The 1133806-nt window shown below is 37.2% G+C and overlaps 4 protein-coding genes and 1 long non-coding RNA gene across 12 annotated transcripts; 3 read left to right on the forward strand and 2 right to left on the reverse strand.

Moving 5' to 3' along the window:
• Positions 1–544: 544 nt before the first annotated feature.
• On the reverse strand, positions 545–57401 carry LOC132324788 (uncharacterized). Its single transcript, XR_009485739.1, has 2 exons — positions 57336–57401; positions 545–885 (listed from the first exon to the last, which is right to left on the reverse strand). It is a non-coding gene; the product is annotated as an uncharacterized LOC132324788 (long non-coding RNA).
• Positions 57402–217957: 160556 nt separating this feature from the next.
• On the forward strand, positions 217958–903652 carry PRKN (parkin RBR E3 ubiquitin protein ligase). Of its 2 annotated transcripts, XM_059841269.1 has the most exons (13): positions 217958–218115; positions 342956–343119; positions 434569–434797; positions 455802–455920; positions 526061–526144; positions 554846–554961; positions 574720–574779; positions 633341–633477; positions 781746–781807; positions 793148–793297; positions 887297–887383; positions 899196–899313; positions 902361–903652. In XM_059841269.1, exons 1-13 carry the CDS (start codon positions 218109–218111, stop codon positions 902468–902470), a joined length of 1443 nt encoding a protein of 480 aa, XP_059697252.1. In that variant the 5' UTR covers positions 217958–218108; the 3' UTR covers positions 902471–903652. The 2 variants fall into 2 exon arrangements, with proteins under 2 accessions (XP_059697252.1, XP_059697253.1); XM_059841270.1 differs by lacking the exon at positions 574720–574779.
• Positions 903653–927622: 23970 nt separating this feature from the next.
• AGPAT4 (1-acylglycerol-3-phosphate O-acyltransferase 4) lies at positions 927623–1001383 on the forward strand. Of its 2 annotated transcripts, XM_059841271.1 has the most exons (10): positions 927623–927748; positions 937360–937478; positions 941653–941883; positions 967879–968048; positions 976027–976188; positions 978376–978529; positions 985184–985286; positions 986625–986700; positions 992053–992251; positions 998708–1001383. In XM_059841271.1, exons 3-10 carry the CDS (start codon positions 941706–941708, stop codon positions 998797–998799), a joined length of 1134 nt encoding a protein of 377 aa, XP_059697254.1. In that variant the 5' UTR covers positions 927623–927748; positions 937360–937478; positions 941653–941705; the 3' UTR covers positions 998800–1001383. The 2 variants fall into 2 exon arrangements, with proteins under 2 accessions (XP_059697254.1, XP_059697255.1); XM_059841272.1 differs by lacking the exon at positions 937360–937478 and having other exon boundaries at positions 927666–927748.
• Positions 1001384–1002521: 1138 nt separating this feature from the next.
• MAP3K4 (mitogen-activated protein kinase kinase kinase 4) lies at positions 1002522–1065828 on the reverse strand. 4 transcript variants are annotated; one of them, XM_059841273.1, is made up of 27 exons: positions 1065601–1065828; positions 1052276–1052466; positions 1048626–1050004; positions 1044620–1044862; positions 1040559–1040705; positions 1039217–1039374; positions 1038836–1038952; positions 1038315–1038414; positions 1038145–1038228; positions 1035727–1035993; positions 1033712–1033861; positions 1032549–1032710; positions 1030006–1030139; positions 1028344–1028422; positions 1026240–1026306; positions 1023925–1024021; positions 1022926–1023042; positions 1019049–1019149; positions 1017886–1017966; positions 1016185–1016376; positions 1015486–1015556; positions 1013187–1013303; positions 1011687–1011846; positions 1004998–1005120; positions 1004355–1004461; positions 1003967–1004146; positions 1002522–1003055 (listed from the first exon to the last, which is right to left on the reverse strand). In XM_059841273.1, the coding sequence occupies exons 1-27, from the start codon at positions 1065672–1065674 to the stop codon at positions 1003035–1003037; spliced, it is 4719 nt and encodes a 1572-aa protein (XP_059697256.1). In that variant the 5' UTR covers positions 1065675–1065828; the 3' UTR covers positions 1002522–1003034. The 4 variants fall into 4 exon arrangements, with proteins under 4 accessions (XP_059697256.1, XP_059697259.1, XP_059697257.1 ...); XM_059841276.1 differs by having other exon boundaries at positions 1026228–1026306; positions 1065601–1065750; XM_059841274.1 differs by lacking the exon at positions 1022926–1023042 and having other exon boundaries at positions 1026228–1026306.
• Positions 1065829–1114443: 48615 nt separating this feature from the next.
• Positions 1114444–1129275, forward strand: LOC132324793 (plasminogen-like). Of its 3 annotated transcripts, none has more exons than XM_059841277.1 (12): positions 1114450–1114534; positions 1117324–1117459; positions 1118092–1118198; positions 1119250–1119364; positions 1120397–1120560; positions 1121136–1121265; positions 1121391–1121509; positions 1122976–1123138; positions 1124004–1124134; positions 1124970–1125129; positions 1126636–1126868; positions 1128996–1129275. In XM_059841277.1, the coding sequence occupies exons 1-11, from the start codon at positions 1114486–1114488 to the stop codon at positions 1126841–1126843; spliced, it is 1482 nt and encodes a 493-aa protein (XP_059697260.1). In that variant the 5' UTR covers positions 1114450–1114485; the 3' UTR covers positions 1126844–1126868; positions 1128996–1129275. The 3 variants fall into 3 exon arrangements, with proteins under 3 accessions (XP_059697262.1, XP_059697260.1, XP_059697261.1); XM_059841278.1 differs by having other exon boundaries at positions 1126636–1126826; XM_059841279.1 differs by lacking the exon at positions 1118092–1118198 and having other exon boundaries at positions 1114444–1114534.
• Positions 1129276–1133806: the final 4531 nt, after the last annotated feature.

Below are 1133806 nucleotides of genomic sequence, written 5' to 3' on the forward strand. Positions count from 1 at the left end.
AGGGGCTGATACTTTATCTATGCTGTATCTTCAATCTGATTTATTCAAGTTTTTTTTTCTGGGCTTCTTTTCTTCAAAACTGTGCTTGCTTGTGCCCTATGTTCACCAAGAGGAACCTAAGTTCCATGAGTAAATACCTGGAAGCTGAGAACAGGAGTGTGTAAGAAACCTGGATTAATTTAACGACAGTGCCTTATAATGGAAAATATAAATTTTCCTGCTGCAATTGGTATGTACATTCAACAGTTTTATTGTATGTCAGCGCACATTATTCGGCACAGCTGCCAGAGAGGCATTGCTGAACTGGTGTTTCTCTTCCATGACAAACACCTATTAAGCAGTCAGCATAAACTCTTCTTGTTACAGCCTCTGACATCACCCTCAGGGCAAGTGGACACAGAACAGCGATTGCTGAATCGCATACAAAAATTATAGTTTTATTGTCTACACAAGTGAAGGTTTAACTCAGATTCCTGTTCGAGTCAGCTCTGTTATAAAGGAGTGATTCTTTCAGGGAACAAACAAGCACAGTACACCATTGTAATCAAAGGAACAGACACTATTTATGTATTGGAAAGCCTTGTTCACAATAGTGCTAGCACTCCAATGCCCCAGAAGCCACTATTTTAGCAGCTGTAGAGAAGATAAAGCATGACTAACAAGATGCCATACAGAGTCAGATAGTTTTTTCAGAGCACAGATGGAATCATCCCATTTAATATAACTCAGTTTACATGCACGACCAGTAAGTGGGAATCATGTATTTAATGTTTATATAAGCATTTTCTCCACCGTAGCGTTCAAAGAGTTCCAATGTCTCTCGGATGAGAACTCCAATATTTTCACGCTTCTGCTGGCTGTATTCTATACCATCACCTAAATTAACTGGTTAATAAAAGAAAAAAAAAAAAAGAAAAAGAAAAAGGGAAGAGTTACATTGAATTTTGTCTTACACTTCAAAATAATGACATAGAAAATTGCAGTTGCTGGTCAATTGCAATGAAAATAAATGAAAATGAAAATAATGAAAATAAACACATTCTCATATAAAATGAATATAGATTCTCTCTTTCACAGTCCACCTCTAAAACCATTACTTCTTTATCTTTAACACTGCTAATTTAAGACAAAATTCTATTCCATAAGCACTTTTCTAAAAAAATAACTTAATCTAGCCTTGTTATGGTTTGAAATCTTAAATAGATATTAGTTTGGGATTGCTCCACATTAGTCATCATATTCACACACTTATGTTGCTCCTGATAGAGGGAACCTGGTTAAAAGAGATCTTTTTGAGTATAACATGGAGTATAACATCATTCAATTTCAGCTTCCTGAAAAATGTGTAAAATTAAGTTGATGCAAAAAGACAAATTATTTCAGTTCCCAGACACAGTAACATTTACTGCTGCTTTCTCTAACATGGACTAGTAAGGGTGATACACCCTCATACACACAGACCATAATTCTTTAAAAATCAGTATAAGCAACTGTGACAACAAAATAAGAACAATAAGAAATAACTTCACCTACAAAGTTGCTGAGAGATTTAAAGAAGGAAAATGTTTTTCATTTGGTTTTAAAACAATATTCTGAAAAGTATCTGAAAAAGTATCTGAATATATATTCCAAGACGTATAAAAATGATTTGGAAGGAGCAAAATGTACTCAGACCAGGTTTGGTGTAGTGGGGAGCTGTCACACTGCAATAGGGTAGTCCACATGCAGCAGCCAGTGGCCTCACTCTGGGCAGGGGTGACAATGTGCCCATGTTAACCTCTCAAACAATCAATGGTGCTCTCACTCAGCCAGAGAAAGACCCATTTGTCAAGACATTGCAACTCCTCCATCAGAGCTGGCCTTTCACATTTTATACAGGGCAAACACAAAGGCAAGGGTGGATTTTGCTCTCACTGTTGCTTCTAGATCCCCAGGCTGATGCCATGTAGATGTACAACTGCACCAATCCTCACATCCTCTCCTAGATCTCGGCCCAAAGATCTGGATTTAAAACTTGTGGCTTTGTTACCAGCAAAAACTGAAGAACCATGATCATGACAAAACAGCTGGTGAACCTGGGCAAAAATTGTTCTTTTGATAAATTTTTCTGTAAAATATCTGACTTCTTACACATATTTATGTCACTTTACTTTTTATGAAATGGTTTTGCAAATACTGATGTGACATATGAGGACTGTGATTCTTGAGTGGGAAGGAGGTAATTAATTTTTTATGATAATTACTTTTAAGCACACAAATAGTTTCCAATACATTAACTGTTAATCTCACTGACAGGAAAAGCTAGGGTTGTGATCTCAAAATTTATTACAATGAATTTACTGTTATGTTACAAATAACAGATTTTGAGAGTGCACAGAAAACACCAAGAACTATTAGAAAAAGGATTGACATACAAAAATAGTGTAAAAAGAAAAGCACATCACAATTGGGTGCAATTTAGAATAAACATGGCTTGCTCTTGCAGAAGGCAACTGAGATAACTGTGCCTCATCACCTGTCTTGCACATGCAGTGCAAGCCCTCCCCAGAACACCTGGAGGTATTTCTGATTTCACCAGTTTGAGCAAAGGAAACCCTGAACCTTGACCTAAGTCTTGGCAAATACGTAAAGGAATTACCGACTTTCCAACCATATGTCTATTATCTGTAATTTTAAGCCTACACACATGCTCTGCTAATGAGCTTACACAGCTTTCATCGTTCTTTCAAAGAAGTGGTAAAAAAAAAATCAGCTGTCTGGAAGTAATGGTGATACATTTCCAAGGAAGTCTGGGGGAGGCCAATGAGAAGCCATGATAATGCTGGTAGCAGAGGTATTTTCCAGATTTGCATGTTACAATCTTTATTATAGAACATAGTCTGTACAAAAAATTATGTCTTAGATGCTTGATTAAAAGCTACCTAAGAGTGTGAGGCAATGATAAAGGAAAGAGTCTGCAAGGGAAGACTGAATGTGTGATGTGTAGACCATCATTACAATTTTTTTTCCTGCAGACCATCTGTGTTTTATGAAGGTTTGTATCCTCAAGACAGCCATAATTCACACCAGTGTCATGACACAAGCTACAACCAACAGTACTGGAAAGGTTATGTCAGCCCTGATGTCACCTGGTAAGTACTAAAATGGCTATCCTATGTAGTTATAGGAATTAGCAAAGCTTTCATGCGAAAATGAAATGCATTAGCCCAAGAGGACAACATCCATTAAATGCATGAGTCAGAATGATCTACCCAATGAACCCAAGGGTAAATATCTACTTTTAATAATAATGATTAGTTGGAAAAAAATAGCCATTGAAGTATAAGGGTCTCAGCAAGCCCTTCTCTGGTTTGACTTTATTTCCAAGTTAGTTTGCCTGAGAAGCCAGCTTTGTCAGCCACAAAAATGTTGCATATGTAAAGTGTGAATGTGGATCTGGTTCAAACTCTTCATGAAGTTGTCCTTTGTGAGGAAGAATAAATCAACATGAAAATGCTAGGAAGCACATTTGTCATATCTTTGACTCAAAGTGAAATGTCTGGCAAATTCAGTATGCACCAGGAACACATTTCAGAACAAATGTTATTTCTATGTTTAGAAAAAATGCATTGAAGGATTACTGACAAATCTAGAGGATTACAATCAGGATCCCTGATCGCAGCCCTTCCAAAGTTAGTTCCCAATCTCCCAAATCATGCACCAAAGGCTTTATGGTGCTTAAAGTGAAGTGAAAGTCTTTGCACCTGTCAAGACCTGTGTTAGCTGATGCAATCAGGCGGCACACCAAGGCCAGGAGCGGCCCTCCCTGCCCTGCCAATGCCAGCTGCTGTAGCCAAGGAAACCCTGCTCAGGCCCTCAGGGACTGAACTCAGCCTTTGGCAGGGAACAGAGGAGGATTTGAATTTTGCTATAAAAGGTGGTTTGTATTTGAGTCTAGACATGCTTCTATTCATGATTTGGGATAATTCTGGTGTTATTTGTATTCCACATAATTTCATTTTAAAATTTCACTAGGGTAATGCTACAAATATAAAATATTACTGCTTTAAAGAAGGATGAGCAACTTTCTCTCTATGCACTAAAAGCCTGATATGGTGGTTTTGACATCCTGGACTGGACAAGAAAGGTAAACCAAGCCTTAGAGCTCACTCACATCTATTCTTAACTGTAGACATTTGTTAGCACCTGAAAGTGTCCAAGACATTCCTTTAGTTTATTAGATTTCACTTCAAGGCTGGCCAAATCTCAAAAAGAGTTTTTAATCTCCTAAATATGTTGCTTGTAAGTATTTCACAGATACCAGAGCTTGCTCCTGGTGTTGATTGTTCCAAAGGTTCTGCTTTACACAAATTAAAGGCAAGGTTTTCATACACCAGCTATTGCAGGGATGTCATATATCTTGGGATATTAGATTTCCCACAAATGTTAAATATGTGAGGAATGCTTAGTATTGGAATAACATTTAAAAGAAATTTCTGACATGACTGTGTAGTCAGCCCCCATTTGGAGAACATTTTAAATCTAATTATAACTCAAATGTAATTCCTTTGTACTTTACTGAAGAAAGTGTTTCTTTACTGATTTTAAGTGTATATAGTCACAATTGTGTATTTCAGCTTGTCTTGGAATAAATGGTTCTTAGCAGAAATTTTTGAAGTGCTACTAGTTAACAAAGAGCTCTGGTATAACAGTGTGGAGCGGGCTTTTTTTTTTTTTTTAAGTATACAAAACAATAAAACCACTTGGAAAGACAGGCATCATTCCTTCCTTTTGAGTCCTGAAAAACAAAGATACTGAAAGGTAAGTGAAGTGACTTCCAAGGAAGGTATGAGTCACAAACCACGATTCTCAACTTTTATTGTTGACAATGACAGTACTATTTATGGTAAAATATAACTATGGTAAAATCCATTTTAAGTGGCTCAGTTCACCCTAGTCAAACCAACACGTATTTTCAGCAGTTAGAATGACTACAGGAATGCACCATGCTAACCCGAATGTTACTTCAAAACAAAAAATCCCAGCTGCAATGTGATTGAGCCTGTCACATAACAAAATGCAGTTAAGCAGTACAAACTAGCATTAAAAATTTTTGAGGAAAATTTCAGGGCTTTCTTTCCTTCTAGGAGTCATCACCAATACCAAGAAATAAATGGAAGCTGATTTCAGCTACAGACTGACATGCATCCATGTCGGGGTTCGCATCATGTAAGTTCACTGCTCAGGCACAGTTCAGAGCTCAATTAAGCTTTCAAAGTCTTCTTGTTAGGATAAATTTAATTGTCATAGAATGTGTTGGCTTCCTGACTGGAGTGGGAAATGAAAGCCCTGATGAGTCAGTGTGGGGAGAGAGGAAGGCTCCTTTGCACCACTCCTATCACTGTGACTCAGAACTCTGCTTTGAAATTGTCAGCTCCAGGAAGGATGAGGTAGTTCAGTCTCCCTGTTCATTTAATTGAAAGTCTGTGAAAAGTCACAGGGTAAGAGTGTAAACCCCTCCTGTCTGCTAGGAAACAGTGGGACATTTCCAGTTCATTTCAGTCAGGGCAAGGAGGAGACACCAGCAGGTTATGACTTGTGGTTGTTACTAACCCAGACAGAGAACCCAACCCCATGTTCCCTTTGTGAAGGCTCAGAGCAATGTGAACATCACTTTTAAATGTTCTTTAGGATAAGTCTAGATTATGTACACACAAAGTGCAAACTGGCCTCAAGTAGGCTGGTCCCAAAGCTAAAGTGTTGGAAAGAAGATCTTGTAGAGTAATTTATGTTGGAAGGAACCTCTGGAATCATCTGGTCCAAATGCTCTGCTCCAAGTCAGCCTCATTTCCAAATTAGACCAGGTTGCTCAGGGTGGAGCAGCTCCAGTTGCTCAGCACAGAGTAATCCCAGAATGGGAAAGGGTGCAGAAATCACCTTGGGCTGGTAGAGATTTTCACCAGCCATTTCAAATGTGATGGAGGAGAGTGCTACTCCCTAAGTGTGAACATGTGTTTCATGAAGGAGTACTTGCTGGAGTTACAAATGTCGTAGGGAGAATTATTATCTGTTTTGATACAAAATAAATCTAAACTTTTGGTGTAGTAACAGATTACCACACATATAACACTGCCTTTGGAAGCTTAATCTTACTCCAGGGAAAGAGGCACAAATTTTGCTGAAAAATTAAAATTTAATTAACACTCTGATTTGAAATCATGAAACATAATTTTAAAAACTGATATTAACACATATAATTCAAAGCACTTTAAAACATTAAGGCTGACTGTATTACTATAACCTGAAAAGGCCAAATCTTTGAATAAGCACAGACATATTTTTTGACACTATCAACACTTGAGTTCCTTGTCTCTTGCTTTCCTTGGCTCTTCCTTCTATTTTTCATCACTAGTGCTGAGTGTTTATCACTTGCAATGCTACAGTACTGCAGAGATTGCAGAAGAATATTTCAATCCAAGAAGGCATGTATGCTTGGAATTTAAAAAGAATACTAATATAGAGACATTTCAGCTCATCATGTCCTAGAAAAGATTTTCTTAATTCTCATTGAAGGCATTTTGCTTTAGCATAAAATATAGATTCTTCCTATAGTTATCTTCCATATGCAGCCAGCTTTTAGTTATTTCACAAATAAGCATTTATAGTGAAATGAAAGTGCTGTTACTATAAATGCTATTCAGAAAGTCAACAAGTCAGCAAGTAGAGGAAGTGCTCTGATTGGACAGGAAACATGGAAATGATGTTTTACTAATGATGTAAGCTTACTAGAGATAGCTGCAACTACTTGCAAATTGCTGGATTAAAAAAATAAAAAGAGAACCAACAACCCAACAAAAACCTAAAACAAAGAAACCAAAAATCCCAGCTGAAAATGAGCCAACACAGCAGCTGTTATCACAGGTTTTCCATTTCCAGGAAATGTTATCAATATCACATGTAATCCTTTCTAAGCCCAGGTTTTGGGATTTTTTTTTTTCACTTTGGTTTTTTTTTTTTTTAATAGAAGTAAAAGAATGAAAAAGAAATCACAGGTTTTGTAACAAAATTTATCAGCAAACATATCAATGCAGTAAAAAATAAGCAAATATATTTTCCTTTATAAGTACTTAAACTTCTCCAATTAATTCAGACTTTGAAGTTTGTCTATGTTAGTGCTACAGATCAATATCAAACAAAGCAGAGTTAAATAATCTTAGATAAATAGTATGCTCAACAGGGGAATGGAATTTGGAGGCTGACATCTCATTGGCCTTGGGACAACGTTTACTATTGCAAAACAATATTTTAGTCACAAATCATGCCTAACATGCAACAAGAGTTGCACCAGTTATGTGAATCTGATGTTCTGCCAGTTGTTTTGGATGTATATAAGGTAGTACAAAGTAAATAATATTTTTTTTTTGGGTGGAAATCATGTTTGTGTGTGCAAAATTTGCATAGCTTTGCTGGTCTGATGTGAAATATGTTTGTTCATCGCATTAATTTCTCATCCAAATATAGCATCATTAATGCAAAGGGAATTAAAACCATGAAAAAACAAATCTTTGCATGTGTGTGGAATAAACACAATTTATTTTTTAATGTAATTCAAAGTGACAAACCTGAAAGTCCTCAAGTGCCTCAAAGATCACGGAGTTCAATATGAAACACAATCCTAAGCCAGCTAATTTGTGACATTGAGTTACACACGTACTTAAACCCAAGATGCTTAGCAATCCATCCTCTTTCCACCAATTGGAAGTTTTTTATTAATACAACCAAAATGCTTTTTTAGGGGGAATTCTATGTTTTTCTTCACAAGCAAAAAGCTCAGTAATCCACGACTTTGTGTTAATAACTACTGCTGTGTTTGTACATCTGCCATGCACTAATGGAATTGGTTGTGCCTAATTTTGCCATAAATAATTACCATTTAAGAAGTCTATTCAGTCTATTTGCCCATCAAAAATTGCACAGAGAACTAAATTACTTTAACGACTGCTTTCCTAACTTCATGACAGAAGGGTGAGCCTTCTCTTGTCAGGGGAAGTTTCACCTCAACATGAGGAAGAACTTCTTTACACTGAGGAGAGAGCTGGAACAGGCTGCCAAAGGAGGCCGTGGAGTCTCCCTGTCTGTTGACATTCCAAACCCACCTGGACACATTCCTGGGTCACCTGCTCTGGGTGACCCTGCCTTGGCAGGAGGGGTTGGACTGTGCCATCTCCTTTCCAACCCTAACTATTCTGCGATTCTGTGGAATGCAGATGACCATGTAAAAATAGGTCAATGCATTAAAAATTTCTCATCAAAATAATGGGAGCAAGCAGTTGGATATGCCTGTAGGTTGCTGAATATGCCTAAAGCTGCCAGTTTTCTAGTTTCACTCTTCCCTAATTAAGCTAAATAAGCAAGAGCCTGAAGTCAACAGAGGGTGTTTTAGCAGTGATTTGAGAAGGGACAAGGAGATGAAAGCTATGAATGACTGTGTGGATTTGCCAAGATTTCTTTCATTGCTGTTGGACAAGGACAGAATTTAAGCAGTTTAAAGGACAACTAGCACTGAAACTGGAATGTGCTGTTTTATCCTCAAGCCAGACATAAAGGAACACTCTGCTCCACAGGTATCAGTACTATAGGGATCAGGATATCTTCTTCTGGTCTTCATATTTTTGCTATCTATCTATCTATCTATCTATCTATCTATCTATCTATCTATCTATCTATCTATCTATCTGTATGTATGTATATATATGTGTATATGTATGTATATATATATATATGTATATGTGTTTGTATTTGTATATCTATCTCTATCTCTATCTCTATCTCTATCTCTATCTCTATCTCTATCTCTATCTCTATCTCTATCTCATCTCTATCTCTATCTCTATGTCTGTCTACTTATATCTATATCTATACCTATATCTATATCTATATCATCTATATCTATATCTATATCTATATCATCTATATCTATATCGATATCTATATGTATGTAAATGAATTGGGTACTCTGATTACTCTTCCTTTGTTTTTCCAGTTGAATTAATTCATATTATAGATTAAAAAATAGCCTTCCCATGATGTGAATTTGCTTTCTTTTTATGAAGGATATAAAAATAAATACTTATCAAAAGCTAGTTAACAGCTATACATTTTACATTAAGAAAAGCATAAATTTGAATTCATAACAGCTTTTCAAGCAAACAGAAAAAAGCCAATTTTTATACAACTAAAATGCATTATAATGTGTAGTCTTACAGGAATGCAAAACAGATAAAAAGAGAAAGGAAATCGTGTCCCCTAGGTGTGGTATTTCTGCAGATTCATGGCTTTTGAATTGGGTAAGTTGAAGCCTTTGGAAAAAAATGTAGAAACTGCACATACACCACATTCAGACTGATTTTTTTTTAAGTTTTATGGATCTGAATTAAGTGTGAAAAAAGAAAGTGAATAAGAACTATTTCATCAGTGACTCTTAACTGGAAAAGACTCAATCTTCTTCTTTAAATTACACCAGTACCAGGTGATAGAGGACATTTACATGTCAGTGACCTGACTTAGAGCACTTATTCAGATTTTGTAGACTGACACATTCTTGCAAAACACAGCAAAACGTCTTGTTTTGCCACTTATATAATGTTAATAAGATTACTTTCTTTACTATCTCATATAATATCATTATTTACTGTGCCACTAAAGATATCACAGACTCCAGGCTGTGTTTATTAAAATGTACTCCTAATATTTTCACAAAGGAATCACAGTGTTATTAAAACACAAGCATTTTAGTGAGGCATAAATACATCTGTTTGTAACAATGAAGTAATTGCTTACAATAAGTGTGTATAAAAACAATAGGATGGGAAATTATTTTTAAGGTAAAATTAGTATTGACATACATTACAATATTTTAAAAGAAAAATATTTTTAATATATCCCATATGTTTATTATATTACACTTTATTACTTTTATTCATTGTTTTACGAAAATGGAGATATTCCAGTAAAAATTATTAATTAAAGGTTATTTTTTTCTTATAAAAGGCTTTTCTGATAAAAATAAAAAACAAACACAGGTCCTTGAAATAGGGGTAAGAATGAAGAATATATTTTTTTGATTTCCAGTGTTCATGACACAATTTTATTGTTTGCATGTATGAATATATAAAAAAATATATTATACTACTACTAATAATACTATAATACTATAATATTAATAATACTATAATATTACTATAATATTAATATTATATATTAATATGATATATTAAATATATATTATATTAATGAATTTATATGTTTATTAATATATACTTGTGTATTTTAATATATAATAAATATATATAGGAAAAAACTGCTGCTCTTTCTTGCATTGCTTACACCTGACAAATTGCAATCATCCAGAAGCATATAATGCCTTAAGGTTGTTGATAAAAAGACCTTTAAACATCTGTTCTGGAACTACACATGGGAGTAAAAGTGGCTTTTCTGTGTGCAAAGAGGATACATGACATGCTGAGCACTGTGAATTGGAACCTGGTTAACACTGATCATACAGATGTCATAACAGAGACAACCTCCAACTGCTAACAGTGCAGCACTCCTGGTTCACTCTGTAATGCTTCTCTTAATATCCTTCCACTTCATTACAAAAGCAGTGAACCTGAACAGTCATGCTTAAAAAAAGAAAATACCTTTTCCTCTCAGGTGAATTTGTAGTTGCTTGTCCCAAACTGCTGCACATATCATGTACCTATAGGCAGTGAAGTAGTTACAGTAATCTCATCTCCTCTGCAGTGGTCATTTGAGTGTTTGCTATCCTGATTTGCTGCCATGCCAGCACTTTAAAGCATGGGAGCTATTTGTCATTTATCATTCTCCAGCCAATCCTGGAAAATATGACCACTTTTGTCCTCTAATGCTGCTAAAGCATGCTACATCTTGTTACCACAATCTTAATTCCCTATTCATCATTGATTCATCTTACAGTCCTTCCAGCCCTGGTGCCTGACAAGCCTCCAGCTGCTCGGTCTCCGAAGGAAAACAGCTCCCACACACACACCCAGGCACATCAGGTCAGCCAGAAAGAGACAAGAGAAGAGGCAAGTGATAAGGCTGAATGCTCTTGGTCAGCTCAGGCTGACCTAGAGCTTTCAAACAGCCAAGAAAACAGTTTTACAGCACAGCAGAGCACAACGTGTTTGAATATTTGAAGTTTGCATTTTCATGTAGTATAATGAAGCGCAAAAGTAAAAAGCTGTCAAGAAAATTCTTCCATGGCAACTTAAATATGCTTTCTCACACTTGGGTGATCTGAGAGTTCATGCACACATTGTAATCAGCTTTACATTAATAACAATGAAATGTCCATTCCTATGAAGGAAAGTCATGAAGGGGGTTTTTAGATAGATTTGGGACACCTTGCAAAGATAACCTGGAAGTCAGCGTTACCACTAATATCTAAGTGGGAATATTTCAAGAGCAGTATTCTCTAGAAGTTTTCCTGAAATGCTTATTGCTCAGTGGACAGGGTCAGCCTCCAGAAGAAAGGAAGTAACATCTCACAAAATTCCTTTATCACTTTTCTCCAGCAGACCGCAGATGGCTGTTTCATCTTCTATGTTGTTTAATGCTAATGGCTGCAGTGGGTTTACAGGTCTCTGACCCAACTGTGCAGCTGCAGTGCTGCTGAATTGGTACCCATGGAAGCAGTACCTCAAGATTAAGAGAAAATTCTTCATAAGAAAAACATCACTGAGCATTTTTGGAAAACAGCAGCTAGAGCAGAATGGTGATTTTAGAAGGAAACAATGATGTTCTTTTAAGGGAAAAGAATAACATACATTAGTCTCAATAAAATAATGTGAAGAAAATTCATGAGTCACCAAGAAATGTCATCACTGGATGGTGGTATCTGGAAAGGTCCTCCTGAATTGCTTGTCCTAACACAGCCAAAGTTTATTGGGTGCTTGACTGATAAGTAAAATCGACATTTCTTGTCCTAGGGAGAAGAATGTGGACATGTGAGAAGTATAAGACAAACAAAGGCTGAAAGTGGAGGAAGGGAAGCCAAGGACATTCCTTTGGCTAGTTAATTTTCTGAAGCATGCTTCATAAAAGTTCTAACTATAGGAATATATGCATTATGGTTTAGCATAATAATTCCACAGTGTAACTAAAAATATCCCACTGGATGCCAATTAACATGTTAGATCTGAGCCTGTTGACTTTCTGCTGTAATTCTGTAGCAAAACATGGTTAAAGGGTAGATAGGCTTATCTGCACATCTGTAGCTAGAACCCAATATCTTTGCTCTACAGTTATGAGTAAGAATCTGACCTACTTACTCCCAAGTCTGCTTGGGAAATGATTAGAACGGAATGTCAACTGCATTAACGCAAGCATAGTGCTCTTACAGAAGGTGAGTATCAGCTAAAGAATTGACTTCATAAGATACAGGAGGTGAACTGAAGCTGTTACCAGTCTGTGAGAAGAGAGGCACCAACAGCCTCCCAGCACTTGAGACCTCTTCTCTTCTACTGTCTTCTTTTCCTTTAATTGTATAGATAAAAAAAAAACCAAACCAAAACAAAACAAAAAAAAAAGAAAGAAAAAACAAAAAAAACCTGCCAAACAAACAAAAAAACACCCACCCCAAAAGTGTAACCCAGAAATCTCTTGCTGGTTTTTTAATATCCTCATTTTACAGAGGCATAAGCTTTCCTTTCTACCTAATATCAAAAAATGCAGAAAAGTCAGTAAGTTCAGGCATGCTTGTTATCAGATCTAGTGCCTCAGCCATCTGCCTCAACAGTTCCTGAAACTGCTGATAGTTGTCTGGCAGAGATTATAACCACTGTCACTGAGTCCTGAAAAGACATTGAAGAAGTCAAGCTAATATTAATTTATTTACATATCTTTGACCTTGTAATCTATCTCTATCTAGAAGGTCAGAATGGCTTAAACTGGGGTTATGGTTCTAGTTCTGTAGGGGAAATGGCATGAGAAGATAAGAACTTGATTTTACAGGAGAGGAACAATAATAGCACTCACAATTTTCAGCTAACAGACTGACTTAACTTCACACATCCACAGAAGACAACTGTGAAAACAGTCAGAATTAGAGACACAGGGCAGGAGACAACACTGTGGTATAAATCTTACACAGCCAGAACAGAAATTTAGACCATGTCAGGAATTGCAACACCTAATACCTGCAGGCCTTGCAGGGGACTTGGTAGGGTTGCATTAAATTTACCTCTCAGCATATAGTAGGAGTTGGATTCCCAAGCAAGTGAGTGAAGGGCTGATCAGTGAGGCCCACAGAGGTAGCCAGTGGGGAACAGGGAGAGGAAGACTTTTTTCTCTGAGACTTAAATATTTGCATTCAGCCTGGAGCTAGAGCCCAGGAGCTTTCCTGATGGTAGATAGTTATTGCCATTCCTTCTGGGTGAGACTGAATGATTTCTTTAAAAGCAAGTTGTGTCACGAAACTCTGGGGATGCCTGTTTCCCATGGATGTGTGCTGATTTTGCACTGCACCTCTTTACAATGACAACTTGTTTCCCACGAGTTCTACCAGCTAATAGAGGGTATGAACTAAGGCATGTTTTGACACCTTGTATCTCTTGCATACCCTACCGACAGTTCTCTCACCAGGACATGAATTTGGATCCCTCCCTCCTACCCAGACACTTATTTTTCCAGAAGCTTTGCCCCTTTTTCAGTTTGACTGAATTTGGACAATGAGTTTAAAAGTTATGTGAGTTGAGGGGGCGGCTGGGAAGATTAAAAGTAAAGAATAACCTTATGGACCATTTGCCTGTTTTTAAAGCAGGCAAAAAAAATAACCACCCCCCCCCCAAAAAAAAAAAAAACCAACAACAAAAGAAAAAAAAACAAACCAAACAAAAAAAAAAAAAAAAAAAAAAGAACAAGGGCAGAAATGACTGCCTTAGTTTTTATAGTTTGAAAACTTAGTGATGAAGCACCCTCCCAGGAAGCAGAAACAAGCCCAGCCTATGTGGTTTCTAATCTACATCATTCATGATCAGGGAGATTTCACCTAATTATCAAATTATTTACTCACGAAGAAAGGCTCTTGTGACCTCTACCTTATGATTTGGCAAGGAAGCAGCTGTGGAGACAGACCTATTGTTAGACTATGAACTTGTGCCAATATTTCAGAAAAAACACAAAGTTTAGCACCTGAATCCAATTTTCAGCAGCTACCTGAGTGGGTCGATCCTGAGCCTTTAGCAGTTCCCAAATGAAGGCTGCAGTGAATCAGAACATCTGTACATGAGGATAGATATTTAAATGTCTAAATACATATTTACATGAATACAGCCTACAGTGCCAATTTTTAAGTGTTTTGACTTGAACTAACTTCCTAACAGATGGTTATTCTGAATCTATCTTCATTTATTTATGGCTGTTTATGTTTTTACAGACATAATAAATGATCCAAAGCTTATTCCTTGTCTATTTATTTATATTTTAATAACAGTTAAAGATATTGTAGTACTGCACAATTTATTGAAATTATATAAAGATGGTCTTTCTGTGTTGTACTTACATGAGATCCCTCTGAATGTTCAAGGAAAAACTTCTATGACCATAAGACAAAGTGAACAAGCATAAATGAGATGTTAGAATCATCTAGATTATTGTAACCTTAAGTGAGATGTTGCCATAAAATAAACATCCCCCAAAATATATGAAATCAAAAAAAGAGGAGAAAACACAGGAAGATAAATAAAATATTCAAGTATGTATATGAGAAGCTTTGGAAAGTGGAATTTAACAAAATTCATGCAAATTTTCCCACTAAGATAAAGCTCATGGTATAAGAAATGCTGGGTTTGGTATCATGAGCAGATATAGGCCTGACTCAGGAAACTGTCATGAAAATGTGTAAGTGATTGCAAAATCAGGACTAAAGAGTGTTTATTTATATCAAAGCATTTCCTAACTAAAGAAACAAGCATATACAATGTATTAAGAAATGAAGGGTAAAATACTGCTGCCAGCAATAGTCATGTCTCACCATGTAAATCAATGAGTTTCAGAAAAGTAAATGAGAGAGGGAGTTAGCTTTTCTCTGCCCACTACAGTGATTAATTAGCTCATTTTCAATAAGAAAAGTACTAGGTATGTTGTTATCTCATAGCTTTTTTGACATTATCAATAGCACCAGGAAACTGCAGCTATCCCTTACACCTCTAAAATCAAAAGGCATACGTGACCATGAAACACTCCGAGACTTCAGTAAAAAAATGTCATGAGAAAGAAAATTCCTCCACTTTGAAGTTGTATTTGTTTATATGCAAGTTTTAATAGCCAGGGAAAGCAAAGCTTCCTGTAAAAATTTTCTTACATTACTATGACATGCATTTTTTAATGCATGGTTTTAACTACAGTTGTCTAAAGAAGGTTCAGAAGATATTAGAGTTGCCAACCTTTATTATACAACTTTACATGCACTGTAACACCACTGCATTTGTATCAAGAAGTCAGGTCTGGAAGGAAAGACAAGGAAATTTTCCCACTGAATGATAAAGTTGGTTTATTTCCATAAGCCAAATAAATTTTTCAGGAAACATAAACTAAAAATTATTGATGTAAAATGGTTTTTATCACATCAGCTGCAGAACTCCACTGGGGAAAAGAAAAAGGAGAAGCCCTTAGGCCACATTTTGTGACCTAATTCTTTCAAGGGTATGTTTCTGCAAATTTTTAGGAAGTGACAATGCAAATGAACAACAGTTCCCACTGTGATGTTTTCATGGAATTTCTGCATAACCTCCAAACAGCAGACTTTGCACCAATACTACAGTGCATAGTTTTGTTGTAGAGCTTAATTACTTTTGGATGTAAATGAGCAGAAAAACAATTATCACACACCCAGCAGAAGAAATGGTTATGCTTCTATAAATTTCTGGTATTCTACTGCTGTGATTGTCAATTTAAAGTTTCAGTCTCTGTGCTGCTGCCAGTTAATGATTAGTCTACTACATTTTGGTGAAATTGCACTCCAGTCAAGGGAAATGAAGTAAAAAGATGAGGGAAAAAAAGAAACATATTAAAGAAACATATTGTTGAAGTCTAATTAGAGTAGCAGGGCCAGTGCTGGACTTAGCTGTGATGAGGTTGACTTTCTATTAAACTCAATACACTGAATTCACTGAGAGGAAGATCAAATGCCATGATTTCATTTTCATGGGTGATGTGTTAATAGGAGTGGGATTAACTTCTTCCTCATGTAGTGATTTTTTTTTACATTAATGTAAATCAGAATGCAATCATTCTCCCCTTTGCAAGTAAAGTTCTAAAATCTGCCACTTTACTTTCAGAAGGACTAGTGCCATGCAGCTTATTTTGAGGAAATCAAATTGCTTTAACAAAGAAAAAGAAAATCACTCTAATGACGTCAGCATCATCAGCAATGTCTTCCAGAAATACATTTAAAGAACTTCCTATGTCAGAAAAGCATTTCTTACTTATATGGTTTTAACTCATGCTGCTTTGTTTCTAAATGAGTACTTGCAGCAAGTGAATGTGCTTTCATTTAACAACTTAAGTTTTCCATTTAAACAACTAAAGATCGCATTTGAGCCATAGTTGATAAAAGCATGCTAATAAAATTCTTTTAAAATTAATGTAATTGGATTTTAAAATAGTAATACCTCGGCAAAATACTCCCCAAACCCCAGAAAACTGCAAGCCAAACCCTCTCCCCCAACCAATACCCTGATATTGAACTCTGTATTTCTTCCCTAGAACATGGATGTATCATATTATTTCACTTTTCCTTTAAAAGTGTTAATGGGCATTAACCACATATATTATTAGCCATATATGCTAGTATACTTCAGGGTTCCTGACACCTGATGTCACACTTGGTACAATAAGTATTGATAATAAAACCTGCTTGAAGGCCAATAAATGTATATTGTGGAGAAATATTACACATGAAGCTTCATCCTTCCACCTACAATTATTTAATACAGAAAGATCCAAACCATATATAATTTAGATAAGGCAGAACAGCATTTTAAATGAAAAAGGTCAGATGCATGTAGTACACATTTTTCATTTTAAATTGTACACAAAGGCTACTTGTAGACCTTTGAAACTGATGGCAAATGTGAGTGTTTATTCAGCTGGAACTTTAAGTATTTCATATATAATGCATATGTTCCCTGAAATAGTCTAAATTTGCTACTACAAACAAATACTGGGATGTTGTGCACACATCTCAAGTATTCTATACAGCAGATAAAAAAATGTGATATGGACATCAATTCCCTAATGCTTCATAATATCTATTCAATAGTAAAAGAAATCAATATAATTTTGTATTTGATTTTCTAAGAGAACCACAACACCCCACTTCTTACATGAATACAATGAAAATCTAAGGAATGCATACTATATTTATTTTTTCTTTCTTTCTTTTTAAATGTTTGTTCTGAGGATTTTCTCAAAAACTATTTTGAGAAACATCTTTAACATAAATACTTCTTTTGGCAGGGTTATTTTCATTGGGGAATAACTTTGATAGTCCAAAATCTTTGATGTGTCAATAGTTACACCGTATTGTTTATTTATCTCAAAAATGTTCTCAGCTTTCACTTGTCCCAGTGTCTTACATGAATCAGCTCTTAAAATACAGAAGTTGTACAAATTCACATTCTTTCAAGATAGAAAATGACAAGAAGAGACTATTGAGTCAAATTTTGCTAAAGCTATCATCTTCCAGCCTATCACTTACACTGATGGATTCTCATGTTAGCTAGAGCACCAAAGCAGTTCACTTGGATAGCTTGGCATTCAATCATAGAATGACAGAACAGTTAAAAATTTTGAAAAATACCTTTTCCCACCTAAGGTTGACTACAAAGGTGTACCTGAGCCTGCTGTCTTATGATTAGGTCCTGGCTTTTTCATTGAAAACTGCCTGAATGAATTACTGAAATTTATATTACTTCAGCAGAAGTACCACAAACACTGACTGTTGGTATCCTTTAAAATGGTCAGGCCGAAGATGTGGTCTCTATCTGTGACAGTCCCGTAAGAAATTATTTTCCCCATGTGCTGCAGAATATATTTATACATGAGGAGACTGTCATCCTCAGTTGTTCTCTTTTGTATTAATCATGAATCTATCAATCTGAAAAACGAAGCTCATGGGAGTAGAAGATAGGCTAATTCAATAAAGAGAACAAAAGATTTCAGATTCCCTGTCAGAGGACATTAGATTGACCACAATTTTCTCAGCTTTCAGAACAAAGCTGAAAACTCATTTCAAATTAGTATCCTCATAGTCACTATAAAAAACAGCCACGAAGAAGAAAATAGGACATGGATCATGGTGGAAGGGGTGAGGCTAAGAGTAAATGAGATGGCTGAGCTGTTGTGAGTCGAATTAATTTTTGGAAAATACTCAAATCCTATGACAGGTAACATTAAGATAGGGGAGAAATACTTTACCGTGGAAAAGTATTTAATGTTGGGAAAATAGAAAATGTTGGTTAAATAGAAAATCAGATAGGAGGGTGATTTTTTTTTTTAATTAGCAATGAAATAATCACATTAAGTAATAAATAATTTGCGGCTTTTACCATAATCACAATTGATTCCTTAGTTGTAATGGTTTCTAGAAAAGAAATTGGTTTAAGTTAAGAAAATGTGCTATTTAAAATGCATGTGTATGGTACTTTGTAATAAGGTATGGATTATAACTGTGTACTTGACTGACATTCCATTAAAAAGCTTTAAATTGAGTAAAGATGGGTGTGTATTGAACTGTTGCATTTTAGTGCACTTCTGGTGGCAAATCAAGAGATTGCTCTTGAACAGCATCACCGAGGCAGTGGGGCTCTGTGTGGAAGGGCAGTGTCTGTAATCAACACACTGATCTGTCCCTACCAAGTGTCATCTCAAGACATGCACATGCTGTTTCCATCTTCTGAACCAAACAGAAAACATTAGGACAAAATGTTAGATTTTTTTTTTCCATAGAATTTAAATACAACTACCCTTAGATAACTTTTTTGGAGTGACAAACACTTACATGAACCAAAGATTTGGCCAATTCCATTTATTTACAAAAGACAAAGTGCTTTCTCAAAGACAAGTGAGTTCATAAGTTTCTGAAACAACCACAAAAAATCATCTTACCATCCTAAAAGCACCTAGCAAAACATACTTGGAATGTTTGGAACATTACATATACCCTAAAGAATAATTTATAAATCAGCATTAAAGTCCAATATTCACTCCAAGTTTATTGACCCAGCAGGACATTGGTGTTCTTTAAATCTTTAAATTGCTAGTGCACAGAATTGAGTTGGGTTTCAGGAAGAAGAACAGGAGTGAGAGAAAGATGAGTTTTTTGGACCTCTAGATCATGATGTCAATGAGTAGCATGTGACAGAGCCCACCATTTGATATTATGAGCTTTCAGTGCTGGAGGTCATTCCTTGGAGTTGTTTTATTTACAATATTGCCATTAGGCTTACTTCATCACAGCCCATGTAAACAGGGAAATGGCAAGAGCATGGTCTTTAAGGATGTCTATAAATAACAAAAAATTTAATCCACTTTTGTCCATGGAGGTGAAGTAAATGACTTCACCTCCATGGACTACTGCTACTATGTAAGGTCAAGTTCATGAATATAGATGCTATTTTAATTGAGGTACAAGTAGATCTGCAAACAGAATCTAAGAAAAGGCATCTACCATTTTAAGCAGAAATAATGGTAGTATATGTACATAATATTAAATACTTAGCAAATTGACCTTAGTGGAGTTTACAAATTTGGGTCTAAATATAAAATGCAGGTATTTGAATCACCATTTCTAATCCAGCTATACATTGTGACCATCCTTTTGCATAATTTTAACACCATTTGTTTGTTGCACTTTATTTATTAAAAGAAACAAATAGTCAATGTTTTATTTTTCAGAGAAATATTTTCTTACAAATAACAAACCAGAAAAAAGCTTTTAAAATTATTCTATTTCATACAAAATGTTATAAGCTTCTGCATGTATTTTAAATGCTCCTGAAGAATTGGATATTTGGGGTTTTTGTTGGTTTGGTACCCACCATTGCTTCATGCTGAACAATTAAACTGGTCAAATACATGTTTCTCTGTGAATGATGAATGAAAAACATACTGTTCAGAATCTTTGTTAAGTGTCATTGAATTTAGCATGTATGCTAGGAATGAAATCTCATTTCTTCTTCTAAATTTGTAGATCACAGATTGCCTTAAGTGGAGAGTAACTCCCACACAATATTTGGATTTTGTACCATTACATTTCAGTAACTCCTAATTTCATCATTATAGCATATCCTCTAAGATGTGGAAAATGTTTTGCTTTTTTTTCCTGATGAATGTTTTATTTTCAACATATTATTTAATAATTTCCATATTTCTGAATCCTATGACTGATTAGAATAGGGATTTGAACAAATAAAATAAAACATATTTTATTGGCTGAAAACAACTGATCAAATACAAAGAGATGAAAATCAAAACATAAACCCAGGTATGAAAAGCCCTGGGCACCAGTGAACCTTGGCTGCTTACCTGATTTCTAACATGGGCTCTCATGGGCTTCAGTAGAACCCTGAATCCACCAGGGACCCTTTCTGATGAATATCCTGACTATCACTGGCAGGCTTTGTTTATAAATAAGAGTCCACAATGACCTCTCTTTTCTCCTGCCTTTCAGGTGTGTAGCTGGTATACTTGGATATTTCTGTCAGTGGGCACTTTATGGCTTGCTAACTCTAGGAGTAAGTTCCTATTTATGTCTTAACCAGCATCTAAGTTCTTCAGTGAGCCACACTAACACAGAAATATAATTTGAAATATTCTTTCAAACTACAAACTACTAATTAACATATAAGGTTAAGGCATGGATACAGTACATGGTGCCAGTCATAAAAATTTTTGGCTTTGCTATTTAGAAACTGGTGTGTTGAGCTATAGATCTTGATACACATATCAACCTTTACAGTTCTTCGTGATATGAATACCAGGATTTTACATATATATAAAGCCTCTAGGATTATTGGCAATAGCATAAAAAAACCCAAAACTTTTCAAACAAGAAGCCTAATAAGGCATAGGATCTTCTCTAAACTCAGTCAGAGAAAAAATAATCTTTAAGTATTTTTCTCTTTCCACATAAGCTCTGGAGGTTAATAAAACACATAAAATAGAGTCAGTAGTATGACTGCTCAACTAACCCTGAAGTTTTCCAAAAGATTTAAGACAAAGATCATCTAAGCTTATTTCACAACTACAGTCACCCACATGATGAAATCATTGGCCTGTACTAAAAGCTAAATCAGCTTCTGGATGAAGAAAGAGTATATTTCAACAATATTACCAGGTAACTTTTAGACTTCAATTGGTATGAAGATAAAGATAAGAGGAGAAATGTAGATAGCATGCTGAGTTGACACACATTAACAGGATATTCACCCCAACACATGAGAGTTAGAAGTCAAAGTGTATAATTGTTTTCTGGTGTCTTGTCCATTTGTCCACAGTACAACAACACCATGGAATTGTCTCCAATTAATAGTGATTTACTCAAATGTCTGGAACTGTACTGAAAGCTGTAAAATGAGAAAGCTCCAACACCCATGTAGAAAGGTAAAGGTGCATGATACATCTACATTTATCTCCTTTCCATGGTAAACAGCATTTAACCTTTCCAAGAACTAAAATCACACATGAAACGAGAAATGCAAGTAACAAGGACAAATAGACTTTCATTCCCCACAAATAACAGCAAAATAAATGAGTAGAAAGAGGATTGGAAGGAAATGCTGTGTGACCGGTCTTCTGGAAGTTTTCAGGAAGCATGAAGATTATGTACATTTAAGAGGATAAAAATTCAGATTTCATTTAAACACAACTGATATACATTTCAGTAATTAAGATGATTATTATGATGTCAGTAGATAAATCTCTTTTGTTTCTTGCAGTGGCCTTCTGCCACTACTAACTTCACTCTCAGTTTATTTCTTCCAGGAAAGAGAAGGGCTCATTTATGCAAATGAACTTGATATGGGCAGATATGAACTACCTTACTGATGGCTGATGTTGCAGATTTCTAATGCATTAGTTTCTGACAACACTGACTCAGTTTCCAGAATGAATCTTGTCCACTGGAAGAATTGTACAAGGTACTTTTACAGTTATAAAAAATACTGTCTGAACCTTCCCACATTAAGGCTGAAGAAATGTAGAAGCAGGGAAGTAAGGTAAGCCAATAATTATCAGGGACAACAAAAATTGCAGATCTTCTTGCTAGAATAGAATTGCAAGTAGTTAATCTTTCTATTTTTCATGTCTTCATCTCTGTCACATCATTCAGAAGAACAGATAGGAATTGATAGGCTTTAGTCATTGCAGAACAATCAGCCAGGCATCAGGAAGGTTCCTCTCTGGACTCTCCCATCCATTCCCAAGCTGCTAATCTATCTGAAGGTTAATTGGAACATCTTTCTACTTTGCAAAGTTACAGTTCCACTTCTCATTCTGAAATGACTCACTAATTCTCAGTACTGGGTAAATATCCAAAGTCACACAAAACTTCGAACTTCTGAATGTTCACAGACCACCCGGGCAAGTGCCTGTCATTCCTGTTTACAAAATTTCACAGTCTGGGAAATGCAGCTAAGCACTAAGTTTGATAACAAGCTTTTCATCAGACAACAGTTAAATCAAGTAAATCTGAAACAATGTGTCACTAAGATGCATCATTGTAATTTTCCAGTGCAAAGTCCATTGGAATGATAAGACAGTAATTTTGTGCTAAATAAGAGATAACATAGTCATTCTCACTTTAATTTTTGTATTCAAATTAAGGGCCAGGAGTCAAAACAGAAAGCAAACCTAATTTTTAGACCTTAGTCTCCAACTTCAGGAAAGGAGTTAATATACTTAAATCCATCCTAGCTTAAGAGATATAGTTGATTACGTTCTTAACTATAACCCAATGCTTATGTGCTTCATATGATGTTTGTCTAAATTCATTACCACAAGCAACAGTTCTTCGAGTCACTGCTGCAAGAATCTCTATCCAAACCTCAGAACTACATTACCAGACAAAAACTAGGTGTACAGGATTTAAATATTCCTTTGCATTCAGGATCATTTGTTAACTTTTGCACACTTCTTTTATGTTATATACAAATAAATATGTTCATTCTCAGTGGTCTGAAATGGTGAATAGTATGAAATGCAGTGAAATGATGTGAATAATAGCCAAGTAAACAAAGATGCTGCAGCTTGTTTAGGTTGATCTTGTAAACAGGCCAGCCATGAGTTCATCAGGCAGGGGCAATGCTGGGCTGGGTTATCACATGTGGGTAACGTGCCACATTCTTCTCGTGCCTCACTGTCGCATTCCTCCCTGCAGCTGGATGGAATCTCACAGGCTCCCAGCCTTGACAGAGAGTGCAACAGCCAAGTTACACCAGCCTTCCTATTAAAGCATCTCCTGGGAGATACTGCTAAGGCTAATTGATTAGTCAAGAATTTTTGGGATGAACTATGACCCTGCTAAATATAAAATGAAGTGCTAAATGCTACACAGCCCATGTTCTTCTCTTTTTCATGGTAATACAAACCTTTTTGTATTACCTAGAAGATCCATGGTAACTTGATCAAAACCTTGGAATATACTGTAACTCCAAATTCTGGATTAATCCCTGATTTAAACAAAGAAAATTAAAATCTGAACAGCCTCTTCAATTCTTGGCTGTAAACAGAAATGGGATTAAATCAGATTCCACCTACTGCTCATGCTCTGAGGTGCACAGGAAAATTAGAAAGGCATTTCTGCATTGGCAGTTTCACTCAAAATGGTTTCTTGAACTGAGAAACAATACTAAAGATATAAAACAAAATAAGAAAACAGACACTTTAGTGCTTCTGTCTGGCTACAAAGTATTTTGCTTCTTGTAAGATATTATTTTAATCAGATTTATATTTTTTCTCTTATGAAGAGACCCAAGACTGACTCCACAACACTTTACAAAATCAGTGATTCCCTTTCTATCGTGTTAGATGGAATGTCATCCAGGAATAAATATTTAAGCAATTAGATATGTTATGTTAGTTTTGTACAAGACAACACTCTAACCTAACGCAAACAAAATCAAATCACAGAAATTAATTTAAACAGAAGTGAATATTAATTGTGAAAGTGGCATATTTTGATAATGAGGTTTACTCACACAGTGATGTGTGAGTACATTTTCATAGACTATTATATTTTAATATGTTTCTTTGAAGTAAAAATAAATTTTGATTCAAAATTTACAACAAAGTTGTGACAAAAGGTCGTGTTAAAACAAGAAGGTTCAGGAAGAGGTAGGAAGAATTTAGCTGTGTTCTTTCACAACTTATGTATTTTCTCTTAAATTTTTGTAAAAGCTCAAAAATCTCTAGCCACTTTTGGAATTCCAGGCATAGATACTCTATTTAGAGTTAGACTGTATGTCTACATTTTAAATATTCATACCATCTTCAGCACATCACTATATGAAATGATTCATCACTTTCCTGATACTGAGCCAAAGAAACAGGTTGGTTTTCTATTTATAGAAGACTCTTTGTAAAGAAAGGAAATGCAAGGAAAACTAAAGATACTAAATAAACAGCACTTAAAATTGTGATCTAGAAATTACAGTATGAAGTTCTCCATAAGAATTATTGCAAAGAGAGGCTTGTTCTATAAGAGTCCAGAAAAAATCTCCACTATCCTATTCTCTTACTTTATGATGTCTTAAAAAATCTTAAGATTTCTAAAAAATTAAAAGGCTATCAAAGTAATTTCTTTTTCCTTCTTCATTTTTTTTTTTTAATCATACCATGAGGGGGATGACATTTTTGCCAGGACCATATAAGATTTTTTGATCTTTACCTGATATGGTGGAATAATGCCAATTAATAGAACAATGCCAGCTTCCATTAGAAACTTTGGCTGTCATTAAGAAAGAATCACATATTCAGACACAATGAAAAATATTTTGGCTGAAAAGTTACTTATGTCTTAAAAAGTTGACGTTTACACAAGAACTAGATAGATTTCTTAGAAAAAGTTACACATTTTGAGGTTTTATATTAAAATGGAATCATAAGTTCAAACAGGATATAATTTTAAATGTAAAGATTAAATATAGGAGTTTTCTTTAGAGAATCAAGCCTTGATTACTTTCTTCCTACCAAAAATGCCAAACTAGAAAAAGTTTAAACATTTTCAATGACTACAAAATACCTCTTGTCAGAATCACAGAATTATTTGGGCTGGAAGGGTCCATAAAGACTTTCGGGTTCCAACCTCCCTGCCATATGCACAAACACCTTCCACTGGGCCAAGTTGCTCAAAACCCCATCCAGCCTGGCCTTAAACACTTCCAGCTTTTCTGGGCAACCTGTTCCAGTGCCTCACCACCCTCACAGTAAAGAATTTCTTTTTAATAGCCAATCTAAACCCACTCTCTTGCACTTTACAGTCATTCCCTCTTGTCCTATGTGCAAGGAAAATACTATTTAGGCAAAAAAAGTTAGTTTCTTTTGTTTAAATATAACTCTAGGTACATTTCTACAGCTCTGATTTGCAAAAATTTGTGTATATACACAAAACTACTCACACAGTTGAGTGCAGACAAGAGGCAGGGAACTACTCACAAGTGCAAACATGTTTATATGTTTTTGTGTTTACACAAGCAAGGAGTTACTTTAGAACTTGCTCATGCAGTGATAAAGCAAGGCAGGTACTAAAAAATCGTCATTAAAATTTTAATGCAGAGTATGTGTTAAAAAGCATGTAAAAGTGACAAATCCCAGCTAATCAAAAGTTTTCCGACTTTTGAGAATGCAAAAAATGTTTCATCTCTCCCTCATGAGCAGACCATTACAACAAAAAATAGGGAAAACTGAGTCTGAGTTCACACAGTATAAGCTAAAGATTTCTCAACCATGAAAAAATACATTATTGTCATTTTTATTTCTGTAGAAAGCATAATAATGAAAGAGGAAAAAAAACTTTAGCCTCGTCTTCAAATATAAATTTAGCATTTTGTTTTCTGTTTTGTCTTATTCTCATTACTGTATTGTCAGATATAGTAATAAATTTCTTTCTCCTGTCTGCCAAAGTTCCTTAGAAAACATCTGTAATATACCAGCATGTAAACTACTCCTGAAACTTGATTGGAAAACGTATTTTTGAATGTTTCATTCTGGAGTTCTAGCTTTAGAAATACACATTAATTTACTTATTTTAAACACGTGTTGAAGTTTCTTGTTTCATCATAGTTTCCGAATACAATTGTACAGTAGAAATTCCTAAATTAAAAAACGTAAAATCAGATTTAGTAATCTAACCAATACTGATGATAGGAACTCTGAGACGTGTATAGGTTACATATCACAAAGAATGATATTTATTTTTTGGGCTAGAAAGAGCTGCATCCTCAGTTTTTGAGGAAGAAGGTTGAAAACTCACACAGATATGAATTCTATCATGAAATCTTTTAGATTTACAAAATGTGCAGGGGGAGCTGATATGTCAATTCAGAATTTATTTTTGATACAGTTTGTACACAAGCTGCTTCATTTTTGATAAAACTGAATTATGCTGTATTGTTATACACACATATTCAATGGATTATCAGCAGAGGAATCACAGCACAAAGGCCTGAGGTATTGAAATGTAGGCAAAATGGCAGTAAAGGAAAAAGAAACACAGGACTTCTATCAATGTAGAGGAGTTATATTAGTGGTTCACGTAATCTCATGTGAGAATAGCAGTAAAATTTCAGGAAATTGGAATATAAAATGGAAAAAAAAAGTCCTCCAAGAATTTAGGATGTTTCAGATCAAATACAGCCCTAGAACACATGTAATTTCAGACATTTTTGTGTTTAGTGGCTGAAATGACTCTCTCTGTTTTCTAGTTGCTGATAACTTTTTGCCTCCTTATAAACACTCCTGAATTGTCCTCCAGGGAAAAGTGTGTATACTGGGAGGAAAGGAAATCAATGCCAAGGGATATAAGTTTCTTCTATCATGTAGAAGTATTTTCCACATTATTATCTTTCTGAATAATTTTCTGAAATCTAGAATCCACTTAAAATTACCAAAGCTGAAATTTGAACCAAATTAGTTTAATTCTCAGCATTTCTCATTAGAATTTGATTTGCACTTTGTTGAAGCCACTGGAAGGCAAACACAAAGGCAAACATTAGCCTAAGGTTAGTCTCTTAGCCTCTTCAACATTTATAGTACAGGAAGAGGTCAGACCCCTCCTGAGGTGAATCAAAATGCCTAAAATTAGATTCTTGTCTGGAACTGACTTCTAGAGAAACTTTATACTCACAAATGAGTAGAGAGAAACTCTATAGAAATAACCCTCTTTAGCATAAATGCTAACCTTTTGACACTCTCTGATTCTTCTTTCTCCTCCTTTCCCTGCTAAATTATCTCTTATTCTGGATGCATTTTAATTTCATGTTAGGCAGGATTGTGTGTGTGTGCATGTGTGTGTGTGTGCAAAATCTTAAAACTCCAATATTTTTAGTACTTTTTAATTTTATATTTTGGGACTCTAGAGTTGAAGGAACGTGTGGGGTTTTTTAACTCTCTGTCCTGGATACATTTCTTCCTGTCATTTTCTCTATGCATCTCACACATTTGGAGGTGAATTCAGCTCACAAACCTAGCAGAAATCCTAACCATGCTTTTGTTGTTGTTAGACTAATTTTCAGACAAAATACTTAATTGAATCATGTCTCTTAGGGGTGAGCTAAAGGAAGCAACGGGGTCCTTTGGCTGGGAGGGAAGGTGAGAAAGTGACTGCCTTTTTCTGCAGTGGGAAATACAATATTTACTCTGTGGTTATGGTCAGACAATCTATTCCAGCTGCTGGAAAGACCCTGTGACTTTGTTTAAGAAGTTACCACGTAAAGTTGCCAACCTTGGAGACTCATGATTGGTTCACCTACCCTCTAAGGTACTCTATATTTTCTTGAACCCCCCTTATATAACTTTGGTAGGATAAGCAGGAGTAAAATGTAACAAGGAAAACCTTTTTTCAGAGAAGCTTTTGATATGAAACATGCTTATTTTTTTATACATAGAGCAAATTATAGTTAGGTACTGAAAGGTAGTATTCAGATAGCACATTACAATAATTTTGTGAGAGGCACCTACAGTCATCAACATAATGAGTTTCCTATTTGCTTGGTTTTTAAAAGCAAAGTACCATTTTATAGTATGTATTGAATCACAGGTAGCCCCGGGTTCAAACTGCTCCTTCTCTCCCCCTTTCTCAATCATCTAGATACTGGCACCAGGATGGGTCTCCACTAAAAACTAACAGATCTCCACATAAAAACTAACAGATATAGACCCTGGTGCAGCACAATTCGACTTCTGCTCACAGCTGTCCATGGTATTAGCCAATCTTAAAAAAAATCTACTAGTAAAAAAAAAGTATCTCTACAGTCCTAGTTCCTGCAGTATTGCATTGTCCTGAGGATGCTTATACGGTCACACATGTAGGAGTGACTGTAGTCTTGCATCCTCCCTATCCCCCAGAAAAATCTGCCTTAAAAAAAATCAGTTGGTGCTCTGGTAATGAAATGGATGCATGAAAGCAAGACATTACATTCCTGAATATGCATGCTATTCACGCTTCCTTTTTTAAAGATAATATATGAGCAATAATGTGTTGCTTGTGAATAGGAACAGCAGCAAAAATATGTACTTCTAATTGCAGTGAGTAAAAATTACAGTAAAGCAATGATTTATGGAAGAATAAGCAGGTTTGCCTCTGAATCATTCTTGTCAAACAAATTCTATTATGGGCACTTTCATCACAGCCACTTGTTTTTCTTGTGGGGTCCATTTCCCCCAGACCTTCCCCGCAAGTTGCTATTCAGGAAGCCTGTGGTTTGCTTAAGACAGGATTAACACCTAAATTTAATCTAAAGTAAAAAACCCAGAGATGTGTGCTACTCTTATGGCTTACTTCATATAGAAAAATTATTTACTAATTACATAAATAATGTATGTTGTAAAACATCTCAATAAAAATTAATAAAACATGAGCAGCTGACCCTCCCTTTTATGTGTGGATAGAAGAAATAAAATGTCATATTTTACATGTTGATGAAAACTGGAATAGATAGAAGTAAGACACTGGGCACAGAAGTATTTGTTAAGTGTAAAGACATTAAGCAGTGAGATTGCCAATTAATTAATAACTAATGAACTGTTATAATCACCTTTCTTACTAAGCCAACAGTATACTCCCATGGTCCCTTTTTAATAATTGAATATGAGTTGGTTTAAAAGTCGATGCATTTAAGATGGCTTTGATAATGTCAATAAGTGGGTATTCTCCTGCCTTGTTCTACTGCTAATTCACCACAATTGTGCTGTGCTTCATTAACTTCCATTTTATTATAAAAGAAAGTGAAATTTATCATGAGAACACATTAAATGGTGTGACGTTAGCTTCCTGCAATGGGCAAAGTAATGATTAAAATATGTGTCTGCAACCTTATGGCCAGTTGGAGGGATGCCACTAATGTTTGAAAAATAATGGTGTTGCTTGACAGTTGTTATGATGGCAGGGGGTGATGTGTCAGTCATTTATTCCCTGTGGTAGAAATTTCATATGAGGAAGCAAAAGAAGCATCATACTGGCATTTGTAAACCTAACCTGTGTTATATTAACCAAATGGCTTTACTCCTCTTTTGAGAGAGAGAAAAAAACAGTGTTGATTTGGCCAAAGTGCATCTTATTAATTTTAAGAAGGAAGCAGCCTGGATTTTGTATCCTTTAAGGTAATTTCACTCCTGAATTTACCATAAAAGAGTGTGGATATAAGATCAGAAAGAAGTTCTTCTACGATTAGTTCTCTCTACATTTTAATTTGCATTTGAAAAAAAAAACCCTGTGCTTGGACTTTTTTATGTATGCCACTTAACACGCACACTTTGAAGCTGGTGCCACTCAAACTTTTATCATATTTCCAAGAGAGCAAAGGATAGCTATTAATAATATGTGTATGTGGGATTGCCCACAGACAATAATGATAATTAAAGTATTAGTGCAGAAGTTCTTATTTGCAATTTCTATACACAATATCTACAATGTCTCATGAACTTGACATTGGAATTCTACACATGGAAGAACAGAAAATTGGTTGAGCCAGGATTTACTCAAAACATATAAAAGAATAAGTTTGTTTAGTGAGTCTCTATACTCACTATACAAATAACAATTTCAGGACACATGTTAGCATTAGCCTAGGAGTTCCTATTTCTCTGCAGTACTGTCAAGAGGAGAATGCACCTTCTTCAAAAATATTAATTCATAAGTTAATGTCTGAATTTTGAACTAAAATAAATTTCAAAAACCCAAACCGTATTTGACAGAAGACTAGAGTGAATTAAAACATAAATGATTTGAACAGTAAAAAATAAGCCAGTCATTTTATGACAGTGTCCATCTACAGATAAAAATTAATGGAACAGATTAGGGCTAGTTAATAAAAAAATTCCACAAACAATCCTTCCCAATAATTTCCCAGAAAGATATTGCAGTCTTCTTCTGTAGAAAACATGCATATACTGAGCTAAAGATTATATATCATATCTTATTTAAGAATGTTACAAAATGAATTAATATTAGATATTCATTGGCTTTGGAATGGATTTAGATTTCATTAGAAATTGAGCTTTTTGTGGGTTAATGGAGCAGGAAAAGCAGCAATCACAGTAGTAGGCCCTCATTCTCATAAACTATTATGTAGTTTCGAAAATAAATAATGTGCACTGTTTCCAAACACATAAGGAAATAGATTTACTACATCGACTGAATATTCTACTACATATTAAAAGCAACCACAGGAAAGGAAATAATTAAGAGTAAAAACCTCTAAAGGTCACACAGTCAGTAAAGAAAAGATTGGGTACATTGTAGAAAATACAAATTTAAAAGGGAGAAAACAAAATCAATCTAATTGTCCCCAAGCTTCTTAGCATGGTGTTGTTTTCATCCTGTTGACTAACACAGTTGCAACATATAAACCGCATTATAATCTTCCCTCTTGACACCAATCCTTTCAGTCCTGGTCTCCATGACAGAAATGGTTCCATTTTCAAGTCAACTCAAAACACAGCTGCTGTCATGTTCCTAGCCTGGAGCTCTGATGTAAATAATCCCACCATTTTTGCACACCTTTCTGGCTTGCCATTTTCCACTGTACCAGACTCAGAGTTCTGGTTCCATAACTATCATTCCTTCTTCTACCCACTGCCTCCACAGTGTACCAACCTACTCTAATTTCCATGCTACTCACCCTATCGACCAGCTTTGGACATGTTTTATTGATTGCCCCTTACAAACAGCTTTGTATCAAAGGAAACTTACCAAAGCTTTTTTATCAGAGAGAGCAAACTGAGAGGTGACAGAGAAGAAGTGCTCAAAATCCTCGGCAGTATGAGCTGAAACAATTCTATACCATCCCCAGTGCCAATTCTAGCTGTTCAGTTTCCCTAGAGCAGCTGCTAAACTCACTAACTGGAGCGAGCACTGATGTGTGTCAGCACTCCTCAAAAATCTGTCAATATCTTGGCCAAATATTTTTGACTAAATAGATAATTCAATTTCAGTGCAGTAAGGTGTTTCAGCAAGGAGCAGCAGCTAAAATTTTTCAAAATTAAAGAGACAATGCATATAAATCCATCTTCATACCTCCTAGTTTTGTTCATATGAGTCAGAAGGCTCCTCAGAGATATTGCCATTATACCTATCTGAGAGACAGGAAAGGGAGTTCCCTTGCTTCCATTAAAGCTGGAGTAGAGTTTATGAGAACCTACAGCTGCAGTCACAGAGGAGATCACTGGTTTCTTCAAAATGTTCTGTGATCACTGAAAATTAAATAGCTCTACTTTATATAATTCCCTCCTGTCCTGCCAACATCCATATCCTACAGACATATCTATCTCACCACCATAATGAACAGACTGGAGAAATGCTGGAGCAGCACAGAAGACCTCAAACCCTCAGAGAATGGAACACAAGTCTTCTCTATAAAAGAGGGATGCTCTTACTCCCCTACATGCAGTCACTACTCGAAAAACTGTGTGAATGGGTGCATAACTACATGCAGGTTCTGGGAGAGTCCTACAATGCACAAACAATTGCTTTAATATGTGAAAGTCATGGGTTTGATTTAAAAAAAAACAACAACAAACAACTCTGCTACTCTACTTTCCTTGGGACAGCAGGAAAGGGTATGAAGGGGAATGTGGAACTGACAGGAAAGCAATTTCTTTCCTAACACAGGTAAACATTAATCTCCTTAGTAAATGGACACTAAGAGAATTATCTATAAAAGTTATTTTTGTCATTTGATAACTCTAGGAGTGTGAGAATGTGTCCAACTGAAATATTTCAGATTAGTTAACCAAAGCTTCTCACACAGAAATCATGTCATCTTTTGAAAAATTACTTTCATTTTAGCTGCTCATTTTTGACCAAGTGATTGCATCAAGAAGGGGTTCAGCTGAGGAGCAACACAGAGGAAATCCTGTGTATTGCTTATAACACAGCTACTGGAAGCTATAGTAGGCTATTTTAAGCTCTTTAACTGTCAACTGATTCTACTTACTCAGCTTTAATTCTTATTATTTATGGTTCAATTCATGCTGATGATGACCTCTACAATCAAAGAAATTGGAAGACAACAGGTGTTGGGTATGCAAGGATGTATACCATATCCAAGTTACTGAAAATAGCTATATGAAAACAAGAGCTTTGCTGTTTCTTTGTTTGAAAACTGCAAATGAGACCTATTAAAATTGATGTTTTCACCCAAGACTCTAGAAGAATTTAAAGAATTATTATTACAAATCATTAGAAATTCTAATAAATACCATAAGTTTACCCACTTAATACAAAGATCCTTTTCTTTTGAATGCTCATAGATCTTGCTTTTCTTGTTTTCAGAACTGCCTTGACAGGAAATAATGTGTCACTACCCTTATATGGACAACAAATCAGAATACAAGAAGCTTTGGAAGAGCAAATAAAATCTGTTTAGGATCCTGAACTGACCCTGATTACAAACATTTTGAAATCTCTTATATTAAACATACTGACAGACATTTGAGGAGGGAAAAGTATTTGATCAGGACAATTGCTCAATTAGGTGTTAAAAGCTGTTTATCACATTTAAAACCAGAATGTAGAGATGTTAAGCAATGTACTGTGAAGGAAGTTTGGATGCTGACACAAAAGAACTAAAAAAAACCCCAAACATTTCCTCAGCAGACAGTGGTTAAATTTCTCCCAGCAAGGGAAGCATAAATTGAAGAATACTGGAAATATGCAAACCAAATAATTTCATTGCTCTAATCGTTCCATTTAAAGGGTTGCTTTTCCTCCTGTTAGATTATCTTTTTCTCTTTCCTGTGGTTAACCAGTGCAGGCTGTCAATTAGTTCATAAATAACCTCATCTCAGAACTTCTGGTATTCAGTTCAGCTAATTACATGATTGCAGGCAGCCCAAACCTCAAGTGGTTGTTCCCTTCTACAATCCTGGCAAAGGCTTCGTGAGTTCCTGGCTACGTTGAATAAAAATTTAACACACTGCTTACCAGAGATCAAGTGGAGTTATAAACACTGCAGCAGGTTTGACATTATAGCAGATTATTACCACAGCTTTTGTTTGCTTTTGATTTCAGTTCACAAGAGCCCACTAATACTGCGAAACCCTGCATTCAGAGTGGAAGTCTCCAATAAACTAGCTGCTTCAAGAACCAAAATAATAAAAGTACTGTATTTAATCAAATGTCTGGGAGGTTGTTTTAATGATCAAACTTAATTCCATAACTGATATACAATATGGAGTGAAGACCTTATTGCAAAATAAAAATGCTTCTTTTTTTTTTTTTTTTTTTTGCTGCTTACAACTTGCTCATGAATACTACTGAGCAGATGTATCTATTTTTATGCTGAGAATGAAAAAATTTATTTTCACACTTGAGAGCCTGTTAAAGAAGAGTTTGACTCCCTTATACAGCAAGTAAGCTTGGCTTTGGTTATTGGATGTGAAAATATTTTTTAGCAAAGGCATTAAAAATGGCACTGCTTGAACACAGCATCTAAATACGATGGCATCACATATGATACCACATGTGTGGAACAAACACAAGTTTACACCAAATTTGTAAGTGATTCTATACTTAGCTCACTATCTTGTACATACCACAGCTAACTTCTGAGCTTCAGGTGAAGTATAATTCATTCCTCACTGTTTTTCTTTTAACTGCTAATATTTCTCTTTTCTTCATCTTAAGAATCAGCTCAAGAGCTGGAGCTGGAGCAGATTGTTAGATGCTGGCCAAACTCAACAATTGATTTGTTTTAATGAAAAAAAACCTGAGATGGTTTCTATTCCAGCATGCATAGCAATTATGTGAGAGAGACAACTGGCTGATTACTAAACTATCAGCTATACAAGACTTATTTCAGTTGCAATTTGCAACTCATCACTGAGTTTCCTTTAAATGTTACTTTGAGTCTAAACCCATTTGAATATCAAAATAAACAAGTGACTGTAATATTTGGACAAATACTCTTTATTTGAGAAGTGAATGAAAAAAGAAATTGTAGCTGTCTAAAAAACTTGACATACTCTGAAGTGCATATTGGCACCAGAGTAAGACTTTTTAAAGTGTCACAGTTTAGATCTCTAATTTTAGAAATACTTAATTTAATAAGTCTTTTGAGACTGAAGACCATTTCATGAGCAATACTAATTTTCTGGGGTTATAATATTGAACTGCAGAAAAAAATCAGTATTGTCTTACCTGTTTAAAAGTAATGAAAAAATGCAACCTTAACTGACTCAAATTGAAAAAAAATTCTTAAACAAAGAGAACTAATTACATCCTAAAGGTCATGAACAAATTTCACAGTGACTGTACCTTACTAGCTCCTTCACTGAATTTTTTGAATATATTGGAAAAACTTCCACTGAGGTTATCCCCAAGTTGCTAAGCCAAATTCCAATCTGTAAACACTCTGCACACAGTAATTTGCATTAGTTCCACATAATGTACAGCAGCATTAATTAATAGAGTGGATAGCGTCTGTACATCTGTTAGCTATTAGTCTTTACTCTAATTCATTAGATCTTTATCATTTACCTGAGCAGCCCATCAAAATCAGGCAAAGGAGACCTTGGCTCATGTCATCTGTAGAACAGAACAGTCTGGAATATTAAATTCTCTTGTGTATGTCCAGCTACTTTATACGAACAATGATCTCACAAATTTTGGTTAAGGACTTTGAAATTGCTCTTTTGTGTGAATGAAACATTCAAAAAATATCCAGGTCTAACCTGTGCAACTGCTGTGAAATGATGGCAAATACCATTTAAGCCAATTCACGATGTGCTTAAGATCTTTCTGATCTGACTAACCAAACTGCATTCCTGCAATTCCTCCAAGTTGCCTTTCACTTTTAGGTCCAACTCAGAGCTGATAAAAATTGTTATTAGAACAACACATTTACACAATTCAGCTGATTGTTGTGCTTATTTTTTGCTGATACATCATGGATTTCATTTTAAATGATCCAGTTCTTTTGGTTCAGCATTATCCTTTCTTTTTCATCCATCTCGGAGGTAATGAAATTTAGACAAAATATAAAGATTGAAGGCATGATGAAAAATGTTATTTCACAAGCAGTGCAACAAACAATGCACCAAATTGCACTGCATATTGCATATATTAATTTCAAATCACCTCTTCACCCTGCAGATTTGATGAGTAAGTCCTTCGGCAAATAATCTCACTGTCCATCTTGAGAGTGTCACATACACTTAAATATTTACACCAATATTACTTTGGGATAAGTTCTACTTACCCTCTGACCCTTGTTGGAATCCCACTGACTTCAAAAGTTTTCCTAAAATGTGCAAATTCTCTTAGATTGGGGAAAGTTCAGGATTGTCTCTATAGATCTTTTTAAAACAAGCAGTGATTGTAAGAAGAGGCTTTCAACAAAGAAGTATATTTGATTAATGGACCAGAAAATGAGTGATTAGTCATTCTTACTAATTAAGCAGAGCTAAATCGATGCTTGCAGTAATATATCCAGTTAGGAGCCATACATCTTTGGTATATCTCTTGGCTACAAACATGTCAACAGATACAAGTGGCACAAGAAGAGTTTCAGGGTGTTACACCGCTATGCTGAAACTATGAAGAAGGTACTTAGACACTAAAAAAACCCATGAAGACTGAAAAAAAAAAAGAAAGGTAATTAAAATTACCTAAATTCTTGCCATCACTTAATGGGTTAAAGGAATAATTTTCACACAGGCTAATAATATCACAGATACCTACATGAACAAGCCTGACTATTCCCAGAAAAGTAATGCTATCAATGACTTATCTTCATGGGCAGGCTTTACTCAGCCATGCAGTGCTAGACAGCTGATGGTACAGAGTAGCTGCTTGCAAATGAATAGTTCATTTTATTTCATGATAAGTAATTTCTTGCAGGCATAGAAAAACTTTCTCAAGACTGTATATTTACTGTAAGCTGGGCTATAGCTCAAGTCCTGTTGTATCACTGGTCCCTCTGGGAGGGAATTTGCAGTGTAAGATGGAAGTGTTATGAAAATTAGCTGGGTGTCATTGCAATTCCACCATATGATTAGATAAAAGAGCAAACAAACAAAACACCAGAACCCTCCAAAACCCAAACCGCCTGATTAATTATATCCCAAATCAACTTTTTATGTTAGTAAGGTACATTAACAACACAGCTGTCTATCCTAATAAGTTGGCAATCATGGATGTCCAGTTAGGTGGACATTGCAGTAACACTTGATATTTCCCTGTGGAGCTGCATCTCTGTAAGCCAGTGGACTTCTCCATAACTTCTGGCACAGCTGTTACATGAACACATAGTCCTGTGTTTGAAGATGTCTCGGCACACAGAAAACAAAGTGGGAGGAAAGAAGGAAATAAGGAAGAAGAGGGCATGGAAGGGTGACTATTACAAGACAGTGATAGAGAAGATAGGTTGCCTTTCTGAAAAGGAAGAACAGCAGCCAGGACTGGGAAGTAATGAACAGAACTTTAAAAGCTCACATGGCAGCTCATGCTTCAGTGATTTTCTCCATAGTGATGCATTCTGAACATTTGAAAGGCCAAAAGGCTAGCTGGCAGTAAAGATGAGACACAGTCCACTTCAGAGAGATCTTGGCTGATTTTATACATTGGATACTGTACAGTGGAAAAGCTGTTTCCGCTACTGAGTTATTGTTAGCCCTTGGCGTCTGCAGTAGCTTTCAAAGGAAACTGCAGGTTGATGCTTATGCCCTGTGGCAAAATCTGACTTATTCCATCATAATTTAGAGGTCTGATCTTTGTTCTTGGACTTCCTATGATTAATTTTCATACTTTAGTTTTAATGTGGTATTGCAACTGTGATACCAGTTACATCAGGCTCAGCTATGTCTTTATTATGACTAGAAAATGTCTCTGTTGTGATTTCTTATCTTCAGGGCTTCTAGACTCATGACTTTCCTGGGGACAAATAAATTTACTACTTCTGCATAGGTCCATATGAAAAGATATCAAATCATAGTATAGGAGTAAAACAAAGTCCTAACTACACTTCTCCAGGCACCAGCAAGTGCAAATATGCCAAGCCTTGCTGTCAGCTTTAAAATAGGTGGGTGCCATTCAATCATCTTCTCCCAAAGCAAACCCAGACCACTCAGATTAAGCTAATTAACATATTGGACCACAGCAGCAAACATCTTGCTAAGGCTGAGCAGCAGTATGGCAGAAAGAACCAAGATTTGGCAGACACATAAGCTTAGAATCCTTAGAAAAGCATATGTGAGGACTATGGTCTCAATAATGTTAATAATGCTATTTAAATTTAAAGTTAAATATGCTATTTATTATTCTTTGTTATTGGAGCTTCCATTATGGGTCAGAATCTTCATTGTGTAAACCCCTACAGACACAGGTAAAAAAATCATTCCCGTGTCAAAGGCCAGACAGATTGGGTGGTGGACAGAAAGCAAAAGCCAAAATGTTCATCATGGAGGCATGTGTCATTTAAATGTAAAAGTAGAGACCCAAGAGACAGGGCTGATTCCTATCACAGTGTTACTTTAGATTGACCATATCTTAATTTTTATGTAGATCACAGCCAGTCTTTTCAAGCTCTCATCATTATACAATTGGGCTTTGATTCTGAATTTAATTCTGTACCATGTTTTGCTGATACAGTCTGGTCACAACTGAGATGCTAAACTGTAAAACTAAAATGAGTCTGAATTTTTAGGGTATCCTTAAAACTTTTCCCAGTATCTATTGCATCATTTGGGTTTTGTTCCATTTGCTATTATTTTTAATTGTTTTGCATTATTGGGACCCCTTCAATGCTGATAGGTGCTAAGATGCTACTGATGTCAGCAGGAGATACATGGGATCAGCACTCCTCAGGTTTCACCCTACTGTCTTCATGGGGTTGTGAAATATAGCCAAAGCCTGTGGAAGGAGGAAACCTTTGCAAATCTTTGCAGTCTCAAATATTACAGCAATGACAGTCTTTAGCACCTAACAGAGCTCACTTCTCTGAACAACAAAATTTAAATTATGCTTTTGTTATAAGATGTATGGAGCTCAAATAAATTCCTTGGCAGTATGAAAACAAGCTGCTACCAGCCCAAAATGTTAACAGAAATTATCTTTACATCATCAATCTTCAGAGAATTTTTCTCCAAATATAACATAAAATATGTGCAAATATTACTTTCTACAGTTGCTCTCTAAAAGACCTGGGATATTTTTTTCATCTTGCAGATCTCTTGGAGCCTAAATGAAATCTAATTAAACACAAAAGCCAAACATAATCTTGTGTTTCATATATTCATTAAAATAATAGTGTCATTTTGAGGAATAAATGCAGTAACTGACAATAACATAAAGTATCCTCTCTTGTTTGCTATGAAACTGAAATGTTTTGATATCACTCTTGCACAAAGCTTTAATTTTATCATTTATTATATTTTTTTTTAAATTTTCTTGTCCTTAGTGAAAAAAATAAAGTTATAATTACTAATAAAACCACCACCTCAAACCTGACATTGAAGGTATTACTCTCTGGAGCCAATTTTTGATGGGTGTGGCTGTGACCAAATATTTGGAACATGGTATCATGTTCAGGGATGCTGCATAATAATGTTTAAGGTTCTTGAGTTTTGACTAGACATCATATTGTAAGCCCTTCTAAAAATATGTTCTGCTTCTTTCACAGGCATAGGCTTCCAATATGCTCCATTCTTGATGGTTTTCTGGTAACATAAACAGTCCTCAGACAAAGATTAGAACTTTCCTTCAAAGACTACTGTTGAACAGTTTATTTCATAATAATAGGTTTTATAGAGATCATATTGGCTTGTTAAAGATGAAAACTCCTCCTTTTCACATCTAAGTAAAAAAACTTTATATAAAAATATTTTAATAGAAATAAAGATAAAGAAGGGGCTATTCACTTGTTCAGATCTCAGTAACTTGTTTTCTGCTAAGTTTTCAGAAGTCTATCTCCTCTAGTTTTAGAAGTTCTAGGTGATTGCTCCTTCAAGAGAATTTTCTGAAAACTGAAATATCAGAACAGCAGGCAGTATTTCCCTAATTTCAGTTTCATGTATATTTTTTCAAATTTCATTCTTTCACTCATTGTTATAGCCCTATGGTATCCATCTCTCTGTGATGTGAATGAAATTCAAATAATTGTAAGCTGAAGTCCTGCCTTTCCAAAAGTATTCATATAATCCTTCATGAATCAGTTCCTACAGCTTCCATGATTTCTTATTACTTGCTTTATGTAGATTGCATTTAAGAAAGTTTGTGTTTTATTGTGGTAATCTGAATCAAGAAATAGTCAAAAAATAGTGACACCAGATGCATGCATGAGTATGCCTTTCTTAGATCTTTACAGACTTTGTCTACACAAGTTGGGTCAGCTATTTTTGTCCTCTACAATGCATTGAAAATTTATTGTCCACCATCACCCCTGCTTGCTTTGTCATTGTTGGGTTTTAGAGTATCCCCCACAGTCACTAATTGCAGAAAGGCAGCTGGATAGAAATGAAAACATGTAAAACAGCTACAACTTCCTTCTGTTATCGAGCCTGAAGAGCACTACCAGAGCTGAAAAAATTAATAATACCACTCTGGGACTGTGTGTGAGTGGAGTACCAGGAGATGCATTACTTGAGTGCATTTCCATAGCTGTTTCCATTGGCCAGTGTCTGAATAAGCCCTAACAAATTATTGCTGCCTCTCCCAAGATGTGCGCAGGCACATAACAGCAGATATGCCAACTGTTCTTCCTCTGAAATGTCACCTTTCTACTACTGCCATGGTACAGTGATTGCTGGTAGCACAGCAAAACAAAATTTGCACTCTGCGCTGGTTGGGGTGACCTCGGCCTGATTTGCACTGCAAACTGTAATTGAAAATAAGTATCTCTCATTCTGAATTTCACTTTATCTGCCACCCAGCACTGAATAAGTGATCTTTCTCTTCAATCTTTTATGTCTGCTTGCAAGAGACTATATTTATGACTAAGGATCACCAATGTAAAAAAAACCAAACCAACATTATTGGCTTGGATCTATTGTATTTGTGTCAGAATTAGTCACCAAAAAACACACAGGCAGAAATGGAGATACAGAATCATGTAGCCAGAGAACTGCTCTGTATTTGAGTATCTATGTGTTTGACAAGGCAACATAGAATATGGTATTTAGCTACAAACAGAAATCAAATTGGATAGTCTACTTGTGTTTCTTGCTCTCAAGAGAAACACTGAGGCATGGCCTTGCTTCCAGTAAAAAAGTGTTAATTTTAGGTTGAGGGATCTTTTAAAAAAAGCAACATAAAATGATTAGTGGTACACAGTGAAAGGGTGTACCTTCATCAACACGAGACAATGCCAAGAAACTATGAGAAGCACAAATCAGACACAGGTGGGGAAATTATAGCAGAAAAAGGAAATGATAAAAATATTTTCAAAAGAGCTCATAGCTATCGAACTTAGGAAAATTGCAGTTACTGAATAATAGAACAAACCTATTTAAAACCCAGCAATTAGAGTTGGTTAACCACAACTTTCATTTACCAACATTGTAATAATTTCATTAATGGAGTAGTGACAAAGGTAGACTGGTTTTGACAATATATTGGACTTAAAACCTCAGTTTTGGTCACCCAGAAACAAGTTATAGATCTATAATGAGTTTGCTGAACAGGTTCTGGTGAAATATTTTGCTACTGCATAACTGGTCAGTGAAAGGGACATCCCCTTTCTTCAAGCATGCTCAGTCGAGAGGGTACCCTTCCCTGGGACCCTGAACACCACTTTCAGATCTTGATGAACTGTCTCGGAACTGTTTGTGAACTCTGATCACCTGCTCACGGGAGTTACTTTTGAGAAGGAGTAGTTCTGAATCTAGAATTTAATCTGTCTGGCTTTGACAGTAACACATTAATGAAGAGATTGCAGAACAGTATGAGAGAAATGCACTCTTCAGAGTAACATTTAAACTCAGATCATCTTACTTTTCCTTGTAATGTGCTGGCTCAGAATAATGGAGAGAACTGAGCCCAAGTTTCTGTGCTATAATGAAGAGGAGCTGTTAGAAAATAGGTAATAATATCTATTCCTTGTGCCTCCTGTCTGGCAATTATGCAGAGGAAAAGTCTATACCTTCCATTACTTCACATTTGTTCATACTATTGTACATTGAAATTAAATGTGTTGATCTGATTAAACCAGTATCTAATACATTCTCAAATACTATTTCTTCAACTTTTGCCATTTCTCTATTAAGATACATTTTTCTCCTTCTTTAGTAATGACTACTGCAGCTGAATCAGGTCCAGACTAACATCATCTATTTGGCAATTAGTACAAAAAATTTGTAATAAAAGTAACTGATCTCATATAATTTTTAGCACATCTTTGAAAGCAGCACTTTAAATGTACTGAATTGTTCTCAAAAACAATTACATTTCCTTTTTAAAAGTCAGAATGTTAAGCAATTGTTCATGAAAAGAAAAAGAGGAGAGGAGAGGAGAGGAGAGGAGAGGAGAGGAGAGGAGAGGAGAGGAGAGGAGAGGAGAGGAGAGGAGAGGAGAGGAGAGGAGAGGAGAGGAGAGGAGAGGAGAGGAGAGGAGAGGAGAGGAGAGGAGAGGAGAGGAGAGGAGAGGAGAGGAGAGGAGAGGAGAGGAGAGGAGAGGAGAGGAGAGGAGAGGAGAGGAGAGGAGAGGAGAGGAGAGGAGAGGAGAGGAGAGGAGAGGAGAGGAGAGGAGAGGAGAGGAGAGGAGAGGAGAGGAGAGGAGAGGAGAGGGGAAAGGAAAGAGGAAAGGACAAAGTAAAGGAAAAAGAAAAGAATATAATCCCAGTTTGGAGAGGCCAGGTTTTATTCAACTGAACAGACCCTAAGCCTTCAATTCAAACTGGTATACAAATGTTTGGAAAACAGTCTTTAAGAACTCATTTTCATTACCCATTGTATTTATGACTTATATAGTAAAATCTTAGTAGGATTGCTTATATTTTTAAACAACTTCATTCTAAATCACAGAATTTGATTTTTTCCCTGTGGAAGCAGAGGACTACTTCGCTCTTCATAGGAAGTCCCTAATCTAGTATAGAAAGTGCCTGCAAATGTACCTCTTGTGAGTATAGCTAAGTGGAACAGCTTCACTCCTGTGTACAGCACAGATTCTTTGCCTGTGTCCACTGATACCAACCTCATCCTGTACTGAGCTAAAGAACTCAGAGACTTTATGTTGAAGGATCTGAAAAAATATGAAAAACCTCATATTCCCATCAGTACATGAAGCTTAATCCAAGAGAACTGTTAGTTCTAATCCCCTCCATTGCTTTGATCTGACTCCCTGCAGGACCCCATGAGCCAGTGCTGAGAATGTGGCTGTAATCAATTGCTGGTGTCTGGGACAGAGGGCAGGGGGTAGGAAAGGACTTCTCTTCTTGGAAGCAACCATACTTATGCTAGACATTAACTACTGGGTAACAACAAGCCTATTTATAGAATGGACACAGCTAGCCCATAAAATCCTTTTGGAGCCGACCTGATCACTCCTGTGTACAGCATAGATTCTTTGCCTGTGTTCACTAAAAACACGTGCCCCTACAGGATTACTGGAGGAAGAAGCAGAATAAAAGTTTGATGCTATGAGCCATTTACAGGAAAAAAAGTTGTAGTACTTTATAGTGATTTTAAAACTGCAAGTGACAATGACAAGGAATTCTAACTGTGGCTAATGCTTTTTCTGGTGCTCTGACAAAAGACACTATAATACCAGGTTATCACCTAATATTTAAACTTCTGAAAATAATAGTAGAAACTGTAATTGGAGAGTTCTTTGCTTTACTAAAGGAGTAAAAGGGAAAAATATTTGTGAAGATCTCTTGATTTTTAATTTCTTTCTTTAAAATATCCTTTCCTGACAAGTACAACAGAAGGATGTCTGCATTGCTTTGGGCAATCCTCTGAATAAACAAGGTCTAGGCTGACCCCTTTGTCAAATATGAAGAAAAAAGAATCCTTAAGAAAATATGAAACAGAATATGATTTCCTCTTCTCTTCTCTTCTCTTCTCTTCTCTTCTCTTCTCTTCTCTTCTCTTCTCTTCTCTTCTCTTCTCTTCTCTTCTCTTCTCTTCTCTTCTCTTCTCTTCTCTTCTCTTCTCTTCTCTTCTCTTCTCTTCTCTTCTCTTCTCTTCTCTTTTCTCTTCTCTTCTCTTCTCTCCTCTCCTCTCCTCTCCTCTCCTCTCCTCTCCTCTCCTCTCCTCTCCTCTCCTCTCCTCTCCTCTCCTCTCCTCTCCTCTCCTCTCCTCTCCTCTCCTCTCCTCTCCTCTCCTCTCCTCTCCTCTCCTCTCCTCTCCTCTCCTCTCCTCTCCTCTCCTCTCCTCTCCTCTCCTCTCCTCTCCTCTCCTCTCCTCTCCTCTCCTCTCCTCTCCTCTCCTCTCCTCTCCTCTCCTCTCCTCTCCTCTCCTCTCCTCTCCTCTCCTCTCCTCTCCTCTCCTCTCCTCTCTTTTCTCTCTTCTCTTTTCTCTTCTTCTCTCCTCTTTTTTTTTCTTCCCTTTGCCCTGCCCTTCTCCTATCTCAGAAACAAGATGCTCTTTTTTTACAGCAAGATTTCACCTTGAGAAATTCAAATGCAGGCACAAAGATATTGTAAAGATGAAGCTTTCAATATGGAGAACGAATTTGATAAGATCTTTTATTTTTTCTTAAATTCCACAGACATTTAAAGACTGTCTCTGGAAACACACAAACACTTAAGTTCACATAGCAAATACTGTGACTGTCCTTAGTGAAATATGGTTACATTTAAAGTTAGTTACATATGCAACCATGTAAGGGAGGCATTTTAGGGGAATCCATTAGCAATACCTACAGTGGCAAATAAGACCACTTGGTTATGACCACACAGGGCAGTGGAACCCTACAGTAACACAGGGCAGAGACCCCCAGTCAACACCCAATGATTCAGCTATACTCATTTTCTTGTCCCTGGACTCTTTTGTGCTTCCAGCAGGCTTGGCCTTTAGGAGGACAACTCAGTGTGCTGCAACATTGCAGACATTTCCCAAATATCAGCCAGCAAACAATGGGAGCTTTCAGGCCAGTACCTGTCTTAGTGATAATGACTGTAGAGACCATGACTAGCACACAATCTAGAGGTGGCTGGGCTATTCTGTTATTCATATCTACACACATTTATGCACATCTTATAAAGGAAGAAACTGGTAACAATATCTTGAGAATAGAATAGAATAGACTAGACTAGACTAGACTAGACTAGACTAGAATAGAATAGAATAGAATAGACATTCCTACCAGAGTTAATTTGAGAAGACTTTTATTCTGAGTCAGTGTTACTGTGAGAAGTGCTAAATATGTCCTTTAAAATTATTTAACAGCCCTTTGTTTAATTGAAAATTAAAAACAATAACAAAAATGTCACAGTGTTTAAGTTATGTTAACTTTAACTCTGCCCTGTCTTGACAGCTTAAATTATTTGGGTTAAATTTAATTTACAATGAGACAAAAAAATCCTTTTGAAATCAGTAACTATTTTGAACTTCTTCTTTAGACATGCATTTACCCTTCTTATCAAAACACTTTTGTCAGAGATGACTACACCCTGTCCCACTTATTTGCCACATAAACCTTATTTACATAAATTCAGTTTTATATAACTTGAGAAGTAAAAAATCTGAAAATAATACAAGGAAATATATGGAAAAAAAAATACTCTAATGTGAAGATGACAAAGCCAATACACTGATATTTCTATAATCAAAAGCATACGGTAAGACTTTTCTGTGAGTTCAATAAAAGCTTGAGTATGTGATTTTTGCAAACCTGTGCTGGAACTTTTTTTCACTCAGCACTAGATATGTTAAAATGCATACTGAAGCTTCACTTGTCTGTCCCAGAACTACAAAGTATTCAAATAAATATTCTTCTGTATTTTCTTGCAAATATTAATTGTGTTTTAGTTAGTTCCAATAAAACAACTTAGCACAACAACAATCAACTAAGGAAGAAGAATTTTACTCCAGCAGCATACAAAAACATATGCTGTGTAAAATTATTATTAGAAATACCTTGTCTGGTAAGACAAAAAAAAAAGTACAGCAACAATAAGGTGATGGCATTGAAAAGGGGGGGACTCTCTTTCTTTAAAGACATGCTGTGGATTGACTCCTGAAAGCCCAAGTTAATATTTACTAACTCCAAGCACATTCAATAGCTTCAGATTTCTTTTCTTTTAGTGGGGCCAAGGCTCCTGTTGTTTGAAGACAGAGCAAAGCTGTGAATAATGCCTAAGAGCAAAACGAAACCAGAAGTAAATGACTTTTTTAATGTGAGACCTTCAACCTCAATTCCAGCTCCCCAGAGGCTGTCTTTGACTCCTTATCAAATCATGCTCTCACAGGTGTCAACTGGGGATAAAGATTCTTCCACAAAGAAACTGACAAAGAAACTACTGCAGAGAAAGGTGAGCTTACAAGTCTCTCTTGACATTGGTGAAGGGAACTTGGGGCAGGGTCATTTAGAACAGCCAATTTAAATAAATGTGCTGTAGGAGGTTTAACAGTGACTGCAGATAGCAAGGGCAAGCTACATAGCTGTTAAACCAGTCAGTGAAGGCTCCTGCTCAGATAAAGTAGTGCTAAAAATGAATTAATTTTGCTTGTAATGCAACATTTTCTGGACTGTTTGAAATGCATTTGTTAGTGTTACTGGACCCTTCTGAAGACTTCTTATGACCTAGTTAGAAAAAGAAAATATTCGAAAAGAACCATTTTACATGGATAAACTGCTCTTCCTCTCTGCATCATAAAGGAGGCTGGAGAACAAGGAAAAAAAATCAGATTTTTTACTGTCTTAGTGACTGATGCAAGAGCTACAAGTGTTAGGGTTGCCAGGATTTAAGAAGGAATGTCCCAGGGAAGGAATGAAATTAACCTCTTCCCTGATAGAGGCTGAATTTTTATTGACATTTGATTTCTTTTCTGGAGAAAGATTTCCACTCTTTTATTATGTGTTTTGGTTGAATTGAAGCTTGTTTGACATCCATTGTGATACTGCATAATGACCTAAAGGTTTTGCATGAGTTTACAACATATAGAGCTATTTTACAAGTAAAATGTTTATATTTAATACACTGCTACTTTGCCCCATCCCCAAACCCTCTCAAAAGTTAGAACTTTCATAGCTAAATTTAAAGTTATTTAAACATAGCTAAGTTTAAACTTATGTTAATATAGCATATATTTTATTTATTTTTTATGTCAGTTTACATTGTCATATCTGTGCTGTTGATTCCACATTTTAGTATTCCTATGTTCACAAGGCCTTCTCATCTGTGGCTTTTGAAAAACATTCCCTCACTATTTTCCTTCTGACTGATAACATGAAGTGATTTTGCCCTGTGACCATGAAATACCAACAAGGAATTGGAGATGGGTTTATTTAACGACTACTATATAGAATACAGAAAAAGAATTTAAAAATGCTAAGTATATGATGTCCTATTAGGGCAGTGATTAGATATTTCCTTGCTCACCTTCAGTGATGGAAGATATATTAATGGATGCAGCTTTCATAACTTATCAAGATTTACAGTAGATCTCAGCATAATACAAATATGTCTATGCACACCTTTTTTAATCAAAGCAAAAACTTCATACAAATAAAATGCATACCATAAAACTGTAAGTGCAATTGTTAAACAAAATTTTTGTATTCTAAAAGGTGTGTATCAGTCTTAAATTATCTTTTCCATTGAATGCTGTTTTTCTGCTACTAATTTAAATGCAATGTTAGCATTTACAGTCACTGAACTTTACTTACTAGAATACAATAGGAAACTCTTACCTAAATCAATGCTAATAATTATGTATTTATCAATTATTCCATCAAATACTTCACATTTCATTATTTACTACTTCCATTAAATTCATCTAGACTAATGTCATAAGGGAATGATATCAGAAGCCTGCAATATTTATCCCAGAGCCTTACCTAGTGACTGAACCTGCAAAGTGATTGTGAGTGAATTAAGACAGACTCTTGCTCTTATTACCTATAAACCAAGCCTGCTTTTCACACCTGCTTCTTCTTAACAAAAAAAAAAAGTCTAATGTCCACATATAAGGGTTCTTAATGCACACTAAAAAACCCTTAATGAAAAAAATATTCTGCGTTAAATTGGAAAGGTAACACCTCTCTTTTTCATCTTCTTGCAGTAAAAAATACATACTGAAAGATGATAATTCAAGTGTTTTGACATTAAGTCTGTCAATAAAATAAAATATCAAACTATATTTTCTAATTTAAAATCCCCCCAAGCTTGGAATACTTGATTTGCCCTTCATAAAGCAAAGATCCACAGATCCACTTCTGTGGAGAGGCCTTTTCTGTTTGTAACAAATTGTCTCTGTACAGATTTTTCTTAGTTCAGGAACTCCTACATAGCCCAAGATGACATTAAATATAGAATAGCATATGGAAAGTTATTATGCTGTTATTATGAATTTGTCATCATATTTATTGATTTGATATACTATTATATTTGAAATAGGATCAATACAAAAGATCCTTGTTATCCTTGCTAGGTCCTTGATATTATTATTTTATAATTACTTTTCTTCCCTAATCCATCCTGTTGAAGTAAATTCCACAAAGACTTTCACTCATCTGGGTGTGTATAAAAGTCTAAGTCCACATTGAACTGTACAAGACAAAATGGATCCTAAAATAAAATATATGTCTCACAGCTACAGAATAAATTAAAGTTATACCTGGTTCTTCAGGAAATAATAGATTTTACACAATGTTTATTCTAGAGATAAATTAGATTGATAACACAAATACAAAAGGTTTGTAAGAAATTACAACTGCCTTTTAAATGGGGCTCAAATTTAAAGTCATGATGTCAGGAAAAATGCAGAAGGTGGAGGAAACATTGCTGTAAGAACAGTCATCAAAAAAAATTTACTCCCATATGTCATTATAAAGCTAGCAGCTGTGTTGATGAAATCACAATTCCTTTTGGTGACATCCATATGGAATGCAGAGCTTTGACATTACCCTTCAGTAAAAGCTGTGGTCTGATATTTTTTGCATTAGGCAGTTGTCAATTCTATTTGATATTTTATTCCAAAATAAAAATGCTGATAGATCCACAAGAAATTCAGAGTTACATTTGGTGTGAAATATGTCGTGGTGGGCTTGTTCCTGATGTAAAGGAAATTGTCTGAGTCACGAAAATCACAAGACATTCAAGTTGGAAAGGACATAGCAGGTTTCTCATCCTCCCTCCTGCTCAAAGCAGGATCAGCTATGAGATCAGATCAGGCTGCTCAGACATTTGTTCAGTTAGATCTTAAAAACCTCCTAGAATGGAGACTCCAGAGCACCTGTGGACATTCTGCTCCCATGCTTGCCTGTCCCAAGGATAGCTTCATACAGAAGTTTACATCAGAAATTAACTTTCTCATGTTTTCACAAACTGACTTGAATTTTCTACTAGTTAACTATAAGGAATGTTCTTTTACTGCTGTTGTACTCTCCTTGGGGCTTTGTTTCTTGAGTGCAAAGTCACAACAGCTTTAGGTGTACATTGAGAAAAGAGTTCTGCATCCTTTATACTTCTCCTAGATCTCATGATTTCTTAATCCTTTAAAGAACTCCACTTAGTGATTCTCTAAGTCTGGAAATGTCTCTTTTGCATCACAAGATGAGAAATTTGAAATTATGAAGGTACCCACTGCACAGGGAATTCCCCTGATTCTAAACCACACAAGTTTTCAGAACTCAGTATCCCAGCCATTGTCACTGACAGACAAGAACAGCATATCCTTTTCCCACAATGTGAGTGAGGAAATGCCCTTGCTGGCTGGCCATGAAGATAACACAGACATTATGATGTAGTCAATTCTTATAATCAAGTTGTATAAATAAAATTACATGCAAGTCTTACTAGACAGCCACAATAATTGTTTCTGACTTAATTAAGCTGTAGATCATTATATGATATACCCAGTACAAACAATAAGTTGAAAAGCCAGAGATGTTGTTTCTTCCCTCTGAGTGCATATTAAATGATGAAATACTAAGAAAATTCAAGAGAAAAAAACAAAGAACTGAGAAATTCAGAGAAAACTAAGGAAAAGCTACAGATCAGTTTAATACAGGTTTTAAATATAGGACATAATATGTATCAAAACAGAATCAAATAGAGAACAAGTAATTGTGCATACAATATTTCACTGAAAATGTCTTATGTGTGCCTATCTTTATTAGCTACTTCTTGCTGACATTTTATGAAAACAAGGTGAATCAACACCCTTTAAAATTAAGGTGAAGAGCTTATTTGATATCATGAAATAATATGGGGAAAAATGGATAATAAACAATAGCAAAGAGACTGCAACAGGCTGTACCTATTATGTGGTCTATCATATTTCCTTACCTATTCCACCCGAGACTACAAAAGTAAGACTAATAGAATCTCCCCTTTAAATTAAATTGAGCTAATCAAGATAACTGCAAGAGTGTGCCAGTGCTCCCACATGGTAGCAGTCTGGACATTAGGAAAAAACTCCTAACAGATAGATTGATTAGGCATTGTGGAATGGGCTGCCTGGGGAGGTGGTGGAGCCACCAGCCCTGGAGGTGGTTAAAAGAAGACTGGATGTGACACTCAGTGCCATGGTCTAACTGGCAAGGTGACATTCATAGGCTGGACTCCATGATCTCAAAGATCTTTTCCAACCTAGTTTATTCTGTGATTCTGTGACATGAATGTACAAACAGCAGTGGAAACAGGGTTTTTAAATGTAGATCATACTTCACACTTTCTATTACATGATACACATAATTCACCTTAACCACAGAGCTTGTCAGGGTCTAGATGCACCTATGGGCAGGGTTACCTCTGAGGAGTCTCAGTGCTGGCAGAGGCTGCTGCCCAGACCTCAGGACACTGCTGGCTGTGGCTGCTGGTAGCTCCCGTTACCAGCTATCCTCTATGGGACTGTGACAACTAGGAAGGATCACCAGCCTGTGCTGGGGTCACCTTTGGCTCCTGTCTTGTCCTTGCCCACGGAGATGTGCTGCTCTCACTTCTCCCTGCCAAAAGTGCAGGTCCAAAATGAGCATGTACTACCAGGAGGACTGGTGTCCTTCCAGGTCACAGGAGGGCAGGGTGGAGGAGTCCCCCTGCTAGCCGAATACCCAGAGTGAGTTTTTTACCTCTCATCCTAAGCAACTCTGATAATATGATTTTTAAAAACAAATAATTTGGTTTCACAGACTACTCAAATAAAAGATTCTTCTTCTGAGTATCTTCTAAGAACTCATGTTTTTGTTAAGTGGAATTTTTAATGCTGAGGCTTTTGGTCAGTAAAAGCAGTATTTGGTGGTACCCAAACCTAAAAGAACCCACTGCAAAAAGCTAGAAGATATCCATTTACAAAACACCTGGATGATGGATGTTTGTCATTCCTCAGCTCCACCCAGCTTGACTTAAACACCTACAAGGTTTGAATTCCCTGATAACAGAACAGTCAAACCTTGACTACATAGCTCTTTCATAAGATCTGCCGCTGTTGCTCTTTCAGTGTCACATAGCAGTGGGAAGTTCAGTGCAGAGAGGTCATAAGATGTTTTGTCACACATCTCCGCTGGCTTTGGGGAGACGCCATGGAGAGCCAGCCTATGCAACATTCCCTTCATCGCTGGCATTGCTGGAGCAGCACCCTGTGAGATCAGAGAATGTTTAAAGGACTATAAATATGGCAAGAATTCAGAGAGTAGGCAGGCTTTTGAGGCTGCTTCAGGATACAGATGATCATTTAAATGTTACTGAAAAGGCTTTCAGATTAAAGCAACAGTTGCTTTTTAATTGGAGAATCAAGGAATAGCAGACAAAATTAATTTTGTCTTTCATTTCAGAGTATCTACTGAAAAAATGGCAAAACTGCTATTGTTAAAGCATAGGCATGTAAATAGAAATGTTCTGCATTGATGCTCCATCTTGCTGTTTTGTTGGTAACACCTGCCTCTTTTTAGTCCTTAGCATATCTGTCAATAACTACATGGCACAAAAATGCCATGAAGGCATCTGAACTCTGCAAACTATCATGGCATTTTGCCTAAGGCTTTGTCTCTCTTTCCTGCAGGGCTAACTTCCTGGAGCCAGCTTACTTGGCTTTAGTGGTCCCAGTACCTGAACCAGGTAGGTCAGAGAGAGCTCTCAGCTGCTTTGTGTAGTAAATATTCCTACTGACAGACAGGAAACTGTCTCTCAGCTACTGGAAAGCAAGATGCTTGCCAAGTGTTTTAATATACACTTAAAAATCAAATTCTTTCTATATGAAAATATAATTCATTATTAATTTATTTTTACACATGATAAACACAACTGGAGGTTTTTAATTTCATACCAGTTTATTTCCTCCTTTTCAGTATGGTGTGAATTACACCACTGAATGGATTAAATTCAGGGTACTGAATGGGTTCCCTGATGACTGCATTTTAGAGCCATTCAACTGTGTTTCATACAGTAAAGAAAACAATACACATTGAGTGCTAAATTATGATATAAAAGCACCTATAAAACTGACTGCTCAGTTTTTCAAATGGAACTTAAATCCTGATTTATTTCCCTGAATGCATCACTTCTGAGAATCAGACTGGAATAGGTGTCTGGCTACAACTGTAGTTCTTTAACTACACACATTTGCATCTTCACTTGCTCAATGAAGTCCCAGTTTCAATGCTGAAACATCACCCAGCAATCACAAAAAGTTTGGAAAACACTGTTTCTCCTGTTGGATAACAGGAACTAGCCTAAGGAGAGATCTATGAGTAAATAAATATTTCCTCATAACAGCTGAAAATAACCCTTCACTTAGGCTGAGATAAAGCTGAGAGTATATTTCTTAAATGTAAGCCTAAAAAAGGTGTAATAATTGTCCCAAACTAAATACTAAGATGGCTGGAAATTCACAGATTACATACTCAGAGAAACGCTAAAGTTTCGAGCTAGCCATGGTCTATTTCTTTTCCCTAAACCCTATTGGCCATTTCTGTATTTGGATGCGTATGTTTTGGAAAACAGTTAGTTTCATATGGTCAAAGCTTGCTTTAGTATAATAAGGTACTTACATCTTTAAAAGCTCTGCCCATTACGGCATTCTTAACACTACTTAATTTTTCAAGACTCTTTTTCATCTGTTTATTCTGTGCATTGTAAAATGATTTGCCTTACAGTCAAGACTTCCTGTTCAGTATGAGCTATGGATGCAGTAAGTTATTTAAGATATGGAGATAATCACTGAGGGCACAAAAAAAAAACAACCCCAAGGCCAAGAGAGATTTCAAAAAAACAAAGAAAAGGGGAAAAATTAATGGACAAATTTTAAATAAAAATATAGACATACATGTATATTTAATTCACTCATATTAGAAAGACACAGTCTGTTATGCTTAAAAGTTCATACCAAAATTAGATCTTGATTCTATTTTTTTTTTTCTTTGAGAAATCTACCCTGGTGATTGGAACTTGCTGCTGAGCCCTGCTCTTATCAGTGGATCTTGAACTGCATACATGGATTGCATTTCTTTGGTACCAGTCATGGAGTCCTGCTGCTGCAAACATGCACAAGCACACAAGTGTTTGACATATGAACACAGTTTGGCTTGTGATCTTGCCATCTGTAGTTCAAAGTTAATACCTTTTTATTTTGAAGCTCATAATGAATGATGGAACTGAGCATCATTTTGTCTCTAGGATATCACACGTATGAGCTTCATACTAGGAATGACTGAAAGCTGAGCTGCTTTCCTCAGACACAGAATGTCTTCAAATCTCTCCAGTCTGAAGCTCAGAAACCAGACCTCACAGAAAGTTATAACAAGCCTTCTTGCATTCTCTTCCTCCCTCCTTTTGAGCTCTGCTCTTTTTTTTTTTCCCCTTCATCCATGGTACTCTCCTGTATCCAGCCATCTTTGTCTGCTACACAGCTCATTTGACCTTGCTTTTGCTCCCTTGTAAATGAATATTAACACTGCACTTGAAGCTCAGGACACTTTCTGGGTGACAATGTTTTTAGCCTTTCTAGGTATAAAAGAGTTAACAGCTCTATTAAAATAACAAAAGTTTTAGTGAGCTGAAAACCTATAGTTCCTAAATATGAGCAATTCCTGAAAAGAGACCATTTTAACCACACAATACTCTTTTTTAATAGAGAGTAGGCTACAAAACTGTGTCTGTGGGCTGGGCCAATTGATTGAAGCTGAGAGATCAGATATATTCTTTAAAGATTTCCTTCTCCAGTGTATCTAAGAGGAGCTACTTGAAAGGATGAACTGAACTCTCACCTGTTTTGAACTATTTTGACTGAAATCTCTCTCTTGGTTTACATAAAGCAAGTATAACACTTTATTCTTAGCTGCAGTGGCACAGCATTAGTTACCTGCTCTTTTGATGTAATTTTGTCAAAATTCTTAAATTGCAAAAGTCATCTGATGTTCTAAAGGGCAATGTTGAAAGATAGGTGAATTTAAAAAAACCCAAAATGCTCCAAAACAAACTAAAAATAACCACATCTGTGGTTATTTTCTCCTTCATTCAAATGAACACAAAACCATAAAGACCTACTGCTGTGGCTACTGGCAAATATCTAGATAATCAGTTGTCAAGAAGAGCTCTGCCACACATTCACTTTTCTGACAACTGCAGAGCAAAATTGCTTAGCCCACAATTTAAAAAAAAATTGACAAGAGCTTTTGTACTTCAGTACAAAAGAAAGCAACACATTCCAGTGCTGTATTGAATAGTAACCTGACCATAATCCTACTAATGGAGTCAGCGAACATGAGGACTGCTGACAGAGAACAATAGAAAGAATTTTTTTTCCAAGGCATTAATGAAGTCAGAATGTAGTCTTCAACCCTACAATAAAATGCTTTCAGGATCATGAGTGTTCTTAAACCTAAGCAGAGTTTTCACTGATAATCACTGTGTGTATTATTTCAATGTGTTTCTGCATTAAAACACGGGTACACATTGCTGCACAGAGCCACAGATGTATAGTAGCTGTTAAGCAAAATACCAGAAGAGGAAAACCTGAACACTGCACTATGTATCATCTATCTGATCTTTGCCAGAAGAGTCACAACGAGTCCTTCATAGGCAAGCCTTTAACTGCCTTCAATTCCTAATGATGCATTCATGTCTTGGATTTCTGTACACAGGCTTGAGCTAGAGGGTAGTGGGTAGGTTGGCAGAATCAGTAAATGGAGACTCCAGGAGCTAAGAGAGTTGGAGATGCTCTCTACAACAGCTAACTCTGTGACAACCATGAGCTTTATAATGCTACAGATGTTTGCACCTGTCCAAAGCTTGACCAAGTGTTTCAAAAAAACAGACACGGAGAACTTAGAGATATTCTGTTTCCATGAATTTTGGGAGAACTTTTTCATCTGTAAAATAATAAAAGATGGTGGACAAAAAACATATGGCCTAAATACAAGGCATAAAAGGATATAGCCCAAAGCTCATGAAACAGATCAGGCTAGTAGAAGCAATGTATAAGAAATTAGTTTAAATTTTGTTAACAAATCACAAACAAGCTGTAATAAATAAGAATACGGTTTTTAGTGGCTGGCAAACCAGAAAGAGAAACACAGCCTATCCTGATAGTCCCACATTTTAAACTATGCATGCTATGATTATAGTAATAAACAACAGATACTGTGTCTGTACATAGGAAAACAAAGAATGGCTCTTTTTCAGGAACTCTCTGTAGGAAGAACATACAATTTATTCAACAAGTGAGCTGGAATAACCTCTTTTATTCTTTCCAAGGACTATAGTTTAGTATTGAGCAGAAGGAATGTTTTTGTTCTTTCCTTGTGCTTTTTCTCTTCTGTCTATCCTCCTCTTCTTTCTGGCATAGCATGGATTTTTTTCTGTTTTTGCACCTGGTCTCACAAACAGTACCCCCACTATCTGAACATGTTCTAATGCACAGCACTTTTCTTCAGACAGCTGCAAGGGCTGTGCTCTCTGACCAAGGCAAGTCTCTGACCTCCCACTAATGAACATAGGCAAACAGAGAGCACGTGGCACTCCAAGTAACAATTTCTTCTAATGTCCATGATGAAAAACTGTACAGCAATCCTAGTCCAGACATCTAGTCCTGAAATTCCTCTATCAACTCATGACTTCATAATCTGTATGAGGTAGCTACTGAATTAATTTGCCAAAATGTATTATGTTTCCTTTCTTTCTTTCAGAAAACCTGAAACTGTTAGTGGAAGAAATAAATGAAGTTCAGCCAAAGTGTGTTAAATGCTAGATGGCTTCTGAAGATGAACAAATGTTAGTTTGCCAACAGGAAAGATATCCTTAGAGTAAGTTTCATTGCAACAAATACTTTTCATGTTCTACAGAGGAAGTACACTGTCAAAGAAGAAAAACATGGGATAAACATTTTTGCATTTTGGGCCTGAAAGTCTCTGTGTACTGTGACAACTTCTATTCATCTTACAGACAGGTTCAGCAAGGAAAACAACTGCTCAGAATAGAAAGGTAGAAAAAAGTGAAATTTCCAAATTAATATATGATCCAAAGTGCATGTTGTGCAAAGTTTGATTTTAACTGAATACACATTTTTTTTTTGCATTTAACATTTCCCACCACACAAAAATTCTCATTTTAGTGATTTTACTTCTATGTGGAATTCTTTTCAAAGCTGTTTTTTCACAGCTACTGTTAGTTTTGATGATTCAGATTTACAAAGTATTGAAAGGCAATGTAAACTTTTAATAAACAATCCGCAATGGAACTTGGAAACTTCAGAAACTCATATGAAATATAGGAGGTTTTGTTGAAAGCAAACATATAAAGTAAAGAAATGTTTCTTTGATAGTGTATTTTTCACTTCAATTGTTATGATCTAAATGCAAGTATAAGACAATTTAAATCTAGTGTGAAGGAAATGAATACTTGTTCATAAACGAAATGTAAATTATTTTGAAATGTATTTTCATAGGAAACAGATAGAATCTGAGTAGTAGTAAGTCACAAAACATACATTATGCTATTTCCTTCTCTTCAGCAAATACAGGAAAGGTGATCATCTGCTGACACAAACTGAGAGCAGCATTCTTGCATTTTCAGATAGTAATTATAGCCCTTAAATGCTAGAGATCTTAAGAAGGTTGCAAATAATTTATGGGTTTTCTTGGATGCATTTTTGAAAAGAATATACTTTTATTTTTAAAGTATATTTGTTGCAGATAACAAAACTTCTAAACAAAGGGCACATCTACCCAAAATACCAAGTTGGATCTGATATACGTTTAAATTGTCAGTTCCTTAGTATCCTTCAGAAATCAAACTATATAAGGAAACAAAAAAGCTGTTTGGACCTTAAACTTCCACAATTACTCCAGTTACTTTAGAGAAGTAAAGTGTTATTAAGACTTTACTGTCACCACATATTTGTGCCATAAATTAATCCTAGATTTATAACAAAAGGCATCTTTGCAGCATTTTGTAACACGTTGAGAATAAAGCTACTTTGGATCAGCATAAAAGGAACATTCCACAGATAAGGTAACTTACTGGAAGTAGTAATCAATGACTGGAGAAGGAGAGGAGCTTCATCAAACATCCAGGTTAACCCACATCTGATTGATTAAGTAAAGAGAGGAAATCTTTAATGTGAGAAAAGTGATGTAGGGTCTTAAATTTAGGGGTAATTTTTTCAGAGCTTGAATTTCAGAAATTATGATTAAAAAAAAAAGTTAAAAGTTGTTACTGCTTTCTGGGACTAAATATTGTGCTTGATCCATTAGTCAAATACACTTTTGCACAAAAGGATGATTCTGACAATTAACAAAAATAGCTCATGGTGCCCAAGATTTTAGCTGTGATTTAGAAAATCTTAAAAATTCCCCCTTTTTTTTTTTTAGAAAAGTTCAAATTTGAATCAAATTATCCTTAATAATTTGATTCAAATTAGAGCCCCTGTTTCAAAAGCAAAGCTTCAGAAATTCAGGTCTTGAGAACATGCTGGCATTCTGACAGGATCAAGTCTATAGAGCCTACATTTGTCCCTTCTCTGCCTGAATAGACTATTGTACTTAATTAAACTATTTATTCATTATGAAATACATAGTTTAAACAATGTATCAAGTTATGGTTTCTATATCATATGCTTTCCTGCTGTAAAAGTGAACTGATGCACTGAGGGAAAGTAATGGAGTGAAAGAAGTTGGGAAGAATGTTTGATGGCAAGACTTGACTGGTAATGGCCTATGAATACCCTTCTATTACTGAAGCATGATGTGGCACTTAAAGTATGTCAATGTGATATATAAAAATTGGAAAGAACAGAGGAAAGATTCTTCTAGATGGTTCTCTCAGTCTGCTAAAACTGGAAGACTCCAGAGTAACATTGCCAAATATCTTGATCAAGATTTTTAGGTGGGTCTCTAACTTATATTAACACTGCACATCTACCTGATAATTCTGCAGAGAGGTGCATTTTTTGCAAGGTAACTGCTATATTCTTCTGTCACCAAGCCACTTGGGATATTGATTTCTCAGAAAAAAGTACAGTGGCTATTTTTTCAGATATTTAGTGTGTGGAACCACTGGCTGTGCTATGCTTCTTCCTTCTTTTGCCTTACCCCAGCAATTTTAAGAAGTCAGATACACACTGGTGTCACTGGGGGCTCTGGGAGTTGGACAGCCCTAGAAAACCAGATTTCATGCTATCCATCTTCAGAATAATGGAATTTCCTGATATGCAGGTAACAACTTAGCAGCATAAAAATAGTATTGCTTCAGATTTTCAGATGTTCTACTGCTGGCAAGTTTTGGCCCTTGACATTGCAAGATACAATCACTGACTTGCCAACCTAGCTGTGCTTAACATCTTAGAATGACAATGTGTGCTACTTTTTGTAAATTTACTACTTGCCTGTAGCACTGGAAGGAATACATATTTTGGGTGGCTTCTACAGTTTAGCCCAGAAACATCTTTTCTATAATGCCAGATGCTGATGATATGCACACTAAAATGTGAATTACACTCAAATGCAGTTTTAATGGTGGTTTTATGCTACAGAAGTAACATACAGGACAAATAACAATTTCTTGTAAAAAAAATATTACCATACAATGTATGTGAAAAATAAAGGTAGAAGAAATAAATATTATGAAACTCTGATTTACAATCAAACAGAGCTGAAAAGAAATTCTGGTACAGTACATGCAACTACCGTGTAATGAATAATCAGCTCATAAAATTTCTGAATTAATTAGCTTTTGTCCTTTAGTCTGCATTTGTTACTGAGTATTCCTCTTTGTTATTTGTTCCTGACCTCTAATAGGCTGCCTGCTTTTCACATAAAACAAATGTCTACTTATGGATTTCTAATACATTAAGCAAAGTGAAGTAATTATCTCCTGTGGTACATGCCCCACCAAAAATCAGTCTGACAGTACATTTGGTTTGGTCTAGATATACAACATAGCAGAAAAATAGGAAATCGATAGAATTGCTAATATGTATTTTGACTAAACTGAGGTAAACACATTGTAATTAAATCTATAGATTTTCATTTTAAAAAACCCCAAAAATTCCACCTTTCTAAGCTGTGTGGCTTCTATTTATGAGATACTGAAATATAGATCCTGTAAATAAGGAAAACAAAAATCAAGTGTAATTCAGCTTTTACATAAAAATATTTAGCTAAGTTCAGTTTTAAATGATGAAAGAAAAGAGAAAAGTTGCCGATCTATCATAAACATTATCATACTACTTAACTTACTAAACAATGCCATGCTAAATAATTAAAGGATTTTCAGACTCTTGGCACTGTAGAATAGATATTTCTGCAGTAAACTGTAGAAACCACCCACAAGCAAAGGATGTACTATTTTAGAGTATTATGAAACAAAATTACTCTATATTGTACCTGTTGTACTTTAGAAGAAATTAAGAATGGCAGGTATAATAGCAACAAACTACTTTAGTGGTTGGAGTACACAACAAGAGATGGATTTTTGACACAGTCAATAGGCAGGTATATTTATATCAGAGACTCAATTTCTCATATTTAAGTAGGTCAATACTGCCTTTTTAAAACAGCTACAGATTACACAGTCAAATACCACAATATTGTCAGAGGATTATACTACAATCACCACAGCATCACAGTAAAGTGTGATAAAACAGCTATGATATCTATTACTGAAAAATACAATAAAGGCTGTGAATAACAATTATTATCATTAGCATCTCCAGAATGAAAATTTCGCTATGCTTTTAAGTTGGACCATTTCTGCTATGAACTCCTAGAGGTAAGCAGCTGCTCTTCAGCTTCATGGGAAACTAAACGTACTTGAAAGCACAGGGTGCCCTCAATACCATAGGGGGTATTGGTTGCTTCTAATTCAGTGAGAGAATTTTATCCCTTAGCCAATGAAATTCTCCATTTTCTTTGCCTTCTTGTTGGTCATTTAGACTGTGGTTTGTAGCTCATGACCGAGACTTTGACATTTTATTAATGTCTCTTGATATCTTGTTATCTCTGGCTTTATCTGTTCTTCCCAACTCACTCTTTATTCCCACCATCTTCATTCTATCTACTCTGACTTGATCATCTCATACTGTATCAGGCCATTTCACCATGCTAGCTTCATAGCAAATCATATTCAGATTCAGATTCACTAGTCAGATCATATTTATTAGTAGGAAAAACAGCAGGATGAAGGAAATATTGGACCTGGCCAAAGAGAATAGGAAGGAATGTACAACTGCTGGTGGGAGAGAAAGAAGAAACAGGACATAGATTAGCTTGGGCTACTGTGGAACACCAACCACATACAAAGAAGCTAAGCCTTCCTATGTTAGTCTTCAAAGATTTTGTATATTCTGTTGAATATAAAATTGAAAGTATTTCCAAGAACTATACATTATTTAAAACTAATTCTTTAATAAATTGTAGATTTTAAGACAAATATTCAAATGCAAAACCACAATTCATGTCTTGTTTTAAGGATGCCAGTGAACTTAAGAAAGAGTACATAGGTTCAGACTTAAAGTAATAATTTTTGTCACCAAAAATAAATTGTCAGAACATGTACAAATATGTGTTACACTTTGCCTTTACCCAAACTAGGAGCACTCTAAATGTCCACAGAGCCACATTCACTGTCCACCTTCAAATCCCTATTTAAAATCCTTTTCCATTATGATAAAAACACATGAAAACCTCATATACACAACTACTAGGTGGCTGTTTTCCTGACTGCTGTTTTCATACTGATGAAAACATACTGGTTTCATACTGGTTTGATGATCTCTTGTGCTTCCCTTATCCAGGTGTTTTCTTCCCCTGGTAATGGCAGAGTTGCCCTCTAGGTTGTGAGGAGCTTTGAGTAAGGACTGTTCCTCTGTAGTATGTTTTTACTGTGAGGATCAAGGAGTCCAGAGATCTACAAGACTCTACAGAGGAGACCACTTGACTTCATGGGACATAAGGCCTGAATATGGCACTTTCTTCTTTCCCTATGATTGAAACAGTATGCAGGAAGCAGTCAATCAGCATGAAGAAAGATCTCTAGCCACTGATGACATCAGATTATTTGTTACTATTAATCAACCCATCTTTGTTCTGATTCTGTTCATGCCAGCTTTTTTCTGTTTTACCTCATACTATATCTCAGTTACAGGCATAGCTTTTTTCTATTTCCTGCTCTACCTTCTCCTTTCACTCACTGTTCTATATGGATTTCTCATTTTTTTAATGAAATATGCCCTAAAAATATTTCAGTTCTTTGTAAAGCCTTGCATCTTTGGCTTTATGGGCAATGTAGATCTCCACTGCAAAGAAGCAAATATTTATGGGGCGCTAAAAAAGTGCAGTGACAGAAGCAGAAGGAATTTTTATAGTCTTGGTGAGGCTAGCTCTTGAATATATGTATTGATCCTGTGTCTCGCTAAAAAAAAAAAGGGTGAAAAACTGAGAAAGGTGTAGCAAAGAATCACAAGGTCTGAGAAAACACCACACAGTTGTGAGTGTTCCAAAGTGCAACACTTCCAAAGTGTTTCAGCTATTTAGAAAGAAGACTGAAAAGTAACCTGTACAAAAGTAACTGTAGAAAAATATCTTCATGGGAATAAAATACTATCTACTAAAATATTCTTTGATCTTATGAAGAGGGATATCACTTAAACAAAATGCTGAGCACCAAAGTCAAATTCAAATGTAAATTGAAAGCTCAATTGAGATTCGACATGCAATTTCAACAATAAGAACATCTGGCTGTTAGAAGAAATGCAAACCAAACAGGGCTTCAAATAAGGTGTGGTTGCTTTTGTGGAAGTCAAACTTCAGCCAATCTTTGAGCTCTCCTTTTTTTCAATAAGAAGCACATTTTATTCAAACTCACATTATCGGGCATCAACATCAGCGTTCATGGTCTGCTTATCTCTGCTTTGAAATTTATGCATCTCCTGACGTTCAGCCACTCCATGGCCTCAGTTCTACCAATCTGGTCTGTGTGCTCTCCTGATTCCAAAGTTATTGTGCAATGGCTGGCTCTTTATTATAGATTCTTTTGTAGTACTGAGTAAAAATATAATTAACTCTTCTGAAGCCTCAAAACCTCCCTTCAAATCTGTGGCAAAGCAGAAAGATTACTTAACTCTTACTGCTTTGTTACTATAGAACTTACTAAGCATTGATGCTTTAGGAAGTTTGTTTGCTTGCTAAGGTTTTGGGGACCGGATCACTATCAAAAATAGGCTCCTTTCATCTCACTGAATATAATAACTACAAATTTTGTGATGCAATTCAAGAAAACTTAGAAATACAAGTCTCGGTTATTTCAGGACATTTGGTGCATCCCTCCCACAGGAAAAAAATGCAGATTGCCACTGCATTAATGAAACAAACAGAGCTAGAGCATGGCCAAGCACTGCTCCAGTACTTCCCATATTGTTTAATTATTAGCAGGCTTCCAAGCACAAATGCTGAGCCACTAGAGAACAGGCTCAGGATATTTTATTTGTTAATAGAGACATAGCCATAGAATCTAAAGCTATAAATACATGACAATTTCCTCCCCTAAGAACTGGATTTAAATATCTCTTTAATAAATCTATCCAGCTCTATCTTAAAGGCCATTGTAGAATCCTGAATATGATACATAAATTGTTCCAGGGCATAATAACTACACTGGCAATTGGAACTTTAAGTTGAGTTGGAAGCTAGCAACTTTTAGTCTTTGGCAACTGTATTACCCTCTATTGGCAAAAGTAAGAGCTATCATGAGCTTATATAATTTTTTTTTCATGAGTAGCTGTCTGTGTCAAATGACTAAGTTCTTCCTCAGTAGCTCCTGTAGTGTATAAAGGACTAAACTGAAAACTGCAAATTTCATGTTTCAGGACATCTTTTTTCTGATTCTTTGAAATCTCTCCAGTATTTCATGTTCTCCTTGAAGTGTGAGTATCAGCTTTAAACACAGCACTATCACAATAATTTTAATGAGATGTGCACAGACACTTTCTATTTCTACTTGATAGTCCTTCTCCTATAAACATTGTATTATCCCATTTGACCATAGACAGCACTGAGAATTCCTGTTGAGGCAGTGATCTTCAATGACCTTTGTTTCCAAGTTTACTACACTGCACCTACCTATAGTACAACAAATAAATTTCTCTACTATATGGGGATTAAGGGAACTTTTGATTAGTTTTAATTTTTTCATACTCAACATTACCTGCAAAGGTTTTGTTAACAATATTTGTGTGATCAACCACACCACACATGAACACAAATCCAGAATATAATTCCCTTTGAGAGATCCCTTCTCTTGGGGCCATTGGTATCTTCCCAGAAATGAGTGCATTTTGATATCTGCTTCTGAGGCTCTCCCTAATACACCTAGTATACTGATTAATTCCATGTATTACACTTCAGTGTCATACATTGTCAAAACAAATCAATTGAAAGATCCATGTAAACCATGTCAACACACATCATTAAATGGCCTGCTATAACAGTCTTATATTAATTGGTAGAGTGCACCTCTTCTGTTTATTCTACTTTTCATTTGTCAAAATCATCTTTCCATGGAATAATAGAATAAAGTAATTTGTACTATTTTGGATATGCTAGTGGCAAATCTGTAGTAACAGGTGCATTAAAAATGTGGTTAAGATTAATTCTGTTGATGTTCAGTAGGTTAAAAAAATATACACACATTCTTCTCTAACTCAAATTAATTATTTAATATTTGTGAATGTTCTCTGTGATTCAGTGAAAATATTCAAAGTTAGAAGGTTTTTTATAGGACTGATTAAAATACCACAGAACAAAACTGTGGCCTAATATGCTACCTTGGGTTTCTCTAGCTTCAAGTACTGAAAACTTAATAAATACGTTATTTACAATATATGTGAATACCAATTAAAATATTTCAGAAAAAGCTGTGATTACTTAGGAACATTAAGTATTTCTATACCCTTTATCCATATTTTTCCCTTCTTATCTTAAAACTTGTGAGAAAACAAAAAATGTACAGAATTATCTTGCATTTATGGCCAAATACATGCTCTTCCCTTACTCCCACAAGTGTCACATATTCCAGCCCCCTTTGCTACTTGTCAGATGTTTCACTTGCCCTCAGTCTGGTCCCTGATGCTCTAAAGTGCTGTATGATAGTAGATGTGTATATACAGGGAGATACATATGCACACAGGCATCCTAAAACACACCCATGCATGTATATACTTGCCATCACAAGAAAGACTTTTCTATAAATTTGGATTGTTTACTTGAACTAATGCGTGTAAATATATTACAGGTTAATGATTTCTAAACTGGTGAATGAATCATAGTCATGATGCTCTGGGTTTTTAATGTTTGTATTTAGAGCTTGGTAGCAGCAACCTTAACACACATCAGCATGTCTTATGTAGTTGTAGCAACGACAGCAAAACTAGAATCAAAATTTGGTCATTGGTTGTGTCTTTTGCTTAATATTTGTGGTTAAATTCAAAGGATGGAGAGAAGGCTTTATTTTACAGGGGCCAAAGTTCAATAGGAATATAATAAAACTCTGCCAAAGCAAAATTTTCACAATGAAATTTGTAGTAAAATTTCACTTCTTTAATTAATGTTCTAACATAGCAAAGTAATGTTAGAAAACTAAGCTCCCATAATATTGAAGAAGTATCAGAATACATTGGATTAGCTATATTTTAATTTCAATCAAGATTATATCATCTATTTGATACTGATTTAAGAATACACACTCAAAAAATTTGATACCTAAATCATTAATGAAGGACATGTGATTCCCTGCACTTCTATTCTTAGTGATTCATTTGTAAACCACATAGAAAGAAAATTAAGAGAATGTGTTGTCACATACCATGTTATTTGAAAGGAATGAAGTTTTTATTTGATATTACAGCATTCTTTTCAGTGCAAGGTTTTGGTGAAATTTCTTGAGTGGCCAGGCAGCCCTGAAGGTATATCAGTTAAAAATAAGTTTTTAAACCTGTAGTTCCACATGTAGGACTGGTTTTTCAGCTCTCACAACTGAATCAAAACAACTCAGTTTCTCTACTAGTTTTTTTTTTCTTAGTGGAAGAATTTTGTGGCTTAGTTCTTGTGTTTGTAACTTCTTTTGCCATTGAAAAATCTCTGCAGAAAGCAAGCTACTTAAGGAAGCTTCAAAATATATTTCCCAGCCTCTAATACATCATTTTCACATATATGTACTCTTCAACTGCATGTCATGTTATCGTGTTAAAAAACACCTTATAGCAGAACATCGTAAATACATTCTCTACTCACATTTCCTTCACATGAAGGAAATTACACAAAAAAATCTGTACAACGCTCAGACATTTCTGTTGTTTCAATAACAAAGAAAAAAAATAAATAAATAACTACAATAATTGCAATAATATCCTAACAATAGTGAACGCCACCTGATTGCATCACGAACAAGATTTGGCACAGAGAAGTGTGAAGAGGTGTCACTGAAGCCAATAGCAAAACCTTTGTTAATTTCAATACTCAAGAGTTAAAATTGAGAGTTTAAAAGTAAATAGGTATGTATAATTAAAGCTGAAACTAGACAAGTTGATTTTTCAAGGAAATGAAAGGAACTGCTCTCCAAAACTGAAAAAGAGTACAAGTTTTCTTAAATTTCTTTTCATATACTGTCAAGTACAGGTTCTCGCAGCATTGCATTTATCCTTTCTCTACATGGTTTCTGAAAGCCTGTGAAACCAGTATCTGTGTGTTAAGGTAAGCCTGAAGAGGACATGTTTAGAATCTTGCAAATGAGATGACTAATACACATGAAACCATCGGACTCAATATCCTGAGGCATGAGCATACTGTCACCACTGACTGGTGACTCAGAAGTGCAAATGCTTCCTTCAATCTAAAAAACATTAATGTGGGAGAAAGACAGATGTTACTAAGGAATACAGGACTTAGTCTACGAGGATGAAAATTATTTTCTATTCCTGCATGTAATCAGCAGTATAAGGAAAAAAAAATAGAAAAGGCATAATTGCTTCTGATTAAGTAAATTTCTGTGTTTGTTACTCCTCCTTGTATGTGATTTGTATTGCTGTACACTATCCTCTCCACGCTTTTACAGAGCTAAAAGCTGAACCAACCCATTTTCCATTAGCTGTTTGGATATGGATAGTATTTACCTAGAGACTGAAGCAATGAAGCACTTTTACAACTAGAAGGTAGTTTAAGTAAACATGCTTTTTTTTTTTTTGTACCTTGCCTACATTGCTTTAAATTGTCTAATCTGATACTTATCTTCAGTTTTTCATCACTTAGATTTATTTTCTCCAACATGAACAAAGCATGTTTGATCTCCAGGAGCCATTATTACAACTGCTAAATAAAGGAGCACAAGGTAATTGTGTAATGCTATTTCAGATCAAAATACACTTTGGCCAATGTGTCTCTTCCTTTGATATATGATGCACATTTCCAATTTTTACCACGTTTATGAAGCTTAGTGTCTATTTGTATGTGTGTTCAAAGAAAACTGCTGACTGAGATCTACCAGGAGTTTATCTTGTTGCCACTGATTTTATCTTCCTCCTGCCTTTTTCACAATTAGTACTGCATATTTTGAGATTAAATCTGTCTGGAATATGCTTTATTCTATTGAACAATCTGCAAACAACAGCGAACAGCAGCATGGTACTGTCACCACTTGGAATGTAGTAGGCTGATAATTTTCCTCATAGAAGGTTCACAGAGATGCAGAAGAAACATGACATTTCTTGAAATAAGCCAGTATAAAGATCAGAAAGGTAGATTTTAAGGTTATTGCTGAAGGGCAGATTGGCCACATGCAAGGACTGTTTATATAAACTGTGTGCAAAACTGCATATACTAGAGTGTTTCTTGGGAAGAAGAAATATTTCATGGTCATACTAATTAACAATCTTTATGAAATACAGTGAATGGGAAATATTTGAACCTTCAATCAGTGTAGAACAACAAATACATTTTCATAAATTTCTGAAGTGCACCTGGATTTTGAGTATCTGAAAATATAATTTCCTTCAATTTTATCAGGCACTTCAATAAAAGAGGTTTTCTCTGCAAACAGTGCCTATCATAATTTCTTGCATTTTCTCTCAAGTCTAATTAAAAAAAAGTCACTTTGACAGCTCATTCCACCAGATGGAACTGTTCATAATTCATTTGTAAATGTTCTTATTCAGACATTAGCACATATATTATAGACAGCATGCACAGTATATATATGCTGAGAGTCCACACCAAGATAAAAATAAAAGAGCTACTAACCACCCTAAACTTTTTCTAACTTAAGAAAAGAGAGAAGACAAAATTTTAGTGATAAATTTATTTAGAGTAGAATAATCAATGTGTCCTGTTTGGTTAACTGTTTATTTTTTTCTCCTCAGAAGACTGACTACTCCTTAGCGTCCAAGATTTTGCTTCCTAAATGTTTCAAAGTTGAATGTTCTTTAAGAAGGTATTGCATGAAAAATAAGCATTGCTAATAAGAATGTTAGAACAGGAAATAATTGATTAATGCCATGAAAAGCAAAGAGTATTTCTTAACAATCAACATGCATGCATTCTTCCTGTGATACACAGCAGCTTTCTGACTCTTTTCTATTTTTCTATGGAAAATTGCATCTTTACTGTGAAATTATTCAGCACAGTTTACACAAGCAAAGTGTTGAGATTAAAAGCCAAACGCTTAATGAAGATTAAGTGAAAAATAATAGTTAACTTATTATATCTAACTAATTGATAAAGGAGATTTCTTGCACAATAAACAGGGTAGGTGAGAAAAGAATCTCCACTATGAAATGGGATAGTCCTACCAGCTCATGCTGGGACTCTGTGGGTAGGATGACAAAAATAAATTCTCCCAAGCAGACTCATCCTCTGTTCTCTGTGGATAGACCTTATGCTGAAGATGGACCTCCTGAGTGAGGGAGCTTCAAATCACTTTTTAGCAGGTTTTTTTGCCAGAGGCATGAAAGCTCTGCTTGGACAAAGTAGAGAATCAAGACATTTTGATCTGCAATTTTTTTCTTTCAAAGTATTTCTTAACTGGTAACAAATTCAGGAAAAAATGCAGACATCAAATTATTGTGATTTCATTGGTAATAATTGCACGTAACAAGTCTCAAATACACACTAGCTTGTTTGAGAAAGTGACTTGAAAGATGCAGTTTGCAACATGTGCATTGAAAAAATATAGCCTTTGATTCTACAGAACACTTATGGAGATGGGGTATACAATAGCTGTCAATAATATTCAGCTAGAAGCTAAGACTTGTATCTCCTAATGGTTTTATGTACATTCCTTTGGAAATGATTGCATTTTTCTGAATGTTTTCCTGCATGTTATTTGTATTTTAAAGTGTTAGAAAAATAAATGGTATATATGTTATACAGTACCTATAATAATGCATAAAATAAATTATGGCATATGTTATAGCATAATATTGAAAAATATTATAAAATTATTAAGTGTCTCTTTTAAAATACACTAATATCTTACTTAAATGTAGTTAATATTTAGTATTCAGAATTAATCTCGTTAAAATCTATTCACTAAAGAAACAACACTTTTTAGTATCACTGTATTTATATGAAGCTGTGAATAACAGCATGATGAACAAGCTCCAACTCTCAAAGATGGAACAAAGCTCAAGGAGTGAATGTAAGTGAACCAAATATCAATGGCTGCCTGCTTTTGTAGATCACTCTATTTAGGTGCTTATAAGATGACTGTGTCTAACTTGAAAAGGAATATTCCACATTGAGATGCTTGTAAATGTATCCCCAACCAGCACAGATGGCATAAAATGCTTAATGTTGTTTTCACATGACATGTCATGCTGTGGGAAGATATGGCTGGAATAAATACATTTTATTTTGTCTTCTGATATTTTTCCATATTATTTAATTATTTGGAGAATAGTTTACAAGAAAACTTCAGTATGAGAGGTGTTTATTATATGCTCACAAGTGACTTCAATACTTTGCCGAAAATGAAAATATATTTGTATGACCTGCAAATATGATAACATTAGGAGGTACTTGATTCAGCTTTTGTATTTTTCCCAAAGGAACAGGTGTTTATAAGCTTACTTTCTCCTTCATCTACATATTCTGAACAGTCTATATAATAAGCATTTATTCAGATATCAATGGATAAATTCAGAAACTTTTTCTTTCATTGCCAGAGAAAGTAAAGATTGATTCTACCCTATTTTCATTATGTCTTTTGATGACAGAAGAAAGAAACTAACAACAGTTACATACAGAAGTGGAAAGAAAAAAGGACAGATTCTGTGTCAAGCTCTGTGCAGATGCAGAGGAATCAAGTACAATAACCTTTTACATGCAGTAGTCAAGAAATAGCACTGCACAGATACTTTTTTTTCCCTACTGCAGAACAAAGAGCCTGAGTTCATGCATCACTGAATGTGAGACAGCAGCTTCCCATCAGGGACTGGCTCTTGGGGAACCCACAGGCAAAACAATGCAAACTGTAATTAGAATACTTTTCTCTCCCATTCTGGGAATAAACAATCTTTTCATTGTTCATGTTTACACAAATAACAAAATGCTCAGCTGCATTTTAGTAACTAAAGATGATACAGTAGCAGTCTTGTTATAAATAATATATATGCCAATGTAATTTAGGATTTCTAATTAATGTAGAAATTGTTTAAGTGCTTTCAGCCTGTTGGATTGCTCAGGCATGCATTTTCTGCATACTATAGAACCTAGATTCTGTAATGTCTTTTCTGCTTAAATATTTTCAATTAAATGGTATTAAGTAAGACCACTTTTAAAAGTGGTCATACTTTTAATTTCCTTTTCAAACTTTCTAACTTTATATTAGCTAATGTGCAGGAGAAGTAGTAAAAAAAAAAAAAAAATCTGCTTGTCTGACCTCAAGTAATAACTACAGAATTTCTCAATTTTACTTTGGTCCAATAAAAAAATAGCAGTAGCATTTTTATTCCTTAAATTATAAATACTTCATAGTCATGGAAGTATCTGAATTTTAAGCTAGCCCTCTCCAATTATGTTTCTTCCTTACAAGTCCCACCTGCCTTTAAATTCATTATTTACTTAAAGAGACAAAACACATGGGGAAATTTAATATGTAATATCATTGCATAGCCTATTTATAAATAGATGCTATACTTCAGAAGTGAAAAACAAAGCTATTAATATTTTATTAGTACTCTCAATTATGCCTCTAACATACTGTACAAGGTACTTCACCAGCTGGGGATGAGTTAGGAGATCTAGTATACTTCACCTGAGTTTTATGATTCCCTTTAGGTCATTTTGTTTGGAATGCATGCTATCATAACAACATGTATGATGACTAACAGTACCTAATATTAGATGACTAATAAAAAACTAATTGCAATTACACACCATGGTCAGTTTGATGTGAAATAAATTAGTTCATTATTTGGACTTTCTGTAGGTAAGAAGAATGACCATTCCATTGAACAAGCAAATGAAAACAATAGAGTGCTTTTAAAATCTATACCACATATGACAAAATAAAATAAAGATTCGTATACAGGCAAAGATTTAAACTATTTTGGTTACCTACAGCATATGTGCTTCTTCATGAGAAGGCATCCAACCACACTGTAGGTACTAGTTTATGTTTTTCAACATTATTATCTTTATTTTAGCATACACCTGACAAAATGGCTGAAGATATCAAAATGGCATAGGATGGAACACAAGTCAGCCTTGAATGAATTTTTATTTCCTGTTACTGTATATCCTTTACCATTTATTATAAAATTGTAATGGAGAGACCTTTGAGAGAGCTTCCTGACAAATCTGACTTGTCTAGAATGACAATGTATTTTTGAATCCATTAATTCCTATTTCAGCTGATTTAAGTGACAGATAGTCTTAGAACATGCAAAAAGAAAAAAAAAATATTTCTCACTTAAAATATTTATTCCCTTTCTAGTTTTGGAGCAAAAGAGAACTTGTAGATGTCATGAAGTTAAATTTGGTTCACAGAATTTCAAGAAGTGCTTCTATCTTCTGGCCAAAGGTTGTAGACTTTGGGGATGTAAAATCAGGTGTCTAACCCTATGTTTCACTAACAGAAAATGGAACTTGATTGTCAAAGAATGGAAGCAACTCCTCAAGAAATGAGGCCCATGGTTTATTTTCTGAGGTCCTCTTCAGGCAACACAGGGCTTGGAGGCAAACCAGCTATATATGGGAGAAAGAGTTTTTTAGCATATAATACTGCATTTCAGACAGTATCTCAGACAAGCTACTGTGACCATGCACAAGGATGTTTATGTGCCTCCTGAAGTAGGCTGAGTGTAAATTTGGCTTCAAGCCTAGTGATACACAGCTCTGAATCTCAACCAGGGATGACTAGTATGAGCAATATAGCTTTGAGCCTGTAGTTTTTTAATTTAATAGCAAAAAGAAAGACTTTTTTATGTTCATAGTCACGTAAGATGATCCTGCAATTAAAAAAAAATTATATGATGTTAGGTCTTGAAATCATCTTAAAACTGCATTCTCCTTCAGGACAAAAAAAAAAAATTAAAGATCACTTCCACTTTTTATCTCTTAAAAACCAGATCTGGATCTTCTTAAAAAGATTTCATTGCAATAAAAATTGGGAAGATTATTATCTCCATCTTCTACATTGTAAACTATATGAAACAAATTGAACTAAGGACTAGACAATCAACTTCAGAAATTAGAAAGAGATGGTGGCAGCTTCTTCTGTACCTATAAAAAGGGCAGAGAATCACCCAGCACACTGAAACACTCAGGGTTTCTTCTCAGGTTGACAGGATTTATGTCTGCATTTCCTACTTCACACTGAAACTGCTCTGATCATTATATTATGCATTAGCCTGAGTTTTATGCATTAGTTTGTATTTCCCACTCTGCTCTGGTTTGCATCAGTTATTTAAATGCTTGCTGACACAGATAAGATGCAGAATTTTCAACTCTAAACAAAAAAGCATAAAACATCAAAACTCAAGTTCTTGCACTAAGAAATATTTTTATGTTGTATAATATAATAATATTTTTGTACTTAGTGGAAAAACACCTGAAAAAAGCCCTGAAAAAACATTGTCAAAAGATATTGCACTTCAAATCTGCTTTCCGTTTTCAAGGAGAAATTCAAATCCATACTTGCTAGGTTTTGGTAGGTACTTTAACAAATAGTTATGGGGAATCAGTTCCCTGCTAATGTTATAATTCAGTCCCTTATTTATTAATTATTTTCTTTTTTTCTCCAAAAACTAGTTACCAAAATAAAGTTTGCAAATAGCTTACATGCAAAAAAAGCACTGAATTTCATAAAGTTCTCAGTACCTGAACTACTTTGTTCCACAAGATTAACAATATCTAATATCATATAAGTATTTGTTATACCATCTTCTACGCTCTAGGCTTAATTCCATTCAGCCCGGAGTCAAAAAAAGTCACTGATATCAGTAGATCTAAAATATTGATTTCTGCATATATCAAAAATTACAGCAATAAGTACATAATCATCTGATTACATTATAGCATTTCAGGCAGAATTTGGAATCTGAATCCAACTCATGGGTTGGCTAGTGTTATTTATACACCTTACTTGTTCATGGCTAAGCACCTCAGGTGTTTGGTGAATCAGAAATGAATTCACCATTCATTTGAAAGGTGAATATGAAACCCATACAAAACTCAAAAGATTTTTGAAGTGTCTTTAATTCCTGATGAGGAAAAGCTGATGATTTTACTTCAGGTATTTGCTGAGATTTGTTGGAATTTAAAACTGACTGCAGCTCAAGAGGTAGTCTCTCAGAGTTGGTATATTCTCACTGTTCTAATTTGTAGTTTCTTCATGGAAGTGGAAACTAAAAAATAATTACAATATTTCTATTTTATAATTTATTTAAATACTTAAATAATAATTGAATGATTACTACATAGCTGTTCTAGTTACAAAAATCATTATGAAGCACTCAAATTCAATAGCTAAGACTGACAACCACTATATTTTCCTAACTAATACAATTTATAACTCTAGTGAACTTTGAACAGGTGGACTCAGTCTTGAAGTGCCAAAGAATTTCCAAGCCTTTGACATACAGTGAAGTCCTTAAAATACAAAAGCTGGACTGTAAAACGTAGCAGTAAAATGTAGCAGCCAGATAGACAATGGCTTCATGCACCTCTTTTCCAGCACGTGGGGAAAGGCTTTGGTACAGTACCAAGCAAAGATTCATTCCTTATTCAAGTTTATTTTCAATTTTCAATTTGAGTAAATATAATTCCAGTCTCTAATGTTTTGTCCAAGTACAGAGCACACTGTGCAGTTTAACTGCCTTTTCTTGGAAGTGCATAGTCAATCATTTCATTATTGAACCTGTGGTTCTCTGCACTCCAGCAAAAAGGGTCTTTCTTTTCAAATGATTATTGATTCAGATAATAGTCCAGATTACACCTTGATAACATGAATTATATCCTCTAATAGCACATGCAGACCTTCAGTTAGGCGAACTGAATCACCAATTGTACTCATAGTCTTGTGATTCTGTTGTGATGACTAACTTGGCCACTTCTGTTAATTAAAAGGCTATACAAATTGTTCATTTATGGGCTGATCCAATTCTCATTAAAGCTAAAATCAATGGGAATCCTTCCTGGGTCTTACTGTTCTCCAGTTATCCAGTTTGGAAGGATATTATGAAATAAGTTTCAAAAAATATTACCACTGTAAGAAATGGGCAACAAAGCTATGGGAACAATAGCTTTGACAGAAGAAATTTAGTAACACTGAGTGCTAAAGAGTTATGCAGTCTAAATTAGCCATTTTTCCCTGGTAGGTCCTGTCTGAAGTAGCCCTATTCCTTCTCGCTCTGGCGATCCCTCTACTTGTCCTTCTAAAGGAAGCCCACAAAATCCACAACCTTTCAGTTACAACCAGCCACCACAGAAAAGAATTCTCTGGACTGCAGTGCCACCCAGAGCAGGCAACAAGTGCAGGGGAAAGAAAAGGGGCAATAAATTAGTCTACTGGTAACACAATGGGGTGTTTTAAAAAATACATTGCATTCTTCACACAGATGTACGCTCTCAAGTTTTTTGTGCTGTTAATTTTCTGGTTTGTGGAAACCAGTAGGGCTCATTTTAGTTTCAAAGAACTTTGGTTAATTAGTGAAAAATAAGAAATGGTCCAGTTAACCCAAAGAAAAACAGCCAATTTTCTTTGATAATCCATAACTGCAAATGATTTAGTAAAATATCACTTTGGTAAAAAATAGTGATGAGTTCACAATTTGAAGATTTGCCAAGTTATTATTTCCACCTTAGAATGGAATTCAGTTATTTGGATATGAGCAATACAAAATAATTTGACTTAATTTATTTTTTTAGTATGTACTTTCTGATAACCTATTGCCCAAGTTGTCACAATGCACCCTGAAAAATTACAATAGTGCATACACTGGAAAATCTATAGTTTTTACATTAATAGTTGATCAAATTTTGATAATAACACAATAAATTATGATATAATAATATAATAAAGCATATTTTATTGAAGAGCATATAATAAACTACACATACATTACCTTAAAAATGTGCAAGTTAACAAAAAATTTTTATATCATTTTTGTCCACAAGCCATTTTAAAAATAGTTTTATCCTACTTTTGCTTTAGAAATTCCTAGATTGGTTATATTAAAAAAACCAGGGAAAACAGAGAAATTCTGATTTAGATCTATATATTGTATATAAAATTTATATATTAGTTAAAAAATGGTGATTGCTCTGACAATACATAATCTGCTTATGTTGATTTCTGTTATTTTTGTTTGCATAAACAGACTTACTGTTACATACATTTGACCACAAAGAGATGCTTTGCACACTATACAATGGTAAAAGTTCATTTATGTACTTTTCTGAACCTTAAGACTAATGGACTTCTGCACCTGTTCGTGCAAATGAGAGTTTTAGTTCCCATTCCACTCATCCAACTGTGACTACAAGCCCAGTAGTTTTACTTCTGACTATTTTTCTAATCTTTTCTATCAGATTATTTTTGCTTTGGAGAAATTTTTGGTATTAGAAGTAATAATAAGCAAAGAAACTTATTTTGAATCAATTTTAATTTATGTGACAAAAAAGCCTCAAAAACAACAACCCTCCAAAACCAGATCAAGCCTCTGGTGATAACAAGGGTTAAAGCATCCAGTCAGTTCCCACTCAGCATGCAATTCTGTGTTCTCTCACTGACATAATTTTGTGTTCATGGCAATAAAAAAAATATAACTGCTTACTTTGTTCAACAGTTATATCTCAAGATATATTTAAGTTCGGAAAATAAATTATCCTTAAAGCATCTACTGAGATTTTTATTTTACAGTTAGGCATCATAAAAATGATATACATTCTTTACATATTCTTTACATTTATTTGCAAGAATTAGCTCTTCTAACATGAAAGTCAGTCAAATTTCTTTTCTAAGAAGAAATTAAGTGAGAGAGCTTACCTGAAAAACACAAAGTGTTTAGGCATTACTTTAGTACCAATGTGTACCAATGGCTACACAGTGAATGCTTGGACAATGAAAAAATCTACAAATATATGAGAATTCTTGATACAGATTCAGCCCAAATTTTCAAATCACTGGATTAGTTCAGAAAGAATAGCATGAAAAAAAGCATTTTGGAAGACTATCAGGTTATTTCCTTAATGAAACAGGCCTCTATCAATAAAGACACCAATTTTGCAGCTTCATCTGAACTCCATAGGTATGTGATATTTCCAGCTTATGCTGAGAGAATTTCATTATAGCAGATCAATCAAAATACAGAGAAAAAAACCTGTAGTGGAAAAGCTACAATAAACCAAATAGAAAAGAAATTTCAGGATAGCAATGATTTATAAAATCTCTGGTCTAAGCACATGAAGGCTCATTTAAAAATTTAGACTTGCAAAGGAGCTGAAATTTCATACAGGTTTTGCTGAAAACATTGTACGAAATAATTTCAATTGGTCAAAGCACCAGGAATCTGGTTTGCCCCCAACAATGTAATTCTGAGCACTTTATGCATTAATGGCACACTCCATTTTGGGTAAGCTGAGCCTGTCAAATAAACTGTAGGCTCACAGATGTCCATTATATCCATTAAGTAGCTAATCCTCACTGAAAGTAGTTCCCCCATCAAGTCCCCCAGTATGGTTGCACCTGCAATCCTTCCCTAACTAACTTCTGTTAGAATGAACTGCGTTAAACAGAAAGATTAAAATTCTGAGGTATTTCACAGGCTTGGGGCAAGGAACAATGACACATGCAAGTATACCAACTTTTGAGCAGTTTGGGCAAAGGTCCCTCATTTGTCTTCTGTAGAACCATCTTGATCAGATTTAGCTGCAGCTATAAAACAAATCTACCTCTGCTGCACTTTCCCTGTTTATAACTTGCACTTTTTTTACACCCATAGAAAAGAAAGATCCTTTGCAGTTAAGTACCACCGCCAGCTTCTATCCATGCTGATATTTTGTATATGAATTAGTGTACATATGTGTACACAGAAAGTGTTTATGAAATAAATCTTTAAAATGTTTTTTCTTCAAATTACCATGAACTGCACTTATAAGCAATTTATTTTCACTCAACTGCATATAGGGCAGTCTTAAATGGAGACTTAAACGGATAGTCTTACGTTGACAGTCTTAAATTGATAGTCTTAAGTGGTCTATCAATTTAAAAATAGTCACTTTCTTAACTGGAGATAAGATTTGAACCCAAGAACATCGCAAGTTGACCACCAACTCAGATCTGCATAATTAAAAACATCCATGAAGAACATGGCTATAAATATCCTGTTGCCTGCCTCATTTAAATCTTTCCTTTGCATTCTAATCAGATAGAAACAGGATCCAATTCCCAATTTGAAAAATAAACACATTAAAGGAAATTAGTTTAGGCATCATTACAGTGTACATACACGAGTGTTTTTTAATGGACACTTGCTATACAGCATTTAAGTACTGACTGTAATTTCTCTGTGTGGCTAATTTGACCACACATATTGCAAACTGTTTTCATTTTCCTTTATTGTCCTCTAATGAGCTCATCAAGAGTATATAATTAGTGCAGTAAACTGCCTAACACAGGCACTGCCCTAAAGCAGCCAAGCAGAGTTCTCGACTAGCCCACTTTCCCACCGGAACTTAGTACTGTTAATGGCCCATGATCAGTAGGAAGATATCGAGGGATATGCTCTGTTCTAAACAGCTTGTGATCTCTGGCTCGAAGCAACAGTTCTGGGGCTATCACCATCTGTACTGACACACAAATGAAAGTTGTCCTATCTCTTTTTAATGAAGCTACTGAGGTCAATTAATAATGGCTTCAGATGCCTGAAAGACATGTATGACTGAGCAACTGGATTCTAGAGCAATTTCTCTTTGTGTATAAAGGTTTTAATATTCTCTGCAGCAGGTAGTCCTAGAACTCTCTGCTAAAATCTGAATCTAGAAGTAGATACGAGTTTACAAAGATATAACATATAAAAGTATGAAAACATTGCAGACACTTAAGAAGGGCTGAAACAGGGATATAAATATGGTGTAACAGTCAGGTGGTTTTCAGTCTAGGTAGCTTTGGAGGACTCAGTACTTGAGAGGTATCATTCTTCCCTTCCAAAATACATATCATAACAAACCAGCACTTTGAAAAATGGGCACCTAAAGAATCTGGTGGCTAGGATTTACAGCATCTGCTACATGGTTGTCAAAGATCCATATGATAAAGAGATTCTCATGCAATATCTATGTTATCATATAGAAATTCATTCTAATTTTTTTGATCTGTATCCTGCAGGAGATGGCTATATTAATGCCAGGAATTACAAAGATACTTGGTCTTGCCACAATGTTTTGGTCACTCTGTTTTTGACACCACTGGCCCCCAAAATATGTGGAAAACTGTTGATAGCCAAGAAACAGCACTGCATTACTATCTTTTCTACTTCACAACTGGCATCAACAAGCCCTCTTCAAAGGAGATATGGCATAGACTGTGAATAAGCAAGTTCTTCAATACTTTTACAAGCTAAAAGTAAGAAATTTCTTCCAGAAGAGTAGGGCAACAACTGTGCATACCCACTAAAAGTGTCTGTGCATCGATCTGTATATGTGTAAGTGTACATACACAGGCATACATGCAGTTAATGTCCACAGAATCATTCTTGGATATTTTCTTAGTATCAACCAATACAAATTATTAGACTGTGCTTAATCACTGGGGACAGGAGTAACTAACAGGAATGTAAGGCAAGGAGCAATAAAAGCTAATAAAGAATGCATTGAAAATTAAGGCAGAAATGTAAACTCAGTTACTGTGAAATCTGAAATCACCATTCCTCTCCAATCACTTCTGATTTATCAGAGCCTGCATAGCAAAATAGCACACTCAGGAGCTTCTCTGGTAATTAGTTTATCGGGCTCTAATCTTCTTCTGCAATTAATCATGTAAAATCTTATCACCAGTTTAATTTCAAACCCTGCTGTTCATCTTCTAAAGAATAAAGTACAGATATATATTGTGGTGGAAACAGTTTTCCACTTCAGTAAACACTTAAAATCTAAAAAAGAAGTTAAAAAAATCTGTGCACAAATGAAAATTCTTTATGGAAGGCTAAAGTACCATTATAATCCATCTTCCAGTGTTGCTGCAGCAGATTAGGAGATTTCACATCACAATTAAAAGTGCTGGAAAAAGGAAAATTAACAGTAGCATAAGAATAAAAAAAATAGAATAACCTTTTAAGGGTTTGCTTACATGTATTTAGATTTTTCTGTAAATAAATAAATAAATACATATGTACATACATACGGCATATACATTATAAAGATTATTAAACATACACTTTTGCTCAACATCAATAACTATTTATTTTGATTTTCTAAAATGCATTTGCAAATAAAATGGAAAATATATAAAGCAAAATCAACAATTATTAAGGATATATAAATAAAAAAAAAGTTAATTGCACAACAGTAGGGAATTGTTTGTCACATTCTTTCCTGGATGACATTGCAAGCAGCACTAGATTTTAAACAATGACTCAAGCAGTCATGAATTAAGAATAAAAAGAAGAAATACTGTAGACCTAATGTATTATTCTACTCTGTTACAAAGCTGCTATTTAAACTGAACCAAAGAGGCCTTTCAAATAGTTTTTTTCAGTAAGTAAAATTCCATAAAGTTTACAAAATAGCAGTGTTTATAGAAACTGCATAATAAGTTAAAATTCTTTGATTTTACATTATGTATTATAAAATGTTCATGTTTTTAATATATTCTCATATCTAAAGCAGGAAATATGGAGTTTACAATGTTTTCCTCATAGAAGAAAGGAGAAAAAATTTGAGATATACTGCAAGTCCTCAGGAGTGAAAGAACATAAATACTGACGAGAACAAACTGGAAGTATGGAAAACATCCAAGTTAAAGTAAATTTTTACCCTTCCAGATCAATACACTTCTAGTTGCACTTCTAGACATAGGTTAGATCTACATTAGATCTATAACAGAAAAAATGAAATTTTGTTCTTAATTGCAATTATTCTCCTTTTTATTTTTTTAGAGCAGAGTAATTTATTAGAAAAGTTTTAAAAAATCTGAAAAGATGTGGACATAAATCAGGTGATAAGATTTATCTTATCTGGGGATTTTACTTTTGAAATAGAAGATTCTATTATTGAAATTAATTTTTTATTTCCTGCACCGAAACACAAAGGTCATTCCTTAACTTAGCAGTTCCTTAAAAGTATTTTCCCTACAATAAAGCTACCATTTATGTAATTTTTTGAACTAAAATTCCATACTGAGTAAGCTCTTGAAATAAAATTAACACCTCTCTTAAGACATTTGACAATACCTATTGCGTGGATCTAGATGTATCACTGTAGATTTTCTTGTAATTTATAAGCTGTGAAAGACTCTTGATTTTCACAATGTCATTTCATCACATATGTACTCACCCAGATGTTAAGCTTTGCATCTCAGACCCCGGTTGTGGATGGATTTTTAAGAGCATTCCCACTTCCTGTTTGTATTTCAGTCTACCCCAAGCCACAGTGGGAAATCACAGATTTGTGCTTCAGCTAAATTTCAAAGGAAGTCTCTTGAAAGAAAATCAGTGAAGTTACCCAGTGGTAAATTCTATAAAAGTTTCTGAGACCAGAAAGTTACCCAGGTACAGAGCTGAAATTGCTGAAGAGCTTGCCTGTCATTTTTTATGAATTCATAAAATTTCACTTTTTTTCATATTGGAAACACTGGCAGTCCTACTGTGGAAGATAAGCAATCATAGTTTAATGCTATAGTGATGATATAGCGGCAGCTAAATGGGATTCCTGGCCAGCAACATATAATTGAAAAGGTACAGTTTGGTCCTGTCCTGGCCAGAGGTAGATGTTGCACAAAAATCAAAGTAACAGGAATTAAAACAACATGTAGGCTCACAATTACTTCCAATGTGAAGATAATTTATGTAAAAGGAAACATAATACATAATTAATATATGCCTATCTAACATAATTAGTGTTCAGATAAATGACTTGTGGCATGGTGATTGTCACTGCATCTGATAATGTGGGCTTCTGCATTTCAGCACTTCCGCTTTTGGTTAGCACCAGATTCTGTTCTCATAAAGATTTTGAACAGGCATGCACTTTATGAAATCCTCTGTTTCCTCCTGGCAATTGTTTCACTGGGATCAATAACTATAAAAAGTTGTCTCGGTGTGAATGAGGATATGGGAAGTGGAGCCATTGCCTCTATATGGCTCTACTACATAAACAGCACATTGCTTGTCATTCTAAAAAATGCAACAAGGGGGGGGCTTTCTCTTCCAATGTTGACATACAATTGCACTGGACAAAACATGGTAAATGTTATTTATAGAAGAGTAAATGTGTGCAGAATCCTGCCACGGAACAACATACTTTGTCTCTCTAATGGCACTAATCAAAGCAGAACAAATATATTTCTTCTGCAGTTATGAGAAGTACTTCTGTTAGATCAAAAGTAAAAAACCCAAAAATATAAAAAAGGAAAAGCAATGTTAATTTTTTTACTGATTAAATATTACAAAAAAGGTCGGATAGATTTTTATTGCATTATCCAGATTCTCAACTGAAATACATCTGTCGTTACTCTTCAAAATACCCCATCAAGTGTTTTAACATGCAACTTTGATATATTTGCTGTCTGAATTTCTGTACCTAATTAATGCAAACCCATAAACAGAACAAATCAATGAAGAATCTGCATATATTCCAGCCATTTAACAAATATTTTCTAATTGCCAAAGAGTATACAGACAATTTAAAGGCACAATGATATTTGAGGACCACTGTTTGTTTAACTACTCAGATTGCCCAGGTGTCCAGATTTCTTTTACCAATGCGTTGCACTGTGGAATTTGCAAATCAGCAGCAAAACAGCATGGACACTACTCCTGGAGAACTCCTGAGTGCCAGGAAACTCCACCAATATAAAGTGTCAGAAATAAGAGAGTAAGTTTCTGTGCTAATTTTTGCCTACATTTCTATGCTATCCAGCCCCACCTAGCATATCTGGCGTTGGTAGATGGTGGCTGCAGAATTGTTTCATTTTTAGGGAAGGAATAAAGAAAGGGTGCATTATGTTGGATACTAAGCTCACAGAAAAAGCATTGAATTATTTACACAGTAATACTTGGAAGGCATGAAGCCATCACAGATTCACTTTCTAATAATTAAACCAAATTAAAACTATCCTGGAAGTGACTGAAGTAACTTTGTAGTCACTTAAGAAATAAACTTTTGGAATGTGTTCATCTTCTTGTGGGCAACTGGCAAGAGCATGCTGCACAGCACTTGGCACAGTCTTTTGGGCCAGAGGTGACATCTATCTGACCATCAGAAATATATTATTTTTGTTCCAGTTCTCTCTTCATTTCAAAGTGTCTGATATAGAGATGGGTCTGGCACAGCAAAGCAGAATGGCATTTACACAGCACAGCATCAAAAGTAGGAGTGGAACAAGAATGGGGTTGATGGCACCAAGGAGTCTGTAATGGTATTCAAAAACTGCAGGGGAAGAAAGTACCCAGGCCACAAATCTTTTGTCCACACTATCTGCTGGAGGAATCATCCTGTGGATGCTTCATAGATAAAAAAATTGTGCCTCAGTTGTGCCACTCAGCACAGACCAAATCCATGCCAGGCACAGTGCTAACAGTTAAGTAACACAGATAATCAGGGAACCAGGGCTTGAACTCACTATTCCTTATTTTTTTCAAACTAGCTGTAAGAATATAGCCCATCGTCTCTGCTGCAGCCTGAATCCAGACACTGCAGTGAAAAATTCAAATGGCCACTACTTGTTTTCAGTACAGAAAGTAAGCACAAAAAATCCAAGCTGAGAGTACTGCGTAATATCTCACAGTGTAAAAATAATAGTTGCTAATTTTTGTATTATATAGTAAGATGTACTTTACACTTCTGAAAATCAAAAATTAAATTTCCTTTTCTGTGAAGAAGAGATTGAAGAAGATGGCTCTATGAAGGCAATGCAGAAAACATTCATGTCTAACTAGAGTAAGGAAAAGGGGGTCTAGCAAGTTTCTCTCAATTACCAGCATTTCAAATTTGAAAATCAGAATCTCACAAAATACATTTCCAGAGTCTCTGAATTATTATTCCAGACTTATATTAATTATAATTATTATTCCAGATTCTCTGAATTATTATTTAGGTTCACTTTCATCTATTAAATCAGGACAGAATACAAAACAAATAGCAACCTGTACTTTGCATATCTTAGATTAAGAATATTATAATGTAAATATAAAGACTTTTTTCATTTTATTATTTTCCAAAAAGAAAAGCCTTCGAGTGAAAAAAAAGGAAAAGGCTCGGAATACTCTTCTTGCACGATCATATACTCTACTATTTAGATTTAAATGTACAATACACCTATACTATATATCACATTCAACTTATGTAATGTTTTGAAACCTAATTAAAAAAGAGGTTTTTTTTTTTTTCAAGGCCACACACAATTCTAGTTTTGCAGCTGGCCTCCACAAACAAGTCTCTGGTCCTACTTTGAGTTAGTTACATGGGATTTTTCTGGGATTACATACAAGAAATAATGACACTTCACTACCTACCAGTCAGCCAAAGGACCAAGAATACTTTCTGTAAGCTTGATAAAAACATGTAGAAGAGGTCCTCTGTTTAGTTTTCAAGAATATAGGAAATAATCTTTGCATCTCCTCAACAGAACCTTGAATTGCTAAACTTGTAGGAAGAATTTAACAGAATCTTCACTATAGATCTGCCTTCATTAGAAAAATAAAATTTGCATTCACACATGCACACACACACTTCTAATGTTTTCTGGTTCTATCCTTACACATGCAGTATTTCAGGTTCATGATTTTCCCTTTCACATAGAAATATGTGCATGCCAACCACTACTGATCATTTAAGTTTGCTGGATCTCTTCCTGGTGGGGGCTCATGACACAGTAGTTTCCCTATGACAGTGTTTGTTTACATCAAAGAAAAAATATTCCAAGGCAACAAAATCATTCATGTCTGATTTCATCAAACTGTTTGCGTTACTAGCAGGTGGTTAAAAAAGGTATGAGTGAGTTCATTTAACAGAAAGAAAATACAAACAATCTTTCAAGAAGAGATTCTGGGGCCTAACAAGCATGTCTCTGGTGCCACAGGGAAACTGCCTTTTCATAATGCCTGTGAAAACTATTTGTGGTGCTGCTCAAATAGCATACCACATCATGTTTTTATTACAGAGACTGCAATTGCAACTCAAATTATCCATATGCCTTACATTTATTTTTCTAGAGTTGTAATCATGAACATCTCTGAGGATTTTCCTGTTATGCCCACTCCACTGTTTAGTTTTGATTCGCAATTGTCATTTTTGTGATAGATTAATCTACTGGGACAGTCTGCTTCTCTCTAAAATCTAACCCATGGACAGTGTACTCACCAAAGCTGATTTTGCCCCTAAAAAGACTAACCTCTCCAGGCTCTCCCTGCAATCAGTGGAGACAGGTCACTCCAAAGATGAAACTTTCACATATCCAACCTTTCTGAATACATTTCATCTCTTTGCATTGCTAGTCAGGAATACAATATATTAAGTATTGTTTAAAGTATAGATCAGCATTTAACATCATACTCTTCTATTTAACAGTAAAGCTTAGAAAGTGTTTGGTTCTCCTCAAACCAAAATACAGCCACCTAAAGAGATTCAGGTAGCTTGGCATATATCTTGGTTCATTTCACTGCTCTCATGCACACTCAGTCCAGCCAGCATGGCTGAAAAGTATACTTACTCACTTTGTTTATCAAATCACAACACACAGATGGACAACTTCTGAGATAATCACAAGGAAATTCCTAAGTATTAAACTGATAACAAGAAGGAAACCATCTCAAGAAAAAAATATCCTCAGAAGTACCTTCAATACATCACAGAAATATACTTTAGCTACAGCTATACTTCAGCTAATTTCAGGAAACTTTCTCTACAATGACAAGGTTAGGTAATTTTCTTTCTCCATTTCAAAACAGATCTATACAGTTTGCTTGCATTATACTTCCCTCAGTGAGGTGAAATTTATTAAACATGTAATTTACTGGATAGACGTAATAAAAAACTTTTCTCTGTAATGCTCCCTCCTATTTGCTCTGGCTGAGCAGGAGTTAATGCTTAAAGGTATTCCTTAAATTCAGTCTTAAAATCTATTTCACTTTTTTTGGTGGCATTTGGTAAAGGACTCCCTTCTTACACAGAGACACTGACAATAATAGTACACCAGGAAAACAAAAATAATTTTTTATTCTCAAAATTGGATTAAAAAATTAAAAGTAAACTCTTCAAAAGTAGGGCTGACATAAAATACAATGAGATTAGGAAAGGAATGAAAAATGTGGGAAAATGCTAGGAGGAAAAAGGAGGGCTGACAGACACAAAGGTGAGGTTTGCAGGAGAACATTCTTTGAACAAAAATTTCCATTTTATGCATCCAGTTTCATTCCTTAGTTATTTGCTAAAATTTGTTTGCTTTTCCTTACACTGCTAGCTACAGAAATATTCAGAATTTTTATGTCTTATTAGAATTTCTGCTCTCTTAAAGTATATAAAAGAATAAATTTATCAACATTGTTTTTACTATCTTATACTATCTTATACTTTAACATACTCCTAGAGAAATATAAGGATTAATGTTTAGGAATATACTTAATATAAGGAACTATACTTAAATTTAATTTCAAATCACAATCTCTAGCTCAGTTCAATGTCACATCATTGTTACATAGTTGAACTTGTGTAAAGCTTCAGAATTCTGGTCAGGGACCATGGATTATTAACTCATCATAAAAAACCCCATACAAATACATCAGAAATGCATCTGCTTCTGTCTTTAAAATTGAACATTAAGTAAAAAACAAGAAACAACATATGAATACACAGGGATTGCTGGGAGTGAAAAAGAATGTATACAATTACTGTTAAAACTATAGAAAATCACTTCAGAATATCAATGTCTTAACCAATGCCCAATTGGTTAAGCATTCCAAAGCATTATGGAACTAGAAAAGGCATTTTGCATTGAGACAAGAAGTACAGTACCATTTGACAACCTCTGCTTTGTATATTGGCCAAAGTCATTTCCCATTTCATTCATCCCTAAATGGGTTTCTGGTCACTGGCCTGGAGAATCAAAGGCAGAAAGCAGGCACAAGTAACCCCATCACTGTCATGTGTCAACTGAGCTCGAGGGTAGCTCAACAACTGCTAAATCTGAAAAATTATTAACAACCTTAATTATATATTGATTTGATTTCTTCTTATGTACTGTGACACATTCTTTTTCTTAGAAACTGTATCATAATACCCAGAACAAAGTGAGAAGAGAGAGAATTGAACAATAGCTTTGGGAATTCTTACATTTGCTGAATTTTGGATTACCTTTTCAAAGCAAAAATAACAGGGAACCTAACATGGTAGAAAGCCAACATAAAATCAGGTGTTCTGGGGATTGCTTATTTGCTTTTGGATTTTGTTTGGATTGGTTTGGTTTGGTTGGTTGATTGGTTTGACTTTTTTTCCCCCCCGAAAATAAAATTCCTAGCTGAAACTTCTAAGTTTTGAATTACATTAGTGAGCAAATTCTCTGCTCATAAATGTCTGATCTACTTCACCTAATTCTCAAATAAGAAAAGTCAAAAGGGTACCCCTCAGCTAGTATAGTCCTGTCAAAGACACAAAGATTTCCATGCACTAATTGCATCAGTATTGGGACAGCCAGATGATGTTATAACAAGAATACATATTTTTGCTGGAGTGTCTGAAAACAAAGATGATGGATGTGCAATATAAAAAAATAAATCAATAGTCCAAAGCTATGGGCCTCACAAAATCAATTTTGTTGCCTAGAGTGTTCTTCAAAAACTATGAAAAAAGCAACATCTTGAAATGAGATGAAATGATATAACAGAATAATAACTGAAAGACCTGAAGCACTTTAATCACCTGAGTATTTTGGTGGTTTAATCACACTGCAATATTTATGTTCCCACTGGTATCATTCCATTATATGGGGCTTTAATCTGTTTTCCTTGAGGGAGAGAGAGAAATGCCACAAGAAAATTGTTACCCATACAAGGACTTCCCTCTCTCCCAAGCCTCTCTCTCCCCACTACCTGTTGGTTTTGGGGAGAGAGATAATAATATAAGAACCGAAAGCCTGGTGCAGAACACATTTCTTTGATTTTGGCATCCTCACACTGACTTTCACAGAAATATTTTTCTCAGGACAGAAAATTGAATTCCATCAGTTTTAATTAGTTCTCAGAACTAATTGAGCGCACAAATAAAAACATCTGCAATTAAACAAACATAATCAACTTAAAAATATTATGTGAACCCAGATTTCAGATGTATATTCAAAATTAAAAAATGCCACCTTAATAAATGTGACAAGCTGAAATCATATGTCTCCTCAAACTTAAGGCAAATTTGTTTGCAAACATGTATAAAAAGAGAATTATGCAGAAAAATATTTTCTTGGAATTACTTAGTGTGTACCTCTGAAAGTAGTTCTACATGAAGTCAACAGCAGAAGTCCAGCTGAAGAAATCACTTCTCAATCCCAACAACCAACTGCAAACCAATTGTGTGAAAATATAGAAATCAATTACCCAGAAGAAAGGAATAACTCCTAGCTGGAGGGGCAGTAGTCAAATTTTACAGTTGTAAGGCGCACAATTGCAAAAACAATTGTAAGGGGCAGATCCAAAGAAAGTCTTTATATCTAGAGAACACATGTAGGTGTCTCAACTCTTTGCAAACTGAATCAAGAGCCTGAAAAGATTGACAAAGAAGTCCAGAGGTTGCTGCTTACAGCGACTCAATTGAAAATGAGAAGTTCAGGCACAGGTATGATCTCCATTCATCCAAAATCTAAAGGCCTTGATCCAGAGCAGCAGAACGGCAGGTGAAGTTCTGATCCACCCAGGACAGCTAGGGAACTGTGAACCTATGGATGTGTAATTCCACCAAACTGGGACGTGTGCTAAACTAGCTGATTCCGTGGGTAGTATTTTCTAGATGAATCTGTGCCATCCTGCACCATCCTTTATGGTGTGGTTCACTTAAGTTCAGCAAAGAGTTCAGAACTCCTGCCCAAAGAAGAAGTTACAGATGAAGCAGTTACACAAGTCAAGCAGCAGTTGAGAACTGTGGGTTCTAGTTCCAGCTTGCAAAATTGTACATGCATTTTATTTTTTTAAAAATAGCATGGAACTATAGAACTGCTTAGGTTGGAAAAGACCTCCAAGATCATAAAGTCAAACCATGAACTTAATCCTGTCAAGTTCACCACTAAATTATATCCCAAAGTGCCACATCTACAAGTCTTTTAAACACTTTCAGGGTTGGTGACCCCACCACTGCCAGTCTATTTCAATGTTTGACAACCCTGTCCATGAAGAAGCTTTTCCTAATGCACAATCTAAACCTTCCCTGACACAACCTGAGGACATTTCCTCTTGTTTCATTTCTTGTTACCTGGGAGAAGCGACCAGCCCCCACCTTGCTACAGCCTCTGTTCAGGCAGTTCTAGAGAGCAAATGAGATTCCCTTCTAGTCTTTTTTTCTCCAGGCTAAACACCCCCAGCTTCCGCAGCTGCAAAAAGACTTGTGCTCCAGACTTTCCCCAATTTCATTGCCCTTCTCTGGACACATTCCAGCACCTCAATATCCCTCTTACAATGGGAGGCCCAAAACTGGACCACAGGATTGGAAGTGTGGCCTCACCAGTGGTGAATACAGAGGGACAATCACTTCCCTCATCCGGCTGGCCACACTTGCTGATACAGGCCAGGATGCCATAGGCCTTCTTAGCCAACTCAATGCCAAACAAGCCACAAATAAAGCTGCAAGCCAAATAAACTAAAATAACTATGCATGTTGTGTTTTGATGTTAGTACTACAGCTATGCATTGGATTTGCTCAAAGCATGCTTCCTCTATGGACTTCTCAGGGAACTTAAACACTTCCTTGTCCCATTTGGAGGCCAGATACAGATCTGCTGATATTAAGACAGGTATTAGCACCCAGTATAAATGGACATACAGATGCTAATGTAATTCTGCACAAGTCTAGTCCTGAATGTCCAAATCCTCCTCAAACATGGTATTTCCATGGTATTTATTTCCCAAAGGAACACAAACCGAAGAAATGTATTGAAGCAAAGCATGATACGAATCCTTAATTCTATGAAAATAATGTTTCACTGACATACCACACTTCTGTTACTTTGTGAAAGCTCTGATAAATTGCCAAACAAACTGCTGATTGAGGCTTACAAGCCCTTTCAGGTTATATCCATTTTACAGGTGTTTCTACCGAAGCAGAGGAAGAATTTAATGTTTCCATATTTTACTTGTCCATGAATTTTCTGTGAATTCAGAAGTCCTAACTCATACACACCCCGCTTTTCATTCAATAGAAAACTCATTTTCTTGAGTCATAATACCCAAAAAATTAAAAAAACTGAAAAGGGAAAAAGAAAATATTGGATGTAATGTATCATCCTCTGACATGGGAAGATTTTCATTTTTCTTTTATCAAAAAATTCGAGATGCTGAATCAATTAGACTATTAACACATTAAAAGTGCTAGGTGGGAATAGCTTCAATTTAATCACAGCTGAATTAGTTCTATTTTGCAGACTTCTGCAGTATTTTAAGCTAAGAAATGAGATAGTAATTAGAAATTACCCAGCAATTATGATCTAAGTGCAATGATTCTCTCCATATGTTAGAAAGTACCTGACAGAGTATTGATTACACATTAGAAGTTTACTATATAATCAGCTTAAAATCACATGGTTTGTATTGGAGATACTAAAGCAACAAATGCTCTAATAGAGGTGCATCTTGGTAACTCCCAATTTTTGTGCTTCAGAGTTCCAGTGAATTTTTTGCAGCTTTATATGCAATAGTGGTCATTGAAAAAAATTGTGATTGATCAGTGCAAAAAAAGGTGAGACAACAGATGATAATGGTTGAGGATCACTTTCCTGCTTACTCAATTACAACATAAACCACTATTTTGTGAGACTTAAACTTTCAAGATGAGAGTCATGACAAAAAAATTTGAGACAATTTTGAAAAATATCATTAAAAGACCATCAGCGGATGTCATAGATGAGAAATGTTTTGATGTTCTTAAAAACATTGAAGAATATTTGTTAAATAAATATCCTTAGAACTGTAATTCACAGAAAGCTTGTTGAAATAATATCATGAATCACAGTTGGGAATGACAAAAATATATTTTGCTTCTCAGCAGTATGGTAATAACATTTTTGGAGTGCAATCAATCTGTCTTCATCTGCTTAAAAAGGTGATTTACTGACAGATGCCATTTTGGGAAAATCACAATATTTTTCATTAAATGTTGATGAATCAGAACATCCTGCATCCTCTTGTACTGAAGGTATATATTAAAAACAACCCAGAAAATGTAACAAAACTAGTTTCTTCATTTAGATCCGTGTTGTCATGGTGGTCCTATTCCTTTGAAGTGTGTATCCTTACAGCCACATCAGAATCTTTGTTCTCAAATTTCAGAAATTATAACTGATGGATTTCAAAGAAAGCTTAGAAATAATGAAAATCTTGCAATATATACAAAGTAATAGGTAGAATAAGTGTCAAAATGAAGCAGAAGAACAATGTGAAAACTGTAGAATACAATTTATGTTACTAGTATATTAGCATGGTTTATTTTATCAATAATCTTTCGGCATTGAATTTTTTTAATGTAAATTTCAACCATGAATCAACTAATTCTCTGGGAATTTCCCTTTTCAGTTTAAAAGAAAAAAAAAAAAAAGCTAAAGCTAGTAGCACTGGAACTCTGAGACAAGTTGCCTGAGAATAGTTGGAAATCTCAGAGTTCATAGGAGAAATTAAGAGAACCTCAAATACATTACTTTGTAAATATTGATGTTAAAAGTATCTGGGTTTGTTTGTGGATTTTTCTTATTCTGAAAGATTAAGATTTCTGAACACAGAGTTTGCAAGATGCAAGATATGTTAGAAGACTGACTTTTGAAAGGACTTTTGTATTTCCCAGAGAAAAAAGCAAACAGTTGAAATCTTCTGGGCAAGAGATTTTTCTTTAGAGCACATTCAATCACATTAAAGGATAATTGCTGCTTCTCACTAATACCCATGAACCACTTGGAGGAGCATCACTACCTCTGGAATACACAGGCAGTTCTGAAAATACTTGAACTCCAACACAGGGAGGACTTGTATCTCTAGGCACAGTCTTTTGCTTTTGCCATTTAACACTCAGGTCCTGCTTCTTCCTTTAGAGTCTATGCAATATTACTGCATTTTGTGAAACAGAGTTCTCCAAAGTATGTGAAGTACCCTTCAGACAAGAGAATGTTTTTTCCCAAGTGAAGTTCAGGTGCTGTAAAGCATGCAGTATAATTCTGCTTTGTGGCTTCACACTTGGTTGAATGCTACAATACAACTGAATCAGGTATTCTCAGTCATACCTCTAAAATTGTATTTTCAAGGACTGGCTACATAGGTAGAGACTGTCCAAACTTTACGTGAGCTTTAAGTTATTGATAGTGTCAAGGCAATTTTACTGCAGCCAAGAGAAACTTCAGGCTGCCCTACTTCCACTGTTTAGCTCACAGTGACTGTAACAAGTCACAGATGAAATTACCATGCTGGAGAGGTACCTTCCACAGTGCAGTGGCAACTCACCCTTCTCTCTTTGAGGCCTGTAAACACTAAAAATATTTTGTTTCATCTAACTTTATTTTATATGCAGAACTGTTCTTGCTCTATATAATATAAATTGATAACATGAAAATAGCTGTTAAACTAAATATATGAAATTTTCATTTACCAGTTAGGTAAAAGAAACAGGAGAATTTTGCTGTTCCTAAAAGTCTAATGCTTTTAATGAATTACTTTCTGTTTCAGATATCATTCTGACATAAATGCACCCTAATAGCATATTCCAGGCTCTGAACGCTCCTTTTTCTCTCCTTTTTCTCTCCTTTTTCTCTCCTTTTTCTCTTTTATTTTTCTCTTCTGTCTGCTTTCATAAAATAGCAAGCTTACTGTATTTGTTTTTAAATTGTATTTACTCCAGATAATTCACAAATTTATAAAAGACAGTTTAGAAAATAAGATACACAAAACATAGGGTTTTGTGATGCAAAAGAATACTTCCATTTGAGTCTATACAGAATTTTCTTTCCCTCTTCACAAGATTTAAATGAGTTTTTTAAGAGTACATTTACCTTTAACTACAGTGGCATTACAGAGTATATAATAAGACTTAATGAGCACTATCATGACAGTTTTAGTTTCCTATCTTATATAGCAGCAAATTTATATAACAGTCCCTATGTCAGGAAGCTTGCTTGGAGACTGTTAGTCTCCTCCTGGTCTCTAGAAAATAGACAAACAGCTCTGTGCCACAGCAGTATTTCTCTTCCTCAATCACTGGAATATATTCATGTTCCCTTTTGCTCTCCTGCCACCTCTATGGCTCTGGCTAAGTGTTTCAGCAGAAAGCTTCAACCCTGTTTCAGAGCACACTCTGATCCGATGGTGAGGGTGCTCTCCCTGTCTCCACCGATAAAGACACGAGTGGTAGCATCACCAGCAGAACTTTGCTCTTTCATGTCTTAATGCTCTGCAACAGGGCACTCAGGAACCCAAGGGAAAAGAAACATCTACTGAAAGTCAGGGCCTAAGTTCCAGAGAGGGCACAAATTTCGACACACCAAATATGCTTTGTGCACCAAAAAGTCCCTTGCTCACTAACAAGACTCTTCAGAAGTTAATGGAACCCTCACCTCTGGCTTTTACACAGACTGTCTCAGGAGGATTGGATCTTCCCTCTGGCATTTATAACTTATATTGCACTGATTTATTTTAAACCTGTATCTTGTTTAAACCTGTATTGACTCAGATGGCTGAACACATTTTATATGCTTTCAATGATTAAAACTCCTTATTTGTTTTTCATCGATGCTCTCCATTTTTATAATTTAAAAAAATTACCGATAGCAATGACACATATGCTTTAGTAAACAAGGAATATATTCTTTTTATGACATTTCTGACCCTCCACCTAATGTATGGAAACATTTTGTATAGAAAGAATTTTTGTTTGGGAGTTCCAGAGTTTCACATCACACACACTGAGAGTGGTATTCACAGATGCTGAATTTGGGAAAGAGTTCCTTTCATCAGATAGATACTGATCTAGTAAGGTGGCAATGACTAAAACATGGCTTCTTCCAGTTAACTGAATTCTGGACAATCTTCCACAAAGTCTGACTCAATAGACTGCAAATCAAACAAGTGCAGGAAGATGCACCACAGTTCTTACTTTCACAGGCTATACAGAAAAGAAGAAAGAAGTACATACACTTCACTTACTGCATCTTTCACCTGTAAAAATAAACAGTGAAGAAAACAGTCCAGGTCAATTCTGGAATTTCCTTATAACTGGGAGCAAACACCTGCACCTCAGCTGCCTATTAGCTTATGTGAAAGAGAAGGAAAGAACCCTGTATTTTCTGCCAACCACCAGGGAAGGAGGAATGAAACATAATCTTTTTGTGGAAGGAGGAGACAGAGGTATTCCCTATCATCCTCATATGAGTACTGAGGAAGTTGAACAGTTTCACATGGTTGGCCTTGCAAATAGCATCTATTTCATTCCTGGTAATACTAAAGTTTCAAAATTTTTATTTCTAAAAAAGTAATGACTTAATAAAATCAGCTAATTTTGAACTATTACTTTTCATTTATTTTGGGGGCTTTAGTTCTTTAATGCCAAATATCATGACAGTGTAGTTTTATATATAGGCGCAAATTCACAGAGCACAGATCTCATGGAAATATGTTGAAAATATGTTTTCTTTTGCTCACAATACAATCAGAACTGGAAATATATTTAGATTGTGTTTAATGCCTTGCCAAGCTATGTACCTGGCTACACATGAGCTTTCCCTATTATTCATCTGAAATCACTGTAGAAAAGCCCAGTCAAGAGAATTTATGGGCTACTTCAGGCAGAAATTTGTAAAAAAAAAGCATGTGTAGTATATTCATTAATCAATGAGAGTCATTTTTACGGTCTTGTTTTGTGCCAGATACTGAAATTAGATCTGTTAGGGGGAAATCTTCCAATTCATAAGGAGCCCTACTGAAATTGCTTAAGTTCAGCCAACAGATTTCACTCATAAGCTTTCATCTCATAACTTCTGGAAAGCCACAACTGTCATCAGAAATAACTTGCATTTGTGAAATTCCATGTTACTGAATGCTTCTCACTAAGTAAAGTCAGAGACGTACATGTATTTAAAGAGATCTAAAATGTAAATTTCATTTGGGCCTTCAAGTCAGTCTCTGAGCAGGCATTTTTCAATCTGATTTGAATCTTATACTTGCTAAAGAGTGAGTATAAGGTATTATATTCTGTAGTAATGCAAACAGAAAGTATAATAGGAAGGAGTCCTGCAGAGAACTATTAAAATGCCATGAATTAAATAAAAATCCTCCTTTGAAAGCTTGTGAGGAATTAATTTCTTTTCATCTATGTGGCCACAAGTCAATAATAGGAATTTTTAAGTCAGTAACTTTGTAGATAATTGAAAATAAGTAAAGATAGATTTACTACCAAAAAATATTTTAAAAATTAATTTGGCAAAAGCAATACACATCATGCTGATTTCAGCTGATGACTGTGGTGTAAATGTACTCACAGTATATAGAACTCACACTACTGGTTATTAAAGACTGAAACTGGTGGGATCTGCACTACAAAGAAAACACATGCTTAACTGTAGATATAAATTAGTTCTAAATATCTCTATAATGAAACCTCCTAAGTGTGCAGCAATAACTTCAAACTTCATTGTTTTGCTCGATAACATCTAACTTGAAATTCTTCTATGACATGGAGTTTTCTCGACCCTCAAATTAATTAGTTTGGTCTCTACTTTTATTTTTAATCTTTCCTAAACCTTCTGGTAGCAGCAAATTACTTGTGGAGAGCACAGAATTGAATAAAACAGCTGGACTAAACTAGCGTGTTGGAGGGAGGAAAAAAGCTTTGCAATTTATTAATGTATTCAAAAGACTGTTACAAAGTTTACAATTTAATTATTGGAAGATTATAGAACTGCTTCATTGCTTCTGTACTGTGTTAAATAAACTGTACGTGCAAGGAGTAATAAATGAAATTGTTAATTTCAGTGCATCCTTAGGGAATAGTAAGAGGGGGAGTTTACATTATTTAGAGCTCCAAATGGATTTGAGTTTATATACAGTAATAAATCTTAACTACATTGTTAATTAACCCTGCCTCAAGCCCCTTTTTGCCTTAGGAGTTGAAAGACACAGTGTCTGTTAGGATAACTCACCATCCATGTGCTTAAAGATGCTTAGGACTGGGAGAATTTGCCGATAATAGGGCACCAAGGCCTCCCCCACCATTTCAGCCGACACCACCAGGTGCTGGATGACTTTCAGTGTGGTGCAGAGGACCTGTCGGTTACGAAGGTTCAGTGCATCTGTGATGCAAAAAGAACAACAGGCAGAAAGCAGAATTAATTTCTAAAATGTAAAGGGAGGGGGAGGAGTCCTCTAATGGACAAATTTAATTAAACTATACTCTGTTGGGAATTGTAAGTGGGCCTTTATTAGCCCAGCTTAGAAAGATCCCAAAGATGGATTGCAGTCCTGATGTTATAAAACACTGCCTTGTCTGATTGTTATTTGTTCCCACAATTTGTGCTGACTCTTCAGTAACCCAAAGAATGCAGCTCATTATTCCCTCATGCTGCCTGTATAATACTGGCGTGGTCCAAACAAATGAAAAATAAATGTTCAGTAAGTACCACTTGGGGCCAATGGAACTATACAACTGCAAGACAACCTGCAAAGGTTGACAACAGATGCATTCTAGTGCAACAATTGGTGTTTGTATGTTTGTACTCATTTATTTTGTGATAATTTTATTCATTCAACTGACAATTCCTACTATTCTGAGAATTGGTACAATGAAGCAAATGTTTATAGAAAAAAAACCCCAACAAACAAACCTTGTAGGCTTTTTCAAAAGAAAAACATTCTAGGGGAAAAAACGGTTTTGTCTAGCCTACTTAGATGTTTCTCTTAGCTTTCAGTGTCATGCTTCTAACCTTATGACACTAAGGCATTTCAAAAAAACCTCTTGTTTCTTCTCTTTTAATTTAACTAAAAGCAAGTACTTTGCATTCTCTCTTGTAATTAAAAATGAGTTACACTTGAAATCTGTATATTTTTTTTCCTTGCAAAATCCATCTATTTATAAAAGCATTTCTGAAATTATGCAGCTGGATAAATTTGTCAGCAGTTGTCAGTTTTGGTATGGTCTTATATATCAGTCTAATACTCCAGTGTTCTGCTCAGTTACATAGACTTCCACATCACTGCACTGGACAGAACTGAAAAAGAGAAGCTCATATCCATTACTATGTTTTATAAACACAGACATATATAAATATGTGATTTGAGACACCATGACAAAGTATAAGCATTTAGAAAAAAAATACAGCAAAGAACACAAGAAAATTTGAAGAGGAGCTATTAGTAACTTCTTCAAGAACTGCCTCTTCAAATGGAAGTATTAGGATTAAAGATATCTCTACTTATTGCAGAGGTGTTGGAGCTAGATGATCTTTAAAGGCCCCTTGCAACCCAAACCATGATTCCATGATTCTACAATTCAGTATTTCCTGTGCTGAGTTTTATCAGTGCACAGGAATGCCATTTTGTAGGGAATGAAGTAGCATTTTCAGAAAGGAGCAATGGCATTTTTCCCATCTCTTTAAGCAAATTCATTGTACCCCACCTCCTTCTGCTGCTTATCACATGCCTGCTGAGTGTTAAAAATCAGAGCTAGATCTCCAAAACAAGGGCAGGGCAGATTGTCTGTGTGAATGGACAGAGACAATTCTCAAAAATCAACTAGTAAATAATCTCCCTTCATGCCTCTTGGCATGCTTGTGAACAACATACTGAACCTGCTGTTAGAAAACAGAAAGCCCAAGATTCATCAATCTCATCCAAGCTAAAGGAGTACTGCTAAATGAATATACAGACTGAATTCCATATTGCTTATTTTCTACAATAGTCCCTGCTGTAGTCACCAGGCTGCTCTTAATTCACATTGTCTCTGAGCATAATAATGTGTGGACAGGAAGACCAACAATGCAGCATGCTCACGTTAAGTTCCAGCAAAGAGGCTAGCTATTCCAAATTATGCTTTTGTGGATGGATGTTCTAAGGCTTCTTTAGCAAAGAGAGACACTCAGATACAATGTTAAAGATTGGGTCCAAGTCTCAGGTAGGAAAATACTTCGTTAGAGTGTAACAGGCATTATTCATTTTCATGGAAGAGTGGTTGGAATAGCAAGTTTTGGGGTTCCATCATATAGATTTATTTACTACTAACTTGTCATACACATATATAATAGCTAACTGAACTAATAGGGAAATTATCACTAACACTGGCAATTTTCAGTACAATAGTTATGTCACGCATACAAGCATGAATGAATACATATATACGATTTATGAATTATTACAAATTAGTAAAATTAATTATTAATACATGCAAAATTAATTAAGGGATATAAAAATTAATCATTGACAGTAATCACTGCTTCTTAATTTTAAAAAATTGTACCCCCTCCCAAGAATAGGACTTCTGGACTGTAGGAGCTCTCCTGGACTATAAAAAACCTTATTTCTAGGCATGCAGAGCATGCCATGTAAGTGGAAATGGCTGTCCAAATACTCCTAGGAAGAACTTTTGGATGGATCACATCTGATGCTATAGACTTGTCTCTGTCCAAGTAGAGCAGCAGGTACCTGACCATTTCTCCTTGGATTATGGTGGTTTCAAACTGCTCCGCATCCCTATCTCCAGCTCAGGGGAATACAGGGTATTCTGAGAATAACTGGTTTTACAACTAAAGATGGAGGCAAAGGATGCTTTAAGTACCTCAGCCTTTTCCTCATCTTTTGTCCTTATACTTCCCCCTACAACCAGTAAAAGATTGGAGATAGATTCTCCTTAGCCCTCCTTTTGCTTCTGATATAGTTTTAGAAATATTTTTTTTATTATATTTTATGGCAGTAGTTGGATTAAGTTTTACTTAGGCTTTGGAATTTCTAATTTTCTCCCTGCATAACCTTATGACAACCTTCTAGTCTTCCTGAATTGCCTGCCCTTTCTTCCAATGGCCATAAACTCTCTTTTATACCCTGAATTCCAGACAAGTGTCTCTGTTCAGTCAGGCCCATTTGTTGGCTCATCTTTCAGCATATGGGGACAATTTGCTCCTGAACCTTTAAGATTTTCTCCTTGAAGAACATCCAGCCTTCCCGGCCCTTCAGGACCGCCTCCCAAGGATCTCCGTCAAACATGCTCCTGAACAGGCCAAAGTCTGCCCTCTGTTAAGTCCAAGGCTGCAGTTCTGCTGACCTGTCTCCTTACTTCTCTGATAATTGAAAAGTCTGTCATTACATGAACACTGCGCCTAAAAGGCCTTCAGCCACCACATCACCCACAAGGATCTCCATCCCCTCTACCAAAACATGACCAAAGGACTTCAGTGGCACTGTTCCTTGAAGAGTGGCATGCTGCACCCAGGCTTATCTCTAGCAAGCCCTGTTTGATCCCTTTTCCCCTTCAAATCTAATTTAAATCTCTTTCAATGAACCCGGCTAAGTCCTGTGCAAAGATTCTTTTCTCCCTTTGACACAGGTACCAATAGGCCTCAGGTCATTTAAACTGATCCATGACCAAAAAACTCCAAATCCTGCCAGTAACACCAGCTTCAGAGCCAGATACTGATCTGCTGGCTCTTCCTATTTCTTTCCTCATCATTCTTTGCAAGTGGAAGGGTACAGGAGAGAACTACTTCCACTACTGATCCCTTAATCGGTTGTCCCCAGACGTCTTGTTTGGACTTTATCACTGCATGCCTAAAAAATAAATAATGGATAATAATCAGAGGGCCATCTGAGGGGAGGAAGCTTTCTCTTCACATCTTTAACCCCTGCAGGCCCCAGGGAGGCATCAGACTTTTCCAAGAAGCAGGCTCAGTCTGCATAATCCACCTTCTGGTTAGCTGCTGGTGGGACCCTCCTATTAAAATGACCAGTTCATACTTTATTTATGGAAGCATTTTTGATGCAGAGCACAGGTCAACTTAACCTTTGTGACATCTTCATGCTATACGAACCATTACGCTTGTTGCTGTTTGGTACCACTTGCAGAGTCTTGTACCTATTGTATTAGGGCACCTGGGAAGCTGGGGCAGTCCCAGAGGAGATGCACTTGTTGTGCCAGCAAAAGACCTTGTCACCATTGCCCCCTATCCCTTGAGTCATTCTGTTTTTCCAGGTGAAGAAAGGACAGGGACCATGTGTCTCTCTGTGTCTTCTCAGAGAAGACAGGGTACAATTTCAGCAGTCTCTCTCTCGTCTCACTACACCTCAGCCTACCCAACTCCTCCTGGAGCTCTGCCACTAAGCTAAGGAGTTCCTCTGCATGGTGCACCTCCCACAGCTGTGCTGACTGCTGCCTGGTACTGGTATGAGAGTAAGGCACACACTGCACCCTACAGAGGTATGGCTGCAGATGGTTATGGTAGAATCACACAGACTGAGAATTTGAGTCTGAATCCCTTCAAATTGCAGAAATTGGCAGTGTGTGTTAGGAAAACACTTGTAAATATCAAAAAAAGATCATTATGACTACTGAACTGTTGTTATTCTTCTTAAATAGTTGGACTGGGCCATGCATAGCAGTCAACCAGTTTCTGGCTTGATTATATTAGGCACTTCATAAACATTCAATTAGAAGCAGTCCCTGCCCCAAAGATGCACCACTTTCAAATACATGTTTATCTTTTAAAAATCTGGTGAATATTTTCCGTGTACTACCATCACTACAAACCATTCTCCCACGTGAATAAAAGGAAGAAAATATTAATGCAGTATATGAAAAAAGTGCATTCCAGTAGAGTAGAAAATATCAGTGGCATCCAGAGTTAACAGAAATTGAAGAAAGTACTAGTATCCTTACACAGGAATGAAGAAGACCATTTAGGAATCTTGGTACACTACAGCTACATAGCCCAAATGAAGGAAAGATGCATAATATTCAAAGTATTCCAATTTAGAAAACATTCTAGGCTGTTGCCTCTTGGCCGAGAAGTCTGCTGGATCTGTTATTGTGAAGACATGGATCTTCACAGTAACTGCAAAGTGCACAACTGGTTTGCTTCTCAGTCAAAGATACCTTTCTGCTCCCTAAAGGATTTTGAGAGGACTTTCCTGCCTCATCGGTATGTATTTTAATTTGGTCCTTTAGACTACTGTAATGTTCTCTTAAGCAGCAAAAAACTCTAACCCTATAAAATGACTGTTGCTTGGTATTTTTGATGTTTCCTACTTTAATGGTATGAACTGGAAGATTTTGCTTCTGATTTAGGATACACTTTTCCAAGGAATCCTCCAGCTTAAATAGTAGCTCAATTGAAGTCTATAATGAAGTATTTTTTCATTCAAACATGTTATTTTGTACTGCTATAGCTTTTCCAAACAAATATTTTCTGAAGTACATAAAAACTTTCTTAAATATAAGAAAATTTTACAATGATAGCAGCTTAATATCTGATTTAAAAGCTCAGTATTTGAGTTTGTTCTATTTCTACCATTCAAAGCTAAAGTAAGAGATAGTTATGAAAACAGAAAGCATATTTAAAACACCATAGTGCTGTTTATTAAAGCTTGTTAGCAATGAGACAATATAAGATACCAATTTATTGACTTCAGTGAAGACTTTAACTCCATCTAGCCTCTGTTCTAGGTCAGCCTTCACAAGGCATCAATGATAATTCACTGTATTTTTAATTTCAGATAAATTTTACTGGCAATTCATGTAAACTGATGCAAATTTAGTGTTTCCTTTGTTTCCATTAAGAGCAGAAACTTTCCTTAAGATATATGCCACTTGTTCGCTTATCCATTTAGCAAGATGTTTACATATAAGAAACATTACCTAGAAGTTATATAAGTTGATATATTTTATTTTTATGTGGCAGTTTGGAAAATTCTATCTCAGTCCCAGATATTGTCTATAATAGAAGCCACAGTTCTCATCTGATAGATGAAATTGATAGATTCTATAAGCCAGGAAACAAGACAGCATTTCTCCCAATATACAGTGGATCTTTTTCATGACAAAATATAGTTCCACAGAAGAGATCAAATCAGAACATTCTCTCCCAGATAGCACATTGATATCCTGAGATTTACAGATTCTAATTAGTGTGCCTCAAGTTCTGTCTCTTCTCTAATTACTAACTATAGATTTTGGTCATTATATTAGAAGTTATGTTGATAATGTAATTTTCTTCAACTTATTTTTTCAAATACACTTGTAACCCTATGCTTAGAAGTGCACCAACATTTTCCATCTTCTATTTAGGTCTCACAACCAAACTCTAAAACCAATTTATTTTGCATTCATATCTCTCACTCAATTGGTAAATGAGGCAACAATTTTAGAAAATTCTTTGCCTGAAGCAGAACAAGATACATAGAGTATCCAGTGAGGTAAAAAGCACTCAGGATAAAAATGCTTGACTGTTGTGATCTACTTAATCTTTTTGATCAAGGTCTTATTTTAAATTCACAGAGTCAGGTTTAAAGTCCTAAGATGAAGTGTTCTCAAATGCAATTGATTAAAGTGATACACACTTCTCTTACAAAATTTTGTCCAAAATCTTCAAAGTGCATAATACTTAACTACCTGTACTTATATAATAGTTTTATGCTAAGCTTACAGAACAGTAATGAAGTAATGAAGACTGCTACAAAACACAGCATTTCAATCAAGAGTGACTAAAAACTAGAGTAAGAACCTTGTGTTCTGTACTTTTTAGAAGTCCAGTAAGAGGCTGATCCAAGTAACACCGTAGTTATACAAAAATTTCTTTCCGTACAACTGAAAGAGTGATGTGTTACAGTGAAACAATAAGTAGGATAAATAGGGGGTAAGGCATGAAAACCTTATGCCAATTTTGCCATCAAAGACCTTTTTTTGCAAAGCCAAAGTCTAAGGCACAGAAAATGCTAAGATCCAGAAGTGAAACACTGATGCTTTCAAGAAACACGATATAGCAGAATATGGAAGAGAAAGTCAGTCGGTGGCTTCTTTCAGCTTTAGTTGTGCTTCTAATTGTAGCATTTTACTAGATCAGCTCCTATAAAGGCTGAATTCTATTAACATTTGTGGACCCAGTTTAATTATAAAGAACACTTAGAAGAGAGTCCCAAAAACCTGCTCATTGACTATGCCAGTCTAGAGTTTCTATCCATTCCTTGGTGTACATTCCTTCCTCTGTGCTAAGATACTAAAACTGCACTGAGTATCCACCCTCATGATGAAAACAGGTCTGCTGTCACTGAAATGTGATGCCATTTACAAAAAAGGCCTGCAGAATCAAAGTAGTACAGGCATCTGTACTGCAAAACTTAATCTAGCATTCTAAATGTTTTCTAGATCCTTGAAGAGGGAGAATATGGACAAGAAATACCAGATAAAACAGTTTTCTTAGACTTCCAAAAGGAATTTAATAAGGTCCCTCACTGAACCTCCATAGTTTCCATAGAAATAATGACTTAGAGATAGAAACTGTGGGCAACAATAAATGATCGCAGAGAAAGAATATCACTAGTAAGGCCTTGGAGGAATCTGTGCTGAATTTTATGTTTTTCACTAGATCCAAAGGTGATTTGGAAGAGTCTTCACTGATGATAAAGAAGATTTCTGATGACATCAAGTAATTTCAGATGCCAAAGACAAGGACTGACTGAAGAACTGTACAGAACAACTGGATGATAAAATTGCAGATGAAATTCATTACTAATAAATGCTAAATATAATACATTTATGAATTCAGGAATAAATAGCTCTAACTCCAACTTTAAAAGTCAGAGGTGTTAATTACAGATTTCACTTTCCAAACATGGATGAGATTTATCTTTATTGAATAAGGAACACAGTTTCTCCTCACTGAAAAGAGTTAAGAGGAGTAATAAAGGAGCTACTTCCTAAAGCAGTTGAAAATACCTGAAATGACCAGTTTTGAGCAGAATAATCTAACATAAATCTAATTGCAACTAATTGTGCTGGTTGATGAAACCTGCAGGGGAAATATTTTAGTATTTGAATACCAGAACAATTCAAAAAAATAAGAGACCTTTGATTTCTTCAAAAGCATTTTAAGTCTATAAAAGCATGCTTCTTTACTTTTATCTTTCAGTCTGTGACCTTAATAATCAGGACTGGCTCTCAAGAACAACAGTCAGCCAGGAGGAAAATTACAATTACATTAGTGTTTTAATTTACTTTCTGTAGGTGAGAGAAATCAATATTATATGATTTGCAGAAAGCAAATGACAACAGACCAGAAAACCATATTTCTCGCATAAAAATATTGCAGAGCTTTGTGAAAGGAAGTATTTAACAGTCATTATCTTCTCCTAAATACTGTGAATATATGAGAACTATGACTATGCTTAGAACAGCTGCTAACAACACATGCAACTTTACATATCTAAGTGCAAAAGTGACACTGATTTGACATTAAATGGAAATTAACTACACTGTAGTCCAAGACAAGATTTTTCATGCAAACAGAATGAACAATAAGAAAATGGAAATCAAGTGCAAACAGAATGTGAACAATGGGAAAACAGAAATCAGTTTAATTTGGAAATTTGTTAAACATTAAAAAGGACTCCATAGGTGACACAGAGAGGAGGGCTCTATTCATTTCTCTATATCTGACTCACAAAAATATCTATTACCTTAGTTAAATATTTTTACCAAAGTTTAAGATGTCCTTGATTTACTGTATCACAGAAGTTATGTTTAACAGCATGGTAACAGTCTCAAGAAGGAAAACTTCAGTGCTCCTTAGGATGGAGATTATTCTTTTTGGACTCAGTCAGAAGAACTGGTTTGTTGACTGGAACTGTGTAGAAACAATACTTTCTTCTAAATTACAAGTGCAAAGATGAGAGCTTTTCTAGCTTTTGGGCCTAAGTTCAGATTGTCTAAATATCTGTTTTAGGATTCACAGCACAGAACAGAGAAGATTCTGGCAAGTGGGTGATCCAAGATACTTATGTGGTTAATTTCACATTAATATCTTCATTAGCAAAACTATATGAAGATCTTCCTAGTGATCATTTCTCGCTATTCACTCCATTATCTGTGCTATGGTGTACTGTTCCTTCATATGTGGGAGTGCATTTATAAATCAGAGTATTGAAATGATCTGACTTTAAAAGTAATGCTACTTTAAAAATATTTTTTTATTTATTTTAGAGTTGAGTTCTTTAGCTACGGTTTTTTTTTGTTTTGTTTTGTTTTTACATATCTATATGAAAGTATCACCAAGATGCTCCATAAACAATTGCATTAGCAAAAGTCAGACTGTGAGAGCTGGAACAATTGATGACATTATGCATGCAGGGGTTGAAAACTCCTACAACAACATTGCCAACAAAGCAAATGTGAATGGCAGTATGCTTGCTGCCTTTGAAAGGAGAGGAGGTGCTTCCATACACTGTGCTGCATGTCCCTGATGCTACTCATAGACACAATAGACAGAGGTGCAGAAACTTCTGGCTCACTCAGTGTTTATGCCTGCATGTGTGTCTCATGCAGAGAACACTGGGGAACCCTGAAGTCAGGAATCTGAGAGTTGCAGAAGCCTAACAAAAGCCAGCAAATGGACTTAAGGCTTTTCTGATCCATTCACTATGGGAAATGTAAAATTAAAAGTAATAACTTTTCTCGAAAATGAACACCAGAAGAAATTTTACACTCGTATAATGACCACAGAGAAAAACATGGAAAGGCTAGACAGAGTCCTCTGTTTCCTAAAAATAAAGGAACTCTCATGCAACCTACAGACATCTTGGCTACCCCAGGGGGCTGTGCCTGCATTCTGTTCAGCTCTCTGCCACCAATGCAACCTGCAATGTGGGGCAAAATTAATCTCCTTCTTCTGCATTTTTACCTGTCTGTAATATGAAAATAGCAATATGGATCTTCCTGGCAAAGAAGATATCTGGCTGTGTATTGTGCATCAGAACTTCCATGATACTGCTGCAGAGTACTTTGCTATTTGCCATATTTCTCAATTTATATGTCTTTGCTGAAGTTGAAATAACTCAGACAATGGGTTTGCCTATATCTTCTGTGAAAGGGAGCAAAAACTCCTATATCTTAAGTAATCTCATCTTCTGGGTTTGTGCTATATTTAGTTTTAGCTGGATTCCTTACAAGTTTGACATAAACAGGTAATTTGTTTCTTCTGAGTTTTATGTCATGCAATGAATGCATTTATAAACTATTTTATAATGTTTTTCCAGTGCATGATATGATATATTCTGAATTTATATTTTGAGAAATCAAAATATATTTCAAACATTTTTCTCTCTGAGAAATTAATGCCTCCAGCCAGAGGAATTTTTTCTTCCTCTGAATTTTGAGTAAAAATGTTCCTTCTAGTAAAAAAGTTCTTTCTAATGTGACCAAAAAAAAAAAATTATTTTTCAACTAAAAGCATTCTTCTTATTATTTTAATCATCTTTCAGGTATTTTAGAAGAGAATCCAGGCCTGTTAATTTCAATTGTCTGTCTTTTTTTAAGTCACTGCTTGTTTAACAAGAAACAAATTTGAAAGGATTTGGGCTTAGAATAACCCACAGATGGATTAAATAATATTATTTTCATTTTTAATGATATAGTGTTCAAAAGTGTGATCTTTAAGCAAGGATGGCTGGAAGACAAATTCCTCCTTACATCATTAAAACATAATATGGAATTCTAATATTTAATATAAATGCTTTTAGAGAACATATAGGTCTTTACTAACATGTTCCTTTGATGACCCTGCAGGCGAGAAAACTGCTTTTAAAAGCATTTTATCTGTAGAGTTGTTTTTCTGTCCTTCTTTTAGCACTTCCCCCTCAGTCATATATATTAACTTGCCTTAACAATCAATTGATTCACTCTTTCACAGTAGAAATATGGTAGTGGTCTAGAGGAAGACTGGTTAATAAGAAATAACTCACCCAGTGGGACACTTTAGGGACAGTAATCTGTGTAAACATAGCTGAGTGTATTGTGGATGCTGCTGAGTCACAGAAATGTATAGCTACAACTACACTGCTGTATTAGAGAGTCATAGGAAATTAAAAAACCCTCAAAAGTATACATTCTCAAACTCCTGGAGATGGTGGTGTCTTCTTTTACTGCTAGTATGGCTTTAATTATGAAGAAGCCTTTATCATTGATAACACTTAGACTCTTCACATATTAAAGCTGATAGAAAAGCATTTTTAAAATAAAAAATAAGCACTTTAGAATAAAATAAAGCAGAAACAACAACTAAATTTAGCTAGGAGATTCTTTAATGTGTTCCAGCACCATAAATTATGACTTAAGACTGCATATCAAACCCATAAAAATATCCTTATGTAGAAATCTTTTTCTAATTCTAAGTGCTGTGTAACAGCTAAAGTTTCCAGGTAATTAAATCTAAGCTAGATTCTGGTCTCAGAAAGACTTTTAAATCCCAGATGAGGAGATGCTGTCATAACCTTGCAGTCTTTTCTGAAGAAATTACTTCAGCTTTCAAAAAACATGATACTACTGCAAATATATTTGGGTGATGTTGGAAATACAGCTCTGAAGAAATTATATTATTCCTCTCTTTACGTGTTTCCCCTGTTGAGTGAAAAAAACAGTAACACTGGTTTCATAACCTTTCTCAAGTGTCACAGAGTAAACATTCTGAATATTATATATTCCTTTTGACATTTTCAAAACTATGGTAAGACAGAGATAGTGACATCTATAATCAATCTTTTTAAATTGAGAAAAAAATTGAATGAAAAAATGACAATTCTTAGCCTTCCCACACTATTATTTCAGTATTATCAGGCTCCAAACTACATTCCCCTCCTGTTTTACAAAACTGTTTTTAAAACTGAACTGTGTCATGGAAAGGAAAAAGAACAGCAATGATACCATTGTTAAACTTGCCTTCTTTTTTATGATTAATCATTAAACGTGATCATCTATTCATATAAGTGTAGCATGCAGATTTAAGAATCACCATAACTAACTAGAGAAGGATGATGGGTCAGAATCATATCTCTTCAAGGTACTGACCTAAAGAAAGGAAAGGACAAAACAATATATCTGAAAGACTCGGTGGCTCAAGGAAATAAATTTTAGTGGTAAGACACTTGAAGTTTAGTGGTATTACATTTGTGTTAAAATAATTTATTGATTTTTACAAGTTTTTTTATGCAAAAAAACCTATGTTTGACTATATAAAACCCTCAAAAGTAGTATTTTTAAAATGACTTCTGTTGATTTCTCCTGTCATTTTAGGTGAACTGGTCTGTACAGTAGAGTATTTACATTGTAAATATAGAAAAACAGCTAAGGAAATGCCACTTCACATTTTCAAGGACCAAGAGCAACTCTGTAATAAGAAAAACACTAACCAGAGAGTCTATTCTGAAATACTGCACATATCAGGTAAGTGAAGGCATAAGCTTTCTGGCCTTATATCTTAAAATTTACTGACATGTGCAATAATTTTCATGGGATGTTCAGGCTGTCATGTTTTACAGCGTAATTTGCAACTTTTCAAAAATTTACACCATATAAATACAACTTATTTTTCTCCTACATGCTCACTCACTTTTTATTGGGATAATGAGCTGAGGAACAACAGGAAGAATCTTGTTTCCACCGTGCTCCAACAGGTCATGGACTCCTTGACGAGCAAAAAACTCATATGGAAATTCTGTTTCACAAAGCCCATCAAAGAACAAAGGCAGAAAGTAATGATAGTCCAGTTCTTCAATCTCTACCTGAAAATACAAGATAAATAAACAAATAAATGCAATTTTTCAGTACTAATACAATGGGATAAGGCCAACAGATAATTCATGTCACTTACACAGGCATGTTTAGTAAATAATAATTCATTTTTTATCACTGCAATATATATTGAATTGCAGGTATGGTTTATGACAAGATATTAAAATACAGAAATATTAGAATTAAAGAAGAGAATAAAAATTAATATACTTCCATATATTTTCACTTTTTGACAAGTCAGTACCAGATTCTAATATTCCTGCTTACACACTTTACTTTGCAAATTACTCATAGGAATCAAACCAGTCATTTTAAGAACAATACTCTGCCTCTTTCAAAAAACTTTGATGTTGTAGCTTCACTTGGACATTCAAAACAACAAATAAGAGAAACAATCCTGTGAGCAACAAATATCCAGCACAGTACAAACATCAATATTTGTACAATAATTCCCTAGTTTGTTGAATACTGATCTAGTTCATTTCCTATTAATTTTAAGGGCAGAATTTTAAAGAAATTCCATGGTTCTCTATTGTGAAGAAAAGGTACAGAAATTATGTACCTATTTTTAATAGGAAGTTCCTTCCAATCCTAAATTACAAAGTATGCTAATCTTAACGAGCAATGGAAGGATTTTGCACTCTAGTTTTCTTCCCTTTTCCTTCTTTTTCCCATTAGGACTCTACTACAGACACTCAGGCTAGCCAGGGAGAATCAGAAGTTTGTTTATGGCCTGTCAAAGCTCTGAACACAGCTGAGAAGTAACTCAACAGCAATGAATTTTCTCTGAAAAGAATATGATCCTCCAAATCACTTGGAGACCAATCCATCTCTTTAAGAATGCACTTCCATCTTTAAAACACTGCTTAGCTGCTACCCAATTTTTCCAGGGAGATTTGGTAGTATCCAGGTAAGATTCTTCACACTTAACATGCTTTGTCACATAGGCCAAACTGAAGCTCCAAATATACGAGATAAAATTTGTCAGTTTAAGCAAAACAAAAACCCCACTCATTGATTTCACAACAGAAATTGCAGTCTCACTTGAACTGAGGAAGTCTGAACTAAAGCAGCCAAGAACTGAACTTCACAATTCTTGGGTAAATCACACAGGGAGGAAGCAGCACATAGATATTCTCTGAGGCCTTGCTTGACTGAGTAGATCTGAATCCTGGTCTGGCACACCTTAGCTACTGACTTCAATCTTTCATGCTGAAACAGATCAATCCATGTAAATCAAAATTAAGTGGAACTGGTACTTGGAAGTAAGCATTATGCATTTGCTGTGTCAGTACTGGCAGTCATAGTGCCAATGACATACTAACATAGCCTCACATGCACTGATTGTTAATCTCTTACAGGAGATTAAAAGGGCAATTGAATAATACCTATTCACTGATGTGAATGAAATCAAATCCCAGTAGTGGATCATGCAGGAGAAGGAACAAAGGAAACTCACATTTCCTGTTTTGTCAACATCATATATTGCTTGCTTCACTGTAATTTTTTTCTCATTGGCTTTTCACTTCACAAGAAAAAAAATCAGATGCGTTTATAGTCAATATGAACCCAGGGAAACGGCCTCAAGTTGCTCCAGGGAAGGTTTAGATTAGATATTAGGAAAAATCTCTCCACAGAAAGGGTTGTAAAGCACTGGAACAGACTTTCCAAGGAAGTGGTGGAGTTGTCAACCATGGAAGTGCTCAAAATGTGTGGCTATGGTACTTGAGGACATGGTTTAGTGATGAACATGGTGGTGGTGCTGGGTTAACAGTTGGACATCATGGTCTTTTCCAACCTTAATGATTCTATGACTATATAATTCTGTGGGTATACCATGGTCAATTTGTGGGAAATTTCAAAAATAACAAAATAAGTAACAAAAAGAAATTAACTAATATGATTATTAATAAATAAAATAACAAGAATTAAAAGAATTGAAATTCCTAAATTGATGGGGTTTGTATTTCTTGAGGACATTCAGCATACTATTAGAAAAACTTAGTAGATGATAAAAGAAGTCTTCCCCTGAAGTCACAAGAAAGTTGTATCAGGTAATAATGGACCAGGAGGTTGAAAATTCATTGAAAAAAAAGTATGACCAAGAAGAAGCAATTTTTTCATGTTCTTTGTCAATAGGACAAAACTTTCTTTAATATTTATTTTTAATGTTTAATTTGTAATCTATAATTCTTTGGTATTGAAAGTTTTAGTTTCAGAAAATCAAAACAAAAACCTGTAACAGCAACTTTCATCTGGCAAAAACTTCTGATGTTCAAGAGATGCAATCAGTAATGTCAGCTTCTTTTTTTTTTTGATGGGTGGTGTTTCACAAGGCAAAACACCTTACCACACTGTCTCATTGAGATGGAGTTTAGAATGTATTCCTCATATGGGTATTTGACAACTCTTTTAAAACTAAAAAGTATTTCCACAGTGAAAAATGTCCTCAATACACATCCATGTTAGGTTACTGAATCAGAATTTGCATCTATTTTGCTCCAAACACACATACAGCTAATTTCTTTTCTCATAGTCTTCACTAATACCTCCCCTAACTATAACTGCCAGGTATCTTTCTTCTCAAAGATTTGGCATTTCTGATACTCTATGCAATTTTTTTCCTTTTTTTTTTTTTTTTTGCTTGAAATATGCTTTTTCTGTTTCAGATATGAAAAAAACTTCTCTACTCAGAAGCTTGCCAGTGTTTTTCAGCAATAACAACTGGTCAATAAAAGATATTATCCTTATCTATCAATTCTGTATTATGGTTGCACATTACATATTCACAGGAATGACATATCAATCTTAAGGTAAATATGATTTCAGGATTTAAAAGCAACTCAAATTTTTACACACAACACAAAAGATGACAGGAAATCTTTTACAAAATAGACATATGACAAGCTAGTGATTTGTGTACTCCTCAATTAGTTCCAAATGCCTAAATGGTTGGCAACTAGCATGTCTCTGAAAATTATTTTGATTTCTAACTTATTTCTTGAAGTGTCAGCTGTCCAAGCACACAGGCAATTTTTACTTCGCTTTTTTTGCTCTATAATAACTCCCACGATATGGAAGCCAGAAATATTTTGTTTTACATTCTATGGTGTGAAACTCTTTCCTTCTGTGTTTACTATTTAGCTTTTCAAAGTGGCTATTATACAGCTGTTCAGAGAAAAATGTGGTTTTTCTGGTTTTGCCTACAACATCCTTTTGTGTTTTATATCCACCCACAAAAAAATGCTGATTAATGCTCAAATTCTTGGCAACCTTGTCCACATCTGACAATAATGCTGTGGCTATGGATTTTAAGAAGAAATCTCACAATAACTCTTATGAAACTTCTGTACTAGTGGTTTGTAAATTTTGCAGACATAGCCTCTGAATTTTCAGTAAAGAGGCACTAATAAAAATTAATGTATAATATATGATTAAATACCAAAAGCAACCATAGAATGAGTAAAATCTTTTGTTTCATGAAACTTTCAGGATCCTTATGTGTTCTAAAAGCTCTCTAGGTGAAAAACAATACACAGTTAATAAGTGCTGCTTTATTGTTACATAAAACTAATGTCCAAATTGGGGGAAACTAATCACAGAATCACAGTCAATTTGTCCAGGAGAGAATCTGTTCCTATGAAGCAGCCCATAGTGAGTGGCAAGAATGCTGAAGCAAAGAAAAATCAGAAAAAGATTCTAGACTGACAACAGAAAAATAAGATTTGTGGCTAATCTGTCTGAGAGATGAAGAAAACAAACTGTTTGAGAGAACTTAAGGTATAGAAGTTTAACAATATTGGTATCATTGGTCTTCCTAAATAATTTTATTTAAAATAATCTAATCAACCATATGACAAGCCCAAGTTTTGGAAAGTAGTGTTTAAGCCACATAATTTAAATTTCCATCTCCTTTCACACAACTGGTTACATAATACCATGTCTTTGATCTAATTATCCAAAAACAAGATTTGATCTCCCTGAAACATCGTATCCAACTATGTATGTATTCATTTAATGTTTTGGTCTAAGGCATTAAAATTAAGTAAAGAAACTCTGGAATTGTTGGCTTGATAAGGACTAACAGGAGTTTATAAGGCTTGTAAAGATTTTGTAAGGATTCTTTGGTAAAATAGTTTCTCTTAAGATTTACTTCAATGTCTGTGTTTTTGGTTAATTAAAAAAGAAAAACAACAATTTTGAATAGTCTCGGTTTTTAACTTCCTTTCCACTTTTTCTTCCAAGATTTCTTTCAACCTTTCTTTTATTTCTTCCAATATCCTGTACAAGTAGCCAAGATGAAGCCTAGGCAAATCACAGTTTTTGGTTTCTTGCTTTAAATATATTTGATGCATAACAGCCTATCAGTTTTAAATCTTCACTATGGAGCGAGTAATGCTCACTAGTATTTCCCAGATTTGCTTAGGTAGATTTTTTCAATATGGTAACTTTCCTTATGGTTCAAAACACAATTCCACTGTTGCATCTAGTCCCTAGAAATTGTCTAGCAAGAAAAAAATGCTCTTTTTAGTCTGCTGCATTTCACCTTCTAATAGGGTCATACCACATTTTCTATTGAAAGAGGCTTAGTCTAAGTAATTACCTGTATCTTATCAAAACAAACAAACAAAAAAAAAGACAGCTGTGCCTGTATTTTCCATTCTGCAATGAAATGCTAAATACTTATCTTAAATCAAGTGGAAGATTATCAGAGTTGAAGAGATACAGATAATGGCAAGGGACCTAACAGAAATCATTTAGCTCAGTCAAACTGTATTTAGAGCCTCTTTAACATATTCTGTAGACATTTTACTTCCCACAAGAAGTTAAATAACAAAAGAAAATATTTGCCTCCTATGGATAAATTAAGAGAAGCAATAAGAAATGTCACTGGAGTGTTACTATACTGGATATTTGAATTTAGCTTTGAAATAACTCCTCATGTAAAAATAAAACCCAAAAACTAAACCCCTAAAAATACAGAAATGTTAATACATAATAATTTTGAACTTACTGTATTTTCTACTACCTTCATGTTAGCTACAAAAAGAGCAGTAACTTGGGAAGACAAACACCATCACTCCAAATGTCCTCCCCTTCCTCCTCCTTCTCCCCACTTTATGCACCAAGCATGATGCTATATGGCCTGGAATATCCCTTCAGTCACTTGGGCTCATCTGTCATGTCCCTGCCCGCACCCAACCTCCCATGCACCCCCAACTTCCTCACCAGTGTGGCAGAAAAGCAGAAAAGGCTTTGGCTCTGTGTAAGCCCTACTCAGCAATAACAAAAACATCTTGATGTTATCAACCCTCCATTCAGCACAAATCCAAAATACAGCTCCATACCAGCTACCGTAAAGTTAATTAACTCTACTCCAGCTAAAACCAGCATGATATGATAACCAAAATATTTTCTTTTCAGTCGCTACAGCTGAAGGTGACAATCTAATCTTACTGGGGTTATTGAGGTGAGCAAAATTAATAGTCAACATGAAGGTCATATTATTCCCTAATAACTAGAGGATCAATGGCTGGTTCAGAAATGGAGGCAAGTAGAAGGAGGATAAGAATTTGTGCAAAATCTTCTCCGGCTAGAGAGAGAGAGTAAAAGAAAAAAAACCAGCCTAAAATCTTGTTATAACAGTAACTTCAGAAATTATTTTTATTAAAGAAATGTGAATCTCTAAGTCTGTGAGCCATGCCATTCAGAAGATAATCTAGCACATTTCTGTGAGGAGGGGATTTTAATCCTGCATTTTCATAAATCTTTTTAATTGTACTGCTGGGATTTAAATTTTTAAAATATACACCTCACTCTTAATACAGAGCAGGAAGGTCTTGTGAAATATACAGGAGGATTAGTGTGCCACCCAGGAAAAACAGGATGACAAGCCTCAGATTATGGGATATAGGCCTTAAAGTATGATATGCAATATTGAAGTGACAGATTAACAGCAAGGACTTCTACTACAGTATAGGAGTTCAGTGTGACAGGAAAGAGAGTTGAGCCAGATAATTAATCATTTTGAGTTACCAATATGTTGAAGTTATGAAAAGGCTAAATATTATTTAAAATATATTAGCTATTTCTAATACAGATAGGAAATCATTAAGGCTACTACACAAGGCAGTCACAAGACCTCACTAGTCATTATCATCAATTTGTCTTAATATGAAATATTAAATTAATAGAATTTATTCTCATTGATTCATCATTGGAAATTACCAGGAAAAACTGATATATATATATATATATATATATATATATATATATATATATATAGGAACACACCAAACTGAAAAGGAAATAAAGTGCTAACTTGTTCTTACTTATTTGGATTCTGATCACATTGGATTTTCTGAGTCAACTGATTTCTAAAAATGCATGTTAAATATATTACTCTTTCCATACAGCAAATAGGTGTAGACTACACTTCAAGGACTCCTTTCTTTTAATTGATGGGAAGCATTATAAATAGAAGATTAAGCACTCAGAGAAAAGGGCTCTGTAAACATGACTCTGACAAATGTGGAATGTACCTGAGAATTGTTCCCGTGAAGCAAACAATGGACCACAAGATAACCTCAGTAGCAGACAAAAGTATTTCTGCTACTTCAGAATGTATGCTTATCTACTTACATCCTTCTTGCTCTTCAAAGGCTTTACTCACGCATTTTCAGAAACTGAGTTGTTCTCCTTTTTCTTTACATGATTTATTATGTTTCAGAGTCTCACAAGCACAGTAATGTAAAACTTTAGATTAAGAAAAAGAATAATAATTTCTTTGCATTTTGTTCATCTTTCATGTTTGCAATTGCCTAATATGAGCATTATATTATATAAAGATCAATTGCATATTTTAAAGCCACATGACATTACAAGTATTACATACACCTAGAGAGAGCTGAAATGAATTAGTGACTCTACTGGGATCTGTAGCCTGGTGGTAGATTAAGTTCCACCCTCAGCTGCAACATCTGAGAACCTCCCCCAGATCCACTTAGGTACCAGCAAGAAGCAGAGGACAAGCTCTTGTCCTATACTACAGGAGGCACAGAGGATTATCATTGCAAAGAAGAAATGTTCAGTTCTGCAGACACTTTATCAGACACCAGTGGACAACTCTTCTCTGACTGTGAAAACAAAGACACTAAGACTGTCCCAGGCAAGGGGAGGAGGCTAGCCATAGCCCACTCTCCAAGGCTGAATTTGAAGGCAGAAGGACCTCATGGAGCTGGTTGCAAGACTCTCCCATTACCTTTTGAGGAAGATATTTTGATCTTCATTTATTTACTTCAGGCAGTATGAAGTTCATTTTAAACATCTTCATCAGAAGAATGAACCAGTCTGTTCATCCCCACAAAACACATAAAATGCAGTACACCACCAAAGAACTAATTTTAAATTGGCTTTATGGAAATAAATAAATATTCTTTTGTTTAAAGAAGGTTTGCCCCATTTTAATTGGATGAAGCCTAACACATCATGTTATTTTAAAAGAATTGTGAAAGTAAATCAGGAGACTGCCAACTGATTGTATCTCATTAGTGAAACTAATGGCCAAGCTATTGGGGTTTTTTTATTTTTTTGATATTATTTTCCTTTTTATTTGCCAATTTTTTCATGCACAGCTGTTTGTCAAATTAACTTGAAATTATCTGGTTTTAATAAAAATAACAAAAAGCACAAAAGTTAGAGATAAAGAAGAGCACTGGGACAAAGAAATACATAAAGAAAGTGTCTATGGGAAAAGTTAAATACAATTCTCTGAAGATTTATTTTGTTTTAATATTAAACATAAAATGACACAAAACCACCTACAATGTAATGTTCAACTAGACTTGTCCACCCATCCATTTTTTGTCATGTTTAACATATAAATGTAATGAAAACTTGGCAGTTTTATGGTGTTGGAAACTGTAGAAACTTATAAAACATATCATTAAATATTATCATTTGTTTTTTCAAACAATTAAAAAATAAAAAATGACAAAACCAAATTAGAATAGTGATTTTTTCCATACTGAAAGCATTTTATGATACAGTTCCTATTAGCTTCTGACTCTACATGTATCTCATGTATGAAAATGACACTTCTCCCCATGAAAGAGCAGGGTCTGAACAACTCCACATAACCATCCAGAATCCAGAAAGATACTATAACAGAGTGGGAGAAATGCCATGAATGCTGAATATCTAAGCCAGGAACTCTTACATCTTACCAACAAAGAAGTTATGCAGTCAAAGCATCCTGAAACAAGGGGGAGAAAGCAGGACTACACTATGTCCATCTTCATTAACTTCAGGACTAGTACAGAGGAAAACCAAAATGTTCTCACTGCCTCCGAGTGAGCTTGAGAAAGAGCATGGACCAAGAGTAGTTTTGGAGCAGATGACTGTCTTGAGGAGATGAGGCTCACCACCAGAAATCCTTTGTCTCATGGCTTCCAAGAGACCTGGGAGATGGCTCTGAAGTTAGTTCATATTTTCAGATCTAATCTACTGGAAGGAAATACCCAAGACAATGTACTAGCAACACTGAAAGGTCCCCACAGGTAAATTGCAGACAGGTGAATCAATCCTAAGTGAACGAATTCCAGATATTGACAGAACCCAGAAACAGAAGGGAATACTGCACCATCTGCTGGCTGACACCAAACACTGTGAAGGTGTTTTATTTCAAGCGCAAACAACGAAACAGAATAGGTAGGATATTACTGAAAATGTCAAGGTCAGAATTTGGAACTAACCATCTGAGTTACCACAGAAAAGTTAAAATCCTCCCCATGTGAAAATCCATGTTATTTCAAGGAAGTCAAAATTCAAGAGGAGCACATAATTTTCAGAACTCATAAGCAACAGCACAACTAACAGATGTTTGCATGAACTGTATCTATGCTTAAAATCAAAACAGGGTGTGAGTCATTCTCTGGCCCAATGCTTAGAAGTATGGAAGACATAATTTCTGTACAGCTAAATTCTTTGTACAAAACAGGGTAGTTGACTTTAAATTATATACTGTAAATAGTCTTGGTAGCTACTTATCCTGAATCACAAATGAACATTATTTGGGCAAAAACAGCACCAGACAGAATCACGGCAGAGGCTTTGCTATCTGCATACTTAAACAGTGCTGTGTCAACACTGAAGGCCACACTGTGATATGAACTCCTAGTTTACATGGGGCTGCTGGCATGACCTACACAAACTGAGATGGAATGAAGAGAAAAAATACATTTGAAAAAATAACTCAACAGAAATTGACTTGCATAATGTTACAGCATACACCACAACACGTCACAGCTGAGACAGCCACAATACACAGAATATCATCATACAATTTCAGAAAGCTTCAACCCACACAGAGTAACACCACACCACATCAGGAAGCTCCAGGTGTCTGCCCATACAGAGTAATATCACTCCACTTCAGAAGGCTGCAAGCATCTGCCCTTGTTCTTTAGCCCAGCATTTTATACCCTCATGTTCGTGCATTGCACCCGTGTGCCCTCTGTTCCCTTTGGTGATTGGTCAGTGCCCCTCGGCACTCTGTATCTCCTTATCTTCAATGCTGCTCACCTACTTTTCACAGCTGTAGCCCACTGGGAATGAGGTTACACCACAGCCCCATTTTCAATTACTACAAACTGTGGTACCTACAGTATACCTTTTTAATATTGTATTAAATATATCCAAGTGTATATGAGGAAAATTTTAGGTGCAGAGGCATTGATCAAGACTATTAAGGAAGTTGACTTGATTAGACAGTATTACTTTTAGGAAGCTAAAAAAAAACCCCAGTTTGGGAGGAGATTAGAGCAGCTTGTGGCATCTGACACAGGTGTCTATGAAACGAGACACCTGAACACAGCTGTTACATTGACAGTGTAATTTAAAATGGCATTTAACAGTTGGAAAGAAGTTTTCAGATGACTTTCAGTCAATACATCCATTGGCATTTAACAGTTGGAAAGAAGTCTTCAGATGACTTTCAGTCAATACATCCATATGATCTTAGCTGATTTAAAAAAATGCTATGAACAAATTCAACAGAAACTTAAACATTGTAATTACTCATTTGTTTCTTTGTGGCATATTCATTTACCTGTGATAATTTATCCCGTAATATAAATTTGGATTTCTGTGCACACTGCCATGCCAGCCCAAACAGAAGTTTTCTTCCTACACTGGGTACAATGTTAGTGTTATGATAACTGAGTATACTCCTAGTGATCAGGCAATTCAAAAGATCTTTCTCAAATTTCTCAGTATCAATAAAAAAATCTACTTAGGTATACAAATAGAGCACTTCAAGTGGCCCAAATTACTGTAGACATTAAATTTAAAACTCCTTCCAGACGTAGTTCTGATTTCTTTATTAAGCATTTATCTGCTCTCTCAGTGAAACTATTTTCAAACTGTTTTCATTTCAACAGAGTAAGTCCCTGGAAAAATGGAGTAGTTTTGGTAAAATGGAAAACATTAAAATGGACTACAATACTCAAAGGCTTTATTTTATCTGGTTAGAAAAGTACCAGATAAAATTGTTCTTTAAGTTAAAAAATTTAAAAAGCTTCTCTAGTGTGGGTAAATCCAATGATCATTTGTCTAAGTTCAAGTGAAATTTCTTCTAGTAAAATATATTTTCTACATTAGCAACAGAACAAGTTGGTAAAGGATTATTTTCTAATTAGAACCATGACTAGCAACCCTGCTTGTAATATCAGAGCATGGGTATTTTTCTCTTTGGCAAAACATATTTTATGTATTTCTTTTGTTTCAATGCTACATTTATCTTGAAAATTCATGTGTCCTGTAATGCTGAAAATGTGTAGTTTTAGAGGTTTTAAAATTGTTTACAGAGTGCATATTACTGGAAGTCTAGAAAAATTTAAGAAGGAAAAATAAAGCATTGTATTAGTGCATTTTTCTATTTTAAAAGTAGTCTTTAATTCTGGAAACAAGAAAGAAACAATTTCAAATTATTTTCCCAAGATCCCAGAATCCTTCTTACATTTTGTGGATCTACTTTGCAGGCATATCTACAGTCTTCACAGAAACTTGCAAAATATTCCTCTTAAAATACATGTATTTAATATGTGAACATATTACATATATTGCGATAGTGTTTGCCAATATAAAATCCTACGGCTAATACACATGAATTCAAGACAATAAAATTCTGAATATATATAAATAATAAAAATATTTGGAATTTGTATAGCAAACTTAAAAAAATGGTCAAATCAACTGCTTTCAAAAACAGAAGCCATTAAGAAATTAGCTAAATTTTGTGCTTTTAGCTCAAAATTAGACTTCTTTCCACTAAAAAAAAAAGAGTATCACATTTACTAAGATTATTTAGTACAGTACTCACTTGCCACAGTAATGCTATGAATTTTAACCATCCAGAAAACTGACTAAAGAACTTTTATTCAGGCTAGATGAAACTCTTCTGAAAATTATGGGCAAGGACAAACTACCACAGAAGCTCAGATAAATAACAACTGTAGAATATGGCAATGATAGTTCTGGCTGATTTTTTATTTTCTTCAAAGGTAATAAAAACTGTAAACCGAAGACAAATTTGTGGAAAATAAACTGAACTTTTATAAAATAACTATCAGCTAAATAAAGTAAAATAAATAACAGCAAAATGGTTGCTAGCACAATGCTTTAATATCTCTGCAAGGCTCATGAATTACATTATACAAAATACAGTATCACACAGCACAGTAAGTCAGAGCACATTTCACAGGATCATTGCCCAGTTTTTTGTCTTTTTTATACAATTTATCAGTGAAAGATGAACTGTGCCTTTCTGTGTGTTGCAGCCTGCATTTTAAATGAACACATTTTTATAATAACAGTTTTCACAAGATGAAACAAGATCAGGTCATCTGATTTGCAAATTGTCCTTAGAAAAAACCACACTGATGAATCAACACATCATGTTATATGTGTCTCTGTTATGGAATTGATATGTGTCCTAGGTATGTATCTTTATAAGTTTACTTCATAAGATCATTTTTGATTGCTATATCTAAGAGTTTTATGTTTAGGATAGTTTCTAAATTCAGAAGGAATGCTGTTATGTTTTGAAATTGGCTATAAGAATAAATTATGGACAAAAAAACTTGCCTATATGTGTGGAGGTTTTTTCCCCCAATGCTTTGTTGGTCATAGCTATATTCATTGACAGTTAAATAGAATATATAAATAAGTAATGTCAGTAAGTTGAACATAAAAGTTAAATGGACTAAAACCATTGTCAAATATAAAGAAAAGATTACCAGTTTAAAAAATAATTGGTTTCCAGGTCATATGAAACGTAACTGCACAATAGGGGCAGAAGGGAAGCTAAATGCAAATAAAATAAGCCACTATATTTGGTTTGCTTTGCATTGTTTTGTGCCTAAGCCCTATATTGGACTACTTTGCCATGTCATTACTCATAGTTGATTAATGGTTGATATGGTTTTATGCCCAATTAATAGTCAGGTTCTCAGGTCTAAATTCCTATGTATTTTTTGTTGGTTAATATGGCTGCAGAGTTTGGGGTGACCCGATTAATGCAACCATTCCTGCACATTCTCTAAAGGTAAAAGTAATTTTGAAAAGAAGACCAATAAAGAAGATCTGTTCATTACCCTTTACCGGAAATCTAATTAATTTTTCTCAAATTGAAATATCCAGAAGTCACTAAATCCTAACAACAGAAATTCTGCATATCTGCATTCTGCAAAGTAAATGGAAGTAGCCCTTTTTATTTAAGTAATCTTCAAAATAACATTAGTGATGATAGCAAAAGCCTCTGCCTACCAAGGCAGGATCACTGAAACCAGCAGAAAATCTCACTGCTACATTACAGATTCGAATGAACCAATAAGGTCTCAGAAGTGAACAGCCAAAATTAGGAAAGAAATTTTAAAATTTTTGAATACTGGGATATCCTAGATAAGATACAGGTTAAAGGAATTGAATGTGAAATTTGAACTTCTTAGATGAGAATGCAAGCTAACTTGATGGAGACTCGCTCTAAATGTGGGCACTGCTAGCACTATAAAATATAGGAGTGTAACATATTAGTTTTATGAATCTCAAACCACATTCTGAATGAAATACACTATAGTCAGACAGGGAAGAAATGTGTTAAAAATCTTACTTACAGAAATAATTCAAAGGCATTACATAGAATAAATACAATACAACTACAAAAAGACTTCACTAATGCAATAGGGATCTCAAGTTTTACAAACCTCAGTATACAACAGTCATCCAATTAAGAAATTCCTTGTGCATTTTCTTCCATAGACCTATTTCTTCAGCAATCACTATAACATGATGTGTTTGCTAAGCAGTATGGTGTAGTCTTAGCAATCTTACTAGGAATTTTGCACTAAAAAAAAAAAAAAAAAAGGAAAAAGAAAAATAATAAAAAAGTAGAGAGGCTACCATGGACTGAGTTCCAAATCAGTAGCATTTGGGCTTTAATCACTCCAGTTATTCCACTGTCTCCTAGCTACCAAAACAGTGCTATGTAATGCAAAAAAAAAGCAAATTTTGATCTACCTTTTCACTCATTATGCAAATATTTGCAGTGTGTATTTTATTAAAAAGTAATTAAATTTTTGCATAGCTGTCCAATTCTTACATTGTTGTAGTGATGCTTCAGTAATTTCATTTGCTGTCTGGAAGATGCAGTGAAATAAATGGGTGGGTCAGTGATTTTTCTACATGAAACTCTCTCTGGACTAAGCTGAGGCATTTTCCCAAATCAATACATTAGCACTGTTTGTATTGTCTCAGCATTGGGGTGGGACATTAACCTTGCTGTGTAATGAGCTAAAACAAATGCTCGCCACTATGGTTTTTCCACAAATTTTCTTTTTTTCAAAGTATGTTTTATTTGTCAGTGAAGGCTTACTTGTTACCCTACTTCAAGCTTCCAGGTGGCTTTTAGCTCAGTTAGGATTGAGATGTAGTCTAAAGACTAATATAAATATATACTTTCATGAAATGTAAGATAAACCCAAAAAGTGAAATAATAAAAAAAAAGGAAATTGGAATCTGATAAAGATTCATATTAATATCTGTCAAACGGACTGTGGAATGTAAATTTGAAAACAGGGTGCACACACATTGCTAGAACGCTATGGAAAATCTATTACAATATTCTTTTTTATTATTTCCCACCCCATCATTAAGTATTAGTTATGCCTAACAATGCCTTAAGAAGCAGACAATTAAACATCTGCAGGAATCTAAGAAGGTTTTAAGTGGGCTTAATCAAATTTTAAAAAGAGCAACAAACATTTTTGTTATTTGACTATTCCAAATTATGTTTGATAGACCACTAAGTGGCTGCTACTGTACTTAGAGCTTTGTTCCTACACTACGAAATTCAGTAAGATCAATTAAACTTTATAACAACTTCCTCTAATCACACCAGACAAGCATTCAAGATGAATATTCTCATAGAATAAAGAACACTAAAAATAATTTAACATATTGAGATTCAAGTGATCATAATCAACTTTCAGACAACACTTGTTAAGATTGATTTTTTTTGTTTTTATCTGCTCTAGTATTATCATTATAACAAAAGATGTCTTCTTGACAATACCCAAAGAGACCAAAATAAGATCTTTAATATTTACATACCAACTGTTTCCAGTGTAAAAACATTCTATTCCATTTTATTAACTAAAATTAACCTCATATATAAGGTCTGGAATTTCAATGGACAATTAAGGTTATGATGTTGGGCCAATTCTGTACAGGAAACAGAGAGCAAAGTTGTAATTTGTGTTGTTTTTATATAACTGAGCCACTAGCTCAAGCCCCCATGTCATTTGCAAATTCAGTTGATGGTCCTAATTCATCATCTTAAGTAGAGTGAGCTTGTCTTTGCAGTCAAAACATTAACCTCTCATTTTAGAGACTGAATTTACATCATAAAACCAAAAGCCATGTCTCCATTTCATATTGCTGTAGAGTGGTTATGGAGTTTGGCACACATCGTAACCCCCAAAGACTGGTCTTTGTGTACAAGTTCTGCAGGGAGGAAGAAGGCAGTGGAAAAATGGAAAAAGATAAAGTGATAATTGCTAACAAGTTTAAAAAAATAAATAAATATAAATCTGCCATTGTTAAGTCAGAGCACCCAACTATTTCCACTGATACTTCAGTAGAAGGCCAAAAAATGCCTGTTAAAAACCTGTTTCTGTCTCACAGAGATGAATGAAGCTTATAAGCTTCTAATGATGAGTGTATTATTCAAATCTTGAAGATTTTATTAAACCAATGACTAAAGTTCTGATTCTTGAGAGGAATAATTTCTTAGCCTCAGTGGTTTCCTGTAAGGATACTTTTCACTGCATGAGGATTTCTTAGACATTGTATTATTACCATTTGGTTTTTTCTTAATTTCCTACTTGTAGGCATTGTAATTTTCCTCATCACTATATTTTGTATCTTGTCTGCCAGTGGTATATGCTCTCAAGAGTGAAACTTCACTTTACTGTGACAGTAATACCCAATCCTTCAATTTCTTATCACCAGCCAAATAGAAGTTCTAAGGCCCCATCCAGTGACCAAGATGTGGTTTAAACTGCATCTGAACAAGAATAGCTTCCAGCTCCTCAGCACTAGGATAATTCCTACCTACATCCAGATTCCTTGCAAGGGAGAAAGTATGAGAGTCTGTAACCCTTTCTTCTCTCAATCTCTGTCCTCTTTCTGAGGAAAATGCACCTAAACAGGGAGTCTGGAAAGAGTTCCCTGTAAAGCCAGGCCCCTCAGTGTCCCAGGATTTATTGTAGCAAGCATCTATTTCCCAGTTCAGAAATAAAGTAAGATTGTATCATCATACTCACGGAAGTTTGGCTCAGTGACCAGTGAAGTCTGTGGAAATACCATTTCATTGGTCAGAAGCCAAATCCTCAGCTTATTCCAAGGGCTTGTTAGTTACACTGTTTTAAGTAATGGATTATTTTCATCTATTACCAAACTGATGAAATATCCTGGAGTACCAATTTCATGATACAAAGGAAACAATTTTATATGAGCACTAACTCTCTCATGGTTCAATACAGGATATTTTACTGAAAACAGAATAGGTATCTAATAACTTTCATTTTGAGAGCTTTCACACTCTTTCTGAGACCAGAACAAGTAAGAATTCACATTCCATCTTCCTCTGTGGCAAAACTGTCTGAGTAGGCCTGGCTATATAAGAACTAGCCTTTGGAATTATTTAGCCAGGTTTATGATTCCACATACAAAATTTAAGGCCTAGTATTAAACTCCTCATGGTTGATACTACATTAATAAATACACTTCCTCATTTGTATCAGAAAATTTTGAAGAAATTATACTTCAGAAGGTAACAGGTAAGAACATTGAAAGTGAAGATATTTATTATTATTATTATTATTATTATTATTATTATTATTATTATTATTATTATTATTATTATTGCATTGTTCCATGTTTTCATTGCTTATATTTTCTTTAGATACTTTATCTCCTATAGATTCTTAGAATGACAATTCTAAGCCTTTAAAAATAGCTCTTTTCATGTCACAGTGCCTTCAGCTCCCAACAGCATTATTAACTGCCACGTTCAGATTAAAAAAAAAAGGTCAAGGATTATTAAAAAGTACATCTGGAGGCAAAACCACTTGCCACTTCTTCATGTAACTTCAGCCAAATACATCCCAAATAACTTCTATCATGAAAAATGCTTATAACTGACCTCTTCATAACCTTATGAGTTCCTCAGATACAAGCATATGCTTATCTTACAAAATGTATTTACCATTTGGGGGAAAAAAAAGTACTTCTTGTCATCATGCCAAGCATATGCACTGTAAGCACACTAACACTTCAGTTTTGAATTCAAACTTCCTGCCATCTTCAATATGCAAAAACATTGCTGTTTAGCCATGGCACAAAGTAAGGAAGATATGCACCATTAAAACACCAAAACAAAAGAACCCAAAAAAACAGAAATGGGAAATTAGCAAACTGTCTTTGGTGGTAGGATAGATATTAAAGACAAACAAACAAAGCCATACTTTATCTTTTTTTCAAAGTTTTCAAACAAAGCTAAAAAAAACTATAACATCTAACTACACTGGAGGGTAAGTTATCAAAAAAAGCTTCTCATTAGTTGTCAGTTAAGAGTAACTTCAAAAGCAGTCCCTGAGCATCCAGTAATAGCTTTCTGACAACCTTCTTATCTCTTACAAGCTGTTGTGAGAGCTGAATCAAACCAGTATGTCAGAAAAACTTCTTTCTAACAGTGTGTATCAAAGGAATCACATGCATCTCATCTGTTAACAACTCCTTTTCAGATCATCAAGAAAGGTTAAGTTTATAAAATGAAAAATAGACAAAAATCTACTTCTGTCACCTGCACATGTGAGGTTTCTCTAGTTTGTTTGTTTTGGATGGTTAGGGTTCTTTACTATAATACCATAGAAATATATTAATGAGGATTTAAATATACAATCCAAAATGTCAAACACTTCTAACTGAATAGTGATTTTGTGTTTCCAAATTTAAACATTATATTTTAGAAGTAGAATTGAAACACTATCTTCTATTAAACTTTCATTTTCCACTTTTTTCATGTGACATATAATAATCTATTATCTGCATTCACATCTGCTTTGCAAACATAATTATATTGACAGCTTCCTGAACACACTGTTCAGGAACACACTCAATACAAGCTCTGACTGTGAATGTTTCAGAACACTTCAGAATTCAATGTGAAAATTATATACTTGTTTTTAAATAGTCTGATTTTTAGAAAAGTAGGTGGTAGTATATGAAAGTTTAATTTTATCTCTTTTTGTAGCTCTTTAATTTACCTGAACATGGAAAATAGGGTTTTTCTTCCTGTTGCTTCAGATTTTTTTTCTCTGCTTATATCGAGAAAGAGAATAAGTCATAGGACATTGGACAAAATGTCCTGTCCCTCTGTAAGTGTAAGACTAAGGTAATACTTGAGTAGTAATTATGGTACTTTCCAGATTATACAAAAGAAGGGTCTTACATTGCAGAGCCCCTAAAAGCTCATATATGTAAGTACATGTGTGTTTATATCTTCCTTATTTTTTTTCCAAGAGTGAACAAAAGCAGAAGGCAAGGAAAGGAGTTCCACCAAGATTTCCTACCATAGTATAAAATACTCTCCAGATGGCAGAGAGAGTAGAAAACCACTGACATGAGCAAAGTGGGAAAAACCCTTATTTGTTGTAGAAGAAAGTTTCACATCCTCAGCCCTACAACCTCCTGAAAAATTATGGGTTTAATGCCTCAACAAAATTCTTCTGAAAATATTAGCATGCAAACAGTGACAAGCCAAAAATCAGATTATGACATTAAGACATTCAAACATCTGAAACTTGAATGTCTGAAATTATTCTGAAAATCTGAGCAGCTTTATTGCACAATGTGATTCCCATACCAAATGAACAACTTTTTGCAGTCAAAATATTCTATACCCACAGTTACAATGACAAATCCTAAAAGGCTTATAAAAATCAAGAAAAAATCTGCATATATTTACATATCCACATGCTGTTTTCATCACTTGCTATTATGTTCAATAGTTTTAATAACGTTTTTAACTAGAGTGAAATTAAAGATGAGGTAATAGGTTGCATCAAGCTCAAGAGAAACTCTTATTTGTATGGTATTTCTTACTGACAAACTGTATGATCTCTGTGGATCTGAGTTTTTGTGAGCATCATGTTGGGCAGAGTATGTTTTATTTTGTGTGGGAATGAGGGAGGCCAGTTTTTGAAGGAGCTAATCAACTCCTAGAAATGAGATAAAATCTATGGGGCATATGTTCTATGCAGAAATCTTCTATAGAGGAAGCTTGAAATTAGGATTTTAGTCAGAGTGAAGACTAAAAAAGCAGGTGTCAAGTCGAAGCTCTTTCCCATCCCTAAATTCCCCTAGTATTTAGGAAAGCAGGACTTCACACTTTCTTGTAAATATACAAATTTGCTTTAAAACATGAACTTCATTAACACTTTCTCCTCCAAGCTAGAAAGATGTGCTTTAAGTCCAGTTAATTGCTTTGGTCAAACCCATAACAAACAAGTAATGTATCTAACTGGAACAGAATTATTTCTTCATGGCATGTAAATATACTCACAGAGGAACACAGTAAGGACAGTCAAATGAAATAGCCCAAGGTTATTTTCACAGTCATATAACACTGTACTGTCATGCAGTGTACTTATCAAAGAATTCATATAAATTCAAGCTGAATATATAAAATAAATCTTGAAATAAGAGGATACGAATGTTCCTTTATATTACACACATCTCCATTTAAAGCCAGCTTTTCTCTAAAGAGAAAATATTTTTCCTGTCTAATTGACCCAGTGAAGCAGTGAAGCCTTCCACTTTTAGATTTTTAAATTCACTTTTCCCAGACTTGTATTCTGCAAAACCCTGCTTACTAACCCTGAAAACAACAAAACATGTTGACTTGGAACACTGTGATATCACAGAATAAATTACTGGAAAAGATGGACAGAAATAGGAAGTTTCATCCAGCCAGTTTGAGAGGTCAGCTTCAGTCATTCTACAGAAATGCAGATTGCAATTGGAGTGAGCCAGGATACACTTGAAATCTAGAAAGGCAAAGAAAGAAAAGATTTTGACTAGAACAGGACCAATGGAAGTCTGACCCCTGGATATAACCAGATATCGTCAAAAATTGTCAATGTATACAGGCACTAAACTGGTTCACTGACAGAGAACTAACTTGAGCATGGAGGTCATGAGGGCTGTAGAACCTGGTATAGAATAGAAACAATTCCTTGTGAAAAAAGGAGCAGCTAATAAAAGAAGACACAAATGTTTATTACTCTTTATATCAAGTACTCTCTAAGAAGTTTGATGGAAAATGAGACACCATTATGGTTTATCATTTAGAGAAGTAATATTTTTTTTTTCAAACAAAATAAATTTACTGTGGAAATCTAACTACTGAATATATACTATGATTAATTACATAGACAAGAAAAGATACCACTAGGAATATAATATTTTTTTTTTCCACCAGACACATTGAAACATAATTTCCAAAACCATTCTCATATGGAGAAATGTCTATCACAGAAGTAAAGATAAACTTATCTCATCACTTCTTTATTTGACTCCTGCAGAAAACAATGCATTGAATCCAGGTTTATTTTTGGTCCTTTACTAACACTTTGGGCCAAAAATAGACCAGTATTTAATGAGATAGTGTGTTTAAAAATACAAATATATTTGGCATTTGAACAAATAAATATTTTTGAATTTTGCTTTAATACTACTTGGATTTCTTCAAGCTTTCCCTATAAAAATCAAATTTACTTTAATTTCCCACTGCCTTATGAAATAGTGTCTACATTTTCCTAAAGAAATATAATTTTTAATGGAGTTTGTTTGGGTTGCTTCTGAAAGTAAAAATTATGCATTACAGAATCAAAGCTGCCTATGCAATGACCTCTTAGTACAGAAGGTGTCATCTCTTCCTAATTGAACTTAATAATCGGCATTAATTTGTGGGACAATAGTAGAGACAGAATATGAAATAGTAAGGGCTCTCAGTCAGACACTCTACTGAGCTTGTTTAAAAAGTTGAGACTAATATATTAATTGTTACTGTTAAATTAAATAGATTTGTACAAAATAACCAAATGGAAAAATGTTTTAGACCTTTTTTTTATGAGACTATATAAAAAACTTTACTTAAATCAAGATGGATTAGTTTCATTGCATTACACTTAAACCAGATGTTTTTCAATCAGAAAAACATGCAGTCTAATATATCTATTTTATAGAAAGTCATGCTTTTTTTCCTTCACTGTTTTCTTCCATGATATTGTCAGATTGATTAACTTTAGTGTTACTGTGTAACTTCTATAAAAATCCCCCACAGAATTGAATATGTCACTTTTAAAGATGTTATTTGGGCTTCCTAGTGTGATTTTAACCTTATAATGTAGCTACTCATTTTGTTCTTAGTTTAGGCCTGCAACAGCTCTGAATGGGGTAGATCAAAGAACAAATATGAATAACAGAATAGATGTGCATATTCACTAATATTAGCAAACAGGGAGTCTGTTGTAGTGTTCACCCCTATAGAAGACTTCTCTTTGCCTCTGCCACTCCAGACTTCCTTGTACTTTCCATAACTAAATTGAAAATCTTCTATTTATAAGCTGAATATAATGGATATGGGTGTCTGAAAATGAACACAGCTTTAACACTTCAAAATTGTTCCTACAACTAGACCTATAATTATTTAATCAGTAGGTTATAATTATTTAATAGGTAGTTTATAATTATTTAATCAGTAAACAAATATTAATAGCAATTTTAGATATATACATATAACTATATAGTGAGAGGGTATAATCTGTATTTATCTATCTTGACTGATAACAGGTTCTAAAATCACCCTACATAAACAGTGGCCTTCTTGAAGCTTACATATGAATAGGATATCAACTGACTTGTTTGCACACTTCTGCAAGTGCAATTCTGGAAGATCTATGGAAGTTTTCCATGAATATAATTTTTCAAGGCTAATTCGTTTGGGAAATATTCTCTGACCTCTAATGAACATAATCACTGATGAATAATAATTAACTAACTTTTTCCTGCTTCATAACACTTAACACAGAATGTTGTATGAAAGACAATAAAGGCAGGAACATTGTATCAAATATGATTTTTTTATGGCAAGCAGAATAAGGGAGGGGATTCTGCCCCTCTACTCTGCACTGGTGAGACCCTACCTGGAGCACTGCATCCAGTTCTGGGGTCCCCAGAATAGGAAGACATGGGCCTGTTGGAGCAGGTTTTGAGGAAGGCCACAAAAATTATCAGAGGGATGGAACACCTCTCCCATGATGACAGACTGAGAGAGCTGGGGTTGTTCATCCTGGAGAAGAGGAGGCTCTGGGTGGAACTCATTGTGGCCTTTCAGTACTTAAGAGGGACTTAGAAGAAAGATGGGATGAACTTTTTTTGAAGGGCTTGCAAACACAGAAGAAAGGTTAATGGTTTTAAACTAAAGTAGAGTCAGATTAGGTGTAAGGAAGAAGTTTTTTATGTTGAGGGTGGTGAGACACTGGAACAGGTTGCCCAAAGAGATAGCGATGCCCAGTGCCTGGAAACATTTAAGGTGAGGCTCGACGGGGCTCTGAGCAACCTGATCTAGCTGAAGTTGTCCCTGGGTTGGGCTATGTGGCCTTAAAAGGTCCCTTTCAATTCAAACTATTCGATGATTGTATTATTTAGCAAGGGAATTCACTCAGGTTGGAAAAGTGCATTTCCTTTGTGATGAAAAACTCAAGCTTTAGCCAAGGTATAAAAATCACAAAATATGATAAACTCATTTTCTTATCTGCAATGTACAAGCAAATTTTAGTGGATTGCCAATCCAGCTGAATATGTACTTTCTAAGTCTGGGAAAAATCTGTCACAAAAGACAGACTTAGGAGATATCAAAAAAGGTGATGTGGAAAAAGCAAATCTGTACTAGACTCTCCTCCTGCCTCTCTTTGCAACATGTTGCTGAAGACTTACAGATGCAATAAATGCTAAGGTCATAGAAAGTTATACTTTGTTAGAAAAGAAGTTTTACCTCTTTTCCTAAAGAAAGAAAATAAACCAATTTCTCTACAAATTTAGTTTTAAAAATACTAAAAGGATTTCAGAAAATCATCAGAATGAAAAGTCAACATCTAAAAAACCACTGGATTAATTATCTGCACAATGTTAAATTCCCTCTTTGTATATCTACGCCATTGAATTCAACAACTTTTCAAACTTTAAATCTTACAATCAATGCAAAGAAAGAAAGTGCAAATGATTGGAATTTGAGTTATTAAGGCAGCTCTAAGTCTGGTAATTCCTAACTTTCAAGTTTAAAAAGCTTCATCTTAAATAATGCTCTTCTATATATAGACTCATGGGACTATATATGACAGCTGGGCTGTCATATATAGTCCCATGAGATTATATTTTTAGTACCAGATTTTTTATTCTCCATTATTCCATATTGTAGGAAATCCTTAAGTTTTTTGTTTATTCACATATGTAAAGTGGACATTTCACTAAAAAGAACAAAATATGATTCTAAACAAAGATCACAAGGTACCACTATCATAAGTGTCATAAAATATAGAGGTGATTTTGAATCATGGTCAATTATTTTTTTACATTAGCACTTTCAAATGTACATGATACAGTGTATAATGTGATTTTGTATTGGGCTAAAAATTGCAAATAAACGTATCGATGAGACCTGGTAGAGAACTGTTGTGACAGTACTGAAGACTGTGAGGTAGATTTTTGTCCTATTTAGAGGGAAAGGGAAAGGGAAAGGGAAAGGGAAAGGGAAAGGGAAAGGGAAAGGGAAAGGGAAAGGGAAAGGGAAAGGGAAAGGGAAAGGGAAAGGGAAAGGGAAAGGGGAAGGGGAAGGGGAAGGGAAAGGGGAAGGGAAGGGAAGGGAAGGGAAGGGTCCCTCCCACTTGCTGTGGAAAGGACCTATAATGGCCATCTAGTCCAACTGCCTGATCAATTCAGGGATGGCCAAAAAGTAAAGCATATTGTCAAGGGCATCATCTAAATGGCGGGCATCAGTCACCTCTCCTGAGTTTGAGTCACTCAGCTCTTCACTCATCTTTGTTTCCATAAGTGTTTTACTGAAAGTAAATTCTATTTCACTTAGTGATAATCCAAGTATTTTGTGGCAAAAAAACCTCAAATCAGAAAGTACATGTGTTACTAAAGAGAAAGACAATTGTTAAGTTCAGTATATAGGATTTGGACACATAATTAAGAAAGACTAGACATCAAGGTTTAAGAAATAAAAATCGGCTGTTCTCTACTGAATTCTCATATTGAGAGTTTATGACATTTTTTCTTCCACAGTAAAATACATTTAAGTCTTCTAGTTTAGTTGCACATCTGAGCAATAGCGCCTAGTAATTTATTTGCTAAATGTCTACCAATATTCATGTCACCTGAAAATAAATTTGTTTTGTTTCATTTTTACGGGGGCAAAAAGTTCCTTGTCACTGTTGTTTATTGCTGTAGTTTGATCTCACAAAGAAAATATCTAAAAATATATTGACATTGCTGGTTCTTTCCACTACTTTACAGATAAGTTAAAGTTTATTATTAAACATAAACACGAACTCCAAACACCTTAAAAGAAACTTTCAAATAAAAAGCAATCAGAATATAAAAGTCCTATCAGTTTATTAGGTAGCTACTGATTAAAACAGTGACTGCAAGTCAAATATACTTTTTTAATAAAAAAGGTACTTCAATCTAGATCTCTTTGTGTCTTATTCAAATTCAACATGCAAATATTAGAAAGAAAACAGCCATTCATGATTGTTTCATCACAGACCACAAAAGAATTAATCTATTTATTTTGACTAAATATATTATTGGAGAGTTTTTCAATGACAAGGTTGACTTAGATAGTATACAATGGTCTGCATTCATTATTGCAGGAAAGATATCTATGAGCTCTAAGTATAAAATCCAATAAATCACTTTTTTATTGCTTAATGCAGCAGCTGAGAGTACTACGAGGTTACAGATGTGCAGTTTTACTATTTGGATGTTTCAGGTCTTTCTCAAAAATACAAACTCCAAATATCCTAACACATATGCATTTTTTTTCCTAAAAGAACAATGACTCTAAGCATGTTTTGATTCATGATTCTATGGATAATAACAAAGACATAACAATAACAGGTGATAAAGAAAACCATCACTTTGGAAATATTTAAAGAAGTGATAACAAACTGAAAATTATGGCATGAATTGTGTAATGACACATCTTCCAACACAAACTGGTTTCACCTGTATGGCAAAGCAATACTCCAATTTGCATATAAGCACACTTTTAGATGCAGGAGCTCCAGCAGTCTAACCTGCTCAACTCACAGTGCACTTTCACACAATTTTCAGAAAAAGGGACACCATTCTCATACTGAATTCTCCAAAAAATTCTACAAAATGGACAGGATAAAATAGCAATAGTGTTAACACCAATATGTGTCTTGCTCATTACCAAAGTAACTGAGTGAACACATGACCTGAAATGCAATGAGTGTTACTAAATGCAAAACAAGCCATACAGGCGAAAAAAACCCCTCCAGCAAATTGGGAAGATGACCTCAAGAAAAAGGCCAACTCATCAATCATTCACAAATAAATAAAAAAGACTATGCTCACTACAGAGCGGTATCTAAGCAGTAAATACAAGGTTAGAATTTGGAAAACATGGAAAAGAATGAAAAGCAGAGAAAAAAAAATAGTGCAAATCCTCCAGAATATTGTAGGAAGTAATGATTACTTCCCTTCAAACAAAACCTCAGGGTTAAAAAGTTCAGAGATAGTAAAGCAGCAAGATACGTAGAGTATTTAGAAAAAAGGCCTGAGGAACTAAAAAACTGTGACCGATCATTTCAAAACAATTATGAATAAAGATTATTATATTGGAAGGACATGAAATAATGAATGGTATAGGAGAAAGCTGATTGGCAGCTTCTGTTCTTCCTGTTACAAAAAATCAGCAAGGAAGGAAGTGAAATTAAGGAAAAAAATTAAAATAATAAATATTTATGCAGTTATTATAATAAATTCATAATGAATGCATGGAACTCATCAAATAATCTTCAAAAAAAAAGTAAAGAGATTCAAATAACTGAATAATCATTCTTTCATCTCTTATTGAAAACTTATTCAATCATTAATTTAATAATACAACAAAAGACAAAAGTCAATCCCTTACAAAGTATGTTGGAGAGTTAGGAATGTGGGATACCTTGTGCTTCACTGTTTTGGTCCATTTACAACTACAAGAAAAATTTTCAGATAATTCTGTATTTCTACAGAGGGGTTTCACTTTTCTTCCCACCCACTCTGGCTGAACCAGAACTCAAAATATAACAGGTCCAAGCTGGTTCTCCTTTTTTTTTAGTAGAACAGTTTCAGTATTTAGTAATTGTGGTGCAGAAGCAGTGCTAACATACAGACGAGGAACTGGACAAAGAAATAATGCTTCAGGGAAACTAATAAAAAGGCTTTGCTTTTCATATAAATCTAACCTTCTCAGTAGTCACACCAACTTTAGGTTGTTGTCATTAGAACTGTATGGCAAAGTTTTAATAAGAATAATGCAGAATGAAAAAATTCCCATGCAGGACAAAGAAGGCAAAAAGGGCAAGAGAGGCCTTTTAAAGCATGTCAGCTTCTTCAAAGTCAAGCAAGCAAGGCAGAAGGACAGCTAAAATGCATGTTTTCCATAGAGATTACAGAATCTTGATACAGGGAAATTTTAAAAGAACTCTGAAGCTCTGAACTACTTCATACAAGTTGTTCCTGCATGGGGGTTTGGACCAAATAAACTTTAGATGTCACTTCCAATAATAAAGTATAATTTACATTTATAATAGCCCAGTATGAGTATCTTATCTCAGCCTGTACTTCCACACTGTCAGAGTAAAAGAACCCTCTTTAGTACTTATCTTGCCATGGAATACAGAGCTGCCGCCTAGTTTGCTGCCAATCTGCCAGTATACTCAATATCACTTTTTCCTTAGTCACATCATTATGGGTAATGCAGCAAATTCTAACTCAAACTTTCAACCACTTCTTCCAGAAGATTACCAAAAATTTAGGACATGTAAAAAATTTTTTCTAAACTTAACTACCATGTATGTTTAAGAAAACATCTTGTTTCAGTAGTTTCAAATTGCTAAATCTCCTTGTAGTCGTGACTAGCAGTCACCTACTGTATGGGTATTTTGGAACATTATGTTCTGCACTAAAATGCCAGACAAAGATATTCTATCTACCTAAATATTTTCATAAGTGTTGAAAACATGCTACTTAAATGCAGTTGTGTTTCACCATTATAAATACCAGTTTTAATATTTAAGCTGAAGATCATATATTCCTCTTAGGTAAAAGTCATGTTCAAAATAATAAAAATAGAGATAAAATTACTGCAGAACTGTGGAATGTAGAGGATGCAGATGTAGGAGGGATGAAAGTATTTCACAGGCTCATGAAGCTCCTGTATGTTAAGTAACCATGCTTATTCAAAGAAATAAAGCAGCATAGAAACATAAACCAGTGTTTTCTTTGGCTTATTTGTTGATTTTGCTAGGGGAAGCTCTTCAGAAGCACTAGAGGTTTTAAGTACTGAACTTGAAATTTTTTGTCTCTGCTTGAAACTTACATCCTTCCAAATTATTGGGATGAGTGGGAGATTGAAAAATAGATTCCATGGAAATGTGGTGGAAGGAAGAAAATCAGTGAGAGGTATTATCAAAGTACAAACTATAGCTGAGCCCCACAGTTTGAGGGCTTCTGTTAAATATTAAAGGAAAAAATGCTTCAAGTAGATGGCAAATGTATGAAGATCCACCAGAAGCTCAAAAAGTTTAAATGTTACATTTAATAATAAATTATTTGCATCAAAGCTACTGACAACAATTTATTGTAAAGTAAATACAGCTATGAAATTTCTGCATCTGCTCCTGCAGGGTGCATCCTATCCCATAAGCAAATACTGAGAGTGACAGAACAGACCACAGGAGATACGATAACACTCAAATGGGTAAAATGGATCATAAAATTAATGGATACACACACAAATATCATTTACTTGGAAGGATTCAAAACATCTTAAAAGCCATATAGCAGGAATTTACTGCAAGGACAAGGATGGTTCTGTGTTTGTATTTGCACTTTTAGAAACCTTTGATAAAATGGTGCATTCTCACCTATGAAATCCTACTTTAATATCACTGGAGTGAAGAGCTAGAGAAGAGACAGGGGAGTGACTCTGAGGGTGATTCAGAATGGCAGTTGAACTTATTCCATGTGAGAAAGGTCTGTGTTAGTGCACTAGTTAGGGAAAGTATGCTTCTTTGGAAACAAATCTCCCTACCATTCTCACTAATATCAAAAAGTGATCTTAGAGTGCTTGAATTGGATTCCATTTGGATAAAGCTAAATCAAAAATTGTGCTCCAAGGGCTAACTTAGCCTATTCCAACTGCCAGTGGGAATTCAATGCACAAAATCAAAGCAGAGAAACCCAGACACAAATCTCCCATAACCCATATGGTATGGATGCAAAGTTATCATGACTGACTGTTTTACAGACCTGCTTCTATTGCACCTTACTGCTTGCTAAAATGATGATAGTTTGAGTTTGTCCCAGGGAAAGTTTCCTCTTACTCCACTGTCTACAGAAGATGCTTCCAAAGGATATTTAGCAGGTTAGGTATCTGAAATTGCAGACACAGAGCACCAAATCCATCAGAAGATTCTTATGGAGACTAAAGAGCAACAGGAAAAAAAGGAAAGTCCTCTAATATAGTAGTAACTTGCTGAAGTACAGTAATGAGGGATGTAATGTGGAGAAGTTACTAGCATGATTCCAAAGGGTTATGTGCTAGCCTGTACTGTTAACTATATTTTAAAAATAACAAGGAAAGGGCATGATAGATTAGGTTCATTATTAGTAAAGGCAGAGTAATACACATGAGAGAAAACAATAAAAAATCATAATGATACAATCCTGAGAGAACTACTCAGGAAAGAGATGTCAAAGCACCTGCAGATGGTTACCTGAAAATGTAGGAACAGAATTTGGCAACAGCAATAAAGGCAAATAAACTGGTTGCAATTATTAGTAAACATTAAGTAGTGGTCATAAAGCTTCATTTCGTCAGACAGCAAATTCACCATGCCTGGCTGCTGCAAAATTTTGTACTAACCTGACTCTAGAGAGGTTAGTACAAAATGTTATTAAAATTTATACCCAATGTATAGAACATTTTTTCCATAGTGGAAAAAACAAAGTAGGCTAGAGCTGTTCTGTTCAGATAAAGTGATGACCAACCAGCATACATCAGAACCATGAACAGTAGAGGTGTGAATTGATAACAATACTTCAGCATTCTTTTTCATAATACAAGCAAAAAATAAACAATCAGTAATAAATTTAAGATCAAAGTAAGATTTTTTTTTTCATAAAATGCATAAGGAAACAGCAGAGTTAATTGACAAATTGTATTGTGGAGATCAATTAATAAATACATTTAAGAGAATTAGGAAAGGTCCATCCAGTCTTCCTAAAAGCAAAAATTTTTATTTAATGTCCCAATTGGGATGCTGTTAAGCTACTGAGAGTTGGAAACTGGGAGGGTACACTGGAGAATACAGATGAAATATTTACCTTGTTGATTATACTTTCTCCAACTGTTGCATGCCAATCCCCTTTAGAAATAAGACAAACAGACCTTTGACTGAGCATAATAGGGTCTTGTTGTTATAAATAATAAGGTATTTAAAGTTTTCTTGGGCTCTGATTTGAAAGGAGAATATGATCACTGGAATTTAAAAACTAATTTGGCTAACAACCCTGAATCTATATTTTTAGGATTCACTGAATTAAAGTGTAATCTTTTTGTTCTCATTCAGGACTGGGATTGGGCTAATTAAAAATTAATAGACAGCTTTTTATCAACTTCAGTAAAAGTTCTGAAATTTAGTTTGAAGTGACATGTATAATTGTCAGTCAAATTTATGAACTGAATGTCAAAAATTAAAAAGAGAAGGTCAATTCTTTCACCATATAATTTAGTAGTAGAAATTGCAACTAGGCAAATTAGATCTATTTACCTGTCAAAGTAACTTTAAAATACAGTATACCAAATAGTGATTGTAGAATCAGACTTCTAAGGAAACTTACTTACCTCTCTCTTAATAGAAAACACAAGCATCTCTTCATTACCATACATTCTGAAACTAATCATAAAATTAAAGAAAAATACTAGACAAGAAATTATGGAAAAAATAATGGAGAAATTAATGATGTTGGAGCACTGAACTTACTGCAAAATTCACTAACAGTAGTACTTAATAGATGGTTTTTTTAATTTCTAGAAGAAAGCTTTTATTATTATAAATAACATTATCTCAAAGGTAGAAGTAGGACTGGAAACTGTTTTAGCCATTAAGAATACCCCTACTTTAAGATAAATAAAACTTATTTTGTAAGAACAGTAAGACTTTTCAAAAAACAATGCAACATGGCTTAAGGGAAATATTTAGGTATGCAACAAAAAATCTCTCACTTGATATTGAACTATTACTTGTTCATGTATTGCAATAGGAAGCAAGTCTTGTTCTACACAGCTATATTTATCAGAGAAAGGCATTAGAAGCATCCCTACAATGCTCAGCCTCATTTCAAGAGAGGGTTTTTTTGTATTGCTAACTTTCTAAAGGTGGTATCATGAAGATAAGGCAGTAAAGGATTCTTCTGTTTCTGTATGCCATTACTTTTCAAAATCTGTTCTCCTGTCAGATATTAACCCCTTCACTATTTTATATTTCATTAAAAGCATTCTGGCCTCCTTAGTTTCCACTAAAGAACAAACATTTTAGAAATAATTATAGAGACGTTATAAAATGAATTGTGCACATTGTTCCAAAGTGTCTCTATTTGAGCCTTCTTTCAGAACAATATCATTCTCTATGTTATGATCATTATTACAATGCCAATTATCTTAATCTATTGGTTTAATGCCTGAATACACTATCGGACTTGTACTACAAACTTTTTCCAAGTTGCATGTAAAATGTTTTGTAGCTACTTCTGGAAAATTCCTATTTTAAAAGCAAAATACAAAGGTATTTTCCTAGTAGACATCTGCTTTCTTCTTCTCACTCACCAGTCAATAAGACCTGTCTCCAGTTAAAAAGTTAGTTCACATGGCAAGATTTTCTCAGAAGTTTCAGTAAGAGATATTGAATAGGATGAAGAAAAAAAACCCAAGCACAGTATGATATTAACCATAAAAGCAGGTCTGTGATTTAAAAGAACACATTGTGATTGTTGTGCAATTTTGAAAAATTTACATGAGTAAAATGAGGAATCGTGATTAGAACTTACTCTGCAATCACCATATTAATATTTTATTATTACATTTGTTTCAAAAATATTGCTCAAGAGCCTGTAAATCTGCAAATGTAGTTGGAATAGAATGATTTTTCATACCATACAGACCACTGAGTAAAGCTGGAAATTATTAAAAAAATTCCCCTTCTCAAAAAATCTACAGAATAAGACTACTGACAATAATTCCAAGTATCTGTCTTGCTTTAGCTTGCTTCATGAAGGCAAAACCCACTCATAGCTACAGGTATCTTTCCATGTTACAAACAAAGGTTGAACTTCTGGAGAAGAATTTTCCTAATAACTTCTTTTTAATTGTAGAAATTCTGAGTACTTCACATGAATAAACAAAAAAAAAAAAAGAAAGAAAATGAGAAAAATTATTCTACTCCAAAAGCTTTTTGTTTTGCACTTCTACTGTCAAGAAAAGAAACTCTGAAGAACTGAATAAATACAGTGCAAATAAGAAGTAAAGGGTTTTGGTTTTTTTTTCATTTTAGTACCCCTTTGAGAAAATTATACTTATGGAAACATATACAAAATAATTGATTACGTACCAGAATTTGTTATCTCCAGGAATTACAATTTTGACACATAATTGTTCCACAAGCCTTTCAAGTGACTGCTGCCACACAGTTTTGAAAATTATTCCAGACTTTTATTATTGGCACAGTTTCTAGTCATAATTTATAACCATGCATTTATTCTGAGTAGCCATATTTCCTTCACAAGTTTTGTTTGCCTCAGCTAAATACACCACTCTCCTCAAGTCTCTCTCTCTAGAAATGATACTTTATCCTTCTAGTCATCCTTGGGGTTCTCTACACTTGTTTAAATTAATCTTTCTTCAACACAGGTGACTAGAACTACAGAGTAATAAAATTACATCTTTTCAATGCCTTGCACAGAGCTACATTTCCTGTCTCCACTAAATTCACTAATGCATAGCAAAATTGCATCATATTTCCATCATACCAGTATCCCATAACCATCTACCACTCAACTGACATTGTCAGACATTTTAAAAAAAGTTTTATGTAAGATAAGTACAAACTCCCACCAACATCACAGAAAAAGAAATCCTCAAGAATCAAGTTAATATCACCATGAGTAACTTTTACTATTACTCTCTATAACTTTTTGGTGTTAAATTTGATTTAATCAATTTCTTACATTCTAGCTGAGAAACTTGTCTAACATTTCATACCTAAGTTTTTTTTTGCATTAGCAATACCTTCTAACTTTATAATACGTTTACTCTCACTAAGACTTGCAAACACCTCAAAAGTAAGGCAACAAAAGCATAACTGGTCTCAGCAAAAACAAAAAAGGTAGTACTAGACTGAAATGAAGAGTAAAAAGAATGTTACTGTAACAGTGAGAAAATTATTAAGCAAATGGTTGGCAACATCAAACATGTAATGACTCATTTGTTACCTGTACAATATCTTTCATATGCTGCTTTACATAATATATGAACAATATTCACTAACCTACAGAGATATCAGGATTCCTTATTCCTCGTACCCTAAAGGTCATAGAGACAGGCAGATAGCAAACTGATCCTGCTCCCTGATGCATAAGTAATTCTGCCATTGAAGACCACAGGATACTGTTCTAATCTCAGTATGTTTTTCATGATACTCTGACAATTGAGTGTCTCTCGTTACAAAAGGAATAATGCCAACTGATTCTTGTGGAATAAGTTGTCAGAGATGCCATAAAACCAGCAGCTAAGTTTTATTTATCTCAAAAGTTTCTGACATGCAGAACAAACTGAGTGCCTGGCTAAAGCAATCTGTGGATTTTTTCTTTCCTGCAGTCTAGTTCATATCTGAAAAAACTTCATATAGCAGAATATGTCTCTCTTTTGTGTTGTAGTAATAGACTGTTAAAACAAAGAAAATCAATTTTCTTTATGCTTACTTCAAGTAAGCTTTTTTGCTAAATTCATTTATTGATAAGATAAAGAACTATTGAGCTTGCTCTACTACAGCTCAGTGAAAAAAGATTACACTAAGAAAATAAGGTCTTATAGGTAATACATGTCACCAGAAATTAATGCCAATTAAAGCTCTACATTCCACCATATCACTATGTACTTTATAAATGTTTCTAACATCAAATAAATTCTAATTAATAGACCAGTAATGCAAATACACTAGTCTTAATTTTATTACCATCTCTCCAATTGTAATATTCTTTATGAGTATTGATGTCTTCAAAAAAGTAATGATCTTCTATAAACTGTCACATGCATTTAAAATATTTTTCATATAGGTTTTTATTACAAATTTCACAATCTATTAAGGCTAGAAAATATTTTAATCTATTGGAATATAGCTATGTCTATCTAACAGCAGAAAACCCTTATTCCTGCCTTAATTGCTGGGCTTTTTGATGTAGAAATTCTTTTTTCCTATCTTGGTGAAGATATCCTGTCAGTGAAGGACAGAGATTTCTTTCACAGAGAGAAAAGTTTTAAATACTCCTTTTACTCCTACTCCTGTATTTTTCTCAAAATAAGAAGTAATGATTTGAAGATGCACAGAAGCAGGAACAAAACTGGTCTCACCAGTGGGTAAATTCACAGATGAGTTTACTGTATGGGCATCACATGCAGGGCTTTTCACAAGATTTTCAAGTTAAAATCATGGCCATATTTAAGTAAGTTCCTCATTTATATTATATCAAATGAGAAACTGCAGCTAGACAAAGTGATTACTTTCACTTTTTGTTAGATAAATACAATGCACAGACTGAGCTATCAATTGGGTTATCTAATTAAGTTTAAAATATCCAGGTGTTTTGTATATTACCTAGATGGACTACTGGAAAATCAAAGGAAAAGATTAGACAAAGGCTTTCCACAAAAAAGCACAAGTATTTAAGACACATTAGATGCAATCAAAGAAGGTAAAACGCTTTTGAGACACTCCCTGAACAATTTTGTTAATGGAGGGAACTGAGGCAAAAGAACCGAATACAATCAAGGCCTGCAAAAACATAATTTCAAAAGATGACTGAAACAATCTGGCTGTGTGACACATTCACTGAGGTCTCACTTCCTTTCTCTCTCCATCTCCGTAGTTGAATTTGCATGATCTTTCTGTCCTGCTTGCTCTGGTCTTCTCTCATCCCTTACTGAACAATTCAGCTCACCAAACCAACAGAAGAACATCCACCAATATACTTAGGGGAGCAACACACACCTCAGGTCTAGCTGGACTTACCTAAGGGAAACTGCAGGAACCAGCAGGGACAAATTATCATTTTGGCAGCAAGCTATTTTCTTGGCTCAATCATTTAATGAAGTACTATGGATCGTGCTTCCTCCAGAGAAGTCCATAAATCTGGACATGGTTCAAAGCAGTTGTTCCATGAACGTTAATGAGAGGCTTGTGCACAGCTGGATCCGGCATAATCTATAACATGACAGAATCCCTACCAGACTAGTTAAAGGGCACACCAAAAAGTTCCTATTAATTGCCACCAAGGCCTCCAAACAGCCAAATCACATAAATATAACCATGTGTTTTAAGCCAACTGATAATGGAAGATGTACAGCAACTTGGGCAATGCATCATTTTATGGTATAAAGGTGACTGAAGAATCAGAGTTTTACTATTAGTGACAAACTATAAGATCATGTCAAATAAGAACCAACACAACCCTTAGTCTAACATTGAGATCTCACAAAATACCAGCGCTTAAAACTGTCCAGCCAAAACCTGATATATCCAGTAAATAAATGATCTTGTGCATCAACTTCAACAAAATTTTTGGCAACAATGACATATTTTGTATACTGAAATATCCTTCTAATAAGAAAAGGGCCTTTAGACAAAGTGCTGACTTGTTTAAATGACAGAAGACCCAATAAAACTAGAGAAGACATGCATACAAACATCAGTGGTCCAAAACAATTGCTGTTTACTTTATGGTTTGTGTTTTCACACATGGCAGCTCAATAAAAGGGATTTATACAATAGGTTTTCTGAATATGCAATACCTTTATACTTAAAACATGTCTATGTCAACGCAAGGTTTCACTGAGTCACATGGACAGGTGATACCTTCAAACCAACTGAATGAACAAGAAAAAAATAGTTCCTCAAATATTCCTCAGAGTACTGAAACCAGGCTATTACATTCAGTGTAGCACTTATTTATGGATAAATTAATCTAAGGATTTTATACTATGAAAATGTTGGCTCATGTAATAAAATGTCCAAAATAAAATCTGGAATGAATGCTTTTACAGAAAGAAAAACTGAAACTGACCTGTCCTCAAAGTTTCATTGTCAAAAGATTAGCCTTCATTTGACTTTATGTATACGTTGCTAATATTTATTCATTAAAAAAATAAGGTAATAAAAAAATGTATGAATTTTTAGTCACTTATTTACAACATTAGCCCAAGTACAACTTTATAAAGGCAGATTTAAAATCTGCAGTCCTTGGAGGTAATGTGAAAATTCCCATTTACTTTCATAAAATTAAGTTTGGGAATGAGGTTAATAATAATAGTAAGACAGCTTAAAGAAACTTCATTGCTTTTCTCAACATACATAATGGCATTGCAAGGAAGGCAAACAACAGTATGTTTATTTTTCTAACATTCCATCTACTTGCCTGAAAAACAGGTTGCAACACGATCATCACAAAAGGAAAGTCAGAATATTTTGAAACAGTTGCATTTTATCCAGTGAAAATATGAGCAAATGGGGATGCATTCTTACTCTTTAGACTAAGTCTATTAAAAGAATGCTACAGAGAACTGAGCATGGAGATCATCTGGAGAATTCAAAACTTAAAGTGATTAATTAGACCTTATTTTGTCTCGAGCAGATTTACGGAGGTTTTTTCAACTTAGCCCCCATTGTTTGTAATTACCAAAATAACACCTCCATTGGCTGGTCTGCTCTGCTTCATGCATGAACAGCAATCTGATTGAGCACTCCTGTTAGGATTCCATTCGTCATTGTAATTAGCCATAATCATAGCCTTCCTGGGTGCATGAGAATGTGCAAACGACCGATTCACAACCCCAACCTATTTGAATATGAATCTTCTTAGTGAGCAGCAATAAAATAGTGGAAACAAAGCAGCTTCTCTAGGGAATTTTGTAAAGCATCCCTGTCTCTGATTCTCCCCCCTTAAAAATGTTCCCTTTTTAGTATTTGAATTCTGTTTGCTAAAACAAGGCTTGCTTAATGAAGACAATGGCTTATTATTTCTTTAAGTGGCACAGCAGGGCCCGAGTATTACAGGCCCAGCTCTTTCAGCCCTTGCCAAGGACACAGGGAACAAAGGGGCAGGCAGTAACGCCGGGCAAATAAACCTCTCCTCACGCTGCACTTCGGGAGCACTTTCCCCAGAGCAGGACCCAGGTCTCGCCTATTCTGCAACTCAAAGACGGGCTCTTTTTGCCGGCGTTCCCGTAAAAGGCTGGCCCAAGCCCGCATTCCCAGCGAGCCCCCTGATGGTGGCAGCGCGGCCGCTGCTCCGCCCGGCCCGAGCCCACGGCGCGCAGCCCGGGCAGCCGCGGGGCGCAGCCGGGGCTGCCAAAGCACACACCCACTTCGGGCGGGAAACAGCGATCTGGACGACCGCAGCTCTGGCACGATGATCTAGTTAACCTTTTAACATATTTAGTAATATTTCGGTAAGAAAGAAGTCTCAGAGACACACTAAGTGATGTGTACTTAAGTTACCTCCTACTTCTGGCCTGGAATGAAATTCGGACTTGTACGATCCCCAAACCAGCCCTTCTTGTAAAATGATTATGAATTGGTTTTTTTGGCTTTTTTTTTTTTGGGGGGGGGTGGTTTTTTTTGTTTTGCTTTGTTTGGTTTCTTGTTCTCTTTTTTTGTTTGTTTTGCTTATTGAGGACATAATAACATGTATATAGGGCATGGGATAGCATACAAGACTGCAGTTTTGTTAATATTAATATTTTGGTAATATTTAATTATAAATATATTTTTATAAATGTATTTATATAAATATATTTTCATAAATATAAATATTAAATATTATAACGAAATAAATCATTTGTAAATATTTAATTTTGAAATTATAATCTTTTTATGCAATATGTTACAATAGTTTTTCTTGCTGCAATTTCCTGTTTCCAGAGCCTTCAGTTTAATAGGGAAGCTATGCAACGGTATTTTATTCATGCAAATATTTTATTCAATTAGCACTATTAGTAAAAAATATTAATCATAATAATAAACGATAGATTAACTCAAAAATTAAGAGGAAAGTCCCTTCAAATGATCATAGAACTAACTCTGCAATATTAAACTTAATTTCAATGGAAGATAAAGACAAAATATTTATTATGTATAGGTCTCTACAGATGTAGGAGAGGTGGCAAGTCCAAGTGTTTCACACTTACAGTCTAGAGTCAGCAATTGTTAATTCTTGCAATTAACATAACAGCTTTTCTCCTTAATCACTCCAACACCTTCATGAAAAAAAAATTAGCTCAGGATTTGTTGTAACTAATAAATGGAATAATTGCTAGATCACAAATAATTTCGTAGATTGATCTTCACTGATTTAGAAACCTTGCTAAATGTGGGGGTGGGAGGGTTGACACTTATACTATTTCTGGGGAAACAAATACTTTCAGTGTTGAGCTCTGCTTTCTGGGTGACTGGTGAAGTCTACTTCAGATCCTACTGAAGAAATTGCAGCATGGAAGAAATGCAAATTAAATCCTGCCAAATGTTGCTCTGCCCTGCCAGCTCAGAAAATAGTTCCATAGCAACCATTTCCGTGTCAACCCTTACAGTCCAGGCTGAAGAAGCTTTCCCAGATGCTGATAAAACAGTATTGTTGCAATCAGAAAAGCAAATTCTTTTAAAATACAATATTTGGCAGGCTGCAACATAGAGGCATCTAGTAACATGGAAGTTTTTGTCCTCTCAGGCTTCCCCATTACTTCAGAACAAATGGCAATGAGGGAAACAAACAGGACAAATGTAAAGTTTTGTGATGGCAGCTGGTGCACTCCCATTTCATCCCTTTTTCATCCCTTTGGGTACATCTTGGTGTGATGCCACAAACACGCTGTATGGGTATTTGTATTCTGTCATCATCAGTGGAAACTTAAGAAGATTGCAGGATTATCTCTTCCCTTCAGCAAAGAACCATGCTGAATAAACCCCTTATGCTAATATGCAAAACATTTAACAATTGAGACAGGCAGTTCAGAGAAGTGTTGCTACTTTCTTTGGGTTCATTTTTGCTGATCAGTGGAAGGAAACAAGTTTCTAATACTTCTACTGCATGGCTCTTCAGTAACTTTTTTGTAAAGGAAATAGAGGAAAGAGATCCTTCTCAGTTCAATGAGACTTATCACTCATTAATATTTAATTTATATTTTAGTACTTTATCCTCCATATTTGACTGATGTTTTGTCAAATCACTAGAGAAAAAACTCTTTAAATTCTTTATATCAGTGCATGTAAGAACATATTCCACTAAAAATGTGGTAAGTGGAAGAAAATCTTTTAGCTCATTGCATAATACATAACTTGTTAAATTATAGCAGCATGGAATAAGAAATAAAGTACTGATGAATAATCATTTTGTTATAACCTGTTCCATATAGATTTTTCCACCAAATAATATTTCACCAAAATATTTACAATATTCCACCAAAATATTTTAACCATTTCCTGCATCAAAAGCCATCAAATTATGAAGAATGAATAATTGCACCTCTCCCATGTAATCTACGTAGAAAGTGTGTAGGGTGGGATTTGCATAGTCCATTCAAACAGTGACCATTAAATAAAAAATCATGGCACTGTTTGTGAACACTTTGGAAAAGAGCATCTTAAACTTATGCCTCTTTCTGGGAAGTGAAAGGATTTTTCCTGCATATGTCCTATGCTTAACTTTGCTCAGAAAGGTGAGATACTAGTAATAAGTTATACATCCAACCCCTTTCTCACCAAATTTTGAAATTCTGCTGCAATGGATGTCAGCTTGTTAAGAAAGTTACTACTGTCTCAATATATTTTTTTATGTGTCTTTACATTCACTTTTACTCTACTGCTTTTTTTCCCCACCACTGTGTGGCAACTGAACATTTGTGCAATTTAATGTTTCAGTTGCTATTAAAAGCCTTTCTATAAAGTTTATTAACAAAGACTAAAGTAAAATATAATTTAGATAAGTTCACTTCATTATTCTGTAATATTTCTTATATAAGTCTAGCCAACTGAAAGCATGCAGCCTTGTCTGAAAAACAGAAGACAGACAATATTCTGAGCTAGCTATAAAACATGTATTTTTAGATAATTCTCTATATTTTAATAAATATATATAAATGTATTTTCATATAAATATATACATTTACGTAAGTATTTATGTGTATGATTAATTATTTGAGTTTCTTCCCATTTGCAAGCAATCCAGACAAACTGTTCATTCAAACCACAGATTTAATGGGCTTAAATTTATGACCCATACTTTTGAGTAGCCCTCTGGTTGCATATACACAATACTGAACTGTTTACTTTGTACTCTGTGTTCCATAGAAAGAAGATTTTGTACCAATGTTATTTTTTGTCATATACTAATATCAGAATTTTACTAGCTCATTTTCCTTGGGGTTTCCACACAGCAATGCACTCCACTGACCTGTGTATACAAGGAATAGTGATTAATCTTAGATTGGTGTCACACAGAGTTCTAGTTAGAGCAGAATACTTGATTTTAAGTTGGCCACATCCAGTATGATTCAAAATAGAAATCATGTACATAACATATTTCCATTTCTTACTAAAATGCAAGCACTTGCATTTAGCTATGCAAAGAATAACTAGTCATAAATAGATGTACTGGTTCTTGACTCATTGAAATAAAAAAGCAAAATATTCCTACTGTTATCATCAGAATAAGATTAGACTTCAAAATAGTAAAAGGCATGAATAACAACTGCATACTGAAAGGTATTTTATTCAATACATATTGATGCATAAGGTTTCACAGCTCTATGAAAAGTTTAAGATATAACAAATAGTCTTTTAATAGAGATGGAAACATTCAATTTTGGGGTTTGATTTTTTTATTATTAAGAGGTAGGAGGTTTTATTTTTTTTTCTTTTCTTTAAATAAGATAACTCTGTATTAACCTCTGCAGAAATATTATTTTTCCTTCAAAACTTATTCATACATTTCAGGATGCTAGAATGAAGTTACAAAGAGATAAATATGGCATTACAAAAGAAACTTGTTTCACTTTCATTCTAGAGGACTTTCAGTTTGTTTCTGCACTGCACCGAGTGGGATGGAAAGTATGTATTTATCTTTAGGATTGCAAAAATACAGGCAGGAAGATAAATACTGTAATCAAAAACTACAGGACAGTTCTGAAGTTGCATCACTGAGTACTTGTTACATTTGCTACACAATCTAAAATGTGATCTTTTTGTTTTCTGCAAAGATGTCATAAAGTTTTAGCTATAAAATCAACCTTCCTCCTCTCAACAGGGATCATTTACACATTCTATAGAAAGGTCCTATCAGAGAAGCAAATTTATTAGCAGTCTGGTGTCTACAAAACCTTTGATTCTTTGATTAAAGAGGCTGAAAGACATGTTCTTGCTAATAAAGAAGAACTTTAGGAAAATAAAGAATAATTGAAAGATGCATTGGAGGGATCTGGATGCCCTCTTTCTGCCTCTTGAAAAATCTACAGCCATAGCGTATTTTACTTTAAAATTTTTGTATGTCTACTCCTTTTTTTCCAGGAACCATACTTGAGAGACCTAGATTTGATTTGTAGAATTGACAAGTAGAAGAATAAAGAGGGTTTGGTTTGGTTTGATTTCTGTCTGCAAGCAACATTTTCTGTATTTTTAACTGAAATATTTGTTTTATTTTACTGAAAAAGTGTACTTTGATTCTAGGCAATTTTAAAGCATTTAATTTAAAGAACTGAAGAACAGTTTCTAAAGTCTTTCAATTAGACCCCTCATAAAAATTGTCTAAGTCAGCAGGAGCTGAACAGAAAAAATAAATAAAATTAAGTAATCTGAACAGTTAGGCCTTAGAATAAAATTACCAGCTTCTAATTAATCACTAAATTATTAAAATAATTATCAGGATTAGGTTACAGTTAGAAATCTAATACAAAGTCTCCCTCTGTGACCTTTCTCTTTATCTATAAGACAGGTTTAATAGCATAAACTGTGTAAAATAAACTGATGGACATTTATGAGATGATCTGACATAACATGAGGCCACTATAAAAAAACACAGATTATAAAGATATAAACCAAAATACTCTTCATTAAATGTCCCTAGAGACCCCTGATTAGATATTTTACCTTTTAAAATTGTAGACGTGTATAAAATGGATTTAAGATATCCTCCCCTCCTCCTTCCCTCTGCTTCCTCATCTACTGCCAGGACTTACACTCCTTTCAGTTGTACCAGTACAAATGTCTCTGTGGCTGCTGTCAGGTTATTGTGATGACCTAAATACAAATAAAGCTAAGAGGAAAAAAAACCCACCAAACCAAACCAAAACCAAAGCCACCTCAAATGTGCTTTTTATTGGTTTTAATATCTACCATTACAGTGATCTAATTAATGAAATTAAACCAAAGTGCAACTGAGGGAACACTGAACTGTGGCGTAGGACATGAATAAACAGATGGAACTTCTTTAATTTGGTTCTGATGCAACAGCAAGTGTTCATGTAGTTCTACTTCAATATGTCCATCCTGCATATTAGATCAACTAAGATCCTAAGGAAAAATATATAATTCTGTTGTAAAAGATCATAATCATGAATCAAAGTGTAGTTTTTATTTATTGGGATGTATGCCATTTCCTATTCTGTTGAAAAGCAAATGAAAATTTATGTGTCATCATACTAGCATGAAGAATACTTATTGGCAGAGACAGAGCAAATAATTCAAAACTATGAAAATTTCAACATTAACAAGGATATGCTATTGGTCACCATTCTTGGGAATGGAAGAACAGAACAGTATCCAAACACAGAAATTTTCCCACAAATCCAATGGTATCATCAGAACATACAGACTCAAAAATCCTGAATACCACCATTACTTTATCCTAGTTTTTCTAGCCCATTTGAGAAGTCTGTTTTTAAAAACACTAGTTATTCTTGCAAATAATACTACACACAAGTAAAAAGAGCCAAAATGTTACCAGCTTTAATAATTATGCTCAGGTATCCTTCTTATAGGGCACTTGGATTTATATTCGTTACTCTGGTCTTGCCTTAGAAGACAAAGAAATTGCAGTCAAAGGTGTGCAGGCAGATCCAAGGGTCTAGAAGGGTTTTTGAATCTCTAATGTTAGATGTTATCTGTTTGTCCAATATTACATCTTTATGGCTTTCTTGACATTTCTATAGTTGTGTAATTTCTACAATGCTTGAAACTCCTCTTCACATTAACCATTTTAAATTACCAAAATAAACCAAATGTTAATAGGAGGAAAGAACATAGATATATTTAAGCACTCAGAGACAGTAAAACAGCAAACATAAACAAATAAAGAAATTGGGAGTTCAAAGAATCAATCTTTTGTTTCTTTGATATATTACCTTTCTGATATTATTGGTGCATGAACATGTGTACACTCCCACACCAGACCTTAGAAAAGATTTTTTTGTTGCAAGAATTAAGTCACTATTGACTTTCCTAGAGTGTGTGGATTTTATATTTCAATTTTACACACCCCCAAAATGTGAAAGGGAAAGCCCAACATTAAGAAAGATGAGTAAATGTATAATAGAGCTTAAATTTCAAGGAACCTTTAGAAAAGAGAAGAAAAATTGTGGCATTCAACAAGAAGTGCAAAGCCCTGCAGCTGGGATAGAACACCCCCCTGTGCCAGTAGAGGTTGGGAAGTGACTGGCTGAGTAACAGTCCTGCTCCCCCGAGGGTTATGGTGATTGCCATGTTGCAGTACAGCCAGTAGGGCTCCTGTCACAAGGAAAGCAGAATTGCATCCTGGGCTGTGTTAAAAAGAATGTGGCCAGCAAGTAAAGGAAAAATACTGTCCTTTAATAAGAAATGGTGAGGCTAATGTAGAACACAAGGTCCTGTTTCCTCACCACACCTTAAGAAATACATTGAGAAGCTGGAAAGATGTTCCATTTGATGGTTACCAAAATAGTTGTCAGATAAATTAATTACTATTCCATATGTTGCCTCTAGGTTCTGGCATTCAGTAGCTTGGCAGGAGATTTGTGAGATATTACATACTTTTTCTCCTCATTAATTTTTTTAAGTTAAAGGATAAACAGATAAGCCTGTCCTCTTCAGTCACTTTTAGAACCTGATTCTACATGACAAGTACTGTTAAAAGTCTTCTAGTCATTTGAATCACATGAAATCTAGAGGCCCAAACCACTTTGTACATTGTCAATAGACTAATCATACTAATTTAAACATTTCTGGCTTTCCTGCATGAAAAAGGGATATTCCTCAGTAAGCAACATCAATATCAAAGCCTTCAAGAAGAATTAAACTGACCCAAGTTTAGAGAGGTCTTAGTGTGTTGACTGTAGGATCTAAAGCTGGAGGTGTTTTTACATTTATCATTTAGTTATGATAAACTGAACATGAACATAAATCTCAGACATCTTATGAATACAGCTGTAAATTTACCTGCTATGGCCAGAGAGCAATAACAAGAATGTACTGAAAAATACACATCTATTTATAAATACTGTACATGGTAGAGCTGTGGTTTTAAATTAAAGGAATGTTAATACTATAATAGAACAAATTAAGTCTTTTAACACATTTGAAGTTGTACCATTATATTTGTGCCTCGCTTGCTTTACCAGTAAAACACCTATATTTCAGAAGCACAGGGAAGTATTATTCATTAAGCAGCAGTATGTTATGACACTTTCAAGAGAAAGGTAATGCAGAAATACAAAATAATAGGCTCATCTATCTAATTTCATAGAATCACAGAATAATTTATTTTGGAAGAGACCCCTGGAGATCATCTCATTCAATTCCCTGCCCCAAACATGGATGACTATTTTTCTACTATCCAGCTGAAATTTTCTTTATTGCAAATTGTGACTGCTGCCTTTTTGCATTCTGTTGCAAACCACTGAAAAGTGTCTGGCTCTGTCTTCTCCACAACATCCCTTTAGGCACTGGAAGACTGCAGTTAGATCTCAATTAGCTTTCTCCTTCCTAGAATAACCCAACCAATAAAATAAACACGAGGCTCTGGAATAAACTCACAAACAAAATTAGATGGTGGGAGTTTAAAAGGATTGCAGAGTGGTTAATGGTACAGAAACCACTCATGCAGTGATTAATAGTAACAACTGGCCCAAAGACCTGATGACCAGGAAAAGGAATAACCTTCCAGAAATTATAGAACAATAGCTATTCCATTCCTAGTTGGTAACAACATTGAAATTTAAAAAAAACCTCATACCAAACCAAAAAGCTAAGATGAGCATTGGACAGGATATAGATATAACACTTTTTGCTATGGAGGAATGAATAGTTTGAAATTATTTAAATTCTTGATATACCAATAAAAGTGTGGCAGCCGGGGAAATATGTGATATTGTAAGCTGCATCTTAACTGGAAGGTATTTCTTTAGCAAGTCTTGAAAATGACTTTTTTGTGGTTCTTCAAAAAAATGTAGCATTTATTGGAAAATAGGTTAAAGATTTCCATGAGAAAAAACCTCACACACATTTAAAGTTAGAAATGAATAGGAGTAAATGTAAGTAAAGTTAGGCCAAAATATTTGGCCCACTATTTGGCCCATCTGTGACTTAGACAGATTAACTTAAATGGGAATTTGCAAACAAAAAACTTAACTATTTAACAACTTCACCAAGTATTTTAAAATATTCTGAAACAAACACTCACCAAATGTGACTCAGGTACTATTTATTGCTGAGCAACTGTAAATAATTCCACACAGGTACACAGTATTTCTTGGTGGGTCCTAGGGAGGCCGGCCATGGAAGTTTCTACTGGTTTAGTGAAATGTTACATATATGCTATGATACGGAAGACCTGAATCAAATTATTTTCATACAACATTAGATCAGATCAGGCACAACTACTTTAAAAAACCCATTTGAAAATAAAAGCCAAATTTTTATCTAGATAATATCTTAGAGGCTTATCCTGTTATACCACCAGTTTCATAACCTGCAGGTGAAAATGTGGGTATAAGCAAAGACATTTCTTAGCTGATAAGAAAATATTGTTTTAAAAATAAAACTTAGAAGAACCATCCTAAAGTGTTTGTGCACATTATCTGTTACTCTGTGCAAGGATGGAATAGTTTTGACTTCCTTACAGAAATAACAGCAGTATAAAAGGCTGCCACTCTATAATGAAATATACATGGGTACAGAATTAATTATTAAAGCAGAGAAAACATGCTTCACTCTTAGAGAGAACTCACTTTTACATTCTAAGGCTTATCATCAACCCTCTTTGATAAAATAAAAGATTAAGAGAAACAGCACAATTCTAGCAGTTCCAATGAGTATTTGCTACCTTTAAATTTTCATAGAATAACCCAATGCTAACCAGTAACTAGAATTTTGAATTACAGCTAGTGCAAAGCTAAAAATTAAGTCACTTCTTGAAATATATTTTTGAAAGATTATTCTAACCTGATAGTCAACATAGCAGATGATATCACCGCATTAGATTATGTTTAACAAACCTAGATTAATAATCTAGGATTCTTGATGCATAAATAAACATATACCTAGGGAAAAGGCATGGGGCTGAAGCTGCTGATCTCTGTGATTGTTATTACTGATGGTTTCTAGTTTTATCTAACCAATGTATCAGAAAGTGATCAGGCAGTGGACTAGATTATCATGGCGTGTCAACTTTCAACTGAAATATTCTATTCTATTCTATTCTATTCTATTCTATTCTATTCTATTCTATTCTATTCTATTGAGCATTTGAAATCAACTTCATGCAATGTCAGTCAGATGGTTTAAATCACCTCCAAGGTGGTCAATCCATATAAGTTTGACTTTCCATACCCTTGAAAACAAACTATTGTCCTAAGTAGCTGCAACTCTGTACACAAGAACACATTAACATAACCTTGTTTTCATTCTGTCATGAATGTCTGGAGACAAGAATTCACTGATGGACTGATGTCAGGAACTATGTGAACAGTAAGTTGTGTTCAATTTGTCTTTCCACACTTGTTACACATAGCTTAAGGACTTCTATTGAAGGCGGACTGAATTTTATGACATTCTTTTATTATCTTACAGAAATAATAGATCAAATTAATCACAGTTGATGATAAACACAGTGCAAATAATATACTATGCATTTCCAATCTAATTTGTGAACGGATTGTTTTTAGTAAGTTCAAGTTAAAATATTATTAAAAAACCTAAGTATAAATTAAAAAAAGATCAAGGTTTTTCCTTATCAGATAAACTTTATATTAAAAAAAAAGTTTTTTCCCAGTCTGGGAAAGGTTTGTAGTATCATGACTCCAGCTTTATGCTTCTTATAGTTCATCAAAAAAGAACAGGACAAATTCAGTGATATTACTGAAGAGCTTTAGATAGCTTATTTTCACAACCTCTTCAGAAAAGCACCAAATCATAAACGGGATGAAAAACAGTAAAGCAGAAAGCAGACATAAAATACAGATCTAATCCTAGAAAACAAAAATGCAGCTTTCCTCATCTCCAACTTAAGACAGAAATTTCCTGCTAAATTAGAAAATTGGCAACTATTATTTGAGCTCAAAATGAAACAACCCCTGAGAGCTGCATGATCGCAAGTTTTAAACAGGAAAGTTTGTTTTAACTCTGAAAGGAGTAAAGTAGTCTTAATAACGATGGAATACAAATCTTCAAACAAATAAACACTATGCCCTTTTGTATCAATTTATAGTTACTTGTGGTTTCACCCAAAGTGCTGCACAGGAACAGGTTAGATTTTGGAACAGATATAAAAAGGAATTCAATGTTCACCTGATTAATATGTGGTTTGGCTTTTGCTGGTTGGGGGGGAATTTTTTTAGCAAGCATTTGAACTGATCTGTGAACATATTAAGCAAAAAAAATCATATTAAAGTAAGTTAATGCATTTTGTCTTTCACTCTGTAGAAGCACAAGATAAGCAACGACTCAAAGGAAACTTAAATTCACCTGAGTTCAAGTGCAAAATTGACATTCTAGCCCAAGCTTCGTTAAAATGAATGTTTCTGCCTCAGATATGGGCTTTATCCAGAGCCCCTGACTACCACTCTACAAGTAATAAGAGCAGCAATGTTCCAATGTTGTTATTAAATGGCAAAGCAAAGTGGAGGCTACCATCTGAACTGGCCTTTTTAAGAGCCTGAAAGGACAAGATAAGAAGCACAGAATGGGAACATCACTTCTGGTACAGGCTCATAAAGGTATTTATGATACTGAAGTGTACCACCATGGGCTTCTGACCCTAGCAGAATTTTTTTGGATATGAAGAGAACAAACTGATATTGACTGTGTTACTTTTTGAGAGCAGAACTGTACTTCAGTACACATGGTCTTCACTGTAAAACAAGATCCACTACATTACAATAGAACTCCTATTTCTAAGGAGATCTGCATTCAGACTGAAGTTTTGATTACACTGGAAGCAACACCCTTCTTTAGCCACACTATAGCCTGAGAAGATATTAACCTGAATATTTGTATCTCTTTAAAGACTGTCATATGTAATTTTCATTGGTCTATCTTTTGGTAATAGTTCTTTAAATAAGGCACGGATTTACCTGCATTTATGAATATAATAATAATTTGAAAATGACATGCAATGAGATTTAAATTAATTATTTTTAAGTCTAATGTGCCAGTTAGGTTATTGAGGGTTTTATCGCTGATATTCTAAATATAGAATTCTACCAGTTCCTACAGTTATTTAGATTTTTTCAGTATAGGGAAACTATGTAGCTTTAAAGCCTAATTAAGACACATTTTTTTTCATGGTACTGAAGGAAGCCACAGTACAGCATATTAACAACTCACAGATTCTATCACTTAGTAAAACTGCAGTTCTTACAATTCCCCACATTTGTCTGTTTCCTGTGTGTTAATGTGCAAAGCCGAAAGCCAAGAGGAACTACCTCATTTAAATATTTAAGATATCTTATTTTTGCTCTGATAAACTACCACATGCTATTACTACTGCCAAAAATTCACAGTGCTATTTGAAATGCAAACATAGACTGGCTTTTTTTTCATAAAACACATAATTCAATCACCTTAATAGAGATTTTATCAGACGCTTTTAAATGAGCTGAAGTTTTAAGATCTTTAATGTCTTAAAGATGCAATATTATTAATTTGAAACTAGCACTTCTTAAGGAAGTTACATATTTCTGATTGAAAGCAAACAAATGGAAACATCTTTTTCTCACTGTAGAGGTAGGTACAGCTCACATCAATTCTACATAGTGCAAGCAAAAATTTGACTTCAGTGGGTTTAATCAGAAGACACTAAATGCATGCTTAAATATTTGCAGGAACAGATCTCCTTCATGCCAAATTTATATTTCATCAAAACAAGTTGTCAACAACTTTCAAAGGATGAGGGAATTTAGGAAAAGAAAAAAGAGGTCTAAAATTTAGGTCTTGCCATTTTAGGAAGTTTTCATCCATCTTAATCTAAATGATTTCTGACCAAGGACACACTTACTTCATAAAAATATATGTAAAAGGCATTCTTTACTTAAACCAGATCCTGCTTAGTTATCCTGGTGAATAACTTCCCATGAAAACAAACTATTCATAGTTAAGCAAGAGGAAATACAGAAGAAAAAACCAAGATGGAAGAAAGAAAAAGGGCAACACAATAGGTATTGTTAGCAAAGAGATACTATTCTTTTGCAGAATAACAATGTGAGAAATGAGAGCAGTGCTTAGGCTAGATCAGACCTCAGTAGCATAGTAGATGGGAACATGAATTTTTATGTGAAACATTCATCAAGGCTAGTGATGAGAAAATGATACTGAAATGCTGATGAATTAATTAATGCTTTGAAAGTAGTACAGGAAATTAAATAGAACTGAGGGAGATAAATTTGTGTCACACACATGCCTAATACATAGTGAACAACAAAAATTAAACAATGAAAAATTAACAAAATATATAGTGTTTGTCACAAAACTGAGACAAGACATCCACAAAAAATACATTTCCAAAGTAGACACGTTCATTGAATGTGGTTTTAGAATATATGCTTTGAGTCATTGTGAACTTTTCTCTGTAAATTTATAGACATACAGTATGAAGTTTCATTAAACACCTCACATTCTCCTTATAAAAATCTTATGATTTTATAAGCTGCACTATAAGTGTTTACATATCTCTTCAACACTCTCACAGCAAAATAAGGTACTTACAATTTGTATGTACTGTCATGGTTTCTTAGCTCAACATTTTCATCATCTTTAATCAGTCAATAGCATACACACAATATGAATAACCAGTACCTATGTTGGGTAGTGACTTATATCTATACAAAAGAAATAATTGATAACGATGATCTAGTTAATCTGCAGTGCTCTGCTTTTCTTTACTGAATTTTATGCCCAGAAAGTATACTTGTCTGTGTGAGCTAGGTCAGGATATCCATGGCTACGTAAAATCAGATGATTGTGGAAAGCTACAGAGGCATTTTTTTTTCCTAACATATGCTACAGACACCTTAAGAAGCACAAAGTTCATAATTGTAGTGGATGACTCTTCCTGCTGTTCACGTGAACTTTTTATACGTCACCTTTGTATTTGTCAAGGCAAAATCTGCTCCATATTTTCATATTGAAAGACTGTATAATTTCTACATTTCTTTCTTAAATAAAAAATACACTTAACTGCATGACATGTTTTACCTGAAATGTTATTTAATAAATCAGAATTGGTAAGAAACAGTAGTTGAAGAAATTATTCAATATGAGACTCAGAGCAGAATGGTCACAGTAAATGACTACTAGAAATGAAAACATCAAACACACATTGATTTTTATGTTGTCAATTCCATTCGTTTTGTCACTTGCCAGAGAACTCTGCAATATTTAGGTAAAAGTAGGAAGGCTGATAACTAATGGCCAGAGAACAAGTCATCCATTAATTGGATATGGCTCAGAAATCACCTTCAGGGTAGATGGAGAAAATTCATCAGTGCTATGTTTGTGGCACTGAACAAAACTTTCTGACAAAACAAGATCCACTTTTAAAGACAGATGTTTCTGCTTGTACCTTAAAGATTAAAGTGGAGCAAGTCATGGCACTTCTAGATGGCAACCTTTGTAGCTAGGAAAGGCTTACTCTGTCTGAATATAACAAGTATAACAAGAAGTCTTGGCTGTATTACCTAATTACTTTCTAAATGCTTCCATCTTTAAGAAGAAAGGTATCTGCTTACCTGTAGGAGGAGGAGCAATTTGTTTTTGTCCTAAATGTCAATTTACCAATTTCCAAAGCTTACACAACCACTTGTGTCCTCTGGAGTCCATAGTAACGTGAATTGTCTCTATCCAAGTACCTAGCAAATCATTGTCACATAGCAGCAGTCGACCTTTCTTTTCAATCTATGCACTTTTCAGGAGTTATAAATCAGTTGACTTTCAAGCTCAATGAGATGGCATATGCCCTGGTTTGAAGAACAGATGGAGGCTTGGGGGAAAATTGTTTCTGCAGGCTTACTATAAGCAGCACTACTCTATAAAAGTGAACCATTCACACTAATTTCTCACATACATTATACAGGCAGGGAGCACCAGCCCATTCAGCAGAAAATCTTTCATCTAGCTTTCAGAGGTCATTTAGCAAATTTAAATTAAAGTTATTTCTGATACATGGCTGAGTTTTCATTCCATACACTTTCAAGAGATGGCAAATTATATCAAATAAAGGAATGGCTTAAATTGTATATTCAGGGGGAAAGAACCAGCAAATTAACTGCCACAACATGACTGTTTTCTAGAATCCTGGGATGAGTTGCAACTATTAATTAGCCACAGAGGAGCCACTGAATGAAATATGTCTGCTGTGTACTACAGGAATCAGGTAACCTGTCACTATTCTTTGCAAGGATTTTTTAGACTCCATCTCAACACTAGTCCCCAGATTCAGCATTGATGTTGTTAAAAGAAAGGAGATCTTACACATTTATGGGAAAACCTTAACTTCTTAAGAAAAATTTTATTCAGCCAGTAAGTAAACAGGCATGCCATATTTTAAAAAAAAATATGGTACATTTTCTGAGCAAAGAGAAAAGACACATTTTATAAAATTATTAAATTATAATTATGAAAGAAATAGAAAGGACTAGAAGACTGTAAAAATCCAACTCCAGAAAGAATTACAGTTTACAATGACATTACTTCTGAGCCACAAGTGGTAAAAAGGAGGGATTGCATTGAGTAACCTCTAATACATAATGTGACATTAACTTGGAGTTTCACTAAAAATACTAGTTTAAATGTACAAAATTAAATCAACCAATGAGAATGGTGGTATGTACTGAAATAGTCACAATGATTTTTATGGGATTTCATAAAAATATAGCATTTTGCAACAGTTTTGCAGTAACATTTTGATAAGATTCTCTTTTAATCTCTAAAATCTCACATTTCTTCTAAGACCTGCGCTATTATTACGATATTTTTTCAACAGAAAATTAAATCTAGCATAGTACTTTGGAAAAGTAAGATTTGAATATGATAAATTTATTTGGAATTAGCATTATTAGTGGTGGGATTAAATCAACACAGACATTTCAAATTTGAGAAACCTACTGTTGCAATACTTTCTGTGACTATATGTACCATGGAATGGAAACTGGAAGAACCCAGAATTACTCAACAACTTAAAAAATGTTACCTTAATTGAAGAACATCAGCTTGGTATCCTAGTTTAGTCTGTAAATGATTAAACTTAAAGATGATTAAATTTAGCCATGTCACATAAAATGCTACAGTCAATATAAATAGTGACTTTTGAAAAAATCCAACCACAAATGTATTGCATATAAATACAAAATTAACACATTGTTAAATATAAATGTAATTAGATCAAAACTAATGCTGCCTTAGATTTAAGACAGAAATTTGAATTGTCAGTTGTTAAACAGGATGATTATAAGTTCTGGAACTTTCATAACTGGGGACACTATCATAGAATCACAGAATGGTCCATGTCAGAAAGGACCTTAAAGATCACCTGGTTCCAACCTCCTCACTGCAGGCAGGGACACCTTCCACCAGTTCACACCACAGGTTGCTCAGTCTGGCCAAGAACACTTCCAGGGATACGGCAACCACAAATTCTCCGGACAGCCTGTTGCAATGCCTCACCAGCCTCACAGTAATGAATTTCTTCCCATTATCTAATTTACACTTGCTCTCTGTCCATTTAAAGCCATTCTCCCTTGTCCTGTCACTACGTGCCCTTGTAAAATTTCCCTCCATCTCTCTTGAAGGCTCCCTTTAGATACTGAAAGGCTACAATTATGTCATCCTGAAACCTCCTCTCTTCCAGGCTGAAAAATCCTAACTGTCTTAACCTTTGTAACTTATAGATGGAAAGGCAGCTGGGCCATCTTGGCTAGATGATGCTCTTGCCAAGAAAGGCTGGATCAGATGATTGAGGTCCCCTTCAAACCTAGAATCGTATGATTCCATGAATCTATCATTCTATGGCAGTTGATCAAAAATAGATTCCTGTGACCATTATCAACTAAAAACTTAATAGATCACAGGAAAATTTGTAATATCATAGGGAGAAAAAGGGACAGAATAATGAATAATATTTACATCTGGCAATAATGATCCCATTCTATTGCAGTCAATGGAAATTTTGTTGTTTTATTTGCTAGAAAATACTTTGCATTCCCTCTTTTTATGACCTAGGGTCATAGAGTGGGTATATGTATAGCACTATATAAAATTGCTCAAGAAATTTAAAGGAGTTTTCATGAAATGAAAACCAGGTGCATATATCTTAGTATTCTGCATTTAAAAAAACAAAACAAGAACAGTCTTGTGATGGAAATTTTTAGCAATCTCTAAGAAAAAGTCACATGCAAATCAGCCAAGATAACACTTTTGGTAGTCATTAGCTGGGTACTAATAGAACAGTCATAAAGAATGATTAATGACATTTGTCTAAACACAACTGTTTATGCAAAGTATTGGCTTGTGCTTGCTTCAGAAAGCCATAGTATACAGATTATTAGTAACTACCAAATTAAGATGATGCAACTGAGCATTGCTATTTTTAGTTTAAAGTTGAATACTTCTTTCTTGCTACCATGCCACACAGTTTGCTGTATTACTGCCTTCATAGAAAACTGAGGATTTTACTACCCTTTAAAAAAAAAGAGTATCCAAAATATTAGTTTACACAATATCTGTTAATATAATAGTGGAGTTTTTTCCTATAGGCAGCACTTGAAATTTGGTTTTTAAAGTCTTTACCTCTATAAATCAATTCATACTTCTAGTTTCTCTAAATTATTAAGTATTATTTCTGGTTTAATAAATTCTTGCTTTCTGTTGCCTTTTCTTGAATTCACACTGCAATTTTCTGTTATACCAACACACTTGTATTGGAGACAGGCTTATTAATGATCACTGAAATGATTTTAAAAAAGGAGCCCTCTGGGAAAGATAAACAGAGGTCAATTGCAGCAGAAAACTGAACCATTGCTTAAAACACGGATGAAGACATTAAATAAAATATAAACTAACACCACTCTGTGCTGCACCAGCTGTGTCTCTGCATGATACATGACCATTCCTCTTTCTACATAACCTTGCAAAAAGATTTCATTCTGCAGGACAACACTTGTGGACAATTTACCAGGTTTTTATTAGAGTGTCCTCTTAAGATCTTTTACTAAAAAGATATTAAATACAGTTTAACAAAAAGTGGAAGCAGAAAAAATCTGTCTCTATCTGAAAATAAATTTTAAAGAAGTATTAAATTTCACAGCAGTTTGTTCTCTTTGCTCTCAGGTATTGGAGGCTGCAATTCCACAAACTGCTAAAGTAATCTAGCAGATCATGACTGCTCAAAACAACAGTTTTGAAAGCCCTCAACTCTCACACATTTTTCACTGTACTTTGCTACCGTTTCTCTCTTCTTCACCAAGACTCAGCATTAGCACTTATGGATTGTCATATAATCAAAGTTTCCAGGACTATGAACGTGTTGCTTATCAAGAAAAAACACACCCACCTCCTTTTCCTGAGTTAGTGAGAAAAAATTACCCAAAGAGGGCTCTGATAAATGTCAGTGCCAGTGTCAAGTATGCTTCAGAAATAGAAAGTAGAAGAGGTGAAGCAAAGTTGAACCTCCCCCTTGGATAGCAACAAGCATAAAACCCCTCAACTTCTTGAATTACATCTTGAATTACACAAATTGCAAGATGACAGTATAATAATGGGGTCATTCTTTAGGGTAAATGAGCTCCATTCAATTACTTTTAATTTATTTGGAGATTTGAACTTTGGAAAGTGTTACCTAAGTTTACTTGATACTACATAGTGAATAACATACAGTGTTTATTCTTCTGGTTTAATGACAAAACAACGCTACAAACACAAAAAATACAAAGACATTAATTGAAAGCTCTGCAAATGAAGATTTGTCTCCCCTCTGACTATATCAGTTGATATAAAAAAAGTATTTTCTCTCTTCTAAAACTTATCCCTCAAGCAAGCAAAAAAGACTGCACTTCCAAGAAATAAAACAAAATTTAAAACCAAGTTATTTTATAGAGAAAATCCCAAAACAAGGTCCAACATTAAAACCAACTAATCAAAACAAAACCACAACCTCTACCAAAAAAAACCAAAAACCTTTTTTCTTAGTACTGGATATGGTACCAGCTCAATCACAGAGGTTTAGAATTCTATGTAAACTAGTATAAAACATACTAATAGCAACTGTACTATGGAAAGTTCAAATTATTTGTACTCCTTACTACCAAAAATCACGTTCAGTAGTAGGTGAAAGGAGAAAGCGTATATGCATTTGAAATTCATGATGTTGAAGGCAGATTGCTTTCTTTGAGCCCTGCATTTAGTTTATATCACAAAGAAATAAATTTGCTATCATTGCTTATACTAGTTCCTGAAAAAAAAAACCAAAATAACCTGTGTAGGAAAGAGGAGATGAAGAGAAACTAAAATGGTAAAAGTCATAGCCTTAGTGAATACAGATACTCTGGGAAAAAAGCCCCAAAAATGGAAATCATGTTCATGTTGACATTTTGCTTAAAAAGTTTGAGTTTCTGAATTTGGCTTTCATTTCTCTGAAATTGCTACAATTCTTTTGAAGAATAGAAGCTTTTTTTACTCCTGCATAATAACTTGCATAATTAACTCCACTCCCTAAAAAAAAAAATTTCAAACATTCTGATGACTTTCCATTTAATACAGAGAGACTGCATTTCAAATATATACTTTATAATTCAGAAATACTTCCTTGGTTTTATCAACTTTCTTAGTCAAAGGTTTAATTGCATTCTGACCTTTTTTAATTCAGTGTCATATATTTAAAAATGGAAGTCCTTTTCAGACCTGAACTATGAGCTTTTATTATTCATAGCTTGGTATGAGATTGTGCAAAAGAATGTATTAATACATTTTGAAATAAAATTGCAATATACATAAGCTGAAAAAGAACTGTGGGATCCCACAAAGTAGTCAAAAGACTTATAAATATTTTAGTACATTCTTTCGATATAAAGATCACTTTCTAATATTATCTAATTCTAAATTAACAACAATTTATGTTCCCAAGTTTTATATTTAATACACATTAGAAATACTTTTTCAAACCATGCCGTTATTATTCATTCTCTCTTAGTGGAAAAAATCAAATGCTTCCTATTTGGAAAGATCCTTGAACATTTGTTCAATAACTCAACCAAAGAAGTGGTTTATTTCCAGACCTTAATAATTACTTTACAAAACAAAAATAAAAATTAAATATTTGCAGAAATTTTAAGGCACTGGTATATATACAGTTCTCTTTTTGATGACCAAGGAAGGATAAAAACAAAGGCTTCAAATTAGATATTAAAATGTTACATTGAGCATACACTATTCAGCAAGGAATTCACTGACTGCTAGTACATCCCTTGAAAGGGAATGAAAAGTCTGGAATTAATTTTGAAATTGTTTTGTTAATTTAATTGCACTCAAAGCCAGAAATTTGTGTAGCAAGTTACGTCATGTTTTCACAGACATATTTAACAAATTACTTTCATTCGCTATATTCACTTTTTCAAAATGACAAAAGGACAACTTCTCTCCAGATTTGAAAACAAACATTAGGAACCCCAAGACAATCAATGTCTTCTTTTAGAAATAAATGCGATTGTATCCTCTAGAACCACATAATTTTGCTTTGGCATTAACAGAGTTTTTTTGATTCTTTTTTTACCCTCTGGAAAAAAAAAAATTGGTATTCTTTAAAACCAGCTTCAATTTCCTGTTCTTGTCTATAATAAAACCAGGTTCAATGTCCTGTTCTTGTAAGTGTATATTATCTTTTTACTTTTTTCTTCCATTAGGTTGTAACAGGTTTATTTAAACTTGCAACAATAGTAAAACTTACCAGCCAGAATGACAGCATTACAGAAGTATTCAAAGAGATGCCTGTCTACACATAAAGGCTTAGTCTGAAAATTCACCAAGAGCACACATCTTCCTAAAATGATCTAGTGAGATCTAATTTGCTTTAGTCTCCTTTTTTAAGAAAAGACACCAAGGTAAACACCATGATTTATCTGCACAGTTTAATCTTGCTTATGCTTAGGACTAATTTGGAGCAAGAATGCCCTTTCCAAATTTAGCACATTTTTGAAACCATTAACCTAAGTAACAGCAGAAAATCATTATTATTTCATAATTAAATATTCAACAAGTTACTCAGAAACAGTTCTGTACATTTCCTGAAGTTTAAATTTATATTTCATCTAGGTCTACAACCACAGTTACACATAGCTAGCCCTTACAGGTAATTAATCGTGGGCTTAAAATTATAGATATGCAGAACTGTCACAATTTCAAGGGTCATTTGTGTGAATTTTTTGGTACACATTAACCAAATACAATTAATGTATATTAAAGCATTTCAGATTCTCCTGTTCTGGCTAAAAATTACTGTATTCTGTCCAAAGAATTACAGCATAATGAACAAGGGTTCGAAGTATTAAAAAAAAGTAAATAACGTCAGACAATTACAGTTTTGATTCAGTAATTATAAAAACAAACAAAAAAGCAAATAAAATACAGCTGTGTATTTTGCAGGAAAGAACAAAATCCTGTAGTATTTTCCTTTCCCATAAAAAAATCAGGTTTTTGAGACTCTCCTGCATTTTCTCTCATGCACCATTTGATAGATAAACTAACAAGAGTGAAATGAACTACAATATACATTATAAATACACAGAGAAAAAAACACTCTCAACATAAAACACTGATATTGGGTAATTACAGCAGTATTAAATTATCGTTACCATTCATTTCTTCTTTTTATCTTTCCACTTGATCATGATTCATGCAAATAAGTATACGTCAGCCAAGCTTTTATAGGACATTTGCCTCGACACATTTCATAAGTAAAATATCTTTTCAATTGTCATGAATTCAGCCGTATTGAGTAAAATATATTACTAAAAAGTTAACTCCTTTAATTAGATATACAACTAATGAACAGATGAAAATTAGCCATTAGATGACTTTTGGATAGTGCAACCATGTCCTTAAAACAAGTGAAAAATTAGAGACCCTACTTTATCTGTACCTCTAAGTATCAGCTAATGATGAACAACATTCTCACCCTTTTGCAGCTCTGGGTAGCTTCTAAGACTTCAGAAGATATCTAATGCAAAATTTGAACAGGAAAATGCCAGTTTGCCTGTTTCATGTAATTAAACTGCACAGCAATCAGTGACAGTCGCATGTCAAACTAAACAATAGCCTCAAGGAACTCTACTACCTCAGTGTTGTTGAGTGCCTGCCTGCCACAGAACTCACTCAGGATTGATTTGTCACTAAATTGAGTGGCATGGAATAAGGGAAATAAGGTTGAATCTGAACATGCACTAATACAGGAATGGAATAGTCCAGTACTGTGCTCCTTACTTGCATTCATGCTGAAGTTCTGATATTTTTTCCCAAAAGAAAGGATGAGCAGAATAGCAAAAGTAAGTCTTGCATGACATCTCAGTCCTACATTACACTAGTAAAAGCCAGTGTTTTACTGCTTTGTAGGCGGACATTAGGTCTAGAAGACTGCAAAGTGCATTAAGAAAAAATACATGCTGAATCTTTGACTAAAGAATCTGCTGTTGTGACTGTTCAAGGCACTCTGATTTCAAACAATTAAAACTGCCAGATATATAAATCATAGATAGCATGCATCTGTGGTTGGAAGGCTTGCAGATAAGTTAGTAAGCTGAAGTGATCCATAAGGATCATCAAATACAACACGTTTCTCCTCACAGGACTACCTAAATCTAAATCACATGACTAAGAGCTTTGTCCAGAAACTAACAAGCACTTCCCTGGGAAATCTGTTCCAGTGATCAACCACCCTCTCAATGAAAAACCTTTTGCTAATGTCCCATCTGAACTTCTTCTGCAGGTCCATTTAATTTCCTGATGTCCTAAGTCAACTAAGCAGTCACTAGCATCATCTAGTGGAATGCCAGTCCAGCAGTAGTTCTGTACCTCTCAGTTTGATTTTGAGAAATTAGAAATTAAAAAGCCTCAAGATGAAAATTAAATTGTGCAGATTTTTTTGCAGTTATTTCAAAATCACCTTTGGGTCGTACCTGGTGATGAAAGATCAGAGTGCAGGCTTAAGTTGTAAGCCTGTGAGTTCTAGTCCAAGGGAATTTCTAGTGTTGCCTGGAGCCAAATTGCACTGGAATCTCACCTCGATTGTGGGTAAAGTATGTTGAGACAGAGATTCCCTTTGCTGCAAGAACTATTAATTACTCTTTGTGCTGATTCAAAACCTCTGTAGACAACAAAATAGTAGCACAAATCTTTCATCTGTATTTCAATAAGAGCTGCCTTAAAAATTTAGTTGTTATCAAATATTGTACTACTTACCACACTACAGAGCCAATCCTGTTTGCTTCATTACAAGCAGAACCAATTACAAGATTGCAAAATTCTTCCTTTTAGTGTTGACTTAATATAGCTTTATATTTAAATTTGGCATCATGTTTTTGACATGAAAAATTTAAAACATTCTACAAATCTGACACATTTTGTTCATGCATATCGTGTTAATTTTCTGTAACTAACATGGCTTCCAGCAAAATCTTTTTCTAGTTCAATAAATGAGACAAAAAATAAAGTAATTCACGACAACCAAAATAATTAAATAGTAGGAGCAGGTTAAAGATCAGCATTCATTTTTTAAATTAAATTTAAAAGTCTGCAGTAGTTACTTAGAAGATTGGCAAGTTTTACAAATAACGTCACCAAGCATTTTAGAGAGAAACACAGCGGCATTAGAATAGAGTCATTAGGCAATACATTTATTTTGAAGCCAATTAACCTTTTGTCAGAGAAATGTCGGCGCTGTAATGGTTTCAGCAGTGGAGGTCAGCCTGTAACAGAGGCACGTATGACAGCGATTACGCTGTCTGACATATGCTGGAGACTGAGAGTGCAGCCGTGGAATGAGAATCTGCCTTCGTTTGTATTCTGCTCTGCATTTTCAGGGAGCAGACAATCTTGACCTATCCATTTAGGTAATTAAAGCTTCTATTTGGAAGTGTCCTGCAGGAAGGTGAAATCTGGGGGAGATAAATGGCTGCTGCTAACTGTATCCAGCCACTTCCATCATTTGATGGACTGCCTGAAACAGGCTGCATTGCCAAGCCCTCATAAAAATAGAGATGAATTGGGCAGGAGACAATTCTCTAAGGCAAAGCAACTCTGTCATCTTCCTTTTTGCAGCATATAATTTAATTGTTAGCCAAGGCAGACAGCTGACTCAAGGGCCTTTCTCTAATGACTTTCCCACCATCTTCCCTTTGCTAAGAAATTATTTCAGTGTATTTACTTGCAAGCTAACTTTGCTGGACAAGGAGAGATGTCACTTCAATAAGCTCAGCTGGTTGTCACAGCTGTGCCAGGACTTACCTTCCAGGCGATTTTGTTTCCTACACACTCATGTTGAACAGCAATTGGAAAGTCTCCTCTGTCATAAAACTTGCGAAAAGCTGTGTGTTTTGCTGGTCTTCGTTTTACTGATCCTGCAGGTGGGGGCCCTCTTACCTTAAAAAGAAAAAAAACACAACAAAAAAAAAAACCAAAAAAACCCCAAAGTTTAGTGGTAATATATTTTTAGAAAAACCCTAAAGCCTAGCTTAAATTAGATATAAAAGAAGAATAATAGTGATCTCCCAAAATATAGTCTGCTTTCTTCTTTACATGCTAAACTTCACTTCTTTGAAAGTACACTTTGGTAATGATCTACAGGTTTTGTTAAGTGCTTTTTTTTTATTTTTTGCCACTTTCAGATTATCCCATATAAACTGGCAAAATTTTAAAGTAGATCTTTCTAATATCACAGCATTTTTAAGCAAAACCAAAACACCAAGAAGGTAGTGACATTACATAGTAGAAGCTGTTGGGAAATTAAGTATTTCTCCTTTTCTGTTTCTTTCTAGAAGTAATTTGACTTGCTTTCCAACTAATATTACTGCTTGCACCTTCCACTATCTTTTGCTAGTCATTAGGTAACAAGACTAGGTAATCTCTTTTAGCATATCCCTTCCCTAAATGCTATGGATTTGGCTTTCATAAGACTTCCAGTCCTTCAGTATTGATGGCTGAAGCACTGGAAAGAATGAAGGCCTTTTGCTCAGACCTCTCTCGTCTGCCTGTGAGGAAATTTGATTTAGCTCCACTTAGCTCCTTATCGGAGCTATTGCTGGTTTAGCATATGGCATAGTCTGAATGACAGTCCAATTCCAAAATGCTCATGCTGGAACCTTTTTCTCAAACATGGTAGTAACAGCAGCTAACAATTGGCACTATGATAATAGAATTTCAAGTACTTAAAAGAAATCTATTGTTTAAGCTAATTAACAAAGCTAATCTCAAATGCTAAGAGAGTCTAAGAGAGCTAAATTAATCTCAAATGTCCTTGACAATTGATTCTTCACTGTGAAACTCCATAGCTGTATATCTGGGATAAGAACTTCCTACAATTCTCTGCATGTTCCTTTTGTTAAAAATGCTAGAATGTGTCATTTTCAAAAAAAAAAAAAAAGGTGAGAGCTTCAATGATTGTAAACCATACCCAGTATTTGCTATTGTTCTATTTGTCTTCAGTGACCCCTACATTGGTTTCTAGCAGATATCCAGCTTTCCAGTGAACAGAATGTAAATTTGTAACATCCTCTCTTTCATTTGGGCTATTCTGTAATTTAATTCTGCTAACTTCAGATCTAAATTTGACTCGGCACTTTTTTCCCCCAAAGTGTTTCCACATAATTTTCCACTGGCCTAGGTAGAGGAGTCCACTATTGATATGCCTACACTGTACTTTTCTAAAAATTCCTTCAACTAGGTCTACTAAACTGTGACCTATTGTTGCATATTGCTGTTCCTGATAGACCATGTCCAGTGAAAATAAATTTGATACGTGCAGCTGTAACTCTGTTTAGTAAACACATCTGCAGCAGTTGAGAGTAATACTCAAAGAAAAGCATTTCTAACCAATGTAAATAAACCTCCACTTGCTGTTCTGCAGAGGAACAGTTTGTTCTATGCCACCAATATAAATACTTTCACTTGTTTTTTTGTGGGGGTTTTTTGTTTTGTTTGGTTTTGTTTTTGTTTTCTTATTTGAGGCAAGTCTCAGTCACTGCACTTTGAGGCCACTGGAAAAGCACCTCTGTTCTTTTGTATATTATTCACAAACAGATCCTTTAAAACATCATTTTCTGTACAGTATCAGAGGTCACTGTTAGATTTTAACTTAAATTATTGATAAAGAATATGTTGTCTTGATTACATGAGATACAATCTGAATTCTTTCTACCACACTACCATAATTAGAGGTAACTAATGCAATCTTAAATTACATCTTCTCTGATACCAGACATTCTCTTCTTCCCAACTCATGTTAGTAAATTTGCTACAAGCCTTTTCCTACCACACTTTTTAAATTTTCTAGAAAATATGTTTATGTTAATTAAATTTCTTCCTATTCTTTATCCAGGAACAAAGACACTAGAAGAACTATAGGTATGTTGGTAACAAACCCCTTTGTTGTGCATTGTCCTTACATGAAGGCTTAGAAGTTCCATTTTAACCTGCTCTGATCTGCCATCTCAAAAAAAGATTGTTAGAATTAGAAAAGGTCCGGATGAGGATAATGACTGAAGGCAAATAACAGAATAAAGTGAGAAAATGATTACTCTGGAAGAATCAAATAAAGAACTATAAAATCATGTCATTATGGAGACAGTGATAAGGGCAGATTTTCCACTATCTCCTCCAGTAAAAACATGGGACATAAAAAAGCATCTAGTCAGTAAGAAGTTTGGAACAAACAAAAGTATTTATGTATTCATGCAGAAAATAGTGGATTTATGGAACTCCTGGCCCAAAGTCAGTGTTGAAAATATTAAAAGTTTCTGTACATTCAGGCTGTGACTAGAAAAGTTGATGAAAAAGGAATCCATTCAAGTTGACTAAATCATTATTTTCAGGAATCATAAATACAGTGAGTATTATTTTTCATGTGATACAGACTGTTTGGTACATCTCTCAGCCTTACATTTAGTTTTATGGTGACATCACATTGGCATCTTATAGTTATCCATTGATTTTATATATATATATATATATATATATATATATATATATATATGCTGCCACAGCAAGTATTTTTTTCAGATTATGAGCTCAATGTTAACAATATAATTTTTTTCATTAATTTTAAGTACATTATGTTGTACTTTTTACTATAATATTTAATTACATTTCTATTACATCAGTTCTCAAAGACTTACACTTGTATCTGTCACACCATGATTTTAATCTATTTTAATAACAACTCCAAACATTATGTCAACTATAAATTTCATTATGCAATACTTATTTTTTCCAATGAAAAAAAAATAATTAATTATTCCTAAACCCAAATATTAAAAGGTTCCATTAATAAATTTCATCTATTATTATATCTCTCATTTCAGTATTACATGCCATTATTGTCTCCACTTGCATATGAACTTTTTTACTCTCTGAACACCTCTTGCACTGTATAACTAGCAAAGTACTGTGGACAGCTGGAGAAGAAGCAGTGTACCGAATACTTGAACGTAGTGTCAACAGAGAGAGCTGTGGTTTTTCCCTGTGTCTTAAAGATGCTTTTCTTGTCAGACTGGTCTGCAATAGATACTGAAATCTCTAAATACCTATAAGAGCAACTGACTTCAAAGCAATGAAATGATCAAGACAGAAATGAGCCTACCATCTATCTAGAACAAAGAAGTATCAGCAATCAGGAAGACAGTGGAACTGTCCCTGCATTGAAGATACAGTAATGCTGCATGACTGAAGAGTACTTTTGTGCTCTCCTTTATTTAATGAAGACAACTTGTTTCCTTTGTATCTGACAAACCTGGCTTATGAGACCTTTGCTAGATTGGCTGCACTGAGCCACTACTGCTTACCTTTTGCAAACAGTTTCTTTTCCTTCCAGCCTTCATTACTAGGGAGACCACCATGGAGCACTATTCTCTAATGCAAACACTGCTTTGGGTCATTCTAGCTGTGCACAATCTGCCTAAGGAAAAGTTCATGTGCATGATTTCCTCTTTCACTTTTTTGCAATTCCTGATCTAAGCCTGGACCACATGATCTCTATAGGCCTCTCTCAGCTGAGGCTTCTCAGTGATTTTATGTAGCTAAGTGAAATACACAAAAACTAATCAGACAATGCTTTTCTTTGGTATAATGAGTTTTGCCTTCTTACATTTTATATTGTTATAATTACTGATAAAAAGGTCATTCTGAAAGTATTCCATTTATTGGAAAAATAGTAACAAATACCATCTTCTTCAAGTTAATAAAAATGTTTCATTGCAATATAGTGAGAAAGATTAAGATTAGAGTTCCAGTTAATTAAAGGCTAATATTCATGATGGCAAAGTATATGAAGCAATAAACAGATTCTAAGGTTCGTTAAATGCCAAAGAGAAGTTGAAGAGTTTGATAATTGCAAAACTAATTTATTGTAATTCTATGCCATTGAACTATCTGACAAGATAAAAGATGCAAGCCATTAAGCAAAAAAGAGAGAAAGACCATATTTCTTTCACTGATTCATGGGCATTGAAAGCCATTTTACCAGGATGCATTCTTAAACTTTTCAGTAATGGCACATTAGTAAAATGACTAAGAAAATTTTTTTCAAGCCAGATTTAAATAGTGATTAATATTTGAAGATTGAATTTTGTTCATTTGCTGAGTGTCAAACTCCATGCACACTCAGGAACATAAACATGTCTGTGTAGGACTATCAGATTTACAGGGCGACCCAACGTCTGGGAAGAACGATGCGCATTTGACTCCATGATTTCAGAGGGAAAATTAATTACTTTATTATACTATAACTATACTACATCATACTTACTTCTAACTAACTACCGAAAACTTGTGACTGTCTGCCGACAGTCCCGACACGCACGTGGATCCAACTGGTGGATCAAAACACCATCACCAGAATCCAATCAAGTGATCACCTTGGGTAAAAAATCTCCAGAACACATTCCACATGAGCACAACAAAAGCAGCAAGCAGACATAAGAATTGTTTTCCCTTATTCTCTGCTTCTTTCACAGCTTCTCTCTGTTCAGAGGGCATGTGAATACTACATAGGACAACTAGCCAATTTTGTGAAAACTAACACTAGTTTCATGAGCAGTTTAAGCCAAAGAAAAACTGGACTGAGATCCTACTGTTCTTATATAACAATTTATATATTGTATTTAATAAAAAGACAAGTGATGGAATAAAATTTCGTAAGATTTTTCCTATTAACCCAGAATAATGCATTTAGAAGAAAAAAATTATTTCCACTTTTTGTCTGCCAAGATTCTTACAGGAAAATTGGAATTTAACCTTAGCCTTTTATATTTTCTCCTCACAAAAATATTTCATTAAATTTATTTTTGAAACTACAAGAATCAAAAGTTATATGACCACTCAACTATCTTACCTAAAAAGGGCTTCCTTGAAAACATAATGCTGTATTATCACCTTGAAGAATGAAATTTTCAAAACAAAACCATAAATTCCTATTTGTATTCAAACTAAAAAAAAATTTATGTGTACAAAATTGCACTGTATCCACAGAATAGAATTTACTAATTCCTTCTGTTTCAGGGGGATGTAAAGGTGATGGCATTAAGGAAATGTTTGTGTAACCACTGACAAACTCTTTGTCTCATCCTCCTCTTGTACTGGTGTTAAACTTGGCTAATGCAGCATAGTTCACCTGGCAATCCACTTACTTTGCCATGGGAAAGATCAGCATTCATTTCCTTGTGTACTGGTGCCAGAAGCTGTGGCCAAATTCTAACATCAATGTCAAGCAAAATGCAATATATGAAATAAGTCAAACTATGCAATGAAGAATACTCAAGCTAGCAGGAGTTTTCAAAAATAAAGACCAAATAATATACCTAGCACTATTCAGGGCCATGTTGACACCCAAAACTTTACTAGAACTGTCAACTGCAGGCTCCTCATCCTCAGAGTGTGATAAAGCTCTTATCTTGGCTGGACAGGCACTGGCACAACACTGCCTAGGTACAACTCATGCCCAATGAACAGGTGGAGGTGCAAAAGCTATGAACCACAGTTTGTGCTTTTTGCGTCAGCCCACACAAAAGTATCTTACATGTTTCTACATTGGCAACACAGGCAATCCCATCATCAAAACAATCTCATCAATAATCAATGAGAAAACATCAAGATTTTGGCAGTTACCTACCAACACAACAGAACAAGAGGATGATAATAGTTTTTGGTAACATCCACAGAGTTTCAAATAAACAGTAGCAGTACTAAAGATTTGGAAACACTAATCTTAGCAAGTGTTAACGATCAGAACCTCATCTAGGCAAACCCCAAGAGTATCTGCTCTGACTGGTAATAAGCAGCAAAGCCTGTCCTGCTCTTCTTAATTTACTGATCCTAATTTGATTAAACTGACTTAGGTGGTTAATACATTCTGCAATCATGTTTTGATTTTGTTATGCAGTCATACCAAAAATTGAATGAGAAACTTCAAATGACAGGAGAAGCACAGTGAGATGTCCCAGTAGGTACGGCTGAGTTCCACAATAATTCTTTTTATTTAATATCAATATCGCAAGCATTCAATATCAAAAGAACACGATCCCTCAACATGTAGCAGATAAAAGCTTTTTATATCCAAAAAGAAACAGGGAGATTATTCTTCAAATGTGCCACTCTTGATATGCTTTAAATGGTGCCACATCTAATGCTTAGAAGCTGCTTCTGGGGCTATTCCACAAATCTGGACAACAGATCAAAACCCATCTCATAACTTCAAAAGTCAAATTGAGAAAAATCAATTTTACGACCCTCAAATGAAACTACTGATAGGTCAGCAAACATTACAAATGCTTCCAAAGCACTACCACTTGAAAGAAAAATTAGACATGATTTTGTACAAAGATACTATATCTTGTTATTGCCTTGAGACACTATGGAAAGTAAGACATAAGCTGCATGCAGAATAACTCTCACCATCTCAAGAAATGTTATTTTTGATGGGGGAAGAGATAAGCTGTTTCAATAAGACAGATGTGCCTATGTTACAAACTGCTCTACAACACTTTGACTTGAAAGGTCCTTCATCTCTTATTCTCTACTGGAATAAAATGTAATTATTTAATATAATTTAAATTTCTCTCCTGATGTTTGCCAAGCAACTTCCTTTGATGCAAAGGGAGAAGAGTGACAACTGCTACTATATTTCTCTACTAATATATTTCTTTCCTTCCAGTCCAGATGAATAAAGTCTTCCTCTGTTAGTTTCACAAAGCCTTCCAGTGCATCAATTGCACTAGATCTGGAAGCCTTCTAAATTTTTACTGATAGCTATTTTAATGCAGGGCAGGTTCCTTTACTTTCAGCGCTACTGTTGCTCAAAAGGGTATTTATTAACCTGCAAAGATATCTGTCCTTTTTGCAGGGACAACTGATCAATTGATTTCTTTGATGTTAAGTTCAAATCATTCCCTCACAAGAAGAACACTAGTAGGAAACAGTTTTTAATTCATATTGTATGCAGTTGAAAACATTTTAACAATCTCTGCTTGTCTGCTTGGCATATAGGCACAAAAAATCTCCCAAGAAGAGTTAAATTTTCCTTGGTGAAAGAGTCAATTTTGTCTCATATAAGAAGAATCCTCAAATTTGTAGGATGCAAGTGAAAAGGAGCTCTCACAGAATATTTCTTCACAGATGCTGACAGTAGCTGGGTTGTGACTGTGAAGGGAAAAATGTATCTTTCAAAAGTCACAATGCTCTTACTTTCATAATTTTGTTATTTTAAATGCTTTTCATATTGGCAAATGCAGGATTAATCACTTTCTGTAGTAACTGATATTCCCCAAATATTTTGTGTCAATCTCCATAACTACCTAGACTGTTTGTTTGCAACCCCTTTACCTGAAATATAATTATTCATGCCTAAAAGTAATGATAAAGTTTTATTATATTGATGTTAATAATTTCAGAACAGTTGGAAGTTATACTGTTATTGAAGTCTACTAAATCTGCATGGAAATATATTAATCTGGACCAGAATATATGAAATATTAAAAAAAACCCATTTTACTCTGTAGGATTCTATTACCATTTCAATTTATTGAAATAGCTGTTCCTCATTCTGAAGCTCTTATGCAGCATCTTTAATCCAAACAGCATTGTTACTGTAGGTTAAATCAATCTGCTGCTTATTCAGGGCAGTGAGGATTCTGTGGTCTCTTTGAGGTCTGGAAGATACAGGGGACCATTTTGTTAAGTTAAAAAAAATCCTTACATAAAGTTATCATCTTCATACTCTTTAGCTTGGCAATCATACACTGACATTTGTTAATCATCAGTGACAAGTTTTAAATAAACTATCCAGTGTCATGTCCCAAGCTTTTCTTTTAGAACTGTTGCATTTATGTGTGCTGTGACTTAAGAAATGGCTTAAACTCTATTTAATTGCTTTTTTCCTTAAGACCTTCCTGAAGCCCTGCCCCCTCTTAGTCTTTCCTGAAACTGCTTTCTTCAGAAGTATCAGAAAGTAATGTACTGTGAATTTTACCATGATTCTTCAATAGACTGTTTGGGAAGGAGTTGATAATAACTCTTTGGACATCAGGATGTCTCAGGTGTACAGTGAAGTACAGATAGATTAACTCTTGTTAAATGTCAAAGCCTGTCCCATTTTTAAAATCTTACTATTGTTTTTTGGGCTCCATTTTTTCTGTCATGCTACCAAAAATGCCTTAAAATACTACAAATCTCTCTCTTTTCAGTAAGCTGATTAGTCTGAAGAGTAATGACAGGGGTTTTGGGGCGGTTTTTTTTTTTTCCATTTTGGAATGGAATCTGAGACACAGATTCCTTTTAGCATTGTGATCATTCATGGAAATAGGCTGTCCAACAGCTTCAGCTGTAATTTCCTCAGTTTCTTTCCACATAATTATATCTTAAAATGTCACTTCAGCAGCTTTCCTGGTAGCTTTCTTGTCCTATATATTTATGTGATCAGAGATTCAGCTAGGCATCATTTTCTTTCATTATTGCATACAGCTCTTATTCCACTTAGACTTGAAATAATACAGAAGATTGACCTAAGTTTTTCTATGGTTCACAGGAATATTTTTTTGCACAGGGAGGCATATTCTATCTAGCTAGTTAAAACATGGTTTTTAAAAGTTTGAGACCTCATTCTATTCTTTACACTCAAAGCATCCTCACAGCCGATGTAGAGCTTTTGTCTTCCTCTGCCCGAAAATATGACCAACTACATATTTTCTTTTCCTCATCATGATTATTTCCTCTTCTTAAACTCATAATTTCCACAGCTGACTGCTAGGGTGATAACAAGAGCAGAATCCCATCCTTCCCCAGTTTTGAGCTTAGAAGGAAGCATGAAGATACTCTTGGGTGAAACTCAAAGGACAGAAACAGGGCATCTTCAGCATATATTATTAGCAAAGTAGACTTCATCTTAAGTACCTAGAGAGTGATCATATAAAACTTAATGAAAATTTCAATTTCTTCATAATATGAAGACTCTAAAAAATTAACAAGGATCATTTTTACTTAGAAGAAACTGAAAATATCCATAATGTGCAGAATAAAAATTATTCTTTTAGACGTTATGGCATTTCTCAGTCAAATTATGTCTAATTGATGCCATTTTCTTGTGTTGTAACCTACACATTTATACTCAATTCAGTTTAAAATGACATCCCTAATTTACAGTGTACAGACTCCTTACAGAAGTGGTGTGGCAGAAAAAAAGAGAATGCCTTACATATGGGACTTCAATATATTGGAATGCTATTTCCTAGCATATTCTGACACAGTTTTACTTGGTATATATGGTATTCTAAGCAGGGATTGGAATGAAGGTATCTAGTTTCAATGGGACTGCTCTAATCAATTTATTTAAATCTCATTTCTCATATGTCGTTCTAGAACCCTTGAAAACATTATTTAGTTGAAACCATATCCCAAATGCATATATTTCAGTACTATAACTGAAAAAATTCTAAGATTTTCATAGTAAAGATGAGTGTCTTGACATCCAGGGTACCAAATAGGACATCAGTTATTGAGAAATGTATTTCTGAAATTTATCAAATAAATAAAAAAATAGAAAAAACCAAAATAAATTAAGGCGGAACTATGATGAAACTGCTCTACATAGCATCTAGGAAAGGGAATTAATAATAAATCTATTAATAAAACTCCCAAATGCAAATTTGTATCAATATTGTACAGGTACATTGAAGAGAAATATTACTGTCTTCATACATTAATCAAAAGTAATTGTTCTAAAAACCCCACAACTCACAACTATGCACATTAAGAGTTGAAAAGTATACATTATAGACTAGAGTGATAAATAGGTTACTTACTTTGTAATTAGCAATAGGAAACTTTCACTGGACATTTTTTATTTATTGACTACTAGCTCCTTAAGGACGACTAGAGTGCATCAGAAAATCTAGTCCCGTGACCAACAAACTGCTACAATTACACAGAACAATGCAATCCAGAAAAAAAAAAAAATCTTTTTTGATTTTCACTAAACTTCTTGTAAAGTAGGCAGAGTTTCAAGTAATCATACTCTTTGTATGCTTAATTTAATTTCCATTATAATTACATTATAATCACAGAATCATTATCACTACTTTGTAAGGACAATAAAGAATAAAAAAGATTATATATTGATAGATTTAAACACCCCCCAACCAGACAAGAGCAAGTACACAAAATATGCAAACCATATAATTTATAGTAAATTTGGATATAATGCGGCAAGGAAGAAACAGTCAGCTGTGTTAGCTAACAAATAAACGTGATGCCAAACATACCCAAAAGGAACCCTCTGGTTATGGGGAAAAGGTCATCAACAAAACATCACATTCCTCCTGTCAAAAAATCTGGGATGATGATCTGTTTCTTCCAAGGAGAAATAGCTCCATTGACTTCAGAATCCAGACATGCATTAGAAGGGTGAGCATAACATCAGCTTAAGGCACGGATACAACAAAGCTTGTGTGTATAAATTTCAATAGTTTCACTATTGGGCATAAGCATCAACAATTGGATAATTTGACTATGTGTAAATATCTTATCTAGACCGATTTTTTTTTTATCAGACTGCTAGGACTTTAATTAAATGAATCACAAATTCTTGATTTCACACACAGTATTTTTCTATGGCTCAAAGAAATTGCATAGGCTGCTTAATCTAGTAACTTTGCCCTGGAGACTTTGCTATTAAATGTCAGTGCAGCAAGTGATGGAGAATGCAAGTGACCTAGGCTGTAATTCAGATTAAACAGCATTTATTTATTGTGCTACTAGATGCAATCCTTGTTTATAAATCTTTTTTTTTTTTTTAAGAGATTCAAGTACTTTTTTATTCAAATTTACATTTTGCCAGAAAGTTCAGACTCTCTTTTCCTGTGACACATTTGGACTATCACTTGTTTCAATTATTTGTTTGGGGCTTGATTTCCTAACATGGCTACTTGTTTCTACTCTAATTCTGTATATCTTTGCAGCCTCTCAGAACAGCATCTCTTAGATAATTAAACTCCCAGTCTGAAATTCAAGACATAGAAATAATTTTTTAAAGACCATGCCAACCAAAGTAAAAACATTCCTGTTTTTTTTAATCATAAAGGAAAATATATTTAAAGAAATCAACTGGTAGTTAGGAAAAATAAAATTCCAGGAAAAGTTTCAATTTTGAGTATCACAAAGCATAATTCCATTGGAAACTAGTAGACTCTTGAGGTAAGATAGAAAAGATAGAAAAAATCACAGTTAACATAATCTAGTTGTAAGGTGGAGTTAAGTGAAAAGGAGGTAGCTTTTTAAGTGCCAGAACAGAAAAATGAATAATTTTACTCCACATAAGTGTCAAGCGAATCAATCAAAAAAACCATAAAAGCTTGTCAGAAAGCAGTTCTTCCATGAACATAAATGAACAAGAATTATGGTTTTGAGACATGGAAGTTTCTAAAATGATTTTCCTTCCATCTCACCATATCATTTTTCCACATACAACTGAAAAAAAAAAAAAAAGGAAAAAAGAAAAATAAAAAAGCCTTCACGATTATGAAAAAAGCTTTTCCAATATAGAAAAATGAAGAACTGTTTGAAGAAGCATTGAAAACAGATTTCCAAATAGATGTGACATTCTCCCTCAGTTTAGAATCTTTATGACTTTTTCAACATACTCAGCAATTTTCCTGGTAGTCATTTGAACAAATCATCATTCAATGTCCATCTTGCTGCTAGATATAAATATGGACACTAGGATAAAGACTGCAAGGCACTTGGCTATTCTGAACAACATTGCATAGTTTGCTGCCACAAGGCTACATATGCCATTTTTTTTCATTCAGAGAATCCAGTTTCCAGTAAGCCAATATGGATACCGAAAGATAACTGGAAATTTGAACACGATTCTCTACATGGTAAAATTTATTTTAATTTTCATAGTTTTCTCCATCTTTCTGGGTAGAAAAAATGCACTTTCCAGTAAAGACTAAAAGCACAGTTGAAACCCCAGAAGAGTGAAAATTGGAAACTAGTAGTAAGACATTAGGCTTCATCCATCTTTTCTTCTTGAACTCACTCAGCTTACAACAAGATAAGCAAAGGAGTGAGTTCTTTGCAGAACTGAGGATCAACAAAGAGACTGTGGTAATTGAACATTATGCATTATTAAATCATTGTAAAGCCACTTAAAATTTTTAGTAAAAAAACTTTGTTTCTAACATATTAATTTTTTTTAATTAGCTTTATTTTTCTTGACAAATGCAATCCACATATATAAAATCTAGCAGTAAGATTTGCAGATAGGGTGAACAGTATTTATTAGTCTAATTTATACAACAAACAAAATCAAAAGAAAAGCACTCCTTCAGCTCTGTAACATAAACTGCAACTTCAAAGTTAAACAGAAATAGAGGAAAAAACTTGACAATTTTATTTGATACATTTCAATTACACCATCTCAGAAAGAATGGCTGGGGAATTGTGAAGTAAAAATGTGAAAGACAGGTGAGCAATAACCATTATTTGCTTATCAAATTTATTAACCTTTTAAGAAGAAATTAATTTTGAGCAATACAGTATTTGACAATTCAGCTGTCAACTGAGACAGATAATAACATTGACAGAAGTCAGAATAAAGTACTGCAGCTAATCATAGAATAGAATCACAAAATAATTGAGGTAGGAAAAGATCCCTAAGATCATTGAGTCCTATCCTTAACCCAGCACTTCCAAGTCCACCACTAAATAATGTCCCTAAACTGCCACATCTTCATGTCTTTTCACTATTATTTCCAGGTATGCTGATTCAACCACTTCCCTGGGCAGTTTTCTCATATCCAATACAAACCCTCCCTGGTGCAATTTGAGGCTGTTTCCCCTTGTTCTATCCCTTTAAACTTGGGAGAAGAGACTGACCTGACTACACCCTCCTTTCAGGTACAGAGTGCTAAGTTGTCCCCTAAGCCTCCTTTTCTCATTTAACCAGCTGATAGTTTTTAATTTTACTGGTTACAAATATTTAGCTCAGTTTTTCTATCCTTTTTTTCATATTGAATTCTCTACAAATTTACATGGAAATGGTTTCTAATAAGGTGTATGGACATTTACATTTCTGGGACAATTTCTTTTTGTGAAAAAGAACTGTAATGTAATGAAAAATTATTTGGTACCCCTCCATCTAACAAGAGCTCTCTTGGTGAATTTATGAGATTACTGGAAACAATGAAAATCTCCAGCTGATCATATATTATATTTTGCATTTTATGTGCCCAAGTATTTGCAATCTCACATTTCATTTTCCATTTCAAAATAGTCATAGTTGTAACTTACTTTTCAAAGTCCTGAATGTAGTGATTCTGCTCTCAATTATACTTTCTTTATCAAAAGAAAAGATGGTCTTACAATAGATGGTTAACTTAGATGGATTGAAGAGACTACTTAGAAGGTTTACCTAATTGAAACTGTGTTTTATTATAAACCAAATGCCCACTTTAAAAATACATTTGAAAATTGCTGCAAATATTTACACAACAAATCAGTACAATACAAAAAAGTGAGGGAATTCAGATATTCTCATAAATAATTTTGAAACAACAGAAGGTAAACTCATTGAGCAAATTCCTTGCTATGAATTATTTCCTTTATTCCTGAAAAAAAACAAGGCTCTAAAATTTCACATTTATGCAATCAGTCACTTTTTGGTTTATATTTATCAATCAAAATACTTTCAGCTAGTAATAAAAGAAGAAAGAAATTAATCATATGGTTATCGGTAAAAATCACAGCTTCAAAAAGCTCAACAAAAGATGCTTAGGATTATACAGTGTTGCCACAAAAAGAAACTGCAAAGATGCACAGGCGGAGCATGCAATCAGAAAAAAACTAATTTGCAAAATTAAGCCAGATTGTAACTGGCTTAGTAAAAACATTGATATCAGATGCTGGAGTTTGCAATAAAGGGTGTTTGAAAGGATTAAAGAGGCTATAAGACATTATCAAACTAATCACAGCTGATATTGGCACAAATCAGATATCAGATGCCATATATTAAAATCTTTAGATATGTCTTCTTTAGAAACATGAAGTCCTAATAGCTCAAAAAAATAAACAGAAAAATGCATGTACATAATAAAAACCAGCATTTTGAAAACCTAGTGAGGTGCTATCAGAAAATCCACTTCGAGGACACTTCAATGCTGAATAAAAGGAGGGTTCCAAGCATCTGAAAGGACATAAAATTTATTTTTGATCTGCATTCATCATTTTATTCTGTCCTATTAAAATAGCTATTTTGGCATATCCTTTGTTGTCAGGCCTTTTTTACTGAGATGCTGAAAAAAAACTATAAACCCTCTCCCTGCATCCCCCAGATGGGTTGCAGAACAAGTGTCATCCCAAAGATCATTAGCAGGCAACCAGATTACCAAAACCAAGAGCACTTACATAAAAACTCCACACTTTCAGTTGCCAGTTTTATTTAGACACTCGATGAACATAATCTACTACTGAAAGAATATGGATGAAATTTCAAAGAAGTTTACGTATATTAAAAAAAAAATTAAAAAGGCAAAAAAGGTGCAATTAGCCAAACGAATTGTAAAAAGCCAATGCCAAAAAATATGGTTCTTTGCATATTTTTTTAGTGAATTTGCCAGTTTCAACAGATAAGAAGAAAAAGAGAGAATGCACTCATAAAGCTATAGGTTCTCTGAAGATCAAAACCATATTGAGTAACTGCATAGCAAATTCAGGAAAGCAAAATTAGAGCAATGACAGAGGTCGATTACGTAAAACTTATTTTCAAAACTACTGAAAATATTGACATTTAAAAGCTTAATAGTAACTACAGCTCATACAGACATAACTTTTGGTCAAATAAAGACCAAAAGTTATTTCAGTTTGCTTAAAAGTTATGCAAAGAGCTCTAATGATACATTTGTGTTTTCTCTTTCAGCCCCAGGAGGGTCATTATCTATCATGTCAACCTATGAACTGGATTAAACATTATGAAACTGCAGAAAAATTGAATCAGAGTAAAATATTCTCACATAGGGACAAAGACAAAATGAAAATAAAATGTTAGCAATTATCACTATATGATAGATATTTCCAAACCATTTCTGTAGCTTTCTCAGAATATTCTGCCAGAATATTCCACCAAGCTCTTCAGTCTTCTGTTTCAGTGAAATATTTATCTTCAAATATTTCTATCATGTGCATAAGATGCATTTAAGATTTTTAAAGGTACAGATACAATAACCTTGAGCTGCTCATTTAGAAAGGGTGTTGTACAATGTCATCAGCAGAACCTGTACTTTCGCTATGGTATCTAGTGATAATGTGCTATGAATTTACAGCTACACCATTAAGAATAGTACAGTAATGCACAATTTTCAAAGATTCTAAAGCCATATAGATAAGGCAATCTCAGAAAACAAAGAAGTTTCCTTTTCTCTGGCTTGCTTTCTTTTCATTTAGAGGAAGAAACTGATTGAGAAGGCAAGTATTAGTAAAATTTTATGGCATTTAGCACCTTAGCATTTCTGCATGCTAAGGAATGAACTCAGGAACATGACTGCACAGAATATTTGATGCTGAGAAACAAATTTTTGTGAAAATCAAATATGTTATCACAAATCTTTGCTCCAATGCAAATGCAGTATAAAGTTGCAACTAAATTTAGAGAATGACAGATTATGCTGAATTGGAAGGGACCCACAAGGATCATCAAGTCCAAGTCTCAGCCAGAACAATTCCCAAGAATCACATCACGTGCCTGAGAGCATTGTCCAAACACTTCTTGAACTATGTCTGGCTTGGTGCTGTGACCGCTTCCTTGAAGAAAATTCCAGTGCTCAAATTTGAATAAAATCATTCCCTAACATTGCAAAATAAATTACATTTTTTTAAGAATCAGAAATGTTGCAATAATTATTATTGATGCCATATGACTGAAACTGCCTGAAATGTGGTGTTCTGAAAAACACTGAAGACTGGAGATTTGTGGTATGATTGATCCATGCCTTGTCTTCTCCACCTACATCTTCATTGATTCATTAGTTCCATGGAGCTTGCTGTAGCCAAAGCAGGAAGGAAACATGGAATACTGAAATAGTATTGCAATATAAAACTGTTTAGTAAAACAGCTTAAAGACATTTTAATTAATGAACAATAAATTACATTTTCACAGGAAAAATACAAGAACTGTAAATATTCACAGTGATTTTTTGAAAACAGCTCAGAAAAAGAACGGTACTATTATGCTAGAAAGGAAGAATATCTAACCTGGGGTTATTCCCAAAAATCCAGTCATGACTGGGAGATAACAGTAAAAACTAACACAATAACTAGATTAACATTCTTCTGAAAAAGCTATTTCTAAAGAAAATATGAGAACCTTAAATAATCTGATGGCAATAAAAGAGAAAATACTGAGAATGTTAACCTTCTGAGAAATAGATTATTTGCTAACAGAAAAAAAGTGAAAAAAAATTTGATTATCCACGAAACAGTAAATATGGGGAAAAGATACAAAATAAATTAAATGCTTTTCAGTGTAATAGTTTTCCTACTTTTAGTTAATGACATTGAAAATACTACATGATGTCGAAAACACTGGTCTATTTATCCTAGTGCATTAGGAATGGAAAAATAAAAAAGTAAGTATTTAACTAGATAATGAAAAAAAACAGAGAATAAATAATAGACAGATATTCTGTGCAGTATAAATTATATTCTAAACTATATCACAAAAGAACTATGATGAATGTAGAACTTAGTGAGAAAGAAAAAGGGAGAGAGTGCATGCACACACAGCCTGAACATTTTTGCCCAATACACCCGAATAAAACACCAAGTAAAAAACTGAATTTATCACAAAGAACGAAAAAATAATCAAGAATCCTCTAGAGGATAAAGAATTCATTCTAAATATAATGGGTTTAATAAAGAACTAATCCTAACAGGCCTTTTCCTTTTTTTTTTTTTAATTCTTAGATGTGATTATAGAAAAGCCTACACTTTGGAGCCTTAGCTCTACTGCCTGAAGTAGGAAATCATGACTCCCAGTGTATTTTTGAGGGATTACTATCAAGTGCAAGCTTGAATAGTGACTTTGCTATCACAACATTCCAAAGCAACAAGTTGATCTAACATCTCAACACTGCTTAAAGGTAGAGTTTCCTTCTCCTCCACTCCCCAGTGCCTGACATACCATCCCAACACCTGACTTTTACTGGGCGATGTGCCTGTGAGTGTTCCCTGAACTGATACATCTGAATAACTTCATAGAAAACTAACCTAGGGGAAAACGTTGATAGGTTTTTGCTGGCTTAGAAAGCCAAATCACCTTACTCTAGTGTCAGATGAACAGGAGACATGGCACAAGTAGAGAGGCTGCAAAATGAAGACCAGTGGAGAAAAAAAAAAGATAAAGAGTAAAGACTTCTAGGCAGCAGCAAAGTTCACCTGCTCATGGAACCCTATCTGCAGAAAAGAGGATTTACTGCTGCTTTTGGAAGCTGATGGAAATGTTTCCTGCAGGGCACACACGCATTAATGACAGGGATGTCTCCCTCCTCTCTGGAACAAGACAACTACAAAGGAACTCAATCTATGTAACACTTTGGAGAGCTCGATAATTCATCTGAATGCCCCATTAAATCCTGTTCAAAACTACTAATTGCCTGAACTCTATCTACTCCAGTAAATATTAAAAGCTGGCTCAGTAGTTTTGAAAGAAATTTCATTGAAGCAAGGGGAATTAAATCCAATGGGCTCTGGACCAAGTCTGCAGGGTACATCATTAACACCCATCTAGAGCTGGAAATTTTCCAGAATATTTCACTATGCACTAATTAGTCTAGAACAATTTTTTCTTTTCTTTCACCTTAAGTCCATATGGAAATACACCTAGGAGGGGAGCATTCACATAAAGATAATTATTCTAGAATAATTATACTTTGGAAAAATCCAAATGCAAACAAAACCAGGTAAATATTCCCTTTAAATATGCCTTTCAGTATAATGGATTTACATGTAATGCAAGAAGTTATCTTCATGACCTTTTCCCAACTGCTAATATTACATATAAACAAAATACTTTACATACAGTCTCTACAGGCCTTGTTTAGTCCATTGTATACAAGACCAGAGCTCACTGCTGCTTACCACTGCTGTTACCACTTTCACGATAGATAATTTTTTTCCATCCCTGCTTTACAACACATAGACCCTACTTGGCACATTTGGCCTGCATTTCCTGCTTGCAGACTTTATAACCTTACATTGAGCTATAAGAAAATACATTTTCTGGAACATTTGCAATAGTTCAAACAAGCCATGTATGGAAGCCTTGGGAAATCACAAAACTAAGCAACTTTATAAGCTGGAAACAGCCTATAACTTACTGAAAATTACAAAATTTGCTTTATAGGAAAAATTCGTCTGGGAAATTTCAAAGTAAATGTTATTTTTTAGCATTTAAATCCTTTAATTCTAAAAGCTATAAGACTTTTTTACTCACTCAAAGTGTTTTCCCTTGCAAAAAATTATTAGAAGAAAAAGATTTTTCAAAATTTCCATTAAATAAAAAATGTTCCAAATTAAACTTTTTTAAATAGAAATCTTATACATTAATTCTGAAATTTCCCTATTATATTTAACCTTCACAAAAATAAAAATACAAAACACACTAAACAAGCAAAAACAACCAAAAAAACCCCTAACCTACCTCAAAATAATATCTGTTTTCTTATCATTCTTAGTAAAATTCAAATTAAAGGCTATCTGTGGTTGATGACCTTCTTTCACCATCACAATAATTACTTCCAAAAATGGCTAACTACATGGGCATGCCTCCTGTTAGCTAAATTCAGGTGCAGGTACAAGGCTCCTGTTACTTTTTTAGAGCAACTCTTCTTAGAGAGCAATTAACCTAAAGATATGTACATTGTACATAAGCCTATATAACAATTTTTATAGTGTCCTTATTAAAACTGATGCAGTTATATGTATCATGAGTTAAAGAAGAATCTCAACAGAGACTATATGCCTAAAATGTGATTTAGATTACATAGCTAAGAAGTGTTTTTCTTGGTTCTTTAAACATACTTAATTTTGCCTATACATCAACTCGATCAGATAATATCTCGCTGTCTTCAAGGAACAAGAAAATGCTAAGTGAAAATACAAACCATAACAGCAAACACATATTAAATGAACATACTGATTTTGAGCCAATCGGCTGAAATCACAATTATTTTGTCTCTTCATAAATTATTTCATATGAAGCCCTTCTGAGACTTTGAAAATACCAATGAAATGTATTTCAACTTTAAAAATTGGGTTGCTCTTATCTTACATGGAATCTGAAAACAAAAACAATGTAAGTTCACTGATCAGAGCACAGATTAATGATTTTAAAATGCTTACCAGTAGAAGGTAAACTAAACCACACAGCAGACAAGATTTTAGAGCCCTTCCGGAATTTACAGGCCTAATGGTTTAAACAAATGCAAATACTTTACAAACAGACTGAGCAAATGCTTGAAATATCAAAAGCACATGAAAAATATGAAACTAACAGTATATTTATTCCTAAGGAACTTCTAAGTTTTAAAAAGGTACTCAGGCAATCTTACGCCCAGTATTTCTGCAGAATTAAGAGTTATATAGTAAGCAACTCTACCTAGCAATAAAAGAAAAAGGTATGATCAAATATAGGCAAAGTTAAAACAGCTATTTTAAAATTTCATAAGTAAGACAGCATTGGAAACTGTTCTAAAGAGTAAAAGCTGCCTTCAAACTAGAAATCCATAATAGTATTTCTCCATTAGCCTTGGTGGATATGACAGTAAAATAATCAGTGTTTTGTTTAGGTTATCTAATGTAACATTAAAGTCTGTTACAGTAATCAAGTTAAAAAAAAATGCTTTTCCTTTTTATGGACCATTCCGTAATGCCTTAAACTATCATTTTTCAAGAACTGAAACTTTCTTAAGTAGAAGGCCCTACAGTAGATCCTCTTTACACAGAAAACTTAAAATTTTTCTTCTATTTCAACTTACAAATAGAGATGAAGCTTAAACCTAATGCTAGGAAAAATATGGCTTGTTGGGGGTTTTTTTTTGTGGTTTTGTTTGGTTGGTTGGTTTTGGTTTGGTTTTTTGGTTTTGGTTTGTTTTGGTTTTTTTTTTTAATTAGGATCAAAAAGATAGTACTTTTTCCCAAAAACTGACACATCACTTTGTGTAAAATTATCCACGCTTACAAAAACCTCTTATACTCCTATAAAGAGTAACCTAATGGAATGTCTGACTAATCCAAACAAGGTAATACAAGTCAAATTACAATGATTAAAGTTTAACTGATGCTAAGTCTCAACTTTCTGTAAGAAATAAAGACAGAAATTAATATTAAAATTCACTGTAATTTTAATCAGTAATATGCAAAAAAGGTTGTGACTTTCTGATATGAAGCAGCCCTTGACTTTCATAATTCTTAAGCACTGTCTTTTATCATTTTGCTGATGTATGTTATATTTTAAAATCAGAAGGACAATGGATGTGCTTCTTAAACTGTAAATTGGGTTTCATATCAGAGACCTGTCAGCACCACGACAGGTCGACCTGACAGTGGTCTTGCATTTGCAGCTCTCCTTCATGGCTGCTTTTCAAGGTGATAGGTCAGTCTTTAAAATGTACAGATTTCTTGATCCCTCAGGAAACATCCTAACATGTACTGCTTCTATGATCTTTGAAACAGATTGAAAGCAGAGGTATTCTTTGTTGTCACATATATTGTTATTAATCAAGGGCACTTAAGTTTTGGGAAAATAATATAAATTAAAATACAATTGCCCTAGCTTCTAGGGCAAACATCAAAATTCAGGAGAAATTGTTGATTTCTCAGTGTTACTGATAACTGCAAAACAAAAACAAACACCTCATAATTTCTTTGCTATGCTGATTACTCCAAGCCTAATGATAATGTTTTTAAAATAAAATTATAATGTTTCATAAATCTACTCATGTTAGATAAAGACTGTTTTGTAGGTATTATTAAACTTGATTGATCATAATCTCTTGAAGGCTACTGGCATCAGTTTGCTGATGATACTGCTCTATAATACAACATGGAGGAAAGGAAAAAAAAGTGCTCAGAAAACAGCTCATTATTACAGAATCTGCTTTCTACTCTGTTTTGTAGACTTCCTTGCTTGGCTTACATAGCTGCAATAATATTTAAAATCTACCTTATACAGAGCATGCTGTTTGGGTTGCTTTTTAAAAAAATAATTACAATTCTTTTAGCATCACATTGCATCTTCCTACTGCAAAAGTTTAAAAAAAATTTAATAAAAGTTTATTAAAAGTTTAATAAAAGTTTATTATACTACTTTCAAATACGTACTTGAAATTCATAAAAATAAATTACATGGGAAATGCAGTAGTCACTGCTGACTCTCCTGACATGACTCATCCAACCAAACTCTAAAAGGGTATATATTCTCAACGAGATTTCTGTTTGCAATCAGTAGAAAACATTACCATAATTTATTTTAATAACTGATAATGTAAGTGTTCACAAGTAATTGTGCTGTGAGAATTATTTATTAGTATATTTTCAAATTAAAAAATAATAAAAATGTACACTACTTAAATTATATTTTGACTTTTTTTCTTGTAGTATTAAGTATTTAACAAAGTGAGAATGATAGAATATATTTTGGGGCTGAAAATACCATAGTAAACCTGCTGTAAAAATTTGGCCTGTTTTTTCAACTAGCAGTTATAAGTTTGAATTTTACTGAGTGGCAAATGAATATTAACATGGCTTTGAGATGAGATAAAAGAAACCTACTTTGAAATATACTCAAGTAATAAAGCAAGTAAATTTGTTTGCATCCATTTCAGGATGTCTCCACTCTTCCAACAAAAATGTATTTTAGCATGTTCAAAGCTGCATGGCCACAACAGCCTTATTCCTGCTGCAATGTTTCCTTGTCCTCCTTTGCCATCAATCTAGATATGCTAAACTGTTTTCATGTACTATGTAATCAAAAAATTATATTAATGTTCACAAAAGAGGGATTGTATTCATTCCCTCAAAAGAGGGATTACATTTCTGGTAATTTATCATGCTAAAACAGCTCCTCACAAATGTAAAAGGTGAAATCTTTCCACTCTTCTCACTTTCCCATTTGACATGAATGCAGTATAAAAGGTTAAGGATATATTTGTACATATGGAGGCTCTTGTGAGAAGTAAACCTAAATCTCTTCTGGAGAATCCAAGCTAGACTTTACACTTCTAAGCCTCTAAACACTAGCTTACTAGTTATAGGATGTCAGCTTAGCACTGGCACGGAGCAAGTCCCAACTTTATTTGTTCAAAGAATACTGATAACTGAGTATTCTCTGAAGAAGACCCTTCAATCTTTCAACTGCAAGTGAATGAGGGTACCTTCCTGCACTTGTAAGCCAAAGATGACAAATATAAGTTGGTGTGATACTGTATGACACCATATGTTTCACATTTCCTATTGCAGGAGGCACCTAGTCAGAACAGAAGTTTCATCCTTTTATGGCAGCTATCCTCAAGATGCTATACAGGGAGCTTAGTGACTAAGCTGTGGATTCCATGTTCCTCCTTGGAGAACAAGAGCCTAAAATTCAGGGCTGCACTCCACACCCATTATGGGATTTGCAAAGCCTCTTGATGATTAAATGCCTAATCAAACAGCTGGTACCAGGCTCAAGAGGCAATGTAAAACCACAGGGGTTTTGAAAGAGAAATGCTATACAATCATCATCACAGGGTAAACCTGACTCAAGGCCAGGGCTTCATTGCTGGAAAAGTGCCAATCAGTTATATTTCTCTTGTGACTGGATTGGGAAGAATAAATCCCAGTAACATATGATTACAATGACATGTTATATGTGAGAATAGGTCATGTCATGCCACACCAAATTAACAGGAAATGTTTTAGTGAATTGTATATTTTATGGCAGCTTACCAAATAAAATATTCTATAGAAATCAGCATTAATCTTTCATAGGTTGGCATGAATCTCTACCAGGGTTAACCCAGTTAAACTAACCTCAGAACTTGAAGAACAGTAACTGCATTAGGGAAAAAATGCTCAATTTTCTTCTTTGTACTCTTCTAGATCTACTAAACATCATAATTATGTCCTGATTTACAATTTTTTCATTGACATACCATGCATCTCAATATAGGATATATAATTAGCCTTCAAGAAGATTTCAAGAACAGATTTGTCTGGATGACTATCTGAAGAATTGCTATAAAACAGCAAGTTGAAATTACATCTACAGAGTTACTGAAGTTTATTCTTTCTCATGAGAGCTAAGCGAAAAACTACACAAAGATATTATTAGTAGCAAAATTCAGAATTAATTAAATAATCCTTATTTTTTCACCTAAGAATGTTACATCAAAAGAAAAAGCTATTCAACAGTCAGTTGTTTAGCACCCTCAAGATACCAAGTATTTATAAAAGTGAAAAATATTAATTTAAGGATGCAAGACTTATTTTGAATCTTTTAGAGACAGTGAAATATGAGAAGAACATTTCATTTTTTAAAACAATCATTATTCTTAACAAAGCAATAATATAACCAAACCAGTGATTCAAAACCAGAGACAATCATATGTCTCAAGCCTTGAGTTGTGTCGTTGTCATTGTGCATTTTGTTAACTTTTGGAACCTTTATAAATTAAGGCAATACCAATTGCCTTAATTAATTCAAACCAGAGAGGTACATGTTTGCCTTCCTGGAAAATCAGATATATACATATATACTTAACTTGTAGTCTTACAATAAAAATATCACATAGAATTAAGAACTACATAAATATAAATACATTCAGCTGAATTATATTCCTTTTTGACAGTAATTTATGTGGTTAACATCTTAATTTAAAGAAATGAGGATGAAAATTGAAAAGATAGAGCTCAAAAAAAAAAAAAATCCAGCTTATCTACAGATACATATGAACAAGTTTATTGCTCTTTCACATGATAGCTGGTTCTGAAACCCTCCAACTCTTTTCAGCTCTGAACAGCGAAAAACAATCCAACATTGGGGTTCTTGTGAGGATTTGTGGAGACCCTGGGGGAATCTGCCCTTAATTCACACCCACACATATATTTTAAAAGCTAGTCAGGGCTATTAACTAATGTTAGAACAATAGCTCAAGACATCAATAATTTTTTTTATTAAAACATTCCAATGTGTCTGATGAGGTGAAAATTAGAAGTTGAAGTTAGAATTCTCAAAATAAGTTGATCAAAGATTGAAATTACCTACATTTGGAGGATAAAGATATAACTAATGAAAGTTTAGTCAAGGCCCAGTTTTTTTTAAAATGTAACATAGCATTTCTAAAAAGAAATGTTATTGCTTATGTTTCACTTCAGTAGCCTCTTTTTAGAAGTAGTATTTTTAGAGAAAATTTAATTAATCATTTAGTTAGCAATTCAGTCAAAAGTTTACATAAGAATTCATCATAGCTATACTTAAGACCCTATGAACTCTCAGCATATAGACTGCATATGAGATTTTCAAAAATCAACATTTGTAAAATCTACATAATTTAATTTTGTAAGTGATGATTTCAAAAACTGTTTTTTCTCACTCAAGCTGTAATATAAATATACATCACATGGTTTTCAATTTACAGAGAAGCAACAGAAGGAAAAAACCTGTTGATTGTAACAGTAATTACTTATTGCTTTTTGATAGCTATAAAAAGAGTACAGTAAAGAGCAAAGTAAAAATGCATCCTATGTGCATTACTTATTGGTAGAGCTTCAAAAAACAAATGCATTTAAAACAATTAAATATACTTCAGCCTTAACAAATTTAGTTAGAAATCTTACAATTCTGTATTTTAATCACAGATAGAGCTTCAGCACCCTAGTTTTCCTGATTAGTTAGCCCTTTGGTATGTTACAGAGTCCTTTAAGGGCAAGTTTAAACACTTTTACAGTGGCAATATAGCAAAATAAATTGTTCTAATAACATGGAGAATTCCCAGCTGGAGTTTCCAACTGTTTTGTATTCTCCTCCATAGTACCCAACACCACAATCATCTCAGCTCCTTTAACATTTCTTATGACCTTGCCTTGCTCACAGTTTCTTTGGCTTTCTCTCTCCCCCTTTAGAAACTAGATTTAAAAACACAAAATATTTTTGCAGAAAGAAGATTGGAACAACAAAGAAGTAATTTGGAAGCATTTAAGAGAGCATAAGGAAGGATGCATGTCAAATTCTTTAAATATGTGCTAAAGGAGTCCCTTTTGCAGACAGAGAAAGATGGAAGTCAAACATCCTGCAAATTGAAGAGGCTGAAGGAAAATGCCACAATATTAAAAACTGTCAGAAGGGATTGAGTCATAAGAAAGGACAAGTAACTCACAGAAGCTTTTCTATCCTCAGTTTGCCTCTTTAGACCTACTAAACAGAAACAGAACATGATCTGTGAACAGATTAGCCAGGAGAATTTCTAGTGAAAATAGTATGAAACACAAAGAGAATTAGAAAAAATGAAAAAAATTCTTTATGCTATGAATAAGTCTGCAATCTTTGATGCAATGAACATGCAGATTTGACAACTATTATCATGTGATAATTGTAAGTCTAATTTGCACACAGTAAAGGATGCAAATATAAGGGTTGGCATCACCATAATGAGTTTGAGTTACACTGGTTTTACATAGAAGGAATTCTATTATATTATCTAAATTTTCTTTTGTTCATAGCACTTCGCATATTAGAATTTCACAACTAGATATTCTTGTCTTCATTGCATGCATGGACACAACAATGGTAAAGACAGATATACACTATATTAAACATTATTGGTTATGAACAGTATTTTCTGATCAAATAAATTTTAGCATTCCTGAACAACAATTTCTCCAAATAATTGAAATAAAATGCATCTAACATAATATACAAAATTTCTAAAATAATATTTTCCCAGACACTTGCTGTTTAGATTTCATCACATTTGTCTAAATAGTGATAGAGCAAAAGATTTTAATGTTGCAAAATGAAGCAGTAATCTCAACCCAACCCATCAGATTTAATAGTGTGCATGCAATCTCATTTCTATCTCTTCTGAGTTTATCCTTAAGACTAAATAATAAAAGCTACTCTAACATTATTATAAATTATATCACACTATGAACACACAAAGAAGCAGTAATTAAGATACCATAGCCAATGTAGAATCTGAAATTTCCTAATTTTGGTATGCTTTACAACCAACACAGTATTTGCTCCTATGTGCTCTCTTAAAGGAACAAGCAAACAGATAGCTCCTGACTCCTGACCTTTGGCAAATGGAACAACCCCCTCCAGTCTCTTTTTCTCCTCTACCACTCATTATCTCTGTTGGAATATTAGGATACCTTCAATGTCCATGTGGTGCTTGTGTCAGAGGCAGAGAAGAAGGAAGAAAAGAAGGGAAACTGCATGCCAGAAATAAATGCCTGGACATTGGGCAACATTTACCAGGAGTAAGAACCAAGCTTTATGTCATCTGCAGACATTCTGCTGTTTTGTCAGGGGTAGGATAAAGCCAAGTTCTGAACACAGGACAGCTTGGTGTTTTTTTTGATCCCGTCCCACCCCTCCCAATACAGGGAGATGAAAGAGCTCTCAAGCATTCACTTTGGCTGAAGGGTCCATCTGACTCAAAATTTTGATGCAGTGTTATTCTGGTAGTTGGCCACAGTTATTCTGAAAAGTAAGAAAGGAAATTCCAAAATTCAAGTTTATATAGCAGCCAAAGCTTAAGAGAATTTCATGTTACAAAACCCACACTATAGCCTATGGGGTTTACACCAAATTAAAGAACTGCTGCAAACACTGTAAATGTGACAACTTATCAAAAAAAAGAATGCAAAAATCTATTAAAATGGTAAAAGCTATGCTTTCTAAGTACTAGGGCTGCTAGCAACACCCCTATTAGCTACCAAGCTATGCTATGAAGGCTGGAAGGAGAGGGAGGGTAAGAAATAGTGCCATTATTAACTCTCACTTTCAAATATTGCTAGGTGGGAAAAGCAATCTTTGGAATAATATTTTTTATACTAATTCTATGCTAAAAGGTTAAGCTCTTTAAAAATACTTACAAGTGATCTCTGCAGATCCATATAAAATAATGAGTTATGTCTGCATGGTAAAAAACAATGATAAATTTGCTTTAATATTGCATATACATTTTCTCATGTTTATGAAAATGCCTTAGATAGGTTTTTTTAAAAATTATGACATATCCAAATGGTATAAAAACAGAATTTGAGAAATGTATACAGTAACTTAACTGTGAATCACCTATCTCATGTCTGTAAAGATGTCTGTATCAAGTAACTGTGTAACTACATGTATACACAATTCAGTGACATATACACATACATAATATTAAACACAACTAGACGTGTTTGAAATTTGATAGACCTATGCTATGAACATCCTCCACTGTGAGCAGAAGGATTATCACAGCACATTTTAGAACACTCTCTACCAGCTTTCCACTGAGATGGAACCACCAGTAATTCTGCAGTTTCGGGCACAAAAGTGTTCATTCACATTCCCCATTACTAACCACAGCAGCTTCCTTGTACTGAACTTAATGCCACAGCAGCACACAGCTGCTCATGCTGAAATCAGACATATACCATGTTTACAGTCAAATCCTTAATATCCCAAACAGTTTTTAATTTATATCAAGATCTTTGCTGATCTGGGTTCAAAGGGACACTTATGATTGTACACAGCTCTTCTGGCTTGGACAAGGAAAAGGAAGATGTTCATGGGCTTAGAAGTCTACATATCTACAGGTCTATGGGGCTGGGTGGATTCACCCCAGAGTACTGAGGAATCTGGCAGAAGAGTTCACCAAACCACTCTCCATCATTTATCATCAGTTCTGGTTAACTCAGGGAGCCCATGACTGGAGGTTGGCCAGTGTGATGCGCATCTACAAGAAGGATTGGAAGTAGGATCAGGAAACTATAAGCCTGTCAGCCTGACCTTGGTACCGGAGATGGTTATGGAACATCTTGGATGCATTCACATAGCACATACACGACAAACAAGGGACCACGCCCAGCTGGCGGGACAGGTTTAGAAAAGGCAGCTCCTGCCTGACCTACCTGATCTTTTATGACCAGATGTCCTGACTAGTGGTTGAGGTGGATGTTGTCTACCTAGACTTTAATAAAGCCTTTGCAATCTCCCATGGCATTCTCCTGGGAAAACTGGCAGCCCATGGCTTGGACAGGTGCATGGTTCACTGTATTAAAAACTGGCTGGATGGCCAGGTCCTGAGAGTGGTGGTCAATGGAATAAAGTGCAGCTGGCAGCTGGTCACTTAGTGGTGCTCCCCAGGGCTCAGTAATGGGGCTAGTTCTGCTTAACACCTTAGCTGATGATCTGGACATGCTGATTGAGTGCGCCCTCAGTAAGTCAGCAGATGACACAAAGTTGGGTAGGAGTGTTGGTCTGCTGGAATGTAGGAAGGCTCTGCAGAGGGATCTGGACAGGTTGGACCAATGGGCTATATGTGGTTCAATAAGAAGTGGTTGGTCCTGCTGTTGTGTCACAACAACCCCACGCAGTGCTACAGGCTGGGGGCAGAGTGGCTGGAAAATTGTCTGGCAGAAAAGGACCTGGAAGTGCCAATTGACAGATGACTAGATATGAGCCAGTGTGTGCCAAGAGGGCCAAGAAGTCCAAAGGCATCCTGGCCTGTATCAGCAACAGTGTGGACAGCAGGATGAGGGAAGTGATCATATTTGGTACAGTACTCTGTACTTGACACTGATGAGGCTGCACTAAGAAGTCTTTTGCCCAGTTCTGGACTCCTACTTCAAGTAAGATTTTGAGGTGCTGGAGCAAGTCCAGAGAAGGGCAATGAAGATGCTTAAAGGTAAGTTAAGTCCTAAGAGGAGTGGCTGAGGGAACTAGGGCTGTTTAGCCTGGAAAAAAGGAGGCTCAGGGTGACATTATCATTCTACAGCCGCCTGAAAGAAGGGTGTAACTAGGTGGGAGCTGGCCACTTCTCCCAGCCAGCCAGTGAGAGGATGAGAGGACACAGCCTCAAGCTTGGCCAAGGGAGAGTCAGTTTGGACATCAAGAAAAATGTCTTCACTGAAAGAATGATCAGACATTGGAATGGCTTCACAGGGAGGTGGTGAAGTCACCATTCCTGGAAGTGTTCAAGAAACAACCGGATAAGGCACTTAGTGCTATGGTTGAGGTGACGTGGTGGTGATTGGTCAAAGGTTGGACTCAATAATCTTGGAGGTCTTTTCCAACCTTTATGATTCTATGATAGCGGTAGCTCAATACAAATAAAGTGATCTTAGAAAATAACAATAAAAGCATTCTAAGAAATATAAATAGCTTTGCATAAAATAACTAAATTAAAGAATTTAGTTTAATTAAATAATGAACTTAATTCATTATTTCATTAATGAATAAACAAAGTACAAAAAAAATCAGGTTCCATGTACTTTCTTACTTTCTTTTTTCATAAAATACTTGTTAGGAAAAGCCTAACAAAAGTAAACTTTGATGGTACTCTACACCCATCACTTTAATTCTGGAAAAGCACAGTCAGTAATCAAGCAAATGTTACTGTAAGAGCATTATAGTAAATATATTACCTATTCATAGGCTACACTGGGTATAATTAAATTATACATTCTGATGAAAAGGAGACATTTTTATTTGACATGCTGATTTAAAAAAAAACCAAAAAACCAAATAATCTTCATGATTTGCAGAAAATACATCATTCCTTCACAACATTTGGAGAAAACAGAGAGAGAAGCTGACATTCTAACATTCTGTCATAGAACATTAGGCTTTTTCACCCTTATTTACATTTTACCTTAACCACAACAGTGAGAGAAAGTTGTTTATATATGATTACTGTTTGCTGAGTTAGGTTGGTGGTTTTATTTAGATTTGAGCTACCACACAAACTATCATTAGAACTGACAGTATGGAATTACTATTAGCAGACAAGCTAATAACTGAACAAGCCAGCAAAACTAGTTTTCATTTTTACATCAAATGGGACTCTTTCCAGTTGCCTAGATAAATACGTTGGTAAAGTATAATGAATTTCAAGACCAAGCAAAATACTTAACTTCAGTCAATCTACAATGCTTAAAAACCTTTGATTTTCCTTAAATGTTTTACCAGGTTTTTAGACATAATTCTGATAAATTAACCAATAGAACAGTGCAATGGATCCCTAGCTATATATCTGGTTAAATGCAATGGTATTTTATCATAGAAACTGCAAACTATAGTTTTTAATCATTAATGTTTTACTGCCTCAGAGATAATTTTCAAATTCCATTAGAAATTTGAACACAAAAATACATTTTTTTAATAAAAACGAGTGTTTTGGAGAAACAATAAAACTGAAAATTATCCACCACTGGCCTTTCCCTTTACTGAATAATTTACGACAACCACACAAATCCAGAAGTCTGTAAGATGTGTTACACTAAACACATGCAGGGAAATTACTTGATGAGTTCTTTTTTTTCTAAATATTAGTTAAAATTAAACTAAAATATTAAAACATTTTCCTCTAAATTCATCCTGATTCAACCGCATACACATTTATGTTGTGCAATGTGATCTGATGACCAGAGATAAAGTTCTCAGAGCAAGTCACACATTGTGAAAAATGTTGTTCAGTATTTCATAGAACTAACTCACTCTACAAGAATTTTGTAACAGAACAAACCATCTTCAGGATGCCAGTCATTACGAGGTAATGACTCGAAGAATTAGTAACACACCTTCTGCCATGTAGCCCTAAGGATGCTTTGTTTAATTCACATTCACTGCAATTTGTTGCTCAATTATACCTCTGATCACTTGTGACTGCAGTCCTTTTGGTCAAAAGCAAGCAAAATTTTTACTCACACTGCAGACTGTCAGCTGACTGCACTATGGAATATAGAGATGTTCGTTTTTACAACTGTACACCATCACCATGCTACCATAACCACTGAAACAGCAATGAAAGAGTGGTAATATGATTACACTGTGGCTAAGTGCCATGCAGAAGACTGGATACTTTAGATTGCCCTTTAGACCTCATCAAAACAGATGATTAGAACAAGACTATAACAAAAAGTCAGACTGTTATGAGAAAAGAAAGTAAAGAAAGAGCAAATAAATCTCCTCTAAGGCTAGTTACAAAATAAATACTGGTTACCAAACTTTTCAGCATGTTTTCTCTACTTATGTTCCCAACAAATTTTATAAAATACTAATGAAATCATGTTCAAAAAGATGACAAAAATTCAAAAGACTGACTTCCAAAGGAAAATAAACAAAACCCAAGATACACAATACTACATGAAGCTTCAAAAGTTACATATAAAACTATAAGCTTGCTTTCATTAAGAAAAATTAAACTTCTTATGCTATTTTCCTTCCACGGAGTTCAATAAAGTAGGTCTGGTTAACTTAGTATTTAAAAACTGCATTCCCCAATTATGTTGGTTAATTTATACATCTACCTTTGCTCTAACATGCCAATACAACTGTGTATTCAGCCCACATTTATTCTAATCTCCATCAAATATAATTACAACAATATAGCCATGTAGAAACTAGCCATATGTATTTCTCCATATAGAAAACCTAGTCATTAACACACTTCTGCCAACTTAGTCCTAGAAATGTAAGTGAAAAATAACCAGTATTCAAATGGTACAAAATTCAGAAAGGACTTAAAATACTGCATTGTAATATTTAGTAGTGCCATGAAGATGCTAAAATTTTACTTGCATTACATAACCAGAAATCTACATAATCTAGAAATAAATAGTAAGATCATGTGGCCCTGTCAAGATGAATCACATTGCTGCTCCTTCTTGCATCATGAAAATGTAATTATATATATTTTTAACTCAAATTTTATATAGTAAATATAGAAAGGTCTGCAGGCTATCAGAGAGAATGATAGATATAAGATCCACTGTTTACAGAGCTATAATAGTGATTAAAAAAATCAGATTTTGAGTCTTATATTCATCACATAAGGTATAAGTTAAGCAAATAATTCCTTCAAGAAATGGTGGAGAATTAAGTTGTAAAATTATGGAGTGTTAAAGAACTATGTCACTTGATTGTCACTCTCAAGGAGCAGTGAATTGAGGTAGAAATGAGTTCAGCCATTGACCCATGATCTTGATGAGGTGGAGATATTCACAAATGTGATATGCAGCATCTAATGCCACTCAGCAGTCTACATCAAATTTTGAGGAAGGTATTCAGAAACATCTTGACAGGTTGGCAAAAGGAGTTGACAGGAATTTCATAAAGTTCAGCAACAGTGAAAGCCAAGTTCTGTACTGGAACACTTCAGACAAGGCACTGACTGGCTAGAACACAGCTTTGTAGGAAAGATCTTGGGAGATCTCTGTGAACAGCAAGTGGAACCCTTGTGGCAAAGATGAGGTAACTATGTTCTGGGGTACATAAGCGTGCTGAGGGAATTCAACATTCTCTTTTATATGGTGATTGTGAGACTGTATTCAAGAATAAGGTCACAATTCAGACTACCCAGTACAAGAAAGACACTAAGATATATTGAAACAAGACTGGTGAAGGCCATCAGTATGAAGAGAGGACTGGAGTACATTACACATGAGGAGAGGGTGAGAGAAACTTTTCTGCCTTAAGAGGAATCTGAACAGCAATTTCACTGCTGCCTTCAGTGACAAGCATGAGAGCACAGTAGATATAAGTCAAGCTCTTTGCATGGTTGCACAACAAAAAAAAAAAAAAGAAGAGGCAATAGTCATAAATTGCAATAAAGGAAATTCTGACTTGACTGTAGAAAAACTTTTTTTCAGAATGAAAGGTCACTGGAAGGTTATCCAAAGATGATACAGAATCTCCATCCTTAAAGGCACCCAAAACCCACCTGGAGAAAGTCTTGAGGAACCCAATGTAATCTCAATGTAATCTGAATGTAAATCACAGTTTTTAAACTACATGAAAAATGAAGTGTAAATGCCCAGGCTTCAAAAATCCTCTTAGTCTGAATGTTCTGCCCAGCTTTTTATTTTTGGGAAAGATGATTAAATAAATAATTAAAAAGCCACAACTAAACAACATACTCTCCTACAGAACTTAACTTCTATGCCAAGAATCTAAATCAGGGCAGTCAGGCTTTCAAACTTGGTAACAGCTTTCAGTGTGCATTAGTCTTGCTTGCAAGTAATTTCCTCTCTGGCACAGCTCAGAGGAAGATATCCATGCTTACTTCATTAAACCTATCAGCAATGTTTGACACTGAAGATCACCATGTGCTGCTGACTTGCCTGGGAGACTGGCAGAAATGAGTCAGTCACCCTGAACTGCATGGGCCAACTCCTATCAGTCAGATTTCAAGACAATTCTGATGGGTGGTTTCTTTCCAGCCCTGAAAACTTTTATTTGTGTGATGCTACAGGGATTGGTTCTACCTCTCGTTTCATTTAACACAAAACTTTATGAGAAGTCTTGAGACAGAAGATTTCTTCAGTGGCAACAGAGACTATCAGATTCCTTATTTTATTTCATTCCTGCAAACACAGATGGACTTGAGGGAAAAAAAAAGGGATGCATTTAAAAATAAAATAAAAAAAAGCCTGGAATGAATGAAGAAAGGTGAGGTATCGTGTGAAAAGGACAAACGTTTCTGAGGACCAAAAACTGCTGTGAGGTTTGATGAGGTACATGTATGTCTTGTGGCTGTGCTAGAAAGGAACACTTTAGCAGGAACACAGGTACACTCTCATTGCAAGACTGAGGAGATGGCCAAAATGAAGTCACTCAGGCCCTCCTGCTTCTCCAGGCAGCATCACTGCACAAACAGTGCCACCAGCCATCCATACACACACTGCCACTATCCTTACCATGTTTGTTTTCCTATTTTCCAGTTGTACATTGATGTTATTATCTACATGTTCATTTTCAATCTGTTATGCAAACAATTGCAGCTAACAAGGATAGATTCAAAAAATTCCTTCTCAAGATTTTTATATTATACTTCAGAAATTTGGAGTTTAAAGGATAAGCATATATATTATAGGACAACTAAAGAAGTTGTCCTATAGAAGAACTGTAGAAGTTCTTCTTAGCAGGATTATTTAAATATCAAAAAAACCAAACCCTTACTTGTGAAGTGAAAATGGGAAATTATTGTCTTTTTTACTTTCCATTAATATTTATGCATACCAATTCTGAAAATATCAAAACTTCTCTTTCTCAAGTCTTAAGCAAAAGCATGATTTTTTTCGGGTTAAAAAGTTAAGTTTTGATAGCTGAATTCTGGTTGCAGCACATGTACAGTAAATCATACTCCTTTGAGAAAAAACCCCAGTATATATAGAGGGTTTATAGGAAAATAAAAACCAATTACTGATACTTGTTCCACCGTCTATACTCTTAACGGACAACATTCTCAGCTATCAGTTTCTTTTCAATTTTTGTTAGTTCCAGAAAGCATAACTAGTCATTAAAAAGTAACATTTTAATGTAGGTTGTGAATCTTCTTAGAACAGTAAAATAATTATATATTTTGAGCAGATAAATTAAGTATCCAGTACTTAAGTCCCAGTCTATTAACTGAACACACAATCATTAAATAGATGTTTTTTTATAAAAATGTAAAATAGATCTTTATCAATATGTTAAGAATTTATAATCCCATGATAGCATCTTACCTCTGTAATTCATGCCATTTTATTTCTAAAACAAAATTAGCTAATGACAATTTTCCATAAAATGCCTATCCTTGGAAGAATTCATTTTATTACCCTTCCCAAAATACAAATGGTGAATAAGATCTGGGAAATGAAGTGCTATTTTCATTTTATTAATTGTCCTCCACTTACATAAGGAGTAAACCCACATTAATCTCACATGTTTACTCACAATAAACATAAATCACAAAACCTATTTTATATTACTGAGCATTGCTAAAATTATTTTGGTCTTTTTCTCACATGGGAACACAGATATTTGCCTTATACAAAGCAATTTTCCCCTCTATCTGCCTTTTATCTAGCATTTAATTCTAATTTAAGAACTTATTACCTCAAGGCCATTTTTCATTCGTACTACACAAATTATTTATATAATAAAATCTTTGGTGTACATTACAATGCTTAGACTTACTGGTAACCTTGCAGCTGGAATCTTTACAAACTAGAAGGGTTACCATAATTACCCTCTCTGTTTTTTAACTGTGTATCAGAAAACATTTAGTAAAATTTGAGAATTGTTTCTTAAATGCTATACCTTTTCACTAAATTCATGTTTCTATAACATTAAAATCAGGAGGTTCAACAATGGGACCTAATAAACAACAATATACTTCCTGGTTAACTGCACAACTTAGTGATAGATTCTTGAACTCTTAGTCATATGAAATTACTCCTATATGCTAAGCATGGGAACCAATGAGGAAGTGATAGGTTTCTCCTCTGCCACTATATGAAAATATTTTCTGCTTACTAGTGAAGCTCAAAAAGGATCTGCTTCAGATATTCTGATTCTACAAGAAGTTGTCTTATGTGCTGCTGAGCCCCCTGTCATTAACTTGCTGGTATCAGCCACTTTACTGGAAAAGCACCAAAGTCGCTAACGTTCTTGTAGTTCAAATACTCAAGTCCAGGCTCTGAGAGAGACTGCTCATTTTCACAATGAAATTATCTAACTCAGTTATTAGGTCTTCATCTTCAAGAAATGACTTCTGACTGAGAGCAACTCAATATTTTTCTTGATTGCCTGATTCATTTGTGATATTGCCATTTTATTTAGTTTCTTTGTAATTCCATCTCTTTTCATGGTGAATGATTATTCAAACCATTTCTAAAACACCTTCATGAGGAAACAAGGCTTACACATCCATGCTGTGTGTGCATTTGCCTGCCTTCACTCCTAAATATGTGCATCTGTTGGTCATTTTAAACTACATTGGAGGAAATGGCAGTTTCACACATGAACAGCTGATCTCGTGTTCTTTGGAAATTATGGAGAACAGACAAGGGTGATCCAAACAAGAGACTTGTTTGTCATGTTACTAGACACCAAATACTGTATTAAAAAGCAAAAGAAGTTTTATTTTTGTACTAATCAATCAGAAAAGAAAACCCAAAAAACCAAAAACAAAGCCCTGCAGGTTATCAGGATTTGTTAGTTTGAATAATTGGCACCAAGCAATAGCTTATTTTCACTTTGTGGTTTTTTTTCATATAGTAGCATAATCTTCTGTGGTTAGGCTGCAAATTTTATGTGGCTCTAGAGAGTCCTTTTGAAAACACAAGAACCAAGACAATATTTATGAAGATCTCCCTTAAAAACACACCTTACTTCCTTTCTTTGGAAAAACATGATCCAAAATGATAATTTTGATCAGTTTGTAACTTGCAAGAAAAAAAGACACAGTAATAGCTCCTTAATGGATACCTTGTGAACTACTCTGTCTCTTACAGTGGGTCTATGGGACCCTGAAGTAAAGTTAATAAACATATAAAGCTGTCAGTTAGACAGGGATCAAGAAAACAGGAAAACAGGCTGGAAAAACAAAGCATAAAGAAACCTAAAAATACAGGTTAAAGGAAACAGTATACTATAGAGGATTACAGAATCCCTTCATATAATGAGCATATTACATTAAGTGGAATGTTTTTTAAATACTCACTAGGTAATAACCAGTATTTACATTATAGCCTTTTCTAGATGCTCCATGAAAAGTTTTTGGCCCATTGAGTTACCTACAGTACAAACCCACGATTGGTTTGAAAACTAGCCCCCAGTGTCAGGGGTGCTAAATTCAAAGAGCCTAAATTAGGCTTTAAGGTCAGGCTCCTCCATTGTTGGTGAAGAGAATGAGACACTTCAGCACGTTTAGGTGCTGGCAGAAAGGCTGAATACCTACACAACCCCGAATATAGGGATGTATGTGAATTTCTATTCCTCTTTGGAGTTCAGACACTTGAATCCAGACTATAAAAGTGATGTATCAGACTACTGAAAATGCAGATTGTGAAATTATTTTCTGAGGACTGAAACCTGCTTTCAGAAAGGTCCCTATAAATAATATTGCCTTCTTTTGCATATTTACTTAGGAGCAAGAATACAAGCTCAAGAGGTGATGATTTTGTTACTTTCTGTGTTAAGAACAGAGTGAAGGCTTCAAAAGAACTACTGACACAAGGGAGTAGCTCCAGCCCACTGGGAAGAGCATTCAGTTAGGAGTCAGCTGATCTGCATTCAGTCTAAGTATGAACTCTTAACTGTGACTTCAAGCAGAAAAAGGTCATATGAATATCTCAGCTAAAGGAGCTCTCAGAGGAACTGTTTCAGCAATCAGAACAAACATTTTGCTCAGAAATGCTTAGCCTTGCCGTTGATTAAACATTTGTGCCAAACACCCTTAGGCAAGATTTTTTTTATCGATCTTTGAAGAGATTAACTAAAAACTAATAAAACTGAAGAATATTTAATGCTATAAAGAAACAAGAGCTCAAAGTGTTCCACTTGTTAGAAGCAAAAAAATAAATACGATAAAATAAGGAGAATATTCAGCTAGATCCTACCAAACAGTGACCTGATGAAGAACAACTGAACAAGTATCAAATGGAGGGAAGAAATCTGGAGTTAACTTATTTGTTAATGGCAATTTTGTAATTAGCTCTGCAAATATATTTTATCATTTCCACCCAATATACATTTTGTTATTACTGTCTAATGGAACACTGTAAAATAGAGGCAGAATTGTTCCATTGCTAGTAAAGGGTCATTTGTTTTCTCACATAAGCTGAAAAATATTTCAATTCTATCTGGTGTCAGGAAAATGAAAAATGACAATCCAAACAAAACCAAATGTGTTAAAACCCAGTAATTTCTTCAATAAAATTTACACCCAAAGATCTGAACACTGTATACTATTGACAGGCACAGCATTGATAATGGTTGGCACTTTGTTAAAATTTCTATTATAAAGGTTCTTTTGTCAGATAACAGCAGACAGAAGAGTTTGTGAAATCACCTGCAATCTTAAATGTGTAACTCATTGATTTCTTATTGATACAGTTGAACTTTACTTTTTAAAATTAAAGTGACGGATGTTACCCAATTTTAGTGCACTGTCTATGAATTCTTCATACTAGATGAACTACTGGATGACTGAAAGCCTTCAGAAGCTATCAAATAAAATCTTAAAACTTGATTGTTGTCCTGAATCATAATATTGTAATACATCTTGAGTAATATCATAATATTGTAATACATCTTGAGTATGTCCAAAGGCATACTAGAGGCTCATAAAATAATCATGACTTAAACAGATTTTAAGTAAAAGGCAGAAGCATGCTAAAATGTTAGTTTTGTGGATGTTTAAGGATAGTATATCTCTCTAAGTAGGTGTTTCACTGCACAATATTTGCACAGTGAAATTTGATTAATGTGTGACAAATTCATATAGGTATGAACTGCAAATTCCTAACAGCATTGCATTGGATGAGTTAAGCATTGGCATAATTTGGAGGTAAAACAGACTCTGACACCACTATTACCTTTAGGTTGCTTTAGTTTCTAAAACAACCCAATGTATCTCCTAGCTCAACCAGAGGTTATATACAGAAATCACATTCTGAGTTTGACAGACTGCATTAGACAGGAGATGAAATCAAGTCCTAGTAATTGTTCCTCTGACCTTTAACTATTAATACAAAACCTGATGAATTAAACGAAGGACACAAAAATTAGAGGGGCATGAGATAGTTAGTAAAACACTGTATAAAAATATAAAAAAATCAGCTAATACACGTATGCTTCCCATAAAAAATATTTCCCAGTCATGCCTTACAAAACTACAATTTAAAATTATAATAAGCTCATTCCTTTGAGATTTTTTTTTGTCCAGTACAAATTATCATATGGGGTGTTCAAATAAGGTCTGGATATAAGCTTTATGTTCTCCAGAAGTTTCTTCCCATATGGAACTGTCCTCCTCCCAAACACCCAGCTGATGAACATTATTGCAAGGGAAATCCTGTGACATAAAAAAGACACCATCTGGAGGAGAAGTAAATAAAGCCAGAGAAAAGGTGAGCACAAATAGCAGATGAGTGCAGGAAGAGAGAGATCAATAGACCTACTTTGGGGAGTAAGAATGTAAGTTTCCAACTTCTGCGGGGGGAAAAAAAAAAGTTTATCAAATTCTGGCTACAATGTCAGTAGAAGTATGCATGCACCTTTTCCTAAACAGTTTTATCTGAGAAGATATTCAATACAAAACAATAATGTGACATTAAAACATCATCAATACAGTAAACAGTATTACAGTTTAATAAACAGTAAAATAAACCAGGGAATAATTTATTTTTTCCAAAGATTTAAATTTAGACCACCAGTCTTTTCATCTAGTAAGTATAATTATTAGCCTTGAAACAGAAAACTTCGTTCATTAAGTATGTCCCCTAATTCTAGGCACCAAGACTTATGAGAAAGAAAACTAAATCTAAGGCTTCCGATTATTCAGAAGACCTCTTAAATACTGTTTCAAAAAGGGATCTGTGATGGCCACATTCAGTGGAGCATCCAGGAGTGGGAGAATGCACAGGGGCACACACCAGCCTCAAATGCATGATTTTGCACAATCCCAGTCTTGCAGAGATCCTTGCACCCTAACTCTTTAGCGAGGACGTTCTTTGCCCACAAGCCCTTGCACTCTCACTCCCTTGCAGAAATTCTCTTTGCATGGGGCTTTCCTCACTTCCTTAAGTGAAAAAAGCAAAAGAAAAATTCAGGAGATAACATTTCATTCCATAAATCATGGGCTTAATAATACAGCCGTCATTAAGACAAATCTTACATGGAAATAACAGAAAAGAACTCCTATCGAACAATTACTGAAACAATGAAAAATCTGCTAAACTTAGAAGACCTAACACCTACAGATATTTTCAAGAACAGCTAGTAAATCCAAACAACTTATGCAGAAGTAGTTATTTCATATTATAATGAGATGCAGAGCAAGACAAAACTTATTAAAAAAACTCATGTGATGATGGCAAACCAATGGATGTCCTACATGCATAAGACGAGCAGGAAAACACTGCACCCTCTGATCTGGATTTAGGTCAGTTTTTTGTGTAGAATACTATGCATTGCCTACTAACCACACAAAACATTCTCATTAATATGCTTCTGACGGATAAAATAGGCTTCAAACATAACTTTCCAGATGTGTTTTGCCTTCAGCTGGTTGTTACACAAAGTTAGCAGTACACCATGCTTGCTTCAAGAGCTTTTATTGCACAGATATTTCCATGATCTATTTTATGTTTTAACTTTGCCATGTTGTGCAAAGTTTTTGTACTTACTGCAGTATACATTTGCTTAAAAAGTCTTTCATTACACAAAAAATTGAATCAACCAACAACCAAACCCCACCAAACAAAGCTAGTCTGGATCCTAGTCAAGTTAATGACATACTTCTATTATGAAACTGAAAGCAAATCTGTATTTACTCTTGCTATCAATGTCTTGGTATCATCCCTTATAGAAAGATGGGTGAAGAGTAATTTTTTAAAAAGAAAAATCTTACATTAAAAGAGACCATCACAAATGTATGAAAAGCTAAATTATATGTTTATCATCCTATTATAATTAAGGCAGGTTTTATTATCACATCAGAATCCTGTTTTTTCAGGCAAGAGGCCCAACAAAAATTTCACAGAAAGTCTGAATAGAATTAAATTGCTCTCAGGAGCAATTCTTTTATTTGCTGGCATCCCCTTAACTCAAACTCATGAAAGTCCAAAAATTGCTACTATAAGAAACATTATATTTGTAATGTATCTACAGAATCAGGGTGCAACTATTAAACACCAGATTCCATAATTTAGCCTTCAGTACATTGTGACTCCGTGAAGGAATTTTTAATTTTAACTTATCTGATATGTATTTTATCTATGAAAAGAAGTCATCAGAGCCCAATTTTCATAAATTTTCCAGCAAAAAATTATTTAACTATCGTACAAAAAAGAAAATGTATGCCAAACTTCTTATATGGATGTTAAGTATACAGAAGAATCAGCTACTGCTAGGAGGAACCAGTCAGTCTTTCATTGGAGTTTGTCTATGACACTGCCTAGAAATTTTATCAATGTACCAGTAGTATTGTTTGCTACAATTTTTTTTGACTTGTTGATAATTTTCATTTCAAAATGGTTAGGAAAACTTCGTGAAAAAAACAAAACTTTTCTGATCCCTTAGAAGTCTTTTCAGGCAATTTCAGTTAAACATGGCCTAGGCATATATATCACCCGAAGTATCAGTTATGAAAAGAAGGAAAAATTTCCTTTCCATGGTGCAGACTCCAGCACACTCTGCCTGTAATGTTTGGGAACACAGCCACAGGAAAAGTCATACTGTGTTAGTGATCACCTAGGTCCCTTCTTTAGGGAGTCACATTCAGATCCTTTTCTGTTTCCCCACTCCTGTTCTTAACGCACTTGCCACTGAGTTACATCTCCTGTCTCCTTCACCCACTTAAAGCTTCCAGTGTAATTTAGGTTTTAGCAGTGACAAGAGGAGACTATGAGACAAGGGACAGCATCCAGACGCTGACAGCTACAGACATGGCCAGCTGCTCCAATTCCTTGAAGCATTCATTGCATACTTGGCAGCAGCTCTCCCTGCACACTTGCAGCAGACTACTATAAGAAGAATTAGCTGCAGCTGAAATAATCTAATAAGCATGTGTTGCTGCTACCCAAACACCGATGCAGGCTTGCTCAAGTGTATTTGGGAAGCCAGCCTGAGGTTTATGATGTAGTTCACTATTATAACTGGAAGAATATGGTGTTATATAGTTTTTCTGAGGGTCAGAAGGGAGATGTGTTTATTACTCCCTCCAGATAGAAAAGCAGCAGATTTATTAAAGCAAAAACCTTCAAATGCCTTTTTTCTTGTCCAAATAGAAAGTAAATTAGTCATCACTAATTTGTCTGACCTTAGCAGCAGCAAAGCCATGGAGTGACCACAATCAACCATAATATGTATGTGGATGCCATGGGACAGAGAGAGAGAAATGGCAAGCGCTTCTCACAGTGGCTTGTGAGAAGTTTTAGGGAGCTGGAAAGATGCGATGACTTGCTGACTGTAAACAATTTGCAGGTGGTGCTTTTCTACTTTATTTTTCTGTTCCTCTCAAGGACAGTGTGTGAGAAAGATGTTTCTGTTAGTTAGCCAATAGAATAGAATCTATCGTACCGCTCTATAAAAACCGTGCGGTTCTTTTGAATAAAGTTCTTCTTTGCCTTTGCTACGATCCTGCCTCTCGTCTGTTCCTGCCCTGACCCCGGCGCACGAGTGACATATGTAAGATGTAGAATCGTGGGAAAATTCAGGTGGAAAATTACCCCAAGAAGTCTCCAATTCAATCTCTTTCTCGAAGCATGGTTATCTTAGAACAGGTTGCTTAGGGCTTTTTTCCATTTGAGTCTTGAAAATCTCCAAGAAGACAGCACAGCTCTGGAAAACCTCATGCACTGCTTGACTATCCTCATTGTGAAAAACCTTTTCACCACCAGGAACACCGTATTTCAACACATGTATCTTGTCCTCCTATCACTGGAGAGAACAGACTGGCTTTTTCTTCCTAACAGCTTTCTTACAGCTATTTCATCACTAGGTCTGTTAAGACCTAATACCATGAGATATACTGGTAGCTTTCTCTTTTCCAGGCTGAAATACTTTACCCCTCAGCCTCTCCTCCTGCAAAATGAACTCCAGAACCCTGCCTTGATGGCTCTTCACTCAACTCACTTCAAGTAGCATTCTAGAGCATTCCCAGTCAACTAACAGGGAGAAGACTAAGACAAAGGCTGAAGCCTACACGGAGTACAGGATTTTTTTGAATGAAATTGAAGATACCAAGTTAAAAGAAAGAATATGCACATATGTGTCCATTTCTTTGGAAGCTGTTCTGGAGACATACTGCTGAGAAGGGTGTATGGTAGATGCATTCTAACTCCTCTCTTTCCCATTTTCAATTGGTTGGCTCCAGAGGCATACTCAGCGACATGTAGGAAGTGCTGACTTTAGATAATTCCCTACACAGCAAGTTGACATCTTAAAATCATGTTTGGAGACTATTCTAATTAACTATAGTTTAATAATTTGTTCCAAATTGCTACATTTGCAGTAAAAAGAATTCGGAACTGAAAAATGCTGTCTTCATTCAGAGAAACAACAGATGAAGATACCCATACACTCAGAGCACTGAAGGATTTTAACTTGTATGAAATCTGTAAACAGTTTGCAAAATTTAAAATAGGTTAACTCCTATGCAAGAATTAACAGAATTTGACAACTATCTCTGCAATCATTTCCAGTTAGAATATTTTATTCATTAATTCATAAAAAAGTACTTTGAAGAGGAGTTTTGAAAAAGTACTGCCATAATATTTTAAAATCAATTTACTTTTGCCTTCTCTAAACATGAAACTTAAAACCTCCCAAGGTCTTTTTCCATGTAAAATATCATGAATCACATGAAGTGATTTAAGACACGAATTGTCAATCAAACCACAAAACAGAGTCTAACTTATATTTTACTTAATAACTATTTTAAGTCTTATGACTGAATTAGAAGAGAAGACTTAAGAGAAAACTTACTAGAGATTCAAATGTGTAACAAATTTTCATAACTGAACTAGCATGATTTCTTAATGATTATGGTAAGAAACCGATCTTTTCATCCTCACTGCAACTATGAATAATACCTTTCACCACATTCACAAAAATAAAATGCTGACTTTGAAGTATTTTAAAATGATTAAGCCATCTAGGTTATAGCTGAAAACATAATACGAAATAAAAGCTTTCTGAGGAAATTACGGCTTTAAGCATTCGTATTTTTTCTGTATATTCTGCTTTTATATTATACTATCAAAGAGGTCATTACAGTAAATAGGAGCACGGAATTGGAAAGGAATCTAACCTTATGAGGGGAAATAAAAACCTCCTTATGTTTAAGCTTTTCATGCTTGAACCTAATGCAACTGAAGTACCTTGTCAATCCAGGGGATGACTGTGTACTGGCACAAAGAAGACGGTACAAACAGGCAGCAGACATCGGCAGGGCTGTAGCAGTGACAATTCTGTGAGCTTATACTCTTATCAAAGTGTATGTCAACATACACTATTAAAATGCTATTAAATATAAATAAAAAAAATAGTTGAGCTGTTTTTAATCTAGGTTTAACCAGGGCCCCTGTCCAGTTCACTGCAAAGCCATACAAAAGTTCATATTGCACAAAGAATAAATGTTCAGGGATGAAAACAACAGCTTTCACTTGAGGTGCAAGTTTATGCTGCTGTGGAATTACCCTGCTAGAACTTGGTGTCATACTGGTTTTAAAAGAAGTAAGACTGCAGTGTTGCCAAGAGGGTACATTTCCCCACACACACAGCTTGTGCTGACATTCTCCTGCTTCCCTTCTCATTGCATATATTAACTCTTTAAAAGCTGTTACAGCTGATCCAACTTACTCAAAATTTACAAGAAAAACAATATCAGTGCAAAAGGAGAGATGGAAGCATGCAGTCAGGACAGGGAGAAAGGCAAAACAGATGAACCTTGTAATGCAGAAGCCTTGCTTGCTTCAGTCCCACAGACAGCAGTTCAACACTGTGAGCTTTAACAGGCTGGAGTAGTTTCAGCAGGATCAGTTCTCTGAGCAGCCAACATTGTACAAATGAGGACACAACAATGGGCAGAAGCACTAAACAGCCTGAGAGAGGAAGAAGATAGGATTGCCTTCCAGAGTACTGACAGTTTAAATTGTCTCACAGTGTTCACTGAAGTGTACTGGTAGATTGTACACAACTGGTATTGTTAAACTAGAGAAGTTCCTACAAGACACACGTGCTACTTCTCAATATATATTTATCAAAACACTCCTTTAACTTGACATCTATATGCCCCAAAACACACTACTTTTTCCAATAAATTAACTGTTATAATCAAAAGATACAACTTCTTTCTCCTATTGTTTCCTATAGCTTAAAATCAAATCAGAAACTTTGACTGCTACAAGGTAAATAACAAAAGCAGTCTTGGTTTTGCAGTGTGGATGAATACAAATAAAATGACATATCACAAATTTCAGAACACAAACAAATCACATCATAATTAAAATGAAACTTGTGCTATGAGTTATAGTTAAATAGTAAAGGGTAAGAAAGCCCTTCACAACACACATTACTGAAAATGGCTTGAGAGAAGTGTTTAAAGTACAGATTGAGAACTCATCCCCACACATACAGACTGCAGACTCCTAAATGCAGAAGAGAAGAATGAAAATCCAGAGCTGCAACACTAATCACCATTTTTCTGCTTAAGAGCAAGAGCATCTCCTTTTTTAGGAGATGAAAACTGCATCCTATACATAGCTAAGACTTTCTAAGGCTGAATAGCTTCTTTGGCTTCAGAAATCCAGAAAAAAATTTTAGCATCCCTTTCTTTCTAAGGCCATCTAGTAAGTGTTCTCATTCTATCCCTATGGTCTGTTCCTGAAGGCAATTTCTGACTGATGTCATGGAACACATGAATGTAATAATAATCTTGTAAAAGTTGGGAGATAGGAATCATCTTTCTACTGTTTCCTTTAAGTACTAAAATTAATTCTGTCCTTGAAAAAGTGCTTTTACCACTGGCGCATTATGGAAAAGTGGGACATTAACACTTTATTCTCTTTCCTTTCATTGCAGAAAATAGGAAAATATCATCTAGAGAGGATCAGAAGTGAACCAAGATATCTTCCTGCCATCCACAGTCACATTCAGACGCTTCTATACCGGCTAGTCTGTACATTAATTTTTAATTGTGTTCCTAATTCTACATGCAGTACCTCTGAAGTAAGAGCACATAACAGTCTTGATTCCACTGGAGGACAAAATAATTAAAATGTAAATGTAGCTTGTTATTATAGAAGACTTTTATTGAACCTTGCTTTTATAAAGTAAATGGCTATATAAATTTACAGTTTCGGAAAAACTTAAACCCTTTATTCAGTTCAGGAACAGTTTTAGGTGAATATTTAAGCACTGCATTTCACTAAGCAAGTTTTGGATTTAGTGAGAGCTGAGAAAAGTCTTAAATACTATATCTACTTAATTTCTGCAGTTACTACTGACTATGAAAGTAGACTTTATTCAGAAACATTCATGAAAAACAGCTTAGTAAAACACTCTTTGCCCAAGCAACATAAAAGAATTCTGGAACACTTACTACAATATTTAGAGTCATATATGCATAATGGTAATCTGTTAAGACTCTACACTAAGAGTTTAAGACTAACTACATGCTTGCACCAAAGGCTATTAATCAATACCTCATTGTTTGACCCAGAGATGCCAAACACGTTTAACCCCATGCCTTATCATGCTGTTAACAAAAAGAATTACCATGTTGTAACTAGATATTCCTGCTGTGCTTTCAACTCTCCAGTGAACTCCCAAGCCTTCTATGAGAACTTCATCAAAGATGTCAACATCTGACAAGAGAGTACTTAATAAATCTAAAGCTCCATTTAAAAAGTAGTTGGAAAAGTAAAAAGGAAGTCCCACTTCTGCAAAGACAACAAGGCAGTGAGATATTCCTTTTTTTTTGCATATCGACTGGAAAACATTCTGGTGGCTGCCTGACTGCGGATGGAGCTTTTGCAAAACATAGCCCTAGCCCTATGAATCTCCCAAGACCACTAAGAGTTTCAGAGCTTCCAACCCAGTTATGAGTAGAACATGTGCAGCAGGTCAGAACACTGTAAATCTGAACTCTGACAGGCTGAGAGGGCAGGCAAGGGGGCAGACGAGCAGGGCAGAAATGAAACAGGATGCTCAGAGAGGTCAGGCAATCCCTGATGTTGGTAGGTTTCACAGTTTAGATAGGAAAACCCATCACTGACCTGATCTGGGTGCTGGTGACAGGCCCACTTCAAGTGGGAAGTTGGGTTAGATGATTTCCAAAAGTCCATGCCAGAGAAAATAATTTCTGTTATTCTGTGAGTAGCTGCAAAGGCAGCAGATTTATGTATGCAGTTGCTAAATGACAGTATCACATGATTTGATGGTCTGTTCATGTTTAGGAAGTTAGAAATGCAGCCATAAAAGTTAATATTCTATAAATATTTAAAAGCAAACCTGAATCCTCATTAAACTCATAGTTAGTTATTTTCACAAGTCACAGCTCCTTTTTTAAAATTAAATACGCATTTCTCAAATTCCACTGAAATGGCTGATTCTTCTAGACAAAATTGTCTTTTACATATCTAGGTGTAAACAACCATGTGCAAATATCCCTTACTTGAATTTTTTTCCAGAGAACAGGAAATATATTTTAAAAATTAATCCTAAAGGTTGATGATGTATTATAGCTCATTCCATGCATCTACAGAATAAAAACTAACAAATCAAATAATCTTTAAAACAAAGGGATTATTTGGTTGTGTTCACCTTGTGTTTTTCCAAGTAAGGTGAAATATGTTGTAGTTTTACTAATTAGGAGAAAGTTTTCCGGTATACAACTTTTACTCTAAAATTTCTTTAAAGACATTCTTGTTTGGGTTTTTAAGTGGATGTTCTTGCAGATAACATGATCAGAGAGACTGCACCAGGAAAACCACTTCAGCAAGACAAAGGGAAATAATGTATTTCTTAACAGCTGTTAGAATACTCTATAGATTTAAAAAAAGCCCTTGAGGACTCAAGCCTTTACTAACACCTTGAACTATGTCCAAACGACGAATAAAATCCTGGAGTTTAGGCAGAGGCTTATTAATATTACCTCATCCACTCACATGTTGAACATCTGCACTCTGTACTAGTTGAAGCTTCCTAAATTCTGATAAAGGTATACAAACAAAACAGTATGAAGAGATTTGAAGGGCCTTTATACTACTATTTTAACTCCCAAGCTTCCAAGCTCATTAGAAATTGCGACTGTTACTTGTTGGATCAATTTCTCTGTCTTTGAACTACAAGGTGGAGAACAAATGTTTGTTTAGTATTCTCCTAGATAGTGTGGAAGCTTTTAGTTATTTTCCGAGCTTGTTCAAAAAAATCTATTAATCTATTTTCCAGATCTCCACCATCCTATGTGACATTCACACCAATTTTATACACTATGCCAGTGTATTAAAACTTTTGAAAAATACTGCACTACCACTTGACAGCATTCTGTTAAGTGGGAGGCAGTAAGCCTCACACACAATTCCACAGGCTGTCAGTTTAACAGGATGTGCACTGCCAATACAAAACCATAACCAAAAAAAAAAAAAATCCCAAAACTTGTGGCACGACCAAATTAAAGCACTTGGCGAAAGCATCATGACTCCCACAGGCACAGAGAGCTACCTTGTGGTACTACTTCTGCAAAGCCTGAGGGTAATTTCAGCAACCAGTAAACTCCAGATAAGGTATTAGCAACTTGCACACCTTCCTGACATGTTTTATCCACAGCTCTAACTTGCTATGCTTCTTGGACAAGTTGAGTTAATTAGTATCACCTCTATGCTAGCAGCAAACATACCACGCTGTTTTTCATCATGGCTTTAATACTGAAACCCTCGCAGGGCTGTTGCTTGTCCTGCTGCTTGTCCTTCTTCTCCCGCTTCTGGGGCCGCCTGTCACTGGCGGGTTTTGAAGGGCCCGGACGCCCCTCCTCCATTACCATTTCCCCACCGGTGCTCACGACGGACAAGATGCAAATAACGGACTGGAAAAAACAAGCGAACATCAGCGTCCCGAGCCCAGCGAGTTAGAGCAGGCAGCAGGTGCAGCTTCGCTACCTCCGCATCCAGCCATAGCCTCACACAGCCGTCCCGCGCCTTCCCTGCCCCTCACAGGCCCCCTCTGCCTACCCCTCGCCCCCGCCCCCCGTCCCCTTCTGCATCATCCCAGCTCGTCCTCCCCATTCCGCCGTGTCCAGCCCTTCATCACCACCTGATGTCCTTGTCCCCCGGGGAGTCCTCGCCCCCGCCCGCCCGCCGCTGTCTGCCCTGCGGCTCCGGCCCTGCGGGTCTCTCTCGGGCTACGTTGGGCACCTGCCGCCACGCGCGGTCCCCCCGGCCACGCGACCGTCGCCAGGCAACGCGTCAACAACCCGCCGGGGAAGCGGGACGGGAATCACAGATAACCTCGTCGGCACCGCCCGGTCCCGCACAGCTGTACCTTCCCCCGGTGCACCGTACACCGGGGCGGCGGACAGCAATTAACGAGAAAGTCATCAGCGGTGCGTGGGGGAAATGTGAGGCGATGTCGTGAGAGGAGCGTGTGCGGGTGTGAACTGGCCAGGAACTACGCTACCCAGAGAGCCCAGCGTGCGCCTCCGCCTCCCTCACTGAGGCGCATGCGCGTTCGGGGCCGGCCCACCGCGCCCGCAGTCGCGCGACCCCCCAGGGCGGCTACAGGGAAAGTGCTCGAGCGGCAGGCGCGGCCGGCACGTGCGCGCGCGTGCACGCGTCGCCGCTCTCCTCCCGCGCGGCCGCCGCCATGATCGGTGAGTGAGCGCGTCAGGGAGCGGGGCGAGCCCGGATACGGATCCGCCCTTTCCTCCCCGCCCCTTCCCTTCCGGCCTCCTCGCAGCTGCCGCCGCGGTCGCTGATGTCGTCGCTTGTGCTGTCGCGTCTGCGGCCCTGGGGGCGGCGGGGGCTGGCCTGGCTCCCTTCTCTTCCCCTCGGTCCCCGCCCGTCTCCGCCGGTGCCTCGGCAGGGCGGGGGCGGCTCGGACCCCGCGGCGGGGGCGAGCTGGGGCTGCCCTTGGTCTGCGCCCGCTCGTTAAACCGCGTCGGGGCCGTGCAGGAGGGGTCACTGCCCGCCTGTTTTACCCCCGCGGGAGAGGGGTAAAAAGTCTGGCCAGGCCTTGCGACTGAGGTCATTTTTAAATCGCTTTTTATTCTTTCCCAGTATATCGATTGTAAATGGAAGGTTTGTGGGATCTGCGAACTCTTTTTGGCCTTGCCAGCATATATACGTGTTATTAGTCTGGTGTGGTACCTGCTGGCGACCTGAAAAAGAAGAAACTTTTGACACCTCATGGTGTTGGGAGTGTGACCCTTTGGTCCTTGAGCTGCTTTCTGTACCCATCCAGTGCTGGTGCGAAGCGTGACTCGGTTGTTTCAGCAGTGGGTTTTCTTCTCTCCCTTGAAAGATTAATCCATACCTGGGGAGTTCAAAATTACAGGACCCGTTTTGTAACCTTCCTGTTACACATTTCATCTTGCTTTGACTTTCCCAGTTTTGAGAATTATTTAAAGTAAAACCTGTAAAATGTAGTGGATGCATATGCATTTTAACAACTCTTTGCTGTCCTCAGGCTTGGTGTTTCATCATCAGTTTTTATGTCATAGTTGCTGTCTACTTAAGATCTGATCAAGTTGAAAACCGTGCATTTTGTTGTGAAAATATATATTGTTTTTAAATTAAACATCTCAAAAGTTTCCAAGAATGCTATGGGTCTTTCAGGCATTTATTTTTTTCTTAGCAGTATATGATTGCAGGTGTATAGCTAATGCTTCATCACCTTTGCTAAAGCTAAAAAGAAGATTATAAACAGTTGTCCAGTATTTTCACTCTGTATACATATTAATGTAAATGATCTCTTCCTACTTGTGGAATTTTTCTTACAGGACTTTGTCATTTGAGCTACTTTTTTCTTATGTAGTAGAGAACATTTTAAATTGAAGGCTTGGCTTAAGGAAAGCACAGAGGGCCAGGTATTCCAGTGTTTTTATTTTGCAATGTCATCTGCTGATCTGATGTATTGCTGTAGTATATAAAACACATGAGTTTGCAGAACTGCAGTGTGTGTTTGTTTTTGAATGCTTCAGAAAAGTAACTTGAGTGTACCTAAGGGACTGCCCATGTGGTTACAGAGCTGATGCCTCTAGCTTCATACTGAAATCTAAATATTTACTTACTGCTCATGAATATAAATGTTATATGACTGAGGAATGATAATTTTATTTTCACTGTGGCAGACGGAAACGTTTGTGAATATTGATTATGAAATGTACAGACCAATTAGTTGCAAATTTAAAAACACAGCTTTACATGAGTTGCAACCTGCCCTGGTTTAACCCCAGCAGGCAACCGAGTACCACGCAGCCACTGGCTCACCCCCTCCTCCCCTGCCTAGCAGAGGGATGGGGAGGAGAACTGCAGGCAAAATAAGAACAGTTTAATAATTGAAACAGAGTAATAAAAATACTGATAATGCTAATGATGATGATGATGATAATAATGAAAAGGAGAGAGAGGAATACAACCCAAGAGAAGCAAGGGATGCAAACTAAAATTGCTCACTGGCCAATGCCCAGCCCATCCTCAGACCAACTCCCACCAGTTTATATACTGGGCATGATCTGTGGTGTGGAATATCCCTGTGGCTGGTTTTCTCCTGGCCACACTCTCCCGGTTTCTTACGCACCTCCTCACAGGGCATGGAAAACTGAAAAGTCCTTGATTTGGGCTAAGCACTGTTTAGCAACAACTGAAACATCAGTGTGTTACCAACATTATTCTCATACTAAATTCGAGATGCAGCATTGTACCAGCTTCTAAGTCGAATTAACTCTATCCCAGCCAAAATCATGACACCATCCCCCACCCCCAAAAATAAAAGAATTTTCTTCAAAGTAAGTGACGTGGAGACCTAGTCCAATATCCCACTTTGAGAATTTTTGGAAATTCTCCTCTAAACATTTGTGAGTTGGGAATGCCATAGCAAAAATTGGGAGCAGGAAGGCAAGGGTGAGATAATCATCTGCCCATTGTATTCAAAAGAATTTTCCTATAAAACTCATGGTATATTTTCCAAAATGCTTCACAGTTTCATATCTCTAGAAATGTCTTGCGTCCTCATAAGTTAATGCCATAATATACTTGTACACATGATAATTCCTTTAATTGATTTTTTTATTTTCTATCTCCATTCTTTTTTTCCTCTTCATTGCTCACAGATGACGTTGTGTAGACTTGTGCACATTCAGGTTCCTTAAATGGTAATTTGAATCTGGACTGAGCTACTTAAGTGACATAGCTTGTCATAGCTCTACTTCCTTAGGGGCATGGTAGGTTTGAGGAGTTGTTTGAGGTGGGTTTTTAAAGTTCATTAATTTAATTTATTTGCTTACATTGGATCAGCTGAAAACTGGTGTTACTGGAATGGAAGTGACAGCCTGCAGTTGGATTCGCTGATCTATTTCTTAGTCAGCAGCCCTAGCAATAATGTCACATTCTTGAACACCTGTTCTGGGGAAAAAAAAAACCCACCTGATTTTGAAGGAAGAACCTGGGACGGCTTTGTGGAATTTTTCAGAAAATATCTCTCAAAAAGCTAAAAACCCAGGAGAAGGCCCTAAGATGTTTTAAAAATTTAGAAGATGGGCTCTATGTAGTTAACAGTGGCAGTTCAGCATTTCTGTGGTTAATGAGAGATGAAGGTGGTAGTAGCGACAGGTTGCGAAGGGCTTTGACAGTGAAATATGATTCATCCAGCAGTAATCAAGTTAAGGGAGGATGGGAGCCTGGGTGAAAGTTTTAGCTATCTGGATGACCGATCATTCCTCTGTGTTGCACCCTTTTTCAGTGTGTTGGTAATCTACTTTCTACATAAATATTTCTCATTGGTATGAAAATAATCTTGAGGAAGCAAAATAAGAATAAACCCTTTCAGAATTTCCCAGAATATATTTATATACATGGTACTATTATAATAATGGTACTAATGTAGCAACCAAAAGAAAAATAGTTTAGAAGTTTTTTGCTTAGGTATTTTGATCTCATGCTGCAATTTTGGGGTTTTTTTCTTCTGTTGGCATTTTTGTATTCTAATGCTATGGATAGTTGGACTACAGTTCTGGAGTTACAGCTCAAGTTGTAGTTCACGAGCATGTGGAATAATGTGGCTCATAGTTAGTTTGATTAAACGAAACCTAAACCTCGGAATAACAAAGGCTCCTTTCATTTCAAATACATGACCTCTTTTGTTCAGTTTACTTTGAGCCTTTTTCCTTTCTCCTAGGGTCACTGTATTGGACTGCATGTACAGAATTGCATCATGAAACATTTTGTTTTTTACTGGAATTATATTTTAATTATTACTTTCCTACAAAATGCTTTGTTATTACTCTGAGCAAGGTGCTATAAAGTTAGTATCATTTGAAGTAAGATATCTTCAATGATGGCTGAGTTTTGCTAGATATACATAAGCATTCTGGATTTTGTTGTTTCCATTAAGGGAGATGAGAAGAATTTTTGCTTGGGTTTCTTTTTGAAAGACAAGTAGTAAGGGGGGGAAAAGTGGGGTGTGGTTTTTTTGCTTGTTTTGTATTTTTGGCTGGATTTTTTTTTTTTTAATGACAGCAAAATAACAGTATTCTAATATCAAGACACTGGAGACTAAGCAGGGGCTAAGGATATTCTGATGCAGTGTTTCTAATTTTTCAGATAGGGCCCTATAGAAAATGATCTGGCAGTTTCTTTAGATTATTGCCCATGCTTGCTTGCATGTTATGTGTAAATAGAGTATCCATTGCCCAATGCTTTGGTCCAGCCTATCTGCAATGAGAATAAAGCTAAGAGTTTCAAATTACGCTTGTTTTGAGAAACAACTAGGAAAAGGCCTTTGCTAACAAAATATGGAAATTGAAAAAAAAATATTTTGGAAAGCATAACAGCAGACACTACTGCTTACAAGTCCCTGCCAAAGTAAAGAATGTCTTTTGTAGATGTGTTTAAAGCTAAAGACATTATTTTATTCTGTTGTGGTAACATTGCCTCAAGAGGTAGAGTAGTTTTCTTCTTTGGAAACACATGTATCCCCATTTACTGAAATAAGTTAGCTGGGCTATCACACCCGGTATCATGGAACTCTCAGTTGTATAAATGGTCAGGCTACAGAAGCAAACGATTCCAAGAGTGTTGCTGGTTTTCCAGGTTACTGTATTTAAGAGAAGCCGAAGGGAAAATAAAATCATTAGTGGGAAATCTGTTACTTTGCCAGACAGGTTTATGTAAAATAGATAAAGTCTTTTCAATCAATTGATTTGTTGCTGTGTACTATATATAAGTATTGTTGGGCTGAAAATCAACTTCTAACACAGAATGTAGCCAGTGATATATGAAGTTTTCCATTAAAAGAAGAAAAAAAAATAATGTAAGAGAGGGGCAACTCTATAGCCAGAATTCACATAAAGCCACTACATTCTGTCTCCACTTTGGAGATAATTCATTGGCAAGCTTTGACTATATAATTGTCAGTTATTTCACAACCCAATTTCTTCTTTCTGAACTACAGTGTGGGTGGGGCATCTTGCAAATATTTGTGCTTTATGAGGACTTCTAATCATTAAGTAATTAAATTTTAATATGTTCTTTAAAATCTATAATATTCTTACATTTTTTCAGTTTCCACAAGTTGTAGTTCAGGCCTCTCCCAGTCCTTTTGTATTTTGATCAGTGCTAAAGGAGTGGAGCAATTCATGACCTTACAAAATAAGGATAAAAATCCATCAGGTTTATTTTATGTATAAAAATGTATCAGTACCCTTTTGCCTGTTTTGTTCTTGCAGCTGGACAAGATGGAGGAAGATTTTTTTAATCAGACTGAAACCTGCCTGATTGTACTAAACTGGATTTTAAGCAGTAGCTCTTGTGTTGCATCACTTTTCTTGATCAGCATGTTCATGTCTACATTAGTATTGTTAAAGCTTGACCCAGGAGAATTTGTAGCTTCAAAGTTGTTTTTTGAGGCATAGGGAAATAACTGAAATATTTGCCATGATATTACAAATTCTCTTAAGATGACAAGAGACAAAGAATAATTTAAGTTCTCCAGCTATCACTCAAATAATAAATTTGATAATAGCAATCTTAAGGGTAGAAATAAATGAAGAATTAACTATGAAACTGCCTTTTATTTCATACCCTTGAGCAATTTGTACAGTGGTAGCTGGTATTTGTGCTGGCAAACATGCATATTTTCTTGAACAAGGCAGTTTTATTAATGATTTCTCATTAATTCAGACAAAAGATTGCATAAATAACTTGTCACAATTATGATGCATTAAGTACACATGGTAGCTAGCTTTATGTGGTGTCTTTTTTACAGTGGCTACATGCCTATAACAGAGAAGCCATAAAGTCATCAGCAATTTCTTCTCCATATATCACAATGCCTTCTAAAACAGTAGCATCATAAATTATGTGCTTCAGAGGAATTAACCCTTCTGTTTTCCTGGTTTTTTATTTTTAAGTAGTTTTTATTTCTAATGGCAAAAGCTTGCTCTTGGACTTCAGAACTGTTTGAGGCTTTTTGCAGAATATAACACCTCTATTTGTGCTAGCAATTTCCATGATAGAAATTTTGAAACTCTGACTCTAAAGATGTTCAAAACCTTTCATGACCTCTGATAATCTCTGAATTTTCAGAGATTTCAGTCAGTATTTTCTTCTCCATTTACCTTTGAAAGAGGGAAAACAATGAAAATGATATACACATATCTAAAAAGTATGATGAGTCATTGCCTATTAAACATGTCCAAAATAAATTGTCTGGGTCCTGCAGTTTTTACCATACCTCTTGGCTGTATTCCTGTTCTGATTATTGAGGAAGACACGATTTTCTATCCTCGGCTGGTTTGAGCTAAGTTGAAATTATGAAAGGAAGGTGGTTACCAAATGAACCTTTTCAACAAGTGCCTTGCTATTGGTGTCTTCCCTTTTTAACCCTGATTTTGGAAATCTGACCTATGGGATTGTGTGTTTATTTTCTGAATATGTCAAAAGTTCTTTTGTTGTGCATTATTTGTCCCTATAGCCTAGATCTGTTGGTAAGAAAACAAGAAAAATATTGTTTGTGCTTTGTTTTATTCCATGGGTTTTATTCTTCTTTTGACATTCCCTTATGATTTGCAGGCACAGTTTATTTTTACCTCGAAGCTCTAAGCCTAGACCCCTCAGCCAAGAAACAAAAAAAGAAAAGCATTAAGAAGTTGATTTATTGTTTAAGGATTTCTGAAGCTGAGCTAAGATGAATGAAGATCCTAATTGAGGAAAGAGCTTGTCATTACATCACAGTTTAAAGGACACCAAGGTTATAATGCAGAAAATGAAAGTACAGCTCTTTAGAGAGCAGTTGCAATCAAAAGCTGTTGGTTGTGCTGTTTTTTGTGAAGGAGGTATGAACAATGTATCTGTTGCCACAAAAGCTGGACATCCTCCTTTGCTTTAGTTTACCTGCTGAGAGTGAGGCTTTGTGTATTATGTAAAAGTAGGCTTGTGCACTAACCTTGCTGTTGATGACACAGAAGGGCACTGATGCAAATTCATTTGAATTTGTGAATTATTTGTGATAAGTAAAAACCACAAACAAAAAAAGCAAAGTTGTCTTTCTAGTAACAAAGATGTTCTTGCTTTGTTCACCACTGTTGTGATGATCAGTGTGAGTATTGTTTTGTTAAAAGTAAAACTTTTCTATATTATGATGTAGTTTCCCGCCTTACTTTTATTTGTTTGGTGGGGTTTTTTGTTTGGTTGGTTTTTTTCTTTTGTTTTGTTTTTTTTCAGTGTCTTCCTGTCTGTGCTACTGTTTTCTATGTCTTTTGTTTAGCATTTCTAAATGTCTTGCTCAGTGGTGGATTTCCCCTCTTAGTTCATTGATTCGTTTTTGGTTTTTTAATTAAATTTAGCCAATAGAACTGTCTTGTGTCAGATCTAATACTTCAGATTTAATAACTTTCAGTGTATAGAGCTAAGGATATTTAGCTAGATTCACAAGAATAACAATCACAAAAAACTGAGACACCTGGGCTTTTTTAGGGCCATTATGTGAGCTATTTCTCTAAGACATCTTTTCTATCAGAAGAAACATTTAGACCCTCAAAGTTCAAGGAATAGTGTTCAGCTGCTTTTTGTCATAACAATTTTGCATGTGTATTTTAATTTTTTTAAAGTGTGCTAATCCAGTAACATTTTGCTGATGTGCTTTGATGTCATGGAAAAATTATTTTCCATTTTCTTTATTGGTACTGAACTAAAGGACTGTTCATGATGGAAATAAAAGTGGTTCATATTGGACATCATATTGCATCTCTGGCATATGGTTCTCCTTTCAATTTTAATTTTTTTTGATGAGCTGAAATATTTTTGGTACGTTTATGTTTACATTTTTTCCTTTTTCTGATACAGTGTCCTCTGTGGAATACTCTCAGTGGAAACATATGTTCAGAACTTCAAAGTAATTACGCTATTACTAAGAGCTTCATAATTAGATTACTGAAACTAAATGTTGAAAAAAATTTGATTTTCTTTTATCCAGTCATATCAATTTCATTTCAATCTGCTTTCTGGCTGATTAAAGCAACATGGTAGGACAAAGTCAAAGCCTGAGTAGAATTTCTTAAATCTGGCATAGACCAGCTCCTGAAGAAGAAAAGGGAGCTTAGAGCAGTGTTTAGTCTGAGGGCAAGATTAAAAAAAGAAAACATATATTGCCATTTTAACAGTAGAATTTTAGTGGTAAGTACCTCTACTTGGCAAACTGGATTGGGATAATTCAGGCACGGGCTTGTCTCTCTATGATAACTGACCCTATTTCTCAGAAGTAATGGGTCCAGTTTGTGTCTAAGCTACTTCGTTTACAAAATATTGCCCTAATTGCTTGTTATCTTTCTTTAAGAGTGAATTTTTTGTTGGGATGAAATGGGTGTAGCTTGTGTTGAAAAAAGCTGTTTACTCTCAGGAACAGTTCTAAGTACTTCCAGTGCTACAGTCTAAGATATTGATGCAACAACAGCAACAACATCAACAACAAAATAACAACCCAACAACAAAAAAACCTAGTTCTTTCATTTTGCTCTAGCACAGTTCAGACACAGTACTTTAAAAATACTTAGTCAGAACTGTAGAACTGTACCTCATCTACCTTCTTTTTTTTTTTTTTTTTTTTTTTTTTTTTTTTTTGTACCTCATCTGGAAAATATGGGGTCTTTTAAGAACAGGAGATGTTATCTTAATGATCCTGAACAAAAACACTGAGTCTCTAGGTCTCACAAGGCTCTGGTGTATTGGTCTGTTGACTTGCTTCATATTTTTTCTTCAGGCTGTATGAAGCTATAGCCTAACCTTTAAGTTGATTCTTTTTTACTCACTTTACATAATTTTAGAATATTTTATTCACACTAACTCTGCTACTGTTTGAGATTTGGCTTTAGCCTGGTATGTGCTTTATGTAAGCAGTTGGTGTTCTGAGGCACATACATTCGAAACTTGGTTAATGATTAATGTTTCAAATTTTTAAATTTTTGTGGTTTGTTTTCATAGTCTACTTTTTATTCTACCTGCCATTATTATACACAATGAAATAGCAGATGAAGCTGAAAATTTTCTTTTACAGTACTTCTAGCAATTTCCATTAGAATTATCTCATTGGAAGCAAATATCCCATCTGGTTTACTTTTTAAAACAGCAAAACTCCATAGTGAGCTGTGTGCTGGAGCCTGGCTGAATTCCATACAGCAAGACTCTTGGCCCTCAGCAAGATGAGCACAATCTGTTTTCCCTTATTTCTATAAAGAAAAAGGAGAGTTTTTTTCATTTGCTTCTTTGTTGCATTATGCTAACATTTTATGCCTCTCTTTCTTAGAATAGCTGCTTTCCTGCTGTTATCCTTTTTTTTTTTTTTTTCAGTAAAGGTGAAATGAAAAAGCATTACAGCCTTATAATAGTAGTGAAATAACATTAAAACTCAAAATAACATTACAACTCAAAATTTTCAAGTATACCATGGTTCTTTGGCCACATCAATCTCATAAAACACCTGAAGCTCAGGAGAAGTGCTTCTGGAACTTTTTCTGTTATCTTGTTCTTCAAATAAATACAAGACTTAAATAACATATACTAAAATCAATCAGAGTCATACAGTTGATCCTAGCACTGCTCCTAAAGTTTACCTGTGCTGACCAAATTCAACTTCCTCCGCCCATATCTTTATGTGCCCATTTGTACCTGAGAATTATTGAGTCACATATTCTTAACACCAGCTGATTTTACTGTGGGTGTATGCGACTCTGCTTAGGAGTTATGAAGCTGCACCTCTGAATTAGGCTCAGGATTAAATTTGCTGGTTTTTGTTATAGATATGCAGACAAAAATAATTCCACATTTAAAAATAAGCATCAAATACTTTAAAATTATATTTAAAACGATACAGTTATTGTAATATTACATCAATAAATGAACATTTGCTGTATTAACATACTGTCCCTTTTGCAGAGATTTTGAATTTTTGGGTAATATCTTGATGGAAAGTCATGTAACTTGCATTAAAGTGAGCACGCTGCTTTGGGACACTGGCTTCTTGAAATTGTGTCATGAATACATCTGTGATTTTTTTTTTGTTCTCCTCAGTTGTGTAGAGATTTGCATTAAAAATGCCAAGTAATACTCAAATACTACAAATAATCCTTGTTTGTGTTATAAATTCTATTTGGTGACAGACTGAAAATGTTTCTCATGTTGTACTTCATTTCTGAAAGCCTGGCATTTCCCTGCTTTCATCTGTCAGTGATAACAGTTGCAACATATGTTGTCCATTCCTGATTTTGTAATTTAAGAACTTAGTAGTTCTTTTTAATGTAAGTAAAATAGAAGAAATTAAGCACTCTCAATGGGTAATAGTAGAACTATTGCTGGTAATTCTGGTAAGAACCTAAGATATCCTTGTGTAACACTGTGTGCAATGAGTATTCAGTGTCAATTCCTGACATTGCGTTGTGTCATTTCACATGTGTTATTTTAGAACTGTTCATATAATCAGTTTCCTGAACTAGGAAAGCAGAGATTGGGCTATGCACCAATTTAGGATACAATTGCAACACATAAAAAAATGAGATAGTTGATTTCATGTGAATATACCTTTTGAAATTTTGTTCAGTTCTAGACATGAATTAAAATAGGCAGCCTTTTGAGGACAAGGGACTGTACACAGGGACACTTTTAATTCTTTTCCAATTGTGCAAAGTGGGCATTAGGATAAAAAGTCAAAATGTTTGGATTTATTGTTTCATCTACATGAGACTGTTGTGCATATCTGTTTGCTGTGTGTTGTTGCTAAAGAATCACCCAGGTAACACTGATGTTATAGTAAAATAAGAAAATGCTGATTTCTTCAGAAGGAAAGTTTGGATCACTTCTTTTGGTTTCCAGCTGAATATAAAAATCAACTATCTTAGAAGAAACAAGTGACTTTTTGACAAGGCTTCTCAACTGTTACTCCTTAAGATGGTAACAATATTCTGTTTGTCCTTGGTGTTTATGTCAGGAAACAGAGTGAGAGAGAGAGCAGGGAGTACTTACTGTGTAGATGATACAGAATCAGTACCCAGAGCCTGACTTTCTTTTGTTTTCCCCAACATTATCAGGACCAATTAATCTAAAATTTTTCTTAAAAATATATAGATAATGTATCTATGGAATGATGATACAGCCATAAAGACGGCCTCCTTCCTTCTATTTTGAAAGTACAGCAGTGAATCACTTAGGCACCTCTGAGGCTTTGCCTTTTCAAGCTTTTTTTCTCTGTTGGAAACTGCAAATTACAACAAGCCACTCACTAATACCTTATTCTCAATACCAAAATGTGGCTGGGGGGGTGGAAAAAGTGGTAAAAACACTAACTGTGTTCTCTTGTTACTTAAAAAACTTAAAGATGGATTTTGAATTTTCATACAATTAGCATTTTTTGAGCATTGGGCATTATTTTACTCAGAGAGCAGACTAAGCTTTTGAAGTGGACTTGCTTTCTTTTTACGCCAGAATTAATTAAGTGTGTAAGGATAAAGCTGATTTTTCCATGGTGGTTTACTGATGCATCAAAGCTAATTTTGTTCCATTGAGTAAATTACAAAATGAATGTCTAGTCCCTATCCTAATGTGTTTATATTGAAGGCCATTTTTTTCCTGAATCTGTCCATCTACTTAGCCATGTGCATTGAAATCCAAATATTACTAATACATGACATAATTCTGTAAGAACCATTTATTATGTGATCATGAAGAATGAAGTCTTGTGGTCTTTATGTATCATAATTGGTTTCAGTAACTGCTTTATTAGTAGGTATTTTTTACTATAGTTAAAAGTGTTCCAATTCCAAATCGTGATATTTTTTTCATCCTAGATATGTTTAATGGGATATACTTAGTTTAATCCTTAATTGAAGTAAAATATTCTTGTTAAAAGGGTCTATTTCAGAGTAATGAAAGCATAAATAGCTCTTATGCTGTATAGCTAAATGAATGGAAATGTGACACTTCAAATCTTCAGAAAAACCAAATTTCATTAGATAGAGAAAATTTTGCTGGTTTTACTTATCTATTAAATTAGTATCAACTTTCAGAAAGGAATGGGAATTCTGGATTTAGCCTGAAAGTTACAAGGATTTAAATTCTTTAGGGCTTTTAGAGTCCCTGGGTTCATGGTAAGTGGTTTCTCATTTTGATGGTAGCACTGTTTATCTGACTTTCCCTGTTAAGTTGTTTCAATAAGAATGATGCCCTAAGAGTGATGCCCCTGTAGTGAACTAAGGAAGTTGCCATGAATTATTAATAACATGCCAAGTTGAATGTGATTTTATAGCCCCTTAAGGAGTTGGAGTAATGTACTCTGTAAAACCATTCAGTTCACCTGATCTTGACACTGGAAGCATCAAAAACATACTCCTACCTGTTCACACTAAAGGGCGGAAATGGTGACTTGGGAATGTATCATTTTGTGTATCGCTGTTAGCCCTCAATAATTTCTAGAAAACACTAATGTCTTCACTCCAGCTGAAAACAGTAAACGCATGAAGAATTGTAGAACTGGTGAAATGCACAAAATTTGTTGCCATTTTAAAGACCTAATAATGAATTTTTATCTCTAGAGTATTACTTTTGAAATGACTGCTTAATAAAATGAGCTTTTTCATACCTTTATTAATATTTGGCAATATTTCTATATTTTTCAATTTATTTTTAATGATTTGTCACTTAACTGTTTAACTTAAAGGCATAATGATCTTTAATATCCAACTGTAATTTGGCTGGTCACTAAAAAGTATAATTAAAGAGTTTGTGTGTTCAGCACTATCTACCTCTTAGTGCATGCTGCCTCACCTGCAGTAGAGTTGGTACTGGGCAGTAACCATCTTATCAATTCAAGTTTGTACAGAATCTGTTTAGTTTTCTCATAAGATGCTGAATGTTTCACATTGTATGCATTAGTTAATATCATTTATAATGGCTCTTGATTGTAAGCTATTGTTCTTTCATAATTGTTGTGAATCAAATTTTGATTTTACTGCAGCAAAACCTTATACTTCTTCTTAAGCTACTTAAATTTTGATAATATGGTGTAGTTTATATATATATTAAAACCAGGTATATTTCTTACAGAGTGAGCAGTCATTTTATAATCTATTTAGCCTTGCTGGGAATTCTATTCTGTCTGTTTTTACAGTATACTGCAGCTTCTAAGTTTCAAAAGCTATATTCAATTTTTTCACATTACTCCTCCGTTTACAAATGTTCTGGAACTTCTAACACATAAACTGACAATACTTCAAACAGAAAAAACTCTCATTTAAGAAAAAAAGTTGCCCTGCGTTAGTGTTAAGGGAAACCTTAGTGTTTCCCTTTTGGGCACTTCTTAGGATTTTCTTTTCATTGTACTAAAATTTTCTTTCAATAAAGATACCTGAACTTTCAGGTACATGAACTATTTCTATACAATTCCGCTTTTGTATTCTTAACATGTACATTTGCTTTTTTCACAAGTTACTGTTTGGTTTAGTTTGAGTTGTTTCTGAGGTTGTGTGTATTTCCCAGTTACGGCAGAAAACTGTGTTATTTAAGCTCCAACTGTTTAGATTATTTTGAAGTTCAGAGTCTAAGATTTCAGTTAGAACATTAAAAATTGGTTTGTAGGTGATCTTTGCGCTGAAATACAGTAGTTGTAAAGCTGGCACATACTCATCTCTGTTGCCCAGACTCTCAGCAGGCAGGGAGCTTCTGGCCAAAGACGAGCTCAGAGATGGGCTGGAATAGCTCAACACCCCCATTTTTGTTAAGGGAGCAATCTTAAAACTGTTTGTCTGCAATGATGGCGGGAGAGATGGAATTGTCCAGCTGGAGAATCCTTTGGTTTGTAAATTTTTTTTCCTTCTTCAATAACTATTAAGATTAGGTATTTATTTTGTCATGGCTCTTTTCATTATACAGTTTCCTTTGGGTTCAGGATGGCAGATCTCTTTTGTATCATGTGTTTCATAGTCAATAGATTTGAGAAGAACTGCAAAATTAGGTATGTTTGTTTCTTTATGCCAAAGCACTGAAGAATAAGTTATGATTATAAAATTGTATTCTTTCAAATCCAGCTAACATGTTGATGTACCTGCATGCTTTTCTTGAGTAGTTCTACTGATTTCAGTGAGTGGAACGCTGGAACAATACAAATATAAATAGCTTTCAGATTTTCAAAGAGGTGAAAAATGCTGAAACATCTTAGCTGCTGTAACATTTGGTGTAAGTGTATTAAAAGCAAAGAGCACATTAAAATTGGGCATTGTTTTTATAGGTTAATGTTATTTTAATTGAATAAGTTTGTAAAATAGCAGTGTTTAAGGGCAAATATTAATTTCACTTTCTTTTTAAGAAAAAAGCAATCTTCATATCAAATCATAGGTTTCTACTAGCAAAAGTGTTTCTAAAACATGTGTTGTTGCAAGGAAATAATTTAATTACATGTGTGCTTTGGACAGTCATGTTCACGATCTGGAAAGTGAATTAAATTGTACCTTTGTCTTGTTGCTGAAACAAATCTGTTACAGCCTCAGAGTAAGGTCTGAGAGAAATCAAGACAGTAAGGTCAAAGAAATTCATGTACTTCAGCAAATAAAATCAGTCTGGGTTACCCTTCATAATATATTGGTTAAATATACCTTGCTTATTTGAATCAGAATCTATTAATTTGGAATTGATTGGAGCATCTTCACACAGTGATGAGGGTAAATCTAGAAAATTAAATTGAATGTGCAGTGTGAAATATATAAGTGAATATAAGCTGCAGAACATGTTGCAACCAATGACACTTTTTCTTACTCATGGTGCATGTAGGTAAAAATCTTTATTTAAATTTCCTTATTTATGTTAAGCTGTAAGAATGTAAGTGTAAATGAGTTCATTACTAGCCTCTTTGATGAAGTCTGCATCACTTAAACAGTTACCTGCTTTTGAATGAGTAAGTATGTATGATATAATAAGGGAAGAAAAAGCTATTTTTAAAAACATGAATATATTAATTTTTGTGTATTCTGCTATAATTCCAGGATAGACTTAGAATAAATTTTAATTTGTTTCTGCAGAGCTTCTGTCTCATTCAGTTTACATTCAATGTGCCACTGTAATTTCTCCTTTTTTTCTCAGACTGTGCCTGCCTTGTTGTATCCTGTTGAAATCTGATTTGAAATCGGTGTATATGATCTTGTCTGATGATAAACACCATGGTACTGGAATGTCTCCCTAATCATTCCATCACTCCTTGAAACTGGCTTTATTTCACTTTAATATTTCAGTATTGGAATATTTCTTTCTTTATACTTAAAACCCAGTAAAGAGAAAAGGAATCGAATCAAGGTCATTCAATAGAAAACAACAGGCAATCTAAATAATGAACTGTCTTACACAGCTTGTTTATAATGTGCAGTCTGCTTATGCTCAGCCATAAGCCACAAAACTACATCTGTCCTGTAAGCATCATTTTAGTGTCATGCAAAAAGAGTCATAAGTAGCTGGATTTGATACATTGATACATTTTTTCTTTTTTCAAACTTGAAAAATAAAAAAATTTCCCCTACTCTAAGAATTCTGGCTGTGAACTAGTTTTTGTCACTGGAATGGAGCTGTGTGTCAAACTTCAGGAGAAAAGTAGTTTTAAACTATCAGAAGTGTATAATGAAGTCTGAAGTGCCGTTCAGAACAATATACACCAACAGTGTCAAAAGTACAAGCAGAGAATTTTGGTTTCCCTGTGTGCATTGCACCTTGCTGAGGGGACCTCAGTTGGTGAGTCTTGAGTTTGGAGTATTAGCCTTCAAACTAATGTTTCCCTAAATTTATAAGTTATGCTGGTTAAGATGCTCTTGGATTATAAAAAGCTAAAGCTTTTACAGTGTATTGCATTTTAAAAAATCTCATTGAGTGCTCAAATTTGTGATAAAATGCTGCCTTCTCTCAATAATTTTATCCTGTATTTTCAGGCTTCCCAATTATGTGTTTTGTTCTCATTTGGAGAAAAAAATTATATACCAAGATTTTAAGAAAAGGGATGGGGAAGCCTGGAAGCAAGCATGCTGTCCTATCCAGTCAATTTCACTTTTTAATGAAAGTGCAAAGTAATGTCTTCTAAAAATTTTGTGTTTAGATTGCAAATATTTATTTGGTGTAAACGGATAAGCAGTCAAAACACATTATCTAAGAGATGTGATCTACTTAACAATTTCTATTTACATCCTAAAGAAAAATGGCCACATTAGCTGTAACCTTATCGGTACTATTGGCAAAGTAGTGATTAAAATGGTTCTCTTTCTTAATTCTTTGTTTGGGTAGCTCTTAGTAGCTGAAGCAAATTGTAGAGATTTCTTTAGAAGGGGAGAGCTTAACCCATTGTAACTTAGTAAATATTCTTGTTAACTCTAGTTCCTTATAAACAGAAGGTTGTAAATGTTAGGCCAGGGCTCACCTGCATTATGATGACAGAAATTCCTGCATGAATACAAGTGAAATGAGAGCACTTTATGTCAGCAAAGGTCCTGAGTTATCCTTTTTTCCAAGCATTTCAGAGAGAGAATAATAGTTAATAGAAATACACACACGTGCACACACGTGTGTGAGTGTATCTATCTATATATCACAAAACATGCTGAGTTGGATGGGATCATCAAGTCTGACTCCCAGCCCTCCACAGCACCATCCCTAAAGAGTCACACCGTTTGCCCAAGATCATTGTCCAAATGCTTCTTGAACTGTCAGGTTTGGTGCTGTGACCACTTCACTGGGGAGCCTGATCCAGTGCCCAACCACCATCTGGGTGAAGAACCTTTTCCTAATATCCAATGTAAACCTCCCCTGACACAACTTCAGGCCATTCCCCCAGGTCCTCTCACTGGTCACCACAAAGAAGAGATCAGTGTCTGCCTCTCCTTTTCTCCTCATGAGGAAGTTGTAGCTGCAATATCTCCCCTCAGTCTCCTCCAGGCTGAACAGACCAAGTGACCAGAGCTGCTCCTCATACAGCTGCTACTCAAGGCTCTTCATCATCCTTGTTGCTGTGCTCTGGACACTCTTAGAGCTCAATTTCTTTTACATTGTGTCACCCCAGCACTCGAGGTGAGGCTTCCCCAGAGCAGAGCAGGACAATCCCCTCCCTTGCCCAGCTGTTGATGCTGTGCCTGATGCCTCCCAGGACAGGGCTGGCCCTCCTGGCTGCCAGGGCACTGCTGACTCTTGTTAAACTTGCCATCGACCAGCACCCCCAGGTCCTTTTCTGTGGCACTGCTCTCCAGCATCTCATTCCCCAGCCAGTCCATGCATCCAGGGTTGTCCCATCCCAGGTGCAGGATCCAGCACTTTCCCTTGTTGAACTTCATACAGTTGGTGATTGCCCAGCTCTCTGGTTTTTTGAGGTCTCTTTGCAGAGCCTTCCTGTCTTCAAGGGACTCAACAGCTCCTCCCAGTTTTGTATCCTCTGTGAGCTTGCTCTGTATCCCTTCCAGCCCTGTGTCCGAGTCATTTATGAAGATGTTGATGAGCACAGAAGCAAGAATGGAGCCCTGTGGAACACCCCTAGTGACAGGTCCCCAGTCTAATGTCACCCCATTCACTGTAACCCTTTGTGCCTGGCCCGTGAGCCAGTTGCTCACCCATTCCATGATGTGTTTATCCAACTGTGAGCTGGACATTTTGTCCAGAAAGATCCTGTGAGAGACAGTATCCAAAGCTTTACTGAGATGAGAAAGATTACATCGACTGGATTCCCCGTATCAGCTAAGTGTGATGATAAAAAGAAATCGGTCTTGATAAGCAGGACTTTCGTTTCATGAAGCTGTGCTGGCTATGACCAATGACTCTATTGTCCTCCATATGTTTTTCAATACCTTCAGTATCTATAACTTTACCAGGCACTGAAGTGAGACTGACAGTCCTGTAGTTAACACTTTATAACACATGATGGCTAGTGTATTGCTTTCACCATGATATTAGCAACATTTTTAAACATCTCTCCAGTTTTTAACTCAAAGTTGGTTTGTCCATGTTAACATAAACTTTTTTTTGATAAAATCAACAAAATATCTAATTTCACTTAGCAGTGTCAGTAGTTGATATATTAGGGTGACTGAGCATTCATGTTAGTTGATTTGGTCTGCAACTCAGTTTGCAGTTTCACAATATAGCTAACTTGTTCAAATGGGTAGGCCAAATAGAAAAAAAACAGCTAAGTCATCTCTTCCAGCACCTTGCACATGCCAGTACTCTCACTTGTCTCATTCAGTGCTAAGCTGATTCAGGTCTTTATATTTTCCCTTTTGCCCTAGCTGTGGTGAGTTTTAGCTCCTTGAATTGGACAATGTGTTCCAGTGCCTCACTGCTCACGTAGTGAAGGTTTTCTCCCTAAGGCCTGATCTAACTCTTCCCTTTTTCAGTTTAATGCTATTCTCCCTTGCCCTGTCACTGTACTCCCTTGTAAAAAGTGACCCTCCATCTCTCTTGTAGGCTCCCTTTAGATAATGGAAGGTGCTGTAAAGTCTCCCTGGAGCATTCTGTTTTCCAGTCTGAGCATTTCCAGCTCTCTCAGCTTGTCCTCCTGGGAGAGGTGCTCCAGCCTCCTAATCATCTTCATGGCTCTCATTTGGACTTGCTCTGGCAGGTCACATTCTTCCAATGTTGGAAAACCCAGAAACTGGATGCAGTACTCCAGGAGGGATCTCGTCAGAGTGGAGTAGATGGGGAGAATCACCTCTGTGGCAAGCTAGGAGTTGTTCCTGTATCACTTGTTAGAGCTTTTCTGGGAGATGCTTCAAAGCCACAGAATTTCTGAAATTATTTGAGCCTGTTTCAGAAATTTCTATTTTGTGTTCCCAGTACCAGGTGTAGTTAACACTGGATTTACAGATGCCTGCAAAGAATTGCAAATGAAAAATGAGTAAATAGTAAATTAAATTAAATGCTCTTCTTGGGAGATACAAATGGAACAGTAGAGAAGCACTCCTGACTTTTGCTGTTGCCTTATTGAGTCATATGCTGTTTAGCTCTTGTAAAATTAAAGATAAAAATATCTTTTTAACCTGTAAGGTTTTTTTTTAAATAAGGGTCTAGTAAGGGTCTGCATAGGATTGAATGAGTACCCAGCCATGCAGCAGCCTGACTTCAGATACTGATGTCATTATTAAATATTCATTTTAAAATTCTAAAGTTTATAATGAAATGATTGAATATTAATCTGCTGTCGAGGCAGTCTTTGCCCTACCCTAAATTTGGTTCTTACAATGGTAGATTTTCCATTCATTGTGGCTGTGGCTAATAGTAGAAGGAATTAATTAAATCTTTGTAGCCTTTTTCCCTTTTCATTCAGTTTACAACTCCATATAAAATTCAGTTTATTTTGTTGCTTTTCTTTGACATTAGTGGCTATTGGGTTTTCTTCACTTTGCACCTGATTTCTAAAATAATTAATACATTAATCTTCTTATGTTTTACCAGAGTTTCTTGTAACATTTTTCAGAATGCCTGTGATTAGGCAAGTGTTTATATCTTGTGTAAATAAACAGTATTAGTATCTCCTCATTTCTTCTCACATGGTCATGTAAAATCCATGCAGATTTTTCTTTCTCCTAAGATATTAACCTAAAATATTTTGGAATTTTCCATTTTCTTGACTAATTTTCCCCTATTGAAAGAAATTATAATTCTGCCCTGGCTTGTAATGAGAGTTATTATAAGACCCATTAAATAGATGTATTTGTATTGTGCTTTTAAGTTTTGGCATTTTATAGTGGGAAATTACTTCATGGGATTACTGTCCATGTTGAAAACTAAAATAGAAGGTCAATTTTTTTTCTTAAGCTCCACTTCCTTCTTTGCATTCAACCCATGCCCTTTGTGCTCATTGATATAAACAGCCACAAAAGACAGGATGGACTGCTTTAAATCAGGATGTGATTACACTGGCCTGTATGAGCCAGTGATGCATCCTGAACTTATTATATACAAACCCACAACAATCAGTATTCCTAAGAAGCGACAGAATTGGTAGTGATGGAGAGAATTTCTATGTCCTACAGGCTTTACGCACATGCAGCAACAAAGTCAATTTAATATGCAAAAAAATACAAGCATATTTAAACAATGTTCCTTGGAAAGACAAGAGTCCATTGTACAAACATACACAGGGTCACTAGAAGTTAAGTGAGTATATCATCATATCATGTGTTTGAAATTTTGTAAGGTCCCTGTGATGATGATATACCTCGTGCTGTGAGCAGTTAAAAGAAACTGGTTGTCTTATAATGAGATGGGAATTGATTCCTTAATATTGGTTACAAATTATGAAGATTTTGAAAACCCTCTCAATATTCTGGATTGCTTTGAATATTCTGACTTATGTTCATTGTAAGGAATGTGAATTTCAAAGCCTCCAATTATTAAGAAATTAATTTAGGAATGATGCAAACATTTCAACTTTTTCCTCTAGGATTTCCCTTTCATTGCATGAGAAACCATCATTCTAATATTCCTTTTTCAGTTTGCATGGTTGTTTTTTTTTTTTTTTTCTTTTTCCCTTTTAATAAAATTAATATAGTTGAAACTGAAGGAAGACAGGTGCCAAACCTTTTTCTTAATTCCACTTCAGCAGCCTGGGTGGTCAGAGTACAGGAACTTGACCCCTTTTTGTTGCTGTCTTATGTGTTTCTCCCTTGTGAAAGCCAATGCAATCTGCAAAGCCAGCATAGATAAAGAGCCCTGGAGGGTTGTGGTATAGTAGCAAGACTGTTTTGTGACCATGTTCTGAAGGGAGACCGCAGGTGACAGTATTATTTACTTTTGTTGCTTGGGGTCCAAAGAGAGAATAAATTGCTATTGATTTTTGAGACATTACAGTGAGGTGTCTGAATGCCTGCAGAATCACTGGGTGGTAGGACAGTCAGAGTCTGCATGGAGACTGCTTTTGGAAATCTTCCCCCCCCCCCCCCCCCCCGCCATTGTGTTGGTTTGTTTTTTTCTTAATTTTCAGAACCAGCTGCTAGAAAAATTTGTTGTTTATTACAAATATATTTTATCTCTCCAAAGAATAGAATTCAACAGCCCTTTTATAAAAATTTGAAATAGATGAATGGAGTTTGGAATAAGGCCATCTGTGTACATTACTGTAAAGAAGAGAATGCTGAGCGTTGCGTTAAATTAACCTCTTGATTAAAGATATCTCTTTCAGAGGTATAACAATTTATAAGAAGAAAATCAGCTGTATGGAAGTGGAAATGATACACAGCTAACAGTTTTCCCCACCCTCTCATCACAAAGCTCGTTGTTGCCGACTATTCACGTTTTACATAATTAGCCAACGGAGGTACTTTGCCAGTCGGAGGAAAAAGGAACCCGCTACTTTAAAGTTTGTTACTTGAAGATTTTATAGCAATGCTACATCGTAGTGACACCTGCTGGGAGAGATCTGAAGGAAACAGCTGAAACTATGGCTGCTGCCTGTCAGCTCTTTTCCTTGAGTCCAGAGCGTGTTCCCGGCGTGGCAGTCCGGGATGACGCACGGTTTGTAGCTCCCCTGGAGGGCATCTGCTGTCGCTCCTCTCCGAGGAGCCTGACTCCCCTGCCACATCCACTGAGCCTCACAAACTCACTCGGATGTCCTTGGAGGTTTGGATCTCCCAGCTGGGCCTTAAATGCACAGCATCAGTGAGCCTAGGTGCATGTGTAAAGTAGTGATGAAGGGTATTCAGAATGGCGAATCCCAGGAATTAACCTGCTCCACTAAGGGGGACATAAAACAAGATTTCACTCAACATTTGTGTGTTTGCTGTTCTGCAATGATAATTTATGACTGCATTCATACCTATTTGGCTGTTTACCGTGGGAAGAGGAATTTCTTGTGTGAAGAAGCTTTTCAGGACCAGCTTCCAAATATAAATAAAGAGAAGCTTATTGATTCTAAGCTGCAGCTCCCTCCCACATGAAAGCCAAATGGAGTGAAATTTCTAAGACGTCTACCAATTGTAACTTTCAGTTTTCAAATCATGTGTAGAACTGTGAAACTAGCAAACATTTTTTGACAAAAGCATTGGAAAGAGCAGTGGGATTGTATACTTGTTCCTCAGCTTCTGTAGCCTCATTTTTGCTTGCATCTGGTATAGTTCTCTGATTTTTAGCTCTTGGTGTATTTGTCTTGAGATTTGCCTCAAAACAAGCGGGACACTAGAGCCTGAGAAATAGCTATCTGATTTCTGTCCAGGATACTGCCTGTCAGAGACTTTCTGAAGATTTATGTAAAGCAGTCCCCTGAACAAAAGTGCAAGGCTTTTGTCTGTTCTTAAAGCTACAGAAACCTTTTTTGTTTCTTTTCAAATTCTATGCAATTGTTTTTCCATTCAGTTAAGAAAGTTCTCAGAAGTGACACCAAAACTCGAAGAGTTTCAAAAAGTTTCCCATAATCTCCCCTAAGCACCTTCTCCTTTCTTGACTCTGAGGTACAGGATGATGGGTTTGGGTGAAGTTGTATTTCCGTTGCTAACAGCAGTGCTCGAAATTTTCTCCTATTTCTAGGTATGCATATTATCTATCCATAAAAATTGTGTGAAGTTCAAGATTTAGTTAATTGCCATAGACAAAGAAAATACACTTTCTGGCTTCTGAGCAGAAGAGCTCTGTAAAAGATGAAAGACCCTGAAATTACCTCCCTTTATCTTTCCTAAGAAAGGGCTACTTGTATTTCCCAGACTGACAGACATTAAGCCAGCAGCCTCTCCATAACAGTGAAGCCATGTAACAATGAGGCTGTGCCAGCAAAGATCAATAACTGCCACTTAGTTGAAGGGTAACAGTCTGTTCCTACCTAAACCAGTAGTTTGCCCATGACAAATAATCCTTGAAGATAATCAGATCACACCACTTGATTTAATTCACTTTCTGCAGCAGGAGTATTTGTTCAATGGACCACAAACCCCTCTGGTTTAGCATGATTTCATATATATTTGCTCATTCGTCTTACTCCACACTATTAAATTTTGTTTCTGTTTCTTATACCCAAAAGGTCTTGCTGTATAGCTGTACAAATAAGTTTTCCTTCAAAACATTCTCTACTTTAGCTTCCTACAGCAAGTCCTAGCCTAGTAAACACCAGCTTCCAGAGAAGTAAAACTTAAGGGAAGCCCTGATAGTGTAATTTAATGTATTATGAGAGACTGGTGATGGTCTGCTCCATTTCTGCTGCTCCTGGCATACTCTTCCACCCAAGAAATCGTTTACAGCTAACTTTCTGTGGAAGCTTCTGGGCTGTCTCATCCTGGGTTTTCTTGAGAGCTAAGAGAACGTTTAAAAGCGAATTTGTGGGAGCCAGGCCAGCCTGAACTCTAACACTGATGATCTCTTGCTGTCCTTAGATTCTTCATTGTTGGATAATGAACTTCTAAACTTGTGTAATGGTGCTTGATCTTTACACTTGTACTTACTTATCTAAGAAATGTTTTACTTTGTAATATTTAACCTGTGAAACAGCACAATGAATTTTATACGTCTTTCATAAGTGCAATATTATCTTTGGCTGTGCAGGTTATTGTCCTTTACAACACAGCGTCTGGTATGAAATTAGTTAATGCTGTAAGTCTGCAGAGAAACTTTTTATGACAAAAATAAAATTGCTTTGAAAAAAATGTACTTTAATTGAAAACTCATTTAAGGGGTAAAATTATATTATTGATTATGATCAAAATGTCACAGACGCTGATGATTTCATCAATTTCTGGTTTAGACATGTTATAAATCTTTTAGTGGAGGCAGGTGAATGTGAATGAGGTGAATATTTTCAAATTATAGTGGCACATTACCTTTTATGTATAAGTTTTTTGTTCTTTTCAGTGTACTTGTGAGTGGAAACAGCTTTTTAAGAGCTGCACTAGGAAAATAACACACAATTAAATGTTCATTATAAATTAGGCCTAAATCAAACTGGTTTACGCAAAAAAAAAAAGTATGTTTAAAAATCATGACAAATTGTTTCAAGGATTGCTGAAAAATTATTTAGTAGTTACTCTGCTAGAGGAAAAACTGTGTAGGAAACAAGTGTAAACAATTAAGCTTTCAAGTATAGCGAGAAATTAGGACAATATTTTTTATAGTAGAATAAGTTGCAACATCTTTCGTTTGAGTTTTCAGATCAAGATTCACAAAGCAGTATTTATTACCTGCATTAATTTGAAGATTATCTATGATGAATCTGCGTTATAGACTAATAGCATTGGTTTTTGTGGCAATGATAAACTCTTAAGAATGGTAAATACTCAGCAGTAACTGTATTTTCCAAGATGTGTAGCCCCTTACTATCCATAGGAAATTCTACAGGGAGTAGGTAGATAATAAATTAGCTACATTTTTGAAGGTTACCTCTCCTTAAGTTCCTGGAATAATTAATCAGGCCTTCTTGTTCAGGGCCTGAGCACAGCTGACTCAGTTAGCATCAGTTTTAATTCAAAACACATGTGTGACAGGAATCTTTCACACAGGCTGTGTGGGTGGTGAGAGGGCACAAACTGAGAGCCACAGATACCATTTGCAACTAGAGTTCTCTGCTTGCATAGATGTATCCCGAGCTAGGACAGGGAAGTTGGCCATCCTACAGCTGAAGCTGGGATGTTTTTTTACGTGTACCAGATTCGTGAGTGTTAGATATGGCTTCTTTTAAATGCCAAGGCTGGTGTAAATTGTAGGCTCTAATCCCTCTGGGCACGCAGAGACTCAGTCACTGTGGTGAGAGTGGAAGAACCCTCTTCCTGCTCCTCTTTACAGCTTGGAGTTTTTTCCTGGAAAGAAATTGTGGCTTCAGGATGACCATGGTCTGGAAATCAACAGTCAGATGAATGCTCTGATTACTACACCATTGTATAAAAGGAGTGCTTTTATGTTTTCTCTAACTGAAGTCAAATTAGTATCAGTGTGCTGCTGTGCACTGCTAGCACAGTTTTGCACAGTCCTTTTTAAGCTGAGCTGTGAGGGCTGTACCTTCTTGAAGAAAGGGTGATGCTCCTTATGGCATGATTTGTGATGGAAGGTACAGCCCTCACAGCTCAGCTTGTGATATTGCTGCTTCTTACTTCTTACCCCTGTGGTGGTCTGCTCTCAGTTTTAAAAGGGTTTACAAGTGTGCTACATAAACTGTGCTGAGACTCTGATGGTGGTTTTGAGAACAAGCTGACAATTTTTTTCTTTTTTTTTTTTTAATTTGCTCAGTTCCTCATGTCCTACCCAAAAGACAATCTTCTGTTGCAGTGTGGGGAGAGCAGCAATTCCATAAATATATACGGTATATAAGCCCAAATATTTGTAGCATGAAGTTACAGAGAGTTTTTTATAATGAGGTTCTTTATTTCTAAGTTGTCTGCTTCCCTGAAAATACTAAGCATGCTGTTTTGCTTTCTAGAAAGCAGATATTTGGTGTACTTGAGCGAACACTAACTGAAGGATACTACAAAGACTGGTGAGGATATTTGGTTTATTGTTTACCGAAGTGCCTGACTGTCCAGACCACATCATGTGGTGTGCATTCTTTACTGCCAGGATATGTGAAGAAAACGGGAAATAGAAACAAATAATTTTATTTACTACATTTTTTTTTTTTGCAAATGCCCCTCCCCTCCCCCCAATTACCATGGTCCTTGTAAAGGTATTTAATTGCTGTCCAATTCTTAGAACAATAAATTGTAAAAATAAGATGGCAGGGAAAAAGAATTCATGTTCTTTGTAGAACTCCTGAACATGCAGATTCAGTCATAGTCTTTTAATTCCTGCAGCAAATTCATCTGCATGTGGCTGTCTGTGTCAATCTGCTAATTATCCTAGAGATAGTCATGAATATCACAGAGCTGATAAGAACAGACTTAAAGTATTTGACTGCTGAAGCTTAAATTAGAACTGAAGTTGAATCTGGAGTCTAAAATGCATAAGTAAATAATAGTAATAATCATAATTTCCTGTACATAACTGGAAAAAAACCCCATAGATTATGGAAAACAGGATGCATTTTAGTAAAAGTCAGAATGCCACTACCAGATAAGTGGCTTCAAAGATGCCTGTGTTTTCAGGTTTAGGTGTCAGCAGTATGAAGGTACTGTCCAGACTTCACTTTCCCAGGAAAACCAGCTGTCTTTTATGCAACACCACCTAGTGTTTTCAGAAAGTTGTATAATCTTCCTCTTGCTTTAATGCCTTGAGAGGGATGCAAAACTTAGTAATGTTTTGCATTGTTTTCTTGTTTGTTTTTTTTTTTTTTTTTTTTGGTGTGTGGGGGGGTTTGGTTTGGTTTCTTCCTTAGGTTTGGGATTTTTTTTTTTTTTTTTTTTTTTTTTTTTTGTGAGAATCAAAATGCTCAAAAAGTATTTTTGAGTACTTATGATCCTGGCTAAAAGAAGGAATATTATACATGATTTTGAGGTCTTGATAAATATTTTAAATCTAACTTGTAATCTTCTTCATTTTTCAAACTTGTTTTGAAAGTAACCAGACTCTTTGGATTTTGGTTGTAATCTATTGAAAGGATAAGGAATTATGTCGATTAAAATCACAGGTGGTACAAAGGTGACATGGGAGCTTCATCCAGCTTTGTTCAGGGATTGGCAAAACAAAATTCTGAGGTTATAAAGTAGCAAAGGTGTGGTTTAGTAGAGCTTAAAATCAGGTGTTTCACTAACACAAAAGTACCAGCTCTTAGTAATTATTGACTTGCGTTGTGTTTGTAGCAGTGACCCAGAGGTGAAAGGCTCCACATCTCATTTCCAACACTCTGAGCTATGTAGCCCTCCATAATTTAATTTGATGCAAAGCAATTATCAGGCAATTGATTTTTATTGATTGTGCTGTAGGACAGAAACATTTCTGTTGCAGCAGACTAGAACTTCTGGGATTTCCATCCACCCCTATTCACAGTAAGCAGAGATACATTTAAAGCTATGTAACTGAAGCTCTTGATGACCTTCTATGTCAGCAGATAGAATGTTTCTTTCTTTACTTTTTGTGCCCGTGCATGCCCTCTGATCTTTCTTAAATTCTTTGTACTTTTTGTGTCATTTATTTTGCTTTCTTGTGGTTTGCATGGATGCTTGCTTGCTTACTTTCTCCTTTCTCCCCAAATCCTCTAATTCTTGAATGTTTTCTAGTATCTCTTTCACCCTTCCTCCTTGCAGTATTTTCCATTGCCAGGTCTTCCTCTTACATACATTTTTTCCTTACTAATTTCTACCATATTTGATGACCCTGTAGTGCTGTTCTCTGTGGATCCCCTTTCTCTAATCTTTTGTCTTGTAGTTCTCACGTTCTCTTGCTACTTCTGTAGGGATTTACTTGTTTGCTCCAGCAGTTGCTGTCTCAGCCATTTCATCTCCTTTGTACACGTGAATTGTACCTGTAGAGCTCTCTTCAGAAACCTACAGCACTAAGTGTACTTTAGGGCTGTAACTTAACCCATGTGTGTAGTTGCATATAAAGTGTGGATGCTTCATCTAATAGGCATTGAATTGTGACATGCAAGATTGTTTCAGATATCATGTACTTCAATTTATAGCACAGTTGCCTACTTTTTCTAACTTATTAAGGAAGAATATATACCACATAATTTCATGCTGGGATATGACTTCTGACAGTCTCAGTATAATGTATAGAAAGTAAGGTAGCAATAGATGAAGGAGTATAAATAAAGCGGAGGAAAAAAGGTGATTTTAAGAGCTCTGAACTATCCTGAACACTTAGAATTATATTTGCAATTTATTAGGTTATTGTAAATACCAGTATATCTTTTTGGAGTGTATTCACTGTGCCCTGATGGATTATTTTAACTCCCAATTTTAATATAAATTCCTCCATGATCATGATATTCTCTTGGAAGTAGTTTAATTGCATATGGAAAAAAAGTAACTGAAAATGAATCATAACTTGTTAAAACTGAAAGAAAATGTTGAAAATGTTTTTAAATGAGGACTTTGAATAGAAGTTTTATTCTGAGTAATTGTCTTGGTCTATAGATCTTGGACAACACTGTCAGTGAAATTGGTTTCACTGTTGTTCTCTGATAAAGATGACCTGGAAATTCAGGTCACGAGTTTCAGTATGGGCAGTAGAGGACAACTTTATGGGCTACGTGTGGGAGTTGATAAAGGTTTTGAAAGAGCTTTGGGAAATCTTTCCACTGAAGCATTTTTTTCTTGATGCAATGACTTAGGAGACAGAACATTCTGCTGCTGATCCTTGTAGATTGTTTAATTCCCCGCAGTTCAAGGCAGATTGTTAAATGTGGCTGAAATGTGTGCTAAGAAGATAGGGCTGACTAAGTTTCCTTCTGCCACCACAGTTTTTGGCAAACTGATATTTGAACATTGTTGTAGTTGTCCTTTTAAATGTGATATTAATACTTTTAAAGCCACTTCCATCTGTTTTTTCTTTTCTTTTTTTAATTATTCCAGTGTTGTTATATACTGCAAACATACTGTCTGTTGCTCATTTTGCCTTTATATTTACAAATGGAAAGAACTCATTATAAAAATGCAGAAAATGATGGCGCTGATGGAAAGCTATGCTAGGCTTCTATATAGAATTATTACACTACAATATATAATATATGTATTACAGTAGTCATTTTCTTTGATAAATTAATAAAGGTTACTTACTAAATTAATAACAACTTTTAATCCTTTAAGAATGATTTAGAGACATGTCCTCTGATGTGCAGAATTTCAGAAAGAGTTTTGTATGTATAGTCTGGAATTTTGGTATGAGAGGAGAATGTATTTTGTGAGTGTAACAGCAGCCACATTTTCCAGTGTCCTGTATCTAGTTAAGTTTGATAGAGTTTTCAAAAGTCAGTGAACACTTTAAGGGCATTCTTCCCAATGTCCCATTCTAGTCCCCATTTTCAGGTCTTAATCCACTACAGTTATGTTATTAGTCCACTCCCTTGCCCCTTTCCAATAAAAGTTTCTTATTTCAGGACAGACTGCAGCTGTGCATCATTTTGGACAGACTTAGGAACAAGACATATGTTCAGGGATAAATTATTCCTCAGTCATTCTCGGTGGTTTAGGGTTTTTCTGAGCCAAAGTGTGAACCTGCACTTATTTACTAGGCATTGGTAACAATTTTTACTTGTACTTATCTATTACCTTTTGAGTCCATCTATAAAGAAAGCATTGATTGGGGGAACCTGTTCTGTGTAAGAAGTGGCACCAGGGCAGTTAAGGAAAGAATGATGTCAAAGAGAAAAAGAAGGCTGGCAATGAAAGTCAGGAGAAATTTGTAGAAGTGTAGAGACTTCAAATGTCACAAACTATTAGTGTTTACCAACATAACAATTTAGTCCCATAAAAATGAATGTTGGGTATAAACAGTTAAGAAGAGGCATGTAGCATCCCACAGTTAGTGCTTCTGAACTCCATAATGAAACCTTGGGAAATTAAGGAGCATTATATGTATCAATCAAGGTTAGTGTACAATTATGATAACATTCAGGTTTTCATTGGCTTGATTTGTGATCAGCAGCAAATCCAGCAAGTTAAAATCCCTTTTCTGCAATTTGGGAATGGATGTCCTTAACTCTTTTTCTGCAAAGCAGGAGAGTGTAATATTCAAAAGGAGTGAATGACTGGTTTACTACCTAACAATGATGGTAATATAGGTAGTTTTAGAGTACCTATGTAATTGGGAAGAGAAAGGTAACAGATATTTTGTGAATTAAATAGGGGAAATAATAGAGACAGATGAAACTTAGTAAAACATTAAAAATCTGTTAAAATAATCCTCCTTATCTTATTGAATAAAGGTAGAAGTGAAGGAATGTCTTATGAGTGTCTGATAGCAATTATCATTGGGAGCATTTATTTCATCAGTTTGTGAAAACAAGTGTGTCACTTCAGTTTTTTTTGGTTGTTTTTCCAGTTTAAAGTAAAGTCAACTTGCAAAACTTAAGAAGATTTCTTACCCCTTTAGCAATTTCAGGAAGATATGTTTAATATGAAAAATTAATCTCTTCTTAAACCCCAGTCAGAATAAGCCATATAAAATGAGCAATGTCATCAGTTCCCTTTGAATACATGGCTTTTGGGAGTGCCCAGCAGCTCAGGGCATAGTCCAGCACATTACAGAACTGAAATCCTGGTCAGTTTTCCCGATGTTTAGGTCATATTAGATTAAAAAAAAAAAATAGAATAAAATTCATGGCATTCAGTGGAGGTGGATAGTTTTGTCTGCTCACTGACTACTGCAGAGCATAAGTCAGTGTTTACCACCCAATATGTTCTTACTACTGAGTTCTTGTAAGTAGAGCAATTACAGCAACTCAGGTAAAGCCGCACAGGGAATCTAAAGACTATCCTTTGTTAACAAAGCCTCCTGTTTCATTACACAATTCAAAATAGTCACCAAAGAAAGAGAGCTCATATGCTATGATACAGATCTCATATTTGCTTTGTATAGTATTTTTCTAGTTACTAGGCATACTAGTTAGTAGTATGCCTTCATTCAGAGACTTAGGTCAAGTGAATCCTAGGACACTTTTGTTAGGTTAAGGGTCTAGAAATTCTGTAGTAGGACTCCTAAGCATTGAAAACTTAATTTGGAATCGTTTGAGGGCAGAATGACAGATCAATGGCAAGATCAGTTAAGTGTGGAGGGGAGAAATCAATTTATAACAGATAAATCACTACTTATTAATGGACTAATTAATTAGCCTAGGGTAATCCTTTAAGTGATTCCTAGAATACCGTGCATTAATTGACAGCCCTGTGATGTTCTTTGAGTTATTTTTACTTTTTCTCCATATATTTGAAATAGAATATTGCTCCATATATAAGGAGAGTTCAATTTTATTGATGGTTTATTGGTCAGTGAAATACAAGATATGGTGATTACAAACATTGAACAATAGATACAGAAGTGAAATACCAACATTGTTCTCATTTGGTAAGTTTTCAATTTTGAGTCATGATATAACATCTAATCAGTCATCATTGCACACATAGTTAAAAGTCTTTTATCTTAGTGTATTAATATATATTGCATGTTAGCTACTAAATTTGTGGCCTTTTTGCAGTATTATGGCAGTCAGAAATAATTACAGCCTCAGATGTCTGAGGTTAAGTTTCACAGTTTGCACATACAGACATACTTAAGCATCTGGAAAAGTAACAAAGAATTACTGTTAGTTTGGATATAACAAGTCGGATCATGAAAAGAAATAATAGGTCATTTGAGGTAGTGAAGACTTTAAATGAAAAGGTAATCCAACCTAAAAGATAAAGAAAGCGATTTTATATATGCTGAATGTATTTCATTGAGAAACAGAGAATTCAGTTACAGAAGGTAGTGTTGAAACAAGGAATGATCAGTACTTTGCTATTAATAATTTCTGGAGGAGTTTTATTCAAGGCAATGTTAGATGATTATCTTTTGGGGAGATGAAATCTACCCAAAAGATAAATTGATTTAGACTTCAATGTAGGTTGTGTGTCTAACTACATATCACTTCAAAGGAATCAGTTGTTTGTACAAGATTGATCTAAAATGTTTCTAATTCATTTTGTCACACTTTCATTAGTGTATGTGATAGCAATAATTCAGATAAATATTTGAAAGAAGTGGCTGCCTGTTAAAAAATCAGTTTTCTTTTAATGCTGATACCAGATATGCATTTTGAAGGAGTGTGCACATAAACAACTCAATGTGGCTCATATTTGTATAGTGTATCTTAGGAGTATATGACTTAAATTAATAGAACAGTAGTGAGTCAAACAATGTAAGTTAGATCCTCTCTGTCAAAGTATAGTTAACTTTAAATATCATCAGAGTATTTTGCTATATATTATTAACCTTTATGGAATTATAATGTGTTTTAAGCACATACTTATGTTATTTGCATATTTGCCCTATAATAATAAATTGCCATTAGGAATCTTATGTAAATAGACTTATTCAGAAACTGTAATTTTTCATCAATTTCAGTTTTGGCACTGAACACTAGACAATGAAAATATTACTGTGGTTAACATTTACTTTTATTCAATTAATGAATAATTATGAGAGAGCTTACTTTCCTTAAGTGCAGTTATCTCTTTATGTTTTTAGTGGCTTGCCATTCATTATGTTTCTAAATGAATAATAACACAAACTGTGGAATAAATGCCATTTGGGATTACAGCTGATGATGACCCCCAGTCTGGCTCATCACTTGTAATATTTCTGTCTTGTGGTTCTAAAGATTTTCAAAGTAATTGAATCTTTCCTTTTTGTGACTGAACTCCAAAGGGGTTTTTCAATTCCCTTGTTGTCTTTTATAGCCATAAAATTAAATTTTTTGTCCCAGGGCTTCTGTGTTAGTAGAAATTCTGTAGAGAAATATTAAATATGAAAGTCTTCTAACTGGGAAGAAAGGAGATTTACATTCTCTTTACTAATCTGTTCTGATAAAAAACAGCTTTTATAAAATTATAGGCAAGGAAATACATTTGTGGACTTGCCATTAAAAAAACCAAACAATAAGATAAAAGCTTTACAGTTCAAACTACTGGGAACAACATCAAGAGTGCTCTGTATACTTGCATTTCTTAAAGTGACATCTCCTTTAAAGGTCCTGAAAGTTTTGTAGAGCTATCCAATTGATCTGCTCTTCAAGGCTAGTAAGATTTTTAATATCTTTTTAACCTCAAAGGCAACTCCGTTCTGAACTGTTTTTTCTGAATCATATACTTCAAATTTTAAAACCAGTGTCTAATTCTCTGTCAGAAGCAGGAAAGGAGACAGCATTGCATGACTTTCTTTTGGCTGAGTTCTCCCAGCTCAAGTATCTTGTGCAACTGCAGCACTGCAATAATACCTGCTCACCACAAGTCATTGTATGGGTTCACTGGACAGAAACAAGTTGGAGATAAGATCTGCAAATGTTGTCTATTGGCATTAGAAAACAAGGAAGGAGTATTTGGAAGAAAGGAGAAACAGCTTTGCTGTCTTAAACTGAGTTCTTGATGAGCATAAGACAGAATTGAACAGGCTACTAAAACCTTGATAGCTGATTTATACAAAGCCCTTATTTGATGGAAATCAGTTTACTGACAGAATTATGACAGAAAAAATGACACAAGACCACTGAGACCTTTCTTCAGCTGGATTATATAAAAAATCCTGAAAAAAGTCTCAATGATGACATTATACATGAGTTCATTTTTGTAGTACATTTTCAATTTTAGAACAACTATGATAATAAAGTTATACTTTGAACAGCTGAGGTACTAATTAATGCACTTTCTGTTCAACTTCACAAATTTTCCTTCATATCTTTTGAATTTTAGATTTTTTTTTTCATGGGCTTCTGAAATTGTATTTCAAAAACATACTACATCAACATTATGCCTCAGAGAAATTATGAACTCCTGACTCTCCCCAAGTTAATGTAGAAGCCACACTAGCCTCCTGTTTCACATAATGATTTTTACATTAAAAGTAGATGTTGGATGTCAGTTCCAGGATATGGTAACTGGGATACTAGGGTTGATTCGGACTATTGACTACTGTGTAATCGTTATGTCCTATATCTATCTATCTATATGTATGTATGCATGTATGTATGCTGCCCTTCTGACCTTTCAGTTCAAGGGTGAGATTTTAATAATCCGTTGGACAAAGTAAGCCGCTCCAGGTATTGAGTTGGGCATTAACTTGGCAACATGATATTCAACACTTCAAGTTAATTGGTTCTTTTAAAATTCAGTCTTGTAACGAAATGTGGCAGGTGCAAGAATGTGCACAGACAAATGATGTGTATATGTCTGGAGGGAGTAATCAGAAAGAATAATGGTTATTGGGCATCTTTCATAGTCATGTTCAGCTTATAGGAGCATTTTCAAAGTTGGAGTCTGATCATTCAGATTTCTTCCAGATTGTCCCATGAAGACTAAAAGCCTGAAAGTTGCAAAGCTGCCTTTTGAGTTGCTTTGGAATATCTTCCTTTGAAAAGAAAAGATTAAGGGTTTTTGTAAACTTTAATACTGTAAAAAACAACTTTGTGCCTTTTCACCCCTTATTCTTCTGTCATCATCCTGATGGCTTTTGCGTTGGCTGATTGTCACCACTGCCATCCTTCTGTAGGAGCCGATGCATTGGAAGGACACAGGTAGTCCATTTGTGTGCTTCATAATCACACTATGCACAGGGGTCTTCAGTCTGGGGACAAGATATTAAATTGTGCAAGGGTGGTACCACAGCCACCTTCTAGACATGTGGGTGAATCCAGTCAGGTGTCAGTGTGAGGCATGGTTCTGTAGAGCCCACAGTCTCTGTAGAGGACAGAACAGACTGTATTTGGTCTTAGGAAGAAAACGCTCAGAAGAAGTGTTGTTGCTGTCCAGCACTGTCTAATTGGATGATGCACTTTTCACAGGTGCTCCATGATAGGACAGGAGGCAACAGGCACAAGTTCTAAAGAAGAAAGTAATATATTAAGGAAAAAATAATCATGAGAGTACTAAAGCATTGGAGCAGGCTGTGGAATCTCCTTCCTTGGTACTCGTATCTTGACTGGACACAGCCCTAAGCACCCTGCTATAATTGTCTGCTTAAGGCAGCAGTGTGGACTAGATGACCTACATAGGAAAGTCTCTTCCAGCCTTAATAGCTCTGTGGTTCAACCCAGTCTTCCCATCAGTCATGCTGGTACTAAGTGTCTGTCATGCTGTCAGACTCCTTTTTCTCCTCATCTGTCTCTGGTATCAGCCTCCCCTGCACTTCAGAAAGACAGCTTAGAGAATAGTGCAGGAAGTGGCAGGACTAATCCATTAGTTCATACCTAAAATTCAAAAGGAAAGGAACTGGAAATGTAATGGAAGAAAGACTGTGTGGTAGTTCAATCTTATTGATGGACAAATCTGTTTCAGAGAACCAGAGATCCAGTGTGCTATTTTAGCTGTTGATAACACCTGTGTCCATATCTTGGAAAGAATAATTTATTCTGGGCCACGGCTTTGTCAGCCACATGCCTGGCTGCAATAAATGCTTTCTGAAGAAGCAGGTGCAGTGAGGCTGCCATAGAAAAAAGCAAAATGAAGGCCTGATATGTGGCCCTGCCTTGTATATTTAAAGGATAGCTGTCTTTGTCAAGGTGTCCACTCAAGCAGCATTCTTTAGGGTGGAAGCTCATTGGCAACATGGATGCAAGTTGCCTGGTTCTGCATGCTCAGGTGAAGAAGCTGAATGGTGTGTGGGAGCTGGATCTGCCAGTGTGCATCCACCCCCACACATGGTGCTTGTGCTGGGCCCAGGGGCTGAGCCAGGCATGTGGCTGGCCAGTGTGTGCAGCACATGTAGGCTCTGTAAGAGGCTGCACAAGCTGAACTGAGAGAGTGGAGCCCTGTGTCAAAGCCAATACATTCTGAAGGCAAACATAACACACTCTGGGAATATGTTTGCCTTTGTGAAAACTAAAATCACCTGATAGTCTGACAAATGCTGTTGGTAACAAGACTTATGGCAATGTCTACAGGTGAAAGTGGCATCAATATAAGTAAATAATTTTAGAAAATTTTTCATTCAGAGGAACTACCTTCTGCTGGTTTCTAAATTGATTAACCTGGAAAAGTATGTCTTTTGTGAATGGAAAGGCTGGAATATGGGAGTATAAGACAAAAAAAAAAGTCTTGCACTACAGAATCATTCACATTCTCAAAAGCCATTGGGACTTCGTGCTTATAAATGTAGTTTTCAAACACTTCTCTATAACAGTGAACATTTGGCTTGGAGTGCTTTGCCACATGAATTTCTTTGAAGTCAGAAGGCTACTGATGCTCTCGAGCACAATACTCTTTAGAAAATATTTGCAAGATTGGGGGTTTACAAATAGTCTTCATAAATGCTAGTTTCCTAATTGAAGTATGAAAGTATTGTCCCAGAAGGGTGATGACTTTGAACAGTAGCCATGGAGTGTTTGTGCAGTGTGAGGAACAAAGTCAGAACACAATCTGATTATAACCTCCTGGCAGCAGCTGTTCAAATATTGTTTCTCTGCTTCCATCTCTGTAGAGAATTTGTCTCACAAATATAAACAGTTAAGTCAGTAGATAATCTTACGTGCTAAAAATAATGACTGCTGGTAAGTAATAAAATGATGTACCATTTCTTTTTCTATCTGATGACTCTAATGTTTTCAGGGAGGCAATTGGCAAACAAATGTTTTCTTGTTTGGTTAGTCCATCCATTTGTCCTTTACAAAATGAAATAACGTCAGTGTTGAGACTGGCATGTTAGCAAAGCTGACTACTGCAAATCTTACTAAGAAAGCTGGCTTAGAGGCTACAGGGTCGGTTACTGTGCTGTGAGATACTTTGCATGTACTTGGTGAAATGTTGCTATGAACAAACAAAAAACCAGTCTGCCATTTTAATGTAGATGTGAGAGATGTGTTCATGAGAACCAATCAGCTACAATAATGCAAAATCATTCAAGCAAAACAAAGCAAACTACAGAGTAACAAGGTTTAGAAAGATCACCCTGAAACACCTTTGTCTTTAAATAACTTTTGAAACAAACAAAATGAATATTCATGAAACTGTGAAACATTTATGGCATGAAATGAGGGCAAACATAAAATTTTTATCATCTTTTGTGGAAGCAATGGCTAGAAAGTAATCTGGTGACAGATAATTAAACAATTAAAGAATTAAGAAATGAAGAAGTGTATACAAGGGGGAAATGCCTCTTGACATTACATTGTTACATGGCTATTGCTATTAAGATGATTAGAAAACAATGCTGCAAAAAGCATTCTACATCTATGTTGCTTCTATACTATATTCTAAGAACATATTTCTAGGTTTTTTGTCTACTGCTAAGGGTTTTCAGCTGATTGGAAAATAACTCAGGAGTCTACTGGATCTCTGTCAGAAAGTATTTTGTGAATAGTACACTATAGTTACACACTTTAAAGCAATGAAACAGTTCTGAAGAAAACACTTTTCTTTTCCCAATCTCACTTCTTTCTTCTTTGTTTTCTAGAGCTAATATATTTAAGTGTTTGTACAAGCCTTTCATATGGCCATGTTTTTACTTTGTATCCAAATTTGGCATCTGAAGAAGTAGTGAAGGATCTAGTTTCATTTCTGACTTCTTTGTTTTCTAAAAATACTTTGTCAATTTTTTTTTCCATATAATTTTCATAGTTTGGGTTTTTTTTTTCTTTAAACTAGAGAATAAGAAAAATGATTAAACTGTAACTTGTAATTCAAAAGTAGGCTGCAGATAATGCATTTGAATACCAGTTTTCAATGTTGCAATTTCCCTGTTGTCATTCTGGCCTGAAAACTGTTTGAGGAGGGTGAAGGAAATCCTTCTGTATCACTAGTACTCAGGGAATTCAAAATTTGAAATATTTGGAATGGAAATTACTGAAAATTTCTTAAATTATTCTTGTGTCACATGTAAAACATAAAATAATGAAGCTGTGAGTAAAGAGCTGTACTTAACATTGGCAGAGGCAGAATCTTAATGTTAGCAGGGCCTTTGCTTATGGCCACACTGAAATATGAAGTAATTCATATTACAGCTAGCAGGAGCTGGGAGCAGGCATTGAAATTTACTGTCACAGTGTTATTTTCCAATACAGTAAACTGGTTTGCAGATTGTTGCTAAATTATCACTTTTACTGCTTTGGCAGATTTTGATCTTTTTTTTTTTTCCCCATACCTGCAGTTCTCAATTTTTTAAATTTTTGCATGGTTGTTTGTTTCAAGTGTTTGTCTGCATTTGAGGCAATAAAGACTAAAGCCAGTAAGAACACCCCATAATTATTTCATTTGTTGCATATTTCCTCCCCACATTCCTCAGTTACTGCTCAAGACAGAGCAACAAATTATTGTACTACAAAGCAAAAACAGGAGAGGGGGTAGGGGTCAGAGCTTGTTCTCAGAGACACTTCAGTAGATTAGGAAATTTGGAACACTGACCAAACTTGTGCTTTCCTAGTGAGGTGAGCAGGAGCTGTATTTGAAGGTGCCCTCAAGTACCAGAAGTCTTACAACATTAACAGTGAATATGAGTTTCAGGTCCTTGGCAGTATAGTGCAAGGAACTCTTGAAAAGTCATTTTGAAACTTCAGATGAATAATGCAGCACCCTTAAACTTTGTCCAGTGTTTCTGCAGGATGCTTTTATTGCAAATCATGGATGTTTGTATATGGGTGTTTCAGACTTCCAAGCCTTTCTTCTTTTTCTCTGAGTTACTGGGATGATTTCTTAATTCACAAAAACTCCATAATAAGAGGAGAGTTTTTATGTGTATGTTTATAGCATGTCCTAAGTAGACATGTCTTACTAAACAATATGTACAAACAATGCCATCCAGGCTAGATGTTTGTGAAGAACTTGGCCAGAGCTAAAGTGCTGTATTTCAGATAAATTTAGTATCCAGTATATTAAAAATTGAGCTGAAATTAATATCTAGCAATTAGGTCACCAGAGGTTCTGAATTAATTGATTTGGTTTCCAGTACAGAGGTAAACTACATTTTTAACTTCCCTCTAAACATGAAAAATAACGTTAATGCTCTTAAAAATTCTGCAAATGAATACAGAAAACAAATACAGTCTAAAACTTAAAAGCTAGCATCCCCATAATGATGTACTTAACAGATTTTATAGCAGTCACCTAGTGTAGTAGAATATGTATCTCTTTTTTCACTAGAAACACCTTTGGTTTTAAGTGGGGATGTGTTAAGCAGTGCTAGAGCTGCAAACATTATATGTGAGTCTGCAGGTATAAATTAAGACAGCTGAGATGCCACTTCCAACAAGTGATTGTATTTTAGCAATTAAAAGGGTGGGGTTTTTTCATTGTCTAAAAGAAATCAAGGAAACAAGTGATGGAAATAATATTTCAGGTATTTGCCTTTCAATGCTGTCTGATTATTGGTCAATTAAGCTTTACTTTGAAAACATTCAGAAACCAGACTTACTGGCATCAGGGGTCTAGCTGACAGACAAAGCTTCTGTCTGGAATATATTATGCTTTCTAGGATATGGACTCAAATGTTAGCAACAGCTAAAATACTGTGCTCTATCCCCAGGCCTCTGAAGTAACCTATTTAGAAACATAATGCCAAGGTAACATGCCCCAAGATTTGAATAAATATAAATTGAATATTTTTTTATGTCAGTTCTCAAGCTAGTTTGTGCAGTATATGAAAATAAAATCAGTTTTTACTATTTTTTTTTCTTAGACTTTGAGTTTCCCTGAATTTTTTTCTTTTATGCTTTCTGTTTTTCATTTCCTCCCATGAAATCTGATTATAGGGCTCCAGGGTCATGATATGACACAATGAGGATGTGTTTTCTAGCATTTTACAATAAAGACTAATGTATTACTTTGCATAAAATTTTGTCCTAAGACCCTTTAGAGTATGACACATTGCAAGCCATAACAGTCTCTGCTATAAATCATGGAAAAGTCTTGTTCAAATTCATTGGATGGTGAACAAATTAAATCACTCATTGTGCATGGCCAATAACATTTTCATACATTAAGCAGTTGCAGTATTTATATCTCTAGCACTAGAGCCTGCCATGAGTGTGTTGCTTTCAACAATGAAAGGTGACAGCAAATCTGCTTCTCCGAAATAATTAGCACATTTGTCAGGGCATATTAAGCAATTCCAAATTATTTCTTCTTGTGGAGGATTTTTTTTTTTTTTTTGTGCAAGTGAAAATCAGCAACTCATAAATCACAAAGACAGCAGAATGCACTGAGTGCCAGCCAAATAGGATCTAAATATCTCCACCATAAAGCAATGAAGAGTATTTTAAGTAAAATAACAATAATAATAAAAAAGAATGATAGAAAGTGGTTGTGTCAGACTGCACTTGAGATGTAGCATGAAAAGGACATTTCTGCTGGAAAATAGTGGTCTGTAAACTCACAATTTTACATTGGTAGCCATATGTATGCTTTCAAGAAATGCATTGATAATTGTATTGATGAATTTGTCCCTAGAGGGCCAATATAGATACACTCAATTTCAGTCTTATAAAATTTTATTTTCTTCCTCATGGAATAAGAAAATTACAAGAAAGGACAGGAGGAAGGGAAAAACCAACAAAACAGCTAGTTAAAAAAAGCTTTATCACATTGTAAATTTGAAGGTTACTCAGTGAAACAAATATTAGCTCATGTTTTAAGTTAAGGCATTTGGAGATAATTGAGTCCAACACCCTGCTTAAACTAGAGTCAGCCAGGTTGGTCAGAGTTTTGAAATGCTCAGAGGATAGACATTGCACAACCTCTCTTGCCACCCTTATTCCAGTGTTTCAGCACCCTTGTGGTGTAGTTTTCCCCTCTCTTTAGCTAATTAGAGCTTTTCTGTCTTTCATTTTGTTGCCTTGTGTTCCATCTCTGGTTGCCAATGTGAAGAGTCTGGCTGCATTGTCTCTGTGCCCTCCCATCAAGAAGCTGAAAACATCAGGAAGATCTCTCCTGAGCCTCTAAAGCTGAAGAGAGTGAGTGGTCTCAGCTTCATCTTTACAAAGTGACTTCTACTGGGCTTGGTCCTGTACATCAAGTCTATTCCAAGGCTGAAAACCCTAAAACTGGTCTTGAGACTTCAGATATACTCTCACACTTGCTCAAGAGAGGGGAATACTCTTTTCCACATTCTGGTTTGAGTGTTGCAAATACAGTCCACTAGGTCACTGGGCTTTTCAGCTGTGAGAGCCCACTGCTGACTCATATTCAATTTACTGTGCATCAGGAACTGCAGGTCCTTCTTGGCCAGCTTGCTCACAGACTGTGCTGTAATTGGGTTATTCCATCCCAGATATAGGGCTAATTTACCTTTGTTAGACTTTGTGAGGTTCTTGTCAGACCAGTTCTCCACCTGCTTCTCCAGCCTGACCCTGCAGCATGTTGGCTGCTCTCTGCAGCAGGATCGGAGCTTTTCCAAAGACAAGGCTCTGTGCTTGTGAGAAACTCCCTTGCACAGATTACAATGCCCCATCCCCAGCTTTCTGGCCTCTCTTTCCTGGAGAGCTTGTTCCTGTGTACTTCAGTGCTCCAGACATACTAGCTGTGCTGCCATATCCCTCCCGTTTTGATGAGATCATAGCTCTACAACTGTGCACAGGTTTCTCAGTTTCTCATTCTTCCTGGTTTTATCCCATGCTATGAATATCTATTATAGAGGTGCTTGAGATGAACCCACTATCACCTGGCTTTCAAAAGAGAAAGAAGTGTGAGACCTTCTCTCATCCTACTACACCCTCGTCTATTTCTCACAGCCCTGGCATTGGTGCTTTAGGTGATAATAAACTTTCTCCAGTTTACCTAGTTTAAACCCCTTCTCATAAGGTCAATAAGTGTGTGTGTTCTCTTTATACCTTAAGGCAGATCTTAAAATACTGTACAACAACATAGCAGTGCCGGTAGGAAGGAACTTCTGCTGTTTTAAAGGACTTAATAAAATTATGCTTTAATTTCTAAGGCTGGTATTCAGCACACTGTTAATTTAAGGTGTAATTTACCAATTATATTAATCTGGTTTTATTCCAAAAGCTCGGGATTAGTGATGCTTTAAATTTGAATTTGAGTAGTGTGGATTGAATTAGGAATACAATAGCTACTTAGTGCTGCTAATACAATCAATCTGTACTGCGTAATTTCACTGCGCCTGCTCGCTTCTGAGCTAGGTTAACTCAAGAAGGGATAACTCTCATGGAAATTATTTAAGGTAGTTGTAGTGAAACTACATACCTAGTCTTGTTGTTCTGCTCATACAGTGGTTTTTTAGCTCCCAGGTGGCTGGTGGATCTTCATTTTCTTCCACTTTTAAAGCATCTTGTATTCTGCATGTAAATCTTTAGAAAATATAGCTATATTCTGTATGAACATGACTCTGAACAAAAAAAAAATTATCTTCATTGTCATCTTTTAATTTATATTTTTAATAGAAAAAAAGTCTTTCTAAATTGTTCGCTAACTCTTTGAGAGGAAATGTTTTCGAAAATCTAAGTCAGAATTGTGATTCCATTTTTACTTTTCATTAATTGTCCCATACTTCATAATGAGGCCAGCTGAAAACTCTTAATCTAAATAAAGTGATTTTATTTCCCCCAGCACATTGCTAATTAACCTAATTTTGGTCATGTTGTGGGAAAGAAGTAAAGCAGATAGGAAAAAGATAGTGCTTCTTCATTAATTGGCTCATGCCACAGAAGGGTTTGTTGCAGTGGATTTGACTGTTTGAGGCTGGCACTGCTGACCCCTTCAAAGACACTGAAGGAACAGGCAAAAAAATGAGTCAAAGAAAGAAGGCAGTAACCACCCTTGGGCTAGGGTGCTACCAATAGAAGTGTCTCTTTGTACTACTCAATCACAGATTTGAGGTTTTTGGATTTCTTTGAATTTTGTTCTCTCACCTGAAATCGGTTCTAATTTCAAAGCAGTTTCCTGCCACCTTAACAACTGATACCAAAAGTAGTGGGGAAAAGCTACCTAATACTTTGATGCTCCATATTTAGGTGGTGGGAGACACGTAAATAAGAAATGGGATAGGCATCAGGAAGGGGTTCCAAGTTTATAAACACATTTTATCAATTGCTGTGAAAAAACAATAGGAACAAAATCTCCCAATCGCCAACATAAAGGACTGCTAGGGAAAAAGAAATCTGTTTAGAAACAGGAAACAGAACCCTGACTTAAAGACTGTATTATTGGAGAAGAAAATATTAGAGAACAGCTGGTTGGGAATCTTCTGAGCAGATGTCTTTTTATCAGAAATAATTTGCCAGTTAAATATGAATAACAATTTTGTCATAGACTTTTCCTTGACTTTGTTGGAATTTGTTGGCAAAATATAAAGGTAAAAAATAACCCTGTCCCAGCAAAAACATGAGCATAATGTTCCCTTTGTTATCTCTTGCAGACTTGCAAACTTACTGTTAGAATTTGCCATATGAAATGCATGTGTTAACTGTCATGTTAGTATTTGTCTTTCTTTCCTCCTTCCCTCTTTGTGCTGTTGAAAATTTCAAGCAGAGAATTTGTGAAATCTGAGAGATGCAAAATCTGTCTTCTGGTAGTCTGTCACATAGCAGATATTGCAAACATATAGGAAATAAAAAAGAATAGTAAAGATGAAGGAAGACTTCTACCTTGATGGTTGTAAAGTATAAGAATTTGATGTGAAAGATAAAGTGATGCCAGAGTAAATATCAAGGTTTGTGAAGGTGGTATTTTGAGACTTGTGACAGATACAATTTTAATTACAATAAATTAGAAGCACAGGATGACTGAGGTTGGAAAGTCCCGCTGGAGGTCATGTTGTCCTGGCTCAAGCAGGGCCACCTAAAACGGCTTTCCTAGGACCATATTCAGACAACTTTTGAATACTTCCAAGGATGGAGATTCCCCAACCTCTCTGGGCTACCTGTGCTGGTGCTTAGTGACCTTTGCCACCCTCTGGGCCTGGCCCCTCAGTTGGTTTTCAGTCCAGCTCTCTGCTCATACAACCCATACCACATTACCTTGTCTATGAGGAACTTAGAAGAGGTAGTGTAGAAATTCTTGAAGTTTTACTTGACTGAATTATCTTCACTTCAAAGGTATGACAGAGAAGAATTCATGAAGTCCATTATTCACTGTGATGAGTAGGTAGAATTATAATTAGTAGTTTACTCATGGTAGTTTGAGGTCCTTATTTAACCCTGGTATTTATAAATTCCTTACTAGAAATAAAAATGAGCAAATATTTTCAGATATAGAATTTCATATCAGAGAACCAATAGCTTGAAACAAATAAACAAAAAAAATTGTATAAAAATAAGATATTGCTGGCCTTTAAATTTATTTGAAACTTTTCAATTAGCACAATTTATGGAAATGAGGAAAAGTTAGTTTAAATTGCTACTTATATTTTTCTGTACACCAAGAATTTGTGTAATAAATATTCATTAGTTATACTGTTAAGTGTGAAGTGTGTAACAGTAGAGAATCATTTTGCTGCATTCACATATCTGCAGAAAAAGACCAATGCATTTATCTCCATAGAAATGCAAAGTTTGATATAAAGTATGGACATGCTTCTTTTTAGGAGTCATTTAAAGCAAACTTTTAATCATTATCTTCTAGTTAGCAGTTTTGGCAAGCTAAACTTGGAAGTTCAACTGATGAGCATTTGTTGAACAGTGCATTAAAGATGGTTTGTTTGTTGAGTTTTTTTTTTTACCCTAAGCTGTGTTGATTTTCACAAGACTGCTGGAAGATTATACTAATTATTGATCTTGGAAATTTGATTTTTTTTTTTATTAAATAGTACAAAAATATAAAGGAGAAAAATAAAGTGTATGCAGAATATAAATAAACCAGGCTAAGTTATTTATTCTTAGCTGTTGAAATTTTAGATCTGAATTTGTCTAATTGGCTGTTAATTAAAGGGTGGAACTTCAAGGCTTTTCTGGGCTGCAGGGTGCTTAAAAAAGAATTTTACATGTTCTTTTCATTTTATCTAGTTGGCAAGAACGCCTTAATCATGTCCTACGAATGATCATAGTTTCCATAATCTATAATTATGTTAAAGTTCTTATATTGCAAAAGCAATAACTAAGCTTTAAACTCTAGTACATTGGTGGGGAATTATTGTTGGGAGAAGATGCCCCAAATTAGACATGGCTTCTACAGAATGAATCATTAAAAATATAATAATTTAATTTCTGTATAAAAAAATCATTATTGCATCATTTTAATGCATGTCAGAGTAAATGCCCAGGGCTACATTGTTGTTACATTGCCAAAGAAGATTCTGATGCAAATATAACTGTTTTCAGTACTTTCAGCTTCCAGTTTTAAAGCAGCACAATGTGTATGGCTGCAGCTTTTGTTCTGTCAGCTTTTTGTTTGGGAGGCGTCTCTTTACAGAATTCAGTTGTAGAAGATGTCCTTTGCAATTCAATCCATCTCAGTGTCATGAATCTTAAGTGCATTTTCTCTGGTGAGGTTGAAAAGATGTGAAAAAGAGTAACAATACTCAGGAGAAAACATACTTCAGTTAATAATAACCAGCAGCAGTAAAACTGGCACAGCAATTTGTAGGTAATTAGCCAACAGGACAGAAAAGACCTATGGCTAGGCATTATGCATTACTTACTTTTCTGCAAAAAATTGTTACAGAATAGGCCTTTTACCTATCACTTATTATTATTATTCCTATTATTATTACAATTTTGTTTATGTAGGATATTTGATACTAAAATAGCATGTAGTTTATATAACTATAAATTAATATAAGCACATAAATATGCTTTGGTTATTTTTGGTTTTTTTATCTGAAGGGGAAAAAGCTGGTGTTATTTAATTGTTGCTTTTGATTGCTCCTGAGGTAGGAGACCTGTAGAACTATAATTTTACGTTTGTTTCATGTATATTGGCACTGACCTGAGACGTAAATCTGCATATACGATGATAATTTCAAGATTTTAATTATACAATTATTCATAATTTTACAATTGAATTTTAGAGTTTTAGGCAACTGCAATATTACAATTTGTGGCTAAAGAGGAATGCATAAGTGTAATTTCAAGAAAATATATATGCTTTGAATTGAGATAATGAAAGTACAGGAATAGATCCCTGCCAGATAATGTGTTGCCATAATGGCAGTAAGAAAGAAGTGTGTCTCAAAATGCACTTGTTATATGCATTTCATACAGCCTTCTATTTATGTGGTCTCTGGGGGCATTTGAGTGTTTTTCAGCTTTGCTGCTGCAAAATCTGCAGGCTTGTTATATGAGAAGCTGAAGTTTAGCTGAACTGGAATGGGAGCTGTAGATGAACTATACATGTATAACTACAGGACCAGGTCTCTCTCACATCATCAGATGTTGACATACTTAAAAAAAAAACCCACTTCCCTGCTTTACATGAGATCTCCAAACATCCTATCACAGAGCCAGTTCTGGAAACGCTTCTAGGCTTATCTCCATCATGGAGTGGTTGTGAGGCCCAAAGAGCCACAGTGAGCTGCTGAGCTGCATTGCACAGTGTTCTCACCAGGAGTAAACACGTTGGGTGCCAACATCCGGTTAACAAGTACTCTTTCATGCCTTGGAGCTGGTTTGCTCTTCCCATGTGTTGTGTTGCACCGTGTAGTAGACACCTTACGGAGTCCAGGAACACTTGACCTGCTAGCTGGTAACATTCTCTGCAGTAGCAAGTAAATGTGTAGCTCAGCTTTTGCTTATCTTTCTCTCCTAGGGCAGCAGCACTTGTTGGGCAGGATTTATAGTAATCACATGGAAGGGTAATTCATTAGGGGAGTTGAAGATGTGAGGCAGTGCTCATCTTTGAGGTGGGCATCACAAGGTCTAGTTACTGTTGCAATAACATTTATTATCTATTATTAGATTTAGCTGGATTCAAATGCTGCACGAGCATTGTCCTGAAGCTCTTTGCAGAGATAAGAGGAAAGATGAATTAATGTAATGAATAGCATCATGAACAAAAAGCATGGAAGCTAATGAAAGGGAGGTTAAAAAGTGAGACTGTCAGCAAAAGATGGAATAAAATATGAAGTATGGATTGGAGAATAAGGAACAGCTAAATAACAGAAGAAATCAAAGAAAAAAATAGGAATTTAAATTCAACCTTCACGGAAAATAAAGAATTTTTCAGATAAAACAAACATCCTTATTTTATGCTAGTCATGTAATAGAGAATTTTGGATTACCGTTTTTCAGAATATACTTTTTGAAATGTTACTCTGTTTTCTAATCCCTATTTTAAGGCATCAGCTCCAATTTATTTTCAACGTATGAGCTTCCACCCTGTTTCCTCTTTCATTTAGCTAGGCCCAAACAGCAAGGTCTCTAGTTCTTTACTGTCAGCAGATGCCCAGTTGGGATCTCCATCTGATTAAATTTCCAAGAGTTATATTTTCCTTGTGTAAATATAAGTATTTCAAGCATATGAGACCTTTTTATGCTGATGGAGTTCACCTACCAGTATCTTTAAAAAGCTACTTTAATGCTTGATGGCAGCTACGCTTTTGCTTTGTTAATCTTATACCTGGAGAAACACTGATGTAACTGACTGAAAAGGAATTTAAAACATTTTTCATGATAGAAATACTTGTTGAAAAAAGTCCTTGTACTTTGCCAAGTAAGGACAGGCTCTGAGCGATTTTGTTTTTTTTTTGAAGTTTCAGTTATGCAGCATTTCCAGATGGTCATTAGATTCTGGCGGATGTCTGAAGGATTTGCAACTTGCTGTGAATGAAATATGTAATAAAATAGAAACCTTTAGATGTGAAATGAAGTGTTTCATGTTTTAAATTTCATTTTCTAAACAGTTCTGTTTAAAACAGTTCTGTTTAAAAGCAGTGTGCTCTAATTTAGAGACCCCATGGTCATTTATTTTAAAGAATGTTTTCTTTTTGTGGCCTCTCTGAACACTGCCATTGTATCAAAATACATCTTTTTTCATATTTCTTGAGAAAAGATAACTAATTTATCAGGTCTCAGGCAAGAAAATCTTTGAAACAATGGAATTTTTTTATGGACAATATGATTATTGTATAGGAAAAAACCCAAACTTGCATAAAGTAGCATTCCTTAGACTAAAGGGAGAGTTTGAACTTTGTTTGATGAGAATTACTGTTTAGTTACAAACAAGTACAATGAGCCCTCTGTTTTTGTGCAAGAAAATGGCCCCAAAATATGTGAGTGGCACACTGAACTTAAATTACACTGTCATAGTACTACCTACAATTCAATAAAATTTCTAACAAAATAATACAGGGACAGTTGATACAGTCTGGAATCCTATGTTTCATTGAACTTTTTCAGTGAAGCCTCTTGAAAGAAAAAACAAGAATTGTGTTTTGTGTGTGTGCAATTATTCAATTTCTATGACTTTTGTACTAGTAGTAGAATAGCAACCATACTGATAGGGAGAGTTTTGATTCAAAATATTTACTTGCTTCACTATCAGTTGTGAACTTCTGCTGTTTACATAGAATAATAGAATTGTTTAGGTTTGAGAAGACCCTCTGAGATCGAGTCCAACTGTCAATTTAGCACTTCAGAGTCCATCACTACCTACACTACCATCCACCATGTCCCAAATTTCATAGATAACATTTTTTTAACATCTCCAGGTGTGGTGATTCTACTATTTGCCAGGATCCCATGTTCTAATGCCTGACTGCCCTTTTGCTGAAGAAGGTTTTCCTTATATCTAATCTAAACCTCCCCTGATGTGACTAGAGGCCATTTCTTCTTATTCTGTCCCTTATTACTTGGAAGAAAAGGCCAACATCCACCTGGCTATAACCTCCTGTCAGGTAGTTTGGAGAGTGATAAGATCTCCCCTGAGCCTCCTTTTCTCCAGACTAAACACCCCCAGCTCCCTCAGCCACTCCTCACCAGACTTGTGCTCCACACCCTTCACCAGCTTTGTTGCTCTCCTCTGGACATGTTCCAGCACCTCAGTGTCTTTCTTGTGAGGGGCCCAGAACTGGACACAGGATTTGAAGTGCAGCCTCACCCGTGCTTAGTGGGACAATCCCTGCCTGGGTCCTGCTGGCCATGCTATTGCTGATCCAGGCCAGGATACCACTGGCCTTCTTGGAAATGTGGGTACACTTGTCTCATGTTCAGCCTCCTGCCAATCAGTACAACCACATCCCTTTCTGCCTGGCCTCTGCCCAGCCACTCTGTCCCCACCTTGTAGCATTGCCGGGACTTGAGACCAAAGTGCAGGTCCCAGCACTTGGTATCATTAATCCTCATATAGTTGGATTTGACCCACCAATCCAGTCTGTCCTGGTTCCTCTGTGGAGTTCTCCTACCCTCCAGCACATCAATACTCCCTCCCAGCCTGGTGTCATCTGCAAATTTGCTAAAAGTAGACTTGATCCCCTTGTCCATATCATCAGTAAAGATATTAAACAGGCTGGACCGAATAGACCCAATACAGATCTCTGGGGGCCACCACTGGTGCCTGGCCACCAAGTGGATACAGCACCATTCCCCACCACTCCCTGGGCCTGGTGGTCCAGCTAGTAGATGCAGGCAGTATCTACCTGCAGATATCCTAGGTATATTTAGGTATTTACATACAAATATCTCTGTACGTTTATAGCACTTCTTATCTGGTTATTGTTTTGCCTATGAGGTCTGGGATTAGCTTTACATGTGTAGGAAGATCATGAGTAATTCTGACTAGAAATAGTAGTCATAAAGCAGTCTAAACACTTGAATAATGTAACATGATACATTATACTGACAATCTATTTAATGCTATTTACCTTTTCCCCCATGAGTTAGATTTAGTTCAGAACAAGACAGCATATGAGAAAGTGCTTTACAAGTTTTGGACACATTTTTGATCAGTGTTCTAACCTCAGAGAAAAAAAATCCTCAAAACCAGGTGAAAATGCTACAATATTTAAGTGCATACTATATACTAGGTATAATAAAAGGAGGTGTCATGATTTTGAAGGGCTCTCCCCAAATTAGTACTACCACTAAAAAAAAAAAAAAAAAAAGAGCTGTTCCCCTCCCTGCCTCCAGTGGGAGACAAAAACCAGAGATCCAGGGTTGAGATAAGGACAATTTACTGGAAATAGCAATGAGATAAGAAAAGGAGCAGTAGCAGCAACAATATTAATAACTAAAGTGTACAGAGAGAGGTTGGCTTATGTGCAAAAAATATTCACTGACCAGTGCAGTGGAACTCCAAGAGAATGAGCAGCAGCCAATGATTTCTCTACCCAGGCACACATGTTTTCCACCCAAGCCATGCCCTTCTTCTTGGAATCCAGAGTCCCTTCCTTGCACCCCCCACAATGATCTGAGGTGGGTGGTGTAGAAAAACAAGCTAGCCGCATCCACACACGACCCCAGACTCAGCCCCCTCATGGCTACTGAGGAAAAATCATTGCTGCTCTGGCTGAAACCAGGACAGGAGACAAACCTAATACTTTTATTAGAAGTGACAAATTGATTTTAAGGAAATACTGAAGATTCCTCATAAAAAATATAATCCATAAGGATATAGAAGAAGACAGCTGCTGAAAAACTGTGACTAAACTTTATTTAGAGCAAGTTATGACGCAATTGCAGAAAATATTTCTGGGTCTCTGGAGGCACTATCTGTTCCCCCTAATTAATCAGAGATCACAAGAAAGGGTAATACTTAATTATAGTGTTTACTTTTCTTTCTTCCATAGTTTCAAATACTTTGATATCACAGTGCAACACATACATCATGAGAAAACTATTAACAATGTCTTTGGTGTGTTTACACCTACAAATAAGAGAACATGAATAGTTACAGTACACACAGCAGATGTGTTTGCAGTGCTGCACTGATCAAAACAGCAGGTGAATATGGTGAATGATGTTTAAATTGAGGTATGTCTTTCTATAAAGTACAGGTCTTCAGTTTCTCAAAAGTACATAAATTAAAATATAGATTTATTGTTGTGTCTATGACTAATGTATTTAAGATAATACAATTATCTGACTGTGATGTTACTTTGACAATTGAGTTTGCATAGTATTTTATCTTATGAAAATATATTATTTATAATTAGATATCTTTCTTCTAAAATATACTGTGGAATCCTTTATATGAGATGCAGCATGTGGTCCTTGCCTGAAAAAAATGCTTGGGATTTGATTTCACTCTTTAGGGTAGATGAGCCTTTCTTCTTACAAATTTGGGGTACAGAAGGCAACCATGACAGTTTAAGAATCTAGGTCAGATAGATTTGATTGCCAAATTTTATTGAATATCTTTTGGACAGTAGTTATTATGGATGATGCTACAGCAGAAATATTTTCCACAAATAGGCATCACAGAGGAATCAGTCAAACATAACAGCATCACAGCACAATGTAGACCAATATGCCATGTCTGAAATTCTTAACTTCTTACTTACAGTCTTCATCATAAGATTTATGGAACTCTGGATACAAGTAGCCTAGTAATTTAATAACTTACTGAAAAAAAAAATCTGTAAAATAAAAATTCCCTACGTTATATGTAAATACTGCTTTCTCTTTTCTTCGCAGTCTCTTCCTGGTTTTGATGTTTGCTATTCTTAGTAAGAAAAGCTAAAACAAATCTTCTATATAGCATTGTCAAATACAAAGCACATTGATCTGAATATGACAGCCAACGTATTGGAGCTGCCAAAACAGTGCATCGATGCTCTTTATGTTTTATAAGTATTGAAATATCTCTGAAGTGATGTACTTCGTTATTTTGAAAGCATGGTTTTTATAACACCCATTTCTCCTTCAAATCTAATCAATTGTTTGAGTTGCTTTGAAAACAGTAAAGGTAGATGAGTATTCTCAGAATACAAAAAACATTGAAAATGGAAAATCATGTTCTGACTTGCCTTTGTCTGGGTTTTGAAAAGCTGTCTTTGAAAACTTGTATCACTCTTAAGCAAAAAAGGCATGTAGAGGTTATTAAATTAAATTATTTACTGAATTGTGGCCAGAGACATGTCCTTTAATCAGAGGAGCAGGTAATTGAAATAAGTATCACAGTGGAAATGCTGTTGCTCCATTGGTGTTCCTACTTTATTACAATATTCTTCTTAATACTAAAACTTGATGTAGTATAGACAGACAATAGTTTACTGAAATTTTTGTTCTCAGTCCATTACTTCTAGTTTGACTTGGATTAGGAGCAGCCAAAGTTGCAATTCGCTACTTAATCTCTGATGCGAAGTTTTCATTCTGTTCAGTGACACTAAAAGTAAGGCATCCATAGTTTAACAGACACAGTTATTTAATAACTTCCTTTATTAAAACAAAATAAAGATGAAAAAACTTAGCTGTCATCCTATAGGCAAGTCTCCAGATTTAAAAAAAAAAAAAAATCTTTCATAGCCAACAGTACAAATAATAAAAAAACTAATAGAAACTTATTTTACCTGTTGATAATATTTACTTTTCATTTAGTAGACTACAGACAAAATGATATTTTGAATAGCATGCAGGTCAGGGAGCAATATATTACTATTGGGCACTGTGTTCTGCCCCATAAGAGGGTAAAATATGTCTGAATGGCTTGAGGAACAAAGAGAGCAAGAAAAGCAACAACAAAATTAAAACACAGCATAAATCTATTCAGTTTGTAAATATGCTAGCAACCAGTGCTTATTTTCATAGGTTATTTTTTCAAGTTGCTATTTGGAATTCAAAATTTACCAGTTTTTCCCAACATGTTTTTCTCAAAGGCTTAATGCTAGGCAGATATAATTACCAGTAAAATGCTGTTTGCAGTTTCAAAGGTTGCTTGACATTAAAGAATCATAAAACCAAACATGAAATATTTCACTCAGAAAGTCTGGTTTTTTGGAAGTATGTTTTTTAACATTCTTAGTGACTGTGTTGAAAACAGAATGTTATGTAAATTGTAGATGTCTAAATGGTAAGTAATGCTCCTCATAAATCATGGTGGTCAGTTGTTTTTTCAGATCAGTCATTTCATTGTGAAAATTCCAAATCTTGTTCTTTTGACAGACGGCTTTTTCCAGTAAAGGAAAAACTACTCTCTTTTTCATGATGAATGCTAGCATTAATTTCTTACTAGTTATTTGAAGTCACATTCTTTTACATTCTCAGTGTTTCTGTGAGTTTATGTGAACATGAATTCTTCAGGGAAATAGTTGGTGAATAAGTACAGCATATGCCCTCAAAGGGAGTTTAAGGAAAAGTACTTTAGTGGTGTTTTTTTTTTCTTTAAAAATAAAAATGTGACTTTTTGTCCCACCAAAGATCAAATCTAAGAATTCTTAATTTTATGAGGCTAGAGGTTTTGATGTACAATATAGCCTGAATCTCAACTTTGAGCTGCTTACCCTTTTCTTAAAAGAAGAAAACTTTCTGTCATTATTATTGCTGTAAATTCTATAGAAGACTGGCATCCCTTTTCTCAGAGACAGCATCTATATCCTGTATTTCTGTTTGTAAAAGTACTTCTGCTCATATTTCCAAAAGACTTTTTTTCTGTAGGTGAGACAACAGAGTACCTACCTATTTAATTTGTATATAGACTAGTGTGCGTAATTGTTACTTTGAATCAAGTGGTCTCATTCTATGAGTATGACCAGGCTGTGATTTTGCTATAGATCAAGTAAAAAATATTAAGAGCTGTGCTTTAATGAAAGCAAACTTAAGTGGTCTCCTCTTGCTCTGTGTTGTCTCTGAGAACAGAGGCTGGTAAATGATCACACATCCAGATTTTTCATGCAATGCAGTGCAATGATGATTTAACTAAACATACTGAGTGCTAACAAATGAACAGGAAAAATATACAGACAGAAAACAAAATTTATTGATTCAGATGAACTACATAGGCTAACACAATCCAAATGCAGGCACATCTTGGATCTTTTCAGCTTTCCTCTTTCCTTTGGAGCCAAAGCTCTCATACAAAAAGCCATAGTCGATCTAACTTGATCTAAGTTCAGGATGCCAGTGAAAATGATGACCGGGTACTTTGTACCACCTGTTTCCTGTCCTTGCCATCTGTCTGTGATAGTATCCATATTACTTTATTATGAATCAGGTATGATCACGGATACCACTAAAACCTAGTCTTAGACAAAATATGAAAAAATGCTGCCCGCAAAACCTGTAGGAAAATTGGAGCCTAGACTTCACTTTTGGTGAAGTCACTTTCCCTTTAAAATAAGTGGTCTGAAATGCAAGTTTATCAATGCTCCCACATTGCATTATTTCCTTTCATCCACACTTGCACTGAAATTATCTTCTCTTATTTAAATGTAATGCAGTCAGACTGCCTAGTTTACCAGTATTTGTGTCCTGAATCAGTTAAAAGAGATTCAGCAACTCTTGTTTGCTCTTGAGATTTATTCCATTTATATCTATAATGTAGTTAAGTATTAAATCACTCATCATTTTCAGCAATTTATCTGAAATTGTCACTGCCTTAGAACTTTTTTTCATAAATATAATCTTTGTGTTTAGCTAAATAGAAAAAGTAAGTAAGCAAAGATGTCAGATCATGTTACTAATTTTTATGGGTCCTACATGCTTAGAATTAGCATTGATGTTTAGGATTTGACTGACAAATAGATTAACAGAAGGGAGCTGGGCAGACAATAGAATGTGTTTTATGTCAGTTTGAACTATTAGGGGTGAAAATATCTATAGATCTGTCAAATCCTAGTTCTGATGAATGCACTCCAGTTAATAAATTACTGTAGCCTTTAAAAAAAAAAAATAAACCAGCCCTTGTTTCATTTTCATTCATTATATTCCTGTTAAACGTGCCTTAACATTCATTAAGTGTACAAGCTTACATTGAAATCTTGTTTGTGGTCAAAAAGTTTTAGAGTTTAAATTTTCTAAGGTCTATTGCTGTGATGGCTGTGTTACTAGTAACAGCATTTTAATGCCAGCACACATCATTAGAGCCATTCAGATATCAGCAGTGTTTTCTTGGGAAAAAAAAAAAATCTCTACATTTACAAGGAAGGGAAGAAATTGGAGTTGTTTGTTTTTCTGTGTTTTGGGGTTTTTACTTCTTCTTAAGTGTTAGTTTTAAAATGTGCTTGGTTATGATTATATTGGGTATAGAGAGCTGAGAAAATTGATAACCCTTTATCAGTGAAAGAGATACCTTTTACCAGAAAGAGATTGCTCTCAGCTTCTGTAAATCCAGCAGTTTGTTTGCTTCAGAACCGTGCCATCTGGCAACAGCAAATAGGTGTTAGAGATTTTAACTAGTTCCCAAATCTATGTGTATTTTCTTAAGTCATGGGGAAAATAAAAAAGAAATGATAGTATTTTTTCTGTTTTGTTGGCTGAAATTCAGATATGTACCTTTTTCAGTGTCAGGGCATCACTGAGGCACAGATGAAAACATGACTCTTCAGGCGACTCCTCAAATTTCAATTAGGCAAACCAGCAATGTGCAAATTGACCCTGTCTATAATGACATGTCTCTAACACTGAGGTAACTTTTCAAAAGCATAAATACTATCTTGCACCTGCTAACTTTCAATTGCCCTTTTTCTTCCTGACTTGAATTGCCACATAACTGGTTTAATAGTTGGCTCAAACAGTAGCCAGGTAGTAGCTGTAAGGAAGAGGTATTAAATCAGGATATTGTAGTCATTGCATTTTAATACAGACTGTACATTTCTTTGAAAGTGTACTGAGTGCTTGCCCTGAGCTATACTCAATACTAAATATAACAGTTTGACAAAGTCACTATAGCTAACCTATGTTCTTAGTATTTGGTGATTGAGCTTTCTGAAAAGAGTTCATGGTTTTGTTATAACATGGAGTGATCTGGGACTTTTCAGACTGATGATATTCCATCATCTGCCAGAATTTTATCTCTAGCTGAGATCAGTGGGGATCCTCCCCACTGATAGTCTCAGGGTGTATACTGTCCAGCTGCAAGCAGTTTTTTCTGAAGAACTACTTCTTTTTGTATTTCTATTCACATCAAAAAATTGCTCACATCAGCTGTGTTGTTATGTATACTGTTAAGCTTAGCTGACAATAAATAAATACATACACTTTCTAGGTCCTTCCCTGTTGTGGTATATTATGTTCTAGACCAAAGAAAAAAAAAATTTAAACATTTCCTAATGTCGGTCTGCCTTTATCCCACTGAAAGTTCTACCATGTTGATTCATATCAATTTGAAGATTTGTTGAAAAATTATTATACTGTTTATTCAGGCAAGCATTGGCTATTCAATATTCTGTAGTTCTTAACATGTTAGAATATAGTAGTCACAAAACATAAAAAAGATGATACATATCTTACTGCTAGACAAGTTATTCATTTTTCTTTGAGGGGAGAGGAACCTAAAGAGAAATAAAAATATCCATCAAGATTTTTGGAAATATATAAACAATACAGCCTTGTGTTCATGATGCCAAAGATTTGTCAGCACTTTTGTAATGAAGCTGGGGATATATACATCTGCAGTAAAATTTCCCTCCAGAATTGTTTTTGCTTCAATTCCCAACTCTAGGGGAGCATTTATTTAACCAAAGAAAAAGAAAATCTAATTTCTTCTGTATTATTTAAAATATATTTCATGTTTGCATACTGTCTTTTAATTATTGTATAGACAGTTTTCAGTTTGTGAGCACATGATTTTTCAAATGTAAATGCTACAGGGGTAAAGAAGAGAGGGCAGTAAGTTCTTAATATGTAATACTATGAGCAGGATGGGAAAGTTTTGTCTGGGCCACTAGAGCCTGGTTAATTAGACACTCTTTTTCCTTCCCTTTTATTTTGGGTCATATGGATACCCAGTATATCTGCAGAATAGTTTGAGGTCATTCCTGAAAGAGTGTCATGAATTGTGCACTTGTACACTAAAACATTGGGTTATGATCTGTATATGGCCATAAACCAAAGTGACAGCTTAATAGCTTGCCTGTTGAACTTCATTTTGAAATACTAACTTTATATTTATGCCCCTTTCATTTGTGGTTTAGTGCTTCTAAGTTTCCATTTAATGTTGCAGTAGTGTAAAGCATACAATATATTGTCTGTTTAACATTTGAACCTAAGAGTGCTTGGTAGAGCTAAAAGTTCCTATCCTTTACTCTTCCATTGGTAACAATAGGTAAAATTTCTCTGTATGGGTAATTAAACCCATTTTCTGGGGAAGTGAGGCTTGTTCAAAATCCCTTTCCCTTTATTTGTGAGTCCTCGCTCTTTCCTCCTCACCTCTCCTTATAGATTTATAACATTGTGGCCATGAAGGCTTCTGATAAATTTGGTGATGGCATGGTACTGGATGGTTCAAGCTGGAGTGATGCATAGCTGGATCCACCTATTCTTTACTAAACAGTAAAAAAAACAGCTGTGGAAAAATTTGGTAATGGGTTATAGCCTTGGATGCTGTGAAACGGACTTCAAAGTCCTGGGAGGAGTGAGGAAAGAGAACAGTAGAGTGAAGATCTTTATTCAGGAAACTGTAATTTGGGTCCCTTGGGAAGCAGCTCTGAAGGGTAAATGAAGAAAACCAAGTGTCAGGAGTCCTTTCTATCTCTGCAGAGAGCTCTATCCAAAGATATTGAGAAAATAGGTCATACAGTATCTCTTTGGAGTATTATTTAAGGTCAGTCTACATCTGAAAATAAGCAGAATGATTGATGAGGCATATGTGCATATAGAGTTATATATATACACCTATATGTACACATAGTTTTCAATATAGAAAATTATGTTGGTTACTTTACAAATAGTTAGAAAGTACCTTCAGTTGGTTTCATTCTGCCACAAACTTGTTTTTATCTTTTCTTTATTATGTACTGCTAAGTGTGGTGTCTAAATTTAAAAAGTACTACATTTTAGTTTCAAGTTTTTTGTATGCTTACAGAATAATTAATTAATTAATGCAATTCTATCAAATTTTAAGGGGCAGGGAGATGGGTTGTTGTGGAACTACCATTAGTCATCTGCTCAACTCAAGTAGGTACCTGAGTGATTTTGGATATGTGGTCTTTCAGGTTAATAATTTGAAAATCTATGTCATTGTAAGCTTAGGTTTTGAAATGTTTTTGAGAACTCTAGTATATCTGTTACCCAGTATAAAATTGTATTGAGGTTAAATTTGAGCATAACCTTATTTATAGTGCTTCCTGTAATGTTGTACATTGGGAAACACAGATTAATAACATAAATATGTAGCATTGCACCATAAAAATACTATCAGAACAACATCTGTAATTAATTCTAAAATTAGTTCCTACCTTAGGAAGTATCAGTGAGTGTTTTTACATGAAGAATATTTATATCATAGATTATTTACAACTACATAATTGAGGTTTGAAAGCTGTATAGGTAGTAAAAGATAAAGTATTACATTAGTACATTAGATATTGGTGGGGTTTCTGGGAGTCCATTCTAATATTTTGCAACAACTGAATATTTTTTGGTTTTAATCACCTCATTAAGACATAATGATCTTCTTGCACTGTCATAGCAGATAGCCTGTTAATGGGCTAGAATAAAACATAAAGCTATCAGGGCCATATATTAGGGTTGATTAAGCACTACATTGCTTCAGTTTTCCTCTAGTGTAACCCCACTGAAAACAAGTGAAAGATACAACTAAATAGGTATAATAATGCACTGGGGAAATTAATCTTTTTACTTATTTTTGGTCATTGAGAAGAGAAGCAGCATCTGCACTAAGGTAAGTGGTTTAGTAAATTATACTTGGATAATTTTTGGTGTGATCAGCACTATACTGAGACAGTCGATTTAAGAAAGAAACACTTTTAATGTAACTTCTTTCAGCATTAATTGTAAGTTTGATGTTTACCATTGGATTGCCTATCATACACTGAATGAAGGCTTAGTTTTCCTAGATCTATTTGTGGATAACCATTTTAAAACAGATGGTACAAAATGTTCAGTGTCAAAAGGCAAGCCTTTTTTCATCATGGTGAGGGTAGATTACTTTCACTGGTTAAACAAGAATATATTTACAGGTTACTTCTTTTTCTGGTTTATAAAGGACACTGTCTATTTGTGTTCTTAAAAAGATGTAAGACATTTTAGGAATACAGCAGGATAAGAGGGAGGGCAGCACTAAATGAAAGAGTTGTGTTTCCAGAGAACTGGAACAGAATCAGTCTCCTTAAACATAGGCAGAAGAGGAGTTTTTGCAGTGAAGAGTTTGCCACAGGAAAGTGAGAGGAGCAGGATGAGCACCACCTGCTCTTAACGGCACCGTGTTGTCAACATCTCTAGCTCTCTTTGTATCTATCTAATCACTGTCATAAAAAATTCAAACAATGCCATCCACGAGCAGCCATGGTATTAGATCCTGTTCTGGGACAAAGGACAGACTCATATGTCGAATCTAGGTATGTGATCCATCAAATGTGGACTAGTATCTTGTATTCTGACAGTTACATTTTTAACATGCTTACACATCTGCAATTGAACCTACTCAAAGTACTTTCTGTCTAGGGATGCTGTAGGGTCATTTTGTATATGCCTCTATGTCATACTTAAACCTGTTTTGTAGTTCATAAACCAGATATTCCATTCTAGAGCAGCAGAAATCCTTAGACCATGCCTAATGCATGAAGTAATATATCAGATTCCAGTATGTCAGTCTCAGTAATTGTTCTGTCCACCGTTTTTATTGTAACATGGAGGTTACAGCAGTTAATCAATAACCATGGTTGTAAACATGCTTCAGCCTCAAGTAATGGAAACTCTAGCCTTTTAGCAGATTGGCTGCTTCTTGGCCACTGAAGTAAAGATGAGGTTGTCATGGCAGAGACTCATCTTGCCTCCCTTCTCTTGAAGAAAGGTCACAGCACAACCAGAAATAGCAGATTTGTGGGGCTGAAAGCAGTGTGATCAGCTTTGTCTTTGTAAGACACCCAATTTTTGTATTCTCCTTAAAGTGATAACCCTGACTTCTGTTTCCTGTTCTAAGTGCCATTTGTGTATTTTAACATTTGATAAATGTTAAAACCAAAGCTCTCCAATAATGCTGGCCTCCATTTGCCTGTGTTCTCAGGTGCATGACCTCATTCACTGAGATACCTAATGAAAATGCCTTTTTCTGTATCTCTGTAGACTTTTATCTCTTCACTCACAAGGATACACCTGGTAAACAGACTAAGAATGGCGTGAATTTTTTACTTGGTGGTTAAGGAACCAAGCATAAAGTGATTAAGGAACTGTGGGATGTGGGAAACATAAATTAAAATTAATTCAGGTGAATGGAGATTTAATCACAGTATCCTAGAGCTTTCATCAGTGTTCCAAGGTATTAATTGTGTACGTTTTTCATACTCATCTGCAAAGCAGACTAAGCTGGTTGTCTATATCTAGAAGGATATTTTTTCAGTTGTTTAAATAAAAAGAAGGCAACAAGCCAAATATGTTTTGATCATTTATCTGCAGGTCTGTTGTAGAAACCTAAACACTGAACTATACCCTCTCCCCCTTTTGCTAAACCTGCCTATGTCATGCAGTGCAGCACTGTGTAAAGCTACTCCCCTTGCTCCACTACAGCACTGGACAAAGGTATTCTGGGCTGTGTTCTGAAAATTGCATGTCTTCAGTAGCTCATCTCAATGCTTCAGCCAATTAACCATGCCCTTTGCAGAACTACTCTGTTCTGGTGGATTGATACAGTGACACAGTTTTGTTTGGTTTCAAGGCTGGGAACCTTTTATTCACTGCTAGCTCTTGCATCTCCATGGGATTACACAAGAAAAGTATCTCGCGGTGTCTTGCAGATGAATTTCTGCTTTGCAGCCTGATTGTGAATCCTCTTTTCAGACCCTATCAGCTTTCCTTATATAGGTCATTTGCATGTTTACCTAGGTTATAAATTCCATGTTGGGATCGGGTGCCTTAAAGTTAGATATGGTGATACTCCTCTATGTTACCACATCTAGTGGGATCAGGGCTTTCAGTATAAATGGTTAAACATTGCTCAGAGATCACAAAGCAGGACTGTGGTAAAGTGTAAAACCCAAATACCCTAAGTCCAGGGTTTTGAGCAGTGTATTGCCTCATAATTCAGAAATGTGTCTGGCTGTAGGTACAGATATAGAAAATATCTGTGAATGCCAAGGACCATTTTTTTGCATAAAATTTCATTAAAAGGAGCCAGTTTCACCCTTCAGCTGTTCCCTGAAAGCTGGAGTAAAGGATTTGACCCTAACTCAAATTAAGCTGTAAAGTTACTGAGATATTGTGGGTCTCTGATAATTTCTTAACTAATGCATTTTCCTTGCTAATGGGATTTTATTAAATGTGATTTATTAAATGTGTAGCTGTAAGATCACATTTATCTGAGTAATGTTTCTTTATATCTGCATTAGAAATAAGTAGACAGACCAATAAGTCAAGAATTACAGTGGGAAGTAATTGCTTAATGGGATAAGAAGTAACCAATAGTAGTATATTATTCAAAAAGTAAAAGCCTCACACTCTAGTCACAGGTGTGTAAGTCAGTAGAATTATTTCCTAAGAGATTTTGTTGCTAAGAATCTACTGTATAATAATAATAATGCCATTTTGTCCAACATATACCCACTAACAAGTGTAGTTTAGTGATAGCTCTTTACTAATATGCTCAGGACATACTCAAGATACTTAAAACGCAGTTTCCAAAGCAAACTCATCTGTGCAAAACACTCATTTTGCATTTTAAACATAAATAAGTGTGTTTTTAGGGGTTTGGTGAGATGTTGTGAGCTGCTTTTAAGAGTATTGTCTTAGAAATGAAATGCTACAATTCTCAATATGAATTTCCAATCATTCTCTGTATATGTGTGATAAGACTTCTTTTAGTTGGATTTACTTCCTATTAGGAGACATGGTGTATAATTTTTCACTTCTACTAGAAACAAAAGCCCTTTAAATATGATTTTCTTTTCATTGATATAAATGAATTTCTGTAAACTCTGAAAACATTGTTTTTTTCCTTTTTCTTTGAAAGTCAAAATAATTCATGAATAACAGAAAGCGTTGCTAGGAATTGTGTTGAACTAATCATACTTAAAATAAGTACCTTGTGCATTCAACACTGATCATAAAAAATTACAAACTTCCACCATTCTGAGTGCTTTGCTGTTCTAAATATGAGTAAATGCACCAGGCAGCATTTGCTGCAAAAAGTTATGGAAGAATAATTTTTTTGAAAAGTATGGCTTCCTTTTTCTTTCTGTTTTGGGATCAATAGTACGTACAAAAAGCTGATATGAAGGTGGAAAGGCCAAAGCTGAAGGGCTTGTTTTTATAGATTTACTTTTCTGCACATTTTTTTTGGAAGCTTAGAGCAACTTAAATTAAAAAGATCAAGAAAAATAATTATAATATAAAGAAAAATGTGATCATCCTGAAAAATTTACTGGGTTGGCTAATAGTAAGAGGTTTCATATTCCCTTTGTGTATCCATGAAGTGATTTGATTACTAAATAGTTCAAATTTCTTTATTATGTAGTATTTGCTGCTTTTACAAGTTCAGTATGAATCTGAATGATAATAGACTGTAAAAAGTACATGCACTTGCTATATTTGTGTCCTTATGGGTCATTTTTTTTTTTTTTTTAGACAAGTCAGTCATTTATTTGGGTAAACTTGGGTTTTTATGTTAAGAGTTGCTTTGGTTTCTATAAAATTAGGAAGAGAGCACAGCAGTGATACAAGCCACAAAGTTCACCTCTAGCATCAGAGGAGAGCAGCAGTGGTCTCCTTGCTTCATTAGGGGCACATCTTCAAAGTTACATCTACTAATTAGTGTTGAAGTTCAAGCAAGAAGGTAGGGGATTCATTCTACCAGTTACCCTTTCCAAAAATGGTGTATGGATATCTTTTGTTATCAAACCACATCTATAATCACCCTGCAATTGGTGAAAATCCTAAAGACTATTTAGGAGATAAAGTTTAAATCTGCCACAAAAATGTTAAATATTATAACTTGAATGATCAAAATTAGCTGTTGTTTGCTTTCATTATTTCAACAAACTTTGAGTAAGGTCGCTGCTCTCAGAAGGACTCCTATATATATGTCTAAGGTCTTTGGCAATGGATGTTAAATTTACTGTCTGAATTTGAAAAATATGAATTTATTACCCACTTTAAACTTAGCACATTTTTTTTCAATAATAAGCTTTCATTAATTAAATGTTTTCAGATTGCATCTCTAGTGGAATCCAAAACATCCCCATTCTGTCATCAAGGCACTTGGCAGGGCCATTGAAACTCTAAATTCTTAGTCAAAAACTGCAGGCTTTCTCTTATAAAAGGAACCAAGTGAGAAGAAATCAGTGTTGCTTGGTCTAAGTACTTATTATCATCCTTATATTCACCATGTATTAATGTTATTTGGCATTACTTTAAATCCTGTACTCTTTTTTTTGTGCCTTTGCATATTGTAAATCGCACTATGATTTTTATTTATTTGAAGCTTATGTACACATTAGTTTAAGATTTACCACAGGCTTTGTCCCATCCTTTCAGACAGTATTAAATGACAATATAAGTGATGTCATAATGAACTAACAGTGTCGCCACAGTCTCAAACAAATAAAAGCCTAATATAGTTCCTGAAATAAATTGAAAGACTCTCATTAACTTTCACCATTCATCAGATTGTCCCTAACTGTTCATCACAAAGGTTGTTAATCAGAGAAGCAGGATAAGATTTAACAGATTTGACCTTGCGTATCTGCATGGCCGCTGTATTATGCCTAGATAGTTTGGTGAATCTCTTCGTTTTAATTTTCTGTAGTTTGTGTAGCATGACATGTAGCAGGCCTTTTTTCTTTTTCAGAGGCAAAAACAAGTATGTAAGCGTGGCTTTGTAAAGAGACATTTAATGTGTATTTCTTGTATCATTATATGTTGCTAATAAAAGTCTACAGTGTATTTTATATGAAATAGAGAGTCATTAATGTCAGATGTCATAGTAAGGCTGTATCCTAGTTAGCATCAGCAGCTGTTCAGCAGCGGTGCAAAACTTAATCATGCTGTTGTTTTCTTAATCTGTTTCTTTTTGAACGAGATTTGATAATGCAACTAACCTCAAAGTCTATTTGACATTAATATTCCGTATGCACAAGGAACAGAAGTAGTGTGTATTAATGAAGACCATGGTATTGTGATTTTCCAGCAGCAGAATAAGAACGGATGTGAAAGAGAGGAAATATTTCCTGATTCCTAGTGCTTTAGCTTCAGGCTGATAAATAGCATGGTTTGGGATCAATTTCAGCATTGATCTGAAAGATAATCCTCTTCACAACAACCGTGTCCAGAGGTTTTTACTGTTAGGTGTGAAAATGAATGGCAGGTCCTAAATAAATTAAAAAAAAAAAAAAGAAAATGGAATGAGGCCTACAGGGAGAGGGATAGGTAGTTATTTTTCTGTCACACATGAGCTAATACACTGCAGACATTTATTTAGGAAAAAAAGCGATCTGTACATGGAAAGAGTATTTATTTTCTTAATTGCCAAAACGATGCTCTGAAATTGAAGAATCAATCATGTTTATTGTTATATGTGGGAAATTAAAAATATACAGTATACGGTAATTTAACTTGCAGTGCGAGGAATCCATAGTACACTTCTAATCGATATTCTGTACTTCATGCTAGCTTGGTCATGTAGGGCACCAGGAGGGGAAGAAAAAGCTGTGAATGTAGACTCAGCTGTTCGACTTGGAAGGCTTTTATTCAACAAATATGGATTACAAGGGGTACCTCCGAGGATACATGTTAGTGTTTTGAGTTGGAATGTATTTAACACAGTGTCTAAGAATTTCTGTGGATCAGAAATGAAGAGTTTTAACTTTCCAGTAAAAATATGCTAGAAGAAAGAAAAATATATTTTTCTTTCTTGTCAAAACATAAAAGCTCATCCTATCCCATAGGCCACAGCTAAATGGACTGAGGGCACTCCATTCTACCTCAGCCATCACCATCTTCATTACTTTGTCACATCATCGTACTTGGTTGAAACACAAGGGAATTTTTGAGCCAGATGCGAGTGAATTACACTTTTAACAAGCTGAGCAACTTTTCCCAGTGGTACAGAGTGTGTCCATACTGCAGCCTTCAGATGCTGCCTCAACTTCATCTCACTTCATGAATAAGTTAGCTGACATGAGAATTCAGGGACTCATAGTTCTAATTTCACTTCCTTATCCAAAGTTTCCCAAGTTTTTGAAATACTGTGTCTCTGCATACAAACAAATTAATTTCTTTCAGACTCAGCAAATACAATAGAAATATATCTGGTCAGGAAATTTCTTTACAATCTATATATTTTTGCTACATGTTATGACATCTTTTTCCTAGCATCATTCAAAGCATTTTAGAAATGGAAAGTGGTGATGTTTAAAATGCCATGCCGACCCCTGAGTTTGTCCATCACCCAGAATGAATTGGATCTTGTGTCTGATACTACATCAGCATTCTGCCAGCATGAGTAGCCAGTATTGTACTGGTTGTACTGACCTTCACACTTCAGGCTCTCCTTTCCTGCAAATAGCTTCCAGAATGGGTTGAGGCATGATATCTTATTATGTCAGGTTTTCAGGAACTTTTCAGGTATTCCACTTTCTAAGATAATTTTTTCCACATGATTCAGCTTTTTTTCAGTCCTGGAAAACATCTTATCTGTAAGCAAAAACCCAGTCTCCATGAAATGAGTGGGAATTTTGCCACAGATAGAGTAATGGCTGTGATTTCACTACCTTTCCTACCTTTAATGAGGATTCACTAAGGCAGAGAGACAGGACAGAAGTAGGCAGGTTTTTCTGATGTAGGTTTCAGTGATTTATTTCAATTTCAGAGAAACCACAAAGCTTGTAGTAGTTGAAGAAGCTGGAAACTGATGTAGTCCTGAGATATATTTCAATAAAGCTAAGTATGGTGGATACAAACTAGGTAATTACATGTATTGTTGGTAGCATAAAAGATATTTCTACTCAATATTTTCATTAATTGCAGGACACTTTGCAAAATTAGAACAGAAAGTAAAGTTTGTAAGAACACTGCTGAGAGTGAACCTTGTTTTTTTGGACATGATACTGGAATATATTAGACATTTGAATTGTGCAGAATTAGGAGAATAAATAATCCAAGATGAACACTGAAGGACTTTCAAGTAGCAAACAAACAATTACATCCTTGGAATTTTGCCAGAACACTAATCCTGGAAATTTTATTCTCACAAGTTGCTATGCACTATTTCATAGCTGCTCGCACCCAAGTTTCATAACCTCCAGTGGCAGTGTTTGCTCCTTCCACTTTGGTAATATTATATTTTTAAAATATCCAAATAATCCTCCTGTTTAATCTCCTCCTTAGTATCCTCCTACTTAATCTCAAAACCTAATGGAGCTTTATTTGATACAGAATATACATCTGCAAATGTAGGGTCATTACATTTGTTTGTAAACAAGAACTGTTGTTCATTTACATACCTTACATGTGAAATTTGATAATAAGCTGCTGTTCGATAGTGGTGTCTGAGGGAGGCAGTTGTTTTCTGTGAGCATATGTGAGTACATTTACTTTTTATTAATTCATACTTTTGATTCCTGTTGGAAAGTCCCGAGTTTTGTTAGTGATTGAAGTAGTACATGGGTGCCAGTTTTTACTGGTCCCACACCAGCCTTTGTGCAAACATCACAAAAACAGAATGCACATTTCAACAAATAAAATTATCTCCCTTCAGTATCTACTTTCAAGGTGAGGTGTACTGAAAACAAGTTTATTGTTACAAATATTAATAGATGGGAAGCTATTGTGCTTTTGATTTTCAGTTCACTTAACTTTAATAGTGAAAAATCACAAAAGGGGAAACAAAGATAATTGTAGTTTAAATCATCAAGGTGTAGTGCTGGCAAAAAACCCATTTTATTGGCTACTTCTGTCTGGGCTTGGATGATGATACTGGCTTCAAGATAGTGATGAAAATCTGGATTAATATTACTGCTTCTCTTGATTTAATTAGTCATGTGAACCTTCCATTTCATTAATAGATTTTATTGACTGAATCAATACAAATTATATTAGTGCTTCCAAGCATGAATATCAGTTCTGGTAGGCCTTTTGCTAACACTTGAACTTTAGGACTTATATGTAGGAAATGCTTGTACTTTTTCAGATTTCTAGAAACTTTTATTTCCTTCTGTGAAAGAAATAATTTTATTATTCCAGAGTCCTTTCTACAAAGGGAACTGTTTCTGAGTGTAATATCCTCACCCTGCTATTTTTGAAAAAAAAAAAAAAAACCTCAATTTTTTTTGGGGGGGTGTCACCTAAGGAAATTTGTGTCTCCATTTAAATCATGTTTAGAAGAGAGGTTAAAAGAGAGGTGGTATGGTGGAATGAAAACATAATTAAGGAAATAAGAATAATAAGAACTATTGAAAATAGGATTTAAATGTGCCTTGCAAGGTCATTAGCTTGGAAGTACAATGAAAAGTACTTGATAGTATATTTTCATGGACATTAATGTTGTGTTGTTGATCCATTTGAATCTTTGCCAGTTGCTTGATGAAGGTCTTGGTGAGCGACAGTGAGCAATGGAGATGAAATTAAAGTCCAATTTAGACATGAATATTTAATGAAGACAGAATTACATAGGGCTGGAATAGTGATTTGAAACAGAGCAATGTATGAGTGGTGACAAGTTGCTCACCTGAGTGGAAATTACTGGACACCTTTTTGCCTGATTCCCAATAGCTCTGGAAGATTTTAAGGGAAGTTAACATTAAATAGGCTGGCTAGTCAAGACAACAGTATCTTTGTGATATTTCCCCTGCCATAGTAACATAGTGTTGTCAGCTGTTTTCTCGGTATCCCTTACAAGCCCAGTGGGTCTTTGCGGTTTTCTGGGAGGAAGATTTGTATTCCCTCTCTCTATGTCTAACAAGCCACCCAAGTGGCAGAGATATCTCCTGAAAAGACCATGTAGATGTGCATGAGGTCAGTCTGGGTGACTTCCAGGGCTCTCTTCCAGTCTAATTTATTATATGGTTAAATGAATTGAGCTTTCACGACAGTTGATTTGGGCTCTTTTCGCGGGTGTGACTCCTTGGGTCAGTGCAGGGAGCTCACAGTGCCAAGGTTGTGCAGTTGATCCCCACGTGGTCCATTCACCTCAGAGTTGGACTAGACAATCCTTGTGGGTCCCTTCCAACTCAGATCAGTATTCTGTGATCTTATATGGCAGTAGGGTGGCTGTTACAGTCTTACTTCTGCAACTTATGACTCACCTGGATAAAAAGGATGATTCCAAATGATAAAATGTTGAGATGGAGAAGAAAGAGAGATATAGCCTATAACCAAGTCTTAAAAAACTATTTTATTTGCTATGTTTATTAATTTTCTTAAGTGAGCAGAGTCACCAGCCAGCTGATGGCTTGTTGAATAATCTCACAAAGTCCTTACCTATAGTCTTCTACCTGTGGTCTGGAAGAAATAAAAAAAACTTGTTGGAGAAGTTCAGGAATAGCTGTCCAGTTCCTTTTGCATATTTCTAGATCAGAGTTTGCACCTGCTGCTGTATTAGAAAAAAAAGTACTGCTGCTGCCACTACAGGGACCTGCTGAGGAAGTGCAACACCAGGATTCAGCTCACCTGCCTGTGAAATTAAACCAATTTACAGGTTACCAGGACAGCAGCATAACATTTGGCAATATTAAAAGAAATTAATGTGATAAGCACAAAATATTTTTAATGCGTGTTCACTGTACAGAGTAGATATTTGTAAGCTTGTAGATTATTTTAGATTTACATATGTTAAGTGAAAATTCCATTTTCACAGGTTTATTAACTAACAACATGCACTTGACGTTACTTGGAAATATCATTGATTTTTCCTATATTGGCAGCTGGCCTCCTGAAAAGAATTCACAGCTTATGAATATACCACAATTGATTTTGGAGTTCATATGGCTTACTATTTTATTACAAGAGAGCCACTAACCTTGGATCTTTCTGTAAAAAATAAAAAGTTCCATGTAACTGATAAAACTATTCAGGTCTTAGGACTGCAGCTCTCAACAGGTGCTAGTAGGTTTTTCATTTAGACTAATAAATTTAAAATGATCTAATAACATATTGTTCAACTAGCAGCGTTGCCTACTCCTGTTCCATAGTACCAAATCTAGTGCAAAGGAGTGCACCTGATGCTGCTCTGGTTCTTTCTGTTATATATAATACTTTCTATTAACTGAAAATAATTTTTAGAAGAGCAGTTTATTCAAAGTAGGACACAGTAGGCGAAAAGAATAATTTTCCTCTAACATATATCTGATTTTTAAATAAAGTTTAATAAATCCTTAACAGTCCTACAATTATTGTTCCAGAAAAAAAATTCATATAATTGATCTATATAAGTTCCACTGTATAGCTATTTGCAATTTTATTTGCAATGAGAGAAGTCCATTTATTTCCCTAGAAGATCTTACTAAGCTATCATGTTGCAGAATTTTGTGAGCTTCTTCCTTTCACCCAATACTTATCTCTTCCTTCCTTCTTCTGAATGGACTGCACAGGAAAAAAGAAGTCTGTAGCATTCCAGTTTCTTATACACTGCAGGGTTCCTTTAAAACTGTACATCTGCATTGGATCTCGCTGTTCAAATCAGGAGCTTACAAAACCATAAATGCCTTTCTCTGGCCACGCAAGTCTACTCTGAGCATAAAAGAAAGTGAAGAGGCAGTGTGTGTTAGTATTACAGCCAGTATGTCTGTTCTGATTCTGAGATCAAAGACACAAAGTTTTACTTTTGATGCTGCATGTGTTTTGTAATTTCATGACACTGAAGATAAAATGTTCTGATCTCCCCAAGAGGAAAGAAATCATTTGCCTGGATCTTCTCAAGTGGAAAGTATAAACTTAAGGAAATGTAGCTACAGGTTAGTAAAGGAAATATTGCATCAGTTTCACTTTTTCAAAATCTAATACTTTAGGGTTGGGTCTAGTAATGTACATCTTCGAAACTTTTTGTTTTGTTTTGTTATCTCTTAATTTTTATGGTGAAAGCAGTATAACTAACTTATTTTATTTCCACTTTCCTGGTTTTATTTGTAGTACAATACCTGGTTCTTTAAGGAAAAACACCAAACAAACAAAGCACAAGCAAAACAAAACCAAAACAACAACAACAAAAAATCCAAAACGGAAAAACCAACCAACCAAGCAGCAACAGCAACAAAAAAAAAACCCACACCAAAACCAACTCAGCAATTTTTTTTTTTCTAGTGCGTTCTACTGTGCTGCACACACGGTTGAAAGGTCCTTGTAATGGTTACTTCAGAAAGCCAGCACAGGAACATTTGAAAACTGAAAAGACCTAGATGAAAAGAAGCAATTAAAGCAAGTAGAAAGGAGAATATTGGTTTTTGTAAAAAATTAAGGACTTTTTCTTCTGACACACTCTTGGTTGAAAGTATTCATATAAGCCAAGCACTTGTGTAATTGTAAGATTAAGATCCAAGCAAAAAAAAAAAATATTAGAAAGCTGATTAGAATTTTTTCAAGAAGGAAAAGTGTCATCCACTATGAAATTTCTCATTATTTGGGGAATGTTGGAAACCAATCTGCTTTTGCAATATCTGAGCTCATGTTAGTGAATATGAGGAAGTTGTATAATTGTTCTATTATATTGTGTTCTGCTGCCGCATGGGCATTCAATTTTGTCAGGAGTTTCTTGGTTTTTACATGTACTTCCCCATCCTAGATAATGAGGTGAGGCACTGGAGTGGTCTAGCATCATGTATCATGCCACAGGTATTCAAAGAGCAGCTTCTCTCGACTTCAGTTGCAGTTGTTTTCCTCATGATTGACCCATACTGGCGCTGAATTAACAGCTGAAATAAAATTTTACATGAATTCACAACATGCTTCACTTCACCCTCCTCATTCTCTGTCCCACTTGCTTTTGGCATGTTATGTGTCAGACTTTGCACAGTTCACTAAATTTGAAAGACTTTGGGTCATATGTTCATTAATTGTGGTTTTCTCTCTGGAACTCATATTGTAATTAGAAATCTACTTAATGTGATGGTAACTATTAAAGTCAAGCCATCTGATCACATCAGCCTTGTTATAAAATTGTACAATCCTAAACCATGCATGCAGAACACTCAAAATTCCTGTTAAAGTAATTTAATTAAAGTTTAATTTTTGCTTCTAACAGGTTCTAGTGCCTGAAAGCTAAAAGCACAGTTTACATTTAAAATATTTAAAAGTTAAAAGTGTTTCATTTTATTACTAGAAAGAAACCTAGATTACATTATATGGAACCCGATAATGTTTTTTATATAATTTAGGAAATGCAAAAATGAAGTAGAAAAAGTCATTTTTAGATGCTTACATTTGCAGCAATATTGAAGAACAGACTGTTCTCCTTTGTGTTTGAGCATGGTGTGGAGAAAAATATTTCTTAGTGATTGAAAGTCAGGTTTTTTGGGACCTTTTCTTGGCTGGGATACTGATTTCTGTTTTGTAGTTTATCTAATTCCTCTGTGCTTCTGCATCAGTAAAACAGGCAAATCTACATTTAATTAGTGCAAAATGCTTTGGCATAATTTGTGATCTCAGCAGAGAACTGTGTTGGAAAGTCTACTGAAGATGTATTCAATATTTTTGGAAGTCTGGCCCTTTCAATTATATACCTAGGTGACGTATGTTTTTGAACATCAAACTTGACTTTTGAATTCAAAAAGCTTTTAAAATCTCTACTTAAATGTCCATTTGATATATGCTTCATATACAGAAGTAATATGAGGTGCTAAATATATAAATAAGTCTTGGCAGGAAAAACTGCACATTTTTAGGAGCATTATTTGAAGCATGTAACTATATCTTGATGAATACATGTTAATCTCTTTCATCCCACAGTAGAAAATTCTTTCATATAAAACCTCTTCCTTACAAGCAGTAGGAAATATGTCAAGTTTTTTTGTGAATAAAACTTCCCGCAGCACTTAAAATTTATGTTTTAAGGCCATTATATAGGCCAAATATATGTAAGTACCAAACTGCTATTCCTTCATGTAAAAAAACTCAGTTCCAAGTGCACATGGAATTGAAAACTGTTAAAAAAATTTACTTCCCACAGTAGTAGATGATGGTGTGGACATGAGGAATTTAGGCATCCTGTTGCATTGAAATTATAATTTCTTCACTATTGCACCCACTTCGCAACACCTTTGGCAATTTGTTGTATTTTATTGTATTTGATTTCCCTTATCCTTGTTGGTTGATAATGTGTTTATCTTGGAGAAATGCTTTCGTATTCCTTATTACAGTTCTTGAACCTGAGGGATTTTAATTGATTGGCATTAACCTGATTTGATTTTACATTAAAAAATTGTACCTTTTCAACTTAATAAGTGCTTCTTTTAGTTTTGAGATGTCACAGAGCACTTCCAGTGGCCTGTGTTTCCATTTCAGTGTATGCTTTCAGCACAATCCTGCAATTTTTATACAGTCCCTATTTCTTTTTTTAAATAGAAGACTTTCAGGATCAAACCTGACAGTTTTTTTGGAAAAGGTAAATATTTCCTTTTTAATATAATAGATATTTTCTTTTAAAGCACCCAAAGCAAAGAAAATTACTTTATTCTTACCTTTATTTGGACAAAATAAGTGTAGATAGAAGTTAAGAGTGGAAAGACTGTTAGCAAGACCAGCAAATGCTTTGAAAATTGATTTTGTAAGCATGGTCTTTAATCTTTCCATACAGTATTTTTCCAGTAAACAGAATGGACATTGCTCCTCATCATTTCACTGGGCACCACTAAAAATAGCCTGGCACCATTCTCTTGGTATCCACCTTTGAGATATTTGTATTGACGAGGTCCTCTCTCAGTCTTCTATTCTGCGGACCAAGCAGGCCCAGCTCCTGCAGTCTCCCCTCATAAGAGGAGAACATTTTGCATGCGATGTCACTAACCTTTGAAAAATTGAATAGAATAACTTTCTTTCTTGTATTGATTGTCTTACAGAAAGTTTAAAATAACTGGACTGAAGAAAACTAATATTTGATATAATAGGCCACATTTCTTGGTATTTTTTATATTCAGAAATCTTGTAGCACCTTCTTAAATGAAGTAGCATTTGTTGTTGCCAGTATTTAAAATATGTCCTTTTAATATTTTTAGCAGTTTGAGTAACAGTGAGCTCCTTTCTAAGAGATACTTTGCATCATTAATAAGAATATGCTGGCTTTTGCCATATAGGCTTCCTCAGTGCAAAGTAATTTGAGCAGACTTTCTTGAAGTTGGATAGAGTAATGTCTACTTGATGTGATCTGCTATGTAGTACTGTTCTTTTATGCTATTTAAAAACTGCCTTTATTCTTTAAAGAAAAAGATGTTAAGATGTTACATTTCAGAATGAATTATCAAGGGGTTTCCATTCTGAGTAAAAGAGAGCAATTCTTACACTCCAGAAAAAATTCCATAATTACAGAACTAGAGGTAAAAGACAATAAAGAGCACAAGGAGTCAGATGAAGATATAAAACAGATAACATACTGCATATTAATTGCATTATATTGATTCCATGGTATCCACAGCTTTGAGAGAATAAAGAAAAGCTGAAGAAAACACCAGAGGAAGCATACAAAATTTATACAAGCTTTTTCAAAAAAGATGCATGTGGGACCAAAGTAGCTAAGCTAAAATAGTCTAGCAGAGAGCTGAGCACATAAAAATCTCAAAAGTTAATTATGCTTTTTCTGGAGTCAAGCAGTAGCCTGAAGCTAAGAAATGAAAGTTTAGGTGAGTTATTAAGAGTAGATGCTTAATAGCTGAGGAGTAGAATAGCTTACTGAAAAGCATGGTTCTACTCCATAACTGTAGGTACTTAAGAACAAGTTAGGAGGAAATAGTATTTGACATGTATTGCTGATCCATGACCTGATCCAGTGCTTATTGCAGTCATCATCTTCTCAGAAGCTGGATTGAATGCAGAGCATCTGGGCACCTAAAGTACTTTTTTCACCATGATTAAATAATGCAGATATGGAATTCTTAAGATTTTGTTTATTTAATCTTCTGTAATTCAGATATAAAATAGGACTCCAGGCAAATATGGCTAAACATAGGCCTGAGCCTCATGCAAGTCAAATGCATCCCAATTAAATACCAGCATAAATGCTTACCTAAATTGGATCTCAATTTTGTCCACTTTAAAATTTCATCTCTCTATCTATTATGAGCTCATTGTGTCACATGTTAGATGTTTAGAAACATGTGGCATTCAGCATATTTTTAGATATTTCTATTTATCAGGTATTCCTTTTTCTAATTTTAAAAAGTGTTCCTTGTAATGATAGTCAGAAACTATAACTTGCATGACAAGACATTTGTAAATGGATAAAAAAAGTCATGGTGAAATTTGAATCACACCAAAATCACCCTACTACATTAATTGCTGATGTACCATTATCAACTCATTTCATTTTGTTCTCTGCCTCATGTGATGAAATCGCTTGCCTCCCAATGCCCTGCAGAGCAACAAGTGTTGGCATTTGGAGATGTGATGGCCTAGGATCAAAAAGAAAAACCAGCACAGAAATGATGTGAGGGTCATGTGCTCAGCCTCATCCACCAACAGCCTGATGTTTTTATTATGACTTCAGTTCTGCAAACTGCTCATCTGCCGTGGCTGTTTCCTTTACACACCATGCAAGGAATAACTCGGGGCAACTTAATTCATACTGTCATGAATGGCCCTGTAATGTGCCATTTATGTAAAAAGTTTTTGGATCAGAATGGCCAATACTTCCCCTGTCCCCCCACAAAATGTTACAGAGTAGACAGTGCTTTGATGAGTGGAGCTACATAAAAGTTGTCTGGGGCCTGAGCCAAGAGATGGTCTTTACCATGTGTCAGCTGAAGTTTCAATGCAGGCCTTAACCCACTTTCAAAGACACTGCAGTTAACCTGCCCAACTTACACTGAAATACATTTCAATTCTCAGTCATACTATGTGATAATTTAAGCAGTTTTTGATCTAGTCTTGTGTGGTTGGTAGTTGTGTATGCCTTCTGGAAGAGGTCCTCTAGGAATGAATGGGAATAAGGACAAGGAAAGGAGATGCAGCAATGTTAATTGATAGTTGAAGTTCAGGTACAACCACAGCCCACCACCATGGAATCTGCTCTCAGATTACTTAGTTAAGGTCTTCTCTTTCCTAGTTCTTTTATGTAGTGTGGATTTTAGGGAGTTTTTTTTTTTAAGAAAGGTATTGCTTAATTCTACCATGTTTAATGGTATCTCTTGTTATATTTTGCCCTGGTAGTTTCCACAGACTACTTGTAAAAGTAGGCATTCTACTCAGTGGAAAGCATAATATCCACCTTCTGCTTGATTTTTGTCCTCAGAAAGTAATGATTTAATGTCTTCTGATCTCTACAACTCTGAGGTTTCCCTAAACTTTAGGAATTATAAGTTTTGGTATTTCTGCTCCTCTTTTGGAATTAGTTTGAAAATCAATGAACTCAAAAGTTGCTAGAGGGAAGAAAGGGCAGAAATTGCTATAGTCAGTTTATCTCAGGAACCAAACTAAACCTGCATTTTTACATATACTTGATATCATTCTCAGTGCCTTATTTGTCTTCACAATTTGGGTTTTCTAGTTAATGTCACCAAAGGAAAGGTACCCATGGTAGCATTGGCAAATACTGGTTTTGTTATTTTTAACATGTATACAATTTGCAAAAAAAATACAAAAAGCTATTTTTAATTATAAATGATAGTGAATATGTTACATTTGTAGCTCCAGACCAGCTCTTTTCTTGAATATTGCACAAAATACCTAAATCAGCTAATCATAGAGCTGTAGTAGAACATTTTTGGGTCATCTCCTCAGATAAAAAAATCTACGTTTAGTATGTAAAAACTTTGTGTGAACTGCTATAGTTCAGGAAAAGTTAAAGAAGTTAAATAGATTTGTCTGTATACAGTAATCAGCAGCTCTGTTCTGCTGGACTTATGGAGGCTTCTTTCATACAACTGATGTAGGCTTCTTTTTTTCATTGTTACTTTTCTATCACTCGTGGATGCAAATGGAAAACAGATCTCCATGTGCAGGAAAGAAACACTTTCTTTTAGCAAGTTAAGGAAAAAGCCAAATCTAGAAGAACATTACCCAGTTCACACAAAGGGGAACAATCTGGTCACCTTAAGCTCCAGAATGAAGAGATGATCAGTGTGAGAAATAGAGGAAGGTGAAAGCCATTCTCCTTGAGATCTATGAAAAGAGCTACTCCCTACTCAGTCAGGCAGTGAAGTAGCAAACTGTAATGTTTTGGGGTTCTTTTGGTTTCCTTTCCTATTTCAAAAAGATTGTTTATATAGTGAATATATATTTTGGGTTAAAAATTCGATTTTTTTTCACAGTGTTCATAGACCTTGACACATGCAGTGAGGGATAATAATGAAAAATGGCTTCCTTGTAGAGAAGTAGACAATAAATAGAGTTATTTTGAATGACAAGGCATTACTGAACCTGCATATCAATCTTTGAAATAATTGTTGAAGCTGTCAAGGAAGTTTGAGCTTAGTGAAGTCCAGACTTCCTTCTTAGTCATTTATAACTGCAAATGATAGAGAGGATATAAAGTAAAACAAAACCCCCACACACAAAGCAGTAGAAAACAAAACGTGTCAAACTTCAATTATACAGTAAGAAAAACATGTTCAGAGTTCCATGATCACTGAGCTATGTTTATTTATGGCATGGTTGATGGGTTTGAGTGGAAAGAGATTGGAGGACACAGATATTGGCTTTGTTAACACTGATGAATTAGTTAAATTACTGCAGCTGGAATTTAAAACAAGGATGCCCTTTTACTGCATCTAGGCTGGTAAATGGGAGAGGGAAGTAATTGAACCAAGAGTAGTTTCAAATACTGAATGATGTAATTTGAAAAAGACACCAAATAAGGTATTGAGGTCCCTTATAACAGTCTTTCATATTTCTCCCTTCAGACTTTCAAAGAATGCAGAAAATCAAGTTCTGCTTTCCTAGTACACAAAGATTCCATGCTGCTGAAATATGATCTTACTTGTTATGAAGCCATGCAAATACATTGATTTTAGTAGAAGTTCTCTTCCTGTGCTTAATTATCTGCTATATTTGTACTGCCCTCAATGGTTCTCTTTATGACAGTACTCAAACACACCTTTATGGAGAAGACAAGAGGAGCTGATACCATTGACAGTTTTCTTAGAAATATTTCTTTTTCAAAGCAAGTAAGTATCATATTTTTTTCTGAATGATAGCAAGAAGACTAATTTTGGCACTAAAGGAAGAGAGTTGGATATATTAGCTAGAATAATGCACTTAGCATGCACTCATTATACCTATGATAAGTTTTTCTAAATGAATCCCCAGAGATTTGGCTTTCTAGTAATATTACTTCAGAATAACTTGAATCCATTCAACATGTATTACCTGGCAATTGCTCACATATTTTTAAAATTAAGTTGTTTTGTGCCCTAGTATGTAATCTCCGGAATTACATGCCTTCTATAGTATAGTTTATGTCCTTAAGATTTTCTGGAAGTCTTCCAAATAACTTGCTTAGCACCATGACTGACAGGTCTGTGAATCTATGTGTATTGAGGCACCAGATGTCACTTCATTCAAATGCTGGCAGTCATGCAAGTATTCATTTTTCAATACTAGTAAGTTCATGTTTCCCTTATAACAACTGGACCTTTAGTGAAATCCTTTTTGGATCACTGCACAGCTTGAAAAGTAGACTATCCTTTTGGTAAACAGCTGGTAAAATAGAAGGTACATTTTGCCTCAAGAAGGGTCACTAGAATGTAAACGTCCAAATTACAAGGTAGTACACAAGGAAGAGCAGCTGTTCCTGGAGCTGGAATAAATCATAGCTCAGAGTGAAGGGATGTAATTATAAACAATGTTGATTTATTTGTTCATCTGCTAAGGAATTAGCCTGGTGACATGTTACTGTAGATCTTCCAGGTGACATAGTAAAACATCCACTGGTAAAACTTCATGTTACTGTTGTGGTTTAATCCCAGCGGCAACTATCCCCACACAGTTGCTCACTCATTCACTCCCCTTCCATGGTGGGATGAGGGAAAGAATGAGAAGAGTATAAGTGAGAGAAGTTGTGTGTTGAGCTAAAAACAGTTAACAGATAAAGTGAAGGCCTTTTACGCAAGCAAAGCAAAACAAGGAATTAATTCCCTGCTTCCCATGGGCAGGCAGGTGTTCAGCCACCTCCTGGATAGAAGGGCCCCTGCTATCATACATAACAGTGACTTGGGAAGAGAAACATCATCACTCCAAACATCCCCTCCTCAGTATTTTAGTTATTTCTACTTGATAATGACATGACTTGTTTCAGTTAGACAGAAATGTGCCTACTGTCCGTAGCAGTACATTTAATTTCAGCTATTGGTACGGTTTGCATTGCAGCCCTTGAAGGACAACTGATTGACTGTAGTGAGTTAGTGAGCACCTTAGTGCTGTAAAAGAAATCCAAAGTAGTATTACAGAAGATGTCTAGATATTTGAATTATTGTATTAAGTACAGTTTGAGTTCTTGCATGAAAAGCCAATTTCTTTTTGTGTTTGTTAACATGGAAGACTGAACTGTTGACCATAATGTACAAGACTTCATAAAACTGTCATATAAATCGTAGTGCCACATAAAGTAAATTTCAGGAAAGTAGGGATGCAACATTAGTAATGAGTAATTTGACTGATATTTGAACTCTGATGTAATCTTATAATTAAATAGCTTTTCTAGCCTATAAATTTGACACATAAGTAGATGGAGCAAAAAAATGCACACAACCTTAATTACAGCATTTCCTGTGTGAATATTTAACTATGTATCCTTAATGTTTCAGGCATGCTTCATCTGTACATTCAGGAAGGGCTCTGCTGGCCTACTTATCCACTGGGATATATATACCAGCAGTATTCCTGACTTTATTTTCCAAGTGATTTAGGTAGAGGCAGAACCAAGGGAGTCAGACAAGTAACATGGAAAATACAGATTTTTTTTCAATCTGTGAACAAAGTGCAGACAGATTCCATGGCTGGGTTTAGAGCCAGTTAGGGTTTCCCCTGTGACAAAAAACATCAATGGGAGAGTGGTCTTGGCTCACAGGAGCAGGAGCTGTGGGCCTTGTCGGGTGCTTCAGACTGTTGTCTATTCCCACTTGCCTTAGAAAGCAGATGGCCATCCTCAGCTTCTGCATGTGTGTATTCTGGTATTGGCCTAAAGTGTGAGACATCTTTCTTAAGCATTAGAGTTTCAGAAGTTGCTCTGCCTGACTCAACTTAATTACTGGGTCAGCTTAAGTTGTATTCTGTGAGAAATGTATCTTGAATTTTCTTGACAAAGGGAAATGAAATGAAATGACTTAGTGATAAGTGATAATGATAAGGCAGTCATGAAGGAATAGTCGTCACTCTGGGTCCTGAGATACATTAGAAAGAGTAAATGGTAATGTAGAGAACCATTAAAAATGCATACAGTGTTATAGCAGCATAGGACCATTAGCAATCACCAGGTTTGATCTGTCGAGCAAAGGTCAAAGAATGTTGCTTACTCGTATCTGGTTTATGACCAAAACTTCTGTCTGGACTATAAAATCTCTTCAAGATAGTTGTCTGGTTACCCTTAAAGAGCTTCAAATCATGAAGTATCCCTTCTATACCTGGGAAAATTATTTCCATAGTTAATTGTCCTCTGCAGAAAAATACTTATATAATTATATTCTAGTCTCCATTTATTGGAAGTTACATCAATTTTAATCTCTTTGTGGTTAAAAAAAAACAAAACACCACAGATTACAGTTTTGTTGTCTAATTATAATGGACTTGTATATTTTAGTCATTCACATGTAGGGGGATAGAATAGAAGAAAAAGATATTGTAGAAAGTAATCTTACCCTTGAGGAGGTGCAGCTGGGCCAAATATCAAAGGTTAGGAACAGGCCTGACTTCAACAGGCTACAGCTGTAACCAATGAGAAGAAGAGTGCTATAAAAGAGTGTGTTGGCTGGTTGAGAGGGGAACTGGAGTCAGTTGGTAACTGTGTGAGGAAGAAGGAGTCAGTACCCTGAGGAGCTGCCCATGAGAAACACCAAGAAGGTGTGAAACTTTTGAGATAAGGAGACAACAGTATGGAACCCCTGCAATAAGATGACAACATTCACACAGCTAAATCTCCTCATCTTTTTTCAGTATCCTTTTGAAAGGAATGGTACCAGAAAAAATGACACCATTCCAGCACTGATCTTTCTTGTTTCATGTCTTACATTTATAAAGTGGAAAGAGAGGGAGTTGTATTCACCTGCTTACACGTTCAAGATGGAAATACAATTTCTGCACAATGACAGGCTGGATTGAAACTGAACAGTTACTCAGAGCTGCAGTTAACTGAATGGTATTTTGCCTCCAGTTTCTTATGATATATTAAATGGACCCCAAACAATGAGTATTTTGAGGTAGGATGATTCCTGAGTTAAAGCCATCAGTTAAACAGTTTTATATATTGCATAAAATTGTAGTTTTCTCTTCAATACTTTGTATTCATAAGCTAGATTTATGGTCTATAAATACATTTTCATATTAGTGTGTTAAAAATGGAAAATGGAGTACAAACTGACAGTGCTTAGCATTAGATTCTCCTGTGCTTATTTTCAAATTCTTCTAGCAATAATTCTCATTTTAAATCTCTCTTCTGTTAAAGATGATGAATTCTTCCTAATGATTCAAAAAACATTAAGGCTCTCATACTATTATATTTTTTTTGCCTTTTTACAGTTCCTGAGTCTCAGTAAAACACTTGTTTCATTCCTTGTTTTTTCATAAACCTTCTTCAGTCTAGCAAAAGTAGCTTTAAGCCCTAATATATTGTGCATTTTTTTAATAGTCTTCATGCAGCAGGCTTCAAATAATAGGTCTAGCTTTCCTTTTGCTTTGGTGCAAATATCCTGAGCTTCAGAGTTTCACATTTCTGCACATCTCTGAATTTTAATGCATTCCAAAGTTTTGCAGTATAGAGATCTAGTAGTTTCATGTATAAACAACATCAAGTAATTATCCCCGATGAAATCCTGAATGTTTCTTGATTATTTCATTTTACTGTATTTTATCTATTTCTAGATACTCGTGTTTAATTTTGCCCCATAATATTTATGATGCTGAGGGCTGCAGGTTTTAGATGTGTGTCTTTCAAAACAATGACATTTTGCTTTAAAATAAGGATCAGACACGAATTTGCACCACTTTTGGAACATTAACCTTAGCAACTTTTATAAGAATCAATTTCTTTCAGGCTTCATCTAAAGACTGATCAGACCATACCATACAAATCTGATTAATTTCTCCTCTAGAATACTAAATTCTTTGTCTTTTCTTGGAAACTCACATTCCCCATGCATGTTCCCCACATCAGCTGTAAGAACTTGTAATAAAGACATGCAACTGAGAAGACGAATTCCCCTATTAATAATAATAATAGTAAAAAAAGACAAAACACGTTTATCTGCTTTTTTCTAGTTTCCTCTTACGATAAGGGAGCTAGCATCATAGATCAGTTTTAGGTGGCTTTTATCTGAACAGCTCTACTACCATCCTTTTTCCTGCAGAATTGGGAAAGGTATATTATCTATAAAATAATGAAGAGTAGAGGAGAAATTTGGGTATGAAAAGTAATCATGACTTTTTTTTCCCGTTGAAATCAATTTCAGATTGAAGGGGTAAGTAACACTATTTTAACAGGATTACATCTGAAATGTTATTGGATATCTTCTTCTGTTTTCCCATGGTATTTCTAGCCTTTTGTTGTAAAAAAATGACATTTGGAAATTTACATCTCAGAAGCATCAAGGTGCAGGTTTTACCAGTGTGGTTTTTATTTACACCTGATTTGTCCAGCTCTATGCTGATATTCCTTTTAATACTTTATGTAGAAAGAAACCATATAAACAAAAACTGCACTGTAGGCCGAAGATGCACTTTTAAGTAATTGGATGTTGCATTAAAGTGTCCCTGGGTTTCTTTTTTAGTGATGCTTCTGCTTAGAATTGAGCCAATCTGTCTTCATATTTCCTCTTCTCTACCATTATAATTGAACTGGCAGTTTGCCACACTTAGACCCAGACAGTAATCACTTGGCATAGAGGATATTCTGCCTCCCTAATTTGACTGACAGAATAAATCCTGTTTTTAAACTGCTGTCATGTGGTTTTTATCAGTAAATAACACACATTTTACTATGGCATGGGTACATTGAGATAGACAGCTATGTCTTTTTAATGTGCCTACCCAGCAGCAGAGGAGGAGTCATGAAAAGCAATCATATTTTCATCAGTTCTGCTGAAAAGAGTGCAAACCTTGAAAGTGATTCTTAGGAAAAAAACCCTAAAGCAGGAAAACATCTGTTAAGTTTGCATTTAGAGGAAGTTGTGTGTGTGTGTTATACCATCTAACAAACTGAGGGAAATGGGCTTTACAGCCCATGTATTATTAGTAGTGGTAAAGTAAACACTGTGTTCTGTTCAAGTTGCACCTACCCATTTGTGATTTGCCTGGGAGAGGATAAACCATTTGGTGGCTTGTGTACTGTTTTCAATTATGTTCTAAGAAATAATTATTTTGGTAATGAATAATCTGCTGTCAATAAACAACAAAGTCCCCACTGCCAACAACATTATGCTAAGTGGAGTCACTTAATGCACAAAAATCTTCTAGAAGCTCACAGTGGACCTTGTCAGCATAGTTTGGGAATTAGTACTGCAAGAAATCAATCAAAGACAAAACAGTTGTTGCATGATTGCATCTGAAACCATCTTATCACTATCCATTTTGTTTAAAACAAACATTAACAAGTAATTTCAGAAGCAGAAATTATGTTCCAGAAAACAGTGCATCACTAAAATGCATACTTTTTTTTTTTTTTTTTTTTTTTTTTTTTTTTTTTTTTTGCTGGTTGTGAAAGAGTTGGGCTTGCTCAGAGTAAGATAGGAAACAAATCCCATCATTCAAGGAATTTAAGAAGCCTTCTGAACTTATAGGAGTCAGAGAGAGCTTCTGTTCTGACTTTACTGGATTTTTGTGATAGTGCCTTAAAGCTAGTTTTCCATCAGAGCCATAGTTTTCAACTTATATGCCACATTTAAATTTAGCTTTAAATTTACATCATATTTATCAAAGAAGACTGGGCCTAACAACTTTTTAAGAGAAGTTTCTTTATGTTGCAGACTGATCACTCTCTAACAGTTGTCCCTTCACTACTCACTGGCCTGCTGGTACAGGGATTCTGTTGGATGCATCTGCTGTGGGGCATGACCCATCTCAGAGGTATCCATGGCAGATTGCCAAGGTAATTTTGAATACCTGAGCAGATAATATGATGTTCCTTCATGGAATAAAGGATTGCTATAAAAAGCTGGACTGTGTGAAAGGGTAGGTGGAGTGAAGTGAGATGCATTCACAGTGACAGTATTGGGAAGAAATTGGGATGGTGCATATCCTACTTGTTGGATTTTTCTAGGAAATGCAGCTTCTTTGTATACTGAAACTGAACAGTCTTGAAAATATTACTTAGTACTGATTTTGAAGAATATTACCTTTTTTGAGTTTTGGGTCATTACACAGGATAGATACCATGATATGTTTGGTCAGGCAAATGTCAGAGCTGGACAGCAATATTATCATAAAGGCAGACATTGCTTCCATAGCAGCAGTGAGTGCAGCTGGAAGTTCCTAGGTCCTCTGTGGAACCTTTGCTTCCAACTCTTCTGCAATTAGTTTGTATGGTTGTTTTAGATCATAAAAAAGAAATACAGTGAAAGAACGAGCAATAAAAAATACTCTTAATGTGTTTATGTAAAGATGACAAGGTGCTCTACTTTGAGTATTGGTGGTAAGCATCTCCACACTGGTTTTTTGGAGTATTGTCTGTAATTGGCAGCCATGGATAAAAACTTGATCTTTCTCAAAAAAAAAAACTATTCACTAATTACCCCTCAATCTGTAATCATAAAGCTGATATTTTCAGATTTACTCAGAAATTTCTGTGGAGTTTTGAATGAAAGTATTAGCATCTAGTCCTCAGGTTTGTTTTTTTTTTCTTTTAAGGAAAAACAGTGAGTGAGAGAAATTGATTTGTTAATCAGTTCAAGGTTTGCCATCATTTATCAAATCCTTAATATGTAATCTGAAAAACTGTATTCTTCTAAGAAAATAACATTTCAAAAGTTGCAAGGTTGCTTTTCAGGCATTCAGCTCAGATGAGAGCTGAGTGCATCCTGATGTGAGACTTTTCTTGAGTGCCTTCTGTGTACATGATTGTATTTACTGTACAATGGAAAAAAAAAATGTTACAGACTATTATATGTCCTCCTTTGCCTGGAAGAAGCACATAATTTATAGTAAAAATTTAAAAAAAAAATCTCAGAAGCTTTTTAGCAAGAGCTATTCCTCTTGGATCACATCAAATATGTTTTCCATTGTGAATTATTATAGCAGGTAATATTTTCTTCTTTGAATTTGTGTCTGATGTCATAACCTGTAAAGGAAAACAAGCTACAAAAGGCATCTATGCATCTGTTAAAAAAAACCCAAAACAACAAACAACAAAACCAGCAAACAAAGAACACCCCACCAAGAAAGTACCACAAACAAAATAAAAACAAACAAACAAAAAGACAAAAATGAACCAAAACCTAGAATTATACAGGAGAAAAATGTACCCATTTTATGGTGCTTTGCACAAACAATTGAAATCCTTTAATCAAAATCAGCTTTCAATGTAAAACCTGAATAAAGAAAATATACTTTGTTTAGCAAGAAAATCAAGTATTTTAGTTTCTTATACTGAGGAAAAATTGAAAGGGTAATTGGAAATTACAATTAAAAGTAATTGACAGTGGACACAAAAATGTCCTTTGGTATTGATCACAGAGTTATTTAGGATATGAAACCTAAAGCACATTGACTTAACTGTATTAAAATGCTGTTTTATATGCAGTATCACTGAATGAGCAGCATATTCTAAATACCAGAGGATCTTCTGAAATATCCCTCATAATGTAGGGTAGAAGCATGTCAATACATTTGATGCATTCTTTTGGCAGGAAAATGTTACTTAGCTTGAAAGTTTGGGAATTGCTGTTGACCATACAGTCTTCTTTCTTTGAAGTGAGGCTAAGAAGAATCTGTCTAGAATACAGTATTTCCATCTCCCTCAAACCCCAAAACACAATGTCCCTTATCAGGAAGCTAATGTAATACTGCAAAACAAATTTATTATTTACATTCTAATTCTTAAAATAGCTAATAGAGCATATAAAAAGAATATGTATTTAATTTATTTTAATTTTTTTTTCCTAAAATCTGTTAGGTATGTTAAAAAAAGTAATCATTATTCTTCTTGCTAAGCCCTTACTAAGGAAGCAAAATTTGTGCTTTTATAGAAACTGTACACTACTGAAAATATACAGAAATATGCATTCAGCAACTTTTTATTTTAAATAACCTCCCCCTTGATTTTTCCTATGATCCAGTAGGTTTTGAAGCTGTAGCTGTCAAAACTTTTATATAAACAAGTGGCTATATCATTTGTCCTGGTTGTCTGAACAGCTCCACAGGTGGGTTGAATATATGGGGGAAAAAATTTTTAATGGGTGTCTACAAGTGCCTGAAATGCATGACTTCTCACATGACAAAAACCACTTCTAAGAAGAGGGTGCCATATGTGTTCTACAGTAAAGATTAGACATTTTCCCTGTTTTCACTCAAGCTTGCCTCTACATTCAAGCAGCTGAGCTGGCAGTTTCTTAGTTTAATGCAGTTCATCTGTGAAGCTTTTTTAAACAACCAGAGAAGCAGATGGGGAGACGTCTGTGGTAAAAGTTGGGTCCATAATCCTGGTGCTTTGTGCCATCTGCACAGAGTGAGGGGAGGTGGGAGTGACCAGTTGTGCTGAATGTGTACCCTGTGCCATTAACTAAACCCTTCTGTTTTCCAAGGGCTACAGAGCTCATCACACACGTGTCCCCCTCTCTTGCCCAACACTGCTACTGAAATAAAAATAGAGAGGAAAAAAGGGCTGAGGTGGAGTTGAAAGGGCGAGTGAGGAGGGAGTAAGTGAGGTGCCCCATGCAGCCACAGCTACAGCAGAGCTCAGGCAAGGCCAGCTCACCTCTGAGGGCACGTGGACAGTGGTGGTGGAGCTCCTGCAGCTCTCACACAGGGCTCAGTCTGGTCCTTCATGTTACCTGCTGCTGGAAACCCTCTTACATGGCCAAGGGCACTGTAATAGGAGCAAAGACTTTTTAAGACAGGAAGATATATGGTATTCCTAGGATGCATATTTCCTTCTTTTCTGACAGATTTGGAGCTACCTGTACTTATTTTAGAATAGTACATCTTCACTGTGCTACTGCAATGCTGTAGTGTTAATCCACTGGTAATACTGATAGGGAATGTGTCTCCAGGATTTAGGACACGGCCAGTATGTCACTTTACAAAATAATCAAGAATATTTCTGGATCTGTTTACTGTGAAATACTGACTTGATCCATCAGCTATTTCACTAAACAGACATCTCTTGGAATATTGCATCTGTTTGAGATGGTAAGAATTCAGTAACTTTGTATGGAAAAATTCAGAATATGTCTGAAGGTCGGGAATTTACAGTTGGTTTGAGGCAAAGAAAAATTCCAGAGACAGAGCAATTGCACCTTCAAAATTCTGAGCAACATATGCCTTCCTTTATTTTTAGATAGATCAAGTTGAGCATATTTATGCTTAGCTTTGATTTTTTAAATTTTTTTTTTTATTTCTTGACTGTGTGTTTTACTCTATTAGAGGACATAATGTTTGGTGACTTGTTACAGTTATCAAATAAAAGAGCTACATGTCCCAAATTCAGCAGGATGTGTCAAATGAGCAAGTTTTCACACAAGCTACTGCATCCTGTGGAGCTGGTTGTGGAATTCAAAATTTAAAGCCAGAACTGCCAAAACCAGAAGGCTGAAAATAGCAAATATCAGAGAGCCAGGTTGTAGCTGGCTGTGAAAGGCAAGAAGTGCCAGCTAGGGCCTAGTTTTATGCATCCTTGCATGCTCACTATTAGCAGGTATATTTAAACCAGGAAAATATTTGCCAGCTTCAGCATTGTACAGCATCAATAATCGTGACACCTTTTTTGACTGTAAGGCTCATTACTTTGTGTCTCAAAGAACAAATGAACTCCATTCAGTTCTCCTGCAATATTTAAAATAGCAGTTAAATATAGATAGCTGTATACAATCATTCACTAGGTCTTCATCTAAGCCAAGGAAACAGTAGTGTGGCTGAGGGTGCAGCTCATGCCTTGTGACAGTGCTCAGTCTCTGACAGAGTGCCACGACTGGCAGTTTTGATAGCAGACTAGATATAGGATGAAGGAAAACTTCAGATGTGCTTTCTTTGATCTTGTCCCATTTTCTCTCATCTTATGATAGCATTTCTCACCCTGATGTAAATAATCTTGATGTGGAACTCAATTCTTCCATTTCTAACATCAGCATTTGTTTTATGTACCCTATGTATACCCTCGGTTTTAGCAGGTGAACTAGGAAAATAATGTATTATTAATGTACTTTGGAGAGTTAAAACTGTTTTTTGTAATTCTGATGTTAAAAATAATTGTTAAACTCAAGTCTTTCAAAACAGATGATAAGTGTTTTCATTTTACTATGTCACACTTCTTTGTAGCCAACAGCCAATCCTTCATTGTGCTTGGAAGGTTGGGCCAGAGATTTTAGTTTATCAGTAATGGATGATCTAATATTCTCTTAATTGCTGCATCATAATTTTCTAAAGGTGTATCTCTTGGAGGGGTTTTCTCGCCTTCTGTCGCCTCTTTTGTTTTAATTACTGACCAGTTTCTCTGAGTTCTAGGAAGGGAGTATGTTATTTTCCTCTTTGGTTCTCATTTGAATGTATTTATGTGCAGAGAGCACTATATGTATTTCTATTGCACATGAATATGAATCTTTTTATGAATATTCGAATAAAAACCTCATCAGCTGGATGCACTATCAGCAGGTTTCGATTACCAGGACTCTTTTTTTTCCCCCAAAGGAAATTCAGACAAGATGATTGCTCATCACATAAGTATTATCAGCTCCAAAGTAAGAATCAAGAGATCATGAATCATAAAAAACAGGCTGAAAGAGACTTCAACATGTCATCTAATTTCCTTTCCCCTGCTCTGTCTCTCTTGAGTTAACTGTACAAATGTGTTTCTTCACTGATGTTTCTTTGATCTCTCAATTGAGATTCCACAATCACCTAAGATTATCTGTTCCAGCAGAGCTCCTCTGCCCTTGCCATTTCCATTTGTTTTCCCTGATGTCTAACCTGAGTCTTTCTTTTTGCCATTAAGCTCCTTTACACCTTGTTTTATACCCCATGGATATGGACAACTGATTAGTCCTATTGCTTTGCAGCAACTTTTCACAAACTGCTAAACTCTCTGCTGGGCTTTCCAGGAGTGAGGCTCAAGGGCCGTGCTCTCTTGCACTGTCAGCTGTGAAGCATGTCTTCTCTGAGAGGCAAGGAAAAGCATTTCTCAGAGACAGGGTTTCACAGTCTTGTTTGCTGGTACAGAGACCTAATCCTTTCCCTGCTGAAAAAAAGAACAATCTGCTATCATTTAACTTTTCTAATTTTCCCAGTCAAGAGCTCACTGCCTCCATTTACCTACAGTTGCTGTCACCCCCCAAAAAATATATAGCTAAAATTGTTGGTTGAAAAATTAAGATGCTGACTGCATTGCTGGGTGGTCCAGATTCAGTTCTGTTCTTTTCTTCCCATCTTTGAGATGGGCTGCTCCTTAGGAGCTCCAGAAAGTCCTTTTGCAACTGTTTTTCTTCCCAATCATTTTTGGAACTCATGAACTGGTATATGCTCCCTGCCTCTGTCCCCTGAAAATTCCAATCTAATTAACATGCTCTGTGTACATCTTGTCAGGGAGCAAGCAGTAGGAGCAGAAGCTGTGGCCTCACTTCCAGGGGAAGAGTGACAGCAACCAGGGCTGAACCAGCAGACCACATCACCAGAGAAGTCCACAGCAATCAGGAGAGTGCAGGGTCAAGCCAGGAATATCCATCGCTGGGTCAGAGGTGAGGTGCAGAAGCACAGCTTAGGCAGGGACTGGGGCTGTGAGACTTGTCTTAAAATCATCTTCAGAAGTGTGGAGCTCCTTAGCCTAGCTGAGGCTCCTAGCCTACTGAGGCTCCTTAGCCTAGCTGCTCAGAGGAGTCTCTGCTTCTGAAGCAACTTCTAGAATTTTTGAAAGGTTCTCCAAGGCAGCATAGCCTTCTGAATCCTTGCTCTCTTAGCAGAGGTCTGGCCCTGAGAATGGAGGGCCCCACTGCAGGATGTGTGAGCACACCCTGGCCCTGACACATCTGTCATGCTGTCACAGTTTGGTGTTCAGCACACTTTGCATTCAAATAGCAGGGGGAGCCTAAAGAGATCATAATGGCTATGGTTTATAGTATTTGTTATTTTATGGTTTGTGTCTTTTTTCAGAGAGAGTTCACTTCCAGACTGAATGGCATATCTAGAATTTCTTCCATCTCTAAATACCTTCTGTTTTAAAATCTAGTTTCTGCCTAAACTCTATAAAGAAGGAAGGAGGGATAAGATCTTGCAGTCATGGATATTGTATGAACACCTAGTTTCTCTGCCTAGTATGTGATGAAAGTCATCGTGTCTAACTTGCATTGTGGAACTTCAAGGCTTATCTTTTGCAGAGTGGCATTTCCCTCTCTGAGTCTTTAGGAATGGTATTAGCAAGGATGGAGATTGGCTTTTAGAATTCTAATTTCTACCTGCTTCCAAAATTGATTGACTTAACCCTTATGACTCCTGGACAAAGAACATCTGTACAAATCTGAGACCAAAATTTTGCCGTATTTGCATCTGTAGAAACTGCTTTTATAGAAAGTGTAGGACAGGGTCAGAAAAGATTATAGGGAACTCTGTTCTTTGACTATCCACACCTTACTGAGCTCTGGCAGCTGTTGTATCTGAGAGCATAAATATTCATGCAGCTGCACCAGAGACTGTGAGCTTTGGTAGTGGTCCTGCATGATGCAAAACAGTTTAATGCTGATAATAATAATGTGTTTCTCAAAGCCTGAAACATGGGGGGGTTTATAGGTTGATGTGTGAACTCTCAAAGTAGTACTTTAGGAAATGAATCTGTCCTGAGGATGGTTATGTGAGCCTCATGAGGGAGCACTTAGCAATATGGTAGTGCATTACAGACATTTACTCATTTTTAGCCTCTTGAACTGGGTTGGAATTTTGATTTAAATGCTTTTCCCCCAACTTCTTAGAAAATGTTGAAAGATTGAAGAAAAGAAACTCCACAGGAAACATTTTATAGCCCATGTAATTTTGGGGGGGGTGGAGGGGGCAAAGGTTTTTTTTTTATAGCCCCTTTAGCTTTGTGCAGGGGGTGGAGTGAGGCATTGTGGATTTTTTATATCATATGTGGTTTTTTTCCCTGTATTTTTTAAACCCCAGTTATTATAACAAGATTATAACAAGGTATTTAAAATTCAATTTTTTTTCTCCCCCTTTCCATATTTAAGAGATCAAATCCCAGGCATACCAGTTGTCCCTTTAGGTACATTATTCTCAATACGGTGTGTAGGAATTCTAATTATATTAGTGGCACGCAAATATGCTAAAAAATAGATAATTACAGATTGAAAATTCTGGTTATTTATTTTCAATTCTATATAGTTCACATACCATGAATTCACACGTTACACACACTGTCTGTAATCAGTACCTGTCCTAAACAATGTGTATTCAGAAGAACAGTAACATAGAGAAAAATAGTGTTTGAGATCAGGAAGATGCATTCAAAATTCCATAAAGTTCTTTGTAATGTTTCCTCTATGAGTAGCAACTTTGAAGGCTGATTTAAGTAAAGTGATCACCGTGGCCCAGATGAAATTTTCCTGAACACCACCTGTGTAGCTAAGCAAAGCTAGCTGTGACCCTGGCTGTTCCCTAGGCAGTATTTTCTGCAGAACGCATTGTTGCTGGGCACAGAAAATGATTTATTTCTAACTTCAGGCATACAGGCTAGAGAGAATTGTTTTTTCACCTTCAGAAAACTTCCCACAATACCTCTGCCCATTTCTCTGTGATCTACCACCGTGTAGATAGTGATGCATTACACTGCCTGGCCCTGATGCTCACGTCCATTTCAGAGGTGAGTTATGATTTAGTAAGAAAGGCAGGCACTCGGCTTTCTTAGAACAGATTATGTTTGCTTTCATAGGAATTAGAGCAAAATGCAATAGCCTCATGGCAAGGAACAGCTGTATATTTTTCTACAACAAATCGGATAGGGATCAAAGAGATTTATTGATTTATTAACAGGATGTAATTAACTGGCAATCAGTGAACTACACTTACAGAATCAAAGTCAGCTACACAACAGATAAACCACAACATGAGACACCTATAGACTGTAAACACATCCTTAGAATTTGCTGAACACCATTTTGTACTCTTGCCCAGGAAGTTCTCATCTCACCACACACAAGTGCCTCACACAGCTGGATGAATCCTGCCCACGGGGACACACAGGGTGGGTTACAAGCACCCCCTTTCCTGTGTGGGCAATTCCCTTATTTTCAGCCTTCCCACACACCTCCCCTCTGCCTGCACTGCTCCACAGGATGCACTGACCAACATGCTGCTGGGGGACCAGCGTGTTGCACCTGTACTGTCCCCTCCCTCACTGCAGGGCAGGGAGGGGCAGCCTTTGGCAGGTGGGCTTGCAGTGCCAGTGGGGCAACTTTTGGCAGTATCAAACCCTCTGTGGCAGCTGCTGGGCTCTTCCCATGCAGAGATTTTTCCCCTTTTTAAAATACTTCCTTTCAAACTCACTTTTATTCTCTTGTAAACCTTGCTACTATTTAATCCAGCTGGTGGTCACATTAAGCAGACCGTGACTCTTAATTTCTTCATCATCATGTTTGGGGCAAACACCCTATCAGCAGAGGCAGTTTTGGGAAATCTGTTCACACACCCTGTGTACACACAAATTCTTCTCACATCCCTTGCTGTTATCAGGTCACGTTAACATGAGCAGACTGCTCAGATTCTCCCATGCAGTTTCCTAAAAATATTGGTGCAATATTTTGCATTATTTTACAGAAATAAATCTGGGGAAAAAAAATCCTACAGTGGCCAAATAATGACTATATAAATACAGAACTGGAAATTATGGATTTAAAGAGATATAATATCATTCCCAGATTTTAAGATGGGCCTCCTGGCTACGGAATATAATGCTTCCTACTGTGGGTTTGTTAATTAATATCTACTTGTGGCTTTTAAGTACATTTATAACTAAATACATCTTCAGCCTGATAGATGCTTTGTGTAATGAGCTTTTGGATTTTGGTCTTTTTGAATCCTGAAGGTGGAGTTTCTCCCTCCCTGGATGTCATTGTAGCCATGAGAATATACCCAATAGTTAGTTCATTGTGAGAGAATGTCCCTTGATTAATGAGAACCTAGAAAAATCACGAGGCTGTAGCATTGTGAGCATTCACAGAAACAGATTTTTCTAAGTATATTTTTCTTTGCTCTTTCCTTAATCCAGCCTGGTTACTGGGTGCATCTATAAGGAATCCAAGCAGTATAATTTGTTGGTGAGTTATGAATGGATGAATTACTCTATTTCCCTAAATGCTCCTATTTCAGGCTTCAGGTCTCACTGTGCTGTCTCATCAGGGCTTAGTAACCACATGTATCACCACACTGCTGAAAGATTCCATGTTTCCTATTAATGAACACTTTGGACAGAAAAAACCAAAAGATGGGAAAATCCAAGCCTACCTAATGATCAGTAGTAGGCTCTCTCTTGTGACTCCTGTATGTTAGCCCAATAAATTAAAATATTAGGGCATAGTTAATTCAGTCTGTCACTTGAAATAAAGAATAGGGACCTATTGAGTTTTTGCATTAGAGCATTTCAGTGTGTTGTGCAGAAGTAAAAGTTAACATTAAAATTTCTCCTTAGGCGTTCTTCTTAGTAACAACTTAATTGACATCACAAAGGACATTTAGAGCTTTTACTGGTCTCTAACTAACCCGTCATGGTAATGAACATAATTATTGAGGCTGTTTTCCTGACCTGCAGCAAACTATGGTTATTGAGCTTTGTTTCAGATTTTTATTCTGCATTGGCAGCATGTACAGTACTACACTGGAAGTGGTGAGGAAAGAAAATTTAGATCCTGGTATCTTTCAAATGTTTATGATTGTTTTTGTATGATTTCTTAAGTTTGCAGTTAAGATATTATGCTTGGATGCTATACTCTTTGTTTTGCTTAGAAAGAAATGGTTTTTTCCATATGAGACCCTCTCACATGCAGATTCTTGGATTCTCAGTTTTCCTGTTTGATGTTTTGTTGACTCTAGAACTCTGTGACAGAAACTATTTCCTTTTCAATTTATGCAGTGTGTCATGTCATTAGAATCCCGTTCCTACTAAAAGCATCAAGGGAAACTACCATTCTTGTAGGGTTATGTAATTTATGACCTATTTTTTTCCCATCTGAAAATTGTAAGGTTTGAGATAAGCAAAATTAATACAAATTGTTTGCTTAATAAGGACAAGAGAAATACAATTCCAAGGGTATCATACCTTCATGACCATGGATGTGAAAAATGAATAATAGATGTAAGGCAGGCTGTTTTTATTGCCTGCTTAATACCTCCAACATAAAACTGTAATTGAGCATAAAAACATAAATTCTCCTAGCACAAAACACTTCTTATTAAGATAAACCTGTCAGAATGATGATACAAGCAATAACCTTGGATTACAAGAATGTGGACTAGAAATCTTTATAAGTAATCTCACAAAAGTCTTCCCTTATTGACTTAAACTTTAAGAATCAATTACTTCAGATTTTCATTGGATTGAGAAAATGCTTGACAAAGCCAGAATAAAATGTATATAAAATACCAACGTCCTTATTTCTGCTTTCTCAAAACTCTAATCATGCAGTTTTAGCTCAGGAACAACTGCTGTGATTTGCTTGCTCTTTTTCTTTGTTGTTGTTTTCTTTGTTTGTTTTGTACATAGCACTCATGAGTCCAAGTGCAGCTGAAAAGAAGCCAACAAAGAAAAAGTCTCATCCCTATAGCAGATTTACATCTGAAATTCTCCATTTGTAAATACAGTGGTCTTTACTGTGTTTGCAATAGGCCTTGTAATTTACAATTTAGGACAGTAACACACACACACACACATTTAAAAGTAAATAGCTAGTGTCCTCTTCATATATATTCATCTTTCATTTTTCTGTGTGAAAGCAGAGCCAGTTCACTGCTTTTATTTATATCCTGTATTACAGAGAGACAAAGGGAGTAATATGCAGAATAAGAGTCTATTTGTTGAAGAAAGGTGATCTCTCTCTCTCTCCTGGTGCTTCAAGTCCTACATAATGACAGTCCAATAAGTCCTATATAACATAGCAAGAGGTGAGATCCTCTGTTGGCCCATATTTTTCTGTTACAATAAATGTGATTGTGTTTTTGCTACCTGCTCACTGAAAGAGAAAACAGAAATTACTTTTTACAAAATAGCAAAAACTCTACAAATTAGAGAGCAAAATAGTAAAAAGAATATTTTCAACTTCCAAATTATTACTGAAATATTTCAATTAATGTGTGATTTCATGAAATCTGAATCTTCAAGTAACTAAATTTATAGCTGGGTTTGAATTGAAAGTGTCCCTTAGTGTAATGGAAGTCATTACTCAGAAAGTATGTAATGAAATTAAAATCAAAGAAGGATAGCAGCACTTTTAATTGGAAGGATTCAGTTTGTGTTAAAGACAATACGTTTTGACATTTAATCTTTTTTGTGGAGTTTAGCTAGTTGAAAATATTTTACCCTAAATGAATATCTCATTAATGTAAGCTAATAAGAAAAATATATAGCCTTATCCTTTAAACATGCTGAAAGATATTTCTACATTGTCTTTTGACCTGTAGACAGTAAGATATAAAAAAGTACATGTCCTTTTCTTTTGCTAAAAGCACAGTTTCCAAAATTATTTCAGTATGGTTAAATCCTGTCTTTGAATATTTTGGGCAATAAAGAATCTTCATCAATACTGTCTCTCAAATTCACTTAATCCCTGTTCTAAATTAACCATGTTCCAGGACAAGGAAGCTCAGCTCCAAACTGATAGACTCTTTGGGTTCTCTGTATGCCAAATCTTCACTAATGCTAGGTATTTTTGTTGGTCTTCAGGTAAGCATTTAAATGCTTATTATTAAGAGAGCGATCATTTTGTGTGTCTTGCATATATAAATAAGCAAAATAGCAGCAGCTGATTTCATTACTGGGGATTTTACTGCAAGTAGCAGGACTGAATAAAGCTAAATATTATTTTTTTTTCTTAGTGTCATATAGAAATAATTTGGCAGGTCAGTGGATACTGTAATCTACATGTGTAGTATTGGTTTTCCAAACATCACTTTCTCAGTTTTGTACTCTAAACACATGGCACATTTAATTTAAAAAAATAATGCTTGGACCTTGCTTCAGAATTTATATTGTAAAACAACTCATAGAAAATAGGTATCTCCCTGTGAGAAGAATTTCCGTCTTGTGTAAAACAGTATAAATTTATATATGAGAATAGAAAACTAGATAAACATTTTCAATAAACTTAGGCATAGAACAAATATCAGGACTTTTTTGCCCCTTTTGATTGTTTAACCTCACATTGTCTGTGAACAAATAAACAGAGTACCATGGGAAAATCCTGCAAGCTACTTTAAAAAAAAAAAAATCATTGTATGATTCAATTTCAAATCAAAGCAAAGGTTCTGCAATCTAGGAAATTTTCTTCCACTTCTAATCCATGGTATTTTTTATTCTGTGCTTTGATTCTTTTTTTGTGAAGTTGCACTTAGGCTGTTGCGTCCACTTTTTAATCTGACTTTTCTGACTTGAAGTCATGTAGCTATGGCCACTGTGCTCCAGTGTGTTCCATGTTGCAGATATATGGCTCATCTCAATGTACAGAATTCAGATATAGCAATTCATTAGTGTGTGGATATCAATAGTTTAATTTCCCATCCAGCAATTCAGTGCAAGTAGCAATTTAAATCTAGGAAGGAAACAATTCTGTTACCATGCAGGTAAGGACTTGTAATAGGTTGTGAATGAATAATTAGACTGCATGTTCTTCTATATAACAACAGTTCTTTATATTTGTGGGTTTTTTAATGTCAAACACAACAAGTCCTAATTCATGGAACAAAATTATTGGAGTTCAACTAAAATCTTCTTTAACCTTGTGTCTATTAAAGCCAATGGTCATTTTTCTGCAGGTAGTAGTGATGACAGAACAAATCCTTACTTATAAGCACAAGCCACTGTTGTTTAAGAAAGATTCTATTATAAATATTAATTGTTTTCTCTAAATAGAAATATGTCTAATGAAAGTGAAACAGTCAAAGTGAAGAGAAGCAAAAATCTAACTGGGCAGGTGGTCAGGAAGATGGTAGTACCAAAGTTTCTCACAGTTTAACAGCATCATTTATATATTTTTTTTAATAGAAATAAACTTTGCAAAACCAGTTAAAATAAAAATCTGACCTATATTTTTCAAGTGGTGTATCACTAAATGTTTACATTATAAGCTGAAAATAGTTTGCTAAGTAGTCTGAATTTAAGAGCAACCTAGATTAAACATTTTCATGCTCATTTGTGCAATGCCTCTGGTATTTTGGCAGTTTGAAAAGATTTCTTGGCTTCAAACCATTGGATCAGGGTGATTTTGACATCCTTAATCTCTCTTTAAGAGTATTAGGGTTTTTTTTATTTAAAAATCTGAGTGGTAAAAGGTAGAAGGAAGTAATTTTCTAGAAATAGCTCTTTAAAAAAAGTTATGTCAGCAAACACTGCAGATAAAAGAAATTACTGAATTCTAAGCTAGTGTTTCCAAAGATAGTACAGACATACAGAGTTTGCAAGGTCTAAGGATATGATTTTTGAAGACACTGTATAGCCTTGAGCTGACTAGTCTGCATGCTCACGTATGTGCAAGGAATTCAGCCTCAAGCTAAGCATTGTCATTTCAAGGAAAGATGATTCCAGCAGAAATAGTCTTTAGGGGTCTGCAGCATGTTAACTCACAGCCAAAACCACAATCCACTCATTAGTAGTGTTGCCTACTCCTGGGGCTAGAGTACTGCTACAGGGGTGGGAGTTGTTCTTCAGTTGTGTGACTTTCTAGGCCAATGACTCAGATGTTAATGAGTTAATTATTGATACACATTTCATTGAATAGCAAGATTTAAAGGTGCTTTCAGTTTCAACATAAAGCTATACACTAGAGTACTGTTTAGTGATGATGAGAGATAAAATCACAGTGTGTAAAACCTTTAAACATTGACATTGATGCGGGGAGAAGGTATACTTGTAACACAGCTGTAGTAGATCAGTTCTACATGGTGATTTGGGTGATACATTCACATTGGTAAATCTGACCAGCATCAGTTTAAATAAAAAATAATGCAAAGTTTGTGCCACCTTTACAGGATGCTCCTTTGGAATTACAGTTAAGTAATGTGAGGGTCATCAAAGATGCTGTTTAATTGAAGATGAGTTTCAGCATGATGTGGTGGCTGATAGAATAAATATAATTCCTGTAAACAAGCTGAGGACTATCAGTTGGAATTGCACCTATATGTAACATTTACAGAAGTGTCACTGGACACAATGGCCTTTTCTGATGTCCGTGTGTTCAGAAAAATATTGATAATTAGTAAAGAACTATGAAAAAATTTGAGAAACCTGTCCTTTAGAAAGTCTCATTGCCTTTCTGTGGTTAATTACTGCATGAATTCTTGTGCCTGCATAATACGCTACCAGTTTATAGCCAAAATGATCTACTATCCCTTAAATACTGTAAATTTCCCCCTCCACTTGTTTCAAATTTCTATATCATCCATCTCTTTAATTATATGCTGTGCTGATGATACCTTCCAACATTGCAAAGTACAACTTAATTAAGTATCCATAAAGTCAAAGAATAAAAAGAATTACTAATCCCAAAGCCAATACTTATGGAACTGTAATAACAAAATTATTCTGGAAATACACATTGGTTTTTTCCTTTTTAATTTTAAGATATTACCATAGAGAGAGGGTATTACAATTTAACTGCCATGTGTTAGCTCTACTGAACTCTAGACCAATTAAATCTTCATTTTCTAGCCTTAAAAAAAAAAAAAAACCCACATATTTACGTTGGCACACAGCTTTACAACTTTGTAAACTTAAATTACCTTTTATTTCATTTTTCCTTTACCTTTTATCGGTTTAATTATATTTTCCTTCAATATTTCTTCTATAGCCTTTCAGCTATTAACGTAAGATTAATGACTCTGTAATTACCAAGATCACTTTTATCAGTTTCCTAAATATGCACATGGCACTTGCTATACTCCAGTTACATACTGTTTTCCAGGGTTTGCTAGATTTACTAGCAGTACTTTTTCCTGGAATTATGCTGTCACATTTTTGTGTTCTAGAGACTGGAGGTGATCCAGTCATACTGGGATATAAAACTCTTTGGATGGTGCTTCATGCTGACATGTTGTATTCTGTACTGTTATTCCCATTAGCCTTTTGTGATTCCTTGTACGGTTTTGATTATTATTTTTATCAACATATCACATAATATAATCGAGATACCAAGGTAGAGTATTCATTATAAAGATTAGTGGCAAATACCACATGGATGGCATGTGGTTATCATTTTGATCATCCTCATTCAAGAAAGACTAATGGAAAGTGAAACAAGAAAGAAAAGCTTTCGGGGCATTTCTGGGTTGCTAAGTAAGACTGAGGTAGATCCAGTTCAACTGTCTGGCAACTTTGGGAAGATTCAAATACTGAAGTTGTCGTGAATGAGTATTTTAAGATCACTTAAGTAATAAGGTAAGTTGGATTAATTTAGACATGGGTCAGAGCACTTTCCTATTTGTACTCCCATTTGGATCACCAAATACGCAATCTTTACAGACACTGCAGTGTTGTGAGCTGAGAGAGCAGCATAGAGATAGTGACTTTTACCCTGAAAGCACACACCTGTGACCTAATACTATTTCCTACATACCTGGCCTCTCGATGTCATCACCTCCTGAAGTGAATGCCCTATTTGCCAGCCCCACGTGCAAGCCCTGCCATGTGTGCACCTCAGATGACACAGGACACAGTCTGAAGGAAAGGAAGGAAATTTCAGTAACATTACTGTAGTTTGGGCTATATGCCATAATATTAGGAGATGTCTGCCTCCAGTCTGCAGTGCACAGACTGTATGGCTTCTTCATCTCTGTTCTTTAAAAGTCTCCAAATGTAATGGATGTGCTTGATGGTAACTGGGACCTCTGATGGCAATGGTTAGGTTTCTTCTGAAGCCCTAGATATTGTTGAAGATTGAACAAATTCTATCATAGACGCAAGATAAGAAGTTGTCTGAAGAGTACAATGAAGGGAAGTTCAGAGTTGAATGTACTTCCTTATGTCTGGATAAAGAATGTGTGAAAGGGAAGACCAGACTAATATTTTCAGCATGCTTTTTTTCTTAGTGGCTATATTCTTTGCATATTAGACATACTAATTAATTATTGATATTTTTATTTTCCAAATAATTATTTAATCCCATAATTGATTAATTGCATATGTACTTATTGACTGACTTGTTCTCCATTGCTGATTATCTATGTTATTGATTCATAATACTTTATTTCTCTTCATATTTACCTAATGCAGTAGAGGATTAATCATAAAATCACAGCTTGATACATTGCACTATTGAGCAATTCTAAGGCAGTTGCTTTCTAGATAAGTGATTACTTGTCAGTGTGACCAACCATAACTCACCCGTCATTCTTTACAGTCCACTTTGTATTTCTTCTTTTCTCCTTCACAAAATTGTTCCTGTCTTTTTCTTGTTTCCATTTAATCTATACATCCTTTTTTTTAATATCCATGAATTACTTCTCCATCTCTTTCCCATTTGGTCAGTTATCTCCTTGAGCACCTGTCTGATTATCTGCTTTCCCACTCCACCTATATCCAGTGCAGTCCAACATTTACGCTTTCCATCTTCCTGATCTAAATATAAGGCTAGAATCTCAAAATGGTCTTCAAAATTTGTCAGAACCTCCAAGTAATTTTTCTTGCCTTCTATCTGGTTTTGATTTTGTTGATCATATTAACCCAAATTAGCTTTAAGGCACTCACATTCTTCTATTTCTCTTGCTATCTCTCACTTCCATTTTTGGTCATCCAAGAGTCCCGCAGGGCCTCTTCTATTTGCGTTTTTGATTATCATATCCACATCTAATTTCAAATTCCCACTTTTTACTTGTCAATAAGTCTGCTATTTTTCCCTGCTCTGCTTTTGTATGTTCTCAAATTGTGCTGGTTTTAGGCAACTTCTGAACATTTTTTTTCCTTTTTTTTTTTCCACTTTCAATGTGACTAAAATTTAAGCTACTTTAAGTCATAAGCTACAAAGGTAGTAATATAAAAAATCAGAGTTGATTTTTCTGAATCACACCAAGGTCAATCTATACCAGACCTTTATCTCCAATGGTAGTAGATAATAAGAAAAAGACAAGCAAGAAAAGTGCCAAATGATCCTTTTGCCAATTTCCTCTCCCTAAATACAGCACTCCCTATTTACTTCCATAAGATACAAGGTAGCCCTGGATCTTTGAATTTTTCTCTTGCGAAAAGTTACAGTCAGTTTAATTTCTCCCTCAATAGATAATAAAACTCTGAGTATTCTTATCACAATTTTCAGTGACTTTTCTTGGTTTACTTTATGAAATGGAGGGGTAAAAGTTTTGTTCAGCTGCTCAAATTAAGAAAGAATGCTATAATGATACAGTAGCGAATTGAAGTTTTTTTGGTTTTGTTCTAATCGTTATACTTTTCTTTTTTTAATAAATCTTACTTTTAATTTGTGGTAATCACATATCCTCTGAACAGAGAGAGACGTAGCTCTCCCAGGATTTTCCTGGGAAGCGGTGAGAAGCTGTGAGAAAGCTCAGAGAAGGAATTAAAGCAATTATTATCTCAATCTCTGCACCTAGCAGGCAATCTCTGTTTGTCAAAGATGTTTACAAGAAGGAATTAATTTTCCCTTCTTGACCAATAGGTGAGAGAAGATTCCTAAAGGCCAATCAGGTCTTAGGTCCACCATTGTTTCTAATGTATTCTAACTGTATTCTGTTTCACAGTTCTAACAAGAACTGTGTATTTCTAATAATTAAGTGCCTTTTCATGCCTTCTAATGATAGAGTCTCTTTATCACCTTTGTCTGTCCCCAGTACCCTGTCAGTGATAATTAGTGACCCCAGCAGTGGTATTAATTTGCCTTTTAAACTGCAATTAATTTGATGATTGCAGTGAACTACACATAATCTTTATCCTCAGGCATAGAGGGGATTTAGAGCCTATTGTTCACATTTATTCCTATACTTTTCAGTCTGTTACAGGCTTTAGTATCATAGTATCAAAATATCTCTCAGTATTGTGATTTTGGTAAATTGTTTAGTTTTATATCAGAAAATATTGATGGTATGTATTATTTTTTCTCTTTACCTTTCAGCTCTTTCCCTGCTCATTCATGACTGTCATGAACAACAGAGGGTCCAACATGAACTACTGCAGAATTCTCCTAGTAATCTCCTGTGTTACAAAAAGCTAGTTCTCATTTGTGTCCTTTCCCTCTTGTTTTTAAATCAGTCAATAATCCATGCAGGAGCATGTCACTTTATTATAGGCTTAGTTTCTTTATGTATCTTCTAAGGAACATAGTGAAAAGTTTTTTAATCCAAATGCACATTTTTGTCCAGATTGCATTTTTTTCTCATGGTCATCCTTTCCATCAGTGAAAGATATCTTTCTAATAATTCCTTCCACCAAAACTCTATAGATGCTATTCATTTTTCCAGGGGACCTGTAATTTCCTTGTGTTCTTCTCTTCCCTCATATTCTGCCACTGGTACAAATGTGGGGACACATTTGTCTTGAGCCTGACTTTAATCGTGTCTTGCATATAATAGTTGGTAGGCTTACAATTATATATTGAAATTTTTTCAGAAGTCTTGGAGAAGAGCTGCTGGTTGTGGTTATGTCTTAGCATTTTCTCACTCATATTTTTCATTTTATAAGGTTCCTGTATTTCTTTTTTTGCAAAGATAGATCTACTTAAGCTCCTGAAAATGGGCTGCAAATTACCCTAAGATCTGAGCTTTTCTCTGTAATAGCTGAGTCATTCCTGAGAGATTCTGTTACGCTTTTATCATTCAATAACTGTACAGACTTTATAGCAGTTTTCTTGCCTAAAATGTATTTGAAAAAAATTTTTCCTGATTTTTTTTTCTTTTGCAAGTTATTTCTCAAAATCCTGTTGGGCTGCATTTGTAGCCCAAATATATATAACTTAAGAGGGCACATCCTTAATGTTTCCATCCTATGAACAACCCTTCATCTTTTATTTAATTTAAATACCCTTTTATTTTGCCATGTAACTTTCCTGACTCTCTAATGTATGATTAAAGTTTTCATGGGAGCTGGCTTACATTTACTCTGAACTTGAGTCTTTGAACACTTATTTCACTGAGATGAGTGCTTCACCCTTTTAGCTCCTCCTTTTAATTTCCTTTAATTTTCCCTTCCTGTCTTTCTTTGGACTTATTATGTTTAATTTATAACTGTAAAGGGGTTTCTTTGTTTAATTTTAGAATGTTAAGATCACAGTTTGTATTTCAGCTAGGAGGGATCCTTTACACTCAGGATTAGAGAAGGTCACTAAAGGTATCTGAAAATTCAGTGAATTCTTAAGAATTCACTTCAATAAGAAGAATTTGTAAGTTCTTCATACCTCTCAATGACTTTTTTAAAAAATTCAGTCACTGTTGCTATGTTAATTCAAAAGACAGATGCAGTATCTGTATCTATATTGCCAGTCTATATTCTTCCTTTTTAGCCAGTAACTTTCAACCTGTAAGAATACTGTGGTGCATGTTCATTCAATTAGCTTTATTAGTCTCAAGATTTTCTTGAGCATTCATTAACAATTTTTCACATCTCTTCTTGCAGTCTATTTTAATCTAAGTTATTCCCATGTTCATAAATCTCCTGCTGACCACCTTTGAGTTGTGCCAGACATGCCTGTTCAGTTAATATTGTCAATTAGAGCCGAGCATTCCATTTTATTTACATATCTTTTTGGTGTCTAAGTAGAAATACACTGTTTTTTGATCTTGGTCTTCTCAGATGTTTTGATTGGTATTTCAACTGAACTTTGGTTGGTAGGATTGCTATTTAAGGCCTGAATGTTGTTAGCCTTTCTGCCTTCTCTTTTCTTGAAGACGCTTTATTGCTCTGTGCCCTGGAAGATTTGTTATTCCAGGCCTGTCTCTTCAGCACCATTCTTTGTGCCCCTTTGTTTATATCACTTATCTCTCCTGTGGTATACTTGCCAATGACTCGGCTTCCTGTTTGGTTCACCTGAAGTCCATCCTTTCCATACAAATTTCTACAAGTCCTCCAATTCATCCCAGAAAATGCTACCATCTCTTCAAGAACAACCTAATTTTTCCCTCTGTCCTATTTCTGCTGTTTCATTGCTTTCATCTCTAGCAGGCAGGTCACAGGCTTTATATACCCACTTATACATTGAGTAGCCTTTTCCTGCTGTTTGAGATTCCAGTTTCCCAGTGGGCTACTAGCTGCAGGATGATGTGAAGCAATCATTGAAGGGGAAGGTCCCACTCGTTGGTTTGCTCCCCTTTTCAGCTAATTGCACTTCTCCTTTAAGGTGTTCTTGTGTGTAATCAACATGGAGTCTGTGAGGGAGCTGCAGTGTGATTTTGGGAGCTTTTTGACAGACTGACATAGAGCTCATACTTTCTCCAAGACAGTTGCTTTCTCTAATTGCTTTCATTTTATGAGAGAACTTGTTATATGATTTCAAGAGCATATAATAATATTTTTAGCAAGAAAATGGTAGGAAAAAGAGACCCTACATTCACCAGAAACATAGTATTTCTAGCAAAGAAAAAAGATGGGCAACAACAAAGGTACTGAAATACTCAAATAACCTTGCCCATATAAGGAAGTGCAGGCTCATAACCACTAGAAACACAAAGAGTATATGGACTTTTGCTTTAAATTTGGCCATTTAACATCTCTTTGACTTGGTTCAATCCTGGAGGATAGTCAATAGATGTGTTTTATATCTAATAATTTGAAACCTTTACATCAAAGTCAGGCCTTTATAAACATGAAATAATTTCTATCTTAAAGTAAAGGTCTTCTTAGAAGCATTTGTTTAGGAACTTCAGAGGAAGAAGGAATATTTTGGAGGGAAGGGGAGAGGAATGTAGAGGAGGAATTTATTTTTTTTTTGCGTAGAGGCAGATTACTTCTTTCCACTTAGAACCTTGCTAATTTGTTTTCAGTAAACATCACCACTGGTTCAGTAATGATTGATTTATATTTATTTAACACACCTCAGCTAAATAATTCCCAAAAGATTTAATAAATTTACCAAGAGATTAGAACTAATTGTAGGTAGTTTCAGAAAAAAAAGTATGAGCCAGCACTGAATTTTAGTTATCCATAAGGTGAGTATCTCACAAACCTCAATTGGATAAGTCATCTCATTTTGTAACATTCTCACAGCTTTTTTTTAAACTTTATTTCTTCAATGAAAGTTATGGTCCACTTGAGTGAAGCTGTGATCTGGGGCACAGAAGTTTTATTTTCACACTGAGTGCAAGAAGACTTCCTAAAGGATCATTTATAATCATATAGTTTGTTCAATGTTTCTGTTCTTTGCTACATGAAGTTGGCATTTATGCTGTAAAGAAATCATTGTCGTTTTGTGGGAGTAAGGACTGCTGATAGCTAAGGGCTATACATAAATAGCAGACTGTGCTGGAATGAAAGAAGAAAGGATATTACTATAAAAAATATAACTCTGCACATTTAATTTGTTGTTGGAATACTGTCTAGTGCATCCATCTAATAGTAAAATGCTTACATTAACATTGGAGCTCTTTTCCTGGGAAAGGCTGTAGAAAGATCAGCAAGTGTCATCAACTTCTTTTATTGAAGCTTACTAGAGGAATATCTTTCTACTGAACTACATGCTTTGTAAATGTCTTATACCTTTTATAGAACAACTAAATGAAGCATCAGATTAATTTAGTTGTTTTTTAGGCTGTGGACAATATCTTGCTAAGTAGCTTGGGGATAGAGACTGATAAGAAACATATGCAGCAGATTCATGGCCTCAAGGGTTATGGTATTTAAATGGTTACATTTAGGGAGGTGCCATTAACCCAGACATTGTGGTTTATACATAAGGTGACTGAGACCTTTTTGCAGAGTTCACAAGTAATTGCTGCAATGTGTCACACAATCTGAAGATGCTTTCTAAAAATAATCTCTAATGTTTTCTTCAAGCATTGCTTCCCAGTATGGAGGATGTACAACAAATACCTGTGGCCAGACTTAATGGATAAATAGGCATGAATCAGGTGAGGGAATAGCATGCACTGTTTCAGGAAATGCTTACTAAGGGTAGGATTGATCTAAGATCAGTTTTTCAAATTGAAAAAAAAGAGTCATTTTTGACAGAGCCATTTATCCTACCAGTTTATCTCCATTGACTATAGCCTGTGTGACTGCTGTGTCTGTGATAGTTTATATATAGTCTCAAATACTCTCCTGGATAAACAGTTAGGGTTTTGCATGGCTAAAACTAATCAACTACTTAGCACCTCATCAGCTGTCACTTTTGCCAATAACCTTTCTACTAATACAATTTACTGTAGTGTGTACCTATCCCTTTTAGGTGGCCCAAGGTCATCAAAACAGATTCATCATAGTCAGCTTCCATGTCACTTTGAAGTCTGTAGTTTTTATTTCAGATCTGAGGAAGAGCCTTCAAGCCTGTCTCCTTTTTATGTCTTTATAGCAGCCTTTAGGCATCTCTTCTCCTTAAAACTATGTCACAATCATATATTTGGACTAAGTAGAACACCACTGCTGTTATGGGGCCAACCAGTTCATCTGGGTTCCTCCTACAATTAGGGGGACAGATGCTTTGCTGATCTGAAAGAGAATCCCGAGAAAACTAATTTTGGTTACATGTTTCACTTTTAAATAGGTAAAGTGATAAAAATCCAGTTACAAAATACTATATATTTTAGTAGTAAACTTAGTTTCTACACCATTTAAGGACAGCAATATGAGCATGTGGGTTGATTTTTGGAGAGCTCAAAAAATATCTGTTAAATTAGAAGCTCGTCTCAGTTTAACTGTGGTGTCACTCCACTAATTCAAACTCATAAAATATGCAGTGTTTACCTGCAACAGTAATTGCATATAAAAATTTACATCAGCTGCATCCTGTATGTACACACAACTCACCTGAAAATACAGATTTTATCTATGGTCAGATGTTAATTATGCATTTTCCTTTTTTCTTGTATACATTATTCATACAGAAAAACTTTAAAGCTTGGCTTTTGGGTAAATTTATATTGTCACATGGATGACGATTTTTCAGACCTGTGTTATTTGCTGCCTAGACCTGCTAGACTGCTCCACTGAATAAATAGAAGTCTTAGCAAAGTAAACAATTTTGCAAATATATGTTATTTTCATAATCCTTTTCACAGAAGTATGCACAGTATTGCCAAGATATGTTTGTGAATCGTCTTAATTAGAAAGACAATTTATCTTCTAATGGACCCTAAAAGTGATTATGGTCGCCTCAGTTGCATTTTCTTTGTTTACAGATTGTGGCTCAAGAGATTTTTGGGAATATCTCTTTTGTCAGTCTAGGTGTAGTGCTTAAAGTCCATGCATTTTGAGTACTTACAGTCCTTGCATGTTGTTTCTTAGGGTGATAAATCATGTTTCCTACACCGTAAAGATCTGTATTACATTAGCTTCAATATCAAAGAAATTTTAATTTACATATGTTGTGAAAATTAAAGCAGTGTTCCCCATTCTCCTTATTTTTCTTCAAATTTTTTCTGTGAAAATGTGGATGTTAAACCTCAAGCTTCTGGAAAAGAGTTATATCTCCCAAAATGGAGATTTATCTACTCCAGCTGCTGATTAATGAAGCCATGATATCTGTGACTAAAGTCAGATTCTCTGATATGATAATTTTGATGAAGCAGTATTCATGTAAGCTTTTGGGGGGTATTCTTCTTTGTCATGCAGTCCTTGTTCTGTCTCATACCATATTGATGAAAGTCAATGCTGAAAACTGGAAAATCCACCTGCTGTATTTATTTAATGTTGTGAATATGCAATTTATTTTCTTCAGATTGGATAGGTTTTAGTGTCGCAAAAAAGAAGAAAAAAAAGAAAAGAAAAAAACCAGATGTGATTAGTTTGTGCCTAGTATTTGGATCTGCTTTGAGAAAGGGTAACTTGCTTCAAAGGTTCTGGTTTTGCCTTTCTTTCCCCAAGGCAGTTGCATGTGCTCCCGAAGAGGAGTCAGTGAGAAGCGAGGCCGGAACAAGTTGTCTTCATATTTATGCAGATTGCCCAAGGAAAAACTCCCAGTGATTGCTGTCACCCTGTTGTTATCTGAGAGAATGATCACTCTGACAGAGACAATTGCTGCCCCAACATTTCTGTTAACATGAAGATTGATTCTACCTTTAGGCATTATTTTGAGGTCTCAGTGGAGCTCCTGAAGCTTTTTTGTTTCCCTTGTACATACTTGTTTCTCTTCTTTCAGGCTCAGCATTGATAAAAATATTTCAAAATGCAAGAATTAAAATTGTAGGTGAAGGTTGTTGCTGGGTGCTGTATTCAGATTGACCTTACTCAGAGGCCAGTGTGTGGATATATGTTCAGAGAAAGGCCACATAAATTAAGTATTCAAGATCCCCTTCCAGAGAGATCTGGTGTTGAAATGTTACCACCACTGTGTGTATTATCAGAATATATTATCTATTTTTATATATGATATAAATGTAATATGTATTATACATATTACTATTAAATATATATTATATATATTATATTATATATTATTTGTATGTATATAATATGTATTTTTAATTAGGTAAAATTGTAGAATGAGATTTTTTAGTATGTAGTTGATTGGGTTTTTTGTGATCAAGCTTCAACTCCCCTTCCCAAGGATATACATTAGTCCTAAAATAATCAGAAGGCTGGGAATGATTTGGTATGACAGTTGAAGAAAACATCTGTAATCCCTTTTGACAACATAAGTTACTTAGTATTTTTAAAGTTAATTCAGTATTTCTGAATGTAATCATATTCAGAAATTCCTAGCACAAAACAAATCTATTATTGAAGAACTGTGCTTATTATTTATTGTATTTAGCCTCCCCACAGTATGGGTTTTAGGGTTTTGTAAAAGAAGCTGGATATTAGTGCCAGAGGCCAACAGATAATGAGATGACTTATTCCTCAGCTAGAAGGGGCTATTACAAAAATTAACTTTAAAGATGTCAAATGCATTATATATGCAGATAAAATTAACAAAAATATAGCATGTCATTTCCCCTATGTTATTTTTATATTCCTATGACTTATTTCTGCAAACAATAGGAAAAAACATAGTTACTCCCTGAGTTGTGACAGTATGATTAAAAGCTGTTTGAGCATCCACCTCCTTGAGTAGGCCTGTGTTGTCAACAAATGTATGCTCCTGTAATCTACAAACCAAATGTAAGACAGTAAAATTTATTCAAGCAAGAAATACAAATTTACCTCTCTCTGATCAGGATTCCCACCGATTCATCACTTTACTGTATGCTTTGCCTCAGCATAAAAGTCTGCTTAAAGGGCTTTAGCTTACTCTGGTATGACATGTTGAACAAAGTAACACTGTTTAGGGAACAAGCCCTGTTGCAGTTATCACCACTGTTAACTTGATGAATTCTAACACTGAAAATAATTTACTGAAAATGACCCGTTGAAGTATCACCTATTCAGTGAGGAGGCAGAGGAGAGTAAATTCCCCTCCTAGCACAGCTGCAGAACCAAATAAAGGTTTCATAGGGTCACATTTCAATACTGAGCTTGTTTTTACTTGTGTTATCTCTAGCTTATGAACTTCTGACTTTGTTGCTTAGTATGTTTGGTATATTGATTAGGAAAGGTTCTGTTAGTTCACAATGCTGGGAAAACACAGTGAGGCACCCCTTGTCTTATTTGCTGTACTAAGAATTGTCCTTTAGACACAGTTTATGATTGTCTGTTTCTCCCTGCTGGATCATTGTCTTCAAGATCTTCAAAGTTGGTTCAGTATGAGTAAGTAAATTGGTATTTTATGTCAAGCATAGTAGAATATTCCTTTTGGAGCCCAGTTGTATGATGTTGCATGGGATTCTGAGTTAGTAGAGCAGTACAACAATACATGCAATTCACAATGCCTGGAGAAATTATACTTAGCAGAATACAGCAGTTTCTGTAAATAGTTGAATCACAGTATGAATGTGATTCCTATTGCCAGTCTGTATAATCTTGTTGTGACACTCGGTGTCCCCAGGATGGAATTCAAGGAGTGTAAAGTCAGCCCAAGCCCATTGGTATCCAATGGTCTTTTTGTTCACAGTTGTGTTATTTAATATTCTATGTTTGGTGGAAGTGTGAATACACCCCCATGCCAGGTCAGCACGTGCAGGAAGACATTTGGTCTCTTTGGATTAACTTGGGGATGAGCATTGGTTGGTTTATTTAATAATAACAACCAGCTGCTGATCCACTAAGCTGATATATTTATCTAGATCAAAGTCCCCCTGTGGGCCTGTTTGTCTGGAGCCAAGCTCAGCTGTTTTTGTAGCAGCTGTCACCAGTGTCTCCCTACATCCTACCATGAGCCTTGGGAGCACACTGCCCTTGGCCATCTCCTCTCAGTCTTCCTCCATTGTAGGGCTTCAGTGGTTGATCACAGTTTCTCAAAACAATGCACAATGATAATTTAATATCTGTCCACAACCTTAGACAAGTCTTACTAGGATCTTTGCGAGACATCCTTCTTTCTACAAGTAAGTCAAGCTGTATCCCTAGTGCAGCTAGAGTTCTCAGCACATATAAGCACAACACAGGTCTCTCATGGAGTGAACTACAGTGATACTTCACTAGATTAAAACCTCTCCAGGCAAACTGGTCTGAATTCTTAGGATTACAGTAAACACTGTGGATCTGTAAGTCCAAGACAGATCAGATAAAAAAAAAGATGGTGATTTTTTGAGATAAATCCTACATGCAAGGAAATCCTGCTGCTGGACAGCAGCACACCCTGTGTGCAGCCTCCATGTTTGTTTCTAGCATGTGAAATGAATCTTGTGGCTCTTGATCCCCTGCTATTCTTGGAGGGTGATTCATCAGCTCTATTACTTTTAGCTCCAGTTTTAAAATAAAATGATTTCTCATGTAGTTTTTCTATCATATACTGGCTCTTAAACTGTGTGATAAAATAGCTATTTAATGGGTATGTCAAAATGATCCAAGCATTTTTCTCTTTATGTTACTTAGTGACATATAAACATTTACTACTGGTGCTTTAGGGAACAGCATATGGGGCTAGACTAATCTGGTCCCTCTCCATATCACCCAAAAGTTGGGAAAATTTGTCATTTGGATTTTAACCTTGGATGTTCCATCTTGCTCTACAGAGCCACTGCTGTTGCTCCCAACAGTGAGGAGTGGTTCAACAATCCCTTAAGAGTTAGGTCTAGATTTGATACAGTCAGACTGAGTGCTGCCAAAAACAAGTGCCCAGGTCTCCTTCAGTTTCTGTCCGTGTAGAATAAGGAAGCCAGCCCACATATATGGTGTGATATGCTTTGTAGCTGCATTATGGATGGGAAGTTTTCTAAATCCAGAAAACAAGGTTTTTTCAGCTCTTTTTGTAATGATTGTTTTTGCTTTCAGCCTTTCTCGTAATAATCACACCCTTGAAACTTTCCCATTTCTTAAGAACATATAAATGTATGCACAATGTGCATGTTATATGTGTATATTTATACAGTGCATGTATATAAAGGCAGTGTTTGCATCGGGGTAAATGACTCCTAAAGGAGCTACCAGAAAGTCTTTTATCAGTATTTAACCATTTCTAATGTATTTCACCTAAGCTCATGAATTTTCAGGAGGGCTGTTGAAGCCATGTTGATATTGCCAGTGTTTCAAACTAATATTTGTATCAATGTCTTTTTGTCCACGTCTTAATTTAGGGTTCCTGCAAGTTTTGAGAGACTAATTTTTTGTTCAGTGCTTTGGCCAATGATACAGGTGTCTTTTTCAGAACTACCTTTTTAAGCTTTTTATTGCTTTATACAGCCTTTATTGAATGACTTTGTGAAAGTTTTTTAATGAAATTGATATCTGCATCTTGTAAATTTAGTACAAACTATTCCCTGTGGAACTTTTGTATGAGCAATTAATATCAGTATTTAACCTTGTAAAATATATGGCTTGTGGCAGGGAATGGAAAGGTTTTAGTAGATACACAGTGAAAAATGGACTCCGTTTTGCATGTTGTCTTCCACTGAAGTGATTGCAGTCTCCCACCTGTGTTATTTTTTATTTTCCTTCTGTTCTTTGTTCTTAAAAAATAACAATATAAACTATTCATTGAATAGCTAAGAAAAGCATTAAAAGGAAAAATGTTGGACTGTATCCTTTTCTCTAGATATCTATCCTATATCCTTAGTTGCAGTGTGAGTTAGGGGTTCTTTGCAAGCTTCTGTTTTGATGCAGCCTGGAGTAAAGACAAGCTTCATGCTGCTTCAGGCATTACCTATATTACACAAGAAAATGGAGACCACTCAGTTTTATTCCCCAAATAATGCACTGGCTGTAGATTCTTTCCAGAACCCTCAGCAAGCTTGCAGATGACACCAAGGTGTGTGGTGCTATTGACAGACCTGACGGATGGGGATGCTGCACAGAGGGACCTGAACAAGCTGGAGAAGTGGGCTCTTGGGAACTTCTTGCTGTTTAATCCAGTGCAAGGTGCTATCCTTGGGTTGGGTTAACGCCTGGTATCAACACAGGCTGGGGGATGAACAGATGGAGTGCAGCCCTGGAGAAGGACTTGGGGCTCCTGGTTCATGAGAGGCTGGACCCAGCAATGGCACTTGCAGCTCTGAAACTCACTTGTATCCTGGTCTGCATCCAGAGCAGTGTGGCCAGCAGGCTGAAGGAGGGGATCCTGCCCCTCTGCCCTAGTGAGGTCCCACCTGCAGTGCTGCATCCAGCTCAGGGGTCTGCAGGACATCAGCCTATTGGAGTGAGTACAGAAGGAGGGACACCAAGGTGATTAGAGGAATGGAGCACCTCTCCTGTGAGGAAAGTCTGATAGAATTTGATTTGTCCAGCCTAGAGAAGGGAAAGCTTTGTGGTGACCTAATTGCAATCTTCGGGTGCCTGAAGGGAGCCTACAACACTCATGTAGAGGGACTTTTTACAAGGGCATTAAGTGACAGAACAGGGGAAAATGGCCTTACAGCGAGAGTAGGTTTGGATTCGATGCTAAAAAGAAATCTTTTACTGCAAAGGTGGTGAGACACTGGAATAGGTTGTCCAGAGAAGCTGTGGATGCCCCATCCATGAAAGTGTTCAGGGCCAGGCTGGATGGGGCTGTGAGCAACCTGGTCTAGTGGAAGTTGTCCCTGCCCATGGCAGGAGGGTTAGAACTAAATGACGTTAAAGTCCTTTCCAACTCAAAATAATTTTTGAGTCTATGATTCCAGTTCTGGAAAAGCCTTTTCTTCACCATCTGATCTGTTTCTTTTATGCTTCCAATTTTTTCTCTCTTAACTTCATTATTCTGTTTCTTTTGCATTGTTCTGTTTTCCTTGTGAAAGGCAGAAGCTTCTAAGATTCTAGTTCTTCTTGCCTCTTACTAGGCCAGTAAGTTTTGGGAATGAAAAGCACATTAAAAAGTTGGCTTCAGAAAAGCTGGCTGCTGAGGAAGGTTAACACTCCCTTTTAAATCTGATTTAATACAATTCTTGGCTTCTCTGCTTATTGTAAATAATATCCTTATAGAAGTTGTTTATCATGGAAGGGAAACAATTTCACTAACACAGTGTAACAGTTAATTGCTGTTGCTGTTTCAACCACATTAATCACACAAAAAATCTTACTTGGGTTGCACTGTTAATAACAGTGTCTTTGGCAAATTTAATGAAACCTCCCCATAAAAATGACCTATGTTAATTCTTAGGGAAATCATGAGACATATACTAGGTCTTCTGGGTTTTTTCAAGAAAGAAAATAAGGATTTTATCTACGTGATGATAAATATTTGCCATTTTGCAATTACCAGCATACGATATTAGAAATACATAATAGCTCAAAGTCTTTTGAATATATTTTTGTTATATATTTTGTTACTAATGTATCTTTCTTCTTCCATAATGAGCATCATTTTTTCTTATCTGAGAATTATTAGCTGTTCAGTTGTGATCTAGCTGTATAATTTATGTTCATTGGAGGGAAGAGAACCTAAAGAAAAGCAGTGGTATTTTTTTTGTCGCAGTCAATAATTTAAAAGAATAAATATGTCCAAATTTTACTCCTCTTCTCTACAATGAGGATTACAAAAACATTGTCACATATTTATACCTAATACCTGAGGTACACAGTTTAAACCAGCAATTTTTGTTCATAATTCATATTCTTCTTACACTAATTTAATTTTGATTCTAAGTTCCTCCAAATGCCTTTCTAAATATCTGACCAAATTAGATATTTCTGTAATTGTTTAACCCTTTAGCTTTCCATAGTATTTAATTTTTAATTTCAGTCACTATTCAGAGCTCCCAAATGCCATTAAAAAGCTGTGATTTCAGTTGGATGATTGGCTTAAAATATTTAATGGCTTTATTTAAATAAATCTTGTTCTGATTTTGTTCTTGTCTCACATTTATCATTTGCTTAAGCTGACACAATTGGGTTCATTAGGTGTTAAAAGTGCCTTATTGGATGTACATGTTGGCATTATACATCACAATCATTTTATCCCTAATAAGTGTAAAAAATTTATAAAAGTCATATTGAGTTCAGTGATATTATTTGCATACAGACTTATTAATACTCTTAAATTCATATAATGATAAAGTCTGTGTATGGAGCATATGCTGTAAAAAAATGTACCTATTTACAGGTGCTGATGCCCATATCACTCTAAATAGGGTGTGACGGAAAACTGTGATCAGAATTTGGCAGACTTCCACTGTATCTGAAAACACCATACAGTTTGTAATGCCAGTATGCTGTAAAGGAACATTATGTGTTAAAATCCTTTTGGTTCATTTCTAAAAGGCTCATCTAAAGTATACTCTACTCAGACTCAGCATTTCTGATCTACTGGTGTCTGCTTCCACCATCTGCTTTTGCAGAACTATTTTTACCTTAACAAGTATCAGTGGCTGCCACTGAGTGGCCCTTTGATGTGCAGTCAAACACAGACAAGAATAAAATTGTATAATAGACTATAATTTCCTGTCTGATCATAAGCTCTGCTTTTTGTGCTGGGTGATTTCCTTCAAGCTAATTGACAAATGCACTGGCACAGGGAGAGATGGGCTGCAGCTGCCTGTGGTTTGTCAGAAAGACAGAAGGAAAGGAAATCTTGAGAAGTACTGAGGTGTTCGTGACATTGAGATGATTCTTCTTCTGGGAATATTCATAGTCAGAATGAAGAACTTGTAGTTTTTTCAGCAAAAAAAGGCTGTCCATTCTTTCAGGCTTTAAAATATGTTTTGAAAAAGAGAAAATCACATGGAAAACTAACTTGATCTTCTAGCATGGTTCCTTCTACCAAGGGTCAATGGAAACACAGCACACGGCCCAAAATAATAACCTAATACTGGTCTACCGCATTTTCTTCAGCAAGCTGAAATAATTGATCAGCACAGTCAGCCTTTAAAACTAAAGTTAAGAAGAACTCTTCTCTTTCAAAATGTATTGTACCGCACATGCCTCACAGAAATGATGGTGCATTTTTGTTTTCCACCCACTGTTATACGGTGTGCCAACCAGCATTTTTGCAAGAGAATTTGTGGAACAGTGCAATGGAGATCTGTTTTGGCAGCAGGGACCCATTCACAAAGGTTGGATGTTAGGTGCAGTCTGTACTAGTGGCCTCTCACAACACTTCAGCTTTTCCAATGAAAAATAGCCCATGTATAGAGAATTACATTACATTACAAACATAGCTTTATTTTTCTCCTTGTTCAGAAAATTTTCACTTCATGCCTCACTCAGAATTCTTTGAATTTTCATTCTGAGCTCCTAGGAAATTTTTTTTGGGGGAAATGTGTTAATATTGATTTAATTAAATGAATATTTTAACTTAAAATTTGTTTTAAAACAAGTAAGAAGAAACAGATTCATCCTGTCATCATCAATTCAGCTGTTATTTCACATTTTGATTTACGTGTATCTTGCTTTTGACATAGCAAATCTTTTGCATAATTTTCTTTCTTTGGCATTCTCAAAATTATAGATTCCCAGAAAATCTTTGGCTTCAGTACATGTGGCAGGGGAAACTGTTCTTCCAGGGGAATTATAACCTAACTAGATATATAGTTTTCATATTCTGATATTTAAGACATATTGATCTAGCATGACAATAGGCTAAAACCTCAGATTATGAAGCCTCTATTCTAAAATTTATGGAATTACTTTAAATAGATATCTTAGTCTTTAATTTAAAAAAAAAACTTATAGTTTCTTAGCTTTTTAGTGAAATATACCTCAAAATTATAAACCTGCAAGCCTTGAAATACCTAAGTTCACATAATCTATGTACCTAGATGTAACCAAGAAAGAATTCATTATTTTATCTTCCTCAGAGTTGCTGATGTGTTGGACAGTAAAGGCAAATCTAGAAAAACAGATTAGCAGAGAATTGGTATAACAGCAACAAACTTATTCAGTACATTTATGGCACAGCATAGGTCCACATGGTCTTCAGTATTTGCTGCGCTTATCTATAATTTATACATGCTTTCGGTCTGCTTAGAGTTGGTTTGAAAAAATCTAAGCAACAAAACAGAAGCAAAATTGCTTGTCCGTGAAAAGCCTCACAGTTTTCATCCCATCATATTCAGTTGGTATACTGTGTACATCACCATTTTTCAGTCTCTTAAGAGACCTCCTACTGTGGTTTGGCATTTCATTATTTGGGGTTTTTAACTTTTCATTTTTGTAGTAGGATTTGAGTCATGTGCCCAGTAAACATTTTTGTGAGTTGGAGCCCTTACTCTTACTTAGCAAGCTCATTTCTACTTCTGCTCAGTGAATGGAATTTGGCTCTGTACTGAAATAATAGCATCTGAGTTGAGGGGTTTGAACATAAATATATATATCTAATAATACTTTTAATATATTTAAGGGGTGAGTGTAAATGACTATGCTGTGTAAATTTTAAACAGGCCAAATACATTTCTGTGTCTGTGTGTTCAAACAATATAGTGAGTTTTTAGGATTCTTGTGTGACACTGAGATGTTTGAAATGGTGTTTCTTTTCTTCTGCTAGCTAGCAGTTTATAGTAGGAATGTCAGACTATTTTTGGCAGTCAGTTTGGGCCATGTGGTTTTTTCTCTCAAAAGTGGCTGCTGGGTATTTTGTTGTGTCAAGGACTTAGAGGTGCTTATTATTTGGCTGTGATATTGATAGGAAAAGTAGATGTTAAAAAAAACCCAAAACAACAAAACCAAACAAAGGTGGGAAGAGCTTTCACAAGCTCAAGAGGGAGAAAATTGTCTTCTATATATGGTAAATCTTCAAGCTTAGATACAAGAACTTCTATTTCTGCAAGTTCAGAAGAAAAGCTGGGTACACATTCCTATGACACAATTGCAAATTTCTTTGGCTACCAATCATTTTGCAGTTCTCTTTTGATTTAAGGGGTTAAACTGTCAGCTAAGATAGTTTTACTGAAGCTGGCATAATTACTTATGATCTTTAACTCATCTTTACATTACATCCTTTACAGATGCAGTTTTGCCTTAAGAGTTTATCTTGAACCCATCAGGGTAGACTCCAAGTTGCTGCAGAAATGGTGTGGCTGAGTTAGAGACTGTAACCCCAGAGGCCCTGGGCAGAGTGTGGAGCCCTTGGGGAAGCCAGGCAGGGACAGCCAGGGCTGGTGCTGTCCCCAGTGGCCTCCCTGGTAGTGTCTCTTCAGGCTGCTCTGCCGCTGCCCTAGTTTTACTTGTGAGAAAGAGGTCTTGGGAGAGCAAAAACGGTGGCCACAGTTTAAAAGGAGTAGGGTGAGGTTAGCATTTTAAGGGTGAAGGGCAGGTGAAGGGCAAAGATGATTTTCCTGCTAGTCATGAACTATTTATCAGTAAATTGGTAAAATGGAGATGCTTAAGAAAAAAAGACATTGCAGAACGTAGCCTTAAAATTATGTTTTCAGTAAAGAAAATCAATTTCATTTGCCTATCATGCTTTTTAAAACAAATCAGGACATGATTATGATGATACTGGGACCCCTCTCATGGGATGAGTAAAAGCAAAGAAATGTGGACATTTAAAAGCTGACATTAGACCTGCAAGCACCAAGGCAAGAAGCCCTGTTGGTTTTCTGTTCTCCAGCACAGCCAGCCTCTTCCTCTCCCTTCAAGCAGTGCATTTGGCTGTACAGCATCCAGCCATGTAGTGGTTGTACAGGCCACTGTCCTGGGCATAACAGGGCTGTAACAATTTTTATTCCCTGGAGATTTGGCTTGGTGTCACTTGTCCTAGTTCTAGTAAAAATTAAATAGAGTGAAACAAAAGGTTTCTGTGTTAATAGGTGAGTATAGGGGTATGTTTTCTCTGGGACATTTTTGGTTATGTGTGGGACTAATCTTTTTCTACATAGCCATTTTGACGATATGTATGCCATTTTAATCCACATTATAATATGGATTTTATAAATTTTAATACTTGTTTTGTTCTATACTGAACATCTAACATACTTCACAAGGTGAGAAATCTCCTTCCTTAGTCAAGTGTGACAGCTGCCATATTTATCATACATTTGTTTGACTGGAACTTCAGCTGGCCAACAATGTTTCTGGTATTTAGATGCATGTAGGAGCTACAAGAAAATCATATTAAATTTCATGCAGAACTGCAAATAAGTGTAACTGTTAAAATGATGGAATCTCCTTATTGAAGTCTTCACCTTGATAGTTCCTTTTACAGCCTTAAAGCTATTGCAGTATGTCCTACTTCAGACTTTCTGACCCTCCTATGAATTTCATTGAACGCATGCTGTCTTTGCAAAAATATTGACCCATTCTCTCACAGGACAGGAGTAATTTAAAAGCTGCAAGAGTATACATTTTATTTTTAAGTGTAATACTTCCTATTAATACAGAAAGCTGTAGCATATGACTTGAAATATGTGGAATTGAAAGACTCTTATCCATATCCAAGCACATTAAAGAACAGTATGCATCTGTTTAAAATGAAACATGAATTTAGGTTGATTCTGTATCAAGGAAGTTCATGGCAGCTTGGTGCTGACATAAGCAGCCAGTAAATCAGAGCGAAAATAGCTAGGAAAATAGCATTCTTAAAGAGACTTATAAAGGAAATGCCAACATAATTGTAGAGTTGAGTTAGCTAGCTGTGAATTCCTCCAGCTTAAAAAGAATAGTAAAACTGAGTGAATTAATCACAGGAAATAATTTACTGGGCAAATTTAGCATGTCTTGGATTAAAAGGCATACTTCCTAGAACAAAATTAGGTTACTGAGAGAATTGCTGAGTTTAAACATTGCCTCACTACAATAGAAGAAAGCAACTGCATGTGCACACATAGCTCTGGAGGAAAAAAAGAGACTAGTGCTGAGCTCTTGTCTTTTTTATTTGCCTCAGTTCTTGGTTTGGATTACTTGCTAGCATGAAGAGTCAGGAGGAAACTGTTAGCCTGCCTGCTTGTAACTCAGTATTGCATTTTATTGGAGTATGTGTGTGGAAATACAAACCCAGGACATCTACAGAAGAGCGCTCTTCTTCAGAAGAGACTGTTAATCCCCTGCAAAAAAACTAAAAAAAGCAGCTGTAAATGTATTGTCTCCAGCAGCAACTGTGAGCAGAGACCCTTCTGAAGAAAGATCATAGAGCAGGCATGGATGATATTCCTCCCTGATGTCCTTCCAACTATTTTTAACTCAAATGACAGGAGTTTAAAATGTATTTTCCTAAAAATGAAGGGGTGAGGGGCATCTGTTGATGGCATCTGTTATTTTTTGCTTTCCTTGTAGTTATAAGTTCCTCTTTGACTCAGCATCTGACTGAAAGGTGTTGCTTTTCTGAGCTCAAAACCTACATGTGAACTCTTTATTACATACTTGTGAATATTATTCTTTTGTTTCCAGTACAGAGATTACTGAGCTGCCCATTTCTTTTCTCCCCTTGAGCCAAATTCATACATCATGCATCTACCACTTCTCTGGCAGAGTTTTCCAGAAGGGCTGCTGCTAGTAGTGTGAGCAAACATACTACTTTTGCCTCTTTTGAACATAGTTCAGATAAATTGATTATGATGCGCCCTAAATCTTGTGATGGAGGTGAATCTCCTGTCCCTACTCACCCTCTCTGTGCTGCTCATGACTTTGTAGAAAACTGTCATGCAGTAAAAATTTAGAACTTACGAATAATAATGCCTTGCTTTCCCTAAAAAGTAGTTTGAATAAAACCCACTTGTTATTTTTATTTTAAAAGTAAATAAAACCATCAGAAATCTCGATCTTATGAGTTAAAGATCAAGGAAGGTTTTTTAATGATATTCATTTGGTGTTAGCACTAAAGATGTTTTCCTGAGAGTCTATTCCTTTCACCAAGAGTAAGGGTTTATAGACGTTGTTTATTTTAGATTACTGCATCGCTCTGTGTGACTACATCATAAAATCATTCGTTAGGTGAAGGTAATTTACAAATGATCAGAAGCAGCCAAATTACTCCAGCTTAATGAGTTGCCACTTATTGCCTGTGTAGGCTCTTTTTCTGCTGCGGCTGAGAAGTTGGCTTACATTAATGTGCTTTAATTTTATTTCACGAATGCAGTGATGGAGGAGACCTAATCCTTCCAGTTATCTTGGATCAGCACTGACTGGGAATGCATTAAGTCAGGGTTAACTTCATTGCATATACCTGTCACTCTGGACCTGGTGCAAAACACAGACCAAGGCATTTTTCCAGGAAAATGTCATACAATTGCATCAGTAGCTGCAATGGCAACCCACTCATCTTGAGGTAGTGTTCAAGCTGTTGATTTTTGGCCATACAGACTAAAATGTGTGAAATCATTTATTTCTGAGACACTATCTCCTTCCTTGTGTAGACAGCAGAGGTTCCGTAGTTGGATTTCCTTCTCTAAAGAAGGGAAATTTTTGGCAGAATGTTCAGTGCAAGTGCATCAAGACTCGGAATCCTGCTATCTCAACTTGGCTCCGAATTTTCGGAATTTGGCAACTTTTTGATGAAAAAAACATCAAGACTTCTTTTTGAGAGTTTTCTTGGAGAGTGCTAAGGATATTTTTGGTAATTGATGAGAGGGATACATGATTTGCTATGGGACTGGTTTTTCCAATGACTATGAGATTTTATCATGTTTATATGTCAAGGAAAAAGTCAGGCAAGCCAGCTGGCCAGAGCTTTGTGACAGTGACAGCCTCCAAAGTGAGACTTGATGTAGTGGAAGTAGGGTAGAAACTAAAGCAGAGGTGACTGAACCACCCTGCCCTCCAGTGCTCTTGGGAGCTAAAGGTGTTAGGAAGGTCTCCTAATACAGGGCAGAACCTAAATGCACAGATATGTGAAGAGATACTGCATCACTTCCAAGCTGCTGAAGTTTCTGTGGAAAATCAAAGTTCAAAGAACTTTGCACAAAGTTGTTTAACCATTTGATTGGACTTTCATTAGCATGTACGAACTGATTGTGTAATACAAGCCTGACACAAATCTGAGTTAATCCTTTCCAGTCCTGACCTCAGCTTGCAGAGTATCTCCAACCCATATTTTTCCCTTTTTTGTTTCTCTTCAGTCTTTTGCTTTACTTCTTTCACCTTTTTCAGTTCCCCTAGCCCCAGGAAATAACAATAAAAAGTTGTGGAATAAGATTTAGTGCCATCCCGTTATCTTCTGCTCTGCTGCTAATTTCTGAGACTCCATAAAGCTTACAGTTTCATTTCTACAATTTAGGTTGTAGAAATTCCAGGCAGCAACAGATATTGACTGGGGTTTATAAAGTGTCCACAAATAATGTATCTAATACTAATTGAGTCTAAGGATTAAAAGACTAGAACAATATCTTGTATGATTGAAGATGCAGAAGCCCCAGGGATATGAAAAGATGATATATATGTTTTTATTTTATTCACTGAAATAAAAGAGATACTTGGAACAACTGTCTTCATCCTGTGCCTATAGAGGAGTGGTAACTGTACCACACAGTTGTGTGGTAATAGAGGGACTTCCAAAAAATTTCTGTTCTACTTTATCAGGAGGCAAGGATTTTATGTTGTCTCAGTTCCTACCTTCTCTTGTTTTACTTATCCTTTCTGTGAATTTTCCTGGTTTTAATCTGTACTAGGCTGGTTAGCTATACTGGATAAATTATTGATCACAGTTTATGAGAAAAATTTAATACTGAAAAGGAAGGGATAATACTTTCAAGTATGAAGTAGTCTAGATGTAGGTTTTTGAGCCAAGAAGAGTTGTGTTCTCAAGTCATGTGCTGAGGCAAAGAGGATCTGATCACCACAGACAGATATGGTCACAAGATTTTTTTTTTTCCCCCTAGTCTTAGGAAAATAACATGTCAAAGGTCTTCTTGCCTGACCTCAGCAGAGAAAGAGCTTTTAGAAATAAAATAAGAGTTTCCCATACTTTACACTGTCTTTTGGTTGAACTTTTGTGACATTCTTTTTTTTTTTTTTTTTTTTTTTTTGTCCATGGGAAGAATGGGAATTAGAACTTACTGAGATCTCAAATTTTAAATATGTGCATTCTTTTGCCCCAAATGATGCATTTTTATTTAGCTTTTCTTTGGTATTCTGCCAAGCAGGATTGTGTGATTCACTACTTTAGGAAGGAAAAGAATTTGTTATTTTATGTCAGAACTTAGAAGGAAATTTATGTTGTGCATGCAGCAATGTAAAGCTGTCTACAACTTCCTTTCATTCTTGCCACAGTTCCTTCTTTTGCTTTGCTTCTCTGTATCAAGACTGTGCCTTCACAGTTTGTTCACAGGCAGTGCCTAAGCTTCTCCAATATTTTACATTTGCCTTCTCCATTAAGTGGAAAACCTGTTGGATTAATAACAGTGGAGATGACAGCTTTGGAACTTTTGTTATGACTTGCCAAGGAAGACAGGCTGCTGAATCCCAGGGCTCTGGAATGTGCCCTGTTGAGATTCCAGTAGGGGTCCCTGCCCCCAAGGTTTCTTCCAACCTTCACTGAAATTCTGCAGCTCCCCTACACACCTGCCCCATGTACTTGTGTCTGAGTAACTCTCTTTATTTGTTTTGGATTTCTGCCAGCAGTTTAGCCCTCAGGTAAATTCTCTTATCTCCTGTTAAGTCAATATTTATTTAAATTCCAGTGGACAAACTTTATATTCTAAGTCTTTTCAACACATGTATTGTTTAGAAGAGGTCTGGAGTATCTGCACAACTTCACCTGCAATCTCTTGAATAATGTGTGTTGTTAAGAATATCAACTTGATATTGATTATTTGTTTATTGAGGTGAAATGTCAAAAAGAAAATAAGTTTATTTTTACTAAAAAGAGAGCTTGAAATATTATGTTAATGAAATTCTTGTTTTATTCCACAGACAGGTTTGTATTCCATCTTTTCATGCTCTGTGCAAGTGAGCAAAGGTCTCTTCTCGTCTTTTGCATTAAAAAGAGTTGTTGGATATCAGACTATATAATAGAATAAAAGTGCTTAAGGGCAAAATATTTGTGGCTTCGATTTTTCCAGCAAGCAAATTTGGCATTTTAACATTTTTTTCCAAATTAACTCTTCAGACTTCTGTGCTGGGAAGTGCAAAATGATGCACTCACACTCATTTCCTATGCTTGCTTGTGGTAAGAATTGTGAGACTAAATTTCTGATACCTCATACACATTGGGAGGAGGAGTTACCTGTTGTAATTAAATAAAAAAAAATTATTTGAGAGAAGGATTTGCAATTCATGATGTCAAACTTGACTTACACTTCCAGTAAGTGTGTTTGGTTTTTACTGCCTTTAAAAATAAATTCATAAATACCACCGTGCAATTCTTTTAAATGGTGCTGGTTTTATATTTCTTTTGTCAAGTACTTTCCTTTTACCACCACATTTGAATTGTGGTCGCTGTATCTGCTGACTTTTTTTTTTTTAATTTCCAAAACCAATAGCATTGGCATTTGCAAGACTAAAGAGAATGAGAGTTATGTATTTGTTAGGAAGAGCTCTTTGGAGATACACATATATGCATTTTATGTGTGTATGTAAGCATATCTATAAAAATATTTTAAAGTATATATAGATGTATATATAGTCACAGTGTAGCTTACTAAGAAAGTATAATCCCCATTGATTTACCTATATATTTGCTATTGGCATGGATAATTTTATTTACAGTTGAGGATTGTGTGTTCCTGGAAAGATGGGAAATGTTCAATTGCCATTGGCTGTAACTACTTTTTGTCATTTACATCCTCCTTTGGTCTCTAAGCCATAAGCAAAATAAAATTCAAATTCCCCTGATTCTTCTGAACAGTCTGAATATACAACTTGCACAGTTATCTCCAGAACACCCCTTAGTAGAAATCAAAGCCCATAATGAGATGTACTGCAGAAAGCTGCCTAACACACTGCAGGGCACTTGCCTAACACTGTATTGTGAAATCTTAGTACTGAATTTTAGTACATTAAGAGGGTACTTTCAAGTACAAAACTTAAAATATTGCATATTATTTTTATGGAATATGGCCTTATCCCTTAAAGCCAGATGTGAATTGAAGATGTGAAATTGCACAACTTACAGCATTGGTGGCTGAGAAAAACAATGGCAGCAACCTCAGCCGTATTCAAATGTTCTGAAAGGATCTGACACCTTTGAAGTTGTCTGGTAGACTCTACATTGGAAAATTAATAAAATTCCTATTTTTAGTTTTAAAAATAGTTATTTCATTAAACTCTCTAAGTACTTTTGAACTTATGCTTCTGTCAGTCAAGAAAAATGAAAAAGAGTAACATCTTCAGTTAAAACATAGCAGTGGGAATAGGAAATAAATCTTTAAAAAGACTGGTTGTTGCAATCAATACCCAGGTAGTTTAGGTGGCAGGTATAATTGATATAAATGATTTTTTGTTTTATATTGAGTTTTGCTAATTCCTTTGCTTCCTGCCTGTGAAGGTATTGGTTGAAGCAGACCACTGGGACGATGTCTACTCTACATACAACCTCTGTGACTGATATGGATGTAATGAGGTTTTTCCCTTGTTTCATAGCTCTTGCAGTCATTCCCCTGACCAAGGGCTCAACAAGCACTTTCAGGCTTCTTATGAAAAACAGCTCTGCCAGCTGAATGGCAGGAAGCTTATGAGTTTGTTTGCCAAGCTTCTCTGGGTGTATAAACCAGTTGCTGCAGCTCTAAAAGTGATATGACTGGTGCAGTAGTGATTTTCTGCGCTGAAGGTGGATGCTGACAGGAGTTATGTACTGCAGATATTTTAGTGATCTCTGAAAAGACTGTGCTGTAATACAACAGTCCCAGATAGAGAATTCTGTGGTTCTGATTTCTTCTAGCATGTGATTTCCTCTTTATCATTATCTTCTCTAGCATTATATTTGTGGGAAACCAATCTGTATGACTGTGCTTTGCCTTGTAACAAGGAATCGTTTTCCCTTGTTAAATATATTTTGGATCCAGAGGATACCTCAGTTTCCTGCATTTATTTATGTGTTGGCGAAGTGCACAAGGGGCACAGGAAATGCATGTGCCCTGTGCCTGTGAAGGTTGGGACTGCACTTAAAATCTCTTGTGCCAGGCAACAGCTACTTGGACAGCTGCCTAGCTGGGTTTCTTTTGATTCTAAATGCTCTATGTCATTTCTAATACTGCCAAGGGAAGCACATGGGTTTTATGTATTGGTCACTAACTATTCCGTGGGGGCGTTAAAAATACAACACAGGAGTATTAATAGCTTTTCTCTGAAAATAGCAAATGCTTCCTGTAATTGAAGAGTAAGCCACTTGCTGTCATGCTAGTATAAACTTGTCATGAGAAATCCTTGCTTAAAAACATCTTCTGCTCTTGTTCAGTGTTTGTCAGGTTCAACTCCAGCCATGGCTTCCCCGTGGAGGTTGGTTCAGATTCCAGCATCCTCCAGCTGAAGGAGGCAGTTGCCCAGCGACAGGGAGTTCCAGCTGACCAGCTGCGGGTGATTTTTGCAGGGAGGGAGCTCAGCAATGAGTTGACACTGCAGGTAAGAATTCCTTGGTAGCTTCTTGCCTGGACTGCTGCCAGCTACACTGCCTCTGCCTTTAATGCTGCCAATCTGATGTTCATGCCTGAGATCTAATAAAATAAATAGTGCCTGGGGATTCCTTGAACTTTACTCCACACTGCTTCATTAATTCTGACCTTCTTAATTATGCATTAAAACAGCAAGCAGGAAGGGTAGGGAGAGAGAATACGAGAGAGAGAGCACGAGAGAGAGCTGTGCCTAGTGAATAAATGTTTACTGACTACAGAAGCAAGCCATGCACAATTTCTGTATCTGTTCAATTTCTATCTTACTTATTCCATTTGAATCTTAATGAAGAAGGATGTGAATAAATTGCTCTAAATCAGGCTGCACAGTCATCACATTTTATAGGATTTGTAACCCAATTGTGACCCCTGGAGGATAGCTACACGGCTGCTGCTGTGCCGTGTGCTGTTGTGCCTGCACAGGTGTGTGATGCCAGAGGGGTGGTTCCAGATCAGAAAGCCCACAAAAGTGTTCTCCAAACCACTGAACTCGTAAATGTGTGAAGCTAAAAGAGGAGCAGGGAGCACAGAAGAGCAGCTATAAGTAGGTATCTGAATTTCAGCTCCTGAAGGTTAGCGAACCGTTCTCCTCAATAAATGCAGAGGGCTGTTCACCAGTAGTGAGCAGTAAGAAGCACTGAAAGCTAGGCTCAAGTTGCTCTATGCTACTGTTACCAGTGCTTTATAGTTTTGTATTCCCTGTGTGTGCATTTGGCAGTTCACTCTAATAGCCAGGGTTTAGCATAAGATCACACATTTAAGACAATTGGGAACCTTGGGGAAACCTGCCTGGCCTTTCAGCATAGTGCAAATACTGATTGCATGAAATTGCCATCCTTCTACAGTGGAATCAAAGAGCTGCAGATACGACCTGCAGTAGTGCAGGTGATTGCCTAAAAGATCCCTCACATGTAGAACTACTCAGATTAATTTGTACTCGTGTTTCAGACATATTGTTGTACTCAGAATGGCTGCTAAGTTTGAGTACAGAAAGTCACTACGGTATTGATGACCTATCACTGTTTCTCCTTGGGTATGGTATTTATTGCTTTGCAAAGGACTTTAGGGAATTCCAGCACACAAAGGAAGGTGTAGAAATGAGAATTGCTGCCAGTCTCCAGCGCATCAGCTGTGAATAGTGTTGATGCATACCTGCAGTGTGCTCCACATACATGTGAAAACATATATATAAAAGTGTAAGAATAAAAAAAAGTCATGTGAATTGTAGAAGCTGTTAGTTGCCAGTTGCTAGATTAGAGTTGTTCTGTCAGAAGCTTCGGAACCACTTTGCTTTTCCTGGCAAGCTGCAGGTGTTGGTATTACTGCCATTTTGTGGCAGCATGAAACACAGATTTTCAGCCCAGTTTGACATTTGCAACCAAGTTTGTTGTTGGCTACAGCATACAGTCTGTTGCCAAGGTAAATTAAAAATGGTGTCCAGATATATAGACCTCCTGATGATGTAATTTCCTTGTTTTGTCCTAATTATCATGTCTAGTCAAGACTTCCTATTATTTAGCAAACTGGATCTAGATTCATTGCTTAGACTTTTGGTTCTAAATCAGTTAGGAAATTCAAAAGCTGTTTCAGATGGTACAATTCATACATCTGTGTTTAGGTCTCTTAAATATTGCATTGATTAATATCATCAGCATGTTCAACTTCACTTTTATTCTAGATGTTTGAATGCATTTGTGTTTGCTTTTTTTTTCTTTTAATTGTGTATATTTATTTATCTTAGAAATTTGTCAACACAAGAAGAAGAGTTGAGTATTTGAGGTGTTTGGGTTCCTGTGACAAGCTGTCTGGGTTTTTTGCAGAAGCTAAGGAAAACTTGTGTGCTAGTGAAATACTAACTGCTGGCATTTATGTTGCATCTGTAGTTTCAGAATTAACATTAAATATGAGCAAATTAAGTAACTCTTGTTTTCTAGATCTGTGGATTTGGATACAAAATAAAAAGAAATTCTACTCAGCTGATGCTTTAAATTATTTCATTTTACAATAGCATAGAATTTCCAGTGAAATAATTTTGTCCTTTTGTTTTTCATAAATTACTTTCGAACTTATTTGCCCAAGGTATTGTGGAAGAATGTAGAGGTCAGGAAAAAGAACTGATGGTACTACAGATAATGAGATTATAGAGGACATGAAAAAAGCTGCAGTAATTGCAGGAGTATGCGGCAGAGATTGAGGAAATAGTCCAGGACAGTGAACTTTACTGGTTTCACAGCTCACAGAAAAACTAGATTTGGCTTGACAGCTACCTTAGAATCTTAGGCAGCTGATACAAAACATAACTGAGAATGTGAAAGCTGTGTTTGTTTTCCTGTTTGGAGAGAAGAAAAAAAATCATTCCTGGTAGCTGAGACTTGTGAAAAATAAATGAAGCTGAAATAGACAGATGTTTAAGAGAAATTATTGTTAGAAAGAAAGTGCCAAGTTGAGATCTTAAATAAGTAATTTAATATCAACAACTGCAGTAAAAAAAAAATTGTAGGAGGGATAGAAGTGAAATATGTGTGGAGGCATTTAATTTGGTGCCACAGATATGTGTTTTTTCCTTGAAGAATGAAAAGAAGATTGGACACTGATTCCACTGTGCACAGGGGAGATCAGTATCTGAGCGAGTGACTAAGGGACAAGTAGTGAAATTAGAGCCATGGTAAGCAAAGATTGGTAATGGCTGGATGAAGAATGAGACCTGTAAATTTGAATCTCGTAAGAAGGAATTAGAGCAATAAGCTGATTCCTAAAAGCCTAGCAAACAGTGTCATGTCACTTAAGTGTGCTAAGCATTCCAAAGAATGATGAAGAGCTCCCTGCTGATGACAGTTCACTTTGGAATGAGTAGAATAATTAATTAATATAGACCCAAAAATAGGAACTCTTTCAAAAGATTGTCATGAGTATGGAAGAATAGTGGAAAGATCTTCCTGTAGCAATCCTAGGATGGAAAGAAGAATAGAACGATAACAGGTTCACCAACAGAATAAAGAGGAGGTAGCTGCATATCAGTGTTCTAGCAGGAGGGGACTGCTTTTAGTATTGTCATTGCCTCAGAGAATGGCAAAATTAGTTAACAGAGCTTCTGGTAGTAAAGTCTGTAGTATGTATTGATAAACAATTTTGCTCAATGCAAGCAATTTAAAAGTTACCACTGATGATAGCAGTAGTATTGTATTAGTACAGACTTCCTCTTTCTTGGAGAACTCAGAGTCCCCTTGTGTGATGGAGTTCTTTGCAAACAGTTTGCAGGAGAGATTCCCTTCCCTGCAGACCTTATAGTGTAAATGAAAAAACCAGACAAATGATGTGATGAGAATCAGTACCTTAGCTTGTCCTCAGTCAGTAGCAAAACAGAGACAGAATTAAGTCTTGTTTCCCAATTCTGTAGCATTTCTTTTTGACAGTGTTTCCTCTATAAGGTAAAGCTAGAAAATACTGTTTTTTGAAACAGAAAAAGACTAAGCATGTGTTAAGTAGCAGGACTTGTTAGCTTTGTGCTAACAGCTGTGGTCCCCTGAGACAGCTTCTGAGTCAGTGTTAGCTTGCATTTGACTGCAGCATAGGCTTGAGGCTTGGAGCATAGGCTTCACATTAATTTGGCTTTGACTGCATCCATCCATATAGGTGCTCGCCTAAAATAATTTTTGCAATAATTCATAAAAAACAACAAAGCACGACTAGAAGTTATTGGTAAATACTATGAGCTCATAAACATTACTGAAAATGAGTAAAAATGAATGGCACAACTGCAGAAGCAATGTAGATGATCATCTTTGGAGCAGAGGGAAAACAGAAGTGATGGGGAGAAATGGTGCTGTGTTTTAGCAGGAGCAAGTACTTGAACAATGGAATATTGCATTTCATCAAAGAAGGACCTTGTGTACATAAATGCATGGCAACCTTCTTGCTCTCTAAGCACAGCCCTGTAAAATAGAGCTTCCAGCAGTTCTTCTACTGCCTGTTTCGTTTTAATGGGGGTTCAAAGAAGAAACCAGGTGACACAATGTGAAATGTGTCCCTAACCAGGAAAAAAACCCCACATGTAATTATAAAGTACTGAATGCTAAGATTATATTGGGTCTTTTGACATAGTTACTGCCTTGTGCTGCAGTTTTATATATAGGATACCAAATCCCTCACAGAACCAACTTTGATACTCAGCAATTTTGTGGGTTACAGAATACTGTTGAGCCAACATTTGCATACTTAAATGCTGTTTGTAGAGAATTGCGTATAGACAAACTGACTAAATCAAACATCATATGTGAAATTCAAAGAGAAAAAAATCATTTTATTTGTGTGCGTGTTTAAATCAGTATTTTTGGTCTATATTTGATTGATCTGTGAGTCTTCTTTTTTCTTGTAAAGCTGGAAGAGATGTGTGTTTTACTTCTTCAAAACAGGAAAAGTAAGCTGACTTATACTCGGGTATATTATATCTAGAGATGCTACGTCTGTGTTGCCAGGTAACGTGGATTTGGCTAAGAGGGGGGCAGTACTGTTCACCTGTGCTTCTTTTGACAGCTGTAGACTCACTGTGACAAGAGATGTGTTGAATAAATGTTTCCAAGACTTGTGTTGGGCCTGATGGTATTACACACTCACAATGCATGTGGAAAGTACCACAGAGCCATATTTACGGTGATATATTAAGTAAGGGCTAGCTCGGCTCTCCAGATTTTCCATATTGTTACTTTCCAAAGTATTTTCCATATTTCAACATTCTGAAGAATGTTGAAGAGCTCCATGCTGATTACAGTTCACTTTGAATGAGTAGCAGTAATTAAATAATATAGACCCAAAAATAGGAATTCTTTCAGAAGGTTGTTGTGGGTACGGAATAGTGGAAAGATCTTCCTGTAAAATTGTGTAAAATTAAAAAAGAGGATACATTGCTCATTAGTTGTTCTGCCAGATCAAGACCTAATTGCATTTATCAATGAGACCTTCAATCCCAGAAATGTAGTTCCACTCTGCTTTTAAATGCACTTGTGTTCTATTCTTTTTATGCTAAGTTTTTCCTGGATTTAGAAGACTGTGAAAGATATTTGACTATATTTAAATGAGGGGTAAATTCTCTTAAAGTAGTTTGAAAATTTCAAAAAGTGAATGAGCCATTTGTGTGGAGGGCTACAGCTTCTAATATGGCCTTGAAATTTTCTGGGTCCTTCTTGATTCTTCTGACATTTCTTAATGTGTTTTTGTTGGCCTGCTGATGATTGATTAAACTGGGACAGAGCTTTCTTTGCAAACTTTCTTCAGTGTGCACTCAGTAAAAATGTGGTCTTAATTTCTAGATGTATCTAGGTTTTGGTACCTAGATGGATTCCGTGTTGTCTGCTGAGTCAGGTTCAAGGGTGCCTGGAATAGGGGGTCAGTGCCAGTGTTCTTATAGGAGTCTTACTGACTCACAATTATTCTGTATGACCTATGCTGCTCTTTTAGATTAATTTCCAAATTTCTAAATATGATTTTATTTTTTTCCCCTTTGCTGGCTGTTTAAGTAAATTGTCATTCTATTGAATTAATTTTTATTCCATGGATGGTTGTTATTATTTTCTTTATTTGCAAACATGTTCAGGCAACAGATGAGTATTACTTAAAATTCATTTCTCTTAGGCTGTTGAAATTCACTGTATTGAGGCCATTAAGGGAATTTTGTGAAATATATTTTTGAATGAGCAGATGCTTTGTGTAGGTCTGACAGAGAAACTGCAGTACTGCTTGCATGAAATACATTATGCTGATAGGAAACTCCTCTGGCAAACCACTCTAGTTCTTTTCAGGACATGTATAGCATTTCAGAACAAAATTATCTTGAAAATTGCCCCAATATTAGGTGTGCCTTTTGTTTTCCACCTACATACTTGCATTAGGCAGACATTTGTTGACTCTTTTTCCCTTGTCATGAGTATAACTCAATTCATATGTTTACAATGCTGTCCATTTTATCATTTGGATCCATCTTTAGATTGCAGGAGAGAAAATGTGTAAGCAAAAACTTTAAAAAGCAGAAGTTGTTAAAGTGATGGCAGTGAGTAATAACTTTCATGAGTCTCTAAATCATGACAGTAAAAGAAAGGTCATCCCACATCTTTCATTCATCACCTTTCTAAATCACTTTGGTGAAAAAATATTTAGCATACAGAACACCATTACCAAAAACTGTAGTTTAATAAGCAGAGGGTGAAGGATGGTAGGGATATTTTCTGCCTTCCTTCCTTTCCCTCAAAGGAAAAACATGGTATTCATTGTTCTACTAGACTACATTTATAAGGAAGTATTGATAGAGACTATGTACTTTATAATTCAGAACTGAAATAGAACAATAATTTGCAAATATTTGTATTGTCTCAAAAAAGAATCAAAAATTAGGATTTGATTAGTGCTTTACATAGAGAAATTACTGGATTAAGAAATAGGAAATTGGGGCAAAGTATCTGTGAATTCTTTTTTATCAATGAAAATGTTGTCTCAGGAAAATAAAATTGTAAAGGAAGAATGGAAGGTGTTGAAAATTTTTTTTAAGTAGCAGGTAGCATAACAAATATACTTCCTCAGTGGAAAGGTGGGATGTAGTTCCTTGCCATTTTTTCTTTTTGTTATAATTTTATCTAAATCTTTACAGCTCTAATTCTCTGAAATGTCATCTGCAGTACGTTTATAATTCTATTTATAAAGGACACTCAGCTATTTAATAAACCATTCTGGGTTTCCCTATTTTAATTTTCTTTTTCAAGCTTTTTCACTAATCATAGTTGAAAATGTTGGAGGGAGACTTGAATGCTTCATATCTGGTTACAGTTTTTAACACAGATGAACATCCACACTCTAGGTGATGCAGAATTATTCCTGTGAGGCATGTCTTTTATGGGTGATGGGATAAAAAATAAAAAAAAAAAACAAACAGAGTTGCATTATGACAGCAAAGGCCCAATGAAAGTAAATAAAATTGATCATCCTAAGGAAAATTACACCAGTACAGGCCCAAAGAGAAAGAAGACAATTTCAGGAGTTATTGAAGCAAAAGTACGTATGTAATTCCTTATGTATCCTCGGAGCAACACTCAGTGCATTTACAATTCCTAGAAGATTTCTTATGCACTCTAAAAGCCTGTTGAAGAAATGAAAGTACAGTGTTTAAAAAAAAAATCTGTAATAAGGAATACAGTAGAGCAATGCAATTTTGCCTCCTCATTTAGACTTAATAAAGAAGCAAAAGTACCTGTTCCTCAAATGAGTATCTTTCCTCATATTCAGAGCAGGTTGTTATTTCATTTTTTTCAGGTAAAACATTGGCTCCTTTGATTTAGTCAAAATTATACCACTGATTTTCCATGAGCCAGTATTCTCCCTCTCATTTTCTCTCCCTCTTATTTTCCCTCTCACTTATTCTCTCCCCTTTTTTCTCTCTCCCTTTTTCTCTTACAAACACACAAAATCCTTACTGTCCTGGGGAAGCTTCTCAGCTAGCATGAAATGATATACCTTCCATCCACAGAGGTTAGGGGTTTGATTCCCATTCCTGTGGGAAGTTTTCAGTGCTGTTCCTGAATGAATTGATTAATGTTTTATTCACTTGTATTGCTTTTCTTATTATTAGTTTCCCACAATTCAGGCCACTTTTCCTGCTTCCATTTCTGCTTTTCCCAATCAATTCCAGGACTCTGAAATCCTGTTCCCACCCAAAATCTGTTGCCCATTAAACCAGCTTAGGGAAATTTGTCCTTTCTTACACAGCCTAAGAAATAATGGGGAGAGAATGACAAAACAAAGTTGCCTTTCGGATTTACTCTATCTGCCAATGAGTAGAAATTTCCTTCTACTCATGGTTTCTGTCTTTTATTGGGTGATATGCTTTTGTATCATCTGGTGACCTCCTTGTTTCCTGATCTCCTTGTATGATACCAAGATACCTGTGTGCTAATGTATAAAAGGTCAGCCCCTTATTTTAGGTAATTTTGAAAAGGTGAGTAAATGTTAACAGATTCTGCGTGATGAGGTTACACTTCTCATGAAGAGACATAAAAACAACCCCAATCTTCTAGTTTTATGGTAGAATTAATACCAAAAAAGAGATACCAATAATCAAACATCTTTAAACTGCAGAAACATTTCTAATACAGTTTTTCCCTATTAACTATTTGACATAAAACAGTACGATGGAAGCATATAAAAGTTTTATTGTCATATATTTGGTATGCGTGATATACCAGAGCTCTGACTTCATGATTTGTTTCTTATGCAGCTCATCCCAAATTATCCTATAAAATATTTTTACTGTGCTACCTTGCCATCTTTAACATAGCAATCTATTCATTTGTATCTTTCATGGTATGCAGCAAATTGTGTGTACAAAACAAACAAATGTACGCAAGTATGTTTAAGGAAAGAAAATAGTAGCTGCTCACCTCTTTAACCAATATCATATAACCTTTATTCCTGCCTTATTTTCATTACCCTAGGTGGTAATTTTGGGTCTTTGTTTACTATTTATCTTGCAGCAGTGTGTTTAGTGCTATGGTTTAAGCACATCTAATTTAAGTGTCAGAGCTTTAGGAAAGGAAGAAAAATCCGATTTTAAAGTGTCTTAATGTTTCTACTGTTGGAATTTTATAGCGAAAATGTCTCAAAGACCATAAATGGCAATAAATAAGTTAAAGTGACCAAGTGAATATATATAATTCAAAACATTATTCTTTATGTAAGTGTCCTCTCTTCTTCCCCCCTTAAATAGTGAAAACTGCAATGCCTTTCTTCTGAATGTACTATGCTTAGCTTTATAATACTAGTTTAATTTTTGTTTCTGGTCACTAAGTAGTAGTGGAAACTTCTCTTATTTTTCTAAAAATAATTTTATCTTTTTTTTTTGTGCTATGAAAAATACAGGAAGTGAGCAAGTTATGCAATGACAAAGCACAATGGTAGTAGCAAAGGGAAGAAAGGATACATGAACAAATATATAGCCTGCTGAGTATCAGAAGTCTAGAAGAATTGTGGGAATTTCAGATAAAAATATTTCAGGTAGATCTAAACAGTTTGACGAAGAGGATATGCATATTTATATGGTATTTACTAAATGTAGAGGTGATTAGATGAGCAGGCACGGAAAATAATATTATTTGGCAGGGCTCATAACGTACCTGAGTACTTTGTCCTACCAGGCAGGAAAGCAAGAGATAAGATAAAGGGTGAGATATACTACAGATGACTTCAAAAGTATGGAAAGTCATGGAACTGAATTGCAAAAATATAGGAATTGGCAGCAACCACTGGTAAGCCCATATCTAAAGCAAAACAAAACCAAACAGTAAGTTTTCAATGTGTTAATATAATTTGCAGTGTAAGGCAATTTGTGAAGGATACAAAGAAGTGCATTTGAGGTCTGACACCTAAAATAATAGAGATGAAAATGTCACTTTTAAAAGAAGTGTGACTACATTACGTGGTAGACCCACTTAGTGGGTCATCAGAATCATGTGACTCTTTAAGCCTATCATCAGATAAGATTAAACACTTTTACCTTGCAAAATTGTAATTTTTTAAAAATTAAAAAGACTAGAAATTTATTCAGTACAATTTTATAGAGATTAGAATAAAAATCCACATGGAAGAGCAGTAATCCATGCAGGTCTATTGTCCAGGAAACCAATTTAGGAACTACTTCAGCTCATTTACCTGACTTGAGCTATGCAGTGAATGCATTGCTTACAACAATAAGTTGAAAAAAAATCTTAAACTTGCTCAGCATACTTAATATTTATTACCATTTTTATTGGAGGCAGATACTGGAAATTTTTATCCTATAATCCATCAAGGCATCTGAGGAATTATGTAGGGCTGAAGTGCCTGCGGTTCTAAGTACGTTAGAGGAAACAAGCTTAGAGGAGGTTGAACCAGTAGCCATTGATTTTTTGGATATTTTCAACTACAAATGTTGTCCATATAAGCACTGTTCAGCCAAGTAAGCATTTAGCCTAATTATGAATTAGAGCTATGAATTCTGATTTCAGAAGAGTGGAGAAACTGGATGCAGTAACACATAACAGTGTTAGTACCCACACTGTACTCTTGCAATGATTTGTGCACTTGCTTTTCAGAGGACCATTCTGTAAATGCCATCCTTTATCACTGCAGAGGTAATAAAAACAGCATCCCCAGAAGTGTTCATTTCCGATGGAATTCATTGCTGATCTCATCTATTTAGGTGAATGCAAATGAAAGCTCTCTCTCCTGTTTCTCTGAAGGATTGATGCATTTCTGACTCGTGAGCAATGCTCAGTGTCATTCTCCAGAAACAAATGGAGGAAGATTGACACAGAATGGATTCATGCCTCAAGTAGCCACAGGATTTAATCTCCTTGCATCTCTGGGTGTATATGTGTCAGTCATAAAGCAGACTTTGAATTACTTATCTCCTGACATAATTCAAATCTCTCAGAAATGTTATTTTCCTATTAAAAAGAAGGATTGACTTTGCAAGGCCCCAGTGGGCTATAGTAAATACTGAAAAAATTTCTATCAATAAATAAATGAAATATAGAACCAAAGAGAGAGTTCATTTTTTTCACATTTATGGAAACTTCCATATGTTCTGTTGTTTCACTGCATTAGAGACATACTACTTCCATTGTAATGTAATGTAGTGTGGTGTATTGTGTATTTATACTTAAAACTAAAAATCAAATTTTTCTGGCCACAAAGAACTGTAACAGCCCTGCAGGATACACACCAGCTCACTGCTTAGGCCACTACCTGCTGTTTTAACGTTGTGCTGTACTGGGGGCTATTAGTCTACACCAGGGTTTTTAGTGCTGCTAACATAAGAGAAGTTGCATTAGAGTCCAGAAAAAAGAAAGTATTTGAGAAGGAAATCACCTTCCTAAAATGAAAGAAGGATAAGGTTTGCTTTGGAGGCTTGTTTTGCCATTGCCCACTTTGAAATCTCTTTGTGTTAGGCTTGTGTGGTCCCTTTTGAAATTGTCAGCATGCCAATGCCTTTTTAAAAGATACATACTGGGGACAGCATGAGAAGTTCTGTTGCTGAAGAATTGTGTGTCATGTCCTGACTTCATTACATTACAGGAAGGAGGCTGAAATATGCTTTTTAATGTCCTTATAACTCAGTAATCCTCATAGTTCTGTAACTTTTTGTTGGTTTTGCTTCCAGTTTATTGAGGAAAATGTTATTTAAAGACAGCATGACATATTTGGCTATGTTAGGCTGGAAGCTTCCTGCAAGAGTCAGAAAAAACTTGTGACATTCACTCATATTTCTGATAGAAATGTTTTCATTCTAATTATTTTTTGATCATTTTGCATTGTATTAGTAATTTATATCCTTGTGATTTGATTTTATTGGAATGCATTAATTAATTTGCAGCAACTCATTCTGAAATGTAGACTGCTGGTTTTGAGCTGAAAGAGGTGCTACAACCTGCTGCTATGACTCCAAGTGTGTTACAGTGTGACCTGCCAATATTGCTGCTTTCTAATGTAAGTCTACTCCTATGTAGACTATGTGAGAGGTCCTTTTCAGTTCTTCTTGTCTAGTCAAGGTACACTGACTCCGTAAGAAGTGCTCTTTCTGCACACCCTGCTTTATTCACTTCTTATTCAAACTTCTTGTTTGTTTTGGTTTTTTGTTGTTGTTGTTTTTGTTTTCAATTGAGTTTGCTGTAGTCAAGATTTTCTCCAATGCAGAGTTCAGGTTGATGATCTGAGGTCTCACAGACCAGCTTTTTGCAGACTTCCTATCCCGGGGCTGAAAATGTACGAGTCAAACTTGCAATCCTTTTTATCAAACTTCCATTTCAACTTTCTGGGCTTTGATGTTTTTGTTACTTCTATGCTTTACATCTTCAATTTATTCTCTTTTACGTAAGAAAGGTCAAATGCTGCACGTTAAAGCAATGTTCCCATTTTGAACAGAGTGCAGAAGAGCTGTGCTGCTACATTCTCCCCTCCTGCCTAGAGCAGTCTTCCTTTCAGTTCACTGGGAAGATGTGCATTTTGTTATGCAATATGTGGCTGGTTAATGCATAAAGCTTGCTCCCAGTTAATTTTCAGCTGTTGGTTTGGAAACAACAGAACTGGAAAGCAAAGGCATATGTTAATGATGAACACATACATTAGGATGCCCATAAGGTTATTCTGCCTTGGCAGTAGAGTTGAACTAGATCCCCAAAGGTTCTTTCCAACCTTAACAATTCTGTGATTGCTTGATATTTGTTAAAAATATTCTGGTTCTAAAAGCTTTTTATATATTACAGGTTCTGATAATAGAAAGCCTAGTTTAAATTTCTTTTCATGCTTCAGAAACTAATGGTGTTCAAATTCTAGATGAACAGAAACAACCTGAAGCCATTAGGTAGGAGTTGCATTGCTTTAGATTGGAAGCAATCATTTCCCCATCCTTTCATTTTATGCTGGATTTCAATTGCTAACAGTTTTCAAGAGGAGACATGGAATTAAGCTGTAGAATATAATACTCTGGCTTTTTCTAGGGTTTGTCACGTAACTGAGCACCAAATGAACACAGTCTCTGTATTTTACGGGCAAAAGTAATGTGGAATTTATCTGGGAACAACTATATTAGCTCAACTATTTCTTTGAAATATGATTTTAACAGAAAAGAGCAATTGTTCAAAATAAGTGTATTCTGACAGAGAATTTTTTAGGAATATCTGGAACTGAAAGTGCTTAACACCTGAGACATGAGGCAGTTCATGCTTCTGTCATACCAAAACAGCAGCAGAAAATCATCATGTCACAGTTGGCATCTCCTTTCCATGCTCTGGAAAGCCTTGGAACCTCTAAGAGATACATCTTATGGAGATTATTGTTGCTAGATGTGCAGGAGGAGGAAACCTCAAAGTATACCCCAATTTACCCCTTTTCCCTTTTTTTTTCTTTTTTTTTTTTGGTAGAGTGGTTGTCTTGCAATGTGAGGTAATAGCTGACAGTAGTGTATTTTCCCTCCTAACTACAACCATAAAATCCAAAATAAATTTTAATTTTAATTTAATGAACTTTTAATAGCTTTAAATAGAATTGAGCTGGCAAAAATGTATGCTAATTTAGCTTGAAACATCCTTTTTTTTCCCAAATAAGACTCAATTAATTGACAGTTTCTGGATGTAAAAAGTGTATTTTTAGCCAATTTCAGGGTATTGCAGGCTAATACTATTTTAGCATATTTTGCTACAAATCTTTAATACACAAGAACCAAGACTCAGTAAATGCTGAGAAAAGACTAGTTCAGAAAATAGTGAAATTTATGAACTATAAGTGAGATTTATATGGCTCTCTTATAATCAAACAAGTATATAATTTGTTGCTGAATGTTTGTTGCTAATTCTTTCCTAAACTAATGAACATCAGCTAAATTGCTGGCCTCAGTAGTGTGTTTCATAATCCAACCACCCTCCATGCAAAGGCACTCTTCAGTACTCATACTAGTTTGTCTTCATTTTCAGCATGTGATGTGTTACTGTTCACTGAGTTACCAGTTCATTGGACTTATTGATTTCAAACAAATATTGTCTCACCTTCATCTTGGCAGAATACCTACATAATTTACACTATTTCTTTTACTTCTGCCTGTGTTGGAAGTATTGGGTGACTTTTTTCTCAGTTCATAGACAAGAGGAAATATGAAGAATATGCAGACTTTAGGAAGCCTTTGAAGGGCCTATTAAACCTTCAGGATAACTGCAACAGCTACAGTAATATTATGTTCTGTTGCAAAATACATACAATAGGTTTTATCTGGATGGTATCTTTTCAGATAAAGGTGTGTCATTCCTTGTGAAAGCTTTGCTATTTCTCTTCAGGTTAGATAACAGGGACCTTCATGTCAAAATATTGAAGTGTCTTTTTGAAAACAGCTGAAAAGTCCTGCCTATTCTTTATGAAAATATTCAGGGATTTTTATAAATATCTCACAGTCACTGAACACATCTGGCATTTTCTCCATTGGGTATTTCTCTGCAGAAAGAAAAAATGTCGTATTTTTAAAATTCTGCTCCCATACTTGGGCTATTAAGTATTTCAGGAAAAGAAATATATACTTAGATATTAATTTATATTTTGATATGAATGAAAGTCAATGGAATTTAATAGGCTGCACACCTACTGCTGCCACATGCTACATGGATAGTCCTCTTCCATTATAAGGAAGTGTTGTTTTGTTTGCTTGTCTCACTTTTGAGGTGGTTGAAGCATAACTATAGCATCTTAATTAAAAAAAAAAAATAGTGTGGGAACTTGACTTGCTATTAGCATATTTGGCAGATTTTTCTTCTGAATAGAGAGCTTCTCAGGCAGTATTATCAAAAGATGAATCTTAGAGCAAGCTACCAAAGCTCAGGATCTGAGGGAAAGACCAAACTAAGACTTGAATTTAAAGTGATGTGGAAGAAAACTGGAATTCATGCTCCTTCCTGTAATCCTTCAGTCCCTTTGTTAAATCCAGGAAAAAAAAAAAAAAGGAAAAAAAAAAGAAATCAAATGCTGCAACGTTTCTTGAGAGGGTTGTGGGAGCTATCTGCTTACTTTGTCCACTTCTGGGGCATATAGTGATCACTCTTAAAATTTGCCCTCTAATAATTAAAAATAAATGAAGAAGTATTTTATGTTTATATTCATTATTGGAAAGCATTTTCTTTATCCAGTATTAAAGTCTAATTTCTTAAGTAACTTCTCTTCAGAGCTTGTTCTCTTTTCAATCAATAGAAGAAAGACAGCAATCAAAAAAAATCTTCTCAGACTTCAATCCCCAGGACCAGCAAGATAAAACACAAGCTAAAATTTTAGTAAACTAAAATGTGCTCTTGTTCTTTTACATAGGTTAAGTAAATGCAAGAGTTAAATATAGATTGAAATGATTTATTGTAACTATACTGGAGACACTTTGACCCACTTCTACAGAGTTTGCTCTTCAAAATTCCCGCACTGAGCTCTGGTCTCTAGAGCTCCTGTTGCCTCTTTTCTGTGGACCCTGGTTCTCCAGGCTTGCTTTGGCAGATGGTTTCATTCTCTGCTGCCTCTTCCAACTTCAACCTGGTCATTCAACACTTGCTGTTCTTATGCCCTCACTGTTCTGGTCCCTGCAGTTTGTAGATGTCTGCCAAATATTATTTCAGTTTTTCCATGTCTCAATGAATGTGTTTATACTCTGTAATTATGAAATAGCTTACTTTTTTTTGATTCAGTGTAAACTATCCCTCATTAGACAATCATTAGATTTTTTTTTAGTTTAAGTGCTAAATGTCTTTCTGTACCAGTGTTGACTATTGTTTGTATGGCATTAAGTGGTTATTTAAATTTCTAATATAGGCTTTAACTCTGATTAGTATAAATTATTACTTCATTATTAGTAAATGTCAGGAAATAGAAACGTATTCCTTAGTGTTTCCCAGTAAAACACGTTCTAATGCATGCAAAAATTCTATTATACAAAGCATTTACAATTTCCAAATATATTTTAAGCTAAACATCTTTTGATGATATATCTGGTTATTTTCATGATGAATTTCCATATGATGCAAGAGTCTGGTGTTACACGTGGAAGACATGCATTATCGCTCAGGCTGGCACACACCTGGGTGTCTTGCTGATTTTGAGGACTAGCACTCCTTGTTTGCAGTGTGACTCCAATATGCAGTGGATGTCACTTGGCATCTTCCCATGATGAGAGCACAGAGCAGCATCCTGCTTTTGCCAGAGCAGTTAGGGCTCTCTCAATGAGCAAACAGCTTAAGGAAGTCTACAGCTAGCAGTTGAGTATCCCTGTTAGGTGAGAGGCTAAAGGCAGCTGTGCCCTGTGCCCGAGGTACTACAGTTATGAGCTGCCAATGGATAATCTTCAGCTTCAGAAACAGCAGATGAAGAAACAGCCACTGGAAAATTGCCAGCCTACTTCCCAGACTATTCCAATTTTAATGATCCCATGTTTTGGATTTGTGCTGAACACAGGGTTAATAATATAAAGATGTTTTTGTTGTTGCCAAGCAGGACTTTCACAGACCCAAAGCCTTCTCTGCTTTTCTGCCACACTGGTGATGAAGTTGGGGGTGCATGGGAGGTTGGGAGGAGACACAGGCAGGATGGGTGACCCAAACCAACCAAAGGGATATTCCTGACCATGTGACATCATGCTCAGCAAAGCAAGGGGGGAGAAGAAAGAGAAGGTGAGGGACATTTGGAGTGATGGCTACTTCCAAGTAGCCATCCCAGTGAAGCAGGCTCTCATGAGAAAATTCTTGGAAAGAAGCAGGGAATGGGATAGCTGATAGGTTCTGTGTAAGCCCTGCTCAGCAATAACAGAAACATCTCTTTATTATTAACCCCGTGTTTTGCACAAATACAAACACAGGACAACTCAAATTGGAATAGTCTGGAAAGTAGGCTGGCAATTTTCCAGCTGTATCTAGATAACTTGTATACATGGAGAATTTATTATTTTTTAAGACTAAGCTCCATTAAGGATTTATTTGGAGGCTCCTCGTCTGTGCATTTCTTCCCTGCCCTGGTAATAAAAGACCCAGTTCTGCTGTAGCACATTGATCTAGTCCTTACATCCTTAATGTACCAGCTGTTTGAATCTATGGTCATGGCCTCCAGCACAATAGGAGGAGAAAGCCTTTGCTCCTAGGTGATCTTTGAAATACTTCCCACCCTGCTGCCTTTCCTGGTTTCTTTTCAAGCACTAGGTCTCTATTACAGTCTCCTGTAGACCCCCAGAGTGTCACTTGATATTCATTTAAGTTTGGAAATTAACTGTCCGTTTATTTGTTTTCCTAAGATGTTAATTAAGGTACAAGAAAAGCTCTCTTTTCATTCATTGACATGAGAATCCTTTCTGGAAGACTTCTGTTCTCATCTCTAATTCAAGAAGTACTTTACCCATAGGTGATAGTTTCCTGTCTAAGTGTTTAAAAAAATAGTTGTAAAGCTACAAAGATTGTTCTCTTTGTGGCTACCATACCTCTTTGTGTGGTGTTCTAGCAGAAGAAGGATTTTTTTATTCGGAGAAGCATTTTCCCTAGAGCTGTAGAGCTAGTACTGGGATCTTTACACTCAGGGAAGTCTAAAGCAGAGAAAGGTTGCAGCATATCCTGCTCTTTTTATTTCAGTGAGAGCTGAACACAGAGGGCAGACCCAGCAAGGTTAAAAGAAAGTTTTAACCTGCAAGGTTAAAGGAAAGTATGTACAGAGTAAATAAAAATGCAATTAAAAAAAAAATACACATTCACACTATAAGTGATAAAGCAACCTTCCTTTATTCTTTTTCTCAGTTCAGAAAAAAGTGTGACCCTAAACCACTTCACCTTAAAGGTAACCAAATTCTTTTCATGTTTGAATTTCACATTTAACTAAGTAGTGTTTTGTTGTCTGTGGTGGATTTTTTTAAGAGAGGAGAGCTTGAAATTATGGAGTCTGTTATTCTCATGGAGTGGTTTTTCGTCCAAATTAGAAGCATCAAAGTATTTCATATTCTAAATTATATTTTACTTTTAATATGATTTGAATAATTTCAGCATCCAAAGTAAATCAATTGTGATTTCCAGGGAAAGAATGAACAGGTCAATACTGTTGGAAACAAAAAGGTATCAATGGATCTTGAGCAGCTTCCAAGGGAACCCATCTCTATAAAAAAAAAAAAAAAATTCAATACAATCCTAAGTGTCTGTTTTTTACAGGTCATCTCTGTAGCAGAAGCAAAGGAAGTGGGAATTTTTTTTACCCAAGTGTCTGTTCATACAGCTATAAAGTATGAAATCTTAGAGTTCAGGAGAAAAAGAAAAGGTTTGCTTATGGGGTATTCTTATTTTCATCAATAAGATATTATATGTGCTGGCTCGATGAAAGCTGCTCAATTGAGAACTTGTTTTCAGTTATGAAAATAAAATTAGTTTCTTTTTTTACAATGCTATAAATGTGTACACTTTGTAAAAGCAAAATCTAGCCATGCTTTCTTACTCTCCCAGAACTGAATTTTGCACATCAAATCCTTGACTCCATTCTGAAAGGATTAATTTTGAGACGTTCTTCTACTGGTAAATGTAAAATACTTATTTTTATCAGACTGGTGCATGAAAAAGATAATCAGTTGGAGTAAATTGTTAGTGGTACTGTGTTGTGAACAATGTAATGGAGTTAGCAGAACAGAAACAATTAAGTATACATCTGACAACAGTGAAGCTTTAGATAGCAAGAAATTCCTGTAGCAAGTGTATTCACCTGTCACTTGTTAACTGCTTGGGTGCTGCAAGTGGGTCTGCAAGAACATGGAACTATTTTTTAAGGTTCCATGTGAGGCTGGTCTCACCAGAGCCAAATACACGTTCAGACATTTGCAAGAATAATTACAAGACTTGACAGATCTTTTCAGTCAGCTGAAATTATGTGTTAAATGAAATTGCTAAGGGATTTTTTGGTTTGATTTGGTTTTTTTTGGGTGCAGATTGCTTTTGAACTGTTGCTTTAACTCTGGTCTCCAAGTTTGTTTTACAGCTTCTTTCCATTACCTTTCCTTGGACCTCTGGTGCTTCTTACTTTAGCCTTTTTCACTGAACACATATTTGATGCTGAGTTACATTTTCTGTATAAGTGTTTGTTACATTGTCCTAAATCCCTAATTCATGCATGGAACTTTGAAAGAAAATAAAACTTTGAAAGAATTTCCTCTGATCACTGTCTGAAGTGGTTTCTGGCTGGCCTGTTCCAGGAAGGGTAGAGGAAGGGCTTTTTAAGCACAAAAAAGAACCTTGCATCTAAATCATCAGAATACAGCAATGATGAAATCTTTATCTCTCAGGAGCAGTATTTGTTGGACTCCCTTATACCATGCCCTATACAAGATTGAGGAAGATCATGAAGAGTGGGTTCCTTACATTCATCTAGAGGTTGTTTTTTTTTAAATTTTATTCATCTCTTTCAGACTGTTAGTGCTTTTAGAAGAGTCAGTTGCCATTTGTAATTTCCTATAAATCAGACTAAGACTGCTGTTGAAAAACTGAAATATAGTGTTAGGAAAGAGGTTTAGAAAAAGTTTTTCAAAACATGTGTGAATTTTTTTAATTTTATTTTTTTTAGAGCACATTTAGTCCTTTGTATTTTTTTTAATTACTATTGGCATTTATTATTCCAGTGAATTACTCTGGGCCTGAAAGGCAGGAAAGTATTTTGTCCTCTATCTAGGGGCAGAGGATTAGAAAAGCCTCAGAAATCACTGTTCCTGATAATTGGCTTCACCTGCTGTTCCCTGTGTGAAGACAAAAAGGGTAGGTCCATTCCAGAACTGTAAAGCTTGTGGAAAACAATACAATTTACAAGAATCACACCACCTGATCCCTCCAAAAGATGTTTCTGTCACAACATGGGCAGTGCAGTTGCAAGAGGTTCCTTGCTCTTGTCTCACTAGATCTCCTTTCAGCCTCTATCAGCACTAGCTGTGGCTTTTTGCCTTCTGTACTTCACCAAGGGCTTACATGTCCAAGTGCTGATAACAGTGATCCTTGTCAGGCTGTGTACAGGATGTGTTTCAGGAATGTCCAGCCAGATCCCTGCTCCTGCTACAGACAAGGCAATGATGCCTGTAGCCACTTCTGGCTCAATCAAGTAGGCTTGGAAACAAACACACTAAATCAAATGGTGAATGCTCTGCACATTTGTTTTGAGCTTTTAATGTGTAGCAATCTTCAGCTGAAACATCTGCTATAATGAACTTGACATTTGCACTAATGACAGCATCAGTTTACTTAATGTCCTGCATTAAATTTGCTTCCCATAGAGTTACCCTTTTTCAAAAGGAGTGTGAATTTGCTACTTGTGTTTTCAGAAACAGTGAAAGATCCAGCCTTGTAACTGTGTGGCTTATAGCTGGACACTGGGGAATGGAAGGGGAAGCAACAGGGCTGGCTGAGAAGAAATATTACAGATGTGGTGCTGACAGGATGAATTTGTGAAATTAGGGAGCAGCAGTGTGTAGAAGCATTAATGAAGACTGAATCCGGTCTCCAGTACTTCAGATAGATTTTTTTTTTAATGAGGCTTAGAAGATCGGACAATTAATTTTAAAAAATAAGTATAATGACTGTGACATAAGACTTCCCATATAATTTGGTTCTATTTCTAGTAAAAAAGCCAGCTATTTGTTAAGAAATTCCTGCTGTCTTTGTAGAGACTGTTGGAAAACTTCCTTCAGAGCAGCTAGACAGAAAGAAAAAAAAAAACAAACAGTTTTGTGTTATGAGAAACAAAGAACTGATATAATCATGTGATTATATCTTTAGCTACTTCATGCATATTTATTCTTAATTGTTTTTTGTTTGTAGCAGAACCTGTGAGATTAAAAGTATCCACTGCAAGAGAAAAAAGAAAAAATATATCTTGATTACTGAGTTCTGTTCTCTGTCTGAAGGGAAATGTTTGGATTCTGTATTACAACAGAACAGTGAGGATTTGTTTTCCAAATGAGAGCCTTTTCTTTCCATTTTCATGATTTTATAACATGGCAGTGCAGTTAATAACAACATGATGCATTTTAGCAAGGTAGTGAGACAAAAGGAACTACCTCTGTGATGTGACATCAAGTATATGGCTTTGAATTCAGAGGAGATTTGTAAATTGGGGAAAACATTGGACTCACTTCTGTGCATAAACAAGCAAATATTGTGTTAAAAACTCATTCAATCTGAAATAACAAATTTAGCCTGGATTGTTTTAGCCATAGCTGATTTTTGCTAATAAAAGCATGAAAATGTGAACTAAATATAGCCTCAATTTTCCAGCTGACTGACTATGCCATAGGGCTGGAGCTTTTGACATTAGTGTGTCTCTTGGGTCAGTTTCTGGTTCTTTTTCAGTTACATCTTTTATGTACATATATTTTTGTAAAGCTAATGACAGAAAAACCCCAGTGCATCTTAGAAAGACGTCCACTCACTTTTTACAAAAGGATAGATATTTTCCCTTTTTAGATTTTTCTACACTTGAAGAATAATCAGCACATTTTAGTGTGTACCAGCTTTCTGTTTTGGTCTTCATTATCTTATACAGCAGCTTCTGCAGATTATCTTGGAAGGGTTAAGGTCACAAATAATAATGTTGTAAGTTTGTGAAATGTTTTCAAATATCTAAATTACAATGATGACTTTGTGTTTATAATGCATGTTCAACCATGTAGATATTAACACCTCCTGCTATTTTTATTAATCACATTGATGCTGGTCATATATAAATAATTCAACCCCTTCTTGCTGCATTATTCCTTCAAATCTGTGGTTTTTTATATAATTCAAATTTTATTCAGATTTGTGTCAAAAGAATGTAACTTTGTTGCATTTCAAGCACCTGCAAGTGGCAAATGCCATTTTTATGGCAGTCGGTACAATATTAACTCAGCTCCTTTCTGCATTAATCTGGGGGGCTGAGTGATGTCCTGTGGAAAAAACAGTATCCAATGGGGTAATTAAAATTATACCACAATGTGTAGACATGTGTGCAGCTAGGAGAGAATTCAGTTTACACTGCCAGCTCTGTAAGTCTGGCATTTCCCAGCTCTCAAGTGCTTGGCTTTGCAACCCCAGTGTGCTTGTGAAGTATGCTACTGTGGACAATTCCTAATTTCCTGACTGGACTACTGAAAACCTCTTGCCTGACAGTGTCCCTCAAAATTTTGGAGACTTGAGTTCTTAAACTAAACAGTTGCTCCCCCCCTGAGCTACCAGACTCTCCAGGTATTAGTTTGCTGCTAATGCCAAAGGGGGAGAGAGTCTATTGCAACAGATTTCTTATTGACTAATCAGACTCTAGTCTAGTTTCCAGAGGTATGGATTTCTGTGTGTTGGAGGGCTGGAGAAAGTGCTGAGTTATCATCAGCTGAAAATGGGATCATATAACTGGCAGGCTTAATTAGGTTGTAGCTCCACTTCCATAATACGTGGCAGGAATATTTTTAATGCAGAAAACAAGAAATGCAAACCACAGAGAAATCAGATTCTGTCCTTCTGTATAAAGGGAGCTTAAAGATAGTTTTAGGCACAAAATGAAGAAACACTGCAGCCAGCTGAGGAGAAAAAAGAGATATGTAAAGAGTGGATGGTGACACTGGGATTTGGATGTGTAGGTTAGCTTTTTGCCAAAATTCATTTGAGTTTTATGTTCCTTTTGAAATTTGATACCTAATCTAAAAAACTCATTCTCTACTTGCATACTATATATTTTTTTTCTTTTCATAAGCTTCATAATATTGAGAAGGGTGAATTGCTGGTTTATAAGTTAGGGAAACTAACAAAGGACAACATTTCTGTCTGCCTAATAAGCAAGTTAGTAGAGTTGCTGTTGCTTGGTCTTTTGGTATTATTGCGGTTACTTTTTCCTGAAGTCTAATGTAGCATTGTGTTCTTAAAGATTTGTTATTATTGGTTGTGTTAGTTGTTTTGTGTTAAGAAAATGGTTTGGTCCTTGGTTCCCCCCATGTTCTCCCCTCACGATGGTTTGTCCCAGGTTGTTTGTTACTTTCCTTTCCCGCCACTTGCTTGCCCATCAAACCCAGCGATCCTTCCCTCCTCCCTCCCTGCCCTTATAAGTCCTCTCCCCTCCCAGTGGTGCCACCTCCTCCCCTTGTCAGTTACTGTAACCACCCCCCTTTTGTTCGAGATTTTTCGATGTCAGTCATCCTTACTGTGCTGTATGATTTGCCTCCAGGGCTTTTCCCCTCCTATGTATGATCCCCATTGGTTCAAGTATGTTGTCCATTCCTCCCCTGCCCTTTCCTTATTGGCTACCCTGAGTCTCCTCCTTCCATGCCCACTCCCTTTATCAGTTCCTCCCCGAGGCTGTCTCCCTTGTCACTTGCCACTGGACCCATTGAGGTATAAAGCCTCCTTGACAGCCACGCAAGTGTCCTCTCTTTCTTCCTTTACCTTGGACTCCTCGTGGTCTCATCCTCGCCTGTGCCCCCCACGCCACAGACGGCACCACCACCTGGGGTCCTCTAAGAGATCCTGGGGGTGGCAAATCTTGTGGCTGCCTCCGGCCAAGCTTGGGGAGCAGCTAGCCGGGACTGGCTTGCTCCCGTGGCCGCAGGGAAGGACCACAGTCTAAAATAATACATTAAGTTGGAGGCACCAGAATTTGTGTCACTGAGGAAAAGGATGAGTCCTGTATCAGAAATAACAGCCCATACGTTTACATTCACATGAAAAATTGAGACATTTATTTCTTTCTTAGAGGAAAACAGAGGGCTGTGTGCTTCATAAACACCAGGGAAGCATACTGGAGTTATTGCATGATCCAGATATCTAAGTAGGCTGATCAGAAATGGTTAAAAATATTATTGAATAAATATCTCTGTTGTAATTTTCCCTTACAAATCCTCATATTGCCTTCACTCGGCCCTAAGTTTTCTTCTGAATTGTCTTTTTTAATTCAGTTCTCATTTTGTAGAATTTTTTTAGCCCATAACTAACCCACAAAATAATGGCTTAATAGACATGCACTGAGGCTTGCTCTGCTTTTAGGAAGTTGCATGGATAGCTGTATAACTTAAAAAGTGAGTAAAAACACAAGTGATTCAGTATTGCTGATAAAACCTAGATGCAGACATGGGTCTTGGGGTAGAAGAGAAAATCTTTCTTTTATTGATACTTCATTTAGAGAATTGTTTCAATGTGGTATGATTAGGAGTATTTTCACCAGCATAATACACTCCTGGGTTTTACTATAATGCTGTAAAGAATTATTTATCAATGTTGACAAAGACAAAATTGTCTCTGTCATTTGCTTGAGGTCTGAGCAACAGACTTTTGAAAAAAACTCGAAACATTCAGAAGTAAATGTGAGAAGACTCTCCTTTTTTTACTGTACAAATTCCACAAAGCAGTTTCCATATGCATGCAAACCTATCATTAAACACTCTTCCCTCCAACTGGGATTCAATGTTTCCAATGTGGGCTTCTCCACTAAAAGGTTAATTTTGTTTAAAATGTGCTACAATATTTTCATGTTTCCTTTTTTTCTTGGTAATTCAAAGTGGGGTAGATTTTGCTGATAATATTAAGTGTAAGAGGATTCAAAGCAGGGCTTGAATCTGAATCTTCCTTTATACTTGACTGAGTTGTGGAAAGGATCATGAACAGGTATGTTAAAACTTCAGGTATTGATTGTGAATTGCCCCAGCACGGCACAGAGGCAGCTGGCTGGGACCTGCACAGGCTCTGATGCAGGGGTTGTGTGAGAACCTGGGCTTCCAGGATGGACTGAGGATGGATCTCACACCAGAAATGTCATTCATGGCTGAAGAAACCTTTCCCTACAAACAAATCATCCAAACTAGTATGGTTCTACAGTTAATTTAACAAATTAGCATCTGATGATGAAATGTGTAGCTGAAAAATGCCTGGGCAGCCCTGTGTAGACCCTGTTTTTTTGTTTATTATGTTCTCGTTTTGCAACTTAGGTTGTCCTATATGTGTTCTCTAACCAGCCTAAGCATTTAATGAATCTGGATGATATTATTTACTTTAGGCTTAACTATATATATCTAGTAAAAGGCAATAGATCTTGCCTTTCATTCCATCTTTCAAAAAATACTAATTAATTTACAGCAGCATCAGAAGCCACTGTGAATTTAGATCCTGAAATGTAAAACTGAGATAAGAAATACGTGTACTATAACTGTGTTTGTCTGTTTTTATTTTCTTCCAGTGATTTTCATTATAAATTAATTAGTTTTTTCTGTTTCAGAACACATTTGCAATTTAATTTTTTTCAGCTATCAAGCATTAAACACTTGATTAGCTTAAAACTAAGAGGATTCGAAAAAAAATTCTTCGTGAATGGTTTTCAGCTTCAAGAAAGATAGAATAGAATAAAATAGATGTTAATTAAATACCTCTGGTGCTGTCTTAGGTTATGCAGGAAGAAAATCAGAAGGGCCAAAACCCAAGGAGGACTTAATCTGGCTTCTGCATGAAAGACAATGAAATTGTTTCTATAAATACCATCAGCAACAAAAAGAGGCTGAAGGAGAATCTCCATCAAAAAGGATGTGGAAAAGGCTGAGGTACTTAAGGCCTTTGCCTCAGTTTTGGGCAGTAAAACCACTTGTTCTCAGGGTACTAAACCCCCTGAGCTGTGAGAGGGGAAAAGGTGCCACAAAATGCAGCTCCTGTAATATGAGGGGAAATAGTCAGTGGCTGACTGCACCCCTTAACACCCACAAGGTTATGGAGCCAGACAGAATCCACCCAAGCATCTGGGAAACCTGACAGAAGCATTTCTTGAGCCACTTTCGGTCATTTACCAGCGGTCCTGGCTAGCACAGCAAGTCACAGTTCACTGGAAGTTAGAAAATGTGACATGAAGGAATGAAAAAATGTGCCTTGCAAAATTTATACCACTGTAATTTTGGGACATAGGGATGTAAAATTTAAATTAAAAAAAAAATCAATTATATTAAAAATACAGTAATTACAACTCAGGCAAAGACTGAAATTCAAATTCTCATAGTAGTACTCAGCAGTTATACTTCTTCAAAGCAACAGAATCCTAAAGGCTCCTGAGCCTCACTTCATTAACCTGAGTTGAAAGTGAGGCATATAAAAAGACACTTTGGGCTCTGGAGTAGGTTATGAGGCTCTACTGAAGCTGTAACAGCACTGGTGGAGACTTTTGATAATTCTCCTAGAGTAAATCACTGTTACAGACCTATTCCCTAAAAGGTACATGTATGGATGATGCAGGGCTGGGATGTTTTGCTGTCAGCTGTTAACTGGGCAGTGGACACAGTCTTTTTATCAGTGTTGGATAGAGTTTAGTTAGCTTTCTGTGTTTCCTTAGTTTGAGCAAATTTTAAGGGCATGCTTGTTTCACTGTGTCTCAATATGGGATTGATAGAGCAGGAGCTCATCAGGCAATGAGCTTCCTGGGAAGGGCAGATAAGTAAGGTGGGAGGGGGCTCCAAGAAATGCTGCTTGTTTGGCTGAATCCACAGTCTTTTTTTACCTTGCTGTTTGTAATGTTATAAAAGCATGTTTGTTCAGCAGGTCTGTTGGAGGGAGATATTCCATAGGCATAAAGGAATCCGCCTGTGGCTGTGGTACTCAAGGGAGCCTGGGCATTGTGATCATCTCTGGGGCACCCACAGATCTGGGCACTGTCAGCTCCTTTGCCATTTGGTTTCTCTAGTGCTGCTTCCCTCAGATACTGAGCAGAGAGACACCTGAGACATGAGTATACCTGGCCACTGCAAAGGAAAATAAAAGCCTTTTGTACTCATTTCCCTTCTTTTCATTGGGACGGCTAAATATCCCATAGCATCATGGTTTTATAAGTAACACTCGAGTCTCGTTTTCCATTGATATTGTGGTGTAGGATTTTATTTTTTAACTTTCCATTCATGCTGCACATTGATCAAGCATACACAGCCCACAACATGTGCTTGCTGAATTTTGCTGGAGAATGTATTTAACTGAATTACATCCCGGAGAAAAACAGAAGGGCAAAGCTGCAAATTAGCCACTTTGCTGGCTTTCCCATTGCACCTTGAGGATGAGTTCCTGATGCACAAGGTACCTTTACAGTCAAATCACAGGAGCAAGGTGCCTCTGGCATTTGTCAATGACACAGCCATGGAAATTTGGCTGTGTCAGCAGCATGAAACATTGGCCAGAAGCCTACTAGTGTGACCCTTTGACTGGTTAAGAGGAATACTTGCATTGAAAGGATTTACTGATCAATCAGTTTAATTGGTTTGAACAAAGGAGGCAGAAGTGAGCAGTTTCTTTCTTGCTTGCTTACTTATTTACAGCTGTAGTGCTGTAATTCACTGTAGGCTCCTGAAAAAGCTAAGCTCGTTGGATTGCATAGGATTTATTTTCTTTGTTATTATGCCAATATTTTTACAAGAAAACACTCAATTATACTGCATTGACTTTAAATACCAAATAACCATTTCATACACCAACTCCCAAAAATACTTTTAGTGTAAACTTTGAAGTGTTTTTAGCCTTTTTTTTGGATCTTTTCTTATTTACTTTGAAGAAAAGTCTATTCAAGTAGACATCTCTGAAAGGAAAGGGCATCTGGATTTCTTTAACTTTCCAATTCAAGGAAATTTTTTAAGATAAATTTATATTAGTTCCATAGTTTTTCCTTTCTTTCTTTTTTTACTCCTAGATCTGCCTTGGAATGTTTTTTTTTATCTTTTTGCATTTTTTCTTATACAAGATATCCAAAATTTCAAGGCAGAAATTGGGTTTCATTACCAAACACAAGCGCCACTGTGAAACCGAAGGTGAAATCTTAATGTCAGTGTGAATCTGCAGAACACAGGCATACTGTAACATGTTCCTGCACAATTTTTTTCAAGCTGTGTTAGATAAGAAGGACATTTAGAAAGTAATTATTAAGCATGACATTTCAATTTTTTTATAAATGCAGATAGAGATGGAGCACCTATTGATTGACATCTGCATGTAATCCTCCTTATCGGATTTAACTAAATCTCTCTTTGAAGTTTTGCTAGACTGAACTGAGATGTTTTCATGAAATTTCACATTAGATTGTAATGGATTTTTGAGTTGGTTGTCTGTTCAATGAAATATATAAACTTAAACTCTTTAAAATGTAAATAGAAAAGGTAAAAAGTATACTTTTTCTCTGAAACTCATTTTGTGCTTAAGTCATTCTGTACATGTTCTGAGATTTACTTCTTTATTTTAGATCCTTATAGGGAGCAAATGCTAACAAAATTAGAGTTTAATCAGTGTACTGGGCTAGGTCTATAGATTTTGGCTAGTCTTTGTATCTTTACTCAATGTGTTAACATCTTGTTTTTCACTTTTCATAGTGCTTTCTAGCACTGTTTGTATTGATTAGTAGATGAATAACTGTTGACATCAGGCTTTCTTTGCGCTATCTTTTCAGTACATTTCAGGACCATGGGGTTTTTTTTCTGTTTTTGTATAATATTTTTGCCTGCGTAATGTTTGCCAATCACATAGAGTTGCAGAGATAGATTTCACTTGATAAGGCATTAAATCGTAATAGCCAAATGTGTTTTGTGTATTGGTTGATTTAATGTCTGAAATAATAATTTCAACCAGCATAGTTGGGTTTTAGTGTTGTGCATTTACTTTGCTCATCTTTCATTCATTTCATTTTTAGCTCTCCAGTTTTTTACCACCTAGCTGGTAATTCAATCAAAATTAGACTACAGCTGCTGAACTGAAAATATACCCAAAAAATATCTCCAAACTTTATGAATTTATTGATCCTTTTATGAAATGTTTAATTGACCTGGCATTTCAAATTAGAGAAGTCAGCTTCTTTTCCTGGCAGACTATTTGGAAATGCAGTCATCAGCTAACAGCTTTATTTTGGTAGTTTTACTAAAGCTCCACTGCAAAGAAATTAGGCATGTGTTTGCACATTATTTGGGGTACTGTGCAAGCAGCATCTGGGGCAAGCAGCTCGTGGGTCTGGCTAGCCCAGGTGATGGTTGCAGTGTCAGCTCTACATGGGCAGAGTGTGGCCTGAAAGAGCTTTTCTGAGCAAACAGGCTGTACAAAATCATATGCATCCTCCATTTCTGTTGTGACTGTTACCTGAGGTAGGTGCAATTAAGTTATGTTTGAGGCACGCCTACACTGTTACCCTTTTCTGGATGTAAATTCGAAATTCTCAGAGGCACTGACGTGGGTAAGGGCTGAATACTATAAAATGTCTGGAGAAATAGAACCAAAAAATAATCTTTTTAAAAAAAGGAAGTCAATGTATCGATGTCCTCTTTGGTTGAAGTCTTTAAGAAGGGTGTAAGTGTGGAAAGCAAGGCTCTAGGAATGCACTATAAATGCACTCTAAGGGCATTAGAGCAGTATTTGTAATTGAAAAGAAGGTAATAAGCTGGTTTGTGTAGTGACAGTAGCAAAGCAAAATAAAAGATGCCTTTTGCCCTTTGTATTACTCAAAAGAATGGTAGTTGAAACACATTAAGTGCTAGAAGGAAAATGGTAATGAAAATGAGAAGCAAGGAACAAATCACAGTACATTCAAGTATAAACAGTTTACAGGATAAAGATAGGAAGAGTAAAAGATAAGGAATGAAAGAATTCTCCTGACAATTGCTCCAGGTGAATTGAAAACACTTTTTCAAAGAGAAAATATAATACAAGAGGACTAGTATTAAACAAATTTAGAAAGGGAGCTCTATGGTTTCTTCTGAGAGCCACGTCTTCCAGGCAGTGAGGAGAAAGACTCTTAAATGTTTCTTTGGCAAATAATTCTGTCTTGCTGCCTTTTTCATCAGAAACAGCTTCTTTGTATTTTTATTCCATCTGTGTCCTTAATTTGGCAAAGGGAATAATTTCTTTTTTCTATATAGTCATCTTGTTATAGACAATTCAAAAATATTATGGTTCTCCTCAACTTGCTCTGCCTACAAGATGAAGGTCAAACCAATCCATACTATTTTCCATCTCAGTGCATCTCAACTTGCACCCAGCTGTGAGACCAGAGGTCTGGAGGGATGGAGGTCAGGGTCTCTGAAGGCAATCCTCCTGAGCTTCACCTATGCTGGGAATCCAGTTCCTAGCCCCTGCCACTCTCTGCCTGCCACCCACAGCTGTATCTGACACCTAAACTCTGCTCAAACAGCCCCATTGGTTATTTGGAAACACCATAAATCTTCATCAGTTTACAAATTTCAGGATTGTTAATCTCAGGAGATTTTAGCCTGAGATGTCACAGGAGGAGATTTACACCCCCGACAGGAACAGCTTGGCCTTTATTACGTGAGGATTCTTTAATTCACTCCAGAAGTATGTCCATCCCTCTTGGCCTGTTGTTTATCCCAGGCAGGTGACACGTAATAGCTGCTGTGTCAGTGATCCGTGTCGGGGTGTGGTGAGGCAGCTGTCCCGTGCCATGCCGTGCTGTGCCAAGCTCCACGCGCCGGGAGCCCGAGCGTGACGCTCCGGGCAAGGCACAGCGTGCGGCAGGTTGGAGCACACCTGGGACTTTGAGTCGGGGTCAGGAGATGCACGGCCAGGCATCTCCTGATGGCTGCAGCCCCTCAGGCATGGGTGCAAGGCAGCTCTCCTTTGAGGGGGCTGGCCCCACCGCTCACAGCCCCATCGCAGCAGCCTTGTGCTGCCACACTGCCCCGCAGCGGGGCCAGCCCTGTGCACAGGGCCAGATGTTTGCCACTCGTTCTGGCCCTCCAGAGTCCTTCTTACTGTCTGGTGATTTTTCATCTGCAAGGAGCTGTGATTGCAGTCTCAAAGGAAAAGCTTTCTTCGCAGAAGGGGATATAAAATTTTCGCTGTACTGGCAATAATGATTGAAGAGGGCATGATGTTTTTGCACAGCTTCCCCATGTGTGCAGCCTGGGCTGTCTCCACGTCTTCAAGCTCTCACTGTCATAGATGAGCTGCAACATTCTCTGATCCTTGCTGCAAATTGGCCCTGAAGTGCCACAACATCCCAGGAGCTTTGTTTATATCTCGTCGGTCAAAAATAAAGAGGCCTGATACATCTAGTTATTTTGAACAGTGATGAAATGCAGTAAATAAATGTCACCCTTGATGCTAGTAGGAGTAATACAAGAATATTTTACAGGCATCTGCCGTATATTCTAAAATGCTACCTAAATTTAAGATTGCTGAAAATGCAAAGTACCACATAGGGGTTTTTATGCTAAATGTGTGAGTGAAACAATTCCTAGCAGGCAAATGGGAATGTTACGATGTTGTTAAGAGTGCCATCATGGCTTGACTAACGACGTTCAGAACATTCTTAGTTCAGAATTATTTGGGTGAGGTTTGGTTTCAGTCTATGTTCTGTAACATGGTGGTGTGTTTTCTGTAGTCTTCCATAGCTGTTGTCTACATTAACAGATAATTGACTGGGATAGGAACGGATCAGTAGATGAAGAATTTTGCATTGAAACATCAACACTTTTAGTATATGCAGTTCAGGGAGTCTCAGAACTAACTTTAGCACTCTGAGCCAGAATGCTACTGTAAATACAGCTTATGTAGTCTGTATAGCTAAATGTTTGAAAATTGAAATGAATCATCTTTTATTATACAATAAGACCTGTGTTTAGTGGTTGCACTGCATTAGGGGTAGAAACTGTGAGACTGCTTTCAAATAACATATTATCCAAGCCCAAGACTAATTTTATTTTTCAGGATGTAACTGATTCACGTTTTAATGCTGTGGCTTTTTTTTTTCTTGTTGTTCTATACTCAGTATCCAGGGGGAATTGAAAACAACTGTCTGGGCTACTTGGTTTAATTAAAAGTCTTCAGAAAAAAAATTAATTAACTGGTGATACATTATTCATGCTTTCCCCCCCCTCCCCCCTGTAAGTTATTTTGATTTATTTTTATTTTGAGCATCATTGTAGCTGGTCTGTATATGGACTCTGTGGCTATCTAAAGTGAATTTGATATTCCAGGCTGTGGTGATGATACAGCAAAAAGCAATATATCAGCAGTAAGAGGAGAAATTGGGCTTTTGAATCACAGGAAGAGAAGCTGACATTAGGAAGCAGAATAGTATATGTTGAATATCCTTAAATAGAAAGGCTTTTTTTTCCTTAATTCTGTAGAACAGCTCAAAATTTTTCACACCTGTTGAGGACTCAGGAAGTATAATAATACATAAATGGCTGATAGCTAGATGTTTTCAGTGTAAAAAATGTTTTAGTTCTATGAAAAGACAGAAAAACTGTCTGGCAGATCTACTTTCCACTCTCCACCTGTGCTTGATAAATAGAGGATAATGACAGTTATGCTTTTAGACGTGTCTTTTGAATCTCTATCAAAAACCTGTCATTTTCTCTAAACTTCTTTTTGTTGCCAGACTGAACAGGATGTTTGGAGGATGGGGGGAGCAAAGGAAATATTTGAAAGAATCAGCCCATTCATATTGTTAAAATAAGTAAATTCATGAGGGGAAAAAAATATTAGGAAGCTGGAAGATGCCTTCTGCCCTGTCGTAGCTGATGGACTGAGTGTTGTTTTGCATACTGTAAATTGGCAGTCAGCTATCATTATTCCTTTGAAAGTAAATCAGAGCTTCAGCTTATGTTGGGAGACATTTAAGCCTTTTTCTTCCCTTTCTTTTTTCCCCACAAACATCAGACACACAGCCATCTTCTATTACAGATTTGAGAACACTTCAGAGAGGGGCTGATTTCCTTCCATGTTAGGGTAATCCTGTAAAGGTCACCGTCTAACCAGTGTGAGCTTCCAAGATAAGGTACTAAGAGTGGGTATTTTTTTATTCTGTGATTGGGTATTTGAGAGCTTCCTTTGAAGTTTGCAATTCCTTTGCCAGCTGGTCCCCAGCTTGCCAGAGCTGACCTAATAGCACATGGCTGGTAACTTGGAAGCTTGTGTTAATTACAGAAGTACTGGAATGACCTGCCTAAGCTAGTTGTCTCTTGGTCAGACATTCGTCTCAAATCGAAGAGGAACGTTGATTGCTTTGAATATTTCAGATGTGGCTGTTTATCTGACAAGTGAATGGCTGCTCTTTATGTTTTCTAAGAGGCCAGTGGAGTTACCAGGCTTTGCTGGGATTTACGTTCTCCTACAGCACTTAAGATTGTAAGCCAATAAAGGTGTGGATTTGGCTTTGTTACACGACTTTCTGAAATGAATAGGGATAAAGAGCATGAATTATGTTGGTTTCTCATTTCTTAAGTGAAAAGCAAGCTCGTACATCAGTTTCCTGTAGGTACCTTTTACAGAAATTGCTCCAGAGACTTTTGGCTACTGCGAAGCAGTTTGTTCTCCTTACCTGTTGTCTGCAGACAGCCCCAGTGTGCTCTGGCAGGGCTTACTGGATTCCTTTGTGTTGATCTGTAATTTATTTGAACAGCTGGCATTTTTCTTGCTCTGTGTTTAATTTCTGTACCCTGGAGATTTAGAAGGAAAGGATTCTTTAAGTGTATTTCTCTGTGTCTTTCTCACTTCCTATTTTAATTTACAGGCAATTGACACTGTGTCTATTGATCTTTGAGGCTTCTTTTCTCTTAACTCTTTGGCACATTGGCCAAGTATTCTGCATGGGGTCCCCACCTATCTGTTCATTAGCTGTTACTTAGCAGTGGAAGAAAGAAAAGCTTTGCTTATCAAATTGATTTCGACATCAATTCCCTGATCAAAAAAACAGTCTGGAATCTCTTTAAAGAGCTGTGGACAGTAAATCACCTGACAAATTAACAGGAAAAACTGCTGTAGACAACTCCACAACTCTGCATGAATTTTGAAGGTGAACAAGGTGGTCTTTGTTTACAAACTTCTGTTGCGTCCTATAATCACAAAATACACATTAAATTCAGTATTGTTTTCAGATGACGTATGCAAAAATCCTTTCCTCTCTTTTAAAGCACCTGGCACTGTAAATATTCACGCTAATTGGACTTTCAAGTGCAAGATAAGACTCTTCATTGCCTCTACTACTGACTCTGCTGAAATATTTTAAGAAGTTAATTTGGTTGTAAATGAAATTTTCCACCCAGCATGTTTAGTTGATCTGAGTAAACATTTTTTTCTGCTTCCTTCTTTTTTTTTTCTTTCTTAGTCAGTGCTCCAGAAAAAAGCAAAATAGAAAAGCAGTGGAAATGCTTTGAGCTCCCATTAATGTTTAAGTTTCTTTCCAACTGAATCCCAACTACAAAAAGGCCCCATTTGTCTTGAATCGTGGTACCTTCAATAGTATTTGAATTTCTCATCAATAAATTGTATAAATAGTTTTCATAGATACTGAATTAAAATTTATTCAGAGGTGACATCACAATCTGCTTGTAAAAATACTGCAAAAGAGAACAAAATTTTAATGAAGTTTAACGGTGCACGTGTGGAAATTCAAATACTATAAAATATTTTGGAACATATTTAAAAGAGATTGCATGTAAGAATTGAATGGCACTGACTAGTACTGATATTTTCATTGGACACAGTCCCATAGAATTACAGATTCCTTTTTAAGACATAAAATGGCAGCTGTGTATTTTAAGAAATAATAAATTATCTACAAAACAAAATTTTAAGAAATACATAATTTTTAATAGTATTTTCTAAAAAATTTCTTAGCATATTTTGATTCTTTTTCCAAATCTTTAGTGTTTTCATGGAATACTGTGATATAAGCTTTGGATGTGATTTCTTAAATTTATTCAATAATGCCTTTTCTTTATAGAAATGATACTTGAACCCTATTTTTATATTAGTTTTCGTTTAAATTTCTTTTTATGTGCTTATGTTCTGTTTTCCTTGAAAGTGTGACTTTGATATTTAACCATAATTACTAACATAGACATGAACAGCAGAAGAAAATAGTAAATTTTCACACAGTAGTCTTAATCTGTATACATTTGGTCCAAAATTTGGTAGAATACTATTTGACTGATTCCTCTACAAATTCTCAATGTGTGTCATCAATTCATCACAGCTGGCTAAAAAGGTGGAATTAAGGAAAGAATGTTTTTTAATGTCTTCAGACAACTAAAGTATACTTCTAAAACCTTAGAGATAGTAAGTACAAAGCTGATGTGAAAATTTGCCAGTGAAAGTTCACATAGTGAAAGTGCAGCCATTTCCAATATGACTGGTGTTAACAAGCCATGGTTTCACCACTCTTTGAAAGGCATTTCCACACAGGAAATATAATGGATGGTCTAATACAATGGATGGTCTTGCTTGGCAGCCAGCTTCAAAGGTACTTAGTGGGACGACTAAGTTTCTTATGCAAATATTTCAGTTGTGATGAAAGGCTCTTTGAATATGTTGAAGTTTCTTTCCCCTTCCAATTTTCACTAGGGCTTAAAGATTTCACAGTATTTCACTCTGTAAGTCAGCATTTTCAGACTTTGTCGTGAAGACCAACTTCCATTCATGACCAAAAGTGTTTTAGAGTATCGGTGGAATCGCTTAGGAGTGGAAAGCGGAAAGATGAAAGTGCTGGTAATGATTAGAATCAGAATATCTGTCCTACCAGCCTTATTTTATGCTTTGAGAGTTAGCTTTGATGATAATCATAAGCAAAGGTTGAAAAAAAATAAAGTTGGAAAAGCAAAAAAAAAAAAAAAATAGAATTTTTCATGGTTTGATTTTTTTCCTGCAGTGTGTTTTACTGTAGTGCCTCCTGAGATTCCTTGTAATTTTCATGGCCTCGCTCCTTTCTCACTGATCCAAATGGATGTTGACGTTTGAAGTTTGTTGATTTACAAAATGTCAGATAATTACAGAGAGAAAATGAATTATATCCTCCTTTCTCCAAATGAAAGTTAGTATCATGTACTGACCTGGGATTATGAAAGAGATAGTTATAACTGCTGTGTTAAAAGCCACTATTTTATAATGATCTTATGAGTCTTTCTGTGGTCTTATAGGGGAAGCTACAGTTTTATATAAGTCTTTTCCTTTTGCTTTTGATAAATACAGGTGCTGATAATTTTTTGGAGGGGGGGAAATTTTCTCTTAACACTGCAAAATGTCTAATTTTGTAAAAGGCTATGATAGTCATTCTAAGTGAAATTGTCAAAAATGGGGGGAAATTAATGCAAAATACAAAAGCAAAGAATACTTTTATCGTCCTCTTTTAGTTCACAACATGCTAAAAACATTATTACTATGACTGACTTCCCTTCCAACCTTTTTTTATTAATAATATTGTTCTGGCCACTTGAGCCCTTTGCTAAATGTGAGTCTGTGGATTCAATAACTAATTCAGTCATTCTTGTTCCTTTTATTTTCCATTGTGTTTTTCTTGGCAGACCACTCTGTGTATTTGACATTCTGTAGAATTATTTTCAGCCTCATTCCCTAACAGCATTGATTTCATTCTTTATTTTAAAAAGATATATGCATCTCTCTGTCCACACAGTCTGTGACAGCAAAGCTGCAGATCTGCCACACTGATCACCCATCATGGCAGGGTGCAGTCAGCTTTAAGGATTCATTTCAAAATTTCCTGCTGTTCCAAAGATAACTTTCCAAACTGGGGGAAGAATGTAAGCAGGAGCTGTGGTTGAATATTGCTGAGCTTCTGATCATTCAGGCAGCTTGAGATATTATTTCTGAGATGGTGGGATGAGAAATTCCTCATTTATATGTAGTCACAGGAAGTTTGAATCCAAACTGCTAGCTTTGAAATGTCAACATCATTCATTTTGAAAGGGGAGAAGTAGCATATGCATAAGAATAGTAATGTTATCTAGGAGACCTAGAAACTTGTGCTTCCATTTGCCTTTTGGGGACTTATCTCTGGGCCTTGTTTCACATCACAAGAGTCTAATCTACTCCAGGCTCTTTGCTCTTTTTTTTTTTTTTTTTTTTTTCTTTGAGGAGCCTAGTAAAAAGTAGCCCAAATTTCAGCTGAGAGCTCCAATCATGCTGAGCTATGAAGAATAATAATTTAAATTAAACTGAGTAGGTTAGGCAAAATTATGGTTAGGCTTTTCAGAAGAATACAGTAGAAAAGCTGGCTCCCATTCAGAGCTCCCTTTCCAGACTTCATATTGGGAAGGAAAAGACCCATTTTCTCTTTAAAGCCTTAGCCTCCCAAGTGTCTAAGCTATTTATCACAACTTGTTAGGTAGCCAGAGCTACAACTGCACCCATCCTGGCTGCCAAAATCTCCAGCTTCAAACCTGACAACTTCTACAGTTATTCATAGGTTTGGTTTTTTCAGTCTATGACCTTTTGAAAATTTGTGGCAGCATGAAATTCAATTACTTACCTATCTAAATGAATAACAGAAAGGATTCTTAAGTGCTTGAATTTTTCATTTCACATAAATTTCATAAGACTTTTTTTCTTAATACTTTTTTTCATAGTACTAATATATTTAAAGATGGGATGGCTGGAAGCATGTTTCATTCTGTGTGCAACAGTGTTTTATAATTTTACACACACAAATGGACTGTATATCACCCATATCCTGAGAGGCTGATGTGTGGCAGGTATCATAATGTCAGCTGTTACATGCTGACAGCAAACGGCAAGGTTGGTTAAAGATGCTTTCAGAAAATAAAAGTTTTGCTTTTTCTTAGTTTTGTTTACTTTGTTTTCTATTTCATTAACTGTGCATCAGAAAAGATGTACAGTTTTGGTTATATCTTTCTTTGGCTGCCCTCAGAGCATTATTTTCAAAGAAACCCTACCCTTTTTCAGAGAGTGAACCCTTAGGTAAAAGAGAAGGCTTGAATCTGCTCTTAGATGGATTAATTTCTCCAGCCTCTCCTGCTGGGAAGCATATGGTGACATAGCAATGTAGTGACTTTCCACCAACTAGATTTATATCCTGTGCTGCAGAATCAAGTATAACCAGAATTTTGTCATTCATCTCATTCTGGGAAATTAGATGAGACAATGTCCAGGTACTTCACTGCTGAATGATTTTACAGAGCATGAGGTGGCATTACCAGATGGTCAAGTGATAGAATTAGGGACTGAGCACTTCTGGAAAGCTTTGCTATTGCTCACAGTATGATTTTGTTCTTTTAGTAATTTTATTTTAAGGGCTCCTTTTTTGTAACTTGAGAAAATACAGAAGTGATAAAAATGTTGACTTGACACTACTTTTCCATTTGTATATAAGACTAGGCTGTGAAAGCAATACTTTTTTTCCCCTCTTTTTTTAAATTTCAAAACTATAGGTATTTTAAAATTGATAGCCAAAGTGCATTTTCTTTAATCTGCACAAAAATAAAGGAACATAAAAGAAAATGAAACATAAACTGTAAGAAAAACTTTTAAATACTCTTTTAGCTTTTCAGTGAACACAGAAAACTAAGGAAAGTTGTTAGTTTTGTCATTGAATTAAGGGAGGATAGAGGCTAATCTGATATACAGTTGTTTATAAGTAGTACTTAAGACCTTGATTTAAGGTTCCAGTTGATAAATATCTTTGACAGTTACTGTGATGGTGATATCTTCAGCATTTAAAATAGGTCAGTTCTTCAATATATGTGCAGATGATTGTTGGGTTTTTTCTTTATTTGTATTTTTTCTGTTCAGCCTATTACTTACTAATCCCTTGTATTTTTCATCACTTTGAAAAAAATTAGTGGAGCTCTGTGAGGTGAATGCTCATGCATGATATGAACAGTAAATATTTCAATGTTTTACCACTTCATAGAAAATCTAAATAATGAAAATCTGGGAGAGTAGAAAGAAGCACTACAATACAAACTAAATATTAAATAGAAAAAAAACTGTAAAATTATTCAAAATGATAGTAGCAAAGGTTATTTTATAGTATTTTAGTCTTCATAGAGAAAATTTGAGCTAGGAATTTTGGCTTTATGCCAAAAGCACAACCCAGCCAGAAAGCTAACCAAAATTTCGTACTAATAAAAGATTATTTTTGTTCTAGTTAAACTAAAAATTTCTTCTGTATTTCTGAGATTTGTTGCTTGTCTTTCTCTTTCCTTCATCTTATGGAACTCTGTAAATCCAGTTTTATTCTTTGTTCATTTGACAGTGCTTTTGTACTTACTGTTAGTGTAGATGATAACCTTGAGAACACGGCTCCCAAATATACTAGAGTGATTGAAGATCCATCTTGTAGCCAGATAAAGGACAAATGAAGAACTCTTTCTATAATTGAGCATGAAAATCCTATTGAATTTTAAAACTTCCTTTAATAGGAAGCTTCTCATCTTCATTTGTAAAGAGTAAATTCAGTGTTGAATAGAGGATTAAGACTACTTTCAGAGTATGCAACCAAATAACTGTTAATCCATGATGTTTTCTTAGTTCTATAATAGGCAGTTTCTAATCAGAGCATTTTGATGTCAGCTCAGTGTCTTCTGAATTAGATTTACTGTCAATTGATAAAATGTAACTTTTTAAATAAGAAAAAAAAAGGAATAGAATCTAATACAAGCAGCAATTTTTTAGGATAATGACATCAAAGAAAAGGGTACCCTGCTTCCATGAAATCAAGGATGAAGGTCCAACACAAAAATCTGATTTGCTGTAGCAGGATTCCAAAATATTTATTCTAAGGCAAGGGAAAAGGAGTGAAACATAAAATGATTCTTGATGGCTTTCACTATCACAGATCTTCCTAGCAACTCTGTAATTATAATATATGGATTCATTTTTACTTCAGGAATTCTGAAGAAGGCGTGATATGGTTCACAATAATTGGCTTTCCATTTTTTCTCAGACAGAGTTGAAAAATGGGAGGAAAGGAGAGACATCCTGAGAAATAAAACCAATATAATTGGTACAAATTAATCTTTGTTTTCTGTGCTGTATTCTTAACAATCTTTACTTGCATATAGGTTGGCCTCACAGTGTTGAAATATGTGCCTCATAGTTAATGCCACAGCATCCAGATTTTATAATTTGTTTCAGTTTTCTTAGTTTTGTTTTGCATTCAGTAACTTGTTAAGTAGTTATATTTTGGTTCCAAAACAGTTTTTGAGCCATTTTATGCTCTGCAGTAGGAATCATAAAAATAAGGGGAAGCTGTCTTGCATTGAGATTGTTGGGATTATTAAATGGCTCAGCTGCAGAGACAGGGTTTCTTGTGATTTAGAAACCCTTTCTATGGTAGGATTTGCACTTAACTGTACTCTTCCTTTTCATGCTAATTCTGTGATATTAATGCTCCTAATCAAGTCAGAATTCTCATCCAACTTTCACTGACCTATTTCTCACTCTTTTTGTACATAAAGTACCCACTGTGCTCCCCAAAGCTCTCATGGTGTGTATTGGTTAAAATTGCTAACACACCTGTGAAACCTGCTGCACTAGGTCAAGCATGTTGTTGCATAGTTCTTTTTGTCCCTGTTGCTTTTCCAGCCTGGCATTTTTCCATACATGCAGAAAGATTAAGTTACCTCCAACTAATACAGTAAGGGTTTTAAAAAGCACGTGATATGAAAATAGGCTTTTAATTCTATTCTTTCCTCCACCACAAAATGCTGGCATGTATGTACACAACTAAGGGAAAATTTTCAAAATATTTGACCTTTCCTGTTGTTTGCTTTTATTAACTTTCAAAGTAAAAACTGGTGAGAACAATATTTAACTGAATGCTGACTTTCTAAGAATTCCATGTTTAAGCTAAATACATTTATTTAGTAAGAGGGAAAAGAGACACTAAATTGTTTAGTTTAAGTACCTAACAACTTAGAGTTATTTTCTAGCTATTGTATTTAATTAAGAAAGAATAAACTCAGGACTGTATAATGCCAGCCTGTGGTTCAAGTGTCCTCTTCCAAATTAGCAAAACCTCATCAAAGGCAGATTGAAAATAGCTTTTCTTTTTTATTGAACCCATGCATGCTTGGATGAAAAATCTCCTGGCTTTTATATGAAGAAAAATCTGCATTAGTAATGCACCTAATAATTTACTTTAGATACTATGATGAGAAGTCAGGCTCCTAAATGACATAGTTCCTGGAAAAATATTTTTCTGTCTTTCCCAGGTAATGTATTTAGCAATATTATATCACTACTATGGGATTAAAAAAAAAAAAAAGTAAAGAATATTATGGAACATTAGGAGAGACTACAAGCACAGGAAAAATATCCTGGCATGCTTTCAGCCCTGGTTTCATTCAGTGTACATGCCTAGACCATAGAATAGTACCTGTGGATGGATAACAATTTTCTTAAATGTATTCTCTAACACTGTGGGAACAAATAGCCTGAAGACATTACTAAAAATGTAAGCTCAAAAGTCAGTGCTTTAAAAATAGATCAGATATGAAGTGTGGGCAGAAGAAATGTCACAAAATGCTTAAGAGTTTCCTGTTGAGTCTGCACCAGCTTATAGTTGCACACAAAATTCAAGACCCAAACCCTCAAGAGATCATTTAATTATTGGTTTTTTTTAGTAATTTGTTACTCACAAGTCTTAACAAGATAAGAGTGGCTTCTGTTTAGGTTAACAGCTGTGAGCTTTTGCCTAAAACGTTTCCAATAACTGCTGAACAGTTACTGAGTACTATATTAAACACTCAATATTCTTATATCTGAGTGATTATATGAGCAAGAATACGGAAAGTTAACAGACAAGAAATGAGGATCTATGAGTGGGAAACATGTCCCTAAATGATGCAAACCATACACTCAGTATGTCTCAAAATTTTCCCTATTTTCCCAGATACATATTTTATTTCCATGGCAAACACATGTTAAAGCTAACACACAAGTTAGCTTTCCCAGCAACAGTTCTTAATTCTCACTATCTTGTTATAAAAATTGGAGAAATACAACCAATACCTTATTTACAGGGAAGTCAATAAAATTAGAGACACTCCAGAAATTTCCAAAGGGCAGGTGTAGTCGAAGTTAGAATAAAAGTACTGAGCATGGCAGGGAAGTTTCCTAAGAGCAAAAAATGTTTTCTTCCTGAAAATGGCAAAGTCAAATTCTTGCATTGATTGAAGAGGGTACTTGCATAGAAGTGGTAAAAATGAATAGTAGAACTGCTGCAGATCTCATTGTAATAAATTTTGCCATATGATTTGAAATTCAGGTTTCCAGTTGACTGAGTTTACAGTATTGAATTTCCCTTCAGTTTCTGACTGAAATAATTTCATACTACCTCCATTATTTATTGCTAGAAGGGTCATAAATTTTAACAGATCTGTTATATAAATGATGCAGCTGAGATGAGCAGAGTCAAAATACTTTTAAAAATGAAAAGATGTGGCTGTGTTTTGATTCTGTGGCACTGTTTTGTATGGGGAAAGCTCTGCTGCTACAATTTTGCCACTGGTAATAATATATTATTCCTAATTTATACACAGTATAAATTAGGAAGCCTGGAAAAATATGCAGAACAGCAGTTCCACCCATCTGTAGCAAAACACTGAATTCACTCAAATGATAGTCTCAGCTCCCACAGACATTTTCTTCTCTTGTTTTAGGGTCCAAAACCACCACTACTTGCTTGACTACTCTTGCCATGTTAGATCTGACCTAAAATAGTAACGTGAGGTGCTAAGAAAATGAGTGACATAATTTTAGGGAAAGTGAAACCAAGGCCAAATTAGCTTTCAGACAGCCCTCAGAGAAGAAACTGGGTAGAGAGTAGGTGGCTTTTTCTTTTTCCAGTTCCTGGAGTCATGGGACACTCAGTTTCACATCTGAAACAATCTGCCTGTGACCTAGTAATTCTCAGGGAATATTAGGTCACAATCATTCATGCCTTCATCCTTCCCTCCTGAAAGAATGAAGGACTAAAAAACACCAGAGCAGTCACATTCTTTTCAAGGCACAGGAGATGTTCTTGGTATTTTTAGAGTATTTTTGTTAAATAGCAGGTATCTCCTCAATATCATTGCATTTTGTTCATTAGCATAGTTTTCACTGCATTTATTTGTGAATTTTTCTCTAAGTTTGAACTCCTTTATCAAATTTTCTCTTCTTGATGCAGCTTTTTATGTCCTTTTGGGTGGAAGTAATTTCTGGCTTGAGAAGCTGCTGTATCTGTAAATTAAGGCCATATAAGGACCATGGTACATTTTTCCACATTGTAGCCATCTAAAAACTGGATGTCTAGCCTGATAAAATTGCCTAAATTCTGTTTCTGTTCAATAGGAAATCTTAGATACTTCCAAAAGAAGATTTGTCCAGCTTAGGAAACTGTATTGATGATTTTCCTTGTTAGGTCCTTTGTACTCAGACTGTGTATTGTATGGTTCTTCTGTGTTGGATATAATATTTCTTGGTCTTTTCCATTGGCTTTAAATACTAAGAGGCTGTAATTTTCCATTTGCAATTTGTGCTATAATCTTTCAGGCCTCTGATACCTCCTGTGCTTGCACTTCCAAGGTCAATGTCATGATCCTGTGCGTGTATTCATGGAAGCTTCTGCTGTGGGAGAAACCTTGCTACAACTTCACTCTTAAATGAAGTTCAGTGAGATGTTTGAGGTAGAATTAGCTGATGTCTTTACATAATATGCTACAAATCTTTTTTTTTTTTTAAGGAAACTCCTTGTCCTTGGTTAATGTTTTAATAGTAAATTCTCGAAGGTAAATGATAGCACTATAAAAGCTTGTTCCCTGTCTGCTATCTTGGGTGGGTTGTCTTTTTTTTAAATTATAGACTGGGATCAGCATCAAATACAACTTCAGCAATGCTGTGGATAATGTTCTATCTAGGATGTTCCATGGCAACCTCAGTTCCATCAGTTCTCGTGTCTTTATAGTTATGGTTTCTATGCCAGATCTGTATGACCTAAATCCCCATATAAAAAGTCACACTTGTCTTGATATGTGAAAACTGGGTCCCGAGCTACTGCTTTTATAAAAGGGTGAAATTTATGCCAAGAAATACTTTTCTAGAGACTCCCCAATCTGACTTTGCTACTGCAGCTGAGTTCTTCAGTGTCTTGTGTAAGCCCATGCATCACAGCAGGTGTACAAGGACCATGCAGTATGTTAGAAAAGCAGTGTCAGTTCAGGTACTGCTGTTTGCAGTGTAACGACTTCAGGGCATCAGCACTGGTCACCTGGCTTGTATGTTTATTAGAGAATGGAACTGGGCAGTGGCAAGGGCTCAAGCACTGCTCAGCAGCCATCCATGCATTTTTATTACCAGCATACTCTCTGTTGTAGCTTTGATGCGCTCCAACCTTGTAATTTCCCAGACAGCTCTCAGGAGTAGCTTGAGTCAACAGCATATGCTGGGATCTGTTCCCAACAGGCACTTTAGATGCTACTGTTCCATTTTGAGTAATTCTGGCAAGTGAATAAAAACTGCTGTGTTGCCAGCCTGAAAAGCAGAGATTAGTCTTTAGCACATTTTATTTACTGTTTTCCTTCTCTAGAGCAGTGTCAAACTCAAAAGTATCAGGGATTTTTTGGAAGCTACACAGTCTGACTGCAGAGTATTTTGAGTCTGGTAGCTATGTGGTATATGCAGGACATTATCTTTGTCCATTTAGCTTTTTGAGACTCTCCATCTCTGGTGGCTTGGTATCCCTTACACATTGTTCTTAAGGCCAAGTGGTGTTCTTTACCTTAACTGTGTTCACTGACCAGAGATGCCTCACTGAGAGTATTCCCATATTAACATTTCTATGTAATAGGAATTTATTTGAAGTCCAGATCCATTTAGGTCATATGGAGGTCTCAAGAGTGAGCATACCGTGTTAGAATCCCCATCCTTACAATATCCCTTTGGGTCCAACTGGATTAACCTAATGCAGGAGATGGACCTTCTGCATCTCCCTGGAGAGTCCATCCATTTCTCCTCATGAGATCAAGTTCCTGTTCAAGAAAGATATTTCAAGATATGATGTTTTTTAAAACCTTACTTTCAAACTGTGACTGAAAACAAGCTCAAGAAAATGTAAAATATCAGGACATGCAAATAAAAAGCATGAAGATGTTTAGAAGAGAGCAGAAAGCAACACACACATTAAGAAGTTCTAAAAATGTCATAATTGGAAGAAAATGTTCCCCATCTGATAAAATGATGCTATAAAAAGAAAAAAAAAATATGGCATTGGTGGATTATTGGCATGTCTGCAGGTACTGTGTGATTGTAAAGAATCTAAGGATGGATCTGGCTGATAGTGGTAATGCTGAGAATAAGGTTTCTCATCCTCTGCAATGTGTCCTAGTGAAGAACACTGCTGAGAAGTGTAAGTGTAGATGAACAATGGATTTGGCAGCAGATGTGAGAGATCAGGCAGCACACAGACTGTGGCAGTCAGGCAGCCTGAAATTAGTCTAAAATCTCTTAAGATGTGGAGATTTTGAAAAGAAATTAGTGTCTCTCTATTAATACAAAGCAAAAAAATGCCAGCCTTACTGTGAATTTTATAAAAAATAGCTTGCTAGAGAGCTCACAAAACAATACTTCTGAAGTTAGGCAGTATTAGTTTTGTTTCAAAGTCTTGGCTTCAGAGCAAAAGCTATAACAGGAACTTTCTATACCTCCCATTTCTAAATCTTGCAAGGCAAAAAGGTAGTGATTTTTCCCATTAAAGTGCAAGTTGCTGATCAAGCCTTCCGGGGAATTCAAAATTAAAAGAATTGGTAATGAAAACAAACAGACAAAAAAATATCAAATCAAAGTCAACATGTAACTGAAGTTCAACAGAAGCAAATTATAGACAGAATACAATGATGTATTCCTTCCATTAGTGTTCAAATCTCAGGCTTGTTCAGTTTCCGATACAGTAAAGCAAGTTGGGAATGCAAAACCATGTGTGGTTTAAACTTAGAGAGTGTTTCTGAAGAGATAGCAAGGAAAATAAACCAAAAAATGTGCTTCAGGATTTAATAACACATCTTGTACCTGAAAAGCCTTTTTCATCTTCTGTCTTCTGTCCTCAATGTCATGCAAAAAACCCTTCATTGCTAGTATTATGTTACCATCTATTTATGAATTTTAAATGCACCGTGGTTTCTCAAGCAGCCAGCCATCAAGTGTGGAAAAATGAAATGGTAGAACAGAAACATCCAAACTGCTGTAATTGTGATGCTTCATTAAGGTTCCTGAAATGAGAACGTTCACGAGGACTTGACTGTGAAGTCCTTATCCATAAAGGTGTTTTTCAGAAGCACTGCCAGGATGAACTGATCGAGTCAGACCAGCTCTTTTAAGACATAATGAACTATGTAGTATCTTTCTTGCAGCTGTGTCAGCTTCCATGGAACTAAACAGGATGTAGGCACAGGCACAGTCTGGCATAAATTTGGATTCCTTATCAGCCCTGTCATGTGCACTACTCTGCAGTCAGCAAAACAAACAAACAGTTCAGTAGAAGAAAAACATAGAAGGATGATTGGTTTTATATCAGAGTATTGGCTGCAAATCAAACAAAGTAGAAGATGTGCTTAAGTACACAATACCACTGTAGCTGAGAGGCACTTTTATAAGCACCACTTTACAGGCACACATGACTTCCTGAAAAATTCTTTCAGCTGAAAACTAGCATGCCTATTTTTAGCAAAGAGGTGGGGTTTTTATTTCCAAATGCATGAGAACTGATTTTGCTGTATGAGTTATATAGAAGAGACCTTTTTAATTTTTTTAAAACACAAGTTTTGGGATAAATCACTATTAGGAGAACTTATATTTTTAAATAATTACTTGGCATGTGGAAAAGATGGCTTTTTGAAATATTTTCATTCAGATGCACTAGCACTGTGTATAGTAAGAGTAAGGGCAGGGTGAGTAGGGATTGACCTATTGTCTGTAAGACTCCATAATAGGAATATAGAACAGGAAAACAGACCATCTGGATAGAGGGGATAACTGGTAACATTTGTTTGCAATACAGTTAAGTCTGAGATGCATTGGTAAAAGTAAAAACCACATGGATTTCTTTTGGTTCCCTGGCAGAAAAAAAGGAAATCATGTAGGAAAGTAGGACATCATGCTTGAAATTTTTAAAACAAATAGATTACTTCCTCCCCAAAGTAATAAATATGTTTAAAGTATGTTATCTGAACAAGATATTTTTTAAGCTTTGAACTGTGCTTCTGCATTTTCTCTGTTTTCCTTCTAAATTGTATTTGAAATTTTTCAATTACCAGGGAGAGTCTAATTGCTCTTTCTGAAGTCACAGCCTAAGGCTGGAGCTTTCAACCAAGATTTTGTTTTCCATATATTAGTTTTCAGAATGCTGGGGAGACAAAAGACACCACTTTTAAAGTCTACCTTCAATGTCACATATGCAAGCCCTTTGCTACCCACTGGTTTGCATAGTGTTAATTTATGATCAAGTCATCAACCAAAACCATAAGGTACAAAGAACTGTGAAATATTTTTTATTCTTTTCCGCCTGTGCTGGAATTAAGCACTTCCAAAACTTTGAAAATTTAGGGGAGGACTTTTACAACTTTATTCAGGAAGACAAATAAGTCTTGTGGGTAGGCATACATCAAATTTACTGAGTAAAAAGAACAAGATTTTTTTTTAATTTTTTTTTTTTTTCCTGAAAGACGTTTTAAATATTCCACTCACTAGTCTTTCCTAGTCTTTAAAGCTTTGTTTTCCACGATATTTTTAAATGATGCAAAAGTTAGTGCTCTTCAATCATGTTCCTATATTCAATAACACAAGAAACTCATTCATTAGGTCACTGAGAAAGGCTTTGTACTTTAGACTGTGAAATGGTGGTGATTAAATGACATGGATATGGAAGAAAGTTTATGTTTTTATCTCTCCTTTCTACCTTCTTCATAGAGAAAATAATTCAAATTTAGTGCTTAATTATATACAAATGAAAAAAATTGAAGCTTTCTGCACTCCAAATGGGAATGCACTGAAATATCAATAACTCATTTTATATAGCTGAAGTATTAGCCAGTGTTTATAAAGCATTAAAGTAAAACACTTCAAGCAGTTTGTGCTCTATTTTGCAGTTCAAGGGAAGCATTCTAAATTGTTGATTAATATGCTGGGATTCAGCTATACGACTTGAAATGTATTTTTTTAATAAAAAATGCAGTGCTGTGTCTGTAAAAAGAAAAACAGTCAAAACCAAAGAACAATAAACCAAAATAAATATATTCTTTTTAATAAGATCTGAAGGGAAGACGTAGGTCTAAACAAAGTGAATAAAGCCCATTAATCTAGTCCTGTGCAATTTACTTGGTTGCAGACCCCTTTTCTTATGTATTTTTCACTTTATGTTTTACTCAAAAATAGTACTGGTTTGGTTTTTTGGTTTTGTTTTGTTTTTTTTTTTCCTTTAGACACTATTCCATCTGTGTTGGAAAAGGACATTCCTTTACATTGCCATCTATACTGAAAGGCTTTGGTCTTCTTTTTTTTAAATCTGTTTTGTAACAGTCTGTTACTTAAGTCGGTACTGACACATTCTTGATAATGAAGTGGATATTACAGTAGAGTAGATTCTTCATCAGGTGAAGGAATAAACCAGGAAGAGGATGTGTTTCAAAAAGAAATGTTTTATCTCATACAATTCATAGGTTTTATGAAAGAATTACTCTGTAAAGCTTTGTGAAAAAAACTGAATCTGGACCCAGACCTGAAAATAATAATAGTCACGACTGACTCTAACATCTGTGACTTTGATTTAATAAAGTTATAGATGATTTAGTACCTGGTGATACCTTTGTCTTTTCAGCTTCATGTTGAATTTGAGCTCATAAACTAGAAGTAAACACCTTGCTGTCAAGCACTTGTATCCTGTATTCAACAACATGTTATGAAATCAGATATTTTCCTTTAATTTTTATATCATGCATATAAAATGTTTATACAGAATGCTACATTTGCCAAGTATGCCCTAAGGAGTCTAAGAATAATGAAGTGTAAATTGCTTTTATCTTGAAAGACTAATAATAGCAAAACACAGATATAGTAGAGATTTTAATGGTAACTAGAAACTGTGGTGATTAAAACTGACATGACCTAAATGTATCTATACAAATGTGTTTAAATTCCAAATATTTTTTAGTACTGCTGTGCCAGGGAACTTTAAAAAATGTACTAGTGAATGATCCAACTTTGGCAGCTCTTGAATACTAAGGATTATTTCTGAGAAAACTGTGGCAAATGAGATTGTGCATCAAGTCTCCACCTGCACATAGGCTATTGTGTGATACTTGCACAGCTTTGGTTCAAGTATGGAAATTTGGCTTTATTGGTATTTGACACTAAGACAAGGTCATATCTTGGAAGTGAGAACTATTTGGATGAGATTAATAAATTCATCACTATTTAGAATCAGATTAGGATAGAATGGGAACAGCGTAATAAGGATGGCACTGTCACTAGCTTCATTTGATCCAAGGGACTTAAATTACAATGTGCTTTTCTTTTTAAGGTAGTTTTGTCAAGGCAAATATCCTTAGTTTAGAAGGGATTGTGCAGAAATTCAAATACATCATTCTTTGTTTCTAAATGAAATTGCTGCTTGTTCTAACAACAGAATTGAGTATCTTGTGCTTTCTTGTAAGAAGCAAAATGTATGAGAAAATGTTAAAACAAATTAATTTTATCTGGTGAAGTAATTTTCCCTTGGAAATGCTCATTTCACACAATAGAAATGTTTTTCAAAACTGTCAATTCTGTCAAAAATGTCAGTGGAAGTCATGGAATCAGTAGTAATAGCCAAAAAAAGGAATGCCATTTTGCAAAACATTTGGGGGTTTGGAAATCTGTTTCAGATCTGATGACATTCAAGTGTCTTCATGAAAAAACCAGCACAGTATTTGAGAGACAGAATTATATCTCTGTAACATTTGATGTGGTGCCAGAATCAGTCTTCTACATATTTCAGGAGAGCCCTAATGGCAGCTAAAGGCTCATTTGGAGAGAGTCAGGCTCAGACTTCTTCCATCTCTTTTTAAGTTTTTTGAGGAATAAACTTTTGTTTGCAGAGCAGTTTTATGTTCTCTAATGCTGTATAAACTTGACTACTGTCTTTAAAAAAAAAAAAAAAGGTAGATTAGTAATCATTCTGTGAGGATCATGAAAAAATTATTATTATTATTATTATTATTGTTGTTGTTGTTGTTGTTGTTGTTGTTGTTGTGGTGGTGGTTGTTGTTGTTGTCCTTGATGCATTGCCTCTTGGATAAAGAGGTTGTCCAGTCCAAGATTCATTTTTTTTTTGTCCTTTATCAACTGCAGGAATGCACTTAAGCTTCAGGCTCCAGCTTCCTGTCATTATCCAGATCTTCATTTTCATAATTTGGAAAAAAAAAAGGAAAGTTTTGTCTTTTAGCCATTTCCTAATCCAAGGCAAAATTTTACTTCTTTTATTTATAGATATTTTATAATTATGGTTCTGTCACAAGAAAAAGTTTTCTCATATCTGACTCAAAGAAAAAGTTGCAATTTCAAAATAAAAATATTTTAAATTTTTATATAATTTTTTTTTTCTTTTTCTTCCTTCTGTCCTCTTTCCTGAAAATTTGGAGCAATAAATGTGACAACCATATCAAAATTTCATAGTCCAGTGGATTTAGTATTTTTAACAGAATTTTTTTACCAGAAGCTTTCCTATTCAGTGAATATTACCTTCCACAATGCAGCTCTCAGAACTGTGGCACACTGGCTGTGTTCCAGTTTATAAAATTGGAGTGGCCACAGTTCAGTAATTTTTCTGTGTAGGAAATAAAGTTGTTCAATGTAGATGTGATAAATATTGCTTAGTAATGGATTATGCTGTAGAAACCAAACAATAATTGTTTTATGCTAGTTATTAAAATGTTCCTTTAGTCTGTGCCCAGAATCAAAGTTGAAATTTTTAATATTTTTAAATTAGCTGAAATTTACCGTACTTAATTTAAAGAAACCTCTGCTTACTGATAGAGAGCTACAAGTTGGGTGAAAGTATTCTAAAAATAGTAACATAATATAAATTTGCTTTAATCTTAATAACATGGAATAAAATTCTCACATTTTATCTATACTGGAAAAGTTTATTCAATGTAAATTTTATATAAGCTTTTTTTTTTCCTTCAGTTTTAAATCTGTGCTTTCTTCTTCTAAGGAATGATTGTAGGTTTTTTTAACCAGCTTTTGTTTCAAGGTATTTACACTATCCATATTTGTTTCTGTGTTTCTTCCTTACATACTATGTTCTTTTCCCAGAAGAAATGTACTTCCTCTCTTGTCCCTTAGTATTTTTAATTTTTCAGGGAAGTGTCATCATCTTTTACATCTCTTGTATACAGGATTTTTTTAGCAATACCTTGAATTTATTTCAAAGTTGTTCATAGTATTTTCTCATGTTTTATAGCACTGTGGTCTTCTTGTGTGAATAATAACATAACTTTATTACAATAGCATGGAGCAGTTGAAATTTGGGTTGCTTCTAGCATCATTCATAGACATTCATCAGCATTCCTAGAAAGAGTATGAGAGGCAGCATAAGGAGCAAGGGCAGCTGGCCAACGCATTGTGATGCACTCAGTGTGGCTCTCCCTCTGGGTCTTCTCTCCCTGGGTGTTTCCAGGGCAGACACTCAGCAGGCCATGGAGGGCCCCCACGCAGTGGAGCAGGGCCAAAGCAGCACTGGTGGGTCTTAATGTTTGCATTAAGGTCTACCCCAGCATACTTGGAAGATAGAAACACAGCAGGCAGCCTATTTGGTGATTTGCATTTGGAAAAATTCTCATTCCTTTTGACATGAATTACTGTGGTTTTGAAAATTATCTACCAATGCTTTTTGTCGCATTAAGACTGAAATGAAAAAAAACACTCCAAGTGTCCTTCTGCAGGTGACTGTAAGGTGAGGATGATGCTGATGTTGTGGAGATCATAGTATTCTATGTCAGTGTAAAGGACTAAGGTTTTAAATCCCATAGGTTTGTCTGGGATTGTGTTTTCCTTTCTTCTATGCAGGTTTTGGACCATTCAGCATAAGGTGTTTTTTACAGGTTATGAAAGTATTAATTCTACTCAGAAGACTTATTTTAAAGACTGGTCACTTTTAGGAACAATTCACTAATATTTTAGGGATCATGCCATGGTTCTCCATTAGAATATAAACTTCACACTAAATACAGTCATACAGAACATGTTTTTATTTTTACATTTACCATGAGAGTGGCAGAAGCTGTGAATAGACTCACATTCTCAGTTACAAGTACTAATTACTTGATCCCAGACTCAACTGGCACAGTAATCATCATCAAGCCCAGTAAGTAATGATAATAGATGAAAACCTGCTGATCTTCCAGCTGCCACTGACAATGAGAGAGATATTATGGAGGCAGAGTAGCAATTTATTTGTTTAAGACTGCATTGGAATATGAATATTATCGTAGCAGCTTTTCCCAGCTTTGGTTATGGAAAAAAAATAAAATCATCTTGCCCGTATTTAATTTATGTATAAAAATTCCATACCTTGAAATACATTATATAAATTATTTCTCTAGAAAATCCATAATGAAGAGAAGTTTGCATATAGTATACCATCAAAAATTAACCCTTAGAAAAATTTTTATGTTTTGTGATTTTTTTTTAAAGCTTTACTTTTCTCAGTAGATATTTGAAAACCTAAAAACTCTAGTTCTTATGCTGTCATCTCTATTTGATTAAGAAAAATAAAAGTTATTCATTTACTCACATAAATTGTGGAACAATGTTAAGACTCAATTTGTGGTGGCAGGAGTCTGTGGCATTGTGGAATTTCAATGGCTTTCATCAACCCAGAGCAGAAATTGGGATTTTCAGCAACTGACATGGGCAGAGGCACAGAGCCTGCTTCAGACAGTTTCAGTAACATTTCTGGTCTCCACTTGGGAATTTTGAAAATACATATTTAATAGTATGTCATCTCTGGAATTACATTAAGAAAAAGTATTGAAACTTAATGGAATGTTGCTTTGGAGTATTGACCTTGTGCCATCCTAAAATTGAGTAGAGAGAGAAACATAGATTTTGATCTGGAAGAAAGTTATTATTTTTGAAAATGATGCTGTTTTCTCACCCATGGTTGTATGATAGCAGAGCCACAAACTAGTTATTGAAACTGAAGAAGAAATTGGGGCTTTAGAAAGAGATGTGAACCTTTGAAAAAAGTACATGTGAATCCATCTCCATAGAGCTGAGCTTTGACTGCACTGAGAAGACCTGAGCAGTGAGGTTTGTAGCAGTATATATTTTCCTGGGTTCCTATGCAAAGACTGCTGTATCTCACCCAGTTGTTGATACATTGGGTAGACTTTTTTAGTCTCATTCTCTGCAATGGAATTCCTCAGTGCCCTTTGAAATTAATAGGTTTTATTCTGAGAGGGTTTTAAAAAATTATTTTCAAATTTTAATGAGCTGGAGTATCTTTTAAAAACAGCTAGCCCCTTTCTTTAAGCTTTTTTTTCAGTTTTATTTCAGTTTTTATTATCAGTTATAATGACTATCTTTTGCAGCACCAAAGCTGAAAAGTAGTGCCATGATCCAGACAGAGTGTTGTTGTACCAGTAGATAATTCACACAGTCCTTATCCATCTTTGGAAATCCCTGAGCTGAAAATAAATGGAGAGCTCAAGAGTGAAAGGGAAGTGTCATATATGCCTGGCCTATTGTGTTTCTCCCATCTGCTGTTTGTAGCCACAAAAAATAGGATTGCTAGGATAGATGCCTCTTTGGCCAGCTGAGTTGTTTTTTTTTTTTTTTTTTTTTTTTTTTTAATAAATACTAGGACAGTATGTACCAGAATACAAAATTTGGAGACTGAGTGTTAATGTTTGCATTAAGGTCTACCCCAGCATACTTGGAAGATAGAAAAACAGGTAGGCAGCCTATTTGGCGATTTTCATTTGGAAAAATTCTCATTGCTTTTGACATGAATTACTGTGGTTTTGAAAATTATCTACCAATGCTTTTTGTTGCATTAAGACTGAAATAAAAAAACACGTTGGATCATAACTTACACCAAATAATAAATATTTGTGTCATTTTAGTGGACAAGAGGAGGGGGCAAGAGAAGCAATAACTATTCACATCCTCCTCAGGGCCTACCAGGATGCTTCATGTCTTTTGGTCTTAGACCTCTCTTCTTTTTCTAACACAGACTCTATGCCTACAGGATCTGCTGTGTTATTAAAGGTTGTTAAGTATTTAGTCTTATGGTACCTTCTTGAAGGGTGGTTTTAACCTGGCCATCTCAAGCACTTTATCACCACTAAACCATCCTTTTGTTGGGCTGACCAGAGAAAGTGCTCCATTTAATGTATGGTTAATAAGGGCAGTTTATAATGGGAAGTTAATGGTTTGAATATGATACTTCATTATCTTAATCCATTAGGTAGAATAAATAAATAGATTGAAGAATATGCTATTCAATGGTCAGTGTTTCCTGGGGGCTGGGGGTGTCAGGGACCAGGGCCAGTCCCCACCCTGTCCAGGCATGGGCATCCATGGTGCCAGGCATTGGGCACCTCCCTGGGAAAAGTCCAGGCACGTTGTGGGGAGCTGGAGACCAGCCCTGCAGAATCACTGGAGCAGGAGCTGATGAGGGGTCCTGGGCCATGGGAGAACACAGTGGGGTGGCGAAAGGCCAGTCAGAGCTGGTGGTGCTACCAGGGCACTGACTCCCATACACATATTTATAGATTTAATCCATGGAACATCAGGAAGGCCTCTGAAATGTCTGTTTATTAATATCATAAGGTGCAGTCCTACAGATTCAAATCCCTATTGCTCCCTTTGCACTTAGTCTAGCTTACCACTGCTAAAGCAGAAGCAAGTTTCAGTATGTCCTCTTTAACACCAGTCCAATATCATTTTAGAGAACAGTCTTTGAAGAAGATGATTATTTGACTTGGGTTTTGTGGAAGTACTCATAAAATGAGCCAGAAAGCTGAACTACCTGCCAAATTCCTTACACATTTACTGAAAATGTTGGCTTGACATTATTTGAATCATTGACTGGAGGTAAGAGTAGGAGATGCTGTTAATGAGGCATGCCTCAATCATTTTCATATAATAGCCTCCATATTCATTCTACTGTTCTCATGCAAAACATGGAGAGAATTAGCATTTTTTCATGATCCTCTGTCAGTTCAGTGCTTAACAGTTGGCATCTAGTTATGTGCCAGATGGGTGGTTTTAACTTTTAGAACAGGAATGGCTATTTGGATAAACTGTCTTGCATTATGTAAACACACCACTGAAACATCGGAGGACTTAAGCTGTTCAAGAATTGAAGTACATACATGGGTCAAGAAAAAGAATGCATTGAAACACACCCACAAATCTGTAAACCTCAACTGAGTGTTTGGGATTTGGTGATGCATTATTTTTCAGCAAACTATCCTTACTGCAATGAGAATTTGGTCTAATTGTAAAGTTGTTTATAAAAGGAGAAACCATAAATTGCTTTTTAAAGAAAATTCAGAAGGAACACTGGCTTTATGTATGTTTCTGCTTTTTTTCCCTGAAAATTTGTATCTTACAATGGGTCGAGGCCATATTGAAGCAAATGTCAAAATATCTTTTGTCTTTGATGAGATAGTGGTTTCACCTACATTGAGCTTTTGGAATAAAATGAATACTCCAAGACACAGGGCCTAGGATGTAATATTTAAAAAAAAAAACAACTGATTCGTAAGCACAGCAATTTTTCTTGAAGAAATTTATGTAGAGCTCCTTTGTTTTTATGTATTCTTGTAATTCAAGTTGCTCTGAGCTGGTTTTCACACTTTAAGAAATGTATAATTATTGCAAATGTAAAACCTAATAGAATTATAATTATAAATCCTCCTTCCACACAGTTGCAAGAATTTGTCTGTGATCAACTCTTTTTTCTTTCTGTGATCACTCAAGTAATGAAAATCAAGAAAAGAGACATGCAATATTATTTCTTGTGTAATTATAGAAGCATTTTTAAAAACATAATGAGGTTGTGGAAATTGTTTTTTTGAAGAGCTGTGGAGGAAAAGAAGGAAAATTGTCTCATGATGGAACAAAAAGAATGAATCAAAATGTCTTTATGACAGGATAGGTGCAGTCCTGAAATTAGACATATGAGCATTAGATGTGCAGCTGCATCTGATGAATTTATAAATATTCCTTAGACATAACTAAAGAAAATATCAATCATTATGCCTCTGTAACATATTTGTATTTCATTTAAATAATTTCATGGTTCAATGTTTTTGCTGGTCTGCTGCAGACAGTAGGAAGAATGCATTTTATTTTTACATGTGCTACAGATTCTGAGCATTTTTCATTTTCTTTTGGCCTCAGACAGAGATGGGATACTAGTCAAGAAAGCTTCAGCTGCTCTCTAAAATCTCTCAGGAAAAGTGCTTGTTTGGTTTGTCTTATTAGGTATTTGTGATAGGCCGACCCACCAAAGCTGCTCAATCACTTCCCTCCTCAGCTGGGCAGGGAATAGAAAATAGAACAAAAGGCTCATGGGTTGACATAAAGGCAGGGAAACATCACTCACCAATAACTATCACAGGCAGAACAGACTCAACTTGGGGAAAGAAAAAGTATTATGAATTAAAGTAGAGCAGGATAATGAGAAATCTTAAAACCACCTTCCCTCTAGCCCTCCCTTCTTCTTGTATTTAACTTTTCCCCTGATTCCTCTTCCCTTTTCCCTGCAGCAGTGTAAGGGGACAGGGAAGTTGCAATCAGTTCATACACCTTGCCTCTGTTGCTACTTTCTCCTCAGGAGAAGGGCTCAGAACTATGGAATCACAGAATGGTTTGGTTTGGAAGGAACCTTCGAAGACCATTTAGCCCAATGCCATGGGCAGGGATATCTTTCATTAGATCAGGATTCTCAGAGCTCCATCCAACCTGTCTTTGTATTCTTCCACTGGTGACAGCTTCTCTGGACAAGCTATTGACTTGTCTCACCATTGCCACTGTGTTCCTCACAGTCCTTCCAGGCTCCAGCCTGAGATCCGTCTCATGGGAGGCAGTCCTCCACACATCACGAATCCTTCCCATGAGCTGCAGCTCTTCAGGACTGCTCCAGGGAAGGTCTCTTCCATGGGGTGTAATGCTTTTGAAACAGCATGGATTACCCCATGGAATCACAAATCCTGCCAGCAAGCCTGCTTCTGCGTGGGCTTCTGTCTTCACAGATCCACAAGTCCTGCCAAGAGCCTGTTCCAGCATAGGTTTTCCACAGTGTTGCAGCCTCCTTTGGGCATCCACCTGCTCTGATATGGCGCGCCTCCATGGGCTGCAGGTGGATCTCTGCACCACTACGGACCTTCTTGGACATCAGGGATGCAGCTCCATCACTATGCTGCAGAGGAATCTTCTCCAGCACCTAGACCACCTTCTCCCATTCCTTCTTTACTGACCTGAGGGTCTGCAGGGATGTTTCTCTCATGTATTCTCACCCCTTTCTTAAACATTATCCCAAATACTGTCACTGATGGTTTTGGCCTTGGCTGGCATCAGGTCCCTCTTGGAGCCGGCTGGCACTGGGTCTGCCAGACACAGGGGAAGGTGCCAGAAGCTTCTGGCAGCTTCACACAGAAACCACTTCTATAGCTCCCCTGCTGCCAAACCTTGCCATACCAGCCCAGCACAGCCCTTAAAGAGATGACTGAGATGGATTTTCCTTCACGTTAACTTGGAATGAACTGAAGAGATTTCCTGGTGTTTGTTCGGAGCATGGTTTAGGTTTTTTTCTTTGAATTACTGAACTTGCTGTGCCCAATCAATTCCTAAATTCCCTTCCACTGCAAACATAGAACAAATATATTTTCCATTCTTTCCTGGCAGTCAATTTTTTTTTAGTATATAAACTTTGGTACTCATGTTTTAAATTTGTTTGTGCAATAACACAAACAAATTGACGTAGAATTCTCACTTGTCAACTGTGAAGGGCAAAGAACACTTTTTCTTGCATACCCTTCTGGATAAATACATATTATATTGTCATCTGTTATAATGAGGACTTACATGTAATAATCAGGTAGCACCAAATAACAAATAAGCAAATAGTGCCAAATAACCCAGTAGGAAGTTTTAATTTTCCTGCAATTAATTCAGCCAACCTAATGTAAGTGACACTGAGTATGTTGAAGTACTTCACCAATTTTGTTGATATATTTTTCAGGAGAGTGTTAACCATGCCTGAAGGACTCTGGTAAAATGTATTAAAATTACACAGCATAATCACATCTGTGAAATTCTTGACAGAATAAAACTTCCCAGAGAGTAGCTGCCAACCTTGTACTCTCCCCTGGCATATTTTGAAAAAGGCTTCAACCTGCTGAATAATATTCACAGTACAAGTTATGCTTCTTTGCAACTTGTGAGCTTGTCATCTTTGATTCTCATAAAATGTGTTGGTTCTCCACTGGAAATATTCTCACCATCTTTTTCTGTCTACTGATAACTTAGCAGCAAATCTGCAGTTTAAATTCCCTTAGGATTATGAAAATCATAAGTCTAAATCTATCGGGGAAACTCTTGTGATTCTTTTTGTCATCTTTAGTTTTTATATCTATCATTTCTTAAAAAATATTTGCAGCAAAATTGAATGTAAGTGTATTGTGGTGATGTGAAGTATTTGTCTCTTCTCATAAACTGTAAAGCATAAAGAGTGGCAGTGCAAACTTTTTGTTCTTTTGTTATTTGAAGATCAAGCAATTGGGGTTTTACTGTGACCTGACTGATTCTTTTACTTTTTTGTGGAGAATATATATATATATATATATATATCTCCATGTTCAGTGAAGAAATGTTTAAAATATCTATAAGTCAAACACGTGCATACTCATTGAATCTGTCTGTGAATACAGATCTGTCATAGGAAAAAATAAATATGTCAAAATGAAATAATAACCTTCTCGACATACAAGAAATAAATGTGGAAAAACAGGCCAGCCATGGAAATAATTTTTAAAAAAAGATTTTGCAGAATAGTCAGATTTTGCTGAATACTTCATTTCAAAAAGTCTTTCACTCATTCTTTAATGAAACCTACCTGCAAGGCATTTTTTCCATGTTTACTGATCCAATATGTAAGGCTAAATGGTTTCCCAATTATCATAAATAGGCTCCAAATAAAATTCAAAACTTCGATGACATTCTTTGAATAGTTATCAGAGCCAAGTAGTGAGTTGCCTTTCATGGCAATGAAAAAAATGGAACAAAATGCAAATTAAACCCACCCCCTCTTGGGGTTTTATTTAAAACAAAATATTTGTAAAAGTAAGCTCAATAAAAATGAGTAGCTAATTATGAATTGGAAACTCACCGTGGAATATGTAGTTTTTTAATATTAACAAAATCAAAGACCTTTTTTTTTTTTCTTATGACAAGTTAGTTTTATTGTAGTTATATTTACTGCACTGACACACACTAAATGTGCTCTAGAGAATCCTATCACTACTTCACTGAAGATTTAAAGTCTACTCTCATGCTGGAATCTGTAAAAATAGGAATTACTCCTAATACTCAGAGTCCACCACGAAATCATAAGTATTGTTTTGCAAATGTTACTGTGTTTATTCCTGAAATATGTGATTACACCCAGCTTGGTTGAAAAGGTGGTTCTAGGATTTACCTAGATCTATTTCTACAGTGAAGTATCTGAAGGGGAATGCCTTTTTAAGTCACTCAATAGCCCTTACTCAACAGCTTCTCCTCACTACAGGTTTTCCTGAGCTTGTAACATTTTAAATTAGGAAAACTCAGAAGTGATTACATAGAAAGTAATAGAAATAAAAGCAGTTTATTAGCACCTTTGCTCTTCCTATACTGTGTCATTCTGAATGGGCTCAATTATTGTCAGCCAACTCTGAGTGATAAAACACTAGGCTTTTCTCCATTTGCTCTAAAGCTTACCTTTTCATCTTCCTTCTCTTAAGTGTCTTTTCCAGTATTGTGTTTTGTTTTTTTTTTTCTCTCAATATTTCCTGTCCCTGACACATTCTATAATCTAGTTGCTTGGAGCTTTCCTGCTGGAGCATACCAATTTTCCCTCCAAGCTGGAGCATTCTTCTAACTCATCTATCTAATGGAGCTCATCTGTCCCAAGGTTTAAGGAAGGCAGATACCTGAGTGGTTTAGGGACTGACATCTTGAGTTGTGGCCCAAACCCAGTCTGTATGAGGTGTCTAAGTCCTACTCTCACTAACCTCTTGCTTAGCTGTAGCTGTGCAATTACTTCTGAAACCATTCTGAAAAGTGAATTGGTAAGATGAGGAGAGTTCTTTACAAGAGTGATTTAGTTTGGACCATTGCAGTCTTGTGACTGAAATACGAGGTGTTTGGACTGTTTAGAGGACAGGACCTGGAAGATACTTGTCTGATGAAAGAAGGGATTACAGACATTTGAGAGTTAAGTCTCCAAGGAGAGCCTAAACAGACAGGTACCTATAGCTGTGATTTTGGGACCAGTCAAGCACCAGTTATACCCATGGGTGGGAGCCCTTGACTACAGACCACCTTATAATAAATGCCTACAGTTCTTATGTATAGGGAAATCCAAGCTACTTTTCTTGCAGTACTATGCTAAATTCCGTGAAATTCTGTCTGCTGAACTTGTTCTTTCGCTCAACAAGGTCAGAATTGTTTCTTTATTGGGAGTTTTAATCTCTTGAGGTGTTATTTCTGTGGTGTGAAATCCCACAAGTGATGATAATTTCCAGAACTACTCTGCCTGTATCACCTCATTTTCCAATCACATCTTGACTCTTTACATCTTCTGACCCCACAACACACATAGTTTGCAAAAAAATCTGTATTCAGGCACATTCCAAAATTAATTAAACTATAAATTATTCCTGTCTATTTTTAATCAGTTCCTCAGCATTTTTGATCCAGTTTCAAACCAGTTATGATCAACATTTATTTTTCAGTGTACATTGTGCTGATTCACAACATATATTGTAAAACAGAATTTGTAGATGAAAGTTCACTTTTGGCAAAGGTACTGAAAAAATCACACTGTTTTCTTTGGACTTAATTTATGGAATAACTTTTGGTTTTCCTCCTTCAACTTCAAAGGAAATAGTATTTCTTAGACAACAACCTGGTTCAACCTTCAATTCTGAGCAAGACCTTTAGACTTAAACAGTAGCTGAAGGTAGCATCTTCCAATTTTAGGGTAGCCTGCCAAGGCACAAAGAAGGTGCTGGTCTACCCTGTGTTATCCCATACACCATTGGTTTAATGAGGATCTTGGACAAAGCAGAAATCGGTGGGCACATCTATTGCTTAAACAAAAACTCTCAATTTTCTGTGAATTAGGGTACTTATTCTGCTATCCTTACAGATGTGCTTTTGTGCACAGGAGTCTCTGCTCACCTGACAGACTGCTGGGCTTCTGCAGAGCTCCACAGTCAGTTTTTTAATCTAATGCCATGCAGATAATGGCTGATGTCTCAAAGGAGGGCATTTTTTAGCAGAGGAACATGGTTATTTTTTAAGTTCCTTACTGCCATTTTTACATTTAATAAAGGCTTAGGTTGTTTTAAATCAAAGAAAAGTTATATGGTTTGGAGAGCTATTTTTAATCTCTTGAAATTTCAGTACTGGGGACCTCAGGCAAGAACAATTCTCACTGTTAAGTAGGAGATTAAAGCTGAGGTATAAGATTTGCATAATGTAAAAGGTGTACGTCATTGTAAGTATCATTAATATTTTTTAGTCCTTAGGCAATTAATAAAAGGACAACTTTAGATTTTGCCTTTGGGTAGTATCCCTTAACATAACGGCATATCAAAATATTCTTTGTTTAATTGTATTTGATTTCTATTTCCCAGTTCAGTGGTGTTGTTTCCTCAAAGGAATTAGGAAACCATCTAAATTCTGCTAATGCTCCCAAATAAGACGTATCATAAGTATTTCTTCTAATCTTCAGTATCACCAGGCAGATAATATATGTCTTGATTTTTCTTTTGCAAAGGGTGTAAGATTTTAGGGCAGCCTCTGAAGCAGCAGATTATTGCTAGCACTTCACTGTGACCCTCAGTATGGCCCTTGATAAAAGGAGGCTTTCTCTCTTTTTATCTCAGTGAGCTCCAGGTGGTGGTTTGTCTCAGACAAACCAAATTCACAAGTTTTTATTAGACTTTTGTTTAATAAATGAACATAAAGAAATTTCATTTACTTTTCTTAAATGAATGGGTTCATGGCTGCAACATTTAAAAAAACTTGTAAATTTGCCCAGGCAAGTAGGGGGAAAACAAAGGAGACGAGAGTTGAATGAAATACCATTTTGTCTCTATCAATTGGTATGCTGTAAGTCATGCAAGTCAATTTTTTGCATAGACTGGAATTTTCCTTGGAAGCATGGCTGAAACCCTAATGGATGATCACTGTGAAATTAAACGCTGCCATTTCTGAAGCATTTCTGCCTTCCATAGATGTGCTGTGAAATATGCTAACATTGAATAGGCTATGAAATTTGGCATCTTAGAGTCATAAACCCTCTTTCATGCTGGTGCTAAGGAAACACACTATTATGGACACCAAAATAAATAATTCAAGGTTCACTTTAGTAGGTCCTGAGAATGAAATCCAAAACACCTTCACTGTTCTTGCAGGTCTTGTTGAAAGGTTGAACTGAACTTCTGACATATTGGAGGGAGAGTTTTGCCTTTTTGCAATGCATGCTATAATCCTTATTTTTTGTTGTTCAGCCTTCAATGTTACCTTTAATTCAAGCAGACAGAAAAGAAGCAGCCTGAAAGGTATGATGATTAAGGATTTTTTTACATCTTTGAGAACCTGTTTCCACACTCTGCCTGAGTTCTAGACAGAGTAATTGTGCTCTGTTGACTTTAGTTTTCTGTATTTCTAGCTGGATTAGGTTTTATCCTTTTTTTTCCCCTGACATGAGTCTGTCACAGCAGTTGTCAGATCATAGCTCCAGTTTCACAGTGTTTCAATGGTGAAAAGAAGTGATTTGTACCTATAGTGTTTGTATATTCTGAATTTAGATACCCCAGCAAGGGCCCCAGTGAGACCACACAGAGTTTGATGTCTCTTATCATGGCATGACACAAAATTGTCCTCTTTGATACCCAAGGACAGGACAGACTCTAAGCCCCTCTCAGACTGCTCATTGGCTTTTCTGTCAGATGTCTCCTGAATTCAAAAGGATGAATAGTTCTATGTTTACAGCAGCTGAAGAGTTATGTATATAGATGTCTGTAGATGTATGTGGGCTTTTAGTAAGCACTATTCAGGATCCTATTGTGGCAAGGGCACTGTAGCCTAAGAGAAAAATATGTATAATATTTCCTACCATGGCTTTGTTGAAAGGAAGAAGAAAGTGTAAAAGAGAAATTAAAAGTCAAGAGGTAAACCCCTAGCTTTCTTTCTGCTGTTTTGGTCTGGGTTTCTTGTTTTGTTTGTTTTTTTTTTTTTTCCTTTGACATTTTACCCTCTCATCTATTTTCCATGCTTTGTTCTGGAGCAGCTAAGCTGTCTCTGCTTTAAACTAACAGTGCTGGTAAAGAAGAGGATCCTACCATGTTAAAGGGGTAGAACAGCCTTTGATATCCTAATTAAATTGTGTCTACAGATATTAGGGAACCATTGCAGTTTAGTCAGAAAGTTACCTGCTTTAAACTTTTTTGGGTGGGAGAAAGAGTACAGCTCTGTCTGTGTGGATGGAGCTTAGTATGGGAACTACCTTGCTTATAAGGCCATCAGCAAGAGCATACACTGTAAATAAAAGCACATGCTGTACAGTGAGAGCCTTCTGCTCTTTTACTGGGACTTGGACACTTCCAGCTAGAGAAAACTCTTGGGATCATTTTGTCTCACAGTGTTAAATCACCATGTGCTAGTATAATTATGTATATGGGGAGCAAATTGAGGGTAGGTGTCATCTCCTGTTGCTGAATCATGCTGAGTGCAAATATCAGGGGATTATTCCAGAAATGTGGAAGTGTTTTGAATATACAAAGATTTATATGTTGCACTTACACAAAATATAAAGCTAATTTAATTTAAAGAAAAGAGTTAAAAGTATTAGGGTAGAGAGGTAGATGATGCTGAATGAGTTAGGAAGTAGAAAATAAAGATATGTGTCCTGTCTAATCAGTCCAGTGTTGATAGTGACAAAAATATTGCTGTGGTTTCTCATACAGAGGGAGTCTTAAGTTATTAGAAAATTAAATTCCGGAATTATATTTTTCTTATTTATTTGTTTTGAGGTCATCTGTAAGTTACTTTAATACTTTGAGTTACTATTATAATTTGTAATCATCCCCTAGTTTATACCCCCAATTTAAAATAATTGCCTATCATCTGATATTGAAAAATCATCTGATTTTATTTCTGTATTAGCCTTTTTTAATTTTCTGATTGAAATACAGCTAATAAAAAAGTGTCAGATGTATCTCAAACAGGAGACTTTCTATTTCTATCCTGCTTCTTCTGTCAGTAGAGGTTAACAGATGCTGGTTTAAAGAGCTCAGACAATCAATTATTTAATTGCTCTCATCAGATTGTTCTCTGTTCTTTACACAATGGTAAATTTAGTTAAAGGATATGTGTGTATTAAGCACCAGTCTGTAGTTTAACAGAAGAAGCTACAAAAGTCTGTTTTCTTTGGTGGGATTGGTAAAACATTCCTCTCCAGTGAAGTGGGCACGTATCCATGGCTGACCTGAGCAGAAGCCGAGCCAGACAGATCAAGGAGTTGCCTGTTTACAGACCCAAGAGAGGTAGCTTGGCAGGTTGCAAGAGTGTGAGAAAGAGAAAGCTGGATAGCATTGTGTAAGAAACAGCAGTTCAATGCTTGGCTGAGCCAGTCGAGCTCGTTGTGACTACCTGGGACCCAGCCAATTCCCTTCACCCTGTTTTCCCCCTGTTTTCCCTGCTTGAAGCCACTAGCTTCCACTGCTCTCAGGCAAGTGGAGCTCTTTTCTGGTGTTGTGTAACTCCCTAATCCAGCAAAAATTACTGCTTTTATCATCAGGTTCATTTTTCTGCTGGTTTCTTCTTTGCATATCTTCAACATGGAGTCATACAGGACACTGCTGTGTCAGGAAGGGTGGGTTGAGAGGACCCAACAGACATCTATTGATAAGAATTCCCCGTAGTATTATGTTGGTCTGATCATTCAGAAAATTATGGCTATGATTATTGAGATTTTGATTGTCAAATTACAAGAGTTTGGTCATATTGAGGGATCAACAGAATGGTAATTGCTGCAAATCAGGAAGAAAGTAAGTCAGAGCTGTGCAGCACTAAGTGAAAACATCAAACTCTGACACTTATAGAGAGGCATCCACCTATTTCATGTTTAATGGTAATTACCAGCATATTGGAAGTTAGAAAATATTGACGTGTTTCTGGCTTTATTAAGAAAGATCTGTAATACTGAAAAAGATTACACAAGCTTTTGTTGCTCCTGTATATAACAGGTGCAATTCCCTTGCATGTTTAGAAACAATCTCATTTAAAAGAAAAACAGTTCATCACGTTGTGATGGCATTTGTATCTTTTCTGCTTTACATCTTAGCAGGAATTCCTATAGGGCTGTTTTTGAACATTTGGATTATCTGGCATTTTCCAGTGTTGACAAATCCATAAGAGACACTGAAGCAAACATGAGTGTAAATCTAATGTGAATAACATTTACAGGAGTCTTTCATTTTTATAGTCTGGATGTTAATTCCTTTACAAAGTGTCTCTTAAGACATGAAACCAGTTATTGTAAGAACCATTGGTTTTCTCTGTCTTTCTGTTGTAAGCTCCATGCTTTGAATGACTTCTCAATGTGATCTGCATATGATATTTCTACATCATTCAACCAAGTCAGATATCAATTTTATTTTGAAATGGTCAACACATTGAGTTTCTTGTCTTATGTTATGAATTTTTCCCACCAGTTGAAGCTTTTTTCTCTCTTCCCTGCATCCTTCCTATATTTCAAAATCATAGGAATGATTAAAGCTGTACACATCAGCTACAATTGTGTATTTATTCATATATACTATTGATAAGAAAGTGTTGCACCAATGACTGTGGAAAAATCCTTAGAAGAGCAGCCCCATTTGAGAATGAATCCTTACAACAGCACGTGACAGTTCTATGAAATGGGGCACTTGGTAGCAATTTTAGCTCAGAGGAATGAACATTTTCCCATTCAATCTCTTATTCCTACCTATGCCATGCAGCTCCATGCCTTTCATTAAGATTTATGTAACCATGATTGAACTGGCTAAGTAAGTGTGGAAGAGTTTAAAAATGAGAGGAAAGGTATTGTTTCAAATGTAGTTTAAGTCTCTTACTCTGCAGGGCAGTCCCACAGACTTGCTGGAACAGCAGCTGAAATGCTGGAACAGCTCTGCAACAGGCTGAGGGGGAAGGAGAAGCAAGTGCTTAAGTGAGCCTTACTTGCAAATGAAGTTATCTTTCTCAGCCAAGCTGCTCATTCCCATGTTAAAAAATGAAACTTTTTTTTTGCATTATCTACCTTTCCATACAGTCTCGTTTACACAAAAAAAAAAAAAATACATCTATTTTTAAAATTTTAAATTAAGGTGCATTATTTGTAAAGTTTTGATTTTCTTCAGATTTTCATCTAGCTACTTGTCTTATTCTGAAACAAGCAGGTTATCTTGCTCATTTTTGGTATTAAAAATAGTGTCTCACACTTTAGTACAAATTAAAATAACAGGTCGGAGATCTTCCCTTAAATTACCCAAGTCTTTTGATTTAAAACTGCTTATATATGTTTCAACATCCTTACTTGATGCTATTAGGATGGAAACTTTTTCTTCACCTTTATAGGATATAGTTACTATTTCACTCCTCTCTACAAATGGAGAGTAAAAATATTTTGTAAAATTCTTTTGCATTATTAATATTTTTTTCTGTCTTTATCAGTGGGCTATGCCACTCTTCAAATTCCTTTTTTATTCCAGAATGCTTTTTAAAACCCTTCTTATTTACCAGTAAAATTAATTTATGTATTTTTCATAATTTTCTCATTAATTTTTGCATCAGTCTAAAGTGATATTTATTTTTGTCACCCATTTCTTATCATGTTCTGTTGTCATTTCATCATTGAGCAAGAGAGTATATTTTAAACCAAGTGATTATTTCTCTTGACTATGAAAGCCTATGACAAACAGTCAGAACATCTGAAATCTGTGCTTCTTTGCCACTGCATGACAGATTCATTCATTTGATAATATTTACTAATTATCATTTCAGTATGTACAGTTGAAAATCTCCTCTCACTTATTTTTGGACACAGGTTTTCAAATATATTAGGTCAGAAGTCAGAAGAGACATCAAGGTAATTGTAATTGAATACTAAAGCCTCACAATGTTGCTGGAATAGCATTATACACCTCTAAAGTCTGCTTATATGTAAAGAAGGTCCAAAATGATTAGGAATAACTGTGTTGGGTGTGCCTGGCCTCATCTTTGGTAGCAGGGGGGCCACAGAGGTGACTTCTGTGAGAAGCTGCTGAAAGCTTCCCACGTGTCTGGCGGAGCCAATCCCTGCTGGCTCTGAAGATGGACATACTGCTGGCCAAGGGTGCACCCATGAGAGAGGCTGGTGTATGTGATGACATATTTAAGAAGAAATCAAAGCAGAGGAGAAGGTGAAATTTTAACCTTTCAGCCAGAGTAGGAGTGAGAACACGTGAGGGAAACAGCATGGCACTGCCAAGGTCAGGAGGAGGGGGAGGAGATGCTCCAGGCACCAGAGCCCGGATTCCTCTGCAGGCCATGGTGCAGACCATGGTGAAGCAGCCATGCCCCTGCAGCCCTTGGGGATCCCTGGGGATGCAGAGTTCCACCCACAGCCCGTGGGGGAGGTGCCCGTGCTGGAGAGGGTGGATGCCTGGAGGAGACTGTGATCCCCTGGGAGACCCTGGGGAGAGAGAGGATCCTGCTTCCAGGCTGGAGCAGCCTGGCCTTGGAGAACTGCACCCTGTGGAAGAGTGGCCCATGCCACAGCATTTTTGGGAGGACCGTGTGCCTGTGGGAGGGACTCATGTTGCAGCAGTTTTGGGAGGACTGCTGCTTGTGAGATTGGAGCCGTGCTAGAGAAGGTCACAGAGAGCTGTGTCCTGTGGGGGAGACCCCATGGCCTCACAGGGGAAGGAATCCTCTCCCTGAGCAGAGGCAGAGAATTTCAGGTGATGAACTGACCAAAACTCCCATGCCCTGTCTCCCTGCACTGTCAGTGGGGAGGAGGGAGGGGCTGGAGGAAGAAAAGGTGTTTTAAGGGCTTTTTTTTTTACTTCTCATTATCCTGCTCTGATTTTGTTAGTAATAAATTCACTTTGTACCTCTACTTTGAGCCTGTTTTGCCTTTGGAGTGTTTTCTCCTGGTCCTTATCGCAACTCATGAACCCTAGGTTTAAATTTTTCTCTCCTCTGTCTGGCTGTAGTAGGGAAGGATGAATGAGTGGCTTTTGTGGGCATTTAGCCAGTGTCAAACCATGTCAATAATATTTGCAATGGATTCCAAACTTTAATTCTTTTTTTAAAAAAACCAAACATAAATCATTCCATCAAATTCTATAAATTATCTGATTCTGGACTAGAACACAGATTTGGAAATAGAAATTATCTCCCTATATCCTCTTCATGATTATATTATTTCCACAGCAGATTTGACTGAGAAACCAGATACTTTGGCCAATCATTTTCAATACTCTTTTTCAGGATTTCCTTGTCTGATATTTTTGCCAGCACAATTTGGAATAAGAATTTATGAAGGGGAAGTACATTTTGATCTAGTGTCTTCACATTGTATTCAGTTATATTTAGTCTGATTATAAATGAAAGAAATGATATATTAAAATAAAAAAGAATATATGTCACTTATACAGCCCTGGATATAGCAGAGAAAAGCCTATTAATTGGTCCAGGCATTAAAAATTCCTCTGTTGCTGCTATAAATTTGCTTGACTTTTCTTGAGCAGTTGATTAAACATTTAGGTGTTTAATTTACACTGGAAACTGGAAAAGATAATAGAGCTCTTAAGTGCCTCTATTTCTACATAGAAATGCACAAAGAGGTTATTTCAACTAATACCAGTACTAACTTACATTGTTTGTGTTGCAGGAACTTTTGGTAGGTAGAGATATGAGTATCCTGTTTATCTTCATCAACAAATATTCCAATTAAATTACATTCCTCTTTGTGGATCCTGTACTGGAACATGTAGAGCAGAAGGTAAACAGGCTTGAAGCACAAGGAAAACTAAAGAACACTAATTAAGAAGGAAGTGCTTTTCTTCCTCAAAAAAAAAAAGAGTCATAAATTCAGGTGGAGAGGACAACTTGACTAGTGCTACACTTGCACAAACTTTTAGATATGCATACCAGCAAAATTCAGGGTGCCTAAAATATAGATCCACACTGAAAAAAAATGTGAAGGTCAGAAAGCTGTGTAAATTTTATGTGATGCTCTATACTATAACTGCGGGAATGAATAAAGAATGCAAAATTCAGATCAGTGAAAAGAAGATATGGGAAGCAGGTGAGCCATTCTTCTGTGAATTAAAGAAGAATGAGAATGCCATTTCCAAAAAGGAGAATTTTTATGTTTACATCAGTGTGGGACTGTACAAAGATCTGTGCTCTTTGTACAGGAGTTGGTGCTGGGCCTGGGGTCAGTTGTGCAAATTCACACAGAATTTGTGTGAATTCACATAGTATTCACCCAGCCCAGGGTGCTGATGTGTCAGGGCAGGAACCTGGGTGCAGCCACCCTGCACATGGCTCAGCCTGAACGTCTGCTGGCGCTTGGCTTCTGCCCTCTGTCTCTGTGGCATAATTAAAATCTTTTGGCAGCTTGTTACATCAGAGGCTCTCAAATAATAAAAGGCTATGTCGTGACCTTACAAAGTAGTGATTTTTTAGCACAGCACCTATGGACTTTCTGGATTTCCATTTAGTCACCCTTCTTTCTACTTTATCCCTTCATTTCCTATTTACATTACATGCCTATAAATCTTTTATTCCTTATCTCTTACTGCATTTTCTTATTAAACTGCTCATTGATCTTTGTGAGTTTTCCTGGTTTTTAACATCTGTATCAACTATTTGTAACATCTGTTTATGATTTCTTGAATGTTCCTTACTATTTCTTAATATTCCATATTCTTTTCCTTTATGCATTACCATTCCTGACTCTTTAAACCTTACTCATTTACAAAAATGCATTGTTCTCTCAACAAATCTGTTCCTTGGATTCAAGTACTGCCAAAAATGGGCACCAAAACTGACTATTGAACTGAATAATTTATTCAATGCTATCACTTTCCTTCCTAGTAAAAAAGTGATCCAGAATTACTTTTCCCACCTTAGGTTTTGTATTCTCTGTGTAATACTTTTAATTCAGTAAACAGAATTGTGTGAACAGGAAGACAGCAAAGCTATTTAAAAAAAATCTTAAGCATGCAGAAATACATGTTTATCCAGTTGCATCTCTCTTTGCTGGTAGAAAAATCTACTGTCCTTGAGTGTAAAGTTTAGATAATCACTCAGTCAAATAACTAAAGACTTCAACAGGTCTTCATGATAATATCTAAAAGATAAGTTAGCCCATGCAAATGCCTCTAGCAACCTTCCCACATTTTTTACCAGCTTAGATTATAATGAAAAGCCCTTTCTGAAGTGTTTTTCAGGCATGTTTTGTCCTTCTCCCTCCCCTCTGTATACCGTGTCAACCATGTACTACTTTGTTATTGCTGAAAATTGCTACTGCAACTTCAGAATTAATTTTTTTTTTTTTTACTTTAGTTGGAAGAAGTCACATCTTGAGCTAAGAACTGTCTTTTTGTTAGATCACTCTATAAAGAGTATTACATTTTAAAATATGAAAGTAACATAGTTTTTCTGAGTATGCCCTTCAAATAGAGAAACAATAACTTGTGCCAGGGAGAACAAAAAAGAACAAATGTTACTATGTGCAATTTTATAAACCAAGATATGAAAAAACAGATATGATCCCTTCTGTTGAAGTGTCTTGTTTCCAATCTGAACTAATACTTGCCTTAGACAAGTGACAGGAAAAAAACCCTGTATAAAGAAGGGCTGGAACAGCAGGAATTGGTGCCTGCAAACATCTGGCAGCAGACCCAACTTTTGTGTCCCCAGATTGGATCATAATACCTAGAAAATGACCAGGAGGTATTAAGCAATGTGTGTCGGTAGAGGAGTGGACATAGGGTGGCTAAATCCAGTCTGCTGCTTACAGAACACAGTGTTCAGCTGCAAGAGGCACTTGGACTTTGTTCTAAGATGACTGCAGACTCTGCAGAGGTGTGTCCATAGGGAACCATGGCCACGCCATCTGATGTTACCATAAAAGCAAATGTCATTTCTGGTACTGCACGTCTGTGGTGACCACAGCTGCTCGTGGGCATTGCCGGACGATGTCTGTGCAGTCAGGATCCCCAAATGTCAGCTCATCCCTGGGCTGCTCCTGTGTCCTCAACATAAGGAGGCATTCACATGCTGTGGTTTGGGCTAGAGGGAGGACTTGTGCCCAGCTATGACATTCAAAGTGTCCCTTATGGCTTCCAAGGGCAGACACACAAAAGTTGACATTCCCTCACAGAATATTCTGAAATTCTGCCGTGCTCCCCTGTATTTTCCTTTCAGTTCTCTTCTCCATCCCAGTGAGTGTTTGCATAAATTCCCCAAGCTCTCATTTATTCCCCCAGCTCTCATATTAACTTTCTAAGCAGTGTCCAGTAGCTCTGGGATTTACCAGACTTGATTTTGTATTTTCTGGACTATATTATCATATATTAGGCTTCACCACAAGAACTAGATTGTTAATAAAAAAAAAAAAAAAAAGAAAACCCAAAGCAGGAGGCTTCTAACCCTTAAATCTTCAAATTAGTTTTGTTTATTTAATATTTATTAACTGATTCTAGATTACCCTATAAGATGTCCTAAGTTTGAGGAAAGTCATAAAAAAGATATGAGTTTCACATGGTGGAGCATGGTGTACCAATTAAAAAACTAACAGACACTTGACATAAAATATTAAGACACCCAGCCATTACAAGACAAAGTGCTGTCATTTGACTATTTAGACTTTGTTCTGAGATGACTTCAGATAGTTCAGAACCAGATTTTAATTTGGTACCATTCTGCATTTTCCCATGATGAATTGAGCCAACTGCATCTTGTCTCTTTTGTTTACTCAGGATATATGGACATATGACCATCTTAGCTGCTAATGAGGTCTATGGCAATGACAATTTGTCCGTTCATCTGTGTCCAATTCCATACCAGTCTGGTAACAGCTGAGACCCTGTAAAAGGAACATCCTTCTAAATATGACCATCTAGCAGATAGAATAGCTTGAATAATGTATCTCAGATGATTATGACACAGCAAATTCCAAATTTTTCTTATGTCTGGTAAAAATATTTCAAATTATCAATTTTTTCAGACCTCTGAGTAAAACAGATGAGCTTGAAATTGCCACTGTCTTAATCACTTGTAAACACAAACAGGAATCACTTTTAAACACAAATAGGAATGTGTTCATCATAGCCATTCCCCTATATGAGCTGGCTTTTGCTGTCCTTCATACAAGTTTTAAAAACACCGTAGCCTGTCTGTTCTCATTAAGGGACAGCCAAGTAATGCAAAAAGAAAAGAAGACATAATTTCTGCCAAGATGCATTTGTCTTGGAATAAAAAGAAAAAAAAAAAAAAAGAGCAGAATATACTATAACCTGGTATGGGTTATAGGAAAAATAGATTTTTACATCTTCTTACAGGTGTTCCACATGGTTTATGCTATAACCTTTAATGACACAGCCAGACTCCTGTTTTTATCAGAATAGTCAGGATTTTATAAAGGTGGGGGGGGTCTCAATTTTTTCTAACTTGTTTCACAAAAATTTTACTTCCAAGATTTTTTATTGCACAGTGTTTATGTTTTAAGAAAAATGTACAGAAAATTGATACAACCAAGTAAACACATATCTGAAAGATAAGTGAACTTGCTTACCAAAAAACCAACTTTTTAAGGATGCATTCTTTAATCTTTTTAAAGAGCACTTTGGGAGTTCATACACTTGTTTACTCAATCCCCTTGTATTTATGGAAGCAAAAGATATTTCTTTCATCTTTTGAAAAAGAGCTTCCGTCACAGTCTTGCAGATGGTTCTGTTACTGAATGAAGCAGTGATCTTATAGTGGAAAAAATAATTAGATAATTTATTAAGTCAATAATCAAAGGCCTTAATGGGCCTGAAAACTGAAAAAAAAAATTGGAAATCAGTAAGAGATTTGAAGTCACTTATATATCCCAATACATCTCACAGACCCTTGCCCCATCAAAAAACCGGGTAACCAATGTTGCACTATGTTACAATCATCCCTTGTCAAACTCAGGGAGGAAGTGAAGTACTTGGGAAGCACTTTGCCATCTAGTTTCATTTTTATTTTCTAACAGAGATTGTAGCTTCCAGGTTCCATTGTGGTTCAGAGAAAGAAATGTGCTCTTGTGGCCTTTGACTTTTTTATTTTCTTTGATCATGACTATTTCTCACATTTCTTTTTCAGTCTTACTTTGGCATCATTCTCCCTTTTTTCTTATTTGGTGTCTAGTCCCTGTCTACTTGTGGAGTTTCTCCCTGTGGCCATTTGCCCAGGCTTTTTCTTAAAACCCCGTTGTCCTTGTCTGACAGCTTGTTTATTGAACTTCATGTATCATTAAGCTCTGAGCCCATTTCTCACATTTGTAGTCCAATATCCTGTTCCAGTTACTGACCTTTTGTACCATTACCACCAAGTTCATTATCATCAAAAGTATTTTTAATGAGGTAAAAACATTGAATTTTTCTTTAGTCTCATTCTTACAAGGATCTGAATTCTTTAAGCTGAGATTTTTCCTCGAACATTGACCCTTACTCAGAATTCTGCTGGAAAAAAAAAAAAAAAGGATTTCAGATACTTAAAATATAGCATTCTATTATGAAAAATATAAAGCAGAGCAAAGTAATGACTGATGTTGAGGAACTTCAACAATTAAACACTCTGCCTACAGGACATTTTCATTAAATGCTTTTTTGTATGTTTTGTACCTCATCCCTGTGAAAAAACCCCAAACAAAACCCCTCAAAACAAATGTAAATTAATGTCTAATAGGAATTTGTTTATTAAGTTTTCACAGCAGGTAATAGGAATCCTCATTTTTAGTTTCTCCCCAGGTTCAGTAATTATTATTGAAAATTATATTAATGCCATATATTTATGAAGCACATTTGCGTGTATATTCTAAGGCCTTGATATGTATTTGTAAGCTGGTATCTCAAGATTGTTTGAAATAATTGAGCTGAAACAAAGCATGACAAAAATTAGCTGAAGTGTTCTTCACCAGAGTACAATTACTGTCCTCTGCATATCCGTACATTAACATTCCAGAATGACAGGGATTTGGCAAATTTTCTTCCTTAGGAAAAAATGTCATCATGTCTTTCAATACTGCAAAGCATATTTACCATGACAATTCTCATATACAAACCTCAAGATAATAACAGTAGGCTCTACCATTCTGTCTATTTTGTATAAAATCAGGCTTATGTTTCTAGTACTAGTTTAAAATCTTCTTAGGAACAAGGCTTCGTAATTTTGTATCTCGCAGTAATTAAAGGATCATTATAAATATGCACCTTCTAAATTCTTAATGTGATTTGAAGTGAAATATAATATGAAATTAGTTTTCTTTTACTTACTGTCAGCAGAAAAATGGAATAGTGTTTTAGTGACTAATCTTCTCTTCATAATGACACAAAGTTATTGGTTTCCTAAAAGATTAGCATATTTACTTTCATGGCTCGCATCTTCAAGACCTTTATTATTAGTTGCAAAATCTGCTATTGAGGCCATGTTAGAAGAGAAAAATCAAAAAGAAAGACATTTTGAGAGAATTGCCTTAGGAGTAAATGGTGGAAAACTTCAGCTTGAGCCTTAACCTGATGGCTAATGGTAAGTTCCAGATGAGAAAGCATCATAGGTACTTTCTCTCCAGCCTCCAGTTAGCAAAATTTTGCCTCTTTTCATCAGGAACATGATGAAAATGTTAAATGTTTGCATTTGTCATACTTAAATGTTCTCTTAAAAGAGAATTTTCCCGTTCTTTGTGTTACTAACACCTCATGTAGGAAGGTAAGTCTTTACTAAATCTGCCCATCTATCCTGTAGGCATCATGTCAGATTAAAAATAGCTAAAAAAACAAAACAAACAAAACACTCGGGATAAATATAAACAGCAGAATGGGAAGGAGTCCTTACAGTGTTGGCTTTAAGAGATAAATTATCTGCTTCCCTGTCTGATGGTGATTTTCTAATCCTCAAACACATCCCCCTCAACCTACCTGCACCTTAAGGCAGCTGCTTAGAAATAAAATATAAAATTTTGTATGAAAAATTAAGGCTTTTATCTTATGTTATACCTGGCATTTTTATCAGATGCTTCCTTAGTATTTAAAGCTGATTTATCATTCTTTCATCATCTTCTGTGTGCCAATTATGACTATATAGCTCCCCCCCACCGTGGAATCTTTTACCCCCCAAGTCAGCACTGACAAGTCAGCAGCTTGTCTCCAGCATTCTCCTAACACACTACAACTCTGCCACTTTTGTACCTACTAGGATTGAGTCAAAACCTGTTCCTAAAACCCAGCAGTCTGAGTCCCTAAAGATTGAGTCCTCCTGCCTGTCTTCATCTGTGCTCGCATATATTGCCCATGTGAGAAGGCATCATGGCAAGGTGGGGATCTGAGATGATCCTGGCACTTGATTCTCCTGGGAGTCACCTGAACACTTTCCTGCCATGAAACCTCTCTCCTTAGCAGCCCAGGAGCTGAGAACCTGGTCGACCAGCTTAGGTGTAGTCTGCCCCTAGAGCTATACATTTCATTTTTAGATTTATCTTAATGAAGCTCTTTGTCACTTTAGTTCTCCTCTGTCTGGGATATTCAAGGCAAGATTCTTAGTCTTGAGTGGCAGGAACAACCTGGTGCATACTTATAAAGCAAACAAAGGCATAGCACTTTGTGTGGGGAGCACCAGGCTCCAGTTATTTGCACATAAATTTAATTTAATTTTTAACTTTTTTCCCTTTTCTTTTAAGGCGGTTGTATTTATGCTCATTGTGGTTTTTTCCTCTGAGGAGTCAAAAATGGGAATTTTGCAGTCTCTGTCTCTCCTAAGGAAATCATTATATATTCAATTTCTTTTTGCTGCAGCATTCACTCTGTTCTGGAGCTCAGCCACTGTGTGTTGGCCCCAGTGTGCTGTGAGACTTTTGGAATGACATTTATTTGTACAAAATGAGGATCTTGTTCAAATATATTGAAACCTTGGTTGCTGTCCAGCTTGAGCAGCAGAATACGTTGTGTTTCCTCAAAATGTTTTCTTCCCCTGCAGTCCTAGGTGGTGTTTAAAATGAGCCTTCAGACTGAATAGTTCTCAATGCATTTTGGGCTCAAGGAGACCAAGCAAGTCTTGTGGGGCAAATATTATGGACTTGCAATGTTACTGGGTTTAATTTATTGTCAATTAACAAAAGCTTCAGAACACTGAGTTGGGTATTGATTCAAAAAAAGGAAACATAAATAAAAACCTTGTCTTCCCCTTCCTAACCTGAAGTCCCCTTGTTTTCACTGCTGGCTGTGGTCTGTCCCTCACAGCCTGGTTGGTGATGTAATGGGCAGCACAGGTGATGCACATTATTGGAGTAAAGTACATCATGGTTTCTGTCTGACACTCCTTTCTGGTTTTCCTTTGCTCTTTATGTCCCTGCCTGCCAAGGTTCACCTGTGAGTTTCAGTCCTTCAGAGGTGTTCCTCCTCAGTGAGGGGTGCCCATGGGCCACAGTCTTCAGAGGTCTCCCCACCCTGGCACAGCTTGTCCCCGTGGGCTGAAGTTCCCTACAAATAACCCCTTTTGGCATGGGGACAAGAATGCCTCTGGCTGTGTTGCCTCCACAGGGCTGGGAGCAGCAGCACATCTCCATCTGTCCCCTCAGCCACGTGCCTCCAGCCATTGTCTCCATGTGCATCTTCCTCGCCCCAATGCATGCAGGCATTTCATGAGTAGCCCGGAGCTGGGGTGCTGCCAGCTCACCTGCCTGGCTGCAGGGTTGGCACTCTGTGTGTTTTGTCACCCAGTCAGCTGTGACTGGCATGTGGCAGGTTGTGGCCTCTCCCTGCACAGCTCCCAGACCATTTCTCTGTTTAGAAATGCAAGAGATGCCCTGTAAGAAGGAATATTTGCACATTCATGTGCAAATGTTGTGCACGTGCAAAAAGATGTGCACAGTTGCTTTCCTACTTTGTCGCTATCAGGCACAAATATTTCTGCTGTTTGGAACTCTGCAGGGCCATGATACATCCTTCACAGTTACCTGTTATTTCCTGATTGATGGAGATGCAGCCACAGTCATGTGTAAAATGATATTCATGTACCTTCTGCCAAGAAAGGGAAAAAAAACCAACAGCAAAGGAGAGAGAGAAAACTTTGTCTGATAAGACTGAAATCAGAACAAGATTGCTTTTGATAAAAGATTGATGAAGAGGCATTCACTGCTTGCAGGAGAAAACATTTGTGAAAACAATTGATACTGGAGGCTTTTGATAAGACACGCAAAAAAAATTCATTTTAATATTTATCACTTGTTCTGAAATAGGCAGCTTCAGCATGATGAGGTCATGAAATAAGAGATTGGTTCAGGCAAATTCATTACTTCTTTTTCTGGTTTTGATGTTAGTTTGCCTCTTCATAGCTTTATACAATGCATTTTTTCTGTCATCTTTTATAAAACACTTGGGTGCCCATCTGGTATGGAAGTAGGTATAAAAATATTTTTCAGAGGAAAGAGAGCCTAAGTTAACACACTAAGAGTCAGTATTTGTAAACCATATTAGAGATAAGCTCAGTAAGATCAATCCTCTTGTATGGATTTGGGTTAAATTACATTGACTGCTGCCAGGGCAGTCTGCCCTATTTAGTATTTTAGTTTGGTGATTTTTGTTGTTTATTTGTTTGTTTTCTAAATCCATTAAATAGACCTTGAGGGTTTAAATCAATAAAAGAAATTATTTTGCAGGTATTCTGCAATATTCTTGTAGAATTCTTGTTTCTTGTGGGACTAGATTGTATCTCTAATTTAAATACAAAATAGGAAAATAAATACAAAATTCAAGAGCAGGGGAAGTAAAGGGTTCCATGAAGCACAGGAGCATCATCCATTAAAACTGCACCACACTGTTACAGTTCAGTCTAGACACTAGCTGTGCAGATGCTGCCACACTTCTTAGCAGGGTTTTGTTCCCCCTATTTCTCCTGGAACATTGCAGGGCTGCTACAATAATCAAATGCTTGAGGCCAGATCAGAAGAGCATCTGTAGAAAGGATTGTGAGCCATAGACAATTGCTCGTACCAGAGGAAACTTATCTAGAAGAGGATACTTGAAATACTTGAACTGCTGATGTGAGAGAGAAAATCAGTGAATAAAATGATAAGCATATCTAAAATATTGGCTATAAAGAGACTAGATATTAGAAATTTTCATTCATCTGTTCTGTGTGTGTGATGTAGTGGAAGCTGGAGTGCTGTAGTTTCAGCACAAATGTCGATACAGCTGCTGTGGTCACAGCCCCACTGGGATTAGGGCAGTGGATTTCCTCAAATTTTTCCATTTGTGTTCCAAACCCATGTATCTATGTACAAATAATAAAAATATCTAGAAAGGCTAGGAAATTAATGGGTGCTAACACTAAATTTAGGTATAAGATTTGGCTGTAACCACTTCCTGCAGTCTCATAAATTCCTTTAAAGTAACTGATGGTGGGTGAGATGGAGACCCTTTTGAGTCATTCACTGTGCCTATTACTCTTCCTTGTTATCAAATTACTCTTCTAGGCCACACCAATTCTTTAACTGAGCTTTGTATTGTAATCCTCCTATTCCTTGCTGCCCCAAATTTCTTCCTACCACAATATAATATTTTAGTCTTCTTTAAAACTACAAAGATCACCATTAAGCAGTAAGATGAAAACTTGGAATTATCTTTTCTTACAATTAAAAGGACTGTAGAGTGAAAATTGTTGCACTTCATTGAGGAAGGCATTTGAAGATTCTGTTTTGCAGCTCAGAGGGAAAAGACATCTCACGAGATGTTAGGAATTTATGAAAGTAATTAATGATGTTTTACTGAATACTAGATTAAATATTAGCTCGGAAAACTAAGTGAATGTCCTGAGTAAAAGAAAGAGCTGCCCCTGGGCTTCAAACATTTGCATATGTTCATTTAGAAAAACCTTCAAGTGTAATTTAAATATGTATAACTATGTTTTCATCTTTATCACTCACTGATTTGTGCAGCCTGTGGAACACAGACTAAAATTAGCTTTTTCTTTTTCTTTTAATAATGACAAGGCAGCTTTTAGTTGTGAATTGCATCATTTGGTCTTTGTGGGTGCATGGGTGCTGCCTGCACAAGTGGTGCATTGGTGTTTGTCCTAAGCCAAGCTGAGTCTGCTCTCTGCCTTTTTGTTCTGCACACATCCTGGGTGCCAGAGGTGGGCAGAGGATTGCTCATCCCACAAGGTCTCTGTGGCACCACAGCTCCTGAAATACTGATAAATTATGATTTATACAAACACTGAATGGCAGGTGTTTAAGGATTAACTATGTGATTTGGAAAATGTACTTTTTTGTTAATTTCTTCTTTCTTTGTTTCTTTTTGTGCCTTGGTTAAGTGGGAAATTGTAATTTGTCATTGCCGTCAGAAAATGACAGCACAGATTTACAAGTGTAGCACTCTCCTCTTTGAGAGCACTAAACTCCTGCAGCAGAACCTGTATGATTTTTCAGGACTTTTGGGTTTTTCACATGAAGCTTTATGGTGCAACTTTCCACAGTTTTTATGAGTGCCTTGTGGCTGTTTCTTAAAAGGTGATAAATAGCATCAAGTGCCCTGAGGCATCTTGCATTCTGGGTGTGAGTGTGCAGCTTGCTGGAACTTGGATACATAGCTTGGGAGCTGCATCTCCAGAAGCAGCTAAAATAGTGCTAAAATCTGGAGAGATGAAGCTCTAGCCCAGCAGAGGAATCTCTCATCCTGCTTGTTTTGTGTGAAAGCCCCATCCCTCCATACCTAGAAAACAATATTGAACTGGCAGTGCCTTGTGACAACCAGCATCCAAAGTCTGAACATGGATCCTGCTAGTATGCAGATAACATTGCAAACTTTCATCCAATTTGTTTCTCCCTCCCCTTCCCAATTACAGGACAAGTGAAAGAAGCAAAAGAAAAGTAAAAGTAAAGGAATTCTTGCTGGGTGAAATTTACCTAGAGGCATGAAAGCCCTGGGTGCTCTGAAGAACTGTGACTAGAACCCAAGTAAAATCAATTTGGGTCCCCAACTTAAATTAAAAAATATTTTAGGGATAGAAAAAGAAATTATGTATTTAAATTTGCACATTTTTAGCTGCTCCCCTATGTGTTTAACTTACAGAAATATACCAGCCTTGAATAAGGAAAATTCCTTCATTTGGTAGAAAAACAAGGAAGCTCCCAGATCTGTGGCCCTTCATTTCTACTGAAACCAGCTCATCACTGTTTCCCCTGCATCTTATGTCCTTTCAATTCCAGTGGCAGCTTATTTGAAGAAAGGATCATTTTTTGCTATACTTATAAGGAGTTTCAGCTTTGTTTCCTGTGGATTGCAGCCAGCCAAGTTTAGCATCATTCAAGTTGTCACTGATAAAAGCATGCAAATATAAGCTCCAGATCCCTCTTAACTGTGTACTTGGAAGGACACACATGCTGTCATTGAGTTTCAGAGCTTTTCTCACTCAAGGCAATGAGGATGAAAACAAAGAAAATTAAAAAAAAAAAAAAGACATGTGACTGTGTTTTGTGTTATAATTGGTATGAATGTTTTTAGTCCCTTTTTAAGAGGGACCTGAGTTGAGACTAGGCAAGATCAAAGAGTTTTAGGAAGATGAATTTGTAGCATCTGTACTACAAATTGAATGTTGATCCTTGCAGGAGTAAGAGGATTGTCACCTTTTACTTCTCAGTAAAGTGAGAATTCCAGGACAGTTAAAGCTGGTCCCTGACTGAATTCAGAAAATGTTTTGAGACCATGAAACCATAATTAATGCTAAAAGGTGCTCTGAGGGTAAGGGGTGCATCTTGCCCATTGGAGCATACATCCAGTCTGATAAAAAGTGTGCTGCAAGGGAAGAGGCTTCCTGTGTCTCATGACAAACCCTGTCACATAGAACTAGAAGCTGTGCTGGCACTCTCTCTTTCTCTTATTGACATGTGACAGTCATTGGCTTTGGTTTGGATTTTTTTCTGCTCTTTTTTGCAAGGCTGAATAACCTCTTTTCTGGCTTTAAAATGTGTCTGTACTGTACAGCTTGTGCATCTTTGAGACAGATGATTTACAAGTCCAGGCTTACAAAGCTTAATTCCCATTGCTAAGGAAAGTTCACAGGAGTTTATATGCTTTCTTGGCACAACTGTTAACAAGACTTTTGTTTTTTAAATAATAGATTTTTAAGATTGATTTTGAGTGGAGCAAGCCAAGCAAACCAGGTCTGATTCTCTGGGGAAATCCCTCTGGTGGTTTGATACACCAGCAGAAAGCTAACAGTTGTAAACCTGTTGAATCTCCATGCTGTAGGAAAAAAATGGTCAACTGACCTTTTAAATAGAAGTGGTTTAATTTTGAAGAGAGGACAGCACACAATTGCTGATCTTCATTTAGTCATTTTATGATACATATTTCCTTTACTCTCTGTAAATGTAGATAAATGTAACTTCCAGCAAATCACTGCACAAAAGTATGCAAGTAGATAGCAGTTGTGGCTGTTTTAGTAAAGCTATTACCTTTAATCGGCAGTAATACAATCCTGTCAGATAATCTGAAATGTGAGTGCTGGTGCTTTTGATGAGAGCTCAGAATCAGAAAATGAACATGTGTCTGGACTAGTGTCTTAGTTTGGAATAGGAGTCAGCTTTTGGAATAGATCTCCTTATCATCCCCATTTATCATGTTTGGATTGCATTGTGGAGCATCCTCAGAGCAAACAAAGTAAATGCCTTTTGATTGAAACTAAACAGGGAGATGAATTTCAGAACTTTACTTATTAAAGTTCTGAAGAAATTAGAGAGCTCTTCAGAAAGAAAGAGAGCCAAGACTAGAGGTGGACTAAACTCAAAACATCCCCAAGCATCCCCAGACTTTACAGTGTGTATGTCAGGTTCTTGACACAAACCATTTTGCTGTGGAGAGCTACTTCTTTTGGTCTGCAGTAGTTAGTAGTGCAAATTAGGTTGCTTGCTTGTTTACTCAGACAAGCCTGACAGGCTTGGAGAAATCTCCATCTCAGTAAAACTTAAAATTTTTGAAACCTTGGCACTTCTCAATTTTACAGTGTTTTTTCCTTGTCCATGAATGCTCATAGACATTCCTCCTGCATGTGTTTTCAGCATCCATATCTTGACCTGAATTGAAATGACATAATTTCTCATCCAAATGGAAAGGTCCTAATATTCCAGATATTTTAGCAAAGAGTTTGGACTTACAGGCAACGTGCCTATGAAAAGCATATGACATGTTGTAAACTGAATGTGTGCAGGAGAAGGCCATGATACAAAAATCTTCAAAATAATTTTCAGGAACCTGTTAGTCTAACTAAGCTATGTTTTTTCTTACTAAATCTGAATACTGAACCTCTCTATCAGCACTTGATGCTATATCATTGAATATTTCTATGTTAGAATTGAATTGCCTCAGAGGAAAATTGAACTTTTTTTCTCAGGGATGGGTAAAAGTACACTCTTGAAGCAGGTTTTATTTATTTTAATCTTTTTAATGGGTCATAATTCTCTGGTTGTGATGTTCAAAGACATCTTTCATCTGTGACTTAACAATGTGTTTTCACCTTCCTTTTATAATGCTGTGTTTAATATATGTGTTGGTTATTTAGCAGAATCAGTCTGAATTCATTTATTGTCATGTCTTCCATTTATGCTAGATGTCTTTTGAAAAAAATCACACAGGTTACTTAGAAGTATAGAAACAATCTTTTCATTTGAATATCAAATTTTAATTATTTCTATTATATCTTCATAGCATTCACCTAGTTTGTATTAGTGTGTAATTATGAATTTGTCTGGGATGCTGTTAATTTTCTTCCTAGTAGCTGGTACAGTGCTGTGGTTTGGATTTAGGATGAGAATAACGTTGTTAACACGCTGACATTTTAGTTCTTGCTAATGAATGTTTACACAGTGTAAAGGGCTTTTCAGCTCTCACCCCACCCAGCAGTGAGCAGGCTGCAGGGGCAGAAGTAGTTGGGAGGAGACACAGCCACAGAAGCTGTCCCCAGCTGACCAAAGGGATATTCCACAGGATATGGCCTCTTGTCTCCACCAGTATCATAACAAGGGGGAAAGCTGGCCAAGGGCTGCTGCTCAGGAACTGAGCTGCATCCATGGGTGGGTGGGGAGCAACTGTGTTGTGTATCACTTAAATTATTATTTTTGGGGTTTTTCTCCTTTCTTTTCTGTCCTCGTAAACTGTCTTTAGCTCAACTCAGAAGTTTTACTTTTCTTCCCCAATCTTTTACTTCTTACTTTTCTTCTTCAATCTCACCCCCTCCATCCCACTGAGGAGTAGGTTGGGTGCAGAGAATTGAGGGAGTGGCTGTGGGATGTTTAGCTTCCTGCCAGGTCAAACCACAACATGAGCATTCTCCCTTTTAAAATTAGGCATGATTTCATAAGGTGTGGGAATAAATGAGGTGACAAACTATGCCATATGTGCTGGGCAGAGGGATTAACTTGTTGTCTTTTCTGATATGGCATGGATCCCCCATTAGGGATTGGGAAGAATCTATAAACTGTATCTTTTGTAGCAACATACCTAACTATATGTCTGGCAAACCAGTCCTAAGTAAAGTCCAGTTGGATATGTGGCTGTGCTGCACAATATTGCACTGCACAGATTTTCCAGCATTATCCTGCTGGGATATTTTGGTAGGCATAGCCCAAAAATCAAATCTAAGACCATTTTCACCTGTCACAGAAACTGCTAGTTTAAAAGCAAGTCTTCAAGTAAAATCAGGGAAAGCTCTGGAAAATATTTGATGTCTTGTCTGTGTTTATACTAGGAAGTTAAGAAGTTACCAAGTAGGGCCACAGAGGGTGCTCACTAGGCTTTATTTACAGCTGTTCTCATAGCAGCTGCTCAAACTGATTTATAGATGCATGAACTGGGACAAGTAGAAGACCAAAATGTTCCTGGGTTGGGATGTATACCAGGTGCTGGCCATAAAGCATGAAAAAGGCATCTGTGAATGACTAGTTGAAGTAATTGAAATAAATATTTATAGCTATTAAACTTTTGATGCTCTAGACAATAAATTCACAGGAAAAATTTGCTTTCTACAGTGGAGTATTTATAACACATAGGAATTCTTTCAGAGATCTTTTGAGAAGGGAATTTTCCAAATTCATTTCTGCAGGTCTCTAGCTGCCAGCGAAGTGCCCCATCAGCATGAGAGACTACTGAAGTCTTTAAAATATTTTCAGAGTTCTGGTAGTAAGTGACTCTCCAGTTTTTCAAATAGAATTTATGTCTCAGTAATGTCTTGACACTTATTAGGTGTCAGTGTGAGGCCACTTTTATGCCTGCTCCTCACATACTCGCTGATACTTAATGTATGCCTTCAGTGAAGACACAGAAGTGTAAGTAGATTGGCAGTGTCTGCCTTGCTGAGATAAACCTTCTCAAAGAAAAATGTAAGGGGAAAAAGGAAATACAAATTAGATCTTCTGTTAGTCAAATAACACATAGCCCACAGTCCTGAGGCCATGCTGCTCTCTGCACACTGTGAACAGGGCTTCCTTATGAGACCTTTTCAGGGCACAGTACCTTTTATTACCATTTAACCCAGACCAAAATGTGCCTAAATGTAATTCATTCAAGCATTTTACAGAATACACTTGTTCTGTTTCAGTGTGGCTTGAGAAGAAATTAGAGCAATAGAAAATGCAATCCATACCTTATAAATTATAAGCTTTCTGGTTTTATGTTTACAGCTGGAGATAACATGTTTAGAAAGTATAAATTCTTTCAGGTAGTTCAGTGTGGAAGATGGAATAATAATGAGGTGCACTCAACTGTGTTTAGGAGGAAAGCAAATGGTCATGAGAACTTAATTGTATTCATTTTTAATCTAGCAATGTAAGCTTCTCATTGTCTTATTGCTTTCTATACAGGCATTATAATAAATGGTGGGTTTATAGGTTTTTCTTTGTGCACAATATGTGAAATTACAAGAAGGGAAAAGTTTTTCATTTACTGAGGAAAGTTTTATATGAATTTAGTGTTCATTTGACTATTTCTCTTCCATTTTATATTGCATGATACGTTCTTAATGTCACTGTGGAGATACTAATAGCTCTGTAAACATAATATCAAAAAATCTGGCTGCCTTCTGTGTCTTTTGTAGATCATTATGCAGAGTTTTGAAGGGAATAACAATAATCTAAGCAGGTATTTTAATGTTGCAAACTGTGTCATGTGCTGCCAATAAAACATTTTTATTTGTTAGAAGGGTTCATATATCTTTTGGGAATTCGTGCTAAAAGATCTACATTCAAGAAAAGTTATCATATTAATGGTGTCATTTTATTAGCAATGCCATTTAGAAATATGTATATAGCATTGCTAAGGTCTTAGATTGTGTACAAAAAGTAATAACCCTGCAACGTTCCTAACTGAGCATTAACTCTGCATTCCCTCCACTGAGCTAGAAATTAGCATTAAATTTTTGTGTTATAATGTGAAAAAGATGGAAATGAAGCATGAAGTGATTTGTAAGTGAAGGAAGAGGGGGAATTCTGACTCAGTTGAATACATTTCCATTTCCAGCAAATTATTAACTCATTAAGGGACTAGACGGTAGAAAATCCTAAATCTTTTACTTCTCTTTAAAGAGTGTCATTCAGAGCAGAACCATTAATATATGAACTATTGTCTTTGGCTGTAAATAAGGGGATTTTAGTTTTGTAAATGCTAGTCGGGGCTTCTTGATACACAGAGGGACCACTGGCTGAAAGGATGGTAGTAAATCCCACAGCATGTACTTATTTCCTCTTGTTCAACATCAACTGTTCTCTTTGCTAAAAAATAATAAAATCTAAATTTGAATGTGTCTGAGTTAACTCTTCTGCTAAGTGAAGGGTTTGCTGCCTTTTCATCACACTTATTTGAATGTGTGGTGCTTTCAGTAATATATCTATTTTTCCTTCTATTTCTGTGCATTTCTTAGCACCCACAATATTCTAAATGCTAAACTAGAACAGTAGTTATAATTCTGGTGATGTTGAAAAGGTGAACTGAAATCAAATATAGATGTATTCCAAAGCATCATAAAAGAGCAAGTAGTTTTTGATTGCTGGAATTTAACTGCTAAGTAGTAATTTAGGCTTGGTGGTGCACTGGCTTTTTTCCCTTGCCCCACGTGGAGCAATATTTAGTTCACTGCCACTGAGCAGTCAGTATTCACACAAATGGATTGTGATATCAGATCAGAGTGCTGATTTGCTTCATTATTTTAGCAGTGCTTAATTTTCCCTTCAGGTTTCCCCTTGCCATGACCTGCATAAGATTCTCTGAGCCCAGAAGATAATTTTTCTTTCTATATTAGCTGATCAAATAAAATATGTTAAGTCTTCTTGCAAATCTTGCTTCCAATTTCTTAAACCGACATGGCTTAACAGAATATTATTGCTATATCTGTGGTTTTTATTTTAGGTAGTCTCCACTCTCAAATTCATTATGTACCTACTAATATACCAACTTTAGCTTCCTATATAATAAAGTGTATTTTCAGGGTGTTGCTTTCTTCTTCTTCTTGCTCTTTTGCCTTCATTGTGATCAGGGGATGAAAAAGTGTTCCTCTTCCAATTGATTTCCTTTCTGTTTCTGCTGCCTTTGAGACCTGAACTCTGTCCTTGTGAAAGGGTTACAGCAACAGTTGAGTAAGGCTTGCTGAGCATTTTTTTCTCTCTCTTCTGGGAACTTCATATGCTTATTTGTCTGTTTTGAAGGTCATCTTTAATGTCTCTGTACATTATCCTTGAAAAAATATTTTCCCAATAAAATTAGTGTGTCATCTACACTTTTACATGGGGTCCCATTGGTTTGAAGAGGTGTGTTGTGCTATTTTTAAGGAAAAAAAAAAACAAAAAAAACCTGGAAATCCAACTTCTTGGGTTTTGTTGAAGTATTTCATAGAAAATACCTTCTCTTGAGCATTGGCCTTATGTAAATCTCTTGGGTAATGTCATCAGGCAGTCCATTTAGATCTGCTTGATGTAAATAGGCAGCAATTAGACAATTCCACTGTTACTCAATCCACAAGAGGCCCCAGGAATTCGTGGGTAAAGGTGTGAATCTCCAGGTAGCATAAAAGCTGGAATTTCTAACTGAATCATAGATAGTGGAGTGTGAAGAATTTTTCTCTGTGATTGATATGCAACAAGAAAATACCTCCACACCTTAAAACTCCCAACTCATGGTTAGCAGGAAATGGAAATGTATCAATTCATTTTCAAGACAAAACACCAGAAGCTTTTTTATATTCAGATACAAAACTTCAGATTCAAACTATTTTCTGCTCTAATGTTTCTTTGAATAAAAAGCTTCAAAATGATGTGTATTGCACTTCAGAAAATATGATTTCTCTAGTGGGCTTTATATTTGTTAGACTGAGAAAATTCCTTTCAGTATTGGTATTACTATCCAAATATGTTGTGAAGAAGATGTCAAACAGAAATCTGTCAGAACCACAGAATGGTTTGGGTTGGAAAGGACAATAAGGATTATGTAGTTCCCACCCCCTCACTGTGGACAGGGATGCCATCCACTAGATCAGGTGGGCCCAGCCAGCCTGGTCTTGAACACTTCCAGATATGGGACATCCACAGCTTCTCTGGGCAACCTGTCCCAATACTCCACCACCCCTTTCAGTGAAAAATTTCTTCCTGGGATCGAAAATTTTTGTTTAAAAATGTTCCCCATTGGCCTGTCACTATCTGCCCATGTAAAAAGTCCCTCTTTTTTTTTTTTTTTTTCCCCTAAGTCTGCTTCAAGTACTGAAAGGCTGCAGTGAGGTCTCCCCTGAGCCTAACAAGAGGACTTTAGAGTTACTTAAACACAATCATCTTTTCCCTTTTCTTAATTTATTTCAGTCTTCCCAGCTGACCTTCTAGTTAGCTCACTGCTCTCAGCAACAAAGGATATTGTGTTGTTCATTCAGGATGTGCTGATTCAGCCTTGTGAAATTCAGCTTGATAATTCAGAAAAAAACTGGTGAAAGACTTGAATGAAAAAAAGTTTTCATTTTCTCTGCTATGAATTGATTTTCCCAAGCTGACCAAAACCCATTTTCTCTAAAAAAACAGTCCTTATTACTGAGTTTCATAATTTTTTTTGATCATCTCAGTTCCCTTTGCTCTAGTGAAAAAGATACTTCACGATCTACTTTACTTTTTATACACTTGTAGTTTTTCCCATTGGAATATGGCACACAGGCATTAATTTGAATCAACAGATAAGACAAGACAATATCTCTAGGATCATTAATAATAGATATACTTAAAAGCATGTTTCCTGAGGCAGAAAACAAATACATGAAGGAAACAAAAGTGACATTGACATAAATAATTGTATCTTACAATAGTTACCTAAGGCACAAGCTAAACTCTCACAGAAACAGCTAGAATTCTACCTCTTTTCTCAAGGAAGAAGGTGCAGACTTAGCCCATCTATTGCCCATGAAATGTGATCTGCTATAAAGCATTAATCACCCATATTCTGGGAAATGCTTGGTTACATTCCCATCCAGATCTCTCCACAATTAACATATGATGACAACTCTTTTGATTTTCTTCTTGTACTGTTTTATCACTTTTCTTACAAAGGTTGAGGATCACTTTCCTCCTTTAAACACAAGGCAAATTCAGTTCAAATGTACTCAGAAAAACATTACAAAACTGATGCTTTAGGATTCTATGTTTGTTATTGCTCAGGGACTGCCATGTGAAATCTACACAGGGTAAATATCAAAGGATGTTGTGTCTTTCTCCTACCTGCTCTTTGAAAGTTATCCTGAGATCCACTAATTAAGCTGTCCTGAGACCATTATCTACATTGTTATCATCAGTAGTGATGTTCAATCTGTCAAAGCTTGTTTTTGTTTTAGATAAAAAGATGGAAGAAAGCTCAGATACAACATGTTCATCTGTCCTCTTAAAATTTTATGAAGGGAAATACCAAAAACCACAATTGCTATGGTCATATACAGAATCACAGAATATTCTGAGTTGGAGGAGACCCACAAGGATCATTGAGTCCAACTCTGAAGTGAATGGCCCATGCAGAGATCAAATCCACAACCTTGGCGTTATTAGCACTGTGCTCTAACCAGCTGAGGCAGTCTGTTGAAGTGCTAAAGTGCAAATTTTGCAGCTTTTTCTGAAGTATGTAGTTCTTGATAGATATTGCTGAAGAGAGAATAGATGGAGTTCTATTTTGTCAGCCTTTCCATTGTTTCATAGCTAACCACAAAGCCTTCAGCTTGCAAAAAGAACCTGAAAAGGATCTATACTTTTAAAAGATCAGTTGATATACTCAGGCAAATAAACATGTACAGCAGCCAAGATCAAAGAAGAATGGTTGAAAACAATTCTGGTGGAATTATTGGGGACTTTTGTTTTGTTTAAGTAGTTCTTTCCATCTCTTTTATTCTCTCATGGGCACTATCCCCTCAGTGTGATTGTAGCACAGCATCAGGCAGTGAACTGAACCAGGAACTGATGCAAGCTTTAAAAAATAAAAAACAACCTACTGAAAAGGACAGTAAATATTGAGAAAAAAATGAAAGGCAGAACATTGGCTGCTTAAGCAAGCAAAACTGCCAGAAAAGGTGATCATTAAAATAGAATATGACTGATTGACAATTTATTAGGGGGTTTCCAAGGTTGTGAGTTTTTACATAAATACCTTTTTCTCTTTTTAAGCTCTCAGTGTAACTGAGCAAAACACTTTTGACCTCCTCATTTGCCTAGTTATTAATTTCATTATTAATTTCTTTTAGATTAATAAATTCTTTAATGCTGTGCAGTATTCTTAGTGGAAGAAGTTTAAGAGTGACAGGTTTAATGAATGAAACGATTGAGTTATTTAAATGGATCTTGTTAAAAGGCTATGGGCAACAAGATGTAAAAAAAAAAAAAAAGGAAAAATGGAGAGACCTTTAATGTCAACATGATCTTTTAAGGTTGAAATCTAATAATTGCTTTGATTGAGTATTAAGACTGCAGTGTCCTTGCTCTAAGAAATATCTGCTGGATGATTACTGCTTCACTAAGGAGAGAGTGCATTATTGAAAATTCAATTAAAACAAAACAAAAGCCAGATTTTTGTCCTTTAAATTACATTGCATAAAAAGAAGGTGTGGAGGGAGAAGTACTGAGAAATAATGTAAGAGAAATGAAGGAAATCCACTCAACATAAAAGAGATCAGAACAGAAGTGGTAGAAGTGAGTGTGGGAGAATGAGGGTACAAAGAGCACAAAAATACCTGTAAAGGAATCTTTTTCAAATAAAGTGTGTATAGTAGTTGCATATACAAATGACAATATTTAAATACTGTGTTGATACAGAGATCAGAAGATATGAATGTAGATACAAATGCATCAGAACTCTTTCTGTTTCTCCCAAATGGATTCAACAGTCTGTCTTGGCCTATCACAGCAGAGATGGCCAACCTGATGATGCTGCAGTGAGTTAGAAAATTAATTTTTTTAAAGACTCCCCACTTTCTTTGTAGGCTGATGCTTATGTTCATTTATGACACTGAAGAATTAGGTGTGGGTCTCCAGAAGGTATCACCAAATAAAAACCAATTTTTCTTGCAAGGCGTGGAAAGATCAATACAAGTCTTTCTTGAAAGATCTTTGTTAATGATAGGTCTTCCAAATACTCTGTAATTTCTATTTCTTGCATAATATTTTGCTTTTCTGTTCTGTATTGTGAAAATGCTGAACAAGTTATGAAAGACACCCTGATTTATCATGTATAAACCTTTCATGAGATCCTTATTTATCCTGCTATTTTCTAAGACACACAGTCTAGAAAGGCTCTCTAAGAATCGCCTCTGGTGAGGAGGGAAAAGGAGGAGAAGCTTCTGAATATGTGAGACCATAAAATGGTCTTATTTTGGGCTAAAATGGCTAGCAGTTCTTTTGTTTTATCATGAAAGACCACAGCAGTCATGAGATCTTCCACAGGCTTTTTCTCAAGTCTATCTTAAGTCAGCAGTTAAATGTCTTTTTTGGAAAGAATGGAAACCTCATACTGAGTCTACATCTAAAACTAGATTTAAACTAAAAATTACACTACAGAGAAGAAATAGTATCACTCTTCATCAGTAGCATCCTCTTTCCTGTTCCTGATTATAAAAAAATATTTTAGAGAAGCTTGTTCATGAATTCTCTGTGATGGTCACCTTTGACCCTAAATTGCTACATGAGGAGTGTGTTTCAGCATTATCTGTGCAAGTGCCTCTTAAGTGTTGAATATTCTTAGTGCTTGATTTAGTAATGCTCCCGCTGGAGATTTTTTACTTTGTGCCAATAAACCTGACTTATTTAGAGCTGTTGGCTCTGGTCCACTATTTCTTTGTTAAATGTTCAGCACTTGTAAGTGTTGTGACCCTTTTGGCAATGCAAGTAATCCTAATTCCAGCAATTTACACTTGTCACTTTGCTTTAAACTCCATTATTGCAGACTGAAATTTTCCACAAAATGGTTTGGAGACCATTTAACAAATAAATTGGAGATAGAGGCATTTTGTCCATTATGTCACGATTAATTATTTATCACGATTTTGGTTTTGTCTTACAGAACTGTGACCTGGCCCAGCAGAGCATTGTTCATATTGTTCAGAGTCCACAGAACAAGGAGAAGACAGAAGATAGCTGTGTTGGAGGTGTTCTAAAAGCCTTGAAAAGAGAACCTGAGAGTTTAACTCGCATAGATCTCAGTACCAGCATCCTCCCATCAGTCTCTGCAGGGCTGGCAGTTATTCTGGATCCTGGAAAAAACAGTGTTTCACTTCCAGCTGAAAAATCAGGTAATTCAGTGACTTAATATATTTCAATATACATTTCTAAATGTGTCTTTTTCTTTCTTATGGTGAACTGTTCTAGTTCCATACCACGAGGAAAAAGCCCCCAAAATATATGGTTTCTTTTATTTATTAAACAAAAAATACAACACTATTAAGATCATAAGCATCTGATGTGTCTTCTAGAAAAATAATTTTGCTAGAATAATTTTGGATAGAATTAGTGATTTTTTTGTGTTGCTTCTGTATCTAACTTGTATTATGCTCATATTTTTGTAAATTATTATAAGATGGCAAAACCCCCAGAGGTCTATGAGGAGGCAAAATATAGTCTCTGTAAACTTCCATTATAGAAGTTTCCTTGACTAGAATGTTGGGCAGTTTATGCCTTGCAAATGTGCCTGATTCCCAATCTGTTGGGGTGCTTTCATACCCATACATTTTATAAAAAAATATTTACAGTCTATTTCAGATTTATTAAAGCTTTGCTGGCACAACACATGATGGTGATGATTCATGCTATGGACATTTGTAGTTCTTCATCCACCAAGTGGTTACTGGGAATATCTTCATTGTGAAAAATAATCTGAGGCACAGGTTACTGCAAAATGATCTTACAGACACGCTTGCCCCAGTGAAGATACATCAGTCTGTGCAATACCAGACACTGTTGTGATTTATCATAATAGTCCCTCAGAGATGTGTTTTTATAAAGAACAGTACACAAAAACCCTTTTTGCACAGTACAGAAGGCAATAGCAAACCTATATATCCAGAGTACAGAAGATAAATTGTGAATATGACAGAGATACCTCTGTGCCTAACCTGGCCACAGAAATCATCTACTAAAACTGTTAAAATAACTTCTAAAGAATTTATTAAGTAGCTCATGCAGAAAATATACCATCCATGGGAGGGTCACAGAAGTATTCCACAACTGACTTGGTCAGCCTGTCACTGCCAACTAATGATGAATGAGTGTGGTTTAGGAGCAAATTAGTGCCCAGCTTAATGATCCGCATCTCCCAATCTGAATGAGTAATGAGATAAGAGGGGTGCGTGCTGATTTAAATCTGGTAAACTAGGGACAGGGCTTCAGCCTGGGCTTACTGTCAGATGAAAGGCAAAAGTGTGAGCTTTTAAACATTACCACATATTTTTTCATTACTGTACATATATAGAGGGATTTAATAGCTGTGCTTGACTTTGCAGAATAGTTTATACATGTGCAAGGACTTTCAAAATGTGTAATGTGACATGTTTGTCCACAGACTACAAACTCTGGGAAGCTAAGCATTAACTGATAGGTGTCTTCTCTTGCAGCATATATTTTCATGGCTGAATGCATGAGGACAAAACGTATTGATAAAATATGTGGGCTAGTTTTATCTGTGATTAAATTATAAAGGCTTTTTTTCATAAAAGAAAAAAAAAAAAGAAGACCCATTCTAATGACTGATAGTTCTTTGTGGAAGTATGTTAATAATAATGTCTTTTTAAAGGCCCGTTAACTTCTTTCCTTGTTTTGATTCTCATTATTACAATTTGTCCTTTTGGCATCTCCATCCCTTTGTTCACTATGGGGAACTATATTTTTCCTTATGGATTTAGGGTGAGTTAATTTGTAGTCACTTAAAAAAAATAAAAAAAATATTCCAAAGATCAGTTTATCAGTTTTGCAGTAAACTTTACTGTGTAGCAAGGATTTCCTTTGGCATAAATGAAATGACTAATAGTAGTGGGAATGAGTGGCTTAAGTAGGTACTATCATTGATAGCTGAAATTATACTTCCCAAGCTGTTGTCCTAGGAAATAAATGGTTGTGGTGATCAGTCTACAGCAGCAACCTCGACAGTGGAATGAAGTATAATCTTGATTGTTCCATGTGTATATGACAAATTTAAGCATAAAATTCAGAGGCAAATATTTCATTAATTGATTAAATTAATATTGTTTAGTCTGATGTGCTACACAGCTATTCTATAATTGCAGCAGTAAACACTGAGACTGTAAGTTTTTCTGAAGTCTGTTATTTTTATTTGTTATGCTGACCCCATGTTCCTGCCCTGATTTTATTTGCCCTCCTTTGAATTCTGAGAAAAAAGTTTGTGATGCTTTTCACATCACAAGAGCTTCTTCCAGAAGCTTTTGCAGCATTTGACTGCTAAAATAGTATTTTTGAAGTATTTACATGAATGCTTAGAGACCAAAATTTCACCCGACAAACCAGGAGAGAGGTAACTCTTGTTATGCTGTACTACTATTATATAAGCAATATATTTATGTAGTATGAACTGCTGCAGGCATATGAGACAAAAACTCCTTATGGCCTGGCAGTGTGTCCCCACCAAGGGTTTCATTTGCTCCTTGCAGAAGCATGTAACAGGACATCTTCCTCCCAGCTCACCTCCACTCTTGTGTGAGTAATGAAACCAACTCCTGACTGGTCTGGAGATGCATCTTGCTTGCACTGTGTTCTTTAGACTACAGTGTGTTTCTCTATGAAAAATTCAGAAGTTAGAAAGTCAGTAACAAGTTGAAAAACAAATGAAAATGGATCCAAATAATCTCTTCGAAGAGAATTCTCCCATCAAAGAATTCCAGGTTTCCTGTCTTTGCAGACAAAAGTAATAGAAATGCCTTTTATTCTCAGTTTTTGTTGTTGTTGTTATTGGGGTTTTTTGTTTGTTTGTTTGTTTGTTTGTTGTTTCTTTGTCCTGAAAACTGCATGATTTCTAGTGGACATATAAAAAATCTGAGCACAGGACTTTCATTCTACTTCACCCCCTTCTAATTTACATCTGTCCAATATCTGGGACAGAGAGCTTTAATAAACACAATATAAATAAATGTAACTATGTTCTATAATGGTTGCATATCAGTAGGTACATGTGTAAGATGAAGAGATAATGGTTGAACTTGATGACTTGAGAGGTCTTTTCTAACCTCAACTATTCTATGATTCTCTGATTTCTACCTGAAAAACAGTGAATCTGTAAAACATAAGGGCTTGTATGACTCATCTGCTCAATATGAGAATGCATCATGATTTCAGATTCAAGAAAGCCAGTGGAATATTTGGAAGTAGAAAACAGAGTGGATTACAGAAAATGTTTTTTCTCTGCTTTTGACACTTGCATAACTAAAACCAGTATAACTCACTGTTTTGATGACTAAACTGTTAGAAGGTTCAGGAGAAGAGTCATGAGAATCTTACAAAAGTGCACATCATGATTGGTTTATATTTGTTTTGGCATCTGTGGAATAGAAGTTTAGTAATCTGGGAATATTAGATCTTACCAACTGACTTAGGATTTTAACTCTCATTGTCTAGAAAGTGCAAGCCAGCAAATACAAATACCACACATGGATTTTAACTTACCAGGAAATCAACCACCTATGCAAGCTATCCTAGCTTACACGAATTCTCCACATTTGTCCATTAAAAAAAAAGTAGAACATTTTTTTCTGAGACTGTAAGATAGGACTTCAACCTAGAAGTAGTATGGATGGTGCTAGGCAGGAGGTCAGACTGCAGAATCCCATTCCCTCCCCTTTTTAAAGGACGTCAAGCAAATTTGCAATATGAAAAAAAAATAGTTAGTTCAACAGAATCTGTTTTCTTTAAGCTGATGTGAATGTTGTTACTTATGTCATTTCCAATTTAATCCATTATCCATAATGGTTTATTATTTTGTCTGAATCAAGTGGATGTGGTCATCATTACTTAGGGTTTTTTTACTTTAAACTTTTAAATAAATGTTCATCTAATCAGTTCCAAATAAAAATCCTGGTGTTCTTTAGGTAAACTTTTACAAATGCTTGCATGTAAGGTACCTCTGATTCTTTATCTTTTCATGTTCTTCTGTTCACAGAAGAGTTAATAAAGTACTGGTATATACTGACTTAGGTGTGCCAAACTGTGAATTCTTGCAGAAAGAGGAACTGTTTGTTTACTGTCTAGCTGGGAAATGCTTTACCAAAACTTTATATATGTTTAAACTTCTTGTCTTTCCCAATAACGCAAGTATCAGTTAAGGCAGATGAAATTGTCATTACCAAAACCTCAGTGTTGTTATGATGCATGAAGTGATGAACTGGTGCCCATTCCGCAAAAGAGTCTGATTCCATGAAAGAGACAGTAAAAAACACTTAGTAGGAAAAGCCACAATTTCAGGTGTGGCTAGACAGATCTGTTCATGCTTCTGAGGCAAGCCCTGCTGAATGAAAAAACCCATATCAATTTAACCAATTAATCAATTTGAATTGCTGACGTTTAAAAATAGTTTTTGAATAGTATTCTGATGACTATGTGTTAAAAATTCCTGTGCTCTGTAGTTGATCTTATGCTTTATTATAATTATTTCACTCAAAAAGCCTAAAAGGATAAGATTTTTTATGTCAAATCTGTTTGAAGTAAATGAGTATTCTAAACTCCTGAAGTACTGTAAAATTACTTCACAGTTTTATAGACCTTTTAATCTCAAATTAGATCCAGGTTGGGCAGGGTTATGGTGCACAGCTATCTCCCCATTTGCATGTGGTGCTAGGCTGGGTACCACTGCCCAGTGTACCGAGCTGACAACAACTGCAGCTAATTCTTATCCCTTTTCGAGGATTTCAGCAAAACATGAGCAGTCATCCTTTCAGAATGGCTTCCAGCGTAGAAAGAACATTTTTATTGTCACTCAGAAACGTGAATATCTGACATAATATTGCTTTTCTATGTTACAAATCCAAATATTTAAGAACTTTATATTCCCTTAAAAGGGATAAAAAAGGATTCCTAAAATTTCTTGTGTCATTTAACTGCATTTTTTTTCAAAGGAAACTAATCCATATAAAGATTTTTTTTTGCCTTTGGCATGTGTACAAATAATTTTTGGCTTAATTATGGCATTAATTAATTAATTAAATATACCTTAGGTCCATGGTATTGTAAATCAGTAGTTTGAACAAGTAAAGTCAGTATTCTGTGCAATTTGCATTTAGTAATTAGGCATTTTTTTCCTAGAGTTAGCAACATTTTGTTTTAAAAACAAATTTCCAGAGTGCTTATACTGACCTTTCTTAAATTTCTTGAAATATTATTACAGCATTTTCTGGTGGTTGCATGATTCTTATGATAGTCCTTTTTTACAGACATCCATTTGAATAAGATTCATATCGCTGGACAAGAAAAAGTAGTAAAATACTTAATATGCAACCAATGTATTCTTTCAGTAGACATATTCAAGTAACTAGTGAGGTTACTATTTATTTTGGATTTGGTGCCCTGACAGTTTACTTTTGTATTAGGACTAAACTACTTTTAATTTAAATGAAAATGCATCAAGCATCTCATTGTGATTTAGGCTATATTTGATTCAGATTTTTATGATACATTTTTTTACAAACTTCTAAATATTAAATACAATAGTAATTTGAGGATCAATCTACACCCAGAAAAGGGAAGGTATTAATTTACCTTTTTAAGAAATGCAGAACAAAATACCAACTCAGAAATAATACACTAATCCTGATTTTACCAAATAGTTTCTGGGAAGCAAGGCTGCTTTTGTCTTCATTACACACTGTAAATTTACTGTATGTACAATTCTGTATGTACAATTCTGTTTTAAAGTTTAAAACAAATTTTTACAGAATTCCTGCATTGAATTCCTGCACAGCTCTCTGTGTGCTAGTGGTTAAGTCTGGCACATTGTTAATTGCTATCACTGTGCATTCAGTACATACATTAAACTGGTAGACTTTCACTGTTTGGTTTTTTATCTTAAATTTGCTGTCAACGTACATGCCATAACCTGATGCCATGTTCATTGCAGTGATGCGCTGTAGTCACAAAAGTTAAGTTCAATGGGCCTGAGAGCTCTTTTAAAAGAGAAACTGGAACTAAAGCACTTGTCTTCCTTCCTCTCTGTTTTTCCTTTCTTATTTGATAGTTTTATATTATTTCTCCCAGTCCTGAATCTCCTTTGTGCTCTTCACTGCTTCCATTGTTTTTGTTTTGCCAGCTACCTTTCATAGGGAGATGTTCTACCCATTTGCAGTTTCTCACACATGTTCTATTTTGTTTTACAAACTTTTGTGATGTGGATGCCTCCTAAGACAAAAATGTGTACAAGTACACGCCTCTTTGTTGATTTGGTAGTCACATCGCTCACATACTTAATGCAAAATGTTTGCACATTGTGCCTGACTAGATTGTCACAGTGTTAGAACATGTTTTTCAGCAGTAACCTGTGGTATTGTTCACAAGGGTCCCAGGATGAGGGAAGAGACGAGAAAGTGGACTCCATGTATCAGAAGGCTTGATTTATTATTTTATGATATATAATATATTAAAACTATACTAAAAGAATAGAAGAAGGGATTTCATCAGAAGTCTAAGCTAAGAATAGAAAAGGAATGAATAACAAAGGCTTGTCTCTGACCGAGACAGTCTGCACAGGTGATCTGTGATTGGCCCTTAATCGGAAACAACCAGATGAGACCAATCACAGATTCCCCCTGGTGCATTCCACAGCAGCAGATAAGAATTGTTTACAGTTTGTTCCTGAGGCCTCTCAGCTTCTCAGGAGGGACAAAATCATAAGGAAAGGATTTTTCATAAAACATGTCGGTGACAGTAACCATCTTTTAAGTATGTGCATCTCAGGTCTAAAAATCCATGTGTATTAATAGAAGAGTATGGCAATATCCTTTTCATAGTGTAAAGAGACATTGGATTCAATTTTAACTCAATTGCACTAAATATTTCCTGCAAATTGAATGAGAATTTTTCAAAAATTTCAAGTTCTCCAAGCTGCTTGGTAAATGTTGTATGACAGAAGTTGTTGAACTGTGATCCATGTTTGAAGCCGTGAGGTCCAGAAGGATTTTTATTGATTATCCAATGAAATGATGGTTAGAGTGCTCTAGTTCCACTTGGTTTTGACTGCTAAAATATATTGCAGTCCTAGAGTCATGGCATTGTTTGGTTGGAAGAGACCTTAAGGTCATTGAGTCCAAAGGTTAACACATCACTCTGCCAAGTCCACCGCTGAACTATGTTCCTAAGTGCCACGTCTGAACTTTAAATACCACCAGGAATGGTGACTCAACTCCTTCCCTGGGCAGCTTGTTAGTTTCAGTATATATTAAACTATCCTTCCTGATGCTGTACTTTCTTGGATTATGCTTTATGAGTATGTTCAGAGGAACGTACTCATTTTCCCCTAGGAAAATGTATCCTGTTAAAAATAGGTTAATGTTTCTGAAACAATACTCTTTTTTTTTTGATGCACAGCAAAAAAGAAACCACAGAATTACTATTCTGTGAGATCAAATATATTGCCTATTTAAAGCTAGTTCTCTTCTTTTAATACTTTCCTATTTTGCATATAGTAATTCAAAAGAAAATATGTTCTTATTACAGAAAGTTTTATTTAGAGAAGGAGTATTCCCCTTTTCAAATATTCATCTATGTACCCCTGTCTGATTATCCTTCATATTTGTTATCTGGGCAAGTTTACAAGATTGGTAATGGTATTTTCTATTCTGATCTTCATTGGAAAAAACAGTCTCCAGTGTCAATTCAAGGCTTGATTGGAGAAGAGAGGGAGAGTTTTCAGCCCAGAAATTAACTACTTCTGATTCTTTCAGCATTTCTTTTAAGAGAGTTAAGCTTAAGAAAACTATTCTACTTCCAGTAGGGTTAAGAAAATTTGTCATTACAAAGTCCTTGGAAGTTTGCTCTTATGTACATCTTATCTTCTTTTAGGGTTATTAACCCTTGACAATTCACTGCAGCAATACTTCCAAATTCTATATATAAAAATTGATATCCCCTCTTCACCTTCTAGCAACAGCAGAAAGTGATTTTATAAGACATTAGCATAATGGAACCTTTTCAATAAAATGATAAATTGAGGCCATTTCAGAAAACAGAACGCACACTTGATAATTTATTGCAGCCAGTGCCATGCTGGAGACCTCATTCATATGATATGCTTTTAACGCTGATGAGAATGGTGCCGTTTTCCCATCACACCTTGCATGTCTGGGAAATTAATTTGAGAGGAAAAATGTAAAAAATGCTCTTTTCTAATAGAGGCTAAAGCTCTTCCGGGAATGCTTATCTTTACATGACATAATTGTCTCTCATGAACGTGTCTAATTACTTTATTGTTTTTAAAGGCCCTTCCATGTTAATTGAACAGTGGCATTTGCTGACTCCCCTGTGTCAAGGGGTGAGGTGGAACAGAGTTGTCCTCTTAGAATGTAATAATGTCTTATTTTGATTGGTTATGAGGGACAACATGGATGGACTTTCTTTTGCAAGTGCATTGCTTGCATCTTTACACCCCCTACTGGAGGTGACATTTGTAGATGGAAAATGTTCTGTACTGAAAAAACCATGCATTATATGTTTTCCAGAATAATTTTTGACATTAATTTATTACTGATGCTACTAGGAAAAATAGGAAAGTAACACTTAGGAAATATCCCTTATGTATAAAAACATTGATAATAGAGTTTTAGGGTGATTCTTTTTTGACAGGAAGAGTCCAATTATGAGGCACAAGTAAAAATTATAAAATCATAGAATGGTTTGAGTTAGGAGGGATCTTAAAGGTCATGTAGCTCCAACCCCTCTGCCATGGGCATCTTTCACTACACCAGGTTGCTCAAAGCCCCATCCAACCTACCAGGCTTGAGGCATCCACAGATTTTCTGGGCAGCTTGTTCCAGTGGCTCACCATGCACTACGTGGTTTCTGTATGAGCTCTTAGCACTCGAAATGACAGGAATCAGTCTGTGCTCAGTCATGTGCTCAACATTCAATAATGTCATTGGAGCTCTGTGCACACAGCAAGGACATTGGAAGAACAGACCTCTTAAAAAGGCTTGGTCTACAGAGAGTGATTGCATGGAAGAGATTAAGAAATTCTGTTGATAGTAGAAGGTAAAAATGGCTTTGCAAAACACACCCTGCTCTCTCATTATAAATACAAATAATTTCAGTGGGACTAAATTTGAACTTCTGTGAAAGAAAAGGATCATTCTATTTGGCAGAGGAAGACAGATTCTCTGGTTTGGCTTTGGTGGTGTTTTGGTTTTTTTTTTTTGTTTTTTTTTTGTTTTTTTTTTTTGTGTGGGGAGTGTCCTTGAAAGCCACCATGTTTGCTAAGCACCATCAGTCGCTTTCCAAGCTTTCCTGATGCCCTGCTGGTGCAACAGTCAGTTCTGTGGGTCTTGACATTCACTTGTCAAAAGACAGGAATAGAGAAAAAGAAACATATGGGTATGGAGATGGGGTCTATGGGTGCAGGGTGAGGGAACAGAAGGACATCATGCTCCAAGTTAAGCCTGTTCATCATACACTGTTCTCATTGATGTTCAGCTTCCTGCAACACTGCACAACTTATCAGGGATTTTATTATAAGCCCCTGTTTTTATTATAAGCTCCTGGTTTTCAGTGCTGGCTGACATTATCTTATTGCCTTTTTGCTATGAAGGTGGTTTAACCAAAATTGTGAAAAAGATCAAAAGTTCACTTGAGCAATTAAAGTAGCAGGAAACACAGCTCCTCCTTTTTTTCACCACAGTTTGCTCTTTAGCTTTGTCATAGAATAAATATTCAGCGTATATTACTGAAAGGAAACTCTAACTGGCAACAGCTGGTTTCTGATTTAAAGGTAGATCACTTGGCAACTGAATTTTTTCTACTTCAACTCTTCCCAAAAAATTAGCCTCCACTAATTATTTTTGGGGTAGCTGAATCAAATATCAGTAATGTTTTAAATTAAGTCTGTGTTGGAGATATGGCCAGGTGAAGATCATGTTTAACATTATCAGAGACTTTTCCCAAGCAAATTTTAGTTCTCTTCAAAAGAATCTTGTGTTTATTCTAATAAAAATTAAATAAATAGCAAAATCTCCCCTATCTTCAGCTGTGAAAGGTTAAGATCTAAATTCCTGATTTGATGCAGATTAGTGATTATGGATATTGCTCTTTAATCCCACTTGATACCCAAAATGTGATGAATAGCTTTACATCCTGGTTTCTAAACCCCACGGCATTGTTCACAGTAATTTTTAACTTGTTAAAAACCTAATGAGGGTGCATTACAAGGGCTGTAGCTGAGCTAGTATTTGACTTATCTTGAGCCATGTCTTCTTTATAACTCTAACCATTGTGAAGTATTTAGAATAGAAGTGCAAAGAATCTGTTTCAAACAGAAATGTTACTAGTCCTCAACATTTTCTTCCTAATCTGTAATAGAAATTTTTCAGGTACACTAAATCTGGCAGTGTAAATGTGAATAAACACATTTTGTATCTGCCAGTCAGGCACAAAGGTCTGTGTTTGACCAGTAATATATAGATAAATAAAACATCGTCACGAAACATTGCCATATCTAAAACCATCTAATATTCTCTTTTCTGCACAGTCTCTTTCATATTTCATTTTGCTATCCTTATTCCCCTGTAGCCCCCTCTGAGGTCTCTTTCTCTGGCTAAATGGCTTATAAATATACTATAAATAGGACAGAACTGCAATGTTGATTACCTCTGGCACAGATATGTAGTAGAACAGGAATCTGCATTAGGTACTGGACATGTAGATATAATACCTTTATTTTTTTCTAGATTATCATAAATCTTCAAGAGAATCAGCTAGGGATCAAATGCTTACTGATGAAGGAGGTAGGGAGGCATTGGGATGAAATCTTTTATCTTTAGAATCTGCAGGAATGTCTTCTACTTTGTAGTGTGAGTTGGGAATTCAGCACTAGAAAGGAGAACCCCTCCAACACATAACTTTGTCAAACTGTGAAAACCATTGTATGGAAAGAAGAACAAACCTGCTTTCTTAGGTTTATGTGAGATGGCAGGAGGGGAACAGACTTTTGTAGAGATTAAGAGGTATGAAGTACATCTCAAGTTGAATGTACAAAATAGTCTTTAAGCATTTCTGTTTAACTTCAACAAAACCATTCTACAAAATCAATTTGTTTAATTGATTGGCATGGCACCCCAGGGAATAACTGAGAGTTCAGCTGGCAGCCTCTGGTTTGGTGTCACACTAATTGGGAGTAGGGTAACAAGCAGCTGCTGAAGCTCTGTGCTGTTCATAGATAGGGTGGGGAGGAGTGGAGGCTCTGCAGGTCATGAGGGAGGAAAGCTAACATGGGGCAGAGGGTGGTTTCACAAACTGACAGGTTGAAGAATAATAGCAGGACTTGGCTTAAATTAATCCAGCAGAAAATCAGTATGCAATCTAGTCTCTAAAATGCCATGAAAATTTCATACTGATGTCACATTTGAAGACACTGTGCATATAGTATAAAACACATTGTATATATGTGTGTGTGTGTATATATATATATATATATATGTATGTATGTGTGTATATATGCATGTATGTATATTATATATACACATTATAATATGTATAAACATATAATATATAACACATATATAATTGATGAAACAAAGAACATGTTGGTTAATAAGTTAGTATAAAACATATATATATGTGAGTGTGTATGTGTATGTATATATTATACATACATATAATAATATGTATATATATTATACATGTTGGTAAATATGTTAGTATAAAACATATGTGTGTATATATATGTATATATATGTGTGTATGTATGCGTGTATATATTTTATACACATATAATATATAAAACATATACAGTAACTGATGAAACAAAGAACATGTTGGTAAACGAACCATATTTATATTGATAATATTTCTTACTGAGAAGGTTCACAGGGCCTACAAATTACTGCATTCTCACTTCATCATAGGTTTGCATTAAAGGAAAAAGGGGTAATTAAGAGTTAAAGTGACACATATCTACTTAGAAACTTCAACATTAGCTTAATTCATTCTGATAGAGAAGCCATTTGATTCCTTCTGGATAATAAAGTATATTTTGTATGAAGATGATCAAGCCAACAGGTTTATCTGGCTGTAGCCACCTCAAAGGGTCTCTCCAAAGTGAAGTGGGAAAGGGTCATGAGCTGAAGCTCAAAGCTTTCCTGTGTGGAATTATGCATCTTGGCATAGCAAGGGGGGTCACTAGACCATAGGTACCATCACCTCTCTGTGACAAATTTTTAGATGTGTTGAAGCATCTGTAAGACTTGCAAGGATAAGATTAGTTGGTATCACTGTTTCAAAGTCTGAGACTATTATTTCCATGCTTCTTATCAAATAACAGAGGTAGATGCTCAGTAGACTGTACGTGTAAACATGTCAGTGAGGATTACTATGATTCCATTTTCTGCACATTTAACTTTAATGTGATGGATCTTGCTGCCTTTCAGCTAAGCTGTGGATGGGGAATTCTGTTAGTTAATGCAGAGCTAGAGATGCTTTGAGGTTTAAGCTCTGAGCTTTGAGTGCACACTGTCTTTCTCTTTGTCTGTCTTTCCCATTGTCTGTCTTTCCTTCTTTTCTGAAATACTTAGTTCCGTGTTTTTCTTCCTCTACAGAAGGAAGTTAACTCTTAGCATGTGTCACAATGAAATTGCTTTGAAAAGCTGGTGTTTACTGCTCATTGCTTAAATACCTAGGCTGGTTTTAATTGCCTGGAAAAACTGTATCCCTTCTTCCCAAACCCTTTTGGTCAATGGTTTAAAGAGATAAAGAAACCTCTTGACTTAGGTTTGTATTTTCAAAACTGTCTTCTAAATGCAAAAGAGTGTTGCTTCATATCCAACATTCCAGTTTAAAGTATGTGCAAACAGAGTATGTGAAATTCTAAGCGGACCTTTTTCTTAAAATCATTCCTATTCTTTACAGTATAGTTCTGGAACTGCATTAGATTAAAGTGATGCTATGACCATCCAGTTATGTTGAGATAAGAGAGCATGGTAAAGTCCCATTTTCACTCAATCTTTTCCATTTTTCTGGACAAGCCTTTAAGAGCAGGGTTGCCAATATATGTCTTTTCACTTGTAAAACCAGCTAAGGGGCTTCCTCAAAATATTACTTTTATTGAAATAAGAAGTTACTTATGTCATTAAATAGCACATTTCAGAAACTAAATAGTTCAATTTTAAAAGGGCTGGTGGTATTTTTATCTTCATTGAAAAACATTGTATCAACTAAGTTATAGATACATCTTTCCTGAGTCATTTTCCATTTCTCTTTCACTCCTAAGAGAAGAAATTGTCATTAAAATTCTAGTTCTGTGGGATTTTCAGAGTGGGGAGCCTGACATGCAGGGCTGTCAGGCTCATTGAAAAAAGGTATTACAGGTAATTTGAAAAGACATTTTCTGTGTTACACTGTTATTGTGCAATGTTTTGTGACACACTGAAATGTCAGAATAAAACCACTAACAAGTTATTTAGTATATCAACGGACAGTCCTATGAAAGTTGTATCTGTGGAATTTATGAATGCAAAGCAAAGATAGAATTGCACATGCTACTGAAAATGGAACACATAATGGGTTTTTATAGATTTTGTGCAGCATTGTTTTCTGGGGTGGGTTTTTTTTTTTTGTTTGGTTGGATTTCCTTCTCAATTCCTCTCTTAATAATTCCTAGCATTCAATTTACTTTTTTGATTGCTACTGAGCATTGAGCAGACATTTTTGTACAACGAGCTATTATAGCCCCAAATTCCTGTTCTTGTGTGATAATAACTAGTCAAAATGATCACTGTTTGGGTAAAATTATTTTTCCTATGTATATCACCTCACATTTATCTCCAAGGAATTCAATTTTTCATTTTACTGTCTCTCAGCATTCTGCAGTCTTCAATGTGTTATTTCTGGTTGGCCTTAATTTTTACTATCCTGAAAAAATCGTATCACCAGCAAACTTTGTCACTTTACTGTTCATTTCTGTTTTTCTGGTGGTGAATACTCAAGTCCTGGAAGAATTTTTTTGGGACTGTACTGTGAAAACTGATCATTTATCCTGAACTATGTATTTGAACACAAGAGAATTTTACATTTCATTCAGTAACAACATAATTTATATTTAAAAACTGCTGATAATTTTTTTTTTTTTATCATAGAATCACTTGGGTTGGAAAGGTCTGTAGAAATCATCTAGTTCCAATTCCCTTCCATGAGCAGTGGTACTTCTCCCAAGCCAGTTTGGTCAAAGCCCCAGCCAAGAAGGCCTTGACCACTTCCAAGAATAAAGTTTTAGTACCTTGAATAAATCAATTACCTTCCATATAAGCCTTGTTACCTCATTATGTGTTCCTTGGGTGTTCTGAAAAACAAACTTTTCCAGAATGTCATTTATTGGGGTGACAGACTGTAACAAAGCTAACAGCAAGAATGTTGCTGCTGGTTTCCAGCCTTTGCTAGTTGGAATTAATTGAGTTGTAATTGTAGTTGAGTGGAGCTGGGGTTTTTGGCACACAGGAAGTAATTAGGGAGCTAATACAGAGAAGAGGTCAGTAGGAATAGCCATTATATTGACTTCTTCCCCCTCCCTCCCTGCACGGGTGTTTAGCCAGTTGTGTCAAAGGCCAGCTGTGAAATGCACAGTTGTGTAAATTGGGTCAGACTTGTATTAAAAGAGCTGTTTGAGAAAGAGCTGCTGGAAGCCTTGTCAGAGGTTTCACCTCACACATCCTCAGTGAGCCACTGGCCCAGGAGTTACATTTAAGCTCAGGTCCTTTCCTTTGTTGCATCACTGGGCTGTATTTTTAAGTGTGCTGTGTCTGGATGTATATCTTGTATATTCTTGTTTTTCTGGCCTGACGTGGGACCAGCCTTGTCCTTATGGACTTTCTTGATGACCACTGGTTTAATTTTTAAACATTTCTTAGTTTATTTGCTGAATCTGTGATCAACTGGGTCTGCTGCTCATACTGGAGCCTGCACTGTGTGACCTGTGGTACCCAGGCAGATTTCTGGAGCATCTTCACTTCCCTTCATGTGCTTAGCCTTAAACTCAGAGGTCGCTGCCTTCAGCTGCAAATAAACCAGGCCTAGCCAGCTGTTATCACCACAGGTCACACTCGGTCCCCTTGATGTAAAAAGCAGCTCAAGTGGAGCTTTGTGGGGAATATTATGATTGCTACATAGTGGTTTCCTCATGCACAAGAAATACCTTTTATGGGAGACTTTTTGACACTCTTAAGCTCTTAAGTCTTGAACACTTTGTTGTTGTAGCACTGTTTTTCTCCCATGTATTATTTGCCAAGCTTTCAGCAGTTTCATGAAATTTCTGGTGTGTTGGGGTTCTTTTTGTTGGTTTTTTGTTTGTTTTTTTTTTTTATTCCATGTTTTGCTGTCTAGCAGAATCATCACAATTGGTTTTCGAAGGTTTTTATTTTTTCCTCTTTTTGAATCCTTCACTCCTTATTGTTAATATGAGCAATAATGTTGAATTTTGCTCCTTTGTCTGAAAATCAGAGAACAAGCTGAAGGTGAGGAAGATATATTGTGAGTGGTAGGAGAAAGGTGACCTTATATGGAGGTCAAGAAAGGGAATGAGACAGAGAAAAGGTAATTATAGAAGTTAGAAGGGTAAAAAGATAATGAGGGATTTCGGTGAAATATATAAGAAAGAGGAGGTAAATGATACTGGGGCTCAGAAGAGTGGAGCAGATGATTCTTTCATGATAATGATTGGAAGAGAAAGCCTAATATACTAATGTCCTGAATTCCAGTAATTTAAGATAGATCAAATGCTGTGCTTTTTGCATTTTTTAAGTTCGTAGATGTCTCCTGGTTGCTTTGTTTCACGCAAATTTTTTTACTGAAAAGGCATCAAAAAGAAAAGTGTGTCCCATTGTCTTTGTCAAGTAACTTCTGATACTCCACCTCCTAGGCATTATACACGCCAGCCAAATTTCAACTCTTCTTAAATTTTTAGTCCTTGTAACTGTGACAAGTCCATTTCTTTTTTTCTGAATAGCTGTGTATTCCATATACTTTAATTACCTGAGATCCATAGACATTCTGCAAGTCCTGTTTGAGAATCAAGGAGTTGTGATTGATTTATTTGGGGTTTTTTCCTGATTTATTCTATTTCATATAGTTATCCATACTGCAGAATTCTTTAGCTCTATGTCATGAGTTCTTTTGCATGGTATCATCATGAACCCATGAATTGAACCCATCATCTTCCCTAATTTTAGAGGTTTGTAAAGGAGATATTTCTGCCACATCTTGTGGTTCTAAATCTCCACAAAAGAGAGAAACAGACCCCTTTAGGCACAATTTATCTGACATGTTTTTAGGTTTTTATATCTACTTTAGGATGAATTGAATCAAACCATAAAAGTCAATTTTTCTCACTAGAATATGTCACAACCACTTTAGATAAATTTAGCATTTAAATAAATACCATTTTCATGTTCTAAATTAGATAGGCATTATAAAGAATAGGTATAATCTAGAACAGTTAGAAAAGTTTGTAAATGTCTGCATCCACATACATGGGTTTGGGGAGGAAATCTATGTGCTCTGTGAAGTCTTTGCAGACAAATAAAAGTTGTTAAAGGACAAAATTTTAAAGACAGAACATACCAGTTGTATTTTTGTCAAAATGAATGAGATCTTGTAAGTAATTTGTCTTTCTTTGGGTCCAGAAATGGAACATACTTTTTTTGTTTTTGTTTTTATTTTTCCTAAGTTTTTAAACTTAGCTTTATGTGGAAAGTTTCACTAGTTTGAGTCTTCTGGGTTTTTATTTCAGATATTTTTCCTCCTACTGTGTTGAATCAAGCAAAGTCCTTAAGGTGAGCACAGCTGGAGGAATACTTCTTTTCTTTCTCTTCTAACTGTGTATTTTTCATTATGTGAGTGCAAATTGCTAAAATAGTCTGAGGTCTCTGACAGTCAGTCTGCATTTTTAAAATTACAGCTAGTCTAAATGTAAATATAATGGAGTCTGAAACAATGCTAACTTTGTGTAGTTTTCAATCTGTTGAAAGATTTTCTATAGCTGTGTCCTGTTTTAAACAGGTGATTATAGGAAAGACTCAGTAATCAGTATAAGCTATATGAAAATGCAGTTCAAATGAAAACGGTAGGTTTGCTACTAATATCCCTGTTTAGATTTTATTCACTTAAACAGTCATAGAGATGATAATGGGTGTTTTGACTGATTAGAGATTTCAGTATCAAGTCTATAGTCATTATGACTAATGTTTTTTCATTAACTAGTCATGCATATCAAAAAAATTGGTCTGTGCTATCACTAACCTGTACAAAGCTCCCACTGCATGGTCATCATTAACAACACATAAATGAGGAAGTAATTCAGGTCCTAAGGAGCTTAAAAACCTAAATGGGGAGACAGTAGAAAAACACTGGGATACACATCAGAAAAAGCTACTTCTTCTTTTTGTATAAAATACTAAAGGGGAAAACAGTTTTAAGACTTTTTTTTTTTGGTGATGTGATATTTGTGAGGAAATTAGCTTTGAAGAGGTAAAAAAGAGAGAATGTGTCTCATTGGGGTGAGAGTATAGGTCCTGACACCGATCATAAATGAGAGGCCTCTTGTATTCATATCATCCTAACTTTTTTCTTTTTATTTTGGCCCGTAAAGGCAACTTAATTAAGTAAACTCCACAGAGAAAACCGTGAAGCATTTTCCTAAACTAGCATGTAATAAGTGGCATTATATGATATTTGGAAGTGAAAACTGTGAAATAGAGATTGTTTCCTCAATTCTCATTAAAGTTGTACACCCAAAAGGCCTGATACCATTACTTAAGTGGCTGGTTCTGCAGCAATTTTATGGCACTGTGCCATAATTACATTCTTTATTAATATTGATGGGTCAGAGCTGGTGCATAAGACAGATTTCCTTGTTCCTGTGTCTTTCAGATTCTCTTTGAAAAGGGGTCCAAGGGGATGCAGTCTCAGCCAAGGGCCATGGTAATATAGTCAGTAAAGAGCTTAATGCTGGCCATCAGTGTTGTACTGTAGGCAGACTTGCAGCATTTGCATTTTTAATTAAGTCTTTGTTTTGCCTGCTGATGCTGCTCAAGACCTGCCCCTAATGAGGTAACTGCACTTCGTGAGAATATGATCAGCACATCTGCATAAAATGGTGAATGTGTTGCTGAAAATCTCCACTTCACACATTCCTTCCAAAATCAGTGCATTCCTCTTGTCACATTGGGCCTTTCCAGCTTTCTTGCTATAGCAGATATTTCTAAAGTTATTCTGTCTCTCTGAATAGATCTGTGCTGCTTAACTGCTCCAACCCATTATATTATAAATTTGTTTCTTGTGTTTCAAATTTGTGCGCAGGGAATGTGTTTGGGGGGACTTTTTATATTCATGAAAACTGAAAACAAAATTGAAAGTGCTAAGAAAAATGAATATTGAGCTAATGTAGTCTATTTTTGCACAGAGCAAATATCAAGCTAATGCATAAGATTTATCCTCTGTAGTAAATCAGCAATATGTCTCATTTTAGGCCTCTCCTATGACTACTGTTTTTTACTGCAGTACTCAGTCATGCTGATTTATGCCATATTATCCTCTGAATATTTTACAGACTATTATCAATAAAATAATTTTATCTTTCGGTCCAGATGGAATGAGCTTAGAACACAAAGCAGACAGAGAGCATGCTTCCTGCCTCAAGTGTTTTAATCCTTGAAATAAATTTTAATCTTTGGCAAAAAATGTGAGACAGGGACACAAGACAGCAGGGGTGGAGGACTGGATCAGGAAAGGCATCAGCCAATTAACAAATTGTTTTATGCTGCAAGGGCTCATGTACTCAATAAGATGGTTCTGTTTAACTGGAAGGATTTCATTAGAGTCACACCAGGAGTCAGTTTGGAGTGTAGAACTGAACTAGGACAGTGAGCACTGGCACCACAGAATTATTCAAGAGGAGTGTGAATAGAAGCAGCTGTTTCAGTAGTCCCATTAGACAGCCCACATAGGAAAACGGAACAATGGGAGAGGACTGGTGATAACAGAATCGATAACAGGCTCTGGTCTGACTTCCTGCTGTTGAGACCAAGTCAGGAATAAGTGGCTGAAATCATCTTGTTTATTGTGGAATTCTAGCAATAGCATTCCTGCTTTCTTAAGTCACGGAGCATCCCCTTTGAATTGTGCTAAAGGCACTGGCCTTTACTCTTATTGATTGGTCTGCTGATCCTGCATAGAGGAACTGCCCAAAGTAACATTAAGTCACTTGCAAGTGTCCTCCTTCTCATATGCAATACCATTTTTAGATTTTTGATGTGGATTTTAGCTCAAATCAAGTCAAATCCAGACGTGCTCTCAGTTCCAATAATCAGAGCCTCCAGCAAAGTACGAATGAATGGATATCCAGATGTCCAAAACTTTATCATATTACGTTTCACAACATTGAATCATGTATTAAATAGCTCAGCATAAGTCTTTTTTTCTTTTGATTTAACTATTTTAATCCCAAAACTGTGTTTTAGACTGATTTGAGAAGTGTGCTCTCTTTTGAGTTATTCATATGAAAAGTGTGTAGGTGTGTGAATATATGGGTGTGTGTCATTTTCCACAAAAACTGAATTCCTTTTAAATTCTGTAATACTTTATGTCCTGCCATGGTGGTTATTACTTTCCAAAGAAGCATAGGGAAAACACTTGATAGATCAGTTGATTAAAATTAGTTTTGGATGCATCACTGATATACTCTAATGAAGCTAATATTTCTGAAAAATTGAAGAAGTGTTAAATTTTTTTTTCAACAGTGCACATCTTCTTTGTAGACATCTGCATACGTTTTCTTAGAAAAAGAGATTTTTTTGAATAACAGAGTTCTCAGAAGTTGAGTTTTGGAAACTGAAATTAGATTTGAGTTACATTAATATTATATTTTAGAACATTGAAACCAGGACAGCCATGAATAGGTATAAAATGTAATTGACATTTTGCATTGGCAGAGGGTCATATTTTTACATGTCCTTCACACCGCAAAGGGTCTGACCCTTTACTGTGGGAAGGACATGTAAAAATAAAGGAAGTCAGCCATGTTTAAAAATATTATTCCAGGTCATATTTACTGTGGTGACGTGCTAGGGTTCACATGTACATAAAACATGTATTTCTGATGAATGTAGGGAGAAATAAGAGAATAGGGAGACAGTGAAAAAACTTTTCATCTCTAAGTGATTGTGATTGCTATTGATTCTGAAGTTCACCACTGTTAATGGGTCAAATCTCCTCTTGATATTGAGAAATTTTTTATTCTGATCTCATTTTAACTTCTGATAATAACCTTGAGTCTCTGACCTTGGAGATGTCCAATCCGTATTAAAACCATGCCAGAGATAGTCCAACCTTTTGTAAGGAATAGCCATAGTTATTCTAAAAAAGGCTTCACTCAAAGTGATCAGCATTGCCTGTGAAATCAAATTCATTAGCATTGCTCTGGGCTTTCACAATTCTCTGCATATCACATTCTGTTCCATAGTTTCACAGAACAGAATGCGTTTCATTTCATTTTCCTTGAAAATTTACTTGGCCTAATATCTTGGCAGCAGTTTGCAAACTTTGCTAAGTTATAAGGCTGCCAGCAAGAATAAAGTACTGGCTTCCAGTCTTCCATGAATAGAAGTAAATTTGCTAAATTGTTTTCTTGTTGTGATATCAGTCAAACTCATCTTTTAAACTTCATCAAAAGAAATTTTCATGCAATTTGACCTCATAAAAATTGCAGCTAGACAATTTTAGAGTAGAAGGGAGATGCAAATTATGGAGGGGGTGGGTAATTAATCTCATACATCACTTGCCAAAGATTTCAGTTGGTGCTGATCAGTGGTAAGCTCTGGATGCATTTTCAAGGAGTTATAGTGTAGTTCACCTATACTTATTGATCAAGAAGCAGGAATTACTGGAAGGTGTTAGGAACTAGACCAGGCAAGAAAAGATGATTGCAAAGCTGTCTTCAGAAATTAAAATTATTTTATCAGTTACAGAGTAAAACAGAAAGCTTTCATGACAGTTTGCTGCTGATTTTCAGTCTACATCAAAAATGTTTTTTCCCTGTTTGTTTGTTTTTCCTCTTGACAGGTGCAGCAAGTTACAACAGTTTTTATGTTTTTTGCAAAAATTTCTGCCAAGCTGTGAAGCCTGGAAAACTGAGGGTCCGCTGCAGTGTATGTAAACAAGGAACCCTGACGTTGGCAAGGGTAAGATTTTTTGGATTTGTTTCAAGGTTTTGGAGTATATGGAAATGACATATTTAGCCTTTTCTATTTGCAGACATATGGCTATGTATATATGTAGTCTGACTTTTTTTTTTTCTTGCTGTTTATAGCTGAGAAGAGTAGTTCAAAGGATGTTGAATATTTCACTCACTTGTTTCTATTATTTGGAGCATATATAAGGAACATGGTGCAGACTAGAGCTCCAGTCCTTGAAAGACATACTTAGCTCTTTATTTAAAGGACTAATGATTAAGCTGATTGTATGCACAATCTATGCAACTACATATGTGCTAAAAGGATGGGATGACAGATGTTTATTCAAAGCTTGGAGCTGTTGTTAAGGCCTCAGAAACACCTGAATTCAGATCTAGGTTGTGACCATTATGGGCTAAGGCCAGAAGATAGATGTGTAGCTGAGAATTTTAATCCTTCCAGCCCTGTTGCAGCATGTAAAATCAAGGAAAAGTCATTGTTCTTGGACAGAAAACTAGTAAAAGATCTCTCAAGCTTGGTTTGCACCCTAACATGAGAGAATGTTGGGGAGTGAGTTGAATGTGCAGTTGTGTAAAGTTTTGAAGGGTTTTTTCTTCTATCTGAGTGCTGCTAAATTTCACTGGTTGTGTTACTGTTGAATGAGAGTTCTTCCTCTCTCCTAAATCAGTGTTAGTCAAGCAGGTTTGTTATGGGAGAGGCTTAGGTCTTGAAGAACACTGAGCCATACCGTACTATAGCTTGGTTATAAGGAACTTTCATATTCAGCCCATGTTCAAGTGTTTAAATTTGTCTTTTGCTGTGGTTTAAAGTTTCAGTTTTGAGTTCTCAACGTAGCGTGGTACTTCAATGTCTTTACATGTAATAGCACTGTAAAAAAATAGCAATTAAACCCCCAGGTTTTATATTCTTCTTGAAAAGAATTAACCATACCATACTTATACATGTCTAATTCAAAAAGCCACAACTACAATGCCCTTCAAGCTTTGTGTGCTATTTCTGAATTAACCAACTATCTCTGATTTATTTCAGAGGCTTCGAAGTGCTGCATTTTGTGGTGTTCCAGATGAACACATCTAAAGGGATTCTTTTTCTCTCAAAATTTGTATTCAGATACTGGTGATTAGCATAGGCTTGAATCATATATAAATCAAGACAGAAGAGAAGACACCGTTAATGCACATTTCTAATGGATGAAAACACAGACAATATTGTATTCAGCTTGTATGCATGAAGTCAGTGCTGCTGAAAGGCATTGCTTGTATCACTAGATGAGTCTGAATCTTATAGATTCCATTGACATCTCACAATATGAGTCCTTTGCTAGACTCAGAAGCTTCCTTCAGTATGTCCATTTTTGGAAATGATGAATTTTACATCTGTGCTGTTTGATTTGGGATCATTGCATTCCTTGTATTAAATGAACCTAAATACATTTCCAATCTTCTCAACTTTTATAGAATCTACACTGTTCTTAGTTTTGGGGACTTAAAAAAACCCCAGAAAACATCAACCCTGTATTGTCTCCCAGGAATTACTCATACCACCATCATGGAAATGCTTTTATAAGAAGTTTCAGTAGTGTACACCTAAAATAACTTCTGATTACCTGGAATGTACGTGGGCCTACATTCTTTTGGCAAATACAGGTTCAATGACACAATAAATATATGCAGTCTGATAAATTCAATTGAATGAGCAGATTACAACTGCTTCTTCTTTCTATTAGCATATTTTACAGTACATATGAAAAGAAAGTGGCTGGAAACTTGTAGTGGAAGCTGTTCCAATTTTCAAGGTTGATTCAAAAAAGCCCAGCTTTTAGAAGATTTGATAAGATGCTTCAGCATAAAAGTACAGAAGAGGAAAGGGAGATATGTTCTGGAAAGTTTAAAATGATAATTTTATTCTGTTTTAGTTTTCAAGTAATGCTTGTCTGTGAAAATAATTTGCACTTGAGATTCTTGTTACTTTCTCCCCAAAACAGAGAAAATCTTTTATCATTCTTTTCCTCTTGAACTGAAGCAGAGCACAGCAAAAGCACACTAGTTAGGAACAGGGAGCATGCTGTTGCTGCAGTTTGGGCTGGCATTCCTGTGGGCTTCCAGAGTGCAGTGTTTGCAATATGGGCACTCCTGATGTGGTGAATGTGCTGTGCAAATCAGTTTGTTTTATAAACACACAGCATCTATCTCAGTCCTGTAGTTGTAAAGAGTGGGTGCAGATTTTGCATGTGCCTGCCCCACCTTCTTTTCTGCTCCACTTTCCGAGGAGACAGAAAACAATTCCAGTTGGAGTGGCTTCTAATATGAACTAAGACTTATTTCTTACTGCATAGAGACCACTCTGTGTTAGGGGCAGGCAAAAGTGTGTCTCTCACAGCAAGTGAGCTGTATTAGCCCTGCTTTCTTCCATGCATTGCAGTCTACAGTGGGCAAAGTCTGCTGAAAAGGTTAAAAAAAGTTCAAGTTAGTATATTACCCCAAACCCTCTGTCATTCCCCTCCAATCCCATAGGGCTGTACCAGTGGTTAGCTATAGATATTCTCTGTACTGGTGCTACAGTTACTTTAATTTATAGAGAAATTAGTCAAAATATAGTTGACATAAACAAGCTATTAAAAAAACTTGTTTGTACCAGTATACTACAGATCTGTCAGAAAAGCCACTTCTTTTTTTAGGTCTCTTTTTTCCCCACAGTCTTGGAAAACTGTGCCTGACCTTTACATGGCAACATAGGAAGTTTCTTTTGTGCTCAGAAGCACAGAAGCTCTTTTGTGCCATAAGCACCAAAGCCCTCTGTAAGCCAACATTTGTTACACTAAATCTTTTATTGAGATGAAAGTGAATACCTGTGTAAAACCTGCACAAAGCTTTGTGCAGCCTTCACTTACTCTTCATGCTAATCCTTTGACTACCTAAGATACAAATGACCAGCCTAATTAAATTGAGCTTTCTTTTTTCATGGTGTGTGGGCTGACATTTAAAATATTACTTATTCCATTAAGTAGTCTTATTCGTAAACCATATTTAGCAGTCATGGCTATTTGCATAGCATTATTTTAATATATGATCTCAGATTAGATTTATGATACAATATTTCTATGAAATTAAACAGATTACTGCTTTTATATTTTTACCCCAGACACCATCTAAATATTACATTTGTCATTTTACAGTTGCCACTTACCTGTCACTTTATAAAAATTTCATGACCTAATGCTTTATGGGAGATGTATGCAGGTTAATTTAATGATAAGAAAACATCACTGTAAAAATATCTTATCTCCCTAGTTTTTCCAATTAATCAAGCACAAAAGGTTATCTGTAAAGACTGGTGTGTGGGAGTCTTGTGTAGGCCACCTACAGGCCTACCAGGAAGTTTTCTCAAATAGCTTGAAAACTTTAGTAGCCATGATTTAGAAAATTAGTACATTCTTCTTTCCAGAAAACAAAAAAAAGCAAGTGACAACAACAAAACCAAAACAAAAACCCCCACAATAACAAAACCAAAAAACCCAACAACAAACCAAACAACAAAGGAACAGAAAACTCAAAATAAACAAACAAACAAAAACCCACACAAAAGGTCTGATTGGAGCAGTCACATTTGCCGTCCTTCTTTCAGAGCTGTATCAGTGTTAACATTCACAGTGTTAGTTCTCTAGTGAAAAGAAAAATGTGTATCTGTGCATGCAAGGCTAGATTTTGAGAACTGATATGCATCAGGCTCAGAAAACCTGATGCAAACCCACACTTTTCCAATGTATCTGACTCTGTGTGTACTCCTGGTAAAAAAAGACAGGAACATTTGATTTGGTATCTGTCATAATTCAGAATTCAACCAGAGTAAGAGTCTGGATTGAAGTGTGACAAATAGACTTTGGGGCTCCCTATTCAGGCACAGGTGCTATGGTGAGCCCATTTCTAGTGTGGGGACTCATCACTACTTGCTCATTCTTCTTCTTCTTCCTCTTGTGTCCTTGCTAGTTAATACTGAGTTTTCAGTGTATCCTCCAGCACAAGCACCAAAGGAGTTTGCCATAGCCCCTCTATACTTTGCAAGTGTTCACATCATTATGTCAGATCTTTTCAGACATGAGGAGTTATATTCAGATCTCACTCTCTACAGCTGAGGTGAGATTTAGTTTCTGTCACTTAGAGCACATCTGGTGTGCACTGTCCCATTGCTGTCCCTGCCCTCTGTGCTACAGAGGAGCCTCCTGACGTCACAGGTTTTGTTAAACTGACTCTGACCCAGAACTGCTCTTCTACTGTTTATCCAATTAAGGATGGTGATTACATCTATTTCTTTTCATCTTAAACCTAACAAAGAAATGAGCATTTACAGAATTTTGTTTCTCTGAAAGCATGAAAGGCTTGTGATTTGGGTGGTTTGTCAGCATAGGCTGTGTGGTACATCACAGTTTGGAACAAGAGTCCTCTGAGTGCCTTTCAGTGACTGATAAATACCAGGTCATAAAAGGTGTTAGTGGTCTTCCTAAGAGGTGATAGTACAGTGTTTGGAATTTGATACTTTTATATTTCCTAGGAAGAGAAAGATCTGTAACACAGTAATTTGCTTTATGTTCTTATTTTCAATCTCCATTTAAGCCATTTTAATAAGGTATTTTCTTTTTGATTAATGTAAACTGATTTTAAAATAATATAAAATAAAAAGGCAGTTTACCTTTTATCGCTTTCTTTTTTTTTTTAATATATCATTGTAAAACTCCATTTCTTAGTGCATAACCTTTCGTCACTGCTCATTTGAAGTCACATCTTTTTCCTAAAATTAATGACTTGTGTTTTCCTTCAGTAACAGAGAAAGGAAAGAGTACTGCTCACTGCACCTGAGCAAGGCTGACTGAAAAAGGGACAAGTAGCACCTCTGAAATTATGTTGTCCTTACTGCTGCTGAGTCAGCTTCTCCCCTCTGATGGTTTCACTACTGGGGTAATATGGCAAACAGATTACAAAAAAATCAATTTGTCCTTTAAAGGTAAACTGCAAAATAAACAGCCACAGAAGTGTATAATAAAAATGTGATCTCATTTACAGGCTGGGAAGATATTAAAAATGTGATTGAATTCTTGAGAATGGGTAACTTAGGTGTTTGTCTCTCCAAAATTACATGTGTTCTGGGAGGATACAAATGTGTTTGATATATATGCTAGCTTACACACGACAAACACTATGTGTTAAAAGGCTTCTATTGAATACTGTGCATAAAAAAGTTACCACTGTAATGTGTGACTCCTTGGTCAAACTAACAAACCTGAAACAACCATTTATTGTTGGGTTCCTGCTAATGTCTAAGTACAAAAATAGCTTAATTTCCCTGCATTTGGCTGACAGAAGTAGCATTTACAGGAAATTACACATATTCAGTATATGTGCTTCTTTCTGCATAAATAATGGAAAATGCCTCAATTCTGACATCTAAATTGCCACCACTGGGCACTGATGTTAATGCTGCCTTGAGAAGACTAGGCCAGAGAAAATAAGCTCTTGGAACAATTTTTCCCAGGGTTTCTACAAAATCAGGAAATCCTTCTTCATTAGTTATGTTGAGTCAGCACTCTAAATTGTAAGCCTAATGTTTTTTCCTAATGAACCAGTGTTTTTTTGAGAGAGAGAGAACATCTTAAATACCAATGAGTTATTCTGTTGTTTAGGCCAAGCCCAGCCATGCCAGGATTCCAGAGAGAAATCATGCCAGGATTCCAGAGAGAAATCAGGCATATTTTGATCTTCTCCCTCCCTGCTGCACAGGGAAATGCACTCTTTTCTGCACTCATTTCTCTTATGAAGTGATCTGATGGTAACAGGGATGCTGAATGAGAGCTGCTGGGACTGCCATTCACACAAGGAGTTTGTGTCATCCACTCTTCCTTATTGCTCTCACATTGCTTGCAGTGACTTGGTGCACAGCAGCAGCATTGAATAAATCTGGTGCTGAGCTGCCTCCAAATTTGGAATTACTGATGGAACTTCCCTAAGGATGATGGCAGGGTATCTGCAGGTCTGATTCTGCCATTGCTCATCGAGTGTCTTCATTGCTTTTAATAACATGGATATCAGGAAAAGAAAATAAAAAAAAAACCCTACAAACAGGATAATGCTTGCATTCTATCTTTAAAAGTCTCTTTTCTTTGATGATATGTTAGATATTCCCAAATCCAGATACACCCTGGGGAGGCTGCTCCAACAGAAATTCTTGGCCCCAGTTTAAGTTACAGTGGCACTAACAGAAATAAGAAAGTCCAGCTCTGAGTGGCTGAAAATTCTTATTTTACAACAATTTTTATTCTTTCCTCTCCACTTCTCACTTTGGCTCTAAATCTCACTTCATTCTGAACCTCTTAAAAGACAGCCTCACTCTTGCACCTGTCTCACATAGTCGCAATGCCATTAGGGATGGCTTCCAAAATGCTCAGCTCCATCTGAAGAGAACAGTTGGGAGGATTCAGAAGTCTTGACATGGTTTTATTCAGGCTTTTAGTTTCCTCTTTCATTTACTTTTAAATATCCCTTAAGAAAAATTTCATTGCCTTGGACATAAATTGTAATATACAGTAAATGAGAACACAAACTTGATTTATGAAAAAAAAAATCTCATCCATTTCAAAAGACAGGAATGGCAATTCATTCATGCAAAATAAACTTGGCTAAGGAAACAATTTTGCCTCTTTATTGAAAAAACGATGCAAGTTCTTTTCTTTTAATAGGATAAGAAAGTGTATTTTAACTCAATTCTATTAGAAGCTCTGAGATATCTATGCATGATTTATAATATTTATTGCAGTATATGTTTTCAGTGAGGTTGCACATTATAAAGTGTCTTAACAGCCAGAAAAAAATACCATTGGAAGGAAGGAAAATGATTTCAGTATTATGTACTGCTTCAAGTCATGCTGTGAAATAAAACTGCCTTTTAATGTGAAGCCTAGAGTGAGTTTCTCCAGCCTGGGTGACAACAGTCATAAATGAAAAGGAAAACAGTTACCAAATTTACTTTCAGATAAGACTTTTACATGAGTTTCTGAATCAAATGTCTACTAAACCCTTTTGCCAGAGAGGTTAGATTTATGCCTAGTAATACAGATGGTGTTCGGTGTGTCTTGTCCTTGCAGTTGCTGTGATATCAGGAAGCACAGACTCACAGAAGGGTTGAGGTTGGAAGGGAGCTCTGAAAGTCATCTGCTCCAACCCTCCCTGCTCGAGCAGGGCCACTTGGAGCCATTTGCCCAGGACCATTTCCTTTTGAATATCTCCAAAGATAGACACTCCACAGGCTCTCTGTTCAACCTGTGCCAGCCCTCAGTGACCTTCACAGTACCACAGCTGCTCCTTGTGCTCAGGCAGCACCTCCTGTGTTTCAGTTTGTGCCCATTGCCTCTGGTCCTGTCACCAGACACCTCTGAGGAGAGACTGCCTCTGTCTTCTTTGTATTCTCCTTCCAGATATTTGTACAAGGAAGGGAAATCATCACTAATATCTGTTTCAGTATATCATGGGAGGCCTGGGACTAGTAAGAAATACCATGCTCAGAGTAACACTTGTTTTGTCAAAAATATAAGTTGTTTTTTGAATTTTTTTCATGCAATATTGCACATTCTCTGAATGTATAAATGTAGATCAGATATGGACTTTAAACTCTTTCACTCTTACAGGTCTTGTGCTATTTGTATTAATGTTGTTATATCTTTTTGTTTAGATGTATACCTTTTGGGAAAAAAAAAAAAAGGAGTATCAACAAATGTGATAAGTAAGCCTTATTCAGCTTCAGTTTGGGGGGCAGTTTGTGGCCCCCTCTTCTTGGGGGCAGAAATGTAAGGAGAGAGGCAATGCTGTTTCCCTCTGCTTGCATATTGCCCCCACAAACATGTGTTGTTCCCCAGGGAAGTGAGAAGTTTCATATTACTTTTTGGCAGCACTGCTGTCATTGTCTTAACTGCATGCAAAGATGGCCTTCTCTCCATACAGCAACTCCTCCTCTCACAAAGAAGGGCCCTCTTTCTAAAGTTTCTTAGCCTTTCATGTTGAAATGAATATTCACAATGAATATTCATCAGCATTCTAGATATTAGAGCCAGAGTTGCATATGTTGGTAAATCCTTCTTGATCCCTCCTGGATCCCCTTTTCTACTCAATAAGACCCAATTGTGCTGTGGATGTGCTGCTGGAATGTATTACAATACAAGCAAATCATGGGATGTGATAGGGGGCCTTTTTTTTTTTTTTTGATATGGCAGCTGCCACTGAGATTCAGATGTCCCTGTGCATAACTCTCCTAATTTGCTTTCTTTATTAAAGAACAGCCAGACTTCTGTCAACCCAATATTATTCCTTGGGTAGCTGTGGGTGCAAAGAGATCATGCTCACACTGCATTGCTTCAACATTTTTGATAATGATGAATATTAAACAAGTCTAAAAAGGTCAGTAATTTTCATCCCAGTTTTTAAAATGCTGGAATATCTAAGGCACCAGCTGGCTCAGGAGGAAAAAAATAAGTATATTTACTTAAGGTATTGTAGTAGCAGAAGTAGCAAATGTCAAACTGTTTTCTTGCAAGTGTACCTTCATCTCCATTAAGAAGCTGGTGTATTTTCTTAATAACAATAAGAATAATGATCATTATAATAATAGCAATTATGAGGATGATTAATATTAAAGTTATTGATAATTTTTAGTGGTTAATTTAAAACATAGTAAAGGGACTGTTTACCTCAAAAAGAACTATAAACAGGTATTTTTTCTAAGTCAATGTGGAAGAAATCATTCCAAATCTTTCCATTTGGAATGTCTCAGCTTGTGCTGTTGTTCCTAGTTTTGGACTGAATAATTCAATAAGAAGGGCTTGGGGTACTTAAACATTATATAAGTAAAACTCAGAAGTCTCAAACTAAAAAAAAGCAGCTGATTTTAAGTTACATTGATTAGATTTGTTTGGATAGGTTTGTGACTTAAAGGTATTAAGGTCAAATTCATGAAACCTTTCCTCAGAGCTTCATTACTATAAAACATCTGTTAATATGATGGAGACACAACCAGGGTAGTTATATTGATTTGACTTTCTTGGCAGAGGTATGTGGTCTTCTAATGAGGGTTTTCCCCTTCTTGGGAGGTATGACCAGTGAACAATCCACCAATAAATTCTTAGTTTTTATTTAAGTTTCTCTGCTGCAAGCAACTGGATAGAGCAAACATCCTTGGTCCCCTGTAGTAATTGCATTGCTTAAAACTTGCTACATCATGGAGAAGAAAGAGTTTAGTGGTATATCTTGAATGTAGAAGGGGTTATGTTTGTTTTGGGGTAGTTTTCAAATATCATAAATGATTCGATGTTGAGAACTTGATTATCCTAGGAGTCCAGTTCCTTTTTATTTTAAATAAATATATATATAACATTGAACCCTGAACATTTTCTAGGCTTTGTTAGCACACTGTCATAAAAGATGAGTGAAGAGAGAATCAGTGGTATATTTACATAGGTTTGACCTGCATGTGCACATCAGCTTTTTATGATCTGATGGTGGTGGAAGCACTTCACATTTGTTTCAGGTATTTATGTACATACCCAAGTTCTAGATTTTATTGGTTAAAAAAAAAATTGAATTCAGGTTTTAATAATTAAAATCATTACGTTCTACATGTCTTTATTTCCATAAGTGCAGTCAAAAAAGTCAGTTCAGTTGGACGAAGTTACCTTTTTCAGAGTAAGGCAATGCATTTTAGCTGATGTCTCAGGTTCCTGTAAAGAGCACCAAGAGATGTTTTTGCTGGCTTTCTTCTGCTTAGCTCCGCACATATCTTGCCAGCTATAAACACTGCTGCCTCAGCCTGACTCAGGAGTGTTGCAGAGGAATGTCTGTAACTTTGAAAAAATGACCAGAGATGGTATTATTTGTCTGTTAGCAAGATAGATGGTAGGGCCTGTTCTCAAAACATTAAACCCACATTTCCCTGAAGTGTGTTTGTTCTCGCTCACGTTGCAGATTGCCTGTCTTCTCATACCCTTTCTCCTGTCTAAGAGGAGGTACTACTTTGCACTGTCCTCATCTGTGCAACATGTGCTTTCTGGATGATCATACTGTCTGTGCATATTTTGACTTGCTTGATTTGAAAAATTTAGTTACAGATTGAGAGAATTAATTCCCTTGAAGTTAGATTTTCCATTTCAGTCAGGCCTAATTGCTTTTTTTGTTTTGAACTAACAAACTTGGCAGGAATATGTTTAACCCAAGGTTTTCCTGGTGTTTTAGGTGGCACTTAAGAGTGGGAGAATAATTTTCTTTTAATATGCAATCTCTTCTGGATCTGTAGTTATATGTGCTTTTGTTCAGGTCCAAAACTTTTGAGCTTCTTCTAGATGTGGTTAGAAATAATTTTATACAATTTTTTTCAAAAAGCAATCACTGAAATGAAAGGCTTTTTGGTTACTTGCATGTGTCTTGTGCCTCATGGACCTTTCTGTTGAGGTCAGATCACCAGTTTGAGTCTCTGCCTGAAGGAAGTGTTACAGTACTCTTGGTGAGAAGCAAAATGGATTTTAAATAGTGCAGTCAGGTGCCATGAGAATAAACAGCTTCTATATCCATATCCTGTTTTATGGGATATGAATTAATTCAGTCATTTGTAAGGTGATAAACTGAGGGTTGTTTTTATTCTGGAGTAATAGAATAGGACACTGTGGTTTTGTACAGTGTCCTAAAAATACTTTAAATATTCTAAAAAGGCAAAACAAACAAAAGCCAAAACACCAATTTCTGGAACCAAGGGTGCTTTCTCTATGCAGCAGCTTTATTTATGTTTTCTTTCACTTTTTGTTTGCTTGCATTTTAGGTAGTGTGTTTATGTGGTTTTATTCATTGTGGGTTTTTTTGGTATAAGACCGTGTAATAATATACTATCAGTTCTTGATGGTGATGTACAGATCTATTTATTGAGGATGGATTTTAAAAATAAACGAATGTTTCCTCACTCTCTGGCTTGAAGCAGTGTCCAAGACTTTTCTTTTTTCATTTTTCTCTTTATTTCCCTACAGATCTTGATGTCATGACAATAACGTATATTTATAATTAACATGTATTTATAATTATTCAGTTGATGCCATCATATAATAGACCTGATTTCCTCCTATTTGACCAATTCATTGGAGAGGAATGCAGCACAGGGCAGTTTGGATTCCAGGCTGAACTGGGATCAGAAACAGGAGCCAGCAGGTTCCCTCTTTGGTTCTCTGTCCCCTTCTGTCCCAGTGCTGTTTTTTTTTTTTTTTGCTGGTTTAAGAAGCTGTTTCCCAAAATTTAGGCCCAGTGATGAGGGCTAAGATTGCTGACTTTGGCATTTTGACAAAACAGTAATTTAAAGAGGAAAATAGAATTCCTAGGCTTTATTTACTTCAGCTAGAATGAAGTTGCTAGATTAAGGTTCAGGTAACGCTACAAATTTTGTCATTTTTAAAAAAATGTTAGTACTCTGCTGAAAAAAGTTTTCTTCACTTCGACTCATGTTTCTCTTCTGCTTTTACTTTTTTCTAGCCTATTTCAATTTATAAATTCTGTCGAATATAAAAAAAATTGGCACTTTGTAACTTTCTTATTTGAGCTTTAACTTTGTGTGATGAGCAAAGTCTTCCTGTATAATTCAGGGAGGTAACATGGGTAGATACAATCCATTTTGACCTGTATTCTCTGATAAAATAAATTAGGAGGCCTTAGTGTTTTTTGTCTGTCTTAGGTGACAAGGGGAGAAAGAAGGCAGGAGAGTGAAAATAGTTTACTTTTTGCCAGTACAGATACTCATTTTGTGCTGGCTGCATATGTTTGTCATGCATGGACAGTAGCATGTCACAAGAAAATTAAACAAAATTTGGTATGGCTCCTGTTATATTCTGATAAAATCATGATTATTACTTCCTCATGCAAAATTTGTTGAATGCCAGCTCGTCCATAACTATAATAAAACCAACTAATGCATAAATGAATTCTGGCAACTTTCAATAAAATTTTAAAACTTGATATGACAGGCAGGAATGCTAAGAGGCAACCAAGTGTGTAAACACTAAATGAAGGATTATCCTTATTTGTGAAAAATCCATTCCAGCGAGAAATTGAATCGGGGGCTTCTCTCAAAAAAGGGCTACTGTGGCTAGTGAGCCAAATCAGTGCCTGATTTTACTCCTTTTTCAGTAATAGGGTTATGTGAGACCCATAAACAATACACAAGTGAGAATAAATGTAGCTGAATACTTTCCCTTCTCTTTATAGATTGCTCTCTAAATAGTCTGATTAAAACTGAATATGCTCAAGCATATTAGGAGTGATGCACTTTATTTATTAGAGCATATTCTGTGAGCAGCCTCACTTCTCCTCTGGAATTTTTTGTCTTGCAGCGAGGATTTTCTGTGTATGGAGTCTGTATAAAATAACTAACTGCATAAAATGGTGGATCCTGTATTTTTTATTCTTTTAACTGAAGAAAGAAGATTTAACCAGAAAACAGCTGGTCCAGAATCTGATCTGTGCCAGTATTTTAAGTGACATTGAGGTTAATGATAAAGATCAAAAACCTCCATGCCATTAATGCTGACTTTTAATGAGTCTCAACAAAGTGTAGCTAGTAATTTCAAAAAGTAGACCTGTAAGGAGTCAGGCTGCAACAATCTTGGCACTAGTTTACAGTAAATAGATGCATCCCACTTAGAAAACAATTTGCATTAGACATACCTGTCTGTATGTGCTTTAATTATACATAAATGTTCTCCAATTATACATAAATCCAAAAGCTGCTGGTAAAACCCAAGGCAGTAGATTAACTTCTGGGAAAGGCTCTTTTTAATGAGAAAACTCTAAGCTTCTTGTATTGTTAGGAATTTAAGAATTTAAACTGTCTCAGTGTACAAATCCTGTGCCTTAGGCAAAAAAGGACAAGTTTTGTAGCAACTGGTACAGGATGCACCAAAAAAATTCAAAAAAAAAAAAAAAAGAAGAGAAAAAAGAAAAGAGAGAGATAGAGAAGAAGAAAAACATATGGATCTGCTCCTTTTCAAATGCAGATTGTTGAGGCTGGAAGTCTACCACTTAGTCACTGTGTTCTCCAATTGACCATATGGTTGCAAAATCGAGTGGGATGAGATGAAAACCCTAGTTAGCCTCCTGAAAACAAAATATAGTAGAATAAAGTGGGAAAATGAAAGGATTTATTTTATTAATTCTTGCTGTTATGCAATATTTAATATGATTTATTGTCAATAGCTCTGATATGTTGTGGAATCTATATCTGTTTCTTAATATTTGACTCAGTTAATATCTTTATTCTTGAAATATGTGAGGTGAAATTGCTAAGAATGCCTTTGCATTTAAGATGAAATGACAAGGCTTTTTCCACTTTCTTCATACAGAGCTAAAACTCAGCAGAATGTAACAAACCTATTAACAAGGAATCTCATATTTATACAAAAATCAGGAGTCCACAGGTGAAATAAGAAGTTATTTCGTGGTCCGTCACAACCTTATATCACCTCCACAATATAACTAAAATTTTGATGAATTTACTGGCAGGAGGTCTCCATTTGAAATGTAGAAGGACATGGCTGTCTGTAGCAACTCCTTGGCTGCCCTCTTGCTCTCACTTGGCAAACCAGACTCAAGAGAGGAGGGATAATGCAGACACAGATGAGGACGTTTTGAGGAAGGAAAGAGGAACATAGTTTTGTGTGTGTAAAATACCTTTCAAATGGGAATCACAAGGGAAGAGGCTTCTCTGTTTGTCACCACCAGATGCAGCACATCTACATCGGAATATCATTTCAGTTGGGGAAGAAGTTGAGAGAGTCATTGATCTCTTTTGGAGAAATAGCAACTGATAGGTAAATTGAATTTTAAGCAGCACTTTCTTGGCTTCAACTATGTTATTTTACAGTTTTAGTCTAGGTTCAGTATAGTGTAAAATCAAGTAAACAACAAGATGCATGCAGTGTAACTTTGCAGGAAGTCCCACTGGCTGAGGCTCTCCTCAGGCACCAATCTCTGTGTGTGGGTGCCTGACACTGATATGCAGAGACTCACAACTTCTAACAGGGGTGTTGTATAAGAAACAAGAATACAGTTCTCTCTTTATTTTAACATTATGCCTACTCATGGTTTGAAAATCACAGTGCTTTTGTAGACATGGTCTTTTTATGTATTCATCAATATAATCTATTTCTTCATGGTTAATTTATTTATCCTGTAAAAATATTAAAGTAATACATTTGTTCTAGTGTTTAGTAGCACAGTTATGTACAGACTTTGAAAGTTCATAAAAAGCAGGTGGTGTATTCTCTCACTTACAACTGTTTTATATTGAAGCAAAACTTTTAGACGTACAACATCTGACTTGAGTGAAGTTATGCTTAACCCTCACCCCTAAAAGTCAAAGGAAAATTAAGTCTCTGTGAAAAATTCATCTTCAAAAGTTTTACACTCCCTTTCATCACCTTTGGAAATTTTTATGGCTGAAGTAAACTTTTCCTGCCTTTGTGTTGTGGTAGAAACTTTCTATCATGATTTTCTATCTTTGTAATAGGGTTTAGAAAATAAAAGTATTTGCTGCAGCAGTTACTCAGCACCATATCAAAGACACAAACTACAGACTACTACTTTTGGGACTGCTGTAAGATAAAATCTTATGTGGACTGGCTAGAGAGAAAATCCCATTTGTTAAATTGACCTGTTTGATACACAAGTGTGTTCAGTTCAGATGTCAGTAGGAAGGATGGAGTTGAAAATTCCTCTTGTGAGAAAAGTAATTAACTTGTCATTAACTATGCTAAGAGATTTACAAAGATGGTAATTTAGTTTCCCAGATTTAGATTCCTGTCACCACCTGTCTGCACTTGAATTTGGGGATTCATTTTAATTTTCTAGCCTGTTGTTTGCCAGTGAGATGGTCCTCATGAATTTTAGAACAGAGCAGAACTTCATCCCATGTTGGTGGTTACCAGTGGAGCCTCCTGACCCTGGTGACGCACCAACCTTGGAGCTGAAGGGTCAGCTGTTCAACTCTTCCTTAAGATGCTGTAAATCCCAGTGTAAAGTTCATTTGTCGATGGTATTGTAATTATTTTCATTCTTCTCCCCTGGCCCCAGGCCTAAGCATATCACTTTCAGAACATGTGGTTTCCTTCAACAGATAAAATACCATAATACCAAAGTTATTCCTGTTCTTTCTGTATTACTACTTCTGCTCTTCAACAACAACAACAGGAGCTTTTGTTTCCCCTGTTCATGATTTAGAGACTTAAGGGAAAAAAATATGTATTTATCCAAGAAGATTCTTCTCTCTTGGTGAGATAAAAGGGTAATACTTTATAGGCATTTTACATAGTCTTCTATTTGCACAGTATTTTTCTTTCTAAAGTAAAATGTTTTGCAGTCTAGGTGTGGATATAAGAGTATTCATGGGGAGGGAATGACATAAATTCAAATATTGAAATGCATTGTGGGAGGAGGGAGAGAAATCTTAACCACATTCCATACACTTCTTCATTGCAGACTGTAGTAGATTGACTGTAGACCTGCAAATAAACTGAAGTGGGCTTTAAACTTTCTAACTTGGACCCCATAGAAGATCAGGAACTCAGTACTGGCCAGCTGACCCCACTTCTCTGGTATGTTTGTAGGCCCTGAGGAACTCCAGTTTTTCCTGTCTGGACTTCTACCAGTACCTAACATAGCCCTTTAGCTCTTACTGCTACAGTTCTGTTGCAGAAATAAAGCCTATTTTTTATGAGAAACAGAGTAGGAATTTCAGCATCCCATTACACAGGATGAGCAGACAGTTCTTTCCTGTTTTATGTCTCAATTAGAAATTGATCAATTAATTAAACTCACTTTATTGAATTCACTTACATTATCTCAGAGAGATGGAGACCAAGGAGACTTACAGACTTATAGGGAGTAGAGTTACAGGTTATGACTTGGTCCTTCAGCTTAGACTCTTCACCTGCCTCCTTCAGCAGAAAAACGTGGATTGAGTCCTTGGTTCCTCAGTATTAAAATCCCTATTTAGGCACCAAAAAATTTTACTGATGCTTGTTTATTTGATGTCTTTATATAAGGACCAGGTGTAAATCAAAGAGACAACAGAGAATATGGGATTGCAGGAAGTAAAGGGATAGCTGTTGATAGGCCTAAATAAAAGTAAAATGCCTTCACTTCTCCTTTCCTCCTCCCCATTCCCTTCTTTCCCCATTGGTGACTTCTGAGGTCTCATTTGTCTGTTCACAATTTTTGCTCTCTCTTATTTACAGGCAAAGTAAACCATCTTTATTTACTTGCACTGATTTACTTTTGCTCTGGTGTCATAGTATAACCTGGCTAACCTTATATGTTCACACAGGAATGCACAATTTATGCACAAGTTGTAATTCTTGTCCTAAAGAGTGACAGTTATGTGGTAACTATTAAAGAAGTTAAAATTTTTGAGAAAATATGCAAATATTGTTATTTCATAACAAACCGGTACTCAGGACAGAAGCTTGTTTTCAGAACCTGGGCTTTTGTTAATAAGCAGCTCTTTCAAAGCCAGATTTCTAAATATAAGACTCTCTAGTCTAGTCAGAAAATTTCAACTGCAACACATTATACAAAAGCATGCACAGGAGAGCAGCGAGGGAGATTTGGGTTATGTTTTTTTTTGTTAAAAAAATATTCTATCTCCTACTTTCATTTGTCTCAGGTTTTAAATGTGTAGTTGTAATCAGGAAAGAAAGGAGAAAAACTTCAGTGCATTGAGTACTGAAGGAAAAAACAGAAGCAAATGCTTCTCAGTGAGCTTACTGCTTTTTAATTAGTGCCTGTGGGAAGATACTTTGCTGTATCAGTGCCATTTATACTAGTACTATCTTGCAACAGTGATGTGCAAAATGTTTCCCACTTCTCCCACCATCTTGTATAGCCCCCGAGCAGACATACATAAATAAGTAATGGAAAAGGTAGGAATCAGTCATGCCTGTTTTGCTGATGCCTGATCAAGGGGGAAGAAAAGAGGGAAGGTACAGAGGAAGATGAAGAGTATGTACTTCATAAATTCACTGTAACAGCTGTTCTATGAAATGCTGGGATTTGCTATTCCACACAGCACAGGATGAAGGCAAAACTTGCAAGACTATATTCTCTGGGTAATGAGGTAGGCAGCCATGCGGTTAAATCATTTGCTTTCTCTGGGACACTGCTGGGTTCTTTGCTTTTGCATTTAACTGCTCTCAGGTACCTGAGTGTCATTCTCACCTTCGTTGTTGTTATTATAATTTTTCCCCTTGTACTTCCTGGTAAATGAGAAGTTTTACGGTGGAGCAGCTGCTGGTGAAGACATTGACCTAAAATAAAGAAATCAATATCTTACAGTTGGTTGAAGTCACTTCAAACTTCTTGGTGCAAGAAAAGAGAAGCAGTTGCAAGTTGACAGCTGTTTGCTTAGGAGCTATTTTGGAAAATCTTACTGAGTTTGTGCATGGCTACTGCTAGCTCAGTTTGCCTGTTCACCCAACTGAATTTCCAAAGATAATCTTAACTCTTGTATGAAAAGCAGATTAAAGTATTGAGAAAGTAGGATCTTCTCTCTGAATTTGTCTTATAAAAATAAAAAATGTAGATAAATAAATTGATAAATACTTTAAGGCTTTTTGTAGAAGTAAACATTGAGGGTTTTCTAATAGAGAATGAACTTACTAGTAAAAAAAAGAGTTTGATGTTTTATGTTGGTGAGTTTGGACAAAAGTCATCAGAATAACACTGATTTTACTTCAAAATAAGTCAGGTGATTGCTTACAAAAGTATTTTTCAGTTTCTTGTTGCTGAAATAAGACAACTTGCAAAGTGTGAGAAAACCCTGCCTTGTATCTTAGGCTTGTAAAGTAGCTGTAGCATGTCAAGTGTGTAGTCTTGATTTATGTCTTGTGGCTTAAACTGCAGTCACATTCTTTGAAACTATTGTTTCTACACTTGTTATATTGTAACATATGATAGATTCCAGCAATGTCTTTTTATTCCTAACCATGGCAATTAAATTCAGTTCTTGAAAACCCAGAATCCAAAATAACTCATGCTCCTTTGTCATTGTCATGACACAGCATTGATCTCATTTCTTAGTGAAGGTTTTCAAGGGAGGGCACTACATGGACCCAAATGCACTGGGGAGAAAATGCTGACCACCACCATGGTTTTCCTGACAAATATGTTTTCTCCATGTCTTCAGTGTAGAGTGCAGAATGTATGAAATGATATGGTCCTCTTAGAGTGTTTGTAATTAAATTTTATTTAGTCACAAAGCCATACTCTGATCATTTGTCTAAATACATGCTAGGAGAGGTCTGTTTGTATATTAAAAATCTCTGTGGACTGAAGCTGGTATATTTTATATGTCTTTTCTAATGGAAGTATTCTGCACAGTATAGGTTTTGACCAACCATCACTCTACTCAGCCTTTTGAGTTAATCTACTCAAGTGAAGATTGTAATTTTTTTTTAAATGCACAACTCTTAAGGCTTTTCCAAGGTACACATTTTAGTCACTGCATTATTGTAACAGAGTGATACTAAAGGAATGTAAGGAACTTTTTAAATCTCCAAAGGTACATTAATCAAGTACTTCAGGGAAATAGTCTTAGATTTTGAAGTGTTATGGCATACATTTGAGAAAGATGATTTTTAATCCCCCTCTCTTTTTATTCTGAATAACATATTTCTTAAAAGTTGAAAAGAAAAAAAAAGTGTTTATGACTGAAAAGGCTTCTTAATTGCAGAAAAATATTTAGGTTTTACCTCTGCGGGCAGAGGGTTAATAAAATCTTGGCATTTGAGTTGAGATACAAAGGTTCAGGAAAAGAGCTTGTTTTTTATATCACCTCTGAAAATGCTGTTTTGTAAATGAAATTCTCATGGATCAGTAAGTATGGCATCATTAATAGTTAGGGCCTAGTATTGAAAAAGGTAAAGTGATAGTGTTCATATTTGTTCTGTGTTGCCAGAACTATTAATTACTTCTATCCTTCTGCTGCTTTTATGACTCTCTAAGTTCTGTAAAAGCTGCTTTCATAATTTATGAAAACTGCTTGAGAGAAATATATAAGTTCTCAACTATATATTTTGATGAATGTCATCAAGTCCTAAAGGGTTTTTAAACCATGACAGAATTTGTCACACAGCACACAAAGGTTACTTTGTTATTAATAACTGTGTTTATTAATATAGATCTGCCTAACCTGGGGGAAGGATCTTCAGAAAATGTAGGCAATGTTGTGGAGTAGATAGCATTTATTAGAGAAGGGGGATGTTATGTTTTCCAGTTGTACATTTTTGCTTCTTTCTGAACACTTAGGAAAGTGCCTGACAACAACATGTACCTTCCCATAAAACTGTGTTTGAATTCTAGTTATTGCACTTTAAATGTATTTTGTTCTTTGATCTTTTGCTGTATCTAAGGTACTATCCTGATCGACCCCTATGCAGTGCCCTGGTGAGCTGTAGAATCCATAGATATCAATTTCTCAGATTTTCAGCTCAGGACAGCTAACAGAGACTCTCATCCCTTAATTTACAATCCTGACGTTCTCTGTTGTGCAATTAAATCTGTTGTGTAATATTGAAACCACACTCTGACCTCATATTCAAGTTGTTGAGTGTTCCTGTTTCCAGTGATGTCTCTCAAATAACCAAACAAACAAGCAGCTTGTTCCATATAATGACTCCAGTGAAAATGGTAGTATTGGAACTGTCTCTCTTAGGGATCCAGGTTCATCCTTCTGTAAAGACTTTCTGCAGGAGCTCAGAGGAAAGCAAATTTAGCCTCAAACAAATTACACTTGTCTAGGGCCGTGTTTGGTTGGTCTGTATCTCCAAGGATTGTCCACAGTCTGTTCATTGCCACAAGGCCATGTTGCTTGTTTATTGTCCATCAGGACTACCTTTTTTGTAAAGGGCCTTTTAAGCTGGTCAGCCCCCCTGGTGCAGTGGAAGGATGTTGAGAACTTTGATCATTAATACCTGGTAGAACATGCACGCAACTGTAGAACTTACCTAAGAATTGTCACAAAGATATATAGAGTCTTCAAGGTATCTCATCTCTGATATAGAAGAGCATATGTAATATGAGCAAAAAATATTCCTAATGTTTCCTGAAAACTGCAGAAATACACCTGATCTAGACTAGATGCCTATTATCTATTTAATGTTTTCTTTAAAAGTTTAAGTTTAAAATGTTTAATTTTCTTTTTAGTAGATATTCAGGGTCACCAGAGAGACTGGGCAAAATTCTTAATGCTAAACTGAGTAATTTCTCTTTTATCCCACTGATCCTTGGAATCATTTACAATATAGTGCCGCAGCAAGTGCGGTTCTCCTGTTCCTCCCAGGCAAGGTATCCCATAAAACCCTAAGTAACCCATTAGAATTCTTTTTCATCTGATACCTACTAGGTGTCACATATACTGGGTAATTCACTGCTTAACATTGGCATTACGTTTCAAAGATATGAAAGAAAAAAATCTCTCTGCAATCATCAACATTCAAGAACATGTACAGTTTTCTGTGGTCTAGGATATAGCTGGACAGTTGTCTGAGGTCTAGGATATAGCTGGACAGTTGTCTGAGGTCTAGGATATAGCCGGACAGTTGTCTGAGGTCTAGGATATAGCTGGACAGTTTTCTGAGGTCTAGGATATAGCTGCTCCAGCAGGCAGCATGGCAAATAAATATATTCCTTCTCAGCTGTCATGGTCTGAGCCTGGTGAAATGCCAGTGCTTCCATGAGAAAACCTCTTTTCCTGGTATCTGCTGTGAGATGTGATCAGAGACAGAGCAGAGCAGGCTCTAACTTATAATTGAAAGGAAAAAAAAAACTTTATTAACATAAAACTACAGGGAAAAAACACACAGAACACAAGATGAAAACCTTCCAAATTTCCTCCTCCTCCCCCCCACCAAATTTCCTAATTCCGTTACCACCCTTTGGATAATCAATTCTCAGTTCTTTGAGAAGAGAGGAGTCCCTCTTGCACTACAGACTTCACCCAGGAAACAGTCAAAACCTCTCGTGTTTCCGTGTCACGTGTGGCACTGCCCGGAGAACATTTTGCCATCGTGACCTCTTCCTTCCATGCCCAGTGCTCTCACCACTGCACATGGACCAGAGCTACTTCTAGGGTTTTTCCCTTTAAGGATGCTTTGCCCGGTTCCAAAAAGAGCACAGTCTCTCTCCTTTTGAGACACCTGTCCCCGCCATGTTTCACCCCCTGGGGCTGAGGGGTCTCTCGAACAGAGATCATCTTCCTCTTCTTCTTCATCGAAGACGGAGGGCACCACCACCACCCTCCTCACCTGTCGTCTCTGTTCACACACCTTCACATCACTGCACTCTCCTGGCTCTGAGCCCTTGCCTCCCCCTAGGATGCAGTCTCTGTGTCACAGGAACTCAAGGGTTCTGTCCATAGCTATCCAAGAAAAGTCCAGCCAAAAGCCACTCCATCATCTCCTCCCACCTAGAATTCTTCTCAACTTCTCTCAATCTCACCAACTCCAGGAGGAATCAGCATTTGCAAGGTTTCCATCGTCCCAAGAAGGGTTAAAAGTCCCAGGCTCTGCCGGTTTGGTTCATGAACTCCCACGGCTGGCTGCCCTGCTGGGCACCCCCCCCTTCTCCTTCACTCCAGCCGCGCTATCACAGGCACAGGCTGCGCTCTCTCTCTCTCCGTCCGGGGGGAATGGGGGATGGCTGCCCGAAGCCTTCGCAGTGCAGAGCTCCTCCACCCTTCGGCCCAGGCCTGGCCTACCTCCCTCCGGCCGCATGGCTCCCCTCCCCCTGCCCAGCTCGGAGCTGGACAGAGGAGAGGTCTCCTTTGGTCCAGGGCCGGAACTCAAAAGGAACTTCCAGTGGGAGTTCACAGCTTTTAACCCCTGTGTTCTCAGAGGCGTATCCATGCCCTCAGTGGACAAACCAAGTGCCAATATTAAAATCTGGACACCGATTGGCGTGACCACACCATCCCAAAAAAAACCATTTCCCCTCAAACCACGACATCAGCTTAAGTTGACTAGAGCATTCCTCCAGTTCAGAAACAGAGGCAGCAAAAAGCTCCATGTCAAAAGATTCATTGTGGAGGTATTTCCAACTGGAGAAGCCACTCCTACAGCACCACTCCAGGACTTGCTGAACAGATTCTTATTTTATTATTTAGAATTAAATACACATGAATTAAGTAAATTATTGCCATCTGAAAGTGCTGTCTTCATCTTCTCAGTGTATGAGAGCTTTTCTTATGGCTGTTCCAGACAGAATATAACTCAGTTTAAACTTTATTGTGGAAAACTTATCATTAGAAGATGTGGATGGAGGCATCTTCTCTTGGCAACTTCAGAAGCATTGCACATAAACTCATCTCTGATGGCAAACCTCACACTTTCCACCAACTCCCCACAAGCACCTACCATATCTTGACTACCGGGTGTCTAACCGGAGGGCTGAATGTCACCAGTAATCAAGTAATCAACTGAAGAAACTATGGCTGAGTGACACAGAAGTCTTTTCTATTTGTCCCAGCTACATGCACTTTGGGATCTAAATAGGAATGCAAAATGAACCCTTCTCTGCCCATAGGCTTTTCAGTGTAAAATCAGAATATGAATGCATACACCCTCAAAAATATGCTTAGAAAACCATTTGTGGAAGTCCTACATATGTGAAGTTAGACATGCTGCCAGCATGACTCTTCTAGAGCATCATGTGTTTGCATGCTCGCCGAGATCCTTTGGCTGATGCTTTCCTTTGTGTGTGCATATTGCCATTCACTTGTGCATGTTGTCTGCTCATTTTCCACACAATTTGCTTTGGAAATATTTGTGTGTGTGTCTGTGTTAATAGTTAGAAAGATGCATTTTCTGCTTAGTAATATTAGTAAGATCTGCAGCTCACTGTAGGTGACAGCAATAAGCAGAAGTGATGTTGTTTAGTAGTACTCTCATTCAAAGAGGGTTGTGTGGTGACAGCCAGTTGGACTAAATGTGTTTTTTGGAAGTGTCACACTGTTTTACAGAGCTGCTTAGATTTCACAATGTGCTGTGTTAAATTTCTGGGTTACTGTCTGGCTTAAAACCACTAGAATTTTTCATACCCTATTTGTGTAGTCAACTGAATCATGATTTCAGGATTTTATCAGTCTTCAACCACAGAAGATACCAATGTTGCTGTTTTCCTTCCACCTCACTTCTCTCAGCCTGGAAATCTGTCATTTAAGTTGTTTCTTTATCTGCTTCAGGGGATGAATTTTAAGGCAGTTACTTAGGCTACAGAAAAACAGTGGGATGTATTGTCAAAAAGTGATAGTATTAGGAAAATGTTGTAGGGACTTGTTGCAGTTTTAAATATTGAATTTGATTAATGAGATCAAGTGAGCAACATTTACCACAGAAAAGTTTTAGCAAATTCTTTCTTTACATAAAGATAAAAGGAGGCTTTTTAAAACTGGAAAACACTCTAATAACTTTCATCAGTAAATATACTTTAGCACAAGCTTCTCTGCTTTCATGTCAGTCCATGCATTTCCTCATTGCCTGTGCCAATTCTGAGATGCTTATTATGTGTTTGGATCTTTGCCTTTTCCTTCCCCTACTACTAGCATGCAATAAGTACAAGTTCTTTTCACTTTCATTACCCACAAAAAAAATCCCAGTTTAACATTTGTGCACCCTGGATGTGGGAAATGACAGGTGCAAAGCACTCAGCTCTGGAAATGCAAGTACCTTTGAACACAAAGAGTTGGCACTCTGCTTTTTCTCACTAACTTTTACCATAGAGCATGTTTGGATTCTCTAATAGACAGTCACTAATTAGTGTTTACCTAACAAATTGTTGTGATTCCACCTTTCACAACACTGAGGTCTCATGTGTGTGAACATACCCTGCAGACCTTCACTTATTAAGAATGTGTGAAATACATAGACTCAAGGTATAGTTTATCTTGCCACAAGCCAGCTGGGACTCAGGTGAACATTTTCCAGTTGTAGCAACAGATCTGCATCTACTGCACCTACACACAGTCCTCTACAAAGCCTAGCTGGCTGACCACCTTTCTCTCTGTCAAAAAGCAAGGGGTCTGTTGTACTCCCTTAAATTTCCTAGACACTGAAAACAAGTTATTTGGATGATTTTTTGAACTTTAAGTGTTATCCTTCATATTCCTTTCTTGCTGCATTTGATTATTTTTGTACTGGATTTTAAGGGAGCATTAGTGTCTTGCAGATATTGCACTGTCTTTCCAGTAGATGCTGAGAAGTTCTTATTAATCTTATTTTGCTTAGTGGCCCCACAGCAATTTTAACAATGTCCTATAAGTGACAAAATTCTGGTTGTTTATTCCAAAGGATTCTGTGATTCTGTGTGCTTCTACTTAACAAGATTCTGGAAGCAAATGAAACTTATGTTCTTGGGCTCCACTTTGATCAGCTAAATAGGTAGAAAATGGGTACTGATAAGCATAAAACTAGAAACAGGCAGATAAAAAATCATAAAGGGGCAATCTTTATATTGGTTTGAACACAGTAGCTTTGATGGAAGATTTTAGGATATGTGAAACCACAGACATTCCTCCAGCTTTGTTCTTGACAACTTTTGTCCATTTGGCCCGTCCCTGTGTGCCCACGCCATGTGTTTCATGAGGGCCCATGCTCCCCAAGGTTCAGATTGGCTCTGAAAGCCAAGTTTCAAGTGAGCTAAGGATTCCTTTGTAAGGATACAAAAGACCCTTTATGGAAAACTGGAACTGCTTTAAGCTGTCTGAATAGGCAGATGCTGTAGTGGAGATAGCTGATTAATCTGAGCTGTAGAGGAAACTATCACATGGGAACAATTCAGAATTAAATACAATACAAATTTCTTAAAGCAACTCTTCTGGCAATTACCCTTCTATCTGTCTTTGTCATACTAATTTAAATGAGTCTAGAAAAAAATTGCAACATTTTCTCCTAAGCATAGAAGGAAGCAAAAGAGTGGTAGCCATTTCTGTGTCTATTTCTCAGTGTTTGCAGTGCTCAGTACAATAGAAATGAGCCCTGTTAAAGATGAATAGTTAGGTCTGAGTCAATTTGTCTTCCAATCAGAACTTTCAGCAGAGACATTAGGATTGATTTTTGACAGTACATTCAGCTACTGGCAAAGTAAAACAAAGTTTTTAGAATTTCAATCTCAAACACAGAGTAGACTATAAGGAGGAGGACACATGCTTGAAGTATTTTCAACAGTACCAGAGAGTACATTGATGATTGTTGGTAAATAAAAATGATGAGATGGTTCCTTTGGGGTTTTTACTCACACAGAATATTCTAAATAAAATAGAAAAACTTGGTAAAGTGAAGAATTAATTTCTTGGTAACATTTCCTACCTTCTAAAAAGTTCTTAAATAGGATTTATATGTAACATCACTGGCATTGGGAATGTTATTTTTTATCTATTTTAATAAATAAGGATTTATCAAAAGTCTGGTTAATATTAGTTTATGAAACCAACCAGCCAAGCCTAATTGTTTTAGGTAAACAAAGTAAAGATTATAAATAAGGAACAAAAATGGCAAATTAAATTTGGGATACAATCTTGATAGATATCCAGGATTCCACAGTTCCCTTTCAGAATGATGGAATAAATGCACAAAACTTAGGTTTGTCCTGGGAGTGCTTGAGCTGACCAAAAGCCCAAAGTAAGCAGGAGCCTGTGGAGCTGGAGTAAGGGTCAGTCTGCTGGCTGCATTTTCAGTGTCTCGTTCCTCAGCAGTGAGGGACTGTCTCTCTGTGGAGGACAAGCACCAAACCCTGCAGAAGCAGAATGTTCTAGTGGCACTGTGCTTTCCAAGCAACCACAGAAAGGGCGGCTGTGAGAGAAAGGAGCAAGCACAAGGACAGTGATGCTGTTAGGAAGTCCTTCAGTGAGGGATACGATGGATTTAGTGATATGAGTTTCCTTTGTGGTGCTAAGCTTTAATGATGTTTTAACTTTGTTTCTGCCTTTTGTATTTATAGTAGCTGGAAATAAAAGATTGCTTTTTGTATAACTGCTATAATTTTATTTTTGGAAAGCCTCAGAGCAGAACTGCCTAAACAAATAGGCATTTTAAAAAAATTATATTGGGGTTCTTTTGCTGTTTTGGCAATGATATTTGTCTACTACAAAATAGCCTGTTGTAATGTATTTAATGAGACTCCTTCACCTAGTCATTTGGCTTTCCTGCACTACTTATTTATGTCAACATTCTGAACCATTATTTAATAAGGTTAAAATATAATTTAAACAACAGAAATGCATTAGGACCAGGTCACATAATTTTCATCACTTTTTTCATGAGGCCTTCAGTTCTTTCATGGTTACTCCTACATCCTTTTAATGTGTTCTGGTTTTATGTTAGCCATGCATCAAACTAAAACTTATTTCCTTTACCTAACATGCATTTTGTGTAATTAAAGTAGTCCATTGTTTTACTGCAGTTCCATGCTGCACATATCTGACAGACCCCAAATGTTGAACAGGCTGTAAGAGTGGAAATATGGCGTGTAGTGTGGTAAGACCAAAGCAGGAAACTGCTTTTCTTCCTGAAAAAATGAGTTTCTGGTTTGTCATACTTATTTCTGGTTGAACTGTTCCCACTTGAAAGAAGAGAGAGATTTTGGAAGAACCAAAAAGAAAAGAGATTTTCTCATTTGAATCCACTCCAAAACCCAAACATAAATCACCCTGCTACTTAGCTTCAATAAACAAATGAAAAAGAAATAAAAGGTATGGGGTGTTCGGAGGAAAGGGGAAAATAGGTTTCAAAGACTCTTTTGTTTATAATGACATTTAATGGTAGTATTATCAACAGCAGCATATTGAAATATACTGTTGAGAATTAAGTTCTTGTGGATTTACAGTGATAAGATAAAGGGGTTTTTTACCATTTACCTGATATTTATTTAATCCCCTGTGTTACAGAGGGTGCAGACTCTTCTTTCAGTGATTGCATCTTGCTACTTTCCAGAGGCAGCCTGAAAGGACCAACCTGTCCCAGTAACCAAGGAGAACCTCCCAGAATTTGCATTATAATCTAAAGTAAACTACAACAGGGATTTTTTTAATGAGGCAACTGAGGATGGAAGTGGTAGTTAGGCTATGTGACACTGTCAGAATGTTGCTAAGCTTTAGAGTGGAATAATTTTAATTGGCAACATCCTCATAAATCATGGCTAATGTTAATGATAGCTCCCTGTAGTGACTCATGAAGAGGTGATGGCCTTAATGAAAGCTGCCTTAGAGGCTAACAGATGGTGGTTAAATTTTAGTATTTTAAATATACAACTGTTGAGTTCTTCTAAAAAAGTTTTTTCCTAACAAATAATAATATGAGAAACTTGGTATTTGGTCCTGTTCTTTACTGGGCTTGTTTTTTTTTTTTTTTGAATTATTGAGTAAATAATAGACAAGAGCAAAAGGAAGACAGTTCAGCATGCATTATAAATTCAGATCCATACACACAGATTAAGCTTTATGTTTTCTGATCTGTGTTTAATACTATAGATGTCAATGTGAATTTACTGAACAACACAAGTGTGTTTACTGTTATATAAAAGAGATATTGGCAAGATGTGGGAAAAAAGCATGATGGTCTGCTGTTTTATCTCTCTGATATTTCTTGATATAGCTCAATATTCAGTGTTTACCAGTGTTGCTAATCTCCTGGTTATGTTTATGAGCGCCTTTGGCTTCTGCTGCTCTTTTTGTGAGTTTAAGGAATAAAAGAAAAAGAAAAATCAGCTCTCAGCAAAGGCATTGGGTTAGAACCTCAGAGAAGTTCAAATTTTGGCTCTTCTGGCACTTTATTCATAAGTATGGGTATTTAAGGACTCTATAAATAAGGGTCCTGAACAAGCAAGATACTTTTAGTTCAGTTAGAAAGCTGAAATTAGTCAAGTTCTCAAATGTAATACTCCAGTAAATATTTCAGTGAAGTGGAAACCAATATCTGCTGTCTCAAAGAAAAACAAAGATAAATAATGCATCCTTATTTCACTAGGGTATTTTAGGATTAATACGGTAATAGTTGTTAAATGCACATATTTTATAATAAAAAGAATAAAACTTTTAAATAATTTTCAGGGATTTTTTTTTCATATTTTGCATTTCTCTTGCCTGACAGTTTATTCTTATGTGCTTCCTTTTTATTTGCTTAATCATATATTCTTTCTTTAAAAAGTTATAGCCTTAAAATGTGTGGGAATTTGTTCCCCTGGTTGTTGTATGCATATATGTGAATATTCTGGAAAGAGGATTAAACAAAGGTGCCCTAATGCAAGATATAGATAGGAAATGCATTTGATCATTCTCTCCAGGGATGGAGTATTTTCAATGCACATAGAGGAAATATATATTGGCCCTTTTCCTTTCCTTTATGTGCTCATCTCCCTATCACCAACTGCTGTGACATCACACCACATCATGTCTTTCAGAATTATCTTTGTCTCTGAAAAAGGGGGTCTCAGAATATATTCCCTAGAATTATTCTTTTACCTTTAGATATGTTTCAAGTTCCATGACATTTTATTGTTTTACGATCAGACTTCCTTGTGCATTTCCCACTTGATTTATATATTAGCTATTCCATCCAGTTTACTATGCACAAGAATTCCAATTTTGGAACATTTAAAGGAAACCTTTAAAGAGAAATTCTCAACCTGACTACGGCCATGGTTTATAATACATTGAAATAAGGCCAGCCTGAAGTCACATCTCCTTAGCATACTGGCACCTTCTTTACATGCCTTTCAGTACCCACATCACCTGTAATTTGTGTAACCAGTCGTACAGCTGGTTTCCAGACATGCCAGTTAGAAGGCCAAGCATATCTGGATTTACCTGGAGATTTTCTGAGACACTGTGTCAGAACTTTATTGTTTCATGTGATGGGATCTGTTGGTTTAGAAAAGCTGTATGGAGTTATCAAGCCTCTGAACATTACCATCTTTTCTTGAGAATTGGTATATCAAAAGCGTGTTATTTTTGCAATAAGGGAAAACATTAAAACTACTGAAAGCTACTGTTGTATTTGATACCCCTTGATTTTGAACAATTACAATATTTAGGATTTCTTCCTGGGTAGTTTTTTTTGGCACAAGGACAAGATAGATCATAGACTCTGCAGCTAATTCTCAGGAAAATCTGCAGGTTTTCCAATTATGTTAGAAAACTTAATTGCTGCTTTATCTGTTTTCAAATTATTCCTTCTTGAGCTACCTCTTCTTTTTCCTGTCATGACTGTCTGCTTTTGGGAGAGTCAAATTATTTGTAGCTTATTAATTTACATTGCTTATTTTGAGGGATTTTAGTATAAAAAAGAGACACCCCAAAGAGCCGGGGGGCTGAGGAAAAGGGATCGCTTTTGTTTATTTTCCTCCATACTAAGTTTTTTCTTTGATTGTCAGGTCCCGTGAGCACATTGGTATCTGAAGTAAAAATTCTGACCTTTCCCTCTATGTAATCAGATATGGGAAAATGGAGTGGGGGAGAGGATGTCAAATATCAGAGGTCATTGGGATGGAGAGAGTTGCCACTTCCCTTGAAACACAGTATGTTAAAAATCTTCTGTGGGAGATTTGCAAGCTGAATTGGTGAGATAGAAAACTAGATTCATGATTTAAAAAGAGGAAAACAAAGAGCATCCATCATCCAGACAGATAGCAGCCTTAATTGTATTCCCTTTTAATTTGGGCTGTTCAATAATGCATTGTGTTAGTCATCTAAGTTGCACCTCTCTGTGCTGCAGTGTGTTGCAGATAGGAAAGTAAGTTTATTACAACTAATCAAGCAATTACAACAAGTTCCAAGGCAGGCGGCTGATGGAGCATTGAAATAATAGGTTGTAACTTTCAAACGAAAATTCCAGACAGAAAAAAAAAAAAGCCTAATGCAAAGAAAAGCCATGGGCTAAAATTAGGCCATCTGAGTGTAATTTCAGCTGAGGGTAATTTCAGGGAGTCACATATAACAGCTTCTGAAACTGTGTCCACTGTGATATCCAAAGATGATCCTTCGTGCCTTATAAAAGCTGGTAAGATAAATGTGTTGTATTATTTATAAAAATTGAAAAAAAAAAAAAAATAGGCCCTCCTCAGGAATGGTGTTGTTTCACCTGAATGAACTAAATATTTTTGCTATTTTTTACCTGTACCAGAGTAGGTACATATTGCAGTATGACTACATTGTCCTACTGTACTTGTAGGTTAGTGGGAGTCAAGATCTTATTCATTTACCAAATGCCAGAGACTTAAATTGTTAATTGTTATGTTTATATTTTTCCCTTCATTTAGTCATTGCAATAATGATAATAATTTCCCCTACTATTTCTCAAGTTCTGAGAGATCACAAATATTTAGTTTCTTTCATGGTGGAATCTGCCTTCAAATCTTTTTCAAAATATATGGGAAGGTAGATGCTGTTTTATTAAAACTTCAATATTGAATTGCTGAATAAACTGCAAATTTTAATCACCTCCCTTGCTATGCTCACTTAACAAGCACATTCCTTCTTTCTTACACTCTAGACATGGTTTCTGGACCTGCTTATCATTCTGAGGCAACATTCTTCAAGGTGGGGTCATTGTTTTAACCTATCAATCTATAAGCAGACAGTGATACTGCCATGGAGTCATCTGGTTTGGAGCAGGTCTAAAGATGGCTCATGATTGTCATAAAGTGAATCATCTTCTCTGGTCTTCTGGAAATTGGAAGCAGTTCTTCAGTTGTGCCCACCACAGGGCTGTCCACCAAATTTTTTTCAATTTTTTTTCTCATTCTTATCAAATTTTCACAATACTTTTGCAGTTAAGCCATATTCATTGTTCCATTAATAATTCTGTTCTAAACATATTTTATCCTCAAAAAATTGCATATTTTCTTGAGCAGAGAATGAATTTCATGCAAGTCTATAAGTAGGTCCATTTAAAAATTAAATCAATTTAGGCAGGAAGGCTAAGAAATTTGTTATACTTCTGATTCTTCTGTCCTAGTAGTATTCAGAGTAAAGAATTCAGTGCTTTTTAGTTGTTAAATGCATGTACTGTATTTTTAATAGTAACTGTACTACTAGTAGAGGAAAAAAAATCATACTTCATAAAGGGAAGTTTCTTTTGTTGCATGTTTGTTCTTGAAATACTGCCTGGTAGTGTCAGACCTAACAAAAATTACTGTCTATAGTTTTGTAGCTTTATCTGATTTTTCTTGTTTGTGGATTTCTTTCCAGGTCTTTTCCTAAGCAGTTTTGATCATATTTTGTTTATGGTTTTAGGGTTTTGTTTTTCTTGCATTCACATATATTTCCTCTTCTATTTTTTTTATTTTTCTTAAGGGTTTGTTGAGCCCTTCTTCTGTCTTGGTTTTGTGCTCTGCTTGTACCTTTTGCTCTGTTCTTATAATTGGTCCTTAAGAGTTAGATAAAAGCTGCTTCCCTGAATATGGAATTGTTTGAATCCTTTGAGATGGTTACCACCTACTATTTTTTAATAGTGTGCACTTTGGTACAAACTTTGGTGAGACTTATAGTTTATGGCTATACTATTACATCCATTTTTATTCTAGATGGCTTTAGGCATTAGCCAAATATTCCTTCTGACAAATAGTCTGAGATACTTTAGGGGGATCATAAAATGCAAATTAGTATAAGATGTCAAAAAAAGTTGCTCAAAATGCATGTTATTATTTTAAAACTGAAGCCAGTCCTTCTCTGGATTGCATGCTAAAATCATATGGAGAAATTAATAGTCTACAGTTCAGTATTATCACATATAGTGAAGGACAAAATTCTCAGCAATATTATTGTGCAAAGGAATCAGATCAGTTCACATTTATATGGCTTGTGTGTTTGAAGTGTACTTTCTGCAGCACGGCAGTCCCAAAGATCTCTTTTTTTTTCCCTGTATGATGTAGTGATATAATGGGATGTAAAAGGAATCCCAACAAATATTTTCTAGTTCCTCACATAAAATTCACTGTAAAAGACTGTCAGCATTTGTTTCAGTTATGTGGCAATTGAAAAATTTACAATTATTTTTTAGAACAAGGCAAACATATATACACATCCATGTATGTAGTACAAGTGGAATTTAACAGAAAACATTGCTTTAGTTTCATCAGTTTGATTCAGACTGCTTGGACAAACAGTGGAAATCCCAGCTTAGGATGTAATTTTTGTTTTCTTAGCAATTTTTTTTTTCTTTTTAATCAGTAGCATTTACTAGTCCATTTTCTCTCTTAAAATGCTGTGGAAAATAAAACATCAACAATAAAGGAAAGAACATCAAAAGATAATTTTGTCAAATCATCCTGAATACAAAAACAATCAAAAGCAATGAGCCCTCTTAGGCAGAGCATCCATGAAATTAAAGGGAAATTTGAATCATATGTTGCTTATTATGTGTGACTACCACAGTTTGATGTCTGCCTGATGGTTAAAATCAATAATCCACTTTTCAGCTCTGGCTTATGCATCCCATCCTTCTCCCCTCCTGGCTCATCCATCTTGCTTATAGCAATTATGAATACCTTTTAGTTATAAAAAATATCAAGGTATTAATTTTTCAGCTCTCCTTCTGGTCCTAGAAAGAAAGTAATTTCTGTACTTATATGTGGATAAAAGATTTAAAGTTATGTATAAGTTTGTAAGGTAAGTGCCTTTGGAGGCATAGGCATGTTTCTTTGGATTTCCAAAAATAATTGCTCTACGAAAGAAGATAAAGTGTCTGTCCAAATGTATTTTAGCAAATTATTTTACTCTTTGCTGTGACATTCTTCAGGTATTATTTATACACAAATCTTACCTGTGACATAATTAAACGATATTGATAGCCTTGGCAAGCAACTGTGTTTTGTTGTTATTAGAAACGTAATCTGTCACTTGAATTTATGCATTTCTTTTTTCTTGCTTGTGCACGTTATTTGCTTTCCTATTTACTCAGTAATTAAAAAGCCAACCAGAATAGGTTGGTACTTTATTAATCTGCTGCCATCCTGCATGCATTTTCCCTGGACTCAGTCTCATGTTGAGCCATAAGGTATTCTAAATTCCCCCATAAACACAATTAATGAGAAATTTTGAAAGTACAGCAATGGCTTAATTTGCTTGGGAGAAAGCAGTTTGACAAGCACACTTGTACCACATTAATTAGAACTAGGTTAGGTGTGCTACAAAAACGTGGTTGTATCAGTAGAGTCACAAGGACTTGCTTTGGCCAGATGTCATCCTAGTAAGATGTAAATGTACTTCAGTCACTGGTTTTACATTTTCAAAGGCTTTTAATTATTTTTCTTGAAACTTGGAAGCAAATGAATAGGGTCTGTGTTTTTTAATCTTTTTTTTTTTTCCCTAAATTTCTGAATATCTTCCTGATGGTCTTATGCTGACAAATAGAAAAAAAAAAACAAAACAAACAAGCCTTGTTTAGCGTTTCTTTTTCCTATTAGGGAAACAGATTTTTACTTCAAGGATTGGCAAAGCACAAGTAGAATGATGAAGAACTATATCACTTTGATTCATTTTGTTCAGTGATTGTAGCTCTTTGAAGCTACAAAAAGGGAAAGCAAGATGAAAAAATGTACCCTGTGTTTCAGAGGGGTCCCTGTGTCACAGGTGTGAGCTGCAGCACTGTCCCTGTGGGTTCTGGTTTAACCCCAGCTGGCAACCACACAGCTGCTCACTGACCTCCCCCCACCCTGGTGGAAAGGGTAGGAGAAGCAAAAGTAAAACTTTTATGATAAGAACACTTGAACAATTGAAACACTGTAAAATATGGAAATAGTAGTAAATAATGATAACAAAAAAGAAAAAAACAAGTAATGCACAGTACAATTGCTCACCACCTGCTGACTGATGCCAGATCCGCCTGGGTAGCTTGCCTAGTTCATATTCTGGACAGGATTTTCTGTGGTGTGGTATATCCCTCTGGCCAGTTTGGGTCACCTGTCACGGCTATGCTACCTCCCAGCTTTTTTTGTACTTCCTCACTGGTAGAGCACGAGATACAGAAAAGTCCTTTATTTAGGATGAACGTGACTGAGGAACAATCTAAGTTGTTCCTAAGACACATCAGTGTCTTACCAACATTATTCTTATATTGAATCCAAAACACTGCACTGCACCAGCTGCTGAGAAGAAATTAGCTCTATTCCAGCTGAACCCAGGACAGTGGGGAAAGCTTCCCCAGAGGCTGGAAGTACTTCTTCTAGCTCGTCAATAACTCAGTTCTCTATCAAAGCAAAAGTTTCCGCAATCTTACAGCCTGGTAACAAATGTTGAAAAAGTTATGAGGAACAGCTTGACAGGATCCTTCTAAGATAAATGTGTATATTAGAGATTACACACTTCAGTTCTAACTTGGAAGGGTATTTTAATTTCCAGCATACTTTGGTTATTTTCTTAATATCCATCTGTTTCTGAGTTCAGTAATTTATTCTTTATTTACTAGCACAAATGTAGCTCTTAGGCTCAAAAATAGGCTGTTTGCACTTTTTCTGGACTGCTTATGCCTTCCCCAACACCTGCAAGCCAGTGTTTGGCCAGATCCCAAGCGTGTGTAAGGCTGAATTTGGGGCTTTACCTCGGTGGTGGCTCCAGGAGCTCACTTGGAAAGAAACACAGTGCTCTGCTTTGCGCATCTGCTAGAGCCAGCGCTCGCGAGCTGCCACAAAATCAGGAACAGACTTTTTCAGACTTCTGTTTAAGCAGCAATTCCAGGAAGCTTTCAGGAGTTTCAGAGTAAAGTCTGGGGGCTCCATAGTAAATTAGAGGAAGTCAGCGGAATGAAATAAGGAAGAAACTGCTTTATTTTAACACCGCTGTTGTTGGAAATGTATCTGGATCCTTACAGATCCCTACGGACCTTTCAGCCTGGAAGTCAGAGCTGAAAAGGTGCAGGGATTAGTGGTTCCAAGATTGCACTCTATCCTCTGGAACACCTTCTTTTCTATTTTTCTTCAATCACATTAAATATTAAAATGCTTTAATGAAAGAAAATTAAGTGGAGAAAACAAAGAGAATTATTTAGTAATTTTCATAAGATTGTTTATCATGACAGAGATAGAAACCAATGTCTTGCTTAACATGGTTAAATGGAGTATTGTAGGACAGTATTTAGATATCTTATAGATGTTTGGCGTAAGATTTGCAAATTATTGTCTTTGATTATGGACAATGTCTCATTAAATCATCTGTGACATAAGCACATGTTCAAAGATATTGTTGAATAGACTGTGTTCAAGCACAAACCAAACATACTTTATGTGCTTTAACATTGTTTTAGTAGTAGACTTTTGAAACAATGTCTTTTTTTCCTTTATTTTCATTACTACGAAGGGTTGTTTCTTTTTTTTTAGCTTTAGGTAAAGTCTTTTGTCTTTTCAAATTGCAAAGAAATGTTTGTTCACACATTGTATTTTAAATATTTACCAATTCACCTCTGAGGAACCTCAGTTGTGCTTTGCATCAAGAGTTTGTTGGGACTCATGGAGGAATTGCTCTGTAGAATATTGTACATATGTAGACCATTACAATCAAGGAAAGTGCCACTGCTGCTTGTAGACAATTTTTCTAGTGCTTTGAATTGCGCAGTGTTGTACTATAGAATTTATTATAAATAAAGAATTTATTTTAAATAATATTTTATAATAAATACATTATTATAATTTATTATGTAAGAATTTATTATAAATACATTATTTTATTCCTTGCTTAGCCTATTTTCAAAATCATAAAAGCACCTAGCTTCTAATACTTATACACATGGACTGTATATGTTAACATTGTTAACATTTTTATGTGTCAATACATTTATGGAAAATATGGTTGAATGAAATAGAGTGATTAAAACTTTTTTGTGTGTATAATATATGGTGTGTGGTAAGTTACCAAGCTTATTTTTAATGTATTAATTCTCTCCTTCATAGTTCATGTGAACTTCATATTTCCCAATTGCTGCATTTCTTGGAATGCTTACAATATAGTCTCTGTGTCTAAAAACCCCAAAAACTTCTTGTAGCAATAAATTTCTAGTGACATAATTCATCTGTGTGTGCTGGAATAAATTGCTTTATTTTTGTGCAGCTGTTTCAGGGGATTCTTTTGGAAATGCTTGAGGTTGTTTGGCACCTTTCATGAATGCAATAGTTGTCACTTTTCTTCCATTGGCAAAACTGTGCTGCTTAAAGAATACTAACTTTAAGTTAGGGAAGCTGACATAAAACTCTTTAAAAATAAATCTAGAAAAAGTGAACAGCTTCTACATTCTTAGCTCTCTCCCTGCCCCCATCCTGTGCTTTATTTTTCAGTTGTCATGATTGTTTTTCTTCACTGTGTGGCACAAAGCACCTCTGAAGCCAAGCACAATTTATATTGCCAAGACAGATCCTATAAAATGAAGCTGAACATAGCAGATGTTGAAAGAGTTGTATGTTTGCAAATGATTAGCTGTCATAATATGTTTTTCTGATTCTTTTTTTTTTTTCTGAAACTCTGGACTAAGAAAGAAAACAAGGTGGCCTGGTCTTTCAGAACTTGATTTGATGCCAAGGAAGAGGAAGAGTTTAGCTGCTCTCCCTTAGACTAGAAGAAATAGCTGGCATCATAACTTAATTCTAAATAATATGTTGACAACAAACACAATGAAAAATAGTTCACAACTTTGAGTGAAGATCTTCTTTGATTCCTTAGAGTAAAGGAAAGTGACTCTGAAGGTTTGGATAGACAAAATCAAGATGAAACAGTAACTTATTAGAAAATGCCGTTTCATTTTTAATTTTGCTGAAATCTGGTTCTGAAAGTTCCACAGAAAAAAAAGATGTAAGATATTTTGTCACAGCAACTGTTCTCAATTTCAAAGTCTAAACAAGTGGAAGATGACATTAGTCTGAATTTTATTTTAGTTTGAGACATTTAAAGGTTCATTGAAAATATTTTTCAGAAAAAGGCTTTGATTTAAATCGTTCAGTGATCTGTTTTGCAATTCAGTTGAGTGTTTTCTTTTGAAATACCATGAGCAATGAATACTCAGGAACCTGTACTTTACAGAGTCTGATATTCTCTTGATGGTGGAAAGTCTGTTCAGAGAAATGTTACAATCTGGGAAGTAAAATCAAAACTCCACATTTGCATCATCCTCACAAACAGATGATTTTTCTAAGAGAATAGGAAGACTTGAGGATGCTGGCTTTCTGTAAAATCTATGCAGCCTCCAGAGTCTCCTTGACAGTAAGGCATTTCTCCTGTCAGTAACTTTTTCTGTGCTCTCCTGAAAGTCAATATCTCCTTGATACAGGTGGATGCAATTTGCATCTGACTTTGCCAACTGTTATGGGGGAGAGAAACTGGAAAATCAATTTTATTAATGTTAGCTGCCTCATATTAAGTACAACCAGGAATATTGTTCTATTGTCTATGAAATGGCTTCAGTGAAAAAATTGATGAGCAATTTAACATGGCAAAAGAAATGCAAAAATACCAATACTCTGTCTTTCCTCTTTTGGTAGCTTTCCCAGGGGGAACTTAATATAAGCAACATATTAAGCAACTGTATTTTAAATAGCTAGGGAAAAAAAAGTTAGAAAAATAATTTTGGAAAAGATTTTATTTTTTGGGATTCCCTGGGGTGACAAATTTTACCTCCAGGAAAAGTGATGCACTCAGTCATCCCAGATGGTGCTAGGTCCAGCTGGCCTTGTGTCGTCTGTGCCATGTGGATACATAACTGGTGTCAGTTCGTAGCTGGCTGCTTTCTAAAGCTTGCTTACATTCACATATATTGTGATTCTTCTTAGAGGAAGGTGAATGATGTGAATGCAGAGTGTCCCTTAAAACATAGATTTCAAAGTATAACTGACTTGAAAGAAAGTACTTTTCAGCAGAGAGAACAGTGCCATAAATTCTATCTGTACAACAAAGAATAGATATGGGTAGAGGAGCAACTGAGGTTAAGGAAAAACAAGCCAGGGAGCAGAGTGTACATGCACACACACAAAAAAGAATGTATAAGTCATTTCAGAATTACATCTTGCAGGTAAGACCCACGTGCATTATTTTTGTTGTATGCTTAGAGCACACTGCACAAAAATAGATTTCAAGAAGTTAGAAGTAGTATAGGCATTGCAGAACTGACACCTTTTTGGTCCTTGAGACCAAAATACCTGCTTGAAAACCCAAATGTCCTTGCCTGGCTGGGAAGCTCACTGCACAGGGGTTTTATCACCCCATTTCCTTTCAATTCCAAGCTTATTAGTTAAAATAATCTGCATAATTCCTACTTTGTACCACCATCAATGTGAAAGAATAGATATTTTAGAAATAGATTTGTATCACATAGCTTATTAATTATTTTGAGAATCTCCTTTTGTATTTGCTATACTTAACAGCTTTAAAAATTATATATAAAATTAATTGCTCCTATATGGAGTGCAGTGTGGAGTGGGAGGTAGGAGACATGTAATGAAGCTTTGTAAAGTCAAACATTTTAGCTGTAGAAACGATGTGCTGCACCAAGGAGTCTAGGCTGCCAGAAAAAAAAGGCTGGATAGGGGAAATAGGGGAAATAAAATCCCCTTTTTAAACCTGGGTTTGATCCTTCTGTCCATTACAAGGTGATCCCAAGCCTGTTGAAACCCTAAGTTCCTCAGTTGCTGTCCTTAGAGCTTCTGACAAAGTCCACGCGTATGAGTGACACCCATTTAGCTCAGTTGGTTGTGAATCTGGGAGGCAGGATGGATGGACAGGCCAGGCAGCTTTTATGTGTTCGAACTGGCTGTCCTAAATGTTTCCATTTAGCTCAGGATGTTTAGTGGGCCTTCTGCAAAGAGCTCTCAGTCTTCCTGTGAGTGTAGCTAGTTTAGGGGACTAGAGCTTTTGCCTCTTAAATATGTGGTTATTTTCTATGGTTTGAGTCTCTGCAGATAATTATTTGCCTGCAGAACTTCCAAGTCCAGAATCTGGTTTGGTATTTTTGTTTTGCTTTGCTTTGCTCTGTTCGTATTTGGCTTTTATTTTTTTCCTTTATTTTTTTTTTTTTTCTGGTAAATGGCTCAGGTCAGGTAATGGCTTTTCTTAATGTTCTTGTTTATACTTTGAAAGTCTGAAAGATGAAAGACTTTTAGAAAGAAGTTATTTTTGCTGTTTCACTATTTAGTTGATACTCTTGTGGATAACAACATTTTCAAAAGACAGGGTTGGCCAAGAAGCTCCACACTGGATTTCCTTCTCTTTAATTGTGCTATCTTCTCAACATAAAATGTAGAAATGTAATATTGGGTTATTTTCAGTTTTAGAGAATATGGTTATGTTTTTCAGATCAAACCTGGAACTTCAGGTCTCCACTGCACAAAGGCAGTTTTATGTATTTGTTTGTGTCATTACAGGTACTTTTTAAGGACATCTCATGTCACCCTTCAATCTAATAGTCCCTGCCCCACCTTATATGACTCCCTCACCAATTTACTGCAGCCTTTCTGCCAATTGTAATTGCTCAAAATGTCTGGTTGTGTTACAGTTATTCCTGCAGTATCTTTTGGAAAGAGATGAATTTTTGTAACCCAAACCAGCTATTTGAAACAAACTCCTGTTTAATTTAATAGTAGGAACAATGTATATCCAGACAAGGCTATTTTAATGCAAACAAGTATCCATACTTGTCAGTTTTAATCCAAACACTCCATTTCTGTTAAATGAGCTTCACTCAGCTTCCAGACAGCTTCTGCCTTTCTCCCTCTTTCTCTCCTTTTGAGACCTTTTTTCTATGCCATTCTCAGGATCTCTGGTTTTTTCATGTTTTTTCTTCCCCCATAATTTCCTACCTGCCTTCTCTCTGTCTTGCACAATTGCAGTATTGATCTCAACATGGCCTGAGCAAATAGCACCTGCACAAGTTGCTGAAGTTGAGAGAATGGGGCTTTAGAAAGTATTAATCTGCTTTCCTGACTGCCAGCAATTATCTCTTGTTGGAATGCTCACCTTTCAGTTGCATAGCAAATATCATCATAATGATCAAAGAAATGAATGTATCTTATAACATTATTAAACTATCATAGGCAAGTTCCAGATATTTCAGAGTTGTCTTGCTAAATATATTAAGATAGAAAAAAGGGGCAGAGCTTCATTAAACTATTGAAAGCTTAGTTATTAGGTATGGCGATGGGTGATGATAATGAAAATGAAAAGGCAAAAAGAAAGGCAAAGATCTCTAAGGCCTGATCATCCTGAAAGATGTTCTTAGAGTGAGCTAGTTTCTGTAACTGATAAAAGAAATTTAATTCATTTAACAGTGTGTCCACAAACACAGGAATTCTCAATCAAAATTAACAGCATCATAATTACATGCAGCAAATTTCAGCAGAATTTTGAAGAAAACCTGGGAGCTGTGGGAAGACATCTCATCTGCTCTACCACCATGCTTCATCTCTGACTCAGCAATGCTAAATTGTGTACAGGAGAAGTTAAACTTCAGTGGGGACAGAAAAAAAGACATCCTAACTTCTTAGTTAATTAGCATAAAACAGATAAGGAAGATAAAGTAATTTGTTTCCATATTTTTCAGACAGTTAAGGTAGCAGCAATGGGTGATCCTAGCAATCCCTTGATTTTTGCATTTGAAAACTACAAATGACTTTATCTTCCTGGTGCAATATTTTGAAATAATACACCCAAGTATAACTCTGAGATCTAACTTTGCTTCATAAAACTGAGTCCATGGAGATGAGCATGCTGTAACATTATTGGTATGATTTTGTGACGATATAAGACTGCAATAATAGGATGAGTAATTTTATATTGGGAAAACCTAAGAGAATTTTAGGGGCAACTGTGCAATTCTAAAAAATGCCTGTCCATAAGATATAGTTTGGGATAACTGTAACATCTTTTTAACATATTTATTCTTAGGTATGAAGTATTCCTGGTACTTCCTCTTAGTCTTAACTGCCAGTGACTACTTTATCTCAGATGTACAAATTTACCTGCATTTCTGGTAACTCTCACTGCAAAATAACAACATAGTACAGAGGCAAGTGGCTGATTGATAAGGTTACAGTTTTGAAAAATAAAATGGCAAATCAATGATGGAAGAACCACCTTACAAGGCTTTGTTCACATTGACTTTGTTCACATTGTCATGACATTGCTACATATTGCCATACGTGGTAAATTGTAACCTCAGCATCTTGTATTATCACAGCACTTCATACTCTTAAATAACAAAGCAAGGGCAATCCTCTGAAACATCAATTTCAATCCCCCAAAGAGAAAGCTACTGATATAAAAGGTCAGTAAAACATGCCCTTTGCTCCACAAAGATGTGTGGGAGAGGGAGAGGTGGGAAAACAAGAAAGTGATGCTCAATGCTATAGTAAAATAAATGTCTTATGAGCTGGAGGCACCACTCAAGGACGGTTCATATGCTTAAAAAGCACCATCTGTATAAATCTGCCAGAGTCAACAAGGGGCTGACTTAGCTGTGCCACAGATAAGTGGGAGAAATAATAAACCTCTATTTTACTCCATCTCACTGTCATTCCCTACTTATCTCATTCACTGTCCTTTTTTCAACACCAAAAATTCCATCAAGAGAGGCAGATAATTTTTCGTACTGTCACTTGTGTTGATTTTTTCCCCATTGTTTTTTTTAAGTAACAAAAGAATCCTCTATGATATTTCTCTCAAGTATCCTTAAGTACCCTCTATGATATTTCTCTCATAACAATGGGTATGTGGCACTTGTAGGAGAAGTGATTCTTGAATAAACATGCCTTGAGCAACTAGTCAAAGCTGTACAGTTATTCACTTTCAGCTTCAGCCCTGAGATGTCTTTGTACTGCATTTCTACAGGGAACAAAATCCTGACAGGTTCTCCTTAAAGGCTGAGGATCAAATGCAGATTTTCTTCTCTCTCTGCCCCAGCCTCTGCCCCCTCCCATACCAGGACTGAGAGAGGATTTGTGGACCCCGGGTGCATGCCAAAGAACTGAGAACTGTGCCTGCAGTCCTGGGGCTTCAGCCTAGGAGAAAGAAGAAAGTCACTCCTATCTATATCCTCACTGCTGCAGCAGCTTGGAACAAAAAAAGATAGGTGAATATTTAGGATCTGATGCAAAGTCTGTTCAAGTCAGTGGGAATGTTTGTGTCAATCACTAGGGAGCAGCATGGGAAGGGTGCTTGATCCACAGCTGATGTCACACACCTTAAGGCGTAGGTTCTGTACTGTTTGGGTATTCAGTGTGCATGCTGTACTTCTGTGGGAACAGTTCAGGGATTATCTGTGAGGAGAAGCTTCTATTCAGAGCATTGCAGGTTATATGCCCCTGTCAGGAATATGATAGCATGATTTTAATCATGCTCAAATCCACGGAGGTTTTAACAGAAAGTGGGTTGGAATTATGCATCATCGTACTTTACTAAATTGTTTATTAATGAATATGGGAAGGTGCATGCAGTTCATGCATTTCAGACTCCCTTGAAAGAGCTTTAACTCAAAAAATAGATGCGAAATTGAAGAACAGGTCTCATTTGAAACACTATTATTTGGTAAAAAACAGAGTATGAATTGCATTGTGAAATGAACCAGAATATTTTATTGAGAAGTTTCTATTTCCTATTTGTTCAAAAATATCACAGTTTAAGAACATGTTTTATTTCTGTGGATCACATCTAAACTGAGAGCTTTCTCCCACTCCCCACAGATGAAAAGCAGGATCAGAAATATGTTATGTAAAGTTACAGAGTAAGGTCTTGGTCCTAAGTAAAAAACTCTGTGTGTTTATACACAGAATTTTTTTAATTAAAAAAATTAAACTATTATAGCTCTTTTGCAATTTTAAACTATTGCACTTTCTGAACTCACTTGTTCTTACGAATATTTAAAAAATACTGTATTTTGGAAATGCCAGCACAGAGAGAATCTTTCTTTAAGATGAACTTAGCAGCGCCTAGGAAAATCTTTTGAGATTTGCAAGGTTAAAGAACCATTTTTGCCACCCAAAGACACCACCACAAATATCTTTTGCATGTATATACTGAAATTTGCAGTGAAATACTGGATTTTCTTACTTTTTCTCTTCATAATTTTTTAATCTTTCTTTCTTGGCAAGAAGGGAATGCAGAAATTAAACATGATTTTTAGATATACACATTATTTTTTTGTATTTTTTTACTTGTTGCAATGACCTTTGCATCTTAATTTCAGATATCTCAAATAGCTTCCAAGATATGTTGATTTTTTTTTTTAAATCATTGCTCAGTACTTAATTCAAATTGTGGTCATGCTGTGAAAGAGAAATTGTTATTCTGTATGTTTGACAGATAGTCAAACTAAGGTGCAGAGAAATAAAGAGCCTTGACTGTGGAGGACTTTCAGGTATGAGTTTTCTCATCTTAGAGAAGTGTCTGATTCGTAGGTCAGGGAGCTGCAAGCAGGCAGAGAAATGGTGCATGAAAGTCTACACTGGGTACAGAGGAGCAGTTGCACAGAGAAACTGGTGCAACTGCACTTCATTGTTTTGGGGGGCTTTTTAAAGTGTTAATCATAAAATTTAAGATGTTCCAAATACCTCTGACTCCCCATCACTTTGACTTCTAAAGTCACTCACATGAATGACCTTATAAAGGCCTAAGATAGTAATTATGTACATGCAAATTGTGCAGTGTTGCCTTGGTGTGCACACTAATGCAAAACTGGACCAACTCATCTATTTCAAAGGTGATGAGCAAGTACAATTCTTTTTAGGTCTATTAGAATTTCTGGTCCTCAGTGCTCCTGATCATTACCAGCTTTCAATATTTTATCTGAAAGGTGCTTCCTGTAGCAAATTGCATGGAACACACTTTACCTTAGAAGTATAATGGGCTGAGACATTCCTGATGAAATTTCACATGTTAAACGTGAATATGAGTTGAGGAAAAGTTGATGTAAAATGTTTCCAAGTAACATACATTTCCAGAATTTTTCCATGTAATAAATATTTTTATTATATTTGTTGTACCACATGCAAAGGAATTATTAGGATGTCATAGCACATCATTATGTTAGGAAATTTTTTATAGGGTCATTCTCTCTGTATGTAATTTACTCTATAATTCTTTAGCTGTTTATTATAATAGTTACCTAAAAGGTTATGTGAGATTTAACCTGTGTCTTCTGGCTGTCCTTAAACCTTTTCTTTCAGAATTCCTTGGCTGGACCTTCAATGATGGAGGCAGCTTCCAGGGCAAGCAGCAAGAGCTAGCCCCTGTAACAAACTGTTCTCTTCACTTGAAGGAACAGCAAAAAAATATCACCAAGGATCATCTACACCCTCTTCCACAGACTCCAACACATCTTCTGGTAAAATGCAGAAAGGAAATTGAAAACCAGCCAAGTTCTTTGCAGCATAATTAGCCAGCTGCCACACTCATGCTTCTTTGCTGCCAGCACCAAGCAGCCCCTGCACCCCACACTTCTCACCAGCCAGTAAACCCTCACATATCCTCTTTTGAGAAGAAACCCTGTATTTCTGCAGGAGATAAGCATGTAGTTTTTTTATAGACTTACTTTGCTTTATCCAGCAAGTGAGTCTTAATCATGACAGAGCTCATTACATAGAAAGATTTCTGGCATGCAGTTTCTCTCTTTTGACCCAAAAAGGGATTGGCAGGAGCTGGTGGAACTGTGAAAAGTAATGGTTATGTTTTAGGGAGAAGAAAGGAAAGAAGTAAGTGAAATTTGGGAGTGAAGAGGCGAGTGAGAAAGTGAGAAGAAAACAGGCAAGGCAAGTTGGTAGACGGCTATCCAAGACAGAAAGTAATGAAAAGAAATAAGGGGGTGTGTAGGAAACTAACAGGCTACTGAACAAAGGCCGTTGGGCAAGTGGAGAAGAAGGGTAGGCAGTGAGGCAGAGAAGCAAATAGAAAACTGTGGGGAAAGGGGAACACTGTAAAAAAATATTATAAGAAAGAAGTGAAATAATAGTAAAAAAAGAAGAGCGTTAAAAACTCAGGCATGAATCTGAAAACACCATAATAAAACTGCCTTTAATTTTAGTGTTTAACATGCAGGTAATTGTGTAAACATCTGATGGGAGGACACGAAGGAGACCAAGACATTTTCTTCCCAGTGGTGTTCAGTGATAGCAGAAGAGGCACGGGCATACCGTGAAACAGGTTGTCCAAAGAGGTTGTGGAGTCTCCACCCTTGGAGATATTCAAAACCCCCCTAGAAACAGGCCTGGGCAACAGGCTCCAGCTGATCCTACTTGGAGCAGGGTGCTTGTTCTAGAAGATCTAGAAAGATTGCTGTGGATGCCATGGGACAGGGAGAGAGAAACGGCAAGCATTTCTCACAGCGGCTTGTGAGAAGTTTTAGGGAGCTGGAAAGATGAGATGACTTGTTGACTATAAACAATTTACAGGTGCTGTTTTTCTACCTTGTTTTTCTGTTCCTCTCAAGGACAATGCATGAGAAAGATGTTTCTGTTAGTTAGCCAATAGAATAGAATCCATCATACCACTCTATAAAAACCGTGCGGTTCTTTTGAATAAAGTCCTTCCTCACCTTTGCTACGATCCTGCCTCTCGTCTGTTCCTGCCCCAACCCCAGCGCACGAGTGACATGTTGCTTCCTACTTTATCAAGTCTGTAATTGTGTGGGCATTTTCAAGGGGTTATGAGGATGGAATTATAGTTTTCCTTCCACGTGTTGGGTTTTATTATGCAATGATTTCAGGCTTTCTGCTAAAAATTTGTAAGGGCCTGGAAGGATTCTTCAGTACCTAGACACGTAATTTGGCTTGAATTGCTGGGTTTGAGGTTTTCCTCCTATTCAGAAGTAATGGCAGAAGCCACAAGTAGATAAAAAATGTATGCAGTTGCTTTCTATTACAATAAAACCCTCTCATTTTGCCTGTGATAAAACCCACAAATGAGTTTGGAGTTAAACTAATTTCCAGGCCCTGTGTAACAATATGGCTGTGGCTTTTTTCTCTTTTAATTTTTTTTTTAACTGCAAATCTTCAGTTTGTTTTTAGGACACCAAAGAAATGTTGTGGTCATGGTCTGATAGTGTGTAGATATTTTATAGGCAGCTTTGAACATGACAACTTTTTATGGAGATGTGCAGTCGCTTAAAACTGTCATTCGTTTGGTGCCTCTGCCACTCTATGCTTTTATTTCAGGAAGAGGGAAGTAAATAGGAAATAATCCTTGTGATTTATAAGGGAAAAATACAAATGTATGGACACATAGAACCACTTTTGGAACCATTTTCTCACTACACATTTCATCTGTGTAGTGAGAAAATAACACTGATTGTGGTGATAAATTTCTTCAACAAATTTCAAGCTGTTGCCATTAAACTATGCTTCTTACCCAAGATGTCAGCAGTATTAATTATCAAGAGGCTCGTTTTAGAGGGTTACTGTGTTTAAATACCTCTTTGTTTTATTCATGACATTCCTTTCTACAACATCTGAGAACCTACTAAATTTTTTCCATTAAAATACTCTTTAGGTGGAAGTTTCTATGTTATAGAATACTTCAGCTTTATTTTAATTACTCTCATGGCCAAGTAGAAAGTTATGGCAATGCAATTACAGATAAAACAAACCTAAAACTGGAATCTATTTTTGACTAGCCTCTGCTATAACTCTCAGTTGTTATCCATAGAAAACATAAATATTTAAAAATTAATGAAAGCTTTCTGAGACAAATTGTTATAAACAATAGCAAAAGAGTTTAATGGGGGAGAAAACCATAAACAACAAAGTAGATCATGCAAATTTGAATAAATTTGTTGGGTCAGAGTTTGAACATTGTTTTTCTGCAAATTCTCTTGACTTTGTTAAATATCTCAGAAATTCATCTCACATTTAAGCTGCATGGACTTCTCATTACCTTGAGGGAGCTAGCATACCTCGCAGGTTCACAGAAATTCTTGAAAGCACAATGCTGGGGGTTGTTAGGATCCATAACAAACTTTGCTGTGCCTGTTTCTTACTTCAGTGATAGCTTGAAATGTACAGCAGCTGTGTAAGTTCAGGGAGCTGAAGAAGACTCATGAAACATAATTGTCTCAAGCCCAGGTGCAGCAAAGCTCAGAATTTCAAGGGGGGGTGTTTTCATGTTTGAAAGTTAACCCTGTGCTTGAGTTGCTGGGTTAGGGCTTTTAAGGATACGCTGCTTACATAAAGAATGACTTACATTAACATTAATATGTTAAGAGCTGACAGAGCAAGTTATTGTCAACAATTTTGTGTATATTATTTTTAAAACTATGGAGCTAGAGATCAATTTTAGATATTATAAATGCCCCTGGAAAACTGAAACAGAAATTTTTATTAAGTAACAAGGAGTCTGGCAGTGCAGGAGAGAGAAAGCTGAGATCTGGTATTATGATCACAAACCTTATTCTCAAGGCTATATTAACTTCATAATTTAGATCTGTTTGCTTTTTTATTTGTCTGATTAGTTTTTCATTAGAAAAACTAGATAGGTGGATTTTTAGAAGATTAATTTTGGAATACATTACAAAAAGGCTCATTGAATAATTGACATTTCAGTTTCATGAAACAGAAGTTTATGAAATACTCTTTGCTTATTTCCAGAAACCAAGAATCTGGATTGTGTATTACTTTTTATTGAGCTTAGAGTTAGTCAGAGGTTGAATTAGAATCAGACTGGGGAAATAAAACCACTTACAGAGGTTTCAGTCTTTTCCTACATGTATCCATTTTAAATATTATTCAGTTTTCACCATACAGCTGCCCAGGTCAATGGCACTATATGTAAATTTCAAGCATTCAGTTGAATACCTTGCTGAATCAGGGCCATTTTCAGGGCACACATTACTGTGAAATGGCTTTATTCCACATTACTCACAGGATAGTTGTAATAGCAATAATTCTTCACAGATGGACTATTTTTCTTCCACTTAAGTAACTTAAAAGATAGAGGAAACATGAGCTGGTAAAGTTCCTCCAATTTCTTGGTGGTAAGTAATACTACTTAGAGTCTTTAGGAATTTCAGTATGGGAGAGGGGAGCAGATCAACATTAAGTTTCTAGTTAGGTAAACAAAAAATCCAGTATAGGATAAACTTTTGCAGGTTATCCACTCACCCACTGATTTACCATCTGCAAAATCAGATCCTTTTTTTTTTAAGGTAAGTAAATATTATGTAAGCTCTTAGTGTTCAGTACCGAAAGTATATTTTCTATAGTCAGGTGATCACAATTTTTATTGAATAACTACTTATAATTACCTTGTTTTGTAGTACAAAGCTGAAAGTCAGCTTTATAAAATTTGGTTTTCGATTTAAAAATTTCCCAAGTTCCAGAGAGGACGTTAGCTACAAAGTTGGGTGTACAAATTGGAAGTTTTTACAGTTCTTACAATCCTGTCCATTGCTCTATGACAGAACCAGAAAGATCTGGAAGTATTCCACTTGGGATTCTGACTTTAGTCATCTCACATTCCCATCTAGTATGATAATGTGTGACATAAACATTTTCAGACACAGTTTGTTACTGTCATGCTTCCTTGCAGCATGCAAACAAAGCCAAAATTATCTCTTGAAACCCTTGAAATATTTAATTTTTGAAATTTATAATTATAGTCTCTAGGTAACTGTCTTGTATGAGATTTTTTGTGGAAATTACTTAATTGTTCTTTTTTTACAAATAAATAATTTGAATTTATGTTGCCTTTGAGGTAAATATTTACGAGCTATTTAAGTTACAGAATACAGTTATCCCAAAACCCAATGGGAACATAAAGCTATCCCGTTTAATTCTCTTATATTGCCTTATTTTCTTAAAAAGTTTGTTTTCATGTTAGTTATACAGGAATGATCTTTAATAATTTTCCCTCTTCTGTTAATGGCAGTCTTTTGAAAACAAAAAAAAAAGGAATTAACTTTTCTTTTTTTTCTTCTTTTTATTTAAGCATTCTTTTTTTTTCTAATCCAAGTCACACTTAAAAAATAGAAACATAGTGCTATGTTCTTTCCTGCTGCTCAACCAACAGAGGATGACTGGGTGCAGCATCTGCTCTCTTTCTTTTGAAGAGAAGCATAGCTCGCTCATTCAGATCTGTAAACCAAACACCCAGGCACTTTCAATGCCAAAACCAGATCCAGCAGCTCGTCATAAGCTCCAGTCCCCATCTGACCCCGAACAGTACAATGTCTGAGTACTGAAGCAAGAAGTAGCTGATATGTTGAGAACAGGGTTTCAAATATGAATTTTTGTGGCTATCAGCACTGAAGGGTTTTGGCTATATGCATGTGTGGAGCAGAGAGTTATTTGGGGAAAAGAGAATTTCGTTTGTGTGATAAACTGAATTTTTGGCATTTATTTCCCACAGTGCTAACTTAAGCATTCCCTCTCTGTTACTTAGTCCATGCCCTTTTCTGGCTTAGTATCAAACATTGTTAAAGGCTGTTCATTTTCAAAAGAGTCTTTGAAGTGGCTATCTTCTAAAGAGCAGGCAAGGATATTTTTCTGTAACCTTTAAGACGTAAATAGAGGGCTGTGATGATCACAGAGTGAAAAACATGGATGCAGATTGACAGAAAGTAGTGCTTAAGTAAGTTATAAGAATTTGTATTTGTTTACGAGAATCCTACCTTGACAAAACAAATGCTAAGGATAATAGGAAAGTTTTTTAGGTATTGTAAAAAACAAGCCTTCCTGTAAAATTTGTGATTGAGAGCTCTGAAATGGCAGAGGGATAGGCTGTTTTGAATGTAACTTTGCTATCAGATTTACTGCATGCAGATAAAAATGGTGCAAATAAAAACATCTCTCCTCCTGTTTACTTTAATAGAAATATCTCTAAGAAGTAACTGTAGATCATGATGTTGACTTTACAGCAAAGGAGACATTACATTCTAATGAAAAGTCTGCCATGAATCACTCATAATTTGCTCAATAAGAATTTACACATGGCTGCACTTTATTGTATTGAACAGAATGTAATCAGGCTTGATGACCTTTAAGTCCTCTTTTAGGTTAGGTATCTAAAAATGTGATCTGCACTCAGCAAGGTCTCAGAATTGCTTTTTTTGCAAGGCTTTGAAATACAAAGCTCTGCAAAGGCACAATTCATATCCAGTCTGTGAACTGGCAGTACATTTTAGCATTTATTTTGAGCTTTGTGCATAACTCTAACTAGTATTTTGTTCGTGTCAAATCATCATGTTTTGTACTAGTGATTAAAGAGTGAAGACTAGAGCCAAAAATTACAGGGATAAAAACACAAAATGTTTCTCCAAAAAAAATAGTTTAATAATATTAAAAATAATTTAAAATTATATAAATCATAGATGAGCTGTTCAGTATGATACTTAAGCAATATACCAGATTCATTTCTAGAAGAATGTACTTTGGGATAAAATATGTTCTGCTGTTGAAAATGGCAAGCTGTTTTGAAAGTGCAAAGTGACACCCCTATCTTTGTTGTCAAAGACACCAAAGATCCTGGAACTTTTTATTACAGACTAAAAAAGAGTAAAATTAAACTTGTGTCCTTCTTTTGTGTGGAGCATAATCTTAAGCCTTTGGTATTGTTAGAATCACTGCCAGCTTTGCTAAAAGCAAAAGATAAAAAGTACAAATCTCCAAATTTAATTTTTCTCATGAGAAGTTTTTTCCCTAGGATACCTAAAGTGTCCTTTTATGAAGGCCCTTTATTTCTTTGCTTCCTATTTGAGATAAAGTCTAATGAGGCTGGACTCAGCTTTCCTCTTCTCCTCTGAAAGCTTAAATCCTTCTCTGCCTTGCCACAGCAACACATTCTGACTCGGCTAAGCAGCTGGACTGCTGTGACAGCGGATTGCTGAGCTAGTGTGACCTCTTCCAGGAATTAAATACATATACCTGCTCAAATAAAGAGGGATTCTCATGTCATTACAGAGGAGTAATTAAGGCTCAAGAAAAACAGGATGTATACTTTTTTTGTCCATAATACTTATTAACAAAAACTCACCGTGGCTCCCTCCCTACCTTCAGCTGTGAGGAGCCATATAAATCTAGGTAAAAGAGGAAAATTCAGCTTTGCTCAAGACCATTGCTGTTGTCCAAGATGTACTAGGATCTGCTTGTTGCTTTTTTCAATGCTCATTTATGTGCATTTATAATGCACATTATCAGTGAATTTAAGTTTGTTAGTAATCCAGAGATTGATTGATGATCATGCTACGCTGGCATTTGATGTATTCATCAATTTGGCTTAGAGTATTCTGGCATGTAATCACATGCAAGAAAGCCCAAACATTATATCCCTTTTTCCTTTTGTTCAAGCTATTGCCATGAATTAGAAGGCAAGAATTTTGTCATCTTAAATAAAAAAAAATAAAAAAAATAAAACAAAGAGCATCATCAAATGAAAATGTAAGCTAGGTAGCAAAGTAAGAATGGAAACTATCCACAGGTAATAAAATCTCAGGGTTCTCTTTAAAATACAACATCTAACTGAAATGTTATAAAAAGAAGGTTCTTTCAGCCTTAACTAGATGCTCAATAATATAGTTGTAATGATTTGATCAGTCTGATTTCAGATCAATATTTCCAGCATTTTCATGAAGCAAAAAACCAGGAAGCAAACTTCTCTTTTAGCTGTCAATTCCACTTACTCATCCTTGAGGCAGAAAAAATGCTAATTACTGGTTATTTTTCAGGTTGAACATTAGCAGATATGTAAGCATCTAATTCTGACCCACACAAACATACTTGTTACTCAGTCTTGAAAACATTTCTGATTGGAGATTTCTTGCCTACCACTGGTTACTTCTGCCTTCAGATACATATTGCTCACCTAATCTCTGTACTTAGCATTGTGGCCAAGGGGATTTGGGCAAGTCTAGACACATCAGACATTGTCCTCTATGTTGGTAATGTCACTTTTCGTTCCCATTATTATGCCTTATTTAATAAGCCTCTATTGCAATTCAAACAATTATTTCTTTATTTGCTGTTTGAACATGTGCTAAAGACTTATCACTGCCCCCTTTTTATGAATCAGATTTTTCCCTGACTTCACATCTCCTGAAGAGGTGTAAACAATTAATATCAGCAGTTGTTTCAATGAAAAAAGAACTCTTCAATAATTATTATATCAAAACCAGCAAAGCAAAACTAGTTTTCTTCCATCTGAGTATCAGTAAGAAATAGATTCCCCTCACCTAAACTTAAACATGTATCACACAGATACTCATGTTGGAGTAAAAAGGAATAGACAATTTCAGGACACAAATCATCTGACCTGTGCTAGACATTTACTTGAGAATAAGGTGATCCAACTCTGAAACTGTGTATTTTTCTCCATTATAAAGAGAACAGAGACAATCTTGCTCACACATAAATGTCTGCATTTAGTTAAATAAATGCCACTGAAGGTGTCTCTGGACCAGGCTTTCAAAGATAGAATAGGAGTCAGAATATCAATGGAGCTGTGATTTACTGGTGCATCACAATTTCCATGGTGGGTCTTTGCCATCATAGTTGCATAACCCCTCCCAGACTGTCTAAATGGAATGGTGGAATGTCTAAAATATTTAGAGCCTGAACCTCTTGTCTCAATATAGACAAAGACACACAATCTGTGTTAATGTGGAAAAAAATTGCCTCATTCATTGGTGTCACTTAAAAAGGCTAAACAGGGGTAGAAATATGCCTAACATGCTTAGTAGCTTCAGTATTTTGGATAAATACCATTAAAAAAGTTGCTAGTTTGCATAAATATTACTGAAGTCAAATAAAGACAGTCTCAACTGGGTGAATCCTTCATGTCATTAACCTCGTTCAGAATTACAAAGCTTGCTTCAGGTGAAGCAAAATATGTAGAATGCTGATGGATGTTCAGGGTTTTCTTAGGAGCTGTAGTATTACTGTGAGTTATATAATAGAGATTATTAAAAACGGGGCCCAGTTTTGTACCTTTATTATGGTAATTTATTATGTGCCACAAAGAAGATTATGAAGGCTTTCTGTCTTTTAGCATATGGCCACAGTCTTACAATTGGTAAACTTATTGAGCTGTACTGGCTTGGATTTCTCCTCATTTTCATATTAAAACCAAATATGAATTTGTTTTATTTTGTTTTAACCAATTAATATGCCTTGCTGACACCAAGTGGTTTCCCTTTTGCTGAGTAAACCTGCAGATCCAACTTCCTTGGGTTTGCATAGGCACGATGTCCTTTTCTACTTAAAGGTACTCAAATGAGCCATGAACAGTTTTGTCTTCCTTGGCTGCTTTAACTGTTAAACAGAAAGTGCTTCCTTTGTGGTTTTTTTTTTAATTCTGAGTAATTTTCATGTAACTACTTTTACCAATTAAGGAGAGAGCACCCTAAGAACAGCTGAGGATATAGTGTTGTCTGGATTTACTACCAGAAAAGAGTTTTTGTGTGCATCTTCCCAGCAATTATGCTGGCAGCCCCCCAGTATCTGATTAAAGATACAGATGTAACTAACCAATGTGTCTGTTGCCCATGTTCCCTGTTCTCCAGTAAGGATGTCACCTAAGTGTGGCCAGTCACATTTACAGAGTCCAGAGCTTCTGTCCCCAGCTCTTGGTGGCCTCAGCTGTTCCCTGCATTGGCCTGAAGATGACTTCTTCTGCCTAGTCTGCAAGTGGATCCAGGTTCTGTCTCAGCACTCAGGGCCAAGCCTTTGTCCTGTAGCTTTAGCACTCAGCAAGGGCTCCCCAACAGCCCTGCCCAGTGCCCCCAGCTGGCAGCCACCCTTCTGATTTGGGACTCAGCTGCACCTGCTATACAACAGTGGGTGATAATTCTGCTCACCTGCTATGGGCTGCTCTTGGGCCTGTGTTTTGCCTCAGTCTTGAAGGGAAAGTGCTGAAAGAAGAACTGAGGGAGAGCTTTCTTAGTCTTGTGCAATGATGAAGTTTGAAGGTGGACATCTACTGCATCCAAAGGCTTTTTAGGGTCCCTTTCTTAGCCTGGAAAGAAAACGGCAATGCTTCTGCTAGGTGATTCTTTTTTTCTCTGTCTTACCTATTTCTCTGCAGTGTTCTGGATAGATAGAACTTCATAAGCCTGGAATTGCAAAATCCAGACACTTGAATGTTTCTGGAGTTTTTTTTCTTCTGGAATCTTTAGAAATGTCCTATTAGAACATATTTCTTTCTAATTCTGGAAGTTGCTTTGGGAAGCAATTCTCTATTATCCCTTCCTTATTTCCTTCTTCTTGTGCACCTCCAAAATCCTTCTCTGGGAAAAAAAAATAACAAACAAACAAAAGGAAAACATGAAATAAAAAATAAACAGAACTGCTACCTTTATTCAACAACAGCTATTTCTGAGTACCATCCAGGTTTGCGCTGCAGGTTTTTAGTCAGTCTTTGCTTTGCACAGGAATATCTCTTTATTAATCTACAGTATTTTAAGAAGATAATTGCCTTTTTATTTTATTTATCCTAAAGGAGTATTTGGGAATTGTGTCTTCAGTTCATTAAAATAAATGTGCCCTCATAAATAGAAACTAAATACGTCACGTCTTGAAATGCTTCCTTTCAGCTTACATCTGCTTTCTTTTGGGGAAAACTACTTAACACAAGATGTGCTGCAGGATTACCTGACTTGAGGGTGTTTAAATCCACCTTACATCAAAGATGTATCTCTCCTTCTTGATGTTTCTCTATTTATTTATATTTCCATGTCTGTGTGTGTGTTTAAACAAAAAGAGCAACACTCAGAAATAGAGTACAAATATTCAGTAGCTGATTAGTGCAGTATTTAAAGGGAAAGTTCAGCCAGTAAATATCTGTGATGTCCTCAGCAGGAACCAGGGAACTGGAATTGCTGATAGGAGTCAAGAGAAAAAGTGCAGTTAATAATTTGTAGATATTTACACCTTTGCTGGTTTCTTTCACGGTACAAAGGCATTAGTGAAAGTGACAGAAACGAGTTATGAGCCATTTACTTGGGCTATCTGCAGGGATTTAATCTCATTTGGGTCATGGAGTTGAATTCTCTGGGAATTGGTGTTACCGTGATAGGCTGTATCTGAAGGCCTGGAGTGCAGAGATAAGGCTTTAAGTCCAGCTGGAATTAGAAGCAATAGAATTAACTGGATTGTAGTGCTGTAAAGCTTTTGGTTCAGATCCTGAAATGCCTCTGGATGGTAGTTCAAATCTCTTCCAGATGGTGGTTTGGCTCTGGGACCTGTAGGCAAGGCAAACGTTCGCAATGTCAAGGACTATTTTAGGAGCGTGCACAGTGAAATGTAGCTCAGCATCCTTGTTCTTGTTGTTGCTGTTCAGACCTACAGTTTCCTTAATACGGCGGGGAGGATGGTTTACTTGTTTCAAAAGGCTCATTTTCCACCTCACTGACACTCACATGCATGTTTGTTTGTGGTTGTTTTTTTTTAAAAGAATGCTAGAAAAGTGTTTGAAAGGTCATTGCTTTTATGACAAGTGAGACAAGGCTAAATATAGCTGACATATGTATATCAATATGAGATAATGGAGATTGCTATAATGGAAAACGTAAACTATCTATAAATAAGCTATTAAAGGCTGGGGATTTGTTGTGTTTTTTCTTTTTTGTTGTTGCTGCTGTTGTTTCCCCTCCCACCTTGAAAAGGCTTTCCAAGGAAATGCTTTAAAATGGTGGATGCATTGGCACTTACCAGCCTGTGCATATTTTTTGTAATGCAGTGTATTTTCTGTGATCACACCGCGCAATTAGACAAAAGTGACAGTGCATGGGTTGATAAATTCTATTCTTACATTAAAGATGAGAAGTTAATTGCAAACCATGATTGTGAAAGAGGAGATTGTTTTTCTGAGCTTAAAAGGAAGCAGTTTCTCCTTGTGTAATAGGAAATATAATCTCTAAGTCTGCTGAAGAGAACTAAAATTAAAACTTAAAGTACCAGACAATACTGATTGAGGAATTTTTTTTTTAAGATCTTAGTAGAGAACAAATCCTTCTTCCAATTTTATTGGAAAATATAATTTTGTAACAGGAGCCAGTAGGACTACTTCATAGTTTCATTGCTGTAATAACTTTTATTTCTAAATCAATGCTCTTAATAATAATTTTTTTAGCTTAATGCTATATTATAAGTTATGCTAAATTTAAAAGTAAAGATTTCTCAATAACTCTGAGGCAGTATGACGAAGATTAGTATATTATGGATTTAGAAAATGGTGGGCCATGAGAGAAAGTCTCATTCCTACAGCCCCTCAGTGGGCAAGTGAGAGCTCTGAATAGAAACCTCTTTTTTCAAATCCCAACTATTCCTGTTAGATATTGGACTACAAACACTTTCTCCAATACAATTATTTGATTACTACAAAATTGCTGTCTTCTCTTTCCTGCTTGTAATAAAATTTTCTTCTCTGCTTTTGCAACCCTCTACCTCAAAGGAGTTATACCCTATGGGAATTTGTCCAGTGCAGCACATGGATATTTGCACAGTGTAATTAAATGCCTGTGCATAGATTGCATGCATAAATGTCCATCTATAGTCCGTGTGGTGGGAGCATCAATGTTCTAGAGAATAAAGCTTATCTAATTTTTTTTTTTTTTTTTTTCCTAAGGAAGCTTGATAGAGTTTAGCAGGAAAGAGCTCAGAAAGTGGAGAGCATGAGTTTGTGTTCTTTATTTTGCTTAAAATTTTAAGGTGTGAGTTGCTTTGGATTTTTTTTTTTTTTCCAAATCTAAGTGTGTTTTCTAAATACACAGTAACTTGAAACATTTTTTTTTTTTTTTTGTGTTCATCACTGTGGAAAACTGTAGAAACTTTATGAGGGAAACTTGTGCTCTTCTGTTGATAATTTGGAGATTGACAATTTGGAGATTGTTCAAATGGAATTGATGGAAGAATATTGGCATGAATAACATAGGGTAGCATAACACTGATGTGTAAAATATCACTCCTATTCATGTATATTAGAGTTTTTGTATTTATTATGTACTATTTTCCTGACTTTTGACTCATAGTGGCATTCCTCATCCATGAAGCTATGAAAAAAGAGACATTAGATCCTTTTTTAATTTGCTGCTCCCCTTATCCCTCCCTCCCTCCGTGCCCCCTAAACAACTCAAACTTTGAGTGGCATTCTTTTTGGTAGCTTTTTTTTAAAAATTCTAGGTATAGGCAAGTAAAAGACCTTCTAACTTAGGAGATGAAGGTAAAAAAGGTTGTACAAAGATGATGAGAATTATTTTATTTCCCTCTTATCCATAACAGATTAAATGCATTTGACCCTTTTGGTTTTCATCAGAGTTGTTCACTCTGTAGTATCTGGTGTCAATTTTTGCAACAAGGAGATAATCCCCTCAGATTTCTTGTGTACAGACTGCACTCTGTGAAGGTGATGGGCTTACATATGCTTTATCTTTGTGAAGAGAAGGCCCTGCCTTAAATTATAATTGTCTTGTTTACAGAGTTGCAATTCTGGGCTATTAGTTGCTCTGGAGATGTAGTGTCTGTTCAGATCAGATCAAAACTTTAAATAAAGATTAACAGCTTGTGCCTCATATAGAGACTGAGTCTCAGAGAAATATGTGAGACCTGGAATAGTGGAACAGAGCTAGAAAGAACAGTTGTGCTGGCATTTGTGTATTTGAGGAAGTTGTGCCAGGTTTACTAATATATATTGTGCTCCACATCTATGTTCTGATTAAAGTGCCAGTTCTAGACCCTTTTCATTATCATAACTGAATTTGTTATAGCTAAGCCTGTTGATGACAAATAAATAAAAAGTACTGATTAGGCCACTGCTATAGGCACTGAACTGTGAATTAATCATAATATTAATTCCCGTTAATCAATTTTATCAGTTGTCACGGTTTACACTGAGCCATTAGCAAGGAAAACATCACATTGATAGTTAAAATGTTATTATAAAATGCCAAACATTTAAATAATATATCTGTTTTCTTTCCATGTGACAGAAGAGATAAAAAGGGAACTCTGTCTTCAGAATAAAATGTATTAAAGTCTGTGGAAATGCAAATAAGTTTGAAATTACTGTCATTCCACTGTAGAAGTACCCTGATTTTATGTCTGAGGGCCTACTCTTTTCTGAAATGATTAGCATACTTGGTTTAACAGGTGGTCCTAGCCTGAAATGGATTCAGTAATTTGAATGCAAGTCATAACCTTTGTAAATTAAATAAAGATATCTTGTCTACAAAACTAAAATCTTCTACTCAGGCTGCTCAGAATTCAGTGGAACTCTGAACTTCACTGTGAAATTAAATGATGTCTTATGTAGCTTCTAGCTGATCTGTCCTGAATTACCCATTTCAAAATATCCTGTTAGCAATCACCTTTTAAAGAAACTTATTTCTATACTTTCTAATGCTTCTGAAGTGGATTCCAACGTACCATCTGTGTCTAGAGAGTTAATCATTTTGTAGCAGAGTGTATCTGACTCTTTTGTGTGGAAGGAAATCAAAAGCTAAACCTAGAAAAACCCATCTGAGCCTGGAGCAGGGCGGATGTGGGGTGGAGTTGTCCCAGTGAAGTCCTGCTGTGCTGTCCTTTGAGCCTTGTGAGTGTCTCTTCAGAACACTGGAGCACAGGGGAAGTCAATGCTTATGCCCCAAATCCCTCTTAGTAAAGAAAATCAGCTCCTAGAATTATATAAATTATTCAGAGCAGGTATAAAGAAATGAGGCATTTCTCCAGCTTAACATCCTTCAAAGGCTTCTTGGGCAAGACATCTGCAGAGATCACCTTGTATGCACAAACTAGACAAAGTTCTTACCAAATTCAGGGCTTGGGACACCCTTTACTGTTATGCAGGGGCCTCAAGAGCTTCTGTTAGAAAATGGGAGAGTTCATTTCAAATGTTCTTTAGCCTGAGTTCATTCACCTTTTCACTGATTTTTGTGAAAACCATAAAGATGGGTTTAATTTATTTTCTGGTTGTGCCAATATATAAAAAATAAGTCAGGAATAATTCAAGATTCATGCACGGGGAGAGAGATAAAATGGAAAAATGTCTGAAATATTTTTAAAGCACTGTTTTCAGAGAAAAAAAAGTTGGGAAATTTGATGCTAGATTATAGGAATATATCTCTGTGTTAATAAGACAGCTTATGCCACAAAAATGGTGCGAGGGCTGGAGCACCTCTTCTCGAAAAGACAGGCTGAGAGTTGAGGTTTTTCAGCCTGAAGATGAGAAGGCTCCAGGGAGGCAGGGCTGTGGCCTTTCAGTGCTTAAAGGGGGCTTATAAGTAGGATGTGGACAGACTTTCTAGCAGGGCCTGTTGTGACAGGGCAAGGGTAATGGTTTTACCTAGAAGAGAGAGCACATTTGGATTGGAAATATGGAAGGTGTTTCCCACAAGGTAGGTGGTGATTTGCTGGAACAGGCTGCCAGAGAGGTGGTGGATGCCCCATCCCTGGAAACATTCAAGGTCAGATTGGATGGGGCTCTGAGCAACCTGATCCAGTTGAAGTTGTCAGTGTTTATTGCAGGGAGGTTGGAGTAGATGGGCTTAAAAGGGCCCCTGCAACCCAAACAATGCCATGATTCAGTGAGGGCTTTGGATCAACTCCTTCCAGTGTGTGCAGTACCTTGATGGCAAAGGCAGGATTCTGAACTGCCTGGAACAATCTTAATTCTTTAACTCTAAGCATTTTACACGAGAACGTAACTAAAGAATCATATTTTCTTTAATGTGTGGTAGCAGGATCATATCTTAGGGGAAAAATAACAAACTCTAAAACCACCATACATGCAACATAATCTTAAGTGGTTCTCCAATGAATCTGAACAATGCACTTGATACAGGGCTGTCTGTATTTCTTAATAGCTAAAATAAAGATATTTTTGTTTGTGAATATGCTGATGCATATGTAAAGTTTACTGTAATTGTAGAATTCAGGAAAAAACATCCAAGACAACATTTTTGTTTAGTTCTCCTTTTTAGAAACAAAAGAGTCTTTGGTATCCTATAACCTTTCCTTTTGGAAGATTGAAATATTCTTGCTGAAATGGATGTGATTTTGTCTTTCAGGGTTTCTGATTATGTGTAAAATCAAAAATGGATGATATAGCAATCTATTTTCCTCAGATACTGTAGTGTGTAATCTTGATTTTACAGTTTTATATAACCACAGTAAGTGGAAAAAATATCTGAACACCTTATGAATTGAGTTTCTTCCTAGTGGCCCTTTAGCTTTAGTGATTAGTTGAGAAATTTATTCTTAATAAAAATGTGGAAGGAATTCTGGGGTGGGGAGCTGTTCTGTTTGTTTGTCATTTTGGGCTTTTTTTTTTGGTTTTGTGGTTGATTAGTTGGGATATTTTTAAGATGTATGTGGTATCCTTGGGGTGGGTGTGTGTCTTACCACAGGAATGGGAGAGACACCCTTTGGACAAAGTAAAAAGATCAGAAACAAGGAAGCAGTAGATGACAGCTGGGACAAGGAAAGGGAATGGCAGGAACATGTAGCTAAGGGCAGTGTTCACTCCATGTGGATTTCCCATAGCCCAGGTAGTTGAATGGATGTCTCTGCACATGTTGTCTCATGGTGCCTTGCAGATGTGAATCAATGGACTGAGGGCTGCTCCGAGTATTGCCTACAGTGGAAATGCTCTAGCTTTGTCTCTCTGCCAAAAGATTTTTCGCTTTTTCATCCTAGTCAAAAAATACATTTAAATTGTAACCATCTGACATGCAATAATTACATCTGCATTAAATTATTACTGTGGAATATTCATGAGTCTTGGATTTTTATTTTACGTCTTTGGTTTATTGCCTTTGTTTAACTTCAACTCATAATAGTGGAATTGCAAGGTGTCTAGTTGGCATTATTAGCAATATGTTAACTGCAGACCTTGACTTGTATGTTGGCTTAGCTTGGATTTTTTTTTATGTACTACTTCATTTAGTCCATATATTTCTCATGCAGATGTAGCTTATGAAGTATCCAAATTGCAGGACTGGCATAATCTTTTCTGCCTAAAATGTATGGAGTTGCTCAATGTTTCTGTGGCCCAAAGCTTTTAGATTAAATGGCTTCATACCTGACATGTGATTATAGCTGTGACTGGTAAAAAAATACCTTCATGCAGAAAACATTTCTTCACCTACTCTGTTCTGAGTGATTTGCCTTAAGAAATAGAATGTTCAGTGCAATCCTGGTTTATTATGAGCTCCAGAATCAGCAGCATGGTTTCATGCTGAATTTGAAATATTTTTACTGAATGTTAATGCTGCCACCCATTTCTGGTGAAGTGAAAGACATGAGGGTTTCCTGCCTGATCCTGAAAGTGCTTCACCTCTGAATGGCTGACACTCCTCTGCAGCTCCTCTAGAGCTCTCTGACTTAAAGGTAACTGATAATCTATCTTTATGCTAATCACTTCTCTTTCAAAATTGTGCCAAGTCTGTCAGCCCCCCAAGGGCTCTGATCAGGCCCCAGCATCCCCCTCTCACCCTGCATGGAGCACCCACTGGTGCTGGGCTGATCTTCTCTGCCCAGAGTCCTGCAGGACAAAATCCATCTGCTGCAGGCAGCTGCCACTTCAGGAAAAGCTGAGGTACACAGTAAATTTAATCCAAGTTCTGGCAGCTTTTACAGCTTGTAACTGTGTCTTAGAAGGGATGAGGTAGAAAAAAAAAAACAGCCTTTGCACTTTCTGATCCCAGCCAAAAGTCCTCAAAAAGTGCTATTTTTTATATGTTGACAGTTGTGGCTCAAATAACTGTGAGCACATCCCAGCTGGAGGAAAAACAGGGGTAGGTCTTAGAAGTTTTGATTTCTCCAGTCCATTAGCTCTGCCTCCTCCCCTGTAGAAGAATCCCTGAAAAGTCACCACAGCAGAAACAGCAACTGAAGCCAGAGGGCTTTAGTCTGTTCCTGGTTACCCTGACCTCAGTGAGATCTGCTGGTGTTAGCACTTGTAACTGTGGATTTCAGTTTATTTTTTTAATGGACACAGTAACTACTTGGCATGTTTGGAGAATTACAGGTGTTTTCTCTGATTCTCTTTTCTTCTTTCAGCCTTGAAAAAGTATTTAATACCATCTACATAGAAAGATTTATAGACTAGAAATCTATAAATTATTTATTATATCTATTATTTATTTATGGATTAGAAATAATTAGTCAGATTATTTGAAAGAAGTTTGGTTGTTTGGTTTAGGAGGCTTTATATCCACTCTTTGTTATGGCTCTATCTCTCTCATTCATGACTAAAGTTTAGAGCAGCAGCAGAACTATGTTGTTCAGTTTTTCAGCTGCAGTTGTATTTGTACTATCTTTCTTCTCTTTTCTGCCCCTTTTTTGCTGGGAAAGACCAAACAAAGGCACACTTTGAATAATTGTTTTTTATTTCTTATATAAGAAAGTGTTTGTGCTGGCAACAGAATGCATGCTATAAAATATTGTCAAGGAAGAGATGAATCTGCAGCCCTTTATCTTGGGTGTCTTTTATGAGCCTTCATTATTTCCTTGAGGTCCAGCAGGATGACTCTTGTAAATCATTGTACTATAAATAGTATGAAAGAAAAGACCAGAATTATTAAAAGCATCTCATTCATGTCTTTTCTTTTCTTCTTTTTTTTATTTTTAACAAAGAAACCTGTGTTAAGAAAGAAACCTGTGTTAAGAAAGAAAAAGCAATGATTAATAAAACAATGTGATTATTTTTACTATACTTACCTACATTTTCAGTTACAGATGTGATCCGCTCATGTTTCATTTGAAATAACTATCATGCAGGAAATGTTCATAATTACATGCCTGTGAGCAGTTCAGCTAATTGTCTGCTACTTAATGTTGGAAGAGTTATAACTATTGACATAGAACTGTCAATTTAATAATTAGCCTGGTCGCTCTTAAAGGAAAATTTTGTCTCTAAGATCCTACTATAAATCAAACAAGTAGGTTCAGTCCCCACAAAGACTTAAAGCATGTGATTGACTTCTCTTCAGTGCTGTTTCTCATGTAAACAAAGCTATCCATGTGCTTTATTGATTTGGCCTAATAACCAAAGTCAATAATAATAAGAACGTTTCTTCTGATGGATTCTTTAATATACTGTTTAGAATGAGCAGTTAGTTAACTCCAGTCCTCCCAGTCCCATATCACAAAACTCTTTAAAACCAACCCAAAGATTCATTTAGTAGTTTTATTTTCTGTACTTTTCTTCCTGCTGTATGGGAGATTGCTTGTCAAAGTCAGTCCACAGGAAGCTGGTTAGCTTTACCTGCAAAAACGTGTCCCCATGTGCGAGTCAGTTTGCATCAGTTTTGTCAGAAATATTAAAAAAATACATAGCTTTGGAACAAAAATTAATCTCTCCCTGCTGGCAATGGTCCTTGTAGATCTGCCTAAGTTGTAGGTAAACTTTAATTACCTCTGCCTTTGTGTTAAGCAGATGATTCTGGTCCTCGAAGTTGCCAATCTGACAGTTTTTCCATTCAGTAGATTATCTACCATAACAAATTTTCATGTGTCTTAAGTAGAACATCTGTGGAAGGCCAGCAAGAACATCCTGGCTAGTTCAAGAGTAATCTCATATATAAACTATTTTTATCTTCTCTTTCTTGTGAGGGATGCTGATAGGCTGGGCTTTGGGAATTTGGAGAAATGCATTTTGTGCTAGATTGGATGCTGTGTTTAGCATCCATAGTTCATAGTTTTACTTAGGGAAAAAATATCTGTATAATATTTAAACATTTAGTAGAAATTGTAGAATAAGTTCAGTTGGAAGGGATCATTTAAAGATCATTTGGCCCTCTGCCATGGGCTAGGACACCTTGCACTAAACCAGAGCCCCTCAGTGCCCCTTCCAACCTGGCCTTGAACATTTCCAGCAAAGGAGCATCCACAATCTCTATAGACAACCTATTTCAGTGCCTCACTACCTCCTAGTAAGGAATTATTTTCTCATGCTGAATCTAAACCTACACTCTTTTAGCTTGCAGCCATTCCCCCTTAACCTGTCACTGCATGCTCTTGTGAAAAGTCCCCATCCATCTTTCCAGTAAGTTCCCCTTAAGGTGATGAAAGGCTGTGTTTAGATCACCCATAAGCCTTCACTTCTCCAGGCTGAAAAAACTTCTTATTCTTTAAGTCTTTTCTCATAGGAGAGATGCATACTTATATTATGTCTTGGTTCCTGCTGTGTCTGGGAGGCAGAGTTGTCCACCTGTTCTAGCATTGGAAGCAGTGAATTGTGGTAACTTGGTGTGGACATTGCTGTTAGAGTGGCAAAAAGGAAATAATTTTATTTAGTAAGCCTTGTATTTTGGGAGATTTTTTCCTGTCTTACTGTCTCAAGATCCTGAAATAATGCTGAGGTTCCCTATACAATATCTAGCTCTTCAAATGCTGTCAAACAAACAAGACAGTAGCCACAACTTTGCAGAGAAGCCTCAATGTTTGCATGATTTGCATCAGATTTAGCACTTCTCCTGTGTCCCGAATGCTGATTTTTAAATTCCCCCAAGACCTGAAATTATTTCTTACATAGCTTTAAAAATCCTACTGCATTAATAGCTTTTCCTTGGTTGGGTCATTTGCTCAACATTTTAATGATTTATGTTTCTTATGTAGATACTAGAAGGTACAAAGCTTCTGTGTTTTAATGATATTCTGCTGCATATTGTTCACTAGAGGGGAATATAAAGTGGGGAAAATACAAAGTATTGAAACATGGATAGTTTCCAGCCTTTTAAGTGATTCAGAGTCTTTGATGAATCACTGGTTTCCATTGCTGACCTCTGCTTCTGACCTTTCCCTTACTTCACAGGTCAACAGTTCTGTCAGCAACCATGTTTTGAATAATTTGTCAACCAAGACCTCTAGATGCTATTTCTGGTTTGTTTGGGGTTTTTTTAAAACTTTTTTTAAATTTTTTTTGAAAGGTTTCTGATGAAAATTTAGTTTTGGTTCTACAATAAAAAACTGGATCTTGGCTACAGTATAAAGAGCTGCTGAGAGTAGAGTGAACTGTACTGCCCTCTGAACTGGGCATCAGTACAGTATACTAGTGGAATGTACACAGACTTCCAGTACTTCCCTCATACATTGAAAAAACATCTCAGGCCTCCCTGTTCTTCATATGTTGCAAAGGAGTTTCACTTCAAGCTTAATATACCATTCACCAACTTTTTTTCCTGCTTTCCCCTTCAGAAAGGAAAGGAACAACTGCCATATGCTAAAGGCAGAGAAATTTCCGTACCTACTTATTTGGGAAATACTCAAGTACATTTGGTATGACTTTTTCTATTCAGTGGTGTTCTTTCTGTTTCTTCCTTTATTCTGTCATTTTCCCACTTATCCACCGGAAGAGCCTTCTCTGATGTGTTTATTTTGATGCACAGCTTTCTCTGTGAGCCATTTGCTGGGTACAAGAGGGGCAGTTGCTTTAATCTCGCAATCAGAAGGCTTTGTTCCTCTCACAGTATGTTCTTGATTAATGCGAACTAATAATTACAAACACTAGAGCCTGCGGTGTTATAACACCACAAGTGATTGGCTGGCCTGCAGGTTGACAAGCTTTTCTTAGACTCAAGAAAGAACGATACAAAAATTGCATTTCCAAGTGTTTATCTTGCCAGAATTCCTAATTGTGTTTTGATGCAATTGTAGCAATGACATTTAGTGGTACTCTGGCGACAGAAACATTAACATTTTGAATGCACAGTGTTTTTCAAGGACAAATGTCTTTTCTTCTATTTTTGTTTTGAAGGTGCAAAACTAAAATTTTCAAGCACACTGAATCTTTTGAAACTGTGTTAAATTAGCAATTATAATAAAATATGGCCATGAAGGATGGCAAGAACAGATGTGGAAAAGGAGATTTTTCCTCTTACTAATTTGGAAAATGAGGTGTGGAATAGGGTCTCTCTGGTTGATTGGGGTTTATTGTTTTACTACATTTTTCTCTCTACTCATCAATGCTAAACAGGCTGAAACCCATTATATTCTGTCACTCTATAATTCCTGCTGGATCAATGCCATCTTGTGCCTTAAGAACTTGATGTAACTTGTGCTAGAACAGAAAAAATAGAAACCACTGTTGACTTAAAGCTGGGTCTGGTTAACATTGCCAAAAGAGTTACATGCATCTGACTTTTTTACAGGTTTTATATTTGTCATAAGAGTTAAAGAAGTGATGAATATTGTGGGGGTTTTTATCAAGGGAAAAATAGGAAGTTCTTAGCTACAGTGTGAGTGAGCAGTTGATAGTTGCTGATAACGTGGAACTGTGCTCCCAGTTCCCTGTGTATATGCTCTAACATGCTTTTAGTAAATGATGACATTTTTATTTCAAATAGTGAGGTGCAAAGTAGTCTAGTGTGCTTGAGAAACATCATGAGGAAATGATTGCAGAGAGAGAGAAAACTGCAAGTTCATTTCAAGCCATGTAGTACATTAGCTTTCCCTTGGAAATAAGAACTTAAAGGTGACTGCAAACTTCCTATTATTATTGTAACTGTTAATTAATGAAATATATTCTCATACTAAGCATATCTGGACTTGATACGGTGTTACTTGTAGTGGTTAATTCTAATGGTCAACATTGCATCAATTCATCCCTTTTTGGTTTCTTTTAAAAATGCATTTTTCTAGAACCTCAACCTTATAAATGATCCTGTGGATATTTTGGGTTTTTTTCCTAGCTTGACAATTAATATACCTTCTTACCTTTTTGTGACTATATACCCAGATCTGCAAACTAATGAATATTTGGGAAGTTTTCAACTGAAATAACTTCAGTGAAGTAAAACATTAGTTCCTCTAAGAAGTTTATTTTGAAATATTTTCTTCTTAAAAAAATCAAGATAGTTAGAGCTGATAGCATACCTGTGGAAGTGCTTCTACACACTCATTTAAATTAACTTGGTGTGTATCTTGGTGTGACTATTTTTTGTGTATATGCTGGTGTAGCATCATTAACTTTGAGAGTGTCCTATTAATCACACAAGAATGAAGAAACAGGAAAAATCATTGTCCCACGTTACCAGTACCAGATTAAAAAAAAAAAAAAAAAAAAAAGAAAAAAGGCTTTTTTGGGATTTGAGTAAATATGTTTCTGGGGTTTTTTATCAAATGAGTGTTCTCCCCTATCCCCATCCCTTCTTAGATCCCAAGTTTTATAAAGCACACTTGTTTCTGATTTCTCATCCTTTTTTTTTTTTTTTTTTTTTTTTTTTTTTTTTTTTTTTTTTTTTAGTATCCTCTTCCCAAATGGAAATCATATTAAGGATTAGCCAAAACTAAAAAAAAAAAAAACTATTCAATTCCTCAAATTTAAAAAAAAAAAAGTATTTAATAAAAATATGTTAATAAATATGAGTATGGAGGAAGAGGTATAGATGTTAATCAAACATTAACTTGTTAGTCTTGGTTGTGTCTATCAAGTCAATAACAACTGTGTGACCAGATAATGATAGCAAGCAAAAGTTTGAAAGTGGAGGAAAAACTGTCATAATGGGATATTTAAATTACTTTAATGTAAATTGTGTAAGTATCATGTCAAATCACAATCCCAAGAGTAAAAGTCTGGATGCTATCAGCTTATGTTATGGAAAAGTTGATCAAAGAACTGCCAAGAGAAGGGACACTTGGTTTATAATGTTACTAATGAAGATCAGGTCTTTAACAGTGATAACTAAACTACTAGAAATAAAAAAAAAAAAAAAAATCCAGTACTTTAAATATAAAAATACAATTTGTTGGGTGAAATTGCTGAAGTATCTTACCTGCAAACAGCAGAAAAAACTGTTGCTGAGTCTGTTTAAGGTATAACAGGAGCAGAAGGTCCATTAGGTGATGGCCATAGACTTGGAGAGTGAGGTATATAGCTGGTTCATCCTTGGAAGCAGGCAGATAGGTTCAGTACGGGAGAACTTAGGAAGTGCCTGCTAGAAGCCTCTCTGTGGACCTTGGGATGCACATTGCAACTGCTGTTGAAATGGCAGTTGAAATTTAACATATATCACTATTAAACTGTGTGCACTTGGAGAAAAACCCTTCAGATTTATAATATATATGAAATGGATTTTGAGATATAAGTAGCAATGAGACCTAGGAGCTCTGATAGATAACTCCACCAAAATACTGCATTGGTGCATAGTAACCATCAGCAAAGTAAATTTCGTTTTATAAAGTATTTAGGAGGACTTGAACAAATTTGTAGACATCATCTTCCTATTCACTGGTCCAACGTGTAAGTCGTGTACTGTGTGATGTTCATTATATTCCTAAATGATAGAGTTGGAAGAGCTACTAAAAGATAAAAAGTAAAATATAAGGAACAGCACCTATATGAAGGATGGGAAGGTAGATTACTTTCTTCCCTGAAAAGTAAACTGCTGTGGAAGGAATGCTAGAGACCTGTTCAATCTTTGGTGGCATGGGGAAAAATAAATAAATGGGGAGCATCAAATGAAAGTTTTTAACTACTAAGTTGAAAGCAATTAAAAGAAGGTGGTTCTTTGTGCAGCATCTCAAGGTGGCCTTACTGTTCTTCCTGCAAATTTTCTGGAATGCTTAAACTTAATGAGAAGTCAAAATTCACTGGAATAATTGGTGGCAAACTTTATTTTTCAAATGTTTTAAATCATTAAATCAAGGTGCCCCCTTTCCCACCCCAATATCAAGTATTATTACTTTATACTAACTCCACTCCAGTTGTGTTCACCCAAGGACACAAAACTATGATTTGTCACCCCTGTGTCTACCTGCAATTCAACTTACATGTGTTAAAGCTCTTTTTTTTACCTGTCTCATATGCCAGCACTTCAGCTAGATGACACTCGAGAGTGGAGCTCAGTGAAGAGCAAGTTGTTTTACTCAACTTTCTAGATAGGCTGGATCAACATTTTATAACTAAGTCCGCACTACTAAGAAAATTCTAAAATCATTTCAGCTGTGCCCATACAATGCTGAAGTGCCTGATACAGAATTAAAAGGAATTGGATCTGGATGTGACACTGGATTACTTTGTAATTCAGCTGTGTTTTAAGTAGGCACTAATTTCACTAATGTGGACAATGTCTTGACTGCCATATTTGATACTCTGGATGAAGATTTTCTGCTATTTCCTGGGCACCAATTCTATCCCAAACACTGAGTAATCCAAGTACCAAATGTTTTCATTTTTTATATCTTAGTTGTTTGTTTCCACTATGTATATGGATACCTGTAAACTTCAAATCTATTGCTCATATTGATTTTGTTGTCTATAAATTAAATATTAATTGGTGTAAAATTAATATAAAAAGAGAAAGCATACAAGTGATAATATTTTGTGATGCAAAATATTTTTTAAATGCTCCAATATATGGTGTATATATATATATATATAAAATTTTTCTTCTTTGATAGATCATCCTGTTAATTGCATTATTTTTCCGTTTTGAAAAATTGATGATTTGCAATCCTTTTTTTTTTTTTTATTTGCTTGGTAATATACTCATAAATGAACTCCGTATATTCAAAAAGTCACTGTAAAGTTTGATAAGGATTTTTTGTCTGTTTTTTTTCTGGGTTTTATATTGTTTTGTTGTTGGGGGTTGGGGATTTTTAAGTTTCTTTAATAATGACTGATAAATATGGAAGTTAATGTAAATATCCAGAAATCTAATAACAATTCTCACTTAATATTTTCATTATGTTGTATTACAGTTAAGTAAAGGCTTTATCTACAGCCAAGAAATCTATCTACAGTTTTTCTAATTGTCTATTCTTCTTCCAACTGTTATCTTTCTTCCCTTTTCCCTTTAGTCAGCTGCAGGCCCACGTGTAAACAGTGTTGAACCAATGAGTCTTTGTAGCTTTTTAATTGTGATTAACTCAGTACCTGTCTTTAGCTGAGAAAATGTAACCTACTAATGAAGCCTGTTCACAGCACTGACCTTAGGGTGGAGGGACCACATGTCCTGTTTGTCACTGGGCTTTACTGGTGAATGTTGTTATAAAAACTAAATGATTTCTCATTGTAATCATGATAAAACTGTCTAGCTAAAATCTAAAAGAAACAAGAGTAGGAAAAGCAGCAACAAAACCAAATTTTATATATTTATTTATGAAGTAAATCATAATCTTTGTATGCTTTGGTTTTATTTTGAAGGGCCCATCTTGCTGGGATGATGTGCTAATTCCCAACAGAATAGGAGGTGTTTGCCAGTCCGAAGGGTGCAATGGAAATGTAGCGGTAAGATTTTGTCATGTTTCTCCAAGTATTGTGCTGTTCTTTTATTTTCAAACTGACACATTTTCCCTTTATCAGCTACAAACCACTCATAAGAATAGTTCTTTGTAACAGTGTTGACCATGTTAGAATTTCAGTAGTGACTGTGAAGAGACAGGCATGGTACACTTCAATAGAGCTGTTCAGCATTAGATAATTAACCTCTGATGTCTTGCAAAAGGGAGGAACTTTGGTCAGATGCTATTTGGAATGAAGGAGGAAATAATTTTGTTTCATCCTTTGCATTGAAGTATAACTCTTAGAGTTTCAATTATGCAAAGGTTAAATGTGGGATGTAATAATTAAATGTTTCTGTCAACCCTTATTTTATAATTGTTATGTACAGCTTTGCCTTGAAAGCTTCAAATTTCCGTGTCATATTGCACATCAGAACTTGCATTTTGGGCTTTGGCCACAAGAGTAGGTTTTTCATACTGATCACTTTCCAGTTTCTCTCCCACATCTTGATGCTTCCTCTGTTTCTTAAAGTGACATCAATGAAAAGACTGAGTATGAAGGAGCATAGGTTTATCAAATAATTAATAAAGATTTTTCAAAACATTATGTATACTTGTATCTTCATATGTATTAGATATTTAAAGCATCTAATACTAAAGTCTTAGATGTAATTCCTTCTCAGGGAAAAAGCTTACTTTAAGTGTTCCTTCAGGACAGAAGTTTTGAAGGTAAACTTGAATTTCCTACGTATGAAAAGTTTCTATTCATCAATGATTTGCAGACTGAAGCTACACAAACTGCTTTTTCCAGAGTTGCTCACCTGCTCTGGTGTAACCTTCTCTTTGTCTTCCCTAGCAAGACAGTTGTGAAGTGGTGTGTCCTTACAGTTCCATAGGTTTCTCCTGCTTGGCCACAGTTGGTGCCAGAAAATACTTTTATCTAACTTTAGATACCAAATGGTTGCTTTAATAGCGTGGGATGTAGGGCTGGAGTCCATGTGCAGCCAACAGAAACTGAGGTCTGGCAGCCTTTGGTCTTCTGCTTCTTCATGTGCACCTTGTAGCAGTGTTTGAGCCACACAGGAATCACAGCGTGTCCTGGGCTGGAAGGGATCCACAAAGACCATGACCTTGAAAGTGGCAAGTGTTAGACTTTCAAATGCTATTCTCTGGGCAGTACAATTCCCATTTTGTCACCTATTGGCAGAATATACCTGACTGACTTGCAGCTGCCAACTTACAGCTTTTGTTACCCAGTGCATTTGTGGAAAATGTAGAGAAATAATGATGCTTTTGGCAACCCTGCCTCCTGAACTACAACCCATTCTCTCATTGAATCAGTTCTTATTTTTTGAAAGCAGAAAATGAAGCAAAATGCCATCTTTGTGGAGAGAGAAGAAAAAAAAAAACCACTGACCATAATACTAAAATCTAATGCTGTGGCAAACAACCAATACCCAGTCAGCTAAGCCCCATGACTCCAGTTGCTGTTGATTCCTCTGGCAAATTGCATACTTAGCAGAGCCAAGGATCAGTCTTATCTTTTAGTAAGGCATCACTGAATACATTTCAGAAGACACCCTATATTAGACAGACATGTTGCTAATGCAGCTTGAGACAACCTGGACTACAGGCATGAGTCTGTTACTGGAGAAATGTGCTGTTCTTTTATTTTCAAACTGACACATTTTCCCTTTATCAGCTACAAACCACTCTATCCAATAGTGTTAGAACTGAACCAGACTGAGGTGAAGAACACTCCTAATTTTTATGATTTTTCCACCAGAATTTCCAGCAATATCAATCTAGTCAAGAAAAACTAAGCACTTGAGTGCATTGAACTCCTTTTTTTACCTAACTATCTAGTAGGTAGGTAACCCTTCATCCAATATTTGAATTGATGGCTTTTTGAGATTCTCTGGTTGCTGAAAGACATCTTTCTTGTATTTTGGGGTGGTTTGTTTTTCTTTGGCCTGAATCACTGTGAAAACACATCTTTACTTTCTGGGAAATCTTCCATTTCAAAGGCTTAAATCACTAAGATTTTTGTTTTGTGTCTTGCTCCAAGAGGGAAATAGTAGAGGTCCTACAGATGTATTTCCAAGCATTTGCTGTTCTTTTCTGCTCTGGAAAAACAGACTAACCTTTTGGAACAGAATGAAAATAACCTTAACTAAATCATGGGTTAAAACCTCTAGGCTTTTCTTGCCTGTTACAATTTTTGGAAGATTAAGTCACGTTTTATCGTTAACTTTTTATTTTTGCATCGTCATGACAAAATTTGTGGAGTTATGTCTCTTAAATAGCTCCAGAGTGTTCGTGTTTCTTTACTGTGATATGCAGTGAAGAAGCTTTAAGGCTGTTGGTTGTAAGTTATCAGCAAACTGCAAATACTGTTGTTTAAGGAAAAAAAAATTCCTCCATTATTTCTCCCCCAAGACATGTTTCAGTTAAAAATAGATTTTTTGTCAATTTTCAATTTTTTAAGCACCAATTTGCAACATAAAAAACCCCAAGGAAATGTGTTTTCCCCCCAAAGACTACTTTGTATGTATTTTGGTATGAAATTAGTCTCTTGAAAGAATGACAGACTTTAATTCATGTGGTTGCAAAAATGTAAATAAAAGAATTGCCTATATGAGAAAATAATGAAAATCAAATTTCATTTCAGTTAAATAAAATTTCTAATGATTTGTAGAGGATGTAATGATTATCCTAATGTTAAGTGCGCTGTGATTCGATATGGGCTCCAATGTGCTCCCAAGCAGAGGTCACTGTGGAGTTTTTCATATTAATTACAGTCTATCAGAACCAGTCTGAACTTCTACAGCTTCAAAAAGATGAAGCTCCTGTGAACACTTATGCTGCTGCAATTGTAGAAAAACCACTTTTATAACAAACTTTAATTATATTATTTCAGAAATGGAAGAGTCAACTTTAGCTGTTTTAAATGCAGATTTAACTCAATCTTTCAAACTGTTTCACAAATTAGGACCATTCATTAAATGGAAAAGAGAACCTTTTACTTTTGGTTTCTGTTTCAAAACACTTTTAGCCAGAAACACTGTATGTAGCTGTGCAGGTGTGCCTTGAAACAGGTGTGGTTCTATGAACTTACAGATGCTCTTGTATGAGCATTTTTTTACTGCCTAGAACAGAATGATTTAGGTTGGAAAAATCCTTTAAGATAATAAAGTCCAACTGTTAACCTAGCACTGCCAAGCTCACCACTAAAACAGGTCCTGAGGGTATTTCTGGTATAATTTTTGAGGATTCATGCTCATCTTTACAAGTGACCACAATACATGTAATACTAAAATTATTTAACCTTCCCTTATTCAAATGAAATATTACTGAAGGAGTTTTCTTTTTAGACTTTTAATTCTGTCTCTGAGACAGAATTCTGTTTATCATCCCTTGAAGTGAATTTTTGATTAAGGACTTTTTCTACTTATGTATGTAAAAATTCTATTATATTTGCTTTCTCATGTAGGCTCATGCTTTTTAAAAGTCATCAAGAACCACAGAAATAATGTGTCTTTTCATGGTGAGACAGAGCTTAATACCACCATAAACCACTGAAGTGGTGATTTCATAGGAATCAGCTCCACCTTGGTTCCTCATTCCAGTGAATATGCATCAGTTTCTGAAAGACATTTTCATATCCCCAGGGCAAAATGTAAGGGAAACCTTTTTAAACTTTAGAAACCTGTGAAAAAGTATTAATGTTCTGCATGTGTTCTTGGGATTCTCATTGGATGTGTAAAAAAAGAGTTGCTGTAGACTTGAAAATCTCAGAAGTAATGAAAGGGCTAAGAGGATTATAGGTCAGATATGGCTTAAGCTATTGGGAATAGGAAAAATTAAAATCACTGTAATAGAAATATAAATATACTTCTCCTCCCGTTTGATATGTATCACTACTGTTACCTTGAATTCTTTGTTTTTGATGAAGACTGCATCAGCTGTCATCATAACTGAACAGCATTTTTATCTCTGCTCCAGTTACTGAAACATGCTAGGATTCAACAAACCATTTCTAAAAGAAGCACCTGGACTTCTGTGAACTTTTGGAAGCATCTCTAAGTACTGGATTTTCTTAAATATCAGTACACCCTTCTTATCAAACTCTAGTCATCTCCCTTGCCCAAGGCAAAGATTTATATTCCAAGTTTGGTCCCTTTTTTTTTTTTTAATGTTTAGTGTTGGCCACTATATGTGATTTTAAATAGTTCAATTCCACTATACAATAGTCTCACTGTTGTAGGGTATGTTTGAGAGCAAAGAGATTGCCATTGGAAGCATGTTTGGGTTTCTAAATTATGTAGATTTTCTTAGTGTTATTACCATTCTTATTGTGTGATTTTTGAATCTTGCAATTTTATATTTACTATACTGAAATTTTTAAACATTTCCCATCTTTTTCCTTCCCTGCTTGTTTATTGTCATTAGGTTTGGCACAGAGAACAGCAATATTATGCGTTCCTTTCATAGTCTGTTCCACAGGGAACCTGTGCTCATCTGAAATAGTTTGGACTAATAAATCAAGGGAACAGTGTTCAGCTTGTATGCTTTAAATACACGGCTTACCAAATGATTTTTTTTCTTTCAAGTGTCTAAAGCTATTCTTTTCAAACATTACTGTTCAGATGAAATATGTTTCATTTTTCATCTCATTTTGCTTTGATTAGCTCAGACCTCAATTTCAGTTGAGAACATAAATAAATCCTGTAGCAGTTAAAGTATCACAAGCAAAGTAGTAAATTTAATGATGTTATCAAAATATGAATATAGTAAAAGACTATCATATCATTATAGGAAAGATCTGCTACATTGCTATATTATTTTTACATTGCTCTTTGTGTACAATGATTATTGTTAAAGGTACTATGTCTGTCCATCCTTGGAGCCATCATAATATTTTCAATGTCATAATGTTACTATGACTATTTTTTAAAATTCTGGAATGTTTCTTAATACCAAGAAGCCTCCTGACTTTGCATTTTTAATTTATTTCAGTGCTATCCATGTTAGTTTGCCTTATGCAGAAGAGAGTGGTCCAGATAATATAAGCTATTAAAAAAGATCGCAATGAGTATGATGGAGTAGGAGTGCTAACTAAAATACCAGATAATCTTACTTCAGAAATATTAAATCGATACAAGGATTCTTTTCACAGAATGATTTAAGTTGGAAAAGACTTCCAAGATCATTCAGTCTTACCTTTGACCAATCACTGCCTTGTCAACTAGGCCGTAGCATAAAGTGCCACAACAATCTGTTCCAATGCCTAACAACCCCTTCCATGAAGAAATTCTTCCCAATGTCCGACTTGAGCTGCCTCTGGCACAGCTTGAGGTTCCCTTGTCCTGTCACCAGTTGCCTCTGAGAAGAGGCTGACCCCCACGTGGCTTCAACATCCTTTCAGGGAATTGTAGGGAGAATGCAGTTACCTCGAGCCTTTTCTTCAGGCTAAACAATCTCAGTTCCCTCAGCCATTGTGACACCTGCTTTATTCAGTCTTCATAGAATTCTGGTATGGCATTGGTTGGAAGGCACTGTTCATCTCGTTCCAACCCCCTCAATGTGGGCAGGGACACCTTCCACTGGACCAGGTTGCTCAAAGCCTCATCCAAGCTGGCCTTGAACACACTTCTAGGGATGGGATATCCACAGACTCTTGGGGCAGCCTGTACCAGTTCCTCACCACCCTCACAGTGAAGAATTTGTTCCTAATTTCTAATCTAAACCAACGTTCTCTCAGTTTAAGTGTTCTGTCACTACATTCCCTTGTGCAAAGTTTCTGTTCAGCCTTCTTATTGGCCGCCTTCACGGGCTGGAAGGCTGCTCTAATGTCACCCCAGAGCCTTCTCTTCTCCAGGCTGAACAAATCCCAATTTCTTAGCTTGTCTTCATAGGAGAGGAGCTCCAGGTACTGATCATCTTACTGACTCTGCCCTGGATCTGCTCCAATAGGTCCGTGACCTTCCTGTTCTGGGGTCCTGTGCAGCGCTCCAAGTGGGGTATCACGAAGGCAGAGTAGAGGGGGAGAATCTTCTTTTTTGGCCCATTGGCCATGCTGCTGTGGATGCAACCCAGGATAGAGGTGGCTTTCTGGACTGTGAGCACATGCTGCAGGTTATCTTCTCACTGCCACGTCCTTCTCACCTGGGCTGTTCTCAATCCATTCTCCTCCCAGCCTGTGCTTGTACTTGGGGTTGCAAAGTGTAGGATCTCTCACCCCTTTCTCAAGCCTGACCTGTCCCCTCTGGATGGCATCCCTTTCCTCCAGCCTGTCAACAGCATCACGTAATTTGGTGTCAGCAGCAGCCTTGCTAAAGGTGTGCTCGATCCCACTGTCTGCGTTGCCAGTAAAGATGTTAAATAGTGCCAGTCCCAGTGCAAATCTGTGAGGAAAGCCACTCATCACTGGTCTCCACTTGGGCATTGAGGCCACGAAAACAGCTCTTTGAGTGCAACCATCCAGCCAATTCCTTATCCCCTGAATGGTCCATCCATCAAATCCATGGCTTTCTAGTTAAGAGACATGGATGTTGTGTGTGGCAGCATCAAATGTTCTGCACAGGTCCATGTAGCTGACATCAGTTACTCCTCCCTCACCTACCACCATCGTGGCCTCTTCACATAAGACCACCAAATTTGTCAGGCACAATTTTCCATTAGTGAAGGCATGTTGGCTGTCATCAATCACCTTATTTTCCATGTGCCTTAGCATAGTTTCCAGGAAGATCAACTCCCTAACCCTGCTGGTTGCAGAGGACTGGCCTGCAGTTCATTTTTCTCTTTTTAAAAATGAGGGTTGTGTTTGCCCTTGTCCAGTCAGTGAGAGCTTCACTGGACTACCATGACCTCTCAAATAAGATGAGTAATGGCTGAGAGTCTTTATTCACCTCAGGTCCCATGGACTTGTGCAACTTCTTGTTCCTTAGATGGTCTCAAATCTGATATCCCTCAGTGGGTAGTTCTTCATTCTCCCAGTCCTTACCTCTGCCTTCTGTGATTTGGGTGGGGTGGCTGGAGCATTACCAGTGAAGACAAAAATAGTCCTTAACTCCTCATAGTTTTCCATACATGAGAGATACTCTCTTAAGAGGAGATTTATTCAAATACGATACAAGACAAATTTGAGAATCTTTCATATTTACCAGATTCTCTGACCTTTGCTTTTTCTATTTAAGAACTGTTTTATTATTTTATGCTCAGTACTGTGGCAAGTGAAAGAATTAAAGCATAAATGCATGTTAAGTAACAAGCAGACCAGACTCATTCATGTAGTTTTATATTTTGTGATATAAGGAGGGCAAGCAAACAATTTCAGAGATTTTTTTTTTTTTTTTATACCTGTTTCTCTTCACAAACCTATCCATTCACCAAATGAAATAAAAACATGGCACAGCAGTAGTGATGCCACCAGTGGAAACCACAAGAGTGCTTACATGTGTTGATATTCGGCTGTTTAATTAAACTAATTTAACTATGATGCCGTCCTGAGGTTTCCAGTTTGGCTGATCACCTAGCAAAAATCTCAGTCTTTTCAAGTTGCTGCCTCACTGGACAGAATGGCCCTTACAGCTTGATTTCTGGCTGTTTTAAAATGCCATATCATGCTTTTGATCTCAGATGAGCTGTTTATGTGGCTTTGTCAGTGATTTTTAGGTTTCATTGTTCCCACTCCCTTAGATTTTGGGCCATCTGTAATATTTATGAGTAATTACTTTATGCCTTCATCCAGATCATTAAGAAATGTTTTGAATAGCACAGGGCTAGGAGATGATCAGTGCAAGTCACCTTGAAAAACAGACATTGGATGATTTGCTGTGGGAAATTACATTTTGAAACATATCAGTAAAAGGTCTCTAACATTGGTCTCATAGTGTTCTAGCATCTTAATCAAAATGTCAGTTCCATATCAAATGCTACACATAAATCTGGGTAAATTCCCACATTGCTATTATAATGTTCTGCTAAGTTTGTAATCTCATATAAGTGTCAGGTGAGTTTGATAGAGTTGGGTTACTATAATCCACATTGATTGGCATTAATTACAGATCCCTCTTTTATTAATCAAGCAACATATTAGCTATGTATTATATGTAGGGCTGGTGTCAGGTTTCCATGCTGATAATTGCCTATATTACCTCATGTAAAGTTGCCCTAAATGATGACATGATGTGGTTGTGTTCCTGTAAAGCTCTGTATTTTAAACCGTCTCTGAATGTGGGTGGGTTTTTTTAGCCATCAGTGCATTTTCTGAGGAGTAAAAAAGAGATGAATAGTACTGAAAACTACACCTTGGGACTTTGGAATAACCTGTGAAAGTGCTGTGATTGTATTTTGCTGATTTCAGTTAGGCCTTTGAATTGATATACCTAAGAGCAAATAGAGATTAAAAATATTTACTTCAAATGCTTGATTGCAAAGAAAGACACACAGCAGGTGATTTACCGTGGTATTTAAACATGGTAATACTCTGGTATTTAAACTTTTTAAACAAAACATGGCTTTTAATATGTTTTGAGGTTCTTTCCATTCTTCCTCCAAATTATGTCAACTCTACATTTCTTCTCAGATTCTTCTTTAGGAAACTATAACTAGATTTTTTACAGCTATTCTCCAAGTAACCTCATTCTGGAGTAGATCAATTTTTCCTTTATAAAGAAATTTTATTATTCTACTTCTCAGTTCAGAAAAATCAATGATAGGTGAAAAACTGAATTATAAAATAGAATTAATTCTATTCAGGGACAGAATGCTAAATAATTTATCTTGAAATATAAGTTAAAGCTTTTATAATTAAGATCTGTCCTCTTTTTTTAAAAAAAAAAAGTGAATACTTATTCACTCCTCATCAGTGTAAACACAATATTTCTACAGTATATTGACTGGCTATTTTGTGGGCCACAGACTGTGTCTGTATCAAAACCCATTACTGGTGCTCATAACAGGTATGATTTAGATCAGGTGATTAATTTTATTAATTAAATTCTTTTTTCACCATAAAAGTCTTAAAACTGAGACAAGCCAGCTCTTTGGAGCTGTTTGACAGTTTTCACATCTCACCAATAATTAAAAATTGCTAATAGTTTTTCTGAGCTGAAATATTCATGCACATTCTGGCAAACCCAAAGGAGCTCAGTTATTTTTGTTCTATGCTGAATGGTCTCAGGAAATTTTGCTCATCTTTCCTGTGTTGACACCATCCTTTTTATTTGCATGTGTGGAAATGCCATAATTTTGTAAGAGATGGAACAAAAAATGTTGACGATTATAATGCTTTTTTTCAAACAAATCCTCTGCTCTTTTGGATGTCATTCTTCAGTTGTTAACACTGTCAAATAGAGAAAAACACCACCACCACCTCTATCTTTGTTGCTTGTTTAGTTTTTGCGTCTGTAGTTCCATTCCAGAAAACCTTAGCTTGAAAACACGAGCATTAAGCATGCTTTCAGTGTTTTATTCTGTCTTGTATGAGCAATTTATGTGATTGTGCTCAGCTGCTAGGTTCTCATTGCCCTTCACAACTGCCTTTTAAAAATAAGCAGTTGTTTTGAACAGAACTTGGCATTTTCATCAATAATAGAGCTCTTGAAAAATTCTTCAGATAGTGTAGAGGTTTCATCACTTGATGAGAAGCAGTTTTAGGTGAGCTGAAAATTTGTCCTGTTGTTGGAATCAGTGAGACCATTGGAAAGACTAATAACTGTGTACTAACAAGCCAACAGCTCTTCTTCAATTTGTTCAATGCACCTGGTTTCACTGAAAAAGTTAATTTTTAGAAATTAACATTTCTACATCCTCCTTGAGACTGTCAGTATCAAGGGTCCGATATTAGAGACAGTGAGCAGAGCACAGCTTGTGTTCATCTGACCAAATCCTGGATCATTCTTGTAATAATTCCTTTAACTGTGCTGAAAGGTAGATTTTGTATTTGCAAACCAAAACTGAATGTAAATTAACCTTTAATGTTTTAAAGGTATTTTACTTCTAGAAATGTCTGAAAATCATGCTGATGATGTACTGAAGCAAGGAACTTATTCTGCACTGATGCTGTGTTGACTGTCATTAAAACTTAATATGGTATGATTATAACATCCTATTTCAGCCTGATGCAGTGTCTTTTTCCTGTTATTGTAATGTTCAAATCAACCACGGGGAGATTCCTCTCTTCCTCTCTTCCCATAAACTTCAGCACACTCTACCATGATAGAGTGTTACTATGTGTTCAAAAAGTGATAAAACTAATGGAAGGAAAAATCCATTGAGAACTATTAAATGTGAAAAGACTCCTGGTTTATGAAGTCTCTGAACAACAAATTGCTGGAGATTAGGAACAGGGGTTTGGTAAATACTGTTTTCAATTTTTAAATTGTTTTTACCACGCATTCTAGACATCTACTGTTAACTTCCTGCTAGAGACAAAATGTGAGGTTGAATGTACTGCTCGATGATTTCATGTGGTGAAATGTGTGTAACCAACAGTTATGGAAGATGGTTATCATCAGATTGAGATAGGATAAATAAGACCAATATATTTCTTATAATCCATGTAATTTTTTTTCAATTTTCATTCATCCATCCATCCCAAGTCTTAGCTACATCTAGCATGAACACAATAGGCAAGTAGAATCCAGATTCAGTGTGTTGTGTTCTGCTGCCATGGGAAGGAGGTGTGAGACACTGTCACTGGCATGTGTTGCTGCCATTAGATGCTCTTGAGCCTAGTAGTGAGAGCAGCTTTACAGTTATTCTATTTTTGTTGGATGTTGACCAAGTCATTTTCACCTGTTATTTGGAGGCCATTATACCATTTGTGTACTTTGTCTATTCAAATTTTAGGAAACATGTGGATATTTGGGGACCTGAACAAATTGGGAAGCAGTAATTGAAAACTATGGACCAAACAGAATTATATGAAAACCAAAGAAAGGAACTCAAGAAGACCCAGTAGAGTCGGATCCAAATCCTAACATCATATTTGCTCTGTCGCTTGTTTCACAAATCAGACCCACATTTTCTTTCAAACGAAGCTTGTTTGATACATCTTTTTGCATGTACTCCGTCAATGTGTCTAACGTGTTCAGGGACAGTTTTTTGTAATTCAATGGATTTCAGCAACACTTTGAATCTTTGTTGCTCACTGCACATGACATTTAAACAGTATGTTACTGTCTGCAGCTGTCGCGAATTCATTGCTGATGATTGAAGCCTTGGATTTCCATTCAGGCATGCAACATGTTCCTGCAATCATCTATCAGCAATCCAATCAGATGAAGGTGATTTTGTTAGGGTACAGTATGGTTACAGAGGAGTCTCTCCTCAAATGTCAGGCAGCATTTACAATGCAAGAACACAATTTCTTCATTTTCATTTGGCAAGTACTGTTACTGATTGTTTAATAACTGTGTCAGTTTGCAGGCTGACACACTATGCGAGACATTGTTAGATCTAAAAGCTGCCGTAAAATTTACCTTGGCATTAAATCTGTTTCCCACCTATAGTTTTCATTCTTAATGTTCTGGTCTGGGATTCTAAAATGTGAAGGCATTAGATTTTGATTACCAATTGTCTACTATATTTTTGGTCTAGCTATTCTTAAGAAATTGTGCCTGTAACTAATTTGGGACCAGTTTGTAAACTTGAATTTGTGTTGTCCACTTCTGTGCATGCACCTTATGAAATTAGCTGATTTTTTACAAATCAGAACTGAGTTTAAAATAGGCATGCATTGTTTGTAGGATGTGGTGGTGTGAGATAATGCAGTCAATGGTATTACTTGTGAGCTTCTCTCACCAGGGGCTGCAAGGTAATTTGTATCAGAACTGCTGCAACACATTATGGGCTCTGTCTCACATGGTTCATGCTAATGAGATGGGTAATTATCAAATAGCTGCTGTCAGAAATGCCTGAGTTCTCATAGTATAGCTACTTGGGGCAAGGCCTAAGGGGTTGTATTCAGTTTAAAATATGGATTTCTAGCTCAGAGAAGTCAAGTATAAGAAAAATTTATGCTTGAGTATAGAAGGCTTACGTTGTAATAAAAAATGTTTTTTGGATTCTCTCTTCTGCTTTAATGGCCTAACTCAGATACTTAGAATATATACCCACTTGAAATATACAAATACTCTGCTGAGGGGTAACAATGCTCTATGTTTTAAGCACCTGCCCCATTTGTGACATCAGTTAGAATGTGTTAATAATTGATTGGATAAATACTTAAAAATCTTTCAGTGAGGTCTGGCAATTGTCATTAGAAATACTCAGTATTTTGGCCTGTTTTTTGGCAGGATGCTCAGAAGTGTTTTCCTTGCTTTAGTACAGTGAATGGTTAGTAACACGTGGTTAAAAGAACCCAAGAACTTTTTAAGAACATGTTATCCACAATTTTGACAGTAAGGATTGTAACAGTTCTCTTTCAAATAATTGAGAAATACTGTGTTTCATGGTACTTGCAGCTGCTCATGGTACTTACGTCTGCTGTTCAGTTGTACTGTACATCATGGCAGCTCTTTGGGACTTTGGTAAATGTTTGGGGCATTCCAAAATAAATGTCTGAGTTTTTCCACTGTGGCACTAAAATGTATGTGGACAAACAAAATGTTTATTAACTATTCTTAGAAGCTACAAATGGTTAAACTGCTGCCAGGAAATGAGGGAAAGAATGTTCTAGTGTAAAGTATATTCCTTCCATTCGATGCATAAACCTGCTTCACTCTCCTGCTGCCCCACCATTGCAACATCAGAAATGGCACAGAAGTCTTCAAGTTGCATCAGTCTGTTTTATAGTCATCTGCTGCACAGAATAAATGGATATTTTTGGTGCTTATGGACTAATTACTAAGTAACTTTTCACCAAACACCGCTGTTACTGTGCCGTAAGGAGGAGCTGTAATTCTGTATATCTCATTCTTTACAAACAAAAATATTAATCCCACATGCATTTGAGTTTTTAAATGGGGAAAAGCAATGAAATTTGCTGTGGAGATACCTATTAAAGGTGCTATGACTTTTATGTGTATTAGAGGTGGCACCCACAAACAAATTGATTTCTGGAAGCTTATTCTTAAATACTGGTAGGCAGTAGTGCATTGCTTGCAGGATCACTAACCTGTCAATAAGGATTTGTTGTGATAGCTTAATTCTTGTAATTTACAGATTTTGCTGGAGCATTTTGGTCTGTGAGAATCTTTTAACCTTTTCTTTTAGCTCAGAGAAACCTGACCTAATAAATTTGTACAGTTTATTTAAACTTTAAATCAAAGTATGTTGTTTTGTAAGTAACTGTAAAATTCATAAGTACTCCTTGAAAATATATAGGAATATATATGCAAAGTATGTGAACAAGAGAAGAGCCATGACAGAAAACATTTAATCCATATTATCCTCTCCCCTCACCCCAAAAAAAAACCCTGACCACCCCAAAAAAGCATCCACAAGTTAAAGTGGTAGAAATTGCAAGGTTGAAATCTCTTACAATCAAACAAACCACATACATTAACATAATGTTTACAACTGTATTTAAAGTAATACTGTTTCCTCTGTTTTTTTTTTTCAATTTTCGAGATTATAAAATGTCACATATATCAGAAACTGAGTTAATTCTGAATATTTTAACTAGCATCTTGGACCATGCTTTGAATGACTTATAGAATGGTTTGGGTTGGAGGGGATCTTAAAGATTTGTCCAGTTCCAACTTCCTGCCATGAGCAGAGGCACCTTGAAGGCCTGTTTCTCAGTTTGGTTTTGAGAAAGCTCCTGTGACTGGGAGAAGATCAGATTGAACCGTGTGGGTTACCTAGGAGATGGCATACTGTAGCAACAACATTTATTGTTCTGTATTAGTTTTTTGCTTATTTGTCATGCATCTAGAGAAGGTTAGGTTGTTTTTTCATACCATTAGGATGGACTTGCTTCCTGCCCAGTTTTGGACCATGATGTTTTAGGGTGCCTGTTGGGAATTCAGTTACAGCCTGGTTCAGGTTTGTAGATGGATGAGAATTACACAGCTAGAACTCTCAGTTTCAAGAAAATATTGATGTGTTATATATGTGGTATCCTATTGTCCATGGATTTTTTTCTCTCTGCTTATGTTCTTCAAGACCAAAGGAAACACGTGGAAAAATTGAAAAAATTGCACTCAATGTTACTGATCTCCCAGCTCTCAGCAAGGTAAAGCCACAGCCCACATCCTGTTCTTATTAACAGTCCATGCAAGGACCTGAACCAACTTAGTTTGGAGGGAGTGTCTGCTTCTTTGGAATTAATTTCTATTGAGGGTGGTCTTTTGAGATAAGTTTGCTGCTTGTTTCATGTGGTCCATGGAGAAAAAGGTGCTTTAACTGTTAAGTTACTGCAAAATCACTGTTACCACCATCACTACTGGCTTGTAACTGAGAGCAGTTATGGCTTCTGTGCCTTTTGTCTGAAAGAGACCAGAATCACCAATGGGAGCAGCACAGGGGATCTTCTTTAGGGCTTAGCTTCTTTTGCAGGTGGTAATTTTGAGTGCATTGTGCTGGGCTGTACTGTCCTGTGTTCCAGTCTCTGAGTTCAGCTGTAATGAAGCATTTGATGTGTCAGGCTGGATAAAATATTGAGCACATGAATAGGTATTTTTGTCTGTAGGAATCAGTTGCATACCCACCCTTTTTAGAGCTGAGTAAAGAGATCTGTGTGCTCAGGAAAGAGCTGAATACAGGTTTTCTACTTTCTGTATAAATGTATGTGTTTTCCAAGGTGTTACTGAGGCAGATCCTATAATGGATTGGGAAAAAAGTGACTGGGCAGGATACTTATTGTATGGGCTGGACCATCTTTTCTGTGGTAGAGCCTGTTTAAGTGGTGAGGGTAATTTCCTCAGACTGGATCATAGTGTGATAGTGGTTAAATGAGTAGTTAAAACTGTAAAGGTGTGCAGCAGAGAAGGCAAAACCACGCCTGATATCCGTCTATAACTTCTTTCTGAAATCTAAAGGACACATTTTTTATAATTTGCAGGCATGAACATCAGAATGAAGTGTGTGTTTTGCAGACAATTGTAATTCTCACTTTGACTATTAATTGCCCCAAAGGGATAATTTTATGTGATGTACTTGTCCAAGGTCTTCCTACCTCTCTACTACATATTCATGAATATGTAGGCAGCATGATGGAAAGTTTGTTTCCAAGTTGTGAGCTTGCTGCTATTAAATGAGATAATGTCTGTACATAAAGAACAGCAGTGAGGAAACTGTGAAGGCAGGGGCAAGCAGAGGGCAGTGTTTGGTGGACGCTGGCTGATTAATTGCTTATGCCATCTATGGGAGAATTTTGGAGTCTGAAAAAAGATGTGTCAAAAATGTTATAATAGACTTGTTATGTTTGCACAAACACAACATTGTGAGACCAAATTTGTACTGTTGGCTCAGCTACCTCTGCAAGCTCTACATCCTACCTCAGAAGTGGAGTGAAGCAGATCAGTATTTCTGTGTCTGGCTCTGCCACCACATGCATGTAAGTCAGGGTCAGCTTGAAACTCACAGCCCTGGGGGCTCAACATGGTGTGTTTGAAATTCTGTGACTAAGACAATGCATGTAGACAATTGTTTTTGTTTAATGTCTTTGGTAATGTGCCATTTTTTATTTTTCTAGTATCCCATTACAAGACAATGATTTTGGTATAGCTCAAATTATCCCTTTTCCTTACATAAAATTGAAGTGAAAATGTTTAGTAATAAACATATTTAAAAGTTGTGCAGGTTCTTCTCTCTTTTTTTAATAGATTTTTGAGATAATTTTCAACTCTAAACTTTGGCCATTTTAGTTTGCAAGACAGATCTTACAATAAAAAGAATTTTTGAAATGTCAAATGCAGAACTTAATGTGTGTTGTTTGGGGAAATCATTCAAGAGCTGTTTATGCTCTTTTAAAGATTCTGCTATTGTGTAAACCAATTTTTAGTCACATTTTCAAATTAAATCACTGTTCTTTCAGAGTGAGGGCATGAATTTCTATTAAAGTAAATTCTTTTGATTATGTATTTACATGCTATTCCTGTGGGTAGAAATCTCTTTAAAAGAATTGTGGAGCCAAAACTGTTTTGCAATGGAGATGGGTACAAGGCTTCTGCCATCAGTTGCCTGGCTGGTCAGAAGACTAGAGAAAATTGGACTGGGAATAATCAGCAGTTAGGAAGATAATATGTTTCCAGACGTAGAGAGATATGCAAAACCATGCCCCATTTAATTCTCCTCGGAGGTCTACAAGGTCTAACATTGCTGGGAAAATTCCTCAAGCCTGAAGGCCATAGCTTATCTATAGTTAGTAAGTTTTCTGAGTCCCTAAAACAGGGATGGAAGCCACAGACCTGCCTGGGTGTGCCTGCTCCTTAGCTCTGCCTGGGCCATGTGCTGGTTGGTGCCATCTAAAATGTATGAGGGACCTTGCCCTGTGACTGTATGGGTGACTGTTCAGTCAGTCTAAAATGCCCTTGGATAGTCTTTGACAAGCTGTTTGCTCATGTAGATGAAGCTTTATTATCTTCTGGATTTTTTAATTTAGAAAAAAACACGTTTTTGGTTTTTTTGTGCTTTTTTTTTACAGTTAAGACAATGGGAAGAGACAATGGTTTGTTAGAAAAAGCAAATTAGGTCTCATTAGTAAAAACAGTCTATCAAGACTTCATCAGCATTATACTAAAGTTATGCAAACAGCCATCTACAGTAGATAATATATCTATGCATTAAATTATCTTAAAGGAAGAATGTCCACATCTTTCTGGCCTTAATAGTGCAAAACAACTTTTCAAATATGACACGGTGCTGTCATCTACAGAGAAATGTTGGCTTCTTCTCTACTGGTATGTACATAAAATATGGCTTTTGTGGTAAATGCTTGTTTAACTAACTTGCTGCATTTTTCAGATTTCTTATGCTAGAAACTATAGGTAGCAGTATGCAAACATAGATTTTTTTTTTCCCAACAAGATTATACAGGAGCTAATTATTTTCTCACCATGACTTATGTTTTCTAGCTCATCTTGCATATATATTGCATCTAGCTTATCTGTATATATTGCATATAGGAAATATATTTGAAAAAAGGGTGATGACAGCATAAAACTAAATGCCAGAAAACTGTCAGTTTGCTGCAGAGACTTTAGAGATTTTGCAGTACAAGATTAGCCAAGGAGAAGGGTGGATTTTGGTGGGATTTTTTCCTAAGCTTGTTTGTTTGTCCCTTCTACCCACTACATTTTCAGCAGCCCTCTGTAACTTTCAAGACCTTCTAGTAGCCTGTAAGAACCTCTGGGGAAAGTTTTTCAAGAGTTTAGGCTATAGTGCCATTTTATTAGATAGGGATTTATTCATCTCCAGAGCAACACTGTGTACATTTGGACTTTTTAATGTGTGAGTCATGTAAAACACTGGACATATGTTTGTATTTCAAGTTTGTGAGGTGTTTATGCTAGTTACTATAGTTCAAATTTTGCTATTTAAAATACTGACTAAAATACTTATCTTGCCAATAAAACCTGTTTTTCTCTTTGCAGGGAAGTGGAAGAAATAGTTGTTCCTTGTGTAGGGTTATATACAGGTTTTACTTAACTGAAATGAATAAAATTAGCTAAACATATGCATAGTCCTCTCCCCTTCTTGGAAGATGGCAATATGAGTCAACTATTAGCATAAGTGTATTCATGTGATTATATTTGGCATCATTGCTCCTTTTTCTGTATATCATACGTTTTGGCAATTGTACAGAGTATTTTGGTTGCTTTTTGTTTTAAGAAACTCTCAGTTTGTGTGATACCGCACAAATATTCCATCTGTCTTCTCAATCCATGCAGAAGAAAATATTTAACCTAGGAAACCAGGGGAAAGGAAAAAATTCTAAATTTACTAAAATTAATTGCAACCCCATCAACTTTGGCAATTGAACAAACCTGAAAAAAATAACTATTGGAAAAACTTTGCAAAAATTTTCTCAAATATTATAGTTGGACGTGTCTTGTTCTATGTGAGTTAGACATTACCTCTGTTGGTAGGAAACAAGACCTGCTCCTTAGCATTTTTGTGGAAAGGAGAATGTTAGAGAATATTAACCCAAATAGTTTAGCAGAACTCAGTTAAGACTTGAGGACAGCACAGCTGTAGTTGTGCTAACAATGTAATGTCATGACGAAAAACATGCATCAGAAGAAGAACCACAAAATTCTGGGTGACAAACAGAACTAAAAAATCCCCCACTGTCTATCCAAAACACATGCAGGAAGTGCCAAACATTTTTTGAATATTCTGAGAAGGAAAATATGCCATGTACAGAGGGAGAGAATAATATTTCTGCCATTTCCTGCCTCTCCTCCTCTCACTGTATCCATTGTAGCTGGGCAGTCTTGGCTGGTTCGTCCTCATTCATATCCTGATCTATGGCAGGTTTTGGGAAGATGACAGAACAAACTGTCCAATTTTTCAAAGCTGAAGACACAGAGATGAGGTAAAGAGTCACTCCTGTAGTATTACAGCCTAATTCTGTCTGCCCAGTGTCATCACATAAATACTGATGCTCCCCCTGAGGCAGCCATAGTGCTAAATGAAAGGTGTCTTAGCACTGTCTTTCAGCTGTGTTAGAGACTTGTGGATCATCTGTATGTTTAATGGATGGATGTGAGGCTCTAGGACATAGGTGATATTAGTTAAAGGCTGGAAACCTAAACCCAAAAATAACAGTCATTTTTTAAATGCCTATTGGGTTAAAAATACCTTTTTTTGAAGCTTCCAACCTATCCAGTTTCTTTGAAATCAAGGCATCGATAAAATTTAAATTTTTCAGTTGTGACATGATCAGATAGATGGGAATCTACTGTATATGTTGCAGAAAAATCATCAGTATTAACAGACTAGACTATGGAATTACTCCTGTCATATAGAATACTCAAGAAAAAGTAATAGCCAATTAAAGAAATTATGTGGATTACCGAGGCATTATGATTTACTAACTCTGTGGGCTTCTGAAGCTTCTTTGAGAGATCTTACAATCAAATGTCACCTGTGCAATATTTATAGCTCAAGTATAGGAGTCCTGTTTCTTGTACTTTTTAGATTTTTTTCCTGTAGTTATTTTGAAGCTTTGATCACTGTCTTTACCCTAAGTGCTTGCTAACATGGTTGGAAGATAAACAAATCACTCAAACCTGTAATTGAAAGCAACTTTTTGCCGTAAGAAGCACAGCCTGAGGATCTGCTATCATGTAGTATTCTTAGTTTCTTCTCTCCTTGAGCCCTTTTCATGGTTTTTGTTCACATAAAAATTCAAGTCTGATTGCCAGAGGAAATTAAGCTCAAAGTAAAGGGTTTATTCTCTACAGGAAACACTTGATAACAAATTTAGACAGTTGGATTCTACTTTAAAGAGGCTGATGGGAAAGTTTTAGTCCTAGGAATCAGCACTAGTGTTCAGGCTATGATGGTTATAACATGTGGTAAAAAGCTACTCTGAAACTGAGACTTTTTCTATGGCTCAAGTAATTCAAAGGAATTTTTCCAAAAGAATCTGTTTCATACATGCTAGTGAATAAATTCAACAGAACCATTTGGGTTGGGCTCTGGAGTCTGGGCAAGGTAATTTCATCATCCTGACACCTGTAGTCTGGATTCACCCCAAAAGTTAGTGCTGGTCAGAGATTGCATTGATAGATGGATGGATGAAAAAAGTTAGGAGAAGGGAAGGGGAAGAGTTTGCACTCTTTCAGAGAAAGGAATGTGTAAAGCTTTCATTTTATTTTATATGAAAGCATGGCTGTTCTGATTGAAAAGTTATTTACTTAAAATATCTTACTGTATTTTTACATGCCTTGCAGTACCTGTGACCTATTAGTTAGGCATTTTTTTGGATTGGCTGTCTATAGGACCTTTGATTCCACTACAAGGTAACATTCCAGGCAAAGATCAGTTATAAGGACACACAATGCCCTACAGCCTTCATTTCTTTGTCTATACTTTGAGAAAATGGGTGATAAAAGAACTGGGTGGTTCTGCATTTGTGTCATGGAAATACTGCTACTTGAAGGAAAGACAGCAGAATTAGGGACAGAATTGTTTGAGCTCGAGTCACCACTTGCAGAGAAATAAAGCATGTGTGTTCTGAGCTTGCCTTTAGATGAGCAAAGCAAATAAGAATTGTTGCTGATAAAAATGTGAAAAGTCACTTTCCCACAGAGTATTTTCCTGCGTGGTTGAAGTAGTATTGTGTGGGCAGCAGCAGCTAAGGGAGTCCCAAGGCACTTGTGTTCTATTTTTCCACTGTGTTGTTTCTAGTAGACAAGAAAAGAAAACTGCATGATGGGTGCTACATTTCTTATTGCTTTCCTTATACAGAAAATTCCTAGAAAACTAGAGTTTCATGTTCTCTTCAGAGCAGGTGTCATTATTAACTTGTACAATTAATAACCTATCATGCCAGTTATTTTAATCTTAAATATATCTTTCTCCTCTCTTTAGATTGTAAAACAAATCAATAACTTGACAGGGTTTTAGTGTGGAAAATAGAAAGGCAAGCTTTTTTCAATCATCAATAATCTTGGTTCTATCATATCAAATGTCTGAATAAAACTGAATACTGGTGCTATAACTGTCCTGTTAAAAATTTTTGAACAATACCCCTGCTCTTCCAGTGAATTGTGGAAAATGAAAGATGGAAATCTTTTTCCTTGGCAAGGATAATAAATACATAAACAGGTTTGGTTTTAGCTTGATTTTTACTCTTTTATTTTTAAGGATGTGGATAAAAGTGAGATTTGGGTAGGATGACAATAGTTTTTTACTATTTTCAATCCCTGAAAACGTCTCATGAAAATTATTTCTGAGTTTTAGATGCATTTTTATATTTCTAAACCTTGGTTTTAAGTGACTTGGTCAGAACTGAAATGCTAGGTCTTGTAAAGATTCATGAGTAGTATGTATATTTCCTGTTCCATAATCCTGCTACACTCAAATACTTTCCATATCAAAGGCTTTCTGTTCAATAATTATTATACAACAAATTGTTTTTGATATACTCAACTGAATAAAAGGCATGGTGAATATGTTAAGTTCTGAAACAAAGAAGTGGAGCAGTGTATTTTTAATGTTTTTCTTATATGAGCTCAGTTAAAGTCAACCAAGAATTAAAAGGAGATATTGTAAAAGATACTGACACTTCTTTCTCTGAAATATGTGTCTTTTAGTCACTGGGACACATTTAGATTGCAAGTGTTCTAATTGAAAAGAAGAGAATGTCTTTAAAATTCAGGAGGATAGCATTTCTGCCCCTGAATGCTACTCATCTCAAAAATGTAATAATAATTTTAAAAGTTAACTCCCTCCATCCTCCATCCTTCACACAGGTCAAAGTTTATGTTTTCACCAAGACCAAGCCTGAGCAAAGAGTTGACAAAAGATACTCATCCTAAAGAGCTTTTATTATGAATAACAGATCTTCTTAGCCAGAGGCATTTTGAGAAGGGCAAAGGGGTTCAGCCAGGGGTTCTTGCCAAATTAAATAAGTACATAGCACTTACAGACATTTAAATTTAATATATTAGCACTTTATTGTCTTTTTTTGCATCAGAATATCCTTCAACTTATCTTTGAGGTCATTTAGTTATTGGCAGGATTTTAGCAAGGTTTATTATATAACATTTGATCTCTCTTGGAATAAAATTTTTTCTCCTTACTTCCCATAAAGGCATTTCTTTTGAAGTCCACACTTTTGACTATGAATTGCCATCTCTGGCATGTTCAACCACAGGGATTCTGTGAAAGTGGAAGGGTTGGGGAAATTTCTGTAGAAACGTATATAAAGGATGCTGGTTTTTGTGGCATGCTTGTCTTTTCATTCTTGCTGATTTTTTTCTGATTCCATTCTGAATGTTTGATCTGAGATCAGGTATTGAATTTTTCACAGGGTCTTCTCTTTCTGGCATGAAAAATTACTTCAAGTTTGTTGGCATCTTTTTATGGTGAGGAGAGCTGTCTGAGTGTAATGATTGTGCTTTTTAGAGATTGGTATTATTTTTGTATATAAAGGATAAAAGTGATCAACACATTTAATAATTGCATTGAACTATTCCTAAAATCTATGCTGAGGAACTTCAAATCCACTGTCACTTAATAACCTTGAATACTTTTCTGCTAAATCTTAATAGAACATTAGCAACTAATCATATGCATTATTATACTGCTTGTAGTGATCAATTCATGTATTTCTTTTAACACTGAAACAGACTTAAGTATCTACCTGATTCAGTTTAAATGCTGATTTAATACTATGCATAAATCTTTTCCCTTTAAAACGACTTAACTGTTTATTTGTCCTTAACCACTGAGCCGTGAGAGCTCTATTTATCCCTTGTTTGCCTAGGAGGGGATCCACTTAGCTGCCCAGGGGAAGCTGCATTTCTCAGTTGAGGGAAGACAGCTGCCCTTGGGAATAATGTTTACATCAATGATATCATGATCAAGCATCAATTTAAGAATCACAGGATATCCACCGAGAAAAGGTTTGATTTTTATTGGAATCTCAAATAGGAGAAAAATGTTCTTGAAAGGAGAGGGTCTTGAAAGGAAAGAGCACTGATGACAGGAGCAGAGCCTAAGGTTAACTTCTCATCTACAAGTAATATAACAGTTCCAGATTAATTCCAAATGTAGAGGAGACAGAAGAATTTGCTTGTTTTAAATGCAGGTAGCTATCAGAATGCTTTTGTTTTATTTATGTGTTTTTTTTACCATAAACCCAACTCTATTGCAAATATTTGGTTTTTGGGTAATAACTTTCTCCATTTGATCTTAGCAACTGTTTAAGTCTCAGTGCTTGCTTAGCAAAGCCAAGCCATGCAGAGTAGCAGTCACCAATCAAATGGTAGTAGGTGATGCTTACCATGCTCAAGTGCCTGATTTGAGGTTCTTGGTAGTATTTGGTGAGGTGCATGGGGGAACTGCCACTATTTTGAGCAAGTATCTTCTAGTAGGCAGAGACAGTCAAAATACTCTTTGCTCACAGGAGAAAGTGGAGCAGTCTTGTGTATGTAATGCATTCACGAGTCTATGACAAAGTCATTAAGGACTTAAGTCTTGAAGAATTGCTCTTTGGCTCTACAACCTTCCTCACAGTAGTTAGCCAGGGAAGTTCTGATGTTTTTTACTTATGTAACATTAAAAGACTGTTCCATATGTGGACCGTGATGTTTTAGATCTGTTTATTGTCACAGAGATATTTCTATGGCTTGGAAAACTACTGCCTGTAGTTATTCTGAGATGTGGGAACCTGAAAATATCTCTGGGCTGAGTTAAGCTCAGTTTTTCCCAGAACAACCCATAAGAAATATTTAATTCCACAGCTGTTCTGAAGTGAGTCTCTTGCAATCTGTGCCTAGATCTACTGAATATCTACTAAATTTTTCAGTTTCAAAAGCAAATGAACAATTATCACAGGGGCGAACCACAATAGCATTGAAGTTTTCTCTCTTTCATGGGGGAAAATTATGATGATATAGTTGAAATGAGATTCAAGTTTACCAATAATTTAAAAAAATGAAAACCACACCTTCAATAAAACAGATCCATAAATGGTTTTGCCTATCAATCCTAAATAAACATGTGTGGACAATTGAGGGAAAAAGTACCGTAAGGCTCTCATGTTCTTTTGTAGCTTATTAAGAACTGTAAATCAGAAATCTGCCCCAGTTTCCTTAGTTTAGCCAGCTTACACAGCACAGAATGAGAAGAAGAAGAGGAATGTGTATTTCTATGTGTATGTGTTGTACACCAGCCAAAGTGCAGGCTATCTTGCTGGTGCTTAGCCAAGACTCGTGTTTTTTTTCTGACAGTGGAATAAACTGGACTTGAGAGCATATATCAAAAGGGTAAAGTTTCTTCTAAGCCTTTTTCAGACTGCCTTCCCCTGATGGTTTGTGTATGACTTTGATCTTACTTATGTTGATTACTAGACCGTATAGAAGACAGTTCAGTCACCATCAGCAGTTAGAGGTTTGTAAACACCTGGTTTGTCTGAAAAGACAGAGTTTACAGAGTAACACTTTTACTAAAACATCAAAGGAGGTTTGGAGGGGTTTGAAAAATTTGAGCATTTTCTTCTTGAGTTTCATAGAAAGGAGATAACATTGACCATGTATCTTTGAACCTTTTCTTCCCTTGTGCGCTTTTTATGATGTGCGACACAAAAGCGATAACGGGAGTGAAGAATATGACAGAGTATGTAAGAGTGATGCCTGCTCCCTTCTCTGAATAACAATCTATCAGATACACTGCCAAAAGGAAGACATTTATAGTGTTAAATAGAATGTTCGCAATTTCATGGGACCTATGCCTTTAGGCAAGAAAATGATGTAAAGGTATTCACTGCAGTAGAAGGTGACCATAAAACTGCTCACTTTTAGAACTAAGAAAAGCACTAAATTTTGTCTCTGCTTTTGCAGTAATTCCTTGCCATCCTTACTCATTGCTGAACAGCAATACTTACAATTGTCAGAGAGTTTTTTGTACCTAAACCATACGTGCAGAAAGGAGGAATAATGTGATTTCTTCTATTTTAAAATATTTTAGGACTAGTCGGATACTGGTGTAGACTGCATGAATTTTTGTTCCTTCTGTGTTATTTTGTAAGGTTTAGAGTTTTTTTATTATAAAGTCAATGTTATGAAAATACTGGCTCATATAGCATAAGTTTAGAGACATTTTAATATCAGCCTTAAGAAGTAACTACTGCTTGTATGAATTTTACAGTTTGAGGCTAATTTAAGAATGTTAGTCTTAAATTGGCTGGCTCCTAGGTCTCTATACTTGTCCAGAAATTAACATTGGGCCAGAAATTATTTGGATTAAAAAATCTGGGAAATTTCCCTCCTTAGTCTTCCATACACTGGGTGAAAGACAAAATAAAAGAATAGCTACATTTCCATGCCTGGTGAAATGCAAAGCTGATGAGTGAGAAGTGGCTACGCTCTTCTGTCTTATATTTTGCTTTTGGTAATTTAATTGCTGGAAGCAATTAAAAAGCAGCTTGTGCTGATGGGTTATCTGTAGTGTCAACTTTATAGGTATATGCCCTGGCATAAAAAGAAGTGTGGTAAGTCTTTCGAAAATCTGGTAGATTGAACAAATAAATACTTGTGAGTTGCGTATTTATGCAATGTGCAAAACCAGGCAACATAAAATTTCATATGCAGCTGGAAACTTAATTGGTTTCATGACTTTTAAAAGCTTTTAAACAGATGGAATGTGTATTACTGCAGAGAAAAAGAAACATTAAAAAATCTGGAAATGACGTCCACACTACTGCAGGCACTCAGAGCACACTGCATATTTGGTTCCAAACTCTCCCTGTACTTCTGAACTCCCAGCACAGCACTGAGGCCTCAGATCTCCAGAGACAGACTATGGCATTGATTGTGTAGAACTGTGCTTTGTGGGGGTTGATAGTGTTTGATCTTCCAAGGGTGTACTGCTAGTCTCAACATATCTGCTGTGAATAACTCTTTTATTCTTTAATCTTCAGGATTACTTCTGAAAAAATACTTGACACGTAATCTTGTGGGATTTTTTTCCTATATTTTTAATGAGCCCTCTGTTCTGTTTGTATTTAATATTAAGATTTACTATTTCTTTAATTGCAGTTTAGTCAAGCAGGGAGTCTTTCAATGGATAGCTTTGGAAATTGGCAAGATTTTCTTTTGTTATATTAAACAGTGTTTTCACATTCCATAATGTTCTCAATTCAGCAACACTGAAGCACATAATAAATTTAATTAGAGGGGTTTTCTTAAAGCAGTGTTTGGGCTGATAAATAGTAATATTGAGAAGTAATTTTCCTAATGATATAGCAGAAGGATTTTGGGACTGTAGCACAAGACTCTTGACTATTTTTCACTTTCTGTCCATCTTTCCCTGGAATAAGAATTGCATAATTTTATTTACCTTCTTCCTTAAGTACCTTTCATGACAAGAACCATCATGAGGTATTATCAAAAGCAATTAGAATCACCAAACAGATGCTCATTAGGGACAAAAAGACATCTAAATCTATTTCAATTGATTCAGAGTTTATTAACTTTATTACTCTTTTTGTTCGTGATCCAAATAAGTTTTGATTATCTTGGATAAGTACTTTTATCAAAATTTTGTTTTTGTATGTTTCCTTGCCCATAGTTTACCTGTTCTGGAATTGTGATTTATCAATATTCTTTTAGTTCTACGTAGAAGATGTACTGAAGCAAAGAAATATATATCTTCTGCACTGAAATAAATCCTTCTTAACATTTAATTCAAACAAAATAAATTCAAATTAAAGGGCAAAGAAACTTAAGCTCCAAAACCTATTAGCAAATAATGCAAAGATCAATGGATACATTTTTAAAGGTTGAAAATAAATTGAAGTTATAGATTGGTTAAGGTTATCATCTATTCTGGATGAATGTGTTGACTCACTGGAAGCTGAAATGCTTCAAGTTAGGTTGAGATTTAAAAGTTGTGTGTATATCTGTGTCTTGAACAAGGGCAAAAACTTTGTCTAAGAATGACTTTAGGCATATTTTCTTGACTGGGACTACTTCCTTCCTTATGAAACAGGACACAAAGATAGTTTAGCTGTGTAGAAATGTGTACTGGTGACTTATTTCAAAAGACTTGTGACCAGTTACTTTAAAGAATAGAGTTGCTTTTAAACTGTGCTCTTGCCACATGGTTCTCTTAAAATGCTGCTAAGACATGCATCAGACATTGTGCCCTTCACTTACTGTGGGGTATGAATATGTTGGTGAATCTGTTGCATATATCAGCTCTTCTGTGACAAACAGGAGGGACTAACCCAGGAGGAAGGTTACATTAATACTTCTCATATCCCAGTTACCAGAGTCCACCTTAGAGTGGCATGGTATTGCATAGCACTCTATTTGTCTTATGTAGAAATACACAGTATGGCTAAATGGTCATCACCACTGAGAAAAAACCCAAACTAGTAAATGACAGCTTTGAAAATGAAAAGAACTCCATACTGCAAGGCTGTAGGCATTGAGAAAGTGAGAGTCTGTCTGGATTGCTTTTAGTACAGTATTGCAGGAAATTGTGCAAAGATGTAGAGAGAGAAAGGGGATTTTGTATTAAAAACAATGATTTTTTTCATTCTCATTTACCCACACATTCTCTTTTACTCATGTATTAGTGGGTGCTGCAATTTGTACCCACATTGTCTAGGTAGGAACTGGGAGTGGCACTAGGAAACACCTAGCACGTCTTTTTCATGGCTTTTAGATCATTCTTGATTCTGAGGCCTGGATGTGACTTTTTCACTCTAAAGAAGTTGACAGTAGCTGTAATTTTTTTTCCTTCATCCTGTCCCACTTTTGAAAGTCATTCGCAATTGCTGCTGATTTTTCCCTGCCTTTTTTTTTTTTTTCTTCCCTTGCTGCAGTTTGTTTGGGATTTTTTCCTTGTTTCTTAGTATTTTTTTTCCAAGGCCAGGTCTCTTGAGAATAAACTGTGATGTCAGTATCTTGATGTTGTCAACAATTGTCATTCTTTTATGCCTTCTTATCCTTTCTTCCAATATTTTATACCCTTAAGTTCCAATTCACATTTATTTATACCTTGTTTTCATGAGAAACCTCCACAATTTGTTACTGGAAAGAAGGTCTCAGAGCAACAAAGAAATTACAAACTTTAATCTGTGTCTCCAATTGCAAAGCATGTGTCTTCAGACTGCTTTTATTTATGGGTACTTAGAGTGATTTGGACGCTTAGAACAATTTCTTGTAACGAAATCTTATCAAAGAATAGTGTGTCTCATATGGCCTTCCCTGGGGTGCAGTAGAAAAGAGAATTTGTGTAAAAAATATTATGCTAATGAAGGCAGTCTAAGAGGCTAAAGTAACTTGATTCAAACACTGTACACTAGCAAGTGTGATACGGGCTACAAGAGAGGTAGAGCTTTCCTTTATTAAGATGTTACAATTGTATCTTAAAAATTTCCAACATCACAAAGGGGATTTTGTTTTTTAAAAAAATGATTTTTTTTTTCATTCTCATTCACCCACACATTCTCTTTTACTCATATAATGGTGGGTGCTGCAATTTTTGTCCCCATTGTCTAGGTAGGAGCTGGAAGTGACACTAGCAAACACTTAGCACGTCTTTTTCATGGCTTTTGGATTGTTCCTGATGCTGAGGCCTGGATGTGACTTTTTCACTCTAAAATGTTGTCAGTAGCTGTAATGGTTTTTTTTCCTTTATCCTGTCCTAGCAAGGCCAGACTTCACTATTTTAGAGGCAAAATTATATGTTGTAGAGTTCAGAAAATGGTAATATCTGTAGCAAGAAATGATAGTGGCAGTATTAATACATGTTGAAATTGGTTGGTATTTTGCCTTTGATTAGAGAAAGTCTAGATGAAATGGTTTTGGTTTTTTTTATAAATCCAGAAGATCACGGAATGTGTCACACTGATATCTTCTTTGCTAGGAAAGGTGCTAAACAAAATCCACATCTAGACTGGTATTTCTGCAAGGGATGCCTTGTAAACCTTTCCTAATGACTGTCCTCCTTTGCTGTTGGCAGTGGTGATTTGTCTGTTCTCTCAAATGTCAGTTAACCAAAGATAAAGGAAGGACCTGAGCAGCAGGTATGTAATCTTCTCTTTATCTCTCCTTCAATATTTCAGGAGTTTTACTTTAAATGTGGAGCACACCCAACCGCTGACAGTGAAACATCTGTGGCTTTGAACCTCGTTACAACAAACAGCCGCTGTATCACATGTATAACATGCACAGATATTAGGTAAGTACAACAAAAATTGTCAGAGATGTACAGTCTCAGTGCTTCAGAGTACTTATCACTTCCAAAGAGCCTCTTTTTCTTTGCTCATTTTCCTTTTTAAAGGCTGGGATTTTTTTTTCCCTGGTAGCATGGTGAAAAATGGGTCATGTTTTCAAGTGTGTTATTTGTTTAGTTGGTAAAATTGCAGTTCATATTTTTGTGCCTTAGTCATGTTGCAGGTGGAAATCTGACTGCTTTAGTTTAACTAAATCCTCAAGAGCTCAAGGTAGCGGCATAAGTGTGTAGATATTTTCTGCTAATATGTATTCAAGAGCCTGGGAAAGAGCTGGAATTCTGAGGGGGACAGGCTGCTCCTGAAGAAATTAACTTCTTGGTGTTTGTTCTATAAATCAAAGTGAAATGCATCTGTTCTCATGTTTGTGTTCATTGTAGTTTGAAATACTGTAATCCATCTTTGCATGTGGTATTTGAACCATACATTCAAGAATATCCATTACTTGAAAATGCAGGGATTAAAAACCAATTGCCCAAAAAAGACAGCTACCATTGTAGTGAAGAATTACCTGAAACACTTTTATCAACTGATTAGGAGATATTTTATATGAAAGTGTAAAGAGAATTGTGAAATGGTAGTTTTTGGTCAGAAGGGAGAAATGGGAAAGGGCACTTGAACTCTGTACTGATTCATATGGTGTGTGTCTTCTTGAAGGAGCTGGTTTTGGAAGCATCCTTTGTAGTGTATTTACAGAACTGGCTCTTAGGTACAGATTAAACAAAGACCAAATGTCAATCTCTGTGGAATTGGTATGTCAGCATTTTGCAGCAAGGGGGCAGACTCAGGTGCTCAAAAGTGGCTGGTTCTGTCCCTTCTAAAAATTCCCTGGGCAAGAGAATGGCTTGGCTTACTGAAGTGCAGACCCCTAGTGCATGTCTGTACTGCTAAATACATGAGGGCCAAAGGCTAATCCCCAATTCCAAGCCAGATGGAAATGCCTTGGGTTGGTGGTGGAGCTCCAGCCCAACCATTGTAGATCTGCAGTAAAGGTACACCTTTTATGCTAGCAGTAAAATGGAATGGAAAAGGGTTTTTCATGCCCCCATATTTCCACCTGTGTGGGGCCCAGGAAGTTTTCAGAAGAGCTCACTGAAGAGCAGCAAAGGGGTAAAACTTGCTGAATAGCTGAGCTTTTTGGGATAAATAGTACCTATCTCTGGGGCCTGTGTCAACAGGGCTCTCAAGAATTTTAAGTGTTTCTAGACTGCAGGAAAAGTTGTCTGTTTCTGAGAATTTACTGTGTTTTATTTAACAAAAAACCCTCAGCAAGTATCAAAAAAACCCCACAAACTAAAAAACAAACAAAAAAATTTAAAAAAAACCTAAGAAAACATAAGGGAAAAATTTGTATAAAATCCCCTTTCTGCATAACATTAAAAGAACCAAAATGTAAGAAATTTGTTCTGTCTCATCATGTCAAAATATTGATACACATTTCTATGATAACTCTAAATTTTTGAGAATGTATCCATACATGAAATTCTGATTATCTTTCAGAATTAAGATTTTTTTTTGTGTAATACTAGACATTTGCAGGTGATACCAGAATCCAAGATAGTATTTTGCTTTTTTTTTTTTTTCATGGCAAATCCTTCAAGTTGTTAAAATAGAACTTCACATGTATCTTTGGGTGGATGAAATATTTTTCCAATTAAAGCTGTGCAAGAAATTGGTTTAGTTTCTGATTTTGTCTTTTACCAGTTTTAAGGAGAGTCATGTGTACATTATGACCATTGGAAAGAGCAAGATCATACAATGAAAATATTTATCGGTTATGAAAAAAAGGTCATTGTAAAATCTTGAGCTACTTAAAAAATCTCCACTCTGTTTTTTGGGTTTTTTTACTTTCTAATTCCTTTCTCCAACTTTAAATTCTTGTAATACTTGTATGTAATTCCAAGAAATTACATAAACAGCCATAATCTTTTTACTTCAGTTAAATATTTAAGTGATTGTACTGGAAATTACTTGCTAATACGCTTATGAAGTTGAAAAGTAGCATTTAGGGCACTCTGCAGTTTAGAGTACTTTGTGAAACCTACCTTCATCCTTCTGTAGCATTCATGTGAAAAAGAGAATTAACTATATTTGGTACATTAGCTAGTACTTTGTATTAGCTTCACTATAGTAAAATAAGAAATTTGTGTCTGTTCTTCAAAGTAGATTTTTCTTCCTCTTTTTCTGGAAAAAAACCCAAACCAACAACAAGACACCAAACAGGAAAAGATGACAACGAGGTACTGTTTGCATTTTTCTGAAGTATTTTTGTTTTCAGCAACATACTATATCTCTAGGTGTTTCCATCAATTTATCATTGACAGTTACTCCACCACAGGCAGAGAAATTAAATTCCAAGATTCTTGGCACAGCATTTGTATGTTTTTAGCAAGGTTAGCAAAGCTTATATAAAATCTTATATAAAGCAGTAGTCTACACTGCTATATAGAAAAAATACAAAGTGGAAGCAATGATAATCTATTGCCAGTTTTTATTCTTAAGTTTACATTACATACACTTAGTTTGCCTTAGGTTAATATTTTATACAAATATTTTCATGCAAGTCTGACCACTGGAGTGAAATAGTTGAAAGCCAAACACCCTTGTAGGGCTATGCTAAATCCATAGGCAGTATTCCATGTAGTGTGGTGCCTTCCAATGTATTCTGCTTATCTACAGCAGAGTTAGTGTGAATTGGCAGCCTTTATGCATCTTTCTTCTTTAGCATTCAAGGTGATGTGTTGCTATTCTATGTCTTTGAAGAAGCTTTAATAGGTTGAGCAAATGGCTGGAAGTTGAAACAAATACTAAAACTGTGCAATCCTCAAGGGAAGATCTGCTTTTGTCAACTGTTTCCAGTAGAAATAACATCAAAAGGGGTTAGGAGTACCCCAGGGTACCCATAAATCAGGCTCAGGAATAACAGCAGTTTTAAGCAGTGTAAAAATAAAATGTGTAGAACAGAAATGCCTCACGTCATCTTTCATGAACTCGGTAGGGTACAATTCCTGAAGGCACCATTATTTTTAGCTATCAGCAGATACAGATAAGTGTAAAAGATATATAGGACATACTGTCACTTAATAGGTAGAAAGAATTCTCCAGAAGGAGCAGAAGTTGGTGTTGTGTTATCAGATTTTTTTTTTTCTAATCTAAGAAAACCCTGCTTCATAGTCTTGAACAAGGAAATATTTTGCTTTGTTTAAACATTAGAATCTTTTGCATGCTTTTCTGCTCCTTAGACTTTCTAATACTGGAGTTGGGAGTGAGAACTTCTGCTAGCAGTGATAGCAGTACATGTGCTAGTTACTCTTCAAGGGTAACTGTGGTGTAATGTCTTTATCATAGTTCTTTTCAGGCAAATCAATTTGGACTGTGATCACATTAAATTCCATGGGCAGGCGAGTAATGGAGAAGGTCAGTACTGAGAGGGGAAAAAAAGTGAGTGTACTGTAGGAAGTCCTGTTGGAAATTCAATGGGCAGCTCTCTTCTCCTTCAGACAAGTGAATGGTTGCAAGTTATTGGGAATAAAAGTGTGGTAATCTGGTTTGCATAGGGTTACTTTGGGCCTCCCAAACTTTTCACTAGCTCTTAGCCAGCCATCTTTTTCAGCCTTTTATTTATTTTTTTCCCTGAAGTCAAAATGCAAGTTAGAAATGTTTCCCTTCCAGCAGCAGTTTGTGACATTTTCCTATCACTCCTCCTTGCTCATTTCCTCTACAGTAGAGTCAGAATTGAGACAGATGAAGGGTGGTTTTTTTAATTGGTTTGGTTTGGTTTGGTTTTTTTTTTTTTGTTTTTTGTTTTTTTTTTTTTTTTTTTTGTTGGTTGTTAGGGTTTTTGGGGGGGTTTTTTGTTTCTTTTTTTGTTTGTTTTGGGTTTGGTGGTTTTTTTGGTGTTTTTTTTTTTTTTTAAATGGGATAGTGTTCTTAAATGGTAAGGGACAATATTGTTTGCTTCTCAATAAACACATATGACACATATGTAAATGATTTTCTGTTGTGGCTTTTACCTGTAGGCTTTGTATGCCAAAAGAAGACCATCTCCCCAAGTTTATTATGGGGATTAGGGTTTTTCTAATTTCCTATTTTGGATTTTCATTTTCATGATGTTGTTGTTGATATAGATGTGCCATGTTCCTTATTGACCTACATTTTATACTGTTTTGTGCATTAATGCTGTACTTTGCTTTGAAGTAAAATATTTGTTAAATTGCAGTTAAAATATTGACTAAAGACACCTGAAATAATTTGCTTTATCTTTCTTTCTTCTGATAAAAGATACATGGTATTAATGCAGGTTTCAAAAAAAAGTGGAAAGAGTGTCAGAGGAGGAATATAGCAGTGACTATGACAAGAAGTAGATGAGGCAGCAGCTCAGCCATGGTATTCAAAACCTTTACATTACAGATAATTCCAGAATCTTTAGTTGATTATTTTATTCCAATGCTACAGCTGAAGAGACAATTTGCAAAATTCAGCTTTTGATAGAGATCCCCCAATTAGCTCAATTGGTTAGAGTGTGGTGGTAATGCCAGTGTTGTGGGTTTAATCCCTGTACAGGACATTCACATAAAAGTTGGAGTTAATGATTCTTCTAAGTCTGTTTCGACTCAGAAGATTCCGAGATTTGTTTGAGAACTGTTAACATTTTCTTAGTGAGGAAGGTGTGGTGCAAGTTTGATTCAGGTCAATTTTGCTGTAATTTGGAGAGAGTTTTACCTTCTGTTGTTTTAGAGTTTTACCTTCTGTTGTTTTGGAGTTTTACCTTCTGTTGTTTTCTGAGATGAAGATGCAGACCATGCCCATTAAAAGACATTACCAATAGGATGTTTTCAGAAGAGTAAATAGCAACGTATTCTACACTTATAACTACTATTTCTCTTTGCTTCTGGGACATAGGATACTAAATTTACCCTTTTGAGCTATTATAATCCAAGCAAGTTATTAAATCTATATTTGGCTGTTCTTTTTGAGGTACTTTTACCCTCTTTGTGACTCGTCCTGATAATGTGGTCTCTGTTCCAAATCTCTGTTAAATTCTGTTGTCTTTATATACCTTGAGTAGTTCCAAGAGGAGTGGAAAAAGATTGTGCTAAGAATTAAATCTACTTTGTCTAAGCACTGTAACCATCAGGGACAATGTCTACTGCTTTATTCCCTAATGTTCCTTAAATTAATGAGATTTCTTAAGAATCACTTATTTAAAGCAGGAAATTAGATATAAAACTAAGAACTGTTACTAATTGATTTAGAGCTTTTTTATTTTCTTTTACCCAATAAGGTAACTTATAGAATGCTCTTGTTACAGCTGTAAAATTTGAGTTCTCATACAAGCAAAACCATGCAGAGAAACCTTTTGCTGAGAATTCAGGTGATTTTTTGAAATGTGAACCAACTCTGATAATGCCAGTAAGTGACCTTCATTTCCTCTGAGGTGCGCACTGTGGATTTGAGACTCAAAGACTTGTACCATGAGCAACTGGAAGATGTGCCTTGTGCATGAAATTCAGTTGCCTTAACCTTTCTCTTGAGTTACAATCACTAGAATACAGCAGCCCCCTATGGCAATGACAGGACAACAGTGCAGTTCTTACTGCTCTGCCTCTGTGTCTGTTAAGTTCTGCACTGCAGCTGCATCTCAGTGAGACAGCTTCCAGCATCAACACATCTGGCAACAGAAGAGTGCATTGGCACAGCTATTGCACTGTCACATGGCACATATCCTTTGCCAGCAGGGGACAAGTGAGGAGGACTTTATGCAACTTCACTTGTGTCCTATGCTGGACATAAAGCATGAATTTCTCTTCATCTGGGAGAATAAAGCCTGCCTACCTTTCCTTCTTTATGAGGCTGAGGTTTTTTCCTATGTCATTCCTTTGCTTGGCATATATCTTAGTGTACAGTTGACAGAGAGCACAAATGGAAAGGAATGTTTTGACTGCTTGCTGATTTTTTTATTTTATTTGCCCACATGTGTGTGAACATAAATATAATGATGTGTGTTATGTCTGGGTGTTTGAAACAGCCATGAGTGAGGATTTTTACGTCACAAAAGAATTTCGTTTCTGATTTGAATTTATTTCAATAATGTGCATCTCCTGATACACCTGGGATAAAATAAATGTCATGAATTTCATTTTGCATTTGACATTTCACCTGAAGCCTGCAGATTCCAGAATATTACCAACAGGGTCTATATTGTATGTTGTATGTTCTCTGCTGTTCTAATTTGTGGTGATTACTACAGTGCAGTGTTTTTGTAGATTTCTTCATTTACGTATTTCATTCATGTGGTGAGACACAAAGACTTAGAAATTTAAATTATTTGGGATGAGTCAGTAGCTTTATTGTGTCAGGTACCCAAGTGTAACCACATCCATGATTTCATGCACCTCACTTCCAAAATATTCTGAAGAAACCTGAGTATGAATACTTGCATATAATCAATGAAAAATGATAGCTAATGAATGTTATTCTGTTCAAGTAGTGTAAATTTAAATGTGAAAGAATTTATTTGCAATGTCCAAGAAAAGCAGAGTAGCAAATGTTTTTAAAACCTTGTTCAAAGAGACTCTTTTGCATGCCCACGGTGTGCCTTTTCTCCCATAGATGTTTGCAGGTTCAGATGTCTGGGACTTTCTTTTCCTCCTTTTTAAAATGAATTCCTTAACATGAAAGAAAAAACATTTTCATCTCTGGATAGTTTTGCTTCAGGCAAGGTTAGTAATAGCTGAATATTTTCACCATCTGATAGTGGTGTAGTGACCTTTGAGAATTGTTACTGGAGGTCACAATCCAGCTGTCTTTGCAGCAATATCTATATTGCAGAGGCATCACAAGTAATACTAATTAGTAAGCCTCATCCTTTCAGCAGATTCCTGAGGTCTAAAGGAACAAGGTGAACAGAATGCAGAGATGTTCCTTTCAGGCCTCAGGCATTGAGGGAATGGTTTTGGGAGGAACTCAGCTGTTGCTCTCTGCTGAGCAGCCAATGGTTTGACATCATGCACTCCAGAAAGGGGAAGGAATGGAAAGCGTTTCTGAAGAATGTTGTTGGCTTTTATAACAAAATAAGAAAACAAGAGTGAAAATATTCAAGAAAGAATGAAGCTGCCCAGCAGCAAAAACCCGAATATTCATCCAACAGAATAATTTAATTTGCAGAAAATTAGGAAAAATTGAAAATAGCGGTATTGGGCAAATGTGCCAGGACATAATTTCTGAAATCAAATACGTGAAGGACTATTCATAAGACAGAGAACCTGTCATAATATGTAGAGAACTTTATGAAATGCTACTTGATACTTCATAGAGTCACTTAATGATCCTATATGGAACACTCTCTGTTGTCCTGGGTAGTGTCTTGGAGAGCTATTCAATTCCTCAGTCAAATAGCTCTATAGGAATTGTTATCAGATTTGAAAAATGCATAATTCAGATAAACATGTTGATGGAATTGGATGGCAAGTGTTTACTCACTGTTTTCAATTGATGTCTGGGGCAAGGTACTACTCTCAAGTTCTATAACTATATTTTTGATGTGTAACACATTTGGGGGCTTATGGGTACAAAATTTTGGGAAGACAAGGGAGGGATTGAGGAATATGTTGGAGAAATATGTTCAATTGTGTACATATAATAAACAGGGACACCTGCTATATTTCTCTCTAAACCATTGTGTAGAATGAATTGTCATAGCAGTGTACTGACTGACAACAGCACAAGGAAAATAATTCACATGTTTTCACTGACAGTCTGCACTGAGCATGCAAAGCTCTTGGTACATTGCTGACTTGATGGAACTGGAAGGGAATTTAATAATTAGAATTACTTTTTTGCTTTTAACTTATCAACTCATCATCATTGATAGCTCTCTTCCCTTTTGTTAATTCTTTGGATGTTGCTAATGGTTGCTTCAGGAAAAAAAACTCTTTCTGAAGGCAGTCTTAGAAAGGGTCTGTAACTTATTTTGTTCTGTAAGAGAAACCAGTAGGGATCTAAATATTTTAGATCTTCAGGGAAATTCCTTCTTGCTCCTGATGAATATATTTGTATAAAGCTTCATTTAGTAAACTTAATTATATGTTTACTTTAAAATCTAGCAATTTTGGAATAGTAAATTATTGCAAAATTTGTTGTATACTGATAAAATATAGAAAAAATTTGAGTGTAAATTGTGCTGTGATGCACTAAGTTCTTTATCAACTAAGTTACCAGCACAATTAAAGTTTCCTTATAAAGAGAAAATCCAGGGAATGTTTTAGGCAGGGGCATAGAAAGTAAATTCAGTTCCATCTTCAAAAATAGACAAAAGTCAAGTTAAATTGTTAATGCATAACTCTTTCGATCTCAGCAAAAAGATGCTAATTTGCAGTGTGGTTTGAAAATTACAAGAAATACATCATAATCAAAGTCAATCAAAATCTGTAAAGTTCTATCAATATCTATGACATAGTAAGGGAGCTGTGTGCAGACATTTGAAGATGGTTGAAAATGTACACAATTAATAATCGTGTACAAGTACCAGTAATTTTCCCTGTACAAGTTTGTAAATTGTAGTGACACTGCACTGGCATGTGAATGTAAGAATACTACTAGAAAAATGACACCCATAATTATATTTTTGTAAAAACACATTTTTATATTGTTACAAACTCCTGTGCTAAGTCTTGTACTTTCACTTGACATGTTTGTTTTAGTTCATGTTCAAGTAATTCCATATCATTGTACATTGAAATGCAGTAAGCAGGATGAAAATAAGTACATTTGCCCATCAAAGGTGTTTGAATTATTTCTTTATATTTCTCCAATTACACTGACATAACTTTCTCTGGCCGAGAGAATAAGTCTTACAGCTGATCTCTAAAGATCAGCTGTGACTGTGGTTGGACCTGCTCCTGAAAGAGTTCACTGGTAGTGAAAAGTGAGTAAAATAGTAGAGAAAATGTGTTGCTGGATAGCAAGATAAGGGAAAAATGATACCTACTCTACTGAAGACTACTCAACTCTGCTGAAGGAGTTAGCATAAGTGCTGCTTTTCTGTGCAGAGATTTCAGAGGTTTTCTACAACAGCAAGCTTTTACAAAGCCCTCCTCTGACCCACTTTCAGTTTTGCTTTCCTTTAAGGGTATGTGCTCCTACATGTTTACTAAGTAAAATGGAATTTTGATTAATATTTCGTGCATATTTATAAATAATACCTACATATGTGTGTGTGTGTGTGTACATATATACATTCTTATGTATATGTACTTGTTTCTTTGTCTTTCTTTTCTACAAGCAATCTTCAGTTCTTTGAAGTGCATTACATTTATGAATGTTTTTCCCCCACGCTATTCTTATTTCGCTTTACAAAGGAGACAAATCTGCCCATATTTCTGGTGAAAGTAGGAACCAGCCAGTGCTCTTTTGGCATGCAAATTCCATCTGTACTTTACAAATTACTCTTTCTTTTTCTTTTGTTTGAAGCAACAAATAGAACATTCATGCCACTTCCCAAAAAGTATGTTCTGTGTAACCACTAAAGGCAGTGTCAGCCAAACAGCTGCCAAGAAAACCAGCACCAGCCTACTGATGTGCACAGTGCAGGAAGGATGACTGCTCTCAGATGTCACCTCTATGAATCTGTCCAACCTCTTTGGAAACAGGCTGACAATGCTGATGTCAATCTTGAACTGCACTCATGAACAAGACTATGCCTTTTCTCCCTATGGATTCTCTAACCTTGCTGGAGTTTATTGGATTTCCTGACAAAAGTTATATTTATTCACTTTTGCTATATGTGCCTCAAAAGGTGTCAGAGCATGTCCTGATCAGAAAGCAGGTGGTGAGAGTGATGCTGCAATATGGTTCAGTCTGGTTATATAAAACAGAAAACAGCTTCACAAAGTCATTTATTCAGTTCAATGCATTTGTAATTTAATTTTGTTTTTAAAGTAAAATACCAAAACAAAAGAGAGCCTTTTAAAGACCTTTATCATTGAAATTTTGAGAAACAGCTCTTTTCCTCTCTTGTCCTTCAAATATATCCATAATTTCAGGCAAAATAGTCATTATTGTTTTGTGAGGACATAATTATGCATGTATCTGCTAAATTAATTTTAATTAAAAAGACATTTCTTTCACCTTGACCCTTTAGACTTTGATTATGCAAACAATTTTGTGTTTTGAGTATTTTTTTAATATATAAGTGTTTGCAGGTTAAGACTTCTTTGCTGCATAACTGCAGATCATTTTCACATAAATAGAACTATGACTTTTCCAGAAATAAGTATCTTCTACAGATGCACAGCCTGTCCCTCTTGCATTCAGCTGTGACCTTGAAAACTGATTAACAAAATAGTACTCTAAGGGATGCACGGCTTCACATAAAGCAAGTGAAGCATGTACAGGCCCTTGAGGGGTGCTTAGAGTATCTCATACACTCTAATGGTAATTCCTTTCTCTTTTAAAGCTATTAGGTGATTCTGGCTTGAGGCAATCCACAGTACTTTTCTCTTTATTTAATTTTTGTGCTACAGATTTTATGAATTATCTTATTACAACTCCTGTTTCATGTTTCAAAGACAAAGTGAGTCTTTGTCTGTATGTCTGGTATCTATATGTATGTATCTGATATCTATATGGATGTCTGGTGTCTATATGTCTAAGTGTCTTCTTCAGCCACTCAGATGTTTCGGGTTGTTTGATTGATTTTACATGGCATAAACTTTGGCACAGTAAGAAGATGAAAAGTAGAGTTATGATTGTCTAAACCTGAAAACAGAGTGGTGCTTTTGCAAAGCGTGTAGAGTGCCCTGCATTTAAGACCTCATTTCCTTCAAAAGGGAGAAGGACTATTTGAAAATATGCTGTTTTCTACATTCCAAAATGTAGCACATTTATTGTCACTTAGTAACATTGGCAGGGTTTGAAAACCTGATTTCAAAACATAATTTATTCATTAATTAGAGACTTGTAGATTATTGTACTTTTGACTCTCTCACTCTCTATGTTTGTACTTGAATTATGTTTTGATTAATGAGACATGACCTTCTGGAAGTCAGAATTGAGAAATAAAATACAATTTAAAGCATTGTGCACATCCCTCTCAATCTTGCTGCCAATATTTGTGTCTTTAAAATCAAATTTATATTACATGAACAGGGATGTAAGGTATTGTTTATTAAGTCATTAAACTAGTAGAAAGCATTAAAAGAATTTTTGCTAGTGATAAAGTAAAAAACAGAAGGCAAGACTGAGTAGTAGCTAGTCTTAAACATCTGTAATGTCCTAAGGTACAGAAGTAGGAAATGTAGCATTCCCTGCAATTCTGCTTTTTGTGTTCCTTGTTAAAAAATCTGGTACCAAAATAGAGTTTTGTTTGGTTTATAGTCTCCCAAAGTTAAAGAATTCCAGTTTCTGAAGCTAGAAAGAATCGGGATAATATACAGATATTAGTTGGCTACTTGACAACTTCTGCTCTGGTTGTAGAGTGTTTCCCTATCTGGGGCAAAGAAATTGAATCTCCTGAGAATTTTTGTTTTTCTTCTCTAATTTCTTTCATTTGATGTAATGTGCTGTTTATAATTACAAGGAATAAAATATTTCTACAAAGGTGTCCTACTGTGTTGTTAGGGTCTCTATGGTGGTTTCAATTCTGCAGAACATTTAGAACCAAACTGTGACCTCACATCAGTAAGCAGTTAAACCTGTGCTTGCTGCATCTGAATAATCCCATCCAAACCAACAGGATATAAATGCAGGTGTGTGTGCTTTGCTTGGTCAGGGCCCACACTCATCCAATGTAACCATCCTGCACTTTCTGAGTGATATCCTCCAAGAAGTAGTCATGGAATATCTTTAATGAGCCTCTCAGTGTGAGGTAGGATTTGTAGTGCTTTTCGTCAAAGGAAGCAAAGTTAATATTCATGGGGGGGGGGGGGAGTTTTTTTTTTTTTTCTTTTGAGAATAAGACAGTTCTGGAAATGTCTGCTGTCATGAGAATTAATTTCACTGGAAAGAGCTCTTGCCTCAACCCTTTGCTGCCTTTTCTGATTATCTGAGCTAATCTGTATGCATATGAAAAATGAGTTTTGTATGATTTATCTTCCACTTTTCTGGGTGTCCTGGTGCCTTGTAATGACCCCCTGTTTTCAGAGAGATATTTATGGTTTTGATCATGCTGTCTCAGAGCTTCCTGCTTTCTAGAATATACATTATCCATATTTGCAGTTCAGATGGTAATTATCTAAGGGTTAAAGCATTAACCCTTACATCATGAAAATATAATAAAAAATTACCATTTTCAGTGGTAATAAGCTTAAAATACAAAACTGATTTGGGAACTGAAAGTACTTTAGCTAGTACTAAAGCATGTTAGAAATGTTTCTGATGAAAGTGATTATTTTTCTTAGCATGTTGAACAATACATTCATTCTTGGCCTTCCAAACTATGTTACAGAAAAGTGAGCATTCCTTTGGATTCTAGTTGCTGATCAAGAAATAGGATACTATTACTCTGTGCTCGTGTTCCTTTTCTTTTTTTGAGTTTGTTTTTTCTTTTCCAAATGTATAAATTTTTTTTTTTTTTCTTTTTGTACAAGAGTCATAAGATTGTATTAAGCTCCTAAGGAAGTCAGGAGAATATCCTTTGCATTCTTTTCTTCCCTTGTCTCTTTCCTTCTCCCTGCTGTGTTTAATAGATTCTGCAAAGAATTTTTTGTTGTTGTTGTTGTTGTTGTTGAAGGAAAAAAGGAAAGGAGGAAGAAAAAGGGAATGAAGGCTTTACATTAGATCTGCCAAGAATGTTCAAGAGGTCATTTTTGATACCAGCAAGCATCTTTAATTGTTGTTTTTATTTTAAAAGAAAAATGTTTTCTAATTGTTTTATACAAGCAGTACACTGTCATGTAGTTGAATTTTACTACAAGTTTTATTTAAATGCAATATGAAGCAGATTGGGCAGTATTGCATTGACCTTGGTTTTAAGTGCCAATGTTAAGTAATAGTTTTTGACACTTGGGCAGAGTATTCCATTAAAATAGGTATCTTTAAAAAAAATTTTCCATTTAGCATTTTTTGATATCTGTCTTATTGTTTACCATATGCCAGAGTGAAAAACATCATACAGGTAAAAAGGTTTATTTTCTGAATTGTTTGGGGTTTTTTTTTTTAACATTCAGTAGCATTTTTAACATTGCATTGCAGTTTTATTGTATTTTAGCATGGCTTTTCCTACTGTGCATATAATCATATGCCAATGAAAGATTGATTCTGCAAAGCTGTGAGTACTCAAGTTCTAGAACAGGATGTTATTTAAACATATGCTTGACTTTGAACATGTGAATCATGGCAAATATTCCAACAGAAGAGTGCTTATTTTCATTAACTTGGTTTTTTTTCAGTTACCCCTTACAAGTTTTTTCTTCTCTAATAGCTTGTCTTGTCAAGATTGCATCACAATATCTAAATTTTTAGAGCACGGGTACACAGATACCATAAGAGGAGGTATTTGCAAAATCTCAGTGGGGGTAACTGTCTGTCTCGAGGTAGATGAGTTTCAAGACCTGAGGCAGATAAAAAATTACATTTTCAGTGGTAATAAGCTCAAAATACAAAACTGATTTGGGAACTAAAATTGGAACATTCCTTCCTTGTTTGGTTATTGGAGGTTCTCTTGTGGATGTTTCTTTTTTACAAAATAACTCTTGGTCTCCATACACTATCATGTTTCTCTGATATTTAAACTTTCTTTGCTACTTTAATGGCACTATATTTTCTTAAAATTTATAAGAGTGGGGTTACAGTGCCAGCTAGTACAATAAGCATAAAGTCAATGGTTTGTAGGAAAAGAAAGGTTATTTAACTAAGAGCAGAAATCAGAGAAGTAACAACTTGATCTACACTCAGTTGCCTGTAGGTGAAATATTCTGTATGTGTTGACACACAGTCCACTTTGTGCCTTGGGTTTCTGAAATGCTGCTTGTGTAACTGGCATTGCAATAGCTGCATGGGGAAAGGAAAATAAATGAGTGAAGACTTTCCAAACTCAGACCTATACTAACATTTTTTGAGTGTTCGTTGCCTATCAGAGAAAAAAGATATTGGGGCCAAAACAACAAAAATTTTTGCAAAATTTGACCAGTGCTGAAGAGCACAAATGTGTGGAACCACTACACATATGTATGAGGTTTCTTCAGATACTTTGATATTGCTTGTGAAATTTGAGCAATCATTCAGCAACGATGTGTTGAATACTGTGAGGTGGAATGAGTACCTTTAGCACATTAAAGCTTATCCTATACGGTGGCTTGACTGATGCTCTAAACATTCCAAACTTTTTATTGCAGAGATATGTGCTATCAGGTTTGGTCTGATTATGCCAGATGCTTCCCTCATGTGCTGAAAGAAATATTGGAAGGCTTGCTTGCCTTCTTCAACGTTTGACTTACAGCACAGCAAAGTGAGGCAACCTACTTTTTCCTAACTGTGGGACCTTGATAAATTATAATTTTCCCACGCAGAACAGCCTTTTGTTTTTCAACATTTTGCAGATGTGAGAAGTTTGTCTGTATGGTTGCAGTCATTATGTGCTCTTTTTCATTTATGCAACTTTGCTGTTTTGCTCAGCTAGTGGGGTTAGCATAAAATTGGCATGACTTCACTGAATCAGCTAACATAGGTGGCTGGCTGCTTGCAAATTGTTGGAAGAGGCAAGCAGCCAGCAAGGGCTGTTGCTTAGCCAAGAATATGGTATACATTCAGGTCCCAGAAAAATTTTAGATTTTAAAATAAGATTTGTCACTGTTCATTCTTGGCAAATTGTTTCATGGTGAAAATTAATATCTGGTCAAAAGTTGTTAAACCAATCAAAGTATGCATGCAGCAAATTGCAAGTAAGTGTTTTTATCCCTTGCTTTAAAAGATTTAAAGGATTTCTTGCCAGTGTGAGACTAGGGATTAAGTATCACATTCTGGTGAGAATGTTAACTGCTGCCACGGGTGGGATTTTGGTTCTGGGTTTGAGGCCCAGTGCAGAGAGTTCTATAGGGTGTATTGGTTGGTTTGTTTTGGTTTTTTTCTGTATTATGTTTTTACCAGGAAGGATTCAGAAAATATTTGTCAGAAAAACTGGCTGCTTGGACAAAATGGCTTACAATTTCAGAAAAGGAGATAAAAAACAAAAACAAAACAGTCAACACCACCATCCTTATTCATTTCAAGAAAAAGAATTTTAAAGATACTGGAAAGTTGTATTGAACTATGTTTTTATACACAAGTGACAGTTCATGGATTCAACATTGAGTGATTTAAAGAAAAACAAATTTTGGACCTTCATAAGTTTGAATTCAAGTGACATTATTTTCCTTAGCCTGCTTCACTGCTATCAGATTCTTGATGCTTTGTTGTTTATGTGTGCTTATGCTTGAGTATGTTCTCCCTGTCTCTGCCAAGTACCTACCTCTCCAACTCATTCTGCCATCAAAGTCCTGACTTAATTTCTTCTTACATTTGTAAGTTTTTCCTTTTCATAAACCACCCCAGAGTTCAAGTGTATTTGTATGTGATTGGCAACTTCCAATTTTGTTTGTTTGATTTTAAAAAAACCAAGGCAATTAGAAAGTTTTATGGAGTGAAATATTTTATGTGCTGATTTTATGAGTATAGCTTTATTGTCATAATCTTAAATGGCAATGACATGAATTTTCTCTGCTGGGTGAGTTATTAACAACTTCTGAACTCCTGCCTTCAGAATGATCTTTTTTTTCTAAATTTTATTTTATTCTCCTTTTCTAAATCTCTTCTAATGATGCCTTCTAGGTAAAGAGATAATTTCATGGGAACTTCTGAAAACAGAGCTTTGTGGCTGAAGCTTTGCTTTGTGACCTACATGTATATTTTTACAATCAAAGTCGTTGAAATACTTTTGCCCTTCAAAAGAGTAAAATAAATAATTCACAAAGCATATTTTAACCAAATACCAAAACAGAGATGTATTTACCTTCGAATGTAAAGGTTTATTAAATTAAATGCCTAATAATTGAGTCAAATACAAAGCTGCAATTCTCATAGCTGTGGGATGCTGCAGCAGTGAAGGTAAGGCTTGCCAAGGTACACCACAAAAGCAGGTTGATCTCCTGCATTTGTGTACTTCTTTACATTTTACCTGGACAGACCATTCTACTGACCAGAATCACATCCAGCTTGGTGCTAAATACAGAATTGCACCACTTGCTTTGTGGTTCTTTATATCCCAAAATTTAGCTTTTCATAATGTCACATATACCAGGTTTAGATACATGTGCTCAGAAAAAAAGAAAAAAAAAAAGGAAAAAACAAAACAAAAAAAAAAAAACCCCAAACAACAAAACCTTATCAAGATTACCTTTCCCATGTAAGATTATTCTGTAAGAAATTTCCGAAATTAAAAGACCCATTGGAACAGGACCTGTAGAATATCTTATTGAAGTTTGTATTCTACATCTTTGTAAGTTTTACCTTGAAGAATTCTTATCATTTTTTACCCTAAAGTTTCTGATATTCCATTTTACTTAACTGTTTCTTAGTAAACAATATGTAATTTAGTTGTTTCCCACTGTCAGTTGGCTATAGAAGGATATATTTTGCAGTTGGTGATTCTCAGTCCCAAAACAATAGGCATTCTTTCTTTTAAAACTATAGCTTGTTATTATTTCTTTTTTTTAAATCTCTCATTTGCTCTGCTTCTCTGGACTGGATTGATGTCTTTTTATCTATTGTCGTACTAGATTTTTTTCTCTCTTTTCTGCTTTTGATTCTCTGCATTTGATGTGAGCTTACATTGTTTGATTTGAACTAAAAGTAATATGCTTTGAATCAAGAATCGCATCCCATTCGAGGTTTATTTACTGTCTGGAGCTCTATTTACCCTGAGTACATGAAAATTATTTCCATGTAAATCTTCTTTTGCATGTAGCATTTGGATTTGGGGCCAAGCTTGACCAACTACTAGGTAACAACTTTTGACAAAAAAATTATTCATATTTCATTTTTTAGAGCCACAAAAGTAATTTACTTTTCTCCAGTAAATATCTTCTTGGAGGTTGTGCATATTTGGCTTTTCACTTTTGATACTTCATTATATCTTCTTTTTTTTTTTTTTTTCCCCTGTCTTCATTTCAAATTCATTGCAGTGACTGACCGTTCATTTGAAAAATTAACTTAAAATTACCATATGTCCTCTCTGAACTGAACTGAGTTCTGTTGTTCACTGCTTCCAAATTTCTACAAGAATCTGTTTCTCTAAATAGTTGGCACTTCTAGTTGTTGGATAGCAATTCTGAAAACCCAGTTCCATGACAATTTAGTATTTGAAGTATGAATAAATGAAATAGCATAGTTCTTTTCCAGCTTTTAACTTAGTGTTTCAAAATTAAAATACAAGGGACTTCATAACTATTGTAATTTTGTGGGTGATTGAGCTGAATAGATGCACTTTTAGTTTAGTAGCCAGTAGGAAATGGACATAGAGACAAAACTACCATGTATATCTTCTTTTTTATTTTTATTTTTTCTTACTGTACATCCCACAGCAGCAGTACTCCTCTCAAAGTTTGGGCTCAAACAATAGTAGTAGTCTTCCAAAATGTTACCACTGTCCCCTGTATTTTAGAAGTTAAGTGCCTTACTTTCTCCAGTTATTGATTTCTACCTAAACTATTGTTAGGCTTACAGAAAAAAAATCACATTTTCTTTCTTATCTTAGATTATTGTCAGGGATGTATTATTCTTATTGTTCTTTTCCATAATACTTTTCAGATATGTGTTCTTCCAGAAACTTAGCAATCACACTTCAGTTCATAATCAGTCTGTGTTTTGTGTGGTCAGAATGTCACCGACTAAAGAACTTTGCTGTTGCTGGCAGTGTCTGAAGAAAGATCATTTTTGTATCACTCTGTGCAGTGTCCAAGTTGTTGGACATGTGTATATGGGCATCTCATAAAGACAGTACTAAGAGTCTCAGCATAAGGAAAAATATTTCTGCTTCTCACTAAGGAATCTGACTGCTCAGATGTGAAGTGACTCCCCATGCATTTTGCACTATTTTGCAGTTCCATCCAGGATATAGAAAGGTTCCTCAGATGCCAAGTCCATATGAGCTGATCCTGAGCATCATTTTTTGAAAACTAAAGAATTGCCAGTTTGCAATGATGTTTCCAGACTGTCTCCTTGACTTCCTTAGAGTCCTGTTCCTTGGGATGTGTCCATACTGCAAATGCTGTATTGCAGAAATTTCAGTTTATGGTGACAATCCTGTCTTTCCTGTTGTTTTGGTCTCATACTTTTGGTCAGTCAGCCAACTAATGCAGAAGATGTGTTTGTGAAAAAATACAGCAGAAGCAGCTCAGATATTCTTCATGTTAACAAGGTGGTGACTGAGATATAGGATGTGTGTCACTGTCAAAGGCAATGTTCTGTTGGCTGAGATGAAATTCAGAGATTTTTGGACACTTGCATGTTTCAGCAGTGGCCTGCAGTAGGCAGGGGGAACAGTTGGACAGTGAGTATTCATTTGCTGAGGCAAAAGCAGGTTTAAACAACCATTACTTTGATGATGCCACAGCCAATGATGTATCAACTAGATCACCTAATTTTTCTATAGGTAGGAACATATTTTAAATTAACTAGTGTAGCATTTTATTTTGGGAAGTGTTGAAAACATCCCTCACTGAAGAAGTAATTTCTGCTTCAGTTTTTTTTCTGAACAGCTCACAAATCAGTGCAAGGCACATTTCACACTCAATGTGAAAAGTCATAGCTCTGCATTTTATGTCTGGGATTTTCATGGACAGACAAAGAAAGTCAGCCAAATTCATCCTTTCTAAAAGATGAATTTCTACTTCAAAGAAACATTCTAAAATGTGCCTAAATGTAATTTTCTTTGTATTAGTAAAATATTAAGGAAATGTATGGTTATGAAGAATTCTGGAAGATGGAAGATGAATTTCTACTTCAAAGAAACATTGTAAAATGTGCCTAAATGTAATTTTCTTTGTATTAGTAAAATATTAAGGAAATGTATGGTTATGAAGAATTCTGGAAGATGTGGTCTTGTGGGACACCTTGCCTTCATGAGGCAAAGCACTGGAGGAGACACAGTGCCAATGAGGTTGCTTTTTCTTTGCTTTGGTCTTCCAACAGGAAGAGCAAAATAGGGAGAGAAGCAACCCTATGTGCAAAAACTGTAAGCATCAGTAGATTGATTAAACTGGCTAACCCTGAGCCCATGCTTGCATTTCTTTTCTAAAGTCTATAAGACTGGAAACAAGCATTTTTAAAAAACCCAAACAGGTGAGTCTGGTAATGGTGCTTCACAAGGGTAAGGTTGATACTGGAGTCCTTTTCTTGACAGGTGCATTTGCTGACCCATATGGCAAGCCACAATTCTGGAAGAGGGGCGTACCTTGCACATTTGGTTGCACCTCTCATGCCCTCTTCTTAAACAATCATTTACTGGTTATTATGATGGGAAACAATAATGCTTTAAAAAAAAAAGTAACTCAGAGTAATCAGCTGCTTTGCAGGCAGACACTTCCTGAGTTCCCCGGGGTTTCTATCAGCAAACTGTAGTAATGATGCTGATTTGCACAGAGCTATTGTTTCAGCTGTAAATACCTGAATTGATTACCCAGGAGCCCTGGTCTCAGTGTAGCATTGTTTTCCTTTGTTCTTTATTGTGTTAGGTATCCTGCACAGCAGGGGGCCTGTAACCACGGCAGAGTCACCTTGGGACTTCAAGTATGGTAATCTAAATGAATTCTTTGTTACTGTAAATTACAAACAGAACAACAGCAGCCTGCTGCCACTTTTATAAATATGTATGGTTTACCTGCCAATGAAATTATGGTGAGGGATAGATCAAAGTGAATTAGTACTTGTCAAGCAAATTTGATTAGTCATTTTGGACTTTAATTTTATTCCTTTTTCTCTGATTTCTGACACAGTAACAAAATTAATGGTTTTGCTCTCCTTATGGGCAGAGCTGTTGATCACACTAAAAGCTGGTTTCAGAAAATGCAGTATTGACAAGTGATGCTTCTATACAGACCATCTTGATGCCACATCTGGTGCATGTGTAGTGCCCATAGTGGTGGTGTGCACTTGTACATGGTGAGGTGTGAGCTCTGTCTTGTGAACATCTGCACCACGCTGGCTGCGCAACAGAAAACCCCTGCTCTCTTCTAGTTCTTGCAGTAGGACTGCTCTCCTTGCCCACCTCTTTTTTCCTTTACCTTGGAAAATAGGAATTTCTGGTTCAGCTTCACTTTAAAGTGGCTGAAATATTCCAAGAAGCCATCAACATTTCTTTCTTTTTGGTTTCAGCCTGTAATTATCACTTAGCATGTGAGACCTCTTTATAGCAGGTGGTGTCTCTTCACCTTAAAATAGTCTCAGACAATAAATTATCTACCAGACAAAGCAATTATGTTCTACTATATTCACATGCCTAGAAAATATCTGAAAACAGGTACTTGAAAATAAATATTCCTATGAAAATCAGAGATGAGAATAAAGAAAACCCATCTACATTTGGTAGGGAGAGCCAGGTCTCACAAACAACTTTTTCATTGTGCTGACTCAGAGGTGCAGATAGAGCTTAAAGATACATATTAGCCAAGGGGGACTCCTTCCAGAAGAAGCAATACAAGATAGACATGAGAAATCAGAGGAACTGGGACAAAATAGCAGGAGTTTTCTGCTGTTTTTTTCCCTTTTCTTGGTATACTGTGAGGCTAGGATTCATTTATCTTACAGTGAAAGGAATGAAAAAAGGAAACATTTTCATTACTCTTTGTTCCTGGTATTGTTTTGCCAAAGCATCTGAACAGTCCCATACATGCTTCCTAAAACCAACAATCCCTTGAAATTAATTTTAATAAAACATGAATGATTCTGTGATCGGTACATTACTCAACCCTGCAGCAATAAATTAAGGACACATGCCCCAAGGGGAAATCCTGCCTAAACAATCATGTTCCCACAGAGTAGAAGTCTGAGATACTGGAACATTGAAATTGTGAGAAATTAGATCCTGATTCCACAAGCATATGTTAGCAACAATACTGCAAGTAGTCTCCAGTGGCTTTAACTGGCTAACTGCTTATCTCTGCCATAGGAAGATGCACAGTCATGCCCTCTGTAGATACTTTTCCAGGTGCAGTCTCTGATGAATTATTGTCTTTTTTCAATGAAAATACTCATACAATTTCATGGCAGGGCTTTCCATGGACAAGTGAAGTGAGTCAGTTTGCCTCACTGTCTTTTAAAAGATTAATTGTAACCATCCTGAATCACAGGTCCCAGGTTTCTATTCTAGATGTGGAAGGCTTTTGTGCTTGCTTTTGCAAAGTAAGCAATGGCAAGAGTTAGTAGGTAAGAGCATGCTGTATTGTGTTATACTGCATTTGGTTTTCTCAAACACTTTGTGGCAGTTGACACAAGCCAAACCAAGATGAGCATATTGTGCAAGATGAGCATTAAGTGCATCCATTTTATAGGCTAAAAACTTGTGTAACAGGAGCCAGAACCAACACATACAAAGCTATGGGCTTGCAAGGGGATGCTGAAACAAGCAGCTTGTGTTTGATAACTGCTGAGCCCTTGAGGATCTTGTTTACTCTCCAGGGACTTAGATATCTTCACAACCTTTATCAGTGAGATTATTTGCTGAGTTAACAAAATGCTAATCTTCAGGCATTTCTACTAGTCTAGAGAATTTCTCCACCTAACACAGGGAATTGCAGAGTAGGGACAAAAGTCTTCTCTGCACCGCTGCTTCTGCTGGCAAGCGGACTGTGGAGCTCCTCCTGCCGCGGTGCAGTGCGGGGCTCCCGCAGTGGTGCGCTGGCAGGCAGCTGCAGGGCAGCTCCTGCAGGCAGCAGATGGCAAAGAGATCCAACCCAAGCTCTGGGCGAGCTTCTGAATGCTCAATTTTGTCATCCTGCTTTAGTTTAGTACTTAGCTCCTCAAGAGAAATATCATCTGTGCCTCTGCCTTTGATTTTATCTACAGCAGCAGTGTAACTCCCTGACTGAGGCATCTGGTTATTTCAAAACAAATAACAAATGTTATTAACATAGAAGTTGTGCTGTTGTTTTCTTATATGCCTCTTGTGGCCAAGCAAGGACTAACATGAATTTAAAACCAAAAAATACTAAAAATCAAAGGTGTTTATTTCATCTGGATGCATAGAAGTTCTGTCTACAGCTTAATATCAAACAGCAGGAACAGAGATTGGAAAAAATATTACCCAAATTAACTCATTAAATCTAGTAAACTAGCTTTACTTCAGATATATTTTCTGTAGCTGAATTACCTTAGGCTTTGGCCAGGATGATCACAAGACTTATTAATCATTGCCTTTTATTCCAGTAATATCATCAACCTCTTGCTTTTCAAAAGGTTTTGATAATTGTTACAGGATTAAATACATATTTAGAGTCAAACTGATTGTGTAGAAACAGGTTTTTTAGGATTTCAATTAAAAAATAATATATGGGATAACTTACAGTTTTTGGATATTTTCCAGCTGCTGTATCTTAGACAGTAATGTTTGGTCCAGATTCTTCTTATAATTTTGCCAAGCTCCAGCAATCAGGCAAGGATTAGTTTGGCCTGTGGAGACTATATGAACTAAAATTCAGTTTTGCATGAGAAAACAAAAGAATTGGCTATACCAGTTGATGGAAAAGGGATTTTAGTACACTTTAAAAATATATGGTTATTGAATTGCATTGGGAAGAAAAACACATTTTTAAAAGAGAAACAAGAGAAATTATTTCTGTTGTTTATACTCTCTGAAAGAACTACATATCATGTTGAAATGGAGGTCAGGGAATTTGTTGCCCTACCAGGAAGGAAAACAGTATTCTGAGAAGGAGTCTCAAGTGACCGTAGCATATCTGCTGTTCATCAGTGAGTGTGCCAGGCCAGGCTTGTCTGCCTACCCCATCAGCATGCTTGCTCCTGTGTCTGCTGCTTCAGTGGAGCTGGCTTCTCTGGTGGCCCACAGCTGAAGAGTTTTAAATGGCAGCCCAAGGTCAGGGAAGTTCTCTTGGACATGACTTTTTACTAATTAGTATCTAAAAATATTCCAACCTGTCAGGATTGCAGGTGGACAGATGCTATTCTGATAACCGTGGTGGACGAGACTGAGAGAAGTTTTCAGGATAGGTTAGCAGATGGCAAAGGAAACAATTGCCTCCTTAAGCTTAATGAACCCAGAAGCCTCTTTGCTCAGAAGTTTGTGAGTTTGTTGGGTTTCTTTGAGATGGCTGGTAGCAGAGTGATGTTGTATTTTGTTACAAGTTGGGGAGTTGAAGCTGCATGTGAGGCTTTAGGCTGATGGGATCTGTGTTTGACACAGAGGTTGGGTTCAAAATACTGCCAAGCTGCTCCAGCTGCACTTGGCACACAGCATCCTCTGCAGGTATAGGCCAGTGTATCCCATGGCAGAATGACAAACTGGGAAGTCATTATGTCTGGGTTTATGAGGGCTTTCTGAATTAGTTACATGTTGAGGATTGTGTGCCATAATTGTTTCTTTCATTAACCAGGAGCATCATTTTAATGCTTGCTTCCAGTTTTGTACCTTTTTAGGATTGAATTTTCTCAGTTATTATTTTGTATATGGGAGACACTGGTAAAGAAATAGAAGCTAACCTATCCATATAGAAATTTTCCAATAATGCTATAGTCAGTAAACATTGAGATGTCTGCATTTTCCTGACCTTGCAGGTGGCAGAAGTCTGCTGTGATACCAGATGTTAGGCTAAAATAAGAAATAGAAAGAGACGTTATTGGGACACAAATTGCATGGGTTTTACTGCTAGAATTTAATTCAAAAATGTACTATATAGCTTGTCTCTGAGACTAGTGTTTATTATAATATTAAATTTTATATATAATATTTTCAGGCTTAAAACTGTTCAACTGTACATGTACTTATGATCACATTTGTGCTCTAAATCTGAAGGATTGAGAACTCTGTCTAAGAGTATAAACTAACAATGATGGAACTTAAACAGCATCACCTGATTCTTCATTAACAGGTGGTGTTCTGGTCACTTTTTGCCAATTAAGTAGATGCTGAAGAGACATACTTTCCCTTCAGTTCCCATTGTGCTTCTTGAATCCTCACAACTGGCTTCAAACAGTAATAATGGGAAACCTGAAAATAAGGTTTAATGATTTTAATTCTTAGGAGAAAAAGGACCATACTGAATTTCAAAAATGTAAATTATATTTGCTAAGTATTCCTTTTTTCACACTGATTGCTAGAAAATTGAAATTAAGAAAAAAAGCACAAACATTTGTGTTTATTTATAACTTATTTTTTTCTCCAGCAAATCACAAACATGCTTACACAAAATCCAATTTTGTGCCTTCTTTGCTGCAGTGTAACCATACTCCCTTACAGTGGAATTAATATAGCTAGCTCAGTACAGCAGTACAAATTCTGCTTTCTTTGGAAATCCTTTCCTTCAGATACATTGCTGAAGAGTTGGTTAGGAGAACTGCATTAAAAGTATGCTGCTAAGTAAAACCAGATATTTGACCAGTGCTAATATCATATCCACTGTTCCTAAAAGTTTTAATGTGTGTAGAGAAATCTGTATGATTTTCCATCTTTGCTAGACCAAAAGAACAGCTAAGTCACTTTATAGAATGAAGCATGACTATTTCCCATGTCCCAAGATCTGAGAAGTTTGAGATCTTTAATGCATATCAACTTACATACTTTACCACATTTTTCTGAGTTATGCTGAGTAACTGCAAAAGTAGTTGGTTTTGTTTCTATACTTTGAGGCAAATTTGTCTAAATTTCTAAATAGTATGTTTCCCTCTATATTATTATTGTTAATTTCTTGCTGTGCTAATGGCCAAATTATTCCGTAAAATACGAGTTTTCCTCTTCTGTGACTGCGTGTACAGGGTACATGTGATTTTGTGAACAAGTGCATGTGCATTTGCACATTTGTGCAGGTGTGTGGAGGTACAGTATATGCAAGTAGATGTAGAAATACTTGCATTTATATTTGCATATTAATAAATGTGTTTATGAATTAAATTCTTTAATAAGGAGCTAAAAATATAAAATGATTAGATTTGTTTATCTTTGATTTTGTTTTGTTTTTTAAAGACATACCAATGATGATTCACATTCTTTCACTGGCATATTTATTTCAAATCTGAGCTAATTAACAGATTGCTTTGGTTTTTAATGCTATTAGCAGTGCCTTTGCATTTCAAAATAGGAAGGTCAAGGTTATGTAAAAGAATGCAACCAATATGATATGTGATTGAAGGTAGCAGCAGCCCAGAGTAGATGAGGTGTCCATGGAACACTAAAAGATTAAAGCAGGGTAAAAGGCTAAGGAAGACCAGCTGGCTCTGTAACATATTACTGTTCAGAGTGCATTACTGCTAAATTGAAAAACGGGTTCAAGCTGCAGGTTTCCAGGATGCTGCAGAGTGGAATGCATACCAAATGTGGTTACTTCAGCCTGGGTAAAGAGTAAGGGAACATGAACTGCTGAATGTTATTGGCACCGTGAGCAGCTGTTTGCTCTTTCTCTTGGGCATAGGTTAAGGATAGGGACAAAGCACAAAAATCAAGAGTGAGGAAATGGATGAATCCAAACAGACTTTGGAGGCACTGTAATCTCTTATCAATTGCAAAGTAGGAATGATGTATCTCCTTTTCTTTTTTCTAAATTATTTATTTTCTATGCATGCTATCAGAATAAACCTACACAACATGAGCAGGGATATTTTGACATTTACTGAGAAAGGATGGTTCTCTTAGCTTGGAAGTGCAGATCTGCTACTTTAAGCCCTCTCTTTATCACAAACGTCTGTGTAACCTAAAGCCCATCTGTGGCCTATTGCCACAGGGTTATAAACAATGTCAGCAAGAGTTAAGGAAAAGGTGATGCCAAGTGTCCAGTCTAGATCTGGGTAAGCTTGCATTCTTGTTCTCTCTCTGACACAGACTTCCTCTGTAATCTTCAAAAACTTTCACTGTCTCATCTGAGCTGGAGGTCCCCATTAGCAGAAGAACAATGACAGTCTGTTGTGGGTGCTCTACAGATTGTGAGAAGACATTTCTGATTAAAGTTAGGACTACACAAAAGTGTGTTATATGTTCTGTGGTATTTCTGTAATGGCATATCCATAGACAGAAGAGTTTAAAAAAAACCCAAAACAACTGTCAGTTGGAAATGACATGTAAAAGTCTCCATAATTGTGAAATGTTGGCCAGTGTAGCCACACACACAGCAAAAGCAAGAGATCATTCTCAAAATAGGATTTTTCCATTGAATGAAACTAAAAAAAAGTTAATTTGAAATCAAATTAGCTAATTTTTTCACCGTGCCAAAATAGTAGGTATTCATATGAGGAAAATTAATTCTTCCACAGCAAAAAGGCTGTGTATTCCCAGGTGGACACTTAGCACTTCTGTTCTCTAGGGGAATGTATTACTCACAGTGCAAGATATAAGTGAGCATGATTTGTAAAACTGTACTTTAAAACAATTCTTTCTGCTTTTTATTTTTGGGGTTTGTTGTAAATTGGCTTTCAGCTCTTCATGTGATTAGATCAAACTTTGCTGGGAACAGCCATCTTTATCTACTTTCTGGCACAACAATTTAGAAGTAATTTCCCCAAAAAGCATCTTTAGTATCTGTATCTGGTATATTTTGTATGTTTCAACAGAATGGCTGTTCAGCTTATTCAGCAGCTATGTGCAAAGAGCAGATTAAGTTTCATTATTTACCCCTCGTATCAAGCAAGACTCAGGAGATATATAAAAATAAAACTTAAAAAAATACTTTTAAAAATAATTAATACTTCAGAAGAAAGTGGTTTGTCTTCTGCTCTGAAAAAAATGAGATTGCATGTTAATGTAATTTCAATATATTCATTGACTTCCAATGTATCTGTGAGAGACTAAAAAAAAATCTTAAGTTAAAAATCTTAAGTTAAAGTTTGCAAACACTTTAAAATTAAACATAACATTTTTAAAATCACAGTAGCAAATATCAAACTATCCTTTAACAGATCACTAAATAGATTACTGGTACTATCTACTTAGCCTACAGACTTATCATATAGTGTTCTTCATGCCTCCCTGTAAACTCTTTAAAAATGCAGAGAAATTATAACAGTCATCAATGAAATTTTAACCATTTACTGAAGTAGCAACTTACTAAGGTAAGTAAAGTGGCATTAATATGAAAGGCTGATATTGCAACCTAAATTAAAACATAAAGTTCTGTATTATGGATTCTTTTTAATTTAAGGATATTAGTGTATTATTATTATTTAAGCCCTATAAAAATTAATTTTATATTGCTCTGTGTTGCAAAGTGTACATACCTTTTATAATCGTAGTTCTTATGGCTAAATATGTGTCACAGCCATGACAGTGTGGCACAACTGGCAGTGTGATATCCTGGATCTGGTCCTGGAATGCAGGGTGCTGCACTGAACCCATTGCTAGAGGAAGATAAGGTTAGGGTAGAAAAAAGCAAGGCCAGTGGAGACATTTCAGACTTTTCCTTTACCAGAGGTCTTTAGCATCTCTTTCAGTCTGCATGGGAAGATCTCTTTTCTGGCAGCACGATGTCTGATCTCATCTTTGCCTCTTCTAAGATTGTTTTGATGCTGGTTTTTTCAGCCTGCACACACTGAGTGATGGGAGATAGGTGGGAGTAAAGAGCAAGTGGCAGTACATCCTGGTCCCTTTGCGCCTGGCTCTTTTAACACAAGTGAACTGTCTTTCAATAAATAAAGAAAAGGGGGGAAAGTGACTTATATTATTCTTTTCAGCAGCTGAAGCAGCTCCTAGTATTCCCTTGGGGCTTTCAGAAACACAGTTGTGATGTTGTCAACAAAGGAAAGATAGCATAGCATAGTGAATGCACTGCTGTTGTTCATCTGTATGTGGACTGATGCAGCATTGGAGTGGCAGCTGCTGCCTTTTCTCAGCAATGAGTGAACTCAGTCTGAGTGAAGGGTAGCCATGACAATCCCTTATCATCCCTTTTAAAAACAGCATGATTTTTTTTTTTTCTAAATGTAGCTTTATTCATTATTAATACTAAATTGTAAGCACCATAGTGTCCAAGCGAGTCTGGGCTGGGAGCATAATGAGATTTCTGTTCCAGAAAATATTTTTTGTTTGATTTCCTGACGTGTGGTCAAGCTGATCTGCTGTTTGAATTCTTGTCCAAACTTATGGTCACAAGCTAAGGAATGGACTTAAGGCAGAAAGTTGTGACAACCCAGAATGAGGAGAAAGGTTTGAGTTGTGGAACAAAATAGATACCAATTCTTGGCTTTTATATATTATGAGCTTCAGAAAAACACTTAGATGATTACAATAAGAGGGAGAACAAATAATAAGACATATTAAGCTTAAGGGATGCTAGTTATCCCAAGTCTGTAAAGAATGAATAACTTCCTTTGTGTGGCCTAGTGTAAAACATACCTTTGTAATTAGTCCAACTGCAGCTCTGCTTGGGCATGAGAAAATCTTGGTGTTTTGCTGTGGCTCCTATCACACAACCAGAACATACTAAAAGTAATGCAAAGCCATCCCTGTAGATATCCCTCTGTGGTGGGTTAGGCTTGGCTAAAAGCCACAGCCCCACCCAGCTGCTTGCTTACTCCCTCTCTGCTGTAAAGGAAGAACCAGAGGAAGAAAGCTCATGGGTAGAGATAAAGACAGAAGGATCCTTTACCAGTTACTGTCATGGGAAAAATGGGCTTCAATTTGGAGAAAATTAACCTCGTTTGTTGCCAATTAAAATGAATATTTAATTAACAAAGGCAAGAATCTGTTACAATTCCTCTTCATAATGCTTGCTTCTCTTCAGATAGAGTATTTGCCTGTTGCTGCAGACAAACATTTTTCTCATTGTCACATGTTTAGCTTACTCCTGAGATGTGGCTGGAAAGAGAAGAGCACACTTTCAGAAACAGTGGTTGGATTCATGTGGAGATTAAAAACAAATGCAGATATGTATTGGAAAGGCAGGATGAATGGGCTGAAGCTATTTAAAACAATGGGGAGAAGTGCTTTGGTATGGCAGGCAACACTTTAACAAGAAAATTATTTTAATACTTGCCAAGTCTGCCCTTTCTTCTGGGAGGCTGTTGCATTCCCAGGATTATGCCAGTATTAGCACAGGCTGCTCTAGTTCCATTCATTTCCTAAGTAGAAGCTACAGTGGCCATCCTCAGTGACTGCTTTCACAAGCAGAGGTAGTTCTGAGACATGTTGCATCCCCTCATGTTGGTATATGAGGACTGACCTTGGCGATTATTGCCATCTTCCAGACATTTCTCACCTGTCATCCCTGTTGGAAGCAGATTTAACACAAATACTGCATCAACAGCTGCAGATTTCTGAATGGCTCAATAATGATCAGCAGCTTCACTGAGTGGCTCTTTCTCTGTCTTTCAATGCTTGGCTGCAGCTGTTGTACAGTGAAGTCATTGCCCTCTAGAATTTTATAACTCCATTATAATATAATACATGTGTGTATATGTATATAATTTCAAATAATTAAGGAGATAGATCAAATATTTGTGATTACCCTATCTTAAAAAGAATATCCTGAGATGCTTCACAATTTACCAGGTACTATATAGATTATGTCTTCTTGTTTTCATCAAAAGACTATGAGAGTAGAAAAGTCAAGCACTCCAAAGCTGGAAAATAAGAAATCTTAAAGGAGGTTGACCATGGTTTTTTCGCCTCAAAATCCTTTCAAAATTTCAGTTTTCAAAAAGTTTAAAGTGACTATTTTTCTTTTCATTAAAAATGAAGGATCCAAAAATATTTTAATAAGGAATGCTGATGCAAAGCCTTGTGGCAGCAGGAAGTCTATTTGTTTAATATCCTTGCTGTTCTCTATTGTTTTAGCACTGTCATTCATGCAGTTTTATATCACTAGGGCAAGGGACTGTGGTCCATCATGGAAGAATCAGTGTGATTGTGAATGCTCTTCTGGAAAACAACAGTTGAGTGTGTTGTGGTAGCAAAACAGTTGTTTACAGTGAAAATTGTGCCAGTATATCAGCATATTTGATCTGGATGGAAGTATTAGACTTCACTGTTGCTTAGTTGACACCTGGACTTTGGGTTCTATTTGAAGTAGGGGTTTTTGGCTACTTTTGTTATTTAACTTGTTAAATGGAAGGCATTAGTGAAGTTCTATTGGGTTAATTTGTTAAGCATAAGACCTGGTACCAGCCTTAATACTGAAATCTCCTGGTTTTTTTAAAAACAAAAAGCAAAGGTGTGTAGTTAGTTTTAGTGGCATTTATCTTAGAAAAATACAGAAAATTATTTGGGGGAAAAAAAAATGGAAGTGGAAAAATGCTGTCTCTGGGAAAGAATAAATAAACATCTATATTGCATGAACTCTTGCAATGGCATTTGGCGCTCATCTAGAAATAGAAAAGTCAGTGTAGGAGGAAAAGGCGAACAGCTGTTTAGCTGCACAACATAATGGCAGTGCTTTACGCTTTCTTTTTTTACATGCATTTTAAGAGTCATGGAGTTGCTAATGCAAGCTGGGCACTTAATGCTCGCCTCAGTGAGCTCACAGTGAATTTCAAACTGCCAAAAATGGAAATTGAGAATAAATTGTAACTAAAAAACCTCAATTTTTAAGATAACGCTGCACCTTGAACTTGCATACGAACACAATATCACAATACATTGCAAGAAATTCTAGAGAGCTTTATCTCATTTGTATGTATTTAATTTCAAATGCTTTAAAATATATTCAGATTTTTCTGAATCTAAATGTAGTTCACTCGTAGCAAGTCATCTGGGACAAGTATGCAGGCTATTCCACCTCAGTTAGAGCAGCTATGCATATCTACTCTTAGTGTGATTATTCTGTACAGATTAAGTCAGTAGTTTTCTCAACAAAGATTGCAAAGTACTTCACCCCAGAGCATCACTTATTCTTTTTCATGGTTTCATACCCCCATACAGGTTTTACCTGTTCAGTGTCTCACATCAGTAAATCTTTCATCTGATTGATTCTTCAATATTAGACATCTCAGATAAAGCTTTTCCATTGTGATTGCTACCTACAATAGGCAGCATTTCACTATTTTAACTGCATTCACCCAAAATCTGCCTTGTCATAATAGGCCTGTGTTTAAAATCCTAGCCAACCCTGAATGACCTGTATCTCATAAATAGGTCTTAACACCTACCAACACCAATTTTATTGTTAGAAAATACATGAACTAGATGTCAGTATTAGATGAAGGAAGGACAACTTATATTCTGATGCCCTTTGTGGTAAACTGTTCAACACATAAATGAAAAGCATTTCAATGCTGTCAGAGATTTGATTCACAATCTTCAGACCAATAAACATTTTGAATTGTAAATCCTCCCTGAAAAATAATTTCCTTTAAAGTTTCTAGAGTGACCTCTCTCTCAAAAATGGAGATTAATTTCATTCTCATGTAACAGTAAGAGCCATGTTATATGTTAAAGTGTATTTCACATGTCAACATATATGAAACATATACAATCAAAGCATCCTTTCAAATATGTATTTTTAGTCCAGCTTTGTCACTGAAGTACTATCTCAGTGCAGGATGTGAAATACCTGGTGGGTTGTATTTCCTACTGTGTCTTTCGGGCTTCCATCTGTGTCTGAAAGGTATATGTGTTTCTAAAATTCCATTAAAAGTATTCAGTTTGAACATGGACTGATGCAGTTGTCTAATCCAAACAGACCTGAGCCCTTCAGTATGCTTGCAGATCCACTGTCTTTGTCTATTCCATTTGGCCTGCTTTCATTTTGCTTCCCTTGCTTGATTGGGTGGGCTGATTTTTCTAGGGAGGTAGGTACTCCAGAACAAACAGATAACAAACACCTAGAAACAGTTGCATTCTCACAGCACTTCTGGTGATTTTGTTGTAGTGACTGTGATTTTTGTCTCTTTAGTCAGCAAATGTGATTGGGACTGAATAGAAATAAATATTAGCACATGTGAAACTGAAATTGCGAACATGCTCTCTGGGAGAAACCTCTGTACTTCTTACTGCAAGAGAAAAGACCTCACAGCTGCCTGGTAACTTCTTCTTGAATCTTAATCTGTATGACTCGACAGCTATCTACAGGCCAGCTCTCATACATGCAATGGGAATATTCCTTCTGTGGTATAGTGGTGTATAATCATATATGCATGAGTCTAGATAGAGGCTGTAGGTCAGTGTGAGCATGCAGGGAAAGAAATCCAATAACATTTTCCTCTCTGAACTCTCTAAAAAGTCTATATCGCAAGGGATATAGTCCATTCAGAAATTGTAAAATAGTGCCACCAGGATTTCCTCTTAGGTAAATGTTCAAAAGGGAATTGAATCACCAGAAACTATGCATGCTGTTCTTAGAATTTGTTGTGTTCATTTAATACACAATTTTTTGAATGGCACATCACAGAAAACTTTTGCCTTTGCTGCCCTCACTAAGGCAATGATTTCTCTCTCTGTGATCATACAGCACGTTGTAAGGGGCTTCCCTGTGACTAGTAAATCAGAATTAATACTTCTATTGGTGGTAGGGCTGCTCACTGTCTTTACCATTCAGTTCAATAGATATTCTTCCACTGATTTAATAAGGAAAAGATGAACTCTTCATGATAAAGCAGGGAGTAAAATAACAGAATAAAAATAATAGGGAATAAAAATGTATCATTGAATTGTGTGGTGAGATAGTGTGTTTTGGCAAGTAAAAGGGAATTTTACAATGACCACAATGACCAATTTCCTTTCTAAAAAGAAAAGCTCATAAAAGCAAAGTTTCCTTGAGATAGCTTTAAGGAATTCAATCTTTAGGCCTTCTTTTCATCATACATGCCTTCTTATATAGATGGCCACAGCATCTGAGTATCAAGTAATTAAGTCTAGCCATTGAGGTGACAAGAAACTGTTGTCAAACTGCTTTTAAGTGAAATGTTAGAATATTGAGGAAATAACAAGATAAAGACAGAACCTTAGTGGGTTGTCTTTTGCTTTGGATCTGTGAGTTCAGTAGCTGCACATTTTGTCTCCTTTAGAGACAAACTCCTGTAGAGTTTATTTTCTACTAACATGCTGAAGGAAATACAGTTATTTAAGTTTTTCCCTGAACCTTGCTGCTTTGTAGGCTGTTCTGTAAAAGAAAAAGGGCACATCAGTTCTCCATAAAGTTTACCTTGCCACAGAAAGCTGATCATCATTAGGAAAGCTTTCAGTAATGTCTCAAATGAAAGAAGCCAACCATGATACTGAAGTTTAATCTCTTTTGGAATGCTGCTGGGAAAAAAACTAACAAATAAATTTAACTATATATTTATGCAAGAGTTGGATCTTAGCCTTGATGACTTAGAAAATTATTATTTCTAACATAGTTTTGATTGAAAAATTTTTGACTTTAAATGTATGCAGTTAATATTTAAAATTTTGGATGTTGGTCTTCATTTATGTGGAAGACTAAAATAACATTTTCAGTGTGCTAATTACTTCTACATATATTTTTTTTAAATCTAGCATGACTATCTTATAGGAACAGAGTTCTTGATTCCCACTGTCCTTTTCATAAACCTTCACTCTGGTTGCTTTGTGCAACTTGCTTTACAATGCATTCAGGTAATACAGAGCTGTAAGGTTTTGTCCATTTCACAGAATCACAGGATACTCTGGGTTGGAAGGGACCTCTGGAGATCATCCAGTCCAACTCCACTGCCAAGGCAGGCTGACATAGAACAGGTGGCACCACGCAGGAGAGCCTGGCACCATGCTCTGGGTACCCACCTTGGAGATACTTGTATGTATTGATGAGGTCTGGGATCTCTCAGTCTTCTCTAAACTAAACAGGCCCAGCTCCTGCAGTCTGACAGAAGGACAGAGCTGCTCCAGACTCCCCATCATATTCTGGACTTCCAGTGGACCCTCTCTGGTAGCTCCTTCTCTTGCTTGTACTGAGGAGCCCAGAACTGTACACAATATATTACTGATGTGGCCTCACCAAGGCCAGCTAGAAGGGCTCCCTCCAACTATCAGCTCCCTCTACCTGCTGGCCACACGGTTCCCGATGCACCCCAGGATCTCCTTGGCTCTCCTGGCTGCAGGAGCACTGGTGGCTCACGGTCAGCTTGCCGTCCACCCATGCCCCCAGGTCCTCCTCAGCAGAGCTGCTCCCCAGGAGCTCAGTCCCCAGCCTGTGCTGGTACTTGGTGTTGTTCCTCCCCAGGTGCAGGACCCTGCCCTTGTCCTTGTTGAACCTCATTAGGTTTTCCTCTGTCCAACTCCAGCCTATCAAGGTCCCACTGAATGGCAGCACAGCCTTCAGGTGCATCAGCCATTCCCCCCAGTTTTGTGTCAGCAGCAAACTTGCTTAGGGTGATTCCTATCCCTTCATCCTTCAGGCTGATAAATTTAAGGTCAATAAGACTGGACCTAGAATTGATCCCTGGGGAACCCCATTGACTACAGGCCTCCAAATGAATTCTGCCCCACTCATCACAATCCTCTGAGCTCTGCCATTCAGCTAGTTCTTGATCTGCCTCACTGTCCATTCATCCAACCCACATTTCCTGTGATTACCTACAAGGCTGTTATGGGAGAACATGTCAAAAGCCTTTCTGAAGTCAAGGTAGATGACATCCATATAAAAGTTCCCATTTTTCTTTTCAGTCTTTTTCACAGCAATCTCACAAGCATAGCTTAGCAATTTCTGGAAATGACATTGTGGAAAGCAAGTTTCTTTGAAAAAGGTTGGGACATTTTTTTTTAATAACACAGTTATGAGCTTTACTTTCTTACAAGTTTGTAGGAGGACTACTGCTCTGCTGGAAAAACGTGTAGTTCTGGTATGTGGCCAAACGTGCCTGTGTCAGCCTTCAGCTTCGCTTTGTTTTCCCTCTAGAGTTGCTTTTATGTTTTTCCCTATATGATCTCTGTAGGAATCCTGTGTACTGGTGGTGCTCTTTTATGTTTCACACTGGATTTTATGAAACTCTTTTCTCTTATGAGCACCATCCTGCATAAAGGACACAGCAGAACCAACGTGTTCTGCTGGTTTGTGGCCAGCAGCGACCATTCAACCCACAGTCTCTGAAAGGACACAGCAGGAACAGGGATTTGTTTGTTGGTTCACTGTGGCACCTATTGTACTGGGGCACTTTCCCACTTTGAAACTCACTGTAGAACACAGGAGCAGGTATTAGCACTATGCACTTGTTCTTATTGCTCACCCAAAAATTCAGTCACAAAGAGCTTAAGAACCAGACCAAGGGAAAGGGAAGGCAGATCTGCAAATGCTCAAATGATCATTGGCCCTTGTGTGCTGTTAGTGGAAGAACTGACAACGGTTCATTCATGATGGAAGCAGTTCATTTGGGAGAAGAGAGTTTTTGATTTTGGTTTGTGACTATGGAATGGCTTTTAAGGAGACAGAGGTGCTGTCCCAAAAGGGTTATCAATGAAAGGAATGCAAAAGCAGTAGAATGGTAGAAGAGGCAGGTGGAGAATTGCATGCCTGACTTAAGAGCACATATGTACACATATGTGGAAATTAGTGATCTCATACTCTGCATATTTGTTAAACTTTGAAGAATTGGGGAGTAGGTGGAATCTGGACCACTGCAGCTTGACTTTTACTTGGCTATTGGTACCTGTTGGAGCATAGGTATGATTATTTTTTTCTATATAGGGGGCATAAGGAGATGAGTAGTTGGGATGGGTTTACACACCAGAATTCACCTGTTCAGCAGTTATCATATACTTGAGCTCTTTAGTGATGTGCTGCATCAATTAGCATTAAACCATATCAATTCCTGTACAATTAAAGCACATTAATTGATTCTAGTAGCACTTTCTAGTAGCACTGTTATGGTACCTATGAATAACTCTGCCCAAACATGTAAAATAGCAGATATTTTATGATTATTTCTTAGGCAGTAAGTATGATGCCAGTTATTTTTAGAGCAGAACATTTTTGCTTGGTTGCATTTTAAACTTAAAAATAAAATTGTAGTTTTAAGTGTGGGAATGTAATATTGTATTATAATCTTTTTTTTTATTCAGCAGACAGTATAGACAGAGAAGTGTTATAGCATGTCCTGAACACCAAGGGAAAAATATATCTGAGGTCATATATGCTAATTCAACTGAATCCAGTACACCTTCTTTTTGCCTAGTTTTTGAGAAGTTTGACTACCTGATATTAATTCAAGCTAAAAGATGATAGGGGTAACAGAACATCATAAGAATGTAGGTTTCATTGTATATGACAGTACCTGCATTTCATGTAATGTTATTTTTCAGAAATGAGTAGTGAAGGATGTTTGAAAGAAAGCTGCAAAAACCAATGAAACACTACATGCTGTAATATTGGACCACAGGGAGAAATTTCTTTCTGACCTATAATTTTCATCCTCCTGAATGCAACTGCAGATACTGCTCTTACTCATCTAAAGTGTCATTGCAGTACCTCCTAGGGATAAGTACAGCACTGTGAAAACATTCACCTAGGGCTTCAACAGTTAATGACTGTTGTCTGAAAGAGGAGGGGAAATGGGCATTTATCTCTTTGCCTAGAGCAGCAAGTAACCCTACCTCTAGGATGGGTGCTGTGAGTGCCACTGTAGAGGAGGATTAGTGCCAGTACATTATTTTTCTGTGTGCAACAGCTGTGAGTAATCTCCTCCTAAAATCTGACTGAGAGCTAACAAAAATAAAACTAAAACATCTGTGCCAGCTGTGCACAGCTGTGTCTGCCTCTGTGGATATATCTGCAGCACATTCACTACCATAGCTGCCCATTTTCTTGTGCCCTATCAATTCATAGGCGTCAACAAGAGAATTAAACTTAAAATTTGGGGAATCATTTAATTTAATAATTTTATTTCATCTTTCCTGATTCCAGTGATTCTTCTTTCTTTCCCAGTTCTCCATGCTTTTTTTTTTTTTTTTTAGCCAAATAATTTCAGGTAACCTTGTCAGTAAATAAGCCAAAGTTTTGATAAGAGCAAGGGTGCTGTCCTATCACTCCTGCACTCCTCCTTCCATTCGTCACTGTATTACTCAGAAATTACTTCTACTGAACCATGTTCAGTCAAGCAGCTGAGAGTACTTGATAAGAACTTTGAATATTCTCATTTCCTGTTCCTTTGGACCTGGTTATATATTTCCTGTTGATATCCGTGCCCCCAGTGATCTTTCAATCAGATGTAAATCTGGAACAGGACATCTGGTCTGAAGTCCCTATTACTTGCACTTCTTTCAAATCTCAACTTTGAATTGTTTACCTTTGCTACTTTATCACCACTTCTGTAGTATTGAAATTGCCTCTACAGTAGTATAAGCCAGAGGTATGACCATCATAAGAAACTTTGAGCAGGTGTCCTATTTTTAAAAATTCCACCATTTTTTCCTGCTCCGTCACATATGATATGTACATCTATTTTGTGTCTTTTCCTGATAGTATGCAGTAATACTTAGTTAATATCCATCTTCTCGACATTAATCCTCCCAGCAGTCTTAATAGTGCCTGGATATCTGTATCATTTGTGCTACCCTTTTTTACTACACTTGTGGCAAATTCTGAATCACAGAGAAAGGAAAACCAAAAATTAACACTTGAAGAAGCCCCAGGAGTATGGAAAGATGTCCTCAGTGTTTTCCTTAACCCTTGATACAAGCAGAAACAGCAGATTTTATTTGCTAGTAATTCCTTTAGTCTCTGTTAGATACAAAGTTCAGCAGGAACTTCCTCACTTAGCCTAGCATTGTTCATGAAAGACCTACTACATGTTTGCTGTGGACGTTCTCCTTGATTTCCTATGAATTGTTTCTAATTTATTTAATTTAGAACTGATTTTCAAGATTTCCTAGAAGATCAAGAATCATATTTATGGTATATTTTATTGAAATTAATTCCAGGAAATAAGAGAATTTTTTTTTTAATAACTCTGAAGTAAAAAAAAAAAAAAAACTACAAAAAACAACAACAAAAAAAAACCCCATCAAAACTTATTTATGGGCAGAAATAAGGAAATTCATAGAGGTTGGCCATGAATAAGTTCAAATGAAGAACTGAGAAGCTTCCAGTCATGAGAGGAGAGCTTCTAAGTAAGAATGGTGCTGGAGAACCCCCCCACCCCACCCTTAACTAATTGTAAATATCAGATTTATTACTAGTGGGATAATATAATGTGTTTTATACAATAAAAGATGGATTTTGACAGCCTTCTAAAGTCAACTGTCTAGAAAGCCTAGATGAATAAACTAGGTACCATACAGGGAGAGATTGTGAGATTTATTTGTTAACTCTGTGTTGATCAAGATCCTTTCTATGGTTTGCTTTGTGGTCTTCTGAGCAACACAACAATATTGGTAAATCCATGAACTTAGGGCTCCAGGAGCAGTCACACAGAATTGGTGTGCCCTACTAGGGATGGACTGTGTTAATAAACAGCCTCTGTGCTGAGATAGAATTTGTCCATTTCCACTCTTTGAGAAAGCTCAAAGAATACCTTCAATTTCTTTTTGCAGGGTGCTAACATACACCTGGATTGCAAGTTTATATGAAGAGAAGGTGAAAAGGAGTTGTGTTTAGGTTAGTGAAATAAAGAGTAATTTTATAGCAAGGATGACTTTTAAGTATGTAATATGTGAATTGTGCTGACTCCTGATTTTTGCTGCCCACTATAATTACCCTGGAGAAAAAGTTCTTTAAGGAATCATATAGAGAAGTCATGCATGCAAGAATGCATTTCAGTCATGCATTTCTCTGTTCACTCATAACACAGATTGCATCTTTCTATTAGCTCAAATAAGTAACTCCTTTTAGCAAAGTTGAAAGTATTTACATTGCTAGAAAGTGGAGCTTTGAGTCAGTCATTTAATCATGTCAATATTTTTATTAAACTTTACAAGTAAAGAGGAAATTAAATCATTTTTGATTACACATTCAATGTATACACATCTTCTTTGATAATGCCCTCAAAACAGCATAGTTTAATATCATTAAAAATATTGTCTCTTCTCCATTTATATTTTAGTATCAAACACTTACAGGCACAGATTTCTCTGTGTTTGAAAAAACTCTTGAAAAGTTGCCAAAGCCTGAGCAAACACAGAATCAAAATATGCTGATTTGAAACTTAATCCAAGCAAAATTCATAGCTGAAAGAATTAGGTAAACTTCTGCTATTGTCACTTCTTCCTATTATTATTCCTCTGGTATTTGGTTTGGGTCTATTTATCCTTGCAAAATTTTCATGTTCAAATTTAGTAGGAGTTACAGGATTTGTGTGTTTATTGTATCAGACCAGCTCTGGTTCCTACCATATATTCAGTCCTTTTTGAAATGTAACTGCAAAGTACCATGTGTTAGTAAAATTTATTTAGTGTTCTTAGTTAGATTGGAGAAAATTGTGGAGATAAGTTTTGAAGAAAATAATTTCAGTGCTTCTTTAGTTGTTAAAGTTTTCACTTCCAGTTAATGTTCTAAACTGTTTATGATATACAAAATATTCTGTCCATGTAATGAAGACCTCTGGATGACAAAAGAACAAAAGATAGATGATAGAACAGAATCTTCTAGCTCAATGAAAACATCTTCTACCTCAATTTCTATATAAGTAGTTATCTACTATTTGCCTCCAAATTGCACTGCTATACAGTTTGGCAAGTTCATGTGAAAAAGAGGCATATTTCATAAAGTGATTGAAATAATATTAAAAATTATTAAGTAGCTATAAGGGGGATCTCTTCATAGGCAGCTTCATATCATTTTGTGTCTTTTTTTTAAAAGGCGACTTTTCAGGAGTCAAAATTTCAGGTTTTTCTGGAACATAATTTCAAGGTCAAGTAATATGTAAAATTTTTTGCACCCTGCTGGTGTAGAATTTATTTTTTGTTTATAATCTTTCTGAATTAACTGTTTGTCCTTCATACTGGATGCATTAGTTCATTTTCTGTCTCCCAGCAACCAGCTTATTTACTTCCACTATTACAGAGAGAACTAGAATAGAGAGAACTAGTTTGATACTCAGATTATTTGAGAATGCCAAAGAAGTTGTTTAACTTGAGGTTAGCCCAGGGGACTTTTAGCATATTATCATTAGAAAGGGAAAAATAGAGTAAAACCTGTTTGAGTCTGCAGGGAGATGAGAACTCAAAAGCTTAAGACTTCATTTGATTAAGAAAAGTCAGAATGAAGACTGTCATGGAAATGTAGAAGTAGATATACCTCAGGAGGCCACTTAATCAAACCTGTCATCCATGGCAGGATCAAATATGCTGAAATTAATCCAGACTGATACTTGTCTAGCTTGTTCCTGAAAACCTCTGAGGATGGAGATGCTTTCTCTTCCAAGCAGTCTGTTCCATGGAATGTCTGTTCTTTACCGCAGGAAAGGATGTCTTGTGTCTTCTGCTCTGGTAGGCAAGCTGATGTTTTTAAGTCTTCCTGTCTGTGGACATTAAGAGCAGATGGTCACTGTGTTCTTCTGTCTGCTTGCTTATTGGAAACCTTCCATTCTATCCCCTTTATCTCTTTGCTAATTTGCACAAAGTTAATCCCTTCAGTCCCTCTATATAACTCATGTTTACCAAAAGACTTAATGGTCTTGTTTTCTTTTGAAAAGCTCATTTACCCATATTTTCTTTAAATTGGGATGCTCAATACTAGGCAGAGTATTCTTCAGCGGTGGATAGAGGACAATAATTGCCCTTGGTGTATTACATATGTCGTATACATGCCACGTTGAAGTATGTCTGAACTTGCTCTCTAATTCTACATAATTGGTACTTATTTAAGGAGGTACTCAATTTTTTTTCATTTATGCCTTAGTGCAGCCTAATAACTTATTCTGCATTTTTTTCGAACTTGTTTTTTTGCAAGTTGCTCTTTTTCCTTTGTCTGGTTCATTTGGAGGCTATCTCTTCAAGTCTGATCCTTTGTTATCTTTCCAAGACTAGTGCTAGAGGTGAAAGGTGTGTTCTCTGGTGAGTCCTACAGGATGTTGTAAACTTTGGATTGATGAAGACCCAAGGCCTGATAGTGATAATTACTCTGAGAAGCATTAAATGATATGTGCATATCATCATAGAAATTTTGTGTGAACTCTGTTTCCCCACGTTGCTTGTGCAAATGTTGTTGAGGACACTGTCCAAAAAAAGACCTAATTGCTAAGATACCCAGGCTAAATTTGAATTGAACAGGCAATATTCTCTCGCAGTCAGTTTGTGCTTTTGTCAATTTTTAAAGTTTGTGACATACTAGACAGATACCATGGCTAAGCAGGATGTGACTCCAGGGCTAAGTAAGAAACAAAACACAGAAAAAATTACCATTAATTTATTTCTAAGGAGTGAAGACAAACCACAAGAGTAAGAGTTGAAAGAATGAATATTGAGATTCCATCCTAAATGAGACCAAGGAAACACTGTTCTGGGTTGTTTAGATAGCTTGCTGGCTTCCTCTGGATCTGGCTGTGTCCTAGCAGTCTGTGTTTACAGTTGTATCCCTGGAGTTTCATATCATTGACAAGCTCATAGTGGATGGTGAGCTTCTTTCTTTGCCTGACTGCAAGAAAAACTTTATATATAAAGAATTATATATAACAATATATAATGGAAACATGAGGTTTTTATAATGACAGCCTGTAAATGTCATTCACCAAAAGATTACTTTTGTAAATGACATTACAAAAGATTACTCACACCATTTTTTCCTAACTACCAAAAGAGGTAGTTAGGAAAAAATGGTGTGAGAAACCAAACCACCTGAAGCAAGAGTAAAGATCACCAGAGTGATGTCATGGTCACCATACAGTTTCCCCATCTATGCCCATATAAGCCTACAGGGCTATACCTATGAATCAGCTGAGTTTTCTTTCTTCTCGTTCAGAAAATCAGGGCTAGAGCACAAGGGAAAGGTTGGTTAAGTAATATGCTGAGTAATTAGTTTGACAATCCTTCTTGAGCCACTGCAGCAGTCCATATATGTTCAAACTGGTAGTATTTTTCTTAAAAGTGGGACATGTCACTTGGTCTTACTGCCACAGTACCTAATCTTATGCCTTCTGAAAAAATGCCTTTTTTCTTGACAGGGGATAGGAAAGAGGAATGCCAGCTAATACAGTCTGTCATTAGCACTTACCTTCTGTCCTAGAAGACTCTGAGAGATTTATCATAGGTATTTTTATGCTATTATGCTTTAAAAATATATTGCAAGTTTTGCTTAACTGTATTTGATACAGTACTTTCTACTGTATTTGATATTTTTCATCCTTCCTCTGTAGTTGAATTTGAGTGTGTAAGCTGCTTGTCCAAATAGAGGACAGTAAGGATAAAGGAAAACTGTCCTACTAAAACATCTGTAAGTCTCTTTATAAGTATGGAATGCAAAATGCTATAGCATTATATGAAAAATTTTCTACTGTTCATTTTGGGTTTATGCAACTGATCTGTATTTCCTGAACTTGTGGCAGTAAAGTATAACACACACCCTCTTAACCAGCTATTCAAATGTGCAATTACACACAGGGAAGTCTAATCATGCTTATTTTTCCTAGTGTTACCAGCCTCACTCTGGTTTTAAAGCATCCAATGCATTAAGGAAGCAAAAAAAAAAAAAAAAAAAAAAAAAAGGTTTATGGCCCAATTAGCTACCACATTATTATTTATAGACTTATCTAATGCCATTTACAAGATACAAAACAGTTGAACAATAAAAAAGTGCTACTGTGATTCTATTATACCATAAAATAAAGCCTGCTAGCCTGTTAAAGGCTGAATCAGTGTGAATCTCATGCATCATCAGTTCCTTTCTAAATATTTTTTGTTCTTATGTTGCAGCTCTGATGATAGATAATTTATATTCTACTTTCACTTTCTGTCTTTAAGTGTTTTCAAATTCTAGATATGATAATCATGTTCCACAAATCATTGATGAAATTCAGGATCTGTTCTTAAATACAGGCTCTGTATGCCTTCAAAGAAGAACTAAATTGCACTAATTACCTTGCAGTCCCTACTTTATGAGATTTAGGGTGGTGTTTGTAAATGGCTTATGCAAAATTAATCATACCTTGCAAACTGCATCAGGAGAATTGTTCAGCAATGCAGCTTAATCCACTGGATGAAGTATTGGTTACAAGATGAGAGAACAAGACTGGGGCAAAATGCTTCTTTCTATTGCTCTTTTGCATGTTATCATGTTAGCAATGTCATGTCCCTAAGTTAATCTTTTTTTTTAATCATCTTTAACACTATATAGGTTTTGGAGGAATAATGTTTTTCTTTGCTACCTAGAAAAACTGAGCCTTGCTGTTAGTGAGAATTATTAGGCACAACTGCAATGCAAATAGTAAGTCATATTTGCCATAAATTACTCATTAATGGAAGTCATTTATCATTCAGGATTTACCTGATATTGCATCCTAAAGGCACCTCAAGCAGGTGTGGTGTTATACTAAAGGAATATGTAAACCTGTGGCTAGGATACCTCACTGAAAAGGAATGGAAATTCAATGCAAATAGATGGAAGCAATAGGGTGATTTCATTCTTCTGGTCATGCAGCTACTCAAAACTCTGCTACAACACCTAACAGTTTGATTCTCTAGTAGCAACAAGAGACAGAGTACTCCCAAATTGCAAAATTGCGTAAAAAGTAGGCAAAGTCTCAGAAAAAGGGCCATGTATAAACTTGACATTAATTCTTACAGTTTCTGTCACTCTGCTCGTATCATATCCATTTCTCTGAGACCTAGTTTCACCAGCTAGGCTTCAGCAGTGTGCTTCAGTCTTGACCAGATGCCCTGTAACATATTTGGCAGCACTTTCCATGTTAGATGGAAGAAGGGACTAGGCAGCCGCTTTTCAGTGGTTGCAGATCACAAATAGCTCTGCATCCTCACTTTGTTTTTCAGCACCCAGATACTCATTGATACTTGTGAATAGTGAGGAAAAAGACCTTTTACTTTTAGTTTATGTGAAAATATTAGAAACCACTAAGAGTTCTCTTTGGCAGTACTAAATACAGAAGGATCAGTTTCTTATAGAGCAGCCCTATTTGTTCCCTGTATACAGTTTATGTTTGAAAATGTACAGCTGGTAAAGGGACTGACATGAGCATCCTCAGAAAATGCTGGAAACTCATGTTGCGCAAGGAAAGCCTTGAATTCAGCCCTCAAATCCCTTGAAAAGGGACTATTTGAGTGCTACTAAGAGCAGCACATGTAAAATCACCACCTAATTTCTGAAAAAAAAATAAAGATTACTTTTCATAGTTGAAAAGAGTGAAAAAGAGTTAATGTATTGTTTATTAGTCCAGGCATCTGTCTTCATCTGTAATGTCTTATTTTTGTTTAAAAATCTGCAGAAGTGATAAAATATTCATCCTAATATGCAGTATAAATAAAATGCTTGGCAGTTTATTTCCTTAAAATTCTGGCTGTGACTGTGGGAAAAAAGTTGAGACCAACACCTTTTGAGATTAGACACTTTCTAGGTTATACTTTCCTGGTGTAACAACTTGCCTGACAAAGCATCACAGTGTCAGTAACTTTTTTTGTTAAAAGCTCTTCTCTTGTGCCTGAAATAATTTGTGGGTGCTGGGGTTTGCTCTATTAGGTTTAGGCTGAGGTACCTAAATTATGAAGTATTGTCTATGGTCTGTTTCTACCTGAAATCTAAAAATTCATATTTTGCTAAGAAAATTGGGTAGTTAAATATGGAAAAAGGTCACAGAGTAACCTGATCTGCATATGTAGATAGAAATTCTAAATGAGTGCACATTTGGACAAGATTATTTGAATAGTAACCTAAATTCTTGCCCATGTTCACATTAAATATGTACACACAGGGTTTCAAGACAAAGGCATGAATATACATTTGAATATTTTGAAATTGTTCCTAAGGACAATTGTACAGGCTGCAAAATAAAACACCTGTGTATTAGTGAATAAGTACATTAGTGAAGTCTTAATAGATATCCCCCCCTTCCATTGGTTAGGTTACTCATTGCACTATTTGTCCAAAATAGTGTATCTTTGTCTGATGTTCAATCATTGAATAGCAGAGATAACCAGGGAAGTAAAGATTCAGTGGTTTGAGCATTGGAAAAGTATTTTCGGTATTTTTAGCATGTGCTTCTGTAGTTTTCATTAGAAGAGCATTCCATAGTCTTTGTATGATATTTCCACCATGAAAATTGAGTATCCTTTTGGGATAAATGGGTCAAGAGAAAGGCACATCACAAAAATAAATGGAATAATGGCAAGCAAACAATTTTCAGCTTGTGTTCTCAGGACTCTTATTTTTATTGATGCTCCACTCACTCTGGGAATCTTTCCTGATAATGTAATCTTGAAAGCAGTTTGGTTCTTCTCTGACCTTTGTATTCAGAAACATTTGTTGGAGTGGTTTTGCATGTATTGTTCCCCACTAAGGAATTGCAGGAAATTCTGATCAGGGACAATTTCACTTAAGTGTAAAATGGCCCTGCACAAGATCACAGGTTTAAAGCAGGCACACAGATACTTCCCTCACACATTCCAAATTACTCCCTGTTTCATCATTCTGGCATTTTTGCATCTGTCTCCATAGATTAAGGAATAGCAACTCGTATGCACCATCAAGGAAAAGATATTTAAGTTTAGTTTCTCTCCAGCATGGGGCTTGACTGGACTGCCTTGCTCTCTTTCTTGTTTGGATCAGTGTACCTGTGTTCCAGCCCCTCCAGCCCGGTTAGCACTATATCACCAGAAAAATCTGAGGCTGATTTTAGTTACTTTTGGTTGACTCTGAGGTCTAAAAAGATAACCTCTGTGCTTGTTGGAAACAAGGAATAACCAGCAATTGCTTTTGTACTTTACTTGTGGGCTGCAGGGCCCAGGGATGTTTTTGTGCTGCTCTGATTTTGGAGATCGCTTCTCCCTGTGCCACTTTGCTATGGTCTGTCTGCACACTGGGTCTGCAGCATCCTCACACTGCTGTGCCTGAGACAGGAGCTGAGATGGCCAGCTGACTCTTCCATTGTACTTGAGGTAGTGCATCAACTCACTGACTTATTTTCTTTTAACCTTACTTTTCTGACAGCTTGGTCTGAGCTATATACTAGTAATGCCACCTTAGGGTATAAATCATTTTACCCTTTCCACATAACTTCATCCAAAATGCCAAACAGTAGAGAAGGAGGTCTCAAAACTTGTTGCGTAGCACTGACATCTAAACAGAAAAACTCCTTTTTTTTGGCTAGATGACTCAGAGTTTTCCCCTCTATTAAAAAATATATGAAAGATAATATCTTTGTGGCAGCTGCAATGGCTTCTCACATTAATTAGAATAAAGAAGTTATTCTAGCAGAGAAAAAAAGAGTGTGAGTTAGTACGTTGCTTAGTTATCCTTAACAAGTGTTTCCCAATACCAGGCTTTGAGAACAAGCTGTTATACGAAAAAGTTTAAAAACCTTACTAACAAGGATAATCAAGCTTTTTAATGACAAAGTCTTTGCAGAGTCACAGTGCAAAATTGTGATTATGATTAATTTCCTTAGGGGAATGCATGACTGACAGCAACTGAAGCTGGCTATCACACAGTCATAAATGGAGATATGGTTAAGTTGTGCTGTTTGCTAACCAGGGGCAAGAAATACAGACTGGCATGTTGAACTGCGCAGGGCATACTATATCTTTTAGCATAGCAGGATTAAATCTTCAGCACTTTTGCCCCAAACTCTTTCTGACCTTTTTCTGTGCTCTCTAGTGCATTTGACATTCTAGAGGAAGGCTCAAACCAGCACAGCAAGCATTTTCAAGGTTTTCTGCAAGGGAAGTTGTACAAGTTACCCTGGATCCCAGTGGTTATTATGTTCTGCCATTTGCATTTGTTGTCTCAGTAGCATTAACTGTGTGTCCAAGTCTAATTGGACTTTTCACTTTCTTCTTTCATGCAAGGGCAACCTATAGCCAGTGGTCCTTTTTAGCCTCACCTTGTCAAGCTACCATCAGAGGAGATATGGCCAGGATGCAGAAGTTCCCACCTGTCTGTGGTGCTCGGTCTTTTGGCATTTTTCCAAAAGGTTTTAGATCTTCTTGAACCTATGGCTGTAAGAACAGGACTGAAGCATTCTGCATGCCGTGAAAGCAAGTCCTCTCTCCACAGTTTTCCTTCTTGCATTTCGTATGGTTTGAGCTTGGAAATCAAATGTAGGATGTTCTAAAGATGTCTATCATTACCCATAATCCAAACTTCCAGAATTTTTAAAATACTTCCTAAATCTTCGTATGTGCTCTATAGAGTGAAATGTCTTTTATAAGAGTTTTTAGGGACAAGCCCAACATTTTGCATTCCATACTAATAAAAAGAGTTACAGATGTTTTAGAGGGACAGTTCTCATTTATCCTTACTGTCTCTATTTGGACAAGCAGCTTGCATGCTCAAATTCAACTACAGAGGAAGGATGAAAAAAATCGTATCAAATACAGTTAAGAAAACTTTGCAATATATTTCTAACTCCAACAAGAAGTCACCTAACACACTTTTCTTTACAGAAGAAAAGGATGTAAGGTATAGAAACAAGGAGTTTAATGTCATAGTCACGAAACACTACCCCATCTTCTATCTGTGCTCTTCTTTAAACTCTATGCACTATAAGCTAGAGAAAATCTTATAGTGAATTTTGGAAGGTAGATTTGTTTGTCATTCTTAAAAGCATTTGTTTATTTGATTTTTCTTAAGAGCATGTAGCAGACTTCATTACCTGTCAATGGGATTGGTGATCATAAATGACTTGAACAATTTGAAAATCTTATTCTCGGTCATCATCATGGCTGTGTTGCCATTTCAGCTAGTCCTTCAGTCTTTGCAGCATTAGGAAACAACCTGCTTGACAAAGAGGTGTCAGCCCACAGCAGGAGAGCAAGCCTGTTGTGGCATAGCAGCTGTCAGGAGAAAAGAAAAAGAACTTCAGTCTTTCTTTTCCTTAGCACAGGTGACAGCTGAGGGAAATAGAGCTAGCTTGTAATGCTGGAAACAGTTATTATTTTGGAAAACAAATTGTTTTATTTTCTTTTTGTTTTTCCTAGTGTATTAGGATATGCTGTGCCAAAAATGTTAGAGTCATCCCATGGAAGAGAAAACCTTTTGATTTTTTTAATGTATATATGCTTTGTTTGGTTTTTTTTCTTTCTTTCTTGAAGAATTTTGCCTCCAGTTAGTTTGCAAAAATAAATTTATTATAAAGACCAGCGCACACACTGTGTACAGTAATGTTATGGGGTTTTCCTTCTCTTTGAGATGTAAAATTCACATAAAAAGGCTTTGTAGTAAAGTTATGTAGTGTCAAAAAGGGTTTTTTATCAATATCAATTTTCTGTTCAGACAACAAAATGAAGACTGAGGTGCTTGGGAAATTTCTTGCAGAAGTGAAACATTCAAGCTGACTTGCGTGGCTAATCAAGACAAATAAACAAGCCTAAGCTTAGTTAACTGAAAGGCACGACTAAGCAATTACCCACACTGGATAATACTGTTTCCATGCTGCCACCCACACATGCTACTCATCCCGAGGACAATAATGATGCTGTTCTATCTCCTTTTGAAATGAGTAAAGAGAAGCCTTTTAGAAGTATGGCTTTGTGGTACCCACCTCATCAGAAAAATAATATGCTGCTCAAAAATCCTTATGTCGAGGTCCTTGAATCATAAAAACATCATCTGAATTGTGATGGACAGGAACAATTATTTGTTATGTAGTAGGCAGGCACCTTGTAGGAAAACTGACAGGCTTACTTTCAATGCTTTGCAATACTTGAAACAATAACTTAATAGACAGAAAGTGAATGGCCACAGTGATTAAGTGACTGTTCAGTAAATTATGTGGCTGTCTTTTAGACTGGATGGTCCCTCTCTTAATCCTTTTCTGTGCTAACTTGCTGGAGATGATACAGAGATTGCTAGCTGGGACATGATACAGGGATTTCAGATGACTTTATGAGTAAATGGTAGCAGAAAAATGTCTAAGTGGGTAACCACTGGATTTCTGGTTGATTCAGGTACTATTCAAAAAGATACTGCAGAGTTAGGTGGTGGGTAAACAAACCAGCAGTGGCATATTTATCACAGTCTGGGATCCAATGGTCCAGGGTTTGACTTGTGTTCAGTAAGTTGAAACTAAATATTATGGGGAGGTCTTGTTATCCAGTGCTTTCAAAAGAAGAAATGCAGTCATGGTTATTGAATCAGATAATGAAGATATCAAAAGGCTTAGAAGTCAGTGCTGTAACTTAGAATTAGGCATCTTTCCATCTGTAAAGACATACAGTAGAAGGATTTGCAAAGTACTTACCTGTTGAAAATATTTTTATTTAGACTGTAACGTTGGTTAATAGAACTTTTCAAAGCAGAATATGTCTTCAATTTTGACAGCTTAGGAGGAGTATAAGTCTCTAACCCAATGCAATGGATATAATCAGTTTTTGAAACACTGGAAAGTGCATTGTGGGTGTTAGACAGTCCATCTCCACATCTACCATTATGAATCTTTCTGTGGCAGTTCTACAGAAACATCAAAGGAGTGTGATCTGGGTATATTTCCTTGAGAAATTTAGTGAGAAAAACAAGTATAGCCTTCATGACATTACTGTTCCTCTTTTCATACTTAGAATTCTCAATGCATATAGTGACTCCTTTCAGTGTCAGCCCAGACTATAGGCTTATTTCACATTAGAATAGTCCAATTTCCATGGCATTAATAAAACAAATCTGAGTTGGCATTATTCAGGTCCTAGATCTCATGGAAATATTCTTTTATATAGTTCAAAATACATGGATCACTATCATTAGTTTGTGAACTTGAACAATTTGAAAGGTAGCCATGATTTTGAAAACCTGTTTTTCTTCTTCCTTATGCAGGCTTAAAGGAAAAGTACTGAGTGTCACATAGGGATCAACTGGCTGTAAATGCAAAAAGAGTCAGGCCTCAGGGATTTAACTGGGACCCTTCCCTTAAATGTGTTCATTGTAAAATTCTTCTGTAAACTGCAGGCAGCCTACTTGGAAAATTATTTCCTGTAACTCTTCACCTTTCAAGGACTATGTCATGATGCTACCTGCAAGGAACACTGTAGTCTCTGGATAAATAGAAATCTATCCTACGATGGTGATTTACAGTCTTGACAGATCTCAGTGGGATGTATATTAACCTGACTATCCATTAAGTGCTTTCCTGCCTTGAAAAGGCCTGTTTTTTAAGAGCTTGCTTAACTCTCACTGGTTTAGAATGATGGAAATTAGCACAACTACTAGCAGATGTTAATCATGTAGCTTAATGCACTGCTGGAGGGCATTTGCATTTTGGTGGTGAGCATGGTGTAAGTACCTGCACAGAACAGATTAGACCATGTTGCCCTGTGTGTTTTCAACAGATGCCACACTCTCCACTCCAGAGAATCTGCTTGCAATGCAGCCATAACTACTTTTGTTCTTGCTCAGTGTCAGTGTTTTAAGTCTACCCTAACTCCATAAAAACTTTTGCCTGGCTTTCTTGTTCTGGGCTACTTCCTTTTTCTCTTCCTCAGCACCTTTATCCTCTAAGCTCTCATGAGAGCCCTCACTCAGCTCTGCTGTCACCCCCCTCTTTTTTTAGTGCCTGTTCTTGAAAATTCTCTTGTGTAAGTCCTCTATTTTAGCATGCTTTAAGATTTTGCCCTTGACCACTTTTGTTGCCTCGTTTTCTACTTTTACCTCTTTAATTATTTCTTTGCAAATTATTTCTATACCTGCTTTTTCATTCTGTCTCCCTGAAAGAGAAGTCCACAGTGCTCTCCTTAACTCACCTAGAAATTTCTTTTTCTCATATGTAACATGGATCAAAAGTAATGTAGATTCTTTGTTTTCCAAATTGTCCACCTGGTATCTCCTCACTAGTTTTACCAACTGAGTTCCCACTCCAACACCCTGTGCCTGAATCAGTCAGCCTTGCCCAAAGCCTTGCCCAATCGGGAGACTTGCCCAAAGCTGGAGTTAAAATAAAAAAATTTCAAAAGTTTCACTCAGGACACTGTAGTAGGGAAATTCAGTACTCTGAAAAAGGAGGCATAGCACATAGTTAGCTTTATTTTTTCAATTAATTTTAAAAAATAAACAATCTCATTGAGCACTGTCTGCTTGGGTCCCAGGTCTTGGGAGCTGCAGCTGGCCCTCCCAAATTTCTACCTACTCAGACCTGCTTTTCTCACAAGACAGAGCTACAGTGTTGCTGAATTTTTCTGTATTCTATTACACACAAAAATTGAAAATTCTATAGTTTTCTAAATTCTGAATATTTTGCTCTATTTAAGGGACTGTTCCACATTAATTAAGACCTAGTCCTTTCTCTCATTCTTTCTCATTAGAGAAAACATCTGTCAGCACCTTTCTATTTTATTTTCTAAATCATCAGTGCTAGCAACTGCGATCACCTTCTCTCCAAATTTCTTATTTTTTCCTTAATAGCAAATATTTCTAAAGTATTACTCATAAGTAGCATTATGTTGGGCAGTGTGTTTAGGGCCTCAAAATTAAACCTAAGCTATACACAGTTGTCAAAGAAGTTTGATCAACTATTTTACAGTAACATATTGCATTGGTATTAGAGGAAATGGTTTTCCTTTAAGTTCTCTATATATCAGTGTAATTATGAGAATCATTTGTAGATGCTGCAGGATTCCTGAGCAATACATTTACAAACTCAAAGCATGATGAAGACCAAATTGTATGAATGTCTGTTTATTTTCCCTGTAATTCTGATTATATTTATTATTCTGAATTTTCCTTTTGTCACTTAAGGCATCATTGATCATTGTGATCAAGTTCTTCAGCCTGGTGATTTACAACCAATGAAAAGCAGACATAGTGAGTTCCCATGAACTGCAAACCAATTAACTCTAAACATAGAATTTTCATAATTCAGACTAATTTTTATTTTCCTCCATGCCTGTTACATATAACAGTATTGGTAGAGGGGGGGGAAGTGCACATGTTCACACTCTCTCTCTATTTATCTCCCTTTTGTTGTCTTTCCTTCCCCCTGGTTTGCAGATAACTACTATTTATGTTATGAAAGTACTGAAGAATAAATATATATCTGGAGTTTTTTTCTTTTTTTTTTTTTTAAGTGTCAGGTTATTCCTCAAGTGAAGAATTGGACTGGACTTTTTCCCAGGTATAGTGTGTCCATGTTCCAAATGCTTTTAGCTGGTATGACCTGGAGTGTTCAACATCCAGATGGATAATTTCTCATTTGCTTGGAGTGAGGACCTGGACAATTTATATCCAGGGTGGTAATTAAACCACCAAAGGTCTGGTAGTTCCCCAGTGACCTCCTTCACTTCTTCATGTGCATGGAGAGGGGAGCTCAGTGTGCTGTAGCACAAGGGATTGGGTGATGTGTCTCCTCTGGAGACGCGGGGTGGCAGACAGCTCTGCAGCCCTGTAAAGACAGGGAAGGACACACTAAACTTATGTAGGACTGTGTGTAGCTGCTTATACCTGAGCTATGCAATTTTGGTGAGGCTGGCTGTGCTGCAAAATCTGTGTTAAAACTTAACAAGGTTACTCTTGAAATCTCTTCTGACAGCTATTTAATGCCTACCAAGTGCTGAGGCTATAAAAATGTATTTTGCAGCAGCATTCAGATAATAAATACTGTGAACAGTTTAAAGTCACTGGCTTGTCTTTACAACTTTATGCTGTAACAACAGTAAAGTTAACCTTATGCCAGTTCTTGTTTCATTTAAAAAGACTCAAGTATTATCTCCATATTCTTGGTATGACATATACAGCATCTTTTAGAAAACTACCATGACAAAATCATTATACACAACACAAATTTAGTGAAGAGGAGTACTTCAGGGATAGTACTGTTCCTCAACAGGTACTATTCTGTATTCATTACTTAATTTCTTATTTAATTATATTTTGCACCTACAGATTGGAAATGTTGATTAAGGGAAAAAAAGTGTACAGGCTTGTTTGGTTAGAAATTTCAATGGAATTGTTAGACTATGTTCAAAGTACTTTACTTTTTGAAAGCTGAGAAATTGAAAAAAATCTACAGTAATAAGAACAATTTAATTTTTTTCATGATGACTGTGGTCTTATCCTAGGTCATTGGTTTTCCAGCATGTATCTAGGAGAGTTGAAGCTAGCTGAGTTCCTTCTATGAGTAAATTCTGTATTACCTTGTACATAGACAAAGCCTCAGCTGCTTATGCAGTATTGCTCCCAAATTCTGTCCTGTAAAACATTTAATGTACTTTACTTGAACATTAGGGTAGTGCTTGGCCCCAGTGTATTTTCAGCGCTGTGGTGGATGTCTTTATCATGTATGCAAATACAGTGCTCTCTGCATTTTTATTGTGTGCATAGAAGGATACTTTTCTAAGGCCTGTCTGTCATGATGGAGGGCAATTTGTTGCATGTTCTTGAGGATTTTTTTATTGCATGATGCCTTAGGATTTAGCTTTTATATTTTTTTTGATCCTGTGCTGCTTTAGTGTGTAATTCTAGAACCCCATAGCCTGGCAGCTGCTGTTCCCCATTTTATTCAGACAAAACAATTCCTCTCTAGGCCTGAAACTCAAGGACACTTTATTGTCTCAGGCCCTGAGAGATGTAAACTACAGTGAACTGGGGGGGCAAACTTGGAGTAAATGACTTCATTACCTGAAGCTGTAATTGGAGGGTTAACCCCTGATATCCAAACAGACCAAACTTATAACTGTGTGAAAATCTTGTGACCATCGTCTGTCTTGGGTGCAGCCCCTTGGAGGCTTCTGACTGCCCAAGGTGCACCTATTGAAGTCCTGCAATAAATACCCACTTTTATTCTCTTAATCTTGGCTAGCCTCTGTTCTTGGTAGCCCCTCTAAGGCATCAATACCCTACAGTGTTTTTTAAACTAAGACACACTTAAGGACTGTCCCTCAAAGCATTCTGACTGCTTTAGTTCTATAGCAGATATGCAGTGGAGGTCAGAGAAATTCCCCTCAGTGCACAGTTCTCTAGGCATCCTGTAACTACCTGAGGAATGTCAGTAATCCAGTTATCATCTTTCCTTTTAAGTTTCTCTAATTTCATCTGGAAATGCACAAGTGTTAGAAAATTATCTGTATTAGCATCCAGAATATTAATATTCCAGAGGAAGTAATTTGGAAGCTTTTACTCCAAAAACAAACAAATGGAAATTATACCCTCTAAAAAGAAGAGGAAAAATTTAAAAATGCAGGTTCATTTGCTTTTGAAAATCAGCAGTATTCTTGGTTACCTGAACTGCAGCCAGAAATACCTGTAATGCTGTAATTTAATGCCTTGTATAAAGAGTCAAATTCAGAGGAACCAGTGAAGCAGAGTTGAGGCATAAAAGGGGAAAGATGACAAATGTTGACAAAAGTATTTTTGGTTTATTTTGTATGGCTTTAGTAGAAATATAATATTGAAAAATAATCTGCATTAGAAAATGTCAAAGTCTGAACTGGTTAGAATTGATCCTTCCTTTTCCATTCCCTCATCCTGTCAGATTTCTGATGCAGCTGACAGTGCTACCAGGCTGTTTGTTACCTTTATGGATATCAGAGCCCTGGAAGCTTCTATCTCTGAGCAGAAAGTCATATTCAGTAAAATGGCTTCTGAGAAAGGATGCTTATATAAATAAAAAGAAATCTTTGTCATAAAGAGTAGGTACAACTGTGGTTTCAACCAAAAAAAGTCATGATGACGTTATTTTAGGTTTCATAAGCATCACCCCTGCACTACAGCAAATTCCATTTTTATACTGTCTATCCTCCTAGAAGTTTTCAGTCCCTAGCTTCTGAAATAGTGCAGTGATATAATGAAGTACAATGTATCCTATGCAGTTCAACACAGCAATTTATTTTCAGGGAGTGAAAAGCTGAAGGTTTTATTCTTTACATTTCCACTGGTTCTAAGTAAGCAGCATAAGTTATGCATCTAATATCCTTTACTTCACTATTGACTTTGTTACTCAAAATCCTTTATATTGGGTTCATTACTAAGGGAGTTTAAAAAATACTCACAAATGGAATTTTTCTTTCTTTAATTACCCTCCTCTTGAGGTAGAAAAATATATTTATTCAGCTCTTTATCAGGAAAACATGGATAAATGATCTTACAGGCTTATTAGCAAGAAGGGATTTAAATGGAAAAACTATTCTCATAATGAATGTTGCAGTCTGTATGTCTTGCTATATTTCTAAACAAGAATTTATTTTTCTGGAGCAGAATATCTACAGTGACTACAAACCTGGTAACTCTGTAAGGATTTTTATTGTGAGGCAATTGTTCCTCAATATCTGTTCTAGTTGACTTATAGAAAAAATCTCTCTGTGTATGTCCAGCAGATCTCTGACAGAAGAACCTCAATATACTTCTTCCAAACCTGAAGCTTCTGTCTAATTTGCAGGGACATCAAACCATTTATGAAAATATGTGTTACAAATTCTTGAGTTCTTGTAATGCTTTGATAAAAAGACCATTTTATATAACTATTAACTATGTAACATATTTCAATTTACTTAGTTTATTGAGAAGTGTAAGGTTTTTTTTCTATCTGGGAAACACAGAATTGCTATAAAAGTGCAAGATATGATGCTTTTGCTTGCATAATTATTGTGATTGTCAGCTACATTCTGATTGCTTATTTTTTCTTAGTGGTGTGATTATCAAAGGCAGCAGTGCTGGGATTTTGGGGTTCCCACGTGGCATGAAGAACCAGAAATTTAAAAACATCTTTTCTTTGACAGGTAGTCTGAACATTTTTGATGGGCAGTCATTAGAGAATAAAGCTAGGATTTAGCAGTTTCATTTTACAGGCTCACTTTTCTACAGCATTATGCTAACAAAAATCCTGATGCCACAATGATTTGAATATGTTGAAAATGAGGGACATGGAGCCCAAAGAGACATGTAGAGCAATTGTGAACTTGAAAGGTTTTCACCTGCTCTCTGACAGGCTTTTTTATCCTGAGCAACTTCCCTTATTCAAAATCAAAGTTCTCAATGTGGAACACAAACAAAAAAGGCCTCTAATCATAGTAAACTGTGGGGTTTTACTTTGCCTCACAAGGGAAAAGATTAACCATTAATAAACTGTTTTCATTAGTAACCTAAGCTACCATCTTATTTCCTTTTTGTTTTTACTCTAACAGATGATTAATCTTGTTTGTTTGTAAATGCTGCTTTACTCAGCAAAACACTCTTATTCAAAGTTTCAGTTTCCCTTGAGTTTGTGATATTCTGTTCTCCTGTTGCTTGTCCCAGCAACCATACAATGGAAGCTTCTGTAGGTTCTTTCTCCATCCACCAACGCTGTATGGTAATGATGCAGAACTCTCCAGAGATTGGTGGCTGGCTGCCTAATTGCTTTTTCTTTTGCCCATCTTTCCAAGAAATGAGTCCATTTTTCACAGTTTGAATTTTTCTGTAAGAAGGGCATTCCATTCCCTGGGCCTGTGACCATGGAAATCATAGTAATTGTAGGCTCTGGTTATTTTTCACCATTTGAGATAAATGCCTTGATTTAGATTGTTTGTGAAAGACACTCATCCTGCTCCCACTGTGATGCTGTGAACCACAGGTGTCAGACACTCCTCCTGATTCTGGCCCCTGTGTGCTGTCTCTGTTGTTCATCTGGTAAGAAAGGTGCCTATTACTCCAGACAAGTCGTTTTATTTCCCAAGGACTATTTACCTCTTTTGTTTATTTAGATTCTTATCTATCTTATGTTAGGAATTGTCTTTCATTCTCTATTTTATATTGTGCCCAGCATGATGAGGCATCATTCTTCCCTGTGTCTTTGGGTATGTCTATAATTCAAATATTGAATAGTAGTTACCTTTATCTTAGAACATCTAGCTCGTAAGTGATCTTAATGTTGAGGATTACTGAATCCATTCAAAGAAATATTTCTGAATTAAATCTCAGACTTCCACTGAAGATGGCCTACAGACAGCATATTGCTGTGCCTAAGCAGAATCCATGATATGGCTTTCAGGACTGTGCTGATTTTTTGGTGATACAGTCTGGGTGAAAATACCCTTTATGAGGATAGCCTTTCCTCTGCTTTCTTCTATTTGTTATATGTTGTTAACTGTTCAAGAAATTATGTTGTGGACTTTGAGGGGGAAAAAAAAGACATTTAGGACAAATAACAAATGAAAGAAAAAGCAGAAGAATAATTGGGACAAGATTTGAATCATAACTTTGAGAGCATTCATTTTGGGTTCTTCATCTTTGGGAAAAATTTTGTGTATCTCTTGCAATTTTTAAGGGATATTAATTTAACTCACTAATTTACAGATAGTGAGATTAACAGTGGAATGGCAGAAGTCTCTGGGAGCTTTGTCAAATGTTTTAGCAGCATGTAAAGGGAGATAAGATAAAGAGAGAAGAGGAAGAAGGTGCTCATAATATAAAGGAGGTCGGAGAAATACCAAAGCATATTAGGATCCAAATTCCATTAAAATCCTGTCTGGCAGAGGTGGGCCATTTCTTATTTACTTCTCCTCCAGAGCAAGTGTGTGAGACATTGCTCTGATGCTGGCAAATGAAACTTCTGTTACGCTTCTTTTCCGTTTCTTTAACATTTCCATAATTTACTTCCATAGTCTAGGAGCTGCTCAAGGAGATTTCTGTGTGCAGGGTGGATGGGAACTCTTGAACTGACAATAGAGAACTTGGCAGCCTTTGAATATTCGAGCTTTTTTTATGCTTTTTCTTTCCCTTGTGGCTTGTCTGGCATGCAGCGTTTCAGAGTTAGTCCAAGAAATGCTAAAACCTCTACCACAAAGTTTGCTTAATCAAGCTGGGCATAAATAATACTCAGTACTCTGATTTTCCTTGTTGAATTTACTTCTTAATTAATTATGCTCAAAGTGTGTGTAATGTAAACTTACATTTTGAGAACAAATACCTTTTTCTATTTTCTGACTTTCTGTTGAATTTCTTAGCTTTTCAGGTTACATCTTGCTTAAATTTGGATTTTTTTCTTTGTTTTTCTCTGCCAGCAAAAATTATGGAGTGTGAAGAAAAATGACAAGATCTTGCCATCCACAGAACCCTGTCAAATCAGGATGCACATTTTATCCAGTATAAATTACCAAGCAAAGCCCCTATCTGTGCTTTTATCATGACAGTCTTTCTACATTTTTTGTAGTTACTTTCTTTTAGCAGAAATGTAGACAAGCTACTCAAAAGTGTACGAAGTCTGCAAGTGATACTAAATTGGCAGGAGCTCTTGACTCCCTTGAAAGGAGAGAGGCCCTGCACAGAGACCTGGACAATGACAGGGCTGGTCAATTGCCAATTGTACGAAGTTTAACAAAGACAACACCAGATTTTTCACCCAGGATGTGCATAAGTATGTGCATTCTGAAATGGTGACATAATAATGATCCCAGGCAAAAAAAAACCAAACCAGCAACAACAATAACACCAACACCAACAACAACAACAACAACAACAAAAATCACCAAAAAAAAAGCCCACCCCACATTATTTTCTGTTTTCAGAACAAGCGTCTGTGCCCTTGGGGAGGTAGGAGAGCTCTGCAAATACTTTGATTGACAAATGTGATCTACAGCACTTATAAGGGGATTTTTTTGCAAACCCAGTAGCAGTCAAGATCTGTATTTTTAATGCAAACAGTTAAGAACATACCATGAGCTATAGAAGTTATGAAAAATACCTGCATTAATTTTGTTAATATCTCCAGGATTCATGTTAATGGTTTGGTTAGTTTGTTTGCTTTGGGCTTTTTGGTTAGGATTTTTATGTGTAGATCTGCTCAAGAGACCTGAGGAGTCATTAATGGGGAAACCTAAACACAGAAATCAAAGAAAAAGAATGAAGATACTCAGTGCTGAAGCTTCTGATTCCAGAGCTAAAACCGTGGAGTTGTTCTCTGATTTTGGATCAGTAAGAGCTCTATGGTGTGACCTTGATTTGAAATTGAAAATAAAAAGGGACATTATTTCTGACATTTGGGAGAATATAATATATTATATTTTCAAAGAATTGCCATTTTAGAAGAGATTCAGGACTTAGTGTGCTATGGGTGTTGCTAAGAGTCTTTCTACTTGATGGAAATATCAGACCTTCCATCCCTGAAATACATTTCCTGAGGGCTGCATATCAGCAATGGGACTCTTTGCTGTACTGAAGATGATGTATTTCATTTGAGAAGATAACTGACAAGATATCAAGCTTATTTTGGCATGCAATTTAACATTCAACCCCAACAGTTGCAACTGGAGAAGTGGTTTTCGGATTCCAATGGTAGAAAAAGGAATAAAATTAAATCATACCATAAACTCCCTGTTTTTCAGCTGTAATTGTGGCATTTACTAAAGTTAATTTGCACAGAGAGAGAAGAGCATAGGGACCAGCTTGATTTTCATCTGAGCAGAAGTACAACAATTTTAATTTAAATATATAGAGTTGGGTAAATAATGCCAGAAAGATATCTTTTCTAAGTGCTCAAACTTAGACCAGATTAACTGGGCTGAGACCTCTTCTTCATTAAGTGAGTGGTAGTTATGTCTCTGGTAACTTCTTTTAAGCACATTACTGTTAAGAAAAATGGGCTCCTGAACTTGTCATACCAATAGGCATTCAGGCACTGTATTTTTTTGGGTTTAGCTTCTGCAGGTAGCCTGCTCCTTGGATAATCAGGCAGACATCCTTCAGCTGCTGGTTTCCAGTTGTTGCAATAATGTGCTAACATGCTGGTCCCCTGAAACAGGCTGCTTATTAACTGTGATGCCCAAAATGCCATCTGGAGTGTTATTCAGACATCTATAATTATTCTGTCTACTTCTATTTGATTGTCTGCTTTGTTTCACTATGCATGCTCTTTATTTCTTTTCAATTTTTCCTTTCCTTTTTTTTTTCCTTTACTTATCATGGAATCACTTTATTTTTTCATATAGAAGTACCAAGAACTCTGCTCTTCTATAAATTTATTTTACATAAAGTTGAACATACAGACTTTCTAGAAGAAATTCTAGGAAACAAACTGCAGAATCTCTCAAGTAAGAGTAGGAAAAAGTACCATAATAATCACTTTGGCAGAGACTAGTAATCATAGAGGAACGAATTCTTTGCTTCATGCCTTTGTCCATTAATTGTAGCGCATAGTGCATATAAAATATCTCCAATTTATATGACAGTAAGTTGCACTCTAAGTGTAAGTGGAAATGACTTTAAGAGGGGCAGGCCAGCATAGAACAGGTTCCTGATGCAATGAAGTGGAAAGGGATGTGTGAGTATGCCAACTGAATTATCTGATCTGTTTATATCCTCAGTGTTCATTCTGCTATGTGAAATCACTCTTGATATCTTGCAAAAAACATGGGGGGGGGGAATGAAATCATTTTATTTGGATAACAAACACATTCTCTAGGAATTTGCTTTGACTTTTCAATATAGTGCTAGTTAGTTGCAACCAGCTTAGAAAAGTGTCTAGCTGAAAATAGAAATTAATATGAAGAAGATAAGTCACTTGGCAATAAATGTGATAGATACTATGTGCCACATGAGTTAAACAGAAAAATTAACACATGCATTCCCTAGGTGTTTTCAACACCAAGATGTATTCTATCTTGTTGAAATATGTCAGTTCTTATGACAGAATCATCCCTACATCACTTGCTGGCTGCCCCTTATCTAGGAAGCACCCAGAGTTCTCTCACAGCAGCCGTTAGCTCTTCCTTTCTCTGTCTAGTCTTACGTGATTGGAAAATTTCTCTTATTGCAGTGTGGAAAAGGGATGAGAGAGAGTTCAAGGCTTTAATGTGATCCCTGGCGTGTACCCGCCCTGGCCAGAGAAGCATGTAAGAAGGATGAGGGGGTTCATAAATGGGCCAGAGATTAATAAATAGTCAGTACTTAATTTTATTTTCTTGTGCTGGGAGAATGGAATTTGTAATCCCAGCGCGGCGATTTGCGGACAGCATCCCCATCTAGGGGCGGATGTGAGGATCTGTCTCGGCTGTCACTGGGAGCCTGCTGGTGGGGGAAGGGAGGCTTTGGGAAATACCCACATCCCGGCCCGGACACAGCTCCAGAATACAAACCAGCGCACGCACAGCACGGCGCCTTTAGCAGCAGGATGTAGTGGAAGGAGCTGCTTAGAGTAAGAATCGGAAAAACCACGAGGGTTTCGAAGGTTGCTGGTGTTGCAGAGCTGCGGAGCCACGGCCCAGCCCGAGGTGCTGGGTGAGCCCGGCCCGGCAGGGATGCGGGGAGCAGGGATGCAGGGATACAGGGAGCAGCGCAGGATGCTCGGACAAGGCCGCCTCTGTCTCTGCAGGATGTCAGTGGGTGGCCGCTGTTTTTGAAGGGTCCCGCACAGCATTCATTTTAAATTTCAGTGGCTACGCTTTAGCTGGGCTCATGTAGAGGTCCGTGATGAGGTGGAACACAGGAGCTGAGGTCTCTCCCAGAACAGATAACCTCGTGTCCTTTGAGAAAATGGTATTACAGATGAGGGCCGAGGTCACTGGCAGGACAGCATGGGAAAACTTGCACTGGGGCCATAGAAATTGTGCCTGATGTCGAGAGAGAAGGATTTTGCTCTTTAGCCCTTAACTTTCATGAGCTACTTTATTTACATAATTATCCTTGTTGTTGCTGCTGGTTTTTCTTGCATTTTTATATAAAAATGCTCTGTGTGAAAATTCAAATTTGAAGATAAAAATATATAAATAGCAAGGCAGTTACAAAATATTCTGTGATGTTATTGAAGTGACCTTGTTGCTTTCCTTTTCACTGCATCCTCTTTTTTTTTTTTTTTCTGAAATAAAATTATTTGAACAGGATAACCTCTTGTAACTTTATTGAAAAATGTGACCTGCTCAGTCAGTTGCTCTTGCAGGGCTCTCTTAGCTTGGGGACAGAGAAAAGGAAAAATGACTGCGTGTAAGGCTCTAGATTTAAGGTCAGCCATTCTGGCTGATGAATTTAACAGAATTATGTACAGCATTTTCCTCCCTATCCTCCTTCTGATGGAGTGATCCTGAGTAGAAGGAATAACCAGATTATGGTTTTGACGTGACTATTTGCATAAATGAGCCAGTATGTGCAACTGGAACGAACAGCCTAGTGCTGGCAAAGCTCCAGAGACCCTAAATCAAATACCAGAGAGAGAGAGAGAGAAATACAGAGAGGGAAGGGAAAATACTGTATTCAAACACAAGATATTGGGACAAATATTGCACAGCTGAGTCACTGTGGGATGGTTATGATAAAATAATCCTATTCAGCTCTCTCACCCTAATAATTGTGCATGAGTTGTGATGAAACAAATTCTTGACTCGACTATTTTTTTTTTTTTTTTTTTAAGAAAAAGATGTTCTCTGTGCAGCACAAAGTTCCTCAGCTCTTTTGGAATAATAAGCATATTTTCCACATTAACACGCACAAAAAATACCGTTGGGTAGCAAAGCCAAAGTCCATGCAAGGCTTCTTACACATGATGTGAACTAGTAATAAAACTTGTGAGCTCTGTTGCTGTTTTTATGCATGATCTGTGTGGCAGCCCATTTATGCACTTTCCACTGTGCTGGGGCTTACATCACTGTCGTATTAGTCTAAGCAGAATAGAGCAGATTGTTTATTTTGGTTGAGCTCCGCTTCAGGCTGTAACATCAGATGTAGCTCCTAGAGTGACAAATTCCAATTGCAGTGTCACAGATTAAACAAGGGTACAGAGGAGCCCTGCAAGCAGTTTTGTTTCTCATGGGAGTGAAAGGATACTGTGCTTGCTAAAGTTAGTACCTGTGACGCCACCACGACCAAAATAAAATCATCTGCTCTGATAACTCTTTTCTGTTTAAAAATTATATTGCCCTGAACCCCTTTTGTTGTGACTCTTCAGTTTGGGGTCGCAATAGTCAGTTGAAGTTAGTCATCTTTTATTTATGAACAGTGCAAATCTGCATTACTTTTATGAAACACAGTAATTTTTAGCTTTGTTTGTTCTACTGTATGGTAATATTTCATTCACAAAATCACAAATTCAAAAATCAGTTGTGGAACATCTGGAGGACCTCTGTTCCAGGCCCCTGCTGAAGCAGGATCACCTAGAGCAAATTGCTCACACCATTTCCAGATGGCTTTGGAATATCTCCAAAGATGCAGACCCCGCAACCTGTGGGAAACCTGTGTCAACTCTTGGTCAAATTCACAGCATAAATGTTTCTCCTTATGTCCTTGTGTAAAAGCTCCTGCATTTCAGTTTATGCCCTTTGTCATTGGTTCTATCACAAAATACCACAGAAAAAAAGACTGTCTGTCTTCTTTACACCTTCCCTTCAGAAGCCTTTACTTTGATGAAGTTCCACTGAGGCTTTTCTTCCCCAGGCTGAACAGCCCCAGCTCACTCAGCCTTTCCTTATGAGGGAGGTGCTCCTGTCCATTAATCATTTTAATGGCTCTGTGTTGGAATCTCTCCTGCAGCTCCCTGCCCCTCTTGTACTGGAGAGCACAGACCAGGACCCCACACTTTATCAGTGCTGAGCAGAGCAGTGGGACCAACACCCCTCTTAACTCAGCCCATGATACCATTAGCTCTTTGTGTGGCAAGAGCTTATTGCTGACTCACATTCAACTCGGTGTCCTTGAAGAAGCCAAAGTCTGCTCTCCTAAAGCCCAGGGTTATAGTCTTGAATTTTGTTTTGCCTCCTCCTTTCAGCATCCAGAATTCCGCTGTCTCATGGGCACTGCAGCCAAGGCTGCCTTCAGCCCTCACATATCCAACAAGCCCCTCATTTTTAAAAGCATGAAAGCTAGCAGAGCACCTTTTCTTGTTGCTCCTCTGTCACTCGGATCAGCAAGTTGCACATTTATACACTTCACTTAGCAACTACATGTTGCACTAACACGGTTTCTAGGGCGATTAAGTATCGCCTCTACTGTGGAGCATTAATATTACCATCAGAAAACATCTGAAGGTACTTGCTTCCCAGAAACAGGTGCATTAGTTTTATCTCAGCTAGACTTTTTTGCAATATCCACGACAGATAAGAATAGTGACATTTTAGAATAGAAGATGCTTATACAAATAGCTATAGTGAATAATAAATAAAAAACAAGTAAATTGGATAAAATGGCTAGGATTTCCTCAAACTTTTCAGGTGGCCTCTTTGCCCACTTTGAAGGCAAGTATTTTTGTAATAGGCTTCCTTTCATCTCATCTTTAAAATGTGCACTGTTGTTACCTGTAAGACCTGGCTGAAGATTTTGACCTCTTTAAGATTGTTCCATTAACATGTGACATTTTTGCTGCAATTTCCCAGTTGTTCCATTTGTGACCCATGATCTGAGAAACACCATGAGAGAGGGCTGTGAGTACTTTGTTTACCAGAAAATTTTGATCTCCCACTGGTTTTACAGCTGACTACAGTTTCAATGTCCTCAGTGTGTAGTCAGTTCTGATTAATGCAGAACTAAGCAAGATTAAATTTAGGCCCCATCGTCTGAGTACAGATAAGAATCTTGACAAGGTTGCTGAAGCTCTTCACCTTTCAAGGTACATAAAAAACGTCTCCCATGGAATTTACAGCATGTGCAGGATGTTGAAGGTCATGTGGGCATGTGTGGCTTTTAAAGAGGTGCAGTTCCGTTCCATCCCCACTCCTACCCCTTGCCAACATGACCAACCCTACCATCCAACTATTAGGTAAAAGAAAAGGTCTTATTTCATCATATGGCTACTCAAAAATCAATACTAAAAGGTCAAAGTTTTCTTAGTAGTTACTTGAATGTAAATTAAATATTAATAACACTAAGAAATCCTTTGGCAATGTACAACGTGCTGTGTTTATCATAAATGAAGCTATACCTGTTGCCCCTGTGTTCCTAGGAGTTGGAATTTGTACAATAAACTGGCCTTGATTTGAAAATTATAGCTGAAGGTAGAATTAGAGAGATGTTGAAGGAGGAACCTGGAGAAAAGAGAGAAAAGACCCGAAATATTAGGGGATTAATGTTGAAGGAAAGAGAGTTGCTGCAGGGAGTGCTTCATTATTCAAATGATTAAAGAACTAGCTGCTGAAACTGTTGTATCTATCAATGGAAAATGCAGGAAAATATCTTTAAAAAGAAAATAGCTACAAAGACCTGAAATAAACAAGTAGCTAGTCATATGTTTAGATCTCTGGAATGTCTCTGTAAGGTATAATAGGTGGATGTACAGACACAAAGAGAAGCAAAGGTTGAAACTCTGGGGGGAAGCAAATAAATTTCTTCGCGCTTTTTTATATATGTATTTAATTGTGAAGTTCATGATTCTGTATTTTCAATTCTTCTCTCTGTTACAAGTAGTTGATGTTAGGAATCACAATGCCTCAACAGAGATCAGGGATATTTTTTCTGTTGTCAGCTGCCGTGTCAAGGTGGTTTTTTTAGCTGTTATGTTCACAGAGTGCAGGACACAGATATTTCTACACTTCTGTCACTTCATGTTTAACTTTAAAAGGAATATGTGAAGCAGAATTGGAAGATATGTAAGCAGCTGACATGTCATATGCACTTGGAAATGTGTCCTGAATACTAACAGCGTTGCTTCTAATCCGATAAACCTCACCCCTTGTAACAAGGCTGTCTGTAGTCAGGACAGTCCTCAAATAAAAATGTCCTTTGCCCAAGTGCACCGAACCCCCGTGCAGGTGCTATTTATAAAGGCTGTGCCACCGCAGCGTGCAGCAGAGCACGTGTGGGCTGGTGATTCAGAGCGCCGGGGGCTGCTCCTTCCTGGTGCCACGAGACAAGGAAATGTCACTGACTCCTCACTCTTTGCCAAAGCAGGCCGGGGTTCAAGGGCTGCTCTCTTCTACAGCTCATGTTTGGAAACAGAAGGAAAACCTAATGAGTCACACATGGCTGAACAGATCACTGTCAGGGTAGCTAATGTTCCACAGAGTGGGAAACATAATTTGTACCTTATATAATGGGGAATGTGTGAGTCAGTTTGGATAAAAATTGGCCTGAACCTTCTTTGGGGTATCAACCATGCTCACAGGGTTTGGCAGTTTCTGCAAGAGCTTTTTCTTGAATCCATACAATTGGATTTCTGACTGTGCCTAGCAGTTGTCATTTCAAGAGTTATATTTGTTTTGGTTGCTTCTTTGTTCTTTTTCCTTCTCAGACTGCACGTTGCTTCCAGTTTGAGAAGCTGCCACAAAGGAGGAGTGAGGCAGAGTCTGCCCCAGTACCTATGTAGCCAAAGATGTAACTGCTGGGAAGCCTGGTGCAAACAGTAGTACTGTGAACATCCTAAAAAATGATGCCTTATTGCTCTTACCCATTTAACTCGGTTGACACGTTTGTTTTTTTTTTTTTCTGAACTCATTCTGAGCTCTAAATCAGGTCAGACAAAGTACAGTAGTGAGCTTCAGTGCCCTTAACCAGTGCTCCCAACTCCTGAATAAGTGACATGAAAAACAGGTTGATTACAGTATTTGGTGTGGAGGGAGAAAGATATCGTTTTGACAGGCAAAGAAGTTTTGGTAAAACTTTTCTCAGTTAGTTTTGTTTCAGAAATGAACTTTCTGTCACCCTCCACTTAAAAATGCAAAGATGTCCAATGAATGCTAAAGCAGAATGTTTTCAGCTAAAATTAAGCAGATGTACAGGTGCAAACATGTTTTCTGTATGCAGCTGCTGTGCAATTAGTTTTTTTAGATGTGATTAAAACACCTGGTCTGCCCTTGTCAATATAAGATGTTATTTTTCACATTGAATTATATCCTTGTATTATTCAAAGAAGTGTAAGGCCAAATTGTGGTCAGATAAAGTAAATAACAATTTAGCAATTAGTTATAATTCAAACAGAATCAGATGGAGGAAAGAAGTGACATGTCTTAGCTTTTCTGTTAGTCATTTTGGAAACTTAAATGCCAGTGTCCTGAGTTATTTTTCATTGCTGTGCTGTAATTGCTCTTTTGCAGAAATGCAGTGCATTTCTGTTTTAACTGCAGAGAAGCAACAACAAATTCCTACCAGATTCAGTCGTTGGTTTTGTGCTAATCAAAGTCTGGGCTGTGTCCATCTGTTTAGAAATTGGTGTGATGGTTGGGCCCAAGACAGTACCCTTTCTCTTGAAGAAAGCATAAATCCTGTGTATGCACTACTTTCTAAGACATTAAATGGTGCTGAGAGGAGGATGTATGATTTCAGACAAGTTTGTTCTCTGCCTGTCTTTACTTGTTAACATAATTTGCACAGCTGCATTTTCTATGTGCCCTCCAATTCTCATCAGTGAATTTCAAGGTTCTCTTCATTATTACCAAAAAAGGTTCTGTCTTTGTGAGATTAGAGTTTGATAGTGTATGATATATGTGGTAGAAAATACATTAATTAGAATTATTTTAAAATTAAATATCAAGCATCTGTTGATGTTTCATTTCTCAGTATTATTACATGTAAACTTGATAATAGTGTAATTGAGTAATGTTTTACATGGGTGATGTGCATGAGTTGTAACTTAGGATATGGAATTTAATATCCCATGGAAGTATTGCGGTTTATTCTGTGAATAGAGTCGTATACCATATGGCATTTTTGATTATTTTGAAACATAATAAAGAAACAAGGCTCTCCTAGTTTAAGAATAGCTTTTTTCTAAGGATCTTTTAGGGTTTCAAGGCAGAAAATCTGCAAATTTTTTGCTTTAGGTTTTTTTCCTTATTTTATCTGACGCAATCTACAGGCTACAGTTTACCAAAAGTACTTTTGCTTGATTGCTAACATAAAAAATATGCTTATTTTTTACCACATACAGTCTTAATCTCAGAGGTTATTTTTGCATGGCATCTAAAGTGAAAACAAAATCTAATCAAGTCGTGTCTCTACATTCTGATCGGTTTGAGGTTTTTTCCTGAAACAAAGTAGGTGAATGTCCTCTTTTAAACAGCACTGATATTTTTAGGAACTTATGAATATAAAATCTTCAAGTAAATATTAAAGGTAAAAACTATACCTTGGAGTACAACTTTCATATTTAAGGTTTCAGCTGATTAGAGAAAGTACAATAGTCTGAATGCTTCTGTAAAAAGTAGAGGATAGGGATCAATGATCTAATTTCCAATGATCATTGGTAAATACCAAGGTGGGCTTGTCATTTTTTTCAGGTGCTGTCTTATAATTTGAAAGAGAGAAAATACAAGAGTTCCATAAGCTTTTGTATTGGGAAATCTTTGTTATTTTGGGCTGCATTCTGAATTAAATGATGCTCTGTTTGTTTGTTTTGTCAGTATGTTTTGCATAATAAAGTATCTCTGCTCACTGAACAAGAAAAGGAGCAGAAAGTGTTTTGTCACAGAGTCCAAATGTATTCCTTGGACACATTTTAGTGGTGTACAGATTCCTAGGGCTGAGCCATCTCTTAGAATCCATGTGGAAATATACAGTCTTTGCCATGGTAATGGAAGAAATCCACAATTTGTAGAGAAAGATTTCTGTATATTGTTTATGGTTCGATCAGCTTATGAATAAATATAGGTAGATTATGAAGTTAAGTAGTGATAATATCCATGTTGGTTGCAGGGCATCTCCAGGTTATTTTTTCACATGTCAAAAAAGTTTAATTTATTATTATGTCAAATTGTGGGATTCCTTGTTTTCCATTCTGTTTTCTTGGGTTTTGTCCCTCTTTTTTTTTTTCTTCATATCTAGACTATAATTCAGACCCCAGCCCATATGCAGTTAAGTATGGTGTGTTCAGGGAGTTGTCAAAAGGAAGTTGAAGTCAGAAGATAACTTACCTTAGTTAGAATGGCTTTTATTATTTTTTAATTCATCTTCCTTTTTTTTTTTTTTCCCCTTTAGAAATTACTGGGCTATATCTCAAATTTCTACCTATAACCTCCCAAGGTTCTCTCCCAAGGCCAGGTTACTTCTTCCAGCAGAGCGAGTGTGTAACAGAAGAGTCAGTATGAAATGTGGGAATGATCCATGTGTTCTGAGAAAGCTGTAGATAGACATGAGGAGTCAAAACTGTTCATTAGTGCTGATAATTGTGGCTATTATGTCCCCTATGAGAAAGTTCAGAGCTTGCTTGCTACATCCTTTTCTTTAAGCAAATGGTCAGGGAGGACAAGGAGAGGGTAAGATGAAAAATCCAGATGCCTATTCCCTCACTCTGCGTCAGCCCACATAACCAGCTCTGTGTGAGGTGGGGAGTAAGCTGCTTTAGCAAAACAAGGGAAAGCTGGACAACACTGAAGTTTTAGTGAGATCCCTGAGCTACGTGCCCTTTCAGGCACTATCATTTTCCAGTAGGAGTCTTCATATAAGTTCTGTGACATTTCTATGAACAGTATGTCATTATTTCATTACCTGAAAACCTGTTCTGCTTGAAGAACAGAGGGAATGGCCACCACAATTTTTTTTCCTACACTGTGTCTTCTGTCATAAGTCAGTTCTTGTTAGCATCACAAACAGCTTCCACATGATTTTCAGAGATGATATTATAAAGCAGTATTGTGAATTCCCTTTCTTCCATTCCTGTAATATTCAGTAAGTGTAGGAGAGGGATAAATCTCATGGGTCTATTTGTTATTGACTTTCACTGCACATTGTTTGGGTATCAAGATCTGGTATTCTTATGGGAATGCAAAGCTCTATTTAGATTGATGTCAGTCTTCCTTAGAGTTACACAGATTATTAGGTCAGGTAGGCAAAGATCCTTTGTACAGGATCTGTACTCCTGTACAAGAGCAGTACATTACCTGAGGCCTCATGTGTAGATACATTCCTTGAAAGATGACCAGCCAGGCAGCCTCCAATTAGGCAGTATAAAACTTATGAAAATAGATGTGGAGATTAAATAGAAAACAGACACCTAAAATTATTTGAGCTTCCAGAATCTTCTTTTGAATTGGGTTCAATAACTATACATCCTTAGAATTTTCTGCATGTTTTTATTGTCCCAGTTACAAATACAGAAATTACACTTTCCAGACTTTAACATAATTTGTTTGAGTTTACAACTTAATTTGGGTGGGGAGGGTGTCGTGGTGGTGGTGTTTTTTGGCTTTTTTCCTATTTGGAAAGTTGATTCCATTTATTCTTTTAAGTGCTAGAAGTTGGCATATAGGGAAGAAGGAGGAAGAGGGAAATTAAATTTAAGCATAGAGTTGAGTGCATGTTGGGCATTTAAATTCTACAGTTGTGACACAGGGCTGTAATAAAATCAGAAACAGAAATTCACAATATGAATAAGACATAAAGAAGCCGCTTTCACTGCTAGTACAATTTTCTGCTGGATGTTGCAAACAATTTTCTTCAGATTACTAAAGATAATTGACTGCTTTGAACGCTTAAAATCTGCCAAGTCAGAATGCCTTCTGTGAGACTTGCTAGCCCAAGGCTTGTTCTTTCCTTTGAGTGGAGGTGCTGATGTAGAAGGTGTTCTCAGATAACTGCATCTAGACATTTATGCTAAGGTATTTGCCTTGAGGAGGAAAGGATAAAATATTGTCTGTATATTTTAAAGACAGTGAGGAGCTAAAAAAATGGGATTTCTATAAAGAAATGTCTTGTTATAACAATAGCTTTAGGGTGGTTTTTTTGTAAGATAATAACCATGTCTTTGGCTCAGATTGAAGACTCATTTAATGGCAAGCACCCTCAAGTTATTGTTTGGATCAAAATATAAATCGAATATCCTTATTTGAAAAGAAAGATGAGAAAAACATAAAACATAATAGTAAGGTGATGAAAGATAATTCTCTAAGAGTAAATGCACTTAATGTATCCCTTCTACCTTCTGTTCCTTCTTCCATCTTTCTTCCCTCTCCCCTCTTCTCTGCTTCTCTACCTTCCTTTGTTTTCCAGTCTTTTTTTTCTTCTATATGTTAAGAAATACAGTCCTAAAGTTCATGCACCAGGGTGTATTTTCAAAGCTAACTGGAAGGGAATAACTGAAATTTACACAGTGGAGATGTGCTTTATCCAAAAGTTTTATTCCCTCCTGGAGTCCCAGGGAATGAAAAGTATAATATGATAGCATCCCTTAAGATAATATCCAATATTCTTTTCCTCCTGTACCTTTTCCAGGGATTTAAGCATCCCCAAGAAGCAAAAAGAGCTCATGATTGTGTCTTCTCTTTTGTGTTAGAAACATTCTTCTGTATAATGTGTTTACAGAAACATTGATTTTTACAGGCTATCTCAAAAGGCTTGATTCTGGGAACAGAAAATAAGAAAAAAAAAATGGTAAGATGTAATAAGAAAAGAGTCCCAAACTAAAGCTCTGTTGTCATAAATCTGTATTACTGGACTCTTAGTTTTTAACCCTGAGTGTCCACATGCACACTGCTGTTGCCTGTTGAAGACAGCACAGAGTAACCCCTGGACTATGCCCAAGAACTGTTAGGGACTTTGCTATTTGGCAAGCCTAAAAACCATGTCAGGTCCCATTCTAACAATTTAACAGCATAGACTGTTGTATTCCAGTGGCATAAGAACATTTTCTGACAATATTCATTTTACTAGCATAAATGTCAAGAGTAGAACTAAAATAAGATTACTATATAAGGATTGAATCCTTGAAAGGAATCAACAGGACCTCATTAGGCCCAGTGAGACCAATCAGGAGAACAAAATGCCATTAGGGTATGAAGGCATTTTGACTTTTTTCATTTGTTCTTCCTTAATTACTGAAGGATTGTTTGGTACTGAAAATGTACAGGTGAAAATGGTTCTTCCTTTTATTGTGATATCCCATCATTTTCCCAACTTCATTGGTTACCTTGATGGGTTTTTTCCCTTGAAAAACAAAGGATACTAATTTCTTACTGAGTGTCTCTAGTCAGAAAGCTGTGAGTCTGAAAGGAAGGCTTCTTGGGCTAGCAGGAGTGGGTGACTGCTGCAGACTGTCAGAGATGAGCAGTTTTGCTTGTGCTGCTAAGGGCTGGGTGATGCCTCAGAGGAGAGGAAAGTCTGCTGTGACCTAGCTTAAATCCAGGGAGGGCTGAAAGAAGCATTTGCCACCCTTTGGTTGCAAAAGCCAAGAGTACAAGTGACACAGGTTGGGGAGGATATTGCATGCCAAAGTGTCAGAATAGAGGAATCAGTTCACAGCAAGCTGGAGCTCAGCAAGCTACAACGGGGAGCCAGCAAGCAAACCAGGGTTTGGGTTAGGGTAGTTTATGGGCTGCTGCCTTTGTTCATTTTTGTTGTCTTTTCCTTCTGTTACCAAGGTATTTTCCTTTTCTCTCCAGTGGAGCATTAGTGAGGTTTTACAAGCACAGATGGAGGAAAAGGAGCAGGTTTTACCTTTCTCCTTTCAAAGCACATCTGATTTGTTGGTTATTTGCTGTGCAGAGGAGCTCTGTGAACTGAATCTGATGGATTACAGGATGTTTCTCCTCCAGCCTGATCACCTTCTACTCCTTGTTATCATAAGATTCAACCACTAGTGGCAAGGGTGGTTGTTGTGTCTGAACACAGAGCTCATACAAGGCAGGTCTGAGCAAGCAGGCAGAGCAAACACATAGTACCAGGTACTAATTTGAATGTACCAGTGCATGTAACAAAGAATCCCCTTGCCCATGTCCTCAGGCAGCAGATGCTGTTGCCTGCCAGAGAGAGCAGAGATTTTACAGGCAATAATGTGTGCCATTTCCATACCCTGAGAAAACCCTTAACAAGAGAGTTAACAGAACGCTGCTGAAAGGAGTACTTGCCATCATGAGCACTAATTTTAAGTGTGCCTGTTTTCTCCTCTTATATTCTGGTTTAGCACAGTCAGGCTGTTTCTGGGTTCTAGCCTCTTGGCACTGCTTTCCAGTAAAAATAAGAAACATGAAAGCACATTTTAGAGGAAAACATGTAACAGAGGAGAAAATAGGTCAGATTTCACTTGCCAGTGCTTCTTTAAGTTAACAGCTGTGGGTCAGAATACATTTTTATAGAGAAGCAAAGCCAGAAAATTTCAGCTTGTGCACTGATGTCTCATGGTGTTCATAACCTTAATTTCATGACCTTTGATGCATTGTGTGGCGAGTGATCAAAGACAAAAAACCAAGATTTTGTTGTTATTGTTTTAAGGGATTTAATATTATAGTTTTCTGGTAATGCTATATTTATCTAGACTGGGTTTTTAATTAGAACACCCTATGTAAAGATCTATTTTCATCCCTTAGGAAAGGAAATGTAGGAATGTAATTTTTTTTATCGTAAAAGTCCATGAAGGATGGATTCATGACTGCAAAGTTATACCTGATATTAGTTTCTTAGTACTTTTCTTAGTACTTTTTCTTTTCTCAGGTAAGGTCTTTATACCCATGTCAAATGTCTACCCTTGTCTAAATATTTGGGACCTGGATTGTTACTCACAAGTTGCCTGTAATTGATAGGTCACTGTTTTTACTAATCCATAATTGCATATTCCTCATTAGAAAGCAGGATTTGCTGCTCTACTTTCCTCCAAACTGTCTAAATTCTAAACCACAAATGACTGTGGGGATTTTTCTATACTTTCTATGTTTGTATTTTATAGAAATATTATCATCATTCTAATATATTTTAATAACATATTCAATCAGAAAGTACCTGGAAGTATTTTCATGGTAAGAAAACCATGCACTTTAAGTGTAAATAGGCAATTCCTTCAATAGTTTTGAAAAAGAGTGTGGAATGTGTGTGATAGTAAAGCCAGAAGTGTCACCACTTTTGTAGGAATTAGAAGACTGTATTCTCCTACATACAGTTATATGAGGAAGCCACATGATGGATGAATAATTTGGTTTCTTTGGGCATTGTAATTTTGTTCTGCCACAAGGATAGAGCCAAAGAGAACTGACTGCTGCTCAAGAATATTATTTCTGTTTTTCATTTGATTGTTTATGAAGCAGGAGAGTGCCTGTAGTGTCCGTGTCACTGAAGTTTATATTTTTCTTTTTTTTTTTCCTTTACACATTTTTTTCAGTGATTCACCTTTTCTTGAATGGTGCTGACCTAAAACCTAAAATAGATCTGCTTTGGAATGACGTGGAGATCCATTCAGAAAATAAATTATTTCACAGTGCTTATATAGTAAGCTTTTTGAAGTACAGGAAGATTGACAAAATGGAAAAATGTGCTATAAATACAGAAGTGTTTTATGATAAATATAGTACTCATAGGTGGGGTTAAAGACTGATATAGCTGTGTGCATTCATATTTATTTACTTCAGAGAAAGGAACTCCACATGTTTTTTTTTGCTTTGCTGACTGTAATCCCATCAAGGCAGCCTTATAGACATCTGCTAAGGTTTTTTCTTATTATTTGGTTAAGATTTTGAGATTGAGGTGAGAAAAATCCGACTGTCACCTAGAAATGACCTCAAGGAGGTTTCACAGATTTGTCCAACATGATTTTCACATATTTCTACAGGCTTGGATGTATTCCTTGCCCTAAAGTGCTTCAGACTGTGGCTACTCACATTTTCTAAAAAATAATGGTCTCATATATGTGGTGTGCTGTTTAACCTTTCTTCAGTCTAGCTTTTTTCAAAACATAAAGAGTAAGGACCAAGCAAGAGAGAAATTGCCCCATATATTTTCCAGTAGGCATTGCAAGATATATCAGCTGATCCACTGTTAGGTCAACAAATAATTCCTTATGCTAAGTAGCCCCTCACAGCCATTGGACTCAATCTCTATACAATGAGAACCATCATGAGATTTTTAGGGTGTACTAGAACAATCAATTTCTCAGAAAGCTTCCTTTCTAAACAAGATCAAGTCTTTGTATCTTTCTTTAGCCAGGCTCCTGTGGTAGTCTGTCTGAGAATTAACAGCACCTTGCTGCTCTTGAGGGAAGGAGGAAAGGGCTTATGGACCAGAAATCACTTCCACCCCTGCTGTTGTTGGGCCACAGTTATCCAACAGTATTATCACAAAGCAGAAAGATTTAAGGTCCCCTTTCTTTTTCATTTAAATCAATGCACACTGATAAAATTCTAATGAAAAGGAATCCAAGCACAGGAGTGAGTTACTTATTATGGAAATTTCCAGTGATGCATTGTAATGTTGGATTTTCAATTTTTAAAAGTGGTTACATTCCTAATTGGTGAACAAAAAGGACCAATTTATCCCTTGCTGTGAGAAACATTTTTCTTATATATTATTCTCATGAAGCCTCTAATTCAGCCAAGCACATTATGTAAATGGAACCTATGAAACACTTTCTAAAATATATGTCAGGTTTACATTACTAGCCTGTTGTGTTAGATTGAGGAAGGGACCTTGTTACACTGTGGCAATTTTTTTTAACTTTCATAATACTCCTTTCTAAAATAAATTGCATTTGGTACAAGCAAGGCTTCTATCAATAACTCTTGGCTGTATCCTAAATGAGTATTCACTAACTTCACCTGGGCATTGTGATCATAATCTCTACATCTTCATCTTTACTGCTCTCAGGAACAAGACTGTTATGGCCTTTTTAAACTAGAATTGCATTCTTTTGATACAAAATCTGCAAATGTTGGACTGCAGCAAATTGTTCCAATGCCAAATGAATTTGGATCAATCTGCCTTGCATAGAGATTGAGTTTCTCAAAGCCTTATGACACAGATAGCCTGGGCTGAAAAATTAGTGGGCAGTGTGAGAGCTGTGAGAGCTGAGCTTTTTTTTTCTGACATAATCAGAACCCAGATTTATATCTATCTTGTACACATTGCTTGGAGTCTGATGGTGTTAAAAGATAGCATTTTTTAAGATAAAATAAAGATGCAGTTTATTTATTTAAGATAAATTTAAGATAAATAAAGAAATGGTTTAAATATGTACATGTATTGCTATGACCCTTCAGGAGACTTTAGTTTTAATTTTAAACAGTTGTGATACATTAAGAAGCAAAATCAATTATCACAAAAAAAATTATGGCAGAAACTGAGCCTAGTAGTTCATTTGTATAAGGAAGTTCTGTTAGTATTGATTTTGTGCAAGTTTAGGTGGAAATATTAATAACACTGTTTTCATTTCTGGCCTGGCTTTAAGATTCTCCACTTTTGATGGCCTTCTCTTATGCATCTCACCACACACATGTATTTTGTGTATTCTCTTATCTCACCACACCCATGTATTTTGTCTTTGAACTGAAGGTCAGGAGGTGTGAATTTAGAAGCAGGGAGCTTCCCATGAAACTAGAAAAGATATTCAGACACTGAAGTAATAAAAAAGAGCAATTAACCCTTAAAGTGAGATAGCCATTAAAAAAATAGGCAAATTTTATTATATCTTCAATTTATGAAGAAATATTAGGGTTTTTTCTAAAGTGTTTCTAGTTTTTCTGAAGGTTACATTTGACTGGTGACCATAGGGACTTGTGCACTGTAGGGACAAGGTGACTGCTCCTCTACTTCTCCATAATGATTTGGGGACTGTCCAGAGCTAAACTCATGGAGATCAACTTCTCATTTTGCCTTACAGCTGTTTTTTCAAAATTATTATTTGGTACATTCAGAACAGCAAGTGGGCAACTAATAAGGATTAGTAATGGGGAGGTTTTATTTAATTCAGTTTTAAGCTGCTTTATTCAAGAAAATCCTTAAAACACAGAGATTATATTTTTGGAGGTACTAACACACTGCCATGAATTCTATAGTATGTACAACACTAAAACATATTTGCATGGAAGATTAAATGCTTGTATACAGTATGTGAAATTACTGATTACATTTTGAAGCTGTATTCCCACACTAAAGTCTTTGAGTTTTACTGTTTCAGGGGATTTTTCAAAGCATCCTCTCAGGTTTTAGAGAAAATGTAGCAGTATTTCTAACCCTAATGATTTTATCACAAGTCTTGATGTATTTTATTTTGTATTTCAATACTTGTCTCCCGGAGTACCATAAATGTGTGAGAATTCATACTTTTATTTTTAAAAATAATTATACTTCTTCCTAGTTACTAAAAAAATTGAAATTTGGGGTGAATTTCTGCCTGTGTTCGCTCACAAGCAAATTAAAGGAGTAAAGTAATTCAGCATTTGAATGGGAATCTCACTGTTGTATTTAATTTAACACATTTAATCTCTTTTTTTTTTTTTTTTTTTTGCCATTTTGCGACTTGAGCTTGGTAATAGCTCTGAAAGATAAGAAATAATGTATAGAATACTTTACTTTGGAACAGACAGCAGTGTTATGTCCATCAGAAGTTAGCAGAATTTACCCTATAGTTGAGCAAAACCATTAGGTTTGATCAGCATGTCCCTGCAGTGAAGGCACATTTCATGTGTGTGTAATGTTTTCTGTGTTACTCAATTTTTCTTTCACCTTCAGTGTGCTGGTCCTGGACAGGCTTTTGGAAACCACTGGCTCTCTGGCTTTCCTTGCTGTTACTATCACTGGAGAGTCCTGAGTGCAGACCACCTCAGGAGTAAAACTCTTTTCCTCACTTATTTCAAGTATTTCCTCTCTGCATCTCCACAAGCAGTATTCTGTCAGGCTTGGGATAGCCATATTTAGTCTCTGCATGTCTGATGGGTGTCTGCACTCCTGTCATGGGCCATGGAGGCTTAGCCCATCCAGGCAATGGAGACAAATTGATCACTCAGCCCACCTTACTGCAGGTACCTGGAGGCTGATCAGCTCCAGCCTCCCCTAAGTGTATTGACCGTAGCAGGAATATCTCACTTACATATGGAATTTCTCACTTAGCGTATTTATGCCCAACACTTAAATTTAGGTGTCTCACTCCCACATTGAATCCCACACCTCTGACCAGAAGCAGAATTGCTTTACTCATTAGTACTAAGAGAATACCTTTGTTGCAGAGTTCAAATGACTGCCTTTAGAGGCTGAAGACACATGGTGATTTTCAAAAAATCTTTAGCTTTCCTAGATGGCTACATACCTATTTTGTCCTACCTATCATCACCATTTGATGTTTTGCCATATATGATCTTTCTTCACCTCATATATAGGATATCTGTTACTAAAGGACTTTTCTTGGTTAAGGTTTCAGTTTTCAGTAAAGTTTCAACTTTCAGTAAAACTTTACTTCCATTTCTTCATATCTGATTCATTTTAGAAACCATCTCTTTTTAAAAGTGCTGCAATATGCCAGGATAAATTCTATTTTTACATATGTAATAATCCTGTGTACTTTGAATTAAAAATTATTACTGAATGAGAAGTTTGAAATGAAGCTTTCTGTGGAGCTCAGTCCAGTCCTTGTTCATGGCTCTCACTGCTTTGTCTTTAACAGGAGTCCTGTGCTTGTGTTCCAATGTGTGCATCGCCATGTCATTTGCCTGGACTGCTTCCACCTGTACTGTGTGACCATGCTGAATGACCGCCAGTTCATCCATGACCCAGAGCTTGGCTATTCCCTCCCTTGTGTAGGTATGTTTCTGGTGATGTTTTTATAATTGACTTTTTTATTTTATGTAATTTTGATTTCAGGGTAAGATTTTTTTTGAACACCTTTTACTTTTCTGTAAATTGGTGGAATTATACTGCCTTCACAGAAGTTGTTTAATTTGTTGGAGAAAATATTTGAATATTGAAGTGGATTTTGCTAAGCATGTGAACTGGAAAATTAACTGGATTTTAAAGGGCATTTCTTTTAAAATCAAATGTTTACTTTCTTCACATTAGTATTTTATAATCATGAAGTGCAAGGAGATGATAGCATTACACTCCGGTTAAAAACAAAAAAAACAACAAAACACCTTCACCTCCATATTTGCAATTTCAAATTAAGTAAATTATTAACTTTCTTGGTTTGTCTTCAAGCACTAATGAAAAAGGACTGCGGCAAGAATTTTAAATACTCTTCCTTTTGGTGAAGTTCTTATTGTTAATTATCGCCTCTTTGAATGAAATGTAGTTACGTGTTTTACTTGAGTAGGAAACAAGGTTTGACTTAACTAAACAAAGAGTTAAATAGAATATAGAAAACTTGTTTTGAGAATTGATTCAATTACACTGGCATGTGGACTGCAAAATTGTCAAAAATTTTGCTATGAAGTATATTCTATACAGAGCATTTTTTCTCTTGGTGTTAAATTAAAATGGGAGCATATATGTTCATCTTAAGTGCTGTATCATGGTATGAGAATAACTATACAGCATATTGAAAGCTGCATAGAAAAAAGGTTTGTCTGGTTACCTGAATGGCTGATAAATAAGCTTCAAACCCCATTAGATGGGAGAAAAATTGACGAAAGTTTTTAGTAGAGTGGCATCTATTTAATCTGAAAACATGCCTTGACGATATTGAAAGTACTAAAGTAATAAATATTTAAAATTATTTATTTTTAATTACTTCAAGAAAAAGCAAGCAATGTTTCTTCACATTTCACTAAAATTGCTGTTGATGTGATGTGTTGCCAGGTCTTATTTTACTTCCCCCTAAACAGCTACTGTATTTACACACTGATGTCATCCTACACAAAATAATTTTTCATGTTTTGTAGGAAAACTTGTCATGAGTAACTGAACAGGAACTTTATACCCAGTGTTCTTTCCTTGACCTTTACATTAGCATAGTACTGTGTGGTCAGTCTGTACTCTCAGCCTCCTTCCTTGCTTCTCCAGAAGTTAATCCATTTGCTGCTCCCACACAAATTAATAAGCTGCTTGAGTAGAATCCTTCCTTTTTCCCCCTGTTTTATTGATTTCTTCCATTTTCTTCTGTTAGCTCCTTAGGTTAATCAGTTATGCCAGTGGTGCAGCAGACAGCTCATCTTTCTCCTCACTTGTGGGCCTTCTGGCTGCTGTGGCTGGTGTCAGAGCTTCCTCCAGTTCAGGCTGATATGTCAAACTAATGACCCTTCTGCCTCTTCTGTCTGTAAACCCATTGCTAGTCATGCTGCACTAAACTTGTATTAGGATTTTCCCATATATTTTCAACTCCAGTTGCTCTGTTCAGAAGTTCTTTTTTCTCTGAGAGGAGACTAAGAAGTTTTCAGAAGTTTTTACCCCTGACTGGCAGTTGCCAGGCAGTCTTTTTCTCTTTTCTGTTTGCTGAAGTTGAACATTATGGGAATTGAACAGTGGAAACAGAGTAGGGATGAGAAGAATACACAAAAAGATGGTGCTGGGGTGCTCAGGGTTGCAATTTCAGTCTTGGAGTGGTGAGGAAGGCATAGGTTTGGCTTCAGAAAGGCATGCTGTAGAGGATGCACAAAGTGTGGTGTACTTCTGCAGTTCAAGTGAGATAGAGTTCAGCTGAGGAAATGGGAAAGAAGCTATTGCTGCCAGTCTAGCCTCAGCTGTGTTGTACTCCAAGTGTTATAATAGCTATATATGGCAAGACTAAAATATTGCCAATCTCAAAGTTTCAGAACTCCCCAAATCGGAAAGCTGGTTTTTTTAAAATACTGTACCTTAAAGAAGTTCTAATAGCAGAAGTAATAGAAATACAATTGCAATATTTTTCCTCTCCCATTGATTGCTACCTCTGTTATGTTAGCAGTTTTGCATTAAAAAAAAAAATGCACTTGGAAGTCTTCTCTAAGCAGAGCTGTTGTAACTTCATGGTTCATTTCTGCAGCTGTCTGAACCTAACTTTCTGGTAGACAGGTCATTTGGTTGTCTCTAGTATTAAGTTGTACTTGAGTTAGGAACTAATGATAATTTTTTATTCTTTGAGAAAGTCATGGGACTGTTTCATCATACCTGTGAGAAGGAGGCATGCCTGCATTGCCAACCTCTTCCTACTGTTCAGACCCAAGGCGTTTTATCCTCCTTCATAGCTATGGATGCAGAAGCTCTCATCAATGAATTGAGAAACTTTCACAACAGTGTCACGTGATTTTCTTTTCCACTTATGATACTTCTACTGAATAGCATAAGATGGCGTTTTTACAGTCTGCAGTTCACAATCTAAATTTTGCACCTGCAGTTTGCAGTTTACATTTATAGGTAGGTATGATAAAGCACTATTTGACACAGCTTTTTCTAATTACCTCGAAGCCTCAAATGAATTCTCCTTGACAGGAATGAACACCATGGGACGTACCAAGGAAAGACCTTTCTCATTCTGGCAATGTGGGTTTACTACATGTTGTATCTAATAGAAAATGAATCAAAGTAAAAAAAAAAAAAAAAACACATTATGTCTGAGCTTTATTGAAAAAATGGAGGTTTGTTTGAGCCTTCTTCTAAAAGGAATACAAAACAAAGTCATATTCACTCTGATGAGATTTATGTTATGGTAGCTGACCAGGCTGCACAGACAGCTCAAAAGAGTCTGCATTTAAACATGTATTTTCAAACACCACAGACTAATGCTGAAATAGTGTTTGTGATGTCTTCAAGTTTGAGGTTTGGATATTTAAAAGTAATTTGATCATTTTCATGTAAGAGTAGATTTACTTAAAAACTGGCGCATTTCTTCAAGGCATACGTGCACACATTGCCCTCAAATTCTACAGGAGGGCTTGCTTTTGTAATTAAGCATAGTTAAATAGTTGGCACTTCCAATTAGTTCTGTTCATTCTAGTGTTTTTCAAAAATAGAGATAACATAATGAACATAGCCTGGAGTTTCCATTAACATTTGACTCACTGTTCCTGATTTTTATCAAGGGAATGTACCAACATAGCAAGTTTTTTATATCTTTTATTGGATCAACCTAGAGGTGAAAGCACCATACACACAACAGAATAAAAATAAACAGCAGCTGCTACAGCAAAGGGTCACTGTGACAGACGAGATCAGTGTTATCATCACAAGTGTATGATAACTTGAGCTGGAAAGGATCTAGGGATTTCAGATAAACAGGGCTTCTCAAGTAGGTTTAATTTCTTGCTTCCTGGCACACATGTGCCAGAGGATGCATTTTTTCAGTTCATTCAGGTATTTTGTGTGGTTATATCCTTGCTTTGCTTTGATTTCTGTTATGGGGCCTAATTAAGCAGGAGATAAGAAGGTTTCCAAAGAAAGCTATCATCTGAGCTGATGAGCTATGATATATCACCTCAATAGTGCCATAGCTTCACTTTGTTCCAAAACAAAATGTGTCACTGCCGTGATTTTTGGAAGAACAACATTAATTCCTTAGTGCTCAGCTGCTAATCGAGTGCCAGGCAGCAGAACTCCAGCTGAGAAGAGCCAGCCTTGAGGACCAGAGCTCTGAGCACAGGAGCAGTGCATTGATGGGATTAGCTGCTCACAGGAGTGTGGCAGCAGCCCCACCACTCAAACCCGCTGCACCAGCTCCGAGGAAGCGCTTGCAGATAGGAGCTGGCCGAATTCCATTGGTCATTAAAATAAAAAAAAGTAAATGTTACAGATTATACTCTCTGCCCTTGTTAAATAGCAACAAAAATCTATCCCATCTCTCTGTGTGGAGTCTTGTATTAATGAGGCTTCATGCATAGAAATTTCCATGAGTGGTGACCTCCAAGTATCTTTGAAATAATTAATAAGGTGCTTAGAGGGATGAATTTGCAAATGCATGAAAGATCATTTATGGTTATTTAGTTACTGTGCCGGGCAAAGAATCTTATAGCATTACCTCAAAGAAGGAATTATGTACAAATATACAATGTATTACCTCTTTTAAGCACTTTCTTTTTCCTATGAACACTGTTGCCCTTTTAAAATAGCATTAGAGCTTTATGAATCTTGGTCCCATATGTAAAATAGACTTCCACAGTTCTTTGGTAGTAGAAAAGTTGGTGATACCAAGGAAGGGCAAGGTTTTAAGCTGCTGTAGGCACTTTGCAAAAACATCTTTGCATCACTTTATTTCTTATGAGTAATCATATGCATGATATATTTTAAAGGAATCCAGATAAAAGATGCAGTTCTCCTGATGACTGTAAAACACTATTTTATCTGAAAGTAATCTGATTTTACCACAGATATATAAATAAATAAGGAGAATTGCCCCAGTTTGTGCATGGAACTGCTAATAAAAAGGACTAAAGCTTTAAAGTATAATAAATTGCCTCAAGAACCACGTTCCACTGAAGGAAAGCTTCTAGGGGTTAGATTAAATTTTTTATACACATTACATGCTATTTGTATAATAACAGTATGTCAATGCAGTCATGAAACTCTGAATCATCTTTCAAAATCCTAGTACCCTTGTAGAAAAGGGGAGAATGAACAGCTTAAGCAAACTTTGCAAGTAGAAGGGAGGAGGAAAACTGTGATTTGACCACACCAAACAATGTGTTTGAGTCTTTTCTGTTATGGACAAAAGCTCCAACCAATTTCAGAAGGTGCAAGTATGCAAGGGGGTTTAAAGTGAAGGTCAATGTTCTAGGAACAGAACCTTCTCAGGAATGTCATGTAGAAGCATGCATAGTTTGGTGGGGCTTAAAGTGAGCCAGTTCCAAGAGCAGGTACAAGAAATAAGAGTTTCCTGGTGTGAAGCCACAGTAGGTCAACAGTTTCTGAAGTCTGTGTTCTCCAATAACACTGCTTAAACATCTTTGATATACCTTAGGAAATCACAAAATCTGGGACATGGGAGTGATTATTAGAGGAATAAAAAAAAAGGGATTAAAACACACATATTTGCAGATTTAGGAATTAATGCAAAGTACTCTTCAAGTTTTTGGAGCTGGTAAATTCTTGGCAGCAGTCAACTTTTTGTAATTTCTTGTTGGTATGAAATATCTGAGCATACAGAAGCAGACTTTGACAGAAAAAGGACCCAAAAACCTATAGATAAACCAGATATTTATTCTCAAAGATTAGTTGAATTTGCAGAAGTTTCCTGAAGTAGCTTCCTGAAAAATATTTTTATGGTCTTCTGCATTCTCCTCTCACTGTGGTCATAAAATAAACATGAACTAACAGTGTATCAAGTGCTTTTTTGTGTTCCTTTACTAGCACAAGCTCATGAGACTAGCTCAAAGGACATAGTTAGAAGTCACAGCAGCTCTTTCATTTCCATTTTCACTGTTGACTGAAGTTCAAGCAGTGACATCTGAGGTTCGTTCCCTCAAGTCTTTGTGCTGTTTCTGTGGCTACAGATTGCCAACTTCTTGTCTAAACAGCCTTTAAATCTACAAAACAAGCAGAGCTTGATCCCATGGATATTTGAAGCAGGCCATGGATTATTTTCTGGGAACAACTACAGTGAAATCATACAATGGGATACTTACAGAAATCTGAGTGGCCATAATAAATTCTGCATGAGATGTCTTATCCATAGGTGTTTTTCTCCCTTGTCTCTCACTAGTCCTTCTATTGCAATATATTTCATTTGTAAATTGCATGGAGATGACAGTGCACATAGGCTTAATCTGGTTAGCAATAATGAAGGACAAGAGATAATGAAAAAATCTTGCATGGAAATTAATTGACTTTAAAAGAAACTAGAAATGAACTTTCAAAGCACACTTCTTGTCCTATGAAGTGAGGTGGCCTGTGTCAACATAAAACAAACATACTGGAGCAGTGGCAGAAGTGTGTGCAGAGGGGTCTATCTGTCTTTCCCCATTTCTATGTCCAGCTGAGACAGAGGTGAAGTTTTGTCTCAGCTAGAGTCAGTGAAAGGTGTGATTTTGTCTTTGGAAATGAAAGGTATTTGTTCTGACTGAAAGCACTTCAGCCCATAATTGTTTACCTTACAATGATTAGTTGATGTAGGCATTTGGTTGATAAGTCATTTAAAGTTGCCATCTGATTAAAAAATCATCATATACATGAACAGTAAAATCAAGTCTTACACTTTTATTAGTCACCAGCTTTACAATGATCTTCTTGGGTGGGTTTTAACTCAAGCTATTTTCTAATTTATCTTATGTAGGTGCTGTTATAGCAAGTAGAATGATTTTGACTGTACCTCCTTAATGCCTGTTCTCTCCAGGAAAATATATATTTTTAAGAAAGAAGGGTCAGCTTCTGAAAAAGGAGCTTTTGTGTTCATTCATGGCTGCAGATGCATCCATGGACATTGAGTTGTCCATGGATGGTGTTCCAAGTCCTGAATGGCCTTGCTCGGTGCTCCCATTCTAGCTCATAGGCTGTTAATGTTCATGAGGAAGTCTGGGTGAAATATGGGAACAATTGAGATAAATAGAAGGAAGGAATAATAATTTAGGGAATAGTGGAAAGAAGAGTCATGAAGGGAAGGAACTGAGAGACCAAAGAGGCTGGGAATAAAGGAGAAGTGTTGGTGACTATTCAAGGCATGAAACAAGAAAGATCTAAAGGGTGAGGGTAGGTAAAGTGAGTAAATAATGCCTCCAGTTTCTCTCATAAAGCTAGGAATTTAGCTTTCCATGACAGTAGTTCATTAGTTTATATGTGGACTGTTCTTCAACAGACTGGAAACACATTTGTCCTAAAAATGTCCAGGAGACTGAAGAAGATGTTGATTTTTACAGCCAGAATTTGTTTGAGGTCTTTATCTTACACTCATGCAGCATGAGGGGAAGCTGACCTTTCATGTTTGGATAATTAGAGATTTCCTAATGGATCAGTTTTTATGCAAGCAGAGAGTTTCTTTCAGTATAACACCATCCCTGAGGTGGGCTGTGCAAGCAGCATCCTTTATAAGAAATCATTGCTGTCTGCTAACCTATATACTCCATAAATAACCTGCTGGGACCAACTGTGGCACATGCAGCATGTGTTTAGTCTCCAAAGCCAAGTGATTAATATTCCCTGAGTCACTTTCTGAGCCTTGGTCTCCCACATGGCAGCATGTAGAGCTGCTGCCATATCACAGAACCAGCTAAGGACATTCCCCTTCAACAAGGAGTTGGCTTTAATTAAATTTCTGTGTCTGGGAAGTGAAAATCTAATTTTCTTTTTGACATTTTCTATATTACTACTTAGACAAAATTATGAAAATAATTAATCCCTGTGAAGCAGACATCAGCATTATAAGAGATACAAAAATATTGCATATAAATAATACTACTAATCACCAATCTGTTATAATTTATTGATGCAAGGTCTTATTAAAACTCTTAAATCAGATTTGTTCTTCATATAGCAGATGTGTCAAATGATTTCACAACGTAGATGCAAGTGAGGGTTATAAAAAGTAACATGGTTACAACTGCTTCTCAATAAATTCTATCTCACCAGAAATGTATTTCAAGACAACAAATAAATGGGGGAAAGGAGATAAGGTGTGTAATTTAGGAAAGAGGTTTTGATTGTATATCTGAGAGTCAAATACAGTCCAATACAATGGTGAATGAAACTGTTGATGAAGGAAAGGTCTGCATGCAATAACAATATTCTCATTCTGACTCATGGGGAATCCTTTTTCACATTAAAAAAGCCATTATGTCACCTAGTGTCATTTGGTAGCCTTGTTTCCTTCCCTTCTTATAAGCATGGAAATTATTAACTATAATTATCTGTTGCTTACAGAACTTGCTACCATATGATAACAGAGTAGTCTTATTTGGAAATAATTCTAGATTCTTTAAGATAGAAAATATTTGTGCTTAATCAGATGGTGAGTTTTAGTGTGCTCTTAAAAATGAATTATTAGGATGCTTGCAGTTAGCTTTTTTGCTTTGATGCCTGATAAATTTGAGCTAGTTAGAAATTTTTATCTTTCATTTTCCCATTTTAAAACCAATGTAGCCTCATTATTTCAGTGAAACTAATAGGACAATAGGATTTTCCAGAACAATTTAAAATTCCTATATTTACTGCATTTTTTAAAAACATAATCATATAAATATAAATATCTGTAAGGAAATACTGGAGTTGGCAGAATATGGTGATTCTGTTGAGCACAGTTGGACAGAATCAGGGACACCTTGTAAGAAAGGACTTTCCTTGGACACCATTCAGTCTGATTCACAGCCAAGGCAGGAATAGAGGGACATGAGATATCAGTCAGTTGAGAATGACAATGAAATGTATATTTTACTTATACATTGTTTAAATAAGGGTGAATGAAGTTCTTAAAAGACTTTCCCATTTCTGAAACCCCTGTGGAAGTGAAACTTGACAGACCCTTGTTAGTCATGTCCTTCACTAACAATTTAAGTTTGAATACTCACACTTTTCCTGTTAATACCTTTGCATACCTTGTTCACAGCAAATGCTCATGGATAAATTTTATCAGTAAATAATAAGATGCAACAACCACATTCATAAGATAACATAATGTGTGGAATGTTAAGCCTTAAGTGCCTTGAGCTGGCCAAGACTGAAGATGCATCCTATAACCTATTTGTTTGTTACAGAGATCAGAATGTTAGGAAACAGTCCTATTTGAAACTGAGACCATCTATCAGCATCCCAGTGGGTGACTGCGAGCACACTACCTGCCTGTCAGTCAGTACCTGTTTTCTTCTCTTCTCTGTTACCCTTTGCCCTAGATGTCTCTTTTTAAACCTCATAAAAAATGAGGTGCTGCTATAAAAGCAATGACCTGGCAAAGTGTGCAGTTCTTGCCACTTGGTGCACACCTCAGCTGCTCCACCTTCAGCTTTGTGGCTAATGCTGCAGGAGATACCAGTGCTTCAGGAATGCTTTTACTGCTAGGCTTTTACAGAAATAACCAAAATATCCATGAGAGAGTTTTTCTGTATTAATACCAAACTGGAAATCTGAAGAAGTTCTCACCCCCATTTAAGATATTTGGTTGTGACTGTGAATTCATTTAGATCTGTATAAAACATATAAAACACAGCTATGTGTAAAATGTAAATAGCTTAGCTGAAGGTGTTAAAAATCAGACAAATGACTCAACTGGGAAGTACAGTGACAAAGGTCTGCCCATTAAAATTCTCCTGCTTTTGAAATTCTCCTGCTTAGTTGTTCTGATTTCTTCCTCTATTTGTTCCCTTTCTTTATTTTCCCCTAAGAATATGCCTCTCATGATTCTATGTTATTTCTTTTCATAATTTATTTATTTCTTGGTTTCTGGGAAGTAAAATATATTTTCTATGCTGTCCTTCACTGCCATTCCCTTTGTTGTCTGGCCATCTCTGTTGCTTTATTTGCTGATCCCTAAATATTGCTAGCACACCCTTGGATTCCTTTCCACATTTTTCTCTTCATTTCACATTTTGTCTTTCTTTTCTCTCTGTCACCTTGTCATGCTTTCCATTTCCTGCCCTCTTTTGTTCTGATTGAGATTCCAGTCACTCTTGATCTCTTCTGTAAGGACCACAAAGCAGTGAGGCTTCTGGGCAGATGAAGGCATAAGGAAAACTGACTCTAGAGGTGCAGTAATGAAAAGGGGTCGCTTCTGAGGGTCAGTTTTTTGTCTGTGATCACTAGAAAAAGGCTGTTTGGTATTGTCCCTCAGCTGCATAGGAGAACCAGCTGGGTCTTATTCCCTGACCTTTTTCTTTCCCAGGAATATTCGCATTCACGTGTTAATGCCTGGCACTGTGGCTTGTGTGTCCCCTGGAGAGAGGCAGTGGGAGTAGTTAGAAGTGAAGGCTGGCGTGCTCTGATAACCTGGCCCAAGACAGCTGCTTGGGAAAGAGAACCTTGTGTCAAACAGAGGGTGGGGCTCAAAGGGTTGGTTATTAAAACCACGTTCCCTTCATTATCCTTATCAGGTAGAAAACAGCTAGTAAGAACTTGGGGCTTTTTTTTCTCTTTTTTTCTCTGTAGCTTTGCAAGGATATAGGCACACATAGGCACAGCCTTCAGCAGAAATTCTGGCCAGCTAAAACATGAACTAAACTACTAAAAGTTATTTTGTTTGTCTTCTACTGTGTTTGGAAAATGAAAGAGTACAATGCCAGGTATGAGGGAAGCTCAGCTTGTCAGTTAAATGGGCTGCCTGGCAAAGCCAGATTTTGCTTTTCATGATCCATGTCCTCAAGTAATATCCGCTGTTGATATCACTGCTGGAGGCAGGCTGGAAATTATGGAGGCGTTCTGGTAATAACTGCTAGCAGGGAGACAGTATTTACCAGGAGACTGTGATGAGACTCTCAGGTAAATAATAAGCATTTTAGAAAATCAACCTAATTATGTATTTAATCGCTTGGAGCCCTTCCATTCACTTGGGAAAATAATATGCATTTTGTAAATCTGCCTAATTATTTATTTGAGAAGGAAGTAATTCTAGCCTCTGGGGTATGGAGTGTGAATTTTTTGATTCTTTGTGCAGATCTGATATTCTTGAGAATGTATTTTTTAAAAAATCGACACCCCACCATCTCAAAATACCAAACCAAGACAATGCAAAAATGTTATGAATGCAGTGGGGTGGGGTTATTTTAGCTTTTGTATCCAGTGCTCTGGTATGTCTAGAAAGGCTTCAAACTTTATTCTGCTTTACAACAGCCATCTTCTTAGTATTCTCAATAGAAAGATGAGCAGTAAAGTGCAAGCAGCCATATTTCTATGTGGAATACTGCCTGAATAGGGAGTTTTGCGGCCACTAATGAATCAAGCTAAATCTAGTCAGCAGTTATTAAAAGCTAGAGCACATTTCAGGTCTGAAATTCCATAGCATCCTTGCAGTGGACGTGATGGTTTTTTCTTATGATGGTATGAATAATGAATTGCATTCTTTGGCCATAACTAGTTACTAGCAAGAGAACTGAATGTCTAATATATGTCAGAATTAAAATAAGTAATTTTGTTCAGTGTGCATGCCAGTCCACAGGGAGTTATTATTCTACTAGAATACATTCTTCCCACTCTCAATTTGTGCCTTTTACTCTGGGTTTTTCCTTAATCAAGAATTTATAGACTAGTTTCTGTAGACTATCATTAACAATGTCCTGAATTTACTTGGTGTAAATTAACAATGTCCTGTATTTACTGTGCATTTTTAAGTGCTCTGGATGTCCACTTGAGAAATTAGGTTTTATTTTTCTAAAATTTTAGAAATAATTATTGACAGAGAATACATCAAGGCAGAAGTATTTACAAGTCATTTATTTACCCTTCTTAATGATAAATAGAATTTTCATAGTAAAAAATATAGCCAAGAGGAATTATCTGAAGAATCAATTTCTTGACATTGTATTTTCTTACAAAGTGAATACGGTGTCCTGCTAAATATGCAAAATCCTATCAGCATTTAGAATATTTTCTTTATCAAAACAAATGAAAAACATTGTTCAATTAAAAAAACTTAGTGTGCTGTTTTGCTCATGACCTCTGTATCTGTTCCTGACTTCATCAGATTTATGGGGATGTTGCATTAAACACTTTTCCCAGCACAGAAACATCAAAAGCTCAGGACAGAACTGTCACATTATGCCTATAATTGAACACTTCCTCTATATGGTCAAAGCTCTTTTCCTGAATTTGATGTCTTCCACAATAAGTAAGAGCAAGAAATTCTAAAAGAGAGTTCTCAACATCATTCTGTACCCATTTATGTGTTTCATTCCAGGGTGACTTCCAACTCACACATCTTTTACTAATTTCTCTTATTGCAAGTAACCTGCAGCTCACTCCTTTGTTTCTCTCCTTTCATAAAATTCTGGCATTTCTGTTTATTATATTAGGTCCTTCACCAATGAAAGGAATATTGCTCTGCTTCACAGGAACATGCACAATTAGCCCATGCTTAACCTGGTTGGTTCATATTGAAATGCTTATGTTTATGCATGGACCTGAATACTTTTCTGGATAAAGAAATTTTCATATATCAACCTCATTGCTGGATAGCATCAAGATGGACTGATTCAGTGAACTGGTTTATTATTTCTAAGTCAGCCAATTTTCCTTGTATTTTTATAGCCTATATGGAAATACATCCTCACCTGAAAAACACTTTATTTCAAAACACATTGTATTCAAAAGTAATTTCAACCCCTCATGCATTGTATGACTATCCAAATGTGCAGAAAGCATAATAGTGAATTTTATGTATGGATGAAGCTCATGAAAGTGTTTTCCCTCTTTCGTTACACTGCTTTTATAATAAGTCCCAGTTAAGCAGCACTCTATAATAGATTTGACATTTAAACCATTTCAAGAAAACAACCTCCAGTTCATGTATTATTCTAATTTTGTTTACAAAATAGTAGGCATTTACAGCATTTGTAGAGCTAAAGAATGTATAACACAGGTGGATTGATGTTTCACTCTTTGATTACAGACTGAAGCAGTGCAACATTGGGATTTAGTGCAGATAGCGAGGTACAACCTTAGAGCGAGTGTAAGATGGTTTCACTCCTGCATTTGTTTTAACCTAACTGGAGCCTGGACATAAACTAAAAGTTGGTATGGGAATACCTCTGTGCTGGGTTTGTTCTCTAGGTGCCAAATGAGTTGTGTAAGCAATGTCATTCAACAGACAATGACAATGAAATTCAGGGTACGCTTTGCTCCTGTTGCACTGGGAGTGTTTCCTGACTTTAGCATGATCCTCATGTGGCTGCTATGGGTGTGTTAAGGCCACTTTCTGTATCTCTCACAAAGCAGCCAAAAGCAGTTGATAATCAGTTTGTACAGATTGAGAGGAAAGTAGGATAATTGGAGTGATATTTTGTGGAATAGAAAGAGATTCATATTTCAGTTTTGGTATTCCAGAAATCGGGACTGGTGTGTGACCAAGATTTTTCTCAAAGATTATTACTGCTTTGCATGGTAATTAAAAGTACCATGTAATTCATATTATCTCATAGGTTAAATATTGTAAAGTAACATCAAGTTGCAGCTGAGAGAGCTTGTTTGTGCTAGAAATCTGTATAGACCTTTTAGAACCGTGCTCTAAAAAATGACTTCTAATCCTACAATTACCTGAGTTGCATATTTTTAAAACAGCAGGGTTATGATGAATGGCTCCCAGTGGAACTTATGTGAGTTTGGAGTAGATTTTGGTATTTGAAAATAAAAAGCTAAAGTACTCATGGTTTAAAATCCTTCTTCCCCAGGATTTAAAAGGTAGTCATTTGAATCTTGAAATTGAAAAGCATCCTGGATGGGGAAAACTGTTTGGTTTCAATTGAAACATGGAAATTCTGTACAATCAATTCTCCCCAGTAATACAATTTCCCCCAAGTTCAAAATGTTGGGGGTTGTATGTAGGAAGCTTCCTGGCCATTTCAATAGAGATCAGAAAACAAAGAATACTTCTTAGATAAATTTCTTACCTTAGGTACTACTGGAAAATGTGGATTTATGCCAACAATAAAGACAAAATGAGATTAAATTCTAGTTCTCAGAATTCAAAAGCACAGAAGAGTTTTCTTATGAATGACAATTCAGTATTTTGAAGAGGTTTTAAATATAAAATGTTCTCTTGACCATATGCTGTGATACATCCAAGGAACCTGAAAATATAGTCCTCTGTCTTTTCTAGTTTCTCACAGTTCTGGTATGATGACGTTCTTTTTTAATTCACTCTCTGCTCTATTTTGAGAGGCACTTTTCCATCTGAAATTAAGGCATAGTACTAACAGTATGACACATACAGTATGGTATTGTTTGCAGCCAGAAAATGGTTGCTAACCCACCAGAAAAATTTGGAAGAGATAACACTGAAATCTTGGCTTGTTTCAGCCTCCCACTTACAACTGCTGATCTGGCAGCATGTAGACATAGACTTACACCCAGAAATTTGGCAAATCTAAGCAAAATGTAAAGCAATGATTTGTACTTGCAAAGAGTAGTCCTGACTTAACTTGCTTTGAGTACTTATAGAAGTAACTAAAATTACTCTAGATAGACATTTCTGATCCTTGTTTATCAAGTTTGATATGTGTGCAAATATCTGTATTTTGCTTTCACTTAATGTCATCTTAACTTCATTGTGATAAAAATGTTATATTGGGAGGATAGTGCAATTCAAATGCACAAGTACATCTTTATTTAGCTTTGCATTAATTTTTTTAAATCTTTTTCATTAAGGGACATATATTATTTAGCTTTATCAGGTAAATTTGACTATATTTACTAAATACTTTTCTGACCTTTTTTACAATATAAATCAGTGAACTTTTCTGAATTTTTCAATCTGCTAGGGAATGGCTTTGCATGGTAGTTCAAATCTAGCCACCCTACTGATATTGAATATCTATACGAAATAAAGTTATCACAGCTGAAAGTATTACAATCAAACTGATTGCTTTTTAAGGGTGAATTATTACCATAGTTATTCATGTTAAACACATATTATTGAAAGACAATTCTCTTAAGTTCATGCTGTATATTCTTAAATTCTGTCACATGAGGCTTTCCCCTTATTTTAGAAGTCCTCTATTTCTTCTAAGTTGCTAGAGAAAAGTAACTTTGGGTATTAGGCTTAGAATGGTTTTTTCCTTACACATGGAGAAATGAGATTTTCCAGGTTATTTGAGACAATCATCACTCAGAAACTGCCCTTCTCTAAGAGACTTAACTCATTTTTTCAAAGCCAGAGTTGCAAAATGTAATGCCAAAACACTTGTTTCCATTTCCATGAGTACAAAATAAAACTCTGGCTTTTGTTTATGTTATTTATAAGAGGTATTGATAGCCTATGTGTGGGAGGGCAAGTTTAAAGTCAGCTTGTGCTATCTGCTTCCTGTGGGGCTTCTCCCAAATACCACTGCATGCAGTTTCCCTTGTGTGCCTGCTCTGCCAGCCTGGCCCCTGGAAAAGTCACTTAGTGTATTTGTGTGTCACATTATGTAAAGTATTATGCATTCATGTGATCATTTACAAGTTATGTTCATCTGTAGCCACTTTAATCAACTCCCCTGCACTCGTCCCAGAGGGACTGAAGTGGAGTGAATTTACACCCCAGATCTCTAAAGAATATCAAGTTGTCCCATTTTTTTAGTACAACTTAGAAGAGAAAAAAATTTTTTTAGTTTTTCTCATTTTGTCTTCTCAGAATGCACACAAGCACTGTTAAAAGTCAGATTTGTTGAAGGGCAGGTCTGGGCACAGTTCAGCGCCGGTGCCGATTAGAGATATCTTGCAAATCTAAGGAATGAAAATGTAAACTTTATGCTCTAAGGGAAGAATACTTGATTTCCATTGGCACACGCTTTTAGCTCACAGCAGACTTTAAGCTTATGACACTTTTTATATGTTGGAAATCTTCTTTGCATAATTTGAATGGTTTTAAAAAAATATTATACCAGTCCTTTCCCTCAGGGCCCTCTACAGTTGGAATCTTAGTACTAAAGGAGCCTGTTTCTACAGGCAGATGGATATGAAAAATAATGCTAATAAAATTTGTAAAACTCTTTTTAACATTTTTATAGGAATATATTTGTAAAATATATATAGGATACAGGATGAATGATGCCATTTTATGGCTTAATATTACTCAAGATGGCTTGCATATCTCCCTCATGGTTTTGCCACTGTTTATTTTATCCCTTACAAACTCATGTTATGCATTTTATATAAACATCAATATTTGTATATGTGAGGGACTTGTATGCATATATATTCAGACAGAATACATATGTGTACATACTCACATATGCACATAATTATAGATAGAAAAGTATAACTTTTGGGTTACAAGTCAAAAAATCTCAGAAATTGTCATACCGTTTTTACTATTTCATTTAATGAAGTAATATTTTCCTTTAAAATGTTTCTTCACAACTTCCAGTGAAGTAATTTGGGTATGATTCTTTATGTTATGTTAGAAGAGCTGAACCACGGACTATTAAGAAACTATAAACATTTAACATCATAACGTTAGGCATGCCTACTTTGCAAGGGGTCAGTTGAGGTAAGAGTTTCTGCCTCTATTTTTCAGAAGTTTTTCACGTCTCATTCTTACATTCCTTCCCCTCCTAAAATATTCTGTTCTCTTTTTTTCCTGTTGTTTTATTTTAACTCACTACGCATTTTAATTAAAAAAAAAAAAAACAAAAACAAAACAAAAAACCACAACTAATAAGGAAACAAACCAATTTAAAAAAAATCAAACCCAAAGCCTTGGTTTTTTACCACACTGCAGTACAATGCAATGTAAAACTCATGTAGGTATAGAAAGAGAAATGAAGGTGAGAATAAATATTAAGATAAATAAGCAAACATAAAGGAATGGTGGGAGTGGACTCCACCCAGTAGAAACAGCTGCAGAAGTCAAAAAGAGACTGTTGGCTGCTGGAAGAAGGCACGGAATTGGCAATGTCTCCTTCTTCCATACTCTTCAGAGGGTCACAGCCATGTGGTTCAGTGTGATTCAGTCTGGGAAAAGTTTCAGTGTAGCTGATGTTTGGTTCCCTCCACGTTTTGGTCTTCATGGTTAAGACCGGAGAGATGTTCAAGCCAATGTGTGTTCTCTGGGAAAATGAAAGGGCCTTTCAGACAGCTGTGGTTTTGCTGTGATTGCCTCTTCCCTTTGGCTGTTTTCTCCAGCCACCTCCTTAGTTTTACCCCATAGCTGCCAGTTTTTGCACACCTATTAATTCACCTTTTCTTCTGGACTATTTGGTCATTCGCTTTTCTTCTTTTTATCCTGTCTCTTCTTAATGATGCTTCTTCCATGCCCTTAAACTATATTTAGGGAATAAATTATATTTGACACTAGTGCTCATAGCTTCTTCCCGTGTATGTCTGCTTTACTTAGAAGCTATGCCCTTAACATAAGGCAAGGCTTTCTTTTTCAGTCTAGCTCAAGGGGAGGTTTATTGATACTTACTATTGTAAGCTGGAATCTCCACAAGAAATTAAAAAGGCAATTAAAGGAAATCCTAAGGGGAAAAAAAAGGTGCAATTTATAAGACTGTAGAAAACATTTTAAAAGACAGAGATTTGGTGAGAACAATACTAAAATGTGCAAAGGGAGATGAATCAAACAATGCATAAGGTTACAAGACTTAAAGATGACTGGATGAGTCACTAAACATCTGTGAAAAACAGAAGCAAAACTACAATGCCATTAGATATTGTGGGAATTACATTGAGACAAATATAAGCACAAGAAAAAGTTGGTAGAAAATTATTCTGTCATCTAATTTTGCTGGCTAGTGAGAATCTATATGCCTATTAAGCTCTGAGTGGTTAGCATCTTGGAAACCCTGCTGAAGGACACGAAGACATCACAGTTATTAGAAGTGAAATGGGACACGATAGCTCTATTAGAACCCCCATTTCTAATAGTCCTTTCCTGCTCTCTGAAGCGGTCAGCATGGCATCTGTCTATTTCTTCTCTGTAAATGGGTGAATATTCTCTGCAAATAGTGCAATCAACTACATTACTGATAATGCTTATAAAATCCTTGGTGGCTGGGAAAGGACTTTTGTTACCTTGGATGTCTGTTCTAGGGGAAAATAGCATACATATGTAACAGATCCTGATGTATATGGTGCTACAGTGCCCAGAATAGACCTAAGGCACACAACACATATTATGAGTCTTAAACTTAGTTTCATAAGCAAAAAAATCTGCTAGAAATTTGGATGTCTGGCTTAGTTGTGAAGTAGGACACCTCTCAATAGGGGTCTAGCTGGGAGAAAGAACATTAGTGATAGATGGAAGCATCTATGAGGTATATAGTCCTGAAAGAGTTATCCATTGGGAAACACATACTGATTTCCAAAAATGCTGTCAAAAGTGATTCTGGTATATTTTGGTTCTGTATGCCCATTTGTTTCAGGTCAACAGCATAGACCATTGATGAAATATTAGTTAAATGTACTTCTGCTTTCTTCTGAAAATACTTTAAAACTTGCATTTACATATTAGATGTAATATCAGACCTATAGACTTAAGAGCATAAACTGAAAATTTATTTAATTCTGTTACTTTACTGCTTGCTTGCATCTGATCACTCTACAGGATTTTGGTGTACTTCGACAAATTGTACCTTACTTGGCTTTTTTAATATACTTTATAGTCAGAGTTACTTAGTGGAAAACTCAAAGACGTGTGTGCTGCTATATCCAGCACTGAGTAGATCATCTTACAAGTCATGCCATCATGCCAATGTACACATATCCTGAAGTCCCTTGGTCTCACTATTTGGCATCCTTTCCGTGCACATTCAGATCTTGCCAATTCAGCTTTCTCTGTTGCAGTATTTCCTCTCAAGTTTACTGGAATATTTAAATGGCAGGTGTTCTTTCAATTCTTCAATTTTAACATCTAATTGTTCCCCTCATTTTCTCTCTTCTACTCCTTTGTGTTTTTACTGTTAACTTTAAGTCAGCTGAGATCTCCTGATGTCCTCAGTACAGGGAAACTCTTTCCACTCTTTAATTCCCTCCCATGTAACTCTCTTTATCTGTGCTCCGTGCCTCATTTTATTCTTACTGGGTCATTTCCTTTCCATTCATGATTGAAGTTCACCAATTTTCTTTTCTCTCTTCTTTTTCAGACTCTCACTGTTTTATTGCTCTGGCAGTATGAAGTGCTTATTTGCTTTCCATCCACTTTCTTTAACTCCATTGGCCAGCTTTACATTTTACTCTGTTCTTTGGTCTTGTTATGCTTCTTCCCTGCTTTTATCGTCTACCACCTCCACTCTTATTAGGATCACTGAATAAGGAAACAGTCGTCAGTCAGCTTTGTCAGTGCTGAAGTCCTTTGAATGAGTCAGACCTATGGAGTGAATTAAATGCAGCCCAGTTTAATATGGTCAAGCTGTCCTTTCTATAAGTGCATGGGTCCCAATTGTCTTTCCTGATGTCATCATTTTCAGTGACCTTGTGGGACATTAACGTTCCCTACACTGTTTCTTGGCACAGATACTGTCATCTTTACATTTCAGGGTTTGGGTTGGGTTTTCTTTGGAAGAGTGGGGTGCAGTAAGGGAGTCTTACCTTTTCTTTGTTTTTTCTCTATTCTTTTAATTCCCATTCCTAAATTTCATTATTCTCTTTCTAATGCCTTTTTTTAAAAAAAACTTTTATCACCTCTGAGGCAAGATCAGGGAAGTCTTGCTTATCAAACTTCATTTCCTTTTCTGACAAGGTATCCCACCTAGCTGATCAAGGGAAGCCAGCTGATGTAATCTTTTTTATCTCATTAAAGCTTTGGATACTGTCTCCCACAGGATCCTTCTGGACAAAATGTCCACCACACAGCTGGATAAACACATCAGGGGATGGGTGAGCAACTGGCTCATGGGCCAGGCACGAAGGGTTACAGTGAATGGGGTGACATCAGACTGGGGATCTGTCACTTGGGGGGTTCCACAGGGCTCCATTCTTGGTTCTGTGCTGTTCCAACATCTTCCCTGCTCTTCCACAGGGCTGGAAGGGATACAGAGCAAGTTCACAGAGGATACAAAACTGGGAGGAGCTGTTGACTCCCTGAAAGGCAGGGAGGCCCTGCACAGAAATGGCTCTTGACAAACCAGAGAGCTGGGCAATCACCAACCCTATCAACAAGGGAAAGTGCTGAATTCTGCACCTGGGATGGGACAACCCTGGATGCATGGACTGGCTGGGGAATGAGATGCTGGAGAGCAGTGCCATGGAAGGGGACCTGGGGATCCTGGTCAATGCCAAGTTGAACATGAGACTGAGGGGAAACCTCACTGCAGTTACAGCTTCCTCATGAGAGGAAGAGGAGGGACAGGCACTGATCTCTTCTCTGTGGTGCCAGTGACAGCACCCTAGGGAATGGCCTGAAGTTGTGTCAGGGGAGGTTTAGGTTTATGAAAAGATTCTTCACCCAGAGGGTGGTTGGGCCGTGGAGCAGCTCCCCAGGGAAGTGGTCACAGCACCAGCCTGGCAGAGGTCAAGTGTTTGCACAATGCTCTTGGGCAAATGGTGTGACTCTTGGGGATGGTTCTGTGCAGGGTAAGGAGTTTGACTTGATGACCCTTGTGGGTCCCTTCCAACTCAGCATAGTCTGTTTTTCTGTGAACTTTTGAAGGAGGAATCTGTTTTGACTCTGCATTAGGCAGGCTTGGTGTTGCGGTGATTTCTCTCAATTGCTGGAAATCATAGAGTGGTTTCCCAGGGGTTTGTGTGATACCTGGTAAACTGGTTGTGATATCTGGCAAACACACAAGCACTCACTAAAACAAAGAATCATTTTATGGTCTGTCGTCTTGGTGTATTTTCTGCTGTCTAATACATTATGAATTCTTATATTCATCTTTCCCTTTGATACTTACCAGGCACCTTTCTTCTGTCATCTGCTTATTTTTTCAGGATTTGTGATTATTTTAATTTGCACTTCTGTGCATAATCAGTCATTGTGTTAAAAAACTGTGTGAGTGTGTGGTATGGGAAGGTGAGGGAAGAGACTATCAGATCATTTTAAATGCATCTCCCGAGGCATAATGTCAAATGTCCTAAATGTCTTGGCTGCAGCTCTGATTTTTTTTTCCATACTGCCATTCTGCTGATGCAGGAAAAGGCAATTGCATTACTTTCCTGATGACTTAAAGTAGTGGTAATTACACATATGATGTTACTAGATTCTCCACATCCTGCATTAGGACAGTTATGATTGACTTATTGATGACTTTATTAATTCATTTCAGGGGACAAGAGCTTAAAAATTACTTTTTTTAAGATTTTCACATACAGGCTTGACGCTCTGAAAGATGTCTTAATGTCTAATTTACAGTTATTTGAAATCACCAGCTTTTCCAAACTCATTAGTTTCAACAGTTATTAGGAAATAAAAGTCAATTAGCACTTCCAGTATATACCATGAAAAGATATTTCCCCAAGGTGTAAATGTGTTATTTAGTAAGACTGCTAGCCAGTTACGACTTGTCAGTACCCAGAATGTGAAAGCTTTGGATGCATCTAAATAATGAGGAAATCAGTTTACACTTCACATACTGCAATAAGTCAATGAGCAAAACTTCCCAGCATCCATTGGAAAGCTGTGAAAAAAAAGGCAGATACACTGATACACTGTGCTCTCTCCCATTACAACCTCACTCCCATTAAGAGGTGGATACTATAAACGATTGTGAAACTTTTACATGCATATATTGAGTGGATGAAAGGAGTGACTTTCAATGAATATGTTAGTATTTTCTAACCTTCATAAAGTGAGATATTTAGTCCTTAGAGAGGAGAAAACCCCTGTTTTACTGTGATTGCTAACTGGGCCAGGGAAGGTTGATTGTTAGCACTAAACTTGTAACCATCTCATTCTTCTGTTATTAGAAGACACATGTGCTTTCAACCTGGTTGTTGCTTTCATGCAGTTTCATCATTCCTTCTGGCTTCTTATTCCTTTGGTCCTTTGGCCATTCCTTTATATCAAATGAAAAGATCAACTTTTCTGAATAAGTCCTCTGGTAAAAAATGTCAACCCAGCATTTTCTTCTCTTTGCTTTTAACTCCTTAATGTTTGCAAGGACCTTGGCTTTTCTGAATGGAAACAGTCATTGAGGGTGAATTTCTCTCTCCCCTCATCCCCCATTTTTCTTTTTCTTTTTTTTTAATATATTTTTATTTTTTTGGTTAAGTTCTGTCAAGGAGAATAATCTCTTCTCAATCCATAGAAAAATAGACACACATGGATTTTCATATTTCAGCAGCTCCACAGCAATCCCATTAGAAAAACCTGCAGACAGTAGCAAGCTCTTGATTAACATTGAGTTAAAAATGGCAGAATAAATTTGCTTTAATTGGGACAGAATCTTAGGAGCCAGGATTTAACTTCCACAGATATGAGTCACCATCGTGAACAAATGCAAATAGCAATTGTTATTTTGTTGTCACAAATCGGAAGAGGTCATGTACTCAGAATCTGAGTAACAAGAAATATTGCTGGGATTTAAAAAAGCAGCTGAAAAATATTAGGGAAAGTTTTATCTAGAGTGTTCTTATATGTTCTTGCTTTTATATAAATTTGTATGTGTGATAGAAGAAGAAGCTTGTGATGTTTGTGCATCTCTGTGGGTTTTGCTTAAGTGAAATAATAGCTATAGAATATACGGTTTTTAAATACTTGTACCTAGATAAGAATGTGGGAGGGTTTAAATTAAAAAACTAAGTATTAGATGTTCTTCAGAATTATGTAAACTTTCTTTTATTCAGCCTGACATACAAAGCTGAGATATGTATTTTACTGACAGGAGAGGATAAAGAAGATTAAATGGCAATATTTTCATTCTTATAATGAAGGCGATCTAACCTTGGTGTATGCTTAGCTAAGAAAGGTGAATTTCACCTTTATACAGACAGTCTTGTGGAAGACTGTTCCTATAGCATTGAGGGAGACTGGGTTTTTTGATTGAATTTTGGCCATCATGAGCAAATGAGTTAAAATAACGGTCATGTAAAATGTTGAGAAGATATTTAGAGATGGATTCTCCACTACCTTCCACTTTGTCCTGTAATTTCCATCTGTACAGTTGTATATCCACTTCACAGAGCTGTAAAGATGGAAACAGGCTGAAGCTTTGTGTCAAGTTTTCTCACTCCCCTCCTCCCTCAGCAGCAGGGTATGTGAATGGCTGCAGACCTACAAAGTCATTTTTACAATGCCTGAGCTCTATAGAACAGAAACACGAGGGAACACATTTTTCTCTCCTGCCTATCAGTCTTAATTTGCCATACTATTACTTAATTCAATTTCATGTATTCCAAATTTACCCTTTATCTCAATATAATTAAATTACATTGTCCTCTATATTTTTTTGAATGGCCTTCTGCCTCTATTTTATCCATACATTCAGATGTAGTTAAAAACTAGTAATACTGAAGTGCTTCTACTGAATGGGATGTCACAGCAGAATCGTTCAAGTGCCTTGCTGTGGTGCCAAGCTTGAACCTCGTCCTGAGCTTTTGCTTTAACACCACTCTGTCACTGGGGACCATGTCCTTTGGGCAAGGAAATCAAAGGCTTCTGCGCACAACATCGACCACATCATTTTTTTGTATACTATCAGCCCCAGAAAGTGGCCTATTTTTTTTTTACCAGTGACAGAGAAATGGTCAAATGGCCTCTTGTTTGTATGAAACATTTTGTGTACAAAACTGAAAGCATTTTCTATTGAATATTTGATCAGAGTTTTTAAAAATTTTTTAAAAAATCTAAACACTTGAGTAAATTTTATTCATATAAAGATCATGGTGTAGTAGAGCTAGTCTACCCTCACCATCTGCTGAATCCCTGTTAAGATGTTTCTCCCACCTTTTAACTACATTTTTCATTGGAGATTTTCACCAAATTCCATTAAATTCTGGTACTCTGCAAAGTAAATAGCCATGAAAGCACCGTGCTTCTTAGCACAAATCTTCAATCCCCCGCTAACACCTTATATTACAACTGTCTAATTACCATGTTCTGCAGTAACCTTGTGGGACTTCCATAGGTAATTAGAACTCCAGAGCATTTCTGCAATAATCCAGTAAGGACCTCTTAAGTAGAAAGAATTATGTGGTACTAATATTTTTGCACCCACGCGTTCTTCACAGTTAATTGTTTCAATTAATATTTGGCAGCAATGAAGAAATTCATAGAGGTTCATAAACAGACAATTCTCAGGAAACCTTTAAGGCAAATGATTTGTAGCAGTGGTCACTTAAAGATTCAGGGCATTTTAGAAAAAATTAAATTCCTGGCACATCAATGAATTGCAACAGCAGATTTTCATATTACTACTAGTAGAGATGCCTTAACTTGCCCCATTCCTTTAAGACTGTAGTGTTTGGGTAAATTCTTTTTTCTTTCCTTGGAATTTTTACCAAGCCTTTGTAGATGAAAAATACTGTGTGAGTTAAAAAGCGTGGTGAGTACACTTTGATACTCTTCGACAGACATGTCTTTGATGATAGAGAATAGTAGAGAGAAGTATTGAGATGTTTCCTTGATTCTGGGTGTCTTTATTTCACTTGAGTCTCACCTTCCTTTTGTTTTTCCTTTCAGTTAAAGATACCAGAACTTATGCAGCTATGAAGGCCCTGTGTACACTGCACATGCTGCTCACACTGCCACTGTAGGCTCTAAAACCATTTACTGTCCTTACTAATTATTCTGATTCTTCACCCCATTTCAGTTGGTGTCAGGCCAATGGTATTTCTATAGATTTATGACAGTGTCATCTGTGCAAGAAAATTACTTCATCATTCATGAAGTACACTGCTGTGTAGAAAACAGCTTTGATCCCAAAGGCACATGTCACTCCTCCCTGCTTCCTGCCCCCTCAGCCTTTGGGCAATCCTTCTGCACCCTCACTTTGATGCTACCTAGGGGATCCTCCACCCCTTTGGAGTGGCCTCAGACACACACAGTTATTCTGACACCAGGATAGAAGCAGCAGCCCAAGAAAGACCAACGAGAGAGGTGGGCATGAGAGGGGCGTGATGAGGGTAGGTGCATTTCTTCCCATTGTGCCCAAAATTGGTGTCCTTTCCATGCTGCCCTTTCCACCTTGTCATGTGTATCTCTATGTTGGACAGAAAGACCTAATGCTCTCCAAATCTGCATGTCTCATCCTAGGTTCCAACCTGTTTCATTAGTTAGCTCCCAGTAGGGTAATAACTACAATTTATTACTTTACTGTTGGTAAGATAATGACTACATTTTATGGCTGTTTGCCATATCCTTTTGGTCTTAAAATCTCAGGGTTTTGTTCCTGGCTGTTTTCTGCTTTCTGTGTAATTGTAATTTTTATAACTGTAATATCCTGTGAAATAAGGAGAGGTCTGGAAGAAGTCATTGGACAGGTTGATTAGAAGGTCACTTATTTTTCTTCCATTAAAAGGGCAGAAGAACAAATGCCATTCCAATTTATCATCATATGTAACCTTTGATTAAACAATTTTTTGCTATATCAGTGTGAGTGTCTTTGGGCTTCAGAGTAGATTACTGAAATTAAGAACTTCAGCACAAAATAAAAAGTCATTTGTTTAGATGATTATTAAATTAAAAAGTCCAATCTGGAAGTCACCTTAATTAAATGTAAAACTGAGTCCACTGAACCTCTGTGCATTTTTAAATCAGAGCATGATGCTTCCCTAAAATATCATAAATTGCCCCTATTCTGCCAGTTAATTCTGTTGTTCTGCAGCCAAGATTTTAAGTTAGATTTGATTAAAGTAAAACTAGCTTTTTCTTTGAATGTGACTTATGAACCCTAGTAAATACAGTCTTTCCGTAATGGTCCTCTATCTATTACCAAGTTAAGAATTTAGTTTAATTTATGTGTCAAAGTTTCCAAATAGAATGCATTATAACAAGCATAAAACTGTAAGAATAATAGATCTATATTTATGTGATTTCTTGTTGTTTGTGCAGCTTTGAGAAGGGACTATATTTTCCTGTTGGTATGTCTAAGAGAAAAGCAAGTACATAAGCGAGTAGGTGTGTGCACATGGAGAACCACACGTAGTTTTGCCATGAAAATAGACAATCACCATGTAAAAATTCTCACTACATTCTCAGAGAGGTGGTACAAAATGCTGTCAGAGAGAAAATACATCACCAAAAGAATCCCGCTATGGTGCTGAATACTTGAATAATGTCCATACAAATCACTGTTCTTAGTGAGTGGGCTGTGGCTTCTGTTTCTTCCTGAACAAAAGAAAATTTACTGTCTGCCACACAGTGTGGGTAAAACTCAGATTTAGTGATGCCAGCAGCAAAGGAAGCAGAATTTACATGTTTTCACAGGATGGGATTTTGACAAGCTTTTGTATATTTGTACAACCCAAAGCAAGGACACAGTCACTGCTGCTGTATTGCTGAATTAGTTCTTTTGGATCAGATGATTTTTTTTTCCCTTTGCTTCTTTGTTAATTTTTAATTTTTTGATTTGTAGTCTTTGGAGATAAACCATTCCCATTAAATGCTAACTACTCTGTTTTTCTCCAAACAAATCTGGAAAATAAATCCAGTTCTAGGTGTGAAAGATATAGATATTCTCTGAACCTCCAAAAAATCTTAGCTGAAGATACATGTATTTTTTATATGTGTACAGCTTGTTCTCCTATGACATAGAATTTTAATTGCCGCAACAAATAACAAAGCAGTGCTTCTTGGTGAGTGTGTGCATTATGCACACAGAAGGGATTTGCCTTCCATGTGAATTCTTATTTCTCTGGGACCAAACTTTGAAATTTCCTCATTTTCTTATAGTTCTGTTGAACAGCAAGCAGAGATTACATACCTGTCATTTCTTAAAGCTAGGGATGGGTTGAGGGGGGGTGCTGGTGAATAGACACACACTGTTGATCCCTTTCATGGATCCATTCTAGTTATGGTGGTCCCAGGCAGCCCAGGCATGTAACCCATGCCAGCTCAGTCACAAGCCTGAACAGTAGTTCTTCATAGGCTGAAAAATGGGTAGACAAATGCCCATTTCTTCCCAGGGAAGGCAAACCTCCCTGGATGTATTGACACTCTGCTATGAAGAAAGTCTGTAGAGTCTCCGCTTTGGAGGCAATCCAATGTTTTTGCAAGGGCTAAATGAACTACTCTCTAGACCCAGCTTTGTACAATTTGCTGAGCTCAATGAACTCTTTTCTTTTCTCCTTTCCTCCTCATACTTCTTTGTTACTTTTAACAATGTGTTGTAGAAAAATTGGCAGTTACTCAATGAAATCACTGTTCAGCTTACACCAAAAGGAAGATTTTTTTTGTGAATTTGCACTTCTAAGAAGATGTCACAGTTTTCAAACGAAGTAGTGAGACTCTGAGTTAATGCTTTTTGAATAGCTTGAATAAAGGGTTGCCCCTGAGTCTGTAAAACAGAAGCAGTGAGGCACAGTACCTCCTGGAGTTCCCTTTGGCCAGTTTGTCTTTGCTCTGCCCTTAACTTGGGTCTTTGTCTGCTGGGCACAATCGTGAGCAAAGTAGTCCTCAGCACAGCTTAGAAATATCAATGGAATGCAGGCTCTGACTGATTTATTCTTCCTCTTTTTTTTTTTTTTTTTTTTGTCTACATTAAAACAGAGTTGGCTCACAGTATTTCTTTGCTCCATCATTATTTTTTTTCAGAGCTTATTAATTTAAACATCAGGAGGAAAATGCCACATTTTCTTTTATTTTTATTTTCCCTACTCTTTTTTTTTTTTTAAATTCTGTTATTGCTATACATTAATGCTGCTTGTAACATACCATTTCTATTACAATTGTATGTGGCTACCAGAAAAAACCTGCTTCTTGTCTGTATTATGCAAAAAGCTATACAATGCAAAATTAATGAAGCGAAGCAAAGGGACTCACAGGTGACATTTGTTCTCCTGAAGATTAGGTGGACTTTGTGAAAACCATGATGATGATGTAAGAGAACAAAGGAAAGGGAAAAAATGTAGCTAGGATTCTGCTGGTTTTGTACGTGTGCTAGAATGGAGATCTTCAGCAACACGGCCTTCCCTTTCTGTTAACCATTCCCCCAACCCAGTGCCTGGAGTATGAATGTATGCATTTTATCTGCTAGAATCAATAAAGAACATGGATATCCAGTGACTGTGATCTTTATTAAAGTTATGGAAACCTTCTTGTATAGAAATACCAAGTTTATAATGCTATCATTTGTGTTGTACCATTGATACTGGAATGAAATCTGTCATTTTAAAACCAATTTGATGCTATTAAGTAGGTATTTCCAAGGCAGCATTATAATCTACACCCATGATCCTTACATCAGCAAAGCATTGACCATTTGAGATAAGTTGAGTTGATTCATTTTTGCTCCTGATATTGTGAAATTAAAATGTGGAAACCACATGCAATACTTTTGGCAAGTTCAATTTACGGCTTATAAAAACTAGGAAAAGGAGAGAGATCACAGTGACAGGTGATCATACAGATGTACTTTCTGGGGACATTTTTTCCCAGAAGAGTATGCTGATAACACTAACATATAATAATTACAAGAAAATTTTGCATAAATGCTTTTATATTTTATGAAGATCCTCAGCAGGATGGTGTTCCATCAGTTCTGCCTAGGTAGATTCTTCTGTTATTTCCTTTTGTTAAAAAATAGAGTTGCCATAACAACTTCAGGCAAATTTCATGTAACTTATATAGAATGCCATTTTTAGAAGTATTTAGAATTTTGGCAGCTTTAAACCAAAAAAATATTTTTTTATATAGATATATAAAAAAATTTATATAGATGGACCTTAATGTCTTTTGCTTTTCTTGATAAGAGAAACCTGCGTTTTGTTTCCTTCAATAAACTGAAGAAATAGAAGTGTTTTTAAAAAAATCAATGAATTTTTCCCCAAATCGCAGTTGAAGTAAGCAATCCAGTTTAAAAATCTTCATAGCCTTTGAAAGGTCTGAACATTGATTTGTTGGATCAAAACCAGTGAATAAATAAGTTAGTTTGTTCCTCTCTATTACTGCCAAATGATTAGGTTAGATTATCACCAAGCATACCCACCTAGCATTAGCGAGCCACCTGTTTGTGTGGCTCAGCAGAAAATCTCTAAGTGAAACAGGTATTGAGGACCCCTTAAAGTATTCAAGGAATTCAGGCATTAAAACATTGAAATATGACTTGTAGCTGAATTTGGTGCAATGTTTTTTATTTAGATTTGAAAACAAAAAAAATGGAGTGCTTTTTTGGAAGACTATCTACTGTGTGTCCTAATTTTTACATCCTAGAATAATTTAGCACTTCCTTAAGTGATTAAAAAAAGACTCAAAAATAGAAAGGGTGAAGTACCTGTTATAGTTTTGTATAATTATTATTATTTTTTAAATATTTGTTGTTGTTGCTCTCATTTTTTGAAGCTAAACATTCTGGTATACTATATCGGCCTCCATCAGATTAATTCAATTGTCATAGCATTCAATATTTGTGGTACAGGATTTGTTTCCAAGTTCATGATAATTCTGCCCTTGTGCTATAGCAGAAAATACACCGGAGGCTTATCTTTGAACTTCTGATAGCTGTCCAAGTGGAAAGTTTGGCAGTTTGTTGAATATATTACTTTACGTTTTTTCATAGCTAACACTAAACAAATGAACTTTGTGAAGTTCACTCTGGTTTTGGTTTTATATTTTTTTAATATTTTCTTTGATATGCATGATTTTCTATATGAACTTTACTTCTTTTATGCATTAGTGACATTTTTATCTACTTTAATGTTTAATGCCTTCACTACCTTTGTTTTTATCTTGTTCTTCTACTGCTTGTCTTTTAAATACCATTTTGCTTTTGCAAAGCAAGAAATAGGATCCATTTTCTCTGGGTGTAATTTTATTTGACTTCTAAGTAGTACGTGCCATAATCCAAGAAAATGAATGTTAAAAACTAGTTTGCAATTTGTTATAATTAATGTATTTTGTTTTTTTAAAGTAGGAAAAAATTAATCTCCATCTTTTTGGTGTGTCACACCATTGATTTTTCAAAGCAAACCCCACTGAAATCAATTGGGAGTCCTGCATATAAATCCATGCCACACTATGGTTCCTTATTTATGGGTTTTAATTAAAAGGGAAAAGACATTGGGAATCTCAGTACAACACTATGGAGGTCTTTATGATTTTATTTTTTTAAAGGTCCTCCCTTTGTATGATTCCATCAAAATGCTGAAACAAGATGTTTATCTAGTCATGTAAACTGGAGGTGAAAAGTAGATAAATTTAATAAACTGAAGAGCTTACAGCATCATTCAAGCAATTAAAAGGATTCAGCACTACCTCTTGCCTTCTCCATATCCCCACTCCATAATATTCTTATCTGCAGAATTAGATTCCCTATTAGGTCTTCTGATAAGAGTCCTTCTGCTTTCTGAGACTCACAATTCTCAGAGCACAAGGGTGTAGTATTGTGCCTGTGGGTCTGTGTGTCATATCACACACTAAATCAAGAAGAGGATTCAGGTTGCAGTAAAGAGTGAGCACAACCTTTGAGAAGCAAGGCATGGAACTTCATTTGAAACTCTGCACCATGTTTAGATATTGAAGAGTGTGAACTGAAGTAAGCTAAAACTACAACTTACTTGCTACAAATCAGTCCCTTATCTAAGAAAACAAGCCAGACTATGTTTTCAGAAAAATTAGCACATAAAAGAGTCATGTGGGATCCCAAGGGAAAATAACAGCTATTGAATAAACTGTTTTTTTAATGTGGTTACAAATAGTGTTTTGCTTGTGGATTTCCATGGGTTTTGTTGGCTTGTGGGGTTTCATTGTTTCTGGTTTTATTTTGCTTCAGACTTTTTTTCACTGATGTGCAGAATTTTCCACTTGAGCTCTAGAATCTGTTGCAGCTGTTAGGTCACCCATTGGGTTCACTGTGGTCAGAGGACTATGGTCACTCCTTAAGGATAAAATATCTCCTCACAGCCTGGAGGTCTCAGCTGTGACCGGGGGTCAGCTTATATGTTGGTGGTGGATGTTTAACCTAGAGAAAAATGGATGGAAATTTCCAGTTCTCTACAAACATAATCCCTAAATAAACCAGAGGCCATCAGGAGGTGGCCAGTATCAGCAGACTAGAAAAAGTTTGTTTTCTTTTCCTAGGACTGCACATACGCTATCTGTACTCATTTATATGCACACACATTTTCATACTTTTTTCCAACCATGTATGTTGTGTCTCTATGAATTTTTATGTAGCTAATTTGAATAAATTACAGAAAAGGCTACTTTCTGCCATTTTGGACACCACTACATGGGTCATGTGTTCACTGATAAGCAGAGTTCTCCAGATGAGCTCTTGATGTTGCAGTCTATTGAGGTCACCCTTTTGACCTTACATCCCTCACCTATGTGATTGGATCCATTAGTTACAGAAAAGCTTCCCTTTCATTTCTGTGCAAAATAAGACTGCACCATCCATGGATTTCAAACAGCAGCTTGTTCTGTTTGTACCATAGAAGTGTGATCCAATCAATAATTCTACAGAAATGTAACTTGTGGTTCAGGGATGAAAGCACTTAATTTAGTTTTATGGTGTTGAAGTTTATATGAGGTTACTACTACTGTAACTTAAAGAAAACAAGTGCAAGTTATCTCTAGTTAGACCAGATTAGTTCCAGTGATATTTCTTTTTTTATCAACAATGAATTGGCTAATGTATCTTTTTCCATTTCAAAAGGGCAATAATAATTTAATTGCAATGGTGTATGATGCTAGGATAAGCCAGAGAAAGAAGGTGGTTTGCTTACATGTTCCAGTTTGCATTACTTCTGTGACATGTTCTTTAAGAGTAGAGAGAAAGTCTATTGAATTGATCCTTAAGTTAAAGCAAATAATAATAATTTTCTACTGGAAATAGTATTTCTCCTCAGATTAATTTTTTTTTCCACCTGGAGCTGTATTTTGTTTTTTACATGTCACATTATACAGACTTGTCAACAGAGATTTTGTAAAGAGAAACTAATGCCAAATAATTCTATCTAAAGTTATGGTTTTAAAGTATTGTGAATGTCTATTTTTTTAGAATCCAATCCAATCCTTCTTATAAATATATTAAAGATAGCCCATGTACCACACAACTTCTTAGCATCACCAGCAGCAGCCATAAAACATCTGAGATAAAGTTTTCCTTACTTAACTGAGTTTAACTGTTTTTGCACTCATAATCAAACAGAATGAGTGTAGGGTTTTACATGGATGTAAATGTTTAAAGAAAGGATAAGCAGTCCACCAGAACTGTGAATAATGAGGAAAGAAAATGAAAAAGTTCCTCATCATTGAAAATTTTTGGAAACAAGAGCCGCAATAATTGGCAAATTGAACACTCATTGGGAGAGCTGTTCAGGAAAAATATGTAACTAAACTGGACTGTTTTGGAAATTGGATTTCAAAGCTCTCTTTTGTTTCTCAGTTGAGGTATGGTCATGTTTACGTAATAAACACGTTCTTCTCCACTTTTTTTTAAGGCTAGGAAATAGAAAGTTGTTTGAATGTAAAAATTAATAAGAAATATAGATTTGTGGGTCCACATTCTATTTGACCTGTATGAGAAGCTAAGTAATTTTTTATTTGTTGCACAATTCTTTTTCCTGAAAAACACCCTTTATTCTCTAGACCTAAAATTTTGGTTGTTTTATGGGGTAAATTCCTCCCTATTTATACATGTTTGAGGGTTTCTTTGAAAGCAAAACTTTGCTTTTTGAGAGGAAATGCAGTTTTAGGTTCAGAAAATACAGATTAGTGTGGGTTTTGTCATCTTGTGATAAGTCTGACTTTGCTAGGGGATGAGATGGGCACGTGTGGTATCATCCACAGAGTTCTAAATCTGTGCCATCATAACTCACGAATTCTGTCATTCAGGTATTCCTTGCAGTATGCAGTAATGAAAAATGTCCAAGAAGTAATAGTGGAGGAGCTTCTTCTAAAAATTCTGTAGCAGGCTATCTATAATGGATCATTTCCAAGAGGATTTGATATTAATATGACTTTTCCTTTTACTCTTACACTGATGAGATGTCTCATTATTCTCAGCCCTTTCTAATACATGGGCCATACTACAAGATTTAATTTATTTATTGTCTAGGTCATTTCCATTTCCTTTTATTTACCCTTTAGGCAAAGTAGCTGACTACACAGCAGCCCCTGCTGTTTGGAAAGGACATGAATGGATGTCTGAAACTTAGTTTATTTGGCATAAGAAATGGAGCCAGTCAGAGCCACTTCGACATGGCTTAATAAAAGATAAGTAAATCTGTGTGGGGAAAAAAAAAATCTCCAAGGCCATATACATAATAAATCTTGTTGCATCTTGTTTAATTTGGGGAGATTGGTCACTGTCCCAGAAAGGTCTGGTAAGGGAGATACAATTCACTGCTTTTATATTCCAATTGCTTTTGAAATGTCTAGATGAATACTGAAACACTTTCTACATACAAAGCTTCTTGAAATTACTGCTGTATTTAAAAAGTCACTGCTGTGTTTAAAAGCCTCAAGCAATCCTTCATAATTCATTTATTTTTTATAATTGTTCATATTTGAATTATCCAGCACCTAACACTAGGGATTAATGGTTCTTTAAAATGACAGACTGAAAGTTTCTAACATGGATATAAGGATACATTTTTGCCACACTGAAGAGTCTAAAGATCAAATTTTCTACATTTATTATAAAATTATTATTATATTTTTGCTTGTTGATAGAACTATTGAAGTTATTAGTACTCTCAGTGAGTATAGACTTCTGCACAGAGCTAGTCAGTTTTCTCCCTTTCCTTTTTAAAGTTGCTAACACTTTTGAGGTGTTCCAGATATTGCAATGTACTCATTTTAGAAAATGATTGAGTATTTAATAGAGCCCATTTAATTCACTTGAAAAGATTCATTAGCTTTAACTTTTTCTATTCCATGAATGCGATATAATCACGCTGCAAATACATCAAACCCTTTCTGCTCATTTTTTACACTGCCACCATATATGTCAGTTGAAATAGAGAGGAAGCAGCCCAATTCCTATTTCCATTTTTTTAAATCCATTTATAAACCAGTTCAGTCTATGTCCATTATGGAACTTTTTTTGATGGTTTATGGCAATTTTTCAAAGAGTCATAAGCTTCAGCCTCATCAAATATGAAAAATCATACTTTTCGTTGACAAAAACCCCCATGATTATTTATTGACTAGGTTCATTATCTCTTTTAATGTTTCATTACTGTAGTAGCATTCTTTCCCCTGGTGGTACGTTTCTGTCCTGATGATGCTAGTTATTCTGTTGCTAATTAACAAAAAGTTGTTCATCTGGTAAAAAAGAAGCAGACATGTTATTAATATTCTCCTTAGTAAACTGTCCTAAATAATTAATGCCAATAGACTTCCAGGGTTGTGAATTTTGATGAGAAGTTACTCTCAAAGATTAATTATTTGATTTAGATATTTTCCCTGCTAATCCTCTGGTTTTTGTATTGATTCATGTAAATCTGATTTTGCCTTATTCTGTTGAGGAGGAGTGGAACACAAAATTTAAGTTTTTTAACAAACGAATGCCAATACAACAGAAAGCTAGACTGAGTTGAAACTCTTCTCATAAGTCTAAGGCACTGTGTTTGCATGTGTAATAGAACATGAATGTGGGGTGCTGGGAACTCTCACAGCAAGAACAGTTTCCTTGCATTACTGTAATATTTGAGTTCCAACTTTATGTTTGCTTAAAGGAAACTCAGTGCAAACACAAAATAGAGAACTGAGAGAGATTTACAAAGGAGATCACGTTTTCCCCCTTTTTAAGCAATCTCTTGGGAGGGAAGGAGGAAAAAAGAGTGCATTTTTGTGGGGTGATGCATTCCATCTTTTCATCCATATAGTTTGTGGAATTGTTCCAGCTTCCCTGGTGTTGCACAAAAGCACACAATAATACACTTGTGCAGCTCTGGGATCTGAGAAGAAAATGAACCCTGCTGATGCCAGCACCCTATCAAGCAACATATCCTGCAAGCTCAACATTGCACATTCACTTCATTTCCTTCCTGGGCATTCAGGCGCGAGTGAACTCAAAACAAATGCCATCAGTTGATTCCAAAGTGTTCTAAAAGGCTTAATATAAATTCCTTGCTTCTGATGCTGTGATTCACTTGAACTCTGGGAATTTGTATGTATATTCTGCTGCCATTTTTTTCCTCCTTTCACTGAGGATGGGAGCACTGTATGCCTATATTCACCTCTCATCTATTTTTTTGGTTGTTTTTGCAGGAAGGTTTATTGGGGAAGGGTTATTTTATGTACTCTGAAAGCCAGCACACATCACTCAGTGTCTTGTAATATCAGATGCAGTCCTAGTAGAGTAGCTGATTTTACAAGACACCTGCTGTAATATTTGAGGGCAGGATCAAGCCCTGCCTTGATGTCTGAGGGCAGAAGCTCACTGCTTGTTCATGGTGCTGTATCTAAGTGTGAACAGGAGCTAGAAGTTTAATCTCTTATGACACAGGGTAATCCTATATGCTAATCCCATCCTGTCAAACTTCTTGACTCAATTTTTAATGGATTGATGACAGTTCTTTGAAAAAGTTCACATGTAAAACTTCTCAGAACTTACACATGCATCTCTGTTCAGAAATGCAAACACACAGTGTCTTCAAACTTATTCAGTATGGCACCACATATCAACTCTTTCATGAGTCAGCAAAACATGCCTGTGTCTCATAGCTGCCAATGTTGATGAAATTCATTTATTTAAAATTATTTCTGTAAGAAGGCCAAAGATATTGGAAGCATTGAAGGGGAGCTTCACTTTGGAGAGGCTTTGCTTCTTAATGTATGAGCTTGCTACCATTAACCATGTTAAGAACAACCTTACATGTCAGTAAGTAAGTATAAAAATCCTTTAGTGTCCCCTTCTGGTGTTTTTTTACAGGAGCAGCCAGTTAAAAGCTGTGTTTGAATCAATGTGTGTTTGTGTTTTCTTCTTTTCTTGCACAAATTAGGAATTATGATAAAATGGGAGCATGTATTTAAAATCTTTACCTATTCCTAAGGTAACTTAGCTCAAGTAATTTTTTATCCCAAGGGAAGATGGCAGCCTATGGATGCCTTAGATAGGGTGGACTGGAATAGTAGTACTTAAGATTGAATCTAAGTACATCCCCTGTCTTATGGAAGCAGCTTCTTTTTTCTTCTTCTCCCCCACCTTCCCCACTTTCTTTTAGAAATGTCATCACTTTTCCTTTGCACTCAGATTCTTCAAAAAGCAAAAGACAATTGATTTCTCTGGTTGGTGTCATTATCTGAGATGCAGGAAATTCTATTTTTTCTCTAGGACACAGCTAAGCAAAAGTAACTCTAGTCTGTCTTTTGTAAGTTAAATTAGGAAGTGATGAATAGCTTCAATAAGGAAAAAAAAAAAAATCATCTCTTCTGTTAAAGAAAATGTGAAGATTTGCCTTTCCTCACTCTAAGTCACACAATGTGACCTATGAAAATTTTCAGACTGGAAGAAAGTTAGCTATGCTTTCTGTTGTAAGGTTTTCCTAAGTGTTGCAGAAAGCAGGCTTCATTGATTGATTTTCTGAAAAATAAATATCTAGAACTGTTTTCAATTACCAAAATGCTTAATGTGTTGAACTTTATAAACTGCAGCGCTGTAATCTACATCACTCTCACTATGCAAGTGTGTGAAATAACCAGAGCTCAAATGCTGAAAATCCTTTCATGATATTTGTATGAATGGTAACAGTAGTTTTACACACTAGGAAAAAAACTTAGGACTTCAGGACCTGCATTTAACTTTGCAAGCATCCAGAAAATATATTTCTTAGAGTGGTTCCTTATTTGCCCATAATTGAGTACTGGATCCTTTTTGGATCGAATATATTTTCACTTTGGAATCTCCTGTTTTCCCCTGCCATAAAACAAACACTTGACAGGTGCAGCAGGTTAGGAGTGGGGTTAGGAGAAGCAGCTCCTGGGTGCACCATGAGTGCTCCGTCTCCTGTTCTCCAGCAGTGGGTGCAGCTCTCCTTGGCAAGGGCAATGGTCCAGTGGTTGCCTCAGCAAGGCTTGAGTGGCAAAGATACAGGGCTTTTTTCTTTGCTCCCCTCTCTCCCTCCCTTTGCCTTCTTTGAAATGAGAAAATAGGCCACCAATTTAGTGGGAACTGAGTCTGGCCAGGCAGTGCTGTGAGCTTTGTGTGCTCGATGGCTGCCCGCCATTTCCCAGACCATCAGCAGCCCTCTCTTACTGTTTTCCCTGGCTGCATAAAGAGAACATTGTGTCTCTTGGAAGCTCTGGCTCATACCCTGCCCTCTATGTGAGAAAAGGAAATGCTCCTTCTGTTCATGACTTAGCAACGGTTGACAAAAATGATGTCATATCCATGGTAGCAGAAAGACAAAAGGAGAGAGAGGGACTGCTTTTTGAGACAGATTTTACACACCACACTGTTCCATGAAGGGCTGAACAAAGAACAGGCATTAAAATGCTCCATTTAGGAAAGAATACCAGTCTATTTTTTCAAACTGGAAACAAATGTGGTTTATTTATGACTGAGTTTGAGAGTCCCATTTAGTAACATTATAGTGTGGTATGTATGGGATTATTTCTCTCTAGGTTTGGTCACTTCACTGTTTGCTTCAGCCCCTCTGTTAGAAGTACATGTGCTAGTGCACTCTCCTTTATTCTCTTTCTTTATTGCTACTAAGTATGGGTTCATATTAAGTAAAATAATATTAAAAATTGTGCATGAAATGTTACACTGAGAATCAAAGTGCGGGCTTCTCTTGGTATGTAGTGTTTTTTATCTTTGTTCAAATGTGCTACACAATATCAGTATAATGAATAGTTTTTGAAACAGACCTGTTCATGAAGTGTATGTGCATCTATGTTTCTGTTCAAGGCTAAAGAGGAAAGAGAGAAGGAACCTGGAAATTTCAGATGTCTTATTATAAAGCCAACGATCCTACCCTTCAACTGGGATTTGAGCAAATTCTAAAGATCAGATTCAGGCCTCTCCCTAGCTTTGTGGTCGATGATGCTATATGATCTTTAGTTATTAAAACTCTGACAGATTTATGATGAATGCCAGCACATTTAATCTCCCACCCCATCTCTGTTCAGGAGGCCTTTCCCTGGAGAGCAAGGGGTAACCCCCTTGGTTTTACAGCAAAATTTGGAAACTTATATATATATAGGGACCTGTCCTTTTATGAAGTCCCCTGATGCTGAGTATCCTTTGCTGACTTGGAGCACTAAGTTCTGTCCAGCACAGATTGAATCCAGAGTACAAACCAGTGCTTGGCATGCATAAATCCCAAACCGGAACTGAAAATATTTTTTTTTAAATATATGTGCAAGGGTTTCCTGCTTTTCCTGCTTTTTGTCGTGTGTGTGGCTCTCTCTTTTTTTTTTTTTTTTTTTTTTTTTTTTTTTTTTTTTTTTTTTTTTTTTTTTTTGCTTATAGATGATGCACACTGCTGCCACTGGGGATACCTAAACCATGTCCCCAGATGTGAGATAACCAGCTTATGGAAAGATGTCACAGACTGTGATTGTTACTGTCATGGTCACTGCTTTCTCAAGTAGTTCCTAAATTTCTCTAAGAATGAAAAATATCACAAGAGATTTTAGTTGCCTTCCAATGTGTGCCTTTGGGAATCGAATGCATATAGCTTTAAAATGAAATGAAAGCTTAAAGTGGGCTTCTCTGAACAGTGTAGTATTAATCTGCTTTAGCTTCTTGTCCAGTCTAATTTTCCATTGTACAGTAAGGCATGGCTTTGTTCTGCAGGTGATTCAAATATTTCCATGAGCAGCTTACCTTGAGATAGAGAAACTTTCTGTTGGATCCCGAAATAGTTGTTGCCAGCCAGTTTGGTATAGAGCCTCCACAAGCTCCTATAGCATTTTGTTTATTCTTGCTGCAGAACAGAATGAACCTCTTTGGAATAGACATTGCCAGCCCTTCTTGAATCAGGTTTGAAATGACTTTTAGTGCTGCTGTAAATTGATTTGGAACAGAATTTCATTTCTGTTTTCTGCCAAAATTTTGATGCCATTAATCTCTACTGACTTGAAGCACTATCACAAGCACGAGCCCTGGCATGTGTAAGGAGGCAATCTCCCAGGTACACAAGGCACTAGGAGCAGGCTCCAGAGACCCTCAAGCAGCAGCTACAGATTGAGTAACACTATTTTTGTGTTTGCTGTGCTTAAAATGTGGTCTACTAAGCTTGGTATCCATTCCAGCCCTTTGGGGTTGGAATGGATTTAGACTGTAGCCACAACAGCAATTTTTAGTAGTATGATTGTTTCTGAGATATCAGAGAGAAATTGCACAGGTGGCATATGGCTCCAAAATTAGCATTTGAACTTTGTAGAGAGCTGAATAAGATAATTTCTTGTAGCCATGTTAAGAATTTTTTGCTTTCCTTAAGGGAAATTCTTTCTGAGTTTTTTGATAATTTTTTATTTTGGATAAAATTGTTTCTGTCTTCATTAAAATTCTTTTGTGAATGTTCTGATGATTTTATGGTAGGAGCACAAGTACCTCAAGGATAAATAAACAAAGGTTCTCAAAGTGTGTTCAGCTTGTTAATTGGCTATGTCAATAGCAGATGGACATTTCTCCCTGTCCACAAGTCCTTATATGCCTACAGCTCCTTCCTCTTGCTGCAAATTCAGCATCAGCCAAAACAACAGAAGAGAAAATGTCTTGGTATTGCAACATTAATCTTTCCTGAAGGATTCTCTGATGACAAAAGATTAGGTAATTTTTCTCAACTGCCAGATAGCACATGCTTATCTAAGGAAGGAACACAAGCTTTTTCCTGTGCCTTTTCAACACCTGTGGAAGTGTTTGAGATCCATAAACATTGTGTGGGAGTTATCACAAAAATGTGGATTTTCTAGTTTGAATGAGAAGGCTGAAAAGAAATATGTATTATTTACTCTTGAAAGGGAGGGAATAACTGTTTCTAAAATTACAGAAAGGAGAAGTCCATTGCACAAACTTCTAATTAATTTGATTTAAAGAAAATTTATGTTCTCCTGAAAATAAAGACATAGTTTTAAAAGTACTGAGCAAAGTGAACATGGTGCATCTTGACCTGAGTACAGTCTTTTCAGATCCCAATTTTCTTAAAGGTAGAGAGTTCACCTTATAAGAGAAGCTGTAATAAAAACCAGTCCTCTCAAAGAGTGAGTGAAAGAGCACCTCTCATCTTTTAGCCTGTTCTCAGAGTTCTGAAAGTTATCTCCTCATGAAGACCATATTTATGTCATCAGACTTTTCCACATCAGCCCTTTAATCTGAGCAATATATGCCTTCTCTTCTGAAAGGCTACTGGCATCTCTGTGAATCCTACCTTCTGTGCACCCAGGTGGAAATTGTCAGTTTTTCTTAAAGAAACTGGTTCATGGAAGAATCCTGACCACGGTGCCCTGCATTTGCAACCAAGGGGTCTGAACTGATTGTCACAAGCAGGCTCTATTCTGTGATTTCACTGGCCTGAGGTTTAGTGACAAACTTGCAGCTGTAGCACAGCGTATTTAGATTTACCCATCCTCAGGAGCATGCCTGTCCTAGATGCCATGTAATAACGAACAATGCAGCACTAGAGGAAGCAAGCCTTTCCATAAAAAAAGTCAAGATATTTTCTTATGTAAAATCAAACCTTTTGACAACTCTTACAGCATACAATGCTTCTGAGGCCATGGGGCAGGATATTTCAGTCAGCCAATGCATTAGAATGCAACTGAGATGTGCTTCCAGGCAGCGTCCTAGATATTTTTTAAGGCCATGTAGCACAAGGTAGTGCCATTTAGACTTTACCACATGTGTGCAGGTGGAGTCAAACAGTATCAGTCTGGTGTCAGCGTAGTGTTGTCCTGAGACATCAGATCTTGCTGTCAGACTTCCCGAGACCCAGCCTCCTACATCTGCACTGTTGAACTCTACTTCTTGTGAACTTCTGCATCCTCCCAAACAGATCTTCCTGTTCATTCTTACCCCCTCTCTCATCCCTGTGTATCCACTGCCTTTTTATGTTTCCACACTAAATCTGATGCCTTATTAACATTTACATCTTTACTGTTTGCTTGTGATATAAGCCACTTATTTTCCTTCATTTTAGCATGATCCTTGCTTTACCTTCCCATTTTCTTTCTTTGTTTCCTTGTTGACATATTACAATGGGAATGTTTCCTAGATTTGGCCAGGACCCTGAGGTTACTCTGTACCACCTCACATCATTGCCAGGAGTGAGGAGAAAGGGACTCTGGCTTCCAAGAAGGGCATGGTTTCTGATCCTGAAAATGTGGGGCATTTTCAGACATTGTTCATTGGCTCAAGGTCCCTGTTGAGCATTTTTTTATATGGATCACTGTCTCTCTTGTTTACTTTTGTTGTTAAATTGTTGCTCAGGGACTTTTTAGTGGCAGTATCAAACTGGGGAATACCATTCCAAAACCAGGACAAGAATATAAGCCCTTTAGGAAAAGAAGCCTTTTCAAAAGCCATGAAAATGCTGTGAAAAATATACTACTTCAGAAATAGTTTTTAGTAGTCTGGTGCACTAGAATCTGTCAGGGAACATAGTACACTTACTGTCCTCTTGGCTGTGGTGGGTTTTACACTCCAGATTTGTTCTGGAGAAGAAGTTCTCCACAGTTAATAACTACCATGTTACTAGCATGAAATTGCATTCCAGTATGAATGTCAGCAATTTGTACATGGTACTTATTTTTTTTTCCTATACTTCTCTGATATAAATATTCTGAAAAATGCTGCTGATTGTTAATTGAGCATCCTATTTGGCATGCATGTTGTCATCTTCATCAGGGACACCAAGGAAGATAATGCTCAGGGAGCATACCCATATATTCACTTTCAAGAGCAGATCTCAAAACTTTAAATTCAGGAGAAAAGAAGCCAACTTACCTTGAGACTTAATCACCATTCACTTCTGAAATTTTTATATGGACATCATTTTAAAGAACAGCATTTTATCTTCGGGTATATCTGTCATTTCAGTCATTGATATGGGGTTTAATTTAGTTTCATTTTAGCATATCTTCAAATGCCTTTCAGTAAATTTTACATTTGTTTGTTTGATGGAACAAAGGCTCTACTTATTGCCAAGCATATCAATACCATCATATGTGACTTGAGTTTAGTTGATCCTGCTGTTGAGCAATTTCTTTCTCAGTGGTTTGCTTTCTGTGTCCAGGATCTTTACGTTATTTTCCAGAAAGTTCACAAAATTAACAGCATTCCCTCATTTGCAGAACAGACTAATTCCTGATGCTTAATGCTTGCAACTTATTGGATGAAGTATTTGTTTGAAAGAATGTATTACCAATGAATTTTGGCTTGCTGCTGTCACTTTCCCCAAATCAGGCCAATATTTCAAAAGTGAGCTTGCCAGTTATCTTTGGCACTCTGTGGTCCTGGCACCTGATGTCTGTGCTGCTAAGTACTGATACCTTGGCTACACCTCTGCTATCTATCAAATATCTGGACCAGTAGTATCAAAACAACAAAGTAATGCTTTGTGGCAGTTCTTTTGAGAAAAGGAAGACTAGTATTTCATGAAATCATCTAATTACAAATACTGTTAAAACAGTTGTGGTTCCTGCTGTTGAGATCAGGTATAGAATCTAGGTATAGCACAAAGCCTGACATCATTCATGAGAAATCATGCAGGCTTAAATTAAAGCCCATAAAGTGTCTAAATTTTGTTTGTGTTTGTGATTGATGGACTTTGACATTAAAGTGAGCAGATGTAGAACTGCTTGTGGGACCAATGCTAGTTTCAGCCTAGACTCAGTTATTAGGTGGCTTCATGAAAAAGTAGAAATTGCTCTGGGAGACAGAGGTTGCTATTTTTAAGAAGTAAATGCTTCAGTCTTGGCATTCAGAGACTAAGCTCTGTGGGAAGCCAAATCCTGTAAATTTAATATCTGGAATAACAGAAAAGCTCAAGGAGTGTTGCCAGGTGCATTCAGCTGGCATGTCTCTGAAGTCCTCGGGTGAGATTGATATCATATGAGCACACGTTCTATTGTATTGTATCCAGAAATTAAAAGCTATTTGTCGTGGTTTAACCCCAGACGGCAAATAAGTACCACACAGCTGCTCATTCACTGTCTCCCAGCAGTGGGGCTGGGGAGAGAATGAGCAGGATAAAAGTGAGTAAACTCATGGGCTCAGATAAGAACAGTTTCATAATTTAAATAAAATACAATAATAGGTATGATAATAATAAATTTTAATGAAAGGCAAATAACAAAGAGAGAGAAATAAAACCCAAGAATGACAAGTCATGCAAATGAAAATGGTTGTTTACCACAAAATGACCAATGCCTTGGCCATCCCTAAGAAGCAACTCCCTCCACCAAGCTTCCCCCCAGCTGCATATGCTGAGCATGACCCCACATAGTCTGGTATATCCCTTTGATCAGTAGGGACCAGCCCTCCTGGCCATGTCCCCTCACATCTACTTGTGCACCCCCAGCCCACTCACTGGTGGAGTGACAAACAGAAAAGGCCCTTAATGCTGTGTAGGCAGTGCTCAACAATAACAAAAACATCCCTGTGCTATCAGCACTGATTCCAACAAAATGCAAATGACAGCCTCTTACCAGCTACTGTGAAGAACATTAGCTCTACCCCAGCCAAAACCAGCACACAGCTGAAACAGTGCTTACATTCTTGCTGAAATTCTCAGCCAGCACTGCACAGCTGCCATTCTGGCTTTGTACCTGTTACTGTTCTGTTCAAGGTATCGTGGAATAAATAGTTAAAATGTTAATTGGCAAATTTGTGCTGTTGTAAGGTGTGTTTTGAGGGGGGGGGGTTCCTATGGAGCCATCTAGTTGATGCTACTTAGTTTCAGGAAGAAATGCTTGGATGGTTAAAATTATCATTTTTCAGATAAAAGTGAAAACTACCCTGTTCTTGAACAGGAGGAGACATTACACATTGAGATCCTCTGTAGCTCTCCATTATTGTTCACTTGGCTACAGTATTGTTTCTGTCAGCTATTGATTCCATGTAGAAGAGGTTTTTTGGTTTTCTTTACTATTCTTTTATGCTCATAGTTGTTCTGCTTCACTTTATAAGGTATTAGTGCAGGTTGTATATATGTTATGTGTGTATATTCCAAGTACTTCTGTACTTGCATTCCTCATTTCATCAGGAGAGACTTGGCAGCACTACTGACTCTACTGTGCTGTGATATAATATGCTGCTATCAGCCCTTACACACGTTAGTTTATATTCATTATTCTTGGGACAGGGTGAGTAGGACAGGGATTTACTGCCAGAACTGTGAGCACTTCCATGTTTTTCACAGTCATCTGCAGTCATTCAGACCTGAGGTAGATCCATGCCTACTGTAAAGATGTGGGGTTTCTTTTTTGTCCCATAAGGTTTGGATCCTTTTAATTTTCCTCCAGGGATTCTTAGCATATTCCATTAACTCTCTACCATAATGTATGCAGAATTGCGTTTTTGAACGTGTTTCCTGTAATTCCATTTGTTGGAGAAGGGCAAAAAGAGGGAAAAATTTTATAAAATGAAAATGTTTGCCTGTGAAGAATGATTCTTTTATGTGGAGAAAAATTCAAATGATTCATCCTGCATTCATTACTTTTTATGAAAGCAGTCCCATCTATAGGGTATGACATAAGTGTAAATACACTACATGTTAATATAGCTTCATCTGAAATCAATCGGTGAATACCATCATGTTTGCTGAAGAAAAATAAGTTTAGGATAGAAACATCTGTCATTTAAAAATGGAAGGGTTACATAGATCAGTACAGCAATTCTATCTTTTTTATTTGTTTGATCCTTGTATCACTCTTTGTTAGTAAACAAGAACATGTTGGCAAAGCAGTTGGAAGCACGATGTCCTTCTTAACTTCTTCATTTATGTGCTCATGAGGCTGTCAATATCTAGGATACTTCACACGTCGTATAGTTATTATTTTAATATGATACACAAGCTCAGTTGTTCAGGTAAGCTAAGTAAAAACTTAGACTCCAGTTACATTGCTGTAATGATTTTACAACACATAATTTTAAGTATTTTTTTCCTAATTCTGTCTCTCCTCATAACCATTAGAAAGAATTCTGCCAGAAATGTCAGGTTTGGTGCATTTCATGACTGCCTTGTGGCTGATCACAAATTCCTGCTTTCTTTCATCAATATTTCATACATCTGAAGTTGCAGTAGGAGGAACACCTGCTTTTTTGCCTCAGACTTCACAGCAAAAGAGATCTGTGTTCCTTTATCTTAGACAAATACTTGAATAGCAAGTACAAGGAAGCTCTAAAATCTTACTTAATAGACATGACCCAACAGAGAGAGATAAGTAAGCCACAGGTTTAGGGTTGCTTCTACCTATTAATTGATAATAGGAATAGTATTTTTTTCCAGATGTATTTGATATTTTGTGTTCTTGTACAACTTCCATTACTGCTCTTAAATTGCACTCATAAAAAAAAGGGCAATATCAATATTCGTACTTTACTGATGGGAAATTGAAGCATCAAGTCTTTGCCTAGCCCAAAGTCACATAGGAAGCTATCAGCTGAGTAATCCCCTGAGGAGTATTTTTGTAATTCCCAAATCTGGAATCACCATTTCATGGCCTCTGAATTATTCATTTCCCATTGGAAATAATTACCACAGATGACTTATGCGTTTCCAAGCCTGCTACCAGGTAGAACACAAGCATGTCATAGCGTGGTTTCTATGAGGCCTGTGTAAGACTTTCTTTAAAACCTATTTCAAGTGTTGCCTTTATGTATATATAATGGACTGCCCTTTGTTGTTTCCATGTGTTGCATATGAAGTACATTCACAGAAAAGAAATAATGGATACATATATCACCTCAAAGAGAGATAAAGCATAACCAAACTTATTAAATGTATCTTGGCTGGGAAATTACAGTATTTCAGCAGCAGCAGCCCAAACAAGCACTTTTCCAAGCGAAATTACTTCTTTCTCTCTGACAGTAAAGTTGAAAATCTTTGCTGGGTGTTGGTAGCAATAGATAAAATGTTCTCGTATTGAGTGCACAACGATTCTACTACACAAGTTACTGGTAAATATTTCTCTGATATGTCAAGTAACAAAGAGTGTGAAAATATACAAGTTCAAGTGGTTTTTATCTGCTGATTTTTTTTCTTATACAAGTAAAGGTTCGAGTTAAAATATACAATTAATTATGCTTCATTTTCTAATTTACAGTTCATTAGATTTGATTTTAGGAAATGTTTAAGGGACAGCAAAATTATTTAATATGTGTAACACCACGTTCATTGTTCTCTGTTTCTCAGTCTCCTAAAGCAAGTACAAGTGAAAAACTGCTACATGGATAATTATTTATGTGCATATGGTGTGATGTAAAGAACCTTTGTGTTCCAGACAACGAGGTCTTGCACATCAGCACAATACAGAGCATGGAAAGAATAAAAAGAGAGCGAATTCATGACTTTGCAGTACAAATATAAAAATTTCAGAATTGGAAATTAATGCCATAGCTAAGAGTGGTCAAGAGAAAAGCCATGGGTTTGCATATATGAAATTCAAAGGATACTTTCAAGACAAGAGGATAAAAAACTCTTCAGAAAGGAATATCCAAGGCATGTCAGAGGTCTTTCTTGCCTTTACTACTAAGTTTTCAGGAACATTATTTTGAGCAGTGAATTTGTTATGTCAGTGAAATTATTACTGGTAAAATCAAGACATTCAGAAACATCATTTTGATGTACTTGTCACAAACAATATTTGAAAATCACGATTCTTCTGTAGAGCACTGGTTAGCTACCTGTGCATTCCTGTGCCTGAATGAAATTACAAATTTAAGGAAGTGTATACCTGTGTTCCAAACTGCAGAAAAAACAATTTTGTTAACTCCTAGGGGAATGCTTACTCTCATGTCCCACTTTAGAACAGGACTAGAGGTGCTGGCTTTGTCTCAGTGTGCTATTTACAAGAAATTGTAACAGCAGCAAACTATTCAAAACCAATCACCACTGTGCCTGATGACTCAGCTGACTTAGTGAACTGTTAATGCCTTTGGCGGAGCAATTGGCAATAAAGCTGCTGCTGGTGGCTGGCCATGCCATCAAACATTTTAGTGTCTGGCCTAATAATTCAATGGAAGTTACCAGTGAGGGATAAAACGTGGTAAAATTTGAAGAATTTCAGGTTTACACTTTGTTCTATGAATTGCAGTGCATCACTATGATCAGTGCCCTGTGTGTGCTCTTTGCCCAGCGCAGTGAAGACACTTAGTTTAACCTTTTTGAGGTGTGCAGCACTATTTTGCAAATGCTGGATGGGCCACCAGCTATCACAGCACTGCTCTCACTGCTCAGCTGAGTATCAGCTGACAATTTCACACCTACATCTACTAACTTTGTGGTATATATGAAGCCCAGTACAGTAACAGACAATTACAGTGTCAAACGCTAAAGCAATTTAAAATAAATGTAAGAGGTTGTGCAAATTCCTGAGTGAACTTTTATTTCATTATTGTCTGTGCAGGTGCTCACATCATACCACATGTTCTGGTTTCTGGCTCAGGAAATCTGATGTAACCAACATATTGTTAGGTTGAAAGGAGAGTGGGAGTGAAGCCAAAAGAATTTGCTCTCTAACCTAGAAAAGTGAAGATCTAAGAGGGAATATTCCTGCCTACAAATGTTGCAGATATGATAAATATTAGAGCATGAGAAAAGCTAAAGAACTATGTTGACATAAACCTAATGGATATAAACTGTCCAAAGATCAGTTTAGGATTCAAAATATAACTCTTCAAACAATTGAAAGCAGCTTTTCTAGAACAAGTTTTGTGGGTGTCACGCTCTTTTATGATAAAGCGTGATAAATTTCAGATAAGGATTTTAAGAAGTAGCCGCCTATAGATGTAAATATCCATAGTGGTGACTTAGAAAGTACATTTATCTGATGTGGTTTAACTTTAGGGGTTTTTGTTGTTGTTGTTATTTATTTATTTATTTATTTAAATTTATATTTTTTCTAGTTTCTGGGTTTTCTTCCCAGTAGCCAAAGCAAACCGAGTAAAGAGATAAAAGAATGTATGGAAAGCAATCTGGAGATTTATTAATTCTGTTTTAGAAGAGGCACAGCGCTAGATTTTCTTTTATGCCTGAGGTTTACTGGAGGTTATTTTTTAAAACTTTTTCCTTTGTTGATAAATGGAATTCCACTTTAAACAAATCAAGATATCAATACTATACCAAAATAAAAGTAAACAAAATATAAGATGTAATTAATTTATTAAAAGGCCAGTACCAAAGTAATACAATATTCAGTCATTTTTATATCCTGTATTTGATGAAGTTATTGCTATTTTCTGTATTTGATGAAGTTAATGCTATTTTCTCTGTAAAAAATGCGAATGAGATGGGATAAATAAAAAATATTCAACGTGTTCAAAAGATAGGAACAATTTTGGTCCAAGACCTGAACTTTGTGTGTCCAGGTAATTTTACATAGCAGCCCTTAAGAACTACTAAACTCCAAAAGACCAATTTATTGTACTGGTAGGTATGTTGTTTTGGTGAATTTGACCATTTTAATTTGCTGTACAAAAACTATTTGTTTTCCAACATAAATCTTCAAATGGGAATTGAATTTTTTCCAGTCACTGCTTTAATGCAACTATGTTGTTTTATATTGGGGAGAATCAAACTTACACGTATTAAGCTCATAGTATAGGACTATTAGATCAAAATTCTCCTTCCATTTACACTTATGCAACCACACTGAATTAGTAACTCAGCAGATTAATATTTAAAGTGTTGCTGAAGGACTGCACAGCATAAATCCCATTAATGTTAATTCCTAGGCACTGTGCTGAAAATGTACCTTTAAGTGTCTGTCAGACCAGCGATCCTTATAAAAACTTATAAGCCAATTTAATTTGGAAGTAGCAGTCTAACCCTGTGCAAATGCAAAGTTATTAAATATTAATTCTTTAAGAAATTAGTCTCGGGCTTTTCTTCTAGAAAATAATTGTTGCCAGTTGTTGCATTGAGCTAGGAATCTTTTCTGTTATATCAGGGGTTTGTTAGCTTTTTATTACCTAAGCTTATGTTTTCTGTTGATTTAACTTGTCTGTCGTTCTCATCTGAGAACTTTTTTTTTACTGAAGTACTTTTGAATATGTAGAAAAACATGAACCAAAAAATATTGTTTGTAAGCTGTTTCATCATTTTAAGCTATATTAGTAATACATCCTTGATCGCTAATCTATTAAGAAGTATTAATTTTTTGTTTCCAAGTTAAACATACTTTTGAGAAATGGACAGAATACCAAAATATATCCTCTTTTTGCAATCTTTATAAGGTGTAATTAATACTTACACTTCAGAATGTGTGAACAAAACAGATCTGTACCAGTAACAGGTCTCAAAGCTTAGGGAAGGAAACCTGTTAACTACCACAGTCATAATATATTTGCTGTAAAAAAGTAAAAAAGCAGATGCTACTGATTCATAGAGATAACTTCCACACAGGAAACCTCGAGTAACGATAATTAAAACAAAAAGAGAGGCCTAGGTTGAGGAGTGTAATTGCATTGAAGCTTAGAAAATGTAGATAGAAGAGTTTTTAAAAGAGGGCCAGAACCATAAGGATTGTTTGGACAGGGTGAATATAGTGCCGTGGTTTATCCCAAATGTGCTTCATCAGTGCTGAATCCGATTCAGCCCTACAATATGCTGTTTTATAAAGGCTGTTTGACCACACCTAACATCCAGCATGCAGTGTGCCTGTAGTGGTGTGAAATGCTTTAGCAGTGGTTTCTCAAACGCATATCGGAGGCAGAGCGCTGGGGACAGGCAGGTGGCCCCACAGCAGCAGTGCCTGGTAACTGCGGCCACCCCCAACCTGTGCTAGGGTGGCCCCCAAAATCTCCCTGCTACTTCTACTGCTACAGCACTTTCCTGAGTGCTTTCCGTTCGGGGGAGAGCTCCATTTTGGGCAGGAAGCATGTTTTGAGGGGATGACTACTGGCTTCAAAAACAGACTGTCCTTCTTCCTTAAACCACTACAATTTTCACATGCAGGGAGACTCTGGGGGAGGGGGTGGTGTTTCTCCATCTTCTGACATGCCTGGCAGAAGTGGAGTGACAAGGCTGTAAAAATAAACAGGCTTCCTGGCACACTCAGGTCTTTTGTCAAGACTCCCTGTACAAGCATTTTGGATCTGTTTTTCTGGAGTTTCCCAATAAGAATAACCAGATTCTGCTAGACAAGTGTTAAAATACATTTCTGCTTTTGTTCTGGTTCATTTTCTAATGCAGAGTTTGCTTTTAAGTTTACTATCATCTTCCACTTATTAAAACAACAAAAGCATTTTTATTTTATTTTGATACTTTTCTTTTGGAATGGTGTCAGGTGGTACAGGTGGAGCCCCTCATGTCACAGCTTTACTTCAAAGGAACTAGCGGAGAAGCCTTGCAGACTCTTAGTGTTCATAAGAAAAAAATGTTTGGGGAACAATTTTGAAGGGAGAAGGAAGCTAATTAATGTTTCAGAAAGGAGAAACCAGAAAACTCAGGTAACTGTAGGTCTGTGATTTTGCTTTCAGACTCAAGCAATGGAGACCTAGAGAAAGATAACACTAAAAACAACTGAAAATTATTTGTGGAAAATCTATTTTAAGTATTGTATTTATCATTTTCATGATGTTAAAGATTTTGTTAGAAAATTAATAATTTTGAATGAAACAGTTTTACAAAGGCCTTTTGACATAGTTTAGTGAGGCAAAAGTTCTTAATATTCTAGAAGAGCACAAAGTGCATGGCATAGTTTTTTAGTTATGTGAAAGGTCTCAAATGTCAAATGAGGAATTAAACTGCTTGATTATAACAGAAACATGATGTTTAAGAGAAAATATTCTTGGTCGCATTTAAATTTTATGAAACAAGTAATTGAAGAAAAATTATAGATTGAGTAACAAAATAAAGAGAGAAAATATCAGTGATGCAGAACAAGCTTGCTAAGTTGACAAATTAAGGGGAAAAAAAAGCAAGCATTTCATTAGGGAAATACATCTGGAAAAGGAACATTAATTGTATTCATAAAAACAAAGAATCCATTCCTCAAAAGTGCTTAGTCTGGTAAAGATTCAATGGGTCAGACTGAATAACCAGTCTGACACTGATCTCGGTGCAATTCTGTGTTATGTAGAGCTCAAGTGATCCTATATAATCAGGTGGATATCACATAAAGAAAAAAAAGTGCCTTTATCTGATTTTTGTCAGCATGCTAAGAGTTTCAGCAATTGTGCAAAATTTCTGCAGTTCCAAATTCAGTGCTTGAAGAATTTGAATATCTGAATTTACTGAATCCCGTGGAGGATTCAGTAAAGAGTGCCATGAATTTCATCAGAAGGGATAATGGATGTCAAGATATAAGGGGAAATAGTTTCATGGAGTACAAAGAAGTAAGTGGCCAAGTCTTCTTAGTGTAACTGTGAAAATCTCAATTCATGACTTAATTAATCAAACTACATGTTTGGGAGACAGAATTTTGGTAGCAGTGGGTTTTGCAGTGGCACTGAAGACTAGAAAACACAGCATTTTTAAGAGTGCAGGAAGTTAAATGTTATTTCACCTTATCAAGGTTTGTGATGGATTCTTCATCACAAGCATCTTTTAAAAAAAGCAGAATGTTTTCTTAGCGGACAAAATTGTGTTTGACTTGAAGCAGAGTTAGTTTTTTGGAAGGTATAGCAAGCCACATGTACATAGATGTTCTTTCTATTTTCCAATATGTCCATCAGTTAAACATAACTATTTCTGATTACTTCATGGGCTTTCTAAAAAGACATATTTATAGCCCCATTTTAAAAGCTTATGTACAGTTTTCTAAAATGCTTTTTTCTTTTTTTCCTCTTTTTGAAGTAGAGAGTGTTTTCTGGTCTCACTTTGCATTTAGGCATGGAGAGGTGAAATCACTTGCCTGATAAAATACAGCTCTCTTTATTCCCAGGACAGTTTCCAACAGCACCCTGTTTCCAAAGAATCACAAGTCATATTATTTCTCTAGGAAGTCGTATTCCTCAGAGCAATCAGGCATTTATGCTTTTTTGGTCAACACCTTTGATTGAAGAGGAATTATTTGAATGGACATTGTATACTCTTGGAGATGTAAATTGATTAAAGACATGCTATTGCATGCATTGAGTGGCAGAAAATCACAGACAATATTAACAAGTGAAAATCTTTTCTTCCTGTCCTTTTCTTCACTATTGAAATAAAAAAACCCAAAAAATAAGGAGGTAAAATGCATGGACCATTTCAAGGATTCACTGTAATTGATGTCTTTCTAAAGTAGTCAAGCATTTATTCCTGCATACTATTGAATAGTGCAGTAATTTAGCTCATGGGAGAGAATCTTCTGTGTAAAAGGAAAATTGTGTGATAACTCTATGTTATTTTAGCAACACTGATGGACATAGTCACACTTATCCCTCATTTGTTGAGTTCTGTGCCTGTCCTTTACTTGCCTTTTTAATTTCTTCATGTCACTGCCAAGAATCTGTCTTTATGTAGTACTGCTCATGTAATCCACTGGCTTTCCATGGAATACTGTTAGAAGACACTGGCAATCTTTACTGTGCTTTTATCCTTTCACAAAGTAAACTGCACAATTTGCAGAAACAGTATTTACCTGCCAAGGACTCTTTATTGATCCCACTCAATGATTGCTACCTTTGGCACAAGTGGTAATCATGCAGACCAAAACAGCACTCCTAAAGCACTTCCTCCATCTTTAAGACCCCCAAAGTACTCCTTGCACAAAAGCAAAACCACTGCCTGTTAATCATTTTGCACTTTATATATCTCACCTGACAGGCCTAAGTTTATCAATTTTTTTCTGAACATCTCTGGTTTCAAATAAATAGAAATTTAGTCTATCCAGAGATTAATTTCTAAATTTTCTGGTTACTTATTTTAAAGTGGGATTTAGTTGTGCCAACTTTGATTATGTTAAATAATGTTTTACAAGATGCTTAGAAATTTCCCACAGTAAATTTTGCTATTTTCTCAAAGCTTGGGCCATGCTAGTATTGTCACAGAAGTTCCTATTTGCTTGTGGTTTTCCTCACCATTTCTCTTTTTCAAAATTATTATTGGCACACAACAGTATTTCTTCTCAACTAAATATCTTTCAAATAAGGCCTGTGGTTTCGTTTTGGTTTTTTTTTTTTTTTTCCTTTCTGAGCCAGTCTCTTAATTTCTCCTTTTTTTTCTTGAGGAATGTTGGAAAAGGCATACTGTTCTGCTTTGCACCCAAGAGTTCCTGGAAAGATACTTAGCTGCTAAAGAAGACAAAAACATTTATATAATAGATTGCTGACAAGGCTTTTTCCAGCCTGCATACACTTACACTTTACAGAATATTATTTCATTACATATCTTTAAATATGCTTCTTATTTACTTCTGTTAATATCTGTGAGTCTCAAAGAAACCACCTATGCATTCCGACTGGCCAGGTTCTAGGACATTTAGCTGCTTAGATTCCTATTTCAGACAAGGAATTGTATCAAGATGCTAAATATGCAACCATGTCTGTAACCAACCTGTTTTAGAGGATTTTGTTGCAATTTATGTAGTTATTGTTATCATTGTTGATAACAATATTGTCTGAACAGCAAAAAAAAAAAAAAAAGAGGGAAAAAAGAGGGAGATAGAGCAAAGTTTACAAGCATGTAGACTCTACAGTGGAAAACTAAATTTCACTTTTAAAATGACAGACATTCCCTTAATTGCTGTCCCTAGCTGATATTTAATTAAAGCATATAGGCAATTTGAATTAAATGCCTAGGCAATTTGAATGTCATGTCAAATTGAGGTTTTCTTCAGATAATGGACATGTGAAATATGTTTTGAAGTGATTGTTGCTGGTGTGAATGATTAGGGAAGAAAAGAACGATGCATACTGAATAATTTATTCCTATATATATGTGTGTGTGTGTGTGTGTGTGTGTGTGTGTATTCATATATGTGCTTGGACTCTTTCTGAGTTTCAGAGGGGTGAAAGTGTACCAAAAAATATAGACCAAATAGTGCCCCATATCACAAAAGGTCATTTTCTGTAACAGAAGTCCTTGGCACATAGGCAGCTTCCTGTCTCCAACTTCCATGTGAATTCCGAGTAAACTGTTAAAGCAAGTTAAATGTCTGTAGGGTGTCCAGCATAAAATCTTTGCTTTCCAGGGTTACTTATCGCCTCCTATAAAGTCCTTAGTATCTCTATGGCTACTTTTCACAAAAGCAATTCCTTTACTGAAACCACAAATCCTACTCAACTTAGTCTTTATCAAAGAAACCAGACCTGGCCTCTATGGGGAGAGTTTTGTACAGAGTAGAACAGCACTCCCTCCCCACTCTTATTAGCTCTTAGTCTTTTACATTCCTCACAGGAAATCCAGATCATGCTTTAATGGTCTAAATATCATGTGAAACATTATCAGTGGAATTGCTACTAATTATGAAATGCTGTAGTCTATTAATTCTGTATTCTCTCTTTTCTGGGAGATCCTAGCTTGTTTCCTTATTTCCTTGGCGTGATGGGATTTTCAAAGCTATCTGTGTAATTTGTGTGGACACCATACCTTACTGTTGGAATTGTGTTGTCTGGCATGTTAAGGCACCTCATCAACCTTTTCAGAAGAGACTCACATTTCTCCTAAGATGAAAGGTGTTTTCTCTAGAAAAGCTATTTAAGTCTGACCAGGAATGCGGACTTAGAAATTCTAGACATTATTCCAATGCATATTTAATTCTGAAATATCTAGCTGGTAATGAAGAAAGATAGACATGGGAAAGAAATTAAAATGAACCTTACAGCTAGCTGCTTAAAATTATCAGAGCAAGTGAAAACTCAGTGGCTGGTTTCCCAGATGCTATTGCTCATCAAGACTCCAGGCCAGTGAAGAGGGAGCATTATAGAATTTGGTTAATAAACTTATATATGATGTATTAGAAAACCCCTGTAATAAGGCTTTGCAAAACCTGCTTCTTAGCAGTTCATTTGAAGTTGGATCCATATGTGATACCTTCCAAAAGTAATTCAGCTCCACTGAAACCAGGATCACTAAGTAATGTCTTCAATTACATGCACACAAAAGGGTAGATCTGGGCTTAACTTTAATCAATTCAGAATTACCAAACTCCCAAGTACTCTTGTTAGGTTTACTGGTAAACCTAGCTCTAGAAATTGTAGCACATGTACAAATTCAATCAAACAAGAGTCTGACACTTAGTTTCCAGTTGTAGCTGCAGTTTCTGTGAAGTCATGAATTGGCCAAAGTTCGGTAAAAGGGGTTTGCAGGCCTTAGGACCCCCCTTATTTTCATTGATATCTGATATAAAAAGGAAATCAGATGAAGCTCTCTTTCCATTGAGGTTTCCTCGGAAACATTTCCTCAATGCTTCAGCATGGAAAATTCTCCCATGTTTACAGGGAATTAAGGATTTTTGAGTTTTCCTCTAGAATGTCAGGTTTTCATTGCAGAAGTGAATTTTCTTGGGTAGACTAGAAGAGGAGTAGAAGCTTAGTCCTGATTAGACAGGAGGTTCATTGGTTGTGTGAGGATCAGTAAGGGTTAGGCAAGGGGCAGTAAGGAGTCAGTGTTGTGAGGAGCTGCCCGTGAGAACTCACAGAGGAGGTATGAAGGTTTTACACTAAGGTAATAACAGGGAACTGTAAAGGATTTTTCATGTGCTCCATCCTTGACAAAGGCCTCAGAAAGACAAATTACAGTTTACACTTCTGCATTCAGCATGACTAAGGATTTTAATGTGTGCATTCTATGGTGCTGCTGGCTCTTTATCTGTCCAAGGAGCTGGCGGTGGCAGCTAACACCATTATTAGTTCATCACTGCATAATGAGGTCATGATGGCAAATCACAAAGCTGCCAGTTCCCTCTGTAGACAGGTCATGTGTCATGCCAGGTGCAGAATTTGTGATACAGTTGCCTCATTCCAAAGGCTGTTCTATTATTCCTTCACATGGAGTCACTAAGGAGTTTGTGATCCTGAAACAGCTACCACAAAAGTGGAGTTTGTGTAGCACCCTATATGTTATATTTGCTCTCTGAATAATGAATGAAACAGTGGCGCTGATTTGCAGTCTTTATTTTGATTTTGAGTACTACTAAATATACTGTGTCTGCAACTAAACCAAACATTTTCTTTAGCAACACTGAACCTTCAATAGTTAGCCCACAATATAAAAATAGATGTTGGTTGGAGGCCTTTTTGTTATTATTGTTGCTGTTACAAACTTGCTCCAACCATTTTCCTCTTGCCCCTTCCACGAGATTCTTTTAATAGATGTTTCTGATCCTCATGTTTCTTCCTATAAAGATTCACAGTCATGAGAGTTATACAATTAATTGCAAGAAAAATTAAATTAACATTCTTACAGAATTCTTTTTTATTCTGTGTTATTTGAAGAAAAATCAGGAAAATACCTGCAATGAGACTATTGAAATAATGAGACTGGGAGAGAGATGCTTATATTCAATAGTACCCCCCAATTCCCCAGTACATTAGGCTGATCTTGCAAAGATTTTATTTCTAGGACACATAGGTAAATAATCTTACTATTGAGTGGTGATACTCTCTGCAAAACTTTGTTTGATTAGTGACTAATGCAATGGTAGACTTGCAGCAAGGTTTTATCAAATAATTCTGAGTACAAATAATGAACATAAGGTATTTCACTCACCCTTGAACTGTGCTTCAATAATGAGTTAAGAACAAAAATCTAATAACGATAGTAGAATCTGAATAAGTTGGTTGTGGAACAGTATAAAATTCATATGGAGTCTCCTCTGTTTTATGGAGTTGCAGTTTGCAAGTTTTTAAAATGTCCTAAACTGCATCTTGCAATGGCAAATTCACTTTAGTAGACACCTGGCAAAATTAGATTATTTGAATGCATAAACTGAATTTTTTCACTTTTATGGGAAGAAGAAACTATTACAATTAAGCCAGGATAGAGTTTACGTGTGCAATTAGCCACCGATTTCACATGCACGTTTCTTTTCATAATGTATTTGGGAATCAGCAGATTAGATCCTTTTGTATGAGGTAAATTGAGCATGCAAATATTATTTCTTTTGAAATGCAATAACAAATAGCTCATTTACTTGCACAATGTTAATTGGTTATGTTAACCACATTCATGAATGCACGTTTTATCTTTGCTACTTGTTCCTCTAATTCTTGATAGTGTTGTGCAACAGTAGAGTATGTAGTCCTAAACAAAGGATCTTATCCTTTCTGTTGTGCCTTGTAATAAAACATTGGGTCAGGCTTTAAAAATTACTTTCTAATGCTGCAGCTTCTTGTCAGGCATTTAGTAGAGAGAAAATTATTTTCAAAAGCACTCAGCACCCAGCAGTTCCCACTGTGAACAGTGAGAGTTGATGAGTAGTAAGCATTTTTGACACTCTAGCCTCTTGTTCATATCAATTGAATTTAAACTATATTTTCCAAAGAAAAAAAAATCTATGTTGGCTTCTGTGCAAAACCACTTCTTCCAAGAGATGCATTATTTCAAGTGTTACAGCTATGAACCTGATTCTTTTCTATTTGAAGAAGTAACTAACTAGTGTCACAGATGGGGCAGGAGGAGGTGAAATAACTGTCGTATACCTAGCACAAAAAATGGAAGAAAACTGATTATTTCACCAGAAGCTGTTTTCTGTCCTGTTCTGCTTTTGCATATGTATGCTGGATCTGCTCTTTAGATTGAATCGTACAAGTTCTACAGAAATTTTTATTGCCTTTTTTTTTTTTTTGCAGATGTACATAATTTAGCTCAGTGCATGTACATACGCTTTTTAAAACCTTGCAACAATTCTGCTGGTTGGGGAAATTAGACATTTATCATGTAATTCTTGCATTAGAAAACACAGTCAGAAAACCTGGAGGATAAAGATTTGTATCCATTAAGAGAAAAGAAATGACCATGAATCCCAGTAATTTCCTACATTAGTGAGCCAATGTGTTTCAACTCTGAACAAGAACTGTCTGCTGCAATAAAAGAAATTAGTCTATTTACAGTCACTGGCTGGTTTCTTCAGTGAGCTGGCAGCTATCAGGGTTGGAGAAATGTTCTTGGCTACTGAAAGATGAAGAATGCCTTCAGGAAATCATGATTCCAGCTTTCATGATCCAGTGATGATATTTTGTTATCTGTATTTGAAATTCTGGCTTAAAATGACCCTTCTTTTTTATTCTGAAAAATGAAGAGAGTACTCAGTCACATTCAAATTTGGCAAAAACTGTGCTGGAAAATTGGCATTTGTTGATCTTGCTTTCAACTAAGGCACCAAAACTCTGATTTTGTCCTGCTCCTTCCATTGATTTCTGAGCCTGATCCATGGAAATGTGAGGAGCCTTTCTTGCAGCTTTTTTTTGTCCTTTATCTTTGTTAAGATGACAGGAACATGCAATTGCTGTACTTGCTGATTTTAGCTTCTCATCAAATTCATTAAGAAAGCACTGAAAAAGAGCTAAAGAAAAGGAATAAACACCCTGATTGACTAGAAGTCCCAGCAATTCCACTGTATGTGAAATGAGAAATAATGTATAAAGCAAGAATCTGAGGTAAAAGAAACATAATTATGTCTTCACATTGTGTAGCTACCTTTCAAAAGCTGAGAAAACTTTCTTTTCAAAGCCATAGTTGAGATAATTTTTGTTTTACCCTCTTGCACTCTGATTTTAGTTAATTTCTCAGTTTTATTAATGTTATTCAGCACCAACCATTTTTTATTAGAAGAATAGTGTTGAATTTGAGTTAAATCAAGCTCCCAAGAAAGTATCCCTTTATTTCATGAAGGGCACTTCTTTCATGAAAGGACAATATAGTCCTTTCAAAAATATAATTTCTTTTCAAGAATCTGGAATATGGGTAATTTGTAAAGTATAATTGCTTACCACTTAGCCATGAACTAATTCAAAAGAAGGGCAAACAAATGGGTATTTTATTTTAAATTAGTTCACATTTTAGTGTTTTGCCTGAAGATGGTCATTTATGGGCTATATCATGAGGTAAAAATCAGAGGAACAAAATTAGCAGGGTGCAGAATGCTAAATCATGTGTGTAAGAAGCAGCTTTGAGGGTTTGGAGTAAGAACAGCAACGGCAAAATAATTGTAACAGAGCTACTGAGTATTTAGATAAGATTTGTGAATTCTGTTATTTTTGTTCCCATATGTAAGAAAATATTCAACTTTAATAATAAATGACAAAGGGAAGAAAAGTAATCAGATGTTGAACAGACTGTAATTTGGAAAATTATATCTTTAGTCTACTTAACATATCCAAATACCAATCATCTTGCTTTTGCTACATTTGTAGAAATAAGACTTAATTTGCTAATTAAACATAAAAGTAACAAAAAATGTTAAGACTGTTATTTACATGTGATATATTTGATAAAGGAAGCTTTACATGTATGCAGCAGAAAAGAAAGTGTGTCATTTTCTACCTTTGTATCCAAATGTACCCACAGCTTTAGCAAAACTTAGCATTATCTGGGTTATAACACTACCTTTGAATTTTTCTTGGGATGGAAAGGACCTGAAAAACATTATTTGCATTTCATGGAGATAGAGAAAAAAATCGAACAGCTCAGTTTGAATACAGTATTGCACTTTTTTATTTGCACTCTAAGTTACATAGAAATTATTCCAACTGCCCCTCATCTTCTGACTGAGAAGTACAGAAGGTTCTCTTTCAATTATTATTAGTATTAGTAGTATTAGAAGCAATAATAATAATTTTGTTTGAGAATTGTACAACTAACTCTAACATTAATTGTGTATCTCTCTGGGCATGACCTTAGCTACAGTGTAAACTCTTCCCAAGAGCTGCTGGAGTCATTTAGATTGAAAAATTCAGTAAAGTGATAAGATGAGAAGCCCTTTGTATCCTTTAGTGATATTTTTCCTATGGAAAGGATGATTTTGTGTCTCATGAAGCAAATATTCTGACATGGTTCTGATCCTAAGTACTCTGTTTTATAGGAAGCTCAAGGTAACAGATCTCACTGCTTCTTTTCTCCCTCTCTATTGAAGATGTCCTTCACAGAAATGCAAGGACTTTTAAAGTCATTTCCAGGCTTTCAATCCTCCTCTATCAGCTGCTTAGTGCCTCAAGCTAATCTAACTATGATATATGGTAAATATTTTCCCTTGCAGGAAAAGTGCTTAAAGCTATTTCTATGCATTGATTGAGCACATTAGGCTAATATTTATCCATTTGAAACCTGGAGGTTTAGCAGTACATCACTTAATAGCTATGTACTGATTATAAGAAGTAATTATACGTAAGAATATCAAGGAATATTAAGTCCCTTGTGGAGGAACCATCATAGATATTTTAATGGTGATTAAATCTGGGGAAGCTGGAGTAGTTTGAAACACTGCTTATTAATTTCAGAAGGTGCACGGCTCTCTGAGCACTACATATAAATAGGAGCACTAACATTTATGGATTTAATGACATTTTTGAGCCTCAGAATTGTGGCCTTCAGGTTTCTTGCTGCAGCAGGGTGCATTTGTTTGTTCAAGAGGCTTCTCTCTGTGCAAAGTTCACATTGTTTCAAATCTTTATCAGTATGGCGTCAGTCCTTAGCAATAATGTTTATCCCTTTTGTTTGTGCTTGGAGTTGCTCAGCCAGTGTGATCGCTGAGTTCTCAAGACCTCTTCTTAATGTACATTTCCTTACTCTCTTCCTTCTAAACAATTACCACTACCTTTTGTCTTCAGTGTTGCCACATATTTTCTCTTGCTCTTCAAGCCAAAGACTTAGTACAGGATTAGTCAGAGAGCTCTACCATTCCAATTTCATCTCACAAAAAATCCCCAAAAGCAACACAAACAAACAAAAATAATGAAAACAAAGCAAAAAAAACCAAAAACAAACAAACAAAAAAACCACTAAAGAAAGGAGAAATGCAGACTTCATTAGGATCTTTGGGAATAGGTTTCTTCTGATGGGCATTTATTTAGATGAGCAGTTTTTCAAATGGGCATGCATTTATGACACAGTCTGTATTTTTTTAAGATCAAAGGGTCAAATTCTGATGTTCTCTGTGGAAAGAAAATTTGGGTTTTATTTTATGAGTTTGCTTCAATCATGAATGACAGGCTGTGCCTTCAAGTTTGGTGTCAAGTATTAAAAAGACATTTTTAATTTTCAATTAGTTTTAGCTCCTGCCATGACGTTGCTGTGAAAGAACGTGACAAAGCCATACAGTATTTTTTTGCTGAAATATTAGGTTTTTGCAGTAGCATTAAGCTAGTGTGATTTCACTGGCACCACTATAAAGACTATAATTGCTATTCAGAAAATGAGGGCATGGACTGATCCCATTGACTTCTGAATCTGCTTAGACACTAGCCTTCAAGTCTGACCTATTTTCTTTGTGCTTGCTATTTGGCCAAGTGACTCCCGGTCTAATTCCATAAAGTTGCATCAGAGATTGATAGATGTACAATAAATGTATGTCCTTTAATTCCCCTATGAAATGGAAGACATATTATTTATTATGTACAGTGATGTCAGACAATAACTTAATTTTTTGCAATTTTATCTTGTTAGCCTTAGATGTAGATGGAATGCTAGCTTGCAATTACCATCTTTGGCTAGTGTATGATAGAGTGATCTATAGTCCCACAATTGATTTTAATACTTTTTAGAGTCTAGACACTCTTCATATTATTGTTTAAAGTGCAGGTCTGCTTTCCAGAATAATTCTGAAAATGTTATAGTATGGTTTTGTGGCCATAACTATAGAATACAGTGTATGCATATAAAATTTGGGTCTCATTATTATCAGGGTTTGTTTTGTTTTTTTTTTTTTTTTTTATTTTTTTTTTTTTACTAAAAGAGTCTTTTATGCTGAAAAATGAGTTGTTGTCCACTGCCTTACACCTGTGCCTCTCCTAAACATGATAAAGCTTCTGCCACCACCACTGTCTTAGAGGCAGGGGTGCTAAGCCCTGAGCGTGAGGGGTGATTTGCTGTCACTGGCTCAGCTCACATGAGACAGAGATCAGTCTCACCTTTCTCTGGTCCCTTAGCCCAGCTGGACAGGCTGCAGTGTTGGAAAGGGCTCCCATTCCTGCAAAAGAGGGGGTTCTCTAGTGACAATGGGCTTGAAGGCCAGCTAAGTTTCATACCAAGTAGTCCTCTGCAACCCTGGTGTGAGGGGACTGGGAAGGAAACATAGAGAAGAAAATGCTGTGGAAAGTCTGGAATGTTCTTTAATTTTCAGGTTACCATAATTTAAAATATAAATCAAAATTTATTATTTACAGACATTAACTTCAGTATTTTTCATTAATCCTACAAATTTTTGTCTAAAATTATTCATCTGTGCCTTCCAGGTCTTTTACCAAAGATTTTATAAAACTTACCTTCAGTTTTGTCTGACCTTCTCTCTTGAATACCTTCACATTCTCATTTCCCCATGGTAAAACAAGGAATGTAACAAAAACTACATCTCCTTGGATAAGGAGGATGCAAAATAACCTTGCTCAGAATATGAGACTTCTCACCTGTTGCTTCTTCTTGATTCACTAATAAAATTTGTGAAGGCAAGGGAAATGAATGTGCAGATATCCTCTTTTATCTTTTGGATTAAAAATGCAACAGAAGATGCTGATGGAATATAAGAAAATCTTGAAGCAATGTGATACACTTGCAGTATACTTTATTATTTTCCCCTGAAGTAATTGTTAGGTTTAGAATTAATCTATAAAGCCTGAAAACTCCATGGCTACATCATAGAACACAGAGCCATTGGAGTGGTGTGGACATGAAGTCCACCTGCTGTGAAAGCCAGGCTCTCCAAGAGCCACCATCAATGGTTCAGGAAAGAGTCAAGAAGCAGATAACTATTGGCACTTCTTAACAGATAAAGTGTTGAGCCATCAACTCCAAACTCCTCTGGATGAGTTGTCTCACCAGGCATGGTCCACCCTGTCTTCCTCTAATAAATCCCAAGTTGCAAGTATTGTGAGAAAAAAGGGTAGTGGTAGTCCTAAGTAAATTCATATACAGTTAAAGAGATTCATATACAGTTAAGGACTTTCAGCTATGAGTTCTCTTAATTACAGGTAGATTAGAGATTTGCAAAACAAGGTATCAATGTCCTAAAATCAAAACTGCCTAAGTAACTTTTATAACTCAATAAAATAGAAATTAATTAAAATAATAATAAAAAAATCTGTGGTTAGAATCATTAATATCAATTTTATGTAGAAAATAATATTTTTCCAGAGAATTACTTATGTTTATGATATACACGTGTATTTAGAATCAAAACTGGTCAGTGTTTAAATTATAAATATCACATAAAATCCTATAACACTGAGAACTCCTGAACACAAGAATGCAATGCATTGCTGAATATGAAAATATAACTAATCATTTATGTTGATTGAACAGTATCTGTATCTCTCGCAGAAATATTGGAAATACGGTCCTGCATATTTGTGTTTTAGAGAAGAGTGGAGGATCTGTCATTTTTCTCTAGAAATATAATCTGTGGGTTGATGTTTGGCTGAAGTAATTTGCTAATGAAAAGCTCTGTGAAAGGTTTTGATTAGAATTACTTGGGAAGTTTAGATAGAGGCCCACTTTTCTTCAGCTCTTTCATATGTTAATTCCACTGAGCTATCAACTGAAAATACCTTCCTTTTCCTACCTGCAGTCATGACACCTTCAAATGTGCCTTTCTCAGTGATAGCTAATGTATCAACATTCCTCAGCAACATACCTCCTGCCCTACTTGCCTGCTGAAAGTGACTCTGTAGTGTCAAGTCTCCTAAAACATCATGCATTACAATAGACTGAGCTTTGTGTCTCTGATTTAGAATAGAATATCTGCATCTTTTGCATATGTGTGGATCTGTAGCTTTTGGCTTTGGAGCTTTGATGCGAAATTTCACAATAATTTGCTTATTTAGAACTAAAGGTGTGGTTCAGGTTAATTCTGGTATCTTCAGAAGCATGCAATTTATTTCAATCTGCTGGTAAGATGGAGTTTGCTTTGTTCATTATCTTAACTAATAGATTGATTTGACCTTTTTTTTCCACACATCTTCATGTTTACCATTATTTAACAAATGTTATTTTGAAGTATTTCTTCAGAGTTTCCCAATATTTGTGGAAAGTACTGACCATAGTCAGAGGAAAATAGGTTCTTCTCATCTTTATTTTACTCTGGCATAAGTTCATTGCTTTTTCTGCCTTGGTCTTTGACAAAATAGTAACCTTATTATTCTGAAGGTCTTTCAACCCTTATTGTTCAGTCTGCAAATCCTAATCCAAAGTTATAGGAAAAGTTAGTATTTTTGCTGGTCAGTCTGAAGATTCGTAGACCACTTTTCAGCAGGAACAAAATGCAAATGTATCTGAAAACAGTTTTAATTACACTTGTCATGTTACAGAAAGAAAGCTGTCACTTTCAGCCAGAGGCTTGAAAACGCTGTCATCCGACACTGACAGGTCGTGCTGCTGCTGGAAGAGACTGTAAACAAACTTCCAGCCTCTATAATACTGATTTGGCAGTCAAGACAAAAAGTTTAATCTTTAATATTTAAACAATATGATAAATATTTAAAGAGTAGAGTATTTTATTTTTCTGGGATTCATCAACTAGTATTAAATCAGGATAGACGTTTCTTAAAGTAGCTTGTATCTTGCAATTGTGTAGCTGGTGTCACAAATAATTTTACTTTTCAAGTAGATGAATGCCTTCAGAGGGTGACTCAGAAATCCCTGCAAAAATTACCTTTATTTTGAAATAACTCTCTCAATTTATTCATGCCATGAGTGATGATTTTGATTTTGCAACTTTCATTTTCTAGAAATTAGGGTCTGTTTTTCTTTTAATGAGTGAAGCCAGTACTTGCAGATGTTATAGAACATACAGAAACACATAAACATTTGTCATGCTGAAATTTAATCACCCCTCTGCAGTATTATGGGTTCATTAGTCATAACTCTACAGCCAGTGATTCAGTGAAAACTAAGCAGGGAGCTGAGTCCACTGATCTATAGGAAAATACATGGCTATTTATACTATTTTGGCTTTTGTCTCAGGCTGAACTGAAGCTGTGGTATCTCCTATGAACTCTTTACACTGCATGCTGTCCTGACTATAACCTGACATTACTGTACAGCTGCAGCAAATGGGATAACTAAAGAAAATTCCCTGCTTTATGCATGGCTGTTTCTGTATCCATCACAATCTTTATGACAATACCGTCTTCCTTTCCACCCCACCCCCAGATGTGCTCTCCCCCCTTCCCTGTTGAGGCACAAGCAGAGAGGAAAACCGCTGTTCTTGAAAAGTAGCCAGAACCAGAGTAAGCTACTACTTCCAAGCAGAAAATACTTTGTAGAGAAAAGAGGAATTAATCTTGGGATGCCTTTAAAACTACCCTTCAGGCAGTGAGGCCTAGGCTTTTGTTTCCTCGTTTCTAATGGCAGTGGAAGCACCTTTGTTCTGTTGGTTTTTTTCTCTCACGTGCCCTGTGACCCCCTTGAGACATCTAATATGGGCTGTACTTGAAGATGTAAAGGTCCTTTCATGCATTCCCACTGAAATATTCTTATTTCTTTGAGTCCCTTCCACTTAGTCTAGTTGTTCTTCCTACACTTGGAAAGTAGTAGGTTTTTCTTCTCCTGCAGTATAAAGGCAATGCTTCTTTGGGTTTTGCAAGTCCCATTATGACAAAGATAGGAATATTCATTAGGTACTGCATCTGGAGCAATTCCAAAAAAAATCAAGCTCTGAATGAAGGGTGACAAATACAAGACAAAAAGCTTAAAATTGCCTTTGTACAAAAGTTTACCTTGATGAATGGTTTTGAAGACAGAACCAACCCAGCCATTCACTTTTCTCAGAGTCTGTTACTATAAATTTAGGGAAGAGTGAGTGATTCTCATTTCCAGAGCACTTTGATGTCTAGTGAAGATCTTTAAGTTGTGTGGTTGCTTCCAACTCACTTGTGAGCCATCTGAATGAATATTCTATATATGCCATGTATGGCCTCCTGCTCAGGAACAGGATATGTTTTTCACTATTAGTTGTAAAAGACCGGTGTTTTGAGGGGCTATGAAGTCTATTTCATTCCATACAGTTGCAGTTTAGATTGCTAAGAAAAGTGATTATGTGACCAAAAAAACAGCCTTACATAATGTTTTTCAGGTTTTCACTTAATTCAGTAGGTAGCTTAGAGAAATTAAATGCCGAGAGGGGAAAAATCATAGGAAAATTTTGTTGTCTGATCTCATTGTAGGTTTCCAATGATGGTGGTTTCTGGAACACTATGGCTGTAAATTATTGGAAACTATGAAATATTATTGCTGTACTACAAAATATTAAAGGGAATCCCTGAAATAATACATTACAAAGAAAATAAATCAGATTATTTGCATACAAGTAGTAGCTTTGGATTCATATTATAGTAGTCTTCCAAATGTATTGAATGTCCAAAGACAGTTGGTTGATCTCTGCTTTTTTATTGCTGTTTTCCCTGTCACATACTTCCTGGGTTGTTGCAACTTGGAAGTTAGCTTGGTCAGCTACTTCTTTCTCTGCAGAATCACACATTGGCTTGAGTGATTTGCATTAAGTTTTGCATGTTTATGAAACTGGTTCATAAACTGGAGCAAAATACTTTCTATAAGCAGAAGGAGCTATTTCCCAATGCAGGCTAAAGCAGCATGAAACATATTTGTTGTGTTTTCAGCATAGGAAATTTGCAGAATAACTGAGATTTGTCTTCCATTTTCCTGCAGGTGTATTTCTAATACCTGGTTGACCTGTGGTTGACTTCTAATACTGACCCTAAGGGTATCTTTGCTGGAACTGATTCTTGAAAATGAGCTGCAGGTCTTTCAGCTTTAGGCTTGATCCTGTTTGCAGTGTATTGCTGGAATGTTAAGGTTCATCCAGCAGCCTGCAAAGCCTTAAATTAAACAGTCAAAAACTTCAAATAGTAAAACCACTAGAAAGAATGTCTATAGTTGATGCCATCCACTGCTGCAATGTAAATTTCCATGCTATTTTTTCCACCTATAAGCCGTGTCAGTGGCTTCACTCTTTGTTTCATTGCTAACCAGCACCCAAATATGTATGCATGATAGATAATTGATAAAAAGGAATGAAACAAGGTATACAGATTTCTTTTAGTAGCACACAAAGCAATAACAAAAATAATCCAAATATATTCCAAATCTTTGGATGAAAAAGAGGAGGAATCATAGGTGAGTAAAAAAATGTCTGACATATAAAGCCATGTCTGTTGGGACAGACTCAAGCTGTTCCTATTCAGAATCTGTATATGTCAATTTACTTGTTAAATCATTAATAGAGTGTTATGATGTTTTCAGTAAGTGCTGTGTGACAGAGTAGGAATATAAATTTTATAATGTACATGGCCAGAATGTGGCATAATGACTGCATCAGCATGTGGTGACAATAGGTTGAGATATTGTTAAAAATGGATGTACACCTATTTAGAACATTAGGCAAGTGTGGTATTCTCAATAAGAACATACAACAGATTTCAAAAATAAATTGTCAGTGTTTAGTGATCTGAATTACAAAGAAAAGCATTAATTGTGAATTGCTAAAGTCTGAGTGTTGTTCATTTTTGAAGCCTAACATTCCTATCGTTTAACCCAGCTGAAAATTTACTGGCTGTCTGCAAAATTGCAAAGCCTAAGTATTAGAAATCAGATATTTAGGTTAGTTTTAGTTCTTTATGTTTTCAGATGATGCATTGATTTAATTTGTGGTTGAGGAAGCCAAAGACATCCAATAAATCACAGCTAAGAGCTCAAATGTTTCTGTGCTTCAATCTTTGAATTAGTGACTATTCATTTTTAAATTGATTTCCATATGCTAATTTCTGAATTGTGCATTGATTCTCCAGGTTTACTGTGAACTGTGAGTTGTTTAGGGGCTCCTAGCTTTCAGTCCATTTTCCTTCCATGCATCTTATTTCAGCATGAGTTATAGTTGTAGCACGTGTTTCTCTGGACTTCTAGTGAATGAGTTGGGTTTTTTTTCTGAATATCAGAAATCTCTTACTGCCATGGAGTCAGCTCCTTCTCTCTAATGGCTTTTCATTATTTGGGGTAGTCCTACATTTAATTATGATTTATGGAATTCTTTGATAAATTAAGCAAGCACAAATTAATTTTGGCTTTGATCATTTCCCCTGACAGAGCAGTAGATACATATAGATAATTATACCATTTCCTAATCAATAGAGGAAAGAGAAGTTGTTCCTGCAGGTTTGGTACACAACTTTTCATATGGAAAGGGTGCTGTATTGTTCAGACAGTGTTTACAGCATAGCACCACACTGTGTGTACCAATCCTTTTGCTTTTGCAGCAGATGACAAGTCAGATATGGCTCTTTACTCCTATGGTCTTCTCGGCAGTGAGGTCATCCCTTTTTCCTTCCCCTTTTTAGCTGTGTCAATTGTGCAGTGATTTTGCAGTACATTTACCCTGCACATAAACCTGCATGGCACAGGAACTGAACTGTTCTGAACTCCACTAAAACCAGTAGCAATATTCTGACTGACTTCCATGGAGTATAGAAGATTAATTGTAATATTCATTGCCCTTTATAAGGGGAAAAAAAAAGGGGGGGGGGGGGGGTGAGAAAAAAATTATTAATAAGTCAAATGCTACATTCTTGCTATTTAATCTTCTTTGTTTACTTCCAGTTTTATTTTTGAGTTTCATGGGGCATCAAGATTTTTCTTCTACTTATTTTGATATTTCTTTGTTTTCCAAAGCTGCTAAGATTTTCCATCTATAGATAACATATAGTGATAAAAAATATTTTTGCAGTTGTTTTTTTTTTTTTTTCAGCAGGAAAGGAAGTATTGTCTTTTAAACATACCTTGTAATACTTGTCTCTTCTAGTTCTGCAAGTCATAGTATTCCAGTTTATTTCTTTCATTCCAAAAAGATGTCATAGTCTAATAAACATGTTTAAGGTACACTTAAACATGTTTATTAGACTATGACATCTTTTTGTTTCCCCAAGATGCAGTTAACTCAGAGGGACAAAATACCTCACCTTTTCATTCAAGTCTGATGACATCCAAGATTTTGAGATTGTGTTTGCCTTTGTAACATGGGTGTATGCTGAAGCATGTTCACAGTACTAGTCATAGTATTACCTTATCTTTGATCAGAGGGGCATCTCTTTATTTGGCAGTTATTGGAACAGCTGTATTGGAACAGCTAGTTATTGACAGACTACTACAGCCGTGCAATTTACCCAGCACTTCAAATGTCATGGTCAGTTCGTAGGGATCTACCCCTATTCTAACACACATTATCATTTTCTACAGCTTGAAAATGGAAAGGGAAAGAAGATCTGTTGCTTCCTGGCCTTCTCTAAAATATTACAAGTTTTAGTAATTAGAATTAAACAGAAAGCAGAGGGCTGTGTTCCACTTCCCTTGGGCAGCAGTGCTGCTGGTTCCCTGGAAGGTCCAGTCAACAGATGCAAAATGGTTGGCTTCATCTTCCCAGCACACCAACATGAGAGTATTTTTATGTCCCTGTGATCCCATCCCTTCATCTTTCATGCCTCAAAGAGATAGCCTGTGTCTTATAAGACAAAAGGGAAGAGAATGAAAAGGAGACAAAATGTGGGAGAGGAAATTTAGGAAGGAATGTGATACCTACAAGCATAGACAGCTTGGGTGAAAAGTGTAAAACCACTTAAAAAGAAATCCTATGATAAATTATTTTCATCTTGGAAGTTACCAAATGTTTTACCATGAATTCAGTAATGACATCTTACTTGCACCTATAACTATTCCTTGGTGATACAGTTAATGTGACTATGACAATTTCTTGCATAGGCCCACCTACGCAGGATTTTGTTCTTCATCCAGTCTGAATTTAAGTCTGTCTTTAACAGCATAAAAACCAAAGCAAAGCTACTATATAAATCTTTCAATTTGCATTCATCATGGGTAAGATCAGCTTGACTTTTCTCTGTTTGTTTGTTTGAGAGTAACAGTTAAAAATGGAACTGTGTTTATGCAGATTTAATTTGAGGACATAATGAATGTTGATTGTTATATTGAGATATAAGTAAATCCCTATAATAATACTCAGACTTACTCATAGAATACTCAAATATTTTATGAATAAAGATTAATTAATTAATAAGAATAATTGGTCTGTATAGCTTTTCAGGAACTGTTGAGTAATGCTTTTTCTTATCCCTGTTTTGGCTGATTTCACTACAGTCATTCCCTCTTGTGCAACGATGTCTTCTCGTCTCTTTCAGCAACTAGAAATACCATCATTATCAAGAAAGCATGGTTTATATTCCAGGGTTCTGACAAGTAATACTGTCAAAGACAATGCCCAGCAGTTGAAATTTAATTTGTTTTCTTGAACCTGTGGTCTTTTTCTTCATCTGCTACATGAGACAAAAGCAAAAGAGCAGAGGAGGTCTCAGATCAATTTCATGCTGTGTGCTTACTTCCTACAGAGAGATTTTGAACAGCTTGGTATCATATGACTGTATGCTCATTATCAGAAGACAAATTACCCATGTTTAAAACAGGACTTTTATGAAGCAAATAGAACAGGAAATACTTGGGAATTCACTAGAAATGGCAAAGGAAATCTAAAGAGCCAGAATGTAGAAGCCAGTGAAGCAATTTAGCTCTGAGGTATCTCTGTAAAGGGACAAAAATATCTATGTCAAATCTGCATCAGAACACTAGTGAATGTCTCAGTATATCAGAATTTGTAATACCCCTCATGCTATTATGATTCAAAATCTATATTTCCAGGATTCTTTTCAAGTTCCACTTTTTCCTTTCTTCCCCTTCCCGGTAAGTGGGGGAAATCATCATCCCAGGGTATGAGTGGTAAGAGGAAAAGTTTTGAGAAAAATATTAGTGTGTCACAGAAAAGGAAATATTCATGGAAATTTGGCAAAAAGAGGTACAAAAATAGAGTTATTTCAGCAAGTAATTAAATTGCCAGCCACACACTTGATACTTGTTAATTGGTAGTGCTGACATATGCTGTTCCTTTGCGTGTATCCACCCACTCGTCGTGTCCTTAAATTCTTTACGCGTTTGTGCTCAGTTGTGGTCTTGTTTTCAAATACAGCTTCATTTTGATATGCCATTTTATGAACCATCTGAAAAGCTCATAGTTATCATTGAATCCTCACTGGAATAATGTGGAAAACACACACTGTAGATAAATGTTTGGAATTTATTATTAGTCATACGCATGTAATTCATTCTGATAACTATACTCTGAAATAAGCTATTTTATTTCTTTACTCTTGTCTTATATTTTTCTTCCACCTACATATTGCTGAAGGGATGGCAAGAACAGAGGAGACAACCAGCAGCAGAGCAGGTGTTATCCTAAACATTCAGGGAGATGTGGAATTCACTGACTGGACAAAGAGCTCCAGAAAACTGCCTTTGCCTAAACTTATCCTTGAGAACATTTTTCTCACTCATATTTCACAGTAAGTCCCAGGTCAGCTAATCCACTAAGGTTATTTAATGCTACCTTGTCCCTGTGGCATCAATTCAGTAAACTTTAAAAGCTGCTTATCTAGTTTGAAAACAAAGATCTAGGTGTTTATTCAGACCTCTTGAGTTTATTAAAAGGCATTGGAAATCTCTCTACAAGAGGCTTTTGAGAGAAAGCCATTAATTCTCCATCTTGTAGGAGCAAAGCACCATGAAAATAGCCTTTCTTACAAGAAAAATGTTTCAGAATATTTTCAGATCTCACTAAGCCTGCAGGTCCAAAATGGAAAAGGAATGGATCATAAAATTTAGTAAAAGCCTTTTGTAAAAGCAGATGACACAAGAGAAGGTTGTTATGAATTCCACCCACCCTACCTCTCTTCCTGTTATAGTTTTTTCTGCATCCAAATTTTTTTTAATGGCATGATATTTAAAAGACCTAAGAGTGATTCAGGGAAAAAAGTGTGTATTTTGGGGGTTTTTTGAAGGTTTTTTACCTGTAGTCTCACAAATCAGACTATTTTGAGAAATTAATATTCATGGTTTTCATTGCATAATAACAATTTAATAAATAATAATAATGTATTATTAAAATTAATTTTCTTTTTTATTATTTATAAGATAGGTAGAGTAATAGTAATAATTTTTAGAAGTCATTTTCTTCCTCCATCTTTAGTTGTTTTTCTTTCCTAGTCTTCATTTGTGAAAATATTCTTCCACAAAAATATAGTGGATACCTATAATGGATAGCCCTGGCTTTGTGGAGCCAGGTGCCTTCATTTTCCAGTATAACTAAGAACAGCAAGCTCTCCTGCACGTGCCCCTGAGCACCAAAATTAGGCCTATGTTTTGAACTGGACCCTAGAGAAATTAATCTTTCAGCATCAGCCACAGAGAAAAACTCAAAAGACTAATCTTCCACGTGTAAAGATATTAACATATTAAATCAAAACATGTTTGATGACAGCCTCCTTCACATTCAATTAAATAGTAAGATGAGCAAGTTGTAAGCTTGTGGTTGTGAGGACAGCTCAGGGTAGTGGATGATAGACTCAGTTGGAGAACTCACCGTGTTTCCATCCTCTCAGCTGCAAGGGATATTTTCAGTTATAGAAGTGATTAAAGGGTCCCTCTTACCAGTGTCTTGTGCATTATCAACAAGTCAGCAAGCAACTAATTTTATGGCATAGTGACAAGCAGATATTTTTTGATTGCAGTAACAACTCGACTTGGAACTGAACCCCATTTCTACTTGCCATCTCTCTTTATATCTCCACTTAGTGTAGAGGAGATTTGCCTTTACGACTGGATTGATTTCTGTTAGGCTACCTGCCAGATAGTAATGCTTGGGATTTGGCATCTTCATTCTTCAGCTGTTCCATAAAATACAGTGCTTATAATTTAGTAACTCTAAATTTCCTGTTAGCATTTTTATAAATGGTAGCCTAAATGTTCTGGTGGTATTTTGGAGGATGTTCCCAGGGTTTTTAGACATATGTTGTCAAGCAGACTGTCAGTGGTTGGTGTAGACTTCCTTCTGATCAGCATCTGAGACAGAAGAAATCATATGTCCTTTATTGTCTGTTGAGCAATTACAGATGCTTTCAATTGGGAAATAGTCTCTTTTCCAGTCCATATTTCTCTTAACAACTGCAATTGCTTTGGGAAGGGGTTGTCTCACACAATATCAAGCTTAATTTTGCATTGTGTAACTCAAGGAGAAATCTCTCTATGCCTCTACCTTCTTAAATTTTACCAAATATACGTGAAAAATAGGAGCAATTATCCTCCTTTTGTGATATCAGGAGTAAAAGTAATTCTTCTATTCACCAAAGCTGTAAAAAGTGATGCAGAGAAATTATTTGCAATAAAAACACTTGTCATTCTACTTTCCCTTTGTTTTTCAAGGTAAAGATTTTTTTTTCATTTGCTACTTTTTGGATCTTTCAGCAGAAACATATTCCTCTGATTGTCAAAACTATCATTCAATTCCCAATCTAAGTTTATTCATAGCCAGCTTATAAAATATTTGTTGATTTAATTTTTCCTTTTCCTGCCAGGCATTTACCTCTATCATGTCTTATCACCTCCTACACAAATTGCCCAACTTTCTATCTACTTGCCTGGACTCTGTGTTGATAATAATAGAATCATAGAGTATTTTAGGTTGGAAAAGACCTCTAAGATCACTGAATCCAACTGTTAACCCAACATTGCCAAGGCCGCCACTAAACCATGTTCCTAAATGCCACATCTAAACTCCTTGTAAGTACCTCCAGGCATGGTGAGTTAACCAATTCCCTGGGCCGCCTGTCCCGATGCCTGACAACCCTTTTGGTGAAGAAATTTTTTCTTATATCCCATCTAGCCATCCACTGGCAAAACAGTAGGTCATTTCCTCTTGTCACTGCTTGTTTCCTGGCAGAAGAGACCAACCCCCACCTGACCACAACCTCCTTTCAGGTCATTGTAGAGGTGCTGATATAGAAGCACTTGGGTCGTTTCTCCTCGATCCCACTCAAGTTACTAGTCTTGCTCAGTGGAGTCCTAGTGTACATCTTGTTATAGAGACTTCTTTCCAGTTCACATTAGGACAATTTTCAGGATGGGGTTTTTCTTAGGAATGTAACACTTGTGGTTCTGTTAAACCATTTCAACAAGACAATGAAAGAAGCAGTCATGAGAGATAAAAAAAACAACAGAATGGGATACATGGCAACTGTAATACAAGAGGAAGGGAGAAAGAGCAGCAGAGCACACAGAATGAGATGATATAACCAAGTGACGAGTAGGTGAGGAAGATTCATGCTTGCTGCTCTGCACCATTGCCTGTAAACGTCGCACACCAGCACAGTGCAGTAAATTAGATGACACCCTTTTCTGGTTTTTTTGCCAACTAGAATTATTCAGTTATAAATTTTATAACACTAAATATTATCCTACTTGCAAATATTATAACTTCTTATTGTCTTATACGACTTTTTTGTTGTTCCAGTGTGAAGATTGATATTGAAATATTTTCTTTCTGTTTCCTTGGCGACTGCAGCTGCTGTCTGATCATACCACCAAATGCAGACTTGCAAGCAGGATGAGAAACTTATGTGTAATATTTGTTAACAACAGTGGCCTGCTGCTAAAGAGGAGGCCAAGATTCTGATAATTCTTAATTATAGGGACAAACTTTTTTAATTAACTGTGAATTGTTTTCAAAACTTGTTAAGGACACACATTAGCAATTTGCACTCAAAAGGTATCAAATAGGACAACCTGTTTGATCAGAATATCAATAATGAGAGTGTCTGTTCTTTGGGCATTTTCAAGGAAAGAATTACAAATTAAATCTTATTAGTGTTCTTCATCTTGTTTGCATCTGTTTTATTAGCAAGTACATAAAGAAATATTCTTTGTGATAACAGAGTAATACATTATCGTTCCATAACCCAATTAAACTGCACTGATTACATGGAAATGAGTCCATAAAGAATTCAGATTATATCATCTCAATGTTTACATTTGATTTTTAATCTCTTGTGTTCATTGTAGACCATTAACGTCTTTGACATACTAAGATGCCTGGGTTTTGTTTGTTTCCTGTTGTATTGGCAAAGCAATGGATTTTTTTTTTGTGTCACCTGCTCCTACTGCTATTTGCTCACTACTGGAGGAGTGCAAATGAGTCATGTAAACAAAAATAATATAAAATTACCTTTATGTTTACTGTACTTACCCAGTGTTGCAAAGAAAATAAAAAACTTCCATGCAGTGCTAGGTCAGAAATGTTGATTGTTGTTTAGAAGCATCTAACCCTGCAGTTTCCAAACCTAGAAGACATTCTAGAAAGTCATGAGTTTGTATCAAAGTTATGAAACTACAGTTAAATGTGATTTAAATTCAATGCTGGGAAAGAGCTCATTATTTAAGGAAATGTGTAAGAACCAAAACCAAGAATGTATGAGTAGTATAAATTGTGTTATTTGGTTTAGTGATACCACCTTTGCTGCACTAGTGATCCACTTTAATAGTATCTAGAGTTTCAGGGGAAAATGTTATCTTTTTATAGTGTGATATGAAAATTTTAATGTCTAATATATTCTGTGAGAGACTGTAGTATGTTTTACTACTTTGATCTTTTCAGTGTTCAGTATTTTGATTGGCTGGACATTTTGCTCCTTCCCCACAGGTTTCTGAGACTGTAAACAGGGGAAAAATTAGAGTAGCCAGTCAGTCAAATTATAGAATACTGAAAAGGTCAAAGCCATACAGGACTGTACTTAACTTATAGAATATATGAAGCATTAAAAATCTAATAGCTTGTTCTTGTGCCATGGATTGCAACAAGAGAGAATAATGCAGTAGGGTGAATCTGTACCTATGATGGTAATTATAATGGAAATGGAAAATGGTGCAACCACAGCCTACTGTCATTCTGACAGCCTTTTGAATTTTAATATAAAGGCTTTTTGAAAAGTGTTTTGCATGTAGGGCTAGAAATGTATTTATTTGTAAGCTTATTCAAACTGAGGTTTATACAGGTTCAAACTGTAACTTTATTTATAATCAGAGACTGATTGTAAAAACAAAGGGACAGGACAAAAGCAGAATTGCTGTCTCTCATTTATAATGCTTTGCATAACGTAATGAACACAGAGATGTGATCATCATTATAGAAGTGAAAAGCTGTCAAAATGTCTGATCTGGTAATTCGGCATTGTACCTTCAGGAAAAACTGATGTTCCAGGGGAAGATAAAAGTTGTCCAAAACCTGCACATATTAACTTTTTCAAGTCAGATGTTATTTTCCAAAGTATTGGCAGGAGAAATAATAAGGAGTAGGAATTATTTATTTAAAAATTAAATTTAAAATTCTAATTCCATTGTTCTCATCTTAGCAGAAAGAATGAAACTGTTTTCTTATTTGAAAACCAGCTAGTCATTTTTAAAATCCACCTACACTACTTTTTTCCTTCTAGTTCCTTTGTAAGTGTGAATTGTATGACTCCCAATGTCTCTGTGTGGGCCTGAGCTGCAATGGAAACATCAGGATACACAGTTAAACTCTGCCAAGCACATTTTAGTAATTTAAAACTACTTTTTAAACTTTTAGAAATTTGCAAATTCAATTGCCATTGTACCCAGCAAGGAAGATACTAATTGGCTTCCCACTTATTATCCCAACTTGGATTTTACTTCCACATTCTTTTTAAGACAGGTCAAGACAGGTGGGAAAAGTAAGGAGGGATGGAAAGTGTAAGAATTGAGGAAAAGTAGAAGAGTTAAAGGGATTTCCAGCCATATCAGGCAGCCTTTTCTACCAGTTCATCTCCCTTGTAATGACATTTACTGTTTGCAAAATAGCCAAAGTTCATATTTCACAATCTCTATAGTGATTTCTTTTATTATAGTGCAAATGCTTCTGGCCTAAGCAGAATAATGCTATATCTGAATATATTCTTGTGCTGTAGTATTTCTTGGTGAAGTATTTAATGATTGAAAAGAAGCAACTGCCATGTCCTGGTTCACATCTTGTTATTAAGGTACAGACAGATTCTCCACAGCATTTGCATCTCTACCATTTGTGTCAAATGGTAATGTTTATGTTGGGTGGCTAAATCTGTGACTTATGCAAATGTTAGGAAAAAAATTTTCTGTTTGTTAAGAGTTCATATACCCAGTAGGACTATGGGTGGGATAAAAACATCTATGAGGCCTTGTATTTGTGATATCCTGATTTTTTTTGTTGGAAATATACAGTAGCACTATCTTCAACTAGGAATATAGAGGAAGGTATGCCTAGTGTTTGCCCAGTTAAACTGATAACTGATATCTCTTTAAATACATAAATAAATAGGAATATAAATGTTTTTAGCAATGAACATAACTTCCTATTCCTTCTTAAAACAAATATTGGTACTGTGAGAATAAAAATTTGGTACAGCAGCAGAATTTTCTCCCCATATGGGGGTTTGTGAAAACCTAATGCTTCCTTGTGACTGTTCAAACATGCCCTCATGGGTTTCCAATTTGGTAATCCTCTTTTAGCATTGCCTTTCTAAAGGAATTTTAATGACAGCAATCCATCCTTGTCCATTTGCTGCCTTCTTTCCCTCTTGGAGCATTAACATGGCAATTGTTGCAGCTGCATTGTTGATGCACCTCTTGCAGACTGGCTTGCCTTGCCAGGCATCTGAGGGGTAAAACTGTAAAAGGGTGATGAGCATGAAAACTCCAAAGTATTCACAGCCTTACATGGAGAGTTGGAATCTATTGCCTGGAAGAACTTCTAGAGGTCCACCTACCTTCCCAAAGGCAAGTCAGTCATGTCATGCCATGCCTCAAAGGTTTGTTCTCAAAAAAATTCCAGTGACAAAAGCTTCCCCTTTTCTCCAGTGTTCACCTGTCCTTTACAGGCTTCCTGGAACAGATGAGCTGTATCTCTTTGGCTGTGATTCATTTGCATTGTCCTCTACTGCCTGTGCTCATGGAGAACAGCATTTCTCACCTCCCTGAAGTTCCTTTATCCATATTTACAATTTTTTCTACCTTTTCTTCAATATTGTTTTTTAGACTAAAATAAATAAATAAAAAACAAAACAAACAAACAAAAACCTATGGACAAATAAACATTTGTTGCTTCCTCAGTCTGCTGTCATGGACTGAATTATGCAAAACATAACATAGTCCATCTGAGTCAATCCTATTCTGGCTAAGTAGACTGGAAGAATTATTTTGCATTCTCCATGCATGACATTTCTCTTTGCATTAACTTATTTCATAATAATTTTTGGCTACAGCATGATATCAGATATTGTAGAATTGGTCTTCACAAATACAGAACATCTATTCCATGCATAAAATTATGAGGCACTGTGGATATTCAAATACTCTGAATATTGGTTATTTAAATTTTCAAACGAAATTTAAAAATTCAGGCCAGAGAAAATCTCAAGGAGCTCTGCTGACTTCTAATGCAGATGGAGGATTAGGCAGCATGAAAGCAAATTAAATTCAACTCATATGCCAAATATGAGATTGGACATACTGGAAGTAGGCTGAAGATTGTAACACTTTCCATGTTGGCCAGGACACCTCTGTTCTCATCTGAAAAAAGGGTCTGGTTGTCTCCCACTATCTTCTAATCCTTGGCCTTCCCCAACACTGGCAAAGAGGGGTGAAGTATGAAGTACTTTGTGGGTAGCAGTTTGACAAGCAACAGGGCTCTGAACAGTGTGTTTATGTTTAATTTTAATGGGCAACAAATATAGACATTTTAAAATGTAGATATAGCTGTATTAGGGAAAAAAATGTAGATAAACCTGCTTGCTATTTGATTGTTCTTCTAGTTTTATTATTTTCTTCCTCTTTGTTTCTTTTAGATCATCAAGTGTGTGTGGGTTTTTTAACTCCAATTTCAAATTTTGAAATATCTCAGCAGTCTTTTAGAAATCACAGACAAGAATGTAATTTAACACCTTTCCCTCATAATAATGTAGAGGTATGAAAAAATGCCAGTTTGCTGTACTTAAGTATTATTCTCAACTGAAAGAACAAATTTTACAGTAGATGGATGACTGAATATGTTGAGTGGATGAATTAGCTACACTGAAACTAGAAAAATATGTAATACCAGCAAAAGACCTCACTGGTTTTAATTCCCTGTAGTTCTTCTTGCAGCAGAAGGCAACAGATTTTTAGTAGTGGAAAAACATACAAATTTAATGTACTGTGTGTGTCAAAGGGGAAAAGGCAGGAAAAAAGTAGTGTAGGATGTGTGTATAAACTAACCAAGAGAGGGAGAATTCATGGTACTTAGAAAACACAAGTAATTTCCAAACTGGTAAACTAAGATGATGTACCAAATTATATTTATGTAATTATTTGAAACAAAAAACTAATATAATTCTTAACAAGATAGATCTGTCTGGGAGGCAATTTCTATCTGGGGGGCAGTAATATTGTCATGGTTTGAGCCTGGCGTGATGCCAGTGCCCCCATGAAAATGCTTCCTCCCTGGTGTCTGCTGTGAGATGTGATCAGAAATAGAGCAAAGCAGGCTCCAGCTTAGGAATAAAAGGGAAAAAACTTTATTAACCTACAACTATAAAAGAAAACACCCAGAACTCAGGATGAAAACCTTCCAAAAACATTCCTCCTCCCCCCACCAAACTTCCAATACAGCCACCCCTCAAATCACCCACTCTCAGTCCAGCACCACCCTTCAGATAATCAATTCTCAGTTCATCAAGGAGAGAGGAGTCCCTCCTGCACCACGGACTTCCCCAGGAAACAGTCAAAACTTCTCGTGTTCCCATGTCACATGTGGCACCGCCCGGAGAATATCTGCCATCGTGACATCTTCCTTCCATGCCCAGTGCTCTCACCACTGCACATGGACCAGAGCTGCTTCTAGGGTTTTCCTTTTAAGGGTGCTTTGTCCAGTTCCAAAAAGAGCACAGTCTCTCACCTTTGGGACATCTGCCCCCCCCAAATTTCCCCCCTGGGGCTGAGGGGTCTCCAAAACAGAGATCATCTTCCTCTTCTTCCCTGAAGATGGAGGGTACCACTACCACCCTCTTCACCCGTCGTCTCTGTTCACTCACTCCTTCGCATCACATCACTGCAGTCTCTTGGCTCCAAGCCATTGTCTCCCCCCTAAATGCAGTCTCTGTGTCACAGGAAAAATGGTTCTGTCCATGGCCATACAAGAAAAGTCCAGCCAAAGGCCACTCCATCATCTCCTCCCACCTAGGATTCTTCTCAACTTCTCTCATGGCCCATTTCCTCTTATCTCATCTCTCTCTTCTCATTCAACTCCAGGAGGAATCAGCATTTGTAAGGTTTCCAAGAAAAGGGTTAAAAGTCCCAGGCTGCCAGGCACCTTCTCTCTCCCTCTCCCTCTCCCTCTCCCTCTCCCTCTCCCTCTCCCTCTCCCTCTCCCTCTCCCTCTCCCTCTCCCTCTCCCTCTCCCTCTCCCTCTCCCTCTCTCCTGGGTGGCTGCCCAAAGCCTCTCAGGGTTCCTCCACCCTTTGATTTTGCAGGGGCCTTCACCTCCCTTCTCTGTCCCAGGCCCAGCCTACCTCCTCCAGCCGCATGGCTTCCCCTGCCCAGCTCGAAGCTGGGCAGAGGAGGTCTGATCTCTTTCACTGACAGAACCCAAGAGAGAGCTTCCCCCTGGGAGTTCTCAGGTTTTAACCCCCTGTGTTCTCAGAGGTGTATCCATGTCCTCAGTGTCCACACCAGGTGCCAATATTCAAATCTGAGCACCTATTGGTTTGACCACAGCATCCCAAAAAATTCACTTCCTCTCAAACCACGACAAAAATCCTCTAATCCACCCACAAGAAAGGTTCTGTTCCAGGACCTCTCTGTACAGACATAGAGAAGTTTTTAATGCTAAAATGAAGTGAGCTGTTTTCCAACATGCCTCAGTGTTGCTGTTTGTAGTAGAAAATGTCATTAGAACTCCATAGTGTTGGTTTTGGGGCTGATGGGTTCAGTGGATTTTGTCAAAGCTGGGCATATACTCTCGGCAGATTTATGCTACGCTCATCATGTGTCACTTGCTTTGTTCTGTAAATGTAATGAGGTATTATTTTCTTCTGTAAAATTAGTCAGAATTATTTATGTAATCTGTTTGCTGCATATTATTGTAGAGAGCATAATAGCTGGTTTCATTTTTTATGATGCCAGAAGCATCATAGATAAATCATTAGATAAAACACAGACTATCAAAATTTCCAGTAGAAGAAATAAGTGATTTTGGCATTAAAATCCAGGATGTTGCTTTGTCTGTTAGGGACTGTGTCCTACGTGACACATTGAAAACACTGTAAACTGGAGTTCTCTGTTACTAATTTTATGTGTACCAATTGGGTACTACATATTGTAACGTTTTCCTTGTTGGCCAGGACACCTCTGTTCAGATCTGAAAAAAGGGTTGGCTGTCACCCACTGTCTTGTAATCCATGGCCTTCCCCAAAACTGACAGAGAGAAGCATGGAGCACTTTGAGGACAGCAGTTTGACTAGGCATGGTCTCATTTTTTATGGTCTGAGACTTGGTTTTATGTCTTATGGCTTGTAATAAGATTGTTTTGTTCCCAGCAAAGAGTGTATTTAGGGAGTCTCCATGGAGGTGAAGATGACTCTGTCTCACTATTTACCCCTTCAGCCAATGAACCATTGTCAAAGATGTCATATTAGCATGCAGGTCCTGTTATTCTATTTTATTTTTACAGATTTATGAGGATTTTTTTAAAATTTGTATATAGAGGTAAGTTTGAATTTTTTGTTTGTTATTTGTTTATTATTACTATACTCATTGGTAAACCAGTGACTGCAAGGAATAATCATCAACATTCTACTTGGCCCCAATAAGAGGAGAAATCTAATAAAAGTCAAAGAAATTCTTTCAGTAAAATCTATTCCATAATGTGACCTAAGTTTAAAGAATAACATTGAAAAAAGATATCAGTCTGAGAGAAATGCATTTGGAGGTCTTTTTTGTATTTCAACTGAATCAAGAGATGGAAAGAGACTGGTTCAGAAATTAAAACTTGAGAGTTTCAATTTGAATAACCTCATATAAACAGCCAGTGTCACCTGCCATGAGAACAGTCAGCACTATGAACAGAGAGTCAAGCACTATAAACTGTACTTAGTAAAGATAAAGAGTTAAAAATAGTGAGAAGCTCTTTTGTGACTAAAGGCTGGAAAAGTTACACCATAGAGGAAGAAGGTGGAGAGCAGAGAGAACATGATTGCTTGAAACTAACCCTAACCTAACCCTAAACTTTCATTGAAAACTCCTGTATTTTTTTTGGTCAGTGTATAGGCTTGACACTGTGCCTTAGAAATATCCTTTCCATTTCTCTTCCTCTGCCTTCCACAAAGAGACAACAACATTTTATAAATTGACAGCTATGACAGCAAAGCAAACTGATGTCAAATGTTACACAAAAAAATCTCATTTTTCCATACATAATTTAAGGCTCCTGAAACAAAAATGTCTGGCAGTTTTTAAACTGGAATATTGGTGCATCTATACAGTTATTTTTTTGCATCACAACATCTTCATTGCACCAGCATTAACAGCCCTGATATTGAAGTGATTCAGGAGCTATTTTAATGTGCCTGTGCATGATACGGTAAAGTTCACTGTATTTTGATGCAGTAAATTTCTTTTTAAGTTAAGAATCAGATGTGATTACAGCTTTCTCAAATTTGTTTACTGTCTCAGGATAAGAGAGAGGTGTTGTCATTGACTGGAATTTTGGCCAGCATTTTGCAGTTCTTAGGCATGACTCAAAGAAATACTGGGATCCTTACCAGTGTGTTGAATCCAGTCCTTATTTAGCAGCCTAAATAGGAGGCAGGCATCTTAGGCTGTGCTGATCTGTGTGATACTTGTGCTTATACATCAATGGCTCTACCCTGATTATTCCCATTGAAGAATTATAGACCTACTCAGGTAAAAAAGAAATTTAGCTTTTGTGACCATGAATTGGACAATATCACACCATCAACTGTTGAAGCAGCTCAGTTTTGTGTCTTTTCCTTGCTCTGGCCAAGGATGTGCTCTAGCTCTGCTGCAAATTTCATCCTGGAGACACAGCCATCATTTTTTTGCCTGAGAGAAATGTTAGCATATTTATTACAGGTTGTTTTCTCAGGAAGATGAACAGTAATTGATATGTAACTATGAGGGTTGAAGCAAGTTTTTAAAATATTTCTTGAAAATATCCTCATTACTTTATTCTACCAATTTAACATGTAGATCTGTAAGTCAGATCAGTTGAGAGACAAGTGTTATCTTACAGAAACAACAAGATTTAGAAAAGGATTTGAACCTGAAAAATCAAACTAAGGACTAATCCTAGTGTTGTGATCTATATAAATGATTGGGAGTGGTAGTAAAAAATCCCTTCTATATTGTGCTGATGTCAGCTACAATGTATGTTCAAGCTAAGTTGCAAAAACTGCCCTGCCAACTATAATAGCTAAGAGCATGGATTTTCTCATGCTAAGACATTCTGCTTGTTCTGTATGGATGAATGTATTCAATATACCTGATTTTCTAAACTAGAAGAGAATCAATGACTGGAAAATTTTATTTGACTGGTTTGCTTACCAGATAGATCCATATTAATGTAAGACATCCCGAGAATGACAACAAACACAGTTACAAAAATCTCAGCTTCAGTTTCATCCATGATGTGTCCTGATTATCTTGAGCTGCAATATTTGATACTTTCATTCATCATTTCATTCTTATTACTTTTGACAAAATTGTACATTTTGGAAGTCTTGCAATTGAAACCTAATTTGTTATCTCAGTGTATGAGAAATAAGCTTTTGGAACAAGACATGATAGGGATGTTATTTTCTCTCACCCAGATCAGTTCAATCTTTGAAGTCCTTGAAAGTGAACTGCATGGTATTTCACATTATTGTAGAGTGCTTTGTAAATCCAAAAATTTATGACAAAGAAAACTAGTGCTTTTCTTCACATTTTACCTGTGAGGGAAACTGGTGTGTAGAGGAATGAAGAAATTTGTTCATGACAGGGATCAACAGCCGCAATAAGAGACATAATGCCTAGAGAGAGCTTGCTTGTTAGTCCTTATCTGGTTTTGGGCTTGAAGAGCACTGCTGAACTGGCCCTGGGCTGTTGAAGGTTTCCTTATGGCTGCAACTAGAACCCAGAAGTTTTTGTGAGCTTTGTCGCCCATTCTGCTAAATACACTCTTTGGTCCAGCTGCTATATTTGTTATTTCCTGACTTTTTTTTTTGTTGCTGTTGTTGGTTTTTTTGGTTTTTTGTTAACGCCTCATTCATTTGAACACATGAAACATAATACATCTCCTCTGCTTCTGAGTAGGTTTTTTTCTCAAGCTGTTCTTGTAGCAAAAGCAATTTCAGTGGAATTCCTTCAACTATATAGAAAATTCCTTTTCTTTGTTTATTCAGTGTCGAGAGCTAAGTACATGACAAAGGCCACGTAGATGTTCTCTGGTTAGCTGACCAAGAATTGGAAAAGTACCGGACCCAGCTAATCTGAGTCCCTGCACCTGCAAGGCCACTGTGGCCATGAGCATAGCTGTAGTATGATAACAAGATGCTGTAGCTTGAGAGAGAGACATGAGAAAAGGGAGATGTAAGTCGTAAGGAATGAGGGAGTAAGACGGTAACTGATATTTATAGTATAACCAATAGATTTCTTAGCTTACAGAATATGCATGATCTTATTACTTCTTGTGCATAAATGTCTGATGCTCTAATCAATAAATGAAGCTTGCTGATCACTCATATTGAGCATCTGAGCCTCCCTCACTGTGACAATTCAGTACTTACTAGGTATACAGGGTTTGTCTGGGAATTTTCTCACCACACCCATGACACCAAGCTATTTTATGATTTACCTTCATCCAGTAACTTGATTTTTCTTTCTTTTCCTTCAGCAAATGACTGGGCTGGAAATAGACATTTCAGTTTTGCAAGGGTGTGATCTCTGTCAATGTTCCTTATAGCACAGGTTATTCTACTAACTCACTATGTGGTTATGTGATCTTCAAATGCACAGTACTGTGAGAACACAGCTGCCATCAGCTGTAGTAACCACTTCTTTGCATTCAGAAAGTGGTTGTGCAATGTGCACAGGCAGGTGTTGTTGCTCGTCTTCTTATCTAAGTCACAAAGGATGAGCATTAGACTACAGGCTTCACTTGAAGAGGAAAAACTTCCACCAGAATATGATACCTACCAAAACAGAAGCTCAAGCTCAAACCTAAACTATTCCTTTCCTTTCAATGTAAATTGATTTTATTGAGTGAAGTGGATACAGGGACTATCCCAGCTGATAAAAGTCATTCAATATTGATTTGAACTTAATGTGTCTTCCAGAAGACTTGCAAGAAAATTTTTGTTGTTAAAGTATAACAGACATTTATAGAGTATTTTAATATTTGCCTGTATCTTGTGTAGCCCTGCAACTGAAAAACCTTGTGTGGACATCAGGAAGAATCCAATAATTTTTGATGTAAAGTAGAAGTGTTTTTTATTTGTGTACTGGATTGCTCTTGGAAGAACATTCACTGAGTGCATGACCTGGAGTGAACTGGTATTGAAAGGAAGCTGAGTGAACTGGAATTGGAAGAAAGCTCACAGAACTTAAGCAATAATAAATAAGTTTGTAGTTGTTGGGTATGGTTTTCAATGTTTATTTTTAACATTGAAAATGTTTAAATGTTAGAAGTTGTCTCCTTTTGGTCTTGCTGTGATGTATTCAAAGAGAGGTAGCCATGGAAAATGGTTCTCTCTTGGATTCTGCCCTCTGCTTTGGTTCCTGTCTTGTTATGGTTCAAACATGATAAACATCATTTGTATTAAGAAGAAAGTACCATGTGCCACTGCTTTTCAATTTACTCCATTTCAAATATTTTGTTGTGTTGAGGAGGGCGGGGTGATGGAAACAGAGAGCAAAGATATTAAATTGACTGGAGAAAAATATTCTCTCTTGTGAACACTAAGGGAGTTAGAAGTGCATAATTGTAGGACACCCAAAAAGGAGCTTATACTTTCTGAATGTCCAGGTCAAATACTTCTCTCTATGAGAAAAGCTGATTAATAGATGCTAGAATGACATCTCATATAACTTAGGAGAAGCCTTTCTGATATTTCTTGTTTGTTCATTATCACAGAATTTTGTTTCCTTTTCTGCTTTAAAAAGCATAACATTCTCTTTTTTTACTTTTTTCTTTTTTTCTGCTGTCTGCCTTTTATCTACTTAATCTTTTTATTATCACCACGGTACAGTCTGTCTGGTGCCTATTGTAACATTGACTGTCAGAGGTATTTGAGGGCTATAAGGCACAGACTGCCCACAAGCTGCTTCTTTCTGAGTTCTGACCATTTGACAGATGTTAAAGCTTCAAGTTTCATTTTCAGATTTGACCAGTCTGGCAGAACTATTAGCCTTAGAAGTGATCATTGCTATGTATTTAACACTGACAGGGTCAATCAATTAAAATTTACTAATAAATTCTATCAATTTAATAATGCTAGAGGTATAGAACAACACAAAAACCCCTGCCTTAGTTCATTCTCTATGTTAATTCTAATGACAAAGAGAATCTGTGATTTTAAAAATTCATAACTATTATAATTTAAAATATGACATTTATCTAAAGTCTTCCTCCTGTACACCTAGAATTTCCTCTAAAGAGGAAATTTTGAGTTGTTATTGTTAATAAGAATGTCTCCCAATTTCCTTTTAAAATGTTTTAAAAGACTAATGTTTTTATAACACTCTAAACCAAATAGTTGAGATTCATACAAGTTTTAGCTGAAGCAAAAATTTAAAAACCTAAACCAGAAAACATATGGTGTACCTTTGATTGAGATATGAAGGTATAATGTGCAGTAACTGGCCAAATTTCCAGTTAATGTCTATCATTCATTCTGATGTCTTTTTTATTTCATTTCCAATCAAAGCAGGAAGTTTTAAGGAGTGTGATTTTTACTATCCAATACCTTTAAGCTCTTGCATTCATTGTTTTTGTGGTGGGCAAACTGAATCAAGGAGAAGGGAAGAGAAAATACTTTTTCTGCATCCTAATATTTCAAACCAGACAGTTGACCAAACAGAACTTCAAATTTGGGCAGGAGGAGTTCTGAGACTTCTTTCACTTGTAAGGTATTTCTTGTGGTCTAAACTTCTCATCTCATCTTGGGATGCTGGAGGGTATAGCTCTTTAAACTCTTTTGTTCCAATAGCTGCTAAGACTTTTTATCTTTAACAAGATATTCAAGATGAAGCAAAAAAAATCTAATATGGTTAGCTGAAATCTGGGACATTACAGCTGTCTTTACATTTAACTCTATTAGTTTGCATCTGATTAAACTTTTTGCAAGTGAATGTACTGTAGGCCTAAATAATGTCATAAGAGACAGGGGTCTTACTTGTCCATGGTTAAAACATTGCTGTTACCAATGTACTGGTATTGGGAATTATGGTTCTTTCAAAAAAAAAAATAAAAAATCAAATGCTCTTGGAAAAATGTACACTTTGATTCTATCTCTGCTATCTGTATAGAGGCTTTTTTTCATCAGCATTATTCATCTTTCATTTGCCATGACTTTGAGAAAGAACAGGCACATCAAGACAGTTTGACTCCTGCTTGCTCCAAATATTTCACAACTGCATCCAAATCCAAGTCTAAAGCAGAAGAATTTTTAGATAGTATTGCACATTATTAACCTGTATAGCTCTGATCTCACACCAGCTGGACTAACAGAAAGCTTTTTTCCAAAGCATTAAAATATAGTTTTCCAACCTGTCTTTCAAGACTAATTTATATTAAGCTACAGTTGGTATTTTATACGGTCTAGACTTCTTTAACAGACCTGTTGAATGCTGGTTTTGTTTTGACCTTTTTAAGGACACCAAGAGACCAAAGGGGAAATTCTAGGACTCTTATTTAATACTACATTTCTATAGAACAACAGTTGAATAAGAGTATCAACATGAACTGTAATAAAACAAAATATCTAGTGCTGAATTTTAATTTTCACATGAAACTATCAAAAATTTTATTCCTAGAAAAATATCATTTTATAGAAGTGTTAACCAAACCCCCAAAATTCATGGAAAGGTAGATCCATATTATCTGATTGAAAACCTTATAATGGTGTGGACTAGCTCTCCTCCATCTAGCTCGGAATGGCTTTGAGTGACCTCCTGTAAAGCCATTATTTTATGTTAATAAATTACCAGAAGGACCGTTTAGCAGTAATCTATTAAACTGAGATTAAATAAGGATGAACTTAATTTGCCATTATGAATTAAAGCACAGCTCAAGGCCATCGAGTCTTGACAAACAGGGGAAAGGATGATGGATGCAGGCAGACTGAATCTATTTTTAACTGGTTATTTCTCTGGTTTTGAGTCATGAGCGTTTTCTTCGTAAGCATATTTTAGGAGAACAAGATAACGGGTTTTTTCCCTTTTAATACTTTCTCTTTCCCTTTTTTTTTTCCCCCAAGTCGTTTTTTTTCAGTGTCACTTTCTTATTTTGGTAGTCAAAGTATTGCCCACTGTATTTGTAAATTGGTTGCACAGAAACAAAGAGCTTGAATAGATTTAGTAAATGAAAATTTATCTAAATAATGCCTTCGGGGTTTTTTTTGTAACCTGGTGAATCAAAATATGACATGGGAAGAGATTATGTATAGTTATAGGTTCACTTGTCTTACATGGCTGTTACATGGCAAGTATCATCTTTCTTCTGTGCACCTTAATGTCAAAATTCCAATGTCAGTTCCAATGTCATGCATTGGTGACTAGACAGAAGTTTCAAGAGCTTTCTGAAGAGGAGTCAACAACCAGAGTGCAATGTGTGGCCACATTTCTCTTCACAGAGGAAAGCAAGGCACAACTACAACTTCCCAAGGATAGTTCTGGGATTCACATTCTCTGAACCTCAGAGAAAGAAAGAAAAAACAATTCTTATCTCAATTACTGCTCCTGTGTTTTGGAACAAGTGGAATGCATTAAGGAAGATTATTTACCTGAAGGAATTTGCTTGATTGGATGCTGGTGTGTTTTGATTCACTGACCAATTGAATCCATGTATGTGTGTCAGGACTGTCGGCTGACAGGCATGAGATTCTGTGCAGTTGAGTGCTTGTTTAGATGTAATGCAATATAGTGTAATACAGAATAGAATAATATACTATAATAAAGTAATAATTTAATTAGTAATTAATAGTAGTATAATAAATATTATACTATATTAATTATAATATAGTATAATACAGTAATAAATCAGATGGAGTCAGATGCATCATTTCTTCTGGATGTCGAGGTTGCCCTGATTTACTATAGCAATGAAAACACCATTTTTGGCCTGGAGGGGCTCATCATGCATCACCTTCTTTTGAGGGGTTTCCTTTGCATTTCATAATTGAGTTATGCCATGGATATCTGCAGAGGACTGCAGACAGAATAAGACTCCCATAGTCTTTGACTCACATCCAGCAAAAGTGTCATGTTTCAGAAATGCCATGGAAAGGCAAGATACACAAAATCTCTCTAGCAAGGACCTCCCTTGGGGTACTTAGAAGCAGGAGTGGGTTATTGTTGATGTTTATTTCCTTATAGAACTAATGAGGTTTTTTTCTTTGTGTGATCACCAAATTTTTGCCCCTGGACTGATTTCCTTGCTAGCAAGAGCCAAACATTCTGGTCAGATTTCTTCACTGAGTTGGTTTGGTAGATTTTAGAGCTCAGTTCTTTGTGGTGATTAGTATTAGCGCACCTCCTTTATGAACTTTCATCTGTAACGTATGAAAGTATCAGATTTCTCAATAAAGCTGATAGAGATGTCTCATTAATATATATTCCTTTTTACATGCAGGAAAAAAATCAATATGATTTGCAGTACTCTTGCTTTCATTTCAGTAGTTTTCAACGTGGTGAATCCTTAAGAAGTTGCAATAGGTTATGGCAAGTGGGTAATTTAATTTTCTGAGCAGTCAGAAATGAAAAGGAGGAGGAAGCAGCTGTAGCTTCAATGCCAAAAGAAATGGCATTGAACATGGCATTGGCACAGGTCCTTGAAGTCAATACAGCTTGTAGTACTGTTTAGCTAGTTTGTGCAACTGCTCTTCAGTATTACTGGCTATCATACTAGTCAATTTGTCTTTCCCACTGGTTATTCCCATGTTGTTGCTCTGCCTTTGTGTTTTGGGGTTTGTTTGGTTGGGTTTTCTTCTGTGAATTAGATTGCAAGACTCATAGTACATAGACTATATTTTTATTCAGTGTTTGTTCAGCATGAATCACTTGATCTGTACCTAGATGTTATGCTGATGGTAGTAGTAATAATATCAATAGCAATAATACCATAAACAGTTGTTATCCACTGGTCATGGATAATTTGCAGAGAGCCATATATTGCATGGTAGCTTTGATTTTTTCTTCGGGACATAATGTTGCTCTACAAACTGTGCTGAAAGAGTCCATTGCAGGGATTTTAAATTAAATATAAAGGATTAAGGCCTTGTAAGTAATGTAGACATCTGAATCAAAGTGTGAAATTTAAATTACACATTGCCAGATAGATATTTAAATGTCAGAGTAGTGTTTATTAGTCTAGACCTTTATTATCTCTTCATCTCTACTGTTTTCCCTGAGGAAAATACCTGATATGCAGATTTGGTAGCTCTTATTTAAATCCTTCTGAGGTGTTGGTGTGTTGGAAAGAACATTACAGAACCATCACACACAGTTTGGCACAATTTGAAGTCCACATGAGGGTAAAAAAATTGGGTGAACATGAAATCTGACTGGCCATTTTGCTGTAGAAGAGAGGGTACTCTAAGACAGATGTGAAGTGAATCTGCTCTGGTGGAATAACTTTGTGTTGCTTCCACTTGAACTATTCCTAGCTGCTGCATATGTAGAGGACTCAGGCTTCTGTGTTGTCATTTCTTTACCATCACGAGAACCACACTGGTAATGAAAGCATAACTAAACAATTATTGGGGAATAGCAAAGCCTTATTGAATTTATTTTATTTCAGTGAACTACAAAGCATATTAAATTTCTTAGATGCATGAAAATATTAGGATCTTTATTGCTCAATTAAATTATGCTTTTTTTCATGCTAGCTCTGCTTTAAAAATAAAGATTACCAAAAGGCTAAAAACACAAGACTGAAAATAGGCTCAAAATACACAAAATTTGCAAGATATGTTTTTGCTTTAAAATATTCTTAACACTCAAGTAAGTAAACAGGTTTTTTTTTTTGCTGTAGTGGATATATTAAAAGCATTAAGCAAGTCACTCATCTAGTAGATTAATATCTATTCCTGGAAATGATAAAAGAGATGCCTGCATCAGCATTTCAAATATTTTAAAACCTTCACATTTTATGCTGATTTAAAGAAAAATCTATTTACTGCTGGCACTTATTTTTTCATTCTACTCCCTTACTACTCCCACACCCATTATAAACTGAAGTGATTAATTTTCAAGGGAGGGGTAGATTTAATTTCCTGGATTGTCTTTTTGGCTCTCATTGTCATCTGTATTCACTTTTCCTTTTTTTTTTTTTTTTGCCCAAGTATTCATTGATTTTTGTTTACTGCTAACAGATGATGGATATAACTGTTCAAAACTAATTGATAAAATAGTGCTTGTAATAACAAGTAGAAAACAGCAGCAGCTATTAGTTACCTCACCTTAGGTACCCTGCAATATTCACACTGATATTTAAAAAAACAACAACACCCACAAAAAAAAAAAAAAAAAAAAAAAAAAAAAAAAAAAACTTTAATTCTATCGGCCTCAGAGCTTATAAAAGATTTTCAAGTTTTAACAAGTAGACTGGTCAAGCACCAGTTTAAAGTATTAAACCACAGTAAATTCCTTTTTTTATAAAAATAACAAATTAACAAAATAATTACTAATGATCTCTCCAACCCACTTTGAAATGTGTGGATAACTTTTAATTTCAAAAGTGTGATCTTATTCATTTAATTGACTTCTTAAAATAAAGTTTGAATCATGTTGCAGCTTTTGTATGAATCTTTATGTTCTACATCATATGTGAAAGGAGTGCATGGTTAGTTAACTTATGATTAAGATATTTTTCATTTGAGTGCTTCATCCAGAATATACAGGAAGCCTTGTTTGGTTTTGTTGGTTTTTGGTTTTTTTCAATAAGCATTTTTCTTTTTGCACCAGGAATACCATGGTGTTCTGCCTTTATTCTGCATGTCTCGTGATATTTTATGCTGTGCTTTGTAGTCTTTCTGCCAAACATCAGTATAATCCTGGGACCTAGGTGTTAAATGTAACAGTTCTTATAATTTTTTTTTTTAACCTATCATCTCTTTTTACTTTGGGATGTGTGTGTGTGACAGGGGCAGGTTACTTGTGTACTGTGAGGAATATATCAACAAATGCTGTGCTTTTCAGACGATGCATCTAAAAAAACTGCTTCAAACAGATTTAAGTTCACTCACTGGCTTTAGAAACACATCAAGCAAAGTTTCTTTAAGGCAGAGAAAGCAAATATAATAGAGTTTCTCTGAGTGTTTATCTGTGTGCATACCCACACTGCATCTGCAGGTGTTACTAGGGCCATGTGCTAAGCCTCTTGTCTTTGTGTATTCTTCTGTAGTTTTTAAAGGAGTGAGGAATCCTGTTTCGTCTCTATTTCTTCCAATATTCTACTGACTGGAAATAATCCTTCTGTTCTTGCCTAAAGCAGAGTGCCCTCAGTAATTCCATTATTGTTGAAACCCACTTATTGCTTCCTTGAGGATGTATTTTTCTTCCTCATAGACCAGTACAACCATTAAACTGGTCTGTCTCTGGCAGTACTACAGGTGAAGCTCTAATTCTGCCTTTTTACCACGTATCATGACCCCATTTTATTCAGATTGTCCTCTGAGTTTTTATCTTGATGAAAAGTCACACTATGCTCCTGTGCTCCGTGGCACCTCCTCTCAGTGTAGCAGCACTACAAAGGGAGTTCTGGACTATCTGCTCACTAGCCTCAAAGCCCTCAGATTCTTTTTTTCTAAGAAAGCTCTCTTTAATTACCAGTAGGAGCTGCAGTTTTTCATATGGTGGCATATGATACTATTAGTCATTCCTGTAGCTTTTAAATAGATTAGCTTCCTCTTTGACTATTCCCCTTGAATAAGCTTCTGCATAACGCATGGTCTTGAACCTCCACCATTATTCAGTTTCTGGTTTTTTTCTCTGTTACTGCAGGGCTTGTGTTCCAGCATGTATAATTTGACACAATACAGTCTTATGGAAAGATGAGCAGGAGAAAAATGTCTAGGTGAGAAGGGGGAGGGTTCTGCATTCCAAGATAAGATGGTAAATTTCTTGTAGCCCTTCCTCTCTGGCTGTGGCTGCATGCCCTGGGAAGAGCAAGGAAACTAAGGCTTCACATATTATTCCTTGGGTTTGGGGGACATAGGGCATGGGCAGGTATCTGTAGCTGTGCTGCAATTTTAAGCTGCATATAGTGAGCTGACTGTTATTCTATAAAATCCCTGCCCTTACTGTCTTTTGTGGGGTTTCTACTGCAGGAATGTAGAAAAGTACTCCAAGTTGATTTTTTTTTAACAGCTGTAATTGCAGTTGTTTTCCAAAATCCATAAATAGAACTAGTTCTCAGGAGACATTTCTAGTAATGAATACAAGGGATTCCAGAAGGTATGATGTTTGATCCCAGTTTTTAGTAGAAGAGCAACGACTTTCTTATTTCTTGCATGTTGAGACACTTCATTCACATGGATATTTTTGACCCCTCCAGGGACCTTAGCTATTTAAAACCACACAGAAAGAAGAGATTTAACTAACAATATTACATTTGAGTCAGATGCCAATATTCTGGAGTATCATTTTTCTGACAATTAGTGCACCAACAGTCTGAAAAAATTCACTAAATGTTTCAATTGTTGCTGCTCACTAGGAATGGATTCAGGAGTAATGAGACACACCTGAAGTCACATCAGAGTGACACAGAGTATTGTTCTCTTTTATAAAATCCCTGTGTATCTCAAGCTAGTAACCTCTGGTTAGCAGACTGACGTATTTTTTAACCAAATTAGGTTATATATAATGTGAAACAGATGAAAATTTATGTGATTTTTTGGCATTGCCACTGTCTGAACCTTCTTACCGTCTCCAGTGGACACTCTGAGAAGCGTCAGTCTTGCTTGCATCTCTAAAATAAAAAATTGGTGAGAGTTAATTTCTCAGGGAAAGGGCTCCACAGTAAATATTTCCTTTTGCAGAAAAGAGCAGAGGTTGGAGAGCATGCCCAGGTACTGAAAATTTAGCTCAGTTTATTAGAAAATTAGCATGTTGAAGATGACGTCAATGAGTTATTCTATTGCTCCTGAAGGGGGTGGGGATTGCACCTTTTGACCAGCAAGAGGCTATCGAGTTGTTACATTGGATTATTTCTAATCCTGGAAGGAGAATTGGATTGTTAACAAATCAGAGTCTTCCTTTAGGTTTTAGCAGCTAGTATCTTCACAAAGACTTTGTCTCTGACTGTTCAAAGGAAGCTGTGATCATCCTATCTGACTGATGCAGAATAGTTTTTTTCACAAAATGGTGAAATCTGCCAAGCTCATTCTAAATGTCTCAAGTTTGCTAAGCTGAAGTGTGAACTACCAGTTGGTTCATTGTCACTGCTTGACATTTACAGTAGCAAAACTGGACTTGATTGTAGCCTTTCTTTAGTAGCTCATCAGTAGAAGGAGCTTTTTTCCTGCTTGCAGTCTGCGTTGAATCTTTTAACTCTAGCTAGCATTAAGGTCTTGCCTCCCTTGGATGGGCCATATGATTGTACTGGTGAAGCTCATGTGTACCAGACTTTCAATATGGTTTTTGTAAGCACGATGTCTTTTTGTCAGGCATCTCTTAATGAAAAAAACTGGATCCATCAGTCCATAACTTGCTTGATACAAGCCACAGTAATTACTGTAATTAATATTCACAGTTCCACATGATACTCAAAGATACTAAATCATATCTGCAGTAAAATATAATTTTGTTTTCTTACTTTGTATAGGATGATAATGATTTTATTTGATTCCTAAGAGCCCATTTGACTGGACCAAGAACTCAAAGATTTTATGCTGTGAGCAGGTTCAGTGTGCCTGAACATATTGTAGTCAAACTTTCTACTACATTTTGCAGAACAGAAAATCTGTAAGGCGACAGGGAATATTACTATCATTTTCCTGCCTCAAATGATGCTACTGTTAGATTCCTTTAACTATACTTTTGTTATGCATTTTGTCTCTGGACTTGGTGCACAGGCCATCAGATTCAACTTCTTGTCCATCACCACTCAAGGATGAAAATTGCAAAAGCAAATTTCAGTTATTTGCTGATGCTAGATCATGAGTAAAATGTTAAAAAGATGGGTTAAATAATTTCAACAAGAAGCTTTTTCATCTGGGTCTACTATTAAACTATTCTCTCTTTGATTCAAGAATCAGTAAAGACACAACAAATTCCTGCTCCGAAATCCAACTTCCTCTTGGGTGTCCAGGATGGATTCTTGATTTTGTTGTTGGAAGAGGTGATGTACTCATTTCCTTCACTTTCCTTCCTTCCTGAATTAGTGCATTTGGCAATACAGATCTGAATAGCCAAACTATAGATAACCCAAACTACAAGCCAATGAAGCAACATTTTCAAGACAATTTGTGGCCCTTGTTCCATTCACAAAATCCCTAGAAATTATTTTCTAAAAATTCTTGATTGTTCACTGGATCTGAAGAATTTTTATCTTTATTGGTTAGTCTTCTGCATCCTGAAATAAATCTTTTACCCATTTTATTAATTTTTCTACTGGTAGATTTTGAGGTATTTTATTAGACTTATTTTACCTGTCAGGAGTGGTGTTATTCAATGAGGTCTTGATCTTGTACTGATTTCTGTAATTCAAAATCCAGTTAATCTAATAACGCATGTTCCATTTAGGGTGGAAGAGTCTTGTTTCACAAATTCACTGATTGTCAGAAAATCTCCCTAAGAGTGGGCATATATCCCCCATATGTCTGCTGAGACAGTATTGTTTACTGTGGTTGTTAGGCATGTCTTATCTTTCTCCATCTACTAGAGGGCTCCTCATCTTTCCATGTAAGTTTCTTTGACAAAGGTATCTGTGGTCAAATACTATTGATTGTGAACTGTCAATTTTCTCATGTCAGTTGGCTTACCTATTTTGCCACAGAGACTTGGAGATAAATTATTGTCTAAAGAGGTAACACAAAATGCAGCTTTAAGTCTGACAAAATTATCTACAGAAATTGCTACTAATTTCTTCCATTTATCCTTGGAGATGAAGACTTTCTTGAAATCTCTGAGGTTATATATTTCTCTTCAGCTTCTGGTCTGGTACAGTACATGTTTCCATGACCCCTCTCCTCATGTCTACCTGTATCCTAGAGAGTACTAACAAGGAGCATTGCCAGGGGAGCCCATTAAGAGTGCTGGGTGAGCAGTGAGATCTCTTGCAGACATACGGTTTGGCTAATTGTAGTAACTCTTCAGCATACAGGCTGAATAGTTACTTGAGACTTTTCCCTCAAGTCCAATAATTGTGTTTACATTCACAGACTGCCCACAGGTTTTTGCTCTTTGCTGCTGGACTGAACCTTGCCATTCCCATCTCAATTAGTAGAAAAACACTGCTAAGTCTGAGTTCTGCCGCGCAATTAAAAAACTCTTACAGCAGCAATGATGTAAGTGCCACATTACACTGAACATGGATTATGGTTTTTGTCATCTGGCATTGCATCCTACTTGGGCTTAATTGTCATGTTCTGCATGACAGCATAGCATTTTTGCACTGGGCAACAGCATCACACAAAATGTCTCCAGATAGAAAGATCTTCCATGAAATGGTACCAGGTAATCAACCTCTAAACCCTGTGCCTGAGCTACATAGAAAGTTGCTCACCATTCAGATGTTTTAGCCTAAATTTCATGAGTGTCAGTTCTTCATGGTTGGAAGATTTTTGTTAAAAACAGAGCCTGGTATAGTTTATAAGAACTTCATGACTTTATGCCTGTCTTAGTAGATGAAAATTTTTTATCAATGTGTTCTACTAAAATAAATTTTCCTTGAGCTCCTAAAGTTTTCCTGATATTTAAACAGACTGTAATAATTTTGCATAGGAGGGTGTATTATTCTCTGTATAAAAATACAAATATACATTAAAATAAAAACATACAGCTATGCACTTACACAAGAAATTATTGCCTTAGGCACAGATAATAGCTCTAGTGCAATCTTACTTTGCCACACACACAAATACAATATCCCAATAGGAGGGCTTTACTAAAATATGAATTATTAATCATTAAGTACAATTGTCACCTAATACTGAACATTTGTTTCCTCCTTTTGAGCTCAGGGATGAGAAATCTCGATAATTGTGATAGTTGCTTAATCACAAGAAGACTGCTCTATTGCTAAAAGCTCAGGGGATTTTAAAACATTTAAAATTAAGATCCATAAAAGTGCAGTGCACATTCAGTATTAATCCATGTAATTGCTGGAATCTTTTTTTATTCAACAGCTGAAAAGTGATATCATTAGACAGGCCAACACTTGCTGTCTCCTTTAGAACTGATATTGTCAAATTGGCACTAATAATCACATCTGGTTTTTCAGCATTGCTGAGTATAAAATGACTTTCTGCATCATCTGCATATGTCTCTATGGCCATTCCAATATATTCCTTCATAATCATATGCAATTAGAATGGCCCATAAAGGCTTTCAGACTTCTATATCAAATTTTGTAAGTTGTTTTTTGTTGAATGTTTTTGAGAAGCAGAAAACGAGCTAATGCTGCTGAAATCCAAGTTGTTGAAAGTACAATGGCTTATCTTATTTTCTTTGTTAACCTTCTGTTGCCAAAAATTTAAGAAGCTGAATTAGTAGTGCACTGATTTTGTAAACAGAAAGCTTGCCTTGAGAACTATCCTTAAGTCATAGTTTCTTGGATTTTTTTTCATTTTTCTAATCAATATTTTCAGAATATGTTGCATTTTGTAATCGCTTGTGGTTTTTTAACCCACTTTTATTTCTCCCCCCCATTCTCTGATGTATGGCTTATGCAGGTATCTATGGCAGTATGAACTTAGCTTTCAGAAACTAAATAGGTTGCACCATTTTCAGTTGTATTGGCAAACTTCTCTGATAATTTCTTCACAATAACAAAGTGATGCAGTTTTATGTATGCAGCATCTATTCTTGCCACTTATTTTTTACTTGTCATAAATTTCACCTATACAGAATGTGTAATAACTTGCCCTAAGGATATTTAAACCAATCTTCATGAGACAAATGTGTTCTCAGCACTTACTGATGGCATGTAAAGTTTATCTGAGCCCTTGGAGTTAGCACATATTTGTGCTATATTTTTTTCCGTCTTAAAAATTGCAACTCAATTTTCTAAGGTATTTTAAGTTTTAAACACTGATACAATTCTTCTTTTTATGCCAGGATTATGCTGAATTTTGCCTTGATGGAAGTTTTTTAGCAAAATATGGTGTTAACAATGGCCAATGGCAATAGTGACTGCAATACTAGTTGGTTATTTAAGGGGAAGGATAGGTCACTTTTTATTTCTCTGATCAGGATTTTGGAAAAGGCTTAGTTTCTAGTTGTTTCTTCATTAAATTGCTTAGAGCTATAGAAAAGTTAACACTTTGCTATATGTTTACAAAATAAGCACAACACTCTTCCTAATAGTGTACTTCATTCTGCAGTAATCTTGAAAACATAAATTAAAATGTGTAAAAATTCATTAGCTATTTTCTTTTCAGGATATACTACTAGGATAGTAAAAAATATGTTTGTGGGATTCCATGTAGGTTTCTGGGATTTGGGGCTTTTTTGCCTTCATTGCACAGTTGGCCTCCTGGTGACTGAGGCACTGGCCAAACAGTGTTCAAATACTGGATGTATGGCAGAATAAGGTGTGGACTGCAGTGGAGATATCTGCATTTCTCTCCCCTGACTCAGTGAATATTCAGTAGAACTTGCAAGTTCAGATTTGATGCCACACCTGACCAGGCTGTGAGCTGTCTAACAGCCAAATTCTGACCCAGTGAGGTCAGCTAAGAGATGCTGAGCAAATGAAGTTCTCTCTGAATGAGAGGAGACACTTTTTTCCTTTTTTTTTTTTTATTTTATTTTCTTATTCACATATACTCCTTTTCAAATGCCTCAATCAGTTCAAGGAAATCTCCTTCTATTTTTTCTACTGCTTTTTTTTTTATTTTAATAAGTGTGGCAATACTGTTCTGTTTTGATGATAGAGATTGCAGCAATCTTATGTACAAAGGGAAGCTTTCTCTTGCCTCTCCCATTCAGTGTTATAGGGCAGGCCTAATACAGAGAGGATTTTAGTTTGCTCTTCAGTATTGTTTGCTGTGTTCTATGTGGAGCACTGCTGGAGGCAGGTAGTGCATTGGTGAGGTAATTCTTGAGTTTCCAAGGGGCCAATTTTTCATGCTGCAGTTAAAAACTCATTGTGCCTTATATTATACACAGTTGTTAACAGAGAAACAAGTGAACAGCAGGGACCCAGCACAAGATGAATAATAAAACAGGGAGCAAAGTAAAGATTGCAAACCCACAGGAAATTGCCTAGAAGACAAATCTGTAAAATCAATACAGCTATATCAATTGTTGATATCTCAAAAGTAGATCAGTGTCTACATTAGTCTAACTAAACAAAATCCACATTTATTTACATTGAGCATTCTTTAAACTGAGCCCAAAGCAAAGTTAATGCAAGAATGGTGCACAGCTAGCTCTAACCTCTTGAAAGTTAGACAAATCAGGGACTTGTGTAGCTGGGACAGAAAAGGTGCCTGGTCACAGGTAGCACAACTCTGGAAGCTGCTTTTTGGAGTGCTCTTCCTTGATAATTTCCTTTGGGTTTTAGAGGGCTGCCTTGGGGTCAGGATCACAAGTGAGAGCTGCCACTCCTGCTATTCAAAATCCACATCTCACACCCCTAGTGAGGCATTAAACCATCCTGTGCTGCCTCTTCTGAGAGGTGGTTGCTGATTCTCACCTTGTTAATGAAATGTAATACAAAGGGGCAGTAGTTGTTCCTGATGACTGGTCTTCCAAAATGCATATTTTCAACCTTTTCCTGATTTTAACTCCATAACAAGGTTGAGTTTGTTCCAAAAAGGGTTTTTCAAAGCTAATTTATTAAGCTTTCTCTCAGAGATGGTATATTGGAAATAACCCAAATGAACTACATTTATTGGCTAATGTAGCTGTACTTTTCCTTAGGCAATTTTGATTAAGAGGACATATAAATTAGTGATACTTCCAGTTTGAGGAATTGCATCTTCTTTAGATAACACTTAACTGTTATTTTCAATCCATTTATTTTTGCCATCTTTCAGCCTGCCCTTTCCTATACATAATGCATGAGAAGAATATTTAAAGTATGCTTGTGTTTTGACACTAATGAACAGTGCTCAATAGTATATGTATTTTGTAGCAGCTAAAGCTGCAGGAAGGAATAATGGTTTTGGGAAGAGGTACATGTACAGGATATAAATGTCTGAGTCACAAGGGTTCTATTGCTACTAGAAATCATGTCTTTGAAATTCTATAACAAATTTCAAAATCAACATTACAACTTAATCACACTATTCTACAATTCTTTATTTATTGTACTATATGTAAAGGTTAGCTGAAAGTGACTGTTTCGAAATCGAAGGGTTTTTAAAAGGTGCTGTTTTTACTAAACCTGTGAATCTGTACATCTGCTACCAGAGGAAGGATTGTCTTTCAGTTGACACCTGAGTCAAGAAATGCAGTCATTGACAACTGGACCTGTCATTTCAAATTTCCTTACCCTCAAAGGTGAAAAATAGATGTTTTAGAGGTCTTCAAGGTAAAAAGCATTAGGAAACAGTTCTCAAAAATATTTTATCCACTTTTAGAGGGGGGATTATTTAAGAAAGCATGTTGGACTTCTCTATGTTTTATTTTAGATGAGTAGAAAATGGAAACATCTGCGTGTTTTCTTCATAAACTGAGGGCAGAAAAATTTAAAACAAGGTTTTTGAATGTATAGCAGTATGATTCAAGCGTTTAGATTTCTTTTTCCATGATCAGAATTCATTAGTTACTAATGAAGTGGATTGCTAGGTCATTTCTTTGTCTTTGGAAAGTATTGCTTCACTTTTTTGTTATGCAAAGATTGCTCATAAGATACTCTTTTTTTTTTTAAATCACACTTTTTTCCCTTTTTTACTGTAAGACGAACAAAACAATGGTGTAGTCTTCCTGCATGTTCTTGCCCTTGACAGTTTAATCAGAGAAAATGTATTTCAGCCATTTGACATTTATTTATGGTAATGAAATTGATTCAGATTATGTAACTTCCCAAAGCTCTTGGAGGTAATGTGCTTTCAGCTTTTATATGTAGTAAATTTAAGTGGACAACTGGGGGAAGTAATATTAGCAAGATAAAAAGAATGTCATGGACCTAGCTTGCAGAACTATAACTACAAAATAGAAATGATCAAGCAGCAAAACATGCCACAAAGTTGCAAGTTTGTAAAACTCATTCATACTGTAATTCAATAAGTCTCATTTATTCTAGAATCCCATTTCCTATCCTGTTCTTGGTTATGCTCTATTAACCCTTATGAGAGGTCTCATACCCCACCAGTTGCTATTTCTTTCAGATAAGATGCTTGTGTGAGATGACACAGCATATTCAGTAAAGGCTGTTAATTCCGCGTGCAATCTAATCTAAAATAATGGAGAAAGATCATAAATGAACACAAATGTTTAAAGAGTTCAGTAAAGTGATTAAATATCTCAGTGCTTTGCAACTTTGTTTGTTTAATATTACTTGTATATGTTGAACTTTTCTGGAACTTTTCTGATACAAATCTGCACTTTCAAAAATACTGAGGTGCATCCCAGGTTTTCAGAATTTGCTCCAGCTGTCAGGTACCACTGTGAGTTGTAGCATTACTATTAGCAGCCTGACAGGCTAGCATCAGGATTGGTATCTGACATTCAAATGCATAAATACTTGCACTGTTCTACTCTGTTCTGAACTTTGTCCTTCTGACCTGATATGTTAAGCTCTTCTGCTTTATATTCTTTCTTGCTAGGTAACTAGGGACACTTTGGACAAAACCTGTTCATAAAGCACCTGCCAAAAGCAGTGATGGCTCTAACTTTTATGAAACTCCTTCGACAGTCCTTCAGCAAAGTAACATCTTCTCTTGTTCAACCTCCTTATCTGGGCTCAACTGCTCACGCACTGCTTAGCCATGGCTTTCCAGCACACACAGTGATGGGATTAGCATTCACTTGTGTGGTGCACCGTGGCCCCTAACATTTTTTTAATGCAAAGAAAACTCCACTTTGTTCCAATACTGTCATTAGTCATGTTTATTTCTGTCCTGTGCAATAGCCAGGGAAAACTGGGACCTGCCATGCTGGCCCCTGCTGAGGAGAGTAGCAAACAGGACCTCCACGTTCTGACCTGAACAGATCCCAATTGAGGCAAAAAAGGAAGTCAGAGGACACATAAGCAGCACAAACAGTGCAGTCAAATCCAGAAGAGTGGATTTGAATCTGGATGGATTAAAAGGGAAAATCAAAGCTGAGTGAGAAGTCTGAAAGAAAAGTGGATGATGGCAAAAGAGGACTCTAACACTGTAAGACCAACACTTACAAAAGCCTTCGAGGCAATTAGGGAAGAAGCAGCACCTACCTGCCAGTACATGGGAAATAGTGCAAACCTCAGTGTTCTGATAGGGGAATAAACACAAGGATCAGAAATATACCATCATAAGTATCTCATCTCTGACATAACACAAGCCACACTGAATCTCCTTCAGTAATGCCATCCCCAAAAGAGAAAGAGCAATGCAAATAGAAAAAAAAACTAGAGGAGAGCAGTGAATGCATAATTTTGAATTTTCCTTCATCTTTTTTTCTGCTCTTGTTTCTAAATTTTTATTTTAGTTACATCAAAACGAAATTTAAAATAAATTCATTAACTCTACTCCCCTCTAGGTTTAACTTTATTTTTCTCTATTTTTTCTCCTTATAAGAAGGTCAAAGAATTAAGGGAATTTCACATGTGATGTAGAAAGAGCCTTTTACTCGTGGTACCTCTATATATTACTAACTTGGAAGAACTGGAAATTTCAGAAGACATTTTGCTTCTGCATTTCACATTTGGGAGATATTTGCAGGCAGACTGGAATTTTGATTGCTGATCCATATTGAATCTGATGACATTTTAAAATTTCTTGTCACTGTTTGTCTAATCAATATTACACACCATGTCTGAAGCTTTGTGGTTTGAAAATTTGCATAGCTAAGCAGTCTTTGACTATAACTGCAATATATATATATATATATATATATATACTTTTTTTTTTTTTTTCAATCGAGGACAAATGTGTGAGGTAGATATTCTCTACAGTTGGATTCAACTAAGATTGCCCTGCTGGTTTTTTTTCCACTGGGTGAATCTTATAGCAGCACATCTCAGTGTTATATGAGCCATTATGAATGTCTGGGAACAGAGTATCTCAGTCATTTATCATTATGTAATTATTTGACTTCCTCATTGACAGGGGAAGGTGCAGGAAGGATGGAAATGCTTTTATTTTACCAATTATTTATTTGAAGTATATTTCAGCTGATGTCGTAGGATCTTCCTTTATCACTTCATGAACACACATCAGCTATAAGGTCCTAAATGTGCTTTGCACCATGGAAACCTCCTTGCTGAGAATTCTTTGCCCCAGTACAGATGTGCTTGTTACTTTAACATGTGGCATTCTAATCAGCTCTTTTCAGTCTCTGTTAAAAGTCCATAATGCTAATTTGTTTGATTAATTTTGAAAGAGCCCAGCCAGATTATCCCATTAAGTTAATGCTACTGATTTTTAACAGATGTTTAAAATAGAAAATGCTACTTAGGGGAATAGTGCAAGAATTGCAATAGTCTTTTAGAAGCTGAATTTTAGTTACAATAGGCTAAGCAATTTTAAAGCTTCACTCTATAGGTACTCTCATAAAGGGCTATGAACTGTGGATTTAGCTAAAATGATAATAGTTTGTTTTTAACTAATATCTAGAGAGTCTCATTTGTTTTGTAGTGTGAGCTATTTAAGTCTCTCAGCACTTTCAAAGGAAAGTCTGAGACGCCTAGATCACTTGCTGCAAGTGTCACTCTGATAATGGCTGAGGACAACTTTTAAAAGGCACCAAGTGAAAACATTTCAAGGGCTGCCACGTGGATAATTGTTGATACATCCTGGAGGGCAAATGTGGGAATGGCATCAAAAACAGCAGATCAATTCAGCAGCCATAGCATCACAATACTTCCTGATTGTGATGTAGGGTTTAAATCCACCCAGATTTTGTATCCGTACAGGATTAGAGTATTGCTCTTTAAAAGAGAGATAAGGATTTGAGAGAGTTGGAAGATGGTAAAAGTAATGAAAGAGAAAGTAATTTACACCCCACTGTTTAAGGTGATCAAATACAGAGCTACTGTAAAGAACATTTTGGTAAAACGCATGTGCATGAGCTACTTTTCATTATGTAAGGAGTAAAAAAGAGTGAAAGGAATATTGTCCAGTTATTTTCTGTTCTTTTAATCCTTCTTCATTTTTCTGTTTGAAACATTAAAATAGTGCAGAGTTTTAAGCTTTTGTTCCCATTAAGCTGAAAAGTTACAATGCAGCAATTGAATAGTGAAGAGTGGAGTTGAGACAGAAGGAGTTTTCCTCCCAGTCTGTGTAGTCATTTATAATACAGAAAGTCAATTCACTTTTTAATGTACTTGCATTTCGTGGCAGGAAAGCAGTCTGTGTATTTACTGACTCTTCTGATTGTGCAAACAGATTCTTTCTGTAGTTTTATACCTCCTGTTTTAAATTATAATGTTGCTTACATGAGTTGGAATTTCAAGTGTTCATCTTATTATTTTGCTAAATGCAATTGATACAAATAATTGGCTGCTGTGGCAAGATTATGCCATAAGAACATTATTGTAATTCCAAGTATTTAACAATAGGCAGGAGCACATGAGCCCTTTAAAAGCATATTCTGTTTTTGTGTGGCTGTTCATAAAGCTATTACAGTTAATAAAAGAGGAAAAAAAATATACATTATATCTTGCATCAAAATACTTGTTTGTAAAATTAATTTAATTTAAAATACTTTATTTTCACTGCTTTGTCCAGCCCTTAGACCCCTTCATCAAGGATTAGAAGCTCAGGCCTGTTAATGGACAATGTTGCTGGTCTATACGCCTCTAACTTGAAATCTGTTGCCTTTAGCCTCATGTAAGAGGTTTGCCTTACTCCTTTAAAACAATAATCTGTTTGGCCAGCTTAAGTTCTAGCATTTGGCCACAGAAGAGATTGAGGAAGAAAATCAGGATGTCCTTGGAGAAAATTGTAGAGGGCTTTCCTTGTCAGAGATATTTCTGCTGGCACCAGAAAAAAATGAAGTCCAGAATAGCTTTTGGACTAACCAACAATTTGATCCAATAGTTAGAAGCATAAAGATTCTACATGACAAAACCTTACAGAGTTTGGCCATGTAGTGTGCATCTGAAAGTTAATGAGCTGATTGAATTTCTTTTTATACTGTGTTTTCCAACTCATATTGCCCAGGCACAATCAAGTTTTACTTCCTCCTCTGCTTTCATGACTTTAGGCCTCATCTATATTAATGACAGGATTGTATAAAGATGGAGAGGCATTGTTAAACTGAACCTGCAGCATTTGTGGGGGGTTTTTTTCCAATGGTCTTCTCACTGTCAGCTTGAAGGTTATGGTATTGTGAAGGTGCATCTATTACTCTGAATTGGTAATACAGCTCCCGTGCTTCTATGTACACACTGACCTTCTTTTAATAGTAATCACAGGTTCGTGCCAAAAGCCTGATGAGAACATTCTCTGTTTCTGAAGGAAAATATGTTAGTTACCAGATTAGCTGTTGCTTACAGTTGCCAGAATCTCACCTGAGAGTAGGTCTGGGTTTGGCTGAGATAAGCTGCTCAAAGTTGAAGTCCCCACTGCTACCTTGAGTTCTGCCAAAAGTGGGACCTGTACTCAAAACTCTGTAGAACAGAAGTGAAGACCTTATAACACATAGAGAAAATAAAATAAATTAGAGTTAAATGATGCAAACTGAAACTGAAAAGTCAGGGAACATGGCGTATGCCTTCTTCTCTGTGTCATCCTGGCTCTGACTCTGTATCTCCTTGTTTCTCAATGATGGAAGGAGATTCTCTGGAGCAGACTGGGGTAAAGTTTTTGTTCTGATACAATAAACAGTGTGTGTACCTCTTGAAGGACAAAATACATCTAATTTTAGTCCTGAATTCTAGATAGTATTTCAGGGCCGTTGCACAGATGGGATTTATCAACAGTCTGATGGCAGCATGACTATTGTTTATGGACTCTTGTGAGGGGTGAGTGAAGGTCATGTGGCCAAATTCATGCTAAGGGCAAAGTCAAGTGATAGTTGTTAAAATTACTTTCTCTTTTCCCCTTGTTAGGACACACATTTTCTTTTCCACCACACAGAGAAAGGAAACATTAGTCACATTCATCACACATTGAAACACTTGTTTATTGAAAATAAAGATAACCCTGCCTAATGCAGAAAAATAGATTATTTTTCCATTTCCAATAACTCAAATGCTGCTGTAGATCCCAGGAGTTCCTTGGCTCTTCCTTTTTTCCTAGTAGTAATGTCTTGTTTAGCAAAAGAATGTCAGGTTACTATTTGTATTAGAATATTGCAGCCTGTTTACTCATCAATTCTCTTCCTTTTCAAGAAATTCTGTCCATTTAAGCAACAATGAGATTTTGCTATCATAAGAGGTTCAACAATGACATAATGATAGATAATGTCATTTACAGTACATAATTTTACATAAAACATATAAAGCTACCTTAAAACATATAAAGCTACCTAATATATTAAATAATATTGTGTTAGTATGATTAACATAAAAAAGTCAAGCAAATGAAGTCCAAATTATCTATAAATTGTTGACTGCATCAAATATTGTGTGTAAATCATGTCCTTTCCTTAGGCTTGTTGCTGTTTCGTAAATTACTTCTCAGTAACAATATACGAACAAATGAATTTAACTTCACCTTTTGTGTAATAGCACAACAGTTTCATTAATACATGAGTAAGCACTGCAATTTTGCAGTATCAGAGGTACAAGATACATGGGAAGACAAAATAAAAAGGGTTTTTTAATGCTGTAGTGGGAAAAGAGTGAGACAGACAAGCAGAAACAGCTATTGAGATCTTCTCTTGTCCTTTTCTTGATTTTTAGCTCCACTACTTTTACTTGTTTTTACTCTTCTGCCCTTATGACACTGTCTGCTTCCAAATTTGTTAACCATTTGTCTGATTCCCTGATTATCTATGATCTATTTTGGTCTTGTGAAAGGCTAGTGAGTGAGACCTTTTTTTTTAATACCAGCAGAATAACGTTGGGATGGGATCCTTTCTCTCTGTTCTTTTTCTGACAGTCTGCTGACAGGCTGGAACTTGATTTCTTCTAAATGAATATTTTCCTTTGTCATTGCTCTGAACAGATCTGAAAGGATGTATTGCAGATATTTGTCTATAACTCTTCACATTTGAATTCATGGACACATTTCCTTTTAAAAGGCTGCAGATTTTACCAGGTGCACTTCCCTCTGACATTCTCATTCTCATTTTTAATTGTCTGCCTTCTTCACCTTTACCAGAGCCCAGTTTTTCCCCATTCCCTCCAAGAGTTCTTTTGAATTGAACAGTGGAGGAGCTAATTAGGTTAATTCATTATTACTTGCAAGACCTTTTTGTTTACTCACTAAAGGGGCAATTGTAAGCCAAAGCCCCTCTGTCCAAGTATTTTCAAACAGAATAAAGAGGAAAAGGTTTTGTTGGAGTACAGGGAAGGATGGTTGTACCAGCTGTATGCTGGCAGGAGCTCAGAGAAGGACTCCATTCACACCTCTTCTCTCTGGGTTTTCAAGCTGTTTTAAGACAGAAAATGGCCAGCCAGTTTCTTGCTATCCCACACCTGTAGTAAACTTACAGCCTCGCAGAATGGTGGTAAGTGCACACATCAGCTGTGGACAAGGATTAGGACATTAGATGTCCAGTGTTCTGATTCAAGATGAGACCCGGTGTCTGCAGCATAGAAGGTGCCAGAAGACATGAAGTGGTCTCTTAATCATACCTTGATGTTACTATCTGAAAGCACCTGGTGGAGATAAATGTGGTTTGAAACAAAGCTCCAGCAGCTGTGAATTGCTCAATTCATCTCAGTGTTCTCCTCTCTTTGAGTTCTTTTGACCCTACAGTACTGCAAAGTGTGCCTATTATTTAGTGTGAAATCTTTTACCTTAACTGTATTTATTTATTGATAGCCTCCTGAATAGTACCAAAGCAAAATCTGTGTTATCCTTGAGCTGAGGATCTCTCTGACTCAGATAAGCCAAATCTTAAAGCTAATTTGACCATTTACACCCTGAGAGGCAGAAAATGTAATGGTATGAGTTAGGCTTTTCAGAGTAATTCCAACTTGAAGAGCATCTTTTTAGATTAGATTAGAAATCCCCTTAACTGGAGAAGAGTCACTAATTCTTTGCAGTACCTTTCAGGTTCAATTCTACAAAACTATGCATGATTTCTAGGTTCACTTCATATAACTCTCTTTCTAGTGACAGAAAGCATAAGAGATATGTTCTGTGTTCTCCCAAACTGTACAGTGGGAATTATCAAGTTACTGGGGTCTTTCTCTCTCTCTCTCTCTCTCTTTCTCTTTTCTTTTTATTTCCCCTTTTATTCTTTTTTTGACATACTGAGTCAAACCAAAGTTCTTGTCTCTTATGATGTTCTCCTATGCAACTGGGCACATTTTCCCCTCAAGGAACAGTAAGAGAAAGACTATGACAAAATTATATCAGGGTGTGAGAGCAAGCCTATAGAAGTGCCTCCTCCTCTACAGCTTCCCATCTGTGGCTGGAAGATGGTTCTCCAGCCATCTGCATCTTAGGACACCCTGATCAGGGAATCTACCTTCACTTCACTTTGCATCTGCCACTGTTATGAAAATGAACATAGAATTGCACTGAATTTGGAAGCTGAGGTTTTGTGCTTTTCTTTAGTTGTTGTTTTTTTTGTAGCCTTCTGACCTTTCTGAAGAAAGGTACTCCAGAAGCGTAAGCTGGTCTAGAAGCTAGTAATTGAAAATCTGAGTGTGAGCCTAGATATAGGGGTCTTCTGTAAGTGTTGGATCTCTGAACCAAAAATACAGTATCATCATGTAGTAATAGATGAAAATTGTAGATGTTTGGTACTTCCCATGGCAGATTTTTCTGATGCAATTGCTTGGGTCATCAAACTAAGGCTTTTTTAAATGTTTTTTTTAATTTAAATATGTTATTTTAAAAGTGAGTGTTCTGCCCCTTGCTCTTTGCCTGTGTCTTGCTATGGTAAAGGACAAATACCTCTTGATAAAGAGCAGAGTTGTAAATGATAAGATAGAGTCTGAAGATGACAGCCTTCACTCATTGTAATATGTGTAAAGGAGTACTGTTATTGTCTTAAGTGCTGCTGTCATGTTCAGTTCCTGCTCTCGGAGAAATTTCTGCTCCTTTCAGAGCAACAGACTGACTCAAAGAGTCAGTTTTGTACTGTGAAAATGGGTATGAACTGTGACATTCTGTGTCTCTCTCCAGTTTTTTTCTTGGGCCATTAGAAGTTGAAAAGCTTGTTATTGGGGTCCTCCTCAAGTGTGCTTTCAGTAACCTGCTCACTAGATAGGTGACGGGCTGCCAGTTTGCTGAACCCTGTTGGACATTATAAATCTGCTCCTTTTACTGAATGGCATGGGAAACATTCTGGGCTTGTAATGGTGAAATATTATGAATATAATGGAAGAGCAGAGGGAGTAGGCAGTTACCTGCCTGACAGCTACCAACCTGTATGTTCCTTGCCAGCTTTTCCTGTGGAAACTTGTCCCATCCCCTAAAATTACATCTGCATGAGGCACATTACTGCAGTTTCCAAAAGGAGTCCGTACTCAGTGGCCAAAGTGAAATAAGAGTGTTTGTAGATCTGCTGCACCTTTGTGGTGTGGCTTAGTGGGATTTATCCTCTTTGTCTAGATAAGCCTGCACAGGCATTTTTAACATTCTGACAGTTAAGAGGAGAGAACTAAATTTATCTGTTGTTTAATGGAGAACAGTCCCTGTGCTAGAGCCTGCTTCTAGTTATAACTGGTTTTGATTTTTATGCCGCAGGTTTCAGTCCCTTGAGCAATAAAATGTTACTCTTTATTTCCCTTAGGAAATAAAGTATCCCACCCACAGCCAAGAAGCTGTGTAAGTGGCACATAAATTTGTGTGGTGGCTGGTTTTCCTAATGGGCTTGCTTCTACTGACTACACACATCATGTCATTAGAATGCTTCCTGTAACCCAGTGTCTTGAATCTTTTCCAGATAATGCAAGGAACACAAAGCTGTATGTCTTATCACTAATGATAGGTACCCAATGATGTCCCTGAGTCCATTTCCAGGTCACCTGTCATGCTTTTTTTGCATGAGCTCTAGTGAAAACAGTATAGTATTTTGCTTTCCTGATTCAAGGAAAAAATCTGGCATGTAGCATACTGATTTATTAATAAGGAAATCTCATTCTGCTTTAAAGTAATACTGATAACTGCTACTATTATTAGTCCTCTCTGCCTCTTCTAGAATCCCTCTTTTTCTTTTTTTACCATAGTGTCCTCAGCATTGTTCCTTGGGATCTGTTAGCTAGCAGTGTCACTCAAAGGACCTCATTTCAGAAAAATTTAAATATATTATTGAGGTTAGATTCATGATTCAGCTCAGGAGATGATTGGAGGAAAAAAAAAAGAAAATGGTACAGAAAATCATGCATGACTACATAGAATTGCTTTTTTAAAATAATGCATTGCTGGTTATCCCACCTTTAACAAGAAAACAGAATTCAGAACTGGATACAGACCCAGAATTATGGCAGGGGTGTCAATTTTTCTGGACTGGTTAATTTGTCATGTTTGATGCCTGTTAATAAATGTCTTAAAAATGTTTTAAGTAAGTAAATGTAGGGAAACAAGGAAAACAAATTGAATTTCTGCATTACCCTACTTATATATATTGCTAAGTGTTTTCAAATTAAAAGCATTACCCAATGTATTGGAAAAACAATATTGTTTCAGTTACTCCTAAGATCATTTTAAATTTTCTATCTTTTGTAGTCATTTAAGACTCCTTTTTATAAATTGCCTTTAGCCCTTTTTATTAGCTTTGGCTATAGCTATTGGCTCTGTTAATGAATTTTATTTGTTTCTGCTTGTGTCCCAAAACCAAATTACTGTAACTAATGTACCACTGTAACTTTTCATAACTGTCTGTTCCTGAAAGGAAAAAGCAAGTTCATCAAGTCAAAATATTAACACTTTTATGTCCTATTAAATAACAACCCAAAGAAAATTGTGCTGGTGTCTACAGGACTCAGCATTAAACCTATGAAATTTAATGTACTGTAGCAGATTGAGATTTGACACAATTTCCCTCTGTGGAAATTGTCTTCACTGTCATAATACCCATACTAAGCAGCAGAACTGGGATAAAGCACAACAGGAGAGAGTCCCATTTGGAGCATATGTTACTGCTCCAGCAAGTCAAGAAGTTTAGTAGCAGGTTTTTAGAATAGCCTAAGTTGTGGCCAGAAAACTTTAGGATTGTCTATGTGGTTATGGAAATTACACAGTTCCTTCATGTTTAACAAGCTGTCTCGTGTATTTTTCATTCATGAAGCTCTTTGGCTTTCCACATAAATAGACTTACTGAAGTATTAGGGAAATAATGAATGGTTGTTCCATCAGCTTTGAGTGAATATGCAGGTGTTACAGTAATTGATGAAGAAAGAAAATGGCTTTCCAGCTCATGCAGCAGTGAAAAATGTGATTGTACACAAGACCATTGCAGAAATTAGAGTAAACACAGCAAATATTTGATTAAAATTCTATCTTCTCCAACCAAATCAACCAAATCAATATGTTCCATGCCAATTTTTTTTTTTCCAGTAAGTGTATTTCTCTAGCTCTGATTATGCAGGGCAATAGCACTGAGAAGAATTAACTCAAAGTCATCTACAATGAGTTTATAATCTAAATCCCTAAAAGAGGTTATATTGTTTTAGGCTCTACAATATATAACATTGCTTCCCATTAATTTTTAGGGAATGCTTTTAGAAATGCATTCTTACATATCACTGCAGTACAGGCTACAACACAGGAGAAAGCCAGAAGGCTTCTGTGACATTGAAACAAGGCAGAAATTGCTGCAGATTTGAGGAGGGTAAAACGTAAACACAGTCCATGAATAGTGGAGGGTGATATTGCTTATGCATGAAGGCTGCTGTGAATACTTTGGGCAAACTTACCCAGCTACTTATGTATAAGACACAATTGTTTGGTATTTTATCTGTCTTGCATTTTTGTCTTCCTTTTCCTTTCATCTACTTTCAGGCCTTCCAAAGCTTGGCAAGTATGTTTGGAGGCAGTGGCTCCTTACTGGGCCCACTTTCTTCATGGAAACACATTAAAGAGAGCAAATACTAAACCTAACTGAAAACAGGAAAGAGGAAAAGAAAAGTATAGTTTAAAGTCTGAATTTAATTCATTAAAGGAAAAAAAACCCCACATCTTAATAGTCTAAAGCTATGCCTTTGCTCTGTGTTTATCAGAAAAATTTATGTAAATAGTTTTGCACCATATTTTGTTACTTAAACTCTAATTTTGAACTTATGCACAAGATCATTATTTTTCAATTATTTCTTTTGTAAGCAAGTCTTCAGAGATGCTTGTGTATGTGCGTGTGTTTTATTTGTATGTTATATTTTACAGATTATCTATTAGCAGTAATGACAAATTAGCCCATATAGATTGTCTGGCAGAGTCAGAGGTCAGGACCATCATTGGCATAAAGATGATTTTTGTCCAGTTTGGTTGTTAGTAAAATAGACTGTTTACCATCATATTATCCTGAGACTGGTAAAATGTAGTTCACACTCACTAATTTTTAGAGACTCAACTCGTGTTAGGCGCACTAAAATTAATGCAGAGAGCCACCAGCAAACTCAAGGGGAAATGAGGGATTTAGGTTCTCTATTTATAAAGCCAAAGAAGCATTTCTATAAAGTCAGACCTTGCTACTTATTTTTTAGCCCTTTCATTCAGTTTTCTTGACCTGGCACAGCAAGGTGACCAAGAACAATTAAAATTACTTTTTTTTTAAGAGCTGTATTTCAAACACATCCTTTCATATAGAGTAGTGTCTAAATGAGAGATGTTTCAAAATACACTGTGTGCTTGATTTCATCAGTTAGAAAGAATATGTAAACATGTTCCTTTTTTCTGCAGGTTTAGCTTCATTTAGTACACAGTGACCTATTTAATTCAATATTCTTTTGAAATCCTCTGTGGATACATTGACTCTACTTATATCTTATCAAAATCTTTGGTGTAACAACATCCTAGCCTACAAATACCTTGTTAGAATATCATTACTACAATTTCACAGCAGTTCTAAGACTTTTCACTCTGACAGATTAGCACATAACATGGCAGTGTGTTTTGTGTTCTTTTAGCCAACTAAAAAATTATTTCTATTGTTTGAACTACAAACCATGCATATTTCTTTTATACCAACCAACTAGATTTCCAATCAGCAGAGTATTGCATGTCCTATTTTTCTCTGTCTCATACTAATGTAAAACAAAAACCCTTTATATAATCAGCTGCATAATTTTATCAGTGTTTATCAGAGAAATCTGTGTGTAAAGCCCAATCTGAAGGCTAAAATATTGACAATGAGAAGGATGGCTAATTGTTCTACTTTATTCCTCAGTGTCATGAAAAGTGAAAATTGCTTCATTGCACAAATAGTTTCAAACACCCCAATTTTTAGCATAGGGGACATCTGCCTTTCTGAGGCTGTGGGCCTTGAGGTAACTTTGTTCTTGGATGGTGTTTCTTATTCTGCAAACAGGCAAGCAGTGACCCAGCTGGACAGCAGCCCCTCAGGTGGTCCACAGAACCTTTACTACCTACTTGCAACTAACACATGATTGTTAAAGTTTTAATTTGGAAGATAGGTTTGTCTAGGATCCAGGCAGTATGGAAAGGACTGATTTTTAAATCATTAAAACATACAAGGTGGAGATTGAACATTTATGTTACATTTTATATTAACTTTATAGCTCTATGCTCTTCCATGTGCTGAAGTATGTTTTCATCTCTAAGAATAAAGACAGACTGTCAGGTTTATCCTGATAAATTTATTTCTCAAGTTAACTATTTCAACAAATTATTTTCTATTTTATTTGCTTTGTTTTGATTTCAGAAGTCCATCAGATGATAAACATGATTTTTATTTAGGCTCCCTTTCTGCTCCCCTGTTCTGTTCAATGTCTGTTCAAATTGTTTAAAATATGAGTATCCAAGTAAATTTTAGGAATAGAAGATGGACAAAGGAGGGAAGTGTTCACTGTTGGTTAACTTGACAATTTTGAGTCACCCTAAGGGTGAATGGGACCTTTAAGCATATAGTATCACCCCTGTAATGATGGGTCATGCAGTACTTTAGTCAGGGCCAGGTGAATGCTCCTCAGAGGCATCTGTCAAGGACTTCTGGTATCTTTTAGCCCTTTCACATAGCTCAGTCACAATGGTTCCTCTGCTAGTGATCCTCTCTGCCCATCAGCTTCTGAATCACATTGTTTGGACTGTAGCCACACAAATCAGTAATCTGATTTAATAGATTTGTTGACTTTAAGTTTAGGACACATAATTAAGTAATTTAGTCTGGTATCCTATATGCCATAACCATTGTATTTTGCACATTTGCATGTGTATTGCTCCTGAAGTCCCATAATCAGGTAAAGCATAACTATTTAGCAAAACCAAAACTTTCAGAAAGACACTGGATTTGTATTGGCAGCTCCTTGTCACAAAGGAGTTGCCATTTTTCTTTCTAGTTAGCTCTGGGAAGTTAATCAGCCATCTTCTTACAAAAGAAATGGTGCTTTGTTGTTTCATCCTTATTTGGATTTGACTGGCCTCAGCTTCCAGCAATAGTTCTCATTAAGTGTTTCTCCACTAGATTATAGTATCATGTACTATCCATGGGTTTTTTGTCTGGGTTTGTTTGGTTTTTTTTCTGATGACAATGCTTATCCTTTGAAATCAAGTCAGCTCTCAATCTTCTTTTTCAATAAGAGTAACAGATTAAGCTCTTCAATTCATCACTGTAAGATTTTCTTCAGGCCTCAATCTTTCTTGTAGATCTTTTCTCCCCCTTATCCAGTTTCTTAACATGTATTTAAGACTACACAGATGTGGATTTTCAGTGTCAGTTTTGGAGCTGTTGTATACAAAGCTGAAATAGCTGCATTTTTCCAGGATCACTACGTTCATTTCTGCAAATTTAAATACCCGTAATAGTGCATTTTTTGCAGCTAAGAGCTCATGTTTACCTTTTCTATAACATATGGCTTTGGACCCAGATGTTCTTTCATTGCTTGAAAAAAACCAGCCTTCTGAGATCTTTTTTATTAGGTGACCCATAGAGTTTATTATGATTCACTGAGGACCCTCACTGAAACAAGAACCTCACAGAGGACCCATACAGCTGTAGTTTTTATAATCTGTTTTTTCCTACCCATTTTCAGAACAAAGGTGTAACAGAATGATCAACTCTTACCTAGAAAGGAAAGGATCTTCAAGGATTTAATGATAGTGCCAAGAGACTATCAGGGTCAGTCTGCATAATTATGTATTGGAAAAGAAGGGATTCTTATAACTCTAGATCCAAGCCAGCCATCACGCTCTGTGCTCTATTGACCAGTAAACCCACCAGTATTAGGCCACTATTAATATTTAGGAACCACTGAAACCATCTTCTCAAAATGTAATTCTTTTCTGTTGGATGGCAAGAGAAACAAATTTTCACATTTTCTTACTCAAGTTATTTCAGCAAGTATACTGCCCCCATTACTTCAAGGTGACCTTAAAATTCCTAAGTCTCTGTTTTTTTCACTTCATGGTATCTTTTCGTGTCTAAAGTGGTATCTAAGATGTATTTCCATAAAATGCTTCTTAGAAGTGTCATTGCTCTACCCGAAATCTTATAGTTAAGCCACTGGGATGATGTATCTAGAGCTAACCCGATTAAATGTTTATAGGATTAGGCCAGAGATCAGATTTGCCATAACATAGCACAAGGTAAATTACATTGTCTCAGTTTACAAGGATTTACAGCCCTTTATGAATTTTCTGTATTTTGCAGTTACCCTACTCCCTCTTTGACTGAGGAAGTTTAACAACTAAAAACTAAAAGATAATAAAGAGGATATAAAGTGACCCCAAAAAATGGTAGGGAAGTTTAAAAGCGCAGCAGTCCTTGCTGTGGGGAAGATTTTCCAAACCATATGAAGAAGAAGGGAGTGAGATGACTACAGAAGTTTACAGGGAAGTAGACAAAAGGATAAAAATCCTAGTTCTAATGAATTCCATGCTCTGTGAGCATGTTGGGAAAAATTCTTTATCTTGAGGTTTGGGGCAAGGAGTAAGGAACTTAACTACCTAAAGCATACTAATGGAATGGAGTATCAGCTTACATTTGCTAGCTCTTCCATTAGAGTTAGGGATCAAGAAACATATGTTATACAGGATATATTGCAAAGCAGTTTAGTCCCTTTCTGCCTGTCAATTTAATTTGACTGATATTTTATTACAATTTATTCCAGGGTAAAAAGATACAAGCCTAAATAGCTATATTTGATGGAAGAAAAAAAATTATAGACCAGAAAATATATTAAAGTTTTATTAATTTACAGTGGAAACTATAGAAAAATATGGAATTTAAAAATTCTGTGTAATCCTTATTTTCACAATGGTAATAGAAAAATTGTCACAAAACATAATGATATATTAGTCACATATGTATTTCATTATTTGGTCTTTGTGTAGTTGTTTTGTTCAAGAACCATTAGTCTGAAATATATCCACATTTGAACTTGTATAGGACAGTATATTTTGTGTAACTATTTATGTTTAAGTTTTTGAACTTTAAACTATCTTTTACATGTACTGAGATTTGAGAGGAGAGCCCTGTTTATTTTCATCAAGTTATCACTTGGTAGATTAACAAAGGGAGAATTTCAGATATTAGCATTAGTTTAATAAACAACGTTGGAGAATAAAGAAAACTGGGAAAAGACTTTATAAATTGGCTAACCTAATCCAGGCAAAATGTAGCTATGTCAACTCAGAAGCATTTGGATACCTCTTTAAAATTCAGAAAATACTCAGAAAAAAATCCTTTGCAGGAAAAAAACCAGGTGATTTCTTGGAAGAGGGCCACAGCACTTTGTATTCTGGGTTCTTCCTGGAATAATCACAGCCTTTCCTGAAGATTTTTTTTTATTTATTATTGAAAAATTGATTCCTCAGTATTTCATCTCAAACAGCAGGAATGAAATTTCTGTTATTTCATTTTTCTGTGTTCCTGAAACTTGAATCGTACCAGTTATTGCCTTGCACATATGTAGCAGTTATGCACCAGAGAACCCAAAATAACAGCCAGAAGATCAGAGTGCATTTTGTATGGGTTCATTAAAAACTCTTAATATTCAGTAGGAATTCTTAGGATAGCAATTCTTATCCACAGTGTCTTGTCACCAGTCAAGAGTCAATGCTTGATAGAAAAAGCTCTAAAATCCCTTGCTACTGCTGAAGGAGCAGGTCCATTTGGCACTGGAATAAACCCTCTCCCCAGGCAGGTCATAAAAAATTATGGTATTCTACAGAGGGGTGCCAGAGCAAAGCAGAAGTCTCTTCAGTTCCACATCCCACTTGATTGTGAGTGGCACTTTCCTTTTTGTCTTTTATCCCAGCACTTCCCTGCAGAGATTTTTACTCAGCTCTGGTTTCTTGCTGACACAGCCAGTCTGGCTCACTCATTGTTTCAGCACTTTCCATCGTCAGTCACAGCTGTGCAGGGTGAGTCTAAACGCTGCTAGGCAGAATGCAACACTACAGTCATCCAAATGAATGCACAGGGTGCAGAGCAATGAATATTCAGCACTTCTGCCTCCCATATTGAAACAGGGACATCTCTTTGTCCACAGTCCCATTTCCACATTACCTTCATCTGGAAAATAAACACCTCTTGCTCCAGGAGGAAAGGGGAAGAAGAAAAAAAAGAGAGAACAAGTGAGCATATTGACTCAAAGCCTTTTTTTTTTTCCTTCCCTCTGATATCTATTTTATAATCTAGGCTGAGGGCAATATCTAGCTCTTTCTTGCACTAGAATCATTCCTCCAAACTAAATTTTTTAATCTCTTTAATTACACTTAGTGAAGGTAAGACATGAGTGCTGTTTTAATATTCTAGATGGTCTTGCGGATTAAAATTAGATTTATACATTTGCATAATAAAAGTAATGTTGTGAAAGAAAGTAGTTTGAGTATGTGAGAGGTAATTGCATTGTATGACTTGCCTTGGGCAGCCCTTATTGGATTGAACTCAGCACCAGCCATTATGCTGCTGGAGCATTTTGTATTTTTATGTAGCAGTGCAATAGAATTTAAATTTTATGCACAATTAGTTCGGTATTGATGTATAGTTTGTAGGTAGGGTTAAGTTATAAAACTGAGTGTAAGCCTATAATGCAGCTTTTCTTTTGGTGGAAGGGAAGGAAGCATAAAAAAAAAACCAGGTTGGTGGAGAGAGGGAAATTTGTGCTGGGCAGTGCCTCCCCAGTGCAGTATTTCATGCTCAAGAAGCTCAACATGAGTATTGACAAATCATCTAACTGCTTTAATGACACCTCTTAAATTTGAGTTTCTCCCCTACCATTTGCCTTTACACACCACAATATTTGAGAAAAGAGGTGAAGCTGAGGTATTTACGAGTGGAGTGTATAAAATGGAAGGCTCTCTTTGCTGCAGTGAGGTCTCAGAATATTTCGTAATATTACTTCACAAGCTGGCATGGCAATAAAATGACTCAATCAAGTGTGACACAGTATTTTACACAGTATTCAGATTTAGGGGCAAAGAGTCAGTTTCTTTCTTCATTCTAATGAGTTTTAAGTAAAACAAATACCTTCTAAGAAGGTAGATATCCTTACAGCAGCCAAAGAATTTACAACACATTCAGTCTCTCAAATAAATCTTTCATTGTATGCAGGAGTGGGGCAGAGTCAGAATGCTAATCTATCTCTTAAGTCTCATGATTCAATTTTTCAAAGTTATCCTCATGACTCCAACGAGCTTTCTCTTTGCCAACAGCCCTCCTGACATGAGACCTGCCACATCACTGCAGGTTTCCAATGATGAGCCAAAAAATTACATGCAGACAGAAGTTGTCTGAACATTCCTAGTCTTCCACCTTTTATGGTTTTTAAATGCTACCATTTAAATTAGTGTTGTTATTGTTCTGGTCTTACGGTCTTCATACTGCACACCTCTACTTCTGATTCCCCTTATTTCTTGAGACAGTAAGTCTTTTCACTGCTTCTTGCTGATCACACTTTCCTCAAACATTCTTTCATTGGTGTTTTTTTATTTTAAATACACTAAATCTGGAGGGAAGAATACTCTGAGATTAGAATTTAAATGCACATGAAAGTTCCTTTAGAAATGCATGGTTGAAAAGCATGGGTTTGGGACAAGAAGTTGATTCTCCCAGCAGGGGAGAGTCTTATTTTAATTCTAGATTTGGTTTATTGCATTCCTTAAATTAAATCTGACCTCTGTTACTCTGCCTTCCTTTATCCATGATGACTTTTACAGCAACTCTTCACCTAAGTGCTTTGTTTAACTTCTCCTGTGACACCAAAGTTTAAGGGAATGCTTAGATGGGAGTGATGTGCTCAGTAGTAAAACCATCCCAAGTCATTCATATGCACCTTTTCCTTTCACAACAGCCCCTCTTACCCTTGCACCTATTTTATTACCTCTTCAGTTGCATTGGTACAGTCCTTTCTGAGCTCAGGAAGGAAAGCAAATCACTGTTTTACTTAAGCAAAGCAAGAAAGCATATGGGATCTGAATGTTTCCATAATCAGGTTTGCAAGGGGTTGGATTGGCATGGCTGAGAGGATAATGGGACTGGAGAAACCCATTCCTGGGCTAAAGGAAACCCATTCCTTTAGCCTTGCTACTGCCATTGCTTTAGGCAGTCAGTCCTTAGAGAAGTCTAGATGACATTGTACACACCAATCGTATTGGTCCCCATCAGGACCAACTATTTAATGAATTTCTCTTCTGGGATGCATTTGTACAAGGAGATTTAATCAGCATTATCATTGGAAATATTTGATAGCACTCCACTGAAAAGCCAGTTGGAGAGCACTTGCCTTGCCTGCTCCTGTGAGTTTTCTGGTTAGAAGAATGCTTAAAGCTTGAGATGTTATCTATGGAGAGTTCATCAATTTATGGAAAAAAATCCCTGTTTATTCAGACACAGAAGAAGATGATGTGTTTTGGCTCGTTTTGTCTTCATGGTGCCTAGTGCCTTTGCGGAGCATTCATCCCAAAATATTCCATTGCAAGAATATTCCTTTACTCAAGGCTGTAATTCTAGGAATTTTCCTATTCCCAAAACTGCATTCCATAGACTTACCTTGCTGCCCCTCTCTCACATTGCACTTATATGCACCATTTTTTGACAGCAGAGCCAGTTTTGGGTATGCCTGAAGTATTTGCCTCTGGATCCTAGGTCCCAACTGCTAGCCACCTCCAGAAGTGGAGCAACACAGCATTTTTGGGACTGCATTGAAATGTAAATCACAGGAATTAGCTGGGTTGACTGCAGCAGGGTTGTGATGACAGATTTGCAATGTTCTTTTTAATATGGACAGTTGTCTTATGTAATTCATGATGTGTCTCACAGCAAGGAAAGGATGCTGTGTGGGATGGTGTTTTTGCTTTTCCCAGTTGTCTGTTCCAAACCCAACCCTTCAGAGAACAGTAAACAGGAAAGATCCTCCACTAACACCTGCTGCTGGAGTTGCCTTTGCTTTGCACAGTCCTCTCTGCTTTGTTTGGGTGGGAGACCAGTACTGTGTCAGTAGCTCCTTCAGAAATGATCAAATTTTTTCTTGCACACCTCTAAAAAAGTGGATATTTTCACAATCTATTAACTTTATTGTGAGGATAACATTAAGGGGACAAAGGGAGAGAAAATTTTTCTCATATCTTTTTAGACCATTAAGGATATGATGAAACTCAATTGTCCTTCAAATTTTGGATGATCTTTAAAAACCTGTCTTTTAGAAAGATGGCCAGAAGGAAAGGAATTTAATTTCATTTCATTGTGTATTTTGACAAGATAATGATGAACTTAATGGCACCCAATTTTAATTAGGTCCTCCAAACCCTAATTGCATTATAAATTCATTCTTAATTATTATCTCCATTAAACTGAAATTTTCCAGCGGCCAATTTGAGGAATACAGGTTTTGGAGTGCCATTAACATTTAAAATTATAAAAGAAAACATGGATTATTTGAAATGACCATTGGAATACTCACCAATTTGTGTTGATAGCATTGTTGGGAGTGAAAACAATGCAGGTGTAGTGTGCTATGGCAAGGAAGCAGCTGTACACTGTATTCCCTTTCAGAACAGGTAATTATATTTGGGGAAATGTTAGCAAAACTGCTTTAACTTGCCAATCTGAGGTCTTTGTGAAGTTTCTGTGCTATATTACTTCATTATCCAGCATTGTACAAAAAGGAAATTAATGTATATAATATCAAGACTTCATAACCTAGCTACAGGGTGGAGTAGGGGAAAAGGGAGAGGAACTGCTGGGGAAAGAGGCAACATCTGCAAAGACTTGTTTCATGGTCTGACCTGTGGGGGTTAAAGCACAGAATTATTGTTTTTCTCTGAGTAGCTAAAAGAGAACTCAAGGTCATGATACATAATGAGAACTTTCCCTCTAAAAATGGCTTAAAGATGAGTCAAGTATCATTTTGAAATAATCATCAGAATTTGGAAAATACACTGACATTTGGAACTATTTTGGTAGCATTCCAACATTTGATTAGGGAGCTTTGGAATGACAAATGAATGTTCTATAAAAACATCAGATGAATATGTGGATAGTTTTCCTGAAGTGAAGGGTTTTTTCACATGTGGGCATTGTGATTAATATTGAAATAAAAAAGTAAGGTAATGCAGATTTTTTGCTCATTGGTAAGCATAGCTTGCTCTGTAGATTCTAAGGATAATATTTCTATTTTGAATATGCTCAGTTTTCAGATTTTTAAAATTTTAGTGCTATAATAATGGTAATGTCTTTAACATTCAATACTAATTATACAGTTATGCATCCAATGACATTTCTAAGCTATCATAACACTATAGTTATAATAGAACCAGGTAAGGTATGAATTTAGGAAACTTGCTCCTCAGAGTTCAATCTGTTGCTTTTCTGCTGTGGGCTAAGCTCAATCGTTGAAGATATATATATATATATCTCTAAAATAATTTAATTTCCTTTTTTAAATTTTTCCTTTTCCATGATTGTGAATTGTCTAAAAACTACGAAGACCCTTTACTTTTTGAATTTTTTTACAGCTGCTTTTACCAACTTTATTCTTTGTAGGCTTTGTAAGTAGTATTGTGGTAGTATTTTTATTTTAAGTTTGAAGAGTTTTGATGGTTTACATGATATATATTTTTGTCCAATTGTATAACAGTAATTTTACAATGGAACTTTGAATTCAATTGCTTACACTAACAATATAATATATTTTTCATGGTATACCTAAAATATTTATTTTAAAAGGTCTGGTTTCTCAAGGTCCTTTACTAGTAAGTGCACTCTCCTGAATTATGGAGATGATATCTTTTGCTCCAAAATCAAGCATTGCAAACTGGAAAAATTCAGCAGTAAATATATGTTTAAACCAAAGCATGAGAAACAAAGCTAAGGCATCTAGAAGCAACTTCTATGCAGTCGCTTGGTTTCATAGTGCAGTGGTCATTCCATTTAAAATTTTCAAATAATCCTGGAAAATATACAGCTCTGGCAGTGTCATAAATAATTACATTGCCCAATTCCTCTCCCCACCACAAAAAAAAAAAAATCCAAAAACAAAGCAGTAGGCTTGAGTAAGAGAGCAGGTTTTTATAGGCAGCATAGGTCATGTAAAGGTTGTGTCATTGTGAAAGCATGCATGTAGAACAGAAGTTAACATGAGTTTTAAATATACAATTTTAAACAGGTTCATATGCTGCCCCTTGACTTCCTGCTTTTCAGAAAAGGTATATGAGTTCACCTGCTGGGAAAATGAGTATTTCTAATATGATGTTGCTTATTCTGTTTGGAAAGTGGCCAGATCTGCTGTTTTACTTACAAATACATCAGCAGGAGCATTCACATGATTACTGAGCATTAAACATTCCTGCAGTACCCTTGGCTAGCAGCACATCACTGCTTTCCAGCTATGTGTGCTGTGTGCATTTCCTTCACTCTAACTCCTTGTGTTATCATGTACCTTTTGGAATATTTTCTTCTTTCTAGAAAGGGAGTGAGAGCTGAACCCCTTGAGTGTGGCTAATGATAATCTTCCATGCCCTCAGGGCAGAGTTAAGGAGCTCTGTGCTGGAGCTGCCGTGGTCCTCCACAGGTACTGAAATGCTCAGTGAGGCATACAAATTTACCCTGCTTTTACACTGGTAATTATGTGTGCTTTATACATTTAAACATTCTGGAACAAAAGAGAAAGCTCTAAAATAAAAAGTATAAGTTTAACTTTGTCTCTTTTAGGAAATTTGCAGGCATTTAAACTGCTTCTAAGACTCAATACTGCTTCATATGTGCTGTCCAGGGGAAATGAAGCTGTTATTAAACCTAAACTTACAAACTTTTTCTCTATATTGAAACCTTTCACTATAGGCAACTTAATGTTAACAATTTGCAAGGGAAGATAATAAGTCCTAACTAAATTTAAGTAATGATTTCCAAAGTAGAGCCATAAATCTGCTGCAGTTGAAGTTCATAAGGTCTCAAAGGAAAGGGAACTTATGGCCACTGAAATGAATAATTCACAAACTACTAGTAATTCATACTGTTATTAAGACTGGTAATTTCTTTGAGAGAAGCCTTTGAGTTTAGTCATTAAAACAATTGAATGGTAAGCTAATAGAGCAGTTCATACACAAGAAGATTTGGCATATCAAATGATTCTCTTTCCTCCAGCTCTCACAATTATTGTAAATCTTCAGTGTTTTAATCCTCAGGACATAACATGAATCAAAACCTAGATTTCTGAAATTTTCACCCCAGAAATTAAGGTTGTACAGAATTTCAGTAACAGGACTTGGCAGATAGCAAATTATCTTTCCACTCTTTGCTTGGGCTGAAATTTTCTTTGAAAAGCATTTACCTTTTGCCATAAGCCCCACATCTGTATTGTCTTTTAAAAAGACCTAACTCTGCTTCTGTTTCAGGACAATGAGAGCTTAAACTTTGCTTTCACTGAGGTAAATAGTGAGTTAGTACTAACTCCAGGGGAGTAATTGATCACTTTCTAGTCCAGGTCCATTCTTGGGTTGTAACACTAGAGATCCATAAGGGAACATTTAGGAACTTTTGGTTCCTAACTAGGAACTTTTTCCTGAACCAAGGGAACTTTCCATGCATGGTATTGAGCAGAAGTAGGAAGTTTTTTCCGCATATTTGGCCTTGGTATCTAGAGCAGTGAATTAAAAGTTAAAAGTGAGGGAGCCAGGCACATGAAGGCTGCCTATCTCTATGCTGGGGAGTTTCAAACCTCCAATCCAGACATCTGCATGCAGAAAGCCTTTGGGAAATAGTTCCTGATGTGTTATTTCTCTGAAATTATTCTCAGGTACTATTTAAGTACAGTCTTAGGGTCATAAATACACCAGGACCCATTCTGATAATTTATATAAACTACCATTGTATTTTTTTTAAGGGTGGAAAAGTAGCCAGTGTGTCACCTATCCTTCTATAGGAAGACTTCAGCCTGTCTCACAGACAAAAAGCAGTTTCTATTTCTTGATCTCCTAGAATTTCTCTTAAATTTCCAGGGGTTTTGTCTGACTTTTTTTGGCCCAGCAAAATTGTCTCTATTGGTAGTCCTGATAATATTGATGTAGCACCAAGAGAGTGTCAGACCTGCTGAAGCTCCCTTTGGTAGGCTTGTCCTCAGGCAGATTAGGCCTTTGCTGAGGCAAAACTTCTGACAAAAGAAAGGAAATGTTTGTGTCCAGATTTGCATTTTCTTTTAGTAAAGCTGAGGTTCTGACTTGTTTGACAGCATTTAGCAAACATTGCAAAGACCATTCAGGCAATTTTAAGCCCAAATTGCTGACCATGCTGTCTCTTTTCTACAGAGACTGACTCAACTGGTTTGAGATACCTGATGTCTTTAATAGGCTGAATGAGTCCCACTTCTTTTCAGGTGTGCAGCTGGATCAGCTGTGTGCAGACCTGCTCTGCACTCCAATGAATTGTCATAACCAGCAGGAGGTAATCCTCATAGGATTACAACTCCTGTTTCCTCCACTTCTGATCTGTTGGGATCTCACAGTTTGTTGGATCTTATTTTGTGCATTTGGCATCATGTTATTTACTCCATCCTAATAGCTATGCTATTATGACTTAGGACAAGGACAATTTAAGTTACATGGTGAGTCCAACAGGCATTTGATTTTAAAACCATTAAGTCACTTCTAAGTCCCAGCCAGGATTTGTCCTTAAAATTATTTCCAACCTCTATTTAATCCCTCTATTAGACCTGAACTATTCTACAGACTTTCTCCAATCTGGCACAAGCTGAAAAACTGATCACATCTGATCAGCAGAAATTTGTTTCCAAGCCTAAAGCATCCTCTATTTTCCTAAAAATTCTGAAGGAGTGAAATTGAATTTCTACTACACTGAGCCAGTGTGTAGGTATGGTAACAGCTTCATAGTTTCTTAAAATGTTTCAGATTTTTCACACTTGACTACGTCCTGAACTTTCCACATAAGAGTTTGAAGGGGCTTGGAGACCATATTCAGCCATGTGTTAAAATATTGAAAATATTTTAGATTTGGGGAGAAGGTTTCAGTCCCATTTCCTTATGCTTGTCTAGATATTGATGCACATAAAATTATTCTAGTATTCTTCATAGGAATGGTCTTGCCTGAGATGATTAAACACTATTGAAATAAATTCTGCTTTGTTTCACACATTTCTTGCTTGAGAAGTAATCTTTTAGGTATTGTTGACAAGGGAACAGAAGAAAGGCAAACTTTCAAAATTCTTCTAACTGCCTAGCTCAAAACTTTGCAAAAACACAGCATCCCTGTAGAAATTTCAAGCTTTCTCTGAGGATTGTGACAATATTATGCCATATTCAGTCAATAGTTTGCCTCATCACTTCCAAGGCCTTCATGCCCAGCTCAGCAAGGCCTTGATGTTACAAAGTCCTTTGAATTTTACCTAAAGGGAACTAAAGCCCTTTCACACTCCAGTCTTGCTTTTTTGTTTCATTTGACATTACTCAATAGGTTTTGCAATGTCTAAATTAGAACAGTGTCTAATAGCTGTCTGATTGCATTCATCATCGCTGCAGCTTGACAGGTCTGCAGCATGAAGGTCACATCAAATCCCAGTTCACATAAGGCAAAGTCCTGATTTATTTCTCTCCAGAGCTCTTGTGAGGCAGCCACAGCCCCCTGGACTTCTTGACACATAAATGCTGTGGATTATTGATTAGAATCATACTTCTGAGTATAAGGGCTAGGATTTACTTCGTTGAAGTCTTGGGGTACTCACCTTGCTGTGTATTGATAGGGGGTTTTTTATTTCTTTTGGGGGGGAATGAATATTCAATTTTCTTTTTGCTGTGTTTTCATTCCACATATTTATTTTAAATCCATTATGAGTTTATCATTACTGATTGACTTTAGGTCAGTGATGTGATCTTCCAAAAAATTTTACTTTTAAATTTTTATTAGTGTATTACCTCGTGGTGATACAAATGTGATTTCATTTTAAAAAAAATTATAGATGATACACATGAAAGGGAATTTAGACATACAAAGAAATGTTTGCACATCCTTTTCTGCAGAGACCGAAGTGCTTTCCTCAGTAATAGGTAAACCTGTATGTTTTGTATAGATAAGAGATTCAGAAATACTTCGTGGCTCACATTTGTATTTGGTGATCTCCATTTTCCTTTTTCTACAGCAGCAGTTTCTTTATCTTTTTAAATGTTGACATGCTGTCATGGAGCACATCCAGGCCCCTCATCAGAGTGCGAAACTGAGGTGACATCACGTAGCCAGCCAAGATTTCCCTTGCTGGCTGATGGCACAGAGCTGTGGAACTGCCATCAGAGACTCTAGGGAGGGCTGAGTAGAAAAGGGGTGTCTGTTAAAGGCACGCTGAGCAGCCTCTTAATGCCAAAACATATTTAAAACACTGCACTTGGCAGAAATGAAAATACTCCATAGGCTGCTCTGAATCACACCATAAGATAAATTAGCCTCTGCTTGGCTGTAGAGGTTAGGGGTGGAAGGGGCAAGGCCCGTACTTCTTAATACCTCTCTGCATTTCCAGTCCTTCTGAGTGGAACTGTTCATTGTGTGATGCACAAATGTTAATGCATGTCACTGTTAGAAAAATTGCATGTGAAATATGGAGAAATGAAAAACACTGAACACAGACCCTGCAGCTATCGCTGTCAGTTGGATTCCACAGAGGATCTTGAGTGATAGGTCAGCCAAAATTCTTCTTAGAGGCAAGGATCTTGTCAACAGCAAGTGTACTGTCAGTCCAGCTATTTAAGTTTGTTATTATTTCTCATAAGTCAAGGACTTGAAGATGTTTTTCATTGGTTTTACTTAGGCAAACCTGTTCTCCCTGAGTTCTCAAAGGACACTGCAGCAATTTGTGAGTTTGCTTCATTTGCTTCTTTAACTATCCTGAGATGATGTTAGGGAAGCTGTGCTCATGGAACACCACTTCATGGTTGAGAGGGCTAATGTTCCTGTCAAAACCACCTATACTTACCTCTGGATCATTTCTATCTTTATCTGATCTTTGACACTTCTCCAAAAGGATTAGTGGGAATAGCCCCAGAACTGCCATCTCTCCATGTGTGCTTACAGACCCTCCAACCCTTTTGACATTCCCAAGATTACACATGTTGGACAGCTCATGTCCTTGCAGGCCAACATGGGCAAGGACAGAGCTCATCTGTATGTGCTCTAGTAATTTCTCAGTGGTCTCCTGCTTCTGAGAAGCAGCACATGAGCTGTGTGTCTGTGTCTAGCCTATGTGGCAAGGGCTGCTTTTGTCACTTTCATGCTTGCCACCAATTCTTGGTTAAATTTTTGTCTGTTGCTAGTTTTTTTCTCTTATCTGTTCCTACTAAGGAGTATAGCACTCTACCAGCAAAGTGACCATGTTTTTTCCCTGCAGAGGGGCCATTTACACCTAGGAGATGTGCACTCATCTCTCCTGTCTTTGGATGCCTCCCCACACACCATCTGAATGTGGGGTCTCAGTGGGGTCTCTCTGATTGCAGCTGTGTTCTCAGCACAGCCCCCTTTTCTGCATCATTCCTTGCGTCAGTGGGATGCTGGTAGCTGCAGCTGCCTCAGTGCAACCCCTCTGCTTTCTGGCCTTGTTCCTCAAGAAAATATTGGCCACAGTCCCACGAATGTAGTCCAGTGCCTGGTTCAAGGTGTCAGGATCAGGTGTGCTAATAGGTCTGGCCTGAGAGGCTGCAGGTTAAAGAAAACCTGACATGAAAAATAGCTATGTTGCAAGTGTGTGTCTTCAGTGTTCTCTGTTTTTTCTATAAGCTTCAATCCCTGTCTCCTCATCCTGTGCAACTACCATCAAAGTTCTTGCTGAAACTATCCCCATTTGGTCTTCTCTGTTCACTAGCTACAAATGATTGTTTTGGCTGCTGGGGTTATGATCTGCCCTCCTGTCTAGCAAAGCCCTATTTCCTCCAAAATTGAGAGAGTTCATTTCTGAGCACTGAACTCAGATTTATCTTTATGATCACAGGAGAATATTACCGACCAAATAAACTGCAGATTGCATGCTAACAATGAAGCAATTTATTAACACAATTATATCTAAAATAGAGCTCCAGGTCCCAAAGTTTGCTTTAAAACTAGTTGTATTGTTAAAGCAGAGTAATTATGTGAGAGCTGGTACTTAAATGGCATCCTCTGGCTTTTTGTGTAACCTTCAGGGCTAGTAATGGGTAGACTCTAATAACTCCTTTTCCAGTAAGCCAGGTAAATAAGGCAGGTTAATTAAAGAAAAGGGGAAAGAAACAGGCTGTACCTAGCAAATGGAAATTACTAATTTAAACTGTTTTAAACTGTTTATTTAAATTGCTAATTTAAACTGTTCTTGAGGATAGCACTTCAGTCTCTTGAGTAGCATGTACATTAATATATTCCATGAAAGACATTGTGGGAGGCACATCTTTTATTTTTTTAATCTTATATAATCCATACATTAATGTTGAGTGAGCCATATTTAAATACTGCAAAGACTTCCAGAGAAAAGTCACAAAAAATGGAAATGATGTTTTGTTGTGCAGCTGTGGCGGTTCTTTCTCCACAAAGTCACAAGTGAGGATTCAGAGCCAGATGTTTTAACTTTCAATTGTCATTGCCTTCAGTTGAATTTCCCAAGGTAATCACATGGCAGCACTGACTTATCATTGTCAGACACAGCTTTGAGTCAGCTAAAGATTGTTGGTATGTATATTCCATAAGTTCAAGACATAGGATTTATGGTTTTCTCTAAAGAGTAGCTGGAGAATTATCTTTGGCAGGGTAATATTTTTTTACGTAAGATCAGCAAGTGAGGCCAAACTCGCAGCTAAAAAGGCTGAGAGACAAAGTTGCAATCCCAGTTTTGCATTGGTGATTAGATCCACAGCACAAAAGAATGGGCAGCTTTCTTGTTCTGCTTTGGGTCCCTCCCTTGGAGAATCTGCCATGCATCCTGTATCACACTTTCTGTCACACATGGCATCCTCTTGTGGATGCACAAACAACTGTATCATCTGTTTAGTGTGACATGTTCATCCACTATTTAGCACAGTGGGGTTATTAACAGGAGGGAGGCTGTAATAGAAATAAAAATTAATGTATCACCTTTGCACAGCTAGATGCAGCATACTTTACATAACCAGGATTTGTAATCAAAAAAGAGCTTGTCCTCAGAAGACAACAGATGAAAAAAACCAAACCTGCAGAGGGATCTGCAGATGAAAGACTAAGCTACAAATGGAGATTTCACTTTCCAATTATTATAGGTCAAATGCTGTCTAGGTTTGAAGTGCTTGTTTCTCCTAGCACAGAGAAGAAAACTGAGGGCACCACATAAATTTTTTGTCTCATCCTCAGGAATTTTCTCCATGAGTTCAACAGAGGCTCTACTAAAGAGCAAATGCTCCAGCATGGTGTATGCACAGGATGGCTTGCAAGGAACTTTGTGTCTTTATGAAGCTCCAGGGTTTCACGTCTGGGGTATAAAGAGATTCTTCTTCATAGCTTAGAAATTCAAATCTATAAGGCACATATGCAAAAGTGCTTTCTCTCTCCATTTCTCTTTGCGTTGATGGAAAGACAAGAAGCTGACAGATCAATACAGAATACAGTGCCTTTGTGAATGTTGTGTGGTTAAGGGTTACTTACCCTAACTCTTTTCTTACATAGCTTAATAACATGTTTTGGGCACAGTGGAGAAATTCCAATGAACTTTAGTTATTGTCCAGTGTTGAATTTCCAATCCTGTGCCATTTCATCTGTCAGAAAATGAAATGATCCTTGCAATTTCCTTGTTATTGCCTGATCTGTATAAGGAAAATTACAAGGCCACTTAATACAGGGTAAATATAGTACTCTTAGAGAAATCTTTCTTCTTTAAATGATGAAAAGAAGGAGGCTGATGATAATTTTCTTTGTTCTTTCTATTTGTTTGCTCTTTTGTCCCTTGGTTTCAACTTTCAGATAAAAGCATTTACTTGTTCATTTTCATGTGTTAGTTTTGGATTATCAGACTTATGTCCATTTTGTTTCCTGCCCTCATACCTCACACCACAGCTTAGCTCCCAAGTTCTTAACTCCTTAGAGACTAGGTGAGGTGTTCTGCAGCCTTGTCTAGAGAGTGCTTGCTGGCAGCACATGTTGCAGCACAGCAATTCTGGGGCAGTAGGGAGGCCAGCTGTGCCATGCTGTGCCAATGGGGTGTGCCAGGCAGGGCTGTGATCACTGGGGAAGTCCCAGTGCTGGGGCAAGCTGAGGTGAAGCCATGAAAGTGACTTAGGCTGATGGAATACATGGCCACGTCCTGGGCTGGCTGCAAGGGTGCTGCTGCACTGCCCAGGTGCAAGGCTGGAGTAACAAAGCACTTCAGTTTGCAGAGCTGATTGTCAGCAGGACACTGCTGGTGTTTTTAACAGGCTTTCCAGTAAGGAAGCAGAGGTGGCATCATTTGGAGTGTCCAAGGGCAAAAGCAGACAGAGAAGCACTGGTTTCTCATCTCCTTCCTCATTTGTTTGGCCTCTTGTTTGGGCGGCTCACTGAAAATACCATCTGAGCACTAAGTGAAAATCAAAAGGACAGATCAGATTTCAAAAGGGCAATTCAGATCTTAGGAACTTAAGGAATGACAAAATGTTATTTTGCCATGGAACATCAAGAGTGCAGCCTGCTCTACACATTCTAAGGGCAGTTTTGGTTATTGTCTCTGAAAAAGAAAGTGCTAGCTATCATTTAAACATAGAGCAGCAAGGATGGCTGGAGGTGAGGAATAGTTTGTGTGTGATGAAATGCTTATATTTTCTGTTCTGACAAGTCATCTGGATAAAGCTGTGATGAAGATTTCTAAAATGGTAAGGGGAATGGAAAAAAGTAGTAGGAATTTACCCATTCTTATTATGTGAGAACTGGAGATAGCCATACTGTAAGGTAGCACATGTAAGGCAAAAGGAGAAAGCTCACATGCTGCAAATTAAAATTATGGAACTTAATGCTTGAGGATATTGTAGAGACCAAAAGTATCCAGGGTTCTCAAAGTGACTAGATACATTAATGGAGAATTCCCAAGAGGGAGGAAGGGGATCTGATTGTATCCTCTATCACAGAATGTCCCTAAATGGCAGGGTGCAGATCAGGATGAAATACAGACACATTTAACCCTTTTCTTGTTATAAATTTCTCATGGCATCTGTTACTGACCTGTGCCAGAGACAGGGTGATGAGAAATGGATTTTGTGTTAGGTTCAGTACATTTGTTTATCTATAGCACTTACAGCCAGCTCCAGCTTCTCCCAAACCAAAGATACCTTTTCTTCCCTGGAAGAGGGATGAGAAGGAAGAAGGAGGAGGAAGCAGAGTTGAATGATTTCTGCCTTTTGTGTCTTGCGGAGCCTAGCTGTGCAACTCTGTCATGAGTGTGTGTGTTATGAACAGCCAGTATTGTGGGGGTCCAATTCAACTCAGTCCTTCTTTGCTCTTGCTGACCTTTCAAAGATTATTTTCCCATCCTCTGCTAGCAGACAGTAATGCTAAGCACAACGATTCTATAATATTGTCAAGCCCATTATTTTGTAGCCAATACAGTTGGATTACCAAGACCTAACTTGGAAGGTAGCTTTTCAACTATTTGGATGGAGGATTGGATAGCTGAGGGAAAAAATGCAGGCAATTACTTCTAACACTGGGTTTCTTCTTTATCTAATCTGCAATTTTCTGAAATACTGCTATGTCTTTTATCAAGAAATAGTGGGTAGCTGGCTTGGAAAATCTGAGATAAGGAGTCTCTGAGGCAGGAGTAATTGGTTGTGGTAGATTGGGACAAATTAGTAGGCTGCTCAGCAAAATTGTTTACTGTACTGTGTACATGCCACTTATTTCAGCCACTTCTGTTGTGTTTTGCTTTGTCTCCATGTATTTATTTATCCATTTAGTATTGAGATAGTCAATGACATTAGCTTACTTTCCTATATGAGACTCTCCTGAAGAACAAAAACACAAAGCCTTAGCCTGAAACATAAAAATGTCGCGTGTCCTCTTAGATTATGCACAGTCTGTCTTTGAATGTTAGCATTAACCTTCAGTTCAGTAGGATCTGTAGATACAAGACTGAAAAAATGCAAACTGACACTGTGGCATATTTTTTCATAGCAAATATTTACATTTGTCTTCTGATTGTATTTTCCAGGTATAGAAAGAAGTTAGGAAACTATTACTAGAGTTGCTGGACATTCAGTTGATTAAGCACCTGTCATCTGAATCAGTTTTATAACACAACTGCTCTCATTCAGTGACCATTGCACAAAAAATATCATTGTAGCTTGCAGATGTTTGCCACCTTGATTTGCTATTGTCCCAGTGAAGGTGGTTATAGTCCTAATGATCTGAAGTGTGCTGTGCTCCCAAAACCCACTTTCCATCAACATCCAAAAGTAACAAAAAATAAAAATCAAACTAGATAATGCTCCACAACCTTCAAAGGAGAACTATAAATACGTAGCTATAAAGGGAAAAAGACAGCGAGAGAAACAACATGTGCAAAGAATTTGTGGCAGCAAAGTTTACTTCACATTCAAGGCCAGAGAATGTTTGATGGCAGCCATGTGTTTGACTCTCTTATAATGAATGCAAGAGGTGTGAGCAGTATTAAAATGCTGAAATGGGTAAAAAACCATGAATGTAGCAGTCATTGCTATTAAATTCATGCAACGCCTGCAATGGGCTGTTGAATGGATGTAGCATCAATGTGTCCCAAGTTAGGCATGGCATACTTCTTGGTAAAACCAGTAAAACAGGGGAAAACTCTCAAAATGGAAAGTCACAGGGATCTGTGGAGGCAGAGATAGGAAATTGATCAGTGACAGCAACCTGTAGCCAAGATCAAAAATCCTACATTTCTCTTTTTTCCCCTCCTCCCATTTCCCTCAATACACATCCATCAAACTGCAATAGGATTTCTGCTGGCCAGTTTGTGTCTTGGAAATTGACAAGAGAGGGGAGAATCACTTTGCCCAGAATCCTTGCTAAATTACATGAAAACAGGATTTGTGCTGCATGTAAACTGTGTAAATCCAGTCAGCTTTTAAGTGGAAACCAATTTCATAGTGTGTAAGTATCATTGATTTGTTAATCTGACAATTTTTTTAAACAAGCTGATGTGGATTAGCCAGTTCTCATTGTATGTCTCTTACAAGTCATTTGAGTGCTGGATAGCTTGGTGAGTAAAGCACTAAAAATTAACCTTTGAGGCCCCTGCCTATAAATAAATTATTGATCCTTAAGAAAGAATCAGATAATCTCATTAGATATAGTTTTCTGTAGTGTAAGTCTAAATCCTGCCATACAGAATCATTTATCATAATTGACAATCTTTTTCCTGAAGCAGACCGGACCTAAGCTACAATAGAAAGCAAATCCTGCAGGAATTGGTATAGAAGAGCAGTATGAAGAATTTCCAACTGATTTGATGCTTAAGGGATGTTTTGTTTCCCCTCCAAGTATTTCTAAGGGCTTTTAGCTTTTATGTGTGCTTTTATAGCTGTATATCCAATAATTCTCAGTCAGGAAGAAAGTGTCTCTGGAATGTCACGCATGATGGTATTCTGGAGCCAGACAGAAGTACAAGAAATGAATTTCTGATCCATGACATAACGGGCACAAGTGGAAAATACATAGCAAGCACTGTAATATTGAGAGGCAGAAGGGATACAAAGTTCAATACTTAACATATAAATGACTGCTTAGAAGTACTTAAAGAAAAAAAATAGTTAATGTGGTGTCAAAAGGTAAATGTACAAGCAATGAGACCTAGTGTTGTTATTTTTTACAACTGCAGCTCAGTGATCTCCTGAAAGGATGCAAAGTCAAGGGAGCATTTAAATGGCATGAGGAAAAAGAAAAAAATAAAGCTTAACCTTATCATTAGTTTCCATTATTTGACTTTCCATTTTGTAAAAGAAAAGAAGGAACAGAAGACACTCATGTCTGAGCTCTGTTTCTCTGTGGCTGGGCACAGAGGAGTCCTACATGTGGGAGGCAGAGGGCATTCCTGAGGGGACACCAGGCCTTGCTTACTTGGCTTATCAACCGGATTAAATGTTAGCACCAAGTTCAGAGACATTGCAGTCTTGATTTCTAGTGTCTGCATCAGCATTCATAGTGACAAACTCTGTCAGTTTAGAATCCCACTAGTATAAATTTTCAATTTTTTTTTTTTTTTTGGTGATTGGAAATGACTGATGCAACAAAACCTATTAGGAAAGGGAGGGGGGGAAAAAAACACATCCACACCCCTACAGCCCTCTGCATTTGGACTGTGTACCCTGTGGGGTTTCATATATGCAGTAACTAAGGTTGGAGATTTGGTCCTACACCTATCTGTCTGTTCTGTCTTCAGGCTCACAGCTTCAAACCCTACACTGTTAAATGAATACAGCCAATAAAGTGTAGGTGAGGGAAACCATAGGCATGGTCTAGATAGGGAAAGTAATTCAAATATCAGAAGAAATAGCATTGTATAGAGTGGCTGATTTAATGAAGATATATTGGACTTGTGATAATGGAATTATTTTTACTTTAAAAAAAATTTAAAGACCAATTAATTATAAAGCATAGCATATCTCTGTGTAAGGTGGTAAAGGTCAAGGATGGATTCTGTTGCTCTGGATTAACTCAGAAGTTATTCATGGTCATGTAAGTAAAAAGCAGAGGGAGAATCCTGTAGTGTGGTGTGGCAGCTGTTGTGTACCAAATTGCTGCTGTAATCTCACAAAATTGCTTGCACTAATTCACTTCAGCGTAGCAATGAGTCTGATGGCATAATGCTGAGCTGTGGGGGTTCTCTCCTGCCCTGCCCATAGCAAAGCAGATTCATCTCCCACTGTGCTCCTGGTCCACAGCAGCCACTGAGCTTTAGGTAAACTGTGACAGCCTTGGAATTTTATCACTACAGCACAAGCGCAGCCTCCTCTGACTCATGGAAAGGGCCTGTGGCCTGTCCACCTGGCAAGGGCCGTTTTCTCTTTTATGCACAGGGGAAAAAATTTAATCAGTTCTTACATCAACATGATGAATAACCAGAGCAGAATGTTTTTTAATATTTTGCCAATATTTTTTGAAACCTATTGGTTTTTAAAAATAGGTATTCCTCCACCAGGTAGAAATCATTCAGTATTTCTTTGCTGGTACTAGTTTTCTCCCTTGTGATTAAAGTGTTTATCCCGGCTGATTAAGAAAACCCACACTGAGCTGGACATCAGTTGTAAAGTAAAAATGATCAGGAATTTGTTTGTTTGTTTGTTTCCTCTTTTTTTTTTTTTTTAATGTGGCTGAAAGAATATTTCTTATATTTCATAGGCAAATATGAAGTTGTGCACCAATAAAACGGATAGACCATTTCAGTGACAGATCCAAAGAAAAGCATTCTTTATGGGAAAACACTGTATTGCTAATAAAGTGATCCCAACAGCCAAGTTTGTGCTGCTTAATTTGTTTCCTTGGAGTGATATTATAATTCTGACATACTGAAAAATTGCCTCACAGAGACTCATATTGCATTTGTTGCCGAGTGCCTCTTTGATATAACATTTGTTATTGTAGTGCTTGGGGTGTCTTTAGAGGAGTAATATTCTAAATGAACCTGGCTGTATCATCCCTTTAATGTAGAGTACAATTTTGCATTAAATTTTTAGCTTCTTTCAAATGTGTTTTGCCAGCTATTCATCATGAGCGATCTGTTCAAGTATAGGGACAGTATATCAATATAAAATCAGAAAAATCCTTAACACTTTCTCTTTAGGGAATTTCTCAGGTCTTTTCAATTCTTTTCTGTTAGATGAACAGACAGTATGATCTCTTGTATTTATGCCTGCCTGTCAGGTTTTTTACAGTAGAAACAGGAATCACTGTTTGCAATGCAGGATTAGCCTGTCTCACACAATGTTATTAGAATTAGACCTGCCCAGTGACTTAATTACTTTTTCTTCTGTATTTAACTTTAGTTTTCACCCCACACCAGCTTTTGCACTCCCAGGAACACTCTGCTTCTTATGGTAGAGGAAATACTGAAGAACATATGTGTTATTTGTCTGGATTTGCACAGACAAAAAATGAGAGCAGTATGTAGTCCCCCCTCAGTGGTCTTCTGTATTCTGAGCTGCCAGTAAAATGTAAAAAGATTGCACTCTGATGTCCTATTAGACCTCAAGACTGGAAGGACAGTTTGTATTGAACACAGGCATTTTTCATAATTATGTTGCCTGCAGAGTTGCCACCTGCCCTAATTTGATCTGATTACGGTGAAATGCAAAACTGCCCTCATTTCGTCAGTGGAACTTTTCATGTTCCCTCACGGAGAACAGCAAGGTATGCACACATGTATTGCTGCTGCAAAGGAGAAAGTAAAATATTACAATTAGGTATCAATTAAGATTTGGACTCCTTAGAGTGCAGGTCACTTTTAGACAATTGCTTCATTCTTTTGAGTTGTGAAAATTATTTTCTGTCTTAAAATCTCCACGAAAAAGAGACAATCATAGCCATTCATCCAGATATGTCTGTACTATTCTGAGAGACATTATATATTCTGTGGCTTTTTAAAATTCTTTTTTGGTTGGATGGGCTTATTGTCCATGAACATTTATTTTTAGAGTAGCCTGGGCTTGCCTTGTAGTCTGAGTCATTTGTGTAGCAATTTAAATATTTGTCTAAGCTCTCAGTGAAAGGCTCGTGTTGAAGATTTATAAATGTTTCATAGATTAAAGAAATAATTTTTTTATATACTGTTTATACAGAATGATGTCATATCCCATGGAAAAAAAAAGAAATGCGAAATTTGAAAGAAAAGCATTGCTGTTTCTGGGTCACTGGATATTGTTTGCCATTTTCCTTTCTCCAACAGTAATTTTGTGCATGCTTATGCGTGTGTGAGTAAGAGAGTGAGACCTGCATGTGTGCATCTTGGGTTTTCTGCTGATTTTTTAAGCTTGGCATATTGATTTTCCTGTACTGTGGACAGAAAATAACCTTTATATTTTAACATCCTTAAACAGTAGTTTTGGAATTAAAAAGATGGAAAGCTGTGTTTGTTCTCTGGCACCTGGCCACATCTTTCTTGATGTTGCAGTGGCTTATTCTGTATTACACGGTCAGTGTAATAACCTCATGTGATAAATACAAATGAGAAGGAAATATATTGCAATAGGAAACTGGGATTTTGTCTATAACTCCCAAAATTATAGGAGAATGTTTTCCTTAATTCAGCTTTGAAAAGGAAAATGGATAAATATTTACTTTCAAAATATTATTATTAGGGTTTGTTCTTTACAATATTGTTTACCATGACAAATATATTTCTGTTATTGAGCCATCAGCTGGAAAACATTTGTGTGAACTTAGGCTTAATTTCAGCTTAGAAATCTTTTAGCAGTTCTGTGTTACACTTGCTTCGTTCTGTATTCAGAAATTGGAATCTTTTAAGGATTTGCCCTTCAGTAACTAGCAAATGAAATTCTTCTACAGTTGTTTTTGCCTTGTGTTGACTTTTATTCGGGGATAGTTGGATTTTCCCTGAGAAGACAATCTCCTCTCTCAGAAAGTCTCCACCACATGCTGAAAGCTCCTGACCTCTCACTTCCCTTCTCAAAGGTACTGATCATCATCAAAGGCCAGTGCCAGCATGAAGGTGGGAATTTGAGAGAACAGAGTTTTCTTTAGAGATTTCAACTACTTTTTGAATAAAAGATGAGAAAACCTTTCATGAATTGAGCTGAATGAGCTAAAAACCTAGCAAACTGAGAGTGAAAGGCTCCTTTCAGGCCAGATCCCTGCAATGAGATTTTCACTTCCACGGTTTTTATGGTAGAAGGTGTGAGTCTTCCAAAAGAAGTTTAAAATAGTGCTCTTATATTTCAACTAAAAAAAATAAAATCACCTGGTTGTGGTTGGAGCCCTAGACTTGTCCTCTTTGATATAAAGAAACTGTAGAAATTACTTATGTTATTTAGGAAGCATAAAGAAAATTTGTTTTCTACAAAATTTAATTTGGCAATAATCAAATCTTCCCATTTGCATGGGAATAAGGGAGTTTCCTTTTTTATTTTTTGCTTCTGGAGCTTCTGTATGTGAGCAGTAAAGGTCATAGCTCAATTTCTCATTACAGATAGACAGCATGGAATTTGTTGTGTTACATGAGTTTGGTATTCACTGACTTTACTGAGAATTGTGTGGGTGAATTTACACCTATAATTTAAACTGGAATATTGAGCAAGCAGATGGTACAGACTATTCATCAAATATGTTTGCACTATTGCATGGTTGCCCTGAAGTCTCAGTCTCTTGGGCAATACTGAATTTTATTTCTTAGAAAACTTGCCCCTCTGAAAGACTCTTTCCACACTTTGTCACATTGCAGTGCAGAATACACAAAAAAACTCCCAAAAATAACAAGCAGTGGTTTGCTGGCATTGCAGGACTCAATGCAATTCAGGGTTTGAATGCTGATGCAACTAAACATTACTTGCTCAAGTGTGGTTTAAATGTTGTTTTAAATGTGCAAAAAGGAAGCAAGGAAGTAGGTTCTAAACTGAAATGGCAGGTCAATATTCCAGCTGATATTTTTTGTAGCAAAGATTAAAAGAAAGACCTTAGCAGAAAATAGTTAATGGGGTTCATTACTTCTAGTCATTTGGCTTTAAAGCATCATTAAAACAGCAATGAGTAACAGCACAGTGAAAGCCAGAGTTGTGTGCAATGTGAGAAAGCCAGACCAGCAGAATTTGCTGCAATCACTTTATGTGATCCTTTCCCAACTCTGATGCAGTCCATTTGCACAATTCTTTCACAAGCACTTCATGAGAGTAGAAAAGATGCTCTGTGTCTTTGGAGAGGTTTGAATTTAGGAGTGCACAAAGATGTAACCTCTTCAGCTGGGTAACTAACATCCAACATCTCTAGTGACTGGTTAGAACAGGACAGGTGTTGTGTCCTGACAATCCAGCTTTCATGAAATTTTCTTGATGAATAGCTTTTTTGATAGCAGAATAATGTATAGGTCTTTTCACTGGCTTCAGCTGTGAGAAGTCAATCAAAAAAAAGGCAAATTAACATGATACTGTTTGATGATGTCATGAATGAATAGAAAATTACATTTCAATTCTGATTTTTCCTAAGAGAATAGGGTTTTTTTGCATATTGACCTTAACAAAAGTTGCAATTAAATATGTCCTTTACGGGCACACAGTCTTTTTAACAAAACATTACATTTTCTGTACACAGTCAATTTTTTCGTTGGTACAGATGCCTGTAAGCCCCATTCCCTTAATTGCTGCTGTGATAGCCTGCTTGAGCTGAAGAACTGCTCCACCATTTGTAGTTTCAGAGAGATTTTTAAAGACTTAGAGGAAAGATCTTCACCATGTGAAGATTTTTGCCATGACCTTACGAGTGTCAGACACCTCTGGGTACAGAAACCACACACAAGCCTTGCTTGTCATCTTCTCTGGTTCAGCATTGCCCAAGTGCACAGCTGAGCTTTGCAGTCTAAATAAAGGCCTGCTGACTTTGAAAGGACAGAATTCAATATTTCTCGCTTTTGAAATAAGCTTTTTTCTTTTTTTTTTCCCAAAACCAATCTATAATATTGAAGCACTCTAATGTGTCTTGTTTTGGGCATATATTTGTGTATCTTCTCATCTATATTATTATACAGAAAAATAACATCTGCACACTGATGATCATTAAAATGGCATGAGTACAAGTAAAGAATCCCATGTAATTTTTTAGCTTACTTTATTTGTTTTTGCTGGATAGGTAGTTTTTTACACCAATTGTAAGGTGGCCAATACAAGAAATTTGGGTACTAAATGGTTGGCCCCCAATTTTCAGACATATGGCTGACAGATTTCCTGAGATGGTTTTGAGTCTGACATGTGATTTTATGATTAATGGTGGTTAGAAATAATTGATGCTCCAGATGAAGCTGTGTGCCCCTGTGAATCCTCTGCATTTTCAGACTTGCAGATGTCTGCATGGGACTTGAGGTGACAAGTTATTCACAGGTCTGTTTTATGACCTTTCTTTTTTTAAAAATTAAATCTTTTTCTACAAAGGAAGAGGTATGTAAATGTAAGTGTACATACACAAATGAACGAAGTTGTAAGTTTGTCTACCTTAGGAAATTGTGTGGGCAGCAAGGAAAAAATTCAATAACTTACTATTTACCAAAGTATTGCTCATGAGTGTTGTAAGAAAAATAGTGATAATGGCTATAGTAAGATATAGTAAGTAAATCACTTCTGTAGGATCTGTGAGAAAATAGTTCAACATCTTTTCACAATGTACAAGCAATATTCCAAATATAGCCTTATATGCTTATATTCTACAAATTACCTGCTTGATAGTCTTCATAATATCTTTTTCTCTTTTCAGTAAAATATTTATGCATTCCTGACACTCTCAGTTTTGTTTTTGTTCACATTCACATAACATCAAAAGGGAGAAAAGGTCACCTGTACCATCTAAACATTTAATTAACACAAACACAGTGAAGTCACTCCATACTTTGAAATCACAGTCAGTTCCCATAGGAATGGCCACACTGTCACCAGCACAGGGTTGCTTATCCCTGGACGAGATGCAGGCAGCAGAAGGGTGTGGGGCTCACAATAAGATTCCTGTTAGTTGGACAGTTTGGGGGAGACTGGGAAAGTGGTGTAATGAATTAATGGGCACAAGTTATGGAACTCCAAACCTGTGGAGTTCTGTGTGAAAGTCTGGTCTGAGCCCAGCTTCCACACTGCCCTGTTTCCACTCCCATTGCTGTTATCCTCAGTGCAGGGCTGTGCTCTTCCTGCCATTGCTGCTCAGCCAGCAGTGATGTCTGTGCTGTGCTGAGTAACTTGCACTCACGCCAGGGCTCCCAGCCACTGTCCCACTGTAGCTGAGGCTGTAGCTGAGGCTGTGCTCTGGATGCCCACAGCTGTAACAAGCACCCCTGAGCTGCAGGATTCCCCAGCCACCTTTCCTTCCTGTGCATTCCCCACAGGCCAGCTTGCACTTCCCTGTATTTATATAACTCTGGCTGTCTTGCAAGTCCTGCCATTACCGTGCTGCACTGCCAGATTTTTAGGATTATGTCTTTGAATACAGAACATTTTTTATACCTATACTAAAGTCAGGGGAAAAAAAGAAGCCAACATATCCATTAATTTTCTAAGCATGAAGTGGTTATTCTCAAGTATCTAAAACGTTTTCCAGTGGCAAGCTTGGTTTAGCAATTAGCTCTATGAAAAGATATCCTTTGAAGGCCACTGATAGGTATTCGTGCATGGTTATGTTCAGAGCCCACAAAAGGGATGTACTTTTCAGAATTAACAAGTGTCAATGCAGGCATAAATTCTAAGTGAGAGAAATGGAAGTTGCACTGTGCTCATGATGTAAATGCTTAGCTTGCATCGAGCTAAATGTGAGGGGGAAATTTACAAAGTATATGCTCCAATGTTAAGCATGTGTAGAAATTATTGGAACTGCAGCTGTTGAGCGAAATTCAAATATTTTAACTTAAAAAGTCTAAAATTTACTTGTGTAAATCTTGCCAAGTCACCTTAAACTCCTCACTTAATGGAAATAAGGGGATTTTTTTTTTTTTTGTGCCTGTTTTGGGTGGTGGGAATTACCCTGTGAAAGCATGTATTCCTTCTATCAGCTATAAAGGAAGCATGCAAGGAATATATTAAACTCATATAGCGAACATTTTGATGCTTAAATGCATTGAAATGAATCTCACACGACTATACCGTTTGGGGAAAGAGGAAATTCAAAATGCAAAGCATGAAATAATGCTGCAAAGCTATGGTAGAAGAGGTAGCACACAACTCTGCAGTGGAGATACATTTGGTTGTACCTGTGGTCAGTGAGGGCATTTTGTGATTTTCTTTGACCCTTAGAGTGATTGAGCCAGGGCACCTCCATCCAGGTGCTGGCAGGGCAGGGCTGTGGGGACATCAGCTGGACAGCAGCCCAGCCACAGGCGGGTGGGGCAGGGCTGACATGGGGTCCTGGCTGGGACAGGCAGGGCTGGAGGTGCCGTCAGGGCACCGACACTCAGGTTACTTCTCAGGTGGCTCCATTTGGAGCAGCTGTCATATTTTGCTTCCATTTTGCTTTTTTATGCAATGTTAAGGGCTTGGTTTAATTTTTCCTTTGCCTTCTCTCTGAAGAACATAAGTCATACAGAGGGATAATTTAAAGAAAAAAAGCAGAAGCTAATTCTGTCTGAGAAAAAATATGTGAAGATTTGGGTAATTAAATTGGTAGTAGTTAGAATCATAGTTTAATTACAAGTGTAGTTGAAAGTATGTGTTCAGACCAATTGAAATCAGGGTATTTATGATGTTAGGAGACATCAAACCATCCTTCCTAAATCTTGCTTCTTTATTCTTCTCTTGGAGATACATGTACTGCTATGAACAGATTAAAATATGTTTATGAAGAGAATACCGCAGTGTAAATTGCAAGTTTACAGTTACACATTTCTGTAGCTTTAAATGCACCTTTCATTCATAAGTACAGCATTTGGAGGTAAATTATAAAGCAGTATGGGAATCAAGTAACAACAAAATTATTCAAACAAGTAAACTGGTGTATGATGGAATCTTTTGAAGCAAATAAAATGCTTAATTTTAATTTAAGTAATAAAACTTTAAATAGAGGCAAAGAAACTACTTGTGACTTTATAAAGCTGCTGCTGGTCCTTTGAACTGGGCATCATCCCTTCATTATTTTCCTGCTTAGACTTAGGCTCATTCCTAAAACATCAAATTAGTTTTATGTATCTGATTTCTCTAAGGTCAGTGGAAGTATGACAGAGTTAAAAGTGGCATAAAATTATTAAATATTTGCATCAGTTTTATATTTCTTATATCTTGTTCTACCTTCATAGTTAGCAAGAGCCTGTAACAGTCACTGCAGCTGAGAAAGTATGAAACACATGGGTTTGAATGTGAGCTGAAAGAGGCAAGAGATCAGCAATTTAGCTGCCATTTTATCAGTCTGCAGGTGTCCTCAATCCTGAGTTTTGGCCAGTTGTCCATGCTTTTGCACTGTATCCTTTCAACACCCCTAGGTGTAATTATTATTGATTATTTTTTTTAATATTTCCGTTGTTTGGTTTATGTCTGCAGAAATTTCATGAAGGCTTGTACTTTTCAAGTAATAATTGGGAAGAGGGAAGTGACTTTTTTTTGTAATTGTTGAGACCATTAATGGCTTCTGTAGGACAGAGGGCATAAAAACTAATCCTCAATGCATTCTATAGAAAATAGCAGAAAACTGTAAAGCACAATATATGTAATTTGACATGTGCTAGTTTCACATCAAAGACTTAGAAAATACACTTTTCTATAAATGTTTGGTGTGTACAGTTTGCCAGTGAAGCCATCGGGTGCTGTGCTTAACTACTAGTAATTATCAAGGTTCCATGTGTGTTTTCATGCACACTAATATGTTGGTGGATACATGGAGGAATTTGTGGGTGAGATAAAAATTAGTTCTTAATGGTTTTGAGGAGGGAGGGGTTTTTTTAAGTCCCTTTATGTTTTATTTATGGAATGGTTATTTGCCATAACCTTTGTCTCTAGTCACAGTGCAGGAATTTAACATAATCCAAGACTTTCTCAAAACTCACAGATATTTGGTAAAAAGAGGTTACAGTGTGAAAACATGTTTTACAAAGGTCCGCTTACAGAAAAGAAGAAATTAAAAATAGAAATAAGAAACATCAGAAATATGCCTAGAAATATTTAAATAGGAAAAAAGAAAAGGAAGATTTCTTTTTTTCCTGATATTATTGCTTCTGAAATGTGACAATCTGAGATGACTTCTTACAGACAGCAGACTGCTAAGATGTGTCAGTATAATTCAATATTGTATGCATTTGACATTTCTGAACTCATTGCTGGAAAGAATCATGCCAACAGTGACATAGGTTTTAAGCTCTCTCTCTTTGCTAGTAACGTCAGGATCTGTTGTATAATCAGCTAAGCAAGATCCAGGGAAAATCTGAACTATGAAAAGATTCAAAACTAGGTTGGGCAAGTCTCTGAAAAACAGACTATACAAAATATTGCATTTCAAAGAGGAGGCAGCAGTGAATGACTAGTTGCACTAAAACATGCATGTTTTTCATAGACTCATAGAATAGTTTGAGTTGGAAGAGACATTTAAATGTTATCCAGTCGCGCCCCCCTACAATAAGCAGCACCTTCAACTAGGTCAAGTTTTTCAGAGCCCTGGCCAGCCTTATCTTGAATTGGGCAACCCATTCCACCCTCACCACAAAAACACTTATTTCTTATATCTAATCTAAATCAACCTTCCTGCAGTTTAAAGCCATTGCCCCTTGTCCTTTCAACATAGACCCTGCTAAATAGTTGGTCACCATCTTTCTTAAAAGCCCCCACCAAGTTCTGGAAGCCTGCTATAATGTCTCCCCTGAGCCTTCTGTTTTCCAGGCTGAGCAATCCCATTTCCTAGTAGGGCAGGTACTCCAGCCCTCTGATTTTGGGGACCTTGCTCTGGACCCACTCCAACACATCCACATCCCTCTGATGTTGTGGGGACCCCAGAGCTGATCCAGCACTGCAGGTGGGATCTCACCAGAGCAGAGGGGCACAATCCTCTCCCTGGCCCTGCTGCCCACGCTGCTTTGGATGCAGTTCAGGACACGTTTGGTTTCCTGCCTGCAAGTTCTCTTTGCTGGCTCATGTCCAGCCTCTCACCCCCAAGTTCCTCTTGGCAGTGCTGCTCTTAATCCATTCATGCCCAGCTTGTATGGAAGAAAGAGAGGATGCATCTTAGTTCATAAAGGGGAGATTATATAATTATGTGTGGGGGCAGAATGGGATGGATTTCTGGGGGAGAAAAGGGTACTCAGGAACATGATTTCAAGGAGAATGGAGAGAAGAAGTTCTTGCTAGGGAAGGAAAAGGAAACCTTCCAATTTTAAGGAGTTTAGCGAATAATAAATTGGAAAGGATAAGAGGGAAGAAAGAAATACTTGATTGAAGTAGAAGCTGTAAGGACTCCAAAAGGCAACATGCAGTTTAGCTGGTGTTCTAAAGCTAACATCTGTCAAAGATTAACAGGCACCATTACATGAAATTGTAATTATCCTCTACATTTAGAAATTCCTATGGCAGTATGCAATCAATGCAGATATTTTCAGGGAAAATCATGAGCAAGAAAATATATTGCTAATTATGTAAGAACTTGAGGCTAAGAGAGAGGAACCATGTTTTATACAATAAGTTTTGATTTGAAACACATAGAAGACAACAGTTCTGGACTACAACTCAGGGCTCAGGTCAAGGAGTTATTGAGACAGAGTTGGATGGAGATGTAAATCCCAGTGAGAATACAAGGAAGTGCTACATAGCAGTGATTATGTGGTAGGAGTAGCAAGAACAATTAAGTGCATTGAGAAAGTGAAAGAATAAACAGCATGGAGAAAATGAGAAAATAAATTTTAAAGTGATACACTGGTTGTGGTTCTAGAAGTTGAGGAGAATAAAATCTGAAGAAATAATCACTTAGAGCTAAAACACATGTTCAAATATGTGAATACCCTTGTGCATGAGGAAGAGGTGGGTGAAAAGAAACTTGTAAGAATATCATAGGTTTCATTAAATGGGAATAAATACTAATATTTAGTAAGAGACAATTCATTAATAGGTAATTCTTACTATATGCTTAAACCTGGGCCAACTTCAAACCTTGTCCTACTTTTGTAAGGGTTTGCTGACGAAGTTGTGTAGATGGTGCATTTTTCACCTACTCCTCCTTGGAATGAAGATAAAACATTTACCTGTAAAAGGTTGACTTGAGTAACATTTAAATCAGTTCCTGAAGTGGAAAAATTATGTGAATACAGGACTTTTAATAGTGTAATTGCTCATTTTTTGAACATGACAATGTCTGTTGTTCTTGTTATTGTTAGAACATGTCTATTGCTTATTTTTTGCCTTTTTAGTTATGTTGCTTTCAAATGTAGTCTTTTCCTTCTGCATCCCTAAGACAGCTATGCCAACAGAAAGTGAGTGTAGGCCATGTCTCATTGGCCTTGAGTAAAACCATGGTGCTGGTAGTTATGATAGTTATGTCCAAATTCATTTGTATTCTTTTCATGGCAGTCATTAAGAGTGAAAGGTAACTATTTGTAGTAGCATCAGCAGAAAACTAGGTTGATAAAGACCATGGTTCCTCCCATTTTCTGAGAGGAACTGTGCTCTTAATTCCTTTTAAGGAATTTTCTCTGTTCACAAAAGATGCTCCAATTTATAGTAAAAACAGTAAAGCCCAGATAGCTCTCACAGTCTGCTCTTTCATCCCTTGTCAGGAATTAGTCTGGTAGTGTCAAAAGTCATTTACAAAAGTAGTTACAGCACCCTTGGACTTCATTGCCAGGGAGGGAACCATAGTCTAAATAGGTGACTAAAGTGCATGGCAGCTAGCAAGATGTATTCTTTCTTACTGGCTGGTACAGATGGGAAAGTCTGCAGTGATTGAAAATTAGCCTCATTGCAAAATTCTGGTAAATCACTCCTCTGCCTGTGTTCTGGGTTTGTGTGTTAACACTGTGGGGTTACAGCCATATATATGTGAAATGGGTTGTCCTTGTGACAGCCAAAATTAAGTGATCTGTGGGGCCTATTAAATCTTTCAGGGAATCAGGGAAATCATGTATTATTCTTAGAAATGAGTCCAAACCTGTTGTGGGAATCAGAATTCAGCTTTGGGCAGCTCCAATGCTTTGATGTGAGATCCTCTTTTAACAGGCTTTTTTGGCTTATACAAAGGGTTGGCGGTATCTGGCAGACAGTGCTGCCCTTTTCATCTTGCTTTTGTTTGTAGTCCTTTGGGGAAAGGGCTAAAATATTTGGAATATAACCTTTCTAAGTGTTCTTGGTAGCATGCTCAGAAATGTAGAGGGATTATTTGATAGATGGTTTTCAGTATTCTGGTGCCTGCAGAGCCATGGCTAATCTTTCTAATCTTCTTTATCTAAGGTAATCTGTATATTCTATCATCTCTGCATCATTGTGCCTTATGCTGAAACTGCACTGACAGGAAGCTCTAAAATGCCTACTTTTGTTTCTTTCCAACAGCTGGCTGTCCAGATTCCTTGATTAAAGAGCTTCATCACTTCAGGATTCTGGGAGAAGAACAGGTGAGTTGGCATCTCAAAGGCAGCGTCTTAATGTCATGAAAGATAGACGCTAATGAGACAGTTTCATCTCTCTCTGGGGAAACAGAGTGTATCTCATGACCCCCAAAGACCTGAAATGTGGAGGGAAAACCACACAGGAGTTATATGTGAGAGCTGGGTTTTTTTTCGTTCTATCCATCAGCCTTGACAGGTTATTAATTGGCACATCTGCTACCTGCCACAGTTTTTCAGCTTTTGACTACAGCAGTAAACAGACTCTCTAAAGCAGCAGACAGACAAACAAACTGACTAGTCATGATATTATCCATCCCTTTGTGTGTCCTTTTTTCTCTTTTGAAAGAGTGTTTTTAAAATTATAGCTGTGCTTTGCACTCAGAAAACTATTTCTGTGGAGGGACCTTAAGAAAGCATAAATGAAGAATGCTTTACAACACTCACAAGAAAGTCAGATATTATTTTGTCAGTAATGAAATTAACATACAGAGGTATCGAGAAATGGCCTTAAATTTTGAGAGACAAGTTGAATTTTCATGCGCTCAATTCTTCTGAAATTCAAGTTTTCTTTTCCTCTGAAGTATCCCTCCTAAGGTAGTGGTTACAGAGCCTGAGTGCATGACACAGAGCTGCAGGTGCTAGGGACCCAGGGGCTGAAAGCCCAGCATTAGTGTGTTGTACAGGACACTATCCACATCTTTTAATGAACCTGGCACCAAGGGACTTGCACAAGGGTGTATGAGGGCTGTGACAAAGGTAGGAGCAACTCCTGAGGTGTTAATTCAAAGTCTTGTTTCATCATTTTTAAATTAGATTGGGATTGTCAAGAGCATCCTGTTGCTTCTCCTTTCCCTGTCACTCTCCCTTTTTTTATTACAATTGTGGCTGCTGTTACAATTTCTGGACTTCCAATTTTCCTCCACCAGCCCCCCACTTCAGCTGTTATAGAGAGTCACAAGTCATGCTTCTCAGGAACTCAGCTTTTCCTTAGCAAAAGGTACCGGAAGCAGCAATCTGGTGAAATTGAGGATTTAGGAGGAGGGAATAGAAGAAATTACAACCTGGATTGATGGGCTCAAGAGACTGATTAGAGCTACCTGACAAAAGGAGGGCAGAGTGAGATGAAGCTTGGGTAGAATGAAGAGATGGGGTCGTTTCATTGAAGGGGTTGGGAGTAGAACCAGAATGATAAGATTAAGGGTCTGACAAGGAGCCTGGACCAAGGGCTGGAAGGGAATGACCAAATGTAGAAGCTTGCTGAAGAGGCTGGTAAATAAAGGAATATCTGCACTTAAGCTGTGTGACTAGGTAAAGCTAAGCAGTCTAGGAAGAGTTGGACAAAAGGAGAAATTTAAAGGAAAAGTAAGGCACAGCTAAACCAAATGGCTGCAAGTGTGAGAGAGAGGACTGAATCAGACAGACCTGACAGCTCCCCTGGAAAAGCCTTAAAATGGAGTTGTGGACCTTAGCCTGACTAAAGATCACTGACAGAGCAGCATTTAACTGATGGACTTCCTTTGCAAATGGTGATGATTGTCATGAGGCTTGAATTATTTCATAGCCAATACATTTATAAAGATTGTTGCAAATATATTCTGTCATACAAAAGCATTGTTATCATGAGTCTACTGAAGCCCACAGTAGATTTTTTTTTTGATGTTAGAACACACACTGATAATCAGGGAATAAACTGGGGCAAGACCAATAGAAAAAAAAAGTAAAATAGACCTAAGTGAAGAAAGGAAGGAATTACAGGCAAAGTCCTTATTCATGTGACTATCTATTTATTTCTTATATTTATTTAGTTAGATATTTGCTTTTTAAAAATATCTAAGATGTTTATTTTTCTGTTATGCCTACTAGATAGAAAAAATTCAGAATAAATTATAAGACTGTTTTATTCAGACTCCTTGCAATTTCAGTATTATAAACCATCATATATTTTCTTCCATTCCAATCAATAGCCAAAGAAAAACGGGGGCATGTTCCTGCTTCATATCCAGTCTTGATTTATTTTTAAAGTGCTTATGTATTTAAGGCCAGATTATAAAAGCAGAATGGACTATTGTGATAATCTGTTCTGATCTGCTTTAGAATACACATTACATGACTTTTTGGGATTAATTCTTGTTTAAACTGCAGTATATTGCCTAGAAAAGTATCTATTCTTTGTTTACAAATCACTTGCAGACTTTAGATCCTATTATACTTCTCAGTAGTAAAAGACAAAATATTCCCAGCCTCTTTCCATTCCACCACTCCACCAGCACCAGCATGTTTCCTATGTTGCATGAAACTCCCATTCCTCAGAGTTTAAGCCAAAAAACCCCTGGGTCCCTCTTTTCTTCACTGAGCATTTGTTTCCTGTAAATAAAAATATAAATAAACTGACCATACAAATGCTCCTATAAATGTAAATACTTACCATATGTAATATTTTTTGATGTCATTAGGAAAGAAAGGTTTTGTGTGGCTTTCAGGATCCAACTTCTTGAAAACATGTGTCTGCCTGACTATCTGAAATATCTTTATATAAATGTAAGCATTAATGAAAAACTAATACTGTGAAATAGAAGTGTGAAGATTTGATGATTAATATTTTCTTAAAGGAGTTGTATAATAATAAGGCTCTTGTTCAAATAATCAAACTTGGTAGTCTCCTGGACATGTAAATTTTTGTGTTTTCTATTCTGTTAGGAACATACATTATGGGAAATTTATTCTAGGTGGAAAGTCTATCTTTGAAGGCTTAGCCACTGGCAATAAGACATTTTTTAAAGAGGGAATCAGTTTTGGGCTTTATGGAAAGATGCAATTGTAGTCTGCTTGCTGAAATGGAAGAATACGAGGTTCCCTGGTACCTGATGCTCATTGTGGATACGTAACCTACCATACAAAACCAGCTTCCAGAAAAATTGGCAACACAAATACAGCCACAGATTGCTGTACCCCTTGATACTTGTCTCTTTGAGATGGTGCCAGAGAGTCTGACCCAGGAAGAGTCTCCAAAATCAGCTTTGTCTGGTTACTTTTGGAGCCCCTTGTCACAGACTCCCTCAGTCCACTAAGGTCTGTACAAGACAAAAAAAAAGTCTCCTGCACATGGAGTCCCAGGTGAAGGGTGTAGCCTAAAGCTTTTTAATTGCCCAAAGCTCTGCTGAGCTTTCTGTTGCAATTTGCTCTCACTTTTCATAATCCATCTATTTCCCCTAGCTTAATGGGTGCAGCCCAATCTCCTGGCTAACTCCTCTCTTTCTTAAGTATTTGAGATATAGCCAGGATCAGATTGAAAGATTTAGTAAGTGGGGAGCTGTTGAAAAATAGCACAATGTAAGAAAGTCTCCTGCAGTAGCCATTTGCCCTGTCAGGCTGGCTGCCTCTGCAAGTAAATGTTTCTACAAGTGGTGGTAGTACAAGCTGCTTACAAATATATGCTAAAAATGCACCAAATATGGGCTCTGTTCAAATACAGTGGAGGGCAGGTAATTCTACAAGCCAATGCCAGAAACAGCAGAGAAAACATTCCAAGCATAAACACCACAATATCCCAGCATAGCAAGATGACTTGCAGTGAACTGTTATGCAGTCTCCCTAATGACTCTATGAGAAACTTCCCTCTTGTCCCCAAAGTGATAAAAAAAATCTTGTTCAATTGTTTAAATGGAATATTGTGATTCATGAATAAAATAGCAGCTCCGTCTGAAGGCTGGAAGGGAAAACAAATAACACGAGAGCAAGCAATCTGCTGCTATACCTGAGTGCCCCCAACAGGTCACAGCACAGATGAAGCAGAAGACTTCTAGTGGCAGGAGAGGAAGCTGCTCAGTAATGTATAGCTGCGCCTCTCTGTTACATCATCTGCTCTGACAGCTTTGCAGAATGTATTGGCCAGTTCCTTGATATTTTGACAGGCGAACGATCAATTTTAACAGATCTCTCCTATCAACTGCTACTGAAACTCATATCATTGCTCACTTTTTTTTAGAACTGTTGTGAGTGTTTATATCCCTGGAATCTGAGCAAGCCTGAACGAAGACCATTTTTGGGGGAGGGGCTTGTTTTTTTGATTGGGGTTTTTTGCGGGATTTTGGTTTGCTTTTTGGGGGGTTGGGTTTTTTCCCCAGATTTCCTTGTCAATTAGGGAAAACTTATGCAAAGGAATACCCTAGAATACCCTGTTTTGAAAATCTGCTCCTCAAAGATGATGTGGGTTTGTGCTAGTTTTCACAGTGAGCTGTAACTTTAGGAGATACAGAAATCAAGTACGAAATGAACACAGCATGGTTAGAGATCATTTAACATTAGTTGAGGTCTGGAAGGATTTTATATACAGTGTTTGGTTGTGACTAAGTTGATTTTTTTTTTTTTTTTTACTTGCAATACTTGCCAGAGGAATTTTTTTTTCAAATGCATGCTACTGAATATTCATGTAAAGTCAGTCTTAAAGTATTTGATATATATATTTACCCATTCAGGCAAAAGTAATACCATATGACAATTCTAATTAACCAGCTGAGCTTAGTACAGGAAACTATCAAATATGATCAACAAAGTGCCTCTGAAGTATTTCTGGGTTAAGATTTTTGATAACTACACTTGGAAGTAATATAAGTTACATCTCAGTAATTCTAATCAGTTAAAAAATAAAATAAATTTTTACTGGATGATTTCTCCCATTCATAATTAAGCCAAAGCTATTTTGTTAGCATTCCAAAACCTTTATCTTTACAAGGGTAGTTCTTACACTTTTTCTGCTTCCCAACCAGTCCCCTGGCTTCAGCTACTATTCCATGTAAGTGATACCTACACACATCTCTCCGTTTCTACCACTTTCCCATCTAATATCTCTTTTCTCTCCATCTCATTTGGGTCACCTTTTGGATTTGTCACCACAGTCTCATTGCTTGCTCTCTAAGACTGAGCTACTGCATTTAACTCTTGATCCTCTTTACACCACCTTTTTTTAATAGCTGGAAGTTCACAACAAACTTTATAATCTTGCAACCTCATATGAAGTCTAGTGATATGCCTCTCTTTCCTTCCTATGCTATACCTGCCTGGACTGTCTCCTAACCACCTTCTTCCCAACTCAGAAGTAATTGGGATTCATGAAAATTCCTCAGTTTTGTCCCTTCTGGATTATAATAACTTTAGCCTTTAAGTTCTTGTCATAAGCAGAATATCTCTACATTCTTACACTTTTTGAGCTTAATGTACAGTAAGCAAGTGAAAGTCATTAATTTTTGGTTCAACAGCTGAAATAAAGAATGAAGAGAAAGAAAATAGAAGGTCCTTGGTCAAAACAATTTTAAAAGATTTTTTTTTTTTCTGTCAAAACACAAAAAAGTGTAATTTTATACTGAATTTAAATTTCTCTTCCACCCAGCTTTTATTTAATTCAGAGGGAAGATTTGAACCCCAGTGTTCAGGATCTCAGGTACACATGGAAGTTAGCACTTCTTCCATCCCTTGGATAGCTTTGATCTGCTTTCAGGAAATATGCATTGCTCCCTCTTGTGACCTGAGAATTGGGAGCCAGTATCTACTGCACTGAAATGCAGTTCCACAGTTTGCAACAGCATCAGCTGAACAGATTTCCCTGCATCAGTTACAGCCTTGATGGCTGTTCCTTTAGCAAGAAGAGGAGTGTGCATTTGAGTTCCACAAGGGTCTAAAGAAACCAATTGTTTATCTCTGGCATCCAGTCTATTCTCACTGATCCCCCAAATACCTGCTGGAAGATCACAGACTTTCAGTAGTTTGTAAATGCAGTGCTAAGCCCTACACTGTGCTCATTCCCTTTTCTTTGTTGTACCATATTGTGCTTGCTTTCATATCATTCCACTAACTGCAATCTTTCTTTTTTTTTCTCCCCATCTCTACTCCAGTTTAATTTTGTCTGTGAATTGTGGTACACTGATCCAATAAGAGGTTTCTTACCTAAATATTTTCTTCAAACAACTGTTTGTACCCAGTTTTCCATGACTCCCCAGTCAGGCAAATTCCAGCCCTTTAGAGGTGGTTGTCTTTCTTGTCTCCTTGGGTGCTCCTGTGGTAACAAGGAGCTGATCCTCTGAACTTGCTCTTTCAATTTGATCAGGGGCTAGCAGAGAAGCCCAAAAACTCAGGTAAAGTAAATTATGGGTACTCCATGGAGAGCCATGTCAGTCCATCACTTTTTAATCAGTGTTTTAGATAACACATTTGTAAGTATTTTTACTAGTCCAAGGAGTACTACTGGTTTTGTACTGTAAGTTGCCTAATTACATTATGGAACTAATTCTTGGAGGTTTTGTGCATGCATAATACATATAAATAAAGTGCTTAGTCTACGCTATGGACTAATAGCCTCCACAATCTAATTTTGAAACACACAGATGGTTATTTGATTTATAGGAGCAGTAAAAACAATCTGACTCCAGAAAGTAGATTTGCTTTCCTCTGAGACTCTTACATGCAGTTAAAGAAACAAGTAATTGAATTACGTTTCAGAGATTTGGGCTTTACATCTACTGTTATACTTTTGTCCAAAGTTGTCTGCAAGGCTGCTACTGAGGAGATGCTTTTAGATGGGGGGGGAAGGAAAATAAAGAAAACAATACCCAAAGTCTAAAAGCAAAATTAAAACAGCTCAGGGCGTTTGTGGTGTGGCAGGGGGATTGGAATAAATGACCTTTAAAATTCCTTCCAACCCAAACCATTCTATGATTCTATGATATTAAATCATAATTTGTAAATTGGCATGGCCAGGAATCACTGTGTTCATGAAGTGTGTTTTGCAGGAGTTTTGTGCATCCAGGTGCACTTCAGTTTTGTTTTAGTATCTGAATCTCAATGTAACTGAAAAGGCTGTAATCTGTAATTAACCTGTTATTCCTGTGTCAACCCAAAGATTTCATTTATATTACCCTTGATTTACAACATCAAATGATTGAATTTCCACTGCTTGAAAACCCAGTATCATGCTAAGACTCAAGGAAAACCATCCCAACCTGTAAAGTGGAGTGCAAGGAATAAATGGTTACAATTACCCAGCCTCGGTGTCTAAGTCATACTGTGATTTATAATCCAAGGGCCTGACAAGTGTTCACTAACAAATGTTACACAAAAGAACTTCATTCTGTGGTTGCAATACCATAAGTAGAGCTTAAAAGTACAGCTTTTTCCATTCCAAATTTTATTCCTTGGAAAGTATGGATTTGGGCTGACTGGGACAATTCACAATTTGAGGGGAAGGTTCACAAATGCATGTAGTTTTCAGAGAACAAGCAGAATGCTTTACAACTATATATTCATATACCTTTAGCTGTCTTAGCATCACTTTTCTAGAGTAAATTCTATTTATGAAGCTTTGAGAGTTTTTCCAAATAGGCATTGAAATATATAGTTCTGGGGAATCCAGCAACTATTTACCAACCTGTATTTCTGAAGGCCTTATTGCAGTAGCACATAAATGCCTGACATGCTTTGTCTGGAAGCTGTTTTCTAGCAGCAGTAGATGGCTGGTGATTTCTGTGTAATTTTATGCCACTCATTACCATAGCATTTGACGTCCTCATGACTATTAATGGATTTTGCCTCTTAACAGTACATTGAAATCAGCAAGTATCATTCTTCCTCTTTACAAATGGGCAACTGATGAGAAGCATAGATTAAATGACTTATGTGAAAGCCACAGGATGGCTGTGCTGCTGCCAGGAATGAAATCAGGTGCCACGAATGCCAGTTCCATCAAATTTCTCATATATTATACTTTGTAAGAGGTTTTTCCGAAAAATAATTGGAGATACTTTCCTCCTTGTAGCAAGCAGAGCAACTTTACACAAGATGAGTGCATCTCTAAATAGGAGGCACACTGATAAAAATTGAGTAATAGATTCTGTGAAATACTTTGAATGGACAGAAGAGCTAGATTAATCATTCAATGACAGCTCTTCACGTGTTAGATACCAAGCCTAAGTTAGTTTTCTCAGTTTCGACAATAGCACTTCCATAGGGTGATTGATCTTACCTATCTTAGACATCATGTTTAAGTCAGGATAAATGCCCTCCTTGAGATCTTATTTCTGCTCATTCACTTGATGCCTTGTTTAGGCTAGATGTTTAATTTTAGATGAGCTAAAATTCTGTGAGGTGGTTCACAGTCTAAGCTATTTAGATACCTAATCCTTGGTTTTAAAAATAGCTTAGGACAGGTGAGTTAGGATCAGAATTATTTGAACTAAATCAGCTGTTGTAAGAGTCACCTAATTTCAGGTGCCTTTATCTAGGAAGTTGTCTGATCTCTCATTATTTTAAAAAAACAGGGCACTTGAGGTCTCAGTTCTTATGCAGATGTATAAATATAAGGAGTTAAGATGAATTTCATCCCATCTCTCCTGTTAATTATAAAAGAAGTTTTCACAACCTGTGCAACTATAGGCATCATCACTATGGAAATTCAAACTAAATTAAGTGAATTCTACATTAGGTCTCCAGTTAAGAGGTGAAGTAAACCAGTGGTGTTGTGTGCTGTAATATTCTAAAGTATCTCATCTAGATGTATGATCAAAACACATCATGGGCTCCAAAGACATTTAAGGGCTTCTGAAAACTGACTTGATTAATGGATTACTTTGGTTGGTTACATGAGTCCAGTATGATAAGTATGGCTGTGGTGTATAGGAAAAAATGTCCTTAATAGATATGGTCTGTCACTCTATGCAAATAGTCAATTAATAATTCATTACAATAGTTTGGTCCTGTACAATTTTTTTATAAATGCACCCTTAATGTAAAGTGAGTCATTTTGTTTCACGTTGCTGAATAAAGAATATAAATCCACATATGTTGTGTAGATTTTGCTATGGCAGCAAACATGTATATGTTCTGCTACTTTGTGTTTCAGTTGGTTGCTGGGTTTTAATTGAGCAGGACACAAGGAAAAAGAAATTGGAAAATGACATAAATGTATCTGGACTTTGAAGGTAGAAAACAGGCTGATAACTAGATATCAAGATGTGCAAATGGATTAGCAGGATCTTTTCTGGATCATTTTTTTGGCTGTTACAGTATGAAAATCACTGGGGAGCATGCCATACTGATTTGGAACGAGTCCTGTGCTGAACCAGTATAAAACGTTAAACTTGTTGGACAGAAAAAGATGTTGCTGTCCACCTTGTCAGTAGGTAAACTGGACATTTACATTCTGTACCTTTCCCTAACAAGATAATTTTTAAAAAAGAAAAAAGGGAAATGAGAGGAATCTCTTCATGCCCTTTTAGGCTAAGTTAATGGCTGGAAAGGATATTCTTTTTTTTTTCCAGCTGAGAATTTTTAATGTAAATGCTGACAGAACCTCGGCTACAGTGTCACTGGTGTTTGCCTTCTTAATGAGAAGCTGTTAACAATCCCACATGCAGCACAAAGTTCCCTCTTAATAGGGTAAGAAAATCACCAACCTCACCTTCAGGTCCAGTCTGTGCCCTGAAGAAAAATTAGGCTGCTGGAGAGCTTTGGAGCTATGGTTACCTATATTTCTATAAAGGCCAGCCAAATGACTCAGAGCACTCAACATGTATATAGTGGAAGGATCACAAACTTTTCTGAAAATTGAGAGCATCCAACATTAAATATTTATGGCATTGGTCTGGGTTCAAGCACAATAATAACACAGGAAAACACCAGTTGACTTTTTGAGCCCCCACGTTCAAGGAGACTGCAGACATGTCTTGCACATTTCTCAAAATACTAATATTTTCCAAATACAAGATTCTTAAGTCTTCTTAAGAATTTCTGGCTGTCGTTCATACACTGAAAGATATTTTGAAGTCTTATTGTCCTTTTAGATTTTGCTTTTCTTTTCAGAGGTTGTTCGGATTTTTCGGTAATTAACAAAGTTGGATACTTTAAGTTTGGGTTGTTTTTTTTTTTTCTGTGATGCAAACTTTTATGTCTATATGTTATAGTCTTTTAAGAACTCTAATATTATTTTAAGAAGCCAGTTTAACAAGACATGTTGTGACAGTATTTGCAGAAGAATCTTCTGAAATGCACCCAGAAGTCATACAGCCTTCTTTGTAATTTAAAATTCTTTTTTGTACGCTATGTGTATGAGGTGTTGGGCCTAAAGTTTCCATTTTCCTCAAAAGATTTATTTGGAGATGGATGCAAATTGGAGAAAGAATTTTTTTGTTTCCTATCCTCCCAAAAAAGGGAACAGGATTTTCATGCGCCATTATGGGATAAAATCTTATGAAGCACTAAATATTGTGAGTGCTGTAACATAAAGTCCTCTTTTGTTTTTTTAGCACACCATAAAGTCTACTCACAGAGAAAATTCATACCTACTCCCTTCCTCTTTGGCCTTTTGGATTTGCCTCTTTTCTCTGGGGTTGTTAGGACCAAATGCTTTCATTTATTTCCCTCCACAGTAGAGCAGATTTATTGGTGAATCTGAAGCCCGGCTTACAGTGGTTATACAGCCACTGGTGTGGAACTGCCCCAACACAGAACCCTAGAGTGGATGTGATTTACATGCACACAGCATGATTTGTATTACCTCAGCTTATCTCTGGCTGAAAGCAGGGTAAATTAGACATGGGAAAGTTATTGCAGTGACATCAGTCATTTTGGAGCAGGCATTTTTGTCAGCGAGCATACACTGGGCATGTTACTTAATATTGCTGTATGTCAGTGTCCCTATCATTAAAATTAAGGCATTTCTATGGCCTTTTAGGCTATCAGGATGGAATTAAATGAAAAGTGGAAAAACTAAAGAAAATTTCATGGGAGACACAGGAAAAAATGCACCTAGCATTGAAATGAATGCATATAGGAGAGTTATTCTGCTGATCAGTTTAATGATCAGCTTGTTTTTGAACTAAAGTTGCCTAGGCACATTTTTACAGCCCTTAAGGTCTAAAACATTACACTGCTTCTAGCTATAGATCCCTAGAGGGGTTTTTTTGTGTGTTCTCTTCAATCTCCTCAAACATTTATCATTTCTCTGTTGGACTATTTTTATTATGTTTACAATAATTTTTATAGTAATATAAGTGTATTTGATGTTACTTACAGAAACAGTCTGCTGTTTTCTTGATTTTAATATCCCACACAGTCTTCTGGTGGTGCAAATGGCTGTGAGCCAGAAAATGATGCACATGATGTGAGTTGGAGCAGAGTGGTGCCCCATTTAACAACATTGCAAAGTTTTAGACTTTTGACAAATAACCTGAACTTAGCATGTGAGACATTAGGACAAGTGACTGGATTATGTGGGATAGAGACAAACTCAGAGATGTGGGGGTTTTCCATGCATGCTGCCAGGAGTTTAAGACCAATGTGTTGTGTTGCGTTGTGTTGCAGTACAACCGCTACCAGCGCTACGGGGCCGAGGAGTGCGTGCTGCAGATGGGAGGAGTGCTGTGTCCAACCCCCGGCTGTGGGGCAGGTCTGCTTCCTGAGCCAGGGCTGAGGAGAATCCTGTGTGAGCCAGGCAATGGAATAGGCTGTGGGGTAAGAACCTATATTTTCCTCCTAGTGGTGTGGGAAATAATTGATGCTGTACAAGGAACGCTAAGACAAAGGGGGAAAATGTGGTTGCCTTTTTAATCCTTCTCAGTGTCTCTGAATTGCCCTTCCCACCAGAGTGGGATAATGCAGCCCACTGAACAATTTAAAAATAGTGCAATGGCTTAGGAATGATGACTTCATCATGTAGAATGTGTCCATTCCATAATTCTTTGCTTTATTTGGTTTTAGAAGTTGCTGAATAATTATGGTAAGAAATTGAACTGTGCAAATGAAAATCCAAATGCACTCTTTCTTCTCCTAGAACTCATCAGAAATGAACAGGATCTTAAGCAAACCATTCATTATCATATTGATTTTTTTTACAGAAAAAGGAGAGATAGAATAGCCTGTTTGTGACACTGTAGTGATATTGCTTGTGCACGTTAAAATACATGATGAAAAGAAATATAGAAATATATTTTTTTATTCATTCAAGTTTGTTTTAAGCAAGGGGAATGAACAATTAATGGTGGAATTATGGAAATCAAAATCAGATGAAACTTGAAAATACTTTTGCTAAGAAATCACATCATATGGGCCATCGACATTTTTGGCAGTAGAAAAAGCAAGTACTTGACAAAAATCAAGCTTTGGAGGAAATAGATCTACATAGAGGTGAATCTATATATAAAATAACATATTAAATGTTCAGAGTGACAAACTGGTGTTTGCACTATGTGAGTCTTTCCATAGTTGGCATTACAGCAGAATTCCACAAACACTATGAGAGAAAATAAAATATCTTTATTTGTAAAATACTAGGGTGCTCTTTCTGCTGTCTCTCTTGTGGAAAATGCACTTTTTATTGCCGTTTTGATATTGCCCAAACTGATACCGTGGAAGAATAATAGTTTGGTGAACTAGGAAGTCGCAGTAACTTGTCTTCTTTGAGTAGGTTAGCATCTGTCGACCTTGGTAAGACTTCCTATCTGTCCATGCAGTGGTGCATGTAAAACAGAGTACTGCCCTAATTCACTGAGCAGATATGGGACTATAAAATAAAGCAGAATCTGGGAAAGTAATAAGAAACACGACTGCATAAACAAAAGGGAATGCCTCTGGATTAACTATTAGGGGTTGGTTAAAAAAGAGAAAATCACATATAATTTTTATTCTGGCCTCTGCCTGGAAGTGGTGAAAATCACACTGTATTTTGCAACTTTATTCATCATCATTCTGAATTTGCAAATGCTGTGTAAATAATGTGTACACAGGGTAAAGGATTGATATATTGCCTGGTTTAGCAAACTGCTCTGTTTCCTTCTAAGGACTCCGTGCTGTGCTTGGTAGTGATCAGATCTGCAGCCTTGAGTGTAAGCTCACCCTTTGTTTTGAATTAAATGATGTCTTGAACATTACAGAGTACAATTCACTTAGGCTGAAATGAGAAGCAGGAGGCTGGTCTGGAAGCCAAATTTTGGTAACATTAAGGTCCTTCCTCAGAATCCGTAATGGAACAGAGGGAAAATATATGGCTTTGAATCTTTCTTTGCACCCTAAAAAATGGTAACCTCAAGGAGGATTTTTCACAGACTTCCTGTGGTGAGGGTCCTAGCACTGAAGTCAAATGCTGGTCATAAAGTTGGCTGAAGGTAAAGATCCACCTGCAAGGACACCAAGACAGTTAGAAAAGCTATTTATTTTTACTCTACTTTATTAAGTCATGTTCAGAGTTTTCTATTCTTAAACTGTTTTCCCCAGTCAAAACCTGACCTTTTTCAGTGTGAAGGCTTTCCACTAATTTTTATGGAATCCAGGAAGATCCATTTTAGAGCTCAGTATTGCCTTGTGAGTGCGTCCATGATTTAAAAGCTCAAAGAAAGGCCTGAGATGAGAATGTCCCTATTATCCATCCAAAAAAAGACTGCAAAAGATGTCTTGCACTACTTAACCTGTACAGCTTATATTAGAAATACATTCCTTGCTGAAGCTGGTAAGCAAAGAAATAAGGAAAGTAGTGTGAATCTGGAGATTCTTTTTGAATATCTACATCATTCCTCAAGCTGTACTTCAGTTATGTAGAGTCTCTTTTGGGGTGTTTGAACGTCTGTCTTTGGTTAAATTTCATATTGATAACAGCAGAAGTTATATCCAACATCACTGGTCTGTTATTCACACAAAAGCCCTTGCAGAGGAATAGGTGCCTATTGAACAGAACAAATTGGTTGTTCAGGTCTGAATTGGCCTCTTAGGGTAGCTAACTACTGTCAAGTATCTCAGGATTCTGATTTGCTGATGGAATTACTCAGGGGAGAGAGGAAGGGCAGGTGGTCAAGAGAAAGTCGAGACAGTGAGTGAGAATGGGTTTCATCAGCCATTTTAAAAACGTAAAGCAACAAAAAAGAGAATAAGCTAGCCACCAGGGAACGAAGCAAAATAAATATTCCAATATTCAGAGAGATAACCTTGTGGGGCAGTCCCAAACATATAAGGACTATGACCAAAACTGAAGTACTAATGAGAAATGAACAGGTGACTGAGCCAGGCTAGGATGCAGACATTTTGGATTCCTCAGTTTCTTACTCTGTTACATGGAATGAGACACTAGAATCTCTTTTGCAGAACTGCCATTGGTATCAAAGGTAAATGTGAATCTCCAGGAGAGTGCTTATAATTTGCTAAAAGGGCCTTTGGTAAAGTTAAAAGATGGATTTTGCTTTGTCTGAGGAAATTTGGAAACAGCAACATGTAGGGCCTAGAAACAGTCTGGTAAATGCCTACACAGAACTGTTCCAAAAAGAGGAGGAAAGAGGTTTAAAAGTAAGCATCCCCATATGTACCCTCTGTAGTCAGGCACTGCTATCTATTCAGGTTTTCAGGCAAAAAAAAAAAAAAAAAAGACAAAAGGTTTATTTTGACTGAATAGAAGCATGCAGATATCCTTTTAATGATTATGGATAGTCCTCACCTAAAGCCATATTGTGGTACCACTGACTGACTCTACTGATGTCTAATCTTTCATATTTTTTATTATTCACCATAAACTTATTAATTTATTTACTAAGATATTACCATTATACACTATTCTACCTTCATTACTATGCATCAGACTTATGTTACTAACTTCTATTGCTCAGCTATAAAATCCTGACATATTTAATACTAGAAAACAGCAACAAAACATGGTAGATAGTATGTATTGTACCAGCTGGCCTAGGTGGAGGAAAAGCTGTGGTAAACAAGACATACAAAAGCTTTATGAATAAAACATTTTTGTCTTGTTTTCCATTGTACTGGCATATTATTTACTACACATTAAGGAAGCTTGGAGTTAAAAGCAGGTTAGAATGGATCTTTGAAAGGGACAATACAAGTTGTTTGTTAAGAAGTGTGCCTTGGTTTCTACACATACAGCTCAGTTGCCTTGCAAAACATTCCTTGTCAATACCTTTCAGTGGGATGATAACTGACTGATGTGTAACTGCAGCCCAGATTTTGCTCCACAATGGTCTGTTGTGCAGCAACAGTGGTAAATGTTTTGCAGCATGCAATATCAGTTGACCTATCCCTCAAAATGGGGTGAGAAGGGAGGTACAGGATAGTGGAGACAGAGCCTCTGCTGGTCTTTTTCCCTTGAGTTTATTCATTCCTAGCATAGCATACATAAGCCTGAAGAAGAATGTATTTCCACAGATTGGCTGTTGTTTAATAATCCCTGGCTAAGAGACCAGACTCCTGAAGGTTCATTGAGATCCTGAGACCACTCTAAACTATACTAAGGTCTGGGTGACAGTTGTAAAGATCTTAGGAATAAGCTGTCCTAATTGAAGTTTTTATTGTTCTTTTTTGAGATCCCTTAATGTGAAACTCCAATCTGCAGGTGGGTACTCAAATGGAGTGTATTCAATGTGCAATGATAAAGTAAAATTTCTATTTTTGCAAAGGGAGAACAAAATTTAGGGTTATTTCATCTCTTTTACACAGTATTTACTGTTCCATAAACATAGTGCATTGAAGAACATCAAGAGATGTGTTCCCATCAAGGACAGGTGAAATTTTATGGCTGCAGACTACAAGAGGTCCCTGAAAAAAATCAATAGATATAAATACCATGTCTTTTTAAAAATAGAATTCCTAGGTTGTTGTATTACATAAAACAAAATCCCTAAGGCAATTTCACTCCACCCAGCAATTTTTTCTCATTGATTTCTTCTTGCATTCTTCTTCCATGGCTAAGGAAGCACATGTCAAAAGCAATTGCACCACATTTGTAGGATTAATAATTGTCTGCCTTTTCAGTAAGCTTAATAGAATAGAGGACACTAAAATAGTTACATGAGAAGTGCAATACATATTCCTGTTGTTTGCAAAGTTGGGGTTTTTTGTGATTCATCATCGTGCACTCATGCATGTCCTAGCAGACGTGTTTCATCGTCAGGAATGTCTTTGTAAAACCCAGTGACTCGCTCGTAGGCAAACCCCAAACAATTGGGGAAAATCTTTTGTTTTGAGGAGACAAATCTGAATTATAAATATTCCAAGCAACGACTTCTTACCCATTTCTGATAATTCAAATGATGATTTTGTTAGTTGTGTATGTCCTTCTAAACTTCTGGAGTAGAGTTAATTTAGGCTTTTATATGCCAGTTGAAGTGCTGTGTGAACGCACATATACTGCCTCTGGAATCTGAACCAGCTTGCAAATACTGTTTCATAGATGTGAAAGTGCACAAGAGGTTTTGAAGTAAAAAACAGTTTCCACATCTGGAAGTTATAAATCTTTTATTGCGAAGTTCAATTTTAATGCAATGCATTATCACGATCAACAGGGACTTTCTCTAATTCCTCTCCCTCTTGAGTCTGGTTTTATCACGTTATTCCACATATAGTATCTGAACAAAATGTTTAGAAATCTGACTCACCTCAAAGACTTTATTTTCAAACAAAGATGTCAGTATAAATGTGTGGTTCAGAACTTTTACTTCGTTTCTCTGTTAGTAGTACCAGGAGAATGTTCAATGTATCTAAAGAGAAAATAGGCAACTTTTAAAATAATTTGAGATATAAAGCTAGTCAAGATGAATGGTGGTAATTCAAGACAACCTTTGAAGGTACTTGCACTGAAAAAAATCTTTTCAATTTTATAATCAGATTAATAAAAGGTCATGGGAGAAAAAGCGCTGTTTGTACAATGATCTGGATTTTTCCCTTAGTTTTAAGATGGAAATGGAAGTTGAAGCAGAAGCAGAAAAGAGAGGCTCCACAATTTTGAAAAACAGAGGAATAATTCAGAAAACAAAAGACCTTGAGACCCCCATGTCATTTGCAAAACACTAAAATGGAAATAGGAGATTGCTGCTATCTGGTAGCCGTCGCAAAATGGAAGGGTTACTCCTTGTTATTGCATTTCAGGTATCTGTCCTTGTTCTGTATGTCATTAAATTTTTGCTTTTAAGAGAATTCACCAGAAAGGTGTGACCATGGAAAAGGTAATAGCTGAAGATATTGCTGCGATTAAGAAACCAACTCACAGCAGGAGTGTGTCATAATGTTGTATAGGGAGTGTTTTCAATGGGAATGAAAATGAGACAGACATTTTCCATTTTTGCTAAATGTTGAGTTGCTAGCACTGTGCCACAAGCTCTTAGCAGTAATCATGTATTGCTTTCTTCTATTGAGTGGGCACTCTAGCCTTCAGAAAGTGGAATTCCATCTTGTTGACACATTATGCTTCAGTAGCTGAGCAAGTTGTTCAATTGCTAAAATATGACAGGCTGACCAGAATTCTTTTTGGATTTGTGGAGGCTTTTTTTGGTACTCTTTTACATTGGTTAAAATTAACTGTAAAAGCATGGTGCTTTTTAAGATGTAGAATGGTAATGTTTTAATAAAGTCTTTGCCCCAGAATTGCACTGTGCAATTAACCAACTATGTATTGCTGCCAAGGTGCGTTATTTCCATTGCCCATGTCTTACAGCACAGGGCAATTCATTGATCTGATGTGAAACTCAGCTGTTAGCATTGAGTGGAAAAAGCAATCTAGAGAATGTTTCCATTTTTAGTAATATGGATCACATTAGTTCACGGGACTAGCAAAAGAAAATGAATACTTTTTGTACAGAAAACAAATCAATTGCTTTTACTTGGTTTAATAGTAGAAGAACAACTGCTTTTTCCTTTATATCCCAAATCATGAAATGCTAGCTAGAAAAATACAATTAGAAAATATGCAAGTCACTTCCATTCTACGTCAGCTAAAACTGAAATTTCATTAGTTTCATCTGCTAGATGTCCAGAATATTACAGGATGAGTCACATCATGTGATAAAATTCTGTATCCCTTGATTTATATAGGGTATAGCTTTTACCTGACTTCTGCATCATGCAGACGTCTGGAAGATGGCTTTGTACTTACACATTGCAAATTGAAAGTGCAGTGTCTTCAGCTGGTTTTGCTTGACTCATTATTTTGTGGCCTAACTGGTAAAATTTAAAATAATTTAAAATCTGTCATATGTGTTCTAAGACAGGATCAAGGAAGTAGAGAAAAGAGGTAGTTACCCAAAAGAGGCTGGAAGATGATCTTCTTTGTAATCTAGAGATATCACAGTAAGAATAACACTGTATTTGAGTCAGGGAAATTGTCTTAGAGAAAACTAGAAAAAAATCAAGTTCTTGCTTGTAAAGATAAGTCAAAACTGGACACACAGACCTAGGAATGAGAGAGGATAAAACTGATGTCGGTGGATGTAAATCAGCTCAGACTGGGATTTGTGACAATTGTTTTGCAGAAGATAAATACTCCCAATTTAACCAATTTGTCTGAAATAGGAATGAGCTAGAGTTGTAAGCATTTGAGACCCATTTTAAATTGAGAGGTGAGGTAAAATAGCAGGTGGTTTAAAAGTCACATCAGTAGTTGATTTTAGGATTTATCAGCTAACTCTTAGTCCTTGTAAACAGTTAGATCAAGCAATCCCCGGAAGGGTGCTAGGGATTTTTATATTAGGGATACCAAAGTAGGATTTGGGATACAAATTAGAGATGCTCAACTTTGTCACTTGTTCAGCACTTAGATTCCAGAGCCAAAGATGCCTGGGCTTCCATTTTCTTCACCTGTGGAAAGAGAACAGCATTTTACAGTAGATCCAATGCAAAAATGTGCATATTTTAATATCCACAGCTTACCCTAAACTGATTTTGACACATAGATGTGGAAAAAGACCTTCAAAAAAAGTACCTTCTCTGGAGAGATTCCTGCTTTTAGGAAGCCATTGAGGGTATCATGCTATCATGTTCTGGTCAGGATAAACTGATCACTGAATTAGAAGGAAAAACAAAATTTTCTCTCAGGGCTTATTGTCAGAGACTTGATATTCTGTATCAGAGTTGGTGGACAAGCTAAATACCATCTGCAGGAATTTAGGGGGCATTTCTCACCTAGAAATTCTTTGTTGTTTGAAGAGCCACAGGCTTTGATGACATCTTTGTCTATTTTGGACTATGCCTGTGGCACAGCACAGTTTAATCTCTTGATGACTGAAGTGCTCATGTCTAATTAAAGTAGTTGGGCTCCATGTAGCAGTATCTGGGTGATGTTTAATGGCTTATGATGCTCAGGAGATTATATTAGATGAACTCATAATTCTATCTAGTCTTAAGTATAATGAAAGTTTATGACTGCAGAGAACTTGCAACTACTTTGTTGTTACTACTCCTCTCCTCTTCAGGGAAGTGCCTAGAAATATGTGTGACAGTCAGGGGACAATGTATTATCCTGAGGCCCATCAGAAAAGACATGGAGTGCAAAAATCAGAAAGAAGGGGAAATAAACTGCTAATGGGACTTGCCAGTTAATTCTGCATGTACGAAAAACAGAGCTCTGTCTTCATATTTCAGTGACATACAGGATGAGATTATTCTCCCTCATTTGATAGAAAGAAACCCTTTGCACATGATAGAAAAGTGCAGCCATTTTAAATCAACCTGTATTTGCTTCAGCTAGGAGATGAAAAAGTCCTGGTTATAGTAGCCTGTCCCAGACCACAAGAGGTGCCTGATCTTTCTTGCTGATATATACTGACTGCAGTTTCATAATCAGTAAGGCAAGTGCAACTGAATTTGTAAATTATCAAAACTAGGTGTTACTGGAAGATTTGGTATGAATAAACAGATCTATCACCGGAGAGGGAACAATAATGCAATCAGGGCAGGATATGCTGCTTGAGAATGGCAGCCACCAAGGGCAGGATTCTAATTGTGCAAGAGGCTTATTTGAGCAATCTTCTAAAAGATTTCTGTATTTGAACAGGAAAGAGAAACACGGGCTGAATGCAGGAAATCACTTACAAATGAAAAGGAAAATAAATATGAATCAAATAAGCCTATTTATTGCCTTTTAGATGAAGCTTCATATGAAGGCCTCCTGAGGCACTTAGGATTGTATTATTACATTATTGTAAAAAAGCAGGAGGTGCTTAATCAATGCAAAATGATGGAGTAAAAAGCTAGGACCAGAACAATAAGACTTAGATTAAAATGAATCTATTGACTGGCATTTTTAGCTTAGCCAGGATAAAAATTCAAAGTTCTGAATGCTAAAGAAGAATTCTCCTCATTATGTGGCTGGTATAATTCTAGCCTGTAGCCCAACTCAGAAGTAAATCACAAAATTCATAAAGTAAGCAGCTCACACAGATGCTGAAAAACCATGTATTTCTACTGCTTTTGTGGCACTTGTAGTCTTCATGTTGTTGGATGTCAGAGTAAAAAGTGTAATAGAGATTTGGGGGTTAAGTCCGTTTGGTGTAAGTACAAACGTGAAAAACGGTAGTTTGTGTCAGTTTGGAGCTTACAAATAATGACACTGGTTTTTACTAAAAGGACTACCTCCAATTAAAAATGTTTGCAAGTTTTTGTATTTCTTTATTAGCTGATTGAAGAAATGCCCGAAGAATGTCTTTCTCCACTTTACTTTGACTCTGCAAATACATAAAATCTGTGCTGGTCAGCCATTTTCTTGGTTCATTTTTGTAAGACTGCAGCACCATTTTTCATGTGGAGGGCATGAAATGGTAGCTTACCAGGACTATGAAAGTCTTTGTGATAAAAAAAGGAGCTGCAGAAAATGTAGAGTACAAGCAATACCACGGGGATGGTATTGTGCACTGATATTTTCCCGAAGAATATTTCTTTTGTGATGACAAACAAGATACTGTGCAAAGCTTCCCAGTGCTCCTCTTGGGTTTACAGTTATACAGGCTTTCTCACTGGATCTTTAAGGAAAAGCTTTTTCAAACGCATTACAGTTACAACAGTGTGTTGGTGGAATGAAGCAAAGCTACTCCTTGTCATTTCACCAGTACAAGAGAAATGTTTATTTTTCATTGCCCATGTTGCTTTACTTCTATGTACTATGGAGAATCCAGATTGACTGGATGCTGTAATGCATCTCTTTGGGCTATGCTCCATGAAGAGTGGGATGAAACTGGCATTAAAAATATTAAAAGTATAGCTAAATGTGGTTGTCATACAAAAAAATAATACCTTTTTAAAATAAAATTAAGTAGAACAGAGTTATTCTGAGATGACTTCCCTCACTGCTAGCATTTCAGTAAGGTATTTAATAATGATGTCACATGCAAAACTTAATTATTTCAAAACCATTTCAAAGAGATAGCAAGCCACTATTCTGCAATCAAAGCTGATTTTGAAGTGCTGAAACAAAGTTGATTTTCAATTATCAGAGTCAAAAAAAGCATCTGAAAACTGTCCTGATTGCTGCAAAACTGCTGTCTTTTTAAGTTGGATAACTCAAAACAAATAGATAATGCTTGTGAAGTTTCAAACAAAAATCCCCTTCTAACAAAGCATAAAAAACACTCAGCCTGAAAGAGAGTATCTGGGTAAAGTTATAAGCTTCTGAAAGTGAATTTAGAATAGAAGTTGCATCTCAACTTTAACAATTGTATTAAGGTCACTAAGCTATAAAAAAGGGAGTAAAGAAAATGTTGCAAAGTCAAGGGCAAAGTATGAAAATAAAATAAAATGAAAATATAATGACCAAATTAAATAAAATATATCCCTTACACAGTAATAACATTCTGAATGAAAAGCAAGGACACAGATTTAGAGAACAGTGACCAACTCTAATACAGTGAGAAATAATAGAAAACCAGAATGCAGTATGTGTCCATAAAATCCTCATGAGAGAGAAGTAAAAATTCTGATAAGGATAATAAAATATGTCTTTGATTGGAGGTCTTGGCTAAGGGCAGAAAATCACGGGTGGATAACCAAGACTCAGTTAACTCCATTTTATCCTTATGCTTCACAAAAATTAAATAATTCATGCCACTGATTTTTTTTTTCAAAAGCTCTCACATTATATTGGCTGACAATCACTACCATGATAGCAAATCTATTCTACTGATAATTATAAGGAATAAGTCAAGGAATAAAGAGAAACGCTTAAAGTTACTGGTGGCTCACTTATTGAGACTAAATTAAATGAGCAGTAAAATAGGCTGGTAAAACTGGGCCTTGTTTTCCTTAAGAAATATCAAATAGGAGTAAGAAGTTTACTTATAGCTCTGTCATTTTTATGCCAGTGCAAATGCTCACGTGTGTAAAATCAAACAATGACATTGATAAGTCTCTTATGCACACCTGAAATTGTTGCACTCAAATATATTGAATTTCAGACCACCAGTCTAAAGCCAGTAAAAATTAAATATAGTCAATATAGTCTGCAAACAAAAGACAGGTAGGAGGCATGTGCTACAACATTCTCATATATAAGGAAAGCTTTGTTTTCTACTTACTTTTCTCTTCAAATTAATGTCAATTTTATTCCTTTGTTTTATTTAGGGAACTTCTTGTAGGTCTCTTAAACATGCTTTTTGAAATTCCTTAGTTTTTATGTAAGGACACCTTTTTTTGGTTAAAATCAACTTGAGCAACATCATTCTGAAAAAACAAAATAGGTGAATATTTGGATACACCTGTTGTTGGCATAGAGTTTCTGTGAGATTTGACCTAAATCAGAAAGCTGAAAACTTAAAAACCACCAGGAGATCAAAACTGATATGCACAAGTTCCCTCTGGAGATGGAGGAGGAGTAAATAGGGAAGTGAGGGCAGCCTTTGGGTGAGGTCTGAGAAGACAAGGTGGGAACTCACTGATTACTCAAAACTCTCACCAACACCCCAATAGATTCACTTCTTTTACTTGACTCGAAGAGGGAGAAGTTGCTCCTCCATTTTGTGGGAAGAGCCTGGAAGGAAACAGGAATATTAGCAGGAACATTGCCTCCTCTGCTGAGAGCTGTGACTTTATGTGAGGTGGTACCACACCTCTGGCTGGTTGTTTGCTCCCTAGTAAGCAGGTTGAGATGGAGAATACCAGATAGTAAGGGGGATGGGTTCTCCAGAGATCCCAAGCAGGGTCTGAAAATGCATATTCTAAAAGGAAAACCTAGAATTTATGACATCCTTGGCTGGGTGGCTCTGGCACCAAGGAATAAAAGCTTAGATGAGAGTAGGTGTGCCTTGGCTGCGTGTGTTCAGAATTATGGGAAACTCCCTGCCACACCCTTGTAGAAATGAGCAGGGAATTGGGATGGTTACAGTGACCTGAGCTAGTGGGTGACACCCCTGCCCATGGCAGGGGGATTGCAACTTGGTGATCTTCAATATCCCCCCAGGCCTCCCCATTCTCTGGGACCATGGGCTGTGTGTGGAAGTTGTGGTGCACAGGTGTGAAAGGAGCAGGGGGCGACTGCAGGTGTGTACAGAGTGAGGGGTCTGCTAAGTGGGTGAAAACTTCACAAAGATGTATGAGCAGCAATTGACTAAAGAGTGGCCTAGCCACATGGCCATGATATTTTACATGAGTTCCTGGTTATTGCAGATTTTTTTTTTTTGTGAATGTATATTGATCAGATACCAAATTTTGCATTTGCCACTATCTACAGGTATCATATTTTAAAATCCTTTTATGCTCACAGGAAGCTTTTTCTGGGCCTGAAGTATTTACCTAAATTTATTTGGGAAAATGTTTTGGATTTGGGGAAGGAAAATAATGTGGCTGCCAAACAACAGCATTGCTCTGAGCTAGAAACCCACCATATCCTGCTAAGAGAGGAGTGACAACAACTGGTAATTGTTGAGTTAGATAAATCAAAGAGGAAATAAAGTGTACAATAAATGTACAATGCAATAATAGCTTTTATATGCTGCTGTGGTTCTCACCAGTGATGTTTTCATAAAATGCATCACAAGCTCTCAGTGTTCAGGGAAACACATTAGTGTTTTTGAATTGTTTTTATTATAAGCCATGCAAATAGTGTTAGTCCCAGTGGGGTGTGGCATTAATTATTAGCAGAAGATCTCTTGCATGATTTCAGTCCTCACAGAATGAACAGAATGAACAGTTCAGTCTTTATTTTCAGAGTGTGACATATAACTATTCAAAACTGCATTAAAAAACATTTAACCCATGCAGAGTATTCCTGCTGAAGAGGCGACACATGGCAGAAATAAATTGCCCTAATAACATTTGCAAAACTTTTGGGATTGCAAAAATGTTATCAGGGCAATTCAAACATATTCCCCTTCATTATGCTTTAGGAAAAAACTGTATTTAAATTCTTTCATATGAATGACCAGTGGTCAGCTCCTGAAATACAAAAAGGTTGAAACTTTTAGAGATAGATTTTTTTAGAATAAGTTCCCTAGACAAAAGCAAACAAAAAAATCAATCAAATGAAACATACTTCTGGAATATAGGCAAGAGGAAAACAGTGACTCCTGAAAGGCAGGAGTAAGCATTCTTGTCTAACTAATAAGAAATCAGTTCTAAGCAGGAAAAGGGAGCTGATAAGTCAGTACAGAAATCATAAAGTCACAATGGTAAATTATCTCAATGTAAAGGAGGATTAGGAAGGGTAAGGAGAGACCAACCTGCTTGAACAATTACTATTTTTATGACCTGAAGAGCAAGAAAGAAATTAATGCAAAATGTAAGCAGGTTGTATCATTCTGAGCAGCTAGAAAAACAGAAGAAACACAGGGGCAGTCAGAAAGTGCAGGGTATAAAATAAAATATTTTTAATAGAAAGTCTACCAAATAGTGTTCAGAAGGCATTCCATAAAGTAAGAGAAACAGTAACATGAAAGATAAGGAAGCTTTTAGTTGGCTTCTCGTGGAGAGGAATCTGTATCATTAAAATGCTTCAAGAAGGCAAAAGTGTTTACTTTTATCTTTAAATCTAAATTTAAAAGGTCATGCCTGCTTAGATGGTTAGCAGAGCTAAAACCAGTAAAACAGAATTAAAAATACCAACTATAGTGGAGAAAGGACAGCATACAGATATGTTTTCAAATGCACTTCACTTGATGAAATTTTTTCTGGTAGGAACAGCTGAAGAAAATCCAGAATATTAATCATCACTTCTAAGAATAAGGTAGGAAAGATTTTACAAAAGGCAAAAGCATGAAACCTATTTCTTAAAAGAGAAAAAAAAAAAACAATCTGAGATTTACAGACGAGTGGTTTTAACTTGAATTCCTGGGGAGAAAATGTAGCAAATAATTTAACTACTAGTAATAAGAAAGAGAACAGGAAGATAAAGTCTCAGGAAGCATGGACTTAGCAAGAGTTTATCACATCAATCTCATTTACTTTGCCAGAGTAACAGGACTTGTGGGTAGGAGAGAGGTAGGTTATGTTTTCTGTATTGAATTCATTGAAGCTTCTCACATTTTTTCATATAAAATTCAGAAAGGTGACTTTCTTGTATTCCTATACAAGAATAGATGGTCATTTCATTAGGTGTATATATAATTACTTGGAAAGCTGTGTATAGATGATTTATCAGCATTTCACAATTAAAGCAGCGAGTTGCTTCAAATCATTCCTGAGGGTTGATAGTTTTTAATATTTTCTCTGATGCCTTGAAGAGTGATTATAGAGTAAGGTTAATAAATTTGAATAGGATATGTAGCAGGGGGGCAGAAAACAGTTTGGAATTCAATAGCAACTCAGAAAGAATAAATATAAAGTTTCTTATGTAGAAAGGTACAAACAACTGTATGTTAAGAGAAAAGAATGTACAGAGAGACAGCAAGAGGGCAAAAGATGATCTGGGAGCACAACCTGATCTCAAATCAGCAGTGTGGTAGTGTAGAAAAGAAAAATGCTGGACTGACATATATAAATCACAGTAATTGTTTCTCCTAATCCAAAATAACACAGCAAGAACAACAGCTCTGTTTTCTTTTCTGTTGTTATCATTCAGTGGAGGAAGGAGGATGCCCATTTTGACATGCTTCTTATCCAAAAAAGGGCCTTTTTTTCTGGCCTCTTCCCATTCCACTTGGTTTGGAAGATAAATCACTGAGATGGGCCATCAACAACTTCTCCATGGCTGCTTGACTCTCTGCTCATTCCAATCTGTAGCAGACTTTGCTCTAGAAGTACTGAGTCCCAAACAAAAGCCAGCTGAAACAGATAAAATCTAATAAGTGCAATATTGCAGAATGCCTACATGCTGTCAGCGACTAACACACACAAACCTAAGGAGAGTTCATACCCACAGAGTCTTTCTAAATACTGCTTTACAGAAAGCCAGTCCTAGCTCAGAGTCACATTAGTTCTTTCACCTCTCTTGTGAGTTCCCACTGCCAGCATTTGATTAGATAATCTTTTTTTCCCTTCAAATAGCTAGCTGCTTATGAAATGGCACTGCTGATGCTTTCTGATAACACAGAATAAACTGGCCGCCGTGTATAAAATCACTGTAGGCATTTTATGAGGAAAGAAACATTGAACTTAACCTTTAAAAAAGAAATCTATCTCGTTCATACAGCCCACAGTTTCAGAGCTCTGAAATGTTTGATCCATATCCCAGGTCTTTGAACAGTCTGGGAATGACACAGGAAAAGTCTGCACTGTAACTGGTCCCATTCAGGATTCGGTTGAAAATGTTCATGGAAATTGTGGGATTTGAGGCATAGCATTGTGTAAAAGGCAGGAAATTGTCCATCTGCCTGTTCTTTTTTCTCATAACAAAGGTCATTCACATTTTGTGCCACATAAATCTTGCAATTATTTTATTCTATTTCCCCTTGGCTGCATATCAAAGTATGGAAGCAAGTCATCATCATCACTGAGCTCCACAAACCTTTTTATGCATGATAGTTCTTCAGTGCTATTTTCTCCTCTGTCCTTTGGACCAACTTGTTACTTGTAGGTGTCTTTCTCAGATTTAAAGATGTATAGCTGTGCTCTGGTGTGTGTGTGTAGGTGCATGTGGGTTTTCCATGCCTTCAATTCTATCATTTTTCTTGTGGTTTCACCCTTCCCTCCTTCCTTACCAAATTCTATAAAAAACACATTTGAGGTAAAGCCTCCAGAGCTGTTATCAAGCAAGTATTTCAGTTTGTCTTTTCCATGTATTTTCAACTAATTCTATTTTAAAACAGAAAAATACTCTCACTTTTTTAGCAAAATTTCATATTTATCTTAAATCTTTTGAGAACAGTTAGATTAATTCAATTCCCTCAGTATTTTATTTGTAGTATATTGGTTCTTCAGCACTTAGCAATTCACATAGAATTTCTATTTCTTGTGTGTATGTTCTTTTATCTTTCTTTGTGTATGGCTTATTTTCTCACCTCGTACAATCCTCTCAAATGCAGCACTTACCTCAAGTCTTATTCCAGTTTTTAAATAACTCTGTTCCTGCTGCATTAATTTCTAGAAGACTTTTTTTTTCCACAGTTTCCCTATTTTATTTCTTTGTTAAGATTTACCTGTGAATTTCCTGCATGCACACAATTCAGCAGAAGCTGTGTTGTGGAATAATTGCAAGCACCAGAGAAATCTTAATCATTTAAGGGAACTCCTGTGGTACAACTGTGTTCTCAATGGCATTTTACCAGTGATATTTTTATTTTGTGAATCACATAATCCTTTTCATAGAACCTCCTTTTATTTTGGAATTCAATGAACAGTTGCAATGACTTTTTTTTTTCTTTTTTTTCTTTTTTTTTTAATGTATTGCTGCTTTTCAGACTTCCGTAGCTAAACCTTTCTATTTGAATTTTTGGAAAAGATGAGCAAGGAAAAGTAATAGGCTTTTAGGACTGTAATAGTGTTCATATCTCAGTTTCCTTCTCATATGAGGCTTATTCAAAATAGTCTCTTAAACCAGATAAAACAAATTTGACAATCAAGTTCAGTCATACCATTTATTTAATCTGGGTTTTTTATTAAAAGTATAGGAGTTTATGCTGTAGCCAAAGAAAATTTATCATAAATGGAAATTGAAGAAATATATGAATGACAGGATTCAGAATAGGAAATGTAATTTTTCAAAAGTTTCTTCAAGAATTTAAGGTGTTTTTGCACATATGCATGCATGATACCTGTAAACAGTTGATATAAATTGCACAGAAATATTAAGAGCAGAAAAACCCCTTTATCTTACTGATGCCAGAACAACTGATCTCATTATAAGTGTATTTAGGAATTGAGTAGGATTCTTAGGTTTTGTATTTTTCTTAAAAATCTGAAAATATTTTCATTTGATATTGAAAGGATGGTTGTGTGGCTTGCAAGCAGTGTGCCTATAATATAGACTTAGCTTCTGAAAACAAATGTTATTAATGTTTAATGGCATTATGTCATATTAGGATTATTTCTGATGTAGAAATTGTGATTGGTATTTTAAACCTGAATCATCAGGCAGATGGCAAAAGCTAATGGGAATCTTTGCTGGGAGTTATCTTTTCCATTAAGATCACTTTTAGCATTGGCTACTTTCATTCTTCTGGCTGCCTGCTTTGTTTGATACTCTAAGTAGTTCATGGTAGTTCTGACTTCTTAATAATGATAGCACCTCATGGCAGGTGGTTTTTCACTCAGCTGAGCAGCATCTTTTGTAGGGACTGATTGACTGTTCATATATGGCCTTCTTTAGATCTGATATCTCAGCACAAGTTTCGGAAAGCTTCATCCCTTTGTACTCTTTTAAACCTGAAAGTATCATATGGTGAAGAGAGGTGAAAATGGACATTAAAAAGCCAGCAATTCGAATTTCTAGATTGCATTTTGATTTAAAGCTAATAATTTTTTCAAAGTAGCAAAGCCTACCCTTTCTGACCATAACAGGCAGAGTCAGATGAAGCAAGCAGGTTATCTAGTTCGATTACACCAGCATGTAGCACAGTTTAGCTGCAGCTGTCATGTCTTTAGAACTTGTACTGAACTGCTTAGCATTTGATTGTGGATCAAGGAATTGAAATCAGTGACCAGTTTAGTGTGCAGTTAATGAGATTAAAGGACAGGACTGGAATAACTTCACAAGTTAACATTCTGGTTTTATGCATACAAGCAAGCTCCGTAAACAGAGATAAGAATGGCACAAGATCATTCCACTAAAATGCTATTCATTAAATTTAAAATTCCTGATTTACATTATTAGAAGTATCTGTGTTTCTTAAAAATTTTCTGAATTATTTTGTTTTTCAATGTGGGCCTGTCAGCAAAGGAAAGTGCAAGGTTGTTTTTCTGATGTCGTGACTTGCTCCATCACACATTTGGAGTAAGTGAGTACCACTTTGATTTGTTTACTCAGAGAGCTGTTTCATTCCATGTGCTTTGAAGCAAGGGTGAAAAAAACCCGGCAGTATCAGCTGTGTGGTGTTGTCTGTCATATATAGTGTCATTTTGAATGTGAAGATTAGTCAAGATTCAGGAAAATGGTTGTTGCTGCTTATCCTAGAATGTTTTAACAAGCAACTGCTTGGGTTTGTTATACAAAAAGACAATTTGAAGAAGAACTGAGCAGAGCTCAGAGAATATAAAGCAAATGTCTAGACATTTCCCTACCAAGAAGGAAGTTGTTAGGTTTTATGACATAATTTCACAGGTGGTTAACTGTGTAGCTTCTAATATTTGGATGGAGTTTTTTTAATTATTATTGCTCTCATATTCTTCATAATGCTTTGGGGCCTGGGGAGAGGGGGGTTTCTTCCAGTCACTGCTTCCACAAGCCTGTATTCTCACTCTACCCAACATCAATTTAAAGTTATAGAGCCCTGAATGACACCATCTGACTAACACACGTGACACATGGGAGACCGGAAAGAGCTTCCTGCAGCCAAGCTACCCTTAGAGCCGGGGAATCACATTTTTAGCATTGCAGTCAACAATTATCTACATCCTCTTTCTTCTGAAGAGACAGCACAGGTATCATGCATCATATCTTGGCTGTGCAATGGGCTTGCAATGTACAAAGCCACCAGAACATCCAGCCTTCTATTTTCTTGTTGTTTTAAATAAGAAAATTGTAAGAACTATAGAGAATTGTAATCAAAAGGGTCCCCTCTCCGATTATACTCCTGACAAAAGTGTTTGACCCTCCCCTGCAGCTGCTGGTTTTGTCAGAGTAGGAGTTCTCAAGACATCCTAGAGCTGCTTCTGGAACTGGCGAGCTGCAAATCAAAAAATGATGCTGTTTCTGTTTGTACCACCTGCATATGGAGCACAGAGGCACCAGTCAGAGGAGCTACCCTGGAGCAGGTCCCCTGAAGACAGAGGACAAAACTTACTCTCAGCACTTTTGTTAAACCCCATGCCCACTGAGAAAATTTGAAATGGTGTATCTAGTGTTGGTCAAGTCTTTCTCAGGGAGCAAATCTCCCTGTCTTGTCCTGCTGATCCTGGTCAGATGTCTGGACACATGATGTAACTCCACACCAAGGAGCACACACTGCTGTGCACAGGGGAACATTTTCAGAACATTGGCCTGCACTGCTGATGGAAATGTTTCGAATATCAGCGTGCTTGTGATGGATAGTTGATCAGGGAATACTTTTTCTAAAGCATCCTTGATCAAGATATCTAGATAAGGGGTCATAACTTTGCTTTATCATAGAGGAAACACTTCGGTTTTCCATTTAAGACACACATTTGTTCACTCCCTTTCTCTTTAAGTCACCCTTAAGTCCCTTCCCACCACCCTAAGTTTCTGACTTCCTTCTGAAACTGCCTTTTAAGGCACTCTGACTGTAATGCCACTTAATCCTGAAACATCTTCCTCAGACTTTGAGGATGTTTTCTTCCTAAAGAAATAGCTTCAGAAAAAGTCTTGTTTTCCTCTTCATCAGATGATTCCACTATTCATCCTTTTCTTCCCAAATACATTCAAACAATCATTGCTTCACAAAACTAATTAAAACTTTCAGGAAAGCAGGTGCTGCTACCCAGAGAATTCCCAATCCTTGTTTCCAGATAGTTGTGGAGACCTTGCCCCACTACAGCTCACACAGTTTTCAAAGTATGACAAGTTCACGTTATTCTCTCCCAAAAATTTGGTACAGATTGCAATGAAGACTGGATTCTGCAAAATAAAAGAATGATTTACAGATTTTAAAAGCATTCATGATCAGAAAGCACATACTAAAAGTTTCTGTGCTCTCCCTGCTTATTAACACTGTTATCCTGTTATGCTAGACAGCTGTCTGAACTGGCAAATTTTTGTTCTGAAATTTACCTCCACCTGAACGTGAAATGCCTGCCTATTGTTATTCCTGTCTCCTCAAGGTTTTCTCTCTCTTCTCTCCCTGCAAATTTTGCTGCAGTTCTCTAGAGAAATGAAAGGGCTTTGAATTGAAACTGATGCTCCTAGACAGTGCAATGCTGTTGTCATCTATGCATTTACATTTTCCATTCTCCTTGGCCGGGCTGTTTACTAGAAATACCAGCTTTCTATAGCCTTAAGATAGAAAGAATGTCTTACACTGTGTACTTCTAGAAGCTGTTCCAATGCCCTGTAGGGCATCCTAACTGTTGTCCTAAATTGAGATGACAGTGTTGCTCATATTAAATTGCCTTCTTGCTTGGCTTGGCATGCTGGGATCCATATCTATTAATGCAGGAGTGTCCAAATATCCTGCTAGGAAGGCAATTTGTTCCTCAGTAGGGTGTCAGGAAAGCAGCTGGTCTAAGAAACTATCAGAGGTGATCTTAGGGGCAAGATGTGTTTTTCTTGATTTAATGGAAATTTTTACTGATCCATCTCCTTGCCTGTCCCCACAACTTGTCAACAGGGCAGCACATATCCATCTTCAGCCATCTCCTTTCCCTCCCTACAAGCCTGTCATAACTCTCTTGTGGAGAGACAGGCTTTCACACAGCCTGAGCCTCATAATAGACACTTCGACAACAGAAGACATGTTATTAATGGATTTTTTTTCAACGCCCTACAGAGACACAATTTCAGAAAATTCTTGCTAAGTACCAGTTTTTAAACCTCCACTTGGAGAGAGAGACTCTCACAAATTGAGGTTTATTTTTGTCACTCTTCTCTTTTTGCACACATACCATAAAATCCTTTTAACCCCTTGAACAGCTTTTATCATTTTGCCTTTTTTTTTTCATTTATATTCTAAATTAGATTTTAAGTCAAGTAATGAAAGAGAAATGTGAGTTTTCTGAAGTTTCATTCAATAGCTTATTAATGTTAATGTGTGTTAGCTTTTGTGTGAGAGAATTATTATGGTGCTGAGTACTTTTATGAAGCTAGACTATGGTTATGGCAGAAATAATTTTCTGGTGATCTTAAGAGGAAGCAGAGTACCAGTAGGGTGTGACAGCCCATATCTTTATGCCTGTAGCTGCACCACAATGCAGGTAAGTACAACATGAGCTGTATGACACAATTTGCTAATAAATAAGGGGCCTGCATGGTAAAGCATACTTATTAATTAGGTTTTCTTTCTAAAAGTTATTAAGGGCTACACATAACTCTAGCAAACCTCCCTTAGAGACCATGATTGTAATGTCATACAAAAAAATCAGAAGTTCTGTCAACAAATTTTGGAATAAGGAGCATGTAAATGGTCAGTGAGAGCTAAAATTATTTTCTTTATAAGATGCAACAAAATAATTTGAACTCTCAATGTAATGAGATTCAGTAAAGAAAACAGCCTTAACCTTAACTTACTTAATTGTGTCTCAGTGCTTCCAGATGTCTTTTAGGACTGTAAAAGCTACATCATTTTTCAGAAAGAAGCTGCTGAGAAATTGCTTATAAACATTAAATGGGTTGTCAGGTTTTAGTAGGAATTAAACCCACTAGGATATGCCCAGGATATGACAACTATTTTTTTAACTTTAAACAGCCACTTACAATGTATGTATGATGAAATACACCAGTGAGGCTTCTAAATACTTCCCTGCTACCTGTCTTCACTCTCAGTGTCTTTCTGAAGGTTTTGAAATTGGAAGTTCAAAAAATAATTAAGTTTTAACTCCCAGAGTTGACATGTTCATTGAAAATGTAAATGCACATATTGACCAAAACACCCTTTTTCCTGATATCAGTGAAAAAGGTTTGCTTGATTTTACTTAGATTATACCTGAAATCATCATGTGAAACTATCATAGACCTTCAGTCTGTAGCTCAGCAAAATGGATAATGTTGTGCAAGATAGGAAGGACCTTTATTTTGCAAGGAAGAATGAAAAGTTAATTTTACTATTTATTCTAATTAGAATGAGAAACTTTAAAAAGCACCATGTCATCTCCCTAAAGTCCCCTAGCACTAAGTCATCATTATTCAATCCATAAAATGCATTTTTTGCATGTGAAAGGCTGTGATGGTTAATTTTTGAAGCACAGGAAAATGGATTTATTGTGATTTTTTTTGTTGTTTTAACTTTTTTTTTTTCCAGATAATTTTGAGATTTTTTGTTCATTTTAACAGGCATTTTACACATTTTTCACATTTTTTCTTAATTTGCCACATATTTTCCATAGTAGGATTATTATAAAAATAGAAGAAGCCAAATGTTACCTAATATATCATTTAATCTATAGGTTGTTATATTTTTAAGCACTTTATTTTGGATGTTGATATGGACATTATAAGACTGAAGTTTTGCCAGCATTTACCTGCTGTCCCCGGAGGGAATCCTGTCATCTCTATGGTCTGGATTAATATTTTGACAGGGCTTGATTTCAGGTTTAGCTGACTCACAGCTATCTCAAAATAATTTTTTACAGATATCTTTTTGGAGTTGTTTTCCAAATACTGACAGATGGGGTTTTTTTTTCCTTCTCTCTGCCTATAGATGCTGTGATGCAATACTGTTGACTATATAATTTATCCTACAATTTCCAATTTTCATCTGTATTCCTTGGCTAGGCATCTTCTTTGTGTCATTATTTATATAATGCTCAGAACACTGTGGTTCCTAACCTAAAAGTTGTGCTTAATGAATTAAGAATTATAGGCATATGTGAATATGTAACTAATTATATGTAAGTTTATATTTCCCTCCTACATGTAAGATTTTCCGATAGATGCACTAATGAAACAGCAAACTTTACAGAAAGAGAAGAAACCAAGCAATAACTTACGTTTTTAAATGTGACAAAAATATCAGGGAGTTTTGGGCCTTTACCTACCAGGACATAAATGATTTTACTCATAAGCCGATCAGAAAAATAAAACACACCAGAAATAGTTTAATGTAAATATTATGAGGGAGGGGTTTTTTTCCATGAACTGAGGTGAATATTGAATTGCAGATATATGTGCATATTTTAGTCACAAGGAAAAAAAAACAAGAACTCTATGTCTCCAGCAGGTTCCCAGTTTACAGTTCCATCCTGAATTACATTTACTCCCTAACTGATGTCCCTGCACCACAAAATGTTGCATATTTTTCATCATTTTTGTATTTTATTATAAATATTATTCAAGTTCTAGATTTAGATTTTATACCATCCAGACCATTATTTATATCTTACATCTTATTGGAATATATAAGAAATTATTCCATATTGGAAATACACTGAATCCATATGAACATGAAAAATGCATATTTGAAATACACTTTCTATGTCTTTTGTCCTGTGCTAATTATGTTGTTTCATGCATTTTTCATTAATGTATTGGCATTGAAACTCTATTAAGGAACAGAATGAGATTGATTTAAAGGTGTGAAGGTGACAATAATCTAAAAGAGAAGTCCTGGGAGATAACAACTTGAGGGGGTGGGATGCAGATGGGCAAGTCTGTAGTTATTTCCAATGTTCATGCTCTTGTTTACTTGCTGTTGTGTTTAGATCAAACTTTACATACCACATGAACCTAAAAAATCATCACAATACAAAGAACTCAGGAACTGCATATGATTACTTGGACTTTGAGTACTCCCTAGCTTTTAATGGAAATTACTCCTGACTTGATTTTATGTTTGCCTTTACAAATTAATGGAATAGAAGAGAATCTGAAATAGTCCAGGCTATCTTCTTAACTCCCCTGCTGATCTCTTTATACTAATCCATCCCTTCACAGCAGTAAAACTGGATTAATCAGATTAGCACTAGGGAAAGTCAGTTTTAGAGAAAATAGCCTCACTGAAAGTATGTCTGAGATTGGCCCAGAAGGGACTGGGTCATGTTTTGGTAGAACATAAAATCACCTTTTCACCTTGTCCACAGCTGTATCAACCCTGCTCAGGAACTGGATAAGAATTAACAGTTCTCTGCTAAATTTCTTCTGCAGTGGAGCTTCTTGCTCTTGCCTTTGGAAATGCTTAAGGTGAAGGCAGTATAGAGCTGAGCATAGACTTGTTATTCATTATACACAGAAAAAACTTTAAGTCAACTTTAAGGCATTTTGACTTTGAAGGGATGAAATAGAGAATAATGAAAGTAGGAAATCTTAGTTTAGTTTCTTAGCTTTTAGTCTGAGGACAACTGAGTTCCCAAACTAAAGTGACGTGAGAGTGTATGTGAGGAGAAGTAGCATAGACATATTTGTCAAACAATTCAAAGTTTAGAGTGTGAAAGTGGAAAAAAAAGGAAAAATTGAGGAATTTTTCAGGTTTTTGATAAATCCTCTTGCATACATTGTATGCAAAAGGTACCCTTTGACAGAATTCCCATTTTCCTGGAAATCTCATTTTCAGTAGACCTACTGGTGGTGATAATTCTGCTGATTCACATATATTATGCAAGTGACAGACATTATTTTTTTCAATTTGTTACTGTTTTTAAATTTAGACATTTGATTTTTCCGAGTTTAAATGCTGCTCCTTTTAAATGGGCTCATTATGAACATACTGTATGACATTAATAATATTTTCAGTATTCTCAGATAAATCTTCTTGCTTTCCTAAATCTTTGTTATTGTTCTTTTATTTCCAGTCGCCTCTATAGCAACAAGGAGTATGGGCTATGTTTAAATGGTAGACCAGAGATAAGCAGATGTGCAGAGCAAGGTATCTGAGTGTCTGAGATGTGACATTTCCTTATGTAAGTCTTAATCTTTGAAAGACAATAATAGCTCCTGCAATAAATGTAGCAATGCATGTACATTTTCTCTCCTTTCATTCTTCTTCCTTGTAAATTCCTATTAAAATGACAGCAGAATGCTCTCCCAATAGTTGACTTTTGAACAGTGAATCTCATCACTAACCACACTTAGGACACTGTGGGTCTCCAGATCACTAAAACGTACCTTTTTGTTAAAACTTATTTGAGAACCTGTAACTTAAAGCTTTGGCACAGTTTTATTAGGTTTAGAGGCTGTAAACAAACTCATATTAATAGAAGATTTAATATTAGAGAATTTTTATAGTGGCACTCATGGTGTGTGTGAAAAAGAGAGTGAATTTTTTAAAATTCTCACCTTTACTGCAGCTGAAATCTCACAGTGAGACAAAGTCCATCTCATGATAAAAATTACTGCCACTATAGAAGCAGTCTCCACAAAACTGAGATATTGTTTTCTCAGTCTAACATTTCTCCTGCAGAAATGCTAGATTTTTTTTGGCAGGTTTTTTTTCAGAAAGCAAGCCATCTGCTCCTTGAACCACACAGTAACTTTGCAACTCACTGCTTGTACTGTTGTTTCTCATCTTGACCTATGACCAAAGGTACTTGTGCTTCAGTGATATTGCAGCTAAGCAATAAAGTCAGAGGACTTTAGGGAAACACAATCCAGAAAACAATTGCATATATTTATTTTCAGAGCATGGTACGTGGCAACTGATGATACTTGTAGACATCAAAGGTTTCAGGGTCTCCTAGAAATTAGTGTTCCCCCCAAAACTATTCCCTGTTAACACAACTTATTCTTTGTTTTTTCTAACAGCAATTCCTACACCACTTCTGTGACAGTTTTAAAGGAATAGCTATCCAAAATGATCATTATTTTATCATTAGAGTTGGAGCACTGAAACTGAAAATAATGAGATTACTGAGATTGCTTTTGATTTTATTATTTTCTATTTGAGGTAGATTATGTGATAATATTTCTTAGCATGACTTATAAAGCAATGGACAATTTTCCGTCTCTCAGTTCTAGCTGGTAAATGTAGTTCTGTTTGCATAAAGAACAAAAGAACAAATTGACAGCTTTACTTTAAATACTACTGAATTTGAAAAACAATAGAATCAGCTCTATCCTTTGTAGGCCTTTGTTTCCTTGCTTTCTCTTTTCAGTCAAGGATCTCAGTTTGCTCAGAGAATCACAGAGGACAGGGATGGATCATCTTTCTAAAGTGTGTTCTGAGTCTGAATTTCTTACTTTCATCCTTTGATCAGTAAAGGAAACACATCAATGACTAATCTTCTAGTTCGACCATCTAATGAGAAAGACTTCAATTCACCGAAGGAAAACAACATCATATCATGTAAAAAGGTTTTCTTGGCCCAAACTACTCTGTTTGACTTCTGTTATAAACAAAGCAACAGAAATTTTGGGCTAGATTTAAGTCAAATCAACAAAGAAGGAAAAGGAACTTGGCTCCCCTCCCTTCAGGAGGTAGGAAACATTTTTCCAACGCTGTTCATCTGATGATCTTTGAAGTACTTTCAAGCAAAGTTATCCTAACATACAGTGATGCTCAGGAATTTTCATCTGAGAGATGAGGGTTCAGGGCTCCTTGGACAGAAGAGAGAGCTGCTGTCTCCTTGTCATCTGCTGCCGTGCCTGTTTGATTTTTGTGAATATAGCCAGAAAAGGAGAATCTGTGCAACCTATCTGCCTAAGCCCATGCCAAATTCACAAATAGTGTAAGTGGGGTTGAACTAACTGTAAGTGAATATAACTCACACCTGCCAAATTTGCTTTCCTTATTGAGCATGTGGGAAAGGATTTTGCCTTCTCTGATATCATCAAGTAACACTGAATGGCAAAACTGTTTATTCTATAATTTCCGAAGGTTCCATCCCCACCCCTCCAAAGAAAAACCCAAACAAAAATCAAAAAACACGCCAACAAAAAGCCTTTCAGGCAGCTCTGTCTCTCCAATAAATATCCCAAAGGCATCCACAAAACTTGAAAGAGGAGTAAATGAAAGAGGCCATGCTAAATTTGTTAAAACAGACAGATGGCTTGGACAAAAAGATAGCATGTTCTCTCCCTCAACTGTAATGTTCTCAGCAAGGTCTCTGTTGAGAGGATAAGCATGAGAAGAGATAATAGGATCTTAAGATAACTAGCAGCATATCAACAAAGCCAGTCTGGCACAGAGTTATAAACAAGAATTATCTTGGTATTATTTGAAGGCCCTCCACATGCTGGGAGCTGCAACCTCTGACTTTTATTTGGAAAAGATATTCATCACAGGATGGGATAAAATCTATCAGGAAATAAAACCTGTTTGGTTCATGTTAGTCAACTGACTGGGGATTATTCTAAATATTTTTTCAGAACTTTGGCACAAGTGTTAAACACCCACTTTCGTGAAGCATATGGTGTGGTATAACGGGTTTATCTAACCGATTTTTAAATTTCTTGGGTCAAAGAAATAATGTCAGCCTTTTTCTCCTTCTGAATTCACTAAAAGCTATCAAAAATTAAACAAAGAATATTATGAGGATAATAATAGAGTAAAAGACCATTTAGAATCACACACCCTTGGAAAAGACAAATTGTCACTGAGACATTAAGAACAAAGAAATCTAGCCATTTTTCAATGTATCTTGAGGACTGTGGAGGATGCCTTCTGAAGACAATGATTCAGTTTCCAGGATCCCAAAAAGTCATGCAACAGGCTTCCATGTCACTCCTTTACTAAGCAGGAATTTTTAGAAGTTGCTGTGATTTAATAAGGAGGAACATAGCTTAAGCTGTGGACAGTCGGTTGTGGTCTGCCAGTGTTGCTGGAACAGCTGGAACAGAGTCCAGGGCTTGCTCCTGGAAACTAAGGATATATAGGATACTTTGGGGGCTGCTGGTGGTCTGACCTCAAGGGATTGAGACCCCCATGTTTTTACATCTAATAATTTTAGAGTTTATATGGGGATAAAATGACATAAACAGGTTGGGCTGAGTGTTTTCAAGGGCGTAATTATATTCCCAAGAGTTAGGGAATATATTCCCACCATAATGATGTGATGGCATTATTTACAGTGATGATATCTTGAGTCATCCTTTGACTTTTAAGTGTCAAGTGTGTGGAAAGTTTTGTGTTGGTTCAGTGGCTGCTAAGTCATGAACCTGCTCATGAATAGGGTTCCTTAACTTCACTACCATAAATTATTCTATATTTTCAGTAATATACAATAGCAGGAAGTGTACTGACTCCAGTAGAACTGTTACAGAATGTGATTTAGTATGTGGAGGTGGTCAAAACTCTCTCTTCAGTAGAATTGCTAAGATTTTTCTAATTTTAAATTATCTTTGATGCTATTGTGCTGACATATCTGACCAACGTTAGAAACCTTCCTAACCTGAAAAGTGTCAACTCTTCAAAGATAAAACAAAAAAAAAAATGCTGCTCATTTTTTTAATCAGTAGTTATTCCTATTTATTTCATTAGGAATTTACTTTTGTTATAAAATTGATGAATACTTGAAGGTTTTGGTACATTTTTCTTCATTGGTACTTTCAAATGGTGAACATAATCCAATATTGCCATTTCTATGTTTCATGAGCAGAGAAAATTAACATGACTGCTCTGCATAATCACTGTTCAGCAATCTAGAGACAGAAACAGAAACAAAGTCATTAGGTTGCTCTTTTCTAAATCTCATGCGGGGCAACAAATTGAACCCTGTGCATTTGAACAAGAATCACTATTATTAGAGAATACATTTAGTAATATCCTGAGGTGCTAATAGTGTTGAAATAAAGATCTCTCAATTTGTTGAGTTGGTGAGTTAATATATCAGAATATTAGTCTTCAAATCTAGTAGTCAAGGGAATAAAACCTATCAGGAAAGCTAAATAGTTTTGAGTTTTTTACTGAAACCTGTCTTACAACACAAGGAGAAAAGTTATACTAAACTAATGCTAAAAATTGTTGAATCTTCCAAATATGTCTGTCTAATGCACCTGGTAATTTTTACGTGCTATTTGGAGAGTGCAGCCTGGTTGGCACAGTTTGTGCCATGGAGTGCAAACTGTTCATGTTCTTGGTCCTCCAATTTTCTGCCTACCCTGGGCACATTTTAAAACTATAATTACATCAAAACCAGCAATAGGAATGAGCTGGGAGCACAGCTACCAGAATTATACAGTCCCTGAATTATATAGTACCTGCATCAGCTTTTCCCAAGGTTACACTTCAGCAGGGTCTCATATTTTAAGTTGTTGTTGTGTTTGTTCACATCAACTTCTACCCAGCCTTGCTTGCCAGAAAGAGCTGAACACATGTTCTTTCACATGGAAGGGAGACAATTCTCTTCCTAATTCAGATAAAACAGTTTGATAAAGAAAACTATGGGCCTAATTTGTTGTCAATGAATGAACATAATCTAACAAGAGATCTCCTATCACAAGTAGCATCAGACTGGCTGCTTTCATTAAAAAAAGGTTATAAAACACTTATCAGTCCAGAAAAACCCTAAACCAGTCAGATAAAAAGCGCAAAGGATGGAGTGATGATAATTTTTTGTTAGATAGTTCATTATCTAATCTGGCCAGCATTTACTAGGTACAAATACATGTCTCACTGGTGGAGCTTCAGTTTCCTTGCACAACTGGATCTGAACTGGGTTTAGACAGAGTGGTTTAGGGGATGACTGAACATCACTGGGCCTCTGTCACTGTGCAGGCATTGGAGTAGCACCATGATAATTCCAATGTGCAATTCTATACTTTTGCATTGGAATCGTCTCCTTTTTACAGGCTCTCTCCATCACTAATACCATGGAAAAGTTAGAATCCTTGCCTCAGAGCTAAAACTTTGAAATTGGCATGAAAAAGGAAGTGTTGACCAGAGGAGGGGTAGAGAAGGGAAGGAAACAAGAGGGTTACAGCAACATGTTATTCCAACTATCTAAGTTACTTTCCTTTCTGCTTTAGTTATTTCCTTTTCTTTTCTTGCAAGACTTACACTGTGCAGGACAGGTTTCCTAGGTACTCTGGTAAATGTTTTAACCGTCATACCAGTTTTTAGGAGATCAGGTTTTTAATAGCTAAGAACCAGATCCTCAACTTTTTGCTGCTTTTCAGTATTTGTGCAGTGTAAAACAACTGGGAAATGCCCTGAGGAGGACCTTTGACATGCTTCTGCATTTTGGCTGATTCTTGCTTATATAATGGTCCCTGCTAGATTATTAGGGTTCATTTTGAGCTGGGTCAACCCTGTAGCTCCTGAAGATACTAAGAAAATTAGAGAGTGGTTTGCAAATGTGTTCTTCATTCCAACATGAGAAATTAGATTCAAAGAATAAATGATTCGCAAAAGCTGCATAATGAATAGTTGAAGGGCAGTAGCAGAGAAGAACTCAAAAGAAGAAGAAAGTAGATGAATGTATCTATCCATAAAGATAGATTCTATCCATTCCCAAGATAATAACTGATGCTATCTATAGAAAGTATTATCTATAATGGTCCTTCTTTCAACATTTAATTTAGAGATCATAATTGAATCTGCAGTATACATTGTAAAATATACAGACTTGACAAGCTGGCTGAGCTAACAATGCTATTGCATCCTTAACTGGGAATTTTAGAGAGTTTGCTATTTAAACTACTTTGCTGCATTTTCTGCTGCCTATTAATCCATGCTTCAGGAATGCTATGTATTGCAAGGTGGAAAGACACAGCTATTGGTTTATCAGATAAATAAATTAAAGTTTACAGAATAACAAGAGTCTCTGGATATAAAAGAATATGCAGAAATTATGTAATAATCAAGGATCAGGAAAAAAATACTCCATACTGGTTCATTCCTCTGGAGAGGCAAAAATGAGGAGTCATAAATTTTAGCCTTTAATGTAACATCATTCAGAAAAAAAAATCAGCCACAGGAATAGCTGTCAAAGTCGGAATACTTTAAACCATGATAAAAGAATAGTAAATTGCTAATGCTACTGTATTCCAGGGGAGTTGCCTGTGGTTTCTAAGGTAAGAAGATTAATGAAACTCCAGCTGCTAATGGTTAAGAATAGGTATTCAACCTCAGTGCAATCTGAGTCAATCAGAGTCTTGCAGAGTATCCTTAGGCTATTTTTCCATTGTTAGATGTCCTATCTCTGTGTACTAATAAAGCATTCCTCTTTCAGGTTGGCAGCCTGGTACAGGTATACAGAGAATGTCTGTAAGGCTGTCTTAAAGAAGCCCTTTGTAAATCTCATAACAAGGAAGTAGGGGCATGTTAAACAGACAGTCACCACCTGCAGTGCCAATGGTGTTCTGGACAGTGTTATAGGTCATGGAAAAACTTACTCCCTTCTAATTTGGGGAGTCACATATTTCCATGTCAGACACCCACTGAACTGATTTTTACTTCATCTTTTAGAACTGCATCTCTACTTCAGCTGGAACACACTGCATCATGACACAGTAATTGTAAAATCAAGTTCATTATATCACTAAGTCGCTGCAAACTTGCTTGGGTTTCTCTGAATATTTAGTTCTTGCAATTGTCACCCTCTATGAGATGGGGGAAAGCACTCCAGTTGTCAGCACTGGCCCACAGTAGTACAGCTCCCATGGAGCAGAGGGAAATAAACAGGCATACATTCTGTGCCTTCAGAAAGTTTTCCCAACCCAGTTCTACTTTCCGTAGTGGAAATATTCTCTGCTTCTAAAAGACTTAATGAAAAGAAATTTCAGTGATGAGAACTTGGGCTTTAATTATTTATAAGTGAGAAATTCTTTTATAAATCTTTCTGGGCTCTGTTTTTTTGTGTTTTATGAACTTAAACATATTCCCATTTTATGTGGTCAGGAAAAGAACAGGTTTATAAAGAGTGCCCTTTATAAAAGTAAAATTGGTTTTTGGCTTGCAGGAGGTCATACAAGCAATTAACTTCAATCAACAAGAAGTGTCAGGAGTCCAGGGGAAATTATGCAAGTATGTTTCTCAAGATTTAGTGATAATTGTCTAGTCATCATGCACAAATTCTTTAAGGAGCTTCTGAAGATAATTGAAAAAAAATCTTTCCTGTTGAAAAAAAGGTTTGTTATTCTGGATGTGACTTAGTACAGTCTTCAGCAGTTAATTTACTTTTAATTAGGAAGCTACTATTATGCTGCTGAATAGCTTAAAAGAATATTTTCTGCTTTGATCATGGTATTTTGGTAATGAGTGATCAGGTACTTCTATTGACAAGATGAGTTTTGAATCCTTAGACTACAGAAAAATCTTGTCCCCAAGCTTTTCAAAGACATATTTGTTTTAACTCAAAACTAATCAGGTGGCTCCTGGTGTAAAACATCTAGGCAAACTTTAGATTAGATTCCTAGTTAGTAACAGATTTAGCAGCCCTGAATGAAATCACAGAAATTATTCAAAACCCTTTGGAAATTCAAAACTAATACCCAAGTAGAAAACTTTCCACTTGTTACACTCACACTAGTAATTCTACTCATCAATTCATTCTACTCTCTATTAAAGAAAAGCATTTGCAAAGCAGCCAAAACTCTTTGGGAATCAGCTTTAGTCAAGCCTGGTTGCCTGTCCTGTTGTCACTATAGGCACTTAAATTTAATTAATTGAATTACCTGGTTTTTTGTTTGCACCAATTTTTAGGCCTGTATGTAAAAAGTATGCCTAATGCCCAGCACTTTTTAAAGGTGAATTAACAATAAAGCCCCTTACGCTGTAGATAAACTCTGAACAGTTTGCAGAAGTGGCACTGTGGGAGTCCATGCTTGGTACTGCATTAAGCTGACTGAAGCAAGGAGCTGCCTTTGTATTTCCTGTCTGTCAGGTGCCTCTTAGAATGCAACCCTGACCTCCCAGTGTTCCTGCTCATCCACTGCCCCACCACTGATACTCATCCATGAAGCAAACACCCTGAACTGAAGAGTCTCTGTGTGTTGCTGACTCCTGGACTCAAAATATCACCATGAATGTTCTACCACAGGCCATGCCTTGTAATGAAGTTTCTCTTGGGAAGACCAGGCAACCCCATCGTGCAAAGCTTTCCCTCAAATGTCATTTATCAGTAGGAAGTCATTGAAGAATTTAATTTATGCACCAGGAGAATTAGAACCAGGACCACCACAGCTGTTATCTAGTATATAAGTATTATTACCAGTAGCAATGTTGCCCTCTAAAACTCTAACAGCAGGAAGCAACAGTTGTTACTTTTTTCCACTGAAGGCTGTTGATATGACTGAGCATCCTCAGAGAGTGGTTTAGTTCTCAGGCAGAGTATTGGAGTTAAAGGATTTACTTATCCAGTATACAAGCAGAAAACAGAGTAATAGGCAAAACATCAAAAATAAAGGAAGTTTGTATAAAAAACACTGCTGATAACTAGCATAGAATGCCATGGAGATACATCAATAAGCTGACAGGAGAAAAATTATTTTGGATGTTTTAGAATGTATTAAAATATTAAAACTTTCAGTCAGTTATCTTAAATCTTAACAAAGAATAAAAAGGAGCTTGTTCCCACATATGTTCCCACATATGTTCCCACATATGTTAACATCCAAATTGACTTATATTTTGAAGCCTTAACTGAACATGTTTTTGATACTACTCACATTTTAATGTGCTTTAATGGACTTTTAGATCCCACATTTTTTTAAAACTAAAGATTAGTTATATGTTCCTTCTATTAGTATAAAGAGTTGTATTAAAAGTATCTCTGTGTTAAATGAATGTTGATTTACTGGCATTATCACGTGAAAAAAAAAGACTTGGTCAAACCACTTTCTTCTAAGTCTCTGACGTATTTGTAGCCCAGAAAATGAATCTCTATTTGGTAGCATAATTACAGTAATTCTGTGAGTTGCTTACAGCTCGTGTCTGTCTGTGGGTGAAGGTATACTTATCCATACTTTTTTCCAAGAAAATGGACAGAGATGTGGGATAAGCAGAAGTACAGGCTAAAAATAAGTTCTGTCAACCCCCAACCAGCTAGGGACAAAGACACAAAGAAACATGCATATATATTAATTTGCTGAAAACTTTGATTCCCAGAAATGCTGTAGAAAAAGATTCTTCAGATGTGCTTAGGCTAAATTTCAATGTAATGTGAAGATTAATGCTGCTATCACTGGGAGCATATGGAAGGGAAGTTAGGTGAAAAGTAGAAAATGGAATGTCATCAAATGCATCTTTTTATACAAAAATGTAGAATCTGATATTTGGTCTTTGATCCCTTAAAAAAAAGGCTGCTCCTTTTAGTTGCTAAAGAATAAGAAATCAAAGTGCTCTTCTGTTAAACTGAAGTTAAAAATAAATTTATTATTCTTATGGATAATAATGCGTTAAAGACAAGAAAATCATGTTAGAGCAATAAGAGTGGTTTTTAAGTGGCTTCTAAATATACTGAGAAATAATAAACCATGAATAAATGGAAAAAAGAAAATAAACACCTAAGACTTAATTCTAATTATCATAAAAGAAAAAAGTTAGTTAAGTTCTGAAATGAGTATTCTTGTTATAAGGCAGTTTTCTCATTGGAAAAAAATAATGGAAGTAGAGAAGAGTGCCTAATATTTTTCATTACCCTGTCACTAAAGTGAAATACTAAATTAAATGTCGTTATAGGGACAAATTCAGAGCATACCTATTTGAAATAAACTCTTTAAAGAAACTGTCCTTTGATCCTACTATAAATACACTGTTGTATATTTATGCTATTTATATTAGTGTTCTAAATACTGTAAAGAAAAAACCAGACTTCCTTATGAAATGTTGTGCTGGCAGTGATCTTTCCATGGATTCTCTGCTTTCAGGGAAAGGGAAAAAAGAAAGGAAGAATAAAAGTAATGAAGTAAACTGAATTGGTGATTTCTAACAAATCCTGATACATTGTATAGTGGCAAGGTTTTAATTAGTAAAGGGTATGCTTTGCTTTTCATGATGGTTTAGATGTTGATGAACAAAAGTGGATACTTGCATCTTTGCCAGCTGGTTAATTTTGTGCTTCTCTTGAAGCAATCTTGTGATAAATAACGGTCAGTAAGAAGCAGAATTTCAATCAAATGAAAATTATTTAGTAGCGGGCTTTGTAATTGTGTTTTGTAGTAGAGAAATGCTGTCACATCCCTGGAACTTGTATTCCTTTTGATATAAATTACAAACAAATCCCAGTCCCTTTTTAAATATCTGGTTTAAAGGTACTGAATTATTGTCTCTCTAAATTTGTTCCTTCCTAACAAGCTAGTTGCAGCCATTGCAATCACTGCAAGTGGAGGGCTTTGGAAAGCAAGAGTCATGCACAAAATAGTTGGCTGTGCCATGTCAGCCTGCTAGGGCTTCCACCTGAAGACTGTCTCTAGAAGGAGCAAATTAGCTGAGTCACAAATCTCTTTTCTCATTTCTTGGTCTCTCTGCTGTGTGCTTGGTACTCATAACATGAACCCTTGTCCTCTGGAAACTCATCAGGGCAGCAGTCCATTCCATGCAACCTACTGAGCAAAAGTCTAACTTTAGGGTTTTGGCTAGGGCTGCATTAATGATCTAATGATGATAGGACGGTTCCATGAACCATCTAGATCCAACACCTCCAGGCCATAGATTTCTGTGAGTAGAATTTCTGTGAATTACAGATTTCTGTAATTCAAAATATGTTTTATGACAAAATGTGGGACAGAAAAAGCAGGTTTGGGTTGGTTTTTCCTATAAATTTGTGTTTGTGGCCTGTAAGGTGTCATTTTTCCATATTTATGCAGCATATAGAAAATATCTTTGCTTTTTTTGCTGGATTATTAATAGCCCCTTCTAAATAAAAGTGGTTTTCTTATTCCATTTTTACTTATAGTTATTAATGTTTGGTGCTTAATCCATCAATGATATTGGATTTAGCAGCCTGGCATTATATATTATACCATGTTATCTCAGTGCTTAAGAGAAGGTTCTTCTAAAACATTATTTCAACTTTCTTGCTTGGGAAAACAGTATGTGTATAAGTGCAAGTAATGAGAGTTTGCAGCCTAAGAAATTCTTTCAGAGCCTCGTTGTATTTTGGTGGGAGTGAGCATGAGGTTTGAATGTATTTACCATCAGTAGCTGATGAGAAGTTTGCAAATTTTCTTTTTTGGAGCTAATATGACTGTGCCTGATATTACTAATTTAATGTACATTATATCTGCATTTGAGGTCTGTAAGGGGAGGTGTTTCAGTGTACTGGGCATTCAAATGTTCATGATGCAGAGGACACTTAGAATCTTAACAATCTTAAGGGGGAATTTCCTAAAATTGTTGTTTGGTGTGTTCTTAGATGACTGTGTGTCGTGCTTTCACTTAGCTCAAACTCAGTTTAGTAGGAACTTTGTAAAATGATCTATAGGGATTGCATTGAAATGCATTTTAATAATGACACCCCTGCTCCACTGAAGTCGGTGGCAAAATTCTCATTAAGTTGGGTAGGGTCGAGATTTTATCTCTCATTTCATGTAGGATGGGATAGTCAAAGAGCAGATGAGACTCCAAGACAAAAATGTGATTCCAGCTCACATTTAAAGTTCTTCAGGTGGCAGATTATGACTCTCAACCTGAAGTAATTTCTATTTGCAGCTGTAAGTACACAAAACTGATTTTAATTCAGCAGACTGCAACACATACCAATTTGAGGTCTGAATCTCCTCAGAACCTTCAGAGGATCACTTCCTACTGGAGTACTCCATAGCTCACAGTCCTGCTAGCACAGATTCTGTCTGCGTTAGCAAGCGGGGTCGCAATAATGGATCCGCAAAACGAAATACCCCACTGCTAACCTTGTAGGAGTTCTGCCTCAGATTACTTCTCATCCATTCTATGGACATAATGTCCACAAGCAGCATATTATGGCATGAAGTGACCTCTTGGAGTGCCTCTTTCAGTTCAATGTAATACGAAAATCAAAATGTGAACCAATGTGTGGTAGGTGAAGGGGGCTAGGAGTTCTGCTTTTTAAGTGCGTTTTTGCTCCAAATTATCATGCTCTTGTTGATGGATCCTTGATATTTTTTTCCTTCATTTGATGTGTTTATATTCTTTTGTAGATTCACCTTTGTCTGTGGATTCATTTGTACAAAAGCCTCAAGACTTCAGTGTCAGGAATTCATTTGTATGTCTGTTTATTCATTGTCAAACTGTGGCATATACCAAAGCTGAGCTTTCTTCTTTGCAAAGAACTCTTGCCCATGGAGTCATTGATCTATAAGTTCACTGCAAACATGTAGGGCAATGGTTTTAAATGACTTAGTGTTTTTTATATAACATATTTGAAATATTTACACCAAATTGTCATATGCAAAGGGAATCCAGCAAGGATGCATCAAGTCTGGTAATTTGCACACTGTAAAACAGGTCATTACAATGATGGGACAGCTTGAAAGAGTGAAAGCTTCCAATCCATGAATGCAAAGTCTTTAGCTTTTTCCCTGAAAAGTTGTCTGTTCTAGTCAAAGCAGTAATCTTTAGCAGTCATAAACAGTGAAGAATTACACAAGGATGAAATTATCTTGAAAAATTTCTTGGCTCTATCAAGTAAACACACTTCTTTCAGCATTACACATTCAAGACATCCCATTTTGTTTACGTTATTTAACATACATGCATATTTTTTCAAGGTTCATCTCATTGTTTTTGTATTTAAATTGCCGTAAGAACCTACTGCAGCTTCCCAGAGGATTAATGAAGTATGACATTTTCTCCCTTCCCTGTACCTCAGCCTACAGAAAAAATGGTTTTGACCATTATTTACCACATTGTGGTGCTTGGATGACAACAGGCATTAGTCTCTTCTACAGTGTCTTTGAGGTACACAAAAACCCTTGGGAAAATACAGTTTTGTTAGTTGAACCAAAAGAGTTCATTCAGGGATTTCTACATATTTTCTTGGAAGAATTTGTTTGGTCAAGAATCAGTTTGATTTAATTTTACAGTTTCTTTGTTGAACAAGGTAAGGTTCAAAATTTTGCTTTCAAAAAAGGTCTTGAAAGCCATATTACTGAGGAAACCAAAACCTGTCCCTGCACATATTTTTATTTTATCTATTTTTTTCAATATTGCCTTTATTTTCAAATTATTGTTAATCACAGGAACATGCACAAGGCTAGACATGAAAGACATGCTGGAGGTATCAAGATCAGCTGGAAAAATGGTGACAACTATTACCATGGCCCAACTTCCCTTTCCCATGAACAGCAGAGCACAGTACTGGCCCCGGGGTTGGATTGCTGGAAAGGAGGGGAAAAGTCAAGCAAAAAGAGTGATCAGATGCAATGTTCAGGAATTTTGAGGACCTAGGTTGGACTGTAGGAGGGTACTTTCTAACATCTGTTTCACTCCATTATCTAAGAAGACTGGAAAATATTTTTTTTCTTAACAGGGCATAAAGTGTGTTTTGACATGTCTTCATCCCTCCAACAAAATAATTTTTGTAAGAGCTCTTGTTCCTTGCCCTAGAACTCTGGGAGAGACCACCATTACTCCATCACCATTATATTCTAGGAGACGAGCTGCTTTTTTAAGATGGTTCCAGAGCAACTAGGCGCAATTTCTGTGTCACAATCTGTGGCTATATACTGGATCTGGAAATGCAGCAAATATTCCTTGTGTGGTGTTTCTGTTTAAAAAGCTAAATTAAAAAGACAAACAAGACTTTATTATATCAGTAGAAGGTAGAGCCAAAAGAAATACTACATTTTCTGCTCAATTTGCTAAAGTACAAGTTTCCAATACTACTGCAGTACTCAAGGGAAGACATTACAAACAATATTCAGCTGAAGTGTACAGTAGGTTATTGCAGTAGTTTAGGAAAGATGAACTCTGCTTGATTTCAAGGATTTCTCCATTTTCTTTCTATCTCACTTAATGTAGACTTCTCAGCATTATCATCATAAAAATGGTCTGTGGGGACTAGGAATGAAGCCTGACAGATTTAAAATGAAAGGAGAACCTTGATGGGATTTTCTGACTGCAGAGGAATTTAATAAATAGCAGAATGATGGTTCACTGATGTAGGTTAAAGTTATCGAATTATAAGATTAACTAGAAAAGTTCCCAAAGAAAGGATCCAGCTTCTGCTGGTAGACTGATTTCCTGCTGTTATTTCTGCTCCTACTTCATGGCTTCATTTGCATCCAAACATGAAGCTTTTTCCCCAGTTTAAAAAATTTGAATTCAGGAGTATAAGACTTTTTTAAACATCTGTGTTTCAAAATATCTTCCATTTGGTCATCTTGAATCTTGATAGGGAGTCTGAAAAAGTTTTTGAATATAAAGTTATGAAGTTTTTGAATACTCAAGATATAAAGTTTCAGTGGTTATCAGTTTGCTTTGCTAAAGAATTCAGTTCAATATTGTAGTGCAATGCTGTACTCCTTTTATGCTTGCAGGCTGCTGTATTTACCCTACAGTTTCTTCTGGCTCTGGGAGGGAGAGACAGCAGAGAGCACTTAAAGTTTCTGCTCCTGTGAAACTTTGCAGGAAAGTATCTTCCTTGTCAGAGGCAATGTGTTCTGTTTACCACACCACTCTGGAAGAAAAAGAGGACTGTGAAGAGAGCTGATCCAAATACCAGTTGCTTGACAGTAACTACTGAGCTGATGGGGCTCTTTTCACATAGGTGATGCTTTGCATCTCCAGGTTATACACGATGGCTATGACGTCTAAGTAGAAATCCCTCTCAGGGATGCGTCAATGAGACAATGCTAGGGAGGGATACAAGCTGCAAAGCTAGCAGGTCAAAAGCCAACCCAATGTGCCCACCAGGGCATGGTGCCAAGGTAGTTTTTGCTAAACGTGGTGTAGGAGATGATCTGTGAGACTTATCACATTACTTCAGCATCACAAACTTGAAGTGATACAAGAATCTGCTTTGGGTTAGGAGCTACTAAATACATTTCCCACTGGTTCAGGCCAGGAATGTTTCAGTAAGAATATAACTCTTAATGGAAAAATATGAAAATATGCATGTGCCCTAAAACATTAAGAACTGGAAAATTATATTAAGATAGAATGACAGGTAGTGCAGTGGTTTTACACCCAAAACTATTTCTATTCAACCTACATTTTGAATACATTACATATTTGAATTACAGCATTTGTTATAGGCATTATGAGCAAATGCTTTGGTAAGAAATCCCTTTTCTTTTCTTGGCCCTGTCACTAAGACACCTGTCCCATGGCAGGAGGCAGCAGGCACTCTCATTAATGGCTATTTGTTACTGTGAGGGAAAGTGTTACTCCAGTTGATAAAGACGGAAGGTCTGGAATTGCAAGATTAAGAAACTTGCTCAAAGCCTCAGGGGTTCCATACTCCCGTTTCCGAGTCTAACCATTTAAATTAAAAAACTCTCCCTTGGAAAAAGAAGAAGTTCTTTTGTCATGCAGAGATGAAGGGTATCATATTCCTCTTATGTACTCCACTGTGAATCACAAACAATTCCATTACAGTGAGAGGAATTGCCTGGGTAACTCTGAGACAATAAAAGCAAAACAGCAGGGAATTTTTAAAAGCATCAAAGAGTTTTAGAAGCACGTGTCGTTCTGAACCTGAATGTGTCTTGTGTTCCTTAATTATTTTGGTGCTGCAGAAGTTGCTATCCCATGACACATTGTCTCTTTCTAGGTGGACAGTCTTTCTGGTTATTATTGTTTGATTATGGGCAAAACACAAAGAGTTAAGGAAGAAGCAAAGCAGATTCTTTACTTGTGTATCAAGGTTCCTTTCTGTAGAACTTTATAGAACTTGATAGTATTTAGATGTTAAGCTGAAGATGTTTGAAGTATCCTCATCTTGGGAAATGATTCTACTGTGGCTGTTTCAAAGATGGCAGTTTTTCATACGTAAAATGTGAGTCTGGATGTCTGTTTGTGTGTGTAAACAGATTAAAATGTTTTTCTATTCATCACTTCCAAAAATTTTCCTTTGTGATGCTCATTTTAGAAGGAATAAGCAACTACCATACTGCTTACCATTCCTCCAGAGGGACAGTTTTCTGACCTTGTTTCCCCTGGTACATATATAAATTTCTGTTAATCTAAACAGCAAAACAAAAATTCCTACTGGAACAATGCCATGTACCCTGTTCCCTGTGCCAATACCCCAGGAAAACAAATAGGTACAAAAGATTAACTGCATTGGGCCTTGAATTCCTGAAATGTATGAAAAGGCAGTGTTGTTGAACAGTGAATAAAAACGTAGCAAAGTGGAATAGAATTGCTTGAAATTGTATTGTTATGCACTGAAAAAAATTATATTTAATTGTGTAATATTTAAATTCCACCAACAGGCAGAAAATAAACTTCTAATTAATTTTTAGTGGAAAATGGGATATCTGATGATCAGTCCTTTAACTGTCTTAGAGTGTCTGGTTTAAACAATGTTGTTTAAATCAACAAGTGTGACTTAAAATCCTCCCAAAAAAACTCCCAGAACTGCTATTTTTCTGTACTTGGTTAAAAATCATACTTTATAATTTTGAAAATAGAAAGAACACATCTTTCTGAAAATTAACTGCATTGCAATATTAAGTGCTTCTGGCTTTTCCTCAGGAAAAGCATCATCTAAGTTAATTAAAGAACCTCCTTGCTTCCTTGAGAGTCCTACTCTTTAATTAGGGTAATGTATGTCAGTTTGTATTGAATTGAAGTTCACCTCAGCTCACCCAGCAGTTTTTCAGTTAATAACATGTCGACTGACATCTGGGTTTTGTCTTTTTGTCTCTCCTGCGTGCGCCGAGTGGTGATGCACAACCATGGGGCAGGAGTTCATTCCACTGTTCTCGTGGAGGGTGCTCTTCTCATGGAATGGCGCTGTTCTTGTGGAAGGGCGCCGTTCTCGTGGAAGGGTGCTCTTATGGAATGGCGCCTTTCTTGTGGAATGGCGCTGTTCTTGTGGAAGGGCGCTGTTCTCATGGAATGGTGCTGTTCTCGTGGAAGGGGTGCTCTTATGGAATGGCACTGTTCTTTTGGAAGGGCGCTTTTCTCATGGAAGGGCGCTGTTCTCGTGGGATGGTGCTGCTCTCATTGGATGGTGGGATAGTGCTGCTCTCGTGGGATGGCACTGTTCTCGTGGAATGGCACTGTTCTTGTAGAATGGCACTGTTCTTGTGGAATGGCACTGTTCTCGTGGAATGGCACTGTTCTTGTAGAATGGCACTGTTCTTGTGGAAGGGCGCTGTTCTTGTGGAATGGCACTGTTCTTGTAGAAGGGCACTGTTTTTGTGGAAGGGCACTTTTTTCATGGAATGGCACTGTTCTCATGGCATGGTGCCATTCTCATGGGATGGTGCCGTTCTAGTGGGATGGCACTGTTCTCCTGGGTTGGCGCACTTCTTATGGAAGGGTGCCGTTCTCGTGGGATAGCGCGGTTCTCATGGGGTGACGCTGTTCTCGTGGAATGTCACAGTTCTCGTGGAATGGCACTGTTCTCATGGAAGGGCACTGTTCTTGTGGGATGGTGCCATTCTAGTGGGATGGCGCTGCTCATGGAATGGCACCGTTCTCATGGAATGGCACTGTTCTTGTGGAAGGGCACTTTTCTCATGGAAGGGTGCTGTTATCATGGGACGGCGCCATTCTCGTGGGATAGCACTGTTCTCGTGGGACGGCGCTGTTCTCGTGGGACCATGCCGTTCTCATGGGATGGCGCTGTTCTCATGGGATGGCACATCCCACTGGCAGCCAGGATCCACACGGTGAGGTCATTTGCGGTGGCTCCGGTTTATCTCTGGCACTCGCACCTCACAAGTGACCCCTGTGCCATGGCAGTGGTGGCATTGATTGTCCCACAAGAGACCGCAGCACCTTCATACGCAGGAATGGTTTTGTCTCTTTTTGTACTGATTTTAAACACATCCTTCACTAGTGAAAAGTAGAAGGGATTTGTCTTTAGCAATTTCACTTTTACTAATAGTCACAGGGATTTAAAATCATAGATCTTCTCTGTTCTCTTATTCTTCAGCAACTTTCCTAGGAAACAGAAAAAACCTGTTGTCTCAAGAGGTTGGGTTTGTACCATATTCATCAATACAGGGTTGTTCTCTTCCTGAATAAATCCCTCAGATATTCATCTGATTGATCATTAGTTAGGGACTTTTATTCCACATCCAAGCAGAACTACTCAAAGACTCCATTAGTTGACTGAGTTTGTAAATCATCCAAGGCTGGATACATCTGTAACTTTGATGGAGAGGTAAAGACTTGTAGCAGTGCAGTTCTTTTTTATATTGTATAAGATTTTATTCCGGCAAATCTGCATATAAATACAGCTACAACATATACAACCTTGGTAACAAAGTGATAGTAACCACTGCAGTTAGCTTTGTTGTGTCTTCACTGGAAGCTAGGGTTTGGTATTTGATTGCTTTCCAGTAAGTGATTTAATAAGCTAATTATTTTGTCGAGCAGAAAATTCCCAGAACTGGGCCTTCATAAGCAATTTGGCCAGTATTTCTTCCCATCAGCACTCAGTGCAGTCAAACATTTTCTGAATTTTTGGCAATTTTTCATCTCTTCTGGGCAGCTTTTCTAATGAAACATAATTTGGGTAGCTGTCCAGATTTTATGGGTGAGTATGGATATAAACACAGGTAGGCAGCATGTTAGGTGTGGCTCCTTAAATGGCATCCTGATACCATACTCCACAGTGTTTTTTAAAAGTTGTTTGATTTAATTGGACTTGCCACAATGGTCAGGCATACCAAAAGAGAATTTGTGATTATATTGGGAAGTCCCTAGAAACCTTTCAGTTTTGAACACAACTGCTTAGTTTTCTAATATCTAAATAAAGGGGATTTTAATTTCCTAGGTTGATGAAGAACTTCCTTGCTTAAAACCATTTGAATGGTCATTTATTGCTACAAGGATTTGGCTGGAGGGGGAGGATGTCTCTTAGCACCAACAGGTGCAATCACATATTGGATGGAAAGTAAAGCCAATTTTTCAGCATTGTCAGAGAGAACAGGATTTTTTATGAAGGCGCCAGCACTTCCAGTATTAGGTATGCTGCCTGTCTAAACCTACAGTCACTTGGCAATGAACCTCTACTGATACTGTCCAAGTAATTTAGATGGCACATGTGTTCAGATGGCTCTGCTCCACCCAGAGTCAGAGTCAGCCAAGAGATCATCCATCTAGGAGCATCAAGTGGTGCTGTAGATAATAGGGTTTCAAGCCAAAAAGGAGTTTCCAAACAGCTGTCTGTTCCTGTATCATATACTGAGAGCTAAAATGCTATGTGATTGATAATCTATTTTTTGGTTAAATTGCTTTTCATAGTATAGCCCCTCTGTAGATATAGACACCTTGGCCCTGCAGCACAGACCTGGTGCTGTGGCAAGTCAAGAGAAATGATCAGTTTCTGACACTCTTCCTTTTTCAGATAGCTGAGGAAGCAAAATCATCCCAGTCCTTCTGTTCTAGAACAAATTACATGAGTAATTCTGCTGAAAACATCCCCATTGTTATCTGTCAAAGCAATTAGTGAGAATATGAAATATGAGAGGTAGTTTTAGGGGTTTGAATAGAAAAGCAAAGTCCAAAGCTGTTTTAGGCATCTCTGGTATACAATCAAGATCAACATTTCAGTAGTAAAATTTATGTTCATGACATTCAGACATCCTTGTGAAAGAAAAGCTTTTAATATGCACAGGAGAGTTGCCTTTGCTGCGCAACCCAGAGCTCCAGCTCTGTGTCCTGAATTTAAGGACTTGTCGTGTGCCTGATTCTGAGAAGGTGAAAGTTAGCAGAGCTGCATGGACTTCAATGAAACTTCCAGCATAGACCAGGCAGCACCCTGATGCTTTAACAAGCAGTGGGAGAGGAAATAAATTAAACTAGCTGTAAAAAACAGGATGGTGAGCAGATACACAGATATACAAGAAGATAGAGCTGTGTCTGCCAGAAAGATTTCACTTTTTCTTTGAAGAAGTCTGCTAACATCAGGGAAGTTTGATCTATGATTGCTTTGAAAAAAAATCTGAGATTAAAAGATGGGATCAGAAGCCAAAAGAGAAATTGCCAGGATAAGTCAGAGCCAAAGGAAAATGTGTCATGGGAAGTCTCTTCTCTCTTATGAAGCAGCTGATATTGGCTGTAACTGGACACCTCCTTGCACAGTTCCTAGGCAAGCCATTTCACAAAACATCTGCACAGCAGTATGGGTTCCTTTGCAGATTTCTCATTTTGGTAGAACAATGGACACACCCTTGCCTCATATAACTCTGAAACAAAGCAGACAATAACTTGAACACAACTGATAAGGATTAAGTGAAGATTAGTTATTAGCTAAATCAATGGACCTGGAACTAGCTAAATGGAAGCTCTAAACACTAAAGTTGGGTACAGTTTCGGCAGCTGAGTTATGACACTAAATGAAGTTTGATCTCATTAGAATATATGCACCATTTCCTGTTTCATCATTGATTATGGTAGTAGTAAGTAGTGAGAAAATTATGTATCCGAGTGTTCAAATTCTTATTTGCAGGTGTTTTATGCAGTGCCAGCTAATCCTTCCCAGCTCTCCAGTGTTCTGGGCAGCACTTAGTAATAATAAAGCAGGTCCCCTGGCTCATGTAGATGATGAAGTATTTGAACAAACAAATTTAATCCATAATCAAAAGTTAAGAATTAGAATGTTTTCCTTTCAGATTTTGAGGTGCTTCATACAAACAATTTTCATAATTTTCTGTGTCCTCATCTAATTTTTTTTGTATCAGAAAGATTTTAAAAGGTAATCTTTACACTATCATGGTAATACCAAAATATGTTTTCTTTATTTCTTTTATTTAGTTAAATATTTGTTCAATTTAAAGCTGTGCACAAAGTGTCAGCAAGAATAATGGTGGAAAGGAACAGCAGGGGGAACATTCTTATTTTAAAGAGCTACAAACTTCAGAGTAGAAATAATATTGTTTAAAAGTAATAATATCTCAGAATATCATAATCTGTGTTGGCCTTAGCATTCTCATCTCAGAAGAGTCAATTTTAAGTAAATTTCTTTTCCCACTCACTGCACTTTGATTCACGTCATCATGCAGTCTCAGGGTACATCAACTGGCCTTTTGTCCTGAAGAAATTAAACTGAAGGATGAGGTCCAGGAGCATTCCTGCTGCTAATGAGCACTCAGTCCACAAGACAGACTAAAGCTGGTCTGAAATAAAGCTCCTGAAACATTAATAGTGTGTACATTGTGTCTCCCATACCAACTGCTGAATTTCTCAAATCTGTTAGATTGCACCACTGAAGAAGTCTGCTCTAAAGGAACAGAAAAAAATTAATAACTGATAAGAAAAAACTCAAGATTTTGAGTTTATCCTGTTAAATTAAATGGTCATTTTAAACCTTTATTTTAATAAATATAAAGTTTTCCTCTATCTGCAGAAAATAGAACTACCCCCTTTTTTTACTGGAAACATCCTTGTGGCAGTCCTTAGCATACAATCTGAATTTTAGGATATGTCACCTGCTTGCAACAAGGTGAAAAGAGGATTTTCCACCTCCTTCTCCAATTTTAACAGAACTATTCCAAAGCTACTTATTGCATAAAAGCTTTGGTGTAGGGGTCACTTAAGCCTGCTAATGTGAAACCCAAAAAACATTTTGGCTTAGAGGGTTTTCTTTGCAGCAGAAGACACTTTAATGACTGGTCAAATGTGCTACCCATCCACTCCTTGCCTTAGGCCTTCAGACCAATTCAGAAAGCCATTAACCATTCCCTAATAGGAAGGCATATGTCATAGTATCCATGCAGGGCATGCAAAATCAGATAAGAAATTCTACTCTACCATTGGAAATGCAAAATTGTTAAATAATCACTTTGTCCTAAAAGAATGCTGTATCCTGTGAATGTGAAGCTGCAGCATCCATAAAGCAAAGCTGAATATCTCTTCATTTGACCTCATATATATACATACATATATACATATATATATATATATATATATATATATATATATATATATATAAAATATATATATATAAAAAATTCACTGTGGGAGATGTTCAGTCTTGCTGATGATTTGATCCATTCAGCAAGAATGTACTTTTCAACTTTTCACAGTACCTTACACAATGCCAAGTCACAGAGACTGCCCTTCCTTTACTTTTCTGTGAATTAAAAAATGTATATATTTGCATCTTGCTCATGAGTTCAAACCAATCTTTCCATTCTGAAGCTGCCTGTGAACCTGATCAGATTTAGCACTGTCTTTTACCATTGCTTGCGATGCAACTTGGGGTTTCCTGTGGGCTGAATGAGAAACTGATAGCACACAGTCTTTCTATTTAATTTCATAAAGCTTCATTCCCTCTGGCCTCAGCATGTTTCATGAAAAATGTCAACTGTATAATCACAGAGGGGTATGCATAAGCAAAAAGAAGGAAAACCACGTTAAAAATTATCCACCACTTAGTACTTTAATTTACCCTCCCTCATCTTGTTTAGTAGAGCATTCTCAAACATTTTTTTCAGGAGTCTTAGCAAAAATGAATGAAGAATTTATTCAAGGAGAAATACTTTTTGTTTGAAACTGGTTGCTTATTTGATATAGGACTGAAATAGATTCTTCCCCACTTGACAGATGAAAATTTTGTAAGTGTTTAAGTTATTAATTATCTACAGTAACTATCTGTTGAATGAATGTTAATTTTTATTATGTATCCAGATCCAAGAATGCTTTACCAGATGCAGTTTCAATTCCCAGTTGATGTAAATTGGCTTTGCTTCACTGAAAACAGAACATCTATATCAGTTTGTAACAGCTGAAGGTCTGGCTCCAGAAATGCAGGACAGCACTGAGATTTCAGACCTGCTGGGCAACATGCCACTCCCCGTATTAAAACATTCGAAGTATTTAATATTTAAAACTAAAACCAAGCAAACAAAGGAACAAAAACAAATGAAAGCCTGAACAAAACAAGCAAACAAAAAAACCAACACAGAAAGGGCCTTGGTTTCTGCGGTAAAATCTCACAGCCTTGTGCCTCTGAGAACTCAATACCACCCGAAGGCTGAGCCTCAAGGTATCGTAAAGGGATGGAGGAGTGTGTTATAGTAAAGGTGCTATCTCCTGCTGCAGTGTCCCAAACATTCTGTTGCTCCCACCAGCTTCCTTTCAGTCACTCAGAAGTGGCACACCGCCACTACGAGGAAAACTTGATACATGAATTTGATTAACTTAAAGCCAGTAATAGTTTGTAATATGAATCCAAACATCCAGCTCCAGTATGCATAGTGATCTCATACTCTTTTATGCTTTATTTTTTTGCTAACTTGTTATTTTAGCTGAAAGAGAATACTTAACTAGTCTAAGATCCTCATTTTATAATTTCATCTGTGAATTGTCAGTTAAAGTGTAATCTGGATCTCTTAGTGGAGAGAGATTCTTATTCTACCTCTCCTGTTGTTGCTGCCTTAGAGCTAAAAGGAAAAGCTGAACTAGAAATTATTTTATAAAGGTTATGAGCCAGAAACAAGGAAAGTGAGTAAAAACTCACATAGACCTTTCTCTGTCACTAAAACAAATTTTTGAACTGAAATAGGTCTGGTTTTATCCCCTATTCCTTTTCTGATGCTTGTTCAGTCTTCATGGCTCAAAAGTGACTTGTAGAGAGTGCCTCAGAAAGCTTCAAAACATGTGGCCCACTACTGAAATGACAGCATGGCCTTGTCACAATGTTTTGTAGAGAAAATTTTGTTTTGCTCGTGAAAAACTGTGACTTAAATTTAAAAGGGGCAACATGCCCAGTGACACTGTGGGACCACAACAGTCCTGTTTCCTGTCACTAAGTCTAGTCAGTGTGATTTAAGTCAAATAGAGGAGAGGAAAATGATAATTTCTTCTGATTTAGACTTGGTGAAGTGCTAGGGCAACTGCCATATGTTTAAGAAGATGCTGTGGGTGTGAATAGGCAGGCTGCTGTTTTGTGGTACTGAAGTTATATCACCCTGGTAACAGGACAGGATCACAAAGACTGTAGGAAGTACAGCTAGATAATGTCTTGCTGACTGGTGGGTTAGTGTGGAAAGGGTGTTTTGCATTTCTTTTTACTCTACTAATTAAAATTTCAGTCTCCCTTTTTCACAAAGATGATAAAAACGAAAGGCCATTTCTAAATTCTGAAGAAATTCTAAATTCTATATCAGAGTTGCCAACAGTAAGCCCAGATTCCCAGGACTTTTGTGAATGGCTAATACTGGTTTGTATCTGAGTGCTTGGCACCCTGTAGAGCTAAGTGCACCTCTTTCTAGTAGGATGGTACTGCACATACAAAATTTTTTTTGAAAGCTTAGTAATAAGAAAAAAGTGTTTCTCATTTTTCTATAAAGCATTTCAAGCATTCAAGGTAATACTAAAGGTAGTAATTTTCCATATGATAGTTTTCCCTGCGTCAGATAATGATTTTTCAGCCTTTGAATTCCTGACTCAAAATTGCTCTGTATGTTTTTGTTATTATCATTTTTTCCAAAGAGCTTTACAAAGGGAAGACAACACGAGGCACGCTGCTTTTATTGTGTGGGCGTGTGGTTGCCTCTGTGTAATAGACTCCCTAATGCTCTTGGTTATAATGTGTAGCATTGCACACACAGCACTCTGGATTTCCAAACTCCGTTTTCAGCCTCAATAATAGCCTTTCATTCAGCCAAAAGATTTATACCTAATTATAGATCTGTGTGCTTTTTGTTCTGTTGTCTGGTTGGAGAGCATCTTGGGCATCTCAACCTGGTCATTCAGGGCAAAGAACCAATGCTTGTCAAGATGGTTTTGAAAGTTTTTGTTTTTTCTAAGAATACAGCTATAGATTTTAAACAATGTCTCCTATAGGCTTACTAAGGATAGTGATAGGCAATTGCCGTGATGCTGGTATTGGAATCATCTTTTTTTGGAAGTTGCTGATAACCACTTTGTATCTTCTGTAGGATTTTGCAAGAATGGATGGGAAAAGGAACAGAGAATTTTTAGGTTGTTTTTTTACCCCATAACCTGTCTCTCTTAAAACTGAATTTGTTGAATGTAGCCTATATCTTAATATAAAATTTTATTTCTGTGCATTTTATAATAAATCTATCTTTTTGGAGTGGTTCCAGTTTTAAACTCTTTTGAAAGGAGCTTCAAACATTAAGTAGAATTAAGAAAAACCTAAGTGTAATACTTAGTTTGAAACTCTTAACTTCATTTATCTAATTCTTTTCTCCCTTAGACCTTAAATACGGTGTTGCTACCAGCTCATACCTATTCAGGCATGCAGGGGTTTTTTTTTTGCTGTGTAATCTATTTGGAATTGCCAAGGAACAAATTCCACTGTGAAACATATAAAAATAATAATTACAAAGAAGGTAACAACAATAAAAAGACAAGACACAAGACAACAGAGACAGAGAAGTGAAGGTATTTGGGAAATTATATGACAGGTTTGCAAAAAGGAATCTCAGTAGATGAGTGTCCTAATTGTTCTCAAGTATTTTTGTAGGTAGACATTAAAGCAAGCAGATGCTTCACTGTGGAGGATGTGAAACTGGAGGAAGAAATTCTTTGCAGCTATTTATGGGGAGCTTTTCTGAGCTGGAAGTGCACTGAGGTAGAAAGAAATAATGCAGTTAGATCTTTGAGGCTGACAGTATCACAGTGGACTGATAAGGATGGGAATCAATATTTTTTGTTGGCGAATGACAGATGGTATGTAAAGAAACAATAGTCTGTGAATGGTCTTGCAAATATGCTGGATAACTTTTGCTTAAATGTGTAAAGAAAAAAAAAAAAGATGAAGGAGGATGCAGAGGGAGAGGGACATAACTGAAGGTACTGGTTAGGTAGATGATCTCTGCAATAGCAATCAGGATGCAAGCAAGGAAAAGGGATATTTTATTAACCAGAACGCAAGCCAGCACAGCTCTCATCAAATGTTTCCAGATGCATGTATGAATAGGAAAAACACTTCAAAGCATCACAAAGAAATGAAAGAGGTAAAAATGAAAAGTCACTACCAAGTTACACATGTAAATACAGTTCTCTTTCCCATGGAAGTCAAAAGATACAGTAGGGAGAAAAATAAAGAGTTCAAATTAAAACATACTTATCTTTATAACCTGGCTACAAATCTATGAGAAGACTGGAGATACACACAATATTTAGTGTGTATGGAAAAGGGAAGTATGTAGTAGAGAAGGAGGCCTATTGTCAAGTTAAATATGCATCAATAGATTGAATACCCCAAAATATACTGTACAAAGAGAAGGAAATAAGGAACAGAATCCTTAGAACTGTTACACCCAAAAATAGTAAAACAGGGTCAAGAAGTCACTTAAGCTAAGGGAGCAACTTGTGCTTTTCTAGAGAGCATGTAGAGAACAGAATTATGGAAACAAAGAAATGACAGCAGATTAGAGTGAGCAAAATCTAAAGCCCAAACCCATCAAAGGGAATGAAAATGGAAAGAGGGAGGAGAATGAGTATGGCAGCAGTCAGGAAGACTAGGGTAAAGATTTAATGACAACATCTGATTATACCTAGGATTAACGGGGGAAGAGAAAGGAGTTGTATGATGGTGAAAGTGAGGGGAAAGCACAGTGCATTTATTGTAATGAGAGAAGGTTGAATGAGCAGCTTTTCTATGGGAGAAAATCTTAAATAAGCATTGCAGTATTACTGCTGATAGCAATCCAGCAAATGTGCAAGAAAGAGAATAGAAGCACAAGTAATTGACAGTATATTCTTGCCCCATGTAGAAAGAAGGATTAAGATGTGATTTTTCTGCTTGATGACATAAAGAGATAAAACACATTAATCTCCTTTGCTACTTATGGTAATATAACTGTGTCCTGCTTTGTGTCCTGCCATGCTAATGCTGCTGCCAAGCACTTATTGCATACGTCAATATATTTAGATCTACTTTCACTTATTTCTATCACATACTTTATTTTACATTATTCATGGTTATCTAAGAGACTCCAACTGCCTGACCCTGCTTAGTTAGGAATCACCAAAATAAGGCAGTTTGACCTGGACAAGTGATAGTAATAAGTAGCTGTAAATCAAGTGTCAGTAGAAGTATGTAACATAGAAGAAAAGCGAAAAGGAATATTTGATTGCAATATGGAATAGCAAATTATCATTAAGAGGCTGATCGTGGCTGAAATCTCACCAAAAAAAGTTTATGAGACCCTTATTTTGGAATTTACACATCCAAAGAGCAAGAACAGAAAACCCAAAAGAGCCAATTCATGGCTCGTAGGAAGTGTGATGACTTGTAAAATCTCTTTACAATCAGTTTCTGAGTTCTGACTGATGTTGAGGATTATTTCTTTCATGTGAACCTGAGAGCATTTTTACTTTCTTGGTTTGTTTTTTTCTCCCCCCTGTTTTAATTGTGTGGGATAAGAGCCTCAGGAAGCATGGGCACAGAATTGACAAGAATGAGTCTTCAATTTCAGGTCTTCTGTCCCTGAAAAGAATTGATTCAGGGCAATAGGTTGGCTTCTGTGCAAGACAGTTAGCTTAGCAGGGGTGACGTTGCCTATAAGTGATGTGTATTAACCTGTCAAAGTGGATCAGGAGTCTATGTCACAGAAAAGTGAAGGGCTATAAAAGCACAGACAGTTCTATGCCTCTGATCATTTTCTTCAGTGGAAATAGAAAGAATGTGTTTTAGGACCCTATTGAGGCAGAGGAAGTCCTTGCAATTTCATCACGAGTGAATCATTCAGCTTTAAAGGAAGGGGGATGCAAGAGCAAATACCATTGCTAAAAGAATTTTCTTCTCAAATATCTGTAGGCTTTTTTTGCATGTCAAGTATTTAATAAAAAGTAACTGAGTTAGCACCTTCCACAAATTCTCTGCACATTTTTACAGAGCTGAACAGTAAACCAGGAGCCTCAGTCCTTCAGGGAAGTGATTTCACACTGCAGAGGCAATCACCTAGGCCTAAAGAATGGAACCCTAACCAAGGCAGCAACCAAGGCCATGGCCATGCCTGTTCAGCAGCTCAGAAGTTCTCAGTGAAGGAACCTGAATTAGGCCTTTGATTAATACACAGAGATAAACCCACCATTAACCTTAATCATGCTGAACTATTACTAATAATAAATAATCTATTTCAGAATTTCTGTGAATTACACTGTTGTTTTCTCGTGCTTTTGCTAAAGCGTTCCATGTAACTCACTTCTGAAAAGGAGGTCTAGCATGAAGATTTAAGGAGCATTTAAGTGGTACAAAGACCTTTTGCTGGATTCTTCATAATTAGCAGATGTTGTTATGTCATGATTTTTGGGGGGCAGGGCGGGGGGAGTTTGTAATGCATGCTTTTTTGTGTTGCTGGGCAAATTGTTTAGCCACTGGAACTGTGCTGCCTCCTGTGAGGATAAAACCAAACCAGGCAAACTAGGAAAGGAATTCGATTTGGCTTTAGCATGAGTGGCCAAAGCAAAAGCTGTCAGTGTGTACCTAGACAGAGGAAGTTCAGCACTCCTCACTGAGGCTAACCAGCACCACCTTTCAGGTTTCAGTGGCACACACATTGCCATGGCTTGATATGGTAGACCTTAGTGTTTCTCAAGCACACACTGCTGCATGACCTTGCTGTTTCAAGAACATTTTTCTCTGGGGCTTCTGGGAATCTGTTTTCTTTTTCACTGCTGACCTCTAATGATGGATGAGTCTGAGCTTATGTGACAAATAGTCTCAAGCCTCACGTAGGCTTGTAAACGGTATTTGCTGGGGTTTTCATTACTTTCTTTCAGATCACAGAAAGGATTTTAATATAAATGGATAGGCTTTTATGGTACCATTTGTTTGATACTTATTACCATACGTGATTTCTTTTTAATACCAAAGTTAAAGCTGCCTGGGGGTAGAATGAATAAAGCTATACATTTTTTTGTCCATTTTGATAGTGACACCAGAAAAATAAGAAACTGCATACCCATTGTATTCCTTCAGAATGCATGAATACCATTACATTATCTAAGCCATTGATAGTTTCAGATTATTAGTGTCGTTAACTGAATCATTAATTAGTTTAGAATCAAGAGTTCATATTAGTTCTTTTCTTCCGTGCTTCTTTAATACTTTTAAATCTTGATTTTTTTTCACCACAAGAGGAAAATTGCTACGAGTAAATAGGGTTTAGTTTTCAAGACAAAGGCACTGATTTAAGGTTTATGGCATCTGCTACTACTGCAGTTAACAAATGTAAGTGACAAGTAGCTAAGGGACATATTTACACTTGACTGTCTAAAATAGTTACCAAAAACCAAATGGTGGCCCAATGAAATGACAGTGTGTTATTCACTATTGTAATAAGTAGGTGTTTGTCAATAGCTTTTGGTGGTGTTTGTCACTTTGGCTTACAGATGCATTTTTTGCTTTAGATGGCTTCTCCCCAACCTATGTGGTGAAGCAGTACCACTGGCAACTGTGGAATAGCAAAAAAAATTCTCCAAGAGAAATGGAAACAAAAATAAGCTATTTAGGATCCCCAAGAGTTAAGAGTTAAGAGTTTTTAATTTCAAAAATATCTTCTTTTGGGAAATATGAATTCACATAGCCCTGAAATTTAATGTGGAAACAGGTATTCAGTGTCAGCAGCCCATGTTTAAATATTTAGCTTTAGGTAACCTATACCTCATTTTATCTATCAAATCAAAGCTTAAAATGCTTGTAAGGGCCATGAAGTTTGTTAAGAGGGTTTTTTTCTTATTATCTTTACACATTACATTCTTTAAATACATGTATGAGGTATCAGCAAAATTGTTTTCCAATGCCTTAATCTTACCTATTTTAAATGCTACCTATTTATGCCATGAATTATGAAAGAAATACCTGATATTAAAACCTTACTAGAAATCAACTCTGGATCAGTGAAAAAGAGATATCAAGAAATTAATACCATAAGTCTTAGATAACTTCTGAATGTTTACAGAGCATTCATTGCTGTGGTGAGTCATTAATGCAAATAGTAGAGTCTGGTTGTAAACCTTGCTGCTCAACTTAAGTATCAGTAAGATGAATTCAGGGTATAGCCAGGCCTGGAAAAGAAAAATTCAGTCTTCCTATCAGCAGTATTATTATTGCTTTAAATATATGAAAAAAAGTTTATTAAAAACACACCTGATTGTATTAATAGATACAAAATGGGGTTTCACATTTCAATTGTGCTGTGAGTAGAGAAAGGTGGCTTAGTGGATTACATGCAGGATGACTGAAAGTGAAGAAATGTGGTGTGATGAGATTCAGATTGCAATGCTACACATATATTACAATCAACTAGCACCACACATTTGAAATGAGCAGCAAGTAGGAATGAGAATAAGGAATAAGTAGCCAGTGCTTTATGTTAGGAAAGATATATGTGTTTTCATGCTTTGCCATACTAGGCAAAGATGGATATTCTGATGAAAATATTGATATATCAGCAATTTTTATGTGTCCAATACAGTGAGTTTAACAGGTTTTGTACCTAAGCTGTCATCTCCACTTTATTCTGTTAGAGGAGCAATCTAGGAGAAAAAGCTTTGCTGCTGTTATTAATTCAGATGAGAATGCCAGAGGTTGCCATCATTGTCCATGACTGTGGAATTTTCAGCTGTGAGCTCAGGATTATGCAGATCCTCAGCAGTGGCCAGTGTTGCCACAGTGTGAAATAGGGCACTTCTCCTATCTGAACCTCACACTCTCAAATATTTTCCTTCCAATCCTGGGGCACGTTCTCCCCAGGTTAAATATTCATAGCTCTATGTAAGTGATTAAATTTCACCTGATCATCTAGTCTGTGTTCACCTGAAGCCTAAACTCCTAAGGTATCCCAAACATTTGGGTTTTTTCCTGCAGTAGCAAATTTATTTTCAGACTGGAACATATAAATCTGCCTCATTCAGTCTATCTCACAAGCTGGTCAAGAGAAACTACAGAGGAAAGTGTACATATTCCTACCTGTTTACTAAATCTTTGAAATAATTCTTCAAAATACAAAATTTTAAAGGCATTTCTAAACTTCATCTTTAAATGAGTCTAAAGCATTGCAGTTATGAAAAATTCATCAAACACTACTTTTTCCTAGACATTCCCCCTGTGCTGTCCTCTAAAAACAAGCAATAAAAAAAGAAACCCCTGTCATTCACCACCAATGCCATTCATACAGTGGAAAGTTAGCCTTGAGCTCTTTTTCCATGATCTTTGTTCCTCTACCCAGCCCTCTTTGCTCCTCATTTTTTTAGTTTCTCAAGGGGTGCCTTTCCAAGTCATAGTCTTTTTAAATATGTGTGGATAGTTTGAAGTGTGGCTTAGATGTATGATTGCACTGTGTAACCATTTTAAGAGTTACCTCTGTAAAAATGCTACTTGCACTGAGCACAGTAGAGGTTTCCAAAAAAAGTAGAGGCCAAACATTGGAAACTAAACTTGGTTATAAAATAGAATCTCAAGACAAGAGCTTGCAGAGGAAAGAAAAAAAAAAAACAACAACAACACCAAACATAAAAACAAGAACAAAAATCCCACAAAGGACGGTTAGAGATGACACAGACCTGAAAAATTTAAAACTGCAGTCTGCACTGTCCAGTAATTATAGCACATAAAATAAGTGTTGCTTTATTGCTTGTTATCCACAAAACTCTCACAATGAAGTAATGTTTCTTTTCCTTTTCTGTATCTTTATCAGGATTGCACCATTTTATCTCTGTAATAGGCTATTGTACAATACTAAGTGTTTTATTTCTGTGTGTAATACCTAGACAAGCTATTTCACATCTGTTTGGATATAGCAGAGAGAGAGTTTAATTTCTTGGCTGTAATGCACTGGGCAAAATAAGTTATTCTAGATAGAATACTATTGTTCCTATCGAAATGGTGGAATTGTATCAGGAGGAAGCTTTAGCTGGAAATAACAAATGAGTCCCTGCTACCCCTGCCAAGTACTTCTTTTGCTAAGATATATAGAGATGTCATAATTATTTTAAGATGTTATTGTGATAAAGAGGCAAAGAAAACAGTTTTCTACTTAGGTATTTTAAAGAACTCAGAAAGCACTCAGAGTGTTTTAGGTTGATCTTGCAGTGCCCCAAAGAGGTTGCGTTAAAGAACATAATCTAAATTAAATAGATATGTTACTCAAATATGATGCTTTTAAATAAGTTATGTATATATATAGTAGGTCTATTTATTTAATTGGGTCAATTTGAGCTTGAAAGGCCTTTTTAAGCATCTTATGATGTGGTAGAAATTCATTATTTCTCAGTTAATCTGTCAGCAATGACAGTCACTGACCTCACAAGCCTATTTCCATGACTATAGGAATGCAGACTTTCCCACTAAGGAAACTCTAAAAAGGGAGCTGCAGAAGATGCTTTGTAGCTTAGGAAATCCTTACTCCTCTTTACAGGTTTCAGCTTAGCATATGTATGAATTTATAGATATGGTTTTGAAACTATAAGTCACACCATTTTTAAATTAACAAGGTGGTATCTTTAGGGTAAGCTGCAACTCCTGCTAGTAGCACTTGCAGTGTTCACATACCCATTCAATTTTTAGTATGAAAACACAGAGGGTGACTTCATGAGTTGGTCTTTTAACATACAAGAGTTCAACTGAAACCATTTCCATCAGCTTATTAGGAGAAAAGTTCTTTGGTGGATGAGAACACGTATTATACCTTTGAGAAAGAAGACTACAAAAATGCTAATATCCTTTTGTCACCCACTGTACCTCAGAAAAAGAGTAGAGTCAGGAAGGTTGATTCTGGTGGGAAGAAATGAGGAGCTCAGTTCATTACCCAGCTGGGGACTGAACAATGACTTCTAAGTTTTTCTGCATACAGTTGGTGAAGATCAAGGAAGAAATCATTTTAGCACTAATGGACTAGTCTGGGATTTTTTTACGGGTCTCACTACCATGAAAAAGAGCCTGATAAGACACCCAAAGAAAAATCATTCTTGTATTTATTTTTCTTATAGTAGGGTGTTACTTTAAGTCTATCAGAAAACCAACCTGAATAGCTAGATAATTATCTCTGGGATAAGGTATCAAACATTAAAAAGTGATCTGTATGTTAAAAAGAATGTTTGGAGCAATATGACTAAGATGAAGGAGTATATTTTTTCAGCATTGTGCCTTGGAAGAATCATTGTATAATTTTTTTTTTTTAACCTTCTGAAATAGTCCAACTTTATTGTTGCTTTCACACAGTTTGGAGTGAAACATTGTTTTTATATTTCCACAATGCAATAATTAGGTATATGTCAGTGCAGATACAACAAATATTTCTAAATGTAAATATTCTGACTTTTTCAAGGCAAAATATGTAACTGTTGCAACAATCTGAGACCCCAGATGTCCACAGACATGTGGCCATGTGGATCAGAGACAGATCACTTTTTTACATTTGTTATCAGATTACAGGCCAATATTAGCAGGAGTAGGCTTTTGCATGTCATAATATGCAGTGTCAGGCATGAAGAGCACCATTCCATCCCTAATCTTTGGGGACATGGAAAACACTTGTATGGAAAACCTGATGCCTCCTTCTGCTCTGCAAAATTGGCTGTCTTAAACCAGGTTTTGAGGCAGAAGAACCTTAAATTTTGGAAGAGATCTCTTTTAAATTATGTAGGGGAATGCCAGACCTATAGAATGGCTCCTTTTCTGTTTGTCACCTTTTAAGGTCTCTATTTGTGCAGGAGGCTTTGATGACTGAATATACCATGAGCAGTAATTTCATGGTGTTCTTTCGTCTCAGAAACAGAGGCGAGTGTTCCAGTGCATCTTCAGAGATATTTTATTATTGTTGTTGTTGTTGTTGTTGTTGTTGTTGTTTTTTAGTAATGATACTAATTATTATAGTGCATGCCGAGCATGTGGCTAGAAAAATTAACTATTGGAAATATAAGGCAGCCCTTCAGACCCATGGAAAAATACCTGTAAACAATCTAATGGAGTTATAGTTCAACACACTCAAAAAACTACAGCAAATTAAACCTTCAAGCCTACAGTAAGAAGCATATACTTTCAGAATCAATGCTGAACAATAGAAACAGCTAGTGATATAGAGCCCCATCTGTTCAATATTAAAGTCAGACAGAGTCACACAGGGTATGTCTCCTCCACTCAGACCCTCCAGCTATATTTTCTGTCTGCTTTTCTTAGATATGCTGGGGAAAGTGTCAGGCTTTTATGTTTTTGGCATTCTTGACTTGTCAGATGCTGAGAACTTAGTGCACTATTTGGGAAGAAAACAATAGATTGCTTTGAGAAAGTCTTAGTTGTTTATAATATATTTGATTTAAAAGGAGAGAGAAGGAGAAGTCCATTCTCTGTTGTGCTGGGACCAAAGTTCAGGACACTTAGGAAGTGCTGCCTGATTCAACCATGCAAGACTGGAATGATTGCAAGGCATTACTCATGGTTTTAGCCTGTGTCAAGACATTGAATTTGAAAGAGGGGAACTGGGAACTTCCAGCAGTAGCCCTTTAGGATGATGGATAAGTTTTGCTACTTGTTGGGACCTGTAAAACCTCTATGAAACTGGAAATCTACTATTAAAAATCCCAAACTCAATTGAGAGTTAATTTGTTTGTCACCTTCACTTAAAAGTGCTGTACTATCAAAACATCTCAAAAAGTCTTCAAGAACTTTTGAGACTTCAGTTAATCAATTGTTTAGGTAGGTAAATTTTTTATAAATATTGCACCTATTTTTATGTATACAAACCTGCAAAATGACACATAGTGGTGATAAACTTTTAAATGTTTGGGCAGGACATCTTTTGTTATCTTTTCCTGTATAGGAGAATGGTGTCATCAGCAAATCTGTCAGCCTGCAAATTGACATTCCTGTGGAAGAAGTGGCAGATGTGAATCTATTTTGCTAGGAAAAAAAAAACAAACAGCTTGCAGATGTAGATTCATTTTGCTAGAAAAAGTAAATAAATAGCTCAGGTTAGTGTTTATTCTAGAATTCTTTAGTGCTCATCCCATTTTTACTACAATTAAGAAACAATGATCAAGTAGCTTGACCATGTGGGAGCATATACATAATAGAGCACAAAAATAAGAAAACATTTGAATGGATGAGATTGTTTTATAAATGTTGAATGACTTCTAATTCCTAGAATGTTAAGCAGCTTCACTGAGCCCATTTCAACTTTTTCTCCTTCTCTTCGTCCTCATTAGGAGCAACTCGCCAAGAAAGTATGCCTCCATAAGGCATACAAATAAATCACTTTAAACCACAAAGAGGTCTTCACTAAACCCTGTTACAGCTAAGACAAACAATATTAAACCAGTGTTTAATTCATTCTTTCCTGGCCACACACAATTCTGGACTATGCTAAAGGAAAAGGATAATTTTACCTTACAACTGATGAAAGCCAAAATACAGGGAGGGACATGAAACTCTGTTATTGTGCAAAAAAATATTCTTAAGTGGCTCTGAAAACTGAGAAAATTGCAAAACCAATATCAGTTCCTTTTATTAGGAAGGAAAACAAAAACTAGACAGAAGAGAAAATTGGGGAAAAAACAGTTTTGAGAATAACTGAAAGTCTTCCTTGGCTTCAACTCATGTTTAGGACATTTTAATTACTTTAGCCATACCTAAAGAATATATGTCAATTTCTGTAGTATAGTATCTCCTCCCAAAGTTATTTCCAACACTTTGCATCTCTGCAGCAATACTGATCTCCTTTAAGGGACATTTTGAAGTAAAAATTTGCCCATTCTTTGTGATTGCATATGTAGCAGAAGCTTTCTTATAGTACCAGCTTTAGGATGGTCATCTTGGTATATAGGACAGTACACCAAGGCTAAGATAATACATCTGACAGGTCTTCAAATGTCCTAAGAAAATTCTAGCATGGCAGTGAACTCTGAAAACTGTGAATTTAATAAAATGAGATTGCATGTTTGGGGACATCTTTTCTTGGTTGAGGGTATCAAACTGAACCAAACTTTGAAAGGTGTTCATAGAATAAGAATTCTCCTACTGCCAAGGACATCAGTGCTGTCGACTCTTTTCATGCTGTGCCACTGCTTCTGATGAATCACAGACTTTCTAGTTGTCACTTCATCCCTCAGAGAATTAATAAGATGCTAAATTTAAATGGCATCATAGGCAAAATCCAATAGTTCAAGTACCTGCAAGTTCAAGCATTAATATGTCCTATGCTTTCAAAATTTTGTTTTCTTTCTAGAGAACAAATGGATAGCTCACAAAAGCCTAGTTGCATTAGTGTGGGGACAGTGGCTTTGTAAAATTGTTTTATCCCAAGGTGCACGAGTCAGAACCTTTAAGGGCTTTTGTTGTTTTCTCTCAAAAAGTGACAAAAGTGTGTGGTTTTAGTTTAATTTGAGATAGGATCTCATCCAAACAGAGCTCAAAATTGAGAATTTTTAAACTTAGATTCCACATGTGAAAGTAGTTAACTTGTGAAACTTATTTTGGGCACCTTCCATGCAGTTTGAATTGGTTCAAAACTGAAACAACAAACAAAATCTTCTTTTGTTTTCACCTGTTTGCTATCAGTCAAATTGTCATTGATCTCAGTCATATTTTACAGTTCCAAGCAGATCAGTTTGTTTTCACCTTTAAATCTTGTTAAAACTAAAGGAAGATTCTTTTTTATCTCACTTGCATATAACTAAGAATAATTATAATCCTTGAAATTCAGATGGTAAGTGTGTATGTTTTTCATCCTTCAGAAAGTTTTAATTTCCTTTAAACACAGTGTGCAGGAAGATTATTGTCTGCCCTATGTGCCATTCTAATTGATTAAAAGAGAAATAACCTGCCCTGCTGATTCTCTGTGCTTGCTGTGTGGGCCTTGCATAACAATGGGAGTAGGAAATCGGAGTTGCTGGGTCACATTCCATCTCTAAAGCAGCAGTGCTGGAGAGCTGCTCCAATTGCTCACTGCACAAATTAGCCTGGATTGCAGAAAGCAATAGCCACTTGCTTGCTTCAGTCTGGATTAAGAAATGGGATGGGTTAATGAACTTCAGCAGCACAATGCCATTCTCAGTACCTTCCCTCAGGCACGGGACTGTGGTAGAACTATGACAAGCATTTTTTCTTTTAATAATTAACAGTTAATTCCATAGTGTGCTGTCCCATAGCAGACCAACATTTAAGACACTTTACTGTAATATGCTGTCATGAAGTATCTCTCGCTGTACACGATACCTCGAGCAGCAAAATTGTTCTGAAGCTGCATTGATTCTGAGGTAGATGGCTTTTGGTCATGGATGAGCATGACTAGAAACCCTGCACATCAAAATGCCTTATAAAATCACAAAGAATTTTCTCATTTCTTGGTAGATGAGTCCTGTTAGGTATGCATAAGCGCTTGTGAGATCTAACTCTCAATAGCTCATTTTTTTGAGCACAGCTTGTTTTTATGAGTTCCTGAGGCTCTGAAATGACAGAGTTGGGAAATGCCATCCACTTCACCCTTCTGCCAGTGCTGACTGCTCCTTACTGATCCCTGTACTTCATCCAGACTGAGTTCAAAAACCTTCAGAGGCTACACTTACATTATTGTGTAGTTCTTTGTAGTCCGTTCAAGGAAAGTTTTGAGAAATGGCACTTAGTCACCAAGGACCTGCAAGGATTTGCTGAGCAGTTGCAATCCTGTCTCATTGATTTCTCTGTGGTCACAGACAGCTGGAAAGAGGATCAATGAGGAAAAAATTCTACTGAAGACCATCAGCCATCTGTAGAAATAGGGAAATGCTTCAATATCCGGCCCTATTGTCAACCATAAAATTAATAGAAGACTTTTACCAGAATTCATATTTTCTTGCCACGTAAGAAATAGTGTATCAAGTAGGAAATATGCAGCTGCACTTTTTCTCTTCACCAGAGGATAGGGTTTAGCACAGAGGAGTAATGGCAGCACATTTCCCTATGCCAAGCATTAGCTTTAAACTGATTTCTGGAGGTACCAATTTATGTGTGTGCTATGTCTAATTTCAGCAAGCTCAAACTCAGTGTTACACTACTCTCAGTTCAAAATCCAGATCCAGGTCTGTCTCAAACCCAGACAATGTCCTGTGAAGATACAGAAAAATTCTTTATAGAGAGATAGATTAATATAGAGAGATATAGATTAAACTGTATCTCACCAGCTATAATAGGCAACTTTAACTTCTCAGCATTCTTAATAAATTCCACATATTTTCCTTAACTGGGAAAAATGAATTAACTAAATCTCTCAGCCTGTTGTCCAGAAAATAGCTGATCATAAATTCTTCATGGAAGTTACAAAAAGGCTGAATGAGGAAGATACAGAAGGAAACCATTTTATTGAATTGTTAGAGATTTTAGTAAGGAAACCAGTTTATTAATATCTTCAAAATGTCAGCAGGCAGTCATAAAGTGATTATAATATTGAAATGCACAGGCCAAACCCATCAGGCTTGTTCCTGCCTTCTAAAGCACTTTATTCTGTAGGTTTTGCAAGCATGACTGCTTACATAAATATTAAATGGTACAGAATGTATCATGTGTTCACTGGAGCACAATGAAGAAGGAATATTTTCACAAAATATGATTGCTAAATTTGGAGTACAGGCGTTGCATGTTTTCAAATATAAATATTACATAAACTGTTCTTGAAATGTAGAATGAACTATTAAAAATGGATTAATAGATAGTAATGATCCATTATTCAAGAAACATAATTCTTTTTTGACCATAGTAGGGTAAAGGCAGCTTTGGCTTACAGTTTATCTAAAGCAGACATTAAACAGAGCTAGAGAGCAGTATGGGACAAATAGGATGAAGAAAAAATAGGATATTGTTAATATCAATTAGAATTTGTCGAGAATAGAACATCAATAAAAGACATTTGAGATTGAGCTGAACAAATATGTATGGTCTCCAGAGATATGAAAAATTTAAAAGATAAGAATAACTGAGATGAGTACAGCCAATGTTAGAGAAACCTCAGTTTAGTAGTCTCATCTTTAGATCTTGTCAGCAAAATTATCAATAGTGCACCATAAATATTTTAGCTCTGTATTTGGACAAAAGTATCATAAGGCATTTTATTTCACACACAGACTTTCCAGTCTTTTACTAACTTAGAAGGACTGCATAAATTTGTGCTGGGCATTAATATTTCTAAACAGGTCATTTCTATAATACATGTTCAGAAGTCCTAGATAAGGAGCTCTAAAGTCTGTTGGTGCTCTTTCTAGTTAATCTTGGACTGGTAAAATGAAATAACAGCAGTGATGAAGTGCCAGCTGTTGTTGCAGTTTATAGTGTCTTTTCCCTATTAAAAAAGTCAAGAAGGATGTCCCAAGTGATGGTGAGGCTGACACCTATTCCTGACAAAAACAAGGAAGTGCCAATGAAATTAAATTAATAAAGACTCAAAGGACATGAAAGTAATCCATTTCAGACAGCATGACTTTCTAAAGAGAAACTCTTGTCAACAAACTTGATTTAAATCTCAGACGTCATGGCAGATTTGGTTGATGAATGTAATTGGATAGAAACGCTACATTGTGATTTATTGCAAGGGGCCTGACTTTGTGACTTATGACATTCTAATGCACTGAACAGATGTCAAAAATCTGTTGCCAATGAGAAATTATCCTGGATGGGAGTGATTTCATTGGACTTTCGTAGACATTGGTACAAAGCCACGTTTTAATCAGTGATCTGGAGATAAATGGAAATGACCCACCAGGGAACTGGCGGATGGCACAAAGACTGATAGGAGCTGTAGACACAGATGCACTCATTCTCAGCCACTGAGATCACAAACCAAATGTACTTTAATACACCTGCACAGCTGTACAATTACCTCCCAAATATATTACATTTAAATAAGAGGTGACCTTGACACGGATCTCTGGGTTGTAAGGGACATTCAACCACCCACGCACTCCCAGAATGATGCAACAGAAACAGGTGAATCTTGGATGTGAGAATACCTAAAAGAACAGCTGAAAATTTGAGGAGGATCTGATAGATAGAATTTATTTTAGATCTGGAAAAAATGCCTTAAAAATTGAGGCTGCTCAATTCATTTAAGTAAGCAGAAGATACTGAGGGATGACTGATCCTCTTCCTGGGGACTGTACTAATGGGTTTTCTAATCCATCAGAGGATTTGAAAACTAATAATGTAAGAGTTTAACAAGTACCAGTGTATGAAAACTGAAGCCAAACAAAACTGAATTGTACTAAGACTGGGAGACCTTGTGCACACTATAGCTTTTCAAAAACCCAGTTATTAAATTTGCACAATTAGTGAATCAAATGTTTTTACAAATGATGATACAAACATTGCATTTACATAATATTAGACACAATATACTGAGCTTAGCAAAGCACTGCAGGTACAGTCTCCTTGCTCTCCCTACGATCTTATTTTCTCTGAATGAATGCTGAGACATAGAAGAGCATTTAAATATTGAAAATATTCCACATTAGAGTTAGTAAATTATTGCTGAATTTGGAAGACTTTTTTTTTTTTTTTTTTGTAGTGGTGATGTTTCTTTTTGGAGCTGTAGTGTTATACGATGCTTTTTCTCTAGAGTAGTAACTCAATTTAAAAATAAATATGGTTTAATCTTAAGTGTGGTTGGACTTGTTCACTTCCCATTGCAAACATATGATTCCATCAAGTTTTATTTGTGCTAATGTTCACAAAAAATAAATTGCATGTCACACTTCACAGTAATATTTGCAGAACACATTAAACTTGTTAGTAATAAAGAGTCACAAATAACAATTCCCATTCCCTTGTAAATAGAATTGACCTCTAATAGAAAAGTCAAAACTGAGAAATTCATGGTTATTTTCATTCTGGAGAACATACTTGCTGTGATGCAAAAAATGCATATTTTTACCCTCTCTCTCTCTTCTCCTCCATTGTCTGTAAGAACAAAACAATTCTACTAGTAAAGCATGTAACAGTATTCAGCTTTTATGACTGAACACTGCTGTAATTTTTAATGTCTTAATTACAAATGAAAACAAATTAATGTAGTCCTTGGAAAAGGCAGTAAACAGGAAATTGCCATTGTGGGCAGGAAAGGGATCTATAAAAAGAAAACCCAGATAAGTCAAATTATACAAAGAACACCCAACTACACTTTGCTTGTCAAAACGATTGCAGTTTTCATCTATAAAAAGACGCTTCTGGGTGGTGACTCAAAACCCCTACATTTGCTATTTCAGATGTAATTTCCCTCATTCCATTCTCCCCTGGTGTCAAGAGTATAAAAAGAGACACACAGATTGCATGCTCCCTCAGCAGACATCCTGTGAGCCAACGCAACCTTTTCAGAACGAAATTCTTTATTTTTGTCATACTTGGAGTTGGGTTTTCCTGTGTGTGTAGGTCTAAATGTGCCAAAAAAGGGAAGGACTTTGAATTAGGCCGTTCTTAAAGGAAGTTTTGCCATTCAAAGATACCTGGACTTTGTCTTTAGTTGGGTGTGGGGGCAGGACTAAACTGTCTCTGTTAAGTGGCTAGGGACAAACATCATCTCCTTCATTTTTCTTTTTTTTCCTCTTGCCCTTGTCAGGGGAAGCATTGTGGTTTTTGTTTTTTGGGGTGGAAAGGAGAGAGAAGGGCCTGGTAGTTCAGCTGGAGATTTTTCCCTCTGGGTCTAGAGCTTCCCCAAGGGAAACTGAAACCCTGGTATTTCAAATTTGCGACCTAGACATATGCTCAGCAACGTGTCTGCTCCCCAGCGTGCCCAGGGCTGCATTCACCTTCTGGGGACATTTTCCCTCTGGGTCTAGAGCTTCCCCAAGGGAAACTGAAACCCTGGTATTTCAAATTTGCGACCTAGACATATGCTCAGCAACGTGTCTGCTCCCCAGCGTGCCCAGGGCTGCATTCACCTTCTGGGGACATTCTTTATGCAGCTCTGCCTCTCTTTAAGCCTTTCTAGCAGCTGGTGCCCTTGTAAATTCAAGGGCTGCTCTAGGCCAAGAAAAGCCAGAGGCTAAAGGAAAAGCTCTTGTCATCTGCTTTCACCCTTATTAAATGTCTTGTAAGGCTGTTTGACCAAATCTTGTGGAAAGACAGCAGCTCTGTGCTGCCCAACAGCCCTGTCTAGACAGGGTCACCTTGGTGTGTCCCTGCCAGGCTTAGGAAGTGCTTCAGAATCAGTCCAGCATGTGGACAAATGCATTTCTCAGAACAGAGACATAAACTGATAAGCAGAAATAGAAATGAATTCTCTTTCTTCATGAAAGAGAATCTCTTCCTTTTCATTCAGATAAGCTGCTATTATTTATTCTTCAATCTGCATTTTGCATAATCTGACATTCAATAGAATAGAATTTTCCTATGAAAGTTGACCCACATTTAGAGCATTGGAAGATGAGGATGTTCCTTGCACGGCTTGTGGCTGGCACGTCAGATTTTGCATCTAAATTGTGAGCAGTCTGAAGTATCCATTGTAAAAGATGTATGAATTTTACAAAGCAAAGCAGGAAGTTTCTGTGTGCACTCTTCTTTGCTTCATTTGGACCAATGGGCAGCATTTGTTCTGTATCTGGCTACAGCAGTGGAAAGATATGGACATTTTGAGAGGAACCACATTTGTGCTGAATTTCTTAAAAGCCTTTGATCAAACTATAGTATAGTTGAAAAACACTCATGACAAATGTAGCTGGTACTTGGCACTGGATAGAGGCAATAGAGTGTTGAATCCATGAGGTACTTCTAGTCACAAATACAGCTTGATAAGCTAAGCAAGACAACCATTTTCTTTGTACACAGAAGAAAATTCATTTTAGAGATTATTTCTACATATTATTTTATCTGGGGTCATCAACACGTACACCTAAGCTCTCTTGACACTGTATAGCCTCAGAAGACTAAGTAATCATAACCAAGATGTGGAAAGGACATTAGCTTTTCCAAAGATAAATAAGTTCCTTTTCAAAATCTGCTGTAGAAATATTATGGATGAAGAGCTTGGAAGTCAAAAGGTAAGAAAGTATCGTATTAGCATAGACAGCCTTGACTCAGCTGCACAGGCATCATTAATATGTGCACTTATCTTCTTAGTCATGGTCACTGCAGTGTACCTTGAGTGAGCAGGATACAAGGCCTTCAGGACGCTGATATTGTTTATGATACAGCCTGGTCCATCCCTATGGTTTTATTAATTATGAGAATGGTGCATTAGTGACACAGCACCTGTGGTTTTCACAGGTTTTTGCAGGAATGACAGGCTGTGTGTCATTAACCTGTGAAGCTGTCAGATAATTTTAGAAAGAGAGTGAATACTCGATATTTCTTCTTTTTAGAATAAGTTTAATTTTCTGTGAATGGAAAGAGTGGCTGAATTTAGAACTGAAATCCATTCATTTACAGCCCATGTATAATGTAGTCTTTGACAACTAAAGAATTTTACCACAGTTCTCTGTTGATATTCTGATCTACAGAGACCATCCTCCATTGGTTGAGAGAATAATTTGCCTTTTATACATAACCAGCCCTGAGCTTCATCTTAAAAAAAAAAGGGGGGGATGCTATATATGTAAATAAAATCCTTATTCAAACAAGTCCCTGTTCTCTTGTATTACAGTATAAAAGTAGTTTAAGAAAATAGTCTTAAAAACCCAATGTCTTTTGCCTGGTTTTTGATCTGTTTTCCTACCACAGTTCAAAAAGTTCAGGAAGGACAGTAAATAATGCGTTATGTATCCCTGAGCCTTGTACTCCTGATAATGTTAATATGACAAGTTCACATGTACTTTGTTTTTCTAAAACTATTCAGTATAAAGATGGGTCTTTGAAGTAAAATTCCATAGTTTATTGTATTACTAAGTATTAGAAAATCAGTGGGCAGAAGTTTAAAACCAGATCCCAACTTTGCTCAATGTCTCTTGCTGTTACTGAGAGTCTTATAAAAGCCTGTGCTTCACTGGGTTGTGAGATATCTTCAATGTCTGATTTTCTGGTTGCAGTCATTGTAACTCAAAATTTCTGTGTTTTACAGATTTCAAATAAATATGTACACAGGACAGTGGTATTTTGTACTTTGGGAAGAAAGGGAAAGAGACTGAGAAAAACGTAAAAGGAGTGACCCTTCAAACGAAAACACAGATTCTGGTTTTCTACTCTATCATTGTGTGATAGCAATCATAGGATATGCTCCTCATGATTGAATAGAAGAAATAATCACATTCATAAGTTGCCAGAACTTTGTATGCTTCCAAAGGGCCTTTGCTGGTTAGGAAACACAGAAGTCACATAAAGATTAACTGTGGAATAGAGGTTGCATGTGGCAAAGGTATATGGGTTCAGAATTGCTTGATGACATTGAAGAATTAACAGGTTTTCTGATCTTGGGCATTGGGATATTTCTATCCAAAAGGGACTGAGTCCTTTCTTAGGGCTGGGAAGCACTTCTGAATTTTTTTTTTAGGATTCTGTTAAATTTAACAGGACCATTGAGATGAGTAGCATGTGGGGGAGTCTGAAATTGGAGGGCATGGGTGGTGTGCTCCTAGGGAACATCCTAGAGCTTTGAAATTAAGAACTAATTGCATTTGGGAAAACAAAACAAACAGCCAAAAAAAAAACCCCAAAGAAACAAAACAACAGCAAACAAAACCACACCCCAGCTGTCTGAACAGGAGGAAATTTGCTTAAAGGTGTACAAACTGTATCACAGACATTTCCTTTGCATGCAGCCTGCATATCCCATCCTTTCTCTTACAGCTCTTTTGTTTAACATGTTCTTTATGGGTCAAGGGCTTTTACTAAGGTTTTGCTTGTAAACCTCACAGGTAGGATGAAAATATGTCCAAGGCCCTGAATTTGAGCTGCTGTCATGTTTGCCTTGGAGCCCAACTTTTGGAGGACAGCGGAGGCTCTGATTTCTGCTGCACAGAGAACAGCTCCTGCTCTCGCTGAGCAGCCATGGGCCAAGCTCCTAGCTCTTAGATGGCCCCTTTTTTGGCTCATTCATGAGAAACCCTGGGTTTTTTGGTGGCTTAAAGGGCAATTTCCAGATGCTGATGTCTGTGCTGATGTGCAGCAGGTGTGTTCAGTCGCTCTGTGGTTCTTTCACAGCAGTTTCCTTGGTTACAGTTGGCTCCATTTTGGTGCTAGCGACAAGTTCCTTATAAAAGCTGCTAAGTGATCACCCCCTCGGTGTCACCTCAAGCAGGAGGAGCCTCAGGCAGCCCCAGAGTGACCGAGCTGTGCCAAGCAGAGGGAGGTTCTGCTCTCTGCTCTCAGCAGGGTGCAGGTGCTCACACGGGCTTCCCAAAATCTGCAGTGCTCAACTCCATGTCTCAGGAATTAGGAAGTGCTTCGATGCATGAGTCCTTCACTGGAATTTACAAATTCTTATAGGCAGAGTGGTAGGAATTCCTGGAAAAGGGAAACTGAAAGCCAGTGCCATGGGTAGAAGTTAAAGGGATCTATCCTCTGACACACCACATGAGGAATACCAGTTTGGAAGTTTCTGAAGTGCTTCCCAGAGTCGTTCAAAAGTGCAAGGGATAAGATTCAGGAGTTGTGACTTGCCAGAGAGAGCAAAAACCAGAACCAGAAGTCAATGTTCCTTCAGTTTCCACTTCTCAGACAGCAATGATATGAGTGTTTCAGGCTACTGTTAGCTACCCTGGAGATTATGATGAAGGTACTGGCTCGACAACTGATCTTAGAGCACTATAATTTCAACACTATAGTAGTAATAACAATGAGCAATAACAACAATAATTCCATGGATATGTTACTTGCAGGAGGAAACACTGAGCTCCAAAAATAGATGTAGAAGTCAGAATGGCTTCCACACATAAAAGAATCCCTGCTAGTAACCCAAATTTACTTGCAAATGTGTGTATGCTGTCTGGCTGTTTCAGCATCTTGTCAAAAACTCCTCTGTTGTCTTTGGAAAGATATGCTGGGTTTTCTGATGTTCCTAGTAAAAGGAGACCAAAGCATTGCATTTGTTTTCTTGTCATCATCTAAAAAGTAATCAAGTGGTAAATTATTCAGTAGCAACTTGCATTTTTACTTGGCTGAGTAGTCAAAAAATTCAGCTGGTGTGTATTTACCTATATTTATAGTTAATAATGTATACAAGTGTTAGCTAGCTTGGGAAATGGGCTTTTTTATAATTCTATCCACTGTGACAAAGTTTCTACAAAACCCTTAAAAAGATGAGGGCATACATACATAACTAGCCTGGTTTCCTCCATTTGAGAAGTATCTACATAGAAAATACTAATATAAAGTATAATTTAATTTTAAAAGAAAATTATCAGATTAAATTTGGTCAGATTATGAATGTAAAATCAATCTATGAAGTATCTTAAAATCAATATACATTTTCCCTTGTGCTTTTGTTCTTTTAAAATATCCATTGATCAGTGAACAATCTTTTTGCTTTAACTTTCACATTGGTCCTTAAAGCACTGAAGGAACAGTTCAGTGTTGGTATAAAAGATCTTGAATTAAATTTTGGTTTGAAACTTAGTGGATTGGAGAGCAGATGTGGATTGCCTCATCTAATTACCCCAGCTGTTTCTAAAAGTAAATGGCAAAATGTAAAAGCAATGTCAGTTTTATAAAGTAGAGAGGGGTTGTTTTTTTAACAGGCTATGAAATATAGACCTTTTAACCTAGTCAGTTCACATTAAAAAACTCTCAGGATTGCAAAAAGCAATGTAAAAAGAAATTACGAAAATAACTGTGATCTGAAAAAGTTCAAGGGTAAAAAATGTCCCAAGTTATGTAGCATTCTCTCTTGCCTTTTGTTCATGGTATACCTAAGAGACAATTTAATCTCCCTGTTTCAAATATCCATTAAAACATTTTTTGCTTCTCCTTTTCAGCAGAAAAGCAAGATGGGCTCAACTTCTGCTACTCAAATTTATAAAGATACACAGGAATGTTATTGATCTGAAGGAACTGGCAGAGCACCAGTAATGAAAAAAAGAGGTTACCTGCTGTCAAGAATTGCTGTTTCTTTAAGCTTACATTGAAGGCTGTATAATTTATACCAGACTTGGTTTTGAAGCCCTGTATTTTAAATCTGATTTTAAATTCTCATTCCATATATAGTTTTTCATTGCTTAATGTAGTGCCAGATCTATTTTTCTGGAGTCAGCATCTCACATACAAGGAATGAATTTCTGAGCTGCTCCTCCAGCAGGGGCATCAGAGAAAATGCAGTGTAGTGCAAATGAAGCTGTAAAGGAGTGAGCCATGCTTTCTCATTTTGAGTTGCTTCTGGCATTGACAACCCTCAACACATTAAGGGTGGATCAGGAAACTGTAGCTCCTGCAGTCACCTGGTATAGCTGTCACAGGACCTCCTCTTTGGCTCTGCTGCCCAACAAGTTCCTACTGCCAGAGCTTGTTGGCAGCAGCTGTGGGTGGTACCAGTGGCAGCACCACTGCCCTGGTACCAGTACCACAATAATTCCCACCTCTAAATCTGGGTGACAGTGACTGCCAGCCAGTGTTACTGTGCTCCTGCCTGTGCCACCCCGGGCAGTTCATCCTCACTGAGTCCAGGCTGGCCCTGCAGTACCCCTGTCCCAGGCCAAGCACTGGCACACACCTGGGCTCTGCACCTGGGCAGAGGCACAATGGCCACACTGTGCCAGCTCTGGTGTCACCAGGAGTGGCTGCATGCAGGTCCCTAGGACAGAGTAGGGTAAGAAGAAGCAAGTGTGATACTTTCTCATTTCTCAGGCTCCAGTTAACTAAGGCTACTTCCCAGATGTCTCTGGGATGTTAATAATTACAGATGTGTCTGAAATTATTTCCTTTGGTTTTGTCTGCTGGGCATTTGACCAGGTTCTCTGGGCAAGGTGTAGATTTTCAGCTTGTGTGGCATCCTTTGGCACTTAGGTCCATGAACATATTGTGCATGGCATGAGGAACCGCTTCCTTCCAGGCAGCTGCTTTCAATTCCACTCCTACTATTTCTGTTTGATACTTCCTAAATCTGGTACTGAATCAGAGTACATAGCCACAAAAACATACAATGAATTTAACTCACTGCTTTATCATCCAGTCTTGTAAGGTTCTTCTACAGGTCTTTACAATCAGCTTTCATCTCTGCCTCTAAACAATGCACTGTCATTTGCAAACTTTCACCTTGCTGCAGACTCCTGGCAGCATGTGACAAACAGCAGCTCCTGGCAAGCCTTGCCAGGGAGCTCCACTCACACCACACTTGCACTGCAAAAACTGGCTGTGTGTTGGGGTTTTTCTCTGTGTTGTGTCTGCCTGCAAAACAACACCTATTTGTTTCTGTATAGGCTTCTCTGTGCTGCTCTTAAACACCTATATCAGATTGCTGTACCTGTGCTCTACAAGGTATTTCATTCTAGGACATTAAATACTGCATTATTTCACTTCTGTGCACCTACATCCTCTATTGGATCTAGCCTGAAGTACACACCAACACTGTTCCTTTGTATAGAAAAAGCAGACTAGAAAAGCATTTGAAGGAACTACCTTTTTACAGTCCTTTACTGGGAACCCAGCTACACTTCTGAAAGACTGATAAATGTTGGACTGAGGATGTCTGCACAGTCAGGAGGCTGAAGCCTTTCTTTTGCCTGGACTTCCTCTCATACTTCTCTCTCATCAGTAACTCTTTGGGTCTCTGAAGACGTGTATCACTGAATGGGGAAGCTTACGTGGGAGACAGAACTAGACGTGCTTTGGACCCTGGCTGAGACCTGCTGCAGGGCATCTCACTCTCAGGATTTTGCAGGTGGATCTCAGCTGTCTCTGCTGTGCTTTAAGCCACAGGATTCCCTTCACAAACCCCTTTCCAAATATAAATCAAAATGGATTGCATAATCCTAGAGGTTAAGTCAGTTTAATAAATGGCTTCATGTTGTTCAGCTGATATGAAAACCTCTCCCCCATGATTAGACTTCGTTTCAATATAATTCATTTATTTACTTAAAGATGATTCACATAAAGAGACTGAAAGACAAACACAGAGAAGATTAATCATTATAAAATAGTAATTACAGGAAAGAGTCCTAATTGACTTATCTTTTGAACCCTACAGGTATTTACCCTAAGTGGACAGTAATGAATTCTGTAAATTACAGCAGGACCTCCAACTATCCAGAAGCTATAAAGTTGAACTGACCCACTTTTTCTTAAAAAGAAAAGCATGCCTAAAAAAAATCAGGAAAGATCTTTCTTGGAGAGATTTGATTTAAAACATACCAAACCAAATACTACGTATACTCTTTTTATATTTATGTATACACACACATACACTCAGAACTATATATGCATATTTATGTCTCATATACTGAACTAGAATGATGCAATAATTTTAAACATACAAAAGTCAGTGGCCAAGACATTAAATAATTATATCTGGGATAAGATAAATCTTTCAGCGTGTCGTTACAAGTGTGCCATTATTTCCATTTTGCTTTCCAGTCCATCAAGTGTTAGTGGCTTTTTAGGCTGCAACAACCTTACAGAGAGCCCTCCAGATCTTTAAGAACTCATCAGCTCTCTGTGAGGACTTAGCTGTGGATTTGCTCCCTTCTTCATATAAGTCCTCAGTGCCTCCTGTGAGATTCCCACCCTATATTCATGTCCTAGCTGCCAGGTCTCATTCCCTGACCCACTCCCTACTCCCAGAGTTTGCCCTGCATCCATGTGCACTGGGGGAGCAAGCAAGTTCCTGCTCCCCTGGGAGTGCAGCACAGGACCCAGAGGGCAGCAACCATGGCAAGACCAGATGTAGCTTTCCTCTTCTCCATTCTGAACTTCCTTAACAAAGGCATGACCCTGCTGTGACTACAGAGCCAACTACAAATAATGCACGTGTTTGTGCCCTCTGTTGTGCACGTAATGTGGAAATCATTCTATAGTTCTGTCCTAAGATATTTATTTACTGTGCATTTCATGTGTGTGGTAAATGGATTATGTCTGATGTGTCAATCTGTTTGCCCTTGTATCAGGTATACTTGCCAATGCTCTCTGCTGCAGTGAGTGTAGTAGTGAATCAGCTCAAAGCCTCATTAATCAAGAAACCATAAAACAAATACCTTTAAAATGTTATTGTTTTGTCATCTCTGGGGGAAGATCAAAGTAAGTTATGAGCTCTCGTAGTATTAAATAGACATAGATGATTCATGAATTACCACTAGCTGATAATGGCATGAGAATGAGCCTGCATTTCGCTTACTTCTGGCTTTTTCTTGATAGGTTTTGCCCATGAGTTCACATGTGCTTGACATCAAAATTCTCTTTCTTGGAAATAGCAGTAGTGTTGCAAGCACTGTGTTGGGGTCTTATCATGGATGAATTGGTAGGAAGGTTGAAAGGAAACAACTTCTACTCAGCTACCTTGTTAATCAGCAGTTACAGAAAAAAAATCCTTCCCAGAACAGAATGGGGATTATTTGATATGAGAGAGATTTGGGAGTTGTTTATAGAAAAGTCCCTAAAGCCTTTGGACTAAAACACAGCTGCAGTGCTGAAAGCAAATCAGATGCTGGATTGTATTACTGGGGTAAACAAAGTGAAGCAGAGCCTAGGAGGGGGTGGTCTTGTTACATAAGACACCACTTACATTGCATCAAAAATGCTGTAGCTCCTTTTGTGTCCTGTTCCTCCGGGTGTAATTGCTCTTGAAACAAAGGAACAAAGCAAAACCAAAATGATGACAAGTTTCAAACAGTTAAACACTGAAATATTGGAAAATATGAAGTTTTCTTTCAGTGGGGAAAAAAAAAGTAAAGAACACCTTTAGAGTAATCTGTTGAAAGTGTTTGGTTTAGCATACAAAAAGCTAACCTGGGAATAGGTGCATTTCTTTTTTCACAGTCAGAGAGAGCCAAAAATGAAGCTCAGTAATGTGAAAATCAGATGATGGAAACATAATGAAGGGTAATGATCACATAAAATAGGTTACCAAAAACCTATTGAAGGCCTTTAAAAGATATCTCTTTTCCTTTCAGAATACACAGTAGAAAAAGGGATAGAGACTTACAGGAGCACGAAGGAAAATGATATGTAGAGCACAAAGAGGAGCAGATTTAACAATGGGACATGTCACTCTGTTCTCTACTCTGTGAGAGCTTACCCTGTTTTCATCACTGTGTATCTGTTCCATGTTCCTATTCCCTCTTTATCAGCAGACTTTGCCTGTCAGTGTGAGATGAGCTCACTTTTTTTATTCTATTTTTGTATGGAAATTAGTCTCATGGAACAGCACTCTTTCTGTGTCTTTGCTGATCTTCCACCCCTCCCCAGGAACATGGTAACCTATGGGGCCAATTTTAACTGTATGTTACCAGATATATTTCCACAAATTTCATTAATAGGTTGTGGGATAGAAGAGGAAAAGTGAATTTTAAAGTGTCCTGAGCTGCATTATAACCTCAAGCCTGATTAAACATCAGAAAATCCATATCATCTCTGAAGCTCATTATACAAATGTCTGCAAAACTTTCTTCTTGATTACTAATGCTCATAGAAAAGCTTCCTTAATTTCTTTTATTCCAGGGAACTCTTAAAATGGAGAAAATTTTGGTTTTGGATCAAAGTGAATAAGCCAGTATATATCCAACAGCCCTGCTCAAAATTCTACCTGTACCAACTGGTCCAGCAAAAGATATTAACTGTCTCCAAAGATCTTGCTCTTGAACAAGATACTACATCTCAGCATATGTCATATTTATTTATGTCATATTTATGAGATAAGAAATAGCATGTGAAATAACTGGAGAAAATATCAGATGTGGATTTATATTGTATCTTTACAGCTAGAATAACATCTTAGGAAATTCTTACAATGTACAGTCTTGATGTTATGCTGCTGGAATGCTGAGGTATTTGTTCATTCATCTGCTTTTGTATCAAAGCTGTATTTTAGTCCTGCTTATGGGTTTTATATGACAACTATTCACAGGGGAAAAAAAAAAAAAAACCCACAAGAGAAGCTCACTCTTGAACAGGAAGCACTTCACTACTGTGGATGCAGTGCTTCAAGAGGACACTAAGACAAGTCTTCTGCTGAGATATTTTTAAAAGTTGATTTCAATCAATATTTGGACTGTTATGCCAGACAAGACCAATATGTACTCACAGGACAGAGAGGACAAGTACTGGTTGTTCTTTGCAATGGTCTGGACAAGTTTCCCATCTATCTTATGTGAAATTGAATGTCCAACAAAATTAGAAAGCTTTTTCTGTTTTCAAAGAGTAAAATTCAGAAACTTTGCTAATGTCATTATCGAATGGTTCTTCAAGAGGGAACTGGAATTTGCTAGTTTAGTATCTCTTAATATTTAATCCCATAGAGCTGAACTGGCTTTTTTTTTTTCCTTAAGTGCAAAAGACAAAACACTGTAAATTCAGAATATAACCTGATTCTTGCTAAAACATCATGTACGGTTGCAAGATTTCCGAGCAAATTGATACATTACTTTCTGTTGTTTGATAAATGAATATTGATGATTATTGGTTTGTAGGAATCCTTTAGAAAAAGATTCCATATTTTCTAGAAAACTTGAATTTTGTTTAATTGGAAATACTGAATTATTCTAGTTACAGATATATATAGATAGATATGGATATATTTATTAAATTGCAGGCTGCAAAATTTATGTCTATACAGGGCTGTGGTATGATCCAGTAGAGTAACTACAGCATTTCAAATGCCAATCAGAATTATAAATAGAAATGTGTCTTGAGAAATATTAAGGTGCATGAAAAAAAGAAAAAAAATCTTTCCAAACTATCTCTTCCACTATTTTATTCTTGTTTTAATGAAGGACCTTTCAGGGAAATTGCTGTGATTGAATTGCATGTAGAATGTACGTGACATTTTATTTCATTCACCTGTGTCCCAGGTTATTGTTCTCCTCAGCAGTCCAGAAATGAAACATTTCATGAGCTATTTGCTCTTTACTGGCCATTTAATTATTACACACCTCATTTCTTTTGTTTGGTAGTTAAATTTAAGAAAAATAATAATTTTCTGTGAGTTTGGGGCTATTTTATAATTTCGTAGGATATCCTAAGGTATGTATGTTGCTGCAAGATAACACTGGCAGGTCACTAAAAGCATTTGCCTCTGCCTCACACTCCTCAGCACCCACCAGGCAGGTGTTATCTCAGAGTAGCACACGTCCTGTTAAGCCTTACAGCTTGTGTGGCTGATGGACAAGGATGCTGTCCTTACAGGGTCTGAACAGAAGTCCTGCTGCCCTGTGTTTATGGCTCTGCCATTGTCGACAGCTCAGCGCTGAGATGTGCATCCATCCCACCTCGGCTGTGTACAGTGGGAAGGCATTCACACCAAAGTCAAGAAAGGGATAAGCATAGCACTAGTTCCCTCTGAAAACCCCTATGAGTGTGGGCACATTTTGAGTGCAGAGGTGCACTGCCAATATGTTGAAGTATTTTCTTGTTTAAGGAAGAAAATCAGTAGAGAAGGCATGAATAAAACAAGATTTGCAAAGACTTGCTGTAGGCTGACTCATCAGTTTGCAGGTGTAAAAAATGATGTATTGGGAAGGCTTCATATAGGTAATCATGTGTTTTAGTTGCTTGGCTTTATATATTTCTAATACAAACTCTTAGATAAATCAGAATGAAATAAATGTGCTGGGCATTAGGAGTAAAGTCCTAATGAAAAAATTTGCTTAAACATCCGCTTATACTTGAGATCAATTTGAGTGAGACTATTCAAATGCTTTAAATTAGGCCTATTCTTAATGGGGACCTAATGTCTAGCCTGCTACTCTCAGGCATTAGACATCGCTCTCATTAAGAATTATGCATCTTAATTCCTTGTGTAATGCCATGTGTATGCATCCCTAGCAGCCATTATGCAATTATACATCTTAATTCCTTGTGTAATGCCATGTGCATGTATCTTTAGCACTCATTATGCAAGACAAAACAGACAAAACGTCTTACTGGATCCCACAGCAGCAGTGGCATCTGTCAAAAATCAGCAAAATTCCTTTTCATTAGAGGAAGGCTTTTCAAAAAATAGCAAATGTATGCATTATTCCTTGACTTAAAATTCCTCTTTCTTAATCTATTCTCATATTAATAGTTTTGGTGGTATATACATACTATCAATACAGAAAAACATAGGTTTGCATCTCATAAAGTTGTTTCCCCTTGGAAGCTTGTATGTGTCTCATCAGGAACAGGTGCTGTCATGTAATTCTGCTGGGGGGTGTGTGTGTATGTGTGTACTGAGCAGACAGGTAGATAGTTCAGGCATCCATGATGGTGGACAGGCTAGAGCAAATAGTTGTTCATTCTGAGTTTTGAATCTTATCTTAACAAGTGATGAGCATTGAACAAACTCCTGAAAGTGGACACTGGCTCCTCAAGAGCTAGAGTCCACAAGCAGAGGCTGTACAAAATGAGCTGAACTTAAGTGTGGGATTAATTTCCAACTTGTTCCTCAAACATGAGACTGAACAAAATGTTGATACAAACCTTGAATTTTGTAGCTTTGGACCATTTTTAATTTAAACCATAGCACTCTCTGTTAATGGAAAATAGAGATAACTTGAACTGTGAGTCAAATTGCATCCTTTTTCTGTTAATACCTCCCAGGTTTTCATGAACTACAATTTTCTCATAAAGCAACTGAGAAAAATGATGCACACTTGATTCTTCAGTGGGAAAATAACAGATATCACAATTTACAGGAGCAAATTAAAGTCCATCTCTATTTGACAAATGTGATTTTGCCACTTCAGTACAAGCAGGCATGCTCTGCCTCTTTTTGATTTGCTGCTTATAGAAAAATTCCAACCTCCTATGTATCCAAAAATGAGATTGAAATCAGAAAGAGATCGTGGCACACAGTTGAAGCAAATGTATTACACAAAGGTAAGACATCAGAAGACTCCAAGGAAAATTTTCTTATTGATCTTTATTTATCAACAAGCTACAGTAATAGCCCCCAAATACAGCAGTAAGATGACTGAGAGCTGTAGTGGTTTGGGGTCATTATTGTTGAGTGTTTTTAGGACAGTTTGCAAAAGTAACTTTTTTTTGTTTTCTGTGTGAGCTGGTAGGTTATCTTTGAAGCCAAAGAATAAAAATACAGTGGAGTCATACACTAATTGTGGCTATTTTCTCCTGTCTTTGCATTAAACTCCCAACAGCAACATAATTTGAATTTTGAGGAGAAAAGGTAAAAAAATTACATTTCCCCCCAGATTATAATTATTTCAAGGATAATTATACACTTCTGTTTTTGAGAGACCCAGGGGTATGTTACTTTTTCCTTTGATTTGTGCAAAAATGACCCCCCCAAAAAGACCCAAAATACCATGATTAGCAACAGAATGGAACCACATGTGTGCTTAAGTAGTGGGGATTAGACACACATTAATAATTTCCTCAGGATCAGTTACATCTGAATAATATATTTTAAAAATATTCTTCCTTTTTTCCCTCTTGATTAATTATCTGCTTTCTATGTGGGTCCTGAATACAGAATTTGGCTCATGCTACCCAATTACCATTGGCTCATTTGCATAGAATGCCTGAAGGATGTACCTGGGGAGGTAGAAAGGGTGAGTGTCTCCAAGCATATTCCTTTTTGTTCCTATCACATGAATCCACCAGAGTCATGTGCCTTCGTGGCTGGAAGGTTTCCAGGGGTGGCTGCTTCCAAGTCTTTTGAGAGCAGGGAAGGGGATGAGAGGAAAGGATGATACCCCTTGTGTTTGACAGTGGTGTTGTTCTTTGTTGATGGTATAGTGGTATTGTTAGCATTGTTATAGTTGTATTATTGCTTTGATGGAGTTCTAACAGCAATTATGAGGTTCTTTCCATCTTCAGAAGCAATGTGAGAAGAGTAATGCTTCCAGGTATTAACAAAAGGAAAATGAATGTACTGGGAGAAAGGGAGGGAAAAAAAAAAAAGAGAGAGCAATTTCAATAGCTTTAAGACAAAAGGTTTTTAAAGGCTTGGGGAAAAAAATAAAAAATATAGTGATTAGCTTGAATTTTGTTTCGGGAATGAAATCAAGAGAGCCAAGATGTAAATGTAGCTAGGGAAATGGAAGGAAAAAGTGACTTTAGATGCAATGAACAAGAACAATGCATAACTGCAGCAGAATATCTCAAATGAAAAATATTTAGGTATGTGCTGGGCTTGACTAGTGAATCTTGACGCCACACAGCCATATGAATTCATATCCTAGGTGTCAGAAACAGGCAGGTAGGCTCTGATCCTGAGCAGCTGTAAATTAATGTAGCAACACTGGAGAAAATGGAATCATGCCCATTTGCATAAGCCCAAGAACTGGCCATGATAGCAAGAAATTTCACATATAATCAGATCATCAGACCACAATCTAATTATCACATAAGATGAACTCTTGAACTCCCTTTCTTATTAAAAACAAACAATAAGCCCTATCACATTGGTTTCTTAGAAGCGCTACATGAATGAGGAATTCTTCAGCCATGAGTGCTTATTCTAAAGGCCTAGACAATTTGCATTGCAGTCACTAATTCCAGAAACTAAGAAAAATACCAGTTCAGAGTTCTGAGAACAAGACCTGTTGGTAGGCACAGGGGTGTCCTAGAGGTACTTGGAGGAGGGCCTGGTTCATGCTTTCCTAGATTTCAGGCAATTCCATTCCAGCTGGTATTCCAATGCATTATGTTAGATTTGTCTTCTTGCAGTGGATCTTTTGAATCAAGACTGTTTCATGCATATTTTTTCAGTCAATCATAAACTGGTTTTATACAGATATACTCTATACTGATACAGATGTACTGTATACTGATATACTCTGATGCACTCCCATGTTATTCAGAAGTTCCAGGTTGCAGTCATCCTTCTGTAGTCACACACGTGCAGATACACATTTCCTTGGGATTTAAGGATTGCATCTGCTTTTCAGACTGTGCTGAGGAAAGGGTGAAGATCTGCGCTTTGGTTTAGTATTATTTGTTGTGCCATCCAGAGTGTAATTGCATATTATGTTTAGTATGGTTTACACCATTAGTATGGTGTAATTGCATATCATATATGTAGTGAAATATACTACTTGTGGGTCCTAGGACTGCACTGGCTTTTTCCATGTACTTTCTCACCAAATTCCATGCCCAATTCATCAGCAGGCCCACACTTTCCTTGGTCTTCCTTTTGTTGCTGATGTACTTGCCGAAATCCTTGATGCCTTTTGTGTCCCTTACCAGATTTGAGTCCGGGTGGGTTTTGGCTTTTCTAAGCCCACATTTGAATGGTGTCTTTATAGTCCTTCTGGATCCTTGCTCCAACTTCTTGCATGCTTCATTTTTATGTCAGAATTTTGTCAGGAGCTTCTTATTCATCAAGTGGGTCTCTTAATATTTTTAGTTGACTTCCTGATGGTGAGGATGGACCCCTGTTGAGCTGGAGGAGGTGATCCTTGAACATCAGCCGCTGTCCACAACCCTTGTTTTCTCCAGGGCTGGCTACCATGGCAATCTTTGGCCCTAAATAGGCCAAAGTAGGTTCTCTTGAGTCCAGATTTATGGTCCTGCTTTTTTACCTTGTCCCCTCCTCTCAGGATTCCAAACTCCATCAGTTCAGGGTTGCTGCAGCCTAGGCTGCCTCCAGTTTTCACATAGGCACCTAGTTCTTCCGTGATGGAAGTGCAGCAGACCATGGCCCCTTGTTGGCTCCTCCATCCTTTGTGTCAAGGAGTTGCCATCAAGGCACTCCAGAAACCTTCTAGATTGCTTGTGCCTTGCTGTGCTACCTCCCAGACCACTAGAGAAATGTAGTGCTTCTTGGGTGATTTGTGGGTGTCAGACATCTAAAGAAAAGTAAGAAAATTGCTGAGTGGTAAAATTATCTTGATAAACATGAAATATTTGTGGAGCATATTTTTTGTATGGATCTTGCTACCTGTCAGTATAAGCTGATCCAGGACAATATTTGTGGTTCTGTATGCATGTATATGTATTCAGAATCTGAATGGAATTTCTTTTGCAATGAAATGTTTATTGTGTGGTTCTTCAAAACGGTGCTGAGACAAGTGCCAAACTGTATTTCCTGTAAACCAGACAATGTTCAGAGCTCACATTTCAGGGATCATTTTTTGGTAGTTTGTATAATTACTTTACGGTAATGTCCAGGATCAACAAACCAGAAAAGAATTAGTTTGAAAGGTCAGACAAGAAGTCACATTATTGACTTGTTATATATATTGTGAATACAATTAGCACAGATTCTGTAAATTTGAAAAAACATTCTTGTCTCGAAAGAAAAGAACTTGAAACCACACAGCTAAGCTTTGCATTAAAAAGAAGGTACAGAAATTGAGGTATCCTTAATGGGAGCTCTGCATTGTGACAGGGTGTTCCTGGCATAAACCAATCCAGCTATCATTGTTTTTTGATTAGGCCTTTTTTTTCAGGAAGCATCTGCTTTTGTTCCTTGAAAGATGAAGCATGCTATTTTCATCATTATTCCAATGCTTCCTCCAGCAGTGCTTATAGAACATTTTGCAAGGATGATCCTCCATTCAGAAGAACCAAATATGATGGGTTTAAAAAATACTTGCAACTTCTTTCTCACTTCTAAATAATATTTATTTTAGTTTATTCCCCTTTCAGAGTAATTGAAATTGTAGATCTTTGGTCTAAATCCATCCTTCAGAGCTTGGAGTTGGTGGAGTTCCAAGGTCTGTCTACATCTAATTTTAGACAGAGGCTTAACACCAAGTCTTCATCTGTCTTTGAAATTTATCCAAAGTTTCTCAGTGTTTTTCAGTGTCAATATTCAGACTTAGAGACACCTCCAATTAGAATCCTTTCATACAAGGGTTTTTTTTTGTTTTGGTTTTTTTGGTTGTTCATTTTTTGCTGTTGTTGGGTTTGGTTTGGCTTGGTTTGGGGTTTTTTTGTTTTTGTTGTTGTTGGTTGGTTGGTTTGCTTTTGTGGGTTTTTTTAGTATTTGCAATAAAGTACTATTCACACTCAGAATTTGAAAGAAGCAGCTATTGAACTGAGTGGCACTGGCAAGCACATGGATTGGGTTTGATGATTGTAGATTATGCCCTAATTTTAAAAGATTCACTTCTCCATAAGACAAACATAAATTAGAGGTAGAATAAAGACTCGAGGTCATTCTTTTCTCACGCCCCTCCAAAAAAAAAAAAAAAAAAATTTCTCTCAGAGAAATCCTAATGCCCTTAATCTGGTCACTAAGAGGGAAGGCACACTCACTGGATCCTTGTGCAGAAGCTAGGCATTTCCTGAGAACACAGAGACACACAAATCTGTTTGTTATTTTATTCTCACCCTAGTACATAAAGTAGATGTGTGTTTACAGTTCTAAAAAAACAAATGCTACAAATAGGAGATAGCATGAACCCAATAATACACTTAAAACAGCACCACAGTTATCCCAGATACATTCTTTATGCTATTTGCTCAATGGTCATATTCAGAAGGGTGTTCTTTTTACAGGGCTTCAGCTGTTAACAGATTGAAGAGGAGATGCAATGCCCTTGCTCCTTTTTGTGTGTTTCAGTGCATCTGAATACCATTTCTTCTTTATGAGACCACCTTGTCAGGACTGGTTTTGTGTGTATCAGCTGTTAGTAACCCTGGACTGGATCATAGCTGTTGACTATGATTTTTTTAAGAATCATTTTCAACTGCAAAACTTAGCCAAGCCAGCTTGTGTCGATTCCTGTGTCACTGCTGCCATCTTCGGGAAGTTTTCAATATTGCTGGGTGGGTTTTTTTTAATGTAGATGAATTCAGGGAACCGGGAGATGAACAAAATGCACATTGTTACAAGAACACAATGTGAATGGCACAGAATAAAAGGTTGTATGTGGGATGCCTTCATTCTGTTAGGGATATTTTAAAAAACATTCAAGGAAGGGAGTTTCTTGATTTCTATTGCAATTCGGTGTGAATTAAGCGCTGGGTAATTGCCTAGCTCCCATCACTTCCCAGTGTGCATGTTCAGTAGTTCATTTCAAGAACCACATTAATGAACCCGTCAGATTTCCAGGTCTGTTTGCACATATAAATGTGCAGCTAGATGCTCAAATGCCCAGGGCATGCATGCAGAGCAGCAGTATTATCATATGGAAATAGGTTTGTTGTACTTTTTAAGGGCATATTAATAGAACTCTAAAGCTGCTAAAGCAGAAGCTAAAGCCACAGGCAGTAAAATTCATTCCTCATGAACTGATATATGCATTCAGCAACAAAACATCTTTTTCAAACCTGGGAGAAGTGATATTTAATGTAGCGTTCAACCACTTTGTTGAAAAAAAAATCAAGATTTTACATCACAGTTGTAGTGCTGCATGTTCTGCAGGAAAAAATAGTCACTCGGTTATCCTTGTTATCAAATGCATTGTCTCACCCTTTCTGAAGGCATCTCAAGAAAACTGTCATTTTCCCTCTTTGCATCCCTGTTCCTAAAAATAATGCTTTCTTCTATGTAAAATTTCACTACTTCTTTGTATCCATTTGAGTGATGACAACATACACTCTAGCTTTATTTTCTTTAAAATGTGACTCATGGTCTGACTTTATCTGATCTGGAGTAAATACTTTATTGTTCCACTAAGTGACAAAGGATTTCTACTACCGTAAGTGGGAGAGGCACATAGTTTGTGTTTTCATATGTCCCTCTATATATATTACATAGCTAGGGTTTTGTTCCTATTTTTACTTTTATTTTTCCTTTTTATCAGTTTTAAGTGGAATGCTGCATTCTTTTATGATATAAAATAGGGAATGATAGGCACTAGATTACAAAAAGTCTTTTAAAAATCCCCGCTTTACATTTTTCATTTTACATCTCCAACTACTTTAAAAGTGTTCCTCTTATTCATAAATTACTAACCTCCTTATCCCTTGCATCTACTTTCTAAGGCATTCCATTAAATTATAAGGTGCCAATGATACTGGGGTTTTTTCAATGTTTCCTCATATAAATACTTTGTAATTTATGATGGAAATCATTTGTAGAAATCTTACGTTAACCTGCATCCACTTTGCATTTTATTAGTCATCCAGGCATGAAATTGCTAAACATTATACACTAAATAGATGTCATTAGGTGTCTCTCTACTTACTAAAGTTACTTAAATGGGAACAGATTGAAGTCAATACACAATTGTTTTTGCTCTCCAGTGGGGCCAGAAAGAACCTAACACTTAATTAAATTCCTTTGTCATGTCTGTACTGCAGAGGGAAGTAAGAGATCTCTGTAGTTCTGCATCCCCAAGCAATGCTGAAACCTCCACCCAGCATAATACAGCACCACATAGAGAGAGTAATCCAGGTCCCAAATATGCTGCAGCTGCATTGGCTACAGATTATGGGAATGGCCATGAGACTTCCAGCAGGGCTACCCCAAGCTTCTCAGCAGTGCAACCTGCAAGTAAAACTCAGTTTTTCCTCCTAAAGAAGAGTGGAAAAGATCTGCTTTGGAAAAGATCTAGACTACTGCTGCACAGAAATGAGAAGGCAGAGAGGAGAAGCAGGTACAAAGGAATTAAGAGCAGAGGAAGATGAGTAGCTGTGACAGCTGGTCCTGAAGGAGGGGTCAGACTCCATGGTCAGACTCCATGGCAGCAGCTGTTTCTGGGGCTAGGAAGAGCTCCTCAAAGTAGTAATGTTTAACATCTAAGATCATGTCAGAGTCCCTGTAGCCTGACAAGCTAGAAGCCTTGCTCTCTCTGCTTGCTGTCCATAGCTCTGGCACAGGTAAGTAACAGGGACATGAATGCCTTGCAGGGTTTAGCAGCCTGCTGCTCTAGGCAGCTGCTTACTTGGTTTAAGCTTGTTTGGCTTCCTTGGACAGCAGTAGTTTGGTTGGCACCTAACTGGGCCAACCCTTCCTAGTGCTTCAGGGGCACAATTTTGTTCTGTTAAGGCTGTGCACCTCTGCCAGGGCCATCTATGCTTGTTTCAACAACCAAAGCCATGGTTTGCTTTGGAAATTGTGCGGTGTTTGAACTCACGTCTGCCTGGGTAGTCAGCTATCAGGTAGTTTGTTCAGTGATAACAAGATGACTCTCTTGAATGTGCACATAATAGCACAACCAACAGGTTTTCACACTTTCAGTATACCACATAATCTTGTTACTAACTCTGCTTTATAGGCTTTTCCTTCTTATTTTCTGGGATGGGCTAGTAGTCTCATATCCTAGCCAACATGCTAAGAACAAGATTGTGTAATACCCTTGTGTGTAGGCATGGGTAGAGAAATCTGGAAAGAGCATTCTGTCTTCTCCCACAGAGGCCTGAAGTCACTTCTGAGAGAAGTACCTGGGTCTGACCCTGCTGTTGTCTTCCCTCCTATCCCTTGCAGCGCTTAGACTACAAGGCAACAAAGAATAGGGCTGGGAAGCAGAAATAAGATTGCCATTCTACATAAATCAGCAAATCAGGCTTGAGGAGGTCTGGGACAGGTTTTTTGAGCTTATGCTGTCAGTTTAACCAGCCCACCTTTTAGGTTAATTGTGTCTGATGTAAGGCAAGCTCCAGGACAGTATGTTTGGCTGTAAGCACAAACTTACCAGCACTCCCTGAAGAGACTTCAGATGTAAGTGCCATCAGCTAGATCTTAGGAAATGAGCCCATGGATTGTTTTGCAGGAGTCAGAAAGTAGACTTTTACCTCCAGATTCAAAAGGAAAACATTGAAATCTTGATGCAGTCCTATGCTTAAAGCTTTTTATGTTTATAGAAAATTGCCTCTTATAGTATTGATGGCAAATTGCCCTTAGATTGCAAAAGCTGCTCAGAGAATGCAGCTGTATTTTTGAAACCGTGTTTTGACAGATTGTCAAGCTTCTCACAAAAGTTTGATTTTAGCTGAAATATGCATAGTAAATGTGTGTACTTTATTATAAGGAAAAAGACCAAAATTGCTCTGCAAGTACTACTATGCTTTGCAATTGCCTCATATCAGATAAAACTGGTGTCATTAGAAATGAAAGCTTTTTGTACTGTGGCATTTATCTTCATTGTAGTATTTGCAGGTTTTTCTGTAACTGGCAATTGGCAAAGCCACAAATTCTGAGTAAACATAACTTTGCCAGATGGTAAATACTCTGCTTTTAAAGTTTCCTGCTGTAAGGACAAGAAATATCAAAAGAACAGGGTGTGTGGATGATGGTCTCACACTTGGCTCTGGACATAACAAAGTGCCAGAGGCAAAGTCAATCCAATACCTGAGATGTCTGGTTCAGAGCAGCAGCATGACAAGGACTGTGACCTTCACAGAGGGTGGGGGGTGGTTTTAATGGACATTGGGTGGAAATAAATAACAAGGCTCATAGTTTCAGAGTGAAAAATACTCAGTGTGTGTTTATGGAGGTCTGAACTCTCACCAAGATCCAAGTCCTGTCTTACTTGAAAGTCATGCGGCATGGTAAAATCATATTCTGTGAAATCTGGGGTTTGAGGGCTTTTCTAGAAGAAAAAAAAATCTCTGCTTACTTCTCAATCCCTACAACATCATTTTTACTTTGGAAAGTGCATTTGGAAACACTACAGACAACTTGGGTCATTCTATTTGTCACTTCCTGATTGCTTTGATTTCCCATAAGGCATGCTCATATTTTCAATATAAATGTTTGCTCCAGTCAGCAGCCTATAGCTTGACTACAAAAGCTCATTTAGGATTGAAACTTGGCGCCCTATGATATTTTACATTTTCAAGGAAGTTTTTTAACCAGATGTTGATGTTGTCCAGTGAAGAAATTAATTTTTACCTATCCAGTGTTTTGTTTGTACTACTATTTAATAAAACTCTTCAGGTTAAAAAAATCCTGTTTTCTGATAAAGAGCAAACCACTATAAATTTTTTCTATACCTTATAATTATTTGCTGGTTGGAACTCAGGGTATTCTGTGTGACTATGTAGTTACACTCCTCCATTATATTTTCATTTACAAAAGGTGGGGGGGGAGGAAGCATGGAAATACTTCACTGATTACCTCAGTTAGGAAAAGTTTTGACCTTATGAAACCAGAATGTGGTTGTTTAGAGGAATTATCTGAGATGGCTATTGGGGAAGTCCAATGTCTAAAAACTGGAAATCTTCTTCTTTATGTGCTGCTGTGTGATCTTGGACAAGTACCTTTAGTGTGGATCCTCAGTGGCATTTAGGTACACATATCAACTGAATTAATATCCTCAGATTTTTAGAGCTCTGTGGCCCAGGTTTTCTACAAATCAGGCTTCAGTCACTAAAACAGTAATAGCAGTCCTCTGTTGCTTCACTGGCATGCAATGAAGGAGGTTTTCTTACAGTTCCAAGATGTTCTGATGCTGCCGTGATCAAAGCTGTGCAAGTATTTCAGAATGCTTATTTTGCTTTGATGTGTAATACATAACCAAACTGGTTTTGAAGACACAAAAATGTCTGTTTAGTTCCATATGTGTCTTATATTATGCATGGCTTCTCTGGGATTCTCTTTAGACTATAATATAGCCTTCTTCTCACATTACAAGAGCACTTAAAGTGCATTTTCTGGCAGCGCAATAAATAATAAAATTAACACTTGTCAGCTGTGGTTTATTTCAGCCTTAGCATGAATTATAATGTAGCACTCTTTTGGTTTGGTTTCAAGCTTCATTTTAGAAGAAAGAGTGAGGTAGATGTGTTGAAAGTTGATTTCTTGACGTACTTGTTTTCCTGAGAAAGAAGGTAAAAGTTGTAAGCACTTTTGTTGTATTTTCAATGAAAAGGAGTAAAAATGAAAGGAGATCTGTGTTGGTTTTCTTTGTTCATATAGTTATGGTTTTTAAGAATCTTTGCATTGCTTGCATACTAGTTTTGCTCCAGTACTGATGAAGATGTTGATCCTGCCTGCATTCAGTAGCTTTTAATTTTCACAATTCTTATCAGTAGTGGAGGGTCCAGAGAGCCACCACTGAATGAGGGATGATGAAAAGAGAAAAGGTAGAAGAAGTGATCTTTTTAAGATTTTATGAGTCAATATATTCTCAGTGACAACAGGTCCTAACAGAAGAAACTGATTCATTCTATGATGAAATTACAGGTTTGATAAGAAAAAGTAACTGAACAAAATCAATTTCTTCAAGTCTTCAAACCAGAGACTATTCTGATAAGGAATTCTTCACCATATTATATCAATAAGAGCTTTTAGTGGGCTGGGTTCCAGCTGATGTGGTTAGGGTCTGAGCAGCAGCATTGTCTCATCACTGCCAGGTGATGCAGTATGGATGCCTCATCTTGCTTTGGTCATGAGGATTTGAGAGCTGGCAGATCACAAAAAGCAATGTTTTCTGTGTAGAATCTATGCAAAGCAGGGTATTGGTAGCAGCATTTGACAGGGACTGTCATCAAACCTGTCATGATTCAATACTCAACAGTGATTCAGAAGTATATAAGAAAAACTTTGCTGATGCAGCACAGCAATGCTACAGATTAGTCAAATGTAACTAGTGACAAAAACAAGACAATCCTCAGAAAAATGCAATGAATATGATTTGAGGCTGGAGGAAAGAGGAATGATTTAACCAGTGAGAAGCTTAGGAGTTTCTCTGTTTAGGTTAAACATGTTTCAGAGGTATCTCAATTACAGTACCTAAGCACCTTCACAGGAAGAAAGTATGGAATACTGAAAGACTCTCTATTTCAGCAGAGAGATGCAAACCAGTGGCTGGAAGCTGAAGCTAGGAAGAGTCAAAGTAGACATTAGATACAAATTTTAAAAGTGATTTTGAAGACCCAATGAAACACTGTACTGGAAGTATGAGTGCATCTTTCCTCACCTGGTGTGTTTAATCTGGATGTGAATGTTGGCTTTGGAAGGCACACTTCGGCCAAAACAGGGTCTGTCTTCAGTACAGAGCCAAGAGTGATAACTGTAGGAGGGAGGAAATGATAGCTCAGATTTCAACACACATTGCAGAAGGCTGGTAAGAAATCTGGCTATGTGCTTGAATTTTGCAAGAAGTCCCTAGCAGTGCACCTACAGTGCTGCAGATTAAACCTTGCCTCACTGCAAACTTCCCTGCATTCTTCTGTGTAGACACATGGTAAGGGTGAAAAAGAAAAGGAGTATCTGAGTTGAGGAGTAACTTTAAAATAAAAGAAGGGAGCTCAAACTTGAAGCTTTGTGCAGGGAATGGGAGTATTTTATTGAAGTTGGAAGCAAGGTGATTTTAATGGTATTACTTATAAGCACTATAGGGAGATATTATCAGAGACCAAAGAAAAGGCATTTGCAGTAGGCAAGGGAGAGAATGAGAGCTGTGGTGCTTAATCCAAGGGAAAGAAAATCTTTGAAATGTTGCAAAAAAGGAAAGGGTAAAGTCTCTACTTCTGTAAAACCAAGCAGCATAGCCTGCAAGTGACAAACTCATTTTCCTTTCATTCAAAAGAAAAAAAAAAATAGCTACATTCTGCTCCCACTTCCAAACTTAAAACACCATAAATGACCCAGTCAGGAGTAACTGAGACTGAAGCTTCATTTTATCACCCTAGTTTTTATTCAGCATCCCTACAAATGTCATCTGTGGCGTTTGAATTCCATGGAAGTGACTAGAGATTGGTCTGATTTTACCTTTTGTTTGAATAATCATAACGATAGGAGGATTTTAAAAACAGGGTCTGAATCCCTGTTGAGGTTTTTAATACACCCTATTCTGAGGTCACTGGATTTAGGATTTCTGCTTGGGTCTATCTCATACATTTTTACAGATATTCAAAAGCCTGTAATAGCCCACACACAGGTTATATTAATTTCCAGTGCCTAAATCCCTTAAGTGCTTTGGGGATTTCCCTGCTAATCCTCTTTTTAATGCAGGGGTAGGTTTGAACCTTTGGGATTTATTCTTTGTGTTGGTTGTTTTCCAACCAAAGAAACTTTCAAGGGTAACAACAGCAAGTGCTAAATGTGTAAAGACACAGAAAGTTTATCTGCTGTTTATATTAACACAGCAATCTGCCAGTCTTTTTTTGGCACAAGAAGGAAAAGAAAGTGTAACTATTATTAGTAATTACAGTACTTATAGTAATTTTAAACACTTACTAATATTAAATTTATGCAAAAGTATTAAATCCTGACTGAACATCAAATCCTTTCCTTTCCAAGGGCAAAGTAACTGTATTAATATTAATGAAGCCATAAAATACAAGTTAACTGACAGCATTTTTGCAGTTGCTTACTGCAACTGTATTTTGTTACTGAAAATTTATCATATTTTTCATGTCTGAAAGTAAAAAATGAAAAAAACGATCACCAACTGCTCTTTGTTGTAAGTGACATGCCTTTTCTTTATGATGCATGCTTTGCCATAAAAAGGGAGTGCTTAATGCATTTCTCTTGGGAGATGCCTATTTATTCTGACAAACCGATCAGCCTCCGGGGTGTTTCTTTGCCACAGAACTGATTCTCCATCTCATCCATTATCTAATAGGATGTGAAAAGAGTATCCTGTCTCACAAAAAAAAAATCAGGCTTTTCATTACCAGGATGTGGCAGGCCCACTCACAGACTTACTTGCAGGATATACAATTGTTAGTGAAAGGCCCAGTTATACACTCATGAATGTTTCCAATAGGCCTGTGGGGAAAACATTGGTAACATTGGTACTGAGGATCATTTATTTCAAAGGCAAGGATAAAATACGGCCTCTATAATGAGAAAATGCATTTCACGTCTTAAATAGTACTGCAGGAGCTTATGAATTTTATTATTGTAATAAACACCAGTGCCATATAAACTAGCCAGCCAGAATGTCTCTGCAAAATATATGCCCTGGTTATTTTTCTTCTCTTTCTTCATTATTTCTCCCTTTACAATGTTTATGAAAGGTTTAAAATTGTGCTTGCTTGGGAAAAGAGAGATTGGAGTAAGGAAAGCAAGCTGAGGCATTGTGTGATAAGGCAGTGATAAAGCAAGTGTATACAAAACACTTCCAGACAAATGTCGTCAGTCAGATGTGCTCATAAGGAAATTAAGTCACAAAGGAAAAAGAGAGTAGGACACACAGCAGGAAATTCAATTAAACCCAGGCATAACCTTAAATGTTAAGGAATAACAACTCTTTAAGACCTTAGGTATCCAGATGGAAACTCTGTACATGTTTGAGCAGAGCTATCACAAGTGAAACATTTCCCCACAAATGCCCCACAAATCGCTGTTGTATTTAAATGATGCTCTATTACAACACTGCAGCCTCCCATACAACATACCCCACAAAAAAGTGCCTCCATTGTGAAGCTGCTTGCTAACAACCATGAGTGAATTAACAAATCAGTGTTGCTTGAAGTAAAACAAAACATTTTAGATCATTAACAAAATAGAGGGAGAAGTGACACAAAAGCAAACAAGTGATTAGGTTTGATATCTCTGAAAATTAGAACACTCACTCCACTCCACTGCTCCAAATTTCCCTGCCTTTTTAAATAGCAGGATCAATCCTTTTGGACTTGCACTATGCTTCTTTTCATAAAGGGCAGTTTCTTTAGCATGACAATAAAATATGATTTCCAGTGCTTCTTGGAAAAGTGAAAATACAGCTTGAAAGAGTTCAAAATGAAAATACAAAAGCTGGAATTACTGGCAGACAAACGTTCTAGTGTCATGTCCTCCTGATATCCTTCATTCATTATATGTGAATGTAGCTCTATATCTAAAAATCAAGGGTGTTTTGTAAGTCTTGCTTATAATGCCAGTCAGAGTGGCTTACCACTGAGAGATCTTTCGGAGTCTGGAGTTGTATCAAGACAGCATAGCTTTAAAACAGCATAAGAGAGACCCATTCTACATTATTGACTTTTCCCTTTACCTGCAAGGACACAGAATTTAATGCAGCATTGATGGGTCAAAGATTTGACACATGTCAAGTCAGATATCTTCATTTTAGAGTTTAGAAGAGGCATCAAACCTGATACATATGAACCACTTTAGGTGGCAGAGGCAGTCAGACTGAGCTAGGGAGAATTGTTTCATTTATCTGCAAAAAACATTACTTTCAATGAAGCCTTATGTAAAGAAAAATGTTATTTAAGGAAGATAAAACCAGAACAACTGCTAAAAATGCAATAAAGGTCTAGAGGTAGAGCCCTAAACCCTGCATTAAGTATCCTATCATTGTGTTCTTTCTATGATTTTTTAAACCATCCTATAAAGGTCCATGGCAAGGATATAATTTCCTAGAAAATGGTATTTCATATGGCCTTTTATAAAGTGGTCATCCCCTAGCAAAGTCAGCAATAGTTTTCTATAGAGAAAGCATTTGATTCAGAACTATGAATAGACTATTTCCATTAGCAAATACTATACAGCAGAACAGCTTTTTCCAGCTATCACCCTTCTTCTATAAACAGATTTCACAGGAGGAAAAGCACACCCATAAACTATCTAGTATGACTTTATGTCCCTAAATGAACCATGTTGCAAAATCTCATTTTTTAATAATGGCATTTACGTTACTTCACAGATGAAATGTATAATAATAGCAGCAAAATCGTTGTGTTACTGATCAGTGTATAACAAGATGCACAATTAGGAGAATTATGGGAATTTAATGGGAAGAGAAGGACAAGGGATCATCTATTGTATGACTCTTCCTGATTGTAACCTGCTGTCTATGTCCCTAATGTGTTTTTATGACTGGCATGCTTTGGTTTGTTTCCCAGTCCGTGTTCTGCCGTGATTGTAAAGAAGAATTCCATGAAGGGGAATGCAACTCTCTCCTCAGCCCACCAGGAGCCATGGCCCAGAAGGTATGGATCTCACAACTCCTGATCGTTATCCCTGGCCCAGCCAGAGTGACATTTGTCAAATGGGTCCTAACTATAATCCTAAGTAAAAGCAATCATGTGGATGCTGAATTGCTCCAGCCGTCGGAGTTGCCGAATTGGCTTTGCGGTGGATTGCAGTCTCTTTGATTGATAGAGTAGCTGAGTTCTGTCAGGAACACACAGGGCTCTGCCATCAGCTGATAAAGAAAAGGCCTTCCCAGTGGGCTTCTAGGGTTGTCTCTAGTCAGTGTGAACACTTTTGAAAGGCTTTGTATAGTCTTTCTGCCTTTCAGCTTATTTTCAATGCACCAGTCAGGAAATCATGTGGGTTTGGGCCGAATAACAGGGCTTTTATACAGCCTATGCAGCCTATTGGTAATTTATGTTTTAGCTTAGAGAAATAAAAAAATAGATTGTCTAGGCTGCAAGCTGTTGGGTGATAATTATTCTAGGTTGCTCTATAATTTTGTAGCTATTGTAGCTATAGACCTGGAGAGGAAATAGTTTTTCTCTCCTGGCATTTCTCTTTGTTTGAGATTCAAGTTTTCCTTGAAATAAATAAACCATGTAAACCACAGTCTTTCCAACTTTAAAAAAAAAAAAAAAAAAAAGAAAAGAAAAAAAGAGGGAGAGAGAGAGTGAAAGAACAGAAAACATACCCCCTTAATATCTCACAGCTTGATGCCCAAGCTGCACTCCTAGGAAGCAGAAAACTGGTATTCAGATACCTGGCAGATGTGATGCTAAGAAGAAACTCAAACCCTAAACCTCCACACAGTCCAATGTGGCCAATAAAGGTTTGTGGGCAGGTGCTGATGAGGGCTTGCATCCAGCCAGCTCTCAGGAAGGTGTGCCAAGCTCCTGTAAATGTCTGCAGGCAGGCTCTGTCTGAGGCTGGTTTTTGGGGACTCACTGAACACAGACTGAGAAGGAGCCGAAATTCTACTGGGTGTCTTTGCCAGGTGCTACTTGGAGATGGTTCATATGCCATACTTTGCAGATCTGCACTAGGTCATGACCTGTGTAGAGATTCTTCTCTTTAACCTTTCTTAGTGAAGCTCTTCTAATTTATAAGAAGAATTAGCACTAGTTGAGAGAGAACAAAACAGCCTGTATCCTCCTAGTCAGTCAGGGTCTCTACCTGTGTTGACCTGGAGCATGTGTATTGTATCAGACCCAAAATCCATCTGCTTTCCCAGCCTCTAGTGATTTGTGATGTACACGTGGTATTTTATGTTTAGTAGCTATCAGCAGTTTTTTTCCATGAATTTGTGCAACCCATTTTTGAAGCCATATGTATATATAATAAGGAGATTTGCAGCTTAGCTGCCCTCTATGAAGAACAGTTTAATTTTATTTGCAATAGCCTTAGAGCAGTCTTCTGGTTCCCATTCCCATTTACATAAAAAACAAAGCAATTTCAACAGAGACATTGAGAGATGCTTAAAGCATTCAACAGCCTAGTAAAGCAAGAGACCAAGACTCAATATCTTACCAGAATTAAACTGAGCTATAACTTGAATACATCTCAACATGAACAGAGCTCAGAGAGCTCTATATTCATTAAGTTACTTATGCTTAGAGTTTTGCCTCGAGTACTGAAAGTTGTCATGGCACGTAAAAAGTGAATTCAACAATGTTGGCTCTGTGAAAACTAGAGTTTATGTAATTTTTATTTTCTAAGGCAGAGATAAAGGTATGCCAGGAAGAATCAGAATACCATAGGAAGAAGTAATTTATTTTAAATATTTGAATATTGCCTTTGCTTTTCCTTATAACAATGGGAGCGCTTTACCCATCTGATTCAATCTCACAGCACATGAATTGCTCCCAATCAGTCCTGTTAACTTAGCAATGTTGACTGCTATTGCAGTTCTAGCATCATGTGAATGTTCTTGCTGTTCCTGGAAAATGTCCTGTACTCTCAAGGACATTTTATATCTATATAAAATATCCAGAATAGCTAGATGATGGTACCAGAATAACTCTTGCACCTATACAAATCAGGTGCCCTGCACAGACAAGACCACAGACTAGGAAGGATTCATTGAGACCCCAGTCTCAGCTGAAGTTGATAGGCTTAGGTCCGCCTCCTCTTCCTCGAAGAAACCGAGAGCGGCACTAATGAAACATCTCCACGAGGCGGTGCTGTGCCACTGAAGAAATGTTTTCCCTCATTTTCCTTAGCCGGGCGAGCAAACCCAGCGGTAGCAGAAGCAGGGCGAGCGCGGGGCTGCTGCGATGCGCTCCTCCCGCCCCGCATCCCCGCAGAGCCGCCCTGCGCGCAGGGCTCCCTGCCGGGCACACGGACCAGTCGGGGGCATGGATGGAGAGCAGGGCCCGTGGGACAGTTCCCGTCTCTCTCCCTGAAATCGGTGTAAACCTTTATCCACCGGTGCCTTCAGGCTGTCTGTTCCACTTGGCATCACCTGCCAGGTGCGTAGGTCTGTGTGCAGACCCGACTTGCTGTGATTGTAGTGCTTGGTGAGGCAGCGAGAAGGTTTGTTTGATTTTTGTCCATGGTCTGTTTCAAGGTAGGAATAATACACTTCCAGGAATAATACCTCTCCAGTTCACGCAATTTGACTCCTGTCTGGATCCTTTCCATGTCATTTATTTTATCAAGGCATCCTATTGCCACGACTTCTGCCAGTCAAATTTAAGGATCAAACAAACACACTGCCACTAAACTGTTCCTCCCCAGAAGAGGTACAGGATACACAATCAGTTTCAGGGAAATAGTTCCAATAAGAAAAATGCTGGGTTTGCTTTAGCCTCTAGTAGCTGTAGTAGTGAAAGGACCTTCTCTTGCCTTCACATTTCTGCAAATGCCTGCAGGTCTTTGATGTTCAACAATACAAAACACTGTGGCCAGGTTCAGGCTTAAGTCAGCATGACAGAGGTGAACATGGTGGAGCACGAGGAGTGGGACAGAGGTGAAAGAAAAGCCAAGAAGGAGAGTTGTTGCAGAGGAACTGGGTGATCAGTAGTGGATGGCAGCATGGAGAGCAGGAAGAGCTGTGGTGGCACTCCATGCAGCTCTCCTAAGGTGTGTCAGGGCACTGCAAGAGCTCTGCACTTCCTGGGGACTTTCCATGTGTCAGGGCAGGGCCTGGGGACAGGGATGAGCCAAAACGGTGGAAGGTGGGTCCACAGGTGGCCACAGGGTCCACTGGGCTGGGCAGGGATGTGGGGAGCTGGAGAGGCCCTGCTGCAGTGCACCAGGCAGTGGCATGGGCTCCTGGGCCGTGAACGGGATGCAGGGATAGCAGGGGACTGGGACAGCAAGGTCTGATGGTACCCTCAGAGCCTGACACCAGTTTGGGAAGACTTGGAGAAAAAGAGCCCTCAGAAGCAGAGATAGAGCCTGATATAGAGGAATTTGAGTGTCCATTAAAGCCTTGGCTGACTGGAGGGACTGTAAGCTGTCAGATGGAGCGAAAGCTCCAGAAAGAGGAAGAGAGATGTGAACTGACATGGCACAACTATGAGGGTCCAGGAAACATAAATGGTGGTGGGGAAATGGGCCTGTGCTTGGGCAGATGTCAAAAGGAGGGAGGAGGAAGCCTGAGGTAAAGAGAGGGGAGTGAGGGGAGTGTAGCTGGTGGGGCTGTGAAGGAGGGCAGAGAAGGATGGAAGGGGCAATGGCGTAAGTTGGCAGGAGGAAGGAAGAGAGCAACCATGACTGAGGACATAGAGGGGATAAAGCAGGTGCCACATGTGCATCCCTGAAAGCCTATTCCAAATGAAGGAGTTGGAAGCTTTAGGGAAGCTAAATGGCATTACTTGCTGCTTGGGGTAAAAGGAAAACTCTGCAGCAAGCATGCAGAGAGCAGCCCAGCTTTAACTACTGGCATATCATGACCTTTCAGATCTGTGCACAGATTTTGCATGGCCCATTGGGAAGGATAAAATGTTCTCTTTCTGCTGAAATGTCTACTTTTAGCCCAGATAGGCCATTGGAAGCTTATCTTAAACATTTACTTACTGGGGCAGGACTGATTATTTCCCATCTTAGTGTGTAAATTACATTATTTCAGGGAAAATAAAACTTACCCATGGCAACATCAGTTGAGAAGCTTTGTTTTAAAACCGTTGCAGCCTCCTGGAGCCGTTTGAACTTTGGGATGACAGAAGAAATCATATATGATGAATTAAAAGGCACAGTGTGCATGATGGAATCAATGACATGGTAAAGGTGACTCCAGCCAGATTTAGGTTCAGAAATAACCACATAGTCCCTGCAATGTACACCACAAAACCAAGCTTCCTGGCCTCTTTTAACCTCACACATGGACAGTCTGTGCTGGTGGGGAATCTAGCCATAAACCAGCTTCCTCTGTAAGTCCCAACCTTAAAATTAGCCTAGCTTTCCCAGCACAAAACCTTTCTAGATGGTTTTCCTGTTACAAGGATAAGCAATGCACCTTCTTGATCACTAGCAACTGGACTATAAAATATGGCCACATATTGGATTTGAACTTTTTCGGAGTAGCTCCCAGGATGGTTTTAGTGCTGGACATGTTGATGAGACACTGGCAAGGTAAACTGTAATTGCAATGACACTGATGTAAAAGTGGTGCCTATGTAAATAGGTGAGTAGAATATGGGGCACTGAGTCATAAGTGGTGGGGGGGAAAAGGTAACACAACCTGGATGAAATGTGTCATTAAAAAGTATGTTTTAGAGTTGGTTCTGTGGACAAACTTTCTCTGAGAAGCTGCTGATTATCTTGTCCTACCAAACTCCTTAAAAATCCTGTCCGAACACACCTAGTCTTAGTCCAAGCCTTAATTCCAGCTAGTCAGAGAAGGAGTCTGTTCTAGCAAGTGTGGCCCTGCAATCCATGCAATCCAGTAAAATCCTTCTCTAAGTATTCATCTTTAGCTGCTGATGCAGCTAAAAATTCTTACCCATTTTTTGCACACAGGTTAGAGACTAAGTGGTGTAAATTTCTGCCATTTTGTGACATCGAAAATCTCATTACCTGCTAAAGGTATTCATTTCCGACCATGTTCACTGTATATGCAAAGTAAAAAATGTATTGCTGCTTTTATCAAAATCTTAGCTTGTCAGTGAAGAATTTTTAGCCCATTTACAATAACAGTAGGACTTACAGTTCAAATTATAGTTAAAATAAAGGATATGCAAACTTTCTGGTAACTCCCATTTCCCCGGTGTTATTTTTAACCTTCCACTGCTTCTCTGGGTTCTAGGCTCAATAGCTGCAGTCTGGAATAGGCTGGTATAGTGAGTCCTTTACCAGAAGGAGCATGATGTTAATATTGAAGGATTTTTTTTCCTTCTTATTATATAATCTGCTTGGAGTCAGTCTTTTTTGTTTGTTAACAGACTCCTCTGATGCAGAAGCCAATGTTAATGTGTTTTATCCAAGTTGGTTATGCCTTTGTTCTTTTTGTTGTCCTCAAGACTGTTTTTACCCATCCTCAAGGCTGGATTTGGGTAACTGACCACTTGAGTGTGGTTTATAATGGTGGGGCCTCCCATATCATCCTGTGCCTCTCCTTTCAAGGCTTCTTCTATCATCCCATGCTGTTACTCCTCTGCACAGCCTTTTATTGAAGGATCAGAGACTGTTTGTTCTGACTGATTATACCTATAGTGGTCATTCCTGCCTGTTAGTTACAAAAATGCATTAACTGTTGAACCATGCAGTAATACAAAAATTGTACAGAAAGCAGAACAGGGGAATAGTCACCAGGTCATTCAATAACTGCTGTCACAGACTAAACCAAATCTCTAGGCATGCCAAAACAAGTCCAGATAAAGCCTGATGGGTCCTGAGGCTCATGGTGCTGGCCTGGCACAAAGGCTGTGGTCTCATACAATAAACAGCAACACCATTTTTACTGAAACATCATAAAGATACGTGTTCTAAACCTTCACCTACAATATTTTCCAGTGTGAATTTATAGCAAGTAAAACTTGACTTCAACTCCACTCTTAACCTGTGGGACACTGCCTGTCCTGGCTGTAGCACTAAGCTGGAGGCCTTTGTCACCAAATCCCAAAGCCCTTCCCAGACCCATCACCTTTAAATCAAACCTCAGCTGTTCCTTGTTTGGAACTCAGCCCTCACAGTCTTCAGGTAGCTAACATAGGATCCAGGCAATAGCTTTGTTGTTCTGCAATTGGCAGTATAAAATTTATCCAGCACCTCTGTCAGCCCAGGAACTCATCAGACCTAACCAAAAGCAGAGCAGTCAGTGCCTCAGCTGAGTCAGGGCAAACCCGACCCTCTTCATCAGCACACACTTCCAGGGCCCTGGCTGCCCTCTAACCAGAGTTCTGGGCTCAAAGCTGACTCAGACACGATGTCTCAGGTGAACAGCTGGTCCCAAGCAGACCCACAGGGTCACTTCCCAGACGTGTTTCTTGCTGCACAGGTGCAACATGAAGGCACATTCATGTGCTTGTGCACACACTTCCAGGAAAGCCTGTCACAGCACCTGGCATGCTGCTGAAGGCTGTTGGAATGTAGCTCCTGGAAAAGCTCCCAGCTCACCTGGGCTGCAGGCGAGCCTCCAGCCCATCTTTTTTCTCCCATTGCCTCCTGTGTGCAGGTCTCAGAATTGACAGTAGGGGGTATGAAATGTGTAGGTATTGCCTGCCAGGCTTCCTTCTCTGTCGTGGAATGACACGTGCTAACCTCCCATGCTGTAGATTTGCAGCAAGCACGTGGGGTTGTGAAGCCTGGTCTCTAAGCAGCTAATGATAATGATAAATAGTAAATGCTAACCACAAAAATCATTAATTATTTTCCTGTATTTTAGTGAAAGGAAAAGCTACTGAAAAGGTTCACCGTACATACTATCTTTCAATGAGTCCTGAGTCACGGATTGAAATGTGGAACATCTATTATTAGGCCATTGGTTGGGGTTTTTTTTCCCATCAGGTAAATTTTAAAAGTTAAATAAAACATGACTGTACAAGGAATGGCACACCTAGCCTAATTTCTAAAGTATCTTAAACAACGGAAAAACAAACTGAGGCTCAGGGTTTTAGTGTTTGGTATACTCACAATGTCAAGCTCAGGATATTTCAACCCATAGGTGCCTAATTAAAGGAGGAAGAAAAATGACTATAACTGGGAAATGTCCTGTAAAATTAATCTCTGTGTTATAAATAAAGATGCACCAGAGGAAATCTGAGAATAGGTTTTAACTTGCTGCCTAATGAGAAATAGATGATAACTATATAGAGAGAATTTTAGGTTTCCTATTTTGGACAGCAATAAAGTAAAAAAGATGTGACAGACTGCTTTTGTTTATGAGGTTAAGCTGACAGTCATTTCCAGCAGTGTTGCCACTTACAAGAGAAGGCACATTCTTTATTCTACTCATGGAAAACAGTTATATAAGAATGACCTGTATTAGATTAGATTTTCTGCTTTAGATCAATGCAAATTCAATATTCACCATCTACCTGAATTTAATTCATTATATGAACGGCTGCAACACACAGAGTTTGAACATTGATGTGCAGTGTCACCAAACCAGAGCACTCTTTCATCTTGTATCCAATATAATACCCTATGTATATCAATTTGATTTTAACTAGTTGCTGTCATCACAAAGCAGCTCTTTCATTTTATGTCGGAATTCCCTAGGCACACTAGAAAAATTGGCTCACACAAAGCTGCTTCATGTGGATTTAACGGGATCATTGTAGTACTGGCACTTCTATTTTTCCTGTGTGTGAAACATAATCTCATTGAATGAATACCTTTTCTATTCCTTATCTATAGCCACATTTTAGTGTTTTGAATTAGCCTAAATCTGTCTCTAAAGTAGAGCAATAGTCCCATAGCTATGCACACCTCTCTTTGTCAGATTTTTACTCTTAAATGGCTCAAATAATCCATTTTCTTCCAAAACCCTCTAGCCTATCTAGTGCCCTAGACACCTGCTATTTTTACCCCCTGCAGTAAAAGACACCAATAAACATGGCAGTATGGTAATTCATGTTCATAAAACAGCCCTGTTGAAGCCGAGAAGACACAATAAATTTTAGTTGGACTGTCACCATCCATTGTAGATCAGGCTTCAACAGCTGAGGCTGCTTTTGCTTAGAGCTCTAGCTCTAGTGGGCTGTGTTAACCTAAATATTATGGTGGGATGAACATTGCTCATGCACAATGAATTATTCTTTGTCTTCCTTTCAAATGCTTTCAAGTATACATAGCTTTTCTCACATTCTTGTTAGAAAATGAGTAAGACTTCCTGTTTTGAGACATCTAAACCTTTTTAAAATTCTGTATTTCACATGAAGTGAAATGATTTTACATATTTCTATTACCCTAAATAAAAAGCTTATTTTTGCAAGTAAAATTCTCTTAAAACCAAGCATTTCTGATCAAAAGCAAATGTATTTTGGATTTAAAGAAAGATTCACTAAGATACATTTTTTAAAGTTATGCATGACCAGCTTTTTTGTTTATCGGAGAGAGATGAAGCACCAAGGGCAAACAAACAGGAATTGCATCCACTTAAAGCAAAGCACAAAGAAGGTAAACAGTTGCATATTCTATTCTGAATTAAGGGTCTTCAGTTTTGAGATGTCGTCTATACCAGGCAAGGTAAGCATGATCATTAAAGTGTGCTAAGGCAGTATATTATTTGGTGGATGTCAAAATTTAACATCATGTATCTAAGACCTCCAGTATTTTGAACAAGGAGCTTTGCCATGAATGTTTTTAATCTAGATGCTACTGTTTAGTTGCTGTCTGTGAACATTTGCCTCAGTGTAGTTCTACTGACAGGTCAATGTGTACTCTATCACCTGAATGAGATGCTGCTCTAAGAAGGACACTTTATTTCTATTTCAAGATACTTTCTATTCCTGTAGATCTCTTTCCAGTACTGCATGATATTGATTAACTGCAAAGAAAGCATCCCATGTACATGGTTTTTGTATTGTTGTATGGTCCTCGGCAGTCTCTGTGGTCTCTTTATCCCTGTTAGTTTTTCCAAAAGACTCAGCATAGGAACAGAAGTAAATCTATGTCCTTCAGGATGACCCAGAGATAATAAGACAACCTTTTGCTCCTGTCACCCTAAGGAAGTACTGAAGGGGGGATATTGAATAGTGCTTACAACAGCTCTTTCTGTAGCTTGCTGTTATTAACGGGTATTCATTCCTGGTCATAATATGCAGCACAGTTGAGAATCCAAAAAATTATTCATAAAGTGGCATGGATGAAATCTAGTAGCTTTTCCATGGTGCTGGGACAAGTTTTCAATACTGAGGAGCTAGAGGATATTGTTTTGAGTGAGCATCAGAAGTGATCCAAGTCTCCTGTCCTCAGCAAACTGACATGTGATGCACACCTGGAGCATCTCTGAACTTCCCGTCCAAGACCAGGCAGAACAAGCTAAGTTAGAGACCCCTCTGCTTGACAGACCTAGGCCACTTTCAAGGAGATTAGGTTTGCTAGTTTAGGATGCAGGAACATTATTTAAATAGACACTGGTAATGAAGAATTGCCATACACCTTTTCTTTATTGTTGGAAGAAAAAATGCAGATAAATATACGTGTGCTGTATGTGTCCACTGGGTGTGGAGCATTAAATAAAGCACATGAGCACTGAAGGCTTATGGATCTGGATGGTATGATTTCTTCCCTGAATCAGAGGGACTCCATCACTGTGCCATTTCTCTGCATTTGGTTCATGCAGCAGGAAGTTTTTAACGTAGCATTCAGCAGGACTGGGCATAGGAGGGATGTTTCAGCTCTAATGGGCTGAAATATCATGCTGCTGCATCTAGCTCATGCTAGAATTTTTGCAATGGAAAATACTAAAAAGAATAATTCACTGCTGTTTTCAGCAATTTGTTCTTGGTGAGCTGCATGTGTGTGGCTAGAAGTTGTTTCGTTTAGTTATTCCTACGCTCTCCCAATTTTGTTTGCAGAACTAAGACCAAAAATGTTTATACAAAGTTAGCAATTTGGTGTGTGAAATATTGCCTCAGTGATCTTTGCTATTAGATCACAACAAAGACATGAAGATGGAGAAAAAAGTATGTTTGCAATTACTAAAACATTGGACTTGGACTATTTGAGAAAACAGAGCCAGTGTGAAGCTCATCTGGAATGACTACAAAAACTTAAAATACTTCTGGTCTTCTCTTTAGTGCTTCTGAAAAGAGTAGCAATGTTTTGTCACTGCTGTAGTGATTTTCAGCTGTATGCATGTTAAGCAATGAGCTCCCATTAAAATGAGATATCATCTTATTTCTGTCATGGGGGAAACTGAGCCCCAGGTCAAGTGTTCCCTGCTCTCCCACTCTGCCTCTCTGAGCTAGCTCAGATTGCTTGCAAAAGTCATCCTTCCTTAAGGATGTAGGTGTTGAAAAATCAATACTAGATTATGTTCTTTGCTATTAGCCTGAGCAGCTTTTTCTATTTCCCAGAACTTTCTAATGTGCTGTTGTATAGAGGTCATCTTTCTGCCGAATTGCTGAATAATCCAGCAGGGTGCAGGGCCGAGTTCCCTCTCCACAAGCAGAGAGACAAAAGTAAAAGTCATTCCTAGGATACAGATAAAAAGACTTCATTCACTTTTGTCACCTCTACATCAAAAAGCAGATTGGAGAATCTGAAGGAACAACAAAAGACATTCACAGACTGAGGAGACTGATGTAGGTTGTAAAATAAATAATGACAAACATATTTTTTTATGTTTCCTGATTAAAAGAAGGCACTGCAGGGGTTTTTTGTTGTTTTGTGTTTTGGTTTGGTTTTCCTTAAATGCATATTGCAATGGCCACTAGATGACCTGGAAATCAATTTCTGCAGATGTTGGTCTTTGTTACTCCATTTTAACTGAGGTCATCTCAGCCAAGAATGAAAATCAAGGCACTACTCACTGACAAAACTTATATATTCTATCAATACTAGATGACCAGAATTGCTTAAAGTTAGGCCAATTTCCTTTTTCTGTCTTACTAGAAATAAATATATTAAAAATTATCCACAAAAATAAATATAAAAGTCTATCCACATAGAAGCCTACAAGTATTTAGAAGGTATACACTAAGATACAGAAATTGTTATAAAATAAATAGCTTTGTTTAAGTTCATTATTTTCCCACATGCTTGAATAAAATCATATTATGAATGGAGAGAGCAGAGCTTCAAGGTTGGAACCTACATGCATTGTTTGTAGGTACTACTCACATGGTTGCCAGCCTTGTGTGATGGAAATGACTCAAGGCACTGCCATCTCTTTTGTCCTTGTACTATCATTTTAGGTAGGAAACAGCCAAATAGGCCACTTGTGTAGATTATGTAATTTTGTCCCAGTCATAAATAGGACAAACACAGGAGTCCCTTTTATACTCTTCATGATGACTTTTTCCTTCTGTGTCATTCTGAGCATTTCATTACTCAGATGTGGGTTTTTTTTACTTTTTTCTTCAAAATTTTTGTTTATTCTTTGTTCCTGTTATATTTGTGTAGGATTACATTGGAATGAAACTCTGACCTCCAATACAAAAGAGTACACTTTATTATGAAAAACAATTTCCTTCCAGGCACCCCACCATCCTGCATTACCAAGTGTTGCACTTCCCTGGTGGTTTTGCCTTTCTTGCAAGAAGGGCTTTAATCCCTGAAGCAGACTCAAACCTGTGGTGTCTAATATGTGATGTTGTCAGCCAGGTTCACCTGACTCCTCCTTTGCCTTCCCTTTTGCCTAACCTGTCTTGGTGCATTTGCAGCACGGCTTGATGCCCCAACGAGTGCATTCTCTCTCTCTCTCTCTCTTTGCAGGGGTATGTAGTTGATGAACATGCAGCCATGCAAGCTCGATGGGAAGAAGCATCTAGAGAAACAATCAAGAAGACAACCAAGCCATGCCCCAACTGCAATATTCCAGTAGAAAAAAATGGTAAGTTTATTAGATGTCTTGTACTTACCTGTCTCTTAAAATTCATTTTACAGTATACACGTATGAATGTGCAGGTGTACTTATGCATAATATTATTCCAAAAGGGGGAGAGCACAAAAATCTTGAATGATTCCCTGTGTCACCTTATCTAAATTATCTTAAAAACACTAAATAAATCACTCAGTTCTAAAACCACTATCTAAGCCTCCAGCTATTTTTTAGACAGGGGGAATGGGGCATTGGATGTAGCATTCATGTGACTGGATAACCAGCTAGTTATCCAGACTTTCCATTGTCACTGGGAAAAATAGGCGTTTTTGGGGTAAAACTCATCTCCTGATGAAGCGGAACATATGTAGGCCAGAAAATCATACCTGAAAGTGGGGGGATGAAGAATTAGTCTTGCTGTAGATGTCCACACAGTATAAGGCTGAATTTGGGTGAGATTAATCCCAACCCAGCCACATGCCCACAGTAGAAAAGCAAGTTAGAGGAAGCAACATGAGTCCTGACAAACAGTTTGCATTAATCAGTGCTTACCATGTAGGAAGAAAAGTAATCTGCTGGCACTGGGATGTTTAAAATGAAGAACAGGAATGGTAAATAGGCTGTACTTTATAGGTTAATACTGTTCCAAGACTTAATTGTATTTATGTTAATTAATAAAAATATATTAACATGATTGCCTAAATATTATACAAACACTTAGAGGGTGCTTCCCAGTCTTGTGGCATTCACATGGGATGCTGAAAACACCAAATAAGGCACTATGAACTGCAAGGGGAGAACACTTTGAGCAGTGACACTGCAGAAACATTACTGGGGAAGAAATAGGACAAAATCCTGAAATCTGGGGTTTGATGAAAGAAAAGGCAGTTGGCAGATGGAAAGTGGGAGACACCTTCAAGCACCAGAAGCAGAAGGAACGAAAGCTTGAATTGAAGAGTGGGAAGGTGAGACAAGATTTGGCATAGCCTGGAGAGCAAGGTGGGCAGCAGAAGAGAGATAACAGAGGCCTAGGTCAAAAAATTATTTACAGATTTGTAGAACAGACTGAAAAACAGAAGTTTTCATCTGATTAGAAATAGACAAATTGTAATGGTGACTATTTATATTCAGGAGTTTGTGCACAGCCAAACAAAACCCCCTTCTGGTTAGGCTTGAAGGAGTGGTAAGACCTTTACTTTCTCTAGACTCTGAGCACCCTGCTTTAGTTGCTCTGCTTTGAGCAGAGTTTTGGATTGGATGTTCTCTTAAGGGACCTTCCCACCTCAGTGACTCTGTCATTTTGCAAATAGAATCACGAAGCTTAAAAAGTGCAGTGTTTGCCTTCTTCTTTGGTCATGGGTACTGCACATGCCAGCTTCTAGGCTGCCATTTGTGAGCTTTAAAGAAACACTTCAGAGCTGCCAGAGTACAGCTGCTGTCAAGAGACTGACAACTGTATCCTGATGTCTGCCAGCAGTCCTCAGTTGGGAGGAGTTCACTGACTCCACACAGGAGAATAATTCTGCTTTCCTTCCCATATTCTGTGGACAGTGTCTTTTACAAGGGACAGTGACAATAACTTTTCTGTAATAGCCCACATAAAGTACAGGCATTGTAGAATATTTCTGGGTGCAGGTAACTTTCCTGTAACAGCTGAAAGAGAGAAACACTTTCCCACAGCAAAGATCCCAGTCTGAGTGAGTTTAGACACACGTCCATGTCTCTCAGAGAGCTGCTGTACTCACAGAGCTGCAGGACCCATTGCTTGAGGCACTCTCCACTCTTGACTGCTGATCTCAGCTGCCATGCAGCAGAGGATAACAAGGTTTATGCAGCTTAGCAGGGAGGGCACACGTTTTACAGAGGGCACCCAATGGGTTTGGGTCCTGTACCAGGACTGAGATGGGTTTTACCCAGTGATGGCTCCAGGACTGAGATGAGTTTTACCCAGTGATGGCTTAATACAAGCTGTAAGAGAGGACTGGATCTAAACTTTAAATAAACTGGAACATGGAGGCTGGCCATTTGTATGTTTACATTTAAATAAGATAAAAATCTTTCTGGCACATTGCATTTCTTACACTGATATAAAGATATAAACTGACAAATAGACCTTGCCATCACAAGTGGTTTTCTCTCTTTGTCAGGTGAAGCAGACAGGCCTATTTTAACAAACCGATTCTTGTTTGTTTTTGCCTTCTGAGAAACATTCTGGAGTGGCATTTTTAAAAACATGGTGTAAGGGCAGCAGCTCATACAGTAGGGAACACACACTTCCTGTACCTCCCATCACCATTTGGAGTCAAACCAAGATGACATTTCAGCATTTCTTCATGCTTTTCTCTCAGCTTGAATTATACAAAAGATCTCTTTGTGTGGTAAGCAACATAATTTCAGTTTGAAGTGTATTTCTGTAATGACCTTTGACAATGTTAATGTTTATATATTACAAAATAAACTTTGATCAAGGTTATGAGCAGAGAAATTAAAGCTTCTCTCATGGTATGGAGAAGTAAGAAACCCAACATGCAAAAAACATTTATATGATCAAAAGGCTGCTTCAGATGCTAAAAAGGTCAAATCCACTTAAATTACTAATGTCATTTTTGTGTGATCAGCAGTCAGCAACCAAAGTCTGTATCTCCTGATTAACCAACTTTGCAAATCTTGCAAATCTTCGAATCCAAATTCAAAAAAGGATTTCATCTTCTGGCTCACAGCTGGACTAGTGTAGAGTAACCTTGAGGAGGTTACTCTCCAGGACTGCTTTGAAAGGCCACAGACTATCATCTCTTTTCCCTATCCCTAGCATAGCCTTTTTTAATTTCCTCCTACCCCTGCAGTCCCTCAAGCAAGAAATGCACATTAAAGGCCAATAAGAGAGGAGTAGCAGGTTTTAGAAAGCCTAGGGAGATATTCTTTGGGTTTGTACTTTTATTAAATAATTTACTTAGTTGGTAGATTAGTGTCTAAGAAAGTTGATTTTAATGCTCTTAATTGTTGATTAACATCTCTAAGTGTTTTCCAAGTACCAAAGCCATTCTGTTGCTATTTTTCAGGTGGCTGCATGCACATGAAATGTCCTCGCCCTCAGTGCAGGTTTGAGTGGTGCTGGAACTGTGGCCTGGAGTGGAACAGAACCTGCATGGGAGATCACTGGTTTGAGTAGCAGGGCTGAGGTCAGGCTGTGCTGCTGCTCAAGCTTGTTTTTATCAGGGTCAAATTCTGAACCACTTGCTTGAACAAAAATCCCAGTGGTTTTAGGGACACAGAGTTCAGAAGCTGGCCTAGTTTGCTGGCTTTTTGCTTTATCGCACATGCAATCATACCAAAACCACATTGAAGTTATGCCAAGGCTTTTAAATCCACTAAGTTAAAAGAATAATTGTTTTAATGGACAGACTTGCTCATCGTGGTACAAAGAGGGGAAACTACAACTTTTTGAACTTGTGCAGTCTATCAACATGGACAGCTGGCCAGGTTACCAAGAGGAACCTTACTCGACATTTATAGTCAGGAATCCATAAGTCTTGCAAGAGGGAGCAGCCTGCATATGTGTGTGTGTCTGAGTGTGCAAGCATCGGGGGGGGTGGAAGATGTTTCCTGCATCATCTGCTTTTTTTCTTTGACCACTTCTTCGCTCATTCAGCACAATGTTTGATTTCAAGGCAACATTTCTTAACAGCATTTTTGGCAGAGGGAAGGCTGTGGCTCCTTAGTGTTTTCTCAGGGCTTCTTCCGAACGGGCTTTCTGCAGGGGCTTTGCTTTCAAATTAAATTTTCATGGAAACACCCAGCTTTATGCCATACTTGTCCTTGTGTATTTGTGATATACAACACAAAGCCAGCCTACCTACTCAGCCTACTTTTGTTACCATGGGAAGATTAGAAGATTAGCTAAGGATGCAGTTTCAGCCCTGTCCGTGGCTGTTGGTGCAGTGGTGACTGGATCCAATTATGTGTTGTGCAGGCTACACTCACAGAGCTTCATTTTTCTTGTACTCTTGGAATGCTTTGGACGTGGCAAAGTGAAGCAGGAGGAGACTTCTCAGGGCTTTTCTCTACCATGATTCTTCTAAATTGAATTAGAATATGGGTATGATTCTGAAAATATATTTACTGCTCTAATGGTGTGGGGCAGAGGGACAGCTTCATTTTACAATGTTAGCACAGTACATAAAGTTTAATAGCATTTCCAAGTCTGAACAATTTTACTGTTTGTGATCTTTACATTGATGTTTTACTCTGAAAGGAAATGGGTAATGTCCACATCCAACACACCATGTAAGGATTTGCACAATTTAGTTCTGGAAAAAAAAACGCACAATAAATAAAGTGGTCAAAATTTTAATCTTTCTTTCTTTTTTTTTTTTTTTTACTACAAAGTAAGTGAGTACAAAAATATTGGGTGGGTCATGCATTGCCTTGACTGATTCAAACTCCCAGCTGAGAGGCAAGCCCTTTGATCAAGACATAATGTTAGCACAAAATAAGTTCCACAACCATGGTCTTCTTTGATCAAGTTTGAACTAATATTTTGTATGGCATGGCTGCAGAGTCCTGAAAATATGGGTGGGCCTCATATCAGTGCAGAGCATGAAGCTTGAGGCATGGAAAAAATCCCAGGCTCACTAGAAAAAATGTCCAATTGCTAAAACCAGTGGAATATTCATCTAAACTGGAAGTGACATTAAAAGTGTGAGGAAACAAAGGAATGAAGGCATGAAGTACCAAAAATGAGAGCATGAAGTGGTAGAATTAAGAAAATAAGAAAGAAAAGAAGTGGCAATGAGAAGACAATGGATATTTCCTAAAGGTAATTTTCCTGTTTGGCACTGTTGAACTAAAATTTATGCAGGAGTAGCTACAATGAAGTGTAGGAATGCACTTGAATGCTGCAACGTAGCTCATTTAAGTATTTTGTCTTAACAGGGGTATTTAACTGTAAGTTCTGATTATCTCATTATTTGATTTTTCCTATATCTGGCTCTATTTTATAATTTAATGTGTGGTTTCCAATGGGCTAGGGGAAAAATAACAATGCTTAATTTTACTTTTCTCATGTGTTACATGGGAGTTCCTCACTGATTCATCATTATATTTTAAAACATTCAGAATCAAAGTCTGAATCTCTTTTTTTTTTTTTTTTTTTTTTTGGTGTCTTTCTTACATAGGAAGAAGAAGTTATTCACTATAAGGCAGTTTCACCGAGTTAGAGCCTGACTTAACATTTTAATGTTTCAGTTGTTACATAGAAACATGTGATTTATGCCCCTGAATCACAGTCCATTGAAGTCAATGGACTACAGGCCAGCTCCTGTATTTCCTTCTGGCCTGGGAAGGACATGCCAGGCATGAGTCATGAGGCTAGAATAGAAACACCTCCTTCTTGGAAGAACTTGTCAGAGAACAGGGTTATGAGCATTCATCTGAGACATAAGCAAGGGCAGGAAAGGAGAATAAAGAAAGGAGTTCCAGCATTGACTCAAGGTTGTGTCACACAGTCCAGATTTTGCACTCTGCCAAAAACAAATGTGTATTCTGAGGAATTTACCAGAACGTGTCCTGATCTTCTCTGTGTTAATACTATATGTCTCCATACATACATGCACAAACTTTGAGGTGTTAATCTGATTTCTCTTTACTCTAAGATCCTCATAGTTTTCACAATTTAAAGGGCATGAAAATTCAGGATAAATGCTCTGCTGACACTGTAGGAATTCTGGAATTCCTATAAAGATGTGAATTGAACCTAAAATGCCCTACACTGGTAAATGTTTTTTTGCATAGAAAGTGTCATTTAAAAAATATATTTAAAATGTTTTGAAAAAATCTGATTTATTTTGCAATTTGATGCAAACAAGTTGATGCAAACGAGAACAAATTTGATGCAAACAAGAACTAAACAAGTTTTCAGTGTCTATTCAGAATGCTCCTCTTATTTCAGCTTTGAAATATCAGAGTGAAATTCACCTCACTCCAACTTTAGCTCTCTGGTTGGTCCAGTAGCTTCTGAAGTTTGTTGTGCATGTGCATGGTGGAGCCTGCTGAGTTTTTAGCACAGTTGCTCATGGCTAGAGGTGTGATGGCAACGCCCCTGCTGAGACAAGGCACAGCTCCTGACAGGATGCACAGGACCTGTTCTGTGTGCTCCTGCACGCTCTTGGCTCGGCTGCTGCATGAGGAGGGGAATCTTCCTTTTTTTAAAACAGAACACTGGCATTATTTACTGGCACTCATGAAGCCAGCCTTGGCAAACATTTCCTTAGGGCTGGCATGCATATCTCTGGAAGTGATCCTGGGCAGCCATGGAGGTTAATGAAGACTAACAGGACTCAAGCATGAAAGAAGTTAACCAACCTGAGGGCTTAAGCAGATGAAAAGTTTTAAAGAGCTTGTGGGTTTATGTTCTCTCCTAGCAATACACTCTGGAAACAATTACATTTAACTGTATGTTCTAAGAAGGTGATTTATTGTGGAGCTATGAAACAAAAAAGACACTGCTGTACCTTTTCACATCAAGGTTTGGCTTTGTTAATTGAATTATCTTTATCTTGAACCTTCTTCATCTTTCAGATTAAAACAATTACAGACTTGTTCTTGGTACTGCAATCTGGGATCCTTAGTGCATGCTAAGTGGATTAAGTATAGGATGTATGCTTAAATATTCAATAATAATTTTCATTATAATAATTCTGCTCTATATCTACAATGAAAATCTCTGATTAATTCCAGCTAGAAATGAAATACAAATACCAAGTATATTAGGAAGGAAATACATAACAGTTTGGGTTCCTCAGGAAAAAGCATATTGCAAAGTTTAAAGCAAATAATGCTTCAGGAGCTGTGACTTTGACTAAAATAGTCAAAAGTCCATTTTGACTATTGACTATATGCCTGTCTTATCTTGTCACAAAACACAAGCCAAATTATTTCATTTTAAAGGGTACACTTTAAAGAAAAGACTCAGTAAGTGGCACTCCAGAAGAAACATTATGCTGCTGATGGGAAGTAACAGTCAAGCTCTGAAAGAACAGCAAGCAGTGCGAAATGCTATGTGCATAAGAATAGTAAGGTACCATCTCTATTGCAAACCAGCGTGGTATTTTTGCCTGCAGATGTTGTTGATCACATATGCTGGAGTGAAATTTGAATTTGTGGAGGGAAACATGAGGCACTTGGAGGTGAGAGCCCAGATTCCAAGAGAGTCTGCTGGCCTGGAAGACTGGGAAAATTCAGCCCTTTCTGCCCAAGGGCTTTCTCACACTTGGAGTAACAACCACTGTTATGTTCCTCATTTTCCTCATGTGCTGCTCAAACCATTACACAAGTAAGTCATCATGTGTGGGAAGCTCAGGAAGTAACACTTGCAGCAAGACTGGAAGGATAAAGCATAAAATCAGCTCTGAAGATTGGTTAGCCCCATGCTGACCTACTTTGCCTGATACAGTGTTTGATGAGTACAGTGTCCTGCTTTAACCAGCCAGCAAACTGTGTACTCATGCACTGTGCCTCCCCAACCCCACTCTGGGATGAGGAGAACCTGAAAAAGGTTAAAACCTGGGGGTTGAGATAAGAACAGTTTAATCATTGAAGTTAAGTAAAATATCATCATCATCTTTGTCATCATCATCATCATCATGGAAGCGTTGTAAGGAAAATGGAGATGACCAAAAGAGAAAAAGGAATAAAACCCAAGATGAACGAGTGCTGCACAATAAAATTGGTCACTACCCACTGACTGATGCCCAGCCCTGCCCTGAGTAGGGATCAGCCCCTCTCAGCTGACTCCCCTAGTTTATATACTGAGCATGTCCTTCTGTGCTCTGGGATATCCCCTTTGGCCAGGCCAGGCCAGCTGTCCTGGCCAGGCTCCCTCCCAGCTTTTTGTGCACTTCCTCAATAGCAGAGCATGGGAAACTGAGAAGTCCCTGACTTAAGCATTATTTAGCAACAACTGAAACATCAGTGTGTTGTCAACATTATTCCTATACTAAATCCAAACACAAGCACTGTACCAGCTGCTAGGAAAAAAATTATCCCATTATCCCAGATGAAAACAAGACATATGGTGATGGCTGATGGAGAGAAACCCTACGCAGAGATAGAGAGTTACAGTAGCTCATAACAGGTAGGTTTTGTTTCCAGGCTGCAAAATCCTCATTCTTCCTTCAGTTGCTCCTTAAGCAACCAAAAAGCCTGAAAAAGACAACACCAGACAAAAGTTCCCAGGAGAAGGAAGCTCCATGTCCAGTGGTTCCTGATGGTCCTTCAATAGCTTCACCCAGATGTATCTGACAGCACAGAATTAACAGTGATTCAACAAGAAGAGATAAACATACTGCTTTACATTTTATCTGATTTATTTACAGATTTTAAAGAAATAGTTCTATCTCTAATTAGCAAATTTAGAAAACCACCTCTCCCTTCTTTTCAAACATGTTTGTCTACTGATTCCTATTATGTTTATTTGTGTATGTTTTTTATGTGTTTGCCCATGTGGTTCCCCTTGTGTGTCACCTACTGATTTCCAGCTCTGTGTGTCTCATCTTCAGACAGTTTAATGCTCTAGAAGTTGGCTTGATTGTCTCAGAACTACTGAAGTACATGCTGTCAATAGTGTCTTCTCATACTCTGGGTAAGTACGTGCTGCCAGAAAAAATGTCAGTGGCTTTAAGGAAGCAGAAAGGTAGGCAAGTTGAGGGAAGCTCATTTAATCATATGGAGAATCATATTTAATGCAGTGCTTTGTGTATCAGCAGGAAAATCTTTTTTTAGAAATCAGGCCATATACTATTTCATTTTTCTTCATTATTATTAATAGTGCTTTTTTCTTTGCTTTTAATTTGTTTTTCTTGTCTCTGTCCCCATTTTTCTGAATAATGGAGCCATGGTTCTATGCCAGTAGATAAAATATGCAGCAAGACATCACCTGTTACATTACTTTCTGGCTTTTGTCCTTAGAAAGCTTGAGGAATTCACATAATCTATGTAGGCAGGGAAGTGCCATTATCTGTATTTTACAGTCGGGGAATTCAGTCCAGAGAGGACAGCCAGACTACATGGAGGCAAAACAACAGCTCAAATGCCCTTCATCCCTTTCCTCACAACTGAGAAAATCTGGCTGCACCAAAGTAGAGGCCACCTGTGAGCTGGGATGGTGCTGACACAGGCTTAGGGATGCAGGAAGCAAGTCTGAAGCTCAAGGTCCAGAGAACACCAGCGTGATATTAGGGACACAAGGAAATAATTTTTTTAAGATAGGATTTTCTGTGGCCTAAAGAACAATGATCTAACCTGACATCCTTTGCAACCACTGGGAATTTTACTGCTGGCTTCACTGGGTGAAGACTAATTTAGACTTTGAAAACACTACTTACTTTGGCATTTTAGCAGTGCATAGAAGATCTCTGGGAGAACTTGACGTCCCAGTTTCATTTTGTCTGTTTGTTAGTTAAATATTTAATCTAAACGACATACTCATGCCCACCTCATATTCTCTCCACCTCATTTTGGTCCAAACTAAAATCCATCAAGCAGTGATGTCACACTGCTTTTAAAAACCTTTAGTTAAGTACATCTGAAGCAACATACTGTACACGCATTCTTACTTGGAACATGATTGCATTGTCTGCCTCATAAGCAGTAATCCTGACAACTTCAGCTGCTGGTTACCAGGCCAAAAGCTGGCTGAATGATGGCCTTAAGTAATGCTCAAAAGATAATGCTTAAAATGGAAAGGAGCAGTCAGTACAATAAAATAGTATTCAGACATTTCTGTTGGGGCCAAGAAAATGTTTTACTTGGAATGGATTCTAAATGCTCCTGAATAGGTTCAGCCAACTGAGTTTGTTTATGCCTGGAAGATAAACCTGGAAAGCTCTGCACTGTGCTTTTCCAAAGTAAAGAGATCACAAGATGATCAAAGGGTTTGAATTTTTTTCTAATGAAAAGCTGAAGTCCACGTGTTCCACAGCTGATGGAGTTAAAAATCAGAAAAAACGAACTACTACACTAAGCTACACTGACATTTTTCAAACAACAAATGCCAGGTTTGCTTTTTTTTTTAAATCTGTTTCTCAAAGGCCAGAATGACTGTGATATTTACGCTAAATTCAGTCACCTAATGAAGCTGAAATCAGTTTTGAGTCAAGCTTCTAAGTTAAAGTGATGATGTAACTGAATCTAACATTTTACCAAAATATTAATCAGTATTTGCTTAGCAAATACTAAGGTGCTAATTAAATGAGTGGCAGTCACTCAGGTCCTTATTTATTTCAAAAGCACAATGATAAAAGCTATTTCTCTTGCCTCATTCTGTTGGATTTTACAGAAAGCAAACATGGGCTTCAAACCAGTGTGAGCAATAAGGTCCTGCATGGTAGAATATCTTCTCCTGAAGTGGTGATCTCTTCTCAGTGACATTTACTGTGCACAAATTAAAAACGATCAGTGGCATTTCATTTTTAGTCCTCTTTATTGTGTGAGCTCTGGGGTAGAACTGAATAAATAAAAATACAAAGTGAAGTCTACACAACAGAAAGCCTACTTTTTTAGCTGTTCCAGTGCAGCTGTGCCACAGACCTACCTGACACTAGGCTTGGTAGACAAGTGCATTATAGAAAATCAGCTGTAGATCAGCAAACGTACACATTTACTTATGCCATTATATTGGGAGTATTTTTTTAAGGCTTTTGCCAGTCTAGAAAACTCATAAGCCCCTTCCCTCCTTATGAAGGACTCCTTCCAAAAGATCTCTGCGATGAGTGATGGCTGGGGCAGTCCAACTGCTTACACATCCACTATGTCATCATCTAGGTGAGCTGGGGCACAGATTGCTGCCATGCTTGATATTTGTAAGCGCTCAGCTCCCACTTGGGCTCCCAAAAAAGGCCAGGTAGTCAAAGGTCACAATCACATGTACTTTTAAAAAAATACCTTCTTTGAGTGTCTAAGCAAAGGTAGTGCACATACAAAAAAGAGAACAGTTGAAACTTTTTCTCTGATTCTGAATGCTGTGCAGGATGGAAAAATCTGGCCCTGAGAAAGAAACTTTACATCAATACATTTGCTTCTTCAAATAACAAAGAAGTCCATGATCCAGAGCCCTTTGTAATGACTGCACCCAGCGTCACTTTCTTGTTATGTTTCTAGCAAACAGTGTAAATGTCAGAGTATTTTGCTAGTTGTGTTTATCTAGACAGTTGTATGAGATTGTAAAAGGCCTTAGCAGAACTTTAGCAAGTCTCAGATAAATGATGATTACTTATTATTACGTAGCACTGCTAGGCCCAAAGAAACAATAGTTTTTACTGCCTTCACTCCATTATAGAAGAGAGAACTTTTTTTACAAGCAGTTAAGCCTTCACTGATAAGATGATCTTATGAGGTCCCTTCATATATGTTCCTACAGCATTGTGTTCAAAAGTTCAAAGATGGAAAAGTCCATCTTTGAGAAGTATTCAATGAATTATTTAATTGCTTGAAAGAAAAAGAGAGATCCAGAAACATTTCCTATTAATGCACTTGTTGTCTCAGGTCCAGTAGCTTCCTTACTAGTCACTGCCAGAGACATCTCCATACCAGGAGGTTTTCCTGATATTTAACATCTCCTAAATTCTTTCCCTTTCAAGCTATTAAAATCTCAGGCGTATAAAGGTCTTATTGGTTTGTTGTGTCCATGTATAATCATGGGCAAGTACCTACTATCATGCAAGTCTTTCCATGAATTTCAGAGTGCCATGGCAAGCATTTTTAAGTCCCATTTGCTTTCATGGCAAATCAATTCTGCAATGTGATCCCAGCTGCCAGTGATGAGCAACCTTTTCATGCCAAGGTATTAATAGTCACCTTATAATTATGTATATTAGTATCATTGGTAAGTTTAATGTTTTTGTTTTCCTGGTAATGTTTCCTATTCCCTTTGTTCCCTGATTGGGTGGAGTAGACAGCAATCATATTTCCACCTCATTCATTTTATCAGGCTTAATAGGCCAAGCTTAAAAGCTTGAATAAACATTTTTGTAAACAATCTAGAATCAAGTGTGAGTGATGGACTTTGGCATAAGAAGCAGGTGTAGTTGCACCACCACCTTCTGTGGCATTCATGCCTCCGTGTCTCTAGTGGAACCACTCCTGACAGGTGCCAGATCATAACACTGAGCTGTTCATTGAGACATCATGCTGGCAGTTCATAATCATCCTACAATAGTCTACCCCACCCAAAGCCTTCTCCACCTTGTTTCCAAGTGATGTGCTTCTGGTTTATGAGGCATCTACACTTTCTTTATGGCTTTCTTTTTCTCAGTTTCTGCATTTATGCAGCTCTAGATGGCTGCTGCTGTGCATCCATCTCAGGATATAGGCAAGTTACTGCAAAGTGAGCAAGTACAGAACTATTCTTTGATAATCACCCAATGTGTGTTTGTATTCTAAATGTTTTTTTCATGTGCTACACGTGCATTTTTTTTACTACTTTAAATTACTGTAAATCTGCTATGTTCAATGTGTCTGGGCTTGAATACCTCCAGTGTGGCAAGTTATTTAATTGTTTGCCAAATGTGTTTCAGCTTTTTATCCCAAAAGTTCATCTCTGCTGCTATTGGTAGAACTCATGTAGATGTAGATTAATGTAGTGGGTGATGCTGTCCAGCAACTAAGTACCCATTCAAATGTTCACTCACTCCCACATCCAGCAGGATGGGGGAGAGAGCAGGCAGAGCAAAAGCAAGAAACCCTCATGGGTCAAGATAAGGACAGTTTAATAACTAAAGGTATGAAAAAAGTAATAATACGAAAGCAATCACTCGCCACCTCCCACAAGCAGATGGATGCCCAGGCAATCCCAGATAAGGACAGTTAAATAACTAAAGGTATGAAAAAAATAATAATACAAAAGCAATCAGTCACCACCTCTCACAAGCAGATGGATGCCCAGGCAGTCCCAGATAAGGACAGTTAAATAACTAAAGGTATGAAAAAAATAATAATACAAAAGCAATCAGTCACCACCTCTCACAAGCAGATGGATGCCCGGGCAGGCTCTGAGCAATGGCTGCTTTAGAGAGACAGCATTCCAGGTTTTAATGATGGGCATGATGTCATATGGTTTGGAATATTGCCTTGGTCAATTCAGCTCTGCTGCCCCAGCTGTGTCTCCTCCCAGCCTCTTGCTCAGCCCCAGCCTAGTCAGTGAGGTACCCGAGTGGGAAAAACAGAGAGCCTTGATGGTGTGCAAGCCCTGCTCAGCATCAGATAAAACATCTGCATATTATCAACAGTTTTAGTCACAAATCCAAAACCCAGCACCATACCAGCTGCTAGGAGGAGAATCAGATCTCTCTGGCTGTACCAGCCAGACCCAGTGCAAGGAGCTTGCTTTACCTGCCAGTGCGGGATGCTGCTACACCTGGCCTCAGGGCACCACGCATCCCTTGTGCCTTGGGTCCCTAGTGCTCTCAGCCAAACATGGCTTGAACTAAGGATTAAGGGCTGCTTTTCTCAGTGCAAGCAGTAACAGGTTTTCTGTTCTTGACTGGCCGGCTACTTTTATAGATTACTTAGCAAAAACTGGTTAACTTTGAAAAGCCTCTGTGGGAGGACTGACAGACAGTGGCACAGACAGACAGATGGAGACAGCAAGGAAGGTAGGCCAAACCCCAGATAGCTACATGAAATTCTTACTGAGCTACTGGGGCATCTGGCATGGAATCAAAGAGATGAAGCTGAGGAGGCTAAACAGACTCATTTTATCATTAAATGATGGTAACACAAAGCATTAGAGCATTCCCAGTCCAGTCCTAATTTCTGCTTCAAATTGAGATCAGAAGTTCCGCATTAATTTAAGGGGAAAATTGTTGAAAAAATTTGGATAGGTGGTTCTGGTAAATGGATTAAGACACACCCACTCCCCCCCTCTTTTGGGGCTGTACAGGAAGCATGAAGAAGTTGGATTCAACCCAAAAGCTGGGCCTTTTCTGTGGCGTTATTGAGTGATGTTTCAACTGACTCATGAGGAGAGTAAGGCTGGTATTAAATAAAACACATCAGTGGTGAAAATTATATAAATTATCTGATTCATTTTCACCAAATGTCTGCCTGCCTTTCTCTTGACTACAGATGAAGTTTCGAATAACCACAATCCTTAACTCTGGCATTTCCATTAAGTATCTCGTGTTGGTGGGATGACAAGAGCAGCAGCCTGCCTGCTTTTGGCTACTATTTAAAGATCATCAGGACAAAGGGCAGTGCACCTCCCAGCTCACCAGGGAGGACATCCAAGTCACAGCTGACTACAGTCAAACTGATTTCCGTAGTGCCAGTAGCCCAGTGAAGCAGGGATTAGAGAACCAACTTTATCACTTCGTGCAGTTTCAAAGAATGTAACACCCAGGGGAAAGATGAGAGAAGGAAAGACATAAAGGTGGCTTTCGGTGATCTTGTTCTTCAGTCTGCCAGATTCCAGGCTGGGCCCATTTATCAGCAAGGAGGGAATAGAAGAGTTTCCAGAGGGGATTATAATGGATTTTTATCAGTAAGTGACAGTGTTTGAAATACCGCCACATAATCACATCCTTGTATTGTCCTATTTAGTTTAACATCTCATAGGGGATTTTTAAAAGTGTATTTTGCTCCATTTTTATTGAAATCATTGTAGTATGGTGATTGGTAGAATATAAACTATATTGCTAGGTAATAACTTTTAAAAAAGTTTAAATGAGAAACATTTTGAAAGAATTTTTGCCAGTCTTTATTGCAATACCTAAGAAACATTAAGTTAAAATAGTGTTTTGCCTTTTCTCTCATTTATGCACTTTTAAGCATTTTCCCCAGAGTTCTGTCTTATACCACTGAATAGGGCCAAAATAAATTGCATTCTATAGACATTGAGGAGAATATTAAGGAGGTATAGCAGGTATGATTTTATCCCCTCTATATGATTCTTGGAATATATACTATTCTATAGCATGGGTAAAGGAAAGGAAGGAATTTTAAAAAACCTCCAAAGCTCTTTTACAGATTTTTTTTTTCCAGAAAGAAAACAAAATCACTTCACTGATCAGGAAATTATTCAAAAACACATATAACATTTTAACAAATGGCAATACCACCTGGTTAGTGGGTTCAGTGCCCCCAAAGCCACTGATCTGCAGACAGGAATGGCTTGTCAGAAACCATTTCTCCAAAATAGGGTTCACTGTTTCTGGAAACTCTAAGACTTCCATAGTCTGACAGCAAATATAATAATATTAAAATGTTCTTATGTAGCTATAGATTCTGTGCAGTTTGATCGTGCCCTACTTTTGTGAGAAAGGAAAAAATAAGCTTTTCATGAACAACTTTTTCCTTAGGTTAAGACATTGCAAATCTTGAATTACAAACTTCCCAAGTGGTGGTACCAAAAACCTGCTGAACTACCACAAATACAGGAGCAACTTCAGTCAGGTTTCATTCTTTGAATCAAAAATGTTGATGTTTTTGTATCAACAATGAATGTTGTTACAGACACATCAACCAACACAGAAAATCAAGAACACTGGAATCTGCATTCTACCACATCTGATGACTTGCCTGGCCTTGAGCAAAATGCATGAATGTGTACTTGCAGAAACCTCTGGCAGAATTACTCTGTGACAAAATAGCTCCTGTTGCAGTAAATTGCTGAGGAGCAACAATTGCTCCAAATATTATTCAAAATTATTCATTTAAGAGAAAAAAAAAAAAAAAAAGAAAAAACATCAGCATACAAACCAACCTCAGGAGCTGCTTTTCTTTCAGTTTTAGCTTCTTATCACATTAAATAAACAAAGAAAGGATTTCTCTATTTCATCAAGAATTGCTTGAAGAGTGAGCAGTGGTAGGAAATTTCAGTTTGGAAGCTGAAAATTGTCTAGGATTATACACATCTGGAAGAGCTTTGCTATAAAGGAAAGTATTAGGCATGCTTTTTCATTTTGCCATTACAATCTCTCAGATCCTGACTCTGTAATTTTCATTAATTACCGTGGTAGCTATTGTAGCTAAGGGACAATGTACACACAAATGGCTGGGTTATCAAATTGCCTGTATAGTACAGAGGAAGCTGTTAAGTAGAATGATAAAACAATTTTGTCATCTCTTTCCTCTGCTGCTGTTCAGGCTGCCTCTGCCAGCCAGGATAGCCAAGCATTTCAACAAAAACGAACTGCACATGAGCACTTATGTGACTGGACACTGTAAAAAAAGGTTGTGGAAAAACTGCACTTGCAGAACAATATCTGGACTTAGTGACACACCCCTGTCTCACTGACAATCCTGATTCCTCCTCTTTGCACTTGATTTTAAGTTCATCCAATATCTCTGGTGAGAACCTAACTCATCCCATATGATGACTGTCACGTTCCCACAGACCCTTTTGGTGCAAGGAGGGGGGCATTTAGAAGCAGCACAAAACACCAGCTGTAAATCAGACCTGAATTCTCTTTCCTTTTTCTGAAGACCAGCATCAGTAATCATGAAGGAAGTTACTCACCACTTGGGGTAACAATGGCAGGATCAGATTCATGCCCCTGGCTTCAATTCACAGACAATTTGTGAAAATAGACTTGAACACTATAAAAGTATTATTAAAATGCCCATGAGGGATTAAACAGCACACCATAAATATTAGCTAGTGTTGCTGCCACAGACACTGAACAGGGATGATAAAACAGTTTTAAACAACTCCTCATTAAATTAATCTTGTTTGGTCTTTGCTCTGAACTTGTGACAGTCTGTGGGAAAAGGACTGGGCAGCCATGTGAACTGAAACCTATGTAACATGTGACAGCCCGCATGGGAGGCAGTAAATTTGCAAAGGTCACTTGAATTCTGGCATTTCCATCTTTGAGTGGCTGACTTTGCAGCATCCATTTAGCTGTTTATGTGTGTGTGTAGCACACATATAAATCAAAATTGAAGCACTGCATTAAAACACTTAATAGCTCTACAGAGCTTGAAATCTCATGCTGAAGCCATGTTTTACTTCTCGGAATCATTTCAAGATCTGGTGCAGGTCTGTGCCTTCTCCTGTCTCCTTGAGAGAGCTAACTGTGGGAAGCCAGTCACTGTACCTTCTATACCTCTCTGCACAGATCCAACGTCAGCAAGGACCTTGGCAAATGTCCCTTGAAGAATTTTGCTGAAGTGGCTGAAGACACTCCTGGGCCTGTCTGAGTGCCCTGCCCTTCTTCTGTTACTTGCCTTTTTCCAATGAATGGTGAGCAGTGAGCACTTCACCTTCGGGGGTGATTTTCTTGAAAATTTGGCCTATGCCTTGGGACAATTAAGACACAATCACATGGTTCTCCTTTGTCCTCCACAGGATCAATAACCCAAGAGGGTAAGAAAGACAGACAGGAGACCAATAACATCTGAAGGTGCTCCTGTGACATTTCCCAGAGTCTGTCTGCTCAAAAGCCCCTCAGCTGTGTTGGCAAAACACAGACCAGGGGCCACAGTCTCCTCCAGTGTAAGCCAGCACCAAGGGTCACAGAAATTCATGGTGCTACACCAGGCTGACATAATTTAAACAGCTATACCTATTTATAGTTCCCAGCCTGATAAATATTTAGCCATCAGAAGGCAAAACTCCTACATTCTACATTGACTAAATACATGTCAGGCCAGTCCATAGCTTCCTCCCTCCAGAGCTGCAGGTCCATCCCATTCCCACCCGCCCCAGTCACCCCAGGGAGAGCAGCCACAACCTTCCCAAAAGTGACTTGCAGTCACCCAGGGAGTGAGAAGAGCACAACATTAAGGAATTCTGCTCTTGTTTAATTAAGATGATGCAATCAACTGTTCCACAAACATTAGGGATCTTCTTCATAACTCTATTTTTATCAGCTTGAGCGCCACACGCAGTAGTGCAAGGTAATCATCGGGGCTAATAACTGAATTCAGGAAAGTTTTACCTTACTGTGTTTTCCCTCCTAAGAATTTGCTTTCTGGTAACCTATTCCCTCTGCCATTTCTGTGCTGGCTTCCATTTGCATCCAATAGAAGGTAATTTTCTTTAAATTTCTTTAAAGTACTGATGATTCTGCCTTCAAAAATGCACTCTTAATAACCAGCTTCTAGGCATAATTTTAGGGTACAGGAAACTAAAGTGAAACAAACTTGAATTGCTTTTAAGTAAAAAAATTTGGTGAAGGCTTTTAAGAGCTACCTTCTTGTGGGAAGATGCATCTTGTCTATTTGTTTGCCTCCATTTCCTGATTCAGAAATGGCTTTTAGGTTCCCCAAGATTTCCAGAATAAAATAGTTCATCCACAGATAAACAACTTCTGCTGCCGAAACCTGTCACTTGTTGCCTCCATTTTGCTGTGAAGTATTATTAGCAATATTTTAGCAGTTCTTACAAAACCTTATTGTACTTCATATTGTCCAGTGTTTAGAAGACTGTTCATACTCTTAAGGTGTCATGTGCCAGGTGGCTGGTGTTTCTTCCCTTCCACCTCACTTCTGTGAGCTCTGTTGTAGTAACAGACACAGTCAGAGGGCAAGTTACTCTCAGAAACACATCATATTCTCACAAGGTCCTGTTCCATTTGCAAAAGAGCTGAAACTCAGTGGCAAAATCCACAAAATGTTATGAAAGCAGCTGGACCCCTTCATCTGTGATACAAAGGCATTCAGCACAGGAGCCCAGGAATCTCTTTTGGTGGCTGCATGAAGCCTACTCCACGCAGAAGTTCTCACCATGAGGTTGGGCAGACATCACTTGTTCTATCACACAGTGGAGACTCCTGCACATGCAGGGAATTGCTGTTTGAAAGTCCACTTGTCTTGGTAAGTGAATGTAGCACCAACTGTAAGATCCTTACGCTGCACTAAATTGAGGACTGGCAAAACCCCTTGCCTTTGTAGAAGCTTTAATAATTTCAAGTGGATTTGGGGAAAGACCCTGAGGCACAAATCAATGCAGGAGGGAAGGTCCACTTAGGATTACAATCATTTTGACAAGTGCCAGTGCGTGGGATTTGGTTTCGGGGTTAAATTCTTCGCCTAAATAAGATATTTGAAATGAGAGAGGAAAAAGCATTTCATACCTGCCAAGTAGTAAGTTGTCCCTCTGGCACCAGACTTTTAAAATACCTGTCAGGATGATATCACACTGCCTGATGCAGGTCTTGGAAAAGTGCTAGTATGAGGTGGAGATTTTTCAGCCATGGGCTTTGGCATACTATCTGTGTTGGGAAAAACCACCTTTTCTTTTTTTATATTATTTTTCTTTACTGTTTGTGATTCCCCTTGTGAAGAAAAAGAACAGGAAAATCAGACATCAGGATAGAAGAGACATCTCCAGTGTACAAAAAACTCAGACTATGAGGTCACTGATGTCTCAAATGTGACTAGTCCCAGGGGGTGACAAGAGAAAGCAATGTTTAGGAAGCCAGATGCAGCCATTTGTCTCCAAGGAGCAGCTGGTGATGAGATGCTCTTATAAATGAAATGGGATTGCTCAGTGCTGTTGATTTACTGGAGTTAGTGTAGCCAATTCTGATTCATGCTACCATTATGGATACCAAGCCTAGGAGTCAGCAGGCTTTGTTGGTTTTATTGTTCTCACTTGAGGTATCTGTGATTCAAAAAATTTGTAAAAAGCAGTAGATATAGAGTGCTTATGTAGACTGTTTTATGGTTGAATTGCCAGGTGACTGACTGACTGACTGACTGGCAGATCCCAGAGCTCAGTTTCCTGGACCAGTGATTCTTAGTCATCTGGCAGTTGATGAGTAGGAAATTATATTGGCTATGTTATTCACGTTGGGAAAAAACTATAAATCAGTGTGGTTTGTAGGATTAATAACATACTGCTAGCATAGAAGTGAGCATGCAAATTAAACAGTGTCAAATCACTCTGAGAATGGTTGCGCTAAACCTGCACCAAACAGCTGGGGCTGAGCTCAGGAGCTGATGAGGACACGGGCTCACCAGGATGTGCACAACAAGCTGATTTTTTTATTAACATTGATGGCCTGAGGTCGGGCACCTGAACTCCTGTGACAAATGACAGTAAGATGATACTGAGGACTCTCCATACAGCAAGAAGTGCCCCCAAACAGCTACACAGATCCTTTGTCCCCATGAGTTTTTAATACATCACACATAAAGGATCTGACCTGTACTGCACCCAGCTTTGGTACCTCTGCTTTTCCTACTGCATCTTCTGTAAAACTTCATTGTACCATCTAATACAAACACATGCCCAGTTAAGTAATTCTGATGTTGAACTGTAAAGTAAATATTTCTCAGAAAATAGTCCATTCTATTCGTGTACTGTATCCAACAATTTTCCAGGAGGAAGGATTTGTGAAGCAGGCAGCCCTCTGAGAAGGCCACACTTAGCAACTGTTCTAAGGTACCACCTTAGTATCTTACTACCAGGTTTAGATGGCCATCTCATGGAGGTTCACTCCTCCAGGGCCAAGTGGGAGTACTGCCCAATTGCTGGCTGAGCTATTTGGGCATTTAGCCATAGGGTCACTTAGCACAGTTTCCTGTAGGAGAGGTATTTGGAGCAAGGCCTTTGCCTCAGGTTTGATGAATGTATTAAATTGGTGACAAGGGACCCAGCAGTTTCAAGCAATGTGATGCTCCAGGAACCTGAGGACTGGTTTCAGAACAGCCTGCCAATGGTTTGTAAGAGCTTGCTATCTACTATCTATTGCAGTGTTTTTTTCCCAGAGGAAGTAGACTGCAGTTTCAAATTCACAATGCAGTTTCACATTGACTACGAAGGAGTTGCCTGAATAAACAGGCTCTGATTTGCCACCGTCTTTTGCTGGATTCAGACTGCTGACTACTTCCACGGCCTGTTGTCATTCATACCCTTAGCTATCCCCTAGCTTCAGCTTGGTTTTCATAGAATCAAAGAACAGAAGAGAAAAAGATACCATGGGGAAGCAATGATGGACCCTGGGCTGCATCCAAAGCAGCATGGCCAGCAGGTCAAAGGAAGTGATTCTCCTCCTCTACTCCATTCTGATGAGACCTCACATGGAGTGCAGCATCCAGCTCTGGAACCCCCAGCACTGAAATGATGTGAACATGCTGGAGCCAGTCCAGAAGAGGGCCAAAAAAATGATCAGGGGGCTGCAGCACCTCTCCTATGGAGTTAGGCCAAGAAAGTTGTGGTTGTTCAGCCTGGAAAAGAGAAGGCTCCAGGGGGACCTCATTGTGGTCTTTCAGTATCTGAAAGGGGCATACAAAAAAACTGGGGAGGGACTTTTTTCAAGGCATGTAGTGATAAGACAAGAGGGAATGGCCTTAAGCTGAAAGAGGGTAGATTTAGATTAGATTTCAGGAAGAAGTTCTTTACTCAGAGGGTGGTGAGGCACTGGCAGAGGATGCCCAGAGAATCTGTGGATGCCTCATCCCTGGAGGTGTTCAAGGCCAGACTGGATGGGGCTTTGAGCAGCCCTGTCTAGTGGAAGGTGTGCCTGCCCATGGCAGGGGGGTTGGAACTAAATGACCTTTAAGGTCCCTTCCAACTCAAATCAAAATGATGGAAGGGCTGATTTCTAGCATAGACAGAGAGCCAGGGCCCTTACACTGAAACACTCCTGGGAGCTTCTGTGATTTGTGCTGGAAGCCACCCACACTTAGGACTGAGGCGGTCAAAAACACAGACATCACATGGGAGCAGCTGGAGGCAAAAGCAAGCTCTTACAGAAATGGCCTGATCTTGTGTGTCTGGTAATGCTTATAGAGAACCTCTGAAGTGGTGTGGCAATATCACCTAGTTTGCTTCTACCAAAATGTATCCCTGGACTACATGCCTTTCTTAGATCCCTGGCAAATCCATTTAAATTTCACCCCATGAACAGGCTGTGGGATAGCATGACATGATATAGACTGGAACCAAGCATGCATAAAACACCATTATTAGTATTCACAGGTAAATGATTAGTAGAAGCCAGAGATTTTCAAGTATTTTATGTAAAAACGTTTCTGTTCTAAGGTTTCCATACTCACTTGAGAGTTTTAGATTCAGGAACTATTTTTCTTTTCTCTGGAAGTTAGTAATTTTCTTAATACAGTATCCTTATTCAATAGCCAGTTCTGAAGCTGTGTCCACTTCTGAAATCAAGGAAATGCCACTGGGAGCAAGATCAGGCCAAATTATAGAAAATGAAGAGCTAAGACCTTTTGGGACACTGGAAATATATTGGTTCCCTAAACCATGACTTCAGTGGGGAAGAAAGGTCAACAGGAAGAAATTAGAGGAAATACAGTGTCCTGTACTCTTTTCACAGAACACAGATTTGCTCCATTTAGTGGAATAAAGCAGTCTGTAGTGTACTGTATTTTTTCACTTGTATTTTTCACATCACAAATATCTGACAGCCCAAGACAAAACCAGTACAAGATCTTACCTGGCTCTTTTACTCATTTCCTCTAAATCCTGAGCTGCTAATGCTCTTTGTATTTCCTGTTATCAAGTATCATGCAATCTCTTTCTGCAATTTAGTACCAAAACTGATGTTTTGAATTTTTTCATTCCTTAATGTGTGTAACAGACATTTATAAAAACTGTAAGTATCCAGCTTTTACCCAATTAGCTTTTAGCTAATGCCTTTTTTATTTAAAAATCTATTTCATCAACCTGTGGCTCATTATGAGAAAGAAAGCAACAGTACAGTATGTCACTTAGCTCAATTTATGAGGAGTCGAATTTGCTGACACAGAGAATTAGTCTATAAGGTGTACTACTAAATTTAACCCTTGAGTGATCTATAACCATACTTTACGCAATGTCTCTAAAGTGTAGGACCTTTATGAATCATTAGTGGGCTCTACTAAAGTATACAGATTAAAAATTGACCCAAATCTGCTCTTCAAATACCTAAGACTGCACAGAAATTGAAAAAGCTATATCTACTATCCATATGAAGACCCTGTATAAAGACTGTTGCTTAGTGATTATTTCCTAGCACTCAAACCATGGTTTATACCATAATTTTCTTGGGAAGTAGACTCTTCTTGGGAATTAGCTCTTTTTATCCCTTCAGATAAAGCTGTCTTTACAAAAGCAGCCTGTAGAGAACGTGGGGTAGAGACAGCTACAGCTGGTAAGACAAGAGTTAAGTCCTGTCTTTATTTCCAGTATGGACAGTGTGGTGTGGGGTTGGTGAGAGGATACACAGCAGGTAACATGTTCTTCAGTGAGCAATGCATGAGGATGAGTCTTTTTCCTGGCTCTTCTTCAAGGTTTTCTAAAATGACCTTTCCAATTCTGTGTGATTGAACAGATAATCAAACACTAACTTCAGTGTAAATTTGACAACGGAACTAGAGTTGTTACCTGGCAGAATGAAGATAAATGCTCTAAATGTGGCTTAAAGCTGCTGTCTTTTATGGGTGGGGTGAGGATACAGCCATTCGCAGGGTGAGGACACTGCTACAGAATTAATTACAAGCTAGATCAAGAAGACCCCGCTTATCACAGGGATTGCCATTTTATGTAAATTTGTACAAAGCTCGAAATGGCAGGCTCACATAGCTCATCTCTACACACTACTGTGGCATAAAGCAGCCTTGTTCTCATCATACTGAAGTAATTTCCTCTTCTAGGTGAGGAAATGTACATATGCAAGCAACAAGAATAAAAGTGTGATTTGTTTCTGACTGTAAATGTCTCTGTAACTACAGATGCAAACTAGGTATTGCCCTTGAAGACCTGGAGAGCAGCCAATGTGCCATGCTTCCTTGATGTAAACAGTTATGCACAAACAGCATTTCTTTTTACAGGGTCTGTGCTACTCCAGCTTCCAAGTGTTCAGACCAAGATTTTTCTTCTGCAGTTCCTTATGTGAGCTTTTCTGCAGTTTCCTGAGTACCCTCTAAACAACCCTTACCTTTGCAGCTCCAAAGAGATCTTCCCTCTAAGATCTGAGAGGAATTCCACCCACATGCACTCATGACCATGCCAGTAACAGATGTTGCATCTCTGCATTTCCAAGGTGCTGTTGAAGCCCTCACTGTTTTGTCACACTCTGAACCACGCTTAATCAGAGCTGCAAGGTTTCCTCCTGTCATGGGGTAGGTATTTGCATGTGTGTGAATGTGTGTGCACATATGTCTGTGTGTGTCTAGAAGATCTGCTCTGTCACCTCTACATGTATATATATCTAAAGCCAGTCACCTGAATCACAAAGTTTCAGCCCAAAGTAGTCCATGTAAGAAAACAAGAAAAACAAATCTGTGACATTTGTAGTAGTTACATATGTAAAGAGAAACAAAGGATCCTCTCCTCCTCATAGGTAGACTCAAGTTGAATACTTAAAACAGCTACAGAAATAATATTTACACATGTGTAAGGAGTATTTATTTTGTGGATGTCAGCAGATATGAAAATATTTGGTGGAATTCTGAAAAGAGTAATCTGGAAAACATTTTGTATGGTAAGATCCTTGGTATTTACTAAAGGAATTGTATTCTTTAAAAATTGTGAAGAATTTACGTAACTTATTAGTAATCGTAGACTTGTTGCAGAAAATAAAGCATGCTGAAAGAATAAACATGTTCAAAGGAACAGATTTTGGCAACTCAGTCAGTATTCCTTCTGTATAGACTAGACTTTGCAAAGGGCCAAATTGGACAGTCTGGAGCATAAATTCCTGTACCTCATCTCACACATCTCTTTTGCTAATGCCTGTTCAATTAAAGAATGAGTCTATTCTGAAATTAATTGTGGCCACAGGGTCTAGTTTTAACAGGATGTTTCCATTTGTGAGTACTGTGTGGCTTCTTTGAAGGGAAGTGGGAGTTTCTGTATGAAACCAGTGGATCCACAGTACAGCTGAGGTAGAGGAGAAGACGGCAGGTGTCACAGCTGGGGTTAGTTCACACTAGAAAAGCTTGCCCAGAAAAATTAATTACACAGGGAGTGGGTGTGATTTTCAATAGCACTCCCCCACTGGCCTATTTAAACTGGTCCACCTGCAGCCGCATTACAACTTCTATTATTACTACAATGCATTGCATCAGTTTTGGTTTCCATACTTAAATAAACTGTCACCTTATATTAACCTACGTATAGATATTTTCATGTGGTTTCCTAGTGGGAAAGGATTATGCAGTCATACTATACACATCAATCCTTACTATAATTCCTGCTTGACCTTGTTAGCTGATTTTAATCAATCCCCAAAAAGCAGCAGAGATCTCAGACACAATTACTTTCCCACAGTTTTCATAAAGACGGATAAGCCAAGTACAGGAAAGACTTCCTGTTATTGCTGGCATGAGGGACACCCTGCAGTTCAGCCTTTTTTACACTAAGAGGACCATTTGGAACGCTTTTAAATGAAGGAAATGAGCCTTTTATAACCCACACCTTATTAGATATTGGAGATTCTAACCATAGGTCATGCAGCAAGAGCAAACTGGACCTCTTGAGTCCAGCTGCTCATGGCAGTGTATCCCAGTATATCCCTATGTTAGTATCTACCCTATCAGTTTGGCAGCATCCAAAGCAGGGGTGCCGCCTCTTTCCTCTGCGCTGGCATAAGTAGCACTGCAGAACTTTCCAGGACAGACAAGCTTTTGCCTGCAATAAAATTTTTGAAGTCAAATTCACAAGTCATTTAAAAGTGCATGTGGTGAGCAGGGTTAGGGTCCTGCTGTGAGAACCAGCAAGCAGGTAATTTTGCTTCAGCCATGACAGATACCTGGCTTCCTCATCGTTTGGAGTGCACACTTTGCCCAATGGGACTGGGGGGGATGAGGGTGGTTTGGGGTTTTTTTTTTGTGGTTTTTGTTTGTTATTGTTGTTGTTATCACATTTTTGTTATGTTTATTTCTTACAGGGAAACTCACTGAAAATCACCTGTTTCACACAGTGATGGACAGCTGGGAGGCATCATTGCTTGGTGTAAGTTCCTGATTCAACTCTTGAATCTTGCCCAATGCAAAAAAAGTATTTGCATACCCCCCAGCAACAAGGAAAAAAAACTGCACTGAGAGTGCAAACCAAGCACTCAGTACAAAGAATGCCAAAATTGAGACATACTCCATTCAGTGCTCTGGAGGGCAGAGCTTACAGAAAGAGAATCTGATTCCTTTCTATCCTCCTTGTTCCAATACCTAGAAAATACTCAGTGAGAACATCACAAGGCCTGCTCTTAGCACAGAAGTTTTTTCTTTGTGTTTTTGAGTCTCAGTCATTACCATGGTATCTAATACCTTCATGAGACTTAGCTTTTAATCCCCAACTTAAATAAGAGAGGTTTATAATTCATATATTTCTGGTTAGGCTTTTGAAAAATAGATGTACTGTATCAAAACTAGCATGTGGAAGGTTTTCTCAGGTGTAAAGCGTCCATAAAGCCTATTACATTCAGCTGCAGCTTAACACTAATGAAAGCAAGAAGGCAGATTTTTATTATGGCTTCACAGAAAATCAGAACATACAAATAACCAGCTGCAGAGAGTTTGGTTTCAAGGAAAACTAAGTAAAACGTGTTGAGAAACTACCACACTCAGCATCGGAGTGCCTGATTTTTGGAGTCTTGGCTCTCAGAATAACACCTAGAATTCCTGAGTAACACCTGAGTAAGATACCTTGGAATAATACCCCAAGAATGTGTCTGTGTAGTACACACAGCTGCTTCAGGTAGGTGGCTGGGGATGCTTTGGACATGGCTGTTCTACAAACCCAGCCATTCTCCATAATTAAGTGCCTCATTCACGGATTTTAATTTTTTTTCCTCTGCCTGGAATAAGCCCTTTTTCAAAATGCAGCCACTGGGTCAGACTTAAAATATGGTTGAAGAAACTCTCTTTACCAATCTCTCACGACATAGCAGTTCAGCATGTAGTGACCTAGATTCAACTCCTCCATGACCAAATGGAAAGAAGGTGACTAAATCTTGACCTCCTGAACAGCACACTCAACACACCCCATCAGCAGGAACCTATCAGGGAACTGATGGCACAGTTATATCTGAGCCCTGACCAGTCTCACCTGGGACCCACATACACATGGCCCATGGGCCAGAGCTCCACTTAAGCCCAGGTCTGGGCCCTTAATCCCTGTCAGAGCTTTCTAGTAGATACATACATGTTTGGTTTGGTCTCCTGCCTTGTTTCCCAACCCTACTGCAGCTCTGTTTCTAGCTGCGGCCTTATCTTCTGCTGCTCTTTGTACAATCTTTAGACCTGTTTTGTTGCTTCATCTTGTCTAGGACTTTCAGTGCAGCTGCACTCTGCTGCCACTGCCCTGCTCAGGTATTGTGGCCAAGTGCTCTGGCTAGCGAGTACACTGCCCATGGCATGGCTACCCTCAGCTCAGGCTTTCCCTCCCTTGAGAGGCAGCCTTGCCATTGCTGCTCCCTAAGAGCAATAGTACTAAAGATAATTGCAACAATAACGATAAATGTAATGAAAAGGAGAGAGAGGAATAAAACCCCGGAAAAACAAGTGGTGCACAGTAGAGTGCCAAGCAGATACTGACTGATGCCTAGCCAGTAGTTGCCGACTGGAGTTAAACCACGACAAGTGTTCAATTTTCATTCATCTTACGTTGAAGGCAAACAGGGATTCTATGTGGCTGGTATGGACCGGGACTGTAACGGGGCTTTGCTTTGTCCATCTCACCGCCTGCCAGCGCCCAGCCCCGGGAGCCCTCCAGCCCCGCTATAACCAGACATCCAGCAGCTGACAGTGCTGTCCCAGCGGTATGTCATCCCAGTCACCATCACCTTCCAATGCTTTGGGTGCTTATAATAGACTCAGTTCCTGCTGTTCTCTATTCATGGAAGCTGCTTTTCACCCCACAATCAGAGCCTGGCAGCAAATGTTTGCGTTGTCACATAGAGTGAATACTGTGTGTCAGTGTACTCGGTGCTTGGATGGCTGCCACGGCATTTCTTTTTCCACAGCATCCAGGCCGTGGAGCTCCTTTTTGTTGCCGGGTTTCTACTTGAAGGGTCAGACAGTCACAGGTGCGCAACCCCCCGCGTTCGTCCCGGTGGGGGAAGACGAGCACCCAGCTCCGATCAGCGCCGGCGACGCTCAGGGGACGGGCACTATGTCGCGCCCCTTCCCCCGGGCCGCCGCTTCCCCGGCTCCCCCTCCCTCCTCGGAGCCCGCGGCCCTTCCTCAGCCGCGGCGCGCCACCGGGAGCTCTCCTTCTCCGCTCCGGCAGCGCCCCGAAGGTCGGGCGAGGCCGGTGCGGGGAGGGGTCGCCCCTTCCCACCGCCCCCGGAGGAAGTGACATGCCGACGGCGGGAAGGGAAGGGGAAGGCGTGGGGGGCCCCGTTCCCGGAGTGGAGCCGCCCGGCGGGTGGAGCCTGGCGGCCCCGCCCGAGCCGCCCGCTCGCTCCCGCCGCGTGCAAAGTAGTGGCAGCCGGTGCGGCTCGGCCGCCGCCCGCTCCCGGCGCCCCAGCGCGGCACGCGTGCCCAGGCCCGCCGGCGCCAGGTACGTGCTCTCTCCCTGGCGCGTTCCGCAGGTGCGGGGCCGCCCCCTCTTCTCCGCCCGGCTTCGCTGCCCCGGGCGGACAGCCCCGAGCCAGCCCCTCCCTGGCGCTGCCGCCCTCCGGTAGCCGCCGGCGGGGCGGGCGGGAGAGGCGGGCGGTGGGCTGCGCGTACAAGTTCCCTGATTTATTCCCCGCCGGCCTGGGTCTTCCCCGCCGCCCGGATCCGCACCGTTTCTCCCGCGGCCGCCGAGAATTTTCCTGCCGCCTGCGGGCCCCCTTTGTGTGGCGAGCTCTGCCCGCGCCGGGGTTTCCGTGGAAACGGCGGAGCTACAGCGGCCCAGCCCCGCCGAGCCCCCGTCGGCCGCGCCGGGCGGGCGTGCCCCCTTTCTACTTTCCCTTCGGTGCTGGCCGCTCGGCGCGGCTGGCGGTGGCCGGGGATGGGGCGGGCGGTGCGGTTGCCCCGGGAACGGGCGGGTGCCATCGCCCGCTCGCTGCCGCCTCCCCGAAGGCGCCGCTCCACAGCGAGCGAGCGGGCGCGGCGGGGTCCGGAGCGGGCCGGGCTCGGACTCGGGTCGGTCGTGGCGGCTGCTCCGTCCGCCGTAGCCGGGAGTCGGTGAGCTGAGGCGGGGAGAGGGGCAGTGTGCCTCCCTGGTGACGTGCTCACGTGTTGTAGGAGCTCTGCCTTTCACCTATCGGCGTCTGTTCATAAGGATGTTTAAGCTGAATTAAATAATGGCCGCGAACTGAGTTAAGGTGTGTCGGCTGATACCGTGTGGTGAACATTATTTAAATAACAAGTAATGCTTTTTAGCATTTATTTCAACAAGTGAGCAATCACTCGAATGGCTGAAAAGACAACCCACGAAAGAGTCTGTTTCAACAATGTCGCACCAAGACCTCTGATCCTTATTTTTGTTACACATATCTAAAAGTCGTGGTTTAAGTCCCTGTGCAGACATCTAAGAATTATGTACCTCAGGCAGGTGCTTGTGTGGGAGAGAGGAACATTGCTGCTACATGAAAACTGAAAATGCTTTACAATAAGGTAGAAGGATGCCAGAAACTCTCAAACAATACAAAACCCAAGCATATGTTTAAAAACAGTGATGCCTCCGGCCCAGGAAGTTGTGGTACCAGGCGACTGTAGCCTCAGCTTGTACCGATAATGACTTCACACTAGAGTGAGTAGCAAAAGAATTAAAAACTGCTGGAGTAGAGAAACTGTTGTGAAACAGCTTAAGCTGAAATTTGCAGCCTTTTTTTTTTCTCTAACTTCTCATATGAAAGATAAGATTGGTGTAGAGGTCCATTTATATATGCCAGGACTACTTCTGTGTAAAGACTGACTGCATGGATCAGTAGAATAGTTGGTGTGCTCTAAATGTTTGCTGTCATTTTCTTTCTCTAGCTGCTTGTATCTGATGCAATGCTGTGGTTTTCCAAACACTATGGATTGAAACACATATTTATTCACTTTAGAAATTTGTGTAAATATTATGTGTAGCTTTCCTCTTCCCTTTTAATGTTTTGCATTAACAGTGCCTGAATAAGCTGTACTGAAAAATGAAACTTTTAACTGTGTTTCATGGATGACAGGGCCAGGTTTCATGTGGAAGAATGTATTGGGAAGCTTGCAGACAAAAGAGAACATATTGAAAGCTGCTTATGGATAAAGGTTGCTCTTAAGTTTAGTTGTGTTGTTGGCAAGGACTTTAACAGATTTTAGTAAGTGCCTCTCAGCAAGGTGGCAGTAACATATTTTAGGAGTGGAGAAATTGTGCAGAGAGGTTAATACTTGCTCAGAGTCACAGAACAGAGAATACTGTGCCCAGAGTACTGTAATTAATGTGTTTCTTGAAACTCAGTAGGTATCATTTTGGTGGAAGGTTGTTTTCACAGTAAGTCTTGCTCTGTCCAGCACAAATGCAGAGGTGCTGAAGCAGTGTTCATCTCTCTCGAGTGAGGTGTGCTCTCCTGGAGTGATGGCTGTACATCACTCACAGTTTAATGGACGTACTGTACCATAACAGACAGGAGTTCTCTAGGAGAAGGGGTCTCTTACAGATGATGGATGAGAATCCTACAGCTGTACTCTGCCGTGCTGAAAGGCGTGGATTGTTTTTTGTGTTGTGTACCCTTGATTTTGTTGCTGGAAGGTGAAGACTGGGAACAATACCCCTTCAAATCTCTTTTTGCAGGAAGACACTGTCACAGCTGTGCTGAGAGTAGCAAGGTACTATTCTTGTGTTTCAAATGAGCACTTGTGGCCCTTAGACCCTGTATTAGTAATTTGGTCTTAAATTTTAAGAACTCAAATTGCCACTGCATGATGTGGAACACCACTTCCCTAACTAATATCATCACTACTACTGCTGTCAGTGTGTCCTGATCAGGGAGCAGGAGGGCAACAGTGCATAGTAAGGCACTGTGCATGTACTTTACTCAGGAAAAGCTTTTGCAGCTGTGGGCCTTGCTTATTAGGGAGAACATTATACCAGTCAAGGCAACTGTCTCATCAGGTGTGTTTGATTTAGTTGTACTGAATGCAGTGGGCATTTTGTAAGGGAAGTAGAAATGTGACAGAACAGTACCCTGTGTGCTTTGTTGCCTTTCAGCACTGGTATGTGGCAGCTGAGAGCATGTTTTTTCCCTGAAATGCTTTATCTGAGGGGTGGCCTTGCCCAGTGGTTCATTTTGAGGTGTTTGGGAAAGTTTGCTCACCAGTCTGTTGTTTGGTGATCTTAGGCTAATTAACATCTGACTGTGGTGAGTACCCTGATCAGCTCTGACTAATGCTTGTGTGCTGCTCAGAAACTGCTGACTCACTTCATTTTCATGCTTTTGCCCTGTCTTCCTCCAGTGCCTCGAACTAGAAAGGATATAGGGTCCAAGGTAAGGTCAGAGAAGGATGAAATGAAAATGAATGAGTGTAACTGTGTGTTGTGGCAAGGATGAAAATGCTGCAAAGACCCCTCTTTGATAATGTGAGAAAAAATATGATGGCTGCAATGGATTTGCTGAAAAGGCACATAAGCTATGTGTTAGGAGCTGAGCAGAGCAGTGTAACAGCTGTAGTGAGCCCACCAGGAGATGCTGGGTTATGGTCCTGCTAATGGTCTGTTCTTTAACTTGACCTTAAAGCCTTTTTACTTCCTAGGCCACTGTTTCGAATTTCTGCTCTTCTGTCTGTTGTGTCATATTCTGCCACAAAGAGCTTTACACTGAAATAATTTTCTGCTTCTTGAAAAAGGGCTGACCCAGCTTGAGGTTTCTACTGTAGCATAAATAACAGGAACGGGGAAAGGTAATTAACCAGTCCTAGGCTGGAAAGGAGTCAGAGATAGAGGTCACTGAGAGAGGGTTTACTTGCCAGAAGGTTAGGAGTTGCAGGCAAAGACAAGCACATGTGGAACTGTTAACATCTGAAAAGCCTCTGATGTGCACTAGATTTCCTTGTAATTGGAGCAACAAAGTTAAATTTCAGTCGTGGATCCCAGCAAGATCCAGGTGGATGTAAAGGTTTGTCCATGCTGGTTCAGTTGGCAGATAATGCAGGTTTTTTCACTTGTTGGAAAAAGGATAAGACTCAATACCTGCCATTAAAAACAGGGAAAGAAATGTATTTGTGGGGTGTCTATATGTGGAAATGGCACATGATTTCAAGTGACAGCTGCTTTGTGAAAGTTAAACTGTGTCTGCTTCTCTCACTGTCTCCACATTATCTGTGTCTTCACACAGATATTGCTGCTTCTTACCACGTTTTTGAGCATTTTGGAAAATAGTATTACTGCAGATACTGCTCTGCACTTCCAGAAGGTCTTGAAGTATTCTGCCTGCAAGCAGACTACAACTGCTCTTGAATCATTTATGAGGTTCCCCCCTTCAAGTCACAGGTGATTTGTCAGGGGTTCTGCAATTCTGTCTCACTGTATGTTTTTTACATGCCTGTGCCTCTGAGTGTGTGCAAAAATATTGCATTTCATTCAAGGAGATACAAAATGAAGATTTTTTTTTCTATTTAAGCCTTGTAAAAAATATCTCAAAAGTACTTAAAGTAAGCAGGAGAAATGCTCTAAGCCAGGCTTTAAAAGGACCTGGATACATGCAGTTGTTCAGTGATGTTGTAGAAAATCCATGTAGGTGTTGATGTATCTAATGCTTAGTCAAGTGCAAAATTTATAAAAATATTCCTGGAGTTCTAGCTGCATGTTTAGAAGCTGTTAGCATCTGCACGCTTGCCATCCAGTAAAGTAAATTCAGTCAGATCAAACACTGTCTCTGAATGATCTTGCTGGATGCTTAAGGTGGTTTTGACTAGCTGTGGCTGTAGGTGCTGAGAATACAGGATCATTAATTAGTTACATCACATTTAGCTGTTTTGGAGTCATAATGTTTGCTAAACAACAAGGACAATTTAAACTTGTTGAGAGATTTCTTCTGGCTTCAACAGAGTTTGAATCGGGTCCAGAATGAAACCTCCCTTTATTACTGGTGCCTGTGATAAGGGTTTTTATTCTCTGAAGTTCTCAAATTAAATCAGGCTGTTAGGGGACTGATGGTCAGGCAGAATGAGGAGGGTGAAAGTATTCCTAGTCCATGCTGTGACAAAATAGTTCTGAACACTCATGAGGCAGAGGTGAGCAAAAACTGATGTAGAATGTGACTGCTGATATGTGGGTAAAGTTGTCACCATGTTTATTTGGGTTTTTACCTGGCATTTGGATGTCTGGTTGTTTCCTGTGTAGATGCATCTGAGCCTTCCACTGAAGCTGGCATCTTATTTTTTGGAACCATGCCACCCACATCTCAGCTATAAGATGTTTATGTATTGGATATTAGCTCTTTGGGGCACGAGTTGGTTTTATTTGAATAATAAATCTGGAAGTTTAATTCTTCAGTTAAACTACTTTTTACAAAAAGAATCATTAAACAGTATTTAATGACTAAGTACTGATATCCTGTGTATCTGTCTTGGTGTGGCTACATCTTTTGTTTGCATTGTCATTTCCAGTTTTGGGATGTGATTTTCATAAAGGAGAGATTCAGCTGCTTTATACTCTTCAGTATCATATGATAGAATACAGACAAATTAAATCAATACTTAAAGGTTAAAAAAAGGCCTTGTGAGTCTTTTTCTGTTTAATATTTCCTTAGTATTCATGGAGCATACTAATGTTGCTTCATATTAATTAAAAATATGCAAATGGCTTAGCTGAAGGAGACTGTCTCCTGTCACAGAAGATACAAAAACCTAACAGCTCACTTGGAGCTGTAATCAGGTAATGGCACTTCTTGTTTCCAGCACAGTTAACAATGTCTTGTGATTTGTACTGGAAGCTTTTGGATTCCCTCATGGAGAAGGTCAGTGCTGTTGGCTCATACTGTGTGACTGGGAAGCACAAAGGATGTGGTCTGTGCCATGTACCTGTTGCATCTGTGGCGGCGTGGGCAGCAGACCTGCCAGGCAGGAGGACATGGTTGTCTCCAGCAGGGGCCATACAGCTGCTCAGAGAGAGGCACCACGTTTGAAGTTGTCATTCTGGGGTTTTGGGGACCATAGAGAATTTGTTACTGGCCCACAGCTCAGTGGTGGAAGTTGCACTTGAAACCAGCAGTGGTGTCACCATGGTGTATTTCTCAGCTCAGTGATTTAAAGCCCAATCTCTGCCACAATTTTTTTTCTTTTAAGATTTTTGCTGCCACAAATTCTATGTTATATTGTAGTTGCACTTTCTATTTTTTTAAATAAACAAAACAATAAAGCCACACAAGTTAGGAATTAAGGCTCCTAGAAAAAGGCTTAAAGACATTACCCAAAATTACTAAAATATAAATCACAATATCAGAAAATTTAAAGAGGTCTTTATGTGGAAGTGAGGAAAGAAAGTTACCCTTTTCCCAGTGCTGATGATTTTTGTCTTCCAGTTGATGTCTTTGTAGCATCTGTCACTGCCTTTAGTTCCTTCTAAGGGTAATAATAACAGGAAAGATGTATATTTGTGTGCACACGCATGTAGTACTGCCCACTTGCTGCTAAAGTTGTAACTTGTCATTTATGGTACAGAACCATCCAAGTTGCTGAATACTTGGCTTGCATTTCTTGAGGAATGGAGAAAGGAAGGGAAAGCAGAGCACATACATCCTGGGTTGTAGAGGAGCATTTATACCTAGTGTATCATCTGCTTTTGCTGAAAGTCCTTGTGGGATGTGTCCCTTCCATCCCTGCTCTCTATGTGTGGCCTTTAAAAAGGTGATGCAAGGCAAATGTGAGGGTGGGAAAGAAGGCAAATAAAGGAGTATGAAAAGTACCATTTTGTGTTGAAAGCTGGAGTCTAGGGAAGTGGCGGGTTGTGGTTCTGCTGTTGGCTGTTCGTGGATTTACTGTGTAACTTTCACAAGCTCTTTACCAGGGGAGGTAAGAGGGGAGCAGCAACAGGGATCTTTCCAGCTTTTCCTGTCAAATGGGATGCATAAGTACAGGCAGAAAATGGACAAAATCCATAACTGCCTTCTAATCCTATATACATGAAGGATTTGATCTTGCAGAGAAATAAATGTGCTCATGTTACTAAGTCTGCTGAGAGGATATGAAACTCTTCTGCCTGGATACAACTGCTTATGTGTTAGAGGTGTGTTTGCCTGTTGCAGAACTGGAGTTGGGAAGTGACCTATGTGTTAGAGGTGTGTTTGTTGCAGGACTGGAGTTGGGAGGTGATACTTTTATAATCTAACTTTGCAACTCATTGTGGGTAAGAATAGGAGGATTAAATATTTGAAGCTTTGAAGTAAATGTGACCCATGTTTCTGTGTTGCCTCACACATAAACATGGTTTGGATGCAGGGGAAGTTTTTTGTCTGTTGAGACTGTATAAGCAGTTCCTGTACCTTGTGCTGACTCTGTGTTGCTGTGAATGTAATTTATAGTTCTTAAAACAAGGTGAGGGCAATCAGTGCCATAAGCTATGAGCCTTCATAGGAGTGGCCTTCTTTCTAAAGCTTATCTCTTATCAAGAGAATGTTTGGACTCCCAGCATAATTTTAAAAAGCAGTCCTGTTTTTGTACCAGCTCCTGAATAATCCTTTGTCGACCTTCTTCCCTACTGCCATTTATTTGGGCTCTTTTAAAAGAAGTGTTTCTATAATAACTACTGAAGAACTCAGTAGCTACTCTTGTGTTGGATCTGTTCCTAAAATGCCCAGTGTAGAGGTGATCAGTGTGCCCTTGATGCTGGATAAGTATTACAATGCAGGTGGCAACATCCTGCTATACTGCCCCTGCTGCCTCTGTAGTTTTTAATGTGTTAACGTCCCGTGTAAGGAGTGATGGTGTGCATCTCACCCTTGAGAGGTTTTTCTTGGGCTGTGCATTGAGGATCAGTGCCCTAACTAGACTGACTCTGATCTCTGTACTTCAAATGAACAGTTGCCCCAATTGGTCCGTGACTGTTCTGTACAAAATTTCAAAATGCAAAAACATCTCTACAGACATTCATAGGTGTCTTTATATTTGCTAAGGCTTTGTTTGTTGCAAACATTCAGAATCAGTAATTTAACAAGCCACCTGCACTTTTGCAGAATGTCACAAGTCCCTGAAGTGACTTTGTGGAAGCATGTTTGTAGGGGGGTTATTTTTTATGGAGTGCCTGATGACAGTAACATGTGGGTCTGGTTACCTTTGATTAAGCACTTAATGTTGTCCATGAAAACAAATATTAAATTGTCTGTGAGCATGTGATGTAGTTGCATGTCCTACACCCTATGTGGTTGTTCACATCAGTCATTTTTGAGGAACTATCCAGCTTGCTTTTGTTAGTGTGACAACATAGCCCACATCCTGCTTAGATTCTTAGTATACTTTTTTGTCTTTTTTTACAGTTTAGTCCTGCTGTCTTGCTTAGTCCCTAAATTTTACTTTTGTGTGGTGCTGCCCTTGTTGTCAGTGCAAGTGACTTTTTAGGTTAATGGACCCAGTTCAAGTAATGAAGTAAAAAAGGAAACAGAGGGACTTAGTGGTCTCCAGGACTGAACTCTCAGACTGAGCTCTGATAAACTCATCTACATCTTGAGTATCTTAATGCAGCTCTTTATTTTATTTTTTCCCAAGCAAATTGCAGATAATTGTGCTTTTTATATATGTATATATATGAATGTATTAAAGTACAGAAATCTATGTGGGAAACAGTTGAACAGTAACACTTGGCATTTTGGAAAGAAGCAACTTGCCTTCCAGTGCTATTTTTGTGAACTTCGTGTTCTGCACCCGAGATAACTGATATACTTCACCTTCACGTATTTTTCGAGGATCTCTTTAGGAGCTTGGAACAGAAGTGCTTAACTTCAAGGGGTTTATTCTTTCCAAATAAATACCTCCTCTCAGCGTCAAGCGCTGCAGTCTCTAAATGTTGCATCTCCAAGGAGTTTTGTATTGATATGTGTTAAAGTTCATCTCCCTCCTCCCTGAATATTTCTTGCTTCTGGAAAAAGCAAGACTGAGCTGCTTCTCACCAGAACTTGGGCAGTTGCTCCCCATCTTTCCCACTCCTTCCCAGACTATGCATGCCTCTCTCAAACTGCTGTTATCCTCCTCACCTTGCTGTATAAACATTGATTCTAACAGGAGCTCTGCTAGGCATTTTGCAAGTAAGGTATGTGTACACAGAGGACTTGTATCCTGCTAGGCATGCAGAGTTTGTGTAGCTGTTTTCCCTACATTAGATCACAGCAAGAAGAAAATTTAAAAGGGAGAAGGGAAAAGCATTACGCTGCAATAACCATTTGAAAACTCCCAGATTAATATTTCTGTTTCTTCAGTTGACACTATGTTATGCAAATTATCTCTTTGCTCACTAGAAGATAAACAGTAAGTCAGTTTTATACCAAGTATATAAATTTGAAATTCTAAATTTTGCTGGTAGATGGTATGTATTCTTCAGCTTTTGAAACAGCCAGACTGACTGATCTCTCCATTTTAACAATATGCAGCTCAGGAATGCAGGACTCCTTATAAAAATCTAAAAGCATTCCTAAGTTCTCTTAACTTTGAGGAAAGGTCTTAAGATACGTTCAAATTTTTCCACAGTTCGGGAATTTTTGGAGAAATTGTGGTAGGTTGACTTTGGCTGACTTGGTTTGCATCAAACTCCCCTTCCTCAGTAGGACAAGGGAAGAAAATAGGACAAAAAAGTTTGTGTGTTGAGGTAAGGACAGACGAGTCATTCACCAGTTACCATCATGGTCAAAACAGACTTTTCTTGGAGAAGTTTAGTGCAACTTATCATCAGCTGACAACAAAGATGGGCAGTGAAAAAATGCTCTAGTAGGTGCCTTTGGGGGGAGGTGAAAAGTGATTCAAACCCTAATTAAGCATGAGGCAAATAGATAATTCTTCTCCAGATTTGGGGTTTTTTTGGTGTGGCCTGTGCAGATACAGTCTCCTTGCAGATGAATACACACATGGATGCAACCTCACTTTTGCTTAGCTTGGTGCTTACTGTCAGACAGAGAAGAGCCCAGGGGCTTCCTGTGACTTGCTTTGCCTATATATTTCATGTACAGCAGCACTGTTAAATACACTGATATATATGCAGTGCTGCTGTCTGTGCTCTTTTCACAGAGTCAGTGAGGTTGGAAAAGACCTCAGAGATCGAGTCCAACTTGTGACAGAACACCACCATGTCAGCCAGACCGTGGCACTGAGTGACAGGTCCAGACTTTCCTTTAAACACCTCCAAGGTGAGTGACTCCACCACCTCTCTGGGCAGCCCATTCTAATGTCTAATCGCCCTTTCTGTGAAGAAATCCCTCGTGATGTCCAACCGAACCTCCCCTCTCACAGCTGAAGACTCTGTCCTGTCTCTGGCTGCCTGGGGGAGGAGGCTGGCCCCACCTGGCTGCACCCTCCTTTAGGGACTTGTAGAGAGTGATGAGGTCACTCCTGAGTCTCCTTTTCTCCAGGCTAAAAACCCCCAGCTCTCTCAGACACTCCTCACAGGACTTGGGCTCCTGACCCTTCACCAGCTCTGTTGCCCTTCTCTGGATGTGCTCCAGCTCCTCAATGTCCTTCTTGCAGTGAGGGGCTCAGAAGTAGATGCAGTACTCAATTGTGGCCTCACCAGTGCCAAATACAGGGGTTTTGGTGGCAACTGATGCTGACTTAAAAGGCACTACTGAAACTGCTTAATCTGACCTGAGCATATTTTCATAATAGTCTTTGTAACTCATCCATCCAAGAATCTGGTTTAGATGACAAAATGCAAGAATAGGCATCATCATCTGGTTGGTTGTTTTTAACTTGCAACAAAGCATTTGAACACTGAATCAAAGACTAGATAAAAGTGAAAACTTTCATGTAAGCTTCAAATATGTACTGAAAAAAAGAGAGGTATAGTACTGACTTGCCTCTCTTCATCTCAGTCTAGATGCTGTCAGATACATACCATGTTGCTTTCCATACTCCAGTAAGTCTTTATACTACATGAACTTTGGAAACAGTGGGTGGCACTTCTTTGCTTCATTTGTGTGCTTTCTCTAAAAGTGGAAACAGTTGTGTTCTTTATGAAATCTCTAGTTGTAGTCTCAAAACACTGACGGACTTGGAAGTATGAAATAGAACTGTTCATTGGCCTCTGCTGGCATAAAATTCTTCACTAGGCATATCACTTCTGTGACCTCCTGGTCAGTTAGTGTAAGCAGAAGGAAATGCTGAGAGTAGCTGAAGTAGAAAACACATTGGATCTTGCTGAAGAATGGAAGTTGGAGAGAAAAGAGTCAGAATGAATAAAACCTAAACATGTAATCTCTTAGTCACATGAATAGATGCTTTCTGACTTGGTCCCTAAACAGACATTTGAGGTTTGAGTCTTCTGTTCTGTATCCAAAGGAAAACTGTTATAAAGAATGTCCCTATCTGGGTTAGATGCTCTAGCTAGCCATTTTCTCCTAATTAATTTTAAGGGGTGTTTGATAGAAGAGAGCTTCTTGGCAGCATTCTGATCTTAATAGCTTCTGAGAAAATGCATTGATTGGCCCTTTTGTTTTTAAAAGATTGCTGTAATTTTCAGTCATTATCTGTAAGGAAATCACTAATTTATTAAACCAGCATCATGGATTAAGAATTAAAGACCTGACTCTTTTATCACTTACACTGCTGTTAGGTTGATGTTACCCAGGAGGACTGTTAGAAAGACTAAGTGTAAGGTGTTCCAGTGGACTCTTAAACGCGTGTTTCTAGACTTCATTTATAAGATCAGAACTGATGCTTTTTGTTACTTGTACCAAGAATAAATTGCATTCATGGAGTGTTGGTAATGAAGACAGTAAAAAAAAATCTTACAAGTGAATGTCTGAGAAACAGAAACTTAGCTACCATTCCATATACAATGTTTAGGTTGCATATTTTATAAGTAGTCAAAAGAGAAAATTTCTCTGTATAGTTCCCACTTTTCGAAAAAAAAGAATTTCATCAGTGTCTCATTTCTTGTTCCTTTTGCAAGCAAGTTAGGTTAGATGCCTTTGGATGGTACTGCTTAAGTAGATTTAGTTTGCCTTAAAACAGCTCTCTGAAGCTTCACCAAATTGAAGTTTGATGGCTGAAGTAGGAAAGTGAGGAATTAATTACTTTCAGACATTCCATTGTGGCTTAACAAAATTTTAAGGCAATAATTATGTTTTATCAGGGTTATCTCATATTTGTTTATTTTATTTCTGTGAAGTTTTATTTTAAAGACACAGCAGGAAGTAAATGATTCACATAAATGTAACATTTTAATAAAGTTTAGCATCTGTTATAACAAATAGGTAACAAAAATATTACTGGATTAATTGATGGACAAAACGGCTAATTATTTTTGTTAGTAAGTCCATCTGTCATCTCATCTGCTTTCTATAGTAGATTTATGTTGATTATATCAAATTGTGAGTTTTCAGGTCTTCGCTAATAAGCAGTACTCTGGTCTTTATTTGTGGCTGATGTTTTTATGTTTTATTCCCTGGCTTACTGATCTCTGGGAATTACCTTAGTGTGATTCTGTGGGATAGTTTTTTTGTGCGAGTCTGCCTGTTTAATTCTTTCTGATCATTTTTAGCCAAGGACAGTGGGATAAACCCAGTCATCAGGGTTTTGGACACTGTAGAGTCTTTTAAACCATCTACTTGCAGGTAGCTGGTTGCTTCTGTTCTGACTGTTTTAAAGAAAGTTGCTGCCTTTTTCTTTTTGATTGTTTGGCTTTGTCTTCTGAGTGTTCATTAGATGGATTGGAGAAGAAACAGCAGTGGTTCGTGGTTCCTACTAGACAACATTTCTCATTCTGCTTAGCCTTCAAAAACAAAGCCTTTGGTCAAAGCCCAAACTAGTAAATTGTCTGCCACCCTAAGAATCATATCTTTAATAGGAAGGTTTGTTAAAGCTGGAAAAGCTTTTTGTGAGTATCATGACAGTGGTTTACTACAATGAATAGAGGCCTGTTCTGCCATTCTGGGCTACAGCTGGTGTCAGCTGTGGTACTGAATAGTACAGCAAGATAAAGGGGACAGAAGGGCACATTTTGTCTGCTAATAATAGGCTTGGGATAAACTCTTGGCCATAAACTCTTTATATAAATTATGCAACAATACAGATTCTCTTTCTTAAATTTTTCCTCATCTTCCTTGCGGTTGAAAAACTGGCTAAATAACTTCGGAAGGCTCTGCAGCAGTTCTTGTGTGTGCTCTTTGATGTGGCGAGCAGAGTCAGCAAAGGGCAGTAACAGAAATGTTTCAGGTCATTGATCCAGACTCAGTGCCTCACATAATAGGGTTTCATATAAACTAAAAGGATAGGCGTAAAGATTTTTTTCATCAGTTAATTCCCTAAGCTGCTGACAGCTGCTGTTTTGTTATTGCATGCGACTGGCACATTCAGAAATACTGTCTCAGGGCTTCCTCCCTGGAAAAACTCTTCCATGCCTCAGAGGGGAAAACAGTGGAGGAGTGGAACAGGATGGCAGAAGCACCTCCTGTCTAACTGTATTCAGACTACTGGGGGTTGTGTTTGCTGAGAGATGAGTGTTCATTCTAGCGGTGGTGGTAGTGATGGTGGGGGGAGGTCAGCGCGATATTTGAGAGGTCAGAACACTTTGCAGAGGACACTTCCTCTGCTCAATTGCTAAGGTTGGACTGGACCTTTCCAAAATATTACAAACATTTCATAAGTAACCTTAGAATTTATTCCTTTCTGGAAACGTTTCTGGGTCACAGGTTAGTACTGTTATTGATGTTTCATTTCTGGGTTTATGGATTATAACTGACAGAATCAGTGTCAAGGAATAATTGAACAAATTGTGTGTATTGCGCATAGCCAAGCTTTTATTCTCTTGCCAAAATCAACTGTTACTTGAGTATGAGAGGGGAAGAAGACAATAAAGCTAGAATTAAGGGGCTGCTGCCTCTTCTTTGGGGACCATAGCTTGTAGAGAAAAGCACATCTCTTAACCAAGCTCTAAAGCTTGCATTTACTTTGGAGCTGCTCTTGAAGATTACAGAGGTGACAGTGTATGTCTCATGAAGTATGGACAATTCAAATAAAAATACAAGTTCATATCAAAACTGTCATATAGTTCAAACCAAAATATTTGCTCATATTTTATCAATGAAAACCTTATAGATGAGTATTTTAGTCAATGGAGTAGAGTCAGATGCTCACAGGTTTTGCAGAGTTAAGATTGAAATTTAAGAATTGGTTTCCAAAGCTAAATGTAAATTGGTTCACAAATACAGTATTCTCTTTATGCTGTTACTTTTGCAAATACTGCATCAGGCCTTTTCCTACAATAGACTTAATTTTAATATAAGTGTAAGCATGAAGTTTGTTTTAAGTCTGTCTGTAGAAATAAATGCACTCTGTAACTGCTGATACTATTTGGTTTTGCAGGTTGTCGTCTGAATTTTGTGTCTGAAGGTATCCTCTTGCTTTCTCAGCAAACCATGGACATCGTTGGCTTTCTGAAGTCGCAATTCATTTGCCACCTTCTGATCTGCTACATATTTATAGTGTCAGGACTGATCATTAACTTCATTCAACTCTTTACACTTATACTTTGGCCAATCAACAAGCAACTGTTCAGGAAGATCAACTGCAGGCTGGCTTACTGCATTTCAAGCCGTAAGATTTCTTCTTTTTGTTTTTTTTTCCTTTTTTTTTTTTTGGTTTAAGTATTTTCATATTTTGACTTGAGGGAATTGGTAGAAAAGTTCTGGATTTCAAAGCCTGTATAAAGGTCATGTCTGCTTCCTACAGCACCTGCACTTGTATGAAGAGATGTATGCCTTGTTGAAATGTCTTCTTGTGCTGAAATGTTTTGCTCTTTTATAGTGGGATACTTGCTTGACTCAGTATGTTGAAGTAAGATTGCCTCTCATTTGGCTATCCATCGTGTTTCATTAAACCAAATGAGAAATATTGACCAAATAATGCATCTCAGCAAGTTCAGCTATTATCTGTAGGCTTACAGTGTTAACAAGTCATTTCCAATAATGCTTTCAATCTTTTTATCACCCATGATTTTGTTTATGATCTTGGTTTAAATGTTTCACGTGCAAATCCTATTCAAGACTGGGAAATAACTGAAAAAAAGGAAAAATGTTTGATTTCATGTACTTTTTTCTTAGGCCAGTTATAAACTGTTTTTTTTCTTTGAATGGGATTTCAGATGTTCAGCTGCATCTGTATGTATTCAGTATATACATGTAGTTATAATGTAGAATACAGCAGGTAGCCTGTAATCATTTGAAAGAAGCAGGGATTGAAATGATACTGATTTTTCTGGGAGAGATGGGAGCATGAGCTAAGGATGTTGTAGAAAGAGCAAACCTTTGACTCCTGAGATGTGACTGGCACTTGAGTTTACTGGCACTTGACGAAACAGGTAATTCCAGTGGAATGAGTGACAGCTGTACGCATTTGTTTGTTCTCTGTTAGAGAGAGTTTAGTGGAATCTTCACCTGACAACAGTGAATTGTCAGAGAATTTGCAGTTTTCATGTTATAATCAGTTTGCTTATATATTTGCTTTTAAAGAGCTGCAGCTGCAGTTTCAGCAATTTTATTGTACTGCTGCTTCTGACTTCCACATAACTGCATTAACATACAGCAGAAAGAATTCTTCATAGAAACTGTTATAGAAATGCTAATGTACCCAAATTCACTATTTAGGAATGTGCTGTTAAATGTGTCCACCTTCCAGAGAGATTTCCCTGGGCCTTTCTGAACCTCAGAAGTACTTTCTTAGAAGAAAACTGTTGAAAAATGAATGCTTTTTGTTGCTCCCTAAAGATTACACAAGTGTGATGTCACTGTCAATGCTAAGTGACTTATGGATGTCTTTGTACTGGGGAAAACAACCTTCCAGTACAGCATGTAACAATTGTGCTGTAGAAATGCAGCAAAATGGTTTCTTTCTAGTAACCTTTTCTGCTACTAGGAGCCTGAAATGGAAAAACATTGTTAGTATTCAAAATCAGCTGTGAGGTAGAAATCTGTCATATGCCTCAACTTAGGGGCCTCTAGGGATTATTTATCTTTCATCAGTGACTCTGATGAGTAACAATTCAAAGCATATTTTTAAAATATACTTTTGGCTTAAATTTCAAGTGCGTCAGAGTGCATAGTCCCAAATAAATTGGGGGTGCTGTTTTATTATTTCTGTAATGGAGAGAAGATGTTCTTTCTGAAAAATTTCTTTTTTGCTGTCTGTGTGTGTGTCCCCGAAGTATTGAGTTTGCAAGTACAAAAAGCTGTATTGGATCTGGCCAGGTTTTTACCTTTTGCCTGGCAGCATAGTGTATGTTTGAAGCCATGGCATGTAGAAGATACTGTACAGCTGTATATAGGTATACATTATTATTTTTCATGCAATGCCTTTTGGCCCATTCTTGCTTTTGGCTACTTAGTGCAGAGATATTAGCTATTCTACAGTCTTCAGGCTGAATCCTTCAGTTTAGCTCAATCTTGTCTGATCTAGGGGATGGACAGTATGGAAGAGGGAGTAATCCTGAATGCTTGTCCTTGGTGGGGCAGATGGCTTTGTACTCAGGGTTGCTGATCTAGTCTTCAGTGTTGATGCCACTGGAATAGATTGTGTGGTGAGGTTTTTGCCCAGTCATGCTCAGAACAAAGTATGTCTAGGTTAAAGCCATTTATTTTAGCTTTACAACAGAGCAAGCTAGCAATTGATGAGTCACACTTATCTGAGTGATATTTGGAAAGGGGAAAATGATTGTTAATTTGAAAAACTATTTCAAAGAACTAAAGACCAATTAATCAAAGTAGATGTGTTTTTGGGGGCCACCGATGTGGTGACTAATAAGTCAGGTCTGTATGGGTCTGATGAAAGTCATGGAAACAGCCTACAGTTGGAGACAATGAGGAGAGCATTGGAGAATATAAAGAGGTGTGTGCTTTTGCAGTGGTGACAAGAATCATGTTGCCTTGAGAGCCTGATACAGCCTGAGTCACCAAGTCAACCAAAGAGTGAAATAGAGCAGGCATGGTTTAATTGAAAAATGAAATGAAAGCAGCAGCTGTCCTTAGATCCTGCAAGTTCAGTTGTTTTCCATTTGATGTCATAGGTAGAGATAAATAGCTCCATGAAATTGGGGTGTTATTTTGTCTTTGATGCTGTGCTCTTTGGGCAAGTTGGGGGTTTTTGTATTTCAAGTAGTGGTATTTTCTTACACCCTTTTTCTTCTATCACCTTCCTAATAGAAGAATGTAATATTCTCACTTCCCCTCATGCACTGTCTGCTGTTATAATGCAAATGGGAAGCTAAAGTTCTCTTGTGATTAATGACTTGTCCTCAGTTGAGTAGTACAGCTTGAGTTGGGGTGCTTCTCTGTTCACATGGATCAAACCAGACTAGCTTGAGTTAAAGTATTCATGGAATCATTAAGGTTGGAAAAGACCCTCATGATTGAGTGCAACTGTCAGCTCAGCACTGCCAAATCCACCACTAAACCATGTCCTTAAGAGCCACATCGACACATCTTATAAATATCTCCAATGATGATGACTCAAATCCTGGGCAGCCTGTTCCAGTGCTTGACAACCCTTTCCATGTAGAATGTTTCCCAAATATCCAATCTAAACCTTTCTGGGTACAGTTTGAATCTGTTTCCTTTTGTCCTGTCACTTTTTACTTGGGAAAAGAGGCTGACCCCCACTTTACTACAGCCTCCTTTCAGGTAGGTGTAGCGAATAATGAGGTCTCCCCTGATCCTCCTTTTCTCCCTCAGTTGCTCCTCATAAGACTTGTGCCCCAGACCCTTCAGCAGCTTCATGCCATGAACTGCCTGCATGGAGTAGGTGTGGTGTGGTAGTTGAGCACAGGTAGCTGTGCAGGCTGCTGCTTCTCTGCTGTGAGTTTGGCACCTGCACTACAGATTCTCCCCATAACTGCTGACAGCCCAGAAGGCTAAAGCCACAGACATCAAACTTCTCATCAATGCAAGTTAAAGAGATAAAAATCTGGTTTCCAGTTTGAATTGACAGAAGGATTAACTACAGCAACAACTTGCTTTTAATGAAGCAGAGCAGGGGTAATAGCATATACCAAGTTGCCTTCAGCAACTGGTGATGAGAAGTTATTGCCATTCTTGAAACCAGTTGTGAGTCAGCAGGATGAGCTTAGCTTCTCTACTGACCTGCCCCAATATGTAATAGCATTGGGATGCTCTCCAAAGGGTGTGTTATCCATTCCCCCTTTTGCAGTTTGGGTTGCTTTTATATCTCCAAGATACTTCTCATACTTTACTATGAGTAAACTCGTCCTGTTTGATCCTGTTATCCCGTTTGACAAATACGTACAGAGTAATGGTTAGTTCTAGTGCTATGTCCTCTGTATGTCTTGATCTTTACTGAAGAATGTTGTTGCAAAGAGTGGACATCCAGCTTCAAAAGAACAAGCTTTTGTCCATGTGGTCTTGAAATGAGCCAAAAGATTGGTAAGGGTTATGCACCTTCTTTCATGTTTAAACAAACCAAAAAAAAAAAAAACCCCAAAACAAACAAAGAGCAAAAGAAACCACACACACAAGTGTCATGGTTTGAGCCTGGCGCAATGCCAGTGCCCCCCATGAAAATACTCTTTCCCTGGTATCTACTGTGAGATGTGATCAGAGACAGAGCAGAGCAGGCTCCAGCTTAAGAATGAAAGGAAAAAAATTTTATTAACCTAGGAGTATAAGAGAAACACAGAACGCAGGATGAAAACCTCCCAAATATCCTCTCCTTCTTCCCCCACCAGGTTTCCAACACATCACTGTAAAACAAAACCTTGGATTTTCAATTCAGTTACCACCCCTTAGATCACCTACTCTCAGTCCAACAGCACCCTCCAGATAATCAAGTCTCAATTCCTCGAGAAGAGAGGAGTCCCTCCTGCACCACGGACTTCCCCAGGAAACAGTCGAAACCTCTCGTGTTTCCGTGTCACGTGTGGCACCGCCCGGAGAACATTTTGCCATCGTGACATCTTCCTTCCATGTCCAGTGCTCTCACCACTGCACATGGACCCGAGCTGCTTCTAGGGTTTTTCCCTCTAAGGATGTTTTGTCCAGTTCCAAAAAGAGCACAGTCTCTCTCCTTTTGGGACACCTGTCCCCCCCCAAATTTCACCCCCTGGGGCCGAGGGGTCTCTTGAACAGAGATCATCTTCCTCTTCTTCTCTGAAGATGGAGGGCACCACCACCATCCTCCTCACCTGTCGTCTCTGTTCACGCACTTTCACATCACCGCACTCTCCTGGCTCTGAGCCCTTGCCTCCCCCTAGAATGCAGTCTCTGTGTCACAGGAACTCAAGTGGTTCTGCCATGGCTGTCCAAGAAAAGTGCAGCCAAAAGCCACTCCATCATCTCCTCCCACCTAGAATTCTTCTCAGCTTCTCTCAAACCTCTTTCACTTGCACCAACTTGCACCACACTTGCCTATCTCCTGTTATCCTGCTATCTTATCAACTCCAGGAGGGTCTGCATTTGTTAGGTTTCCATCATCCACAAGAAAAGGGTTAAAAGTCCCAGGCTCTGCTGGTCCATGAACTCCCATGTCTGGCTGCCCTGCCAGGCACCCCCCTTCTCCTTCACACCGGCTGCGCTATCACAGGCACAGGTTCTCTCTCCCTCTGGGGGAGGGGTGGGGGGATAGTGGGGGGTGGGGGGTGGCTGCCTGAAGCCTCACAGTGCTCCTCCACCCTTCCATCTTGCAGGGGCCTCCTCCCTTCTGTCCCAGGCCTGGCCTACCTCCTCCGGCCGCATGGCTCCCCTCCCCCCGCCCAGCCTGGAGCTGGGCAAGGGCAGTCTGCTGGCTTCAGGAACCTGAACCCAAAAAGTTTCCCCCTGGAGTTCACAGCTTTTAACCCCCTCTGTTGTCAGAGGTGTATCCATACCCTCAGTGGACAAACCAGGTGCCAATATTAAAATCTGAACACCTACTGGTTTGACCACACCATCCCAAAAAAACTCATTTCCTCTCAAACCATGACAAGAAGAACCTAATAACCCTCCCAAAATAAAAACAGGAAACCAAAATCTTAGGGCTTCTAAATTGCAGAAAATATTTTCTGGCTTCAGATATATATTCGTGGATGGGTTCAACTGCCTGTTAATCCACTCCCCCTTTGCTAAAATGACGACCTGGATAAACTCCCTCATACTGAAATCAACAGAGTGCACCCTATTAAGGAAATTGAGCACTGCAAACCTCAGTAGGGTGATAACAATAAAAATTTCAAACAAAAGTGTGCTTGGAAGTTGGCATAAGAGCAAAGGTTGGGCAAGCAATCAATCTTGGGTTTTATTTTTAAATAATTTAGGAACATTTTGTCCTCAGTTTTTTCTTCTAAAAGGCAGCGAACCAAGGTAGGAAGCACTTAGTGTGGAATACATCACAGTTCTCATAGATGCTGTTTGTGCCTGAATTGGAAGAGCTGGGAATACACCTTACTCCTCCCTCTTATGTCATAGCAAACCCACCACAAGGGCTGCACACAGCTTTTCTGCAGTAGCTTGGACAGTTGGCCAAACACATGGAGGGAACAGGTTGTCTTGGGATTCATGCCATGTATGCACATGGCTGCACAGCTTGCTGGGCAGTGGGAAGGTGGTTTATACTTCCCAAATCAGTTTGTGCTTGCTTGGCTGTTGAAGTGCAACCCCAGGTCAAGCACAAGAGTGTGCTGGAATCCTGTGGACTGTTCAGGACACGTGCCTAGACCATGAGAATGGGACACACACATACAGGGTACATGGCTTCTTTAGAGGTGCTGAGTGGAGGTATTTGCCTGTGAGTAGAGCAGTGTTGTTATCTTGGCCTCTTGCTGCCACTGCACTGGGAGGAAATGAGCTTCTTGTGCTCCCAGGGTGAGTGGCAAACTGGCCTCCTGCTGACTGCACAGGTGAGCGTTGCATAAAGAGAGCACCTGGCAGTTAGGACATGGTTGTGTGGACATGTGCACAAGGGCCTTAAAAGCAACCAGCTTAGCTTCTAATCTGCCTTCATAAATAAATAATAGTAGTACTAATACCTACTGTTATGCTATGAAAGGGGTGCTATTACGCCTCTGGGTAAAGTTACACTGTGTAGGCTGCAGTTGGTGGGTCCTGCTGAGGAGAAGGCCCTTGTTTGCATCGAAAGAGGCACCCTGATGCCTGCTCATTGACTGCAGCAAAAGCAAGGTGGAAACTGATTCTTCTTATAACTGAGCTTCCTAGAAACAAAATCAGAGGAAATTGAGAACTACTTCAAGTTTCATCATCTCGTCTGTTACAACACAGTAAAGCTAATTCCTTCCATGTACAACTGTAGGATTTGCAGTGTGAGGACTGAATATCTGAACAAGGCTTTGTGGTATTATCAGGGCCATACTAATCCTCACTCCTTTGTTTCTTGGAGTTTAGAGGAGCCCTCAGCTATATTATTTCTTTGCAGGGAGGTGGTGCTGAGGCAGGGAGGTGAATTCTTGCCTCTGGTGCAGTTAAGTCGTTGGGAAGGGCTGGGAAGCAAGAGGTACCCAGAGAAATAGGACTTTCTTCTTCCTTTACCACCATCTTATGCTGCAGAGAAAGCAGTCTGCTAATGTCAAAGTATGGCATAGTGTCCTTAACACAGTCCTATTGTATTTTATTTATAAAGCAACCTGAGTTATGCTTGCCAATGTTGGTATAGCGAAGAGTTTTCATAGGACACTTAGGACTGCTTTCTTAGCCTCTCTGAAATGTTGTTTTGAGTAATCTGTGCAAAATGTGTTTTTCTCAAGAGCTACTTGTCTATGCAAACCTTTGTTATCTGAGTTCCACAAACCACGTCCATACAGAGGCACTGGTGAAGACTATGGAAAGTTTACAACAATTACTGAGGGAAAATTGGAGGCCAGGTTTTATAGTCTTGTAAAGGGAAGATGTTGATTTGAACTGTTAGAAAACGAGACCATCACCTTAGCCTTCTCTCTTCTCTCAAGCCAAGCCATGGCAATAACTGTGGAAATAGAGTGTACTAAGAAAATTCCCATGTTAATTTTAATGTAGATAAACTCTAGAAAAAATAAACTTTAGTGGAAATCATCTACCCTGAAGTGTCATCTACTCTAATTCATTAATGTCTTCCTTCAGCCTATTTTCTAATACCCTTTTATACCTGTTTTGGACTTACGACCATGCTTCTAGTTTTCTGAACAATTCTGCATTGAGACCAAACCTTGACTTTCTCTACTTTAATTTGGAAAGACAGAAGGAGCAATTACTGCACCAGATTCTCTATTCTTTTACTGGTAGAGTAAGATGAAATGTGTGTGTGTGTTTGCCACATCCATCACAGCTTGGACTGTTTTTCCAGATTGTGTTTGTGGAATTGCATTAATTGCTATGAATAAGTCCTCTACAGAGCCTAGCATATGTCTCCATATTTTCCCTAGTGTCATTAACTTGCTGTATCAACTAATAACATTTCAGTCCTTCTCAATTTGTGCCCCTTGCAGGTGTTGTTACTCAGTTTTCTTCGGTGTTCAAGTGTTGTCAATGAGCTTGAGTGGATCACACAAGACTGTATGCTGATTGGAGTCATGCTCTGTGAGCGTTGGAATGACATCTGTGCATGACCTTTACCAGAGTTCTAGTTCAGCCTACAAGGGATGTGATCTATTATGCTCAGCTCTCAGTTCAGGAGAAAGGGACTGCTTTCTGTGAAAATTAATGTGAAAAAAACTTTTGTTACTGATGCTTTCTATACAAAACTCATGAAGAGCTAGAGAGGCATTTATTCTGATCTTTAATGAAAAGGGCATCTTCACTGTCACTGATATTATATTGTTATTGCTGGAGCCTTTGTAGAGGTCACTTCTCTTCGTTTTTGCATCAGATTCCTGAAGAAGTGTGATGCTGATAGTCTACAGACTGGAAAGACAGGTGGCAGGGAAGCAATAGGTGAACTGCATTCTGTTTGATGTCTAGCATCACACATAACAAAAATTATAGCCCATTTTGTTAAACATTAGACCTGGTCAGCAAGCTTCCTAGATTCCTGGACGGGGATAAATTTTAGAGTGTTTACACAAAAGTATTTCTGTCTGACACAGCATAACTCAGGAACACGGTATCTAATGATCTATGACATAGCACAGAATCTGAAGACATTCTGGTGCTACAGCTGTTTATTCATTAAGGGTGAATATCACAATCAAAAGATCATTTCATATTTGTAGAAACCCCATTTAAGCTATAGGCCTTATTTTATTGCTGAAGTGATACTGAAACTGAAGGATAATCCCTTGACGATGTGGAAACTTCATGCAAAGAAGCAGAGAGTAGCTCAGTCATCAGCAGTTACAAGCAAGTACAAACTAGAGTAATCCAGCCCTCTCCAGGGAAGCACAGTACCTCCACAGGAAGGACTGCTGTGGGAACTCTGAATTCTCCTGTGTTCAGTCAGGGAAGAGATCTGCTGCTGTAAAGTCCAAGTGAGGTGTATTGTCTTGTGTCATTTGCTGTTGGTTTGCTACATCCTCTACCCCCTCCCACTCCCTTTTGGGCAATGTGTGCCCCTGAAAGTGTATGTCCAAGTGATTCTTCCTCATCCAAAATCATAGTCACATACCAGCAAGTTTTCATGGAGTAGGTTTTTAGGCTCATCCTGTAACAAGAATTACAGCAGCTGGGCCAGTGAAAGTATCTGGTGTCTGACTACTTTTTTGTAGGAGGATTTCCAAGCCAGTAGGAACCAGTATGTCCTTTCAGCAGGTACTTGAGGTTTTTCAGTGTGACACTTGAGATGAAACAGCTTCTGAGTGCATATGCTTGGCATTTTCTGTGGCTAGGTGTTTGTTTCCTGTGACTTGCTTGCAACCTTCAGATTAAGGCTTCTTACTTAAGAATTGTATTGTTTTCTCACTTCTGAGACTAAATTTCCTTTACATCCATCTTGGAGTAGTATATGCTTAAACATCTTTCATCCAACACCGTATTCAGAAGGAGGAATCCTTTAGCTGTGAATAAAAAGCCAAATAAAAATGTAAAAATGTGTGCAAAACAATTTTTTCATCTGCTTGGTTTCAGAAAGACAGTTATCTGTTTCCACTTTGTTCCTTGCCAAAATATCATTTGAAACAAAATAAGGAACCAGAAAGAGATTACAATGCAATTGTATGTGTACAGATTGTTTTGTTCTTCAGTTAGCACACTTTTATTAGTACGTTATTTCTGTGTGCTTTTTCTGTACTCAAGCAAATTGCACTCGTGTCAGTAACTAACATTCTTTTCTCTCATGATTCTAAGTTCACTTAGCTATGTTTCTAAATTGAATCTCCTGTATATCGCATCTCCAGGTGTGGGCTTTCTTTGAGAGTTAAAAGCACATGGGCTTCCTAATACATGAGATGTTTTCCATTGTACATAAATTTTGTGCTACTCTTATGCTGTACTTATATGACCCTGTTTAAATGATATTATTTAATGATAATATGTACTGCTAATGAAAGATTTTGATGAATGAATGTATTTGCCTATGTTAGGTAAGGAGTGATTGTACCAACTCAATTTCTTGATAGCACTTCTAAAGAAGTTTACCCTTGTTTTTTGGAAAACTGATGCTGGGAGGCTTTTGGCAGGAGCTTTCATTAGTACGGCTTTGCTGCTGTAAAGGAGCTACTCTCCTGTTCTCCTAAATTTTCTTTTTTTTTCCTAGGGGTCTCATACCATTCTCTGACATTTTGTAGGTATTTCCTTTTGCCAAGAGAGTATCTCTTCTGAAGAAGTGCCTTGTGCTGACCCTCTGCAGTTTGCTGAGGACCCTGTACTGGAAATCTAACTATAGAAAACTAAAGAATCTGTTACTTCCTTCAAACTCATTTATTTCTAAGGCCTATATGACAGACTTCTGCAATTTACTTCTAAGGCCTATATGACAGACTTTTGCTATTCTTTGCACAAAGACAAAAAATAGGGAGAGATATGTTAAGCTTGCAGTATTCAGAAAAATGCTTGCATTGTATGGATTGGGTTATATTTTTACCCACCAAAATATATCAATTAAAACTTTATTATTTGAGCACGTATTGCCTTTAGTGCTCATGAATTAGGGAGATACAGGCAAAATAGCTGACATACCTCTTTATGTTTATGTACTTAATTTATCTAGTTTAAAATTGAGACCACAGTGCATTTTCCTTTTAGTAGTAACAGTGTATTTTCAATGATTTTTTTTAAATACAAAGAGTTCAGAAAATTTCTGCTTGGATTAAAATGTACCATGAAGCTTGTCTCTCCTATGTCTTCACAGGCTCTTCATTAATTTGTGCTTAAAATTCAGGGTTTCTTGAAAGGTGATTTAAATTTCTCTGGTTGCACAGTGATAGCTTGTAGCTTCTTTTTGGTACATGCAGTTGGCAGGTGAGAATTAGAAGAACTTGAATGGCATATCCATGAATCTTTGAGATGTGATAGATTTCTTCATGTGGAAATCAAATGATGGTTGAGAAACAGATAATTGTGCAAGTGCAGGTGAGCAGAACAGCAAACAATGTCCCAGAAGCAGCCCAAGTTGTGTGGGTTACACTGTTGGATTTAGTGACTTAATATTTTTGGGGAAGAGCTGTCCTATGGTGCTGCTCAGTGTATTTGCCAGGTAAATAAATCCTTGAAAAGTTCTTTTTCTGTGTTGGAAAGGTGGGGATGGGAATTGGACCTCTTTTAAGAGCAGTTGTATGCTGGGTTCCTCCTGTGTTGCATAGGATATTGGAGTGCCGTAGGAATCTTAAGGACTGTTTTTCAAAGGTGGTTCCTGTGACCAGTATTAGAAAGTGGAAAATAATGTTGAGTACTTTGCCCTAAATAGTGTGGGAATGATAATGCTGTCTTTGACCTCTGTATAGAGTCAGGATGCTGGAGTCTCTCCTTTATTTCCAGCTTGTGTCATTGGTTTCTTGCTGGGTAAGAGTCCTGTAATCATGATTGCATTTTTAAGCAAGGAAGACTTAAAAAAGAAAGAGGAAAGTTTTCTGCTTCCATATATGAGCAGTGCCTGTTGCAGGTAGGTACTTCTGTAGGATGTCCTTCCTTGAGAAGAAACCTCTGAGACCAACTTGTGTGTCTGGAAGGGCATCATTACTGATGACTGGTATTATGTTTGGAGGGTCATTCCTGCTGCTCCCTTCACTACTTCCTTAGGCCTTCTTCAACAAAGGGCTTTGTGCTGACTTTTGTGGGCTGTCCAGGTGGACAGAGCAGCAGGAGGAAATGCCTGCTTGATTGTTGCCAGCGCTGACTGGGCCTGTTACCAAGCCAGGAGCTGCTGGTTTGTTGAAAGTGGGAGTACTGCTAAATTCCTTGGGGAAGAAGGATAAGAGGAGCCTTCAGATGTGAGACAAATATCTCTGACACGTGGCTGTTAAATAATTAATTTTCCCAAAGGGTTTGTAAAGCGCATTTCAAAACAGTGACTATTGCAGATCTGTATGTGTGTTAAACCCATTGTACTTGTGAGGCTGGCTTTGTTCCACACGCTGTGCAACTTGGAGAGAAGAAGCTGTTTTGTAGGCAGATTGTGTCAGGATAAAAGACAGAAAAAAGCTGTGAAATTAAATGTTTGAAGTATGCAGCTATTTTTTGGTTTTTTCTGAAGGGATGGTTGCTTTATAACTTGCAGCACGGAGATAGTTTAAAAGGAACAGTGGCTAAAGACATGAACAAAACTTGTTTCCATATTTCTCCACTCCTGTAGCTCAGAACTGCACTAGAGAAGGAAGGATCACTTGAAAGTTTTTTCAAGAGTACATATGCTGACTTAAAATTTCTTCCTCACCTGAAGAAATACTGGATTTTACATTCCATGGATGTTAGGTTAGAAGGAGAAAATCTATTTGATTAAACTTGGATGATGTGTATGTGTTTTGAGAGGGAAGGCAGTATGGGAATGGGAACAGGAGTGAAGCTAGGAAGTGAGGTGGTGTGCCAGAGCACATGCAGTAACTGGAAGGGTCCTGTGCAAGGCTTCTGCCCAGATCAAATGCTGGTTCAAATACTGGAGACATGCCTTAATTTACAGGTCTTAAACACAAGTTTTTGGTTCTTTTCATAGCCCTTATGAGGAAAGCCCACTCTGGCTTTCTATATCCATGAAGACTTGTGCATTTAACATCTTGCATTAAATCTGATTCTAATCTTGATTCCCAAAGCAATTTCAGCTTGGCTGCGTTACAGGAATGGCCATATTAAACTGTTTGTAGTTTATTTTGTTTTGTAAGTTTCATCTGACAAACCACTGATGACAGCCCATTAAAAAGGGTGAATCCCCTTTTTATCAATAGTGTTTTGTTGTCTTAATTTTATAAGAAAATCAAGTGGATCTTGGTCATGAAGCTGAGACACAGCTTGAGCACCAGAACTATCATTGTGTAATACAGTCATAATGTTTTAATAAAGCAGTGTATTTTTCACTTAGTACATTAGCCACTTTATGCACATGTATATGCAGGTTTTAATTCTACAACTAGCAAGCACTGAGGTGAAATTGCTAGGAAGATCAAAGCACAGATAAAGCTTTAGCTTTGTAGTAGGTGTGATAAGTCTAATCCTTATTTTGTGTAACTCAGCATGGTATTAACAATAACTAGACCAGAGACAAAGATTATTTTTATGCCAGTTGAGAATCTGGCCATTTTAAGTGAATGTCAGTGTGTGTTTGAGGGAAATAAAGAAAAGTGGAGGAGAAAAAATCCGTTCATAATCAATCTTTGGTTTGGTTTGATTTGATTTCGTTTGGTTTTTAACAGTGCAATATATTTAGTCTCTCTCCTTATCTCTTATTTTTATCTTGAAGTTATTTTGACAAATTAGTGTGTTGGGCAGAGGTGATTTGTTACCACTTTAAAGTGAAAGCTTTGTTTGTACTTTAATACTCAAAATGACACACTTTATGAAGTGTTCCTTTAGCATATCATTCTAGTCACAGGCTGCCTCTGTGTGGTGCATGCCTTTGAGCAATTGCCTGTGAGCTCTTCTTTCAGCACCCTGTGTGTGCCCTGTGCTCTATAAAAGAGCACTGCCTTGCATGCTTGCCTGAAGACTGGTTCTGCCCACTGCATACCCTGCCTTAGCTCTCTATATCTGAGGGGTGAGCAGTGGGCTCTGGCCAGCATAGGGCTCCCTCTGTCCCCCCTCCCAGGAATGATAGATGGAAGGTGAAACGCTGCTTCCCATCCACATTCCTTGTTGTGTTGGCTTTTTGATAAATGGCCAACTCTGATTTGCAAAAATGAAGGCTAGTTTAAAACAGCATTTAATATCTTCTTTTAGATTTATTTTTTCTTTGCTGTTCAGCTATTTTTTTCTTCAGTAAGAGTGGAGAGAGACTTGCTCTTCAGATTTGATGCTGGACCCTCAGTAGAAGAAGCTCTACTCTTTCTCTTCAAGAGTATGTACCTCTTGCATAAAGTTCATAAATCAAAGTCTTCCATGTTGAACCTTGAAATCTGCTCACTTGCCCACTGCTTTACTGTGTCAAGGAGTGATCTGATAATGCTGCAACATCTAGATTTGGAAGACTGTGGGTTGAGTTTTTCCTTGTGGAAGCCTCCATGCAAGCTCTGTCCCACAGAGGCAAGCTGTTGGAAAAACCTGTGCATGACGTCTAGCTGAAGCTGGATGCTTGTCTCAGAAGCTTCTCAGTCACACCCTTGGCAGTCAGAAAAAAGCTGAAAGGAATGATGCTCACAGCAACCTAGGACATGAGGGATTTCTGTCCTTCAGCTGAACAAGTTGATGTTTCTTTCACTACAATTGCATTACTTGGCAATTCCACGTGGAGAAAGATTTGAACTGGTAGAAATTACACCATTTTCAAGTAACAAGCCCCTAATTAACAGGACCTCAAGGCTCTTCCTGTTCCTTTTTCTTAGCTCTACTGTGGTGCAAGATGTTGCAAAGACATTAATCAGCAGTATTGATACCAGAGAAGATTCTTGTCTAAGCCTTCAAATACAGCTCAGTAAACTCAAATGCTAAACAGTGTTTATTTGCATTGGCTTTTTGCTTTCCAGCTTTTTAGGCAAGACTTTAGAGGAGCTCCAAATGGCCTGCACACACCCACAAAGACTTCTGGCACAGTGCCACCTGGCAGCCTAAAAGGTGTAGTCTGCACTTGATAGGTCTGATATAGCTGATGCTGTTACTATGCTTCTCTTAATTTTGCATGTCTGAAATCCTGTGAGAAGTCTGGATAGCCTTCAAGAAGAGTTTCTAAAAATCTGTAGGTCTTCCTTAGCAAAGAGGAACTGTGAGCCTGCATGAGTTAAAGCTGAGTGTTCTGATCCATGGTAAATCAGTAGTGTGTATGGCCTGAAAGGTGGGAAGCCCCTGTTGTTTTGCAGGCTGGCAAATGCTGCATCCAAGTGGGTGAGTCATTCATCCTGTGTGTCTTTCATTTTGAGAAAGCTGAGGCAACAAAGGTGGTAATGGTAATTCAGAAAGGAATAAAGCTAAATTCAAGGAAATAACAGACTTGCAATAAGCTGTGATTTTTTTTCCTGGGATTCCTCTACAGTTTTGATCAGTCTGTCATGGGATAATATTTTGGTACCTGGTATACTTTATGTAATATTGTATGCCCTTGTAAATCTTGAAAAATTTCCTTCTTTCTTTCTGTGGTGCCAGAAATACTCATGATGAAGTTGACAGAAATATCAGTAGTGCATGACTGGTTTGTATGACAGGTCTTTATTTTACCACTGCTACGAGTCAGATTGTGCCTTTTAAACTGTTTCTCCTGTACCAACCTGAAATGCTGTGTCTGGCTGCTACTCTTCATAATTTGCAAAGCACTGAATAGGAAAATGGCCTGGGTTACCAGAGAAGCACAGCCTGACTTTTGTAACTTCCAGAGGTTCTCTTTCTGGAAGATGAATAGACGAGGGTAAACTCGGAGCTTGTTGATTATGCAAGATTTCAGTGGACCATGTAAGCTAAACCTCTGTTTTTTGAGATTATTCAACACAAATAGTTCTAAGAGTACAACACTGTTGCTTGCACTCGATATGAAAAAACAAAAAGCTTATTACCTCTTTGTGCAGAATTTTTGCCAATATACTGAGCCACTGGGACTACATAGGAGGAAGATGGTAATGCCTTTTTTTTTTTTTTTTTTTTTTGGGTTTTTTTTTTGGTGGATACCCTTTCAGTTCAAGCAGTGAGAGGTTAAACAAGTAAATGGCTCATTTGCATCCTCATCTGCTGGAGCACATGATCGCCAGACTGTCTGAGTAGGTTGTGATGTTCCAGCAGTGGATTAGTTTTGTAAAAGCTTTGAGGAAAGAGAAATGCAAGCACAATCAAGCTAAACGTGAATTGAGAGGCACTAGTGTCCTTAAGTGTGGTGTAACATTGTTGTTACTTTGGATATATGTTTGTCTTAACAGAATGTGCACTTTCTCATGTGCATGATATTCTTCAGCGAGAAAAAATGGGGATTTTCATATATTTATGTATTTGGATATTTTTCAGTCATCTTGAAGGGTTACAGGCTGCACCCAGGACAGAAATCACTGCTTGATACTTGATAGGTATATTTGATCTGTAGTACTTTATTTTTAATTCATGAAAGCCATTTGTTTGATTTGTAGTTTCTGACCTTATTGTCCCTTTAAAGAACATTTTGTGAAAGTCACTGATGGGGATTAAGAAGCTAAAATAAGCACTGGGACATAGTTCTTGTCTCTCAAGACCTCACGTGATGAGATGCTGTAAGATTACAGGCAGAGGGAGGGAATTCATAGAATGCAAGTGAAAAATGAATAATGGTTTTGTTCTGAACAGTGTTCTCAGTGATAGAGGTTCTGTGGTTATTCACCGTTAATTCTGATTATCTAGAACAGGTGCTTTGTCAATTTTTTCTTCCATTATTGAAATTCAGGTAGAATATCTTGTGCAGAAGAAGGCTAAGTAGAAGTTATATGCCTTGACTAGAGTCTAAAAATTAATAGTTTTAATATTAATGCTATTAATATAACTAATATAATTACAATTTGCTATTAATATAATTAATAGCATATAATATCTGGAAATTTGTCTGTATTCTCCTGAGTGCACCAGTTATCTAAAATCAAAATCCAGATTTAAATGTTACTGGAAAAGTATAGAAACCTTGGAAGCCATTAGCCCTGGTTTTCTCGTTCTGCCATTCTACAGACACTATAGATCCTTCTTTTTATGTGTTTACACCTCTATGAAGTGTAATTCTTGATAACTAGAGGCTTTATTTAAAAACACTGCAGATTTTCTTAGGATTTAATTTACCTTTTGTTGAGTTTCCTAATTCAGTTTTCCTATTTGTGCTGAAGATTGCTTGCTTTGGCAGCTCATAGCTTTTTTTGTCAGTTATCAGTCATTTTTCTCAGAGATAAACTCTTGTCAGTTCTTGTCAGTAGCTGAAAATGCAGGTTAAATGTGATGATGGCAGGGATTTAGAGCATCAAAATAATGGAATTTTTTCTCTTGTTCTGAAATGCTTTTCTTCTAAACCCCAAATTTTTCATCTTTCATTTGAAACTAAGGAGGATAAATTTGTATGCATAGACATAAAGGCTATATAAAGAATACATGCAAGAAAGAGAAAGATTGTGTGAGAACAAGTCTTTTTACTAAATACATGAGTTAAACATGATTCAGTTCAGTCAAATAATGCATATGGCAAGATAAACCCAGTCACATGAGTGTGTGTGCTTTTGTTCTGAATGAAAGCATGAGACCTGAGTGTGGACAATGCTGATCACCCTATAATTAAGGATATGCTAATGATTCATGTCAAAGAAGTCAATCATGATTGAATAAATACAAGTTAAGACTGACATCTATTAACTTGGTTCATGTTTGCTTATTTGAATGCTTAAATTTTGAGGTCCTGGCCTCGTGGCAGGTGATTTTCAGCAGAGAACTCCCCTGGGAAAGGTTTCTGTGTGGTGCAACCCTGCTTAAACAGAAGCCTTTGCTGATTGCTGCAAGATATTGTCTTCCCCTTGGTCCAGTGAATACTCGTTGCAGCCTGGGGTAGCAGTGCTCCTCAGTCTGCATTGTGTTTCTCAAGCAGTGATGGAAGAGAGGAGAGAGGTCTGTAAGGCAGTCTGTTTAGAAAAACCTCACTTTCTTTCCTAGTTACAGAGAATAGGACTAGAAAGTAATTAGTGAGCCATTGAATTTCTAGCAGTGGTACAATGTAGTGTTTTTAAGATGATTCTTACTCAATTTACAAAGCTGATATGCATTTTTTTCTGACAAAGTAATCAGAACAATCTTCAGAATATTGGATGCCTGTAATTTCAGTCACTTTAGACATGGATGTTCTTGTGCTAGTGGTGTTTAGCTTAATGCCACTTTTTCTGTGCTGTTTATTTCCTTATCGATAAATCGTATTTGTGGGGAGCCCACCCAGTCCTCTTCTAGCATTTGTTTTAAAGCTCCAGTGGGCCAAACTTTTCTGCTTTCAGGTCATCCTGGTAGACCTGGTCTGCATCTGCTTTGTTTCAGTGTTTCCTTCCTGGGCATGGATGTCTGGTGCTGGTGTGCTTTCTCTCAGTGGTGCAATGCACGATTTCCTTCTCTCCAGGAACAAACATCCTTATGCCATCTTTTTCAGTCTTTGACTGCACGATATGAATGGAGCAGAAATGTTCAGTGGCAAAATAATGTTCCCAGATAATTCTCTTCTTTGTCATTTCCAAATTATGAGGCTCTATTTTTATTAGTTCTGCAAGATGTGATGCAATGATGCATCCCGTCAAAATTAATTCCATTTATGTTACCTTACCTCTCAAGGTCATCTGATTCTTAGACTCTGTTCTGACTTTTTATCGTCCACAAAGTTTATTAATAGGAATTTCTTTTATTGTACTACGTAAATGGCTTAACATTGCCTAGAAATGGTTGATTGAAGTCCTTCGTTTTTTCCTGGCCTTTCTGGCATCAACAAAATGCTTGAAAAGAAATGGTAGAAACTTGAATACCTGATGGCGAGTACTTTTTTTATTTGGTGTTTTATGAGACCAGATTTGTAACCACTCTGTACTTATTAGATTGGATTCTTTGATTCTGTCATTCTAAGATGACACTTACTTAAGCTTAGTGTAGGTCACCCTGCTTTCATTTAAGTTTCTGTTTTGGGATTTAGACAGCAATATGCCACCCGAACCATACAAATGAGAACTGGAGTAACATCGTTTGTACTGTTCATTTGAGCTTCATTGCTTCAGCATCTCCATCAGTTTCCCCTGGGGTAAGGCAGGATGTGGGGTCATATTTAATGAGGGGATGACAGGAGAGGGATGTGGGATGGATCAGGTGATGTTTTGCTTTGTCCCAGGTGAGTCTGTGTGCCAGAATAAGAAAGTTGTTTATCTCTTTAGAAAAGTGGTTGCTGTGCAAGCCCAAACTAATCAGATAAGGGCTGTCAAATGCTGCCTTACTGATCACTGCAGAACACCTATTAACACCTTATTTTAAGTTTTTTCACCTGAAAGTTTTTTCTCAGCATCCATCTCTTCTGCCTGTCTGTTCTTGTACAGATGAATGTCCTAGGCTTCCTGGTTTGTGTACATCAAATACTGAATAATTTATTAAAAACCATCATCTAAAATTCATGGAACCTGACACCAGCTACTGCTCGCTGAGATAAGATGCTTCCTTCTACTGAGGACGGAGCAGAAATGTTCATGATATTTCTTACCCAGAAAATCTGTTTTGTAGTGCAGGCCTCACATAGCAGTTGTGACATAAACACTCGGAGTATAATTCTTTAGAGTTCCTTCTTCATCCTCACAAGCTACCTCAGCAGAACATATTGTTGATGTGCATGTGTCATGGGTTCTGTCTGTCCCGGTGTCAGGTACCTATCAAAGCCTCTCACTCATTCTCCTGTGCAGCTGGGCAGTGGAGGGAAAATGAAACTAAGTGGTCATGAGTTGAGGTAAGAGCCAAGAGAGAGATCACTCATTAAATACCATCGCAGGCAAAACAGCTCAACTTAGAGATATGGAGGGAATTTATTACTAACAAAATCAGAACAGGATAGTGAGAAGTAAAAGAAGCCCTTAAAAAGCACTTTTCCTCACCCCTCTCTCCTTCCCAGGTCTACCTCCTACCCCAGTGGCACAGGGAGACAGGGAATGGGGATTATGGTTAGTTTCTCAGCCGTGGTTTCTCCCGCTGATCAGGAAGATGAGTCGTTCCCCTGCTGCACTGTGGGGTTCCTCCCACAGGAGACAATTCCCCATGAACTTCTCCAACGTGGGTCCATCTCAGGAGTAGCAGCTCCCTGTGAACTGGTGCATTGTGAGTCCATCTCATGGGTAACAGTCCTCCCAAAACTGCTGCAGCATGGGTCACTCTTCCATGGGCTACCGGTCTTCAAGGACAGGCTGCTCTAGCATGGGAGCAGGGTCCTGGTCTCCACTGGTCTCCCTTGGAGTCTCAGCCTCCTCTCTGGCATCCCCCTGCTGTGGTGTGGGGCTCCTCCACAGGCTGTGGATTTGGTGGGAATTCCTTGTGAGCAGTGCTGTTTGACAGACGTCGTGAAGTACTGTGACAGACATAGCCTGTCCTCATGGTTAACAGGAGGCTCTAGCATATTTGGTCTTTACTATCTGGGGTGATGTTGTCTGGTTGAGCACAGGTGGGAGAAGGTTAAAGAAAATGGATCACGTAAATGATTTGTTGTCAAAAGTATTGTTTTTATTAGACCAGTTGTGACATACCTGAAAAACTGGAGAGGATTTGCATGCAGAAAGCCTTCTTCAAGTTTCAAAGAGAAATTGGAATATTCAGATTAAACTCAGGTTGAGAACAGTTGATTGAAGGTTAATTTATCTATTTCCCCATTTAGCCTGTCAGAGGAAGGAGAGTTGGTATGTATGTATTTAGATAGAGTGGGGATACAGAGCAGACAGTGACAGAATTGTCTGTGGAATAGTGTGTTGGAGCTACTCAGGCATCATGGAGGTGCTATTAAAAATAGCTTCATAATCATCCTTTCCCAGCTATCTTCTGACTGGTTTTAGAGTATTACAGATTAGGCTTTCTTTAAGAGGACACAGAAGTCACTCATATGAATCCACCACCATGGAAAACATGCATGTGTTCTCAGGACAGATACATGTTGTTTCTTCTCAAATAACTTGCCACTGTAAGAGGGTCAGTGACTTCTTCCCACAGGCTTCTTGGGATCACCTGCTAGCTGGAGTTGGTAGCTTGAACACTTCCTTTTGGGCTGTCATCTCCCTTCTGCTGGTAACTAATTCCCATGAAGAAGTGAATGTTAAGGTCTCTGTAATAAACCCACTGGTCATGATGTGCTGTTCATCTCAGTGAATGGTTTATTCTAATAGCTTGGAAGGGACAGTATTTCTTAAAGATATGCAGGCTTAAAATAATAAAACCTACAAGTAGGCCAAGGATGCCTAAATCAAAAAATATTTTTGGGGGCGTGTGTGCACGTGTATAGGAAACTGATTAAAAGAAAGCATTGGAACGAGACTGGTGTTCCTTTTGCACAGTGACTTGCAGTGACTGAGCTGTAACCATTTGTTCTTTGCTAAGCAGTTCCTCTGTGATGCTGCTTCTGTACACAGTAGAAAAAGCCAGTGGTGTTTTGGACAAGAAACCACATCCGGAAGAGATGCAGCTGCCTGATTTCGTGCCCATACAAAGCCAACGTCAGTGTCATAGGAACTTGCCCAGCAGCATGTTTTCTTTCACTGTTTGTTGTACTAATTCCTTTTATCAGCACATGCTATACTGTCCTTAGTCATTTGTGGCAAATGCAGCACATTATCTGTGTTGGAATATATGATTGTTGAAGAAAGGTACATTAAAATAATTTCCTGCAAGCAAACGATGAAATGCATGTGACTTGGAACCTGAGTATGTGGAAGGGTTGTGCTGTGCTCATCTTTCTCATTGCTAGCACATCCAGTAACTCATTGTGATGAGGGGGGACTTAGAAGTCACCATTTCTTCCTTCCTCTCTGTTGGTGATTTCTGTCCTTAAAAGCACAGACATGTAATTAATTGAAGTGTTTTTCAAGGAAGTTGCTTAAAGGGTCTTCCAAGGAGACTGGGTCCAAAATCTGCAAAACCAGACTTGAAGGCAAGAGAGAAGGGTTTTGCTTGTTTTTCTTTTTAAATTTGCGTGTATGATTTCCCATAACCCCTCCCTGCCATCAGCCAGTACTTTTGCTGCAAGACAGCTTTAAGGGAAGGGGAAACAAGTCTAAAGATATCAGTGGTTTTACCACCAGCTGTGGTAGATGGTGGGGGTAGGGAGTGGGGCATGTGGTGGTGCTAAGGAAAGAGGGGGGCTGGATTTTGGTCTGCTGTTTAAACCCACAAAATCACAGAAAACCAGGCATCCTAAATTTCCCCACAGGTAGAAGACCAGGACCTCTGTGTTGGAGTGAACCAGATAACTGCATTATACCTCGTTGGTGCAACACATGCATGGAAGAGAATCTGAAGCTGGAAAGCTGATGCTTGGGCTGGCTGGGCTTCCTGTATGAGCTCCCAATTATCTGGGGGAAGGGGGAGAGGCATTGCTTGACTTTTTAGCTGCAGGGTTTTTTTCCCCCAAGAACCAATTTTTGTTGCCCCTCACAGAAAAGATATATATGTTTTTTTATAAAAATAACTTTATTTTGAACATTTTTCCTGTGGACATTTAGCAATATTCAGCTCTGAGCTCTAGTTTCATGTCCCTAATCAGTGCAAGAATTCCTGCCTTCAAGTTTTCCTCATAATTTCTTGCAGCTCCTGCAGAGAAGAAGGAAGTAGAGACCAGAAATAAATGCCCAGTCACATTAGATGGCAGAGTGAAACACTAGAGTAGCCTGTGTAAGGAATACTTGGAAGTATTTAGAAAAACTCTCAGGCAGCTTTGCAGTGAATTCAGAGGTTTAACCCTGCCTGGGATGCACAGAGGGCTTTTAAGTAGTCTAAGAAAGATACAGACTTGCTTTTCTTATTTACCTGTAGACTTCATTCTATGAAGAATTCTTAGGAAGTGCCCCAATAGGTGTAGTCTGAAAATCTGGAAAGGTAGCAAGTTATTGCAAGTCATTCTTCCAAAGACAGGCACAGACTCTGGACTGTGCTACCTGTCAATGTTTCTTTAGCCTTATTTTTGCATTTTTTATAATGCCTTCCCTAGTGTTCTGTGCAGTGCAGTCTTTCATCATGCAGCCATTCACCCTGTCTGCTCTTTGAAATGATGGTCACAGCTTGCCCATTTGTCGTGCTTTTATTTGTATTGGAGAGTTTGCTATGCTTTTACTGTATTTTCCCATAAGAATTTTCTGACTTCTTTTTCTTGGTGTTGCCTTGATACAGAGATTAAAGAAAATTAAGAGATTAAAGGAAATGAAGAATGTCATGGAGGGAAACAGTTTTGTAGCTCTTTAAATAAGATTATGCCCTTACTTGAATTTACAAATTATTGTTCCTATTGATCAATGCAGAATTATGCTTTTAATGAAACTTTAAAATAGGTAATTTATAGTTAATCTTGTAAGCAAATGTTTCCATGTTTATCACATAATCCGAGAATGGGTAAGGTTAGAAGTAGCCACAGCAGGTTATCTGGTCCTTATCAAGAATAGTTAGGTAAAGGAATTACTAACACCTTCTACAGAATAACAGTGTTAACTGTTTTAATGACTCATTATTGCAAAACTTTGAGGTGTTTCAGTAAACTCAGTGTGCTTCCCTTCTTCCCTTAAATGCTATTTTTCATTTAATGACTTGTAGTTCAGCTCTGCCTTGGAAATTTTTTTCCTAGTCGCTTGTTCTGGAATTGTTGGCATTGGAACAGTTCAGATTTGTGCAGTGAAGGGCAAGGAAACGATCTACTCTTGCAGGAGGTAGGGGTATTCTTTTAAGCAGGATGAGTGGTTTTTTTTATTTCAGAGAGGTAAAAAATCTCAAAATTCCTAAGCACACAGGGTATCCATATTAAGCATTTGAAGTAATGATTTCTCTCTGCCATCAGCTTCTTCTGAAGCTAGTTGTAACGCACTGCAAGGAGTCTGCCTTCAAAGCAGGGAGTGGAGATTTCAAGTTCCTTTGGATTTTCTCCTTCCTTTGCCTTAATTGTTTGGCAGTGTCACTGGAGGAATTGCTTTGAAGGTAGGAACTGCTTCAAAGGTAGGAACCCTCACGATGTGGTTGAACATGTATTCATCAGCTCAGTTGTGGCGGTGGAACTCCAAAACCTCATTAAAAAGGGGCAAAAGAATCTTTTTTTCTTCTCTGTATGCAGTTGATTTCTGCTTATACAGTATGACTGGTGTACAAAGGAAGAAACTTCCTCTGATCATCTGTGTACTGTGAAGGAAGGAGAGTGTGAATGGGTGACCTTGTGTGGCTGAGCCACACAGCAGGTTGCTGGGGAATAAATTTCTCTGGAAGTTTGTGGAAGTAAGCTGGTGACACAATGCAAGAGTAGCATAAACTGACACTATTTATCATTGCTTGAGATCCACAAGGAGAAATGAGGCTAGGAAGAGTGGGAAAGAAGGAGTAGGGAAGATGAGGGAAAGAAGCATGTTAATAAATTAGAGGCTGGCAGATGGTATTTACTGTATTTAAATACAGGTGTTCAGTGCCTGCTGTGTGTTTCTGCAATAGCTTTCTGAGCACTTCAGTGACAAATGGCATGTGAGGTGAGGGATAGAGACCTATTTCTGCAGTATTTATTCAAACAAAAATCCTGCTTATATGAAGCCTGAAAAATCAAGGCACATCTAGAAATCATTTTGCCTGTGCTTTTTTGGAATCCATTTGAAATTGAATATATAAAACTGAAGAGCTCTATGCATGTGGCACACCTGTATAGTGAGATTCACAATAAGTTATTCGTTTTGTTCAAATTCCTTAGTAAAATACAAAATAAATAAAAAATTCACACTTGAAGTGAGATGATATTTCTCAGACAAAGTTGGCTTTTTTGTCAAGACAGCCTTACCATCGTCATCTCTGTCTTTTTGGTTTTCTTTCCCAGGGAATAGATTTAATGGCAGGAGGTGTTAAAAAGAGGGAAAGTCATGTGGCAGTTATTTTTCTCTTAGTTGGATTTCTAGTTAAGCAAAAGATCGAATCCTGTCAGTAATTCCCTTTCTCTTCTGTGCTGGTGTTCTGCCCTAGGATGTGACTGTAGATTCTGCAGAAGTTTGAAAATTACAGTGTGGGATGGGTTTTTTCCCCCAGCTGTTACTCAGTTTTGCTGTGTTTTGGGGAGTGGGGGGGCTTTTATTTCCAGTATAAATTTAATAGAAACTTAGCTATAACATTAAGTGTGTTTCACAAGGCAGTTCTTTGCAGGGGACGTCTTCAAGGTATTTGCTTCTGTATCTTCACAGCTGCCTCGCTGAAATGTGAACACCTTTGGTTTTCACTGAAAAATTAGTTTGTAGTCAGTGAAATCTGCCATTCCCTAGTTAGGATATAGCAGTTTAGGTCTCTCCCTCCACATCTCAGGCCATTGTTTTGATGCATAATAGCATGCATTAAATAATAATAATGTACTTCTGCTGCAGTAGTAGTCCCTGATTAGAAGTAAACAAGTGGACTGACAAGTCAATCATTTATCTGTATCATAAACACACTTTTATCATATTAAGGTAATGTTTCCTGAATAGAGATTGTCTATTAGCCTGCCTGTAGCACTCTTAGATAGCATTCATTCACATCTTGAATGCCTGTTCTCCAGTGTACAGCACAATGTCATCCTAGAGCTTCAGGCAGATAATTTTACTCATGATGGCTGGAAATGTAGACCTGTTCCTGGCTGGTTTATGTTTTCTGTCACTAGATGTGACCAGTAGGCGACCAAAATGGAGAGGAATTCAAATGTGGCCTGGTTTTGTTCTTTCTGGAGGTGAATGAATATTTTTGGTGCCTTCAGGCTAGTCTTAAGCCAGAAGAGCATCTTGGATTTCTCATCCTTCCAGCAGAGGCATTCATGTGGACCAGAGAGATATGTTTCACTTAACAAGGAATAACCCCTTGCATTAGACCTTTGCTTTGGTTCAGAACTTTCCTGACAGCTTTGATAGGAGACAAACGTATCCTTTAACTCCTTTTCAGTCTCAGACAGACAGCTTTCTTTTAGTCCCACAGTACCCCCAGCTCAAGACATGGGTTGCTTTAGGAGAGCCATTGCTTTTAGGTTTTCTTTTCCATCTCCGTGGAGATAGAGCTCTCTGAGTTTCTTGGCTCTGCTGACTCACCTCAAGTTCCTGTGCCCCAGACCAGAGTGATTTCGCTAAATAAAGGTTTGATTCACAAGTCTTGTGGTCAGACTTCAAGCTCCAAGCAAAACAAACACAAAGTGTACCGTACAAGCCTGTTCTTGATAATGGGACAAGCAAAAAGGAAATGAAAGGCATATGATAGTCACTAGGATACTGCTGAGAAACCACTTTCCAGCTTGTAAAGATAGCTGTGTTTAAACAGCCCTCTTACGTGTTCTTCATTGCAGCATTTTTTTGCAACGTGCCATTGAGGTGACTGATGTTTTCAAGACGTTACTGATTTGTGGTTCTGCAGATACTTTGTGCATTCACATATTTCTCATTCTTTGTTTCAGAGATGGTGATGTTGCTGGAATGGTGGTCAGGCACCGATTGCACCCTTTACACTGACCCAGAGAGTTACCACAAGTACGGGAAGGAGAATGCCATCGTAATCCTTAATCACAACTTTGAGATTGACTTTCTCTGTGGTTGGAACTTTTGTGAGAGATTTGGGGTCTTGGGGGTGAGTTACTTAGTATTTAAGATAATTCTCCTTGGATGCGGAAAAAATGGCAAAATAAGTTAATTGTGTTTTTGAATTAACAGATCCATGCTCAAATTTCACTAGGCTGCTGTCCAAAATTAGAGGTGAACTTCAGCAGTGCAGTGCAAGTATGTGGAGACAGAGTGGCTTAGGAAACCACAGATATTTTAAAAGCATTGCAGTTAAAGCTGATGAAGGAAATATTTTCTTAACCTGTGGAGATCATTACAGTTATTTCTCTCTGTGTGTTTACTAAGTAACTGTTGCAGTTCATTGTGCTGCATGAGGATGAGCTAGCCCATGATTCTTTCCCAGTTTAATTACAGAATTTGTTTGCTTTTTCCAGTGTAGCCGTACAAATCCACAGCTAGAGTTTGAATGATGTAGCCTACCTCTCTCAGAATGAAAGAGGAGCCATCTTAAGTGAAAGCAGTGACCAGCTAAAAGCAGTAAGAGATGGGGGAGGAATGAGTTATTCATGGTTGAATACACGGCTGCATTAAGCTAGGAGTTCATGTGCATTTGTTTTCAGGGTTGCTTTTTTGTTTCCCCTGTCAGATCATGGGGTTAATTCAAGCCCACATCTAAATCAGCCTGACTTCATTCTGTGGTGGTGATGATATTCTCTGTCTATAAAGGATTTAGATAAGGGTTCTTCCTTCATAAGGAAGAAAACCAATGACTCATTTTTGCATTGTTCTGCAGCATCCTTCTAGCTTTGATACTGGCCACTGGCAAAAGTCCTGACCTTGGATTGTGTGAACCTCTGATTTTTGTGGCCTTCCCTTTGGACTCCTTCCGTTTCCTGGACATTTAGGCACCACTCCTGTCACTTTCAAATTAGAATAATGGCAGTCTGTTTAACAAAAACATTAAAAGGGGCCTTAAAAGGGGAGGAAAGTGAACCTAAGCATTAAAGGCTGTTTGTGTAACCAAAATGGCTGTTGGCTTCTGAGTAACTTCTGCCATGTTATTTAGGACTTGAGTACAGAGCTGGAGGATGGCATGGAACAGTAGGAAATGTAGGGAAACCTGTTTCTATCAGGCAAGTGTAACTGCGAAAAACAGTGGTGCTGAAGTACAGTCTGTCTAATTTTTTAAGCCAGATGGCCTCACTTCTCTAAATAAAGCTGTGTTTTTGAGGGTCAGGTGCTTCTTCAGAAAACAGCAATGTAGAAAATTGAGGGGTTGTTTCTCTACAAAGTAATAGGAGCCTACAAGGTCAAAAATGCCTTGTTTTACATTGTTAGTATGTAGCTGGACAGACTCTTACTAGCTGCAATTTTCTTAATAGTTTTCCAATTTAATAAGGATTCTGTTTTAGTTTTTTATATTGTTACCTACACATAAGGAAACCACAATGTAGAAGCAACTGTTGAAATTACTGGGCTGCACTCACTGAAAACATTTTTTCCTTTTTTTGGCTGCTTGCATATATTACTCAGTTTGCATTTGTGCTAATCTTAGGATTATTTTAGAAACTAATATATGCTGGTTGTGGTTTTGCTGCTTTTTTTTTTTAACAGCAAAACAAAAACAAATAAACAAAAGACCCAAACAACCAACACAAAACTATTTCAGTCCTGAGTAATGTACTGTGGTTTTACTTCCCAGAAACTATTCCCAGAAGAAATAGTTTCCACTATGCTCTCATTTGCATTGGTGTCTGTACTTAACAAAGCAGTGCATTTCCCTCTTGGGGCAACCAGCCCAAGTTCTTCTTAAGCCATGTTAAAAAAAAAAACCCATAAAGAATGGAAAGTACCAAACAGTGATTTTCCTGATTGGATTGCCTATATTGCTGTACTGATACTTGTCTTGGGCCAGTGCAGGGGTAGATGATTGTGCAGTGATGAGGAGTGTAGGTTGGTTTGACTTGTGCTGCCTTACATGAGCTTCCCCTGTGCACAATTTCAGGGCATGGTGTGGCAGCAGAGTTAGGAACGTCAGAACCTTTATGGCTAACGTTTAGGGAAAGAGTTACAGGAAAGAGGCAGGTGCACAAGGGGCTTTCTGAGGTGTCACAGCCTCTGGTGTTTAGTAGCTCAGGGACTTTGGGAGCCAATAGGTGTTTATATTTAATGATGTTTAAGTGAATACTCCGTGAAGTTTCTATGCAAACTTTGGGTATCAGCCAACACCTTACTCAGCTTATCTCATGTCCGCTGCTGCTGAAGAGGAAATCTTGCACATGCAGTCTCCTGTGTGTGTTATCATGCTTGTCTGCCCTGTTGGGCCATGTTTTAAAACTCTTTCTATCTCTTTTCTGCCTTAACTAATCCAGTGAAGAGAGGAGAAATGACTGGGGAGGGGGAAGAGGGAGAAGGTGAAGACAGCTTCAAGCCAAAGGAGTTGGAACTGACTATGCTTGGCTTCAGCAGGCAGAATGGCTTTGTTGTGACATCCAGCTCTGCCTTGCAGCTCTGGCAGACAACAGTAACACTCTTAAAAGTGTCACAAGCATGTTCAAACTCTCAGTATTTTACAGCTTGAACATTTTTTTAATGAAGCCCTTAAATGTTGTAATTTTATGCTTGGTTGTTGTGGTGTAACCATCCAGGCAGCTAAACACCACACAGACACTTGCTTACTCCCTGCCCGCCATGGCATGGGGGAGAGAATTGGGGGAGGGAGGGGAGGGAATTTGGGATTGAGGTAGAGTTTAATAGGACAGAAAAGGAAGGGGCAAAAATAATGATAATGAATGATGGTGATAAAAGAATCAGAGTGTTTAAAACAAATGCCCCCAATGGAGTTGTTCACCACAGTTCAGTTCCTTAGCAGCAGTCTCCAGCCATCTTTCCCTCTAGTTTATATACTGAGCATAACATGAAATGGTATGGGATATCCCTTTGGCTAGTTTGAGTCATCTGTCCTGCTGTGTCTCTTCCCAGCTCTTTGTGTCCGCCAGTCTGCTCGCTGGCAGGGTGGTGAGAAGCCAGAGTCCTTGATGTAGTGTAAACACTGCTTAGCAACAACTAAAGCATCCCTGTGTTATCAACATTGTTCTCCTCCTCAACACAAAACACAGCTACTGGGAAGAAAATTAGCTCTGTTCCAGCTGAAATCCAGACATTGTTTTTGTTTATTTGAAAATAATATTGAACATCCTTAAACCTGTCTTGCCCGGTTGGTTCCCAAAAAAAAGAGTCTTTCCCTTTTGAAAACTGCCTTTCCTGGTCTTAGTTGAAACATTGAATTTGTGCATTTGTCTGCTCCTTCTCTTGTCTCTCTTCTCCTGGACTCTTCCTCCTTATAGCCAAATTGCCATAATCCCTACAAGTTTATAAAGCTCTATCAGTGTGGCTTTGGTTTGCCAGTGTGGTTTGGGGTTTTTTGCTGTTTCTGGGAGATGGAGTGGGAGTTGCATAGTCTCTTGCCTGTTTTTAGGTTTGTGAATCTGAGTGTTCTTCTAAGGACTCAGATCTTGGCATGTGTATGGATGATGTTCTCTGCTGTGTACTTCCCTTTTCCTGTCTGTGGCATTCCAGTCCTAGGATTTACCTTATTAGTTGGGACAGCCTAGCCACTGTGTCCCCATTCAAATGCATTAGTAGCCATTACTTTCCTCAAGGTGTGTTGCTAACCACCCCCTTGAAAAAAGACCCAGCTGGACACCAGAACTCAAAATCAGGACATGGGCAAGTCCTGAGGAGGCAGTTGTTGTTCAGGATTCTTACCAAAAGCACTTTTATATGCTCCCTGCCTGGATTCACTGCTTTGTTGTTTGGTCTGACAAAGCAGCAATAAAATAGCTTTGTTAGTAATTTTAACAGCCATTTGTCTGAGATGAAGACATTAATATTAGCAAAAATTGCCTGTGCTTTAAAGCAAAACCTGCTGGTTTTAACCTTAACTACCTGTTCCATATGTCAGGAAACTTAATTTTATTTGAGAGTTGCTTATGTCGAAGTTTGCTGTTTGAAAAGCTGAGTGTGGCCTTAAATGGAGGTGTGAGAAGATACTTTTTTATATTATTGTATAAGACTAATCGGTGTGTGGGCACAATAGGTTGTTTGTGCATTTTAATATATTCCCACATTTTTAAACTAGATTTGAAGTGGTAAAGGGACAAAATCAGGCTTACTAGTGGTAAGTCTGTGTTACCTTTCCAATATGGAGAAATTTTATTCAACATGAAGCTTGAGAAATTAGGAGCATAACTAAATTTCTGGAATGATGGTTTTGAGCGACTAAAGAAACATACCTAGCCATCATGATGTCCCAGAGAGTATAATATGAAGGAGGGATATATTTCAAAAGTAGAGCAGTTGGAATCATTGAAAGTATGTCAGTGCTGAAGGGAGCCTGCAGAGCAAATAACTTACAAGGCAGATTGCTGTTGCTAATGGTTTGCACTACAATGAACTTGTTTTAAAACTCAGGAACAAGTTTTGTTGGACACTTTCGGCTTTCACATTGATTTCATGCTGTTTGTTGTGTTCTTTAAACCAGAGGTGTTGAATAACTTGGGCTGGACATGTAGAATCATGATTTTCTTTCTTTGACAGCACAGTTGAGCAAATGCACTAAAGCAAGTTTGTAAAAATACTTTTTTAAGGTGGTGTTGGTGCAGTCATTCACGGAGGAGAACTTCATGGGTATTTCCTTTGAACAAACTTGGCCGAAATAAATTAACCTGGATTAAAATGTTAGTATTGTAGATAAGTTGTTTTTGTCCAGTGGTAATTTCATTAAACATCTGTTGAAATTACACCATTCTGAGCACTGAAAATATTTGACTTCCTTCAAGAAGGCAACTTACATGGAATAAATCAGCACTTTTTAATAATTATTTTTCTGTTGAACAAGCTGAATTTGAATATTGAAGGCAACTATCACATGTTTACCAAAGCACTTTAGTAAAGGGAAAGTTACTGGTTGAAGTCAAGTAGAGTTGCATTTTTCCCGCCAGGTATTTTCACAGGAGCTGTGCATGGGCACATGACTGAAACAAAACAGCTCTAGTTACTATAAGAGGGATCACAGAATCACAGAACATGTAGAGTTGGAAGGGACCCACAAGGATCATCAAGTCCAGCTCCCAGCCCTGCACAGCACCATCCCCAGGAATCACCCCAGGTGCCTGAGATCATTGTCCAAGTGCTTCTTGGACTCTGGCAGGCTGGTGCTGTGACCACTTCCCTGGGGAGCTGTTCCAGTGCTAAACCCTTTGGGGTGAAAAACCTTTTCTTATACCCAACCTAAACCTTCCCTGGCACAACTCCAGGCCATTCCCTTGGGTCCTGTCATTGGTTTTCACAGAGCAGAGATCAGTGCCTGCCCCTCCTCTTCCCTGATGAGGAAGCTGGAACTGCAGTGAGGTCTCCCCTCAGTCTCCTCCAGGCTGAACAGACCCAGTGCCCTCAGCTGCTCCTCAAGGCCCTTCACCATCCTGATGGTCCTCTTCTGGACACTGTGTAACAGTTCAATGTCTTTTTTACATTGTGTCACCCAAAACTGCCCCCAGCACTCCAGGTGAGGCTGCCCCAGCTCAGAGCAGAGCAGGACAATCCCCTCCCTTGCCTGGCTGGTGATGCTGTGCCTGATGCCCCCCAGGACAGGGCTGGCCCCCCTGGCTGCCAGGGCACTGCTGACTCAGGTTCAACTTGCATTGACCCCCGGGTCCCTTTCTGTGGCACTGCTCTCCAACATCTCATTCCCCAATGTATTCCTCCCTCACAAGAACAGCCTTGCTAGCATAATGCACTGAGTTTCCTTTGTCTAGTTAGTTCTGCGTTAGCCTTCCTTCTACTGCTAGAACAGATGGGTGCATAAAATAGGGTGAGGTGATTGAGTTTATTTTTATGTGCATCCAAGGAGTCACACTCCCACATGTCTAAAAGAGGGCTTTTAAATTTTAAAAATGCATTGGCACAGGGAAAGAATCCAAACGTGCCCCAGGGAAGAGTTCAGACATCTGTTGTGCTTTCGTGGTTATACCTGTGCTACAGAACACAGGCTGTGTGTTCTGTATCTCACAGTATCTCACAGTATCATTTCTTGATTTCACTGGACCAGGTACAGCTTCTCTCCTGCCTCTGGTGTAACTCATGCTCTTTTTAAAATATATGAAGGATTAGAAAATAGATGTAGTGAAATAGTCATTTTAGCTAGCTTTTTGGACTATAATTTCTGCACTTTAAAGTCTGCAGGACAGCTATGACATTGTCTCTTCTGACACTGTTCTGGAGGCTTTGTGCACTCTATGCAGAGTATACTTAGTTTATGGTAGTTCTTATGACACTGAACACTTACTGTAAATAAACTTTAAGACCATGTTGAGGTTTTTTCTCTTTTGCAGGGTGGGGGTGTGGTGATAGGGCTGCTGTTGGCCTCCTTGTGCAGGACAGTGAGCCTGTTTCTTTGTGTCTGGTTTGTGGAGCTGGAAGAGGAGGCTGGGTTCAGTGTTGCTGCTGTCATGTAATGGGGACTAATGTACAAACTGGCTTGAAACTGAAATTACAGAAGCAGCTGCTTCTCAGGGGAGCAGTGGGTTTGGAGTCCTGATCTGAGCCCATCACTGAAATTATGAAATTCTCAAGAGGGAGCACTATTATTGCAGAGCATTAAATCATTTGATAGAGATGGTTCCCCCATTCTTAGAAATGGAACTCTGTCATCCTCTGTTCTGCTTCTGTGTAATAGTTGCTGGTGAAGCTGTGTGATGTGCACTTGCTTTCCAGTCGTAAGCTTTTAGGTAGCTTAATTATTTAAGGTATTTTCCTTCTCAAGGAAAGAGAGCAGATGAAAAAAACGAGCTGTGATAAAGAATTAGGTCAAGTCTCTTCCTGTAGCAGCCAAACGAACAAGAGTGACTAAAAAAAGCAAAAGGAAATATTTTCTGTTGATGGTAACTTCTACCAATAAGTAATTTCTAGTCAAATTCCGTGTCCTGGAATCCATCTGCAGAGTTTTTTGATGGGCTAGCTTATAATAATATCATGGACAGAAACTGGACTGTAATTACTCCCACCTTTCTTCTAAAGAAATATCACTGTTTTGCAGGAAAGGCTGAAGCAACAATTTCTTTATGAACACAACACATACGGGTGCCATTTTATTGATTAAATAACCACGTGAAATGTAAGACAGATCACCAGGGTGGGCTGGCTTGGAAAACAGGAAAGGAGCACATGAAATCAGTTCTCCTGCCCTAGGGGATGTTAGTCTGAGATGATCACAGAGTTAAATTCTGGAGTAGGATTAACTTCCAGAACATGTTGAATGCTTGATAAATCACAGACTTCCTGCCAAGTGTCTGGGCCAGTCACTTCAGTGTCTGTCACACCTATGAGACAGGAAGAGTGCTTTTTTGTTTTTTCCTACTCCACAAGCATGCTTTGATGAGAAATTCACTACTCTAAGTATGGCCTTTCGTAAACAAAATTAAGTATTCTTATTGCTTATTGCTGCTGTTGTTTCTAGTGTGTAAGGTTTATTCTGCTGGTAAACCATGTGTGCATAGCATCAGTATGTTGTGCTGCAGTGGCTCTGTGACTCTGCTTTTTATTTTCCTTTCTCTTTTTTTTTTTCCCCCCCTCCATGTTGAGATGTATAGTTTCAAGGTATCTTAAAGGAACTTGTGCTGCCCCTGCCAGGATCTGATAGAATTAAGAATTTTAATTGATATAGCTCAGGTCATTTACATGGATTCCTCCATGTTTGAAGGAATTTGGCTTCTCTTTTGGGTTTCAGTGTTTGGGTAGGAGAGAGCAACACACACTCATATATATTAAATTCTAGAAGTCTTCCATGCAGATACCTGAGATTAGATTTGACTGTTTTGTCATATGAGAGAAACTTATTTTTCTTTGTTTTGCTTTTACACTGGTGTTAAAACTGGGTCTGGTCAATATGAACGGATATCTTTGTGTCTAACTGTGCAAGTCTCATACCCACAGTGCACTCTTAAGTGGCTTAACTCTGTTTGTCTTGCTTTGATTCTGTCTTGCAGAGTTCCAAAGTGCTTGCAAAGAAGGAGCTCTCCTACATGCCTATCATTGGCTGGATGTGGTATTTCCTAGAGATAGTCTTCTGCAAGCGCAAGTGGGAGGAAGATCGGAAAACTGTGGTACAGAAGTTGCTCAATCTCCGGGACTACCCTGAAAACTTCTGGGTGAGTGATGCTTAACAAATGGAGTGTGAGGTAGCAGGAGTGAGAGGCACAGGCAATATGTGATGCTTACCAGATTGTTCCTGAGACTTTTGCTTCGTTAGCTTCCTTGGGAGTATCAGGAGAATAGTCTCAACTGAATTCTCTCTGGAGTTTCCCATGTTCTGTGTTGTCTGTTTCCGTCTCTGTAGTATGGAGCCCTGCAGGTACTACTGCAAAAATACCTGCACTGTGATGCACTCAGTAAATTTTATGGTTCTCTAATTACAGGCACTGGATAGGGATAGATGCAGGGGTTCATAGCTGTCCAACAGATGCATGTGACAATGTTGTATTGAAGCACAGTCAGCTGTATTTGTTACCTAAGCTCCCCTCTCACCTTAGAAGACATGTTTTCACGTGCTGTATCTAGGATAGCTGCTGTAGTTAATATACTAGAGTTTTCTCCTTCCCAGTGATTCTACCATTCCTGTGAAGGTGTTTGGTCAGACATGGCCCAGTAGAAGTGGAAGCCACCTGGTCAGAGAAGTGGCCTGATGTAGCCATTGTCTCTGTTCCAGGGAGAGGATTAGTCTCACTTTTCAATAACAAGAAAGTCTTACTTTTTGCATCACCATAATTTTTTAGTATTCACCATGCCTGGCATTTCTTCATCTGAGAATGAAAAGCTGTTGAATTTTTTTCTCTTCTCAGAAATCATAAAAATTGCAGTTCTTCTGAGCTAGTGATGGCAAGAGTGCAATTCAGTTAAAGAAATGGAATCTTAAGCAGCATCCCCAGGGCCTACAGAAACTATTGCTGTTTCCTCATGAAGATGTATATGCCATATTTCTCATGCTCTGAAACAAATTTCTTTTTTGTTACTTGTCATTGATTTAAATGAGTGCTAAGCAATCAAAACTAATCTCTGTGCTTCAATGTTTGTGTGACTTCCAGGCAGGAGGCTGTCTGGCAAAGGGGTGATTCTGGGATTTTAGCTTCCATTTCTCTCCAGAGATTTTCCTGTGCTCTGTGACTTTTCTTTACATGTAGGCAGCTCAGCTCTAATCAGTGAGCACAAGCCACCACCATCCTGTAGATACTCCTGTAGAGGAATTGCTAAAAAGGAGCTATACCTATGTAAGGGAGATAGTTGTTAATGTACACCTGGGGTTATTGCAGTGTGGAGTTTTAATTTGCTTTTTTATGATGGCATAATGTCAGAAGGCACACAAATAGCACCTTGGAAAGTAGAGAAGGCAAAGCATGCTAAGTGAACTAGAGAGACTTTCTCATCAGTTCCTCTGTATCTCATCAATCTGAATAACATTATGCATGCAATACATGAATAAAAGCGCTCTTGGATGAGCTAAAACTGAAGCTGGCTGCTTGGCTAGTTTCTTCAATATCTCTGTCTTTTTTGGCTGCATTTTTGCTGTGGGTTTTGAGGACTTACTTTGTGTCATTTGGCAGCACTCTCTGATGTGTTAGTTTGCATTCATGCTTGGCAGAAAGCAGATGAGCAAGTGGTAAATCTCCAAAGATCTGTGTGCTTTCCCCTGCCTGCCAGTGGCAAGATTGTAATTATTCATGTCTGAGCACTTCTTCTGTATAGTTCATAAGAGCATGAGCCTTTCAGTAGTCCTGCATGAGCTGCCTTACATCTGTTAACAGCTGTCTCATTGGCATCAAAGTTACTGCCTGAAGTTTTCCATGGACCTCAAATGCCATAGGGAAAGCAAGCAGGTTAGAGTGAAGGCAAACAAGCTGGGCACTGAAGCATTTCCTAGAAATGTGTTTGTTTTAGACACTTAGCAAGTTTTAGATGCCATGATATTTGAACACTCTACCATCAGAGAGAGATTTGCAACAGGAGTATGTTTTGAGTGTTTTCTAACAGCTTATTAGAGATGGAGTGGCTTAGAGAAACCAAGTCATTCCAATGGCTAGTAGCAGAGCAGATCTTAAAGCCTAAAGGCTGAGGTTCAAACTGGGTGGCAGGTTGGATTAGTATTTGGATTTGGGGTTTTTTTTTTTGGTTGGTTGGGATTTGTTACCTCAGTCAAATAAATTACGTAAATGCGTGTGTGGCTACACCTGTCCCAGCTAGCAGTGTTAATTTGGGTTGTGCAGGTGGGAATTCGAGAGAACTCTGCTCAGTCAGTAGAAGACCTGAACTTCTGTCTAACTGTAGTTCTGTCTTGGTTCTAGTTCCTGATTCATTGTGAGGGCACAAGATTCACAGAACAGAAGCACCAGATCAGCATGAAGGTGGCCGAAGCCAAAGGTCTGCCCAAGCTCAAGTACCACCTCCTGCCGCGAACGAAAGGATTTGCTGTCACCGTGCAGTGCTTGAGAAATGTAGGTAAGGAAAGTCACAGGGGACAGTGCTAAATGGTTGTTTCCTCTAACTGCTGACAGTTTACCATGCTTTTCTTTTCCCTGTAGCATGTGTCCTAGCAGAAAAATCCTGGGATGCTTTCAGAAGCATCTGTTTTTTTCACTAGCATCTGGTTTTAATAACAAAATCCTGAATCAGTTTGTGGGGTTGGTTTTGGTTGGGTTTGGGGGTTTTTTTTGGTAGGTTTTTTGTTGTTGTTTTTGGGGGGGGTTTTGTTTGTTTTTGGAGTTTTAATTCATTATTGTTATGGTTTGTTAACTGTGACTCTGTTGAGGAATCTCAGTTTCATATTTTGTTCCAATTGGTACATATTGTTGCATATTTTGTACCTATTGCCAAAGAATAATATTTCTTAGTATTTGCTAAGCAATTCTATTCTAAATGAAGCAAATGCATCAGTAGAGAGCCTGAGGCAGTGTGTCTTAAAATAATTTCTTGTGGTAAATGACTACCTCAAATAATGCAATTTTAAAATCAAAATATATTCTACTTTAAATTTCTGTATAGATTTGCTCTTTTGAGTTTCTTAATGGAGCTGAGGAAGGGGAATAGGCCTTGACTGAAGATAGATGTAGGTGAAATTCATAAACAGTTTCTACATTATAGAACATGAGTAAGTTTTTCTTCATTAATGTTGTTTTGAGGTCCCCATTTATTTCTGGTTACTTGCATTTGCCAGCTTTAAAGTGACATCATTTTGCACATGTTGTCTTTGAAGTGATACTCTTTGACTAATACTGTGTATCAAATTGTTGGATTAATACTACTGTCAGTCTTCTGCTGTGTACTTCATGGGCAAAGGAATGACAGTGCTAAGTAGCTGTGGTATTACAGGGTCTTTGGGATCTGGTAGATTTGTGTGTTAGATGGCTGATGTGTAAGAAAGAAAAAAGTCTTCTTTTTTCTCAAAGAAAGAAAAGAAGTTTTCTTCTGGTTTAGAAGAAAATGTTCCAGCTTGACTGAAGTTAATGTCAAAACTTCTTTTGTCCTTGAAGATGTGTTTTCACGTGGCATATCTGGGATAGCTGCTGTAAGAAAAGCTTCCCATCTTGCTATCTCTTGTATTTCTTCTAAATACACTCTGGCAAGACAGGTAGATCATACCACTGTTGTAGCTTTCCAGGCACCCACAACTTTCCACCCCCACGATGGATAGCATAGCTTGGGTCCTTTCTGGTCCGTGAAGAAGAGGTAAGTTATGTGAAGCACCCAGCAACCCCCCAAAGAACACGGTTTAGCCTTGCCTTTGGAATAAGGGTGACTGTTCTGCTGAGGGCACAACAGGGGGTAATAGACTTGAGGCACAGAAGAAGGGTTGAGTCAAAACTCTGTGGCCTCTAATGCCCTGAGCTGGGAATCAGGAGCAGGTTATTTTGGTGGTGGTTTTGTTCTTTTCACTGCTGTGTGTAATGCAAGCAAAATTTGGTGTGATTGTGGAGAAGCAGCTGATTGTGGGAAAACATTCCAAAAGGAAGCAACTTTAGAAAATCCAAGTGACATAAAAAGTTTTGGATATTCATGCCACACACTACCATAACACTTACTAGTACCCTAAATATTTGAAATACCTTGAGAAAAAGGAGACTGAGGTTGCTAGATTACTTATTTATTTAGGGAAGTAGAGTATATGTCACTGCCTCAATCCAGAAGCTGTAACTTGCTAGAGGGAGCAGTGTAAGGCCAGGGCAAAGGCAGTATTTCTATGTGAGGGTTCGAGGAGAAGCGGGGTCATAACTTCTCATACATAGTTTCAGCAAAAACTTGAGGTTAAAAATCCAGCTAATAAACCTCTGAGAGTTTGATGATCCCAGACTGGTGCTGCAAGTTCTTCTAGGTTTGTTGCTTTATTTGCCTTGTTATTTTTTGCCATGAGAGGGAGATAGAAAAGTTACTGCTTGGGTTGGTATATGTTTCTGTCCAGTAGAGACAAGGGGTTCGTGTAAAAAGCATCTGAAAACAATGTCTTATTTTTTTAGTACTCCATACAGCATTATTATGTGCAGATAATAAGTCCATACAGATTTTCTGAATAGAGAATGTGGTGGCAGGCTCTTTAGACAGTCCATGATCTGAAAGAGCAATACTCTCTAGAAATTAGGTCATATCCCTGTGCATCTCTAAAAGTGAGAGACTGGTGCTGAGCTGCCTGAGCCCATCTTGGGCTCTGCCATTCAGGCTGATGCACTTGCTGTTCTCCCACAAGGGTGGTGGGCCTGGCTGGAGTGCCTTGCTAAGGGATGTAGCTGCAGAACGACATAGCAGTGGAGCCAGGTCACAGGTTTGGGACCAGGTCACAGCTGGGTGGGACAGAGTTCCTGTCCCATTTTTTTTCATCCTTTCTGACAAGGGTGTTACAGTAATACCAGGCGACCCCCAAGGCAGGAAATGATTGTCATCTGACTCTAAGGCTTTGGAATATTGAACACTCACTTTATTAAAACTATACTGCATATTATACTATATCATACTTACTACTGACTACTGAAAAACTAATGACTGTCTGCAGACTGACAGTCCACACAGCTTGGACCTGGTTGGGTAATTAACATAAACAATCTCTACTAGAATCCAAGTACCAAATTCCTTCAGATAAACGATCTTCCAACACATTCCACATGTGTAAAAACACAGGAGCAGCAAATGAGGTAAGAATTACTTTGATCATTCTTTTCTCTGCTTCTCTCTGATCAGAGGGCATGTGAATACCACAGGGTGTGATTCAGTTTGCCAGAGATTGTAGTACTGTGGGATGGGTAGATGCTGGTTTCTCTGGCTGTAGATGTAATTCACCCGTGGCAGCAGAAATCACAGGTTGGTCCTCTTCAAAACTTTGTATCAAGTCTTAATGGCACCTGCTGCAGTCACTCAGGAAAGAGTTCAGAAGTAGTTCTGCAGTAGTTGGAAATAGACATTGGTGACATCAGTCTGGCAAGCCCACCTGTTGTGAAAAACTGAGTTTGAGAAAGAGTTTATTTAATGTGCATATATTGGAATCTGCCTCCATGCCAGCGATGTGATATCTGTCAGCATAAACAGATGTATTTGGATATAAACACCTTTCATCCAAAATAACAAGTGAAGAACCTTCCCTCCTAACTAATTTCTTTCATAAGTGATAATGGAATTGTTTTTTTCCTTCAGAACTTGCTTTCAGAAGTTCAGATCTCTGTACATAATTTGATTCTTAAAGAAATGCTTTTAATATTTTCTGAACTTGTTCTGATTCTTTTGTCAGTGACCATTCCTATCAGTATGGCTTTACAGATGCAGTCCCCAGGAACTTGATTTCTGAAAGCTGTTCACTTTCTTAATAAATTCCTGTTTGCTACCTGTACTGTTCATGGAAGCAAATGAAAATACAAATCTGTTTCTAAGACATTAATCTATTACTTACAGTAAAAGTAGATGTCTAAAATACTACAAAATATATATTTAATTACTACTTTTATTGTCTGGCTGTTTATCAGGCAGTTCCTTTCAGCTGCTTTTATTTAGTAAAGACTTGTACTTAAAAATGTACTTCACGAGGGATTGTAGATAAGACCAAGTTTTGTTGTGTACCTTTTCCTCCAGTTGTACATGCTGGGAACTGCTGTTCCAGAGGGACTGCATGAGAATTCCAGGGTGATAGTCTCATGGAGTTTTGGGGTATGACAGTGTTTGGGTGTATTGCAATGGCTTGTTTTCCCTCATGAGCTGTATATTAGTCCTGGATTTTTATTTTTTTCAAGTGGGTTTCTATTCATCATCCAGAGCAAGTAACAAAGTTCTGAGAGGATGAGTGGTTTTTGTTCAAGCTGGCCCAATTAATGAAATGTTAAATCAAAGGATAGTTCAAGGTGGTGTCACATCAGCAGTACAGTGAATGCCACTGTACCTTTCCCTCCCTTTTCCAGTCTTCAGATCATTGTGTGCTAATATGAAGATGCACGTAGCCACACTCATTGCCTGTAGGTTGATTTGTCAGTGAATTATCCTGGCATAATCCACCATGGCCACAAAAGAGGACAGTCAAAGTAAGAAAAATCCTCTCTAGATATGTAATCTGAAGATTTTTTTTTTTAGGTTGAAGTAATTAAACCTTAAATTCTTAAGTACTTAGCTCTCTGTCAGAATGCTGTAGACAAAACCCAAAGTTAATGATATGACAAAAAAGCTGAGCAGAGATTAGAAAACAAAAACAAAACCAAAAAAACCTAATTGGTTTTTTGACAGAAAGAAAGAGCTTTAAAATATCTGTGTTTTGTTTTTAATGAAAAAGAGGTTCTGAGATATAGCTCCTTTGAAAAAATATTTCACAATTGAAGCAAAACTTCTCAAATTTTGCTTGTATTAGTCTGAGAGTGAGACAGTTGTAGTGTTTTCAAGATACTCTTAAGGGTTTTTTTCACTTTTTTTACAATGTGAATTTTCTGGTCTCTTCAGGTTTTGGAAGAGAAAGTCAGGAGATGTCCAACTCTAATTATGCAATTACATAATCCATGTTTAGTGATAACCTGTTTCAGTGTGTCACACAGCATGCTAGTGCTTCTTTGACTGTGGATACTTTCTGGCAGATTTTAATTTCATGCAGCCTTTTTCTTGGACACTTCCATTGTTATTCTTTTCCTGAGAATGAGAAAGCTAAAATCTTTAGTTACCTTCAGTTACATCTGGATAGCAGAGGTCTGTTTACTCCTGCACATTGGTATCATTGTCTTGTGTTTGGCACTGCTTTGCACCAAAAGATTTTCATGTGTTACTAAAAGGTACTAGACTGAATGTTAAACTACAGACCAGTTGGAAACTGGAATAGCTTTTTTTTTCCCCTGGAGAAAAGGGAAGCTCTGTGTAAGACTGACAGCACATAAAGATGTTACTGTCCATCTCCACAGAAGGTTTTTTTCAGAACAGGAGAACTATCTTCCAATGTGTCTCAAACCCAATTCATTCAAAAACTCAAATGTAGATGCCTTGTAAGAGATGGAAGAAAAAGTGTTGTGTATATCATACTTTGCTTTATTGCATCCCTATTGTTGTTAGAATAATCTCATGCTATTAAAGAATAACCTAAGAAGCTTACACTGTAGAAACCAAACTGAGCTCTTGTTTTCCTTCAATTACATTGGATTAGTAAATTAGAGTAGATTAGTAAAATCCTTCTACACTAAGAAGCTTAAAAATGGAGGCAGACAATTGATTTTTTTAAAAGTAATTTCATACTTGTATTTTACATTGAGAGTAGTGTGCCTGAAGTAGATTTTGTCTTTTTTTTTAGATTTGAGTTTGAGCTAAGAACCCAACTGTAGTAGGAAAAGAATGGAGTTGTTAGTAAGGGACAGAGTCATTTTGCACTGGCAGGGGTTTGGCCTTTTTTTTCAAGATTTACTTTCAGCACTGATGCCAGGCTTCACTGTGAATTCAGTTTTGCAGTAACAAATGATGTGGTGAGTTTCTGGGAGCTGAATGAGACCAAACCATATTTATCTCTCATAGCTAGAGAGGTTTCAAAACCAAGAGCAAATCTGTCCTATGTAATAAGTCCTTCTTAGGTGGGTCAAGAGATTACATAATAAAGGTTCACCACATGCATTTTTATTAATTATTGCAAAACTCTAGAGCAGAAAGCCTGAAATACAAGAGGCTACACATGAAAATGCTTCTTAGTCACACTTGTGACAAAAAAATAGGAAAGTTGTTTTGCTGTCATTGCACTTAGAGTTCATACCATGATGCACAACTGATTTCAGTGTTAGGAAAATGAATCATTCCCTGATAATTTTGTGACATCAGGAAAATAGTGTATCTAAGGATGTGTTCAAATAAACTTTTTTGCAGCACTTCATGTGGTTCTAAACGGTGAATGCTTTTTCTGTAGCAGCTGCTCGTGACTGTTCTTTTAGTTTATCTGCCATCAGCCTTTGCAAATGGTTTTGCTGTTCTCACCCAGTCCTGAGCTGTGCAGTTTTCTTGGTGCTGGAAGTTTGGCTACATTTTGGTCAGCAGAACTTCCATGTTCTATTCCTCACATCTGCATGTTTTCATGGCAGCCAGCTCACACAAGATATGGTGTGTCATTCTCTCTCTGCCTTTGCCCTAGAGGAAGTGCCTGAGTTACCAAACAATGGATATGAACCAGGGGCCATTCATGGCTGCATTAAACCTTCCTGCTGCAGGAGGTCTCTCACACACACAATTTACCTGTTCTTAGTCAAAGGATATATACTGCTCATTGTTTATAAAACATGTGTCTGCCTGGTTGTTTCCTCAGGTCTAGGGGGCAGTTGTTGATTCCCAGTGAGCTGAAAAAGGTAACAGTTCTGCAACCATTTGGCTCCTAGGAAGTCCTAGCTGTATTCTGTCAGAAGCTGTCATACTGCACCTAATGAGGAAGGAGGCAAGGGTGGATGGAGAGCAAACCTTTCCATTCTGCAGGTGCAGTTCCTGAAAGAATCACTGGTTATTTGGCTTCTGAAAACCTGCATGTTGAATATTCCATTGTCATTTTTACCTTGGTGACAGCTCAAATTGTGGTGCTATTGATGATGACTTACTTAAATATTCTCCTTGTCTTAGAGAGAATTATTTATTTCCATTGTATTACTACAGTAAACACATGACCTGTTTTTCTTCTTGTAGTTTCTGCAGTCTATGATTCTACCCTTAATTTTAGAAATAATGAAAATCCAACATTGCTGGGAGTTCTAAATGGAAAGAAATATCATGCAGATTTATATGTAAGGCAAGTAATCCATATTTTAATTCCTTTTAAGTAGGAGTATGTACTTGAAATCACACTTGATCAAATTAGGGAATGTTTTCAAGACGTTAACAGAAAAGCAGATCTCTACCAACCTGGCTTCACAGAACTTCAGATAAAAATTCATATGGGTTGGGTAGTGTTCCTGGTAAAGTTCTGTGATTGTAAGTATGTGAGGAGCCCATAAATGTCTAGAGAACTTTCTGTTTATTATTTTTTACTCATTTGTGTGTCTGTTAGCTCAGCAGCAGCACTGGGGCCTTCTCACTCACTTGGCCAGAATACCAAACACCACCTAAGTGTTCAGATGGAGTTGCTTTATACCTGTCTCTGGCACAGGAGTTCCAGGGCCAGTTCCAGTTCCTCTGGTGGAGGTCAGGCTCAGACTTTGCCATCTGGTGGAGTCGTTGTTGATGTATTTGACAGCTGTGCCCTCCCTACCAAGAAGGGGGTTGTTTAATGAAAAAAAATTACCTGGATTCCTTTTCATTAAGGTTTCTATAAATTACAAATGCCCTAATGGCTTCCCATGATCATAATGGGAAAGAGCCAATTCCCAGGTGAGGTTCTACCAGCAGCACCTGTGCTACAGGCACTCAGAGCATGTGATGATGTAGGGTTGGAGCATAGAAGCCTAAAAGTGATGCTGCAAGTGATCAGGAGTTCATCATAACCCCTTACGAGCTATGGTGCACCAGCGAGCTGGTCCAGTTCCTTTATCCTGGATAGCAGTATGAAGTGGAATAGGGTGACCTTTTTTTCTACTTCTCCTTTTCTGCCTGTTTGAAATAGTTGGATTTTTTTCAGAACTGTTTTTGTCCAAGGATAAAAACAAAGTTTCTCTTGATTCCTCTTCCCACATGATAGCTCAGCCTGGTGTCCTCGTGTTTGGTGTACACGGCCTGGCTGGATGGCGTTCACGGAGCCCTGCCTGTACATGTCAGCTCCAGTGGAGCAGAGGGGTTCCTCTTGCTCTGTCTCCCTATGCACCATTCCAGCCTGCTGCAAGTCAGTCTGGCATAGCATGGAAATTGCTTTTCTCAACTCAGAGTAGCTGCTTACACATCCTGGAAAGCTGTTACAGGCAGGGTAAACCTCATGGCTAAATTTGTTTTGGCAATTGCTTGGGGACTATCACAGATGCCTTCAAAATCTCCTCCATATTTGCTTGTTGAAGTGCTGTAGGTGTTGCACAAGTTAAAGAAAAGGTGAAAAATGTAGTGAGTCTCCTGTCAGATAATCTGTCTGTATAATTTAAGTGCTGTTCATGAAAGTCAAAGTATTTACTATTCTTCAATTTCTCTTGTTTACCGTTGGCAGGCGGATTCCACTAGAGGATGTCCCAGAAGATGAGCAGGAATGTTCTACCTGGCTCCACAAACTGTATCAAGAAAAGGTTGGATTTTTTTGTCAAGACAGCACTTATGAGCCACTAGTACTCTGTTATTTTAGTGCTAGTAGACCTTTACAGTGTGCATGTGTAGTCCTAATTTGGAGGCTTGGGGTGAGTTGGTTTATTTGGCTTTCAGGTAAGTGCTCTGTTTCTCTACATACAAACTTGATCCTGTGCTGCCAGTTGTGATTTTGTTTTGTACATAGAGCAACAGGAAGAAAGCTTAAGCCTTTCTAGAACACCTTTAAGCCTCTTCTTTAGAAAGTTGCATAAAGATACAAAAATTGAAATTGTCTTACTGCCTTCTGATTGGTGGAAAGACCCTCTTTCCCTAGAAGACACCTTCTAAATTAAGAAGCAGTTTGTGGGCTAAATAACATACATTCTTTAGTGTGTTAAAATTTTTGTCCCATGTTTTACCCTGCCTTTTTTACCAAAGCAGACATCCATCATTAAAAGAACAGGCTGATAAATTGTTTTCAACTGTGGGTTAAGAAGGCATGCATTTAAGTTTCCTAATTTCATAGGATAGGGAGAGAATAATAATGATTGTGTTTGTGGATACCCAGTGGTTTGGGGTTTTTTTTGCTTTGCAAATGCTTTCATGTGAATCCTTCATCTTTCAGAATTTGTTTCTTCTGGGCTGTTTTTATGAATGTTTGAGCTAGTTGTTGGGGCTGTGCTTTTTGAATGCACACAGCACTCTCATTGCAGTCAGTGGGAGTCATGGGTATGCACGGCATGAGGGCCTGGCAGCTCACTTTGCTTGAATACCTTGATCAAAGTTATGTATTCAGACTGGAATGCAGCAGTGCTTTGGATTTAGAAATTATGGAATATAGCTGTGCTCTGGTTTCCTCTCACTGGGACAGCAAAATTCTGCTGTGCCATTTGTCCTGCTCCTCCCAGGACACCACGTTAGCATTTCTGTATCAACAGTGCACTTTCAGTTCTGTTTCAAACCATGACTCTTTCTGCTGTAATTCATAGCTCCTCTAGGCAGCTTGCTTACAGAAATGTGGAAAGTAAATGTGTCTTGAGACCTCACTTGTAGGTCTACTCCCTTTGGCTCTGATCCCCCCTCTCAGAGTTTGTGCCCCTAACACCTGATTCAGGCACAGCCCTGAGTACCTTGGCAGAAAAGGAGGCTGTTACCCACGGGCCCACGTACATGTAAATGGTCCTTTTGCTCAGCATTGCAGAAAACCACTTTCTGCTGCCATGACTTTGTAGCCCTGTTTCATGTCCTTGAGAACTAGTCAGACGTTTGCAAGACAAGATCATAAGTGTGAATGTGGTGATTGTTTTCCTCAATCCTTTATTACATTGTTGCAGTAATTCACTCCAAGATTTTTCTGTTTTTCCCTCTTTGGCAAACACTCAGTTGGCTTCTAGTGCAGAGTGTACATCTATCCTTCATCATATTATGTTGTACAATATATCATAGTAGTCTTCATATCTGTTCTTCATGACATCTTCATTTGCTGGTTGGTTAAGTCTCTGGTTTCCTGTTTAAGTACAGGAGTGAAGTTTTGCATCCAAGAGTGAGTTATGCTGTGTTCTGTTTTCCTTTGCACTGAAACCTTTTTTGGTTATGTGAATGTTTTTGATTGATTAAGCCTTGCGGGAGCTGTTTGTTTGTTTGTTTGTGTTTTGGTTTGGGAATTTGGTGATGATTTTAGTTTTTCTGTGAAGACAGCAAGTTTCTCTTTCTCCAGCTCTTTTACTTTAGTGAAACTTACTTCATTGCAATCATTCCTGGTTTACTGAAGCCCTTGTCTTTGTAAAATCAGACTGGCAGAATATAGAGCAGGGACAATTTCTTCCAGAGTTCTGAGATGATGAAAGCCCACCTGCAGGGTAAAAATACAATTCTTTTTCACCATTCTGCCCTGCATCTTAAATAGATAATAGGCTCTTAGGTCAGATAACAAACAGCAGTGCTGCCCTGGTGCTGTTTCCAAAAATGAATTCTGTTTTAGGTTGTCTTCAGAGTCAGAAAATATTTATGATATAATGTAAAAAATTGTTATTCAAAGGGCGGCAGTAATTCGTTGCAAGATACACACTCATCCCCTGCTTTGTCTGTTTTGCTTGCAGCACTTCACTTGCTGTTTCAAAGTAAGACAAGCTGTGCATGCTACTGGAAAGCAGAGACCCTATTTGAACACACATTATGGTTGCCTGTGCTGTTGTTTATTCTCAATAAGTTTAATAATTTTGCAGTAGTTTCTCACAGCTCACGTACAGTGTGCTGAATTATGCTGTAGTAGCATGATTTAGTGGCTGGAGAGTGCCACAGGTACTGAGGTCAAGGCCTTTGCACTCAAGATGATCAGGATTGCAGAGCTGTTGGAATGAGTAATGAAACCAGCAGTTACTGGACGTGGAGGGACATGAATTTTTTTTTTATTTATTTATTTCCCCATATTGACATTAGCAAAGGAGCGAGAGTCTTTGAGAAAAGCTTATTCCTTTGCATTTTACCTCCATGTCTGATCTCACCTACACGTACCTCAATCTGAGATACTTCTCTGTGGGAGCCTGTTGTGTTCATGTTCTTGCTACTTGTCACTTCATTTTTTGGCTTAGTCACTGCTGCAAGCACAGTTGAACAGAGTCCTGCCTGGTGAACAGTAGTGGCATTGTGCTGCTGCTCTAAACCAAACTCTGTTCTTCCTTTTCCAGCCTTACAGTAAGTACCAGCTCCATATGCTTCTTCCTCACCAGGGGTAGAGTTTGTCTTTCCACATATGGCCAGCACTGTATCAGTTAGTTCCAAATTATGACAGAAAGTTCAGTCTGGGTTGCACATTGCCTTCTCTTTTTATTTCTTTTACTTTTTTTTAACTGCCATTGATAGAAAGGCTCCCTTTGACTTTAACAAGGACTGGGTGAGGATCTTTTTGCCAGGTCTGAAGAGGTAGTATGTAGTAATCACAACTCTGCTAGTCCTTTCATGTTTGTTTTCATTTTTACCTATTTATAGCCTCAGTTCCTGAAGTAGAAGTTCTGCTTGGGAATCTTAATTTTCATTACAAAGAGAGCAAGCTTCTAATTCTTCTTGCTTGTATAAGAAGCTTGGAAAACAAGGTCTGAAAATATATACAGAAATGTCCTAGGGAATCAGCAAAGCCTAACTGAAGAGGAGAAGTGTACAGAGCTCCACTGTTTGGGAACAAAGAATATATTTTTGGATCCTCATTCTTTGTGGGCTTCCTCACAGAGGGGCAGCAGCAGCACACCTCTGCTGTCAGACTTCTTGTGGGAACAGGAAGGAGGAATCCAGTCAGCCTCACAAGGAGATGGATGTTCCCTGATTTGCCCTCGCTGCATTACCCCTCCCCCTCACTGCCTGAAGTGAGTTAAGTGTGGTGGGGGCAGTAGAGGGAGCGTGTTTCCATGTCAGAATGTGATACCTGTGTGGATGGAATTCATTACAAACCAAACAGAAGCTCTGTAGGCAGAGGAATGAAAGGAACCTAATGTGAGTAAGGTGGTTTTGGGAAATGGTGAGGTCTGTTATCTATTTAAAGTCTGTCTTGTTGCTGGGTATCGTAGGCACCCTCACAAAAGCTTTCAAGACAGATAAACCCAAAGATGCCTTTGGCAGGTGAATGAACGTATTTAAGGGTAAGGAATCATAACTGAGCTGTTCCCCACAACAGGGGAAGTGTGGTGGAGCTGTTGGCCTTGACATTGTTTTTCCTTTTGTATTTGTTTTCCATCTGTCTCAAGCCTCTCAGTGAGGTGTAGTCAGTGGTTTTGCTGCCCCTCTTGCCATGCAGAGCCAACAAAGAAAACACTGCTGTGTGGGTTTCAAGGGAGCCTGTCCTGCTCTCTGTAGTAGCAGGCCCTCTAATGGCAGTGCCAGCAATAGTCGGGAATTCTTCACATTCCTGGGTAATACCAGCATTTGGAAACTTCACTGTATGTAATAGGTTCAGTTTTCTGATGATGAGTAGCTCTGTGAGATAAAGCAGTCTTCCCTGCACTGTGAAGAAAACCACATACACTGTGAACTCTGTTGAAGATGGCTCAGTAATTGGCCACAGTGATCCCACTACCATCCAGCTCACATGAGAAAACACTTATCATTTTTGTAATCTCAATAGAGAGAGGGCAGTGCTTTAATTATTGCATAATCCCATAAAAGCTTATTGTTCATTTTGAAATAGACAAAGTGGTAAGAGCTTGTAATTGCTCAAATTGCTATCAAGTAAGTAAAGAATTGTGTCAGCTGGAGTGTAAGTGTAAAATGATAGCATAGTAGAAAAAATAGTCTTTTAGTTGATTCATCTTGGCCTTCCTAAAAGTTTTAGAAACCAAAAATCCTTTCCTTAAAGAAATATCATACTTCATTCTGATTAAATTAATTTTTTAATGTCAATCTGATGCTGACTTCATTATTGAATCAGTTTTTTGTGATAACACAGATTAACAGATAGCAGATTAATAATCTTTGCTTTTAACAAGGAGGGAGGGGGTTTTTTCCCCCACCCACTTTTTGATATCTTGGGCTGGTGAGATCAGTAAAGGCAATGCTATTCACCCATGTGGATTATAGAGGAAGGTACTAAATTCAGAGTCACCTGTGCTTTAAAAAACAGATGCTATGAAACAGAAAAAAACCAACCCCCACCCCATTATCCTCCTTGTATTATACTTAAAGGTCCAGTCATTTGCTCAAAGCCAGTGAGAGATTTTGTGCTGTTTACACATTCCACTGCCTCTAGGGAGACTGAGCACCCAGACTTCTACCACAAGCATCATGGGAACAAGGTGAAGAAGACTACATCCATGGGACAAAGGCAGGAAGGGGGGTGTTCTTTGGAGCATGGGACAAAATGATGCCTGGTCACCTTTTCTGGCAGGTCTGTGGGTGCTGTTTGAGAGCAGCAGCTGGGGAAAACAAGGGTGAATAGGATGCTGCTGAGTATGGAGTCCAGACACTTCCCTGGCTTACCTGCAGTGCTTGGGCAGTGGCTGTGGCTCCTGCAGGAGGTTCAGCAGTGATGTCTGCATTGCTGCGGGAATGTATATCCCATCATTCCTCCTGTTTTCCTAGGCTGCTATACTTTCCAGATATAACATTTTTCAGGCTGCTGTGTGTAGGAGAAAGAAGGTATTCACACATCAGTGTATGCTCCCCCTTTCTTCTTTTTTTTTCCTTTTTTTTTTTTTTTTTTTTGACTCTGTGTTCATTGACTTCAAAGTACAAGCTTTCCAGCCATCAGCTGGTCTTTGATCTTCTCCTGTGGTTACAAGCCTCCAGAAGGAGGAACATCAAAGCCAGGGATGGCTAGTTTTGTTGGCAGATGGGGATTTAATTGTTGCCCTCCTTTGTTCTACTAGGATGCATTCCAGGAAGAATATTACCGCACAGGAACCTACCCAGCAGTGCCGACAATACCACCCCGTCGGCCATGGACACTTTTGAACTGGCTTTTCTGGGCCTTATTGCTGCTATATCCTTTGTTCCAGCTGCTCATCAACATGATCAACAGTGGATCATCACTGACACTGGCTAGTTTTGCATTTGTCATTATAATAGGTAAGTTTTCTGATACAAAAAGATCACTTAGAGTGTAACTGTCCAGTAGGTAACAACCCATCTAATATGTCCACTCTAGCCTGGACTAGGTTAACAAGATCCTTTTTTTGTTTATTTTTTTATAGTTGTACTATTTTTTGTAAGAGCTGCATACAAATGTTTCTGTTTAAGAAGAAGGGCACAATGATAATTATTCCTTTGAGAATGCTTTTGTCTAATCATAGTCTGATATGTCATACACTGGTAATCCACCAGTTCATGATTTAAGCACAGCCTGTTGTGGCCATCTACTCTGATTTTTGTAGCACAGGGCATGGACTGTCACAGGTGATTTCTACAGTTCCTACGGCAGTTCTGAACTGCCTTGGTTCCTATTTCAACTAGTATGATATTTAAGACAAGGAAGGAAGACAAAACATGGAGCTGGCCCAAAGAAAGGGAGGGAGATCTTATTTGGTTTTCTTCATGGAAACAGGAACCAGGTCAGTTTAGCAAACTGCATCATATCTGGGTGTCTGTAATTGAGTGCTGGTTTCAAGAATAAGTTCCCTTCCAGAATAAGACATACATTTTTAAAGCAAATACTGTCTGTTATTGCTCTGACCATCATAGGTATTCATTATTTCATCACCTTCACATCTGTGTATATTACAAACAACCTTGGAAAAAGAAACAGAACTTCATAGTCTTCCTGGCACTGAGAGAACTTGGATACAGAGCTGACTTAAAAAGCCATGTCCAGAATAGCAATACAGAGGAGATAGGAAAATGTGGAGCATTTTCTTGTCTCAGAAGTGAATCTTTGCTCTCTACTCAGGAAATTGTTCCTAGCACATAATATTTCTTTGCATTCTCAGAAGTCTGACTCTTGAGCTAGATTGATCAAGATAAAGATTAACTAACATCTTTGTAGCCATCTGTGAAGAGTTTGATGTGGTAGGCACCCAATATTCTTTTTCAGAAACTGCCCACCAAAACAAATGCTGCATTAAGCTCTTGTTGATGCTTCATATAGAGGTAATTGGAGAAGGAACTGTGTGTGTGTGTGTGTGTGTGTGTGTGTGTGTGTGTGTGTGTGTGTGTGCAGGCAGGAAATTTCCTTCATGATGCTTTGAGCCAGAGGAAGGAAAACAAGCAAGGATAAGATCCAGCTTAATCCTAATGTTGGTACATTATGGTACCTAATGTTGGTACATTAGGTGGGCAGGGTAGAGGAAAAAAAGGGAATCCTGAGCTTTTGTCTTCATCTGGAGAAATTGTTTGTGCTTGTTACCCTGGAAATGCTTTGTGTAAAATGTGTAAGAATTCCTCAGGGCAGCAACTACAACTTAAAAGCCTCTTTTTCCACCCACCTTGCTTGTTGGAAGTCACAAGCAGTGCCCCCTTCCCCTTCTCTAACTGGTGAAGAGGATGGGAGTGTAGAGGGAACGCTGTGGTTGGTGTGCTAGGAATGGGAGGTGATGGGTTCAAATCCCTGTCACTTGCAGAGAAAGGTGAATCAGCCTGCCCTGTGCAAACAGCAGGGTGGGATGAGGTGTGACACCAATGTAAGTGCTACTGCCTGGCAATTTGCTGGCATAGTGTGTTTGGTGCTGGATTGTGGAACAATGGCCTAATGGTGCACTGAAGTGTAGCTACTGCAAAATGGTTTGAATTTTTCATCTTTCCTTCAGCATTTTTCTCTTAATTCAGTTTCCCCACTCAGCAGACTGGTTGGTTGGGTGCCATTTCTAAGTGCTTCATGCCTTGTGTACCCTCCACAGGGAGCCTCACACCATTATTCAGGGTTTCTGGAGTTTAACCTCGGGGCCGACTGCTTTACTGCTTGACATTGTAGCATTTGAGATGGTTTTGGATTTAGCCCTTTATAATTTAGCTGTGTGACACCACACTCCTCACCCTGCACCCTAAGCCTAATACAATCTTACCATTAGTGACCTAGGTCACATCTTTTCTTTATCAAGAAGTGAAAGAAAGAACCTGTAAAGGAAAAAAGCTATGATGCTACTAAGAATAGACAGCAAGAACGACCTTCTTTTCATTTCTTTCCACTTTTCTTGTTCCCCACTTATCTTTCTTCTGCTGCTAGCCACAAGGAAAGGTTAATAAGCAGGCTGCTCTGAGTCATCTCTTGACTGCAGTGATAATCCAAAGGATTTATTCTCAGGTTATCTGCAATACTGCATCTACCAGAAGGCTCCAGCAGCCTGCAAGCACAGCCAGTGCATAGTAAAGCAGGGAGGACTGTGTTTGCTGTTTTTACAGTGGGAGTGTAAAAGGGAGGTTTTTCTGCAGACTGGAGGGATTTATCACATGACAAAATCAGCTCTTCCCATTGCTCCTAGCAGACCTTTTCAACTGTTTATAACTGAAGCACACAGGTAGTGGTTTGGTTTTTTCCTCTGGCACTTTGGCAGCTCACCTGATGCTCCAGAATCAGGAACTCCACTGCAGTCCCGAATAGCTCATTGTAGTAGATTGCTGGTTTTAAGGGTGGGTTTCAGTACCTGATACAGGTGCTGATAAGCACAAAATAAACCTTTTGTGATAGAGCAGAGTAACTAGGAGGTCCTTTAACTGGGTGCCCTCTGCATTGTTTCTAGATTGTCATTTCTCCTTTGGATACTTTCTACTTACTGTGCTCTCCAGTAAAACACTGAGTGGCTTGTAAGTAACTGGCTGTTCAGGTGGAAAGAGCTCTTAAGAAAAATGCTCCACTTGAGCTGGAGTGGAAGGATGGTAATCCCTCAGACCCTAGCTCTGAGGTCTAAGAATGAATAACTCATGTATGTACAGCTCTCCTTGGTACAGCTCAAACTCTTTCAGCCCTAAATAAATGACATTTCTTTATACTGTAAATGCTGTCCCCTCGTGCTTTGCTATGCAGCAGTTTGGCTGTTTATACTCCCGAAAGTCATCACACTGTGCTCATACCTTACTGCTGCTCTGGGACAGGGAGCCCTTTGTGAAACAGCTTGAATCAATACAAGGCAGTTGCTGCTCCAGAGGATAAATGCTCAAGTAGTTTGAGGGACAAAAGTGTTTCGAAAACCAGCTTTAGTTTCACAGGACACATGGCTAGAGATTTAGGTACTTAGCTCATAACAACTATTTTTAAATTGGTGCTGATATTTTGGTGCTGAAGCATAGGCACTCTGTCAAATGTCAGTATCTGAACTTGACAGCAGCTTCTTTTTTTTCTCCTCCTCCTGCTTCCCCAGTCTCATTTGGCTTCAAAGAACCAAATGTTGGGTGGCCTTTCATGTTTCAATAACTTGTGTTGAGGAGGACACCGACCCTTCCTGCTCTAGAAGGAATTTATTGTAAAGCTGTCAACAGCAGTTAAAAGAGGAATGTATGCAAAAGATGACAGGGTTTATAAGGGAGCAGCAGCTATTCCATATTAAATGCTAAAAGCACGGTGGCATCTGGGCTGATGGCACAGGGCCAGCAGCTCCATGTCAGTTCTAGGCAAGAGTGCCAATAGTGATGAACCAGCTGGGATTCCGTGGGAGCTGCAGTGTGTGTGCTGTGCTCTGTGGGTGGGTGGGAGCTGCAGTGTGTGTGCTGTGCTCTGTGGGTGGGCTCACACTGCAGCCCCGGGGCTGTCACAGTGTCCTGGAGCGGGGTGTGGAGCCCAGGGCTGGAGCACGGTGTGACCTGGGCAGCAAGGCTGGCACTGCCCCCAGGCTGAGGTGAATGGAAGGTGAGGAGGGGACAAGCCAGCAGGGTTGTAATAAGTTTTACAGCAGGATACAAACCATGTGCAGGACCTTGTATCATGCTTGTGTCGATTCTGCCTTCTGGTGGAGCTGCCAGATAGTCTGGCCCTTCAGGCTGGTACCTAGAAATTGGGGAATTTGGGGTGGGTTTTTTTTTATGTGAGTGTGTTGGTTGTTTCTTCTCCTTCATAGTACGTAGGATAGGCCCTCAATGGAAATGTCTACAATTCATAGAGTCTTTAGTTGTACAAATATCAGTTTCAATGCATAACCTGTATAACTCAAGTGCAAACTGTATGTGGGAAAATTTTATGCCCCTGCCTGCTGTGCTGCTTATAGCACTTGCTGTGTGGTATAAAGGCAGGGCAACAGATGAGAAAAAAATCCTGAGTAGTAAGAGAAAAGATGGAAATCCTTGGAGCTAAGGTTTTGCTGAAGGATGAGATACTACATGTGGAGGTGTTGATTTTCTTGGAGCTAAAATGTGTTCCTAGAAAGATTACACTCCTGGCTCCCTTGACTGTGTCAGCTCAGCCCTCCTTGAGGCCCCAGCACTCCAGCAGGCAGAGCAGGTCCTCAGCAACCTCTCCTGCATCTTTTGGATCTGAGTAATGGTGGGCACAAAGATGCAGGAGCTCAGTTACCTCAGTTTGCTGTGGAGTAGTACAGTGATGCTTCAGCCAGTAGCTTCTCTCATGCACTTCTCAGGGTGGTCTTAAACCCTCACAGCTATGAAGTTAGGCACTGCTGATTAGTTACTGCTTGATCTCCCTTTCTCCCTTTTCTTGAAGCAAAAAGCCTGAAGTTTCCCTTACTACAGTTGTATGTAAAACAAGAGGTGAATAAATCCTTAAATGTGAAGGTCTCTCTCAGGACTGCACTGAGGCTCCAGGAGAGCTGTGGTGAGGAGGCAGTGCTGGGACAGACCAGTGAGGCAGCCCAGCCTTTCCCCACTGTGCTTCCACACACTTGGCAAACATGAGCAGTCCTCTTCTCCTTGCACCCCACCTTCCCCAGGGTGCTGAGGGCTACAGGGTGACATGGGGACAGAAGGCAGTGGCAGCTTCTGCCAGGGAGCAAAGGAGAAAAAAGGACATCTGAACTGCTGAACTAGTTGTTTTTGTGTCCAGGCATTCTTGGAACTAGATGAAATCCCCAGTATGGTGTGTGGCTGCTGTAACAGCTGCTCTTATTTATGCTCTGTGTCCATCTCCAGATGCTGTTTCTATCCCTTGTGGTTAAAAATCTTAATGATTTCATGCTTTACTATTATGTTATGCTCCCAGACTGCAGGCTCCATGTTGGATCTTTCTCTTGTGTTCCCCAGCTCATGGCCAGTGAAATGTCAGAGATGGTTTTCTTTCTTGTCTATGAGAGCAAAGCCCTTAGCTTGTCTCAGTGGTGTGTGTTTCTATTCACAGACTGACAGTGGAGTGTAAGTGACAGCGAGTGCCCTCAGAGCCAGCTCCCTTTCTGGACTGTTCACTGCACAGTTCTGCCTGTGAGAGGGCCCTGCTTTCCTGGCATCCACAAGACCTTAGGGCAGCCCCACAGGCAGACCAGCTTCCCGATGTCCAGCCACGCTGTCACATCACGTGTGGCTCATCCCTGGTATCCAGTTACCACTTGCACTCTAAAAACTGCCAATTGACTGTCAGACTGCACAGCAGGAGGGTGTAGTGATGGCTCTTTGTGGCCCGTGCTGTTGTGCCAAGTAGCAGCTGGTGGAGCACAGGGCAGCACTGTTTGCCAGCCCCCTCCCCTTCCGGGCCTGAAGAGCAGCAAATGCCAGGACACGGCCCTGTATCAGCCCTGCGGTTCACAAGGGATGCCTGGCAGCGGGATGAAACCTCTGGATTCTCTTGGTGATCTCAGGCACTGACTTTACCATAAAGAGTCCTTTGGCTGGTGAGAATTTGTCCAGAGTCATCTCAGAGAAGACTGATGGGAATGAGGCATCTAGAGCACTTCACCTTACTGTCACCATCAGTCAGAGACAGTGGGATTTGGAGGCTTAGGGGAGGGTTGTGGCTTTCTAGGTTTGTTTGGTTTGGGTTCCTTCCTTTTGGAAAACATTCTGAGCAGAGGGGAGATGTTTGTGACTTCCCAAATAGGTTCAGGTCTGAAAGAAGCATGGCAGTTCTGAACGTGTACAGTAGCTGAGTAGCAGACACTTGAGGAATAATAGATTTTGGGCAGCTGAGCCCCTTTACAGAGAAACCAGAAGTGTGAGGGAAGGAGTTTAGGTTAAGCTGCATTCAATTTAGTCACATTAAGTGCTACAGATAAATAAAAGAATCCTTGCACATGTTGAATAATTACTGAATCATCTCTAAAAGTCTTTTAAATTAACCTGCTTTCTTGTAATGGGCTTTTTCATGAGCTACCATTAACAAATACCACAACTAACATTTTTTTATTTATCAAGATCTGAAGTTCCCTTGCACTTGTTTGTCCTCTTTCAGACAGGGGGCTGTTGAAAGCCGGAATTCCCGGCTGTGCATGCCTGTGCCTCTCACACCCATCCTGGTTCCTTGTAGCCTCTTCCCCGCTGATGGGAGGGGTTGTGTCCAGCCTGAGGCTCTTCCTTCATGAGATGCCACAGGCAGATAAGTTGACGTGGAGGTGTGGGAGCATCAAATGCACTTTTCATGCTAGGTCTCTTTCATGCTGCTACACCAGTCCAGATCTTCAGGCTGTGCCTCAAGCAGCTTTAACTGTGTTTGTTTTGCAGCTTCTGTTGGTGTCAGATGGATGATCGGGGTTACGGAAATTAACAAGGGCTCCACCTATGGCAACAATGACAACAAGCAGAAACAAAAGTAGCACCTTCAGAGACTGCTTCAATCCAAAGGGAACAATGCAACTGCTGAAAACTCTTAAGTGCATATCACGGTCCTTCAAGTGAGATCAGAGGATGAGTAATTGCCGTGCATATCTGAATTTGTGCTCCTGTTGTTTTTCTCTGGGGTTTGGGCTGGATGACACGCTGGAAGGATGCACTCCTTCTTATACCCTCAGCAACAGGTTTGCACATGTGTGGTTGGTTTGTTTTCCTATGAAGTGTCTTAAGTTTTGAAGGAAAAAGAGATATTCCAGCGTGCTTGTATGAAGAGACTCTACCTGGAAACTAACCAGAGGTGCAAGCTTTAATGTCAGAAGATTGTTACAAGATGATTAAACTTGATAGTTGTGTAGCTCACACAGTTTAACAACCATAATCTGTCAGTGTTTAAACACAGTACAGCAGGATGCTGTGCTTGGTTATAGCAGTGTTGGACTGAAGCAGCTCTGCTGAGCTGGCAGAACTACAGTAGAGTTTTTGTACATCCAGAACCTGTCCCCACAGTGTGCACCACATGGGCCCTTCAGAACTTCAGCCAGACCCTGCCTGGACGTCCAGACATCTGAGCCTGGCAGTAGCAGAACCTGCATCAGAATTTGGCCTTGTGGCCTGAGCAGAGCTGAGTTACCCACTGCCCTCTCTTTCCCCAGGCCATACATCCGAGGGATAGCTGAAACCTCTAATTCTTCAGAGTAAATGTCATTTTTAGTCTGGAAAACTTGAAGTAGTAAAATTCCTTTTGGCTTTAAATGTTACTTAAAATTCCAGGCCATCCTAACAATTTTGGAAACAAAATAACTGGGCATGGTGTAGTGAAATAATGCGAAGTGTGCATTACAAAGTATGTCCCATACCCATACTGTTGTGATCCTAATTAACCTGCTTGTCTGTCTTTTCTGATAAATTAGTTTACTTGGTGCCTCATAACAGTCAGCCTGAAGTAATAGTAAATTATTTTCTTCTGGGGAAGAGGGGGAATTAGGAGAGAGACCTAGGACAGTGGGTATGGCTGATTCTTTGAATGTCTGTCTTGATTTGACACCCTTCTGAACTAAACATAACTAGAACCAAGCTCTGAGGAAGAAGGGTTGTTCTGACATTCCTGCTACTGGTCTCAGAACTGCCTCCTGTTTTTAAACTTCCAGAGTTAAGGATCTGCAAGCTACTATAAATAACTTGTTTAAAGCAGGAAAAAATAAAAGGAAAGGAGGGGACATTAACTAACAGCAAATATGATTGGGAAAAAAATCCCAATTTTTTAAAGTCTACAGATCCTGACACTGAGCAGTGGAGGTTGTGATTGACACTTTCAAAGACAGTCCATACTCACTCAGCATAGAGCTAAACCAGACAGTCTTTAGTGAAGAGAGTGAGTAGTCTCTCTAGCAGCTGGTATAAAAACATGGCTCTTTTCATATAATAAAACTGAGGCCAGAAGAAACAGGCTAATACAAGAATACTAATTATTCCATGAAATATGTATTTGCTGTTCAGTACATCAGACAATCTAGAACCTCACCTTTTTAATATGCAGAACCTAAAAAGCAGGTGAAGTAGTGCTTTTAGCATGGAGCAATAAGTGGAGTTTAGGGATAGTGGAGGCAGTAGCATTTTCAACATGAACGAAAGCATAAGGCAGTATGAGACTGCTTCGGGAGGCTTTTTGCCACACACATCTTGTGTACACATGCACTCCCTATGTTCTGAAGCTTTCAGGAACAGGTTGTTCAATGTCATGAACAGAAACATGGGCTCAGATGTTTTTAGAGCCCAAGAGTAGAAAATACTGTAATGTTCACAAAGCTGTTTAATAAAGCACATGCCCTGCACTCTATTTGCTGTAACACTCTTAACAGTGAAAAACTGAGTATTGCATCCTGTAGTAATGATCAGGCACATTAACAAGCCAGACTTGAAGTTACTGTACACAAGAGCTGGAAAATGGGTGGGAGGAGAGAAGGGAAAGGCCTCTCCAGGGTAGCATTTTACTGTGAACATTACCTGGCAGGCCCAGTGGCCTTTTCTCTGGGTGGTAGGTGAGCAGTTCTGAGCAGCAAGCACATACTCCTGGAGTGACAGAGGCTGTTCTGCCTTCCTGAGAGCCACGGATTTAACATGCAGTAAGGAAGACATTTGGCATTCCTTATGAATCTTAGTCCTTTCCCCTCCAACTGCGTGCAGTGCCCTTCTCCCAGAGGAAAGCACCAACCAAGCAAATACTTCTGAAAGAGTGATGAGATTATTTCATACCCATTTCCCTGGGACTGACCCTTAAAATAAGCTGAGGGCCAAACATGCCACTCTTGGATCCATCCTCCTAAGCACTTGGGCAAGTCCTGGCACAGCACTGAGGCCCTTCCAGCACTCACTGACAGACAGAGAAAGCATAATTATCCTTGCCAAAGTTAAACTTCTTCAGTTCACTGTATTAAAAGAATGACATAATAGGTTATTAGGAAGCAGTGTTTGCCCCTCATCCCCACAAGCAACTGTATGTTCTACAACTGCCTTAACAAAATTAGTCTTAATGTTTGTTTATACAAAAATAAAAGTATAAAAAGCTAATATACAGTGAATGAGTTTTCTTTTGATTGACAAGAACAAACTGGTAAGAGTTTGTCACCTTTATCCTGACTCCTAAAAACTGTCCACTCTTCCTGTCTGTGTTCAAGGGCAGCTGAAACAAGGCAAGTGAGGACACAACTCACTCATACTTCTGTTACACTGCAAAGTGAAGCACACAGAAAGCTGGGGGGACACTTTTACCTCAGGTACTCACATAGTCCTTTACTGAGGACGACAACATACCTCCTATCACACAGCTGAAAGTAGAGCAGTGAAAAGAAGGGGAAGTCTTTGTTTAAATTTAGCATTATATTTTTTGAGAGCATAAATACCTGCACAGGTGACATGCACAGCAAGGCACATACTTTCCTAGGTAGAAATGTCAGATTTTGTTGTACCTCCTTGACAACACTCCACACCTGTGACTAATCAAGAATTTGTGGATTAAGATGAGAGATAAAGACACTAGAATATAAAACTAAGTATTAAAAGCAAGTTTTAAATTACTTGTATTAAGTCAGAAGCTGTAAAAGAAATATGTAAACTTGCACTAATATTTACAAGTAACAGTTTTAAGTCACCTGTTTGTAATAGCAAGTAAAAAAATCAACTAGATCATGCATTGCAAGCTATTTCTTCCAATTGCTAACCACTTCTAATCTCTCTTCCTTTTCTGAGGCTGATGACAACTGAGGTGTGGTGGGGAAATGAAAGGCCAGGATCAGAAGTCAGTTTTCAAAAGGTAACAGTAGATTCTTGGTTTTGCCAAACAGAACACAAGAATCAGCTTGTACAGTTCTCTTCTAGAAGACAAAAATGTCATGCAGAGCACTCCCTGTTCACAGTGCATACATCCAAGAAGGAAGGTATCCCTTAGGTAAAAGGCAGTGTCAGGAATTACCCATCACCCTCTCTTCTCAGAAGGTGATGAAAGGGGGAACCTTACTTCTCTTACCTCTTGTGTAAGAAACATCTCACAGTACACATCTTGAAACTTGACAAACACTGACTATTGCAATACAAGAGCAGCTTATTCCAGTTAGGTCAGCTTAGCAGTCTCATCCCAATGTTGTAAAAAAGTTTAAAATGTGGCACAGTCCCACATTTACTTTTGGAAGAAAAACCCTTCACCAGCATCTCCTAAAATAAACCATTTATTGAGAAAAACCTTTTTTTTTTTTTAATTTCATTAATCAGCCTTGTGCATAACAAATCCGAAGCCAAAAACAAATAAACAAAAACCCCAGTAAAAGTTCACAGTCAGTGCACTCAAACAGATTAAAAAACAAGGTCCATAACGCCTGATAACACTACAGCATTTTTCTGAACCTAGAGAGTTCAAAAATACTACATATTAACAATACAAGTTCTCAGTCAAATGAGAAACAGGAGAAGGAACAAAAAGGGTATGGTCCATATACAGTAGTAATGGCACTTTCACTGAAACATGCAGCTTCTTCCAACTTGCAGACACGTCACGTGAGCAACATGTGCCAAGTAAAATGTACAGGAGCAGCAGAGGAAGTGACACTGTCACTTGTGCAGTCTTCTTAAGGTCAACTTTTACACTGTTTGTCAGCACAGTCTTTATGTAAATATTACATACAGTAGTGATTCAAATCTTGTCAGAATAGCCAGATATTGAGTAACTTCATTCTTCGTCTGTGCAAACCTGTGAAGGAAGCAAAAGGCAATTACTTCAGCCATCTCAGCCATCTCCCTTCTGCAGCAGGATGATAATGGATTCATTTCTTTAGCACCTTCACCTTGAAGGTTTTCTTTTCTCCCTTGTTCCACAGTAATGCATTACATGTGTTTGTATGGGAGTACTGACATTACCACTGTTACCATGCATCCTTTAGGTGCCTACAGCAGTGCCCACCTCTGATGGACGGGATCTGCTACAGCTGCCCTGATGAGAGATGGGTGATGATGCAACTGAATCAGAACACCAACGTGATCAACTTTATGCTGGAAAGTGATCCTACTTCTTCAAAAAAGAAGTTACTAATACAGCTCAATTTGTAGCTGTGAATATTTGCCTGTTTTAAGGAAAGCCTCACACCACAGTTCATGCAAAAACTGCAGACTATTACAGCAGCTGCCAGATAAAACATTCAGTATGATCTTAACTTCAAGTATGAATTTAAAAGAAAATCAGTTCTTTGCACAGAAGAATGGGAGACTTTTTGTGTGTGGTTTCACTTTTTATGGAGCAGCCCTTATGTCTAAAAACCCATGCATTTGTACTTGCTGAAGTTTTTGCTGCAAAGCCCTTCAGATCCTATTAGCTACCACTGAACTGGAGCCTGACTTGTCTTTTTAACAAAAAGATAATGCATTTCAAAACAGCAGTGAAAGTTTATTACATGGTGCACACCACATTCTATAGTCACATGCTTGCTGAAGACAGCACATGTGCTTCTGGAAAGCTGCCAATCCATTTCTCCTGGACAGCATCAATTTGCTAGCAGCCCCTCACCATGGTACCAACCTCTGTGGCATCACTGAGAACAAAGAAGCTGACTAAAAGCTGTTCCCCATTCCCATCTGCAGTTTTGTAGCCCAAGTCATCAGACAAACCTTGACAAAAGGATGATCGAGAAGCTGGCTGGCCGTCCACCTCATCTTTGGGTCACTTTCCAGGCAGTGGCAAAGGAAGTCTTTCCCTTCTGGGCTCACTTTGTCAGGAATAGGAGGTTTATGACCCATCCCCACTTTATACATGATCTGGAAGTTGTGCTCATATTCATGCCAAGGCCTCTGCAACAGGTGACAGCATTGCTAAGTGCAAGCTATAATGAGTAACTTGTTACCCACACTAGAGCATGTATTTCTGTGCTCCAGAAAATGAAAAACCATCCCAGTATTTGTAGACATGAGTGTGACAAACTGCTGAGAGTGGGACCAGAATTTGCAGAAAAACTGCTGAGAACAGTTTGCTTTTCATCAGTACGTGAAACATCCCTACCTTGCCCGTGACCATCTCTATGACAACACAGCCCAGGCTCCAGATGTCTGCTGCACGTCCATGCCCTTCTCCTTTAGCTCTAGTGATTACTTCTGGAGCCATGTATGCTTTGAAACAACACAAAGGAGTCCATCAGTCCATACAGCAGAAGGAACAGTATACATCAAGTGACTGACTGGGTAAACAGAATGCTTTTTTAAATACCCACTGAGTTACTACTCAGGTTTTCCTGCTAAGTTTTGCTATTTGCTGGTTTCTTTTTCTTTGACACATCTTCAGCACAACTGTCTTTCAGTTTGAAAAGTGATACTGATAATGCTGTTACTGTACATGCTGTCAGTGACATTTTCTGAAAATCTATTACCCAGCTGTTTAGGGAAGAGTACTGTTTCAGTAAGGCTGCAGAGAAAAATACAACCCCAGAAAACACATGCTCCAGCATCTCTATAGTTACAGACAAACACAATTTTAACTCTCACATTGTATCATTCACTTACTGTTTTGGCTTCTGGATGTAAAGCACAAAACTAGCTAAGGTAAAATCAAGTTTCCCTGAAACACATGGTTTTACTCCAGACTTCTGGCAGAGGTACCTTCCTTTATGGAAACTAGACAAGTACCTGCCTAGCACAAGCTTCCTCACCTGCAGTCCCCAAGGTACTGTTCACTTCTCCAGGCATTGTCTGGGTATTGTTCTTCAGCTTCACTGAGCAGCCGAAGTCTCCTAGTTTAATCAGTCCAGATGAGGTAAGAAAGATGTTGGCTCCTAAAAAACATAAGGAAACACGGACACACTTGTTTAAACCAGAGCTGAATTGAGGGCTTTTCAATATAGCCTTGGAAGTTGCAATGGATAATAGCTGAATTCACATTTAGATCTTTACCTGTGAATTAAGTGTGGAATATGACAGCATTAAAGACGTTCTGGTGGGTTTGTGCTAACATGAAGTGTACTGGAAGTGGACAAGTGTTCAAACAAAAAAAAAACCAAAAAAAAGCAGTATGGCAGGCACATTAAACAGCTTTCCATACAAGCTCGTTACAAGAAACGACTCCTGAAGGAGTTCCAGTGCTTCTTGTGAGCACTAAACTCAGAAGAAGCTCCCTGGCAGAGGCCATTGCTGTGTCCCTCCCACTAGTATCTCTTCAGTTCTTCTGAGTCAAGACAGATGATATCACACTTGCCAATAAAAACAGTGTGGCCAGCAGGACGAGGGAAGGGATCATCCCCCTGTGCTCAGCTCTGGTGAGGCTGCACCTCAAGTTCTGTGTCCAGCTCTGGGACCCTCACTACAAGGAGGACATTGAAGTGCTGGAGCGTGTCCAGAGAAGGGCAACAGAGCAGATGAAGGGTGGAGCAGAAGTCCTGTGAGGAGAGGCTGAGGGAGCTGGGAGTGTTTAGCCTGGATAAGAGCAGGCTCAGGGGTGACCTTATCACTCCCTACAACCGCCTGAAAGGAGGGTGTAGCCAGGTGGGGGTCTGCCCCTCCTACCAGGCAACCAGGGACAGGATAAGAGCAAATGGCCTCAAGCTGCACCAGGGGAGGTTCAAGTTGGACATCAGGAGGAATTTCTTTACTGAAAGAGTGTTCAGGCATTGAAACAGGCTGCCCAGGGAGGTGGTGGAGTCACCATCCCTAGAAGTGTTCAAGATACAACTGGGCATGGCACTCAGTGCCACAGTTTAGTTGTCTGACATAGTGGTGGTCTGTCCAAGGTTGGACTCAATTTTGGAGGTCTTTTACAACCTTACTGACTCTATGGTCACAGCTGACTTACAAAACAGAGTTTAGAGCATTTTATTACTTATACTACCAAGTGCCTACTCCTGTTGCACTTTACTTCCAGACTAATTTTTGGAGGAGGACTACCATTAAAATAACTTGCTATACTGGCAGCTTACACTAGAACAAACTTCCCTAGCATAGTTAAAAATCTCCAAGGGGAATCTGCAAGTGGCTTCAAGTCAGTTGCTCAACAGAACAATACAAAATAAACCAAGTGTTTCTGACAACCTGTGGTTTTCTTCATTCAACATCCTGGCAAAATACTCGCTTTGACAACAACAGAAAACAGGTAGAGCAGAAGGAGCTCCTTCTATCAGGTCACATTCTGGACTCTGTAAGTATCACAATGAAAGCATAAGTAGGTTGAAAGTATCACCTGGCAGAAATAGAGCTTCAGCTGTGGTCTTTCTTGAGGAAAGATGGATAGTATGCACAAAACAAACTGCTCACCTACTCTAGGAGTAGGCAGACAGTGGGGATTTCACTACACATAGCCTCTTCCCATGTCATGCAAAAGTTTCATTCAAAAATGGCTCATCTCAATAGAACCATCCAAAGTTTCTCACTTTTGTTCCACCTTGAGCAGTACAGAAATTCTTGGCTGCTCCTCCTATGTGTTAGTCTTAGTTAATAGCCTTTTCCCATTCACTTGGTTGGGCATCCCCAAGATATTCATAAAGAATACAAAGAATCCTTAAAGAGCTCAAGTCAAAAAAAGGCAGTGCAGGTCAATGATGCCAAAACCCTTCCCGTTTCTCAAAGGACTGGCTGTTCTGACAATAGCTGGTAACTATTTAGTCCAAGAGGTGTTACATAGAACTGCAATTGATGGGTGAGCAAAATCATTAACAGAAGTAAATTCCAATCTTTAGTTACTGTAGACTTTTACAAGTCCTGAAAGAATTAACGTTCAGGGAATACAACTCGTCTCTACATTGTGTGCAATGGTTTTCCGCTTCTGGCATTCACATGTTTGCACATCCTCCAGAATTCCTTCACTGGATTCTGCAGTTTGCCATCAGTGAGACCTATGTTCAGAGTCACCCTGCAATCACAGCTGGAGTTGGGTAGACCATCCCTCAGCTCCTTGAATGAAAGATCCAGAAAGACACAAAGCAGTGCAAGAAGGCTGCTTGATGAGACAAGGCTGCTTGAGTGACAGCGTCTTCCTTTGAACTGTCAACTGCTTTTCCAATGTTTTCAAGCAGTTGCTTGTCAGATAGAAAGTAGGTGCACTTAGCCTAAAAGAAGAGCTTAGGAAAAACAGTCCTCACTAGCAAACGCTTTTCCAAGGATGTTCTGGAAACCTATGTTTCCATTCCTCAAGAAAGCAACATGAGAATTTCACAGACGTTTCCAACTACTACTGTGGATGGAGCCTGGCAGTGCTGAAGTGCAACAATCTCTCTTCTGACAGAATTTAGGCTACTGGAATAGTTTATCACGGTTCAAAACCTTCTTCCAAGCAAGGCCTTGCAAACTAGACTTTATACCTTTTAATAAAAACTAATGACAATTTAGCCTAAGTATTGCCATGAAAGCTCCTGTGAGCCCTTTTCCTGAAAGCCCTTGGAACTGTCAAATGGAAAAAAGCACTGAACCAAAGTTTCAGCAAGAAGCCAGAGACAGCACTTGAAGACTCATGTTGCAGACACTTTCTGTCAGCTTCCATTGCAGTGGTATCACTGGAGCCTGTTTTGTAAACTGCTTGTTCAGAAACCAAGGCCAGACTGTAGGGGGAGTCTTTAAAATGAAACTGGCACAGATGCAGCAGGACCCGTGTAAGAAGAGCAGACAAGAGGTCAGTACTTTGAAGACACCCGATGCTTTTTTACCCTTGACAGTTAACACTGCTGGGAATGGAACGGATCCTACACATCCACATGGTTAATAGGCAAAATAAAACCAAAGACCATGAGTAAAATGGCAGAAACAGACTGCTCCCATCTGTTCCTTCTCTCCCCTTTACACATGCACTGTCTGAAGCACCATCACTGGACGCACTTGGCAGGAAGTTGCCCAGCTGTGCACAGCCCTCCTGCTGTTATACCACAGCTCCTCCTGGGCATGCTGTGAAGAGACAGTGTCAAAAGCCACACTCCTCCTACAGCAGCCAAAACCTAAAGTATTTAAACTCAACTTTCATGCCCTGTACCTCTGCCAAATCAGCCCCATAGTAAGAACAGTGAAAATTGCACTAGCATGATACTCCAAAGGTTTTGGTGGAAATCCTGTGAGTCCATGGAGCAGTACAAAAAGGCCCACTAAAGGCTGTGCTGTAATTCCAGAAAAAGAGGCAGCTCAGACACTCCACAGCCACTGCTTAAGCAGTGCAGCAGCCAAACTCATTCAAGAAACAAGCAGGCCAAATGCTACCCTTGCATGAGAAAATCAGCTTCTGCATACTCTTTTTCTCAGTCTCTTAGAGAGCACGACCCATGCCCACAGTCTCCTGTTGCAGTTTTCCAGCTCTTGTTGAATGACATTCCTTCCTTTGTGTTCATCAAGAAGGCAGGATAGCAGAAGTTTTGAACTTCACAAGGTTTTGAGCTAACAACAAGGTTACAAGAAGACAATATTACAAGTAGCAGTTTGATGAAGACTTTTTTGTATAGAGCATCTCATTCAGGGTTTCTGATTTACTAAAACTGCCGATACAATCCTTTCATTTTCTATATTCATCCAAGAAGTCTTCAAGAACACGCCCTTCTCTCCTGAAGGGAATCTACCAGGCATGGCCTCATTAATTCCTCTCAATTCAGCACTTTTGAGATCACACCTTGAGTGCTGTGTCTTGTTTTTAGGCTCTCCAGCACAAGAGAAACAATGACACACTAGAGCAAACCCAGGACAGTGGGGTCAAGATGTTCAGAGGGCTGGTGCACCCAATGTACCAGGAAAGGCTGCAAGATGGATTTGCTCAGCTTGAAGAAGGGATGCTCAGGGCAGTGTGTGTGCAGGGGATTTATTGCTGTTTTCAGCTGTGTAATGGGAGAATAGCAAGACTGTGGAAACAGACTTTTCCCTCAAAGGCACACTGTGAAATGGTCATGCAGCAATGGACACAACAGCAACCTCTGCAGATTCCAAGAAGCTATCAGGAAAAAGCTTTTCACAGTGGGGATAGGTCAGTCATTGGAACAGGGCATCTCCATCCCTGGAGATACACATATATCTCACCTCAACAATGTCCTGGGCAATCTGATCTGATCTGACATTGGATCTCATACGAAGGCTGGCCCTGTTTAGGACAGAGGGCTCAGAGATGTCCATAGGTTCCCTCCAGCATTAAACATTCCATCATCCTGCATGACTGACCAGAACAGCTTCCTTACACCAAGTGAAATATTTCTAACCAAGGAAACTGGGCTTAGCCACAGGAATTAAAATTCAATACCCAGAATAGAGATTAAAAGAGTATCACAAGAGACTACCTCCCGCTAGAGACCAGCACCACCTGCTTTTCACAAGCAAAAGCAGTGCAGCCAAATGTAATAACCTGCCTACACAGCCCTCCATCTGCCTTCACCACCACAGGCTGAAAAATGTTTTTGGCAGCTGTATCTTGCTTTGTCTTTTACCCACATAGAGCTGGATGCCATAATAGCATCTGAAAGACAAAGGTGGCACAAGGGGACACTACTAACCAAAAGTCTATTTTTGAGCACAAGGTACTTGCAGACACCAAGTACAGGTATCTTGCAGGATACAGATAAACAATCATTATAAGAATTGCTTACCTGCTGCTAAAATAAATAGATCAACAGTGATGTTAAACAAACTGGCCATGAGAGATCTAGTGTGATCTGACATTAAGATTTTCATAGGAAAGTAGTTTTAACAGTCTGAATGTCACTCTTCCCTATCACAAAAATAAGAATACCAGTCTACTCAAGAGATAAAATTAAAATTAGAGTGTTCTCTACTGCTGTTAGCCTGAAAACTTGGGGATGCAATGTTAGCATAAAAGAAGTCAATGAGCAAAAGACTTCCAATGCATCAAGTAACCTTTATAAAAATACCCTCTGTGGTCTGTCTTTATATTCTGCCATGGAGCTTCAGGAAGGTCTATACACAGATGTGCCCTGCAGTGACCCTCTGTTACTCTCAAGAAACACTCCAGCATTTGACATAAGGAACCTGTTGCAACAGAAATGCCCTCAGGTAACACAACATTACAGTTCTGTTAAGCAGCTTTTCTCACTCCATGCATTTCCCTGAAGAGCAGAAGACCTATTTGGAAACATATCCAGATATCAGCAATGACACTGAGCAGCACAAAAGAAATCCCTGTCAGTCAGCTTTGGATTTTGATCATAACGAGCTTCCAGGAGAGCATAATCCAGCTAAGCAGAACCTGGACAAGGAATGATCAAGAAAAGGGCAAGGAGGGAACTGTGAAAAGCACAAAGGGAAATCCACAACTGGAGAAAACCTTTGGTGAGGAAGGAGAACCAGAAAAGGTAAGATTGCTGGGGAATGGGAGTGAGGGAAAGTGTTTTCCAGAAAAAAAAAGCCAAAACTGACTCAAGAGTGGCCTACCTGGGTGGAAGGCCTCTGGATCGTAGATAGTTCTTTTCCCAAATGAGAAGCACGAGGCCAAAGGACCAAGAGCAACTGGGAACCTCCTACACTGCTGCGGTGATTCAAAACCCTGTGAGCAAGAGGGACATAGAAACCCAGCATCGTTGGGTTGCACTGCCTTGTCACAAAATGAGCATTCACAGGGCATATTGTGTGCATTGCTTCCCCTACCTTCGCCTAAGTTTCCTGCCATCGGTGAGCCAAATATGCCAGACTAACAAAACCAAGATAACCAGACATGGAGGATGTTGTTGGAAGGCGCAGAAAAAGAAAAATGAACCTGAAATGAGGACTGACACTGGGTATCTTAAATGCCAAGCCCAACCCCCCTTTGGTTACTGCAGTTTCAGTCTGCTAATTAAGTACGCAAATGCTGACAGCCAGGCACAAGAAGATAAATGTATGGAAAAAACACTAGATAAAGGGATATCCTAAAATCACTTAAGTTCTTTCAACAACAGTTTTGTTACTAAGTTTAATCGGCCACTCATCTGAAATTCCAAAACTCTTGGGGAAAATGGAATCACAAGGAAAAGTTCTGATGCACAAATCTAGCACTGTACGCTGCCTGTCAGCTCCAGAAAACACCACTTATTTGCACAGACAAGAAGGAACACAGCATTACATAACTCAGTACATTAGTGCTAAAAATGCAAGGACTAATAACTGAGTTTAGATAAATCCCAAATAATCTTAACAATGTCTAAAAAAACCATATAAATCATGGGCAAAATTTATGAGTTTGAAATGACAATTGTGAATGTTTTTTACGATCTACACGTAAAAGAAAAAGCATGAAACTATCCAATGGCTTGTAAACTGAAAACTTAATAGAAGGCTTTATACAAATAATGGCTGCATAGGTAATGCACACTAAATATGCAAATACATGCCCCCATCCTTCCCCCTCCTCTCATCTACCACACTGAAACAACAACATTACCTTTTTGGTCAACATTACCTTTAATGTCTCGATGAACAATCCCATGTTCATGTAGCACATTGATAGCAACGGTGATCTGCTTTGAGTACAGCCTAATGACATGCTCCTGAAGGCCCAGTTTTGATACTTCCTCCAGAGTGCCCTCATCACAGTACTCCATGAAGATGTACATTTCTTCCTGTTTTGGGAAACAAACCAGATTTCATTTGGTATAATTTTTTTCTATTTTAAACACTGAATTAAGATATAGTTTTCCCTACATCCTTCTTTGTTCACGAAATAAATAAAGAATCATGTAATATCTTAATGAAAGTATCACTTACCATGAAATATGTAATATTCTAATGCACAGCTACAGAAACTCTCTGCTATATGCCTATCTGCATCATTTGTACATAACTGATACCATTTGGTGGTATAAAAGTACAGTGCTTTGGCATCAAGCAAATGACACTTTGGAAAACTTGCAGGTGTATTACATAGAAATTTATAGAGATTCTTTCCTTATTTAGAGAAGGGAGGAAAAAAGGGCACAAAATGACGTTTTGGGCTTGTTTTTTTATTCCTTCTCTCTCTTTCAGTTCCTGCAGCATCACGTGTTGACTGCTTGAAATGGGCAAGTTTTTTGTTCTCTGCTCCCACTCTGTCTCCAAGCCCAGTTATTTCAGATAGACTGAATTAATATAAAAAGATGGCAAAGACACCAAAGACATTTAGGATCTAGTCCAAGAAACCAATGACCCAGTGGCACAGACACCCAAATTTGTGTCTCAAATAGACAACTGCAGAAAGCAGCCTATGTTCCCTTCTAAACCAGCAAATGGGTCACCAAAACAACTTTTTCCATATTGAGCAAACCAGTCAAATCCAAGCAGCACTTTCCAGCAAGAAGTGAGGACTTGAGACTCACAAGTGGGAAGAGCATGTGGAAAGCAGAGAGTAGTAAGAAGCTGGGCATCCCAGCACACAACTCCGGAATCCAACTCCATAGAAAAATGCACTTCATTAGTTCTGCTGCTCAAGCACGAAAACTTGCTTTTTCCTTTTGAAGAGATGCTAGCCAAATTCCAACACTTGTCTGGAATCAAGATTTAAATGCCAGCAGAAGATTTTTCCAGGAATCAACATGATACAATACAAGTACAACCTTTGCTGCTAACAGGGACAGGTTTTAGCCTGTCTAGTCTTTATCTACATACAGGAGCTACCATACCATATATGATACAACTTGATTTTAGACCAGCTCAACAGAGCAGCAGCATAGAATAGTTCCAGCATTACTCACTCTATTCACTTATTTTAAGCCTCCTCTGTTTATGTACCAGTTCCAAAAAGTCTCTCCTAACTATGTTTTAGAGACCTCAATATCCAGATGAAAAAAGACACACTGCTATTCCCAGAGATAACCAGACAAGATAAACTAGAAGATTCTCATGTAAAAACCTCCAACAATACAAAGCTTCTTAAAATTTTCTCTCTGCCTTATAAAAAAAGCCCCAATAATTTATGTTTTCTTACCCTGTGGAGCTCTACACCAAAATAACGAACCAGATTAGGGTGTTTGATGCCTTCAAAAATCTTCAGTTCATCAGCTGTTTCTTTGATGGTTTTGTGATCATTAGGTTGAAATCTTATCTACAAGAAAGCAGTAAAATATTGACAAATCTATTTCAAATTAATAAGGAACAAAATAAGCAAACAACCTATCCTAAACTCAAACACAACAAAAAGCTTTTTTGTTGTTGTTAAATAGCGCCATAACACAAAAAAACCCGAAATACCCCTTGCCATCTATAAACAAACAAATAAAGCACACTAAGCTATTTCTGGAAAATTATCTACAACTATGATGATTTAGAAACTTTATAAGAGCAAAATTACATCACTTAAATGTGTCAATACACTTGTGTGCTTATATATATATATATATCTTCTGTGCTTGCCTTCCAGCTTAAGTGTGGTAGACAGACACAATACAAGAGAATCTGAAAGCAATGTCAGAGAAAGCTATCATTCAACAAAGATTTTTTGCCAGGTACTTCATCACCAGAGAGTCTAAGTGATCTCTTTGAGGGGTTTATTCACAAAGAACAAGGCAGCTGTAAGGAAAAGGCGTGGCATGAAACAAATACAATCAAAAGTTTTGATGAAAGAAACAAGTTTTCATTATATCACCTACAATATCCTGTGATGGACTGTTCAGTGAGGAAAAATACTATTCTGAAAAACTGATTTAAAGCTTCTAACCACACAAAGATAAGCAAGATGAATAGCAAGTTATGGAAGATGCTACTTTTACCACATTGTCAGAAAACGGAAGCTTCATTAACTGAGTGCAGGACAACTGCTAAAGAAATAAATGCACATAATTGCACTGAAGGAAATAGTGCACTCAGTTGCTAGGATGTTATGATTGTTACATTCTGTGTAACAATTCCAGGATACAGTTTGTACCCAAGCGGTGGTATAATTAACTACATGAAGATTACAAAAAGGTGACAAATGATATTCAAGTATTTTACATATTCCCTAATGCATAGTTGCAATACTATGTATTTGTAGTAAAGCTTGTCCACTATAATCTGAAGTAATTTTAATGACACTGTGGATGAGGTAATACAACCACAGTGTCATTGGTGCAAGGGCAGGGGAATGCAGTGCTCTTAACCAGTTTAAAAAAAAAAATCAATAAATCTAACTTTCCCAAAGTTATACTTAAAGAAATCCAGAAAAAACTTTCATTTGGAAGTTGCAAACAGTTTTCATTCAAACCTAGTGAAACAAAGGTCTCTCAAAAGATCTATTTATGAGCTTACTTCAGCTTCTGCTAAAGAGCACACACATGCTGATCTGTAAACAGCACCTGCACCTAGAAAGCAACTCTGAATTACAGAAACAGAGTGCAGCTGATGGGGGGGGCAAAATGTTATTTCATCAGGAGAAAAAAAAACATAACAGCAACAAAATCTCAAGTGTTGGTATTAGTCGGTGACTGAATATGGTACAAGAAGTTAAGCACAAGCCCAGTCTTGCTTTTCTACACCTTGGAGGTCACATACATATTGTGTGTGTGTGTGTGTGTGTGTGTGTGTGTGTGTGTGTGTGTGTGTAAGAACTCACTCATAAAATGTAACTGCTGCAATGTCCAATGCCTGTCACAGTAACTGCTTTGAACACTCAATGTTTGCAGTTGTCTAAAGATGTAGAAGTGCATTAAAACTAAACGATAATTTAAAAGAAAAACAACCACAAGGTGTCGTAGGGGAAACAGATCTCTACGCCTACACAGCTTTACTTACTTCTACCCTGAAAACTAGATTTTCTGTGCCCACCAAGTTAGTCAGCAGTTCTGTGACTCAACCTAGCTCACACTATGGGAGAAGCTGAAAAACATCTGATGTCACACTTCCTATCTTTTGCTCTAAGGAATGAAGAAAAAAGTAATAAAATATGAGAGGAAACAGTGCAAAGTAAAATATTAATTTGTGTACAGTCTTCACTAATCTTTCAAAATTATTTAAAATCTCTTAATGGAAGTTCACATATATTAAGCATTCGTTTAAATTCACAAAGCATTCTATGAGATCAGTAAAAAAAAAATTTACATACATTTAAATTGAAAATTATAAACTGAAAAGCAACTTGAGAAAAAAGTGCTAACAGCAGCTGTGGCTACATGAAGAAACAATTTGTATTCCCGTCCTTTCCCAATTAGCTAACAGCAGTGTGCAGAAACCCTCAATGCCTCCTACATCACCCACATTTGGTTTAGGAAAAAAACAAGGGCAGCAGTGGTTCTTGTATTCACAGTACTCACTTCCTTCATAGCCATCAGCTCTCCAGTGTCAACACTGATACAAGTATAGACCTTCCCATACTGGCCTTCACCTGCAAAGTCAGGGTAAGGAAAATTCAGTACATTGCCTTCAACAAGCAACAGGTACATCAACTGCAATGAGGAAACTTCCCTGCTTTTCATCTTTCTTTTCATTTACAACTCCAAGTAGCTTTTAACTGTAACAATACCACATTCAAAGCCCTGAATTCAAGCTGAATGAAAGTAAAAACATTAATCAGCTAACCTGAAAGAAAACTTCTCAAGAACAAATACTTTCCCCCAAAATCCAAAACTAGAGAGTAAAATAGAATTATATGGGGGAAACAATAAGATTGGTGAATTAAATCCCAGAGTTCCAACTAATTTCCATTCATATTTCTGGTTCTTCCAAATGTAGAACTTGAACATTTTATAGTTTAAACACACACAGGTAACACAAGGTAATCCTAACCAAGTCCTTCTCCTTGTTTCCTGTTATTTGACCAATGAAAATGTCAGTGACCTTCTACATTAAGAAAATCCTAGCCACAACAGTATTTTGTATTTTAACATTTTGATTTCAATAAAGTTGACAATACCTATGCAGAGACCGAAGATTTTTAAACACAGTCTTTGATTTCCTTCAAAAATATTAAGTTTGGTATTTTAGCTAGATAAATGGAAGTATAAAGAACATACCAATTTTGTTTCCTCTCTGCCACTTGAAAGTCACTTTTCTCAAACCTACATGCATGACATTATCATAAGATTTCGGTGTGTCACAAACTTGGCCAATGATATTCTTCCTTCTCATCTCTCTGTATCTCCTTTCTTCAAACAACTGAACAGACTTTTGAACAGCTTCCATCGGGGCTTGCTTGGAAGCAGTGTCTAAAAAGAGTGATGAACAATTTCCTTGATTGAGAAATATTCGCCGTTATATTTTGTAATCTTTTGATATCACATGAAATACCCAGAGTTAAAAAAAAACTATTTTGTGAGTCTAATTAAGATGTAGGAAAAGAATAAGACATTTTAACAATCACATATGAAACTATCACTTATGAATCACATACAAAACTAAGGTAAAATGAGAACAATTGTACTTTCCTAATCATCTCTTACTTGATTCAAAGAAATCACATTTATGAAACACAACACACTTGTTTGCATTTGACCTCTAACTAACCTCTGACAGGGGAAATATGTTAGGGTCATAAAAGCACTAAGGAAAGTAGGACAGGTAAGGTTTTGTTCTTCAGACATATGAGAGGTTTCTTGAAAGAGCCATGGCATCTGTTATTTCAAAGATTTAGATGTATTAGAAACTCCAGCTCTCAAGTTTTATCATGAAACAGCATCCTAGTGAGTGAGACCAAAGAGATCTCAGGGCAGTGTTAGTTCATCCCCTCCTAGCAAAGCACAAAAATTATACATCTGTCACTGTTGACACCAGTAGCCTAACCTGTTCCTGGCAGTCTCCAAAGGATGGAGATGATAGTCCCAAACTATATATTCTACTCCCCTACCCACAGTTAGTATTAGTTCCTCTATACTAAATATGCCTTGCTGTAGTTTTAAATCAAAATCTTTGTCTTATTCACAGTGGACAGTAAAACCAGTTCCCATTACAGCAATCTTCTAGAAATTGTCAAGTTTTCCCTCATTCATCTTTTTTAGTTTAGACAAACTGAAATTCATTCAGTATTTATGTTCTGACTTCAAGATTTCAAAATAAGAATTTGTAATTCTTCCTGTGTTCTGTGTAAGACACATAAGGAGACCAGTTTCCAACATAACAAATGTTTTTCTCATGTTTCCTGGGGTTCTACTCTCACATTTATGTTTGCCACAATATATGCAAACAAGCTTCACGTATCAATTCATACAGTACAGGAGTGTCTGAAGTGATCAACTTATTTTCGGTTTAATGAAAATCAGTAGAAAGACAGAGAGAAAGGGGTCCCACAATAGCCTTAAATTTAGGAAATAGTTTGTGATCACACACTATTAGATATCCAAAATAGGAAAATCTCACACTGGGGAGAGATCTTGGGAAGTGAGAAAGTGCTTCCCACTATCATAACTGGGCACTGAATAAGGACAGCAAACTTCTGCAATTTCTATATAGTAATAAATGAACACAATTTTGTAGAACACTGGTAGTACCTTTCAGAAACTGAAAAGAATTAACTTTTATAAAGTTTAATTACTCCTACCTTGTGACTCTGTTAGCAATATCCCATACCTGCAATCAGGGTTTTTTTTTCTCCCTCCTATAAAGCTGTTCACAAGCTCTCTGTTCTGTTGTGAATTCTTCACAATCCACAATAAAATCCCACCTTTCAGTACAGCACTGGTCTAACAGACATTGCATTACAGTGATTCCTAAACACCTACCTTTGGTCTGGTTGATCAACGTTCTGAGCTCCCAACTCCGCCGGGATGAACCACTGGAATCTCCTTTTGGATACAATGGCTCTAGAGAAATAACAATGTGAGCACAAAAGTAGCTTTACCTCATATTAAAGATAATGCCACTATTTTCAGCAGAAGCTGAAAATTAGTCTACATATAGGACTAATAGCCCTACATGTACAGCAACATATGCTCTTGAAATCAAAATTGACTTCCCTTCAGAAAACAAATTATACCATAGAATTTCATTTGAATAGAAACAGAGATCTCCTTCCACAACTTAGGGAAGCACTTCAAGCCAGGACACTCGGAATCAAATATGCAAGATATCTGTAGGAAAACAATTTTCTAAGGTTCCTTAGAATAAGATTTGTATTCATTCCAACCTAAGCCACCTTCCTTTTCATATATATACCAAAAAAAAAAATGGAATAAACATGAGGCAGACAGTATTTTAAACATCTGTTTAAAAACTAACAAAGATGAAAAAAGTCTCCCATAAATTTTTAAGGCATTGCTCTCTATGCAATCCAGTGTGGATGACCACAATATCAACTCTATTTTGCTTCAGATTTTGTACTTCCTTTCAATTTGCACAATCAATCTTTCAGTGTACTTGTTGCAATAAATACCACATATACAGGGGCTGGGGAAACCTGACAGAGAAGCCCTGATGGGGACATCAAGTCACACATCCTGCCCCTTCTTCCAGGATTCAAACAACAGCAAGTACTTTTAATACAACTACTGCAGGGATAAAGAACTGGACAGAAAACACTTCACTGTCCTGATGGATCCAGTTCATACCTCACTAACAGTGTTTCAAAATTTACTATCAAATGGGGCATATAATTCAAAAATAATATTACTAATTTCATTTGAACACTGGAACTCAGTAAAGCACTAGGAAATCCCCTCAGATACAATTCAGAAACAATATGAATGGCAAGAGAATAATGAATATATCTTAGAACAAAAGGACATTCTCTGACCATACAAGCCCACAAGTTAAAAATCTAAGATTTCTGTATGTGATGAGGTGAAAAAAATTTTTGTAAAGGGTAAGAGCTGGGAACAGAGAGAAATATGTTCATGACATAAAGCATCTGCACATCCAGGTCACAATTTGTTACTGTGACAATCACCTTCTCGCTCTTCAGTGGGACTGGAGTGACGACTAAGGGATCTGAACTGCAACTCAGCTGCTATTGAAGCAAGTCGATCATTTTCAGGGACACTGGAACCCCTGTTAAAAGAGCCATCATACTAATTAACATATCATTAGTGTTTATTTGCTGCAATGCTAATTTAACTGCAGATTTTAAGAGACAGAACCTCTGAAGCCTAGGATATGAACCATGAAAGCAACATGAAAGGAAAACTGATGCCAAAAGGCAAACAGAAAAGCCTCTCTGTGCTTTTTCACTCAAATGAAGAGTTTTTAGATTATTTTAGTTATGCTGCTCTATGAAAAAGCCCTAAGCTTCCAAAGCATAAACTACTTCAAACTGTTTCTTGCCTGTAGCAACAGAATTCATTTTCATGACTTGTAACCTACTACTAAGAACAGCTGCTGCAGGATGCAGCTTGTGCCAGGGTTGGATATACAATCAGAAGTGATTCAGCTGAGTGATAATGTGAGCCACATCATCAGATGAAATGTAGTAACTGATTCATATGTGCCTAGTGCACTGCAAGTACAGTCATAGTCCACAGTCATTAAGTCAGAACCAGTATAAAGAAACATTAGCTGGCTGACAGGAAGGACACTGTTAAATGACAGCAGCCTGATCACTTAGAGGCCTCAGTTCTTCTGGACAGCACAGAGTGAAATCAGATGCCTCAGAGTTAAGAGTCAGATGAACAAGAAGGCTGAACAGAAAGGAAAACAATATTAGGAGAAACAAGACTTAAATTCTTAGGTCTTCAGCCACCTTCCTCCAGCCCCAGACAATTAGTCCACTCATTTTAGAGCTATAAATTCTTTGCAGAAGTCTTTCTACCCTTTTGGAAAAGGTTCCCCTTCAATCTTTGAAGTTTGATGGAGAAGAATTGTGACTGATGTCTCCTTAAACATAGTATGTTAGAGGTATGAGCTAAATGTTACTGAAAAGTGGGCAACATTGTTAAATCCTTCACTGAAAGCTAACAACTACAAAAAGATTAAAAATACTTTGCGTGACAAGGTCCCCACACACCTATGAGAGGGCTACCAGTCCTATAGTTGTTTCCAAATTTTATCTGAGTATTATCTAAAAATAGTTTTAAAAAAAAACCAAAAATAACAGAAAAACACCACTACAACCTTGAAGTCAAAACCACAACCACCTTTTCCCATGCAAATGTTCTCCATATAATGTTTGCTTTGCACTTCCTTCTTCTGCCCAACCAGATTTTATAAGTTTGAGCAGGAACTGAAACTAAACTAGTGAAAATCCTCATTATTCTTCAGGAAGTTGAGGTTTTAATGAGCAAGAAGGCTAAGGTGGTTCTCAGCATATACAGCAATGATTTGTGATGCATGAAATGCTTAAAAACAAGCAAAGCTACATCACCTCTAAAATGAAGCAGCAGCTGAACAGGCCTAAGCACTACAGCTTTGAATGCAGGTGCCTAAACCCCATTTCAGGCCCATCTTAGGCACCCCCACCTTTTATTCATCCAGAAAGTCTGTATGCATATTATTAGGCAACAAATTATAGTAAAAGAGAAGAATGCTAGATAATTTTTGGCTCCAGCCCTGGATAAATAACAAAATGACGAATAATAACCACAGTTAACTCAAAAACTGACCATCTATAAAGATTATAAACATAAGCCTAGCATAAATGTATAAACACCTGAAAGCTCAATGTAAACAACCAGGTATTAGTGCTTTGGATTTTAATTTCTAGTTATACTATAGTGGGTTTTTTCTCTTTTGATTGTTGTTGTTAAAAAAAAACTTCACTAGAACTATGGTGGCATTTGTGCACTATGCACTGCCTAGTACAACTGATTTACAAAGTTCTTACATTCAACTTTTCATGGATACTTCATGCTTATAATCATGTCTTAAATGTCTAAAGAGTTTCTGGAAAGTGTCTAAAGCTTCTGTCTTTGTGCTATTTCTGCACTGGACTCCACGCTTTGCCAAACCACAAAACATTTTGTTGATCCAAAAGAGTCTATTTCTCTTTTGGAGCACAAATAAAGTAAATTCATAATTTAGACCATAATGCATCAAAGTTTGAAACTTTCTTTTAACTATACTAAAACAAAAAAAAATTGTAGAAATATATTACATTGTAGTATTTTGCCTTCCTCAATAAACAGAACCCTGAAAAAAAACCTAGCAGCCTTCAGAACTCTCTCTCTGCTTTCATAAATTCTTTTCTTCAAATGATTCCTAGCTCACACAGGGTATTAAATGCTACTTAAAAATCTAGACAGTGCATTAAAAAAAACAAGATTATGGGATATTTTATGAACAACCATCAGAAAAATGGATTCAGAAAAGAGCTGAAAACTCTAAGAAAAATACAAATCTTTGAAAAACACTAATTATGCATCCCACTGTCAGCATATAAAGCTGCCAGAACCTCTTAGAGAAAATTTTCTAGCATTTTACTTACTTGAAAGGGCTATTCCAATGCTGCAGACTACTGCCTACTCTGTCTTTTTCATGATGGGGCTTAAGACACAAGCACAAAGGATAAATAATGTCCACGTTTGAATGACAAAAATTTCAAGATGTATTTTCAACCAAAAAAAAGGTCTAGATTCATAAGCTATACATCTGGAGGCTACTGTAAAAGGTGCAAGTCACGTCTTGCAATAAAAATGAAAAACTTGCATTTTGAATGAAATCAGAAGATTGCATATAAAAAATGGCCATTTACTTCCCTCTTAACAGCTTAATGCATGCTTGTGCCATGCATCCGATAACAAAACAAACTATGATGGTCTGCTGGCTCACAACCAAAAATTATTTATTACAAAACAACTCATAATCAAGCTATATCCAAGCTTGCTTTGGTCACCATCAATCTACTGTTCCTTCACCACCTCTTTTCTTCTCTACCAGCTTTGTGATATAGTCAGATGTGTGTATCCATTCATATGAATTTCTATCCCAAAGAACTTTCAGTACTCTGCAGCAGAAATAAGAATCCAAAAGGTTATTTTTAAACCCTAAGATAAGATAACACTACTGTGTTAAGAGCAGGCTTTTCACAGTCAAGGGTGCAATGGAAAAAAAAAAAAGGTAAAATAAAGTTGGGAGATACGTCAGTGGTCTGACTTGTAATACGAGAAGAAGAAATACCAACAGTCTGAAATTATAACAGCCAAATGAAATGTCAAAAAACAAGAAAGATACTAATGTAGGTCTGTCAAAAAAATGTCCCTTCTGATGATACAGAAGCCATTTCTGTTACATATCCTGATACAAGAATAGTTTCTTTCATATTAAGTTTATTCTGCACCACCCTATGAAGCCAAAGGAGCAGCAAGAAATTATTTTAAAAAATCCTCACATGTTTAATTTTGCATTTGCCACTATACAGTATTTCAAAATACTTGTATTCAAAATATGACGGACAATAACAATACCAAAACTGTTAGCTAACATGAAAAAAAAAAAAGAAAATCCTTGTCCTTAGTTGTATCTTGCAGTTATCTCAGTGGAAATGATTCTATGATTCTAAGTGTTAGTTATCAGTACTAATTATTTACTAAAGTTATACCAATGAGCTGTCTGGCATATGTTCATTGCATGGACATTTTACTGAGCAAATCTGTAATCTACGTCAGAACTGCATGCTTTAACTACCACATGTTCAGGCTTTTTGAATCTGAAAGTGGTCTCATCACGGATTTCCAAGACACATGACTTTGCTCAAGTGGAACATGAATGAAGGAGCCAGTGGAAGACAGATGGAGGGAAGAGCGCGGTGCAAACGATCTATTAGGATGTATGTGGGAACAGTTATGTGGGTGATGCAGGGAGGATGAGTCTGCTACGGCACGGAGCGCAGCTACCTGGTCTCATTTGCACTGCTGAGAGGTTTGGGCTGGGCTGAGTCGCTCCCAACAGGAGCGGGGCGACTCACGGCAACACTGCCATGGCTCCGCGCATCGCAAGGGACGCTCCGCGTGCTGTGGCAAGGAGAAAAACTTCAGGAAAAGGTTAAAAAAAAAAAAAAGTATGGAGTTGAAAGTTTGTTTTAGAAACAAAATATTGAAGCGTGTATAATGATGCCTGATTTTAGAAGTTTTTCAATTACATTAAGATTTTTATTCTGGGTCTCAGAAGCTTTGTGGCTGCCAATGTATACAATAATAATCGTCAAAATAAAAATCTTCTAATCTTTAGAATACTATAGTTTCTGCCAAAGCTAAGTGGCTTCTGAAAAAAAAGTCAATTGTAGAGTTTCTCACTGTAGTCATATTCTTGGAAAATAGGGCCCTCTGTGTAAAATTATGCATGGTGATGTTTATTTCGAAATTTTTTTTAAACTATTTTTGTAATAATTCTCATGTCAACTCTTTCAAAGGCAGGAGAAAAGATCCACTGTTTTAAGCTTATTCACAGTAGGTTGGTAATGATGCAGAAATGCCACCATATCTCAGAATGCTGCATTTTTAAGTTCCATGTATGTAAATTGTAGAAAGCACTGCCACAGGAACTTCAGCAGGCATTCAAAGAGTGGAAGGAAATATAAGTCTTGCTAAAGAGCAGTTTTCACTGAATTAAAGCTTTTTACATGGAAACACTGGTTTCAGGAAAGATAAAGGGGATAAGAATGACTTCAAAGTGAGAACCCATGCACCAACAGAGGGGGGGGGGGTGGCCAAGCAGCACGAAAAGGAAACTTGTATTGTCCTTAAAAGCACATCAATAAATTCTGGATCACATACATGCTAATTTTTGCTATCTGGTTTGCCCTCAAAGGGAAAGAAGAGGTATTCCACTTACTGACATTCAGCATAGCCAAGAGAGGATAAAACAGTTTAAAATGCTATACTAATGCTTAATACCTGAAGCCTTCAGGTGTGGGGATGATGAGATGAGGATTTGGTGGATCACTATGGCACCGAGGCACTTTTACAGGACGGGGACTGTTTCGATGAACAGCTGCAAACATAAAAACAGATCACATTTATTCAGATGTCAGAAAAACTCTCTTAAGGGCCATTTCAAGACACAAAATTAAAACAAATTCCTATTTACAGAGTTAAGTGTGAGCTGGCATGTATTTTCTTATCCTTTAATAAAAATACATATTATTCCAACTTTGAATAAATCAATTTTATGTATTAATACTTTTCATACTTTTGTATTACTTAACTCATCCATAAAATAATGAAAATTCTCCAGATAGCCAAAAACTAGCAATTAGAAAATGTGTACATACTTCATAAAAACTTCATTACTTCTACTTCACAAATTAATCTTATTGCAAAATAAATATTAACCAAATAATAATTAGCAGAGAGCAATATTATGTTCCTTTCCATAAGAATTAAGCTCTCTCAGACAATAATAGAAAGAAAATTAAACTGTGGAAAAAACCCACCTATGACAGTTTTACCCAAACTAATGCCACCCATGACAGTCTGCCCCAAGGAAGTGGTACAAATGGACAGGACAAAACCCAAATGGGTAGTCACTATCTTTATGCCTAACTAATTCAGTGCCTCCAAGAGCAGTCTTCACCATCTGCCCCCAACTCCTCCTTAAATACTAAGAAAAATACTGTGGCAGTCACATCTTCAAGACAGCTGGTTGCCCACCAAACCATGAGTCCGTACTTTCTGCCAGGCTACGTTCCCCTCAGGGAGCTAAGTTTCTGCCTTGTTTGCCCTGCTAGGGCAAGTAAAAGATGGCAGGGCCAGATGTTGGTTGTCCTGCTGTAATTGGCAAATACACTAGCAGGAGACCCAGAAGGCAGCTCCTACTCCACCAGGTAGACATCAGTTGTTTCACAAAGCAAAAAGGCAGGATAAACACCAGGAGATACACAGCTACGTGTCTAGAGGCAGCAGCGTGAACACAACTGGATCCTCAGCTTTGGGAAAAGGAGTAAAGACCACAGCGGGTTTAAGTCCTTCAAAGTGGTATGCAAATGTAACTAGGAAGTCTTCTTTTTCTTCTGATCAGGAGATAGGAATGGGTATCTGCAACATCTGCAGCCATGATACAGTTTATGTTAAATTTCACATGTATGTAAATTTCACAAAGTTTCAGACTGCTGTTGAAGTCTGCACCACTTATCTGCGTCACCTCCTCCCCATGCCTCTGAGACAAAAGCTGTCGAGCAATTTAGTTTGTGTGATCTGCAGTGTCTGCAATAACATTTATAAGAGTTTCGATAATTTGGGATCATCATGCTGGTGATCCACCTAAAACAGGTCTCCCTCTCAACAGCAGTACTGAAAGTGAATGTACAGGTTTTACATCACTGTACAGAATTTGGCTAAATTTGATTTTAGACTATGCTTCTTTGATTGACTTACACTGCAAAATGTTTGTCAGCTATAAGACCTTCTCATCAAAATGATATCAAAACAAGCTTTCCTGAAAACTGGAAAACCTCCTTGGCTGGGGTCAGATTACCTTCCCCTCATGTCTTCTATCATCAAGCCCACCCAAGACATGAGCATCAGGAGAAAGATAAAAAGGATGACAAAGTATTTTGAAAAGTAAACGAGTCAATGGAGTTGAGAGGAAAAAGACAGAAATAGTGCTGAGAAAGAAATGAGTAAAAGGCACACACAGCAGGCAAAACATTATTTTCTCAAGATGCATCATCAAATATGTTGATTTCACTCTAATGATTTTGACATTTATATCTATAAAAATGTATTTTACACTATGCCACATTTTATAGCAGAGAACTGTTTTGCACAGCTCCCATGTATAACTCATGTGCACTTGATAATATAAAGTCCATTAGAAGCAAAAATATCTGCAGTGCCAAAGTGTAAATAACTGCAGCACTACAATGAAAGTTTGAGAGTGGGAGCTGTAACTGCCTTCTTAAAGTTAAAACCAATTCTTTACCCAAGATTTAAACAACACAGCCTCTTCCTATAAGATTTGTAGGACTTCACAGGAAAGATAAAATGAGAGGAAAAAATCTGTAAAGCTTTGAAATTTCTTGGGTAAAACTACCACATATTTACACTTTATCAGGGAATAATGGTTTCACATCAACAATCACAAATAGATTGAAAATACTTTTATTGGTATTTCTTGCATTTTAAAAGCACTCTACAATCAAAATTCTGTAACAGCAGCAGCAAAGCTCCAGAACAAATGCCAGTAACTTCTGCCTTACCAAGGTACAAACCTGTAACAGGACTGTGAGGTTTTCCAATAACATGGCCAATGCACTCATTCATCAGAGCTTGTAAACTCTAGGAAAGACAAACAAAAAGTTGTGATGTTCTGTTACAAGAATGTTGATGGTCATATGACAAAGCTCACAGTAACAAAATTACATTGTTCAAGCATGTATGCAATCTGCCAGATAAGCCCCTATATTCTACCTATTCTATTAAACTTCTGGATCCACATTAGCATTTTGACTTAACTGATTTTTTTCAAGCTAGAAGTCTTAGCTTTGTATTGCCTTTTGTCCTTCTCAAAATTACGTAACTGTAAGACCTGAACAGTGGCATATCATAAAGAACATTTGAAAATATAAAGATATTGGAACTTAACATTCATTGTTAATATAATGAAAATCACATTTCCTGGGAAAACTGTAACAACCTACTCTGCTCTTACCCTCCACATCCCAAGAAGAAACCTAAAAAAATTGTGGGAGAATATGATAGCCTGAATCTTAAGATGAAATTCTGTTAAAACAAAAAATATTATCCCTGCATATTAAAAGAAATGCACTTTCCTTATCTACTCATGAAGCTATCAAAACTTTCATGAAAGGAATTTTAGAAATTAAAATCACTGAACTGTGCCTCAGACAATCTGAGCCAAATTATTAGGTGCACTATTCAATAGGTATGTAAACCTGGACAAGCTGTTAAATCTTTCTCTGGTTCAATTTACTTGTCAGAACACCAGGGATACAATGCATCTTCACAAAGTAGTAAAATTATGTTCTTTGGTAAAGCTGCTGTGAAGGTCACTTCTATTTGCCAGTCTCTCAGTGTAGCCAAAATTTCTTCCAGAAATTCAAAAACTTAGTGAAGACCAAAAAGTTCAAGGATTAAGAAGAAACAGAATTATAAAACTAAAGAAGCACTGAGCTTGAGACTGGCATATTTTACCAACGCAGACTGAGCTACATCTTGAAATGTAGAGCTCTAAATACAGACCATCATTCTTCCATGACATGACGCAGTATCTGAGAGATCAGGATTGACATTGCCATTTCTAGGTAAAATACTGTGACCTGTGCTATACAGATTAATCAAAGTGGCTTCAAGTGATGATCTCCAAAACTGAAATCCAGTTTAAGAAAGGAAAAAAAGTTCAAAAATGCAGTTAAGGTTTTGGGCTCCCCCCTTTTTTTCCCCCCTTACTTGCTCAAAGTCTGTTTCAGAAACTGTGTCAAAGCAGGAGAATTTAAGGGGCTACTTCCTAAAGCTAAATTATCAATGTATTCCAAATAACAGCTTAACTCTGTCATTAAGGCAGACAATCCTTTCCCAGCAACACAAATGCAGGACTAACACATAATTTACTAGAGAGCTCCTGATAAAAATACATGTGGAAAAAAGTCTAAACCATGTATTTTCTGGATTATGCAAGATTAATGTGGTTGGCATTTCATAACACATCTTGAAATAAGCAAAAATCAATAGGTGCTAACACTCACATTCTGCTGTTTTGTGGCAACTGTGCTTGCACTTTTTTGTAGTATTTGCATCAAGATGAGAAATAAATTCTCAGAACAGGAAAAGGAAGAAAGCAGAGTAGACAAAAAAGCCAACTCTAGTCTACTGGGCTTTTTTCATAATAAAAACAAAAGAAAGATGTTCTAAAGTCTGTTTCATGTTGGAACTACTTGAAAATTAAAAAATCTTTAAATGACAGGGATTTTGTATTCATATCCATAGATGAACTTCAAGTGTTAGTTAAGCCTTAGAAACTAAAATTTAGAAATTGATTATCACAACTATAAATCTCTGTAGAAAGCTGCTGTCAGCTATTCAAGACCCAAGATAAGGTGGCCTCCCAAGACAGTACTAGCAACTCGTCAGCAAACTGAAACCATTACTGGCAATGGTCACAAATCTATTCTTTTCACCATCTAACAAACAGGAGAGATAGCAGCACAGCATCAACAGTGATAGACCACAGCAATTGCTTCAGAATAGCATCTGTGCTCAGATGTTGTTTTATAAAAAGTATCCCTGAAAAACATATATTGATAGCTTCACTGACAGCATTTATAAATAAACACCAGTGGAAAATCTTATTCATACCAAGAAGTCATCTTCTGGGAGAGCTGAAATAAATGCTGGCTCAATGGCTTGAAGAAAATCAAAACCTTGAGTTGCCCACCTATGTAAAAGAAAAGGAAAAGACAGAAAATGAAACAGTCTTTGGCTAAAGCCATCAATTAAGAGTTAACTACATCCAAGAACAGTAAATAACAGTTAACTATTTTTCCTCTGCAAAATATGATAAAATTCTCATTAAAAAAACAGACTAATATATAAAATGTAAAAATGTTACCTTTTATACAGTTATATTCAGACAAAGCCCGATTTTAGCAAGGACACTGCCAAATAAGGTGAGCAGGCCATGCTCTGTATCTAGACCTATAACATTCTATCTTCCAAACAATATCATCAACTCACCCATCATTTGTTTCACAGCAACAAGCCAAACCACTGCAATCCCTGCCTGAAGTCTCCTTTCTGATACAAGACTGAAAGGATACTAAAGATTTCATGACTATCGGATTAGTAATGACTGGGCATCAGTGGTTTCATGACCTAGAGTGGCAAAGTAAAGTAAGTAACTTGGCTGGAATGACTTGTGTCCTCAGCCACCTGCTGTCCCCCATTGCCTCCCTCTTTGACCTACTTGAACTAGCAGCTGCAACTTACAAAACACAAATAGAATCACAGGATATCCTGAGTTTGAAGAGGCACACACAGATCATCAGAATTGAACTTCTGACTCCACAAAGAGCAACACAGAAATTAAGAGCACAGTCCAAATGGTTCTTGAACACTAGCAGGCACAGGGCCATGACCATTTCTCTGGGGAGCTTTTCCCAGCACTTGACCACCTCTCAGTGAAAAACTTTTTCCTAATACCAATCTGAAACTCCCCAAATGCAGGTTTTAAGCCATTTTTAAGCTATTTTCTCTTGTACAGACACCAGAGAGAAGACATGAAGTTGCAGATAGCAACTCCTTTTCCTCTTCTCTTAGCTGAGCAAACCTAGCATCCTTAATTACTCCTCATTACATCTTGTCCTTTAGTCCTTTCACCAAATTCACCGCCCTTCCTGCTGCAATATTTTTATGTCCTTCTTAGATTATGGAGCCCCAAAGTGCACAGAGTACTCAAGGTGAGGCTACACCAATGCTAAACACAGCGGAACAATCACTCCATCCAGCTGATTAGATCTGTTGTGCCTAAGGCACCCCAGGGTATAGTTGGCCACTTTCACCACCTGGGCACATCGCTGACTCAAAGCTTACAATCAACAAGAACCTCCAGGTCCCTTTCTGAATGGCTGCACTCCAATCTCTTGGCCTCTGATCTAAATGGATGCCCAGAGTTACAGCACCCCAGGTGCAAAATCTGGCACTTGCCCTTGTTAAATTTCATAAGGTTGGTTACTGTCCAGCCCTCATAATCTATCAAGTTCTCTCTGTACGATCTCTGTGCCCTTGAGGGAATTAATGTCTTCTCCCTATTTAGTATGGCAAACTTATTTAGTATGTACACAATTCCTGTATCCAGGTCACTGATAAAAACATTGAAATAAACTGGCCCTAAAATTGAGCCCTGAGGAACACTCTAGTGACCGGCTGCCAGCCAGACATCACTTCATTTACTCCAATATTTTGAGCCCAACCCTTCAGCTCCACCAAAAACTACCATGGCAGTAACAAGTTGGCTGTTACCTGGGTCGAGTGCCTCGGCCACTCTCACATTTTGTTAGCACATAATTCATCCATTTTCTGGCAAAGTTGATATATTTGTCTCCAATTTTCTGCCTGAATTCTCCAGACATCAGACGAACAACTTCTTTATGGTACTGTAAGAAACTAAAGATTACTTTTCACATATTAATAAGAAGAACAATATCCACTGGAGTATTTGCAAGCTAACAAAACTCTACAGTATGGTAACAGTCACATCCTATTCGTAAACAAAATTATTTTATGCACGCAGTTGCCTACTTATAGACAAAAAATTAATCAATAAAAGTATGATACAGTGAGAGGCAGTACTGAGCCACACTGTTTTTCTGTGTGCATCAGGCATGTGCTGATGTTTAACAGTGTACACAGCATTGAAGAAACATCCTACATGAACACTTGGTTCTGTAACCAGAGACTGAACTGCAAAGTAGTGTTTATTTTTAGTTATATTGCAGTAACATTAAGGGATAAATAAGTTATCTATGTGCATTTAAAAATCAAACAATACCAGCTATTTCTTATAAGACTATCCTAGAAGAATATTAGGATATGACGCAATCTTTAAAAAATTTTACAAAGCCCAGAGGAATCAAATAGCAAAACAGTTAAAACATCTAAACACAACATTTTGAATGCCTGCACTATAATGCAAGCATTCAAAAGCTTGTACTGCATCAAAGAACCACCACAAACTCTGAAGAAATGTCTCATGTTACAGTATTATGCTACTCTAGGCTCAAAAACAGTGAGAAGGTAAAATCACAGGGTGGTGGAGTGACCATCCTTGTAAGTACTATAAAAATGAGTAAATATGGCCCTTTGTGATATGGTTCAGTGAGCATAGTGGCACTCAGCTGAAGGTTGGACTTGATCTTGGAGGTCTTTTCCAACCTTAGTGATTCTGATATCATCTAAAATGTTGCCAAGCAGCAGAGCTTACAAGACTATACCTGAAATCATCAAGTTCTTAGAAGCTTTTCAGATTTCCAGGCATTGCTAATTTAACAGATTTATCAGATTCATCTGCTGCTTTTCAATTATTCTCAAGTAAAATTTCTGAGGCAACACTTTCTATGATATCCTGCTAAAACTGGGAAGTCGCATTTCACTAGAAATTACCAAATGTGAGGCCCATCTACATGAAGGACTGCAAGGAGGATCCAGAAAACAACAGACCTGTCAGTCTGAAGGTTATAGATCATTTAGTACAGGACAACCAGGAAATTAGGACCATCCAGCACGGGTTTGTGAAAAGCAGGTTCTACTTGACTGACCTGATCTCATTCTATGAGAAGGTGAGCCACTTAGTGGATCTGGGAAAGGTTGTGGATGTCATCTACCTATATTTTCATAAAGCTTCTGACACTGTTTTCCACAGCATTATTCTGCAAAAGCTGGCTGCTCATGGTCTGGGCAGAGGTTCACTGTTTGCTGTGTAAAAAACTGGCAGGATGGCCAGGCCTAAGGAGTGGTGCTACACTCTGCTGGCAGCTGGTCACTACTGGGGCTCCCCAGGACTCAGTTTGGGGGCTAGTCCTGTTTTATGTCTTTATCAATGACCTGGACCAAGGAATCAAGGGCACCAGTCAGTCAATTCACAGATGACACCAATATGAGTGGGAGTGTTGATCTGCTGGAGGGCAGGAAGGCCCTGCAGAGGGACCTGGACAGGCTGTATTGCTGGACCAAAGCCAATGGGGCGAGGTTCAACATGGCCAAATGCCAGGTCCTGCACTTGGGTCACAACAATCCCATGTAGCACTACGAGCTGGGGGAAGAGCGACTGTAAATTTGCCTGGGGTAAAAAGGCTTGAGGGTGCTGGCTGACAACTGGCTGGACATGTTCCAGTGTGTGCCCAGGGGGCCAAGAAGGCCAATGGCATCCTGGCCTGTATCAGCAACAGTGTGGCCAGCAGGAGTGGGGCAGTAATGGTACTGGGCACTGCTGAGGTTGCACCTCAAATACTGTGTTGGGCCCCTCACTACAAGAAAGACATTGAGGTGTTGGAGCAAGTCCAGCAAAGCGCAACAAAGCTGGAGCTCAAGTCTTATGAGGAGCAGCTCAGGGAGCTGGGATTGTCTGGCCTGGAGAAAAGGAGGCTCAGGTGCAACCACACTGTTTTCTAAAACAGCCTGAAAGGAGGCGATAGTGAGGTGGGCGTCAGTCTCTTCTCCCAAGTAATAAGTGTTAGGACAAGAGAAAACAGCCTTAAATTGAGGGGAGGTTTAGACTGGATATTAGGAACAATTTCTTCACTGGTAGAGTGGTCAGGCATTAGAATAGGCCACAGGAAGTGGTTGAGTCCCCATTCCTGGAATTATTTAAAAGATGTGTAGATGTAGACATGGTTCAGTAGTGGACCTGGTGGGGGTGAGTTAACAGCTGGAATTGATTATGCTAAAGGTCTTTTCCAACCTAAATAATTCAATAGTTCCATAAATTCTTTTATTTCCACAGTTATTAGTTACCTTATTTGCATCAATGCAAAACCAGAAATTTCAATTGGTTTTTGTTTCCTTACCTCAAACCCAAAATTATAACCCTGAATCATGGCTTCCCGGTAGTATTGCTGCAAAGTGGCAGATTCAGACTCATCAACTTCAGCATCAAACTCAGATGTGAACATGTGATCAACTCTATCAATGGCACTGCTTATCTTATTGCATAGCTGTAATGCATCATTCTGAGTAACAACAAAAAGGGATGGGGGGGCAGCAAAATATTACTCAGTCTTGTCAATTGTAGAATATAAGGAAAACATGAATCTAACAATTACATTATTTTAAATGAAAAGGTACTATAATGCCACAAAAATTCATTCAGTCTTGAAAAAACAAACATTTTCCAGCAGTTGCATGAAGCAAGTCCTGTAATTAACTGAAGTATTATAATAGAGTTCGCTTGCATGTGATTAACATTAAAAACAAAGACGGCAAAAGAGTGAGCAGGGAACCAACAAAAAAAACCACAAAACAAACAAAAACATCCAACCAAAACCAGACAGACAAGAAAGGAGAAAATGAGTTCTACTCTCTATAGCGTGATCAAGCCTTTGGTTCTATTTTCACCTCGGTATCTGGACACAGCCTCTATTGAATGCAGGGACTTGAATGCAGAGACTTGATACTGCCACTTAGAGCCCAACAAACAAACAAACAGCCAAACCAAACCCATCAAAGAAAACACTCATCAAACAAAAGCAAAACAAACAAACAAAAAACCACACCACACCCACAAAACAAGCAAAGAAATATGTAAAAACTCACACCAAATCCAAGAGAAAACAGAGACTACCCATTTTTGCATTTTCAAATATAGGAAGAAAAGCTGGCTGTTGCAGATAATTGATTTTGACAGAACTTGGTTTTAGAAAATCATACACTTTTTTTCAATTCAATATTGCTGCCACTCTGTTGCTATGGTATTTCATCTGCATTATGGACTTGTTTCCCAATCACCCAATGCAGAAATCATTACACCAATATAGCTCAAAAACACACTCACAAGTCATGTGCAAAAACAGAGTGGAAATTGTACTGAAAGTAAAGTCGATGGAGGACTAACAGATAACTTGCAAATTGCAAAATATTCCATGAGCTTTGTAATCAAATCTTCTTCCACTTTTTTACTTATCAGTGAGCAAAGCACCATCAGTTTTGACAAATAATCTCCAAACCTGCTTACCTTTAGCTGCTGTAGAGCTTTGGCAATGATTGGTTGGCTGGATGTCTGCTCCTGGTGCAGAGATATGAGCCCTTCAATAGACTGCTGGAAAGCTTTTCTCTGACTCACAAGGTGGGCAGACTGAATGACTACAAGGAGGAGGTTATCGACCTGGAATACAAGGCACCACCACTTCTTGTAAAGAAAATCCTCTCTGTACAAATATATCAAATATCACCAGTTTCCAGTCAGTTATTTTTTAAATTCTAGTATATGAAAGACCTCTAGTCACTATTCATTAAAATCTAAATACACACAGAAAAGCTTGATGCTGGCAACTAAAACTCTCATCTAGTGGGCAGAGTTCCATTAGGGTAAATGCCACAGCAAGTTTTCATGGGGAATATGGTCCTGTTCACTTCAAGAAAATATGGGAAACACTGCATTAAATTACCTTCAGATTAGCTATACACACACACACACACACACACACAAAAAAGGCAACATCTAAGCAAAAATAATTATATTTTCTTAAAGCAGATGGAAATAACAACCATCACATAAACAAAGAGGTTTTATCCAAGAAACCCAGCATACTTCAGGACAAAAGCCCACTACTGAATAGGGAAAGACAAAGATTTAACATGCAGTATTTGAAAATTTGAAATGCTCAAAATTTGAAAATTATCAATATATGATATGTTTGGGAAATCAGAGCTCTGATATTACACAAATCTATAATAGCATAGAGTCACAGATAGAGCTGCCATACTAAGCTCTGCTGATTTCAAACTACAGACAATGCACCTGCAACAAGTGACTCATAAAACAAGACCTACTTCATCCTGATTTTCAATATCTCCTCCCCAAAGAATAATTTCATGCTCAAAATTCTTCAAGTGTTGATGATATTCTTTCATTTGATGAGTACTTAACTAACACCTTACATTTTCCTCTAGTTTGCAATCAAAATGCATTTTTTTAAAACAGAACCTTTCTGAAGGACTTTTTATTTCCTAATCTTTCAATCCTGGATTTAAAAAAAACCTAGTAAGTGTTACAGACACACACACATAGTGTTTTATGGATACTCACATATGGAAGAAACCATTTGCAAACCAATTTTCATCTATTGCTATTTTCATTTTCTGAAGGAAATAATAACTTTGATAGAAGTCTGAAGAACTTCTAAGCACTTAATCAAAGGCTGTTTTTTTATTGTTCAATTGGAACAACAGGCAAACAAGAAACAATATGTTTGCATGTTAAAAGCAGCAGTATGTAGAGGAGTAACTTTTTCAACTGCCTGTAATTGTCAGAACCCTCTGAATGCCAAAGGTCAGGCACAGTGACATGGAAAGTCACTCCCTTCTTGGACAGTACAGCCCATTTACAGTAGGGATCCAAGGAACTGCATGACATACCAAAAGGAAAATTCATATAGCTTAACATTAAGGATATGAGAACACAACAGGATGGGAGCTGGCTCAGCTGTCAGAGTGCAGCAGAACTGCTGGCAGGGAAACCCTGCTGGCTTGGGAAGAAGGAAAGTATGACTGGAAACATTTCTTCCTGCAGAACTGTTGAACATCCAGTAACTTCCAGAGAAATTTAACATCAAATGTCACAATTCATCCAAGATCAAAAGCAAATGGTTTCATGCCTCAGTGTGTGGAAAGCAGGCAACCATCACATGTTCTTAGAGACTGATGATTTCCTCATGTTCTGTTTTCGAGTCTTATCTGCCCTTCTGAACACCTAACTAGACATTAAAAGTATCTCTATTTTTTTTATACTATTATACAAGCACAACTCTGAAAAAGGCACATTTGTAGAGAGATCCTGCTAGGAAATGCTACAATCCATTTAATATTTGCATTTAACACAACGAAGAATCAAACTCACTCCTGAATTTAACTTTTTATTCCCTATAAAAGGACACATGCTTCACTTGAATCACTCCAGCTAACCTGACAGAATAAGCCTTCATAGAGGTGTAGAGGAAACAAAGAGTGGGGGAATAAGACCGCACCCACCTGCATGGTGCGCAGCGTATCAACCGTTTCTACCTGTGGCACTACTTTGACTGGCTGACCCTCCCAGGCACTCCAGCTGTCATCTACTTCATGGTCTTTGTCACTGTGTTTGGTCATCAGCAAGTAGGCCTCGTATGTAAGCTCATCTGAATCCTTGGAGCAATCCTTGCCAGCAGCTGCATTGAGGAGCTGCAGAATCACAGCCTTTTCCCCTGCAATACTGCCTGGTACAAATACTTGTAAACTCTCCAGTCCAGGAATTTGTACCTGCAGATAAGAAATACACTGAATGAGTGAATCTCATTGTCTTTATAGCAAATAAAAAGATAAAATAAGTACTATCATTTAAGCAGCAGGAAGAATCTCCATCATAAAAGGCTGTACAATATACATACTAAAACGATACCTTCAGCTATTTTTGCATTGAAAGTCAAAACGCATTATAAATTTATTTTTTTTTAAATCCACTGGATCACCATTTTCAGTAATTTCTTTCTGTGTATTTTAAGTTAATCCTTCTACATATTCTCCTAAATTAAATTTGTTACAAAAGAAGTCCAGCTTCACATATATACTATATATGTATGCAAATACACATACGCATACATATATAGTATGTATAAAATACATATGTAGAGTATAAAATATATATACACATATTTTAAAAAGTAAATTAGTCAACAAAGAGTGGAGTATTAAAAGAAAAATTCCTTCAGAATTCATACATTTCTCAGTGACTACAAAAGACAACGAGTAAACAAAAATCTGTCTAAAAAAGTATCAATTATTCTTCTACTTTCATAAAAGCCAGAATAAGTCCAGTTAGAGCATTCCCTTTTAATAAAATACTACTGCTACTACTTAAATACTACTTCAAATTATATCTGTCACATTGGTAGCAATACTTCGAGCAAGTCAGGCATCAGAAGCAGATGGTAAAATAGCCAGTATCTTGACTTGACATGAGGTAAGTGACTCACAGTAGAGTTAAATTCTCTTTTCAGAGTGCAATGTTATCAAGCTAAGACAAAACACTGCACTCAGCACTTCTACCACTAGGCAGGCATATTTTATAACTAAAGGGACTATAATCTGCAAAATACTAATGGTTGTTACTAAAAGCTAAATTAGATTCCCAAAACTAATGAGCATCTGCCTGAAAAGGCTGTTAAAAATTTAAGCTCCCTACATGATATTAGAGGGCCAATATATAAAGTGTTCATTATCAAAACGTGTGTCATTTAACCCATGTATAACAGATGTGTCAAACTCAAGACACAATTTTTTTTTTCCAAAAATGTATGTAAGAAAAAGATGCAATCTTTCAAAGGTCTACTGTAACTAATACGGTGTGTTGAAGCAGCCAAGACTACATACTTGGGGGACAATATATTTCTAAATAAACATAAACTGCTTTCCCTGGCTATTTTCCAACTCAAACAATTCACAGACCAGGGCCCTGCTGAGCCAGTAGTTTTATCCATGTATTTACAATCCTTTATGAACTTCACTCCTATGAATTTGTTTGTGTCCCCTTAAACAAATTTCTGTATTTAGCAAACATTTAGATAAATCTTACAAGGATTATGTCATGAAAAATTTAGTGCATTATATCCTGACTGTTAAATAGATTAATTAATATTAATATATTTTATTATATTAAAACAATTATATTAATTAATTATATTAAAACTATTAATTAACTATTATATTAAAGCAATTAATTAATATAATAATTAAATGCATGGAAGGACAAAATAGAACAGCAAATCCAAATACATTTGAACTGTTAAAGCAAACAACTACAAAAAAGACTTGTTGACCTAGGAATTTTTAAGGAATTTCGCAAAACCACAAATGTGGGACTTTACATTGCAGTAAACGTAGATCAGCAAGAGCTTAACTTACTTTTGCTGTATAACAGTTTTCTAGCAACAGTTACTCTGGAACAGAACACAGTCCCTGCATTTCTCACATCCTTGGTACTCTCTAGGAAGCTTGCTAAAAGCAGACCTCCACTATAATACTGTTGCTTTATAAAGCAAAACACAGATCTACTACAGTCTGAGATTATCTACTCAAGCATGTATCCATTCACCTTATAGATTTGCAAGTATTTGTTTCATAGCACTCACTACTAAGTGTTATTAAACAGAAAGGTTTTCCCTCAGTCACAAAGAAAATCTTTGGAAAAAAGGAATTAAGGCACTGATTTCCCAAAACACAGACTAGCATTCTCACTCATACAAGCACAGGTACAGAATCTGACTACCACAATTCAGTATTAAATACACAACACTTTAAATGTTGAAATACAGATGTCCCCTTAAAACACTAGAGCATGCCAATATTTGGCATTTTGCTTAGTATACTCAGTTCACTTTCATGCCTCTAACTTTATTACCTATGTGAATTTACCTTCACATACTCTTTTGTTTTCAGAGCATTCAGAAGATCTCGCACAGGGGCTGACAATGCAAATTCTGCTGCTATTTCAAGGTCCTACAAATAATGACAAAACAAAGGAATATGCTTTCAGACTAAATTTCTTAAATGCATATAAATAAGAGGAGACTCTGTTAACTTACCTTCCTCAGCATTTTAGCAAAACCAAGAGCTTTGGAGGCCCTTTCTCTAGCTTCATGGAACAGTTCTTTCAGTGCTCTGCTGGTCTCTATAACAGACCTCCTGAAACATTGGTAGAAATGAAATGACAATGTTTTAATAAATCATATTACACATACACAGCCATTAGAAAATAATTATTTACATGTATGTTAGCAAGAAGAACATAAATATTTACAAGCAGGTGACAAATAAATTGAACTTGCATAGGCACATTTTTGGTAAGAATACAAAAATCTAATTCAAATATCATTACATAAAAACCTCTCATAGCCTGAACTACTACTATTGAGAAGATTACTGGGCTTCAAAAAAACCAAAATAAGGATTCATTACTAGTGCACACAGAAATACAGTGATACAGTCTATGGAGCCTTGGATTTACCAAGTTTGCATTCTAAGGAATAAAATACATTATGCATCTCTCAGTGGTAGAGAAACATATATAAGTACTTTGTTATTATTAAGCCAAAAGGTTTAATACCTGATTTCATCTGATGCAGTACTGTCATCAGCACTGGCCCAAAATTCATCACAACTGTCTTGGAGTCCAGAATCTAAAAATATTCCTGTAGACTTCAGCAGCATTCCTGCAATATCACTGTAGCAACAGAAATGGTGAAACTTCAGAGTTTTGTTTCCAAGCCCATGTACAGAAACAAGCAGCACCCTGGGGCCCACAGATGCCACCTGCACCTACTGCATCCTACACCTACAGCCACTGCAATAATCCACATTCACAAAGACTAACAGCTGCTTAATGACATCTCAGGAAGTCCCAACTGGGAACCCCAAACAACTGCTGACTTGAATACTCCTCTGGTATAAAACAGCACCATAAGCAGAGGAATTAAATAAAACCTACCAAAACAGCTTTCCAGCTTGAGCTTCACCTCCTCTTATATAAGGAGTTATTTCTTTGGTGAAATTCCATTCTTCCTCTAACAGATTTTTTAAACTATGAGATGCTTGAGGTAACTGCTGCAGCATTTGGATCCAGCTTCGCATATAATCAAAGTAAACCTGAACAAGGACACAGATCATTTAAACAGAAATTGTTACACAAGGTGTTAAGGATTAGAACTTCTCAAATCAATAGACAAACTCAGTATTATACAATTTTTAGGAGGTATTTCTACAATAATTTTCATTTGCTCCAACTGAAAATGAGCTCCATGTTTTCATAAAAAAGGTGCAATTTATGGCTCAGCAAGTATTAAGTTCTATGTCTCCACAACACCTTCCTAAAAATACTGATGACCTTCCATGCTGTGCTGCTATTTACCATTGTATTAGTGAATACCCACAGTAGCCAGAGCTTTTAAAGCCTGAACTGCTAAAAAACAGTCTCTAAACCTTTTATTAACTGGATTATGTCAAAAGGTTTTATCTGAACATATCCTCCTGAATATGGATAAGTGCTGTGAAAAGGTTTCTGAGGTTCTACATTACACCTGCTGTTCCTTTATATCAAGTCTTATCTTTCACCTTTATTTAATTACTATTGTTTTAAACCAATACGAAAAATCCAGGTAAGTTCAATATTTCTTTAACCAACTGCCCTTCAGGATTATATTGAATGCAAAAAATTACCTTCTATTTCAGTTCAATAATCCATAACATCCCTCCTCAAAAATGGTTAAGATACTTTCTATTGGTTTCGGGTATTTTCAGACTACACTGTAAAAATGCCAAGATCACAGAATCATGGAATATTTTGGGTTGAAAGGGACCTTAGGGATCATCTAGTTCCAACCCTTATCTTTGAAAGGCCAAAAGTTTTTCCTAAAAAGACGACTTTAACTAATTGCAACAATGAATACATTAAAAATAAGGTATCAATTATGCATTAATGCAACGCCAATAGATAAAGATACAATATTAGCAAAAAAAAAATATTTTATTCAATATTAAAAAGGTTACTAAAAGCTTAGTTCAAACTTACGGAATTTACAGTTCTATATATGAACCATTTTTGGTAATTACAGGCAATTTACAAGTATATTGTACCACAGGACAAAACCCAGTATTGCTAAAACAGCACTGACTTGTGTGTTACCTTTACAAGTCCATTAAAACAATAAAATTGCATCAAAGCAGGGAAAGGAAAAAAAGAAAAAGGCAACCATCCCTAAAAGGGATAACAGATTTCTACTAGCAGCATTCAGATCAATACACCTAGTTGAATGCTCTTTTTTGAAGCTTACCATTAACATTTTATGCAAATCCTCTTCAAAAGAATCAATGTTGCAATCAATCTTTTGTAAGTCATCTAACACTTCCCGTAACATGAACTGGTAATATTGCTTCATTAAGAGTCCACCCTTCAGAACTTCTTTACACTCTCTCACTAGCTGCAAGAGAAAAACCCCAAAACTGCCATCAGTCAAGACATTACTCTTAAATTCACCCCTTGTCAGCCCAGTTTGTCTAAATATGTTAGTTTGCCACTAAATAATTTCTACAGCTTTCTGAAACAAATACAGTTGCCCTACACATCTGCAGGAAAGACATCACTAGTTTTCCAGGATTACTGCAATCCCATTATTTGCAACATCAACGTAAGTGGAGATGGAGGCAGATGTTTCACTTACTCCCTGCACAATGCCATAGCAAGCAGCTTACTGGATAATTAGTTTAGAAAGGGGCAAAAGGGCTCACAGCCACAAAATCACCACCTTCAATAGAAGCAAGTCAGGAAAAATAAGCAATGTGTTAAGAGAAATGTTTGACTACAGTGAATTCACTGTCAATCTCCTGGGCAGGTGCCCTCAATTCCAAAATCCATTTCAGACTGAAAACGATTAGTGGTTTTTTGTTGCTTCCCTGAGCAAAGCTAACATGAGGAAAGTTCTTTTTTCAACTGCAGAAGGGGTTGCCTTTGGAAGAGCTGTCACCTCTCCCTGAAAGCTTAGTCTTTATCTATTTCAAGAGACATGCACAACCACAGGTACAGGAGTACCCAAGGAGCAAGGATCATTTCAAACCTACACTAACAAGTTAATGCTTTTCCTTCAGAAGCCCTTTCAGTGCTAAGTGTGTATTCTGAGATCACCATCATCAGCCTTCAGGTTTGACAAACCCTGATTTTTTTCCTGAGGGTCAGAGGGAATGGAAATGCTAGTTGATTAATATGCTTTTTAAAATCTTCTACTATGGCTCTCCTGGCAAAGTAATATATCAACATAGCGGACTCCATGTATGAGAAATTATAATGGCACAAAAGCAGAAAACATACAAGAATGTTATTAGTATGACAAGAGTCTTTGGAATCCTTTACAGCCCAGAACACACTGCTTTGCACTCCCTGATGTGCAGAGGAAACAAGGACAATAGTCTGAATTCTACAGTTTAAAATTTACTAAGTTAGGTGAAAAAGGGTAAAAACAAGTTATTTTTTTATAACGTGGAAATCCAAACGGACACTTTTATATCCCTAACATGTCATATACTTTAAAATTAATGTCCTTCTTCACTCCTTTCAATCACATGCAGTGTACTTTCTGTTAACCTATGGGATTATTTTTTCCCTTCAATGCACATCCATGAGAAAATAAACTTGAAAAGCTTCATTAAAAATTGAGTTTATTTAAATAATACTCTTCTACAGGAGTATGCTATTGAGTAACAGAATATAGGATTTACAAAAAAACTAAAGAGTTAATCTTAGTGTCAACTTTTGAAACTGAAATTCACGAGGCAGTGGCCAAACAAAACGTTGGTGTACAATGAGCACATGAAAGAATACACAGCTTAAACTGAAAATTTTGTCACTATTATTGGTTTGATGGGTTGCTTTTTGTTTAGGTAGTTTATACAATGAATTATTTTCTCAAAGCAGGTGGGGCAAGACAAACAATACCAAACTTAACAACCAAACAGAAATAACCCACATGCACATACACACATCCACCTCTCAACACAAATGCTGAACTTAAAAACCATCTTGAACTGTTCAGGTACTAAACTGCCATTAAAAGAGAACAGCTCTCTCTAATAACACAGGATTATCAGGATTACAAAAACTAGTACTGAAAGTAAAACATAGACAAAAAGGAGGAAGGCAGCAAGAAAGGACAGGACAAAAGGCACATTGTAAGAGGCATATAATCTGTGTTAGTTTTCTTTTTGTGTAAATACTTTTTATTGAAAATCATACTGATTTTTTAATACAACCGACTTGCTGGTAATACAAAAATTTAATGTCACCTTGAAAAAGGTGAGTAACAAGACTACCATACCTGATACATTCACACAGTACTGCTACAAATTTCCAATGGTACTAAAAAGTAAGAGACACTTAAAGGTCTCGGTGCCTCAAATAAGATTCACTAGGTCAATCATTACAAAAACCAGACTCTGCTATGCTACTTGCACAATGAACAATCAAGATGGCAAGACCATCTTACAGAAGGAAATGGAGCAGTGCCACTTCAAGAACCTTGTGCTGTAGCACCAGCTCTCCTTCCTGAATAATACCTTGAAAGAATTGAAAAATCTTATGTCTGCAGTTAAGATGGCCCAGCTGTCTTGGGTTGTGTACAAGTTTTGCATCCCTGCCCAGTGGCCAGGAGATCAGCATGACTGAAGATAGGTGAGTTGGTCGTATTTCAGATGGTCAGCTTCTGAGGGCTAGAGTGTGATGCAGGACACTGATGAGGTCCCCTCTCAGCTATCTCTTCTCATGGCTGAACAGGCCCAACTCCCTCAGCCTTTCCTCACAGGAGAGATACTCCAACTCCCTAATCATCTTTGTCCTCCACTAGACCCAGTTCTCCAGGAGTTCCATGTCTCTCTTGTACTGAGGAGCTCAGAATTGGGCACAGCAGTCCTGATGCACCTCACTAGGTCTTGAGTAGAGGGGCAGGATCATCTCCCTCAACCTGCTGGAAATGCTCTCATAGGATAATAAAACCACCTATTTGGGGAGCAATCTAATTGTAGGAATCAGATTACAGAAGGCTGGACCAGAGTATCTCTAATCCAGTCTTCTCTGTAATTCTGTAATACTCTGTGGACTTGCAGAATAACACAGACTCTTGGACTCTTCAGCTTCATGAAAATTTTAGGAATTATAATTCTTCAGGAAACAAACAGATCTATTTGTGAAACATCCTCCACAGCTCCTTTGCCTATTCAGAAATACTGTGTGGGACAGGAAGCATTTGCTGAGTTGAATTAATTTTTTCAATGTCATTAGTAAGGCAGTATCCACCACCAAAACATTCTTGTACAAAAACAAGAATGTTTTCCAGGAAGAAAGTGTAATTTTTACTTAACTTAGAGTCCACAAGGAGCACACAAAATGTTAAGGGGGAAAAAACAAAAATCACCCCCATCTCTGTGCTTAACAACAGAGTATGCTATGCAGCAGATTACTGTGTGACTGTTAAGGCTGAAATTGTAGGCTTCAATCAATGGGGAGAACAAGGGAGAGCATAAGGCAGGAAGGAAGAGAGGACAAATTTATTTGGGACCACAAAGTAACATAGGAATGGATTTAGGATCAGCAAGTAACTGGGATGTGAGACCATAATCAGTCCAAGAGCTTATTTAGATGTTTACTCCTAGAGATCATCTCATAAAACCCCAATTTGGTTATGCTTGCCAGGATGTAGGGACATCATATGAATGTAGTAGGTCCTAGACTATAGTTTGAAAACTGGCATTGATCTAAACAGCCTTCATTGTACCCAACAGCCTCCAGAAAATAAATCCTTAGACAATACTCTCAACTAGTGACAAGACTGACAGTCTTGGGTCACAACCCACAGAAAATAATACACTAGGCTGGGGAAGATTTTTTTTTTAATTTAATTTTTCTTCTCAATTAACTTTCACTATGCCACTACTGCACATTAGTAGATGTCTTTCATTCACAAAAGAAAAAAATGAAATCAAAGAAAAAAGAGAAATACAGACCCTTAAAACTACTTATATTGCCTAAGAAACCCAAACAGAGGAAGATGTGCTAGAGTAGATTATACAGCTTATAATGCAAATGGAATCAATACCATCTATTTCTGTTGGCTAATAATATTTTTAATCACCAGTTTCGATATGGAAGCCTAAATCAGAGAGCTACATGACTTGTTATTTATTATGCAAAAAGCAGATCTCCATACGAAATGCAAGACTATTTACAAAACTTATTACATAATTATACATTGTAATTTCTTACACTAATCCTCTTTAAACTGACATATCATATGAAATGACAAACTATTTCAAACAGGAAATACATATTAAAAAATAAATTGAAGCAAACCTGTTTAATACTCAAAAGAGATGGTTCCCCAGCAGGTCTTTGTTCCAACCTCAGCTTGAGACATTCATGGATAACATTAAGCAGGACCCGGCAGAGAACCAAGAATGCCGGTTCAAAAGATGGTAAATCCATGGATTTCAACTCCTCCCATGATACAGCACTGCATTTTTGCTCACAACAAGGTGGGAAATTTAGTAACTGCACATAATCTGAACACAACATGGGATCTGGAAATTCTGAAAACTGTAACAAAAAATAGGTATCATGAAAAGGAACCTTAAAAGTCTTTAGGATTCTGGATTTGTTTAAAATAGCATGCACAGAAGCGTGTTTTTAAAAGGTAAAAGTCTATTAGCTGGCAAGTCAACCACACAAGTTTCAAGTTTATATCATTGGGAGATTTTTATGTTAACTTTTTTTTAAGGATCCTCAGTCTCAGGAAAAACAAGTATGGACCCTTTGGAATGAACAAAATCAATTTATGATTCTGCTATGACATTATCTAGAGAAACAAGTATACACTAAGCTGCATCAGGTACATAACCCCATTCCTTTTCAAATACATAATGCATATATTAACATAAAACTCCACATTGTAAATGAATACAATATTCAAAAAAATGTCACTAGCTAACCTAAGCCAAAGTACCGAAAAAGTAACTTTTGAATTTTGGTAGCTTTTAAATTTAAATTGTGTAAAAAAGGAAGATGAAATATAGACATCAAACTGGTTTGTTCTTTTGGGGAATTTTGTTTTTTTTGTTTTTTTGTTTTTTTTTTAAATAATAGGCTTATTTTTCTTTTAAATTAAGATTCCATTTAAATAAAATTACTTTTCTAATTAGAGAAAATAACTGAAACTTTATGAAATAAACATCCTAGAAATCTAAGCTATTTACCTCGTGACAACATTCTAAGCAAGGCTGTACATAGAGGTACTCTGGGGTTTAATTTAGAAAGAAAATTAATGGACTGCAGAACGTGTAGCTCCAAAAGATAGCAACACACTAGTCATCACTCAAGGATAAGATTTGTTTCAGATTAAGTTTGTTTTATTCTTATTCTCATTTCTCAGCTGCTAACTGTGACACCTGAATGTCCTTCATTCATACAGTAAACATAACTAGCATTTTCTAGGTTTTTCTTCAGCCAAATTTAAATAACATCACTACAAAAGGGAGAAAATTAAAGTACCAGCAATTAAAGTACGGTAATGAAAAATGATAAAACTACTGCCTAGAAAGTTTTAAAAACCTTTTAAATTCACAATCTAGCAGAAAATTAAAACACATATTTACAAACATATCTTCTTAAATGGAATGTTAATGTCTTCCTTTTTACTCTCTTTAAAAGGAACATATAGCACCAGAATAGCATCAGAGCTAAAGATCTCTACACAAGAAGTTTTCATTAACAAATAGATCATTAAAATACTTCCACAGTACAAAAAAACCTTAAGAAATACAATCCTCATGGTGATGCAAATATAGTTAAGGGAAATTCAGTTCCTATAAACATTTTAAAAAACTAATCTATAAGCAAGAATTACATAGCCAAATTGAACAGATTTGCAATATTCTTTTCTAGCATCAAGGATAACAGTAAATGACATTAGGGCTTAGTACTAGACACCTAAACTTTTATCATTCAATCTGACTAATCTTAATCTTCTGCAGGCCCAATCTGAAATATTTCAAATACTTCTTATAAAAACCTCAAGAAAAACTCTCTCTTATTGAGAGCATACAAAAAAACATACTCTAAATTGCAGCCAGTTGAATAAACAACAAACAGGGTACACAAGCTTAAAGACATTGTATCAAAATAATATCTGATCTCATATGCTAAGTTAGAAATAGTATCCATCTTCACCAAGAATGAAATTGTAGAACTTATACAGAATGGACTCTATAATACCTAGAGCCCTGTTAAAGTATCAGGGCTTACAGAGGAATCACACATGTTTTAGAAAACATGAAGACCAGGAATATGAATAGATTTACACACATTTAGGATGAAATGAGCATTAAAATGTATACAGTGGAAGAACCCAGAAAGTAAATTTTAGGTGTGCTTTAGACACTGTTTAAGCAACAACAGAAACAAAAGTATGTCCAGAGACTTAGAAATATACACATAAACACAGAGTCAAGTAACAGAAACAATAAAGATAAACAGAATACTAACAACTCTGTCTGCATACAAATACCAAACTGAACTGCACTAAAAAAAAAAAAAAAAAGACACTACATTCAAAGTTCTGTCAGATGCAAAGACCAAGCAATTGAAACCCATCTCTTCCATTTAGTATAAAGTCATCTTTTGCTGCAGTAAGTACCACAATTCTGACAGAGTTGTTTGTGGTTTTTTTCTGGTAACGTCCTTCAAATGTTGGTGCAGGAAAGAAGTTTACAATTTTTATATATATATAACATTCACCTTTACTAAAAACCATTACTTAAAAGAGAATAAAGATAATAATTACTGAAAATGAACATTCAAAGTAGTCACAAGGGTAGAGAAGGGAGAAAAGATTAACCTTACATCTTATACAAGTCATCCAACACTACATTACTAGAAAGTCTAATTCTGTGAAGCTGCAGCAAAAACTCTAGCCACTTAATGTTTCATTAATTTGTTTTTAAAACCCTTATGCAGTCAAAACTTTTGAGGTATTTAGCAGTTCCAAAAATATATTCAAAGTCCATTTTCAATATCCCCATATTATGTGTTGTTTACTTTGATTTTTTTTTAAATTTACTTCAACCTATATATTAAGTTGAATTTTCCTAAGTGTAGATGGTTTGGGGGTGCTTTTGGTTATTGTAACAAGATACCTGCAAGTTTTCCTTAGGCACTTGACGCTAAGGAAATGTTTATGCATTTCTAATGCAAATTTTCTAAAACACAAGCTGAAACCAATTAGAGAATAAATAAAATTTCAACTAACAGCTTAATTTTTACAGTAATATCTACCCTAGTGACAGTACAAATAAAAAACTTTCAGAATTAAATAGCTTTATATTTATAAATTTATTCATCCTAAAAAAATAACTTCTAAGGGAGATCAACAATTCTTAGTCCTTTTGCAAATGAGACAGTCAGATTAAAAGACCTGCAACATTTTGAAGACCACATATGATATCCATATAAGAATGGGCATATTGGCTAAGACATGCCTTTGTCAGGAATTCTCAGTGCCACTTTACCAAGGAGAGCAAGTAATCCTTACCATCAATTTTTCCTAGCATAAAAATGCCTACAAGTTAGATAACAGTTTATATTAAGAAACAATACTCTGCATTGAAAGAATTAGTGACCACATCTTACAATATGAAACTACTGTCCTTCACTTACTGCTTAATTCCTACATTGGTTTTATTAACTCAGTCATTCTTAATTATGAATATAAAATTACCAAAGAAAAACAATAGTTAAACTGAAAGCCGGCTAAAGAATGCAACACTAACATGACTTGTTTTCATAGATTTCAAGGTTGAGTCCATTCATTTATCCCATCTCTCCTCAAGCATAATGTGCCATCACAGCACTTCATTTGTGCAGATGAGAAAAACCACCAAAAAAACCTACAGTGACATTTTTATAAAGAATGTCTTGCAGAAAAACATCCACTCTTGAAGACAAGAAAAACTACCACCTCCATAGCTGATTTTTCTCAAATTCAACTGTTGTGCCTGATTTTCCACAGCAATTTTTCTGACTTGTTGATTTAGACATTAGAAAATATAATAAACAAAAATGTTATCACAAAAATGTCATTTTAATTATGAACAAGAAGAGAACTAGCTTGGGCTTCACACAAATTCAGTGAAACGACAGATTCATTTCCATGGAAGGAGAACCGAGCTCCCAATCATAATATACACTGTTTTTCAAAAACCAACTAAGCAACCAAAATGTTCATAAGATTCCAATTCCTACATTTTCAGTTAGGAACAACACATCAAGGAGGTGCTCCTGTAATCCATTTACACTAGTAACCTACCTCCAGCGGGTGATCACTCCTTACTAACGCCATACGAGCCCTTTGCAATGAACCATGCATTAGCTTGTGCAGTCTTAAAATTAGTTTCCTCAACCCCATTTGCTTCAGTGCTTTATCAACAAACGGCCTGTAAATAGAGGTCAAACAGTGCTGGCTGCAGCTTCCCTCAGAGCTGCATTCTGGAATAACCCAGGAAGTAGAGTCATCCTCAGATTCAAGCCTATCAAGCCTTCTTGAAAAATGGTCCTGAAAGTCAAAATTTGGCTTATTAGTAAAATTGTTCTTGATGGCTTGTCTAAGTTCCTCAACATTCTCCTCAGAGATTTGTTCTTCACCATCACTCTCTTCTGTGCATGTTCCTGAGGACTCCTTTACTTCTACTTCCCTATCAATGTCTTCATCATCTGGATCATTGTCCTTAGAGAGTCGAGGAGAAGGAATTTCAAACACTGGCCAGCCAATGTCAGACAGATTTTTGATGCCCAATACAGTCCCCATAATCCTTAGTTTCTGGTTTAAGTCTTTTGTAATATTTAACCACAGACAGAGTGCCTGCACCCTGTCTTGGAAGTCCTTTGCAGCATACTTTTCGTAGTCCTTTTGAAGAGCCTGCAGAGATGGATAAAGTGCTTCTATGTACTCCAGCAGCTCCATTATTCGCTTTACCTGCTCAAATGAGACCCGCTGGCGGTGGAGGTGTTCATGGTAACTCGAGTAACCCAAAGCACTAGTTCCATGTGTTGATTTGCAAACTCCTTCTCCTGAAGTACCATTGAGACTGGCTCCATTTTTTACAGAGAAGTTTCCATAGTCCACTTTGAAGGTGAGGATTTCATTGATGATATCGGGGATAGCTTGACGGGCTGCATAGAGATAGAGGTCTTGGTCATTAATGCTCCGGCCAGCATGCCAAGCTTGCAGCTCCAGCCAGATCAGCTCATTGGATCGGTTCAACCAGACAGAGGAGGTGTTTTCCTGTCCTCTCTGTTCCCTGTCCTTTTTTTTCGAGACTGAGGTAAGTTTTAACAAAAGCCGGAGGGTTTCAAAGAATTTTAACCGGTCTGCCGGGCAATCAGTCCTAGAAGTCTGGCGTGTAGTTCTGGGTATTGGCATGGGCACAGAGACTGGAAGCTTAGCATGGCTACAGCCAAGGCTGAGGTAAGGCTTATTGAGATCAACATCTGGAATTGTTTTTTTTGGCAGAGAGCCACCAACTGAGTCTAACATAAATGAGCACTGCACATTTTTCTTGTGATCTCGTTCTGTTGTCCTTAGGGCATCTCTGATCTTTTTCCCTTGCTTATAGCTGTGCTCCTCCACATTCTCAATGGTTTTCCCATTGTCTTTATGCAAAGACTGAGATGGCACACTCATCTTTTCTGTAAGCAAAGAAAAAAGAATGTGACTCCAGCAACAAAAACAAGCATATTTCAGTTCAGTTCCCAATCACTTTTCTTAGGTTGAGCATAAAAATGGTTAATATCAATAAAACAAAATAGGCATTGATAGAAGTAAAATGTAGTCTTATTATTAGAAGTTACCACTACTATACCCTAAACCAAAGGATTTTTTCTTTTTCTCTTTCTTTACCTTTTTTACAGAAAGAACCTCAGAGAACTCTCATCTTGAGTATGCCAATGAACATGGTATGACAGAAATTAAACAACCAAGTACCAGAAGCACAAGTAAGCCAAGCTCCTAATTCCCACAATTCTTTCAGTTATCTAAATAAAGATACCTTAAATCTTATTTATAAACATCTAAAAAATTATTTCAAATTTATTTTTATAATTATTAGTTACATCCAACCAACCTCTAATAGACTTCTCTTACTGAAGTATAGCCATTCAAGCTCAGTAAGAACATAGGCATACACATTCAAGGTCAACAAACTATTCCACAAGGTTTTGGTGTGGCTTTTTTTTTCCTCTTCATAATACAAAATAACTGTTCTGAGATAGTACACAGAGGCAAAGTTTAAAAAAAAAAAAACCAACCATGAACTTTCCAGAAAGAGATACTTTACACAACATAATCCATTTAATCAGGGAAAAAAACCTCAAACACATTTTAAGATACTCATGATAACAAAGAAAAGGATATTATCATGCCAGAAGTAAGAACCATTAGCCTCGCAAATAGAAAGACCTTGCTCCAAAAACTCAAAATCTATAAGCAGGGATAAACAACAACTCCTCGTTTCTCATAAAGGTATCAAACTTCCACATGTGCTCAGAAGCAAATAATACATTATATTTCCTTAGTATCACAATGTCTCTGTTTAGAAACTAACTCTTTTTTAAAGCACATAATGAAAAAACAACAATTAAAAAATCACCCAAAGCAGGAAAAGTTTACATAGCCACTATATACAGGGCAAAAATAGAGCTAATGTTGCAACAGAAGAATTTTACTGGCTTTTAAATGTGCCTTTTAGTGAAGTTAAAGAGGCTTAATAATTCTAATGCCTATAGTTAACTGGCAATAGAAACAGGATTTTTCTGTATTTTCATATAAGGAAGAGGTATTTTGGTGAATGCTCTCTTCAGTGACGTTATTTGGAAGTTGCATGAAGTGAAAGGGAAATAGAAGCTTTGGAAAATGTTTGTATTGGCCCTTCTTTTATTACGAACTTGCATTCCACAGCCCTACACAACCAAAGAATTTACTATATTTCCTTATTCACCCCAAACGATTTTTCTTCCCTACATTTTACCTCAAAAATGTTACCCTTGCTACACACTCTAGTATTTCCTTGCTTCTTGTGAAAAAATTTAAAATATTGCTTCCAAAACATTAACTAGCAATAGTCAAGCTGCAATAACTATAGCAAAAATTGTCTGACATTGTTTAATATATTTTTAAATAAATAACAAACTAACAACAAAACAAACCCACAAAAACCTAGTTGTATTTGGTATGAAAACACTGAACATACAATCTTAAATGGCTTTTTTGCATCCATGCAATTTCATCAACAACAAAAAAAATCATTTTAAGCTAAAAGGTTTTATTATGTGGTACCATTACCCAGCAACATTAGGGAAAAAACGCATATCAAGTATGGGGTTTCCCCATTATCTCCTTATACTAAAGCATCAGAAGCAAGCAGAAGTAACTACACTTTAAGTGATCCATTGACATTAAAGAGTAAAGAATAATCACTAAAAATTGTATTTTGCAATAAACAGCCTGTGAAGTGCTTCAGAACATGAAAACTGAGCGGAAAAGCAACTACACCATTACTACAGATCACAGAATCGCAGAAAAAAGTGATTAAAAAATACTTCTGAAAGTAATTTTTTCCAACTTTCTGCTCAAAATTGGGTTTATTTCAAAACTACTTTAGCCTGCTCATGATTTTAACCAGTTCTGTTTTAGAAATCTCCAAAGATAGAGATTCCACAAGCCAACAATCCCTCTAGTAAATTTCATTGTTTAAGCACTCTCATAGCAAAATTTTTCTTCTAATGCCCAAGAGCCTTCCCTTGTTGCAATTCACGACAGCTGCCTACTGTTCTTTCACTCTACCTCAGTATCCTGCTCAATCTTCTGTATAAGTGTATAAATCCAGCTCCACCTTCTGTATAAGTGTACCTCCACCACATAACAAGAGGCATTTTAGGGAAAATCCAAGACACCACACCTACCTTTCAAAGTGGAGCGGCCAGCAGGCCTGCTGACATTATTTTTCTGATGCTTTGTAGACATACGCTTCATCTGGCGGGGTGTACTAGGGGGAGAAGCGCCATAGAAAGTGTCAGCGCTTGCTTCATCTGATAATTCCTCAGGGTCGGATTCAGAGATCTTGGAAGTAGCATCTCCTGATTTGCACTCTTTCCTGCAGAGAACAAGATAAACCATTACAATCAAGATAAAGACATTTTACTTGCAATATCTGTTTAAAAAGCTAATTCATCTAAAAATCACAACCACAGTCAACCTTCTCTATTTTACTGTCACATCCATGTATACTTACCCCAGTTTTTGGATAAGTTTCCAGTCAAATAAATAATAGGCAACATAAAAAGAGGATGGTATAGGCAGTGTCACTAGAAGAACACAATGTAAACATACACATAATATGTATCTCTTCCTGAAAAAACTTGCAGCAAGCCTAAACTAAGAGATGCATGAAATAAACAAAGGTTCAAACACACAAACATAATGCAATGCAAGACATTCAATCTAATCAGTAGCAGGGACAACAGCAGAGGTCTTCTCTTCCATCCTCTACCCTCTAAACCCCTCATACCACAAAGGTAACTTCTAAAATCACTCTCCCACCCTTCAGTAAACTTTTATCTAGCATAGGAGATCTGAAAGTATTTTTCACAGATTTTAACATCAAGAATACCATTAAGATTGTAAATAAATACTGTCATTCCCCAGTGGTGCCATACATGGAATTCTCTTGCTTAAACACGTATCAGGGAGAACACACATCATTTTCAAAGGAAAAAAAAGAAACAGTTTGCCTCTATTCCCTCACTTATTTCTGAAGGAGGTGTGCAAATAACTCTACAGAATTCTCAGTAACTCTTGACTCTGGTAAAAGACACTGAGGCAAAGAAATAGTCAAACTAAATCAGTGCAAGATAGCATCAGTATCTGATAATTTCAATTTCATTCAAATCATAAATTATATTTTACTTGCTACTATTTTAGGGGCAGACAAGGAATGTTCCTCATAACTCTAGTGAAACGAGTCTGAGTTACTGCAGCAAGAAGTATGTCAGAATATTGACACTAGTAGAACAGTAGTAAGGCTAACAAAACAAAAACAAAACACAAATACTGGGGTTTTTTTTGGTCTTTAACTATAAACAGAAATAAATACCTTAGCATGCAGAATGGTTATGTTCTCTACAAAGCCAGAGAAACACTTAGTGCATGAAATACTCTTTTCACTTTACTCTTCTCACTCTACTACTTCAGCTTTGAGAAGGCAGCAGGCAATTTCACCAACTTCTGCAGATAAACTTAACTGGTTACCCAGTAAAAATGACCCAGGTGGTATTGCAACACCACCCAGAGTCTTAGGAGTGCTCTACAATCTGGTCATAGTGACAACCACACAAAATCACCAATACTTCTAGTCTGGTTTCCTTGCCTTGGGACATCATGCTGCTACTGTGTCTCAGCAATGTGATTTAACCAACCCCGACTGTCCAAATATAAAAAAATAAGTCTTACAATTGTTCCTACAGATCTTGTGAAAATAGATGGATGAGTAGGAGAAACAGATCTGGCAAGCGTTGAGTTGGGAAAGCAGACTCAAGTTTACATCTTTTTGGACAGCAGAAGAGCTCTATTCCTGAGAATGCTTGCAAACAGCCCTACTGCAAAACAGGCAGAGAACACCCTTCTGATCTTGCCAAAGACAAATCAACCACAAGAGACTAAACCACATAAAACAGAAGCCATTAGTTCCAACGCTTATGGAGCCATTTATTTTTTCAGTGATCTCACTGGCCTGGCAAGGCACAGGGTGGAGTGCTGATGCTCTTGCAGAGTCTGGCAGAACAGACCCTGCAAGCACTCACGTTAGGTCTCCAAGGCAGTTTTAAACTAGGACAAGTTACCTCATTAGGGAAGACCAGTGAAAACACTGTTTTCCTTCTGTTTATAAGTAAGCAACCTCTTCAAAAAACTTAATAATCAAACCTCTCCACCAAGCAAAACTAAGTGATTTTTAAAAACTGTAGGTTGTTTTGGTCTCTATCTCTGGAGGCACTTGAAAGATCTGTAGATGGGGCCCTTACAGGACATGGTTTATTGGTGGGCTTGAATGTGGTACTTTACAGTCGGACTCAATCTTTGAGGTCTTTATCAACCTAAATGATTCTATAATTCTACCTTGTTTGTTTCTTGCTATGTCTGATGAGAGGGCATGAGTGCCAGAAGTATCCAAATTACCCTCCAACCTCACACCTGAATTACATACATACCTATACAGCAGCATCCAGTATGACTTACTAAACATTCAACTGGGTATTTTTGCTGGGTAATTCAGTAAGATGTTCTTTGATAAGAAGCACAGCAGACATCACAAAACATGCAGCACTTGAAATCATATCACAAAACCAGCAATCATGCTCTCATTCATAACAACAGATGCAGTCTTGTTAGCAGCTGGTGAGATGATCTAACCAAAGCTGGCTGGTCTGCTTAGAGAGAGAAAGGCACAGGTTGCAAAGCAAGTTTTAAAAATCCAGCATACTCAGTTTAGGGTTTGTGTGCAAACCCTGTACCTCATCTCAGCCCTCAAATCAGTGTCAATTAATACAATGAATCAGTTTCACCAGTGCAAGCCTTATGGTAAAACAATGCACTAAATATACAGGGTCTGAACTAAAGCAGCTACATCAGCTTTGACATGCTAGGATCAATTTTCCTAATCCAGACAACACCTGACATATATGATCTTCATCAGCAACACTCTAGTACTAAAATCAGTTACGGCTTTACAGATTACTGACACAGCATTTGCAATGTTTGTGTGTTATTTACCATCATGAACAAACCATGGACTAATTAAACCTGCCAATCTCTAAAACGCAGTGCTGGCAAACCTGAATCAGATTATAGTGTTGGTTATTAGACAGAATTGTTGGTTCCTAAATACTGTTGCAACCAGGGTTGAGAAACATTAATCAAGGCCAATTTCTTCTTAGCTACCAAGATATGCAGGTTGTCTCCCTCACAGCCAGTGAGAACCATCCGAATCTTAATCAGGCTTACATACAAAAAATGAAAGCCAAAAATGTGTCAAATGCAGTTACTATTTGCCAATAGCAGCCTAAACCAAATCCCTACTAGGAAAACTAGAAGAGCATAATTTTCATTATCTATTTACAGGTTCCCAGTCTCAATTTTCATGAGAAAAATGCTTCTTGGAAATTCACCCTTGGAATATAACAAAGACTGTAGCCAGGATGCATAAATCACAAATACTGCGAAAGTTTTAAGAGCAGTATGATAATAACAACAACCAAAGCAAAACACCTTGACAGCTCTGAAATGCACCAAAAAACCCCAACAAACTGAGAATGTTTCCAAAAGTAACTATTGTATGTTACACCAGGGTGCATTTCAACCAGAAGCTGAAATGACTGAATACATAATTTCTTTAATTTGCACTTCTGGATGACAACACGATTTGGTTTTTTTTTTTTTTTAGCTGAGTAAAAATGATGGCAATGTATCTACAAATCCAGTTCAGTCATGAAAATCAAGATAATTCTTCTAGATTTAAAAAAGGCCTACAAACAAAAATAGGAAGGGGGGACAGAAATTAAGGCATGAAATTTGAAGCAGCACGGCATGAAACAAGAAGTCTGGTAACCACCACTACTGATAAACGACACAACCTCTGGAAAAATACAATCACTTATCACTAAAAAAAACAATTAGCAAATGAAAAGACCACTGAGGATTACAGGGGAGTGTTACAATAATTAGGCTGAAGTAGGAGGAATACGATTTTTAACCAGCACAAAATTTTGCTGTTTCCTGAAGTATCATGCAAACTTGCAAAGTTTGTAACAGCCATTAATGAGAGATCATCCTGAAAACTGTGACAGCTATATGGGGAAAAACATCTTTTTACTCTTCCCTTCTATCAGCTACCCTCATCATAAGCAGGAGTTCAACTACATTAGGCACTTACATAATTAACTCAGGTTCAGCCATTGCTCATCATCCCACAGGCAGGTTAAAAGCTTGTTGGGGATCAGAGCAGTAGAGTTCAATGGACTGGACTACAAGCACATGGCAATAAGTTTGAGTTATGCAGTTACCACACAGGAGCCAGGATCATCACCCACCACAATGGTTTGGAAGCTGTGCACTCCAGACTGCTGTAAAAAGCCTCGGGCAGTTTCAAAGACATCACAGAATCAGTAAGGCTCTCAACATTTCTTACAGCACCCTGCCACCTTCATACAAAGAACTGCAATATCTTTACAGAGTCCAGCCCCAAATTACCAAGTACCAGCTCTTGACATCCAGTGGCTTTGTTTTAAAAGCAAAGTGTCTGTTTTTCAAATATATACTCCTTAACTCAGATTCAGCTGGATAATTAATGCAGGAAGACAAAGCTACATTAGTCTGTTCTTAGTAATGCACATTCCCAGTCAGCAAAAGCCACAGAAAACACAGGCACTACACACTCCCAAACACATCTTGGTAAAGTTGAGGTAGCTTTCCCTTAAAGGTAATTGTAACCAGTCTATTTCAAACAGTATTCTGACAAGAACTGTCATCACCCAACAGCTGCTGGTAATACAAAAAGCAAACAGAATTTTTAGGTACCCACCTTTGCACCTGTTAAAACAGAAAAACTATGAAGTATTCAGTCAGTGCTGCTAAACACCACACACAACAAAACTGGAATCAGAAGCCCCAGTTTCTTTGGGGCAGTACTAGGTTTCATTTTGCTGCAGAAGAGAATGTAATGGTAGTCCTGGACCAACAGCTCAAGGAAGGAACTTCACTAAACAATCAGTAGCACCTTGGGTATCAAAGACTGAGGATTAGACAACCTAATTAGGAAAACAAGATGGAAAATCCTGAAGTTCTGCTACAGTACGGGACAGCTACCTGCTGTAAACACATAGTGTTATGTTCCAGCGTTAGGAAGCATCATGCACCCCTGTATTTTAACCACTTTTTAAAAATTATGTTCTGAGGGAAGCTGTAAGCTCAAATAAATGGACATGGTTCTGACAGTTTGCTGAACCGAAAGCAGAAGCAACTAAAACTCCAGCTTTGGATATGGTATTTTCAAACATCTGCTACACGTGTGAACACAAAAAATGAAGTGTTTGATGCTACTGCATTTACTATAAGCTCCCCTAAGTGCAGCAAAAGGAAGTCTTCAGTACAAGGCAAGGGAAAGATCTTGTTGGGTTTTTTTAATTACATTTTTTTATTACAGCACAGCAGGAATTTGCACACAGCATGTACAAATGAAGTTGTATTTTTTTGCTATATGCAACCTGTTTAAGTCTGGCACAGCACTTACAGGAAGGAAATTTCAAATTTCAAATTATGTTTTAAAGAAGATACAGTACCAGCATAAAAATTTCAGTTTTAATAAATATTTGAATTCAAATTCAGCTGTACATAGCTACAATTTTTTTCTCCCAGAGGAATCAAGGGAAAGCAGGATATGTGATCATTTATCTCTACAGCCTAGGAATGAACAACCAGCATACTAGGGGGAAAAAGCTGATACCTGGACAGGAGTAAAGGAGAGCAAAGAATTTATTTATAACAGATAGTAATTTTACCATTTACTCCTGACAGAAAATGCAAAAAAGCACCTGCATCTTTCATCTAGTATGTCTACATATGCAAATCCTACAGAATCTAAGTTTGCATTAAAACAGCTTACAGCAAAGACACTTGTAAGAGCACAAAAATTAAGCAATATTCAAAAAATTTATCAAATATGAAATGTAAAGCTATTCACACAACTTTTTATAGTGAAAATCCTCAGAAATTACCAACACTACAGGCATGGTAACATGACACAGTAAAAAGGGGAACCTGTTCCAGTGCACCTTTTGCTTCCCAGGTTGCACATCCCTGCCCCTTTTGCCATCCCTTCTGCACAGAAGGCAACAATCACATGACCTCAATCACCAACCTGACAGTGAACAAACCCATTAGTTTTTTAGTGCCACCATTTACCTGTCAGATCAATACCCACAAGCCAAAACCCCACAGCCACATGACAGCCAAGCTCCTCCACTACATCCGTCCTGAGCCTGGAATTCTCTTGCAGAGACACCAGAGTGAAGAAGGCAACCTGCTGAGTGTTAAGTCAAATGGTGCCCTCAGTCACTCTCTTCTGGCTGCACACCAAGTAATTTTACATGACTGTCTGTCCTTTCTGCTTTCCAGACACTTTGCCAGAAGTCACCAGCACCCAAGATGCACAGGTATAACTTGAAGTACTAACCCTTCTCTTAAAGTACCAACCCTGGCGCTGACAAAACAATCCAGCTTAGCTGGAACGCCTTTGTTAGCAGGATTTTTCCAACTTCAGCCACTTTAATTTTAATTTGGCAGCTAAATGTACTTAATGTCACACTAGCAAGTTCCATGTGGCAGGCATTCCTCATTGAGGAAGGGCAAGAGAGGGATGTTAGGAGATGAAAATGGTCATTTTTAGCTGAGTTAGCCACAAAACTAATGCAGATTTTTACATGCAGCAACAATAAAAGCAAAATACTTGGGCAGGAAAATGCTTAAGATGACCTGGTGTAACCATCAAGAACTGATTGATTACAGAATTCCAGTAGCTTTCTTATAAATTAACCTATGAACAAGGGAGCGTGAGCTTAGGAATAACAATAGAAACACTAAAACTTCATTAGTGAATTGTCAGGACATAACAGAAACCTTTGAAAAGCCTTGCTTTGTTCATGATTTACACCTCGTTTCTCTTTGAAAACTAAGCTTTGGCAGGACTGCACAAATGTTGACACTCAAGGCTGCTATGAAACCTGTGCCATCCACTGCAAACTACAGGTTTAAACTACAACAGCCCTGCTAACAGTTAAGAACCAAGTACAATAAATTCCACATCAACTAAGGAAGCAATATAAAGCAAGTATTTCAGCTGCAACACAAACAGTGGTTTGGAGCGAGACTTCACTGTGAGAAAACCACCACTGTTTCTCCAGAAACCACCAAGGACAAAATAAAAGTCATTACTCAGGAAAAGACTAATGTACAGCTTTGAGCTAGACAGTTAAACTGTAATTGATTCCCAGCAACATCTTTTCCTCCTTGGTAACTCTCAATTAAGCTGTTTAATTAGAATGGAAGGACCCAGCAAGTGTGAACACACTTCATTTCTACAGCAGACCTCAAGCACATGTCTGACTGGGCATCACAAATTTCCTTAGAGAATTAATGTACTTACTAGCAAATTTCAGTTTAACTGAAAAATTTTAACAGAATTTTCTCCTTCTCAAGATCTGGAAGCCACCAGAGTCAGTTCTGCGAATTACTACTACTTTGGCACTTTTCCCAAAATTCTCCTATATTCCTGGGCAGAAGCCTCTATATGTGCTTACTGTATTTACAACAGAAAGACAATGTCACAGAAAAATCTAACCAAAGCTATTGAAAGAGTGGTGAGGTATTGAAGCACCTTTTGGCTGATGAGAACAACATGGTAAACCTCAAAAGAAGAAATTGTCAAACATTGATTCAAGAATAAATTAATCAGAATGCAAAGTAGTACTCATCATATCTTTTTATAGGAAGTAGCGATAAGCACTACTGAGACATATTTAAATGATCTAAGGAAGTAATTTTTCTTCTGCAAGTTATACCAACTAGAAATAAGTATAAAAAATAAATAAAATAGAGCTCTCATAAAAGTTTTGGCAGTTCTTCGTGTTCTCATCTCAGAAAAAAAATACTCAGAACTTTCTGTTCTTTTTTACTAGCAAATTTGAAAACAGAGAAAGCTTAACTAATTTTTCCATCTTGGATTATTATAAGTTTTCATACAAATTTGAACCATGTTGTAACAGCATTTACAGTAGATTCATTTCTGAGCTTGCCCCCAATAGATTATTTGATTAAAACTATCCCATATTTTATTTCAAAAGAAAAAAAGCCTATTTAATTCTACCCTTGCTTTAGAATGTGCAATAAAGTGTGAAAGTGTTGATGGGTTTGTTAGGTTTCCACATCCACGTTTAAGCCTGCCAAGTGGGGCTGCAAATGGATCAAAGGTTAGAACTGTAGAAACAAGAGCTAAGAGAGCTTTACCCAGCCCAGTTAGTATCCAGCTCTCTTCTCTTAACTACTGATGTTAAAATATTCATTGATTCCAGACCCCATGCTTCTCCATTAGTGCCACTTTTTCAACCTCAACTATATGCTAACTCATATTTGGGAATTTGAACTGACTTTTTTTTAAGCAAGAATCTCTGAAATATGCTTTCCTCACTAATGATGTTTCAGCACTACATAGTACAGTATCAATCCAAAGGGTAAGTGCTGCAATTAAGCTCTTGGCACCTGCACAGACCAGATCCCAAGGTCCCAAGCCACACACCAATGCAGTAAAGTATACTTAATTAAGAACTATTTATGAAAAATCTGTACTAACACAACTGCATGGATTTTCTGGAAAACTTAGGTTACACCAAGAAAAGTTACATACTACGGGAAAAGAGTGTTAGGTTGCTAGGTTCAACTATAAATATATCATATATAAAGGTGATAAACTGGAAAACGCACAAATCTGTGATAAAAGATAAAAAGAACTGTAACAGCCATTCTTCCCCCACTCTCCAACACACACTCTATTCTTCTGGCAGAAAGTTCCATTTCCAAATAAGAAAAAACTAACAACTGCTTATGATCCCTAAGTTTCAGTTCATCATTTAGACAAAGGCAAAGTCTACAAGAACCCTGAAGGTGAAGCATTGAAAGTTAAATAGGTTTTCAATGGAAGCTGCTGTCTGACCACAGCATACTGGACTTCTTGTCGGTGATGTTTGGAAAATCCGTGCAACGCAATGGGACTTCAGTACTCTGCACTATTTGGAGCATCCCAAAAGCTCAGTGGTCACGCCCATGGAGAGCTCTACAGTGAGGCCAAGAAGTCATCGAGGCATGAGTAACTGTGGCCTTGTTATCACTTACTGAATGGATGTTCTACAGCCAAAATGGTAAAAACCTTTCCAAATACTGCTCTCAGGAAAAGCAGAGAGAGTAAATCAGCAGCACAAGTAAGCCAAGGGCGGAACAAACCATACACTTACACCACATTAGAAAGCAACACATGATACTCACTACCACTGAATATCAGCAGGACACAGACAGAACAGAACTAATTTCCTCCTTCTACCCTAAGACTGCAGGAGACATTCATCAGCACAACAGTTACATCCTATCTTGTCTGGCTCCAGAATAAACCTGATTGGGTTTCATGACAAATTAATGTGACTGTACACACAGGGTTCTTGGACTGGACGCAAATGAACATCAGACAATTCAGTAACACTCAAATTCAGATGTTAAAGACAAACATTTTCATTTGGCTTTACATTTGCAGTAAGCCAAGAGTGAGCATGGGACCCTTGTCAGCTCTTTTAAATAAGCTTCCAAGTTATTTTTTAAAATTCAAAAATTATTTACTTAATAAATTACAGACTAAATATAGCATCAGTGCAGTTAATATCTGAGAGAAGAATAAAAATGAAGGAAAGTTTTGCAAAGATAAATGTTGTAGACAACAGCAAATATAACCACACAACTGAAGAAACGAGCTGGGACTCCTGTGCTGACAGAGGTCAACACACTATTGACTAGCAGTTGCTTCTATGAAAAATTGTCTTCTAAATGTATTTTAGATGCAGTTTAAAAGAATGGTTGGGATATTATTTAAGAAATGTGGTTGTCATGGAAGTCAAATCTTTATAAACCTCTAAAAATCCCAATTAGCTCCCTGAACTGAGAATTACTGCATATCCCTTATGCTTTCCTTGAAATTCAGTAGATTTTTTTTCATCACAGCACAGTTTGCATTCCACAAAGGTCAATATCACTAGCTTACATAATAGTAAAACCAACCTTGACACAGACAGCACTAATTAACAGACATAAAAACAACCCAAGCAGCCACACAACACAGACTAATCCTTACTGCTACAAATGCCAAAGACATCTCAACGAGCACTTCATGTGTGTTTGTGCGTAGGTGGAGCAATCAGTCATTCATTCCAGTCTTGCACATGTAAACAAGAAAATGCAATACATATAGAACAGAGATTACATCTTACCTCATTTAAATGCATGGGGGAAATAAAAGCTACGGCAAAGCTCTATATACTTAAATCATTTTTTCCACTGAAGCTATGTTCTTAATAAAATAAACTCTTTCACTGCTCATATACTATCAGCCATACAGATAGTCTGGCAAGCAGGAAAATACGTTGAGCACAATTCATGACATAACCTCAGGCTTCCCCCAAACCACATAGGCTGTAGAATGACAGCCCCAATTCATTGTCATCCTAGAGACAACAAATCTGATAGACAGACTACTGACAACTTCCCCAGCAAGGAGGAAGCCTCCACATAATTCACAATTCTGTCCCACTTTATTCACAGCCTTGGTCCTTCCTTCAGCCCTTGCACTGGATGGATGCCAGGAGAAAAGAGAGCTGCAAGCAATCAGGGCACAAGTCAGGGTAGCCCTATGGCTCTTCATGCCATTGCAGTGCCCCCAGACAAAGGGCAAAGTCCCAACAAAGGACACACTTAAGGCCTCATTTTTCTCTATAGTGGATTTTGCGCCAGAAAATTCTTGGGAAAGCCTAAAATTTGGCTTGGGAAAATTTAAAGCCAATGGGTAATAATCAAGAAGCACCAAACACATCTGTTTTAATTAGCATTCTAAATTATCTAAGTGGAAACATTTCAGCTTGAAAACTTTCCATTTGTTTTAATGATTGATACTTAAATGTGAATTCTTCACTAAACCTTTCAGAAGTATCTTTTCACTGATCCATAACCACTGCATGCTATGCAGGGTCAAAGTGCAATTCTATCTCAAAATCAACATCTGCTCGTAGCTTCCCCAAGCATTTTTCAGTTTAGAGCTGTCTCCCCTCTCTCCCCACACCAAAGTGTGTTTCAAGAAAGGAAGGAAGACCTGGGAAAAACAGTGTGGTTTTGGAGAGGGACTGTCAATCAAAAGCTTTTGACAAAGGACTGTGTAATTTAAAAAAAAAAAGCCATAAATATATTTTATGTCTGCCTTCAGTTTACAAAACTTACCACTGCATTTATATTCTAACAAGAGACAGAATCCTCACACAAAAACAAGCAGATTTCTCACACCAGGCAGTCTCAAAACAACAAATCAATAAGCTTTGTTTATCAAACAAATGTAGGCATATTGCTAATTCAGAATGACTGATCACTTCTCCACAAGAACTAAAGTTAACTTAAAGAGAATGTATTATAGCAATGCACTTTGGTACTAGCCAGAACTCTTTATCATAAGAACACATTCATACTCTACAAACAGGATTAAAAGTGATCTGCCATCAAATGGATTTCAAACGCCCAAGCCTGTGCAAAATAAACTGATTTCAACAAGATTCTGACCTCATGGCCCCAAGAATAAACACCTAATGGTGACTCCAAAATTTAAATCAAAAGTAATCAAGTTTGAAAAAGCTTCAGATACTTTACTTGTATTACATTTAATGCAGTAGTAAGTAAAAGTAAGTGCTGCATAAAGCTAGAGAAGCAGGTGTGAACTTGGGACACAAAGCACACACAGAAGTGAATCACAGTGGATGGAGTACATGCACTACCCCACACAAATTAAGGCTACCTAATTGTTTTGAGACATCCCCTTCCCACCCACCATCTCACTCCGAAATAGCTAATTCAAGTTTCATTTGCTGGGTAAAGTTGTCACCACATTATCCACACCCACATCCGACTCATATAAACTGTCCTGTAATAAGCAGAATCCAGCAGAGGTCAGAAATGGCCCTGCACAGGAAATGCCTGGGTGTTTTCCATTCAGGCTCTGAAGATTACTCTCCTACATGAAGACAGCCGAGGTCTAGGGTCATGCTTTTGTAGAAACTTTATTTTAAATCATTTTCTGCTTAACCTGCAGTATTAGTCACTGGAGAAGAAAAGGAACTTAGAAGCTTACTAATTCAGTTGCCCTGCAGGATTGGTTTTTCATTACATTTCTGTCAAATCTTACTAATTATATATATATATATATATATATATATATATATATATATATATATATATATATATATACATACTGATTTTGGCATTCTCATGAGAGAAAAACAAATTGTTAATGCACGTTAATGAAAGCTCAAAGGCACTGTTCAACCCCATAGCCTTGACCGACACAGGAGCACATCACAACTTTCCTTTTATTCCATCAGTACAGAACAGCAGCTCGCAATATTCAAGAACTGTCTCAGCAACACGACAGCAGATATTTTGCATGGCACAACTGGAACACAATGCACCTGACTGCTACCTTACAGTACTAATTGATCACACAAGCGTTTTAAAAGCGTTTCCTGAATGCCTCCTAGTGAGAAGTGAAGTGCATCAACAGGATGTTACCTAAAAATGAGAAATAATTGCCACGGAATTAATAACTCGGACTTATGCAATACTTCTGCAGCCAGTTGGAAACACTAAACCATAAAGTAATTTGCATCCCCATCTCTCAGCAGGGCACAGATGGAGACTTGCAAAAAGCCAATCTGCAGGTCAGCACATTCGGGAGGTGACAGCAGTTGCAGAAAGCTTTGAGGCATCAGAACACTTCTTTGTGAACGCTTTTTCTTTTTTTTTTTTTTTTTTTTAACTCTATCGTCTTACAACTATCGATTGCAACGTTGCCAGCAGCGATACTCCATGACCCTGCTGTTTCACCGGCACGCCAGAGAGAACCCGATTTTCATCACGGCTGCCATAAACACGAGACAGCCTTCCAAGAGGGCAGCGCTTTTATCGCTGCAGTTCACAAGTCAAGGAGCACGGGTCACGCTCGGTCAGCCTCCCGCGGGCTCCAGCTGCTGCTCCCCCGCCGCTCTACAGCCTCCGGCCCGACCCCGACACCGGGCGGGCAGTGCCCCGACACACCCGCTTGCACTGCTGCGAGGCTGGGGGCGAAGGAAACGATTTGCTTTCAAATGCAAAGCGCCCACAAAACACTGCCTTACCCACCGCAGCCACTAGAGATTTCTTATCGAAGCACCGTCTCGCTCCGTGGGCGCTCTGCAGAAGCGCTGAAGCAGCAGCCGCAGCAGCAGCCGCAGGTTCTGCAGCGCGGAGGGGCCGGGAGGCAGAGCGTGCACCCCCGGCCCCGGCGCTCGCAGCCCCCGCCCGGCATCGCTCCCTGCACGGAGCTCCCTGTGAGGCAGCGCTGGATACTGACCTCCCCGGCGGCGACGGCGGCGGCTCCTCCATGGCGGCGGCGGCGGCACAAACCAGCGCGGCGGCGTCTCTCATGCATGCACCGGGGCCGGCATGGCGGCGGGCCCCGGTGCGCGGCGCGGGGGCGCAGCGAGGAGCAGGAGCAGCGGGAGGAGGGGAGCGCGTCCCTACCCTGCTGCAGGAGCGCGGCCGCGCAGAGCCGCCCGCGCGGCCGCCATCTTGGGAACAGCCTCCGAGGGCAGCGGCGCCGGCAGCATCGCTACGGCGCGCCAGGAGGGACCGGCCGCGCCAGAGGCGCCCGCTCCGCCGCGGCCGGGCTGGGGGCGGCTCCCGGTGCGGGTTTCCTCCTCTCGGCCGCGGGATCAGGACGGGTTGTGGGACAGCGGTGCTTCCCTCCGGTACCGTGGAAATTACATCTCCGCACTTCCCCGCGAGGGGCCGCGTTTATCCCGAGGCGGGGCGGTGATGGGGGCGCAGCGGGCGCTGCCGCCCCCTCCCTGCCCCGGTGGCGGAGCTGTCAGGCGCTGCCTGCGGCCGCTCGCTGCGGTGCCGCTGTGCCTGCCGCTGCTCGCTCCCACACCGCCGGCACACACACAGAGAAGAAAATATTACTGCTGAGGGGAAGATGGTTTTCCCCAGCAGGTGCCCGCTCCCTGGAGCCGTGCTCGCCCCAAGTCTGGCGCCTGCGGAGGTTGGAGCGACCGCGGGCGGATCCGAGGAGGTGGAGGGCGTGAGGGACCCTTGAGGTCCCTTTTGGGGGCGTGCATGGAAGAACAATCTTGTGTCTTTCATGCTCTAATGCTGACAGAGTCACTTGTTTGAATTTGTGAACCTGGACTTTTTAAACCCTCCAGCGGCGCTGGTTATCAGCCTTGGACAGAGAATTGGAGCCACATTATCCAGCTGGAAATACAGGGAGAAAAATGTGATTTCCTAAACTGTAGGGTGGCTGGAATATCAATATTAACTCCCGTCAAAGCAGAAAAGTGCCACGGATCGTTTAATTGTTGGGGTCGGTGAGAGGGAGCCTCACCTTCTGTGTTACGGGACTGGAAGCGCGACAACAAACCCTGGCATCAGTAATGCGTACGCAAAGCACATGAATTATTTCTGATGGGTGAAATTTGAGCTTGGACTAGAATCACTTCTAGGTTCTGCATTTTTGCACCAGTTTTTTCACTAGCTGTACAAGACATTTGCACCTTTCTAGTCTGATACCAAAATTCATCTGTGAAGTCACTGTTCATGAAATAGTTGTCCACCTCTCTGTTGAAGTTTAGGAAACAAATTCAACAGTCCCTTGAAAATAAAAGAATATTTTAAAACTGAAATGCAGGAAATACTTCTACAGTATAATCTTAATACTATCTACTATGAATGCATGCTTTAAAATGCAGGACCAGATAAATATCATTATGCTGGAAGCCACTTAGATTCTTTTCCACAGGTCAAGAAATATACCCAAGTCACCATGACCCTGATGATCATGACATTGAAACATCAAGACATTCAGCATTTACATCAAGAATTATTAGTTAAACTACCTCATGTAATGGAAAAATGCAGTATTTAGCATGTTAAAGTCTTTTGCTAGAGTACTTGAGCCCAAAACCATAAAGCAGTTCCAATGGCAGATACACACAATACATTGCCACTAATCTGTCATGGTGAATGAAACTTAGAAACCATAGCTGAAGGTCAGAACTTCTGAGGTGCTAACCTAATAAATTAGTTGTCATCTCCATAAAAAGCAGACATTATCTAAGGTAAAGCTGCTTACTTCACAGTTTGCATGTGTTTTTAGTATGATGACAAAGAGACAATGTTACAGATTAAATTTGAACATTCTTTTCAGTTAGGGATCATTGTCTCACACCATCTCTGCAGCTGTTTGCAGGGCAGAGACATATTTAGCAATCACGGCAAAATGGTTCAGGTTCTTTGCTGTTTCTATCAAAACCATCAATGCAGTGGTCTGTTAGAAGCACAGAGTTTTCATTAAATCTGATACTGCATTTTGCTATAGTTGGGATGGTGTGAAAGTGGAGACATCCCAAGGGCTCTTGGCAAAGGGAGAAATGGATACTGACCACTGCCACTGCTTTCTGTAAATATTAAGATAGTTTACTGAAGTAAACTGGGGTTCACTGCAGCCTCTCAAAGTGGTCCAGAAAACTCTTCCCTGTGCATTTTCCCCTTTCCCTTTCCTTTGTATTGCATCACATTCTCGTGGTCACAGAAAATACCCTAGAACTACAGATACTGGCCAAGCAAAGCAAGGCTGTAAATTTGATACAGAGATGCTTCTTTATCTACAATTGACCATAGTGAGCAACATAGCTCCTGACATCATGGAGAAGATTGTAAGAGGGGAAGTTTATGAATGGCCTTATAGAGAACTTGATAGGAAATTAAGAGATGCAGGAATATTTGGAGGTGATAGTACAGGAAACAACAGATGACAGAGGAGTCTCAGAGCCTATATATAGATAATATTTGGCAAAGAAAAATTTTCAAGACAATACAGAGGTCTTAGAAAAATTGATAGGCAAAAAAAAAAAAAATTAATTTTTGCTTCTTTTAAGGAATATCATCATGTTTCAAAGACTCCCTGACAGCCAGTTTCTGAATCTAAACATGTCAATATTTGATAGGTGCATGGAAATTTATAAATTTCACTGTTCACTTTGGTTATGCTACTGGAACAGAAAAGGCACAAAGTTAAAATATACATCACAATAAGTAGCATCTGTAAGAAAATAGAGTTAAAATATTAGGAATGGATTTTATTGTCTGATGTGGCAAATCATGACTCCAAAATTCCAGGTTAAAAAAACAAACCAGGAAACAAGTAACTGTCAAAATAGACAAACTTATTTCAGTTTAACTTCTTTTTTCAGAAGTTTTAGAATTAATTCTCTTCTTTTTTTTTTTTGGAAACATCTGGCTTCATAATTTAGCAGATGCTGCAATTGCTTGGGAATTGCTTTTTATTCTAGCAACATGCCTTTCATTACAGTAGCATTCCTAGAACTTGCAATAGAAATTTTACATGGCAATAGCATCCTAATAACAAAAATACGGCTTTCAAATAGCATTTTCAAATTTCTGCTGCAACTACCCTTGAAATTTCTATTGATTCCTGGGGTATATATTCTGTTGTTCATTCCTCCTCAAGTCATCACAGGTATCAGGCACAATTGTACGTGCAGCTGTGCTTTTGCCATCTGCCATTTCTCCAGGTATTTTCTATGTACAAAAAATCCTAATGAAGACAAAGAAATATTTGGTCCATGTAGGTAAATAAATATGTTTTTAAAATATATTTGAAAATTTTTCTCCTGGTGCCTGTCACAAGGCAAAACTTCCAAACTTTTTTTTTTCACGTTATGAATGTTGCAAGAATAAGGCACAACTTGGTTTTGGGTTTTCTTAAGTCAGTAAATGAAATCTAGTAATCAGAATTTTCTTCACTGTGTGAACTGCATGCAAAAAAAAAAATCAAATCCTTGACAAAACTAGCTTTGTACAATTAGTTTTTCCTTCTAATAAGTTATTTGTTTTCATTCTAATAAAAGCTATTTAAAAATAAAAGCTAAGTTAATCAGACATTAGAAAACAGCCCGCTAGGTATAGTTAGTCTAGATTTAGTAAAATGTGCTGAAGAGAGAATATTCTTTTTTTCTTGATCATAGATTAGAAATGCTCTTCTACAATGCAATGAAGAGTAAAACATAAACAATACCTGCATTTAGTATCTAGAACACAACCTGACACCATTTCTTATGTAGACATTGCAACTAGCATCTCCAGAGTTCAAATAAAATACCAAGATGTGTTTCTACCTGGGCATATGCAGACTCCTCCATCTGCAGTTTCGTTGTTCTCACAGAAGATCAGGTTGGGGGTGGCATTGAAAGAAACAGAACTCAGTTTTCAGTGTTATCTAACCTGAGCTTCGCTGCAATTGATTTGAAGTGTGAAGCTGGAAGAAGTTAAGGAGTCCCACTGTATATAGCCCTGTTCAATCACCCGTTACTGCTGTGATTCATTCACTTGGGAAGCTGGCATGGGAGCTGCCAAAGCTTGTTCAGCAGCGTGGTTTAACACCCGTGCTGTAATAGGAGCCAGCTAACTTGACAGAGGTGGAATATTTCTGTCAGAGCTCTGTCATCTCACAGGCTGCATGTCAGATTGCACAGGGCTCAATACCATTAATTCACCACTATTAAAGGAGTATTTGTTAGTAAGAGTACCATGAGGTCAGAGACATTCCTGTGATTATTGTTTTATCGCTTCAACTGGGCATTATTTTTTTAGGTACTTCCTGTCCTAAAAAGCAACTCTATGTAGCACAGCCTCTGCATTATTGAAATGACCCATGTGAGAGAAGTACAAAATCCAGTTGTGCTTAAAGCTGCATGCTTTTGCTGTGCAAAGCTGGTCTCTGGGCTCAGTGTCTGTAAAGCTGGGCATAGCTAAACCCACTGGCTGCTCTTCAAAGATACTAAGGCTCTGGACTTAGAAATTATCTGAAACTGAAAATGTTGGCACATGTATAGCAGTCTGGCTACAGCAGTTTATATCTTCCCAATAACTGATTTTGGACCTGTGAAAATCAGCTGCACTGAATTCAGTGCTACTTAGTCTTGACTATCAACAACAGAGTAAGCTTGCTTAAAGCTAGCTTGGCTCCTGCTAAATAATATTTTAATTATTTCCCCAGCTGTATAATAGGCATACTCAGTGAGCAGCCATGGGGCATTTATAAACAAGACCAAATGCTTGTCTGCATTTGTGTTCACTGCATTAATTTCATGTTCAAAGGAGCTCCAGTGAAGAGCTGGGGCCAATTCTTTGAAATCCTATTTGTAGGCCCAGAGGATATCCATCTGTCTTCTGTGTGTGCCTGACAGTGCTATTCAATGCATTGTTGCATGCAACTCCTTCAACATGTTTTCAAGCATCTTGCAAGTTTGACTACTTGCTTATACCAAAATTTATAAAGTGATGCTTCTTATTTCCATCAGCCCCAAAAAAGCTCCAGTCTATATATTTTTTAAATATCTAGTTGTGCAGCTGAGATTCTGTCTATGTCTGCCTTACAGCAGCTGCATTATCCCAGCAGAAAACAGCTGTGAGATTTGTATTAAACTTCCCTGTCTAGGAAGACAGGAGCTGCCCATGTCTCCTCCTTCCCACAGCTCTTTTTATAAGTAAGAATAATCACAGAAAAGCAGTGTAGCTGGCATTTTCCTTTACCCCAGCAGGTCCTGGCAGTTGTATCAGCTGGACAGAGTTATAAGCAGCCATGAGAAAATTTTAATCTTCATTAAATGTTAATCCCTGCAAACACTTACATACATATCAGTTCAGTTATATAATAGGCATACTGAAATCAGTGGGACAACCCTGGGAGAACAGTTACTCATACATATAAATGTTTATAGGATTCATTTCCTCCTTTTGCTCTGAATCATCTGGAATAATGTCTTCCCCACAACTTCACAAGGTGAGTTTTGTGGTATAATCCTGTTGATAGCTCAGTTCTGGTGAACATCAATAGGAATTAAGATATTCCCTGTTTGCTGCAAAGCCCTCCTAACTAGAACATAGTAAAATAGTATTTTAATCTACAACTCCCTGTTGTGTCCCATCCTGCAGTGCCTCAGGTTTTATTTTTTCATTTCTGTCCATTTCATTACTTCAAAAAAGCTGTTCTCTCATTGTTAATATAATTATTTTCATCCTTCTAATTACTTACACAGTTCCTACAGTATAAAACACTATAAAGAAGTAATTGCCTGCCATTTGACATTATTTCAATGCATTCAGAGTTTTTTATTCTCATTTGAGTCTTATTGGCCCCTATCATTATTTTTATAATTGATTTGAATTTCCTCTTCCTCACAGGAATTGATGCTTATTTTAAGGCACATCCATGCTAGGAGACATAGCACACAACACTTGAAATAACTGTGGAATGATGTGATGTCATTAATATGCTGTCCTGGCACAGCAGTCTTTCCAGCTACAGCCAGCTGAGGAATCCAGATTATGACCTTTGTGTTAGGGAGCTGAGATTCATGTGATATTTTCTGCTGAGCTGTTTGTTTAAAAGATGGCTTCTCTCAACACCTTTGGGTGGATTTCTCTGTGATTGTCAGGAATCAATGGGCATTGATACATTTTAGGAGGAGCTATTTCAATTTTGTATTTCAGTCCAAAGCCTCTCAAATCCACTGTGGTTGCTCTTCAGCCACGATGGTAATCAGAAATACAAAGGGGTCAAAATGTTGTTAGTTTTTCTTCCTGTCCAAAGAAAATAGAATGAGATAATGTTTTGTTTGAGAACAAGATGACCTTGGTGAAGCTGAGGGTCTATAATTGCTTGGTTCCTCCTCTCTTTCAGGCTCAATGCTGTGGCATGTTTGAGCCCTGCTTCTGCTGTTTATCTATGGATAGTGTGAAGTCCAGGAGAGAAATTTCTTGCACCCCTAATCTCAGCAGAGCTGCCAGTCAATTAGCCCTACTACATGGCATAAGCATAGAGGCACTAACATAAAACAGACTAAACTTGCCTAAAAGGCTCCAGCTTTCCAACACTGCATGGATGTTGTGGCACACAGAGCTAGGAGAAAAATGCTGATCTGGAGATTCAGCACCCAGTTTTCAACAGGGCAAGCACACATTATTCATTCAGTAGTATTGGAGAAGGACTCCTGGCTAGAGCCTGCTTGTTCACCTGTCGGAAGCATTCAGTATGGATCAGTTGCAAAACTTTATCACATGTTGGATAGCTGTAACCGGCCTAGAGATGAGATCATAGAAGTATTAATCTTCCAACTAGCTCTTTAGATGGACATTTGGGCTATAGCCCATCTGTCTGAGGCAGTCATGGTCTTCATTAGGCAGAGATGACAACTCACAGAGCAAGGAGTTATGTATTCTATAAGCTGTGGAAGATGGCTCTAATAGATGCTATATTTCTAAATGTATAGTTACAGTTAATAGAAGAATTGCATTGCTATTCTTACCTGGATTTCAAATTCAACAATAACATTTCAGTTCAAACTTTTGCATTAAAATTTGTATTTGTACTTTTCTAAACCATCCCCAAATGTCAGCTTAATTCTGGGCTTCCTGTCACAAAAGAGATAGGGACATGCAGGAATGAGTCCAGCAAAAGACCATAAAGGTAGTGAAGGGTATGGAGCATCTGAGACCTGAGGAGAGAAGCTGGAAATGTTCAGCCTGGAGAAGGGAACGGTCAGGAAGGATCTTACCAATGTGTATAAATATTCAGTGGGGTAGAGTAAAGAAGATGGAGCCAGGCTCTTTTCAGTGGTGTCCTGTGAAACCACTAGAAGCAGCGGATAAACCTTGAAAAATTCTGTTTAAACTCAAGAAAAACTTTCCTTATTGTGAGAGTGGTCGAACAATGGCATAGGTTTCTCAGAGAGGTTGTGGAATCAGCATCCTTAGAGATATTCAAAACTCAAATGGTTATGGCCCTGTGGTACCGGCTGTAAGCAGAGTGTTGGGATGAGGTGATCTCCAGGGGAACCTGCCCACCTCAGCCATTCTGTGGCTGATCTCATAAATACTTTTGAATTACAAGCAATTTCTTAAACAGAAAGTTCCCTAAGAAACACAACTATTTAAAAGCACACAGCGACAAAAACTTTTGGTACTATTTTTAATTTTGTTACCAATTGTGGTGATTTTAAATTAATGAATTTTTAATAAAGACCTATTGCTGGTAAGAATTAAGTTATTCTAAAATATATCATTCATAATGCTGTTAAGTAGCCATTTCTGCCAGCTAAATTGTAACTTTCTGTCAGAAGAAGGTGTGCAATACCAAATATGTGGGCAAAATCACAGCTTTGTGAGCACCTTCCTTTCCAAAGTTGTGCCATTTCCTACTAAGGAGGTTTTACAGCAAGACCAATGATACTGCCTTTTAAAAATTTTTATTTTATACTTGAACAACATGGATTGTTTTAAGAAACTTCTGGAAAACAAGTAACATTAACCATGCTTTTGTATTTTAAGTTATACAGAATCCTGATATTCAAACCGTATAAATTATATACCATTGCATTTTACAGGTCAAATAAACCAAGCCTGTCATTATTTGGATGTGGTCAGCTTTGCTGCTTTACATAGAGTGAATGTGGCACCCATAATCATTTGTACAAAGCCAGATTCTGAAAATCTTAGACTCCTCTGATTTCGGCAGTTGTTTTTTTCTCAGTGAGGTTTGCCCAACCAAAAGATGAATGGCTCTGTGCTATTCCCTATTCATGGCACTGTACCTCAGCTGAGCTTTCTGATGTATTTTAATTATCACACGACCTGCATTTGAAAATAACCTGTAAGCATGTTTATTGTGGCAGGTACAAAACATCTATTGATATCACCAGTGTTTTTCAGAGTTACATTTCATGCTATGTTTATTGATGCTATTCCAGATCTCCTGGTTGTATCCACAACAGCGTGCCAACCACGGTGTTGAGTAAGAGGATTTAACTGTGAATGGATCTCTCTCCCTGAAGTAACAAGCTCAGATAGACTTCAGAAAGTGATGTTTTGCCTGCCTCATCACTTGTCTAAAAAGGATAAGGGCAGAGCTATCAGGATTACTCTGATGTAATGCAGTGAGTATCAGTGTCCTAGAAAGTCGCAAGCTGTAGGTGTCACATCATCACAGAGTCTTGTTTCCTGTGAGCTGCCAAATGACCTTTATTTGAATTTAAAATATTTTTGCCTGAGAAAGCAGTAACAAGCAGCCTATTAAATATACCATTGAATGGCTTTCCTACTTGATCATCAGCATTTTGGTAACTTAAAGTGAACTGACAAGTTTTCTTCACATTATACGATTTGCAATTTTTAGCACAAACCAGAAGTGAATCTGATTGCCACCTTGACATCCATGGAGTCTTGTATTTGTCCATAAATAGGAAAGCTCAGTATAAAACGTTTGTGCTCATACTGGCCATCAGAGTCCTAGAAGGTGATTATGAAAATGTGGCTGTGGGCGTATAAAAGTAATCTGAAAGTTACTATTTAAATGTACAGTTTGTGTACTCAGAGCTGTAAGGAATCAGCCATCTTACCAATGAGATGTTTACAAAGCAAGTCTGCTAGGTTTTCTAACAGCATCTTTGTAATGTATTTCATCCTTTTTAAAATTTCATTTTTATTTCATTTAATTTAATTTTAATTTAGAAATGCAATATTTCTGTTGTAGAATATGGGGGCATGTTTAAGAAATATGTAATAAATACAATTAAAGCCATGACAGGGCACATCTAAGTGGGGTATTTAATGGTAGGTTCTGTTAGTAATCATAGTTATGAGCAGCAGATATAAAAAGGATGGAACAGCAGAAACAAGAGGATGTTGTAGGTACTGCCATTCTGGTGTAACTTGAGCCTTATCTTAACCTGGGTTAAGTATTCATTTAACAATGGTTGCTTGAGCTGAATTTAACTGATATTTTTTCAAACTAAGAAGTCCACCTTAAAAATAACTGATTGGTGTTTAGATTATATAATTTATTATGATGTCTTTATGAACCATGCTTCTCACCTCTGCATATTGCTGGATTTTTTTCAGCTTCCACATGCTTGGATTACATAGCACTTTGTTCCAAAGCATTCTCCTTGAGAGTGATCTTTATTTCTGTGCAATCTGACAAGCTGAAAAAAGGTTTTCTTGGTGTATTTATAGTGAGGCAAACTGGCAGAGCTATGAGTACAACTCCAGCATTGCTTATGAGCATAACTGAATCTCTTTCCATTGCAACATAAAACTATAATAATGTGTGCATTTTTTACCAGTAAAACTACACCAATAATAGGGCTGCTACTGCCCTACATTATAGACACCCATCATTAGCTTACTGTGAAAGTGTCATTTATTGTGCTTACAAGAAGGAAAAAAGTTTATTCTGGTCAATGAACAAAGTCCCAGCTTCAGAGCCAGAAAGATGCATCTTTTTTTTCTTTGTCAAGGGCAAGGGACTCTCTGAGGAACAGGCTGCATGATTGAGCTGTTGAATGCTTCTCCAGCTGCATGCTTCCCATTAGCCAAATATATTATCAGAGAAGTACCCAGATTCTTTGGCTATAAACAAAAGCATGCATGTATTTTTTTGTGCCACTAGCGACCCTTGATGTTCAAGGTTCTTATTTCCCTTAAGTGCTAGATTAGAAATTTTTCCAGCCCCCAGCCTCCATCCATATAAGATGATTAATACTAAGAATTTCACTCTAATTCAAGGTCTTTAAACCAAGCTGGTCTGGTTTTCATTTTCTATGTAAAATGGAAAGGCACAGAGGGAAATGCAATGTTTAGTATCCGTGAAAACCTTTGCAAAGGTATGTAGGTATGCATTCAATCTGCATTTGGTAGGGCTAAAGCTTAAACAGAACATTGGCAAAATCAAAGATCTACAAATTCAGCAGTGACTGGGCAAGAAATGCCCGTGGTTTCGCAGGAGGCTGAAGTCACAGCAGGAAGGTGAAGTTGCAGCAGAAGGCCAGGCTTGTCCTGGGCCAGCTCATGTCTGCTGCAGGCTGCCTTGCTCCTGGTCTGTGGAGTGCTGACCTGCCAGGAGCCCGAGGGGAATTGTGCTGCAGAGCTTCTGCTCGTCCCTCCTTTGCACAAGCGCTCCATCCCTTCCTCCGTGGCCCGTTCCAACCTGACTTTCAGGATGCTCTGGGCTGAGTCACAGCCACACCACAAGCTGGCTGGTATCTGAAGGGTAGGGCACACACAGTGTGACAGGGAAGGGCTCTGCCTCTGGTTGGACATCAGCACTCAGCCACAAGAAGAAAGCCCAGAAGAAAATGTTCAGGGACTCTGGTTCTTACGTCCCAGCTGTCTAGTACACTAGGAGGAGCATTCAAGTTTCACCTGTTTAAGGAAGGTGTAACCTCTGACTTGGGCTGTAGAGCTGGCTCAACAAGCAGGGACGGGTCAGGGTGATGCAAGCCCTGCCCTTGCCCTTCCCTGCCAGACTATTTGTTTCCTCAAAGGTATCAAGCAAACTCTGAAGCTTTTAAGCAGGAGGGAGGGTTAAAAAGGCACGCAACCATCACTGAGAGCTGCAGGCAAAAATAGCCTGGCATGATTTTTACAGAAATGCATTCAGTCAATTTATTAAGGCAAAAGGATGCCCCTGTAAAGCAAAACATGTAGCTCACAAGAGCAAGCAGAAATTAGAGCAGGTATTTGATGAAAGACTACTGAACCAATAATAGATATTAGGTGCTAAGACAAATTTGTTAATTTTCAGCAAAGACCAGTTTGCAGTAGAAAGGAATGCTGCAAGTATTTGATAAAAGAGAAATTTGCTAATCTACACTGTTGAAAAGGCCAGTATATTCCCCATGTATAAATTTGGTTTTGAGGTGTTTCCAGGAAAAATACAATAGTGAATGAAGGGTACTTTGTCCACAAAAATATATTTGCAAGGGCTCTTAGACATGAGAGAGTCACCAACTCTTGTGACACTGATTGCTTAAAAATGGGTTGTTTCAAGGGAATGACGAGAAATGACGAGACAATAAACCATTCTTACAGAAAGTCTCAGGCAGTAGCAACATTGGCCAAGTTTAAAATTTGCTGGGGGTAGAAGCTGAGGATGTACAAAAACATATTGGGCTTAAGGTTACAACCGAACAAGCAATATATTATTTTCCTTTCACTGGACAAAGACCCATGTTCTGCTTATGAACTGCTTTTAAAATTGCAAAACAACAAAAAAAAACCCTCCCAAATGCGTCACAAATTAGAATTACTTGTACAAAACATTCATCAAACAAGTTCATGCTAATGCCTGTTGTAAGAGCTGCTCAGAGCGTCTGACATTTGTGGCACAATATTTGTGTGCTGTGTGACACTGCCGATGTGTTTCTGCTCTCTGAGCCAGCGCCTCGCTCCGAGGCTGTTGCTGCTCTGCCGGGGGCTGTGAGCCCTGCACAGGGCAGGCACTGAGCTCCCCTCACATCTAACCTGTGAAGACAAAGGAAGGTGGGAGGTGAATGGTGCCTCGGTCCTCTGCTACTCTGCCTGCTCACTGTTGACATTTCCATTTTTGATTCAAGAGATTTCAGTGACTTTTATAACAAACACTTAGGCAGATGAGCAAAGAAATTCTCTTGCCTCAGAGCGCTGGGAATAAATTTTTTTAAGTCACAGCTCCAGGAACTGTGTGAATCAGAGACAAATACAAATTCAGATTAAATAATTGTCTTCAGTTTTGTAGAATTGTTCTCCAAGATGTGATCCAGAAATATTCTGAAGTTTCAGTAAGCAAACCAGAGTGAAAATAAAAAAGGATTTACATATACTTAGGCCATCTTTTTCATTTTGGGGACCTGAATCATGACTTCTGAATGCCTGGATTAGCAATTCTGTATTTAGCAGTGACCAAAATATTCAAAAATAGCTTCTCACTATTTGTGCAGTCTATATTTATGCTTGGTAAAAGGCATCTAAGCTGCTAAAAAAAGAAGCACAGGCCTTGGCAGTTAGCAGGGCATGTCCACAAAAACCAATATGCAACATTGCCACTTGGGTCTGAAGTTCTCTTCTGTTGCCTCTCAGCAGCAGCAGAGACTGACAGGAGCTACTCTGAGACACTCCTCCTCATCTTCTATCACTTATCCTTTAAGTGTGATGCATAAAGCAACAGTATTCAAACTGGTTGTGCTTCCAAAAGGGCAGGATCACCAAGCAAAAACTTAATTGTTTTTTTTAAGTGGAAAAAACCTGTGATCTCAGAAGCCATGTATTTGGGAAACTGCAGGAGGTATTCCTGATTGAAAACAGACCAGACAAGCCTTAACTGATTACCTGCCTTTTCTTTTCTCCCCAGGTCTGATTTATTTGTTGATTTTATCCAGGCACATATGTCTTATCTTTTACACAGTTCATCCCTTGGGACAGAAACCATCATTTACTTTTTTTTTTTTTTTTTTTTTTTTTTTTTTTTTTTTTTTTTTTTTTTTTTTTTTTTACTACAGTGCTGGATAATCTGACTGAAGTTTTTCACTTGCTACACTGTAACTGTTAAATGAATAACAATTTTGGCCAATTCCTAGTCTCACCTAGCTCCTTTTGGGCTATTGTAGCCCAAAGCTATAATAAGCAAATAAAGCAATTTGGTCAGGCTTCTATCTGGAAGAAATCCTCATTCCAGAATACAGAGCTGACATCTGGAGTGATACATGTAAGTTTCCTTATTGTCCATATGTTCCTCCTGACACATTTATGTACTTTAGATGTAAATTAAGACTATTATGTTAAAAATGTGCCCCTCCTTTTCTGCTCTGTCAGCCTCTACACTATAGAAACTCCTTACAGCTCCTCCGGTACAAATCCCAAATATCTGTTCTTTAATGTCCAGAATCAGAATCTGCCAGCACTTCCTCTGAGTAGCAGCCAGCCTCTCTCACCTGAGGATGGTTTGTGCAAGTGCCAGCCACTCCCAGCTGCACCCCCTCAGGGCACCAGCTCTTGCCTGAGTGCTAGCCCAGGAGAGCAGGGCAGACCACAGGAAGGTCCCTCATTGTATTGATCAGTGCAAAAAAAAAAACCCTCTAAACCACAAACAAAAAAATTCTAGAAAAAGAGGATTTACAGTGCTTTAATCATAACAGGGACTCCTTGTGGGAAACTCTCTTTCTCCAAGATAAAACAGCAATATTGCAATACTCTGGCCTGTAAACAAGCCTGTGCCCATGCTGTTGCCCCAGAGATACTATGATGGAAATTTCTCCATGTCTCATTTTCATTTTAAGTAACTTATTCTGCCTAGATTTCCTGTGTGTGCTTCCTTTCTAAAACTTGTATCATCCTGTTTCTGTGGTGCAAAACTCATATATCGTGTTACTTGCTATTTACTGCTACCTGTACATTTCTTATGTGTACATACCCCTATGGATATGTTACCTATGCTTTAATAGGATGTGTTTGTAAAATACACTGGCATTTGCAACTCTGATAAGGAATCTAAAGATGAACAGATTTAAAACTATGCCCAAGGCAGTTTGGATTACTGTATTTCCCAAAAGTAGCTGGCTGTGTTGTGATGTTTTAATAGCTCCTGCATGGCAGATTCTTGCACATTATTTAATAGTCCTTAACTTAACTTTTCATTAGGTATACATAGGAAGCACATGGAAACATCCCTGATTTTTATCTCTCTAGTGTCCTCCAGGAATCAGCTACCATTACTCTGCTTTACGTGGGAGAAATGATCTTAGAATCACTCCATATTACACCATAAGTATATCAGTGAGAGGTTAAGACACATTGATTTATCCTATTAGTGTTAGAAACTACAATTATGTGTAAAATGAAAACTTATGCAGATTGAACTATGCAATGACTATGCAATGTGACCTGCCAGGGCAGACCTGCATCAGTTCCTCTGAAGATCTTCTGTAAACTGACAACACGCACTTCCTTCCCACTTTCTCCCTTCTCTCAGAGTCAGCAAGCTGTGCCATCAACAAGATACTGAAAAGCAAACAGACCTGAGCCCTGCAAGAAATAAAAGGGGGTTTCTGTCCTTCTCTAGGTTCTGTCTCTGAAGAATTGAAATCCTGCCCTTCAGTCAACATTCACACCAGCTGCCTGGGTAACCATATATGATGTCCCACCCTTTCAAGACAATCTGAAAACCATAAGTTGATTTTTTTCAGTTGGGTTCCTTCTACCTGATGCTGAGATAGATATATATGTATATATATATAGATAGATAGATAGATAGATAGATATAGATATAGATATAGATATATACACATATATAGAGATATAATTACATACACACATATATATGTTTTAGCTATGTAGAATCTGCAAACTAGATAAAAAGAACTGCAAAATACTTGGTTGTACTTTGTTTTGATACTTACATATACAGTAGTTCTGTCACGTTAAATAAAGACAAAAATCACTTTATTAATGGGAACAGCTATTATGCTACTCAGTTGCCTAAAGAAATGCTTTAGAATGAAATGCAAAACTCACATGTTCATCCAGAGGATCTAAAAAATGTGATTATACTAACACACAGTCTGTTTGTCAGTCCATCTTCCAACCCTGTACCCAGCAGAAAGTCACAGTGAACACAGTGAAGCATGGAAAAAATATGTAAAAGGTCCTTGCTAGTGTTACATTTGTGTAAGAGCTGAATGTTAGCCAAGAGCCCTGAACACTCAATTTCTCCTTTGAGAGAAACTGCGTTCACGGTTTTTTCTCTACAAAGACGCCTCTGAACTTGGATTCTTTCCTATGACACTGAATGCCAGCTTGTTCCTTGAAAATGAGGGGATTTAAAAGGCCATAAAAATAGGAGGACTTCTTCTGGATAGACAGGCAATTAGAACAAAAGGATGTTTGCATCACAGATAGAGGCAGAACTTCTTACTCCATTTCAGCATGTGCACAGAATAATTTAATTTTGTTAAATAATTTCATTTGTAATGCCCTTCTTGTGTCCTAAAGACTACTCTCCATGTAAAACTAAATAGCTATTAGAATGGCAGAGAAGGCTTTCATCAAAGTTGTATGACTCATCTTTTTTTTTTCATCCGCACGAAGATATGACCCCGAGAAACTGGCTGAAAGTGTAGAAGCCTTCTCTGCCGTTCTTGGTATTTGTGAAGTGTTTTCAAACTTGTTTGTAAATTCTTTGGCTTTACTGTCTCTGTTAGACCCCTCAGTTCTCTGTCCCTTTTTTCTTCCCTGCTTATCCCAGGCGGAGGAGCAGCCCGAGGCAGAGCTGGCTCCAGCAGCTCAGGCTGAGTGTAAAGCCCTTTCTTGCTCATCAGTGACGCGGATGGATGGGCTCATTGCTTCAGCTCATTCACCAAACTCCCTGCTCAGAGCAGCCTGTCAGGCTCCAGGAGCTGCAGCTCTGCACTCAAGCCAGGAGAAGTTGCACCTTTTCTGTGTCCATCTAAATGCATCACGCGGTGAGCCCAAGTCTTTTCCTGCAGCCTTATCACAACACAAGTAAAAACCAGGCTTGCTGTGGGTTTGCTTACCACTCTCCAAGGAATGGTTTGCTGCCTGACTTTTTATGGGCAGAGGGAGCCAGCTGGGGCACCCCAGAGAGAGAGACAGTCCTGGGTGAGCCATGCTGGGGCAGGAGCCAAGGGAGCAGCAGCAGCAGGACGCTGGAAGAAAAGACGATTCACAAAAGGAGACTGTGCCTTCCCACGCTGGGCTGCAGCTGGGGGCTCCGCAGCCAGCGGCAAGGCCAGACAGAGGTGACTCACTGAGGTGACTCAGAGGTGACAGAGCTTGTCTCTGACAGCATCTGCCCTTCTGACCAGAGTTATTGTGGGTGACCAGCTGAGAGGAACAACTGCTGTGGGGAATTCCTCGGTACTGATGGGAGCTGTGGGGCTGTCTTTGGGGATAGGGAGGCTTCACCTGCCTTTGCCCTTGGCTCACACCACCCTGCAGTCTGCTGACTGACTCTGCCCGGTGAAGCAGTCCCTGTGCCCTGAGCCCTCAGTTCTGTGTGGGCAGAGCACTCAGTGATCCACTGCAGATAAGCACAGAGAGGTGTGGGAGCTCACACCAGCCTGGAAGACGGCAAGCAGCCGTGTGGGAAGCAGTCACACCTCTGGCCTTTTGGGGATGGCCTCATCCCTACGAGCCTGGCAATCACAGAGCCAGGGAATGACTGTATGGATGTACCGAGGCACATCAGTACCACTGCAGGTCCCTCCTCTCACTCTCCTCTGCTGCCTTAGTCATGTCAGTGTGCTCCATAAAGGAGAATGAGGTGAACTGGGCTGATGGGCTGGTTATCATCCCAGCTGTTTGCTGCTGCCTCACCACCCGGGGCTTTTCCTGCCCAGCTCCCCTGTTCCATTACATTGCCTGAACAAGAAAACAAACCAGCCCATTAATGGCAGAACAGAGGGATGGGTCAATTGTGTGATCTGGGTTGTGATCTGGTCTCAGGGACAGCTGAAACATTTTATCTGGCTGCAATCTAAATCGGGTTTTATTTCGAAACAGCTGTAATGGCTTGAAAATTGGCCATTTCCTAGCTGTCCCTTGCTCTGCAGGGATTGCTGCAGGTGACTGCTGCCAATCTACCCAAGTGTCACTGCCAGGTTGCTTGCCTGAGTGCAAGGCAGGCAGCTTGGGCTGAGCCCCAGCACATGGGGGCTTTTAAAATCAGCCAAGCAACTTTGCCCAGAGGCTGGCCTGCAGGGCTCGGGTGATGTGCTCTTTAAGGAGGGCAGCCCCTCAGAGCGGACAGATGAAAGCAAATGGTCCAACGCTGGCAATAGTATGTTAAAGCACCAAAGTTTTTTGCATTGTGAAGGTTAAGCCATCCTGTTTGGCACTTTAAATTCCAGATTATCTGAATTTTCCATGTACTTGGAAAAGGAATATTTTACTAATTAATCAAAGTAGATTTAAATATTAAAAATATTTCTTAATTATTTTTTGGTATATAGAAAGGGTTTTTTATGTTTGCCCTCATATGTCCCTGAAAATATCAAATTTGCATACATTGGATATATAAGAAAAGCTGCAGCAGACCATCATCTTGGTTTTATTTGCCAGCAAAATCCTCTACTTAAGTTTTTACTTCGCTGACATAAGCTTGATGTAAGTATCTGTAATATTGTATAGTAATAATGTCAGTCGATTTTTCTCAAATCCAGATGACATTGACATCTTCAAATAATCCAGTCTAGTTGCTTGTTCTCGTCCATAGGATAAAAAATACACATCCCAGGGAAATAAAACACCAGGGAAAAGCACCAGGGAAATAAAAAAAAATAAGAGAGAAACAAATTAGGTTTTTTTACTTCCCCTAAGACTTAGCTCCCAGCCTAGCCTCCAGCACCTCTGATAATATACTTGACCTTTGGGCTTCACAGGTCAGGAAAGCATGAGCAACTACAAAATAAAGTTTTATGACCAGAAAAGGAGAACTCACTTTCTATTGAAAACACAGAGGTTCTTTTATTTTTAAGTTGAACTCAGTTATACAGTGATCTGGACACAATCATAGAGGCTAGATACTTAAAATACCAGCTGCTCCACATATTCAGTAGGAACATGCCTTGAGGCTCACCAGTAACTCATGTAACCAGAACTCTCAGGAGACAGACAATACTTTTCATTTCTAGAGCTGTGAACAAGCAAAACCTCACTAATCACAAATCAAGGAAGCTGATAAGGACGTGTTGACACCCTTGCCTTACTCTCAGGGAGTGCAACAAACGCTGCTTTGTGCAAAGTGGGTCATCTGGTGCTGGGGTTCAGTGTGGAGGACTGGGGGTGCCATCCCACACGGTGTCTGGACCAGGGGCACCAGCACAATACAGCAGACCCCCTGCTCCTCTGCAGGCTTCCAGCAGAGGTGAATAGGTAGGTGGTTTGGTATTGTCACAGGTGCTGTGTAAGGAAGATGCACAGAGTTCTGCAAAAGGTGTAAGTGACCAAGGCTTTCAGCCTTGCCACTCTCTTGTTCCCTAACCTTGATCAAGATTTTTTTATCCTTTCTACTCCATTTTACCTCCAAGGCCCTTTCTGCTGCCATGCTGAGATGGATGGCACCAAGCCCTGGGTCCCAAGCACTGCCAGGAGAACTCATAGCAGGATGATAGTCACAATTAATAATAAACAGTTCTTTCAGATCTTGTACAACAAAAGAAATAAAGAGCTACCAAAGCAATCAAAAACCCCAGGCAAGACTGGAACCTAAAGAAAATAAACCACAAAAGTTTAAAAAACTTTTCTACTTACTGCATATATAATGGCCTGTTCCAGAATTGTGATGTGTCGAACATATAACAGGGTCCAGAGGCTTGGGTGGAGTGGCAGTGGGTAAAAAACAAACTGCAGAAGCAGCAGAAACAGATTTAAAGGTCACCAAGCTCATTCACTTTGGAAAACAAGTGAACACTGCGACACTGTGAACAACACTGTGCCTACTGTCTGTTACACCACTCCCCATGACTGCTATCCCACTCCTTTTTCACTGTCATTGCAATATATTTATCAGTGGAGAGCTGAGAAACATCAGATATCAGAGGGAAAAAATGCAGAGTGGTGAAGGAAATAGCTTTGCCTACGTGTGCATGGTGGAAGGAAGCTGTGCAGGTACTTGCACTCCATGGAGACCATGGCTTGCTGCTGGCTCCATACAACGTCAGCCTGAGACTGTATGAAGAGCTGGGTATTGAAATTATATTTTCCTACCCTAATAAAATGCATTTAAAATGGAAGCTGTGTGTCTAATTTTCCATTTATTGTCTAATAAAAACTATTGTTTCCTTTCATGTTCCTTTTGCTTGCTTTCTTCCAGTGCTGGTTTTGACTGGGATAGAGTTGATTTTCTTCAGAGTAGCTGTGGTTTGGATTTGTGCTGGAAACAGTGCTGACAATACTGGGATGTTTTGGTTATTGCTGAGCAGAGCTGAGGCCTTTTCTGCCTCTCGTGCCACCCCAGCAGCGAGTGGGCTGGGTGTGCACAAGGAGCTGGGAAGGGACACTGCCAGGAGAGCTGACTCCAGCTGACCACAGGGATATCCTGTATCATGTGGAGTCACGCTCAGCACCTAAAGCTGGGGGAAGAAGGAGCAAGAGGCAACATTCAGAGTGATGCTGTTTGTCTTCCCAAGTGCCTGTCACATGTGACAGAGCCCTGATTTCCTACGGATGGCTGCACACCTGCCTGCCCATGGGGAGTGGTGAATAAATTCCTTGTTTTGCTTTGCTTGCATGTGTAACTTTACTTGTCAAGCTGCCTTTATCTCAGCCCACAAATTTTCTCACTTTTAGCCTCGTGCCTCTATCCACCACCTCATAAAACTCCATTTCTGCTTGTTGAAAATAGTGATATTTTATTCAGTGTATGGAGGTTTAAGCACAGCAACTAGAGTGAGAACACAGGTCACAGTGAATGTACATGGTGTGTGAGCATGCATGTCAGCGTGCATGCATGGTGTACATGCTGTGTGCACAGGTTTTTTCTGTAAAATATGTTTGCACATTAAATAAAATATTAAGGCTTTTATAATTACTGGATACTGATGTCTTGTAGATCAAGTGGATGTGAAACCTTGATTTTCGTCTTGCTATTTAATGCATTTCATAACATTTTCACAACTTTGTCTCTTATTGTCCTTTTATTGCCAATGTTTCTGTCACTGCCTTCTTAAGTGTTTAGTCTTCTACTTTTTATTTTGTGTCTGCACCTATTTTTTCACCTGGTTTTAATGACGCAGGAATTCTTCAATATACTTGCCAGGCTCAAACCTTTGCACCCTCAAGAGTAGGATATATGCAAGGCAAAGCTATTGTGAGCTGTTCTTACTTCAATAACCAGTTTCTTTCCTGTTCAATAACCAGTTTCTTTCCTGGGAAAAGAAGAAAAGTGCCAATGATTTAGTTATCTGTCTCACAAGCTGCAAGATGAGAAAAAGACCTTGAATTTTCTTACCTTAACTCATACCTTCCTTGTTCCATTTAGCATTGCAGGCCAGTTCAAATTAGCAAGACACCACTCATATCATGGGAGCCATCCAGCTCTGGAAATAACAGCTACAGTGCTCTGCAATGTTTCTGTGACTTTGCAAATGAAAACAGGTGAAGATCTCTCTCTGGGTATCATGTTTAAATTCTCCATTGCACAGCTCTCCTCTCCATCAGCACTGACATTTCGATCTTGAGTCACTCCTCTTTTTCCTTTCTGGTCCTTTTAATCATTTCAATCAGGGAGAAAGATGTGAAGGGAAAAGAGAAGGGACTAGAGTCAAGTTTCCATATAAATTTAGCTCAGTGGAATAGGCTAGGAAACACCAAAGGAGTTGGAAATCAACTCAGTGAGAAACTAAATACCTCCTGCCTACATGTGATGTTGTGGTTACCAGGAACTTTGTAATTTTTGAACTTGTCCTGTTAATGCCTTTTTTCCAAATAAAAATTCCTAAGCAGCACTATTCCATTCATTACAGCCCTTTCTTAAGGAAAATTTATGCAGATGTTAGTAAGATCAAAGGGTGGGTTGGATCAACAAAAGTTCAGTTTCAGTGCTTTTAAAAGCAAAGCCTACTTTAACTTCCATCCCTTTGGCTGATCCAAAGACCAAGGCAGATTCAGGAGCAAAAAAAGTTTCAGTACTACCTTCTTCCCAGACTGAAATATGATTTCAGATCACTTGTCTGTACTTACACTCTATGGCTTTTTGCTGCCTAAGGACAAAAGGCTGCCTCCCACTTTTCTTATAGAATGCTCGTTAATTGCAACCACAGTAAAATATTTTGTAAATTGGAGGTAGAACAATTAGAAGGTATATGGAAGGTATGCATTTTACTCCTGTTTTTGCTTTTTCCCTCAGGAAATGAAAACAATTTGTGGAGAACAGAGATATTTTCATTGGTGTTACACATTCCTGAGTAGTGATTTTCAGTCCTCGCTGTCCTCAGTAATAAACAACAATAGTGAGCATGACAAATTGATATAGTTAAAAAGTGGGCACAGCTATTGAAAGAGTACCAGTGGAAGTTAGCATGCCAGTGTTACTATAACATTTGTGCAGCCTTAAACTAAGCTCTCCTGATTCTTTGAAAGGAGAGGCTCTTCTTCCTTGTAGTGTCACATGATGCCTGCTACAGAAGAGAGCTGAACATGTGACGTGAGTGTGTGTGTGTGTGTGTGTGTGTGTGTGTGTGCTTCCAATGGAAAAAAAATTACTTTCTTATGTTATCCTTTGTCCTCAGATATTATTACTGGATGGGGAATTGTGAGAACTTCAGAAAGATGTGTGTCATTTCTCAGTGCAGTACACTGAGGGTAGAGTAAAACAGATTTTTTTGGTGAAGTTTGACTCGAGATATCTTGAAACACGAACTGAATTAATCCACGAACAGAGATATTAATAATATTCTAGTTTTTTTAATATCAGCATATATGTTCTCAACAGTAGTGTGTACACTGTTATTTTAAGGAGATAAAGGATGGATGATAACATCCAAGACATTTCAGTGAACTAACCTGAGTTTTGGAAGTGTACATGAGTTGAGACTTAGATGCCATAACTTAAGCAGATATGTTCTGGAGAAAATCTTTTTGTTAAACTCATAACAATGCTTTAGAAGAAGCACACAAAAAGGAGTCATGTTACTTTGACCTGAAAATATTGATAAAGCACTACAAATAGACCAGCTATTATTCAGTTTCTCTTCTTTACACATTTACATTTTAAAGTGTGCTCAGTTATCTGTACATATTGCCAGTGATGATATTTTGACTACATTAAAGTCTGTGACAACTCCCTTTGATTGCAGCAGCACTTTGATGCTCTCGTTTTCATGTACATATTGAAAGAAATATAGAAATAGTTCATTCATTTGTGTTTACCTTTTTGTTTTGGTTTGTGCAGAGGAAAGAACATCTTACCAGGTAATGATGGGACAACAAAAGTTAAATAATAAAAAGAATAAGGCAGTTAGTGATAAGTTTAACACATGGAAATGTCAAAAACCTGTTTTGATAGTATGAACATGTCTGTAATATGGAAAATAAGGAAACTTTGTCAAAGTGTGTATGAGGGCTACTACTATGGAAAACTGCACAAATGAATGCTCTATCAATTTTACATCCTGACTAAAGGCTTTGAGTGTCAAAGCTGCTTAGATATTGCAATCATAGTAAGTAATAGTCTGCACCACAGTGCCTCACAGGTCATCACAAAAAACATCACAGGCATGTATGTACGTCCTGTTTCAAGAAAATGTCAAAATGCTGAAACTTCTGAAGCAGCTTCTGAGGATCTTCAAAGCCAGCTAGGTGACTCCTGCCTATAATGTAAAATCTTTCTCACTCCTATAAATATCTCTTCCTCAGAGGCTCTTCCTTCTCCAGGCAAGGGAAGTACTTCACCTTTTTGTTTTCTCAGCTATCTTTTGCCACATGATTGTCAGTATTTGTCCCCCAAACTTAATGAAATGGCTGAAACATTAGGCTACCTAGTTATAAGAAAGAAGAAATGTGGAAAAAAATAGAAAGGCAGCACAGATAAAAGTCTGTAGTCATATATAAAAGCTTGCATTATGGTAGTAGAAATTCTTCTTTGACTGGTTCAAAGCAAGCATGTATGGTCAGCCCAAACCAATTTGATGAGAAATCAGTTCTTTCATCTAGTATCTCAGCAGGGAGAAAAAAAAAAAAAGTGAATTAAAATGCCCAAAGGTTCTCAGCTCTTCCCACCCCATTAATGGCAATATGGTGAGCATGTTGAAGTAGAATGAGAACTTCTCAGCATGTGCTTGGGAACAAATGGAAATGAAGCCATGTAACTATATACACTGTAGGTGGATTTATCTGATCAAATCCAGAGATCTGCAGGGTAGATGTCTCCTGACAAGTTCATCACACTAAGTTCCTTTTGTAGTCAGTGAGAGAAATGAGAATTCCCAAGATGTGGCTCATCCCAAAGTAGACATATATGTGTAGTCAGACAAAATGTTTCCAAATACCTATTCCTCAGCTGGTTGGAAAGGGAATCTGAATGTTAGTAATTAGTTACAGACTAGTTAGAAATCAGTTTTTACCTGATATCTTAACTTCATCTAAAGTGGGTTGAACTCTTCATTTTTTTTTTAGTACAACTAAGACGCCAAAAGATTTTACTGTATATTCCCCAAGTGTTGTCATTTCACCTGACTGAATGCTGGGGCTCAGGAGAGGTCCTGAGTTTCAGGAAGTCCCTCTATTAATCTGTCTTTTGGACAGTCCCTTCATCCTCCTCTTCATTTTGGGTAATGTTTCCCCTCTAGACTTCCGAGGTTTCACTATTTAAACTTTGTAAATAGAATTTTTTAAAAAATCTTGTTTTGGTTGTCCATTCCAAAACTCAAGTCCACCTCTTCTATCCTTCTCTCCTACAATAGTGCAACTTTTTCTACATCAGTCCTATGAGAGGTTTGTTACCTATACTTAAGATATCTTTTCAGCTGTTTTAATTCAGAACTTTCCTTTTGTGCCATGACAGATCACAGGATTACAGAATCACAGAACATGCAGAGGTGGAAGGGAGCCCCAAGGGTCATCCAGTCACTCTCCTGGCCCTGCACAGCACCACCTCAAAAAGTCACACCAGCTGCCCAAGAGCATTGTCCAAGTGCTTCTTGAACTCTGGCAGGCTGGTGCTGTGACCACTTCCCTGGGGAACCTGTTTCAGTGCCCAACCACCCTTTGAGTGAAGAACCTTTTCCACATATCCAACTTAAACCTCCCCCAACACAACTTCAGGCCTTTCCCTAGGGTCCTGTCACTGGTCACCACAGAGCAGAGATCAGAGCCTGCCCCTCCTCTTCCTCTCATGAGGAAGCTGTAGCTGCAGTGAGGTCTCCCCTTAGGATTCTCTTCTCCAGGCTGAACTGACCAAGTGCCCTCAGCTGCTCCTCATATGGCTGCTCCTCAAGGCCCTTCACCATCTTTGTTGCCCTCTTTTGAACACTCTAATAGCTTTATATCCTTCTTACATAGTGGCACCCAAAACTGCACTCAGTGTTCAAGGTGAGGTCATATCAGTGCAGAGCAGAATGGGACAATCACCTCCCCTGACCTGCTGGTGATGCTTTGTGTCTACCTTGAGTTTTCCAAATTTAAATTTAAGCCTATCCATCATTAAAACAGAGCCTCTTGAACATCTGAATATCTACCTACCCACTGCCACAGAACTGCTCGTTTTGTCTTAATGTCAAGAAACCTATCTTGAAGGCTTTTTTGACAAATAATATTTCAAGATTATTGACCATTCTTAGCATCCTCTCTCACACTGCCTTTGGAAATGTTATGTCCAAAGTGGATGATCTTGGTACTAACCCTTCCTCAAGTTGTGAACAATCAGAGTGATCAGCCTCCTTTTCACACATTTCCTATACATCTACTTATTTTCCACTAAATTTTCCATAATTATTTTATCTGGATAAAATCAAGGCCTTTGTACTGCCCTTTTCCCCCTGACTGCACCTCCAGCTTGTCAAGATAATGTGGAATGCTATTGCTGTCCTTGAGTGTACCTGAACATGGTCAAGCTTTCAATCAATGTTAATTATTCCATGCTGATCCATGGAGACCCTAAGTGCTTGAGAGCCTGGCTAGCAAATTTGACCACTGAGGTCAAAATGACAGGGCTTTTGTGCATTTTGCTGTGTTTTCCGTCCTTCTCTCTAGAAAACTGCAGTTAGATAGCAATTGACAAGCCAAAGGAGAATTAAACCTTATGTGCTGCTTCTTCTCCCTCTGTTGAACTGGTGTTCACCATCTGCCATGAGTTTGGTCTCCAGGTGGCACCTGCCTCCCTAGACTAAAGCACCTTTCCTCTGTTCATGGAGCTAGAAACTTCCACAAGTGAAAGTCATTTTAAATAAGCCACTGGGACTCCAGGGAGAGCCTGCCTCTATGGAGAGCATGCACTACTAGGCATTGCAGACACTTTCAAACAGTTTTCAGCACACACATTTCTGTTAGGAGATCCTATTAGAGAAGTTTAAGTTAGAGACTGCTTCCCAGTTTGCCTCAGTCCTTGTTTTTATGGTTTTTACCAGGTCTGTAAGAGTTAAAAGCAGCCTTCCTGCTTGGAGTAGTATACAGGAGATAAGATTTCAACATACACCATTTTACAATGAACTTTGATAATTTTTCTATGTATGATGGCATGATACAGCTCTCCAATTGCAGGGAAATAGATTGAAGGTCCTTTTCAGTCCTGTATTCCTTATCATGTAGGGAAACCTGTTATTGCACAGACAATTGGGCTTGAACATGCAGAGACCAGGATTCTGCTCAGAGACATTGTCCATGACTTTCAGCAATGTTTTCTACATTTTAGTTAAGATAAATAAGTGTATTTAGTAAAACAAAACCACCTTTTACCTTTCCCAGCACCTAGTGCAAACATTTAAATGTTATTTTGTAACATCTTACATTCCAGGTCATGTTTGAAGATTAAAAAAATGGAGATTGGAACAGAGGAAATTATTAACTTCATTTATCACATTTGTTTGCTGATGCGTAACTCTGGAGGGAATCAATAAAAGTTTATGCACTCACACACACAGCTTCAAGCCCAGCCAGCTGAGCTGAAGTAGGGATTAGGAAAGCTGTCTTCCTCTTGCATTTCTATGCTCAGGAAATATTTGTTTGCCCTTACATTTGAATTAGTAAAGTCAAACCCAGGTATTTTCAGTGTCAAGTTTGTGAAGTCACATTGTGATTTCCAGATTTCCTGACCAACTCCAGTCACTGCCAGAGCATCAGACCTATGGTAGCTGAGAATTATAAAAATCAAGAACCTTTATAAAATTATTCATCTATTTTCTGTAAATAGTCATATATAGATTTAATGTACAAATATTAGTACGTGTGTTCCACATTAAAGATCTGTCAACAGAATCTGCAGATATAACTTTTTTCTTTGAGGAAAAACTTTTGGAGGTGCTGGCACAGGCATGAAAATGAGTGCCATGCTCCTAACAAGCTGCTGCAAAATTCTCTAGGACTTAAGGAGGGGGTTAAGATATAGAACCCAAGTACCAAGTACTGCTAAAGTAGTATCAGGCTTGAGAAATTAGGGTGTAATCACACTGGAATGAAAATGGCTGGCTGGGCAGGGCTGGGGCAACTGCCCTATTTGGATACCCTGTTATCCAGGGTCACTTCCCTGGTTGTCCCTTTATAGCTGCTTTTTGGGGTAGGTAGATACAGTCTAGATGCCCATGTGTCCCTGACATTCTTAGAATGAGACTTTTAAAAGTCTAAAACAAGGTTCTGTTTCATCTCATTTAAAATGACATCTATTGAACACTACTGAAATGTGGAACTGTTCCTGTATCTGCTCATCTGTTGCTAAGAAATGTTTCACAATTTAGCAATCCTAATTTTAATCCTCCTTTTCTGAAATCCAAACTTTTAAAAAGCACTATGAGTAAAGGCACAAAACATTCCCTTTTTTCTACAGCTACATGTTGACGAAGATTTCTTATTGCATATCAAAATAGGACCAAAATAGACTTCAGGTGATTTAAAAATAAATTTCAGTTACCAAGATCTTGCGGGATTTTTTTTTTAGGGAAATGTAATTACCTTTACAAAATACTAAGTAATCTGATAAACTTTTAAAAGGATTTATATTGCTTTTTAGGTTACCTGTAAAAGTTTTGGACATTTGGGGCAAATAGTTCAGTAAACACAGTACACAATCAGCTTTCATGTAGCATCAAAATGTATGTTTTCATTTAAACATTAAAAGCCTATTTTGCTGTTGTAACTGCATTTTTAAGATATAGCAACAAGAAGGTAAATACCTTTTGTACAATTCTGTAATAATTCAGAAATACCACGTGACAAAAGCATTGAAAAAATTATAAAGCAGAGCAAGGATGTGCTCTGTGTACTTTGAGTTCTTAAAAACTGTTATTAAATCTGATTATCCTTATTACTTCCAGTTATTGCAGTATTGTGCTGCTTAAATATCTTTGATTACCCAGTTTCATTTCTAAGAGAAGTGTCTGCAAAGCAAATAGATCCATTTATTTCTCTTGTTGTCCTAATCAATTTTCCTGTGCTTATAATAGAATGGGCTTCAAACCATGATGATAAGTATTGCTGGCGTTTTGAAACCAGTTCTTTACATTTTTATTTTAAAGTCCCTGTCAGACAGGTGTTTAAGCCATATTTTGCTTTTCTTGCAGCTGCTTAGAGATTCATTTAATTCTCTCTTCCACTTGAGTATGCATCCCACCCAAATACTTTTCTGTTCAGCTTGAACCAGCTAGAATGCACATTCCTTTATGAGAAAAATGAATGAGTAGCTGAACTGGAACTATTTTGAAGCACACACAGAATTTGAGATTAGAGATTCAAAGAGTCACAGATGGCTCACAAATTCATTGCTTTATAATCCTGTAAGGGGTTGTCAGAGAAGTGTTCTGCCTCACTGTCTATGTACTTCCAAGGCCCTCCTTCATATCACATTTGAGTAATTTATAATTTTGCATATATTTATCCTCATGGCTCTGCTGTGAGCAAGGCATGCCAGGTAACTGGAAGTGAGATCTAAAATGGCATAGTGAAAAGTGCCAAGGCATTGATTGGGAAGAGCCCTCTGCTATGCACTAAGCTAATATTCATCTTCAGAAGCAATACTCTGTGCTGCTAAAGGCTCTGTCTTTGCCCTGCCTTCTCCTGTGTTCCTCTCTACCCATTCCAGCAGCATTATCCTGTACCACTCCCAGGAGAATGAGCTTCATTCTGTGTCACCACTAATGTAAAGGAAAGAAACAACACTTTCATGCAGATGCTACATGGGAAGCTGGAGATAAAGCCACATGTGTCAGAAGCAGCAGCAGAACAGCTTGAACAAAACAGCCTATTGACTTTCATGTGTTTTCCTCTCTTGGTTTCAACAGGGTCTTCCTGTTGAAAACAATACAACTTTAATGAGTTTCCTTTCATAAGTACTCTGTTAAGATCTCTAATTTTACTTTATTGATGGTGGTGGAATAACATGCATGTTTCTGTAGGACCAGGGTTTGAAATTTGCTAAATCTGCTACAAGTGCAGAATGTCAGTTAGGTAAGGCATATATAAAGTGATACTGATTCATCAGTAGTGTATTTTGTTTCACTTTATCTTCTAGAGTGAAAAAAAGAGAAAGGAGGGGGCAGGATATTATAGAGGAATAAAAGACAGAACTCTGAAGAGGGTGCTGTGCCAGAACTGGGTGGGTAGCACAATCCACACATAAATGTTTGATCTTGTCATATTTGTCCAAATATTATGAGTGATCATTTCTGAAATATCCATTATTAGCATACTTTAAGCAATATTATACCATGGATTATCAAAGACAGTTGCTTTTTGCTGAGGTCAATTTACAGTGAATAATTTCCTCTACATATCTCTCACTGTGACTTTTATCTCTTACCACAAAAGTAAGAAAGACAAATATGCTTTGAAGACACTGTGCAATTCACCCCATTTTGATTAAAATGGTATCATGCTTCCAGTTTTGTGGTTCTTGTTCAGGCAAAACAGACACTTGGAAAAAATACCACTCACTCACACATCCTTAAGTGGAGACAGGATTTTTTTGGTTAGGGAACAGATAGTAAGTGAGAAATGAAACTGAAATAGTATCATTACATTGATGCACCTTTTTCTGCCAATGTGTTGATGTTACTATATGAGAAGCATGCAAGAAGGCCTGTTTGCTCTTCAGGTGGACTCAAACAGGTATGATGTGTGTTACTGGAAAAAGCCAACAGTTCTTTATGTAAACCTCTTCTAAACCTTGATAGAACCTAGGTTAACCTAGGTTCTAACCTAGTTTTAAACTTTGTTTAACCTAGGTTAGAACAAAAGGTATGGCAGTAAAAGTAAAATAGCCGATGCAGCAAGAAAATATAGAGGAGTACTGTTGCACACAGTAATATAAAACTAAATAATAATATGAATAAATAAAGAAATACATTTCTAATTTAAAAATACGCAGGAGACTGTTGAATTCCTGTAAAGTGTGGATATGTGTCTGGTGGTTCTTCCAGGGCAGGCAATGGAGAGACTTTTTATGCCAGCTTATCTTATGGAAAAACATTCAGGCAAACACAGCAGATCCACAAGGGGAGCATCCATTTTCTTGGCTTTCAGGTTGCATGAACTGAGCCACAAACATTTGGAAAAAACAAAAATAAAAAAGCTTCGCTTATTACGTAATGATATTTTCCTTTCCATTACAACTTTGGAGATTAAATTTTCATTCATGTGGGGTTTGAAAAAACTGCAGGAAACCTGACAGGAATGAGAATAGACCGTGGTGTTTCACAACTGGTCCTGACACCACACTGAATTACTGTGGCATCCCAGAGTGTTAACATGAGAGCAAGATATATTTAAGTATGAAACAACATCCTGATCCTTCTGTGTTTGTTTTATTTTGAACCAGCCATTTGCTTTACATGTGAATTTTGAGCATTTTTGCTGTTAAGACTGTATTTATTCATATGAATCACTAAAATGTAGTTTGACAAAGTCCAGTTACTATGCCTAGAAGAAAGGACTTAGGTTTGGCTTCTGCTAAGGCCAGAGTACTTCTATTTCTCTGTAGCCTGTAGTGCTTCTTGTCATACCTTTTTCTTGTCTCTTATTCTCACTTTTTCCTGCTGTCTCCAGTTTTGTTTTTCCAGCTGACATTTTCACATTTTTCTTTTCAGCCTCTCATTCAACCTCCCTCATGCTACAGTTCTGAGCCTGGTGGAGTGGGATCATGTAAAAGTCTCTGCTAAAACTCTCCTCAGCACCACTGATTGTTTATTGATCTTGTGTGCATGCTGCAAATCTTTCTCAGCCAGGGGTAGAAAATAGAGACTTTTGATCACTGGGGGATCTGACACTGAAGATTTCAAGTCTGCTGATTGACTAATTAGGGACTTCTACTTTTCCTTTTAGCTGTAAGAGAATATAAGAATTTATCAGAAAGAACACAACTAAAGATAGGTGGTAAAATTAAACTGCTGGACTCCAAATTTCTTATTCCATGTGGGTGGGGGGAAAGTGAAAATGAGGAGATGAAAAAAAAGGAAAATTTTTTTTTTTTTAAATCCTGGACATTATTGTCCTAAATCTTACTCATGAAAAATTATATTTCAAGACATTTTTTAGCTGTATGTGAAGGCTTTGCATACAAACAAATGCAGCATGCCAAAGTGAAATTGAAATGCAAGTGCTCCTACCAAGTACCATCTGTTGCATGAAGTTGTTCCAGACACCCTTAAAAATGCCTTCTGGTCTCTGTTCTCAATCATTCCTGTGACTGCTTACTAATCTGTCTGCTGTTTCTAGCTCACTTTTACTTATTTCCTAAATACTGAGGGGACAGGGGGGCTTTTTAAATTTAAACAATAAATGAAATTAAGGGACTGATTTCTGCTGTTCATTACATAGGCTGGTATGTCAGAGCAGAAGTTCGAATTACCATGGGTCAGTTTCTTTCGCAGGAAAGAAATGGCAAGCCTGGAGCTTGGTGATGCCACATTGTCACAACAGAACAGTAAGGGGTTTCCCAAATGCCTTTGTTTGGTTTGCATTGTTTGTGCTATGTTAGCCAGCTGCTCTTACTTTCCACACAATTGCCTTACAGTACTTAGAAGTAGAGGAGAATGTGCTGGATTTTAAAAAAAAAAAAAAAAAAAGTGTTTCCAAATATTAAATATGACCCTTCAGTCATTTTTTTCACCAATTGTGGACTAAATGTAAGTGAAGAGGATCCCTTTAAATTGCCCTTGAAATTTTAAGAGTTGTCATTACTCTTCAGGAACATATTGAAGAACAGCAATTCAGACATATGGCAAAATAGCCGTCTGCTTTCCAAAGCATCTCTTTATAAATATTTGTGAGAACTGCAATAGCCTTTAAAGTGCTTTAGAGAGTAATAGACGGAAAAATTGAACAGCTTGTCATTCATCAGTGGCCTGGATTGTGTTTTATATGGCAAAGCAATCACAATTTGTAGCAAGGCTCCCATTAGCTGTAAACTGTAATGGCAACGATAAGACAAATACTATTAATTTAACTGACTCTTTTTCAGCTTTCTCATCAGTCTTTTTTCCTCAAATCCTCCCAGTGTGTTCTGACTTCTTCCCACATAAATCTCTGTTCAAACCTGCCAACAGCTCATCTCTTATTTTATGTTCCATCCTAAATCCCTCTTTTCTGATCAACAATTTTTTGTGTGTATTAAATTATTCTGTTTGTGAAACTGTTGGAGGTCCTGTCCCTGTTCTGACTCAGGACACAAAAATTAATTGAGCTCTTTTAAATTCTTGGCGAGAGAAAGACCATTCCACTTACTGTCCCACCCAGTGATTGCTGTCCTATCCAGTCATCACAGTGCAAGCTCTTATGTGGGGAAATGCTCACTGAATTCATTATAACTATTGCTGATTGGGAGTCCTCACTCAATTTCTGATAAAGAAAACCTTTTTACTTTCATGGTAAAATCCTACTTATGAAAGAAGATGTCATCCTGATTTTTAAAGATTTTCTAAGCTTTCTGATGTTAACATTCTTGTAGAGAACTTTCTCACACACTTTCTCTAAATAACTTATTGTTTTGCATTCTTTTATAGAAGAAGAGAAATTTGATAGACTGTTGGTTTGTCCAGTGTCATTGGAGAGGTGGCACTTTCACCCTCCAATCCACTGTCGCTTTTGGAAAAGTATAAATGTTGGAGTCAGAAAATCAACTTCCCCTTTTCTTCACCTTGAGAGCAGCAGTGCGTGCGTTGGTGCTGTTTTGTGCCCTATAGTGACAAGAAGTGGTTCAATTTAAATGGGAATTCCAAGGAAAAAAAGAGAATTGGTTTCTACAGTTGCATCTATGTTCTCATGAATGTCAATCAGCAAGAATGCTACATTGTGGGGCATTACTTCTCCAGTCAGAACATTTGTGCAGCCGGCGGTTAACACTCTACCAACACTGCTGGGTTTTATCAAGACAGAAGTGGACAATTGCCCTGCTCACTGCAAAGGCCCCCAGACTCTGTCAGCTCCCAAGCCATGTCTTGGCACTCTGTGAGACCACACTGGCCAGCGTGGGCCAGAGCTGTGCCAGGCAATGTGCTAACGTTTGAACAGCTTGCACCATCACGGGGCAGCGCGCGGGTCCGGGCTCCGGGCACGTTTCGTTTCCTTGGGCAGACGTAGTCGTTGTCCCCTCTTCAAAGGACACCCTGGTACTGAAATCATTACCAGCTGGGCTGGGAGGACTAGGGTCATTGCACAAACATTCCAGCACTGGGATGAGTGAAGTACAAGGAAAAGAAGACATATATTTATCTAGGGAGTTAGTGGTACACCCAGTTCTGGGCAGGACACGGATCACCCTCTGAGGTGGGCAGTAGATGTTGCCGCTGAGGAGAAGATGGTCATTTGTGCAATTATCTGAACCAGCAAGAGAAAGTATGATCCTGGCACTGTGGCAGGTTATAGCTGAAGTCTGGCAAAAGTGGCAGATGGTTTAGGACTGGGGAGTGGGCTAGGGCAAGGGAGATGTCACAAGGCACAACCACAGATAATTGAAAGTAAACTCAGAAACAAACAGAAACCATGGTGCTTTCTCTAGTTCACAGGATTAAAACTCTCAATGAAGGAGAAGAGGGAGGTAAAATTCTCTGGAAAAGGAAAATTCAGCTAACAAAAAATTCCCTTTGAGTACTGCAAAAGAAAAAAGTTCTCAAACTTAGTCTTTCTTATGCACACTTATTTATATGCACAGTTATTTATAATTGCCCACCTAGACAGTACAGGTACCACTGAGGAGAAGGAGGGAACAGAGACTGTGGTATAGTCATTGCTGCCATTTGGAGGATACATCCTCCTGCCTACCAAGCACTCTTACCTTCAGCACCTGTCTCAGACCCTGAAGGAACTTGTAGAAAGTGGATTTGACTGTAATGTGGGGAGATGGTGTGATAGAAAATGCACTAAAAATAATTTAGGAAATATCTACGTCTAATTTCCAGACAGAATAGAGAACTGAGATTAAATTCAAAGTTTCATACATACTCCTAACCTAATAGTGCCTTCCTAATAAAAACAATGTGCACACTTCCCTGGCAATGAATTCCTCTGTTCTTCATCTCTGTAGTATGAAGTTTTTCACCCTAGCCCATTGACAATGGTTATCTTTTTTCTATCCTTATTACAAGCCTGTAGAAAGTACATTGCTCTTAGAAGTTTATTTTTCTAATAATTTGATCCTGTCAATATATTCACTGATTTGCTGTACTATTGTTTATGACTGTATTTCAAGTTTCTGTTCGATTCTCCAAGAAAATCAAAATATTTTGTTAGTCTTTAAAGTTCAATTCTTAGATTATTACTCAGGTGATATATGCTTTAGCCTTCAACTAAAATGTAAGAGCTGAAAGGTGTGTACTGTGCCTTGATGTTCCTTTTATGGCACTCCAGCTACATAACTGCACACCCCATTGTGCCATTCCTTTTTCTGTAACTGATCAGGATGACAGGCTGCAGAAAAGGACGGCCCCATTACACCCCTGACTCCTAAATGATGTAAAAGATGTGTCCAAAAATTTTTAGCCGTTGCAAATCAAAAATAATCGTAGAGACATGATGAGGACTCAGGAGCCAGAATCCCTTGTGCCCCACCAGTGATCCTGGGCAGACAACCTGGCTGCAGAGGTCCAGACAAGAGGTGCTTCACATGCCTGTGTGTAGGAGCATGAGCAAATGGGGCTCATGAGAGAATGGGTTTGAAGGGGTAAAATCAGATCCTTTGACGTTTTGTGGAAGAAATCGCCTTCTCCTTCCTTGAGTTTTATTACATTTATAAATTACATTTATACATACATATACATACATCCTGCAGTGCAGGCTACAATGCAGGGCCACAAGAGCACTCACTAACTGCTGCTGAGCACCTCACTAGTGCTGCCACCCCAGCTCAGGGTCAGTATCTGCTGTGGATGTCAGTGCCCCTGCAATGCCACACCTGAGCACACTATCTCAGACTGTCTCTCCAGATGCTGGTAAGGCTAATTATTTTAGCTGCTCTATCTTGTTGATGTGGCTACCCTGCTTTTTACTCCAGAGCAGACTTCAAAGCTCTCTTGGGTGAATCACATACCTGGCAGGGACAAGTAGAAGGAGCACAGGCATGATTGTAAGGGAAGAAATACAGTCTGGCTCAATACATTGTGTTTTCAGAAAAATACCCTGACATTGTTCTGTAAAAATATGAGGAATAATGAAATAATTGAAGAAGGAAATTACATAAAATGAAAGTCCAGTCTTAGCTCTTGCCTGTGTCTAGAGCTTTTATGCCCTTATAGAATCATAGAATATGCTGAGTTGAAAGGGACCCGGCAGGATCACTGAGTCAAACTCCTAGAGCAGTGCAAGACACCCCAAGAGTCACACATGGGCCCTGAGAGTGTTGTCCAAGTGTTTCTTGGGCTCTGTAAAGCTTAGTGCTGTGACCATATCCTGGAGAGCCTGTTCCAGTGCCCAATCACCCTCTGGGTGAAAAATCTTTTCCTAATTTCCAACTTAAACCTCTCCAATTCTGTTTCAAGCCATTCCCTCAAGTCACTGGTCACCATAGATAAGAGATCTGTACCTGCCCCTCCTCTTTTCCCTGTGGGAATGTTAAAGAACACAGTGAGGTCTCCCCTCAGTCTCCTCTTTTCCAGACTCAATGAACCAAGTGACCTCAGCTGCCCCTCATAAGTCTTCCTCTCAAGGCCCTTCACCATCCTCGTGCTCCTTCTTTGGACAATCTCTAGTAGCTTAATATCATTTTTACATTGTGTCACCCAAAACTGCCCCCAGCACTCCAGGTGAGGCTGCCCCAGCTCAGAGCAGAGCAGGACAATCCCCTCCCTTGCCTGGCTGGTGATGCTGTGCCTGATGCCCCCCAGGACAGGGCTGGCCCTCCTGGCTGCCAGGGCACTGCTGACTCAGGTTCAACTTGCCATTGACCAGGACCCCTGGGTCCCTTTCTGTGGCACTGCTCTCCAGCATCTCATTCCCCAGTCTAGACACACAACCTGGGTTGCCCTGTCACACGTGCAGAATCTGGCATTTGCACTTGTTAAGCTCACAATAACTGTCTGATAGAGAGAACTCTTCCCTGGCCAAAGTTCTGCATATGGCATTCATTAGCCCTTGTACAGCTGTGGTCATACATTCATTCCACTCCTGTGCCTCCTCTCTGCACATTACTGGTTACTGAGGTACTTCCAGTAGCATATTTGCATTCTTCTTCAGGGAGACAGTGGAGAACCTTTAGTTTTTCTTATTCAAGGCAGCTCTGTATAAAATGCAGCCACATCTTGGGATCTTGGTTGTGCCCTGCCAAAAAAACCTTTCTGTTTTTGGACGTTTCTTAGATTAAGAATGTGGTGGGAAACAACTAATCCTGGGAATGGACTGCCCTCTCCTGAAAAGCAGTGTGCATATTCAAAATATCAGATTTCAACTGCTACAAAAAAATTACATAAAAATCTAAGGGAAAAAAATCCATTATAAATTAAAATAAAATAACATTCTAATAATTAGTCAAAGGGATGGTTTGTTCCCCGCTTTCACTGTGCTCTGTATTTCAGCACATTCTACAATAAAAACAGATGAAGCATCCGTTTAAACCACCACTTTCTCTGTGCAGCTGAATCTCACACCTATTTCTAGCTCTCATAAAGGCTGTATTTGTTCTGGGTCCTTTGTGCTCTCAACCTTTTCACTGATCTGCTGTATTATTACTGGCCACATTTCCAGTTTTTTCTCAGAGACTCCCATAGGCTGTGAAGACATCAAGCTAAATTATGGGAGATGTTCTCCATTGGCAGACTTTGGCTGTGAATGCCTTTTAGACAGCAGTGTGTGGCTTTGGTAGCCTCCATCCTCTAGAACTTACCTAACAGCCATCACAGCAATTGCCAAGCATGAGGATTATTTTCCCCTCCAGATGCTATGCAGGCAAAATAAGACAGTCAGTAAAGAAGCCTTCTGTTTTAGAAGTTTCTTATACTTGGCAATTGGCACTAGGTGTGATTTTTTTCAGGGTCTGATTTGATGCAGAAGGAAGGGATTCGTTCTTCAGCTTTGTGTATGGCAAATTCAGAACCATTCCTGAGTCTCAGCACTGGAGGACACAAGTTCCAGTGACATATGGGGGGTCCACATGGGGTGTCAAAGACACCAGTGACATATGGGGGGTCCACATGGGGTGTCAAAGACACCAGTGACATATGGGGGGTCCACATGGGGTGTCAAAGACACCAGTGACATAAGGGGTGCCCATATGGGGTGTCAAAGACACCAGTGACATAAGGGGTGCCCATATGGGGTGTCAAAGACACCAGTGACATAAGGGGTGCCCATATGGGGTGTCAAAGACTTCTCCATCGGGCAGGTTGAGGCAAGTCTTCAGCATTGTTGTTGACAACCAATTACAGTGTAAAGCGAAAATGGTATCAGACCCACAGTCTCAGTCTGTACACATCAGAGGTAGGATTTAACTACCCAAAAAGAAATATTAGGGTCATTTAGAAATCTTCAGGCTCTTGCCAGCAGAAAAGTTACAGGATATGAAGGAGATCCAGTTCTTTCTCAAGTGACAGCTGGAGCCTCATGAGAATTCCCTAGGGAGTCTAAAATAGTAATAGGTACTTTGCTTTAAAAACTCACATCCCAGCTGTATGGAAATAATTTATATCACAGTGAGGCTGTGAAAGGTTGTCCCATTATCTGTTAGGATGCATAAATAGGTTTTATTTCTTCATAATTTAAGACATACAATAGAGGAAAAGAAAACAAAGAAGCTATAATGCATTTAATCCTTTGCCAAGCAGTTTAATACTAAAGAACCTTCAAATCTTAGTATAGTTATTTTAATATTTTGTTTTGCACTGGCACATTCGTTCTTCAGTGCCTCATTCTAATGGCAGTTGTCCCTGTGTACAAACAATACCACTCCTGGAATGCACCCCAAGGAGAACTGCTTTTCTTTCTGAGAACATAATGAAGCATCATCTTTAAGAAGAAGGCTGACAAGCTGTCTAGAAATGTCAATATGCCCAGAAAAAACATCTGTACTCATAGCTCCAGGAGTAATTTTCACCCTGTGTTTAAGTAACTAATCTGGACTAGATTCAAATATCCAATGCACAAGACTTTCATCCTCTTGATCTTCTCCTTGGAGAACACACAATACTTAGAAATATTTTTTTAAACTTTTCACTGTTTGGTGAATTTTGCTATTTGTAACATTATTTTTTTTTTTTTTAAAACACATTTTTTGTTAATTTCTCTGTAGAGTCAACAAAGATATCAAAAGCCAGCCTGTATCCTTTTTAATTCTTCAGCATCTGCTTTTTAAATTCCAATGGCCAAATTGTTATTGCTTACAATGACATGTATGGATAGAAGTGCACTATTTCACTGCAGTTCTAAAGCCAGGTTAGCTGTGCAATATTATCAGTTAAGAGGTTGCTGCCTTTTATCCAACGACCTCATTTGCTACTTCTGCTTCAGTTCAGTAGAGCTGAAAAAGTTCTTGAGCAAACCTATGGCATATTTCGTACAGATGAAAAGGAGAAATTGAATTCCCACATTTCATATTTTGTACAGATGAAAAAGAGCAATTGAATAGCTATTCCCTAAAAAGATGTATAGGGGTTATTTACTATAAGAAATGCACATTTGTAGACTAGAAAGGCATAGGAAAGGTATTATTACCTAGTAAGCTTTCAAAGAAAATAAAACCCTAACAGGTGTTAACAACTTGGCAAGAGCTAAGCAGATGTTCTGTATTAGAGAGAGCACTAGTGCAACAGTTCACTTTCTAACTGAACACCAAACCTGCAATTTTTATCATTAAAGATTCCACTTTACACATGTAATGTGCATTAGAGGGTATACTCAGGACACGTTCATTATCTTATTTGATTGGATAATACTGTACTTTCAGCACTCCTATTATTAGAAGAGTAACAGTAGTTCAACATGAATTTTGCAAGTGCCTCGACTTCATTATCTCAAAAAGATGCAAGACTAAAAGTTCTTTCATTACTTGACTTACAAAGCTTTCAAACTCCCAGCATTAAGGCATTACAAAATTAAATATCCATATCACTCCCCTAAAAATATCATTGTTCTTTCATCTTAATCACTATGCACTTAGTGTCTATGGCTTCACTCAAGCTGTGCTTAACAACCTTACACGTACGTAACAGAAACTGATAAAACTTTTAACTAGGTCTTTCAAAAACTTGCCTTGTTTCTATGTTGATTTTTTCTGCCATTTTTACTAAAAGACTTACTCTAAATAACAAAGACGAACAGTGCATAGATATTCATTTTACTTCTCATATGAAAATCCTATAAAATGGGGAGCTAGAGAGAGAGAGAGGGATAAAAACCCAAACAACTCAAATAAACAAAAAATACTTTGAAAACCAGAAGAATTTGATATAGGATGATTTACTTACCCAGGCAGTTTTTATTATCAGTATTTACAATTCAATAGAAAATTAGATTAGGTTAAGGCTCCTAATCTGATTTGAGTTTCTGTAATTTTTTTTCGCTCTGTTTTGTCTTCAGGGATGGTGCACTCTGTTATGATAGCCTGTGTACTTCTCTGTTATATACTGGTTCAGAAGACATAGGTTGCATAACTTTATAGTTTTTGATCTATAGTCAGAAATATCTGGCATGTCAGGCAATATATTAAGGATTTTACACCTTCCTTATAAAACCTTTCTCCGTGGTAGGGGTACAGACACTATACCATCAGTAACTAGTTTAATTATTAATTATTAAACTCATTTGCTGAATTGTCAATCTCACCCTTGCCTGTGAACTAAGTTTTCTAGTTTCATGGTTTTAAATCTGAAACATACAAATATTTTTAATAATAATTTTCAGGAGTTGGTGGTGGCTTTCAATATAATCAAACTTTTTTTAAAAAAATGAACTGATTTGTTTATACCAGCTATTGTACAAGAGTCAAAAAATTGTTCAAAATGCTCTTTTGCTCTTAAACAGAAATTTTGTGGGATTAGCCTCTTTCAACCAGATGTTCTTGTTTAAAAAATTTTGTATTAAATCTAGTCAGCAGTTTGGTGTCCTGTGTGTGAGAGCCCTTGCATTAGAGATAAAATAAGAATCTGTTACAAGTCCTGCTTTTCTTAGAGGATTAATGAAAAAAAAAATTTAAACAACATTTCAATATTTCTAGATTATCTGTAATTCCAGGATCATATAAAACATATTGATCTCTGCATGTTTATTATAAAATGGAACTGGTTATCTAGGTCATATTTTAGTATTCTGATTGAGCCTGTACAAAAAGACTTCCTTCAAAGTAAATTATAAGCTCATGCAGTGTGTGTGAACCAACCTGCTCCATCTCACCCCTGTGTATCTCTTGATTTATTGGCCCAACCTATTTTTACAGCTGGTATGGCTGTAAAAATTAGGTGAGCTTTAAGGCCCAAGGAAGGACTTGTGTGCACAAAACTTGACTCATTTTTTCAACTGTAATAGCTGATCTAAGAGAAAAATACTAAGTCCACCTATAAATCTTGTCTTGCCCATGTTCTTAGACCACCATTACAACATGAACAAGCAAATAAAGTCTTTTCCACCTTGATTTGCAAGGGGTGGAACCCTGAGAATCAAAGGATTCTCATTCCTCAAAATGATTCCCACATCTTCAGAATGTAACTGAACAGGCAGACTTTTTCCCTCTTAATTGTTCTCATGCAGCTAAGGTGACAAAAACACCCAAAAATAGATTTAGTTATGGAAGAGTTCACAGCACTGCAGGTGCTGCACTTCTATATATGTCCTTTACTCCTAAAACCCTGGTTTTTTGGATGTTTTTACTGATCCTGGGTATCCAAGCTTTCTAAAGATGATCTGGTCATAGCTTATCTAGGACTTTTAGCTTAAGATGTACATAGATAAATTGCTAATCTGACCACCAAAAGTGTGTACCATAAAAGTGGATGGAAAAGCCTGGTTTTTGCTCAGTGCAAGGAACAATTTGCTGAATGAGACACACAGCTGAGCTGTTGAACTTTAAATGGTGTTCTGATCCAACTGCACACTCTATCTGCCAGACATATTATCACAGCAATACCAAATACCCTTGACTGTGAACAAAAGTATAGCTGCTGCTTTAGTAGCAACCCTCTTTTCTCCTTTCTTCCAGCAGTAGGCAAGGTTCCTGAAAGAAAAGATATTTTTCAAACATAAGCGACAGTTTATGTCCCTGTGAAAAGCGTGATAAAAGCTAATATGCTTCCTGGAAGGATTCCCAAGATGGACAGCTAAATTAATTTCTGGTTCTCCAGATCAAGTGGGCTTGTTTTGCATTGTTAATGGGAAGCCTGGCTGCAGAATAGAAATCACATTTGCACAATGTCTCTGAACATCAAGGCCTGTTTCCCAGGGTACCTAGGTATGCATTGAATTTGCAAATGTCAGGCTAAATTTTAAAAAGGCATTTGCAAGTCCCAAAATCTGCAAGTTTTGCAGATGGTTGAGAGGTTGCACTGCTTTCTTTATCATTTACTGAGCACTCTGTCCCTGGATGTGTTCTCACACATGGAGGTTTGATTGCAGGGGAAGAGGAAAGGAAAACATTTTTTATGTAACTGTCCAAGGGGACATTTTCTGGACCTGTCCTACCTTTACATAGGTAAATGTCTCCTCACTCTCACAACAGGCAGCCAGTTCAGATCCTTTTTTACACAAATACCTCCTCCTAGTGTCTCTGGCCAAGAAGCAACAGAGCTAAAGACTGGATTGTTTCAGTCTCTGCTCTTTCAAAAAAGCACAGTGTCTCAAGGAATAAATCTGCATAATCTGACAGTCTGAAACTCCAGAAGCAGAGGAGAAGCAAGAGGAGAACCTGGGCAACAGCTGCACAGAGGACAGAGGATGGTGGTGCTAAGAAGCTGTTTGCTAACTCATCAGGGAAGAACGTGGCATGACCTTACGTCAGAAGAGGGAAGAGGACAAAAATAGTTCATTACAGCATGGATTGGCCAGCATGGCCTAATATAAAGGGCAGTAGCTTCTGCTGTAGGAATTTAATGTCAAATAAAGTTATTTCCAAGGAAAATAAGACTGCTATTGAAAAGAACTATATCCAAAAGCATGTATTCCAGGGTGGTTTTAAAGGTGAAGTAGTTTCAGTTCTTGTGATTTCCTAAAAACTTATCCTTTACAAGAAAGATACTACTATTTTTTTTTTTCTAGACAATCCAGTTGCCAACAACACAAGCTAAGTTTCTGATTTGCTGGAGAGCAGAAGCCAAAGATGTCAGACATCCCTTCACTCTTAGTAACCATTGGACAAACAGTATATTGTCTTCATTTTGCCAGGCAACATTAGCTCCTACCTCTGAACTCAGCTGACTGCTGACAGTTCATTTAAATTCAATGTAAGTTGCCACTGCACTTGTTTGGTATTTTTTTTGTGCTGGTGAATCTCAGTCACTGACAAGTGACCTGTGACAGCATATACAGCTGATCACTACCACGTCTGTCAGGGAGAAAGAGAGGTTTGGGTGGGAAGGGCTCTTCTCAGATGAGAAGGAACAAGATTTCCCTCACAGCGAAGCTTAGTTTAGGACAGGAAAATAAACTGCAACATAATACCTGAGAAATACAAAGGAAACAAAGTGAAGGTAGAGCTATGTAGCCTATACAACGTGCATGTAAAATATTGTCCAGCATTGCAGCTTGTTTTGTTCTTATGGGCAGTTTTGACATTTACTTGAAACCAAATAAAACACGTACTAATAGATGTCATAGAAGATTTTTATCTCTTTGCCCAGTGAACACAAAATGAGTAAGTTCTTCCCGAGGGCTGTAAGAGGCGATTGCACCAGTTTTCCCTGTGCCACTCCAGCTCCCTGCCCAGCACCATTCAGGAAAAGTCACAATAGACGTAAGCACAGAAAAAATCAGGAAAAAAGGTCCTTGTTCATGATGCATTTGTGCAAGCAAAGATAAGAGGCAGTCAGGTGTTCTGAACTTTCAGTTTCTCTGCTGAATGAAGCTGCCTTTGCAGATTTTTCTCTACAGAAATGCCTCTGACCTTGGACTCTTTCCCGCAGAGCTGAATGGCAGGTCAGTCTAGGGAGAAGTGCAGAGGATGGCATGGGTGCAAGATGAGAGAAATGAGCTCCTGTTTCCTCAGTTCCCTGTCCTGTAGCTGTTACCACGAGCACCTCAGTTCCCTGTCCCGTAGCTGTCAGGCACCACGAGCCCTGGCTGTCCCTGCCCAGGCACACAGGCTCCCCCATGGTCCAGGACACGTGGTGATGCAGCAGTGCTGTTCTCCAGGTGCCCACAGCCCTGACCAGCCCTGGGCCCCTCAAAGCCAGGCCCACCTGCACGGCCTCAGCCCATCCCCATCTCCAGGGATGTGCCAAATGCCCGGCGCTGGGGCTGCCCTGGTGACCCCCAGCAGCTGCTCCTATCTAGAGGTAGGACAGACCCATAGGGAGTTCCTTAGGGAGCAAAACTGTTTTCTCCATGGTCCTTGTGCCAGGAAAGGGTTTGTGCCTTGCTGTGTGATTCCCTGCTCCCACCGTGGTTGTCTCCAGCCAGGGGTCCCTGCAGCAGGGAGGGTGCAGGAGCCAAAGCAGGGGAAGTGCCTGCCTGGCTCAGGCAGCTCCCCGGCACAGCCTCCTCCCGGCTGGCTGCAAGGACACCTTCCAGCTCTGCAGGAGCTGCCATGCTCCCTGTCTGAGAATGGTCACAGCAGGGCCAGGAGACCTGCTTCTGTAAAACCAGACTGGGACAGGCTTTTTTAGGAACTACATTTCTGGAAGGGAGCCCTTAGCCCAAGGTTTACCACCTGCCCGGAGGGGATTTATCATCCAACATGTCAGAGCACCAGCAAGCCTCTGGCTGTGTCTGCGGCTACTATGAAGATGCTTGAGGACCACTTGTGGGAGAAGGACACACAAGTAAACATCAGGGATGCAGCCCTGGCAGCCCTTCTTGCACTGCTTGTGTGAAAGCTGTGCTGGGATAAGGAGCAGCATTGCTGGTACAACTGGAGCACAAGTGAAGAGTCTCGGGCCAGATGTGAGAATGTCCCTCTGTAGAGGACTATGAGACACTCTGAGCAGTCAGCACAGTTATGTCAGCTCAGATATTTGCTATCAAACAGCTTTTTGAGGCACTACCATCATATTCCTGCTTGCTTCAGCAGTGCTGATATTTACCATTAATATGGAATTAATATTGATAATTTACATGAATATTAAATATGTGTATTATTTATGTGTGGTTTACTTGTGGTATTCTGAATATACTTCAAACTTAGTATTGCATCCAGCTGTCTCAATGCATTTCAAAAAAAACAGCCATTCATTATATTTGCTATATTATGTAAACCTAACCCACGCATGCAGAGGAACTTGTAGAAACTCTGAGACTTGTACTATTCTGGTTTGTACTATTTTTTTTTGCAATTCTGCTATTTGATGCCTTGCTAATTTCCCACATGCTGTAATATATGAAAGAACTATACTAAGGCAAAACCCTTTAGGTTAGACACAGCCTTAACAGTAAGGATAGGTGTTAGCTGCTTTCCTGACAAGGGTGTCCTGGGAGATTTTTAACCTGAGGTTGTTCAAGCAGCAGTCAGGAAGGATATTATAGAGTTGATTCTGTTTGAAGGAAGGGAGACTGATTAGGGGGCTTCTGGGGCTCATTTCTTCTTCAGTTGGTATAGAAAGGGCCCAAACTGGGGTGTATGCACTACATTTCAAATTAAAGATTCAGTTGTTGGTATTCACAAGCAGGGGAAGAAAATACAGGAACAAACAATTGCAGGAGGAAATGAGCTCCAGGCCAGCACCTCAAACCTTCCTCCAAGGTAAAAGGCTACAGCGATATTCAGTTTTGGAAGGAGTTTTGCCTGGACAGCAGCTGCTTATGACTATGGACAATGACTCGTTCCTCTGAGTACACTTCATGAGAATACTGTCCTTTGGGTGGGTCTCATTCATTTACCAATATATTAGGGCCATATAAGCTAAAGTATCAGTCTCTTATTTAGCAAGGTCATTTCAGTCAAGATGTTTTCCTAAAGCATTTTATGATCTGATAATGCTACTACCCAGCTATTCCAAGTGAGGAGCTTTCAGCAGTGCTGGGAGCTTGCTGGTAATGCCTGTGTTCTGGGGCTGAGAGGCTGGGTGTATGAGAGCCTGAGGGAGGAAAGCAGCTGCTGGGTGGGAGCCAGAGCCCAGTTTGGTGGATGCCAGCAGGACACAAAGTCTCCCTCGTCAGCTGCAGAACTGGCAGAGGCCAGGGATCAGGCCTAAACAAGTCTGACTTGCATCTCTCATCATAGCTGGGGGGCACCCCAGCTGAAAGCAGCAGAGCTGTCAAGGTGAGGTAACTCCAGAAGTTGCAATTATGTTGTGAAAAGCAGGGGCAAACCAACTGTGCTTGGTGTGCCCCTGGAGCAGGGAAAGCTGTCACTTGAATGAAATGATGTTGCTTGTAGGCTCATACTGGAGATGTTTTGAGAAAGGAGATTTCTGTGTGTTCCCAGAGTGATTTGGAAAAGATTTTTCTTCCTTTGAAGGGAGTTATTCTGATCAGTCAGTCTTCCTGGGGCACGGATTCAGTGTGCTGTACTTTTCCCAAGGGAAACCTAAGTGCTGTAAGAGTGACCCAGAGACCCACAGCACAGAGCTGCAGCCTAGCAGCTGAGCAGGGCATGTAGATATAACCAAGGCAGCTACTGGGCACAGTGCAGTGGGAATGTGAGCATTTCAAGAATCACAGAATGTTCTGAGTTGGAAGGGATTCACAAGGTTCATCAAGCCCAACTCCTTAAGTGAACGAGTCTGAAGTTCTGGAAATGTGATTCTTCTCTTCATGTCTGCAAGCTGAGAGTGTATCATGGAGAAGGAAGACAGAAGGTGCAAAAGCCATTCAACAGAGAAAGAAGCATTATTGGTAATGGCTTATGGAGAGTTGCTCTATAGCTGTGCTGAGGAATTGTGTAGGTGTCACAAATATAATTCACAGAATGAGAAGAAAAAGGCAATGAAAAGGATTATTGAGTTCAACCATCATGGTGTAAGAACATGTACAGATCTAAAATGTCTGTCAGATGTTTATCAAACCTGTTTCTGAAGTTTCTAGTCATGAAGATCTGAACACCTCCCCAGGCAAAGTTTCAGGTCTTCCCTGAGCCTCCTTTTCTCCCAGCTAAACACCCCCAGCTCCCTCAGTCACTCTTCACAGGATGTGTGTCCCAGACCCTCCACCAGCTCCATTGCCCTCCTCTGGACTTGCTCCAGGGCCTCAATGTCCTTCTTGTAGTGAGGAGCCCAGAGCTGGACACAGGAGTTGAGGTGTGACCTCTCAGTGCAGAGTACAAGTGATGAAAACTTACACAAGGCCTGTCTAAAAGCCCAGTGGTTCCACTGACAGCCTTGAGTGAATCAGAGGCTGGAAGTGGCACCGGGATTAAATAACAAATCCTCTGCTCTACTCTTACAGAAAACAAACCAGTGCAAGTCAGTGCAGCAGAGCTGCATGATGTTCCCTAGCAAAAGTATAGAATGAGCAAGCCTGCATAAATCTTTCTTTCTCCAAGATGAAAGCCTAAAGAAAGTATTTTATAATTTGATACTGGACATTCATATTCTTTTTTCTGTGTGTTTTCATTACTGTTCAGCTCTTTATCTGTGTTTTTCCAAATTAATTTTAAGAACATTATGTTGAACTTACTCTCACTTAATCTCACTTATTTGTTTTATTACCATTTCTTTTTCTTTTCAATCTAGTAATTTCTTGTCCTTCTAATTTTCCTAATTTTGATTAAATCCATGCTATTTTCTCACAAATTTGTGGACTTTTCTCTGCTTCAAAGAGACCATTTTTCACTGCATCATAACCTTTATTATGTTTTTGAGTACCTTACAGAGATAATATTACATTTGGCTTTTTTCCCCTCACTCTTTCTCATTCTGTTTTTAACCTGTATTTCACACTTGCGTGCTGTCTTTCCTACACAGAGTATTGCATTGAGAAAATAAAGCTTTTGAATCTATTTATATAAGTTCAAACCAATCAACCTGAAACCTGTTGTATTAAGGTAGGAAGGAAAAGGGGAAACAGAGAAAGAAAAGCAAAGCATACTTGCATACAGCAAATTTCCTTATAAGCTTGAGCTGCAATATGAGCTAGCTTGTAGACAAACATCGCCTGACAACGTATCCTGAGTGTGGTCTGACACTTTTGCCGGGCTCGGATTTGATGTCACTCACTTTTTCCAAAAGCTGTCGTCTGCTGCACCCCTCTGGACACTGTCAGCACAGCACGCTCTCCGGAAAATCTCACACAGCGTGAGGTGGGATTGCAGCATAGTTTTCATCAGCAAAGATGTGATTTTATTTGTTGCTATTAGAATTTGGGCATAAAAATCTCTCTGCTTTTCACTGTTCATCGTTTTCTCTGAACTCCAAGAGAAAAGACGTTTCCACGCTATTTGCTAGCAGATCTAGAGTGGTTTCAGACTTCTGCATCTGTAGTCTACAGCATTTGCTACCTGAGGACAGAGCAGGTAGTGCTGTCAATGACAGAAAAAGGGAGGCTTGGCTCCCCGAAGTTCATATCCCTGTTCATCACATCCCACTGAGTCTCTTGCTAACCCCACTTCTCTGCTGTATTAAACTGGAAATCTTCAGGTCCTGCATGCCCTTCTACCCCCCTCCCCCAAATGGTCCCCTAGTCCTGCTTCCTCCCCCTCATGTCCCCAGAAAGGCCCTGTAAGCTGCTCCTGGCTTCCGTGAGGACAGCCTGTCTCTCCCACAGCCACGTGGCCCCAGGATTCACCTATGCATGAGCTGACGTGCTGGCTGGAGGGAACAGACTGGCTGGCTGGCCAAGCAGAAATCAGTGGTGATTGCTTCCACCATGAGTGTCTCCATAGAAACTTTGGGTTCTTTTCCCTGTTCAACCACTGATTTTCTGAAGCCTTGTAGGAACACCCCTGTAGGAATATCCTTCTGTCAGGTGTGGTACAGGCTGAATGATATGCTCAAACCCAGATTGTAGGTTGGGATGCGGATGAGCTGTGGATGCACTGGCATATAGACACAGCTCAGCACAAAACAGTGAGTACCAACAGTTTGTTTTCCTCCTAGTGTCACTCCTGCCTGTTCTCACTACAGGTTACACATTGGCTAAGAGCCCTCTGCAGTGTGACAAAGCTGAGGCAAAAACCCACAAAAAGGCCAATCCCCCACTGCCTCCTCAACAGCCCAGGGTGCATTTCCCACCTGTGCCCTGGAGGCATGCACCTTTTGGCCACTGCCTTTACCCTGGGGTGACTCCAGCACAGAGGGGAATATGCAGGACTCCCACCTTCCTCCCATCTGCCCTCCCAATCCCAGCTAAAGGCTACCCTGACTGGCCAGGCAAGCCAGTTGAAATTCCTGAAGGTCCTATGGCTGGCAATGCCTGGCTTGCCTTAGCTGAGCCCCATGGAGTTGACAGATGTGACAGATGTTGCTGAAATGCATGGGGTACCCTGCACACATCCTGAGATCTGGGTAGACTTGGGATATCAGCAGCTTTGCCTGGAGGTGAAAGGCACAACATACCCTGAACCAAAGTGAAAGGTGCCTCCCAAGTCATGAACAACAAAAACTAAACCAGAAATGGAAAAAAAGCTGAGGGAAGTAATGTTTTTTTTTCCTCCAGAAAGGGCATGGGAGGGTGTTAAAAACAATTCTGATACAGAGTTAGCATTATCAGTGTCTGTTTGGGGGGACTGACTTACACAGGAGCATAAATCAGCAGCAGTTTCAATTAAAGCCGTCCAAGTCTCTGACTGGAAACACTATTGGGACCTAAAGCTGAATACCCAGGACTATATAGAATTAGGTGTGTGGATTGTGTCTTGTTCCCATACTTTCCACCACTATGATCCTCATCTTTACCTTAACAAAGTGATGCCAAGCAATCTGAGGAAAAAATACCCAAAAACATGTCCCACAAAAGCAGAAAGTGCTTTCACATTTCCCAGTATCCAGCAGAAATTATTGAGCCTGATTTGGTAATCCATCCAATTCAAGGTTGTTTTCATAGCCATACCATGGCAGGGGGGGCACAGCACAGGATAATGATTAACTTAATCCTCCTGCCTTGTTTGTTTGATGCTGCCTCACTCCAGTGAGAGTCAATAAAACTTTGTGCACCAACACACTTTCCAGCACCCGCCATCTGGGCCAAAATGGGGATTAGCAAAGCTGCCTTTCTCTTCCTTTTCTTGCTCAGCTCAGGTAAGAGCCCTTTGCCTTCTGCTTGCCTGCTTGAGACTGGGGCCAAACACTAGCAGGCTCCACGTGGTGCAGGTAGGTCCCTAAGTCAATGGGACTCATTCCCTGGACAACGATGGGTTTGGGCCTTGCTGGTCAGAAAGAGCTGCTGTTGAGCAAAGAGAGAGCTGTGGTTGCCCCAGGGTTGTGTTCATTAGCAACACCAGAAAACCAGCTGCCTTGGTGTCTGCAGGGGCAAGTAATGGCCCCAGGCAAACCTTTCCCATGGCCAGAGACAGGGCACCCTTGGGAAGCAGCCTGTCAAAGTCTGGTGCAAAACCCACAGCAGTCAGTCAGAAGTTAGCTCTAATTTCAGCAGGCTTTGGATCAAATGCTAGAGGTAAAGCTGTGTTTACTGCCAAGCACAGTGATACTGATTTTCATCGTTTATGATAGGAGTTCTAAAGCTTTGAAATGAAATATTTAAAACAAAATGAAAAATTAACAAGCTTCTTTATATTCCAACAATTTCACATTTTCTGTTGTCCAACACAATAAAATGTTCTCCCTTGTTTTCCTGAGGGCAGTAAATACAAATTTACTCCCCAGTAACCTAGATCACCTTTTCCAGAAATACGTCCAGAATTCTTTCTTACAGTTCCAAAAGATGTTGTAAGATAGGTGTTCCACTGATGGTAATATATGGATTTCAAATTCTGTAAATAACTATTCCATATGTAGTATATATTTCAATCAGATTTCAGACACCGTACTCTGCTGTACTTCAAAATTATGTATAATTGCATGGCACGTAAATGACTTTTTAAAAGTACTGATAAATACATATCAGTACCGTTTTTATGAGTTTTTAATATTCAGGTCAGAATACCAGGGACACATCATTGTGTGACTGTACAAGGTTATAAGAGAAAACTGAGAAAGTGGGGAGTTTTATTTGTTCGTTATTATCAGCTCTAGCTGACTTGCTCCAAAGTGATGGTCCACAAATACCTTAAAGCAAATTTTTATGGTTTTTTGGCTTAGTACTGGTCAAATCTGGATAGAGGCTTATGGAAATTAAGAAATTTGTTTGTTCACATGTATTTGAATATTCTGTTCAATTATCCCCTGCAATATCTGGATTTATATAAATTTTAGTCAGACTAATATATTCCCTAATGCATTTAAAATCTCTTACGTTCTTTTCTTAAGTTTCCTTTTTGAAGTGTTTTTCAGGCAATCAGCATCACCTTTTCTTTTCTATTATCTAAGTTTCTGCCAATCTATGTTGACTTTTAGTTTATACATGTCATCCAAGTTCCCATGTATTCATTCTCAATCCAACTGTAATAATTTTTTTTTTCTTATAGTCACTGAAAAGTAATAGTATCCAAAAGAGAGTGCTTTGAAAAAATACAGAATTTTAAGATGAGTAAATAAAGTTTGGAAAGGAGTATTTTCTTTTTCTAGTCCTCTGGAACATGGCTTCAGTTAAGTCAGGAAAAAATTCAGGAAAGGAAGCACGTGTCTACTAACTCAGAAAGAGAAATTAGTAAGCTAGGCTATTGGTGCTCTGCATAGCCCTGCTGTAACAGTAGGACTAGATATGGGAAGCCTCAGTGTCAGGGATTTCTTAAGACATGCAGGTTTTATAGCATTGAGCCAACTCTGCAAAGAGATACAGAAAATGCCCTCGGGCAATGAATAATCTTATTTTTATTAGTGGCCAAAATATCTTTTATTTTGTGTGAATCGGTGTCATAGGAGGTAGGTGATGAATGGCCCATATGTCACGGGAATTAGTAACACTGGAGTGATGTTGCAGTGAATTCAGCCCTAATATGAGTGTGTAAATGAAAAATTCACATTACCTGTGAGCATGGTGTATAAAATTATGAAGTTCCTGCATCTGTCAATAATAATCTATAGTGAAAAAATTAAATAATTAAATCATATGACCAATTAAACTCACTTGTGCAACACTGTAACCTGATGCTGGAGACAGAAATAAAATCTTGTAGAAATTAGAAACAGAAACATAGAATCTTTTTAGACATAAAAAGGAAAAAATCAATTATGTGGTAAACTCTATTGTGAGCTACAGTATTTTAGAGGTGAGTTAGAATTATTAGCAAGTAGATAATATAATTCTTATGCATATGTCACTTTCAGATCTAATAATACTGATTCACTAATTTAAAATCTTGGGTTAATTTGTTGCAACAGAGATGTAGCCTGACAATTTCATTACTAAGTCTGCCCAAATTGCAATAAAACAATGGTGGGCATTGTAAAAGGCTGTATAGGAACTTTGTGATTGGGGTTTCTTGCTCTGGGGCAAGACATGTTGGGACAAACAACCAGGCAGTGACCAATGAAGCTGCAGGGATTGCACAATCTACATGACAGGTCATAATCTCCCATCCACCGAATTCATGCTTCTCTAAAACCTTGATAAGGGTATCACTTCCCTTCATCTTTCTCTGGTTGATGTTGACACTACTTAGACTCTCTCTCTCCATTCCCCCTCGCTCTTGTTTCCCATTTTTTGCTTTTAGCTTCAAACTCATGCATAACTCTAATCAGAATTGCCTCTACATCTTTCTTCTGCCTCTTTCTTCCCATTACATGTTGCAGTCATTCAGCTGTGATTCTGTCAGGAGACAGAGTTCATCATCTTTTACCCAGAATTATGCAAAATAAATTGTGTCTTCACCTGTCCAAGCTACATGGAAAATGGGACTGAAATCCAGAGATCTTCTAAACTGCAGAATTCTCATTTGTAATGTCTGATTCCTTTCCTTCCCTTCTAGTGAAAGGAGATATACTGGATGGCTATTCAAGAACAGACGGTGTTTGGATACTTACTCGAAACAAACAGTTTTATGAGACAAATAATGAAAAAGAATGCGCAGACAAATGTGAAGCTGAAAGAAATTTTACCTGCAGGTAATTTCTGTTGAATCTTAAAACTGTGCCATTGTGGGTGTCTGCATATCAATTATATGTTCCTACCTTTACTCAGAACCAACATCCCCATTCTGCTCTGCCTACAGCAGTGTCTCCCATGCTGTGCCTTTAGCTTGTGACCTATCTCCAGCCATAAATCACCACAAGATCAAATAAAGAGTGGATTTACAGCATACTGCTCATTTTATAGAAAATGTTCAAGTTCCCACTCTTATCCAACATTACATGGAGAACTGGTTGAGCCTCTCTAGCTGGATGCTGCTTTGTTTCACAAGAGCACAAGGTTTCTAGTTCATTGTAGGGACAGTAACAAACCTGAGCAGCTAGGATGCTGTTGATAATGCTTTGCCAGTGCAGTTTCTAGTTCCCCACACAATAATTTATTCATGAAGTCATATATCCTGAATAAGTGAGCCACTTGAGAGTAGTAGATAACCCTAACCTCTTACTTGTCTAAAATATTGAGTGCAGAATCTGAAAGATAAGAATGAATATAAAACAGTGGTAGCAAATTAATAATTTATAGAAAAATACTTACAAGTTTAATAATATGAATTGAATTTAAAATATTGCTTCCTATGTCAATATTGCTTCCTTCTCAATTTCAACAGGGCTTTCCTATTCACCAGGAAAAAGCTACAGTGTTTAACACTGGCTGAAAATGCTAAAATGACAGTGACATTTGCCAGCACAGACACAGTTCTTTATGAGAAGATAAGTATGTGTACAGTAAGATGTAACATATTTACTCATCAAGCCTATTCTAATGGCATCCTTCTTTTCTCTGCTGCAGTGCTGCAGCAAATCCCTCTATAGGGCAGAAAACTAATAGAGAATTTGGGGGCCAAACAGGAAGAAGCCACATTACTAAAAATGCTGTTCAAGAGGTATCAAATACCAAGGCCTAGATCTATGGTGGTCTCCATGTGCCATTTGAACTGAGAAGTTACTAGTTGCCTTCCTCTCAGACCCAGTTGTATAGTCTTCATCTCCTCTCCCCAGGTGTCAGATGTGTCCAGCTTTATTATTTAGACAGGCTAAAATAATTCAGGAGGAACCCATTTTTTCCCAGCAGATTGGTCTCTTGTCCTTGCTCTAGCATTTTCATTTTATATTTTGAGGTTTTGGGGAGATTCTTCTTGTGCAAACAAGACAGAGGAAAAGGAAGGGAAAATCTAGATCACTGCCCTAAATAAGTGGAAATTTTTCAGTGTCTGTTGCTAATAAAAGCACCATCAACATGATTTGCATTCTCTGTCTTGGAATCCTACTAGAAAAACACCTGGGAGAGTCCGAGACTAAGATGAATCAAAAGTTTGGGGGACACTTATGTGACAAGTGCATTTTGATAACTAAGTATTTTCTGGCTTAAAGGGATAGCTGGATGACACCCACACTGCAAATGTGCTTATGAACAATGCCTTCCCAAGAATCCCCAGCTGCTGGTGAAAGACATTCCTATTTATCCCAGTATTATGATAGTATAAGCCTGCATTATTTTGCACACCAAAAACTGGATATAGCTGTCCTCTTGACTTGATTATACAGCTTTATAACAATGCTTCAGAATGTTTCTCTTTAGATGCTCTTTGGTTGCTGCTACTAATTTATTTTAAAATACATTATAGAATGTTTGCAGGCACAAGAGGTTCAAAACATGAGTAAAACATGGTCCATCATGTACAGATAAGCTTCAGTTATATCTGCAGATTTTCAGCACCAATGAATGTTGTAACACCACTGAATTTACAAATTTGATTCTGTTTCAGTTTACCTTATGCAGTGTAAAAGAGGGATTGGGACAGACTACAGAGGAACAGAAGCCAAGACTCAGAGGGGTATTCCATGCCAGAAGTGGGCAGAAAAAATACCCCACAAACCAAAGTATGTCCCTATTTACATTTATTTTTGCTGTTCTGAACCTTTTCCAAATTTCCTCATCTTCATATATATACACAGATTTATGCAAGTTATCAAATCCTGTTGTCAGGTGACTTTGAGAAACAGCTTTATCTTTACCTGTCTTGTTACTTTTGACTCTACTGCAAAGATCTGGATAAGGAAAGGACGCATTGTCAGCTAGGTAAGTTGTGTCTAAAAGTGAGGTGTCTTAAGCAGATTAAGTGTTTCTTCTCTCAACATGATGAAGATTTTTGCTATTGGTAACAGTGGGGTCAGAATTACTCTCCTCTGTATCAAGCGATATCTGTCCAACTCTAGGCTCCTCCTACCTGCCATACAGATAGTCAAAATAAATAAAAACAATTGAGAAAAGTATCCAAGGACCAAATGGATCTGGCTAGGTAGAGTCTTCACAGGGCTGGCTGCCACTGGGCTCACTGAAGCAAGTGGGGAAGCAGAGGTCCTATGTCCTCTCATCTATGTTGAAGTATTTAAATTCTTTTTTTTTTTATTCTACTTAAATACACTCGGATACTCTTGTTCAGATAATTTAAAAGTAATTTAGTCTTCTCTGGGAAGATTGCTGTAGGAAGAAGCCTAGCTTCACTTGCTTCAGATCTCTCTGAGACCTAGTTGTGTTTGGTGAATAGTCTCTAGAAACAGACAACTTTTAAAGCAGCTCCATTAAAACAAACACATGACAGAGCCACAGGTTGCAGTGAGCTCATTAGATCAACTGCACGAATTAAAGACAGCAATTGTCCTTTTAGACTGTCATTGTCCTTACAGGCTGTAAGCTCACTTCTTGCTGGCAACGGGGGCTGGGGAGAAAGCTAATAATAATTGTAGTTAAGAATGATTTTTCAGTTTTCATTTATGGCTTACAATGGGAAATCAGTTTCTCTCATTTTTACTGTGAATGAATAAAATTCCCAGCTAGCTGAGCAGGTTGAACGTTTCCCTTCCGCGCCACTAAAGCACTGGCATTAAAATAGAAGTTTAATACTATTGCAGGTATACACCTGAAAAGCACCCTAATGCAGGGTTGGAAGAAAATTACTGCAGAAACCCTGATGCAGATGAAAATGGACCCTGGTGTTACACAACAGATCCTGCTACGAGATTTGATTACTGTGCCATCCCAGAGTGTGAGGACCAGGTCACGCACACTGGAGAAGGTATATTTACTTTTCAGAGGAGGGATGTTCAAGTAGGTAATATTATTCCTGCTACTTTTTTGTGCTTTATTTTTACAATTTTTTTCAAATTGGAATTTAAATCAAGATGAACTTAAGATCTCAACAGAAAGGTTGTTTTCCTAATTGGCATGAGTTATCAAAGTTATTTTGTAAATATGGAAGGACTAAAATTTTTTAATCATTTGCTGATACTGTTTACTTTATCTTCATCTATCTTGTTACTTTTGACTCTACTGGCAGAGAACTGCAGAGACCTGGATAAGGATTATATTGCTCTTACACAAGTAATTTATCTAATTGTAGCAAGGGTAAAAACTAACCCAAGTGCTGTGCAATTCACTGAACTCCCATTGCTAACAGTACATACAGAATTATGACAAATTCCTCCCTGCAAGTGAAACATATTCCTGAAGCATTACTGATTTGGCCAGGCTGTAATGCACAGCTTTCTGAACTCCTTCCATTGTTAGGTGGAGCAAACCCCACTTGTCCTTTCAGCATAATCTTCCATGAATAGGCTGGGCCATTTCTCGCTTCGTTTTCCTTCTGCCTAGGACCTCTGGGGGAGTGCATGCAGTGTAACGGCGAGGATTACCGCGGAGAAGTTTCCAGAACAGAGTCTGGACTGGAGTGCCAACACTGGGATGTCCAGGAGCCTCATATGCATGGATTTATCCTGAAACAGTGAGTGACACTCAGCACCGAATTCATTCCCACAGAGCCTGGGAGCCCCTGCCTGCAGACAGCCTCATTGCTGCACACGGCTGCTGCTGACTCACAACAGGTTTCTCTCCATTTTCAATGCACAGCTATCCAGAGAAGGATCTGAAGATGAATTATTGCCGCAATCCTGATGGTGAACTTCGGCCCTGGTGTTTCACTACCAACCCGAATAAACGCTGGGAATATTGCAACATTCCTCGTTGCAGTGAGTCTGATTTCCTGAGGTTACTCCAGAGGGTAGCTCATTAAAATTATGCAGGGAGGGGAAAGGAAAGAAACCACAGTTCTGAGTAACCTACAGGTATCTCTGTGAATCAGGGAAAGGGCACATTAATAAGCAGAATCACTCATTAAACTTCTATTATGTAAAATCATGTATGGTCAGTGAGGATGAAGGTGTCACAAAGTGAAGAACAGCCAAAGATATTATGGGAAACCATAATTTGCCCTTAACCACTTTACTTTTCAACTGACCTGGGAGGCAAGACATTAAGGGTAAATCAGGTGGTAGTTCACTGCTGATCTGCTAACTCATAAAAATCATCTAAATTATCTTGTGGCTATACTGTGATATTTTACCTGGGTCTGATCTGCACAGCCAGCACTACCTTTTTCTTAGCAAGGTATGAATCCTGAGAAACAGGTTTAGACCTCAGGAGAAAAACCTGGCTTATCAGTGAGCTAGCTTAACCCATTAAGTTGAGCACACTAAATCTAGATATTTCCAAGGCACTGAATTAAGAGGTAACATTCCCTATTGTAGAAGTGGATTGCACTTCGAGAAAAAACAATTATAAGTGTGTTTTTTCTCTCTAGAGATTGCTTTCTTATGTATCTTGCCAGTGCTCTAAGCAGTGGTGTGTGTTTGCTAGATGTAGTTCTCTTAGCATGCTCAATTACAGATGGCAGAATAACTATTTATAGACTTTTGTATGATAAATTGTGACAGTTACCAAAGCATTTACATCCTACGCTTAAAACTTAAAGTTTAAGGAACATATCAACCTTTTAGGGTCATACTCATGTCCTTGGGGAATTCTGTATAAGTATGTGCTGTATTTTCTATTTGCCCTCTGCAGGTTCTATGCCTCTGATCATTACTCTTGTTTGCTTTGCTGTTCCCCACATGGCAGACCATTTCACTTTCTCTCTTTTTTTCACTATTCCTTCTGTCCCTCTTCCCCAGTTCACTGACTCCAGAGGTTCAGCTCTGAAGGCTGCTCTGCTTTCTCTCACTATTTCTTCTTGGTCCTTTCTGCCCTTCCACACTATCTGTGTGTATTGTACTGAGTATTGTATTATTGTAATACAATACACAATAAAACTCCATCTCACTCGGGTTTTCAAGACTGTGCAAGACTACTCACTGCCCTTCCTGCTCTGCTCTCAGGGGACAGTAGGCACAGAGTCTGGCTCAACCCAGCCAAGTTATTTACTGGCTGCTGTGAAAGGACAGACTCAGGACATCCATCTGGCAGTCTGGAGGCCCACAAGAGTGTCCTCTTTGATTTTGACATGGCTTTTAACCAGTGTAACCTCTGCTGAAAGAAAAAAAAATACATCTTCAACATTACAGAAACAAAGGCGTTTATATATATTTGAAAGCAATACTTAGCAGTATTTTCCTCCCCTCCCCTTTCCTTTTATTTTTATTTTCTTTTCCTGTTACAGCTACACCCCCACCAGTCTCTGGCCTGGACTCCCAGTGTCTTTCAGGGAGAGGTGAAGACTATCGAGGAAGGATAGCCATCACTGAATCGGGAAATGCCTGTCAACACTGGAACACACAGTTTCCTCACAAACATGGCTGGATTCCTGACAGATACCCCTGCAAGTATGCTGAGCCTCATCATTTTAACAAATACCAAAGAACAGTTGTTCCCTATCCATCTAGATGCAGAGGCAAGAGGAGGACAGGTTTTTATCATTTATGTTGTTAAGTTGTAATTCTCACTGTTTATCAGTGCTCATTACTTCTGTTCAGGTCTTGCTCTTCATTTTTTTCTGCCTCCCTGTTTATTCTCATGTATTTTTCTCACTTGTCTCCTCCACATCCCACAGCAGAACTATAGTTAGTTCACTACTTTTATGTTAAAAATCCCTTGGCTGTGTTTTGGCACATCTTCAATGCATTACTCTTCTGAAGAATGATGCTCCAAAGACAACATACTCCCATACATCCTTGTGCTCCAAGGTCAGAGGAGCTGGGTTTGCAGAGCATTACTAGTGTGCAGGAATAGCTGGAACTGACCCGGTTTATAGCTCTGTAGTTTGATCCTGCAAGTTTTCCTAGGGAGCTGGAACCCTGTCCACTCTCACTTTCTCTGGGCGGAAAGCAACGTGCACCAGTGCTCCTATGTACACACTTCCAGTCTGTCACATCCAGCCTTGCCTGGCTCTTACTGTAATCTCAGGGATATCAGTGCCTTGTGTTTTGAAGTCAGCTCTTTCTGCCACATCTTGACCTCAACAACAAGAGTATTGGAAAAGTTCTTTCTGTATCTTGAGCATTCAGACTGAGAAGTAGAAGACCATTGATTAGTCCCAAAGGAGTGGTGCATGGGTTAATCAATCTCCAAAAGGAATAAATACACCACTGAGTTGAATTCTGTGTGCAGTAGTTGTTAATAGTCATGTACACAACTCTTCTGTATTTCTGTGACTGGTTTAAAGTCAGCATTCCTGTTTCTTGTTTTAAGGGGCTTAGAGGAAAACTACTGTAGAAACCCTGATGGAGAGAAGAAGCCTTGGTGCTACACCACCAACAGTAACATTAGATGGGAATATTGCAGAATTCCTCCCTGTGACAGAACAGAACAAGGGATTGCTGGTATGAATAGAGGACTGTACTTGAGATAAGGACTTTAAAACAGTGAAAGATTTATTGTTTCATATTGTAAATGTGCTAATTTATTTTTTTTTTCAGTCACTTTGTCACTCTTAATGTTTGTCTGCCTTGCATGTTGCAAAATCTGCCAAATATTACACTTTGAGTGGTTAGGGAAGTACAGTGAAAGATACAAATCACAAGCTGAATTGACAGAAGAGTTACAGGATGAAAGATATTTATGTTTTTATATTCCTTTCTTCCCAAAGGTAGGCCAGTTATAGCAAATTCATTGAAAAATGAAACGGCTTAAAGAGATGAAAAATTGCTAAACAAAAGTAACTCCTATTTTTGGAAGTTAACCACAAATGAGGTGACAAGAGCTTGCAACGCAATTAAAAATCAAATTGAAGCATTCATTCATTTAAGCACAAAATTAACAAGAAAATCACCACCAAAAGGATAATAGAGAGACTGAAGTTTAACCTAATGTCTGTTTGAGAAATATCATGGGCAAAATCACCAGTATCTAATCTTTGAGGATTTTGCATGAGAACTTCCTTATCTTTAATTCTGACATGTTCACTTATGCCAAAATGAAACTAACTGATGAACCCTTTGCTGAAAAACATCTAACATAAGATGTTAAAACTGTGAAAGTTTTCTCAGTATCTTTGGAAATGCCCTTCTGCTGCAGGTGTGATGACTTCACTGGATACTGTCTGCATAAACGGGTTGTTAATTTTTGTCATCCTGTGTGTTTGAGGCTTTCTTGTGCCCACTCTGTAAGAACATTAAAATTATGATGCCAAAGACCAGTTTCTGTTGTTCCCTCCAGGTGTGCCTGTACAAGCTCCCCTAACAGAGGAGTGCTACCGAGGCAAAGGGCAGAGTTACCGTGGCACAGCTTCAGTCACTGCATCGGGAAGGAAGTGCCAGGCCTGGAGCTCCATGTTCCCACACAAGCATATAAAAACCCCGGACAGATTCCCGGACGCGTACGTTTATCTCACCTTTTCTCGCTTTCTCTGGCAGTAACTGCTGCTGGTTGTATTATCGTTGCACAGCTATGCTTTAAAACACTGCTAGGGAATATATTGATAAAAGAGAACTTTTCTAAGATACAGAAATGTTTTCTCTTAGTCTCATCTGTAAGAATTGTGGTTTTTTATTATCTAAATTCTGACTAAAATACAGCTGTGCCCCTTACTCTTAAATATGATCTTCTGCAACCAACACCAGGAGACTTGCATCCAGAGACAAGGCATCTACTGAAATATGTGTTTCATTTATAAATTTGGGGCTTGTTGTTGTGGCCTTTCTAAGGATTTAATCTGGGCAGGACACAGCATTTATGATACAAAACATGAAGTCAGATAGGTCATGCCTAGAAATGCCAACTAAGTGTTCTTTGCTGTTGGAATTGAGCACCCAGAATTCTGTGCACTGAAATTTCCCCTTGATTTACCTTCTTCAGACTAACCAAACTGCACCAGGAATGACTGGAGCAGTGACAAGGTAATCAAAATCACAAATGTGCCAGTTTTTAGTAAGGGCAGGAATAGGATTACAATTACAGGAGTGATTGTGAGGAAATCCATCATGCTTAGTGGATTATAAGCAGGAAGATTGATACTTTTTTAAATTTTTGCCCTTTTTATGCTGTCACCCTAAATAATTTGAAATTTTCAGTTATATTTTGGCATGAAAAAACTGGAATATCCCCAGAGGGGATGATATCTTTCGAAAACATTTTAGAGAATTAAAATCAAGCAGGGAAAATCTGGCATTCATGTGTTCTGTCATATTCGGAGAAAAAGCATTTCAGTTCTTTATTATTCTGAGTCCATGCTGCGATTTAGGAGGGGGAAACACTGCAACTCTGCAAATTATTGAAAAGAGAAATTCTACTTGCCCATGCCCCAGCAAGCACAGACATGGAATTCCTCTCACTGAAGTCAGTAGAGGAGTACCCCATTCAGTAGAAATGGGGGTTTGGGGTGTAAGAGGGGATCAATTGCATAAGCATTTGTTTGCCATTCTTCTGAATATGAGAAGGAACATTTTAACATTTAAAACATTTTGGAAAAGCCTAAGTTCCCCCCAATAGCATGAATTTTCTTGCATATTTATTACTAATTCACACATTCTGACAATTGTGTATGCTTACACACACCTACTTGTAAATTTTTTTTTAATTACCATGTGGGGTAATTATTTAGGTACTAGTACATTGAAATATTACATCCAGAGTATAAGGCAGTAGTTGAATTGTTTCCTTATGCATAAATATATTCAGGATTCCAATGAACATGTGAAATACAACTCTTCACTAGCATCACAACCACAGATGTGCTTGCTGGTAATAGGATATCTGGCCGTAAGTAAACCAATAAACCTATTTATTTGTACATAGTAGATGTACATAGTACATTCTTTTGTCAAGATATTCCTATGCTAACTTTCAGTCTTATGCAGCATGACTGTTGACTTTATTTGTGCAGGGATTTGAGGGAAAACTATTGTAGAAACCCAGATGGTGACAGCAGCCCGTGGTGTTTCACCACCGACCCCAACACGATATGGGAGTACTGCAATCTCAAGAGGTGTGATGATCATACACAAGAGCCTGCATCAAATGCCTCCCCTGGAATGATGGAACAAAACATTGGCTGGACTACACCCACCACATCTGGTAACAGCTGGCTATAAGCATCACCTCCTGTAGAGTCTGTGGGTAAAGGAAATAGCAACCTATCAAAATTATTCTTGAGTGCCATGGTTTAACCACAGCCAGAAACTAAGTACCATGCAGCTGCTCACTCATTCCCCCATCCCTTCTTTGGTGGGGAGGAAAATTTTTAAAAAAGTAAGACTCATGAGATAAGAATGGTTTAATAATGGAAACAAAATTATGTACAATAACCATAAGAATAATAATAGTGGCAATAATAATAGTAATAATTGCAATGAAAACCCAAGAGAGAGATAAAACCCAAGGAACAAAAGTGATGCACAATACAATTGCTGACCAATGCCTAGCCTGTCCTTGAGCAGCAATTAGTGGCTCCATCCAGTGCATGTAATGCTTGTGCATGTTGTTCTATGGGATGGAACATCCCCGTGGCCAGGCCAGGTCAGCTGTCCTGGCCGTGCTTCTGCCCAGCTTCTTGTGCACCTCCTCACTGGCAGAGAAGGGGAAACTGAAAAGTCCTTGAGTGAGAGTAAGCACTACTTAGTAACAACCAAAATATCAGTGTGTTATAATTGCTATTCTGATATTAAATCTAAAACACAGGACTCTACCAGCTACTAAGAAGAAAATTAACTCTATCTAAGCCAAAACCAGTTCACTGACTAGGCTTGCAATGTAATAATTACATCCTTCCGGCGGGTCTCTGATCTGTACTGCTGCATTTTGCAGCAAGTGCTCTCTAGTTAGTATATATCCTGTAGCCTATGTCATTTTACAGTGCATTCTGAAGGAATTCACCTTTTTCATTTAGGTGAACAAAAGGAAAACAGACTTTTCTAGTATTTCTCTAGCTGTGTGCTATTGAAATATGTGACTCTTATTATCATAAGAATTTTGCTTGTGTTGTGCTTCATGTTTTCAGGAGGGTGACCTTATCTTGTATTGGTCAAAGGCATATTAGTTTTGCAAAATTAGATAAATTAGGTTTTGCTCTGTCCTGTTTTGTTACTTCCTTAATTAACAGCTCACATTGGTCAAAGTGGTGAGACTTTTCTTAAAGTATAGTGGAGCTTTGCATGAGTTACTTATTTTGCAAAGGAAGGTGGCAGGATTGAACAAAAGACCCATTTCTAAATTGAGTTGGGTGCTCTTCTTACATGCAGCAGAAAAGAAGTACCTGTAGCAAAGTCCTTAGAAGCAAAACTTGCTCCTTCAGTCTAATGGGCTGCTGAAATATGCCTCTCTCATGAAAGTGCTTACTGATACCAATTTAGCAAAAATTTTGAAGTCTTTCCAGATACTTGCAATAAGTTACAGAAAATGTTTAGCCTGAAGTTCCTTGATATCAATATATAATCACCCTGGATTTATGAATGGAAGTGTTAAAAATCATTAATTTTGTGGTGAATTTACTTTGGGAAGGATAGATAACTGCCGGGTAAGACTAATCTAACTTTGACTATAAGCAGGTAAATGCATATAATTAGGACTTTCAAGGCTCAGAAATAGTTTCAGAAGCTCAACATCTCTGCATGAAGCCAAAGAACTGAGGAATACACAGCTTTTTTTTTTCCTTACACAGTCAACCAGAAAAGCAGGAAAATTGTGTAAGGTAATAGCTTACTCATATTAGCCCAGTGTTGTGAATATCCCACTCACCTGAAGCAAAGGCTGTAATATACTGCATATACTGTATATATACTATAATATACTGACTTAGAGACTGTGGGCAGTGCGTCCATTGGTAGAGTCAAAAATCATCAGACACAGGTATTCATATCCTGCTATGCCTGCATTTTATGGAATTTAAAGCATTCAAACAGTTACATTATTTTTATTCAGATCACGTAGATCGGGGATAGGGAAAATTAGGAAAGTTCCATTTTTGTGTGTGTAATTGACCTCACAGTGATCTGGGGATGTACTCACATCCATGACTAGTGGATCTTCAGACCAAGAGCATGGCCTGGGTGCTTAGAGACAAGGAGTTTTTTCAGCCCCAATTCTTTTACTCCAGCAGGTCTAATAAAACACTTTCTACAATCCTTGTGTCAGTCACATTTTAAAGCCTTTGGAGAAACCATATTATTCCTGACAGTATTTTGCTGTTTGCATGACTAGTGTCCCCATTACTAGAGAAGCTACTTCATACTCTCCTTTCCTCCCTAGGCTGAAGTTGGAGAACCTCTGGTCTGCCAAGAGAAGAACAGATTTGTCCAATATGGAGTCACCCCTTGGGGACTGGATTGTACCCAGCCATCAAAGCCTGGTTTTGTTCAAATTCCTGGTTTTGTTTCTTGGATAAAGAATGAAGTGGCTTCCCACTGAATCTGGATGCAGGCTAATTTTTCTGGAAAGCAGTCCCTGAGTCAGAAACAACATTCCAAGTATGGTTTTATGACTGGTTTTAAGAGTTATGTAATAATTCATAGGAATCCTCAATAAATACCACTACTGGCTGAGTGTAAGTAGCTATTGCAAAGCAGTAGCCAAGCTGACCAATTGTTACTGTCTTTCAGACTATCCGTGTTGTACCTGTGTGAGGCAACCATGATTGCCTGTGACAGCAGCTGTAAGGCTCCTACTTCACCCCTGTTACACCCCAAATACTTAAATCCAGGAATTAAATTGAAGGTTCCTTTACACTAGTTGGCACAAAGAGAAATCCCAACCTGATACTCTCAAGAGGTGAAAAATTACACAAAAGCTCACTGGCAAAAGCACAGAAAATAAAGGGACTTTGGCAAAAGGATTAAATATGACACCATATTCACTTACCATAGCAGTACTTAGCATTAATTTAGTACTTAGCATTTACTTTGCCCATTTCACCTAGAAACCTTTAAACCTATGAGATGTTACGTAACCCACAAAGTTCCATGAAAAGAGAATGAGGATAAGAAAGAGAGACAGAGAAAGAAAGACAGAAGATATTTAGAAGAACAAACACAGAGCTACCACCTCCTAGGATTCCATCGCGGGTGAGATAGGAACTCCAGGAAGCTGGCAGGGTCAAGACCACGTGCTGGCCCTGTGCTCCATTAAGCCTCCATGGGCCTTTCCCCTAGAAGAGACTTCCAGTCACTTGGCCAGTCAGGGGCTGGGTTAGCACCACCCCTCCATGTCAGTGATTGATTGTTTGATTGACTAATTGACAGCTCTGCCAGGGCTGAGGGGGTCTGGGGGCAGGGCAGAGCATCACCTCACCTAGCAGCACATAAGCAAGCACTTCAAGCACCCCAAAAAGTGGCTCAGGACACTAAACTTACCCACTCTCTGACAATGATCCTGTGTCTCAAGAATCAAAGAGGAGCACAGCACTGGGACCTTTCCTCCTTCGGTCTCATCAGGGTCAAATCTAGCAGGCAGAGTAGAAAGGAAAGAAGAGGAAAGCATATTGAAACTCATATAATGGGCAATTGCTACACCAGTAAAACCTAATTAACATCTTTTCATGCAGTTCATTCCCCCCACCATCCCATGAATCCTAAAATCACAGGATAATCAGGCTCCAGGGGGTGAGTACATGCAGCAGTCTTTTAGCACCTAAAGAAATCCAGCAGATCATCTGTGATTCCCTGTGCTCCTGGAGGCATCACTTTCCTACTTTGAGGTTTAGCATTCTTTAACATTAGATAATTCACACAACTATTTGTGCTACTTGTTGGACTTGTAAGCCAAGTTCCAAAAAAAGCTTAGCAAGTTCAATTTAGGTCACCTTGCCTTTTGGTCTCCACAATGTCACATGTCCAGGTATCCCTACGACCCAAACAAATACACATGTCCCAGATCACCAGCCTTATTCCTCCCACCCAGCAGGTTTCAGGGAGATTCCCAGAACCTGTATTCAGGGAGAGAGAAAAGGTCAGTGGACATCACGGGAAATGACATGCAGTACAATTCTATTACTAAAATGATCTGGATTGCCTCAGAGGTAGGAGTTAAAGAGAAAATAACACTCATTCATGCCAATCTCCTCAGCATATCATTTTCAGGGTCATGATTTCAGATCATAAGCCTTTTCAACTTAACCAAGCCCTTCAGTGGCTCTCCAACTTAAAAGCCTTCCCTGTCTATAGCTGGAAAGAATCAGGATCTGGGTTAGTACAGCCTCTGGTGATTGATTGATTGATTGATTGATTGACAGCTCACCCAGGCTGGGGGTCTCAGGGTGGGGCACTGTCTGAAGCAAGGCCTGACCTATCCTCAACCACACACACACACACCAGCATTGGTTTGAGACTCTCAGCTCACCCAGTCTCTGACAGCCACCCCATATCTCAGTACAACAGACCAGAACCACCACACTGGGACCTTTCCTCTCCTGCTCCCATCTAGTAAGTAGAGAAGAAAGGAAAGAAGAGGAAAGCATGCTGAAACTCCTGTAAGGGGCAGCTGCTATTCATAAATCTAGTTAATATCCCTATATGAAGTTAATTCCCTCCAGCAGTTCTTGAGTCCAAAAACTGCAGGACAATCAGGCTCTGGGGGGGGAAATGCACGCAGCAATCTTTCAGCACACAGGGAGTCAAGCAGATCATCCATGATTTCCAGTGTGTTCTTGGAGGCAACACTTTCCTTCTGTGAAGTTTAATATTATCTAATATTAGATAATTTACACAACTATTTTTGATACTTGAACTTGTAAGCTGGGGGCGGTTCTGAGAGTTTTTTTGTCTTGGCTCTGATCTCTAAATTTTGGAACGAATAACAATAATTTGGGAGAAGGCCGACAGGGTATCAGCTCCTTCATGGGCACTGTTAGGAAGCCCATCACTTCCCACACATTCCCAGTACTTTTATCACATGTTGGAACAGGGAGAGGGATCAGCTCTCCCCCCTCTAACAAGCTTAATCTTTTCATGCAACAGCATGAAACAGTATGCTTAAAAGACAGAGTCCTTTACCATGTGCCTTCTCTTCAGAAAGCTTTATTTCATTTCCCCAGTAAAATTTTCAATAAGTCTCAGTCCTTGTAACTTAACCAATTCTGTTGCAGGGTGTGGTATTATCACCTTCAGCTCTGCAGTTTGGCATGCCAATTCCTTAACAATAGGGCAGGGCTGAGTGTGAATGTCCAAGGGCACATAATGATTATAAAATCGATAATGAGAAATCAACCACATGCTAAAAAATTCCTATGGGCTGTTTGAATGAAAATGGCTTGGAGAGTGCCTATGCACAGCTAAAGTGCTACTCTGCACAGAAGCTTTGACCATCCCAAATTGGTCAGTAGCCAGTCAAGCTTCACATGGCTGTGAGTAATAATGGCAAAGAGACCACGGTTCATGGCAGAAGGCAGTAATGGTGGCCCTTCACATCTCAAATAGTTGCATCCAATGCCATCCATGACACATCCTGATGGCAATGTGGTTGTTCAAATCCAAACTCATGTCCTGAAGCCAGGAAGTCACAGAAGTTGCAGCAGAAAGGACACCCAGGTACGTGCAGTCTCAGAGTTGCTGCACTGTGCTGCAAGGAGAGGCAGACAGGCTGCACAGTACTCAAGGGTTGCAGCACAAAACAACAAAATGGGAGCAAGTTGGCACCAAGAGGTAGCAACCATCAGCCCCAGTAGCTGGCTGGATAATCAGAGGTAACTGGTTATGTGGAAGAACTTAGCAAACATTTCATTTTGAACCATTGTTGACTCCCTGATTGTGGAGGTCTTGGGAGTGTTTCACTTGCTTTTTGCCACTGCCACTGACAGGGAACTGGATTCACAAACACTGGTAAATAACTGAAGGCATATACATGAGTCACTACTTAGGCACATCACAGATGTTTGATTTAACAACTGTTTGATTTAGGAAACCCATGGGGTTATTGGAGATTTTATGCAGTGTAAATGCTTCTTTTTCTAGATACTTGCCTGGGAACATAAGCTGTCAATATAAAAAGCTAAAAAGCTGTGGTTCATTTTTGTTCCTCCTGCTCTTGTAATTTTCTCTTTTGTTTATAAAGCCTTCCAATAATGTATTTTATTTGAAAGCTTAATAATGGAGACCACACAGTGGAAAAGAATCTTTAACTAGAGGGTTCTGAGAGGCAGAACAAAGTAACAGAAGGATGAACATCATTCTTTCTTGACTGTAAGCAAATAAAACCCTGGTGACAGTCTCCCTGCCACTGCTCTGCTACTTGTGTAAGCAAGGAGAATAGTCCTTACCAAAGTACATGTTTTTGTTGAAAATGTAAAAGGCAAAATACTGAGCATGGTGCATAATATGTCCATGATTCACCTTCCACTTTCATGTATGTATTCTTTTTTCCATACTGCTCTTCCCGTCACTTTCCCCCCACCCAGTACTCCTTAGGCTTTGAACTCTCATTCACCCAAGCTGTCAAATTCCTATGAAAGAGAAGACTTTATCCAGGACTATTTTACCAACTACAAGGAAAATGAAATCTTGGCACCTGAAATAAAACATAGCATTGATTTCTGTAGAAAATTAAAAATGTAACTTTTTCTTTATGTTTTGGCTGCTGCAAATCATGGGTGCACCTGGAATGCAGCCAAGCAATATACAGGTGGCAAGGGACACCTGGAGGTGAGCTCATGCCAACACCTGCTCAGAACAGGTTCAGCTCTGTCAGATTGCTCAGTGCCTTGTTCCTGTCAAATCTGGAATGCCCCCAAGGGTGAAAATCCCACATCCTCTCTGGACCCCAGTCCCAGCATCTGAATACCTCGGTGGGGGACTAATTTCTCCTCATACCTAACCTTAACTTCTCTGTTACAATTTGGCTCTTAGCATTTTGTCCTTCACCTGCTACTTCTCCAGGATGAGTCTGGGTCCATTTTCCCTCAGCTTTTCACTGGTTAACTGTAGACAGCAATAAGATCCCACCCTTTACTCTTTCCTCTCTAGGATAAAGATGCTTCTTCACCTTCCTCATACACCACATGGCCCAGCCAGCAGCTTGGTGGCCCTGCACCCCCAAGGCTGGGCCCTCTCCAGTCCATCTTCTACCAGCAA

Source organism: Haemorhous mexicanus, chromosome 3, assembly GCF_027477595.1.
Source record: "Haemorhous mexicanus isolate bHaeMex1 chromosome 3, bHaeMex1.pri, whole genome shotgun sequence".
NCBI classification, from domain to species: domain Eukaryota; kingdom Metazoa; phylum Chordata; class Aves; order Passeriformes; family Fringillidae; genus Haemorhous; species Haemorhous mexicanus.

What these genes read in the sequence shown, in the direction of transcription:
- MAP3K4 (XM_059841276.1), bottom strand. Translation starts at nt 1,065,674, where the DNA reads ATGAGAGACGCCGCCGCGCTGGTTTGTGCCGCCGCCGCCGCCATGGAG. An exon ending in GGAGTGATCACCCGCTGGAG is followed by an intron (nt 1,044,863 to 1,048,625) that starts GTAGGTTACTAG and finishes TTTTTGTTACAG; the next exon opens with TTTTCAGAATTTCCAGATCC. An exon ending in GGCCGAGGCACTCGACCCAG is followed by an intron (nt 1,028,423 to 1,030,005) that starts GTAACAGCCAAC and finishes TCTTTTACATAG; the next exon opens with GTGGGCAACTCAAGGTTTTG.
- PRKN (XM_059841269.1), top strand. An exon ending in CAGGAGCCATGGCCCAGAAG is followed by an intron (nt 887,384 to 899,195) that starts GTATGGATCTCA and finishes CTCTCTTTGCAG; the next exon opens with GGGTATGTAGTTGATGAACA. An exon ending in TATTCCAGTAGAAAAAAATG is followed by an intron (nt 899,314 to 902,360) that starts GTAAGTTTATTA and finishes GCTATTTTTCAG; the next exon opens with GTGGCTGCATGCACATGAAA.
- LOC132324793 (XM_059841277.1), top strand. Translation starts at nt 1,114,486, where the DNA reads ATGGGGATTAGCAAAGCTGCCTTTCTCTTCCTTTTCTTGCTCAGCTCA. An exon ending in AGTTCTTTATGAGAAGATAA is followed by an intron (nt 1,118,199 to 1,119,249) that starts GTATGTGTACAG and finishes ATTCTGTTTCAG; the next exon opens with TTTACCTTATGCAGTGTAAA. An exon ending in TTGCAACATTCCTCGTTGCA is followed by an intron (nt 1,121,510 to 1,122,975) that starts GTGAGTCTGATT and finishes TTCCTGTTACAG; the next exon opens with CTACACCCCCACCAGTCTCT.
- AGPAT4 (XM_059841271.1), top strand. Translation starts at nt 941,706, where the DNA reads ATGGACATCGTTGGCTTTCTGAAGTCGCAATTCATTTGCCACCTTCTG. An exon ending in AGAGATTTGGGGTCTTGGGG is followed by an intron (nt 968,049 to 976,026) that starts GTGAGTTACTTA and finishes TCTGTCTTGCAG; the next exon opens with AGTTCCAAAGTGCTTGCAAA. An exon ending in ACTACCCTGAAAACTTCTGG is followed by an intron (nt 976,189 to 978,375) that starts GTGAGTGATGCT and finishes TCTTGGTTCTAG; the next exon opens with TTCCTGATTCATTGTGAGGG.